Source organism: Pyricularia oryzae, chromosome 2 (assembly GCF_000002495.2).
Source record: "Pyricularia oryzae 70-15 chromosome 2, whole genome shotgun sequence".
Classification (NCBI taxonomy): domain Eukaryota; kingdom Fungi; phylum Ascomycota; class Sordariomycetes; order Magnaporthales; family Pyriculariaceae; genus Pyricularia; species Pyricularia oryzae.
This window is the reverse complement of record NC_017850.1, coordinates 3803350-4643540: the sequence shown is the minus strand read 5'-3', so window position 1 is coordinate 4643540 and position 840191 is coordinate 3803350. Positions and strand designations below refer to the sequence as shown.

Here is an 840191-nt window from a genome sequence, read left to right as displayed (position 1 = left end):
CTCCGATATGTAGCTCCTCGAGCTACGTCTTCGTCAACAACCACCTGCTACCCCGTACCTGGAAGACTAGATAGCCAATATACTCTGTCCTGTTACCTGATCGCCCGCACCTACCTGTCCGCCCTGCCTGCCCGTGACATTACGTAGCTCCTTCATTAGGTGCCCGCGATGCCTGCGTCACTGCAACCCCCGATCTTAACCGATTCGACCGAGGAACTGATCGAACACCTACAAGGACACCCTGAACAATGGGTGTCTTACATCTCCGATTCCTACCAAAAGCTGCAACTATTGCACGATAGCAACGTCCGCCTGAACTCCTGCCTAGAAATGCAGGAAGCCGAGACCCAACGCGCCCGCGCCGAAACGGACCGTGTCCGCGACAAGGCGCAGGCCGACATTCTGGCCATGGCCATGGAAAAGGCCTCCGCCATAACCTCCCGGGATGCCGCTTTCGCCGAATTAGAGAAAACACGGTCCGAACTGAAGGAAGTTCGGACCGTAACGCTACCCACGGTACACATAACCACCCCCGCCCCAACTACCAACACGCCTGTTGAACCCCTTATGGTTACTCCTATGGGAACGACTCCGCCGCCTGCTTCCGAACATCCCGCCTCCGCCCGCCTTTCTGAACGACTTCCAGACCCCGATAAATTTACGGGCGCCCGCTCCGACCTCCGCCGCTTCGCCACCCAAATCCGGGGGAAAATGACCTCAAACAAAGACCGCTTCCCCAACCCCGAATCACGCCTGATTTATGTAGCCGGTCGACTGTCCGGTAAAGCGTACAACCTGATCCTGCCCAAAATGGTCGGAGGCACACCCCAATTCGGAGATTATACGGATCTCCTCCAATACCTAGAGGAGGCATTCGGGGACCCCGACCACGTCCAAAACGCACAAAACAAATTATACGCCCTGAAGCAGCGGAACGTAGATTTCGCCGAGTATCTGTCGGAGTTCCAACGCCTGTCTCTGGAAGGAGAAATGCCGGAGGATGCCCTCCCCCCTCTTCTATTCCAGGGAATATCGGAAGAGCTCCAGGACATGCTCCTCCACAACCCCGCCCCATCCCGCCAGTACCACGAATTTACCCGACACCTGCAAAGCTTGGATAACCGCTACCGCCAGCACCAGCAGTATAAAAACAGACAGACACGTACCCCTCGGACCGCAGCGCCCCCCGCGCGCGCGGCCCCCCGGACCCAAACCGACATACCGCGGGCCGCCCCCAAGCCAAACGCGGAATTTCCGTTTAACGACCCCATGGACCTAAGCAGCCAACGCCGCCACAACCGCAAAGAAAATATGCTATGCTACCGCTGTGGATCCCAAGAACATTTTGTTGCCAAATGCCCAGAACCGGATACCCGCCGCACGCGGCTGCACCAGGCCGGAATCGAACGATCCAGGTCCAGGTCCAGGTCCCCGCGCCAAATACAAACCAAACTCCCTAAAAACCCCCGCCGCGGCTCGGACGCCAGCCGCTCCAGCAGCCGAAGTTCGAAAAACGGAGCCCGCCTGGGATAAGTCGCCCCCAGGCCGCCAAGGCCGCGCATAGACCGCCGGCGATCCGCATCTCTGCCGCCGCCGTTCACGGGTTCCCCGTTGAAGAGGAATATAACCAACGATCCGACCTGATGATCCTGCCTGCCGAACTGACAGTGGGGGGCCAAAACCTCCCAACCTATGCCCTCACCGATTGCGGTGCGGAAGGAAAATGCTTCCTCGACCAAGGATGGGCCGAAGAACGCCAACTACAAATGTATCCGCTGCGAAACCCATTCGACATCGAAGTATTCGACGGAAGGACCGCCGAAAGTGGGAAGTGCACCCATTATGTCCGAGGACAATTGAGAATCAAGGACCACATCCAGAAAAACGCGCTGTTTTTCGTTACACAGCTAGCCCATTACCCCATTGTGTTAGGAATGCCTTGGCTAAAGCAGCACGACCCAACGATTGGATTCGCGTCACACGTTATTACGTTTGACAGCGACTATTGCCGCCGACACTGCAATATGCCCGACAAACCGGAGAAGGTTAAAGCTTTACACGCCGTACCAAAAAAAAGCCGCCCCCAGTACCAGGCTGACCGACCGCCGTCCCTCCGCGAAATGGATATCGCCCCTATCTCCCTGCAAGCCGCGAGCATGTACGCCCGCCGCCGATCCTGCCGACTGTACGCCGTAACCTTGAAACAGATTGATGAGGTCCTAGCCGCCGACCCCCAAAATAGGAACGGGCCGACCCTGCCCGAAACAATCCGGGAATTCGCGGACGTATTTTCCCCGCAAGAAGCCGAGAAGCTGCCCCCACACCGACCGTCCGACCACCATATCCCGCTTATAGAAGGAAAAACGCCGCCGTTCGGCCCCCTGTACGCCATGTCCCGCGAAGAGCTGATAGCCCTTAAGGAATGGCTGACCGCAGAGTTGAAAAAAGGGTTTATCAGACCCAGTTCGTCATCCGTCGCCTCGCCCGTTTTGTTCGTGAAGAAGCAGGGAGGAGGGTTGAGGTTTTGCGTGGATTACCGCGCGCTGAATAACATTACCGTAAAAGACCGTTACCCGCTGCCGCTAGTCCGAGAGACCCTGAACAACCTGGCCGGCATGAAATTCTTCTCGAAAATCGATATCGTTTCCGCTTTTAACAATATTCGGATTAAAAAGGGGGAAGAATACCTGACGGCATTCCGCACGAGATTCGGCTTATACGAGAGCCTAGTCATGCCTTTCGGGCTAACGGGAGCCCCCGCGACGTTCCAGAGATATATAAACGACTCCCTGCGCGAATACTTAGACGTATTTTGTACAGCCTACCTGGACGACATTTTGATTTATAGCCGCACCCGAACAGAACACGAAGAACATTTGAAACTCGTACTGGAAGCCCTGAGGAAAGCCGGGCTATACGCCAACGCCGCGAAGTGCGAATTCTTCGTGACGGAAACCAAGTTCCTGGGCCTGCTGGTCGGCGTCGAAGGCGTAAAAATGGACCCTGAAAAAATCACCGCTGTCCTGGACTGGCAAACACCCAAAAAGCTTACTGACGTACAAGCATTTTTGGGGTTTGGCAACTTTTACCGGCGCTTTATCCGAGATTTCTCAAAGATCGTAGCCCCTTTGACGAGATTGACCAAGAAAGACGTCGCATTCGAATGGAATAGCGCCTGCGAAACCGCCTTCCGACTGCTGAAGAGAAAGTTTACCGAAGCCCCCGTACTGGCGCACTTCGATTGGGAAAAGGATGTGATCCTGGAGACCGACGCTTCCGATTATGTTTCTGCGGGAATATTGTCACAATACGGCGACGACGGAATACTCCGCCCCGTCGCGTTCTTTTCGAAAAAACACACAGCTACCGAATGCAATTACGAGATTTACGACAAAGAATTGCTAGCCATTATCCGCTGTTTTGAAGAATGGCGCCCGGAACTCGAAGGGACGTCGTCCCCGGTCCAAATAATTACGGACCACCGCAACCTGGAATATTTCACGACGACGAAAATGCTCAACCGCCGACAAGCCCGATGGGCCGAATTCCTGTCAAGATTTAATTTCCGTATCACCTACCGACCCGGGAAACAAGGAGCGAAGCCCGACGCACTAACCAGGAGGTCAGAGGATATGCCTGAGGAGGGGGATGAACGACTTAAGCACCAAACACAAGTCGTACTGAAAGAACACAATTTACCTGCCCGCCCCACCCGGTTACAACCCATAATCCGCCAAAACAAACCCCTATTGCCAAGACACCTGATAGAGCTACTAGACGCCGGATACGAATCCGACCCGATAACGCAATCTGCCCTAGAAGCGTTGAGGACAGGCGCCGACCGCCACCCCAAGCTGCAATTGGCCGAATGCGAAGAACGATCCGGCTATTTGTATTACCGCAATAGACTGTACGTACCCGATTCGAATAATCTGAAAGCCGAGATCCTGCGCCGCTGCCACGACTCCCCCGTCGCCGGTCACCCCGGCAAAGCAAAAACCTACGACCTGCTGTCCCGAGAATATTACTGGCCCGGAATGCTACATTACGTATCATTATGGGTAAAGAAATGCCAGACCTGCCGCCGAATCAACCCGTCCCGCGAAGGCCACCAGGGCCTCCTGCGACCCCTGCCCACTCCTGAACGCTCATGGCAACACCTGTCGATGGATTTTATCACACATTTGCCGCAAAGCAACGGCCACGACGCCATCCTAGTGGTCGTAGACCGCCTGACTAAGATGAGACACTTCGTCCCTTGTAAAGGGACCTGCAATGCCGAGGACACCGCCAACCTGTACCTACACCACGTATGGAAACTACACGGGTTGCCCCTGACGATAGTTTCGGATAGAGGCACCCAATTCGTGTCGAAGTTTTGGAAACACCTGACAACCCGTTTGAAAATCGACAGCCTGCTATCCACTGCTCACCACCCCGAGACTGACGGACAGACCGAGCGTTTTAACGCGTCCCTGGAACAATATTTGAGAGCTTATGTGGCCTACCTGCAAGATGATTGGGAAAGTTGGCTTCCCCTCGCCGAATTCACAGCCAACTCCCACAAGTCCGAGACCACCGGAACCTCCCCGTTTTACGCGACTTACGGATTCCATCCCCGCATGGGATTCGAGCCGGTACCCCTGAACCAGCCTTTGCCCGCCCAGCGGGATGCCGAAAAGCTAGCCGCCCGAATGGAAGCCATTCTGGAACAAGCCCGCGCCGAAATGACCGCCGCCCAAGCCCGTTACGAAGAACAGGCGAACCGACACCGTACCCCGGCCCGCCGGCTTACCGTCGGCCAATATGTATGGTTAGACGCACGGAACATCCAGACCGCCCGCCCGCAGAAGAAACTGGATTGGAAGAACTTGGGACCCTTCCGAATTTCTGAAGTGATTAGCCCGTACGCCTACCGTTTGGACCTGCCGTCGTCTATGAGAGTACACCCTGTTTTCAATATAAACCGACTAAAACCTGCTGACGTTGAGCCCCTGCCGGGCCAACAACCTGCACCGCCACCCCATTTGGAAGTGGAAGGTGAGAGAGAATACGAAGTCGAAGAGATCCTCGACTCCTTTTGGGAAACCCGCGGCCGAGGAGGCCGCCGGCTGAAATATATCGTCCGTTGGGCTGGATATAGCGAACCCACGACTGAACCTGCCGATTACCTGGAAAACGCTGCTCAATTGGTAAAGAATTTCCACCGTCGATACCCCCATAAGCCCGGGCCCCGGCCGTGACGGAGCTCGGCCTGGAAGGGGGGAATACTGTCACAGACCTGAAGGACAGCCACTGGGCTGTCGCTTAGTCATGACCCCTGTCACGTGAAGGCGCGAGGGCCGAGCGCCTCGCGCGCGTATATCTACGCGAAATCTCTGCAGTCTCCGATATGTAGCTCCTCGAGCTACGTCTTCGTCAACAACCACCTGCTACCCCGTACCTGGAAGACTAGATAGCCAATATACTCTGTCCTGTTACCTGATCGCCCGCACCTACCTGTCCGCCCTGCCTGCCCGTGACAAGCGGGCGGTTTTTATTATTAATTAATATTAAAAATTAAATTTTCGTTGCATATATTATGCAATTTAATAAATTTAATATATATCCCGATTTATAATACGTAATATTTGCGGCCAATTTAATGCGTTAATTACGTATATCGTTTTATAATCTAATTTAAATAAATTAATACGGCCGTTAGCGTAAAAAATACCCGGAATTGCGATTTACCAAATAATAACCCGTCGAAATTATTTATTTTAATTGGGAATAATAAATTGATTTTATGGAAATTTGGTATCGCCGTACGGCGGTTTGTGCGGTAAAATTTGGAATTACGGTTTTAACGGTTTAAAACGTTAATAAATGCGGTATTAAAATCGGTATAAAAAATAGCCGGATATCGGTATTGGTTGTGTTAATAATAATGGTGCTAACAGGGGATATAGGGGTAAACCCTAGGTGCGGCGTGGTAAATAACCAGTGCTAAAAGCGCTAAATAATAGGTAGAAATGCACTATAATTTTGGTACTGATAAATAATTGGTTGGGGGAGATTTTGCTTTATTTCCCTTACATACTCTCCGACATCGAAGTGGGGGTCCGCACGCCAGAAAAGGTTCCGGTGCCGCGAATGAATTTCCGAAAAACTAATTTGTATGGGTTTTTGAAAAAACACCCTCATTTGCATACAAACCATCTCTGGGTTTGCATTTAAACGTTGACTTGGTGAAATTTTTAACCCGGTACAGGGTAGCTGACTCGCAGGTGCAGGGTGGGTATTAAACCCGGTACAGGGTAGCTAACCCCACTCGCTGACCTTTAAATTGCATTCCTGCATTAACAAAGTAACGGAATTCCACCATTCCCCACTCCACTTCGGCACTAAATAAAATTGGCTATATACAAATAAAAGTGGGCTTATTACATGCAAAATAATGCATATAATTAACAATATCCGCTGCGAAACCCATTCGACATCGAAATATTCGACGGAAGGACCGCCGAAAGTGGGAAGTGCACCCATTATGTCCGAGGACAATTGAAAATCAAGGACCACATCCAGAAAAACGCGCTGTTCTTCGTTACACAGCTAGCCCATTACCCCATTGTGCTAGGAATACCTTAGCTAAAGCAGCACAATCCAACGATTGGATTCGCGTCACACGTTATTACGTTTAACAGCGACTATTACCGCCGACACTGCAATATGCCCGACAAACCGGAGAAAGTTAAAACTTTACACGCCGTACCAAAAAAAAACCGCCCCCAGTACCAGGCTGACCGACCGCCGTCCCTCCGCGAAATGGATATCGCCCCTATCTCCCTGCAAACCGCGAGCATGTACGCCCGCCGCCGATCCTGCCGACTGTACGCCGTAACCTTAAAACAAATTAATAAGGTCCTAGCCGCCGACCCCCAAAATAGAAACGGGCCGACCCTGCCCGAAACAATCCGGGAATTCGCGGACGTATTTTCCCCGCAAGAAACCGAGAAACTGCCCCCACACCGACCGTCCGACCACCATATCCCGCTTATAGAAGGAAAAACGCCGCCGTTCGGCCCCCTGTACGCCATGTCCCGCGAAAAGCTAATAGCCCTTAAGGAATGGCTGACCGCAAAGTTGAAAAAAGGGTTTATCAGACCCAGTTCGTCATCCGTCGCCTCGCCCGTTTTGTTCGTAAAGAAGCAGGGAGGAGGGTTGAGGTTTTGCGTGGATTACCGCGCGCTAAATAATATTACCGTAAAAGACCGTTACCCGCTGCCGCTAGTCCGAGAAACCCTGAACAACCTGGCCGGTATAAAATTCTTCTCGAAAATCGATATCGTTTCCGCTTTTAACAATATTTGGATTAAAAAGGGGGAAGAATACCTAACGGCATTCCGCACGAGATTCGGTTTATACGAGAGCCTAATTATACCTTTCGGGCTAACGGGAGCCCCCGCGACGTTCCAGAAATATATAAACAACTCCCTGCGCGAATATTTAGACGTATTTTGTACAGTTTACCTGGACGACATTTTGATTTATAGCCGCACCCGAACAGAATACGAAGAACATTTGAAACTCGTACTGGAAGCCCTGAGGAAAGCCGGGCTATACGCCAACGCCGCGAAGTGCGAATTCTTCGTGACGGAAACCAAGTTCCTGGGCCTGCTGGTCGGCGTCGAAGGCGTAAAAATGGACCTTGAAAAAATCACCGCTGTCCTGGACTGGCAAACACCCAAAAAGCTTACTAACGTACAAATATTTTTGGGGTTTAGCAACTTTTACCGGCGCTTTATCCGAGATTTCTCAAAAATCGTAACCCCTTTGACGAGATTAACCAAGAAAGACGTCGCATTCGAATGGAATAGCGCCTGCGAAACCGCCTTCCGACTGCTAAAGAGAAAGTTTACCGAAACCCCCGTACTGGCGCACTTCGATTGGGAAAAGAATGTGATCCTGGAGACCGACGTTTCCAATTATATTTCTGCGGGAATATTGTCACAATACGGCGACGACGGAATATTCCGCCCCGTCGCGTTCTTTTCGAAAAAACACACAGCTACCGAATGCAATTACGAGATTTACGATAAAGAATTGCTAGCCATTATCCGCTGTTTTAAAGAATGGCGCCCGGAACTCGAAAGGACGTCGTCCCCGGTCCAAATAATTACGGACCACCGCAACCTGGAATATTTCACGACGACGAAAATGCTTAACCGCCGACAAACCCGATGGGCCGAATTCCTGTCAAGATTTAATTTCCGTATCACTTACCGACCCGGGAAACAAGAAGCGAAACCCGACGCACTAACCAGGAGGTCAGAGGATATACCTGAGGAGGGGGATAAACGATTTAAGTACCAAACACAAGTTGTACTGAAAGAATACAATTTACCTGCCCGCCCCACCCGGTTACAACCCATAATCCGCCAAAACAAACCCCTATTACCAAAACACCTAATAAAACTACTAGACGCCGGATACGAATCCGACCCGATAACGCAATTTGCCCTAGAAACGTTGAGGACAGGCGCCGACCGCCACCCCAAGCTGCAATTGGCCGAATGCGAAGAACGATCCGGCTATTTGTATTACCGTAATAAATTGTACGTACCCGATTCGAATAATTTGAAAACCGAGATTTTGCGCCGCTGCCACAACTCCCCCGTCGCCGGTCACCCCGGCAAAGCAAAAACCTACGACCTGCTGTCCCGAGAATATTACTGGCCCGGAATACTACATTACATATTATTATGGGTAAAGAAATGCCAGACCTGCCGCCGAATCAACCCGTCCCGCGAAGGCCACCAGGGCCTCCTGCGACCCCTGCCCACTCCTGAACGCTTATGGCAACACCTGTCGATGGATTTTATCACACATTTGCCGCAAAGCAACGGCCACGACGCCATCCTAGTGGTTGTAAACCGCCTGACTAAAATGAAACACTTCGTCCCTTGTAAAGGGACCTGCAATGCCGAGGACACCGCCAACCTGTACCTATACCACGTATGGAAACTACACGGGTTGCCCCTGACAATAGTTTCGGATAGAGGCACCCAATTCGTGTCGAAATTTTGGAAACACCTGACAACCCGTTTGAAAATCGACAGCCTGCTATCCACTGCTCACCACCCCGAGACTGACGGACAGACCGAGCGTTTTAACGCGTCCCTGGAACAATATTTGAGAGTTTATGTGGCCTACCTGCAAGATGATTGGGAAAGTTGGCTTCCCCTCGCCGAATTCACAGCCAACTCCCACAAGTCCGAGACCACCGGAACCTCCCCGTTTTACGCGACTTACGGATTCCATCCCCGCATGGGATTCGAGCCGGTACCCCTAAACCAGCCTTTGCCCGCCCAGCGGGATGCCGAAAAGCTAGCCGCCCGAATGGAAGCCATTCTGGAACAAACCCGCGCCGAAATAACCGCCGCCCAAACCCGTTACGAAGAACAGGCGAACCGACACCGTACCCCGGCCCGCCGGCTTACCGTCGGCCAATATATATGGTTAGACGCACGGAACATCCAGACCGCCCGCCCGCAGAAGAAACTGGATTGGAAGAACTTGGGACCCTTCCGAATTTCTAAAGTGATTAGCCCGTACGCCTACCGTTTGGACCTGCCGTCGTCTATGAGAGTACACCCTGTTTTCAATATAAACCGACTAAAACCTGCTGACGTTGAGCCCCTGCCGGGCCAACAACCTGCACCGCCACCCCATTTGGAAGTGGAAGGTGAGAGAGAATACGAAGTCGAAGAGATCCTCGACTCCTTTTGGGAAACCCGCGGCCGAGGAGGCCGCCGGCTGAAATATATCGTCCGTTGGGCTGGATATAGCGAACCCACGACTGAACCTGCCGATTACCTGGAAAACGCTGCTCAATTGGTAAAGAATTTCCACCGTCGATACCCCCATAAGCCCGGGCCCCGGCCGTGACGGAGCTCGGCCTGGAAGGGGGGAATACTGTCACAGACCTGAAGGACAGCCACTGGGCTGTCGCTTAGTCATGACCCCTGTCACGTGAAGGCGCGAGGGCCGAGCGCCTCGCGCGCGTATATCTACGCGAAATCTCTGCAGTCTCCGATATGTAGCTCCTCGAGCTACGTCTTCGTCAACAACCACCTGCTACCCTGTACCTGGAAGACTAGATAGCCAATATACTCTGTCCTGTTACCTGATCGCCCGCACCTACCTGTCCGCCCTGCCTGCCCGTGACAACCATTAATTATACCCTTTCCCCGTTAATTTTAAAATACGAAACCGTTTAAAAACTGTTTTTCGCCATTAATATCGGATGGTAAAAAAAATAAATTGGAAATACCCGGGTCGTTTTGTAACCGTTTAAACGACCGGAAAAGGGCAATTAAACCAAAATTCCAAAACTAAATATTTACAGCGCAATTTACGGTTTCAATTTATTTGCAAATTTTAACCTTTTTCGTGGATATAATATTTACGAACGTAAATTGAACTTTTATAAATTATTTTATTAGCGATCTGCTAACAAATTTGCTGGCCCACGGTTTTTTCGAAAATCAAGGTTTTGTAACCCCCTTTTTGAGGGGGCCCACAACGAACAGCCCCCAAGTAGTACCTATGTAATTCATTGCATTTTGTCATGTTAAAGTTCGGGCTATTTCCCCCGGTAAGCGCTTGGACCATGTCAAACTCAAAGAAGGCTGCCTGCTGACCACCGTAGAGCTCAGTAGTGCCCTGTTCATCTCTTTTGCATCTGTACTTCGGACGAAAGTTACCGTGCGTCAAAAGAATATGAGCTATTTTTCATTTAAAGCTTTGTTTGCGACTGAGAAGGTTTTTTAAGACGCCAAATATTGCCTCGTTGGGCCGAGCAGAAAGAAGGAGAAGGGAAACAACCTCCAGAAGGTAAGGAATGTCAAAATATCCTCGAAGGGGAAGGGGGCAAGAATCTGCAACCGTTAAATCAGCCAGCCTACTATTCACGTCACTAAAACTTGCAAGCTTGGTCAAAATTGGACATGCAGACGGCGACCGGGAGGTTGAGGTTGTATCTAATACCAATAGTCCCTACATTCCTCGGCCGGCTTGGATACGTGCCCGACGTGAACATATGTTCCTGAAGAAACATTGCTTCAATAGCCACTACACGGAGGCAGCATTTGCCCTAGCCATTGGATTGTTCGATAGACTACCCAAAGGTACGAGACCTTGGCTGGTAAAACTATTCGCTCGTATTTACCCCCAAGTAAAGACATCCAAGAGAAATTCATCGCATCATGACGTGGTGTCAGCACGAACAAAAAAGACGACTACACGTCCAGAAGTTCAAGAAAGTTATGAAAACATGACACGGCATAAATCATCGTGTTAAGCCAGATCGTCGTATTAAAAAAGATAGTGTATGTGTGTGTTTGCTGATGCCGACAGATGCCTTGTAAACTGCCTTCATGAGATTGGCATTCGCTCTTTTCCAACAGCAAAGCCCATTTGTTGCTTAAGATCCCACCGAGGATGGAGGAGCAGCCGGCGAATTCGGCGAGCTGCCCATCACAACGTGCTTGTTCCACTCATAGACGCGGTTCATACCACGACCGGAGCCCGAGAGCCCTGCCAGGCTCGAGTCTGACGGCTTCTCCTGTTCGTCCTCAAGGTAAGGGGCCTCGTTCTGATGATGGCGTCTGGATGTCGTGGGAGTCGACACCGAGTCACTCTTTTGCCGCTGGCGCCTACGGCTACTGCTCCTGCTTGGCGAATGGCTTTCACCACCATCCGCAGCATGCTTCTCGCCGTTTTGCGCATGGCGGCGGCTCCGTCGTCCAGGACCTCCAGCCGGTCCCAAATCTGAAGACCGGGTGCTACGTGAGTTATTGCTGCCGAAAATTTCATCGTCCATCGTATGCCTCCTCGGCATACTTGCAAAGGGGGGGCCCGGGGCGACAGAAATGGCTGGGTGTGGGACAGGACCCATGGGCATATGTGTCATCATGGGAATCGATGGCGTCGGGTGCAGTGGCATACCAACTGAAACCACAGGGGAGGCGTAAGGATACATGGGTGGATGTTGGGAGCGAGGAGGAGTGCGCGGGTGTTGATGGGCAGGGGATGCCAATGGCACATGATGATGCATAGGTGTCGAAGGATGATGGAGCGAAACTATCGATGGAGCAGGCACCGGTCCATGGAGCATAGGTCCCGGGTGAACGGCCAGAGGCGCACTAGAGGCAATGGCGTAAGGTACAGTCAAATCATAGCTATGCCTGGATTCCGGGTTGAAGCGGTCAGCCATGCGCCTTTCCACAGACGATCGCCTCGTTCGCGCCTTGTTGACACTTGACACATAATCGCCGGACCGACTGTGCCTCTCTGATTCCGGGGGAGGGGAAGGAGCCGCCCGTGGAGCCTGTGCCGCTCGTACAAGGTGGCGTTCAGGCAGCTCTGACATTCGAGCAGATGCTGAAGGCGCAATGGGCACGGCTGGCGGTGGCATGGGTACCGGAGGCGGAACGGCGCTTGTGGTGTGAGGCAAAGAACGTGAATATGGCGCGTTAGGCGAGTGCTCTCGCTGTCGAGTCCTTGGAGAATCATATGGCCAGTGCGGATCTGCCTGACGTTCCTGTAGACATCGCGGTGACACCTGAACCTGAGGTGGCACTGGGACTGGCGGGTACGAGTGTGCGTACATTGGTTCGTCCAGGTGCGCGGGGGGCTGCGATGAAGAATATTTTGGTGGATAAGGCAATGAGTCAAAGGCGGGAGACATGGATGCCCTATGGTTCGATCGCGGCGGGGAAGCGTCATGGTAGTCGTTCGGTGGCGGGGCAATGGGCACAGCGGGAGGCGGTACTGGCTGGGCACTTGAATTATTGCTGTACGCCGGAGCCAAGGCATAGAATTCAGAATTAGAATGATCCTGTGGTGGTAGCGGAGCGGCGACGGGTACCATAGTTCCGAGACGAGAATGTGTCAGTGCTGTAGACTGAGGCGATTTCATCGCTTCTGATGCTTCATCAGCGTAGTATTTAGCAATCGTCCCTTCCGGACAGGGTGAGCCTCGAAGCCTACGCTTGAGGTCCTCACCTTGCCTGTCGTGCATTGACGTTATCAGATCCTCGTCGTCTTGGTCTTTGACAGGGACTCGTGATCCAAGTTTCTCACGCTCGCGGTATGCGCGGCTGTCGCGAGATCCAGGGGAGCCATAAGAATCAAGGTTTGAGCGGGTAGACTTCTCGAATGTTGGTGATTCCGGCGGCGAATAAACCCCGATAGGCTGCTGGCAATACTCCGTGTCCCTGATGTCTGATCTCTTTACCTGATGAGACGATGATTCGGGAGGATGCTCGTCCCGCTCCGTTGCCAAGTGGCCATGCTCTCCTCTTCGAGGCACTGGAGGACAATTGCACCTCTTGAATGGGGTTCCACACATATAGCAGATCCTTGCCCTGCAGCGACCACAAATGCCGTACTTGTGTCCATCCTCCGTATGGTGAACATCATCGGGTTTGATTCTCTTATCGCAGTGCTGAGGAGGCCCATTGTCGCGAAACTAAAGTTCTCAATTAGCTGGATATCCACCTAATCAACAGGAGACTCGCCCAAGCTGCGAGTGCTGTTGGTATGGAATTATTCATTAGTCTCTTGTTACAAGCAATCGGGGGTTTGACCAAAAGCCAAAGATTAGATTACTTACAAACTAGTGCTGTTACTTCTCCGACGACAAAGAACCAAAAACGCCAGAATCAAACGAGTTCAAATTCTTACATTCCTCGAAAGGGAAGACCCAGTATCAGAACCGTCTGTGACGTAGACTGGTCTTTGTGGCTGTAAGATGTGAGGCTGGTCAGGGTGATAATGCCCCCTATCGAAAGAACCCAAACTGTCAGCATCCTCCTTTTCCTGAGTTGAATTGAGGCTGCATTTGGGGGCGTTCAGAGATGTGGGCTTTTTGCCCGTACCTTCTAGAATCAGGGCTAGAACCAAACTCTTCGTCAAATTCAGGAGTCCGCCTCTGGTTTCTATGAGGCGTGTAATAGTGATCTTTTCCATGCGAAAACGATTCGACCACGGGCTGCATGCGTCGTCTCGAGTGAGAAGCGACACGGCCCGATCTACGATCGTCCTCCTCCTCTGGTATTACGTCGTCATGGGGGAGATGCCGTCGCTGACTCCTCTTGGGTTGATACCGACCAGGCAGAGCGTCCCGGGAACCTGCGCGACGCTCGCGCCTTTCGTAATGACCCGTAGAGGACGTGGAACCATCACTGTCGCTGTCAGGTTCGGTGAGCGATGTCGCCGGGGACCCAGGGACTGATTGGAAGGGATGCGACCGAGGGCTTTGGTCGCGCCGCGAGCCACTCCGGCGACTGTCTGATCTGGAAATTTCATCCTCCAAGAAGGACCTCCGCTGCGAGTGTGGTGCCGTTGAGGACCTCGTCAAGCTAGGAACGTGGGGTTCCTGAGGGCGCGCGCTGTACATTGCCGGTTGGTGGTGGTGCGATGTCCGAGAGCTTGTCTTGTGTCGACGACGAGGAGAGGGGATGAGGGCGAGATCTGAGCTATGTAGAGGTTCCTCCCCCATGAGCGGGCGAGGCTGACGGTCGAAAATCGGGCCATCCATCTCTCCCCAATCAACGCGGTAGGGCCGGCTGGACGACAGGCCGTGACGGCGATCGTCACTGTAATCGGGCACACGAAAATCACCGGGTGGCCTATCCCCTCTCGCTTGGCTAGAGCGAAAGCTTCTGTCTGCTTCGTGTGCGGCGGCGTTCGCCATAGGTGCCCATGGTTGGCCCTGAGAGGGCGATTCGATTTCAGTGATGCGGGAGTTGGCCGTGTCTGTTTGTTGTTGCTTGCTGCGAGGGGCCAAAGGCGGAAAGGCTCCCACCACCATCACCCACTTTGGCTGGTCAACTCGACAGGTCGTTTGACAGCTGGAGTTGCCTGACTGGTTGAACCTGTGCTAAGCTGCATAGAGGCACTTGAATCTGATTGGGTCGAGATGCAGCTTTGTGCATGATCCGCCCATGCAGTGTGGGTGAGTGAGAGCACCTATGCTGCAGCCCCAGTCGAGGCGCATCCACCCCAATCGTGTCGGCAGGTCGAATTGACTGCGAGCTACTAGCTTCCATGTCTATGCACAGTAGTCTGGTCCTAGTTCGACTAGCTTGGGCTGGTAGCTTCGGGAGCCACCTTCCATTGCTACCGCCCGTCGCAAATAAAATAAAAATAAAAACAAAAGTCCAAAACTCCGTTTGTAGAATGAGACAAACAGCAAAAGACACGTATGTTGGGCGGCGGCGTGTGACGGCCGCCTGCACTACGTTGAATGAAATGCTATTTGTTTCTGTTGTTTATCGTTGGAGTTGGAGTTCAAGAAGAAAAAAAAAAGCAAGGGAGCCGACCGAAATGCGACCCAATTGCGACGAGGTGGGGAACTAGCAGATAGGTAAGGAAGGTACCGTACGAAACAGCGACCAGTACATGCATTCTATGGTACGCCAGTCAGGCCAGTGTAGGTACTTAAACCACGTTACTACTGCTTGCCACCTTTTACCTCGGTTTATTTAGTTGCTCATGACTATACCTAGGTATGCTGCTTTAATCACCTGCCCGGATGGCCAAGAACCAAGGCACATTATCATGCTCTACAATAGAGAGAAGAACTTGCGTTGGTTGGTTGGGTACTCGCCTCAATGAATGTGTAAACGGGCCAACAAAGGTCGGCACTCACATCAGCCCTGTACCCAAGCCTGAAATTGCTTCTTTTATTGGTATTCCCAGTGTTGGTAACCCATTTGACGCCCAAATAAGTAGTAGGATTGGCCGAACCCAAGTAGCAGAAAGAAGCAAAGTCTAACCCCACTTGCGCATATCGTTCAGGGGTATGAGTGTACTTTACTTACTGTACTTCCGCAGGTACTGGGTAATTTTAAAGCCGCAAGCTGTTGAAGGTATCAGGTACATACCTAGTTAATTACCTACGTACCTTGATACATACCTTACCTACCTCTGGTACTGTAGCTGGTGAGGGGATAGATACCGCCCGCCCGCTTTGACCTGCGACCTTCGGGCGCGATTTGATTGGTCCTTGACAGGTCCATACCAAAAACATACCATACCAGGTGGGTACAAATAGCGCGGTTGAATATTTACACTGCGAATCAAGCTCCGAGGGGGATGTTCAGCATCACACTACCTATTAGACCAATTCTACATACCTAGTAATGTTACAATGTGAAAATAAGAAAAAGGATTTTAATTAAGAAATTAAAATAATATACTGATGTGTAAAAGTATGTAGCACACCCTCTTAGTTAAAGGATCGCATGCTAAGTGATTCGCTTGAGCACGTGAGATAATGCAGGCGCGACCCGTCAGTCTGAACCTTTTTCACGTGACTGAATCATGTGTCATGCTCAGTTGAGTGCGGGGTTATTGCGACGTCGCAGCATCGATGTCTAGGTATTCTCCTGCACCTGCCGTACTGATACAGATGCGGATGTTCATGATCGCACCCGATGAATGTCTTTTTTTCTTGCTTTTATAGCATAGTAAGTACACCCTCTTCGTGGCCCCCAAAATTCTCGGGAGTACAAACCTGATGAGAACGGGAAGTTTTAGGCGAAAAGAGACGAAGGTGTCCTCTGAACCCAGCTCGTACCCGTCAGTGTGGTGTCGGGTATGCAGTGCTACTGTCTCGAAAGTCCTGACAGTGCTGCTTTCCCGAACGGCTGGCGATGAGTGTAAAAGGCCTCGTTTCATCGTAAGCAAATATGGCCCGGAACGTTGCAGACAAAATGGCAAACAAACAGGCAGGGGAGCGCCACCAATACCATCCATGTTATTTCGATCCAGATGAGCGCATCGAAGTTTCGCGAAAACAGATGGCCAAAACTCCCTTGTTTCTCGGCTTGTCCCAAGTCGGCATGCAAACAAGCTACAGTACCGATTCCTCAACGGATGCAATCCATGCCTTTTGCAAAGGGACATTGTTTCACATCCTAGCCCTGAAATATCAAGAATTGAATCGCCAGAATGAATTGACGCAAGCTGCATATAACAATAAGCGACTCTGTTCAAGTTTCTTGAAGGCAACCAAATGCCGAGATAGTAAATGGGTTTTCAGCTCGACGGGAAAATACTCCCGTGTGCGGTCAATGGGTATATATATTAACAAAAAAGAATAACGGAAAGCGCAATCCCCTTGCAATAATTCCTCTGGGCGTGCGAGCAGACTACACCCAGTGCAAGTCATTATAATCCCAAGTGTGCGCCAGGCTAGTGTTGAGACTTCGATGCTTACACAACCAAAATACTGCCCATGTGGTAAAGAGTAGCGAAAGAAGAAAAAAAAAGTTTCAGCGCTGAATATTTCCCGTGATTCGAACATAGCCACAATGTTTGCAACTGCCCAGGCAGGAAAGAGAAAAATAAAACAGCATTTGAAAGTAGTTGTGGCTGGATCACCAAGCTTGGCCCCCATCAGCAAGGAAAAAAAGCCGCGCGGATAGCTGTAATTAGCCTCTCCAGATAGACCAAGATAAGTTCATTTAATGGCTCAAACGGGAAACTTGGAGGCGTTGATGCAAGAGGTAAGATGTGATTTCAGCCATTTTGGGCAACTTTTATCATCTCTGGCCAAGCTGTCGCACCTTGGACTGTTTTGAGCGGCGAGGCGGTCCGCGAACCCTTTTAACCGTACCAATGAGCGCCACACCATATCCCAATGTAAAGAGGCCGCCACATATGATGATTGAAGTCCCTTAGCTCGCCGAGTACTTGATACGGCCGAATCTGGATGCGATTTAAAGACGGGGACCCGAATGGTAGTAGATCCACAGGTACTTTCGCAAAGTATCAAAGCGCGTGCTGACGGACAGTATCTCCGAAGTATAGATTCCGGAAAAGGCATTGTCTGATCTCGCGCGCATACACTATTCCTGAGCGAACCGCTTGCTGGCGAGCGCGTGTTCCTTGGGAAAGGTATCTTCGGGTTGACGTAACTCTATCGGGGAGAAATCTTTTTTGCCCTTGCTCAGCCGTGCTTGATAAGGTGTGACTTGGCCATAAACCGGAGTGCATCTCCAGGGACCTGTTCACTGCCCGGCTTGGCCATATTACGGGGGCACCGGGATGAATTGGCGCTATGCTAGTCGTGGGGAGCAAAGCCGCCCCCGGTGGCAAGTACGACACGGAGCCAATCCTGAATGTGGTGCAGAGGGGCGAATTGTGCCTACCCACTCATGAGGAAAGCTCGCCTCCTGACCTCTGCTTCTTTGAGAATGTCCGCAGCCAAGCTAAGACTGGGCGCAAGGACGGCGTACCGCTCTATCTCGATAATCACCTCGCTTAGAATCTGATCCAGTGTTTCCCTGTGGGGAACCACGGTGGACAATATACTAGAAAGCGATGGTGACATAGTTGCGCCCATGACAAGGAGCGTCTGAGACACAATAGACAAGGCTCCTTGCCAAAGGTAGGGGATGTGTCCCGCATGGCTGAAAAGGTGAGATAATAGTGTCAGATAAATCCTCAAAAGTCGAAGCGTGGGGAAAATAGTGGACGAGGGAGGGGAGTTTCGGGAATAAATTGTTCCGGTTGGGGAGAAGGAACTTGATACTTACTGTGCTGCTATGTGCTCCAACTGCCTGATCGAAGCCTCCAAACACTTGTGACAGCTGTCTCTCACCGCTGGGTCCAAAACGGCTTGCTCGTTGTCGAGTACCGCAAGAATGTAGGGCCGATATATGATCGTCCTGCAGGCGAAGAAACGTAGTCGTAGCACGGTTTGAACTGGGTCCGGGAGCATGGTTCGTGTGAAAGGGAACTGCAAAGGCAGCGGGAGGCTCTCATACCACTGCGTGAGCTGGAAATCGAGCTCTGCCACAACAGGCTCTAGGCTAGTGGTAGAGGCCATTGAATCCTTCGAATAGATAAGGTTGCTGACGCGGTTGAGCAACCTTCGAAGCGCGATCTCGGCGAGAAAATACCACAGGTCATCGCGGCCAACTGCTTCGTTCTCATCGCCCTCAAAGCCTCCAGGAAGACCAACATTCTCTTCGAACTGGACAACGCCAGAGTGGGGTAAGTCCAGCTCAGCCAGGAGATCACTCTCGAACAATAACGAGTTCCAGTAGATGCGCTCGGTGAGTTCTCGTTGATCCGAAGGCACTCTGCTCGGCGACATCAAAAGAAGCTGTAGCTTGGTGCTGGTTGTGCAGAGGAGGTTCCATGCCTCAAGAGGTCGAACCAAGTAGAAGAGGTAGGCGGCGGCAAGCAGATGAGACTGCGCAGCCAAGACGCTGTTGGATGTCATCATACCGGGCAGTAGAGCCCAAGCAGCGGTGAAGTACTGCAGGCCCGGCGGGTCTTCATGTGGCACAATCCGGGATATGCTGCCCTTCAAACTCGCTTGCCCGAGTGCTAACACCAGGAGAACAATACAGCTTTCGGGACCTTCTCTGAAACCATTGGACAAAGCGATGCGGTAATGACTCCTCCAAGTATAAGGATTCACGCAGGCGTACCAAACATTGACTCGCTCGAAGTACGCTTCAATATAGGCTGCGGTGTTGGATAAATCGACGCAAGGGGTTTTGGTTAGGGAGTGTAGGGGCTCCCTTGCCATCTCGAGCTGAAGTAAGATCTGCGGGTCATAGGGCCTCGATACGAGTTCTCGTATCAGGGGCCATTGTAGGAGATGCAGTGCCGCATTGGTGTGCACCTTTGGCATCGTCGAAATGTTGGGAGCAGTTGCCCACTGGCTCAATGCAGCATTGGGCATGACCGAGAGAAATGGACCACCAGTTAGAATGCCATCCGCACTGAGATGTCCAGTTCCATTGCTCAGGTTCGGCGAACCTCCCAGACCGATGCCATTTGGTGGCAGGGTCATCTGCAGCATGCTTTCGATACGGTTGAGGCGCTCCAAAATCAGTTTGTCACCTGCGTCAAGCTTAATCCCAGGCTCACGGTAAACGCAGTCGGCACCGAGCTCCAGGCAGAGCTTGCATTTCGGTTTGGTGCCATCGCACCGAGATTTGCGGGAGCGACATACTTCACACTACATATGCAAGGGGTTCTGGTCAGTCTCAGGCGTCCATACTTGTGGCGGTATTCTGATGGCAAGAGAAAAAAAAATGTCCCCGCGACGGGAGTGCACAACGTACGGCGATTGTTGCTCGTCGCCTCGGATAGTCAACACCAGCGTCCGTGTTTCTCCTTTTCAGAGGGTTTGACCCTTCATCACTAGAAACCTTCTGCAGCCCATTAGGATCTCCTAGCCTGCCGTCCCCAGAAAAATCAGCCCGCTGAGAGGCGCCGGCCTTGAGAGCGGATCCGAGAATGCTATCGCGGCTGAAGCTCGGGGTGCGTTGGCTTTTGACGGTTGCAGGCGACTTCAGGGCGCTTGGAGGGTTGGAAGTGTTTAGCTGTGAAGTCGGTATATCGATGTTGAACGTATCCCGAGATGGGAGAGGAAATCCTCTGCCATTACTGACTGCTGGTGCCGAATGACCGTTTAATATCGTAGGCGGCGACTCGCCTGTCGACGATGGCGACATGACGGCGCAATCGACTTCAATTGGGTACAGATGCCAAGACTCTGGGAAGCCTTCAACGTGCCTGCTTGATTGAAGCTGATGTTTTTCTTGGTACACCGGCGGCTATAAATCGGCTGTGAATAGAAACTTATTGCCAACGGCCGTGCACGATTCGGAGTTTCTGTCATGAGGCGCCGAAAGGCCTTGCAGCGGGACTCGGAAAATGCGCCGAGGTAAAAGAAGGAGGGGAAACAGGGTCAAATAAAAATAATGAAAATGTAAAAAGGGTATTTTTCTGTAGAAGACAGTAGAAAAACCTTTCCGCGCGCGTATACAAAAAAAAAATTAGCTTAATGTTTTCGACTATGCAGATAGGATGGCTACTCTTCAGCGCATCTGGACGACGATGAAGGTCTTGAACAGCTGAAGATGGCAAGAGACCATGAACAGAAGGAAGGTAACCTCTCGTGAAGCAGTGGGGTCACATCCGATTTTAAGAGAGTAGGAGGATCCTCGTAGGGATCTTCGGGGAAATGGGGTTGGAGATGAGCCAAATCCATCCGGAGAATCTCATTTTGGCCTTATTTGAGGTGTGCCTGGGCGTCGGGCGGACACGCGCAAGCGGCGAAAGCCCACTCACAGTACCGACCGGACTGGTCCCTGAAATGGATGTTTTGCCCTTCTCGTTCCATTGTGTGGAGTAAGGTCCTCCAAGGTAAGGTAGCGCAAGCCAAGTGACTAGGTGACCAGGCACTCACTTCACTCACAGGCAGGTACCAAACGGCGGCAACAGCCTAGATGCGAACTGGACTGTACGTAACTAACTGGGGGAAGCGTCCGGGGTACACCCCCAAGAACAGGACAAGTAAAAATGCAGCCAGGGCCCCCCCTCGACCAAAGGGAAATTCGAGTCGAGTCTGGGTCCTTGCCGAGACCTATCCCTGCGGAAGCGGCGAGCTCGGGTAGGTGATGGAGGTGGAGGTGGTGGCAGGGGACAGGCCAAGTGGTCATCCGAGAGGCCGCGGGCCAGTCAGAGTTGGTATGCTGGATTGAACTGACTGGTGTCCACACATTTTGATTCCGTCCCGCGACCGGCTTCTGCTGTACTGTACTGTACTGTACTGTATACAGTTGGGCCCTTGCAAGAGATTCAATACCGCATAAACTTGATTTACTGAAATCGACCAAATACGGCAGAGAGGAGCCCCGGGTAGGGCAATCTGGGTGTATAGATCCAGTAGGGATACTTTTGTGAGATTAAATTCATGCATTTTTGACACCAGGCGGTTTGAATCCCCAATGGCGTGGCCCAGCCTTGCACAAGCCCGTAGATATCCCGGCTGCCGTGTGTGTCAATCGTCAGCCGTAGGTATAGTGGTAAACTCCACTTGGTGTGGGTCCCGACCGTTCCTTGGTGATCATCGTTCCTTTCTCGTCTTTTTTTTTTGGTCCTATTTTCTTCTTTATTTTTCTTATTTCATTAACCTACTTGGGTAGCTTTTTTCACTTTTCATTTTATCTCATTTTTCTTATTGTCTTTTTTTACTATGGTACCGTAAATACCATCTTTCCCGCGCGTCAACGGTGGACTAGGTCCATCCAGTCAGATAACGCAAAATTGCGACCAGCGTACTTTTTACCTCGTTGGTCTCCACTAGGGAATTGGAGTTCATTGCAGCTTCGCTTAGCAAACCGCAGCAACACCACCACCACCCTTTCGAGGCACAACACAAAAAGAAAAAAGAAAAAAAAAAGACGGGATGAAGACCCAAGAAAGGCAGGCAGACTCAAGAACATAGAATGTTGGCCACTTGCCCACCGCCTATATGCACCGCGGGGGCCGATCGCTACCGTCATGTAGTTGCAAACATGACATATAATCGATCATTGATGGTCAGTCATGTGCTACGAAGTAAAAAGACAGATCTTTGGTAAGGTAGCTTGCGCAATAAAATAAGGGACTGGCTGCACCCCACGGTACTCTGCAATATGTATCAATTGATTACCTGCAGACGCTACCGACATGGTAATTGAACAAACAGAACTCGCCTTACGGATGGATGACAGACCCTCGCGTTCGTCCTTCCCACACGTCAAATGAACAATTGCCTCCAGCTGGTTAAGCGAAGTAAGTCATCTCCCCAGGCTTCCTGTCTAGACTGAAATGAACAGGGACGTCTACCAAGGTTCAGTCAACGACTAGATCGGTCTCACGGCAGAGCCAAAGAACCCTCCCCCACCAAAATCACGCTATCCATGAATCGCAGCGACGTCAATTTGGATTCCCGCAGCCACTACATGTGTAGATAGCTTGGTGATGCCAATGATCAATGCCTGCACCTCCACAAAGTTGCATTGGATGGTCCAACCATATGGGGAAGATCTCGAATGCAAACCGGCGGATGGTCTTCCACAAAAGACAAGCTCTGGGGATTGTGGGGCAATTAATTTAGCATAAATCGATCCCCCGCATCCTCAGGTGAGGCACTGCTCCTGCGCGGCTTCTGCAAACTGCTCTCGAGTTTCTTGTTTTAATTCTTGATATTCCGTCAATCTACAAAAAGCCAAGTCTTTCCCCACCGTCTCTTTTCGGAATCATTTACGGCGACAAGCAAACCACACTTACTTTTACTTCCATTTGCTCAGAGAGCGTAGATATCAACCTAGTTACAGAACTAGAAAACTCCAGCCTGGACGTTGGTTGGCCGCTGCTGTCGTAATGAGATAACCATCCCCCAAACACTACCATGGACCTGATAAACTAAGACTTTCGTGAGAAAAAAAAGACACGTTGTTCGATCTATTATTCAATACTCAAATTATACTACCTACCTAATACCCCTTCATCAATCCTGCCATCTCCCAATTCCGAAGTACTTAGGCGAACCTGCACTTTGCCCTCCATGAGATCTCGCTTCATCGGATGGCTACCGACTGTAGGAGATGTAGGTATTATTACTTCGCTCGGTAATCGCCGCATGGTACCTGGCAGTGGGTCTCTGGATCGAGTCCTGATGAGCGTGCGGGGTTGGGGTTCTTTCTTTCTACAGTACAGCACTTACAGTAGCTTCAACCCGAGGGCCCCGTTTTATCTACATACCTATGTTTTTGTGTCTACTCGCCACATTAACTTGCTGCTCAGCAACTGAGCACGCATGAGCGGAATCATGCGATCAATGTAGTTCGGGACACAAATGAAGTCAACACCGTTTGCGGCGCTGCTCTGATGCACCTCAGTCTAGACTGGCTGACGTTGAACGCACCTATCTTCGTTATCTTTCTTGTCTTTGTTGGTTGTGGCTTGATCGATCTACCGATGAACGCGCCACAGCTGGCTGGCCTTGTTTGGTTACATTCTCTCTGATGTCAAGTAATGCGCCCATCCACTTTCAAAGGTTCGTCCGCAGATCATGTCGAACAGTTGAAGAACGAAGAGCTTACTCAAAGTTGACAAGAACAAAGCCTTTGTGAAGGCACTACGTACTTGTCTGGTGCCTGTCCTCGTCACACGCCCCCTCCCTGGACTGGCTTGCAGATATCTGCATATGGACGCCTCTTCCAAAAAGACAAAACGGGCCGAATGAGCCCATCTTGCCTCCCCAATAAAAGACGTGGCGAACTCGATGTGATTGCGCGCAGCTCGCGGCCTACCTGGAGCTCAGCCCAGGGCCAAGTACTTACCGTATGGCTCTGGGGTAGAAGAACCCCGGCTGTGGAAATCAACCCAGCTTTTCTGGTCTGATCAAGATGGGTTTATCGCTCAAGGGGTCCGTCTAAACCCATCTCCTGCCTTGCTTTTTTTTCCTTTGCACATTTGAATAATTCTCCGCCTGCCCGCTTACTTATTAGACGGTCTACACCACGACTCCGGATGCCACCTTGACCACCCATTGTGAATCACACCCCCCCTCCCCAACCATTAAATAGATCTGCACATGCGTTAACCGAACCTTCGTTTCTTTTTTTTCTTTTTCAACTTACTTCTCCTCGAGATGCGGGGAAAAATTACTCCACAGCCATCCGACCTTGTCGTCCACCCGCGTTGATCCACCACGTGTTTCGTCGCATGTCGCATAAGCCCAGGGCAACAAAAGCTCAACCCTTTGTTTCTCCAGACCCGTCGCCAGCCGTACCCTCCACGACGAACCTACCCTATATCTGACTATATATTACGGAAGTGGTGGGTTGTGTGGTGCTTGTATCGTGCGCTTGGCAGGCTCGTGATCGCAGCTGCAAATCGACTAACCTACCTACTCCCGGTGGTTTCTTGCGAACCTACCAAATCATGAGGATAGAAGGGGACGTCCATAGAGATTTTGAGCTGTTGTACTACAGGTACACCTAACACTTTGCAGCAGGTGGTAACAGACATCCTAGCCACCGAGCAAGCACGTCTTGTCTTGGCTCCATGTTACCCCTCGTCGGGATTTTGGGAAGGTACGAAGTAGTGAGTAAGTCGTACGGGCAACTCCGGGCGAGATCCGGCTTGACATTCTCCCCTCCCTAGTCCTTTTCTGTATAATTGTTTTCAAATTTCCCTCTTGATACTTTTTCACAAGTCAGACACTGCCCGCGCCAAGACCGCTACCGGGGCTGCTTTTTTTTCTCCAGCCGTCGCGTACCCGCCGCGTTATATGTGTCATATTCCTGGTTGCTGTTTGCTCTTACAATAGGAATAAATAGTTGTGTTGTATCCGTCAGGGGCCGTGTCAATGCCCTCATAGATGGTTCGAGACTCACACCTGTCGTAGCTATTTGCTTGCGCTGACTGACCCATTTCATCACTCCCGTCAGAAAGCTTATATGATAATGTTGTATATGCGATCGCCAACCCCAACATGCATTGTAATGAGGTTCGGGCCAAGGTCCCCCGCACAATCTCACCTGTCCCGCCTGGGACAAGAAAATAAGCCCAAGAAGCGACTCGGTAAGAGTGGGAGTGTAATCTACATGCCTTATGTGGATCCAGGCCAAGGTTTCGACTTTTCCTATCACCTGCGTCAAAAAAGAAAATATGGTTCCCATACGTCAAAATTCGCAAAACCTGTCATTCTTTCCCTGTTTGGGTCCATAAGATGAATGGCGGTCTGGGCTACGGCCGTGCGATGGAATGAAACGCCTGCAGGTCTGGAGCCGGAAGCGTCCGGAAAGGAATATGGGCTGACCTATTCGAGCATAGTCGTTTTTGTACATTGATGGGCGAGCTTTGCTTGTACAATTACAAAATGAGCTGAAAAATATCACACCCAATGTGCCGTGGTGGCATTCGGTTTTTTGGGTTTTACCATGGTTCACACGTGGAATCTACCCAAGGATCGACCAACTCTGGTGCTCTCAGCCTAGCTCGTCATCTAAAAAGGCATGCGTCCGAGCGGCCGACCTTGCTTGCTTGCGGTGTACCGTACCGTTTAAGCTTCCTCTTATCGGTTGCGTTCATGTACCGACCTGCAGCGTTCCTCTTTCTCATGAATTGACCAATGGAGACCAGTCAGCTTCATCCTGGATCAACCTGTGGTGCCTACAATACGCGATCATAATGTCGACAAGCCAAAAAGGCATGAGAACAAGATGTTATACCTCCACCCGAACCAAGTGGTCCATCCAATCACTGCGCTTCTAAGTACTTGTAAATGAAAGATGGGCTTGACCTGGTTTCAGTTAATCTCCCATGCCTTGTCCAGAGTAATTTAGCAACAGTGACAAGCCCTCGAAAGCTCGATCTGCATACTGCTTCGAGACGTTGACGACTACGGATCTGACGGGTCACTGGAGTACGCAGATATTGCATGCAAGGTACGTAGTAATAATCTTAGCTCCTAGTTCTGGTTGATCTATATACCCAGCTTGCCATGCGGCAGCAAATGAACTAGTTCTAGACTATGCCCAACCTTCATGGCCGTCTCTCGACTCTGTCACTCAGGCAAAGACAACACAGTTAACGCCGACCTCAACCTTGGCGTTGGCAACAAACTCCTTCAGGAGGCCAGTCTCTGCATCGCGAGATATGATGACAATACGTCCATCTCCCTGAAGACCAGACGCGACAAGACTTCCGTCCTTGTTGATCGAGAAATGCCTTGGGTTGTCGCCGCCGGCTGGGAACCTCTGAATCGCTGAGATGGCACCTGTCTTTTGGTCGATGGAGAAACTGGTGATCGTGTCAGACGGGACAAGGGTGCCATCTGTAGTATCGAAGCTGGGGATGTTGAAGGCCTTGTCGAAGCGAGATGACACAAGAAGGAAGCGATTATCCGGCTTTTGGAGTTACTGTGTTAGTAAACGCTCAAGACACACCAAGGATGTCTTAACAAAGTGTAATACTTACCGACAGATGAATCTCGGCAGCGGACGCGTTGGGTGTGGCGATATCACCATGAGTCCCCGTAACCATAATCTCACTGAAAGACATGGACTTGCCGTCGTCACCGTAGCCAACCTCGTACACCGTCACAGTGTTGTCCAGTTCGGAGACCAAGTACATCAAGGTCTTGCCGTCGAGCTTGAGAAACTCCAGGTGCCTAGGTCCACTGCCAGGCCTGGCGGCGAGTGGTTCCACCTCCGTCAAACCCAAACCTCCTGCTCCATCGATGGCTAGAATGCGCACACGGTCTGAACCAAGATCCGGAACGACAACAAAGCGACCGGTTGGGTCGAGAGTGGCCTCATGAGGATGTGGAGCATCCTGCCTGGTAATATTAGGACCAAGAGGTTCGCTCCATGTCTTTGCCTGAAGCAGCTTTAGGTCGGAGACTGCATAAGTAGTCAACGATGAGCCAGTACTATACACAAGCGCCAATCGCGAGTTTTTCATTCAGTATCATTGGGCAACGATCGTGCAAGGGTGGTTTGAAGGCTGGGTAACCACAAAGTAGATAGGGACTCACTAGTGTGCAGCAGCGATGCCTTCGCCGCCTTTGCCGTAGATAACCGAGCTCACGGGTCCTCCAATCGTGTCGACCTTCTTAATTAAGGACAGAGAACCATCAGGTGAAGTTGCAAAGGCACTCAGTGACCCATTTCTCGTGTTCAGCCCCTCGCCTATGCATCTCGGGTCAGCATGGTTGGGTCATTTGCAGTCTCCAGCCTCACAAATCCTCGTCCATGGCATGCGAAAATGACGAACCAACACAGTAGAGCCTTGAATTGGCCGAATCAAGGGTCAGCCAAGCTGGATCTGGGGAGCATTCCTTGGTCGACGAAACCACCTTCAGGCTTGAGAGATTCGAGTCCGACGCAAGGGTCAGATCGAGGGCAGAGACGCTTCCACCATATGAGGAAGAATATAGAATAGACGAGCTGACGGTGGGCAAAAGAGCCAAGAGGGCAAGAATGCCATTGGCGCAGTACGATGACGATCCGGGACGCATATTGTCAGCTGTGTCAGGTGATGCCGTGTCTGTAGTTGATGTGGTGTGAGGCGGCGTGGAGGAGCTGCAAGCAATCTAATATCTTGCTACCTCAATCTAGGCGGGCAGATATTTAATTCCTTTGGCGGCAAGCTGCGTCTGCAAACAAAGAACGGAAAGAGAAATCCGGGCGGGTCAATGCTTTGCAGCTTGTGCAGACGTCGAGAGCAACGCGGCGGATGGAGCTCCTGAAGCTAGTCACTGCTTACGGTGCGAGAAATACGCAGACAGAGACCAATGTGCTGGGAACGGAATTGTTATTTTTGGTCTACATAGTCTGGTTCTAGGTAGTTTTTAAAGACAGAAAAGATGGGGCAGAAAGCTGCTAGTGTGATGTTATAGCGAAAACAATGGCAGCTTGCCAAGCCATCGATTGCGAATTCATTGCCATTAAGTTAAGTGACTGTGGAGGAGCCATGGCGACTTGACTGGGTGATTGCCTAGTATTAAGTGTGGAGGGTGAGGAGAGATGGAGATCAACGTCGCAGTGACCAAAGCTTCAAAGAGCGGATAGGCAGTAGTCCCGCGTCATACTGCCACGTTATATCCCATCCGTGAGGGCCCCTGTGCGACTGGATTTAGGAGCCATGTGGGAATCGGGCTTGGCGATGTCCCTAGCGAACGGTTGACACTTTGGTAGCTCAACGCGCGTAATTGGTCAAATAACAGAGTTGCTTCGGAGACAGAAGTCGGAGCAGGGTATCAGAGCTTGTATTGGTACTTTTTCTGCTCGTTTGACAGAATCTGATGGAGAACCATTTCGAAAAGTTGCGTCACGAAAGTGAAAAACCAGGTCGTTCGGCCCCAGTAGGTCGACATAAGAACTAAGCTAAAAGCTTGCTACACGAAGCAAAAATTATGCGGAGGGTGCGGAGTAGCTCGGGACAGACGCAGTAGGTCTACGGAGTAGTCTACCAGTAGGTACAGTACCTAGTCCTGCATGTGCTGACTGCCGCTAGAGTAACACCAGAACATAAAGAGCCATCGGGCTGCGAAATTGTCTTTTTTCTTCGCGCAACGGCGTAGTCAAGAGAAACAATCGAAGCTAACTTAGTTGACAGGCGGCTTAAGAAAGAAAAATCGCAGCATGAATGCCAAAACTTGCACTTCATAGAGATACCTATGTACCTTACTGTAAGAAAAGAGTCGACCTCAAAGCCCGGTACTCCATCCAAAACCGACCTCTGCACAAAAGACCGCACTGTGGAGTCTCCCCACCCGCCAATGATGGAGAAGTAACGGCCCGCTGAAAGGGGTTTGGAGGGGCAGGGTGTCATCGCTTCGGAGAAGTGTACAGACTGTACAACTTTCCCGGGCTGGCCTCCCTTGGTGCAATCTAGACTGACCTGTCAATTCCTCCAAAAACAACATTCAGTACCAGACGCGACTCCGTATCTTACTTCAAGGTCCACCATCTTGCTGTTAAGAACACCACAAACTCGCACCGAAGTCCATAATGAACCTCTTTAAATCCATAGCAGTAGGAGTCGCGCATAACGAGAAGCCCCGTCTAATCTCAACCTCCACTCTCTGGTGGAAACCTTTGGGCCAGGCAGTGAGTGTGCTTCGGTCTTATCCTTCTTGAACCATGAAAAAAAAAGAACAAAATGAATTAAGGGAAAAAAAAAAAAAAAAAACCTTCGTTCACAACTGCGGGGTAGAACAGACATTTTACCCTCTTTGACATATCAATCCAGGCAGAAATCATCCAAGCTCCCATGTTCGTGTAGTGAGTGCACTGCACTTCCAAAGAGCTTACCTCCACTGTCACTAGTCTGCTTGCTGCTCCAATCAAGAAGCAGGCCGACCCCCTGGACCTGAGGTAGTCCGCGGAACGCTGCAGGCCATTTCTCTATTGGGCAGCCAGACGGTAGATAGCTAGGACGTGCAGTAGGTGACAGGCTCCTGGCCGCCGAGCTCCAACCTCGCTGGCCCTCCCGCAACCACCCGTGTGCACCTTAACACTCGATCAGTAGTACTGTTTCGCTACGATTCGAAAGAAAAACACATTTAATTTCCCATCTCTTTTGGGAGGTTGCCCTGGCCGGCAGAGTAGTTGAGTGAGTACAGCATTTGATACAGAATTCTCTGTGCACAAAACAAAGAAGACACAACAGCCCAAGCATGCAGAAAGTCTGACCAAATCCAGTGATACTGTCCACTCTCGCGCTGGAGAAGAGACAATGAGCTACATACGAAAACGTACGCAGAATCAACTTTTTGAGCTCTTGTAAATTGATCGATGTCCGCGTGACTTTGGTATCTGCTCTGGATATTAGACTTACACCATTCACTATATTTTTTTACCTTGGTCGAATAAAGGCGCTTTGTTAGCTTGCGATTTCTGTCGGTGCGTCTGAAACAAGACCAAGCAAGTCCTTGGGTTTTGTGTCCTCTTGTCTATTGAACATACACTGACAAAGCACTCTGCAATATCCTCAGGCACCGCAAACGAAGGTGTGTACTCTTGTTTTTTTTTTTCTTTTTCTTTCTTTTCACTTGCTTCCCCTGGCCTCTAGTATGCAAGATATGGATGGGGATATGGGATCCGTTTATTGACTCAAGTACATTCAGATGCGACGGTGAACGACCTTGTTCGACCTGTCGGGAATCGGCAGCCGAGTGTCGTTACAAAGAGTTGCCAGTTGAACGGTACGAGTGTTCACTTTTCTCTTTTCTCTTTGGGGGGTTACTTCCGCAACCCTTGAGCTGTCTGTCTGTTATACGCCTAGATTTGGTCTCCTTGGCCTGCTGTGGCTTTCGTTTTTTCTTGTCTGCAGTGGTGCTTATTAAGAACCCTGACATGCATGTAGGGTCGACCTTCCCACTGGCTCCGCGCCGGCCTCCGACCCAGTTGCCGAACGCCTCGGCCGTATAGAGCTTCTGCTACAGGAGCACAGCGAGCGCCTGAATGAGCTTGCCCAGGGCGGCGGGACCACCGCGTCTAGCCCTTTTCAGCCCAACTTGTTCTCACTGCCGGCATCCTACTCTTACCAACTTCAACGTCAGCAACAAGAACAGTTAGAGCAGTCGCCACAACTTGGAGGGCTTCAGAGTCGCCATGACCCGGGATCCGTCAATCTTGATCCCCGCCTGGATCATCACCAGTTTCTCATCCCAACCGACCATTTCACTTCGGCAAGTTCTCTCTTTGCATTACCTCGCATCCGAAATATGCTCGGCGAATATCCCAGGAGTCTTTTCCATGACATCGAAGACAGCTTACCCTTGCCAGAGCCTCTGGATTTATTCCAGAGCAAAAAGCTTGACTGGCCGTCACTAGATAATTCAGCCTTTGAGTCATTGTCGGCCAACTACTTTGCACGGGTACACTCGACATATCCATTGTTTACGGAGCACGATTTTATCCAGTGGCGAACAGATATTTATGATCACGGTCCCGCCGAAACTCCAGAAACGGCAATTTGCCTCTGTGTGTGGGCGCTTGGCGCTATTGCTCCCGCCGACGAAGAGGTTCCGCTGCCTTTGCATATTCAGGCGGAAAAGGATCAGCTTGCGATGAGCCTGTTCCAACCTGCGCTTCGTCTTTTGCTGAAATGGACCGTCTGGGGCTTCCAGCCGAGCCTGCCTATATGTCAGGCGCTCGTGCTCGCAGCCTCCTTCTTTGCTCATCTCGGCAGGCCACTTCACAGCTGGAGGATGGCTTATTTTGCATCTCACAACTTTATCTTTCTTTACGAGAAGTAAGTTTTTCTGGCGACCATCAGAGCTTGTTTCCTTTCTCAAGAGAAGTCTCACCCAAGTGCACAGGCGTACATGTACACTCGATACAGACTAAAACGCTGCCGGTTCCTATCTGATATTTTCGTTCACACCGTAACAGGCAAAGAAAAGCAAACGGTCACTTGCAAGCTCCAAACGACGACTACCTGCGTGTTCTGTGGTCCTGTTTTATGATCGAATGGTAACTACCCTATCGATCACGTGTATGTACTGCATCTCAAAGAGGAACGACTAATGCGCAAGACATACAGCGATCGAGCAGCCGAACTGGAACTTCCCCGAACCGGGATCGAGCCTATGGCTGACCGACTTTCGGATCAAATGCCCCTTCCACGGAGCTTGAACCCTTTAGAGCATGAAGAGCTGATCTACTTCGCGGCAGAGACTGCCGCGAGAAGGTTACTGAATAGAGTTCACAGCTCTTTGTACTCATCAGAGCACTCGGGTCTGATCTCATTTTCTGATATGAACCCAGCTACCGGCAGCTTAAGTCTTGTGAAGCTTGTCAATGTCAGCTCGGAGCTCCACCGCCAGTTGGAGGAGTGGTATTTGTCGATCCCAGAGAGCCTGCGGCCACCATTGGGTACCGAACCGTGTCCAAACGACCGTGCCAGGGTGCTTCGGCTACGCTTCTACGCGGCTCGTCACATCATCCACCGGCCGTTTGTGCTCTATGCGGCACTGATGCAGCAGCAAGCAAGGAGCTTGGCACCATCCTCGGTCGGCTCTAGCCCGGTGTCGCCTCACATGTCTGCCAGTACGCCGGCGTCGTCTAGCGCTGTGCCAGCCGGGTCCGTTCAGCCCCTCACCTCGATCCCGCAGATCGTTTTGGACAAAAGCGAGATCTGCATCAAGACATGCTCGACATACCTTCGCAATTCAACCGAGATGCTCGACAAGCGGTCTCCTTACCTTTGGACCTTCTCGCAGACCTCTATGGCGAACCTGTTGGTTCTCGTCACTTGCGATTCAATTCCACAGCTGCAGAGGTTCACAACGGACGTGAAAGAACTCAAAGAGCTGCTGGTATCGAAGTTGCGGCTGTGGGCTACACCAGGGTCAAGTTTCGAGGCTGAAATGCGTATACTGGAGCGGATTACAACAAGGGACTGACCGTGGCCAAGAGCCCATGATGTACCCTTTGTCGACTTGGACTTATCTAAGAGGCTGGCCAGTAGCTTTTATCGATGTTTTTGATAGTTTCCATTTACTCCTCCAGGATATCTGTCAAATGACTTAGCTTTGCTACTTTCAAATGTACTCCCACTGTCATGCGTCTATTTCAGATCGCCAGAACTCTTGCTCCCCTTACCAAACAGCCTTCTAAATCCGCTGCCGGTTCCCTTTGTAGTAGGCTTAGAGGCGACGTCTTGTGGTGGCATTACTGACAGAGGTTGCATACCATTGTCAGATGGGCCTTTGGTGTGCCGTGAGGATGAATCATCGACCTGATAGCCGTAGTTATCACCGTCCTCCTCGTCGATATAAATCCCTCCAAGACGCTGCCGTAGTTCTTGCCTCTCAAGTTCGCGACGCTCATCCTCAACCGAATCCCCTTGCCCATCCGCAAAGTCATCGACTTCCTCGCCCTCACCACCATCACCACCGCCATGGTCCCAGCCGCGCTCCTCATCCCCGTTGACGACGACGTACCACCGAATCTCCTCGCCGCGCTGCAGCTGGTCCCTGAGCTTCTCGAGCCAGCCGGCCTTGCGGTCCTTGGCGGCGCGCTGGCGGCGGCCCGTCTCGTCCGAGTGCGGGCCGCCCATGGCGCCGCTCTCCTTGAGCCGGGCCTGGTAGCGCGCCATCTCGTCGACGACCGACGCCGACAGGTCCACGCGCACCACATGGTCGGCCACGTAGGCGTGCGGCCGCGCCGCCTCGCCCAGCATGCTCGGGTCGTACTCCTCCAGCAGCCGGATCGCCGACCAGGCCTGGCTCGAGGCGCTGTCGGTCGCGGCCGGCGGCTGCTTCTGTTGGTCGTCGCGCGTCTTTGGTGGCGGTAAAAAGTCAAAAAGGTTGTAAAAGGAGTCTAGGATGGCTGTGGCGGAGCGCGTCCCCGAGATAAAGTCAGGTGCGGCATCGCCTATATCCTGAACAATGACATACACCCGTATCGAGGGTCGGTGCCATCGAAACCCGTGGCATAAATATGTCGGCATCTCCTGGACCGGGTGGGGGTGGCCTGCAGTGGGCAGGGCCTCAGTATTTATACATGGAGAGCTCCAGTCGATGCCACAACCTGTGCCTTTTTTTCACCGCTACTAGGTTTCGGTCTTGTACTATTGGGCTATTGTACTGTTCTCACTGAACCGAACGACAATGCCCGTGAGTAGCCCGAGTCGATTCGAGTTTCAATGGCGGCTAATTGTTGCAATCTGTCAGTCTTTGTATTTCAATTGCATGTCGTTCAAAATGAACATGGAAAATCCTGACGGCGATGGTCGCCCGAGATTCAATAATGGGTGCGGCCCAAGGCTTTTCCTCGGACCCTGCAGCCAATCAGTTGTTGATGCAGTACATCTAGGCCTGAACTGTACCATTGGTTTTGCATTGCAATACAAGATGGATACTTCACAAAATAACACCAAGAAAATTCGAGTTCATGTTGCATTTCCGCTCAAAAATTGTTTTGCCTTCTTTGCATGCCTATCTGTTGTTTTTAGTTTGCTTTATCCAACTACTCAACAGGGAGTGACCCCTTGCAAACATGCACACCCACCATACAGCAACTCTGTTCATCTACATGTCGAAAAGCTGACTTGGACTCTGCACCAGGTCCATAGTGCCCTGTATCCCGAAACCATACATCATGGAACCATCAAACCCATTATTGGTCGTCTCTGCCGCTTGCATTGCAAACGCAGCACCAACTTCCGGCAGTGGCAGCTGCATGCCCGACATCAGCGAAAAGTCCACTTCCGCCTCGGACGTATTGATCACAGCATTGTTTGGCTGGAAAACTGCCTTGAACCTCTCCAGCAGCACGGAATCATCGGCTGCAGTTGTCTCAGTGCCAAGTATCTCCCTCGCCTTGGCTCTGAGCATCTCATCCGAAGGCGGGGCGCCCATGGTGACCTGCTGCGATTCCATGAATTCGGTCAGGCCACCCTCCAGTTCTCTCGAACAGAATACTGCAGGGGGTCGCGGGTATCGGGCCTTGAAGCCCTGCAAGTAGCTATCGACCGCCCTCTGATCGGCTTGGAAGAGCTTTGCGTCCACGCTTACGGGGATCTCTACAGTGCCTTCCCCACTGCCGCAGCCACCGGTTCCCTCAATCGCTACGGCTGGGTACGCATATGGAGGGGCAAAGCCTGTGCCGCCTTGATGCAGATTCCAGCCCACGGAATCTGGGAGACCAGGCCCAGAGTCATCACTAATTATTTTGTGGTCACGTTTGAATCGTTGCAGCCACTCGAAGTTGTCGGCTGCGGTCACATTCCAAGGATCATCGCTTCAGTAGTCAAATTAATTGCCAAGTCAGTAACACTTCTCGTCGTCAGAGCCTTGAAGACTTCGATATGGCGACTTACTCGTCATATAGGATCCACCGCGCCTGATGCTGGAGTTCCGCGTCCGATGGAACATGCTGATTTGGGTTATTAGGCGACATAACTGATGCACTCCACCGGGCCAGTTCCTTCTTTAGCCTCTTATAACAGTTGAGGTCATGTATGAAGAAAGGAACGGATCGAGCACATCGACCAACCGGTGAGGAGACGTTTGGAGCAGACTCGCTCGTGGTTATTGCGGTTGTTGGTGAATCTTTGCTGCTCTGCTGCGAAGCAAATGCGTTCTGCAGAGCAATCAGTTCTGCGTCGGGATCAAACAGGTGGTGAAGGGGATCATCGAGCTTCAAAACGGCTCTTGAGCCTGCCTCCTGCATCCGTTCTCCAAAGGCACCAAGCCACTCGGGAGAGTCTGCAGCAGCTGTGATAATGAAGGATTGGTTAGCATACGACCGCGGCTGTATAAAATCAGCAGGAGGCATCCATCACTTACTTTGATTCCAGCCATCATCATTTCCGTATATGATGATACGAGCAGCCCGTTGCAGATCTGGACCATCAGGCTCGATTCCCTTCGCCCTTTGGGAACGGACGTGTTGTGCCAACTCTCTCTCGAGTCTGGAGAAATTGTGGATAGACGAGTCGAGCGATTTGCCGTCGGTTGGTCGTCGGTCCTCATCAATCATGTCCTCGGATCGAGGTAGTCGAGCTCTGAGTCTAAAATCTGCCAACCAGCTTTTGGATCCCATAACCAGCCTTACAAGCAGGTTTCCCACAAGATCCGATGGGCTTGACGAAGTCTCTTCAAAGTGGCCAAGGATTTTGCAGCATTCCAGCTGAAGCTCGCCGTCGGCTAAAGTAGGTAGGTAGGCAGCAAATTAGCTTTAGTTCATGTCACAATTGTTGTGTGGGGTACCCATCAGGATTTACGTACTCGGAGTCAACCCAAGCAAAGTCCTTGAATTTACATATTCGAGGAGTTTGTGCTCAAGAGGGCACGCCTCAAATATGTTGTCCTTGCCGTTAATTTTGAGTATGCTGACATGAGAATCTGCACCAGAGCGAATCGGAGAGTGCCTTGCCCGCTGTGCGATTGTCTCGTTGCTCATGAGCACATCACGTAGCCATGAGGGGGCAGACTGTTACTCGAGTTAGCCTTGATAGTTTTCAACATGGTCCCCAACGGAAGGAGAATCACTGGGGTCAAAGTCTTTGTCAGTGATACTTACAGCTATGCCTTTGTGAGAGAGCACTTCAGCCCCATAAATGACCCGGCATGCCTCGTGCACAAGCTCATCGTCTGTGACAGTGGAGTTTTGCTCTCTAGAAGTTTGCGTCCAGTATACAAGCTCCGTTTTCAGGAGTTCATAGGCGTGGATCGGGGTCTCCGGCATCGGGTGAGATGCAACATAGGGCCAAGGGGAAATTCTCTCCTCGTGGATCATGTATGGTGGAATGGCATTCTGCACCTTGTCAAGCACAAATGGACTGAACCCCCAGTCACCTTTCCATTCTGCCATGGAGCTACCAGCTTTGAAGTGACCGGCTAGGTGCTCGACACGGGCTGTCCATGTTGTCATACGTAAGCCGCAAAAGCCGCAGATGGACTCCAACTCATCGTGCTTTTGCTCCCACTTTGACATGGCCCAGTTCATGAACTTTGTGTTGTGCACCAGCCTCAGGTGTTGCCGCAGGTGATCTTTTCGGTAGAATGTTCTTTCAGAAACCCCCTTTTCCTGACAGACGCTGTAGTTGTGTGTTTCGAGGTGATCTTGAGTGGGGTTGGGCTCCGAGCAGAACACACACTCTATCCGGGATGTCTCTGGGTTGAAGGCTTTGGCTCCCTAATTCAAAATATTTGTCAGCTACTACATCGAAATGCTCGCCACGGAAGTAGGCATGTAATCTCCGGCAACATACCTTTGGAGCACAAACCCAGCTCTCTAAGGATATATGCAGCGACTTTTCGTGTCTTTGCCCTGCAAAAGAAGAACTATGTGTCAGCAAAAGCATTTCCACACACTTGAATCGACAATGTTCAATCTGTGCCAGATTAGCAACGCTGTACGTACAGTCATATTTAGCCTTGAAGGTCTGCGGGCAAAAGGTGCACTGATACATGTTTGTTGGCTGCGTGAGTGAAGATCTGGTCGGTTGGCTTGACATGTTTGGCAAAGCACGTCTTCGCCTTCGCCTCCTTCCCCTATCAAGTGAGTTGAAAGATCCAAATGAGTTTCGGGAGCCGTGGGAGTAGGCAGAAGCAAACGAGCCGGCGGCACTGCTTTGTGATGTACGTGATGTGCCCAAGCTGCTCACCGAGGAGCCGTGGCCTAGCGACCGCGAGTCATCCGTCAGGTTGAAGCTCCGAGGAGTCTCAAATCCAGACGAGACAGCTGTAGAAGCTGAAGAGACCGCCCTGGCAATATCGTTGACGGAAGCCGGTTCGTTCTCAGGAGGCGAGTTCTTCCAACGTTCAAGGGGGTTCATGTTCTCATAATGGGAAGGTCTCAGGCGGCGATCCATGGGCGCCGGTGTGGCCCTTCTCTGAGGTATGTCCATTCCGCCGAGCGACAAGTTGCGTACGCTTGGTGAGGTGGAGCGTGGGCGTGCAAACTTGTTCCGCCGGCGATAGTTGGCCAGCCAATTTGTGATCTGGACTTTAGTGAGTTGAGTGAGACGTTGAAGAGACTCTTTCTCCTCTTCTGTCGGGTAAGGGTGCTTGCTGTGGTTTGCGAACCACGACTTGAGGACCTTGACTGAGTCTTTGGACAGGCGGGTCGCAGTCTTAGCTGACCCTGATCCTGTTGATCTTCCTATGGCGTCTGCCTTTGACTCTGGGGTTTCGGGGGTAGCAGATTCTGTGCCACCAGAAAATGCACCCTCGGCCTTATGGCTACAATTAACACGGAATGCTATACAGCTTGTGCAACAGTTCTTGTGCGTGCCTTCGCAGATCATCTTGCAGTCGTATCCATTCGCTCTGCAGTGGAGGCAGGGGTCTGTGAAGTGGTCACGAAAGTCGAGGTTCGGCTGACCTAGACTCGGCTCCAGAAGTTCGTTATCGAGCAGGATGTTGTTGTCTGCTCCGAGATGACTGAAGTTCAAGAATGGAGGGTCCAAATCTAGACCGTTAAACTGTCCGAGCGTGGCGTCAGCCGTTGTCGGCATGAAGTCCATGCTAGAAGAAACATTGGCAAGGGTAGGTTCGGCCTTGTCCCAGTTGATGAAGTCGTCAAAATTGGCGTCCATTACAAGCTCGTCTTCTTCTGGTACTATTGGCATTTGTTGCTATGATCCAAAGAAGGGCGTGCGTGCCTGAGTGGTGGGTGTAATGAGTATAGATGACAGGTCGGATGCCACCAGGGTTCAATCAACACGCAGGGCGTGCGGTAATAAAACTGATGACAAGTCGTCAGACTATCAGATGAGATTGGGAAAGGGAAAAAAGTAAATCGGAGGAGAAAGCAAGGCCAGTCGGCCGGTATAAAAAGCTCGGCTTGGATTCTAGTGTTGAAGGAGCGAGTTGCAGTCTCTCACTTTGCTTCATTCGGAGACTTGCACTGGAGTGACTGGCTAACTTGATCAGGTGGGCCCACCCAGCGCGCCCTTTGGATTGACATGTCCCCACATTACTTGCATTTGATCAATTCGACAGCCGCCATCCAATAATGGCAAGGGCATCAGCTCAGTACTACCTACCATTTCTCCCTACGGAGTTCTCTCCCGACTCTTTTGCTTCAAATACCCAAATCTCACTTTGTGTAAATGCTCTTATTTTCTCACGTCGTACCTACTGATGTGACTGAATAGGCATAGGCTTGCCGGCTTTCGAGGCGGTGAGGACCATGGGAGCGGACCAACCGATGCGCAGTAAAAGAAGCTCATGGTATACTTCTGTGTATGAAAAATGGGCAGGTACATTATGATTGAAACAACAGCCAATCGTTCATTTCGTTCCCCAGGCAAGCCAGGATATCGACCGACGCGAAGCAATCATCAGTGCTGGATATGCTAAGAGAGGCAGCTCTTTGCTTGCCCTTTTTTGGCCATCCCCGTGGGACGCTAATGTCGCGGGGCACCCATCCGATTACGGAGCTTTTCAGCAGTCCCTACGACCCAGATGAGGATAAGTTAGAATGCCTGCCATTTGTTACTCCGTACTCCACAAGTTGGAAGAGCTGCGACTTTGGAAGTGGAACACAGTATTGCACGACCTAATTAACCTTCTGTTGAATCCGAGTATGATGAAAGAGTACCAATTTAAGAGAGAGGTATATAGGTATTTACACACGCTCGAATCTTGAAACAAACCAAATCTTTCATCTTTGTTCAACTCGGAAAATCGACGGACTTTGTGAAGACGCCAATGACCAATCATAATCGAAATCTTAGAGGAGCGTCACGACCGCACCGTGGACGGGTGTTCCAGCATTTCCGGTCTGGAATGAGCCGGTGCTGGCATTCTTCTTGAGATAGCAGTTGCCCGGCGCTCCGCCTTTCAGCGCAATAGTCTTGTTCGTCCACAGTGGAATGAAACTCACTCCTGTGCAGGTAGTGTTGTCATTACTTCCAAACATCCGGGGCGCGTATGTGGTCCAGGACGAACAAGAGTCCATGCATGAATTGAAGTCCGGCACAAACAGGGACATTAGGACAGGCGCATTAACGTCTTTACCGCACCTCATGGTGAAAATGGTGGAACCCAGCACTGTTTGGACGCATATGTTGGTTAACCTTCGTCACGAGATTTTCAAGTTGAGTACCAATCCATAGCTGGTTCCTAACTCACACTCAAATGCAGTGTAATCTTTCCCGTTGACGGCTGTAGGGTTGCTACTACAGCCATTGTCGATCACGGCGGTCGTTGTCGCCGCAGGTGCATTTCCTGTCCCTGTTGGGAACGATTTTGACGCCATTGATGCCTCAAGACTTTGAAGTTTATCGTTTGCTTCGTTGAACCGAGCCGTTTGAATCCCTGTCCCACTAGCCAAACCAACGACGGCGCCGATCAGGACGGCTATGATGACGCTCAAAATGAACACGATGACCGAGCAGCCGCACAATGTTTTCTTTTTGATCTTTTCTGCCGCAGGAAGCTCCATATGGGTCTTTTCCGGATTGAAGACCATCGTGCTTCCTGCGTATGTGCCGTTGTGGCTGTCATACCCCCGATCGCTACCCTGCGCACCATTATATGACGTTTGTGGTGATGACCATGGCTGTCCTGGTTTTGATGTTACCGGGGTCGATCCATCGTTGATGTATCCTGGTTGGTGTTGTGACGGAGCTTGCCAGGTGTGAGCTTGGTGCTGCGGTGTTGGTACAACCTCTGGGTATGAGGCAGAAATGGGCTCAGGGGCATCACTATACTGCAAAGTGAATCAGAAAAGACGCCTCAGACGGGCTTAGTCGATAAGTGCGTTCCGAGAGACGTATGATGCCCTTTTTTATGGGCAGGTATGCTTGCACTCGCAACAATAAAAGAAAAGAAGAAGAAATAAAGAAAGGATTTTAAAAAATCAGTTACCAACCTGCGGTGCCATATTTCAAAGGAACGCCTGCATCTACTTCCTGCCTAATTTTGTCTTGAACCTGGCTGACAGCCAAGGACGACGATGGAACAGGCGCAGAGATGTGGCGAAAGTGGGTTTAAGAACTGGAAGTGAGTGCCGGATCGCATTACACCAAAAGGGGGGAAAGCCACCAGTAAAATAATGACCAGGAATTAATATAACCTGACCACATTATTTTTTTTACAGAGAGGCACAGCCTGGCCCATTTCAACGAATAGAAGCTGTGGATGCTGCGGTCCTAATTTCCAATCCTTGACGGCCATCATACGGGGTCGCCCATAACGGAGTCTGATCTCGTCGTTTACGTCCTCAGCTGAACTTGCGCTAGGCCACGGGAAGACAAAAAGCTTAAGAATGGAACGGCAACAACAAAGGACCCCATGTAACTGGTTGGAGCCCGCCCCTCAGTAAGAATGTAAGAACGTTACTCGCGTGCGCTGACTGTATTGCCACAAAATAACGAAGGGGCCACCACAGCGGGTCGGTATTGGCCCTCTCGTACACCGCAAAGCTTATCGTGACACAATAAAGAGATTATTAAATATGCATGCCGCCGTAGACCTCGATGTCGTGAAACCAGCCCTATCCTATCGATCTCCCACTCCGGCTGGGTCACGAATTCAGGAGGCCTGAGCTAACACCCTGGTTGGATGTTTGTTGCGCAACGCGAAAGGTTGTATCGGGTTTGAGAAGAGAAGAGAAGAGAAGAGCAGGGGTACAGAAGAATGATAAATAAAAGGCCAGAACGCCGTGCGTTATTTTTCTCAAAAGAAGCCAAAGAAGTATATATATCAAGAAGCATCGAATGGGAACCCGAAAATCACGAGAAAATAAGCTAGGCACATATGCCCTACGGTAGCTGCCTAGGCGTGTACCATAAGTAAGGATGCGGAAGCTGCCGAGACAAGGACATAAGCTTGTAGTGTAATAACATCCACTCTCAAGACTGCGCCCAGAATACACGAGATACATCTATCATTTTTTGATATTCTATTTGGATACATACCACCACCTGCTGGCAACTTAATGACCCTGACTGGTGTGTTTGTCCATCGGCGCGCGGGTTTAGCGCGGACAACGTCGGCTCCGAATCCGAGCTTAGTAGACGATACTCTTTAGAAAGCCGATAAACTCTCGTCAAAATGCTCCCAAGTCAGGAAGATATTCGGCGATGAATGAATGTCGCAAGGAAGCCGGAAAAAAGGCAAAATTCACGGGTTCGGCGAACACATCCGCTGTTCACAATTGACACTGCACTGGCAAGACTGGATCCATTGCATTGACAGACAGAGATTTATGGTAGAGACCCGTGCGGTCGGCGCTTGGCGCGTCCAGCCATGTCGGCCGGCAGTGGGCCGATGGCTGGCTTGGTTCTTGGCTGGGAGTCCGGGACGCAAAGAGGGTGGGGGCGGGCCCGGGCGTCCCTGGTAAGATAGTGGGGCAGACCTCCCACTTTACCCTGAACGTTGGGTTGGAAACGAATGGCGGGGCTCATGAGATCACCGCCTATTTCACCCTGTCCCCGTTGCTTTGTGCTGTTGGCAAGGCTTCTATTTTCTAAGCATTGGGAAGATTCTATATCTGATGACATCAAATCCATAGTTAACCTCGGTACCTACCTTACTTGCAAGGCCTTACTCACGGCAGCTCGGAGTAACATCAGATGTCGGATTCTGATGGAGATTGCAGCTCCGATCCAACGCAAGGTTTGTAAGGTAGTTAGGGCACGAAGGGCAGAAAAAAAAAAAAAAAAAAGGTTCATCGCAGACCCTACCAAATCCTTGCTGCATGCTCCAGCACGAATCAAGCTGCCCAATGAAATTATTCTACCACGTAGCTTCAGCAAACGAAACGCAACCAACTACTGCTGCTGTTACTTGCGGCGGGGGCCGTCCACTTGTTAACGCGGTACTTCTGCACCCGCACATGCTGCGAAGCCAACGGGGTTCCTGCAGTCGTACTACTCTATCTCCTCACCCCTCGCTAAGCTGCGGCAACGCCTGAATAGTGAGGTTTAGGTTTCTTTGTCCGACCTAGGAACGGCCCCATTCCCGACAGATCGCCAAGTACATCTTCAACGTTCTCTTTTCTCCTTCACCTAACCCGTCACTTAGGAGGCATTGGTCTTGGTTGTGTCTTTTTTCCTTCCTTATCTTCTTCTTCCCTCGTCGGTGAAGGGGCACTGCTGAGTGCGAAGGAGGGTAGATTGGTCTGCCAGGTCTACAGATACAGGTTGCCAGAATGTAAGTCCGCACTTATTCCCATCGGACCAGGACGATCAGCGCCTTTGACTGAATCCGAATGCTGCGCTCACCGCATTCGTCTGTTGTTGTTTTTCTCTCGTCCTTGATATCACAACACATGCCGACCCTTACAGTTTTTTTTTCCCTCGGGTTTGCGTTTATTTGACCGACATACCCCGAAACTTGGTTTCAAGGAAACCTCCCTCTCCGTTCTGCCATGACTCCTAGCTGCTACTGAGCCTGGAGACCGCTCATTCCTCCGACCAACGCCACCTACCGTTGTTCAAGATCTCCTTTGGAGCTCGCGAGATCATCTTCAACCTCAGCCACACAAAACCTAGCTCTTAGTATTGGCATTTTGGCAGTTCGCCGCTGACATTCGGACTAACGCAGACTTTTTTTTCTTTCTTAGCTCATAGACGTTTCAATTTTGTCATCGCCAACGAGGTTCCGTATTATTATCCAAGAGGGGGTTTTTTTTTTTTTTGTGCACTTCTTCTTGGCATTCGCATCATTTTTACTGTCAAAATGCATATCCGGGATATGTTGGCCGAGACCGAGAAGACGGGTAAACCGTCTTTCTCGTTCGAGTACTTCCCTCCCAAGACGGCACAGGGTGTGCAGAACCTGTACGACCGTATGGAGCGCATGTACCACTTTGGCCCCAAGTTTATTGACATCACCTGGGGTGCTGGTGGCCGCATTGCCGAGCTTACCTGCGAGATGGTCACACAGGCGCAGACCTACTTTGGCCTCGAGACTTGCATGCATCTCACATGCACCGATATGGGTGTTGAGAAGGTCAACGACGCTCTTTCCAAAGCATACAAGGCTGGCTGCACCAATATTCTCGCCTTGCGTGGTGATCCACCACGTGACAAGGAGAAGTGGGAGGCTGCCCAGGATGGCTTTAACTACGCCAAAGACCTCGTATCCCACATTCGCAAGACGTACGGAGACCACTTCGATATCGGCGTTGCCGGCTACCCTGAGGGTTGTGACGATAACAAGGACGAGGACCTGCTTCTCGACCACTTGAAGGAAAAGGTCGATATGGGTGCCTCTTTCATTGTCACGCAGATGTTTTATGACGCCGACAACTTTGTGCGTTGGGTTGGCCGAGTACGCGAACGAGGCATCACCGTCCCCATCATACCAGGTATTATGCCTATTGCAACATACGCCAGCTTCTTGCGTCGGGCGAACCACATGCAGGCGAGAATCCCCGAGGAGTGGTTGCAGCGCCTTGAGCCCATCAAGACAGACGACGCTGCGGTGAGAATTGTGGGTAGGCAGCTGGTTGTGGAGCTTTGCCGGAAGATCTTGGCCGCCGGCATTCACCACTTGCACTTCTATACAATGAACCTCGCTCAGTCGACGGCCTTGATTCTGGAGGACCTTGACTGGCTGCCATCGCCAAACAAGCCGCTCAAGCACGCCTTGCCCTGGAAGCAGTCTCTGGGTCTCGGACGACGGGAGGAGGACGTGCGTCCCATCTTCTGGCGTAACCGCAACAAGTCGTACGTTATGAGGACCCAGGACTGGGACGAGTTCCCCAACGGGCGCTGGGGTGACTCCAGATCTCCGGCGTTCGGTGAGCTTGACGCCTACGGCATTGGATTGCTGGGAACAAACGAACAGAACAGGAAGAAGTTCGGCGAGCCGAAATCGGTGAAAGATATAGCCACTTTGTTTGTGCGATATGTCCAAAAGGAAGTCGACACGCTTCCGTGGAGCGAGTCCCCACTTGACGCAGAGGCAGAACAAATCAGAGACGACCTGATCGATCTTAACTTGCGTGGGCTGATCACAATTAACTCGCAACCCGCCGTTAACGGTGTCAGATCAACCCACCCCATCCACGGTTGGGGCCCACCAAACGGCTATGTCTACCAAAAGGCTTACCTAGAGCTGCTTGTCCACCCGGCCATTTTTGAGCAGCTCAAGGAGCGAATCCACGACCACCCGGACCTGACATACTATGCCGTGACCAAATCTGGAAATCTGCATACCAACGCAACTTATGAAGGACCCAACGCTGTCACATGGGGTGTTTTCCCGGGCAAAGAGATTGTACAGCCCACTGTTGTCGAGAACATCAGTTTCCTGGCCTGGAAGGATGAGGCTTTCCAACTTGGAATGGAATGGGCCCGTTGTCATGATCAAAACACTCCCAGCCGCATTCTGATCCAGAGCATGATGCAAGAGTGGTATCTTGTGAACATTGGTAAGTATCCATACCCAGTTTATCTCCAACAGTACGTACGTCATGGCTAACTAGCTACTTTTCACAGTGAACAACGATTTCCATGCGCCACGGACCATCTTCGACACGCTCAAGGGCCTCACTGTTCCCGATATCGACACCGAAATCGTCCCGCCTGCGCTTCCCACTGCCGTCCCTGAGGCTGCTGCCATCAACGGCGAGCGTAATGGCGAGCGTAATGGCGCGCAAGCCAACGGAGCTACCGCAGCTGTTACTGCGTCTTGACAGTATAGCACTTGTCTGATTCTTTTCATCTGTCAATCCTTTCCCTCTTTCCTGGGCTCACTTCGCATATTTATCATGACTTTTTTTGCAGTATATTATCAGCATTTCTTACGGCGTTCCGGAGAGGCATTTTCCTCTCCGTGGTGTAGACTTTTTCAACAAAAAGTGAAATGGGGGCGCATACGGGGGCTTAAAATCAGGATGGCCCCACTCGACTGAAGACTGGGACCTAAAAACGGAATTATTCACTAAGGAGTAGGGCGAAGCATGCATGTATATCTCAACGATACCCCCTTATTTTTGGACATGAGGCAAATACGAACAAAAAAAAGACGAATGTTAGGAATATAAACCTTTATTTTCTGGAACACTACCTCGTCAAGTGTGCCTGTAAATTGCAAGGGGCTGACATTGCGGTGCGCGCAAAACACTCGCGGGGTAACAGGTGAATGGCTGGCGAAATCTTCCTCAATGTTCCTTTTCCAGGCAAAGTTGATGCATGCATGGTAAGTATGACCATTTCGAGCTTGGTACGATTGTTGCTGGTAAAAAACATGATGCGAATGAGGAATTGTACGATATGAAGCAAGCTAGCCATGTCCCGACGCGAATCAAATGGAGAGTTGGGTTGTTACAAGCAGTGATTTACTCTGTGCCGGCTGTACCCCGGGTCTCGTCCCGCTAAGAGGCCACCAACCAATCGAGTCTCGGCGTTAATTATAGAGATGCCGAGAACGGAAAGCTGGCTGGGCGACCGCCCAACTTCACATAGCTACCTTACCTACCTACCTAGGTACCTACTTACTCACGCAGTAATGGAAGTTAAGAATTTGGGATAGTAACACTGCCTCGGGATGCAGAAACTATCGGCTGCCCACTTGTCGTGGGGATGGTGGCTTTGACGCCTTGCTGGGTAGTCAACCAGATCTGGTTCACTGGATATGTCACAAATAGAAAGAAGTTCGGGTCAATTTGACAGGGGGGAAGCGAACCTTTTTTTGTAGTTAGGTATTCATCTCTACCTACAGGGCTTGATCGTATATGGTATTTTCTATTAATACAACTCTTGAAACAACCCAAATCATCTCGGCTTTTGATATGTACCGTTAAACCTGGGGTACGCACTGATTACATATCTACATGAGAATTGAGACCTACAGGGACAAGAGGAGATGTGGAGAGACAATGTTAGTCTCGTCGTTGGCTGAAAACAGACATGTCATTGTCATGGCTAAACGCCACACTTCTTTCAGATCGATGACCAGCAAGTTCAGTCAAATGGCCAGTCACAAATGTCATGCAAGTCATCGGGTTTTCTCTTTGCTTCTTCCCAACTCACAGATGGATGGACTTTCATGTCTGTGGTCACTAGTCGCCCGGCAAGCCCGGGGGCGTTTTCCCAACAGCAGGTGCATAACTGTACGGTAGTTAGTATTCGTATAGTACCCGACACAGACCAGAAATCTTGCCCTTGGTCAGTTGCAGACACTATTTATACAGGCCTCACGACTTGCGAAGAGTGCTGGTTTGCCTTATGTGGGTTTCCAGCAAATTGGTCAAATCCAGAAAAGACAGAAAAAAAGAAAAGAAAAGAAAAGTAAACCCAATTATGTCTTTTGCCTTCGTGTTCGTGCTGTGATTTATCCACGGTATAATAAATCGCTGCCGGTCGGGGTTCGGGTGGATCTTCATCATTGGTCTCATGTTGTTGGTGCTGCCCTGGTCCTTGCGGGTTCGGCTTTGTTAGAGATTTGCTTTTAAACTACCGCTGTCACGGCACTCCATTAAAAACCTAGCGACCGTCTGATCTCCGATCTCACCGCTGCTTGCTCTCGCAGTGTCGGTTGCACGATATAGTTATCCGTAGGTATGTCGTAGGTAAAAACCACTGGTGATTACGTCGTATGTAGGGACAGCCAAGGCATCCATACCGGAGAGGATTGAATTGGCTTTGCTCAATCTAGAACTATCTAGTACTCCCTAATTCCGTGCGGGCGCGCTGCGACGCCAAGGTCTACTGTAGAGTTACCTAAGGCCTTACCTCTGCAGATACTTAATCTACAATATGTACCGGTACGATGCAGGCAAGGCTGGTACCCCCCCCCCCCCCCCGCCCCAACCTAGGATAAAGTGGCAGATTAAACTTTGGCACCGAAGAAAAGAACTTGCCTCGGCAACCAAGCAAAACAAGCAAAAGAATAAAAATTTACCAGCCCCTACTTTAACCTTGTCAAGGGTAGGTGCCAACAGACAGTGTAACCCCTGTTGTAGCTTTGAAAGTGACATCAGCGCTCCCACTCCAGCCGCCTGACGAAAAGGAGGGAGGAAGGAACCACGGGACCCCGATTCGCAGACTGGTTGATATCACCTGCTGCTGCGCCGCTTGATTGGTTTGTCTGAAAGACGCGCGAACACGACACAATCGACTGCCGTTTTGAGAAACATTTCTCAGACAATCGAACACGAAGAAGCGTCTAATCTACAGACCCGAGAGGAAAAAAAAAAAAAAACAAAGCACTATCTATACCTTCACAAAAAAAAGGCACCTCTCCTCCCCACCGGCGGGCACTTACTAGGGGTTGCTGGCGCACCTTCTTTTGCCGCTCTGCTCGCTCGGTCGTGCCGCCCTGCCCGCTGTTTGCCGAAACGTCCGCACCTAACGCCCACATAGGCTCCGACCGCCAAGTCAAGCCGTCCAAGCAAAAGCCACGAAGCCAAGCCCACGACAACGAGTGCGATTTAAACCGCCCTGTTGATGATCCACAAAATACTATGCTGCTCCTACATCAGATTGGAAGCGTCAAGATAGGCGAGGTTGTGCGCTACACCGTCACCTACACACCCTCCAACGACCGCATCCTACCCTCGCCCGAGTGTCTACACCTGCGAATCAGGAACTCGTCCTCCACCGCCTTGCGCGCCGCCTTTGTCCACGGCCCTTATACCCTCTCCGTCGCCGCTTACCCCTCGCACTACGATCCAAACAAGAAGTTTGCCCAACCCCGTCGGTATGGCGTTCCCGAATTCGAACCCATGCTCAAGGCCGGCGGCTCATGGGCCTGCCGCCTGCTCGTCCCAGATACCATTCGCCAGTCTGCCGGTTCCAATGTGACCAAGGGTTATTTTGGCGGAAGCTCTACTCCGACAAACCCCACATCGCCTGGCGTCCCGCCGGGCATGGACCTTGAAACGCAACCGCCGGACTCGGTGTCATGGATCATTGAGGTCTCGAGCCAGGTGATATTCTCAACCTCCGCTGCCGTTCACTACGAGATCCTACTAGCTCGAGACGAGAAGTCTCTTCATCTGGGCATTCCGGGCGTCTCCGTCATCGGGGGCTCCCATGTCCACCTGCCGCAGCCTGGAAAGATCAGCGATTTCCAGCCGCCGCCTCCTTCGCCACACGACGAACTGGTCCAGAACAATCAAAGACCTCAAAAAGGTGTCTTTTCAAGCGCCATCTTCATCAAGGTTGAGGACACTGCTGCGTTGTGGGACACCCCAAAGCTGGCGAGTTTCGAGGAGCCTAGGAAACTGAAAGACAAGGTTGGGACGTCGATACAGCCAAATGGGGAGACGACAGGGACTGAAATCACACAACCAGAAGCACCAGATGCCCCTCCAAATGCTGATACCACTAGCCAAGCTCGGCCATCAAATACTTGCCAAGAAGAAAGCAATAGAAAGAAAGCGCCTGACAGGCGTCAGAAGGTTCACCTAGTTGTTCTGACTCACGGGCTTCATAGTAATTTGGGAGCAGATATGCTGTTTCTCAAAGAAAGCATAGATGCCGGTGTCAGACAAGCAAAGATTGATGCCAAGCAAAGGCGGGCAAGAGAGGCTAGGGAAAAGCGGGAAAGGGAACAGACGAAAGGGAAGAGCCAGGATGAGACGGCATTGAATGAAGATGGCTCTGGTTCAGACACTCCAAGACCATTACATCAAGCCGAAAAGAGCCAAACTCCTGCCGAAGCCGAAGTCTCTGATGATGAGGTCGTTGATGACGATGAAGAGGTGGTCGTGCGAGGCTTTTCTGGTAATGCAACTCGCACAGAACGCGGCATCAAGTACCTGGGTAAAAGACTTGCCCGATATGTGCTTTCCATGACTTACCCAGACCAGCCGTATCTGCCCGCATCTCTGGCGAATGTCACGAGTGGCGGGACATCGGCTCACAAGAACAGCAGCATCCGCAAAGAGCCAAAGGAAGATGATCTGCGAGCCCACCGCATCACCAAGATTAGCTTCATAGGTCATTCTCTTGGTGGCCTTGTGCAAATGTACGCGATAGCCTACATTCAAAAGCACTCGCCCCAGTTCTTCACCCTCATCGAACCCGTGAACTTCATTGCTCTGGCTTCGCCTCTGCTGGGACTGAACCATGAGAACCCACTCTATTTGAAATTTGCACTCGACTTTGGATTGGTAGGCCGCACAGGTCAGGATCTTGGCCTGACATGGAGAGCCCCAACAATTGCGCGAAGCGGTTGGAGCGCTATAGTCAGCAATCTTGGAGAGAACGCACACAAGAAATTGCTTGGCGAGACGGAGGAATCAAAACCGTTGCTCCGTATCCTTCCTACGGGGCCGGCGCACCTCGCGCTCAAGGCCTTTCGCAACCGAACCCTATATTCAAATGTCGTCAACGACGGGATCGTACCGCTGCGGACCAGCTGTCTGTTATTTTTAGACTGGCAAGGAATTGGACGCGTGGAGAAGGCGCGCCGCGAGGCTGGCCTCGTGGAGACTGTCGTGGGCTTTGGCTGGTCGGAGCTAATGGGCGCCAACGTAACGTCCCCGAGGTCAGCATCATGGCCCGTCAATACTTCTGAAGATGAAGACGACGGAAATGATGAGACGAAGCGGAAGAAAAAACATGGGCGGGGAGACAATGGTTCCTCGGGTCTGACGATTGATCCCGGCGGGACAGGCTCTCCATGCGAGGATGGTGCATTGACACCACTTGCACCCAACTCACACGAGGTACCCCAACCCTCTGGCAACGCTATTCTGGAAGACGATAGACAGAGCATCAGGTCCGTGCCGACGACCTCATGGGCTGGCATGACATCAGGCTCAATGACAGCCGCCAACCCATTCACAGGCTTCTTCAACCTCTTCCGGAAAGACGAGCCCCCAAAGCCTTCGCCACCCAACCACAAGCAGGCCAAGATACTCAAGCGAAGTCAGACCCTGGCCAGCGAAGCTTCGAACTTGGCATCATCCTCCACCTCGAGAGTCACAACAGGGCACGAGCTCAACCATGAGGGAGAAGACAGTATGGCTGCGCCGCCGAGAACAACTCTGTTCGAAGCGGCAGGTGACCTGCTGAACCCTAAGCTGCCTTCTGTCGAGTACCTGATTGATCCTTCGAAACGTCCTCGCACCATCTTCCACGACCGTGTATACCACCCTAGCGACATACCGCCCCCGCCACTGAAGAAGCGCCCATCGTCTTCATCCAGTCGCCGTAAAAAGCCCGCCCGAATCGATTCAGCAGAGACTGGGGTTTCTACGTCGTCCAAGAGCCCACACTCGTCCCCAATCACATCGCCAACTACCCAGTCACGCAAGGGTTCCCTGGGGTCATCAACTAATGACTACGACGATACAGCCAACACCAACCCTGCGAAGGGGCCTGATGAGGTTATAGATAGCGCAGGAATGCGCGTTGAAGAGAAGATTGCCAGGGCTTACCACCGAGGTCTTTCCTGGCGCAAGGTCCTTGTCAAGTTGGAACCAGATGCGCACAACAACATCATCGTCAGGCGCAAGTTTGCAAACGCCTTTGGATGGCCTGTAGTCCAGCATCTCGTGGAAGCGCACTTCAGCGACTCGGCTGTTGCACGCAAACCGGACAGCGCCGAGCCCAGTACGGAAAGAGCGAAGGATGTTGGCTTGAATCCAGACAGCCATGGCAGGGAAACAAAGCAGCAGCCCGAGACTGCACAATTCGATACTTCGATCCAGTCTGCGACATCCGGGACACATTTGGACCAGCAAGTAACCAGCAAAACAAGCGCTGCGCAAGGCGGTGATTTTGGTAAACTCAACCCTGAAGCTCTGTCAGCTCCGGACCTAGACCGAACCCTAAGCGAGAGACGTGAGGCTACGGACAAGGTCTCTGAGCTGCCGAATACCCCGCCCAAAAAATCCAACAGTATTCCCTTGATGAGACACGGAAGTGGCAGCAGCAATAGCAGCAACGGTGGGACAAGCCCCGGCAGCCGTAAAGTTGGGGACGAGTCGGCGAGGCCTGCTTACGACCGGCTAGACTCGATGACGTGGAGCGAAAGAGACTGGGCCGACAGTGACGACGACAGCGAACTCGAGATCGGTGCTACCAATGGATTCCTGGGACAGGGATTGTTCAGGAAAGGCACATCGAAGAACGTGACTTCTAGCTCTGGTGACGCCGAGGGCAACGGCACTGCGAAAGTACACGGGGCAGGCTGGAATTGGACTGAGAAGATTGTCGGCAAGGGGCCAACCAGGAACAAGGCCATGTCCCCACGGAGTCAAGCGTTTCCTCCACAGTCTGGCAGTGATTCTTTCGAGATCGGAAGCAGGGCTGCGGCACAAACCAAAGCGGCACAGAATGATGCCGATAAACCTGCACAGCAAGCTCAATAACTGAGCAAGTAAATAAGCAGTACATGTATTACGGCGCCGATGTAGTTTGTTCGACCACACTTTTTTTTGACGGTGGGAGTAGTGTAAGGGCGCTTCTTTCCGTGTTTTAGTCTGTACTTTTTTTTTTTAGTATTCTATATGAAACAAAACTTGGGCTCATGCTCTCCCATCCACGCAATAAAACGTCTGGAATCTAAATGTTCAATTTCATTGACATCTTAACTTGTGATCAAAATCGGATGCCTGACATCCCTTCTTATTCTGTATTATCTGGCAAGGTATCATTGTACGTATCTTTTTTAATGCGTATCTTCAAAGCACAAAAGGCATCTGCAAATAGGTATATAGAAACACCAACGCCGCCAAAAACAAATAAGGACTCTTTTGGCCTTTTTGAAAAAAAAAGAAAGTAGCCATTGCTGGGCATTTTCTCATGTTTACGCGCTAATGTGCCATTCCATGCGCCTCTTAAACGCCAGGTGATGATGTCCGTGATGAAACGCCCCCCCCCCAGAATGCAGAACGTGAACAAGTAACAGCAAGATAAAAAAATAATAATAATAAAATAAAAACAGTTGCCTGTTCACATGGAGGATGCAAAGCCGCAAAAGAGGCGAGTAGTCAAGGTTTCTGCCATAATGTGGGCTTGTTTTGATCCCGAATCGATATATGGAAGCCGCCATTGCTGTCTTCTCCTCCGATTTGCCAAACCAGATTGCACGTCACATCACCATATGTCTCCGTCCCCCTCATCCCTCGCCGCCGGGAGAGGATTCTTGCGGGGGCGACCGCGCTTTCGAGGTTGCGAGTTTGACCGAGGACGTTTTTTACGACCACCCGGCGTGCCGGGTGCCTTGCGCTTCCGTCCACGAGCACCACCGCTGTCTGGTGCGTCATCATCTTCATCCTCGTCGGCACTGGGTGTTGCTGGCCCGTCGCCATTCATCATCTCATCGTCGTCATCATTGTCTGCAACCTTGAAGTCGCTGTCCACGTTGAGAAGCTCCACGAACCTGCGACACTGAGACATCATTTGTTCTTGCGAGGACAGAGCAGACATTGTCAAGTCGAAATCCTCCCACAGCTTGTTTCCCGTCACAGTCTGCACTCTTGTAGGAGTCTTGCTCAGATCTTTCGCCAGAGGCTTGCCTTTGCCCTCTGCGGGCCGACGTTCAGCCCTGAGCCCGTACTGGCGGCGGAGGTATGTCCTTGTCTCCCAGGCTGCCGTGAGAATCATTGATCCTGCAGTGAGTCGTCGTAGATGGGCAAGGTCAGCCGGCGCCGCAAAAAATGACGTACGAGAAGCCCCAGATCCGTCGTCAACGCCAGGGAAAGCTCCAGGCGGCGCGGTAGCATCGTCCCTCCCGGGTGCTGCGTCATCTATGCGAATCTGAAAGATGTCAGATTCTATCGACTGCGCAATGTCGGCTCCTCTTCCAGTGACCAGTCTCTCAAGTGAGTTGATAGCAAGCTGAAGCTCGCCAACAGTGGCGTAATCAAAGAAGGCGAGGTTTTCCACGAGAAACCTGGAAAACTCAACATGGTGGGGAAGCGGCTGTCCATCGTCGACGTTGAGCTTTGTGGGGTCAAAGTCAATCAGCGAACAGAGCTTCTTGAGGAAGCCCTGACGGTTTTTGGTCTTGCTGATGCCAAGCAACTCCATCATGAGGTGCATTTTTGATACAAAGGTTTCGTCCTTGACGTGCAAGGCACCCCTCGCGTCTTTAATCTTGTCTCGCTGATACTGGAAGACCGACTGAAGAGCTTTGGCATATTCGCGTTCCAATACGGACTCGTGCTTCTCGTGTAACAGCTTGTGGGCCTGGTATGCCAGATCCGATATGTCGCTCCTCGGGCACGTCTCCAGCGTCATCATGGTAACGCCTGTCTCTTTCGGGTGGACCAGGCCTTGGCGAGTGATACTGGAGAGGACTTCAACGGCCAGGAAAGCCTGGGAGTCGATGGTTGCCAAGGCTATACGGGTAAGGTCTTTCAAGAACCGTTGCGTCGTCGCGCTGGCCACATCATCGTAGTTTGTACCGCCCATAGTCGTGAGCTCCTTCTTGCTTACTCCGCCCTTTTTGACGCCTGATGCTTTCTCGTCCTGTGAAGCCTGCTCCGAGCGGCGCTCCTCTTTGATCAAGAACTCACGCAAAGATGTCATGACGATCTGTTCGAGCTCTGCTTCACGTTCATCGAAAGCTTGCTGAAAGGCCTGGTAAACATTGGCGCTGACGTAGTTGCGCGGATGATTCTGGCAAATCTTGCCGATTGCATTCAGGGCAAAAGTGCGCACCTCCTTGGGCTTGCCACTCTTTGTAAACGGTATGATGATATCAACCATGACTTTTGAGGTTGAACCCTTGAAGTCTCCAAGTTTAGCCCTGAAAAGCTCCCTGTGGGGGTCTAGGTCGCAATGTTTGCCAATGAGTCCCAGAATCTGCGCGTAACGCTGTGTTTTGCTAAGCGGCCCCAGCGCAAAAGTTGTGGTTTTTTGGAGGCCCCTAAGCCCTGCCAGCGCTGAAATTGCCAGCGCAGCAAGTTGTTTTGAGACGCCGGTGACGACACTGATAATCCATATGCACGCTATCACATCGTCGAGCAAGTCGTTGCCCTCGATCGAGGCCACGGCCGGTAAAAGTTTTGCGCGAATCTCTTCCAGAAACTGTGCATGATGTTGAGCAGACAGCTGAGGTAGGACCTTCCGATAAATACCGATCACCGGCCGAGCCAGCGCCATGTCTTCGGCAGACATGTTCTTCGCGATAGTTGTTACCTGTGGTTTGAGCAGCCTGATCTGCTCAAAGTCAAAGAGACTAGGGTTTGCACCGGCGAATATCACGAGAACTTGGAGAATCTCCTTGGCCGCAGGCCCTGAAGAGTCCCCAGAGCCAGCCCCTGTTGTTGCGACCAGGTCAAACATGCCGGCCACCAATTTGCGACATGCCTTGGAATTCTGTGTGACCGTTTTGTAACCAGGGGATAGGACGGTGCGAAGGACCGTCTCTAGGCTCCTGCCGGCAGCATTGTGTGACCTGACGGTGGTCACCATCAACGATATGTGTTCTGCTAGTGAAGTCTTGTCTTCAGCAGTGGATTCTGTATTGTAGAAGGGAAATATCCACGTCTCCTCGATCGTTTGCCGGGCCAAGTCACGGATTCCTTCGTCTTGGTCCATAGCGACACGGAACAACAGTGCACTTGAAATTTGACTGCGGATCCTGCCATCAGTCCGACGGAGGTAGATTTCTTTGGCAAGTTTCATTGCTCGTTTACGCACACCGAGACCGTTGTCTTGGAATCGGTCCACAACATGCGCCGCCATCTCAGTCTCCATGCTGGGGCGGAGTGCTATGCACTTTCCAATGAGAGCAAGAGCAGAATCCCGCACCTGAGGGGAGCCGTCTTCTAAATTGAAAAGAATCATGCGCACCACCGGCGATTCGCCGTCCAAGAGCGTCGGGTCGGTCTCAATGACCTGGTTGATGCTCCTGAGACTCTTGCTTTTGACAGTGGCCTGGTCGCTAGTCATGGAGTTGACCAGAATGTGGAGCATACGCGGCAACAGCTTGCATAGCTGCAACTGCTGAATGACCATAATGTAGGAAGCGCGTGCCTGGTGTGCTGAGACTTTTGGAAACGTGTATTTTGTCGAGATCCATGTGCTGTCTTGTACCATCATCCGTAGGCGAAAGGCAAGGCGTCCAAGCTCCTCTTCCATCTCCGGTGAGACAGGCTGGGAGTTATTGTTATCCATCAGCTCGGAGCCAACTGTTGCGAGAAGCTGTGCCCACTGGGCAACAATGAGAGATATAGCGCTTTGTAAATGTGGATCTGCCTTTACTCGACTCTCAAGATATTCAAGGATCGCCCGATGGGGACCTGACCAGTCAGATAGCTGGTCCAGCCCAGCCTTGTCTGCGGCGGCTGTCGTTGAGGTCGCAGCCAAATCCGCCAACTTGTAGCTGAGGGGGTCATCAACCTCGGTGCTGAGCTGTGCAACCACCTTACGTAGCTGCGAGGTCAGTTTGGTGATTGCAGCACACATGACACCAAGTATTTCCAACGCCATATTTTTGGCTGGGGCAGGGGTGCGTTCTGCCTCGATCTGCGATATCATCTGGAAAGTAAGCTGTCGCAAGAGCACTTCGGCCGCCGGCCAATCTGTCGAGTCTAAGCAGGTTACAAAGTCGTCGACAAACAGGTCGAGCAGGTTGCGATAAGGCGAGTCTCCTGTTTTGGTTGACCTGAGAGCCCGACTGACGATAAAGTTGATGACATAGGCGGCATTGTGGCGTGCCGTCTCAGCTAGAGGAGCACCTACGTCCTTAAGCTCGTGCATAGCCAGATCTGGCTGCTGGGCTGATTCCTCCTCGCTCAGAATCCCAGAGGTAAAGGTGCCTAATCGCCCATGGCGGGTATTGGGATCCTCCTCCCCTTCACCGTCCTCATCCTCCTCAGATGTCACTATCGGTTTAGCTCTTGACTTTGATGTGTCCACCCTGCCGGCGCTACTTTGCACAAGCCTCATGATCAGGGCTGAAACCGGCTGGATTGAGGCTCCGTCCAGCAGTTTGTATTGCCGGGCGCTGTGCTTGCCTATAGGCAACTTCTCGAGCGAGGTGAGGAGATCGTTAAAAATCCCTTGCCTTTGAGCTGGATTCATAATGAATATTTGAGAAACCATATCCATGGCCACCATTCGCAGTCCGTCAAACTTTTGCACGCCCACCAACGACTCGCGCTCGCTCGAAGCATTCTCAACAAACATCAAATGAGTAGACAAGTACTCTAAAGTGCTCGTCACGGTCTCTGAGAGATCAATAGTACTAATCAAAGAAGACATGAGCAAATACAGGCGCTGACAGCTTGTGAACACGCCGGTGATCGCTTTCTTGTGGGGTACAAGCAGGCTGAACAGTTTTTGTGTAGGCCCAGACTGTCGAAGCTCTGTTATGGGCACCACTACACTGTCCATAGTATTCTTGAAGATGTTGACAGCCATTTGGATGGTATCTTCGGAATAAAGCTGCCTATCTTCCCGGCCACCAGCCATTATTCTTAGACTTGTTCTCGCTGCTTTGAGACCAAGGTCAACGTTGGGCAGTTGCGCGATCCATGCTAGTACATCTTCTTCGCCCCAAGAATCATCAAGCTTGATGTCCAAGCCCTCCGCAAATCGCAACGCACCGTCGCTGAGTTTCTGGACATGCAAAAGCTCATTCAAAGGAGCATCTGCGAATGACCTTAAGTCGATTGTCTTTTCGATAAGATTGTGGGACTTTTGCTGCGCCGCGATGGTCATGGTCGGCGTGTCTTCACTGACCAGAAAAACGTGCTGGTTTGGCGTTGATTGGTTGACCAACTTCCGCTCAGCAGCGAAGACATCAGACAAGTGTCGCCGCAGGTCCCTGAAAGCGGCATCTGACTTTTCCCGTTGGTTGACATCAAGATCGTAATGGGCATCATCGAATGTATTTTGCGATATCTTTGGATGAGACAATATTGCTGGAGGCTCGACGTAGTCCTTGTAGTCGTGGTATTTATCCTTGTCTTTAACTTCCACAAGTGGAATGTTCACTTGTAATGATTCGCGAGGGCGTTGAGCTGCACTTGAATGTGAGCTTGGGTCTGATACATCTCTTTGCAGCTCATCCTGGTTTTCATGAGTTCGCGTTGCTTGTGCTGCATCCTGCCGCGGATCAACGCTGTCCGGAGAATGCCCCTTGATCTTTGGATGAGCGTCATCGGAGTGCCAGCTTCTCTCAGTCGTGAATCTTGCAGTGACTGTTGCCGGCTCCTCTAACTTGACTGGGGTAACCGTGATAGAGTCCCTCATCGACTGGCTCGGAATCGAAATCTCGATAGTCGCATTGTTCCGGGAGTGTGCCGTCTTGTTTGCTGCCGCAAAAACGTCAGGTTTCTGGTGCTCCGACTTGATGTTGACTCCGGACGATTTTCGTTTCTTTTTGGGGGGCATCGAGGGCGATGCGGAGGCAAGCACTGCAGGGGATTTGACTCCATTGAGCCCAAGGGCGGCATTATTATCGGGGGGCGAGTAGCGAAACGAGACATTCGTCTTATCATAGACCAATTTCGTGAATGGAGATAGCTTTGAGGCGAGGCTCGGGCCGGAGGGGCCGTTTGCGGAGGTCTTTGGCCCTTTGAGAAAAGTGCTTGAAGGATCTTCTGTCAACTTATGTTCAAATTACCCAGTCTACATGGATGGGAGCTTACAATGGTTTCGTCACATTGGAGTTAAGCACTTGTTGAACTTGGTGCACAGCATGATCTGTTCGCTTCGACATACTGTGGTTTTGCGCCGCATCTTGGTTCAGGTTGTCGTATTCGTGGCGAGAGACTTGCTCTGAAATGCCAACGCTGGTGAATCCAGAGCCCAAAGTTGGGTTTGGGACGATGCCTAGAGAGCGGTGACGAGGTTAGCCGCCGTGTTGAGGGGCCGGCCCAATAGCGACGAGACAGTGGATCTCACCCGAGTAAAACGGCGCGACAGAGGTGAACGGTGAGAAGGGAAGCGCCTCGATGAGAGTGAATGGGCGGGTGAAAGGCATTGGAGGGGCGCCCGCGTTGTCGGCAGCAGTATGGGCCATGTCATTGTTGATGACACCCGAATGCGCTCCCGGCGGCGGTGGGCTAGCCATCTTTACAAACGGCTGTTGGGCATGGCCCGTCGCAAACTCGATATTCCTCGCCTGATCCACTTCATCAGCGGGTTCGTTGGGAAGAATGACGTTGTCGGTTGTCTGAATGTCGTTTGGTTTGGTGTAAGCAAGGTGAGTGAGGCCAATCTAAGGTCAATTTTGATTATGGCAGGTGCGTTTGTATCCAAACGCAGGTCGGTTGATTGCTCGCGTCTCGTCGCGGTGAGCTGTGCCGGCTGCTAATTAGGTTAGATTAGAAAAGGGAAAGAGCAACCAACATCAAATTAGAGTGTTTTGGCCCACTTTTTAGATGCTTTTACTGACCTTGACTCTTTCTTGGGACTTATCGATAAGCTCAGCGTTACTTGCCGTCCCCGCTTGGTGTGGGAGCCCTGTGGCTCGCACTAACTCTAGCAGGGATCAAGGTTTTCCGTTCAAGTAGAGTCCTGGACGTTTCCTTCCACCAAGTTGTTTTTATTACCTTGTACCTAGTACATAACGTGAATGTCAACTATAAAAGGTATCACTACAGTTGCCGAGGCTGGTATCGAGTGGTCGTCGTAGGGAGGTGTGTGCATTCCATTCCCAAACTTTCCGTTCACCCAAATCTGTCTGTAGCGGCATGGGCTTGATGCTGCGCATGTAGATCGTTAAAGCTGGGCAGAACCAGAAACTGGATATGATATCATTTGCGAAACTGCACTTAAGGTATCTTTTTGTGAGATCAAAATCCCATCGGTCGATTATTCAAAATCCCGAAGATGAACAGGTTTGTGTACCCTTTCTGCGTGTATATGCAAGATATGGGCAGATTTCAACCTCGTTTTTCAAGCGTTTAATTTTGGCCGAAAACCGCCAACTTCGAAGGATGCGTGCGCATGGAAAATGACAGAGTTGAGTGGTGTAAAAAAAAAAAAAAAAGAAAGAAAGAAATGGTGCTGGTCCACGTACCTCCTAGGCAGGGATCATGCACGGCCTAGTAAAGGACTAATGGTGACACCACACTCAAAGGAAGATACTTGCTTGGTATAGTAACCCCCATTCAAAGACCATACCCCGAGGAAATCAATTGTTTTTATCTACCACCGGAACGCCACCCTTGCCTGGAGATATTTTTTCTCCGAATTTCTTACACGAACAGCAAACAGGAGCATCAATCTATGCCGCCGCGCTGGTTACATCCGGGATGAGAGCGTATTCTGTCTCGCCGCTCTTTTCATACTCGGCCATGTCCAGCGCCACAATGCAGCTCTCCCTCACGACCTTTTCCTTGTCATTAAGGAACTTCTTGAGGGTGTCCTCGACGCCGGCTTCGTCGCCGAGACCACCCAGAGCCTCTGCAGCTTCGTGCCTCACCATGCTCGCCTCTTCGAGGTTACTCAACGACTCAGTAAGAGCAGGAATAGATGCGGGGTGGGACAGTTGACCAAAGACAAAGGCGATCTCGTGGCGGAACAAGGCAGACTTGTCCTGGGTCAGGCCACGGGCAAGAGCCAAGATCGCAGGAACGGCAGTTGGCAGATCCGGTGGCGATGCCAAGTCTCGAAGTGCAAACATTGCTCGGTATCGGAGGAAGAGAGGAAGGGATGTGTCCATAAGCGTCTTGCCTAGTTCTTCCACACTCCTGTCCTGCTCGGGCATCGGTGGTGCCGGGTCGACCGAGATGAAATCACTATCATCAAGTTAGCGCCACATGCAACAGTTAATATTTCAATTGGGACGTCTGGAAACGGAGGGCGCCTTGCCTCTGCTTTAGCTTCTCCTTCTTGCGCTCCTCCGAGTTTTCCCACTCTATCCTATCTATCGCAATCTCGCAGGTCTCTGTGACAACGACCTCCTCGCCGGGACGGTCTCGGAACCTACGCAGAACGTTCAAGCTAGATGCGTTTCCAAGCGCTCCTAGAGCCTCGGCAGCTTCGTGACGGCACATGGGGTCCTCGTTCAGGTTCTCAAGAACGTTCTTCAGGTAAGGCTCGGCGGCAGGCTTCCCCGTTTGTCCAAGGCAGTATGCCAGCTCGTGCTTCAACAGTGCCGATGGTGACGCGAATCCCGCAGCGATAGCATCGATGGCTGCCTGTGCTGATGCGGCATCGTTTGAGTGAGTGGCCAGGTGCTTGAGCGAGAAAAGGGAACGAAATCTAAGGGCTAGTTGACTATCTTCGGAGCACAACGTCTTGCGCAATGCGAGAATGGTGGGGTCTGTTGAGACCGGCTCGTGGACATCTGCCGCCGGAGACATTTTGGAGGTTTTTGCTTTTAGATTGCGAAAACTAAAGTGTTTATCTCCTTCGAATTTCTTGTTGCTGAATTTTCGATAGAGTTTTTGGCAGTTCAGGTACTTTGGTTCATACACGAATGTCGAAAAAAAAAAAAAAAAAAAAACGATGGCGCCGCGCCACAAGGCATTTCAACCCCCGCATAGCGCAAGAAAAGGCAGCAGTGGAGTGAGGGGTCCGACGAACGATTATCAGATCGATCTGATAAGGATTACCCCACAACCTGCAGCTGCAACGCAAAGAGCCTTGACCATGATGTAGGCTTGGCTGTGGTAAGAAAGCAAACCACTGCCGCCAAATGCCGGCCAAACTTCAAAGGCTTAAGTACATACCTACGGAACATGTATACAGAACTCATCACACATAGTCAGATGTTGACCGCCATACCCAGTGGTTCGTAGGGAACTGGTCTGGTCCGAAAAGAAACTTCACCCGATCAACTCCCTGCCTTCAAAATACATGTCAAGTCGCAGCAGTGTCAAGGTTGGTGAAGTTTGCTTCAAGTCGCATGCTGATCTGTTATTGTAGCACAACTGTAAGAACCGAAAAGAAAACGAGCTGTGCCGCTGCATTACACTATTAAGTCAATGCTTCATGTAGATGGATGATAAAGAGAACAACAAAAAAAGCTGGGATAGACGAGGAAGTACCCTGACCAAGCCCATACATGCAATCAATGCTTTGGGGTATAAAGAAATAAATCAACAAAAACAGAAAGCAAGAAAAAAGTACACCAACTCGAAACTAAAAGCACAGAGACCGCCGGCCGAATGATCCTGAAATGCAAATGGAAGTGCAACGAAGACGCCCCTGGCATGATAAAAAGCAAGGCAAAAACAAGACAAGAATGATAACAAATAGTAGAAACATGCTGCGATAAAAAAAGAGTCGTGGGGAAAAGTAGAGATGGGGGCATATCAGCAGCATCTGCTCCGCCTCGAGCCATCAGGTTCTTCTGCACCTTGTTCCCCGCCTTGCGGTGCTCCTCCCTGCTCGATTTGGATGGCGGGAGAGAAGAGCCAGGACCGCCTGTCGCGGCCGACGCGGAAACTGCCTCTTGGGTTCATCCCGTCAAAGTAACCGGCGACCGCGGATCCTCCGGGGCCGCCGCCTGACATCGGACCACCGGCGCCGTAATGATCAGCGCCTCCGTCATAATAGCCTCCGCTCATCAGGGCGTCGCCCGCCGGAGTCATGCCGGGCGTCGCGGTCGCGGCCAAGAGAGCCTGCTGCATTTTGCGGTTCTGCTCGACCAGCTTGCGCGTCACCACGCGGAAGACCTCCTCGACGCCCTCGCCGCTCTCGGCAGAGATCTCGTGACAGGCATCCCAGCCAACCTCCATGCCCCAGAAGCCGCTGCTGCGCTTCGAGCTCGGGCTGCGAGGCTCGCCGCCGTGTATAAAAGGGGGAGACGTCGAGTGTGCTGCCATCCCTGCGGGCGTGCTGGTGCCGTTTGAAATCGGGGTCGGAAGAAGCGGCGTTGCAGTAGGCGGAGGTGTGCTAGTCTGACCTGGAGCCAAATGCTCGGCGACGTATGCTATGCAGCGCTCGAAGGGTACCTCCCGCCGGGAAGGATCACGGGCGACTATATCGGCCTTGGTGCCGACGACGTGCAGCACGATATCTGCGGGTAGGTTGCGCCGCAGCTCGCGCAGCCACATGCCCATCTCGGCAAATGAATTGGCATCTGTTATGCTGTAGCACAGTATGCATGCGTTGGCGCCCCGGTAGTACAGTTTCGATATGGATCGGAAGCGTTCCTGGCCGGCTATTTGATCGGAAATTTTGGCTTTCGGTTAGCCACAGTACCACCGATGCACAAGACAAAGCATCCGAGATGAGGAGGAAACATAGTTATATACCTGTGTCCCAAATCTGCAACCTCACAACCGTGTCATCGTCGGCCACAACTCTTTTGGCCAGGAAGCTGGCGCCGACCGTGGAGGTGACCTGTGATGGATTGAACGAGCCTTTGACGTAGCGCATCAGCAGCGACGTCTTGCCCACACCTTGGCTGCCAACCACCACAATCTTTGCCTCGAGTGACGGCATGTTGCGGAAAGTGACCAAGTAGCAGCGCGTCGATGTAGGAAGAAGGCGTGGTGTGCAATAGACTGCACCGAGTCTTTCGGGGCTGCAAGCGTCTTGTTTGCGCGGCGTTACCTATCGGGTCAGGCCAAAAGGTCGTGGGGGTGGTGCCGAGAGAAGCAGGTTGTCGATCTTCAGAGTCGTCGCATCGTTCTGCAGCTGTGTCGCATCTCCTCCGTCTTCGATTTCCCACTTCCAAAAGCAATCACTCTGGCCCCGTGAGGGGATAGGGAGGCCTGGCTGCTGCCGGTTGCTGGCAACCAAAACCAAGAGACTCAGCTCCGGCTATGAAACAAGACAAGCTGGGGGGGGGGGGGGAGAGAAAAAAAAAAAAAAAAGAAAGCGAGGCAAATTACACCAAGAAAACAACAAGGGAAAGAAAGAAGCAGTACAGCCCACTGACCAGGTAGAACGAAAGACTGTGACAACAACAACAAGGAACGAACCGCGGGATCAGCGGAGTTTATTATTGTTTGTGGTGCGCTGCAGGCGCAAATTGTCAGTCATGCGGGGAACAAGGATTTCTCGTGTCTGACAAAACGCTGTCCCCAGGTTTTTTTATTTTATTTTTTAGGGGGGCGCAATAGGGGGCAAGGCTTTTTTTGCCTGATGATGCCACCTTGGAGGCCCAAGTTCGTAACAAACCTTAACAGTGGGAAGGAAATTTTCACTAAAGAGATAAGACCATATGGTGTCGTATTTATCAAAGTTGAAAAGATGCAATTTATACCAGGGCCCGGAAAGACAAAAGAACAGACTTGCAGAGAAAAGTTTCGATAAGCCATTGCTACCTTAAGCTACAGTACCGATCGCTCTCCACGCTTGACCAAATATCAGCGGTAGATGCGGGGCGGGCGGAGATAATAATCCGCCAGCATCCAATGCGAGCTGTACAATGCTCGACTGCTGTACGTCAGTACGGTAGTAATTATGTGCAACATCAGTGGGGGGAAAGCCAATTCTAGGGGTACGCAGGGAATCCAACTGTTGCCTTACTCGGTAGGATCTACCACTGCGCGCCAATGATCGTGGTGCATCGACGGACCACAGTCTCACCGACTCAATCTGGGCGTCAGAGATCCGAGGTCACCTGCATAAAAAAGAATGCCTGCTAGCGCCTCCTTTTGGACGTCGCAGGGCGTGCTTCAGAAAAAAGAAAAAGTGATGAAAACAACAACAACAACAAACAGTCGTCATACCTGCCGAACTGATAAGCAGGACCCGCCCAACCGCCGTCTTCCTTCCCTGTCGGATAGCGTCGTGCTCACGGAAGCATGCCAGCATGCTAAAGTAGCTGGAAGGAAAGACTTAATCAACTTAGCGGCCGTGTTTTCTGTTGTTCTCTCTTGCCAATTGTTCATCATATTCTGGCAATATTAGTGATAATTTTAGTACTGTGGGTGTCGATTTTAATCTTGTTGCACAGTTCATTTTACGGTCGCGATTTTCTAGCGTCCGCAAAAACAAAACAAAATGCAAAATCAACATCACCCAACTTTTTCTACAATATGTGCTCGCTACATGACGCTCACGGCCTTGTTGTATATTTGCAAGGCTCGACCGGTATGTCTCAGTCCCCTACATAATGATCTAAGGGAAAAAAAAAAAAGAACATTATAACTTTGCTCCAGTTCTTTGAGGCGGATTTGCCAGAGGGTCGTAGATGCTGTGAGACAGGTTATCAATCGGCGTGCCGTTTCCATGGTACGTGAGGCTCTTGGTGTCAACCAGCGAAGGACTAAGCTGGTCGATGCTCGTACAGCCAATGAGCCGCATGTTCATCTCCAGCTCATCTTTGAGTAGCTGCATGGCTCGGTCGACGCCCTGGACTCCATACGCCGACATGGCGTAGAGGAATGGCCTTCCGATGCCAACCCCCTTGGCCCCAAGACAGAGGGCCTTGATGATGTCCGTCCCGCGTCGGACTCCACCGTCGAGATAAACCTCGATCTTGTCCTGGAGACCCATGCTGCGCAAAACCGGCATCGTCTCGGCCAGGATCTCAATCCCCGAGCGAGCAAATTCAAGCTGCCGACCGCCGTGGTTGGACAAAATGACGCCATCCATACCTGCATCGACGGCCTTCAGCACATCCTCGACCCTTTGGACGCCCTTGAGCACGATAGGCATCTTGGTAATACTGCGGAACCACGGGAGGTCCTTCCACGACAACGCCGGATCGATAAAGCTGGATATGGCACGTGCTGCGCCCTGTGAGTTGTCTGTGGTTTGGCCTTGCTGGACGCTGGTTCCGGGGTCTTCGAATTTGGATCGCATGTCCTTTTCTCTCCTGCCGAGTTGCGGCGCATCGACCGTGATGAAGAGGCCCTTGCAGCCCCTTTTCTCCGCATACTGCACAATGCGCTTCGTGACTTCGCGGTCTTTGTTCACATACAACTGTAGCCACTGAACCTGGCCCGGCACTGCCGCATCCATGATCTCGTCAAAGGCACAGGATGCCAGCGTGGGAATCATCTGAATAACGTTGTGCTTGCCAGCTGCTTTTGTCAAACAAACCTCTCCCTCAGGGTTTCCAAGCTTGCCAAGGGCTGTCGCCGTAACGTAGAAGGGAAGAGCCGTTTTTGTACCCAGCATCGTGGTGGAGACATCCACATTCTCGACGTCGACAAGGACTTTGGGCCTGAACCAGATCCTGTGGAAAGCGGAGTGGTTTTCGCGGAATGTCTGCGATGCGAAAGATGTGTTTTTGTCAATAGCTGGAAGCCAATGATGATGGTGGAAGGACAAGGAGAGGGCGACTCACAATCTCGTCATCTGCTGCGCTTGAGTAGTAACCCCAAGCAGTCTTCTTCATTACCCTGCGAGCAACAGCCTCAAAATCGAGAAGGTTGTAGCATTGCTCCAGCAGTGGTATGTCAGCGACCCTACGCAGTCTTGCTTCCTCCTCTGGGTCAGCTGCCTTCTGAACATGGGCTACGGTCGACATATCGACGGGACCCATGTGCTTAGATTTATCCAGATACTTGTCGAGCGTATCCGGTGGATGGATCGGGTCGAACTCCTCAGTTGCATCTTTCCCGGCATATTTGAGGATTATCTTGGCACCACCTGGGTGCTCTGGAAGAAACTCGGTAACATCGTAGGCCTTGCCGTGAACAATTACCCAACACGACTGGCTACTGTCGTGTTTGGCAACCTCTGCGCCCGTCAAAGGCATTGTGCTGAACTGATTCAGATGTCCTTGGGATAGGCGATTATAACTGTCGGCCGGATATACAGGGAGGGCCTCGCGCCTCGGTTGCTTCTTGTACAGAGAGGTGAATAGATGGGAGGTATGTTATACTAAGTCATCAGTATCACCGTAGATGAGACCTTTGTTAGAGTGGCGCCAATGAGTGTCAACAGAGAAATTTACAGAATGAACCGGTCATGGGATGACAGAGAGAAGTACACCCTAATGAGTTTTAATACCATTTGTACCCTTAATGTGTCGGCCGGCAAAGAGGAACGGATAGGACGAAAAGGCGGCGACTTTCGGGTTATCTGTCTGCGAATGCGGGGACGAAAGTGGAGAAATGTCTTTTGAGGCTACATGGGGACGCGCATCTGCAATCTGCAGCGAGTCTAACGACTCCGATTGCAACCGATGAATTTAACACAATACCTGATCCTTAGAAGTGAGGTACCGTACTTGCGTACCGACAGTACATACCTACCTACCTAGGTACCTACCTATGTACAGCACCAAGTAAAAACCTGAACGAATAAATACTATTGAATCGCCCTTACAGGGATATACCTCAACCAAAAAGCACATGCTTATTGGCGACTGATATTGCATCCGTCTATGACACGACAGAGTACCTAGTTAGGTACGTGCTAGGTAAGGTACATACTACAAACAATGTGGTAGCGAATCGTTGCCGCAAAACCGAGAAACTTGAGACCAGTCGGGTACGCGGGCTGCCGGCAACAGCCGACTGTCTTTGTCAGAATTGCTGGTGCTACATGACGCAATATGCTGATTCTGAGAAGCGATGTAGAAGTGATGCCAAAGAAACAGAGTTAGTCTAAAGAAGAAGTAAAATCTTCTGTTCAGCTTAACAAGCACTTTCGCGGCACAAACCTCAAGTTACCTTTAGAGATGAATACCTACACAGCCCGGACACAACCCGTCGCAAAGCTCCTTCACAGCAAACCTGGAGAAACATCCAAGGCTTTCGATTTGGAGAAGTGGACAGGAACCCATCATGCAGGTGCTAACCAATGGATGGAAGCCTAGCGGCCCCACACTTGTCAGGATACGACACTTGGAGTTTAGGCCATTGGGCGGCTGGCTCCTGGGACCCGTACTGTATGTAATTGTGAATGAGGGTTGCATCTCACGACCTCACAAGCTTTGTAACATTATTTAGACGGACTGTTGGTAACAACGAACAAGCTCAATAATCAAGACTGGCTTGCGCCGCACATCACCGCCAGCCAACAACTCTTTCAGAAGCTGCCCGCCCAGTCGGCCAGCTATTTACATCTCTACCTGCCGCCCGCCCCTGAACCAACCTCAATAACCCGTACCGACACTTGTCAAGCTCTGCTTCTCGAAGCGACTGCCAACCACGACTAGCCGCCAAAATGGCTACCAACAATATGCATAACCTAACTACTCTTATCAAGCGGTACGCGCTGCTATCGCTGCATACCCTGCCTACCTACCTAGCTAAGGCTTGGGGGTGGTTCTTACGCGACTACTGCCTAGCAGAGAGTTCGGCTGACATGGTCTCACCCATACTTGCAGATTGGAGGCTGCGACGCTCCGGCTTGAGGACATAGCTTCGTCGACGATAGACCTTCCTCAGGCTGTGCCATCTCTGTCTACGACGCAGCCCACTCCGAGCGCGACCCCTGCGCCTGGCGCATCGGCTCCCACCTCGACACCGCCCGCTGCCCAAGACCCTTTGCCCGAATCTATTGAAGACTTCGATTTGTTTATTACAGAGTCCGTCAATAACTATGCTAACCTCAGTGGAAAGATTGGGGGCCCGGTTGCCGAGCAGGTAAGGTGCCCCTTTGCTTGTTGTCAGATAAGGATGGACGGGACGTGGCCGGCATACGACGCAAGCTTCGGACCGGACCGATGAGAAACCAGATCTGACAGTTTTCCGGCGTTTGGGAATCCAGGCCAAGTTGTTATCAAAGGGCTTCCAACTACAGCGGCAATTTCTCCTGATGACCACCAAAGCCAAGAAGCCCGATATGAACGGATCCGACCAGTCCCTGTGGCAGGACCTCCTCAAGCCAATGAGCGAGGTTATTATGAGCGTTCAAGGCATCAAGGACGCGAACCGCGGCTCGGAATTTTTCAACCACCTAAGCACCACCGCCGAAGCCGTGATGGTTCTGGCTTGGGTCACGGTTGAGCCCAAACCGTTCAAGCACGTCGATGTCTGCATGGATAGCGCTCAGTTGTTTGGCAACAAGGTTAGGATGCAGTACAAAGAGAAGTAAGAAATAAGCCTCATCGTCTCAGCTCTAAGCGTATATTGGGGGGGGGGGGGGGGCGATAGATACTGACATACTCGTACGACCTTTAGAGACCCTCAACACGTTCAATGGGTGGCCTCACTGCAGCAGATGTGTAAGGATCTTGCTGAGTACATTAAGCAACATTTCAGCAACGGACTGTCTTGGAACCCGAAGGGCGAACCTGTCCAACAGGTTATGAAGAGCATGCAGTCAGCACCGTCGGGTTCCCCGGCGCCGCCGCCTGCGCCACCCGCCCCCTCGGCTGGAGGACCGCCTCCTCCTCCCCCTCCTCCACCGGGACCCGCGCCAGCTCTAAAGATCAAGGAGCAAGGGGCAGCGTCTACGCCAGCGGTTACCGGCATCAATGCCGTATTTTCGGAGCTCAACAAGGGTGAGGCGGTGACCAAGGGTCTGCGCAAGGTCGACAAGTCCGAGATGACGCATAAGAACCCGTCTCTGAGGGCTGGCAGCACCGTTCCTGAACGGGAGGGGTCTGTTTCGTCCCGAGGCAAGAGCCCAGCTCCGGGTAAGAAGCCGAAGCCGGAAAGCATGCGGGTTAAGAAGCCCCCAAAGAAGGAGCTTGACGGAAACAAGTGGTACATTGTAAGTCGCGGATCCGCGTTTATACCAAACCTATTTTGGAGCTTTCTATATGCCGTTGCTGACATTATACAACCCACGTGCTGCAGGAGAACTTTGAGCAGCAGCCAGAGCCCATCGAGATCGAGGCCAACATGTCGCACTCGATCCTCATCAGCAAGTGCAGCGGCACCACGATCAGGATACACGGCAAGGCCAACGCGGTGACCATCGAGAACACCTCGCGTGTTTCGCTCATCATTGACTCGCTCGTCTCCACCGTTGACGTAGTCAAGTCGCAGAACTTTGGGCTGCAGGTCATGGGCACCTTGCCCACGGTACTCATGGACCAGATCGACAGCGCTCAGGTCTTCTTCAGCCGCGAGAGCGCGTCGACGAGGATTTTCACCAGCAAGTCGTCCAACATCAACGTCAACGTCATCGGGGCCGACGATGACTACAAGGAGCTGCCGCTGCCGTCCCAGATGTGCCACTACTACGACGAGGCCAAGGGAGAGCTCGTGAACGAGATTGTTGAGCACGCTGGTTGAGAAGGGTGGCAGGCTTCGCGACGGATGAGATAGTTATACAGGGTGTTCTTTTTTTCTCCAGCGGTTGGGAGGCTTTAGTCCTATAGTTCTGCCTGTTCTCTGCATGGTGTGGAAAATACCCTTTGTTGAATTTTTGGATGTGCGTTGCTGGTTGTGTTCATTTCATGTTGGATCTTGCATCTTCTGTTGAATCAATAGACTTTGCATAGGCTCCATCGTACAATTAATCCCACACCTTGTAAACTAGCGGGTCTTCTTCTGTAAGTTTTTGCATTAAGAAGATGCACAATCATACCACTCAACATTGATTTTAAGAATCGTGGCTATTCATGCTTTTCAAAGGAGACACCCAGAATTCGCTCAAGTCTATTGTTTGCAACTGATACAAGCCTCATCTTTCCCAAACCATTTAAGAATCTCAACTGACAAATGTGAATAATAATGATTTACATGGTGCGTCTTGTCTACAGTAGATGATTTTAATAGAAGCAAACGACAAAAAGCAAAGGCTTGGTTGGACATAGAAGCAAAAGGTCGCCCCCTCCGATATCCAAAAATACCCCGCCCCAAGGACCAAAATAAGAGCAGGAAAAATAAAAATAAGAAAGTCAAAGGAAACCCAGCGCTGTCTTTGTGTAAACCCTTTCTTATGATGAAAACAGTTCAATGCTAATGGTTTCGTGCAAGCATCTCGCGTTGCCAGCCGGAACACCCCCCACGTGGTCCGAGCAGACCTACTACAACTTCGACTTGGGAGCCTCAATGGTGGGCATCAGGAGGTCCCTCATGTCACCGGCGGCCTCGTTGAGGTAAAAGCTCATCCGTTGGCTAGCGAGGCCCTTGGAGACGATGTTGAAGTTGATGCTGTGAGAGTAGACTAGTTAGTAAAGTTGCGAACTCTATTACATCTGACGGCAGGTGTTGGGATAAGCCTAACCTGTTCTCGTTGATCATGTAGGCAATACCGAAACCTGCATCAATGACCTGACTCCACCCGTAGCCGTTGAAGTACTCGGAGCTGAGCTGGGAAGTGGACAGGTACCAGCTGCTCGAGTAGCTGTAGGCCGGGTCCTTGTAGATCTCCGGGACGGCTTGGCCGGGCTCGAGGAGGCGCTTCAGACCAAACAGGTGCCTGTCAACACCCTTGCCGTCAGAAGCGGCTGTGATGTACTCGACGTGCGAATCGATGGCGGCACGGAAGAGCTTGACCTTGTCGGCATCCTGCGCCGATGCGTCGGCCATGGCGTTGCACCACGCCACGCTCTCTTCGCTTACGGAGCGGCAAGTCTCGGTCCTACCCTGCTGGAAGCGCCTGGTCGCGGCCGACTCGTAGGTTGGGCGGTTCTTGCCGTACATCTTGTGGTAGGCCAGCTGGATCACCATCTGGACGTAGGCGTCAGGCGAGCAGCGGAACTTCTTGATCAGGCCCTTGCCGTATCCCTGGTAAGACTGAACAGCAAGCTCGTGCTGACCAATGACGGCATCAAAGTCGCGCTTCGCTCGGTCAATCTCACTCTGCAGCTCCTCGTTCACGGTGAAGCGAATGGGGCTGGGGTCTGGGAGTCCGGAGCGGACAGAGGGGTCCAAGAAGTCGAGCTTGTTGTTGACGATTGCGTCGTTGACATAGTCGTTAAGCCTGTGTGTCGGGGTTCCGTCCATCATGCTGTGCTCGCCCATGAATCCGGATGTGCCGTTGTCGTTCACAATGAACTGCAGGGGCTTGTCGTACCACCTGTTTTGGCCGTCGCCGTGCCAGTAGGCGTGCGCACGCTCCTCGAGGGTGACAGGGGCCGCATCATCCAAGCAGACGATGAAGGATGAGGCCTCAATTGTCTCCAGCGCGGCCTTGTTGGCCGGGCCTGCGGACAGGAGCAGCGCCCTAGCGTCGGTCCACACATCGCGGTTCTCAGAAGTCAGAGCACCGACTGCGGGTGCGGCTTTAGCCTCCTGGCCAGCCCGTTCGTAGACGCGCCTGAACTGGGCCTCAAGCTCCGAAGTGTTGAGCTGCCTGCCCCCAACCTCATGCTCGATCTTGTAGAAGCGGTTCTTGCGGATAGCCACAATGTACTTGTGTTGGGCAGCCTCGAACTTGACGGGGTAGTCGGCAGGCTTCGCGGCGACGCGCGAGGCGTTGAACATCCACTTGTAGCTGTCCATGCAGATCGGCAGCTTCTTCATGTACTCGGGCTCCAGGGTGCCGCTGTCGACCATCTTCTTGAACTCGAGTGCGGCGGTGGTGATGGCGGCAGCACGCTTGGCCGGGTCCCTGCGGCGGCGGTCATCGCGGTGCGAGTAGAAGTAGCTGACGTAGGGAACGACGGGGTCACGGTAGGCCAGGTATGCGGCCTCGTTCCACCACTCGTAGATCCAGTTCTTGTGCTTGGGGTCCTCGCGGCGGGCGATCAGCTTCTCCTGCAGCTTTGCGCCCACACCGCCGGGCTTGACGAACTCCTGGACGGCCTTGGTGCTGTTTGCCAGCTCCTCCTTGGACAGAAGAGGCTTCAGGGTGCGCAGGTAGCGGGCGGCAGTCTCCTCGAGCGTTGGTACAGGTAGACGAGGCAGCGACTCCTGGAACCGGAGCATCGGCCCCTTGGATTTGTCCTCGACATAGCCTGCAGGGAGGGAGGAAGGCCGGTTAGTTGTGGTCATATCCCCAGTCATGCAAATAATTTGCAGCGACGATAGTCGTGTGGTCGGTGGCTCTCGGATGGAGTGGACCAAAGAGAAGGTAGCAAGGGATAAGAAAAGGGCAATTATCGGCGCGGAAAAGTAAACAGACCTGCTGGCAGCGAGCTACTACTCCTTTTGCTTCCAGAAGCCATTGCGAATCTCTGATTATATCGTTGCTGTATGTGTTGCGCCAAAGAATGGCTAAAGTCAGCGGTTGTAGATTTTGACATGTGATGACCCGAAACGACGGGAACAGCAGCAGCAGCACAGCACAGCACAAAGCAGCGCCGGCGGTGCTTGCTACCAAACTAGAGCAGGACGTCACGCGCCGTGCTCCTTTGGGCTGCAGTGAACCATCTCATCTCCAAACGTTGTTCGCTCCGAGCAACAAATTCAAAATGAACAAAAAATAAAAGAAACATAAAAAAAAAACACAAAAAAACAACCTTCCAATGACCAAAGGACAAAATACGTACCAGAGAGGGCGCGAATTGGCGTATCCTGCTTGTGAGCATAGGAGATTTCCTAGCCTCGATTCTTGCAATGGACGGCAGCATCTTTTTGTTCTGAGGCTCCGTGAATTACCGCGGTCTTGACAGCGTTGCGAGGTGCGGAGCTTTATTATTACGATGCACGGGGGGTCGACAACTGACACCTGGAGGGACTGATGGAGCCGCGTCCTGAGCCGGTTGCGGGCCACGTTTGGGTTGGATTGAACCGATCAACCGAGGAAGTGGGGATTCGAGAGCTGCTGTCCGGGCTGCCCTGCACTACCTTGGTGCCTACACAGTAATATGACTCGGCTCTTTTTGGGATGTGGAGACCCAAGACTGGAAGACAAGAACGGCAGTACAGGTTGCTTGACGCTTGTCGTTTGTTGTTAAGTAGACTGGAGAGAACCCTGAAATTTGAATTGGAGGAAAAAGAGACAGAATTCGCCCCTCAACTGCCGACGGACAACTCCTTAGGTACAAGACGCGGCCAAACTCAGACTCTTTATTTCCCCAGTTAGCGTCGACTCCGGTGATCTGTGCCTGCGACCACCCAGAAGAAAAACTCACTTTCTACTGACATGACCTCGTGCTTTTCTTGCCATTGAGTGCCCGCGGGGTTTTCTCGTTTTTTCGTTTTTTCTTCTTCTCCTTTTTGTCAGTTTGTCTCTATTTCTCTATCCAATGGCCGCCTCTAATCACGAGTCTCCCATCGAAAATCGTTTGCGCATGGCTGGGCTCGGCATACCCAAACAATCCTAGCAGGTAATCCACTTTCCAGCGGACCGAGGCACGAAACTTGAACCTGCCCCAGAAAGACTGTACTAAGATAAAGGCGATTTAGCCCACACACCCCCACCTCTGGGGTAGGTTAGCCGTTAGCGAACCACCCCCGTGCGATTCGGTGCGGAATTGGTCGCGCGAACGCGGGAAGACGTCAGTTGCGTAGCGGCGCCTCCAAAAGATATGCACGTGATGGAAATTGCTGGTGTAAATGAAGACACATACCACACCGTGCGCTTCACGATACAATTTTTTTTTTTTTTGAGAGGTCAGGCGTCGCTTACAGTGCTTGTTGGAGGGTCAGATACAATCCCTCCGCCTGTCCGAACATCGAGCGTTTGTTGTTTGTTATTCCTTGCTTTCTTGGATGCGCATATGATGGGTGCTTGCCTATCATACGGTACCTATGGAATTTTGTATGTTTGCAAGGTAGCTTGGTAAGTAAGTAGGTATCTATCTATCTGTGTAGTATACAAGATGGACCGGGTTATATGTGCCATGCCGTGCGAACGGGTGCTGCTCTAGGTTGGATCGGATGGACGGAGCTTCATCTCAAGTATGTAGTATGAGAATGCAGAGAATAATCTGTCATTACGGGTTCAATTTTTGGCTCGTCGAGTCTGGGCGTGCACGCAGCCAAGGTATCTTTGGTATATGTAGAGCAGTAGGCAAGGTACGGGGTAGTGTCGCATGCCCAAGGTAACTTGCACGTGCTAGCCTTAGTCTGCTTACATAGTAGACTAGTAGGACAAAAAAATATAACTACAGCCAGGAGAACAAAACGAAGTAATAAATTCAAAGAGGCCGGATATCAGTCATGACATCAAGTGACAAATCCCTCGGTATTTTCTACGTGGTAGTTGTCCGTTGCCTGTTTCTGTGTATAAGACCTAGCAAGCCAGTCAACTCACCTGGGCCAGTTTGATTGGTTATTATTACGTCTGCAGAACCTGGAATAAGCTTGATTACGAGATACAGCCAACGAAACGGAACTCCATATAAACTAAATACCCGTTTGACCCGGAACAATTACTCCCAATATCTCCGCTTATAGCAATACATTTTGTAAAACAACACAACCCCCCTGTCTCACAGCGCCAGCCGTGCCACCGCATCCATCATCGAGATTCTGAACGACATGTGGCTCTAAGGTATACCGGATCTATCTCCCTGACGTAGTGCAAAGACCTCAACAAACCTCAATCAGCAAGATAGCCTAGGCCTCATATGTCTTGATCTGACCCTCGGCGCTCAAAGGCTGAACAGCGCCGGCATCTGGCGGCGCCTGGAAGCTGAGACGCTCGCCATCCATGGTCACATCTTGTGCCATTCGGAGGCCTTGCTCCCCACCAGTTGCAACGGCCGCCTTGAGGCCATCCTGTACTTCGCGCACCCGCCGCCTAAAGGCCAGACGGTCAAGGTACAGCTGCTGCCGCGCCCTCTCAAGCTCCCGCCTCTCAGCCTGCAGCACGGACTCCATGTCGTTGAAGAACTTGAGTTTCATGTCTACTTTTTGCAGGGTGACATTGACCGCAGCCGACACCAAGCGTGTCATCTCCCTTTCCTCGTGCGATGCCAGACCGCCAGCCCGAGAGGCAGTAGCAGCAAGGGGAATACCAGCAAGGCCCTGGATAGATGTCTTGGTCGTCGTGGTTGTAGTGGTTGTCGTCGTCGTGGTCTCCTGTTGAATGTCAACGTCCATGCTGTCGCCATCCTTTTCCTTGCCCTTTCCGTTGGTTTGTGATGAGTCACCAAGCTCAAGCTGCTTCCTGAGCGCCTTTGTGAGGTCCTCATACGAGCGGCCAGCAGCGGAAGCCACGCTGGTAGGATCAGCCAGCGTTGCCAAAAACGCAACCACAGACAAGATCGGGTTGTCGGCATGCGAGAATGGCAAGAGTTTATCATTGCCGATGGTGGGGAACCCAGTCGGGACATTTGCTTGCAGCGGTTCGGTATCGAGATACTTGTCCTCAATATCCAGCTGAAGGAAGTGGAGTGCACATTCCTCGCGCGTCCGCGTGCCAACGTGGTTCGCAATCTCGCCCCAGTCCTCATCGTATTTTTGCAATGCCTCCAGGAGCCTAACAGTCTCCTCATCGGTCCATGGTGCCTCGCGATCGACGGTAGCGGGATACTGCGGGTTCTCCATCTTTTCGTAGCCCATGTTATCTTCCTTGGCATCCATTCTTGAGCTGGCATAGCATCCAGGACACAACTCCTTCTTGGGGACGTTGGCGCCACCTTCGGTTTGCACTTTGTGGTAGTACTCCCTGGTGCAATCCTTGCCGCAGGTAAAGCATGTGACCTTTGAGATTGGTGCCTTGGTGAGGCCATCAGTGGCGGAACCAGCGGCGCCAGCAGGAGTGCCGTTGGTGGTAGGAACATCGCCGTTGGGCTTGATATCGCTGGAGGAGAGCTTTGTGCCCTTTGCGCTTGCCTCATATATGTTGCGACCAACTTCGAGGTTCAGCTCCGTCTTTGGTGCAGGTGCAGCAGCCGCTTTGGCATCTGTTTGACCGCTTGCTTTCCCTTGGAGCAAGACAGGGTCTGCAGCAGGCTGCCACGGCTGCAGACCTCGTGGGGTGTCGCAAATGACCCTAAAGTGTCCAGTGAAGGGAGGTCCCACCGGCGCTGGTCTTTGCTCAGCATCGACCTGTGACCAGGGGGACAATGTTATGTTAGAACGCGGTTACCGTGCGGGTTACCCATGTTTGAACGGAGAATTCCAATCTCTTCTCACCTGGTAGTTAATGAGTCCCCACTGCTCCAAAAAGGCATGCACCCTCATGATGGCGCACACATCACCGGCCAGGTTGCGCCTGCAAGCTGTGACGGTGAGATACTCGGCCGGGTTAAGACGATATGTGTTAATCATAAAGTCGCGGTAGTCCTTGTACACAGCGGGAGTTTTGCTGCGATTCCGGCTGTTGAAGAATTCAGGCAGTGCCTTTTTTTCGATGTTGTTGATAGCGTTCATGTCAAACCAGACAGTGTAGCTGGGGAGAACGATAGCATAAGTCTGGGATATCAAATGCTCGCGCGCCGCATTCTCCAGAGTCTCCTTGGATTTGGACTCTTGGCCTGCGCCATTTGCCGCCGCCTCGCCATCTTTGGGCTGTGCATCGGTCGGCACGTCCTGGCTATCGCGCATCTCTTCATCCTCACGAGCGCCTGTAGTTTCAGCCGGGGGCCCCTCTGGCGCATCGATTGGGTTTTCTGCCGTTGGAGGAGGGGCGGGGGTTGTGCTATCTTGCTTGATGGGTGGATCGGCTGAGATACCCTCTGACATCTGGACATCTGCATAGGTTTTTTGCTCAATGTTAGGGATGTATGCGATCGGAAGGTACATCATTATTCGCCAATCACAAACCTTCGGGCGCCTTGGGAGCCGTTGGCTGATTCTCGGACTCTTGCGATGGTTGCGCTACAGCTGGGTTGTTGCTCGGCGATGCGCTTTGCGCGACACTGCCGAATGTGGTGGTTCCATCCATAGCTGGCGACGGATGCGCGCTCCGGAGAAAACTAATGGGAGCTCTGATTGGGTTTCTGCAGCCAACGACGAAAAAAGAAAAGCTAGTCGCGCCCGGTTACAACAGTATACACTCGAAAAATCCAGAAACAAATCACTGCCTCATCGAATACGTGTCGCAAGCAGATGATTAGAAATGCGTACGAAGGGTTCGAGGCACTTTGTATGTGGTTGTAGGGTGTCGAAAGTCGATGGATTTGAATTGGGGACAGGGACACGCGCGATGGACCGACCCGGCTTCACTAGGTGTCGCGTCGAACCGAAGCGTGGATTGGCGAGATAGGAAATTTGAAGTCCGTGCTAGAGCTACCCGCCAAGGGTTATTTTTGCCTGCGAATCGAGGCATCAAGATCAACCCTAACCCGCTGCCTGACCTGTGCGTGCGGTTTGTCCAGTTAAACCAAGGCCGTCAACCCCGGTTATCCTCGGGAGAAGGTGGATGGCCTCGGCGGCGCAACGCATTCACAGCACAGGCGTCATCGACTTGAATTCAATTACTCTACTGATTGACCCATTCGGCATTTCCGAGGTGCAACATAGAAATCTTCATCGCGACCTTTTTCAAACCCCACCAACGAACGAGCCCTATCTGCTTCACTCTCAGCAAAAGCAAAGGGTTACCCCGCCGACACCAGAATGCTCTCGGCAGCACGAAGAGCCGTGCTCGGCCAGGCTTCGACCAGGCCGGCGTCCGCAGTCTTCGCAATGAGCCCTTCCGCTTTTCGGAGGCTGCTCTCATCACTTGCAGTTCTCGAGCAGCGAGATGGCAAGCTTAATGCCGGATCTCTGAGTGCAGTCACAGCCGCGCAGAAGCTTGGAGGTTCTGTACACGCAATTGTTGCTGGGTCCAGCGTGAAGGGTGTCGCAGAAGCGGCTGCCAAGGTCGGAGGCGTAGAGAAGGTGCTGGTGGTCGAGAACAGCGCATACGAGAAGGTGAGACTTGATGTTCTGTTTTTCTTGAGATTGCTCGGATAAAAAAACAAGGTTGATGCTGACTGCTGTTGCTCCCGCTCTTTCCAACAGGGTCTCCCAGAGAACTATGCACCACTCCTAGTTGAAAACATCAAGAAGGGCGGCTACACCCATGTCATTGCCGGCCACACAGCCTTTGGCAAGAAACTGATGCCTCGGGTAGCCGCTTTGCTTGACTCGCAGCAAATATCCGACATCACGGCCGTCGAGAGCGAGGATACCTTTGTCCGCCCAATCTATGCCGGAAACGCCATCGCTACGGTCCAGTCAAGCGATCCGATCAAGATCATCACCATCCGAGGCACGGCCTTCCAGGCTGCGCCGGCTGAGGGAGGATCGGCAGCTATCGAGGACGGTGCCGACCCCAAGGCCGAGTGTGAGTCCGAGTGGGTTTCGGAGGACCTCGCCAAGTCGGACAGGCCGGACCTCGCGACTGCCGGCCGTGTCGTTTCCGGTGGCAGGGGCCTGAAGTCCAAGGATGAATTTGACAAGGTTATGCTGCCGCTTGCAGACGCCCTGGGCGCTGCTGTTGGTGCGTCGCGCGCAGCCGTAGACAGCGGTTATGCCGACAACAGCCTGCAGGTCGGGCAGACGGGCAAGGTGGTTGCGCCGCAGCTGTACATGGCTGTTGGTATTTCGGGCGCAATACAGCACCTTGCTGGGATGAAGGACAGCAAGGTCATTGCCGCCATTAACAAGGATGCTGATGCGCCAATTTTCCAGGTCGCGGATGTCGGTCTGGTTGGGGACTTGTTCGAAAAGGTACCAGAGCTAACCGAGAAGCTCGGCAAGTCATGAGTAGATTTGGTGTTTTTTACAGACGCAAGATTTATATGATATAAACATAAAAAACAGAGTAGAGTACGGACCAAACCGCTATAGAGCTTTGTACAATTATCATCCTGTTACCACCTCCCACGAGTTTGGTTTGATCATGAAACCACTGACAGCATAGCTGCTGTTGTAGGTAGCTTCTCTCTTTCTTTTCCTTTGAGCTGGCCCTTTTCCCTCTCGGCCTTGTCTATCTTCTGCCAGTCCTGCCAGTCTAAGATCCTGGCATCACCTACCGACACTTCTTGGGCAACCCCATCCCAACCGAAGACGGATCCGGAGCCTTCTTCATTTCCAGAAGAGAGGAACTCGGCACCCGAATGCCAGTCCTCCACGACGGCTTGACCAGTAATGAAAGCATCCTCCATAGTGGATGCGATGACGCCCGTAGGGCCTCTCTTGACCCAGCCTGCACAATACAGACCCTTGAAATGCTCCTGTGCCATGGCAGCGCCCGTGGTCCTCACCTCTCTTGCCACGCGCCCCAGGCCGTCATTGCGTAGGATTCCTCGGTGCTCATCAAACTCGATTCCGAGAGAAGAGAAGCTCGGCAAAGGTACGGATTTGTAACCGATGGATCTGAAAGCAACGGAAGACGGCATGGTGATGGTTTCGTTTGATATGCCCTGAACGTTGGCCTTGGGATCAAAATTATTCGAGAGGATTGTACGGTGAAACTCAGTAGCGCTCAATCTTGATGGGTCCTCTGGGCTGCTGATAAACTGCGTGGGAGATAGACAAAAGTCCAGGGACCACGACTTGGAGGACTCTGCGGGCGATACGGGAGAAGCCTTGAGAAGAAGGTCCATTAGGCGTTTTGCAGGTCTCTCCTTTATCTCCTTGGGGTTCGGCACAAGTGACGCATCGACAGGGTGCAACGCCACACGATCCAGCTTAACCAACTCTCTGAGCTCCTTGATGGTAAAGGCAGCCTGCATGGGGCCTCGACGACCAACGATGTGCACCCTCTTGATCCTGCTCCTGGACAAGGCTTCGACTGCATGCTCTGCAATGTCCGTCTTGCGCAACACATCCACGTCCTGAAGCAACATTCTTGCAACATCAAGGGCCACGTTGCCCTGGCCGATGATGACAGCCTCTTCGCCCTGTGTGAGGTCCGGGTCGAGGCCAGCATGCTCAGGTAGGCCGTTGTACCAGCCGACGAACTCACGTGCCGAGTAGACACCTTTCTGGTCTTCGCCCAGGATCCCGAGCGTCCTGTCTTGGATAGCGCCATATGCAAAGACAACGGCGTGATAATTGCTCAACAGAGCAGACAAGGGGATTGTTGCACCCCCGTGGTGGTTGCTGGGGCGATCTATGCTCACGTTACCAACGAATCTAAAGTTTGGCGACGCAGCAACCTCGTTGAACTTGTCTTGGCAATTCTATACCCAATGCGTGTTTATATTGTACTCGTTATTTTTATGTTGTTGTTTGTTATTGCCCAGGAGCATTTTGGTGATACTGCTGATGATACTAATGTCATAGGTCCCTCCACTAACCTTAACTTCCGGGTGGTCAGGAGCAACACCGAACCTCACGAGACCAAACGGCACCGGCAGAGCCTCGAACATGTCGACTTTGGCGTTTTCAATCCGCGACATTACATGATAGGCTGTGTAGAAACCAGCCGGCCCGGAGCCAATCACGGCCATGCGAAACGGGGTTTCATGTCTTTTTGTGGTGCTAGGTGCAGATGCGGCCCTCGTCTGGCTTCTATTTAGATGTTGCTGTGCTTTTTGGACCAGTGCGCTGGAGCGAGCAACCGAGTGACTGCAACATGGTGTGACAATGCGTGGTTTCGTTCTTGCTAGTACCAAATGACGCATATTGTGAAGTTCAGAGGAGCAGGAACCGAGTGCCTCGTGATAAACGTGAATTTCTTTGCTTTCGCCTCAAGAAGTCAGAGCTATCCGAAAAGAAAAGGTTTTGGATGCAGTTTATTATTAGCGCTTCAAAATCGATAACTCAATTGACGGATTGCCAAGCCCCCAAATCGGCGGAAGCTTCAGAGACAACCAAGGAGTATGAGCTTTACTGTGGATCATTGTGAGATTGCAGGGTATTCCATGTCCCCTCCACCACAGGGCTGGCTTGATGGCGGCAGGTAGTTTAGCGCGTAGCTGCCCGAATGAGCTTGAGACGTCATGTTGCCGTGGTAACCACGGAGCTGGAAAGTGTACCATGCTCTTACTACCACGCGCCTCGTCCACCGCCCTTCGTCCCACTCTTGAAATGCCCGAAAGCTATAACCTTGGGCAAGGTACCATGCCTTTATTTCACCTCCTTCTCCAAATATCAACAGTCGGTTCGATCTACGGACAAATTTATAGCTACTAAAGGTACTTTCGTTCTTCTTTCTCACTTTGTTTTTAAGCTGGACGGAGTGGGCCGTCAAGACAACAGCATTCCAGTCCAGAAACACAACACTCGCTTCGTCCTTTCGGCCCCTCGCCGCTACCAGAGGGGTTTCTCATCACAATTGCAAGAATGAACTCAGTTCAGCGACCTTTCCTCTATGATCAGGAAAAGTACGATGATGCACGTTTCCCTCCGACCACGTTCGATCCCAAGGCCGTCACTCGTGCCAGTTGGGAGGTGAAACCACCGCGACCCAAGCAAGAAGGACCATTAGTCAAGTTCAACCAGCATCCTGAGTGAGTATCCCGTCATTTGTGGGCTTGGAACGGTATGTCAGGCTGTATCAGGTCACTAACTCTGGACTGCGAATCTCCCATGTCTTCAGTGCTCAAGCCGTTCTCTCGCACCGGTCCAACAACAAGAGGATTGGCGAACGAACAAAGAGATGGATCGTCCGCTTGAGAGTTGTGCAGCTCTGTCTGCGGGTTCCTGAGCTGATTGGAGCAGTCGGTATCCTTGCCATGTTCATTCTCTTGACAGATGTCCCGGAGTTGACTTCTTGGATCATGCGCATTTCTGTAAGTTCACAAACGATAATTTCGCATTTGTGCATACTCACTCGCATTTTCTCTTGAGGCACGAATGAAAAACAGGAACCACTGCTAACATCAAGCTCAATCGTTCGAGGCTGCCGGAATCACTACCCACAACACATACTCGATATATCACCTCCAGCGACCTGCAGGAGAGCGTTCACCCGCCTCTTCTGCCGGCTACATGGTCTTCTCGTCTCTTTTTGATCTCACCGGTCTCGGACTGTTCACGTTTGGTGTTATTGCCGTCATCAATGACAGTATGCATTGGGGATCCCTGATTCGCGGCCCTTCGCAATTGCGCGAATACTTCATCAAGGCTGCCTACTACGCTCTGATTGCTAGCGCCGGCCTTCACTTCGTCTCCTTCATCATCTCGGCCTGGCTTGCTTACCAGTTCCGTCAGATCACACACCTGCCACCCGATATGAATCCTCTCGAGTCTCATTTGACTGCGCGTCGCGTCCAGGCCGGCCGCCGTCGCAAGGACCACAAGCGCAACAAGTCCTCGGTTGCGACTACGTCCACTAGTTTCACGGTGGGCAGCACAAGTCGCCTTTCTACCCCCATCGAGTCCCACCACCGCTCTGGTGCGCCCTATAAAGATGTTTCGGTTCAACCACCGTCTGTCCCCTTTTCCCACACCAGGCGTGGTAGCGATGTCAGCGTGTACTCCAAGAGGGACTCACGTATCGACCTTCCGAGCCATATGTACCAGACATACTCCCACAGCGCTCCGAGAGATAGCATCAGCAATGCGCAATCACACGCCACGGCCCAGAACCTGCAAGGACCAGTCCGCCCTATGTCGGTTGCTTCCATGTCCACATCACCCCCATCATATCACCCTACTCAGCCGCAAACACAGTCTCGCGGCTTGTACTCAGGAGTTCCACTTGATGAGCAATCAGGAGCCCCAGGATCCCGCGGCAGCAGCAGTGGCAGCAGCCAGGGCCGTCAGCCCAAGTTCACCGAGTCCTGGATGCCGACCAAGTCCCTTATCCACCGCACGCAGCAACGCCAGCAGATGGCCATCAACAACCTCGTTCTTAGCGCTGCCATGGGAGATCGTCCTTATTCAGTGATCAGCCAGCGTCGTGATCTCGGTCATGACGACGGCGTTTCGGACGAGTCCGACGACGAGAATGAGATTGTTGCCAATGGTGGACTCTATGACGACGCTTCCCGGTACCGCCGGAACATTGCGCCCGATGCTGACGAGTCCGATCTCGGTAGCAGCGCCCCGCCACCAGTCCCCTCACACCGACACACTGTTTATCTAGACAATCATCATCCTCTTCGCCTGAACCCTTCGACGCCCCCACGGCCCCAGACCCCATTCGAATACCGCCCAGGCACTGCCGTATCTGATATGACCACCGACCCCCATGCCTCCAACCACAGCCAGGACATTGCAGACTTGACCCCCTCCGCTGAGGTGATCGACACTCCGCCAAAGGCTTCCCGTCGCAAGTCGTTTGGTCGCGAAATCAGCAAGCGCATGACCTGGGCCGGCCGGCAGAGAGACAGCTCCATTCAGCCAGAGTCTGGCTTTTACTCCAAGCCCTATGGTGACCTCCGCTCTCGCACGCCGCCCGAGATGGTGACGACCGTCAACATCAAGGTCGCTGGAACAGGCGAAGGCCGCACCCACACGGAATCCCCTCGCCAAGTGTCGACTGGCAACGACTATTACGACATGGGCAACGGCGTCGGCAACATTTATGCTAGGCGGAACGTCAGCGGCAAGATGGCTGAGGAAGGCCGTGCCGGTGGAGCCAGGAACTTTTTCTGAACCAGGCTTCATTGATTTCTTCGGTTGGAGGTTACGCAGGCTTTCTGGTTTTATGGAAAAAGGCGTTTAAGGGGAATTTGACTGAACTTGGGTTTTTTGTTTTACTTGGCGTTAAAAACAGGGTTAATTTGGAAGGGGAACTTAGTTGACCGGCTTGTATCTGATGTTGGAAGAGTTTGGAGGCACTGTCGCTTCGGAAAAGCGACGCTTACATGTTGGACCCTGTGGGACATTCTTTTTTTTTTTTTTTTGAGGGGGGGCGTTTTGTGTTTGGATTAACGTGGGAGGTTCCTGATTTGTTGGCTTTAGTAACGACGCCATTTTGCTCCGCGAATCCATGTAATGATAGGATAGGTAGATTTTACGTAGCTATATCAACCATGCATAAGGCATAACATTGTGTGTCCTCATGATCCCATGGTCCCACATTGATAAATCAAGTCTTCTCCGTAGGCCCAAAAGAGCTGTAATATTTTTTTATACGGGACGTCGTCTCTATGTATAAACAGAAAAGTCTCCGTTGTCTTGATTATTAACTTCGTCGCCGAATCCATCGCCTTCCTTCCAAAGTCTACCGTCCCACGTAGTACCCAGACCACATAGATGCCTCATTGTTGGTCTCCCGTGAGGACAGTTCCACGGCTTCTCCATGCCTCCCATGTGTCGAACAACCTTTTCCATTTGGGGCTGAGAGAGAGCCCGGCCGACCATGACGCTGCTGCGGCATGCGCGCATCGCAAACATCTTGCGGACGCGGGACGGCCTGGGCACGGTCGTCGCGGTCGTTGTTGGGTTGTCGGCCAGTAGACTGACTAGCTCCTCGAGATCGGTCAGCGAGAAAGTTGTCTCACGGCTCAGGGGCAGGCTGAGCAGCCGACATCGCGAACCGACGGGTGATTCTCCCGACTCGTCCACATCCACGATGAAACCATTCGTCTCCAGCGCTTTCTGGTTTTCGATGATGATCTCCTCCTCGAGTGCCGTCAGCTCCAGGGGTTTGGGTCGAACAAGCCGCTGGGATTCAACAACCGTGCTGGCTTGAAGGCGCTCAAAATTGTACTTTTCATCCGAGGCGTGTTGGTCAATGATGAAGAGTTCGTCATCTGTGAAGCCGCCTCCAGTCCGATTACTGGGCACGACATCCCTGGCCCCTTTGGTGGTAGCCTCGCGGACAGCTATAATGAAGCCGAGATTGAATTGTCCAATTATCTTCATCTGCGCAAAGTCCGACTTGGTGATTGTGAGAGATAGCTTCTGCTCGGCATTTTCGGTATCAGCGTCCACACCGTCAGCGTCCGCTCTCAATGCAGTGTCCTCGTCACTGTGATCACCGGTTGTCGATTGCTCGTCTGATTTTGTAGTTTTCTCCAGTGACGCTCGCCATGTGCTCTCTTGACGATGAACAGACCAATGAGGTAGCCTCAAAGTCTGCACCAGCGTGAAGGTAGAGTCCTTGCGTCTGGACCTTCCTTTCAAAATCATCTGGGATCGCTTCTCCATATCTTTGCTTGGCTCATTGGCTGTCTTCTCGGCCTCACTGATTAGCCTCTGTACTTTCTCCTCTTCCTGTCTCCTTTTTTCCTCTTCTTCTACGTAATCGTCTTCATCGTTGGCTGAATCGACAAACATCCCTGGGCTATCAGGGGCTTCGTTATTCTGTTCAGAATTCGGAGCTTCATCCTCATGCTCCTCAGTAAGTGGAGGAGGCGAGTCTCTCCGCGGTAATTGGTGTTCTTTGTCCTGTGAGCTCTCAATGATACTGCGTTCCTGATCATCGTCATCGGACGCCTCTTCTTCGAACTGGCTGTGGTCTAATGGAGCCTCAAACATCAAATCATCGCCATCTATCTCCTCATCATTCTCTGGGGAAGCATCATCCATGAGTAAACTGCCTGGGTCAGAATCGGACCTTCGTGTCGAGGCGGCCGCAAACATTTGCGTTAGGCGTCCTTTAAACGACGGCAAAGAAGCTTTTCCTTTCCCGGTTTGGGATCTCGACTTGCTACCCTGACGAGTTTGTGACATTTGGCTGGTGCGCTGCCTTTTTTGCGAGCCCCCGATAACGCCGGTGACCATTTGATCGCCAATTGTTATTGTGGCAACCTCACTGGACGGCCTCTTTGATGTCGAGAACGCGGAAGAAGTGTGGCTAGCTTTGATTCCCTGGCTTCTCGGGGGTGCAACTGCTGGAACTGGTGACTCTTCAATGTGCTCTTGAGCGTCATCCTCGCCAAGTTCAGCAGCGCTGGGTGTTTGTGGCTCGGCTTCCGTATCAACCTCTTCGTCGTTATTCTTTTGTTCCACTTCAGGTTCTGCAGGGGTTGTCTCGTCGTTGTAGATGTAGTCACCTCTAAGATTGGACAGGAACGTAGCCACCCCATCTGGAACGCTTTCTTTTCTCTTTTGAGGAGCCGCAACTATACGTGGCTCGGGTCGTGCATCAGATTTACGTTGAGCCCGAGCGCTGATGGAGTTGGAGGCTCCTGTTGACACCCCTGCCAGAGATTGGTTTGAAATGACAGATCCCGAGTTCTGTCTTGGATTTGCTCGAATTGGCGTGTCTGTCATTTCATCGTCTCCATCGTCATCGTCGTCAATCTCCTGCACATCTTTATGTTGCTTTACAGAGGAGAGCGTGCTCTTAGTTCGCCCTACAACCGTTGAGATCTTGAAAGGGGTAGTGGGCTTTTGTGTTATCAGTTGAGAGACAGGAATAGTGATATCCTGCTTCTCAAAAAGCTCGATGAGAGCCTCCCTCATGTTGTCCAGCATGCGGCCCTGATCGTGGAGCAGTATACTCCTCTTATCAGGACTGACATTGACGTCGTAGAGATGAGTATCAAGTTGAATATCGGCAAATATGAATGGCGACTGAGTTGAGTTATAGGTCTTGTAAACCTCATTGAAGACCTTGGCAAACTGAGGAAGGATACAGGGACGCCCGTTCACGTAGAACATTTGCCGATCTGGAGTTTGTCGCCCCTCGCCACGAGCTGGTCGTGAGACATGGCCTCGTACAAATACCGTAGTCGTCTCGCCTTGATGTCGGGTGCTTCCCGTCGCAGCGGCGGTTACCTTGCTCGTCGTCGGCTCCAGTTCCAATTCCAGCTCCATTGCGATAAGAGCAGAGAGCGTTTTTGCGCCAAAAACGTTGACGATGTTTTCACGGGTAGATTTGTTGCCCTTGGTTGAAAACAGCACCGTACGCTTGCCTTTGGTTGGCTGTTGTGATACGGTGAATTTGATGCCGGTTTGAATGCAGGCGTATTGGTTGAGCAAGTTGATGACTTTACCCCATTCACGCTTGATGTTACGCTCCAGTTCCCGACGGCGGACTGGGAGGTTATGAAAGAGGGTCTCGACGGTGACCACAGTTCCCTTTTGGGCCGCAACCAAGCTCGTGCTCTTGAGTTTGCCGGACACCTCAAACTCGAGTTTCGTGCCTCTGGGAACGTCTGACTGCAAGCATGTCGTCACGGTGAAATGCGATAGCGCACATAGCGACGACAGCGCTTCACCCCTGAACCCAAAGGTGTGCAGCGTATCGAGGTCTGCAAAGGACGACAGTTTGGAGGTGTAGTGCTTCAGGGCCACACTTGCATAGTTCTGTGGTGCTATTCCACAGCCGTTATCCTGAACTTCGATTGAGTCCAGGCCTTGGTTCTTGAACCGGACGTCAATGGCCGTGGCACCGGCGTCCAGACTGTTTTCGATAAGTTCCTTGGCCACTGAGCAGAGGTCAACGATGACCTGCCCCGACTGGATTTGATGGACCTATAACAAGAGTCAGACAGACCGTCTAAGTCGTTCATTGTCTCTTCACGCGTCGGGAAGAGCTAGACTAAGTTTTTGTGGTCGTACTCACAACACCAGCCTCAATGGCTTTAATTGTGGCTACGTCGGCCATCATGAGACGTGTTGAAGCACAGCAAAAGGAAGCGACATTTCGAGAGACGGGCTCTAAAGGTTTATCTGTGGAGCTTTATCTCAATGGGATGCCGGGATAGAGCCAGTTTGTCAACATCAACTAGTTTGAGAACGTTATAGAATTTTTACAATGGCCAGACCGAATTGCCCGGGAGTGCCTAATTCAGGTAGAGCACCAAAACTAGCTGGAGCTAGGTGCAATACTTTACGTCAGGCACCTTACGCGACTTGCCCGGACGCGTTAATTGGACCCCACCTTCCACGAAATTAACGACCCGCTGGCTTTAGTTTCCCCTAACCCTTTGGAGACCTGGTTTGACAAGCTGCTCATCAATATTCCCATTGGAAGATTAAGGGGGGGGGGTGCGAAAGAAAACCAAAGTGACAAATAATGTCTTTTCTTTTCGCGTCAATTCGACAATCTATACAGCCTTTCTAGCCAATTTTGGCACATGCAAGCTAGTTTTTTTGTGTTATTCTTCATTTGTCCGTCTCTAGTACAGGTCCGGACGGATCTACCTTACATACTTTCCACCCCTTACCCTTCTGTTGCAAAGGCCAAAGCCCCTGGCACCACTAGTATCTTCCACGCCGGTGTCGTTGGATGCTTGACCCTGCTTTGCGATACCATCAATAGCTCGCATAACACCCAGGCATGCCACCAGAAAAGCTTCTGCTGCATCATAGAGGTCAGGGCCCATTGGCGTGTGCTGGGCTTTGCGCTGTCGCAATCTGGGATGAACCCGGCTCTTGATGGTTGTTTATTTACCGATGCGTGCCGAGGACGGCCTTCAATGGCATTACTCGCCTCGAAAATCTTATCTTGTCATCGAAAGCAGGCCCCTCGCTTGTTTTGGTGACTGCCTATCAGAGGCAGAAAACTGTTCTCGGGTTTTTCAAGCCGCCCGCGGCTACTTGAATGTTTGGGACTGAATGGACCCGGTTCTAGTCATTATCCTTGTTGAACCTGTAGTCTCCAACGTGGAATGTGCCGGACAACAACGGTTTCGGGTGTCATGGCTCGGTTTTGGGGACCGCTGTTAGAGCTAACGCCTGCTGAAAGCAGGAACTTCGTGATACAGTTGAGCATACGCATGCTCAAGGAAAAAAGCTCTTTCCCATGAGTAGTTCATAGTATGCTTTCTGGTCCATCTCACTCCCTAGAGAAGGGTCCTCTTCTGATGGACCTTCATGAATAGGCTCGGGGTTGGAGGACATGGCAACAAAATCTTCCAGAGTTTCACCCGGCGCGAAACCGAGCGATCCAAGTGTTTGAGAGAATCTATCAGAGCTGTTTGGGTACAAGTCAGCACAAATAAGCCACCACGTTGCGTTGATGATGTATTTGACCCATAGACAGGTAAAACCCAATCAGCTCTTTGCACTTACGATCTTTCTGCGTCCTTAACCACCAAGTCAGAGACTGAAAATGACAGGCCCAAACTGTGATCCATGCCGTCAAAAATATTTTGGATTCCGATTCCTGTGAGGCTACCGTCATGTAGTGGAGGCGACGTGAGAAAGCTACTATGTTTCGGCCGTGGTGATTCCTTCTTGGCCGGCTGCCATTCTGCCCCCGGCAGGGGAGCTGGTGGCTGTGACCGCTCAGAATGAGTACCCTGAGCCGCAACAGGTCTTTCGTTCCCCTTTGGCGAGCCTTCCTCTTTCTCTGATACTGCAGCCCCGGTCGTTGCGCTCACAGCCGCCTCGTCGCCAAAGAATGCTCTGAATGCCCGACTCTGCTGCCACGAGGCGATCAAGGCATCTTGCTGGTCGGGGTCTTTGACCGATACAGAGATGGCTTGGCCGTCCTGGTCGCTTTGGGCTATTGCCGCCTCCACCATGGTATCCAGCTCGGGTATCAGGCTCAAGGCCACGCCCCAAGCTGCTGCACTCTCCCGCATGCTGTGTAGGGCATTACGATATCCCTGCGCTGGACCTCTCTTCTTCTGGGGTCGTAGGTAGAGGCACTGCTTTCCGTGCTTCTCACAATAGCCGCATCGTGGCTTTGCGTTGTCACATGGCTGGTGGTTGACGTGACAAAAATCACAACTGAATTGAGAGAAGAAAAAAAAGAATAATCAATCCTTGCTCCTTTGCCACACGGGAGGCAAAGCCGCAAAGAAGTGGTTGTTTTCAGTCAGCCCGGAACTTATATTTAATTTTTTAGTGGCTCCCATCCTGATTGCTCTTGGGGGAAACTTACGCCCGGGAGCTCTTTTTTCTCTTGCGGGGGTTGGCAGGCTTTTCCTCACTAACCGCATCACTGGCCGCCGCCGCCGCCTCCCAATCTGGCACATCCGGCCGGCGTACGGCGGCCTTTTCGGTTGCGGCAATAGAGGCGACGGTGCTCATCATCGTCACATAGGGGCTTTGTTGATAATTACGAGCATTGCCTGTGACATAATCGGATGGTTGAGCCGCATACAGCCTGAACCCCAGCCCATCGGCAAGCCTGCGCAGATTGCCCGGTAAAGCCGAGGTGGAGCGGGGTGGTGTGCTGTTCTCCTAACCCTTAATAGCTTTCGATGGGCACGCAAGCACGGCAGTTGAATTCATTACTAGTTCTAGTCCTCGCCGAGCGGGGCCGGCCCAAGCAACATCGGATCAGGCGTACATAATTTACACTGCAGCAAACAGGTGACGCACACCAACGTGCATGTGCAGCCTGATTTATCAGGTAGGAAAGCCTTGTATTGGAGTGAATAGTGCTGAAGATCTAGAATCTATAGCTAGCGGTCCGGAAAGTGTCTGCAACGCAGGGGGGGGGGGGTCTAGTCTGAGCACTGAGACTAGGTACTACTATACACAGGGGTGTGTTGGACTACTAAAATTGCTTCACGTGTGATACCACGTGATCCCGGAGCACGTAGCACAGTCTTCAACCGATTCATGCGATCACGTAGATAGTTACAGACAGCTAGTTACCATGTTACCATGCAATAGAATACCGTTATTTTTGTTATATCGTTTTTACCGATCGCAGCGATCATACGATTCCTATCAACACTTTGCACATAAAATCACGTGGATCTCAGTTTGGCTCCTCAGTCTCGGGGCAGGGAGCGGGGTTTAGCATGGCGGGGTTTGAAGACATACATAAACTCCAACCCCCGTCTAGCTCGCATGTGAAGGGAGATTTGATATACCGTATGTGGTTGATGAGGTAAGCCACAACAATTGTCATGCACTCGTAGAGTAGTAGTATGCCTGCAGACAGGGAAAATGTATTTCCGCATACGAAATTGTCAGCAAGCCGTGGATTATCCCGCTACATCTGCCGTATTAGACAGGAAATACTTCAAAAGATCCATATCCTATCCCGCTCATTTTCATAATCTAGGAGTGGATTCCGTGACGTGCATGGCGCCTTACTTGCTGTTCATATTGTGCCGACTTTTATCACCGCATGGTTCGATGGAAGGAGCATGCACTTTCTGACCCTGCCGCCCGTTCATTTTTGATGTTCAGTGCCGGCTCATTTTTTCTCTCGACTTTTTGCTCTAATCTGCATGCGGTTTGACGAGGAATTGGGCCTTTTGAGTATCACTTGTACATCTTTTGGCTTGCACTGGAAACAGGTCCCGACTGCGGGACATCAATTCTTTTTTTATTTCTTTTTTCTTTTTCTCCTTCTTCTTATACGGCTGGTCTCTTAAAAGAAACAAAAACGAAATTGCCTTGAGGCGTCGGGCGCATCTAAATGAACATCTCGGCACAGCAGGAGGAAGTTAGCGCTGCGGCCCTGGCGATGACAAAGTCGACCGCTACCCCCAGTTCACCCAGAAACCAACGTCTGCATGACCAGGATGCCTCCATCATTTTGGTGGGATGCAGGGGCGCCGGAAAACGGTCTCTGGGCTTCATAGCAGCCCTTCATCTCCGCCGACGTCTAGTAACTGAGGACCATTGCTTTGAGCAAATCACCGGTGTATCCAGGGCCACGTATTTGCGACAACATGGCAAAGATGCATTTGCACGCCAGAATGCAGATGTATTCAAACGAATGTTAGATATGAACCGCAACGGCTGCATTATCGTATGTGGCATGACGAGTCTCTCGGACGAAGCCCAACATATCCTGGATCAGTATTGCAGGTCGAATCCGGTCGTATATGTCCATCGTGAGAAGGACCAAATGAAGAGGTTTCTGGACCAGTCGGATGCGACGCAGATATTAGCTGCGGACCAGAGTCATAGGCGCTGCTCCAACATGGAGTACTTCAACCTTTTCGATCCCTCCAGCACCAAATATGCGTCAATCGACGATACTGGGTCTCCTCGGTGGGATGCCTTATCTGCGAGCTCCTCGACCCTTGTCAACGCAAAAGAGGATTTCACTACGTTTCTGGACTTGATGCAAGGTCAGGGCTGGCGCCGGAAGTTCCTCGAGAGCCCATTTTCCATACACGCTCTGCCACCCGAGTTCAGACAATACTCCTACGCTCTCAGGCTCCGTCTCTCCTGGCTATTAGAAATGACGGTTTTGTGGGATGATCTCGAAGCTGCCGGCGACTGTGTTGAGTTGATAGTGGATTGCTGGCCAGATGACTTGCCCAATGTCATTGCCAAGCAGGTAGCCCTCATAAGGAGGAACCTGGGCTGTCCATTGATATTTCATGTGGAGGAGAACCCAAGGAACCAGCGCCGTAGGGGCCAAGAAGAGAAGGACGCGGTGGATGCAGACCTGCTCGAACTAGGCCTGCGTCTCAATGCTGACTATATCAGTCTAGACCTGCAAAGGAATTCGACTTTGATAAATCGGGTCTTGGAACGCCGGGGGAGGACAAGGATAATCGGCAATTTTTGGTATCTGGGAATGGGGGCATTGGCTTGGGCAGACCCGTCCCAACTGGACAACTTTGTACACGCAAAATCCTTGGGATGTGATGTGGTCCGGATGATAAGGTTCTGTTCTGGCGACAACCCGGTAGAGCGGCTTTTGGAGCTCAAAGAGACGATACAAAGGACGGTACCTGATCCGAAACCACCTCTTGTCGCGTATGACTTTTCGGTCCTCGGTGCGAGAACACCTCTCCAGTCAAACATTCTAATCCCAGTGAAGCATTCGGGCATGGACAACACAGACCACCTGGCCACTGTCTGCACTTACGAAAACTCTTTCAACCGACTCTTCACTCAGCTGATGCTGGATCCCCTTCGGTTCTATGTCCTCGGCGCGAGCGTCTCGTACTCGATCTCGCCAGCAATGCACCAGGCCGCATACGACTTCTCGAGGATCCCGCACACCTTCCAAGCTGTATCATGTTCAACACTTGGGGAGCTTTATCGCATCTGCTATGATAGCTCCTTTGGTGGCGCTTCTCTGGCCGCACCTTTCAAGGTCGCCATCATGCCTCAGCTGAAACTCAAGAGCCACCATGCCAGCATCATCGGCGCGGTCAACGTGCTTCTTCCACTTCGGGGCCAAACGGGCTCTATACTCAGCCACGCAACCTCCAGGAACAAGGCTGGTCCCGTAAACAATTTTTATGGTGACAATACGGATTGGAGCTCCATCTTGACGTGTCTCAAGCGCTCCATTAGTCCGCGAAACTATGTGAGGCCATCCAAGACAACTGCGCTGGTTGTCGGGGCCGGCGGTATGGCCCGAGCAGCCATTTACGCTCTGGTTCAGCTCGGCTGCCGAAACATTTTTATACACAACCGTACACAGCGGAATGCGTCTGAAGTAGCCGAGCATTTCAACAGTCTTGTCAGAGAGAAGAAGATCGCGACTACGCCTTCACAGCCCCAAGTCTGCCACGTTCTACCATCTCGGTCGCGAGAATGGCCTGATGTGTATGAGCTGCCGACAGTCATCATATCCTGTGTGCCTGCAGTCAGTGCTGATGACGGTCTGCCTGTAAACTTTACGCTACCTGAGCAGTGGCTAAGCAGCCCGACGGGAGGCGTGGTAGTGGAGGTATGTGTCACAACACATCCACGTTTCTTTGTCCATTGAAACCCTTAAGGGTCTGTACTGACTGATTATAGTTGGCGTATGAGCCTCTTGTTACGCCCCTAGTAGCACAGATCCGGGCATACCAGCAATCTGTATCGCCATATTGGGTACTGGTCGACGGTCTGGGAGTGGTTAGCGAGATGGCGATAGAAGCATTCGAGCTGATGACGGGTAGAATGGCTCCAAGGAGACTGATGAAGCAGGTTTGCAGAAAGGCATATGATCAACAAAGTAGAGATACATCATCGGTGTCGTGCGGAGGCTGATCGGAGTTAGTAGCCTCGAAATTAAAAATGGTGATCAAGAGCTGTGATTGATTATTCTTTGTTTGGACATGATGAGATTTTGAAAAGCCAGTTTGGTAAGAAAACCCATCGATCCATTACTTTCACCGATGAGTTACCCAAGACCATCAAGGTAGAGGTGCCCTTTGCACATCCCTCCCCTCCACACATATCGGGAGACTGTGAACTTTATACAGAAGTCTACCTAGGTACCTTCCTAGTTGGGTAACAGAGGCAAGTATTGTTCAACCACAGTGCAAGTCGAAGTGTCCAGTCCCGCTCATCCCTGTTCAAGTCTCTGCATACCTACCTTACCTTAGGTACCTACCTCAGCATGAGGAGGCCCCTTCCGCATCTGCCATTCGGCCCTGTAAGAAAGGAAGTGGCATTCAAACTCGAATTCTTGCCACTTTTACAATTCCGACTTGGGGTAGGTACCTTACCGATCTTAGGCACCCAATGGCCAAAGTTCCACTATTACAGAGAGTGGACGAGCAGCCAGACACGAGTTGTTCCTAGAATCATGATCAATGTACCATCCTCATCCGACCTTGACTGCAACAACATGGTTACCGATTCGAAACAGGGAATCCCATACACGTTTTACCTCTAGCCCACCGCAAAGAACCCAGGATCTTAGCCGCCTGCTGCAGTCGGAGATTGTCTCCCAGCCTTGTTATCCGTGCACTTACCTGATGGAAGACAGCCCCCTAGACATTCTGAGACCCTCGGTCACGCGCAACGGAACTCCAGACTTGGGACAGACTCCGCTGCAGGCCACCAGTATACAAATCAGCCGGCCGCGGTTCAACAGTGAAAGCATTCAAAATGTTGAGACTTGCTCATCCAAGACGACCAATCCGGGGTGTGAGGATGAATTGGCCGCCACTACAGATGATGAATACATTCTCTGTACCGTCGAGGGAAATCTGGCCCGAAGACCTTTGTTGAAAAACCACAGGGTCTTTGCGGAAGTCCCAGAGTCTGCGTATGGAGATAATTACAGTGAGTTCTGTTCTTGATTCCAATAAGCCGTGGCGGTGACGTCAAAGGTTGCTCTCCTCTTCAAGAAAAGAACTCTGATCTGGTTCCATCGTGAACGAGCGGAATAGTGATTCGCAATGCGGGAGAGGTCAAAGTTTCAAAGCCAACCCGAGAACCCAGCTCGCGGTACCATTACAGGGTCAAATCTGCAGTGGAGCCGATGAAACCCGGGGATTCCAACGCAAGATTCCTGAGCTGCGTGAGACCAGTACCCTGGGGCTATAAAGCCTTGGGTAAGGTGAGATCAGAAAGCAGGCACATCTGGTTTTCTGGCGATGGCTTTACTAGATCAGAGGCTAGACCCACGGGGCGTTTTATTGGCTCAAAGCGCAAGGCATCAGATCTGACCTCCGCTATCGGTCTACTTGATCTTAGCGGACTCTCACAAAATGGCAGTCTAGACCAGAATAAACCGACTGCCAATGACAACGCATTCAAACGAATAAGACGTACGCATGTAGGCAGCGCGCGTGATCTAAATTTGAACAGCACGCAATCTTCCCGGCGCAAGTTTGAGCGAAAGTCCGACGCCAACACGGGAGACGGCCCTGTTCTTCCATCGAACGACCCTCGACGTACTGTGGAGGGCTCGAGCGAATACCCCAGTGTTATTTCTCAAACTCCGCAAGTTTCTCGGCTGGCCAGGTCGTCATCCCTCCCTATTGTTCCCATGACTCCTTGGGACGTTTCCGCTGCTATCTTGAAAGGTGCAGGGGCCATGAATTCAGCTGGTCAACGGGGCTCAACACAGAAAACCTGGCAGACATATGAGTTATCGGATTCTGAGTAAGAGGGCTAAACCGGTACTGAAGCCCGTGAAAGAGTGTACTAGCATTGCTGTGAGTCAGGCAGAATACCGGGCAATTTGATCCCCAATATTCAATCAGGTGCCTCTTTTTGGTTGGAAACAGTCTCTTTTGGAGCTTGATACAGATGTCTTATGTATACTGGTGCTATCTTCCCTCCTCTTTTTTCTCTTCGCTTCAGTTACTAGACCTGAGCCATACAAATGCCGATATAGTCAAGAGCAGCCGGATCTCAAACTTGCTCTCATTTCAAGTATGTTTCTTCGCAGAACTCAACGATGGTGGCCTTGATCCGTTTTGGTTGCATAATAACGTCTTCTCTGCGAGGAATGGATCTCCCCCCTGTAAGCACGCGTGTCATCCTCTACCTAATAGTCCCGTGTTCGCCACCTCCACCGAGATGTCATTGAACGGAAACCCTAGACTCCGCCCTTGGAGGCCGGGATCGGCTAATCAAAAGTTAGACAAAAAAACAAAATTTTACGACGATGATCGGGGGTTGGCACGTACCTTGGGCTCTGGAACGTAGTCGAATTGGCCTCCCATGTTGACCAACCAGACTTGCTGGCGATTCTCTGGCGCCTTTTCGCCCCAGAGCATGACGTGAGGAAATCCTAGGTCGAAAGGCACGGCGCCCTCGATCTCGGCAATCTCCTCGCTATTCAGCTCCAGCGCCAAAGCCTCGATGTTTTGTTTGAGATGGTCGACAGTGCGGCCGCCCTTGAAATTGCAAAAGTTAAATTTGTTTTGTTCCATCAGTCTGTCACGGAAAGGGAAACAGTAAAGGTCAGGCTTCTTACGACAATGGGGAAGACATAAGGGGACTTGTGCATGACATATGCAAGCGCCACAGAGGTTATAATGCTACCCTTGCGCTTAGCAATGGTCTCGAGCACCTGACTGATCTTTATATCAGCTTCTGTGGCGGGTCTGGAACGGCGACCGTCAGTGTTCTTCCTTTGCTCCTCTGTCTTGAAGTTGCCTGATCCAAGGGCGCCCCAAGGCGCGAGTGCCATCTGAGATACCAATTTGTTAGCACCGGGGCTGTTTTTGAGACTTTCATTAGTGTCGAGAGGCTCTCCCGACTTACCCCCTCGTCTTTGGCCATGGGAATGATATCTCGCTCAAAGTCCCTCGAGGCAGCAGACCATTTGCCTTGGTACACGGAGAACTGGCGGAGGCCATGGTTCCTTGCGTATTCATTGGCCTTGCTCACAACCCACGCAGGGGCGTCACTGATACCCAAGTACAGCACTTTTCCTGCCGCCACAAGCTGATTCAAGCTCTGCATAAGCTCAGGGATGGATGTCGAGTAGTCCCACCAGTGGACATAAAGCTGTTTTGTTGCAAGTTGATAGTGTTAGCACCAACTCTCTTGACTGTGGAGTGGTTTACTATAAAAGGCTATAACTAGGCTCGTGGGCTCACTTACGAGATCAATGTATTCGGTCTGCAGCTTCTTCAAGCTTGCATCAATCGACGAACGGAGACTTTTGGTACTGTTACCGGTGTAGTTGGCCATAATTGACCCTTCACCTGCAGGGCCTGAGCGGTAGTTCGTCGTGTATTTGGTGGCAATGACTGAAGTAAAAAGTGCTCGTGTCAACAACCATTTTCTTCCCTTTCTCCTTGAGGTGATGGTCTCGGGACTTCTATTCAAATGCTGAAGGAGAACCTCACTAGGCGTCAAGACCCTCGGAAATTTGTGCACATACCCATTTGGTCGCGGACACCTCGCTTCTTCATCCACTCGCCAATCCATGTCTCTGATTCTTCGAACTGGTAGTTGTTGGCTGTGTCGATAAAATTTCCTAGATAAACAGGAAGGTAAGCTTTCTCGCCCCGGCTGCAAGTTCTTTTGCCCTAACTCGGTAGAACACAAATCAAAGGGCTCATGACGTACCACCCTATGCATAGTAGATTAGTAAATCAGTTCACAGGTACGGTTCGTCAAAGTCCGTGACTGATCATGCAATGCATACCTGGCTGTAGAAATAATCGAGAATCTCCTCAGTCTGCTGCTGGTCACAAGCGCCCATGTGTGCCTTCCTGCATACATTGACGAGGAACGTTAGTCAATGGAGCACATTACTGGCGTATGACTGGGCTGTCATCCGTACCAGCCGTTGCCGAAGTTCATGGCACCAAGACACAAAGGGCTCACGCGGACACCGGCCGTGGGCGACAACAGTCTGTAGCGACCTAAAGGGCTCTTGGCCGGCGGTGCCATGGGAAGTGCCATTGTTTCGAGCGCTGGTTTGCTGTTGATGCTTGCTCGGACAGGTTTGTTGGATTAAGAGAGGAGATGATGTAACAATCTGCACGCAGAATTTCAAGTGGTAATAAGTTTTGTGTGGGGGATTTCTGAGGCGTAAATGTGACCACCAAGTTATAGAGACCTGAGGAGAAGCAGAGGGGTTTATAAACGATAGAACTCGGATTTTAAACGGACGCAACCCGAAACGAACTTTACTTGGTCAATATGCATTCGGGAGGAGAAATCCTAATAGGCCCATCGAAAAAGACCTATGACGGCAAGATCTGCTGGCCAGGATGGAGTAATTCGCCCAGTCAAATCAACAACGCCTATGTATTATCATTACAAAGCGGGGGATGCAACAGAATGCTCCGGCGTTTAGGCGGAAATGTGAATAAAAGCCGTGACCGGAGCTTCCGCAATCCGCAAGGCTGAGAGAAGATTGATCGGTCGGGGAACCTAGAATAATAAGTAGCTGGTTAGTTGTCATCATTTAACCCAGTAATCCTCCCGTCCCCGGTGCGGTCAGCTTCAATTGGGGGGTTTGATTATCCTGGGTGGCAATTCGCTTCGGCGGAGATAGGTACCTAGGTACCTACCTTACCTACCTATCTAGCTCGGGACTCATACTCTGGTTCGAACCTTTCCTGCCTGCCTTGTGCGTACCTACCGATAGGTACCTAAGTAGGCAGGCAAGGTAGGTACCTAAGGTAGGTACCTAAGCAGGTAAGGCACCTTATTAACCTCACTTGAATAACACCAAAGCCTCCCCCCACCTCGAGCCATTCGGTCAAGTACTCTCATCTTGGCTGGCACTGGCCAATATCAAACTGAAAACAGTCCCGAACCGGGAAAGCGCCTTAGGTTTTCACCAACTTACAATACCCGGCCTTTTACCCCAGCTAGGTAATTAGGTACCTACCTACCTAGGTACCTTATGTACCTTACCTAACCTACATTACCAAGCTCTTACCTACCTACCTTGGCTTACCTACCTACACACAGTGTAGGTCGTGTATTGCACTCGAGTATCAACTTTTGCCTCCACTCAAGGTCCCAAGGTCCCGACATAGCAACCTCGATGCCAGATAGATACCTGGGTCTTCATGTGGAAGGTAAGGTAGGTAGGGAGGCGGGTATAGGTAAGAACAAGTCGATCGTACCTAATCAAGACCAATCGCGAGAAGATAATTGCTGACTGCACGACCTTGGGAGCCGAGAATGTACTCCCAAACTGTGCAAGTTTGATAACACGCATTATGGAAGTGAGAATGTGCCCTCATCAACACCGCATCTTGTTGTCGTTATTTGTCTGATTGAAGTTATGGACGGCGTTTTTTCTGGTTTCCTAGGTCTTGACTGTTACTATCGCCGATCGTAGCCGTTACGACCGATCGGATGCGGGCTAAATGCGAGCGAGATAGCTCCACAGTAACTTTTTTCCTTCGTGAATTGCCGCAAAAAGTCAATACAGACAAGAAGCTCCAGCGTGGTCATGGCCCGTGCACACCAAAACTACCCGCCTAACTAGGATCGCGCCCGGTGGTGCATGATTTTACCAGGCCCAGTCTAAGCCGAGCCGATTTTATTTTGTTCCCTCCGCTCGTCCATAGTCCGAAGCAGATACCAACCCTCTACACCAAAAATCCAACCCCCGACGCATACGGAAGCATATTTTCCACGGGCCGTACCTCCACTGCTTCACTTCCATTCACATACAAAATGTTGGCCCTACGAAGAGTCGCCGCCGCGGCGCCTGTGGCCCGCCAATTCTCTGCTGCCCCGAGGGCCGCAGCCACATTTGCTTTCTCTGTGAGCCCTGCGCGCCCCGTAACCACGCCGGCGATGTACTTTGTGCTAATCCCCGACCTGTAACCTCGCACCAGAATCAGAGGTACTACTCGTCGCAAGGCGAGCGCGTTGCCAAGTTCACCGGCAAGAAGGATGCCTCCGTAAGCGACACCCAATCTCGACCCTATTGCGGGCGCGCACTCCAATTCCTTGCGATGCCTATGATGCGACGGCAGAAAATCACTCAAGCTAGCTTCGCCGGGCACTGCAACACGGCAACATGCAACATACGACATGCATTTATAAGCCAGCCATACTAACCTGATTCTTGTAGGGTCGCTACCCCGTCAGCTTGATCGAGGGTGACGGTATTGGCCCCGAGATTTCGGAAGCTGTCAAGCAAATTTTCGAGGCCGCGAAGGTGTGTGAACCTCCTTTAACACCAATTGCACGCCCAACCCCATCGTCGCGTGACAGTTCAGAGAGCTAACATGAGTTTGCCCGTCCAATGCAGGCCCCAGTCTCGTGGGAGCCTGTTGACGTGACCCCCATTCTTAAGGACGGCAGGACCGCCATCCCCGATGCTGCCATCGAGAGCATCGAGAGGAACAAGGTTGCCCTCAAGGGCCCCCTGGCTGTAAGTTCTCAAAGACCTGATGCAATAGCTACTCATTTTCGGCATTCATGCCTCACTCTTGCGGTTTCTTCCGAGAATCCCTACTAATGTGCTTGCTCGTCGCCTTTCCAGACCCCTATCGGCAAGGGCCACGTTTCCCTGAACCTGACTCTCCGCCGTACCTTCAACCTTTTTGCCAACCTCCGGCCATGCCGCTCCGTCGCGGGCTTCAAGACCCCGTACGACAACGTCGACACGGTCCTGATCCGTGAAAACACCGAGGGAGAGTACTCTGGAATTGAGCACGTTGTCGTCGATGGTGTTGTTCAGAGCATCAAGCTCATCACTCGCGAGGCCAGCGAGCGTGTCCTGCGTTTCGCTTTCCAGCATGCCCAGGAGATCGGCCGCAAGAAGGTCCGCGTCGTCCACAAGGCCACTATCATGAAGATGAGCGACGGTCTGTTCCTTAGCGTGGGCCAGCAGGTCGCCAAGGACTTCCCTGGCATCGAGTTCGACGCTGAGCTGCTTGACAACACCTGCCTGAAGATGGTTACCGACCCCCTCCCTTATAACGACAAGGTCCTCGTCATGCCCAACCTGTACGGTGACATTTTGTCCGACATGTGCGCTGGCCTGATTGGTGGTCTCGGCCTGACGCCCTCGGGCAACATTGGTGACGAGTGCTCCATCTTCGAGGCCGTCCACGGTTCCGCTCCGGATATCGCCGGCAAGGGCCTTGCCAACCCCACCGCCCTTCTCCTGAGCTCCATGATGATGTTGAGGCACATGGGTCTCGGCGAGTACGCCGACCGCATTGAGAAGGCCACCTTCGACACGCTTGCCGAGGGCAAGGCTCTGACTGGCGACCTTGGGGGCAAGGCCAAGACTCACGAGTTTGCTGGCGCCATCATTTCCAAGTTGTAAATACCATATAGGGAGGCATATTTTCGTTCTCTTTGTTTACTTTAACATAACAGGCATGGTGATGCAGGATAATGAAGCGCAATAGGGCCTAGACTGTATCAAAAGTTCGAATACATTTTCATTCCTACCACCAACCGCAGCGTGTTCAATGCCATCTTTGTGAGAAAATATACCATGATTTTACAGATCCGGATACAAAATACGCCACCACTTGTCTGCCTTGAGGGTAGCTCTTGATAAGATTTCCGATGTGCCGGCGTATAAGTCACAAAGGAGGCAAGGCCATTCATGCCATGTCCAAGAGATGGTGTTGATATACAATATGAAATCAGCAAGTCCAAATGCCCACAATGCCGTCGCGACGACCCTCGACCATGTAGCCGTCTCTTATCCTTACACGTTCGACAATGGCAGGCGGGTTCTTCATTTCTTCGGCTGCCTTTATCCCCGCGCCGCAGTCCCACTGCCGACTCTCGACCTTGTCGTATACCTTGACGACATCCTCGCCTGCTGCGCTCACAATCCTGCGCGCATCAAACATCATGCTGGTGACGGGGTGGTCGTAAGCGAAGGCGTCGAATATCGATCCCGTCCGCAGGTCCCATATCTGTAGGTATCACCAGTTAGTAAAGATGCCAATGATTATTTCCCACGCACAAAACCGGTGGGTTCTGTCTGTATTCTTACCCTGATGCTTCTGTCGTGCGATCCCGTTACCAAGTGCATGTTGTCGAACTGAAGGGCCGTCACTGGACCGGTGTGTCCGACAAGGTTCCGGTGTACCTGTCCACTGCGCAAATCCCAGAGCCTGACCATACCGTCGGCGGTTCCGCATGCCAGAGCCGCGTCAAAAACCTGTACGGCGCCGACAAAGTCTGCATCCTCCGCCTGAGACCTTGCCGTTTGTCTCCAAGCTCCGTCGCCGGTGCCGAGGCTGACCGAGGCTTGCGCCGCGGCCCACATCACATCCAGCGTCTGCACACACCGGCCCTTGACCAGATCCCACTGCCGTATCGTCTTATCCGAAGAACCTGATACCAAAGTATCGCCTTTGAAGTGCAGTGCAGTAACCTCATCCATGTGCGAAGACAGCGTAAACAATGGGCAGTCGGCCATGCTACCGGCAGGGGGATCAACGGGTTGGTCGTCAGGGTTCTCAAAAGCCATTGCATCGTCGTCGTCGTCGCCGCCGTTGTAGTGACTGCCGTGGGGATCGTAGTGTGCCTTGCTAAGATCCCAGAGCCGCACTGTCGCATCGCGCGATCCTGTCGCCAGGATGTTGTCTTCGACCTGCAGGGCTCTCACCGAGGCAGTGTGCCCTTCGAGCGAGCCAATGCAGCGCCCGGCGTTCAGATCCCAAACTTTTACCGAGTCATCCATCGCTGCCGATACCAAAGTGCCAAAGGGCGCATCAAAATCCATCGCTGTAATGCAGTCCTGATGGGCCCGGAGCTCTCGGATAGAAGTTCCAGGCTCGAAATGCTCATGTAAAACGGCCATCGATTTGCGGCGCACGATCCTTGGTTTCCTCGATTTTGACGGAGTGCTTGCTGCGGATGGTATTTTTTCGTATATCGACTGCGACATGAAGCCGTCGTTGTCTTCAGCGTCAGCGTCATCAGTATCTCTGGGAGAGCTTTGCTGAGCTGTTGACTCTGCCTCGTCGGCAAGCATCTGGGCATCCTCAACTCGAGCCTCAACCTCCATTACTAAGTTTGGGTAATTCAAAGTCAGAAGTTTTTCTTGACAAGATGGTTGACTCTCTTGAGGATGAAACCAAAAACTTACGGTCATGCTCCAACAGCGTCTCTTCCTGCTCGAGAGCCGCCAAGCGTTCCAGTATGATTCTCCGCATGCCGTGTAAGTTGGCAATTTTGATGTCTATCTCGCGAATCTCACTGCTAGCCATGTTCTTTCGTATGCCGAGCATTTCCAGCTCGTGCGACATGGATGCCCTCTCCTTGCGCAACTTCTGAAGACCTGTTGTGCCATTCTCGGGCGTCGTGGGCCCCTCGTCCAGTAGCTTGCGTCCGCGGGACACACGGCGCCGGTGTTTCTTGCCCTCATCCGTTAACTCGGGAAAGCTGGCCTGGAAGCCTTGAAAGAGCGAGTAGCTGTTGTTGTCGTCCTCGGGTATGTTTGCAAGCATGTCATCTGGAACGTGTGCGAGGGCGCGATGCTGGATCTCGCGGGTGGACAGTTTGGACCGCACCAAGTCCGAAGGAGTCGTCCGGGCCATCGAAAACATGCTTCGCTGAAGGTTCGGGCGGCGCAGGTGCTTCTGGACCTCTGTCATTGCGCTCTGGTAGTGGCCGCTGGACGAAGGGTCTACCACCGGGCCCATCAGGTGGCTCGCCGTCGTCGTCACCTTGCGGCTAAAGGCCTCAAGCCCCCGGGGCTGCGTCACAACATCAAATGTTAGGCCCTGTTCCTTCTTTTGATACATTGTATGCGGGCTAGCAAAGCAAGATTGGCCGGCATGAAGTGTGGGCGACATACCGAGAGGATGGAACCGTCTTCATCCTCCTGCCCGGGGTCATCTTGGAATGGATTTTCATCCTCGGGAGACGCCATGAAGAGTAGGGAGGCCCGTGAGTGCCCCGGGCCACGGAGAAACAGCGAGGCTTAGCTTAGCTGCTCACTTGTTCGGTTTTGCGTCAACGATAAGGCTGCGGGCGGGATAAAGTTTGGCGGATGTGCAGTCAGTCCTACGTGGAATGAGTGCACGTCTAGACCAAAAGCTCGGCATTGGACGGATCGATTCAGCTTATGCTCGTCACTATGCATCAAAAGTCTGGTAGCTGCGTCGGCGTATTATTATTGGTTGCTTTTGTTTTTATGGTGGAGACTCTGTGGATCACATCTAGATGACAGGGTTGAGCTTGCAAGCCCCTGGACTAGGTACACTACAACATGTGCACAATTGGGGAAGAAGAACCCCTCCCTGCAATGTCGCGATGTTAACAGTTCAATGGCCGATGTCGGCAGAATAGATACATACCTAATAATTCATACTAAAGATCGACCCCGGAAAACTTTACTCCTGCTTGCTTGTTTGCTTGCTTGAATTCTGGTAGGTGTCCAAACCGACTCATTCTACTCTATACTGTCAGGGTATCCAAGATCGTCGAAAATTACTACTGGTCATTACTACGCGGTAAATCAAATTAACTTTGGAGTCATAATTGAATCCCTGGTCGAAATAGAGTCTGCCAAGTAATATTTACACCGGCGCTCCCTCGTCATACCAAAGACAAACTTATCGAATTTCAATCAGAAGATATTTCTCTTCAAGGTATGTTTTGGGTGCCCAAGGCAATATGAAGATTTCGAGCATCGTGACGCTGTACATGGCAACTGTCCACGCCTTGAGCAACAAACTAAACAGACGCAGTGTCACCTCAATGGAATCTTTGATAGACCTGTCAGATGCCAATTCGGCTCTGGATCTTAAACAAATTCGTTTCCAATTAATGTAAGTTTTTTTTAAGTTTTTTTTTCCTTTTTCGCTTGCATGATATCTCACAAAAAGCCCTGAACGTCACTCATAGTACCCAGTAACTCGAGTACTGGCTAATCTCACCACAAACAGTCGACTTGAGGACAGCATCACGTTCCACCTGATTGAACGTGTGCAATTTCCCCTCAACAAAAACATCTACGTCTCTGGTGCTGTCAAAATTCCAAACAGCACGTTGAGTTTTATGGATTGGTGCTTGTGGGAACAGGAAAGGGTCCAGTCTCTAATTCGCCGCTACGAGTCTCCGGATGAATACCCCTTTTTCCCCGAAGCACTGCAGTCTCCCATTTTGCCCTCTTTGAACTACCCCAGGATATTAAATCCCAATGATGTCAATGTCAACACCAAGATCAAGGAGTTCTACACCGAGCATTTCCTACCTGCTGCCTGCCCTAAGCCCGAGCATGGGGATAGAGGTGCCGGCCAGGAGAACTATGGATCATCCGCCACGGCGGACATTGCTTGCCTTCAAGCCCTCTCGCGCCGCATTCACTTTGGCAAGTTTGTGGCCGAGTCAAAGTTCCGAAGCGAAGAGAAGAAGTACACCGAGATGATCAAGGCCGGCGACCGACAGGGCATCGGCAAAGCTATTACCAATGAGGCGGTTGAAAAGCAAGTTCTGGACAGGCTGAGGCTCAAGGTCCAGACCTACGGCAGGGATCCTATCACCATGTCAGAGCATGACATACCGTCTAAGATTAACGTGGAAGCTGTTGTTTCCATGTACCGGGATTACGTCATTCCCTTGACCAAAGAGGTCGAGGTCGAGTATCTGATGCAAAGGCTGCAGCCGGCAGCCTGAGAGGGCAAGCATGCACTTGCTGCCATGTTGCAAGGATCCTGGCATTGATAGCACCATCAGTTCACACACATAGAAGTATACACGATAGCCTAGCACTTCAATTTTCGGTGTCAACGGATTTCTTTTTCTTTGGTCTAGGATGGTGGACTGAGGTAATCACCAATGGCCTTGACAGCCCCTTGGAATTTGCTCGCCTCAATCAAAATCATGTGTCCCTGAGTCTTGACTCCCATCTCCTGGAAAGCTCTCTTACTGTCCGCCACAGATTCGTCCGATTTGGTGTATGGGTAGCCGCCATATGCCAGGGCATGTTTTTGGAGGACCTCGTCTTCCGGATGGAAGTAGAAGAAAGGCGCCTCCTCCTTGGCCTTCTTCTTTTTCCGTTCTTCGACCTCGAGGTTTGATTCGACCTCGGTATATGTCTTGGAAAGAATCAAGTAGTGCGAAAACTCGTACGGCTCCTTGTCTTCCACAGCAGCCTCTATCTCGTCAATGAGCATAGAATACATGGGCGGTGCAATCTCCGAAGGCACGTTGATGAGACGATCTGCCAGGATGAGGCCTACATGCTTGCCGGATGCCAGCAGTTCGGGAACAATGGCGAGAGACTGGCTTCCCGCTGCCTTCTCGGCTATGTACTTGGTGAGTGCAACCACGGGTGCCTTATCGCGGTTCTCGTGCAAGTTGAGGGCCGTGAGGAAAGCATATGCATCAGTTTCCTTGCCGTCGACCTTGACAGTCGATCCGATAGTGTGCTGTGCGAGGATTACATCGGCAAGGGCGGATAGATCGAACAGTTGCGAGTCGACGTCGAGGAGTTGTCGCACCAGGGCCTTTACGCCGTGGAAGTCAATCTCAGGGTCAAAGTTGAACCACTCGAAGTCGACGTTGACCACATCAAAGTCCTGATTTTTGACTGTCAGCAAAGCTGTCTTCCAAGCCATCACCCTCGTCGTTTGGGTTTGGGCGCATTTACATCTTCGTCCATGCTGTCGTCCTCGTCCATCTTATCCCCGCTTCCACCAGCAGCAGATCCGCTTAGGCCGTCTGCCTCTCTTGCTCGCTTCTTTGCCATGATAAAATTGGAGGCTGTATATGTGGTGGAGAAAAGGCGCGTTTTGTTGTTTTGGCTTACGAGCAGTTTGATTTTGATCCGTATAAACAAGGTCTGTCTGCACGCGTTGTCGCGATTTTTTTTTCTCCTCCAAGCTCCTGTAGGCGCATGTGCTTGGAGCTGTCCGGTTTCGCCCCTCCCCCGCAGGATGGAGACCCTTGTCTCCACTGGGCGGGGAACCGCAATGCCGCCCGAGAGTATCTGTACTGAGGACGTCACTCACGATTCGGCCTGGACATACGTAGTATATTGAATTTGCTTGATTATAACATCCGGAAAATAGCCACTTTGCGAGGCTTTTTGGATGATGAGCTAAATTTCTCGGAGTTTTTTTCTTCTTCTTTTTTTGTAGTGTTCGAGTGATTGGCAAATAACTGACTCGAACTCCATCAAATACAATGGATCTTGCCAACGCCGTTGGCAACTCGGATGGGTTCCATCGGCCAACCGCTTAAGGACATCCCGTCGTACTAATAATGATGTTGACAGACCTAAACTATAAAGATCAATAACCTATTAGACTAGGTTTAGTTAGCGAATCCATGCTGCACACCGATATGTAGCTTGCGTCAAGTATGGACGCTACAATGTGTTATATAACTAACGTAGCTTCTTCTAGGACCTCCTAGCAGTCTCTTGTTGCATTATCAATCAATCCAAAAGAAGCCGGTCTTGGCCTTGACAGGTGGGTCCTCTGAGTTCAGTCCAGACTAGCCAGGCACCATGGGCCGCATCAGCCTCCCACATCGCAAGCTTCGGATACCTGCCACGACACAAGATTGATGGCCTTGTTACATATCGCCTTACGTATGTTTTCAATCTAGGCCAGACCGAGTCGCATTTTGCATTCCACACCCTTGTTACGCCACTCATTTTTCAAATACGGCCGTTTGGATTACCAACGTTGGCTAAGCTACAAACACCACTATATATGTTCCGTCGCTACCCGACGACAAAGCCGCAAAGATGGCAGCCTCTTCCTCATCCAACAACCCTCCGACAAGCGACGAGACCTCATATGTAAAGATGGTGCAGAACAACCGAGAGGGCTCGGTGGGCAACGTAGAACTCATCGGCAAACACTGCGAGGCCGAATACTGCAACCAGCTCGATTTCCTCCCGTTCCTCTGCCAATCATGCGGCCACTACTACTGCGGTGACCACCGCACCGAGACGGCCCACAAGTGCGTCAAGGCCGGCGCCTGGGCCGAGAGGAAACGAAAGGCCGCACTGTCGCGGCCCACTGCTGGCGAGGGCAGGATGATCAACGACAGCGTCACCAAGAAGCCCTGCGCCTCGCCGGAGTGCAAAACCACCATCGGCACGGGCCTGGTCCCCGGGGTGCACTGCTCGACCTGCAACCGCGACTACTGCCTCAAGCACCGTATGCAGGAGGAGCACAACTGCAAGAACCTCGTACCCATCGGCGCACGCCCCGCGGCTCAGCACCACGTAGAGAACGCGGCCGACAAGGCGCGCTCGGCGCTGAGTCGGCTGAGGGCTTGGGGAACCAAGAAGAAGGAGGAGGCCGGGCGGGCTCTGCCAAAGCCCAAACCGTCCAGCGCGGCGCAGCGGATGATTGCGGTGAATAACCTCAAGAAGACAGCCAAAGGCGACGACAAGGTGCCTCCGGAGAAGCGGGTGTACCTGTACGTCGAGGCCGAGGCCGAAACTACAGTTGCGAAGCTGTCCAAGGGTCAGTTTTTCTACAGCCAGGACTGGGTTATAGGCCGGGTTCTCGATGCCGCCGCAAAGAGTCTGCAAATACAAAACGTCAACAACCAGTCCGAGTCGGAGCGTGACAAGCTGCGCGTATTCCACGTTGAAGGCGGTAGGCTACTGGAGTTTAATGAAAAGGTTGGATCGGCGCTAGTCAGCGGGAATACGATTGTTCTTCTTCGGGGTGTTGGGCCGCCTCAAGAACTTATAGAAATGTGAAGGAGGTTGCAGTTAATCGTCACTCTTGTTCATTTTCTGGTATTTATCATTTGTTATGTGGTGCATTGGCGAGGCGTCGGGAATGGTTTATTTTTTACATTATTAATTGTTGAGTAGCGTAGCTAGGTGGGTAGGTAGGTATATACCATCAACAAGCGGGGTATATACTTGTCAAATGCATGTCATCAAAGTTGAACACACCGTTCATCATACACACTTTAGCGTCTGCACTAGAGTTCCTTCTCTTTTACCTTCTCGTTCAGTTGCCGTTCCCTGCCCGTAGCGGGGGTATCTCCAACAGTCCTGCAAAAGAAGTGCGGGTTAGAGTGAGCACGTGGTTCAGGCGACAGAGAGGAGATTGAACGTACTCTTTCCCGCCAACAGTCGCAAATGCCTTGTGAAAGGTCCACTCTACCGCGTCTTCTACGGGCTTGTCGAACAGCGATGGCAGGAATGGAACAACAGCTAATCCAAGACCGATGGGGGCCCATGTCCTGATGTTTTTGTTTTTGACCTCCTTCAAGGCCCGGCCGGAATACCTTACGACGCTGTGGATGGTGAAGGCTGGTAAGCCCATACTCGCCAAGCTCTGGAAAATAGCTCGCTGGGCCATCACTGTGCGATAATCCTCGAGAGGTGTAACTACACCAGGCTCAAGTTTGGTTGAATGTTCAGAGGTGGCATCCGACCCCAGTATCCTCTGCTGATGAGCTGTCAAGGCAACTTGCGGGTTTCGCGTGCGCTGATTTTGCCAGTAAGCCTTGTAGCCCTCGTGGCTCACATCTCCTAGTATGTACAGCCACGATACGCCGTAAGCGCCTTTGACTAGGTAAGGGTGGGCTACAGGCCTGAAGGATTCGCCAATATCTGAGGTGTACGCAACATAGCGATGGGCCGACAGCATGATGGTGCGCAGACGCGCGGCGTATCCTGCATATCGAACGTTCGATTCCGTCGATTCCGGAGCACTGCGAAGCGAGACGACATAATGTATTAGCGACAAGCCGATACAATCATTAGGCATAGCACCTAGCAGCACGCTCGCATGAGAGTGCGGCATCCTTACTAGCCATCCACAAGCTGGTCGTAAAAGTTGTCTTCCCTGTCGGCTTGGTCTACGATCTTTTGCAGGGACGGCTTGAGCTTTTGCCTTTCCGGCAGTGAGTTTGGATCGAAAGCCTTGCTGGCCCCATCTTTGGTCGGAGCTGTGTCTTTAGATGAAGATGATGCCGCCTCCGCCTTTGGGGACTTTTCAGGCTCTTTGTTGCTATTCGACCACCACATTTTACTGGATTTACTGCTGAGTTGGACTTCAAGATTCGGACGTCGGGTGAATTTAGTGATGTGGTAAAGCCGCGGGGTGGTGGGTGATGACAGACCTTTGTCGCATATAATCGCTGAGTAGCCGGAACAATCAGAGAGCTTCTCTCTAGGAAACCATGTCTACGTCACAGCCTTCCCGAGGTGGATCCACGAAAAGTAACTGTAGTAACCTCCGCTAAAAGCTGTTGCTGTTGCTGTTGGCCACACAAAGCACGTGTTGCTGAGTCAGGAATGTCTTAGTCAGCAATAAGGAGCAATCTGTGCGGAGCTTTGAGGCTATCCGAGCTTGAAGCTGAACGCGAAAGCCAACCACCGTCGAGTAGTCCCTTATATCAAACTTCAACACCTCGACGAATATCTCCCCGCTCGCCTCAATCTTTTGCTCAGCTCTCAAGATGGTCCAGTACTACCAGATCGCCGGCCGCAAGGTTGGATCGCACTATGTATGAGCTCCCTGTTGTTCTCCGGAGATGTGGTGGACAGTCGTCGGCATACGCGATTACCACATGGAAGCGGATTGACCGATTGCGCCTCGAGCCATTGACTTATCGACGCTGACATCTATCATTATCCAGTTGGCGATGGGTGTCCTGACCGCCATGTTCGGCGGTGTTTACGCCAGCTTAAGCGGCCCGAGCAAGGTCCCCAAGGCGGGCACTACTCCCCCGATAAATGCTGCTTCGTCCGACGAGGCCGATTTTATCAAGTCCGTACCATCCTCAAAACATTCCGAACTGCCAGTGGACTGCCAGGCTACTTGATCAAGCGACTAACCGAGATGCACATTTCACAGGAAGTTCCTCGACGACAACTCTGGCAAGGGGAAGAGTGAAGGAAAGCACTGAGACGAGCATTACCGCGGAGCGGTACCATCCCAGGGACGAAGCATACCACAATCATGGCCATCTGGGCCCGTGTAAACTTATTAGACGACAACATGTCGTTAATAGAAGCCGATGCTGCTAGATCGTTTCACTGCGTACATGTGAGGATACGTCATGAATTTCTTATAAAGAAGATGAGTGCTATTCACCAACTGGGCACTTGGCAACATCTACTGCCAGAATAGTCAAATATAGCAATGGCGCCATGCTTTGATCCTGACCGCCGTGGCTCTTCGGCCTGATTGCATCTGTGTGTGATCAGTCACTCACAGGAGTCCTGCTTTTGCTCAAGAGACTGCAATTGGCTTTCATGTTCACTAAAAGGACCCATGACTGCTTCCAGCACGAATATGGGTAATGATTGAAAGTTAGCTAGTTGCTAACAGCAATCTTCTGAGCGATTGTTCACAGGGTGATTTTCTTCATCGATTGTGTCCCCAATGCTGGTGGGTCTGCAATGCCAATTTGCGAAATTTATGAAATTCTCGAAATTTACTCAAGGATATGTCTGCCTCGCTGTGTCTGAGTTCGCGGCCGTGAAAATAGAACCCAAGGGCTCCAAAAACGGTTCCTGGTGAGGACCTCGTCTGAGCGATCCATGTGTTGTAGGTCGAGAAGAATATTGGGGCATATCACTCGGTTAATTATGAGAGGCTTAGAGGATAGATCCGTCACAATATGCAACAGACAGTCAGGAGCCTTGTAGCCGGCTCTGTTGAACTGGAATCCAACGAACACATCCTTGCCCCTGTGTACACAGGCTATTGCTGAGAGAGTTCTGAGGGTTTCAGGAGGAATAAATTTTTAGGTCAAGTCTGAGTATGCTTGTATCTTGGCGCAGCATATATACATAGGTTGATGCCTATCCATTTATTTAATAATACGGAGTGATTGTCGTGTTGATGTTCAGTTATGCTGATAGAAAAATGGTTGAAACCCAAAGCAAAGTGACCAGAGTCTAATGCAGGGTAGGAACGTGGCCAGACAGGAGATCAGACCCTGAAAATAAATCGAGGGTAATTATTAGCGTCCCAAGTTTCGCGTTTGGCTCAAGCCCACCCTGCACCCCTTACTTGGACCAAGTATTTTTTGTTTACCTTCTGATCATTGGATGGTCATAGTGGGCACGTCATTTCGTGAACTCCGCCGACGAGCCCGCCCTTGTCTCCGTGCTGCAAATACGAAGTAAGAAATCAGATGGCAACGGACATGATGGACGCATACATTTATCGGATATTTGTAGATTTTGACAGCAACTAGGTATGCCGTCATAGCATTGGTGATTGAAGTTACCGATTTTTTTGGACTAGGTGGAGGATAGAACAAGGCTGCTATTCTTAGGAAAAGCCTAAACCTCCTTTTGCATCAAAAGTTGGGACTTTTTATTACATAGTAAATCTCCTAGACAAAGTGTCTCCCGTGCGATGTAAACAGATCCCAATCGAAATAAATTGGGTAGGACAGGGGTGGATCTGACCCGGGTGCGGATTTCCTGCCGACATCGGTCGTTAGAAGAATGAACCGTCATTTTCGTAGCGCACCTAAGCGACCCGAAGTGTTCTCCAACGCGCAACCATAACATCATCTGCAGTGAACCAACCTGAAAAAAAAAGGCCACAGCGATCGAGCTTGTCGTCAGTGACGAGGTTTGCAGTATATGATAACACACCAACGCTGTGGCTCATATGATGGCAACGTCGATTGCCCTTTGTTTGATCGAGTTTAGTCTCCATCGTCGTTCTGCATAAGAAATTATTTTTTCCCACGCGCCCACCTACCAAACCTGCCGCTGCACTACCCTGGGCTTTTCGTGCGCTTGTCCAACAATCCCATTCGTTCGTTTGGTGTTGCGCAAAACGCAGGCTAGTCTCAGCCGTCAACAAGGAATCAGCGCAGCCTGGGATTTCTGCGGTCACATCGGTGGAAGAGGTTTCATAGGCTGGGCCCTTTCAATCACAAGAATAATATCTCGACGGCAACCATGAACGGAAATACAGGAACCGGTCGCAAGCAAGCAGCCATAGTTGCTGCAACAGCAGCCGCAGCTGTAGTCTCGTCGCCCGCCGCATTCTCCAAGCCTGACATGCCGACGTCATCTTCAAAGTCGCAGCGCGTATGGAACACCAAAAATCTCGGATGGCGCCTCGCTGCCGATGCCATCTCGGCGGCGGCTGCTGCCACCATGGTAGCACCGCTTATTTCAATAATTGATCGGTAAGAGAGAAAACTGCCCGACTGTCTAAAAATGATCTGCTTAGACGGGTAGACTTTGCTGAACCTAAGCTAACGAAAACCGCTTGGTTGGCAACTGCAGGTCTATAATGGAGAATGCATCTGGACGCCGGTCGCTGATAGAATCCGTCAAGAGTTCCCTTGCCAACCTGATAATGAGACCACACACGATCATATTCGCGCGACCTTTTGCGCTAATATGCATGACGTACGGCGGAACCTACCTCACAGCCAACACACTGGATACAGCAACGTCAACGGTCAAAAACAAGCCCGCGACCCTGGTCACCTCGGGGACTGCCAAGTTTGTCGCTTCTTCCACTGCCAACACTGGGCTTGGTATATACAAGGACCAGGTTTTCGCCCGCATGTTTGGTCCGCCTGGCGCAACCCCACGGCCCGTACCACTGCCTTCCTACCTCCTCTTTGCCATGCGGGATGCCGTCACCATCTTCGCCTCATTTAATCTCCCCATTATGCTGGCGCCGTACCTCAACAACCACCTATCGGACGGCTTTAAGAAGCATATCAGCGGACAGACTCTGGCGCAGTTTGCCGCCCCGGCTGCCATCCAGATTATCAGCACCCCGCCACACCTCCTCGGCCTCGATCTTTACAACCGTCCAACCTGCGCTAGCTCAGGTTCCCCAACCTGGGCTGAGCGCTGGGCCTCTGTACGAAGCAACTGGGCCATAAGTTCATGTGCTCGTGTTTGCAGAATCGTGCCTGCCTTCGGAATTGGAGGTGTTGTCAACTTCAAGGTTCGGAGGCAGTTTATGGAGAAGCTCACCTAGTGCATTCAGGGGCTGATCTGACCTTCCCCTATTTTATCCGCCCACCTTTCTTGATTTTCCATTGTTACGGCTTTTTGGGCAGGCGCCTGGGGGGCTATCTATAATGTTTGTTTTGATTTCCGATATGAGCGCCATCGCAACGCATGGCTTGTGCAGTCGCACCTCATGGTATACATGTAAAAGGCATGAATAGGCGTTGGGTTGATTTTTTTTGGGGTCTGCATTTTCTTGTAGTGCGAGACATCGTTGAAATTTGGTTGGGAAAGTGTGTACGGAACATACCCTGTGCAATAGAACGGCTTGAATGCGGGCATAGACACAAAGCTAGTGGTAATACGTGAACAAACATATCGTTGTGCTTTTATCATATTGGATTGCTCACGTCTTTCCAAGCCTATCATACACTCGGAAAGTCAGTCCTCCGTCTCTACAACATGCCCGTCTGCCTCAGAGCCTTGTATATCCGGGCCTGGGCCTCCTTGGCTGCCTTTGACTCCAGTTGGGCTGGAGATAGGCCCTCGCCAGTATCGATATAGTTCTCCCAGAACTTCAACCCCTCAATACCCTCCTCACGGCAGAGGACGCCGCGCTCCTCGGCCATCTCCAGCTCCTCCTCGGCCACGCCGATGCTCCAACCAAACCTTTCTGCTGCATCCTGCGCTGTCACTCCTCGACCAAACTCACGCCAATCCCAAGGCACTTCGTGATCTGGTGGTATCTCGTGCAGGTCTCGCAGCCAACCCAGGATGGCCTTGACTATGCTCTCATCTGTTCTGTCCGCACCTTGCGCAGCCATAACTCCACTCTTGAAAATTCGCAGGCGGACGGGCAGCTGAAGCGTCTCCCACTGCCTCACCGCTTTCTCGAGATCCATGGGGCTCACCAACTCGACTCCTCCACGTGCCCGGTTGAACATAGCCCACAGATCAACGAGACTGATTATTCCGCCGGCCTTCCGCAACACCCCCCTTGCGTCATCAGTGAGAAATTCGGCAAGGTTCCTCGCCAGCTCAGAGATATATAAAGATTCTGAACTGCTTCCGCCGACGGTGTCCTTTGTAGTCACCAAGCCTAGCTGAGTCGCTGACTCGGCCAAAATGGCATTCGCTTCGGAAGATGCGCCACCGCTGTTTGCTTGTCGCGCGAATGATTCTGCCAGCGCGACTATATCTTTCGCCGAAGCCATCAGAGCCTCGAGATCTTCAAAGGCACTACCGATCACCAATTCGTTATTCTTCCGCAGGTCGATACCCCGTTTCTCGAGCCCAGCGATGCCTGCTGTTTTGACACGTTCGTTGGGGGTACCCCTGCCCGACGAGCCACCTTCCGGATCTGCTGTACCGCCTCCCAGAGACCTGGGTATCGGGGGTGCATCTTGCAAAAGCCACTTGCGTTGCGCCATGGAGCCCTTGAGACGCTCATAGAATATCTTTTCTCCACCCCCTCGAAATGACAACTTGACACTTTCGGGATTCTCAACGCCAGGTAGGTTACCAACTGGAGTAAGAAACGGCCCTGGTGAGTCTACCCGATCATATGACGCTGTTAACTCGGCAGGAACACCTTGAGATACCAGCGGAGCGCCACATATCTCACAAGACATCAACGAGGGATGGTTCAGAAAGGTGCAGCGAGGACATTGAAACGACGCCTCAGGATCTGCTGTCGGGGTCGGGCCGCCCTTAGCTCCTGAGCCGAGTAACTCCTGGCCAGAATCGTCGGTAGCAGACAGTGGTCGAGCTTGTGGTCGCAAAGGGAGGGGTGCTGCCAGAGCGGGTCGACTGGCCGCATTAGAGATAGCGGCCTTGAGAACATGCGTCAATGCCGGTTTGATCCCACATGCCAAACATGGTGGAAGCGGGGTATGAGCGTTGGCGGTTCCTGGATCAAAGTTTGACGGCACGGGGTTCGAGAAGCTACAGATAGTACAGACCCATGTGGCCGTGCTGTTTGGCGCAGGGCTGTCGAGCGCCAGAGACCTTGGGTTGCTGGCCGGCCGCGGTATCGGGGTTGCAGCGCCGCTGGTTCGCGGGGATGGAGACCCGGGGGATCTGGATTGCTGCAGCAGACCCGAGCGTCTTTTTGTCGGCTTAGGTACCAGCGTGATCTTTGCAGACGATTTGAGGAAGCCGGCATAGAACTCGTATCGCTCTACATCCTTCAGATCAAGGGCGACCGAGTGCTTTCTCGGCTCATTCTTGTCCACATAGCAGACGCGATGTGATGTCAGGTAAACCTGTCCGTTCTGCTGATTGGGCAGCTTGTACTTTCTTTTGAGATTGCAGGCAAAATGGAAATAAATCAGCACCAACGACGAGCCCTTGGTTACATGATGGATGCGACACGATTTGAGGTGACGGATGCAGAGAGTTTGGAGGGGCCCAGCTCACCCCTCGTAAAGCCCCACATTATCCTGGAGGCATAGTAGCACTTCGTCTGGCAGATATGAGGGCCGGAGCGCGGTTGTGAGATCAATTTGCTTGAGAAACATTCGGCGCGAGCTGGCTGAAGCGTAGTGGTCGCCTCAACTGCAATCCAGTAAACACGTCACGTCGGAGCGGCGGGAGTGATACGGACCTGGCCTCGCGGACAGGACTCTCTCCCGCCTTGTTCGTCACGGAAGCCTCCACTGCCTCGTGCTTGGACAGGGGTACAGCACCGCTCGGCTCTCATCCACCGTGGATCACCCGATCAGAACCAATTAAACTCACTCGTGGGGTATTTGCTGTATTATATAAGCCAGTCGGAGAAAAAGTACGCTAAACCACCTACGAATTCGTTGGGGGCACGGCCCATTTCTCACTTCTGCAGTCTGCACACCAAAGGTTCTAGCCTCCACTCCTACACGCCCACGAGTCTGCACTTTTAGCAACCATAAACCTCATCTCTCGTCGCACCTTATCCCATTCTCATTCTGACACGACTTTGCTTGACCCAGCCCAACCATCAACCAGAACCCATTCTTGTCCCATAGGATCTCCCCTCAGCCATTGTGCTTATCTGTCACTGAATTTCTTCACAATCCACGATTTTTTGTCCTCTTCAGTCGCCCCAAATCCATCGTGACTCGGAAAGCCTACTACCACTACCACTGCCACTACTACTATTAAACTACTAACCCTTTGATCTCCACTGGCCTACTGCAAGCCGCTTTGCGGTTATATCCTGCTGCCATGATGCCCAACACATCTTGGAGCCAGGCTGCTGGCATACCACATGCATATGCATCGTATTCTCCTGGTAAGCTAAATTATCTTCATCGTCCCAGAGCTTCTGCAAAGCAAGATCTCGATCGATCGAGTTGGATGCGAGGAGAACTGACCATGAGATAACTCTCAGCACCGAACGCCGCCCCAGCCTACACCTCTGTCTCAGTTCGGCAATCTTTTGGGCCTGTAGCTTCCGCCCAGCACTCTTATTCCCCATCACAAGGAACCTCTTACCCGTCACATCCAGGAGCCACATCCACAACTACCGAGACAGCCGCTCAACCGACTGAGCAATCCAAAAAGATTGACTGGCCCCTTTCCGTTCGACAATATGTTGCTAGATCTTTCCTGCCTGACAATATGGACCATACCGTTGATCGTACCGAGATGGAGGCCAAGTTGAAGGAGACGATCTCGAATGCTCACCAAACCGGTGTTATGTACACTACGGATTGGGATAAATACCCCCTCCCCCAGGAGCTGATCAAGCAAGAGCGCCTGGCTTCATTAATGTCCACGACGGTAGCTCTCCCCAACACGACATGGAATGTTGCAACCCCTACACAGAAGAAGAGGAAGTCCAGCGACATGTCCTCGGAGGGCCTGCCCGGCGCTACGGCGCCATGGCAGTCAGCCAAGAGCAACCCGCTTGAGAGTCGTGTTTCCTATCAAACAACCGACAAGCGTCCTGCTCCCGGAGCATCGTCAAATAAGGCTGCTATGAGTAAGTTCCAAAAGCAGCTGGAGAAGCGTCAACGCCGATTCGATGGAGGCTACAAGTCAACATACCGTTCTCCTAGCCCGCCTCCTTCAGATGGGCCTATTGTCGGCACATGTCAAACGCTTGAAAAGCGCTACCTCCGTCTGACCGGGCCACCCGTCATTTCTCAAGTGCGACCTGAGCCGATCCTTCACCAAACCCTTGACCTGCTGAAGAAGAAGTGGAGGAAGGAGTCCAACTACTCATATATTTGCGATCAGTTCAAGTCCTTGCGCCAGGACCTCACCGTGCAACACATCAAGAACGAGTTCACCGTTTCCGTATACGAGATCCACGCGCGCATTGCTTTGGAAAAGGGGGATTTGGGTGAGTATAATCAGTGTCAGACTCAGCTCCGTGCTTTGTACCAGCTGGGTCTGAAAGGCAATCCCCTCGAGTTCAAAGCCTATCGTATTTTGTATTTCATTCATACTGCCAATCGTTCAGCCTTGAACGACGCTATGGCAGATCTAACCCCAGCAGAAAAAGAAGAGAGGCCTTTGAAACATGCCCTCAACGTGCGCTCAGCCTTGGCCTTGGGCAACTACCATCGATTCTTCCAGCTGTACCTGGACACGCCAAATATGGGCGCCTACCTGATGGATATGTTTGTTGGCCGTGAGCGTCTTGCAGCTCTGTGTAACATCTGCAGAGCGTAAGTTTCACTTGCATTCTCCGAACTTTGTTCCTTTTGGAATCCCCCAGTCGCTAACTGACAGCAATAGGTATAAACCTGATGTGAACCTTCGATTCGTCACCGAAGAACTTGGTTTCGAATCCGACGCGGAGGCCGTGCAATTTATTATTGACCATAATGGCCAAGATCTGCTCGAAGAGCGGCCCGATTACATCGCCTTTGCTACCGGCAAGGCTGGTCAGCGTTTCGAGGCCTTGAGGGCAGAGGCTTTCCGTAGAGTCGATATCAAAGGCCAAATATGATGAGGCTAGCTATCACATCTGCCTGTTATTCTTACTTGACTTTTTTTCACTCCAAAGTCTATAATTTCAAACAACCAAGCAAGCATTGGCATGACGGTTGGTTATCATGCACACATCCACGCTGGTCGCATATTCAGCCGGTTTAATAAGATCCTCTGATTTCCACGATGGTCAGTGGAAGAAGGACGATATTGAAGCTCTCGGTCTGTTCCTCGGCTTGGTCCATGGTACAGCAAGCCCCGATAACAAAAAGAGGCTGGAATTGGATTTTACATGAATATTAATGAATGTTGTCTGCGGACTAAGTCGAGGGATTGGACTCGAGGGTTTCCCAAGCTCCTTGAAATTGGAGTATCGACGCAGGGCTTGGTTTCAGGCGTCAGCCAGCCTGCTCTAAGCGACAACGACGGTTTTTCTGCAAGTCGGGGGGACAAAGTCGTGCATCTCTCGGGTTAGACACCTTGCCATCACCATTGGGCCTGCAACTCGACTCGTGGAGCGAGGTCATTTGGCAGTACTGCAGTTTGCTGGGATTGAACTGGGCTAAGATCATGTTTTACAGCGTTTTTCTTTTTTTTTTCTTCTTTTTTTTAACTGTCTTCTTTTTCTTCTTCAATTTCCCAGCAACAAGAGAGCTAGTCGCCTCCTGCGTGCATTTGCGTCTTTCTTTTTTTTTTTTTTTTTTTTTTGGTCAGGTGTTTTCACTGGCGTTGGGGACACTTGGGGGATACTCTGTCTTGGTAGCAGTTTTATTACGACTATACCACAAACGAATACCCGATTCTATCACATGTTAAACTACGTATTACGACGCGGGTCACGTCATGCAGTTATAAGGGGTGGCAATGGACCAAGACAAGAATAGTCACGAATGACGGCATATCACAGGTCAAATAGGTGTCTTGCGGCACACCGTAAGCCAGGACCCTTTTACAGGGGATGAGGCTTGGGATAGCCCCGTGATGATCAAGAACGTTCTTTTCTTCCAAGTGTGGACCACCGAGCCCGGGCCCAGAAAAAAAACACGTCAAAATAAAATCCTAGGCAAGTGACAGTTCGTCGGGGTCCTCGTCGATTTGCGCGACTCTTGAATTCCGGAGACGCGAAGGGTTTCAAGTAGTGACGTTGGAGATCGGAAGGCTTGGATCCGACCTTCCTCGAGACCCAGGCATGAACTTGTATTATGCGCGGGTCTCGAAAGGGTCTGGAGTGATAAGCGGCACATAAAGTATGGGGTATTAAGCTTGTAATGCCTTGAAGAATATCTTTGCATTAAACCTAGTCCACTTGTTGTTAATCCTTCATGTACTTCGGTTGCGATATTATGTCAAGGACCTATACTGTATATTTGGGCACGATTAAAAATAAACAAAAAAGAAAAAAACGGGTCCAGTATATTCTATTCATGCATGACTGCTCGCCCTTGAAGAAGGCGAAATATAAAGAGCAGTTTTTTGCCAAGAAATCGGACTACTTAGGTTACCCGAAGCAACTCGGGCAAAATGGTGGCAGCCAGAAGTCACCCGTCCATATTTTGATGCATAAACACTCACGTCTCAAAGGATTTGCGCGCTGATCGATCACGGGCTTGCGTTCCAAAATGTACTATCGGTCGGGCCGGGGGAATAAGACTAGGTCCAACATAGGCCCTCTCCTGTATATGCCGAGGTGGTTGATGGGGTGTGAGGTTCAGTTCAACCTGTTCTTGCTGCCATTGCTGAGATCTCCAGGTGCCTTGATGCCGGCTTCAGATCATCGCCTTCGCATAATCCCGGCCTAGGGAGGTCCTTCGAAGGGGCAAGACAATGGCGTGACAACTACAATAACGCAACTGCAGAGATGACAGATGCGATTAAGAAAAGAAAAAAGAGAAAATAGAGATAGAGAAAGATAATAGAAGCAAAATGCCTCAGCCAAAGTAAGCATTGCCTAGTAAGGATAATGTTAAATGGTACCTACAAGTAATAACCAACTCACTGCGGACAAACCGAACGAGACATGGAGTGAGTTTACCCCTTTGGTTTTCAAAACGGGACAAAGTGCCTCGTCCTGCTCTGTGCTCACTCACTTTGACAAAGGCTCGGACGGTTTTTCATTCAACAGGAGGGAGTATGCCCTGGATCAATCCCTCCGTGTTTCCAAAACGCGGGCGCGACGGCAGCAGTAAAAAAAGAGGGTGAAGCCTCGGCGCGTCTGAAGTGTTTATCTATTTTTCTTTTGATGTTTTGCGTGATTTGGACAGGAACCTGATGCGATAGGGCAAATTTTGTTATAAAAGTTGTGAGTCAAGGTGAGGTATTTCGTACCCTTCTGGTACAGTACTCAGCCTCCAAACTCCACTGTATTTGCTGGTCGAGGCAGGTGGCCATGGACAAAAAATAAATAAGAAAAAGCAAGAAAAGAAAAGGAAAAAAAAAAGAGAAAAAAAAAAGAGAAAAAAAAAAAAATCGGAGAGTGCAGACCTTTGCTCTGGCAAAGAATGGGATGCGTGATTTTGCCTGGGTCGTATTAGTGGGTTTGCCACGACCGTGATTTGCATGGTCCCGGCGAACAAGCACTGCTGAACCACCCGAACCTAGTCCGCGGTAAGAATCGCATTCGCCAGCAAGTTGAAGAGACAGAAAAAAAGGCTCACTGAGCATTATGGTAGTGAGTGGCAATTAGTGCGCTGTTCGCCGTCCTGAACGCGCACTACTTACTGGTACAGCACAAACCCTGCAATGGCGAACGGGGAACGCCCACCCGTACCCGCAACCTACTATACCCGCACCGAACCCAGCGAAGTTAGGTTGATGAAAGCTTGGCTAAACGGGCCTTGGCCAATGCACCGAATCTTGGCCCGTCTGCACCTCAATCATGGTATTATTATTATTAATTTTTTTTTTTTTTGGTGCTGTCCCTGACATTACTTGCGTTCATGACTCACAAATCAACATGTGCCATAACGAAATAGGTTGGCTGGCAGACACTTTTGGGAGGAGAGAGCGACTGAGGACGGGCACCTATACTGAGCAGCATTGAGACGGAATGCATTACCATCCAATCTCTTCGGAAGATGGATTGAACGAACGAGCATGATGAATCATACCAAATCTATCTACATATACTGTATGGGTCGTCCCTATGGGAATTGATGCCCAACTCAAGCCCCGATGGATCTGCCACTGTAACCTAAACGATCCGCATGGATAGAGCTTGGGGGTGTTCCTCTCTTTTTTTTATGTGTGTGTTTCCTTGTAAGTAGGTACCTAGTAAAAGAAACTCGGGCCTCATCAATTCCCCGCTCCCAGCATCAGACTACGGAGTGCCATCATGTGATCCGAGCGCCGCTTCTTGAATATGCTCCCGGTGGGCGTCACAGTACGTGCTATATGCCTACCTAGTTGCTGCGGAGATGCGAATGGGCGGGCTTTCCTGCGTTAGACTAGATGTCGCCCGATATCGTTCTTTCTGAATCGAATCCGTGCACTTTCCTCTTTTCTACTCTTGGGACCTTTTGACAAGATTTGGTGTTTATGTTATTAATAACAACACCACCTAGCTTGCGACGAGGCTTGCTAAATCCGATTGGCCTATTTATTACGTCTCGAGTACTAAAATTACACCCATCTACTTACCCACTAACGCATCTATCTTATTCTATCAGCTCTGCATGTTAGAAAGTTTAGGATATGGTATTCAGATTATAAAGCCTTGATTTTGGTTCGTCAGAGGGGGGGGGGGGGAATAAGAACTCGACCAGCTGTTTCTTGCCGAAACGCACCGCCGACGGTAGCGTGGTGGAAAGATACCACAACAAAAGGTAGCTATGGCCGCAAAGTTCCGTACGTAGATGCGCTTCTTTCTGACGTGCAACATTTCGGAACATAATGAGCTGCAGGTACAGGAGGAGTAGGCGGGGGACGAAATGGTCGGTCCTGTCCGTGGTATTTGCGCTGAGCCTCCAAGTTTGAAGACCCTCCCTATGCTGGAGCTAGACTAGTGGAGGAGTAGTAACCGTTACTTTGATCTTGACTCTTGTTTTCCCTTCCCGAAGGGGGAAGGGGAATCATTTTCATTCGGCTACAGTACATACAGAAACCAAAGTGGCCCAATCGGACCCCATATGCATCGATGCTTGTTATGCCTTGCATGCACGCACATGCATGAGAGATGCGTGTACCTGGGTACGTAAATAGTCCCTAGTTACAATAGATAGGTACCTATGGATATGGGAGATGATGAGATACATAACTTGTTCTGTTACGGCAAGAGTGTTTTTGGGAATAATTATACAGGTGGGTAGGATGGTACATCAGCTAGCTACCCCGAGGCCAAAGGTTCTAAACAATTGATGCGATATATTATGTCTGGGACATAATATTCAAAAAAAAAAAAAAGAGAAAAAAAAAGAAGAAGAAGAAGAAAGAAAAGAAGGCCTGGTCCGGCACACTCCAGTGGCGCTGGTGAGCCCTGGCAAGAACCCCTGCCCTTGCAACGCCAGCCCGCCAAGCAGTCCGAGCGAGGTGGACGAACGCTAACATCCCGTCTGTTACTACGAAGTACGTAGCAAGGTAGCAGGTTGGTATATAGATAGATAGTCTAATAACTGGTGAGAAAGTAGTCCCTATCGTCTGTATCGTCTCTATCCTTAGTCACATTCTCTAGGGTGGAATATGGCCCTCAGCTCATGTACTTCCATCACACTTACGTTTCTGCTTGTGTATAGTTCCAGGGATACGATCCAATGTTTGATGTCGTTCTCAGGCAAAACTTAGTTATATAGGTATTTAAATCAATGGAGATATAAATGCCTAACTAATGACCTGTTGTTTCCCTCATTTCGTCACTAAATAAGCCTGACGGGTGGCTGCAACGTGGGCGTTAGCCACCTAGCTTCTTCACCTCATGTAGAAGTAGTTGGCGCTATTGGCTATTGAGTCACCGAGGTCAGATTTTTTTGCCAACCAGCCCCTCAGAAAAAGGGGGAAAAAAGAAAAAGAAAAAAAGCACGATGAAGTTTCGTTGTCAATGTTTCTTTTTCTTTAGTTTGCTGTGAGATTGAGGCTGAAAGTTTACCGGTAGACGGTTTTGCAAGGATATTACAGGCGCCGATGATACGAAAAAAAGAATGATTTTATTTGTGAATATGTATTGTTTTTTTTTTTTTTTTGAACAAACCCCCCCCCCCGACAAATCCCCCCAAGCAGGTCAAATAGAGGGGCTGGCTGCATACGCATACAGAGTAGATACGCAGTACCTGAGGCCCGGAGAACGGACAATAGAATAAATGAATTATTACTTGGTAAGCTGAAAAATAAGATGGAGACCACCCTTTGGTGAGTGAGTGAGAAACAGGAAGGGGGGTGTGGGAAGATGGATGGAGGGAGGGTGTGGTGTGCACGACGCATGGAGGTCGTCAATCCAAACGCCAACAACCTAACGAACACAACCTCTACGTACCCTCCCGTACGCAACTTCACCTCGCTACTAATTAGTCCAGTCTAGTGGAAGTAATCCCAAGTCCAGCTCCCTGTTCACATTCACTCGCAAAACCGTTCAATCTTCCATCGCTCCTGACTTCAACTTCAATTAACTAAGTTCTGGCAAAGCGAGCGTTTTCATTCGCAACCGTCGTCCGGGCCTCTTGCTTACCAGCTGGATCCTGGAAATAGCCTGCTACCAAGTTCCATGTAAGAGGTTTAATGTGATGAGAAAGTACCGAAAAATACAATACGGTCGGTTGGTAAGGTACGAAGTGTATGCCGGTAGTAATGCTGTAACTTACAGTACGTTCATACCAATACGCAGTACTTGATCAGGTGCAAGCATTTTATTACTGTATTGTGTTGCTAGCCCGTCAAGGAGTTTGACTTGGGCCCAAAAAGACCCGCCACGAACCCCGGCCCCCATCCATCCTATCAATCCCACCTGCACCCTGGCTTGGTTGCCAATTCTGGTGTGCTCGGGTCTGCTGGTGCCCTGCCCAGGCTCAATGCTTCCGACTCACTCCCTGCAAGTCCAAGTCCCCAATTAACTTAACTTATCCTGCCTAGTCCACCCTCCCTAGTCGATTGCTCGCCCGCCTGGCCCCCGCCCATATGTGCCTCCTTCCCACATTTAGTCTCCTCCTAATCTTCCCCTCACGTTGCCGCCGTTCTTTTCCCTCCGTCCAAGCCTGCACGCTCCGGCTCGCCTGCAACCACACTCCAACGACTTTGCTTGCGCCAACGATCACGACGACGACTTGCGCGACGTTTTCCAACCCTCAACGGCGACCGTCGGCGACTCCACCGAAGCCCCGCGCCCCTCCTGCGTGACTATCTTCAATCGCGCCCTAAATAGCCGGCTGGTGAAACGGCAGTGCACATATCTGTAGCGGTTTCACAGAGGCACAAAAAAGGAGGATATTGGCCCGCGGCGAACAAAGACGAGGACAATCGGGTGACGCAAATTGAATGGTTGACGGATCTTGACAACGCATGCACACAAAGACGCAAGCGTGTTGAAGTTTCGCTGTAATAAATAGGCGGCCAAGGAAACAAGACGAGAACAAACTACCCAAGAAAAGTAAAAAAGCCACAACGGTCAAAACCACGCTGACGCCGAACATACGATTTTCACTCTGCGCTTGCAAGACCCTCGGGAGCTCCACGGCGCAGCATCCACATTCAGTCTCAAACCCACCCAAGAAAGACGATTTGACTACCGGGCGAGTACATCTCGGGAATCTGCAACTCGCGTCAGACGTTCTCGGTCGCACGCGTCTTTGCTTCCAAGTGACAACTTCGCGCATCGGCAAGCACTTCTGAGTCGGCGTAACCCGAGTTTTCCAAACGCCTCTCGCCTTGCCGTCTACACGGGCTGCGACCTAGTTTCTCCTAGGAGGCCTCTTCAGCCGCCTCTGCATATTCCACCATGAAGGTACGTCGGTAGCTGCGGAAGCCGAGCCATATTTTCCTTTTTCCTGCACTCATAGTACACAATTGCCTGGCTACGAGTACCCTAAGTTGGGGAGAAAGTGATTGGGTCATCGGAAGACCGGTGCCAAGAATAGCGACCCTATCTATGTCTTGCCTATTCTTACTCACACGACCACCCAACCCATCCGGCGCTTTTTGCGCACCCTAATTCACGCATTCACTACATTTTGCGACCTCCATACACTATTCTACAGCCCTTGTCTCCTTTTGTTTGCTGTCATGTCATATACAGCTTCCCTTGTTTTTGTTCTCCCTAGTCATGTGCCCTTCTCTACACCCTCCATATCCAGAAACGTCCAAAGACCATTTGGTCACCTCCGAGTCATATCTTCGGGTGCCGCTCAGTTCGTTTTATTTGCAGATACTGCATAAAACAGCAGGATGCTGACCAACATACGCGCAATCAAGGCCTTACGGCGATCCATCAAGGGTGATAAGGACAAGCAGCCACAGATATCTATAGCCCCCAAGTCTGCTGTCGCCATTGTGCCGCCAAAGAAGGTTGGTCGAAAGTCTACGCTCCAATGACTAGCTAACCTGCACAGCGGGGACTCATTACCCCTGAAGAAGCTTGAACTGACACGAATTATCAGGTCATCCGCGCCCTCTACGACTATGAAGCCCAATCTACTCAAGAACTTAGCTTCTCACGCGGCGACTTCTTTCACGTGATAGGGAGAGAGAATGATACAGATTGGTACGAAGCATGCAACCCTGCGCTTCCAGATGCTCGCGGATTGGTCCCGGTTGCCTTCTTCCAAGCCCTTGGTCGCACAGAAAGGGATAGCGCTCAATCCGACACGTCCGTCACACGCACGTCTGCGCCTGTGCCATCAAAGAACCCAGACCATGATTCCGGATACGCCGAGACATCAGCTCCGGTCCCATCGACCCCAGGGTTCAGCAACAGGGACTCCAAGTCAGGCAAGTCGGGTGCCATGGTGTATGGCATAGTCATGTACGACTTCCAGGCAGAGCGTGCAGACGAACTCCAAGCACAGGCGGGAGAGGCAATTATAGTTATCGCCCAGTCAAACCCGGAATGGTTTGTGGCGAAACCCATTGGGAGGTTGGGGGGTCCAGGGTTGATACCAGTTTCTTTCATTGAGATACGAGACATGGCATCCAACACTCCTGTACCTGATCCGGAGGGAGCGGTACGGCGAGCTGGAATTCCGAGGGTTGAGGAATGGAAGAAGATGGCCGCAGAGTACAAGAACAGCAGCATCACTCTGGGCAAGTTTGAGGTTGGAGGCGCTCCCCAGCAGCAGGCCATCGAGCAAGGCATGGACCGCATGAGTCTGCAGCCTACGGACAGTCGCTCGAGTCAAGGACAGCTCAATGGCAAACTTGTAAGTTCGCCTTCTGCATTCCCTTCATACCCGGAAGTGTTGGGAAAGTAATCGAAACAGTCTTGCTAACATACAACCTCTTTTTGCCGGAAACAGCAACAGCAACAACAGCCTCAGCCGCAGCCGCAGCAGCAGCAGCAGCAGCAGCAGCCACAGCAGCCTGGATACAACTCACAAAGAAACACCCAGCAGCAGGCCATGCAACCTCAAAATGCTTATCCGACCCCCAAGCCTTCGACTCAACTATACGCTCCTGTTCAAGCCAGCATCCCGCGCTATTGTTTTGCCGAGGAGAAGTATTGGTTCGTCATTGAGGCTATTCTGGAAGATGGGCGCAAGTACGAGCTCTCCAGATACTACGAAGACTTTTACGACTTCCAGATTGCGCTCCTGACCGAGTTCCCTGCGGAGGCGGGCAACACGGGAACGCAGAAGCGAACCCTTCCGTACATGCCCGGCCCCGTTAACTACGTAACGGATGCTATCACTGAGGGTCGTTTGCACAATCTCGATGCTTATGTCAAGAACCTGCTTGCACAGCCCACGTACATATCTCGGTGCAATTTGGTGAAGCAGTTCTTTGCGCCCCGGGAAGGCGACTATGAGATGGACGCAAATGGAGAAGAAGACGAGTATCGCATGTCGGGCGGGTCACAACAATCTTCGCCGGATTCGCCAAATGGCGGAATATCGCAACAGTCGTCACGGAACAACTTGAGCTCGGGAGGCTACAACAACAACAACCTGGCCCCCAGCCAGCAACGAGGGCTTAGTGCTCAGCCCCCGATGATGCGTCAGGCTTCGTCACTGTCTCAGCCTTCCCAGGCTTCGCTTTCACCCGGCATTCCACAGGCTGGTGCTTTCATGAAAGTGAAACTAAGCTACAATGGCGACTTGATAGCCATACGAGTCCCTTCGGATATCCAATTCCGGGAGCTTTTTGACAAGATCACCGAGCGGCTCAGGATCCAGCCCGGTGAAGAGGTGCAGCTCTCATACAAGGACGACATAACCAACGGAAAGCTTGCCCTGATGAACGACCAGGATCTGATATACGCAATGCAGCGAAACGAGAAGCTTTTGTTCTACGTTGATCACATATAAAAGATTCATCACTTGCTTCCGCCAGCTCGAGACTGGGGGTCGCATGTGGACGCCTTGCGGCGCTGTTCACCTCCCTACCTTATCATCTATCTACCTAACATTCCCGCCACTGATACCCGTTGGATCCATTTTGGCCAACACCATGTTTTCTACGGTCATACGCCTCTGCCTTGTTGACGCTATCTTGATCGTCACAGCACAGGTATTCAAATTCTTTCGACAGATGAGCGCAGGCTGCGGGAATATAATCACCGTGGTCTCGAGCTCGAGCCTCTAGCATTTTGAATACGATCTCCCAGATTCTTATCATCTTGTTGGGAAACCTCCGGTAGCATCTCGAGGCCAACACAACTTGGTCTTGCCCTCTCATGACGGTACTTTCCCAGACCTCCACCATGGAACGTTCTCCAGGGCAGTAGTCCTGCGATGCCATACCATCACTACAACATCCTGCCCAGCAACTGGTGGAGGGAAAACCATGGGAACGGCCGCGAGTCTGATCTCACCAAAGGCACTCCTCTCGACCTTTTCTTATTTCTTTCCTCTTCTCTTCTGGAAATAGGGGGCTAATATATGGCCAATCCATCCAATTAGGCGGCATCGGCGTTAATTTTGGACGATTGCTTCAATTTCTCTTTTCTTTTCTTTTGGCTTTCGTGATGATTGCTTGTTTGCTCGCGCTGCACATGTGGCTCCAGATTTTGATTCCTGGGACATTCTTGGTACGATACCCGGGAAAGTCGCTTATTCTTAGCTTATCTCCCTCTTCTTCATGCTATTTTCTAGCTCTTTTTTTTTTTTTTTTTTTGGGGGGGGGGGGGGGGGGGGGGCGGAGTTGATGCTATTAATTCCTTGATGTGCTACTATTCGGGTGCTTGTATTCATGGTTTACGTGGCATCATGTTTCCGCAGAGCAGTTTCCCCAGGCCTTTTCTATTTAAGCAAAGCCTGAGATTCTTCTTTGATTCTGACGTTAATTTCGGGAACTTACTGGCGATTTAGTGTCCAAGGGACGCCGTTCAAGGCTTGGGTATATCTGATACAGGGGTGGGAAAAAAAGCTTTTGGATTGGGTAAAAGGAACGGTCTAGCGAGCCAATAATTTTAACGAATAAATCATATAGCGAGGTTGATTCATCTTTTGTTTTTAAAGCAACATAAACATGAATGCATGGGAAGGTCGTCGCCTGTCAAGAAGAACTGGCTCAATCCATATCTCTGTCCTCGACTACTTACTTCATCGACTAGTCTCGGTCGTGTCTCCTGCTGTGGCATGTCCGTATCCTCCAGGTCGACGTGTTTTCGTCAATCTCTCGCTGCTTTCAGCTTGTTCGGGCAAAAGGACGCATTGGTGTGGAACGCAGTCTCGCTCGGAATGATTCCAGACCAGGAGGTGCTGGCGTAGTCCACAGGTCGGCTTTTAATCTTTTGTATTCGTTTTGGCCACTTGAGATCCGTTATATACCATCTGAATAGTAGCGCTTGTACCCTAACTAGGCATCAATCCACAAAGTCTGCATCAATAACCTCAACGACGGATTCGGCTTCCCAAAGTGGTTTTCCAACACGTCAATCTCCTTGACGATATCATCTTGCCACCGTACCAGCAGCTCCTTTGTCGCCTCCACGGCACCGCTCTTGTGCAGCAGAGAAACCAGGTACTTTTTGGTTTCGGCGTTTTCCGTCTTCCCGCTCCGCATAGCCTTAAAAATGCCTTCAACCTGGACCATCAAATCGGGCCGGGAATGCGCGAGGTGGACGAGGATATAGGAGAACTTTTGCTCGTCTAAATCTTCGGCGAAACCCTTTTTGTCTGCGTAATCGGCCGAGGTAATATTGAGGTAATCGTCGCGGACTTGGAAATACAGCCCGGACTGGTACGAGAATGTTTGGAATATGTTTTCGGGGGAATCAGTGGAGCTTTCGTAGTCGCTGGCAGCAGAAACAACCATCATAAGCTCTGCAACCAACGATAGGAATGCCCCCGTTTTTTGCTCGATCATATTGAAATATTGGGTTTTGGTGGGACATTCGCGGTTAAAAGTCCAATGCAGGTCCAGCGATTGGCCGAAAAAAAGCTGTTGCAAACGGAGCAGTAGGACATCCATTAGTTTTCTAGATCCCAGATTATGCACGGCCTGTACCGCTTGTACGTATAGATATGTGGCGCTGTTGATGGTCGCCGCGGGGCCGTAGACGAGATGCGTGGCGGGGAATCCTCGACGTAGTTTAGAGTCGTCTTCAATATCATCCAGGAGGAGGGACGAATCATGTAGGCAGTTGATAACAGTTTTGATGATTTCCATTTCACGCTGCGGCACATCCAACCACATGTTATAGCAGTCGACCAGGGCGGCACGGAAACCCTTGGAGGGCATGGATTGGATATACCGTATCGGGGCCGAAATCACCTCCTCTGCTGTGGCGGCGGTGGTCGTAGTGGCTTTTGTGACTTTGTGTTTGAGACGGTCTCTGTCCACATTGTCGAAAGTGGACGAGGCAGAAGACAGCGGCGAACTCAGATCTCCCTGAGATGATGAGGATGCCCATCCGCTAGAGGACGATGCGGACGCACCTAGGCTATGAGACGGTGATGATGATGATGATGGCCTGGCGAGGATTCTCGACTCCTCGACCACTAACGTGCGGCCAAATCCCGCCAGTTCGTGAATCCGCGGGTGGTCTGGCTCTGGCTGCGTTGGAACGTGGGTCCAGTCGTTGTGGCGGTAACGTTGCGAGCTCCAGTAGTCGTTGCCAGCCAAAGCCGTGTGCAAATTTTCGAGAAACTTGACCAAATCATCGCGGAGTTTTGGATTTTCGGCGTAAAGGCGGTTTTTTGATTGGACCCATTTGGCTTCTTCGGCAACGACCATTTCGGCTACTTTGCTTTTGGCTTGCTCGTCGGTGTAGGTTGGGTTTTGCTTTATGAGGAACCAAATCGTGTTGACGACCCTGCCAACTAGTTGATTTTTTGTTTGCTGCCGTGCCCGGAGCCAGCTCCAATAGTCGTTTGTCAGGAGCATGCAGCGCTTCCAGTGTCGCATGGGGGCAGCCAGTAAACTGTACTCTTCTTGGGTAATGACAATCCCCAAAGAAAACTCGAGCATGGCGTAGTATGCACTGGTTTACCTTTAATAAACAAAACTCTCACATGTAGTACAGATGTGTGTGTATGCGCGCATATTTAACTCACCCCATACTCCCATTGTTAGCCCGTGACTCGAGATATTCTTCCAAGCTCTCGATTTTATCCGTATCGCGTGTTTCTATAATCGCTTGCCACCTTTTGCGGTAAGCTTCGAGCATTCGTAAGGCGCATACGCGGTCCACCCTCATACATTCGAGGATGACGGTCGACACAAGATCTTTGATTTTTGTGGATTGAGAACCCAAGTCGAGGACTCTCGAGTCGGAAAAGTTCATGGCCTCGTATAGATCAAGATGCTCGGCATGCGCGGCGACGATGGGCATTTCCTCGCAGACATCTGCTTCAATCCATTAGTCACATTTTCTCTTTTCTCCTGCATGGGAGAGATAGTAAGAAAAGATGGGACATCAGAGATGAGAAAAAGAGAGAGAGAGAGAGAAAAAAAAAAACACAAACCGTCATGCAAACATCCCGCGTCAAGCAGGTAGGACAACAGACCTAGCCGGTCAGGGAGGCATTCCGGCCAGATAAAGCTGCCCCAGTTGCCAGCAACGCTGGGCGATCCATTGGACTTTTTTTCCTGGCCATCGCCCATGATGCGACCCCAGTCGCCGGTCAAGCATTTGGCACCGACATCTGCCAGGGAGTCGTGCCGGTGGATGCGGACGGGGAGGGAGGTTAGGGAACCGGACTTGACAACCGTTTCGCGGGCGACGGGGATAGAGTAAGGGTATAAAACTTCTGGCGATAACATGGTTTAATGCTTGACGGTTAAATCATGGGGGATAAGCCGACGTGCAAAGTATGAAATGGGGGGTTTTTTTTTTCCTTTTTTCCTTCCTTTTTCTTCAGGGCACGGGGCTTTGATCACTTAAATATGATGAGCAGAAAACTACCCGACGGTGATAGCAGTGAGATTATGCATTCTTTGCCGAGCAGCAATCATATAGCAGTATGCAAGTGATAGGCGGTGGGGGGAAACGAGATCAAGGTATCTTAAGTGTTATTCTATAAATACTTGACTTGTCCGCTGTGTTTAAGTTTGTTATTCAGCATTTCTGAAATCTAGAGCGTAGAGGAATAACCGTGGCAAAAAGTACGCAGTGAAAAGGTACAAAGTATATCTAAACCATGTGCTGCGTCAACTTAGAGTTTGTGACGCGCGGATATAGCTGTCGTTCTTTTATGTACCTAGTCTAGTATAAAGGTCACATTAATATAGAACTTACACGATTCGTTACCTAGGTAAGGTAGGTAGGTACCTGCCTGGGTACCGATTCACCCCACGCCTTGACCCACATATCCTGTAAGCTTACCTACCACGGCCCCTAGCCAACTATTAATCCATTAATGTTGCTGTGAGAGATCCGGTTATTTGTCATTGGAACGTGGAAAAGACACAAAACGCGAGCCGAACAAAGAAAGGATCGTGTTTGATCAATAACACAGCCCTTTGATATTTAATTGATGTGTATTGCGGTATTAGACGAAAATCTCCATCCCTTGCTACCTGCTTTCCATTGATAAAGCCTCCATCAAACATAGACGCCCAGAACTCCCACATAATTATGTGAATGTTTGAGTGTATGACTCCGCACTATATATAGTAGACTGCTAGCCCTACTGGGTAATACATACGAAGTGGTAGCTAATATGCTTTAGCCGCCAAAGGTAGGGCTACACTGACTCGCATTAACTTGGAGGTTCTCATAATGAGTATGAACGCTATAGTATTCTGAAACCTGAATGAAGGCCTAAAGAGGAATGGGGGATCGTCTCCAGTCCCTACTCGGGGAAAAAAAAACCCCCCCAAAAAAAAAAAAAAAAAAAAAAAAAAACCTCCAACGACACATCTGCAGACCGAGCAAAGAAACTTCAACTGATAATTTTGGGTTAAAATAATTAACAAACAAGGCCCCGTTTTATCCCTCATCAAAACCGCGCACTACTTTCTGATGCCGCGCGATCCAATTAGTCGACCGAGAGTCAGGGTCCATACCAAATTGCCAAAATAAGTTCGCCAGAACCATATCAAGTTTGCGGTACACGAGTCTAAACTATTCGTTAGCCAAACCTTTTTTTATGTCTCTATCTCCTTTTATTTCTCCTTCTTTGGTCAAGCACAAAACAGGGGCTAACGACGCGGGCTTACCGTAAAAAGTATTCGCTATTGTTTCCCCCCTTGTTTGTCAATTTCTTTGCTTCTGCCTCTGGTCTTTTTTTTTTTTTTTCGCCGCCTCAATATTCAAAACGCTACCTCGGCCTTCCTCTTCCTGAATGAGACCTTGGCGTTGGGATTAGCCCAATTCATGCCGCCGCCCACATCCAAACTCTCCGGCCTGCCCCCATCGAAGCGCCAGTCGTATTCCATCAGCAGCCGCACCAGGGCGATCTTGACCTGGGCCGCGGCCAGAAACCGCCCGGGGCACGCATGCTCCCCGTACCCAAACGCCAAGTGGTGCGGGCTCGTCGTCACCATCTGCCAGTTCTTGTCCTGGCCCGGCTGCGAGCGCAGCCTCAGAAAACGGCGCGGGTCGTACGTCTCTGGAGACCAGTATATTGACGGGTCCATGTGTGCCGTCAAGAGCACGTGGGTGAAGGCGCCCGCCGGGATGGCCAGTCCGGACTTGAAGGTGATGGGGGCTGTCGCTACACGTGGCATGCCGCCTTTATTTGCATTTGTCTTCATGTTAAAAACGGGCTGCTTACCTCATTGTGTCAGTTATGCAGAAGAATGTGTGTTTACACGTACCAAGTCTTGACATGCGAAGGCGCTGCGTCTCCTTCAAAGTGCTATCCAGCAAGCGCAACTTGTACAGCCGCTCCTTTGTAAAGACCTCTTCCTCGTTATATGAAGCGATGCCACCTTCCCCGTTGAACACTTGTATAATTTCTCTCCGCAGTTCGTCAATGAGCTCTGGTCCGGTGGTGACGATATCGAAAAGTGCATTGGTGAGCAGCTCAGTTGTGGTGTGGATGGCGGCGAGGCTCAGGCCGAGCTGGAAGTCTGCCACAGAGTATTTATGGGACATTTTGGCCTTGGAAACGGCCTCTTGTATCCACTATGGAGCAAGAAGAGTATTAACAATAAACCCAGTGTAAGTACTTACTTTATGGGCAGCAGTAGCAGCAGGCACACACCAAAATAGTATCTCCTCCCCGGTGTTTGGGGTCAACTGGCTTGTCACTGCGATTGGAAGCAATGGGCGCCAAGATACGACGCGCATCGGCAGCCATGCGCCGCAGGACTCTGCACTCGGGGAGGAAAAGGCTGACAGGCCACTGCAACACACGAGGCCACGCCTGCAACTTAAAGGCGGCGACTCCGCATTGCGCCGCGTAGCTGGTGGAAACGTCCAGCCAGGCCTTGTTTCGGCAGAGCTCGGGCCCCACAAAGACGCGGGCCGAGAGGCGGGCGTTGAGATTGCGGACAATAGGTTTGACGCTGGCCTCTTGCCACTCTTGAATGTTGTCTCCCAGCTGTTCCTGTAGCGCCGCGGATGCCTCGTCGGATATCTCGTCGGTCAGATATTCTAGGAAGCTTACAGTTAGCATGTGTGTTTTTTTTTTCTTCTTCTCTTATTATTCTTCCTGCTTACTCAGTGACGTTGTTATCTTCAAGCGAGAAACTGTCTGGATGATGTTGCTCTCGTCGTCACCTAGGGCGGCCACGGCCTCAAACCCACGATATCCGCCAAACAATTCCTGCGATTTCAACTGTCATTACTCTCTGCCCAAGTAAGTTCCACTGCTTCCATATCACTAACAATAGAAAGTCCCTTGCCAAAGCTCAGCTCTTTAATTCCCTTGACCTCCTCGGTATATTCAGCTGGCAAGAAGATCTTGGTGGTCGTATCCGTGATTACCTGAAATGGCTTGTTGGTCTAAAAAATAGGAGTGGCACCGCATTAGACAGACAGGATTGTACACACAGAGTAAAAATCTTGACATAAACTTACCTTGGAATATTCCCTTACCATCTCCCGTCCGTTGACGCGATATTTATTAACTGCCTGCCTATACCCAAACCACCCTTTCCCGGCTCCCATCAGAGGAATACCTGGGTACACAGCCGGGCGATCTAGGTAGAGGAGGCTGCCGGCAATAAGCACCGTAATGGTAACCAAGATCTCCAGTTGCCATTCTGCCAACATGCCAAATACCAATTCCCATTGAGTCATTATATTATTCGGCACCCAAATTTTGGCGTGCGCGGATGGTTGATAATTACAATCGGTGAACTTGGATCAAAATACGTGGGCGGAAACGTGGCCTTTATGAGTTTTGTGGTAAGCTTCTGTCGGGAAGATTGCTTCCAATTCCGCAACTTTACCGAGTAATTCACTTATACTTGATGCAGCTGCAGCAGCACATGTTACGTTTCAGAATTAATATTCACTCACAAAAGCCAATCTGGTGGTTTCGGGTATAGCGTATCTACGCTACATAACTTACGAGTAGCGTCACAGATAAACACTTTAAAAACTCCATAGTAGTATCCCTTCGACTCCATAGCGTTCCATTACAAGGTCACAAAGCAGGAAACCCTCATGCCCACCAGCCGGTGAAAATGCTCGAGTAGTTATTGAGTATCAATATCGGACTCAAGCTGCTTCAGTTTAGGTTTGGCCTTTTTGGCAGCCTGGCGTGATGGCCTCACCCGAGTAGCGGGCGAAGCTTCGACAGTGGCTCGTCTGCGCTTCGACGCGGCAGACCTGCTTGAACCATTCGAATAAACCGCATCCTCCTCCATAACTGGGGCATCAGCTTGGTGCTGTTCACCATCAGAAGCTAAGGCATCACCGTGCTCCCCGCTGCGCTCAGTATCTCCAATAATAGCAGACCCGCCAGCAAGAGCCGGCGAGGTGGCATCGTCCATTTGAGCGTCCTCGACGACAAGGTCGTCATCATCATCTTCATCGTCCTCTCCAGCAACAGGGAAATAGCTCGAGACACGAGGGGCTTCCTGGTTCTCAACCGCCTTATCTTCTGTCTCCTGACTTTCGCATTCGTACCCTGCTGGCAGGAATCCGCCGGCTGTGTCCTCATCAAACCCGGCAGAAGCATCTGCGGGCCTGTGGGTGGTTTCATCGGCGCGGCTCCGGCTAGTTTGGATGATGCGCAGGTCTCCATCACCAACATTTCCATATTCCTCCCGGAGTCTGTTTGTGATGCGCATCGCCATGAGCATTTTGCGCCACATGGCCAGGGCCGCAGCCGTCCGCTTCGCATCCTCTTTGCGCGCCCGTTCGGCCTCGTCTTTGGCCAACTCTTCCATAACACGATCGTGGTGCTCCTCTGCAATCACGACACCTTGGATGACCGGAACCGCCATCCGGTGTCCAAACTCAAAGTCGATCACAGCTTCTGCGTAATCTACGCCAAGTCTTCGGCATACCTTGACCGCGCCTCGGAATGGGACGTGCACCGCACCCTGAGGGCACATGTGCTCGGCAAAGAGGTCGATATTCCCATATTCATTCTTTGGGATGATACCGTCCTTGATCGGGGGTGGAATGATCCAGTCGGTCTGGTCCATGCTGTAGAGTCCCTGGAGCACCTTTTTTCCGGTGGCTGCCTCGGCCGCTGCAATGTCTCTCTTCCTGTTCATCGTAGCCGCACGATATGGGACCATCTTCAGGGGCTTCTCTCCCTCTTTGGGTGCCCTTCCTTGCTTGTGCCATGTCTCGGCGCTCTTCACCTGAACAACGTCTCTTCTCAAGTAGACGTTTTCTTCCGTGAACTCGCCGCCTTTCGCCTTTACTTTGAAGACCTTTACCGGCGTGGCGTCTTGTAAAAGTGCCTCTTCGCGTTTCAAGTGCCTCTCGAGCACGTACTCTTTGGATTGCTTGTAATACTGCAGAGTCTCGTCGCCTTCCTTCACTTCTTTCTTCTCGTGCTTGGCGGGTCGCAGGTCGGTCGAGTCTTCTTCCTCATCTACTTCAGTAATGGGATGCCGCTTGTTTCCTCTGACATAACCACGAAGGACGGATTTTATCCAATCAACGTGCTCATAGTGCTTCACCTTGCCCTTGTGGTTATAAACAGGCACCTTTTCGATGGGATACCGAACGCCCTTGGTTCGACCTGGCAGCATTTGTCGCTTGAGGTACCGAACTGTGACGTCCTTGGCGGTTCCATCAGACGAAAAGCCCATAATGTAGGCCATAACCTGCCTGGCCTTCTCTGTCCTACTACCCCTAGGTTCAAGACTTTCGACAAGCTCTCTGTTGGTGGCAATAACAAATTTGACCACCGGATCGACGGCAAGGTACTTGTGTGTCACTGGAGACAACACCTCAGTCCAGTAGTGAGGGAATTCAAGGTCCTGGTCGAACTTTTTGCTTTGTGGGGCCATCTTCTTTGGTACCTCGACAACCATTTCGTCATCGCTATTCACTTCTTGTGGTTCAAAGTCATCGACATAATTCGAATCCTCCTCCTCGATGGCTTTACTTTGTTTTCCTCGAGATCGACTAGATACGTGCTGCCGTCGAGGTTCGTTCTTCGTATTCTTTTGAGGAGTCTGCGTGGTTTGAGTTGGCTTCTCAGGAGATGGTTGCGAACTGCGTTCTTCTTCGGGATCAGCATCCTCGTATTTCGACCAACCATATCCTAAGGGCTCTGCAGTTTTGGAGTTAGTTAACATGAAGATGATAAAACCGCAAGCAACTCAACCAACTCAACAAATAAAGAATGCTCTTGTTTACTTACGAAGGCTAGCAATCATCCGTGCCTCCAGCCCCAGCCCTCGCAACAAGGCAGTAAAAAGTTGGGCTCCGACATCTCGTGAACCAGTGCAGCTCTGAGCACAGAGTCTAAACTCATCCAAGCTCCCAATACGTTCTCCGAACAACGCTGTGTTTTTATCTCCATTCTTGAACCCTTTGGTCAGACGGTCAAGACGCTCAAGTGACATGTAACCAACTTTTCGAAGACCCGGTGCGGTGACACGGAATCTTTGCTTCCACCAGGCAGACAATGCCTTCATGAGTCTGAAGAGCGGGTCTCCGTGGCTCATGTCGACAGTTCCATTCTCTAGCCGTTGAGCCGCATCACCCCAGTCCCGTCTTGACGGTCTCGCCGTCTCTTTGGCTGACCCCTTGCCTTTGCCCTTGGTTTTGGGGGCATTCGATCTAGACGCAGGTGTCTCGCTGGCCCTGTCGAGAGCAGAGGCCCTTCGCCATCGTTCGTATTCTTCCCAGACCCGGGGCGGGACATGAGAGAGCAGAAGACCCTGGACCTCGGCATCACATAGCCACGAGTTCCTGACGGCGTTATGCCACATGAGAAACATGACGTGTACTCGGTGGACCGCATTGCGCGTGATCCGCTCCCTTTTGGACGGCCCTTTTTTGTTGCCGTACTCGTTGGTGAGCGAAATCCTTCCGTCTAGGTCCAGTGTCAGCTCAAGATCCCCAGAGGGCGCAGCCTCCTCAGCAAATGGGGCAAGAGAAGCCTGGACATCTTCGAACTCGATGTCATCGTCGTCATCATCACTACCATCATCATCCTCGTCGGCCATATCGAGGCTGCGATCCGCTGCTGCGACCACATCTTTGAACTCCTCATCTGACAATGATGACAGGGAACTGTCATCCTCGTCGCTGACGCCTAGAATATCTGCCGGAGACCGAGTCTTGGCAGATGCTCCTGGTGTGGAGACGGTGTCGATAGAGTCGAAGAGGGTTGCCTTTCGAGGGGGAACAGTTGGTAGATTAAGCTTGGTTTTTTGCCTCTTGTTTCCTGTCGAAGAGCTATTCGCACTTGCCGATAGAGAGGCGTCACGCAATCGTTTTCGCGGTGGCATCCTGAAAAAGAAGCTTGCTCAACCGCAAATTCAATCAAAAAGACGGTCCAATCCGCCTAATCACCCGGGGTTACGGAAACCCAGTCGACAGAGCTCTCGATGAACTTTCATGTTTTGATAATGTCATCCCAGTACATATTGGGAGATGCCGGTTTAGTTCTAGATAGCATCATCGCCCCGCGTGGGTAAAACGCATCAAAGCTAGGTTGTTGCTGCATGCTGCAAAAAAATAATAATGGAACCGCCAGGCACAACGACATCATTGGGTGGATGCCACGATCGGTTCAGGCCGATCGCCACAAACGGCAGGTCATCGTCACATGACCGATGGTGCCTCACATGACCCATGGATTTGTTTCCACCATTGTCCCTGCACGCCTGTTCAATGCCGCGATACATCATCAATATTTACAGAGCGGCTGTTAAACAATTTGATCTTTATCCACTTGCTTGCTGCGGGAGCCTTCGGTGTTAAGTATATTCTACTCTTTGGCGACTCTACCAATGATGTCATGTAGTTTCTTCTGGGCTAACTTGGCGGTCTATCAGATGGCACGGCGCTCTGCTCCCATCCTCTGAAGCTCAGCTGTGTATTTTTTTCATAAGTATAAGTGTCCATAAAGTGTTTCTCAACAACGAGAGTCAGAATATTTGTCCAAGGGTCTCTGACAAGCATTGCTAGAACGTGAATCTTTCTTCAGACGACAAAGTCTAGTCTTAATCAAGAACAACACGAGTCAACGGCACTCGCATAAAAGAATGGCGCTAGCTCCACCGAAAAGGAGGACCCCCCCACTTGCAGGGCTGTCCTCTCAACCAAGAGTTGGTCGCCCCGTCGTATTTCATATTTCAATTGCAATACACTCTATAAGTCGCTCCCGCACTCGCTTTTAGCGAACTCGGATAGTGCGCAATCCACACATCGCCTTCCGCCTGAGCGAGTGCGGACCTCGCTCGTCATGGACTTCACTAAGGATGACACCAGCCACATCTCGCTCGACGGAGGTGGTGAGCGATTGGACTCCACCATCAACGATGACGACGAATCCAAAACTGCTGTTGACGCCGCCGCCGACCCCGTCGACACCGATGCTGCCCCCAACACTACTATCGCATCACCCACCGAGGACTCGAATACCCAGCGCAATGCATCAACCCCTAACAAGGAGCGCCATTCCTTAACTCTAGATCAACGTCGATCGCTTCGTCGCTGGGCCAATAGTCAGGTCATACGCCCATCGCACAAGGCCTGTATCGACTGGTTTGAATCTCAGTACGGCCTCGTCATATCCCAGTCGACCGTTTCGCACTCGCTCTCTCCCAAATACACCCGCCTCGATGGCGACTCGCAACTTTCAGGCTCGCGCCTGCGCTTCGGCAATTGGCCAGATGTTGAAAAGTTGGTCCTCGTCTGGCACGCGGACATGGTGAATAGAGGTCGCCCGCCGAGCAATGAGGAGCTTGTGCAAAAGGCCACCCAGGTCTTTGAGTCCCTTCCCCGATACAAGGGCGAGAAGCCTCCCAACTTCTCCCCCGGTTGGGTCCATCGGTTCAAGAAACGGTATGGCTTGCTGATGCGCCGCCGTTCTCGCTTTACCGCGCCTCATGGCCAGGATGGTAGCAGTCCTGACGGAAATCACTTGGATCTGCCGTATCTCGTCGACCTTATCCCTCGGATAATGAGCCTCACCTCCAACACCCCGCCTGGCGTCATCCAAGAAACCATACAGCGTGTCGTCAGTTTGGATGTTAGTCTCGACAACTGTACAATCATTCGTGACACCGCCCTCCGAGGAGCTGTTTCCATTGAACAGCAATCGCACATGGATATTGCTGCGGCGGCTGCCGCAGTTGCTGCAGCTACCACCTCGGATTCGCACGATCGGCCGTCCATTTCTATCGGAAGTGTGGAGGGAGAGGAGGATGACCCTGAGCTTGCGTTGCAGAAAGCCCTAAGGCAAATTCAACAGCAAGAGGAGGTTTCTGTGGCGCAGGGAAACGGTGGTGAGACACAGATTGACACATGCTTGATGCCTGCCCGAAACAGCGTTGGCACCCTGGTTACCAGTGGATTTGAACCCCATCAACAACAACATCAGCAAACTCAACAATCACCGCCGCAGCCACAGCAGATATCTCAACAGCAGATGTCTCAACAGCAGCATGGAGCGGCGTTGCTCAGGGCGGAGGACAACCTCAAGCTGACTCCTATACCGAGTGCCAGCGCCCCGCAGTTTTCAGGCTCAGAACGCCCTGTTCGGTGCCCATTCTGCGTGAACACGAGGATGTTAAGGAGCATCAAGGAGGCCGTTGAGCATCTTTCCACGCATGTGGTTGTTTGAAGCGGAGAATGCATTTTCAATGGGCGTTTCTGGTCTCCTTTTTCTAAATTTTCAAGGGCAGCGTCCCCTCCCGCATGATTTTGGTAATGTATCATAGCTGTTAGGAGTATGGCGTTTGGTGTTTGGGCGTTTGACCTCATGTGTTATTTACCTGGCTGAGCCTGACTTAATGTTGTTGTCACTAAGGGGATCGACCTCTACTACTCGATAGCAGTCTTCCAGCTGCTCAGCTTGAGTTGCTGTGAGCAGATGTGGATTTTCAAGCATACCTATTTGAGTGGTTTCTATGGAGCCACCCGATCTAGGCATAAATATTAGGCACACGATGCAGTAACTACCACCGGAACCGTACCATACAATACAAAAGATATACTATGGGACACGATTTGGGTACAGAATTTGGTGTACGAGAACGCCGCCGCTAACTGATTTTGTACGTACCTGGGAACTTGGAATCTACGTCGGTGGCTCAGTATGTGCTTGGGATGAACTACGTAAGGAGAAAACAATGTCGCCCGGCCGGCGGCATAAATCCTACAAGGTTCGCTCCAAGTCCGCGAATATGCTCTGACTCCTAACTAAAAGTTCTAGAGCCTCCAGTTGGTTTTGTTTTGCGAACTCTGAACTCTGTTTGCTATCTAATTCCTTACTTTAGTTTGCCCCATGGTCTCATGCGACTATTTGCTTTTATGGCTACCTGTAGATATGCTGTGCTCTTTTAGCCTACGGGTGCTGACGAAAAATCTACCTGGTAGGCAAAAGTCAAAGGAATGTGTTCGTTTACCCCCTAGGTCGTGGAGCTTTCTGTCCGTAAGTAGGCAGCCAAAAATGACCATTTAGATTCAGGTCAAGAACCTAAGGTATTCCATCCAATTTGGGTGTTGCCACTACAGGTGGTCGTCGACTTGGAATTAGGAGCTCAACCCCTTCAGCCTCCCTTGCTTTCACCCTACTTACTCCTTCCTTTTCTGTCACTGCCGTAAAGAGTACTTTTTCGACGTCTCGCTGTACTTCAACCGATATTTGAGCCGCGTTACTTCCTCACTCGTCCCCAATTCAAAGTTCGGGACTCGACAAACCTTTGCCGCCAATTTCTATTGTGTTTTACTGGCGCGGGTACCACGAACTTGTTACACTCTTTTTTTCGGCAACCCATCCATTAATAAATACTGTGAATCGCCAAGATTGTTTTTGCGCCAGGGTAGCGTCAAAGCGAAAGTCGATGACCAAATCTGGCAAGTATACCACTCGGCCATTTCTTTTGATTTCTTTCGCCCAGTACCCCCTTGATACTTACTTGTTGCCTCTTCATCAGGATCAGCATAAGGCATGTCACTGTTGCCTCCCGTCGATCTACTGCAGGGCGGTTTTTTTTCGTAACATTTCTCATTTCTTCCGCCTCCTCTTTGATCATATCAAACACACCCCAACCAGGCTTCCTTATCGACCTACCTACTTCACTTGGGTACGCGCATGCCTAAGTAGGTAGTGTACCCTACCTACCTAGGCACCCATGTATCCAGCTGATCGCATATATGTTTAGTCGATCAAGTTTGCCTGCCTTTCCCAATTCGGAACATCTCGCCTGCCAATTCCAAAAGAAAACCAGGCGTTGGCGCACCACCTCCCCAGGTCTACCCTTTCAGATCTGCCACTATCGTCTACCCACAATCTGATCGTGGCAATGTTTGCTTTTCCATAATCTGGACCCCTTCGCACATAATTATTCGCCCCAGCAGCTGCGTTCATCTGCTAATAATCGGATCTTTCCGACCCTCTTGCAGCGATTCCACCCAAGCCGGCGGCAAACGAGCTGGTTTTGTACACAACCCCAAAATTCGCTGGTAAATATTCAGACACCCGATCAATCTCCCGTCACTTTTTACTCACGTCAACTTGGTCTCGCCTTCCAACTTACTTCGGTCACTTTTTGCCGGATGGGTACCGAGGTAGCTTTACCTGGTATCTGATACCAACTGCAAGCGTCACGCTGGCAAGGGCTTGCTTGACCTTGCAATTGCAATCTACCATGGCGTCACCCACCATGTCTCAGTCACAAGTTGCTTGCCAAGCACCAAGTAGCATCTCAGATGAAGCCAAAGACGCCTGCGAATCGACGGTCCTCGGCATCTTTCCGGATGCTGATCAAGACTGGCTCAGCACCATTTCCGAGACGCACGCCTATAATGCCGAACTTGTCATTGCTCTTATAGCTGACTTGCTTGAGGATGGCAAATCGTATCCCAAAAGGGCACGGCAACGGCAGAAGCGCAAGCGGTCACCAAGCAGCGAGGATGTCGGCGAACAAGTGGGCAAAAGATTCTCTGGACAGAAATATCGCGATAAATGCCTGACCAAGGCATACGAAACTACTGCGTAGGCTCCCATTCCCGGACAAGCCCTGCTGTCATGACCCATGTTACCAATGCTGACATGGTACTTTGCAGAAAGAATGCACTCAAGAAAGGCTTCCCCCAGGTAAAGGTCAGGACGCTGGATTCTTTGTTTATGCTGAACGATCACAGCACATTCAAAACCTCCTTGGCCGTACAGAAGCTTCTGAGGGAGCCTGATGCGGGAAAACTTGATTTCATATTAAAGAAAAGCGTCAAGAAACCGGACAAAGATCTGAAAAACGCATTCTCCTCAGCTGTCGGAGAAGAAAGGGAAGTATTGGAGGAACTCCTGGCTGCCATTAGTGTTGATCAGGCCAAAATGGACGCCTCAAACCGACTTGATCAGGGACAAAAGCTTGTGCAGGATGAACAAGACAATTTTGTCCTCGCCAAAGCCACAGGATCGGCCTCTGAATGTGGATGTTGCTTTGAGGAGTTCGCGAGCAATCGAATGGTATACTGCAACAGCCTAGAGCCGCACGTATGTTCCCCTTTCGGCTGTGAGCCTAGCCAGAGCTATACGCGTGTCCCTTGCTTACATGTTTGTGCACATAGTTCTTTTGTCGGCGATGCTTCACATCTGAGGCGGAAAGGCTAGTAGGGCTCAATAAATTCAAAATTGAATGCATGTCCATGGATGGAGATTGCCGCATGGGATTTTCCAGAACTCAGATCTTGCAGCTTGACAGCAAGCTTCGATTTGCCTTGGAGAGGCTCGAACAAGATGAGGCTATCCGCAGTGCAGGGCTCGAAAACCTGGAGACATGCCCGTTCTGTCCGTATGCGGAAGAATATCCTCCCGTCGAGCTGGATAAAGAGTTTCGCTGCAGAAATCCCGATTGCGGAATTACCAGCTGTCGGAGTTGTCGGCTCGAGACTCACATACCCAAGACCTGCGCAGAGGCGGCAGACGATAATGCTAAAGACGATAGTATCTCGGCTCGGCATGCCATCGAAGAGGCGATGTCTGCAGCAATGATTCGTAATTGCAACAAATGTAAGTAGTTTCATGACTACCTTTCCCGGATAAATCTCAAGCTTTATACTAACATATTCACAGGCAAGACGCCATTCATCAAGGAGCTTGGCTGTAACAAGATGACATGTACCAAGCCGAGTTGCGGCAACGTGCAATGTTATGTTTGTCACAAATCGTGCCTGTATGATCATTTTGACAGTAGGGCCCACGGTGGCAAGCCTGGAAACTGTCCTTTATTCGATCAAAGTGTTGAGAAACGGCATGAGGATGAAGTCTCAGCAGCCGAGGAGCTGGCTCGCCAGGCTGCCATCGTCGCAAACCCGCAACTAGATAGCGATGTGCTCAAGATAAAGTTCTCCTTCCAGCTGGATGAAGAAGAGAAGAAACGAAAGTTCGCGCTGGGTCTTCAACGCCATGGAGTCGATGCTCTCCAGCTTGAACGCCGGGCCAGGTTTGAAGGTTAGTGCTTTACACACAATCGGCTCGGCAAAACATCTAGAAGCAAAGAATAAATCCTTTGTAATCTACCTTGCTATGCTTGCTTTCCCTGCATCTGACGCGCCAGTGCTAACTCTTGGCCGCTCCTGCCGTATTTGCAGAGCAAAGACGAAGATGGGAACAGGGACGCCTAGAAGCTCAGCAACGAAATTTACAGCGCAACGGAGGCGCCCATCAGCAAAGAGTCATCGCCCACACAATCCCTCACTCGGTTCAGCAGCCTTTAAACCCGAACTTGGCCTTGGGAGCGTCATTTCCAGCACGACAGTCGATTGTGCCAGCTCTGCCATTGCAGCTCGCACAGCCTCTCCCAGCCCGGAATGCTCCTGATCAGCAGCTCCAGATCTATCCACCAATTCCACAAGGGCAAAATGAACAACTTGTGTTCCATCCATGGGCTTTTCAAAATTACGGAGTCCTCCCAGCTATGCCTATACCACAACCAGCGCCAGCGGCACTCCAGCACTATGGCGCTGCGTTCGATCTCCAGTCGCGATGGCAGGCTATACCAGGCCCCAACCCTATTGACAACCAGATGGCACCAAGGCAAGGTTTAGGTTGGAAATGGAACTACTCTCAGCATACTCCCGGCGCCGAAGACTTGGAAGTACATCAACAACAACAACAGTGGCCTGATCAACAAGACCAGTCACTGGTCCCTAAGATGGACGCATTCCATATACCAGGCCAATCCCTACTAGCGCAGGGCTTACCCATCTTTGGTCAACATGGTCAGCAAAATGAGGCATCATCTAGGCTCGGTTCTAAGCAAAACCCGATCGACCTCGACGCAGGAACTGACCATCGTGAGCAAACATAACAAGCAGGCCTGTTGCCCTCATATGTTTCTGCCGGGACCAGAGTTTCCATAGAACTCCGTTCAACACTAAACTTACCACTGAATCCGCTGATGGGGGAAAAAGAAGATATCAATAATAGGTCGACAAAACTGTCAGTACGATAGCAGACCCAGCCTTTAGCAGAGAATGTCAGGTTTCGTCATCCGGTGACATACCACTGAGTGTCATTTCTACGATATCGACGCCTAATCTGCCGTATGACGATGGCCTCGACAGAGTCTCAGCGGTGAGAAAGGTAGAAGTAAAATACCAAAACCGAGGGTATATACGGAGAATAAAACCCTTCAGGGCTCAGAGCAATCACTGAAGTAATGATCACTTGGTCTGTTAAACGCTGACTAGTTGGCGCTGGGAAACTTGATGAATCTTAGCGGGGTTTACCAGAACACAGTGCCTCCTCACAATGTAGAGTGATTTTGCTCCTCCCGTCCCTTTATATGGGGTATATTCATGTTGTACCTAAGCGTTCTGTTTCGACATGGGATGACTCGAGTGGAGATTGGGCGAGATGGGTTGATATGGATGGCATGTGGAAGGCATGGAAGACATGGCTTTGACGTTTAACAAGCGATCGCTACGTATTGGCGAGATTCAGTTGTAGTATTCTATGAGACACATCGAGCGGGGTTTATAACAAGCACCCCAAGGCAAATCAAATAGTACACTTTTGTGCTTGATCCTTCTCGATTACTGGGTCTCATATGGACACAGCCTTGTACGCCGTAAGATCATGTGCCCCATGGTAAACAGAGACTACCTGGTCCGGCCAAATTTTTCATGCCATTTACCTTTGGGCTTGGCTGCCGCTGGGACTGGTCCATTTTCCGGCAAAAGCTCAACAGTCTCGTGCACGCTGGCTATCGCACGCATACCCGTTTCCGTGCATACACCCGAGGTGGCATTGGAGTCTTGAGCAATTTCATCCACAGGCCGGAGAATAATGAGAGCGTTGGATGTGTTCTTTTGTCTCAGCGAGTAGGTTTTGCCGTCTGCTTCAAGTAGGGCAGCTGCTGGTGAAGACTTCAGTTTCAGCCTGGGATTTTTGACAGGTAAGCTTTGAGCTTTCCAAATCACTTTTCTTCAGACTCTCACTGGGTAATGTACAGCTGACAGGTTGCGCTTCGGGAACTGTCGTTGGGGATATGTTGTGGGACGCGGGACGCCAAGGGATACGGAGAAGGGGAGAGAGGAGGAAAAAAAAAAGAAAAAAAAGAAAAAAAAAAAAAAAAAAAAGACCTACGACAGTGGATTCTCGCCCTCCAAAAGCGTAACAAGTTCTGGAGGAAGCTCAAGTAGTTTGTACCCAACACCATCGCGCCCATGAGAAAATGGAATTCCTTTGTTGGTTTGGCTGGACATGTCTTGATCTGTAGTGGCTTTTGCAAGTTTATCTCTCACTTTTAGGAAAATTGCGCAAAAATGTCAAGTCGCAAAAGGTGAGTTAACAACAGCATTTCTTTGCTTCTTCAAACGTGGTCGAAGCGGGCGAGTAAGAGGAGCTCAAATTACTTGTTAGTTACATGTTTGCTGTTGTCTCGCCAACTCGGATCGGATGTGGACATACTCGCATGGAAATCTTGAATAAATACGATGTGGTCGGTATGAAAGCTGGGCTGCAGCTTTTTTGGTGACGTTGGGTTGTATAAGTGGGCGACATAAATGGCGGGGTAGTTGCAGACAGGGGTTACCAAGTGCTGCTTAATTGTGCATCCCGATTCGCCGAATCGCCTTGTTTTTTGTTTACGCCAAACGCGTGCGGACCGAAACACGCGCAGCTGTGGGTGGGTTCGCTCCCTCCCGCGATCTCAGCTTGACCGCCCTTGACCGCCTAAAACAAGACAAGATTGAGGCTTCTCAATGTCTGGGGCCCTTGTCACAGTGCTAGAAACCTGCAATCAAGGGCGCCCGTTTTTAGTTTTGCTCCCCCAAAAGGACCAAATTGTGCCTCAGCAGCAGAAAAACGACATCATTTCTCCGTCTTCCTTACGCAGGCCTTGTGGTAGCTTGATGCTCTCCGCGATCTAGGCTTGCTAGCGCATCTTATTGTTTACCCAAAGACCCGCCTGTCGCGCGCACAGTCCCCTCTCTTGGTGACCGTCGCCGTAAACACAAACCTATCAACCACCTTCTTTACGCACGCACATCAAAGTCTCACCAAATACACCACCGTCGATACCCAACCACCCAAATCGCCGCCACCGAGTCGCACTGCTGCCCTTGTCGCTCCTTGACTTCAACGGCTACGGAACCCCTTTATCCGGCCGCAGAGAAAAACATAATGTCTACTTGAGGCGCCTCATCTCGAGTCCCGTCCTCGTCTCCGGACCGTCCTGCTCGTGCCACAGTCATTACCAATCTAATCAGGCGCATACTCACATCTATCGAGTGCTTGACCTGGCGATACGACCCATCCATCGCCTCTTCTAGTTGGGCCAAGCCTGCCAATATCGCAGATCGACCATGCGAGCGGCCCAATAACCGACCATGGTCCGTGTTACTGACGAGCTGGCTCTCTCGCCAGAGCATGTTACTCTTTATTATACCAGCGATCCGTTGCTCGGCCACCTGCCTGTCCTCGTCTTTCACGGCCCCTCGACGACCGCAAACTATACCCTCAACAGCTCGCGACTCCAGATCCACGTCTGTAGTCCAGCCGGCGTGCAATCCTACCCTCGTATTACCATCTCACCTAATTCTCCCTTCTATGCCGCCGTCAACTACCTACCTCGCGAGTTCCAGGGCGACGAGATCTGCCGGGGACTTGCCTTTGGTATCTTTAAATACTTCACCGAGCTGCCGCAGTCGGTCAAGTCTCATCTTAAGAACCAATACCCTACGACTCGAGGTCGCCGGCCTGGGTCCGCCCCGGCACTTTTTAATGAACAGCATGCCGCCGATCTGGCCAAGGCAATGGCGAAGGCGGAAAACACCGCCGATACCATACAGATATTCCAGGCGGCCTTCCAGACCCAGCATGTGAACAACGTCGACGTCGACCTTGTGCTACCCCCCGGTGCAATAATTCCACTCAACCCAGACGATCTGGAGGATGTGCCTGAGGACGAGGATGATATTCTGGATCCAACTTTGCGCCAATATGGAATGTACACGCCTTTGGTTAAGCTTTTTGGAGAACCTGTCTTCTTGCCCACGTCCAAGCTCCGACGCGCCCCTTCGAAACCTAGCTCGCTCAACCGGGGGAGGTCCTATACCAAAGATCAAAAGATTGAACTGCGGATGAAGATGGGCGAGCTGGTGGATACGGAGGAGCGATACGTGGTCAAGCTGAATGAGCTGGTCAACCACATTGCCGACGACTTTAGACATCGCGCAAAGAACCGGTCTACCGAGAGTCTGAGCCCTACCGAGGATGAGATTGACCGGCTTTTTCCGCGCTCCGCCGAACGCATCCTCCAGATCAACACAGGTTTCATGCAAGCACTGCGAAAGGTCATGGACGATACGGAGGAAGATGCAATTAACGACGCCGAGAACACATCCATGAACTCACGAGCTGGAGGCTCGATCCGGGTCAAAGATCCCAGCGGGGCTCTCGCCATGGCGCGAACGTTCCTGGAATGGTTTCCGAAATTCACCGATTGCTATCAGGAGTATATTCGCGCCAGTCAAAACTTTCCACAGCTACTTAATTCCTTCCTCGATAAGGAGTCGAGTTTCCGGCAACGTGTAACACAGACTGGCGAGCAGGCTGTCCGCTCGATCCTTATCGAGCCGGTGCAAAGGCTGCCGCGCTATAGTCTGTTTATTGATCAAATAATAGGCTCCTTGCCCATCACACACCCTGCTTTACAGCTCATGCTTCGCGCACGAGACATAATCACGAATATCTGCTCCATGGACGAACCACTGCAGGACAAACCACCTGTCACGCATCGCCTCCGAAATTTGGTTGAGAGCTGGCCTATCGATCTAGAGCCACAGGGGAGGTTGATAATGGCAACCGACTTTCTTGAGCTCGCCCCGCCCTACAATAACTGCACAGAGGCCTCTTTACAGGATCGTGCTGGCATCTTTCTCGTCTTCTCCGACTGCATCGTGATGCTGAAGAAGAAGCCAAATTCAACATTGAAAGGCCGCGACTTGATTCGTGAGGTTGACAAGCCCTCTCCTGCGGGACTACTCGCCTCCATGACGAACGCAGCAGGGGGCCCTGGATACTATGAAATTGCATTTGCTGGATGGCACAGCATAGCAGATGTTCGATTCACAGAATCAGCAGATAATCGCATGATCTGGATGACGTCAACACAAGAGATGAAAGGCTCGCATGCCGGGGGTTATGCCAGCGGCAAAGCCGTAACATCGCGTTGCTTTCTCCTCCAGGAACAGTTTGAGGCCAAGGCGTCACGATGGAGCGAAGATATTGTCAAGTCCAGGATAGAAGCTCGCTTCCCCGAAAAGGAAAGGGAAGACCCAACGTGGACACTACGATCTGTCAGGATGCCCGACAACAACCTCGGACTGCATGCAGCCGTTTTCCAAGAGGGCGCTGATCAGCTCATCGAGGGGCGGAGGGAACCAGCTCCCATTCGCATCGTTCTCGACACAGATAAAGGGACGAAATCAGCGCCCGTAGGACATTACGGCGTCGAGATACTGATAGAGGTCAAGTTCAGAGACGCAAAGAGCAAAGTCAGCATGAATACCCTGGGGCTCAATGGCAAGCGGTTTACAGATGATGTGGCGCTGGAGGACTTCTTGCCGATGGTCTCAAGACGAAGTAAGGCACCATAACGTGATTTCTCGACCACCTGTCGATATGCTAACAAACGCTTTCTGGGGAAACAGTTATTCAGCTATTGAGCCAGCAGTTTAACGTCGGGAACCACTTCTTGGCCACAGCGTTGGTATCATACTACACAAAAACGCTGCGCGGGCTGAACCTGTCATCGAGAGCGGAGAAGACAAGATCATTCTTAGCTTCCTCACCGGTGAAGCTCTTATCTAGCTTCTTGGGGGGTTCATCGATATCTGGAGAATCTTTCGGCACATCGAAATTGCAGAAACCACAACTTCTGAACGCTTCCAGCTCCAGCCTATTCCCGCCGGTATTAAGCCGTTCTAATAGCTCGTCGACAAGTCGGCATGAAATCACCTCTTTAAGTGGCTCAATCAGGGATAAGGATGCTATCAAAACCGATGAGGACCGACCAGAGAACCCACTGGTACGGCTTGAACAGACCTTTACCGGGTACGTGGCTGTTTTACAGTCGAGAAAAGGACAGTTTGTTGGGAGAACACTCTTGAACAGATCTTCTGCGGATGAACTGTCGATAAACGATCTATACAACCGGTTGATAGAATCACCGTTTGACTGGGACGCTTCAGCGGACCTCCCATCCGAAGTAATATTTGCCGCGTTTGAGAAATTCACGCGCATTGCCTGGCGCGACCAAATGGGGCCGATTATGACGGTCCAGGCCCTAGACGCACTACAAGAGCGAGCCGCAAGGAGGGTGCCGGGAGACTTTGCAGACTTTGTGAACTATCTCTTTGCTGACATGGCCCCGCAGAACCGCAGGGCCTTCACGGCGCTGATCAAGCTGCTCGCAGACCTGCTGGATGGATGCGCCAACGACGGCGACCGAGGGGCTCTAACGGTGGCTTTTGCCGAGGTGCTCGCTCTCGACGGCAATCCCAACGTCTACATCAACCTCCTCGATCGTTTGGTAGAAGATTGTGATCGGATTTTCGAGGAAATTGGATTTGGATCCAACCCGGGCTTTCGCGGCTCGGCGTATGAGTCTATGAACTCAATGACGAGAGGCCAGAAGTCGGCGACGGGATCCTTGACATCAAATACCTCATCGCTTCGGCGGAAACTGGGTTTCGATACCCTGTTGCGACAAAACAGCAGCAGCAAGGACTCTGAGCGTCCCTCTATGTGGAGGAGTCTGAGCAAGCATGGTAGGCATCCGGCGACTGGAGAGAGTTCCAGCCTATCAAAGGCCTCGGCAGGCCGGGCCAGGTCAATCGACATGGGGATGCCCTCCCCTAACAGGCTGCGGCGCCCTGGCTCCCGCGACAGACCACCAGTTGCTGGTGCCTTTGACGACATCATGACGAGACCCGCCAGCTCGCACCGTTTGGAGACGATTGGGGAGCCAGAAGTTGAGACCATACCGGAGAGGCCGCTCAAAATCAAGAGGCGAAGCTCACTGTCAGATCTGAAGAGTCTGATGGCAGCCGCAAGCCTGGAAGACGCTCCTCCATTGCCACTGCGCATTAACAAGCAGACTTCGGAAAAGTTCAATTCGACAACAAAACTGCCCACTCCTTCAAAGATACCAGTGAGCCCTCGGGCTCTACAAGGGGGAGTAATGTCGCCACGTCAAAAGGAGAACTTTGCAGATCCCGTGGTGGGCTTAGGGCTGGGGCTGAAGGCATCGCTTACCTCACCGCCTCTGGAAAAGCCATCGCATTCTAAGAGCATGTCGACTTCCCAGATTCCCACGCTGAGAATAACGCGCAATCCTGAGTTAGGTCGGCCTGATTTGCTGGGCCGTTCCCAGACCAGCCCGACCAGGCCGACATCGACACAAAAGCTAAGACTCCAGTCGCCTCAGAAGCTTCGCGAGCGCCTGCAGTCCGAAAAGAAGGCTGTCGATGATGTCGACGCCTCGCTGCAGTCAGAGCTGTCCCGCATAACTGAGGATATGGCTCGAGTGAACGGTTCCATGCCACCTCGGAAAGATACCACGTCCGTGGAGGTGCGCAGGCTACAGGCCAGCATAAGAGCGCTAGAAGAACGCCTTTATCACGCAACAACCGAGTCCTTGCAGCGCCATGCGGCCATTGAGCGCGACATGGAGACGACAATGAAGGCCAACGAGGCAAAGGTGCGAGGCATCGACCAGCTGTACAAAGAATCAATGGCGGAGAACGAGCTGCTCTACGAAAAGTTCAACTCGGAGCTGGGCAAGATCGTCAAGGCGTTGAAGGGCAAGGGTCGCGAGGACAAGGAAGAGTTAGTGGCAAAACTCAAGGAGCAAAGTGAAGAGACTGCTCGCGTTAAGAAGGAGAACGCACGGCTGCGCAGAGATATTGTCAGCTTGAGAACCTTGCTAAAAGGTGGTGAGAGCTGAGGTGGACGTCGCCGTGGGAGATTTTGTTCTTTTCTTTTCAACTTTAAGTGATGATACCTTGTTATGTGCGAAGGAGTTTACTCACGAGGCAATGTTTTAGGTTCGGCGTTCTAGGCTTCTCATGGCTTTCTGTGTGGGACGACAAGAGCCAGACCTGTTTGTGGTCGGCTGTGTACTCTAGGTTGGTTATATTCTCAAAGGCCTGTACCTAATATGGCCTTTTTACTCTTACATAGCATATCTGCCTTAGTGTGCATATCCAGCTAGTAGTTTCTATACTAGGGAATACAGCGTTTGATAGTGACTGATTGGACCATTCACTACTCGCTTACTTTCTCGATCATATGACGGAGTTTTGACGTTATGGCTCCTCTCTCATGGGGACTTTGACTTAGAAACCAGGTTTTGAGTGGATTCGAGCAACTTGGCCTTGCTTTCTTCTACCCAACACTCAAAGAAAAGGGGTCCGGCTTCAACAGAGCGAACAGCCGTTGTTCTGGCAGCACCAACATCTTGGCTATGCTTAAGCCTTTTCTTTGCTGGCGGCTGCGACTTTGACTGCGTTGGGATCCAGGCTTGGGGGTGCTGGAAGTTTTCAGGTTAGCTTACGCGGATGATTTGAGTGGTGGAGCTTTCGTGACGAACCTTGAGTGGTGGGCGAGCATTATCCCGCAACTCGACGGCAATGGTGAAGGTGCAGCCCTCAGGTAGACGTGCAAGCTGCTCGCCAGTATTTGCTAGGCGCTTGACGGCCCCGCGAAGGTGTTCATTGACGTCAACCCAGTTTATCTCGTCTTCTGGTGCCACAGCTGCCAGCTCTAGTTCTCTATCAGAGGCCGGCCGTTGCTCTTGGTCGCCCTCTTCGTCGTTTTCTTGCTCTTCATCGCTGTCGGTGAATTCAGCTGCCTCCTCGCCGGACTCGGAGTCTTCATCCTCGTCATCCTCTTCGCCGTCGCCACCATCGGCTCCCTCAGCAGATCGGCCACCGTCCCCGTCGCCTTCCTTTGCATCGCCCTTCTTCTTCTTGTCGGGCTTCTTCTTGGGATCGTCTACGCCAAAGTTTAGCAGAGCCTCAGCCCCGCCAGGCCAGGCGGGGAACTCGGAAACGTCAAACATCCAGCGCTCGAGCACGGCCCCAGGCTTTGGCGGAGGAGGCTTGGCAGGCCTCGACGAGTCTTTGTCCGCCCCAGGGGTCGTCTTGGTAGTGGCAGGGCTGGTTGCTGATATGGTGGTCTGCGCCGCTCTGGTCGTGGCAGGCGAGGGCTGAGTGGCCGGTCGTGAGACCTTGCCAGTTGATATGGCAATAGCTCTCTTTGCCGGCAGTGGAGGAGGGCCCATGGTTCCAGGGGGGGGCTTTGTTCCGGATTTCTGGCCCGGCGTGGTGGTGGTGTTGGCGGGAGCGGCAGCAGCCTTGTCCGTCCTGGTTTTGGCAGGAAGAGGCTTGACTGGAGGAGCATGGATTACGATACCAATCCGCTGGGCGGCGCCATCAGCAATCTGAGCTATCGCGGCGTCGACGGCATCGTGAACCCAGCTGCACACGGCAGGGTGGCGGTTCTGATGCACGGGGAGGTTGAAGGCGCGGACGGACATGAAGGTCCGCTGCGGATAGATGCCCCGGTAGTAGAGAATGTTGTGGATCGCGACTGTCAAGAAGGAGTTGAAGGAGCTCATCAAAGTGTATGCTTGTGGTAAAGGCAAGGATGGCTCGCTCGCAGTTGGTGAGCCAGGCCTGGATGGTGATGGGCTCCTACTCCTGGCCCCTGGCACCGATGGTGGCGCGCATAATTCCATTCTCATCCAGCTAAATCAACTTGGCTTTTTGTTCTTCGTAGAATTCCCTCTAAACTGTTTCTCTTTTTTTAATCCATGAGTATTTTTATATTTCTTATTTCTGGTATGCCTGGTGGTGCCGCTTCCAACTTTTACGTGGCAAGCGCCAATCGAGAAAGACAAACGCGAGAACTTGACACGAAAGCACGTGACGATGGCGGGGTAATTCCGTTGCTCTTTAGCTTGGCCGCAGTTCAGAGCTGCCCAACCGCTGGAGCGCGTGCGTGCACTGCGACGAGACCGCCTTCATTGTGCAGCAGAAAGAAAATCTTTGGTGGTGTTCAGCATCGGCTCCGACGCCGTTAGACTTTGAAAGCTTGGTGGTATTTTGGCGCATTCTTATTTGAGTCTTTTCGTTTCCTTACCTCCATTCTCTATTCTATCATTGTTGTAAGGGGAAGCCGGCCAATCGAATTCAACGTTTGTTTAATTCGTTGAACCAACTAACCCCTCCTCCGCCGCTTCGTTGCTCTTCCTTCACGCACGACAAAACTTTCCTTGCTAGCACAGCAGCCGCCCGCCATGGAGGACCAACTCATGGGCCTGCTGGGCAACACTCAGCTTGCTGACGAAGGTGTCAGGAAGCAAGCTGAACTCGAACTTAGACAGGCACAGGCCAACCCAGCATTCGCCCTGTCTCTGGCCAACGTCGCCGCCCACGCCTCCGTCTCCATCGAGATCCGTCAAGCAGCTCTTATCACCCTACGCAAGTTCATCGAACGCAATTGGAGCGAAGATAACGATGATGATGACGATGACAGCAGTCCCCGTATTCCAATTCCAGATCACATCAAGGACGAGCTGCGTCCAAAGTTGTTGGAGCTTGCGATAAGCGATGACAGCGAGCGGAAGGTCAAGGCTTCGGTCAGGTGAGTGGACATATTCATGGTTCTCCAACCGCTTGTGGAATGTTATTCGCTAACCTGGCGACTGCGCTCGCGCGAGAACAGTTATGTCGTGAGCAAAATCGCCAACGTCGATTTCCCCGAACGATGGCCGGCTCTTGTCCCTACCCTTTTGAGCGTCATGCCTACTGGCTCCGACAACCAGCTTCACGGTGCTCTGAAAGTACTCAACGACTTCGTGGAGGAGAACTTGAGCGAAGACCAATTTTTCACTATGGCTCGTGATATTGTCAGTGCTGTCTACCAGGTTGCGTTGAACGAGCAAAGAAACGGTCTGCTCCGATCACTTGCCGTGTCCGTCTTCCGAACGTGCTTCGACCTCCTCGATATGGTTAAGGATGATCACCCCAAGGAGGTTAAGGGATTCGCAGAGGAGGCGCTGGGTGGATGGCTTCCATTCTTCCAACAAGTCCTAAAGACGCCGCTACCCGAAGGAGTCTCGGCCAATGGCCAGCAACCTGATGTTTGGAGAGGCCCGGTTGCTTTGAAGCTTCAGGTTGCAAGAACCCTGATCAAGATCAAGATGGTGTTTCCGTCTCTCCTGTTGCCGCACAGCCTTGCCTTCTTTCAGATCATCTGGGAGGAGCTCACCAGGCTTCAGGTCCCTTATACCTCGCAATACCTCGAAAATGATACCCAGGGCCGTCTTGAAGATGCTGACGGTCTTCCATACACATTGGACTTTTTGGTCCTGGAGGAGCTTGACTTCTTGAACCAGTGCATGCGGGCAGCCCCGGTTCAAAAGGAACTGGGTGCCCAAAGCACACCTTGGATTCTGGATATGATCAAGCTTATAGTGTCGTTTGCCCGGATCCCGCACGAGGAGGAACAACTTTGGGATATCGACGTCTCCTTATATCTTGCCGAGGAAGGCTCTATAACAGCCAACTACACGGCAAGAACAGCATGCGGCGACTTTCTGATTAAGCTTGGCGAATGGCTAGCCCAGCCTACGCTCGAGGGGCTCTACACTAATACGAAAACGGTATTCAGTACCGACAGCAATGACTGGAGGTCACAGGAGGCGGCATTATATCTCTTCACCATGTTGGCCACAGATATGCAAGAGTGCAACAAGGAAATCCCTCAACCGATCCTGCAAGGCTATTTGGAGCTTGTGAACTACGCTATCAGCAGGGCCGAGCAGCCGCTTCTGCAAGCACGCGGCTACTTGGTTTCTGGCACAATAGCCAAGGGCTTCCCGCCCGCATTGGCTTTGCTGGACCCTACAATCAACGCCATCCGATCAGACCCATCAGAACTGGTTCAAGTTGCGTGTATCAAAGCGCTTGAGAACTATGTTCGTTCAGGAGTTGTCCCAGGTGACCGCCAGCTACACATACTGGGAGCCATTGAGTCTTTCCTCAACGGCAAAGACTTGCAAGACATTGAGGATGCGGACGACTTACTTGTGGCCCTTACCGAGTCGCTCCGTGCTGCTATCAGCATCAACCGCAGGGTTGTTCTTGCTCCCGATATCAAGTCTCTCGACTTGCTGTTCCTGGTTGCACAGCACGGTGCCCAGAACTATCAAGTTACCATGCTTGTGAATGAAGTCTTTGAGGAGATCGTTCAGGAGTTGGCATCTGACTCGGCTACGTATGCCACTCTCTGCACACGGGTGCTGCCCACCTTGACCGGAGCTTTGAATTACGGAGAGATAGCACAGAATGAACCGCTTATTACTGTAGGTCCATCCATTCTAGCGAATATAGCACATGAAATCGATGTTATTGACAATCAAACTACCTTTATTTAGCTTGCCGCGGAACTCATCGCCGTGCTTCTGGAGTCGGGAGTTGAGCCTCTGCCAGCCGGAATCGTCGCTCAGCTCCTGCCCAAACTGAACAAGATCTTGATGGAGTCTGACGAGGGTGAAATTCTAAGGCCTGCTGCCGAAGCCGTCAAGTACATGGTCATGCACGACCATCACCAAGTATTTGGTTGGCAGGACGAGCAGTCCAAGTGCTTTGGCCTCGAAGTGTGTCTTTACATAATCGACAGGCTTCTCGGCCCCGGCATCGAGGACAACGCAGCCTCGGAGGTCGGTGGCCTCGCTGCAGAGCTGGTGGAAAAAGCCGGCCAAGAGCGCCTTGGTCCCTATCTTCTCAAGTTACTGCAGGCTGTCGCCACAAGGCTTGCATCTGCCAGCGCAGCTCAATTTATTCAGTCACTCATTCTCGTTTTCGCCCGCCTTTCGCTTGCTGGCGCAGCCGATGTCGTTCAGTTCCTAAGTGGTATCGAGATCGGAGGGCAGAATGGACTGCAGGTGGTCTTGAGTAAATGGTTGGAGAACTCGACGTTCTTCGCCGGGTTTGATGAGATTCGGCAAAAGTAAGGATTCAGATTTGGCACACCGAGCGAAGATTTGACTGTTGTCTAACGACTATGCTAACATTGTGTGCAGCGTCATTGCCCTGTCAAAGCTCTACTCTTTGAACGATCCGAGGGTAGCTCAGACGATGGTCAAGGGAGACCTTATCATTGACCAGTCCAGCAGTAAAATTGTGACGAGGTCACGATCCAAGCAAAGTACGACCAATTTTGGCCCACGAGCCATTAATATTTTCGACGTGAATAGTGCTGACCCTTCATGCTTGACTGCAGCGCCTGACCAATATACTATGATCCCGGCTTCGCTCAAGATCCTGAAGGTGCTTATAGACGAACTCCTGTTTGCGTCAGGCAAGCAGGAGGCCGCTACGGCGGCAGCACAAGCGGCCAAGCTGGCGGAGCTGGACGAGGACGACGGTGACGAGGGCTGGGAGGATGAGCCTGATGTGCTGGACCTCGGCCTGGGTTCGACCAAGAATGACCTCATGTCATACTTTGAGGGCGGTGGCAACCGTGCTCGAGACGATGAGACACAGGCGTACCTGACCGACTTCTTCATGCGAGCAGCTCGCGAGAATATTGGTGGCTTCACTGACTGGTACACGCAGCTCAACGAGGAGGAAAAAGGCAAGCTCAACGAACTCGCAGCACAGTGACCGGCTATGATGATTTTAGAGACTCAGTGTGGTATGGCTACGAGTGAAAACGGCCGCTTGTGATGTCACTGACTCACACGCAGTTGACTGAGATGCTTAATGTGAATGGATGACGAATGCTATGGATAGATGATGATATATCTAGTTCTAAAGATGGGTGTTCTAGGTGGGAACATTTTGAGCTTGCCCCTTTATTTTCGGTTGAGCGTGGTAAGAGACGAATGCTACAAAAGATTGGTGTGGACGGACAAAAGAGTACAGCCAGCCCGTAAATATAAGAAATACTGTTCATAAATCGCCATTGCTAAACCGTGAGAGATGACGAAGAAAGTTCACTTTACAAATTATAAAGATACACATGATGAAAAGATTACTTTTTTGATTATTTCACACAAACAAGTACAAAAATGTTAGACGGCAACAAGAGGGGAGTAGTGAGGCAGCTTGCATTGTCCATTCCATACTAGTCGTCCTCGACCTTTTATGGTCACTTCAAATTATATCACCACCGAATCCAAATCCACCTCCACCTCCAAAAGGAGAGCCTCCGCTACCTCTTCCGCCACCTCCAAACGGGCCCATATTGCCTCTCCTTCCGCCGAATGGATCATCACCAGGGCCTACAGGATCGTATCTTGCTCCCGGCGGTACTTGCGGGTCGAACCTTCGGCCCTCGCCGGGACCACCACGGGGACCACCAGCAAAGAGCGGATCGTCAAATGTGGGATGCATACCGCCTCCGCCAAAACTGCCGCCGCCAGGCCGTGGTAGGCCGCCGGCGAAAGAGGGCCGCAGAGGGTCGTAGGGGCCCAGGCCGGGCGGGTGGAGGTCGTCGTGGCCAATGTTGAACGGAGACCGGCCATCACCCATCCCAGCCAGGGGGCCGCGGCCATGCGGTCGATTTATCTCATACTCATCTTCAAAATCTGGGGGCGGGAAGTCGGCAACCGGCCGACGGGGCTGGGGCGGGGCTGCAAGCGGGTCATCAAAGGGATACGGGCGTGCAGGGTCCGGCAGGCCCGGGTTGCGAGGCTGCGCTGGTCCCCTGGCGGGATTTGGGTTCGCGGGCCCGGCTTCCCTCTGCGGGCGGCGTGCATCGTCCTCGGCGGCGCGGTCGTCCGGGTCCTCCTGGTATCCGGGCTTGTCGAGGCCTGGGACGAGGCGCTGGACTATGGAGACCTTGACGAGCGAGGCGAGATCGGCGATGCGCTCGCTCGAGATGAAGACGGCGCGCAGCTTGTCGGGCAGGTCGGACCTGTCCTCGGCGGTGCCGTCGTTGAGCAGCGATATGCGCACGGGCAGGGCGGCGGACGAGACGTAATCCCGGGGAGCGACATCGACGCGCACGACGCGGTCCGTGTCGCTGGCGATGCCGCGCACCTCGGCGCGCTGGCCCATGCGGTCGACCTTGAGGGTGAAGGTCATGGCGGACTGGGTGTGGGCGTAGACGAACGAGTAGGCGTTGAACGAGGCGTTCCAGGCCGCGGGCAGGCGCGGGGCCAGCTCCTGGCACTCGGACTCGTTCTTGCGGTCTTCGCTTAGACCGATCAGCCGGAATCCCAGGTTCACCAAGCAGGCATGTGTGAAGAGCGCAAGGGCCTCATAGCTGCCGCTGAGGTCCGAGGTTGTGTCGTCCTTTTGGTGCGTCGGCAGGGCGTCGGCCATGGACTGCACGATGGCGTCCGGACTGAGGGGGTTTGACGCAGCCATGGGGTTTGGGTATTATTATTTTTTTCCTTGTTTTATTTTAGGTAAGATTCTGTCTTAGGTTTTGTTTTCTCCCTCCTTTCCATTCTATGGATTTTGAGGTCACCCCACTGGCGGATTCGATTGGGTGATGTTACGGATGCTCGAGATAACAAAACCGAGTTGGCTGTGACGCGGTGGCGTCATATCCATGTCTGCCTAAAAGTTACCTTAATCTATTGAGAGGTAAGGTAGGACTACAGTAGACCTAATGGCGGCTGTGTTTTCCTGCGGGGAAGCTCCGGCACTGGGTCCCAGTGTGCATTCTGGAATAAAAAAGAATAGGTGGGGTGGGGTAGCTTCTCACGTCATCATATGGAGTTCACAATGATTGATAATTGTGTGGCTTTTTGTACCTCGCTCTCCCTCTCGCAAAAGAAAAAAAAAGAAAAAGAAGATAACTACAAACGCCCTGAGTTGGAAAGCATATAAAGTTGAGGCTCGTAATAAATATTCGCAGTACAGGGTCCAACGGGTGATTTGTGCCAATTCTCCTCAGCTAAGGTTGTGATGCGTTTGATTTGGAAAAGTAAACTAAATAGATTATTAGAGCCCGTCCGGCATCTCGAACTGATCAGTTTCAGCCTTATTTTTATGGGGCGGCCTCAATACATCATCCACTATTCACCCCAAACTGCAGGGCAGTCCAGGGGCAATTCACTTGGACCGCCAAGTCGGCAACATCTCTTTTTCGTTGAGGCGCAGCTCGTCACAACATCAAACCAACCGCCAAGGGACGGATACCCATCCGAGCCGCCCATATCCATCAAAAAATTCCGTCCTATCTACAGTACAGTAGTAGAACTCTCCTTTTCTCGCCTGTTCCGCCGCCCAACCCAATACCGGTTCTCCCTTTCTCTATCCCCGATCCTTGGCATTTCAACCTAGACCATGGTTTTATATGCGCGCCCAAGGCTGATGATATGAGAAAATTACTAAGCAAAAAAGGTGTATACAACATGATGAAAAGAAGATTGTGTATATGAATATATTCAAGCAGAAATCTAGAAATGGAACTCTCTACACACAAAACTTAAATATGATGGATGAACCGAAAACAAACAGGACAATGAAATGTCTGGTAAGAAAAACGCATGAATGGGGACAATTAATAAGACATTTCAAAAGCTTTGATACATCTTTTCTGTCACTCTTTCATCCCACCAGGCTTTCTTTCATGCTTTTTTTTTCTTTTGTTCGTCACTCGCTTGAGACAATATGATACGGACCCTTCTACCCCCACCCTCTCCCCGCCTGTGCACCATTTTCCCTTGCTGAGTTGTCTTGAAACCGTGTGTCGGGTAGTGTTCCAGTAGAAACATCCTGGTATTGGACTCAAGACGCCTACAAAGCCTATATTTCTAACAACTCGTCACGCAGGTCTACTGAAGAGAAGATCATGCAGATCAATGTGTCGTACATAGAGTGTAAAATACATCACTTCTGTCTGCAGTACTATAGCTGCACATCTCGAAGACATTTCATTCCACTAGAAAGGCGGTTGAAGAAATGACCATGAGCGGCAGTACCAAACTCACAGTTTGCAAAAGTTAACGCGGTCGAGCTTGTTCACTATTCCACCAAGAATAGTTTCTATATATGCATTTACTTATAGTTCTATATTCAAAAACTAAACGGAGTATCTCTAGCATAAAAAAAATACAAAGAAAATCAAACCCGCTATGAAAGTGATCACCATATGTACAAATCCTGCATATATCTAGCCAGCAAAAAGACAAAAAAAAACAATAAAAACCACCCTCTGGGATTGCAAGTCAACATTTTTCTTTCATTGGCTCTTTGATAAGCAATATTATCTAGGAGGCGCGATCTGCAAGTGTTTTGTTTTTTTAGGATATCTTTGATGTTGTGTAGCTCTCTTCCACAATACTGTATGCTCATATTTACACAGAGGTGGAACCAAGGATGGCACCAGCAACAGCAGCAGGCACAGCAGGGGGAGCTGCCGGGGCAGTAGCATTGTTGGCCTTGCCAGCCTTCTTGGCTGCCTTTTGAGCCTTCTTTGCTGCCTTCTCAGCCTCGGTCAGCTGCTGCTTTTGCTTGGCACCTTCAGCGGCCGGAGCAGCCGGGGCAGCGGGGGCAGAAGCACCGGCAGCCGCAGTGGCAAGGGACATCAGGTTAGGCTGGCCGGGGCTGTTCTGGGCAAAGCGAGCGTTGAAGCCGATGACGTTGCGCATGGCGAAGAAGTTCTGGGCCGAGATGGCGAGCTTCTGGGTCGACACGAGCCAGCGGACACCCTCGCTGCAGGGAGGGGTGGTCAGGGAGCCCGAGTAGCTCTGAAAAGAGCCCGACTTGATTTGCTGAACAAGCTCAGACATGACCAGCGGCGGCGTCTCGGTCTTGGTACCGGGAGTGGCGATCTTGGAGACCTCGGGCATGATTGTGGCCAGAAGGTTGGACTTGACAGGAGCAGCGGCAATCCTGGCGGTCTCGCCCATCTGCTGCATTGCGGGGACGGCGGCAGCAGGCTCAGCAGCAGCGGGGGCGGCGGCGCCCTCACGAGCCTCAAGGTGACGAGCATGGCGGCGGGCAGGCTGGGCGGGCGCCGGAGCAGCAGCGGCGGGGGCGGCGGCAGGGTTGCCCTCAATGTCAATGTACATTCCAATGACAGCAATCTCCTTGGCGGCGGACTGCCAAACCATGTGCATCTCCATGGCCATGCTCGTGCCGTTGTCCAAGTGCTCCGAAGGAAGGTGGAAGTGGAACTGCTGAAGGTCGTAGTTCACACCAGCAACACTCATCTTACCACCCTTGGCGATGACCTTAAAATCCGTAATTCCGCATTAGCTTGTCTGTTTGGGAATTCATCTTGCATTGCTCCTTGTAATCTGCATTTACGTACCTCAACCGTGGTGCCCAAGTTCTCAAACTCTGTGGCGGGGAAGTCGGGAATGTCCAGCTGAACCTCGGAGGCCTGGACGATCTGGAAGTTTCCGGTGGTCATGGAGATGGGGCTCTGCCTGGTACCAGTGTTGCAGGCAGCGTTGGCAACAGGGTCAAGAGCAACCCAGTTGGCAGGCGCCTGTTAAGAGTGAAGGGCATGATGTTAGCAAGATGTCGATTTTATGATGAGAGAGGCTATAGATGAAATGGCCAAGAGGTTGCCGCCACTGAGTATCACTGTGATGGTGGCAAGGGTGAAACGCATGACGCTGCAGGCCGAGAAGTTCCAAGCCTTTTGGTAAACGGCTCAAAGGCTTGGATGTTCTTGAGATCGCTTGTTCCAACAACGACCCAGGTTGATGCGGAAAAGGAATATAAATATGTAAACAACAAAAGGAAACTAGTTCAACTTACAATAGCACCGGCATATCCGAACTTGCCAACCTTGACCTCACCACCCTCTGCCCTAGGCATCAGGTGAGTGCCGTAGGCACATGATGATAGAACCGGCGTCACAGACGCGGCCAAAATGCTCAGACCAAACAAAAGCGAGGCAGACATTTTTCTTTTCTTTTTTGCGGTTTGCTGCCACGGAGGACTAAATTGACGTAGGTGTTTGGTATACGGTTTGAAAATTAAACAAAAAAATCCAAGCAGAGACCAGCCCTTGAGAGTGACGGTGTGAGCAAAAGTATACACAAGCACGCGACACAAAAAGAAGTGAAGAGGAACAGGAATGAACCGGAAGACTGAGATAGGTAGGCTGGAAGAGAGCGATCTCCGGGATGAGTCGAAAGAAGTCCAACATCACCAAGACCAGAGAGGGAAACCAAGACTTTTTATCATTGGCAACGGCAGCCAAGCACGCCTTGGCTGCCGTCCCCTGAAAGGCTTCCCGTCGAGATCACCACCAGCCATTAGGCTGCACATGCTGGGCGGCCCCGCCATCAGTATTCCATTTCAGGCAACTTTGGGGAGTTGAGCACATTGGCGTAGAGATTGTTACTGGCCCCAAACGAATTTTCTTTTGCCAAGAGCGACCCATGAGGAACGCAAAACTCTTCGGGGGTCCACGGGCGAAAAGAGCGACCCCACGACGCCGCAGTGATGGCCACTTGGCCAGAGCACGACAAGGGGATTCGTTCGAGCGGCGCGGTACGGTACATGGCCACTCTGATCCCAGACAGCGGTTGGTCGATCTGGATCGCCGAAACCTGAGAGCAAAACCGCCAAGACGAAAAGACTCCGGCGTCATCAAGATGAATTGCATGCATGCATGCTTACCTGACTGCCTCTTTTCCAGCCTGCCAAGCTGTCTGTCTGGGTGTGGGCGGTAGGGTCGGGGAGTATGGCTTGAGGGGAGGCGTGCCACGGGGGCGGGCCATCCACTCCATGATGCTCTCTCTTACTGGACAGAAATGGTATCCTGTCGCATGTGTGCTTCTTCTGCATGCGCCCGCGCCAAGCCGGTGCCGAGAAAGTTGAGAGGCGCTCATCAGAAACGGTTGCACTCACTGCATTACATGTCGGGTCCCTGGCGCAGCTTTTCTTGGCCACCAGGCTGTATGACTTGGTCTTGGCCACTGGAGACTGGCTGGACACACTGCTGCTATCAGTTCGGGAAATTAAAACGTATTCATCATTGTGGTTTGGAAGCGATGTTACTACCTAGTCTACTACACTAGACCTAGTAGCTACAATTAATTCATCATGAAAATGTGGGATGGGTTGCCGGGCCCCCAGATATGGTAGTGTACAGTAGTGCCGTTCCCCGAATTACACCCAAAGGGCCAAAGGAAGATACAATGTTGTATTTCGCGTAGAGCGTGCGTGGTAGTCGTTGCGGGGGGTTCCAGTCGCCGGCGGGGCTCACCCTAAAATATCAATTGAGTGCGTACTCCGGGAAGTCCGTATTATGAAGTTCGAGATGGAATGAAAGTTTCTGCAAGGGTTGCCATGTTTCCTTCCTTCCTTCCTTCCTGATTCTCGCGCTCCCCCTTTTAGGCAGGCTACTATTATACTAAAATTCACCTGGTTGTTGATCTTTCCAATTCAGGGTAATACATAATAACATAGTTGCTTCCATGACAGATGACAGGCCGCAGTAGTTCATATTGGGTTGATAGGATGAACTAAAACCTGAGTCGAATGTCTGGGGTTTGGCAGCAAAACGGCCTTTTCGTCCCCAAGGAGGATCCTACCCTGACTTCTAAGTTATTCAGTTCGTGCCTTGTTTCGGAGGACCACGTGCTATGTACTTCACTCCATCAAATAGCTAGGTATTATTTAATTAATTAATTTTGTCGTATCTGTTGTTTGGGAAACAATTATAGCTCAACCATCATTGGAGGCAGGGTCGTTTAGCGCCAAGATCTAGACCTGATCCACACATCAGCTCATTTTCCACATTGTAGCTATGGGACCGACCTCCGACTTGGGTATCCCAGTCAGTCAAAATGACAAGCAAGGCAAGCCTTGAGAAGCAACTACGACGGTCACTGTAGTCGTAGAAGATCGTTTCCTTGCCAAAGTTAAGCTTCTACCTTGTTCACGTTTTACTTGGCGCCTACTCCTGGAACGTGAATCCTATCACTAGGCCGGATCGGGACGAAAACCAGGGGCGTTTCTTGTGTCATACCCTGGCGACAAGCTCGAAAATCAGGCCACCTTTTTGGGAGCCCTGTGCCTTTTCCCCAGCTTTGCGTGGTACGTCTTGAACATATTGCTCCATCAATGGAGAAAATAATCTCTTGCCGTCGACAAGGTATCACCGGCGAAACACGATGCGCGGATTCGTGGACCAGACAAAATAACGACCAGAGTAAAACAGAATAGATAAAGGAACACACACGCACCCCCTTCCCCTTGATTATTGCCAAGCCTCTTGCCTGTTCTACAAGGTCAGCTTCGCCTCTATTGTGTCGGTTGCAGTCATCCGGAAGACATTGTAGCATCCACCGCCCTCACATCCGCCGGAGGCCACCCTCCTCACATTCCATTCCGTCACCAAGATATTTATCGAATTCAAACAAATAGCGCTGTACAACTACGATGAACGACAACCAAAGGATGGCAAAAGTGAAATATATATCTCAAAACGAAGACGAAACTCCTTGTTCGACGGCCCGCGACAGCGGTTTCTCTTGATATCTTTTCTTCAACAACACCGACTTGATAAAATAGACGCGATTGGTCGCATGTACAGTACTGTAGACACAGAAGCATTGCGCCAAGTACCAAGCCTACCAAGCCCTCTGTACCATTACTACAGGGGGTCCTGAAGACAAGCATCACGCCCGGTAATTAGCGCCCCTTTAAAAAACAGGAGAAAACTGCAAGTCTACCCGGTATGAAATTGTCAGCAGCATCTTGACTTTGAAGGGAAAAAAAAAATCGCCATCTGCCATGCATTATGTTCAATCAAAGCAGCCCCCCCCCCTTTTTTTTTTTTTTTTTAGCGTCAAGATACTCGCAACTCCATAGTTATCGCCTAAAAAAGAAAAGAACAAGACATCCAATTATTCCACGCACGTGGTTGAATATTTCTAGACTAGAGCCCCAATTCCAAGCAGTACGTATGCGCCCCCAATCTACCCTATCATGGAACTGCATGCTTCAATTCTGCGTCTGAATTTAGACAGGCCCCCTGGTATGAAACCGAGCGTCAGCTGTCATCCGAACCCTATTGATTCAAGTCTGCAACAAGTTTGCTGTTCGATCGTTCGTAACCGTCCGCCTGGGCCCTATCATCCCTACCGCGTAGGAGAAAAAAAAAGCTGTCCAAAGTAGACTTACTTCGTAGACGAGGATAACTGGACTAAGCTAATTCTAGTCTTGCAGTTGCAAAAAAAGCAACAAGCGAGGGTCTGAGCACCGATTTCCAAACTCCACCCAACAAAATCAAACTGCTTTCCTTTTTTTTTTCTTTTTTTTCTTTTCTTTCTGCTTCTGGCAAAGTTGCCGAATTCGTAAACCCGGGGTACACATGCTCCTGAACAAACGCCGAACGCTCTAGACCTAGAGTCTGTGCATCTAGCTCATGCCGCATCAAGACAAGCCTAGTGACTGGCTTTTTTGACAGGTCAGCGTCTGGACCCTGACCCCAGAGGCCGCCTCGCTCGGTGTCTTTTTTCACCGAGAGGAGTCTCCAGTGCGCCTCGATAATTTACGGAAATGTCCTCGGCCTTCTTCTTTTTTCTTTTTTATGTCTTTTGCAAGTGAATAATATGCAGGCGAGTGGCCACGTAGGAAAGATAGCGTGCTCCCGCACGCTCTCTAGCCTGAGAGTGTTCTTTCCAAGCCCACGCCCTTTTCTTCTTTCGCGCGCCTTGTCTGGGGCTGCTGGTATGGCGGGAGGATGGACTGGCATGCATGCGTCAGCGAGGGTTTCGTATCAGCTTCAACGGTGCTCTTGTTTACGCTGCTGCTACTATTTATGTCTCTTTTCCCATGATTGGGACGACTGTCTTCTTACCAGTGCATGCCGTATTTGCCACGCTCGAGGATAGTCGTGTTAGACGCATTTATATATATATATATATATATATATATATATATATATATATATATATATATATAATATTACATGCGGCCTGGGCAGGATGTTCGTAGATGTGTAGCCGCTCTTCATTCATTCAACCTAAAGAGCCATTGAGAAGGAATGACTGGAAACTACTCTACGATTCTATATTTAGAAAGACGATCATCAAGTCTATTGAAACGTAGCTCTTGGTATAATTTCACAACGATCCCATCGATAGTATGTTTTACCTTCTAGGCAAGGACATGATAGCGGAAAGGTCCCGGTGCGCGCATCATCGAGACTTGAAATGCGACGTTGGATGTAGTAACGTTGAACTTTAGAGGCGAACACTGGTATCGCCGATGACCACATATAATGGCAGTGGCGTGGTAGCTTTTACAATGCCAGCTGTCCAAGCAACCCGAGAGATACACCTGCGAAGTAGAACAGCACAGGTACTATCGTATCATGATAATATGGCGGTCTAAGCTTCAACGAGGAACATGCAGGACACAAGGTATGGTGTGCTGGTTGTGGTTGACCATGGATACGTCATGCCCAAGGCATCGATTGGCGTAGGAATTTAACGTCATTATAATATTATTCCAGGTACATGAGTGTGAGTAGCAGTAGTAGAGATTCTAGACCAACAGGTCCATCGACCTTTATGCAACACCGGAGACCCATGCCTACATGATGTACTCCGGTTGATGTGTGTATATGGCTGATATGAAGGGATGGGGTCGGGCCCCGTCCATCAGAATAATCAGAACAACCCGTCCTAGGCGGGTTCGAATGAAAGAAAGACAGGCTAAGAGGAGTCAAAATCCGAGATCCCAACATCATGTGAGATGCGTGTAAGAGAAAAGCAAGGCCATGTAGCAGCTAGCCTTGCCGTACTAGGCAGATGGCTGGCCACGGCGAACCCATGGATAACCACACATAGCGAACGCTGGCAGTCGCACCCGCAGCGCCTTGGTGGTGGGCTGGGTGAGTCACGGGGTGCTCAGGCGTATGACATGGAGGCAGAGACGGACAACGTAATGCTAACAAAAAATGACGGCAAAAGCTCGTCAGAAGCTTGAGCGATGGCGATGGTTGTGCCATGTACAAGGCGCGAAGAAGAGCTGGTTCACCAGCGGCGACTAAAGAGAGTGTTAAGAGCAAGACAACGGGCTAGAACTGGTTGAGACTTAATGAAACGGCCAAGCAAACATACCTGAAGACTTCGACCAGTCTGTCGTGACGCCGCTTTGGCTTGGCAGCCTTCTTTTCAGGAGCCTCTTCCCGTGCTATACCCAGTATCTCTCTTTCAAAGTCATCTAAGGGCGAACTTGATCGTGTCCTTGCATAACTCGGTGATCCATGACGGCCATGACGACCAGAAGGGCTCTTGGAGAGACTTTGTTGCTTATAGGCTTCGCGACCTCTTTGCCGCGAAGAAGACCGAGAGCGAGAGCGAGAGCGAGACTGGGGCCGCGATCTTGATTGTCCTCGGTGGTCACGGGTCGCGTTCGAACTACCGTAGAAACGCTCCCCGTATGGCTTGTCCGGAGAATTGTTACTTTGATAGCCCGAATCATGGCGTGCTCTTGAATTGTACGGCGACTCTCTAGACCGCGGTGAGTCTCTGTGCGTATTACGATCGTCCCTGCTATCCTGAGATAAATGGCTACCACCTTCCCCTCGTTGGTGGTGCCGTTTGACACCGGGAGGCGACTGAAAAGCAGACAGCTTAGGCAAGCCCGCTATACCTTTGAATCGTTTAAGAGAAGACTGTTTCTCCCCACCGTCAGCGGGACCTCTTGCATGTTTTCCCAGGACATCGGACTTTGCACCAGGCAGTCTCGGATTTGAGACTGTTGGGCTGGACACGCGCGGTGGTGATGGTTGGACAACTATCTCATCGAGTACAACGTCCTCGGCGATAATCTCATCGGGGCTCGGAGCGGAGGAAGTTCGGTAGCTGTGGTACAGGTGGATGCTGTTGACGAAGCGGCGGGACACCATACCGGCCCATGCCTTAAAGACTGGGTCATGCTTTGCATTCTTCCAGTACTTGGTATCGCGGATGGAACTACTGAACGAATCACAGTCATCCGCCGAGAAAAATTCAGATTTGAGACACTTGGCATCGAACGCTGGAGGTATCGTAGGAGCGTCGGTGTATTCGCTGGGAAGAGGCTGGCCGACGGGGTCTGCAGGCTTGGTCGGAAGCTCCGTGAACGCAGACTCCAGGTCGCACCCCAAAATATCCTCAATGCCAGGGCTTTGGCCCCTTTCAGGGGTCTTGGGTTTTCCAGTGGCCTTTGCTGGCGTGATCGGACTGCCCTCCAACTTGTCTTTTTGTGGTTCAGATGGCGGCGATGCCTTTCCACTCGTTTGTGGAAGTGTCTGCGCCTTTTGCAGTACACCCTTGCGTTGATTCTTGGAACCAAAATTGCGATCTCGATCTCGTCCCCTGTGCCTCTCTCTATCTCGGTCACGGTCTCGATGACGGTCACGGTCGCGGTTATTCGAGCCGCCACGAGGGCGGGACTGACCATGACCACGAGCGCCAGGGCAGAAATTACCTCGGCCTCTCTCGTCGAGATAAGAAGGTGGATAGTAACCTTGAGCTGCATCGAAAGGGTGTGGAGTGTATGTTGGAGGCGGTGGGGCAGTGTACGGGTATGATGGGCTAGCAGAAATAGGAGGCGTTGCCGGCGGATATGGAAACCCTGGCACCGGTGCGGACTGAGCAGGAGGCGGATATATGGGAGAGTTGTAGGTTGATTGCGGTCCCGGGTAGTACGGCGGCTGAGGGGGAGGAGGAGGGGCACTGTAAGGTGGTGGGTAGTAGGAGCCGCCATTAGGAGCGGCTGGCGGGTATGCTGGGTGAGCATAAGGTTCATAAGGGGGTTGTGCATGGTGAGCCGGCGTTGGTGGTGGCGGTGGTGGAGGCGCTTGGTATGCTGGGCTGTAGTTGCTGGGAGGGTAATGCCAGGCAGGAGGGCCGGCCGACTGAGCCGGATGCGCAGCATGCGGGGGCGGTGTTGGTTGAGGATAGTAGCCTAAGATAGCTGCAGCAGGTGGCGGTTGTGGAAGTGATGGATGCGGCGGCGGTGCGTATTTTGTGATGATCATGCCTGTCCCGCCCGAACCTTTACCCTGCCCAGGACCTCCACGAGAACCTTTTGATTGTGCCGCGGCTTTGCGCTCACGGAATGCTTGTAGACCACTGATGACGTGAAAAGGTCATCAGTATTGGGGAAGATAAGTATATTGGCAGAATATACCTTGAAAAAGAAGAAACAGATATAACAAAGTCAAGGCATGCCTCGATATAAACTCAAAAGAGAGATTTGGACTTACGCAGGCTCTTTGCGAACTTCTTCGGGACATGCTATGGCAAAGTGGCCTTTGATCCCACAGTTGAAGCATGATGGCTCCTCTCTGGCGGCATCCTGCCCAGGAGCACGTGCCGCCATTGTAAATGTCGAGCAAAGAGTAAGGTTGCGGCCCGGGATGAGATGGGGGTGCAGCGGCGAGAGATTGACAGAAGGGAAGCGAAGGCTAGGTGCCGTGACCCCCCGTCCGATAGCTGGATAGGGGACCGCAAAAAAAGAAAACAAAGATAACAGGTAACGGGAGAAGTAACAAAGCGAAAAGTCGCAGGGTTGATTGCCAACAGGGAGCGCGGCGCACGAGGTTGCGGCGAGCACCAAGGGACCAGGACCACCTATCAAGCTTAATGATGCTGGGTATAGTCTAGGCCACAGTGGCCTACACCTCAAACCCTCGATCAACCGTACGGAGCGGGTTCAGTCTCGGTCGCTGTGAAGCCAGAGATCCGGGACGGAACGGCGCGCGAGGCTGCGTGCTCCTGTGCTCCTGTGCTCGGGCCGGGGCCGGAGCCGGGCCCTTTAGCTCTGTTCTACTCGAATGGAATGGGTGAGGTGGGTAAGGTGTTGCGTCCGTGGACGTCAAATGGAATGGGCAGAGTGATCAATTGATTGATCGATCGATTTGAAAGTGGGCAGACGCCCAACGCAAGACCAGCGTATCCCAGCCTCCACCTCCAGGATCAAGGTGTGCATTAGCCGTCCGATGTCATAAGATATTAAAAAAAGACAACAGCCGTGGATCGATTAAGAAAACAAGGCTGAAACCCTCAATTTAGCATAGATAGGCGATGTTGGGGGCTGGCTCCCCGAGATGGCTCTTTTGTCTGTAATTTGCGATTGTGATTTCTAACTGGTCCTGTCGGATCAATTTGGTGAAAGCTGAGGCGTGCCACCCACAACAAGCAAGGAGACGGGCTTCGTTGCGGTGGGTTGTGTGCGGGTACCACGCTACTTGACCCAGCCAATGGGGACCTCACTCTAGAGTTAGTCAGCGTTAACATCCCAAGCCAGAGCGACAAATTACGGGGAACTTCCAGCATCTCCCAGAAAGCGTTTTTTGTATCAAGTGACGGGTCTCTGCACCATCGATACAGACAATATGTTGCAATTCTTCCTCCCGACTTAAAAAAAAAAAAAGATCTGGCTTACAAGCAACAAGACGAACAATATTGACTTCCAGCTTCATGTTATAGTCGTCGGAAATTTCACGTTTGTTTTCATTTCAAATATGTTGGTTCATAGCGAGTCCTCTCTACGAGACCAAACGTATGCCAGGCAAAGATACGGCCCCTGCATCCTCTTAACGACCCAACCCCTCGCATAAAACGACGCCGAGAGCGATCTTCTTAGTAGCTCTCCCAAAACAACACCCCTCCAAAACAAAAACAAAAGATGCCCGGCCTACCGGGTTAGTACAAATGGCCTTTCACTTTATATTTTGCACAAACAAATCGTGCAGCAACAGCGGCACGCGTGTTCCTGCGGCATCAGCGCCAATAGCTGCCGGCCGCCACCTCGTTGCGTTTCCCTCTCCCAGAGCGATACTGTCGCTGACTTTGCGCCCTGCTTGGGCTCCCCTACACTACAGCTTCAGTCGATCTGGACGAGTGCATCTCGCGCTTGTACAAGAAGGAACTGCTTGCAGAATCCGTCATCGAAGCAATATGCGCCAAGACGAAAGAGCTGCTCATGCGCGAAAGCAACGTTGTCCACGTCCGCGCCCCCGTAACCGTCGTCGGGGATATACACGGCCAATTCTTCGACCTCATTGAGATATTCAAGATTGGTGGCTGGTGCCCCGACACAAATTACCTCTTTTTGGGTATGTTTAGCCTCTCGCGAGAGCACCTTGGTATACATCTAGGGCGCGGGACAAGGCTTTTCTGACCAGTTGTGCGGCGCCCTCTCCCATATAGGCGACTATGTCGATCGCGGAATGTTCAGCGTCGAGACCATATCCCTCCTTGTTTGTTTAAAGCTTAGATACCCGAACCGCGTCCATCTGATCCGAGGGAATCACGAGTCGCGCGGCGTCACACAGTCATATGGCTTCTATACCGAATGCTCAAGAAAATACGGCAATGCCAACGTCTGGCATCATTTTACCGACATGTTTGATTTCCTCACGCTCAGCGTTGTGATAAATGACCAGATATTCTGTGTCCACGGAGGTGAGACGACTTGGGGTTACACGCCAGAGTGATACACGAGAACCGTAACTGACTGCGGTTTCCGGCTGTTAGGCCTCTCCCCTTCTATCCATTCTATCGACCAGATCAAGATCATCGACCGTTTCCGCGAAATTCCCCACGAGGGGCCCATGGCCGACCTTGTGTGGTCCGACCCAGACCCGGAACGCGACGAGTTCAGCCTCTCGCCGCGCGGCGCCGGCTACACCTTTGGCGCGCAAGTCGTCAAGAAGTTCTTGGCCGTCAACGGCATGTCGCATATCCTGCGTGCTCACCAGCTTTGCCAGGAGGGCTACCAGGTGCTCTACGACGATCGCTTGAGCACCGTCTGGAGCGCACCGAATTATTGTTACCGATGCGGGAATATGGCTAGTGTTCTCGAAGTGAGCGACACCGGCGAGCGCTTCTTCAACGTCTTTGCTGCGGCTCCTGAAAACGACCAGCACAAGGACATACAACCTGGTGGCGAGAAGTCGGCCGATTCGAGTGCACTTCCGGACTACTTTTTGTAAAACGGAGAGTTAGTTCTGGTGCTAAACCAGCCTGCCAAAGCTCGATAAAGAGACTGCGCAACAGAACGTCTCTTTACAAAACTCTCCCCGCAGCTATGTCCAAATGCACCGTGTATATAGCTGGGCCCAGCCGAACTGATGGAATCTTATGTGGTTCCTTATGCCAGCGCGCTAGAATGATAGGTGGGTTGTGGCATATTACGAGGACTTAATGACTGTTGGCACGATACAGACGTCATGAAATAGAACAGACTTAATACACCACTGGGTTGGCTCCACAGGCACCTCAGTTGTTCAACAAGCAATCAATCGGGTTTGGGAGGATGCAATGATTTGTCATGGTCTTTTCGTAACCGCTGTGATTTTTCTCGAATAGAAAAGCCCGATACACTGCGACCTTCCATTGGAATGACCGAGTGTGCAAGGCATATGAGAAAGCCAAAATACCAACCCTTTCGTCATAAATTTTTCCTGCGTTTGTATATGCCTTCTGTGTTTTCTTTTTCATATCGTCAACTCCGCTTGGCGGCGTTTTCTGATTGCCAGCCTGGTCCATCGATGATATCTGGAATTCTTTCCTCATATCATCCAGGGTGAACTGGCAGAGATACCAGATGAATTGAAATTTATTACGCAGCCTCTTCATTAAGTCGTTAATCACCAGTCCTTGGCGATATCGAAACTCCACCTGCAAAAGAATCGGTCAATTTTCTAGCCTGAACAGAAAGCTTAGTGGTTGGGTGGACTTACTCGAACTCCAGGTGCTTCTTCTTGTCATCGTCGACGAAGCTGGAGATGGCGTTGTAATGGCCGCGGGCGAGCATGCCTGTGGGGGCCTCCTCTTCTTGGACTATTCATTATTGTTAGTATATTTGGTTGTACCAGTCGGACCGACAAAAGGTGCATCTGCGAGTGGTGATAGCATCGAAGACCGCTGTCTGCTTACATTTCTTGGTGTAAATCGGCTGCTTGTCCGTGTTCGGAGCGTAGCTTCCCTATAGGACCCTGTCAGTCGAGAAACCCACAACCACAAGCGTGAGGTGGCAATGCTGCCTCGGATTGCTGACTTACAATCATCTCGCTATCCTTGCTGACCTTGATACCCTTGCGCTTGACGACCTGAACGTAGTGCAGACCACTGAGAATCTCATGTTGGACCTTGAAATCGGCAACCATGGTGAACTTGGCACCCTCCTTGATCTTGAAGGGGTGGTCCTTCAAGGTCTTCTCGCTGCCGGGAGTCCGCAGATCGATCTTGACCGGGTCGCGGCCTGGCGACTCCATGGTAAGGCTGTAGATGATGCACACTCGCGGGTCGTTGGGGTCTGAGAGGTCCTTGCCCTGGCCGAGGCCCAGGGACTGCTTGTACCTCTGCAGAGACTCGTCTCCGGCATCTGTCGTCGTCGCATTTGTTAGGTCATGATTTCGTCTTTGGTGTACGTTTTGATCCCGGTGGCGATTGGCCCAGTCAATTCGCAACATGACATTCAGTGGGCTCATAACCGACGGAATGGGGCGCGACTTGAGACTCGGGAGGATGAAGTTTGACAGGGTGATTGCTCCTAGATCCAGACTGGGCTCGTATGAGCACGCCTGCAGCGGCTGCTGCGTTCCAGACCCCGGCGGCGCGTAATCATTTGGTCTAGACGTAGCCAACCTGAGCGAGGAGCGTAACGGCTGAGTCTCGGGTGAAGCAGAGTCTAGCGACGGAGGAGGAGGACGCGTGGAGAACATTTCCAAGCTGTGCTCTTCTGGACGAATTGATATGGTAGGATGTAGTTTGCGAGGTCCACCACCAAACCTCACTCGAGCTTTGTTTACTGATGGGTTGTATGCAAGACAGGTAGGTAGACAGTATTTACACGCTCGTCACTTGGCCGGCTGCAAGGGATCGTTCGTTTTTCGTGCGTTGTTTCCGATATGCCTGCGAGGGTGAAGGCAAGTACGGAAAGTGTAGGTAGGCAGGTAGGTAGGCAGGTAGGTAGGTAGGTAGGCAGGTAGGTAGGCAGGCAGGAGAAGCGGGGCGAGCATGCCGTCCCGTTTGCCTGTTTGTTCGTTTGTTTGTCGAGAACCCAGGCGTCACCCGGGTGGAAAGGTTTAGAGCATTCGTCCACCCAAAAACCGACCCAATGTAGGCAAGGTAGGTTTGGGCATCAAAACCTCAGGTGAGGGCCGAGTTGCAGGGGAAAGAAAGAAACTTACCCATTTGGCTGTACTCAGCCAGACTCTGCTTGGGCTGTGATAGTTTATAGCCCTGAGTCTCCTCCGGCATCGTATCTTCATCATGGTGGGATGCCATTTTGATTCTATGGGAGCTAGCTCCTGTGGCGGGTCGGTAAAGCTTTAAAGTACTTCGTGGATGGGACCAGAAGAGTTCGAGCGACTAATGGATTATGATTGCAAGGCACGCGGTTTGCAAAACGTCGCGTGCTGGGAGTATTTACTTCTTTGGAAGCTCACGAGAGCCAGGTGTACTACTTTGTCGGTCTGAAGTCGGCCAACGTTGGTGAGGGGCAGGCAGTAACGATACTATTTATTTTCCGACCTGCTGCTACGGGAGGGGCTCGCTCCCGAGCTGGCATGGCATGGGTTGGAGTCGTTTCGGTGGGGGTTTGTACCCCTGATCCCGCACCACCCATTGGAGATCGATCATGCACCATCCATCCCATCCCAAAACGAATTGGCTTTGGACTTTGCCGGCCACAAGGTGCATCTGGGACTACCTACGGGTACCCTCACCTCTATGGATCTCGCCCCTCCCCCCGTCCCCTGACCCGGGTTTCGCCGTGGCAGTTAGACTTCATACTGTACTTGCCAAGGTGGAAGAGAGGAGCTTCTTTGGGGCTGCTGGGCGAGAGCAGCTTCGCGACCGTTCTGTCCAGAGGTCCAGCAAGAATCCGTAGCTTTCCACTAAGTAGCAACCAACCTGTAGGTAAGGTAATTAGGTAAGGTACCTACCTACCTACTCTAGGAATTCCCTAGACTACAGTACTCCATGATCCATCCATCTTAAGCTACCCCGCAATTTTTGTTTATCAGTTCAAGGTGCAGGGTAAGAAAGACAAAAAAGCATACCTAAGGCAGGTACGTACATGTGGCTTATTGGTGAGGTGCGGTGTGCTGCGCAGATAAGCTTCCAGAACAGCACCTAATCAGCTCTCTTTCGATTGGTATCCATGTCAGGTTGCGGTACTTGGTAAGCTTACTGTTGCTTAAGTCAGGGAGATGAGATTTGTATGTCGCTTGATTCATGTTGTGATCGGGCTAACTATTCGCCTTCCGATTCTTCATATAATTCACCAATAGGTCACAAGCCCAACGATTTACACAAGTTTTTACAGTATCGAGGTTGACGGCCAAAAGTAGACCGGCATAGCATACCAAATTATGCAGCAGGGTCAGATATAGGACCTGGGTGCTTAATCCATGGCAGTTTGTTTCCCCACGCTGCTCGCGCCAGTCGGGTTGTAGCGTGCCGCGATCACGCTCGCTGTCAAATCTCAGGGCAGTCCCCGCCAAGCAAAAAGTCATTAAAATCACCACTGCAACGGTAGACGCTAGGTGGCCAGAAGTGGACGTTAGTGCACAAACTGTTGAGTACAAAAGCGGCCCTCCTTGGGTCAACTGCGCCAGATGTAGACAGAGCGGGGCACACTAACGAGCCGTCAATGACTTCCATTGGCGGAATGGACGGAAAGTGGACCACATTTTTTTGCAGCGCGACTGCTCATACAAATCGCGCCAGTAACCCCAGCAATCTCCCCCCGAGTCGCCCACCCATTTCTTTTCACTGTCTCGTCTTGCGCGCCCAAAGATTTGCTGCTGGTCGTCGTGAAATCGCAATTTTGCTGCTCGCGATCTTCGACTCTGGCCCTTTTCCAGTATTACTGCTTTCCTCGCGCCATTCTCCTTTCCACCTCCGTTGGCTTACTTATTCTTTAAATATCACATTCCTTTACATTACTCATTTAATTGGTAGGTGGTATACCTGTTTGTTCCCCTCCCCTGCTGCACAATAGTCTGCGCACTTGACAGTAGCGCGGTAACCATGGCCGAGCCGCAACAACACGATCGCGCGACCTTGCCCGAGCGTGTCCCTAGAGACCTTACAGTACTCAACTCGGATTGATACTCGTGGAATTGTTGATTGGCGGCAACGGAGAGCTACGACGCTGTTTTAGAAAGCTTGGAGTCAGCAGTGCAAATGCTAATGCGGACAACCATCAGATTGGCCTCAAGAAAGAGATTTCCTATTTTTTTTCTTCTGTACTTTGTTTTCCATTCGACCACCACATCAAACGCAACGCCACATTCTTGATCCAGTTCAGCCTGGCAACAATGTCTATTACAAGAGAACACAGTCTGCCAGCGAGGCGCAATCCATACATGGTTGAGGACGTTCCAGATTGTCAGTCAACTATCAATTCCCAGGCGACCAGAGTTTAGAGCCTGAAAGCTAATTGGAGTTTTCCTCAGATGCCGATCTTGTGAACTGCCGAGCTTTGGGTCAAACCAAACTGACTCAACGAGTCGCAATCCCCAAGGATGCTGAATCCAATGGTCTTCGTGTCTTCGATTATGCACATCTCCGCGCACCTCTTCCGAAAGGCGTAGTTTCGGGAATTTTCAGCAAAGGAACTCCAAATGCCTACTTTCTGATGCGACGAAGCTCGGATGGCTACGTCTCGGCCACCGGCATGTTCAAGGCTACTTTCCCATACGCTGATGCTGAGGATGAGGAGGCTGAACGCAACTATATCAAGTCTCTCCCGGCTACCAGCAAGGAAGAGACGGCTGGTAACGTTTGGATCTCTCCAGACCAGGCACTCGCGCTTGCCGAGGAATACAGCATCGCCACTTGGATTCGCGCGCTGCTTGATCCCACCGACATCCCACTTCACGGGCCTCAATCTGCCAGGGCTGCAGCTGCATCATCAAAGGTTATTTCAGCGCCACCAAAATATTTCCATGGCATTGCGCCTCCGACTCCTAGCTCGATACGCACCAGCTCCCGTACGAGGCGATCGGCCAGCCCTACCAAGTCGAGCCGTGCGACAGCAAGCCCTCGCAAGCGCTCGTCAAAGGCTCTTTCGTCCCAGCAGAGTGCACCATCGGAAACTAGCAGTGCGAAACCGTCAGCATCACCGACTCTGGCTACCTCTCAGCTTGGTGCCGCTCCGGCATTGCCTGTTCCCGTCCCCGTGCCTGCGCTTGAGCCGGTGGCGGAAGATGTCGTTATTGAGTCACTCGAGAAGGAGGAGCCTGCGCCAGTTCCTATGGAAGAAGATGAGCCCAAAGTCAAGATCACTGTGGACCAAGACGTAAAGATTGACGAGAATGGTGTTGAAACGACCCATACCAATATGGAGGTCGAATTACCTTTATTTGGAGAGCCGCCATCCGCCGAGGAGACGGCACGCATGGTTGCCGAAGCAAAGGAAATGGTCTTGGCTGCGAAAGAAACGGTCTCGGGATCTGCCTCTGTACCCGGCTCCCCCTCAGTGACGAGGCAGCCTGAAACTCCAGTGAAGACCAGCAAGAGGAAAGCCGAGGGCATCTCTGTTGACGAGCAGGAAGAAGCGGAGAAGGACAAGGAAGACCGGGTCGTTGAGAATGGGCCAAGGGCCAAAAAGATGAAGACGGAGGCGGAACAGAAGCGGGACCGCGTGCGTAAGCGCGCGCTGTTCGGAATCAGTGCCACTTTGGCCGTAGGGTGAGTTTTCTTTTTCTTCTTCATCCCTTTTACTCTATCTGACGAACTACGAATGGACACTGACGTCGAAGCTATAGTGCCGCGAGTGCATTGGTACCATACGTCATGGGAATGCTGTAAAAAAAAAACAATAGGAAATGGCGTTCCACGGGTTGGCGAATATTGACGACGTCTTCTATGGAGTGGTTTGTTTGGAGTTGAAGATTCCCCCTTGTATACAAAGTTCGCGATATGTGCACATACCCTCTTTTTTCTTTTCTTTTTTTTCTTTTCTCTTTTTTCTCTTACCCTTTCACCATTACTGGCATGGCAGCACAAAGGACGTGCGCATGCGAACTTCTTTGGGTACAGCTTTGCGCGTTGCGCTGGAACTAGCCAAAATACTATTCGAGATACACAGCCACCGCTAATGGTACTACGAATTAAAATACTAAACAAGACCGGTAGAAAGATAGTACAGGACTTCAAAGTTATAATACTGCATATTAAATTTCAAATGACATCCTATCAACCACTATGTGTCGGGGCACGACTGTAGCGAAGAGCAGCTGTGGCTAAGAACGGCTGTAGCTAAGTACGTACCTAAGGTACCTATGTATGGGTACGCAGAGGCATATCCCAATAAATCGACGAAGTAACCTTGGATCTGTTCTGGTTTTCTGTAAGAATCCGAAATCGTGGGGCTCGAATGAGCCGGTAGGCCCTACTTGATACGTTGCTGGCCTAAAGTACCTAGCAGCTAATTACGTACCTAGCTAGGTAGCTACCTAGGTAAGGTAGGTAACTGAGGCAAATCGCACGCCACAACAAAAAAGCGAACGGGACGTGCGGCAAACCCCCTGCATCAATGGCCCACCCGCTCCTTAGCTAAAATCTGGGGCCCCATGGGCAGTGCCGTCGCTATCCGGGCTGGGTTTCCCCGCGCGCGCCAGTTCGAGCCGAGCGTGGGTTTGAAGACCTCGGTGTGGTTTGTTCAAATAGCAGGCCATCGCCATCGACAAAGGGTAAAAGAAAAGGAGAACAAATAATTGTGTGCTTGCCAATTGTATTATAATACTCCCTCTCTTTTTCATCTGCCTCCAGACTAACAGAGTCTTGGTTTCTTGGATTTAAATCAGATTTACAATAACCCATTCACGGCACCAACATGAAAGTCTCGCCACAGTCTCTCCGCCATCTCAGGGCGTCGAGAAGGGCTTTCTCGTCGACAGCGCGGAGGTTAGACACTTATGGCTTTATCGGACTAGGACAGATGGTAAGGCAACACCATGACCAAGACAAACTCATGTTGGAGGAAACATTGAAGACGGGGTTGATGAACGCCGGCCTGAGATCAGTATAATCTTGTCCATGGACGTTAGTTGGTTAATTCATAATGAGCTTCACAGGGTTACCAAATGGCCAAGAATCTGCAGTCAAAGCTTTCTACGTCAGACACCGTTCGTCTGTACGACATCAACCGTGACGTAATGCAAAGGCTGGCAGGGGAGATGAAGACGTCTTCAAAAGCAGACACGACAGGCGGGGCGGCGGTTGAGCTGGCCGAGTCTGGCGAGGCTGCCTCGGCCGGAGCGGTAAGTGACCTGGTTGCTGCTATCTGGCTTGTGGTTGTCACACCATACACCAGTAAGCAGATGAGAACGTAAGGGAGTTTTACTTTATTTTCCTTTGTTTCTAACAAGAGAGGCTACGACAACTATGGCCCGCAGGACACTGTCATAACCGTGCTACCCGAGCCGATCCACGTAAAGACAGTCTACAAAGCCATCATCGCCTCCCAGTCCCAAGACGGCAACCAAAAGCCATGCCTCTTCATCGACTGCTCGACCATCGACCCCTCCTCCTCCAGGGAGGTGGCCAACGCAGTAGCGGCGGCCGGGTCGACCTTTGCCGACGCGCCCATGTCGGGAGGCGTGGTCGGGGCCACGGCGGGGACGTTGACCTTTATGCTGGGCTGCGAGAAGCCGGAGCTGGTCGGGCGCATCGAGCCGGTGCTGCTCAAGATGGGCAGGCGGGTGCTGAACTGCGGCGCGCAGGGAACGGGGCTGTCGGCCAAGCTGGCCAACAACTACCTCCTGGCCATCTCCAACGTGGCCACGGCCGAGGCCATGAACCTGGGAATCCGGTGGGGGCTGGACCCAAAGGTCCTGGCAGGCGTCATCAACGCCTCGACGGGCAAGTGCTGGCCCAGCGAGACCAACAACCCCGTCCCCGGCGTGGTCGACGGCGCGCCGGCGGGTCGGGACTACGCTGGAGGGTTCGGCATCGCGCTGATGCGCAAAGACCTGGGGCTGGCCATCACGGCGGCGCAGGAGGCGGGCGCGAAGCTCGAGCTGGCTGACAGGGCCAAGAAGGTTTACGACGCGGCGGACAAGGAGGAGAGGTGCAAAGGGAGGGACTTTAGTGTCGTTTATCGCCATATAGGGGGCAAGGAATGAGCTGGAGCCTTTGGCTGAGGTTGTATCCCTTCAGACTCATGTAACTGGAAAAGTCAACAAAACCTCTTTGTCCTATCCTTATCTGTGCATGCTTTATAGCATGCTGATTTGGACTAGGGTGTCAGTGAGCGCGTAATTACAGCCAGGTATGTGGTGTGTTTCGAGGTTAGTCCAGTCGATCTACACCGGATTGTTAAGAGTAGCGAGCCCGTATGGAGGTAGGTCCATACAGAAGACAAGAGATGAGATGGCTTTGTAAAATCAAAAGAAAGAACATTTGTGCCAGCTATGCAACAAATGCCACTGCTAAGTGCAAGCTTCATTTCCCACATCTCAAATAACAAAGCAGAAACCAAATGCAGAAGAAGAAAAACCAAGACAACTTTGTGCTTTCTTTCCGGGGGTATTCTAACCAGATATCTAGATATCTAATGCTTCTGCGACATGAGCTCCACAAATTCTTGGTCTGGTGGTGCACACAAACCATTTTGGTCAGTAAGACGTTCGCAATAACAGAGACCAAAAGAGAAAAGAATAATCACATACAGTCGATCGACCCGTTCCCATCCAGGTCGGCATGGGCAATCATTTCGTCGATCTCAGCCGGGGTATAACCTAGGGGCCGCAGGGCATGGCGCAGCTCCTCGGGGGAGATGGACCCGCTGCCGTCCGAATCAAAGACCTTGAAGGCAGCGAGCAGCTCACGCTCGTCCTTTTTGGAGTCCTTACTCCTCTCGTTGGGGCTCAGGGCATCGTGTGTCTCGGGATGCGACATGACCCGAAGAAACTCTTCAAGACGGGAGCAGGAAGCAAAGAGTCGACAAAAGCTTTTGTTAGCGGTTATGATGTCTTGCTTCCATCATTGCTAGATTTTACCCATGTCGGCATTATGGTAGATAGGGATGGACAGTACCGTGAAAGTCGATCTGGCCGTCCTTGTTCTGGTCTATCTCGCTGATAATTTCCTGCGCCTCGGCGGCCGAGGAGCTCAAACCGAGGGACTCCATGGCCTCGGCGAATTCGGAGGCTGAGATGGCACCTATCCAGTGGGGAAGTGGTTGCGTTGTCAGTAAAGAATAAGAAAAAAACACCATGGTTCGGCCCATCTCAACCCTGCGGTTGGTTTCCCATTGCCGTCATATTTCATGGGCGACCAGACCCTCAGCCCCTGTGGTAAGAATGCTTCATGCACGCCAGCCAGGGTCCGGATCTAGCGCCGATAGCAATGGCAGCAGCGGTGGTATTTGGTTTGTGGCAGTGCATGTAGGTTGAGCATGGGCAAGAGTTGCCGGCCTGCATCTTTCAAGCGGGGCCTCTTGTTTTCTTTCCTTTCAAGAGGGCCTAAGCGAGGAATAAAAAATATAAAAAATCAAGATATAAAAAAAGGACCTACCGGTTCCATCCTTGTCGATCAGGTCAAAAACATCTTTAAGTTGCTTGAGTTGGTCATTGGAGAGAGTTTGGGCTGGCTACATGTTTCGAATGGTATCAGACAAAAACAAGAGGGTGGGAAACAATTAGCCCTGCTGCCAGATCCAAGGTAATATGCTGTCTTTTGTTCTTTTGTTGCTGCACGCCTTTTTCTGAATGAAAAGACTAGTTCTATTCCAGGTCTGTACGAACCCAAATCGCCCTGGACATGGATAGAGAGGGGTCCTTTCATAGCCCTGGCGTCCTCGCCCAGGAACAAAGGTGATGGATGATAAGAGATGCTCACCATTTCTAAATATTGTGGGTTAAACCGCGTTGTTCTTGTCGATAAGAAAAGGAGTGAATGTAGCTGGAAAGGGCCAAAAAAAAATGCTCGAGATCAATCAATGTCAACGGTAGGTAGGTGGGTGTTTGTTTTGATGTATGTAGGGCTGAATGAATCGTCCGTCGACCATGCGTCCCAAGTTCGGTTTTCCAGGTTGTGAGGGAGGGGTCGATTTGACAAAGGGGTGACGACCGCTCGCATCTCGACTAAACTATTCTGGGTAAAGCCAACTGCTACCCTAGTCCCCACTTGGTTTGCAGGAAGTGTTTATATAGGGTTAGGGTCAGACTCTCTTGTTTGCTTGTATATCTTAAGACCCATACACATCAGATAGTTCTAGAATGTTGAAGTGAGCAAACCATTTCAATCTACAAATGAACATTAGTCTATTTCTATAGCTGGAAGTTTTCTATGGCCCTATTGTTATTACTAGCACCCCCAAACCGTGGTTATAGCCGAATCAAGTTTGTATATTACGTTGATATCCTTCCCCTCCCCTCAGGCTGATAACTTCAACGCCTTTCTTCCTTGTCAGCTCCACTTTTGCTTCTGCCACGCTGCGCGAGCTGCATGGTTCGCTCCCTCATCTTTTCCTGTTTGCGCCTACGGCCAGCTGCAAAAGAACTCGGCTTCTCCAGCTTTGGCTCATCGGCATAAGCGCCACACACGCAAACCCTGGTAGCATGTACGATTTCAATATTGCTCTTATTATCGTACTTGACCGCTGTCACAGAGAGCCGCCGTGAGCCATTGCGATCTCGATACGACGGAGATTGTTGCTGAGATACCCGACGATGACCATGACCATGCCTGTCTCTCAGGCTGTCAATCTCCCCATCTGAGCTGTCGTCAACCTCCACCGATGGTCGTCGAAAACGCGCATGAGATTGTGATATAGATCTGCGTGTGTTGTACACCGAGGCGATTGAGTCAAGGCCTCGTCCTGTGACCCTTGGACTTTTCTTGCTCGACGGCCGTTCCGAAGGAAGGTTGGACATGGTCACAGGAGGAGCCCGCCCACGAACCACCGGTGCTGATGCCGGCTCTGTTGTGGTGTAGCTGTGGTTCAGACCAGGTAGCTGAGATATGCCATATCTGCCGTCTCTGAACAGGAGGTTCTCTCCGTCCTGGACTCGCGGATGCCGCGGCGCCACAAACGAGTCGTCGTCTGAGGAGACGTAGTCATCAATGTTGAAGTCTTCTTTTTGGGCTTGTCCATTTTCCGTTGGGATGTCTTCAACTATTTCGAGTATTCCCTGGGCATTGGTGGAATAGATTGAGCCTCTGCTTTGAGAGGGGCGAATTGAAGTCTTGGAAATGGATTTTTTCATCACCTGGAAGCCGAGATCGATCGAAGTCTCTGGAGTCAGGACAGACTGAGGACGTGGAGTGTGTGCAAAAGAGCCTAGAGAAGAAACGCTAAGCGCATCGGATGCGACCGACCACCTTCGTCTGCTACTTGTGCGCTCGGGAACGAATTCGGAAATATCTTCGAGATCACTGCGCCTTGACAGCGAAAACATGCTTTGGGTCCTGGGGCATCTGCGGCCTCCGACGCTCCTGGGTTCTGGCCTTTCATTGTGCGTATGCGATATACTCACACCTGTGAGGCCATCGGGGGGCACCTGGTTAGCACATGTGACTCGGCTCCGAGTGAACTAGACGGTGGGCCGACTTCGCGCAGTTGAAGACGAAATTAGCATGGCAAAACTAACAGGGTGAGGGCGCTGACTTTGTATCGTCCAAGCCTGCAAACCAGTCCGAGCCATCGCTTACGGCGAATGACGCGGGAAGTTCCAGGACATGGCCGCTGTTCGCCCTCGAAGAGGAGGGGCGCGGATCGGAAGCCGCAGACGTGGAGGTTCTCGGTACTGACCCAACATTCGAGGACGTGCCAGGTCTGCTGTCAGACTTGGGCTGATAGGTTTGGAACCGTGAGTGAAACTTGGTGCCCGGATGGGTCGAGTGCCGAAATGGCGTAGCAACCGGTATCTTCGACTTCTTGAGCCCCTCGGCATCTTCATCCTGTCTCCGAGGAATATAATGGGGCACTTGCGGACTCGGGTCGTCGGTGCGAGGATCCCAGCTCGTTGCTGGACGATCGGGTAAAGAGGGTGTGCTGGTATTCTTGGGCAGAGTGACTTTGTGAAGACTCTGCGCTCTCATCCTGGCAGAGTTTTTGGCTACGTTTTCAGAAGTGGACCCCGAAGGCACGTAGGTGCCTTGTGACAAACTCCCCTGACGCTTCAACCCAGTGGCGGATGCCTGGAGCAAGCCACTGTTATCCTTTGCCGGTTTGGCAGCAGTTGAAATCTTTGCCAAAGGAGTCTGGTCCGGGAAGAGGCGAAGAGAAGGCGATTTGGTCAGATTCGCCGCACTGCGGCTTGAGGCAAGGGGTTTGGGCTTGTCCTTCGAGACCGAGGTCAAGGGCAAATCTCTATTCGGCGGTCTTGTCTTGCTCTCGGCGGCCGGGGTGTAGAATGCCTTGACATGGCTGGAATCAAGACTTATGGCGATGTTTCTGTCTGCTACATCTTCGCCAAAACTTCTGAGCCCGGCTGCCTCCAGACGCGTTCTAAAGTCTGGACTTTGTGGTGATAGTTCGGATCGCGCATCTAATAAATCAACAGAACGGCCACCATCGCTGAGCATGGACTTGGTCCGTCTGTGTGTGAGTTTAATGGGCGAAGTGACCGCTGGTGACGAAGCCGGGAGGGATGGCAGCGTCTGGGGGAACACTTGGACGAAACCTTGACCATACTGCGCAAACTCAGGGGTCGCACTACTATCTGGCAAATCTGGGGTGGGATTGGAGATGATGCGAGACTTGCGGAAAGACAGAGTACGGCCCATGAACGTGCTTTGGCGTTTTGACGAGTCTTTAGTCGGGCTTACTCCTGATTTGGAACCGTTGGGCGCTGTCTTTGGTCGTTGAACATCGTCTCCTCGAAACCGCGGGACAAGGGGAGAAGGGGCACATGCGTCTTCTATGTCAATATGGAGCGGAAACTGTGTGCTTTTGAACTTGGCTGACTTGGATAAAGTTTCTAGAACATTTGGCCCATTGCCAGCAACAGGGTATGCGCCTGTGATGAATAATGTCAGCAACACACGACTTCATAGGCCACTCAAACGTAGCTCTGGATAATGGCTACAAACCCCTTTGCGGTGGCTCCGAAGCTATTGTAGCATCATACGCCTGTGCCTTGAGTAGCCGACCCGAGAGCTTGGATGACGACCGCTTTCTAGAAAATAAGCTCAAAAAGCCCATGATGAAGGAAGCCGCACTGCAAAGCGACTGAGCTGATCACATGGGAGTATGGAAAGGCGTGCGAAATATCTCGGTCTGCTGCTCAATGTAAGTGTAGAGCAGCAACCTGACCCTCAGCCAGCAGGGTCAGCACAGTATTGATATCAAAGAGAAGTATTAGAGTAGGAATGTGCGAAGAATAGGAGTATCAGCTTGACGCAACGGTTGCTGATTAACGATAGGACTGGGTCAAGAAAACATGCGGTACAATTAGGACGGTGATTATTGGTGGTTGGAAAAAAAAGAAAGAAAAAAAGACCGCAGGTAAGGCATATAGGTAGGTGAAAGACGCGAGAAGAAAAGAAGGGATAAAAGAACCCAGAAAAAAAGATAAAAAAAGTAGAATAGTGGCAAGTGATTACACTTGAAGGACCTCGCCTAATGTCCAAAATCAATTCACTACACCACACCTTCATCATCTTCAACAAACGCTCGGACTCTCGCAGAACGGTTAGCTTGAAGGTTAGCCTGGGGCAACCTTGGCCATGTTAGGCTGGCGGGCTGGTAGAGGCCAGGAACGGTGATACATTAGTGGTGAATTGGCGTCAAGTTGCAGGGTCGACGCGAAGAAACACGACAAACGCCGGATGCTTTGGCTCTCGACCGGTGGCTGGCATCCATCAGAATCCGTAATGATGCCGTGTTAGGCATGGAAAGCACGGATTATACTGTTGTGTGCTATGGACAGCTAAAGCAGTGAGAATTTGAAAGAATAGGCACAGCCTGCCTGTGGCAGTCGTACATGATTGGTAGGATAGGTCAATAGCACACAACATGGTTGCTGGCCCAATTATGTCTTATACTGCGCCTGACCTGAATGAAGTGACAGTATCGGTACACACCAGCAGTTTTGTGAGGGACCTGTGGGTTTGGCCGAAGTGCATATCCGCACATGAGATGTAATCATGGCTTGCATTATGGGTTGGTACGGCAACCGTGGGCCTTTCTCCGTGCTGCATAAGCCCGAGCGGCAATGGAACAGTCGGATGAAGGCATCGTGTTATGGTTGACAGACAAGAGACAAACGTAGCGCTTGCAGAGGTGCATTTTAATGTCCGAAATGGACAAGAAGCGGTTCTGGGTGAATGAAACCAAACCAAACAATCCGAATCAGACTTGAATCTAAGCTGTATCTTTAACCACTTGTGCGAGGCTTCTCTCGGGGCTGCAAGACATTCACTCCTTTAAAGCCTCAATCTTCAGCAGTACTCAATGCCTACCGGAGAGGACGATGGTGCCACGCGACGACGCCATGGTGAACAAAGGAAGCAGACCCTGCAGATCCCGGAAATCAGACGGGGAGAGCGTCCTTGTGTCAAACTCGTGGCCCACGGCGATCCGGCGAAGGAGAGGTCTGTTTTCTGCAAAGCTTTAATTTGGATTTGGTTGTCATCGGATTTGAAATTATCAGGACGCGCTGGCATCAAGGACCTCCGGAACCGACCCGAAGCCCCACTCACACCCGAGGCCTACGGTACCTATACCTGCCTCCAACACAACAGCAACTGAAAGTTCCAGCGACAATTGGCCCCGTTCTTCCAGCGTAATTTCTGGGCCAGAACTTGCGACAGCTGGCTCGGCAATTCGGCTGGGCGCTTGTTCACGCCGTCGAATTTCTGCTCCCAGCCCATTTTTGAAAAACCTCCACGAAGGAATTACGCTAGTGGAGCGCAGGCACCATGGAACCCAGCTCACTCGTGGTTTCATATCACGCGACAGCGCCAAAACAAAAATCTGGTCATTTGCTGCACGAGCTTTCTGTCGCTCGTTTGACTGACAGCCCGCCAGTCGAGAGAATGAATGGTTGGTTTCTGGAATAGACCATGCCGAATATTAACACAGAAGTTTAAGGAGGGCAAAAGAAATGAACAATGAACACGGCATCGAATTGTTATCAAGAAGGAGAGTCCATTCTGTCAAGATACATCATCTGCCAAGGTGAGGTATTGTCAGGTTCCTACCAGTGCTGATATCTCAATCTCAACGTGTGGGAAAGATGCTGGCAACGTGCCTTTGGCAAAACCAGACGGCTTTTCTACGTTCCCTCCATTATATCCGGTACAGCTTCCAAAAGCTAACAGGAAATGGGCATAATATGGAAAATCTCGAAGCTAAAGTTTGACATGGAAGTTATGACGGAAGGCACCGTGTATAACAGCTTCCCCTTTTGCAAGCCTGATCAGAACTGCCGCTGAGAGAATGAAAACAACAAATGGCAAAATGAAGAGTATACTGCACTGCCTTCCAACACCTGTAATACCACCAATACTGCTGGCGAGCCAAACTCGGTATACCAAACCACGCACAAACATGGTCTTGGAATGGTACACTTGACACTCTATCTTAAATTATGATCACTTTACAGTACTAGAGCCAGAATTTCCTACCTTGGTAAATCTCCTATGTGGTACAGCCCGCCTCTCAAGACAAACCGAACCGCCCACTTGACGCCACTTTCCCTTGAGGATATATACCTACCCGTAGGTTCCTAATCAGGTCATGAGAGCAACAGCAACTCGCCATGCCTACAACATCCAGAAGCTCCAGCAACATCAACCACCAGGTCGCCGAGGCCAACAAGGACGGCAGGATGTCCGCAGCAGCAGCGTCCAGCCCCGCCCAACCGGCTTCCAGCAGAGCAGCAACCGCCAGCAACACCATGGGCTTAGCGCAGGCTAGTTCGCGCGCCGCGGTACGATCCAACTCGGGCTCGGACACCAACGTCGACATACTACCTCAGCACATCAGGCGCGGGCCACACGGCAGCTTCGAGTGGGATAACAGAATCTCGCCGCAGAGGGGGCCGTACAAGGACGACCCCCATGGCCACGTCAAAGACTACTTTGGTCCGTCCGAGTCTGTGGGCAGTAGCGCAGCTGAGAACCTCAGGGTGTTGGTGACGTCCAAGCCTGATGGGTACTCGAAGCATGGCACGTCGCAAGCGTGAGCGTCTTCCATCCCAGCTATCGAAAAGGGGACGACGGTGGGGTGTCGACAGAGGTGTTAATGCTTTGTTATCAGCAGTCATAGCTCATTACAGAAGATTCTGGTCAAGACGGAGCAGCAGAATGCCCTCTCTAAAGACCAGACGTATGTATCTTGTGGGCGGAAAGAATCATCGACCTCTTCAAATCACTGCGGTGTAGCCGGAGGCGCTGTTAAGGCTGGAAAAGAAAGACGGGAGGCGTGTTGATGTTGTGGGTTGAGAGCGGAGTGATCCAGGATCACATTTGGCGGCTACAATGCTGGGGATGTCTTGTCAATTCCACAACAGAGTGTGGGTTTGATGGGTTTTGAATTGGGCGGTACAGGTAGATCAGACGCGTGCTTTATCCAATATATCCTGTAGGTCAAGTCAAAAGCCGGTGCGATTCTAATAGCTATATGTCACCTTGTCTAACGAGCCATAGTACCGTCGTCTTATCAATCCGGGAAATCGCCGGCTTTGGAAACCACTTCAGTCGCCCATAGTAAGAACAATCGCCCTAATCCATGCTCTGAGCCAAAGCCACGCAACTGAAGCGCATATCCCCTCCCTCCCGCTCGAGGAACTTGCGGGGTCCCAGCACAAGAGCCTTCTCAGACAGCACGTCCTCCGAGTCCTCGAGCTTGCCGCGCGCAAGCGGACCCTTTCGCCGGCCGTCAAGCTCCCAGAGCGTGCCGTCCTCCGCCTTGACGAAGCAGACATAGTGCAGGTCCACGTCGTCGGTGGCCTCGGGCGCCGCGGTGTCACCCCGTGAGGCGACCGCCTTGTTCTGCTGCGCGAGGGCGCCGTTGGTCTCTATCAGCTTGGAGCGGGCCGCCGGCTCGAGCGGCGTGGCGTCCTTCAAAAGCTTGTCAAGAGTTGAATCGGCGTCTTTGTGTTTCGGAGGCAGGGTTAGCACGTTCATAAAATCTTCTCAATAGCTGCCGTTACCACTCTCGACTAGCTTTCAAAATCTCCATTGGTTGAAGTAGGGACACAAGGAAAGCTCAAAATTACCGATAAAGTTCTTGGCAGGGCCGTTCAGGGTGGCATGCAAGATGCCCATCATGCCGCAGGCGTTCCTGATGGTCTGCCTGAACCACATGACGGGCTCGTCGGGGCCCTTGCCGGCGTAGTCGGCCAGGAGCGAGTCCTCGGCTAGGCGGTGCGACTCGTAGATGGCCGAGACGGGGAAGACCAGCAGCAGGGCCAGGGCGGGCCGCGGGATGAAGGCTAACATCTCCGGGTCGTCGATGGAGAAGACGTCGTGCATCTGCAGAGCGCTGCTAAGGCCCAGGCCGTGCACCAGCTCCGTCATCAGCTCCGGGTTGGCCTCGAGCGGTATGAACGCCGGCCTGGTGCCTCCTACTTCGGGCGCTGCCGGGTTTCCTGTGCTGGATGCCATTTTTATGATCCGACCAGGGCGTGTCCGGGATGGGGGTTTTATGAGGGGGATAATTTGGAGGGCGACTGATGACACGGCGATAATCTGGTTTTCGGTCGCGAGCGTCTACCAACGGCCTGTTTTCTGTGCTTTTGATGGAGGCACGCTCAAAAGCCTAGATTACTAAGCACTATTAATGAAGTCGTGCGAGGCTGGTCAAATTCGGACTATGAGATTGAGTGGGAGATTCGTGACTGATATGAGGTAAAACGAAGTATATAAACCCAAAATGTAGAGACCTGCTGTAGAAGTGCCTAATAGAGTGCTGCTGGGGTGGAGTATGCAGCGGGGTCCCAGGTTAGCGCCACTTCTAGCCCTGCAAGGCGAAGACACAAACGGGCACTGAGAAGTGAGGACCGTCCAAACCCTGTATTTCCAAGGCATTCCAATGATATCATACGATAACAATGAATCTATCAGCGTATATTGTACGCTCATTCATGTCTGGTGAATGAATGAATGCATAAAACCTTGAAAGCACCAAAGAATTGTGTATGCTCTTAAAGAGTCAGCAGAAACGAGAAATCGATACAATGCCAGAAACAATTCTAGAACCGGAAAAGATCTAGCGGCCTGCCTGCTATGCGTTTCTAAACGTCCGTTGTACAAATAGGGGCATTGTTGGGGTATTACTTTACCAGATTCTATCATACAAACAATTGCCACGTACAAATTGTCTAATATACAAAAAGAGGAATGCTAGTAGGTTCCGTAATATACAAGATGCAATGCACCTAGAGTCTCGCTGAAACAGCATCTGACCCGTATGCGACGGCCTGCTGTGCCGGAGCGTCTGCTGCCAACGAACTACCCGTCGTATCATACACTAAACCAGCCTCCTGCAACATCTCCTTCTTCCTGGCTTGGTTCTTCAACATCAATGCTTCGATCTTCCTCTTTTGTTCGAGCCTGTCATCCAACCTAAAGTCCACCTTGTCGAGCCTCTCACGTATCTTCTCTTCGACGAGCGACTTGGCGTGGAACGCAAGATCCTGGCTGACAAACACGCCCTGGTATCGATAGCTGAGCCAGAGGTATAAAATGAGACATTTGTGGAGAGTTTCGAGTTTGTTCAGCTGCTCCTGGGCCCTATATTTGTTAAAGCACGTGTCGTCCACGTCAAGCACCTCAAGTTCGAGCCCGTCCAGGCTCAGAAGATGCCCGTCTTTCAGCTCGGACACACACTTGGCGCATATTCGCATAAACTCCTTGGTTTTGTAGTCCAATGGTGCTGAAAGCAGCACAAGGCGGTCGGAAATCGGCATGGGGAAAGCCTGGATGATATCTGCAGCCTCGATCCAGTCGTCGAAATTGCAGACGAAATAGTCATCCGAGGTCCTGACCACCTCTCGAATTTTGAGAAGAATGTGTGATAGCGGCGTGTCCTGCGCAAAGTACGACGAGAACTTCTCAATGATGGCCGCGGGCGGCAACAGTCCTGCCGCCTTGATCGGGGGCACTTCCACTTCGAAAGCCTTCTGGATTCTGCGCAAGTCGCCGTCGTCCACACAAGTAACATAACCAACGCTTGGACGGGAGACTGCTCTGCGCGCAATCTCCTCGTCGCCCTCCGTTGCACTCTGTATGGCCTGAGCTGCACTGCGAAAGCGGCCGGCCCTGCCGCCGATTTGCTTAATTTCAGATTCCCCCAAGAAACGTCGTTCTGAGCCGTCAAACTTGTTGGTAGTGTCAAACACGACTCTCCTGATCTCCAGGTTAAGGCCCATGCCTATAGCATCGCTCGCCACGATGTAGTCGTATTCGTTATCCGGGTCGTTGAACAGTGCGGCCTGTTCTGCTCTGGTCTCGGGAGGCAAGGAACCGTAAACAATAGCACACCGCTTGCCCGTCTGCTTTTCAATACCTCGCTTGAGAGCGTGAAGACCAATCCTGCTAAAGGCGACAACCGCGTCACCCTTTTGAAGTTTTTTCAAATCACCGCCCAGACTTGAGTTCATCGGCTCCAGCGGACTCAATCTCTCGTATTGGTGCACGATGCACTCATCTCCCATGCTCTCAGCCAATCTCTTGATGAGATCCACGGTTCTCTCCTCACCGCAGAGATGAACTTCGCGTGCTTGTATTCCAAGAACGGCTTGCGTCCAAGCCCAGCCCCGATCCGGATCCGCAATCATCTGGATCTCGTCAATGACCGCCACATCGACGACTGTATTCAGCGGTGCCATCTCCACCGTGCAGGAAGAGATAAAACTTTGGGTATCTTCCGGCCACCTCTGCTCCTCTCCGGTGAGCAAAGCACAGCTCCTGCCCTTGGCCACCATGCGAGTATACACCTCGTGGGCCAGCAGTCTCAGTGGTCCTGCGTAGACCCCTGTTGTCGCGCTCTCCAGTGCCTTGAGTGCGTTGTATGTCTTTCCAGAATTTGTCGGGCCGACGTGAAGATGTATTTTCCTCTGCATGCTTCGTGTACCGGGGAACCATTCTGTAGGGTGCTGGAAATCACCCAGCTTGGGAAGGATATGTGTCGAAGGAGGACTGTACTTGGTATGACCAGTGAAGCTGCGAAAGGCGTATTTGATCTCCCTGTTTAGCCCACCAATGTTTCCTGTGACGAACCCATGGCGCAAGCTCCAGAACAGTGGATTATCGGTCCTGTTGTGACTCCCATGCGCCGCCAAGTTGAAGCTCGCCTCGAGAGCGTCGGTGAATTTTTTGGCCGTTGTGCGGATGTTGCGTGACCCTGTGAATCCAAAGCCCCTGTACTCGTCGCTTCGGGGGTCCATCGAATCAAGCTTGTCGAGAAGGGTGTTGAAGTGTTTCTGCACCAATCGACGGAAGTTGTAGTACGCATCGGATTTGCCTGACCCTGCGGTAGGAGTCGAGGTGGTTGACGTGCTAGTATAAGATATTTGCTGTGAAGATTTGGATTTGGACTTGGATTCTCTCCTCGAGCGGGCCGGCGAGACACTAAGCTGTCGAGTACATATCGGCAGAGTAGTACGGACCAGTCGTGTCGGCCTCGACAGGGTGCGCACAAGGGATTTCATGACAGCCAGCCTCCAGAGAGGATTGCAACGCTGGGATTGGAATCCCCTCGTCCGTGACGGGAATTTCAGTATATTATTGCCACTGTTGTCGTCGCATGCAATATTAGTGATAAAAATACAACAAGCTGCAAGCCCGCTCCATCTGCGTATGGCCAACAACAATGGGCTCTAGTCCTGGTGCTACTATTATCCCATCCCGAGGACAAGGGGATTGGATGTCTTCAAACGGAAAAAAAAATATAGTTATCGATAAGGGAGACGCGGACTTGGATCTCGCCAACAACCGCGCCGACCGTGCCGCGCCAAGTGGGGCTCGAACTCGGTAGGTACGGTTGCTTTCCCTCATTAAGAACCTGGCGTATCCGGGGTCTTATCTAATCAGCGCATGCATGCACTATGACGATTCCAACGTCTTCCTGGCGCCTCCCCAACCTACCCCCGTCCCTGCTGGTCGGTCTCTGAATAATATCTTTTCTGCCTGTGCTGTTGTCAACCTTGGTGCAATTTGAAACCTAAGAACAATTGATTTGAATCGATCTATGAAACTCGGTCATTTCTATCCTAGCGATCACTCAGAAAAACGCATTCACAATTGATGGTTAGATCTGTCGACACCCCACGAAACAAACCCTGAGCGCCAACGGGACCCGCCGGACTTGGCCACTGTTTACAACCCATCTCACACTCGCTCACCTACGCAAGGCGTTCATCCTATCGACACGTACGAACAAATTGTGTACACCTCAATAGCCATGGCCTCATCATCAACACCTCCGACACCTCTTCTCTAGTAAGCACTGGACGGGCGGTTCGAGATGTACTTGGACTCGTCGGTACATCCTCCCTCATTTCGTTTACTAACATTGTGGACGTCCGTTCCGGCTTCAGTTCGTGCATCGCGCACAACAGCACAATCCTCACCGAGTGCACAACGTCAGCATCTTCACAGACATCATCGCTTGCGTCCCTAGTCCTGCCGAAAATCACACACACTTCGCCGCAGAAACTCACGTACACACACGGCGCCCACCACATACACTACATCGCCGAGGCGCCCTCGGACCATGGCCCCCACGCCGCCAGCGCGGGCGGCCTGACCTTCTTGGTCATTGCCGACTCCTCAGTGGGCCGCAGCGTACCATTTGGCTACCTGTTTGAGATCCGACGACGATTCCTTGAGGAGTACCCGCCTGGCTCGACCGACTTTGCCGACCAGCCCAACTACGGCGCCGCCAGCTTCAACGGCGAGCTGCGTCGGCTGATGGTTGAGATTGGGAGCACGCGCCAGGGCAGAGATGACGCCGTACAGAATGCCCAGCGTGAGATCGACGACGTCCGGGGCATCATGACGCGCAACATTGAGGGTCTGCTCGAGCGCGGCGAACGTATCGACCTGCTGGTCGACAAGACGGACCGGCTCGGCGGCTCGGCTCGCGAATTCCGCGTGCGTAGCCGTGGACTCAAGCGTCAAATGTGGTGGAAAAACGTCAAACTCATGGGATTGCTTGGTCTCGTCATGTTTTTGATATTGTTGACCATCATTATCGCAGTAAAAAACTCATGAGATCAGAAGTCTTGCGTCAAGACGATAGCAACTTCTGTTCTTTTTCTTCACCGGGGTTTTCAGTGTTATCACCATTTGTATTTGTGAAGGCGCGCGCGACTCATTGACCACCAACTTCTACGCATTTCATTTGTCCTAGGGCTTGATACATAGCCAACGAGCATGTTGAGATAACAGTACAGTGCTCGTTTGGTATTATCTTTTGAATGTTGATATCCGATCTGTTTCACCCTGCGGCTTCTATGGAGCGCACTGGTTTTCCTTCATTGGCTTTCTGGTTTCCCTTTCTATTTCATCATTAGGGTTGTTGAAGACGTTTCTCTCGTGTCATGTGTATTTACAAACCTGGGTGCAGCCCAGTTGGGTAGGTAATTATTGCGTCCAAAAATGCCACGTGAAGATTTATTGATGGCTTTCCCCTAAGCTCTGACATGGGATATTTCTGGGCCAGCAAACCCTATTAATTACTGCTGGGCTTGATGTCTCCTATGCGATGAAGTCGGGGGCGTTTACTCGTGTTGTCGCAAGCCAGTACCTAACCAAATGAACACTGAAACGGAATAGAAGAGAAATTGCTCCAAACCCAAGTGCCGCCGCACTGTTCGAGAAAGGCAAAAATGAACAAATAAATAAATAAATAGACAAAAGACATTTCGTTTGTTCGCCGACAGAAAGCCATCATAGCCTGGGTGACATGGGGCCGCCGCCCTGCCGCAGCGAGTCCTGGAATATGAAACCTTGTGCCACCGGGCTGTGCTGCTGAGCGGACGGGACGGCGCTGCCGAGAACCGGCCGCCACTGCCTCGATGTGAAAAAGACGGGGTGCCGGGAAGCAGGGTCGTTGGCGTGTAGTGCCGCGCTGTTGCCGCCGTGGGGAGCCGCCGGGATGCTACTACTGCCGGCTGCTGGGCGTGGCGATGCCATCATGGCTGCCATTTGACGGTTCGTTGACATGGCCCTGGGTGTACAGGAAGCCCGTACTGTGTTGTGTTTGTTTGTTTCGATGTTGATGTAATTCTGCTTTCGGTTTCGCCAGTCAAGAGTTGGGCAATTGTTTTTTTTCAAGCTATGATTTGTTCAGAATAATGAGCAGACAAGTATGTACATATCTCAATGGGTCTCAAAAGTGCTTAATATTGGCTTCTGGAATAACTAGAAAATTGCTTTTCGTCATATGAACCTGTAGATCGGCACAGTAATCATAATTGGTACGTCCCGGCTCGGTCAAAACGTGTGCGCATGGGCTAGTCTAGTATCCGTACCTGTCTGCAGCCCCGCCTCGGCATGTTCTCCGCACATTGAATGCCAGCCAGCAAGCGGTGGGTTTTGGTGACATCCTTATTCCAAACTAATGCCGGGCAAGGTACCATATCGCCCGCCATATCTGACATGAGCTACTACTGGCTACAAATTGGTATCAACCACTTACAAAGTAACATGAACAAAAGTTAGCCCTGTCGCGTGACCGTCCGTATCTTAGTTCAAGCAAATTAGTAAGATGTTATTATCATGTATGTCTACTTCTAGGGTATCATATTGTACAAACGGCGCCATACTAGGACCTCGCTGCATCTGATAAATACAAAGTACACACAAAATTGTCCTTCTAAAGTCTGGTTCTCTTTTGTCATTCCTTCTTTCTGGAAGACTTGGACTTGGACTTGGATTTATCCTTTTCCTTATCCTTCTCCTTCTCTTTATCCTTGGACTTGTCCTTGGTCCTCTCCTTGGATCGATCCTTATCCTTTTGTTTGTCTTTTGACTTCTCTTTGGACCTATCCTTGTCCTTTTCCCTTTCCTTCTCCTTTTCTTTGGATCTTCCCTTCTTGATGGCTTCAACGAGAGCCTCTACTTCCTGCACCTTTTCGGCCTCCTCGTTTTCCTTCTCCTTCTGAGATTCCTCCTTTTTCATCTTGGCTCTCAACGCACCCTGTTCCTTCTCGGTCTTCTCAATCAAGGCATCGCTCGCCTCCCAAAGTTTCTTGGATGCCTCCTCGTCCTCAATGTCCTTCCTCGCAAAATCGACGACCCTGCACTCCTTCACCAGCTGCCCGCCCGGGATTCGGGACAGCTCTCCTTCCATGAGCGCGAACAGAATGGACTGTGCCCCCATGTACGGGCTCTTGAGCAACAGCCACGAGAAGAAGTAACACGCCAGGTAGACGAACAACCCCCACAGCGTGCCTCGGGAGATCCAGCGCGTCATGCCCGTGGTGCGACAGTAGCCCGGGTCGATAAAGACGACGCGCGAGTTCATGGGCAGCTGGTCCGGCCGCTTGTAGGCATCCAGATGCTTCTGGAAAGCCTTGCCGAACGTCAATAGGGCGAGTTTGCTTCGCGCGTAGGCCGTCCCGGGCGACCAGGCGTCGGCGTCAATGGCTTTGCTCAGCGGTGGAGATGCAATGTAAGACGGGCAGGTGGCCATGATGACTCGCACGTCGCGATCAAACGGCTGCGCTTTGATGGCGGGACTGAGGATGCTGAGGAGGTGGAAGTTGGCGAGGTAGTTGACCATCCATACGCTTTCTATGCCCTCGGCGGTCTCTGTCCGAGGCATCCCGGGCGGCGTGAGCGTGGCGGCGCAGAGCACGATGGCATCCAGACGCCTGGGAGGGGCGTTGTCGATCCACTTGGTTGCAAACTTTCGGATGCTGTACATGGACTCGAGGTCGACCTGCTCGGCATAGATCATGGTGTGACCTGCCCTCGAGCGCATGTCCTCAATGAATTCGACCAAGAATGGATCCGAGGGCGGCTGCTTGGTGAGTAAAACGACCTGTCCGCCTCGCTTGGCAATCTCCAATGCCGCAGCTGCCCCGATGCCGGATGTACCTCCAGTAATCATGACAACCTTGCCGTGCATCTTGCGTTCCGACAGGTTTGTTGCGCCGGTGCAGTACCATTTGGTAAGGGCCAGGGCGGCTAGAGTGCCGCCGCCTTTGATGATGTTCCATGGCTGTGGCATCCATTCCGGGGCACCATGATGGTAAACGTATGTGAGAAAGGGGATTGGCATGACGATGACAAACAACCGACCATTTAAGCAAGCTATCCGGCTAGACTAGTTTCTAGAGGGCAAAGCCTGCGTCGTGCTGTTTTGTATGTAGCCGGCGTTACCGGTCATGTCATGACACCAAACAAATGAGTGTCGAATACCGACGGGTCAGTGCATGCAATGAGTTATTGGCTCGGTACTTTGTGTACGAATCAATAAGTCCCTTTTTTCTTCTTCTTCTTTGTTTTCTTTTGAGAGCTTGTGCACTTGTTGTTTTTGTGAGACCTCTTTACTGTGAAAGCTCTCGGTTGGAGCAATGCATTCCGTTTTTTCGCTGAAGGAAAGGACACAGCGCAGTTTCCACTCTGGGCTAGCTTAGCTCGGACAGTATGTTCCGTCATGAATGCGCACTGTTACAGGCAAGGGCGGCCATTGAACGGTTGATTGCTATTGCCCGTTGGCTAACCTCCGCGAAACGGCACATGTCTGGTGCTAAGTACCTAGGTAGGGTAGGTGGTTACCCAGGTACCTAGGTACCTTGGATTTATGCTTTAATTTTGCCAACTGTCTTCTCGATGTCTTTTCAGCTTCTTTCTTTGCTTCTTTTCTTCTCCGTGGTTTCTTCCTTGTTTTTCACATAGGGTGGTTGGTGCTTATGCACAGACACGTTAATGTAATTACAGTTAGCCTCCCTAGCACATCAATCGTTGGCTTATTCGCAGTGCTGTTTACCTACCTCCTTCCTACCTCCTTAGGTAAAGGAGGTAGGTAGGTACAGTATATATGTGATATCGCTTCGGAAATGTCTACCGTATGTCGAATCACTTGGCCAGCGGCACAATCAAGTTTGTAACCACAAATCATAGCATCTGGAGCAAAATCTATCATGACACAGACGCTAGCGACTACAGAGTACGGAGCACCATCTCGGTCGAAAAAGCTTTACTGACTGGGTTAAGAAGTGTGCGCGACAGGGGTGTTAACCATTCCGGCCTCGTCCTTGGCATCATTTTCTACCGGCCCGCGGGCCACTTTGGGAAGGTGTCCGCTGGCGCAGAAGTTAGGCCGAGCGGACAGCGGTAATGACTCGGGGCGGATTGTAAATGCTCGGGGGGTCTTTTTTTAAATGACTATGGAGAAGATGGCAAAACGAGTAGAATGACGCACCGAGGACTCTAAAATGATGTCAAACGTGTAACCCGGACGATAGATTGTTAGAACGGATAGCGGTCAATAGAGAAGGCAGCTAGCTGCGCGTAGGAACACCATTGTCGCGAACGTATCCAAGGTAGGCACTGTAGATATATATATGAACATGAGCAGGATAGATGTTTGAGCCGTAACACCAACCATGCCCGAACACGGGTTACCGTCTTGACCACTGCCGAGCCGGGCCAGTAGGAGGACCATTCATCATCGGATCCGATCAACCAAGGTAAGCTCCACTTAGCGAGTGGCGGACTTCACTGGATTTGAAATCGTCATAACTGGAGAAGCTCAAGTGGGGATTTGGAAGCCGAAAGAGGGGGAAACGACCCGGAACAAACTTAAACCAACGCAACCCGCTGTAACTTTTGGTGATGGGCATCCCTTTCAATTACCAAATCTTTTCCAGCTTACTCATAAATCCGACTTGGTTGAGTTGCAGGGATAAACTTCAACCTGTCGTCGGTCGTCCCGAGCTGATGGATACAATGTGACGTAAACATACCTACCTTTCCTAATTCAGATAGCTTTCCATGAGCTGTGCGTGTATGTACGTTAGGTATGTACGTAGGTAGGTAAGGTAGTATTATGGAGAACCTTTATAGATTGCTTCTGGCAAGTTTATCCCCCGCCAAACATGAAAACCCTATATAAATGTCATCACCTCACCTTGACCGTCCAATGTATATCAGACGCATCTTCTCCCCATTCAGATATCAGACATTTTTGACTTGATACCCCAATACAAAACACCACGCAGCGTTCTCATTTGACTACCCCTTTTCAAGAGCAACACTTTCAACCTCTCCACATAAATACAGCCAAATTGCCTTAGGCACAATCCGACAAAATGGTTAAGAAGGTCCTCGTCGTTCTCACCTCGGCTTCCGAGATGAAGAACAAGAATGGCAACGCCAAGCCTACCGGTTGGTTCTTGGTGAGTGTACTTTACAACCCAACATTACCCCTTGAAGAACCTGTTTACTGACAAAGCCCCTCCTCTGCACCTGCCACAGCCCGAGTTCGCCCACCCTTACGACGAGTTCGCCAAGGCCGGCTACGAGCTCACCGTAGTCTCGCCCAAGGGCGGCGAGTCCAAGCTCGACCCGGCCAGCATCGAGATGTTCAAGTCCGACCCCTCATCGACGTCGTTCTTGAACAACCAGAAGGACCTGTGGGAGAAGACCAAGAAGCTGTCTGACTACGTCGACAAGGCCTCTGAGTTCGACGCCGTCTTCTACCCCGGTGGCCACGGCCCCATGCTGGACCTGGCCGTTGACGCCGAGTCGCAAAAGCTGATTGCCAACTTTTTCGAGGCTGGCAAGCCCGTCGCCGCCGTCTGTCACGCCCCGATCGTCCTGGCCGACGTGAAGTTGTCCACCGGCGAGTACCTGGTCAAGGGCAAGACCGTTACCGGCTTCACCAACAAGGAGGAGGAGATCATGCAGCTCGTCGACTACATGCCTTTCCTGCTGGAGGACAAAGTCAAGGCCAGCGGCGCATCCTTCGTCAAGGCTGACGAGCCATGGGGAGAGAAGGTCGTGGTCGACGGCAAGCTCATTACCGGTCAGAACCCGGCTAGTGCGAAGGCACTAGGCGAGGCCCTGGTTAAGGTGTTGGGTTAAGTGCACGACATTGGTGTGGGTGAAGTGATGACAAGCTTTCTACGTCATTTAATACAAAAAGCTTAATTTGTGAATGCGGCTCCTTCAAATGTCCATCTGATGTGACAATGGGCGATTTTAGTCTAAGGCTATTAGTGGATTTGCTTTGGAGGTAATATTATTGGTGACATTCCTAGAGACGCGCCGTCCCCAGAGCGTTAGCCTAAAGCCAAGTGTGTTCCCCCCCTTTTTTTCTTAGTAGAAAGGGGCAACATCTGTGTTCGTAATCCGGTGGCGCGTCACCTCTCAATAGGCTGCCCTTACTACCATGGCCTCGATTACGAGTCGAAACTTGGTAGCGGCTGGCACTATCCAGGATTTCGGCCTGCTCGGGTAAGAAAGGAACGAAATCGTTGTTGTAGTAGCCTCGCAAAATTGTGATTCAAAATCAGCTAGTAAACCGCTAGATGGCATAGTTTTGCCACCATCGTGATTTGAATCCATTGCCATTTAGATCCAGATGGGGAAATGGCTTGCCTGTAGTCTCAGGAGACCTCGCCCGGGAAGATATAAGAGGCATTGTTCAACCCGTTCCGAAGCGAAGGGAAGGTTCCTCTCCGAAGGGGCCAAGGTCACTCAATTCATTTGCCAGGGAAAAAAAAACGAACAATAGCATCACTCGACCAACATACAATCGACGAGACAATGCATTCCAACACAGTCCTGTTCATGATTGCCGCGGCGACGGGCGTCATGTCGGCCGAACTCAACCTCTTCCCGGGCCATGCCGTCGTCAGACGTGAGGGTGCAGCTCGCGAGACTGCGAGCCCCTCGCTACCAAGTATCAATGACCCTTGTCTGGCGAGCCTGATGTCTATTTCCAAGACTTTGCCGACACCTGGTGCCGATATATTGTCTGCTCTTGCCTCCAATACCGAGGTATGCCTCCGACATATTCCCCATTGAGGCCGTGGTGCGTTACATGACGTTGCTGACATCTCCTAACCGTGCCTACCAGACCAACGCATGCTCAATCACTGTTGCCGCCTCGGTATCGGATAAGTTCAACGCATACACAAGCACTATTCGTAGCTGGTACTCGAGCAACAGCGCCGCTATTAACTCGGTGCTGTCGCAATGTCCCAAGCTCAGTTCCTATGCCGGCGACTTGCCCGTCTGCACTGGCAAAGATAGCTCAAACGGTGCATCTTCCACTGCCACCAAGGGCTCTTCTGGCGCAGCTACTACCACTGGGCGTGCGACCGATGCGGGATCAGGTAGTGCCACAGCCGCAACGGCCAGTGCCGGCGACAGCTCTAGCAACCCCACTGGCTCGGCTGCCTCCGTCACCAAATCCGGGTCAGGACCGCGGGAGACAAACTTTGTGGCGGGCGCAGTTGCCGCCATTGGATTCCTTGGTGTTGTCGCTGCTTTGTAAGCCTGACAACAAGCCAACTTGGCCTGTACCAGTTAGGGCAGGACGAGGAGCTGTTGAACCGCAAGCCCGATTTTGTTTCTCAAGAGGTAGGAGTGTTGGCACCGTCAAAAGTTATGTTGGTGTACTCTGATGTTGAGAATAGCATAGTAGCACAACATGATAAATCCTGTCAGAGAAACCATGATGCTTTGAGTCCATGCAAGTCTTTGCCCTTGTCATGTTTGATAAGAGCGACGGCATCAAATTGCTGCATACCACTGTAATTGAGTATAGTGTGACGTAGTACGACAGTTAAGTTGTCAACGTTACCAGTTGCGCTGTCTTGATGCAAGTTTACTTCGACTTTTCATTTCAGGGCGTGGCCATCTTCATCTTGATCATGGCAAGCTCAGAGCTCTTCGCCCAAGATCCATCTGGTGTCTGCCGATACAGTAAAAGTCGCCCTTCGTCCCCGACACTGCCCAGAATTTGACCATCATCGTCGAATCCAACGCGCCAGACTGGTGTTCGATGGCTGTCAAGCTTCGATAGCACGTGCACCTGGTGTGTGACTTCGCCAGGTAGTCCAGTCATGGGCCGCTGGTCGTGGGCACTGGATATGGCCAACTCCGAGCCCAACATGGATTTAGCCTGCGGGACGTTTGGTGTATGGCCTGGGTGGCTTTGCTGAAATTGGTGGTGATTCCCAGATGCATGAGGGGAATTCTCAGAGGCAGTTCCGGTGCGAGAATGCGTGTTCGACTTTGATTCGTAAGCGTTGCTGCCAGCGCCCCCTTTGACCAAGTCGTGCTCAGACCAAGTCTTTCCATCATTCGGGTCGAATGGTGTTTCCAGACGCATAACCCTCACAAAGCCATCCTGGCAGGCTGATGCTATGATGTCGTAGCCCCGGATGTTGCCAGGCGCCCACGCGACATCCCGAACCAGCCCGCGATGGCCCTGGACCTCAGCAGCGAGGTAAAACTCCCTTACCGCGGAGGCTCCCGCAGGACCCGAAGGGTTCCCAATCGCTTCTCGGGACCGATAAATGTGCACAGTATCCATCGCCGCGACCACGAGCCCGAGGGAGTCTGTGGGAGCACCAGCACGCAGTGCGGTATAACATGGATCAGGGTTTGGATCGAAGCGGACGCGAAACGAGACCTCCTCGCCGCGTGTGGGCCTGGAACAGACATTAAAACGGGCTATGGGATTCCAGTCGGTCAGATTTTCTGGCAGCTCGTTTTCAAAGACTTCCAGTTGGCCATCGGATGCCAAAAGTGCCAAGTGAGAATGGCGCGTCTCGTCGTTGTGACGGATGGAAAATGAGCGGTAGGAGCCACCGCCGCCTCTGGACCGGTGCTCATAAGCAGCCCTGGCGTTTTCCTTGTGGCGATGACTGAAGCGTCGCCCTGGGGCTGCAGCAGCATCCTCGGCCCAGAGCTTGAAGCGACCATCGATGCCAAGGGAGGCCAGGAGGTTGGGATATATAGTTGGCGGGAGCCACTGTAACTCCAAGATTTCTCCACCATGAGCGGTCCAGTTGTCACAATGCCTCCAGATGCCGTCTTGATGTCGGTTGAAGACGCGGATTTTTCCGTCCACCGAGCCTGTTGTGCACCTGTCTCCGTAGCTGTTGAAAGCTACAGCCTGGACAAGATCCTGGTGACCATGCTTCATGATCTGGTCGAACCTCGCCTGATCCTCCATTGGTGGAGGCGACGTCACAGGCAGAGGCATTGTGTACAACAGATGTTATTAGCGTGCTCCACAGATGGTACGGCTCTGTAGTTTTTGTTTCTCATTCGTCAATCAACCGACTGAACGATGGGTTCATTTGGCTGTGCCTTTGCGACGATGGAACTTATTGATGGTGCAGCTAGTAGACCAACTGATGTTTGCTCCAGGGTTAGGGTCGTGGCGGTTGGGCTCTTTACCGCCTTCCTAACATAGACTAGAGTCGGTCAGTCTTCAATGGTACCTCCTCCACTTTATCTCCTGCTATCCATGTGCGGTGGACTATATGGAACTTGGAACCTCGACAGCGGCTTGGATGTTTACCAGACCATACTTGCCTTCACAGGAGACAATTTTGAGACTCAGGCTCCCGTCACGCAGAACTCACGCCGCGGCTTAGTATCCATCTGAAGTTTGCCGTCATTCATCTGCACATCACTTGAGTCCATCCCAGTCGCTCACGCATCGGCATCTCGTTTTCACAATGTCAACCATCACAACAACGGCACTGCAATCCGGGCAGCCGCCCATAATACCACTATCCTTCAATGCCAACCAGCCCGAGACCATCCGCCTCTACCCGCTATCGAACTACACATTCGGCGTCAAGGAGACGCAGCCCGAGGAGGACCCCTCGGTGCTCGCACGCTTGAAGCGCCTGGAGGAGCACTACAACGCACACGGCATGCGCCGCACCTGCGAGGGCATCCTTGTCTGCCACGAGCACAACCACCCCCACATTCTCATGCTGCAGATCGCAAACGCCTTCTTCAAACTACCCGGCGATTATCTGCGGCCGGAGGACGATGAAGTCGAGGGCTTCAAGGCGCGCTTGGATGAGCGCTTGGCACCCGTCGGAAGGCTGGGCGAGGGCGAGGAGGCGGGAGACTGGCAGATTGGAGACTGCCTTGCGCAGTGGTGGCGGCCCAACTTTGAGACCTTCATGTATCCATTCGTCCCGGCGCACGTTACGCGGCCCAAGGAGTGCAAGAAGCTCTACTTCATCCAGCTACCAAACTCCAGTACGTGCACTGACGTCCGAGAGAGCCATCATGGATATTTGATTATGCTAACAGCCCTGTTTCTCTCTCTCAACCATAGAGGTCCTGAGCGTCCCCAAGAACATGAAGCTGCTCGCCGTTCCTCTATTCGAGCTTTACGACAACTCTGCTCGCTATGGCCCTCAGCTATCCGCCATTCCTCACCTACTCAGCAAGTACAACTTCGAGTTTGTTGACGAACAAGGGAACGTGGTAGCGCAGACACCAGGCAGCGGCCCTGGCGAAGGCGACCACGTACCAAAAACCAAAGTCCTCGCTGGCGGCGATGACGTGGATATGAAGCAGGAGAACGGCGCACATTAAAGAGTTCGTCGCGTAATAATAGGAGTCGCAACATATAGCAGGGTCTAAAAAGGATGAGAGTCTGTCTATGTTACCTTTTTTTTTCTTGTTAGAGCAAAATCACCCGTTCAACACACCTGGAACTGGAGAGGCGTTGGGAGTTATGGGAACCGGGGCACCTTGGCTTGATTCGTCCGATGTGCAGAAAACAAAAGGTCTGATACACTGCGGCCACAAATCACGAGCATCGCGGAATGTGGGCAACAGAATCGAAATATGCAGGTTCCCGACAGTCAATTGAAGCCATGCTGACGAATTACATCTTCTCGCCTTGGATTGTGGCAACGATCTTGCGTTGATGCTTGGAAGCTCTGGACGCCATTACGAAATACCGAGTGTTAGAGATCCTCTAGAAAAGGAATGCGAGGGTGTCACGCCGTGCTTACCTGAATTCGAGATACCTATTCAAAATTAGGCATAGTTAGCGCAATTCTTTGAGTATACAGTAGTACGTTTTTATATCTAGAACTATTCTGGTTCCAGTACAAAAACGCAACAGAGTGAGATAGTAGACCGGACTCACCAGATTCCTTGCCAGGTTCCCGTTGCGAGCTTGCCGTTCGAGATTGGTATCGTAACAGAGGCCCCAACCAGTGCTGATTTGATGTGAGCCTAATTCCAACAGACAACGGCCATTAAGGGGTGCAGGCAGCACAAGTCAGTAATCAGTATCACTTTCAGACCAGGGTCCCAAGTAGCACCCGCAACTTGCTGAGCATGGACATGGCGCGAAAAGCTGGAGACGAACCGGCATATCATCGGGACCCTCAGCGCTGTGCAGGTACAAAGATTCTCCCTTTGGGCCAGCCGCAGGCGCAATGCGATCGAGAGCATTGCTCATATCCTCCCTCACGTCTTCATCCCAGTTTTCGTTCAGAGAAAGCGCACAACTTGTGTGCTGGACAAACAAGTTGAGCAAGCCAACTTTGTAGTTCTTGATCTCGGGGATCTCCTTCACCACCGTGTCAGTAATCAGATACGAGCCTCGAGACTTGGCGGGTAGGGTGAATTGCTTCTGGAACCAGCTCATTTTGGCGGACGGGTGGGACGTGTAGGAAGACGGGCGATTAGCCGATGACGACACCGTCAAACGCGAGAGGTTTCCGGTGAGGAGTGCTAATGGCAGGGTGCAAAAGATGTAATTGAAAAGCGTGGGAAAGAACGCGACGGTCAGAAAAAGAACTAGTCCAACCGTGGTGGTGGTTTGATTCAGTGAGCGCATGAAAGGAAGCTATTCAACATCGATAATGGAATCAGGTACCGATGCAACTCATTCCATGTGGATCAGAAAGCAAGAAGCAGAAAGCCCCGCCACAGATACTCCATTCCATCACGTACGTCACGGACTGCATCCCGCTACTGGCCTAACTTGGGAGCTCCGATAATTCCGATCAAATGTGGGGTCAATGTCAATAGCTCAGGTTTCTCTAATGCTGAGTGCCAGTCGAAGAAAACGGTTTTTTTGTACGATCATGACGCTTAAAAATATATATTGGTAGTGTTTGCAATGATTAATAACTATTTTAGTGTACTATTTAGTTGAGCATATTCAATTCAGCTTGAATAGCAGCAGACTAAAGGCTTGCCACGTACGTACTTTGGAAAAGCAGCTATAGGTTTGGGCTTAGGTACCTCCCTTACTCCCTTACCTACAATTTGAGGGTCCATGGTATATGTATCTACTGGAACACGAAGCTTCCAGCTATTACTAATTAGAAGGTGAGTGGGGGATGCAAGGGCATCCAGACCCACACACAGCCTGCGCTCAGCAGCCTCGGCAGCCGTTAGCTTTGAGCCGCGAAAAGAGCTTGATTCAGTTCGTACCTTGAAGCGGTGGAGCCCGCAGGCAGATGTGTGATGCGTCCAAGCTTGGTGCACCACATTCCTCAGTCTCGACATAATCCGATATCTGCGAACATCCCAGAAAACTCCCAAACGACAGAGGTCAGCCATCTGCAACAACAGACAACAGATATCACTTTCGGCCCTTTTTTTGTTTTAACGACAGGCGGATCGCCAGCTCCTACACAGCCTTCATATACAGACTTCCCGGGCTAACCGGACTGAATCGCATCAGAAAAGGGGACGCGCTGCTACCGCAACCTCAAAAACATCAGCACAAGCACACGTAGAACGAAAAAAAAAGAAAAAAAAAGCCACTCTAAACTCTATTGCTCGCAGTCAGCCGCATCCAATGTCAACGCCGTAGAAATATCACGATAGCTACCAGGCGTCATGTACTTCGAGGACGATGTCGCCCAGAGGGTGCTCGCCCAAACCGGCTCCTTTACTGGCTACAGGCCTCTGCTGGACCTTGGCCATGGATATCTCAGCGCAACCGCCGACACGAAACAGCCTCTTTGCGGAAACGCCGAGGGATGGGGCCCGCTCAGCCCATTCCGATATGACTTTACACCTTGCTTTATCGACGTATGGGTGGCTTCAGTAGCCGTCTTCGGCCTCATCTTTGGGCCTATCGCCTTGTGGTGGTTGTTGACTAAGAAGGACGCGGCCCCTGTGGGCAAAGGTTTCCAGTTTTGGACCAAGCAGGTATACTCAACATCAATATTTCACAATGCGACTCGCTTTCGCTGACATTGCTAACCAATTCATTCCTCGCGCATAGTCTATTCTGGTGCTCGTCATCGTCGATTTCTTTGCGCAACTCATCCTCCAGATTATCAGCTATGGCAGCATTGCTTACGGGGACTTTAGGGTCTGGACAACACTGCTCACGATCCTGTCTCTCTTCGTCATCTTCTCCATCCAATGGGTCGAGCACGAACGCCAACGAAATGCCAACGGGGTGGTTCTGCTGTACTGGCTGTTCCTACTGATCTCCCTGGCTGTTAAGCTTCGATCTCTGGTCTCTCAACAAGTCTATGCATCCGACCTCAAATATTTCGTCGTCTACACTGTTGGTTTTGGTCTTTCGGCACTCGACTTCCTTGTTGAGTGGTTGTGGCCTAGGAAGCGGAGCTTTTATTCGGCTATCACGGATGACGATGAATCGCCTTCAGAGTATGCGACCATCTTCTCGCAACTTACGTTCTCGTGGATGACTCCGATGATGAAGTATGGGTTCAAGAATTATATCACCCAGGAGGACCTGTGGCCCCTGGGAACCCAGGACACATCTAAAGCCACTGGGGGTGCGTTCGAGAAGGCTTGGCAGGGACAGTTGAACCGCAAAAAGGGTCCCTCTTTGTGGCTGGCTATTTTCAAGGCATACGGTGGCCCTTATGCTGTGGCAGCTCTGTTCAAGTTGGGCAACGATATCTCAGCCTTCCTTCAACCTCAGTTGCTGAGGTACCTTATTTCATTCATCGAGTCGTATGAGTTTAAGGAGAGACAGAGCGAGCCCATCATCAAGGGTGCTGCTATTGCGATGGCTATGTTTGGTGTCGCTATCTTCCAAACCGCTATGATCGTAAGCCTCGATTTCTTGCGTGCCATTTTAGTAAATTTCCTGACCAGGTTTCTAACAATGCATTAGCACCAATACTTTCAATCAGCCTTCGTTACTGGTATGCGGATCAAGGGCGGCCTGACATCTGCCATCTATCGGAAATCCCTCAAGCTTTCGAACGAAGGTAAGTAATTTTTTTCAACAGTCTCGCCCAATCTTTTCTAATCAGATGATAAACTTGGCCATTCCACTTGTCATAACCGGCCTGCATTTTACTCAGCTTCGCACTGAATCAACAAATATACTAACCCCTGTCTTATGACAGGCCGCTCTTCGAAAACCACAGGAGATATCGTCAACTACATGGCTGTTGATGCTCAAAGGTTGCAGGATCTGACGCAGTTTGGTCAGCAGCTGTGGTCTGCTCCGTTCCAGATCTTGATCTGCATGCTGTCGCTCTACCAGTTGGTTGGGTGGTCAATGCTGGCGGGTGTTGGAGTTATGATCTTCATGATTCCTATCAATGGTTTCATCGCGCGGTACATGAAGGGCCTTCAAAAGACTCAAATGAAGAACAAGGATGCCAGGAGTCGCCTGATTGCCGAGATCATCAACAACATGAAGAGTATCAAGCTATACGCTTGGGGGTCGGCCTTCATGAACAAACTGAACTACGTCAGGAATGATCTCGAGCTGAAGAATCTCAGAAAAATTGGGGCCGGTCAGGCTCTGGCTAACTTCACATGGAACACTTCGCCGTTCCTCGTGTCGTGCCTGACTTTTACTGTCTTTGTGCTGACACAGGACCGACCCTTGACCTCAGACATTGTCTTCCCTGCTCTCGGTAAGGCATAAATCCATCCAGCCGTAAGTAGGCATCTTTTGTGGCGATCAAAGCTAACGGTGTGAAAACTAGCCCTATTCAACCTGCTCACCTTCCCGCTTGCCATGCTGCCCATGGTCATCACCTCGGTTGTGGAAGCTACAGTTGCAGTCACCCGACTAAATTCGTACCTCACCGCCGAGGAGACTCAACCTGACGCAACAATCGTCTACCCAACCGTTGAGGAGATCGGTGAGGATACGGTGGTGGTACGCGATGGAACCTTTTCTTGGAACCGCCACGAAGACAAGCATGTGCTCCGTGATGTGAACTTCACTGCCAGCAAAGGAGATTTGGCATGTATCGTTGGCAAGGTTGGCGCCGGCAAGTCTTCTTTCCTGCAATCTATAATGGGAGATCTCTGGAAGGTAAAGGGCCATGTGGAACTCCATGGCTCTGTTGCATACGTTGCTCAACAATCTTGGATCATGAACGCCACTGTCAAGGAGAACATTGTCTTTGGTTATCGGTACGACTCGAACTTTTACGAGCAGACAGTCAAGGCATGTGCGCTTTTGGACGACTTCTCCGTACTGCCTGACGGCGACGAGACAGTTGTTGGCGAGCGTGGCATCTCTCTGAGTGGAGGTCAAAAGGCCAGGGTTGCTTTAGCACGGGCTGTTTACGCCAGGGCAGACGTTTACTTGCTCGATGATTGTTTGTCAGCAGTTGATTCCCACGTAGGACGACACATTATCGACAACGTCCTCGGCCCCAACGGACTTCTCAAAACCAAAACCCGCATCTTAGCCACAAACTCGATTCCTGTTCTCCTCGAATCTGACTACATATGTATGCTGCGCGATGGCGAGGTCGTCGAGAAGGGCACATACAATCAGCTCATGGCTATGAAGGGATTGGTTGCAGAGCTTGTCAAGACTATCAGCAAGAATGAGCCCGCTGCCTCGTCTTCGCCTGCTTCCTCGAGTGGCTCCAACAGCGAGACTTCTACCATGATTGATGCCACAGCTACGAGCCAAACCAAGGAAGATCTTGAACAGGCTCAGGAATCCAGCATGACCCTCGAGGCCATCAAGCCGGCGGGCTCGTCGACAAGGAAGCCCAGGCAAAACAGTATGGCTACTTTGAGAAGGCCAAGTACCGCCAGCTTCAGGGGAGCGCGTGGAAAGTTGACAGACGAAGAGGCAGACGGAAGCCGGACTAAGCAAGCCAAGGAACACTCTGAGCAGGGCAAAGTGAAGTGGAGCGGTAGGTTACCATCATAACCCCCAAATCGACACCATGGAATCTGGACTAACTACCGTGCACAGTCTATACTGAATATGCCAAAACCGCAAACTTGGTCGCTGTTTGCATCTATCTCGTGTCTCTTATTGCTGCGCAGACAGTAAGCGTCGGTAAGTGAAAACTCACATGATGTCAAGATGCAAGCCTCAGCAAATTGCTGTGTTCTTTTTCTGGGTAGACACTAAATATCGTGCACCATAAGGTGGGAGTGTCTGGCTCAAGCACTGGGGTGACGAGAACGCTAAACTGGGCCGCAACGATGCCGTTGGCAAATATATCGGAGTCTACTTCCTCTTCGGCTTTGGATCTTCGCTACTCACTCTTGTGCAGACGCTCATTCAGTGGATTTTCTGCTCGATCGAGGTAGGTCACTCTTCGTCTCCGCCCATAACCAGACGGGCTATAACTTATTTGGGAGCCCGAGCTGACTCTCAATGTGTTCTAAACACATAGGCATCGAGGATATTGCATGAGCGCATGGCCACGGCCATCTTCAGATCCCCCATGTCTTTCTTCGATGTTACACCCGCTGGCAGGATCCTCAACAGGTTTTCTAGGTAAGCTTCGCTTTCGAAACTCTCCACTGGTTCAACAGTGTAGGATCACCACGCTGTCTATTCAAGAGATTTGACGCTGACCCTGGACGCTTTTTTGTCAAATATAGTGACATCTACCGCGTTGACGAGGTCCTGGCTCGCACTTTCAACATGTTGTTCGTCAACTTGGCCAAGTCTGGTTTCACGCTCGTGGTTATTTCGATGGCCACGCCGCCTTTCATCGCTCTCATCATCCCTCTCGGCTTTATGTATTACTGGATTCAGCGATACTACTTGCGGACTTCCCGTGAGCTCAAAAGACTGGACAGTGTCAGCCGCAGCCCCATCTATGCTCATTTCCAGGAGACCCTTGGCGGTGTCTCAACCATCCGGGCTTTCCGCCAGGAGTCTAGGTTTGAGCTGGAGAGTGAGTGGCGTGTGGACGCCAACCTGCGCGCGTACTTCCCTTCGATCAGCGCCAACAGGTGGTTGGCCATCCGTCTCGAATTCATTGGAGCCTTGGTCATATTGGCAGCCGCCAGCTTCGCTGTCACCTATGTGTCGGTTGGTTATCGACTAAGCTCTGGTTGGGTAGGCTTGGCTATGTCCTATGCCCTCCAGATTACGACTTCACTCAACTGGATCGTGCGCCAATCGGTCGAGGTTGAGACCAACATTGTTTCGGTCGAGCGTGTCCTTGAGTACGCTCGCCTGCCTAGCGAAGCTCCCGAGATTGTCCACCGTAACCGACCTCCTGTCAGCTGGCCGGCTGATGGTGCTGTCGAGTTTGTCAATTACAGCACCCGTTACCGACCTGGGCTAGACCTGGTGCTCAAGAACATTAGTCTGGACATCAAGGCCCATGAGAAGATCGGAGTCGTGGGTCGGACAGGAGCAGGAAAGTCATCGCTTACGTTGGCTCTTTTCCGCATTATTGAAGCGGACAGTGGACACATCAGCATCGACAACGTGAACACGTCATCGATCGGACTGCTCGACCTCCGCCGGCGCCTTGCCATTATTCCTCAAGACGCAGCTCTGTTCGAAGGTACCATCAGGGACAACCTCGACCCAGGACACGTACATGATGACACGGAGCTGTGGAGCGTGCTTGGTAAGTACATGATCATGCATAGGGACCCCCGATTGGCCAATGTTTCTACGGGATCTGGCCATTCATATGCAAAAGCGATTCCTTGTGCCGTATGCCTTCATTCACTAATACACATTTCCACATTAGAGCACGCCCGCCTCAAGGAGCACGTATCCAGCATGGAGGGAGGTCTAGAGGCCAAGGTCAACGAAGGAGGTAAGTCATATAAGCCGCAAGTTCCTAGATTATCCCCCGTTCTTTCCCGCCTTTTCGCTTTGCATCGGTTTTGTGTTTCCGTGGTGGTGGTGGTGGTGAGCCGCCCCGCATCATCCAACCAGCAATCGGTGTGCTGCTTTGCATCAACCGTGAGAAAACCAAAGTTTTATAAATCCACACCCCCGCCACCCTCTACGAGTGTCAAGTTGAACCCTTCTCGGCAAACCGTTCCTCGTCCATGTGGTACAGGGCTCATCGTGTCTTGGACCGACACGAGAGTTGCCGTCAGGACACCTGAGCGAAAACCCCGCCATTTATATCATCCCTTGGATTCAGCGGTTTAAGCCGCGGGGAGACATAGACCCTGCCTGCATTTACATCTTCCTTCCCACCCCTTCTACACACTAGCACAATGTACAATGAACTGCACGTTATATACAAGTCCCTCACTCCCACCCACGTCTTTCTGCACTTCACCTTACACTGAAGATCACGCAAGTTAGCGTTGGCCGGTACCCAGAACTCAGAATTTGATTGGTTTTCGTGGCGTGGCCGCTTACGGCATTCAAGGTGGCGAATGCTAAATATATCTTGTAACTCGAAAACATAGGCTCCAACCTGTCACAAGGGCAGAGACAGCTCGTCTCGTTGGCGCGTGCGATGTTGACGCCTTCTAACATCTTGGTACTGGATGAGGCAACGGCAGCTGTCGACGTACAGACGGATGCGCTACTGCAGACGACACTTCGCTCATCACAGTTTGCGCACAAGACCATCATCACCGTGGCGCACCGCATCAACACAATCCTGGACAGCGACAAGGTGGTGGTGCTGGATAAAGGTGAAGTGGCGGAGTATGGGCCGCCGCAGGAGCTCCTTGCCAAGAAGGGACAGTTTTACTCGCTGGTCAAACAGGCCGGTCTGACTGACTGACGGGCTTGGAGGCCATAGTAGCGACTCGGTTTTGAAAGCGGGGGCGTTGGCGGATGTTGTTTTGATGTAGATGGCGCAAGCGTTTGCGATACAACCTTTCCTGGTTGGCCTGCCTACTTACCTGCACTTATCAGGTTAGGTAATCTATGTCACTTGCCTGATTTTGGCCAAGTACGTGGGCTGAGTACCTAGGGAGGCTAGGTAGGACGGACTAAGTTTATGTGATTTGGCGGTATTTTTGTTGTTCACCATACTGGCCAGCCGTGTATTCTTAGATAGAATGTCATATAAAAGAGAGTATTATAACTGGTTTTAGACTACTGTTGAGGTCACCCACCCATCGATGGGGCACAGCAAGCCGTGTCTGAGGCCAAGGGTGAAGCGACATGGGTCATCTCCGGTATTGGGTGAGTCTCGCTGGTGCCGAGAGATAGTGCAAGCCAATGAAATATAGCCCATACAGCCCAGAACATGGAACCAGTCAATTCCAAATTGCGGGAAAGCAACAGCGACGGAGTTTGCAACTGTCCAATCCGACTCGACTGTACCGACCATACTTTTTTCTCCTACTGGAGGCGTGAAAGCACACCTGCGCCTTAATTTGTTTGCCTGGACAAGCTGGACTTTCTGGTTCGGGGTATCCAAGGCAAATAAGCCGCCCTTCACCACCCACCCACCCACCCTTTTTCTGGTTTAGCCAAATGTTTTATCATGTCATCATGGGGTTGTTGAGATCAACCCATTCAAAAACTCCGAATTCATTCTCTGGGCAACAAACAACCTGGAGCCGCCGTGCAGGAGCCACAATAACGGCTAACCCCTCTATATTTCTTTCTTTTTTTTTCTTCTTCTTCTTTTTTTTTGGACACAAGTGTCTAGGTAGATACTGTACACGTAACATGGTATATATATGTATGACGACTTGTTAGCAACCAAGGCCGTGACTGCAGGAGCCACGTGTGAATAGCTGTTACCCTTGGTTTATTATTTTTGTTTCGATTTCATTCCCTCTTCCCTCCCCTCTCTTTGGCTCGTGTTCGAACAGTGCTACTAGACCCATCAGAACGAACCCTGGTATCGAGTAGAGGCGGGCCTTGATTGATGCGCTAGTGAAATATAATATTGATTTATTCATGAATATTATTTTGATTTCCCATGCGCTGGAGGGTGAGATTCTACACCGAAAAAGGTGAACCGTCCGTGATCTGTCAGTGACAAACATACCCGGGGCTGTCAGTCGGATTCCGACGTAGCATACGGGAGGGGGGAAGGTCAAGGGTCATCGCTCAGCCCAGTGAGACGAGGAGTAATTTGAGGCACCGGTTTGTAAACCCGCGTATAGGATATTTTCAAGGAGGCAAACCCCACTACCTTACTATTATTCATCTTGCTCTAGCAGGTCAGGTTGACCAAAAGCGGCGGCTCCAGCCCGGCAGGCATCCTCGTACTTTTTTTTTTTTTTTTTTTTTTTTTACTTTTGTCTCTCTTTCACAAGAAGGCAAAGATCATCACTGACACTGCTCGCTTGCAGAAAAAAAAGGGTCTTTTTGAGCAGGAATCGGGCCTTACTACGGTACATGACATTATTCTCCACAGGCAAGCCTAGGATGTGCATGGACGGCGGCCCTGCAGAATGTACAAAATTGCGCCGGAGTGAAATGAAGAGGCGGCTGAAATCGCTTGGGCGATAAGGCAGAGTTCCCCGGGGGAGGCCCTGATCTAACCGAGGCCTATAAGGACAAAAAGGACTATAGAGAGGTGGGGGTGAGAAAAAAGAGGAATGATGATGGCAAAAAGAGCGAAGTAGAAACGATGAAGTCACACCGGCCCAGAGCCGAAGTCGACACCACCACTACTAATGTGATGGTGATGGTGATGGTGACGATGGGGGTGGTGGTGTGTGTGCCTAGGCAGTATGCCGGGGGTGTTGGACAGGTTTGACATGTCCAATGTCTTGTTTGACTTTTTTTCCCCCAAAGACCGGTCTACAAGCCGGCACACCGAGTCCACGCGATATGCAAATCAGACTCCCGCTTTTTTGTGATCGAAAGGCACGAAAAAGGACTGATGATCCTCAGCGGCATTTGCTTTGAAACCTTGTCTATGGAGCTGAAGGATTCGAGCTCCAAAATCATTCCTTGTTTCGCTTGGGGGCTGCAGAGGTGCATCGTCGAGATGTCATGTGAACACACTATGACCAAGGTTCGATTTCTTATACAAAGAACCAACCCCACAACGTTTGTAGGGGGGTTTTTTTTTTCTTTCTATTTTTTCCCCCTAGAACTAGTTGTTCCGCCACTTCATGTTATTTCTTGACTGTTTTGTTTCCCCACAAGCCGTGCACGAAGTACAAAGCTAGTAGCACTTACTGTAGTTCTAGAACTGGATGTGAATGTGGTTGGTGGGTAGAATGCCACGCCCGCCTGCAGGTTAAATTCCCAGACCGTCGATCAAAGAAGGAAAAGACGACAAAGCTTGCGAGCGCATCGCGTCCTTTCACCAACGTGTCTGTTGGTGTTAGGTACAGTGTTGCTGCCTGTACTACTTAAGAGGCTCTTTATCAGGGATCCAATGACACAAGGCGTGGACCCCCCCCCCCCTCACACAAGAAGGAAAAGAGCCTTGAGAGCCTTGGAAAACGCTCGGATAAAACCCGCCACAAGGCGGCAGCAGGCGGGCTTATTGTGGGGGAAAATTACAAGGGGGGAAAACTCCAAAGCAAAGGCCCTCCTCTCTCCATCTCTGTCTCGGGGTCCTTACCCAGTATGGGCTTTTGTAGGTGCTTTACTACTACGCTATGGGTAACACGCCAAAATGACATGGTAAGCATGGGCAACGTGCCTTTTGCCCTTGCTCCGATCAGCCGCAGCAAAAGCTGCCCTGCCCGCTTTAACCTTGCCAAGATATCTGTCACAGTCAAAAGAGAAAAATAGAAGGGGAAATAGCTTCCGTGTCAGAACAGAAAAATGCGCAGCGGTGATCGGTCCGGGTCTCGCCAAGCCCGCTGCTCCCCGTCTCCTTGACCTGTGCGATTTTGCTTCTTTCGCTGGGATCTTTTTCTTTTCTCTTCCTCTCCTTCCCCTGTGCTTGTTACTGCCCCTCCCTTGCCTTGGATGGCGCAAGATTTGAGCTTTATTTTCCCCAGCGAGGCGCAGCAGGCGCGGACAAAGACGTCCGCAGTATGTAGGTAGAAGAGAATTGAGAAACAAAAAGGGATTCAATTCGATAGCTTGTCAGCGTCGCTGGGGGATACGATATGTGTGACAGGAGTAAAATCACCGTGGTGAATCATCACACAAGCGGCTGAACTTGGTGATGCTCGGATGACTTCAGGTGGTCAAGAGGATAAAATTAGATACAGGCAATTGATTAAATGAATAAATGTATTGCAGAAAAAAAAAAAAAAACAGTACCAGCGTTACTTTTTGTTGTCTAGAAATGTTACCAACTACCTACGTACGTATGTATCCTTGCAGAGCCTTGTGCGTTGCTGCACTTTTCAAACGTCGCCCCTCTTGAACGCCAAGAAAACGTTGACGAAGAGGGAAAAAGAAAAAAAAAAAAAAAAAAAAGTGTCCAATAATAGCTCCTTGGATTTTTTATTGACTTTGGACGACAGGACCAACCTGTCAAAAACAAACCTCTCCCGATTTGTCCAAGCATCCGGTAGGTCCGGCGTCTATCATAGTCAAAATTGTAAGCGAGCACTACGCGAGACCAAGCAGCTGTCAGAAAGGGAAAAAAAAGATTCCTGGTCCATAAGAAAAAGGCTATAAGAGAGAGGGGGCCGGGCCTGAAATTCGCCCTATATCAGACCGCGTAATATACAGTGTCGCGTATCACAGGTGCTTAAAAAGATACGTAGATCCTAGATCCCGGACCAAACGGGTGTCAGGGAATAATACAGTACAATTTGATGTTTTCGACCAAAACAAAACTGCCTCTTTCTCCTTCTCAAAGGATTGCAGTGGATTGAATAAATAAAAATGCTGGACGCGTGACTGCAACGTAGTCATGAGGGGTAGCAAATCCAGGGGGAAGGTTATTTGGGGGAGGTATTGGGGGACCGTGGTTCATTCGACATACTAGGGAGCCGGAACTATGGTAAACTACCACGCCAAGTTACCGTTCGGTTGGAAGGTTTGTTTGGCCGTTCTCCGCTGATATCGACTAGACTAGTCTAGTGCCGAGAAAGGCTGCGACGACTGCAAAGATACTGATTCTGCGGTACTGCTTTGGAAAGCGCCGGATTTGTTATGATGCTCAAGGTGCCAAGAAAGAAACGAGCTATAAAAGCAACATTTTATAACTGAGGCCTGGGAAATTACTATGGGTTGGTATATTATCAGTAACAAACCTTAACAACAAAAACCCATATCTCCCACATTCATTACTCGTCGAAAGATGTAGCGAGCAGCGACATTAACGTCCATCCTAAGCCTGGTTGAGACTAGATCTCGGGGTCAGCTTTTGCGACAATCAAGGCCTCCATTTTCCCGCCAGCCGCTCCTCATCGGGGGTGCCCAGATGGATTAAGCATTCAACAGTATCCTGGGTTTACCCTGTCCTGCAGCGTGTTTGCAGCACGCGCTACCACACATTCTTTGCCTTGGCTTGCCCCGAAAAAAAAAAAAAAAAAAAAAAAAAAAAACTCCTGGGTAGAGAGAGTCAGCCTTTCTTTGATTGATACTCCGTAAGTGAGGGCATAGAGGCGGTCAGAGAGTAATCGGAGGAGTAACCAAGGTCCCTACCTAATTTCAGGACAAGCTTGGCCAGGAGGCACCGTTTTCTTCGTGCGCAATAGCATGGGTCCCCCCGGGGTGGTTGACCCAGATGTGCACCATGGGAATATGTACCCAGTCCAGTAATGGGATTTAAAGTGGTAAGACGCTCCACAACTGCCCCTGAGAGATTTGAAGGGCACGTTGCACCGTCTCGATTCTTCTTTTGCTTGGGCAGTCAGTCAATCAATCAATCAACCAGCCAGCACCACTTACCTACCAGCAACCAAAGAACTCTGCGCGTAGTATGTTATTGTATACAGTATGTGCTCACTTGTCCTTAGCATGAAACAACCCTAAGCCCTGTACAAAGACAGGAGTCGTAGTTTTTGTGCTTTTGCCGGATAAACTGTGCCAGCCAGGGCAGGTAGAAAGTTGCTTCTGTAATATCCATTTCCTGCAGAGTCAAAGGACTCCAAGCCACTAGTAGTAGGTCATGCCCCCGTACTGTATGAGCATCGAGATTGGAATCGACGTTTCCCCTCCATGGGCTGGCTCTATGGCCGACCCCATGGCTTGTCGCAATCGAGTCAATGCCCACCTAGGTACGGGTGCTGACAGCTCAATGGCGTCAAAATGTCACAGTGGCTGGGAGCCGAGTTTTCTTTTCCATCCTCGCCCAGGGGCCCTGCAATCACGTCACGTGATACCCCAAGCGCTATCCACCCTTGCTGGCCTTTTGTCTTTGTACGAAGTATCAGCACATACATACTCCATAGTTCGTGTAATAATGCTTGTCCAAAGAGGGGAGAATACCTACCCGCAACAAGCAGGCTCCACTGCTGCGAACAGGGCGGACATACGTAATTCATACAAAAATACAGTACAAGTACCTAGGTAGCTAAGGGAGGTATCCGTCATCCCCATTTCGCCCCTTGCCTGGTTCTCGGTAAAGTCACAAAACACAACCAGACTAGGTCCAAGTCTGGGTCGGTATCTTTCGGAGTGAGGGAAGAAACCGTATGGGCGACTGAACCGGACAGAACGGAGGGAAACATTTCTGAAAAAAAAAGTTACAATCATTCAGATGATTAGATCCGAATAAAGTCTAGGAGTTTATGAGAACAGTCAGTCCACGGGTTTTTTTTGTTTTTTTTTTTAAAAAAAAATTACAATGGGGATTGTTACTGTTACTTCAGAGAAAAAATACCTTGGGTGTTGCCCGGGGACTTGAAGAACGCTAACAACAAGAAATGTTACGCTCGCACGGCAATCATGAATCTGACAGGAATATGCTTGCCGTTTAAAATCAGTTGAACCCCTCGATGGACCCCAAAAGATTGCCCAGCTTGTCATGGGTTGGGTGAGCTCTCCATTTTAACAGAGCTAATCAGAACAATGTCCATACATCCCATTCTCCCGCCGCAGCATAAGGGTGATTAAGATTTTGGCGTCCAGGGTAAATTAGGCGGTGCATAGAAAAAAAAAGGAAAAAAAAAAAGGACGAACAATACCGTGGCCATGTCAATCTTAAAACTCAGGCGGAGCTAATTTGATGCTGACTCTGGTTTGATAATTCGGAAATGCAGGTTCATTCATGCAACGAAAACTGTTCCTGGGCCCGATAGAAAAACAGACAAGCAAGTTGGACAAGGTACCTACCTAGTGGTACAAAGGAGTGTTGAAATCCAATATTACTCCGTAAGCTCATGGATGGGAGAATGAGGAGAAGTGAAATACAATTAGCCCTAGGTACCTACCTCTAGGCACCTGGTTAGGTAGGTAGGCAAAATACAGCTCGACGAATCGGGAAACGATGATGTTTTTTGAAGATGGTAGGTAAGCTTGGTAAGGCAGGTAAGGTACCTACCTACCTACCTAGTTACCAGATATTGGTTTACCTGCAAGCTAGGTAAGGTACGTACCTGTACCTTGGCTGGTTGTAACGGAGCAAGGTGAGCTTTACTGTTCCTTGCCCAAGGTCGGCAGCTACGCCGAGTACCCACTCAAAAGTCGGGTCGGGCGGGTATCTTTGGAAAGTACGAAATATCCGTATCTTGACGAGGCAGGGAATTTCTCTTGTACATAGGTAGCCATCTCCATCCATGGTCGCTCCTTACCGTTCTCGGTTGGACTTAACTGATTGATTGACTGGGCGCCTCCACGTTCCCATGCACCCCCATGCAATATCGGAACGTAGCTGCCTTTCCATCCTTGTGCGCCAAATCAAACAACCTGACGTTTGGATGAAATGAGAAGCGGGGTGGAGACGATCTGTGTGTGTGTGTGTGGTGGTGGTGGTGGTGGTGGTGGTTGTGGTCAATGGCACGGACCTCAATGGTGACGATTCCCTCGGGATCCCATCAAACAGCAAAACTCGGTTGATGTTGTTATTTCAAAACGGCAGTGGATGAAAGTACCCGTCTAGGGAGGTACCTACCTTAGGTGTGTATCAACGAGTTCCTGCGATGGTTGTACGGCAGTAGGATTGTGCAAACCCTAGCTTGCATCTAAAGCTTTCTCAAAATATTCATCATACATGGTCTAACCAACTGGCTTTTCTAAAGTTGCCTGACTTTACCCACGGTTTGTACCTACCCTAGGTACCTACCCTAGGTATCTACCCTAGGTATCTACCTACCAGGTACCTTCCATTTCTACCTGTATACTTCGTAACAGTACCTATGCCGATTACCTACCTTACCTAGCTAGGCGAGGTGGTACGTGGGTAGGTACAGTACTTTGTGGTAAAGTACCGATTGGTACATTACAGCCTTCTATAGTAATTGATTACAAGGGGCAACAATAACTAACCCAGGCGGAAGAGATCCCGCTACTGTGGTCCTTGCAGGCCCTGTTCGAGAGGGGAAGTCAACCGAAAGAAAATCCCTGCTTCCCAGACTCCATCTGGCACACCGTTAGGGTTGCATCAAGATTGGTGCTGGGATGGGTAAAAGAGATCGAGAGAGCGAGAGGGAAGGAGAGAAATGATTTCCAGTGTTTACACTCAGCCTTCGGTCCATCTGCATAAAGCTGGGCCAGCCGACCCAGGTCGTCTTATTATCTTGGCCTCCATGCAGCGCGACTGGCCATTGAGAACCCATCTCAAGTAGATGGGTTCAATTGCTTACTGTCTGGCCGCGCTACTAAAGGGGAGAAACAACAGCGACCAAAAGCAAAAGAAAGAAAAAAAACTAAAGGGGGAGAGGGAATGGGGAAGCGGGTGGAAAAGAAATGCAAAAGGTGGGAGAATGAAGAAAGACCAACGATCGATCGACCAAAATCCCCCTGCTGTACAGTGTACCTACAGCGAAACTTCATTTTTCAGGCCACAAGTTGCAAAGTAAACATGAGGAGTAGTAGAGGGCTGAAGATACTGAATGGTGTTTGCATCACGGGTCTGCGCCACGGATGTTATCGTGGGATCAACAAACACTAACACTGGGAGGGGGGGAGGATGCCGATGTTGTGGTACTTTCTAATGGTCGGCTCTTGTGCAAAGCAGAGGGCAACTACAGGAACATTGGCAACCACTGATTCCCGCGCCCCCCCCCCCCCCTTCCTCTCTTCCTCTCCTCCTCTATCCTTTTCCTGCAAGAGATCGTTTGCCCAATAACATGAATCCCCTCCCCCCCGGAACAGACCCGGTAAATCTGCAATGCTCAATTATCAGCTTGTGTTACGATTGGTTCTAAATACCTAGCAACTCGCATCCACCAAGCCTGCAGTACGACAGTCCACCCCGGTACCGTAGAGTTCGCAATGACGGTGTCATGCTCTCTGGCTGGAGCGAGCTTGATGTTTGGTATTTTCTTTTTCATTTCCGTTTCCTCTTTTTTTCTTGAGTTTTTTCAATTTTTATTTTTCGCCTTCCCCATCAAGATCGTTTTGCCTCTCCCACATTGGTGCAAAGCCACCTCGAAACAAGGGTGCTTGCCTGGATCGCCTCAGTGTTCAGGTGGTCCAAGCCAGCTAGCTTCTCTTCGCTTTCATTGATCATCGTGTACAGTATCTTTCGGACTACTACCAGCCTAGGCTAGACAGAATAGGACAGGATAGACCAGGGACGAATTGTCACTTTTCAACATACCTACATATCGGTACCACCCGAGCATGCCCGACACAACAACCACGATAATCAAGTGCTCATGCTACATCCCACGACCTTGCCTTATTTGATTCCACCTGCAGGACTGGATCCAGGCTGTTCTTGTTCCCAGCCATTCACACCGGCCTGCGCATCTGTCACCTAAACACGGGTGCAAACATTTTTTTTTCCTTCATCACAAACATTTGCTCAACCCACTAGCCCTGAACGAGCAAGACGGTGGTGGTCCGCTTGTTTTGTCCGATGCCTGCACCTTTTTCCATCATACCCACCTCGACCAAGATACTGCCGCTACAGGTTCAAGCTCTGGTACCAATCTAGAGGCAGGCCCCCAGTCACTTCTGCCCAGACCACCAGGCGGACGGGTCTGGTCTGCCGACAACAAAAAAGGGTAACTTACCTTGCCTGTTCCCGTCTTGTCTACGATTTCCCAGCTCCTCTGCCCACAGCTCTTCGTGGGGGGCCCTTATAGCATCGTGACCCCTGGCCTTAGCACACACGAACCTGTCCCACTATTCTTTTACCACACAGCTACGATACAACACACACACCTCTCTCCAGAGCGCGCGCCCTTGTACTTTCTACCTCTGCCTCTGAACCTACCTTGTCTTCATCAAACCAGAACACCCGGCTGAAGCAGCATCCTAAGACTTGCTTGTTTGCTGCATATCACTTTGCCTCGCTCAGCGGCCCCATGCAAATGTACGTGGTTATAGCTTGGTGAAAAGACTTGCTGGTTCCTGTTTAGCGACATAACGATCTCTACGGCCTTGTTCTTTTTTTTCCTCACCCTCTATCTTCTTCTCTCTCTTTCTTGACTAGCATTTTATACCTTTCCCCCCCACCTAACCTTGTTTACCCGGATGACTTGTTTACTCGACGACGCCTAACACCATAACCACCTCCGTCCAGGTAAAAGAGAGAAAAAAAGTAGACTTGCCTGGCAGAACTGGGGGCTTGTCCTCACCACAAACGACGAGTTGTGTCCCGCCCGGCCCTGAGTCGCCATTTTACTCGCCAGTCCCGTCCTGCTACTCGCACTTGTTCCAAGCATCTACCCGTCTATCCGTCCCTGTTCGTACCAGGACTTGTACTGCAAACTGCTCGACAAACAACGGGCGGCGGGTCCCCCCTGCATGCATGCCTCTGCTCATGCGCAAATCTAGATTGGCCACTCTGTGACACCGGTCTGTTGCCTGCGGTCGGGCGCCATCTGAGATATTACAGGTTGTTTCCTAGCTCCCCCACCTCCAATCAACCAGGCACTGGCGCCGCATCGGATTCTGCTGCCCTTGACTGCTTCCGACAACTAGGGCTGTTCCATTCGAGCTCTCCAGAAATACCTGATCATAGGTTACTACTATCTGCTTAACACAAGCACGTCTTATTTTTGCCTCACACAAAGGTGCCCGGAACCCTACTTTGGATGAACAGACTGGGCCGGGAACCTCGAAACCGGAGTCAGGGGCTGGTAGAGCAAGGCACACACGGAGACCGCAAATCTCCATCACCCAATGTCTCATAGCCACTCTGAGAACAAAGAAGGACCCGTCCTTCTACAGCTACTTTCCAGGGAGTGTTGATTACGATCTGCTTGGCTACCTCATCAGCAGGCTTGTGCTTCCACGGACGACTGATACAACAAGAACCTAGGCCTGACTGTCTTCAAGGGCGAGACGGCTTATTTTATTTTCTTTGTTCTCCAAGGGCGCCATCCCAGCCAGCTGATTTTCACCCCCTGACGAGCACTACGGGCTCTGCAAAGTTCCAGTTGGACGGGAGCTGGAGCTCTGGCAGGACCGGCAAAGGAGGTGCGAACATACTTATCTGCAGGACTTCTTTCGCCCATCGACTCTCGCATTTGTCTTCTCTTGAGCTTCCATCCGTTGTCAACCTCGCCGCGTCGGCTCCTGGCCCAGATATCAGCTTCTACTATATACAGCACACTTGTCATCGACTGGACTCGATTTTGGGGGGCAAGTTATATCACACGAGCCGTCATTAGTGACAAAACCACAATCTCCTGCAAAAGCCTACCTGTGGTTTTGTGCCATTTTTGCTCCCGCCTGCATCTCGTCACACCTTCCACGACTTGTTGGTCTCTCTGGTTACGAACACAACCGCTCGAGCGCTGAAGCACCGAACTTGTAGCACACAAAAAAGAATACCCCTGGAACTCGAAATTTTCCCATATTGTCAAGTTTGGGACGCACAACATCGTTTGCTGGCCCACCGGCGAATCTGGCCAATCGATACAGCTGGCCGGTTTGTTCACACCCGCGTCATCTCTTGTGAGTGCCATTCCCTCTCTCATTGCATTCTGTTCACTGCCACGATTGTCAGCTATGGTTGCACGACTCCCATGAATCTTCCCCATTTGTGCACCTGCAGCTTGAGCAAGTCAAACCCAAGAGAAGCAAAAAGTCGAGGAGCACTCCCCCACGAGATCTGTAAACTGTTTCTTTTGACACGTCCCTCTTGGAAAATCTTGTGATACGAAACGTCCCCATACTAACGAGTCCATGTTCGTGGCAGACCAAGTAAATTTTCTCACCTTCGTAGGGGAAGGTCGCTGCCATCTTGGAAGTTGCGGCAGATCTACTCGAGACGTTTTTAGATTCCAAGGCTTGGATTACCTCGGGGGCAAATCCGCTGTCACGATGGGGCGCGACTACCCTGAGCAGTCCGGAAAGGCATATTACCGTGGCCAGCAGTGGGATGAAGAAAGGACCCATACCACCACACTGGCAGGTAACTACGCTGACCATGGCCGACATGGAGTGTACTTTGATGATGGGCGACAAGCAGCATACGCTGAAAATGGACGATATCCCGGATACCCTGATGATGGACGATCAAACGCATATGATGACAACGGAAGACATGCATGGTATGCCGACAATGGGCGCTATCAACACTTGACAGGATCGATGCCTATCGATATGGCGCTCCGTGAGCACTGCAGGATTCCTGTCAAGAGATATTTCCTAGCGGTTCAAACCGACGACGGGAAGATGCTTTACATGCACAGTCAGCATAAGCTGGACGAGAGGGATGTCTTTAACCGAATGGGTTTTGATGCCCTTGTCCCTGAGAGGGACCCCAGGCGCCGCAATTTTGGTATGTCACGACCTTCCTATTCACGGCATCATGGCAATGCTATCCTCATATTTTAAAACCTGTCTGCCCAAGCTGAGAACTGCGGCTGACAACGACTCGTGGAACTACTTGCAGAGGCACATGAATACGATGCATACGGAGCGTTGGGACACAGAGGCACATATGCAAGGTTGGGCCACACATACGACGGACCTGACGCAGATGCTTGGGAAGAGGGCGGATACGTTAGTGGACCACCCAAAGCTCGAAAGCGCCACCGTGCCCAAGCCAACTTCCGTGGCGGCCCAGACTCGGCAACTGGAGACAGCGACTTGACAAGTGCAAACACCCCGGTTCCGCAGCACAGAGGAATCGTCATGGCCGATCACCAAGTCATCATGGAATTCTGCGAGACTCGCTTCAAAAACCTACAGCAGATGGCCTGCAAGATAGTTGCAAAGGCATGGGTCAAGCTCGTTGAGCCGAAGAAGCAGTCGAACCACCCTTACACCAATGGAGATATCAACGCTCCTGACTGGTGGCCTAAGCCATGGGGTCCAGGCAAGGACGAGAAGGTGCGGCACAAAGAGCCGGACCACCTGTGGAAGAGAGGTACGGGGTTTCGTTCCATTGCCACACTATCAGTCGGTCGTGAGGGGGGAGGGGGACCAGAGGATGCTGACACAGACTGGATCATCACAGAGAGGATCTATCTTTTGAACCACATTCTGCAGCTGATTGTGCAGCCGAACCACAAGCAACACCCAGACATTCAAAAGCTGAAGCTTAACGTCGCCAAGCTCGAAGAGGCCACGGCCGAGGCTCTGTCGTCATTCTTCCTGGACAAGGAGAACCCCGGCAATGCCAGGAGGAAGGTGTACCTGAAAGAGATATTCAAGGTGGCCAAGGCTCAGGAAAGATTCCTCAACGGCGAAGTTGGTATGTTGAACATGAGAATCATATGGCTGTGTCGCTAGCATAATTTCCCTTGAGTTGATGCTGACCAAGTTTCTTTCTTATCCACGCAGATGGTGACTACAAAGTGTGGGTGAACGCCGACGACAAGTTCACCGAGGAGATGCAGAGTGGAGATGACCACATTACCGGAACGATGAATCAATCCGAGGAAGATATGCGTCAGGTTCAAATGGGAAGAGGTTCCGCACCTCCTTCTCAACAATCGCCGCTAAAGTCGACAATGATGCAACCTGGCTTCCCACCTCATGGTCTGCCTAGCGCTGCTGGACCCAGCGGCGATCACACCCCACCCCCTATGGCGCATGGCGGCGGCGGCGGCGAGCAGTTTTTGGGCGGGGTCCCGGTTCGGACCATGAACGACATGCCCTCGTACCAAGCCCAGGAAATGTATCCCGGCCTCTCAGGCTCGAGGCGGTCCTCATCGATATATGGACTGACGACAGACTATGCTCCTGGTGGCGCCAGTGGAGCGGCTGCTCTCCACGGCATGTACACAGCCCAATGGTCCCATCAAGGGCCAGCATCGGCAACGACCCCGACTTCTGCGACAGGTAATCCTGCCATAAACTTTGCCTTCACCTCGCAGCCTCAAACGCTGCCACTACCCGCCCCATTCGTGACCCAAGCCGCCGTCCAGGCAAGCCAGCATGCGACCGCGGCTCCAGGAGCTGCCTACATGCCCTTTGCGCCAGATTCTCTGCCCAAGGTTGAGTCGGCCAGTGTTGGTGGCGCGCTCCATTCACCCGATGGCCAGCACGCTTCATCTCATCATCAGTCCCATACCATGAATCTGGCTCGCCACCCTCTCCCCACTGCCCCTGGAATCATGAACCACGCTCCCGCCAACTATCCTGAGTATGGCGCACATGAGTCCCGCCACATGCCGAGACCGCTATCATGAACAGCTAGCTAGCTACAAACGGCGAACCTGACTACCTACCTACTACTTACTTCTGTATTCCTTATCTCCCTATCCCATTCCTAAGATTCTTTTACTTGTCTCTAATCTTTACGAGTGGGTTGGCACCCGTATCTTGTCTTATTTCTTTTCTCTTCTCATTACAAGAGCTGATTTTTTTTTGCTTACGACTTTTATTATTTTCCTCTTTGCCATATTCGTCACGATGACATCTACGGCAGTAAATGGGAACCGAGCATGCAGAAAAAAAAAGACGAAAAAAAAAAGAAAAAAAGACTCCTGTTTCTTGATCTATACTCATGATAGAGACGAAACTTGAATCACGGCCAGGTCATTTGATTTGTTTATCGCTTTTATGCGTTCTCTGCATCTTTTTTTTTCTTGTTTTTCTCACATAACAAAACTCATCATCGATTTCTCAATTTTCCTTTTGGTCTACTTCATATTGCGACTTGGGTTTCACGGCGCAACTCTAATACCTTATCCACGGCTCTCATGCATTCGGAATTTTCTTTTGCTTGTTCATCCTCTTCTGCGATCCACTTGTCTCTGTTTAATTCTATCCTTTGGGGGGAGAACAATCTCCGTGGCGTTGAATCTTTGGTGTTCACTTGAGCGAGCGGGTGTAACAACGAAGTCACTGACTTGAGGGGGAAAAAAAGCAACTTGGAGGTTCTTTTAAGTAACTTGTCTCAGGATGCATCTAGTCCAAGCCTCTTTCTTGGTTTCTTTTCTTTCTGGAATTTGAACGAAACAAAAAATTCTTTGGATGCGGAAAGTATCAGCTGCCCGACATTGCGAGGCGAGTGGGATGGGATGGTGATGCATATCATCCTACTAGGGAGCGTTCCAGCATGGCTCCCATTGTGTGGCTATTTGCTTTTTCTTTTGTTGCTATTTGATCTTTTCAGTTATGATACTCTATCAAGTATATGCTGGGTGGCTAGGATTACGACTTTTATTTTGAGATATGATAATTTACTAGCGTTCACCTCAACCCTGTTCCCCCCTTAAAACGTAAAAGTGCCTATGCATGGCCTTCCTCGCAAGAGAGCATGAAATGATAGAACCTGTTGGGTTTCTTACACCCAGAGAGTGGTCTTGCCGGACGAACCTCACCCCCTTTGAGAGCACTAATTAGCTCATCGCATACGAGCGGTCAATGTCGGCTGCTGCTGGCATGCATTCTTCGGCTGCCCGCAGGAACGCATATGCTTCTGGGTAGGTACCACCGTGGGGACTTTTTGTTGATCCCTTCTCGGCTACTTTTATCCGCCGAGGCTTGCCTGTCATGCCGGAAAAGAAGGGATGGAGGCGGGTAGGTGCGTGGAAGCGAGAAAGCCAGCGCCGAGTTGTGACGTGATGTTACAAATGTGTATGGATGCAAAGGGACTTGTCATAAGGTCAGAGGGAGTATCGGGGAAGGTGATGGGTCTAACAAAAGGTCTAAGCCAATCTAGACCTACTCTTCCTGCTCACGATGTGACTTTTCGGGCAAGTTGATTGTAAGCTGTGATTATGATGATCCTGGTCCCCCCCACCCCCTGGAGACCGGGGAGGCTGGAGCATGCACTGGGGACCATTTTTTGTGGACGAGGGCGTGAGCGACCTATCTTGTGCATTTGGAATCAGCCATGCAGGTGCCAGCTGGTTGTCTGATGAGATGGCATCTTTCTCTCTCTCTCCACGAGGGCTCAGCTTTCTCGGGGTATACTACTCCTTGCGGTAAAGGGGCGTCTCTCGTGACGCGCGGTGTGATGAGGCTGTCAAATATGACCAGTCGCTCGGGTTCATAATGGCAGTGAGGTCATGTTGGCGCTTCTGTATCTCTCTTGAGGTGATTGAAGTGGGGAATACTAGGTCCGTTTCGGAGAGGTATTGCGCCTCCGGAAGACAAATGTCACTCCCGACTTGTAGGTACATCCGGGAGAGACGCTGGCATAGGGTCGCTTTCCGCTGCCCATGCTAGCCCATGGGATGGCACACCTGTTTTAGGACGTCAGGCTACTTCTGCTGATCAAGGGGCTTCTCCTTCCCTTTTTTTTTCTTTTTTTTTTTTGCGTCATCAGACACATGTTTGGACTTGAATCAAGCACCTCAATGAGTTCTTAATGAACTCTTGTTAGTGTTGCTCACGGGCATATATACCTATCTTGACATTGACTGAAAATGGCGGTGCTTATATCGGTTGCTTGTGCCTAAACATGGCCAAAAACCCGCTTTTTTGCCATTTTAAAGTCCTGCTGTTACCTGCTTAACAGGACTCTGCTTTGACTCCTTGTATGCCCAAGCTAGGATGAGCTGCTTTCGATGATGTGTTATTTTCGTGATTTTTATACGAATCTTGTGACGCTGCACTCCTTCGCTCGACCAACATCCCTTCTTTCAACAACTCCGGTGGTCGAGCCAAACGCCAAGGCCCATCATGTCTTCTGCTACCCTCGCGACTGACTGTATGTTCCCCCAGTCAATCTGGATTCTTTCTCAACCCCCCCCCCCCCCCCCCTATTAAAGTCTGCTATCAATCATATCAGTGCACTCTGCTGGAGGTTGCAGTGATCTGGCTTTCGTGCCATGTCGGCAGCTTTTCACAGACAGCTAAACCGGACGAAGCACAACAAACGTTGGTCGTATTTTGATTGAGGTGCCAGAAACCAACGCACATCAACAAACACAACTTTGGACGAACAGCGGGCATCCGCTCACTTTCCCCCACAGTTCAAACGAAGTCAGGCGCCATCATTCGAGTCCTCTTCCCATCCGTCCGAATCGTCCGACAAGTTCGAGTGCTTCCTTTTCCTGGCGACGGGCTTGGGGACCTCATCCTTGCGGTAAAAGATGTAGCTCCGGGCGGCCCTCTCCTCGCCCTTCCAGCCGCCGCCGAGCTCGCCGCTCTTGCTCCTCACGACACCCAGGGTCCGGGCATGGTGGTAGCCCGGGTAGGCGTCGGCGCGGAAGGCGAAGCTGCGCTCGACCTGCAGGCCCGAGTGACGGGCGAGGTCGCGGACGTTCCACAGGGTGTAGGGCTCCCCCTCGAACAGGGTGACGACGATGGAGCCGCCGGGGGAGAGGCAGCAGTTGGCGCGCTTGAAGAAGTCGACCAGCAGCTCCTGGTTGTAGCGCACCTGGCGGTTGACGTCGGTGCTCTTGCCGCCCACGTGTGGGAAGTTGAACAGGATTCGATCCTTGAGCGCCGGGCCGCCGGCCTTGCGTTTGTTTGGCGGCCGCTGCTTCTGTTTCTGCTGCTGCTCTCTTTTCTCACCATCCTCCTCCTTCTCATCCCATTCATCTAGTTCATCCCGTGGTGGTGGCTTTTCAAAAAACGGGCCCATTTTACGTGCATCCACGCCAAATACGACCGTGTTCCGGCCACTGGAAGACTCGACAGCCTCGACGTTCTCAGCCACGTGAGGATACTTCTCGACGAGCTCTGCCAGGTCCTTCTCCAGCACGGTGGCTGTGAGGTTTGTGCAGCCGTGGTGCTCGACCAGAGACCTGGCGAAACTGAGGTCACCCTCACCGACCAGTAATATGGACTCGTCTGGGGAGAACGGTATCACAGGTGACTGGTGCTGCTGCTGAGGCGGCTGCTTTTTGCCCTTGGGTTTCGGCCCTCCCGTCGCAGAGTGGCCGGGACCCGGACTCGAACCCGGACCCGGACCCTTCTGACGATGTCCGGCAGCATGCGGGTTCGGGGCTCCTTTGCCTCCCTTGTAGGCCGCTCTCCCCTTTGCCGGCCGACCCTGCTGCAGCTTTCGCCGCTTGACCATGCTGGCGGATCCGGAGTTTGTCCGCTGCTAAAGTGAGATGAGGGGTGCTGTGTAGCTCAATGTTGGAGGAAAGGGGGAGAAGTTGATGTTTGCAGTGAAGGGCAGACGTGGGTTGGGGTTGTTAAAATACAGATGGGATCCACTGTAGAAGTGGGTGGGACCACCCTGTGGCTTTCACAGATCGTCGACTGTGGGTGTCACAAGCTGTGTCAAACCATGGCTGCGAGCTTAACGAAAACAAGACATTCGAGACGTCAATGAACCCACGCACAAAACACGATGCGAAATATGAAGAAGAAATTCATCCTTCGCAGTAAGTAACCTTGGTTAACCGAAATGTGATTAAGTATAGTTCCTCAGTACGCAGTAGGTGGGCTACTTCGTAGTAAAAATTGTACAGTACATACAGTATAGTACACAGGAAAGCCAAGACTGGATGGATACATGTACTTGGGTCTGGTCTCATTCAATCAATACTGAGCAGTATCTGCTGTGGTTATTAAAAGGCAAGCGAAATCTTACGAAAGTATTCCGCACAACTGCTACTGCAATGTCCCTTAAAACGGCCTAGTCGCCAGCCCATGACCTCCGGAATTGGTAGACGCAATCTGACTCTGTGGAGGTAGTCAGTTACCGTGTACAGTACATCAAATCAGATCGGGTTGGTCAGAGTGACTGGCGTCGCGTGGTTAATTAGTTAGACTGTACTAGGACTAGTTCTAGTACTGAGTGAGTGAGTGGGTTGTGGAAGGCGGCACAGAAATCCACCCACACGTGAGGAACGAATGGCCCCTTCCTTGTTGTGTTAGGTACCTAGGTAGGTAAGGTAAGGTAGGTCAGAGAAGGACAGCGAGCAACCAACCCGACTTGCCAAAAATCGATTTTAGCTGGGAACATGCCTGAAAAAGTTTTACTCGCTTTTTTTTTTCTTATTTCTTTTTCTTAGGGAAACCAACTTTGACATCTTCTGATTCTCCGTTGACAAGAATTAATTCCAGAATTCCTTTTTTTTCCTCAATTTTATATTTCAGTTCCTGTTTTTTTATCTGTCGCATTGTTCATTTGTTGTTCTCTTTAAAATCGAACAAGCATCAATTCGCATTGGGCAAGCCAGAATCAACTACGATTGGTCGACGTTGAAGCACGGGAGACCCACACCAAAAACTGGGGGACGTGCCCCAGAGGCTCATCTTCGTGGCTGGCTCGATGTGTAAAAGACTTGCTTGATCGTGCTGGTGCGTGTGCTTGCTCGCATCGATCAATAAGTGCCATACCGTACCGACGAGGCTCGACGGCTCAAGAATTATCGACGACAATTGCTTGCAACTCTGCATCATAATTCATTAAATTCTTTTTTGACGTCGTCGCTTCTGGTCTCCAGCTTTGCCTTGTCTTCCGGTCGACCCAGTACAGTCCTTTTTTTTCCCTGTGCCGTTGCTCTGCGGTTGGGGCCCAGTTGGTCGTCTTTTTTTCCCTTCCTGATTTACTGGTCTTTTCATGTTCAGGCTGGTCTGTCTGGTCATTATCTGTCGCTCGCACGCTGGTGTTGTGTTTGGCTGGCTTCTCTCACTCGCATGATTCCCTCATTCTCATCAAAACCCTGCATCTGGCTTTACCTTTCCTTACAACAACATCAACAACAACAGCAAGCCTTGACCACAACAGCCAACGACACGCCTTGCGCGACGCAGTCTTGCTCTTGTCCCACTACCCTCACCCAATCTTACTGATAATTTATTCATCTCCCCCCAAACAAAAAGACCTCTCATCCCATTCGCCACCGGTCTCTGCAACAGGACACAATCTTGACCCAGTCTCATACTGGTCTGTCCTCTGCTTCGCCATAAAGAAAATCTTTGCCTTTTCTCATTCCCTCTATCCGTCACCTGTACGCTGCGGCAACGCAATCCCAATCGATCCCCGTCCAGCACGCTTGATCAATCAAGTTTCCCCTCGGATTACTCAGGCCCGAATGGCATCATGAGTGATAGCAACAGCCACAAAGCCGCCAGCCCGGCTAAGGGCAGGGGCCGTGGCCGGGGACGCGGCCGGGGCACCACCGGCGCTTCTCGGGGCACAAGCAAAAAGGCTGCCGTTGTCGCTGCCACCAACGGACGCGGTGTCAACCCTGCCGCCCACAAGACTACCGCCGAGGCCGTGGCCGATGGTTCTTTTACCAGAGCCCAGGCCGCCGAGGAGCGTAGCAAGGAGCTGCGAGCCAGCTTCATAGCCGTGTCAAACGCCATCAAGCCGGCCCTCGAGGAATTGGCTGAGCGGAACGTCAACCTCTTGCGGGACAGTTTCGACGCCCACGAAGAGGTGGCAGCCTTTAAGGAGATTCGCAAGTTCCTCCAGAATCGCTACGATGACACGGAAAAAACGCTCAAGCGCCGAGAGCAGGCTGGACTGAACCAGTGTAGCCGTAACCTCCAGCTCCAGACCCAGCTAACCAATCTCAATTACCAGGTATGTTTTGCCCTCTTCTTTGCGATTTTTTTTTCCTTCTAAATTTTCTCGCCCTGTCCTATTCCGCCTCGGCGGCTGCCAACCCTTGACATGAATACATGCCCTGCCTTACCTACTACACACCACACCACCAACCACCCAAATCATGGGTTAGTCAGCCAACTGACCACACCTGAATTTTTGCCTTGGCTCTACAGCGCCAATACGACGAGGCCACAGAAGACTTTTACGACACCCAACTACGTCGATTAGACATCCTAGAGGAATTTTGTCGACGAAAAGTACCTACTGATGTAAGTAAGAGTCCCAGTAACGCGTCGCAGAAATTTCTGCTTGCTGTAGCCTGTGGTTCCCTTTCCTTGCTTCCGTTTACCTAATCTTATGCTTATGCAATGCCCCATGCAGCTGGAAGACCGTGTCTACCTAAAGACGCCTGTCTCCAAAGATCGGATCGATTGGACCAAGGCCCATGTCGAATTTGAAAATGGCGTCGAGGTCCCCTGTGCCAAGGTGATCAAGGCCCAGCATGTTCTCGATTTTGAGACATCTCGCCGTGAAATGCCCGAAGATATGCTCCGTCCCACCTTTGTTGGCGTCAAGCGCAAGGCTGAGGCCGCGCTCCTTGACCAAGTCCCTCCGAAACGCCCAGCAAGCGCCATGGATGGTGACAGACCTGCCTACATTCCGCGTCACATTGGCGGTCTTCTCTCCGCTACCAACCCCGATGATGAGGAGACACCAAGTCGAGCACCCAGCCCGCTCGGCTCAAAATTGCCGTCACCATCACCGGAATCCACCGCCAAGTCATCTCCCGATGGCGATCGGCCGTACGTGCCTCCCGCGTCGTCAGATCCTGACGAGCATGGTGTCCGCCTGATCAGCAAGCGACGTCCCGTCACTACCGAAAACTACAACCGCCTGATGCTTCCGCCACTCTACGAGTACGAGGACCATGAGATTGGGTTCCGTGATTCCTTCAATGATCGAAGCAGATACAAGTCAACCCGGATCCCGCAGTTTTTCAACAAGCCCAATTCATTTGCCTTTTTTGTCGATCGCATGATAAGCAGCGTCGACGTTGGTACTTATGAACCAGGTGACCTGAGCGAGGAGCTTATTGAAAAGCATGCACTCCACCCAAAGTATGGATTATTTCTCAAAACTTCCAAAAACGAGGCAGAGCCCCCAGCCCCTGTTGTTTCTGGAGACCATCCGATCGTCCTTATCGACCGTACTGGCAGAATTCAACACGCATCACGATCCATTGTTACCAAGTATCTGGATCAACACACCCGGGAACGGGAAGTCAAGCTTGCTCTCTCGGAGGCCCTGAACACTATGCGTCAAGAGCATCAGCTCGACCGTCGCCTGCTAACTCCCGAGCCTGCTGATAAGGAGGCCCGCCGTCAGGAACTCATTCACGATCGTGAGGTGCCTACGCCGCAGTCTTCACGCAGTCCGTCGCCAGCACTTTCGCAACATGGCGAGGGCTACTTAGATGAGGATGCCATGGCCATGGATGAAGAAGACAAGCCTCCATCGGCGGAGTCATCTGAACACCCGTCTCAGCAGTGGCTTGAGCTCATCGACGCCGTTGCTGTTGCCAATGAGGAAGAGACTAGAGCAACCGCCGCTGCACAGCCAAGGCGAACCCCGTTTGATCCGGTCCGCGACCTTCTCGACTCTCCCGCACCCCCTCCTGAGCCTTCAAATATTGTGGACACGGCCAAGCTTGATGCCTTTGCCCAAATTGCACTATCAAACACAAACGAGAAGCTCTTGTACGCTGCCGAGGCACCTTCATCAGAAACGAGCCCTTATCCAAAAATGTCTCAACCCAACAGCTTTCAGGAGCTGGGACTACCCCCAACATCATCCATCGAGCGCACGTCATCACAGTTATCCAACCGCCCCAGCTCTCGCACTTCTTATCCCCCACCGCAACCTAGTGCGTCCCAATCGGTCGTTGATTCTACCTTGACCCAACCAGATGCACGACGCATCTCTCAATCTCCCAGTGTCCCACCACAGCCCTCGGGAGATGCATCAATGCTCGATCCGCGTCTGTTCGGCGAGTCGGATACGCAGGCACAAAGCAGCGTCGCTCCTCGTGAGCCAAGTAGCCAAAACCGCCACTTCCTATATACAGCCTTGAACCCTGAGCCCGAATATGGTACGACCCCTTCTGCGTTGGCTTCTGATGGCAGATTACCGCCAATCCCTTCTGAGCATCCTCGCGCGTTGAATGCCGAGCTGCCACCCAGATATACTGGAACAACCTTCAGAAATCACCCCCCAGGTCCCCATCGAGATAACTCCCGAACTCCTTCACTCCATCACATTGGCAACTACGGTCCTCGTCAGGAACTAACCGAAGTCTACACCGTAGACACAGCAGGAGCATCCTCACATCCCTCAGAAGCACACTCGATGCGGCCAAACAGTGCTGCCTATCATACACCGCCTACAGCTCGACCTTATTATGAAAACAACTACGAATCCCATGCAGGCCGTGCATCTCCCGCACACCATGGCGCAACATCGCAGTATGTGCACGCGTTTGTGCACGATGATCGTATGAGCGAGCAACAGCAGCAACAACCACATTCACAACATCATGGCGGTACTCCATTCACAGCGCCGTTGGGCTCGCACCTTCCTCCGCCACCTCTCCAACCGATACATCATCATCACAACCAATACGCGCAACATCCCTCACAGCCAGGGCACTATCAGATGCAATCAGCTTATCATGGACCCCATCAATATCCTCCCTCTGGTATGCCACCCCAGATACAGCATACGACTACACAGTACCACACAATGCCCCTGCAGATGGAAGCAGCGCCATCTCCTGGTGACATGAATCCCCGCCAGCTGCGATCCAGTAGCAACGGCAGCACCTCGGCAGCCACCAACGGCACTGGAAACAACAACAACCCCAAGTACAGGAAGCTCGAGCCGGCCCCGCTGCCACCACACCGCCAGGGCTCACAATCTGGACCCGAGCTGAGGACGGTGCCTTTCAACTACCGTGAAGGGATCAAGGACTACACAGCTTCGGAGCCTCCACCACGTCATGGTCCTACACAGATCCGTGGCTGGACCTACAACAACCTCAAGAAGCCGAGGGTTCCCAAAGAATCACGAGCCTCGAAGGACTAAATCAAAACACGGCTTACCATCCGAAGCGCCGCCTCGCCGTCGCCCGAATATGTGCGGGAAATGTCTAAGCTCACCCTCTTATCAAACAAGCAAACCGTACACACCTGCTCGCCGTATAACACCACTGCTGTGGACACACACAAAAGAAATCCAAGATCCTTGCGAGTTATTCATGAATGAACGGCCTGGAGAACGATACCTGGATTTCCCACTTTATTTTTCTCTCATCTGATGACCAATTCCTCCTCAGATGGGGGGGCGTTCATACCACATTTCCCCGGGTTGATTTGTCTGCCTAGTTTGTTCCTTCCTCTAACACGTTTCCCTATCGCAGGTAGGGGATGCGAGGCTTATGTCACATTCAAGTTGAGGCTTGCACTTTTTTTTATTGTTTTGTCGGACATGAGCCCCTCATTTCTTCACGCAAATATATAAATGTATCTTCTTACTTTGGTCTCGTCCAGCCGTCTTTTCAAACGGCGGGTTTTATCTCGAAGCGGCATAGCAAAGTTGGCGTTCTGATTATATCCACAAAACCCTCTGTTTGGAGGTTTTATTATTCTTTTTTTTTTATTCTCTTTTGCATCGGAAGGTCATCTGCACGTATGCATAAAGCTGTTGAAAGGGTGGGGAAACATGACTTTGATCTTGTCAAAGTTCTTTTGCCTCTGTTTTCAGTTTCCTCTTTTATTTTCTTTCTTGTTCCTCCTAACGAATATCCGCCGTCTGGGAACTTTCTAGGTTATTTGCTTTTTTTCTCTCGCTCTCTTGGAGTTAAAATTTTGTGAAAGGGCATGAAAATTCTATGTTCTGGCTTGGAAAATAAGAAGATTCCTTTTTTTATCGCACCCTATAATAGTCACTGTTCGCCACTGGCCCTCGGTGGCACTAAAGCCCGCATCCATCCACATACATGTCTTCAGTTTCGTCATGCCTATCCGGGGTTGAGGATTTTCAAGTTTGCACACAATAGGAGTGGCACATGAAATTAGAACTGTCGAGAAATTCCATGTGCTACTTTTATCGGGCATTTTCAGAATCAGAAGGTCCCATCACCCGTGTGACAAAAACTGCAAATCGGAGAGAAACAATATCAAGTCTTTTGCAATGCTATGCCATCTCATCAAGATGCAAACCAAAGAATCCAACTTTTGTTCCGCCCCGAGAAAACAAGAAAAAAAAGAAGGGGAAAAAAGGGGAAAGAAAGTAAACCCAACAAAAAAACCCTTGATAATGTGAGCCCAACTCCTCCCCGGCTGAGAACGCCGATCCCATGCAACAGTGTTCCGAAGAAGATAGTATACAAAATCAGTTGTAAAAGAAATCGGAATAACGGGGGATAACTCCCAAAGACGCCACACTGCCCAGTATGGCGTAATATGCCTATGCTTTTCTCGACGCTGCGCAAATGTTGTATCCTCCTTCTAGGATTGGGGAAGCGAGCAGACATGAAAGGAGACAGCAGCAGGCTGCCTAAGTGAAGCGGTGTCGTAGCTGGTTGTTTCACGGGGTTGAAAAACGAGGGGAAGATCCCCCCTCAAAAACGGCCCCCCCGTCAACATCCATCTACCCTTTTCATAACAAGGCTACATTGCCATGATACCCCTATATGCCCGAGAAGAGGATGCAAGGGAATGAACAAGGGAGCCGGGAGAGCATCCCGCACAAAGAGGTCCCGAGGCCCGGAATCAAATCGTAAGACATGTCGAGGCTGCTTAGTAGAACGACTCCACCATGGTGTCCTTCATGTTGGTGTTGATGTTGCTTGGGCCCAGACCCTCGCCCAGGCGGAAGACGCTCTCCACGACGCTCAGCTCTGTGGCTGTGGTGTCGAGACCCGTGACGGCCATCCAGTCGTTGACAACCATGCCGGCGCCGACGACGTTGCTGCCGCGGTTTATGGAACCGGCGACGAGCGGCACCTGCAGCAGGCTTGACAGCTCGTCCTGGTCCTGGATCGACGTCTTCGGGTGGACGAGACCACCCTGGTTGGAGAGCGACATGTACGAGCCGACAAGCACGTTGTCGGCCACCGTCTGCCGGAAGACCTCGACGCCCAGCACATCGGCGATGATCTCCTCCGTCTCGCGCTCCAGATCCGGGTGCACGAGTGCTATGTGGTCGTTGGTCGCGATGACGTTGCCGAGCGCCGATAGCCGCTCCTCGATGCGCTGAATCTTGACCTCGTCCGGTAGACTGTTTCGCAAGTGCTGCAGCTCCTGGTCTGTCGTCGTGGTGGGCACTAGCAGTCCCTTGCGGTTTCTTGAAAGAGGGGGGTTTCCCGGTCAGCCTTTTTAGTTCCTTTTCGTTTCTTTCACGACGTCCCTGGCACCTTCCCAAGAAGATGCACATGACCGTCTCAACTCCGGGCCTGCCGGGGAACTCTTCAAAGCTCACCCTGCTGTAAGACGACCCACTATCCTCATGCCAGCAATCGTGGTTCTGCAGATGGGGATAACGTCCTGGAGTTCGGCCTCGAACACGCTGTAGAAGTTTCCACTCGCACCGATGGCGACGAGCGAGTATGAGTTGGTAAGAGTGGCAAAAACGCCGACCCTGTGTTGTGATTTTTGGTTAGCAATTTGTTATCGAAGCCCACTGTCGCATGCGAACAGTCAATTGTGCAGGATGGGACGATGTCGGGCACAGCGGGGTAGAGAGAAAAATAGGGAGAGGGGAGGCAGAAAGAACTCACTCGTTGGAGTTTTCGAACTGAGCGCGGACGGCCATGATTGCTGGATAGATCCCGATTCTTTAGCGTACGATTGTTTTAGGTAAGAGGTGTAGAGAGGTGCTGCGGTTGACTGTGGTCTCGCTGGGCACCCGCGGAATAAGAATGGGTGTGTGTGGTACGGGGGTGATGCGAGGTACAAATTGGGAGAGCGAGGATGGATTTCACAGGAAATTTTCAACTGTGATGTCGCCGACCCCGCAGTTATATTATAGACCCTTGAGTGCCTACCGGTACAGTACCCACCTTGGCTTTGCCTTGCGACCGTGGCAATCAAATCCATTCGCGATTGCGCCAACTCGAGCTCCATTCCCCACTAGCAGGGAAGACACCTCGATGACTCAAGGCGTCTCATGCCAGCGACAGCGGTGTATCATTTGTAATGGGGCTGAGCCTCCCTCTGTAAACGCTCACAACCACCTGCGCTGTATTATGCCTGGTCAGTCCCGTCAGACTAGGTGCGAATGGCTCATAATGAGTTTTCCTTTTCGAGCAACCGTGAAAGGCAACAAGCATAATTTCTTCGCAAATGACATATTTGCTGACGATACAACAGTGCTCAAATCTCTAAAAACGATATCTAAGCCATTCCCCCGCAATTACCCACGCCTTTACGCCATTGCCTCGTGCTTATTTGTAAAAGAGAAAAGAATAAGAAGAAAATAAAGAAAACTAGGCGCGGCACCGCCTAGTCTCCAACATACATGCAATCGTTGCCGTGGTTGAATAGAAATGATATTGACCAACAGTGAGACCATCTGCAGTCACAACAAATCAACCGAAGGTATAAAGCGCGGACCGGCGAACCCCTTGGCCACGACCGCTTGAATGTCAATATTCCCAGACTCAAGATGCGGACTCCACATCTTGAGCAAGATAAATCTGCCAGAAACCGGAGGATCGAAACGTATGGTGCATTTGCTCTTGTCCTTCTCGATAAAGAAGCGAGCGTGGGGCGCCATCATGGTGCCGCCCACCGCCCGTACTGCCTCCTGTGTCGCCAGCTGGTTTGCCTCGATGGCCTCCTGCAGGGTCATGTTTTCGCCCCTTTCAGTACTAAAGCTGATGTCGACATCCCCAAGAGCTGAATCGTCCATCTGTCCCCAGTCGTCGCTGTTATCACTCTCGAACGGTAGAGATCCGATTCGGTTGGGCGTTCGCCGGCGATGGCGCATATTGACGGGTATGTTGTCGTCTTCGTCTTCGCTGCACTCGGTGGTGACCCTGAATGGCGGCGGTGCCACAGTAAATTCCGAAGGGATCTGTGCAGACATGCGTTCTTCCTGATCATCCATAATGCTCATCACCCTGCGCCTCCCTGATATCCTCGTGGCTGGAGCCCCATCGTCGCCGTGCCGAATCGAAAAAATAGGAGCATTTACCCGTCCATCCCTCTCGGAGCCTTGCCGATCCTGGCTCTTGGCACGGCCGTACTGAATTTGATATTGGGCTGTCCGAACGAGCAGTTCGTCTCTTTCCATCGACACGAAGACCATTCCCTCACGAACACTGCTTGACACTGTTAGCCATATGCTTTTGTCGTAGCGACAAGTTGCAGAAAACCAATCAGATAGCGGTACTCACGGCGATGAGTAATTTATACCCGGCGCCTTGATCACTAGTTCCTTGAGGCTGAAGACTGTCGCGCCCTGGTGCTGAAGAACAATGTTACACCTGCTCCCCTTTGTACAGTAAACAGAGTTGTCGTCCTTGAGGATGTTTTCGGCTGCATATGAGGTCATTCCCTCGGTATAGTTGCCCCCATCGCAGCTCACTATCTCCATGATCAACTGTCCGGACTCGACCTGCCCATACCGCCCATACCTAAGAGCCTGGGAAGGCGGCGCAGGGCTCGAGGCCTCGAGCTTCCGGCGTTTTGCGCGGCGGTTACCCTCTAGAGAGTCCTGCGCGTGATCAGGAGTTGACATGGGAGGAGGTGACGGCTGGGAGAACACAGGGCTGGGGTTCAGGTCCAGTATAGAGCGTAGCCGAGAGTTGGCGCTATCAAGCCTGAGCTCCAGTTCGGCAAAAGCCGAGCTTGCGGTGCCGCCCAAATTCGATGATGACGTCGGGTTGCTGGAGGCCGACGCCCGGTGTCTGTCTGTGCCACCAGGTCTGTACCGCTGACGACTCCCACTGGGCATGTTCGGGTTTCGTCGGGAAACGTAGTATCGCAGAGGCGGCAGCGAGGGCGGGGAAGCGGTACCGGAGGGAGAGTCTCGACTGGTAGGCTCTTGCGAGAACCTACGGTGCAAATGAAGACTGGACGAACCGCCGGGATGGTTCGGAGGATTGCCGCCGCCGCTAGTGGCCAGTGTGAGATCGTGTATGGTGCGTCGGGCCCTGTCGACGCTCTCGTGAAAGCGTTCTATGACGCGAAACAGCTCTCCAGTGGGGCTGACTTCTTCTTCAGGACGGGGGCGGTCATCGAGAATGGATCGGACAAGGTCGCCGGCAGACTGCCTCGGGCGATGTGGCGGATTCTCAGACTGAAAATCGGTTAGCAAGAAAAGAGGCATGGGGTAGTGGGCCGAGCGACGGAGGCTTCGATGGGTCGGGTTAAGCAGTATGAATCTTCCCCCTCTTTATATTGCATTGTTCTTTTGTGCTCGGAACAACATGTCACGTACCATCAAGGGGCACAGAGGTCCGCTGGCTGGCTTGTTGATTGCGGTGCGTGTTTGCCGTCGTGGTCGCACTGAAGTTATGAGGAAAGAAGGGCTTCTTGTCAAGAGTCGGATCGGAGTCAGCAGCTGCTGTGGGATAGTGCGACTTAATGCCTCGAGGGCGCAGCTTTCAAGCAAGTGTCGTGGCGAGGAGAGGGGCGGATAGACAGATCGAAGTTTGCGAGTTTCTGGTTGTGCGGAACGCAAAATGCGAGACACAAATGGTAATCGGTTTACCTATTATTCTGATTGATTTGAGTGCAACGAAGAGAGACGATAGGTAGGATGGATTATGCAGGCGGGTGGAGGGTGGGGGGTTGCAAGCAAAAGATCGCTGTGTTAGTGACTACATCAGCAAGCTTACCCTATCCCTATCGTGCAGAAGTACCACTTTAGCACGCGTCGTCAGTGCTGGGACCGTGACCACCACGCATACCGTCACCGCGACATGACCATGCCAAGTAGGTACCTACCTACCTTAGATAGGTAGAGAGACTACACCAACGCAACCCGGCTGCTTTCGGTTGAGGTGAAACTACCTTTGGAGACTATAACTCAGTCACTGCTGTACCTAGAACCTGAATATTTTGAATCGAATATCATTTGAAATTGTGACATATTCTTAGGCTATGGTATCCTGGACGAGCAACGCCCAATACTACCTAAATTTAGAATCCATCCAAGTAAAGTAGCACGTACATGTACGTACAGTACGCACCCCGTATGTAAAGTAAAATACCTTATGCAGCATGCGACAAGAAAAAAGCTGAGGTGGCCACCTAACCAAACTGATTTGATCGACGGCAAAAAAAGTAAAACCACCTCAGTCCAGGGACGAACACGGCCCGCCCACCCAGGCTTGTGCGGCCACGCTAATCCAGAGCCTGCATCGTTAATGGATTTGATCCACTGGCCGGGCTATCCAGTCCTTGTTGCAAAGAAAAAAAAAAAAAAGAAAAAAAGAAAACGAAATGAAAGTTTGTTTGCTCTCCTGCCTATGGATACAGTACTTTATTTAGGTAGCCAGGCATATTCCAACCAACTTAATTTGGGTAGGCCATGACGAAACTCATGGCCTGCATCTCTTGTTGATAGTAAAAATCAAAATCAAATCAAAAAAAAAAAAAATGCGACAAAGGAAAGGTCGCACCTTCAGCTAAAAATTTCCAAACGATTCGCAATATATCCAAGACTCTGGCATTCTGATTGTGGCGCATCCCCGTCGCAAAACAGCAAGCGTATTGGCTTTTCAAACCGCGACCCCAGAAATCCGTAAGCTCTATTTGCCCTTTCACCTACCTTAACCTATCTAAGCGTGATCAACCAACGCATCGCCATCCAAGAAGAAAAATATCAAGGGAACAAATTATCAACAACGGCGACATGCTTTTATGAGTAAAATCTCGACCGAGGCCTGTCATATCGAAGTACCTGACAAAAAAGAATAATCACAAGCCATCGGTTGAAGGCTCAAGTCATATTCAGCCCTGGCTAGCATACAATGCAGGACTCAATGACAGCAGCGGCGCTGCCGCCATTGGTGCAGCCGCTGGCGGAAGAAGTGCAACAGGCTCAGACTATTCAACAACCTGATGCCAATGGTGACGCACACCAGGCAAGTGGCATCAGTGCAGGTGAGTTTGGAGTGACTGGAAGCACAAAAATCATCGACCTTTGATGATGAATCGGAGCTGACCTGGATCTGAAATGTCTTTTTGATTCGGTTTAACCGGCTTAAGACGAAATTGCCCTGTATGATCGCCAAATCAGATTATGGGGGATGCAAGCGCAGGAAAAGATCCGTTCCGCCAACGTCCTCCTGGTTACTGTCAAGGCGTTGGCTAACGAGATCGCCAAGAATCTGGTTCTTGCTGGTATCAACTCTCTGACGATTGTCGACCATGAGGTTGTTACCGCTGTTGATTTTGGAGCTCAATTCCTGCTATCCGAGGATGAAGGTCACCTGGGGATGAATCGCGCCGAGGCGGCCAGCGTCAACCTGCGCAAGTTGAACCCTCGCGTCAACGTTAATGTCGACAAGGAGGACATTCGGACAAGAGGCCCCAATTACTTCCAGAACTTCAGCGTCGTAATCGCCACCGATCTGGATCCCGACGCCTTCAACATCATAAACCTGGCCACCCGCATCGTGAACAAGCCCTTCTACGCCGCTGGCTCGCACGGCTTCTACGGCTACATCTTTGCCGACCTGATCGAGCACGTCTTTGTCATCCAGCGCGACGAGGGCAATGTCGCCACCAAGTTGCAGCCCGAGTCTAGGACGCGAGATGTCATCGACGTCCAGGTAAAGAAGGAGGGTGGCAAGTCCATCGAGCGCGTCACCAAGCGTGAGCGCTACTCGACCTGGACGCTGTCCGACGTCGCACCTCTCCCTGAGGAGTACCGCAAGTCGCCCCGCCGTCTACGTGCGGTCACGCCCGTTCTCTCCTGCCTACGCGCGCTCTTTGAGTTCCAGCAGGAGAAGGGCCGTCTGCCCGCTCTCAACCGACGTGAAGACCTTGAGCGCTTCACGACGCTTGCTACCGAACGTCATCACAAGCTGGGACTGCCCGTCTCGACGCTCAAGTCCGAAGTGCTGCGCAGCTTCCTTCAGAACATTGGCAGCGAGCTGGCTCCCGTGACCGCCATCATCGGCGGCCAGCTGGCCCAAGACGTCATCAACGTGCTGGGAGCATCGCAGGCTCCCATTCAAAACACCCTCATCTTTGACGGAAACACCATGGAGGCCAACATGTACCCTCTCCACCCAGAAGACGACCAGCTCGGCAGCGGCCAGCTGGTCTTCTCATCCCCGGCGGGTGTACAGTTCGCTGTGGATAGCAGCAACGCCATGGCCGCTGGCGTAGTGCCGGATCCATCATTGATGATCCCTCCGGTGAACATGGCCGGGCCGGACATAGCTGGACCCGGACCGGACATGACCCTTGGACAGTAATTATATGGGCTTGATTTAAAAATGGATAAAGACCCAAATCTTAATAAAAAGATCAGGACTATCTATGGATGGGCAAATACGGCCCGTTTACGTAGTGGCAAGAGACACTTGGCGTTATGGGTTCACCTAGGAAGTAGAATTTTAACCCGGAAAAGGATAGGGCATTCTCATTAATGAGCTACAGACCAACCTTTGAGGACAAATCTCGGCGGGTGTGGCGATATTACGGAAACTCGGACTGGATTATTTCAGGCATGCTTTTTTACCCGTTCTCAAGCTTGTAGGATGGTTGGGTGGGTGGCTGATCTTGCCTTCTGTGTCAGCAAGCACCAAAGTCTTTTTTTTTTTTCCCCTTTGTTTCCACACAAAAGATCAAATTTTCAATCGTCTCTAGTCTCCGGGCTGAAGTGGTAAAGCTGGTTGAACGGCGAGTATTGCGGCGAGCCACGCAACATCACACCCAAAGGCAAACAAAACCCATATTACCAGCCCCCTTATGTCGTATGGGTAACAGCAAGCGAATGTACGGACGCATCTAGACCTCCAGGGGCATAGTGTTGGCTGGTGAATTTGAGATATATCGGAGCTCAACAAATGGAGTACAAAGAGGTGCCTAATGCATATTTTGCTCAGGCAGGCGCTTTGTCGTGGCAGACTTAACCCAGTTCAGAGCAACGTCATTTATTACCCGATAGCCACTTGTACGACTGACTTTCCCAACATCATGCAGTCCGGGAGACAAAGCTAACCGGGCAAGCAGCTGACATTTGGCCACTCGGAGCGTCTTGACTCAATTAACGTAATTTTACAACCTGTAGCAAATCTCGACAGGCAGAACTTTTTACCATGAAGAGCTTTTTCGTCCCGGTATGGGTATTGGGTAGGTACATCCGCGGCATCAACTTTCTAGTCTAGAACTAGTTCTAGAGGGTCAGGCCAAGGTGCGCATCAGTTCGTGGGGTTGCACGAATCGGCTCTCGCTTGCAGTCGGTGGCTGGCATTGGATGCAAACGTTGGGTGGCTGAAGCCTTTAGCCAAGTGCCGTACGCCCCGCTGGTCAGCCATCAAGCGTTGTCTAACCTGAACCACGGAGATCGGAGCCCTCCAGTTCATGTGGATTGTGGAATGCTGCATGTATGTAGCCAATGACGACCGCGTGGATGCTGGTGGACAACCTGGGAGGCCAAGTAATTATTAAATCAAGACTGCAGGCCAGGATCGATTGCAGGGCAGAGACGGGAATTCCCAAGTCGAGTCGTCCCCCAGTCTCCTTCCCGCACGAAGAAGAAAAAAAGTAAACAACCCAGTCAAACAGTGTACAAAGGAAATGCGTCACCACCATAAGCAAACATCCCTGTTATTGTTTGTATTTGTACTCAGACTTGGTTGCTCATGTGAATGTATGAGTTAACTCGCTCGTTTTGTGATCATGAGCAGCAAATCGAATGATTTACTTATCATCTGCAAGCACTTTACACATGGAAACTTGTGATTTTTAGTTCAAAATCCTCCCCCAAAACCTCGGATGCTAGCCTTCTTTTTTAGTTTCCGGTACCTACAGGATACCTACCTCGACTGCCAAATCACAAGCCACGAACAACACAGTACCGGGCGGCACCGACGCTTTTCTGCGAGCAGGTTATACGTACACATCCATGCACGGTGCAGGGAAGTTGCTTTGTTTTTACTTCGCAACCATTCCAACGTTCCAACAACCCACCCGACTGTAATAGTTCATCCCTGCCTCTTTGCTTTAAGAGCAATCTGCGGTTTGCGCATTGGAACTATTAGTCGTCTGGACCCTGCCGTCGGGCTATGATCGCCTCTTGACAGAAACAAAAAAAAAAAAAAAAAAAAAAAAATTCGGCGTGCTTTGTTTCGTTTCATTACAAGTTGCTGAGTGGACATCCGAGCGCACTTCGGCTCCCGCTGCCAGCTGAAGGGGGCAACTACTTCTTGGAAACCCGCCTAGGCTGTCCGTGGTACCTAAGTAACAACCCAACCTAGCCTGCAGCACTCGGTACTCCTTGTTGCCCAGAGTACCTCAAGTTTACATTCTCCCGAGGACAAGGTTCCCTTTTGTTCCGTTTTACACTTGCCTGATTCCCACCGCCAGTTCGAAATTGGCCGGGCCCTTATCCTACCCTGGTTGGCCCCGCGGGCTCCAACAGGCATGCAGCGTTGCGCCGACTCTCGCCCTAGAAATACTGACCCCGAAACCTTAACGCATGATGTTAAGCTCGACTTCCAGGGGCGTTGCCTCTAGTACCTCTCTCTCCTCACCACCAGGATCTCCTATATCCCAGTCATCTCGCCCTGACCCAGGCTGCGTTCAACCACGTCTGAATTCTAGTCTAAGGAATCAGTCACATAGTCCAACAGCTTCGGCGCCATCGTGTTTGACGCCTCCACGACAGCTCGACGACCTGAGCATCGCCACCACCGGCACTACTACTACTACTACTACTACTACTACTACTACTACTACTACTACTACTACTACTCCTACTACTACTCCTACTACCGAAGAACGCCGCCACCAGCCGGTACAAGAATACCACAGCGGGTTCGCCTCCTCCGCCTGCAGAGAGGCCTTGACACCACCGTTGGCACCGCAGCACCGCAGGCAGCAGTCCAGTACGAGCTTGCTGCCTTTGGCCCTCATCAACCGAGCTACTTCGCCGGAGCGAAGGCAGCAACGGCCTATCCTAGCCGTCGAGATGCCTTATACCGGCGATGGGAAGAAGAAGAAGAGGGTTTCGGACGTATCATCTCGCAGCGGGCAGGATGAAGGGGTTGCGGGAGACAGCTTGTTGTCACCTTTGGGCATACGAAGCGTCGAGAGCGCCGTTCCTAGGGATGAACCCACATCTGTATCAACGGACGGGACGCCCATACGGAATAACAGGACGTTGACTCCGGGGGAGAGGCAGACACCCTCACCTGCTTCTTCAAGATTCAGCTTCATCGCCTCGGGCATGTCTGCAATATCATCGAGGCTGACACAGTCATCACTGAGCCCGTCGGCCAAGCCCAATCAGCCTCGAGATGATCTGTCAAGCCTGAACGTGGAGGCGGCACTGTTTTCCGGGGGCGCTCCGGCTGCCGGGGACACTTTTTCCCCAGCAGCCTACAAGAACCTCCAGGTCAACGCTGTGGCTCTCGCCCGCCGTCTTCAGAGCGGTTATACGGAACAGGTCAGAGCACTTCGCGAACTGAGCGCCGAGCGAGAGGCCGATCTCGAAGAGATGGAGGAGGCGACTACCCGCGCCACACACCTCAAGATGCAGCTGGAGGACATGGCCTACAAGGCCGCCGACCAAGAGCGTGCAATGCGTGAGCTTCTCGAAGAGCTGGCTGCCGAGCGTCGAAAGACGGCGAGACTCCTTGCGGCAGCCGGCGGTGTATCTTCTCCAAAGGGTCCCCAGGTGCGTCTCGACCAGCAGGCGCACGGAACCGGTCCTGCATCGGAGGGATCCATCGTCGAGGACTTGGACGTCGACGCGGCGGTAGAAGAGTTTCAATACCGGCGCAGGATGAACAACTGGCGCAGCAGTGGCGGTGCTGATAGCTTCGACACCGACGACGAGAGCATGGCTGAGGTCGAGAGCGTCTTCTCGCGGTCTCGGAGTTCCACCACGACTGACGGCCCTAGCTCCACCCTGCCGAGATCGCCTTCGTCGGTCACTATGGCACCACCACCAGTACCGCCCAAGACGGCCCCGAAGGCGTCGACCAGCAAAGGTATGCTGCCCCAGCGGTCCGCACCAGTTCAGCAAAAGCACCAGTCCATGACGGCTTTTCAAAAACTCGTAAGGAACGTGACGTCTGCATCGCCGGTAGATAACGGTACCGGCTCTGCCAACTGTGCAAACTGCCGCGGCCAAGACGCCGGCATGGCATGGGACACGGTTGGTCTGCTCAAAGACGAGAACAAGGCCTTGAAGCAAAGGGTTGGCGAACTAGAGAGTGCCGTCGAGAGTGCGCTTGATATGGTGAATGGGGTCGGGTTATGATTTGAGATTACAGGAAAGGGTCGGTGGATAGCTGATCATCGTATGAATGTTTTGTCAAGGGGTTTTTTTTCGATGACTAAAATGGCGAACGTTCCAGGATATCACGGATATGACTTGTCTATTATTTGAAACTCCCACGGGTAAGGATAGACGGCATGGCAGTTTGTTGGAATTAGGGGGTTCCTCTCCAGTTCTAGTTTCCTCTGCATCTGAAGCATTGGTTACAGCATGATTATGTTCAAAGATTAGCCTTTTCGCTCTTTTTTTTTTTTTTTTTTTGCTACACCAGCGAAATAGAAACAATATTCAGACTAGAACTAGATCAAAGCCAATCTTCGTTCCAAAAGATCCAGCAAGAATGAGCTGTGCTTAAACAAATTGATGCGGTTAAATCTACGCGAGGTGAAAGCACACAACCGCTTCTGCTGGTTCGTAGAATCATCAAATCAGGAGTTGGTTCACTCGCGAGACGCTCTGAGAACGGCATTCAATACGTCGCAGATGCATTAGAGGTCCCTCCCTCACGTCATCCCATTGCAGCAGTCCATCACATCTTTCTAGAGATTGGATAAACAACAAACGCCGGGATCCGATTCTTGCGTAGAGCTCAGATATGTACAGAGACCAAATCACCTGTCCAACAGCGGCCTTAGTGGTGACCCTCAACATGGTGGTCCTCCTTGAGGAAGAAGTGTTCATATGTGCAGTAGGCCGCAAACGCAACGGTCGCTATGCCCAGGCCAGGGAAGGCGCCCTTGAACCTGTTGAAACGGCTGAACTGACCAGTGTACCGCCATGACTCCCTGTTGAAAAAAAAGAAGAAAAAAACAGAAAAGAGTCAGCTTTTTTCTCGTTCTGTGCTATGGTACTCCATTGAGCTTCCAAGGTGAAGAGGATTAGACTCACAATCGCTCCCAGGGGTCGTATCGCTTCTTGGTGGCCGCCTGGACAAAGGTCTTAGGATCGAAGCCGGTGATGTTGGGCTTCGAGTGGCCGGGCTGGTATGCCCTCAGTGCTCTGCATCGAAGAAAGAATTAATTTTCGATCAGTAAATTGTTACAGCTTGATTGGTAGACCTTGAGGCCAACCAATAGGTGATCGCAGAATGGGCAGCTTGTGGTTGTACCTTGAGGGAAACATGTTGGGGCGGGAATGTCTTCGCGTTGGTCGAGACGCTTCGGGGAGTAATAGTAGGCCAATTGGAATCGAAGGTCAAAGACCTACTTCCTGGGCTTTTGCGGTAGGTTTCGTCGTTCGTTGTTGTCGTCGTCGTCACACCCGTTTCCGAGGTTGGCAAGAATTGGGGATCATGTTCAATGTTCCATCAACTGCCCGCCGTCAGTGGCCTACCCAGCAAGCAAACCAACGCCCTATCAGACCTCGACATGAGCACAGACCCACCAGCAACGCCGCAAATATATGACTAAGCTAAGCTGCGACCGTCCCGCAGTGCGCGCGCAGGCACCCACCTCTGGTTCTGTCTAGGTACCTTACCTACATACAATCAGAGGTAACAGAGTGCCAGCTTTAATGCAGCTCAAGTGCGGGTTCATGCCAGCTAATGTCGGCCCAAATTCGAAAGAACTGAGTACCTTATTCTTGCAGAGCGAACACGTTGTTCAACACATCACCGCCAACCTTGTGATTTTATTTTGATTCGCATCTTCTCTCTCCGTGCAGCGTGAACGAAGAAACACAATCTACACAAAACCGTACTACCGAATTTACGATTTTTCATTTTTTTCCCCCATCGCTGAACGGACGAAGAACAACCGACCTTTTTGGCCTTTCCGATCGATCGCACAGGGCGCAACAGCCACCCGGCGCCGCGGGACCTCGACCGAATACTGGGCACTTGGTTTTGATTTGCCCCATGCACCGCCGTCGTCGCACCGATCTGTCGACAACACCGAAAGGAGCTCGTCCACTGCTTCAACAATCGCTAGTCTGACGGTGACGGCTGCCACCGAGATAGCGACTGACAGATAGTATGCCTCCGCCGCCCAACAGGTTCCCGACCGGGCCTACCACCATCTCGCCCTACCAGCATCAGTTTCCTCCACATGGCCAAGGCCACGCCGGCGGGCATCCGCCGCCGCTGGGGAACCCGGCCTACATCAATCCCAATGCTCAACTGAACCCTTTCGCCGCCAACGGAGCCCTAAGCCTGGCTGCAGGCCTGAATGCTGCCAGTGGCTTTGGCGCCCACGATGCTTCGGGGCTGGGCAGCCACGCTGCGCGTCTGGGTTTTTCCCAGGGTGCTACTCTGCAACAACACCATCAGCAGCAGCAGCAACAACATCACCCACAACAGAGCCATGGCGTCATGGTCGACCACCCCACCCGTAACCAGACCAAGGGTCGTATACGAGAAGTGTGGAAGCACAACCTCCACGAGGAAATGGCTGTGTTGCGAGACTTGATAGAGAGATATTCATACATATCAATGGTGAGATTTGAATGCTTCCAGGTAGCCGCCGTGGATACGAGCAAGGGAGAGAAGAGATCTGCCAGGCGCTCCTATCTTGACCGCAAAACTGACATCAACTTATGTTCTGCCTCAGGACACAACGTTCCCAGGCGTGGTTTGCAGGCCAATGGGATCTTTCAGATCTAAGAGAGACTACCACTACCAGTGCCTACGGGCCAACGTTGACATGCTCAACGTTATCCAGATAGGCATAACCCTGTTCAACGAGGACGGTGAGAACCCGCCAGCGCGTCCCAACTCTACCGACGTCGCGGAGCTCTTAGGTGCAGCAGGTCGGAGGAGTGCACAACAGGGGCCTTTACCCTATACGTGGCAGTTCAACTTTCAGTTCTCACTGAAGGACGACATGTACAGCCAATCCCAAATCGAATCGCTCCTGCAAGCTGGCATCGACTTTGTCGCCTTGGAACGCGACGGCATCAACCCGAAAGAATTCGCATCCCTGATGATCTCGTCAGGCATGGTGTGCGACGAGAGCATCTCATGGATCAGCTTCCACAGTGCTTATGACTTTGGTTACCTGCTTAAGCTCCTCTGGTGTAATATGCTGCCGGAAGACCAAGACGAGTTCAAGCAACTGCTGAGATTGTTCTTCCCCAACGTATATGATGTTAAGTACTTCATGAAGCACCAGATGAAGCCTCTCAACGCAATAGGCTTCCAAGGGATCGACGGTGCTATCGTTGATGCGCTGCAAAAGTTCGACCACAAGTCAACGCTCGAGACATTGGCCGAAGTGCTCAAGGTGAAGCGCACCGGGCCTGCACACCAGGCAGGCTCGGATTCTCTACTCACCGGCCGAGCCTTCTTCCAAATGCGCGAGAAAGTCTTTGGTGGCAAGCTGCCAGAGGACATTCTGGGCCAGGTATGGGGACTAGAGGACTCAGAGCCTGGGCCATCGATGTCGCTAGCGTCTGCCAATGCTGCTGCGGCCGCGAACCAGGGTGAGAGCGGCGCAAATGGCACTCAAGGACATCATTTACAACATCACCAACAGCAGCAACAGCAGAACGGCCCTAGCACACCAAATACCGTTTCTGCTAGCCTGGTGACTACTCCTGGAGCAGTGTCGCACTCTCACAACACAAACGGTATGGGCGCGGCAGGCATGGGACCAATGACACCTGGTGGAGGAGGTGGCGCGTTTGGCCACTTTGCGTTCTCGAGCCACCAACGGTAGAATCCTGGTGTCTATCCAGGCCATCAGTCCAATCTTGACTGGGCTCGCCGGTCCCTGCTTGACCTCCCCTCGAAGGCCTGGCGACAACCACGCAGTCAACCCTGCGCACCGTCCACACATTACAGACCCTCTGCCTCGCTTCAGGCTCTTGGTCCTCGACCTGCGCCGTCGCATCATTCTTGGAGCCCTTTTACTTGTGCCGAAACTCGCGGACCGCATCATCCCGGCACCACACCGCAGAGGCGAGGCCTACTCCCTGATACTTCTAGATCTGCTCCTTCACATCCGTCTCGGCCCACTCTTGCAGCTTCAGCACCACACTCACGGCAACGTCCGCGGCCGCTATCGTATGAGCTCACTATGGAAGGACAGCAGCAGCCGCCTGCAAATCATCGATGGTCTGCTGACTTCGCCATGGGCGCGCCATAGCAGATGCTGTATGGCTCGCCTGAAGTACCTGCTGGCGGTACAACTACCCTGCACTTCCTTCACAGGTGGTTTAAGGAGCCGATAGTCTTTTATACATGGAATGATTTCTTTTTCGACAGTAACGTTTGATTTTTGAACGCTACCTTAGGGATTGGGCTTTTGGAGACACCTGTCAAAAGCGATGCAATGGTTATGAAAAGGGGAGGCGTTGTTCTTGGGATGGGTGCGCAAGGCAGGCTGGTTGGTGTTTATGGATTCGAGCCAATGCGCTCCGCTTGTATGATGTTGTCTTCTGTAGTATCCGCCTCTTTTTCTGCTCAGGTTCACCATATGTCCTATAAAAAGTATACCTTTTTTCTCCTGGATTTCTTCGCTCTTGGCTGTACATTCATTCTCAAGAGTCATGGCCCGTCACAGGACTCGACCTGACGTTTGTATCTTACCTCGGTTTCCCGATGCAAAACAAATGGAGGCTTGTGAAATTCAACTCGCTGTGTCATTGGACATGATCCTGATTTACGAATATAACTGAGTGACAGCCGCTCCAACCTGCCCTTAGACCCACCCGTACGCCATAAATCCAAATTCCATGAAGTCCAAGAAGAGAGAACAAGACCCAGACGCCCGAGTATCCACCGGTACTCCTTTATAACATGAAGCCATTGCAAGGATACCAAAGCATAGATATGCAAGCCAAGCCGGACATAAAAAAATACACATCGCAGAACCCAGTCTTTCGTGGGCACCTCACGTGATAAATACCTTTTTCATCCTAGAAGCAGGGTAGATCTCACCGGTACGGAGGTCCTTCACGCAGTTATGGGGCAGGCCCGACTTTCTGGCATATTCTTCGAGTCGCGCCTTTCCGTACACCCTGTCGTTGGGCAGGAGCACGAGGTCGTGTTCGACGTGGCTCTTGCTGTGGTGAGCGTAGGGCACGTTCTCGGCCAGCTCGTTGAGCTCCGCCGAGCAGATGGGGCACATCGACGAGTCCAAAGAGTTTCCCGGGGCCGAGTTGGGAGTGTCAGCCAAGTCACGGGCGCCAGCCGTGTGGCAGGCGGGTGTCTTGAGCGCCGATAGCCCGGACGACAGGGCGATGTGGAGAAGTGGGAACGATGGGAGGGAGAGCAGGCGGTGATGCGTCTCGATGAAGAGAGTGCTAAGCATTTCCCAGCGCTCCTGGCCCCAAAGATTGCTGTACGAGTCGCTTGTTTGCTCGGGCGGGTAAGCCAGCAGGCCGGCCGCCTGGTTGACCTCATGCGGGTAGGTCTCCTTGAAGGGGATGAGGTACTTTCTCGCGTGCGTGATGGCCTCGAGAACTTTCGGTAACGTCTGGGAGCGTACAAGCTCGATGTATTGTTGAAACCGTAGCATGAACTCGAAATTGCTCTGTCAGACGCCTTTAGGTCAATATAGGAAACCCTCGCTTCTGGAAACAGAGTGGGCTGTTTTCGTGTTGCACCGAGCCCACGCCTGGTTGAATACTCACATCAATCTTCCTGAGTTCCTTCTTGTTCTCATGACACCACGCCAGGGCCTCCGTCACGCTCCTGTTGGCCAAGCTTTCCTGGATTCGGCTCATGTGAATAAACGTATCGATGTCGACCAGATCACGTATGCCTCGATCGTCGGCCAGGGCACAGGCGCTCTCATTGTAGCCGTGGCGGAGCATGTAGTCTACGATCAGCCGGTCGAGGCGCGTCCTGGACCACTGCTCGTATCTCACATCGTCCACCGTCTCCATCGACACCACCTCGCCGACGTGCTTGATACGGGCGCCGAGCTGCCGGTACAGTCGGGCCTCCTCGTCGGAGCATGCCTGCAGCTTCCGCTTGATGCCCTTGGCCTTGGCCAGCATGGCATCTATGTTCTTTAGCACATCGTCGGACGAGTGCTTGCCCTTCAGCGAGCCGGTGGCCGTGTCCTTGAGCAGTTTGGTGATGGCTTTGGACTCGTGTTCGACGACAAAGTGGGCATTTCGAAAGTTTTTGCGCATAAGATCATACGGTAGTCTCAGGAGAGTTTGATCCTGCAAAGAGTGGTGGAGGCGAAAGCCGAAGCCGAGCTTGTCAGCGGGAAATGACAACGGTTTGCGGAAGGTAGAAGAACTGCCATGAGACCATTCATTGAGCGACGTCATAGGGCGGGCGGACGTACCAGAAGAAGATGATTTGATTTGTCAATTTTGGTCGTTTGATGGTCTGCCATTTTCTTGACTGTAATGGAGCACACCTCCTTGGAGCAGTAGGGCAGTGCAAGACAGAAAAGAGGCTTAGGCAGGGGAGTTGGCGAACATCTAATGAAGCTCCAAACGAAAGGATGTTATTATTAGGGTGCAGGTCAGGTCACAGAGGTACCCAAGTACACTGACAGTAACCCAAGGTCGGAAGTTCGCCGATCATTAGCTTCTTCTAACGACACGCCCGGGTGCAACGAAGAGTGTGGAGCTTGAAAGACTGGGGATGGATACTCCGTAGGTATGCAAAGTGAGGCACGCTTAGAACTAGATAGATCTAGAACAAGAACTCGGAGATGGAGGTCGACAAGTTAGATAGATATTAAGGTACCGGTAACTGGCAAGCTGGACAATCTTGCTTGATAGAGTTACTATTGATGAAACCCAGAGAGAGGTCCTTTGGGCTTTATTTTTATTTTTATATTTTTTTATTTTTTTATCGAGGAGGAGCGAATGGGACGCAAGGAATGGATGGAGCTCAATTGATTCTTCTCTACTGATGCTTTAGTTGAACTGTAGCATCGTCAAGAAAGTACCTAGACCGTCGGCCCATGCAGCATCACATGACGCTTGTTCCATCTTTGATTCCTGGTAATTACAATTACGCTGAGGGTCGGTCGCTACGCAGTACAGAGTATGTTGTAATTTGAGCAACCTTATAGAACCCACACCACTCGGGTCGGTCGTTACGTACCTACCTACCTAGGCATTTAACCCATGAATTTGACACATTTGACGACAGTATCGTATCGCAAGTATGTGTCGTGGAACTGTCTGTCTTCACGTATCCAATCTCATAAACACGCAAATACCTGTCACATCACCTACCTACCTAGGCGGCTGGCTCCATTGGTCGCTGTCCGCCCGGTCGATTACCTTACCTAACTGGGGTATTGTAGATAGCTATTGGATTACTGGCATGGCAAATGGATTAATCGTCGAGTTGGAGTATACCCATCACGGTTGTGTACCTCGATAGCATGGGGGCATTCTTGGCTGGCCTGACAGACTGAATTAACCTCTTAACAAAAAAGAAGGACAGGTTTAGCAAAGGGAAGAACAAGTACAAATAAAGTACACGTGTCGCACCGTGAGTAAGCTCTCCCACTCTAGCATCTCGGTAATCTGGGCTTTAGCTGTTTGAAAGGTGGGATCGAAATCGGGTTAATGCAACGAGACTCACTTTGTTTGTACAACCGACAACTGCTGCCTGTACATAAGGTATAGGTAGGTACCTAGGTAGGTACAGCATACAACAGCACAGCACCCACCACAACCGCCGAAACAACGCGTGTACTCTTCATTCGTCGGCCTAACTGACACAATCTCTGTTGATCTGTTTGAAATGGTGGTGGCTGTCTGTTCAAACTGCCTCTCGATGAAGAAAACAAAACATAAAGGATAGTGCATATTAGCGCTGCGAACCAATGCAAAGAAGCAGCCCGAGACATGATAACCCCTCCATCCACTGCCTATAGGATGCAGTCATCAGCTATCAGCTGCAAGACATTGTCACGCATCTGATGCAATTAGCCTCGTTCCGATCAAACATTTGACACGGTAATTGGCCCGTGCGCCGTCAACAGAAGGATGGAGTGTGAGAAAGTGCCCCCATGTGATTGGCCTACTGTGCCCCACCCAAGCCACCCGAAAGCTTTCTCTCGTTCGCTTTTCCTTTAATTCACGTGGTCCGCCCCTTCTCCGAATCAGCTGACCTTCTTTCCTTACTTCACGCGTGCTCTCTGGAGAGGCAAGACAGCTGCACTTTTGGACAAGATCCGAGTTGTGTCCCGACTTGATTTGATTCGTTATTCTTTATTAAAATTATCCATCCGTCTCTCTGGTCCTCTTAAGCATATCCGATTGATTCTGACCCTTTTTTACAAACCACGTTGTTTATACGGGCATGTCCTTCGTGGATTCGTGATCTGCCGCCTCCCACCCAAGGATCCATCCTTTCTTTAAGGAAAACACGTGCCGCGACCAAGATCGTCAAGTCATTCAATTCGCTGGACGCTCCCAACACCCGCAAAGCACATGACCAAGGTACGTTCTTATGGGTTAGCCTATTCATTCACATTATCGACTTGGCCTGTTTCCGGTTTTTCAACTCAAACACGCACCAATACTTCCACCAATCTTCCCTATGATACCGGCCTTGTAGGCCTGCACTGGACCAACGCAAAGCCACTACCATCACTTTCCTAGCTGTTCATGCCCGGATCGGTACTACTTTGGGAGGCTCCTTGGTACCACGCACAACCATACGTTTTGGTCTACCATCCTCATCCTCGTATTTTGCACTTTCTTTCGGGTCGCTGGCAAGCCTCCTTCTCATAGAGGAGGAACAGCAACCAGCTACCGTCGCAGCGCATTCGGCGCGTTCCGTTAGCCGATGATAAACAAGGCTGCATTCAATGGGCACGCGGCATGAGGAACCATTTGGAAGACTCGTTCTCTAACCAACCACTACGATTGATTTCAATCAGCAGCAAGTGCTTGCTTGTTGCCGACTCTCTCATTTAGCACCTGTACTGCGGATGCGTCCTGTTTGGGTCATGCAAAGCTGGACAACGCCCTCGAGTGAGGTAGTCATCTGCCTGCCTGCCTGCCTAGACCACATTCGACGCGTCTACAACAGGGGTCTTCTGCAACCTCACGCCTATAGGCTCGACGTGACCCACTTTGAGAACACAGTCGTTCGCTGTTCAAAGCGCAACAACAATGTATATTCACAGGAGAAGTTGAAGAAACTAACAAAAATGTTGCAGCAATAATTCTTGTCTCAAAGAATTGGGTTAGGATTACAAATATACCAAGCGCCCGCACGCTCTCGTCGTGTCCCCATTTCTCTGTCTCTTTATCTGCCTGTTACCTCACAACCAAAATGGCCGAGGTAGCCCAACCCATGGAACAGCCAAGCCTCAAGGCTGAAGCTCCCATACCTTCATCGCCAACTCAGAAGCGAAAGCGAGCCTCGGAGTCAGCTTCGCCAGACTCGCGTCGCTCCAAAAGGGGCGCCATTGCAACACCCAACAATGTCTCTGTTCCGGTTCCGGTCCCGGTTCCTGTCGCGGAAGATACATCAGGGCAGCTTTATATGGATAGCGCCATGGCAGCTTCGGCCCCCCAGCCTGGCTCTGACAACATCAACGCGGATGATTTTTCAGCTCTTCAACAAGCCACAGTGGATCATGGCGATGTGTCCGACCCTGCCAATGCTTCTAGCACCGCAGCGGCAGCGCTTGGATCCATGTATCCGACTCTCCATGTCCCTCAAACAACCGAGGAGACGTTTGCCGCCCAGGTAGGGGCAGATACGGAGCATAATGACAACTCATTTGGCGTCACGCCCGATGGGCTGCCTATGGAGTCCCCAATGGAAGACATGCAGCAGTCGCAGTTCAATCAGTTGCAGCAGAGGAATGGTCCCCAAAAGCCAGCCGTCGGTTCCGAGGAATGGCACAAGCTGCGGAAAGACAACCACAAGGAAGGTATGTATTTGTTCCAAGTGTCTACTTGTTGTCATATTTTTACCGTAGTCGCTGACAACCATTTTTAGTCGAGCGTCGTCGTAGGGAAACTATCAATGAAGGTATAAACGAGCTCGCCAAGATTGTTCCTGGCTGTGAGAAGAACAAGGGTTCGATTCTCCAGCGCAGTGTTGCTTTCATCACACAGCTCAAGGACAACGAGACTCAAAATATCGAAAAATGGACTTTGGAGAAGCTCCTGACGGAGCAGGCCATTGCAGAACTCAGCCAGTCGAACGACAAACTGAAGACGGAATGTGAGCGTCTATACGGGGAACTCGAAAGCTGGAAGCGGGTGGCGCAGGCCGCCGGTTTGTCTCCAGAACCCAAGGAGGAAACGGGCGCCGCTAGCTAGGCGGGGACGTCGACCACCGTTTTCGCCAATGGCGAGCAAATCATCCAGCCGGACAACTCGGAACCTCACCTATCTGCAGCTCATCGTTAACTACGACCATTGCTCATCACCCGACATGCTGGATCTAACGAAGCCGTGTTTTCTGCCGCCAGACCAACTCTGGTCTTTTTTGGTCTTTTTTTTTTATTTTTTATTTTTATCTTCACCCATCACTAACAACCATTCTCTTCCAGCACCATTTATTAATCTACTGATATGTTTAGTGTACTTTGTTATTAGTTTGGGGTTCGAATCGGGGTTTCGAGGCATGTTATCTTATTCTATATATGGAATGGCGTTTGGTGGGTTATTGAGGATTCTGGCTCTTTTTTTCGCAGCGTGCTTAACAAGGAAGGAAACGCACACAACCACATACTCGCTTGTTTTTGTTTTGTCTTTTTTTATCTTTGTTCGTAGAAGACGCCCGAATCATGGTGTGTGTTTTGGCTGGTGCTGTAATGGAATTAACAGTACATTTCTACAGCGCAGCCAGCTTCTTAGAGCGATGGCGACTAGAACAAAGATGAATTTCAAGGCTGTTTGTTTGTCAGTGCAAGCAAGTGAAGAATAATAATAATAACAACAACAACAACAACAACAACAACGAAAAAAAAAAAAAAAAAAAAAAAAAAAAAAAAAAAAAAGGAAAAAGAAATGAACCTCGATCGCCTATATGCGTGCCTCTTGTGGCTGTAACAGATAGCCTTTTTTTTTTCTCTCCTCACTGACTAGCCATATGTATACTCGTATCTCACTGTTGGGTCAAGGAGATTACCTTGTACTTGATTCTTCTCCGGTTTTTCCTGTGATTAGTAAAGGGCGAACAAAATACCGCAGGGGTTGGTCCGGTTCAGTTCACATTGTGGTGGTGCGGTTGCCGCGACGGTGCGAGGTCGGCACTTTTGGTGTGTACTGGCTTCTCGCATGGACCTACCTAAACCAGTAAGGCGACGTCCCTGGACCCCGGCTTGAGTGAGCTTGATGCTCCCATCTCATGCACCAACTCTGGGGCGTCGTCTCCACCCTAGTCGGGTACAAAACGAGCCTACATTCCTCCTCCTGCTCGCCGTTCATCATCGATTGCTGTTCACCTACACATCGAGAAGGAAAGAAAAAAGCTCTTTGCGAGTCTACAGCTTCTCATACACTGCTGGCAGAGCGCTGGGACTATTTACTAAAGTTCTCACCTCTTTGTTCGCGGACCATTTCTCCAATTTGACCCCTTGTACTTTCGTCGTCTCTCCGCCCCACGATTGTGACGTAGCATCCAATTGTAAGTGGCCGTTGTTTACTCCTTCCCCCGCTCCCTGTGGGAGCTCCCGCCGAGCTCGGCTTTCACTTGCACACATTTTAGGTCAATTTCTTGAGCCGCCGTTTCCCATCTACAACCTCTCACTCTCATGTCCTCCTTTTTGTTTTGCGCACTGTTTCCTTCTCCCGTTCTGCGTTACGACATCACCATCTCTATACTTTCCCTGTTTTTCACTAGACTGGCTGATACAAAACATTGATTAACCAGCAATAACAACCCGGCAGTTCACACACCGCAGCCCTATCACCTACCTACCTTGATTGGGGCGGGCACACCTAGTCTGCAGAGACGCCACCACTCCCAGCTACAACACACACATAAAATGGCCTCAGTCGCTCGGGGCAGCGCGCTGCTGCGCACCCTTGCTCGCCCGTGCAGCTGCTCTTTGGCCAGGCCGGCATTGGTACCTAGGGCTCTCACCAGACTCGCCCACACCAAGCCCTTCTACTCTGAGCCCGAGGGCCCATCAGTCAAGACCGAGATTCCCGGTCCCAAGGCCCAGGCCGCCATCAAGGAGTTGGATGAGGTGTTTGACACGCGCAGTCTGAACATGCTCACAGACTACCCAAGCAGCTCTGGCAACTACATCGTTGACCCGGACGGAAACGTGCTGCTCGATGTGTAAGCTATAGACCAGTCCTCTTACGCATGAGCATCCCTTGTACTGACTACTGGCTCGCAGCTATGCCCAAATCGCCTCTATCCCAATCGGATACAACAACCCTGCTCTCCTGGAAGCTTCACGCAGCCCTGAGATGCTCCAGGGGTTGGTCAACCGCCCCGCGCTGGGCAACTTCCCGCCCCACGATTGGACCAACGTCCTCAAGTCGGGCATCCTCAAAGTCGCCCCCAAGGGCCTCGACCAGGTCTTCACTGCCATGGCAGGTTCCGACGCCAACGAGACTGCATACAAGGCTGCCTTCATGTACAGGCGGCAGAAGGAGCGTGGCGGGCGTGAAGTCCCCTTTACTGAGGAGGAGCTGCGCACTTCGATGCTGAACAAGTCCCCCGGTGCTTCGCAGGAGCTCTCAATCATGTCTTTCAAGACCGGCTTCCACGGCCGCCTCTTTGGCTCCCTCTCGACCACGCGGTCGAAGCCTATCCACAAGCTCGACATTCCCGCCTTCGACTGGCCTCAGGCCACATTCCCGCTGCTCAAGTACCCTCTTGAGGAGCACGCGGCCGAGAACAAGGCTGCCGAGCAGGCCGCTCTCGCCGAGGTTGAGGACCTGATCCTCAACTACCCCAAGCCACCTTGCGCCGTCATTGTAGAGCCTATCCAGTCGGAGGGCGGTGATAACCACGCCTCGCCCGCATTCTTTCAGGGTCTGCGTGACATCACCAAGAAGCATGATGTGTTGCTGATTGTAGACGAGGTGCAGACGGGTGTGGGTGCCACAGGTCGCTTCTGGGCCCACGACCACTGGAACCTGTCGAGCCCGCCCGACATGGTGACCTTCTCCAAGAAGGCGCAAACGGCCGGCTACTACTTTGGCAACCCTGAACTGAGGCCCAACTTGCCATACAGACAGTTCAACACGTGGATGGGCGACCCGGCCAGGGCCATAATCTTCCGCGCCATTATCGAGGAGATCGAGAGGCTGGACCTGGTTGCAAACACGGCCCGCGTCGGCGACTACCTCTTTGCCAACCTTGAGCGCCTGGCCGAGAAGTACCCCAATGAGTTCCAGAACCTGCGCGGCAAGGGCCAGGGCACTTTCATCGCCTTTGACAACCCTCGCCGCGACGAGTTCCTCAAGAGGGCCAAGTCCTTCGGCATCAACATCGGCGGAAGCGGCGCCTCGGCTGTGAGGCTACGACCCATGCTGATCTTCCAGGAGAAACATGCCAACATCCTGCTCGAGGCCCTGGAAAAGATTGTGACTTCTTGGTAGCGGTTTAAAAATCATTCTTTGGTTGTTTAGGAGTTTTAATTCATGGTTGCGGGACTGGCAATTTCTTGCTGGATTTGGGTCTATCTATCATTTGCTCTTCTTTGTTTTTTTTCGTTTCCTGGTTTTTGTAGAATGCGGTTTCATGTGAGCGGTCTTTTCAAGGTGTGCTATGGAATCTATCCGAGTCAATGCATTGTGTGAGCATCGGGGAGAAAAATAAGACACATGTATTTTCTGTCCGGAGAGCGGGTCAGCCAACTTTTTATCCTTTGAAAAAGAAAAGGCGTAGTCTTGTGGCAGAGGGCGCGGTCATTTCAGCTTTCAGCAGTTCTCGTCCCTTGTTGGTGAAAGTATGTCAAAACTCAAGCTCTGAAACACATATGCGCTTAATGAGCGGTGCGCCTGACTTTCAGAGAAAGAAAATAGCAGCTGATCCTCTTCTCACCAATATTTTTCGACAAGTCGCAGGGTGCAATAATTCCGACAAACAAGATGCAGGCATGGGAAGCCTCATTTTGTGTTTTGAGATGTTCTTCTGGTTTTCAAGGTTAAATCGAGGACTCGGCTAATCGTCAAGGAACCAGGTCCCACCCTTGCGGACCGGACCCGGCAGATATCAACTGGCTTGCGAGGCGCCCGCAAGATATATTATTCATACCATCACTGTCCCCATCTTGGTGCCATTGACGTTGTTTGCCATCGGCGTGTCACCGTCCGGCTCGGGGCCGCGCTGGTCTGTCTGTAGCGCAAGCAGTGTCTCTTGATTCTCCCGCTCTAATGCCTCTTCATGCTCCCGCAGCCTCTTTTGCTCCACTGCATCCTGCTGCAGTCGGTGCGCCTCTTCGTTCTCTAGCCTGAGCTCATCCTCGTGCTCTCGCAAGCGCCGACCCTCTGTGGCCTCTTCGATCATAACGGCATCGTCCAGTTCGTCGAGGGGCGGCGGCGTCGGTGGCGGAGGAGGAGGGCTTGGCTCCTCTACGTCTGTCTCCTTCACCCTCTTGGCCAACGGTGTATAGCCTGGAGTCAAATCGGCCGCTGCACCTTCCACGTTCTCAACATCGTGGCTTTCGCCACGTTTGCGTTTCAGATCTGTCGCCGACGAGTCTGGGCTGTCCGCCGACCTTGGAGCACTGTCATTGGTACTTTGCACCCGGGCATCGGTGCCTGGTGGCGATTTCTTGGAACCTTCTGCTGCACCTGACAATGTAGATCCAGACGGCTCCGCAGCTCCATCTTCAAGACTTTTGTTGTTGGCGCTGGCCTTTTCTGCCTGTCGGAGCTCGTGCTTCTTGACGGCCTTATCGAGGAAATCCCGTGTGTATTTCCTGATTTTGCTTTGCTGTTTCTCCTCGACCTTACTGGGGTCGTTGACTCTTCCATGTTTGTAGTCTGACGCCGCCAATGTCTTGTTTACATCCTTGACAAACTTTTTCAGATCCTCTTTGGGCAGCCTCTTGTAATATTTGTCGGCCACGTATTTTATGTGAGGGAAAATCTAGCACATTGTCAGTCACCTAACACATCTGGGGTAAACCGGAAACAGCACAGGGAGCGAAGACTTGTGCATACCGTGTTCTCATAGAGTCTTCTTTGTTTGTCAGCAGGCCATGATCGCCAAGTTTCCCTCTTGGGTTCCGCCACTGGTGTGCCGACGGGCTGAGGCGTGTGCGTAGCCGAGCTTGGTTTCGGTGTTGGTTGGGCACACTGATTGATGATGTCTTGAATCTTCTGGGCCTGTAGGGCGGCGTTGGCCTTTGCCATCTCAGAAGTTGGGCGGACCCACGACTTTTTGTCGGGATTTGCGGTTTCCCAATAATATTGGCGGCCTGTTCGCTGATCGATGGCCGAACGCCATCCAGACGGTAGTGCAGGAGCATCCCGAGGAGGTTGTTGCGGGTACTTACGCCTGGGTGGTACGTAGTGCGGGTTACGCTGCGGCATACTGCTCCTAGGCCCTGTTGGTGCATTGCGCACAGGAGATGGTGCCCTTGGCAGCGGTGCAGAGGCAGCTTCCCGCGCCTGCTGCCGGCGGTCGTCAAAGAAGGAGCCTGCATTATCTCGAGCGCTCCGATCGGCCTTGGCACGTGGGATTCTGTAACCGACTTGCAGTGTCTTCCAAACCTCGAGTAGTTTCTTCGACTCGGCTGCTATCTCTTCGTGCTTAGAATTGCTCAGTTCCGTGATAAGGGGCTCGATGTTGGAATCGTCTATCTTGTTTCGAGTTACGCGTGGTAACTTGTACAGGATGCTGAGGACTTGGAAGACGACTTCATTGTCGTCCTTGAATGTATTCAACGTTGTTTTCAAGTACTCGTACCCGTGAAATTTAACAACGCGGTTCAGAACGCGTTCCTCATCCACGGCGAGGATGCGGTGCAGAAGCTTGGTGGCGACCCACTTCTCCTTGCATGAACGCAACGTAGACATGACCACGCCCACCTCGCCATCCTCCAGCTTTCGAGGTTGAATACTGCCGACATATTCCTCTTCGCTCTCGCCGGCCTTTTTCTTTCGTGGCTTCCTCACGCTTGACTCCCAGTGGTCCCCGTCGTCAATACCCAGAGCCTCAATCATGGCCAGAGGTAGCTTGGTGGTCCGCTCAGTCTGGGTCTTGCCACCCAGGATCCCGCTGCAGTTTGACTCGCCGCAGTAACATCGCTGCGGGTTGGCACCGTAACGATCAACGTTGTAATTGAAACAGAGCTCCTCCCCAGCCTTGATGGCGCGCATAGCAAAGATGCCCATGCGGAGCTTGTCGCCCACCACCCATTTGTCGACATAGCAGTTGGGGTTGCAAGAGTGATTGCAAAAGCGACCGAGGTTACCCTTCTTGGTGGCGTCGACGTATTCGGTCCTGGTCAAGGACATGAAATAAAAGTGTTCTAAGCGCTGCGTGTCATACTTCATGAGGCGGCTGCGGAAGAGCTCCTCACCAATAACCTCGCCGATGTACTCGAAAACGAAATCATTAGGTTCGAGATTGGCATCTGCTCTTAGTCCGTAGCCCTTGTTTTCCGTCTTGATGACCGAAACGTTGGCGTACTGTTTCCGTTGGAACCGTTGGTTTTGACAACCGTCGCCACAGTTCCCACTGACACATTCAATCTTGGTGACGCGATTGATGCAGTCCGAGTCTTCGGCGCATGCATGGTTGAGGCCGTCGCCTGGTGATCTGCACGTCAGCGTATTCCCACAAAGTCGCGAGGCATGGATGGGGACAACATACGCCAATCCTCTTCGCAGTCACAATCTAATGTTTCCTGGCCTGAGTTGCCCAGCGCTTTGGAGGCGTATACGCAGTCGCTAAGGATAGCAAAGCCGCGGCTCGCCTCCTCCGTAACGTCTGCTAGATGGCTAAAAAGTTTTGAGGTCCGCATTGGTAGTTGTTGGGGGTTCTTGCGCGTCGATTTCGCGTCGGGGGAGGCGTTTCGAGGTGAAATCTTGTCGCCGTCGTCGACCGTCTGAGTCTCACCGTCCCTCAGCATAGAGCTCGGCGACCGCGACCGTTGCGCCGAATCAGTTGCAGAATTCTGGGTCTCCATCTTGACGATGCCGTTTCCATTCACCTCCGGCTCAGCTCTGCCCTCCTTGTCGACCAGTTGCACTTTTGACTTGTCATCGTCGTCCATAATCAGACGCGGCGGACGCGTAGGGTATAATGACGGGATTGGGACCGCAGCTGTCGGTTCTCAGGGGTGGGTGTTTTTTTGGGGGGTTGCGAAGCGCCTCAGGACCAGAAGTTACTGGGGATGGATGGTCTGTGCTAGCAGGGGATTATTTTGAAATGACAAATGGCACCTTCCATTCCTCGCAAAGTTCAAGCTTGCCCGGCCCCAAATGCATAAGGTAAGGTAGGCAGGTAGGCGGGTATGCTGACTCCCGATTTCGTGGTGGTCGCGATATGCTAGTCGGGCGGACGCCGGGGTGGAAAGGTTGTTGGGGATCTGGTTTTACGGAGGTTGCGAGCGAGCGACGGACAAAGGGAGGGTACGCTTGGACCATCCGGTATGTCGCAGCGGAAGTCTCGTGGCGCGCATGCAATGAATCTCGTCGTCCACAATGGGACGGGACTCTGTGGGGTCGCCAGCACGTGTAGCGAATCCGGAATAGCGTTGACCCAGCGCTGATTTTCGCGTTGATTGGTGGCAGCATTGCCGCTAAGCACTTCCAAGTGCGCCCCTATACGTGCCGAAGCCCATGCTGGCGCTCGACATCGATAGCCTGGTCCCTGTAATTTCTCCAAGTCACTTGGCTAAATCAATGTCCTCGTTTGTTTATCATCTGCCTTCCTACTTCGTACTTGGTTGTACATCAGATGTATAGGCAGCCCACTCGACATCCTGCATTCAGTGGAAAACTTAACTAGGAGGCTTTGATACTTGACCAGATCATTCTCATTGCAGGCGTTATGCCAGACACGCTTGTCGTATGAATATGAATATACCTAGTCTAGGTCTACTTCAAGTCTAGAACTACCTAATGCGAGAGCGAAGTTATGCACGTCATTCGCTGACACCAGCATTATTAGACACTTGGGCAGTGCAGGTAATGGATAATTTGTTCCGAGCGTATGCACTTGATCGGTGTTCATACCTTGAGTAGCTACCTAGCTACCTTACCTAAAGTACCTACCTATGATTCGCGACTTTAGCCAGACTTTTCACAACTCCAGTTCTAATGTTTTGGGAGGCTAGAAGCAGCTTGGCAAGCTCGCTAACCTATGCAACATTCTTCCCTTGATTTGTTACACCTAACTAAAATTGTCGGATGCATGCAGCACTCACCCTGAACAAGAATGCCCGCAACCATAAAACAAATACCATTGCTTCAAACCAGATGTCAACTTTGATGTTTGTCCTGTCCTCCCCGATTGGATCCTTGGTCAAATTACGACGTGCACATTTCAAGCGACCATTCGGGGTTGATCCGAAGTTGAGCAATGGCCCGCAGTCGCATGGTGTTGAACCGAAGTTGACGTGGCTTTTCACCGCCATATCTTGGGGGGGGGGCTTAAGTATGACTAGAACTAGATAGTTATAGAGCTATAGAATTTCATAGGCAAACAGATTGCCCATCAGTGACCCCCCTGATAAATTCTCTCAGAGACTGTAAATTCTGGTACGGAGTATGCAATTATTCGCGTCCTTCTCAATTGACTTTATGGAGTATTGCCACAGCGTTAGGCCTCGGGTAGATTCCGCCCCAGACATCTGCGCGTGGATGCCAACGCATCGTGCAGCGGCAGGGTGGAGAAGAGCGATAATACCTGATGCGGAAAGGAGGAGCTTGCAAAGAAGCGGTGACAAAGTAGGATTTGCGTAAAAACAATAAGTAGCCGACTCCGTCTGTCTCCCGGGCTTTGATGGCATGCACTTGGTTGCTTTACCACATCTAGGGCGCCGTCCTCGACTCCCTGCCTACGCGGAGCCGATCAGAGGCCCATGTGCATTCCCGTCGGTTTGGGAGGCAGTGTTCCAAGTAGCCCCGAGCTGCGGGCGACCTTGCTCACCACCCGACAAAGCCAATGAAACGAATGCGGCTCTTCGCCCCCATAGCTTGATGGTAAACGGGGCCGTTTTCGAAATGTCATTGGCGAAAAGGACCGGTCCATTCGACCTATCGAAGGCGCTCCATCATCGAAAAATCGGTCGTCCCATATTTTAGGCTCATGCAAGTATACCAAGGGCGGCCGGGTCTAGAAGCTTTCCTTTTTGAAGGACTTTCGAGTTGACGACTGGACAAAAAAACGGTTGCTTGGGTCAACCAGCCAATGGAGCAAAAGTTCTATTAAACATTGCGCAGCCAGTCAGCAGTCCCCTTGGTTCGATCGATGGTCAAGCTTGATCCAACTTGCGCCACATGCTTCGTTCTCCAAGGACGGCATTCACCTCAACTACATCTGACGAGCGGTGTGGGTGATTGATTGTTCTTGGAAATTGGTTACTGGCTGCGAGCCAAGCCGATGCTTCGTTAGGCAAAGCAAGCATTCTCGTTTCTTGCCAGGCTAGGCTCCTAGCCAACCATCATGTCGCAGCTCCCGGGCGAGGGCAGCCATCTCCAGAGAACGAAGGTCATGCGCGATCAATCGAGTTCGTCCAATTGGTCAGCACCCAGAGATGGAAAGGTGACGGGGGGAGACAGGGCTGCAGGGTGCATGCCTGGTGTTTGTCCAAAATGCGATGAATGCTGTTGACGGTGCATGGAGCCAACCAAATTTGGAGGGGCAGAAATGAAAGAGGCGTCGATTTTCTTGCTGGCGGTGGCGTCGCATCCCTGTACAGCCTGGATGCTATTTGGGCGAGTTTCGGAGATGCGCCGAGAGGAGAGGAGGAAGGTCCAACTTCCAGGTGCTATGGAGCAAACATTTTTGCAGAGCCTAGGATGCAGCTCAATCGACAAAGGTAAAGAAGAAAAGAGGTGCTTTGCCGTCGGATCCATGTGCTGGGAAAGGTTGCAATCTTCTACTTTTTTCTTTTTTCTTACCTCTTTTGGAGGTGCATCTGCTTGCTCTCCCAGAGGGGAAAGAGACAGTTGACGATTCATGGTTACAAGGCTTCAAAAGGCATCAGCAACCATAGGTAGGTACCTACCTTAGGTATGAAAGGACCGTGCCGCTGCCACCACCATCAATCAAATCGACCTTATTTTTTTATCCTCTGTTTCTCTTGTGACTACTCCCTCAAATAGAGGTAGGTACCCACATTGGTACCCAAGGTGTCTGCCCTAGGTCCGGTAGGTAGGTACCGAGCAGGGAAGTGTCGACGTCACATGGTGCTACCTCGCTTTCTTTTTTTCTTCTTCTCTTCATGTTCAAAATGACATGACATGCATGGCGGGATACAATGCCTATGTCTGAGCACAGTAGGGAGGTCTTGACAATGCACTAACTCCTGACCACCACCAACTTCAGACTAGCCCAGGCCCAACCAAACTCGGCAGCACAGACAACAAGCAGAAAACTTGGGGCCGGCTTTACCAAGTTCGAATTGAACCATTCCAACAAGGGCGCTCTTCTTTTTCGGACGACAGCTATCCGACCACCGCTCTACCTATCAACCTGGCAATCGAATTTCTACTACCTTTAAGTTGCCTTCACTCTTGGTTAAGAATATCAGACGGCCTTGTATCTACTGGGAAGGATTTTGCACCGGGCTAGCAGATGCGCGCAGCCTTTGTAGCCACCAGCAGCAGCAAAGCACTACAACTGCAGCCTTCCGAGAATTCTGTATCATCCATGCCAGTCATTCATTGCACGACCAGCTAGCAACATACAGTACATACAGTACACCACCAACAGCAGCAACAACAATAACAACAAACAACAACAACAACAACAAAAAACCGAACCACAGGAACTGACTGACTGACTGACTGACTGACTGCAGCACCAGCCAGACCCGCCATCACCGGCTTGAATCGGTGGTGTCCCCCTCTTTTGGTTTCAGCGACCCGGGAATCACAGCCCAGCAGAAAGCTCCACATCTCGACTGAGATGAAATTCTCCCCTGGCCGTCCTATCTGCAAACACAAGCCAAGCCCAACCAACCCTTTCCCGCTTTTTCAGCAACACTGCCACCACTTTATTGGGCTGGATCCGTGTTTTGCAAAGATCTGCCCGACCAGGCGACGTTAACCTAATCAGGTTCCTAGGTAATTAGGTAAGAGCAAGGGTGTGCAACGGTTGCGCGTGCTCTTCAAGTTTGTTTTTCCGACTTGTTTGAATCATCCCGAATCAACTAAGAAGGCGACGGAGTGGGTTGAAAAAAAAAAAAAAAAAAAAAACCAAAGAAGACAAGAAGAAGAAAAGAGAGAAACAGACTTCTCTATATTCACTGCTGCCCAAACTCCATTCAGAGAGTGCGCATCGGTCCACTCTGTCTTGACGAGACCACCGACCCCTGTTGCTTCGCCTCTATAGAGCAGCTCGCCTCTTTCCTTGTGCGCCCATCCAAACTCCCGAGACTACCCCAGACCTGTTCTTGCCGGAAGCCGGCTGAAGGAGTCCGGAACACCCATTTGCTTCGCTTGGGAAGCGCCCGAGCCCCAACCGACTGAGCAACACTGCCGGGGATTTTTTATCTTATTATTACTACCCTATTCTGCTCGTCTTGCTTTATTTAGTTTGTCTTGTCTCCCAATCTTGCTATTGACAGGGCAGGCACCAAGATACATCGGGCCCCAACTGCAGGGGTTCTCATCAGGCCGTGGCTTTTGATCCATTGATTGGGCATTGAGGATATTCGACCTCGCTCACCTGGCTCACCTGCCTAGCCCTCCACATCGTTTCACCCTGTGTTCGCCACTCACCGTGAGCAGCCTACTTCACCTAGGCTAGAGCTAGGCCCCTCGACTAGCCGGTGCCTCGTGCGCCTAGCTTCTTCCCTGCAAAAACTGGCACGTCTGTCACTACGCGCCTCAAATGACTAGGCCGCGGTTGACCTGGCATATTCCTTGTGTCATCCCACTTTCGCTCCCCCTAACTTTTGATTCACTACAAAATCGTCATCAGTCGCGGGAGGGCGTCGGTGCCGCCCTGAAAGATGGACCCAACTTTTACAGAGTTCGATCAGGTCAGTGATAATAATAGCTGCTCCAACCCAAATACACGCGCACCCCTCCACCTTTTTCTTCAACAAAGGCTTAACCGAGACTCGGCGCCCAACGCGCCACTTCCTTTAACATCGTGTCGTATCAATTTCTTTGGAAGCTTGACACCCTGTTGTGCCTCCCTCACATGAGCACCGTCACGTTTTGTTAGTTCATATCTTTGGCCCGTCTAACATTGTCTCGATGGACAGCGTTTCGTCCTTGGGGAGATAATAAAGGCGAGTGATCTTGACGTCGGGACGTTGGTGGACTTTATTTGTAAACACAATGTGCAGCCAAACTGGGTCCGGATGCAGCTCCCGTGTGGTGAGTATCCAGCGACTCTGCCTTACCTTGCCTCAAGCGACCGATAATGACAGGGCTGCCGCTCTAACCGAGTTTACATGCAGGTCGCAACCTGTTGCAAGTGTGGAAAGCCGCCGAGGTTATGTTCAACGCTCCGTTGAACCCCCCTCCGACAGCGCACTTCGCTGCGCTGAAGCGCAAATCCATTGGTGACTTGAACGAGCATGGTTCGAAGCGGCTCGCAACCAGTCCCATTGACCAGTCGACACCTCCGTTACCCCCCATTATGCATGCGCCGCAACCTCAACACGTACACTCTCCGTTGAATGCCCCGCGCAATGTGAGCATCCAGCCTCGGCCAGCGTCCAACGGCTACCAACAGAGTCCCGCGGCTGTACCACAGCCCATGACTCCAGCTCTACCGCAGTCAGTCGGTCGTAAGCGAGGGCGTCCTTCAAAAGCAGACAAGGAGGCCCAAGCCCGCGCAAACGGTTCAGCCGCCTCAGTGCCGGGTGCGCCTCTGCCCTCCTTGGCGCCACATCCTGTCTCGCAACACCTACATGCACCATCCCCGCCGAACAACAGTCCGGCCGGGCTCAACATTGGTGCGCAGTCTCGATACATCACGGGCCATGATCCCTATGCGCACAGCCCCTCTTCTAGGGCACCGTTTGCTTCAACCGCACAAGAGGATGCAAGCAGAGGCGGCGCAAGTGTACGATGGAGAGATCCTATGACGGTTGCATCACATTTACCCACGGGCGAAAAGAGGGATCTGCGCGCTGTGTCTGACTCGCTTGTACAGAGGGCTACTGCAGATTCCAGGTCGATCGAGCGGCCAGAGAGATCCCCATCTGTCAGTAACCTGATCACACCGACCGACGATGGCGGCGGGATGCCCGGAATCTCGGGACGTCACAGCCCGGTCGCCCAGTCAGTTGCGGCTAGGCATGCGATATATGGGAATAATGGCAGCACGGGACCACAGTCGGCCGCGGAACACGAAAATCGCCCTGTGAGTGGTCATGAGCGGAGAACGCAGACGCCTGTCAGTAATGCGGCTTAATGGGGTCCTTCCTGGCATGTGTCGCCGCTTCCGGCCTGGTCACTGTATTGTAAACATGTGTGGGTATTCGGACGAGCCCCGAGGATTTATTTTCTACCTTGGTCCCTTACCCTTTTTTGTCACTTTGGCTTGGATGGGTTGTGTAGACCAGGAGTTTCTTATGGTGTAAGTGAAGGCTTGATAATCATCCAGGGGCTTACTGGGAGGAAATGTGAAATTTTCAGATGTGTCGTATGTAGGTGGACCAACGGCCGACTTTAATGATCATTCTTTTCGCCGTATTTGCTGTATAGTGATGTTGTGAGCCCGGTATCTGTGGTCACTTCAAGTTGCAAGAGTCCACAATATCTGTTCCTCTGATTACTGTGTGACTTTCGCAGTGTGTACATTGATAGGAAACTTCTCAGCCTTTTAGGATTTCACCACGGGTCTCTCAAATGTAGCAAAACACTTGTGGGTAGACTGATGTCCCCAGCTGGATAGGAGCTGTTGAACCACGGAAAAGTGAGCTGGTGTGTGATGCACTGTCCTTTCCATCAGCACCATGGCCAAGCCCGCCCGTGTTCCCTGGGCTGATCTTCGATGGCAGATTTACTACCGCAGTTGACGGAAAGAAGGGCCAAATTCTCTCACGCAAGAGCCGCTGTCAACGGATCAGGACCACGTGCCCCTGTGATCCAGTACCTCTCTGGCATCATATTCTGCTAGGGTGCATCTGCTGCCAACATCACTGGCGGGTTATATCCTCGCTATGTCTATTAATGACGGCGCAGACACGCATATGCTATATTGTATAGGTAGCTTTTTGACATTTGTTTCTTGTGGGGATCTGTTCCTACTGTTGTCGGTTGCATTCCCAAACTGCCTTCCCCTCACACGAGACAAACTTTCGATAGCTTTCTTTAAAAAAATAAACACCAGCTTGAGCCAAGAGAGCCAATCGGATTCAGACTTTAGTTCACAGAGATAGTCTCAATCAAGTTACTCCTGCGCACTGACAAGCTATTTTGATGATATGTGACAGACACAGGCGGTATAGTGGCTGTGGTATGTAGTAGCTGGAACAGGTGTTGAAGTTCTTCAGCCATCCACCCGAAAAGGAGCTATATGTTGATAATAGTAGATAGTAAATCCATACAACTATGACAATGGTAGACTATATGCGTAGCAACAGTGACAGCTGCTGGGAGTTCACATGGTCAAAACAAACCAAGCATTCTGTTGAAACATCCCCATACGCGCTAGGACCCTTAGACCCCTTGACAGAAGCTTTTGGTGAAGTTGTCGGTACTGCTGTTGACGCAGGAGATGATCGGGTCCGGACCGAACAGAGTTGACCAGTGGTAGAGACTTTCCATAGGTTCACGTCAAGCAAAGAGTGGACTCGAGCTTGGGCTATAACCATCGTTGAGCGTTCCTGGAATAAAAAATGTGGAAACACAACAAACGGAATAAAGCACAGACTATTATTGCAATAAACAGTTTGGTTGTCTAAGACAACCGGTGGCAATTGTTTACAAAATATTCAACAACACAAGAGACATGGCTTTGTTCCGTCCAAGACACGCCTTATCTCTTCATTTCCCTTTTCTTTTGTCTTCCCCCCTGCCGTGTCTGACATGAATAAACTTCTAGTCCGGAGCCGCAGACTCGGGCAAACTTCAACTCAACGTTCTGCATGAAGAAAACAACAACAACAGAAAAAAACAAACAAACAAAGCCAACAAAGCATAAGTCGGAGCTGGTGATTGTTATTTGTTTACAATTTCCCAAAACGGAGATTTGTGTACTTTTATTGGATCCTCTTTTTCTGTCATATCCATGTTCTTTGTAGTAATAACGTTGCCTCGCTTCCACTGCGGAGGGATACCTAATCCAGGGTCAGCCCTTGCTTTGTGCAGCCAGCTTACTTACAGCACGCACAAGTTTATTATTATGGTAAATTACCAGAACTCTTCTTCCAAACCAAAGAGGGACGCAAACATCAAAACATTGAATTGGGCTGATTTAATAATACTACCTACTTCGAAAATCCAAACTTTATCTCGCATGCCGGGCCCCTCTTTGTGCAAGAGCCACTTGCGCGGGAATTTTTTCGACAACGAGTCTGCCTGAAATTACAGCTGCTTTGGTCAGGGGAAGGGAAATAGCTGCATTACCACGTAATCAGTAAAGTCCCTATCGCATAAAAGGGGGAAGTGTGGCGTTGGCAGCTGTGCGGCGCGGATTGCATGGCGGTACCCTGCCTTGCCTGCATTGCAGCCTTATTGCATAGTCGAGCTTGAGGCTGAGCACTCGTACCTTTTTTTTTTTTTTTTTTTTTTTTGCCTTTGCTTCCCTGCCTTCAATTTCGCAGAAAAGTAAAAAAAAAGTTTGAGTTGGGACTGTGCGTAAGTGCTTGCTGCTCACTGCTCAGGGTGTACCACGTTATTGAGTACCTTACGTATGGGGGCCCAAATCGAGTCAGTCCCAGGTTGCTTCGGGACCACTTCGAATAAATTAGCAACAGGTTTCTGGGGCCAGTAAGACTCATCCTGATGGCGATGAACCGTTCCTATGACGACACAAGGCCTGTTTGGTCTGTGAGGCTTTTTGTTTTACATCTGTGCTCTCTTCACCACTCGACATCGCAACGATTTGGGCACTGTGAAGTAGGAAAAAATTTCAAAGGATAAAATCACTCAACTCCGCTGGCGTGAGGGGTTCTTGGGAGTCTAGAACGAGACTAAGCTGTAGATTTATTAGTACTAGGTATATTAGTGCCGACCTGTCACAAAAACCCCTCTCCCACAAAACGCCAAACATGCCATTCTTTTTTAGAATCTGATACGGAAAAAGCAAACATTCGCGCCCGGGTGCCGTAATCCCCGAAGTATGACTGTATTGTAGGTAATCATGGCTGATCAGGTATAGGCAAAAATACAGTAGGGCATGTTACCACCCTACTTACAGATTAACGTTGCAGCTCTTTCTCCTTCTCTACCGAAGCCAAGGAAAAACAACAATGCGAATGGTTGGATGGTTGTTGTGCTCGCGTACTAATTCCAAACTTCCAAGTTGTCACGCGAGATCCCGCCCGCCCAGTGCCGCAGCCAGACTCGGTTAGGCTGAGCCAGGCAAGGCAGGTTGGGTCTACTGCTGGTACTTCCGTACTGCGCAGTACGGCTGCCGTGGCAGATCAAACCTACCGACGTAATAGGGTGACTTTCGGTGGGGCTGAGGTACCACCTATAGACTTCATGGGTGTCTGGGCGCAATTTTGGAAGCTTTCACGGAAGCCGCGTCAAACTTTCCGATAGTCCCCCCTCTTGGCATTCCCACCACGAGCGCAACCTCATGCTTGACTTTTGATCTCGGATACCTCGCGGGAAAGTTTTTGTTTCAAAAAACCGTACAAGGGCCAATATCGTGTTGTACGAAGTATTATGTCAATCATCTCTTGGGTTTTCGGTTTTCTTCTTGTGCTTTCGTTAGAGTACTTTTTATGATGATAGAGCAATTGACACATCTCACTGGAGGTTAGACTGGGGAATAAAAGCAAGAAGGGATTAAGACAAAGACAAGAAATATCAGGAGCTCTTCAGGATCTGACCAACCCCGTTGCTGGGCTGGAAGTACCCCTGGACGGTATATTATGAGCTGAGCTGGCGCACTAAAAAGAAAGAAGGAAACAGGAAGCAAATGTGAGACGGAAACTTTCTGCGCCAGACCATCGTTCATCGAAGGTTCAAACGGCCAGCCATGTGCCACGTATTCCGCCAACTCAGAGCCTTGATAATTATTGTAGCGTAGCATATGGTTTCCAAGCAGGTCAGCCTTTTTGGGTCCCGGACCAAGCATGGGGGAGGGAGGAGCATTGATTGCGCGTGGATGCTGTCAATGTGACCGACTCCAGATCGCTGACCTACCTCACCTAAGCAAGGTAAGTCCAAGTCCTCAACGTCCCCAACATACAATGAACACACTGATGCCATACAGAAGGAATATAAGGGGTTGTCAGCTGATTACCAACCTAGTCTAGTTCCAGTTCTTGTATTCTTGGCGAAAGATGTTCAGCTGCGCGCGCGTACGTAGGTCCCAAGCGTCCATGATTGCATTCTGGATGCTTGTCTGCTGTCGCCTGTCTGAACAGTTTACCAAGCTGTCCTGCCTTCTGGGGCTGCTGAGATCGCAATGCCGATCCTAGACAAAAAAAGCTACGGCCAAGTCCGTCCAGAAATTCCTTTTGCTCCTCAGGAACCTGGCAGCTGCTACGCTGTCGCCCTTGTCTCGTCAATTTGCTGCAGGCTCAGGAGTTTTGTGCTGAGCCCTGACAATGTAACCCAACCTGGCAAGAACCGAGCGGGGCGCATGCGTTCGTTCTTTCCTGCGCTGCTATTTGGCCATTTCCATGACAGTACAATACAGTTGTAGACAGTGCAGTGCGGCAAGCGCCGGTTTTATTCTTGCCTGTCCCGGACGGAGTCCCTGGGGTCTGGCCTGAGCCTTGGCCCCTCCCCAGTGGAGGCGGAAATGGAGTCGCCCTGGGACCTTGCAAAATCTGGAGCTCTCCCTGTCAATTCCCGGATTCGGCGGTACAAGGAGAGGCCTTTTACATTGCACAGTAAGACCAGGAAGCAAAAATTGATATTTTTTCTGGTCGCCGGGTCGCCATGGAAAAAAAGTGCACGCACTGCAAGGGATAGATATGCCCATAATTTTGTGTATTTCCCGGCCCGTCTCCCGCCTTTGCAGTTCCTATGAAGTTCCCCCCTCTTCCCTCTTTGGCCTACCGCTGTCGCTGTTGCTGCTGCTGCCGTCGTCACTCCTTTGATTGTTCACTTCGTTGAATCTGGCCTTTCGGTCTATTTTCTAGTGCCTGTGCCTGTATTTTCCTGGTGTGGTATACCGATAGCCAGTCTTTTCTGCCTTGTACCTACCTGAGTACCTATCAACTCTACCCAGTGCCCCGGAACCGATCAGCGAACCTCAGCTGCACGACGACGACCATCAGGGATAGGGAAGGTGAACACCAGGTAATTTGCGCCCACGACCAATCAAGTTTCTCAAGTTTGCTGACATAGTATATGTTATGAAGCCTAAACAAATCGGAGTCCTCGAGACATATTGTGGCTTGATCAACATACAGCCCTGTCGCAAGGATTGATATTGTTGGTTGTGTGCTAACTTCTTTTTCTTTCTTTCTTTCTATTTCCCCCCCTTCCTTACCTTTCCTGTTTCTTGTGTCTATCGCGGGCGAGGCTCGAGGACTGGTCTACCAAGACAAGAAAGACATTCTGTTGTGCTGCATACAATTCTGGGCGTGAGGATCGTGCATCCCGAATCAAGCCAGCTTTCAAACCCTGCTTGTGGAAAGGACCGACAGGGGTTGTTTCGTCCAACCAAGGCAGAATACACTCACACAACACAAGACTTTCCGCCAATTCGAACCCGATTCGATCGAACCAAGGGGGAAAAAAACGAAAAGAAAAAAAAACAAACACTACTTTTAGAAGGGGGGTAGCCAAGCCTCATCTCCAATTCTACACGCACGCGACGCGTCTAAAATCCCTCCTTCCTCACCCCCTCGCTCGGGCTTACAACAACACAACGACTATACATTTAGTCATATCCCACTGAAACTCATCAACCTCCTTGGATTTTCCCAAGCCACTGACTCTCTTTCGTGGTTGGTTGAAGCTGCGCCATCCTTGGGATCTGCGCATCTGGAACTTGTATCCTTGCTTTAACCCAATCTGCCCGCCGGGATATAAATCAGGACAAGCTCCACCTACCTTCCCCAGGCCCGATATTGGGGCCAAGCTTCAGTTAACACTCGCGCATATTCTTTCACTGGGCACACATTCTTTTGATCTGCCATCGACTCGACGGCTTCCACTCGCTACCTGTCTTTCGTTTCAACATACAGCTTGACTTACACACGCCGAACAACACTACCTCGCTACCGCCTTCTCTGGACTCGCGATCCTGTCGACACCTCATCCCTATGAAAACGGTTGGCAATCTGTGCGTCGCATATACCAACCCTCGACTTATTTCGTTCCAGATATTCGTCATCTTTCGACTACCAATCGACCCACGGATCTACGACTTGGTTCTGCGACCTCCTGAACCAGCTGGCTAAGACACCTTGCTCGGAAGATAGACAGTCCTTGAGTGTTTTGTCAACGTGGCTACCGTGCCTCCCGCGATCGGTGTTGTTACCCTCCGCCTTTTCTTTTCAACTTGACTATCAAACATCAGTCAAGCCGGACGAGTCTTGAAATCGCAGTCTGGAGTTGACTACCTCGTGGATGGTCGGCCTGACCAAGGCTTTCCGTCTTTTCCCAAGCAAACTCTTTGCACTTCAAGCTATTCCCACCAACCATCTCACAAATGGCCTTACGTCGAGCTTTACCAGCAGCGCTGGGCATCGTCGCAATTGTGGCGACGACTGCGTTGCTGGTCGTGCACATCCTCCTTGCTCAATCGACGTCAAGCTTGTCCATGCCAACGCCAGTCACTGCCACCTCGATAGTAGCCTCGGTGTTTGAGGCGTGCGTTCTTTTGGTTCTCTGTTGGCTTTCTTCCCTCTACATTCACGTCAGGAGTAAGGATCCCTTCGAAGCGCACAATCTTTTGTGGTTCGGTATCATTGCAACGTTGGTCACGGTCTCTGCAGTGGTGTCGACAGTTACCATGACCAGCCTTCGGAACGCAACGTCCTTTCTGTCAACCGGTATTCTTGGATCCGAGCCCATGTCGTTGGTGATCGGCAGCTCAGTCGTTCTTGGAATTGCATTCACCACACAATTCGCGTTTCTCATAGTTCATTTTTTCATTGTCAAAACTTACGGCATCGCATACGGCTCTGACGTTGAAGCTGGTCGTCGGTCGGCCATGGCACAGGTCAAGTCCATCCCTTACAGCCAGACCAGCCCGGCTCCTTCCAGGGTACGAGGCGGATCCGTCAGCTCCAGGACACCTCCTGGATCGAGCGGCGGCCGCTCTACTGCCGAAACCATGTGCTCAATTCGTTCGTCGTTGTCGCACGCTGTTAGGCCAACCACCTCTAGGACACGCCTGCTCTCTAGTAGTCAACGATCGAGTCGCCGGCCGGAATCACTCGACTTGCATGCATTGAAGGACAGGTCGAGTGCCAACGAAGACACCTTCGACACCTGGGACATATCGTTAGTCGACCAACAGAATCGTCAAATGTCGCTGCAAGCCACAGGCAGCATCAAAGGTGGCCACTTTCTCGAGACCATACCCGCGAGCCCAACCATAAGCCGAAGTTCAAGTCCTGGTACACCACTTGACCTGGAGCCTCCCCGCCGGCCTCGCAGGGCACGCAGCTTCAGCCCCATGTCAGAGCATGGCCGGCTGTCCGCAGGACTCACACAACACGTCAACGCCAGCGAGTCCCATATTCATCCTCTATTCCGCTCCGATTCGCCGACGCCACCGCCGATCGCCAAACCCGGCACTGTCGTTACTGCTGCCCCAAACGCTGGACAGATCGTCACACCCAGTGTACAGGGGATCCGCAGAATGCGTAGCGGCAGCTTGCCGCAAGTGCCAAGTCCTCTCAGTCATCAAGGCAGCTTTGAGGAGTTTTCTCGCGCAATGCAGCGAGACTCCCTTCGTGAGGAAGATGAAGAGGATGAGGAGGAGCAGGGGGGAGATGAAAAACCATCGCAGCTCAGCTCACCAGAAGCGGACGATGGAAAGTTGACGCCACCAATCCCCGACTGGATCATGACTGCTGGAGCCAGGACCTCACTTTACGGCTACAATAGCAGGAGGGCGAGCAGTGGGAGGACACAAAGCAGGGGGAAAGATGAGGGGGAGGACGCGCCTACTCGGCAATCATAATGTTTTACGATCTACACATGACTTTTTTCTGGGTGTAAAGGAAGAATCATTTATACCCCTTTTCTTTTGTCAAATCAGGATAAAAAATACGGCGACATATTTATCAGCCAGGGAATAGAAAGGCGCCATGGGTTGGGCATCTTATGTCGGGTTGCTAAAACCTCTACAGGACCGACATGGCTTTATTTCTTCTATTATTATCAAATTTCCTATCTTCTATATTTTCTTATGGTCTGTACTCCTTGATGTAGGTTACAGGCCCAGACGTCTTTTTGGCCTTGTTGGAGTTAAAACGGAGGATGATACCACTATGTAAAATCTTCTGAGCTGCCATCAGCCAGTTCTATCTAGATTAGTCTGAATGCTAGCGGCCTTGTTCCGTGGGAGAAAAAAAAACACTGCGCCGTGGCACGGTTGGTTGGTATTCCTTCACGTGACTAGAACAAACATGGTAGTCGCCGTCGTTTAAAGCAAGATATGTTCTTGGTCTGATGTAACGATTGGCAATAGATCTCGAATTAAGTGTGTCTCCAATAGTTTGCACTCAAGTTCACCTACCTGATTAGGTTTTAGACTTGTCTCTGCAATGTGTCTGACTTGCTTCTTCGAAGGAGCCCTGGCTAGGTAAGGTAAGCAAGGTAGGTAGGTAATACTTTAAATAGCCATGCCAAAGCATTGCACTAGGTACCTTACTTCAAGCCAGAATAGTCCGAAGCGGCCAGTACGGACGAGACAGATGGAGCTTCGCGCAGCCCTCAGTAGTACCTACCTACCTACCTACCTACCTACCTAGTAAGAAACCTCCCCGCCTTGTTGTTGACACCGGAAAATAGCTACGGTACTTAGCTGAGTGAGACCCACAGCAGGCCGTAGGCTCCCAAAGCTGTCGCGTCACTGCAGGTCCGGGAAGGGTCTAAGCTCTCCCCTCTCGTCATCCAGTCATAATTATTCTGACGTCTAGGAGGACCCACACTGATCACACACGCACCGCACACACCCCATCTTTTTGCCTCTTTGACGAGCTTTGGCTGTTGAAAGTTCGTTGTCTACCAACTGATTGATTGACTTGACAGAGACCACCACACAGCAGCACTTTCAACCCAACTCGGCGCAAAAAAAAAAGAAAAAAAAAGAGAAGAATAAGAAAAAAAAGTAACCGTTTTTGCGCAACCTTCTCGAGATTTCAGGCACAGTACCCGACCTAACCACAATCCCCGCCTCGTAGCACGTAACGCTGCTAAGAAGTTGCCCGCCATGAAGGTCACTTTCAAGGTAAGGATAGTGCCACCGAGACTTCCCCCACGGCACGAGATGCCGGGGTTTGGGGCCTGTACGGGTCACCACCACAAACAGCAGCACCGCCGCCTCGCGCACATTGGAATCTGTTTATTTTGACGAGATATTGTTTTCATTTGGCCGGTTTGGCATTTTCGCTAACTGCTGCTTGTTGCGGGTTTCTAGGACCTCAAACAGCAAAAGTTCGTCATCGAAGTCGAACCGACCGACCTGGTATGCGAAACCGAAGCCCCGCCCACCGCCCAGTGATGCCCGGACCAAAAAGGCGGCGCTCTCTATCCCCAACGCGACCATTCGTCCGACCGCGTTCGACCATGGACCAATAGCGACTGACTTTTATCGATTCTCAGATCTCGGCAGTCAAGCAAAAGATCTCGGAAGAGCGAGGATGGGATCCCAAACTGCAGAAGCTGATCTACTCAGGTGAGCCCAGCTCTGATCCGGCTCCCTACCGAGGCGCCCGTATATAGGGTCTCGCAGAACACAGCATCTGATAATTTCTCCAGGCAAGATTCTCAAAGACGAGGAGACGGTCGAGTCGTATAAGATTGAAGAGAAGGGATTCGTTGTATGCGTGGTCAACAAGGTAAGATGAGTGCGGCTTTGCACAGCCCCGTTTAACACTTGTTTACGCCGGTTGCCGTTGACATCGCGCTGACTTTGTCGCCCGCTATAGCCGAAAGCTGCACCTGCATCGGCCGCCGCAGCATCTTCCAATGCCCCTCCCGCGACGCCAGCTGCGGCACCGGCAGCCACGCCGGCCGCACCTCCGGCCCCTGCCCAGACGAGCAGCTCGGAGCCAGCGGTGCCCGCCACACCGACTCCGCAAAGAGCCGGAGAAGCTCCAGGTGGTGCCAACTTTAACGACCCCAACATGCTCAGCACCGGCGCCGCGCGTGATGAAGCCATCGCCAACATGGAGGCAATGGGGTTCGAGCGCACCCAGATCGATGCTGCCATGCGCGCTGCCTATTTCAACCCCGACCGAGCTGTTGAGTATCTTTTGAATGTAAGTGTCTATCAGGAGGCTACCTACAGTTCACCATAAAAGCCTGCGGTTGTATATGAGGAAACTATAGCACTAACATGTGATTGTTGCAGGGTATCCCCGAGAACTTGCGTCAAGCAACTCAACCCCCTGCCGCTCGGGCTGCCGGACAATCGCCTGCCCCTGCCGGTGATGCCGCCGCAGCTGCTGCTCCATCAGGCGGAGGCGATGACGACATGGTCAACTTGTTCGATCTCGCAGCACAGGCCGGCCGTGGAGGCGCAGGGAGCGGGGCCAGTCGCGGAGGCAGTGGAGGCAATGTAGGCAATGCGGCGGCGGCAGCGGCAGCGGTGGCAGCCGCGGCCGGAGCAGGCGCTGGTGGCCAGTCACTGGGCAACCTAGATTTCCTCAGGAACAACACACAATTCCAGCAGCTCCGCCAGGTTGTTCAGCAGCAACCGCAAATGCTCGAGCCTATCCTGCAACAACTGGGCGCTGGCAACCCCCAGCTTGCGCAACTCATTGCACAGAACCCGGAGCAGTTTCTCGCTCTGCTGGGCGAGGATGCAGATGAGGATGCACCCCTGCCACCTGGCGCCCAAGCAATCGCAGTCACTGAGGAGGAGCGTGATGCTATCGAGAGGGTAAGGAACAAGATGCCACATAAGCTGATTTGTGCACATGACCTATGAGACGTAATTTCTGCTAACATCGACTCTAAATCTGCAGCTTTGCCGTTTGGGATTTGGCCGCGAACAGGCTATTCAAGCTTACTTCGCATGCGACAAGAACGAGGAGCTTGCCGCCAACTTCCTCTTCGACCAGCCCGACGATGACGATCTTCCTCAGTAGACAAAGACGCTGCTCGCACGCCCATATTTTGTGCATTGCTTACGAAACGACCCGCGACCCAGACCTCGCCGCTCAGCATGGTAGGCGGACTGAAGATAACACGATGTTCTGGTTTTTCTTGTAGGGGTTGGTGGCGTTTGGGGTTGGGATGTGACCGGCAGAGGCAATTGACGAGTGACTACTTTGTCACTGTGACCAGACGACTCGATGCATACCAGCCAACAATGAGACATTCGAAAACACGACCTTGCAGTTATTTGCCCTGCTGATACATTTTGCCTCTGCTCACCATATTTCAACTTCCACACTCCTAGGCTAGTCGAGGTTATAAGGCGCCAATCACTAAGAGGTGGTTAAGGCATTCGATGGTGCCAAGCACCCGGATTTTGGTACCTAGGGTTGATGGGCCGGACGGCGGAATGCGAGAGTGTGGGGTGTAGCAGATGGATGCTGGAGCGGAGTTTCTGGACAAGGGCAACCATCTAATTTTGCTGCCTTGACAGTACTGCTATTTGATGGTTTTGAGGCGCATCGGTAACAAGTAGAGCAGCGATGATTGCCTATATCTTTTTTTTTTTTTCGACAGAATCGACGTATATTTACTCTGCCATTTTTCGTGTGTGTGAATTTTGCGTTTCTAAGCTACAACGAGTCTGAGAGGTCTGTTTGATCACGGGCATGTTATAGATCCAAAGTCCCCAAATGCCCCGTCTTTTGCAGGCTGCCTAGCTGTGTGCTGCGCGAGTAGTCTTGTGCTTCGTCAATACCCTGGCCACCCTCTCGTATAACGAATAAAATATGAACTAGGTATAAAGTAATCCCCCGGCCGGATGCATAAAATGCATGCTGGGCACGTGGGCCTGGCGAGGGGACACTGAAGAAGAAGAAAGGGAAAAAAAAAAAAAAAAAAAAAAAACTCCCCATGGAAAACTTCAGGGCCGTCCAACCATGACCAGGTTTGGGTGTTTGATCTGATGAAAGGATGAGGGATGTGGCTAGGCTAGCTGAGGCCAGTTGACCTTTTTCGGAAGACTTTAGCCAAGGACCAGGGCTTGCTTTTTTTTTTTTTTTGGATGGATGGTAAAGTGTATTGGATAGTCACTTCCTCCCAAGTTCCCATCATAACTTCCAGGATTTATGTTGGTTGTATGACCACAAGGAGTTGGGATCTATAAGGGGAGAATAGAGATGAATGAATCTCTTTTGTTGTGATAGTATATCACTGACAAGTGATTGCTCTAGTGGCACCAAGGAATTTCGAGACCTGTATTGCCTTCGGTCGTTATATTGGTAAAAATGTTTACGGTGTATACGATGAAGCAGTCATTATTCGAATGTATTGTAATGTGACTTGTAACCCTTTACGCATACGCATTACATCTGCATACCTCTTATCCTTGAAACACTATCATTATGCCACGTTCACCCCGAAATCCAACTTGCGGACTACCGTTTCTCTTCGGCGAGCAAATGCAATGACTTGTCCTGTTAAAGAAATAGCAAACCGAAAATGCGTGCCGTCAATATCAGACAGGGCCGACACCGGGCTTGGTAAACGTGTTACCCGGAGGCCAGTTTCCAAGGCCAGCCGGGTCGCCACCGATCCTGACATACACACCCACGGCGGGAATGCCGCCGTCCAGCACGAAGAACTGATACCACCCCGGTGGACAAACGTGGGCGTTTGGTGGCGCCTGGACCGTACACGAAGTGCCGGTGCATGTCACGGCGGGCATTAACGTGCGTGCGCCCATCGAGTTGCCTTGAACAAAACGTATTCTGTCAGCATCATCTGGGGTTTTGCTATCATGATAAGAAGAACACATCAAAAGGCGATACATACCATGAGTGGAAGACACGGCGCCCAAGAGGGTAACAGTAATGGCACCATTCCTCGCGGCACTTCCCAATGAAAAGGCAACATTGGCGCCATAGCCCCAGTCCTTATTCACTATGGTGAAGGAGGGTCGAGGCTTGCCACTCAGGAGGTAAGGCGGCGTGTAAGTCTCGGTCCTGTATTCCTGAGGGTTTACACCGTCTTCGGGATCGGATCCGCTGATCAATACTCTCCCGTCGAGGAGTGTGAGGGCCTCCGAGTGGTACATGCGTGCAATAGTCGTGTTGGCAGCGACGGTGATGCGCGACCCGACCGGCTTTTCGGGGTCGTAGAGCAGGCTGTTCAGGTTGGGCCCCACGCCCAGGCCGAAGCCTGCGACGCCGTGCAGGGCGCCGTTGCCGATGAAATAGGTTCCGTCGGGCAGCGATGCCATGCAAGGCATGACGCGGAAGGATGGCATGCGCTCAATGACCCACTCAGGGTTTGCGGCTTCGGGGTAGATGGATACGCAGTTGTCCAAGGCGTTGGCAGCCCCGTTGGATGAGCCGCCACAGACGAGAATGCCGAGTGGCGCCGTGTAGGGCGCCTTCTGGGGCAGGAGCACAGAGGCTCCCTCGAGGGGGTATGTCCTGCCTGCGAGGTCATTGTTGACTGCACCCGGAATTTTGGGGAGTTGCTTGATCGTGTTGAAAGTAACCTCGTCTAGAATGCGTGCCTCGTTGTAGTAGGTCACCAGGATACCTCCTCCAGGTAGGACGGCAACGAATGGATATCTGAGTTCGTGGTTACAAATCAGTTAGTTGTCCTTTGATTCACATGTGAAAAAGGGGAAAGTTTCTCACAGGTTGTCCGGGTTTGTGCGGTCAAGCCAGTCCATATAAAGGGGCGCACTCCCCGGCGCATGTGGCAAAACCTCAATCGAAGGAACCGCCGCGCCGTTGGAGCCAACCTGGCCACCAATGACCATCACAGAGCCATTCGCCATGACCATTGCGGTCGGGTACCACCGACCCTTTTGGAGGCTCAGCTCCTGAACATTCTCCTGGAAGTCGCGTACACCCGGTGTTCCGGGTGCTCCGTCGGGCCAGTACAGTCTCAAGCCCTCGGTCGACTCGCCTGACCAACCTCCTACGTTGAGCTGACGGGCTCCTCTGTCTGGCAGGATCACGCCAGCACTGCAGAAGATGTCTGTCTTCACATGGAGGGTTCTCCACGCTCCAGCGGGATTGGTCGGGATCATCGAGACGTCAAGCTCGTACGCACCTGTCTCGCTGCCCGGGCCAGTGCCCCATTTGGAGAGGAAGGTCACTTTGCCGGTTATGGACTCCTGTGTCATCAGCGCGATCGTCGGGGCGTCAATGAGAAGGTCGTAGCGGCCTGCTGTAGCTGGGGTTTGGGGGAACGTCCACGAGTAGAATAGGGTACCGGTCCAGAAGTATGTGCTCAGCCTGCTGCCTCCTCCACAAATCGCGGTACGGTTCCCATCACACGGCACGTTACACTCCGTGCTAGGTCTCGGCGTGGCAACCCCAGCCGTGACGACGTTTTGGGGATCTCCGCAGTAGCACTCGTTGCCATACTCGAGACCTGCCGCCATGTAGCCGTACTTGGCACAGCGATCCAGGCACATCTTGGGTGTCATGACGTTGGGGAATGACAGCTGCCAGTAGAAGGTCCGCTTGTCGTTCAGGTTGTCTTGGTAGCACCCCTGGTAGGTCCAGCTGCCCAGGCCTCCTGTCTGGGGTGCCGGCGGGAGGAACACTTGCGGCTCGCCCCTCGAGAATATGGTTAGCCTGTTTCCGGCGCCGCACTTCTGCGCCGGGTTGCCACTACAGGGCATGGAGCATTCTGCTTCAGTCGTTTTGGATCCTCCATTGTATATCGCGTTTGCACAAAAGCACTGGGTGGAATATTCAGACCCAGAGATTGTGTAGCCGCGCTGACTACATATTTGAGCACATGATTCCTGTGTAAGAGTCTGGGAGTCCGGAGCCTGGTAGTCGGGCAGAGCTCGGCCATTGGGCCCGTCAATCCAGCACCCATGATACTCAAATCCTTCTGGGAGGTCAGAAACAACGGGTGGTGGGGGTGCTGTTGAGCCTGGGCCTGTGGCGGCCGATGTTGTGGTGCTCGGAGTGGGCGGCACACTTGCAGTCGGTAGTTCGTTTTCGTGCCAGTTGTAGAGGTTAAGCCTATTAGGTCCTCCACATATTTCGCTGCTGTTGCCATTGCAAAGTGTGTTGCAGCCGCCCGCAGCGGGTACAGACCCAGCAGAGAGGCTATTGCCGCAGTCTGCTCAGTTTGGGTATTAGTTTGGGGTTCTCAGGATGAACCCAAGCCACCAAGTTGTGGCAACCAATATTGGCGACTTACAGCACTCTCCACCGTACTCAACGCCGGCTAGTTTGAAGCCCTTAGCTAGGCAGGAAGCCGTGCATGTAGCCGCTGTCACCTCAGCACTGGGGACATCCCCGGCCACAGGTAAAGCGCGGGAAGTGGTGCCCTCGCTGCAAAACGGTTAAAAAGACATCATGATTAGCATATGCCATAATTTCATGCTTCACCGACGGATAAGAGTGCGCAGCTGGGGAACTTGCGTATAACAACCGATATGGTTGAAGCCGTTGACTCCAGGGTTTGGCTGCGGACCCACTGGCTGAGCGCTGTGGTAAACAGTCAACCTGCTCGGTCCACCGCAGCTCTGGGTTGCATCGCCCGAGCAAGCAGTACTGCACTCAGAGTCCGCGACGAGGGTGGCCGCCGAGGGCAAAGAACTATCGCAATCTGAGATTTTACGGGTGGCAGGGTCGACAATGGGTCAGGAACACTACATATTGACAACCTCCAAGATTTGAACCGGTGCTTGGGCTCCATTGGGTGGACTCACAGCATTCATTGTGGTACTCAGTCCCTGCGAACTGCATTCCTTTGGAGGTGCAGAAGTTTATACAAGCTTCGGCAGTCATTAAGCCTGATGATGTGGCTGCAGCTCCTAGGGAGCGGCCAATGTCACTGATTTGAATCAAACCAGTGTTTGTTAGTCAAATGCCCGGGGTCTGGGTTGATCTGCTTTGCCTTTACAGCCAGCAAGTACTCCCAAGGATCATACGTACACGTAGCAGCCCATATAATCCCAGCCGGCGGGCAAGACTTCCGGCGGGGGCAATCTTGGAATGATTGCCGCATTGCTGAGCGATGCCTGTAACTGATTTTGTCAGTGTATGCTCTTTTCCATGTCGAGGGTTCGAACATTTTACCCACCAGAAAAACGAGGGATAACAAGGTCATCTTGGCGAGTATATACAGCCCAAAAGAGGGCCTTGTCTCTTAACGAATGACTGGACCAGTAAAAAAAGACCGTTTTGCCCGAATGCGCTGGGCCAAATAAAAGGCTCACCGGAGGACGAGTTCCCTCAGAGTCAAAGGGTCAACGCATTGTTCGAGGGTGGCTGAAGCTTCTTCATATATACACCGCCATCGTTTGGATCAGGTAGACACTAGAAAAAAAAACACAATTCCGTGTTGTGTTGTAGACCCAACATCTCAGCTTCTTTTCTTGGCCCGACCCCAGTCGACTGCAGGACGTTGTCACATACCATACCAGGTTCCTGGCCAGACTCGCATCGATCCATCCATCAAATATTTCCCCGCATGGATAACGGCCAAGCCAGATTGCCCAAAATAAACTGGTAGCTGTAAGGCCATAGCGATCTTTGGTTCTTATTGGTGTCTTCATGGTGGGTTTTATTGCCTGGCCACACGAATAGGAAAAAAAAAGGGCAAAGAAAGAAAGCAATTCCGCGCCTTTACGAGAAATCCCGCATCGCCGTTTCCTTGACAAATTTGCTGGTATCCAAGCATTTCGGTACCTTCCACTTTGCTTTTTTTTTAATGCAAAAATTATACTACCCCAGCCAAATCTCATTGAAGAAGAAAGAGAGCCTGCCTGCCCTACCGTAGAAGCCCACATAATGGGTAACGGCTCCTCGACCGGTTGATAATAACAGACAGGGACCAAGCTTGACAATTCCTTGGGGTACACCACTTTGACCTCTAGAGACCCTGAAGGGGAAACTACCTCCATCTCGGCCTGTTGCAACCGATACTACAGTACACACACCTACCACCTACCAAAGTCACACAGCAGGCTGCGAAACGTTGCCTCTAAACGGCCATGCCATGACCCCCCTTCCAAGCCTACCTCCACTTGACGAGGCCATCAATTTTATCGATATTTTTCAGCCCTTTCTTTGCCAGAAGCGTGCTTGCGAAAAATGGCCTAGTGGCCTGATGGGGCTGAAAGGCACGCCCCAGCTGGCCACACCAGCTCATATCCTGCCTGCCGAGAGTTGCATGCACAGGATGTGTTCCTTTCGTTTTTTGCTATTTATTTTTATCTTTTATTTTCCGATTGAGGGTCCCTTCACTTGGATGGGTGATAGAAAAATGCCCTACAGCGGATTTTGTAAGTGGTGCGCCTGTCACTTTTCTTTTTTTTTGCTCACTTGGTTTCTTCGCGTAACCCATTCGCCTGCATATCAGCTGCTGCATTGCAGGCTCGTATTGCACCAACGCCCGGGGTATCGCCGCCCCTCTCGTCCAACCGATACTCCTCTTTTCGCTGCGTGTGGTCTTATGTACAGAACACACCTGCAGTATGAAGTGGCCCAAAGAACACTGGCAAGGGTTTGATAAAAAAAATCGCCTGGCCAGGCTGAAATCTCAGCCCTGACAAAAAAGAATCGAACCAAGAATGTAGATTTTGGATCTTTGATGCGGCTCAAAACGATAGTTGAAATCTGCGGTTATGGCGGGACCGTAATCCGCGGTTAAGAAACCCCAGCCAGATGGTTGATATCTTCACACTCAGCTATATACTCCTTATCTACCTAGACGGGTTAGCAGATCGTTCGATTCTTATTATAGAACCTGTTCACCGCGATTCGTATCTGGGCCTGTTATCATCAACAACGGTCACAATCAACATCGATAGCCCTCCATTTCTCTTCCCCGTCAGCCCCCGTCGCCCGGAAACAGTCCTTGCCACATCCGCGAGTACCAAGACGGAGCTGCTGGAACACATTCTTGAGGCTGTTGATACTCGGTATGCTTCGCTGTGGTTCCTTGCGAATCATCAAAATATTATATTTTTAGAACAAACATTGCGCTTGGTATCGTGACATTGAAATATAAACCAATATAACAACGAAAATAGAAACAAAAGTGAAAATGTCGGCTATGTCGGTGCTGCGATATCACCATAACCAGTGACTGTTCCTCCTACGCAGCACCGCGAATGTACTCTGGAAGACGATCTACACACCTTCGTCTCTTCCACGAGATTGCCGCCAACTCCTGTCAATGACCTGTCCGGCACAGCTGTGGGAGCTGCGTGCGTGTTTGACATCTGCCCACTGCCATCCGTTTGCTCGGGATTTGCGGATCAAACCTTGGTCCCATTTCAATCGTCTTTCCCATCGTCCGTTGCCGTATCTTCCTCTTCATAATCATTCCCATCATCGTCTAGGTTGTCATCTATAGAGGCGTCGTCCAGGTCATCGTCGCCGAGGCCAATGCCCGTCAACGTCTCCCACCTCACATAGTCGTCCTGGATCCACCGCTTGCTAGTCGGCAGCTGGTAGGGGTCAAAGGGAAAATACGCCTCTAGTTGCAAACCGCTCTCGTCGTAAGGGTCGTAGCAGGTATCCCGGAGCGCACCGCCGGTCGAGTAATCACCAGAGGCGAACTGGGATAGATGTATCCGCTTGTTGCTCTCCAGCAACGGAAAGACGTACATGAACCGAAGCAGCCGGGCGTGGTCGGCAAATTCGTGCACTATCCCAGGCGAGCATACCCTGAGTGGATTAAACTTGCTGTATATGATACGGCTCATCGACTCCTTGAAGCCCGGGATCCATTCGAGATCGTGGCCGAGGTAGGATGACTTCTCCGAGGGATCAACAAGTTCGGGCGCCCAGGCCACTAGCTCCCTCCACCGGAAGCAGAAAATGTAGAGAAGCGCTTGCACCAGACAATATAGATGCTTGTAGCGCCGTAGGTCAGGCCCCCTACAGCCATCCGCGTGATTTCGCATCTGCACGTCGACGTGATGGCACAGCAGCTCCACGACGTTCCTCACAATCTCGGCAGGAACTGCGGCTCCTCTAGCCACGTAGCTAGCAAGATATGCTGTTGCAGATTGCCTCAAAGCCATGGGTCGATTCGACTCGAATGCCATGTTGAACAGTGTACCGACGAATAGATCCATCAGTTCAGGGGAGTATTGGCTGAAGTGGAAGACAAGAAATTGTGTGTGGCGTGACTTGTAAGTTGGCAGAACGAGGTTGACAAAGTCCGATATCAGGTCACCAAGAACCTCCTTTGCCTCGTCCGACGTTGGATTCTCGAAGCTTGGCTTGTATACTTCGAATAGCATATCCATTATAGCGTCGAGTTTTTGTATAGTGGTCGATCCTGTTTCAATCGTCGTGGCTTCTGCGTCAAAGTCGCTATCGTCACTGGCGATGGACTCACCATCGCTCTCGTCCGAATCGATATCAAGGTCGTCCTTCTCCCTTGCCGACCCCAAGTGCATAACTATTGCAGCGGTCAAATCGTCGTCCATATCATCCAAGTCGAACTGCACCTGCACGTCAATCTTGACGAGCCGATCTACGATCAATTCCATTATATCTTGACCAAGATCTGGTGCGTACTTCCTGAGGAGTAGAAGATTTTTGACATAGGTTGTGTGAACCTTCTTGGACTCCTCCAAGTATGGGAATTGCTTCGCCAGCAGGCTGCACAGCACGGGCCTGGCTGCCGGAAACAGCCTAAGCAGGTAGCGGAGACCACCATGTAGCCGGTCCTGGGCGGTGTCAAAGCTAACTTTTGGGAAATCGGGAACGCTCCAAGCGCTTTCGCGGTAGTCTTTGAACTTCTCGACGATCATGGCCAGAACCAGCTCAAGTGTTGTGCCTTGGGCGCTGATCAGAGCAGCCAAAAACTGAGTGTATGCCTTGCAAAAACCATCGTCTCGGCCCAGCCATGAGCACTTTGTCACGATCTTTATTAGGTCCGAGCATGACCTGTCCAGCATTGGGGCGCAAGTGGACAGGGCAACCACGTAGACAATTAGTTCCTGGGGCTTTAAGCAGTCCTCATCATCCCCTACTATCGGCGGGAGATATCTCTGACGGTCATTTTGGAAGATGGCCTTCAGGTTCTCGTAGCCCTCGGTCTCTCCACGGACCCGGTCCTCCAGTGCGCTTCTGACCTCCCGCTTCGTCTCCTCGAGCGTCCTCATTCCGATGTCGACGGTCATGTTAGATTCCAGATCAAATGTGACGTGTTTGAGGCGTTTCGTAGGGCTGCTTTCAAGCCTGTCGTCCGGATCGTCGCTTCGCTTCCTCTTGGTCGAGACTGAAAGCGACTGCGGTGTCCGTAGTATGGGTTTCTTGCCGAGCGGGGCTCTTGGCGGTAAAGATGATGCCGAGGAAGCCAGGCCCTGCAGAGCAGGCCTGGTGGCGGATGTTGTCATTGCGGCGGTTGTGAATCAAAGGCAAAAAGAAGCCCCCTCGTTGATTGCCACCCAAGTTTGAAATATTTCGTACCCAGGCGACGGCGCCGGCGATTAAACCACTTCAGCCCTAAGCTATGTTATGGTCCAGCAACCTGTCAAAGAAATCCAACCGGAGTGGATCTTGCATATTATTTAGAATGAATATGCGATGGTGTGATTTGTGAGCTCCGTCGTCGCCGACCAGAGTAGTAGGAAGTTGAAGAGATGATGGCGGGAGGCGGATCGATCGCTGCCTGCCTCCACCCAAAAACTTTTTGGCGGAGACAAGTTCAAAAGTTGTCAGAGGCCTCAGAGCAGAGGGGTCTGGGTGGCACGTGCTCACATGAATGTGGGGAAAAGATCCGTTTGTTATCGTTGTTATGGAGACCAACCCAGGCTAGGCATGGATCTGTGGGGCCCCCGAACCGTAAACACAGCTAGCTGTGAATTCTTCGGATTGCTTGCTGATTGGAATCTGTCCGTTCTTTTATGTACTCCGTAGTATACGGAGTATAAGCAACAGTGGCTTACTGAGAGTCCGGGAATCTGAAAAGCAATACGACCTGTGGACGGCTAATTGCCTTTCTCAAGACGGGCCAATTAAGACTTGCGGCTGCTACAAATTATTAGTGTCTCGATCGGTAATATATTACTAGGTTCCGGACTGCCTAGTAGGGCACAGATCGTTCCCATTCACGGCACGTGTAAAAAAAGATAAAATCGCGAGAATTATAGTGATCGCCTTTGTGGGGAATCTATCAAGTATAGTAACGTCAAGTCAAGAATAAAAAAAGAACCAAAACCCCAAAATGACACCTACTCCCATCCATCCCTTCCCATAAGCCCATCAGCAAACAGGGTTCATGTACATTGATGCGTCGCCGCGCACAAAACTCTTCTCAGCCGCAAATTGGCATGGCACTTGGTGGCCTGAACGCACCCGGCGTAGTTTATGCTGGTCAGTATTCACCCGCGGTGGCACCATTGTGTCCAGGTTGTGTGCTGTAGAGATATCCGGAGGCATCTCCAGGAGCTTCGGTTCCCTGTTGCCCGAGCTCTCCGCCGGGAAAACCTGCTGTAGCGTTGGTCCCAGGTGCGGCGCCAGGCGGCGCGCCATAGCCTTGACTACTAGGTCTGTTTTGCTGGCCCTCGCCGCGTGTTGATTGGTTCTGCTGCACTCCCGTTAGTGTCATGCGACAAAAGCGATGGATGACTCAAAATCACCACTATATGGTAGGTGGGAGGATGTTTTGTTTGCTTCAACATAGTTTGAAAACGCTGTATCTGTTTAGTAAACAATGCGAGCATGCTGAGACTTACCTCACGGTACTTGGCAAGATAGATCTTCAAAGCCTCACTGTAGTTCTCAAAGCCGAGAGACGTCATTGCGAACAAGATATCCTCTCCATTCACCGTCTTTCGCTTCTCTTGGTGACATTTCTCGGAGGCTTCGCCAAGTTAGCAAGTTTGTTCTACAGCAGAGCAGCTGTATACACAAGATAGCTGGGGAAGCTGATAAGTAGACCCAAAACACTCGCCTTCACTTGTAATAAACGAGATAAACTCGCTGACACATTCTTGCATGCATTCCTTGGCCTCTTTTGCAATCTTTGCATTGTCAGGCAGTGCATTTTTCATAATACGGGCCACTGGGGCAAAGTTTCGTATGTTAGCATCGTATGCGTCATGGTGCTGTTTGTCGCCTTTGGATGATACGGAGGCGCGGGGCGCTTCCGGCGATCCTGATGGAGACGAGTCGCGGGACATGGGACTGGAGATATATAGACGATGGCAAGACAATAGCAGGTAAAAGCGGTCAAGCTTTCAACCAGTTGAGCCTGGGAATATCGCCATGTAACGCTGATCCTAGCAGAGTGGACAGCTCTGCGTCCCGGGCGGTTGAGGGTACCCTTCGAACCATGGCCACGGGGGGCGAACAGCTGAGGGATGACACAGCAAAAGGGGGACAAAAGGCGCCGCCCACGTACCATTTGCAATTGGCAGCCAACGATCTTGCTCCTTGACCTCAAACTCGTAGCCGAGGCCGGCAGACTGTGGGTCCTGAGGATCGTTCATCTGTGCTTCCTCGTCGGGAGTGTGTGCTCCTTCGATCTCCTTGGGATTGGATTGGGGTGAGTCCGACATTTTGGCTAGCTGCAGGCGGGAGCGGGCTTCTTGTAAATTCCTTGGACTGCCAGATCGTACAGGATGATTGATATGATGTGTCTGCTACACGTTGCAGGGTTGCAAGCCTTGCAGGCAGTGCCGACGTTCTGGGGTTCCTAGGTGGGCTTGGCTCAGGGCCTGCCTGCAGCTACGTCAGTAACGGAATTATTATTATTATTATTTTTTTTTTTTTTTGGGGGGGGGGGGGGGGGTTTGTTCCCGAGACTACGACTCGCTGTACAGAATGTGCCCAAACAGTGACGAATACAAGAATGTTCGGCGTGGATCCGAGGCGAGCAAAGAAAGGTACATGGTATGGGCGGATCCGCCCTGCTGGCTCACGACCTGCAGTGCGTTGCGATTCCAAGCTTGCTTTTGGCTGGCGTGGGAGGGGCGTTCCACACTCTGCAGCAATGCCTGGTCGCTTGACCGGTGAGGGCTTGTCACTAGCAAAGACGGATGCCAAGGGGTCGCCTCGTTCCCAATCAGTCCACCACTTTTGCCCTTTACCCAAATCAACGGCTGCTACTTGGCTTGTCTTTGATAGGTGGAGGCGAGGTAAGACTAAAAAAAGTCAGGTACCAACACCAAGGTACCTGGGAGGGATATGACACGCTCGCCTTCCACGAGCAGGAAGAAAGGGCCAGGGGAGGAAGTGCGGGTTGCACCGAGGACGACGGGGCGGTGTCAACTCGGGCAGGCAGACAACTTAGCTACCTGTAGGATGGTGGCAGCGTGGAAAAGTACGACAGGTAGAGCGAACGGACGGGGTCTTGTCAAGTTACAAGCCCGAGCCCGTCTCTAGCTAGAGACGACGGAAAGGACGGATAGGCAAGGTAGGCAAACCGTTGCTAGCTCCACGCGCAGGGAATGCAGGGACAAGAACAGAAAGACAGTATCTGGTATATTACTGACTGTACCGATAATATGTGGGATATCTGCAAAGTCGCGTCAGAATAGTACTCCTCTATTTTGTTTTTGTTTTATTTGTCTCCTGAGGTGTGTAGTTGGGTAGGTAGGTGTGGGCAGCTGAATAGTGGCTGTTTGTTGCCCAGCTCGGGTTGGATGAAAAATGTATCGGTCAAGTTAGGGAGACAGACCCGGGTGTCTGGGGCCAGAGTAGACTGTTTGGATGGGGGGAGCCAAGGGCAACAAAGAGAAATTCAATTCTCTGTACAAAGTACATAAGTAATATCAAAGTACAGCTCGTAGTAACAGGTAAAAACGACCATCCACTGGAGTGGATTGAATCGGATTGGGTCAAGACGCGTGCCTGCGTGTGTACTGTTTGGTGCGCGCAAGCCACGTGCATGACTTATCGTGTCGGCCCGTATCGATGGGTTAAAACAAACGTTCATCACTCACCTTGAATGTTTTCTTCTTTTTTTGTTTTGTTTTTTGTTGTTTGTCTCTTGTTCCTATTGCTTGAAATGACCTGGCTGTGCCGAATGAGGCGTTGTCTATGAGAGGAAAGCTGCAAAGAATCGATAGGTCCGTAGGCAATTGGCTGCAAGGACGTGGGGTTGTGTGTTTAGGTACCTACTGTAGCTTTGGCTGGTGTAGGAAGATGATAGTACGAAGTAGGTCGGTAGGGTCGGACTTGTGGGAGGCGGAATGAATAGATGGGATTGGGAGAAAATCGGCTTGGAGCGGGTCGTTTGTTTGCGCCGTGGAAGCAACTTTTCTTTTGACCGCAACAGAGAGTCGCATTAACAACCTAACCTCCCCTGTCGCTCTCTCCGTCAACCCAAACTTGGCTGGCATTGGTCAAATTTCAGCCCAGACCACCCCTGGCGGCACCCACCAGTTTCCCCGCCCAACTCATCACACACACACACACACACACACACACACACACACACACAGAGTACCACACAGTACACAACAACTGAAAGGCATGGTACTCTACAGTACGCTGTGCATACCATTTTTCTTCCACACCAAAACTAAACTAGACCTCCCAAGAACCAAGCACTGCATTTTTAACATGGAATTGCTCCAAAAAGCTGACAATTACGCCTTTCGGGTGACAACAAAAGATATCTCAGAATTGTGAATCAGCAGTGAAGACGACCGCACCTGTTGTACATTGAAGACGTCACAAAAACTTGGTGGGGGGTACATGAATGTACCTTACCTTTACCTTCCGGTGTGTACTGCTCGGTAATCTGTGCTCCGTACTCCCTTACCTTGATTCGACTAGATCCACCTATGCCCATACGTTAAGGTACCAACCTGTTGACCATCCTGTCGACCATACTGTCATCAAACATCGATCATCATGTGCAGATGGATATTGTCAATCGGTGGTAGTTAATTCTAAACTGCTGTTGCATCTCTTGTACTCATGCTAGTCTAGATTATTCTTTACCTACTTGTTAAGTACTATGGTGGCCATATACTGTGTCTCGTGCATGGTATACCAAAAATGGCAGCAGATCCAGCATACTTCGTAGGATTGAGTGAGTTACAAGGCGCGGCACAGCTATCCGCTGCCGTGGCGGTCAGTTCAGTATGCGAAGGTACGGTACATCCTCGTTGAGGCGGTCAGCAAGCCAGCAATCAAGCTTTATCACACAGGCAGGTAGCAGTGAACAAAAAAAAAAAAAAAAGCTGCCTTGGGTAGGATCTGGTCGCATAAGAATTCTAGTTAAGTGGGTGTCGGTGGTTGCGAGCTCGTTGTCACCTCGTCTGCCTTTTACCCGGCACCATGCTTTGGTTGTATTCCTACGTACATTTTCTTGACGGAACGCCTTCTATACCCTGTCCGATTACAGCCACGATAGTGAGGAGGAAAAAAAACCATCTTGGGAATCAGAAGCTGGGGCGCATTGACGATTGCCTGGCCGCATTTCCATAGACGCGGCTCTTCTGAGGTGAATGTGCATTCATCAAATCATATAGAACTGCCATAGGGCTGTGGTGCGTAACAAAGATTGGCCCCTTGCTTTCAGGCCCCGTGTAAAATCCCTAGCCAATGATATGTTTCGTCTGCCCTACCTTTTGTGATTGGGTAGCAAGCCCAGGTCTTGTTCATTTCACTTTGTTTGCCGGTACCGAGCCCAAGCTGGCAAGCTGATGATGTGGGCTCATGCAGCTACTTCGTAAGTAGCTTAGGTACTTATGCACAGACTGTCACAATAGAAAACCACGGCGGGCCAGCTACATTGCGAGAAGGTCGAGGATTTCATTGTGCACGGCATAGCCAGCGAACAAATAGCATTAGACATGTATTCATTCCAGGTGAGGTACCTACCTAGACGGGGAAGAGCGAGGCGAGCTGCGACTGAGCCACCGTCAGAAGTTGCATGCATAATTCGTCCGTAGATGAGTTGGCATCACACCATCTTCCAACCTTCAAACAAAATGTACCGGATGTTCCGACTCGCTCCCGAATCAATTTGATACGACGCAACCGAAATAGGGATGCAGATCGGGGGGGGGGGGGGGGGGGGGGCATACAATATCAAGAAAAAGCATTGTCGAATCAATGTGTAACAAATAAAGGCTTGTCATCGCATGGCATTCTGAGTCTTGAACTTGGGATGATATCATAACCTTGACAGATATAATAATCATTGTAAAATTGGTCACTGATCACAATGTCTTTGAGTCCCCATGCACCGAAAATTCGATTGACGTTATCGAGATCAGCATCTCTACGTTGGCAACGTAGACTTCGTATCAGCCGCTCCATGCGATATCGATGCCCTTGAGCCTGCTTTCTCCTATTGGAGCCCAACAACTAGAGGCCAAACGCCCAGCGACCGTTGGGCAGCGAGGCTCTCATGCCGCCTGCCACAGTCACAATTCTGCAACTGCAAGTCAAATATCATTGGCGCAAGGTGACGCAGTGCCGATGGATAAATGTGAATGCATCGACTTCCGCAGCGTGTCCCAAGTGTCGGTGGTGACGCTTAGATAAATACTGCTTGTCTAAGAGTAGCCGCATCGACTGCGATTCCAGTGATTTGGGTGTGCCAGAATTTTACCAAATACGCCAGCAAGCCAGTTACTTTGGGTGCCTTGTGTCTGATGCAGTGTCTTCCGGTAAGCAATTGGATGGGTTTAAGCTAAGACTGCACGACCTGAACATTGTTCTTTTTCTGTACACGATGGGCAGGTAAGTCCTAGTCCTGAGCGAGAATGTATGCAGTCCATACCAGAGCAGAGATCTTACCTTCCACTTTTCAAACTCCTCCTCCTTGCCCTTGTACTGTTTTACCAGGTCCTCGAGAACCTTTCGTAAGCCCTCAGCGTTGGTCTTGAGCGCTGGGACAACGTCCTTGACGGTCCTCTCCACAAGTACGCCGTTAATTAGACGGAAACACTTGCGGTCTCCAGGAAGAGGTTGTAATGTCTCGAGAACAAGTCTATCGGCAAGTCTCGAGGTCAGCTACTTGCAAGAACCATGAGCAGGGAGTGCGTTACGGCGGCAGGTGTCTTGACGGCTTGTCCTGCTCGCCATATAGCGACCTTCAAAGGCGAGTTGCAGGATGATGAGATGGCAAAAACTGACTTGTGCTCCTCTGCTTCCTGCTCTACATCTCCAATTTTACGCGCTACCTGTTGGAGAGTGTCCTTGTAGGTGCTATACTGGGCTTGAAGTTCTATAGAGGGAGTCAAGTGTTAGTTGGGTTGCGGTGTCTCACGTGAGGACAAAATCGGCAATCTTGACAAACAAACCCTGCTGTTTCTTTACAGACACCTGCTGTGAAGCCATCTTCAGATCGTGATTGAGAGTATATCTTGGTTACTCCAGACGCTTCAGATCTAATTTACTCTTTTAGCTTCACGGTGAGATTGGCAGTTTCGTTAGAGTTATGATGTTCAAGTGGTTGAACAAAAGAGACTGGACTGTCACAATGATATTTTGCCCCGCGTCGCCTGCTCGACCTTCAGCCATGGGATCCACCCTACCTTCGCGGTCGATTCGGTGTGGGTCCTATCAAATCCAGCGCGGTCCGAGTCCCTGAACATCAACCCTGACGAAACTTATGGACTTACGGTATAACAGCAAAAAAAAAAAAAAAAACGGCCAGCTTTGCGCCGTTGAAACTCATCGCTCCAAGTTTTAAGGGACAGATAAACGACTGAAATATGCATCCGCATCTACACAGAGTGGACAATGCCGGTACGTTTCAATCAAGTTCAACCCGCCCAACCCTGCCGACTGACGTCAAATTCTGCTTTGTTACTGACGGTGACGCTTTCCAGGGTGCGAGGAGATCGTACAGGCCTTCGAGGAATGCCATGCTCGGGGTTTCCTGTGGAAATCGATGGGCATGTGTAACGATCTAAAGAGGTCCCTCACTGAATGTCTCAAGGCAGAGAGAGCGAAACATCAACTCGAGAACCGCAACAATACCAACGACAAGATGAGGCAGGTCAGGGCAAAGTGGAAGGAGATTGACGAGAATTCTTGACGGTTTACGAACGAACAATCCCAAACAGCTGGTCGGAACGTTACAAACGACACCCAAGTCAACGGTCTTGGATGGGGACTACCAAGACGGATGAAAACAGCCAGACAAGGGGACGTCATTCTGTAATTTTACATGTGTATTATACGCTGATGCGAGAATGTCCCCGATCTTCGCCATGAACCCACGAAATCAGCCCAAATTATGAAGAGAAAAACCCTTTGCGTCCCCTCTGCCCGCTAGATCTTCCTCACCCAACAAAGCCTTTGCCGTGCCATCGCGCGTCGGTATTCGAACGTCATCTACGCACCCCGACGAGCGGCATTCCCGAATGTGAGCGCACCAAACGTTGAGAGCAAGCTGAGAGCAATGGGCACAGGCTTCTGCAGGCGAATGGCGCGGGGGATGGAAGCGCCTCCGAGGATGACCGAGGCAACAAGGCACAGCTCGACGCCGTAGGACTGGTGGTTCTGAATCCTGTAACCACCGAGGGCGTCTGAAACGAGTCATGAGGCTCATTAGCTTGCGAGTTGCCATGCTGTAGAGTTCAGTAGCACAGAATGACGTTTCTAGACTCACACAGGAATCCGACCGAGCATCCGGCAATTACAGATGGTAGCGATCCGGTGCGGGCGTACCCGGCGATGCCGCCAGCTGCAGTGAGGCCTGAGAGGCCATATGCTGTGAGCTCAAGACCCTGCGATCACGGATGTCAGATTTTTGAACGAATGTTTGAAAGATTTGCATGACTGATAAGTGTGGGCTTGTTTTCCCTACCATTGTGATTTATACTAGTGTTTTCGTTGTTTCTGTGCTATGTACATCGAAACGAAGCTATGTCAGTCAGTGTTTGCCGAGACTCCGCATAGTAATTCAGCGCAGACTGGTCTGACAACTGATCGCCCGGGGGTCCTGACAAATCCATGCCATGCCGCTGCTCCATCCCTCAGGTGGATGATCCACACGAGTTAAGGTACGTACCGAAGGACTCTGTCAACTGCTTAGGTAAGGTAAAGCAGGGTGCGGAGGAGCTATCGCTTGTATTGCCTGTCCAGAACGTCATTTGAATTTTACGGAGTTTCGACCAAAGCCTCCGCTCGCACCTCCGCTTTTGCCGACACTAAACTTTGATCAGGCGACAATGAAGCTAAATGGAAGCTCGCGACTTTTACCACACATACCGGTACGTGGTACATTAGGTACGTGGTAGAACAACGACGTATGTCCTGAATCTGTATTCTTGTCTTTCTTCAGGATACAAGCATGGAGCACACAAATGCGGGAAATCCCCCTACTCCGGTACAGGGACTGGCTGGGTGATTGATCATGTTGGCTGCGTGATGACAGTTGATCAACTAATTGGAGTGGGCGGGGTTGGGCTATGCACCGAAAGCTCAGCCACAGAGCAAAGCCGTGCAGAAAAGCCCAGTGGTCTGCCGTTAAAAACGCCTACCTCACCTGGGAGGTGGCAGTCAAGGTGCGGGTGGTAAGGTGGGAATGGCTCGAATGGATTGGTTCTCTCGCTGGAGGGGCTGCAACCCACCTAAACCGTCACAGCCCTACAGCTAAGCCGCAGTCTTTGGGAGTACATACCTAGTAACAGGAATTGGGGTCCAAAAGCCCTGTCACCTCGTGTGGAAGAGCATCGTGTCTTCCCCTTCGCTCCATGTTTCCTTCGTTGGTCTCAACTCTTGACAAAGGTTGAGATCAGACAGCTCTGCCTCGCCCGCCCTTGTACGTGGTTGGCAGTACGTTCATGGATCCCGACTATGTCTGGCACGGGCCACCAAAGCAGTTGAAGTGGACCTAGGACAAATATAGAACACGGAGGGACACTGAATTCGATTACTAACTATCACACTTCATAAGGTTCTTTGAACAGTACTGAACTAATCACAACTACAATCATGGGGCAGGAGTTTGACTAGACGTGTCAACTCTAGAGAATTCAAGATAACCCCCGTTTATTGAGCAATCCGTACAGTGTGAATAAAACGGAACATGGGCTACATACCTACCCAACCGAGACTTACTACAGTACCTACAGTATTCTACGAAGTCTTGTGCTTGGAAGCTAGGGACTTTGCCGCAGGGAGCACGCGCCACCCCACTCCTTGTCCCTGACCTTCACGTCAACCCCAGTCCAGCCCGCTGCCGATAAGCGCTGCGCTCCTCCTCGGTTGAAGCCCCCAAAACAATAGCACCCAGCCTGCAGCCATCGACTTTCGCAAAAGGTAAGGTAGCCAGCCCAGAGACTTGGGCCAAATGCAATGCCTGCGCCGTTATGGGTTAATAAACAAGTAGTTAACTGTCAGTACATGCTTACCGCTTCACAGTACCTGCCTTGCCCTCCACTACCAGACAGACCCTGTCAGCCTTAGCTTAGCTGTGGGTGGGCGGGTGCATGCAATGCCACCATCGATATCCTTTGCGCCCATATTCAATCTGATCTTCTTTCATCCCAAACCTACTACCGCTGTTTCATCAAACCTTGCATTGTGATCGAACAATTCCACTAATCATTCTGCATTCCCGCCGCGATCTTTCCCGCTGCGAATCCCAGCTGTCTCATCGAGTAAGAAAGAAAGAAAAAGTAAATATCGGACTGGTTTTGTGGCTAGCGACACAGCCCTGCGACAGACTAAACTACCAGCAAGCGCATTCAGCATCCCACCGAGCTTCTGCGCGACAACTGCGAGCCACTCCGCACCTCTTTTCATTCCATTTTTTTCTTCTTCCAAAAATTGAGCCCAGAGACGAGAACATGTGCTCGGCCTAGGAAGGAAGGCAACGGACCTTTCGACGACAGGTTCACTCTGGTTGGCCGTTCTATCTTCACCATCATTCGTCCAGATTAAATACCGTCTGCGCGCACCTGCATTAATCTCGCGCCGCACGCATTACTTCTTTGGAGATGACGTCCACCTTCACTGTTATCCCGTCTCAGCACCTCAACGGTGGTCGACTGGGTATGCCTGACCAGCGGTCCGTCAACATCCAGGGAGACCGCCCCGGGACCTCATCGGCGGCCGCAACCTTAAACCGTCTCTCCCCCTCTGCCCACTACGGTATCGGCTCAACGTCTCCTACATTTCAAGACACGAACACATCGACTGGGTCTACGCCCGACAGTATTCAGTACCAGGCAAGCGACTTTAGCAACAGCGACATCGGCGACGATTTCTTGGGCGTCAACTTTGGCGACGCCAACGGCGGGGTACCGTCCTTCCTCGGAGAGAGTCTCCACTCGTCTTTTTACGACTTTAATTTTGATCAGTCCCTCACAGAGCACACATTCAACCCTCCCCCTGTGTCATCTCTCTCGTCAACCAACCAGACCTATCCCTTGAGCCCAGACCCTTCGTTACATACCAGATCCCCTCCTGTTCAAAGGAGGCCGTCGGGGGATGTCTTGCCGCCAAAATCGGCAGTAGTGGACCCCCAGTCGCAGTTCACACCAGACACCAGCGACAGCATTACTTCCAGCGACGACGGGATAGCGCTAACCATGTCTCACATATCGGCGCAAAGCCCAAGGGTAACTGTGTCAATGTGGGGAAGGGACGACAATGCTGACGATGATACCATGGATGTAAAGCTCATGGGTTTCGCCGCGCCGCTAGATCCGAACTCAGGGTTAGGTTTACCCGTAGCATCACATTTTGAGGTCTCCCGCGACGGGGCAGGTAAATGGATGCCAGACACTGTCACGGGTCAAGGCGGACTGAACCCTCGTAGTCGTTCTGCAGCTGAGACTCCCAGCCCGAATGATTTGGCAGCGGCTCGTGAGACCCAAGATAAAATCAGCGTCGTTGACAACTGGTTATCAGCCACTGCTGACACTTCGTCCGTGTCCGACGGCGAGGGAAGGCCTCAATCGCTCTACGGTGTAGGCGTTCCAGATCGTGAAATCGGTCTGGGATGTGACACTAGGAACGCGACCAAGGCAGGCCAGACATATTTTCGTGAGGATGCGTCGGGGCCGATGACACAGGACGACGTCCAGATTTTGCTCAGTAACCGCGTTTGGGGCGACTCACCGACTGTTCTTCCAATAGTAGAGGGAGCAACCACCCCTACCCAACCGAAAACTGCAACAGAGGCTGTGGCCAAGTTTGAGGCCGCGTGCCGTGACAATGACTCCATTGTGTCGAGAGCAGCAACCTGGGGTACCCGGCGTCGGAGCTTACCGAGTGTTGTAGACATGGAGGGCATTGTTAGTGGCAATTGGGTTAAAAAGCTCTCAATCAGCCACGCCGAACCCAAGAAGCCCAACAACTTTCTGGACGAGCTATTCAAAGTGGTGCGCAGGCGACCAAGCGCCTCAGGGTTGGCCAATCTCAAACGTTCTTTCACCGGCCAGGGTGATGATGATGCGTCAAACCCGGCAATCGAGAGACGAGAGAGCGGTGACAGACTCGCGCCCCCATCTCGCTCTCCCAGCTGGGGCAAGAGACCCGTGCCGAGCATCAACACGGCTCTCGTGGAAATGGGAAACAACTTTGCCGCCATCGGCACCACTCATGCTCGGAGTGGATCTATTAGCTCGACCACCCCAATTGTCTCTCCAAAGAGTCCATTTGGACTCAAAGTCAATACGTTTCGTCGCCGTGCCAAGTCCGACCTCCCTGCCAGGCCCAAAGGCAACAGCTCGGTCTCAAACATTGCCGGCATGTGGATGAAAGCAGGTGGCCCCCCGGTGGCCAATCTAGCCAACACAGTGGGCGTGACTGATCACGAAGACGACGACGATGATGAAGATGATCAGGATGATGGTGACATGAGTTCGGATGGCACGAAACTGATAGATGATGTTGCCCCAAACCTTTCTGGGTTTTCGGAACATATACTCAGGTTGAATCCCATGCTCGCTGAGCAAAACAACTATCTGGTGGAACGCATCGCATACCAGCAGATTGCTCGGTACAAGAGTCTTTTGACTCATAAAGTCAAGCATATGGGCAGCGTGCAGGACAGAAACTGCCACTGCGGCAAGCTTTGTATCGCCCTGGGCGGTTCTGCCGTCGCACTTGAGAACAAAGGAGCACAGGACCCCTGGTCTGCCAGGATCCAGGGCTCCGATGAAGACTTATCAACACCACTGGAAGGCGCCATTGGCCAGGACAGCTTTCCTCGCGATATACCGATGCCACCAACCCAGACGCTGCCCGCCGAGTTCGAATGCCAACTATGCTTCCAGGGCAAGAAGTTTCACAAACCGTCGGACTGGACGAAGCATGTGCACGAGGACGTCCAGCCGTTTACTTGTACCTGGGACAGGTGCCGGGAGCCCAAAATATTCAAGCGGAAGGCGGATTGGGTCCGACATGAGAACGAGGGTCACCGACACCTGGAATGGTGGACCTGCGACGTTGCCGATTGTCGACACACATGCTATCGCCGCGATAACTTTTTGCAGCACCTCGTTCGCGAGCACAAGTTCCAGGAGCCAAAGGTCAAGACTAAGGCTGCCATCAAGCGTGCAGGTGGATTGGATCGTACATGGCAAAAAGTTGAAAGTTGCCATGCCGAAACCCGAGCACGACCACAGGATGAGCCCTGCAGGTTCTGTGGAAAGACTTTTCCGACATGGAAGAAGCTTACCGTGCATCTCGCAAAACACATGGAGCAGATAAGCCTCCCTATCCTGAGGCTTGTTGCTCTTAAACATTTAGATGCCGATACGATCGTCAGTCCTGTCCAGGAACCACCGCAACGTCCTTTTCCTGCCATCCCTCCTGCGCAGGACCAGCCACAGACTCATATGCACGCCCAAAGAGGCTTGCCCCAACAGCCTGCTCACCTGCAGATGCCAGGACACCAAAGGCACAGTCCAATCGCTTATTCAGTTCAGCAACCTCAGTTCCCCTATGGTGTAACGTCTCCTGATACCGGGAGGCCCTTTGTCAGTCCTCAGTTCCACCACACTCCAGCCCCAAGCTTCAATCATGGTTTAAGCAGCCTACACCCACTGGATACGACATCTGTGTTGGGCATGCCGAATGTCAGCCCAAACTCTGCGTATCAGACGCCTCATCAGGCAAGCTTCCTTGATTTGCCAGTCTCGGCCAACTCTTTTGGCGGGTTGACCACGCCTCAGCGGCAATTTGGTCTCTCCGTTACTACAAACGGTCTAGAGCCTTTTCCCCAGATGCCAATCAGCTCCGCGCCGCTTCACGACAGCGCCACGGTCTTGAACTTTGATTGTGGCTTGATGAGCACTGGAGCCGGTATGGGGGGTCAATTTCAAGGACGGACCTCCCCATACCCTCAAAGTGTAGACCGTCAGCAAGCGGGCGGGAGCAATTTTTACCAGTAAGATGGCATTACAGTAAGCCTTGGTAAAGACTGAAAGAACACTTTGGTGCCTCGCATCTCCCATGCCTCTTTTCACATGTTTTGCCTCGATCTTAATAGCTCAGATACCCATTTCTTTTAAAATTTGGTCATATTCTTGTTTTTTTTTTCTCTCTCTCTCTCTCTTCTTTGGTTTGGCGCTTGTCCCAAGGGTATACAGCTTTGAGTATTGACGTCTAAGTCATTTGTTTTGTATGGATGCGATCTAGCTCAGCGCGCTGTAAAGGATCAGCGAGTGCAGGGAAGTAATGCATCCATCATGGGAGGCGTACGTACGGAACGAGAACCCGAACAAATGGGTTTTTTTATTTGTTTTTGTTTTGGAATCGGCGATTTATCGTTTGGTTTCTGTAACGTATCGGCAAACCCATAAACAAACAGAAGGTAGCTATAGAAAGTCAACGGTCTCTGGCGTTGTCTCATAAGTTGACGTGTCAAGCATTTAGCTTGCCGATGATGGACTACTTTCTGTGCTGGGCAGCTACGGATCTGCTCCCGAGTCATTCGCAAAAAGGAGCGTGGAGGCGTTACAGCGATGGCCCGTGCCTTTGATGACTTTGATAACCTGGATCCCCGTCATCATGTTCATGCGAATCCCACGTCCTCCGATCGTTTACCAGAAGAAAAAGGGGGTAAGAGGACCCATCTATATCCCGTAAACGAGGAGATTGGATGGAAAATCCAAACGGCATAAACGCAAGGCTCAAAGGCACCAAGGCACGTAGCAGATCCAAGGGATGAAGTGAGGCTCAGCGGCGATGCGACGGTGAATTGTGCCTTGCATATCCTGGACGCAAGTCTAAGCTGTAATAGGCAAAAGTGGCTGGAGGGTTGGTGCTTGGAGACATTTGATGTCATCCAACAAACCGTGGACGTCAAAAAGACAAATCGGCCCATGTTTGTTTGGATAGGTAGCCAGAGGGATACGTGCACCAAGCCTGTGATGAACTAAATACGGTAGTTGGTAAAGCTACCCCGTATAAGTTGCTCTACTGTACCTAACTAATGTCAGTCTACAGACTAGGTCTAGAAGTAGGTCTAGACTAGATCATTTCGGAATTCATCTATCTCGTGTGGTGCTAAAAGAATCAAGACGAACAGTACTGTACAGTCAGTCGATAATTTGAGGAGAGCTGGACCCCTACACAGATCGGCGGACCACTAACTCGTCTAATACTGTACTACGCATTACGGTACGTACTAAATACCACGTAGTCAGTCGTTTGTGCTTCTTTGTGGCTGGAATTGCATTGACCACCCAACATCCTGTGTAGCTACGTACGGGGAGCAAGATGGGCTGTAGATCGAGGCTGCCAAGGCGTGCGCGTGTGCTAGCGAAACAATCGAGTGCTACAATTACGCAAAACTTCAATCCCTCAGAGGAGATGCTCTATTACTATACCGTACTGTACAATATTCGGTAGTACGTGTACACATTTTCTCGCTTCTGTTCCATGGAAATGTTGAATACTTGAACGGAACGAGCTGAAAATTCATCGATCTTGCAATCTCTTCTTCAGAAACCCGGGTCCAACGGGGCTCTCGTTATTCACTCAGCTTCCAGAACAATTGCAATCAATGAAATGCGCTATCAAGATGGAGCGTCGCAGAGCAATTCTTCCAATAAGAGCCATCATAAGAGCGACCCGGGCCAGTCTCAGCAGCCCCCTCAGAAGTGTTTCGGACGCTGGTAAATCCCTGCCTGTCAAGGGCCATTTTACCTACTTTTATGCTGGGGTGGGGTCCGCCGATGCCTGTTCATCGGGGTTGGGTGGTTCGTGACTGGTGGGGTCCGGCGCGTACCCCTGACGCCAGTGAAAAGACGGCGTCCAATCGTCGTCAACGCCGCTCCACGCGCAAGCTTTGTTTGAGCCGCCGCCCCCATTCGACCCGACGTCAAAGAAAGAGATGCCCGACTCTCGAGTGGTGTCTGTCTGTTTCTGCTTGGCTACAGAAAGATGTCAACCCGCAATCCCGCCCACTTCGCTTTTCCTGGCGAGCGTATCGGGCTGCATCCCTGAGCCGAATTGTAACAATGGCCTTCCTTGGTCTGGGCGGTTTAGATTTTTGATCAGTCGGGGCTGGATTGCGAAGCACTCACTAATTCTGGTACAATACATGAGGTGGTAATTAATTTGTCTGTCCATATACTTCCGGCGTGGAGCATCTTTGGGTACCCCTTCCTTTCTACCGTCGATCAGAGCTAACTGTCTCTTCCTCTCTTGTCTCTTTCGTTTCTCATTCTTTCTTCTCCCCGTCTACCTTGTCGCTTATCGCTTTGAAGTCCTTACTGGGCAAACCCTTCCTTGGCTTCTCACCCAGTCGTTAATAGATCTTGCACATATTCCTTCGTTTCATCTATCTGCTGCTGACATCTTTGTAGGTGGCTGCAACCCTAGGCAAGCCAGTCCCTTTTCCGGTACTCGCTTGCCGGTTGCATTCTTGGCGCGTCGTTCACAACCACTCCCTGTCTCCCTCTTTTATCCCTACGACCTTCGCTCTAGAACCACCCTTGTCATCGATCTTGCTCCTCCCTCTCTTTCCTCCTTCACATCACCGTCCCGACAGTGAGGGAGTTAGCAAGACGTCTTGACATAGACTATTTCCTAGTTGGTGGTTGAGAACGCTTCTATTACAAGACGTCGACGGAATCGTTGGTCAAAGGGCAGTTTATCTGCCCTTCTTTCATTCTTTCCAGGTTGATCCTCGGCCCGTATTGTTCTATTCTAAACATTTTGATTGTTCACTGTTCTTTTTTGCCATTTTGGCCCCTCGTTTGTTTCTCTTCATTGTTTGGTAATTCTTTTTTTCTTTTCTTTGCGCGTGGCCGACTAGTCTCGAGTCACCCATATACTTGAAGCATTTCTTATTATTTGCTTTACATTTGGAACTCGACCGGATCGATCTCATGACCAGCAACGCATCACATTTCAGATAAACCAGAATCCTTTTCTTCGGAGAACGCAAAACAACAGCAAAATCGAACATAATCCTTCGGCACATATTTGATATCAGCTCAGGCCATTCGATCCGACAGTTACAGAAACAAACCGATATCGTTATGGCGCGATACGGTGGAGGAAAGGGGCCATGGCATCGGCTCGCCGCCGGTGCCCTTGGTATCATTGCATTGGCACTGCAAGGCGTTGCGGCCGAGGACATTCTCAAAACTAGCGGCTTCAGCAACTGCGGAACCACCGCTACCGTGGAGGTCAAGAAGATGGAAATCACTTACAACGCCTCGAACAAGACTGTCGTCTTCGACATCAGCGGGACGAGCAGCAAAATACAGAACGTGACGGCCTCTCTGGACGTGACGGCTTATGGCCAGAGCGTCTTTTCCAACAAGTTCAACCCTTGCTCTGCTGCCACCTTTGTATCCCAATTGTGCCCAGGTATGTTACAGAGGGCTGGTGTGATATGGATCTGTATTGTTATTAATTTTTGAGATCACTGCTGACTTGGATGATGCATTGCTCTTTATCTAGTTCCTGCTGGCACCTTCTCCGCACGAGGTTCGCAAGTTATTCCAGCTCAGTTTGCCGATGCCGTTCCCGCGATCGCTTTCCAGGTCCCCGATATCGCCGCCCTCGCCACTCTCGAACTCAAGTCCTTGGACTCTGGATCAAATGTGGCGTGTATCAGGTCCCAGGTGTCCAACGGCAAGACGGCCAATGTTCCCGCGGTTTCGTATGTTGCCGCTAGCGTAGCCGGTGCGGCTCTTGTCATGACTGGAGTCTCCGCTATGGGTGCCGCAGTTGCAGGTGGAAGTGGTGCCGCAGCCGGCGGCAGTGCGGCCGGGTTCGGGACTGTCAGTCCCAGCTTCACCGAGGTTTTTGGATGGTTCCAAGGTCTGGCAATGGATGGCATGCTCTCGGTTGCCTACCCGCAGGTCTACAGGAGCTTTTCTAAAAACTTTGCCTTCTCGACCGGTCTCGTCCCCTGGACCCAACTCCAGGTTGCCATTGACGACTTTCGCGGCATGACCGGCGGCAACCTTACCGCCGACAGCGTCGAGGCCCTGCGCAACACCACGCTGGTTTTCGATGACGGATCGATCCAGGCTCCGCACAGCAACGTGGTCAAGGTAAAGCGAGCGTTTGATGACCTTGTCATGCTTGCGGCCAGGCAGATTGAGACGAGCATCAACACCACCGCCCCGGCATCGGGCCAAGAAAACTCTGGCATGCCCGACAACCTCCGCACAACCGTCACTGGAATTCAGGCCTACGTCAACCAGCTTTCTATTCCTTCCGCGAACACCTTCATGACGGTTCTTTTGATTGTGGCTATTGCCATTGTTGCCATCGCCGTCGGCATCCTGCTGTTCAAGCTGATTCTTGAGTTCTGGGCTCTCTTTGGAAACTTTCCCAAGTCGCTGATTGGGTTTCGCGAGCACTATTGGGGCTCAATTGCGCGCGCCATCACCTCGCTCATCCTGTTGCTCTATGGAGTCTGGGTGCTGTACTGCATATTCCAGTTCACACACGGAGATTCTTGGGCTGCCAAGACGCTTGCCGGAGTGACACTGGCACTATTCACCGGTGTGCTACTGTTCTTCTCTTTCAAGATCTGGTACACTGCTCGCCAGCTCAAGCAGGCAGAAGGTAGCGCCAGCGGACTTTACGACCAGAAGAGCATCTGGGTCAAGTACAGCATGTTCTACGAGTCGTACAAGAAGGACTACTGGTGGTTGTTTGTGCCGACAATCGTCTACCTTTTTGCAAAGGGCGTCTGTATTGCTATGGGGGATGGACATGGGAGGGTCCAGACCATCTCTCTGCTCTGTATCGAGGCTGTCATGCTTGCCATGCTCCTCTGGAACCGACCATACGAGCGGAAATCCGGCAACATTATCAATGTCATCATCGCCGTTGTCCGCGTGCTCTCAGTCGTGGTCATCTTGGTATTTGTCCAGGAGTTTGGTGTAACGCAAACGACACAGACGGTGGCTGGTGTCGTCCTTATTGTCATCCAATCTACTTTGACCGGTGTTTTGGCAATTCTCATTGCTTGGAATGCCATAATTGCCTGCTGCAAGGCCAACCCCCATCGTAAGCGGAGAAAGGAGCTCGGTAAGTTGCGAAAGCATATCCCCTACAACCATTCTTTTTTTTTTTTTTTTTTTTTTTTTTTTTTTTTGCGATAGATCTGGATTTGCTAACTTGAGCTTACAGAGAAAATGCGCGATGCCGACACACTGACGCCCCTTGACGCGCGCAACTCCCTTCTCCTGGACCGGCCCAAGACGGAAGGCAAGGATTCATCTGCTACGTTTGCCGTTGCCAACACGGCCTTGGACGAAAAGTCGGCACTTGCACCGCCACGTGCCATGCCGGAAAGGCACCTCAGCCCTGGGCCTCGAAGCCCATACCCCAGTGAGAGACAACCTGCGGGTTCTGGAGACACATTCCGGGCCGACACTTTTAGGCCTCTCACACCGCAGTCCCAGTACGATGACAAGGAGACTCTTCTGGGGGGAGCCGCACCGATAGGGACGGCAGAAAGCAGGCAGCCTACATTGCCCGCGCTTGGCGGTGGCTACGGTGCCCCTCGGCCGACAAACAACTATAACCCGAGCAACTACGTACCGTCGGACTACGGAGGCGGCTATGGAGGCGGCTACAACCAGGGCGCCGATTACAACAACAACGGCTATGGCTATGGACCGCGCGGTGGCTACTAGAACTAGTTGTGTGCCGGGACTGGTGCATGGGGTTGGAACCAAGCCATGTTGAGGCTTATTCTTTTCCTAGTCTCTTTTGGTATTTTGTATGATGCCATCTTTTAACAGCGAGCACTCATTGTTGAATATGGTGTGTGTATTTTTAGCCATTCGTTCATTACGTACAAGCATACCCCTCACGACGAGAGAACCTATCTACTTGGACTACATAAGATACCTAACAATTTCTTTTTTACTGTACAGACCCACTGCTCCTGTGTTTTCTGATATGGTGTCAATGTCAGGTCTCGGCTCGGATCTTTGTTTGTCTTGGTTTGCGGACGAATGTCAGGAGGCATTTGTTCTATGCTTAGTATTGCTCGCAATCGAAATTTGCATTGTTATCTGCCACATGCGTACAGTATGAACAAGTATGCGGGGTCGCGAGTCGCCATATCCCACTTGAACAATCAACATGAAAACAATCCTTCACTCCTTCCTTGCGTTAATTCTCATTCTCCAACCGACTGTTAATTAAAAGAGGCGACCTAGATATTCAAACGCCTAAGACCCTGTCGATCAAGTCTGCTCACTGCGCTGAACCTATTCCCCAGCCGTCAAGGGTTGTAGTGTAGCAGTGGAAACAGACGGATACAATCACATCTAGTGCGTGCATCATTTGAATGATCAGGCACGAAAGAGCCACCACGATAGGCAAAGTGCGCCGTCGTCCATCTTATAAATCTCTCAACATCAGTTATTTCTTGGCAGGAGAAATCAATTATCGCAGAGCCAACTTTACTGCTCTTTCCTCTTCCATATGAACCGCGATGAGTGAGCTGCAGAAAAGATGGGCAAAGGCGCGTGTTGATCCAATGGCATCAACACCGCAGTTCGACGAGGCCGATGAGCAACAAGCCCCTACCTATCAGACACAACAGCAGCCCAAAGACTATCTCGAAGAGACTGGGACTGTACCGGAGCTGCCAGAGCTCCCCGAGGACGACTCATCCTCTGCTTCATCTGCCTCGTCGACAGGGACCATCGTACCGTCTGTGCAGCAAAACCTCTTTGCCAGGCCACAAGGGTTCGGATTATCCATAAATGCGTCCCCTGCCTTGAAGCTGCCGTGAACCTCCCTGCTGATGATCAAAACTGCTTCGATGTGATCGTAGGCTGTCTAGAGGTCGCACGTTGGAACCCGTCCCATGGACGACGTACTTTGAGCGGGAGCTGTTTCTCGAAGTCGAGACAGAGGGCTCCAGGGCGACCAACACCTTTCACGCCTACCTCACCTCGCCAGTCGGCAAGGGACCCCTCTTCGTCACACACCACGGCGCCGGGTCTTCCGGCCTCAGCTTCGCCATCGTTGGTGCCGAAGTAAGGAAGCTCAACCCGTCCGCAGGCATCCTATCTCTAGATGCACGTGGACACGGATCAACGACCACGTCCTCACCCGGCGTGGATCTGAGCCTTGAGACGCTGGCAGCGGACCTGCTCGGCGTCATACATGCGACCAAGGATAAGATGGGCTGGCAGGCCCTCCCGCCCATGGTGCTGGTTGGCCACTCGCTCGGTGGTGCCGTCGTCACGCACCTCGCGGGCCTACGGCGGCTGGACGACTCGGTCCTCCTCGGCTACGCGGTCCTCGATGTCGTAGAGGGGTCGGCTATGGATGCGCTGCAGAGCATGCAGACCTACCTCTCCACCCGCCCTACAGGCTTTGCCTCGGTCCCGGCCGCCATCGACTGGCATGTGCGCTCACGGACGATTCGCAACTCCGTCTCAGCCCGCACCAGCGTGCCGGCACTCCTCACACACTGCACCGACGGGGCCGACGAGGGAGCTGGTGGCGGGAATTCCAGGCCCTGGAGATGGCGAACGGACCTGGCGGCCACGCAGCCTTTCTGGGAGGGTTGGTTCGTCGGCCTCAGCAAGAAGTTCCTGACTGGTCGCGGGGGCAAGATGCTGCTGGTGGCTGGGACGGATCGTCTGGACACGGAGTTGACGATAGGGCAGATGCAAGGTGAGATTTTGATAAAGCGCACAGTGGGTAGAAATCTCAACCATACAGGGCATAGAGACTGACTATATATGCAGGCAAATACGCTTTACAAGTGTTTCCAGAAGCCGGCCATTTTATCCACGAGGACCTCCCCGAGAAGACGGCCATCGCGCTGGTTGACTTTCACCGCCGCAACGACCGAAGTGTCATGGTGCTCCCGCCCAAGGTTGCGGATCTGATAGCGCAGGGAAAGAGGGTTTAGAACTAGTTTAGATGGATTTTAAGCTCGGGGCTCTTCAAGTATATGAATCCAAAGAACAGAAACATCCAAGATTAAGACAGACTAGACTAAATACTCCGGAACATGAGGCCCGGGCAAGGCACAATGTACAGTCTCAAATACTAATATTATGGCTAACGCTGCCCTTAATGATGTTGTGTTTCGAAAGTCCAGTTGTGTATCTCGGAATAAACCAAACAAACCGCTCTATTGAATTAACGCCGGCCATATGCTCATGCTACTTGCTATATCGACAGGAGGTAAATCAAAGGATTAGGGAGGGAAATGAGTTAAATAAGAGAAAAAAAAAATTGTTGTTGAAGCTTGACCACCGCCTCACCTCACCTACGTGTTCAACGTCGCTGGTTCCAGTGCCGCAGCTTTTGTAATATGTGACTCTTCTTGCCGTGACCCCACGCCCCTTTCAGATAACGGCTTGCGAGGCTTTGCACTTGCATCCCTCGCTTTGCTCATGTTACCACCGGAAGCAAGTGCGGCGGGGTTGTTCTGTTTCTGTTTCTTCTTCTTCTCCAAAGGTGCCACTGGCTTGGACTTTTCTTGTCTTTCCGTCAGTCCCAGCTTGTCGTCTAAGGCCTTGGCCTGTTCGACGAGGTCTTCAAGGTTCAGGGCCTCGCACAGAGCCAGGTATGACTTGCCGTGCTGCGTGGGCCGGAATTCTGGAGCCTTGCCGGGTATCATGTTGTTGAGAAGGTACTTTGTGTTTGAGAACTTGTTCTCCATGTCGAGGCAGAACCTCATGAACAAGGGCACGGTCTCGGTCCAGGGGGCGAGGCCGCCGTCGGCCCCGGCGCGGAAGCAGCTCGGGTTCTCCTCGGCAGCCCTGGCGATCATGGCACCGTCGGTGCCGTACTCGGCTGCCAGGCGGACGCCCTCGTCCCTGTCCTTGACGTCGCCATTCATCAGGCATGCGACGCCAGCCTCGCGGCAGACATCGGCGACCATGCGCAGCTGGCCGCGGATGGCGCGCTCGCGCGGCCTCATGGGCGTGGTGCGGCAGTGTACCGTCAGCGCCGTGATGCCCGTCTTGACGAGCCGGCGGACCAGTGCCTCAGTCTCGGCGGCGGTCTCCAGTAGGCGGATCTTGACGCTGATGCCGATCTCGGCAGCGGGGGCGACCTCGCGCACCAGCGCCTCCAGTATGGCCACCAGCCGGTCCGGGTCCCTGAGCAGCGCCGCGCCCATCCCTCCCGTCGTGCTGAAGGGCTTCGGGCACCCCGCGTTGAGGTCGATGCCCGCCACGTCGTTGGCGACCAGCCTCGCGGCCGCAACGGCGCGCTCCGGGTCGCCCGACCCCAGCTGGAAGATGAGGCGTTTGCCCTCGAGCTCCGGGTGCATCGTAAACATGGCGTTCTCCTTGGCGTCGGGAGGGGCCTGCTTCTGGCCGTTGTTCTGGAGTCGTGTCCACTGCAGCACGTTGGTCTTTGGGTTGAGGCGGCGCGTGGTGCCGATCATGGAGTAGTCGACCGTCTCGGGTCCTGTGAGGTCATATTGATCTCCTTGGTCAGCGGGCTTTCTTGACGTTCTGTTCGAGGCGGGCAACGAGTCACTTTGTCTTTGCAAAAGCGCTGGGTTTCAGGACATACCCCATACCAGATCGGCGCCGTAGTGAAGCGCCATCAGCCTCGACGGCAACTCGCTGCTGCGCACCATGGGTGCAAGAACTATCTTTCCTCTGTAATCGACACCCCTGCGCGGGATAGGCACCGTGTTTGCTGCCATACTGGTCATGGCTCGGGAACCGAGCTGCCTTATTATCATAATACGCGCGCGAGGTTGTTTGTGATGCGTCGTTTTAGAAATGTCCAGTATTCTCCTTTGGTTTATGTTTGAATTTTTTTTCTTTTTTTTCTTGTTATCCCCGCGCAATTTCAAAAGGCTGGAACAGCGCCGGGAGTTAAATGTGGTACGTAACCACAGCCTGAATAGCGTTTTTTGCTGTATGTCATTCTCACTTTGCAGTGCGTTGCCGTGCTTTGTCGTGCATGCTGCAAAAAAACAAGAGTTTATCTTATCGCGCCGAAAGTCAGCATTGTCGTTGAGGGGAGTATTGTGGTACACTACAGCCGGAGTCCCCACCCTGCACGTGCTACATGCCTGGATGATTTGGAATTCCACATTCATCCATATCTGGCAAACCAGTCGTCGCTGAAAAGCTAGGAGACATCTTGTTTTCCCAGGCAAGCAAGGTTATGTCACACGACTCTGAGCCAGCATACCATTCCAATACGTAGTTTGGTAGGCTCTGTAGGTTACTCAACCGAGACTTGCGATGTTCGGAGGGATTTACTATAGTTATCGGCCATTATACGTAGCAATCGTAGAAATGGTTACTTCTCTCTCTCTCTCCCATCAACCTCAGGATTGCTGAATTTCGTTTTACGGTAATCGTCCTTCGTGATCAACTAGGGACCAATTTTCTCCGAGAACCTAGGTGCTGTCCCCTAAAGCTCGCTAGGCGGCAAGTCCAAAAAAAAAAAAAAAAAAAAACGACACGGAGCACTGTCGGTGGTCCCTTATTACTGTATGCAGGCGAACCACCCCTCGTGGCGGTGACGGCCGAAAATCCGATCAACCCGATCTAAAATTACAGTGCCTCAGGTACGGAACATCTTGATTCAGGGTAGCTGGTAGGCGGGGTTGTCTGAATCTGGTACTAGCTTTTAGGCCAGCCGAAAAATCGTTTTAACTGATTAGGTAATTACCTAGGTACCCACTTACCTTAGGTAGGTATTGTACCTATATTGCAACAGTAATTTACTACGTGGTACGGTTCTACCTGTTCTGCAACCAGTACAGTACAGTACCAATAGTACATACAGACGTATAGGCCTGGAGGTGCGCTATGCGGAGACAAATACCCGACAAAAATCCCCCTGCCATCTGTTTTCTTGACACATGTCCCGGCCGATAGGACCCATCCTACACGTACTACATATCCAAGTACAGCACTCTCGCTGGCTGATGGGGTTTCATTCGGAAGTGTGAATGGGACGTGGTCTGTGACGAGAAGCTCAAATCCCTTGTCAGTTGTCCGTGGTGGAACGTATTTGTGGGTATAGATCTGTAGCCTCTTTCTTCTTTTGGCTTTAGCTGAAACGCACCGTAGACTGGTGGCACCAGTACAGTGTATCTCATCTACTACCTACAGTATGTACGATTACTGTACGGTCAGTACCCCGTACCCAAACTAAGGTGGAAAATACACGCAATGATTTACTTTTTGCAGCAGAGGGTCGAGTAGCCTAAAGTGAAGATGGGGAGCACAATTGTGCTCCGTTACAGAATACTTGCAACCAGTTAAAAATGTCTGACCTTTTGTTGGAACTTGTGCTACCGCTCCGTAGGTAAAAAGAGCGACCGAAGGTGCACTGCCAAACTATTAACTAACGTTGCGTACCCCCTGTTCGGCACCCCCCCTGTTCGGCACCCTGAAAATCTAACAACGAAATGCCTACTTTTATAAACTGATTTAAATATAAAATTATCAACGGACAAAAATACAATCGTTTTCACGCTTCTCCGGTTCATTAACCTCTTCTTCATCAGCTAAAGGTTCCAAATTTTCTATATCATTTTCCTGCAATCCAATAATGTTCTGTTTGTTAACCAAAAGCTCGTTTGGATCCGGAACCACCCTCCTCCTTTTAACCGGCCGTATTGCCTCCAGTTGTGCTTCCAATAAGCTGATTTTTTGCTGGGCGCTAGCCAAAAGGGTATCTTTGGCTTCGAAGCTTTTTTGGACTTTTGCAAATAAAAGACGTGAAGTAGCGTTGGTTTTGTTGGATTGGGAAAGTTTTTGCAGTTGAAGTCGGATATCTCGGGTCGTTTTAGGGGTTTTTGTTAATAACAATGGTGCTAACAGGGGATATAGGGGTAAACCCTAGGTGCGGCGTGGTAAATAACCAGTGCTAAAAGCGCTGAATAATAGGTAGAAATGCACTATAATTTTGGTACTGATAAATAATTGGTTGGGGGAGATTTTGCTTTATTTCCCTTACATACTCTCCGACATCGAAGTGGGGGTCCGCACGCCAGAAAAGGTTCCGGTGCCGCGAATGAATTTCCGAAAAACTAATTTGTATGGGTTTTTGAAAAAACACCCTCATTTGCATACAAACCATCTCTGGGTTTGCATTTAAACGTTGACTTGGTGAAATTTTCAACCCGGTACAGGGTAGCTGACTCGCAGGTGCAGGGTGGGTATTAAACCCGGTACAGGGTAGCTAACCCCACTCGCTGACCTTTAAATTGCATTCCTGCATTAACAAAGTAACGGAATTCCACCATTCCCCACTCCACTTCGGCACTAAATAAAATTGGCTATATACAAATAAAAGTGGGCTTATTACATGCAAAATAATGCATATAATTAACACCCCCTCTCTTTTGCTACTTAATCCAAAAATAAAGTCGGAAAAGAAAAGTACGTAAAATAAAACCCCCAAAACAAAAAAACAAAAGAAATTCCCCCTTGTGTCCCAACCCAACTCGAACCCCCGGTGCGAACCCCCTGGATGAATAAGCCCTTTGTACCAAACCCCCGATTGACTGAACCCCCGAATTGAAAAAGACCCCCAGAATTGTAACAACCCCCGGATTCGAACCCACGACCTACAGATTATAACCAACGGAACTTACTACTAAGCCAGGTAGCTAATCTGGCTGTTCGTTGTTGTGGATCCCAGAAAAGTTTAATATATAGGGTAGATTAAAAATCGCTAGGTCGCCCAAAACGCGAGCTAATTAAATTCGGATTCGACTTCGGGTATAAGGTCGGTATAAGTTGCTTAATAATCAACCTGAGCAGGGTAGGTTTGGGTAGATCGGTTGGTGTCGGGCTAACAAAAATCCAATAATTGCAAACAAAGGAGAAAAATGGTGGTAGTTAGCTAACGAACTAACTAGGTGCCCTACAATTCAATAGGTAAAAACTAAGTTTACAGGGGTTTTAACCCTATAAGCTCTAAAAAAAACCTTGTGAATTGGAAGCGTTAGGGGCTTTGTAAGGCCGTCAGCGGGCATTTGTTTGGATTCCAGGTATTTTAGGGTCACTAATCCTTCTGTAACTAACTCCCTTACGTAGTGAAATTTTAATAACGTATGTTTAGTACGTTGGTGGTGCGTAGGGTTGTGTGCGTTAGCTATAGAGCCTGTATTATCTCCAAATATTGCAATAGGGCCTTTTACAGGTAGTCCAATCTCTGTAAATAGGCTTTTAAGCCACTGTGCTTCACGCAGGGCTTCCGCTAAGGCGTCGGTTTCGGCTTCTGGGGTGCTTAAAGCTATAGTACTAGCCTTTTTGCACTTCCACGTTATAGGGCCCCCAGATAGGGTATACAAATATCCGTAAGTGGATTTTGAATCTTCCCTAGCCCCGGCAAAATCGCTGTCACTAAAACCAAGTAATTTTAGGCCTTTAAAACCCCCAATCAAAGAGTTAGGTGGTAAATTAGCTTTAATTACCCTATTTCCGTAGCAGATTGCTAGGGATTTAGTACCTGCTAAGTAGCGAAGTAGGTTTTTAGCTGCCGTTAAGTGGATTGTAGTGGCTTTCGTTAAAAAACGAGATAACCATTGAACCGCAAAACCGATGTCCGGGCGCGTTAATAGCATTAAATACATTAGGGTGCCGATAATACGCTGTAACAATTTGATTTCTAGCGCATTTACGGGTTTGCCCCCACTATATTTTAGCACACCCGGCTGTAAGGGAACAGAAATAGGTTTGCAATCAGCTAATCCGAACGTTGCTAATGCTTCCTCTATATACTGACTTTGATGGAGCCAAAGCAGGCGGTTAGGCCTGTCCCTTATAATCTGAACGCCTAGAAAATAGGCTGCAGGGCCCCTGTCTTCCAATGCGTATATTTTGTTAAAACGGGCTTTTAAATCCTGAATATATTGCAATTTAGGACCTATTAGCAGGCAATCGTCAACAAAAGTAACAATGAAATGCTTGGATTTAGCATTATAAAAGACAGCTGGATCAGAGATTAGCGGCTTAAAACCTTCTGTAAAAAGTAGGCTTTTTAGCTTTGTTTGCCATTCTCTTGGGCCCTGTTTCAGACCGTATAGCGCCTTTTCCAACAGTATAACTTGCATTTCCTTTGGATTATAGCCCATTTGCACTAAAATTTTAGCGGTAGTAGGGCTGCAAGATCTAGCCCAATCGCTAAAACCCTCTGGAATTTGCAAATAAATATCTACGTCGGTAAGGTCACTATTTAAAAACGCACCGATAAAATCGATTTGTTCTATTTCCCAATTTTGTGCATTAGCTATAGCCAATAATATACGCCAGGTGGGCGGTATACTAGTGCTAGCAAAAGTCTCGATATAATCTAGGCCTTCGACCTGTAAAAACCCCCTAACAACAAGCCTGGCTTTATACTTTATAGGCTTATTATTTTCATCCTTTTTTAATTTAAACACCGGCCGGGTAGAGATTAGTCTACGGCCTGTATGCATTTTAATTTTAGGGATAAAACGGAAGGTTTTTGCAGTAACGATCTGGTCGAATTCAGACGCTAAAGCTGCTAACCATTTAGCACTTTCAGGGCTTTTTAGGGCCTGTTGGTAGCTATTTGGTTCGCCGTCTTTAGTGGGCTTTTTCTTTGTTTTCTTTTGGGTTTGATAACAAAGATAATGCACGTAATCGATATCCATAGGATCTGGGTTTTCGAACTGCGAATTTAACTCCATATTCTGTATTTTAGGTGCCGAAAACACCGGAACTTCCGTTATTTTAGGTGCTGAATTAGGCACCGCTACCGTTATAAGCTCTGGGGGGCGAACAGTAGACTGTACAGGCCAGGGAGGAACTGTAATTGCGGGAGGTAGGGGATTATTATCCACTGGATCCAAAGTTTTGGCGCTGTAGATTTCGTCTTCAGGTTCAGAATTAGAATCCCCCTCTAAATCTGGATTTTCCCCCTCTGAAATCTGTAGCGTTTCCCCTGGAATAGCCAAATTTTCAGCGGGTATACCCTCTAAAATTTTTACGGTAGAGGTTTTATATACGGCCCGTCTGGCGGGGGCGTAAACCAACGCTGTAGAATTGGATAAATGGGCTAAAAGCCTTACTGTTTCCGTTCGGGGAGCCAATTTGTTGGATTTTTGGCGTTTTTCCAGCGGTATAATAGCCTGGCATACGGTACCAATAACCCGATAATGGCCTAAATTAGGCCTGTGTGGTAATCCAGGTTGAAATTCGGAATAAAATTCCTCGTAGGGTGTTAACTCCCTGTTAGTTACCGCTGTACGGTTAACTAAATCAACCACGGCTGACAGTAAATAACACCATAAATATAGTGGTAGACCTGCCGCTAAAATGGTAGACCTTAGCCTATCCAAAATAACCCTAACGGACCGTTCCGTTAGCCCGTTTTGGCCATGGTTGTAGGGGTTGGAGGTGCTAAAATTAACACCTTTACTTGCAAACCAATCTTGAAGCTCTGTATTTACCTCGTGCCCCCCATCAAAATGAAATTTAGTGGGGTAGCGCCCGTACGTAGCTTTTAAAACCTTAAAAAAGCCTTTAATAGCCACTAAAACCGTAGGTCCGGCTTTATTCCGTAGTGAGATCGACCACCGAAAACGTGATTTTCGATCCACTAATAACAAAAATACGGGTTTTTTATTGTGAGGGTTAGGTTTAAGGGTTACTGTATCACCCTCTATGGAATCGAGGATATTAGGGGGTGTAGGGAGTGCCCCTTTATTTGTACGCCTAACAGAGGTGGCTTTAATGCAAGTAATGCAGGTAATAGCCCTAATTTTGTCGAAATTAGGTAGACCGTCTGCGTTTTTAGCGGTCTTTTTAAGCAATAACAACCCTATATGCCCTAAGCGCCTGTGCCATAACAGGGCTTTTTGGGCCTGGATTTCGTCACAATCGCCTGTAATTCCGTCTCCTTCAGCTGTTACCCAACCATCGGTAGTTCGATTTAGGCTTAAAGGGAGGTAATTTACAGGGGCCTGCACTAATTCCGGTACTAAAGGAGGTTCTAACAACGGATTTCTTGTGTGGGAAACCCCCTCTTTTTCGGTATTAGCCCCTTTTGTATTAGGCTGCTTAAAAGGGTCATCTAGCGGCTTACCGGGCCTACGGGGCCCAATCTCACGTGGATTTTCAGGGGTTTTTGCACTAAATTTCTGCATTACAGGTAAATCTACGGTTATATCCTTATTTTGTTTGGGATTTAACACTTCCGTTACCGTATTTTCTCCCGGTTCCGAATCGGTGTAGATTTTATAGTCGTCTTGGTCTTCAGGGACTATATTATTTAGTTTTACCTCCAACGGGGCTGCGTAGCCCTTTGTAACCCCCTGTAAGGTTAGGCTAGAGGCGGTGCTATATTCACCAATTACACAGGCGTAATTCGAAACCGTAGATGTAGTATTTCGAATAAGGATATCGCACCCTTTTACCTCCAAACAGAACGAATTTTTGGCGGTATTTAGGCGTCCCCACGCCTTGCGATCCCGATCGTACAGGGTATTTTTTAATAATACGCCCCCTGTATTGTAGTGTATTAGCCCACTAACGATATTTATTCCAAACGAGGGGATATATAGCACGTTATTTAACGTAACCTCTCTAAATTCGTCAATTTTGGAGCCATACCGGACCTGTATTTTAACAGTTCCAGTGCCAATAGGCCTAACAGGGCCACCTCCGGTACCGATTTCGACTGTTGAGCCGGGGGTATAATCGGTAAAAAATTGCTTATTTGCAAAGATATGGTGCGTGCTACCTGTATCGTACAGGACCGGGTAGCCTAGCCGTCGGGGCTTAGGGTCCCTATTTACGCCGCTTCCAGGCTTCGTCTTAGCCTTAGAATTAGTTGCTAATACCTGTGGTTTTAGCGTTTTACCGGTATAATCGGGTTCCGAATCCGATTCCGAACATAATTCTATAACCCCGCTAATAGCGGAATTAACCTCCTGTTGCAGTGCCCGGTACGGTAAATTACCGCCCGAATCGCCTGCCTGTTCCAGGGCGTTATACGCTGCGCAAACGCTAACGTCACCTGGAATCGAGCCCGTAAATAACTCGAAATCCATTGAAATCATGGAAGTTCCAGCGTTCGATTCGCTGGAATTGGAGGATTTATTATCTTTTGCAATAGCCGAATCCGAATTAGGGGTTGATTTGCCCTTTTTTCGTGATTTGGAGGTGCCGTCCTGCCCATTATTTTCCTTTTTAGCGTCCTTTTTAGCGCCTTTTTTCCCTGATTTTCGACCTTCAGCCCTGTAATTAGTGGCTTTGGCAGTTGTAGAGCCTGAAATCGAATTTTCGGATATAAGGTCCGCCATAAGGTATTGCAAATTTAATCGATCCGAATTTTGGCCTATAGCCTGCAGGGCCCGTTGGGTACTGCGTTGGCGTTCGGTCCAGGTAGGGAACGTCCCCTCCAGGGCCCGTAGGTATTGATTTCGTACATCGATAGGGCTAATTTGCACGTTGGCATTCGCTAATCTAGCTACCAGGGAATTAAAACGGCTGTTAAATTCTGGTATTGACCCTCTAAATTTCGAAAAATTTAGGGCGTGAAATTCCCGATATAGCGAGTCTCTGCTAATTTCGGGTGCAACGGAATAGCTATCTTCCAGGGTCTTATAGGCCGTTACAGGGCTGGAATGCCATGCAATGGATTCTAAAGGTTCCTTGGTTAGGCTGTCTTTAATAAGCAATAATAGGACTGATTGCTCATGTTCCGGTAGGCTATAGCCAATTTCAGGGTTGGAAATAAATTCCGCAGCTTTTATAGCCCTGAATTGTACTATAAGTGCCTGTTTCCACAGGTCGTAGTTGCTAGCCCCTACTAATTTGCAATTTTCGGGGAAGGAAAATACCCGTTTTGATAGTTCTTTACCTATCCCGTCACCTAGAATTAGGTTACCGGGTGGATTAGGTGGTGCGGTAGCGGTATTAGCGCTAAAAATCTGTGGGTTGGCCTCCAGATTACCACTATTGGGGGTATTAATACCCGCAATACCACTAAAACTAGTGGGTTCACCATTTTTCAGCGTCAACAGAGATGTTAACTGTTGAATTGTGTGCTGAAGTTGATCCAATTGCGTAGTTAACGCTTTTAATTGCAGGTCTTGCGCCTGTAATTTAGCGGTTAGAACTTCATTCGGGCTGGATTCAGGGCCCCTATCCGGTGGAATTGGGCCTGGGAGGCCCGACATAGGGCTGTCTTCCATTGTAGGGTGGCCTGAATTATAGTTAAAAACTAACCTAGTCGCCTAAGGGTAAATACCCCAATCTAGGATTTTCTATAGCCGTTTGCCTTCTAACGGTTACAGGCCTATACTTGCCAAATATAGGGCTTATTGCTATTTTCAATGATCGAATCCACTGAAAATACAGGGTTGGAATCCCTAAATCCACAATTAATGGGTGCCCTGGTATTATTTGTACCGATCCAGGTGCACTAGCGATCGAAAGTTCAATTCGCTAGGTGGGTGCAGGGTAACCTGCAGGGTAATTTGCAGCGTTCGGTTAGTGGATCACTGGGCTATTAGCGGGCGAATACAGGGGTTTTGGCCCTGACTCGTTAGCGCAAACCCTAATTAACGCACTAAAAATTTGAACCAATCGCAATAGCGATGCACAACCCATAAAAACCACACCAAAAATTTTGGGATTTGCAATCGAGCGAGCGCTGCAGTGCCTGAAAATTAGGCCTGAGTCAAACGCTAATATAGCGACCCCTCACTGTAATTACAGGGGGGATAGGTGCTAACGTAGCACCTATAACCAACAATTTGCACAAAAACAGCAATATCTTCGTCAATATACGTGCTGCGGATATGCGACAATAACCAAATTAAAGCCTGAAAACAGGGCTTTCCAATAATGCAAAGTGCGCTTTAGTGCACTAGCTAGAACCTTTCCGGGCTCATAACCTGTTAATAACAATGGTGCTAACAGGGGATATAGGGGTAAACCCTAGGTGCGGCGTGGTAAATAACCAGTGCTAAAAGCGCTGAATAATAGGTAGAAATGCACTATAATTTTGGTACTGATAAATAATTGGTTGGGGGAGATTTTGCTTTATTTCCCTTACATACTCTCCGACATCGAAGTGGGGGTCCGCACGCCAGAAAAGGTTCCGGTGCCGCGAATGAATTTCCGAAAAACTAATTTGTATGGGTTTTTGAAAAAACACCCTCATTTGCATACAAACCATCTCTGGGTTTGCATTTAAACGTTGACTTGGTGAAATTTTCAACCCGGTACAGGGTAGCTGACTCGCAGGTGCAGGGTGGGTATTAAACCCGGTACAGGGTAGCTAACCCCACTCGCTGACCTTTAAATTGCATTCCTGCATTAACAAAGTAACGGAATTCCACCATTCCCCACTCCACTTCGGCACTAAATAAAATTGGCTATATACAAATAAAAGTGGGCTTATTACATGCAAAATAATGCATATAATTAACAGTTTTCCAAATAAGTAAAGACGGGTCGTTAATTTTTTGGGCTGGGCTTTCCGGTGTTTTATCCCTTTGCAAACCGTTGTTTTTATCTTTTATAACGTTGGCGTTGCTATTTTCTAACAAAAAAGGGCTTAAAAGTGGTTTAACCAAGTTTACCGGCCATAACCCCGTTGTACGCCAACCAGATTGAATGGTTTTTGCTATAAATGCTTTTAATCTGGCTTTTCGATAACAAAGTAGGAAATTTCGTTTTCCAATAACTGTTAAACAGCAAAATTGGCTAACAAATCCAAGTTGACGTCGATAAGCTTCTTTTAACGGCCCAAAAACCGATAGATCCAATGGTTGAAGAACGTGTGACGAATGAGGGGGTAAATATAGGAGTTGAATATTATTTTGCAAGCAAAGAAGCATAAATTCGTCCGTTATATGTGATCCATGGCCATCCAAAACTAATAACCGCTTTTCAGGGGTTAAAGGTTGGGTATACGGAATAAACACCTTTTTTAACCATTCGATAGCCGTTTGGTTATTTGTCCACCCGTTTTCGGTTGCATGAAATTGCCAATTATCGAAAGGGCTTAAATCCGTGGGAAACCATTGTTGTTGTACGTTTTTTCCCTTAAATATAACGAGGGGAGGGAGGGCAACGCCCGTAGCCGATATACATTCGATTATAGTCGTCCAACCACGCGTTCCGGGCTCTTTTCGTTGCAACGGCCGGATCCCGTTAAGCCCTAATACTAGGCCATTAGATCCTTTGCCTTCCATTATACCGGTTTCGTCCATATTCCAACGGTTTTCCGGTTTAATAGCGTTAATAACCGGGTTCGTAATATAAAGCCACCAAGATTTAATTACCTCCGTAGTAGCGCCATTAACCCGGGCGTTATCTATTCGACGGGGCCTTTGGGTTTTAAGGATTGGATAACGAGCCAAAAAACGAGTTATCCAACGTTTTCCAAGGCCTTTTGTCTCTCCGGCGGCTTGAAGAATTCGTTCGGCAAAAAAGCGTAATTCTTGATGCGTTGGCGGAAGCCCTAAAGCTGTTTGGGTAAGTACCCAATCAGCCAAATGCTTTTCCTGTTCCGTGGAAAGCCTTTGAAAAGGGCTTTGTGCTTTTTTATAAGGTTGAGAACCTTTAAGTCGACTTTGAAGTGTAGACCTAGGTATTCCCCATTTTCGGGAGGTTTTTGCAATTGGATTGCCATTATTGACGTCGTTAATTGCAGATATAAGCTGTTTTTCAGTATATTGCTTCATTGGAAAATGGAGAATTAAAATCAGAAAAAAGTAAATCCAAAAGTGACAGATTCATCGAGATATTTATAATAGAAGTTGGAGGATAAAAATAAAAGTGTTGTTATTTTTGGGTGCCGAACAGGGGGGGTGCCGAACAGGGGGTACGCAACGTTACCTACTTTCCCATTGACCATACAGTAGAAATTGCGTGGCATATCGCTGCTAACACCAACAATTATAAGCAGGGTAGATCCCATTAAAGACTGCAAGGTGGGTTTCTGTCACGACTACAAACTCAATCAGACCTCCTGTCATTCAAATTTCGCTCCCTTGTCTATGCCAATGACGTCAAGGCGCTTTAACAGCGCTCAAACGAAACGTGAAAAAACAACAAGCCTGCGGCTTGAAAGGGGGCGGATATTTATTTGGCTTTGTGTTTATTCACCCCTTGCCCCCTGTTCCTATCATGTCCTGACACTGTTGCGCTGCGGTGTGCTAGTCTACAGTGAGGTTCCTAGCCTAAAAAGTTAGTGGTTCCCGTCAGGTGGTCGCCTGCTGAGAGCGAGTCTGACGAGAACAAGCGAGACAGGGAGGTTTTTGGGGGTTAAGGAAAAGGAGGATCTGGCACCAAAAGTATTGTGGGTGGTATGGGATGAAATTCAGGACAAAATAGGTCCCCCCTCCCCCCCACCGCTCCATGTTGATCATTTAACCCTATAATCCAACCGCGATTGGACGGCCGCACCAAGGCCGAACGAACGAGAACGAAGGACAGGACGTACGGCGGGGGGGTTGCAGGGGGAGGGAACGCCGAACCAAGTACCATAGTAGGTATGTAAAATAAACTGGGGCGGGTAACCTTTATTCTCCATGCCCACCCGCGTGGCTGCAACAGCAAAATCATCGGCTGGCGAGTGGTTCACACTGCAGGGCAGCGGGGTGGGCGGGTTCCCGTGAAGGCGAATGTAACGCTTATCTGGATCCCATACATCATATTGCCATGGTATGTTTGGTTGGAACTGGAGAGCCAAGGGAAGCCGACTGGTCGAGACGCAAGCAAGCACAAAGTCAGGCAACGAGTGAGTATCAACTAGTGCTGTAAGAAGGACCATCTGGACCAAAAGCCGTTCTGCCGTGCTGACTAGTTGTCTGCTGTGCATTTTTCCTACGGAGCAAGCACCCTTGGTTGCCTTGGGTAGAGATGTGTTCTCTGTCGTGTCGATCTCTTTGCGGAATCCGCCAACCAATGCCAAGTACCAGACTTGGGTGCGGAGGACTGAGTCAAAAAGTCCCCTCCCAGAAAAAAGAAATGTGAACCAAAAACCGGGTCTGGGTGCCTCTTTGATGGCTCGGCAGCGGGTGAGAATGAGTGCCCCTAAATTGGCCCCCATTGCTTTCTTGGCCCTTGTTATGCGACGACCACGACGATCACGACCCCTAAAAATGGAATGAATTGAAGCACCCAAAGCAAAGGCAAAGCTAAATATGTCGCGAGGGGCAGTGCTGGCCTGCCACATGTCGATCTGGCGCCTTTTTGGCTAGGCAACTTGGCCACAAGCGTGGAAACCAGGCGGAGGTCCCTGGGAATTGAGAAGACAACGACGACAACAGGACCCTTTTCGTTATTAACTAGGTCTAACTCTGGTCTAGTGTAGTCTAGTCCGGTCTAGCTTAGAGGACTACGGCAGGGTAAAGAGGTACCGTACATAGGTAGTCAAGTGGTAAGGCCACGAGGCAAAAAGAAAGAGACGAAAAAGTCTTTTGTCGCCAAACTTTGGTTGACGACCTCTCATAGAAATCTGCTGTGCTGCGCTGTTGATGTCTTTCACAAAGGCTTGGCAAACCGGTAAGTGTTAGCCGTGAACCACAAAGGCAGAAAACAACCCGAGACCCTGCCCCCAGGCTTTCCATGAATAATGGTTCTCATGGAGATTTCCCGAGATTTCAATCCCCCCTAAAAAAGAAGATAAAAATAAACGCTGACCTATATGATCAGGGAAAAAATTATGCAATGGAGACTTGATACGAAGATCACTTTCGGACTCTCAAAATGAAAATAATAATCATATTCAATACAACATCAAAGGTTAGACAGCGGTTCCTAGAGTTCGACAGCGGGTTCCGACAGCAAGTTCCGACAGCACCAAGTGTCTGGGGATTGGTGCAGATCTTCGCTCAAACGGTCGTGATTCAAATTGGGCTGTGCCATGGTCTTAACCACAGTTAACTTGCCAGCTGCGAGATAGGGATTTTCCATGTTGGTTTGAGCCTTTGCCCATCTTATTTTCGCATTTGGTTCATGGTATGACATATTTCTTTGTACGATCAGCCTTGGTTCAAAGAAGCACAGCCTATCTACCGCAATGTAGATAGTTTCAATGGTTTTCCAGCTTGCTCAAGGAACTTAGGGACGAGGTACCTTGCATAGGTACCTAGGTTACGTACCTTAGCTACTAACCTATGTACTCCTGTAAACCTATTTGTCTACCACAATGTCAGGCTATCTATGCACCGTACCTACCTACCTATCAATGTACCTTGGGTATGAAGCCACTTTGTCTTTTATTCGCTGTCCACGACAGACTCGTTGTCGCCTGAATGCATTCATCCACTACGCTTCTTCCCCCCACTGGAATTTTCATTTTCTCTTTACCCTGTCCATCCCATCCATACTCCCCCCAACAAATAACTTCTTCAGGGCAAACGACGATTATTTAAGCACACAGGACCTGAATGATAAAACAAAAGTGGGCGGGGAACAGAGGAGGAGCCGCTTCAGGGACTGAAAGCAATCGAGGGAGGGGAAGATCACAGTAAACCCCAAATAAAGGGCTGGGAGAGGAGAAGAAAAGAAGAAAAAGCACCAGGTAATTAATCAGCCTTCATTCCTCTATCCCTTACCAAAAGAGGTCGAGTCGCTCGGCCGTCAGTGGTACAACCCCTACATGATCAACAGCCACTCATAACGCACTGCTGTGGAGCCGTGGTTCTCATTCGTCCAACTCTAAGATCTCGATGCTGGGATCCCGTTCGCTCCACTCTACTTTCACTTCTATTGTCCCCGCCTGTCTCTTTACGCTTCTTTTGCGTCGTTTTTTCTCTTTCACCAACTCCTATCCCGTCGTGAAAGTGAACGAGCATACGCCAAAGTCACGAACCAAGCAGCAAGCGAGCGACCCTGACCGACTGAACAGTGGTCAGGTACGGTACTGGTCTGGTTCGTCTCACCGTTGACTGGAACCAGCCGGTGGCTCCTCGCACTTCCTAGCCCACTCTCCCCGCGCTACTGTACAAGGTGCCGCAGACCAGACGATAGGCCCTTTTTTCGCCTTTTGGGGGGTTTTTTTTCTGCTTGCTTTGGTCAAGTGCAGCATCCATCACCTAATTTTCCATCCCCCTCGTGTCGCCTTCGCGCCTACTTACCGACTTACCGCCTTCTCGCTGATTGAGCCACGGAGAGGCAATTGGGCTTGGGGGCGCTATTTTTTATTTTCTTATTACTATTCTTTTTTTTTTTTTGAATCTTTACCAACCTTCCTTGGCTGGTTTACTTCCTCGTCTTTACACTGCAACAGTAGCACGCCATCCGACCAGCGACAACAATCTCCAACCCTCCCCAGAGCCACCCAATCAACCAACAAGCTTGGTTCTCCACGACCACAGCAATCCTTTGATTCCCTGTCGCGCCCGCTAACCTCATGAATTCCTAAGCCGACCTGGATCAATCCAACGCCTGCTTCGGTGTTTAGGGCAGCTGCCGACTTTTTTTTTCTTCTACATATATATTTTCAAATCGTCCTATATTTGACCGTCGGCCGAGTTCCGACACCCGCCACGCGCATCATGGCGGACGCGGCGACTCTGGCAGCTGTCGCTGCGATTGTGGAGAATATCGCTACCAACTCGGGGGCCCCTGGAAAAAATGCTTCATTTCGCTCCAGTACCTATGTCCAGCTTCCCGGTCCGGAATCCGACGAGAAGAAACAGCTCGAGCGCGAGCTTGCCGCCCTGGTGATAAGGGTACAGCAGCTCGAAACCCGTGCCAACGCGGCTCCTGCTACAATATTCCCCGACACACCCAACGAAACTGCATATTCACTCTTTGGCGATGATAGCTCGTCCCCTACCAGTTCGAGCTCAGGCCGGGAGCCTAAACGACTGAAGTCGGCATCCAGCACAACGAGGAATGGTTTCACTACGGACGGTCGTCCATCAAAGCTCAACGCAATCACCGATGAGGAGCTCGAAGGCTTGCGCGAACATGTTGACGGCCAGTCCCGGCTGCTCGACAGCCAAAGGGCCGAGCTGGACGGCGTCAATGCCCAACTCTTGGAGCAGAAGCAGCTGCAAGAGCGCGCCCTTGCCATAATCGAGCAGGAACGTGTAGCCACTTTGGAGAGAGAGCTATGGAAACATCAAAAGGCCAACGAGGCCTTCCAGAAGGCTCTCCGGGAGATTGGATCGATAGTGACCGCTGCAGCCCGGGGTGACCTCTCTAAGAGGGTCAAGATAAACCCGATTGAGATGGACCCTGAAATCACCACATTCAAGAGGACCATGAACGCCATGATGGATCAACTTGGCGTCTTCTCTAGTGAAGTCTCGCGAGTGGCAAGAGAGGTCGGCACCGAGGGCATATTAGGTGGACAGGCCCAGATCGAGGGAGTGGACGGCACGTGGAAAGAACTGACGGACAATGGTACGGTCGAAACGCTGCTCATCACCTCTCCTATCCATAACTACCACCGCAGATGCTAACATTGATACTTTCATACAGTCAACGTCATGGCGCAGAACCTGACCGACCAAGTCCGCGAAATCGCCTCAGTCACTACAGCTGTGGCCCACGGAGATTTGACCCAAAAGATTGAGAGTGCGGCCAAGGGAGAAATCCTACAGCTTCAACAAACTATAAATACCATGGTGGACCAACTACGCACATTTGCTTCAGAGGTTACCCGTGTCGCCCGTGACGTCGGAACCGAGGGAATGCTCGGCGGGCAGGCTGACGTTGAAGGGGTCAAGGGCATGTGGAATGAGCTGACGGTCAACGTCAACGCCATGGCCAACAATTTAACAACCCAAGTGCGCGACATCATCAACGTTACCACAGCCGTCGCAAAGGGAGATCTTACACAAAAGGTGCAGGCGGAATGTCGCGGCGAGATTTTTGAGCTCAAGAACACGATCAATTCCATGGTGGACCAGCTGCAGCAATTTGCTCGCGAGGTTACCAAGATCGCCAGAGAGGTTGGTACCGAAGGACGGCTGGGCGGCCAAGCAACTGTTCACGATGTACAGGGAACTTGGCGAGATCTCACAGAAAACGTGAACGGAATGGCTATGAATCTCACCACACAAGTACGAGAGATAGCCAATGTTACCAGTGCCGTCGCTGCAGGCGACCTATCCAAGAAGATCAGGGTAGAGGTCAAGGGCGAGATTCTGGACCTCAAAAATACCATCAACACCATGGTTGACCGCCTCGGAACTTTCGCCTTCGAAGTCAGCAAAGTAGCCCGAGCCGTCGGCACAGATGGCACTCTTGGTGGTCAGGCTCAAGTTGAGAATGTGGAGGGCAAATGGAAAGACCTCACCGAAAACGTCAACACCATGGCGTCAAACCTCACTTCTCAGGTAAGCGGACCTTATCCACTGGATTGGACTGGTGGCTTTTCCTCTGAATTCAGCCCTATTGTAAATCAATGTATGCACCAGTGTGCATGTTCTGCAGGGCCTGCTGTGTGTGCGTCGCCAGCTGTTTTGGAGACGCTGGGCGCATCCCGGCGTGCGCTTGCATTTTGTCAACCAAATTTGTCTGCACATTGATGCATAGCGAGCACGTGCTAATTTTTGGCCGGGTCTTATAGGTCAGGGGAATATCAACCGTGACACAAGCCATCGCGAACGGTGACATGAGCCGAAAGATCGACGTGGAAGCCAAGGGCGAGATACTAATCCTCAAGGAAACTATCAACAACATGGTTGATCGTCTGTCGATATTCTGCAATGAAGTACAACGAGTCGCAAAAGATGTAGGCGTTGATGGCATTATGGGGGGACAAGCCGACGTTGCAGGTCTCAAGGGGCGATGGAAGGAGATTACCACCGATGTCAACACCATGGCCAACAATCTTGTAAGTGCTGGAAGATCTCAAACAACGGGAAACTCAAGCCAGTGCTAACCTAATCCGCAGACGGCGCAAGTACGCGCTTTCGGAGATATAACCAATGCCGCTACCGACGGAGACTTCACCAAGCTGGTCGAGGTTGAGGCGTCGGGCGAAATGGACGAACTGAAGCGCAAGATCAATCAAATGGTCTACAATCTCCGAGACAGTATCCAAAGAAACACGCAAGCAAGAGAAGCCGCAGAATTGGCCAACAAGACGAAGTCGGAGTTCCTCGCTAACATGTCCCACGAAATCCGCACACCCATGAACGGTATCATCGGCATGACACAACTTACTCTTGATACAGATTTGACGCAATACCAACGCGAAATGCTCAACATTGTCAACAATCTCGCCATGAGTCTGCTCACCATTATCGACGACATCCTCGATCTGTCAAAGATTGAGGCTAAGCGGATGGTTATCGAGGAGATTCCATACACGTTACGAGGAACGGTCTTCAACGCACTGAAGACTTTGGCGGTCAAGGCGAACGACAAGTTTTTGGATCTCACGTACCGTGTGGACAGCTCAGTTCCTGACCACGTCATCGGTGACTCGTTCCGTCTGCGCCAGATTATCCTGAACCTGGTTGGCAATGCCATCAAATTCACCGAGCATGGAGAGGTCAGCCTTACTATCCAGAAGGGCAACGACGTGACGTGCCTGCCAAACGAGTACATGATCGAATTTGTCGTGTCGGACACGGGCATAGGAATTCCAACGGACAAACTGGGTCTCATCTTCGACACATTCCAGCAGGCTGATGGATCCATGACACGCAAGTTTGGCGGAACCGGGCTTGGTCTGTCTATTTCCAAGAGGCTCGTCAACCTCATGGGCGGTGACGTGTGGGTCAAGTCACAATACGGCAAGGGCAGCTCGTTCTACTTCACTTGTCGTGTCCGCCTCGCCGACGTGGATATCTCACTCATCAGGAAGCAGCTGAAGCCTTACAAGGGACACCAGGTCCTGTTCATCGATAAGGGCAAGACTGGACACGGGCCCGAGGTGGGGCAGATGCTCGGCCAGCTGGGTTTGGTGCCCATCGTGCTGGAATCCGAGCAAAATCACACCCTGACGCGGGTGCGCGGCAAGGAATGTCCCTACGACGTGATAGTTGTCGACTCAATCGACACAGCCCGGCGCCTGAGAGGAATTGACGACTTCAAGTATCTGCCCATCGTTCTCCTGGCGCCAACTGTCCACGTCAGCCTGAAATCCTGCTTGGACTTGGGTATTACCTCGTATATGACGATGCCCTGCAAGCTCATCGACCTCGGCAATGGTATGGTTCCCGCTCTTGAGAACCGTGCCACACCATCACTATCAGACAACACTAAGTCGTTCGAAATTCTGCTGGCCGAGGACAACACCGTCAACCAGCGCCTGGCCGTTAAGATTCTTGAAAAGTACAACCACGTTGTGACGGTAGTCAGCAACGGTGCTGAAGCTCTTGAAGCTGTCAAGGATAACAAATACGATGTGATCCTGATGGATGTTCAAATGCCTGTCATGGTAAGTTGATACTCCCTCGTACATATTCCATGATCCTCCGTTCCCGACCCGCCAGATAGTCTCGATAAGTTCCAATACTAATACGTTGCAACATTAATAGGGTGGATTTGAGGCGACGGCAAAGATTCGTGAATACGAGCGCAGCCTGGGCACACAGAGGACACCAATCATCGCGCTTACCGCTCACGCAATGATGGGCGACCGTGAGAAGTGTATCGAGGCCCAGATGGACGAGTACCTGTCGAAGCCTCTGCAGCAGAACCACTTGATACAAACAATTCTCAAGTGTGCAACGCTGGGTGGCGCCTTGTTGGAACAAAATCGTGAGCGCGAGCTTGAACTAGCAAGGCATGCCGAACACAAAGGAGGACTGTCTACGGACCCGGCGAGGGCATCGTCGGTAATGCGTCCGCCACTACACCACCGACCGGTGACTACAGCCGAGTCGCTTTCTGGTGGCGCCGAAAGCCCCTCGTTGATGGCAAATGACGGCGAAGATCCAATACAAAGGGCACGTAGCAGTCTCTCTGAACCAGGATGCCTATAAGGCTGACAGCTCTGGCCTCCTCGCACTTGAGGGCGAGCCTGAACATTTGTAGCTTCTCTTACGATCCTTGAGCGCATAGATCACTGCTGCCTTTTTGGAACAGCCAGCGCGATGACGATGTTTTCAACAGCCTATACTTTTACCTATACCACAAACGCATACGATTATCCCGGTGTACTTCTGTCTATTCCCTAGGAGTCTGGGAGGTTACATTTTGTTCTAGTCATTAATGGGTCGATGGCCAACTGGTTTTGGCCACAACGCATCAAAACCAAACCAGTTCTGTCATCACTGACCTTTTGTTCCATGTCGGTAATGTCTTCATTAATATTGTTACTTTTGCGGGTCTGGGTCTGCTTTTACGATGGATACATCGGGGGAACAATTTCTTTCTTCTTGTTTTGTTGGATATTTGTGGTAGTTTCTAGATATCTGTCGAACTACGGGAAGGTGTGGAGAGTGCATTAAGAGGCGGCGCAGTTGTTGTGATCTTGACACCCCGAGATGACCACAGTCAACCCAATGAATAACACAAAATATACAACTCTCTATGTCAGTAGACCAAATACGTATTCGTTGTGTTAGTGTTTAGCGCAAGGGAAACCGCGGGCCTTGTAATCCTTTTGACATTGATGAGGGGCCTGAGTTTGTGGGAAAGGGATTCACAAATACTTTTGCCACTCAAATGACCAGAAAAATAGTTTAAACCCAAAACATAATCCATGCATGTGGAAGACAGCGATGCAACGAGTAAATGGGGGTAAGTATTGCATGATTACGAGTGTAGCAATACAAGGCGCAACGGGATTTGCTCCAGCAGGACGGAGATCTTTACTTGGTTGCATTTGAGTGCCACCCAAGGAACCAACAAAGAAACTGGTATCGTTCTGACCTCATCGATTTGATTTTTGAATCTGGTGCGTTTATAACGAATTAGAAATATGACTTGAAAATAACAACTATATACCTCTGTAGAAGTATGATATACGTAGAGGGCAAAATAAAAGTGCCAGGTATCTTGAATGAAATAAAAGCCAGCCCTTATAAACTCCACAGTGCAATGCATATAAATGTCGGATCATCAATACAAAAGGTCTGCATGGCAGAACGATTACCTAACCTGTCTCCCTACAATCTCTCCTGCCTGCAACAAAGCTGACATGCCGTCAAACTTTGCGAGGCCAGGCAAAGTCGGTCCCCTGCTTGGTGCATGGCTGCTCATGGTGGGTGGAGCTGACATTGGAGGAAAGTACCCTATGGATGCGAGTTGATTCTTGTTAGCGTCGATATTCTGATGAGGATTGGCGAAATAGATAACCATCAAGGTTAGGACCACGATGACATACCTTGTGCACTGCTCAGCGGGGGCGAGATGGAAAGCGTCGAAGGAGGATCGCTAGACGGATGACGGTCTGGCAAAAGATTCGGAAGGCTTGGACGGCCCTCTGGTGACAGGGAGCGCTTGAGTCGTTGGCGGTCCTGGTCGTGCTTCCCGTTGCCAGAGACAAGAAGGAGATGTATTGGTAGTGAGCCTTCGACTGGTGTGTGGGGATAACCGCCGACCGATGAAGCCGATGTGGTGCTCGCGCCCGAAGAGAGCTCTTTCCTCATGGGTAATGGGTAAGATGAATCGCCGCCGATGAGACCTGGCGGAGACCCGGGAGGGCCGATGCTGGCAGCATGCTGAAAGGAAAAGGGTGTATAGCCGGCACCCCCGCTGCCCCGTGATTCACAAGACTCGACCACCTGGCCCTCGAGTATGTTGGATAGAGAAGGAAGAGTATGGCGGCCGTGCTGGTGCTGTTGATGCTGGTGGCCACTGTGTCCGTCCAGCCAGGCAGGAACGGGAGCTGCGTTCAGGGGAGGGTCGCGTGGGCTCGCGCTGAGGGATGGTGAGCGCTCGACCGACGATCTCTCAATGTAGCTGTTGTTAGACGAGGTGGTGTAATCTCCAGTAATGCTCGACACCGAGTTGACGCGGTGCTCACGGTGGGTTGGAGGAGGCTCGCTCCCCTTGCGCCCATCGCTGCGGCTATTGCTTCGGCTGCCGTTTCTGCTTGCGCTCCGACTCCCGCTCCCCAAGCCAGTTGAGGTCTGGCTGCGCGCTCTTCGCGGTGCTCCCAAAGGGATGCTTGCATCAGAGAGCTTTATGCGCTTCTGACAGTCCTTGCCGTCTGTGGAGGATGGGGTGGCATGCTTAGCCTTGAAGTCTTGAAGATATGCGAGGTACTCCTTGTACTTGGTCGTCTGCTTGTACTCGGCCAAGTCCGCATTGTACTTCTCCTTTGCCGTTTGAGCTTGTGTCTCGTACGGCTCCTTTTCTGCCGGGGTCAAGGCTTGCCAGTTCTCGCCAACCAATTTGGCGATCTCGGTAAATGTCAGGTTGCGGTCTTTGAGGTCGTCTCTCGTTTCTGCCAATATTTTTCAAGGTTAGACGGGGTGAGCTCGCCAATGGCGCAAACGCAGGCGCAGGAGGGGGGACATACTGTTTGAAAATAAAACATAAGCCGAAGGGGGGCGCTCTGGTGCGTTCTCGTCAGCCTTGGGGTGGCGCCTGTACTTGCGCTTGGTGACAACGGTGGCAATGGTCGTCTCGGGCTTCGGAGCTTCTGTCCTCTGGATATCGGTCCTCTGTGCGTCGTCCAGACCGCTGTTGCGTTGACTCGAAGTCCCCGTCGGAGAGGCAAGCGCAGCATCTGGCGCAAATCCTCGAGAGTTTGCTATGCGCCGTTGAAGCTTCCTCCTGTGGCCGAGCTTGACATTCAAGGCATCACTATTGGTGGTGCGAGGGGAAGAAGGTTAGACATTGCCTCGTCTATGCGATCGCGTGGTTTCCCTCTACTTACAGATCAGATTCGGTGATATCTAATATAGTGTCCCAAGTGTCGAACCCCTGGTCGACAAAAGCATCCAGGTACTGGGAGATGCCCAGTTCCATGAATATCTCTGCTAGTGATTGCGACATTTTGTGATGGTTGGTCGCGCCGCCGCGGCAGCCAAAAGCCCGATGTGGTGACAGTTCTCGAGTGCGGTTGATATCGTTTCCCGCCCCCACTTGTAAATGGTGAGTGGTAGGAAGTTGTGAGTCGAAATTTAGGTAGCTCTCTGAGAAGATAAAGAGAAAAAGAAAATTATATCCCTTGGAAATCGAGTACAGTTCGAGGTAAGATGTTGAATAAAGTGGCCTCCAGTATTAATGCGGCAGGCAGGAAAGCTCTTTTTCTCTTTCTCTCTTTCTCTCTGCCTCTACGCCATGAAAATGTATGTATGATGCCAAAGTTTGGGGGGAAAGAGGGACAAGAAGCCGTGGACAAAAGAGAGAGACAAAACAGGCAATCAAAGGCGGCAGATGCAAGTCCGATTCGAGAGAAAGGGAAATTGAGAAAAAAACAAAGCAAGAACTTGGAAGCCCCTTCCTCCCCGTCTCCTCTGGGACCCCTGGAGGCGGCCATCGAGGACCGAGAAGTGCACTTCTGCATGTTGATTTCCAGTGCCCAAAGTAGGATCTCGATACTCTCTTGCTGACAGGGGCCGACAAAATCAGGTCATTCTGATGGCTTCAAAACGCCACTGACCAATGGGAGCGTGGCGAGTGGGTTGCACGGTTCAGTCCTTGCAGGGGTGTTTCAGTGAAATCACGCCACTTTGTGCCTCTCCCATCCAAACCGAACAGCGAATATCCATACTAGGAGTTCTGGGAGCACAACCTCGTGGCCCCGGTGCCTGGTTTACCAACGACGGCGTCCAACTTTGGGTACGCAACTGCAATCACTTTCGTACTGTACCCTACCGTACCGTATCCAAGGTACGTACCGTACCCGTATCTTCCATAGCTTCCGTGTTAATTATTATTATCCCGTGCTGTCTGGTACTTTACCTAGGCATGTATGTACCTAGGTACCTTACCCAAGGGTACGTAAGAGGGTAGCAAATATACAATACATTTGTGTGTACCCTACTTTGCCTGGAATAGTACTACCGCAGAGAGGGTTGAGTGCAGTAATAGTAGGAACCGTGCTCGCTCGCCTAGGTACAGAAAGCAGGCAAGGTACTTTGCAGGTACAGCACGCTCCACCGCACAGGCTGGGGCATACGAAGGTACGTACAGTAGTACAGTACCCCTTTCCAAAGTTTTGCTTTTGTAACTATTCGTTACTCGATCCGTACGTAGGTATGCATCAACATTGCGTGCGTCCTTTTCGTATTATTCCTTATCTTGACCATCTTGCCGAAGGCATCAGAGTTGTCGGTAATCATTCACGAACCTGCCTGGAACCACACAAACTTGAGTCCCATATCGGTCGGTTCTAGACTTTGAGCTGGCGGCATGCTCTCTCCCTCTTTCTCTGGTCTGGTCTTTTGTGCTTCCTCTTCAGCCCAGGGCTGACTGACATGATTTTTGATTGATGGAACCCGGGTTGGCGTGGGCGGATTACACCGTGTGGAGACACCCGAGTCTCTGTCCGGCACTGTAACGAAAAGAAACGACCCATCCCGTGGATTCTGGTTCAAAAATAGCAAGAAACAATTGGCAGCTTCTGGAGACCTAACAAAACCGGACTTGTGTTGTTTTGTACCCTTTCCCCATGCGACAAATATGGAATATGTTGGAGAACTGTGTTCACGAGAACAATAACCATAATGGAAATATTTTATTTGTGTTTTATTTCTGAACTCAATTGCGTTTGATTTCATTTTTTATTCCCTCTGCGTTGTGGTGGGTCTTTGGGGGTCTTTTTGCGCAAGATGAGTGATTGTTCGCCAAACCCAAGTTGCACCTGACACTCCTAGGCAAAATACTCGTACGATACTGATGAAGCTCCTGCAGGTAAGAAACAACCCCGGACCTTGGTGCACCAGTCCAACGGTCAGGGGGGCGTGGTAGGAACACTCTCTCTCCCCGCACCCCGGACAGCCGCCTTTCACAGCTTGCAAGTAGCCATCCAAGCCATGATCCTACTTTTTCTTCCGCTTGTCTTTTTTTATCTTCTTCTTCTTCTTCTTTATACTCATAGGGAGTAAACACAAAATCTGGTGTTGGTGACCCGATCCAGACAGAACGGTTGCAGATCGATCCGTATGCTACAATAATCAGCTACAAATCACACTTTTAAACTGCTCGGATAATAACTAACCGAAATTGAAAAAGGACACCAACATGACGCGCTGCATGGAATTTCACCCAGGTATTTGCCTAATCTTGTTTACTACTATCATCTTCTCCGTAGGTAGGGTTGGGAATCTTGGGATGAATACCACGATGCCTAGTAATTGAGGATATTTTCCTCTTTTCTTGAGTGGGTAATTAGTAGGTACCCATAGGCAGCTACGTGGTATGTCAGAAAAAGGTACGTACTTCCAGCTAATCAATATGTGGTAATGGGATGGAATTTTCCACATTTCCATGCTGCCCCACCAGCTTTGCCAACTCGACCTACCTACGATGCAAGCTCTTACCGGTAATTAGCTGGCGACATTCTCTTAGAAAGAGTTGTACCTTCCAACTTCGTACATCCCTCATCCTAACTTGCACTCCAACCCCGCGCCACAGCCTATCACATATTACAGGACAACACTCCATACGGGTTAGACAGCAAGCGAATGCATATTCGCCTCTTCTACTTCGTATTATCCATCCAACTGCATTTCTTTGGGTTTTGTTTATAAACGCACTCAAGCCTACCTACCTACCTTAGCTATCATGTCTTCAAAGGACGAACGCAATGGCTCCAAGGTGGCATCGTCACCATCAAGCTCAGACCCTCACCCTTCTGCCGAGTCAGAGCTAGCCAAGGTTCGTCATTGGCCGTAACCCGCCCAACATACAGTGGACAAAAAAAAAAAAAAAAAAAAAAAGACCCTTGGCCCTTTAACCTAACCCTTGCGAAACAAAAACCAGGCCCTCCAAGAACTCTCTAGGTACGCTTGTTTGGCAACATGGCCTGATTTTACCTTTAGAGATCTACGCGCTTTTTCTCGGCACATTTTCGGGTTTCTCCTCCTGGCACTTTCTTTTTCTTTTTTTCTTCTCACCCCCTCGACCCCTGCTTTTTCCTTATTCTTTAATTCATTATTCCCTTTTGGCCTTGTATCACCACCCCCTAGGCAGGGAAGAACATGCCCAACCAGTCCTTCCAAATTCCATATCTTCCCTTCATCTTATCTCATCTTGACCTTCCGTCGGTACATATTTTGGATGATGATGCCGCAAATGATAAACAAATGGCGGTGCCGAGGCTTCTCACAGCTCGTGTCATCCCATCGCAGCTTATTCTTCCCCATTAAATATCTTTTTTTTTTTCCTTCAGTGCTACAGGGGACCCGCAACCGCGAACCGGCCTCCGCGGAAAGCCCTGGGACCGCTCTCGTGTGCAGTCAAAAAATATATATATAAATATAAAAATATAAAAATGCTAACGCGTATTCTTATCTGCAACTCAGGGGCGAGCAGGCAGCTTCGTCAATCGAAGAGGACCTGTCAAAGCTCGAGGCAAAGCTGGACGCTATGCTGGCCGCTTTGGAGCCACAATTGGCCACGCCATCAGAAGAAGCTGATAAGGACAGCTCGCGTGAGGAGCCGAAAGAGCCACAAGCCAAATGAGCACTAGGATGGCGCCGGGACCAAATCAACAAGAAGAGGAAAAAAAAGGAAAAAAAAAAAAAAACTGCCCGAGGCTTGTGCAGAACAAGGATGGGGATGGTAAAACCCCTTCCTGATTTGTTCATACAAGTGCGAAGATGTTGTTGTTTAATATGATTTGCATGGCCAATTTTGGCCTATATAATCCAAGCTCACTTTATAATCAAGTTGAGGTTTGAATGCACCAAAAAAATATCGCCACTCCCGAAAAGGGATGGCAATCACAATCACATCATAATGCCTTTTTTGCAGGCCATTTGCACAAAAAAGGCTGCGTCTCTTTCGAGTTGTAATCAGTGCGGTGGGTTTGTCCTGATGTGGTCCTGGTGGTGTGATTTTAAGGGTACCGTGCAACGCATTACGACTCAGACAGTTTCCGCAGTCCTCTGACTCGCGCCAGTGCAGGTCGTGCCGTGTAATTACGGTACCGCTCAAGGGCGGGCGATCCCATCTCTTGGCGTGTCGCGTGAGATCCGCAGGGTCCTGAGATGACGAGACCACCAGCCCCCGATTCGAGTAACGTACATACGCATACAGAGCATATCAGGTATGAATATTCTCCGTTCGTTCCGTCACCACATCACCGGCCATGGTAAGGGGTTGCCATTGTAGCCGGTGCTGCCAAGGTAGCTTCTTTCTGTTTCTTAAAGTTATAAACCTTTAGACTCAAGCCCAAAGTAACATTCGTTATTTCGTGAAATATTATCCGTGGTATACTGCTGCATAAGCCGATTCTGAGAATCTGAGTTCATGAAAAGAAAACCTTGTGCCGAAACAGAAACCGCCATCATGATTCCCCGTCTCCCTACCCCCGTAATAGACACTGTTATGAACGGCGCACGCTTTCCAACCCAGCCAGTCCCACGTCCGCTTTCCGTTCCGATACCAATAACAAATGGAGATAAGCTCAACAAGAAAATCAAAACAGACCGCCGTGCGAATGAAAATGCCGTCTCGGCAAAAAGACCCAAAGATGATAAATCCCCGGGCAAAGTGCTTATTCTCCACCCTCGGTGATCTCAGCCGACCAATCCCTGCGGATCTCCAGCTCGGTGAGCTCTGGCGTCTTGCTGATGACAAGCCCCTTCTCGTTGGCCAGATGCAAAAGGCAGATGAAGCAGAAGCTAGTTGAGATGTCATCCATGACGGTTTTGGGATATACTGTTTGCAGGTCGTTCATAACTTCGGTAAACTTAAGCAGAGGGCCACTATCCTTGTCAGATGCAGGAATCCCGGCCTCATCCCCCTCCACGGGCGGCGTCGGCAGCCTCGACTTTGGCGCCTATGTGGACGGATCCAATTGAAGCGATTAGCATGGTTCTCGGCACATGTTGGACATGAGCAAGATCTTACCTTTTCGAGAGCTTCAAAATCCATGCCCTTCCATATCTCCTCCTTGAGTCTTCTCACATCAACCTTCTTGGCCACGCGGGCATATTGCACATATTCGGGCCGAACCCGTCGGCTTTGTGTCACCAGCATGGTTCCAAAGGCTAGATCGGTAGGGTTGGTAATAGTCATGCCACCAAAGGCATTTGTAAAGGCTCCCGTAGCGCCCCCATCATCCACACCGTCGGCACCAGGTGAAAAGTGCTCGCGAGCATCAGCAAACTCGTCCATGTCATCATCGTCGTCGCCACCCGCGAACGGTAGGCCGTCATCAAAAAAGTTGGCGTCATAGTCCCCTTGTGGGAGGGCGGCGTCGTCTCCTTCTGTTGACTGCAGCATAGGTGCCTTTTGTGAGGCCCAGAATGCTTCATCCATGTTACCATCTGGCGCATCTGCATGCTCGTTTGAGTTGCCAAACACGCCACGGTTACCACCACCCAGTTGCCTCCGCCTTCCTAAGCGAGCCTTGGGCTTCAGGAACAGCGACAGAAGCTGCTTCGAGTTGAAGTGCTTGTCGTCTGGGATCAGATTCCGTGATTTGGACTTCCAGTCCTTCTTTGGCATTGAAATGGCCGTATTGCTCGAGGCAGATGTGTATATCAGCTCGGCGGTGGTTTGGTCCATTGGCGACAAGAAATCGATTTCAAACGCCTCTTTCTCCTTCCTCGATCTTGTCGCTGCTGCAGGCTTGTTGACGTCTTTGATCTTGCGGATCCTCCAGTGCTCTGCACTCGTCCAATTTTTCTGAAGCGCCTGATCGAAGTAGCCGAGTATGTCCTCGTGCATCTTGTCCTCCTTCTGTGCATATGTCATAGAAACGACATAGTCACCGTCCATGCTTTCGACCATGTCAGCACCATCGCCTGCCATGCCGTCCTCACCGAGACCCATGTCGAAAACGCGCATTTGTGGCTCCAGCGCTGCCTCCTTTGCCCAAGCCTCACCACCCTCGCCGAAGTTGATGTTCACCTCGCCCAGGTCAAAAGCACCGAGGCCGTCGTCGTCGTCAAATCCTAGCGGGTTGTCCTCGTCGATAAACATACCCGACTTGTCACCAGGCCCTGGTGTCTTTTCTTTCTCTTGGTCCTGCCTCCAGTCCTCGGCTGCCTTGAGGAAGGGTATGTCCATGGTTCCCGAGGGGTCACCAAGATCAAAGGTCTTCAAGGAGGGACATACGTCGAATTCGTCCAGGCGGGAAAGATCCGAGAAAAACCGCGCCCCAAGTGCTCCAATGTCGATCTCGACATCTTCCTCCTCAGGGGTAGGGGTGGGAGCGGCCTCGGGCTGCACAGTGTCGTCGTCATCCAAGTCCTGGTCCTGGTCCATGGCCTCACTGCGCCTAGATTTTGGCATCTCCGAGGTATCATTGGCTTCATCACTGCTGTCAAAGACAATGCGCCCCTGAGTATCAATCATTAAATGGTTGAGCAGAAGGCCCTTGGCACCGCCCTCGTCAAAGTCTGCCGAAGCTTTCTTGAACAAGGGGTCGACGGCAAATTCAAGCTCGAACTTCTTCAATTGAATTGAAGAGAATGATGGCGCTAGGGTCGCCTCGGCGGATCGAGACTACATATAGATAAATCGGTATGAGGTGGCTGTACCGCGTAGGAATATACAAAGGAGGCCAGGGGAGTGTACAAACCTTCTTCTTGGGCTTTTTGATGACATTGCCATCCTCGTCAACCTCATCCTCGGCCCCGCTATCTTCGCCATCTCCATCACCATCGGCCCTCTTCTTTTTGCTGTCCCGGCTGTCCGCAAGGCCACTCAGGAGTTTTCCCGTCTCCTCGGCGACGCTGTCGACTCTGCTGGTGTAAATCTTGACGCAACCGTCAAGTGTACAACTCGCTTTTTGAAAGTTGACACCGTCGCCTTCCTTTAGAAGCGACATGTCATGAAAGTAGTCGATAAGGGCAAAGTTCCAAGAGTTCGCTTGGTTGATTTTGTTGTCCGTTGCCATCTTCATCCACTCCTCGAAGTTGGCCAAGATCGGGACGCGCTTCATTGGCGTTACGACGCTGCCACCAACAACTAGCTCCTCATCATCGCCGACAGGTTCCTTGCCTCCAGGTCGAGGACGTGGAGTTGCAGGCTTAGATCCGGGGGTGGATGCATTTTCGAGTTCTTCGAGGCGAATGCTGGCGGTCCTCTTTGATGGAGTAGCGGCTGCAGCTTTGAGCTGGTTAATCTGAGCCTCATGGAGGGCCTGGCGGGAATGGAGTCGTTGCGCCTTTTCCTGCGCATCGTCGTTCAATGTTAAAGGTATCCTGCGGGGCGAGAAAGAAGAGTGCGCGTCAGTTTGATGCAAGCTTCCCTTGATAATCTGGTGCTGACAAAAGAGATAAAGCAGGCTTGCGCGCCGCGGCGAAGACAGCTGTTGACATCGGGACTGGAAATAGATTGGCACAGGGCGGAGGAGGGGTGGAGAAATAGTCTCACTTCACCGGTGATTTGAATGGCGACTGAGCAAGGGAGCCAGCGGAAACTTGTCTGCTGGTGCTCCTGCTGCTATTTGAGCGCGATACCTGCGTGACACGAGGCATTTTGGTGATGTTAAGTGTCGTCGCCTTGGGGTGGTTGCGCTATACTTTGCTTCGCTTCAAAAGTCGGCCGTCGCGCTTTCGTCGCGAGTCGTTGCTGGGCGCTCAAAGTAAACAGATGCCACCCCAGGGAAAACAATAAATCTTGCTGACATAATACCGCCTTCCCCCGCACTAGTGGTAGTCAACCACAAACACCACCCCGATTTTCTTTAGATGAACGCCATGTCGGCCGCTCGGACACTTGAGCTGATGGCCATGGTCACGTGGGCATGCAATGAGTTGTCATGTGGAGAGTTCTTTTTTTTCTCTTGCCTAAGGTACCTACGTACCTAATTACCTAGGTACTGTACTGGATCGGGATCCCATTTTGCGTCGTTGGATGGTTGTAATCGATTACAAGACCATACCATGATACTTCGTTAACACCGAGGGAGATGCGACGGTCGGTACAAGGGCTGACTGGACTTGGGATGAAAAAACCACGACAAAACTGCAGCAGTTTCCCTTAGCTCCCATCATTTTCCGAGTCGCCGGTTCTTGTTCACGAACTGCTTTTTTCTTGCATTTATTGCCGCGGCTAGCCCCCCCCCCCCCCCAAGCCCGCGACAACTCGGGAGGCGCTGGGCTTGGCTTTCCACGGTTAGTATTCAACCTTGGACAAGAACCAATTAAGCCAGCCAGCCAGCCAGCCAGACACCCCGCCCCTTTGAAACTCAATTGGCTTGTTGTGTTGTCGTTGTGCCATTCATTTAATCTTGCATTGCTCTTGCTGGGTTCAACGATAGCCTAAACCTGCCACACTCACAAACCATTCCAATCCCCAGAAATCGCGTGTCTGTCAATGGGCTGCCTCCGACTCACTCAAGGAGTGATCGTCATCGACCAACTTTACCTACATGTCTACATCAAAAGCTTTTGAATCCTACTGCCGAAACCAGGTACCTCAGCTTCCTCAGGTGACTAAGGTTAACTCTTTTTGCTACCTTGCATAGGTAACTAATAACTGAGACCCGGTTCTTGGCGAATTTTAGCCGTCACGCGAGCATTTAAACGGCCTTGCAGTGTCTGCAGAAACAACAGTCGCTCGCTTCCAGCATTGCGCAATCGCAAAATCCACCACACTAGCCGTTCAAAAGTTACCTTAAACGGTTCTTGCAAGTCTCCACCGGGCAATAGGCGTTGCTCAGTTCTCTGTCTAAATATACACCTAAAAAGACCTAAAGAAAGACAGACAGACTCTATAGGCATTTATTTGTAAAAGAAACAGAACCGGCGCAGACTGCATGCCTCCAGCATCATGTGTCTTCCTCTCACAATTCGCAAACACTCAACATCTTGAAGAGCAAGCACGTTCTTAGACCGTCGTCGCATACCAAGACTGGCGCCATGCCACCACCAAAGGTGCCAAGACTAGGCAGTCTCGGCTCGAGACTGGCGAGGCCTTTCTATACCTCGATGCTCATTTCGGCATCACTCGCGGCGTACGCACTTCTCAGGACTCGTGCTGCGTCTCCAAAACAATCGCCGCTCATCCTTCGGCGGAAAGAGGAAATCGACTGCCGCTTGGTTCATCAGGCTGAGGACCAATGTGCATTCGTGCTCGCCAACTGCCAAGATGAGGAAGCTGGTCTGCTGCCATACCTGGCGCTCTATTATTGTAACCTTGGTGCCGCCCAACCCGTCGCATTCGGTTTATTGGCCGCATGGCTAGCCTTGCTCTTTACGACCATTGGCATTGCTGCCTCGGACTTTTTCAGCATCAACCTCTCGACTATCGCTAGCATTCTGGGTCTCAGTGAGAGTCTTGCCGGCGTTACCTTCTTGGCCTTTGGAAATGGATCTCCGGATGTGTTTAGTACCTTCGCGGCCATGGGCTCTAACAGCGGCAGCATGGCTGTTGGTGAACTGATAGGCGCGGCCGGCTTCATCACGGCAGTTGTGGCAGGCTCCATGGCCTTGGTTCGCGAGTTCAAGGTCGTCAAGAGGACTTTTGTGCGAGACATCTGCTTCTTTATCCTGGCTGCCAGCTTTGCCATGGCGGTCCTGGCAGACGGCCACCTGCACTTCTGGGAGTGCATTATCATGGTTGCCTTCTACATATTTTACGTCATGGTCGTCGTGGGCTGGCACTGGTGGGTAACTCGTCGCAAGAGGCGGTGGCAAAAGGAGGCTGCGGCTCGAGGCCACTTCTATGGGGCCAACACACAGCCATCTGATGAGCTTGAGCCGTACAGAGATAATGAAGAAGAATGCGAAGGCTCGGCCACCACGGGCAGAGAGGGGCTTGCGGAATCTGCACCTGACATCAGCGCGCTGGAGCGAGCCCCTAGGATCGAGGTTGATGATGTAGGAGCAGAACAAGACGACGAGGTTAACCTCGACAGAGACATGTTTGTAGCTGCGGAAATGACGAGCAGCATGCGCATCAACCGCCCTCGAGGTGGAAGGAGCCGAAGCTACACGACACTGGCTCAAATTCGGCCCAGCTTTGTGGGCGCACTCGAGTTTCGTTCGGTATTAGCCTCGCTTCAAAACTCGAGCAATGTCCGTCTCGCTTCGATGCATTCCCGACGCCAATCAGAAGCGCTGGTCAATTCTCAAGGGGACCGCCCGACGTTATCAGAAACCGAATCCCACAATGCGTTGGGCTCAACATCAACTAATGATACCAGCGCTTCTGCAGGGCGTGATCGTGCGAGGTCGCACGGGACCCTCCCGTCAGTCTGGACATTCCCTGGCCCCTCATCAGCGCCCCGGATAGTCACCGAGTCTCCCTCATCCCCCATGATGAGGCCCACTTCGAAAAATTCCCTACCTCCCCCGAGTCGCTCGAGTACAACCAAAGACGGCAGGCTGGCTCCGCCTTCGGAATGGCACGAGTTCTTCCCTCCTGGTACGAACGTGGCCGAGGGTACTCCCAGTATACCTCCAGGCTCACCAATGGCTCTACGGCTTCAGATACCGGGTTCCCAGACTCACTCAAGTGGGCAATCGTCCCCATCTCTATCGCCTTTTCCCGGCCTCTCGGATTCACCGTTGCTGTTGACGCCAATCTCGGGACTACCTATTAATCAAAGTAGTACCCCAGTCATGGACAATCCCGGCTATTTTGGTGGTGACATTCAAGAAGAGTGTGCCAAGCCGGTTAGGTGGTGGCCTTATTCCGTGCTCCCTCCCCCGCATGTATTCCTGCGCACATTGTTCCCAACCCTCCAGGGATGGGCAACTAAAAGCATATGGGACAAGTTTGTCAGCGTTATATCAGCCCCGAGCATTCTCTTGCTTGTCATCACGCTACCTGTTGTTGAAACTGAGCGTCTGGAAGAGGATCCAGATCTAGCTGATCCGCCCACTATTGAGGACGAGATCGGTCTTCCCACGGGTGGGCCAGTATGCGCAGAGCCGGTTTCGTTGGGGGATCGGCCGGAAACCGAATGGCAGCGGTACCGTCGTAACACGCGCTCCCGGTCTATATCGCCATATTCTGCTCTGGCAACAACTCTAGGCAACCCTTTCGAATCCACTTCACTGAACCCAATGGCAACCACCAACCTCATGCCACGCACGAACAGCGTGTCGCTGCAGCCAAACAAGCCTGGGGAGCAGACGCCACTACTTATACAAGATAACGAAGCTCAGGAAATAGAAGAAGAGTCCGGTTGGAACAGGTGGCTCGTCGCCATTCAAATCTTCACAGGACCGCTTTTCACGGTCTTGATAGTATGGGCTAATATGGCAGACGATCTGGAGCAGCCAACAAAGACACTGGTCAGATTGGTACTATACTCTCTCTTGGGATCTTTGGTCCTCCTGGCTCTGTTGCTTTCGAGCACATCGCCAAACGTGCGACCCCGCTACCACTTCCTTTTCTGCTTTCTTGGGTTCATAATAAGTGTGGCTTGGATTTCGACTGTCGCTGGAGAGGTCGTGGGTGTTCTCAAGGCGTTTGGCGTCATTCTTGGCATCTCTGAGGCTATCCTCGGGTTGACTATATTTGCGGTGGGCAACTCTTTGGGTGACCTAGTTGCAGATATAACCGTGGCGCGACTAGGTTACCCGGTGATGGCACTGTAAGTTGTTGTCTTTGTTCTCTCTACCTGTCTCTTTTTTCTTCTTTTTTTTCAACATGACATGCTGACCGATAATACAGAGCTGCTTGCTTTGGCGGGCCTATGCTTAACATCCTGCTCGGTATCGGCATCGGCGGCGCCTGGATGACTACCAAGACGGCCAATGAGCGACACCATAATCACCCCGACCAGCCGCTCAAATACAAGTCCTACCACATTCAGGTTGGCGGGACGTTGATGATATCAGCCGTGACATTGCTGTTCACCTTGGTCTTCTTGCTCATCGTCGTTCCTCTCAACAATTGGGTTATGAGTCGCAAGATTGGCTGGAGTTTGATAATAATCTGGAGCGTCAGCACGATTGTTAACCTGGTTTTCGAGGCGACGGGGACGTGGTCGGAAGTTGCATAATTTCGTACTGTGAGCGTTCTTTGTTTTCTTGTTTGTTGTTTGATGTAGAAATATGGCATGTATGACTATAACAAGTTGGAGCAACGGAAATGATACGATACCACGACAACGGAAGGAGGGAAGCAAGTACATTCACAATCTGGCAACAATTGACTGCTGAAGTACCTTGGCTACCTACCTACCTTACTTTACACCTAACTTGCCCCATAGACTAACGCTAGCCACTGAAGATATATATATATATATATATATATATATATATATATATATACCTATCCATTTTTAAATGAACCTGAGCATTGGCCCAAATATTAATATTCTGCATGCATGGTACATTGTACCTAGATTGTCTTCATATAAACCGCATGCAACTATCTACTCAGGTACCTAGGAAAACCCTAGATATTCACAAATGCTCCCGGTTAGTAATTACTTGTTCATGTAGTAATCGTAATCATACGGGAAATTTAAAGAATATTCGAAATGCCCTGAGTGAGATGAATATTGACCCAGGCATCCATGCTAGAACAGTTCTACCGGTACCTAGACTAATTCTAGGTCTAGACCTAGTCCTAGTCCTGACCAAAGCTAGACCCAGACTTAGTTAGGTAGACCCTGAGGGGATGCTAATGTGGGCGGGGTATCGTGTGTTTGTGGGGAAGCTCCCAATTGAAAGATAGCCCGCCTAGCAGTGAGGGGTAGGTACTGCCATTGTCGAAGCTCTATAGAGGCTCCTTTTCTTGACCTCTTTGGAACGCGCCACGAACGACCCCATAGTTACACACGCAGTACCACACGTTGTGGACTTGACCGCCTCCAAAAAGTCTTGACCTCGTTGTTGGAATTTCCCCCCTGTCTCTTACTGTTTTTCTCTTGTTTTTCTTTTTCTCTGTCTCCCGTGACTCTCGACACAAAAACACGGGCTTACCACCTGCTGCTCAAAATGTCTTACCCTCCTCTTGACCAGCGTCCATTGAAGGACACCATCTGCCTCTTTGATGTAGATGAGACCCTTACCCCGGCCCGCAAGGTGAGCCTCCTGTCAATCCTCTTTCGGCTGCACGTATCATGGACCTATAAGCGCAGCTCTTGGGGGCGCAAAAGATGGTTACTTATGCAACTTGGATCCCCCTCATCCGCTTGCGACTGCTCTCAACAATGCTATCTACCGGTGCCTAGAAATAGAAGAAGAAAAATGCTGACCACTCCTCCAAACAGCGGGTCTCGCCCGAGATGCTGGACCTCCTCTCCCGCCTCCGCCAAAAGTGCGCCATCGGCTACGTGGGCGGGTCGGACCTAAGCAAGCAGGAGGAGCAGCTCGGCACGTCCGACGTGTCGGTCAAGAAGCTGTTTGACTACTGCTTCCCGGAGAACGGGCTGGCGGCTTTCAAGAGCGGCGAGCCGCTGGCGTCGACCAGCTTCATCGCCTGGATCGGCGAGGACCGCTACAAGGAGCTCGTGCGCTTCATCCTGCACTACGTCGCCGACCTCGAGATCCCCATCAAGCGTGGTACCTTCCTCGAGTTCCGCAACGGCATGATCAACGTCTCGCCCATCGGCAGGAACGCCTCGTCGCAGGAGCGCAAGGACTTCAACGCCTACGACAAGGTGCACCAGGTCCGCGTCAAGTTTGTCGAGGCGCTCAAGGAGAAGTTTGCCGACTTTGGTTTGACGTGAGTAATTCGATCCTTTCTTTTTTGTCGGTCCTTGGAACAAGTGGAGACGGATGCAGAGAGAAAAATATGGGTATAGGGCTGACTGACCGAACCTCTTCCTCACTCGAACTACAGCTTCTCCATTGGTGGCGAGATTTCTTTCGACATCTTCCCCAAGGGCTGGGACAAGACCTACTGCCTCAATCACCTCGAGGCCGAGGCCAAGAAGGAGGGCGGCGTCGAGTACAAGACCATCCACTTCTTTGGCGACAAGTACATGGAGGGCGGAAACGACTACGAGATCTACAGCGACCCCAGGACCATCGGCCATGCCGTCGACAGCCCACAGGACACCATGAAGGAGCTCAAGAAGCTCTTTGACCTGTAAGCGACGGGAACGACAAAACGCGGCTATGGAACTGATTCATGGAATCAAAGTGCTATACAAGTATGGCTCTTAAGGCATGAGGACGTTAAACTTGATCTTTATGGACTGGGGGCGCTACGCAGCACATATAGAGTGAAGAATACAATGAGACAAAAGCAAGAAGAAAAAAAGGACGATAGATGCCAGAGCAACTGGCTTCCATATACGATAAATAATACCAAAGAACTGAAGAAAGATCATTTCTTTTTATACTATGTAGGCAACGAAAAAAAAACAGACAACGAAATCTGCAGTGATAGAAAGAGGTATCATGTGTGAAATCACCAAAAAGTAGGCAGGATGGAACAATACCCAAACACATGTGTCATCAGATTTTACGAAGTTTTGCTATGAAACTGGAGTTGTATATGTCTTTTTTTTCAGGATATCTGTACCATCATGACGCTATATTTCAAAGCAAACCGTAAAGAACAATAATCGTCAAAACATTTCTCTTTCACACAATGTGAATCAGAGTAACATATAAAAAGTCCAAGAGAATATAACAAGTCAGATATAGGCCTCTCAGTGCCCATATTCCAAGTGTGGGATAATGACAGGTCCGTACTTGGTCGTGGGCGTATTGAATGATCCGTCACCCTGAACCACAAAGTCGACGGCAAGACTGAGCTTCTGCAGCCCCTGGCCCTGAGGTTGGCCGCCATTCATGATGCTTGCGGCGTACTGCGATCCTGCCGCGGCGTTGATGACTTCGGGGTCGTACGCCACAACAGCAACATAGTTGCGACGTCCCATAAGCTTCTTGAGCTCGCGTTGGGACCCATTCGCGTCGACCTGGAAGATCTCCATCATGTCCTCCTTGGTGTCCGACACCTCTCCATTGGATTTGTGTCCGTTGGTAGGCACATAAAGCATCTTATTGGAGTTGTGAAGCATCTTGAGGATGTAGTTACCCGATGGTGCCGCCACGATTGGGGAGGTGATAATTTGGTACATGGTCTTGTGGTCGCTAGGGTGAGACGGGTCGTGAACCAACCCGGCGCCGCAGCAATTGACATCTGTTCATATCATGGTCAGCTTAGTCACCTTTTTATTTTGGGCTTGCAACTTATGCCGCGCCCAGAAGGACTGGATATTTAATAGGGCAGGGGTTTCCAGGAACAAGACATGGAAAGAAACTCACCTCCTGAAAGAAAACTCATCCTTATTCCCTTCTGCTGGGAAATTCCTTGCAGAGTCCGGATCAGGTATGTCCGCTCCAAGTCTTTCGTCTCATGCGTCCACAGGTCCTTGAGTTCCTCACCAATGTCAAACTCTCCAAACTGGTTGAGAACATTGCCCATGAGACCAGTTTTTCCGACCGCCTTCTTGACGTGAGTGAAGCCGTGCTGCACCACCTCCTTACCACCGACTACACCCGCCACTGAGCTGGTCACTTTGCCGAGCAGGTTGTATGTCGAGTTGACCGCCTTCTTGCCCGTGTTGAATGTGTTTGCCAAGCTCTCCACCGTGTCGAGCCTGGGATAGATAGGCGGAACGGATAGCATAAAGATGCAGTGCTGGACACTGGGTGGTAACATGGCGACCTTTGGAAAGATGCCTTGATACGTTGGACCGGCCAAGACTCTCGTTTGGGTCCGCTCTGATCTCATATCAACACCCACCACGACCATTGCCGGGCCCAAGTACTTGACAAAGTGCCACCCAGAGCCCGTTATAGTGAACAGATCAATGTCCGAGTTAACATTGCGCAATATTTCAACAGTCGTATGGTGTTGAAACAACAAGTACATTTCAATGGCCACACGCCCGATGTTCTTGAAAATTTGTGAAGATTGCATGTAGTCAGGATAAGACCCGAAGCCATCAAAACTGTTGGTGACGAGGGAGTCGTGTTAGCAGCGGAATCAAACTTATACGATAGGGGGTTCAAGACAAAACAGACTTACATATCGTGATCGTCGAGTTGTAAGATGTGAGGGATCTGAGCAAACGCCTCTCTCAAGAATGGCTGGTCAAAGTGGGACGTGTAATAGTGGAAGTAGGCATGAGTGACGTCTTCTTCATGCCGCGCAGTCCATTGCACGGTCTTGCGATTCTCCCTTCCTTGGATGGCGAGCCATTGCTTTAGCAGAGGCACCTCCTTCCAGAGCCGATCACCGTATATTTGATCACCGAGCCCCAGCTGTACGTGAAAACCGCCGCACTCCAGATTCCTTTGCAGCACGTCCTTCCACATGAAGCCGACGCCACCGAGTTTTGCCCTGTCGCCTTGCGAAGTTGAAGAGGCAAAATCGTTACCCGAGTGCGCCACGAAGCGCCAGCCGGTTTCACTGCGCCCCGCAACGACGAACTCGTAACGCGTACATCCCATGTGGGACGTGACCGCATAAGTCCATTTCTCAGTTTGCTCGCCCATTTGCAGATCCAAGTCGTACTTGTAAAAGCTCCAGCGTTGATGGGTATGAATCACATGTGGCATGAGCTGCCGCGGGTTCGGTGACAAGTCTACACTGCGATGAATGTGTATCGTGGGCGGCTGAGGAGCGTCCGTGACAATCATTATGCTCCCCAACCACACACCCCTCTCCACGTCCATGTTGACGTACCGCAAGTAGGGGCCAAAGTAAACACCATTTGTAGGGGCAACCTTGAAGATCTCCACGCCGGAGCTGGGGGGAGGTCCAGTGAAGCCAGCAGCACTGGGTGCAGCCGAGGCCGCCACGCTCATAATACTCTCAGCGTAGCCAGGAGTGTGGGGAGGATACAGGCCGGGCGATGCCATTCCCTGTTTACCACTCAGGAAAGGAGAACCAAGAGAGTTGCCATAAGTCGAAGCTGTTGGTGACAATGGGGCTACCTCGTGGTTGATCGGATTTGGACCCTTGGGGAACTCCCACTGCGTAGCCTGAGTGGCAAGATGGATATAGTAGTACTGCCCAGAGTTCTGGTCGAGATGGGAGATCCATCCTTCTGGCAGTGGGGGTGGCGACGAGGGGCCCTGAGAATGTAAAACCGATGGCGTGTGTGTGATGGTCGGTTGGCCATTCTGGGAGCTTCCTGGCCTGGGGTCATTGGCAAAGGCAGGATGACCCGGATGCTGTAGAGCCGGCGAAGCCAGGTGATTTGGAATCTGCTGCTGTTGCGGCTTCTTCTCCGGGCCTTGAGCAACGGGAGTCTGAACTGCGCCGGAAGAGCTGGATCCAGCAACTGAAGCCGATGTAGTGGCGGCCGCAGAACTTGCAGCGACAGGCGCTTGCCCAGGTTGCGAGCTGGAACTGGACTGTTGCTGCAACGCAGGGCGCTGTTTCTCGTTTGGATACCCGGTACCACCTCCACTGACGCTAGAGTATGCAGGGGGAGGGGTTGAAGCTTGCATGCGCTGGAAATCCTGCTCCAGAACGCTAACTTGCAAACTTGGCTGCTGGGATTGTCCGTTCTGTGCCGTGGACGACTGAGACGGGCTTCCCACTGGATTTGAGCCCTGGTAAACCGTCGGGGGCCCATGGGGCTGTTGGTCCGGAGTCTCTGTCGGCGTCCACGGGCGTTGTGCCGGGGGCTGTCCACCATACTGGGCAAGTCGCTGCGAGGCCGCGGCGCTCTGCGCCTGTTGCGCTTGGAGGGCCGTGAGGGTCGCGGTCCCAGATATGCCCGAGGCAGCATAGCGAGCCTCTATGCCACCACCAGGAATCACACCCGGTTCGACTATCGGGGTTTCTGGAGGCGGAGGTGAGCCGCGACTGGCGCGGGTGGTTGACGTGGAGGCATTCGAGTTGAAACGGTTCACGCTGCTTTCCTGAGGCATCTTGAGCGTGTTTGTAGCCACAGTCGGCCGCTGAGCATTGTTTGCGGAGCTGCCTCCAGGCGGAGGGTAGTATGGTTTGCTCTGGTAGCTGTTTGAGATCCTAGGCTGCGGCTCCTGCGGTTGTGGCTGTTGCTGCTTGGGCGGCTTGATAGGCTTCGCGAACAGATTATCCTTGTCCCCATCTGGACTTGTTGGCGACAGCGCACTGGGCGCGGTGCCCCTCCTTTCAGCAAGACCTGGTCTCTTTTCGCCAGTGGGGCTGAGGCTCAGGCGCGGAGATGTGTCATTGTAGCTTCCTCCAGAGCTTGCAGGACTGCTGGTCTGTATCCTTCCAGCGGGCGAAGGCCTCCGACCAACATCATCGTCTGGGTAAGGCAGCCTGGATTGGAGCGGCTTCGAAGGGCGCAGATCCTCATCGTCGGGGTATGGGAGGGCGCCGCAGAGCTCGATGCGCCAGGGGGCAGCGGGAACGTTGGCTTGTGGGAGGGCGAAGCCGATGAGGCCGGCTCCGGGGGTCGCGGGTACTTGAAACGGGCCTGATCCGAGGCGGCAGGACTCTTGTTGAAGATGCGAAGGGGCTCGACGGTTGGGCTGTCGCCACAGTCGTCGACCGGGCGACTCATGAAGAGCTCTTCATCCGAAAAGCCCCTTGATCTATTTGGCTCCATGACTGTGTGCGCGCCCAATCTGTCTCACTGCAGACGCAGGTACAAAGCAACGGGATTTGATCCGAGCAAGGCGGGCGCTATATGATGACGTGCACGCAGTAGATGCGAGTTTATTAATAGGCCCAGGCTAGACCGAGATGCGCGATGCGGAGGCAGTTCGGGGGCCGTTTTTGAAGGCCAGCGGGGTTTCTTTTGCTCTGTATATGAGAGCTCTGGAGCTGCTGTGGTGTGGCGCCGGTTGGTTTGAAGGTTGGTTGAAAGCTGCCCCTCCTGCCCCGGGAAACTGCGTAGAGGGTCGGACCGGTTACTGTAAAAAGAGCCGCGTGGCTTTGATTTGGGTTTGTTTTCGTTTGGTTTAAAATTACTGATATGGTAAACGCAGCCAAGCACACTTACTTTGCTTACTTTTGGCCAAATATCAACAAGTTGGCAAAACACAGTTGCGCGCAACTAACACACACACTCTCTCAGTCTGGGCGACCAAGCAGGGTAGAATACCGAGGAGGCAAGATCCCGGCCGGCGACAAAGCAATCAATGTGACTTGTCCGCTGCAGCTCCAGCATCCATCCGTCATTTTGGAGGGGCTTTCGGCCCAGCCCATCAACCTCTCCCGCAAGGGAGGCCTGTCTTGGTGGAGGAGCATGTGTCCAATCAAAATGTCTGATCAGACCACCTTGGAGCGTGGGCGCTTAAGTGAGATTGTGAGAGGGGAAAATGCGCACATGCAACCTTTCTCCATGGTGAGAGCCTCGCATGGAAGCGCCCAGCCAAGCTTGCAATCAATGCCAGAACCAAAGGAAGCCTATCCAGAAGCGGGAAGCCCGGTGGCACATTGTGTGGCAACTCGAATTGGGCACCTATCTACCCACCTCAGCCCACCGCACCTGAAATGGAGGCTCGGTATTAGGGAAGACTTGCGGCATTCCATTAGCGGCGAGAAAAATAAAATCGACAAGCGGAGGGAGCACGGAATAAGGTTAGGTAGGTAGATGGGAACGAGCTGCGAACAGTAAAGAAGAGTAGGTGGTTTCGGGACATGCACTAAATTGAGTGAGTGAATGTTCATCTGTGAAATTGAACTTTTTTTTTTTTTTTTTTTTTTTGGTTGTCTGATCGTTTGGTCACAAGCAAACATGGTCAAGCAGGCTTGACCGAGGAAGGGCACGCACGCTTATGAATCTGATGAAGCACGTCCGTCCGTCAATCGTTATTTCATCGCAAAATATCGTGGGGTATCAACCAGAGCAGGGATTGGATGCCCGCGAGTCGAAATGTCTCGTTGACATCCATGATTGCTTGATTGCATCCGTCTGATGTTTATTACTTTGCTTTCAGGTACCAGACAGCCCAGACTTGCCATTGCCGGATTGCGAGACACAAGAAGGTACAAACTTCATCACAGACAGGGTTAGGGTAATTGTTTCACCTCGTGATGTTGTCAAATTTTCTTACTTTCACTGTCAAGGGCTGGAGAACATCAAGATCACAAAAAAGCCCAGCCACAGTGAGGAGCAAACTGTGAGGGGCAGCATCCCGGAGCATGCTTCCCGGCACCCTCCCGGTAAGGCAAAAGCCCAATGTAACTTTATCAAGTGTTGGGAATCATGGCCATCTCGATGGCAAAAAGTGCAGGACTTCTTATGCAGTTTGTCTGAACTTGTTCGCCTGTGTCCCACCACATGCTCTCTCACAAACATTGCTTTCGTGCGTCTTGTTGTCATTTTATTTAATGTTAGGTAATTAGACCGACAGATGTGAATTGGCATGAGCTCCGCCGCGTCGCCAACCTGCAGGCAAGAGCACAACAGTCGGCGTGCCGTGCTTCAAGGCCGTCCTCGGCGCGTGGGGGAAACTTCGCTCATGACCTTCGGCAACCAAACCCTTGAACGGGAAAAAAGAGGGGGCGTGCTAACTATGACGGCAGACGGCACTTTTTTTTCCTCTTTTCTCTGTTGGCGAAAAAAAAGTCTTCACGGGACTCTTCCCTTAATACAGATAGTATGGTTCGATCTCTTTGTTGTTTTGCAAGCTGGTTTTAAACGGTTTCTTTCTTGCGCCGCCTCTGCAAATCCATCTCATGTTTTGTTGTATTTTCTTCTACTAAGACGAGACCATAACCTTTTTTTTTCTCTCTCGTCTGTATACAGGTTAACACAGGTGCCTGTCCAACACAACCAGATTTTTTACTTACCGGTGCGGTGGCGTTTACGAAAGGGTTTCCTTTCATTCTCATCATCTTTTCTTGTCCTTCTCATGATTCCTAAGGCTCCGTCTTGCTAGATCAGGACCTTCCCCATCCTCAAAGTCGTTTGATACAGAAACAAAACTTGTACCACCACAAGTTCACCCCTACTGTTGGATTACCACCTAGTGACAGGTTAACCCCTGAAAGCACACTTATTACCCTGTTTTTATCACTCCCGACTCGGGTATTCACCCTATCATGTCTCTTCACAGGGTTGGTTCGATCGAGTCTTTGTCGTTCGCACCTACTGGTGAGATACGATCGCGCCGCGGATCCGACGCCTCGGTGATATCTGTGCGCCCGACCAAGCTCACCTTTAATCCCATCCCGGAGCAGTGGGATCCTCCGTCGGAGCGCCACGGCAATGTTCAGGCTGTTGGAGCGTTCGAGGTCCCGGAATGGAAGAGGATTTGTATGTGCTCCTTTACACAATAAGAGTATCCCAGCATCAAGAGGTCTGCCTTACTAAAATGTTCTTCTCAACACAGCACAAGTTATTGCCGCTGTTTTTTACTGTTTCCTAGCGGCGGGTGTCTGTTTTGGCTATGCAGCAATCAAGCCAGTACTGAAGCAAGAGGGTGCATACCAAGACGTTTGTATCGTTGATGGCACCGTTGATGACACCTGCGTCGAAATCCATCTTAATCTTATGTTCACTGTCGCTGCAGTTGGCACGAACGTGGCAGCTCTGCCAATAGGGATCGTACTTGACAAGACCGGTCCCAGATTTTGTGGTCTACTTGGCAGTGCCTTTCTTGCTGCTGGTTCCCTGATGCTGGCGTATTCCAAGGCCTTGCCATTTGATGGGTTACTCTGGGGTTACCTCCTCACTGCTCTCGGTGGCCCCTTCATATACATTTCTTCTTTCCAACTCAGCAATGCATTCCCGAAGCACTCGGGCTTGATTCTTGCGTTGCTGACGGGAGCCTTTGACGCATCAAGTGCACTTTACCTCATCTATAGACTCATCTATCAGGCTACAAGTGGTGGTTTTGGCTTGAAGAGCTTCTTCCTAGTGTATCTGACGGTGCCGGCTCTCATTGCCGTTCTTCAGCTGACGTTGCTTCCCAAGCAGTCTTATAAGACAGTCGGTGAGATGATCGAGGATATCGAGGAGCCTGGCAGGCATCGCGAGGCCGACGATCAGATCGACGAGGAGACCGCCCTACTCCGGGAAGAAGAGAGACACCAGATTGAAGACCAGGTTGAGGAGCTTTTGGGTACACGCAAGGTTGACAAGCAAGTCCAGCGAGAGATCAAGAAGAATGAAAGGTCGGGGGTCTGGGGTGTTATGCATACGGCTACTATCAAGGAGCAACTCATGTCACCATGGTTCAGTCTTATCATGATGTTTACAGGTTAGTGAAGCCCTGGTCCCATATCCATTCCGGGTTGGCCCGAGTCCGCTGACTGAAGACCCCGTCGGGCGAGTTCATAGTTGTGCAAATGACGAGGATCAACTTCTTTGTCGCGACAATTTACCAACAGTACAGCTACCTCTTCCACAGCCATCAACAGGCCCGCGAGATCAACAACTTCTTCGACCTGGCACTGCCAATCGGTGGTATTCTGTCGATTCCATTCATCGGCACCATCCTCGACCGTACCACAACCGTCACCGTACTCATTTGTCTGGTTTTCGTGGCGACCACCATAGGCATACTGGGCATCATTCCACAAGCCTGGGCCGCCTACGGACATGTTTGCCTCTTTGTCCTGTACAGACCTTTCTACTACACGGCCGTTTCGGACTACAGCGCCAAGGTCTTTGGGTTCCGGACGTTCGGTACCGTCTATGGTGCTGTGATATGCCTGTCTGGCCTGTTCAATTTGTCACAGCCCGCGCTCGACTACATGTTCCACATGACATTTGCCGGCAACCCGACCCCGGTCAACGTGATACTCATGTCCGCAGGCCTGCTGGTGGGCGTGGCGCTGGTTATTTTCGTCAGCGTCAAGGCCGGTCGCTTCGGTCAAACTCAACAGCGAGACTCGTCACCATGTGTTGAACGACGAGCATGAGCGGGTGGCTTATGGTCGCCATGTTTGGAAAACAGAAGGGTTCCAACTTCAGGGCTGCCCAAAAAGTTTGTTTGAGGGCATGTAAGTCTACTAAGGCACCATTGTGGACGTGAGAAAAAAGAGGTGCTGTGTGGTCGATACCTGTAGCGTTGAGTCGGGGCGTTCTGCAGAGTTCAGTCGCGCAGTACGCAATACTTGTACCGAGGAAATAAAATAGTTTTGAATACAACGCCAAAAAAGGAATGGTTGGGCCCTACTACTTCTGTCATTTCCGGAAAATAATCGCTACATGGTGACATATTAATATGGACAGACTATGCATATAGCCTCTCAGCAATAACCATAAATATCCGAACATAGCTCAATTCTCCGATATTATGACATGGCAGCACTTCTAAGCTAGTATCCAGAAAGAGACCTTTCTTTGGTTGGTAAAAACTGGGGTGCAAGAGAAAGACTCTTCTGTCAGTCCTGTTAAAACTCCATGGCTTGACCAACACCCTCCTCGGCTGCCTTTCTGGACCTTTCATCCTTCTCCTCCATCTCCTCCTTTATCCTTGCCTCGACCTCATCCCGAAGTCCCTGGAGATCAGGTGGTATGACCGAATACTGTACACTGGGGGCGTTGTTGACAAATCGCAGTTGCTCAGTGACATGCTGAACGATCTCTTGAAGTCGTTTCTGCGTGTTCCGATTCTGGCGAGGCTCACCAACGACTTGCTGTAGCGTAGGCAGCAGTGTGTCCTGGCGAAATTTATCGCGCCAGGGCGTGTGAAGGGGTATGACGGGGTCGATCTTATCGTGACAATCAATGGCAATACTCGTCTCATATGCCCAGGCACGGGCAACGTTGCGGGGAGTGTAGCCTCCACCGCCAAAGAGGATCATGGGAATCCCAAGTTTCTTGCAGAACTCGACGCAAGAGCCATGGCCCTGCACCTGCAGGTTGAAGCGTCCCAGGCGATCGCCAGCAAGGGAGTCAGCGCCGCACTGCAGAGCAATTGCTGTCGGGCGGAATTTGGCAACACATTGCCCGATGACGTTCTCGAACAGTGCCGAGTACTGATCGTCGGTGATGCCGTCGTTAAGTGGAACATTGATGGCATGATGCGCACCAGGGTTGAGCTCGTTCTTGGGTCCGTTTTCATCCAGCGGACCAGTCCCGGGAAAGAAGTTGACGGGGTCGTACTTGTGGAAGGAGACGGTCATAACGCGGTCGGTAGAATAAAAGGCTTCTTCTACGCCATCGCCGTGGTGGACGTCGATGTCGATGTATAGGACTCGAGGATGACACCGGAGAAGCTGCAAGATTGCAATGACAATATCATTGATATAGCAGAAGCCCGATGCCTCGGATCTTTTGGCGTGATGCAGTCCACCGCCCCAGGCGATGGCAATATCAGACTGGTTATTGCAGATTTTCCTGGCGGCGTCCAATGAGCCACCAGCAGACATGGAGCAATAGTCGTAAAGACCCTCGAATAAGGGGCAGTCGGATCCTCCGAGGTTAAACTTGAGGTCTGGATATGGATTATCGACATCCCTAGGTATAGGCTCCGGTAGGACCGTTCCCAGGAACTGAATGTAGTCGCTGGCGTGGAACATTGTGAGCTCATCATATGTTGCCGCTCGGGATACGTAGTTATCCATAGCAAAATTCATGCCATACGACGATATGAGGGCTTTTGACAGGGTAAGACGCCAGGGCTTCATCGGATGCGTCTGTCCGAAATGGTGCTTCTCCATTTCGGGGTTCACGTGGAAGGAGACATTGTGTCCCTTAGGCCTAGTTATATTGTAGGTCTCTGCCACCCTCTTGATCTTGTTATAGAAGGCAGCATTGTCGGCGTCGCTGACGACATCCAGAGGATCCACGTAGTCCTCAACAATTGGTTTGTCGACCTCGACGTCGCGAGGTAGATAATTTGGCCGCGGCGGTCGATATCTGTATGAGTCTGCATCCATGCTGGCTCGCACGGGGTTGGTACTTTGGGCTAAAGGTCAAAGGTAAAATCCCAAAAGCCGTGTTGCTGCGTTTCCTCTCATGCAGCAAAGGATTGGGACTGAATATAGCGCGTCGATAGTTGGTTGGTATTCTGGGTACGAGCGAGGCTGGCAAGCTTACCTTGGCTCAGCGAACAAGACCAAGTCGAACCAGAATAAAATCCTCTCCCAGGTCTTTGTCGTGTCTGACTGGCACCAATACAGAGGTGCTAATTTTTCCGACCGTTAAGATGGCCGCTGTCGATCAGGTAGACGAAGAATATAAAGATCCCAGAATATTTTGAAACTAGGTATGTACCTTCAGACAAGTTATTTGAATGCCTTTCTCACAGGGCTGTTTTTGCCATGGTTGCAGACGCGCGCGCGGTCTTATCCAAGTGGATACCTTGCGAAGCAGCAGCCTTCCACCCGACCTCAGTTTACCGTACCCCAGCAAATCAAGCAGATAAATGCCAAAGCTTCCACCTCAAAGTGGGTCTCGTGACAATTTGTCATGCATAAAAGACAGGTACCTACCTAGAATCCTAGATAGACCCTTGCTAGCGGCGGTACCCTCTGATGGATTTTACCTACCCCCACCATCTCTTGGCAGCAAATCGAGTCGCGAAATCCTCTGCCTAGGTAATCGATTTAATTCTGCGTGTTGGCCGGCACTTCGTCATTCACCATCCCGACGTACCGTAACCATACCCTACCCTGCCTCATCTGGACGAGATCCATCTCACCCACGCGATAACTTCTTCATCAGTAGCATCCGTCCTCGCAGTCACACCCTTGCGCCTTGGGGATTCTATGTCTTTTACTGCTACCTACTTGCACAAGCGCGATACCATCTCGCGCCGACACCAACGAGGCGGAAGCTCCTGTGGTCGTCGAGGTGAGCCGCTCAATTTGTCAAAACGCGTCGCGCCCATCAATGTGATAAGAAAAGGGACAAATATTTGGTCAAGAGCCCAGTCACCTTGTCGCGCCTCCCTGTTCATCTCCCAGCCTCCTTCAGCAAGCAAACCAGCAACGTCTAGTTGACAACTACGTAAGGTACCTTACCTACCTTGGGTACTTTGTTTGGTACCTTACTATTGTTGATTTGTTCGTTCTGGCTGCCACATATTGATCGGAAGTCGCCGGTACATTCTTTATTTCTCTCTATCTCTCGCTTTCCCGCGCTTCATCTTGTCCCGTTTAGTTGCCGCTCCCTCCTGCCTCTAACAAGCGCCTGTCGATCATCCACTTCTTGTCGTCGCGTCTCGTTTTGTTCACACTTCAGATTGTCCCTGCCGCGTCGTGCCTGGGAGCCGACGGGAGGGAGTCTGCGTCAAAAGTCATCGTTTCAAGGCGTTCTGCGCATCTCCAAAACAGACCGAGGCGCGACCTCATGCTATTTGCCCGCTTTGCTACACCGAGTATCGTTGCGTCATTATCGCAGGCTACATTATAATACCTTACTCAGCAGGTTCAACGGCTATTAACTACCATGCCTAGAGACGACCTGTCAATCGACTTTGTCAAGAGGATGCCCCAAGGCGAAAGCATCGACCCCTCCCTGATCTTGGATGACTGGATCAACCGCGTGCAGAATTTGCCCGAGGAAATCCGCTTCATTCAAGATGAAATATTGGACAAGGACAGGCAGTATAATGACTGCATAAAGATCATTGAGGATCGTGACAGCCGTATCCAGAAATACATCAAGGCTCACGGAAGCCACGCAGAAAACCCTAAGGAGGCTAGCCTACGTGCCACAATCCGGGAAAACTATGCTACAGCTGATCGACTCGCCGGCGAGAAGGTGGCCCTCTCCGAGAGAATGAAGTTGATCATGGACAAGCATGTTCGCGAGCTGGACAAGCAGCTCAAGATCCTCACTGATAGAAACGAACCCGGCTTTACCGACCCTGACGAGCTCCCATCCCTCCTGCGCCCGAACGCAAACCCACCCCCGACAACCTCTCGAGTGTCCCTCACCGTTAACACCAACATTCCCCATAGCCAAAGTCAGACCTCTGCTACCACGACGGCCACGGCTCGCGCGGGGAACTCATCTATTCGTACTGCACAAACGCTACACAACTCTGCATCGGCGCCCGCAACGCCAGCAGCTGGTATCATTTTGGGCCGACAAGCTCGCGAGGTTTCGGCCGGACCTAGTGGCGGAGTTCCTAAGAGGGGCCCACGTATCAACGGCGGAGCCGGCAGCGCCGCAACACCCACCAGCAATCTGGCTAGACACTCGTCGCTGGGCCCTGGCACGCCAAAGGGGCACACAGCTACTGGCGTGCAGAGGGCAGGTAGCGCCGGACCCAGAGCATCCAGCAAGGGCGCGGCAGCGGCTTCGTCTGGACGGAAAGGGACACCATCTTCTACAGGCGGGCGAAAGAAGACTCCGGGGGCATCTGGCGGTACCACGAAGTCGGGGTTGTCACGGGTGAAGCGCGTAGCAAAGAACTCGCCATCTTCCAACGCCGACTCGGAGCTTTCTGATGACATGTCTGCCAGTGGTGACGAGGTTAGGTCCCGCACTGGTACGCCCAGTGCCCCGACTTCAGTACCTTCGCGCAAAGATGGTGGAGCTCATGGGGAGGGACTAGCATCAGGAGCCACGCTTCTTAAGAAGGAGAGACATGGTTCGGATGATGACGAGGAGATGGTCGACCCTGAAGACGAGGAGGCTGGCGACGATCGGAAGTATTGCCTGTGCCAAAACGTCAGTTTTGGCAATATGGTGGCCTGTAAGCGAGCCTGGTCCCAAGATCTTCTTACAAAGTTAGTTTCAATTATGTTCGCTAACCTGTCTGCTTGCTGTTCGGTACAGGTGATAATCCGGATTGTCCACTCGAGTGGTTTCATTGGTCCTGTGTCGACCTTAAGTCGGAGCCAGCTGGCGCATGGTTTTGCCCCCGTTGCAGGGAGGACCCCAAGGTTCTCGCCAAGGCCGGGAACAAGAAGAGATAGCGTCTCTCTGGCCCGCTTGTTGCAGATCCAAATGCTGCCGGTGGCCGTGACAGCTGCTCGGCCACCAATCTGAATAAGAACAAATTCCCAACCGAGGGCGTGTCGGCAGAGTCGCGTTCCATGCCTATCGACGGACATGTTAACTCACAGCGAACGGGTGGCCCTGATGTCGTTAAGGCGCTTCGCCATGGTGCCCCGCCTCCCCAGCGCTCCCATTCCCGTAAGCGCAACGCTGGACTCCCCAAGCGGTATCGAGATTGATTGTCTAAAACTATTTGTTCATGTCCTAGGGTTTCTGGAGACTGGAATCATAGAGCCCAGTAACGAGACTCACAGCGCAACCTAGGAAGGCCACGGTCTGTTGCCGAACCGGGCAACTTGTTTTCAAGGTTGACATGGTACAGCGGATATTCTCATGGTTTGTTTTGTGGCGCGTCATCTTGAGTCTTGTAAGTTTTGGTTCTCAATTTTCGTTGTTGGTCAACACGTAATCACTTCGAGGATTGATTATCTATAAGATTGAAAGAACTAAGTACACAGAAACGAGATCGTACTTGACACTTCCCACCTCGAACGTACCGGGAGTCTGAATTGGATGTCAAAGATGACTTAAGAGTAGAATACGAGCCGTGAGAATTAATTCGCTTTTCCTAACTTGTCTTCGCCATTATGCCTTGTCTCTGGAAGCAATCCCGAATACATAACACGCTATTATTGCCCTTGCTTGCATTGCCCCTTTCAGCCCAAGGGGGCCAGGTTGATCATCAAAAACAGAAGAATTCATTAAATTACTAGCTGAGAGATTGTATGCACTATAGTCCGCCACACTATGGCTCAGTGCTCCAAGAGCCTCAAGCTACCCTGCACGACTACGTTCTCCAGGATGGATCCCGGGGGGATGTCGATGGTCTGACCCTCGGTAGCGACAATGATGACGGTACCCTTGAAGGTAACACCACGGCCCAGGTTGACGGCGCCGGTGATGGTCAAGTGGTCGAGCTCGATCATCTTGGGGATAGAAGAGATGCGCTTCTGGAAGTCCGAGACCTTCTTGAAATCGGTTCCCAGCTTGATGAGCGGCGCATCTCCAAAGCGGGCGGCGCTCATTTGCAGTTGGCCGTGCTTGACAGTGTAGAGGTCAGACTTGACAAGCATCAGGTCGGAGCAAGTCTTGACGGGCAAGAAGCGGCGACGGGGCACGTTGACACCGTGAGCGTTGTTGAAGTGGCGGATGGCGGCACCGACAGCGGTCTCGAGCTGGATGATAGAAATGTCTGACTCGCCCTTCTTGTCACCGGGGATAGTCTTTCCATTGGGAATGATCTCCATCTCCAGCTCATGGTTCTCGACGACGCGCTTGATGGCCTGCACGTTCATCCAGATGTTGTTGGTGTTGAAGTACCTGAACTTCTTGATACTCTTGAACTCGTTGACGTGCTCCTTGGGGACCTGAGCGATTTCGAGGAGGCGGACCTTGCCCTCGTAGTCGATGATGGTACCACCCTTGACATCGGCCTTGGTCTTGTTGGTAAGCTCCATGATGTACTCGGCACCAGTCTCAACCATGTGCTGAAGGATGCGGAGGTCGACGACGGCACCCAAGTTGTCCACGTTGGACAAGAAGATGTACTCAATACCGCGCTCAATGAGCTTGTCAAGAACTCCAGAGTTGTAGAGCGACTCAAAAACGTCACCGTGCCCGGGAGGGTACCAGGCGTCGATGTTGGAGTCGTAGCTCTTTGGGACGGGCAGGAGAGAGTCCTTGAGGATACGAGGATATCTTGACTGGTTGAAGGTCATGATATCAACGTTGTGTCCCTCGTACTTCTTGATGATGGAGGCGGTGTCCTCATCAGTGTTGAACGAGTTCATCAGGATGAACGGGACGTTGGTGCCGTATGTGCGGTTCAGGTGCTCGACCTGGCGGACTGAGAGGTCGAGGAAGGACATGCCATCTCGAACCTCAATGACCGACTTGGGTCCGACGCAACCCATCGAGGTACCAAGACCACCGTTGAGCTTCAAGACTGCGAGCTTGCTAAGGAACTCAACAGACTCCGAGTTTGCCAGTTCATCGTAGTCAACAACCTGGCCTTGCGCAGGTGGTGCGATGCGGTCCCAGTCGCTATTCAGGGCAACATACAAGTTAGTTATTCATAGGGAGACTAGATGGATGTTCCGGAGGGCGATGGTAGCATAGCTGGTACTTACACTGTAGAGCCCTTGGCCTTGTCGTTAACAAAACGGCGGAAGAGCGCGAAGAAGTTGTCCATCTCGGTCTCAAACAGCTGCAGGGGATCAATATTCATTAGCGCACATCTTGGTGCAAACAGAATTGGGGATCACTTACATTCTTTTGCTTCTCGTCAGTGACCGTCTCTGCCAGCGCAGTCAGCGCGTTGCGCATTTGGGCAGCGGCGATGTTTGTGGAGGCATTCTCGAAAGCCTATATCAAGGGATTGGGGTCAGTACTAGCAAGCTCAACACACATCTATAAAATGATCGAGAGTGTTATCGACTCTTTCACGATGCCAGGCCTAGCTCAATAGAGAGTCCGACCCCTTCTGTACGGTCGTGGAATTTGTGTCTCCTATATGTGGTCGGAGACAGACCGATCAGAACTCCCCGATGGGAGTTGAGGCGAAACAATGGCATTGTGAAATACACATAACACAATCCCAACCTTTCATCCAGAAGAAACCAGATGTTTTGCTCAAATGACATCCCGAGACTTAGGTTGGTTTGTAGATGTGCCATAGTAGACAGATAGCTGGTTCAAGCTGCCTTACTTACCATGTGAGACTGAGTCTTGCCATGGTGGCGGGGAGCAAACTCGGAATCGCCCTTTGTCTCAGCAGACTCGGGCTTGAGGTGGGAGGGCAGGGCGCTCTTGACCGCCTTAGCGACATTGGACGCCATCTTGTGTATGTTTTCGTAGAGGGTTTAAGAGACGGTGTAAGAGGGATACTGCGACTGGAAATCCGATGGTCTTATTCAAAGCAGTTTGGTGGCTCTTAGCTGCTCGTCGTCGGTTTATGGTCGAAGCTAAACCTGGGAACAGCAACTATCAATTAGCTTGTCTGTCAGACCTTTGTAGGTAGGAATTGTTGACGTAATGTAGCAGCAAACGATAGAGCTCCAAGAGGTCGAGGCGGGGCTTTTTGAAGGCCTACTGCGGCATGTCAAAGCTGGGCAACCTCGATCATCAGACGTCAAGCTTACCTTTATCTAGAAACCTGATGCAGGAGTGACTGAGGCGACCACAGGATGAGGAACTGAGGTGGCTAAAGACAAGTCGAGATTCTCAAGAGTACTCTGGCAGGTTGCACCTACCAAGTTAACCTACCCTAATAGATTGCTTTCATCCAGCACCGCTTGTGCTCCTCTCGTCTCCTGGGCAAGAGCCCCGCCATTGCCAGGATTATGGCAAAGGTGGAGTAGAAATAGCCAGGGTCGGGCCTGTTCTCGTTCATTCGTAGTGGTTTCCCGACTGTTGAGATGCAACATGAGGAATCTTACCTTATGCACATTGCGGGTTTTTCTCGTGACGGGGGGATTTTCCAAAATCATCCCATCTTTGTACCTAGAATAAGGAAGAGACGAAAAACTACAGAATGACGAAGAAAGAAAGAAGAAGAAGAAAAAAGGCATTATTGTTACCCGTACTACTAAATCTTTAGCAGCTTTCCATCTAGTTCTAATCTAGAATAAAAGGCCTCGTTTAGGTCAAAACATCTTCCGTCTGCAAACTAATGAAAACTTTGATTGCCCTTGATTGTTCTAGTCAACCTACTTTGCTTACATTTTATCTACGACACAACAAAAACCAACTCAATAACTCATTGCATCCATCTCAATTCAATTGCATATCACCGCACAAAAGGAGGCGGAGTGGATCGAATTACTAGTTCAACCCCTGCCAATGAGCGGGTGCTCTAGACTAACTAACTAAATAGGGGACCATTTGATTTGCTGGATCCAGGTCCAACCGCCCAACGTAATTCAACAGCAAGCGCCGACATTCGGGCCACTTTGGTGCGCCCACCCTGAGGATCACGACGTTGGCCGGCAACCAAGGAGTTTCTTTTTTTCCCCCTTCTCTCTCTCACACATACATACATACACGCTCTCTCTCCTCCCCCTCCCTCTACGGATAAGCCCCTTTTTTGCTTTTTACCATTGGTCACCCCCCCCTTTTAGCCTCGTCGGTATTGCGGCCACCCTCCCGCTCGTTCAACGTCGTTCAGTACCTTGACGGCCAACCAGTCCCACCAAATCAGATTTCGGTACCCTGGACACGTGTTTTGTGGTTGCGGTCCGGCAGTCCATCTTGCCTCGCATGTGGTTGCTGAGGTGTTACGGAAGCTTCCAGACCGGCCTGACTTGTTCGGATCATGGTTGGATTCAGCATGTGTACACAATAGCAACATAGTACAGCAGAGCAAAACATCACGGACACATTCTCTGTCTCCGACCCCAGTGGAAGAGACATAATCTGCAAAATTTGCGGTATTTCCTTGGCTTCGTTGCACACCCCTTTTCCATCCTTTTGCCCTGTCAGAGCCCCAGAGGACTAGGAAAATGAGTGGTGGCGAGGTGCCATATTGGAACGTCAACGTTCCAGAGGATGAACGTTCTGTGGAATGTCCCGACTTTCTAGTCTCCTTATCGGACAAAGACCGCACTATCATAAGCACCCTGGATGCCGATTACCGAGCAGATTCTTGGGGGCAAGTCAAGAAGAAAGTTTCCACCAATAGGCTTGACCTCTTTCGTCGAAAGCCATCTGATCTGCGGCGGTATCTTGAGTACACATGGAAGCTGAGGCAAGATCATGGGAGTGTTATGCACTTCATATTGACACAGAGGCTTCATTGGGAAATCCCCATCGAACCCACGAGTGTGGTCCCGTTCGAAAACCCTAACGACTACAAAATCCTCCGCAACGACTGGCCATATGGAATCGACGAAAGAATTGTACACCTTGTAGTTTGGACTCGCTTCGAACTTGGAGAAGATCCTGCAACTGGGGACTTGACGGACGGATCCAGGAAGCAGATTGATCAGTTTGTGAACAAGACCTTTGCCCAGGATGTGCCTCCGGACCAGGTAAGATAAAAAGACATCCATGATGCTCGACGTTCATCTGGGTACCCCTGACTGTGCTCCGTGTTGGTTTGGATATTGATCATCTTGTGATTTCCTTTGACGCTGCAGTATATCTGGTTCAAGAATTGGAAGTCTCTCAAATCAGTCCAAGCTGTTGAACACTTTCATGTGATGCTCTTCGAACCTGACCCTACCGTCATAAGCAACATTACCAATGGCGATATTCCTCTTTGTGAGAAAGTCTGATCGCAACCTTGCGGAGCAACCGGCCATGACAGCAGTTAGTGATAAACATCCATAGCTTTACTCAGAGGCCTCATTGAATATGCAGTCATTTGCTTCCGCTCCTAATTTCAACGCAGGGAGCCTCGGCAAATGGAACGGCCGTGGGTTTCTCCATGCGAACCTTGATTTGCCACCCAGAGGGGCCAGAGTATGTTTGCTCGGGCTGAGGTCTGAAAGCAGTCGTGATCCTGTTCACCAGATGGGCACCCAGCGCCTCCAGCGTCTCGAATGAGGTGCCTTCTACTGTCTGAGATGCTATGTCAGTATAGGGTGTGGAATATGAACCTGCCGAAGATCAGACCTACCTTGACTACGAGGGCTTCTAGAGCAACATAGGCGTCGGGTGCGTGATCAAACTTGTCAATCTCAATATCGAAAGCCACAATCTGTCTCGCGAGCCTTTCGTTGGAGTTTACGCCAATTAAAGTGGGTATCCGGAGATCGTGTAAACGAAGGGAGATGCCAAAGATGATGGGCCCAGTTGGGCCGGTCTCGCTGCTGTTGGCATCTTCACCAAAGGAAGAAATGGCAGTAAGGCTTGCGCCGCTGCCGAGGAGCGATGCCTTGGGCAGTGTAACCGTGACGGACATTGTTCGTATTCTAGAGACGTCCAAGACTACCTTGTCGTCCTTGCTAGAAACATTTGATCGGGTCCCATTGACGGCCAGGCCCGTCAGGCTCGACCAGATCGTCTCCAGCACGCCTCGCAGAGTGTTCACACCCTCACTCTGACCCGCCGGCTTCTGGTACCTCTCCAGGCTGGCGATTACGGCCTTGCTCAGCGTGCCATAGTGCACCGTGTCGCCGGCCACCTTGTCCGAGGCCGAAGAGTCGCCGAACGGGTCCCTGAGCGATATCTCGGCAGAGACGAGGAGCGGCTGCGGCTTGCCGTCACGACCCCACGCGTCCTGGGCGGCCTGCACCGTCGACTGGAGGTTGCGCACCCGCACCACGGCAAAGGGCTCGCCTGCGGCTGTGCGGACCTTCCAGGTGCTGTGGATGCGCTGCTGGGCAGTGGATGGGGCGTCCATTTTCGTATCGATCGGAGCGGTATCTACGAAAGAGATTCGGAGGGGTGTGATATGTAGGATGTGGGGTGTAGGTTTGAATCGAATGTTTAATTTCGAGGCTAGGCGCTTGTTTGTTTATTTGTGTTTTAGTTTGTTGGTTTGTTCGAGGTTATTGATTAGTTCTAAAACTTCTGAACTGTTGTTACTTTGGAGGTGGTACAAGATTGTGACAGTCTTCAATTACGCATAACCTCTGAAGCCTCCGTCCCTACCAATGAACTATTTGCGTCTTTTTTTTTTTTTTTGGGTTTTTTTCCCTTCAACTTTGTGGATTACTAGATTCCAACCCGAGTTCAGATAGCCTAATCCACTGTCAAATCCACTGTCAAAGGCCCAGCCGTCTGTTCTGTAACCCTGTAGCCCTCAAAGATGCATCTCAGGGCAACTGAACCCAATCGCGTGCATCATGAAAGTGTTGCTGTGTTGCTGCTCATCCAACAGCGCTTACCCAGGTAAGCGCCTTACTTGGGGGCTGTATGATATGGGCCCCCTCAAAGAGGGGGTTACAAAACCATGATTTTGTAAAAAACCGTGGGCCAGTTAGTGCACAATATGGAATGGCGCGCCAGCCCACTAACAAAAGCGGAGCATTTTTTTTTTTCCAGTAACTACCGCAATAATTTTTTTTTTGTTAGTGGGCTGGTGCGCCATTCCATATTGTGCACTAACTGGCCCACGGTTTTTTACAAAATCATGGTTTTGTAACCCCCTCTTTGAGGGGGCCCATATCATACAGCCCCCAAGTACCTGCCTTATGTCGTGCAAATTGTGATGAGCGACCCTGTCAGGCCTGCCCAAGCTGCCTGCCGTATTGTCGATTGATGTCGGTACTTGCCCCACCAAGCACACGGATTTCGGGTTGACTTAACCTACCTTACCTATCAGCATGTTTGGTGACTGTAGTCCTCACCCTAGTTAGTCTAGACTAACCAACCCAGTGGTATGGTACAGTATGGATAATTCCTTGTTGGATGTTGGTATGTTCGTAAATTTTAATTTATTTGTGACTATACCGTGTTTAGTGCAGTGGGACGAGTGTTCTTAAATCCACGCCGAAAAACATGATGTCGAGCAGGCTCAGGGTAGGCTTTCAATGAAGTTCTTCCGCGGCACGGTATCCGCATAATAGTCACGGTCATTTCTTTCTCTAGCATCCTTTCTTCCTCTTCGTGTACCATAGCTTCACCAATATGAAATTGTAAATGCGACGTCTGTAAGCCTATATTTACTATTGTAACACCTCCCATCTTGAACAATAACATTATATTCTCATCTATCACTTTAAAATGCGATGGGTCTTGACCTTTCCCTGTAGTCGAACGATTCTTTTGGCTTTTCGATGTGTATTTTGATCTTCAATTTCTTTCTGTATGATAGACTGAGCTGCAAGGCCGTAGAGCAAAATGTAAAAAGTAGCTTTCGATAAAACAGGCTCCGGAGATAATATCCCGCTTTTTGACTGCTGATCCTGGATTTCCTGAGCTCTGGCATCAAGCTCCAGGTTCGCAGGTGATACAGAGCAAGTTCCACTCCTGCTCCATGGAAGAAGTCGGTGAGCATACAAAATCTGCGAGGTGACTGATATCTATGCCAACATAGTATCTATTTCGGTCAGGTGTTTCGCCTAAACGAGACAAAACGGACCTTTCTCGTCAAACGCACGGCGGGTCGGACGTAACGCCAGCTTCGCAGGAAACCTGGTGTGGAGCAAAGGCCAAGTCAACAACGAGGCGGTATGCTTCAGATGGATTTCAACATGCGCGTGGACTGCCACCGACTTGACTGAGGTTTTTTTTTCTCTCTTTCTTACCACACACGGCCATGAGCACCCCTAAGAAACCCTTGCATATTACCACATGGTCCCCGCAGGAGAAACACGTATTGGTCATTTCAGTCTGACCTGAATCACTAGGTAGTCTAGCATATGGATGGCTTCATGAGGCGAGAGATTCTTATTTTATCTTTTACTCGTACCGTGTTCATCCGTGAACATATTTTTTTTCTTTTTTCTTTTTTTCTTCTTCTTTGCTGTTATAAAAGTTAGGGTATATCCGAAATCGAAAAAAAAACTTCAGTAATCATAAACCAATAACACCGCACGCTTTCAAAGGGGAATCAGAAAAGACCCATCGTCACACCTGTAACCTGCCATACCATAACGCGGAGTCAGGCAGGTCCATGTCCAAACTGCAGTTATGATTCGCTGATATTCTGTAATCAGTTTCTCCACGTCTTGCTGCGTGCTAGGGCCGTACTCGGCGGCCATGGCACGCATCCGATGAGACGATGCGTCAAAGTTCTGTCCGCACTTGACGAGCTCCCCCGACAGACTGTTTATGACTGATTCGAGGTTATTGCCGGTCTCGGCCATTGTGAGAACGACAAGATTCATGAGCGTGTCGTCTCTGATCTCCTTCTTCAGTGACAGAATGTCGTTGACACTTAAATAGACAAATTAGCTGGTGAACCATGAGGACATGCGAACGAGTGAGCCCCGTCCCAGACTTACTATATGGTGTTTTTGTTAGCTTCAAGCCGTAAGATAGGTTCCTCAGCCCGTATTATCTTGGGCGGAATGTTCCCTCGTACGAATGCACTGAATCATACGCGGTGCATGTTAGCTTTTAATATTGCTCAATGATGTCGAGGTCCTGCATGGTCAAACAGTCCAGATCACGAAGCTTACCAGGCAAGATCACACATAGCGTCCACAGCAGTGGTACCTAGTCTCCATTCATAGAAGTCCGCCACCCTAGGCAGCTCGCCCGAGAGGCGGTTCGCCTGTTCTGGGGCGGTCGCCTCGATGAAGTATTGGAGGGAGCCATAAAATGCCTTCCTCTGGGCTTTGTCGAGAAGCTTTCGAAAATGAAGAGCAACTTCGGCGAAGAGGGTAGACACAACGTGAGGGCATACTGGTTCACTGCCTCCAGTGACAGAGAGACCGAGGTGGAAGTGTATGAAGTCGAGCGTTCGCCGACGATATTCGCAGGCAAGCTCGTAGCTCGAAGCATAGCTTGTGACCCCTGGGACGATCTGGGCGTCTATGGTATCGTCAAACAGAAACATCCACAGGCAGAAGACGGCAATGGTCTTGAGGACCTCCCAGTCAGCCTCCGGCACCCAACTCGATGCAAACAAGGCAAAGTCAGACCTGCAAGGAGTGTTAGCAAGGTCTGACACCCCAAAATATGATGCTATGGTCACGTTAAAGGAGGTACAGACTTCTTGAGCTTTGCGAGGCGGATCGGATCACTAACAACCCGCTCAAGCGTACAATCCACCACGGGTATTAGTTTTCTGTACATGGGGTTGACGGCATGGTGCCACTGGTCAAATATGGGCCGCCAGTCGGGCACTCTCATGGTTTGGCCCCTGAGTGATGAAGCCATGGTTATTGCTGTCAAGGCCGTAAAGATACAAGAGGGGAGGGGAAATTGAGATGGGAGGTCTTTCGTCCGTAGTCTGAGCAACGCGAAGCTTAAAAGACAAGAAAAGGTATGGTGTAGCTAAGGTATGGAGAATGTCTCCGTATCTTGCCACGAGGGATGGAATGTGGATTCGTTATGCAGTTCGTCCGTTGGTCAGGAATGTCGGTACAAGGAAGAGTTCTGAACAAGCATTACAAGTTAATATAGAAACAGCATGCCTGAGCCAGTCGCCTTTGGCATGGTAGTTGTGGGCCATATCATACCAGAGTAGAGAATCAAACATGCGGTTTGGAAGATGTGCATGGGGGCCCTATCGGCCTGAACAAATGACAGTTCACTCCTGAAAGGAAGCCAAGTTTATGGATCCATAGGTCGGCAGGGAGAATGTGCGGCAATGTAGCGAACAGCATCAACTGGGGGGTCTGTGCTAATAAAGGCGGACGGACTATCTAAAGACATTAGTCGGTCGCTCGGGTCCCCCCGAAGCCCGGGGACCCTGCCCTAAACTAAGGCCATGTGGTGTCGAAGAGTTGGGCTGACCAAAGAAAAAGAAAGATAAATCCCTATTCTATAAGCATCCCATAATGGCCACTCGGCAACAGCAGCGAATGGTCGTTCGAAGGGCTGAGAGCTGCACCGCGGTAATTCATTCTGGTTGGTTGCCGATGATCTCATGCTTCAGGATGAGGCATGATAGTGCCTGTCAGATGAATCATGGACCATAATACTATGACAGCGGATACTTAAAAGAGAGGCAGAAGGACGTAGCGTGAACAGGCAAAAATACCAAAAGTTACATCAAGAAGAAACCGCAACTTGATCCAATCGGTGTGTTGATAACAGACTGAGGGAACCAAAAGGAGAGAGAATTACGTGGTGGCGTGAGTGGAACTTTGCCCACTGTCGCATATAACTCCGGGTCTGTAAGTAGTAGTGCGTGAAAGGCATTGACGCCCTGGGACCCGATGTTAACGATTTGTCGGAATTTGCGGAGTTGGACGAGCCAAGCAAGGAACACCTAGTAACGGCCGGCCTGGCGTCGCCATCAAGAGCCAACAAAACGGCACAGGCGGCTTGCCTCAACCACACGATCGGGACTGGCTAAGAGCACAAAAGCAAGAATAGTATACGGCTGACATACTTTGTAGGATGGCCACCAAAGCTTTTTTGCCGTGACCTGTACTGTTCGACCGGCGGCCTCAAGAGCGGGATCGTCGACTTCCCCTATCGTCATGACGATTTCTGGGACGACCCTTTACTGCATTGTTATCTGCTGCTTGGTGGAGGAAACCAATTACGCGAGGGCCGCTTGCATCACGAAATGGGTCAAGACTTGAAAAAAAAAAGGTACTGTAGGCGAACTAACTAGCGCACTAGGTAAGGTCCGGCATTTGAACCGCGATCGATGTATTCGATTCGTACAAAGTAGTCTTGAAATCCGAATACGGCATTGGGCATGCATGTCCAAGAGAGTTCCAGACGGGATTAGTGCATTGTGGAGACTGGAACTTTGGTAACTAAGCCTTACCTTACCTAGGTACCTACCTAGGTAGGTACCTGGGTAATCAAATACTTGCACAGGCCGACCCGCGTGACGTGGTTAATTGCCGCCGGCAAATATAATGCCCCTAACCCTGTTGCTTGCCTTTTTGTCATTGTACCGTACCACCTTTAGCGAGCTCTGGTACCTTTACAAGCTTTTAGGTACCTTGTGAAGTACGCGCTCAGCGACGATCAAACGAGGAACCTTGCGGTATTGACAAAGACTTCCCGAGACTTGCCAAACATCAAATACTCGCCTTTGTGAGAACAGAATAGTATACCACGACCTTGCCAACATCAATCGGATGGAAACCCCGATATATATTCTTGGACTTGGTAATCTGGGGAAATATGTCGCCCACGCCCTCAAGAAACAGTCTTCAAGGACGCATGTAACCCTTTTATTGCACAGAGAAAGCCTATTAGAAGAATGGCAACGCTGCGGGCAGACCATCGACTGCGTTCGCGATGGAGCTAGCGACAAATTGTCCGGATATTCGACAGATCTGCTTTCAGGGTCCTCTCCAATCAATAATCTTATCGTGACGACCAAAACATACAAGACAGTCCAAGCACTTGCACCTATCAGGCACAGGCTTGGCCCTGAATCCAGCATATTGTTTCTTCAGAATGGGATGGGTAAGTTCTATCGATGCACTATTGCCGGTGCCTTTTTTTTTTTTTTTTGCCTGTCCTGACCTGGGTGAGTCGCAAGGAGCTATCGAGGAGGTCTCTACCAGTCTATTTAAGGATGCCAAATTGCGCCCCAACTACTGGGCTGGCATCGCAAGCGTGGGAATATACAAGCACGGCCCTTTCTCCATCGTGCACGCTGGTAAAGGCAGCCTAATCCTTGGAAAAGTAGAAGGGCGCACTGATGCCTCCTCACCAGCAGATGCGCGCAGAGGGAATTTTATGGTGCAACGCCTCCTCGAATCAGACGGACTTGCAGCCAATTTGGTGGAGCCCGAGTTACTCAGGATTTCGCAACTTCAGAAGCTGGCGGCCAACGCGATAATCAACCCATTGACGGCTTTACTTGGCTGCGTTAATGGCGAAGTTTTTGGCAGTTCATCCCGAAAGAATGTCATCCAACAGCTTATAGCAGAAACGGGAGCAGTGATCCGTGCCCTTCTACCGTCCAAGGCGGGAGAGGAAATTCGCGAGCAATTCTCCGACCAGAGTCTTTCCCAATATATTACGGAGGTGGCGACAAAAACGGCACAGAACTCTTCATCGATGCTGCAAGATTTTCGAGCCGGCAGGGAGACCGAGATTGGGTATATCAACGGATACATTGTAGAACAGGCCAAGAGACTTGGGCTGCCGCACGCGCGCAATTCGGCCCTTGTGAATATGATCAAACAAAGGAAAGCCCTATCTGAAGATGACGAAGTCATTCCCAAGCTGTCTGGACCGCCATAGCTGAGATTCATATCATATAGCCGTTCAATCGGTGTGGGCATCCTACGTTCGCGTGGCTAAAGAGCTGTAAAAGCATGGGATGACATTTACAAACTACCCAGCCAAGCGGCTGACAGAATTAAAACTACACCCAACCATTTGCTACATTTATACTGCAGAATATGCAATCAAAGAAAACTCAAAGCGACCAAAATACCAGACTACTTAGATTCTACTATTTATGCACGTTATAAGCCATTAATCGCTGTTTTGGTTGAATAATAAAATTTTAAGTTTGGCGAGTGCGGCGTGTTGTTCGAAGTGCTAATATGGGTTTTGGTGTGTATCTTAAGTTTGTCATCCACTTGCCTACCTTACCTGCCTTACAATACAAGGTAGGTACCACGTAGGATGGAAGGATCGTAACCAAAGGCAACGACCGTGCGAGTGGATGCCCAAGATGGGGACCCTGGTGGTAATCGAGCAATTGGCAGCGAAACACGTGGTCGCGAACCTCGGCCACCACTCACCCCAGAGACAAAGTCAGCCGGTGGTTGGCTGCGGGATCACTCATGCTGCCCAACATCGGCGCGCCTTCCTTGGCTCGGTATTGGACCGAGACTGATTCTTATGGGCAAGATCATAACATAGAGTACAATAGAGAATTGAGTCGCGCAGCCATAGAAGGAAAGGCATTGAGAAAACCGGCTTGATTGGCCCGGAATCAAGAATTCAATCATTGATTGATTTGCAGGTGCAATATTGAATCACAAGATGTCGTTGGGTCGCCGCCTACGTCGCGGGCGGGTACGTAGTCGGCGAGATCCGCAAATCCCCAGCCACCTAAATATATTTGGTACTGTACGGTATTGTACAATACCATACTGTACTGTAATTACACTGGTCATGCAGCTTGGCAGTACACAGTCAACAGTCACTACACACCAATTAAGATAGCCCGATCCTTGTCCGGGCCCCCAGCGCCGTCCCTCCCCGCTTGGCTAGGAGAGCCCTGTACCCGCCCAGCGAAAGTCGTTCAGACCGCCATGCCATCCGATCAAGCTCGAGGCTGACAGCGGGAAGCTGCCAATCCTTGTCGTAAACAAAAACATACCATTCTTTTTCTGTAGTGCTGAAGCTTCAGCTGCTTCACAGCACTTGCACCACAACACCACAGCTGCAGTGAACAAATGTCCCACTGCAAATGGTGCTAATAGAAAAGAGTACATAACTCATCGCCATTCATATTTCAGGGCGATGAGCGAATATTATTGGCGCGGGAGCCCCGAGAGCTCCCGGCGCAGGCGGCGGGAGAGACACGAACGCGACCATGAGCAGGGGCATGGTCATCAACACTCCTACGAACGTTCCCACGACGCAACACCGCCTGCTGCCCCTCAGTACATTCCAACCGGGTCCATGCCGCAGACGCATGAACGCGATAATGCCGACTCGAGCTCCATGCTATCCTCTTCCTCCACCTCCGAATCTCTCCTAAACATTTCAGCGCCCAAGTCGCGCGCCGCGGGCATCCTCTCCTTCTTTACCTCTCCCGACCCAGCCGCACGCCGCCGAAAGTACCGCAAAAAGAAGAAGCGATTGCTTGGCTTTGGCAACTCGAGTTCTTCTTCCCTCGAGGAGGCGCTTGCTTACGGTCGGGGTTATGTCGACAAGGAGCGACGCGAGGCCGCCGAGGCCGCTGCCGCAGGGCGACCGTATGCACATTCCACACAATATAGTCAAAATCCACAGCAATTTTCACAGTCGCGGCAGCAGCAGCAATATGGCTCGCCACGAGATCAAAGGTCGGCGGGGCCCCATCGTGACAAGACGGACGAGGAAATACAGGAAATCGGGCGTCAACTCGCAAAGATGGCCCGGGATGGGAATCGTGAAGACATGGCCCGGAACGGCAGCCGCAGGGGCATATCAGGGTTGATGGCTGGAGCTGCTGCAGCCACTGCTGTTGCGGGTTACCGACATTCCAAATCCTCGGACAAACGTGGTCGGGGCATCGGCTCATCGAGGCCACAGCAGCATAGTGACTCTGGCGACGAGTCTGACTGGGAAACTTCATCGGAGGATGAATACTCCAGTGAGGATGTTGACCCGGGGCTAGCCTACGGAGCTTCCACCGTGGACTTCCCGATGTCTAGACCGCCTCCCCCAGCCCAGAGACCCACAGAGAGTAGACCTATGGCCGCAGACTCGCGCAAAAGTCAAGTCGTGGATCCGCAAAGGTTTGGCCCTATGAATTCACTGCGGGGGCTTATCAATACCCCATGCGGATTTGACGACCCAGTCCAGAAGCAAAACAGAGAATCCGAGCCAAGACAGGATAGGCCAGTACCTTCAGTCGAAAGTGCCTCGTTTGAAGCCCGTCCCCTTCGTAAGGTATATCCTGTTCCGACGTCCGATCCCGACAGGTTTGACATAACGAGGGCTCAGTCATCCAGCGGACCTCGCCCAGAACCTGTGCCTATCCAAGCACCAAAACCAATAGTGCCGATTTCATCACGCGTGTATGATGCACAGGATTACGCGAGATCTGAACCTCGTCCAGAGCGCGAGCTTCGCAAACGCAATTCCGACTCATCTTTTGCCAATGTCGCCCTCGCCGGACTGGCAGGTGTTGTTGGCGTTGGAGCGGCCGCAAAACTGGCTTCCGATTATAGAGAGAAACGCGACGACCGTCGTGAGCGTGAGGAGCCTAGAGAGAACGATGCACGACCAAAGCGGACTCGCAGCGAGAAAACCACGCGAGCCGAGGACGTCCCGGATCAGGAGAAGAAGCGAGATGACCGTCGTGAGCGTGACGAATACAAAGATGTGGATACACGACCTAAACGGACTCGCAGCGAGAACACCACACGAGCTGACGAAGAACCTCGGACCCAGGACGGCGGTGCGTATCACCGCGATGGTGCACATTTCCCCAAGAATGAGCCTACCGCGACAATGGATGGTAGCAGGCGCCGGCAAGCTGAACTTGAGGAAAAAATTCGACGACTCGAGGCAAGTCTGCGCGAACAGTCCAACAACCAGAACGCTCAGCCAGAGTCGCCAGATCGTGAGCGCAAACGCCGCGATAAAAAGCGTCGATCCGTTGTTATAGAGCAAGGCGACGAAGCACATGCGTCGTCAAAGCCTCGTGACAAAGACAGATACGATGGTGATGAGCCTAAGACCTCGAAGCGTAGTTCCAGGAACTTTGGATCCGCAGTCGCATCCTCTTCGAAATCACCCGTAGAACCTCTGGACTCTAGGACAGCGGACGATGATTTCCCTGCCCCAATGAGCCAAACTCCCATTCGCCCTCTTACTCCCATGATTACTACGGTTGAGCGGGAGCCAGACTTTTCCAAGTTTAATGCACGTGGCTATGACCAGCCCAGAGGACCTCCCGTGGATGCTCCCAGCGAGCGACTCAGCCGCTTGGATTCTTTTGAAAGAGACGTTAACGATGTGAACGACCTTGACAGCAAAGATGCCCGTGAAGCCGCAGAACTCTCAACAGATCCTCTTCCCGAGACAGTAATCGCAGCAGCCGCCGCCGTGCTTGCACGGCATGGGCACCGAGGCAAAGGTGTGCGCAAGTCGGAGCCCCAGCCGAAACGGTCGCGTTCAGAGGAGCGAGATGCGGTCCAAGAGGAAGCAGATCGACACTATCGCCAGAGTGTGCTGGCGCGTAAGATAGCAGAAGATCAAATCCGCTCTCGGAGTGCTTCTCCTGATAAGTCGCCAGTGGATGGGCATGACGAAGACCCGGTAATCCGCATTGTCACGCCGCCGGAAATGCACCGTCATGAGAAGGGCAAATTCGAGGCTCCGAACGCCGACGTTCGTATCGATAACATCATCGAACCCAAAGATCTGGAGCAATACCGCCTGCCTCGTGGCGCGCATCTTGGAGACCCTTCGACCTTCCCTATTTTCAAGTCCAGAGACCCTTCCGCCGAGCGCGAGCGACCAATGCTCAACCTGGTTCGGCCAACTCCAGCCGTCTCACCGATTCCTTCTCCTTCGCCGGAAGAACAGCAGTCTAGAGCACCCCCAAAGGCACCCGAGAATGTAGTGTTCGAAGAGCCAAAATCGCCCAAATCAGCATCTGATGTGATTATAGGCCCGCGTGGTGAGATCATCGACGTCGAGCCGCGTGAGAAGTCAGTTTTGCCCGACGAGGGAAAACACATTGACAAGACACCCAAGGCTTCCGAGTTATCATCTGGCAAGGAAAAGAAGAAGAAGAAGAAGGGCAGTGCTTGGGGTAGTGTTCTTGCCGGAATCACAGGCGCAGGCGCAGCTACCGCTATAGCTGCAGCTGCAGGCGATTCATCGAACACAACTCCTGCGCCAGAAGAACACGATAGGCAGGAACGCGCCATGCCTGGGGCTTTTGACAGCAGTGAAGTTCCGGCAGAGCGTGATGACACAACATCCAGAAGGTCACGGAAGGACAAGGGAAAACAACAGGTCTGGGACGATGAACCGCCGTCTCCTGGACCGAAACCCGCAAGCCCCAGCTCATCTCAAACCCAAGGTGCATTTGCGGATGACTTGGACTTCGCAGCCACCTTAGCAGCAGGCTTGCAAGATAGCGGCTTTGACCCAAACATTGTCATTGATGACCCTTTGTACAGGAGACGAGACTCGCCTCCGGGCAGCAGTGAACCTTTAGAAGAATCATACCGCACCTCGTTCTCCGAGGCTGTTCCGGACCTCGACGCGAACTTTACCAACCCAGTCGTACCTGGGTCATCGTCTGGACCGAGCACCGTCATTGAGATTCCACGCTCCAATCCTGTCTTTAATCCCACCGAAACCGTGAAAGATGCGCAGGAGGAGGAGATCTCACGTTCCGACTCTGCCCCTGATGCTACTGAAACCTTCAAGGATGCACATGAGGGGGACATCCCACGAAAACTCAGCAAAAAGGAGCGACGAAGGTTGAAGGAAGCCCAGAAAAAGAATCCTGACGAGACTCTTGTTCTCGAAAGAGAGGATCCTTTGGTTGAAGCAGAAGAAAAGCCACTACCTCCTACCTTGGCAGAGGGCGAATCAACATTGGTTGAGAACACGGATATGCCTGCACAAATCGATTCCAGCTCCGCAGCAGAGCCAGAAGCACCCTCAGGAAAGAAGAAAAAGAAGGCCAAAAAGGCGGCGCAAGCTGCTTCTGCATGGGACATCGTTGAAGAGCCTTCCAAGGATCCAGTGGAGATTTCGCCAGCAGTCGTCGCTGATATCCTGAGAGACACTGTTGATGAAGCACATCTCGGCTCGCGTGATCAAGCCGAATATAGAGCCGACGTAACGACCCCAAGCTATGGTAGCGAAATGCCGACCATCATTGCAAAGGACCCTTCACCACTCCAGGAATCGGTCCCGCATAAGTTGCTTGAAGACAGCGCTCCTACATCCGACTACGCCACGCCTGCCCAGGAGGCGGAACCTGGAGTATCACCTTATGCTAGCACTCCAGCAGTCGAAGACACAATGGAGGCAACCTCATCTCAAAAGAAAAAGAAGAAGAGTAAAAAGGGGTCAGACATCGAAACTGCCGCTGACCCAATCGTCGAAACCACGCAACACGCAAGCAATGAGGTATCACGGGACATTCTCGACGCCGCCGATGCCACCGTTGAGGAAAGCTCTGCTCCACAGGACCCGATCGCTGAACCACCGCTCGAAGATTCGCTACCAGTTGTTGAGGATGAGCCGGCGGTATCTACGGGTAAGAAGAAGAAAAAGAAGTCCAAAAAGGCGGCGGAGGTGGACGCAGTGGATGCCGGTGCTGCGCATCCAATAGACTTCGCCGAAGAAATCCATGAAAAAACTGTTCTTGCGGCATCTACGGAAATCAATGAGGATCCCCCCAAGGAAGCTTCTTCAGAGACGCCGATAGAAGGCCCCGAAAAGGCTTTGGACGAAGCCCCTAAGGAAGCTACATTGGAGATGCCGAACGAGGGTTTCGAGAAGGCTTCAGAGCTAGCCTCTGAAGCGCAATCAAAGGACGTTGTTGAGGCTCTTAATGCGAATGTCACCAGTATGGATGCAGCACAGGATGCTGTTGCCGACGCCCCCAAGGAAATTTTCAATGAGAGATCGCTGGATCCTACAGAGACAACTGATGCGTTTGGCGCCGACACAACTGCACAGGAACAAGACGCCCTTCCTGATACTTTCCCCGCTGTGGCTATAGACCAAGACACTCAGACGGGGTCATCCTCCAAGAAGAAAAAGAAGAAGGGGAAGAAGAACACCGCTCTTGCTGAGGAAACCCAACCATCGACGCCTGTCGAAGCGGCTCCACCCACAGAAGTGTCTGCGGCCCCTGCCGATGAGATTGCCAACCCTGCTAGTGATACTAAGCAAACTACTTCCAGTGAACCAAAGGAGACCACCTCTACTGAGTCAAAGGAGGCCAGCTCTGGTGAGCCCAAGGATGCAGTTTCGACTGATACCAAGGAGCCAGATCCCATACTTATCACGGAAACCATCACAGAAGCTCTTCCTGACGAATGGGCCATGCCTGAGGTAACATCAAAGAAAAAGGGCAAAAAGAGCAGAAAGGCTGTTGGGACACTGGAAGCAGAGCCATCTCCAATCAGTGATTCTGGAACTGCCGCCCCCGAAGTGGCAGCGCAGGTGTCAAACGAAGTCACCGAACCTGTAGCTGAAGTTGACGTGGCTGATAGAGGGATCTCATCGACGACGCCGGAGCTCAAACAGGCCGAGTCATTTGAGGATAGCAAGCCGACTGACACGCTCGCAACGGCTACTGATGGCCCAGCCAGGGACATTGTAGAGACTTCTGTACCCGGACCCGGCATTGCTGAGGTTGTAAATGATGACTTGGCTGCGGGATCGTCAAAGAAGAAAAGCAAGAAAAAGAAGAAGAACAAGTCGACCTCTTCTCCAGGAGAAGATGAGATGACCAACGCCGAGCCATCACAATCGGAAATGGCTGCCCAGGAGACTTCTACACGTTCTGAACAGGATGCCTTGGTCGCAAGAACCGAGCAGGACAAGCCCGAGGATAATATAAAGCCCCAGGACCCCGGTACTGAACCTGAAGTAGAGACGCCGGCTGTAGAAGCTGGTCTGAACGGTCCTGCAGCAGAAACATCCACGAAGGAAAAGAAGGGCAAAAAGTCGCCTCAGGATAATAGCACCGCGACTACAGAACCATCGACACCCATCGCTGTCGAGCAAGACAAGACACAGACAGAAACTTTCGAAGATAACTGGGCAACACCTGCGTCGACAAAGGAGCCAAAGCAGGGCAAGAAAGACGACCCTTGGGCTTGGGCAGAGGAAACTCCAGGGTTGGAGTCGGCCCCTGCATTTGAAATCAAGCCTAAGGATCAACCAGAGGCCAACATCGAAGCTGATTGGACCGTACCGTCTACCAAAAAGAAGGGCAAGAAGAACAAAAAGGCTGCTGTGGGCAATGATGACCACGAGGAGGTCACTATGAACGAAGAAAAGTCTCTTGCAACTCTGGACAACGTCGATAGCACCAAAGATGGAGACGACAAGACTGTAGTTGAACATGATATCCAGACAGTCGAGGCTGACTTGGGTGCATCCAAGAAGTCCAAGAAGAAATCCAGGAAAGGGGCCTTGGCTCTCGAATCTCCCAAGGAAGTCACTGTTCCATCGGAAGCTTCACCGACTGGCGCAAGCGCAGAAAACCAGGGTGTGCAAGCAGTGGATGAACTTGCTGATACCGACGACAACATGGAGTTTTTCGAAGCAAACCAGGATGGAGATCCGCTGGACAATTTTGAGCAGAAGAATAATAGAGGATGGGTTGATGATGCCGAAGATGTCAAGACTGTTGTGTCAGCTCCGACTATTCCTGATTCGAAGCCTGCAGAAAAAGAAGACAAACGTTCAAGTGGGGGTTTCTTCAGCTTTTGGAACCGCTCGTCAAACACCTCTGACAACAAGGAGACGCAAAACGAGGGCACCGACAAGAGGCATTCTTTTTTAGCTAATGCCGGCACCATTGGCGCTGGTGTCGGCCTGGCGGGGGCTGCGGCTGCGATTGCCAGCCACGCCTCGCGTTCGAATGCCACCCCCAAGAACAAGAAAGATTCCAGTCCCTCGAAATCTACGAGCTCACCATCCCAGGATGAGCAGAGCTTTGATCCCGAGATAATTGAGCGGGCCATCAAGCCTGCTATCGACCCTCAATTCGGAGACCTACTACCGCTGCCTCCTAGCGTACCAGCCTCTCCGACAACAGAACTTCCCAGCGAGGATGACCTGCCTCCTCTGCCAATAAGCCGACCCGAGACTCCTCCCGAGCAAGAGCGGAAAATGCTCCGGGAAAAATGGGCCTCACGGCGTCGCAGTCAGCTTGAGACACCCGTTAAGTCTCCAAGCTCTACTGCAGTTCCGATACAGTTCCGCTTGCGGTCGGGACCTTCATCTCCTGGTCTCTTCGCCAAGACTCCACCTACGCAAACGCAGCCTGCCATCTCTTTAGAACCTAGCAGTGCATCAAGACGGGTATTGCGGCCAATGTCTTGGGATACTACCAGAGAAATCAAGCCTCTCTATTTGCCCGAGCATGTGCGGTCTGGTTCCACGGTTGAGAATGACTTGCAACTCCCCGAGCTGCCTGAAAGCAGGCCGTCGACTTCGGGAGACGCAGCTGGACCAGAAGACCAAACGTGGGCGGAGAATGCATATGCTGGAAACAATCCCAATCCCCTTGGCGTCACATTAGATAGCCCACTCCAGCTTAACACTGGGGTTATCCCGGCTTATAATCCAAACGACCCCCTCGAGTCTGGAGAGGTTACCCCCAAAGCAAAGCAGGGCAGGAGGCCCTCAGATGGGTTAGTATTAAGCGATACAGAGACGAGCGACGTGTTCGAAGATGCGGCCTCCCAATTCAATCCATCGTCGGTGCAAAGCCCCGTGACGGAGACCCACGGTTTGGGGATATCAGTCAACGATGAATACGACAGGCAACTGGACCATCCTTTGATTTCACCTCAATCTCTGACTAAAGATGGCGTCCATGGCAGTTCGGCCTTGTTTGGCGCCACGGGCATGGGGGCCATCACTGCCGCGCTGATGAACCATGCAGGTAGTCCCGAAATTGAAGAGCTCAGCAGTGGTATCGAAGCCTTGGACTTGAAGGACGACAAGACTTTGGGTAAGACTCACACGACCAGTGAGCTGCCAAGTGAGGTTCCTTCAGAAATCACCCAGGGTGACACGAGTGGAGTCACTGGTGATGGTTTATCGCAACCCGAGAAACCAAGCGAGACGCCTACGAAGAAGGGAAAGAAGGCCAAAAAGTCCAAGGGCAAGAAAGCAGCCACGTCAGGAATAACCAACTCGCCCATACCTGAGGAGAAAGCTTTTCAGGAAAGCCCTCCAGTCGAGACCTTACAATCTTCAGACATAACAGAAAAGACGTCACCGGACACCCTCTCAGCCGTCGCTGACCCCGCCGATGTCTCCCAAATTGCATCAACTTCATCACAAGAGCAAAGAGCAGAATCAGGAATTGTACCTGAGACCGAGCCTGTCTTGCCAGATTTTAAGGAGAAAGGAACCCAAGACGCAGACAGTACCCTGTTGAAACCCGACGTCCCCGAGCAGAAACAGGAGGATCTTTCAGCTTTGGAGCCAATTGTCCTAAAGTCAATTGCTACGGAACCAACTGCTACGGAGCCAATTGCTACGGAACTAATTGTTACGGAACCAACTGTCATGGAGCCAACTGTCATGGAGCCAACTCTCATGGAGCCAACTCTCATGGAGCCAACTGTCATGGAGCCAACTGCTACGGAGCCAATTGTCACGGAACCAACTGTCAGTGAACCAACTGTTACTGAGCCCAGTGTTACGGAGCCAATTGTCACCTCACAGGAGCCTCCGTCGGAGGCGTTACAGACAGAAAACGCCGAACAAGGCCAAATTCGCGATATTGACGTCAAGACGGAGCCTATCACCACAGGACAGCCCGAGACGACTGCCAAAGGAAAGAAGAAGAAAAAGAAGGGCAAAAAGGGTCTGGCTGCAGAACCAGAGGAAGTACCACCCTCTAAAGGCACCGACTTGGTTGAAAAGCAAGAAACACATGGTGATAAGGTCAAGCCACAAACAGTATCATTACCTACACTGGACAATGGTCAAGGCTCTGGGGACGCTGGTTCACAACAGCCGTTGGCGGTGGACAATGAAGCGCGTCCGGATTCATCCAATATCATGAAGACAGTGGCTGTCCCTCTTGCGGTTACGGCAAGCGTGGCAACTGCGGTGATGCGGGAAGGTCCAGGATCCACAGGGGCCTCGCAACCCGCAGACGAAAACGACAAGATGCGGGACCTCGGGCCGTTGCAGGGTGGTATAAGCGGTGAACCAAGACTCACCGACACCACTGCTGAACCCGACACTGCGGGCCAACAAACTGTGGGGCCTAGTGGAGAGTCTGGGGATGTTGCTTCTGGGTCCGATGCACAGAGCAAATCATTGGACGCCACACCGGACGACCACATCGACACCGCTACTTCACCACCTCAAGATCCACTGGCCGCCCCAGTACCGATCCTTGTCTCAGCTGAAGCTGTCGATGACCACCTCCACGATGGCGCGACCCCTGCAGCCGGCGAGCTCGGGTCGCAAGCAAGGCGCGATGCCGAGGATGGATTTGGCCTTATGGATACGGCCGCGGAAGATGTTGTGTTGGTTCCGCCATCACAGCCTGTCGAGACCTCTAGCGAACCTCCTACACAACCAGAAGAGTCAATGGGTCAGGAGCAAGAGATACGATCGGGAAAGAAGAAGGGGAAGAAGGGCAGCAAGAAGAAGCAGGTCAATCGCGAGCCATCACCGACGAGAGAGGAGCCAGTCGCAGAGCCGGTCATAGCATTGGCAGCAGACGATGCTGATAATGACAAGTTACATGTCATTGATCCTACGAGTGAGCCAAGCACGGATCCTGCGTCAACGGAGGTTGCTGATGCCGGGGCAGGTGAGGTTACTGCCGCTGAGGGTCCAGCTGCCGAGGAGATCTCGATGCCGGGACCTTCTGGAAGCAAGTCTAAGACGGATAAGAAAAAGAACAAGTCAGCAAGCTGGGAATTTCCCGGCGAGGATTCACCGGCAGACCACCTCATCGAGAGTGCTAGCGCCACCGTTCCACCTGTAGATGTGCATGAAGTCGATCCAACGTTACCATCTGAGTTCATCTCTGACCCCCCGGAGGAAGCCCCGTTGCCGCTGGCTACAACAGAGAAAAAGTCCAAGAAGGATAAGAAGAAAAAGAAAGGGCTGTTATTGGATGATCAAGCTCTGCCGGCTGAGTCCCCCGCACACTCTCAGGACACTCAAATACCTGCTGAAGTCACAGAACTCTCGACCACCATCCAGGAAACTAACGAAGCCCATAAAGAAGAGGATTTGCCATCTGCTCCGGCTTCATCGTCAGCTACCAAAAAGGGCAATAAGGGCAAGAAAAAGAAAGCTTCTGTCCAACCTCATTTGAACGAAAGCCCTGATGCAGGGATCTCAGAAGTACCCTCGCAGAACGAGGAGCAGAAGGGAGTCTCTCAAGATGGACCGGCTGCTGCAACTGAGCCATCTCAAGAGGCTGAACTTCCACCAGCACAAAGCATCTCAGATGCTGCAGATGACCAAGGCACGCTTGCGCGCGAACTCGAGATGGACGAAAAGTCAGAGCCCACTCAGCCCACCGAGGTACCGGCCATGTTAGCAGGCCAGACAGATGTATCGCCACCCGTTGATGATAACGAGTTCTCAGCTTCACCCGATGGACAAGTTGGCACGGCTTCTGACGAAATCCAAAACACGGCAGAAGCTGAAGTACCACCTGCGGATATCTCGCATCAGCTAGCATCTGATCAAGACGAGGGCTCGAAGACGACTGAAAACGAAACTCCAGTCACAAATGATGGTAGCAGCTCGCCTAATGCAACTGCAGGCGAACAAGAGAAACCTGGGCCTGAACAAGACCAGGACGGTCAGTTGACCACCTCTCCGCAAGAGCAACCACAACCCATCGTCGAGCCTCGAGACGAGTCGGCCGCCCCTGTAAAGAAAGGAAAGAAGGGCAAGAAGCAGACTGCGGAAGATGCGACGGAAACCGACACATCTACCCCAGTCGACCTGGTAAAAGATTCTGCGTCCCCAATCATTGAGCCGGAAGCCGCCACGTTGGATGCCAATGACACCACCGGTGCCCCAATACCCTCGATCAAGAAGTCCAAAAAGAGTAAAAAGAAGGATACCATTGCGTCCGACAAGCTTTCCGAGGATAGACAGCCCGATGAACTTGTAGCGGACGTACCAGCAGATGTACCAGCAGATGTACCAGCGGAACCAAACGATGACGACAAGCCGCCAACCACTACAGAGTCATCTGATAATGCATTGCCAGCGCCGGCCCCAGAAGTGCTCGTCGACACGGAATCCGCAAATGCATCTCAAGACCCTAGCACCAATGCCGAGACCCCACCAAACAAGCCAAATGACAAATCCTTGATTGAGGGTGACAACGAGGCTCATGAACCAGATTCAGCGGGGATCTCAGTCGATAAGATCAAAGAATTGCCTGCGCATGAGGAAATTCAAGTCCGTGAAAACACTGTCGATGTTGTCGTGGCGGAGCAGCCTCCCACTACGAAAAAGTCCAAGAAAGACAAGAAGAAAAAGGGAAATGAATCATATGCGCAAGCTCTGCCAGTTGCAAGCGAGGAACAAATCTTCCCACCAGTCCAGAAAGATGGTTCTGGGGATGCAGAAACCGCCAAAACAGAGACTCCTTTGGATCAGCCACAACCAAGCGATACAACCTCAGTTTACGCGCCTGCACTCGTTGAACCTAAGGAGGAGCCTGCCGATGCCCCGGTGAAAAAGTCAAAGAAGGACAAGAAAAAGAAAAAGTCTGCTTTCGCCGATGACGACAAAGAGGTGCCCATATCGCAAGCTGAACCATCCGAAAGTCACCCAGCTCCACAGCCCGAGTCGTCAACAACAAAAGACTCTTTGACCAAGGATCTCGATGTGCCTACAGAGTCCGCTCCAGACTCCACGCCAGCAGGTGATCAAGTTACAGAACCTACGTGTTCGCTCCCAGACGCCAAGGGCGATGTACACACCTCCGCCGCACAAGATGTTCTTGAAATCACGGACAAGAACCCTGTTGCAGGCGAAAACTCCGATGTTGTTTCTGCACTTCCTACAGATGGTGACTTCAACACAACCACTGCCAAGGAGGGGCTGGACTTGGGCACTTCTGCAGATGTCCCTGCAGATGAGTCACCAGAAAAAGCTGTCACGAAGAAGTCAAAAAAGAGCAAGAAACAGAAAAAGCAGGCCCAGGCTTTGGAACTTGATCCGGAACCGCTATCGCAAACCGAAGCACCGGAACCGCAGCCTAGTCTTGCTGAAGACCATCAACCAACTGAAGAAAAAGCTGTGAATGTTCCGATTACCACAGAACCGGGAATTACAGATTCTGCTACCGCCTCCGGAACACAAGAGGTAACACCAGAGGGCTTTGTGCCTGCGAAAAAGGGCAAGAAAGGCAAGAAAAACAAAGCAGTAGTATTGGAAGAACCGATGCAGGAGCCCTCGAGCGAGATATTGGGTGCAAGTGACACCTCGGTCAAACAAGACACTATTCTTTCCCCTGTTGCCGAGCCGGAACCAGTCGGCGCAACCACTCCCGAAGCACAAGTCAACACGGTCGCCGAAGACACCGTTTTGACCAATGAGACCGCGCTGCCCGACAAAGTCGAACCAGCCTCTGCCGTGCCGGCCAACGAGCCTCCTACGGACGAACCCGCTATTCAACCACCTGTAGGAGACAGTTCAGAAATTCCCATGCCAGACTCGCAAGACACGACCGCACCAGACACCAAGGCATCGGAAGAATCCGTGCTCGTTGTTGGTAAAAAGTCCAAGAAAGACAAAAAGAAGAAAAAGCAGGCTGCCGAGGAGCAGAAGGAGGAGGCTCAAAAGGAGGCTCAAAAGGATGCTGCTACTTCCGAGCTGATTGCCGAACCCAACTTGGCTCAGGAAGCTGACCCTCTCCAGGTGTCTGAGGTTGTGCCCCTAGAGACGGCCGCAGAACCTAGCTTGGCACAAGAAGTTGATTCCTCCCAAGTAGTTGAAGCTGTGCCTACAGAAACAGTTGCCGACACTACAGAAAAAGAACCCAAAAAGAAGTCCAAGAAAGACAAGAAAAAAAAGGGCTCGGTAGTAGTATCTGATGAGACTCCATTGGACCAGCCTGTGCCACCTCCATTGTCAGATGCCGATCAGAGCATCAGTCAAGTTGCAGGCATAGACAATGTTGCAGAGGCTACCCCGGAACCTGCGGCCGACAAGGAATCAGAACCTACTAAGAAGTCCAAAAAAGAGAAGCGAAAATCCAACCGAGATGAACCCGCTCAGAGCACATCTCCAGATGTCTCTGAATCAAAGGACTTCGATCAAATCACCACTACGAACGGTCTGGAAGAAAGCAACCGAACCGATACTTTGCCCCAGGATGTCATAGATCCGGTACTGGCTTTAGAGGCGCCCGAACAAGACCAAGAGGGCCAAACTGAGCAACCGGAATCAAATATCGAGCCTTCGACACGCGACGAATCTATCGACAAGACCATAGAGAAAGAGCCTGCAGTGGCAAGCGAGGCTGTTGAAAGCTCCGGTACAAGCGATGGTTTGAAAGGAGCGCTGGCAGCAGTAGGTGTAGGCGCCGCGCTCGGTTCAGCGGCTACGGCCTTGATGTCTCCCAGTCCTCCTCCTGAAGAGTCCCAGGTCTCAACGAAGAAGCCAAAGAAAGACAAGAAGCGTAAAGATGCGAAGCTCGCGGGCTTGGATGCTGAACCTGAACTTCCTGCTATCCCTTTTGATGACGCTATGACTGCGCGCCAGCTTGACTCAGAAAAGCCAGATGAGCCCTTTTCAGAACTCACGACAGACTCAAAGCCCACCGGTGCCTTGACCCCGGATGACGGCGGGGAGTCCACAACCACAGCTACTCCTAAGGAGAGTGATGAGAAGCCGACAGAACCTGAAGCCACTACAGAGGCTCCGCAGCCAATCCAAGCGGCTGTTGCTCAAGAAGAAGAATTTCCGGAAGTGACAGGCAAAAAGTCCAAAAAAGACAAGAAGAAGAAGAACGCCAAAGCATCTGTGCCTGAGATTACAGTGGAACCTTCTAGTGCAGCAGACGCAGAAACAAGCATTCACCCGCCGTCAGATGATGTGGGTATTTCTCTTGGCGAAAACAGCGATCAGAAGGCCAGCCCTAAAGAAGAAACCGAAGCCGACAAGGACAAAGAGGCCAAGACAAAGTCTAAGGCTGATGATATCGACGCCAATGTTACGCCTGAGAACGACAGCCCAAATACCGCGACACAAGACAATATTACATCCACGCCTAAGGAGAATGCCGAAGCAATGGGAAATGAAGACGCAAAAGAAACGGCACAACCTGAGGCAGGGATCGAGGACTGGGGTATTTCAAGCAAGAAGTCCAAGAAGGACAAGAAAAAGAAGAGCAGCAAGGTCGCTGAGCCTCAGCCAGAGCTGTCTATCCTGAGAGCTGTAGCCGCGGCTGAGTCAGATGTTAAACCGGTCCTTGTGGAAGAGAATCCGGTTGCCTCTCCAACCACTGGACCCGATCCTGAGCCCGAGCAGCACAAGACTGTTGAGGTTGATGAAACTGATATGTGGGGCGTCACATCTAAGAAATCGAAGAAGGACAAGAAGAAAAAGAAAGGCAGCCCCATCCTTGACTTGGAGGCGCCAGTGGCCTCACCGACTTCTGCAACCCCACCTTTGGAGGACGCCCAACTTGCCAGCGTCACTGATGGGGATGATGTGACCGCGGCTGAAGTTGCCCCTGCTACAGAGTCTGTTGATCGAAAACCTGGCTTGGGAGGACCCACGGAAGAGCAGAAAGAATCGGTCCCAGAGCCAGAACCTGAGGCAGCACCGACTGCAGATGTTACCTCCCCGCCAGCTGCCAGCGATGCTGGAGTTGAGAATCTTGCATCGGCACCTGAGGCGACGGAGCAAGTATCGGCCGAGCCACCTGTGACGGAGCCCAATGCCGATACACAAACTCAAGAACTTGACGAGGTGGCTTTGCCAGCTATGAAGTCCAAGAAGGACAAGAAGAAGAAGAAGAAGAAGGGACAGGATCAGCCTACCGTTGAGGCAGTATCGGAGAATACTGCGCTTGGCGCAGACACTGTCGAGGAGGCGATGGACACCGTGCCACCATTGACATCTCCAGACCCTAGCGCGGCACAGCCTGAAACGAAGTCAAAAGAGGAACCGATCGAGACGGACAAGCCCGTTGAAGCCTCTCTGCCGGGACAAGATGAGAGCACCCCTCTGCCAGAGACCAGTGAACCGACTGTCGTCTTGCAATTGAAAGAAGACGCCCCGCAGCAAATTGTCTCCTCGGAGCCTATTCCTGAGCCAGTTATATCTGAAGAGCAGGACCCCAAAGATGCCGAACCGGATGGAGCCGATGAGGTCCCCGAAGTCGTGACCAAAAAGAGCAAAAAGTCAAAGAAGAAAAAGGGTGCGAACGTGACAGATTTAGATTCGGCCTCAGGTCCTCTCACTGCGACCCAAGATGCTAACGTCGTTGAGCAGCCCGAGGGGTCTGATAGCAAAACGCCAATTGATCATCCGTCGACTTTCGCCCAAAGCACAAATGAAGAGACTGCTGAAGTCGCCCCCTCCCCGTCCACTGCAGAACAGTCTTCGAAAGATTCCAAGAAGTCCCAGAAAGCGGCGTCCATTCCCCTGACAGACATGGAAAAGTCGAGTCAAGAAGTCACCGAGGCATCTACTGCGAACACAACGACGGAAGATGGTCCTATGGAGAATTTGGAGGATGCTTCAAAGTCGATGGAGATCGTGCCTTCAAGTCGAGCCGATATGATAAAGGACGAATACTTTGACAGGAAAACTGATGATGGCATCGAGCAATCCTTGCCAGGCTCTTCTGGGGATTTTGAGATTCATCCTGCAGTCGCAAGCGTGTTGGGTCCCCAGAGCAACGAGGTCGAGCAGCCCATACCTACTTCAGCTCCACCAGGATTGTTCTTGATGACCCGGGAGGGCTCAGACGTGTTTCTAAAGGATGGCCATATACCAAGGCTTCTCACTCAGTCAACCGACAGTCCCTTGACAAGCCCACAAGCACTAGAGAGTAGCGAAGATAAGCACACGCCTTCAATATCCAGCATAGGTATCGAAGGCGCAGATTCGAAGTCACAGCACGAGAGGTCGCCGAGTGGGATGATATCCAAATCACTGCCAGTGGCCGACGAGGGCAACAGTTCCTCAACCCCTCATGTCAAAGAATCACCTGCGGCAGAGTCCGTCACAAAAGATGACGTGGTGAAAGCATCAGTCGCAAGCGCAGTGGTTGGTGGCGTTGCAGCGGCTTTGGTAAGCAAGGTTGGAGCTTCGAGCAAAAAGTCGAAGAAAAAAAAGAAGACCCCCGACAAGAGAACACAACAGGGCGATGACTTGTTCGACGACCCATCCTTGTGGGAAGGTACAGACAGGAAGCTGTTGGAAGGCTTGAGGGGCGATCTCGACTCTGGGGGTTTTTGGGAAGTCCCTGACAGCAAGACGGATGAGATCGGAGCAGCGGAGCGGTCGGGAATGCGGCTGAGTATCAGTGATCAGAAAGCCGTCTCGGGCATGGAAGACGGTGGAAATGAGGATACGGGTCGCCTAGACAAGTTGAAAGAAGCCGACAATGACGCCCATGACGTTTGGGGCACAGATGTCGGTGCACAGGAAGACACGAGACGGCTGAAACATTCACCGGGATCGGATGCACTAAACATCGACACAGGATCGGATCCCAGAACTTCCGAGCAGAGCATCATATCAACAGATGAGAACGGAAAAGGCGGAGGGATTGCTCTACGGAAGGAGTTGATTGATAGCCCAATGATGGAGGAAAGCCCGATCCTGGGTCGTGGAACAAATTGGAAGCAAGCACAAGAGAAAGAGGACTACTCGGCTGATCCTACGCCCAAAGCGACACCAGCGGCTTTTGAGGGGCAGGTTTTCTCACCGCCGGCCTCTTCAAACGATGTACCGGCCGTGGCTCAATCACATGAGGCGGGAAACGAGGATGAAAGGTTGGGTTCTAGCCTGCAGGCGCGTTCCCTTGAAGAACCGGAAACCAGTATGCCATCCCCACGGTCGCCTCTGGAATGGGATTCTGATAAGGAAGGCGCAGACTCAGCCTACTTATACCAAGGCTCTGATGCTGGTGTATCACCCTCAAGAACGCTCCCGCCGGTACAGGAAGAGGAGGACGAAGGGGAAGTGTTGGCGGCGGGCAGACGTGCATCTCTAGACAAAATAAACAGTGACAGCGGGTACTCGGTAGCAGAACCGCCGCTTGAAGTAGCCAGACGGCGTCCGCGCCTGGGGCGACCTGAGGTCAGCCCACAGAGGGACAGCGGCGTGCACCTGCGCGACTGGCCCGATAGCGACGGGTCGCGCCTAAGCCCATCTCCGACGCCTAGAGGGGGGCCGTCTTACCGAAACAAAGACAACAAGACGGTGAAGACGCCGAATAAGGATTTTTCAAGCAGTGACAAGGGCACCAAGTTCGAGTCTTCGCCGCCGGCTGAGGGCCGTACCAGCCGCGCACTATTCAACCCCGGCACGCCCAAGCTTGGCGAGCCGGAGCCACAGGCGCAGACACCAGATCCCAGCAAGAGGAAGACACTAAGCGGCAGCAGCAAAAAGCGAGCCACTTATCAAGAGCTGGGGTCGGCAGCAATCCCGCCAGCAATCCTCCCTGCATCGGCGGCGCCATCAAGTCCAACTGAGCCATCATCATTATCATCGCGAAGACAGGGATACTCGCCCGCGGCGGTGGAGAGATCATTAAGCTACAGCCACGATCAGGGCATGCCGCGACATGTATCCAACATGAGCGCCACACGTCTGCGCGCCACACGAGAGCCACTCAACTTCAGGCCTGACAGCCCAGGCAACAGCAGTATCCGCTCATACACAAGCACACCCCCGCTTCGGCGGGCCGATAGGCGCGTTAGCGGCGATTTACGGTCGCTGAGCCAACGAAGCAGCGTCATTGGCCAAACTCAGGACAAGCAAAAAGACAAGGATCAGCGCAGTAGTGGGGCAGCAGCCGCAGCAGCTGTTGTAGGCGGTGTCGGTGTCACTGCTGCTGCTGCTACTGCCTCGAGAAATAATCATCATGATGGTGCTGCACAAAGCTCCACACACGACACCACTCCCGTCGCCAACGAAGGCCGTGTCCGCGCCAAGGACATGACCGACGTCTACGTAAGTTGCTGCTGTACATTCATTTGGATATTCCACGATCAATCATTTGCTAACTTTCTTTTTCCTTTTGCCTCTTTACAGGATGGCTACGGCGAGGGCCGCATCGGCTCACCGCGCTCCCCCACGCGGCCCCATAGCATGCGTCGGCGACAGAGCATGCAAGTTCTCGAGTTAGAGAGCAGAGTCGATCAATTACTGGCCGAAAACCGCGCGCTGAGCGAGGCCCGAACAAAGGCAGAACAATCGCTCTCTCAAAGGACGTCGAGCCTCATCGCCGACCGTGACGATCAAATAGATGCCCTCAAGCGATCCGTTGAATTTCTCAATCAAGAGCTCTCTCGCCTCACCGAAGTCAATGAAGGCCTCCACAGCGCCATATCTCAAACAGCCGTTCAGCACGATGACCGCTATCGCCAGCTCCAGTCACAACATGACAGCACCAAGCGCGAGTTGGAGCAGACCCGAAGCGTCAGCGGAGCCAGCGCCGGTGCCACACAGGCTCTCCTGGCCGAAAAGGACGCCGAAATATCCAGGCTGCGTGCCGAACTCGAGTCCACCAAGGAGCGTGTGCGTGAGCTCCAACGTCAGAAGCTAGCCGACAGACCTGCCAATGGCGACTTCCTCACTGCGCGCGACATTGATTACTTCGACCACCGCTGTCAGGCCCTTTGCTCCCACGTACAGCAGTGGGTTCTGCGCTTTTCCAAGTTCTCTGACATGCGTGCCTGTCGTCTGACCAACGAAATCAATGACGAGAAGATCATTGACCGCCTCGACAATGCCCTTCTTGATGGCTCCGACGTCGACCACTATCTGCGCGACCGTGTTAAGCGTCGTGACGTCTTCATGTCCATGACAATGTCTATGATATGGGAGTTTGTCTTTACTCGTTACCTTTTCGGAATGGACCGGGAGCAACGTCAGAAGCTCAAATCTCTCGAGAAGCTACTCCTCGAGGTTGGCCCGCCCCAGGCCGTTCGTCAGTGGCGTGCCATCACCCTGACCCTCCTGTCACGCCGGGCCTCCTTCCGTGAGCAGAAGGAACAGGATACCGAGGCTGTGGTACAGGCCGTACTGCAGACCCTCTCCATGATCCTCCCGCCGCCGTCCAACCTGGAGGACCAGATTCAGTCACAACTTCGCCGCGTCGTGCGGGAAGCAGTTGACCTGTCCGTGGAAATGCGTACCCAACGCGCCGAGTATGTCATGCTACCACCCCTACAGCCCGAGTACGACGCAAACGGCGACTTGGCCGCCACCGTTACTTTCAACGCGGCCATGATGAACGAGCGCTCGTCTCCCAACAACCCACCAAACTACAATGAGGAGCTTCAAGCCGAGGGTGCCACCGTTCGCATCGTGCTCTTCCCCCTCGTTGTCAAGAAGGGCGATGACAATGGCGTTGGTGATGACGAAATCGTCGTCCATCCCGCCCAGGTCCTCGTCCCCAAGTCGTCGAGCTTAGGCAGGCGCGGACGCATGACCACGCCGAGCTCCGACGCCGGAGGCGTAAGCCTCTTGATGTCCCGCGGCGGCGACACAGCCAGCAGGAGCAACATTAGCATGCAGGACGTCGGCAACAACCAGAGCGCCATTTAGGGATTCTCTGCATTGAAATTGTATCAGATCTGGGCTTGTAAATGCATAGCGGCAAGCTTTATTTTACTTTATTTTCTATCATGAGGTACAGATGAGAAGGAGTGGAGGAATAAAAAATGCAGTTGTTTCTTTTTTTTTGGTGTTCTAGTTTCGCACTGAAGCTTGTGGCTTGAGGTATGGATATCTTTTGGGCGTCAGGCGTATTATGCTTTTGCTTTTCCTTGCCATTTCTTGTTTATTTTCTCTTCGTTATCATGTGTGACGACTTTTTTCTTCTTCCTAGTACAACAAACAGATCTTAAGTATCTAATACAAATCCACTTGACATTCTCTTTTTCTCAAAATCATAAGGCTTGGATCTCGAGTTTGTTCGTGACCATTGGAGCTCGGTATCAATGAAGTTGATTTCCAAATCCGATTATATCTGCACCCTGATGCACGATATCGTTCCGTCTTCTACTGCTGATACTCCACTCCAAGAAAATTGGCCGTACATTCATCGTCGTCATATATACGCAGGTAACTTGTCTTCCTGTTCATTATTCCTCTTCGCTTTACAAAACCCTCATGTTGACGTCATTCCGAAATCGTAACCATTGACTCCTGGTCCCATGGTCCTATGCATACGCTAAGTTCATCCTACAAAATTGCAAGAGCGGCCAGTACATCTTTCCTTGAATGAAAAGAAAAGAAAAGCAGAAAAGAAAAACATATCAACTTAAAGTAATGCCAGCCTCTACACAAACGCCTATTTTCATGTGACAACAAGTGAGTAGTGAAATATGCAGTAGTTTAGTATACCACAAACAGGATATACGACTTGGATCAGACAACTCTGTTGTTCTTTTTTTTTCAGCCAATTCACCTTGAGCTAGCTGGTAAAACGAAGGAGCTCTTGATAGGCAGTACTCAATTACTCCATTTCATCCCGATGTTCGGATCCACAAAGACGTTCATGGAAAATTCGCCTGTCTGGGGGTCGCTAGGAAAGATTGCGTTGATGGCATCCGTACATGCGGCCTTGAAAGTGTTGCCAGTGTCAGTAGATCCATATCCCCGCAAGAAACATCAAAACCTTAGCATAGTTCATTTATCGGGTGAGAAAGTGGGTCCATGGAGCTTACCCAGTCAATACCACACATGGCTCCACCGCCAGTTGGTGCAGTAATCTGGCCACTTCGCTGAGGATGCCCAGCAACGCTTCCACCGTCGCTACTGGCTTCCGGGCTTCCGGGGTTCTGGGGCGGGAGACTCCAGAGCACCTCTCCGTTGGACACGCCAGCAAAGACCACGTTTTGTGGCGGACCAGGCGGCATGTGCATAGACATGCCTGTCTGTGAAGACATAGAAGCTCCTCTTATTCCTCCAGTACCTGTGATTGGCGTAGTTGCCATCATGGTTGATGAAATTCCGGGTTCTATCTTGAAGCTTCCCGGAGAGTGCTGGTGGTGGTGCCTGTGCTGAGACTGATTTTGTGCGAATAACGGCGGCGAGTACTGCAAACTTGACTGCCCGTTTGGCTGCTGCTCATTCTCTTGATGGTTGGTTTGATGGTTTTGGTTCTGGGCTGGTTGGGGGTTGTATGGCTCCGCAGAGGCAAGCACAGCTGCAGACGGAGATACGCTTCCCTCGGTCTTGATGGGCTGTTTGTCTGGCACTGCCTCAGTAGTACTCCTAGGCGCACGCATCTTCCGCATGCCCATGTAGACCGAGGTCTTTTCGGCAATCTCATGCAATATCAGGGCGCCCTTCTCATCTCGGCTCAGATTTCTCTCCATACCAAAAACATGATCAAGACAGGCCCAGATGCGATCAGCTTCCTTATTGGCGGGTCGGTAGTAAATCTCGGTTGCCAGGAGGAGCGCGATCTGATACTGTTGGTAAGCTCCCAAATACCAGGACCAGAGGGCAAAGTCCGGGTTGGTCTCTAGCTGTATCGAAATCTCGATGATCCCTACACCACCCCAAATGAGTACACTGTTGAGTCGCGGAGGCATCGGATTCGAAGTGTTGGCATAGTATGGGTGGAGTATCATGGCGTACAGACGGTGCGTGAGCAGGTGCATTACGAGTTTTGCATAGCGTTGTATCGGCACACGGTCGTCGAGAAACCTTTCGTACTTCTCCAACAGGCGCTTTCGGAAGTTGCCAATCTTTTGTAAAACATTGGTGACGGTGGTCTTGTGGCTCTCAAGCCTGCGTCGGTCCATCCATATGTTGCGCATCATCTCGTTTATCTCGAAGCGCATCAGTGGCAGCAAGGCCGATGTCCACCTCTCAGCCGGACTGGGTGGCTCCATCGCGTTGGTGAGATCCTCTTCCTCGCAATTCAAAGGCAGACTCGTGTCATAGTCCTCCCTTCTTATGGCCGGCTTGGGGCCTTGAGCCTCGCAAGTCCGAACATCCAAGAAACAGAGCTGGTGCCAAAGTAGTCTTCGCACATGCGTCTCTAGCGGCGACAATCCGTACGCTTCCCCATCACGGTGTAGGCCCATGCATTCTGCCATCCTCACTGCTGCTCCAACTAAGACTGAGTGAGCCCTCGAGATCTCGGCACGACAAAGTGGTATCTGAGTTGCACAAGGTGGCCTGGTTAGTTGCTTCGTTGTCTCTGATCGCATTATACACGATCGGGAACATCCTGAATACGACTCACCATGTACATGATGAAGGCCTGCAATGTTTCTACTTTCGTTGTTCTCAGGAAGTTGGCTTTGCTTAAAGCTGCTTCTGTCCCGATCTTCATTTTCTGCATCAATGCAGTTTTGGACTCGCCGAAGATGCGGAGATCGCCGTCATGCTCCAGGGAAACGGCAGCGCTGAACCATGCAGCAAACACCACAGCCTGTATCGATGGCCGAGGCTCATAACCGGCGTTGCAATCTTCCCAAAAGGACTGGTAAGTCAGCTCGAAGCTTGGCCAGTGGACACAGCGGGCGATGGGATGTACCGCATCGTAGTAACGCTGCAACAACATATCCCCCATCCCCCTGGAGCTCGGAAGCAGCTGATCCAGGCCCGGCGATTGTACAACCTGTCCAAAGAAGTAGCCACTTGTCGGCGGAATGTAAGAGGTGCCGGGCCGCAAGAAGTCGGGAATTACTATTTCGGAACCGTTGGCTGCAGACATGCTGTCGGCCCGGGACGTCTGTCCAGGCATCTGATCGTACCCTAGAGTCTGCGGCGGGGATACAGATAATCCTGCCTCAATCTCTTCCGATATCCTTGGCCTATTGAGTCCTCCAATCCGCTCAGTGATTCGCATCTTTCCAACCTGTATTCCCAAATCAATGATATCGTCGGTGGTATGTTCGACGTCTGGATCATCGTACGTAAGGTCTAGCGCAACCATCGGTGTTGCCTCGAGCTCTCGCTCGTCGGCATATTCGTCCTCAACGTCATCCGCTACAATCCGTTGCTGGCTATAGCTGCGTGAGGCTGATCTAGCCACCGACCGCTCAAGCTGGCGTTCCAACGCACCGGCCTTTTCCTTGATCTCGGTGAGGCGGTGTTGGCTCGCCTCATCCAGCTTAGCCCCAAGGTATAGGCATTCTCGATTAAACTTGGTGCAGTTGGTGCAAGGGTTAGATTTGTTGCACTTTAGCTTCCTTCGACGACATTCGAGGCATGACGTTATCATACGCATACGTCTCCTTATTGGTTTAGGGTTTCCTGGCACTGGGCCAGATGAGGGTGCCATCGACATTGGGGCATGGTGTGCTGGGGCTTCATGATCATGGAGATATTGGTGAGGCTGATGTTGGTGCGGCGTATGATTTTCCAGGTGCTGCTGTGCCGACTGGTGGAATTGGTGCTGGCTGGACATTGCTTCAACGGAGCCAAGATTGGGACTGTTGAACATTGGTCCATGCCCCATAAGATACCCATGTCTGGACGACATTGTTGGTGCGTCCCTGAGCTCACACGATGCTGCAATACTAGTACTGGAGCTGCTGTTGGCTTCCATGGAAGAAGCATGGTGTCCAACCGGAGGCGCAGAAACTGGGCCCTGTCCACGCATGTAATCGTGGACTACGTGGCGCTCGTGGCCAAGTCTTGGATCCATGCCGTGACTTTCGATTAGTTGATGTTGAGGGTGGGCGCCATAAACAGGGTTTTGGCCATGGCTCTGCATATCTTGGTTCGAAGTCAATCCTGTCACTTGCTTCATGTTGTCCAAGATAACTGGTATCAGACAGGCCTACTCTATCTGAGAGATATTGAATGGATTGATGGGAGAAAAGGTGGAAAAGCCAATGTGCTTCGTCAACACAGCTGTATATTGGTGGCGTCCCAGGTAAGATCTCTGTCTGCGACCTCAGTTTCAAGAAAATGTAAGTCGGTATAAATATATAGGCCTGACGAGAGAGCATAAATTGAGCCGTGTGTTGGATGTTGTACCATATGCTCCGCCCGTGTGGGCACGTATAGGTCTTATATATCGGTAAGTATGAAAATTTTATAGGCGCCCAAATCTGTGCGCTGATCAGCGTGTGTTCAGGAGACAGACAGACAGTGATGGGGTTGATCGCCCGATAGTTTGATTCTGTCTTTAGCTGCAGCTCAGTGTGAAACCGGAGGTTGGGAGGCTTTGAGCTGCCGTCGTTGATGTTTTGATGTGAGGCGAAAAGAGAACCTAGTCTTTAGGTGGGCCTAGCCATCGGAGAAAACGTCCTAGGCAGAATAAGCGCCTATTTTAGGAGGCAGTAGTTCTTGAGGTGGTCTCCTCAACGTGGTGGTGCCTAGGCAGGCAAGTAGGTAGGTAAGGCCCTGCACAGAATTGCTGTTGATCCAGGGCCAAATGGCACACCAGTCTCGGTAAGGGCAAAAGAGCCCAAGGAAGACGACAAAGAAGGGCAAAAAACAATGATAAGTGAAATGATGTCGGTAGATAGGATAGTAATAGAGATAGATGTCAGTGGAGGGGGGAAGGGATAGGCAAGGTGGGCAAAGATTAACCCATCAGTGCTTGAGAATTCAGGGCAAACAATGACCAAGTAGGAGCGATTGAGGTCCTTGGTGCGTGCGTGTGTGTGTATGTGTGTGTGTGTGTGTGTGTGAGAGAGAGAGAGAGAGAGGACCAGGCAAGGTGCGGATACTAAGACATGAAAGCCTCTCGAATCTTCTCGTACGGGCGTAACGGGAAAGCGCGCTTGATATAATTGCGGGGTGACGATGAATGAAGCGGCTGGAAGGCGGCATATAAGACCGAGAGAATGAGGCCAGCACTAGGATTTTAGCTAGGGACAGTACTCTAGAGTGCGAAATTGAAATCAACGGTCATGTCTAAGGCAAAAACGGCTCAATTGACAGTGGAGTAAGAGGCTTGGGACGAGCGGTACCAACGTGGCAGGTGGCAGTGGAGGTCGGCAATGCTTGTTGAGGTGTGAGTGGGCGCGTAGGTTGATGTAACCAAGGCAAGTAGGAGCAGGTAAGGAGTTAGGTAGGTAGGTACCTACCTACCTCCCTCCCTCCCTCTAAGGTTCCTACCTTAGGTAATGTAGCCAAGTCAGTTCTAGTACTAGGTGAGCGTGCTGCCGCGTGTTTTAGACCCGAACGGATGGTTGCGTCCAAGCTACCTCTAGGCAGGTACCTAACCACCCTTTCACTTGACTCGGTTGGTAGAGATAAGGTAATGGGCAAGCTGCCTATGGTGGGCGAGATTGTGGGTAGACTGGTAGGGACATAGAATAAAACACAGTGAAACAGTGTCTATCTGATGCAGGCAGGTAGGTACTTACCTGGATCCCAAGTACCTAGGTAGGTAGGCAGAGCAAAGTTTAGAAGTTTCCTTGGAGAGGCAAATATGTATTGACAGGCACCAGGTAGTAAAAAAAACATAAGTATCATGGAATAGATTTAGACCATGTGGTAGATACCGTACCTTCTCAAGATTACCCAAGTTATCTGAATGCTAGAGGTAGCCAATGTGAGATAAGGTAAGAACAGATAGGTACCGTTTCTTTTAGTGGCCCAGCAACGGAAGGAACGGTCTGCGAAAGCCACCAGACAAAAATTTGCTGTGACCGAGGCGCAGCTTTAGACAGGAACGGCAAAGCTCTCCATGGACAGCACCACTCAAACCGGGCAGTTGGGTGCGCTACGCTGTAGGGACATATTGCCCACCATCCATGATGGCTCATGGGAAATCCAGTCTCTCCCGTTCAAGACTGAACACTCATACAAGATTCGGCCCTTTAGTGACCACAGAAGACAAGGAAGGTTCAAACAAATTGAGGTGTCCATCACACAATGGAAACCTTGGCCATCGCGCGCTACCAAGGACGGAAGCAAGACGACATGTTCTACTCGATGTCCCGGAGTTGCCGGAATGCTTTCCCCACCGCAGGGAAAGAGCCGAAAGGGAACTACAGCAAAAAAAAAAAAAAAAAAAAAAAGATGACATAGTGGTCAGCCACATTGGCTACATCTATGCACAAATATTGCACTTTTTCATCACGCCCAATCGTCGCACTGAGCTTGTTTGGATGATCGTTTGCGTATATGCCACGCTCGCTACCAGCTGGGATGTTGCACCAGAGTCTGCACATGCATCATTAGCTAAAAGCCACCAGCTTACTAGGTCTTCTTAGAGAGGAAGATGAGGAACAGAAAACACGCCGTGGTGCTTACTGACAAGGAAGAATAGGAGACACACTATGTCATTATTACTATAATGGGGTATCCCTTGTTTGGGCTTGTCGTCACGGTATGATGCACACAATCCCACTGGCCCTTTCCCTTTCTTCTTCCAATCATGGGTTCGGTTGAGAGACAAATTCATGCATAGCAGGGCGAGGCAACCACGAGGGGGAATAGAAGCGCGGAACAGGTGGGAACGGCTCGGTGTGCCTTTTTTTTTGTAGGTCCAGAGACACCATCCACGAACCAGACTGTGGGGAGAGTCTCTTGTGCAACACAAGGGCCGGAGGGGTCCACGAAGAGAACCCTAGTGGATGACCATGCTGCAAATTTTCAGCATAGGGGAGTCGACAGGTTCACATGTGCGCAGCAGCGAATTCAAAATGGATCAAGCACAAGAGTTTAAACAAAGTCTACGCCTGTCTAATGCCAACTGCTAGCGCTATGTCCACGTATCTTCCATTTCTCTCAAGATAGATACTGGAGGAAGTCTTGAGAAGAAGAAAAAAACCGTGGATGTAGACAACGCTAAAAATGTAAGTGACAAAAAGCTCGACCCGGGCACCGACCTCCCTGTACTCGACAATTCCATCGGCTTTGTCCTCGACTCATCCAGAGACCGCCATCTCCCTCAGCCGGAGGGAACCCCTCTCCTCCCCTATTTCTCAAGTCGCACCGAGGAAAATAAGAGTGGGCAACTTTTGGGGTGACGCAAAGTAACAAGTGCATCGTATCGGGTAATTGGTGCGAGGTGTGATCAGTCTTTTCCGGGACCATGACAGCCTGGTTGCATTTCTTTTTCGTCGTGATTCAAATCAACCCCCCTCGATACGAACGCATTCCGGCTCTGTGAGTGAGCCCTCTCGTTTTCGTCGGGGCTGGGTCGTATGTTGGGGTTCTCGAGGTCGGCACCAAAGATAGAAATTATTGGCTGAGAGGAAAGGGACAAGGACGACGTCGGTTCTTTTAAACAACTCTACCGGAAGTTCCTCCGCGCAGGGGTCGCAGTCCAATCAAGACACTGCACCGAAAGCTTGCGGCCACTCCCGAAAGCTTGGAGCCAGGCAAACCAGGTCAAAGGTGGGGGGCGAAACAAATGAAGCAAAGACGGGAGCTATTAACACCATCTCCGCGATTTCTGTGTGCATGGCAATGTACCGACAGTCCAATTCTTTATTGGTTATATGTCTAGTTCTAGTCTAAGGTAAGTAGCAGCTGATCTAACTTTAGCCACCATGGGCAGAACAGCCAAGGTATCAAAGGGTATCCAATAACAATCGAAAAGTCTTGACCTTACAAATAAATGCCTCTACACAATCATTATGTGAGTATATCGTCTATTCCCCCACACACACGCACACATATCTTCATACAAACACACGTTCTTGGATCGATCAATCTTGAGCAACCTCATTCCCCTGGGTGACGAAGTAAAGATGGTAGACAGTTTATGGGACGTCATCAGTTAATCATACGCCACGGCACACTGGCTCCTTGTGGCTGCCTTGTTAAACTCTCTCCACTTCTGATCGTTGTGGCTCATCCACCTCAGCAGTGCCTGTCGGACTTTCTCCCCAGACTCACTACCCTCCAGATGCGCCACTAACCATGTGATCCAGGTGAGCCGCCCGGGGTTCGCTTTGAGGCCCTGGTGTAGATTTCTGGTTGCCACTCTAAATAGAGATTGAACGGCCAATGCCAATTCTTCCCTGTGGCGCCCATCGCGAAGGAGGACGAGAACACAGTGATTGACGTAGCGGAATGCTGCAGTACTCCTAGGATGGCTTGGGTTGCTGAGGACGACGCTGCACTCGGCGATGAGTACCGCTTTTCGGCTAGATATCTGGAATCTGTGGTCGCGGCGCATACGCATGCTTCGCTCCACCCATTCAGACCGACGTCCGCCCAGAGGCACACCTAAGGCCGTAAATATATCTCCGGGTCTATGAGATTCTGACATTTTTCTGATAACGTCTCTTTCTGAGGGAGTTGGAGCTGCTCGTGCCTTTGAAGCTTGAAGCTCATCTGCCGCGAGAATGAGGCCGCGCAGCTCATCCCCAAGAGTAGCCTCAGGAGAATGCCCAGTCGATACTATATGAGCTAGTGTATCCAAGCACGAGTCCCTCAGAGCCCTTCCTTTCTTTCGCAGCCTCGCTAGGGCAGGAATGATGTGCTTTTCATCTCCAAATGACCGTGCTGTCGTCCATATGCTGGTGTAAAAAATTGTGAGCGGAGCCCTGAGGCTGTGCGGCGCAACCTTCTCGACATGAGCGACAGCTTCCAGTAGGTGGCCAACACTGCTATTTCCTGTGCTTTGGCACATGCGTTTCTCAATCAACGCCACCGCAGTATTTGTCAGCTTGCCCTGACTGCACCATTTATTCAGGAGCAACATGTATAGCTCCGCAGTTGGGAGTCCGCAGCCAAGCTTCTCCACACGATCCGCTGCTTGGAGAAGATATTTTTGTCGAATCTGAGGCATGTGGCTGAGTGCTGCAAGCCACCCGTGCAGTGCAATACGGACGCCTTGCTGGCTGGTTACGGCGCGGGCACAAATGGCTTTCTCGGATGCTTGTACCAACTTGTCAGCGGTTGCATTGTCATACTCCTGCATCGAATGGGCCATCATCCAGGCGCGCAACTGATCGACACAGGAAAGGAGGCCAACACGTGCATAGTTCAGAGCGCGCTCAGAAGCCCGCAAAGATCTGGATGCATCTTCGACAAGCTTGAGTGATGATGCGATCGAGCCTTCCTGTACTGTCGTTAAGGCGGACATTCTGGCCAGGTAAAAGTCGAATTCTTGGCAGCAAGTCTCAACCAGCGCAGACATAGCAAGTGGATCTTGCCTGCCAGGGTTTGTCCGTACAGCAACAGATGGTAGCCGCAGTTTCCAGTAGCCCGAGGACTCGTTTCTCTTCATGGTTGCGGCGTTCCTGGTCTCGGACTCCTCAACCCATGATTCTGCAAGTTTCTTGAGGATTGTAGAGACGTGTGCTGTCTGCTTGATCCCGGGTGCCATCATGACCTGTTTCAACAAGACGAATGGTGTTACCAAACCTTTGGTTGCCATTCTGCCAATCCCTTCCAAAATAGGGTCCCAAAAGCCATCGAGTCCGCCTGCTTCCAACTCCAGTAGAAGGGCTTGGTTGCCAACGACGCTCTGAATCAGAGCAGAATAAACGTAAACGGCTAGTCTGCGAGCTTTTTGCGGCTTCGTGGATACGTCGGCATAATTTTGCAGCGCCTGGACTAGGTAAACAATGGCGACCTGAGCCTCGGCAGGTGAGAGAAGGCCGAGTCTAAGATAATCAGAAAAGGCACCAGTGCAGGTGTGAAATTTCTTGTAGACCGACTGATGCGACAAGATGCAAACGGCAGTTTGGAGACTCAAGATATCCTCCAGGAAAACGGAGGTCTGGCTGCTTCGGTCGATAATGCTCGCTGGCCAGTCAACAGAGCGCTCGCTTCTTTTGTCCGTGTTCGTTATATCAGAACCATGCATTTCATGTACACTAATGGGCTCAGGACCCTTCCTCATGGGTATGTCCATCGTGACTGTCGGGGTGGGCTGGTATGTGTTCGGAAGTGGCCAAGTAGCTGATGGTCCAGGGGGGTTCATCTCAGTTGCTGGGGCGCCAAAGTAGGTTGCAAAATCAACAGTCGAGGGACTGCCAGGTACCGAACGTGGGCCAAACATTTTATCTGGAGGTTTCTTATGATGTGTCGACTGGGGCGAGTTAGCGGATGGAGTCTTGCGGGTTGGATCTCGGAAGATGTTGCCTAGGGCAGGTGGCTCCCAACGCCATTTCGAAAGGTCCATCGGAAATTCAAATGCCCACGGAGGCGGCGATGGGTGCACCTGGAAGGCCTCGGTCATTTGCCTCTTGCCCAGTCGTCGACGGGCCTCCATTGGGCCGGGTACGGAGCTCGATTGCCGCCGTGACATGACTGCCTGAGACACGGAGAAATAGCGCTCCATTGCATTGGCAAGAACGCGGTCGGTGATCCATATTCCCTCAGAAGCCGCCGAAATTGCCTGGCATTTGCGTGCAATACGACATCTCGGGGGGCGTCGTGCTTGCATCGGTCGCCTGTGAGGGACGGTACGCGATTAGACGCGACCTGGCGACAAGAGAAAAGAGCGTTGGTGTATCACAGCGTCCGGTATGGATGACATGGGATGAGGTCGGCCGCGTCGTTGAGAATGTGTGTAGATTGGGTTAGGACGAGATCAAGCCTGACGAGGCAAGCGGCCAATCTCGAGTTATTCGGCAACTCTCCGTGTGCCGCAACGGCACTCACAGACTTTTGGGCGATTTATTTCGGGGTCTTGTCGATGAATGGAGCTCACTTTACGGACATCTAAGCAGCTTTTTCGGCGCCGGGAAGACTCGGTAGGCCCACTCTGATCAATTGAAGCAATTTAACTGGACGGATGCATTGGAGGAGCTTCAGCCACATCCCAGCGTGGCTCCAGCTTGTTGGAGCAAGCAGATGGATGTACCTCAGGTGGGGCAACCCGCGTCTGAAAGCTCTCATGTACCAGGTTGGACAGAAGCTTTGCTTGATCCGCCACTGCCGGCAGTGCGGGCAGGATCCATTAGGTTTGTACAAAGTACGTAAATCCCGACATCAGCTACAACGTGGTGGTCAACATATTGCACTCGGAAATTTCAAACATACAACTTACCTGAGGAGGTAGTTCATTCCCAACAATAAGTGCAACAAACAACCAAACATGGGTCATACTTTCGAGCCACTCAAAAACGACCTGGTTATCAGGACTGCCTGGGGTCAGTATAAAGAAACAGGGTGAAGTAATCTGCACTGGACATGAGCACCCCTCGTTCTGACACTACTGGGATTTTCTTCAACTACAGGCCAAAAAGTCGAGAGACCACCAATATGGATCATGAGACAGGGTAAATATTTCGCTTGGTACACTTTTGCTGGTTTATTACTTCCTATGCCTAATTTTCTTGCCTTAATGTGTCTTATCACTTTTGCTCTTACTTGTCTCTTGGAGGAAAAATTCCTATTTTTTCATAGCAACAACATCTCTGACATGATATTTGCTCCACCTTTTCAGCTGGCCGGTACTTGCCCGAGTATCATGAGGCCAAGGGCAACAGAGACTTTTTCGAGTGCTGTCGCGACCCAGAGGTGGCCTCCACCCTGACTCTACAGCCCATCGACCGCTTCGATGGCCTGCTTGACGCCTCCATCATCTTCTCCGACATTCTTGTCATCCCCCAGGCCATGGGCATGGTCGTTGAGATGGTCGACAAGAAGGGCCCGCACTTCCCAAACCCCCTTCAGTCGCCCGACGATGGCCAGTACGCCGAGGTGCTCGCGCGGGATGTGGACGTCTCCAAGGAGCTGGACTACGTCTACAAGGCCATCACCCTGACCCGTAAGAAGCTTCAGGGCCGAGTGCCGCTCATTGGCTTCTGCGGTGCTCCCTGGACCCTGTTCTGCTACATGGTCGAGGGTGGTGGCACCAAGCTCTTCATCCAGAGCAAGAAATGGATATTCAGGCATCCCGAGGAGAGCAAGAAGATGCTGCAAAAGATCGCCGAGCTCTGCGTCGAGTATCTCGCCCTGCAGGTTCAGGCCGGAGCACAGGTATGGAGTACCCCTTTACACTAATTAGTACGCTGGCAACTGGTGCTATCACAACAAATGCTAAAATAAGCACATTTACTTTCAGCTTGTCCAAGTCTTTGACTCTTGGGCAGGAGAGCTCTCTCCTGCATCCTTCGAGCAGTTTTCTGCTCCTTACCTGCGCTATATTTCGGAAAACCTCCCGAAAAGGCTCAAGGAGCTGAGTCTGGATCCCGTCCCAATGATTGTTTTCCCCAAGGGTGCCTGGTTCGCCCTGGAGGATTGCTGCGCCATGGGTTACAACGTCGTTGGGCTCGATTGGCTCTACAGTCCTGCCAAGGCCAACCAGGTCCGAGGAGATCGGGAAATCGTCCTGCAGGGCAACGCCGACCCTGGAGTGCTCTACGGCACTAAGGATGCCATTACAGCTGCTGTCAAGGACATGGTTGAAGGATTTGACTGGAAGGAGAAGAAGAAGGGCTGGATAGTAAACCTGGGCCACGGTAAGTGCTTTCTTTCCTCTTGGTATTGCTGGCTAAAGACTAAATCATTGCTAGGAATTACACCGCTCGTCAACCCGGACGACCTGAAGTTTTATCTGCAGGAGATCCACAGACAAACCAAAGACTAGGCTAGTTCTAGTATTCTTGCTCAGGGGATCGGAAAAGCCTTTAATACGCAGTATATACCGGATTGGCAGCAATAGCTTAGAGGCTGTCTATATCAATCACGGACCTGCACGGGCAATGTTAAAAGTTTGGTAACAAAAAAAAATAACATGCCAGGCCCTGGGGTCACAAAAATAGACGTGATGTGACTTACCAAGAGACACGCCATCCCATCTTCCCACCTATGCTCCTACAGACTCCTGCACTTTGCCTATTATCAACATGCACATCGGCCGAGCACCAGCCGTCGCTTCCGAAACCGCCATTGTGTGCTGTAATGAGCTTGGTCGCCATCGCCTTGGCTATTCCACGTCCACGGTACGGCTCCTGGTGAGCGGTGGTTAAGTTGGTTTCTCCATGTAATGCGAATTTGATGTAGTTCAAGATTATCTCTTACCTCGCAATGCAGGGTGGATAGTGATCCGTCGACCCCTGGATTCGTTCACGGCTTAGCTATATGGCTATATGGTAATATACATCACCAACCTGGAATTTGTAGCGCCTAACACTTACCTAGAAAAGACCAGGCAATAAGAATGTCACTGTCTTTTAAGCGTATGCCCAGACTGGGCAAGGTGAGAAGGGTGGATCTGAAAGGCACGTTAGACCCGATGAAAGGCCTCAGAGCAGTCGAACACATGTTTCGTGAACCTTGGGAGCTTGCGTACTCAGTCTTTGGGATATTGGTCCTCCGCTTGATCAGCGGCACATCTTCTCTACGTATAGTATCCCAGGCCATATCATCCGTCAATGGGGACGCGAGACCCATCGGCAGGTCTTCCACCCTGAACAGCCACTTGTAGTGAGGATTGCTATACGACATGGTAACCCCTTTGTCCAGGAGGAGAAGCCGCAGGGCCTCGTGGAGCGTTCCCACCATAATGCCGCCGGTCCGAGCAACACCGTCCACCCCGACCGCTCCAAGACCCGGCCCTGATTCACGCAACACCTCGCCGGCTCGCTTCAGAATCGACAGGACCTGCTCGAGGCAGACGTCCACCTCGGAGCTCGGCAATGAGATCTCCGGAGGATCCTGCCCGCCGCGGCCGCAGCTGTCCTCCAGACTCGAGTATATCCACATTTGCGTTTCGGGGGCCTTGTGCACGTCGACATAGGCGACGGCCAGGTGTGGACTGTCGCCCGACGTAACCAGCAGTACCTTGGCTGTGGAGCTGCTTCCGCCAGCCGCCCGGGAGAACTGTAGCCGCCGTAGGACGGGGAAGGAGTAGGGCAGGTGGCTCTGCAGTATGGCTAAGTGCTCGCCTGATGCCACGGCTTCCGTCACGTCCAGCACGGTGGCGGCGTCCCCGGCGGGGCGCTTCTTGTCATGCAATTCCATTTGTCGATATGTCGTTGGGCAGCCTGCGTCACTGCCAAGAAAATAACAGAAAATAAATAAAAAGTCCTACCGTACGACAGCGCACAGCATGCAGGTTTTTGTTTCTCGCCTGACACGAAAGCGTTTGGCGAGAAGTGGTTGGTTCAACTGGTTGTTGACTCACATGCTAACCCGCTTGAAGCGTAGAAACGTCACCCTTCACAATTGGGTGATTGCCTGTGTCTGAACGTGCTGCGCAAATACACTGTAGGTAGGTAGGTACCTAAGGTAGGTAGTTAGTTACCTTACTTACCCACCTACCTACCTACCTAGGTATGTACGTTGGGCACCCAACCAAATGCTAGGCAATCATCACTCGAATAATCAGATATTATACACAGCCTTTTTACTTCAATCAAACGATGGAAAGATTTTGACTTTTTTCTTTATCGAGTGTAATAGATAAATCGATTGCTGCCATAGAAGAGGGGTATAAACAAAGCTACACAAGAGGGGACGTGTGTAGAAATCAAGACAAAATCAACGCCATAGACTCAGCATCAGCACAACAGAAAAAAAGCAATTATCCGTCAAACCCCCATGACCCGGATATCGGGACTCAGCATGTACCTAATTAAAAAAAAAAAAAAATTCCCAGAGCTCACACCCAAGACACCCTACCGACACAATAGTGCCCCTGGAAGTTTTTTTTACTTCTTGCCAAACAACCACTGCTTCCCCTTGGCCGCCAGACCCTGGTTGTCCGCCTTGTCCTGCTCCTCGAAGCCGACGGCGTCGCCCTGGGCTGCTTGCTGGGGTTCCTTGCCGCCGCCCTCCTGCGGCTTTTCGGCATTATGCTGCACGTTGCCCATCTCCTCGTCCTCGGGCTTGGGCTTGAAGACGTTGCCGGTGCCGCCACGGCCGATGTGGGTGCCACCACTCAGCTCTTGGCGGGGTACCCTATTCGTAAAGAAAAGAGTAACAAAATGGGGTCAAGGGTCAGCGAATTATGTCTTTTCTTATCTTGTAATATTCCTTATTTTCTCTTTTTTTCCTTTTCCTTCTTTTTTCCTTCTTATTTTCTCGCAGCTGAATATGAATATGAGATAAAAGAAAATAAAAGAACTTACGGCGACACGTCCTGCATAGCGCGCGTCTCGGCAGGGTCTACATTCTTTGCCATGTTGCCGGTACCGCCCCTCCCCGTCGTGACGACAGAGGTCTTGAGCGTCGGCGTCTCGAGGTCCTTGGGCTCGATGCGAGGCGACTTAGTCTTGTCGACAATGTTGCCTGCGCCACCCCTCCCCGAAGACGTGAATGCGCTCATGGCTCTTTTTGGGTTTGCCAAATTTTTATTTGTGTCCTATTGTCGTTGAGAGTTGCAATCTATGTTTTCCTCACTTCCTTTTTCTTTTCTACCTCTCTCAAGATTTGTTTGTCGCGATAAGCAATGTGAAATGAGTCAAGATGCGAAAAAGAAATCGTGTTCGAACAGGGCCAAAAAAAAAAGAAAAGGGAGGGCCGTCTGTTGGAACGTCTGCCAAGATGCTGGATTCCCGCTTCGGTGTGGGGTTTTGAAAGACGCGATCTGATGACGGCAGCGACCAGCAAGGTGAATAAATGATACTGTATGACCGACCCTGTGGCGGTCTAGGGGGAAGGGGGGCGGAAGGGGAACCCGTGCTACGGTAGTCTAGCTGCTTAGGGTGGTATGGGCTCTCTTGGCTACATCGATTAGGCAAGGTACAGCCCAGTTCCAGCTTAATCATGGGGTCAATATCAATGCAGGGAGGGGTACTTCAGCCGACGCAGGGAATATACATCCATACTACATACCGGTAAAGGTAATGTAGTCCGTAGCTAGAACTATCTACCTAGTAGAAACAGGCGATGCGGCTGACTGACTGACAAACATATATTTTTTTCCTATCCTGTACGGCAAATTACTCCGGGCTCTTTCCAGGGATAGCTCCCTTCGCTTGTCGGCCGGACCGGCCAAGGAACAAAGCAAAGATAATGGCATCTCCACCAAGATATGCTATAGTAGTAGCTCTTCGCAGTCCTGTAAGGTAGTGATAAAATCAAGCACCACAAAAACAAAAAGGTAAATTGATAGGGATGTACCTAATACATCCTTGCTCCCCGCCCGTTGAGTTCCTCTTCCCCAGTGAAATTCAACCTGCCAAGCTGCTTAACTTTAACAACGCCTACACAAAGTAATACTCCATAAAATGCACCTGTAGCTTCTACCAGACTACCTATGTACTTGCAATCGCGTAGGGAAGCAAGAGTACGTAAATGCGCTCGCGCGTGGCTTCAATAATTACCAACCACATTCTAGCTATAGCTCTGCGTCTTTGCTCACTACATAATTACCGGCTTGTCATCTATGTACACAGCTGGGCATCCTCCCTCAACAGATTCCAACCAACTCCCGCCCCCCATGCACTTCAGTATACCACCACGGCATCGTACCAAGTCTCAACTATAATAAGTCGAGCCTAGAGGATTTCGAAGCAAGCTTTTGTTTGCCGGCTCCACCCTAAAAGGTTGTCTATGTCCAATATGTCGGCCGAAGGTTTAAGAATTCGTGGAAATTCGTGACTGGGAAAAAAATAAAATAATACGTGACAACTTGATGGGTTATTTGTCACAAGAGAAACAAGTATGGGGTATCATCAAAGACGATTCCGAGGTATGATTTGAGTAGGTGGTCAACAAGACACATCTTGTGCATCTGGGGATGCCAACAATGGATGCATAAGAAAGCGGACGTCTCAATAGCGAAGAAGAAAGGGGATGAACGAAAGAAGAAATGAGAAGAAATACAAAACAAGAACCGCAATTGTATTCATGATTTAATGCGATATGCAATCAAATCAATAGTCGTCATCGTCGTCATTGTTTTTACCACCACCTTCTGCCTTGCGAATCGGAATCTTGATTCCTTGTCCGGCAAAACATTTGCTCAAAGGTGTGCTTTCGCAAACACCTGGGAACTTCTTGGCCGAGTAAACTTGGAAAGCGTCGCTGAAACATGACGCAAGAATGGGCGCTTTTCCTGTGTTGAGGATAGACGTTTGGTTGGCGGGGCCGCCGTTGGGAGTCCTGGTCGGAGCTCCGACGTTGACATATGAGAACCGCAGGCTAAGTCAGAGGGTTAGCACAAGACACTAGTCGCATCATAAGACATAACCCAGCTACCCTCAGCGGCTTGAAGTGTTGTCTTACCGAAAGATTCCTTCTGTCCGCACGCTCAAATCTTGCAACACGAACCAGATACCAATCTTTTCCTGGGGGTCGTTCAGTCGGAAAGCGCTGGCAGATAAACTGCCGATCAGGTTCCTCGTAAACATTCCCTGTGGAGGGGCTCCCTGGTGCGTCCCTTGAAGCGCCATCCGCTGGTGCATTCCCATATCGGGAGCTCCATTGAAGATCCGGGGCCCATAAGGTCCTACTTGTGAGCCTAGTTGGTGCGGGTGCATGTCTGTGGGCGAGGCGTACGTGTAGCCCCCTTGACCGCCGTATGTGTTGGCCACCATGCCGTAGTGTGGACCAACTTTAGAAGAGGCGTCAGAAGTATTTCCTATTTGGGGGGCGCGACCATAGACCTAGAGAATATTAGCACTTACCTGGAGATATCGCTTGCTGTCCGTAGCCTCCCTGTTGGGCAAAGGGGGTTACGCTTGGCGCATACGCCTGGGACTGGGGGTAGGATGGCATTTCGCGATTCGTGCCGGGAATCTGAGCGAACGCCGGCGGAGTTGAATCAATTTGCGCGAAGGATGCCGGGGTGGTTGACGAGATGGAAGGCGTGGCGGAAGTGTGACGGACAAGATTTACCTCCTGCTGCGCATCCTCGGACCAAAGGTCGACGTTGAGGACATACATTGTGTGCTCGATTTCGCTGGACATGATGTCAGCGCTATGAATCCACGCGACGCGATTGGGGGGGGGGGGTTCTCTTTCTTATCCTCCCTCCCTCTCCGTCTCACTGTCTAAGGGCGGAAATTCAACTTACTTGCAGTCAATCTCCTTGCCTGTGACAGCGTCGGTTACGATAAGGCGAATGCATGGCGGGGGAGTTATAGGCCTTCGGTCCTGAAAATCCATCACCGGGTAGGTTAGCCTCCCTTGCGCTTGTGCAGCTTGCCCGCAGAAGGGGCTTCAGGTAAGCGGCCAAAAGAGGTCAACAGTACGCACCTTGTCTCCAAAGCCACACATTCGCGCCCTTTTTGGTTGCTGCACGACATCAAGCCTGCACACACAAATAAAACATAGTTCGTTAGCTGGCTGTCACAAGACCAGGCCGCAGTGGCGGTTTACCCCCCCGCTTCGGGAGCAGCAGTGCCCATATTGACCACGAACCGGTATTTGCGACCATCTTGCTCGCCGACATGCGGCTGCAGCTTCTTCTGGGTCCTTGCCACAGCGTCTGCGCTTGGCTTTGTCTCGGCGCCGCCTTCAGTAGTAGAGGAGGGTGCCGGCTGGTCCTGGGGTTGTTGCATCATGCCGTACTGGTCCGAGTAGTGCGGAGGCATCGACGGAGGAATAGACGGCAGCTGAGGCATGGACGCGTGGTAGCTGCCGGGATGGCCAATGGCAGGCAACGCGTGGTGTACATCGTGAGGCAATGCGGAAGGGTTGTGGCCGGGCTGGCTAGCCGTGGACGAGTAACCGGGGTTCATGGTGAAAAAAGTGGCGACGACCCCCCGCAGTGAAGCTCTTTCTCTTGTTTAAAACTATCGCGCTCCTTTTCTCTCTCTTTTTTTCGCCTTTGGACACGCACGCGACCGAAGCAATGTCAGACCAAGAGCTCGTGCTGGTCGTCGGAGTCGCGGGCGGTCTATCGGGAAAACAGCAAGTCAATGCCAAGGAGGGCGGCTTTTGATTTTGCGCAGAGCGAGTGAAGGATTAGCAGGCTGCAGGTTTGTCGGCACCTAGCCCAGGTCAGTAGTCAGTTCGCTGTGCGGGGCCTGGCACACTGATGACGATGGCGCGCTGAGTGGTTGGCTGTTGCGTTTGAACAAATTATGAATAGTGTGTTTTGTCAGAACCAATTGGAGCCAGGATTGACAGTGATGAAATGGAACTCGGTTACCATGAGTTGACAGGCCGATGGATGGGGGAGGAGGCGCTGGGATTTATGTCGGTGTCCAAAAGTCTGGTCCTTTGGTTTGATTTTTTGGTTGTTGGGTTACTTATGGGCAGGTAGTGTTGAATTATAGACTAATCTAGAGGTGAGATTGGTTCTGGTGGAACCAAGGTTCCGTTCCCCTCGAGTCGCGCCTTCGACGCCGCCGCCGACCGACATGGAGGCTCACAATGTACTTACTCTAGGCGGACATGCGGAGGACGACGGAAGGTGGATTAGTATGTTTGATCGCGCCTTGATACTCGTTACTGATGCTGCTCACTGGCATGGGGAGCGGGCGAGGGCTCGATTTTTTCTTCTTTTTTTTTCCCTTTTTCTTCCTTTTTTTTTTTTTTTATGTATGTGGTAATTTATTCGCCCCCCTTATAGGCACCTATATGCAAGGGGCAAGCAACCCCAGATAAAAATAAAATCCATCAGAATATTAAAATAAACAAATGCAAAATGCAGAATTCAAATTCATCATAAAACATTCTCTTATAAGCTGTGCCGACGCGTCCGATAGCTTGGTCTACTTGCGACAAGAAGAGTACAAATGCATAAAATAAGTCTGGCACTTGCATGCCCTCCCCCTGTCTGCCAGTCGTCCACTCCTTGCACGGGCTGCTAATGCAACCATCGGTCCCCTGCAAGCAGTCTCTTGTCTTTGACCCTCCATCCATTGCCCCGGTAGGCGGGCAAAGCGGGATAGCAGCGGCGCAGGAGAGAGAGAGAGAGAGAGAGAGAGAGAGAGAGAGAGAGAGAGAGAGAGAGAGAGAGAGAGAGAGGGAAAAAAAAGTCTTACTGTAATTAGGTACCCAACTTGCGATTTTTCCATGTGTAAATTCTGACTTTCCCACGGCTTGAGCCAGGCAGTTATCCGTATAGAATAAGAATGTACTATACACGCCATCCCAAATACAAAAACAACACTGAAACATTGGCCTCATAATCGGGGGATTCATATATTCAGATAGGAACTCGAGGGTGCTTTTTTGTGCTTAAGAAAATATGGACTGATGAGCCGAGAATCTTTGGGCTGGGAACCTTCTAGTTCTAGTTCCAATACTCAAGTGGGTAATCACTTGACCTAACTTCTCAAATATACTTGATATGGGCATGTATGGGCATGTCGTAAGCAAGGTATTCATACATGTGTCTTCGCTATAACAGGCAACGCCGTCGCGAGAGAGAAAAAAAAATCAGCTCCCCCTCCCCGATGGTGGTTCCTGAAGTTGCGCGCGGGGAACCTTGAGTGGAGAGCATTGCGGGAGGTGGTGGAGACATATCTTTGCTGGCACGTTGAGCTACGAAGTGTAAACTAAGGTAGGTGGGTGCCTTTGACAAGGGACAGGTAGTTAGTACATATCAGGTACTTTTACGAGTGGGATAGAGTTCACTGCAGCTCATGTACCTTGAATATCTCTCTCCCTTGGATGCGCCACGGCCACTTTGATGTTTTTCATGCAAGGTGGACCGCGGGGCATGCAATATTTGCCCAGTCTCTGCCCCCAGTCCGGATATGCGATTTCTAAGCTGAATGATGCGAGGAGCTGATGGTAAACCTTGGTATAACATCTCATTCTTTACGTGCAGCAGATACATTTGTAAACTTCCATGGTAACAAAACAATAATAATGGAACCTGTCTGTTTTGGGGAAGCGTGGCCAGGCCGATTTGGCAAGCAACGCGCAACGGGATCGGCAGGAGCCGCATAAGATCCATCTTGCTTTCTTTGTTTCTGTTTGGAGTGTCAGGATCCAAAAGAGTGGTTTGGGGCCTCTTTGGCTCTTGAAGCTTTGTAATAATAGTGTTTTTTTTTTCTTCCCACTACAGTATCGATGCGGGAGCATTTTATCCATATTTGTCTCGATCTGTCACCGGCCCGCACGAGTGGTGAGGACCCCTATGTCCGGGACCCTGGCGCAATAGCTACTGGAACCAGACTAGAATAGAACTAAACTACAAAGGTGCTAAGTCAATGTCGGGCTCCAATATCAACTCACTGACACTTGCCCAGCGGTGTGTGGAATTGTGGGCCTCAAGCTCCAAATATGATCCGACAACTAGTTTTTATGTAGTAACGATTGAATCACGGGCGCATAGATATGGGAAGGAAGTCCGCACAACCCGAAAATATTGATACAAAGGTAATACCTAATAATTGGATGTTCTATATAATAGCAAGACGTCGTATAGCAACCGTAAAGGGGGCGGCATGGTTTCAGCAAGGGTATGGGTGGCGGAGAAAATTGACCATCAGCATCATCTGTTGGGCAGATCTGAAGATGACGCTGATACCGGCATGAAGGCTGCTGATTATTGCAGGCTGGGCTAAAGGTAGCTACCTACCTAGGCAGGCTGGTATGGAGGTTAATACCTTACTGTACAATATAGTAATACCTTACATATCTGCCCGCCTATCTGCCAAGCTAATTCTTCCTATCCATACTACCTTGATATTAAACAGCCTCGTACCTTATACATACCTACCTACCGACATTTACCGAAACAAGAGTTAATGCACCATTTCCCAGTGCGACTGTATTGTTATATTGCCAAGACTGTCTACTGCCCAAGTAAATTAGGTCCAGCCAGGGTCCAATCCGACTCTTCTCTAGTGATTGGCAGTCGAATCTAATTACGAAGTAGGGCAGCCAAAAAATCCGAAAGGCTGGGCTGTCTGGACAAACCATGGGTGTGATATGGAGGTGTCTTGATTTCCATCTCTTGGGCGGGGGTGTCATGCCCATCCAATTATTTACTACAGTTGCACTCGAATTTTTCAATTATCAAAGGGGGAAGTTTACCATGGCACAGGGTGGCTCGCGCCGGGGAAGTGCCGGTAATACAGTTCAACGGACTTGGTGTGTGTACAGTACAGTACCAGACAGCTACAAAGTAAGGTCTGGCTGGTAATCAGATGGAGGCAATTTTGCAGAAACAAGCCTGACCGGGAAGCTCAGATCATGCATTGCCGACTTTCTCGAACACAACGAGATCATCAGGAAGTGAATCGCACGACGGATGACAGAGTGTAATAATTGCCTGACTAACTGCGTCTGTTTTTTTTTTTTCTTCCGAGGAATTTTCGGAGATTTCGTTAGTTTTTCAAAAGAAATAGAGCCTCGATCATCTCACCCCCACCACTGTCATATTTGGAGCTAGATGGCCTGGTAGGGTCCTTAGCTAGGTGAATATTATTCCATGTTTGTTGAAGCTTCAACTTTTTGAACCGTGCAAACACGGTAACCTGAGTAGGTAAGTACGAAGTAATCAATGTAAGGTAGGTAGGTATGTAACACGTCTAAATAACGTTGCGAAGTATTTCGTTGGTTTTGACAAGCGAGCCGCTAATGCTACGATGTCATCAACAAACCCTTCTGCGGCTCTCGTATCCTCTACTACGATGAGCACACCCGACCGACAGATCCAGAGGCGGCCGGCATGGGTGCATGTCAAATTCGGCGACGCATCCGAATCGCAGAAACAAGGGGTTGCCGGGGGTTTATGAGATGATCGGCACATGTCGTCCTGCGAAGATCATGTTCGCGTAGGAACCGAAACTTCATGCAAGCAGTGACGCGCGAACAAACAGCGCGCAAAGCGTCGCCGACAAAAGCACATCCTTTGGTGTCCCTCCCCAGAGCTTCAGCTCCCATGTCAGCCAGCCCCGATATCATGACAAATATATAGCGCTGTTTTAATGTTTTATTTTTATTTTATACATTGTATTCTTGTTCTCATCCCTTTTCCCTTCTCTTACCTCACCGCTCTGCATTGACTCCCAAAGTCGATGATGCCAGATGTTTCCGGAAACTCGGCTAGCATCATGCAGATTTATGCAACTTTATTAGTTACGCACTAGGCATCTTCACAACAACGAACGGTCGGTCCATGCTTAATAGCATGGAGATGACAAGGAAAAAACAACCCACAATGATGGACGAACGCCCCTCAAAGACAACCAGGTCTGGCCTTCGGAGCCCCCGTATGCGTCGCACGGTCGTGGTATAGCCCGCGGTTCTAATGACCAACGAGGCAAGCAAAACAAACAAACGGCTTTTCAATCACCCGGCCCATCTCGCTATGACGACTGGATGACAATACAGCAAAATCCCTTGGAAATTTTTCAGGTTTTTTTTTTTTTTTTTTTTTTACACATCTTATAACGCACACCATATGCTGTCTTGAAATGGTCGTTTACAAACGTTGAGCGTTCTTTTCTCAAGGCACCTACCTACCTGCTAGCTGCCTTGGAATTGGCACCCATTGTGAACCGCGATGGAAGCCCCGCCGAATATGGTCTATTGTACAAGTCACTATCGAGAAGAAAACTAAAATACGGCACAATTATCCAGAGTTTTCTTTTATCTCCACCTCCACATCATATCATTCGTCAATGCATGTCGGGTAACATGGCATCTGCAGCTTCCCGCTTGTTTCGGCAGAGGGCACATCCATATCTCGTGTGAAGTGCGAGAAGAGAAAAAAAAGGGACATTTATAACCGTAGTCATATGCATCACATGTTGTGACAGTCGTCACTGTTGAAAAGGATTTTTTTTCTCTCTCCGACAAAGGCGCTCATTATAGCTTTGAAGACATCGGGGATTCCCGGTCTACCGGTATTGAGAGTGCCTTAAGGTTTCGCATCGTCCCGCGTTACCAGCCTTCTAGCGCTTGGATGTACATACATACATACTCCATTTGTTGCCTAGAGGGACGCCACCAGAGCCGGGCGCACACGGACCGGCTACCTGCCTATCTGAACCGAGTACCTTGCACCTCGGAGAGTGGGAAACTGGTACGGCCATCTGGAAGCTTGTCGTACGAAAGAGAGACAGACTGTCTTCCTGATTCCAGTGCAATGCACAGGCAGGCACACCATCCCCGTGTCCTGCAGGAGGTTGCCTTTGTTCTGTCAACATGTTGCCCGGGCTGGCTCCTATAAATCACAATTATCACTTGACGCTGCTACAAGGCGAAAAGTGAAGCATCTTGCCACACTTTAACAGTCCAGGTATAAGCGAATATGTGCACTCCCATAAAGCCCACAAGAAAAGAATAGGGTGCGCCAGGAGCCTTGGCCAAACCTCATTCATAATTATTCTCACGCATGAATAACATCGTGTCCGTAAAACATCTATAAGTAATGAGCTAGCTCTGCCATGAAGTGCTCGCGCGCTCCTTTGCTGTCTCATTCGCCATCTGGCAAGGAAAAATATCAGCAAATTAAAGAAAATAAGCTGCCCGAATGGTTGTAGCCTGCAGAGGGAAAGTAAAATGTACCAAAAAGTGAGAAGCTTCCTATACTGATGCCTGCTTTTCCCATAGCCGGATGCGCAGGCGAAATATCAATACACCACACCAACCAACCCCATCACTCCAAGTAAGGAATTGAGGCCGAGAGGGATAAGGAAAAGAAGGAAACCAACAAGAGAGAAAAGGGACAAAGGAAAAAGAAAGGGAGCGAGTTTGGTCGAGGTTCGATCTCAACCAGGTCCAGTCGGACATAAAAAGAAAATAAAAGAAATAAGGAAATATCGCAAAGCCTGTAGCTACTCGCTCCCAGCATGTGTCTTTCCTTGCCAACGCCTCCAAACCCGTAAGGTAACCTTAATCTATCCTCCAAAAATCGCCCAAAAAAATCCCGTTCTAGCCCGCTCCAATGATTGATACTCACTTACACAGGTAGTATCCGATCGGGTATATTTTGCTCTTCTGTGAACATCCGCCACTGGCAGCTTCTTCGTTCTTCCAAATCAAGTCATCTGAAAATCAGATCGCACATAGAACAGCCTAAGCAGGCTGAACTCGCTATGGGTCTGCAAGCTTCGCAAAATGCTTTGACCAAATCCATCCAACGACCCTCGCGGGGTCGTCCTGGTTCTTGGCGAGCCATAACTCGCCTTTTTCTGCAATAACATCGAATATCTCACCGGCTTGATACGTCAGATAAGGATATCCGGCCTCGTGCTTTGTATCTTCAATATTAAACTCGAAAAGAGATGCGGCGAGGAACATAACATTGTACCCGTTTATCATGGGTCGCTCGCGAGATGAAGCCCGAGAAGGCCTTTGTGACGGCTGTCGTGACCTCAACTGGCGCTCCTCCGCCTCCTCGGGCGGCATGGCCGAGCTGAATAGTCCTGAGAACCGTCGGTCTCGCTGTTCTGACGAAGCATAGTTGGTGGCATATGTAGAGCCCGAATCCCGTCTTTGTTGTAACGATCCCATGATGGGTGGTGCTGTCGAGTCCACACTTGGGCGTTGTGATGGTCCAGAATCATAACTTCGACTTGTAGGCGGCCGAGGAGGAGCGCCAGAGAGACTGCTGTTGTGGCTGGGAGAGGCTGGCACTGCGTATCTAGACTGCCCATGGCCATTCAGCCCCGAGTGCTGTTCTTTGTAGTAGTAGTAGTAGTGAGATGACGACGTCGGAGATGTCACAGCAGGCGATGTAATGTTTTGTCCGTTATTGGCTCTGACGAAATCAGGTGTCGGTATAGTCGGTGCCATGTCGTTTATAGACAGTCCTCTAGAACGAGTCGAGAGCTCTGAGGGCCTGGATTTGATTCGAGACATGCCATCGTCTGTCGTTGATTGAGACATTCTTGGCTTGAGACTGGGGTTGATGATGCCAATGCTGGCGATTTGCTCTTCCATCGACTTAAACTCCCTGTTAAATGAGGAAACCACCTCAGACATCTCCGGCACATGTTTGTCGTCGAGAACAGCCTTGACCTTATCTTTCCATATCGAGAACCATTTGACCTGGATGCAGACAAAGTTCCCTAGACAGATGTTACCTATCTTTTCGGTGTGGGCCGACAGCTTTGGCAGTTCTTTCTTCAACGTCTCGTTCAGGGCTTCGTACTGCTCGACCAGCTCGCTCAGCTGCTTATCTACCTTCTTGCCTGCCTTCTTGAGCTGTTCCGCCCTCTCGAAGTCGAGACGACGTTTTGCCCGCTTCTTCATTGCCAAGGACGGATGGTTGTAGCATCGAATAACCAGCTCGAACGGTTCTATGACATGCTTTCGTACTTGTGCAAGCTTTCATGGGAACGATTGTTAGCGGGCAGACACAGAGGGGAAGAAAAGGGGCTTGCTAAAGCACTTACATGCTGATCCAACGCGACCTTCTCCATATCTCGCATCGACACATTGAAGCGGGCCCATTTGCTCTCAATTTCAGGAAAGGGCGATGGCTGGAGTCGCATGACAAGTTCCATAGCGGAAAGATATTGGAGGAACTCGTGCACATATTCTGATACCTTTCGGGTATAGAACTCGACATCTCGAAGGACAACCTGAAGTCGCAGGTAATCATCCCCGAATTTTTCCTGAAGCGCCTTGTACTCCGTATCCTCCTCAACTCGAATTGTGGCAGCCTGCAGCTTATCGACGCGCTTCCCAAAGGCCCGGGCGAAGCCTGCTCGAACGTCAGACTCCTTGCGCTTGCGGCCCACGATCTGCCCCACAAGCTCGAAGTTCTTCTTCGTTTTGTTGATGTCAAGAATAGCAGTCTCAAGTGCGTTGCGAGCGGATATTAGCGCCTCTCGATCCGGGTGATCCTCCGGTGTGTATTGAAGAAGCTGGCTGATCAAGTTCGGGTACTTCGTGATGCGCTGCATTGGCTTGATCAGGAGCGAGTCAAGATTCCATGCGGCCGTGAGATCCCTGGCAGCCTCATTACACTCGCTCAACCAAACCTGAACCGCTGGGTCTTCCTGTATTTGAATCAGACGCTTCGCGGCTGGGTCACTGGTCCGCAGAAAGCTTTCATGAACAACACGCATCTGCTCGATACCCTTGACAAAAACAGGCCCGATGGATGTTTGTCGATCTTTGCCGTCGTCAGGCTCGATGTTTGTATCACGGCCGTCTTTGGGAGAGGATCCGTTTGACCGGACAGTCATTGAATCTGAGATAGGATCGTCCTTGCTCTCCCTTGAAAGCGGTGACCGTCGACCTTTGGGACTATACACGGACGCCACGGCCTCTTTCAACTCCAGGTGGAAAGCAGTGTGGAAAGCGATGATCTCGTCCGTGTTTCGAAAGATGAGCTTGATCGTCTTGTTGTCGAGCTTTGGACAGGCCTCGGCCGTCCCCTTGTAGATTTCTTCGATAACGTTCATGTCCCTGACAAACGATCCCTCCGTGTCGATAAGCTCCTTGACAACATTCTGGCGCTGAACGAGGCGGCTCCTTTCCTTTCCACTCGCCCCAGTTTGGACGCTCGTTTGGTCTTTGACATCGTCGGCCGAGGCTGTCTTTGGATCGGCATCAAGCGTCGTTGTCCTGCTGAAGCCCATCCCCGTGCTATCGAGGGACGCGTGGCCAGTTGAGTGTGGCGTGAGCGTTGGCTGCGTAAACTCCTCGCTCTCCCGCCGGGATCCGCCGAATTCATCGTCAGCAACGCTTTGTAGGTAGCTATTAGGTCGAGTCTGGTCATAGTAACTACTCGATGGTGTCCGACGGCCCTCTTGAACAGAGCGATTGTCGGGAGTTGGGATTGGTGGCGGTTCATGGTCAGGTTGACCGGGCACCGACGAACGCTTAGCTGAAGGCGACACATAGTCCATGGTAAACCCATCACCTGTGTCAAGCTCTGGGAGCTCATGTCTTTCCAACTGAAATGCGCCTGTGCTACGCCCATCCGCTCTCGGTACATCGGAGTTGTATCCGTGATCTTCACTCCTATGATCACTGGCATAAGAATCTGGCCTCGAATCAAGCATCGGCGGGCGCCCCCTCACTGTGGAGTCGCGGCTGATGAAATTCATTCCAGCTTTAGATGTGAAATCGCGTCCAGCATCAGAGCTTTCGAGAGAAAAGTCGGTCCATGCCGAGTGTTGACTTGTCCGATTCGCCGGTGACATCAAACCAGGAACTGTCAAACTTCTAGAAGTGTCAGGCGTTCTTTGTGCCTCAGCAGAAGATGCCATGTGCTCGTCCGAGGCTTCAGATGACATAAAGGTCGAATCTCGCAGGGCAGAGATGTTATCTCGCAGGTGTGGGCCGCCGATATAGAAATCCTCTAGGCTGTCCATGTGCGGTGACTGACTGGAACCATCCAAATCACGAACGATATCAGTCCGAAGACTTGTTTGTACAGGCGGCAAGAAGTCAGAGGACCCACGACTTAGAATGGTCACAGTTGTGGGCTGAGACTGGGGTACGAACGGCCCAGGCTCGTACTCAGGCATTTGATGGCTGGAGGTTGGTGGTGTTTGTTGTTCTGCTGGCGAGTCCTGCTGCGCGGTCGCATCATCTTTGACCACTGGCTCGACCAAGCTCTTGTCGTCTTGACCTTGAATGAGAATAGGTATGTCTTCCATATGCTGGGATCCAGCAAGAAGCTCTGCTTCGGATGCGCTTCCTCTCTCAGGTTCCGTAGTTGGGGGTGCAGAATTGTTAGCAGGCTCATAGCCATACGGTAAGCCCTGTGTCGCATCAGTCGTGGGTTGAACTGCGCCCTCTGCCCGGTCATCTTCGAATGGGGATTGATAGATGGCCTTTGCGTAAACTACACCAGGCTGTGCGGAGGGCACATGAATGCCCAACCCCGAAGTCTGTCCTATCGATACAGGGGGCTCTGTCTGGGGCTCGTCGTCGAACTCGGTAACCACTGAAGTGTTCGAGATAGCTGACATGGGCACTTCATCTTGCGCCAAGTCTGGGGTTCCAAAGCTGGGGAAGCTTCCTGGAATCTCGAGATCGGGGAACTTGGATGGTACATCCGCCGTAGTGGTGTCCGCATCCGTCTTGGTTTCGGACGTGACGAGCCTCAAGGAAGGCCCCGAAGAGCCCAAGCCGCTATCTGCTGCAGGACCTTGCTCGCCAGAAGCTGCCTGGTCTGCACGAATGACAGGAGATTCCTGCTCTGGTGGGTGCTTCGCAGAAGACGCATCCGCATGCGTCTGCAAAGCCTTTTCGGCTTCCACTTTTGCTTTCGCTGCTGCTGCCATCTGCTCCTTTCGCCTCGCTGCAGCAGCTTGCCTTGCCTCACGGGCCTGAGACTCTCGAATCGATTTGCTATATGCGAGCTTGATCGTCTCCCTGCGTTGCGCAAAGTCTATTGGGCCAACGTCTATCTTGCGCCTTCGGCTGTTGGGCTCGTCATCATGCCCTGATCTTTTGTTGCCAGACGAGCGTTCGACAGCTTTGAGACGAGAGCTCGCCGTACTTGCACTTGAAACAGGCTGTCGCGGGCGTGAACTCCGCAACGGGGGGGATAGTTTGGGTGGCGGAGCGGATATATAGGCCGCTAGCCGGGTGTTCCCTTGATTGCTAGGGGTAGCGATCTTGTTGGGCGCAGCTCTTCGTGATGTTGTCGGCGTACTGTGGTTCGAACGTTTGCTGGTAGGTGTGGCTGATCGTGTCGTTGGCGTTTTGGCGCGAATGACATGCTGCCTGGAGGATCTCCCACTGGCCGGAAGAGGTTGAGAAGGTGAGTTAGCACGGGTTGACGGACTACTGTGACTCGGTGATTCGCCCAACTTCTTCACCGAGATCGGAAGACGAGACGATGGCGATGCTGGTTGTGATGCTTGCGATGATGTCGAGTTTCGATTTTGTCGCGAAGCCGGACGTCGGTTACCTGAAATGGCCGGTTTATTCGCTGAGGTGTCACTTTGTGTCCTGACATGAATAGACGTCGGTATCCTCGAGCCCTTGGATGATCTGCGATACCATTCAACGGGGGAGGCTGGCTCGCCATCATCTTGAGAGGCGCGGTCAGGTGAAGTAATGTCATGGGCTTGTTGATGGGAGGTTCGTCGAGATCTATTGGCCATATCGTCAATGCCATAACCCACAGTACGCGAGCCGTCATCCTGTGGTAGTATCTCTCCGAATAGCAGACCAGTCGGTCGCGCAGACCGAGGGGAGGCCGCTGGGACACTTGGTGATCTGACAGGGGGAGGGGATACAGCCTTGGCAGCCTGCGCAAGAGTGCTGGTTGCAGTACTGGCTGCTTTTGGCCTCATCCTGCTCGCGAAGGATTTGGCATTGCTGGAAAGCTGATCCTCCTCCACATATCTCTGCCTGGAATTGGACCTTGTGGGAAAGGACCCAGCATCGCGGTCAACTGAGGTCCTGAGAGTAAGGTAGGTCCCCGGCGGACCGCCAAGTCGACCACGCGCAGTGCCGGACGAGCCATCTTTGGAGACGAGCCGGGCTCCTGGCTGACGTATAGCCTTGCCCTGCGAAGGTTCCGCTACTGCTTGGTCGAATCGCTTCTTCAGATCCTTCACACTTGGCTGCTTCGAAGGGCCGTAGGCACCGGCAGCTGGTTTGGGCGGTTTATCATCTATGGGCATGGAAGCTGAGCGGTATGTAGACCGCGGTCCGCTGTGGCCTGCGGAAAGCCCATTTTGACCATGTTTGGATACGATCGAGGCACCGTACGGATCTGAACGCGAGGTGGCGGATGTTTGTCGGGAATGCGCGATGTTGTGAGAGTGTGGGAGGGCGTGGTGCTGCGGGAGGGCTGCCGAAGCCATCGAGTCGGCTGGTCGGCCTCTATGGTCGCGATAGAAGTCGTCGGGTTCAGAAGGACTTTCGGGCGGGGCCGCGTTGGAAAAGTCGGAGTTTGGGTAGGCGACAGCAGCGGCATTGGCGGCTACGGCCTGGAAATTGGCGGCGGCATAAGTCGCGACTTCGGGGCGGTTAGAGTTCCGATCGTAGTGTTGTATGGTGGAGACAGCGGTGGACGATGTGAAGGCGTCGTCGTCAAGTTCGTAATTGTAATGCTGCTGGTAGTGGCTGTGGCTATGGTTGTGGTTATGGTGGTGGTGCTGCTGACGGGGATCATGTTGCTGTTGGTGATGGAAGGGTCTCGAGCTGGGCGGCAATGGTGCGGTGCCCAAGCGGTCCTCCTCGTTGCCCCCGTCCATGGTGTGGCAGTCATCAGTCAGGCTTCAAAGACCCAACCATCCCAAGGCGGTAGGACTTGCCAACATCAGACGGGACGCATCATAATCCGAGCGGGTGGAAGCGACGACGTGCGAAGGACATGCTCCTCCGCTGTGAGGGAGGCGGATGGATGGACGAAGTGGAGAGTGGAGTCGCTCAGGTCTCTGCAGCGGTTTTGCCGGGTCTAAAATTCGTTGACTATGGCGGCCTGCGGTCCGTTTGTCTGAAATTTGGCTGGCAAGGTACCCCCCTGGGGTACGGACGGTACAGCAGTACTTCTTCAGTGAACGCCAGGCGAGCTCTTTAGCGCACGGTGTTGATTTGACGCCAATTGTCTACCCAGTAAGCAGGTAGGTTCACTTTTTTTTTTGTTGCTGTTGTTGATATGTCATAAAAGCTGCGGCATATACGCGCTTCCATGTCCTCACTTGGAGTGAAAGTCTGGGTCAGATCTTGACTTTGCTGGCTGGATTGGATTGGATTTCCAACGTTGTAGGGAGGTGCAGCGGGCACACAACTCATACGCCCGACCACTTTCCCCGGCCGACGGGTCGAATCCCCACTCGTTAACACAAGCACAAGCACAAGCCACATCAACCTGACATTCGTTTGGTTGGTAAGGCACCTTCCCTGCTACCTTACGATACCCTAAAGTGGTCTAGCCGAGAAAACAACAACACCCTGACAGGGAGGAATCAGTGGCCAGGGATCCGCGTTGCTTTTTTGCATCAGAGACAAACAAGGGCAGGCAAGACGGGCTGGGCGGGCAAGACGTCCAGCTAGAAAAAGAAAAGAAAAGAAAAAACACCCTCCTAAGCCTCCTTAACGAGGAGGTAGACAATCCTACCGTACAAGCCGTACTACAAAAAAAAAGAATTACAGAAAAAAAATAAACTATCACCAATCGCTTGGGGTGACGATCCTTGCCTCGCCCCTCAATCCAAGACACAATTAACATGGTTATGCTTTCTTTTTTGACGTGTGCATCTAAGCATCTGACTGGATGATTGAAGGGGTAATCACCGAACAAGCAGGCATCCACTTGTTCGGAATGTAAGGATGATCCAGCCCGCGAGCAGCTGAGAAAAAAATCCACCTACAGACATTAGATTTGGAGGGAAGGGGCCGACGGGAAGAGAAAAGGAAGTGCTGTAACTTCACATCCTAGACAAGAATAGGTAGGGTTTCTGCTGCTACTAGCTGCTTCGTAGTTAGATGCAATCCCTGAGCATATCTCGTCCAAACCCCTGAGTCTTCGTACCTCCTGTTCGTCAATTGCCGTCTTCATGAAGCCGGCAAGCCAATGTACATACTACCTAACCTACCTAGTCCGTACAGTAATTAATTACCTTGCTGCACTGCCGGGGGCAGCCCAACGAGGTTTCTTGAGTGGGCAGCAAGGCAGCTCCTTTTCCTCCCGGAATGTTCCCACTCTTTGAGATTTTCTTGTTTAGTTCGGAAAGACATTTCTTGTGTTTGAGCGCTGCAGTGTTTTTGTTTCTTTTTATTCCGTCTTTATCGCTCCTTTATTCTTCTCACAACCCCCTTGCAGCCTCCATTGTCCAAGGGAGTGAGATCGATCAGCCTTTCCATTTGGAGATCGTCACAAGTTACTGTGGGGATTTCAGCAGTTTGCAAGATGGTTGTTACCGTGTGATTTTTGCTCATGTTACATGTCTTGATGTGTCTGTCTTTCACAAGCGAGAAAAGTTTCTCAATTTTGGTTCTCTGTTATTACCATTACCACAATATTGTTATAACATATATTATTAATATTGTCTCTTTTCTTCTGCTTCTTTATACCTACCTATCTCGCCTCATGGAAACCCCCCGAGAAATAGATCCAACCAACTGCGGTTAGCTTGTGATTTTGGGGCATTCAACATCCGAAACGTGGCAAGGCGAACTTGGCAAAACGAGCGCCGTCGTTGGACGAGACTAGAACCGTCTGTGGCCTACGTGCCGCCCGCGCGCCTCTTTTCAACGTCGTCCGCTGGCGTCCACTGGCATTGACCTACCTACCTAGGTAGAATGACTGCATCTACCTACGGTACGGATCCCTCCTTGGGACCCTTGGTCCTTCTGCACTTTGGTTGCCCACCCAAGGCACTGGACTCGAACGCGCGGAATCGACCAGTGCGGCATGACTGGGCTTAGTTCCAAGCCACCACAATGATCACTTTGACCAGTCAGTGCTTCCGATTCAAACTAGAATTCGACTGCCCGGTAATCTCCAAACGTTCTGTGAGTGTTTTTGTGTATGGGTTGCTTTTAGCCAAGATAGGGAAAATTTAATCGATGGAACATGATTGATCCAAAGCATTGCTTGATCAATGGCAGTGCCCCACCCCCCAACCATGCTTCTAGCATTGATCTACTAGCTTATTCTCAAGCTTGGCTCTGCCGTGCCACCTACCTTAGATACCTCCCTGACCTTACTTGATCTCGCCTTACCTACCTACCCTGTACTGTTAAACTGAGCACCTACCGTACCTACTTCGCAATTCCATAATTACCATAAAAGTCGATTTTGTCTTAAGAGACGCGTCCCACTTTTGACACTTTGGGACGTAGCGCAGCACGCGAATGTCCCAATCTGCCTTGTTCACCTTGACATATTCATCCAATTTCACCGTTTCGTAATTTGCTCAAGTTTATATCCACGACCTCGTTCTCTCGATACGATGGCTTGAATCTGCAATTCGGAACAGAATCCTGGAAGAACTAAGGATGGCAGTGGAGACAAGGCTGCAGGAGACTTAAAAAAAAAAGCACGATCAATCATCTGTCACTTATCAAACTCAGATATGGAAGTCTTGGTAATGCTGGATCGATTCAATGTTGGCAGCTTCAAACATGTCAAAAAACAACAAGAAGCGCCGGAGACGCCAGGACCACGGCACCGAGGTCACTAGTGACATTAGCTGTACCAGGGCAGCCAAGAAACGCAAGAAGGGCGGACGAGTCGGCGTATTGGAACTGGATAAACAACCCCATCCTGCTGAATTCACACATCTTGTCTTGTCGCAGTATTTCCCATGCTTGAAAACCCTACGCGAGCACCTCCTTTCAAGTCTGCCTTCCACGTCTAGGATCAGGAGACGCAAGATCGCGGCCGTTGGTGACCGAGTTGACGACAAGGACGGCGCCGCAAACAAAACACTCGAAGCTGCACTGGCGCATCTCCTTGACTCGACCATTGTTGCCGCCTCGGAAGAGCGGGCGGCCCTCTCCGATGGACGATGGGAGCAGTGGGCAAACTTCTCGCAGAGAGGCGACGAATCTTACGTCACCTTGTCGGACGGCGTGACAAAAGCTCTCTTCTGCCAATCAGAGGTAGGATCTCGTCTCGTCTCTCCATCCCATATAATGAGATGATTGTAGCTATTGCCAAACCAGCATGACAGGAACGCCGACACTGAACCTTGAATACCATTAGATTGTTAGTTTCGTCATCTGGTCCCTGTTTGAGAGGGAAAAGAAATGCGGGGGCTGGCCACGGCATTTGTTGTGCGATGGATTCAGCCGAGGACCGGCGTCTCGAGCTAACGGTTACATCGGGCTCGCGGCTGCCGATGCCGTACCCGGAATATTCGTTACCCAACCCAACCCACGTGTGAAGGCACTTAAATCATCACCATGGCCAGAGCTTCTATCGATGCTTGGTCAGGCTGGAGAGAAGATGATGATTGATCTCCTCCTAGACCATTCCATCTTTGTCAAAGTGCCGACCGGGAACGAGAACTATTACCAACTGACTGGTGAGTTGCTGCTGCCGGGGGGGCTTGTCTGATCCAATCTGTCAAGGCTAGTTGGCATTGAGACAGGCAAAACTTAGATAAATACGCATGGTCGCGCGGAACAAGCACTACTAAGATGATTCAAAAACAGGGAGACCAATCACCAATTTAGAACCGATCACTGCTACCAAGCCACGAGACCCCAGCAAGGTTCATGGCGGCCAAAAGTCGGCGGTAGAGATAGTCTTTGTGAGGAGCCGCATGCTATACTCGCGCGCGGCACTAAATGCCCGCGGGGCGGTGCACTTTGGGCTTAGACACATCCGTATGTAGCCACCTTCCCCCAGTTCTCTTCCCGCATTTCAGTCACGGTTATGGAACTTGCCATGGTGGTCATTTAAAACTAACTTCCTGCGGTACAGATGTCCTAAATAGGTATCCGGCAGTCTCAGACACTGAAAAAGTACGGAAAGGGGGCGATGGCGAACCTGGAGATGTCGCCCGACAGGAGGAGATGCGTGGCAACACGATACATTGCATGATGTATCTGTTCCCTCGGCAGTTTGGTTTGCACAATGCCTTCACATCTGTTGTCGACCACACTCAAACAAGCCAGAGATTCCAAGACTATACTCTGCGTGAGGAAGAAATTCAACAGAAATACAAAGGCTTGAGCCCCGGCCATGTTTCAATCCCCAAGCGACTCAGAGGTGCTCCTTTTCACTTGGTGGAGAAGATGCAGATATTGCATCGACGTTGCTCGTATTCTGCGCTCTTGAAACACTATTGTCCTGTAAGTTGGCGTTTTATAATCGTTCACACAGTAAAAGCAACCCCCCCAAATTCTTACTCTTTGAATAGGTTTCTCCAACGGATGACATCGTAGCCTCGCTTAGAGATGGCGCGACGAGAGATCAGCATGCATTGATACTTGATCTTGCCACTCCAGCAGCTCATGTATCTGCCTACTGCCAAGCAGTTCTTTCCAGGCTTGTCCCGGATAAGTTTTGGGGAGATGGGCAGACCAGAGTAGCCAACAAGCAAGTATTTCTGAAGCACGTCCATCACTTTGTCAAACTGCGGCGGTTCGAGACGATGAATCTTCACGAACTAAGCCAGGGACTCAAGATCAACCAAATAGAATGGCTTGCTCCGCCTGAGTTGGCGTGTCAAAAAGCCAGCCAGTCGGATAGGCGAAAGCGAGTCGAGATATTCCAAGAATTTCTTTACTACCTCTTCGATTCGATACTTATCCCTCTGATCCGCAGCAACTTTTATGTCACCGAATCAAATACCAACCGTTCCCAACTATTTTTCTTCCGGCACGATGTGTGGCGTCAGGTCGCCGAGCCGTTCATGGCTGTACTCAAGGCCAGCATGTACGAGGAGATCAACACGGGCGAAGCACAGCGGATACTGGCCTCGCGCGACCTCAACTTTAGTCAAGTTAGGCTGTTGCCGAAAGGCTCCAGCATGCGCCCGATCACTAATCTACGCCGAAGAACGCTGGCCCAGGGCAGTAAAAAAACGCTCGGCGCCAGCATAAACACTATCCTTGGCCCGGCCCATACTATGCTCAAATACGAAAAGGTACGCAGTTGTTGGCCAATGTCAAAGCATTGACGCATGCAGGGTCCTGGCTAACATATGTCTACTGCAGACCAAAGACCCGTCCCGGCTGGGATCAGCAATTTTCTCGGTCGGCGACATATACAGTCGGTTAAAGGCTTTCAAGGAGCGCGTAGGTACTTCAAGCAGAAGGTTCTACTTTGCAAAAGTCGACGTCAAGGCCGCCTTCGATACAATACCCCAGTCGGCAGTTCTGCAGCTCATATCAGATATTCCCACTCATGGCCAATACAATCTCATTAAGCACGTAGAGGTTGAGCGGGCAACTGGTGATCCTTGCGCCCCAGGCAAGCTTGCCAAGCGGTGGCGCTCTTATGCCAGAGGCATAGGGGATCATGTCACCTTCATGGATGTGCTTGCCACCCAGATCGCCCGGAACAAGAACAACGCCGTCTACTTTGAGAGCGTTTTCCAAAAGGTCCACAGCACGATCGACTTGATGAACCTGATCACGTCGCACATCAGGCAGAACCTGGTTCGAATAGGCAAGAAGTTTTATCGACAAAAGAATGGTATCCCACAGGGCTCGATCCTCAGCTCGCTCCTCTGCAACTATTTTTATGCCGACTTGGAACGCAAAAAGCTGTCCTTCCTGCAGTCGGACGACTGCCTCCTTCTTCGTTTGATCGACGACTTTCTTCTTATCACGCTTGATGTTTCCAAGGCGAAGCAATTCGTCCAGGTCATGCACGCCGGTGTACCTGAATATGGAGTCACCGTCAACCCCAGCAAGAGCCTCGTGAACTTTGACCTAGCGTGCCAGGAAGTCAAGGTTCCCAAGCCGGGCCCCGGCAGATCGATAGGGTTCCCTTACTGCGGCACGCTCATCAGTTGCAGCTCGCTCGATGTCAGCAAGGACCGTCGCGACCTGGCGGCACCGCGTGCTCTCACGGTGGACTTTTCGCGCCACCAGGGCAGCAACTTTCAGCGCAAGGTTCTCAACGCCTTCAAGATACAGTCGCATCTGATGTTCTTCGACTCGACTCACAACTCGCGGCGCACGGTGATGGCCAACCTCTTTGGCGCCCTGGCGGAGACGGCCAGGAAGATGTGGGCGTACGCGAGGGCCATGCCGCTGGGGAGACGGCCGAGGACGCACGTCGTTCTGCAGACCGTGGCGACGCTGATCGACGTTGCGTATGCATTGTTGGCGAGCAGGTCGAGGAGGGACAGGTTTCCCGGGTATCAGTGTGGCATTAGCAAGAAGCTGGTCAAGTGGTAGGTGACCTGTCAATATTCTCCCCCGCCCCTGCCCCTCCTCTCTCTCCGGGAAGCTTCAACAGGGTTACTGACTACTGTTTTTATCTATTTAGGCTTTCGTTACACGCCTTCAGACGTGTGTTGGCCAAGAGACAGGCCGGGTATGGTCAAGTGCTCTCTTGGTTGGATACGGAGATACGCAAGTTGAACGTTAAGGGCAAACTCCCGGCATGCAATGTATAGTAGGAGCGATTCAATGCCCAGGAGCTTAATTGTTTACTGAACTTGAAAGTCTATTCCAAGGCCTCTGGGGCATACTTTATATTAATCTTGATAGTGTCTAATCAATACCGCAGCGCGATGTCCAAGTACTCAAGGTCAAGGGTGTCATGATTTCTATCGTAAAGTGGCGTTTGGAAAATTTTTATTGTCCCATTCCCTCGTTGGTAATAGTTGATGAGACGTAAAGAAACCCCAAACTTCATGCAGCAAGCCCGGTATCCCACCAGTGCCTCCCAGAATGCCAATATATGAGCGGCTCCTTGATCCGCCACACGTCTTCATCTCCGGGCATACCCAAGCCAGCGGCCCGCGCAAATGAAAAGGGGACGGGCTCAAACATCCACATGCCGGCGCGGCACATGTCGTCGACAAAGACCCAGCAGGTCAGGAGCATCCAGGCGCAAGAAAACAGCAGGTTCAACGCCCTCCGCGCGACCATCGGAAGCCTCGGCGCGACGCGGTCGAGACCCAGGCCATGGTACAGGCCCTCCTGGGTGACGGTGCCGACCCAAGCCAGGATGAAAAACAGCCAGGGCATCCAGGGCCTGGCGCCGCGCGGCATGGTGAAGCTTCCCGTGGCGTGCATGGCGCCCGAGATGCAAAAGGCGACGAGCGAGCCCATGAGCTTCTTCGCGGCCTTGCTCTTGATCCCGGTCAGCAGGAGCACCGACGGCGCCGTGAATCCTATCCTAAAGGTCTGGTGCCAGGATCGTCCCCACAGGCCGGCGAGGCCGTGGTCGAGAATCTGGACAAAGGACCCAAAGGTATCCGAGTACTGCCACAGCTCGGTGCGGACGTCCCTGCCGAAGAGCCTAGTCATCAGCCGGCGCCTGAGGACCTGGTCAAGCGAGAACAGGGCCCACAGGGCGTTGAAAACTATCATGGCTGCGAGGAAGCTCCTGTATATGTAAAGCAAGGCGGGTCGCAAATGGGGAGCCAACGGGGCCGACGGGGGTGGGGCTACTTCGTGACGACCGGTGCGGAAGTAAGGATCATGCTTCATCAGAGTGGCACAGATATCGAGTGCCAGATAGGCCATCACCGGCCTTCCGAGCCTGGTGAGGAGCAGCTCTCTTCTGCTGACGGGACGCGAAACGCCAGCCCTGGACCTGAGAGGGATTGTCTCGATCTGGACCAACTCTCCTGAGAGGGATTGTCGGGGAGGTTCAAAGCTTGGTATGGTCGGAATTGCAAAGTTCCAGCCTATCGCAGTTTGGCGTCAGAAGTGGTATTACACCACATCAATGGTTGATCATTCATTACTCACCGGAGCCCCGCCATGAAGTATAATAATCATATGCCCAACTCAGCCTCTCGCGAAAGCGGGCGTCCTCGGGGAACGCTTGCCAGTAGTACTCCATGTCATTATTGAACAAGGACTCGGCAATGTCCTCGTCCGGAGGCACAAGGAAACGGACCGATTTCCTCCTACGTTTGAGGAGGGGCCTTGCGCTGCCGTCTCCGTTGGTTGTGCCGTTGGTTGCGCCGTTGGTTTTGCAGTTGGTGATGCCGTTCGTGGTACCATTGCTGACACCGTTGCCTTTCTCGACCCCAGAAGAAGACAAGGCAGAGCTGTATGCTCGCTCAGGAGAGGCCGCAGATGACATGGTCGGGGTGGATTGATCAGAGTCGCTCCTCCCGCGCGCCGACCCATTCGGCTGCTTGGGTCTCTTGTTGACCCTTTCGGCGTCATACTGTGGGTTCCTGAGGACCAGGCTGGTCAACACCCATACAGTACCCCTGGGCGAGAGCTTGCAATGTCAGCTGTGTTTTAGAGAAAGATTGTGCAGCAGCGGTGGGGGCAGCAGCAGTAGCGGCAACATCACAAGCACAAGAGAAAAAAAAAAAAAAAAAAAAGACATACCATGCAGCAAGAATCCCCGTGGCGTACGTGACGGCGAGATTGTCACTTCTCGTGTGACGGGCCATCTCGAGGTTCAGCACCGCCACGAGGGCGGCGACGAGAAAGCGCGCGCGGTAGAGCCATGGTCGCCCTCGGTGCGGCACGGCCAAGTACAGACACGGTATGGCGAAATTGGCGACGAGGCTGTGGCCGATCAGTAACGGACGAGCATCTCCAGATGCTATTCTCTCTCTAAAAAGGGTGCTAATGAGCTCCCGGTCATGGGTCACGGCTGCAGCGGCTGCGCTGCTGCTGCATGTCAGTGACATAAAGAGGGGAGAAGACTTTTTGATGCGTTGTTGATTCCACTCTTTGCCTATGTGTTGCTATCTTTTTTTTCTCTCTCTTTGTTTAGGATTCACAAGTTGGCAGAGAGGGGAGCAAGATTTGTCTAGACTACCTGCCTGCCTACCTTTACCCAAGATAGGCTTTCGCCGAGGTGCCCAGATTTAGGTAGGTATAGTATCCACAATGAGCGCGAAGAAGAGTCGGGACGAATTGATCAAAGGAGAACCTAGCTTTATCGGGTTCGTTGACATGTCAGACCACTCCAGAAAGGTAAGTCATGTCTTGGCTTGCTTTATCCAAAGTGCATTGCAAAGGCCAAGCAAAGGGGCGACGATGATGAGCAAGGGAGATAGAAGACAGAGACAGCCAGCGCACATGTGGCGGGGACCACCGGCGGGACCTGGGGGGTCCAGAAAAAAACATGACCCCAGCCAGTTTCTCATGCTACTTGTTGTCTGTGATGTAATCAATTGTTGTAGTCATGGACTCATCAATTCAAGCCTTTGTAAGCCTTGGGAAAAAGCCCCAGAATAAATCTTTGAGTGGGGTGAAGGGAAGAAAAAAATAAACAAGATGATTTTTACAATTAGGTGCCTAGATAGGTACTGTACCTAGATAGGTAATCAAAAAGCTGCTCATGTAGTAAAATTGACTTGTGTATCAAACTTTCCTTCACACATTTGAGAAAAGACATGATCAGCCTTCCCATTTCATCAACATTCCTTCTTGCATCAACATGCTACAGAGTACTACCAGGGTGCCCAACCAAGCTGAGCTGAGCGGAGGTACTGAGGTGGACACACGCTTACTGCGAAGTACATTGTGTTGCACTGAAAAACACCGTCAAAAACGAGAGCTCCCGTCAATGACTAATGCCAGTGACTTGGGTAAATATAGCCTGCAACAATATATCTTAAAGCTGCAGTCATTGACAGAACACAAGTGACAAGGCCTCATATCAATTAATGAATTCATGTAGCTGACGGTGGTGTTACCGCTTAACCCGGGTCTTCATTTGCGTACACGTTACTCTCTATACGTAGCGCATATCTCCAGACACATGATTGAAATAAAAAGCTCATAATTATGTGCACCCCAAACGCAATCATCCCGAACTCCTTTTCATTTTCAACCGCCCAACACGCATATGTATATATATGTATATATATAGAAACAACTAGCCACCTATTCCAAACTCCAATGGGGTATCGTTCGATGTATTCTTTTGTTTTTGTACAGTATCGCTTCAAATCAGCAGACCGACCGTCGTTAATGCGAGCAAGTTTGGGCGCTCTTTCATCCCTTGTTGCTACCTCTGATATCGAGGAAGTGGCTCGTGAGGTGCCGTAATTGGACGACCCAGGGCACCAGCCCCCATGTAATCCCCTGTGCTCGTGTGCTGATTGAAATACGAGCTGCCAGGGTCCTCGTCGTCCTCGGAGAGTATAGGTGCCGAGGGCTGAAAGCTTAATGCCGGCGCCGTCGCACTCGTGACAGGCCCTTGATTACTAGGACCTGGGTCCCCCGTGTCATAGTCTTCGGGGAAATCAGGCGGGGCGCTTGCCTCTTGCAGCAGACGGTGACGCTCTCTCTCCAGCTTGTCCTCACTGTTGCCAACCGCTGCTTCGCCAGATTCAACCTCGTCCAGAGTCGGTGCCGTTGCAACCCCGTTAGAGTTTCCTACGATGGGAGCCGACGACGGCCCTGCTGCTGCGTCGTCCTCGACGTTGTATATATCCTCAAGGGTAGTCTCGGATAACGTGCTTGCAAATGGGGCTGCTGGAGGCTGACTTGGCAGCAGTCTCTGCTCCGCTCGGCGCGCTCGTTCCTTTTCTGACAGGCCCATATCGTTCGGCACATCTGGGGGTGGTATGTAGATCGGCGCATGCTGTTGACGAGGATCGTGTGGAGTGTAGTACGGGCTGGGTACATATTCAGTACTTGGTCCCATAGGTCCGTTGCCCTGACTTCCATGACTGTGAACATAGTCCTCTTGCCCAGCTGGCTCTGACTGAGCCCGCTGTTTGTCTTCCGGTCCATAGCCTACTGTCGGTATTTGCGACGATTCGGTCGCTTGCGACGGCTGGCGCGCTTGGGGATTCGGACGAAGAGAACCGCCCCTTGTCCTTTGTCGACTTGAGTCCACGCTCCCTACAGGAACTTCGAACACAACCGAGATGACACCCTTGTGGCGACGCAGCTGGTCCGTATCTATGATGCTGTTGCCCCAGCTTCCCATGATAGACGAGCCTCCGCTTTCGTATGGGTTTCTGGCAGAGGGCATTGCGCCACCGGCAGATATGCCGCCGGCTTTGGATTGTACCGACGAGATTTGGCTGGCCAGCTTGCCTCCCAAGTCCACTATTACCTCCATTTGATACTTGAAGCTAATCAGCTCCCCGGGCACGCCCTTGATGGTAGGAAAGACATCCTCTGGTACTCGAACCGAAATCGTCACGCTTGCGTCCAGTGTGATGGGGTCGATGATCAGAGGACCAAAGGCCTGCGAGAGATCCTTGCGGAAGACGCTGCAGGAACCAGCTGATGACAAAGACAAGCCGCTCAGCCCTGTTTTCGACCGTGGGAAATATTCTTCCTTTTCCAGGCGACGCACGTCTTCCTTGGACAGGCCCTGGAAAGACGATATGGGCGGTGCCGAGTCTATTCTTCCTTGCCTGTACAGAGTGACAATGACTCCATGAACGCTTTTTATCCTCTTGATGTGGTGCACTGAGATCTTGACGGGGACAAAGTCTCCCGGTAGGCAGCCACCCTTGAGCATTTCGACGCTGGCGGTGATGGTCTTTTCCTCAACCGTAGGTGTTCTGGCACCAAATTGTGAGCCCGAAGAACTTCCCGTTGCCTCACTGACCTTGTATCCAACGCTTGCGCCCGCACTGCTACTCGTGATGGCGCTCTCTGTGCTGACCTCGCTCATGACATCGGGCATCTCGGTACGTGTGGGACTTTGCGGGGCTTGCTGGCCCTCGAAGGCGGCATCGTTTGCGATGTTGGATTCTGCAGCAACACTCTCAGGTGCCCTGGAGGAATCCAAGTCAGAAGAAGTGACATCATGGGAATCGCCCAGCGATGAGCCCCTGTCAGCTCCGCCGAGGGTACTTGGTCGGTCCGTCCTCCTCCTCCGTGTCCTCCTGGATATTGGCTCGAGAGATATCGTTCGCGGCCGCGGTGCTGGGATGGATCCTATGTCTACTTTCTCCACCAAGTAAATTTTCCTGTCGCATACTGTCGTCGGAGTTATCGATGTCGGTCGCGTCAAAGTTGCTGATATCATGTATGATATGGTTCCTCGCTCAAACTAAAGTGTGACCGCAGGGTTAGCAGGAATGATCTATCCGGCAGTTCCGGCCCATGCCGAGCGAAGATGTCGCAGACTGGCATCGTGGGGAAACATACATCGATGCTCGTTGGAAGGTTAACCTTGGATGGAAACACGAGATCAAAATTGAACTCGTAACGCCCCGCCTCCAGCTTTCCGTCGGCGCTAAGAACCTGCTCATCTTGGAAGAGTGACGCGAGGCCATTGCCAAGGTATCGTGTCCGGTTGGTAACGCCAGAGGCAATCTGCGCGGTATTGATCGTGGCTTCGTGGGCTGCGTTGGGACTCTTGAAGACCTTGACGAAGCCGTGGAGAGCAACAGTTAGGTGTGTGATGCGAATTGGCCTGAGGACAGTCAAAACAACGGCGCCGGTGACATGGTCGCCTTTGGCGTACTTGCGGTGCGGATCGACGGGGCGGATGTGGAAATCGGTAATGTGTCGCGTCTTTGAACGCGAAAAGAGGCGAGAGATTAGCGATCGGCTCGTGTGCGTGTCTTCAAGCAGCGAAGATTGGTTCCTGGAGGCCGAGGAGCCGCCCATCTAGCCTGTGCTGGGTCTGTACGACGCCCCTCGCAAGGAGTAATGTTGTGGTGGTCTTGGAAGAAAACTCTATGTAGAGGCGAGGAGAGTTTCGGCAGGCGGGAAGGTGCGTGTAGACCTTCTTGGCCTTCTCAGGCCCGAGTCTGCGGCGGCGGCGGCGGCGACGGCGGCGTTAGGGAGAAAACCCAATGTTAGGTGAGGTGCCCAATCGGCGAGGCGGCGCAGTCTTCGAGGCGTTGCCAGCACATGCATGCGCGCGGCCCCTCAGAATGAAGTTGATTGATCGATCGCGACGTGTTCGAATTCAGCGCACGGTGAAGGCCAGCCTTAAACCTTGGCCTTGTGCCCTTACTGGCTTTTTGATTTCTTTCTGGGTCGGTGTAGTACACCTGCTTCCTTCCCTCTTTCTCTCTGACTTGGTTTTGAGCGAGCAGTGCAGGAAACGAACGAGTCGTGTTCTGTGCCGCCAAGCCTTCAAAAGGGGCCTTTTTTTACGGTATGAGGGATTGACACGAATTGGTACCGGTTAATTTGGTGCGACAGGCGAATGAGCGGAACCAAACGGCCGGGGATGCCGGGGGCTTCTGTAATGGGGGAATTGAATTGGACCGTTGGAAAAACTACCGCCCGAGCGGGCACACGACGGAGGTCAAGCGTCGGCTGAGCGAGGGTGTTACGACGTTCTGTTCTTCTTGTCGACTGGCAGGCAGTTGAAAGTGGCTTGGTGGTGGTGGTGGTGGTGGGTAGGCAAACACAAGCAATGGAGAGCCCAGGGGTGAAAAAGTTACCGATTGAGTGGCGCGACAACCCCCCGGCTTGCGATTTGTGCAGATACAGGCTAATGGGTAGTGTGAGTGGCTATGGCCAGCGCCTCTCAATGCCACACACGCAAGCAGGCTGGCAGGCAAGCAAGCAACTCAAGCCAGCAAGCAAGCAGGCGGACCGGACCACCCAGCTTCCTCGCGATGATTGACGGGCGGGATCTTCCAGCCGCCCGGCTGCGATAGAGAACAAGAGAAAAATAGAGGGACAGCGGGGCCAATTGTGTATTTCTTCCCTAGGTTGTCGGGCAACGCAACGCTTTGCTGGATACAGACAAATATCAATTAAAATCGACAAGGACCGTGTACGAATTGATGGGATCGCTCTGATGCACGCCAAGACGAGCAGGAGAGTAAGAATGCTTGGCTTGCCAAGAACTCTTGTTTTCGGGGAAGGGGGGACTTGATTTCAAAGACTACCCAAAGGTGGAGGCGGGAAGAGAGGTCGAAGAGGGGGGGCCAAAAAGTTGAGCTGCGAGGATTTGGCCTGCAGATAAAACATGAGCATGCAATAATTGCAGCAAGATTTCATGGAATGAGAGATGAGACTCGTCAGCGGCCGGGCTGTGAAGTAATCAAGATCAAATGTGGGGATAAATGGAAGGGGGCAAGCATCCTGGTTGGGAAAAAATAAAGCGACATGACATGGACGCAACGAACAACAACAAACAGGAGCAAGTTTTATGTGGTAGTTGATCGAGGTACTTAACTGCCCGCCCAAGATACATACATCGCCAAGGTACTCTTTGTCCTGTACTGTATGCACGTACTTCGTACTTGGGCCCTTTGAATGGAGAGGTAAGGATATCCATACAAAACAAATGGTTTGTGGATTTGTCTTACTGCGACGCACCTTTCCAGACGGAGAAATTACTTGCCCAACGTATCTTAGTCGCCCGTTATTTCCATCGCCTCGACCTAGAACACGGCGTATTACACACCATCTCGGTTGGCAATTGCTTTGTGAGATTGCTCCGTAGAACTTTTTTTTTGTAACTTGCTAGGAAATTGATCAATCGATCTTTATTTTTTATTTTTTGTTAGACCCCCCCCCCAGTTCTATCTCGTTTATCTTTTCGTCTAGTTCTAGAAGAGGTTTATTTCTGTTTGGTTTCCAGCCCTCCTCGTCTGACATATGGGCCTAACTAATTCGTCCCTTTAAATACAGTACTTTTAGTGGAAGGACACCCGGAAGGTAAAAGCTCGGGCTACAATGGAGGTTATCCACAAAGTAAGTACTCAAGTGGTAGGTACGGGACTTTTGTTGATTCCACCAGACAGAATCTACCAGTCATCTATCACTCATTGGATTCAAGCTTCCCCAGCCGGTGGCCCCAGGCGCGGATGTTCGGCGGTCGGCAGAGCCGGCAACGTGTCTCGCCTCGTTAACTAAGAGATTTTGTTTTCCCAAATGGGAGGGAAGAGAGAATAAGCAAATCTAACCTTGCCTGCACTCTTGGGCCTGGTTTTCCAACCACCTTTCGCGCCGGGCGGTTGAGGAGGCTTGCGCGTCCGCCTGCCAGAACCCGCTTCGAAGGTCTCTGGTTGGTCCCGTCCCGGCGGTGCACTGCATATGGGGTTTCCACTTGGCTTACTATGTAATACAAAGTCGACTTATTAGCTAGGAGAAATACGGCCTGACGGGTATCTAGGCAAGTGGAGGTCCTCTTTAGCTTCTCCACAGCAAAAGGGTCTAGGCAGTCGACAAAAGACGATGTGGCCCTCCTGATGCCTTTGAACGGGCCACAAGCTGGGCTCAAAGTGGGGAAATGAGATACCTTCTTCGACCAGAATAGAAGTAATTCCTACGTGGTAAAGGCAGCTGGCGAAACTGCCAAAAGTTGACCGAGGTACCATAGTAAGTACCTGATCCGAAATGCGAGAAGCTGCATGCATCGCATTGCATGGGTTTCCAACACCGCCCACTTCACGACATCACACACACGCGACAACCCACCCTTTTAATGACACCATTCGACCAGAGTTTCAACGGTACCTGCACGTTTTCAATCGGGCTTCTTCTTCTTCTTTTTTATTTTTTATATTTTTTATTAGGGTTTGGGGTCCGGGGGAATATTGGGTCTGGAAAAATGCATGGTCACGTTCTCAAAAAGTAAAAAAAGAGTCAGCAACGTGGCAAAAAAATAAAACCATCCATTGGTAAGCAATGTGTCAGGTAATAATAATCTATGCATGTCCTTGAATTTCACACGTCGGTCAATGCTACGTTCCCGAGATGCGGGCGACCGTCACGGGAGATCCAACAGTACCAGTACCCCATGGGCCGTCACGCGCCTGCAGCAGTCGAATAACTACATAACGATACAGTACGTGATAAACGTGACGCAAAGGCACATAAGTCGATCTTTGGTGCATTGACTCGATCATATTCTTGGAACGTCAGATTAGGTCAAAGTACGCCTCGGCATATCTGGAGATCGTTTGGGATGATCCTCTGGAGGGTTTCGACCAACTCTTTGGATTGAATTTGACTTGGGATGGACTCGATCTCTTGCGGCCCTCAGGCTGACAGCTAAACCCACCTACAGAGCCAAAAAGCGCCGGACTGACTTAAGTTGACAAAGGCGGCGCAGTCTAGAACTAAACAGAACTAGTTCTAGATCTAGAACTAGAAGATCAACACCTTACGTAGATACCTGTGATACGAGACGGCCAATCCAACAAACCAGCTCTAACGTCCTTTACTCGGCAAGACCTCGGTCAGGACAGGAGAAAGAATGCATTGTCTAGCGCGTATGAGGACTGTCCAAAGGCAGAAAGGGCTACCTACGCATACATCTGCCTGAGTGAGGCTATGATAGGTACCAAGTGAGCAGAACTTGACATAATGTGTCGATCTAGTTTCTATAACAGCTCACTTGCCTAGTAGATACCCAAGGTGAGGGGTTACACGTATTAGTCTCATCTACCTATAGTCCCAGCTTATAGCAGCTCCAACCCAATGTACCGGTACACCCTTTTTGATGCAGCCAACGTCCCCCAATACAAGCAGTGAACTCCGCGCCATGATTTCATGTGGCCTGTAAAGTGCCAAGAAAAGGAAAAAAACAAAGGAAACCGGATTTATGCATAGGGTTGCTGGAAACCCGCCCAGTCTTCAGCTTCTAATCCAATGCTTCTCCGCTCAAAATGCTTTTCAAAATGTCGGATCCAAGTCCCTCGATGCCCTGCTCGATCTCCTTCTCGCCAACGCAGCTGGCAACACGTCTCTCGTCGCCATTGCTGAATGTAGCCTTCCTGCCCTTTTTGCTTGGCGTCTGCAATAATGCAAAGGAGCCAGTCTTGCCATCCACGGCTGTGATGAGCGATAGTGTCTCCAAGCTGCCAATGACTTCGCGGAATTCGGAGCTTGAAAGCACATGAAGGAGCGAATCACGCTTGCAGAGAAGGCTATATGTGTCGTATAGATTTTTGACTGTTGGAGCCGTTACCCGGGTCTTGGAGGGCGTCGTTGGCGATACAGTAGCAACAGCAGCCTTGTTCTTCTTCTCGATAGCCATCAAGGAGCACAGTGCTGCTTTCTGCTGGAGGTTCAGGCTCTTGAGACGTTGACTGGCACCGTTGCCGAACGCCGTCGCAGTGATCTTGTTGAGGTGTGAGATGCTCACTCGTGGCGCGTTTTCGACTGTCAACGCTTGCAGAGACGCAGCCAGCTCGGTAGGGACTGTTCGCCTGCTGGCGTCTTTTGAAGGTGAAGCTGCATTGTTGGGCGTCTCTCCAAGTGGCCTCTTGGATGGCGTCATTTGCAAAATCTTCTGTCTTGCTTCCTCCTCGAGTTTCCGTTTTGTCTCAGCTTCCACCAAGTCCAAAGCCCGACGCAGTATCTCATAAGCTTTTCTCAGGTCCCCCGTTTGGCTAGATACCTTGCGAGAACATAACTCAATGGCGGCTGGGTGGAAAAAAGGGATAAAGCCCGCATTGGTACTGCCAGCCGGCATAAGGCTCTTTAGTCGGTCAGTGACAATTGCCTTGATTTGAGGTGCTGAGTATGGGAGAAACGGAAGCAGCTCAGGCTTCAAGTTTCTCGACTTCAGTCTCGGTAGAAAGCGGTCGGTCAAGTCTAGGGCATTGGCAATTCCCACCAGCGATACCCGGGAAGACTTCTGCATCGACCATTCGAAGATTTTGTACAAGCTTTCCAGGTCCAAGCTGAGAATGTGATCGATCTCGTCAAGGACTACCAAAAAGGCACCTGCAACCTTCCGCTTGGGGATAAAAACTTGCTGCAGCGCAGCTGCTGGCTCCGACTCTAATATGTTGATCTCGTCCCCAAGTTGCTCCAGCAGTGTGACGTATAGATCGTTTGAAGACTTGACACTCATGCAGTTGATATATGCCTTGCGAACAGACGGAGTTTTCGAAACCAGCTCATCCGTTACGGCGTTGACCATGGCACTCTTCCCTGTACCTGGAGGACCACTGACATAGAGGCACCCGTTGGGAGTTGAGGATGTGCACTTGGCCAGAAAAGTTTCGAGGCTTGCCCGCTCGCCGTCCCGGCCGATAAGGCGACCCGGGTCATTGCCGCGAGCGAACATTTGTCTCGCAAGGTGGTAGATTGTTTGGGACGTTGCGGGCGTGGATGGTGTCTTTGGGGTCAGTCTTGTTGACAATTTGCCGACAGACATGACCCGGTGCCGGGGTGTACTTGGCGAGTCGGACAAGGCATCGCGGAAGCGCGGCGTCTTCGGGGTAAGCGGTGCGGCAACTGAAGGTTTCGAGATGGTCAGCGGTCGTCAGGCAGACGTGGAAGCACTGAAACAAGACATACATTTCTTCAGAGGACTTTTGGCGGGGAACGCAGCCTCATGATCTTCCAACACCGTATCGATGGAGCAAGAGTCCCTGGGATCTCGGTTTTCGTCGTTGATTTGCAAAGTACGGGATTGAAGTCTTGTGCGCTTGGCAGGAAGCTCCGTGTCTATTTGCGCAAGGCTATTAGTTAGCAATGACGCCTTCTTTTAGCAACCGCAAAGTGTTATGGTGATTTGCTTTGCTCACCATTGTTACCGGAGCTCCGGGTCCTCTTGCCTACTGAAGGCATGCTCGACGTTTTTATCGGCTCGGCCTTTGATGAACAGCAGGTATGAATGGTATATGCGAGAAAAACCGGCAGGTCCTATACTGACGATGTGCAGAATTCGGTGCAAGTAAATAAGGCAGATGACAATTGCACATTAGCATTGGAGAGGAAGGTGCAAGTGTTGTAGAAGAACATGTGAGTTTGAAGCAAGAATGAGGTTGCTGTGGCATAGCTACGGGAGGTGGGTCCACCTGCAGTGAGACATTGACGCGACTACCGTGGTTCGACGCGGTCAAGCAAAACACGAAACGCGCGAACCACTTTAGCCCTTGACCCCGCCAAGCATGCGTGATTGTGATTGCGCGTTGAGTGAAGTGAAGCTCCTGCGCGTCACGTGCCCTGGAAATCTCCTCCGCCAAAATATCCTGCAGGGGTAGAGTCGCGGAGTCATGACAACAACTCAGCCAGGGTCATTGAATTACCCCATCTTGCCCGTCCTTGTCCGAGCCCCCTTTATCTCCATTTATCGTGTGGCAAAGCCAGGGACCAGATCTGCATGCGTCAAATATTGCCAGCACTGTAACGGAAAGCCTAGGTAATTAATTACCTACTGGTATCAATCTGGTGTCCTTCGAGTTTGCCGTGACTTGCCGCTTTGGGTTTTTCTGCTCCTATCTTCGGATCTGCTCATCCACGATAGAAAAAAAGAATGGCTTCATATTCGCCCAGGTAGTGTTCTATCGACGATGATACCAAGCTAGGTACTCAGACAATGGTCACGTGGACCCTGCATGCTCGCCACTTTCCACTGTACAGACGAATCGGTCTGTAAACTGAGGCAATCCAGCTAGCCCAGTGGCCAATGGCATTTCATCCACCTAAAACAAACATACCGTCTTTTTTCTCATAGTCAATCGCCACATAACCTTGGCTATAGGTTATCATGGCCCAAAACCTCGATGCGCAGTATAACGCAGCTGTGGAAAGGTTCAGGAGCGAAGAGTTTCCCATGATCCGAGGTAGGTAAATATCAAAAATTTGACCCTTGTCAGAAAAACTAAAAATCATGAAGTGTTAGACTGACAGATGTGCGTGCCCCGGCTCAGTAGACTCAATATACCTGGACCATGCTGGCACAACTCTCTGCCCCAAGTCTCTTCTCGAGGCATTTGCAAGAGATATGGCGGGTAACTTGTATGGCAACCCGCACTCTGCATCCAACTCGTCACAGCTGTCCACCTCCCGTATTGAAGATATTCGGCTACAAGCTCTGCAGCTGTTCGGCGCCAGCCCCGATGAGTTCGACCTTGTCTTCGTGGCCAATGCCACGGCGGGAATCAAACTGGTGTCCGAATCACTGAGAGCTCGCGATGGAGGGTTTGGTTTTCTTTACCATCAAGCATCCCATACTAGCCTCGTCGGGGTCAGGGAGGAAGCTCAAAGTAGCATATGCTTGAGCGAGGATGAAACCGAGGAATTGCTTGCAGGCAGCACTACCAGTCTGGACTTGGTGACTAGGTCTCCTCCAGGTGCTGTGCTGCTTGCGTATACGGCACAGTCTAATTTTGACGGACGCCGTTATCCACTGACCTGGGCGGACAAGGTCAGGAGGGCCCACGCGTCCGGATGCACCCCAATTTGCACTCTGTTAGACGCAGCCTCTTTCGTTTCGACCTCCCCGTTACATCTTGGAGAATCCAAAGCGGCGCCAGACTTCACTGTTCTTAGCTTTTACAAGATATTTGGCTTTCCAGATCTCGGCGCCTTGATTGTTAGAAAACAGGCTTGGCATCTGTTCGAGTCTAGGAAATACTTTGGAGGCGGCACGGTCGATATGGTGGTGAACTTCAAAGAATCATGGCATGCTCCCAAAAATGGGTTTCTCCACGAACGCCTGGAAGACGGGACACTGCCAATCCATAACATACTTGCACTCGGCTCAGCTATCAAAATCCATCAGGGTCTATTTGGTCCTATGCGTACAGTATCCTCCCACGCTACATTTCTCGCCCAGGAAATGATCACCAATCTACAAAATCTACACCACAGCAATGGAGAGAAGGTGTGTACGTTATACTCGCCATATCCCAAACCCAATGTCGATGGCAATGGCTGGAACCAAGGGCCTATAATCGCCTTCAACATCTGTACTTCCAATGGTTCCTGGGTTAGCCTTGGCGAGTTTGAGAAGCTTGCGAGCCTGCGGGATATAAACATCCGTACTGGCAGCCTTTGTAATCCGGGAGGCATCGCGATAGCTTTAGCACTTGAGCCCTGGGAGATGAAGCGAAACTTCTCAGCCGGCCTCCGCTGCGGAGCCGATAACGACATGGCGCTTGGGAAACCAACAGGTGTCATTCGTGCTAGTCTTGGTGCCATGAGCACCACTTCCGATGTGGATAGGTTCGTGGCCTTTATTGTCGAATTCTTTTGCGACGATGGTGCTGCATCTCGAGATCTTCAAACCCCCCGTGTACAACCGTCTTTGGCTTCCGGCGAGGCAGAACTTTGCGTAGATAGTTTGACCATATATCCCATCAAGAGTTGTGCAGGCTACTCTATCCCACACGGGAAGCAGTGGCAGGTCCGACCGGAAGGCCTAGCGTGGGACCGCGAGTGGTGTCTACTCCATAGAGGCTCTGGCCAAGCCCTCAGCCAAAAGAGATATCCCAAGATGGCGCTCATCAAGCCTGTCGTTGATCTGGAAAGTGGACGACTGGCTGTTGGCTACCTCGGAGAGCCTATACCATACCTCCCTGAACGGGTTTCGGTGCCGCTGTCTCACGACCCGTCGGTCTTCCGGCCTTCCACTTACGTGTCAGCAGCACCTTCACGAGTATGCGGAGACCAGGTGGCTACCAAGATTTACCACGACGACGAGTTGAATGAATTCTTTTCCAAAGCCATCGGAGTTCCATGTGTTCTCGCACGATTCCCGCCAGGGAGTCAGCATGGCGACGCCCAGAGATCTTCCAAAGCACGTCTTCAGAAGCATCAGATCACGACGGATCAAGAGAGCGACGTTCAAGAAGTCCATCCTGGTTCTGGAACGACGACGGATTCCACCTGGGGAAATGATAAAAGCCAAAATATTCTTTTATCCAATGAAAGCCCTATTCTTCTCATCAACCTCGCCAGCGTCGACGCGCTAAACCAAGAAATCAAGTCGAGAAAGGGGAGCTCTGCCGTGCGTATACCCACCTCTGCCTTCCGGGCCAACGTCGTCCTTCGGCGAACCGACGAGTCTCGGCCCGACGGTGCCCAAGGCCTTCCGTATGCAGAGGAGAGGTGGAGAGGGCTTACGATTGGCAACCAAACTTACACGATGCTGGGCGCCTGCAGACGGTGCCAGATGGTCTGCGTCGACCAGGTCACGGGTTGTCGTGGGGATGAGCCCTTTAGCACCCTGTCCAAGACCCGCAGGTTTGATGGGAAAGTTTTCTTTGGGGTTCATATGGCCTGGGGCCCAGGGTCGCCATCAAATAACGTCGTTGCCGCGCGTGGAGACGTCGCATACCCAACTATTGAGGTTGGTGAGCGTGTTTTAGTTCATGTGTAGCGACTTTGGGTTCTACATGCACGGAATCATCTGGCATTTTAAGAAGCATCTCAGAAACAGTAAATGTTTTAGCATGCCACTCCATGGGAGCCTCAATACTTGATCCAAAGATCATTTGAAACAGTCTATTTACTATGGCAGGAGGCATATTTCTCATGTTTTAAGTGACAAAGGGGAGCCGATGGCTCAGCTTGCATCCCCTGCATAAAGCCTAGTGGCTGACCGTCACAAAAATACATCAAAACTGGCTAAATCGCGATGACCACACGTATATGCACAAATCAATGTCGAAACAAAACTTCGTTTGGACCTGTTTTTTTCTTTTTTTTTTCTCTCTCTCTCTCTCTCTTTCTGTGCTTTGGTCTTTTCTGTCTGTTTCTTTTTTTTGGTAGGCCTCAATAGTCTCTGTAGTTGGAATATCTCCTCCCACGCAGCGGCAAGGACAGTGGCGTATCCATGATATCAGGGGACATTGGTGAATGCGCCAACATTACCCCGGGAGGACTCGAGGACAGAGGATCGGCCTGGCTGTGGTCGACCTCATTCCTCATCGGCCAGTCCTCGACGCCAGACATCTCTATGCGGCTCGTGTCTCCCAGTTCCGCCACGTGGGGGGCGACGGTCTGAATACTCGTCGCCTCACTGCTCCGATGGCTCGGCTTCCCGGCAAAGGTGGCGGCGCGGGCTAGTCCGCCGTTGCTGTTGATGGAACGCTCCGTGCTCGACGTGCTGAGGTAGGTACTCTGCCGCCTCGGACTACCTCTCTCATGGTGCGTGGCCGCAAACACGGCCGGGGCAAACCGAGCTTGAGTCACCGGTTGACCCATATTTGGAAGCCGGGGTTGACGTATCTCTCCGCCGTAAACAACCCTGGGGATACTCAGCCCAGTCAAGTGGTCTTCCCATTCCTGAAGTTTCCGTGCTCTTCTAGCCCTCAGTAGGAAGAAAACGTATATAGCTATAGCAACCAACGCTGCGAAACCTGCCGATCCTGCGGCTATTCCTGCAATTGCTCCCGTGGAGAGTGGCGGTCCCCGGTTTCCCGAATTGCCCTGGTTCGAGGTCGAAGCCGGGTCCGGTGGAACAAGGCTTGTCTGTGTCGGTGGAGGAGCCTGTGAAGTTACGATCACAGGAGGAGGGACACTTGAGCTGGGGTTTGAACCCGGCACTATTAGTGTAGCTGTGACGACGGGACCGGATGTGATCGTCTGCGTCTCGGTTGTGAATATGGTTGTGATGGCATCGACCTCCCTGTGGTATGAGTACCTGGTTAGTTCATGTCAAGTAGTCATCGGGTCGTTCGCGCAGGCACTAGATACTGACTGAGTGCGCGTCCTATGCACCTCCGCTACGACTACAGAGATTGAGCTAATCGTCGTCGTGGAAGATATGGTCGAAATAACCTCTTCCAACTCAGTAATGACGCTCGTGGAAGTCACGGTCGAGAACAACACCGACGTTGCAGGTGGTCTGCTTGACTCTTGCCGGCGAGCCACTGCGGGTGCGATAAGGGGTTGTGCCTTCAATCGGCTGTTTCCAACTTGTTGATCCGCCGGCAAGGCTAGAGAGCCGGAGTTCGGCCGTAATCCATCGCTGTCGCCTGCATCATTTTGCTGGGCGGCATCTTGCAGATGGTTGCTCAGGGATGAAGGTTCTGACCTCTTAGCCAGCACTGTTGTCGTGACATATGTAATATCGGTATAAGTTGCCCCTGGTTTCGACTCGGTCAGTGTTACGACGGTGTCGACGAACGATGTGGAAATCACGGCAATGATAACCGTGTCGATCTTGGTGACTAGACGGGTCAGGGTGGTGTGGACGGTGCTAACGATGGTGGAAGTTTTGCTCCTACAGCGGTTATTAGCACTCCAAGTCCTCCAGCCTCGACCGGGTGCAAAAGGAGCCTCTTCACATACGGGTGGCCGATGCATTGTCCCTGTCGACACGACTGTCCCTTTCCACAGCATGACTTGCCGCAACAAATGCCATCCGCACCACAGCACCACTTGTTGGCAGAGTCCGCACAGCAGGTACCACACCCTGCACAATAGTTGATGCTATTTCCAAAGCAATAGTTTGTCCCGTTTGACAAACAATCTCGACGTGAAAGCTGTATCTGATCTTGGTTGCCGGTTATGTTTCGTGTGAAGGCCGGGGTTCCGGGAATCGACGGTTGCACAACTCCCAGTCCCATCCAGTGGTCTTTGTCGTCACATGGTGGTGCGGCTTCGCCTGGAAATGCAGCGTTTCCTGTGGAAGAGTGTGGCGAGACTGATAGGCCGGCGATGGCGGCGGGGCAGAGTAGTATACTGAAGAGCAATCCCAGGATGGGGTGACCTCCTATACGGGCCATCTTAACGGCATCTCTAGTGTGCGATAGACAAAGACGCCGTTGACCAGCAGCGACCCGCTAGACTAGTAGAGAACAGGAAGCAGAAAGGACTCGCATAGGCCAGTTGAAGAAGGTGGCGAGGTTGTGCGTGCAGCCTTATACATACTCTGGCCATATCGAAGCGTCAGCGACAAGGCTAACGCACGTGGTGGCATGCTGCCACCAGGGGGCCAACGCCAACTCCATGACCGACAGACATCTGGGGGGTCTACCACTGCCATGGGCTAGGGCAGTTGGCGGATAGTGAACCCCGGATACAACCAATAACGGCCGTGCGAAGCGTAAGAAAGATCGAATGGATGCATGTGGGAACTTGGACATGAGTATGAGTGCTGCGATCCCGACGCGGAGATTCTAGGGGGTGGTGGCTATAGGCAGAGTGAGTTTAGTTGCAGAATTGCGGACGACTTGTTTGCACAAAAAACTCAGCTGGAAGAATAGACGAAATACCAGAGGAAGGCTCAGCTACTGCCGTTGCCACCGAGTCGTCGACCTGCATCGTCTGAACGACTTGTGTTGCCTCAGTTATCGACCTTCCGTGAGGACCAGGCCGCAGTCGGTTCGGGGCCAGTCATCCCAAGAGTCATCAGTTGAAAAAGAGGCTTGATCACATAAGCCCTTGTCCTCTTTTGCTTTCCCTTTTACTTTTTCTTCTTCCTGGCAACATACAGGCATCATGTTGTAGTGCTGTCCTTCAAAAAGGGAAGTATGGCAAGTCTGGCCCAAACACCGAGTCATTTCGCAGCTGAAGGGAAGGCAACTACAGCTGTCCAATAGTCCGATCGATTTTATATCCGGGCTGTAGGTGTGTTCCCACAATGGTGACGCCGCATGGCCTGGCACTGCATGAGCTGACCCGAAATGGCTACACTCTTCGAGGGCAAATGGAAACAGTCGAGGCCGAACAAGAAATCTAATCTAGCCGGGCCTGAGAAAATTGGGCTTTTTTTTCTGTCTGCCTTGGATGAAAACAAGATTATAAAAAAATGCATGACAAACGACGGACTTTGGTGTGCTGTGGCCGAGTTGAGTGAGTTTTTGCCATCGTATGCCTGTGGTACCCCATACGGTTTGGGTTCTAGGAGCTTATCTGCATTATGCAAACTGCTGCGAAGGATACATGTCCAAAAAGGAGTAAAAAGTACATGGTGCGCGGACGCAGTCAGCGTGTATCATAGATGCGGGTGAAACAAGTCAGAGAGAAGAGCAAGAGCTCAAAGACACATATATTTGCCGCCTGCAGCTTGCTACGTCTTGAAGCTGCCGAAAACGAGACTCGGAAGCATTGACTGGCGCGCATTGGCCGACGTGCCAAGGTCTCACTGACCTTGTATGTTGCTGTTGCCGTTGTGTACCATCATAATGCCTGATTTGTTTCTCCAACGCAAAGAGAGGGGCGGTAAATGGAAAGAGATATTCAAGAGTAAGGCAGTTAGTTAGGTACGCAGGTCCCTACCTAGATAATTAGTGAGAAATTGGATAAAGATGCTTGGCATCAAATGACCAGTCTGAGCACCGAACAATTGAACGAGGAGATATCCGAATTTGACCACCACAAATAGGTCTGTCTAGATTGCCTTGGTCCAAACTCAGTAGGAGACGATATGAAGGCGAAGAAAAAAAGGGCATCAATCACAAAAAAAAAAAAAAAAGAAAAAAAAAGAAAAAGTAGATCAGATATTCTCCGGGCCGATGATCTAGCCTGATTGGTATGATTGACCAGGGCAAGCCTTAATCCGGTACTCGGCCTAGACTAGAACTAGAACTATGCTGGAAAAGAAGAGTTCGCGGGATATTGTCGGAAACGTATTCGGCCGAAGCAGCAACGCAGTCCGTGAGGTATGCAGATTAGGGAGGCGAGTAATTGTGATTACTATCAATGGCTCACGGTGTGCCCGAGATCTCAAAGGCAAAGTAAATCGTGTTAACGATGCAAAAAGAATAAGACTGCAGACCAAGGCGTTGAATCAAACCGGCACAGCACATGTCAAGACGCACCCTGGATTTGTGATGACATTTTAGATATACCTAGACTAGAACTAGAACTAATACATACTGCAAGTCCCGGTATAGAGTAGAGCTCACCACTCCCCACCCCCACTAAACCTAGTGCTCACTATACCCCCACCCCACCAAAAGAAAGCAGCATCCATCCGAGAAGCCAAGCTCCATCTGCGCGTTGAAGGCTGCTGACAAGCTTCTTGTGCCTTTTCGCCAGAGTACCTAATTAATTTTCACATGTCGCCCGACAAAAACCTGACTATTTACCCGGTTGCCCTTACTGAGTGACTTCCTTTTCAATTGTTTACCTGCCGGCCCACATTACTTACTACTCACTACCTAGGTAAGGTAGATAGAGTCTTTTTCAGCCGGAGTGACGATACTTGGTTTCAAAGGAGGAAATCCGTCCCCGCATCAGACGATCCGAGCCCTGTTGATTTTCTGCCTCCCTAAAAAAAAAAAAAAAAAAAAAAAAAAACCGACGGCGCCTTGAGCCGTCTTCCGCGGATCTATCTGTGATGGAAATTGACGACATTCTCCGCGAGGTTGATCCCGACTTTGATGCGCTGCCGTCGGAGAGACGCGACCTGCAGCTCCTGACGCGCGCCTGGGTTGCGGAGCGCTCCGCTCCCGAACTCCTCGAGTAGGTCCCTCGTCTCCCCACGCAAGGAGAATTGTATATATATCTTTTCTAGACCTCATGCTCTGACCGGTTGCCTATAATATCTCGTGCTGTGCGATGTGTAGGTGGCCATCAGACGGCCTTTTCGAGCGCGTCAACGATCGTATAAAACAGCAGATCGAACATGTCGAGGACATGACCGGAAATATGGATCCAAAGACCAATTTTGCTCTCATAGTTATTCAGACGGAATTGGAGAGGTATAAGTTTCTAGTCAGAAGCTATCTCCGTGCAAGAATGGCCAAGGTAGCTCTCATACATGACACAAGAATGCTTATTCCCTCCACGCCCACCATTTGCTAGCTGACAGGCAAACCTCTTTCCCCCCAGATCGACAAGCATACTCTGCACTATCTATCGACGCCGTCCCTTCGCAGCAGACTTTCTGGAACCGAACTAGCCTATGCCACCAGGCACCAGGCCTTGTTGCATAACCACTATCTATCTTCGTTCCTGGCATCATTCCCACCTGCCCTGCAGAACCTCAACGACACGGCCGGCAACATAAGCATGATCGATACCCCCGATTTGGACTCAGCAGTCTTCATTAGGTTGCTACGTGACGCCTTTGTAGAGGGCAAGGGCACAGACTCTGACGGGGCCATGGAAGGCAGAGATGGGGACATACTCATCCTTCGGTGGTCAGATGCCAAACATTTGGTCGACGAGGGCAACGCGGAACTGGTCTGACCCGGCCGGCCCAGTGCCAATTCTTCTGCTTAGTGTAAACAATCTCAGCCCCATTCGGTCATCCTCCCCTCCATTCCTCATTGTGGGCGTTCAGCCCAATGCGGTTATAAATGGCTACAACTCAGCCACAGGGTCCGAATCAGCAAGCTGAAATTCGAATAACGCGGGCAGGGTAGGGCGCCAAGAAAATGCTCCTAAAAGCTTTGCCTCACCGACAGACAGTACATTATGTGAATAGACTTTTTTCTTCTTCTTTTTTTTCTTTTTTTTGACGAGGCGCATGCTAAGATGTTTATTATGCGCCCACCGCAGTGGCATCGACCTACGGAGCACTGGAATGCCCACAGCGATAGGCTACAACTGCACGAGGTGTACGTGTACGGTGTAGGACCTGCGAGTTTGGTCAGGTACAGATTAAGGGTCTCGATAGGGGAACGTGGGCGAAAACGAAGCATGACATCTCGAGGGAGGTTCTTCTTCATGGAGTCTTGATTGTGCCTGCACCAAAAGCAAAGTACCGACCCCAGAAATTCGGAAGTATTATCCTCCAGAAAGTCAGCAGGCAAGGCGATCACGAACGGCCGATGAAAGGTGTTATGGGTGGTGATCTCGAAAACAGCATGATCCAGACATGCAAGACATGGTTGATCGACTTTCCCTGAGCAACCAGGGCCAGAAACTGTGGTTAAATGTACGCGCAGTCAAGTCGCGTACGGTACGATGGAGGAAGAAGCAACGCCGGATATTAGTGAGAAAGAGGAAAAGTACCCAAAAAAAAAGAACGTGGTCATCCAAGCCTACGGAGTACAGTCAGTGTGTTTGCTATTTACCTACGGTAGTTCTAGTCGTTGGCGGTGGCAAGCCCATGAGTGTATGTGCTCAAGGCACTATGCCTAGACAGACTTGTTGGTATGTGTTACGTACCTACCTACATACAGGGTCCGACTGGTAGAAAACCTACTTTGGTAGTTTGTACTATTGAACAAAAAAAAATACAAACCCAAAACGTTAAAACATCGGTTGCGCAAGTGGAACACGGACGGGAACTCTGCTTCTACGACGGTGCGCAATACCACGCTATCTTGGTAGAGTGGGCTCGCCGGGGCATTGCCTACCCTGGAAGCAGTGATCGCGAACCAGAAGAAGCCAAAAGTCAATATGAGGGGCGACGTCAAGTTCGCTCTCCATGGTAACAGCTTCGTTCGGTTGTGTTGACATACCCACAAAGTGGGACTTGGGTCACAAGGTGGAAGACGCCTCTACCGAACCGCCCATAATGACGGACATGCCGTATCAAGTATTGACACTGAGGCTTGAATCAAGACAGGGCGATTCAGCTAATTGGTGGAACGATTGTTTGTGTCTGTTTTGTACCGGTAGGAAGTAAAGTTCATTGTCGCATTGTTTTCAAGGGAGATGATACCGGTATAGCTTTTGATGTCATGGCGTGCTTGGTTCAAAGCCCCGAACTCGCGAAAATTTCTTATTCTTTGGCAGCTGTTTGTTTGTGACCATGGCTGGACGGACTGTCAAGGCGCTGCAGCCCTGTCGGGTGGAGTATAACATGAGCATGAATTGACAAGAAAAAAAAATCAAATTAATTATGACCTGCACACTGACAAACTGACTAGCAATACACAAAGAGAGATATGGGAAAAAGTCTTGGTGATCAAGACGTTGCTCGGCATCCAACCAGAAGCAACCAACCTTCATGAAATCCATGCGTGTACCATTTGGCCCCCTCGATCGTATTCTAAATCAGAAATAACCATCTGACGTCGCCCGGGGAAGCACTAAAAATCCCGTACAAGTAGCGTATATGTACCTCTTCAGGGGGAACACGGGGCCATGGTTCACGTTAATTGGATACAAATGTGCGGCTGGAGACAACACATCGAGAATACTAAGATGATTAGAGCATAGAGACGCGGAGGCGAAAGAGGGAGAAACGGTGCTTGCATCCGTGGTGTCAACACGAAAGGATCTCCCTCCCCACAAGCCCGCAAGAACGAACAGGGGCTTTTGACGCGCATCATTGGTTGGAGGGAAAGGGGACGCCACCCCATCGGAAGATTCCATTGTGTAATTTTACGTAGTAAAACAAGAAGAGAGTACCACATAGAATCACTTGTTTTTTTTTCTCCAGCGCTCGGTCGTTTTGTCCAGTGGGGACCTGGCTGTTACGACGACGTACTTGCTTCTGTCTGTTTGTTATTACGGAGGGACCTAATCAGGTGGCTTTTCTTGTCAATATGATTTTTAATGGAACGTCGTTGGCTCACCCCTTTGTTGTATTTTTTTTTTTTTTTTTTTTGCTTGCGCGCCGCTAGCAGCGTTCTTTTCTCACCATTGATTGCACTGTAATATAACTAGAACTAGTAGAAAGCAATACTGAAGCCACATGGAAGCCGCGCGCGTGTTCGAGTTTCACATGGTATCGGGGAAAGTGGACAAGGGAAAGGAAAATTAGAAATCTCGGGAAGTAGGCCGTTTCTGGATGGGGCGCAACAACGAACCCAAAGTACCTCAGGTACCTCACACTCCTGCGTACCGAACCGTAACCACCCTTTTAGCACACGTAAAAAAGAGTCTCGCAGCGGCAAGGCGGGTCTCCTTTGGTCTTAGCTACATGGATGGCACAAACTAGCCCCGTCAATCATCACACTTGCCTTGGTGGACCCCTTGTACGGTGGTACTTCGTAGAGCCGGGTTAAGGGGTCGAACGGAGAAGAGAGACTAGGTAGGCCGTCGGTCGCTTTCCATTGTTATTTATTATCTCCTCCCGTCCGCATCGACTATGGCGCCTCTCAAGTCTTGTTCTCCCTTCATCGCCTGTTCACTCGTTTAGACTCGCGGCAACGACACAACCGACCTTCGCTACACTTTTTGACTCCAGACCTTCGCTGTGTTTTTGGAAGCCTCCTCAAATAAGTCACTACTCAACATACTTACCTAATTAGTATATTCTTTTCTCTCTAAATACCTAATCCGCCACCATGCGTTTCTCTGTCATCCTCACCGGCGCCTTCGCCGCCGTCGCCATGGCCCAGTCCACTACTCCCACCACTGCCTCTGCCCCTACCCCCGTGGGCCTGACCCCCCAGCAGTCTTCTGCCCTTGCCTGCCTCGAAAAGTGCAACCCCTCAGACGTCAACTGCAGGGCTGCTTGCAACGGCGTAAGTTGGACCCCTTCCAAACCCTAGGCTCTCTGGCACGACTTGCTAACATGAATATCGCAACTACAGGTCCCTTTCCCCAACGACGGACAGGTGAACACCACCAACCAGTGCGTTGCCGACTGCTCCAAGCAGTACGGCAACGGCACTGAGGCCGACAACGCCAGGTTCATCAAGTGCTCGGATGACTGCATCAACAAGAACTACTGGAACCCCAGCAGCGGCACCCCCAACCCTACTGGCAACTCGGGCAGCAGCAGCAGCAACGGCAACGGCAACAGCAACGGAAACTCGGGCAGCAAGACCACCGGTGGATCCAACCCCACCAACACCGGTTCGAGCTCGTCTGCTACGGGCTCCAGCGCTGCTGACGCCCTCCGCATCGGATCTTCGATTGCCGGTGTTGTCGGCTTCATGGCTGCTCTCCTGGCCATGTAAGATATGACATGGTTTTGACGTGCAATGATGGGTGAAGGGTGGCATGTGGTCAATTTAGCGTTGCTTTGAAGGAAATCTTTGTTGTACCGAAAGGTCATCGAGCATTATCGAGTCCAACGCTCTCACATACTCAATACTTAATGCGACGGTTGTGTCATAATACTCTTCTTCCGCGCCACTCCCGCATGCAGCCTCTCTTGATATATCAACGTCTTGTAATGTGTTATGACCTACGTGTCTTGACTGGGGTGATATCCGTTATCCATGGGAGGCTCATCTTCTTCATCTCGACAGCCAACTGGAAGAGATAATCGAGACTGAGGTACAAAGTCAGCTTATCCCATCATTAGTCCCCTGGGTCATTTGGTTCCACGACCTACCTCTCGCACTGAGTCTTTGCCTTGTGAACATTGTCCCCCCAAACGTATACACCATGGCGACGAACCAGCACTGCGTATGTATCAGGGTACTTGTCCATGGCCTCTTCGAGGAACTCGGTAAGATCCTCCTCGTGGGCCGTATTCTCAATGACTGGAATGCGAAGCGTGTCGTGGTAGCCAAGATTGCCCGACTTTTCAAAGCCTTTGCCAAAGCCCTTGATCTGCTCAATGTTGTTGATGCGGAATTCACGCGCATCTTCTGCCCCGCCGGGACCGCCGCCAGCCTCGAGGATCAAGGTCACGAGGACGGCCCATTGACTGTGCGTGTGAATGCAGCAACCGGCACGACGCTTGGTGAAGGCGGCCAGGAACAGCGGCGTGCACTGCGAAGGCTTGTAGCACGGTGGGCTGCGGAGGTAGACTCTGTCCCGGAGGCTGGCGGTCTGGGCCGCAAGGGACAGGACATAAATATCCGCGGCCTTCATGAGCTCCTTTTGAACCCCGGATGGAGCAATGTAAACAAGGTCACTGGCGGGTTGATAGCAACGTGTGTCAGTCCAGGAGATTACATGACTATCATGTGTGTGTCCAATTTAGTCAAGGCTTTATTTACTTTTCGCGGATGGAGCATCCTCCACCAGTGCCCGTGACCCAACCAAGCGTCCAAAATTTTGCACACAAGGACGGAATCAGGTTGGCAGGATGGTCTGGGTTATCAGAGAGTACAAGGTGGTCGTTGTTACTGATGTCGGACGACATTTTGCCTGCCCGCTTGCTTTTGGTCGACTGGGGGAAAAGGAATTTCTAGTCTTTGGTGGCGGGGTTCGCCAATTGGAGTATATTTCCCTTAGTGCTAGTGGGATTTGGCAGCCACGGTACAGGCAGGCCCGGTCTTTGGTTGAGTATAAGCCGTCACGCCAAGTGCTGACCTGCAAACGTGGCTTGACGGTCAGAAAGTGTGAGGGAAGCTCTCAAGACGAAAATTCGCTGCAATCGAACCGAGCCGATGGTGATAGAGTTTAATTGCAGCAGATGAGGCTAAATGTGTAAAAGACCCGGGGCAATAAATCATTTTGCGGACTTTTCCGTACACATCTTTCACAGTGGGTGGGTCCCGGTACCCAGGTAGGTAAGGTAGGTCTCTGGGAGTAGGTATTACGGAGTACCGTACAGGTCATGGAGGCCCACCCAATCACAGGTGACATGATGTTTCTTACTCCGTTTCTAGGTGATTCTGAGGCACTAGGCCTCTCGCCTCATCTACAATACTGCGTATCAGTCGTACACATGAGTAGGTAAGCACATAGGCCACTTGGGTTCGCGACGCAATCACTTGTCATCACTGCCAACAATACGAAACTGGAGTGTGATTTAATTGCACTTTGAGCTTCTCGAACCTCCATCAGTAGTGACGCGTCCTTTGTCTATTTTACCTATTTGCAGTTGTGAGCTAGACAACGATTAAAGTTGTACTTATGGTATGTAGGTACCTTACATACCTAACAAGCGTGCTAATACTGACTATGTCATTGGCCAATCTCCAAGTACAGCCAAGACCACGCTAGTGCCGTAGGCGGTAGTTGTAAGTGAAACGAACGGCTTCATTTCAGTAATATGTCCGTTCGTCTTGTTCAATAATTAAATTATTAGCATTAGTATCCGCTGGGGAGACCCGATCTTTGAGCTGGGACTTCCTAGCCAAGGTCGAAAGATGTCCTGGATGGCTACAATACGCAGTCCCAGGTTAGGCCCGGTCGTTCAAGTTACTATTATATATGAAGCATGTCAAATTTGACTGCAGGGAGGTTGGCAGTTCATGTTTGATAACGGGTTGTTTTGGTAGTCACCATATACCCTGCGTGCAGCTGGTGTGGGCAGGTACCTGGCATTTTGCATTTGACAGATTTCCTGTAATGTACCCGGTGCTGCGGGTATGTAGAGCTTCCAGTGAATAATGTACATTTTGTATACCTCAATGTCATGCCTACTAGGAAAATTCGTCAGCATTGACTTGGTATCTGCATCTGCACCAACAGACCTTGACACACAACAGATCCCCAGAGTCAATGCAAAAGACCCCGATCCCTAACAATGCCGAAATTCGTAGAAGATGACAGAAGCAAGCTGAAGCAACAGGCTGTTCTCCATCCCAGCCCCGCAGTGAGCTCCTAGTTAGAACAGGCCCACTCTCCGTGCTACTTGCACCCAAGCCGGGCGGAACCACACCCAAATTGAGCATGAGCCGCCAAAGCTGTAATGCAGATTGGGGAGAACTGACCACATATTTCTGCCGGCCCAGACTGTGAGCGACTGAGAAAAAAGGACACGTTCCAGCAAGCTCCCGAGCGATCCCATATTCAAATATCACCCCACGCACCCAACAATTCCCCAGGCACTGAGTCACGGAAACCGTTTTCTTCTTTGTGTGCGCGTGCCGGGAGCAGACGAGGTTCTGCTAGTTTCACTTTTCACTTGACTCTCGCATTCGACCTGTTCATTCTGTTCTTGATACCCTTTCTTTCATTCCACCCACATCACACCGCCAAGGAGCTCTCCCAAGATGCAGTATCGCTTCATCGCAGCTGCGCTGTCCACAGCTAGCCTCTTTGTCGGCACCTATGCGGCCGAAGATGCTCAAAAGGTCATCAAGGATGATGCGACCGCTGCTTCCAGTGCTGCCCCGAGCTCTACAAGCTCAGCAGCGCCGGAGCTTTCCACATTCAAGGTAAGCAAGCAATTGGTCATCTCGCTTGCCTTTTGCATTCGCTCCTGCATCTGCACAATGCCTTTGTCGGAGCTGTGTCTTTAAGGCCCATCACAATTGACGCATCTACTTCTCGTGCAGCCTACAAAGCTCAAGGCTCCATTCCTAGAGCAGTTTACCGAAGACTGGGAGACGCGATGGAAGCCATCGCACGCCAAGAAGAACATGAAGGGATCCGGAAAGGATGAGGAGGAGTGGGCTTTCGTCGGTGAATGGGCCGTTGAGGAGCCTACAGTATACAAGGGCATGGAGGGCGACAAGGGTCTCGTTGTGAAGAACCCGGCCGCCCACCACGCTATCTCCGCCAAGTTCCCCAAGAAGATTGACGCCAAGGGCAAGCCTTTGGTTGTTCAGTATGAGGTCAAGCTTCAGAGTATGTTTTTGAGCCTCTTTGTACAGCCTGACATGCACCCCAGGGCGCAAATGAGACCCAGCACATGCTAACCCACTATTTTTTTCCCCCACAGAGGGCCTCGAGTGCGGTGGCGCCTACATGAAGCTCCTCAGGGACAACAAGGCTCTTCACCAGGACGAGTTCAGCAACACTACCCCCTACGTGATCATGTTCGGTCCCGACAAGTGCGGTCACACCAACAAGGTTCACTTTATCTTCAACCACAAGAACCCTAAGACGGGCGAGTACGAGGAGAAGCACCTGAACAGCCCACCCACCGCTCGCATCGTTAAGACGACCGAGCTCTACACTCTGATTGTTCACCCGAACAACACCTTCATCATCCAGCAAAATGGAGAGCAGGTGAAGCAGGGCAGCCTTCTGGAGGACTTTACCCCTGCGGTCAACCCTCCCGCGGAGATCGACGATGCCAAGGACAAGAAGCCCGAGGACTGGGTTGACGAGGCGCGTATCGCTGACCCCGAGGCCAAGAAGCCTGAGGACTGGGACGAGGAAGCCCCGTACGAGATTGTTGATGAGGAGGCTACCAAGCCTGAGGATTGGCTTGAGGAGGAGCCTTTGAGCATTCCCGACCCTGAGTCCAAGAAGCCCGAGGACTGGGATGACGAGGAGGATGGTGACTGGATCGCCCCGACTGTTCCCAACCCCAAGTGTGGCGAGGTTTCTGGCTGTGGTCCCTGGACTAAGCCCATGATCAAGAACCCGGCCTACAAGGGCAAGTGGACCGCGCCTCTCATCGACAACCCTGCCTACAAGGGCGAGTGGGCTCCTCGCAAGATTAAGAACCCTGACTACTTTGAGGACAAGACTCCTGCCAACTTCGAGCCCATGGGAGCTGTAAGTATCTCACTTTCCCCGCGGATGTGCAGATGACCCGGAGAGAAAACCTAACACACGCATTATAGATCGGCTTTGAGATCTGGACCATGCAGAACGACATCCTCTTTGACAATATCTACATCGGCCACTCCGTCGAGGAGGCCCGCAAGTTTGCCGAGGAGACCTTCTTCGAGAAGCACCCCATTGAGCAGCTTCTTGAGCTCGCTGAGAAGCCCAAGGAGGAGGAGACGCCCAAGCCAACCGGCGAGAAGACTCTCCTGGAGGACCCCGTCGCCTACGCCAAGGAGAGGCTCGACCTGTTCCTCAGCATTGCCAAGGACAGCGTTCCGGATGCCATTCGTCTGGTTCCCCAGGTTCCTGCGGCCGCTGGTGCCATTCTCGTCACCCTGATTGCCCTCCTTTCAGCTGTTCTCGGCGGTGGCTCGGCTGCCCCGGCCGCTAAGAAGGTTGCTTCTGATGTCAAGGACAAGGCTAAGGATGTCAAGGCTTCCGCCGTGGCCACCGGAGCTGAGGTCAAGGAGGGCGCTACCAAGCGTGCTACCCGCAGCCAGCAGTAAGGCGGAGTTGTGGGGGGTGGTGGAGTCGTGGAATAATGGCTTCATAAAAGTCCGAAAAAGAAAGACATGTTTTTAAGGCCATAACGAATGTTTACCGAGCAATTTGCCGATGAAGTTTACAAACCGGGATTAGGAGTTTTTCTGTCTTTTGCACCACTTGGCCAACTTTTATTTCCCGATTAATAGGCGTGGTATGTGATTTTCGGTTGTATTTTTACAGCATCGGGAGATAGTAGCTAGTGAATATCTGATAAAAAGCGAAGGTGATTTCCTTTCCTTGTGATAGATGTACGGTTCCATTTTTGAAAATGCCTGGCCCACCCAAGTACAGAGCCCAGACAGACATTCATCCACGCGAGTAGGGTGACCAGTAGTGGTGGTGGATGGAGATTTAATGCAGTTCTTACTGGGACCATGCCGTTTTGTTTGACTGCTTGGCGGTGTCTCTTATCCGACCTACCTACTCAAGACATCGACTGTAGCTCCCCACACATTATGAGTGCGGGGCCCCAGCGCCACTAGGTCTAGACCCTTTGGAGCAAGTACAGCCGAACAGCAACTCGGTTTGAGACGGCACAAGTTCCGATAATCGGGGTGTATTTATGAGGGGGGGATTGCCACTTGCTTTGGGCCATGGCGGGAGCCATGACTTCTTTGTTGGTTTTTGTTTATTTTTGTTTATTTTTCACCATCACAGTTCAATTGGGTCGCATGTCGAGTAGACTCTTCTACCGCTGTTTCTCGCTCTACCATTAGCTGCAAGTAAGTCCAGCACGTCTTCAGGCGGTTGCTGAGAACCCGACAGCACCTTTACTAGCTCGGGACCTAACTAACATGGGTGGCTAGGGTACCTACCCACCTACATGACCTTACTTACGAAGTACTTGGACGTCTGCCGTAAATAAACACCCATCTCCCACCGCTGCATCTTCAAGGGTCAATCGGCAGTGCGTCGGCTCCCTTTGGGTGCGTAATCTAGTTGTAGCAGATACCTACCTACCTACCTACCTACCTAGATACTTTTACCCCAACTCTTCGTCACCGCCTATATCGTGCTTGCTTTTCCAAACCCGTTGTCTCCTTCCTCCGCTCCCCCCCAGAATCCTCGTCGTATTTGCAATGCGTCGGGCACTCTCTAGGAGCATAACTGCGAACGCCAGCCGCACGTCTCGAACATCAGCAGGGCAATTTCTCGCCGTAAACAGGATCGACTCGAGATTATCAATGGCTTCTTCTCAGTCAGGCAGCGCCGCCCGTCGGCTGCAGGCCACCGCCCAGCAGCTGCGGCCCATTGCGTCGGCAGCCATGGCGAGCACCCCGACCAACTACCCGACGACGCACGAAAAGATCACTGAGCCCGTTGACACCCCTTACTTCATCGACAACAAGTTTATCGCCTCAGAGGCCACATCCTTTATCGACCTGCACGACCCGGCCACCAACAACCTGGTGACGCGGGTGCCTCAGATGACGGACGCCGAGCTAAAGGCTGCCGTAGCCTCGGCTGAGAAGGCCTTCCCTGCATGGCGTGCAACCAGCGTTCTTGCCCGTCAGCAGATCATGTTCAAGTTTGTTGCACTCATCCGCGAGAACTGGGACAGGCTGGCCGCCAGCATCACGCTCGAGCAGGGCAAGACCTTTGCCGACGCCAAGGGTGACGTCCTTCGTGGTCTGCAGGTTGCTGAGGCAGCCTGTGCTGCCCCTGAGTTGCTCAAGGGCGAGGTTCTCGAAGTCGCCAAGGACATGGAGACAAGGACGTACCGTGAGCCCTTGGGAGTTGTTGCTGCTATCTGCCCATTTAGTAAGTCCGCCTCTCTGAACATTGTGTGTACTTGTCAAATTTGCTGACCTTTTGTACGTTTGTCGAATCAAGACTTCCCTGCAATGATTCCACTGTGGTGCATTCCCATTGCCACCATAACTGGAAACACCCTGATCCTCAAGCCCTCGGAGCGTGACCCTGGCGCGGCCATGATCCTGGCAGAGCTATGCCAGAAGGCTGGCTTCCCTGATGGTGTTGTCAACATCGTTCATGGCGCTCACAACACAGTAAACTTCATTCTTGACGACCCAGCCATTAAGGCAATTTCCTTTGTCGGTGGCAACAAGGCCGGCGAGTACATCTTCAGCCGCGGCAGCGCCAACGGCAAGCGTGTACAAGCCAACCTGGGTGCCAAGAACCACGCTGCTGTGCTCCCCGACTGCAACAAGAACCAGTTCCTAAACGCCATAGTTGGAGCTGCTTTTGGAGCTGCTGGCCAGCGCTGCATGGCGCTCAGCACGCTGGTTATGGTTGGTGAGACGAAGGAGTGGCTGCCGGAGCTTGCGGAGCTGGCCAAGGGATTGAGTGTCAACGGCGGTTTCGAAGAGGCCGCTGATCTCGGTCCCGTTATCAGCCCACAGAGCAAGGAGCGTATCGAGTCCCTGATCGCCAGTGCCGAGAAGGAGGGTGCCAAGATCCTGCTCGACGGCAGAGGCTTCGCGCCGTCAAAGTACCCCAACGGCAACTGGGTTGGACCTACCATCATCACAGACGTGACCAAGGACATGGAGTGCTACAAGCAGGAGATCTTCGGGCCAGTACTTGTCTGCCTGAACGTCGAGACCCTGGACGATGCCGTCGAGCTGATCAACAGCAACGAGTACGGCAACGGTGTTGCCATCTTCACGCGCTCCGGCGCCACGGCCGAAAAGTTCCGCCGCAACATCGAGGCCGGCCAGGTCGGCATCAACGTGCCCATCCCCGTGCCCCTGCCCATGTTCTCATTCACCGGCAACAAGAAGAGTGTGGCGGGCGGTGGCGCAAGCACGTTTTACGGAAAGCCGGGAATCAACTTTTACACGCAGCTCAAGACTGTCACTGCTTTGTGGCAGTCGGCCGATGCTATTTCCAAGAAGGCAGATGTCGCCATGCCCACGCATAGCTGAAGAGGTTTTATTAGTTTATTCTCGCTTTTTGGCAATATAAGTAAATGGCTAAATTTGATTGTCATATGTTCTTGTTGAATTGCATGGTTGGAAGGCTGTAATTGATTTGGCAGCTGACAGGGCATGCTATCTGGAGAAAGGTTAGCGAGCTTATGAGCCATATTTGACGTGAAGATTTGATATCTTGGTGTTTCTTGCCAAACACGGAAGGCTATAGAAACTTGGTATAACTGGAATTCTTGTTGAAAAATAAAAACACGGGCACATGTCAACAATCATGTGGCTCCAGTTGTGTCAAAACAGCAAAATGTTTCTTTCCCAAACTCCTCATCCCGTACACTTCATGAGTGCATTCCCTATTAACATACATAATGATTCAGCCCTTCATCTTGTCTACCTGTGGCACCTGCAAGAATCGGTCATAGTACATGTCCAGCCACTTGGCGGCTTCCTCTCCGGAGTCGTCCATGCTCGAGTCCCAGCGGTCGACAGAGCCTACATAGCCATCCGGCCTCACGTTGACTATGGCCACCTCGCCCGGGCCGAGGCTGCCGAGCCATTTGTTGGTGCACAGGCTGCCTCGTGTATCCTGGTCTGGAATGTTGTCTAAGTAGAAAGTCCACCTGCTGTCCTGAAGCAGCGGGGGAAGATCCGTTATTTCGATGTCACTCCTGGGCATTGTTGCTAGAGGGAGAGTATGATTGGTAAGCCAAGGTTCCGAGTTGAATCTGGGTTGGATTTCAAATCCCCCCCCCAAAAAAAAAAAAAAAAAAAAAAAAAAAGACTCGACTTACTGATAATGCTAAAGGTGAAGAGGTGGCTGACGGCCGTATACCTCTCTGGCCTCCAGTAAATATCCTCGGGTGATGGTAACCTAGGCTGCAGGGCAAACGATGCGCTCGCGGCGGCCGACAATTGGCTCACCAACGAGTCCCTGCTGGCGATGGCATTGCAAAACATGTCCAGGAAGGGCCTGGACTGGTGGACGTCCCACATGAGCAGGTAAATGCGGAACTGACCCAACATGGGAATGTCAAGTTGCACATCGACGGGGTTCAAATCAATGTACCGCGTCACCTTGGCGGGAGGCAGCAGGCAGCCCGGCTTGGCCTCGCCTCCTACCCAGGCCTGGTCTTCATGCATGTTCAGCGGGTTCTCGCTGTACTCTGCGCCGACACCCGAGATGAAGCGGACATTGGTGTTGAAATTCTCAGCCAGAGCCACGGCGTCGCCGCCCGCGATGCGGTTTGCATGCTCGTAATCAAAGTTCACAAGGTCCAGTGCGATCTTCCGCCTCTCGTTCTCGTAGGTCTCCAGCAGACAAGGCTTGGCAAGACCCCTGACGGCCAGGTTGAGCTTCCAGGCCAGGTTCCAAGAATCGTGCATTGATGTGTTCATCCCTTGTGCAGCCTTGGGGGAGTGTGTATGGCTGGCGTCGCCGGCCAGGAAAGCCCTGTTGTGGGAGTCGGCGAATCGGCTGGCCACCCGCTGGCCGATTTGGTATCGTCCAAACCACTCAATGTATTTCCATCCAACCTCAAAAGGTGCCATTATCTCTCTAGCACGCTGCATTACGAACTCCTGACCGAGCTCGCGTCTGTCGGACTTTGGTGAGCTCTTAAGCTCAATATAGAAGCGGGTCATATTGCGCTCCCGCGGAATAATGAGGATGGAGCCATGCTCTTGCGAGTAGACGAGCGTTTTCGACCATATGTCTGGGAAGTCGGTTTCTAATTCTCCATCGAGTACACCCCACACTGCGGGCTGAGACAGGCCGACAGGCCTTGCTTCTGGTATGCTCTTTCGAACTTTGGAATGTGCGCCATCGCCTAGAAAGCAATGTGTGTCAGCGGGGAATGATTATAGGGGATAGGCAACAGGGAAAGGGAACAAAAAAAAAAAAAAAAAAAAGAACATGAGGAGCACCAACAGCCAACAAGGTATGATGCAAGAATGGTTTTCTTATCCTGCGTTACGTTTGCTCGGCAGTTGATCTGCAGAGGCCCGAAGCTGTTGTCACATGCGCTGTAGGACTCAAAGGCCGTATTCCTGCGAACCTCGACCCCGCGCTTCTTCATGTCCTCTATGAACAGGCTCTCGACCATGCCCTGATGCACAAGCAGGATGTACGGGTCGAGGACGTCGATGACGGGTGGGTAGTGAACCTCTCGGCCAAGCCTGTGTAAAGGCTCGTCGGCCGTTCCGCGCCAGAAGGCGATGTCATAGACCTTGACGCCCCTCTGCAGCAGAGGGTCCGCCAGTCTCATCTGTCGAAAGGTCTCGAGCGTTTTTGGTTGAAGGCCATCGGCTCTGCGGACATTCAACCACCAAGATAGTCAGCTCCGAGAAGGAAACCTATTGGTATTCTGTGTTTTTATGTTGTCGTGTGCAAGGCCTCACCTTCCAACCGGTGTCTGGTCTGCCCTGTCGTCAATGACCTGCACCTTGACGCCCATCCGAGCAAGATTCGCAGCCATCATCAGGCCTGCCGGGCCGGCTCCGACAACGCACACCTGACATACTGTCGGTGCTTCAGGGTTGCTTCGGAGTAATGTGAGACGATCAGAGCATTCGTAGCCATCCTGGCTTAGGCTAACACGGTCGTCGGTTGAGTTTTCGAGAACGGAGGGCGCCATTCTGGACTGCGTCTCCTCTTCTGGGTTCAACCCCTCCGCTGTCTCGTCGATCTGTGCGGGCGGCTGCTTTCGTGTCGGCTCGTTGGGGCAGGGAGAGATGGGACGATGGTCGTAGCGTGGTCTCGGCTTGGGCCGCTCCCTCCACTTCTGGCCGCGATAGCGGGATCGGGGTCAACGGCCACAGACAAGCAAAAGGGCGCGCTGAAAATCTGGTGTAGGAAGAGATCAAGGAGACCGGCAGAAGGCAGGCCTCTACCGGTAGACTACCTGCGGCTGCGGATTTGATATACAACGTGCGGATATTCGGCAATTTGTCGTCTCGTATGCTGGTGAGTTGTGCAGTGCCGTACAATGATCAATCAATATGGGGCAACGTAGGTAGGTACTTAGTCTAGTTTTAGATGTGGTATATTGAGTCGAGGACAGGATGCAATAAACAAGTCAAGGTTGGGGTTCGGCTTGATGCAAGCAAACATGCAATAGATGGAGACAACCAGGAAAGTCGACCAGAAACGAAGAAAGACAGCACAGCGGACACAAACGGAGAAAACGAATTTGTTATTATTTTCCCACGATGTAATATTTGTAAGCTTTGTTCTCCCAGTTAGCGGTCGCGGCAGCCCAAGAGAGATAAAAAAAAAAATCATGACTTTTCGTGACCCAAGACACGCTGGGCGTCATGTCCAGAGAGTTGACCCGACCCAGTCGCCTCCTTGCAAACAAGCTTGAAATCGAACGATTCTCAATGCGATGCGACATATCAGCCGATATCAGCCCACTCTCGGAGAGGCTGATTGGCTGCATTCTCGGGTTGGATCAACCCCTGAAGTCTAGAGTATGGTCAAAGCTTTCACCTCTCAGGTCAGCCCACTTTGTGCCATGCCGATTGCTCGAACCACTTACCAACCTACAATAGGTAGGCCAACTGGGGAACCCCGCCTTTGACCCAAGGACACTGCGGCAATCCACCTACCCATTCTTGCCATTGTACGCGTATTGTGATCCCTCCTACTGGGATTGCAGTACATTACTACTTTTTGTAGGTGGTAGAGTACATTAAAGCGCCTATCATATAGGCAAGGTTGGTAGTCAGCATTCCATCACGGGATGCAAAGAGCAAATGTAATGGAGGCATGCTGCATTGCATATATGCCAAGTGCCGTCTCTTGGCTTTATGATAGAGACCGTGGGGGGCTCATTGTCTCGTTTCAACTTGTCAGAAACAAGCAAAAATCTCTTTCTTCTCTTCGTCTACTCAGTTTAAGTAAAGTACCTAGGTAGGTACCTACCTACCTACCTTAGGTAGCAAGTAGACATGAAAGGGATGCAGAGTTGTACCGTAATTACCCCGTCGATCTTGACTGCACTATCTATCTAATTCTACACTGGGTCTAGCATAGAAGCTAGTCTAGAATTAGGTAGGTAGGTAACTAATATGAGCTAGGTAGTTTCGCCCAACTATCAAGGTTCACTGGTGACCCAGCATCTCCACCATTCTACTTATTAAAATGTAATTACTATATAAACCTCATGGAGCAGGTTTCAGACGGTTGTCTTCCGGACTCCCGGAACAACACAGAACCGCCCACCGAAATGCATGTTTCTATTAGTGTTCTAGAAACCTCGGAAAGTCGACCCGACTGCTGCGACCAGATGATTATTTTGGTTGCGCGTTTCCAGCCAATTTCAAACAAAATTAACAGGCAATGCTGAAATGGCAGGATTTTAAGTTCAGCACATTTACCTTATTTCGCTGTTGGTAGTCTCTCTCGGAGGGACAAATAGCAATGCAGGGTAACCTAAAGCGAGCAGGTCAAGCAAGTCGATCCGATGCCACAACAATTACGCCACATGTGGCACAGTTATGGTTCAGGTTCAGGTTCAGATTCGTCCCAAAAGCCAAAAGCACGTTCTCAACGATGCCGTCTGTGCCAAGTCCAAGCTGATGTCCCTTTTTCTTCCAGTGCAGGGCAAATGTTCGGCTAGGATTCCCTCGCCCGACAAAACTATCGCTCTCTACGGCAGCAGAACAACGGAATGTGCATCAATGCCTTCCTGGTTTGCTGATAGAATTTGCATCAGAACTCGCATTGGCCGGCCGAGGTGCTCCTGGACCTCGGTACCTTATGCCAAGCGCCAGTCAAAATGCGGAGAGAGTGCGGAGAAGCTGGCATTAATCCTGGGGAGGCTCAGTATGGGGAGATTGAACTTTCATTCCGTCTCCGTGCCTCAGCTGCTTATGTAGCTGTTGTAGGATCAATCCAGCCTGGTTGAACAGATGCAGATCTATATTCTAGATTGACATCTGATATTTGATGTGATACCAGCTTTCTTCTCAATCATCAAACCCACCTGCCAACCATTTCTTCCATTGTTGTCATCCTGTTACCCTGAACCTAGTTCGATTACACTATTCTCTTGTCTATTTTGCTTAGGTTTTGGAGTCGGTTGTACATCGCGTGTTACGCGACCCAAACAACAAGCGCTTATCTTCTTGGAGCAGTTATCTGTCAGTGGTCGTATATCCCGACCATTCGAGTTGCTGACAAAGACATAGTTGGCCACCTTCTCTGTGTCACCCACCATGCCTATGCACAACGGGATCCTGCCCCGGGAGGGCTTGTATATTGACCCCATCGCCAAGCTGGTTGGCAAGACGGCTTTTAACCCGTGGCTGACGCTCCCCTTGGTGCTTGCTGGAAAGTACACCCAGAAGGGCAAGTTGATAGCTGCCATCTACAGCAAGGCCTTTTGGCGCGTCAAACTGCTGCTGTACCTTGGCCTTCTCCGCTCCATCAACAACTACCTTTCTCGAAAGTCCAGCAACAACTGGATCAGTGACAAGTATGTCTGGTCCAAGGAGATTGTGGTTGTGACCGGCGGTTCTGCGGGTATTGGTGCCCACATCGTGCAGTTCCTGGCCGAGCGTGGCATTAAGGTGGTGGTTTTGGATATCCAACCTCTCAGCTTCAGCGCAAGTGAGTCTTTCAACCCTTTTATGTTAGCCCCTGCCCCTAGAGTCTCTTGTCGGGATACCGTGTTATCATGCGCTAAAGGATACCACAATTAACCCGGATCAGCGTCATCTGTATACTATTTCCAGGTCGACCTGACCTCACCTGCCAAATTGGCCGCTGTTGCCGATGAGATCCGGGCCCGGGTCGGCAACCCGACCATCCTGATCAACAACGCAGGCGTGGCTCGCGGCAAGAGCATCCTCAACTCCACGGAGCGCGACATCCGCTTTACCTTTGACGTGAACGCCTTGGCTCCCTTCTGGACCGTCAAGGAGTTCCTGCCCGACATGGTCAAGAAGAACCACGGCATGGTGGTCAATGTCAGCTCTTACGCTGCTTGGATCACGTCGCCCGAGATGGCCGACTACGCCGGATCCAAAGCCGCCGTCATGGCCCTGCACGAGGCCCTGTCCACCGAGCTCAAGGTCAGGTACAAGGCGCCGCGCGTCCGCACCGTCATCGTGTACCCAGGCTTCACCAAAACGGCCCTATTCACCGGCTACAACGCCACCCAGCCCTTCATGCTCCCTCCGTTGGAGCCCGAGACCGTCGCCGAGGCCATCGTCCGCCAGGTCCTGTCGGGCGAGAGCGGTGAGGTCATCGCCCCGGGCATGGGCAACACGCTCGGCGGCCTACGCGGGTACCCCATGTGGTGGCAGAACAGGCTCCGCGAGAAGACCTCGGTCCTCATGACAAACTTTCAGGGACGCCAGGTCGTCAAGGACCTCGACACGTTTTACGACGCCAAGTCGAAACCCTCCGATGGAGAGGAGAGCACGGTCCTGGTAGAATAGGTGCGTTACGAGACGTGCGATGGTTGAAACAAGGCTGTAGCAAGTATTCCTGAGGTAAATACCATGGCGGGAGTTTTTCTTTGTAGTTTATTGAGGACTTGTTAATTTGGTGTATGTTGGGCCAGTTATCGTGATTCAATGACGAAAGAACAAAAGCATAAGCAAGAAAAAAAAACCCCTTTGTCACTATAGAGGAGCAAGACGTGAAATGGACGATACTCGAGAGATTTGGCCGAATGTCTTTATTGAGTCCGTCGTTCTAGGTCGCATTTGCATGATTGTTTCGACGGAAAGAGGGGTATCACGTACAGAAGCTAATATATGAATAGGACACCCGCCTCTTATTACAAAACAAGACTCAGAATAACCCCCACCCAAGCAGTCCATAAAGCCCATCCAGCCCAGCCAATGACGGTTCCGCTCCCCAACCCCTGAGCACCAGACCTTCGAGGAGGCCCGAGTCCATTGTCGGGCAGGTCCTTGTCCTTGTCCTTGCTGGGGATAAATTGAACCTGCGTGGCGTCTCCGGGCGCGAAGAGGATCCCGACGTCGTTTGCAGTCCTCGCGTTGACCTCACTCTCGCTCAGGAGTGGGTTGTTGAGACTCTCGCAAGACGGCCTGAGGCGCCCGCCGCCTTCTATGCGGTTCGTGACGGAGATGGGCACGTCGAAGATGGTGTAGTGCTCCTGGCCGTTGAGGCGAAAGTTTTGCCGGATCGAGATGTTGTAGGTGCCGCGGCGGTCGTCAGCTCCGCGCGGCTGGCCGTCGCCGACCAGGCACTCGGGCCAGGGCCAGTTGATGTGCTTGACGGTGCTCCCGGGCTGCTGCGACATGATGAGGCGCTCGCTGCCGGGTATCTCGGCGCTGCCGTTGTTGACAGTCAGGTTCAGGCCCGTGTCCCTGCTGTAGAGGAACATGGTGATATTGTGAATCTGCGTCGGGCTCTCGGGGACGTATGGAGGCAGGTTGAGCTTCCCGTTGGCCGTCACGTCCAGAGACACATGTAGGGTCTCTGTTGGCCGCTCTACTCGTTAGTGTTTGACATGGAATAGATGGGTGGATGTAAAAAGGAGAAGAGAACTTTGCGTGCGTACCTCCACCGAGCGGCGTCCCTGGTTGAGGCGCATTCCATATTACTATCCCCGGAGTGTAAACCTGGCCTCCCGCTATTGTAAATGTCTGCTGCGCCCACGCCTGGCAAGCGAACAAGGCCGGGACGGCCAAGCAAGAAAATGAATGTGTATATAGCATTTTGTGTGTCTTTGGCCAAAAGGAAGAAGGTAAAGTAATTTTCAGAGTTGGGTTGTTTCCTCCAAACGAAAACCGATAGCAAACGTCGATATCCGAGTTAGCTGTTGGCTGTTGGTAAAGAGGCAAGTATGTGCTTGCCACACATGTATAAACTCTCTCCAGGAAAGGACTCGCTTGCTATTTACCAGTTTTCGGGCCATAAATGCAACGCTGTGATGAGGTAGATCGTTGACGTGCAAGATTTCATGCCGTCCCAAGCGAGGAGGGAGGGTACATGTGATTAGAGTTCACTACCTATAAAATGTAGCAGGGATAAAGCGTGCTGAGATGCGTGTCATGACGGGTTCGCAAGTGCTCTGTAGGGACCCTTATGTATGCGGTACCTTAGACGGATGGCATCTATCCCCCGGATGTCTCGATAACCGACACTCGTTGAAGTATTGTACCTCATAAAGCTAAGGTGGTCCAGTGGGCCGCCTTTCCGTCAAAAAGAATCCTTTTCTTCCAGCCTTGGAAGGATTGAAAAAAGGCTTCCCTCATGCACATTGGCGGGAAAAGACGGCGTGGGGTGGATGTCAGCATCTTGGCTAACATGCTGCTGCCCTTAATATCTCTTTTTATCGTCCTTGGTGACGTCGCAGATTGAGGTTTCAGACGACCAAGACCCCTGAAATCCCTTGCACCCATTATGGCCAACCGGATTCTCGGCACGGCTCGTTTCCACCAAGAAAACACTCGCCTGCTTCGGTTGGTAGTTCCAGGTATGTCGAAATATTAATTACTTTGTATGCAAATGAGGTTTGGGTTCATGGGAAGCAAGCTGTATGTAAGTACAAGTTGGACCGCAGCTGAGTGAATACTACGGCAACCGACCATAGGCACTCTCCCGACCCCAGTCGCTGTCAGTTCCAGCGCGATGGTACCTGCCCTAGCGCAAAACAGCGATAGCCATGTTGGTTTCCACCACCTTAATGTGGATGTGGGACCCGCAAATCATCGCTAAAACATGGATCCAATCTCAAATGTGCAAATCATTCGAGTCACGTTGCTACCTAGGTTCAGAACGAGGCTCGGTTGATAGTCGCAAATTGACAGCACTGCTGCTCATCACCAGTGGTACATTTGCTCAATCAAAGGACCAAGTCTGTCTAGGTCCGCCAATCGAGCTTGGCATCGCTTTACAGAGACATGTGGGCTACATCACGAACACGACTGGCGGCTGCAACCAGATGCTGCAGTAGGCCCCAACTCTGTCGTCGACGTCCGTTCCAGACAAGACTGTTGAGCAGCAGAATTCATGACCACAGCAGCGGTCTGGGTGGGATCCTCAAGATCTCCGACGAGGTTCGGGATGCATTGGAATCGAACCGGCCCGTGGTGGCCTTAGAGTCTACGATATACACCCATGGAGCAGTTGCACGTAGCGAGCTCGGGCTAGAGGATATCGTCCGCCAAAACGGAGGCACTCCTGCCGTCATTGGAGTCTTGGCTGGCGTGCCTACAGTCGGCCTGACAGATGCCGAGGTAGAACGCATGATATCAGAGGGCGCCAACAAAGTCTCCCGGCGAGATCTTGCATACCTGGCTGGGTTGGTAGGTGCCCCGCCTCGTCCCACCTAGGCTTACAAGCCGCCACAAAAGTGTCTCGTATGGACCGTCGTTAACATGGCAGGTTAATTATCTTCTCTCAGGGCATGACTGGGCGACAGATTCACGGAGGAACTACCATTGCTGGGACAATGCTTCTCGCAAGGCTGGCGGGTATTAAGGTCTTCGGCACTGGTGGTCTCGGCGGAGTCCACCGTGGCTGGGAGTCGACAATGGACATCTCGGCCGACCTGACCGAGCTAGGTAGAACGCGCGTGGCGGTGATTTGCAGCGGCAGCAAAGGCTTCCTTGACATCCCTACAACTCTCGAGTACCTGGAAACGCAGGGCGTGCTCGTCTCCACCTTTGCCGAAGGCCGCACCGGAAAGGTTGACTTTCCGGCTTTCTGGGCGCGGGAGAGCGGCATCAAGAGCCCGTCTGTCATCAACACGGAGGCGGAAGCGGCAGCCATTATCCTCGCGCAGGAGGAACTGGGCATAGAGACCGGAATTTTGTTTGCAAGCCCCATCCCTGAACAGCATCAAATTCCGCGAGAGGAGATGGATGCCGTGATCAAGCAGGCAGTCTCGGACGCTGCAGAGCAGGGCTTTACGGGATCCCAAAACACCCCCTTCATACTCGGCCAGATCCGGAAACTGACGGATGGCCGAAGTGTGCCTGCGAATGTGGCCTTGATTAAGTCAAACGTCGAAAGGGCCACGAAAATCTCTGTTGAGCTGTCGAAGCTCTCAGGGGGTTCTTCAGCGACTAAAATGTGAGCTATAGCTAGCAAGCCAATACACATCCTGGTGTAAATGCGTGCTGGTTCCTTCTCTAATCCGTTCTTCTGACAGCTTTCCCACAAGCAACACTGTAAAAACTCAAGTAGATCCAAAAGCCGGTCAAAAAACTGCCGAAAAGGTAGAGGTTAGTTGCAGAGTTCCGGGGCCAGCCATCTTGATATGTCTCGGGGCCTATCTGCAGGTCGGACGTATGGCTGATGTCTTTAGACGCATTCCAAAGTTGACGTGTTAGTGGCTGGATCAATCGCCCTCGATCTGAGCTGTGATTTTGTTCCTGGTTCAGCATCCCAGACCTCGCCTGCAATGCAGACATCAAATCCCTCGATTGTCACACAGACAGTTGGAGGCGTCGGACACAACGTTGCTCTGGCTGCTCATCGAGTTGATCGCAATGTGAAGGTGCGGTTGTGTAGCTTGGTTGGAGACGACTTGTGAGTGCATCCGATATTAAACATGGCCGCGCGCATTTCGTAAACTAAACGAGGTCTGGCAGCGCCGGAGCAACTGTTCTTTCAAAGCTAGAATCCTCTGGGATGGACACATCGTGCATCCGACAACTGGGACCAGAATACCCCTCGGCACGCACGGCACAATATGTGGCAGTCAACGGCGCCGACAAAAACCTTGTTCTCGCCATGGCCGACATGGGAATACTTACTAGCCATTCATTCCAAAAGTACTGGGACTCGGCTATCGCTGCTTCACGTCCCTCATGGCTGGTTGTAGACGGTAACTGGAGTGAGACCGATATCCATGAGGGATGGATACGATCTGGGCGCCAACATGGAGCCAAGATCGCCTTTGAGCCGGTGTCCGTGGCGAAGTCTGCCCGGCTGTTCCCTCGATTGAGCTCCGCGGCGAGAAGCAACCACGACGGGCTACTGCATCCGTCCCCTCTCGTGGATCTAGCTACACCCAACATCCATGAACTGGCAGCCATGTATAACGCGGCCAAGGAGCATGGCTACTTTGACGACCTCAGTTGGTTCAGTATGATCGATGCCCTGGGCATGAGGGGAGCACGCGATCGCTTCGTCCGTCTCACATCAACTGCTCTTACAGACACTGGAGTACCACAACAGGTAAAAAGGGAGCGCATGTTAACCGCTACCACGAATCTCCGAACATATAATATGACTGACCATGTTGTCTTTCTCGTAGATAATTCACCTCCTTCCCTATATACCCTCCCTCCTAACTAAGCTCGGCGACAAGGGCGTGCTTCTGTCCATGCTTCTTTCACCCGACGACGCCCGAGTTCGATCGATCGAGGCAGATCCTTATATCCTAGTCAGGGCTACGGGAGACCACCCTCATGTTGGCGCCGTGTACATGCGCCTGTTCCCGGCCGCCGAGGACGTGCAAGACGTGGTTTCAGTGAACGGAGTCGGCGATACCTTCTGCGGAACACTAATTGCGGGACTGGCTCGCGGAGCAAAGGTGGAAAATCTCATTGATGTCGCCCAGAAGGCTGCCGTATTGACGCTGAGAAGTCACCAGTCGGTGAGCGACGAGGTAGGCAAGTTGGAGCCTGAGCTGGCACGGATAGCCCGTTTGTAATTTACTTGCGCACGCTCTCCCGCCAAGTTTCTCTATTTGCTTTCCAATACAAATCGAAATACAAACACAGCTTATTTACCTCCCTTACCTCAGGTGCACTACATTCGCAAACCGACTTAAGAGACCTTCTGTACCTAGGTACCTAGGTACCTGCCTAACCCTGCATTCAATTTGTTCTACAACAACCCCTATCTATAACCAGACGGCGGGGTGCCCCACCTACAAGTGAACATATTGTTTTTTATCGATAACGCAAACAAGAAAAAAAAGTATTGCCCCACACAACCACAGGCCGCATTGGCCCATACTCAAGTACGTAGACACATTCCTGTTCTTTCGCAAAGTGACAGCGGCGAGCCATTATACCTAACAGACGAGATGGGTCCCAAAAACCGCAACAATTTCGAATCCTCCGACGATGATGACTTCTCAAACGACGAGTTTGCCAGCTTCGATGACGACAACGGCGGGTCAGAGGTGAACTTTCAGGTTCGCGATAAGGACTCGGACGAGGAGGAGCTCGAGCGCCTTGTCCTCGGCGACACTACCACTTTCAGATCACGTCTGTTTGAAGACGACGACTTTCTTCCCGCTCAGACCGGCTCCAAGGACTTGCAATTGGCGCAGGATCAGTCGTTAAAAGCCACTGGCAATGAAGCCATTGACGACTCGGCCCTGTTCTTCTTTGCTACTGAGAAGGAGCCTGTCACAGGGAGCCAACAGCTCGCGATCACTCCTTCTGGCAATAAGTCGAGTGACCCGACAGCCGGAAACGATGTGCCGGCGTGGGAGGACAGCGACGACGAAAAGCTGTCCATTTCGCTTGCTGGTGCCAGCAGGCTGCGGAAGCTGCGTTTGACGGAAGGGGAGGATATTGTGAGTGGCGCGGAGTACTCCAGGAGGCTGCGCCAGCAGTATCTCCGGTTGAACCCGCAGCCCTCGTGGGTGAAGGATGCAGCCGCAAGGGAGCCAAAGCGGCGACGTAGGTCGTCAGCATCCTCGGGCTCCGACAGCGGTAGCGGCTCGGATGATGAAGATTTCGGCACTGCCATGCCTCTGGAGGAGTTTCTACGGGACGTCAGCGCTCTTACGGACGGCGGCTCGCGGAAGAGGAGGAAGTTGCGACCAGAGACTATCAACATCCAAAAGACGCGCGACATACCAGACGTCCACAAGGGGCCCGTCGAGTCCCTCTCTTTCCACCCGCAACACCCCGTTCTCCTATCATCCAGCACATCCTCAATGCTTCATCTTCATCACATATCGCCAGCTGCGCACCCTACTCCGAACCCACTCCTAACGTCGGTACAGGTGCAAAACACTCCAATCAGGAAGGCCGAGTTTCTTTCACCTTCGGGCGAGCAAATCGTCTTTGCAGGTAGACGGCGTTTCTTTCATTCTTGGAACATATCGACAGGACAGGTGACCAAGGTCAGCAGGATACATGGCCATCGCCTAGAACAGAAGTCGGTGGAGCGCTTCAAGTTGAGCCCGTGTGGGCGCTACATGGCTATAGTAGGAACGGACAAGAAAGGGGGTGGCTTGCTCAATATTATGCGTGTCGGCACCATGCAATGGATTGCTCAAGCGCGGATGGATGGACGTCATGGAATTGCAGACTTTTGCTGGTGGAGGACAGGCGAGGGCATGACTATATTGGGGAGAGACGGCCAAGTTGGAGAGTGGAACCTCGAGGCGAAGAGGTTCGTCGGTATCTGGAGGGATTCTGGTTCTACAGGTGGAACGGTACTTGCTCTCGGTGGCCGGGATGGGCCAAGTGAGCTGGGAGAGGACCGCTGGGTGGCCGTCGGCTCCAACGTCGGTATCCTGCAGGTATATGACAGAGACGACCTCGTTCTGAGACCTGGAGTCGGCCAGGAGGATGAGGTGACGGTCAAGGAGACCCCAGAGCCGACCCGCGCATTTGAGTCGTTGACAACGGCGATATCTGTGGTCACTTTTTCTCCCGACGCCCAGCTGCTGGCTTTCGGCAGTATCCACAAGAAGGATGCGCTCAGACTGGCACACATCCCGAGCTGCACGCTGTACCGCAACTGGCCTACATCAGAGACGCCGTTTGGCAGGATCACGGCGGTGGCGTTTGGGATGCAGAGCGATCTGATTGCCGTTGGAAACGACAAAGGAAAGATCCGCCTATGGGAGATCAGGAGCTAGTTGACCCCCTGGATTTAGTCTACCTAGTTGAAAGTTGACTGCTATTGAAGGCAACAGCCCGTCGGAGAGGTTGAGCTCCACTGACGTCTTACTTCTTTTCTAGATCTAAGTCCTTTCTTTTGTTTTAAGGGTCTTCTTTACGGCGCCCGGACAGCCATCCGTGATACGATAGAGCGGACGGCCCGTCATGGCTTGCTTCTTTTTACCCTCTAGAATTCTCGAATTTTCGAGACATGTCTTGTTTATGTCCAATATTGGCATCTGAGAAGAAAATCCGTGTAGGAGAAAAGAGATCCCTTGGGCCCCTTTTTTTTTGCTACTTGCCCAACGTAAACGTTATAATTACATGCCTACCTAGATGCGGAATCATCTGGGGTATTGGCATTTTAACCTGAGCGTGAAAGTACGGGCAGCAAATGCCTGGCCACTCCTGGTTGGCTGTCATATCGGTTGTCATGGCATGACGAAGTAATTTGCGGGCTCGGGGGAAGCGTGTTGTGGTGTGATTTGTTCCCACCGGGACCACATCGACAACTGGGACCCCAGCAAATCAGATTTGCCCAAGGTCCACGACAACAAGTTTTGGTCGCATGCTTGGTTTTTTTCTTCTCTAAGGTCTCCCCTTCGATGCATGTGATGTGCACCGCACCCGATGGGCAACCAGCCGTTTGTTGGAGACGGTGAGTCCAAGGATGACCAATGGCCGGTGCGTGCCAATATTTCTCGGGTCGGTCAAGGTCGGTCGGTGGAGAGGCAAGAAGAAGAGGCTAAGGCAGCCTCCGATGAGTGCATACCAACCAACCAACCATACAGCAATTGTAGGTACATATGTAGGTTGATCCCTTCATGGGTTCTTCCCTCATCTTCTTTTGTTTTTGTGTCTTTTATTTCATTCCTAACAATGGATCAATCAGCTTGGCATTGTTTCTACTGGCCGTTGCTGTGATTCGTTTTTACCTTGGGGGATACAAGGAAAGACAGCAAGATGGCATTCCTCAGCATATGAGATTTTGTCATCGACGATCGATTGACCTGATTCATTTCACCATAACCATACGACTACATAATACCTACTTACTGGTATTTGTCGGCAAACCTCCAACAAAACCTAACCCGATCCGGCAAAGAAAACAAACTCATTTTCCCCCACCGTCAATCCAGCCTCCTACCAGTGCTACTGTAAACTGGTAACTGGTAAAACCTGCCCTGCCCTGGCTGGGCGACCGTGTGGCGGCGAAACACACCCACTGAGACAACGCGTCCAAACCCCTGTGCTGGTTTGTGAACATCCCGGTCAGGCACACGAGCAGTGACCACCGCGCGTGTCAAACACTCCGCACTGAGTGAGGGAGAAAAAAAAAAAGAAAAAAGAAGAAAATACCCGCCGAGGACTGGGGCGGACCCCACTGTTCCTGCTTCAGGATGGGCTGGAACGCTTTTAAGCGACGACGGCCGAAAGGAAGAGAACCCAGCCCGACAGCTACTGCTTCCGCTGTCCAGCAGCCTTACAACAACAGCAACACTAGCGGTGTCAGCAGAGGACATGTCGATTCCACTGTGCAGGTCGCACCACCTACGCGTAAACACCTGAGCATATATCGAACCATCATCTCCAAAAAGAATACAACCACAACTACCACCACCACCACCACCACTACCGAGTCGGCTCCTCATGAGCCTCAATTCGTCATGGCTCCGGCAGCCTCCCTGTCTCCAATCGTGGAGGAGGCGCTCCAAGGCCGCCCTCCTTTGGCGGTAAAGGTCCAAATCACCATCGCCGACAAGCCGGCCTACACAAGAGTTTATGCTAGCTCACAGGCTCTCCGCCCTTCGAACCGACTGTGTCAGGGCTTGCTTCGCCGTGTCGAGCACTGCAGCAAAGAGTTTATAACCCGAAGAGATTCGGACGCTCTTTTGCATCGTCGATTCGGTCAAGCACCGAGCGCCCTGCGATATGAATTCACCTACACCATCATCCGGTCTGGTGCTGTCTGGGCAGAGGAAACCTTCAAGTCCTACCAGCGGGCTCCCGTCACTGATGAGCTGGCCAATGAGATCATCCTGTCCACCCACTACGTCGTCGGTCTTTTCTTCAGGCGACACGATAAGGAGTTCAAGTGGACGCAAGAACCAGCCTCGGACCGGCTGTCAAAAAGGTTATCTGCATCATCACTAAGCCCATACGACGCCCTCACGCTTGGGTGTATACCGCAGTCTAGGTTTATCGAATCGACACAGTCTTTCGAGTTCATCCCCGGCTACAGCATTGAGCTTTCGTTCCGAAGCTTCACCACACACCGGCGTACCCAGCGCGAGTGGACTCGGAGCTTACGGTTGAAGAGTGCCCAGGATTCACCGCTCAACCTCGCCCAAAGCGAGAGGTTGTTATGGGACTCATTCGAGGCGGTGAACTCGGCCATCAGCGCCAAGAAGCGCTCATTTGAGCTCGAGCATGAGTCCTGCGAGTGGTTGGAAGGCCCTGTTGATTGCCAACATTTCGAGGAGAACGCGTTGAGTCTTGAGCTAAGGATTGCCAACAACCTTGGCCCTGTGTATGAACACATGCACCGCGGCATTCGCTCCAAGCTTTCAATGTTTAGACAGCAAGATGGCGAGGATTGCTATGCCTTTCTTCGTGATGTACAAACAGAACTTCTCAGGCTCCGAGACTTGGCCGACGAGCAAGTCTCTCGCACAAACGACTTTGAATTAAGGATATTAGAATTAACGGGTGCCCAAGGCTGGAAGATCTCCAGACCGGCAAGGGTAACCCTCGACAACACCAAGTCCCACTCGCAGCGGACTGTCGAGGCCATTCTTGACCGTGTCCACACTGGTATTACAGACGTGCTCCGCGCCCCTGGGGCATCCATACACATTGCAGCATACAAGAGGGGCCATCTCATATTAGATAGGGAAATCAGTGCACAACAAGGGTCCAGCAAGAAGCCTTCTAGCACGGCAAGTAACCCGGTTAGCATACAGGCTGAGAAAGACTATCTAGTCCAAGCTTTGGAATCACGGATCCGTCAAGACCTCGACATGCTGCTCGAAGACACATGCTCTTTGGAAGGCCTGCCTGAGGACAATGATGAGGATTTGACGCCAACCACATCAGTATCGCCACAAAACCAAGATGAAGACACACAGCTAGACTACAGAGAAAACTCTACAGCCACCCAAGACTCGATAAGAAGGTTTCCACTATCCAAGAGTCCAGAGGAATCACGGGCCGCGACGCCGATGCAGCAATCGCCGATACCGCTCAGGAGGAAGAAGACCTTCATCATGCCAGCCTCTCGAGATACCCCGGCCTACCGACTCTTTCCGTTGGTTCCCGACAAGTTTATCCAGAGCCGTTCCCGCCAAAACAGCGAGTCTACTCTCTCCAGTCAAGCCTCGGAGTCATCTCCTGCGGTGCTCAAAAAGGTCAACGTGCAACCGGTGCACGTCATCGACCCTGATCTATTCAGGGGCCATGCCTTTTCGGGTTCTGACGGCACCGCGTCGGAGCATGCGGGAACGGTGCCTGAGATTTTGTCGGAAGAATCTGACCGATCCGAGTGTGGCGGGACGGAGTTGTCAGCTGCCGAGGATTACGTGTTTACACAGGAGTCATCATTGATGAGCGATGCTCAAGATTCGGTGGCTGGCGACATGGTCGAACTTGATTGTGTCGACTCTGCTCAGGCCTCTGTGACGCAGCTAGGTTCCCAGTCCGCAGGGAAGTTTGACGACCACGCCCTTGAGGAAAAGGCCGATTGTGCAGATGTCGAGGTTTCTGAGGGATCGAGCAAACGTGCAAGCCTGAGCCGTGACGACGAGTCTATCCCGTCAACTCCTGGGCTCAGCCATGGAGAAGGGCCCTCGCCTCGCGACAGTTTCCTGATGACACCGCCATTCTCAAAATCGACTCCCGTGACCTGTCCCAGGATACCATTGTCCTTTGAATCTGACAAGGCTGAAGAAGATGGCCACTTCAGCTACCCACCTAGCGAGACGGAAGAGGAAGAGAAGACGCCAACTGGGTCAACCCCACAGATACCTATGGCGCACGAGGTGGCAGTCGTGCCAGCAAATGGAACGCCAGAGCCGGACACTGTTGTTCTGAGGAATGCGGATGGATTCTCTCGGAGCGAGACATCGTTCGGCTTTGACGAAGATCAAGCACTGACCGAGTTCCATCCCTCAGCTTCGGGTACCCCGACGCAGGCTGTGGCAGAACTGGCATCATCTTTTATCGCCTCACAAATATCGGTTCCAGACGTGGAGCCTCCACGAAGCGCTGGAACTATTGTCGCTCCTACCCCAGCAGCTCAAGAGCCCGAAGGGAACGTATTCGACAGTGCATTCGCTGAGAAGTCGGTCGCCCAACCGCCTACTCTGCTGACGAATTATTGCCCATCGACCAGTCTTGGAGACAGTTTGCTCGAGCTACAGCCGGCTCGATCCAGGCGCACAATCGAGCGGCCGAGCCCTATCCTGATCACCAGGAACAGCGTGTCGTCATGGGAGGACTACGTTAGCGCTAGCCAGCGCGACTCTGTCGATACCATCAAGTCTGAGGTGGACGTTTCCGCCATCATGTCGGACCACCAGCCAACCGCGCGCCCGTCGAGTCCGACACGCCGCAAATCCATCCCTACTGCAGGCGTTTTGGGACTCCACGAGGCAGGGAGCAGGCGGTCGGGGCCCTTTGGGGCCCTCAAGAGCGCCTTCTCTGGCGGCCAGCACTGGCTTGACAGTGAGAGATTCCGGGTCAGTGGGTCGAGCTCGCGACCGCAGACCGCCCCAGGCCTTGTCGCACAAAAGTTCTTCCCCGAGGGCGTCACCACGCCGCCTCATCCAGAGAGCCCCGTGACGCCGACGACCAAGTCGCCTCGTCGACCATACATTCGGAAACGCACCAAGAGCATCGCCACCGCTACCATCGTTCGAGCCACCCCGAAGCGGCCGCACAAGTCGCACAGGGGCCGGGCCAAATCAGCTGCTTTTGCCGAGCTGGAGCGTGGGCGAGAGGAGAAGCAAGGCAAGGAAGCCGAAGCACTGGACGGAACCGGCGAAAAGCCCATGTTGCCACGCTTCATGATGCTGTTTGCCGGTATGGCTGTCGCGTCGTCAATGCTCAACAAGAACTGAACAACACAATTTTTTTTTTAAATTTTTTTTTTGGTCACGATAGCTCGAGTGTTTGGCACGGGAATCCCAAACATTCGTTACACTCTTTTGCCCAGTCTTCCGCGATGCCGTTACAAGCACGATAAAAAAGTAACAAAAAACAAACCAAACCTCAGTATTTTTGATCGATGAAACCTTGGGACTTTTTTTCTCTTACCGTTTGATCAACGTCCCATCGGCGTTGGTTTTCTCCTTGTCTTTTTTGAAGAATGCATTTTGGAAGCGTGGGTTCTGCGGGCGGGCTGTGTTTTTGGATTTGGATTTTGAAAATTACCCCGGGACATACAGAAGAAAAGTGGGTTGGAATTGAAAATATTCATTGCATTTACAGGGCCGTTTCAGCTAGCATATAAAGCTATCTAGATCACAGACAGAGAGAGAGTTAGATATCACATAAAGCGTTGTCGATTCCTTGTTATCTGCTCTTTCCATCGCGTAGCTTGTTTGCTTCATAATAATGTACCTATGTAGAGTTGCCGAATTGTATTCGTTATCATTTCCCGCTGTTGATTGTCTAAAACTATAACTCATCCTTCACCCTCTCGCCTGACTTATCCTCATCGCCAGCAAAAGAAGCCGCTTGCTTTGCTGCCTCCTCTGGCTCCTGCCACATGCGCTTCTTGGGGTTCCCCTCGGACTCATGGTAGACGTCTTGGCCTTTGGCACTTTCGATGGTCGTCTCATCGGCGTCGGCCTTAGCCTCGTCAATAACCTTACCAACCTTTTCAAATTCCGACTCTGGATCTGAAGCCTCTTTCCGACCAGCCTTCTCCGCCGCTCCCACACGAGCGGTCGGCACACTTGCCGCGCCCCCCATGTCGACTACGGTCGCGCTCCCAGCCGTGCCCGCAACCTCTATGCTCGCTCCGGAGCCGCTCATACCCTTGCTGACGAGAGACGCACCGCCACCGACTCCTATGCCGAGCAGCCTTAGCGGGAGCCAGACGAACCACCACATGGGTCCGTAGAGAAGCCTCCGAAAGACGAGCCAGGCGGCCGTCGCCAGCAGCATGTAGAGCGCCGTCTGGAGGTACCACGTGTCCGACTTTTGCGACCTGAGCAGCGTGCCCAGCAGGTCCCTCGACGCCGCGAGCATGCCGTCGAGCCCAGAGTACCGCTGGTCGAGCTCTCGCATGGCAGCCGTGCTCTCTGCCAGCGCCTGTGCCGCGTATGCGGACCGTGCCAGCTCCGCAGCCATCAGGTCGTGGGTGCGGCGGAGGGACGAGGTCACGTTGTGCGCGGCGCCGACGACTTGGTCCTGCGGGTCATTGCCGACGGTTGATCTTTGCTGGTGGTGTCGTCGTCGTGGCGGCGGCGGCGGCTGCTGCTGTTGCCCTCCCTGTTGCTGCAGGACCGGAGACGATGCGTCGGAGCGGCTCTGAGGCGGCGGAGCAGCATATGATGCCACGAGCATGGCCCGCTCGGCTCGTTGGGCTGCGGCTAAGCGTTGACGGGCTGAGAGCTGCGCTTTGCGGAAACAAATTCGGCAGCTGTGTTGAGATAGACCAAGGAAGTTAGTATCGCAAAACGAAACTGTGACAATGGCGACCTTCCGGAGACTGGCAAGATCACATACCGCTTCAGTTCGGCACCCAACCTGTCGGCCGACTCGCGCAGGCGGTTCCTGTCCTTCTGAGCCTCGCTGCCATCGCGGCCGGGCTTAAGGTCTGCTACCTCCTCGCGGAGGAGGTCCAAGTCCTCCTCAGTCTCCCGGAGGCCCTGGGTGATCTCGACGCCCAGCTCAGTGACCACGTTGCCGTCATCGTAATGGCTGTCGGAGTCGTCCCCGAGCGGCACGGAGCCTGGCTGCAGTTTAAGGCTGCCCAGTCGATCGATCAGGGTCCGTATTTGCGAGGTCGTCTCCTGCAGCTGCACGAGACGTTCCTGGAGCGTCCGCAGCGACATGATTTTTTTTTCTACCGCCACCACCCCGCTTTCTATGATGGTGCAACGTAGTCTATTTTCTGCGATTTTCGGTATTGGGTCGTCTGATGTTCTGGGTAGAGATTTCTGGGGTTGTTGAATATGGTATTTTGTTTGTTGGTTTGCTTGCTTTTGGCAGAAGCGCTATTCTCCTCCCAGATATTTATGGCCTGCCAGTGACGTCGGGACGGAGTATGTCATTGTCCTCTTGTACTTCGTTTGATCAATGTGGCTCAAACCTTCTGCCCGTACTTCAGACGGTGGGTCCAACCCGTCTAATCTGGCAAATCAGGTTGCACCATTACTACCTTGAATGCCCCATAACAGGTACAGGTCGCTTAACGGAGGAATATGGTGGTATCCACTCTGCGATTCTTTGAGATTTCCAACGACATATGTAGTGCTAAAAGTGTTAGTTGATCGTCCCATCGCCAATCATCCAACCCACCTAACAAAAAGAAAGGAAGAGACAGGAAATAAAAGATATAAAAAATGAATCGTTTCGTCACAGAGGTGACAACCCAGTTCAACCCCTTCGCCACCAGCGCAAGGGCGGCGCGCCTTTTCCTGGCCTACCTGCCACCCAATGCACGCGCCTCTGGCATGAACATCAAAACCAGCCTGCTACCAAAGACTTCGACGCAGCCGCCAAAACTGCAGGTCAAGTTTAGTACGTTGTCCTCCCGCCGCCTTTAAGAGGCCTCCCGAACGTATTCACTGACCTGGCAACTGCTATCCAGAGGACGGCACCCAAATGGACCTCGACTGCCAAAAGCTGGGCATCAAGGGAGTTCTCGAAGAAGTCAACCGCCATGTACGACAACTCGAAAAGGCAGACTCGCTCTCGAGCTGATTACGATATCATAAACACGATACCCAATACATCTTCTGAATAAACCATCACGCGCGAGTCTCGAGCCTCGGGGAGTTTTACAGCTGCTTGCCTACGCCCTCAATCGACATCTGTACAACACCTTGTAAAAACACAACCAAGATACGAGCATAAAGTGTCAAGACACACCGATCGAATCATGCTCGACTTGTGGGGGATGCTGTGGCGTGTTTTTGCCCAAGAGAATGAACTACATAATGCAGGGACCCGATCTAATCCTTGAGCGTACCTGGATGCGACGGCTCCCATCACAATTTAGGAAAAAAAAAGATATTGATGCTTATTTTATTTTTCTATCGCGTCGATCATCAACATGCCATATCCTGATCGTTCGTCTCTTGATTTCATATGACCTAAGCAGAGGCGCCGCTGATGAAGAACCACTTGTCGATCGAGGCATCGATCTTGGCTGGGGCAAGCTCCTCATGGGGAGGCAGAGGAGGGAGCTGCTCGGCAGCAACGCGGCTAGGCGACTGCGAGACCGACAGGTTGGTGGTGGAGACGTCACCAGGCTGGGTCTTGCCCGTGATGAGCTTCTCCCAGGCCTCGGCACATTCCCTGATCACATCCATGGCGTACCTGCAAAAAGAGAAAAAGACAAGCAATGTTAGCATGTGTGTTTTCACAAAAGAACACCAGTTGAGGACAAGGCTTCGGTCTTACTTCTTGTTCTTGCACTCGCCGGTGAATGCGAACTGGTTCTCGGGCTTTCCGTCGGGGATCTTGTAGATACGGAACCACTCATTGGTGGCACGGAGAAGTCCGGGCAGGTGGCGCTCAACATCCTCAACGTCGTTGAGCTTCGAAGCCAGCGGGTCGTTCACGTCAATAACAATGACCTTCCAGTCGGTCTCCTCCTCGTCAAGAAGAGCCATGACGCCAAGAACCTTGACCTGCTTCACCTGACCGGTGTAGCCGACAAGCTCGCCAATCTCGCAAACGTCGAGAGGGTCGTTGTCACCCTTGGCCTTGGTCTCAGGGTGGACAGCGTTGGGGTCCTCCCAAGTCTGTCGCGGAGCGCGAGGCATAAACGGTCAGCAAGGAATCCTAGGATCGTTGAGCTGCAAAGTGCTTCTGTCCCAACAGACGCGTCAACATTTCCCGATGTCTTCTTACCTGGGGGAAGGCACCGTAGTTCCAGAGGTATCCCTTGTGGGGGAAGCAGTTGCGGACGTAGCGGAGCTTGCCCTTCTTGATGTCCTGCTTGATGGGGTTGAGGAGCTCGTCCTTGGAGATCTGTGACGTCGAATTGGTAATTTTTTTTATCGCATGAGTGAGTGGTTCCTCGAAGGGGTAAAAGCAGGCTCTAAGTCTCAAGAGCTTTCGATTCGGGTACGCACCTCGAGTTTGGCGTTGGTCCAGCGGGGGATCTCAACAACCATGTTCAGGATGGTCTGCTCTGCGTTGGCGTAGAGGGGGATATCATGGAAGGGCGAGACGGGGACGCCATCCTTCTCGATATAGACACGGTGCTCGAGGGTGTTGGGAGCCGCAACCTTGCGGACGGTGAACTGAGACGCCATCTTTGCAGAGCTCGTCGGTGATGCAGACGAGGATAGGTGCCGGGCGATCTGTGCTGTGCGGAGGGACGGAATCTTGACTGCTGCAGACTGCTTGTTCTGGAGCAGGCTGTTTTTATTTTTGGTGGGTTTGTTGGAGAATTAGTGAACGGGATACACCCAAGCAGCAGACCTAGAATTCAATTCGATCGCCGCTACTGCACTGAGATGGGGTAGGGTAGCTAGTAGCACTACTTACTAGCTACCCTACCCTCCCCGAAGGAGAGGAGGGGCTTTTCGAACCTTGAGTTAGATGGAGGGGCAGTAGCACCGTTTCCCGGCGCAGATGACGCCACCTTGAATCCCATTGCCTGATTGGCCAGGCGCGAGCCCAACAACAGCAGATGGCCAGCAGTCGCTTGTCGAGTTGGAGAGCTCCAGCCCGCAAGTGGGGACCTTGATGAGACCTGGCACGTGTTGCGAAGTGCGCGAATGGATATTTGAGTAGAGGTCGGCCGTAGCAGCGTCATGGGGCATGGGCATGCAGGTAGACGGAACAGGCTGTTACTCCAAAGGATCTCTGGGTGGGAGCTACATAAGGATATACCACTCGAGTTAGTTACCTGTACAAAATCATATCTGCCTTGGGTAGGTAGTCAGAACCGTCCAACGTCGCGTCATGACCGTGCATCCGCCGGCGCGGCCATCTGCATCCATCCATCCGATGCTGCAACTACGGCAAAAGCTCCGACTTGGACTTCGTTACCGCCCCAACGCTCCCTGTGTTTGTTCTTTGTAAACAAAGGATGAGAGCACTCCCGTTGTATGCAATGTTTGACTTTGACTGTCTTTGGGTTTGCATACCTTTTTGTTGGCTGAGAGACGGGTTTGATCAAAAATTGCGCACTACTTGCTGGCCTCGGTCTGGCAAGCTTTGTACCGAATTGGACCCTGCTTACAACACAAGTCTATAGTTGATGTATGAATACAGGTATAATACAGATACAATGATGTACAAACAGTAAGGTAACTGCTGTGTCTGCGAGAATGGCTGGACGATTAATTAAATTCATGGCAAAACGGACGTGGTTTGAGCTCAGAGTAAAATCATCGACACGGTCCACTAATGCTACTGGTACAGTACGTATCGCGCCTAGCCTTGTTGTGGCTTGCCCCTGTCCACCTAACAATCCAATCCAAGTAGCCGAGGCCGGGTCCAGGTTGTAGCATTGACCACCAGTAAGTGAAGGACAGACTCTCTTGCTACCATGAATTACATCATTGACATACCAATTAGCTTGATGCTATGCCTACAAACGATTTGTCGTCCAAGGATAGTAAACGTGCGCTTTCTCACTATGTCATTTTCCCCCAAGGGTATCGTGCTGTATCTAACCACATGTCGAGCTGTGTCTGAACTTCAAGAAAAACCCAAGCCGTTCCATTTCCCGCAAAATTGTAAATTATTTATTGTATATCCATATCCGTGCTGTTCGCTGTACTTGTTAAGCTGGCCGACAAGCCTATCCATGCCATGTGCATGTACAACATACCATCCTTGCAACGGCCTTTCGCCCACATAGCCTTTATCGTCGAGGCAAGTTGTTTCTGTTGTACTGCGCCCCGCCGAACGCAGGTCCTCCATTCCACCCTTGGTGAACGCTCTTTTGCACAATAGCAGCAGCTGCAGCGTGCGCCATCAGTCGCTCCTTTTGCCGATGTCTTTCCTTGAGGTACTGTGCCGCCTCAGGCCGCATGCGTAGGATACGGAGGATCATATCATCCGATGGATCTGCCTGCGCCTCCTTCCGCTTCTCCTCCTTAGCCTTGCGCATCGTGCCCAAATTGCGACTCATCATGATGCTTTTGCCTCGCCGTATAGTACCCATGCTTGCAAAAGCAGGTCCTGCCGCTGGCCCAGCCGCTGCTGCTGTCAGCGATGCGGGGGCCGACAGTCTGTGAGGATTGCTGGCGCTGTGCAATTGCTGCTGTGCGCGTTGCGCCGTTGCCTTCGCGATACCCTCCGAGGTTCTGATCAGTGCGGCCGTATCTTCAAAATAAAAGAAGTTGAGCGATGCCAACTCGTGCCACTTAGGCGACTTGAGTATCTCAGCCGGCACACCCATCGCCACACCATGCTCGTCTGCTGCGTTGAAGAACTCAAACAAGAGTTCAAGCCACTTGTAGACCACGTCAAGCTCGGTTTGCGTCAGCGGTTTCTGGCTCGACGGTTTGTCCGATAACGGTGGCACCAAGAGGTTTTCTATCGCCATCAATACTTCTTTCCACAATCGCGTCATGACCGCAAGCATGGTTGCATCAGTCAGGGTCTGCTTCATGACGGCAAAATTGTCGTTGAAGTAGTCGAACAACGGCTTTAGGGCGTTCTCAATATCTACTTGTGTAAGGGGTGGAAGTCTCGCCGTTCGCTTTTGCCATAGCGATGCGACTGACGATGCAATGCCGCGGTTGAGCAGTGACTTGAGTGCATCGTGAGAGAGGGAGGCGTTGATGTGGGTTACGAGCTGGTCGTCAGGTTAGCTACGGGCTCTATGCCGTATCATGTAGGACTTGACAGCTTACCTTGTCTGTAACCTTCCGGACCATGTCTCGCTCAGTCCTCTTCAGATGTCTAAAAGCCTTGGCAAAGTAGAATTGGATGTCGTCGCGCTCACCCTCCATGCTGACTCTTATCAGCAACCTCCCCTGCGTATCGAGATCGAGCCAAAATTCGCGAGGAAGGTAGTCGGAAAAGTGCTTGGGGTCAAGCTTCAACGATGTACGCCCCACAAAGTCATGGTCACCAAAGGTATCATAGTCCCAAATCGTGGCGATGAGATTAAGTGGACCCTGCACATCAATATCGACCGACTCGTCCCAGCGCGGGTTTAGGTTTCTCATGACGATCCTCGTTTTGGCCAGTCGCTTCTGATACTCGTCGCATAGCACCACATACGGGTCGCTCGTTCCCGTGGGGTCGCACGCTTTCAAGTCTTCGGCCTCTACAATTTTGATCGTGAATGTGTACCTGGAAGTCTTTTGGAACATTTTGATGGGACCGTCCGCCTTGAGCAGCACATCTGCGCAGCCATCGGCATTAACCAGCTTCTCAAGCTTGTCGAGAGCCTGCATCGCATATTCAATATTGTTCAACTTGACAAAAGACTTGTTGAAACTTGTGTTAGCACCATCCCGTTGCCGTGACTAGCCCAGACCAGTCTTTGGGTCATCAGTGATAAGAGTCGGTTCGAAAATTTCTCACCTCGGGGTAGAATTGGAACGGCTCGGCCTTCTCTTTTGTGCTCAATGCATCCTTTGCATACTGCATGAACCGTTCTTGCGTCGTCTTGGAGGCTGCCGCCGCCGCATCCTGCGCCGAAGCGCGATCCATTTCTCTTGAAAACTTCTGATCGACTATCTCACAGTAGCGCCCGATGCCGGCCGCAAACCCTTTTGCGAGTGCCGTCATGAAACGTGCATGGTGCACATCGTCATCCCACCCCAACTGGAACACTTGATCAACTGTCTGGTTAAACATGGCAAAAATGTCCAAGATGGACACGCTATGGCGTTCGTTATCGGAAGCAACACCATCTGGGTTCTGAGTCTTCACTTGGAACTGATCCTGCTTGACAGCTTGCTCGACAAATTCCTGCAACCGCTCTTCTGCAGATTGGATCCATCTCCACACAAAGCCTTGTAGCAAATCCTCAACCGAGAAGAAGAAGGGCTTTGATGGCAGGGCCTGGACATGAATCTTGCGGATCTCGACCATCTCCTTGTAGAGATCAAACCCATCCTGCACGTGCACCTCCTCTTTCCGCTCGTTGTATACGGCGAGAATTCGTTCGACTATGGCCTTTGCGTCTTCTTCAAATGTAGGGAACATGGTCTCAACCAGAACGCCAAAAGGAGACGCCCCGAGTATCACAGGATGCTTCCTAAACTTCTTTTGGACCCTTCCACAGAGAGCAACAACACTTTGACCAAGCTTTACCACATGGCTAAAGTTCCAATCTTCCTGGCTCTCTGGCAGCTCTGCATCCAGATACGAGCGGTAAACAGCAGCAGCACTTTTGCGAAGAGCAGCTGAGAGAGCTTCGGCGTACTCATCTGCATCTTCCTGCCGCTGCGAAAACGCTTCGTCGCTCTGAATATTGTTCATGATAAACATGAGCGGTTTGGCAAACGAGGGCGGCTTGGCTTCGTAACATTTGGAAAGAAGTTCAAGCATGTCCCGTAGAAGGGCATCATTCAGACTGTGAAGCAATGTACGGTATGCAGACGTGTCCGGAAGGCTCCATTGGCTTCTTGGTATGCGCAGTAGAGGATCAGTGTAGAACATAATGTGAGGCGGTCGTTTCACCTCAGGGGCAACCTCCTTGGCAAAATCAAACGCCATGGACAATTCTTCGATGGACACCTGTTGTTCAAGAAAATGCTGGGCCACGACCTCTATGAAAGTAATGTGTCGCGTGTGCTGCGGCAATCTCCATCGCACCGCCAATTCAGCTAGGAAGGTCTCGGACTGTGCAGATAATAGAGAACATGGAGCAGAGGGGTCTGGGTGGAGGAGGTCATGAAGCGTCGTCAGCTGCAGAACTTGCTTGTAACAGTATCGAGGGTCTGGCGGGATGAATGTGTAGCTAGGCTCGTCGACACTGCGTATGCTGGACGCGTCGTCCAGGGAAAGTGAACTAAGGCTGGGAGAGCCGTCGAAACTAAAAGGAGCCGATGCAGAGTCGGGGCTTGTTACCAGCCTTCCAAGGTCTGTAAAGGCTTGGTCTTCGTTGTAGTATGATTGTGGTCGGGTGGGCAAAGGCTTATCAGCACTAGTTGAAGCCGATCCTGCAAGATCCGGCCGGGCATTGATAACATCACTGATCATAGCTGCCAAGAGCTTGCCTTCTGCCTTCTTCCACTCTTCGTAGGCGTCGTCAACGTCAAAGTCCTGACGCCGCAGGGCTCCGTTCATGCTGGCATTCATCCTCTGTTGGTATGCTTTGAAATCCCTTACGGCGCTCTCGGCGGTCCAGAGCGGGCGGTTTGAATTGATATCCGCCTGGACCGTCGCTAAATCTCGTGCAAACACTTTTGCAACGAACTGCACCATTGGCATATCCTTGACTTCATGCGTCAGGGGAATTTCGACCTCAATGGTTTTGTGCTGCGCATCTTGACCAGTGTCGAGATACAGGTCCTGGTCGTTAGTTATGAGCTTCTTCTCCAGAGTAGCCAGGCGATTCATCAGCTCGGGCCTGTCCCGATCACTGCCGTGATCGCGGAGGACGGCTACAACAAGCCGCACGAAAAGAGATAGATGCCTATCAACCAAGACGCGCCAGGATTGATCTTCCGGTGCTGTGGCGCGCGCCTGTGCTCTGTTGGCAGAGCTGTAAAAGATAAGGATAAGAGGCTCGAGCTTGCGGTCCTTGTCTACAGACCTGCGAAAGTCCTGAGCGGTGAAGGCTGTGTACGCTTCGCCAAAGGTTCGCTTCACGGCAGCATCGCTGTAGCCCGGCATGCGCTCGGAGCCGGTGAGAACGCCCTCCATCCTCTTCTCGAGTGAATTGCGAAAGCTGTGCGGCAGTTTCACATTGCCGGAGCTTGTCGTGCCTGTAAACTCCCTGATCAGGTCACCGACGCCCGAGGCGTGTATTATCCTGGACTGTGGCCTTGAAACCTTGACATATTCTTTTCTTTTCTTTTTTGGCTGCAGCAGGTAGTTCAGGTATGCCACACGCAGGGCATAACTGTAAACCTCGTTCGGCGGTAGAGGCCCCTGGCTAGCTCGCGAGCTGGCTCGGGCTCGGCGCTCGCCATCTTGTATGCTCTGGAGGCGCCTGGACGGTTTCCATGATCGAGTCGAGGCGGTTGACATGTCGAACGGTGGCAGTTGATCTATAAAAGTCGGGCTGTAGTTTGCGGAGAGCGCAACAGTAGAAGGGGGTTTGCCCAGGAGCCAGAAGCGAAGGCTGAGGGCAGGCCCCGGTCCCGATCAGACCATAAAACCGTCGGGAGGCTTATTCGGCCGCCGCGTTCGTTGAGCAATCGAAAGTGGCTGTCATGCGAATTAGGCCACGATGTCTAGGTACATTGGTGCAGAGAGCACAGAAACAGAAGACACCTGGAGCCCAACCCAAACACGTATAACCAGAAGGGCTGGTTGTCTTTGGAGAACCAATTGATCCCAAAGTGGGTTCGACGTTCAAGTTGCTTGCAAATGGGGGGAGGGGATGGATGGACTGGCCTCCAACGTCATACTAAAATGACAGGCGGACATGTGGGACTATGGGATAAAAGCGGGGCTGGTGTTCGGCTTATGCGACATATTTTACTGACTGTTAGGTCAAAGCGCCCAAACCATCTGGTCGGTCCCTAGACGTCCGAGACCTCTACTGCTGGGCTAGCTCTGTTCTAGGTTTAGTTCTAGGGGTAGTTAAGGTTAGTTAGGTAGGCAGGTGCCTGGGTACCTATCAGGTAATTACGTATCTACCTACCTACCTGTTGTGATGTTGGGCTTAAATGTTGGTGTCACCTCCGCACTACAGATATACACCAAGCACCTACCCCTTACCTCCCTTACGTCCGTGGTTGCTTGGAGGTAGGCTAGCCCAGCAATACGTTACTCTAAACAAACACGTATTTACTTCGGTTGAATTTGGCTTATTCTTGCGAGATTGTTTGCGCTCAACAAAATGCTCCGAAGAATATTCTATAGAATGACTTCGTAGAATCATCGTCTCACGTTCAAAATTTCTTGTCCTAAATACAGCAAACCCATAATTGGACCCATTGTGCATTGTGGAGGGTCAGGTGCACCTTACCTGGATCATAAGGCTGCCTCGTTTCCAGCTGGGAATCCTTATTCGCCTGTGGTTTTCAAAAGCACTACAAACAAGAAAGCATCACGGGAGGATGTAGGCGCCGACAACTTGACAAGTGTCTAGGAGGAGATTTGCTTGCACAGTTGGATGGACGCCAATGGCCTCCACTTACAGACCTACTACTGTATTTTCGGATATAATTTATTACTTACTGTTAATTACTTACTGTTACGTGCATACCTTTCCTACCCTACCCGGTTGCGAACAAGAATTCGCACTTCTGCACCACTCCAAATTCAAGTGCGTCGTTTCGATGATCAATACGAAGGGGTGGCATGCGTAATACTGGTGTTTCCTATTTATTGTCATGTGCGCGCCATTGCTGCGCCACCAGCAAGACGCAGCAGCAACGTGCCGTACCTATGCGATGGATTGATTTAACGATTTTGTTTGGTTGTTGTCCAATGTTTCTCTCTTTCTTGATCGCTATGCACGTATCATCCTCCGCGCAAGGCGTCCAATATTTGGGCCCACGTGCCCTAGCAGCCTAGGACAGCTCCTTGATTTATGTTTCTGTTCAGTTTTGGTTGGAGTGATTCTTTTTAAAGATATCTACCTAGGTAGGGTACCTACCCAGGGTGTGTGATGTGTTTTCTTCAGCCCCGTAGGTGCCTACAGATAGGTGCGTAAAACTCTACGTGGGTTGCGTCGGTCGCTTGCGAGAATCAGCAGGCGTGGGTGAATAAAGGAGAGGAGTGAGTGAAACATGTATTCAGTTCAGCCATTGTGGGCTAGTTAATCATGGGGTTTTGAAATACCCTAATTCTTGGCTACATCGCATATGGGCCCCGAAGATTACTACCCTAGGTACCTAGGTATGTATCCCAGGGAAACCTTGGGAGCTACCTACCTCTTCATACTTGGGTTAAAATCCACAGACTAGGGCGGCAAATGTAATCTTTGGTGACTGATTGCATTCTGTGACAGAGCCCGCCCACTTGGCAAGGCACTGCCCTCGTGAATCAAGTTTGACTACAGGCTGCAACGTAAATAAAGTCGAGGATTCCGCAGTCAGTCAAGGCCACGTAGATTGCACAGTACGTTATCTTATATACCACGAATGCAGGCAAAAAAAAAAAAAAAAAAAACCACCCCTTGTCACCGTATGTGTGAGCGTGGGCCTTTGTTAACTTACTTCGTAACTGTTCGCGGGAATCACCAAGTATCTAAATTATTTTTTTGTTCAAAACTATTACCAAAGTCGGCAAAGCCCTCAAGTCCACGCCAGCGAACACTGTACCGGGGGATGGATTTTTACCCCTACCACTATAGTAAGCTGCCCGAGTACTTAAAAGTACCTGGTAAAGGGTACCTAACCTAACCTCGATACAAGGCGGGAGGTGGGCAGCAGGCAATCGGGGTGCTTGAAGAAAAGCCCCGATCAACCAGAACACCAAGGTTGCACGTTCCCTTACGAAGTAATACCTACCTTCCCAAGGTAAGCTTGTTACGTACAGGTATTCGGTAAATTACATACCGGGCTTTTATATGGAGCAATACGTAGATGAAGTGGTGCCCAAGCAAGCCAAGCGACCAAGGTAAGGTACCTCCCTCACCTACCTAACCGAATTCTTACGCAAGGTTCCTTACGCTAGGTAAGTAGCTGAGCGGGCGGGGTGGGTCAAGTTTGCCTGTTCTGTTCTCCTGGGTTTGACGTGAATTGGATCGAGTGAATCAAATGCGATTTCTCCCCCGCCGGTCGCTGGCAAAAGGGCGTGGAAGAATTAATACTTTCAAATGCTTGCAAGCAAAGAGCCAGCCATGCATACCTAGAAAACAGCTGGACTGAGTCGGACGCTGTTTTCCATTACCAGACTCTACCCCCGTCGTTGCATCTTACTTCACTTGTCGCTGGCGGCGCCCTTGCGCCATCTCCCGAACCTCCAAATAAATCTACCTGCACCGACCAAGTCCACAACAGGCACGGGCAGGCAACATCGGAATCCATCATATCTTTGCCCGCCCGGCCGGGCTTGCAGCACGCCAACAAACAGCACGCACCAGGAAAGCCGACGACGGTGACGACACAAAATACACAACGATGGGCAACGTCACAAGTCGCCCCGAGGAGGCTACTGCGCTTTATCTCCGGGATCAAAATCGATGTCAGTCTACATCTCATGCCCTTACCATCGCCATCGACGTGCGCCCAGACTGCGCTGTGATCCTTGTTGCACTGATCTCGGCGTACCCTGCCTGCCTACCTGCCTACCTAACTTAACTTAAACACCCCATGCTACTTGCGTTGGTGCCGCGAACTGACCAACAGACCTTGAGCCCTTATAGTGTCTATTTCATCTGTCGTTGTCTCCTCTCCGCGCAAGCGCTCCTCCATCAATATAGTTCCCAATGCTTTCCCTGCAACTCGATTCTCAGCTTCTCGTTCTCTTGGCGACAGCTGCCCCGTCGAGTTCGTCCAGGTACGCCGGCGCCGCACCTCATCGTACCCCACCCCTCACCCGCCCTCTACGACTGGCACTGCCTGATCTTCCCCGGTTGCTGAGGCTGGTATTTGGTTCGTGCTAACGCCGGTCGCTCTCGTCAGGACCCAGAAACGATCACGTCAGGCGGTCAGCCGCACTTCATCATCAAGTTCAACAGCGACGATGAACTCAACTTCAACTTCACATTCGTGATACGGCAGAGTCCAGGTGCCCCGAGTCCAACCTCCGCTGCCGGCTTGGACGTTGCCGCTGGCCCAGCCTCGAGCGATACGCACGTTAACAACCTAACATTTGTGTACGCTTCTTCCGCTAAGGAGGTAGAAAACCTGGTGACAAGGGAGTTCCACGCCGACCCGAACCTTCACAAGAACTCCAATGTCGAACTTGTGGGGGACTACTCTACAGATGGGAGCCCCTCAATATCGTTTGAGTGGTCATGGAAGTGGAAACCACCAAAGATTGCCGAAGACAAGGGCGGAGGCTGGCGCAATTCCTGCAGCGTATGGAATACTATGATCCTTCTATCCCTTTCCCGCTGGCGTCTTAGGTCCAGCGTCTGGGTCTTGTGCTGATAAGCTCCCTGATGCATGCAGTTTGTCGAGTATGACCAGCGTGGTCATCGCTTGGTCTCCTTGGCTAGTTTCGCTTTCTGGGTATCAAGTAGGTGCATCCGTGCTTCCGAGGATGGCATTGTCAAAACCAAGCTGACACTTGTCTAGATTCCAATGGCTACATGAGCCAGCCCAGCTCGCCCTCGCCTCAGTTTCTGCTCCATGCCCCGCCTAGGATACGGGTAGCCTCGTCGCAATCCGTTGAGTCGAGAATAAGTGCCGCGGATATTAATGAGCCTGCGTCCCCTCGCACCAATTTTAATGCAGAGTCACCGAGTGACGCGCTTCCGCCTCCATCGACAGCCTCCTCCGAACCGGTCAAGGTCGACGTGGCATGTCCAAGGCCTGGCGAAGATGTAGCTGTCACGGATGATGGGCCTGTGTTTAGGGCGACCATCAAGGCGTTGGAACAAAAGACGGGCAGCATGCGGACGCAGATGAAGCGCCTGATCAAGAAGGCAGAGCATGCGCAGACGACCCAGGCGGACGCCAACGAGGCTTTCATGGCATTTGTAGATGCCCTGAAGGAGGCATCAGCAACCAACACCAATGCCGTGCAGCCCGCAATCGACCATTACTTTGACAAGATAGCTAGGGAAATTTTGTTTTACGAGAGACAAAATGCCGCAAATTTGCAGAGGATGATAATCGAGCCGCTGAACAGGCTGTATACGCTGGATATCAAGCAGGCCGAGGCCAAGAAACGAGATTTTGAGGAAGAGAGCAAGGACTACTATGCCTACGTAGGCAAATATTTGGGCCAGCGTTCCGATTCGGTCAAGACCAAAAAGCTAGTCGAGAGCGATAACAAGTATCAGGGGAAACGACGCAATTTTGAGCTGAAGAGGTTCGACTATTCCTCATTCATGCAAGATTTGTCAGGTGGGCGCAAGGAGCAGGAAGTGCTGTCTCATCTCACCAAGTACGCTGATGCCCAGACAAAGGGGTTTTTATCCACGGCTAAAAAGGTCGAGGCTCTCTTGCCGCAACTGGAAGCGTTATCAAACGAAGTACAAGAGGCGGACAAGGAGTATCAGTATCAACGGAGAGAAAGGGAGGAAAAGCGCCGAGTGTTGGAGAAGAGCAACGGGACGACCATGGAACCCGAAACACCTCTGACTGCAGGCATGCCAAGCGTCACAACACCGCTCAACGGAAACACGAATTCAGACAGCGAGCTCGGAAGGGCAGACAGCACTGGCTCGCAACTGCGCACTGTAGCGAACAGCACCACCTCTAATACCACGGCAGTAGGGGATCTTTCCAAATCACCTGGCAGCTTTAGTCACTCTTCTGTAAATGTGGGCAGCCCCCCACCACCCTCCAAGTTCAAGGGAATTCGCGACCTGGAAGAGCGAGATCCCTCGCAGTCTGCCATCTCGGACAAATATGCAACGCAGCGCAAAGAAGGTCTCCTATGGTCCTTGAGTCGACCAGGTGGTCATGTGGACCCGAGAGCGGCCTTGAACAAGCAGACGTGGCACAAGTAAGGATCATCCTACTCCATATTTTCTTCCAGCAATAGTGACTAGTGTTGCACGGCTAACCGACGACTGCTTTTTTTTTCAGGTTCTGGATAGTTTTAGATCAAGGTAAACTGTCCGAGTACAGCAACTGGAAACAGAAGCTCGACTTGCACATGGACCCAATCGACCTCCGCATGGCCTCGGTTCGCGAGGCCAGGAACGCTGAAAGACGCTTCTGCTTTGAAGTCATTACGCCACAGTTCAAAAGGGTTTACCAGGCGACGTCTGAGGAGGATATGAACAGCTGGATCACCTCTATCAACAACGCGCTACAGAGTGCTGTTGAGGGTCGAGGTGTCCGAGACAAGCCAGTGCAGTCAGGCACGGACCAGCCGGCCAGTTTCCGAAGGGACATTGGTTCCATCCTTACCGGGAAAAGCCCCTCGCTCGGCCATGGGCACGCTGCCAATACGTCCTCTTCTGGGTTCCCCACCCGCCGAATCACGGTTGGTGGCGCGCCGAGTGGGCATCGCGTCGGCTCTGCAGGCAGTCAGGAGGAGAACCCAGACAAACTACTCCAGGCTCTACGCGAGAATGACCAAGGCAATTTGTGGTGCGCAGACTGCGGGTCTGGGTCCAAGGTTGAGTGGGTGTCGCTCAACCTTGCCATCATCCTGTGTATCGAATGCAGTGGCATTCACAGGTCGCTCGGGACGCACATTAGCAAGATCAGATCTCTGACGCTCGATATCACGTCCTTCCGCACTCCCGATATTGTCGAGCTGCTCATGCTTGTTGGTAACCGCGTTGCCAACATGATATGGGAGGCTAGGCTTGACCACTCGATCAAGCCAGGACCTCATGCGACCAGAGAACAAAGGCTCAAGTTCATAACCATGAAGTATGTCGACAGAGCATTCGTGGATCCCCTGTCGCCCACTACTTCCCGTTACCTCACAGCCGACGAAACGTTACTCGCTGCTATCAAGCGCAATGAGATTCAACAGGTCATCTATGCCTTAGCTTTGAAGGCCAATCCAAACGTGACTGATAGGTCTCGTGGGACACATTCCATTTTCTTGGCCCTCGCCGCCGCAGATCCGGCCTCTCCGTCACCCGCGCCATTGTCGACTGCGAACGCACGTGTCGAGGGCGAACGGACTACCCCATTCCCCATCGCAGAGCTCTTGACTCAAAATGGTGCTGAGATACCGTCCACCATGCCGGCTTTCCCGCTCAGTCGCTCCGCACAGCAGTACTTGGAAGGCAAACGCGGTCGCAGCACGTCGATATCGATGGTCGGCAACCAGCAGGCTGTCTCTACAATTCAGGATCTTGGTCAGGCCGCCGCTGATAAACTCGCCCGTGAGCGCGAGGCGCGACTACAGAAGCGAGTTAGTGCCGGTGGTCGGCTCGCCAAATCGCCCATACCCGAGAGGTAGGGTTTATATGGGCTGGGCTCGTTGCGTGGCCGTCCGTCTGAGAGAGGACGGCAACTGCATCTAGCAGCGGCGGCCAGTGTATCGACATCGCCGCCGCGGCGTGGAAAACGGAGTCTTGGCAGCATCAGGCGCAACATTTGCTCCCATGTTACAGGGGAAACCAGGCCACAACCTTGAAGGGATGACAGTACACTGCCAGTCCCCCTTGTATAAATCACGATATCATACTCTGGATACTACTTGTGGTCGTTGTCTTTTTTCGCGTATTTTCATGTAGGTATCGTCTGTACTTTTCTTTTACTATTGGCACTGGTTGGGGGTTGGTTGTTTCGTTTCGGTTCAGCCAATGTTTATTTTTGTTTCTTTTTCCCCCTGGGTGTCGAAGAAGCGCCCTACTACAATCCTGGTCTGAGTTTCTTGGTGGGCAATTCGATGACTTTTGGGCATTGGGGTACGGGTACGAGGCGTGGACGTCCTTGCTTTTTGGTTCGAGATTTCTTGGGGCGCTGGGAGATATATATCTTAATGCGGCACAGGTCTTAATACGATGTCACGATTGTGAACATGATGTCTGTCTCTATGTGCTTTGATGCCAAGTCGTTTTGATTGTTATCTTCTCTTGTCCTCAACTTCAGTTTTTGTGCCTATATCCTCTGGCTACAAATGTCTGAAAATTATGTCGGTGTACGTGGCAATATAAACATAGGGCCTAGGAGGCAAGGGGATGAGGAGGCTAAGTTAATGTTAACATTTTGGATGGATACATATCTAAATGTTTTCAATAACACAATTAATATCTGGCGGCCACCGCAGGAAGTGAAACAAATTTACTATTCACAGAATCCGAGGTTGATAGCAACACTAAATGTCGCCCAAATCGTTCCCATCATGCTCAAGCGGTAAAGAACGAACTCCAAACTTGATATCCCTCCCACTCCTTGTAACACCAAACATAAATCAAGCTGCAGTCAAACAGACGGAGTGTTATCTACTAAAGTTTACAAGTTGGGTATCTTACCCATGCGAGTTTTCCAACTCAATCTGTTGTGGATGTAGTTGTTCCACGGTTCAGTGTTCCTTGCCCTTGCCTGCCGCCGTGGGCTTGGTCTTTCCATTCGCATTGATTTCTTTAACTTCGTCGTCCTTAGAAGTTTCTGCGCCATTGAGAGCAGGCTGACTTATGGCAGTCTTTTGAGAGGCGATATCGGCTGAAGGATAGTTACTCCCGCCGTCATGGCCAAACAAAGGTTGATCCCCTTTACCGCCCATCTCGATGAACTCATCTGGCCGTCGATTCTGAGACGGGCCCGGTTCTGGTGCACGGTTTGCTTTGCCATCCTTGGGGTTCTTGATGAATACCTTGACTGGTTCTTGGTTCGGGCCTGCAGGTACACGTGTGACTTGAACAGAGTTGATCGAAGAGAGGAGTGTCCTTTCCCGGACAATACCACGTCTGTTCACCTCAAGGCCAGCGAAGCCGCCAACGAGGCCATCCGTGCTGTCGTGAACGGAGGGTTGCGCTTGCGTCATCCATGGGTGAGCCAGGCATTGATCGATGGTATACCGCTTTTCTGGGTCAACGACAAGCATACAGTCAATCAAGCTCACTGAGTAAAAAGAGAGTTAGTATTTTTTATATGAAATATCATATTCAAGTCTGATCGGATTTGATTGCCACTCACAAGCTGGATCACCGACCGAGTCCCAGTATGGCGACGGGTAGTGAAAGATACCGTTTTTTATTTGCTGAGTGAGGGTATAAGGGAATGATTCGCTCGTCAACTCGTCGGAGAACGGCGGAAATCCGCACAGGCAGATGTAAAGCACAACGCCCAACGACCATACGTCAACAGCTTTCGTGTACTTGCGATGCCGGCCATCAACGAGAATTTCGGGTGCGACGTAGCTAGGCGTGCCACACAGAGACGTCGTGAAGGACTCCTCGCCGATAATTTTGGCAAGCCCAAAATCGGCAATTTTGACGTGCAGATCCTTGTCAACCAGCAAGATGTTCTCCGGTTTGATATCGCGGTGGACAATGTTTCGGTCATGCTTTGAAGCCACAGAACGGACGAGTCAGTATCAGAATGTTGCAAGTTCTTCAAAGTCGAATAGTGAGATAAACATACCAAGTATTTGACACCGTGGAAAAGTTGGGTGAACAGTTTCCGACTCTCAGCCTCTGAAAGCTTTTGCTTCATAACAATGAAGTTGAAAAGTTCACCTTCCGGGGCCAGCTCAAGCACCAGATACACTGCATTGCCCTCGTGAAAGGTATCCTTTAAGCACAGCACATTGGGATGACTGACGCCCATCAATACAGCAATCTCCAGCTGGAGACCTTCTGTCCTGGACCGTTCTTCCAAACCAGGGACCATGGAGAATATTTTGACCGCATAGCGCTGCCCTGTGGATTTCTCAACGCATGCAAAGACTTCAGCGAAGTGCCCTTTGCCAAGCTTGCCCAGCAGTGTGTACTGCTGCGAGAATGCGCTGGTTTGACGATATTTAGGATACCGGAATATAAAACGAGCTGTATCCTTGACAGCGATCTCGTCTTGCTCCAAAAGCTCCCTCCGCTGGTTGCGACCGACTATGGCCTCGTTGACAAAAGTGCCGTTACTGGATAGATCCTCAAGAATGACTACAGTGTCGTTGCCCTTGTGCTCGGCAAATATGAGGCAGTGTCGATTTGAGACGATGGGGTCGTCAACCACAATATCTGTGAGACGTTCCGAGTTTTGTAAGTATGCGCTCAAAAAAAAAAAAAAAAAAAATCCTGCATAGGAAGCGAGAGATGCTGCATGGCAGTGGATCGAGTACCTACCGCATTCTGGATGCCGTCCGATCAAATAACCACCCGATGGGAAGCCTGGCCCAAGAACTGGATTAGACGCTCTTCTCAACACAGTAAGGACAAACAGTCAGTCCCTTACCCTTAGAAGCTTTGTCACATGGCTTGTCGTCGCTTTTGCCGTTCGTGTCAGGCATAGGACAGGAACCACGCTTCCGCAAAACGACACATTTGCCGCCGTATCTGGTATCGAGAGGGAAAAGATAGCCCCATACGCCCTCCTTCACCTCGTCTTCGACCTCGTCGGATAGCGCGGCCTTCGGATCAACGATCTGCGAGGGAATAGCTTGTGTTGCTTGTGTATCCTGTGGTGGTGACGAGAAGCCCTGGACTGGCGAGCGATGTGCGACTTGGCTCGGGCGGCCCTCAGGCGGTGTTACAGTCCCTTCCTTGTAGGCATCGAAGCTGCCCTCGGTAGGGTTATGCGTGATGGGGGACGGCAGTTGCTGCTTGGTGTCCACCGGGGTTTTTGGCTGCGCGGTGGATTCCTCCGCCTTGTGAGCTGCACGTTCCGTCCTGCGAGGTTTCTTGAAAGATTCTCCGTCCGAATCGGCAGTAGAGGGCTGAAAGAAGGCTGTTAGAATTTGGAATGGATTCAAACGTCGCCGGGGCATCTTGACCATCACCGTTAAAGAAACATACCCGAGCCCTCTTCAATTGGCTTCCCTCAGCGCGTGGAACCATATTATCAGGCAACGAGGTGAGGCGATTGCGTGTGTTGCTTGTGTGCGTTGGCAAACGATTACTTGCTTAAGACGGATGTTGCCTAGCTGATGGGCAATGTATTATTAGGTGGTAGGCCCGGCAGGTATGGTATGGTACGATCTGCTTGGCCTGGACAAGATGGTTCGCCTCAGGTGACCTTGGGTCAGACTAGAAGAAACTCGTTTTAGCTAGTTCAGCGCAGCACAAGGCGGCAAGGCTGTATGCTCTGACGATGGTTTTTGCGGGTCGAGGACCTGCGAGTGAGACGAGCGCAAAGGCGACAACACTTCAATCTGTCAGGGGAGCAAACGCGATCCTAGGCAGGGCTTCCTCCCATAACCATGTCTGAGCTAGGGAGATCAGCTAGGTACCTTCACAGTACGAGAAGAGTGCAGGGGTAGCTAGGTAGTCAAGGTACCTGGAGTAGGCAAGCACCCACCGTAGGTACCGACTACCTACCTTAGGTAAGGTACCTCTCGTTGGCTGCCTGGAAAGGAACAAATTGCTATTGCAATACCTACAATCGATTGCGTACCTTCCTTTGCTCGATGACTCCAAATTCCGCCACCTGCCCTATAGTTTCAGCTCAAACCCCCAGAATCATTACATCTATCATTGGTTTGTTCTGATCATTCAAAATGGATCGTCTATAGTATGCAGAATAAGGCAAGTATGATCCTTCATCTCGTCACCGATCTCCAGCCTAGCTCTATTGGCCTCCTGACTGGCTTGTGCAACCTATACCTGAAAGGGCCTTGGGGCGCAAGCCTTGTGCCCATGCGGTTCGGATGACACCGGCGGCCGACTGAGATGCATGACCAACAAGAGCTCCGACGCACGACCTGGTCAGGCGGCGTAGGAAGCCTGAATGTCACGGTCGCCTGCTCAGTTTCTATAGCAGATTGTCACCTCCTTCGTAAATGATACCGTTTGTCGCTGAGACAAGGGAGGAGACATTAAACATCAGCAAGCAAACAGCAAGTACATCTCCCACGGTGGCCATACTCTTTTATTATCTTTCAATAACCGTGGGATTGCGTCAACGGTAATAACTATGGTACAAGACGGAGAAGAAATAGCTCCCTCATTAAATACCTATGTTATAATTAACCGCTTGCTTTATTCTTTTGGTCAAACTAGCAGTTTTCGTTGGCCCGCCCTGACGATTCCATCTTGTGTTCAATCGCGACATCTTGCGCAGATCCTCTCACATTTCTATGCCAGTTGTAAAGTAGTATGTGTAACACTAATTACAACGACTAGAATCAGACTAGGTCGGTTATTGTATTATTGCTACTTGTCGATCATGGTCCTGATTATGCGTACCTACTCATTATCAATCTAGGTACCTATTTGTGGTTAATCCCAACATTTTGACTCATAGCTCCCAAGGTGCCTAAGGTAGGTGGTAGGTAGGTGGTAGGTAGGTGGTAGGTAGGTGGTAGGTACCAGGTAGGTATGTATTTTACTTCGTAGGTCGAGACACCTTACTTGCCTACCTGCCTGCCTGCCTAGCCTGTTGCCCTGGTTCTTAATGAGTGTTTCGATGGCGGGCGGGCACCCCACATACGACAGAGTCCAAAACTCACCGCCCTCTGAACTGCCCTTCAATGAGGACCGCGGTGATGCACGTGACATGATTTTCCCACCGTTTACGGCAGAAAAAAATACGACAGAGGGCGAGAAGAGGGGTGCAGTTGTCGGCGGCGAGACCTTCTACGATAGGTGTGGTTTTGTTACTTTTTTAAAGCTGCATTGATTCGGGCTAACATCGCCCCCTGCTGTCCATCTTCCAGCGGTTTGTCGCAAGAAAAGTATCTTCCAGGTGCACCTGTGTAGGCGTCCTAGTCCTGTGCTGTCTGTCCACTTGGGAAACATTCAATTTTATTGTCCCCAATATCAACCCCGCTTCCGGAACACGCCCAGCCAGGACTTCAGAAATTACAGAGCAGGCCCCACGGCAAGGATCAGAATCACGGTGGAGGGAAAACTCCCAGCTGCACAAACAATCGTATACAACGCATCGATCGACCCATTCTCGCCATCGAAACGATCGCTGCGAACATAGTCAACAAAATGACGGCTTCATACCAGCCCCAGCTGGTGTTCGTTGACGGCTCCTTCGCGGAGCTGGCGCAGGACATGGCAAGCGTGCTCCAGATCAGCGACGAGATCCAACCTCTTCTCGACAGCGAGAAGGAGAGTGAAGCGCTGACCAAGATTGTCAGCGAGTCGAAGAAGCTGAACGCGATCCCGGAGAAGGAGTTCACAGGCGCCTACAACCTTCTCGTGCATCTGGTCCTGCAATCAAAGGAGCCCAAGAAGCACCTGCCAACAATCTGCCAAAACCTAACGAGGCCCGTCACATCGTCGCCCCAGCACGGCGCCCAATTAGCACTCTTCGAGCTCACGAGCATCTTCAACCTTTTGAAACCCAACGACCCAGTGCGGTTCAACGTTTTCATCCAGATCATCCGTTTCTACAAGATCCACAGCATCCCAATCTCAGACCACCTGAAGAGTGCTTTGAAGCAGTTGCCGAGATGGCTGCAGAGCTGGGAGCTGGATGAGGAGGACCAGCGCAAGATGTATTCAGAGGTTATTGAGGTCATGACTGCTGCTGGAGAGGAAGAGTGAGTTTTGAACCTACCGAATCATATTTCAGGTATACTTTTTGGTAATGCGAAATGGTATTAACAAAGGCACGGTACAGGGAGGCATATCAACATATCCTCAAGGCGCTACGTACTTTCGACTCCGAGGATGCCGAGGATTACACATCCGAGGAGGCCCAGCAGCTTGCTCTCCGCGCCCTCCGCTCCGCGATATCCTCACCAACCAGGCTCTCGTTCGAGGACATTCGGGCATTGCCCGCTGTCCACGCTCTTAGCGAGTCGCACCCTGTCCACTATCAGCTTCTGCAGATCTTCGGCGAGCAAGACCTCGACGACTATGATGACTTCAGGGAGGAGCACGAGGGTTTCATCGAGAAGGAGAACCTTGACAATGAGGTTCTCTACCGAAAGATGCGACTGCTTACTTTTGCGTCGCTGGCAGCAGCAAGCATGCAGACGCGCGAGATATCGTACAATTCCATCACCAAGGCGCTCCAGATCCCTTCGGAGGACGTTGAGATGTGGGCAATCGACGTTATACGCGCTGGCTTGGTCGAGGGCAAGCTTTCCCAGAAGAAGAAGGTCTTCCTGATTCACTCGGTCAGATACCGTGTGTTCGGCGAGAAGCAGTGGCGCCAGCTTGCAAGCTCACTGGAGAAGACCAAGAAGACGGTCAGCACTCTGCTCCAGACGCTGCGCAGGGAGGAGGCGAATGCACAGCAGGAGGCTGAGCGCAAGTTGGTCGAGGCGAGCACTCAGCACAACAACGACCGTGGCAACCAAAGGCGAGGCGGCAACCGTGGCCAACAACACCGCGAGCGTAACGACAATGACGATTGAGAAACAAAAAATTAAGACCGAAGACGGTGGGGAAAAGTCTATCTGGTTTTGTTTTTTGTCTTTGTTTTAACGCAGCTGGGTTCAAAAGGTCCTGGGTAGCTTTAGGTGTTGGGGTTTCGAGCCAGCATTAGTTGTGACGCCAATCGAAGAGATGTCTTCTTTTTCTTTTTTGGCCTGGGATAGACGGTTCTGAAAGTCCGAAATTTGTCTATCATGCCTAGTTATATTCTCTCATACGGCGCCGCACTGGGGTTCGTCAAATATTGACACGCGGCAGGGCATGGGTGACCTTAGGGCAGGGAATAAACAAGAAAATTCTATCTGCTCGTCCATGAGCTGTGTGTTGTAGTGTATGTATGTAGAATGTGTGCGGAAATGGGTATAGAATCAACTAGACTTGAGATCCTGAGCACCGAGAGTCGGTCTCTTCACGGCTCAACGCCAAGCACAATCTATACGAGACAAAGTGAAGCGCCATGCAGTGTTACAGAGATAAGAGGCAAAGAAGTAAAAATAACATAAAAGAATTACACAGGAGAAGTCTTTTTTTTTCATCCCAACTTAGAAGTTAGAGCCCAGGCGGCTTTCAATACGCTTCTGGGTCTCCTTGCTGACCTGGTCAGGGGACGGAGTGGCATCGATCTTGACAACACGGTTCTCCTTCTCGTAGTGGTCAACTACGGGCATGCTAGTCTCGATAAAGGTGCGGAAGCGCTTCCGGATGCTCTCGGCATTGTCGTCGGCGCGACCGCTCGTCTTGCCGCGCTCAAGGAGGCGGCGCTCCATCTCAGCCTCAGGGCAGTCGTAGAAGAGGACAAATTTGGCGGGACAGACTGTCTCCTCAAACTTAAGGGCCTGGTCCATCTTGCGGGGGAAGCCGTCGATCAAGAACTTGGCCTTGGAGGACCCGTTCCTGCTCTTCTTCTTGTTCTCCTCGACGACGTCGGTCATGGCGTTCTCGAGCAGCTGCACCGTCACCTCCATGGGCACTATGGCGCCGTTACGGATGCAGTCCTTGATCAGCTCGCCGAACTGGGACCCAGGCCGCTCCTGCTCTGCGCGCAGCAGGTCACCAGCGGACAGGTGGGTGAAGCCGTAACGCTCAACCAGTTGGGCGCACTGGGTTCCCTTGCCGGCGCCGGGCCCGCCGAGGACGAAGACGACCGTCACATCGTCTCCGGAGAAGGTAGGCGTGGATTTTGCCGGGGCGGGGAGGCGGCCGCCGAGGCCGACTTGTTGTTGCGGTGGAACGCCGGGCATATCTATTGTTGTATGCAAGGAGGGGTAGGTGGTTTATTCCAGTCAGTGGGTGAGTCTATTTTTGGATGACTTCATAGAGGTGCACGACTAGCAGATAGGTGGTGATGGCCGAGACAATATGAGGCAAGATGGAATCAGATGCACGCAATGGGCTGAGTGCTCATGTCCTGATGGAATGTGTGGTTGGAGCAGCTACAGCCCGTTCTGGTCACAAGCGTCCTTTGGTAGGTAGACAGCTTTCGTTGAGACAACACAGCCGAGCCAAACAGCTTTCCCGCCAGCTTGCATGACGTAGCACCAATTGCGATGCCAGCTCGAGCTAGCTTGCAGCGGAAGTTGCAGGTGCCACGCCGCCGCTTGGATTACAGCAAAGTGACGGGCATTTGTGAAGCAAAGATACAAGATAGGGCCAACAGAGAACCAGAAGAAGAAGGGGGGGGGGGGAATCTCACCCTTCCTCTGGTTAACCAGACCGATCCATGCGGTTGTTGCTAGGCCAATGATGACCACGAAAGGCCAGAACTTGATCTTGTCCTGCTTTGGCGGAGGAGGGGGAGGAGGAGGCGGCGTCTGCTGCTGGGAGCTGTAGAAACGTCTCGGAATGCTGGACCTCACCGCAGATAGGGTCCTTGGTGCTTTGGTGATGGAGCTGGCCGCCGAAAAGGCTGCCCTCCTCTGCGACAGAGCTGCAATGTGCGCCCGCGCCAGCTGCCGCCAGCATGACCGCTGCATCGACGCCATTTTGATTCACGTTCTCGGGGGAAAGGGTGTTTTTTGGCCGTCGTAAATGGAGCGGGTTTATTGATAGATGCGTGACGAATCTCGGTGCTGCGGCGCTGGCGTGGTCCTTGGGTCGGGTCGACGTGTCGCTCTGTCGACAATTGAACTAATATAATCTATTACAGCTTTCTTCTTGGTAACCTCGCAACAGATAAAATTTCGCGACGTCGCGTATCGAATTGACAAATTCCGTTTTATTCAACCCTTTTGACATCCTCCTCCTGACTTGACTTGGTCAGTGCGCAACAATCTACCCATCTACCACCCTTGCCTTCCTTGTTCCACCTATATCGATCCCTTCCCGTTTTTATTTCTTACCGCACCTTGCGCACCTAGCAATCAAGCAGCTCAAGTGTAGCTGCATCGCTATGCATTCTCTCAGAATCCCAGTTTAACCCCATGCCACTTAACACAATCGACCAACAATCGACCAACATTGCATACTATCAAGAACGTGCAAACCATTGCTTGTTTCTTCACGCACGATTTGGGGGGTGTTTTCATTGTCGGTTTTGCCAGTGAAGTTTTGATATCCGTCGATTTACTTTGGTATTTGGTATGTTATGTACGAAATATTGCTTCTATCTTATCCCGTGCATTGATCTGGCTCAGGTGGTCAAGCTCTCTTTTTTTTTGAAAAATTGTCCTCCATTGATTGGTAGTGTACAATGTGACCTCTCCTACATTAGAAAATAAACTCATAGAGAGAAAAGAAAATCCTCCAAATGTGCCAACCCAAACGCGCTATTCGAGAGGAAATAAACGTCTCCCAAATTGACGTCTGTGGTATATAAACAGAAGTGTGGAGACAGAATGAAGAAGATAAAGGTATAATATGACGAGACTGAAAATAGTAGGCTGCACAAAGGAAACAGTTTAAGACGTAAAATAAACAAACCCCCGGGCTGTTTTTGTTTTGTATCAAGTCCAAGAAGCAGCCACTCCAATAGGCATACCCCAAGCTGGAACTGCGACGTCGACACTCATTGGAATGCTGTCCTTGTGGGCGGTGGGCTCTTGACAGCCTGATCGGAGTAGGCACCTGGGATCGGCACAGCATCATAGCGTGGCTCATCCGAGTCAACAGTCGGTGCTGCCGATGCCGATGCCGAGGGTGTGAAAGTGAGGTTGTGGTTTGAGGCAGTCGATGGCGACTCAAAGCCGTTTTGCTGTGCCCTGGGGGTAGCCGAAGGAGCCTTGAGCGGTGGCGCTTGCAGCTTGAACGGCTGGGTTGGCGAGTTGCTAGCAGCGAAAGACGACTGGGGCTCGGCAATCGGTGCAGGCCTACCGCCCGGTGTGAAGGGAGACGTCTCTTGAATGTCGCCCAGCGAACCATATGCCTGAGGTGGGAATCGTGGTGACATGGCGTACTGGGAGAACGCAGGCGACTTGGGGCCAAACCCAGGAGTGTTGGGTGCTGATTGGCTTCGGAGCTGGGCGAGGTACAGGTCAGACCTGGCCTTGTCGCGCAGATCCATGGACTTGTGAAGCTTTCGCTTGGAGTAGTAGCGGTAGAAGACGATGCTGTAAAGAGTGATGGCAATGACCTCGACGACTATTTCTATGATGATGCAAACCATTGTCCAGTTCTGCAAGGGATACCATTAGCAACTAATGTTCTTTTTGATTGCCAGTGGCTTGGATTTATTACATACCTGAAGACGGCACAGCAGCGCATAGTCGACCTTCTCATCAAACAGATCAGCTCGGTGGTTCTGGACACATGACCATCCCCACATGTCCTGATTGCCACTGCTGTTACGTTTGTGCTGAAATATGCCGGCTGCGATTGCCCACATGACCATGCTGAAGATAAACCATCCGACGGCAAAGAGCGTATAGTAGACGCCGACCTTTTCGGCTCGTGCATGGCCTCCACGGCAGTACGCCCAGAAGATACAAACGCAGATGAGAAGCGATATGGAGGCAACGGTGAGGATCAGAATTTGGGGCCAGATTTCGGTGGTCGTCGACCATGCGGGCTTTCCGTCTCTAGTCGGGAGTGATTTGGTAGCGTTGAAGATGGTGAATGTTGTTGAGATCATGGCCAGAATGATGAGACTGCAGCTAAAGTTTACTCCTCGCAGCGCAAACTTGGCCATCCGTACCCTTGTTTTCACTTTCTGCAATTAGACTGTTAGCCGTGAAGGTTCTTAAGGCAGGCAATCTATCTCGCCATCAATGTCTGGAGAGGACCTACCAAGTCCTTGGCCTGCTCAACGTCAGTCGAGGCCTCCCTCTTCTCCAGTACTTGCTCCTCCCTGAAAGTCGGGCTGAGTGGGTTGTCAAACTTCCGTGCCGGAGTCCCTGGCACCCTCATGGCACTCTTGAGCGGCGATCTCGGCGTCATGGGCATCGTAACGGACTCCCTGTTGCTCGAAGATTCGTTGATATACCCGAACCCGATATCACCGGGCTGCGATTGGGCCTGGAATGACCTCTCATCGTCGAATGGTTTCCTTGACATGTCTTCGACAGGTGAGTGAATAGATGTGGCCTCGGCGAATCTTGGTGTCCTCGGGTTCTTGAGCGAGGACGATGTCGACGTCGAGTCTGTGGAGCCCGAACGGGCTGGTGTAAGGTTCAGAGCCGCAGGGCGCTTCCTCTCATCGCCGAACGCCATGGCGAATACGATCTAGGCTATAGGCCTGATGGTAAGGAAAAAGAAGAGACAGGAGAACAGAAGTCACAGACTCCTTGTGTGCAGATGCAACACTTGGGTGCGTCAACAAACACACCCGTAGTAATGTCTTTCAGACTTGCTTTGTTGCAACTCGGGATGTTGCTCGTCTGCGATGAAATAGTTGAATAAAGCAAGTGAGAGACCAACTTTCGGGAGGACAGGGGAATAGGACAAAGATGAAGGCGACCTGCAGCGGGGCCCAGGTGGTTTTGACTAAACGCTTGCTGGATGGTAGCGGCTACTCCCAGTGTTTATAGAGTTGCCGCTGCATGGGGGGAAATTTGTATTAGCGGATGAGTGGTGGGATGGTTGGAAGCAATAGGAATGCGCACATTCGACCGGGGTGTCGGGGCTGGGCGACAAGAGTAGACGTTGATAGGGCAGTTGCTTAAGCTCCCACGACTCAATTCATAGAAATAGACGCCCGGGCAAGTGACGGATGGCGCCCTTGGTATGTATGGTATGGCAGATGCGGGTCTGGGGCCGATGAATGTGATCGTCCTACAACAGCGCGTGGTGTTGCGTGAACGTGTCTCGTTCTTGTCTCGACGAGGGGGAACAGAATGAGTCTATTTTTGTCGAGACAGAAGCACCAGTAAAAAGGGTATGACGGGAATAAAAGATCCAACTCGCGAAAAGGAAAGGGAAAACGCTTTCTTCACCCGCTGGTAGATAACTAGAACAGGAAGGCTGGGTGAGGGCAAGCTTGGGGTTGTATTGGTAAAGCGGCCGGCGCGAGCACCCAAAAGAGCAATGTATTCTGTGTATGCATCATCTTGGCACGCATGTAAGGCGCCCAAAATATCCCCGGCCCCTCACCACCCATTCGCGATGGCTGGGCTGACCAATGCAAATATTCCGTAAGTACCCAAAGTAAGCACTTTGCTCCATTCATCACCCATTCCCACCTCCGAGGGAGCGAGGGACCAACTCTGGTTGGCTTGTGACGGCCCCCATAATGAAGTTGGCTCCGTACAGGGAGGACTTTGCAAGTACGCCGCGCTGATTATCTCTTTTTTTTCACCATCTCCCTGCTTTCGTCGTGACAGGTTTTGACGTGCGCTTTTCTCATCGAATGAGAGAGGGTATTACAGGGGGGGTGTGAGCGAAAGAGAAGGGATGGATGGAATGATTAAGAAACTCGCCCCCGCTTAATTTGGATGACAGGCGACAGATATTTATTGATGGATGCGCCCTTTTATTATTATTTTTTTCTTCTTTCGCCAGGGCCAAAGAGCAAAATTCAGAATACAGTAGACCAGACATGCAGAGACGGCATCTGGAGGTGTCGCCAGTTCGGGTGATCAGTTCTTGGAGACCGCTGCTTCTTCCTCGAGTCCCACCTGCCCATCAGGCAGGCAATTGTGCTAATCCACTGATCTCGAGCCGCCCTTGGCATCCTTGTCCATTAAAACGAATCCTGGTGATAGGCTGGATGCAAAGCATCAAAGGGTGCTTTCGCCAAAACACCCGACCAATCATTGATTCCGAAGGGTGAGTTTTGTGATGCCCAGCGGGGCCTGGCCGGCGGCAAGCAGCAAACCCTTCGAGCTTACCCTTGCTCCCCCTCATCACATCCCGGTCAGACTCCACTGCCATCCGAAGTGCCACTCGAAGACACCGCTTGCACCGTTCCATCAGCAGCGGTCTCTCTTTCTTTTCAACTCGACCGTCGCGAGGTACGCCATATACTGCGTATGTTTGATGGCCTCTATGTGACGGCCCATCAAGTCATGCCTTACGAAAGGGTAAACTTTTATGCAATAAACTGCACATGGGTGCTTTCGTTTTTTTGGTTTTTTTTTGGTTGATTCTGAATGGCATACGACTTGCACAAACCACCGACATAGGTTGGCTACCAAGCTAGCTGCTTGTGTGATCGAACGCTACGCTAGGAATAGAAACATTTGTTCAATACTATTCTGCTGACCTGTGGGGACGAATACCTGTTTCCTAGCTTCGTTGGCTAAGTCGATCGCCCACCTAATATACTCTCTCTCTCTACCTACTTCATATAGTATGTGGTACTGTAGGCATGGGCAAAGTCCTTATTTAGCCCAGTACCTTACAATTGAAGGGGCACTCGATTTCCTTTGAGCCCAGTAACTATTATTGTTTGGACTAGAACTAGCTGATCTACTTCATACCTACGTATAATCAGCCTTTAGTCTAGACTAGACTAGAACTTGTACCCATTACTATGTAGTTCCGACAGATTCATTGGTTTAGCCAGTCCCTTTTGAATTGCCGATGCTAATACAGGTTTCTTGTTTGGACGGGGTTGCTTATCAACATCATCATGGAAGAAACAGAGCACAAAGAAGAATCGTGCGCAGTCAGATATCTTAATTTGCCAAGGCTTACCTGTTAGCTCGCTTAAATTTGGTGACATTGTTCAGTCGCACTGAAGCGGAAGTTTTCTTCGTCAGGTAATAAAGTACTCGTTGGATTTTATGCCGTAAGCCTGATCAACTTCTCTACCAAGTAAGTGTAAGTACTCTGCATACCTTGCAACCTTGGCACCAAAAACCAGCCGCTGGTCTGCGTGGTATGTAACTTTGGCCACACCTTTCAAGGGGACGTCTTTATCGCTAGTAATATGCAGAAAACTATAATTAGAACTAGTCTCTTATTCAATCCGGATCTTGCCACTGCACCATCACACAAGCAATGATGATCCGACCTAATATTTTGATGCAGACTAGTTCTAGTCTAACCGCCTTCTCGCCTACCGGTAGAAAAAGGTCCCCTTTTCGACAAGGCAAACGAGCTTTGCATGTTCTTTTAGGGAAAAAGAGAGAGAGAGAGAGAGCTCACCACCCTGCAAAAGCTAGCCCGGCAGTTAGTTACGTAGTGCAATTGCATACCGAGGTTTGGCTGCGTGTGTGGATATTCCTGCTACCAGAGAGCGGCACGCCGTGCGCCAACAGATCTTGCGGATAGATGTCATCAGATGGAATTGCGCAACATCAATCGTCTACTACCAATTGAAGATGTGTTACTATATTTAAAAAAATCCCCGTTTATTTCGCCGTATGTCCTGTGGAAGCATCACCTCAGGGATAGTTACCTCTAACGCAAACTTGTTTTCGGGGCTTCCAGACGATCACATCTGGGTGCAAGGAATATCGACAGAACCCGTTATTCATATCACGATGACCTTCCCAATTGCAGAAAACATCAGGTCCTCATTTCCGTCTTCCATTGAAATGCAAGTTGTTTCCTTGCCCGTCATCTGCTTGTCTTGGGTTGTAGGCGACAACAAAGCAGCCTTGTGGTCGAGATCATGGCAAGCTTCCAGGAAGCAACTCCGATGCTACTGATGTCTAAGTTGAAGAGCCTTCATCACGACATGTGATACTTGGCAGCATAGGTAGGCACCTTACCTGGTAGGTATACAAACAGGTCCATGAATTAATTTAACGCTGCTCTTGTCTTAGCCCCAGGGCTCCCATCCCTAAAGTCTGGGCACAAGCCTCCACTCAAGGTCAAGTTTATCTTATCTACCCCGCGTTCGTCCAGAATTGGTTTAGCGTAAAGTATGGATGCTTTGATTTGCAGTGACTCAATGATTGAACAACTGCACACCAAAATTTCCCTAGAGGCAAACCACCAAAATCTTGAATAGCCTTGACCTGGCGCGAATCCACCAACCAACATCACGTCTTTTTTTTTTAGGCTCCGCTGGATCATTAGCGATAAGCACGAGCTCGTCGCTGCTGTACCCCCGAAGATCTTTTAAACCGTATTCTAGACCGTAACATTACTAGAGACCACCACTACCAATAAGCAAAGGTTGATTACCCCGCCATCGTAATGTCGAGCGGCGACAAGTTTGGCAACGATATCGAGTCCGAGTCGGACTCGGGTCCCGACTCTCCCGGCTTGGACCCCCAGGACCACTCCGATGGCGAGATTGATGAGAAGCCGCTCAAGTCGGCCCTGAAGAAGACAGTAGTGGCCCCGCCTCCGATCCAGCGACCTGAGCTGCCACCGCAAACAGACCCCAAGGATCTCGACGTCAGCAAACTGAACCCTCTGACGCCAGAGATCATCGCCAGGCAAGCCACCATCAACATTGGAACGATCGGTCACGTCGCTCACGGCAAATCGACCGTTGTCAAGGCCATCTCTGGCGTACAGACCGTTCGTTTCAAGAACGAGCTGATCCGCAACATTACCATCAAGCTTGGTTACGCCAACGCCAAAATCTACAGGTGCAACAACCCCAAGTGCCCTCGCCCTACCGCATTCCGCAGCTACAAGAGTGACAAGGAGGTCGACCCACCTTGTGAGAGGGAAGGATGCGAGGGTAAATATGAGCTTCTTCGCCATGTCTCGTGAGTATATACATAATTATCCTTGATCAACCCCACGCTAAACCTTTGCTAACTCTGGCACGCAAGCTTTGTCGATTGCCCTGGCCACGACATTCTGATGAGCACCATGTTGTCAGGAGCTGCGGTCATGGACGCCGCGCTTTTGCTGATTGCTGGAAACGAGTCCTGCCCTCAGCCGCAAACTTCCGAGCATCTTGCTGCTATTGAAATCATGAAACTCGAGAATATCATCATTTTGCAGAACAAGGTCGACTTGATGAGGGAGGAGGCTGCTCAACAGCACTACCAGTCCATCCTGAAGTTTATCAGGGGAACTGTGGCTGGAAAGAGCCCCATCATCCCCATCTCTGCGCAGCTCAAGTTCAACGTGGACGCCGTGGTTGAGGCCATCGTCAACACCGTTCCCGTGCCTCCCAGGGACTTCTCTGTTGACCCTCAGATGATTGTTATCCGGTCTTTCGACGTCAACAAGCCCGGTGCTGAGATTGACGACCTGAAGGGTGGAGTTGCCGGAGGCAGTATCTTGCACGGTATATTGAAGCTTGGTGACGAGATTGAGATCAGGCCAGGCATCGTTACTCGAGACGATAAGGGAGATCTCCAGTGCACGCCAATTTTCAGCAGAATAGTGTCCTTGAACTCGGAAGCCAACGAGCTCAAGTACGCCGTGCCCGGCGGTCTGATTGGTGTCGGTACACGCATCGATCCCACACTATGCAGAGCTGACCGTCTCGTTGGTCACGTTCTTGGTCTCAAGGGCCGCCTGCCAGACATCTACAGCGAGATTGAGGTCAACTTCTACCTGCTCCGTCGTTTGTTGGGTGTGAGGACTGCCGATGGCAAGCAGGCCAAGGTTGAGAAGCTCCAGAAGAACGAGGTTATCATGGTCAACATTGGCTCAACATCAACTGGTGCCAAGGTGTCGGCTATTAAGAAGGATGCTGCAAAGCTCATTCTTACCAGCCCAGCGTGCACGAATATTGGAGAGAAGGTTGCGCTCAGTCGTCGTATCGAGAAGCATTGGCGTCTTATCGGCTGGGCAACTATAGCTGCGTAAGTTATTCACATCCGTACGCTTGACTGATTGATTTAGTGCTAACCAACAACAGAGGCAAAACTCTTGAGCCGACCACTTCATAAGGGCTTTGGTGATATTGAGTTTTGTGGCCTGAAGCAATAGGTCCGGATGTTAACAAAATAGAGACGACGGCTTAGACAAATGCCAGTGATTTGAGTAAGCCTATTGATGAAATCTGATGATTTAGATCACGTTGCTTGGACTCGTGCGTTTTTGCCGAGCATTGCTTGTGCTTTTTCTTCTCCCGTGACATGTTTTTACTTGCCTGCCCGCCATCGACCTGGTTCCAACAGACTGAGCTCAGTACTTCTCTAGTTTATGTTTCCAGACCTCCGTACCTATAGTGACGTGCTCTCCTGGGTAGCTAAAAAGCTCCAAATGCGGCAGGACCGCCGTGATGTTATTTAAAAGTATTCTCGTGCCTATATATGAATTTGCGCTACCAGACGCTTTTGAACGGCGAAGCTGGAGTTATAGCGTCTACGAGGTCTACACATATTCGAGATGCAACCAGGGATTGCGAGGTTGCTCTTTCTTTATTATTATCACCTTGCGGAGATTACGGGGCTTGGCCGCCCTTTTTCTATTTTCTGACCTTTCTTGCATGCTTGACCAAACTTTCAATAACACCCTCGAATGCCTCCCGATCACCAATTTTCTCGTCTGTGCGCTTTTGCCAATACTCTAGTAATTCTTTCGCGGAGCCCTCGATGGCCTGGAGCTTGGCAACATGCTCCTGTAGCTCACCGTCCGTCATGCCGTCGAGAGCTTCGTCGGTGGTCATGCATAGTTGCCTGGCAGGGACGAGGTCAAGCTCGGGCTCGACGGGCTCGTTTTTCTTGCGCGCCGTCGAGGAGGACGCGGCTGCATCGCCGCTGGGACGAGGCTTCTTGTTACCCTGAGAATCGAGGCTCGTGGTGGAGGCGCCGGCCTCCTGTTTGAGCCTGGTAATGTTGCGAGAATCTGTGGATGTGCGGGGGCTACCCGTGCGGTTGAGAGATGGTAGCACGAGCTTCTTTTGCTTGGATGCTGGCAGGATCTCATCGAGGTCCACCGGTACGCCGAGAGACACAAGAAAGAGTCTGCGGATACGGGAGCGGATCCAGTCTGGCGGCTGGAGTGGAGGAGGTGCAACTAGCTGTGCCCATAAGGATGCACTCCGTGGGGTTTGGAATATCGGGTTGTCTGTTGAGTATGAGTGGGTAACGACTACGTCGTCATCGTCTGGTGGGTATATAGCGTTAAGATATGGTTCTGCGGTGGCCACCACTGCGTCGGCATCTAGCCCCTCGAAGTCAGGAACGGGCTGAATTTCGGTTAGTTTCCATGGAGCGTAAACAAGCGGTTTTGGCAAGATGAGACTTACGAAGGAGAGGGTATAACCTGGAGCTGGCGGCGGGGGTGCAGCAACTGGCGGAGGAGCGTCCTCTGGAGCTACAGGTTCTTGGAAACCATCGTCAAAGTCACCGAAATCATCGTCCCCGTCGCCGCCACCTTCCTCAAAATCATCAAAATCATCGCCGAAGTCGCCATCATCATCATTATCCTCCTCTTCGGGAGCAGTAGCGCTACCTGACTCTTCGAAAGAAGCACTGGCAGCAGCTTTTGATGGACTCTGTGGAGTGTCTTCAGGTTCTGCTGGGGGTGATGGTAATGAAGCTGCTACTGGAGTATCTATGGCCCCTATTGAGAAATCCGTCAATACAAGGAGATCCAACGAAAGAACTGGAAAGTACAGCAAGCGCGAGGGCGGGGAGCTAAGATGCCTCACCGTCCTTGGAACTAGACTTGGCTTCGTCAGACTCGCTCCCATCCACCTTTACCACTCTGTCGGGAACAGCATCCGACTCATAATGCGTTCCAGAATGAGTTATAGATCCGGCCGAATCCACGATCTCTTCCACCACAGTCAGCGGCACCTGTGGCTTCTCTGAGGACGCATCATCCTGCTTCCTATCTTCGGGCCCGGCGATGGCACTAGACGAGTCTGAGGCGACGGCAATCTCATCAGGCTCAGCATCGCTTGCCCGCTTTTGATATGCCTCAGTTCCGGGTACTTCGCCGAAAGACGGCTCATTATCGACCTTTTCCACCCGGGTCTTGGGGAGCTTAGGAGACTCTGAGCCGGCTTCAGAGGGGGCTGACTGTGCATCTGAGAAGTGGTCGTCGGATTCGGACTCTATCAGGTAGGTCGGCCAGGAGTTAGCGCACTGAGCCCTTCCGCACATACCAAGCCTTCTACTATTATCAGGCTACCAACCTAGTTCGTGCGCGCCAGGATCTTGTATCTTGGTCTTCGCTGGAGGTGCCAGCGTATCATCTCCACCGGCCATGGTGGGCGGGTTGTACTGGCGTGAGGGAATACTGGATGGAGGAGGTAAGCTACCTGAATAGGTAAGGTAGGTAAGGTAGGTCGGTAGTGAGTGGTAGGTAGAATTGCCACGATATTGGATGTTAACTATTAACAAGGCGGGGTTCAAGCTCAATCTGAACGGGACCGTCCGAAGATACAACCAAATAGTAAGCTGCAATGCAAAGCTACTGGACGCATTAGAATCAAACTAATATCTGTCTATCTCGAAAGGAGACAACAGGGGCTGTTTCAAGGAGGGTAAAGTGTTGTACTTGGGAAATATCCATGCTCTACAATGATGTCGTTTCTGCCAGGCATGGATCACCCCCGTGAGTGGTTAGCTCCTTCGCCTTGCACCTATAGCGGACCAGGGCAGCAGTTGATTGGCCACTTTTATCTAGAGAATCCACCTAAAGGCGGGTCCTAGCTTTCTTTGAGCTGCGCCAAAAGAATTCAAACATTCGTTCGCGTCGCGGGTTGCGGTGCCTTTTTGTATGTTACCTATGGCAAACACCAGCCCGCGAAATTTAATTTGACATTCTCAAATCGTCAACCATTTCCACCCAGACTTCATGCCACTTTGAGGCATTTGGGTGCGCATACAGTTGCGCAGTGTTTTGGCCAAACTTCGTCGAAAGTAGCACCAACCGACGGAAATTTGCGACCTCGTCTGCAGAGCTTGCATTTCGTTCCTCGTCCATCCGTTAATGCAGAGAGTCACTTCACTCTAGTTTAGATATCTCGATCATGTCCACGCCCTTCAGCTTCGGCACGCCCGGTGCCACGCCGGGCACTTCGGCCCCGGCATCAGGTGGGTTGTTTGGGGCAGCAGCAGCAGCAGGAGCAAGCAGCACCCCATCCTTCAGTTTCGGCAACAAATCATCAACTCCAGCCACCGGAGCCGGCGCTGCTCAGCCAAGTACCGGCGGCGGGCTCTTTGGCAACTCGAGCTCTACCACGACAGCACAGACACCGTCCATTTTCGGCGCCAAACCTGCAAGCACAACAACGGCAACAGCAGCCACGTCCGGTGCGCCGTTGTTTGGCGGAGTCAGCAATACCGGTAGCAGCGGCGGCCTCTTTGGAAATGCCTCCAAGCCAGCTCAGACAGGAGGGCTTTTTGGTTCGGCAGCAACTCCGCCTGCTACAACAAATCTCTCATCTACCCCGATGTTTGGCGGCGCCGCGGGTGCTGCCTCAACTACTCCCTCAACGGGAGGCCTCTTTGCTGGAACAAACTCTGGTGCTACTCTGGGTTCGACGACACCTTCAAAGCCACTGTTCCCCATGCCCTCGACGACACCTGCCGGCCCCCCTCCCAGTGCAGCTGCGAAACCAGGCCTGTTTGGAGCTGCACCGGCATCATCAGGCGCCACGCAAGCTCCGTCGTTAACATTTGGAGCTCCCAAAGCCAGTGCTGCACCGGCTGCTTCCAGCACACCCTCGTCGCAACCCGCAGCTTCGGCGGCACCTCTGTTTGGTGGCGCAAGTCAGCCAAGTAGCACGGGGCCCTCGTTGTTTGGCGGTGCTTCGGCAGCACCTGCTGCGTCCGGTGGCTTGTTTGGAAACAAGCCAGCCTCAACAGAAGCCCCGGTCTCGGGCGGCCTCTTCGGCGCGAAGAGTGCCACACCTTCCACCCAGCCCGCAGCGACTGGCGGTCTATTTGGCGCCGCTTCTGCTCCATCTACCACCCCAGCCAGCACCGCCGCAGCCACTGCAACTCCCGCGGCCGCTCCTTCTGGTCTGTTTGGCGCCGCCGCTAAACCGCTCACTACGACTGCTGCATCGGCGGCTCCAGCTACCACAACGACAACTTCGTCGACGCCGTCACTGTTCGGTTCAGCTGCGGCGCCAGCGACCACAACGGCAGCTGCTTCCAAGCCATCATTATTTGGTTCGGGGGCGACGGCGCCAGCCACCACAACAGCAGCCGCGGCTACTCCATCATTGTTTGGCTCAGCGGCAGCGCCAGCAGCTTCTACAGCTACTTCTGCGGACTCGACCGGTCTTGGCGGGCTCAAGCCTGCGACTGCAGCTGATGCGACTAAGAGTACCACAGGCACTGCCGGCCAACCCGCTGCATCTGCTCTGAATACTTCAACCATGGGACCCACCTCATCACTGCCGAGACTGAAGAACAAGACTATGGATGAGATTATGACACGATGGGCAACCGACCTCAACAAGTATCAAAAGGAGTTCAAGGACCAGGCATCCAAGGTGGCAGCTTGGGATCGGCTCCTTGTTGAAAATGGAGAGAAGATTCAGAAACTGTACTTGGAGACATATGAGGCTGAGCGTGCCAGCAACGAGATCGAACGGCAACTGCAGTCTGTCGAGAGCCAGCAAGATGAGCTTGCATCTTGGCTTGACCGTTACGAGCAGGAAGTCAACGATATGTTTTCCCGACAAGTTGGCAAGGATGAGCAACTTGCAGGGCCCGACCAGGAGCGTGAGCGCACATACAAGCTCGCAGAACGCCTTACTGACCGCCTAGACGAGATGGGCAAGGATCTGGGCAAGATGATCAAGGAGATCAACGAAATCTCTGGCACAATCAGCAAGGGCAGCAAACCTGATGATCCCGTAAGTATTTTGAGTATTTTGAATCAAACACTGGATTGTTGCATAAAAAGACATCGATACTGACTTTTTTTCAATATAGTTGGCGCAAATTGTTCGCGTGCTCAACGGACACCTCAGCCAACTACAATGGATCGACACGAACGCATCGGCTCTTCAAGCCAAGGTTGCGGCGGCTCAAAAGTCTGGAAACAGCACTGGTGGACATGGTGGCGACGATGGTGATGCGACTGACAGCTTCTATCGCTCGTACATGGGCCGTCGTTAGGATCTTGGGAAACGGCTTCATGGCTTGTTTTTTGTTCTTGTTTTTATCCCCTCATATGTTGACTAGCATCACTTGGTAGTTAAGCAGATATCAGAGGATTTGGAGCGTGCATATTCGTGGACTCTACTCGTCTCGATTGTCAAATGCATGACCTCTTAAATTCCACAGGACGTTCGTAGGGTACAAGAGAAAGGCAAGCAAAAGGCAAAGCTGATTGTTACACGCGAATTATGTACAAAACTAGTTAGGGAAATGGGCTATATGATGGAGGAGAGCTGTTGATGTCAAGATGTCAGAATTGCAATCTTCGGTAATTCTGTTCCCTAAATCTCTTACAGGTGCTCCTGTGAGCAGCAGCTTGAACGGAGTCAAAACTAGTCCCTGGCAACCATTGGAAGAATAGCTGTTTAGTTCTGCTCGCCTCCCTGACTCTTTGTGAGCTCGTCGCTGTAATTATAGGGAATGAGATGTCAGTATTGGCGTTCAATTTATTTTTCGAATTTTGGTACAAGGTCAAGGGATAGTCCTCCTCGACATAAGCAAGAGGGCGAATCGTTCCGGGAGGTAAACGCGTACATGTGCTCGGAAAGCTTGTTCAGGTGAGCTTGCTGCTCGGCGAGCTTCTTCTTGAGCTCGAGAAGCTTTTCCTTCTCACGCTGGCGGATGGCGTAGTCCTCCTGCGCGCGTTCACGCTTCTGGAAGGCGTCTCTGGACGAGGTGAGTAAATCATTGTTCTGTCAGCGGTTTGTTCTTGGTAAAATGTCCAGTTTGTTGTTACCTGTTATCAATTGATGAACTGGGGTGCGTATAAGAAGAAGAAGAAGAAAAGGCGCTGTCCGACTCACCCGCCACCAGTCTTGGGGGTAGACCCGAGATCACCCTCGGCCATCCTGATTGCTGACGTCGAGAAGGCAACGCGGGCGTTTGAAAGCCTGACAGCGGGTCTGGCAACCTTGGTAAATGACTGGCGAAGCATTTTGAAGACGAGGAATATTTTAGTCGATTGGTTTGTTGGATGTGTCGAGATACTTATGAGTGGGTGTGTGGTTTTTGTTGTGACGAGGATAAAGATGGTGGTGTCACTTGGGGGACCGAGGTGCGTGCCTGCAGTCAGCTAGGTTGGATCATACGTCAACAGATTGACGTCGTTTGTTATGCCAAGGCCCAGCTGGGAGCTACCACAGGCCCAAGCTTTCCCCCGCCGACCCCATCGAGTGGTACGATGGTTTTCAGCAGTAAGTAAGCCTGAGGCATCGATAGGCGTTACTTGCTTTGAGAAATAGGTAGGTATATATCAAGGAGCATAATGCAAGCATTCAAATCATTCTCCAGTGTGGTTTTTTTTTTTTTTTTTTTTTTAAAGAAAGAAAGAAAAAAATTTGAGGCGTCTGCTTCTGCCTTACCTTGAAGTACTGTACAATGCCGGGGATTTCCTCGCTAAACATCTACTACTACGTAGAGGTACTCCTACACACGTACATCACATCCATTGCGGCTAGAGCGAAACTGTTGACCCATACCTATGATGAAAGGGGTTCCCATGCCAGCTCGCAGTGTCTGGCATTGCTGGAGCCTAATATGCCTATACAATCCCTGTCATGACTGACAAGGTCGATTTTATAAGCAGACGAACACTCCCTATCCCTTAATTATGTTTTTTTTGTCAAAGGATCGAAGTCCTATGATACCAGTATTTGTAAGTTGCTATTGAAATGTCCCTGGATTGAGTCCACATCATGTAAATGGTGCAAGGTTTGCATCATTGCCCTCATACACAGGTCTCTCTCTAGACTACCTAGTCTAATCGCTGTTGGGGCCGTAGTCTTGACCAGCAGAATGTATCAGAGCGTCCCTCTCGCCCTCTAACAACCGACGAGCGAATATTTTCAAAGACTTGTATTGGACATCTGGGTACGGCCCCTTTGCGTCCAAGTATCTCGGATACTTGGCATGCTCAGGGGTATTATCGTCACGGATCTCTCGACTGTATCCATACTCCACAATGAACTCCTTTTAAAAAGAACCCATATTATGGGGGTTTTCTACAAGTCCTTTGGTCGCGGAAAAAATAACTTGCTGTGACCTTTTCGTTTAACTTTTTAACTGGTATTCCTTCGGGATAATTTCGCCGCTAAATTCATCAACCGTGGCCCTGACCTCGTTCTGCGTAGTCACCTCGTTATAGGCACATATTAACCAGTTAACGGTCCAAGGATCAGAGATTATGCGAACTACACATTTGCCAATATCGGCTATATTGGTCAGGGCAGTCCTGGTATTCACGTCCCCCAGTATAACACTATTAGGCAAATCGACCGCCTTATTGGGTCTGCCTAAGGGCACGTGCGAAATACTCGCTTAGTACCAAAGACCGACGTTCGATGACAGTATAAGGGAGGTACAAACGCTTGCATCTGTTCAAAAGGTCCTCATTCTTGTCCCTCAATTCCATAACCCCACCCGGAGGACAAAAGGTTGTCCAGAAGCTGCGCATATAACGTCAGACGCGAGCTTTATATCTGTGGAATCGACACCCTTCACCACGGTACCCCGTCCAGTAAAGTCTGGTTATATTTCATTACTGACGGATTCGGGGCGAGCGAGAGCTATAGCTTCGAATTGGGCTGGCGATGCGAACCGCTGGTTTATAATCGACCTGTCAATATTACCTGAGGCGCCGCAAACGATCACTTTAAACTTTGTGGGAACGATTGGTATTTAAATTTAGTACACAAGTAGACTCTTCTATATATTCGCAGGTTGGCAGCGAACGGCGGTCCTATGTTGTAGAAGATACATAACCGAGACGAGTCCAGTTGGCGATGTGCGGAGAGATGTTTGACAGGGTATGTATATACCTAAAGTATATAAGGATTTGTCATCCATAATCGAGTCCCGGCATACCTGGGAGCTACTAATTCGCGATATAAGTTGAGAAGCAGACTGAGACTCCTTCGGTAAAGCGGCTTAATAATCTTCAATAGTCCCGGAACGTTTAGCTTCGGAGTATTCGTCCATCTGCTCCATACTAACTTTAAACAGCTTGCAATCAAGACTATCAACCTACACAGGCTAATAATGCTGAACTAAAGGCACAAACCATTTTACAAAAGCATGCAGACCAATGGATGTTACAATAGTTTGCTAAGTTGTAAAGTCTCCCAGGTGTTCATCTGGAGATGATCGTAGAGACAGCCCTTGTGTGCTTGCTCGGGAGAATCATGAAGTCTGGATGCGACATGTGCAAAATGGGAGCGGATTATAGGTAATGTACTTTAACTAAGGATGTACCTAGCAGGCGATGTCGGCATGCTAGCTGATTGGTTTAAGCATTTCCCTCTCTCTCCCTGGTCAACTCCAATGTGGCTTAATGATCAAGAGGCCTTTTGAACAAGCACGACCCGAGCATCAATGAATTAAGGTATACGAGGGGATGCAAGGTAACAGTGCAGCCTACTATACTCATAGGTGATTAGGTAGGTACCTACCCTAGGTACCTACCTAGGTAGTAGGCTACAACTCGGAGATTGGTTATCAAGCACCATTGTATGCACCCATGAAAACTACCAGACAATTCAAAAGAGCTTATCAACATCCCATGCCATGTTTGCGTAATGGTTGTGCGCAGAGGTAGTTCACAGTAATTAGTAAAACGGCCAAATCAAGCAGGCAGGTAAAAATGGTCAGGTTTCGAGCTACATGCATGACAATCATGTATCGAATCTGGCCGGCGCAAGACTGGTTCAAGGAGCCGTTTATTGCCCCTCTTTCACGGGAAGGCGGGGCAGGTGGGATTCTAGATGAGATGCGATACTTGATAATGAGTGATACCAGATCACGTGCAGAACCGGGTCCCGGCTGGCACGCATCAAGTTTGTAGACAATCCCGAACCGGGGTCCCCCCGCCGCTGGGTTGGCGGGCCCTACCTACATGGATGCCTGGGTAGGTAGGGTAGGTACCTACTGTACCTCTGTAGAAGCAGGCAGGGAGAAGGGAGGCATGGTATTGAGGTTCCATGCAGTGTTGTAGGTAGCAGCCCAGTCAGTCAGTCACAGCGGGTGCAGTTGCAGCACACCTCAGTGCCCTCTGCGGCCCCCCCCCATCTCAATTCCATCCCATCCCATTCCAAATTTCCTTCCAACTTCCCTCCACCAACAAACAAACAAAGTAAAAAAGACGACACATTTGCCCGCTGCCGGCAGACTGCAAAACCTCCGAACCAAAATCGCGACCAGCAGATCAGAAACCATACAACAGGTGCGTTTTCTTGGCTTTGAAAAAAACCCCGTTCTCGAGGCTATCTCCTCTGTGGATTTGACCAGAGCGTGGTCATTGCCACAGCAGTCAGTCGCCTGCCTCAAATGCGTCTCCTCTTGTTGCACTGCAACCGCACCCACTGTCGTCATCGCATCTGCGCCCACTCGCTGCCAACCCACCCCTCCAGTCTCCCGTCCGACCCAAGTGCCAGACTTCATGCACCTCATTTTCCTCCCTACCCTACATACCTACCCGTATTTACCTGTCTAACTTTCGCTTTCATCTCTGAATATCTCGGGATTACACACACCATTCCTCGTCCATTTGCCCATTCGCTTCCACCGCAAACCGACTCACTCACCGCTTCTACTCCACAGATTTACCTCGATCGATTCGAGATCCGAAACCCCGTCAAACGGTATGCGCACCCACTTCGATCTACGCCCCCTTTCACCGCGCTGAGCCAGTGTCGCGCATCCTCCATTGGCTTTCTCGTCGCAGAATCACGAGCCGAGGCGCACGCAACGCAATCACGTTACCCGTCGCACTTGCCCAACGGATGCTCAGTTTCGACTTGGGCGGTGTCGCTCGATGGTGTAGTCATGAGTGCTGACACGTAGCCTCTCGCAGACAAATTTAGTAAAAATGGGTCACGAAGATGCCGTTTACCTGGCCAAGCTCGCCGAGCAGGCTGAGCGCTACGAGGGTGAGTGAGCTGACCGTGGCATTCGGCCGTCGCTGTGCAAATCGGCACGATGATTCTAATGCCTGGGCCGTCCAGAGATGGTCGAGAACATGAAGATCGTCGCCTCCGAGGACAGGGACTTGACCGTTGAGGAGCGCAACCTTCTCTCGGTCGCCTACAAGAACGTCATTGGTGCCCGCAGGGCCTCGTGGAGGATTGTTACCTCGATTGAGCAAAAGGAGGAGTCCAAGGGCAACTCGTCGCAGGTCGGCCTCATCAAGGAGTACCGCACCAAGATCGAGGCCGAGCTGGCCAAGATCTGCGAGGACATCCTGTCGGTCCTCGACAAGCACCTCATCCCCTCGGCCAAGAGCGGCGAGTCCAAGGTCTTTTACCACAAGATGTTAGTCATATCCCACTCCCGTTCCTGAATGGCGAAGAAAGCCAGTTGCTTACAAGGTGGCACCGCCTTTTTTTACAGGAAGGGCGACTACCACCGTTACCTCGCTGAGTTCGCCATTGGCGACAAGCGCAAGGACTCGGCAGACAAGTCCCTCGAGGCTTACAAGGCTGCTACCGAGGTTGCCCAGACCGAGCTGCCTCCCACGCATCCCATTCGCCTTGGTCTTGCTCTGAACTTCTCCGTCTTCTACTACGAGATCCTCAACGCTCCCGACCAGGCCTGCCATCTGGCCAAGCAGGCCTTTGACGATGCTATTGCTGGTGAGTTGCGCATTGATTCATGGGAACCATGTCTGCCGTTCATGGGGTACAGCTAACGGAATGCTTATTTTAACAGAGCTGGACACCCTGAGCGAGGAGAGCTACAAGGACTCAACTCTGATCATGCAGCTGTTGCGTGACAACCTTGTGAGTAAATCCCTTGGCGTACAGAAAATGATTTGGGTCTTGGCAGTTTTGTGGCGATACTGACGGAGGAAATGAATATTAGACTCTCTGGACTTCGTCGGAGGCTGAGCCGACAGCTTCAACGGGACACGCTGAGGCTCCTGCTGCAGCGGCTGCCACAGAGGAGAAGCCCGCCGAGGCTGCTGCTGCCGCCGAGGAGGCGCCGAAGCCTGCTGAGTAAAGCCGATAAAGGATTTCCTTGGTATCGATGGTGGATTGTCATTACTTGGTAGAAACTCCCGGTGGTGAAAAATGGTGTCTAGGAGTGTGGTCTGCAAGATTTATTTACCCTTTTTATCGCAAAACCCAGCATCTCTTTCCCATCTTGATTTCCCCCCTCTCTGTTTCATTTTCCTCTATGCGAATACACACCCCACACAACACAAGAATATGGCGCTTCCCCTGGCCGAGCAACGGATGAAAGACTGCATTTTGGAGGCCACGTTCAGAATTGCATGTTTTGTCTCATTTTAGACTCTTGACTCTGCGGAAAAAATCGCCTGGACAAATAAAAAAACCAAAATTTGATTCCCATACTATGGCGGTTTAAGATGCCGGAACTCTCTAAGACAGACCCGAATCGTGGGGCTGTTCAAGGGGCACGCATGGAGAGGAGGATACCACCTTGCCTACCTACCTAGGTACCTTCCATTGTATAAAAGAGAAATATATAGGCAGCATACAAGGAAGCTTAGGCAAGGTAACATACCTACCCAACCAAGTAAGCTTGCTTAGCCTCACTTCTCTTTGCATCAATCTCGGTCGCACAGACAGGTGGAAACCTTGATCGCAATTCACGTCAAATCAGTAAGCCAAGATAAGTTAGGTGCCCAATTCAAGGCAGGTAGGCAGATTAGATCGTGACATCATTCTGGGACAAGAACCATCATGGGTTTGTGTCTTTTTTTTTTCTCTTTTCAATCTTCGTCCAGGACAGAGAAATGCACCTTGAGCCACAAGCTACAATCCTGGCATCCCACTATGAGCTCGCCCTCGTCAGCAACCGCCTCCAGGTCGTCTTCGCTCAGCTTAAAGCCCCTCTCGTTCCCACAGCGGCACCCACGTGACCACAGCCCACGCTCTTCGTCCGCGTCCAGGTCGTCCAGGTCCACGATCTCGATCCCAGTCTGGAAGTCGGACGGTTGCTGCCGGCCCGTTGCGTCACCGTGACCGCTGGTGCCGGCGGCGGCGCGCGAGAGCCTCAGCGCGGCGTCGTACTCCCTCCTGCGTGCCCGGTCCGAGAGCACGGCCGACGCGGTGGATATCTGGTCGATTGTGATTATTGTCGATGCTGCCTGCCCCGTCGGTGCCGCGCCTGCCGCCGTTGAGCTTTTGGACGGTGTGGCGGTCGCGACGGTGGCGGCTGCTACTGCCTTGTCCGGGTGGTGCCTAAGGAGAGCGCGGTGGTAGGCGCGCTTGACGATTTGTGGACGCTGGGTGTCCTTTGCCTCGTCGAGAATCTCCCTCGATATTCCGAGCACCTCGTAATGTGTTACCCCGGAGAAATCCATTTTCTTGTCTTGTGATTCATGGTCGATGGTGCTGGTTCTGAGAAGCTGGTGGAGGAGGGGCTATGGATTTTCTTGTATTTGATAACATTAGTAGCACTTGATATTTTTTTTTCCCACTGTCGTGGGGCGAGGCGATTGCCTAACGTTCACTCATACTTGTACTGACCACGCCAGTTACCTCCTATTGTAGCAGTCGATGGAATTACATAGTGCTGCTGCCACAAGTCTGGTACGAAATTCCTTCACCATGGTTATGATCAAATACATAAGGTAGGTACGTAAGAGCAAACATGGTGGGACTAAAATCGCAGCGCCTCAGTCTGCACGTTCATCTCTTACGGGCTTATGGCATGAAATTTGCCCTCTTCCGTGTTACCTGTACAAGACAACATTTGACCCTCACCATGCATGCAATCGAAGGAACATTTCGGCAGTCGTTAGATGTGATGTTTTGTGGTATTACAACCCAGCACAAGCGGCCTCCCTTGTCCATAAGAGCCGGCGCTGGGGATGAAGTACATTTGCGTGCAGTTTTACAACACTACGTGATATGATTTGATATGGACACACAAGTCTTGACAAACCCATGCAAACATGTTGATACAAGATATGTACACCGGACATGGCCGCCGTCGCCCATTCATCTCCAACGAATCGTTTATTTTGGGAACTTGGTCCAGTTCCTCCGTCCGGTCTGTGATTTTGGATGTGGTGAGTGGTCTGTTCTGAGGCGTTGTGTCCAAGTCTGATTCTGCTTACCCGTTTCCATTCGGCAATGAGCTTGGGCATGTCGCGCATGGCCTTTCTCCTCTTCTCCATCCTGAAAAGAAAAGAAGACAACAAGTCAGTATGTGAAAAAAAAACAAGAGGGCAAATGCAGCAAATTCATGTTGTGCAGAACGTACTTGTCAACGAGATTCCTCTCAAAGATGTGACCCTTAACCTTCTGCCCGACACCAGTACCCTTGACCCTGAGACCGAGCTCGACGCGCTTCCGCAGCCTGACGTCGGTGCCCTTGGGCCCCGTGGGGAGCAGCTCCTCGACGCCGTGGTCTCGCGCCAGCTTGACGAGCTCCGCCTGCCGCCGCAGCGAGTAGACGGGGTTCTGCCAGAGGCCCGTCACCGGGTGCTTTGTCGGCTTGAAGGGGTTGGGCGACGCCTGCTGGTAAGTCGTCTGCGCAGGCGGAGCTTGCGTCTCGGTGGTCGCGGTGGGGAGGATCGCGGCCGGAGGGTAGCGAGACAGGAAGACCTGCAGTCGCGGTGGCAGCGTCTTGGCCAGCCGGATGTACGACGAGGCGCTGCTGGCTGCCATGGTTCTGGCCGGGATGCGGGTTTTTGCCTGCTCTTGTTGTCGTTGTCGTCCTCGTCCTGGTCTATAACTCCCCCTCTGCTCAGCTGCCTCCGTTTAAGGATCCCCGGCAATGTGAAAAGTTAATTCGTTTTGTGTGTTGTCTTTGGTTTCGGCTTTGCGTCGTGTCTGCCGGCCCATCAAAGTGCCAAAGAGATCTCGACTTTCCTACCACCCCTGGTCACTTCACGGTCGCGGTAGAAAACATTGGTGGATCATGCCCCACTGTCCAGGATTGTCTGCGCAAGTGCAGGGTAGGCAGCAAGCTGTACTACAGGGTAGGTGGATGTGACGTACGCTGCGCTGAAGTTGAGCTGAGAGCTACCTAACTAATACAACCCTATCCTATCGTATCCGTACGAGTGGCCTGACAAGACAAGGTGCTTTTGTCCCGACGTTTCTTTCAGCCAATTATACGAATCATAAGTAGTAGTCATACCTAATGCCCATCGCATTTGATCAAGCCAACAACGATGTATTCAGCTAGCTTTTGTTGAAAGAACTTGATACACTAAGTCTACAGGAAAACAGAGAAACCATTCTATGCGACTGCTCAAGCATCGCATGTTGCAAATAAGAAAAGTGACCCACAACCTCCCAGTATCTGATCTTAAAAGAACCCCAGAAGATTCAAAGCCGCAATGTTATAACACAAAGCTGAGGTCATCGTCCCTTTAGATGAAGTGAAGAAGAAATCAGCGGACACGCCATGCCCTCCCTTTAGAGGCGTATCACTCCTGCCAATTTTAATAATTCAGCTCACCGCCACCACCACCAGATACGTTATCGAGGTCTTCATAACTCTTGATGGTCCTTCCTTGGATAGCTTCCCGCGGACCTACAGCCGCTCCTCCGCCGGCACCGTCTCCCCACCGACCACCGCCATAACCTCTGCCGCCGCGCCCACCACCCATCGCGCCGCCGGGCATACCATCTTGACCCCATCGGGGATTCGGCCGTCGATCATATGGTCCGGAACGAGCGTTGTTGAAGCGGTTTCCTCCCATCGCACCGCCTCGCCGGATCGGGCCAGAGCCTGAGCGATCATCTGGTCCACCTTGGTGAGTCCATCCCGCCACAGGCTGCTGCATCGCAGCGGTGAAGAGGTTTGGTGGAAATCCACCTTGCATGCCAAAACCTGGCATAGCAAGTATGTTATTCATCGCGAAGTTCTGAAGGTTGAAACCACGTGGTGTCCCAGATGGAGCTTGTCCATTTACAGGGGGGAAGTGGCCGTTGGAATTTGCATCCGTTCGTGAGGGTGCTATGTGTGATGGATCAATCACATAACGGTTGATGAGCTCGACCTAGAGAGATCGATATTAGCACCATTGGTACGAAAGTTTTAGTCACCATAGTGACAGTAATGAAATGAGTGTTTACCTCTTCCTTCAGCTTCTCCAGCCATTCAGTGTGGCGCTTCTCAACGTGCTTCTTCCAGAAATGTTCCTCCTTAAACAGCTTTGTGCATTCGGGCGCCTTGCACCTCCACTTGTTCGGCTCCTCCTGCTTGACATACTTGATGAGTTCTTCATCCAAAGCCTCTTCCACAGGCTTTCCTCCGACCTTGCGGATGTCGACGGACTCTGGCTCTAGTATTTGCATAATCTTGTCTTCAAAAGTCTTGACCCAGTTGTAAGCCCGCTGCAACTGCTGCTCGGACTTGGTCAATTGCGGGCGGCGGCGGTCCCCTTCACTTGGGAGCTCTCCTTCTTCTCCCTCAGTCTGCTCGACCCGCTTCTTGACGGGGAATGGCTCCCCAGCGGCGCTAGCCCGTGCGACGGCCTTGGCTTGTGCCGAGAGTGTGCTCCGGGGGCGCCGGAGATGACCACCGGGACACTTCCTGATCAGCTCATGTACCGAGTCGCTCTCGAAGACACAGAAAAAACAGAAGTTAAACACTCGGCGCAAATACTCAATAAGAAGATCCAGTTGCTTCTTCTTGCACAAGAGGCTTTGGTCGTCAACTTCATCATCAAGGTCGTCTACCATGCCCTCGTCGTCATCCTCATGCTCACCGTCCTCGGGATGTTCGCCATCGTCCATGGCCTCGTCGAGGCCAAGCGTGCGGTTCTTCCTGACTTTCACGGGTGATGATGGCGCAACAGGCTGCAGGCGGCCCGCATTCAATAGTTCCTCCACCTTCTCCTCAATCTTGAGGATGGCGTTGAAGTCGGAGCCGAAATCTTCTTCAAATTTGTTGACGAGACGTCGGACAAGCTCCAGGTCTTTTTCAATGCGCTCTGGTGCCGAGAACAAATCCCACAAAGCCTTCCGGCGAGGGTTGTGTGGGGGGTTATGCACGCCGACGTGGCATACAAAGTCTCCTCGTGATTCGTCCTTGACAGTCTTCCCATTGATAGCCTCCAGCGCCTTCTCGGCCGTCGAAACAGGGACTGGTGACTTGAGCGCCATCTCACCATCCTCCTCACTTGGATCCATGCGGTCGATAGCCGGAGGAATCTCGGCAGCAGGATGAAGCATTATCCAGCCAATCCTATGGTACCTCTTGCTAGGATTGGGGTCACTCAGGGACAACCATTTGAACCCACCCTCATCCTCCCCGAGGTGTTCTTTGCAGAATGCCTCCAGGTTTTGACGACTCACACTCGGAGCAATCGTCTTGATCAGGAGTGTAGGCTGGTGAAGAGCCTCATCGCGCACCTCGCTGCCGCTGACAGGCACGAGGTCACCGACTCCAAGAAATTCGTTTGCTGTCGCCTCGCCCTCTTCCTTCTCAGCCACGCCTCCCTGTCCATTGTTGTCGCTTTTGGAAACACCCTCAAGACCAAATTCATCGAAAGTACCAGATTCCATATCCTGCTCCCACTGGCTATAGGCACCTCGGCGGAACTCATTGAGCTGCAGGCGGAATTGATCGCGGACTTCAGGAACGTAGCGCTCACGAAACCATTGCTCGTCTTTATGTTGGCGCACAAAGGTTTGAGCCATCTTGGACTGCAACTCCTCCTTGTACTTGTCATAAGCAGCTTGGATCTTGGCCTTCTCATTCTCCCGGTCCTCTGGTCCACGCGGTCTCTCAGACTCACGTCGACGTCCCGTACGTTGTCGCTCTTTCTCGTCCTTGATCTTTTCTTGTGCCCTCCACCATTCGCCAAAATAACTGAACCCAACCTGATAGTTGAGTTTGAGCGGGTCGGGAATGGGATTCGAGGCCAGGGGCGGCATGGTGCTTTCCGCAGAACTTTGGCCCGGCACATACCGGTCAATGTTTGCGGGAGGAGAAGTCACGCGTCTTCGATCGTCTCGGTCCCTTTCGCGCGCACCGCCATAGTCGTCTCTGCCCCTCGTTCTAGGTTCGTAACGATCGACAGGTGGTGGTGACCTCGATCGGTTTGAGCGCCGGGGGCGATCGTGGCCTGGTAAACGAATTCGAGACATTAGCCTGATACTCTTTTCTTCCGTTGTATGATGACAATCTGAAATCCGCTGTCGCACCAGGTGAACGGCTTCGGTAGAAGCTGTCGCGCTCGTCTTTTACGCGCGTTTCTTCGCGACCACCCCAAGCCCTGTCACTAGGGGATCGGGCCGAGTCACGGTAAGAACTGTATGAATCCATTATTGTCGAGCGGGCGATCCGGGAAATCCGTCGTCGCGTAGGTGGCTTGTTCTTTTATGGCGAAACTCACGCCCGGTGTGCGTCTGGCGCAGTCGGACGCTTGCTTGTAAAGGGTTGAAGGAAATGCAGCCTGTTGTTTGGCAACATGATTGCCGTTAGACAAGCCATCACGGGAGTATTTTTTTTTCGTGCGGTAAAGCAATATCTCGGAGGAAAGGGAAGAGAAAGAAAAGAGAAAATGGGTTGTGACAAGAAGACAAATAGAATGAACTGAGGTGAGCATGAAGCTGAAGCGATAAGAAGCCGCCAGAGGTTGACGAACAAGTAGGTAAGAGGTTAAACACCAATATACGATCAAATGTAGAGCTGCTGCTGGGATGCGCAACAAAGAAAAGAATCACGAAGAAAGTTGAAAATGATAACGACCAAGGTAGCGGGTGTTCAAGGAGGTAACGGGGGGGCTCGCTCAAGGTGCCGACCAAGGAGCGGATCGCGAACGGCAGAGGACAAAAATGTAGGGGGAGTTCAGTAGCTCCTGCAGGCTTAAGAATGGGATGGAACGGAAAGAGGGCGAAATGGAGGGATTGACGACGACAAGGTGCTCAAGGAAATAAGAACGAACAATTGAGTCGATGTGCGATGAAAACCATCGAAGTTGTCTCGAGGACGACCACCAGACAGCCTTTGGCCCAAACTTTGTCTGGTACGAGGCCTTTGTGGTAAGAATATGCAGGACGGGATGGTTGAGAGATGGAAGTGGTTGGTTGGTCAAAGGAGCAGCGATCCGGCAAGGTGAGAGTCGCGGCGCGACAGTACGAGTTGGGCGTGTGGAGACACTACGAGACGGCACCGTACAACCGGGATCGGTAGCACTGGGCACGCGCCACGACTTAGCCGCACTAAAAGGATGGCAGGTCACGTGTAGCTTCTTTATAGCAATCAATCATCCATCATCAATCGTCCAAGTCCGGTCCGGATTCGATGTCCAAGCCTTTCTTTCTCCGATTTTAATCCGTTGTAGTCTACCTGGCACGCTAGGAGTAGGACGTAGCTAGCGTCAATTGACTTTCTACCTACTGTGAGTAGTACTGATAATTCGTAGGCCCACGTTATCCCTAGAACGCTTCGACGCGTTTGAAGGATCTAAATTCTTCTACACCTAAGTACAAAACGGGCTGCGGCACTTGAAAATCCCCGACGCCCGAGGAGTCTCCTGTTACTACTATATGTTACGATTCAGCTTCGGATGGATGAGGAGGTTCGTGTTGCTCAATTAATCCCGGCTTGTGGGGCCCAAGCTCGGAGTCAAATGATCATGTCGTCATTGGCCGCTAGGCTTCGCGGGAGCTATGGCAAGCTCAAAGATCTCGGTTAGTTTAGCTCGGCCAAATCGGTTCCCGACTCCCAAGTGCTGTCGACATATATCTCTTGACCGCGCGACGCCTCGTCTTTTCAACTGAATCTCTTGGCTATTATTATGTTTTCTTAATTAAAAACGTGGAATTCTATACGCCATGACAACCTACATCCCCCAAATTACCCTGCCTTACTCGGTATTCACCAGCCCGGCTGCTTCTATTCTGCTGCCAGTTGGGCTGGGAAGCCTCGTCGGCTGGAGCACTGCGCGTAAGCCCCCATCCCCCATTCTATCTAGTATATTGCTGTTGTTGTGTGCATCGCAACTCACATGGACGTACCACAAAGCAGCCAAGAAGACAAAGGCAAAATATGCAGCGCTGAAGCAGCCGCCCTACTCGCCGCCCGCTTGGGTGTTTGGCCCTGCTTGGACAGTTCTGTACGGCCTGATGGGCTATGCTGCCTACCGTGCGGTTGACACTGGAATGTCCCCGCTGAGCTCTGTCATCCACCAGCGCATGACCAAGCACGGCGCGACTCTTTACTCTATCCAGCTCGGTCTCAACCTTGTCTGGATGCCGCTCTTCTTCGGCCTCAAGCGTCCGGTCGAGGCCAGCGTCGACATCCTGGCTCTCGTCGGGATCAACTCGTACCTCACATATCTGTGGGGCTCTGTCGACCGCGTTGCCGGTCTCTGTCTGGCCCCCTACGTGGCCTGGCTCAGCTATGCATCTTACCTCTGCATTGGCGCAGGTTATCTCAACGGCTGGGACATCAAGGACAAGGAAACACCCAAGCAACAATAAAGGTTGACGGTTGGCCTCGGCACTGCCGGTGGATTTGGCGTTGATCACTGTACAAAACCACAAAATTCAGGGTCCAATACCCTGATGTCTCGAAACGACTGGTTTCGTCCCACTACGGATTTCTTTTCACTTGGATTGTTCTATGTTATACCCTATATGAGATCCTTTGACCCCTCAATCCCAACTTTCAGGCCAAAAAAAAGTTCGTTTATAAATATCCATGATTGTGAGAAATTTGACAAAGCTGGTAGTCAATCCCACCTGACCACTTCTACCCTGAAATGTGGCCTGTATAAACAGTCAAAGTGAAAGCCGTGCTTGCAGACATCAAGCAAGTGGTATATACGTCTTCATGCCGTCATATACCATGAATATAAACGCCGAGCTGGGCGCAGAGCGGGCAACGGTAATGCCGCAGCCTCTGTAGAAGCCTTTTAGACCGGCCTGGTTCCAAAGTGAAACGGTCTCTTTCCAAAAAGTGTGGTTGGCCACCGACTGGCCAAACGGAGCGGTCTGCATCCGCGATTTAATTGTGTCTGCGGGGAAGAATAAGAAATTGTATGACATGCCTGCCGAAGCGCCCGCCAGCGCCTGTTGCCACAGAGGCAGCGGGCCGGTGCGACGGGCTTCCCGTTCAGCGTCTGTCACAGCGTTGCGCACGTTGTGGTCGCGCATCAGCTTGCTCGTTGTCTCCTTGCTACCGAACCAGGCGGCCGAGCCTCCCGCCTCTCGGATCAGCGTTCCAGTCTGTCCACGCCAAAACCCGGCGAGCCCCTGGTGGCGGAACACATCCCGTATGACGGCAAGGGGCTTGAGAGGCGCCTTTTGGGCTCCCGCGTCAGGAACTTGGATTTTGCACTTGACTAGCTCGATAGGGGTGAGGAGAAAAGAGGTGAAGGCACCAGACATCGCTCCTGTTACCCATAGAGCAGGCAAGGGCAGCAGTTCGCCCCGTGGACAATACCCAGAGACGAAGACAAGCTCACGTGCTAGCCTTTCGAAAAAGAACAGACTGCTTGTCTCCACTGCTGCTCCAACCAAAGGTGCCGTGATGCCGCGGTACAGTCCCAAAAATCCATCGGCGCGGATTGACTGGCGGAAACAGTCCAGGGGCCCATTGTACCTGAGCGGTACATGGTCTGGCTGCGATTGTAATCGGACCTTTACTGTATCAAATGGATATTCTATGTACTTTCCCACGATGCCTGCAATCTGCCATGTCGAATAGACGTTAGAGTATGCGCTTCACAAACATCCTTGGAAATATAACTGCAGTCAGAGAGGTAACAAACCGATCCATATAGTACGTCCTCTACTGCCTCTGTGGCAGCAGGACGGTGGGCCACCCGAAGCGCCGGTAGGGGGGGTGGCGCTGATGCGCGGACTTCCTGGGCCAATGATGGGGATGACATTGCGCAAGTATTGTTTTTCGTAGTGTAATGCTAGACTAAAGCCACCAGGCCACCGGCGGATAGTCCGTCAGAACTTTTCCAAAAGCTTGTGTCGGACGTAATTCAGGCAGCCGCGCTGCTGAAGAGGGTCGGGACAGGTGGCCTGGGGGACTGTACGGTCCCTGATTAGGGTAACTAGCGACCCTCACAGAAGGGCTCGAAGATTTGCAATGGTAGGAGCGATGAGTGCATGGCAAGATTGCGGCGAGCTGGAGCAGAGGAGGGTTTGAGTACTAGGCAAAGGATATTATGTCCCGATCGTTCGGTCGGTTGGGAGAGTGGAGGGGGGAAAAAACGAACCCTTGGAGAAAAAAAAACGCAAAGTGGAAGAATGCTAAGAGTCAGAATGAGCCCGGCACAGACTTTCGGCTCGACAATTACTGTACTAGCACAATATACCTAAAATAAGGCGAAATTCGGAACCAACTGATGACCTTGGGCTCGCAACCGACTTTGCCTAGTGGTCTCTGTATTGCTGCCCGTTTACCGCTACTTCGGCGAAAACGGTGGGCAGCTGTGCTCCGAGGAAACCCACCTGCGCGATGATTTTGAGTTATCAGATCCGAGAACAGGCGCAGCATCCCACCTTGACGGCAGCTTGGGCAAGCTGTGTAGTGGGGCTTTTGGGCAGTGAAACAACACCCACAACCCACCCCATTCTTGCTTGACCAGAGGCGTTCAGAGTTCATCAATCAATGAATATGAATCTTCCAACTTGCCAGGGAAGGGGAATATTGTTCATAGCATACATACCATGTACGACAGGCAGAATTATAGTTTGGCTTTTTTCTATTCTATTTCCCCTGATTTTCTAACCCTAAATCAGAAAGTGTCGACTAGTCAACTTGGCGTCTCCTCAAGGGTTTGAATACTCAATCCAGCAATATAAATTGGACTTCGGACTTGTTATGGCAGAGCCAATCGAACTGCCAACTTATCTTGGCCTCACAACTAGCACCTGGGTCGCCTTCATCAGCGGGACTCCACAGGGCGCTGATACTGCACGAAGCCAAGTTGGGGCATTGGTACGCATCAGATAAGATGGGATGGATCAAAGACAACCCGTCAGCATTATTTACAAGAATTCGCCGAGCCGATTGCCACATTCTTCCGTGGAGCACAAGCTGAATGTCAAGAGGTCGAGAGGGGCAAGTAACAAGTGGGTCAGGAACAGCAGGAGAAAGAGGCCCAGAAACAAAAATGGAAGTGCGTCATGGGTATATTGGGAAAAAGAATCACGGATGCGGTAGTTTAGACTAGGCAAAAGAAATGTACACTGCAGGATCACTTGCGTCTGCATCAACCTTAAAATGTAGGCTTGGATTGCGCCTCGGGATGATCCTTCAACCAAGGAGGAACCTTGGACATTTGACTCTTGCTCATGATTTGCTTCAAGTGGTACAGCACACCATGGTCCTCGGGGCCGCAGAACGTGATAGCCATACCTTCTTTTCCAGCACGTCCAGTACGTCCGATACGGTGGGTGTACACCTCTATTGTGCCAGCCATGTTGAAGTTGATGACGAGCGACACGTCGGGAATATCCAAACCACGAGCAGCCACATCAGTAGCCACCAAAACGTTTGTCCTGCCATCGCGGAACGACTGAAGTGCGGCCTCACGTTGATCCTGTGTCTTGTTTCCGTGTAAGGTAACGGCTGAGAAACTCGATGACTTGAGATCCTTGGCAACTGCGTCACAATTACTCTTTGTGTTGACGAAGACGATGACAAGTTTCCCGGTGCCGTACGTGTTAAGCATTGCCCTGAGTTTGTTGCGCCTCTCGTCCTCGCTAACCACCCACATGGCTTGCTGTTCTACTGTGTCCACAGCCTCACCAATGGTTCCGATTGTAACCATTGCCGGATGTTTGAGGTAGTTTTTGGCGATTCTTTCAACACTGGGCGGCATCGTGGCTGAGTACATGACAGTCTGCCGGTACCGGAGATTAGGTGTGAGGAATTTGGACATGATGTTTGGATCTTCGGCATCCCGATCGTCTGGCTTTCCGTTCGACGGCGGCAGCGCGGCAAGAATCTTGTGGATGGAATCCTCGAATCCTCCATCAACCATACGGTCTGCTTCATCAAGAACAACGTATGAGCACTGCGAAAGCACAAGCAAGTGCCTCTCGAGACAGTCGACCAACCGACCAGGGGTGGCTACGATGATCTCTGCACCGTTGCGCAGGGCGAAGGCATCTTCCTCGATAGTTCTCTTGTTTCCGATGAGACAGACTACAGTAAAGCCCATGCGCGTCGCAAACTTGATAACCTCAGCTTGGATCTGCGTTGCCAGTTCTCGGGTAGGTGCCAAAATCAAGGCATATGGACCCTCTGTCTTTGTAACCTCGTTGAGCGGAGGTAGTGGCTCTATGTAAGACAGCATGGGCAAAACGAAAGCTGCAGTTTTACCGGAACCGGTCTTTGATATTCCTATCAAGTCTCGGCATTGAAGGGCAATGGGGATGGCAGCACGCTGAACCGGGGTTGGCTCAGTGTAGCCAACCTGTTTGATGGTATCCTTAAGTACGTGAGGCAGGTTGGACTCCTCCCAGAAACGCATTGGATTGGGAATATTGTTGCCCTTTGTCACAATCTCGAGGTTGACTTTGAAGAGACGCCAGTCTCTGGTCGTCATCTGAGAGAGCTCCTTGTCTTGCCAAGGCACAAGCCTAGGGTCGTTGTAATCCCTTGTGGCCTTCTTTCTCCTGACTTGCTCCGTAGCCCCATTGGCACTCCGCTCATGAGCGCCCGTCTCCTCGTAGCGCCAGGGCTGGCTTGTATCATCCTTGGGATCCCAGTCAAAGTTGAATTTTTGGTCCGTCGTACGTCTTCGCTTCTTGTTGGCCGAGAACGTGCTGACTTTGGCGGGTGGGCCAGTGTACCTCTCAAGGTACTTCTTCTCCTCTTGAACCTCCTCTGCAGTTCGACTCCCGTTGGTTTTGGTGCTCGCATCCTGTCGATCTCTCTGGTTGTTGTTATTGTTTCTGTTGCTATTGCTACCGTTGCCGTTGCCGTTGAAACTGTCATCGTCGTACGAGCGCATGGCGCGGGGTCCTGTAGGGACAGAGTGATCGGATTCCCGGCTCCTTGATTGCTCCTGGCGCCTCACTCGCTGAAGTCCCGCAAGCTCCTCGCGCGCCTTTTGCAGCTCGCTCCGTGTCTTTTGCAGTTCCTCCTGTTGCCGCTTCTGCTCTTCCTCCACTTTTAGTTTCTTCTCTTCCTCCATCTTTTTGCGCTGGCCTCTTGGGATGAAGCGTGGTTTTGCCGCCTCGGCCTTTGCGGCTTTGTGCTTTTTGAGGATCTCCTCCAGGTCTAGCGGAGCCATCTTTTTTCCGTTTTCCTGTGAGTTTTCGGTTTGTATCTGTGGGTGACTTCGTTTGCAAACACTGGGATAGGCGTTTTTGTGATACTGAAAATGGTGGGCTATCGTTGATGTTTTGGGGGAAATGCGGTTCTGGGTTAAGAAATTGCGGACGCGAAGTCTACTTCGCGATACGATCAGCTACTGCTCGTTGACCCCACATAAGTCGCATAGGGCTGACCAATCATATCAGATTCTCTCACTGAGGGATCCACAATGGGACGACGATGTTTAGTATAATTATTAATGATTACTATACCTACTTAACATGAGAGTCTTCAAGTTCCATGGAAAGCATGTGAGTCAATTTTGTATCGATACCGATATCACCTTTGTAAATGATTTCCGGATATTGTTTCCACGCTCCAATACATGTCATTCTTGGACGAGCAAAGTTATTGATTCGATCGAGTGCTGGATAATTGTAGTAGTAGTAGTAGTAGTAGTAGTAGTAGTAGTAGTAGTATTTAACGCCGTTTTCAGTGTTAGCACTCGCCTCCCGCAGGATATGGGACGGACGCGGATGGCTGTAACTCATGATGTGGCCTAATTCGCAGACGAACAACATCGAGAGAAATGACCATATACTTACTTGGGGTAGCATAGTTTGCACTTTACGATAATCCTCCTCGGCAAGTCTCTTGCATCGGAGCGTACTACCTTTATTTATATATAAAGGCCGTGTGTAGTAATTCCCAATTAAAATATACAGGTTCGGGGGTTTTGAGTTTCACCGTAGTGTTGTGGGGCCCAAATTTGATTGGAAGGAATGCACGTGCACCTAATAGCTTACCTACGAATCCGCTGAACCCGGATTTAGGCTAGAATTTAGTTTAGCCGACATGCGTAATAAAAAATTTTATTTGGCTCGTTTTTAATAGCGATCCGGGCAGGTCGTATTATTTAAATCGTTAAACAATTTTTCCTTTATATTTATCGACTAATTTAAAATCGATTTATTTAATTTTTTCAACCTAAAAATTACGAAAAATAATTTAGGCGTTTTTGTAAATGTCACGGCCAGGCATACATTGGAGAACCTCAGTGTATTAGGCGCTATCGACGAAAATTCTAAACTGAAGAGAAGAGAGAAATCACGATTGACGGCGCGCTGGAGAGACGCGTTTAAATCCGAGGTCAGTGGATCCCTTTGTCCGATCCCTGGCTCAGCGTGGCTGGTAGAGCCGAGTCGTGATTCTGAGGGTAGGTCTGGGGGCCTGATCCTCACAGTAAATACGTTTTATTTGCCCGACCGAAGGATTTATATCGTTAAAACCAATTGGAAAAAAAAAATTTCGGTTGAAAATAACGACAATATTTTTCCAAATTTTGTTTATATCCGCTTTAATTCTTTCGTTTTATTTTACCTGCTGGATAATTTTTATCGTTTACCTCGATTATTTATATATTTTACGTATTGGAAATTAATTAATTCGCCAATTAATCGAAATAATATTTGACCAAAATATTTTATTTTACGTTAAACGATTTACGATTTTTTGTCGAATTCCGAAATTTGTTAAAATTAGGGAAATAAACGGCAAAAATTAAAATAAAAAAAAGCCCGAAAACCAAAAAAAATGCAAAAAACGGGATCGATTGGGTTTTCGATTGGAAACCCGTTGGATTCGCAAACGAAAAAATAATAATTTATATATATATAATATATTGGCCCCGAATTGGTTCCCATGTAAAAAAATGGTTTAGATTTATTTTAATATCAATTAATTTGAACCCCTTTTAATATTTTGGACTTTATTTGTAGCGAATTTATATCGCCCGGTATATTGGTTTAAAAAAAATTGAAAAAAAAACGTTATTATTTCGGATTATCCGGCGAAAAAAGGCCGAAACCGTTAGATAATTCCGGGTTATGGGCCAAATCCTAAACCAATTTACTATCCGGACCTAATTGAAACCGTATCCGACGGTATTTTTTCCGCCCCCGGCCGACCGAAACCCAAAATAAACCCGGCCAATTTATTTTTTATTTACCGGCCGAAAACGTATAAATCCAAACCAATTTAATATATTTATATATTTATTCCCTCCATAATTAAAATATTAAAAACGGTAAACATTTTTACATTTTTATAACCGGAAAAAACCAGAACCCAACCCATTTCCATAATTATATTACCAACCCGAATTTTTTAACCCATTAACAGGGAATATAGGTCTAATAATGTAAATATATTTTTTATTTACAAAACCTAAACATTTTGTCGCATTTAACCATATTAAATTAACGCGGGCAACCACGAATAGAAATAACCGCAATTCCCGATTAAATTAAAAACAATAATATCGAATACAAAATTGGCAAAAAATATTTGGGTTATTTTCCAATATCGGTAATTACGGAATAATAAAAAAAATTAAAAAAAAAGGTGAAAATCTTTTTCTAAAGTTTTGAGAAATTTAACCGCCGAAAAATTTTAAAAAAAATAACGTACGAATAATAAAAAAACGCGTGGTGGATAATTCTTTACCTAGTTTGGACGCATTTTACGTTTTAATTAAACACGATTTTGACGATTTTTTTTTTTAAAAATTCCATTTTTGTCGGTTAATGCCCGCATTTTTATTTTTTGGAAATTGCTGGCCGTTTGTTACGATCAAGGTATCGGGTAACCTGTTCTTATGGTAAAGTACAGTGGGTTGAAGCAACTGAGCGTCTGACTGGGTAACTGGGGTTCTCAATGACTGGGGGGTGAAGTTATGATCGTTCTCAAGTAAGTATTGAGGTTAACTAGAGTTTGATTGCTGCTAAGCAATCCTAGAATCGAATCTATCTACATGGTAATGAGCGTGCCTTATATAGACTATGTTCCAAGTGTGATCACTCTTGTGTAAGTGATCATGATCACTCTGGGGTGATCACGGCTGTGCTGATCACTTCCTTGGCAATGATCGTGGTCACTCTTGTTCTGGTGATCGGGTTAGGGTTTCTTATCTTATCACCACGTGACCTCGTGCTCCCCTTCTCTGTCCTTGGTTCGTGCTTCTTGGTTAGTTCTGGTTTGGGTTCCCGACACCTCTCTCATTCTTGCCCAATCGTGTCGGTACCAATCCTGGTCGTAACACCGTTACCGGGATTTTTTCAAATTTTATTCGGAAACGAAAAACCAAAATATCCATTTGTTCCAAAAAAAATTTTCTTACCATTATTACCATAACCAACCCCAATTTTTTCGACAAGGCCGGAATTATTATTTATTATAATTTTATTTCGCCAATTTATTTTTAACGGTAAAAACCTCCATTATAATTTAATATAAAATTATATGGACGCGGTCGAATTTAACGTTATAATATATTTTGGTTACGGAATTCGGGCAAAATTCGTCCAACAAATAATATTTAAAAATTTTTTTACAAATAACGCCAAACGTTAATACCGAAAATTTAATTTAATTAAAATTAAAAATTGGAAAATAATAAAAACGAGGTTTTTTACCAAATACCGCGTCGACGAAAGAAATATTGCTGAAAGATTTTTAAAAATTGGTTTCGAAATTTACAATTTGAAACGTAAAATTGGCGAATTTATGGATAATTACGTTAAACGTTCCCTAAAATTAAACAAAAAAATTACCGATATAATCCAATAACCAATTTTTATTAACCGATTTTTGGCCGGTATATTAAATGGAAAAAATGGGCGCCCTTTTAAAATTTAATTAGAAATTATTTTTATCGCCAAAAATTGGATATTATTCGATAAAAAAGTTATTATTACCACAATTGGTTTCGAAGATTTCGTTAAAATTTTCGACGGTTATATAATTTTATACGGCGAAATTATTAGAAATATATCCGATTCGGACGAATTTGATATAAACGATTTCGATATGGGTTCCAGGGCGGATAAAAAATGGAAATATATCGCGGAAAAATAAATTATAACCCTGTCTAATTTGCATATAATTTTAAATATAACCCACCAATTTCGCCAAATTCGACTTTAACCAACCCCAATTGTAATAAATTTTAAAATTCCGCGCACCCGGTTAATTATTAACCCCGTTAAAAAGAATTTTAATTAAACGTCCGATTTAACGCTATACGTCGTGTTTTTTAGCGGAAATATAAAAAATACGCCAAACCCGGGCCGCGTTTAAAATTTACCCCAATATATTAAAATTGTGGAGAATTATATTATAAAACCGAATATATTTATAACGGCCCTATCGACCAAATAATTTATAACCAACGTCGGAATAATTAAATCGCGCGCAAAACGCGAAAAATTATTTAAATCCAAAACGGGATTGTGGTTTTAATAATATTAAATTATAATGGTATCCGGGTTTCCGAAATCCAAAAACCCGATTAAATTAATATAATATTTGGCCAACCCACTATTATAATTATGGCAAATATTAATAAAAGTTTTGAAATTTTCGAGGCGAATGCGGCGAAACGCGCAATTAAACAAATTACCGGATAGGCGGACGCGTAAAAACGTACGCGAATTTTTTTTCGTCCAGTAAATTTATTACGTTAAATATATTTTCCAGCACCGGTGGTGGAAAAAGTGGAAAACGAAAAAAATAAACGTTCCGGGGCTTTTATATAAAAAATGCCCAAAAACCCAAAATCTTTTCCTATTTCCACCTTTTTATCGACGTTTTTTATTTTTATCGTGGAACCGTTAAATATCCCATATATCGTTATATTTAAAACGGCGGAAAAGGTTAGGGAAATATTATTCCGTATTGATTTTAAAAAATTAAAACGCCCTATTCGGTTTTTTATTAAAAAATCCCGCATATTTTAAAAAAAAATTTATAATGGCAAATTTTAAAAATATTGGGTTAAAATTTTTTAATATCGTTAAAATTTTGTTAGGGATTAATATATTTGTTAACCTTTTAATTTTTTTAAATTTGGTTTTACGGGTTAGGGCGGATTTCCAAAAGGAATTTAAATTGGTTAGCCCCGAAATTAATCGGAATATTGGACAAATTATTAACCTAGTAACGACCAATTATAAGGTGGTAATTTTCGTCGGCCTGGTTTAAACGTCCAAAAAAATTTACCATATTTACCTAATATATTTAAAAATGTCTATTATTCGATATATTTAAATAGCGATAATGGATACGGGTTTGATAACTAACCTAATTTCCCCCAATATCGCGAAACAAATAAATTTAACCTTATTTAAAACTAATATTCCGAATACCATTAAATTAGCCAATTTTATTTTTATATTTATTTTTAATTATATATACCTGGATTTTAATATGGAAGAAATTATTTGCCCGATAATTTTTTAGGTGGTGGAATTTTTTTACAATTTTTTTTTGGGTATGGATTTTATTTTTAAAATTCGGGCCCGTTTGGATTACGGCAATTTTAAAATTAAATTGCAATTTCGCGAAAATTTCCGCGTTATTATAAATATATTTAACTATTTTTCGGTGGTGTCGGCGAAATTAATAAATCCTATATACGCCGACAACCTATTATTAAACGAAAAAAATAAAAAGGACGATAAGAAGGACGGCGATTACGCCCGGTTAATTTATTTAAATAAGGCGTTCGACGCAATAAGGGTATTGTATAATTTATCCAAATTGGATATGGTTAAAAACGAGGGAAAAATTTAGGGCGAACAGCAGGTGGACGCAATTATTTACCAATATTATATAGGACCGGCCCCCAAAAAAAATAAAACGTTATAAAAACCACAATATTTTTAGCAATTTTATTTTCAAATAAACGTTTATTTATCCCATATTTTTTGGGATCGAATAAAAACAAAATAATTTTATTATTCGGGTATAATATAATTGACCCACCTAAAACGATTTGTAATATAATAATAGGCGCGCCGGGTTCGATAAATAATGCGATAAATATTAATATTATAATTATTAACCGTTCGTTTAATTTTTTTTATTATAAAATTATCGGGTTTAACGGTACGCTGGCGCATTTTCGGTTACCCGATAAAATCTGCAATTTCAACCCATATTTGGAATTAATACAGGATAATTTACCAAACCCCATTATTCCTCCCTCGATTAAAAATTTAACCAAAAAAATAAAATTTACTTTAAATTTTGGCAAATAATTTCGAAAAAATTATATTTTAAATTTATTTGGGTTGGAATTACAAAATAAAAAACGTAAAACGATTTTTTTTTGGCGATTATTATTATTTGTTTAATTAATTTCTACCCGCCGATAACGGTTATTAAAATATATCCACGTTCCCATTTATTTAATTATTTCGGGTTTGTCGACGGAATAATTCCCAAAAACGCCAATTATTAAACGATATTGCAAATTTATTAAAAAATATTATTAACAAAATTAATTTTATCGATAAAAAAAAGACGAAAAAGATGGAAACGCCGTTTGCGTTTTGGACCCGATCCGAAACCGAAAAATTAAAAAAAAAACGTAACGAATTATTTATAAACCAGCTGGGAAAAATTAAACTTTTTAAATTAAAAAAAAAGGGTCGGAAATATCCGATTAAAACGGATAATATATCGCGGCCATATATTTTTGGAAAAATTTACTATAATTATATATATTAATATTATAAGGATTTGGACGAAATAGGGTGCAAAAAACTGGCGACCTATTTGGGATTTGATAAAATTTGGAATTAATTCGCGCAAAACCCTAATTATTGAAATATCGAGGAAAAAATAACTGGAAAAACGGCGGGATTTGGTTTCGATTGGAGGTACGAAAAATTCGGAAAACTTTGGATAACGGAACAAATCGAGGACCAGGCCGTTATCCAACAATTGTCCAAATTTGTCGGGGGGACGCCAAACGTAAAAGGGAACCTTTTAAAATAACCAAAAGGCCGATTAAACGGTTTTTGTTTAACAATTTCCAACAAAAAATAAATATATAGTTCCTCGAAAACGGTATTAAAATTAGCGCGGCGGTTAACACCTTTTATAAAATTAAAGCAACAAAGCGGTTTTTTTACATATATAAAAACTATTTCGCCAAAATCCTGGCAAATATTAAAATTATAAACGTTATCAACTACGAAATATATTTTATACCAGGATTTATCCCATTCCGCCTGCCCTAATTTTAATATTCGCACTATTACGTTAAATGGGCGGCCAAAATTTTCCCAAAATTGGCCAAAACCGGAATTACGGAATACGGCGAATCGCTTTTTGCGGCAAATATATTTTTCGTCGATAAATTAGGTAAAAAAGACCCGAAAACGGTGCACGATTTTAGGCCGGTAAATGCGGGAACAATTGGGTTTTAATATTTATATTATTTGATGGGCCAAAATTTGGATATTTTGTCGATCGGGAATTTAAAATATATTTTAAAACCGACGCGTTTAACGGTTTTTGGGAAATACCAATAACGGCGCAATTAAAGTGGATAATAACGTTTATAGGACCGGAAATTATGCAATAATATTTGAAAATGGTCCAAAAATTGAAATATTTATTACAAACGTTCGCTTTTTTTATAAATATTATATTTGGCTGGTTACCTCCATTGGACGAAATACCGAATTCGAAATATTAAAACATTTTGGAATATTATAAAAAAATTTTATCGCTTTCGTTATTTACGTCGACGATTTAATAATTTTAATTTAAAATTACGACGGAATATATAATTTTTTGGCCGACCATTTTTTTCCAAAAATCGTAATGGGGAAAATTAACCTAGTAGGAGAAAAACTTAAGGTATTTCTCGATAAATTATCCTTTATTGGTTTTAAATTAAAAAACGGTAAAATTTTCCCGGCCGGTAAATATATTAATAAATTCCAAAATTTTTAAAATAAATGGTAAAAAACGCTTTTAATATATTGGGAAAAAGTTTAAAAAATATTATATTTAACCCCGTAATTCCGATATTATATTTCGGAAAAAATTTTACTGGTTTTAATTTTTAAATCGGCGTTTTTTAAAAAACGTGAAATTTTAATAACAAACGGTAAAAAATTAATAAAAAGAATTTGGGTGCCGAAACCCGAAAAAAAATTAAATTGGGGAAAAATATAAATTAAAATAATCCGCAATATTTGTTTAATTGTTATTAAAAATATTTTATATATAATAAATTACGAAAGGTTTATTTGTATCGCGATAAATGCGTTTGTAACGGGTATAAGCGCCGTGGTTTTCCAAATACCGAAAGGAAAACGTTACAAAAAAGGGGACGATATTTTTCAAATTAATATATTTATTAGCTACAATTATTTTAATGTTAAATTAAAATATTTAATCCCTAAAAAAGAAATTTTTGCGATTTTTAAAATATTTAATAAAATTAAATGGTTAGTAACGAAAAACCCATTTCCGGTATAATATTATATAAATTATTTTTTTATTACCCAATCGTTTTAAAATTTGGGGAAAATTTACGAGAAATTTACACCATTTTTCGAACGGTTTACAAAATATAATATCGAAATATATTATTTAACGAACGATACCAATATAATCCAATTGGTCGACGGTTTTTTTCGATTAAACCCGAATTGGCAAAAACCGCCGCCGCCGCCAACGAACCGTCGAAATATTTTAAACCTGTTAATTCCACGCACCGAAATAATAAAAAAACCCCAAAAATTTTTTACAATTTGCCAATTTTAATGGTAATCGATATTACCCTACTTTTGGGAATTTTTAAATTATTACAGAAGGAAATTTGGCGGTTTGTCCAATTTTCCGACAAATTGGGTTTTAAAACCAAAAAAATTGGAAATGGTTAAACGATATGGCGATTATTATATTAAAAAGTTTTTCGGGGTTGGATTATATAAGCCCCAATAGGAAAAAAAACGCGGTCCGGCGAACGATACGTTTTTGGATGCTGGATGGGAAATTATATTATATGGAAAACAACGAAAACCTGTTTTTATATATTTTACCTATGGAATTTAAATTGGTGGCGGCCTGGATTTATAATATTTGTAAATATTTCGCGGTTATATAAATATTTAACAAATTAAAAGGCAAATTTTGGTGGTTTACGAAATTTAAAAACGTAACGAAAAAATATTAATTATATCCTGTTTGCGCAAAATTGGGTCCTCGCAATTTTAGGGAAAAATATAAAAAAATAGCGGTTATATGTCACGGGCAGGCAGGGCGGACAGGTAGGTGCGGGCGATCAGGTAACAGGACAGAGTATATTGGCTATCTAGTCTTCCAGGTACAGGGTAGCAGGTGGTTGTTGACGAAGACGTAGCTCGAGGAGCTACATATCGGAGACTGCAGAGATTTCGCGTAAATATACGCGCGCGAGGCGCTCGGCCCTCGCGCCTTCACGTGACAGGGGTCATGACTAAGCGACAGCCCAGTGGCTGTCCTTCAGGTCTGTGACATTATATACCCTATACGGATGGTGGGAATGGATTTTTTGGAACCAATTAATTTTCCGGCGGATACCGGGAAAAAATATATATTGGTGGCGGTCGATTATTTTAACCGTTTTATTTTTGTTACGGCGTTTTATTTAAACCGAAATATAAACGTAGCGGAAATATGGAAAAAATATTAAATACCGATAATAAAATGGCCGAAAATATTTTTTACCGATAATAAACCGTATTTTAATGCGAAAATATTATTACAATTTTTTTCGAATTAGGGAATAAATATATATTTCGGGCTAATATTATTCCCCCAATTAACGGGATTTTCGGAATCGGTCGTCAAATTTATTAAAAACCAAATCAAACGTTAGGCAATTGGGAAATTTAAAAAAAAAGGGAAAAATGGGTTTACCAATTGCCCGAAATTGTCCTTATTTTAAATAATAGGTTTATTCCAATTTTGGGTTATTTACCAATCCAAGTTTTGTTGGGGTACGAACAATTCCATTAATTTTTAAATATTTCGGGACAAAAGCGAAACGATTTTCCGTCGCGTTTTTAAAATCGGGAAATCCAGGACCTGGAAATATTTAAAAAAAATATTTACCAATATATGGCGGACAAAAAAGAGTTTTAGCACCGAACAATTTACCGATATTTTAAAACCGCCGATATTTAATATATACGATTTTTTTTATTATATTATTTTAATATCGCTATTAGGTTCCAGATCCAGGAATTTTTGAATAGACAAAAATTATCCAAAAATAAATTTAAACCAATATAATTAATTCCGAAAAACGTGGTTTAACAATTCGAAAATAAAATAATATTATAATTGGTGGACCCAGAAAAACCTGGTTTTCGACCCCGCAAAATTTATATTATTTATATCCGATTTTGGAAAGGAATTATATTAACGTCGGTTCCGGGATATAAAAACGTGTTTAATTACGGTTTCGATTTGAAAAAGGAATATGCGGATACCGGGTTGGAAAAATGGGATTTGGAACGAATTGAAAATTGGTAAAAAATTAAAAAAAAGCAAAGCGTGGACAAAAAATCCCCAGGGGCATATTATAAAAATTAAAAGGAGGAAAACGTTAATCGGGATTAAAAAATTTGGTCCGGTTATATTTATTTTTATTTAATATTTTTTTTTATTTAATGCTTATTATTTTATCGTAAATGGTGTTGCCAGGGTCGGCAACAGTGGTTCCCCTTTAGGTTGTTATGGGGCCCAAATTTAATTGGAAAAAATGCACGTGCACCCAATAGCTTACCTACAAATCCGCTGAACCCGGATTTAGGCTAGAATTTAATTTAGCCGATATACGCAATAAAGAACTTTATCTGGCTCGTTTTCAGTAGTATATAGCTTAGTTATCCATAAACCCCATATTTTCGCTAAAATGAACTGACTGTTGGTCTTAGAAATCAGGAGACAACTCCCGCAACATTATGATATTTACTAATGCCAAGCACGATTGTTATAGGTCGGCATCAACAAGTGGCGTGTATGTCAAGGCGTGTAGATTACTGAACAAGGCATTTGACCACCCTATTCCGCTGATGCTTATAATATCAGGTCAACCGAAAGGTGCAATACCACTCCAGAGCTGCAGACCTTAGCCAGACTTCGAACACCGTCGGCACGAGCCTCGGGAGTGTCGCAGGTTAAAAACATCTCAAAGCTAGGGAATACAACAGGTGCTGCACTCCAGCCAAAGTGCGACCGACCAAGTAGATAGTTCCCAGCTGGCCCAGCAGATGCAAATGCTTGTCTCGTCCCGTGTTTTTTTTCTTTTGTTTTTTTATTTATTTATTTTTATTTTTTTAGAACAGTCCTTGACCAAAGTCAAATGAGATCCTCTCCAGCCTGTGAACCGTACATATTCTATGATCGAGATTTCATTTTTTTCTATGCCTGGCGCCTGAACTTTGGCATTGACTCGCTCCACTATCTATCGGGAGGTATGTGGCGCAAATGAAATTAAAGACTTCTATTCCCGTCTACCTGCTGAGCGCAATGTCGTCAATGCGGAGAATCATCTTGACAGTCTCCGCAGCGAGTTCAATGGCACTCGTGCTGACAAGAAGAGGCTGCAGTACGTTCTCCTTCGCAATGTTGGAGTTGACGCCTCCTGACTTGATGCTCACCCCCGCATTCTTCTCGCCCATCTCGTGACGATGCCTCAGATCTGTCACAACCTTGATGCTGTTGAGGCCGGCGTTTTCTGCCAGTGTTGTAGGCACCACCTCCAGCGCATCCGCAAATGCCTTCCAACAGATAGCCTCTGTTCCAGTAAGCTCACGCGCGCGACGTGACAACTGGGCCGCGATCTCTATCTCCGCCGCGCCACCGCCCGCAATCAAAGCCTTCTTCTTTACCAAGCAACGCACCACGCACAACGCATCGTGTAGCGATCGCTCTGCCTCGTCAAGGATCAACGAGTTGGCGCCGCGCACAACCACGCTGATCGTCTTGCCTGTCGACTTGGTGCCTGTAATCTTCACCAACCTGCTGCCCGAGGACTGCGTCTCCTCGATCAGGTCTGCCGTGCCCAACTTGTCCTCGGTGAAAGAGTCGATATCGGCGATGGGCTTGCAGCCGGTGGACTTGCAAATAAACTCAACCTCGTCCCTCTCAATATCTTTGATTGCCAGGATATTCAGTTTGGCGAGGAAGTGCAGAGACAACTCATTGACCGCATCACGTAGAATAGACTTTTGAATCAGAAGAACATTGCACTTGGACTTCTTGATCTTCTTGACCAGGTTGAGCAGGTAAAGACGCTCCTCCTTGACAATCTTGTCCATTTGCCTGTAGTCGTTGACCGAGATAGTGTTCTCCATCTATGGATATTGACAAATATTTATTAGCCAAACGAAAAATCAAGAAGGGAACACACTCTTGGACGTACATCCGGCTTGGGAGGGCTCAGCTGGAACTGAATCAGGCCAATCTTTGCCTTCTCCATCCTGATAGGACCACCGGCGTTCTTCAAGACAGGCTGCGTCAAAACAACACCGTCAACTAGTTCGCTGTCTTCGATGGTCCCGCCGACCCTCTTTATTATACGAATGTTTTTGAGGTCAACATTGTCTGCAGCCTTGAGATCGATGGTCTTGGTGACCGCGTTGACGGCCATGGGGCCCAGGAGGCCTGAGTATTGCGATACGATCTTGGATGAGAGTGATGTGTTTGCTGCCTGAAGCAGGGCGGCGGTGTCTGTAAGAGCGATAGGTTGTGACATCTCATGGAGGACCTCTACCGAGGCTGCTGCCGCCCTTTGGAAGGACTCGGATATGACAGATGGATGAATGCCCTTGGACAGGAGGCGGTCAGCCGCACCAAGAAGACTGCCACAGATGACAACAACCGATGTGGTACCGTCTCCAGCCTCGACGTCCTGAGCATTAGAGAGTTGAACCAGCATCTTGGCCGTTGGGTGCATGACGGACATGCTTTTCAGCATTGTGCTGCCGTCATTTGTGATGATCGTTTCGCCCTTGCCGCTTCGAATCATCTTATCCATGCCACGAGGGCCTAGAGATGTCCTGATGGCATCGGCGACAGCTGGAAAACAGGATTAGAACCATTTGTCAGTTTGTCCCTCTTCAGTGTAGCGGTGACAAGACTCGCGACTTCATACCTCGAGCAGCCACGATATTGGAAGAGCGCACAGCAAGCGGTTTTTCCTTGTCCTGTTGGCGTCTTCGTTAGCTGTGGCCTCTTTTTTTTCAGTCTGCACCGCTTTCAGTACATCAGCGGCTGGCGCATACCCGGAAAGCCGCGTTGGCGGTGTTTGCTCCTGCTGGTGCGGTGGTCGCCATCGTCGCGAAATGAAAAGATCAACAGAGATATTTGAAAAAAAAAAATCGCGAGTGCTAACTCCTGCAAGCTACCGATCTCCCCGCGCAGCTGGGTATATGATGGATGCTGGGGATAACTGCTGGTGCCGGTGCTTGCTGCTTGCCTCTGGTGGGGTTGATGTGAATTCGTTGCTCCCGTCCCGCCGCGATGCTGGAGCTGAGGACCCGCCAACTTTTTTTTTGTAAGCTCCGAAAAGGTTCTTCCACTACCGGCCTTAGCCACACACCCTTGAACAAAGCCCAAGCAACGACGGTCAAGTTTATTACAATTTTGGCTTGAATGTTCTACTCACCACTTTTTATGGCAGCCGATGTAGCAGTTTCAATTATGATAATGCAGCTCTAGTCCCTACGATTTCTCTCAGACACGGTGGTGGCTTTGAAACTCACGGCCTGAATTATTTAGGTTGGACCTGGCGTGGTAATAGCAGCCGAGCGCCTACAACAGCCGCAGCTGCCACTAGCCTGCAATTGGACAGGGTAGGAGTGCGCTTTGCAAAGCAGCCCGCCAATCCCAACTCGTGCAGCTCCCATTGAAGGCAACGGACTGATTACGACGTACTGTACCTAAGGTGCCGTACCTTTGAGTCCACGAAGCACCATCCAAACAACAACCAATACCGCCGCTTGCAACCACCAGCTATTTGAATTATTCACCAAAACCTCGCAACCGAGCAGCTTGCATCGACCGGTAGATATCCAGGAACGAAACGCAAACCCAATTTCCGATCGTCGCATCATTCCCACCGGATCCCGGGATTCTCAATCCCCAACGCCATCATGGTATGCGGTTCCCACAAACCATGTATAGCTGCCCGCCGCCCACTCCAATACTAACCCTACTACCTGATAGCCTTCCGCAACGGGTCAGAACTGGGAAAAGTACCAGAAAAACTTCGCAGATGACGAGATCGAGGAGAAGAAGATCACACCTCTTTCCGATGAGTTCGTTGCGCCCTGTTGTTTGTTCCGCCAGGAATTGCATGTCCCTCGAATCTAATCCATCTCGCCACATAGAGATATCCAGGTTCTCAAGACATACGGCGCTGCACCATATGGTGCCGCCCTCAAGAAACTGGAACAACAAATAAAAGAGAAGCAGCAGAGCGTTGACGAGAAGATCGGTGTCAAGGTATGTGTGGTCTTCGCGGAGGCTCCAGCCTTGGATTTGCCCTGAATCGAAGGTTAGATGTGGCTAATAAACTCGCAGGAATCGGACACAGGACTCGCGCCGCCACATCTCTGGGATGTAGCCGCCGACCGACAACGGATGTTGGAGGAGCAACCGCTTCAGGTAGCGCGGTGTACCAAGATCATCCAGGACGAAAAGGACGAGTCGAAGAGCAAATATGTCATCAACGTCAAGCAGATCGCCAAGTTCGTCGTGCAGCTTGGCGAGCGCGTCAGTCCGACGGATATTGAGGAAGGGATGCGTGTTGGCGTGGACAGGAACAAATACCAGATCCTCCTGCCTTTGCCCCCCAAGATCGATGCCAGCGTTACCATGATGACCGTCGAGGAGAAACCCGACGTAACCTACGGTGACGTGGGTGGTTGCAAGGAGCAAGTTGAGAAACTTCGTGAGGTCGTCGAGATGCCTCTGCTGTCACCAGAGCGATTCGTGAACCTCGGTATCGACCCGCCAAAGGGCGCATTGCTCTACGGACCTCCTGGAACAGGAAAGACGTTGTGCGCTCGGGCAGTTGCAAACAGGACAGATGCTACGTTCATCCGCGTCATCGGAAGCGAACTGGTGCAGAAGTACGTGGGTGAGGGCGCCCGTATGGTTCGAGAGTTGTTCGAAATGGCAAGGACGAAAAAGGCATGCATTATCTTCTTCGACGAAATCGACGCTGTTGGTGGAGCACGTTTCGACGACGGTGCCGGTGGTGACAACGAAGTCCAGCGCACTATGCTGGAGCTGATTACCCAGCTTGATGGTTTTGATGCTCGTGGAAATATCAAGGTCATGTTTGCCACCAACAGGCCTTCCACTCTCGACCCCGCCCTGATGAGGCCTGGACGTATCGACCGCAAGATCGAGTTTTCTCTGCCCGACCTTGAGGGGCGTGCCAACATTCTCAGGATCCACGCCAAGAGCATGTCGGTCGAGCGTGACATCCGATGGGAGCTCATATCACGCCTTTGCCCCAATGCCACAGGTGCCGAGCTCCGAAGTGTGTGCACAGAGGCCGGTATGTTTGCCATCAGGGCCAGGAGGAAGGTGGCGACGGAGAAGGACTTCCTCAGCGCGGTTGAGAAGGTCATCAAGGGCAACCTCAAGTTCAACTCTACTGCCTCATACATGCAGTACAACTAATCGTTCTTTTCTTTCTTTGCGTTGGGAAAGATCGCTTGCATCAAGGCCCGCGGCAAACGGCGTCGGGCGCATAGTTTTAGCCAGGAACCCAGATACGCACTGGTTGTACTAGTAGTTAGACACACTTCCCCAGGTATCGCGGTACTTGATTTCATGAATCTTTAGATGAGATCCTAGACAGGCGAATGTGCGTGATCCGCTATATACATTAAGTCCTCATGATTGGAGTTGTTCCCAGTCCTGAGTATCCTTTGTTCACTTTGCCAGTGTCCCCTATCCGGTTCGTAATTTGATCCCAGTCATTATGGACATGCAATTTCTATGAATGATTGAGCCCACCATCCGGTGTGGAAATCATCCAGTTTTCCTGGATCACGTACTGCTTCGTGCTTGCTTACCCATCCCCCGAATTCCTTCCATGTACTGTAATCCATGTGATCCACTCGAATAGTTATAGCAAACATCCACAGAAATGTGAAGTCTAAGCACGGTCGAAGCATTATCATCCTTCTATCGGCCAAGGGGGCTTTATCCTGTCTGTCCCGTTGGCCCACACGCTCCTGCCCTGATCGAGAATTTACGCTGGTAGCAGCCTCGAGCGGCCGTTGTCGAGCGAAAGATAAATCGTGTCGGTGAACAGGCTTTGCTACAGTGGGATTCTGTAGTCAGGGCTTGCATATCGAGAATGAGTTTCACTGCAGCGCGACACGTGTCATCGCAACACGCGCTGCTTGTAGCAAACCCCTCAACGTTGTAAGCATCCAAGACAAATGACATCTCCATCAGCGCCTTCCTCAACGCAACAACGACTGCATACCATCTGGCGGTGACCCCAGATGCCTGGTCTTGGCCAAGCGCGAGAAGATTCACTGTGCTCGTTTCCTCCCATGCAGTTGAATACCCTTGGATCATCAACGTCTTCCATACGCATCGACTCGTCGTCGATACTATCAGCTTCCCCCCTACTCCAGCCCAGGCACTCGCGAATGCAAACATAACAAGTCCGCATCCCACATCCCTCACAGTCGGCAAAAGAGTCCAAGTCCGATTTCTTCGTCGGTCGTCGTTGACAGATGTGACAAGGCGCAAGTGTAGATGTAGCAGGCGCTGGCGCTGAAGCCGATCTTGCGGGCGGGTGTGGCCGGGAGTTGTGGCTAGTTTGCTGGAGTGCTTCTTGGTAGTCTTTGGAAGAGATGTGCGATACTTTGGGTTGGCGGGTGTGGGCAGCCACCGTTATCCGACGATGTTGGTCTCGGGTTAAATTGTGATCCCCATCCGTAGGTTCGCCGTCCATACGAACCCTCTTTGTAGCGGCCTGAAGTGGAACCAATGTTCTCCTCGCAAAGAAAGTATTGTGGGCATGTTCGTCTTGGTGCAGAATTTGCCCACCGCTCACGAGAATGGCGCGGTCGGCGGCGTGGTAGTGGTGCTGCCTGGGCAAGGACGTAGCTATCTTATATTGTACGGCTGAGTTGTACACATGCCGGTTTTCTTCGGACTCTGCGCCGTCGTCATCCCCTCGCCTCCGCTTCTTCGAGGTGCAAACCATCGGCTCTTGTTGCGTTACGGACGGCATCGCATCCAAGGGATTAGTACCAGCCACTGCAGCTGGCCTTGGGTCGGGATGAATAGTGTGGGTGATGCACGATCGATCGGTGGCTATTAAATGAATTCGTCTGATAGCTTGCAGCGGAAAAAGACCAGAAACCAAGAGCCTGTCCGTCCAATCGTCCGGACTGAGGCGAAAATGAAGCGAGTGTGAAGGAGACAATAGCTTCCGAAAGGATAAGAGGTGTAAGGAAGCCCTGTTAGGCGCTCTGTTGATGCATTGATTGTAGTAGGTGCCGGAAGGAACTTGGCCGGGCGCCGTTGCTAGCGGCCGTTGTTACCTGTGCTTCTGGTATGGTAGCAAGCCTGCCGAGACTGGCATGCACTGAATACTGATTGGCACTGGCTATAACGTGGAACCACCAGCGGGGCGAGCTTCCATGTAGCGAATCGTGAATTCCTTCCACTGGCCGGGGTGGATGTGCGCTAGCAACCAATAGAATGGGGCCAGTTTGGCACCAACCAATGGGCGTTGGTAATCCAAGTTGTCGGATCCATCAAGCTGATATTTAATTGAGGGGCGCGGCCCCGACTACATAGTAAGATTCAGTGGAAACAACCAGGCCGGATCTCCATCCAGATAACATACAACAACAGACTTTCCACGCGACTTCCGTCACTCGCTGGCATGGACCGACTCATAATGTTGGATCTTGCTCTGAAGAAGTTCAAACTTGACGAGTTATGACCCTTCTGTCTTCCTGACAGACAGAGACATGATATCCCGGTAAGCGACCTACCTTCCTTGACTGTCGTACCTGTTGTACCAAGTACAGTAGGTACAAAGTAGAACCGGGTAATGTATACTGACCCATTTCGTGCGTGGGTTTGAATCCCACTTCGACTTTGTTTATCCGATTTCGTCACATAGTTGAATGATCAAGCAGTCCGGTTTCAATTGATCACTTAGGTACTGTAGATTCACGAAATACCAAGACTAAGGTAGTAATAGAAGTAGCCTAATCCAGTCGGATCAAACAAAGTGAGACTCGAAACGTAAACATTATTTTCAGAGGATGGTCCCTCGCATGAGGTAACCAGCGTAGTCTGCACCTACCGGTAAACTGCTGAAGATGGGACGTTCTCAGTCAAGGCTGTAGGTAGGCAAGGAAGTAGTGTCTATCGCAAGAAAATGAACATGCAGGGCGATTTCAGGCAATGAAAAATACATTCTCGCATTGTCTCATCGTCAATGTGACTGGCCAGGGAAGCCAGGATAGTCCTTCGAGTAATTACGCGTCACTTTCCCACATCCCAATCGGAAGTAGCACCACATGGCACGAGATGGGGTGTTCGTGTCAGTCAGTCAGCTGGATCAGGCTGCTCACGTGACCTGATCGGATCGTTGAAGAGGCGCCAGCCTATCGGCTTGGCTCGACCGCTAGGACTGGGGAATTCGCGGCTGACCAAATCCCCAAACCTACCGGCCCATCCTCGCCGCTTTCACTTCACTACATCACCTGCATTTTTGCAACCCATCACATCTGCCCCAGCGATTACCTACAGCCATTCTTTGGACCGCGCACGTGTATACATCAAACCCGTCGCCAAGATATGAGTCGAGTCGGCAAGCTTGCCCCGGAGGTCAACCGGTACGTTCAATCAATTCGCCATTCGTCTTTCAGTTATGCCTTATCATCCGCGTCACCCGAGGCCGAGAAGTCGATGATCCTCCCTCCGTCTCTAGAACCAGCCGGCCACCGTGACGGAAGCCCACTTGACCGGACACGTCGCCAAGCCTCTTTCTCATCGCAAATCGCCGCCGTCATACGCTTTACTGACCGAATCTGTGTTCTCTTTTATTTTATTACAGAGCTTTATTCGTAAAGAATCTAAGCTACAACGTAACTCCTGAAGAGCTCTTCGACCTCTTTGGAAAGTTCGGACCCATCCGGTACGCGAATCCATATGTTTTTGTCAATTAGGCGCCTCCCCGGTGTCGAAATTGTTCTTACTACCTTCTTTCGTGTCAATTCGCATTGCGGAACCTAACGGATCATATCTATCATCTCGCAGCCAAGTGCGACAGGGCATTGCGTCGAACACCAAGGGAACCGCCTTTGTTGTCTATGAAGATGTAATGGATGCCAAGCAAGCCTGCGACAAGCTCAACGGTTTCAACTTTCAGAACCGTTATCTAGTTGGTAAGTCGATTCTTTCCTAGCATAGAGACAGAGCCGTCGACGCCCGTCAACACTCTACTGACTTCGTCATCAATTTGCAGTTCTATATCACCAGCCCGAGAAGATGGCCAGGTCAAAAGAGGACCTCGAGGCCCGCAAGGAGAATTTAGCTCAGCTCAAGAAGCAGCACGGCATCGATTGACAATCCGACGGGCCTGCTGGCGCCTCGCAGACTTCGACAACTCGGCAGTCTGCAGGTCCGTCTTCACATCTACCTAAATCGCCCGCCGGATCGCCGTCATTATCTTTAAAGTCTCTCGAGCTGGTGACCAAGGATCTTGCGGGCAGCAAAGCAGCGTCGCCCAAACAGGGCAGACCTCCAATGGCCGCAGGGCGAACCTCACGAAGCCCAGTGTCCTACTTTGCGCGGAAGTTTCTTCCGACTGTACAGGAATGCGCATAGTTCAATCCTGCAAACGACCTGGCTTACGTACATGACCATTGATCTTTATGCGCGGTTCTCGATGATAATAGGATCGATCGCAATGCGAGATGTCATTTTATTTTCTATCACTGCGATGGGCATGCCCTCAGCTTCACTGTTGGGGACTAATGGATACACACCAAGCCTGGCTCTCGTGGAAACAACTCATTACTTAGACTCTGTAGCTACAGGGTGTGTACTTATCTACCGTTTCGGGGCTTCGCGTTCATTTCATATTGAGACTTATAGGTTCACTTACTGATTGTCCTTTTCTGACTCTTCACGGTTCATTCCCTCTCACACGTCCATGTGTGCAATATAAAATCCATCACTGCATCCTGGTTTAGAAACATTGTCACCATCTATGTGACTTGATTAGTTTCCCAATTCGTTAAAACAGTGTTGCGTTTTGTCCATTTACACGGAGAGTATGAAAATCCAAGAACTTGGGATGGTGGCTAGGGAATGTCTCAATAATCAGTCAAATCGCGCTGTCAGTGGGTGTATTTCTGTGTAACAAAGTTTGCCAACCTCTGAAACAAAAAATCGACTTGGCCTCCCAAAAGCAGATACAAACAGGTTGCCATCGGACTTTGGAGATCTAATGAAGGTTGTGATGGAGATGTACATGTATATGAATGGTGATAATTCCTGCTCAAGTCCACGTCAACCGTAAAGGCGACGAATCGTCCAAAGCCCAGCACGTCAGAGCTATAAGGATTCAGTCTTTTGGCTTTTTGGCTGTTGTAGCAGGTGCTAAATCAATCAAAACTCGGTCACTATGCCCAAACTGTGACCCTCATACACGAGTTTAAACGTATGGCCTACCTAGTATCCAAGTAATATCTCCAACTATAATGCCTACCACATGCACCACCTACGTAGTACGTCGATGGTTCATAAGTAATTAATATTGCATGCATATGTACAGTCCTCGGAGAAATATTCAATGTGCCCCTAATATCAACTCCATGGTAGCCCAGATTTTCCCCACCTTGGTAAGATCCAGGGGTTTCTCGAACCGCCAGCTACAGTGGCTTTAGTGGCTTCAGTGGTGGTTGTTCACTGCCACCCGAACACGATAGCAAGCAACAACGACCCACCCATCCACTAGAATTCGCAAGTGGCACAGGTGCCTGCCTGGTGCCTGCAGTTTACCTAATGCCTCGTGCATCTGATGCCTTGGTAATTTGGTAATTGGAATTCAGTTGCAATTCGGCTAGGCTAGCGGTAATGTCCACAGCCCATCGACAACTCCGCCCACGCTATACTTTGCCGCCGTGCCGATCACCCACACTCACATTCACGTTCACCAGCATCCTTCGCCTCTACCGTACGTACCTCTTGTGGCGTTTTTCAACCGGCATACGGGTAATTAGCTACCTACCTTTTACTTTCTTGTTATTTTCTCTTCCAAGTCTGTTTTTTTTTTTTTTTTTTTTTCTTTTTTCCCTTCGACGTTCAAGTAGCGCTGTCTGTTTATTCCTGCGACTTTCTTTTCATTTGTGTTACAGTTCACTGTCGCCCCCTTTTTTGCATGACATAGCACTCTTCGCCGTGATTACCTGCCTATGTCCTTGGCTACATCCATCAGAAATTCGATACACTACCCAGACTAGGCCGACAACTTACCACGCCATAGTCATACTACCGACCTGGTCTAGTCTGCGTTTATTTTCAACCCGAGCCGGTGTCTTGCAACCCTCGAGACACTCCCACCGCTCCCCGTGCGCATTTTTCTTCTCGTTACCCCGTTTGCCGACAATCAATAAAACGACTTTTGCTTGCCAATCCTTGTCAGCACGCCTCTTCGAACGCCGCAGCCCACCCCCGTCCGTGAGGCTCGGACCCAGCGCGCCACAGGTCATGCAGGATTTACAGGGCGCCATAATACCGGCGGTCGCTAGGGCTGCCAAAGACATGTATCCTCCCGATGTCCAAGCAACTGCTAAAGCTGCCATCTCGACAGCGTTATCCGCCAGTCTCATAGCGACCACGACCCCGACCCCGACGATGACCGCTGTGACTGCAACGGCGACGGGCAGCCCACACGACGGGCCCGAGGGCTCGGGAGAATGCCGGCTATTGGGGTCTTTTGCCGTCTTGGTGCAGCTGGCACTCGGCGCCCTGGCCCTACTCGTGCTGGTCTACAAGAGGTGGAGGGAGCGCCCGCAAAGACCGGTCAAGATCTGGTTCTTTGACGCGTCGAAGCAGGTCTTCGGCTCGGTCTTGGTGCACGGCGCCAACGTCTTCATGTCAATGTTGACGTCTGGTCGTCTTTCCATCAAGGTGGATCCTGCCGCGGCGGCGGCTGCTAGGAGATGGCTGATGCCTCGGGGCCATGGTGCTGATGCAGAGAAATATGTGCCAAATCCATGCTCATTTTACCTGCTCAACTTGGCCATCGACGTGAGTCTTCTTACTTGCTCATTTGATTTCTCACTACTTTTCTTTTCTGTTGTCCAAAATATGCTGACTAGAGATATCCCGAGGATCCCAGACGACGATAGGAATACCCATCCTGATCCTTCTCGTGCGACTTACAACTATTCTTGTTTCCCGTACGCCGCTGGGCAAGCCATCCGAGTCGATACAGTCGGGCTTCTACGGCAATCCTCCCAAGTGGCAATGGTGGCTCAAGCAGAGCATAATATACTTCTGCGGACTGTTTGGCATGAAGATATGTGTCCTCATAATCTTCCTAGTGTTCCCCTGGATCAGCCACGTCGGAGACTGGGCACTAGGCTGGACTGAGGGCAACGAGAAGCTGCAGATTGTGTTCGTCATGATGTTATTCCCACTCATCATGAACGCCATGCAATATTATATCATCGACAGTTTCATCAAAGAGCGCACACAAGATGAAGCCGGAGACGCGGCCGCAAGGAGACCTGGGCTTGGGTCTCGAGAAAGTTCATACGACCGCCTGAGCGAAAGTGGTGACGATGACCACGAAGAAGAGCTTGCGGATAGAGGCAGCAGCCTCGGCGAAGGCAATCGCGCAAAGGGGGGTATCAAGGCGCCCCCCCGCGATCGAGAATACGACCCTGAGATTGACGGAGACGATGAGCGTACCGTAATAGGATCCGCCAGCACATCCGGAAACCAACAGAGCCAGGCACTGTTGTCAAAGGGCCTCTTGCCACACGAGTAGTGGCGACGGTACGGTTTCGTTCGGCTCGTCTGTTTTACCTTTGAATTCATAATCCTGATTACAGCATAGTGCTCAGTACAGCGCGCCGTTTTAGCTAAAGCAGCCGGATCAGGCCCATCAACATGGCTAGATCAACCCTTATTTGTCAAGTCATACCATGTACTTGCGATTCCTTCTGTTTGGACTTCCTCGATTGTCATCGTCAGTTTGCGTGGTTTGTCATTATTGTGGCGGTTCTGTTAGGAAAGCATGTTAGACATCTTGTATCCGCATTATATATCCATTTGATATCCAACGCTTTTGCATCTCGCCGCCGACATCACTTACTATGCAACTTAGGTGATTCTATGTTTAGATTTCGGGACAGGGTACAGAGTATTCTGGCATGTCGATTATACCATACCAGGCAAACACTAGGGCACTTGAATCACTTGCACTTTTAAACAGCCCTTTTCTTGCGCGACAGGTATGATAAGCAATGATGTCGGGGAGGACGAGTTGCTTACTATCGGACACTCTCCTGTTGAGTAACTGGTAAGGTATTTTTTGTCAGATTCCTCATCAGTTGTAAGCATTTTGAGCCGATGGGTGAATAGTTGGCAATCAATGTAACTTTATGTTTAGGGCCTACATGTCGCATCCTCACCATATTCGACTGCTGGAGAGGCTTGAGGATGGCGTGTGTATTTGGCAGCTTGTTATGATATATCCTGTGCACCGGGACTCAATCAATTGCCTGGCAAGTGGTTGTTGATCGGAGTTGGCCAGGCATAAAAGAGAGATATATATGATACGGCAAGGGCCCCGAGGCATATGAGTTAAGAAGAAGTAAGAACCAAGTATAATGGGTTTTTTTGCATAGTGAAGTCATTATATTTGGATATATATAGCGAAATGGAGCCAAGATGTACATGGCATACAAAAGTCTGTAGTCTGTCGGAGCACAATGTACAAAGAAAGCGAATGAGGCGGGCGAGATACGGCCTTCTTCAAGATAGTTTTTTATACAACAGGCACAAGACCGTCTTTTCCCCGTCTTTTTTTTTTCATTTTGAAGATGTTGCAATCGTCTGCAGGTACCAACGGTCATGCCGACGGAAGAATGCGACTCGTACAGGTAGGAGATTTACAAAGAAATATACTCAGATGTTTCATTAGGGAGCAAGTTATGGGGTATCACACTTGATCATTATGTTGGCAGAGCCATATGGGCCGCTGACCTTGCGAAGGTGTTCTACCTGTAATCATTCTGGGCGTTAGGCTGATAAGCCTTGAAACCTGGGTAGGCAGCGTCTCCCGTGTTTGATCGCACTGGAGGTTGAGGTGAGCGGTTATCCCCCCTGTAAACACCCGTGTTCTGTTGAGGTGGCGGCTGTGGGCGACCGTAACTATCATAATCTTGATCCTGATGCGGTCTGTTGCTTGTCGGGTTCAAGTCATAGCTGCTGTTGTTTTGGAGGGGCACGGATGGGCCTGTGGGCATAGGGCTCGTGTAAGAGCGCTGAGGAGGAGGATTTTGGGAGCCGAGGGGCGAATACTGATCACGCTGTGAAGGTCGGCTGTCGTAGCCATCGTTGTAGGCATAATCTCCTTCCGGTGCCGGCGATCTCCTGGATCCACCGTTGTAGCCATATCCTCCTTGGGGTGCTGCAGAGTTTCTAGGCCCATCGTTGTAGCCATAGTTTGCCATGGGAGGGGCGGAAGGCGTCCTCCCAGGTATGTCATCGTAACCATATCCCCCCTGTTGTCCTGGGCCGGAGGGTCTCCTGGCTAAATCACGGCCATAAGGCGAGTTTTGAGGGTTTCCCGTGGCATATCCTTGGTCGTTGTAACCATCGTTATAGCCGTCGTAATTACCTCCCATGCCGGGGCCGGTACGGGCACCATACGGGCTGGGTCCGCGGCTCATGCTGCCGGGGGTTCTCCGGCCTTGGCCCTGTGCCATCGCGCCAGCCGCTCCATATCCCTGGTCGAGGGACGGCGCCGATCCCTGACCATATGGCCCATAGCCAGGGGCGTTGCGGTTGTACGGGTCACGGCCGCCGGCATCGTAGCCGCCGTAGGGGCTACCGCGATAGGTAGGAGAAATCGGACTCGGACTTGCGGGGCCAACTGTCGGAGCACCCATCAAAGGGGCGCTTTGTTGGTGAAGGCTAGTGGTCGAGGCCGCAGGCTTCTTGATTTCTTTCAACTCGACAGTTTCCTCCACCATGACCTTCGTAGTGGCAGATTCGTCCCAGGTCGGCATAGCTGGCAGTGCATCATCGTTTCCTGAGCTCTTCTTGCTGACGTCGAACTCTGCGTACTTGGTAGGTTGATGTGCGGCAAAGGCAGTGGTCGTGGATGTGGGTACAGTCGGTCCTGCTGTCATGGGGGCCTGCGCGCGGTAAGGTTGCGTAGGAGGCGCGCTGTGGTAGGGGTCGTCCAGGTGCTTGTGCGGTGATCCTTTCGGCGGGTCGCAGCAGCCACAGCAATTTCCACAGCACTTGAGGCACGAGAAACAGGCGCAGCAGCAAGACTTGGCCAGACACAGACAACGGACCAGACATATTACGACCGAGAATATGATCAACCCGACAACAACGATCACGGCAATCACTGGCCATCTGGTGAGAACAAGAAATTCGGAATGTTAGCAAACCCCTAGACCTAGGTAGTCATCACGGGTTGAGAATGTGATTACTCACTTGCAGTATGTGGCTGCCATACAGTTGTCCCAGCTGCTGAAACTGTTTTTAATATCGTTGGCCGAGTCCGTGATCCCTCTGCGATCCAGCACCGGCCGCAGCGAAGCGGCTACTAAACCCATGGCCCGTCCCCCCAGGCTCCTCGCCATGGCGACGTCGATTGACGGCATGTTCCTATCCTGTGGGTCCCAGGTTACACTTCTAGAATTCCCCTGACCCTGATAGAGACTAAGGTCTTGATCGTCTGTTCAGCCACACGGGTATGCGGCCCCAGACAACAAGCGTGCAGTAGGTAGTAGGAATGGCACCAGTTTCATGCGCAGTTGTTTTCCGGTTCGTAAAGAGCGCAAACAATCGTGCAAGGCGTGAGCCGAATGAGCATGCAAATTCTTAGCGACCGCGGAGAATGGCTGCTACAAAACAAGCATTGTATATCGAGAATGAGCGTGTAGGGGAGTTGTAATAATCGCTGATAAATTCATTCACTTTTATCCAAAATATTCGCGCCGGCAGCCGAAAATATATTGCAGTGTTGTCTTGTCTGATTTTCTCTTTGTATATTGCCCATCCGATATGGTCTGATTTAATCCGAACGTGGTGAAGCGGTTGTTGACGTGAGCAACAGGGTCGAGATTGTGCAAGAGTCGCGGGCTAATAAGGGTAACTGGAAAATACTGGCAGTAAAGGAGAGTAATGAAAGAAACGAGACGGAGCAGAAGGAGTGGATTGAAAGCTGCGACCGACGGGCAATCAAGGTAAAAGATCGTCGCAGGCGTAAAACACGCTTTGTCAAGGCAAAAAGAAAAAGTAAAAGTAAAACAACAACAACAACAAGAGCAACAACAGCAACAAAAACCTTGCCGTCGGCAGCCGCTTTCACGAAAGAGAAAGGTTGAAGAAGAATTGATGCGCCTGAGTGAGAGAAGAACCAGCCGCCCCAGGAACTGGAGAATACGATAATTACTAAGGTAGCAAAGTGATCAGGTACAATGCAGGTACGCCACTAGAAGGCTGGGGGGACACAGCGAGATTAATGAGTCGGTCCCCTAAAGTGGAGCATTCTAATCCTGGGATGTGGATCCACGGCACTAAGGCATAGGGCAGGGTTGTCCGCCGTTAGTGGAAAGCTTTGACGCCTTGGTCGCCAATAGAAATCCCCTTGCTGAAACTCTTCGAAGGCTGTGCAACGGTCGCAGATGGAAAAACATTGAGCGTTGACCACACATGTGCGAAGGTCGTAAACCTGTGCTGTTACAATAGGATCAATCAACGAGCACTAAAGCTAAGGATGTCATCTTTCTAGTGTGATGTCTGTGGTTCCCGTCAAGGATTCGCAGGCTTTTCCTGGAATCTTGGATAGGTTCGGCTGTCACAACCGAGATGCTGAAATGAATGTTGACGAGCAAATGTTCAATGCCCGAAGGCTGAGCTCGGTAATAGCAGCCCGCCCAGCCTGACCTTGGTTCACTTTTTGCAATGTCTTGGTGCCTTGTTGCGTCGTAAGTGCTTTGCGCTCTGGTACCGTAGTAAGCAATCCTAGCGAGAGGGAACGGCTGGGATATGATATTCAGGAGGCTCGGAGGTTGGGGGCTATCTTGCCGTCCTCAAAAGGTTGGTTGGTACACGTATTTGGATCCACGGCTGGGAAATAAAGATGAACTTGAATTCAAAAGAACAACTCCGCTTTCTATGTGGGTTTGGGTACAGCGTCATCACCCAGGAAAGCCAGGCTAGGCACGTTGTCTACGAGTCTGCTGTACTGCACATACGTACCTAGAGTAATGGAAATAATTATTGGAACGAACTGTTGTGTAATATGATAGTGGTATTTATTATACTTCGTGCATTGCATGGTAATACTTGCCATATCCTTCTTACCTGTAGTATTTTATGATACCTACGGATGCTATCCGGATATCCCACCCCTGATCTTCACACGGTTTCAACTAAGGATGAACATGATATATGTACATAAGTTTGGTTGGATAAGGACGCGGGTTGGGCTACGGCAGAGTGTACAATGCGGTAACCCTGGTGACTGAAGTGCATGTTGGCCTACCCTGCGCCTGGTCTGTTGCCCTACAGCAGGGCTTGTATTTTTAGAGGGGTCGGTGCAAATCAACAGCACTAGAGGGTGCAGTAGTGCGGTGCTGGTCCAACGGCGAGGAGAAAGCTGAAAGCGATAAGCCCTAAAGCGCCCGAAAAGGGAAATAAGAGAATGATGTATCTTGGAAAATATACTGTACAGTAGTGCAGTGAGCTAAGAAACAAGTGCGAGATTCAACCTGGTGGACGTGAGACAAATACCGGTACTTAGCTTGCTTACTTGTAGGTAGCTACTCCGTAGATAGCTTGATACGCACCTAGGTACCTAGGTACCTACTTACCTACAGGGAAGTACGTAAGGTGGTTACATGACAAGATGATCATACTACATGAATACTAAATAGGTAGGTAGTTTTAGTGGGCAACGTGGCATCGAAATTCATCGACACTTTGCGTCATTTGTGATCCTCTTGATATGGGGGCAGAGTGGAGACTTACCTACCATTGTAAGGTACCTATCTATGCAAGGTACTGCGACTGTATGTCTAAGATCCAACTCACCTAGGTGGTAGCCACCTAGCCATGTTGAAACCTTCCACTTGAGGAATTACTATACCGTAATGTACACCAGCCAACTCTCGACTTCCCCGTCCCATCCAGTCGGTGTATACAGCTGCATGCATCCTGGTTCATGGGGCTCTCTACCAACTACCTAGGTACTTGGGTCGCTATTCTGAAGCACTCGAGGAAACATCTTGGATTTCCTAGGCGAAGCATATTGATGATGTCGATAGTCCGAGCAGGAGTTACTTTGCATGTTTCATTTCAGTAATCCCACCTATGTAGGCTATTCGGTCTCAAGTTCAGCGACCCTCCGTCTTGGTCTTTCTGATTAGGCGACCAAACTTAAAAGCACACAGACATGAAAACCAAAATTCGATCTATTTATGAAACCAAGCGGTCGTCAAGTGGGTAATTCGCGTGATTACTATCGTAGTAGCATTGTGACTGAATCAATAAAGAAATCAGACCATATGAAAAATTCAGTCTAGCCTTTCCTTCAACCTGTGATCGTATAGGAAGCTCCTTGACAGCACCAGCAACCCCATCTTATCATCGCAAATCATCAACCTCTCGTGTTCAACGTCCTTTCATGTGATTACTTTCCCGGGGGAGGGCCAGGAGGAGGGGCGTAGTTGTCGCCACCAGCGGCAGGTGTAGCGTTGTTTTGCGGGGGAACGTAGGTGTTGGCTGGAGGCTGAACGCCAGACTGTTGGCCGCCGTAGTAGCCGTCGTTGGGATTGAAAGCCGTGCCCGTGTACTGGGGCTGCTGGGGGTTGGCACTGTACTGAGGCGGCGGCGGGTAGTAGGTGTTCGGGTTGTTCTGGTTGTTCTGGTACGCCGCTGGCTTCGGGCCAACCCATCCAGTGCCGTAGATTGGCGCCATGCCGCGTGCCCTCCTTCGGCGGGCGCTCGTACGCGCGATGAGCATGATGATAACGATGATTCCGATCAAGACGACGGCCGTCAGCACCCACTACAGAAAGAGCCATGTTAGCATTAAGTCAATGGCAATTGAGCAAAAAAGAGGGGGGAAAGCATACCCTTCCCCACCAGTACCATCCAGATCCACGATAACAGTAGTTTCCAGAGCGGTAGTATCCATCGGGACTATATTTTCCAGAGATGGCGATGGTTAGCGCAGGGTCATTTCAGTCAACACTGCGGATGGTTTGCCGCAGAGGACAAGGAATAGCTTACCATCCATCAGCTCGCTTGGCCAACATGGCCGTTGCCTGTGTGATGACCGACATGCCAGAGAATCTTCGTTCGTTCGCTAATAAATTCAGCGAGGCAGTGTTCTTGGTGTAGTAGAAAACAGCAGCACTTCTAGGATGAGCGCGATGGTTTTGATAAAGCCGAGTCGTCCTCTTGGTAATGGCTTGTCGTTGAAAATGCGAAACGCGGATCGCGGAAATCCCGATTTTATTTTCGGCGTTTCGGGTCGAGAATGATGTACCTGCTTTCAAGAGAAGTACCTAGTACTAAGAAGCCTATGTCGGCAGTAATTCGGTGAGAGTTGACGAAGAAAAGAGAAGAAAAAAAAAGAAGAAAAAGTATATCGTTGGATGGATTTGCGGCTTGGGTCTGGTCAAACGAAAAAGAAAGAAAAGCCAGCGACCTTCGTAATGGTTCAGCGACAAAAAAGATGGGTTGCCGGGGCGGACGTGACACTCAAAAAGCTGGGACACAGCAAGCGTTTATTAGAGAAGCGTCGCAAGCAGTGGATTGCCAAGGCGCTTGGTCATGTTCAGTTATTTGGAATGAGCCAGTCAGATGCAGGCTTGGCGCATCATCAGGCGGAGAAACATGACTGTCCTTGAATTACGAAGTACCGGTACCTTTTTTGCCTTTTTGCTCTAACTGCGCCACCCACCAAGTTAGAGGTAGCCTTCCTGGTTGTCGCCATTTCTATCGGGTTCCATGTCGGCTCTTGTTGTTTGTGTACTTGCAAGGTCAGGCTACTATTTTTTTCGCCTTTGGTTTAGTAGCAAGTACACAAGTACAGTAGTAGGTTCCAATTGTGTGTCCCTTGAAGGCCAAATTTGTAGACCGAGCGAGGTGAGAAGTGAAAGTCCAGCATGAAATATAAAGAAGCAAACAGGCCACATCCATGACATGCAGTCCATGCAACATTCATATTGTACCTAAAAATGCGTAGCTTGGTAGGCACGCCGTGCAGTACATTATACCGTAGACATATATAGACTCTATGTCTATATCTGTACATAGCCTCATATACTCCGTACTCCGCAGCTGCCCAACATTTTGTCTCGGTAGAAGCAAGTTATCTCTCTTCATGCTCACTTTCTTCTTCGCAACAAGGGTATTGAATTGAGCTGACTTGGCTGCATAGGTGGCATCCGGGAACCGGACACCCCAACCTTCCTTGCTTCTGTTGCGACCAAGCTGTGGAAAGGCATCTTTTGATGCCATTTGCTCGGCTCAGCCATAATGGCATTTGAGTTGGCCGCTCCACTCAAAATTTGGAATGATCCCTGCATGGTCGATCTGCCCATCATCCCATGCCACGCGACTTTACCGTACGGACTTCGTACGATGTTCGAATTCGAAATGCACCTTTTAATCAACTGACGATAGCACCGTCTTGCTGATCGAATCGACTGCTCTTGACTTTTGTAGCCCACATTCCGCGTCCACCACGACGCGCGTATACGTTTCCTAAAGCTTGTTGGATGTCTGAGGGGCGATTGGTGGTGTATTGAAACTCACAGGTTGAACCCCACGGGGTTTAGTCTGGGACTTAATTCAAACCTACTGTGACTATCACGTAATTGACGGCAAACCTACCTACATGTACCTACATGTTAATACCGCAGCGTCAAAAATGCGCTGCCACATGGCTTCCGCTTGACTGCCCCCGTCCAGTAAAACGGAGTACCTGTAGTCCTGTACTACTGGTAGTTTCGGCGATCTCCCTTGCGACTCCGCTCCATACTACCATACCACGTAGGGTCGTGGCAAAGCCAGGGTCTGCCAGTTTTGCTTTGGATCGGGCTCGACTGGGTCCAAGCCGGCCCCCATGCCGACTAACTGCTTGCCCTGCCAGCCAGCACCAAACAACTCTAGAGCGAAATGATTGCAAACCATTGGAGGAGCAGGGAGGCCTGATTACCGAGAGACAAATTTAGGTACTACGGTAAACAAGTAGGTACCTACTTGCTGGCCTTTGCGATGCTGCCGTACCCCTCCGCATGGCACCAATCACGGAGCTTCTCTGGGCTCGCTGCAGGACGGGAGGATCCCAGTATGCACTGATGAGTTGGCAAAATGACGCTGGGCAACTTGATATGCTATATATATGTAGGGGTAATGGTTGTCCAGGAATTCTTTTATAACAGCAAACCATAATCCTGTGCATTTCAATGGCGTTTTTATCATGACCTATGGAGTAGAGCAAAAAAAAAAAAAAAAAAAAGGATACCAAATCCGATCCGAGCCTTGACAAACAACGGATTAACAACCTCGAATCTAGCCGGGCAGTACACACGTGTGTACTTCAGGTCACAATTGACACATCCTAGGACCGCGGCCACCAGCCGATATATCGGACGCTCTTTGTTTTTTTTTTTTTTTTTTATCTTCTTAAAGCGCTCATTATCTCTGTCACCAACTGGAGCCATTACTAGCCGATTAAGCAGGGGAAAGCAAAAATAAACATCAAATTCGCAATATCCGGCTTTACAATATGCCCGCATTCCCATATGAAAACGCCCAACCATGAAGCAAGCCCAAAAGAAAAATACAGCAAAGTATTCCACTGCTGCAATCGTCGTTCTGTTATCAACCCGACAAGAACAAGAGGATCGCACACTTACACCCCTCCAGAAACCCCAAAGAAAATATGGCAAAAAAAAAGAGAGGACTTCATTTGCTAGAGTACTTCATCAACCATTGGATAACCGCATCCAGGTTCGTTTCCTCTTTGGCGCTGATTCCATAGCAAGACACCTCACGCGTGTTTATGCTTTTCAGGTCCATGGCATCAATCAGCTCGTCGACCGATAACTTGTCCGGTAGATCGGATTTGTTACCAAGTACCAGAAGCGGGATACCCACAAGAGACTCGCATCCCATCAATGAGTGCAGGTGTTGCTTGGCTGTTGGTATCTGGTCAAAGTCGGCCACATCCACGATGAATAGAATCGCTGTCACGCCACGGCAATACCTCTCCCACATGCCGCGGAACCGTTCCTGTCCCCCCATATCCCAGCATTTCATTGTGACATGACCCCTTTGCACCTTCTTCATGTTGAAGCCAACAGTGGGGATCGTGCTAAACAAATGTTAGTGACTGACCGCACAGGTTCACGATGAGCAGAAGAACACTTACTCTATGGTAAATTCGCCACCCTATTATGTAGGTTTATCAGTATCATTGCCTGCTTCATCCCTCATTTTTTCTTGTCGCCCCCCTTTTTTTATTTTGCCAAGGAAAAATTTGAGAAAGACTTACCGAAAGAACTCGTAGCAAAGATGTCTTGCCGGCATTTTGTAGTCCAATCATGGTCACGTCCATCTCGGTTGCCCTGTGGCGGCAAGCATAATCAGTATCTCACCGACATCATGCGGCACTGAAGCATGCGAGATTTGTGCCCGCTGCTGTTCCACCTCATCGAAAGCATGCGAGAACCCAGGAAAGATGAGGCAGGCATACCAGAAAGTTCTGAGCAACCAGTCGTAAAGGCCTTTGATGATGGCAGCCATGGTGATATGGCCCCACTGTGTGAGTGGGGGTGTCTATTCTCACTTGAACTCCGGGGGTGAGGCTTGTTCCAACGCGTTGCAGAAAGCCGACCGACGGCCGGGACGAAGGATGCAGCGCAGGGTGCGGCCTAGGAACGAAGAAGAGTGCTCCGCCGCTGCAGAAAAGAAGCGGTGACCGGCTCGCACAGGGGTGGAGACGAAAAGCGAAAGCAGTGATTCCGGACCCGGGGCGGGACTTAGAGACACACAAGCAGCTTGAACACAAACGACGCTGTGCGGGTCTGCGGAGCCTCGGCTGGCACAGGCACCTGACCCGGACAGGAATGCGGTCTGCTTGCTAAGCTGGGCAAAGGCGGGCAGGCAATTTATCGGTGGGGTCGCACTCTGGAGGGTGTTGCGCAAAAAGACTTGTACAAGTCGTATAACCAGAAGGGGAAAAAAAATAGTCCTGTTCGGAATATTCGGTATCCTTTTTTTTTTATTTTTATTTTTTATTTTTTCAAAAAAAATCCTGGCCTGGGTGCTGCGGGGGCAGGCTTGCTGAGTGGACACGCAGTTGGTAGAAAAGGGACAAACAGGCGGAACATGCGACGGTGATGTACGACTCCCTGTCTGTTTGAATGTATGTCTGTCTTTCGGGGTCCAAGGTGGCTTTGATAACAAGACAAAAAAAAAAAAAAAAAAAAAAAAAAAAAACCACACCCAAAAAAGCAAGGGTCGCAGTGATGTGCTAGAGCTTTCGATAGTGCAGATCTGGAGCTGGGATTAAATGGGTCGCCGGGCTCAGAGAAAAAGTATGGTGGGCAGGGATCGAATGTGACAATGCTGCACGCGGCACACGCCGAAGCTCCTCGTCCTTGGCATGTGCTGTTGATAGAGGAACCGAATGCAGAAAAATAGACGGCAGCTGTTTGGACATGGACGTAGCGAGAGAGGTTGAACAGCTTGCCAAAGCTGCCTTAAAATAGGTAGGTTGTTGACGTAACGGAAGCGCAGTTAGGCGGCAGTAGTATGGAATGGGATGGATGGATGGATGGATTGCAAAGGTGGGTACGGTACTGCGGTGTACAGTAAACGCGGCAGCGGCGCCGAGTTACGAATGCACAAACGAATAAGATTGCAATGCGATATTGAAGTAGCGACACGGTCCCCAAGTTTAAGTAATTGTTGATTTATCGCTCTTGAGCCCCAAAGCTGCTTGCTGTTGGGGGCGGCCACCCACTCAAACAAAGGAGGCTCTAGAGGAAATGGCCTCGCTCCGATGCGACGTGATGGACGATGTTTGACGTCCTTCTTCCGGAGGGAGCCAACGAGGGTGACAGAAACAAGAAACAAAAAGGAATGACGAGCAAAGGCCGCGGGGTCAAAGTCCACCCAAGAAGTCAGGTCGACGACAAGGCGGCCAATAAGCGAGCGGTAAGGCGGGTCAGTGTCGAAACGACGGCCCGTTGCAATCTTGACAGGTTGAACGATGTTCAGACGGGCCATGTTATGGATCGGGAGCATGATGGCCGACAAACAGCCTGCGGCCACTGCGTGGTTGGGTGCCGAGGCGGCCGGCAGCAAAATGTACGAGGGAAAAAAGAACAATTGCACTATCGGGCTAGGCTACCATCTAGCTAGACCAGCAAGGTAGACTCTCGAAATAATCAAGGTAGGTAAGGTATGCAAGGCAGCCTACACTGTGTACCGTACCTTGGACAGGGCATTCAAGAGCTTAATGGACGGAGTCGACAAACGAATACTTGCATGTCATGTTTGCCATTTCAATGTCTCGAGGGTTCACGCGGTTCCCTGGAAAAAGCAAGCGCGCTGCAAAAAATCGCGGATGCAGTACCGGGGCACTTATCCTAGCAAGCCCAGCTCCGAGGCGCCCACTGCAGACATTTAGACTGTGAAATATAGAGTGGCCAAGACCTGGTTTTGTGTAGGGTCCATCTGGCCTGTCTCATCCCAAACCGTAAACGTACAGCAGCCCTGACAATAAATATGTTGACCGGCCACGGCCCTCGTTCTTGTGGTGAAGGTAGTCTGAGCCACATTGACGTTCGTACAGTTTGGAGGAGTACCGGCCACTATGGATCTTGTGTTTTATGTGACTGCTCCATTGTAGTCGATCAAGCATCTACGACTCAACATTGTCAACTTTGTGTAGTGATTCAGGTAGCCAAGACAAAGGTTGTGAGTAGGTAGGTACCTAGCTACCTAGCTATCGTAAGGCAGTGTATTCAATAATGAGTGACTGGGGAGAGATGGATTGCAGTAATAATTGCCTAAAGTAACCGCCCTTCTACGTAATACCATCATAACCCACCCAAATGACCATCTTTCTGGCGCTTAGGTCCATGCACATGTCCACTTAGTTCCAATAACCCTTAATACTGGATGACATGGGGCAACTGCGAAGTTAGTACGCAATACGCAGTCTGTGGATCGATCGAGCTCAGATTTGTGTTTTCCTTCACCTGTGTATGTCCCATATACTAGGTTGAGTCGTGAGTTGATTTGCCGATGACGCATGAAGGGGGCGGGTCTCCAGGTATGGGAGTGGCCCATGCATGATGAAGTTCGTCTAAAGCGCGCTTGTTCATATCTTTCTCCAAAACAGGTACCTTCGCATACAGCCTGCTACTTGCTCAAACGACTGGTTGTGCTTTGTTCGACAAACACTCAATGGTGGCCTCCAAAACGGTGGCCCCCGATTTCGCGAAACGAGGCCTTCCGGCTGCGTGCTTGTTTGCAATAAATTGAATGCGGCGGCGGCAAGAATGGTCATGGGTACCAGGTACCTACATGGACTCAGACTCATGTTCTTCACATGATCAAGTTAGGTAATTCCGCAACCACATTTGCCGCCGACATTGGGGAATCAGCAAGGGGGTGTTGGCACCTAAAATAGTTTAGCCTGAAGTATTTGCGCAGCAAGGCGGAACATACAGATTTTTAGGTAGTGGAGAAAATCCACCGTGACTGACCGATGCCACCATTCTTTCCGTTGAGCTTTAGGCTTTTCTTCGCCCTCTCTGAAGTGACAGCCTCAAGCTTTCTATGGCCCAAACTAGCTTATAATGGACGGTGCCTATTTAGGTAGTGAACTTGTACATGAATACTAGAAAGATATATGTTCTAGCCATATGGTAGGCATTTTGAACTGCTGGCTGTGTTCAGGAGATAATAAATCAGATCAGCGGCTCAAAGTAGTATCTGCTGCTTACCCTGCGCCCCGCACCCAAGTTTGAGATGGATGAGAACGGGTAAGATAACCACGTGACTTGGCGCTATGAAATAATTCGCTTATCGTAGCTCTTATCGATCAAGTCAATTGTTCCTTATCGAACTTTTTTTTTCTTCCCCTGGCGCCATTATGCCGTCCCCGCGTTAATGTTTGCTTGAACTGGCTCAACGAACGCGATGAGGCAGGAGAAATCTGGGCTTGCTTGTGCAAAAAGAAACTTGATAATAATCCAGATTGGGAGGGGTCGTACCAGCAGTATTACAATCTCTCATTTTTTTTTTGGCTAGCACTGCCTGACCCAACTAGAATCATCACATCAAACTTGGGCTCAGTTGCCCTCAAAGTTTGCCGCCAGTCGCGGCGAACAGCTCGCAACCATGGCTCCCTCCGCTACCAGTACCCAGTGGGATCATGAATACAACACACTCCGCCGCGAGAACCTCTTCCGGAACCCTCCGACCGATCACTCAGCCTACCCAGCTCTGCAAACTGCTGTCAATCCTCACATTGAGTCGTTCAATGCGCTTTTCAGGGACGATGGCAAGCCAGGCCTTATAGACCACGCCATCAGGGATATCGGGACCAAGTACTTCCTGGACGGTGATGCCAGCATGCCATCGTCGGAAAGGAATAGGCTCTCCGTACGTATCAAGGAAGTCAGCTTGCAAAAGTCTTGGGTGCCGACTACCAACAAATTCGCCAAAACACGAGAGATATTCCCATCAGAGTGCCGAGAGCGTCATGTATCATACAGGGGAAAACTCTCTGCGACTTTCGAATACCAGATCAACAATGGCGAACTCAAGGAGTGTGTCCGTGATATAGGCCAGATGCCCATCATGGTCAAGGTGAGTTGTTTACCAGCGTCCGACATGCTGCACCAAAGCCAAATACTTACACTATAACAGTCAAACAGGTGCCATCTTGAAGGCAACTCGCCTGCCCTGCTTGTGCAGCGCAAGGAGGAGAGTGAGGAACTCGGTGGCTACTTCATTGTGAATGGCAATGAAAAGATCATCCGGTTGCTGCTGCTAAACCGACGAAATTTCCCGCTGGCCATCAACCGTCCCAGTTTTCAGAACAGAGGCCCAGCTTACACCCCATACGGTATCATACTGCGCTCTGTCCGCCCCGACGAAACCTCTCAAACCAACGTGCTCCACTACCTCAACGATGGAAATGTCACATTCCGGTTCTCGTGGAGGAAGAATGAGTACTTGGTCCCTGTCATGATGATTCTGAAGGCGCTTGTGGAGACCAACGACAGTGAAATCTTTGAGGGATTGTGCGGCCCTCCAGGGTCCAAGGGCGTGGGCAACTCTTTCCTGACAGATCGTGTCGAGCTTCTCCTGCGTACATACAAGTCCTACGGCCTTTACAGCAAGACAAAAACCAGGGCATACCTGGGCGAAAAGTTCAGGGTCGTCCTCGGCGTCCAGGACTCCATGTCTCACTACGATGTCGGCACCGAGTTCCTCAAGAAGATAGTCCTTGTGCACCTGGGTAGCCATGACGTGACTGAACAAGAAGATGCCGACAAGTTTCGAATGATCCTTGTGATGATGAGGAAACTATACGCCCTCGTCGCAGGCGAATGCGCCGTGGACAACCCGGATGCGGTCCAAAATCAGGAGATTTTGCTGGGTGGTTATCTCTACGGCATGATCCTTAAGGAGCGTTTGGAGGAGTTTGTGGCAGTTTCGCTGAGGGCTGCGCTGCGAGATTATCTTCGGAGATCACCCGCCAACACATTCACTTCTGCCGCGTTTGAAAAAGACTTCCCCGCCAACATCTTCAGAAGAACAAACGAAAACCTTGGAAACAGCCTTGAGTACTTCTTGTCTACCGGCAACCTTCAGAGCCCATCGGGTCTGGATCTACAGCAAACGTCCGGGTTCGTGGTGGTTGCGGAAAAATTGAACTTCTTGCGTTTCATCAGTCACTTCCGCATGGTACATCGTGGTAGCTTCTTCGCCCAACTCAAGACAACAACAGTCCGCAAGCTTCTGCCAGAATCCTGGGGCTTTTTGTGCCCTGTGCACACGCCTGATGGTTCCCCTTGCGGTCTTCTGAATCATCTGGCGCACAAGTGCAAGATTATGACGGACGCGGTCGACGTCTCCGCCATCCCGAGGCTCGCTACTGAGCTTGGAGTTGTGGACACTTCATCAGCAGACACCGAGGAGAGCGTACCTGTGATGCTCGACGGCAAAATTCTCGGATGGTGCTCGCCGAAACAATCTCGTACCATAGCAGACACGCTGCGGTATTGGAAGGTTGAAGGCTCACACGGCGTTCCAGTACACATGGAGATCGGTCTGGTGCCTCCATCAAACGGGGGCTCTTACCCTGGAATATACATGGCATCTCAGCCCTCTAGGATGGTCAGGCCTGTGAAATATCTCCCTCTCGAGAAGGAAGATTACGTGGGCACTCACGAGCAGCCCTATATGTCCATCGCCTGTACAGAGCCCGAAATCGTCTCGGGCGAGTCGACTCACGTCGAGTTCGATCCCACAAACATGCTGTCAATCTTAGCCAACATGACACCTTTCTCAGACTTCAACCAGTCGCCAAGAAACATGTATCAATGCCAAATGGGTAAACAAACTATGGGAACTCCGGGAGCAGCCATCAGTCGTCGAACAGATAACAAGATGTACCGCATCCAAACCGGCCAGACACCAATTGTCCGAGCCCCGCTTCACAACGAGTACGGCTTTGACAACTTCCCCAACGGCATGAATGCGGTTGTGGCCGTTATTTCCTACACGGGGTACGACATGGACGACGCTATGATCATCAACAAATCGGCCCACGAGCGAGGATTTGGGCATGGAACAATCTACAAGACCAAGAAGATCACGCTCAAGGATGACTCTAGAACAAGGTCGACGAAGCATATTACCAAGATGTTTGGCTTTGCCCCCAATACAACCGTCAAGGCGCGGGATCTTGAGAAGTTGGATCTTGACGGCTTGCCGCGCATTGGTAGCAAGGTTGAGCAAGGTGATATCATCGCCGCCTGGCACACTGTCTCGGCGGATTACAGTGATCAACTAGTCAACCGCGACGGGCTCACACACTATGAGAAGTACAAGGACTCTGAAACGGCTTTCGTCGAGGAGATCCGCCTTGTTGGTAACGAAAACGGCACAGAGCCGCTGCAGACAGTGTCGATCAAGTTCAGGATACCACGATCTCCTGTCATTGGCGACAAGTTCTCGTCACGCCACGGGCAAAAAGGTGTGGCGTCTCAAAAGTGGCCTATGATTGATATGCCTTTCTCGGAGTCGGGGATGCAGCCAGATGTCATCATCAACCCGCACGCTTTCCCGTCTCGAATGACGATCGGCATGTTTGTCGAGTCGCTCGCCGGAAAGTCTGGAGCTTTGCACGGACTTGCTCAAGACTCGACTCCTTTCAAGTTTGACGAGCAAAACACGGCCGCCGATTACTTTGGTCATCAGCTCATGAAGGCAGGGTACAACTATCACGGCAACGAGCCCATGTATTCTGGTATCACCGGTCAGGAGTTGGCGGCGGACATATACATCGGCGTGGTTTATTACCAGAGGCTACGACACATGGTTAACGACAAGTTCCAAGTACGAACGACGGGTCCGGTGGTTCCGACGACGGGTCAACCGATCAAGGGAAGAAAACGAGGTGGTGGTATCAGAGTTGGAGAGATGGAGCGTGACGCCCTCTTGGCCCACGGAACGGCATTCCTGTTGCAGGATCGCCTGCTAAACTGCTCGGACTATACGAGGTCGTGGATTTGCCGGACCTGTGGCACATTCCTCTCGGTGCAGCCGACAGTGTCACCATTTGTCGGTAAACGCAAAGTCAACACGGTCAGGTGCAGGAGTTGTGCGCAGCGGCTAGATAGACTTGACGAGGATGTTGATCTCGCGACCCTCGAAGGTGAGATATGGGAGGATGGACAGGGTAACCAATGGATCGGAGGTGACAACACCACCGTCGTGGTTGTCCCGGGAGCCCTCAAGTTCTTGGACGTGGAGCTGGCGGCCATGGGTGTCAAACTCAAGTACCGCGTTGACCCCAAGGATGCGCCACGCAAGGGACCTACCAAGCGGGCGGGGGTGGATGGTTTCCGTGTTGGGAACTCGACGGTTGCTCTTCCTCCTGTGCACTGAATGTGTGGACCAGAGATGAGGTTGGGCGAGAGTGTGCTCGTGTGTTTTGCATTAATTTCGGCCGTTTTGTTGGCTTGATATGAGGGGCGTTCATCAAATACAAACAACTTGATTTTCTTCTTCCGACTTGCATCTTGTCAATTTCCGTTTCATGACATCCTTACTCTACTCTGATCTCATGATCTTCCACCCTGCGTACAACTGATTGCGGAAAGGCTGGGCCGCCACCCGACTGACTTTCAGATTGTTTCTACTTGTACGAGCATACAGTTCTCGCTTGGTCATGTCGCTGCCCGTGTGCGACATGCGATTGTCCGTTGGTGTTTTTTTTATTTTTTTTTATTTTTCTTATTGACATTTATGAAGAGCGCACCAAGATTGGAGGATACCTGCGCACAATGCTTTGCTGGTGACAACTGCGGTTGTCGTGGGGAGATTACACCTTTCTGGCCTATATAGTCAAGGTAAGGTCCCTGATGTTGTAGGTACGTGGAAATTACATCAATCTTCTTGCCACATACCACATACCTAGGTACATACATGGATTCCATTATATGGAACTGCAAGCTATATTGTCTGTATGCCTCAGTAACCTGTCTCCCATTTCTAGCGGAAATGGAACGACTTCAACGAGATCTCATTTCATGGAGACGCGTGCCCCGAGACTTTCGTGGGAACACTGAAAGAAGCATTATCAGTGACACCTGACATCTTTGATTTCCGATCTAGTGCTTAGTCTACGTGTATGAGCCGAGTGGTAGCTTCCTTGGGTTACACTTGTCGTAAAACCGGCGAAAAGGCCTTACTGATGTCAAGGTAGAGGTGGGTAGGTGCCTGCCTACTTTCTCTACTTGCTACTACCTACAATAGCACAAAGGTGGGCAGATTTCAGACATCTTAACTTGGGTTAGTCTGTGTTGCAAGCTTTCTGCGCGTGCCCGGATATCTGCCGATGGATGACAGACAGGGTTGAGTGTTGGACAAGACTTTGTTGACGTTGACGATCTTTCAGGTGTCCCTCAAAGTCCTGTTTGCCCCTGCGTCCCCCCCCCCCCCCCCCCCCCCCCCCTCCCGCCTCCCCAAGTATCTACCTCGTCAGGTCCTCGGCTCGACGCTTTTCTATCTGCGCTCCCGTCCTCTGATTCAAGACCAAGTGTCCGTTCCCTTCTTGTTGTTTAGATGATTTAGAGCAGGTGCTATCCAACCTCGAGACTCAACTCGGACTGCTCAGCTGCTTTGTTGTAGTCTTGGGCATTTTGGGCTCATCGAAAGATCCCAGGCTTGTTTGGCCTCGTATAGGCGCTGCTAATCAAGGCGTCTATGAAACCAACATGCCACCAGCAACCACGCTACTTCTGCTGTCCATCATCGGAGCTGCATGTCTAGTTCCGTCAGTGATTGCTGCAAGCGCATATGATTATGGATTCGACACAGGACCTCTCATCAGGAGACAGGTCAGCGAGAATGGGAACAACCCACGGAATCGCATCGTTGCCAAGGGCGCTCGCCGATCCAACGACAGTAAATCGGTGCCACTACGTCGAGAAATTCGAGAGTTTCAGGAGGATGGCGACCAATGGACGCTATTTATTCTGGGCCTGAGCCTGATGCAGTTTGATGACCAGGACGAGGCAATTTCCTTTTACCAAATCGCCGGTACGTTTATCTTTTTTTTCTTTTGCGGTGCCAGAGCCTTGGAGACTTCTCTGCATAGGGCGTCCTTCACACTGATATGATGAGATGGGGTAACGGCAACTCCGGACTGATTTACATCGCATCGGCGCTTAGGCATTCATGGTGTGCCATTTGTGGAATGGAATGGTGTTCAAGCAACGCCTGGAAACGAGCTGGCAGGCTATTGCCTCCACGAGAACACGCTGTTTCCCACTTGGCATCGCCCATACTTGGCTCTGTACGAGGTAAGCCTTTTTTGTCCGCCGGTACACTGACGGATGCTTTCCCGAGAGAGCTCCGATATTGTATCCACACTACGTGAGAAGGATCACAATGTTTTTGGTTTGATGAGGAGTCTCAGTCTATGTGATCAAGAGAAATAGAAGCACCTGGACTGATAATGTTGCGCCCGCAGCAAATTCTTTATAACCACATCCAGCAAATTGCGTCCTGGTACCAAGACGTGTCGACTAGAAAACGATACCAGCGCGCTGCTGTCAACTTTCGCATCCCATACTGGGATTGGGCAGCGACGCCTCCAGAGGGCGAGAGCCTGCTGCCTTTGGCAGTAAGTGGAAGCCCTGTTGTAGAAGTTGCTGGCCCCAATGGAGTACAAAACATCTCGAACCCCTTGTACGCATATGAATTCCGACCCCTTGACGCTTCTGCCTTTTACATGGCGCCTGTAAGTTCCCCAATGTGAAACCGACAACTATAATGTATACCGATATTCTCAGGAGGACGGAGTCATATATTGGTGCCTGTCGGGAGCAGCCAACACTCATAATGTTATCGCTTTCTCGATAGTGGGACCACTGGGACCGAACCCTTCGATCACCAAGCAGCCAAGGCTCAGAGGCAACGTCCAACAACACAAAGGTGGGCTTGGCCCTTGACCAGAATCATGGCGTGCTTCAGCAGCGCGTGTACACCATATTGTCTAGCTATGACAACTACACCACCTTCAGCAATGAGGCATGGTTTCCAAAGGGAGACAGCAGGCACGACTCGATCGAGTCGGTCCATGACGCCATACACAGCATCGCGGGACTTGGTGGACATATGACCTACATACCCTTCTCATCATTCGACCCCATCTTTTGGTTGCATCACACGAACCTCGATCGCCTGTTTACAATCTGGCAAGTCGTACACCCAGATGTATGGATTGAACCACAACCAGCGAGCATGGCGTCTTACACAACCTCCGCAGGGGACATTATGACTTCCAAGACTCTGTTGGCCCCCTTTTTCGCCGACGTCAACGGTACCTTCTGGACCTCAGACACGGTGAGGGATCCCGAGGTTTTCCAGTACAACTACAAAGAGACGGCCGGGGCCAGGTTTGCCGGCAAGCCCCAGACAGAGGATGAAACGGCGGCCCAGATCCGGGTCATCTCAACCATCAACAGACTCTATGGGCAGTCAAGCCCTGCACGCCTGGCTTATTCCCCATCGTCCCTGCACAGATCAAAGAGCTTCAAGGCGCATACCACCAACACCTTCACTGACGCAGCAGCGACTGGTGACTCGTCGAGATCGATATTGCATCGTGGCCGCAGCTACCGTGACTGGACCATCAATGTACACGCCGAGAAACAGGAGCTTGAAACCACGTACTTTGTCCACTTCTTCAACGGCTTCCCACCGGCCGCGGCAGATAGTTGGATATCTGCTCCCAATCTCATAGGAACACTTAGCATGTTTGCCTCGCCCAACAGCATAGGCATGGTGGCAGGGGCTGGCGCCAATAAGATCAACCTTGTCTCTGGCACGATCCCCCTCACTTCACACCTTGCGGGAAAGGTTGCCGATGGTGAGCTTGCAAGTTTGGAGGTCGACCAAGTAGAGCCCTACCTGAAGCGTTTATTGCAGCTGCGGGTAGTGCTTGTTGATGGGACACCCATCGATAGACGTGCCGTGCCGAGTCTTCACATATCGCTGGTTAGCTCCGAGGTCATGGCGCCCGAGACCGAATTCGAGCTTCCGAAGTGGGGAGACTCGGTTCATCATTTTGAAATTTGCTGAGAGCAGCATGCGATTTACTATCTTTATTTTTCTAGTTTCCAAGGGTTGCAATAGTTGTAATGTTTATCTGCTTGGATTCTCTGTTTACTTGGCTGAACCTCGTTGGATTGGTGGGAGGCCTGCGTGCCATTTTGAGATGGAACTTGGATATAAATTTGAGTCTTTGCGTTCGAGAAAGAGTGAGAATTTTGGTCAATAATCCCAAGACGGACTGGAACCTGACCAAAGTGCAGAGGCTGAATTTCAAATGTAGTAATCAACTTGCAAAGTATGAATATATCAGGTTGAGAGAAGATGGGGGTGGGCAATCGTCATAACGGCAGTGCGTTTTGGTTCGTCCGCAGTTTTGCATGCAGTGAAAAGTGTGAACTATGAACTCGCAGACTATTTTAATAACTATCTGTCATATTAGTTCATCGAGAGTGTATGCAAGCAAGACGAGTAATTGGTGTTAACGTCAATTATATTCTATTAGTTTGACAGACTATTGTCGATTGCTTTTCCTCCCGGAACACCCAAGTCAAATTGCTATAAAGTACGGCTTGTACATCTTCAATAACTCATCTAAATGCCATCCCCCTCCTTGGGGTTGTATTTGTCACTTGTTCGAAGCGGGTGTTAGTGATTTCTCCTCATCAAATCAAGAGCAGGACAAGACATGGAAGAAAGAAAAGTAGAAGATCAGATAAAAAATCAAGACAGTAACAAATATTGCATGTAGCTCAAATATATGTCATGGTGGGCAGCACAGGAAAAGTGACGAGACGACGCTTATGATTCAAGGAGCCGCATACAATACGCCAGCAGAATGTCCAGGGATAAAAGTCCAGAAACAGCAAACGAAAAAAAAAGAAGATACAAAAAGCACAACGCCAAGATGTGATGGGAGAAAAAAGAGTATGAAATGAGGCGAGGGCCTAGAGGTTCCGAAGGGGTGTTTTTTTTCTCAGGCCCCAGGAAGCCAGCTCTTCTTCTTCTTAATCTTGGTATCCTCCATACCTTTGAGGATGTCATCAAACGACATGCCCTGATCGCCACCGGTTACGGTGCTCCCGTGTCGAGAGTGATCCTTCGGATGGCTGGGCGGCGGGCCGTTGTTGCCCACGACCTGCAGGTTTCCGGCAGAGTAGCTGCGGCCCACGTGCGTGCGAGCCGACTGCGCAAAGGGTGCCGACGGCGATTCCATCTCGCCCGTGGCGGGGGAGTTGAGGTTGAGCAGCGACCTGTTGCTGCCGCTGTATGGGCTTCCGGTTGCGCCTGGGGGACCGGCGGCCGGATCCATGTCGACGGGTTCGAGACCGAAGGCGATGCTTGAACGCCAGTGGCCCGAGACGCGGTTGCGCGTCGACGCACCGGCGGGAGACTGCCGGCGAGGTCGGAGCATGGGCGAGCCCATGCCGCTCGCGGTTGGAGAGGCTGATCCGGGCGTGCCTGTGCCCATGGTGGGTGAACCAGACCCGTCGGCGTCCATGCCCGAGAAGCCGGGACGGGGCGGCTCGAGCGGCGACATTAAAGGGGGCAACATCTGCTGCGACTGATTCATTATTACCTGGTCAGGCCCTTCGGCGTCGTCCATGGCCGCTGCGGCCTCGGCCCACCTCTTGGCGGCTTGCCAGCAATGGGATCGATCGTATGTCGCCTCGACCGAGAACAACACCGCATCCGCCGACAACTCGACCTGTTTGTCCTGGTCCACTAGTTTGAACCACATCTAAAAACGAGAAAGGCATTAGTATATCTTCGCCTTGTACGATCAATGGCCTCAATATTGACTGACCTTGCGAACACTGGCACCGTCCTCCATCCATGGTGGATCGCCCTTGGGAGGCATGCACAGGAAGTACTCAGCACCCTCGGTGAAACGTACCCCTGGGGCGTCAACGGCAAGCATTGGAAGTGCTTGGATGACGACGTAGAGGAAGATCCAGCAGCCAAACCTCAAGTCTGAGAGCTCCGATGAGCTCTTGCCCTTGGCCTCGGCCAAATCATACTGCTTGAAGGCATCCAGGAAGGGATGCTGCAGGCTGTCAGTGTCGAAGTTGTATGATCGCCGCATGACCAGTATAAGCTCATGGCTCTTGACGCGCCTGTCGACAGCGGCCTGCTCTTTTGCCGAAAGCTGATCGTATGTCTCCAAGATTGTCTTCATTGTCGGCAACTGAATGGCAAGCTGAGTTAGTATTGTGTCGCGACTTCCAAATTGCTGTACCAAATGACAGCCGTCCCTCTGTACCACATACCTTGGGAACATCAAATGGTATAGGAGGCAGTACGGGTGGCGAGGAGTTGTCCTGAAGGCGGAGAAAGTAACTGCGTTAGTACGGTGCTTTCCTCCTTCCATGTCAAAACCAGACAAGACAATAAGCTTACATATTCCTCCAATAGTTTGCGAAGTGCCACAATCTCGGCGTGTGCTGGGTCAACAGGCTCATCGTGCGTAGCCTGGTTGAACATACGCGTCGTCATCTGCTCGCGGTCAACCAGGAGGTCGTAGAGGGCACAAAGATCCGAGTAAAGAGTCCGGAGGACCTGACGATTCAAGCCACTCTCAGTAAATGGGTTCTTCTTGCTGCGAGCCTTGGGCGGCCAGCTTCCGAACTGATGCTTGTAGTACTTGAGGATGAAACTGCGCATGCTGATGAAGCTATTTTTCCAGTTCTTGAAGCGAACGTGCCTGAAATCAGAATTCGATGTAGAGTTGGCAATGCCAGCGAAAATACCCGGGAAGGCCATGTCGTCAAGCCGAGTGCAGAAGTTATGCCTGCGACTCTCCAGGTCAAAGTGGGAGCGCTCTGCAGGAAGTCTGAGGTTAGCATCTTTCTCGGTTCGCCCAACAGAATAAAAGGGGTTAATATGACAGAGTGCCTTGCACGTCGGGCTAGGCGTCTCGATAGTGTGCCCGAGAGCCCTTTGAAGAATGTCTTTCCAAAGGAGAACGCCGAGACTTACCAAGACGGTCCCTTGTTGTCCGGGTGAGCTGAGTAAACATTGGGGACTTGAGTTCCATGATAGCCTCCCATTTGCCGACGGCATGCACAAAGGCCTCGTTATAGAGTTCCCAAGAGCGCATCTGCTCGCCAACCATGAGGCCCTGGACAGTCTTTTCCGGGCTGTGCTTCACGTCCGCAAGCCCAAACTGATCCGTGTAAAACGACATGCTTAGGTCCACGTCCCTGCCAAAGGACATACCGTCCGGGCTCGAGAAGCCAAACTCGCGAAGCAAACCTGCGATGCGTAACAGCACGTGAAAGAGCGAGGGGTTTTCCAATGTTGCCACCAGCGGTTGGCCTGTCAGGAAGGCAAAGACGTTTCGAATGTCGATAAGACGCTCAAGGGGCGGTGGGCCATGCACCGGCTTGGGCCAAGTTGGCGTCTCGGTGAGGAATAGTCGCAGCACCCCACTGCCTTCGCCGCCGGGGGGCGGACTGGGCGTCTTCTGCACATTGCGTCGAGCATCTTCGGCGGTAAGACTATCCCGTCCACTGAAGCTGTTTATCCGGTCTCGGGTGCCGGCAGGCGACGAAGTCATCTCCGCCCGCAGCAGGTCATCAAATACACTCGAGTCTGCGAAAATTCCACCGGGAAGCCTGAAGCTAGGTCCTGCACCACTGTCCCTGGGAAGCAGGAACACCATGACATCACCTGACTCATTCCACAGCTCCGGCACCTATACCATTTGCGTTAGTAGCCGTTTAATAAGGGAGAAAGATGGGACGACAGCAAAAAACAAAGCGCGGTTCGGATTGACAGTGAGTGGGGGTTTCATCACCTTTTCACCATTTGACAGATAGCTAGTACCGTACTCGGCTCTGCCTTCAGGGCTGAGGATCCAAGCCGCGCTGTTCGAGCCCTGGGCTACGGGTCCATTGTCATAGGCCTCCTTACCACGACCTCCGGGAAGCCAGCTTTTTCGAAGCCTTCCACGACTAGGACTGTTCCCAGGGACGGGCTTTCTCTCGCCGGAATGTGCCGATTGAGCCCTAGAATTTGCCGAGGGAGGCCTAGATGTCGCTGGCGTTGAGGCCTGTGTGCTTTGCGGGCCCTCAGTCCTTGCCTTGACGATCTTGGATCCTGGAGACGGGTGCGCCGAAACGCTCCTCCTCCCACGTTGCGGTTCGGGCGAAGGAGAGACTTGACGCGGGCGGGGCTGTAGCCTCTTCTGCTGTTTCCCCTTTGCTTCCGGTTCTGTCTGCCGTTGACGCGGTGCGATAATGTCTGAGCTGGGCGGGGAATCGGACGGCCGTTGCGTCATACCACCGGCCAGTGAATTATCTTTGGGTGGCGGCGGTGGCGGTGGCGGCGGCTCCAACGACTTGGAGGCCTTGTGGCTAAAGTTGCGCATCATGTGAGGGTCGGGATGCTTGCGCCGTGCGTCTGGATTTTGGTGAGTCGGGATGGCGTTGCCGGCCTTCGGGGCCGGGGCGAGGGGAGGCGGGAGCTTGGGCGCAGCAAATTCGAGATAGCCGGCGGAGGTGGGGGCTTCCGAGTGAGACTGGGCTTTACGATGGGCCGGGGAAGCCGAGCGATCATCACGGGGGTGTGGGGGAACAGGCTTCCGGCTTATCGACAGTCGGGAGGTGGGAGGACCCTGATCGGAAGGTATCGCGGGCGCCGTTCGTTCAGGGGGAGGCAACTCTGTAGCTGGCGATTTAGTCTTGCGGGTCGAGAAGAAGGACTTAAGTGTAGGCGAGGACTGCCTAGGAGGCCAGGCAGTCAGGGACAAGCGTTTGAAATTCCGCTGTTTGTCCGCCACCGGGGGAGAACTGGCAGCGGTGGTGAAGCTGCTGATGCTGCCGCTGCTGTCGGTAAGCGTGCTGGCGGTCTCTCCGAGCACTGGCTGGGTAGAGGCACGCTGGTGCGACCGCCTAATGTGGTCCTGCAGCGCATCGTATTCATCCTTTTGCTGCAGCTCCTGCACCTGCGGCCGTCCCTGTGGTACGCTCAGGCTCGTATCTGTGCGACCAAACGACTTGGGACTGACGCTGGTGTCGAATTCCTCGTCGCGCGGGACGAGGAACACTGACGACACGGGCCGCGGACGCAACCGGGGTCTTGAGGGTTGTTGCGGCGGCTGCTGCTGCTGCTGATGTTGATGTTGATGATGCTGCCGGTGTTGCTGCTGCTGTGGCATATGCTGCATCGGCTGCATCTGGCGCTGGTGATCTCGGGGCTGCGACGGCTGCGAAGACGGCTCCTTGTTCTCCTTGTCCTCACTGTGGCAAGAATCGAGGGTGGATAAAGGGGAAGTGGGCAAAGAAGGTGCAGAAAGACGGTTGGAACGATTTGAAAAGAAGCTCATGACTGAAAGACGCCTCTCTTTGGAGGACTTACTATTAGAAGCCATCTTGACACAGCGGGCCGTCGGCTGTCTCGGTCTGGTGTATCGGTAGACCAAGACTGGGATCCAACGAGCAATACGCGGGACAAGATGATGTAGGTAGAAGCTCTCTTTCAGAGAGACGAGTAGTCCGTATAGTGCGTGGATGATCGTGGGCACGGTCGTGAAGGCAGGGCGAGACTTTTTTTTTTCTCGGCTTCCTTCCCCCCTGGTCTGCTTTCTTCTGGCGCTGGGAAACCAGGCCGGACCAGTTTGACTAGCTTCCCTGGTTTACGAAAAGCATGTATGTACCTACCTTGCTTGCGCGCTTGGTTCGGAGGTCTCGGTTTCGCGGCTGGCGGGTACACCAAAACCTACGCTTCTGGGGGATATGATGGGGGGGTAAATCAGGCGAGGGGGGAGCGAGAAAGCTGAGCTTGTTTGTTCGGTGGCAGTCTAGCCCAGGCACGGTATGCGCACTTCCGATCGAGTCCAGGTCGTTCTTGTTGTTTTTCTCTGCAGGCTGGGGTTGTTTCGTTACCTAGAATGCCGTACTGTGCCAGACCAGACCTGATCAAGTTACGTAGACAGCAAGGCGGCATGTGGGCTTGAAAACGGCGTCGTCGGCCGGGATGGTGAGGCCAGCCAAGTGGGTCTTGGCGGAAGCTGGGCAGTGCAGCTGGGCGGGTTTCCGGGTGGGCTGGTGGATATGAGTGAGGCTTGGTAGTAGCACAGGTGAGTTGAGGCAACGCAACGAGTTATGCTTGGTATCATTACGAACGACCTGTACGGTACAGTAGTATCAAAACGATTTTTTTTCTTTTTCTTTTCGCTGTTTTTGGTTATATGAAAAGAACTTAGTCGCGTACTGTACAAGGTCCCTAGCAAGGTACTCCGTGCTTCTGTTGGCGGAAATAATTGGGTAGATCAGACCCGTCAGCTCATCATCGTCCGAGACCCTTGTCTCTTTGACTTTGACTTCTTTTTTTAATGTACTCCGTATGTTTTATGTGTGCGTGTGTGTCTATTTTTCTTTTCTTGGCTTTGACTTTTGTTTTGTTGGCAGGAGAAAAAAAAAAGTTCCTTTGCGGCTGCGAGGGGTCCTTCGAAATTGACAAGAAGCAAGCGAGCCAAAATCTTCGCTTGTATGGATGTCATTTCTCTTGTCGATGGTACAATCACTGGCGTATGACACTAAAGACTGACATGATAATTGAAAACAACACAGAGGATCGAAGCTATTTGTGTACGATGACGTTTATTTCTCGCTTCACCTTCTCCGGCGTAGCAACCCCCGCCCGCAGCAGACCTTGTTGACAAGCGGGCCGTTCGATTGGCCAGATCTGGCTATCGTCACCATCCGGAACTTGGCCCACAGCATGGGAAGTTGTTGTTTACCAACAACGACTTGATCTACGGTACCGTACCTACAGTGTGGTACTGTACAACGAACGTGATCAACTACTTAATTACTATGCAACCAAAGGTCACGGTCGTTTTTTTGAATCACAGCAATGCCTGATCATCATGCAATATGTTGCTAAAAACTACCCCCGAAACCCCTATACCCGGTTGCTTTCCCGTTTCGATCAATCGTCGCCTCCAGGTTGATGGTTGGCTCCCTAACTGGTACCGGACCCCCCATTTTTACTTTTTGCCCAAGCTGGGGGCCGCTTTGGATTTTTTTTTTTTTTTTGGGGGGGTACCTACTCTGATGCTTTTACGTGCAGTGAGTACGGAGCCGTCACTTGTCCCCGAGTCTCACGAGGTTTGTGATTTAAAAAAAAAAAAAAAAAAAAAAAAAAAAAAAAAGGGCCTAATTCGTTTTCAACATTCGCGCATATCTCGCTATCCGACTCAGGCCTAGTCTGGCGTCGCGTGTCATCTCCAAGAGAGAAGAACCATGGTAAGACATCAGTACTACAAAAAAAAAAAAAAAGGCTACCCACTCGGATGGCGGGAATAGCGCCTTTCTACCCATTGTAAGGGTACGCGTCAATCATGAGTGTAGTGTACCGGTAGTGTCTTGACTGTTGTGTTGGCATATTGACTACTTGGGTACTCCGTACCTACCCTACCGTGGCTTTGTACTGTGCATGTTCGCCCCCATCCGCAACAACTCGACAGTGTGTGTTCTATTTTCTACAGGATGTTGCCATGTTCTTGTGTTTACGGAGTACGGTATTTTCTGTCTTCACCGACAGGGGTAGGCCTTGGACCAAGTGCGAAGGAGCATTTCCATCTGCTGATAATATTAGCACACATCGTTCGGACGAATGTAGGGGGCTTCTCTTGCATGTTTCTTCTCTTCTTTGTGTTCCTTTTTGTCTTTCGTTTTTTCTTCTGCCTTGAAATTTTTCCTTTCGTCCCGACCTTTTGTTTTGTTATTATTATTTTTTTCCCGCGCATTAAGAGAGCATTGTGATGCGTTCGACAGCCCATTCAAACCAGTTCATTCTTGCACGTGCTCGCAACTAGAAAACGTCCAATTTTACCCTGCTTGCCTACTGCAAGTATCATGGTTCCAGGACAAGGCACTGCTCTCGGCGTTTTCGCATGCCACAATCAACTATTCTCAACCGGGCAAAATAGTTGGCTAGCGCCTTGTTATTGAATCCGCTGTCGTGGCAACGGGTTGTGCGCCGTCGTTTCGATGCACATAAAACCAAGTCTCCAGCCTGTAACCACTTTGGATGGAACGCAATCTGTAGTCTGAACTTTTTTTTTCCTACTCTGTCCATTTCAACGCGCTAAGCCTGCAGGTATAAACATGCAAGGCCAATGGCTTGGCACTCTAATTGGAATTCAATTCGTAAGACCCAGTTGGCAACATTCGCACGGCGACATTGAAACTTTGTGTTTATATCCACTCTGTTGCCGAATCCAGCATGGCGTTTTGGGAGTGCAAGCATACAAAAGACAGAAATTCTTGCACCAAGGGAGCCATGCTTGCTTCTCGAACACGGTATTACTTTCAGGTTTTGTCATTACTACCCTTTATTGCATCGCAGACAGCAGGCTACTGGATATTACACTTGCTAGGCAGGCCGCAAGGACCACCATCCTCTCCCCCAGAGTCCTTCTTTTCAGGGATGTTGGCGCCAGAGCCGTTGGCTGCATCGTCAGCCCTCTTCTGGCCTTCGGCCTTCTGCTCATTTGCTGGCTCTGCCTTCTCTGCGGTTACTCCGGGCTCGGATTTACTGCCATGCAGTCAGTTGGTAGCCTTGGACACGTGGTTGTAGAACTCCTCGCCCTGGATCCTGGCGAGCTCGAGCTCCTTCTCCGAGGGCTGCCTCGATCCGTCGCCGCCCGCAAAAGTGCCGGCTCCCCACGGGGATCCTCCGCGAGCCTCGCTCAGGTCGGTCTGAATGCCGAAGCACTTGGTGTATCCCAGGGGGACGTAGATGATGCCGTGGTGGGCAAAGGTCGACATGGCAGCGATAGCCGTTGACTCTTGACCGCCACCCTGCGAGGCGGTGGAGATGAAGATACCGGCGTACTTGCCGTAGAAGCCACCCGCAGCCCACTGCTTGCCGGTCTTGTCGATGAAGGCCTTCCATCTGTCGCAAGCGTTAACATATGGAAAAAGTCGCGGTATATCATCTGGGCATGACTTACTGTCCGGGGAAGTTTCCATAACGGGTGGGGATGCCAAAGAGGAAAGCATCGTATGCCTCAAGAGTTGAGGGCTTCATGTCATTGTCAGCAAGTACATGCTACGAACCCCGCCTTGATGAACGCTGGGCTTGACCTACATCGCTGAGGACCTTAACGTCGGTGGGCTTTGCGGGAGCCCCCATCTTGGAGAGGACCTCCTCCGGGAGAGTCTCCTCAATCCTTTGTGCAAGGATGTTAGCTTGGGAAGCTTTCTTTGAATAATATATGGATATTTACATTCAAGCGGGGCACGATGGAGTAAAGGGTAGGTAGGGTAGCCTTACTGGAACAGGTCGGCAGTGCCACCGGCCTTCTCAATACCAGCCTTCTCAGCTTCGGCCAGCTGCTTAATGTGGCCGTACATGGAGTACTGTTCAAAAGGGGACACATGGGTACCTGATCAGTCAAAGTCCAGTTGACGGTCAAGGGTATGCTGTCTTCTGACAAAATCCCATGTTTTGACTTTGGTCTGTTCAACTCACGTAGACGATGGCGATCTTGGGAGCCATTCTGACGGTAGCGTTCTAGGGTTCGGCCGGGAGAAAGTCCAAAAAGTTTACTGGATTTGGGATGAGGGTCGAATGTGTGTAAGAGGAGGTGTGAAAATAAGGGTATCCAAGTATATTGTCTAGGGAATGTAAGTTTGAGAAGATGGGGGACGGACGGTGAACAAGTGGCAGGTAGGTATTTATATGCCCCTCTTCCTCTACACATACCGAGAGATAGCGACGAGCCGGCCACCTGCCAAAGATACGGACGGGCCAGGGGACCACTTGCAATGCACAAACTGGCAAGCCAAGACAGGGATCTGCCGAGGCGTTTAGAACAAAATGGAAAAGGTCGAGCCCTTAATTATCCTCTTTCAAGTTTCCACTAGGTACATGACAGGAACCTACCTACCTACCTACCTACCTACCTACCTACCTGCAACCACCTAAGTGTACCTGCTTGAGGTACCTTTTCTTGCGGGGTAAACTAGGTTCCTAAGGTACCTACCTACCTACTTTACCTGACAAGGTGCATTGGATAAGATAGATGGCTCTTCTGCTAGGTACCTGCGCCAACTTCTGCTTGTCTCCAGTCTTCGGGCGTACCGCAGTACTACGTATATAGTAAGCATTAATAAACTGTGCGCTTGTTGTCATGGTGGGGTGCGGTTTCCCGATCCAGGTTTACTACCGTACCTACGTCCCTCCAAGGGGAGAGATCCTTGTCCCTGGCGAATCGGAATCGATGATGAGTTTACTTACAACCTTATCACACTGCTCTTTTACAGAGTAGATTCATACCCAGGGTACCGGAATTATGGTGTTATCATTGGTATTTCCCGCTCGAACAGCACTTGAGATCGAAATTTAGAGGCAAAGAAGATATCCTGTCGTCATCGAGTCTGTAAACTACCTACCTATACTAGGTACCTACAATACATTAGATAATTTGATCGGAAACGCTAGCACAGAGGTTGTTAAGCGCGGGGCCCATGGGGCGGGCTTGGTTGCTGCTGCATATAGCTCCTTCCAGATGTGCGTAGTACCGTGATTGCATGGATGGTAGTTCCAACAACTCAAATCCAGCCCACCAAAACCCACTATCGAGGCGCACCCCGACCGCCACGCTGGTGAAGCGCCTACCTTGCCTTGCTTGCCTTACCTACCGAGTTAGCTCCCAGCCTACCGAGTAGGTAATGCTTAATAAGCTCTGACAATTCAAAAATCCGGCCAAAGCCAAAACACCAAGCCATCCCACGGGGGCCCTTTTTTTCGTTTGTTTTTTCAAGCATTTGTCGTAACTGACAAATGATCAAGTCCTTCCACCAATCGCTCCTTGAATACACTAAGGTGCATTACCAAAGCATGGCGTGCCTAGGTACTTTTCTTCAGGCTACGGTAAACACAACCGCAGAGAGTCCGGAACGTTTGAGCCGGTTGACCAGCAACAAGGCAATCAAAATGCAGGCTCTCAGCTTGATGGAGATTTTTCTTTTTCCTTTACGGAGCACGTTAATGTGATGTTACTCAGCGTATGTGCGGGGAACGCGAACACCCACAATACCCCACTATGTTCCATATCTAGTCTAGTCTTGGCGATTCTTAGAGTTCCTATCAACGTGAAGTGAACAGATGACTATTGCTGCATCCCATGAGAAAAAAAAAAAATAGACCATGTGGAACGTAGTTTCATCCGCCCTGCTCTTTCTGACACGACCCAATTGTGAATGGCGCAATAGCCACCAATTAATCACAGATCGCCAGGATTCACCGACTGTTGATGCGGCTTATTGAGCGTATGCGGACGCAGTCGCAGCTTCACGATGTCACCTCGCAACACGCGTATAAAAAAAGACTGCGTAGAAAGGGGGGGGGGGGGGGGCTGTGCAGAAAACACAATCAGAAGAAAATGCTAACGGATATCTACGACTCTTTTTTTTCTCTTCTCTTTAGAACCAATCGTAGGTCACCAGTAGCCGCATCCACCCATCAGGCCTTAACCTGTCCCTTGGTGCGCCAGAGCAAAAGTCGGCTTGTGCCGTGGAGAGAAACCCCAACAAGCATGCCGGCTGTCGAGTACCCAATCACTCCAAGCCACTGGCTACGCCCGAAACCATTGACCACGGCCCCGGCGACCGGGGTCCCTATCAACAGAGCCACGCCCGTCGTGAGGAAATTCATGCCCAACCTCGCCCCAACTCTCCCCGGGTCTGGAGTCAACGATATGATGACGCTGGGCATCAAACTAACTATGCCGCCAGAGAAGCCCCCGTAGAGCAGGGCAAAGACGATTAATCCGGCAAAATTCTGTATTCCAAACCAGCCCGCGAGAACTACCAGTGTGCATACACCGCAGACCAGCAGCATGTTGACGGACCCGGCGCGGTCGGCAAGGTGGTTTGGAACCACCCTCCCGACGATGCTGCCGGCGTTGAGCACCGTCACCACATAAGGCGAAATATCGGGACTTGCGAGTCCATGCGTCTCTGCGTAGAGCTGGAGGTAGAAGAATGGGACGTACAGGGTGAGGAACACGAAGAAGGAACCACACACTGTAGTCAAGAAAGACGCCTCACGCAGTGCTGTTGGGTCAATGATCCTCCTTGGAGCCCCCTCGCTGGGAGGCAGGCGTGTATGCATACATGCCAGAGGTATTGCCGATAATGCTAATAAGATGAAAGCTATCGTACGGGTCGTCCATGCAAAACCGATTCTCGGCTCAAGCCTCGAAAAGATGATGGGAAGGGTGATGCCCACTAGGGGAGAGCCGGTTGATGATATGCCCAGCACGAGGGCTCGCCGCCGGCGAAAGTACTGAGCCAGAATCGCTGCCGATGGCAAAAAGCTCAGGCCCATCCCGATGCCCGTCATGACGCCCTGTGCAAGAAGCACCTGCCAGTATACTGAGCAGAGTGATGTAAGGAACTGACCCAGGACGACGAGGCCTAGGCCCACAAATATCAGGTGGCGGAAGTACCCTGCATCGTATAGTGGGCCCGACACAAAGCTGACCATCATGAGCAAAGCGCCTTGCACTGATCCGATCCAGGAGATGGACGAGGACGAGATCGAAGAGAGCATATTGGTTTCGTAATATGTTTGGTAGACACCAAACGCGTTGACCAGGCCCCATGTTTCGGCCAAGATGATCCACGAGCCAAGAACCTGGAGCCATGCCGTGACACCGCCATCAGGAATGGAATCTGCCCCGGCTGTTGCTTCCAGTGCAGATTCTGTCGATTCACTACCACTGAACGGGCCGGCTGCGGAAGACGGACGGTCTGTAGTGGTGATATCTGAGCTTCCCCGAGCCCCAGCCTTGTATTTGTTTACAGTGCGGTCGGTATCTGGGGCTCCTTTCTCGCCCTCGGCCAATGTGTTCATACCGCGGATGTTCGTATTGTAAGTGAATAGCAGCCCATGCCGGAGTGCCGCGAGGGGTGGAAGACGCGGAATTCTGGATTCGAGGTATAGCGGGCAAAAGGATGGAGGATCTGAACACGATTCTCAACCTACGATCGAGGCGTGAGGCAAGTAGTCAAATTTTTGAGATGGGCAGTGTATCGCAACTGTATTTATCCATGGGGCTCCCTGCGAGCCTCTTTTTGACAAGTTACGGGCGAAAATGAATCCGGCCCAATTTGTGATCAATGGCCATATAGGAGCACGGTGCTTGACCGTTCTTTCCCGTTAAAAACCAAGTGCCAGACAAGCCAGAGTACAACAAGACGAGATGAGAGATCCTTGACCGTATCGGTGGCGGACAAATTATAAATGATGCGCCTTGCGGGTACAAGATTGCCCGTTGAGGATGTGTGGGTCGGGATTGTGCTCGGCACGTCGGCTTGCCCTGTAGCTAGGAGCCTACGGCGGGAATACCGTAGAGCGACGCTGACTCAACCAGTTTGGGTAAAAAGTAACCAGTCTAGACTAGCCGAACCAATGCAAGTGCTGTACTTTCGAGGGTGACAAAGACTAAGTGCTCTTTTAATGACATTTGGTGCTTGTAGCGGTGGGGGTTTTGTCATCGCTGCAGGACCGATGCATATGCTGTTGGCAGGCATGGAGGCTAGTCGACCGAGGACGGGGGGCATGCGGCCCGCATCGGAGGTTGTTAATAGCAGGGATCATGATGTAGTAGTGGAGGTGCCGATCGTACCCGTCCGACTTCCCCTCCTAAAAGTGCCGTAATTTCATATTGCCTGGGGTGCAATGAAAGCTTGACGGCATGTCCGGCCTAAAGAACGTGATGTGTGTGTCTGTAGTAGCCATTCGCAGTGAAACTTTACCACTGCAACGCATCGCTCATGCGAGACTGCGTAGCCGGCGCTGTGCTTGTCGCTGCCTTGAGTGCCGTAGCGGGGTTTCCGAGCTTCTTCTGGCTGACGACCTCCTCGTCAACAACTTGGTCCTCTGCGAAGAAATCACACCTCACTCCCCAGTTCTGAATCTGTTCGTTCAGAACGACTCGCCACTTGGCGATAAGTGGATGAGCTTCCACCACATCCCGAAAAATCACGTCGCCGCCATCTTGCCCAGGGACCGGATACGTCCAAGTCCCGTTGGGATCCCAGTAGGTAGCCCCAAAAATCGACCGCGCTGAAAAATCCCCCCTCGCCTCGCCGAGGAGCGCAGCCAGCCGCTCGTCGCCAGGAACCGCCGCGGCAAGGCCTTCGAGCACGCCCACAATCTCGCCGGCGCTCAGCCCCAGTGTGGCCCCGAGCCCGAACCCCTCGTCGAACCCGGCTTGCACGCTCGCCGCCTTGGCCACCGTCACGCCCTCGCGGTAGCCCGCCGTCGTGTGTTCGCTCTGCAGCCGCCGCATGTCCGACGGTTCCGTGGTGAACGAGGTGCTGCCCTGGACGTCCTCGGAGCCAAAGACGTCGTCCAGAGTGTCTGTGGCGTGCAGTGCCGACGGCGGCTCCGTCAACGCGAGGGTCGTTTGTCCAATCGAGGCAAACATGACGCCGTCATCTTCCGAGTGTGGAAGCGGCGTTGGATTCATGTGCATTGCCGTCAACGTTTGATATACCTCCCAGGATTATGTGTGCCCACCGACCTCGATGCCAGGTTTGTACAAAGCACCAGCGCAGGGACCTGGTGGTAGATGTACTTTTGTAGCACAGTGAAGCGTTAAAAATAGAATAGAATAGCACACAAATGATGCCCGAGTTGCAAGTCGTGACCGTCTCAAGTTTTTTTTTTCGCTACTGCGTCCTTGTTTCTGTTGTCTTGGATTTCATAAGGGCCGAGACTTGGGTAAAGATTTCTTTCTTGGGAATTCCCCTCCAGAATTTCTACTTGCCGCCACACGATTTGCAGGGTCCACCCCGACCTCGTTGAATACTCCACCAAATCCAATGCACCCCTTTGAATCGTCTCAACCCGAGCGTAGTAGTCTCCGGCAGTCAAATGCCAAGACATGTCATCAATTCTATACATCGTCGGAACTCGCCTGATTCACGACGAGGGGTGACAACTCCCATTATCACAGAATGGACGGTAGGGACTTCAGACATCTTTAATCACAATCATGGTATACATAGGTAGTCAGGCTGCATGTGCAGTACGCTTATACCAATTCTCATCTGATAGTAAAAGTGCATCCCATGTGCGCATCTCCTATTCTGTACAAGTCAACGTAGAACATGGAAAAAATCCCCGCAAACATATAAATCTTGCGGGCTTTGCGACCCGCTAACAACTCTCAGTTGGCTACCACAGTGGTGGCTTCCTCTCCCCTTTCCAGCCCCAGCTCGTGGGTCGGCTTGACTTCCTCCTCAGGCGAGCCCTCGATGATAGCGGTGGGTTCCTGAACATCATGCACATCTACGGGGGTCTTAGGCTCTGTCGGTTCCTTCTCGGAGCTAGTCTCTGCCAGAGTCCCGTCGAATGCAGCCGGAGGAGGCTCTACTGAAGCCTCGTTATCAACAGGTGCGGATGCGGTCGAGGCAGGAACATCATCCCGGGGAGAAATCTCGACAGGATCGGCTAACTGAGTCGCCTCGGCAGTTTCCGGTTTCGGAGACTCATTCTCTAGCACCACAGCAGACTGGCTCGTCTGGGATGCTTCGGCTGTGACAGGATCCACCCGAGAAGCTTCTACCGGAACGACTCGCGGCTCGTCTGTCTTGGGTTCCAGGGTCTTGACCTGGGGTACTGGCTCTGGCTTGGGCTCTGGCTCGAGCTCTGGCTTTGTCTCGGGCGCTGGTGCTGCCTGAGGCGCTGGCTCTGGAGCCTTCGCAGCCTCTGGCTTGTCTCCAGCCTTGGCACCAACTCCCTGCGACTTCGACTTGCTTGTCGTCTTCGAGACTGCGCCTTTTTGCGGGGCCAACTTGTCTTCGGGCTCGCTGGGTTGTTTGGCCACAATAGGTCTGGACGAGGCCTTCTTCACCAGGGCATCAGTCTTGGCAACTGTCTTCTTGACGGCGCCTGCGACGGTGTCTTTGTTGGCAACGGGGCGCTTCGTGACATTGGAAACACCCGGATTCTTACGAGGTGGGCTTGCCGCAACCTTCTCGTGCGTCTTGGAACTGGAGGCTTGTGTTGGACGCATCATGCGCGCAAGGAAGCCCTCGTCCACCGGCTTCTCCCGCTTTGTGACAGGGTGGTCAACGGCCGCCGTCTTGGGCGGAGGCCCAATGCTTGGCCTCGGTCGGTTGATGGTGGAACTCTGCCTCCTCAAAGTGCCACCCGTCGTCGTGCTAGTCCTACTCGGAGATCTTGATTCGGGATTTTGGTAGCTCCCAGACTGCCGCGACGATGATGACCGACCAGTCCCTGTCCTGGTGGCAGATGCAGCCGTGTGTGTTGTGAGACCTGCGGGGAGCGCTACAGGTCGCGTTGGAGACTTGGGCTTGGGCTTGACGAATCCCACACCTCGATCCAAGCTATCAGATGGGGAAATCTGAACGGTAGGCGGTTTCTTGGTTACAGAGCTCGTCTTTGCGCCGGAATCCTTAGCACTGCCAGACCCCGTTGCTTTAGTAGCCGCCTTGGGGGTGAGCTTCGGCGTAGCAGACTTTTGAGGGTCCAGAGTCCTCTTCTCCGGAGTCTTGGCTGGTAGCTTAGGACCCTTGGCTGGACTGGTTGGGGTTTTGGTCGCAACAGGAGACTTCGCCGGACGACTACTACTTTTCGTTGTCGTTACAGATAGTGCTTTCGGCCCTTTGGCGTCGGTCTTGGCGTTATCTGTCTTGGCGCCTTCCTTAGCCGGAGAAGCCTTGGTTGCAGCCTTGGACTTGTCCCTTTCGACAGCCGTCTTTCCATTGAGATTTTGACCCTGATCGGACTTGGTAGCTTTGGAAGTCGTTGTGGAAGCCTCAGCGTGTGCCGGACCAGTAGTCTTGTTATCATCCGAACCAGAAGCAACTCTGCCGGGAGCTGGTGGCGTTCGCTGGGCGAATGTGGCATTCTGGCTCGGTTTCGGTGAGTCGTGCAGCGGCGATTGTGGAATGGGATCCATTTGAAATGGCTTGCTCTGTTGCTGAAGTCGATCGGTGAAAGATGGAGGGTTGTCCTGTGCTGACTGTGACCTTGAAGCGGTGGCTGATGGGATATCTGTGTCGTCGTATGTTTTCTTGGAGTTGGAGAGTACAGAGTCGGAGCTGGGGTCTCGCTTTAGTCCCACCCTGCCGTCCTTTTCCACAACTGCGACAAAATTGGTTCGAATCTTGGACAGTGGGCGAGGTGATTCTGTGCCTGCTCAGAGGAGTCGATCTCTGTGAGCAAGTTTCCAGCACGAAAAACGCAGAACTTGGAGACGAGAAAGAAAAAGGGTATAGGGCCGATTTGTGCTGTTTCTTTGTGCTGGTGAGACGAAGTTGGGAGCAGAGGATTAACTAACCTGCAGATAAACCTGGCGACCTTCCTCGCTCTGGCGTATCCTCCTTGTTGCCACTCTCAAACATCGCCCGCAGACCAGAAACTGACCCTATTTTGCTCATAGTCACGACTGCCGACACAGCGGTTTATAAAGAGCGATTTGTGTTTGCCGGCTACTCAGGGGGAGTTGGAGCTGAGGTTTGTCAAAAGCCCAAGCCTGGCACTGATTCGAGGATGTCAACCGAATCAGAGGCGACTTGGCGCACCGTCGGGTGTTGGAGAAGCAAAGCAGACGAGGCAACTCAACAGCTTACGCGCGTAAGATTCCAGCTCTTTAATTAAATAGGTAGATGGAGGTACCTGGTTGCTGTGGTTGCTGTAGGTGTTTTGCAGCTAATGTCTTGGGAGAAAGGACAGGAGTTGCTACGTAGCGGTAATAATGGTCGTCGATGCTAAAGAGTATGAAGCAGAAAGAATGAGCAAACGAAATTAAAATAAGAGGCTTCGGTCATGTACGAAAGCGGTAAAGAGGACCTCGTGTGATTAGCAAGAAAACAATTGGCACCCGAGGAAAGAACTCGTAAAGGTCGATCGTTCGTTGGGAGTTTGCTTGTCGACTCTGGTACAGGACGACCTGATGGTGGGGAGGCTCACCCGGCTTATGATTGGTAGACAAAAGGTAAGGTGTGTCTTTTCAAGGCTAAGCCAAATGACAGCTTCTGGGTTGTGGATTCAGGGGTTTCCCAAGGTATACGTAAAGCTTCGAGGCTGCAGAGTTAGCGGGAAGAGGCCAAATGTCTGTTTTCTTAAGTTACACATTGGTCATGGATGGCCGCATCAAATTTACATACATGCTGCATGATTTAATACATCAGCAGAGAAAGCCTCTGATTCTATACAACCCAGACAAAAAAAAAAAAAATACAGTGCCTCAAGACATTGATTGTTCCGTCATCCTGAGCTGTGACAGTCGACAAGGGTCCTAAGCCGAAGGCCCACCAAGACGGTGCAGGGATCTACACTTTAGGTGTTGTTGTCTCACATCAACCAGTAGCTGCTCTGAGATCTTAACACAATCGTATTATTATCTGTCACGCACGGCTGATGAACTAAAGTTCAGACGAAGCCTACTGCTTGAGAAGAATATTGCCACGGCCCAACATCCGAAAGCTCGAAAAAGGTGTAAAAGGGAAAGCTGCCGAATACCTGACCTAGCCTCACTGAGGTACGGAGCTTCCTCTTCGGTGGATCGCGGGTTTACTGCCTCCATTGAACCAGAGGTTTGCTTTCGTTTCACAGGCAACGCGACTGCCTGTTTATTTGCGACTCGGCGGGCCTGCGAAGTTGCCCCTTTTTCATACATCGTAGTTTGTTTGCCTAGGCTGTGTGGCTGAACAGAAAACATTTCGCTAAGTGTGCTCGTCACTGTGCGCATGATTACGAAGGCAATCGCCGCATTTTTCTAAATGAGAAACAGACTTCGGAGCACTGAAACAAAGTAGTAATGTAAACAAAATAAAAAGATAAATAGGTATATATATGTTGAGTTCTTTGCGACTCTACTCTCGAACGGTAGATCAGAGCCTCAAATGGGTGGGGGTGCCCGCTCCTTCAGCACTAGCCACTGCAGCTGGGGTAAATGCGCTAACAACTCCGATCCCGGCCGGGTGTTCTCCACTTTGACCCCAAAAAAGTTTGTACATTTATGATTCTTTGTCAAGAAAGCAACTGGCATCAAGTAGATTGTCGTCAAACATCCAAGGCAATCAATTGTACGAGATCCCAAGTCTCGCTTCCCCGGTGAACATGGCAACAGCTCGTGCTCTCAGAATTGGGCTGTAAGTTGCTCTTTACAAGGACCAAGCTCCGGTCCAACGCCGTACTAAGTGGAGCGCGCGTACTGTGCAAACCCGCGAGCCTGCGATTCCACACGGGAGTCACCTGTGATGCCTTTGGGAACTGAATTTTCTGACCATTCCTAGCATAGCCGGTGATGGCATAGGCAAAGATGTCGTCCCCGCTGGGCGTCGTGTTCTCGAAGCCCTGCCGGCGTCGCTTGGCCTGAGGTTCTCCTTCGTCGATCTGCAAGCTGGCTTCCAGACGTTTGAAGAGACGGGAAGCGCCCTCCCCGACCGGACCGTTGAGACCCTCAAGGGCGAGTGCGACGGAGCCCTCTTTGGCGCCGTCAGCTCTCCGACCAAGCCCGTCAAGGGCTACAGCTCGCCCATCGTCGGCCTCCGCAAGAAGCTCGACCTGTACGCCAACGTCCGACCGGTCAAGACGGTGGTGTCTGCCCCGCGGCCCATCGACATGGTGATCGTCCGCGAGAACACCGAGGACCTGTATGTCAAGGACGAGCGCACCTTTGATGCCCCCGACGGCTCCGGTCCCGTCGCCGAGGCCATCAAGCGCATCTCGTACCGCGCATCGCACCGCATCGCGTCCATGGCCGGCGAGATCGCCCTGCGTAGGCAAAAGATCCGCGCTGCGGGCGCGCCCAGCATTCACTCGTCGCCGCTCGTGACCATCACCCACAAGTCCAACGTCCTGTCCCAGACCGACGGACTCTTCCGCTCCACTGCCAAGGAGGCTCTGGCTGACCCCAAGTACGCCGGCTCCGTCGCCGTCGAGGAGCAGATCGTCGACAGCATGGTCTACAAGCTATTCCGCCAGCCTGAGGACTACGACGTCATTGTCGCCCCCAACCTGTACGGCGACATCCTGTCCGATGGTGCCGCCGCGCTCGTGGGCTCTTTGGGGCTGGTCCCTAGCGCCAATGTCGGCGACGGCTTCGTCATGGGTGAGCCCTGCCACGGCAGTGCCCCTGACATCATGGGCAAGAACATTGCCAACCCCATCGCCACCCTGCGCAGCGCTGCTCTGATGCTCGAGTTCTTGAACGAGGAGGAGGCCGCTGCCAAGATCTACGCTGCTGTGGACGCCAACTTGGTGGAGGGCAAGGTTCTGAGCCCTGACTTGGGCGGCAAGGCCACCACCGACCAGGTTCTTGAGGACATTCTGAGGAGGTTGTAATTGGTTTTATAATTCTCTTTTAGGTTAAAAAATTCGGTGTTCGAGTCACTGTAAGATTCAACAAAACGAGGATTACAACAAAAAAGGTGTAGAAAAGAAAATCATTTGCTCATAACAGCTATTTGAGCACGTGTAAACATGCGCGCTTTTTAAGGGTTAGAGATCATCCACATGATATTGTTACATATTCCCGGTCTAGTTTTCTCTATTGTACATATGTTTTGTTTGTACATGTCTATCGGGGTATGGTGCCCTTCTAGTAAAAATGAGTTCATCTCAGCCAGGAGTACCTCCGTTTTCAGAATCACGCTTTTATTTTGTTCGCTTGGAGTCGAGTTCTTTTTGGTATTTGGCGACAAGCTCCTTCCTGTAGCGCGAGGTAACGAGGTCAGTATAGCGCAAAAATTAATAAGGGGTTGTGGTCAGCTTACTGAAGGTGTGGAGGCGCCGCGGCGTAGTGGCTGAACTCCATGTTAAACTCGCCCTTACCCTGGGTAGCGGCGCGGAGGTGCGAGGAAAAGCCGAACATGGCGTTCAGGGAACAGTCGGCAATGAGAGTGAAGTCATCGGGACCAATCTCAGTGTCGATGACCGTACCGCGCTTGTTCATCAGCATGAGCACCGAACCCTGGAACTCGTTGGGCGCAGTAATGGTGGTCTTCATCAGCGGCTCCAGGACCTGGCCGCCGGCGTCAACGAACGCCTTGCGGAAAGCCATCTGGGTGGCCAGGTTGAAGGCATAATCGGAAGAGTCGGTAACGTGGGTAGCTCCATCGTTGACGATCATAGTTGTGCCGATGACCCTGTGGCCCAGGAGAGGACCCTTGCGTGCGGCTTCCTCGAAGCCTTTGCCGCAAGCGCTGAGGAACTTGTCGGGAATGTTGCCACCAACAACGCGGGCCTCGAAGAAGTTCTCCTCAGCGCTCTTGTCGTTGGGCTCAATATAACCGACAACACGAGCATAGTCACCAGGGCCACCGCTCTGGCGCTTGAGAAGGAAGTCATAGTCGGCCCGGCGGGTGATGGTCTCGCGGTAAGCAACGCGCGGCTGGCCAGTCTCGCACTCGCACCTGTATTCACGACGCAGGCGCTCGACGTAGACCTCGAGGTGCAACTCACCCATACCAGAAATGATGGTCTCCTCCGATTCCTCGTCGACGTGCAGACGGAAGGTGGGATCCTCACGCTGGAAGCGGTTCATGGCCTTTGAAAAGTTATCGGCGTCGCTACTACGCTTGGGCTTGATGGACAGAGACATGACAGCGTCGGGCACGAACATGGTGGACATGGTGTAAGGCAGGTTGCCGTCGGTGAAGGTGTCACCAGAGGCACAGTCGACACCGAACACGGCGCAAATTTCACCGGCACCGATCTCGTTAACATCCTCCATCTCGTTCGAGTGCATACGCACGATTCGGGGAATGCGGATCTTCTTGTTGTTGCGAGAGTTGAAAAGGTACATGCCCTTCTTGAGCGAGCCTTGGTAAACCCGGATGTAGGTAAGCTGACCAAACGGGTTCTCTTCGAGCTTGAACGCAAGGCCGACAAACGGCAGCGCATCGTAGGGGATAAGCGCGGTGGGAGCCTCGCCCTTGGTGCGGTCCAGGGCCACGTTCTCGACCTCAGATGGGTTTGGCAGGTAGTCACAGACGGCATCAAGCATGGGTTGAATGCACTTGTCCGCGAGAGCGGAACCCATCAACACTGGGGTAAACTTTCGTGCAATGGTCGCCCTCCTGATAGCAGCCTTGATCTGTTCAGGAGTGGGGGTCTGCTCCTCGAGGAAGATCTCAGCAATCTCGTCGTCGACATCCGCAAGCTTCTCAATGAGCTCCTGCCTTTTCTCCTCAGCCAGTTCCTTGACATCATCTGGGATCTGGCTAGAAACTTTGACGTTTGTGCCCCTGGCACCCTCAGTGCGGATCGTCTTCATGTGGATCAGGTCAACAACTCCCTCGAAGTCCTTCTCGGCACCGATAGGCACCTGAACGGCAGCGGCGGGAATCTTGAGCTTCTTGTTAATCTGCTCGACGGCCTTAAATGGGTTGGCACCCATGCGGTCCATCTTGTTGACAAAGCTGATGCGAGGAATATCATAGCGCTTCATCTGGCGATCGACGGTGATGGTCTGGGACTGGACACCTGAGACCGCACACAGAACCAAGACGGCACCATCGAGGACTCGGAGAGCCCGCTCGACCTCAATGGTGAAGTCAATGTGTCCTGGTGTGTCAATCAAGTTAAGGTGGTAGGTGGCGTCCTCGCCGTTCTCCTTCTTGGTCCAGTCCGCAAAAGTAGCCGCGGACTGAATGGTGATTCCTCGCTCCCTCTCGAGCTCCATGGAGTCCATCTTGGCGCCCACAGCATCTTTGCCTCGAACTTCGTGTATGGCCTTGATACGTCCCGTGTAGAAAAGCACACGCTCGGTACATGTTGTCTTGCCGCTGTCGATGTGGGCCTGTGGGTTGCAAGATGTGAAACCGTAGTCAGTACGGCAGGTTCCTCGACCAAACTAACCTAACTGTCTTGAACATCTTGAAAGACTTTGAAATTGAACAACGTACCGCAATGCCAATGTTCCGCACTCGTGCCAGCTTCATCTTTTCCGCATCGGTCATGCTCTTCGCCACCGTCTCGGCCGTGAGGTTTTTGGCGGCATCCTGGGCTGCTTTTAGTCTGCGGGTTCCGGATCCCATGTTAGCTGGTGTTGCAGAAACACATGGAGCCACATGACATGACATGTACTCACGCCTGCTGCGCAGCGCTCAAGTTACGTAACCTCGAGCTTTCACTGAACCATCTCCTCTCGTGGCCCAAACGCGTAGCACTTTGGAGGGAAGAAACAGGGCGCGCCGTCCTCAAGCTGCCCTCTACACTGAACAGCCGGCGAGGTGCTGCAGACCGGGCGCCGAGCAAGCTCCGGTCGATTATGGCCGCAACCGGCTTATACGTCCTCATCTTGTAAAAGAAAACAAGACCTAATGAACAGAAAGGATAAAGGAATGACGATGGTACACACCCATCAAAGTACGAGAAGAACCATCGCGACTTTGACAGTCGATAATTTTTTAGTGGACCCTGCATGGATTCTGATCACCAATTGAGTGGACCCACATGCCCATTTACGGCATTGGCTTGGCCCCGGCGACCTGGTACGCACTCGAAGACAGCTATACCGTACCATAATAGTGCTTATTAGTTTTTACTCTGCATTAAAGTGTGTGCTGGGCAAAGGCTCAGGCTATTTTGCTTCGAGACTCAAGCCTCAAGCTCTTACTAGATAGACGGGATACAGGAGCTATATTAACTGAAATACGACCTAAATTCAACCGATAAGTGGTTTAAACTACCTACATATCTGCAGCAGAATAAGGGATTGCGCGGGTGACATGGTAATTCTGAGAGTTAAAGTGATATTAATACTAATATAATGCTAGAGAAAAATCAAGGGGAACAACCCGCAATGTCATCAACCTGACATTATCAGGGCTATTGCCGCGCACATCAATAGGATGTGTGTCTTGTTCAACGGCTTCAGTAGCGGGGTCGCCTGGCTCACACCCTCTCTAAAGCCTGGTTGTGCGTTGAATGCAGGTATTGTCACCTGCGGTTTGACCACGGCCTGATCCTGATTCGGTGCCAGAGTTGCGGATGGGATAGGGGCGCCGCTGCTTGGAAAAGCGATGATTTCTGAAGTTGTCGAGTTGAAATCAGTCTGCGCGATACCAATTTCATGGTTGACCAGGTCGTAGACAACATATGCAGACCTGAGGAACGTGTCACCCAGAACCATGGTCTGGCCGGTGAAGTTCTGAATCCCAAAGGTGCATGCATCCTGGCCTTGATATTTGCCATTGGTGAATTTCGGGGCCGGCCCATTTGTTAGGTCCAAAACAAGCTCCTTCATCTCAACTTGAATCTTGGGTCCGTCGGGACCTGCGAAGCCAAACACAAAATATCCTTTGCTGTCCTCCATTGCGCACGGGAGCAGCGCTTGGCCGTACTCTGCACTGTATAGTGCGCCGACCTCCGTCCATGTTTGGACGGCGAGATCGTTCGGTAGATAGGAGAGGGTGGTACCGGAGTCGAGGACCACAGGTATCGGAAACGAGCGCGAGGTAAGAGTGTCTTGGCCACTTCCACTGTGCGCCTCCAGCGAGGTCAGAGCCACTGTAAACGACATATATTCCTGGCTGAAGACATCTTCGTAAATGCGAATCCTTGCCATGCCTCCCTTGAACTTTGCAACATCAACGCCCCCAAACAGGATTCTCCCAGTGCTTGCATCTGCCCGAAATTTGTCAGTTATCAAGGTCAATGATATCGGGATTCCGCTATACCAAGGATGGGATTCGACAGGAGAGGAGTATACTAACCCAAGTTGTTTAGCCAAAGGCTAAAGGCATTGGTATTTATCAGGCCGTCGTTCAGCATCGTTGCCGGCAGGTTTGGATATGTTGTAAAGTTGGAGCTGTTACCCCCAACGATTGCTTCGTTCAAGGCGTAACCAACCCCGGCCAGGCCATAGGGTATATCTGTTTGTTTCCCAAGTCCCATGGTGAGGTTGATCACTCTAACGCCGCCGATGGAGAATGCATCGGTGAAATAGTCGCCTCGGGCGAATGATCCATCGATATACTGAATACTGAACTGGTCCTTTCCCGTCACTTTGAAGGAGGACGATAGGTCCTTCTTGACTATAGCGGTCGGCTAGTTAGAAGTCGGGTTGGCTCTGGGTGAAGGGAGACAGCAGACTTACAAGATCCGAGAGAGCAGCCATTGGGAACTCGATCAGATTGACATGCGGATTCGGCCGGGACCCAGAGGTCTGAGGAACCCGTGTCTAGTTGCAAAGTCACATCCTGGCCGCCAACGGAGCATTTTGCAAAGTAGCCGCCTCTCGACTTCTCATTTTGGATGACCTCCTCAAAGGTGGTCGCAACGCGTTTTGCCAGTTTCGCCGTTGGCGTAGGAACCTGCCGCCTTTCAATGTGCCATTGCACAACCCCGTCGGATGCCGCCGCAAATGAGCCGAGTGAAGCACAGACTATGAGAAGAGCAGATATGCCTAGCATTTTGGTGCGCAAATCCAATCTTTATATATCGGGGATTTTGGACGGCAACGATTTGACGCTACAAACACGACCGATCGCTGCCGGGCGAATGCGAGAGTAGTCTTCGTCTTTGATGCCTGCTGCATGTCGCTTGAAATGTGCAATTTTGTACCTGCCTACCTACCTTACCTAGTACTCGGAATCGTGGGCATAAGATCGACGTGCGATCGAGAAACCCTAGGTAGGTAGGCGGGCAGAAGGCGCCGCCATTGCACAATTGAGGATCTGCCCGGAAAAAGTCCAAGGAGCCAAGATGGGGATTGGAAAGGGCGGGTTTTTGTGTGTTTGGAATGAAAGAAGGTGCTACAGCAATTCGGGGGCGGTCATATGGAGTTCCAAGAAAGCCAAGCCGCTTTGGTTTCTGGGCAAACATCCCACCAAGCGGGTTCTGAACCCGAGTGCTCCAACGGTAAACCACATGCCCGCAGGCCCGATACGCCGTGCCACGCCACGCCGAGCCTCTGGTCGTCGAGCTAGGTGCCTGTAGGGCTCTGGGCTTTGCAGCTCTCCCTCTTGGCTTTGCCTTGTCACAGGTGTGCATTGCACTGCCCACTAATTACTGATGGTTCCTGTTTGGCAGGGAGACGAGGGAGGACCTAGACTTCGTACTTCGTAACGTAGTTTCATCCTAGAAAGTTCCAGGTTAAACAGACAGGCAGTAATTGAAGACAAAAATGACAGCGAGAATATGATCGGTCGGCGATAGTTTATCACCGCCAAAAACCACGGCCATCATTGGGGATTGGATTGAGACGCCGCGGCCTGACCATTTGGATGCCTGAGATGGATTTCGCATGGCTGTTCACCGTGGACAGATTTTATATGCTGGACTTGACCCGCGCGTGGAACAAAATTCCTGTAATGGACGTTGCTACCAGTAAACTTACTTCAACCTGTTTCAACCTCGGTTAGGCGCTAAATTAAAAGGCCATTTTACCATGTGTGCGGGTTAAATGTGGAGCTATGCTGCAGCGCCTTACACTACCTGATGCTACAGATCCTTCTTGTTATAACAGTCCATGTCGCTAATTTTCAACCAGCTGTTTTGGCGCTCGTCATATTTACAGTCACCGTAAACAACCGGTGGAATTATATCCACAACCAACGCCGTTTACCTAGCTCAGATTTTGCTCAATATAGCCCCCCAGCCTCTTCAGTGCTTCTTTAAGAACGTCCGTCTCACAGGCGTAGCCCAAGCGGATGTAGCCTTTAAAATCGCCGTCAACACCGTTTCCAAAGCATTTCGATCCCGGAACCAACATTACATTGATGGTATTGATGGCATCGATGCAGAACTTTTCATCATCCACGGGCTTGCCCTGCTTGGATAATTGGATAAATGCAGTTGTGCCAGCTTGAGGTTTAACCCAAGAACAGATTTTGTCGTGCGTCTTGACAAAGTCCTCGAGCAAGCACAGGTTCCTGTGCGCCAACTTCATGTTCCTGTCCAGCAGGGCTGGTCTCACCGGATCGGACAGGGCAAAGCTCGCGAGCTGGTCGTCGAGCTGCGATACGCTGATTGTTGTGTAGTCGCGCGCAGTAGCCATGGTTTCGATAATGCTCCTGTCACGACAGGCAACCCATCCTACCCGTACGCCGGCAAGCGACCAGGCCTTGGACATGGACCCTGTGGCTATGGCTTTGTCATAGTTCATGGACAGGATCGAAGGTGGTTGGTCGACGTGTTTTTGAAGGCTGTGGAACAATGGCCGGTAAACCTCGTCTGAAAATACAATTATGTTTCTTCTACGCGCAAACTGGACAATTTCCTCCAAGGTCCCTCTTGGGATTGGGGCACCCGTAGGGTTGTTGGGATTATTAACAACAATCATCTACTGAAACAGTTAGGCGCTGACAGCAACATCCTTTCATCATTGTGCAGGGCGTACCTTGGTATTGGTCTTAACCAAGCCCGTCAGCTCCTCCATGTTGGGGACGTAACTGTTCTCCTTGGACAACCTCCACAGCGAAACCTCTGCCCCAAGGCTCTGAGGAACAGAGTAAAGCTGCTGATAGGTGGGATAGACGCAGACAATGTGATCACCTGGTCCGATAAGCGTGTAGTAGAGGAGGAAGTTGGCAAAAATAGCGCCGGGTGTTATCAAAACGTTTTCAGGGGACAGTCGAGTTCCCGCCTCCGTGCTGTACAGCCCCGCGACTGAGCTGCGTAAAGACTCGGAACCAAGGATCGCGCCGTACGTGAGCTTTCTCGACGTCGAAAAGACCGAACATATCGAAGACTTGTCATTCGACAATTCAAGCAAGTCGTCGATAGACTGGGATGACACGCATGTTTCGCTCACGTTGAGGACATTCTGCTTTGTTTCGTATTTGTCCATCCACTGCTCAACATGAAAGGGTTCGATTCGCACCATCTTCGCGTTCGTTTTGGTGTGATGGGCTAGCTAATTGTGCACGCTCTTGGAAAAGGCGTAGAAGGAAACGTAGATGTAGATAAGAGGTCTGTTCATGAATTTTATTTTCTCTTACACCGACTCTCGAGCACAATCATCTGCTGCAGTCCTTCTTATAGCAAGACGAGAGGCTGATTCAGTACCTAGTCGGACGAGGGGTGTCCCACATGTCAAAGCAAAGGGCGCACATACTCCGTATGTCGCCCAATGTTATCAAATGCGGACGAGCCAATCACGGACAATCGACTGTCGCAGTGCAAAGGCTGACAAGGCAGCGACGTCTTGCGCAATCGCACTTCATTTGTCCTCTCGCCTTGATCCAATTTAGGTTCAAGATGAGATTAGAACTTCCGACACAACCGCAGTTGTGAGGCAATATGTATGCAATATGCAAGCGTGAGACTAGGCAAAGGTAGGTACCTAGGTTACGATGTTAAGACTCTGGTATACTGTATATTTGGGTTGTGTAATTAAGAATGGCACTTCAATTTTGATCTACAGCGTACCCGTATGGGACCTTGCTTCTTAGGTGCTTGATAAGGTGGTATGAAGGAGCAAGCAAGCATGCGAGCCGACCTGTTCCTCCGGATGAATACCTTGATTCCTGCCGAGCAGCTGGGTACCTGACGAGGTAGGCTCTGCTAGCTTTCGAATAATGCTAATTGACAGCCCACCTTGTCCGCTCCTTCGGTGCGGAGAGGCGCGAGCATCCCCACAAAGATCTCCACATAAGCAAAGCAGGGGTGTGGCATGGATGGCATCATGACCTCTCCTACTGGCTTGCTGGTTCCCGGGAACGCGCACTCCACTTTTACACGGTGCCACCCACTAGCAGCTTCCCTCCTGCTATGTCCCGACTGTGCTGCATCTGATGCTCACAACAGCCATTCTGACCTCTTTTATCCCGCAATGGTGACGAAGACACATTGTCTTTTTGCAAAAAAAAAAAAAAAAGGCTCGAATTACCGTGGCAAGCCCAGGTGGTCATTGTCATTTCTTTCGCTCAGGAGCGGCAGCATAACTCTCGGCTGCCACTTGTTAGGTGTCGCTAGCAAGGCCGAATTCTCTATCGCGCCAATCCACCCCAAGCTGCCCGTCTTCATCGCAATTAGGTACCGTTCTGTACCTCGCGCGAGGAAGTAACTGGATTGTTCTTTTATCAAACCAAAAACGCACCGGCCGATCAGTGTTTACTGTTATTTGGAGACAAGTGAGACAGCAACAACTAGAATCTAGTGGTACGCGTAGCCTGGGAGCGTGTGGCGACGAGATCAAAGCACTTCAATTCTAGTCACTTCGGACGCCGCTCAACTGCCCAACTCAACAAATCCATCATCCTCCACAAACAAAATCCAGAATGCCTCCGAGATTACGCACGGCGCTCGCTTTGGGAGCGACGTCGCTTCTTTGGCTCGCTTCCGTGTCGGCCAACTACACGACCTACGACTCAATGAGGGCGCAACTCGCTTTGATGGATGATAGGCCAAAGGATTGCCCGCCATGGTAAGCAATTATCTGGCAGAACACCCTGAAAAATCTGCTGTCTATTAGATGTATGCTAACTCGGTGCGATTCCTGCGCTTAGCTTCAACTGTCTGCTTCCGGCTTACACGTGCGGGCAATACGGCGGCTGTAACGAATACGATGGCACCTGCCGATGCCCCGAAGGCTACGGTGGTTTGGACTGCATGGAGCCTCGTGAGTCTTCAATCTTCTCCCTGTCTAAAAAGCACATCATAATTGACATGAGACAACACACCAGTCTGCGGATCTCTTGCGCGCGGCAAAGATCGACCTATGAGGAGCGGCGACCAGTGCTCCTGTGACGAGGGATGGACGGGTATAAACTGCAACGTTTGCACCGAAAACAAGTACTGCGATGCTCTCATGCCAGAGAATGAAGGCGGAGTATGCTATCAAATGGGCGACGTCGTCAACCATAACTACCAGATGTGCGATGTCACCAACAAGCCAATTCTTGACATGCTCGGCGGCCGCAAGCCTCAGGTCACCTTTGATTGCGACAAGGCATCTGGCGAGTGCGACTTTCAATGTAAGCACAACCTATCTCATCTCCTGAAGGTTACTTCTGCTCGCCCGCGCACGGTAAGGTTCTGACAGATATTGTGCCTTAGTCTGGATTGACCAAAAGGAGTCCTTCTACTGCCACTTGAACAAGTGCGATGCATCTGCCGAGTTTGACGAGTCGCGAAACAGCACGAATTATGACTGCGGCAAGGTCAACTGCAGCTGCATTCCTGGGCGATTTCTCTGTGGCGAATCGGGGTCTGTTGATATCGGCGATTTCTTGGATCAAGAGATCAAGGGTCCGGCAACTTTCAAGTGCCTGCAAAAAACCGGAGATAAGAACAACTGCGACTTTGACGAGGCTGCAATGAACGACCTGGTTAGCAGTATCTTTGGCGACAAGACCATCACACTCTCCTGTCGGTCTGGAGAGTGTCTCTATCACACGCAGGTTCCAGGATACAAGCGGCCCGTTTCCAAGATCAACACCCCTCTCATCGCAGGCGTCATCGCCATGTGCTCGATCTTCGTGGCGGTAACCATTATAATTATTTGGTACCTGTCTCGACGCAAGTTTAGATACGGCCCAATCCACTTGGATGATTCGGACGACGAACAAGTGAAGCTCATGGCTGACCACAAGCCTGCTTCCCTTTATTTTGAGAATGTCTGTTATGGCCTCAACGGTCGGCAAATTCTCTCTGAGATCCAGGGAATGGCACATCCTGGAGAGATAACTGCCATTATGGGAGCCTCGGGTGCCGGGAAGACAACTTTCCTTGACATCCTCGCCCGCAAAAACAAAAGGGGTGTCGTTGGCGGCGATTTCTTTGTCAATGGAGAAAAGGTCAATGATACAGACTACAAGAATGTTGTCGGTTTCGTTGATCAGGAAGACACCATGCTGCCAACTCTTACTGTTCATGAAACGATCCTGAACAGCGCTCTCCTGCGCCTTCCGAGGGAGATGAGCCGCCAGGCAAAGGAACAGCGCGTCTACGAGGTTGAGAAGCAACTTGGCATCTACCACATTCGTGATTCGCTGATTGGATCTGAAGAAGGCAAGGGGCGCGGTATCTCTGGCGGAGAGAAGAGAAGAGTAGGCATCGCCTGCGAGCTTGTCACGAGTCCATCAATTCTCTTCCTCGACGAGCCCACTAGTGGCCTCGATGCCTACAACGCCTATAATGTCATTGAGTGCCTGGTAAACCTGGCCAAGACATACAAGCGAACCGTCATATTTACAATTCACCAACCCAGATCCAACATCGTAGCTCTGTTTGATCGCCTGATCCTTCTTGCTCAGGGGAAAACAGTCTACTCCGGCCCATTCCATCAGTGTCAAGACTACTTTGACCGCATTGGCTACGCCTGCCCACCGGGCTTCAACATTGCCGACTATTTGGTTGATCTCACCATGCATGCAGGCACGACCACTTCTTTTGATGATGGCTCCATCTCTGCAGACGTGGCAAGTGTTGGGCCTAGCAGCACCCGCGCGGTCAAATCAATCGCCAGCATCTCTGGTGGCAGCATTGGTGAAGACAGTGGCGCCGAAGGCTCCTCATCCACGAGGCCGAAGAACAAGCGTCGAGACTCGGTGAAGACACGCCAGGAAAGGGAACTTTTTACCAGGCGCAAGAACACTGTCGATACGGCCGCTTCCTCTGATGCCGGTGAGGAGATTGGGGCTTACAGACTTCAAAAGCAACCCCACAATACCGAGGCCTCACAACTGACTGCAGACGATCCGCATGACCTTCCGCCGGCTGCGTTGAGCGGAACAGATCTGGACATGCTGGTAAACTCCTTCCAGCAGTCAGACATAGCTGGGAACACGCATGACGAAATTCACCAGGCAATTGCTGGTGCCCGGAGCGCCAATGGATCCAACTCGAATGGCTATAGTACAGCTGGTCCAAACATCCACACTAGCGTCATGGGGAGAGGGTATGCTCGTGTCAGCTACGCCCGCCAGTTTGTTATTTTGTCACGAAGGACCTGGATCAATCTCTACCGCAACCCGATGTTGATGCTCATGCATTACGCCATGGCGATTCTCCTTGGAGTTCTGTCTGGATTCCTGTTTTACGGCCTGACTAGCGACATTGCCGGTTTCCAGAACAGATTGGGTCTTTTCTTCTTCATCCTTGCACTTTTTGGATTTAGTACCCTGACGAGCCTGGCGGTTTTCTCCTCTGAACGGCTTCTGTTTGTCAAGGAAAGGGCCAACGGCTATTACTCTCCGATAACCTACTTCGCGGCCAAGGTCATCTTCGACATTATTCCCCTTAGAATCATCCCGCCGATCCTGATGGGTTCCATCATCTATCCGATGACTGGACTGGTGCCCGATGCTCCTCATTACTTCACTTTCATTACTGTTCTGGTCCTTTTCAACCTCGCCGCAGCGGCTATATGCCTTTTCCTAGGAATAGTTTGCAAAGATGGCAGTGTCGCGAACCTTCTTGGCAGTCTGGTCATGCTGTTCAGCTTGCTGTTTGCCGGCCTTTTGCTTAACCAGAATGCGATTCCGGATCCTGCAAAGTGGCTGCAATCGCTCTCGATATTCCATTACGGCTTCGAGTCACTGATTGTTAACGAAGTCAGCCATTTGCAACTGATAGACAACAAGTATGGCTTAGATATCACCGTACCGGGTGCCAGCATTCTCTCATCCTTCGGGTTTAACAACAATGCCCTGTGGCCGGATGTTATCAACCTCGGCATTTTTGGCGTTATGTTCATTATTTTGGCGTACCTTGCCATGCACTTCCTCCTGGTGGAGAGGCGTTAACCGGCGGGCATGGTGGCTATTGCCTATCTGGACATAATTTGGGTACGTAGCATATAGTGGGAGGATTGTTTTGCTTCCTTTCATCAGTTTCCTATTTCTTTGATGTTTCGTTTGCGATTTACTTTTCTTCAATTTGCTCCCCACTTGTAACTCCTTTTGTACATGATGTGGAGGTAGTAAAATATATGTAATCGACTTCGTTTTGTTGACTTGTGCGTGGTTGTCATTAGTTAATCCTCAAAAGCCTAGCCTAGATTATGTAGGTAGTTTACTTGTGATCTGTGATGAACCAACTATCAAGGCAATAAAGCATTTGCTGCCCAAGATGCCAAAGAATGGTTTAAATAACGGGGCCCGAAATGATCGATAATCAAGCATGTTCAAACCTACAGAGTTTTACACCAGTATAATTGTACATAATAAACAGATATGGTCAGCGTCAACCGGGCAAAATGTAAACCGCCTCAAATCAGCCCACTAGATTTGTGTTTTGTGACCCCAAACTAAAGCTTTCCACCCGTAAGTTCCTCAGCCACATATTTCTGGCGGTGAGTCTCCCTGGTCTCGTTCGAGTTGCGACTGTCGTCATTGGAGGTCCTTGCAAACTGTGTCATGCGCTCAGAGACCCTGAAGGGCTTGCCCTTGAGCTGCCAGATGTTCTCGGCCGTGGCGCCCGTGTTCGGGTCTTTGTGGGAATTGGCTGGGTTTTCTGGGGAGAAGAGGAACTCAATGTGCTGTGCGAGTTCCTCCTCGGTAACGATGAAATCCTTGGCGGCCATGTACAGCGCCTGCAGATGGTCGCGACGGCGCTCAGCCCGCGCCTGGAGAACGGCAGCGGTGCGCTTGGCCGACTCGGCGGCCCGCTCGTGGCGGAGAGGGTCAAGCTCGACCTTGGTGCTGATAGTGTCGGCGCGGATCGTTGAACGGTTGAGAAAGTCGTCTCTTCGCTCCGGGGCGTGTAAGGCGTCGACGTTTTCGCGATGGAGTCGCGCCTTCTCGCGGCGTTCAAACCTGTCCTTCTTCAACTGGCGCTGGAAAAGGCCCTTGAGACCCTCCTCGAGGGCGGCCCTGCGGTTGTCGGTCAACTGCCTGCGCCACTGCTGGAGTGGTGTCCTGGCCTTGCCCTCGCCCTCCAGCTCAGCTTTCGACTTGGGCATGACGGTGTCGACGTAGCCTTCCTGGAGACGCGGGTCTCTGCGGCCATGGCTGGGCAACCCCGGGGCACGCCGACGCAGGTCGAAGACTTGTCGGGGCACGGGGAGCTTTCCCTTGTTGCGGACCCTGGGGAGCACCTTGGACTGAGGCGGCTCCGGGAGGTTGATGAACTTGGGCGACTCGGGCGGGATCATGACTTTTTGGTGAGGGCGAGAGGTGGTGAATTGCCTAGTACTGCTCGTCGCCGCGCATCTCAAGGCCGAAACTGTTGCTGGGCGGAGGGCCAGCCCTTGGCCGCCTAGAGGCATTGGGGGCGGCATTTTGGCAAGAAGCCCGAAGTGGGCGATTGATTTTTACTTGGCAAAAAAAGCCTTTTCTCCCGAAGGCTACCAGTGCTACGAGGTAAGGGAGCGGTTTCCGAACGGCACTTGGTTGGGTGTATGTCAGCCTGGAGATAAATTTGGATGACGCTTCCTAGAGCAGTGGACCGTCGAAGCTTGCTTGGGAGTTGGGACAAAATTCCAGTTTCTCACCAGGGATCAGTGCCAAGCCCATGCTGCAGGAGCATTTGGTCGTCGACTGACCGACGCGTTGCTATTGGGTCGCTGGTCGCGTAATAGCGGGGCCCTCGGGCGGTGAGCGTCGACAGCTCCGAGGGTGGGGTCGAGCGCGATAAAAAAAAAAAGTTTCTATGGTTTCGAGAGTTTAGTTCCGAGCGACCTTCACAATCATTTCTGTTTCCGTGGCGGAAAGCTTCGTCGTTCTTTTCTTCCTATACAAACACCAGCAAAATGGGTACCAGAAAGAAGGTACGAGAAATTGTAACCTGAACTTTCCTGCAATTCGAAATACTAACAAGCATCTCAATGTACAGGAGGCGAACCTTCGGGCTCGCAAGGGCACAAGCTCCGATGGCATGGCCAACGTCCGCACCAAGGGCGAGAACTTCTACAGGACGGCCAAAAGAGTGAAGCAACTCAACGTCCTCAAAGAGGGCAAGGCTCAGCGCAACGCAGATGGTGTCATCACCAAGGCCGCGTCTTACCAGAGCAAGGATGTGCCGACAGCCGTTATTGAGCCCAACCGAAAATGGTTCACAAACACTAGAGTCATCAGCCAGGACACCCTGACAGCCTTCAGGGAAGCTGTAGCTGAGACGGAGAAGGATCCTTACAAAGTCCTGTTGAAGGTATGCGGCCTCTAGCATTGATTTCGAGATACCATGTGCGGGCTTGACTAATCGCCCCCATTCCGCACTCCCAGAGCAACAAGCTTCCCATGTCACTCATCAGGGACGGCTCAGAAGTGAATGGAATCAAGAAACATCAAGCAAAGATGACCCTTGAGACGACGCCATTTTCAACCACGTTTGGTCCCAAGGCGCAGCGCAAGAGGGTCAAACTTTCAGTAAACTCTATCAACGACCTGGCAGAGGATACCGACAAGAGCTTAGATACCTACAAAGAGAGGCAAGATCAAATCAGACTCCTCAGTGGCGCATCCGGCACGCCTGGGGATGATGAAGACGACGCTTCGGTTCCCATCGCCAAGGAAGCCGTCTTCACCAAGGGGCAGTCTAAGCGTATCTGGAACGAGCTGTATCGTACAATCGACAGCTCAGACGTCATAATACACGTTCTCGACGCCAGGGATCCCCTCGGGACGAGGTGTCGAGCAGTGGAGGAGTATCTGAGGAAGGAGAAGCCACATGTGAAGCTCATTATGGTGTTGAACAAAGTGGATCTCCTTCCCACATCAGTCGTTGTAAGTACCAACCTAACTGTTCACGCCGTCTTTTCACCCTCCACACAGCGCACTCTTCCCCAATGTCTTAGTCAGGTACACCTACTGCATGTCTTGCACATTGCACAATGTGGTCTGTTCCGTTATACATTGGGAATATTGAATTCCGCTCTCGCCCGCCTCTGGTCCTTGGACTGGAGGTCGACAGTATCCCGTCTTGGTGATCTGTCATGAGAGTCGGTATTGGTCCATTTTGAGTTGAAATCTGCGCGTCCCTCGGGGCAACTCATGATTGCGGAATTTCTTAGTTATGGCTCATACATCCATCATTGTCGCTTGTGTTTGGAATGTCTCATGATTTACTGTTTAGGAGGAATCTCAACTAACATGTCGGCAGGCTTCATGGATCCGAGTTCTCTCCAAAGAGTACCCCACGGCAGCATTCAGGAGCTCCATCACGAATCCTTTCGGCAAAGGCTCACTGCTCGGGCTTCTCAGGCAGTTCTCGGGCTTGTTGTCAAACAGAAAACAAGTTTCCGTCGGTATCATTGGGTATCCTAACACGGGCAAGAGCAGTCTGATCAACGCATTGCGTGGCAAGAAGGTGGCCACCGTAGCACCGATCCCTGGAGAGACCAAGGTGTGGCAGTACATCACTCTCACGAAGAGGATGTACCTCATCGATTGCCCTGGAATCGTGCCCCCCAGCAACGATGCCTCGCCACAGGACCTCCTTCTTCGTGGCGCCGTCAGGACCGAAAAGGTCGAGAACCCAGAGCAATACATACCTGCGGTGCTCGCCAAGACGAAGTTGCGACACATGGAGCGCACATATGATCTTTCCGGCTGGAAAGATCACATCCACTTCCTTGAGCTTTTGGCTCGCAAGGGCGGTCGGCTCCTCAAAGCAGGCGAGCCTGACGTGGATGGTGTTGCACGCATGGTGTTGAATGACTTTTTGAGAGGAAAAATTCCTTGGTTCACACCACCGCCTGCACTGGAGGGCGATGCTGAGGGTGTTGATGGTCGGGAGGGCCGACTTGGCGAGATGCCTTTGAAACGAAAGCGCGACGACGCCGAGAGCGTTGCCGACACGTCTATGGGTGCCCCGAGCCCAACATCAGACGATTCGGAAGACGATGAAGTGTCGGGCGATGATGAGTTCGAAGGATTTGGATCCGACAGCGCCCCAGATGCGACACCTTCAGAATCCGAGAAGGCTTCTGTGGCCGAACAGTACATACAACTAGAGGCTTCTAGCGAGGACGACAGTGATGATGACGCCGCTGAAGACGGCGGTGTAGCCATCACTGGTGTTGGAGGCGGCGACGATGATGCAGAGCCACCAAAATCCCTTTCTAGTCGCAATTCGAAGCCAAGTCGGCAGCAAAGAAAGGTGAGGTAAGCTGTCGATGCGGATTTCAAACCCAAGTATCAAACGCCGCAGGAGCATGTCCCATCGTGATTTTCACCCGGTCCGAGACTGAAGTGAGAAGGAGATGTTTGAACCAGTGCCTATGTACTTCACAACCTGAAAGGGCCTCCACAAGCTGGTGAAAGCTCGTGTCGTATCCACGGTCACGTTTGCTGTGCCATTGTCCGATGAGGGCATGTTTTGGCCTTCAAACCCGATGGAGAACCCTTCTTCTGGGTCAGCTATCATCATCCATTCCTGCGGATCACTGTATGTGACTCTTTTCTTGATTGAAGATGTGGACCGAGCATCATTAGGCCATAAGCTTTCCCACCAATCTTTCTGGGAATTTATCGAATAGCATGACCACGAGCATGAGTATGAAATCAATACGAGATACCCACCAGGAAGCCATTTTCCTGAGATCACTTCATGGCCTCGGCGCAAACGAGCAGATACCCATGTACCTCTAGGCAAGGCAGGACGCATCAACACGGTTCTGAATGTTGACTGACAACTTTTTTCGAGCCGTGGAAAAATGGGGGTGCTGGGTACAACATACCAAATAGAACATGGCATTTCATGACCCAAGTGGACAGGCTTTCGATATGGATTGTATATGTCACTCGACAAGAAGCTACATTCGTGATTGGATCCCGTTAAATTGTCTCTGGGAACCTGTGCGAGAGTGATGTACACAACATCTGTACTTGATCAAATTTAGGCTTAATAATGCCGAGAAGGGAACTTGAAGCGAGTTCATGTTTACTTCAAGTGTCCATATCCAGAGCTTATCGTTTGGGGATTGCGAAATTGGCATTATTGACTACTGTATTAATAACGTACGCATACTAAAACAATGGTATTTAATGGCGTCGCTGAATCTCAACGTCAATCAAAGTGTGAATATGGCCAGGTGACTTCCGATAATGACTATCCCGGCGCTCCAAAGGAATCTTGAACCTTTTCAGTCTGTACATGCTCGGAGCAAAACCAGTTAGCTCTTGTTCAGGATTTGGCAGAAGTCCGTGTAAGGTGTTGAAGCGCCAACGGTGTGATGTAAAAGACAACTGTCACACCGAGAATGAACAAGCCCAGGTTGGATTTCATCCAGCCATTAAACCGAACCTGACTTGTCGTGTTGGGGATCTCGACTTTCAACTTAAGGTATCTGGAGGGTTGGGAAGTAATATCATGGGCTTTCTCAGGGGAGGTGGGTGTGTCCATACTTGACTCTTTCTTTCCCTCCGATTTCTCCAGCTCCTCGGCCTGTTCGGCCGCCTTGAGGACGGCTTGGTGACCCGCCTCGTCCTCCTCGGAAAACTCCGCCTCGGCCTCCTTTCCTTCCCCTTCGGCGCCATCCTTGTCCTTTTCGCTACCGCCCATGCCAGGCAGCTTGACAAAGGGGCCCTTGATGGCACCCGCCGCGGTGCCACCGAGGGCTCCGAGGGCGCTGGTGGGTATGGAGACGATACCACCGACTAGCGTGCCGACGACGGTGCCCAGACCCCCTCCGACGGCAGCGCCCATCCCTCCGCCGGCCATGGCGCCCTGGCCCCAGCCGCTGGCCAGGAAGCGCGCCTTTTTGCTGTGGCCGTGGGCCTCGACCTCCTTGGCGTGCGCCTCGCGCAGGTACTTTTCACGCTCGGCCGGGTCCAGCGCCTTTGTGGCCAGGTCCTTGAACGTGTCGGCGGCCTGCTGGGCGATCCGGGCCTTCTTGGCGATATCGACTACCTCCTTGACTTCCTCCTCGGGCACGTCCTTGCCCTGGGCCTCGGACTTTACCTGGTCTTCTGTGGCGGTCGACATGACTTGGGATTCGGATTCTGTGTATGGAGTGTGTTGAAGTTATTGTCTCTTTTTTGGGGGGGACAAAGACCGCTCTCGCTCTGATGGTTATAGGTTACAGTTGATTAATTTTGGATTTTTGGTGTTAGGATATGCATCCTCCTCAATATGATCAATACTGTTTTTGTATGCGGCCAGCTCGTCGCCCGAATTATGGGATTGATGGGGGGCGAAGATCGTCATGACGTCTGAGTTCCCATGTTTGACATGGAAAAAACCTGGTTTGGGGATTGGGTCGTTGGACCTTTGGTTTCTTTTGCTGTAAAAAGCGCGCACATATAGTGTGGCAAGGTACCCATCCTAGACTAGTATGGACACACACACACTTTCTCTCAGGCGTGTGCACATCTACCAAATCATTGGAATCAAATCACCGCGACGTCACCTTCCTCGATGCCATAAGATGGACCGATCATGTAATAAGGTGGCTACCCTACCTAAGTACCTTGGCACGCACCCAAACGTTAAAAGATAAGATTGTTCGATTATAATCCGGGTTAGGGTTGATTACGTTAGTAGCCTTTTGACGCATAGCGGCAACGCACCCACCCACGCCCCTGCAAGAAGGAGTGCACAACATGCAAACAGAGCGCCCCGCAAGGTGGAATCTGTTTGCTTGCCGTCGTGAACGGACCAGACCGGCCTTTGAAGTTGTCGCAACTCGAGTTGCATCGTGTCCTGTCCTTGGTCCACTCGAGTTACAAAAAGTTCGAGGTGTACGGTACTTGTTTGCCGTCTTGGGTTCGCTTCTTGTACATCAATCCAGTTGCCTTCATTTTCGTCTCGTCGTAATTTTGACAGGGTTTTGCGTTTTAACAATTCTTTCCTTCCTTCTTTCTTTTTGTCACTCATTCTCACATCAAAAGTTCAGTCGAATTGACTCGCTCTAGTATGCTGTGGTTGTCTCGTTTACCATCTCGCTTCCCCAAATAAACAAAGACATTGGCAATCTGCATACATGTCCAGAACCTGGATGGTCTTTTCCTCATAGGAGTGCCAACAGCAGAACAAATATCTGCAACATTGCCCATCAGGACCTCAGCCTAAATCCCACACCCCCCTGGTCGACGTGGAGCCGCCCAAACATGGCGGTCGGCAGTGAGCTTTCGACAACAGAGACCTTCAGCCTGCTCTCGCTATCTGCAGCATGTGTTGCAATCCTCGCAAATACATTCCAGGGTGATGGCGAGCCGCTCGTGGCTTCTCTCGCCCTGAGTGGCCTCGCTTTCGCTGCGAGCTTCTCCATGATCCGCTGGCTGGGACCTACCTTCCTCAAAGCCGGTATCAAGGGCGCGGATCTGAGCAAAGTTCAAAGGAGAGAGATACCCGAGTGTATGGGCGCTGTTTGCGCCATCGTGTACCTGTTGATGATCATTGTCTTCATTCCATTCCCGTTCTATAAGGATATTGTGGCGGCAACAAGCGGAGGCGGCAACCGTGATGTCGTGCTGCACACTGAGCATGTCCAAGAGGGTCGGTTTCTTCATCGGTTCCCTCACAACAAGGTGCGTACCTACCTGGACTTGCTGCTACATAATAGTGGTCATGCATGGCTGCCGATCTATAGCTCTCTCCGACTCGTTCTGAACCTACAAACTGCTGGCTCATCCCTGCTAATGAATCAAAACTTAACCGCACCAAATTGTTGACACAGCTCGCATCTTTTCTGTCTGCGGTTATATCACTGCAGTCGATCACACTTCTGGGCATCGGTGACGACCTCTTTGATATAAGATGGAGGCACAAGTTCTTCATCCCGGCGTTTGCAGCCATCCCACTCCTGGTCGTCTACTTTGTCGATTTCGGCGTCACCTCAGTCGTGGTCCCCATCCCTCTGCAGCCGTACCTTGGCGAACTGTTACACCTGGGGCCCCTTTACTACATTTACATGACCGCCATCGCCATCTTCAGTCCCAACAGCATCAACATCTTCGCCGGTATCAATGGCATCGAAGTCTCGCAGTCCCTGGTGATAGCTCTCCTCATCATCCTAAACGATTGCCTCTACCTATCTACGTCGTACCCCCATCCAGCGACCGACAGCCACCTCTTCTCCCTCTACTTCCTACTCCCCTTTGTCGGCGTCAGCCTCGCCCTGCTGTACCACAACTGGTATCCGGCCCGCGTATTCGTCGGTGACACGTACTGTTACTTCGCCGGCATGGTCTTTGTCGTTGTGAGCATACTCGGCCACTTCAGCAAGACCCTTATCCTGCTGCTGGTTCCGCAAATCTTCAATTTTGTCTACTCAGCACCCCAGATCTTTGGCCTGGTCCCGTGCCCCCGCCACCGCATGCCGCGCTTCCATGCCCGCACCGGCCTTATGGAGCCCTCGGTAACGCCCTGGACCCCCGAACGCCAGCCTCGCGCCCCAATCGCCGTCGCCCTGAGGCTGATTGCTCGCTTCCGTCTCATACGACTGACAGAGGATGCCGACGGCCGCTTCGTCGAGACGACCAACATGACCATTATCAACTTGTGGCTGGTCTGGCGCGGACCCCTGACGGAGCGTCGCCTTGCCACTGAATTGACCGTCGTTCAGGCTGTCGCCGGCCTTTTCGGCCTGTTTGTCCGGCACCGTCTCGCCCTGGTCGTCTTTAAGGAAGATAACTGGAGTCTCTGAGGTGGTGCTCGCAGTGTCTGGGCAAGACGAGATATATCTTGGTGAATTACACCCTTGCTTGGGCCCTAAGCCCAGGTGTCCGGGGTAGTCAATGTATGTTAATAAATCGAAATGTGATTTTTACGGCTTCGTTTTGCTCTCTGAATCACCGTCCATCTGCTCAAGAAGTCTATAATCTTGCACCAGGGTGACAAATGTTACTTTCCCTACGAGCTTTGGTTCATCACAAAGCGAGCATCTGTGCATCACCATCACGAACCTTTTGTCGAGTTACTCACAGATCGAGTTGTATGAATCGGCTCACATCTTCTTCGTATCATATTACAAAGGGTTGGTGATCAATCCCTGGGGAGCTTTATATACTCCAACTTTTGGCTGTCGTCACCCGACATCCTCACTCTCTAACAGTACAACATAATGCTAGCCACCTCTACTGTGGCTAGTACCTGACAAGAAGGCAGGATGCTCTCCTTTTCTTAGACTTCATCCAGGAGTCATTAAATACCGATAGACCTCCCAAAAACCGCCCACATAATGAATAAAACTGGCAAAATAGCACCCAACTAATGTGCAGCTGCCCGGTATCTAATAAAAAGCACAAAAAAAACACAACGAGAGAAGAAAAAGGATCAAGGAAGAGAAAAAAGAAAAACGACAAAAGAGAAGACAACGTTTTGACTGGAGATCGTGAATCAAGACCGGGCAGTCGAATTTGACGAAAGGAGACGACAGATCTCAAACCCCGGCACCGTTCTTACACCATATCTCCTCCAAAAATAATATAACGGGAATGTAATCACCGCGTATAAGCAGCAGTCCAAAACATACAAGTCGAAAGTATATCACGGCGCTATACCGAGATAAGAAGTACTGGAGGCAATGTGAAAGCTGGTGCTCATATCCCTGCTGCGCTGACAGCAACTTCTGGCGATGGTGCTAAAGTCTCTAGAGCCCGGTCATTCAAAGGCGAATCGGGTGCCGAGGTCGCATCCAGGCTTGTCGCAGAGCGTGACTCGTCTCCACCAGGCGTCGAGGCCTTGAGCATGTTCCCTATTGGGGGACGGCCAGCGGCTGCCTTCCGACTCTTGGTATAGTCGCTGAGACTCAGCTTCTTCTTGATTGGACTTGGATTTGCTGCATTCGCACTGGTAGAGTTCAATGGGGCTGGACTTTGCAATGTAGTGGTCGAGAAAGGCGATTGTACAACAGAGCCAAGGGCTGGCAAGGGTGTTATGGTGACCGTGGTGGCTGGTGCACAGCCGGGTAGTATCGATGGCGGAGGCATTTGAACCCTCAATTCGGGAATCGACAGTTTTCTGCTAGTCGCCACGGTATCCGGAGCTTCGCTGCTACTAAGAGCTGACACTGACGTTGTGGGCCTGGCGGACGTGGGTGAAAGTGGTGCGTCGGGCATTGATACGTCAACCGTTGGCTCATCATGCGACGCCTCGCTGGACACACCATCGGGTATTTCGGGCGCAACGCTGGCGTTGACTGGTTCTGTAGAAGATTCGACGGATACGGTATCGGATGGACCACTTTGAGAATCGAGAGATTGCCGCTTTTTCCGCTTCTCATCTTCTTGCCTTGTCCTATGCCTGTTCTCCAATAACCTTTTGGACAGAGAGATTATGCTTCGCCTGGGCCTAATGGCCGGTGCGGGAGGCTCGCTATACCACTCCCCGCGGACAGGCTCAGTCTGCACGCTCGCGTTGCAGTACCGAGGGGGGGACCGGGGTCGGGTGTGGGGCTTGCTTGGCTGAACACCGTGCCTTACGCCCGATGGCTTGCTTGAACTCGATGTGCCAGGGGATACAGCACCTGTTGGCGAGCCGGATTTGCTTCTTGATGTCCCAGCATCGAAGTATTGAACGCCATTGGACTGTGCGCCTGTCGACTTCGTCTTGGGCTTTGAGGTACTTGTTGCAGAGGATGATCCGTCAGAGACACGCTTCTTCTTGCGTGGCGGTTGCGTCTGCTCCATTCTGCGAAACGAATCTTCAACCATGGCAACTTTTCTTTTGTCCCGATCTGTTGGCTCAGTAAGAATTCCCAAAGTGTCGAATGAACCCTGGCGAGGTGCTGGCGTTGACTGGGCTGGTGTTAAATCTCGACTGGGAGGCTTGCTTCGCGAAGAACCCGATGCGGATGCCGCATCGGCGTCGGCCGCATCCTCGAAGTGTCCTTCGCTAGCTGCTCTGCTATTGGTGGCGTGGCCAGTGCTGGGTGGGGAGACTGCATGGGATTTACTCTTCCTCGACTTCTTCTTGTTTGCTTTGCCTTGCATTCTGGCGTGATAGCTGCGATGGAAGAGAACGAAAGCGCAGTTACTGCCGAGCTCGCAAGCGCAACCACCATATTCGGACAACATCAGGTGCATCCAGGCAGAGAGTGATCGGTACTCCGTCTCGTCCATTTCTTGCTTCTCATGAGGCCCGTTGTCGTCGTCCCCTAACCCCAGGAGATGGAGAAGTCGAGCCTTCTGCGGATTCGGAAACCTAAAGTCCCAGGCTATGGTGATTTGCTCGTTGGCTGCAATCGAGCGATCACTGACAAGCCAAAAGTGATACTCGGAACCTCCCGAAAGAAACGTGTCCAGCACTGCGTTCGGCTTGCAACTTCGTCGAACGTAGCGTGCGCGGGAGCCTTCCTGCCTTGTGTCGATGTAAAGAGGCAACATCTCATGGAAGAAAACAAAGGGTAGAGGTGAGCTAAATTCGTCCCAGCGATTGTGCTTATCGGCGCAGTAGTCCTTTTGGAAGCCAATCGAACCATTCAGCTCAATTAATGGCACATCCTTCGCCACTGGGGTTGGGGTCATCAAATACTGCCAGCGCGCGACGGTTTCTCGGGCCAGTGAGAGTTGCTTCACTTCCAGACGTAGTGGCCTCTTCAAAGTGTCTATGTTGGACGGAAGCGTCTGAAAAACGTCACTGAATTCCTGGCCTGTCTCCTGTCGTAATTTAGCTGGTTCGCGAAGCCAAAGAGACATGGTATTTGAGATGTTCAGACTAGCGAAAGAGTTTGTCTGGACGGTATCGGCGTCCTTCTGGTTGTGGGAGGCCAGAAATCCTGGGGAGTAGTTGTGTATCTCAAAATCTTGAGGTAGCTCGGGTGGTGTGGTAACGGGACTGGGTGGATGGGTATTCGAGGTGGCACGGTTTGAGCCATGAGGAGGGCTGCGCTTGGGGGCCTGAGAACTAACGGAAGGATTTGATTTATGAGATGTTTTAGACTTTTTAGGTGGAGGAGGGTCGTGTGAAGAGGTATTTTTTGTTAGTTCCGTTGGGTTGTGTCCATTGATTTGAAGGTCGTTCGGTTTGGGCTTTTTCTTGTGGCTTTTGGACGGTGGCCTCTTCGGTTTCTTATCGGATATCGTGTCGACAACCATTAAGCTATCGAGACGAGATTTTTGATGTTCAACTGCTTTTTGCCGATCAAGAGGTCGTGGCTTGCAGTCTGCACAGGAGTGCGCAAACCCTTCGCTCAGCGCGTCTTGCACATTGTCGGGATAGAAGCACTCGATGTGCTGCCATGTGTCGCAAGTCTCGCAAAATATGGTGTTTCCGTCATCGCCAGAGTAGCTACATATACACTTGATGGTATATGGCTCCTCCTCCTGGGTCTCAATCTTGTGTGACACATCATAGGCTGAGACAATGGTAGTGATAGGAGGCGCGCTCTGGCTCAGAGACACTGGTTTGGTTGACAATGGCGGCAGCTTATCTGTCATAATCTAGTGGAAACCCTCGCGATCCCCGGGGGTGGTGGGCGTTCTGTTTAACTTCTCGGTTGAGAGGGCATGACGTGCGCAAGGTGTGTGGTGATGGGGCGACCGACCCGATGGACTCGATCAGCGCGCTCGAGTGCGTCGAGTCCACGTCGAGACACTGGCGCCGCCGTGAGAGTCTCGTGGCCTAAATTGTCATGAACTTGACGTTTGATTCTGACAAGCTGCAGTGACGCGTTGGGTGTCAAGTCGCGAGAAGAATCGTCGGGGTCGGGGTCGTGGTCGTGTCAAGGGCGTCGAGACTGCACAGGTGAGCGTTTGTTAAGCACCGTTAGTGACGAACAATGCGGGAATGAGACGCGCGACGTGAGCGAATGGTAGTCGGGTGGTATGGTCTTGAAGCTTTGGGTCCTCGTGGTGAGAATTGATTCTAGCGACAAGATGTGCGTGGCCTTATTAGGTGCAAGGGCGAGAATGAAAAAGGACGAGTATGGAGGAAGGAGTTGCGCCCTGAACGATAAGACAGCTTGAAACGGGTCGGGTGGCAAGAATGTACCGGTGAGCAAGATAAAGTCGGTCCTGGTCGGTTAGGACAACGTCGAGGCGAAAATATCGAGTTCAACTTCAGTCGTTTTGGTGGTGTGGGAAGAGAAATGACGGGTAGACAGGCAGAGGAGAGGGGACGGACCGCACGCGAAAGGAAGCAGGAAAAGCGGACTGACTTGGGCCTCGCTGGGGGACCAGAGACAAGCAGAGCAGCATGGAAGGGAAAAGGCAGGGAGACAGACAGGTGGACCGTGTGCGAGAGAGCAGAGCCAAATCAACAAGCCAATCAGAGGACACGCAGGAGGGGACTCTTGCCAAATCTTCCCTGCAATCCAGGTGGCCAGTGCGCATCTGCTTATCCGTTAAATGATTGACCAGTGTGCACCGCATTATGATTTGTGCAGCACCAGACCAGCTGGATCTGAGAGAAAAAGGCGTAAAATGGTTAACGGTGATTAATACAACAAACAGTTAGGGGATAGCCGCTTGAAGACAAGCAATTAAACTCCACTGAAATATTGGTAGAGTGAATGACTGAGTGACCGTGGAAATTGTGTAGATGGTTTTGGCCCTGAACTGTGTGCCACTGCACTAGGGCAACTTGGCTGTTATACCTTGAAGACCAAAAGGCCACCAGGCAGGGCAGGGCAACTAAAAGAGAGCGAGTGCAAGAAATCCGGGAAGTGAGCGAGTGACGGCTTGTCACGTAAAAGACATCAAATGTGCCACTCTTATGACGACGACGATCCTCGAGAGTGCACTCGAATATGCAACTTCGTGCTTGCACGAAGGAGAAAGTAGGGGGAAATGTTTAGACAATTAAAAATCATATTCGTCAATAAGGAATCTAGCAAATCGGTGTAGAAACCTGGCATGCGTCAGAAGTGTTGTCTGGTGTTAGAAAGTCCATGTCAGGCGTCGGGGTTTTGAGGCTCGGATTCCGTGGCGGGGGCGATGACGGATTACCTTAGCTACCTGCACCTACCTACCTATGCGGCCTTTTGACAGCCAACGCACACCAGTGAAAGGTACCTACCTGTCCTTGCTGTCTCACCTCCACTGCCTTGCCCAGTGTCTAGTTTCCTGGCCTTTCCATGTGCAAGCTTTTGATGAATATCACCACTCAATTTTTGTCGCAGGTCCAATTGCTAGCACATCCTCAATTTATTTCATTCCAATCAACCTCGACCCACTCATACTGACTTTATTACATTGACAATATGAGCAAGGTGCATAAGGTGTGAGAGGCATCTCTCCATCAAACTAATCGCTCCTTTTGTTGATATGATGACTCGAGTGCCCAGAACAAACATCGCTAGAAGCTGGAGCTGTCGCGAGGTGGATTCGACAATCCTAATTGCGCACTGTGTGCTTCATGGTTCTTATCGAAGTTCATACGCCTCCGTAGAAGCATCCAATGTTAATTCTCCTCCGCAACCTTCTCTGCTCAGTTATTGCGAAGCAGTGCTCTCTTATCCCTTTCTTCTTTCTCTCCCCCGCGCCTTTCAAAAACCCGTTACTCGGAGAATGAGAGCTGGGCTTATTGGCAAAGCTCATACCTTACCGGTACTTACCATAGGTACGAAAGCAGCACGGCTTACCTTGGGGTCCACCTAGGCGCCAAGGCTCGTCCGTATCTGGGTTAGCATCGCGATGTTGGTTGGCAAGTAAACTGCGCGTGGAACCGGGTTGAAAATCGACCGGCGGACTGCCTGCCGTCGGATTACGTAGAGTTCAATTCAGTACGAAATAAATACAGTAAACGCGACCATTAGATAGACAAGCAAGGCAAGGTAGGATGCGCCGAAGCCGCACGGTCAGCAATCTAACCGGTACTCTATAGGTAGGTACCTAGGTACCTAGGTAGTTAGCTACATGAGATTCAAACTTTGCACCATTGGCCAGTGGATACAATCGCGCCGGCTGGGGCGTGTGGGATGAGCGACAATGATTGGGCGCGTACGCCAGGAGCTGTTCCATAGGTACTTCGTAGGTGGTACCTACCTAGGGTCGCCCGCCCTCCGATTGTCGATGACAGGATTTGTTTTCACATGGTGGTGTTGTAAGCGAGACTAAGTTAATTAGCAAGTCTACCCTGCCTAGCCCTCGGTGTGTAGGTAGGTACCTATACAGTTCAAGTGCTGAAGTGGTAGAAGTAAGGCACTCCTGGTATCTACTGCCTACCGAATGGTACTCTGTACCTTATAATAGCACGTCCAAGTTAAGGGTAAGGATGTAGCCATGGCAAGCTCGATTCAGTTGGATGGAGTAGGGGCGTTACTACTAGACCAGGTAGATAGATGGACGCGGTCGAGCGCCCCTGCCCCCGCAGCATGCCATGACGTTTGGATGCCTACTCCATTCCACCTGACCTCCGCACTGTTAGCGCCACTCCAAACATCGACCGTCCTCATCTCAGCAACATCAATCAGTTCTCCTGTTTACACCTCACCTCTCAACATCGCAGCCATTGCACCCTGTCAGAATAGCTTCGGACAAACCTACGAGACAGACCTAATTAACCGACGCAAAGAATCCACCCCTCGCGCCTCACGATGAGGTTTTCTACGGCCTTTCTCGCCCTGCTCTCGGTCGGCTTCTCATCGGCGCGTCTGCAGGGGCGGGACCAGGTGCCGGTCGCTCTCGACGATGACCACAAAATCCCCGGCGAGTCGCCTCTCAAGCTCTGCGATGGCGACCACAAGGATGACATCCTCAAGATCACCAAGGTCGACCTTTCGCCCAACCCACCCAAGGCGTACGTACACCGCCACATGACCCTATTGAATTGTTTGCTGGCTCCAACTATTGACACTTGGCTTTGACACAGCGGCGAGAGTCTTGTTATCAAGGCCAGCGGCGATGTCACCCAGAAAATTGAGGAGGGCGCTTACATCAACCTCTCTGTCAAATACGGTCTGATTCGCCTTATCAACACCAAGGCCGACCTCTGCGAGCAGATCAAGAATGTTGATCTCGAATGCCCCATCGATGAGGGCAAGCTTGACATTGTCAAGTCGGTGGATCTGCCCAATGAGATTCCTCCTGTGAGTTTCTGTATCCCAATCCCATGGTCTCAATTGAGTTGACCTCGTTTGGCTGATCCGTAATCTACCTTCAGGGAAAATACACCGTTTTCGCCGATGTCTACACCAAGGACAACAAGAAGATCTCATGCCTGACGGCTGAAGTCAGATTTGAGAGGAATAGCATTGCCACTCCATGGGGTGACTTGTAGTTGCGGCGATCAAAGGAAGAGGAATGATCCATCGGGTGTACATAATGACGGATGAGGTGTCCCCGGGTTGGAGTCGTCGGCCCCATCTTGCATGAGGAAGATTGTCAATTGCCGTTTTACATTTCCTACGCATGATCATAGTTTTGTTCGTTTTTGCAAGTTTTTTTTTTTTTTTTTTTTTTTTTTTTTTTAGCACGCGCGACACTGCATACGGGAGTAGTCCTGTCATACCAGATACGACCAACATGGCGTTCTGTACTTTGTTTTTTCTAAAGTAATCACCACAAGCTGGACGATGCCCTTTTGTTAGTCAAAATTGCCTGAGATTTGTTGTTTCGTAACGTTGCTTGACGGTATTCATTTCTATCAAATTGAAACAAAACCGAGTCTCCATCTGGACCAGTTGCAGTACAAGTCTATTCTCCAAACAAGCGGCGAACTCGCCTAAGCACACTATCCTTCTCAGGGTCGTAGGGGTGATCTTTGCTCGGGATCTCCAAAACTGCAGGAAAGGCGGCGGTGTAGGTATCGACTATGTGACGTATCCTGTCCGCGATCTGTGCCAATGTCAGAATTGGCTAGCCACGGATTCTGTATGATGTATTGGGTTCACTCACATGCTGGTTAATTAGCACGATGCCGATATCTTTGCGCTCAGTCGTAAATTTCTGAAACGCAGACTCGATCGCCGCGGTGTCGGTCTTGTTATCCACCACAAGGAAATTCTTTTGCGAGTCCGGTGCTGGCGTTACATGCTACAAATTACAGTATCAGATTAGCATCAAAGGTCCGAGATTGAGTTTAGAAAAAGAAATGTACGAGCTGGTCTACTTACGCCAATGCCGGCAAGAAGGAGGCCTGTAACGGAGTCCTGGAGAAAAGGGGGTCAGTCAAGGCGTCAAGGCTTGAACGTTTTATGCCACCGGCTGCTAAATACCTCGTCGCCGATAACCGCAAGGAACTGCCTGTCCTTGGAGTCCGCGGCCATCGCGTTGTTCGACATCTTGCCTGTTTGAGAGCGTTGAAGCCGGGTGACGACTCCAGGCTTTAATGCGTGGTTTCCAAGATTCGGAACAAACTCGGCAAGGAATCTGCAATGTAGCTGTAGTTGGCGACCGTTCAGGAGGCTGACAGCGAAGTGACGCTCCTAACCTGATTGAGTGAGTGATATGATTTGGGTGTCTCCAGTCTAGAAAAGTCGGCGGGGAGATTTTTGGTGTGCGACGGCCGCGTTCCGTCAACTTGTAGCGGAAGAGCACGGAAGCTTGTGGTGACCTCAGATCAGAGCTTCCCTGGAGGTCGGAGCCGACGTTCAATTGCGACTGTCGACTCGCGGGCGGCGCTAGGTCGTAGGTGGTCACCCCGCTCTCGGTGGAGAACTGCACAAGCCAGGATTAGGCGGCCACCATCCCTGTCCAGGATGTTTTGATGGCAAGCCGCTGGCTCCCTAACAACAACGCATTCAGATACAAACAAAGAAATTAAATCATTTCACTTCTTTATTTTCCACTGCAGGCGGGCCACGACAAAATTTTGTGATTCTTCTCACAGATCGCCTCGAACTAGTGAAGACGCTCCCACAAATGGGCTGTACTGATACTTTTGTTCAAGAATCGCCAAGAACTGGCCAAACCAGCATCTTGACTTCTCAACGAGTGTCTTCTTCAGCATCTTTGAACCATGCCACCAAGGCAACGGCTCGTCCGCCGGCGACCTCTTTCGGAGCGCATCTCGGGCTGGCTTAATCCTTCAGATTTCCTTCTCTGGGCGTCAGAGGAGATCAAAACAAGAGACCTGGATGCCGCATCTGTTGGCACCAAGATTGCGGTTGGCGCAAACGTCGTTTTTCTGATTGCGCGTGCCAACTACGGGGCAACGATTACGGGTGACGATGTCTTCTCAGAACCGCGGTTCAATTGGGCTACTCTTTTTGTACGTCGAAGCCGAAATTTCGTCCCGTCAAGTATATTCTGCGACCAACCTGGCACGATATTCTAACTTACCTTGTTCGTCCAGGCTAAACAAGTTGTCTGGGTTCTTGCACTGGGTTCGATCATCAACGCATTGAGCCTAACGTACCAGAAACGCCACTACCGCCTCTTCGAAGCCAATCTCGAGCAAAAGCCCGGAACCCCTTCAGCCCACCGAGTCCAAGTTCAGTCCTCGCCAATGTCTTCATCCCCCATGCGGCTCCTGGCCGGTGCCCTGGGTTCGGATTCAGCCGAGTCTCGAGCACACCCGGATAAGACGCGGGACGTGTGGGAAATCGCTGTCTGGGACCCAATACCAGCCTGCCTCCAGGGAATCATCTACTTTAGCCCGATCCATGTGCTTGTGTACATGTTTGCCCTGCCACTGGATCCAATGGAGAACAGGCCGAGCGTGACGGTGTTCAAGTCTCTCGTCATGCAGGTCATACTGTCTCTCATGCTCCAGATGCTACAGGTCATGAATGACCAGAGGCAGAAGGACGCGGCTCTCGTTCAACGCGAAGTGATGCGTGAGTACGACACCAAATACGTACACCCGCGCCTGCATCCCTTGGTGCGAGATGTGGGGATTCAGACAGCAGCAGAGGGAGATGAGGATTTGGTCGAGACCGGTGTTGCGACTACTCTAATCCGACGTGGATTCCAGACCCACCCTAACCCCAACTACATGAAGCATATTGACCCGGACAGTGTCGCCAAGCCAAAGGCACCGGCCGTTTCCATGAGCTCACGCTTGGTCACACCGGCATCTCGCAACAGATACTCGGATACATTCGGGCTTGCGCAGCAGCCATCCGCACGGCAAACTCGCCAGAGCATGCCAGCTTTGGCTAGCACTCCTGTATCTTCCACCTCGACGTCCACAGCAGCAAACCAGCAAGCTGTCAGCACGGGAACCAACTTTGGCGGCAGTCTGGGAGTTTTTACCCACGGCAACTCTCCTCTCAAAAAGGCCACAAGCCTGAACGAGATCAACAACGCCGCAGGTTACGCCTCTCCCCGCAACTCCCGCGAGATGGCGGCAATGGAGCAGCGGGAAGCTGCAGATCGTATGCAGCGAAGAGAAACACCCTTGAAGCTTACGGAGACGGCCGATGCGCCGGAACAGCAACAACACACTGGTTTCACCCCAGTACGAGGGTCGAATCCTTTCGCCAAGGATCGCGCCAGACGCTTCAATATGGAAAGATATCCTTCCAGGTGGTAGCTATTATTTGCCGGAAGTGTACGATTCGAGATTAGCATATCATATTGGCTTGGGTATACAGCCACTTGTGGCCCAATAATAATTTCATTTGACAACCGTTTTGCCCAAGTGGCGGGTGTCTTGCATTTATTCACACCATGGATGCTCAACTTTTCTTATGTTGGCGTAGCAGTACACTGTCTCATTTCCTCTGGACCTTCTTTCATGTCTCTAACTGTCGTTTAGACAGATACCTTAGGTACCGTGGCGGTACCTATAGCTAAGGCAGGTTCCACGCAACAAGCACATGTTATGAACAATTCCTTCTATCTTCAAATGGTAGGCATGAGGTATGTGAAGTGCCTTCCCAAACCTCAAGATCTGATAGAGGTGACATACCTACTGGAAACTTTTCACCACTGCCCGACCCGGGCGATGTCCTACTGTTGTCACCAAGGACCTTCGCGGCTCTTTAACCATGTACCGTTGTGGCTGCCCGCCCGGTATCAATTGTTTTGTGCTCGAAGTTGACTGGCTTGCATTAGTTGTCAGCGATTTGTTTTTGATTCTGTGACATCGGATTCCAGCAGGATTGTGGTCGTCACAGGCCAATGGCAGCCACTCATGCATCGGAGAGACAACCGACTTTACATAAGCGGTAATCAGAAATGACTGATAATCAGAGGCGAACGTCATCAATTGCCGAATTCGTTCATAGCTTGAGGCCCGGGAATCGTCCCGAAAGGGGCGGTACGATTCGACGGCTTGCCGAGCGTGGGTCCTTCATCGTCGAAACACCACCAGCAAACGGATCTCACGATGAAGAATTAAATCCCGATGACCTTACACTGGTGATACCTGAACCTATACCGAACAGCCCACAAGAAATGTCCTCAGATGCACATGCTCGGCATTCGTCACCTAGGCTTGGGGCCAATACTGAAAAGGGCCGGGACCAACTGCATCCAGCCCTACGTCCGGTCCGGAAAGGGGACATGGTGATAAGATCATCTCCCGTTCCATCGCCGTTAGCAAACGAGTATATACCGAGAGGATCCCATCAACATCTGGGCCAAGCGATTGTTGCATCCTCTTCTCCACAGAGGATCAGAAAGCAGATATCTCCTAGGCTGCTACATATCAACATTGACAACCTTAGAGCGCAGGGATTCAACCCAGAGACAGGGCTGTTCGACTCATTGTCATCAACAGAAAGCATCACACGGGATGAGAGCCATCATATGAGCTTTCGTGCGAGACATCGGCATGGTGGTGGAAGCAAAGATGGATTGCCCGGTGAGCTATCCAACTGACCATTGCCAAATGGTGTGTCGGAGGCTCTAACACTCTTCCAGTGAAAGTTCCTCGACTTCAAGGCACTCTTGTGATGGAATCTATGATCGAAAACCCCGGGCAACACGGACAGTCGGCATCTACCAACACATCCACTGACAGTAGCAGCGCTACTACAATACACAAACCTGCCTCGCCAAGGATGCCATCTTATGTTCCTGGTCAACCAGACGTCATCAAATTTGTGAAGGAGCTTGGCGAGGATCATGAAAGTCGCGAAATTGACAAGATCACACGGGTAAATCATCATGAGGCTGTGCCTCTTGTTACTACCGCTGAGGACGAAGATACGGCCAGTCAGTACGGCAACGTAAAAGTAACCGATGATCAACCAGGTAGGGCCCCTACGCAGCACCAACAATCCCTTGAAACGACGACTCGCTCGAGGGTCACTGCAAGTCCAGTTGAAAATCAAACCAAGAAAAGTATCAACCAGGACAGGTCTTTTTTAGACAGTCGGCAACCTCAGAGAAGGGGACAGGACAGCCCGGACACCGCGGCCTTATCGCTAACGAACAGGGAGGTCCCCGAGGTGCATCAGATAATTCTCAACAAGCAACTCGACCAAGAATCGAACCGGTCGTTACTGCAACCACCGTCGACACGCCACCCACAGCAAGAAAACAAAGCAGGGTCCGGTTTGCGGACGCCACGTACCCAGATGGAGAAGAAGCCTCAGCAGAGTGGCAGTCACAAGGTCAACGTCGCCGAAGACCGTCTCTCGGCACAGGAATATTTGCCACAGGAGAACGTACACACCCGCCTACAAGAAAAGAGGCAGAGTATAGAGTCGACACAAATTTGCAAAACCAAGAGCCCGAAAGCATCAGCCCCAGTGCCCCGCCAGGCTGCATGCACACTCACCACCACCACTACTGGCAATGGGTTCGACCAAGCCCACCGCCTGCCTTTGAAGGCTACGAGCCGTCAGGGAGCCCTGGGCCGAACCCTGCGAGTGCATTTATGTCCAGAGTCGGAGCCGAAGTCGCACACACTACTATACAGCCGGCGAGCAGCTGGTCCCAAGAACAGTTTGGAGGCAGGTTCCCTGCCCAGTCGGTCAATGAAAAGATCGCCGAGCTTGCAAGACCACCATCCCGCGATACCAGCGATCGCATCCACTTCTACCGCGTGGTTGAGCCGCAGCACACCGTCAACAGTGAGCAAGCTGCAGTGCACAAGAGAGAAAACAGAGGCACTTGTGAAGCGCAAACCACCGCCTCCTCGGGCCAAAACGAGATCCACGTTCACATCCACCTCCCCGCGAGCATTTTCAACATCGGCCAGGTCGGAGGCAGCCAGAATCCTATGGGGCATATCACCGGCAAAGAAGCTACTGGATCATCAGCGCCTATTGGCGGCGGCAGCATTGAGCGCCGAAAAGGCGGGAATAGTAGACCCGGAGAGCAAGCCCAAGAAAGTACTTCAGACGGAGGCCAAGAAAAAAAGTCCCTCCGGAGGAAACGAGGTCGACACTCACTCCAGCGGAAAGCCTAAGATGCCGGTGCAAGGTGAGCCGGCAGAGGAGTTTCAAGGGTTCTCGGCTCGATTACGACTGATCATGGCTGGATGGAGCATGGCAGGTCTCTTGTTTGCTTGGATTGTGCTCAAGAGATATTGGGATGCCGCTGCGCCTGTCTTCACGGAGAATTCGGCGATGCGTGAGCGACTTGCCAAGGGACGACCCATAGTAGGTGATATAATATCCTTGGTGTTGGCAGCGAACGCCGTGTTTGTAGCCGTGCTGGCCAGTGTCTAGACAGCTAGGGCAGTCGTGTTTACGGCATATATTATGCGTGTAGTCGGAGGAGGGATTGGTGTATTGTTTGGATTCTGAAATTATTGCTTGGGTCGGGCCGGGCTATCTGGAAACATCGTTATTGAGAATCGATATAATTACCTAATTAAAGCAACTTCCCATGGACTTGAAAGAAGCGCCTTAGCCCCCTGAGGTACCTTGTGGATACTGTAAACCCCCTTTCTTTAGCAATGGCATGGAGAACATGACAGCAGAGTGGGGCTATATTCTGGGACCTCCGATATCGGCAGTCGTTGATCAAATCATTCGAGGCCAAGGCGAATCGCTAACATCAACGTAGAAGGAAGGATTGATATGCTTTGCGCATAAAAAGACACACGGTGCATGAGATAAGATTTGATCTATATTGCGAGTTGTGAGGGTTGCGTTGCAACGACAGTCCCCGACTGAACACCGGCAGTCATGTATGTAACTACCGTGGTAAAGACGTACCAAGTATACGATCCCCTCTACTGCACGTCATCAGACCGTAAAACCCAGACTTGCCAGCAGATATCTGTACCTAAAATTCAAATAATCGGATGTAGATCGGAATCGTGGAGCCAAAATCTTATGAGGCTCTGGAATCTACTACCGTTATGTACGCCGATCAGATAGTGGGGCCTGAGGTGAAGGGTGTGTGTGGTATTAGGATAGGCATATGTAGGTAGGTAGGTACCTAGATATCTGTATGATCTGTATCTGCTATTGAGCCTGAAACAGCTGCAAGTATAGCAAGGAGAGAAGATAAAAATCTTGCTGGATCAACTACCAGAAGTGCTCCGATTGCAGGTTGGTTTGCGTATTAATAATGCCGGAAAAGTAACGGCCGTTTCAAACGACACGTACGTTTTCCTATGTAATTCATTAAAGCCTATCCGGAAGAAACGATAAACTCAAGTCAGAGGCCCCAATAGAAAGACGCACAACTGCCGCCACTTCCGAATTAAATATCGGTCACATGTCTACCCGGAGAAGGCTATGTCATACCCGAGACGTCTAGAGAAAGTCTATCACGTACCTGTGAAGCCTCTTGGCCGACGAACTATGCCCAAGGTTGCCAGCAACAAGGTATCACTACTGCTCTGGAGTACCTGCTATGCACTATCGACCGACGCATCAAGATTGCAAAGCCAGGGAAGGAAGGTACACACAGGCATGCACTCCACTATGACCTGCAAAATCTGGAAACCTCAACAAGCCTGTCAAAGTCTAATCCCTGCACCAGCCAATCCGACCTCGTCAGTTTCAAAGGAATACCCCGCGTTCGGAGGTCTAACTAGAATCCGGCACTCCGATTATCGGCCATTTGAATCTGCGACGACAGCAAGTTCAAAAAAGAACATTTCAAGACAAAAAGAGCTACCGTCTTTCTAACTTCCCCTCCTAACCTATCTTCGCCCGTTCGTCTGAATTCAATCATTTTTTATTGTTGATTGCTTTGTGTGATCCTGCCACTTTCCTACACGAACAAAACCCGGCGACCATATTGACCTACCGGCTTCTTCTCCAACTACATCTGTCTTGACCCTATTTTGTTTGCGTGGTGTCAATCATTCGTGATACCGACTTTCAGTCCTTTCCAGATTCCAAAAAAAATGCCTGGAGCAGAAAGCACTCCGCAGACCTTGTACGACAAGGTTCTGCAAGCACACGTGGTCGATGAGAAGCTCGACGGCACAGTCCTCTTGTACATCGGTTCGTAGCCTGACCATCGGGGCTAGGCCCCAGCTTGGAGTGGCACCAAGCAGCAGCTTTTGTCAACTGACCAGGTCTCTTTGCTTTTGTAGACCGCCACCTTGTACATGAGGTCACATCACCTGTAAGAAACCCAGCCCACGGACCACAAGCAAGCCGCGAAACCAAGCCACTATATTAACGCAACGAAACGGGCGCTAACATGTTTGAATGACTACTAGCAAGCATTCGAGGGCCTCAGGAATGCAGGCCGTAAAGTGCGGAGACCCGACTGCACCTTGGCCACCACAGACCATGTAAGTGAAGAAGACCTGTATAAAATCTCCACTCCGATATCGGCTGCAAAAGCTAACCCTTCTTTTTGTCATCGCCCATGCTAGAACGTCCCCACGACTTCACGGAAAGCTCTCAAGGACATTGCCAGCTTCATCAAAGAGGACGACTCAAGGACCCAATGTGTGACTCTGGAGGAAAATGTCAAGGAGTTTGGCGTCACATATTTTGGCCTCAGCGACAAGCGCCAGGGTATTGTGCACGTCATTGGCCCTGAGCAAGGCTTCACGCTCCCCGGAACAACGGTTGTGTGTGGAGACAGTCACACGTCTACCCATGGCGCCTTTGGAGCCCTTGCCTTTGGTATCGGTACCAGCGAGGTTGAGCACGTGCTGGCCACTCAGTGCTTGATCACCAAGAGGAGCAAGAACATGAGGATACAAGTCGACGGCGAGCTGGCTCCTGGTGTCAGCTCCAAGGATGTCGTGCTTCATGCAATCGGTATCATTGGTACCGCTGGAGGCACCGGGGCTGTCATCGAGTTCTGTGGTTCCGTCATCCGCAGCCTCAGCATGGAGGCCCGCATGTCAATCTGCAACATGTCCATCGAGGGAGGTGCCAGGGCTGGCATGGTAGCCCCTGACGAGATCACCTTCGAATACCTCAAGGGCCGCCCGCTCGCTCCGAAGTACGACTCGCCCGAGTGGCACAAGGCTACCCAATACTGGAAGAACCTTCAGTCCGACCCAGGTGCCAAATACGATATTGATGTCTTTATTGACGCCAAAGACATTGTACCAACCTTGACATGGGGCACAAGTCCCGAGGATGTTGTTCCGATCACCGGCGTTGTTCCTGATCCTGAGACGTTTGCTACCGAAGCGAAGAAGGCGGACGGGCGACGCATGCTGCAGTACATGGGACTGAAGGCGGGTACTCCCATGGAGGACATTCCGGTCGACAAAGTCTTCATCGGCTCCTGCACCAATTCCAGGATTGAGGATCTCCGTGCTGCTGCCGCGGTCGTAAAGGGCCGGAAAAAAGCACCCAATGTTAAGAGCGCCATGGTGGTGCCGGGATCGGGCTTGGTCAAGACTCAAGCTGAGGAGGAAGGCCTGGACAAGATTTTTGAGGAGGCCGGCTTTGAATGGCGCGAGGCTGGCTGCAGTATGTGCCTTGGCATGAACCCAGATATTCTCGCTCCCCAGGAGCGTTGTGCCAGTACCAGCAACCGCAACTTCGAGGGTCGCCAGGGTGCAGGCGGCCGCACTCATCTCATGTCCCCAGTCATGGCTGCTGCTGCTGGTATCGTCGGTAAGCTTGCAGATGTGAGAAAGTTGACCGATTACAAGGCCAGCCCTCACATTGCAGCTTACCAGAAATCGACAGTGACAAAGCCCCATGTGGATGAGCGGATCAACCAAGATGCGCATGAGAAAGATATCATTGCTGATATTCCTGAGGACAACAACGGCCCTCACACCAACACCTCTGCCAGTGTTGGCACTTCAGCAGGGCTTCCCAAGTTCACCATTCTCAAGGGTATAGCGGCTCCGCTGGAGAAGGCTAATGTTGACACCGACGCCATCATTCCCAAACAATTTCTCAAGACAATCAAGAGGACAGGCCTTGGAAATGCTCTGTTCTATGAGATGAGGTTCAATGAGGACGGCACTGAGAAGAGCGACTTTGTTCTCAACAAGGAGCCGTACCGGAAAGCCAGTATTCTGGTTTGCACGGGTGCCAACTTTGGATGTGGGAGCTCTCGTGAGCATGCGCCATGGGCTCTCAACGATTTTGGCATCAGGAGCGTCATTGCCCCGTCGTTCGCAGATATATTCTTCAACAACTCCTTCAAGAACGGCATGCTGCCGATCCCTATCAAGGACCAGGCTCAGATCGAGGCCATCGCCGCCGAAGCCAGGGCGGGCAAGGAAATCGAAGTTGACCTCCCAAACCAGCTGATCAAGAACGCAACCGGCGAGACGATCTGCACTTTCGAGGTGGAGGAGTTTAGGAAGCACTGCTTGGTCAATGGTCTCGATGATATCGGCTTGACCATGCAGATGGAAGACAAGATCGCCGAGTTCGAGGCCAAGATGACCAGGGAGACTCCCTGGCTCGACGGAACTGGCTACCTCAAGCGAAAGGGTCAAGGTGGTAAGCTCGCAGCCAAGGCTGTGCCCGTGCCTACCACCAACAGGGGCGAGGAGAAGAAGGAGCCGCTTGAGTGGTGACGGCTTCCTAAACGAAGTGTTGTCGAAAACGAAAGGCGTTAATCGGTTCAACTGGTGAAAAACTATTATTCGGTTGGGATTTATGAAATAACCCTGCGAAAGGGACTCTCGTTGAGCTTGCGATTATTGTACTGCGATATCAGTGTGGGAAATTTTCTGCGTCAGACTTTACTGTAATGCTCTTCTTCTTCAAGAAAGATCTTAGTGTTTTGATTTTCTACAATGAGACGACCAATACACAAACCGCCTGGTAATTAAAAGACCTAGGGTGCTCATGACGCATCGCCAGTTTCAAGGGATGGGACAAAATGATCCGTCTCTATTACCTGAGGAACCCAACGTGCACAACAAATCCAGAGGTAGATCGTAGGCCTTCGGGTAAATTTGCATCGGGCACTCGCCAGACTTGAAACGAACGATGAAAGCGCCTTATCCAGCTCTCGAAAATGACCGGATCCCGAAGCTGTTGCGCAACGACACAAACGGTTGGAAGTGAGGCTCCGTCACTAGAAGGTGCAGCCTCGAGCTCTCTCAGCCTGCAAGCGTCAACACAGGTTTGTGCCAGAGGTTCAATAAGAGACTCGTTGTAGATGCAGTCGCAGGCAATGACGAGATCGAAGCTCTTGGCGTGGGGAGATCCAATCAGCGAGGTGGTCACTTGGTCCGTTTCCCAGTCCAGCGGCATGAAGCGCAATGCCTGCTGCTGCTGCTGCTGCTGAGGGACCGACTTGGCCCTTCTACCCTTGGACGCCTTGGACTTGACGCTGCTATTATTGTTTTCCTGCATGTTCTGGCCGACCAACCGTGCGACGTATGACTGGTCCGTCATTGTAAAGGACGCCACAGACGGGGCGAGGACGAGGCCTACCACGGCAGAGGTGCCGCAACCCAGCTCAAGGACCGAGGAGGACCGGGAGATAACGCCGGCGCTGGCGAGGATGTTGTCCGGGGTGGAGATCCACTCGGCAAAAAGGGGTGTAACCTTCCATACTACTGCAAGACGGGCCAAGGAAGAGGAAACGGTAAGTAGAGTCTTTGATATCATAGAGAGGAGGGGAGAATAAGAGAGTGAGAAAAACAAGCGAGAAAAAAAAACATAAATCAAGATGCGATGATTTCCCAATAATGCCAGTTTTCTTACCTGCACCGGTTGTGCCACCGGACCTGGTCGACGACAGAATGGCTGGCGACTGGTGGATGGTCAGATCTCTGCCGGCGACAGTGAGCTCGATAGTCGAGGCTGAGGGGTCAATGAAGCCAAGGTTCTGGGATGGGATGTCCTGAGAGAATAGGATAAAGGTTTCTGGTTGGTCTGTTAGTTGGGATGATTAACCTTGGCAAATCGAACCCTGTTTTTTATTTTTTATTTTTTTCTTCGAAATTGAATTTCGCAAAAAGACATAGCTCACCCTCTTCGGGATCCTCCATGTCGGGCCCCAGCTGGCTCGTAAAGAGGGCTTTTAGTGAATCCATATTGCCGGGTGTGTGCTCGTGCATATGTGTGCGTATGTGCACCTCGCAGATTTTTGCAAGTTCTTGTTTGTAAGTCGTCAGCAAACCCCCCGCTTTCCTCTTTTTTTTTTTTTTTTTTTTTTTTTTTTTTTTTTTTTGCTCCCAAGACCTTGCGCCACACCAAAGAGAACGACGGACGATATCACCAGCCAAGGCGCTTCCAAGAGACGCAGGTGGTCGGGGGGACGGCTGAGATCCGACAGAATTTGACACCACGCGCGTTGCACCTGACGACGGGGGTTAATGGGTTGGTTGCCTTCGCCCAGAAATTCCCCAGATTGCTACCCCAAAGATGGCTATTGGGAAAGGCTTGGGACTATAATGCTAGACCCCTCTAGGAAACCCGGGTGACACAGTGGTTCCAACTTTTTGCTTGGCTTGGCTTGGTCTTGGTACCTTTTTGTTTGTTCTCGGGGTTGTAATTTGATAGGTCCCTGAGGTAATTAGTGAATGAGTGAGCTCGAAGGAAGAAAGGCTGGCTTGCACACACAGAGTCACATTTGCTTGTGAACCCCCCCCCCCCTCTCCCTCCCTCCAGGTGAAAGCGAGTACGGTAAATCTACAGTAGAAGAAAAATACAAAAAGAAACTAGAGACTGGTAGGTCCACATTACTCCGATTGGCTGGTTTCTATTCACCTAGTATCTTTTTTTCTTCTCCCTTACATTTCCTTTTTTTTTTTTATTTTTTTTATCTTTTACCCCTCACGGGTCAATTGATATTAGCCTTTCTTCTACATTACGGAGTAGCAATGCGCCTGATAACGATCTCAATTGTGGGCTGGTTATGTGGACCCCAAGAGACTTGGAGCTCAGGAGCTGTATGAGCCAAGACAGCTACCTAACCACATGCAGATAGATTTGGACTTCAGGGCTAGTGGAACCTACCCAGCCGCCGTAGCCTATTTGCCTGCCAGACTGCTAGGTAGGCATCTCACGCACTCCATGCCAAAAGCGGGGGGTTGCGGTCACAGAGGGATCCCTACCTCCAGTCGCTTTCCGTGTCGTATGGAAATCGATCTGTAAGTTTTGGTAATGATCCGATATCCTATAAGGTTTGGATGGCATCAGGAAAAAAAGGAAAGAAAAAAAATATAAATTCAGTGGAGGCAAAAATAAAAAATCACTTGTCTTTTCCGGACAAAATTTTACCTAATATACCTAGGCACTTTATTATACCTCGGTACAGCAAAGATCGTCTACTAGCGGTACACGAGTCGCATCTGTCAAAGACTCAATGTGATAGCTGTCAAAAAAAGAACAACGAGAGCGTTGAGTTGGTAATTTCTTCTCTGCATAGCATCAATGTCTAGGTTGGGCTGGGCTACCCAGCTCAATTAGGCGGCGGGTGACCTTGGTTGAACGGTGTAGGTACCTAGGCTTGCATCAATCAATTATTTAATGTTGGTACAAAGACAACGAGCGTCAAGCATAGCAATCGTGGCTTGGCGGGTCTTGGCTGCGAAAGACGTAGTGGCCGGTCCCCACCTTTGCTGCCCCTGTTGATTCTTCTGGTCGGATTGGGTCTTTTTCTTTTCGCTCCTCATAATGCCGTCAGTGCCTTTGCCTCCCTTGCTCATGCTCCAACTACCTCACGCAGACAGAGTGTTCAGCCAAGCATCCTCCGTCTCGGCTCAAGGTTTCCTTCACGCGCCGAAAAAGCCCTTTGCTTCGCACCTCTCCCTCCTCCACCCATATCAGGGCGCACAGCTTTCTCCTCTTCTAACTTTGTTGTCATCCTACTACACCGACCAAACCTCGTCCTCCACAAGTAAGTAGGTATCTACAGTCCAGTCCCAGTCCACACATGGCCTGCAAACTCAAACAATACGAACTGCCAATGGTTGTGTCCGCAGCTTTGCTGGCGTCATACAAACAAACTTTGGACTAACGGTTGATTGATCTTCAGACCTGGCAAGCTTTGATTCAGCTTTCTGGAGCTCTGCCCGGACCCCCACTGCTACCATTTGATTCCATATTTACACTCGATACCAATCGAGCCCAAAGCTTCGGCATCTCGCCTGGTGTTGCAGCAGCGAGCGCAATATTCTGCTCGGCACCGTCTCTGCAGCATCACCACAAGTTCACCACCAGGTAGCTTCGCTGAAGCTCCCACCTACACAAGAAGCATCCAGAACACATCATGCCTGACTCAAAGAACCTAATCCCGCGCATGCAGGCTAAGGGACCGTTCTCGGTCCCGGTGCCTGGCGCAACGGCCGCACCGGGCGAGACGGTTCCTCGCCGCCACCCCGATGCCGCTACCGAACTCTGGACCAGGCCCGCCCCTGAAGTTTCCACCACCTGGGAGCTCGTCAAGTACAGCGTTGAGAAGTTTGGCAATGCCAAGTGCGTCGGCTCCCGCCGGCTCGTCCGCACCCACCAGGAGACCAAGAAGATCAAGAAGATGGTCGATGGTCAGGAGCGCGAGGTCGACAAGCAGTGGACTTACTTCGAGCTCTCCGGCTACGAGTACCTCACCTACAACGAATACTACCGCCTGGTCGTCCAGTTGGGTGCCGGTCTGCGCAAGGTCGGGCTTGTCGCTGAGGACCGCGTCCACATTTACGCCGCCACCAGCCAGAACTGGCTCGCCATGTCACACGCCGCCGGCTCGCAGTCCATGGCCATTGTGACCGCTTACGACACCCTCGGCGAGGAGGGGCTCAGGCATTCCATGGTGGCCACCAAGGCCAAGGCTATCTTCCTCGACCCCCATCTGCTGCCCACCCTCGGCAATGTGCTGAAGGATGCGACCGACATTACCCACGTCATCTGGAACACCCAGAACAAGGTCAAGCAGGAGCACATTGACAAGCTCAACCAGACCTACCCCAATGTTACCGTCTTAAGCTTTGACGATCTGAAGAAGCTTGGCGACGAGAACCCGGTCGATGCTGTCCCGCCAAATGCCGATGATCTTTGCTGCATCATGTACACTTCCGGTTCCACCGGAACCCCCAAGGGTGTGCCACTGAAGCACAGCAACGTTGTAGCTGCTGGTATGTTTCTTTCCACCTGCGTTTTTGCTTTCTTTCTTTTTACCCCTTATGTTCGTCCCGCGCATTGCTCCTTGCGAAAATCACACCCTTGGCAACAGCCGAGATGACTGACACAAATCCGTCCCACTGCATGTAGTTGCTGGAGTTAGCGTTGTCGTTCAGCCCTACATTGGCCCTGGCGATGGCCTCCTTACCTACCTGCCCGCTGCCCACATTCTTGAGTTTGTTTTTGAGAACTCTGCAATGTTCTGGGGTGCTACAATGGGCTACGGCAATCCCAAGACTCTGTCTGACGCTTCGGTGCGCAACTGCAACGGAGACATTAAGGAGTTCAAGCCCACAGTCCTCGTCGGTGTTCCAGCCGTGTGGGAGAACGTGAAGAAGGGAATCATCGGCAAGGTTAACGCAGGCAGCCCGGTTGTGCGCAACCTCTTCTGGGGTGCAATGTCCATGAAGAACAACCTCATGGGCATGAATCTGCCAGGTTCCGGCATTCTTGATGCCGTTGTCTTCAAGAAGATCAAGGAGGCCACTGGCGGTAGGCTCAAGATCTGCTTGAACGGTGGTGGTCCGGTGGCCAAGGAGACGCAGCGCTTCCTCTCCATGGCCATCTGCCCAATGATTATCGGCTACGGCCTTACCGAGACGACTGCCATGGGCACATTGCAGAACCCCATGGAGTGGTCAACCGACACGATTGGCTCAATGCCGGCATCCGTCGAGGCCAAGCTGGTCGACTTTGCAGATGCCGGATACCACGTCACCAACAAGCCCAACCCTCAAGGTGAGGTCTGGCTGCGTGGTCCTACAGTCATGTCTGGTTACTACCAGAACGACAAGGAGACGGCCGAGGCCATGACTGAGGACGGTTGGTTCAAGACGGGCGACATTGGCGAGTTTGACAGCCAGGGACACTTGAAGCTCATTGACCGCAAGAAGAACCTGATCAAGACCCTCAACGGCGAGTACATCGCACTGGAGAAGCTCGAGTCGATTTACCGATCGGCACCCGTTGTCGCCAACATTTGCTGTTATGCCGACGACTCACAGGCCAAGCCTGTTGCCCTGATCGTGCCAGCCGAACCTGCCCTGAAGAAGCTGGCAGCTTCTGTTGGTGCCAAGGGTGAGACCCTCGAGGAGCTCATTCACGACAGCAAAGTCAACGCTGCTGTGCTTAAGGATATGCAGAATGTGGGTCGCCAGGGCGGTCTGGCCGGTATCGAGATCATTGACGGCGTTGTCTTGTCAGATGAGGAATGGACACCACAAAACGTAAGTTTCGCTCTCGATTTCACTGAACCGAACACGACCACGTATCTAACCCTTTTTGAAACCTAGGGACTCGTCACGGCTGCGCAAAAGCTTAACCGCAAGGGTATTCTCCAAAAGTACAAGAAGGAGGTCGACCAGGCTTATGGCATAAAGAAGTAAGGGAGACCAAGTACTTCACTGGGCCAGTAATGTTTTCACGTATCATTAGACGACGGGACAGAAAGCGGCCCAGGCCTCTTTGGGTATTCAATTTGCCCGACGGAAGCCAGGGAAGACTCTTTTTGTTGTACGCATAAGCAACTTGCAGCTTTGTGTTGGTTTTGGACTGATCTCGGCATGGTCCCTTGTTTGTCTGTTTTTCCATAGTTTTGGCTTTTATTTTCTTCTCTCTTTCGGATTGTATTTTTGGAAGGTATATGGCGTTTCTAATACCAACACTCGCATGATTGATACCTACTATTCTTCATCAACTTGTAGCCCTGCGAGACAAAAGTCCTGCCTTGATGAGAATCATTCGGAGCGGCGATCATCACAACGGATTGAATTGCCTATCCCTGGAACGCATACCCCGCCCCAGTGCCGACGTAAGCAGATGTCAACGTCATATGTCGGTGAAAGGCTGCCATGTCAATCACCTCTGACTATGTACTTGGACCTACCCCCAACTCATCAGGGATACCCTGGCTTTGCCTTCGCAAGCCGCGGCGAACCGAGTCAAATTACTCCTCACACGACATGGAAGCCCAACAACATTAATCCTACGCATGACCGTGGCTCTAAAGAATGCTGACTGAACCCGAGTGACGGTTTAGGAACATTAATTTTATGACAACTGTAAAATGACACATGCACGGCGCGGAAAACATACGATCAAAACGGGCTCTCACCGTGGGGTTAGCCATAATCAGAGGTATTAGCTATTGGAGCCTACAATAACATGGCCTGCTTGTTCATTTCCATGACCTTCCCTTAGCCTTCACACTCCTACATCACTGCCGATTCTTCATCACCCCTCAAGCGGCAGTAATAAAACCGTAATGAAGGGCACGAGAAAGAAGAAGTTTGGATAAAATTATAGACACAAGAAAATAAAATAAAAAGTAAAAGATAAAAGAGAGGAGCACATAGGTGAAACTGGAAACACGATTTTTTAATAGTAAAATAAAAGAGAAAAGGGGGAGGGGGGCTCTCATGGATCAGCGCCGATCAAGTATATCCTGGGGGATTTCCTGGTGACTCGTGAAAGTTCGTGACGCAGGAACCAGTTCGAGTAATGGCAAATTCTGTAGGTAGATCGGTCATCAAAGAAGCCGTGCCGAGTTGGATATGAAGCAGGACCCGCTGATTCTGTGTCTTGGGTAGACTGAATGCCAGGAGCGGCTGGACTCGTTCGCATCAACTTAGACCAAGCCGTCGTACAAAGATAAGGCGGACACGATGGTCTCGTCCCTCTTGCTACCCTCTTTGAATTCCTGCATGTCGAGACTACCGTTCTCGTCCTTGTCCATCATGCGAAAGATCTTTCGTACGCGCTTCTCGGGTGTATCCTCATCCTCGGGCAACTTGACCATAGAGCCGACCTATGTTGAAAAAAGGGATATTTCAGTCAGTAAAAAAAATGACGGAGCCTAAAAAAAAAAACCGTCCCAGCATTGCCCGAGCATGACAACTTTTAAAGCCGCGGATAATTCCTCACCATCTTGTAGATCGCCTCGACGATCTGGAGCATCTCGTCGTAGCTGATCTTGCCGTCTCCGTCAATGTCGTAGAGCTGGAAAGCCCAGTCAAGCTTGTCCTCCATCTTGCCGCGACTGGTTACACTCAGGGCTACGATGAACTCCTTGAAGTCAATGGTGCCCGACTTGTCGCTGTCAAAGACATTGAAGACATAGTCTGCAAATGAGGACGGGTCACCAAAGGGAAAAAATTGTCGGTAGATCTTTTGAAACTCCTCCTTTGTGAGCGTTCCTGAGGGGCAGTCCTTGAGGAAGCCTAATTCGACCAGGTCGGGTGTGTCCCCGTGTCAGCTATTCCTTATCTTGGATTCTCGGGACGCCGCTGGTTGCCCTGGGAAGTAAAGCAGAGCCAGCCTCTGCTTCAAGCCACGTCTTTCCGGTCACATCGGTCCGGCTGACTGATGTCCTCTTGTCTTCAGGCACTAGGCGGGGTCATGATGCTTGTGCGACGTAGAGTATAGAGGAATCTGGCTGGGCAGCTTTGAGGGGCCTTCTTTATGGCGGCTGGGAGGGAGTGGTGTGCCAGTATAGCGGGAACGAACGCACCCTTGTACCATTGCTGTAACTCCTTCTTGTCGAAATGCGTCGACTTTTGTAGTTCGGCTAGTTGCTCTTGCGAGAGCTTTGACTGTCTGTAGTTTTATGAAGCCGTCCATTCGGTCAGCGTGTGCGTCTCGACAACGAAGGAGTGGTGGAAAGACGGTACTGGCAACCCGAGGGGCGATTGATAGGGCTGGTGCTCTGTTACCGCGCGAAAACACGGCCTGCATCGGGGAGTCCTTGTCCCAGCCCAGAGAAACGCAAACCATCCTCACAGCTTGCTACCGCCTTCTAGAGGCCTGTTACCAGCAGCGACGGCGTGATATCTGTAGCAGTGGGCAGTAGACGCAGGCGATAGTAGCCTCGTCATCAATTACAGGCCGCGGGCATGCCACCTAGTCGATGATCGGCGGGAGTAGGCCGGGGGGGAGAAAGGTTGAAAGTAGGGACTCACGATTTCCCCATCTCGAAATAAAACCGAAGCGGAGCAGTAGGGTGGAAATTAAGTATTTAAAAATAGTTGGATGTTGGATCGGTATTGGCTTATGCTCTTAAATGTCGTGGTCTAGGAGGGCGATCGCGTTTCGTAATGCCTCGAGCAGTCGCCGTCGGAATGATCGGGAAATGGAGGGCCGTTTATTGCGGCGCCGAACGAGACCGAGCTGAATGTGTCCAAAAATGTAGCTGCTCACAGAGTTGTAAATAGTTGCTGCCCTCTTTCAGGGTGCTCTGGGTTCTTCTAGTCCTAATGCTAGTCTAGGAGTCGTCTGTTGTCCCGTTTGATTTGAGGTGAGGGGTTTGCGACCTGGAGTCGAGACGTTGACGCAAGGATCCTAGCCACGGGCAGCGGGCTACTTAGTTGTCAGTGGAGATGTTATCCGCTTGGTTGCGCATACAAGGCAGGCAAATTGCAGGCCACTCAACGGCTCGAGTACGGGTAGTGCGGCAAGTTGTGAGCGTCTTTGTCCCCGAGAGTTTTGGAAAAAAGAAAACCCAGACGAGAAAAAAAGACCCTATACTTACTTACCACGTCAGGTCGGCAGCAGGATGATGATGCAAATGTGAGAGGTAACATTGACTTTGGGATGGCCTTTGTATGTTTCCTGGAAAGGGAGGGGTGTTTAGAGTGTGGAAGTGGGCCTGGCCTGGCTGGCCTTGGTCGGGGGGAAAGGAGGTACTCTAGGTAGGCGCAGCAGCGCGGACAATGAGCGAATGAACAGTGGAGCTGGGGGTTCCCGAGGCTGTGGGCAACGCAATCCTACCTTACCTTACCACCTGCCTCTGCTTAAACCGGCCGCGATGCGGTCCTATTCGATTCTCCTATCTGAGCCTACGACCAATAATAATCTGCGGCCGAATCTGTTCGCAAAGGCACAAAGTTCCCTCCGACTTGCGCGAGCACCCCGTGCAAATGTCCAAGCCCCAGCCTATCCCTTGGCCAACGGGGCTACGAAGCTTCTTTTTGGGTACCTCTGACCAAGCGATTCGTTTATTCCTTGATCATGACTTTACCGATACGTACCTTTGGCCGTCGATTTCCTTGTTACACTCTCCAGCCACCAATCATCATCAGGTTTTGATTTCTGTACCATCAAAAATCGTTCCAAGATTCATATGCTCGTTTTTACTAAATGTTACCACCATTATCGCGCTATACCAACTCGGGACACTTAGACCGGGAAAAAGCACGCACTTGCTACTGTACTCCAAGAACGCCAAAGCTGTGAAACACAAAGAAGCCAGCTAAAAATGCCCTCTCAAAAACCCCCGTTTTGCATCCCTTGCCGTCATTATACCCATATTAACTTGGCCTGTGAATTGATTGCCAAATCATCCCACCACAGCCTTCATGCTCAAGCTCTCCAGGAACCCTCCAAGATCCTCTTTCTTGACTTCAACAACACAGTGTTCGAAGCTGTCGATGCGTATCCTAGCATTTGTTTCTGTCACAACGTCCTGGAATGCATTGCCAAAACGGTTCAGGCCGTGTCCCCTTTCCTTGGGCCCATCATCTTCGTCCTCGCTGGAATCTTCGTCGTCGTCAGAGCCCTCAGAGCCCTCAGACTCTGTCTCCTCCTCGTCGTCCGCCCCAGCCGCCCTCTTGGCGGCGCGTTTCTCCTCCCGTATCCTCTCCTTGGCCTTGCGGCTTTCCTCTCGCGCCTTGGCCTTTGCCCTCTTCTCTTCGGCCTTCTTCTTCTTGTCGGCAGGCAGGTCCGCTCCGCCGCCTCCACCACCTGTGCCCACCACAATATAAACACCGCGCTTCTCGTCGAGCGACGCTGCCACAAGTGGAGTACCGCGACCTTTGTTGCTCAGGCGCCCTGTAGACTCCTTCTCCTGCTCAGCCAGCGCCTCACCGATCCACAGAGCAAGCTTGGTGAGCGCCCCAGGATGGTTAAATACGGAAACGTCTGGTCCGTCTTTGACGATGCACATGCGGAACGCTCGTAAATGCCTGATCTGCTTCTTCTTTAGTAATGTCGTACCTGTGTTGAAGATTGCACGGTGGAGAAACTGTGCAGTGGGCAGCCCTTGCTTCAAAGCCTCGATACTGCAATTGGACACGACTGTTAGTAGAGATCCTCAAAGTGATCAGGGATTAAATGGTGGGGAACAACGTACTCCTCAAGCGCGTCGTATGCCTCCCAGAAGCGGGGGATCCACTCTTCACTCAGCATCTCCAGGTGGTTGTCGTCGGGCTCTTCCAACTGGGATGCTCCATCCCTACCAGCGGAATCATCCGAGGAACCGGCATGTTTCCCAACCTCAAGAAGGGCCCCTATGACGACACCGACATCTTGTGCGCTGAGTGTAGCACGCCAACCCCAGCTGCGCACGAAGCCCCATCCATCCTTGGCGCCACCCCTATCTCTGCCGTCCGTGTCGATCGTGGGCACCATATCATCCAAGTTGTACAGCGATGCATACTTGAGCAGCTTCACTCGGAGCTCGCGCTTCAGCACCATGTCCATGTGCGTGTAGCTTTGCCTGCACTGAACGAGGCTGACGCCCATCTTGGCAAAGAGCTTGTGCAGCCGCTTCAGTCCTGTCTCGCTCCACATCTTCAGCCGCGAGAAAAGATAGGGAGAGTGCAGCATGCTGTCATAGAGGCTCCAGTGCCGGATGAGGAGGAATTTGGGCTCGGGCGAGAGACGGATACTGGTATCCTCGGGACTCCTCGCCGTCGTCGGAATGATACCCTGGCCTTCCGCCGTAAACCTTCCCTGCCCGCTGCCAGATACTTCTGGTGGATTCAGGCGGCGTACCTCATCACGCAGAAGCTGTCGTATGCTGGCACCGCGCATCCCCATCCAACCAGACTTTAACCTGTTGTCGGAGCTGCGGGCTGAAACTGCGACTCCGGCCGACGATCGCCCATACAGCTCCATGGATGTAACGCCGACTATAGTGAGCCAAAGCATGTCGTTGTCCTCTCGACCAAGCTCGGAAGCCAGGGAGTAGATCATGGAGGAGATGGGTTCCGAGTACGACGTGCCAAGACGGTAGTATTTTCGTAGTGTGCCTTCCTTTTCTCGACGTAGACGCAGTAATTGCCTGCGCATTTTCCGAGCAGAAGGGGCCTTAGGAGGTTGCGCACCCGACGGCGGGCTGGGATCGCTTGAGGAGAACACGGCTGAGTCTTGTAGTGATATCAACCCGCGTCTCTCTGGTGGTCGTGGAGATTCTGGAACGGGACTCCCCTATAAAGATTGTACCGAGATGTTTAGCAGCCAAGCACAAGATACCAAGACTGTCTGCACAAGTAACTTGAACACTACTCACCGTATTGCTCCTCCGTCTTTGTGCTGGCCTGTTGTCGTCTCCACTTTCGTCATCGTCAAAGTCGTCAAGAGATTTACGCTTTTGGCCAGCCCGCACGGGAGTCTCTTCTGCATCATCATCATCATCATCATCATCATCATAATTATCGGATCCACTTTCAGAGTCGCTGCCTTCCAGGTTCTCCCCATTGTCTTCAACGTCCGGCATGTCCACCAACGACATGTATGCTTCCCGCTCCTTCTCCAGGCTCTCTTCGATATCCCCGTCGTCAAAGACTATAATTCCTCCCTTGGACGGCTTATAAGCATGAGATATACAGCCGTTGGAAACACCGGGGGGCGCCCTAGAGGAGAAAGCCTTTGATCCACCAGCAGTCTCTGGCTCGAGCGGGTGGCCTCCGAAAACGTTGCCCAGATTCCACGGCCTGTGAGAGTCGATCACCCACACCTCTACGCCTCCATAGGAATCAGTGCCACTGCTGCCTGTGTCTTCTTCATCGGGCTCCAGACCGAGCATGACGCCCAGATCTACGGTGCCGCCGACGCCCAGGCAGACCACAACACCTCCGGAGCCGCCGCGGGTCTCCATCATAGGGCTGACGAGCTCCCTGCCGACTCGCTCCAGGTCCGCGTAGCCAGCCACAGGCTGGATCTTGTGGGGTATGTAGTCATGCTTGAGGAGGCGGGTGAGGATGCGGCAGGCGCAGAGTGCGTCGGGCTCGAGGGCGACGAGGATCAGGACGGGCGGTGCGAGGGCGTGGCGCGTCTTCTGCAGGTGCAGGTATAGCTTCGATATCAGGGGCCGTGGAAGATGCATTTTCGAGTGCGGGGTGCTATATGCAAGATATAGACGCGTCCAAAACGGTGCCAGCGACTCTCACGTGGGCAGGACCGGATTTCGGCCGATGAGAGGCTTTTTGAGTTACCAATGCTAGACAGTGTCGCTGGACCAATTTAGCGCGTCTGCTTGTTGTAGATGAAAAATGATTTCTGGCCCGAAACTCCAGTGTTGTGACTATTGAATATATCGTCAACGGAGTTTCTGACGGCCCAGAATCACGTCAATTGTATCGTAGGTGATGTAGGATGATGTGAGAAAGCAGGTAAGTAGGTAGGTACCTTAGGTGGTGGATACGAATTGGTCCGTTTGGATGGTTGCCCAGCATTCGACTTGGAGTGACTAGCAAAAACGCGGGTTCGCAGACGCGATTTAGGATTTAGGATGCAAAACAGCTTAACGCGTGCTGGGTAGTGGGTAGGGGGCTTGAGAAGCGGCAGTTACGCGTTGGCTCCACTTTGATTCTGTCGTCTCCCGACAACCTCAACGAATTGCCCGAGTCATGTATTAATCAATCGATTACCTTATTCAACCAACCAAGGTGGCTTCCATGGGTGATCAGCCACACACATCCTACCGATGTCAGGGTGCGACCTTCTACAGCAACTTATCGGAAGCTCTTCAAGCTTACCTACCTATACAGCAAAACTCCTCAGTATAATATGAGGTCGGCGGCGCCTGGATTGTATGCATATTGTCAATTTCAAGTGGTGCGAAGAGTCTCGTGTGCTGCCTAGCGCAGTAGGACAAGCTGCAAGCCCAGAGTTTGTTATTTGTCAGCCTTGATCTTCATCGTCCCTGGTGCGGCTTTATAGCTGAGTTCGAGTGGCTCGAGGAGACTTGGGTAAGTGAGCTGCCCGATCGACAGCCCTGACTACTAGACGATGGGATCTTCTCAATGCGAGCAAATCGAGTTTGGCAAGCTTGGGCGGAATAGCGATAGATATGGGCGATTTGAGTCTACAGTAGTGGATTGATTCCCCTACTTGCATTTATTCGCCGGACTGTCGACCAGCTAGCTGGCTGCGGGTTGTACCTACACCAAATAGTTAGGTACCTCTATTGTACTCGCACTTTCCTACAGTGGGGTTTGTGGATGGCCAGCTGGTGATGAAAAACATGGAGTCAATTGCCCATTTCTTTCTTGGATTCTGATATAGCCGCTATATACCTACCTACCTACCTAGGTAGGTACCTATGCGACGTTTCCTCCATATGGCCAGACGGGAGAATTTACTGACCTTGGCAAGGTTCGGCAAGGAGCAATCCAACGCTGCGTATTTGCCAAGCCAAACAACAAATTCTGATGCGGGCCGCCATCTCAGGTGGTCAGATTTAGCACCTAGAATAAATACTCATCTTTCTTCTTGAAATTTGAGCAGCAATTTCATATCTACAAGCCAACACCATCCCCAGACCGGCAGCTACCCTTACCAAGACATATTACTCGGTGCAGTTCTCAGGTATCTAGCCTGCTAGCAACCTGGCACGAAAACCCTTATCTAAGACGCCCAGTCCAGCTTTAACCCAGGTACATATCGACGTCTACCAAGTCGCCTGGCAAGGCAAACAAGGTATCGGCAAGGATTCCTCCCACTACAGTACTGCTACACTTACTCCCCACAAATCAAACCCAGAAGTTTTCAAAGTCTTGCCTGCAACGAGCCAGTGGAGATCAACCTCCGGACTCAACAACCCCATAGCTAAGGTAGTTGAGCGGCTGTCCTAGGGTTGCGGTCCTCCCTGGCTGTTTGGCCATTGCGCAAGTGCTAATCGTGGACCCATGGCTTGGGGCATGGTCATGGCATCGTCGTCTTTTTGACATACGGCCGTCAAACTAGCGGCGTGCTAGACCAATGCTAGCGCTAGCGCATCGCCCCCATTAGCCATTCCAGTCCGCACTCTCCTGACGCTTACCGACGACTTTCCATTGCTTGCATTGGTAGGCCGTATGGTCCCAGACCCTCGGGTCGACCAGAACCGCCACGTCGGAACTGGGCCCGCCTGCTCTGGTTTTTGACTGTATGGATTCGGCCATCTTCCTCTAGAAGTTCCAAACAAACTCTAACGCCACGAGTATCTGGCATCTATAGTTCACAACTATCCCACAGTCCTGTTCCACATTTCTGAATGTCCTATCCTAATCCTGACGAACATTTCAGTGCCCTGAGAGATATCACCTGAAAGATGTCGTCGACCGAGCTCCGCCACATACAGGTCTGAAGAGATCTTGCTTTTTTTGGCGGGGGCATCCCATTCAAAGAAAAAAAAGGGAAAAAAAAGGAAGAAAAAAATAAAGAATCAAGAAACTACCAATGTACGGCGCACCCAATATCTCCCTCGACGCACTCGAGAGAGCTGGTCTCATCTCTCCCGAAATCCTTCATCTCAGGATGGAGGGAAACGTCGACGTCCTTGAGCCAGTCTCCTCCAGTGACTCGTCTCTCGAACTAGATGAAAGGGATTTCACTGTCACCTCTGATTATGATCCATCTATCGATGGGACTTCCGAAGTTGGTTCCGTCACTTCAAGTGTATATGCACATATTCATGAGCACGGAAGGTGAGCACGACGTTTACATAGTGCCCATGTTTTACCCGCTCTACCTCTATGCCTTGCGTAAAAGCGAGATTCGATCAGGGAGAGGATATCTTTGCTGATTAGAGATTGGCTATGTGTGATAGACGTTACCGTGAGTTGGCTTTTGTTTTCCTCATGATCAGAAAACCCATGTCCCACGGCTCCTCTGGAAAAGGCTTGGGTTGGTACGAGGGTCCAACGCTTAGTCACGGCAGAAGCTAACTTTCCCATCCGCAAGACAAATACAAGTACGGGAGATATCCTATACCCAACGATGAGAACGAAGAAGGCCGTGAAAGTCTACGGCACTCGATGGTCTTGACGCTGCTCAAAGGGAAAATGTTTCTGGCACCCATTGGGGATAACCCCCAGAGAATCGTCGACCTTGGAACTGGCTTTGGCCAATGGGCGATTGAGAGTATGTTCCACCCCTCGAATCGTAACTCCAGGCCCTATCTATCATCGGACCACTGACGAAAAGCTCAAGTGGGGGATGCTTTCCCAAGCGCCCAGATCACCGGCATAGATCTGTCGCCCGTGCAGCCTGTGTGGGTTCCTCCCAACGTCAACTTTGTCGTTGATGACATTGAGGAGGACGCCTGGGGCAGGGACGGCATTTTTGATTACGTGCACTTGCGAGTCACTGCAAGTGTCCTTAGGGACCCTATAAAGGTAGCTGCAACAGCTTTCGATAAGCTGAAACCGGGCGGGTGGATTGAGTTCCAAGAGATATATCCAAAGGTCTCATGCGACGACGGAAGCATGCCCGACGACTTTCCTCTCATCGAACTCTACGACCTGATAGAACGCTTGCTGGCTCAACACAGCGGCTTCCAGATCTTCATCGCCGAGCAACTCCCGCGCGAGCTCGAGAGGCTCGGCTATGTCAACATACAGCGGCGCGTCTTCAACATCCCCGTGGGGACCTGGGCCATGAGTCGCCGACTGTCTAGGGCAGGTTATCTATTTCGGGTGGTCGTGGCTGAGCTTGTGCCTGTACTTGCCGCCAAGGCCGAGCAGATCGGAATCCCGTCTGAAGAGGTCGACAGCCTCTCGTGTCGTGTCCTCGAGTCGATGCATGCCGAGCAGCCAACAAACGTCCATGCTTACGTCCCATTTCACTTTGTCTGGGCGCAGAAACCCGAGTTATGACGGTTCATGACAGCTTTTTTTTTTTCCCCAACAAACAGCCCCTCATCCTGACGGCAAATATACATACTTGCACCCTGCGGAAAACCACCCGCCAGTCGTCCAGACTCATGAAGCTACATGGAAAGCATGCCAAGATGGAATGGAAGTACAAATGAGAACAGCCCAAATGAAACCGAAATTCCAAAAGAAGTATCTGCATTGGTGCCCAAAGCTTGCCGGAAAGCTTGCCGGCGTCCGAGCTCGGGTTCGCCCGAAACGGTCAAGGTCCAGTCCTAGGGCGGCACCCCGTGACGAATAGCCGGCAGGGGTCGCCATTATCGCGATGCGTATGAATGCAACACACCCAAAGACTTTGTCCGAAAGGAAAATACCCCGATTTGCACTGCAAAGCCAGCTGGTCTCTCCTCGTTTGTTGGATGATCCCTTACGAAACCTCGTCCCGCATGACGGAAACTTTTTCAGGGCACGAGGACATTCATGAATCCCGATACAACAGACAACCCCTGTCCCGCACCACACAGTCCCAAGCGGGTTCGCGCATGCAGGTGGATGATCCAGATGTGACCATCCTGTCGGTAACTGTATGTATGAGGGCGGTGAAAAGATGACATGGAGATCAGTTGGGCTTTTATGACATTCAGGGAACAGTCTGGCAAGCCGGGTTCAGGGATCCATGCACTCGAGGCCACTCGACGGGACGTTGGCAATGAGAATCAGACCATTTTGAGAACCAAACACATGTGGCAAACTATCATGTCGGGATTTTTTTTTCGTGCCGGGTTGGGTAGCATTGATGAACGAATACTGCATGATTACAATCCAGGTGTCATATTCCCCTTTACCACAGACGCTATAACCAATAGGAGTAGATTTCCAGTCCGTGGTGGTTGTCCCGTTCTTTTTTTTAGCCTCTTGCTCCACACACTCCCCTCACCTCCCGCCTTCAGGGTTTCCGGCCGTAGGTGACATAGATGGGAAAGTAGGCGTGTATGCTCGTGTCGGCCAGGTCGGAGCGGACGCGGGCGCTGAACTCGACGACCTCGTCCCTGGTCCAGCCCATGAAGCGGGTGAAGAGGGCCATGCTCATGGCCTCGCAGCCTTCGGCAAAGTTCTCCTGGGCCCAGAGCCCGAGCTGTTTGAGCTTCTGGTCGCGGGGCCAGCGGTTGACGGGCCAGCAAAAGGGGACGCGGACGACGTCGACGAAGCCGGCGGCGCGCATCATGTCGGCGACGCGGCCGCACTCGTCGAGCTTGAAGCCCGAGCGCTCCCCGGCCTCCATCATCAGGTCCGACCAGCGGCGCACGGCGCTTTCGGGCCGCATGGTGCCGTCGTCGCAGCGCAGCGGGAAGTCAATGTCCTGCACCTCGACGTGGCCGCCGCGCTCCAGGAAGTCGTAGCACTGGCCCAGGAACCGTGGCCAGTCTCGAAACGCCCCCGCCATCATGAGCGTGTGGATGTAGTCGAACTTGAAGCTGAAGTTCCAGTCCTCCTCGAGGTCGTCGATCTGGAACAAGGCATTTGGTGGCATGCTGCAGGGTTGTGGCGGCGGCGTTGTATTGTGTGTGTGTGTGTGTGTGTGTCAGCTTATCCGTTTTTTATGGCTCTCGGTGAACAGACGAAACGCCCTGTAGTCACCCCTCTCCCGTCTGTCCTTCTCTGCTACATCGAGGTGTACTGACAATGTTGGCTGTATTGGTGACAGGTCGACCCCGATGACCTATTCATACCGCCACAGGTTCAGAGATTTGCTTTGCGGCAAGGTACCGTTTTGTTCTTCTTTCTTTTTCTTTTTTTTTTGTGTTTTTCTGAAGGCCTCAAGGTGTGGCTCTAGTAAAGTCACCCTCCAGCAAACTTCCCAAGCCTTGTTGACAAGAAAGGAGGAGGGGGGGCCCGATATCACATCACCGCCTTACCTCGGAGTGTGGATGCTGCTCGGCTAATATAGCAAAGATTGAGACACGTCAGCAGAATGCAGCAGGTCGGGGGTCAGTGGTCTGCCCACCCAGAGATCTTACCGAAATCTATGACCCAGTGTCCTGATTATCGCCATCAACCGATACTCGGTCAGCCTTGATGCCTGATCTCTTTTTCCTCCCCCCTTTTCTGGTTGTGTTTTGAAGCCCAAACCATGGTACGCTACTCACCGATGCCGCATCCGGCATCCAGCACCCGGTGTGCTCGTTCTGCAGGCGCAAAGTATAGCTTCTTCTCGAAGGTCTCCAGGCATAGATAATACTGGCTCTCTAATTGTTTCAAAAACACAGACGCAGCCAGAGCATTAATGGGTATACAACACAAAGCCATCGGGGGAGTCAAGACAGAGGCACTCAGTCAAGTAAATGATTGGGCCGCGGGGCTGGATAGTTTGGACAAACCTTGTCGTTCTAGTTCTTGCTACGGAAAACGTCAGTTTGATCGACCCCCCCGGGGAGCAGCATCAGCAGAGAGCGGGTAAGAATATGGTCGTATGACGCTGTCGTACCTCATCGATGGGCAGTACATATTTGCCGTCTTTGTAGCCGTGGTACTTTCTGCCATTCTCCTCAAGGGCTCTCAAGATGCTGGAACGGAGCGAAGCAGTGGACGACAGCATGCCCATGGACATGTCCTATATCGGGGGCCCACCAAGTCGTTGTTAGTATGTCAATATTCCCCCGCCCCTTACCACCAGATTTGGAGTTCACAGCGGAAAAGCACGTCTGGCTCAGAGAATGCGCCAAAATATGGGAATAGGGGGGGTCAAAGTAAGCGAGATAAAAGAGGCGAGAGGGGGTATGATCGGTCAGGGCATTGCTGCGGAGGACGGCGACTTGCATCACCAAGAGCGGAGTCGGTATCCTCCAGATTCATATCATCCTAGGTCAAGTCCGAGATACTGTCAGCTGCAATGTACGGTTGCCATCGTTCCAATGCTATGGTAGCGGTGGTCATGATGTGACGTCCGAGATGACGTTAGGTTGAAGGAGGGGGGGGGGGGGGGGGACAAGCGGCAACGAGATTATGGTATAGGCGTGGTAGGTCAGGATAGGCTGGCTGCGCAGTTGGAAAAGCTACTCCGCATAGTAGTATAGTATAGCATAGCATCGTAGCGACCCAGGGAGGGGATGTATGAACCCCAGTCAAGGCGAGACTCACATCATCGGCATCGATAGGGTCCGGCACCCCTGGAGCGGTCCAATGAGAGTCTTCCATGGGTACATGCGGAATTTGAGAGGAAACCTGGGTTTTCGTCAGCTCAAGCGAGAATCTCTTTCTCTTGAATTTTTTTTTTTTTTTTTTTTTTTTGCGTAATTCCCGGCTAGTACCGTGACATACCTCTGGGGTGACAGAGAACATATCACTACTCCCCTGGGGCGGGCAACTGTTTTTGAGCGCGCGCTCTCCGTTGGTCCAAAAGCTGGAGAAAAACGAAACAGAAAAGGAGCCAGCCCTGCCCACGAATGGGATTGGACGTTGGGAGTTTTGACTTTTGGGAGGGACAAGACGATAGAAAAAAAAATGTGGGTGCGCGGAAAGTCTTGTTTGGATTGTGTAGTTATGGTTTAGCTTTGTTTAGTGGCGGCTTTTGGCGTCGACGCCAGCTTGGTTGTCAATCGCAAGGATCTCAGGTTAGGTGGTCAGCCAGAACAAGCTGCTACAGAGCATGAGTGGTTATACCTGATTCCTCTCTCCTTGCCAACGACAAAGAGAAAAATAATAAGCAAATATAGCGACAGATCTCGGCTGAGACAACAGCCCGAGCAGAAGATTTTTTTGCAGACTTCAAAACAGACATGGGATGAACTACATGAGCTGAAGCAAGCTATCAGAGGTAGTTGACTCCATATTCCGACTTTTTTCTTTTCTTTTCTTCTTTTTCTTCTAGAACTATTTGTCCTCGTAGGAAGAGAGGGGAACTGAGGGAGGGGGGAAAGGCGAGACAAAGATACCCAAAAAGAAAGAGGTGGAACAGGCTGACAAGCAATGCAGACAAGACACAGACGGACGAGACCATTTGGCAAACCACCACCAGTCGGACAAAACCATGTTCCACGGGCTCCCAACAGCCGAATGCACAAATGATAACCCCCTTTACATGTCGTCACACACCTGCTTCTCACGGCCAGTTACTTGACTTGTGTGATGGGAGCTCCATTTTTTTTTTTTTTTTTTTTTTTTTTTTTGGAGCGGTTGACCTGTACGAACTGGCAAGCAATTGTACGGAGTAAATAAACATGGAGTGGAGTGGCACCAACTACTAATTCTGGCGACATTCCCCGAGTATATTATGTGCTCGATTTATACCACCAACGTGCGTCCAATTGCAACATGTAAAAATAAGTGCACCAATACGCATTCCAATCGACAAGAACACGAGAATGAGCATTTCCCTGATAACCAATAATAAGATTTGTATAGGTGTAAAGGTATCCGGGTCAAAAACAAAACAAAAAAAGCGACCGGTCTACTTACAGTAATGCAGGATTCCGTAATGTTCCAAACCCGAACGAAGCACTACCCCTGTTGTCGATCATATGCAACATCGCAAAATACCACGACAAGTATACACAACTGAAACGGTTTATTTTAGAAATTTTAAAGTATTTTTAGGAGTATTTGTTTAATTTAGTACCGTTAATCTCTCCCTTTAAAGCCCCCGTTTTTCGTAGTATTTATTATAAAAAGCTTTATAATCTCCTCTTCGGTGGCGATTTAGAACTAGAACTAGAACTAGATAGTTGAACACTTTCATTCAAACCCGTCCACTCACTTACATCGGTATTCTTACCCATTACATTATCTTGGGCCTACATCCATCCTAAAACTTGAGCAACTCTTTGAAGACATTTATTTCACCGATCAAACCCACCATCATGCATTTCAACACCGACTTTTTCGCCATCGCCCTCGTTGCCCTTCTTCAATTCGGCACCGCAACAGCCGTCTGCGACTTTATTATAAAGCAAAACGGAACACAGATCACATCGGGGAATATCTGGGCCGGAGCAACTGCGAATTTTCTAGTGAGCGGTAAATGGGCCGTTGTATCTGCCACTAGCGAATGCAAACTTAGCCTGAGCGGACTGCCCAACAACGAGAGCTACACTATACTCCCAACTCAAGACGAAGAAACAGAAGGAGAAGATATCGAGCAAGCCGACACCCCTGAGGCCTCATAGGGAGGACATAATATTGCCTCATGTGGAGAATGGCGCTGAAATGAGGTCAGGGCGCTTTTGCTTTTTCTTTCTTTCTTTTCTATCTTTTCTCTTATTTTCTTTTATTTTCTTTTGTTTCCTTGGGGAAAAAAAAGTCAGCCTTTCATTATAAAGCAGGCTTTTTAAATAGAAACCGCCCTTTTTTTCTCTTCTTTTCCACAGCACATGTAATCCACTTTTTGTACTTTGAAACCAAGAGCGGATACTGGTATCACTTGCAGTTGATCCCAAACTCGCTGTGGTATGTCCTGGAGATACAAGCATCCAAACAGGGATGATAATTATAGGTACAATAAAACTGGCTAGACACGGGGCGGGGGGTTCTCAGGAGCTGTTGCCCCGTTGAACACGTTATCTGTGTGGCTTTCTTCTTCTGTGCTTCTCCCTTTGCTTTTTCAGCTCCGCCTCGACTCCTTGTGACCGAAACTTTTTGCAAATGCTTGGCCATGCTCAAGAAACAGACACGGAAAAGAGATAAGAATTTCGCTCGATAGGCTTTCGAGACTAACAAGGAGTACGTTAGGTCTGACTTGGATTGTGTACTTGATTGTGTTTCTGCAATGACTGATGGGGTTTTGAATGGAAAAAAGTCGAATTTTATGTTTGTTACTTTACTTGTGGTCAAAGAAGAAAACGCGATGCTCTTGTCATTGCCACTGGTATCATAGCCGCGCATGCAAGGTGAGACGCCTCACACGTAGTACGGACGGGGGTATGCAAACTGTGCAAGCTGACAGCTTTTCGTTCCGACACAATGACCAATCACCCGATTTTCTGTGGCACTGGATCAGTTTGATAAGTCTGTGATGTGATTATGCAGGCAAGAAAAGGAGAGACGCGATTCCCAATGAGTAACCACAATAACTGAGCAAAAGGATGTATCTATTGACATGCGCAGCAAGCATCCAAAGCCACGCACGCAACTCGTATGCGTCACCAAACAAGCAAGACGCGAAAGGGTTTCCTGCTTGATAGTTTCGTCCTGGCGGTGCTTGTTGGACGGCAGACAGAAAATCTGCTTGTCCCGGCCGGACGGACGGGAACATGCATTGACTTTGTCCGCGAGAAGAACCCAGTAAGAGTTATCCGCAGGCGGGAATCGGAGATGGGTACCCACTCGCCTAACTAATCATCGCCTTCAGAAAGCGGGCTGGTGAATTCAGTCATGATGTTGACCTCAACTTTGTCGCCTGCCGGTATCCTCCCTTGTCATTTATTGTCCTTGCATATGAAACAGGGTGATGACAGTCTTGATGGACTTTTGCCATGGGCGAGGGCTGTTAGGGGTCAAGGCTTGAACTCCCCGGTTCATATATATTCTCCGATATTCTTGGGTTATCGCGGCCATGATTGGACCTTGACAATGTGAGATACTTTGTTTCGGGAGCGAGTAGATCTAAACGTTTTCTTGATAGTTCGGAATGATGAGCTCGGCACGCAATCGTGACGATCAGAAGAGACAAAAGAAGATGCAAAGGAGTGTGGTCGTAGTAGGGTCCATCGGGTAGAGCAGCAGACAAACAGACCTGGAGCGTATGTGTCACCATAACCCTTTCGGGTGCCTGCGTAGCCCTCTTTCACGAAACATAGCGGACGTGGCCTAAAGAGCTGAACACCTGAGTCCTGAAGTACCCGACAACGCGCAGTATCCCAACAATGTCACCACGTTTGCCGAACGAGCCCACATTTTGACGTCGGGCATCTATCTGTTGACACCACAAAAGCCAGCCAAGCCACCCCTCCCTTTTCTCTTTCTTTGACGGACCGGAAATCGGCGCATTCTTTGATTGTTCCTCTCGGAAAGGCTAACGATAAGCTCACGGCCGGTAGGCGAGGTGCATAAACATGTCGTGGACATTCTCCGTTTGTTGCTGCCCCGTCAGCGAACATTAGACTGAAACATCAACCCGTTTAATTCCTTGCCCGAATATTCGGGTAAAAAGGCAGTCAAATTGAGTCGCATAGCAGGATGGGTGCCTGTCATCTGCGAGAGCACTTTTGTATCTTGTAGCACAAATGTGCATGAAGCTAAACCGAGCCGTCGGGATGTCTGGAATGTCGTGTTCGACGCGATAGCGGCCAAGATGCCAAATCAGGGACTTCGACACTCGTCAATCCCCTAATGCCCAGTTCCGAGCTGCTATAATTGGTCGTCTTCTGGAATGAGGCGTCGATGCAGTGGAAGTCCCCCAGTGAAGCTGCATCTCCAACTAATAGCAGCCGACATATGAGCGTATTACCGACCCCGGCGCCATGTCTTCTGCCATATGCAGGACAATAAGGCCCCCTTGGGTTTGGAAAATGACCAACAGCTAGAGGCTGCAGGCAAACATGTTCGACATATGTGCATCCTCCAGGTGGTGAGCAAATTGGGCCGTTTGATTCCCTTTCGGTTCCTCGTTCGCTCTTCTCCGACAATATAATCAGCTGGCACTTCCGCAGGTTCGGACAAACGGGGAAGAGCCCCTATGGCAACTATAAATCCTCAAGTGTGCGTAGTATGCATGACTGATGAATGTATCCCAATCACGGTGGTGTGGTGAGTTGACGAGTTTGTGGAGTGAGTGATGTGGGATGAATGAAGAAGCAATCGGAACCCCCCCTCCATCCCACACATCAATCTCATCCCATCTAACCATGAACTCTTCTTCACCTTAGCAAGCTGACGGATCCAATAAAATCTGTACTCGGCAACCTTGAAAAGCTGACCGCAGCTCTCCACTGCCCGTCAACTGCAAGAAACTGCTGCCGAGCACCCCTTTTTTTGCTGTGCACTTAAAGAAGCTTGTGCATCTTCTCACGACGTTCTTTCTTCCTGGCCTGGTTGCTTCTTGAGCAGCCACACCACCGCCAACCAAAGCTTGGTCACGTATCTTTGCAAACAGCGTCTTGCAACAGTCGGCGCGCCTCACCTCGTTGCCATGTCAAGAATTCATCAATTCAGTACAGTGGTGCCGGTCTCGGTCCACAAAGGAACTGTTTTCATCCTCTTCGGTACTATTGCTGCGCTCCTGCTGGCTCACTCCATTTACAAGAGCTGGAGTCGACTTCGACACATCCCCGGCCCACCTGGCACCGGCTTGTCAAAATGGTGGATGTTTCGGAATGCTATGGGTGGCAGCATGCACCTGGCGTTGAAGGAAGCTGTTGACAAATATGGTGAGCTCCGTCGCCGACTTACCCCTCTGGTTCTTTGTCTCCACGTAACACTGGTTTCAGTACGCGGACCAAATAGTTGGCGCTGAGACACCTAATCGCAAACGCATGCAGGCTCTCTTGCACGCATCGGACCCAACACCTTGGTTACCAATGACCCAGATGTCCTCCGCAAGCTTTGGGCAGTACGTTCACCTTACAAGAAGAGTGACTTCTACCAAGCAGTGCGGTTCGATCCGGTGCGAGACAACCTGATCTCGATGAGGGATGACGATGAGCACAGCGTGCTCCGTAATAAGATGGCAGCAGGTGTGAGTGACAAAATATTCTGTTCTTCCTAAGATGGAGAGACGGCCAACCTCAGTCTCTCTCTCTCCATTTTTTTATGATTTGATCAAGTTTTTTTTTTACTTGGGCATTGTGTTGTTGCACCATGATTCGGCACCTACGCCCCTCCCCCTCGAGCGAGGGTTTATAAGCAAATGGGACGACACTAACATACCCCACAGTATGCAGGTAAAGGAAACGAAGGTTTAGAAAATGTCATCGACAAGGGGATCAGTGCCTTTATCGGCTTGATAGAGCGGAATTATGTCTCTGACGAGACCGCCTTCAGGCCCATGGACCTCGCTCGCAAGGTCCAGTACGCCAGCTTGGACATCATTGGTCTTCTTGGCCTTGGGGAGCGCTTCGGCTTTACCGACGAGGATACAGATGTTCACCAGTACATCAAAATCCTCGAGGAAAGCATGACCTCCATGATAATCTTGACCATCTTCCCGACCATGGCCAAACTGTTGCAGTCAAGGCTATTTCGCCGTCTCATGCCTTCGGAGCGGGACAAGATTGGCTTCGGCGTTTTTATCGGGTAAGCTAGGTTGGATCCCGCGCATCCCAGCAAATACCACATGGCACAGGTGCAACGTGGAGCAAATGGATGTTACGCATGCTCTGATCGACACGAAGGCTGACGTGACGAGGACACGGACAGGGTCGCCAAGCAATTCGTGACCGACAGGCTGGCCTCGGCCAACCCATACCGCAGAGACATGTTGGGGTCATTCCTGGCTCATGGGCTCACACGCGAGGAGGCCCAGGGCGAGTTGCTGCTGCAGATTGTGGCGGGCTCTGACACGACAGCCACAGCAATCCGCATGACCATGCTGTACGTCATGAGCTCGCACGTCGTGTATGAGCGGCTCGTCGCCGAGATTCGGCGATGGGCAGCCGACTCCTTGGCCGCGACTGGCAACGCATCTGTGCCTGCCACAGACTCAGAAGCAAGGGGCCTACCGTATTTGCAGGCCGTCATCAAAGAGGGCATGCGTATGCACCCGCCCGTGGCTGGTCTGATGGGTGTTGTCGTCCCTCCAGGTGGCGATGTGCTCTGCGGCATCAACGTACCAGAAGGTACCGAAGTTGGCTGGTCGGCGTTTTCTTTACAGAAACGTGAGGACATCTATGGCTTCGATGCAGCGTGCTTCCGGCCAGAGCGCTGGCTTGAAGCCGACCAGGAGAGCCTGCGGACTATGAATGCCACGTGGGATTTGATTTTCAAGTATGGCAAATGGCAATGCTTGGGCAAGCCTGTAGCCCTGATCGAGCTGAACAAGCTGTTTGTCGAGGTGAGTCTCAGTTTCTTTCATAACTGCTTGTTCGGATCCTGGATTCCTTCCTGCCGGACAAAAGTACTGTTGCGTTGCACCGTCAAGGCTGTATGCAGAACATGAACAGGGGCTTCACCTACCCCCAGTGGCTTCTGTTGTTTCCCACTTCATTATTTCTGCTGGTTCCGAGGCTGACAGATGCATGACCGCATGAAAAAAAAAGTTGCTCCGGAGGTACGACTTCGCCTTAGTCGACGCCGCCTCAGCCTTGAAATCAGATTTTGCCGGCATTTTCCTTCAGTCGGAGCTCATGGTCAAGGTGACCAGAGCTCAATAGAGAGAGGATTGAATCATCTGGCGGCTTTTTGCTACACAAGAGAGGCGGCTTAGTCTAGGCGTTTGCGCGAGCGAGCAAGAGGGATGGCAGACTGCAGCATGTTTTCTGGCTTTTGGGTTGGTTTTCGTGGTAACACACAAAGAGATAGGAGGCAGGTAGGCAGGCATATGTCGTATTTCGCCATGGCATTGAGCACTTGGCGGGATTTTCCATAGAGAACAGCATCCGCATTTTTGAAACCTTTATCACGTCGATTCGACTTATGGAATCAGAGAAATGAGGTCAAATTGATTGAAGCTTCGAAGTTCATGTTTGTCGCGTCAGATTGCAGTTAGTGGATGTCCTCGCTCGGCTGAAGCCGACAGTGGAGTGGAGGGAACTCGTAGTGGATGCTTACCTGCCCTTCCAGGGATTTGGTGAGGGACCCTTCCTTGTCAACGCACCAAAGACAGTGCGCAATCCAACCTGATCTCGCTAGAGCGTGGGGCAAGCACAATTTACGTTGCGACTTCTATGACCCGCCATCGGACGTCCAACTCCTAAAAGTCCTGGACTAATTTTTACAGCTCAAAAATATATACGAAACAAAAACACCAAAAACACACCAGAACTCAAACAGGAACAAGCTTGTGTAAATAGCGCGGCGCCGCCTAAATATGACATCCAGCAATGTGTCATGCTGTCAACTGAGGGAATTTTGTCTCAAGGCCGCCAGAGAGATCTCATCTGAATGCGCAGGTGGTGATGTTAGGCCACTCAACGAGGCCGCGGGCTGCGAAAGCCCCCTTGTAGAGCTACTCGGCCGTCAAGCGACCGTCATTGCAAAGGGTGCTTCAATCGATGCTGAGTCCTTCGCGCTTATCTCAAAGAGGATTGACGATCTCATCTCCATTTCGTACTCGAAATTCTATGCTTACATTTTCAAGGATTTGCCTTTTTGTTGGAGGGTATTGTACACGGATGCCAGCATTTTGAAGTTCTGCATTGTCTTCCTGGCATCGCCTTTGGCAGGTGGTAATCATTCTGCTTCACTGGCTCTCTCGTCCAAGCCCGATGATGCCTTGCTGGGGCAACTTGTCCAGCCTCTTGATCTTGCTATAATTCTCGCGGGCGCTGCGGGCAACAAGAGAGGCCGTCGCTGGGTAGAGCAAGCATTTTGCCTACTTGGAAAGATTTTCGATACATGTCAGTTCGAGTTAGGTTCAGAGACTGTCATAAAGACCCAAGATGACTCCCATCTTCCCAAGCGACTGAAGCTATCTCCAAGCAACGCTTCCCCCAGTGACTGGGAGACGGTGGCTTCATTCAAAACAAACGAGCCATTTACGCCACCAGTCAAGAATCCGGTGAGGAGGCTTGAGCAACTCTCGCTAGAATCATTTCAGTCCTACATGGACCGGCCTTCCGACTCGGATCTAGGACCCGAGCCTTTGATCATCACCGGTGTCACGGATGACTGGCCAGCTCGCACGACAAACCCATGGTGCAAGCCTGCCTACCTGCTATCACGCACTCTCAACGGCCAACGTCTAGTTCCCGTAGAAACTGGGAGGAGTTACGTTGATGAGGGCTGGGGTCAGAAGATAATTCCATTTGCCGCATTCTTGGAGGGCTACATCGACCGCCCGGCTGTATCTTCCTCGGCGGATCATGGCAGTAGAAACAGCGAAAGAACAGAGGGCGGTGGTACTGCAGGAAGCTTGCATAAACAGGCGTCCATAGCCTATCTAGCCCAGCATCAGCTGTTCGCCCAACTGCCCAGCTTACGAGACGACATCCGCATACCAGACTATTGCTATACTGCACCTCCACCCCCGCCGGCCTCGATGTTTCCCATGTCGGAACAGCGACCACCCGAGCTCGAGGATCCCATCTTGAACGCCTGGTTTGGACCTCCCGGGACGATCACGCCTCTACACACGGATCCATACCACAACATGCTCTCTCAGGTCGTAGGACGCAAATACGTTAGGCTCTATTCTCACCTGCAGACCCCTCGCATGGCCGCCCGAGGGGTGGAGGATGGGGTCGAGATGAGCAACACCAGTCACTTTGACGTTGGGGTGATGGAGGGCTGGGACGAGGCGAACGGTCAAGACGAGAAGGAGAGCCAGAAAAATGCTGTTGACTTTGGGAGCATTCCTTTTCTAGACTGCATCCTGGAGCCAGGAGATACCCTTTACATTCCTGTGGGCTGGTGGCACTACGTTAGAGGCTTGAGCGTCAGCTTCAGTGTCAGTTTTTGGTGGAACTGATAAAGAAGTCTTTTTGCATAGGCGCAAAGTTGAGCTGTAGACCGCTGAGGAAGGCAGAAGACAGGAGGGTGTAAGGAGGCAGACTTTTAGGCAGGGAGTGGGTTAAAGACGCAGCTAGATGCTATGGTGCTTTATCAATTTTTGGTTATTCTAACACGCGAATTTAAAATGTTTCCTGATGATAGGAATTACTGGCGCTTTCCAGATCTGACCAGACTACAGTAGGGTCTATTCAGAGAAGAGTGCTATGTATTTTTGGTTGAGAGCCAATAGTATGTACAAAGAAATTCAAAATGGGCCCTGAGTGGATCCATGTGATACAAATGGGGCGCGGTCAGGGGGTAAAATCTGAGATTGTGAATAGCCTCAAACTGTTTACTTCAAAGCCTGCACCACCGAGTTGTACGCAGCCTTAGGGTTGTAGTTGCTGTCGAACAACAGAGGGTTTCCCTGAGGCCGCCAGCTGTCGTTGTCGCGCACGCCCCAAGCCGTCTTCAGTATTTTTTTTTTTTTCGAGCGGTTAGCAAGCTGTAAAACTCATCAACGGGATCATATTCGAAAACACTTACGATTCCAACACAGGCAGGAACGGCCAAGCAGCCCTTGGTGACGGCGGCGTAGTCGTTGGCGTTGTTACCCTGGATGTCCAGCTCGGTGACGGCGACCTCCTTGACGCCCGAGTCGGCGAGGGCCTTGATGGCCTGGGCGAGGCCGTTGCCCTGGCCCGACTGCAAGTGACCCTGGCTGCCGATGCCGTCGATGGGAACGCCGGCGGCGAGCCACTTCTTGACGTGGGCCACCATGCCCTTGGTCAGCTTGGCCGCGTTGGGGCTGTCCAGGTTGTAATCGTTGATGTACAACTTGGCGTTGGGGTCGGCCTTGCGCGCCGCCTCAAAGGCGATGCGGACAAAGTCCTCGCCCAGGACGCGCGAGAAGACGGATTGGCGCATGGTGCCATCCTCGTTGAAGATCTCGTTGACGACGTCCTGGTAAAAAGAAAAGAAAAGTGGGTTTTGGTTAGTGGCTTGGATGGGGTCTTACTTGGAGTAATTATAGTACGACAAGGGGTAGAAGAGAAGGCGAAGAAGAAGAAAGGTGAGACATACCCATGCTCGAATCTTGCCCTTCCATCGGCCCATCACTGTTGCCACATGGTTCTGGATAACAGTAGTCAACTGATTGCGGTCGTTGATGTTGTTGACCCACCCCGGGCTGTTGTTTTGGGAACCGCATTGTCAGCTTAGGATCTTGCAACTAAACTTTCATCAACTGGTTCCGATGGGGACGCGTCCTTACAGCTGACTGTGCCAGATCAGAGTGTGGCCCCTGATGCTCTTGTTGTTTGACACGGCAAAGTTGACCAGGGCATCGGCCGGAGCCCAGTTGTACTGTCCGCGGGTGTTCTCGAGCGACTGCCACTTCATGCTGTTCTCTGGCGTGACCTGACCAAAGTCTGCCTTGATGATGGCAGAGTTCTTGCCAGTGTTCAAGAGACCTTGCTATAAGACGGGAGAAGAAACAAACAAAGTCAGCTTCTGGTGTTCGGTGCAGGCTTGAAACATTTAATTCACTCACGTCTGTCGCAGTTCCAAAGTACAGCTTGCCCTTGGCCTTCATGAGAGCATCGATGCTCTGCTGTGCCTGACGGGCGCTGAGCTCGGCTTCGGGAGTAGGCGCCGCCAAGGCGGCCAGGGGAGCCAAGCCCAAGAGAACACTTGATGCCTTCATGATAATGATCGTGGGATGTCTGGGGTGATGACAAGACTGTGAAGAATGTGACTAGGCGAACAAACAAGGGCAGCAAAGTGGCCGGAGAGAACGACTGGAGTGCAGAGGGGTGACCTGGGAAAGATCATGATGTTCAACAGGGTGGCGGCGACATCCAACGTGAAATATATACTCGCATCATACAGTATGTAGATGGCATCGAGGGCTCCCTTTTTGGTGGCTCCGCCACTGTCTACCGTCGACAGACTGATTTATTCCATCAGTCAGAAGCGCCGAACGGCTATAATCAGACAAGCAGTCGACCCACGCAGATGTGAAGATGACCTCGATTTGTTTCAAACAAGGGGTCCTTGATCCCCACATGGTCCAAGGGGCCTTTTGCCAGCAACACGGTTGTAAATGTAGCGATATTTAGCAACAGTTACCGAAAGTGATGGGATCATAGACCACGACCAAACTTGGCATAACGGATATTACATACCGCCCATGACAAGCCTCCGTTAGCAAGGTGGTACACGCACATACTAGGTATAGTACGTATCCCTGCATGATTACATCGCCATGAGCCCGTTGGCCGGTTGCACTCATCGCCAAGTCTGGTACGCATCCATCACAGCCCCTCCCCGCCCTTGAAGGACTCGGAAGTCCACTGCCGCGGTACCCGCCCACGAACAATCCGGCTTTGCCAATTCCTGCAATCAGCTCTTAGAAAGCTTGGCTCTTTTCGGTACTTGCTGGGGAGGGGGTTTGTTGCATTGAGGCTCAGCAAGGGGGAGGATGGTATTTTGTGGGGTAGCATTTTAGCCGAGCCATACTTCGTCACAACTAGAAAGCTTTTTTTCCCCATCCAAATCTGGACCGCGCCTTGATGGAATGACATATTGCTTCTCTTTTCCTAATCCGGAAACTGTTTTGATGGGAAAAGAAAAAAAAATAGGAGGGAGGAAAAGCCGTAATCATTTAGCTAGGTACACAACCAGCGCAAGCTAAGATTCATTCGGACGCCTCGGCAAATCCAGATAATTACCAACTACGGTACGGAGCTTGGGGAGCTCCCATTGCAATCTCCTCCTTCTACCAACTTGATACCAGCTAGGCTTACCCCTGCCCTGACAGTGATAAAAGCCCCCGCCCAATTGGATTATTTCGCCATTATTTCGCCAACAGATAGGTGATCACCGGCAGATCGTTTGCCGGGTGCTGCTTTCCGCCAATGGGAGTGCGCACAGAAAAACCATATCTCTCTGCAAGGTAATTTACTCGCTGTCGTGGATTAGGTGAATAGTGAATACATGCGCTCTCGCTCTGCCTGAACCTCCAACTTCCCATGGCGCAGTTCATCTGTATTTTAACCGCATATGTTTGACACAATGACATCGAATCGACCTCATTTCGCTCATTCACGATTCATTGTGCAGGCTTGAATTACTTTCTAATTAATGTCTATACCGCAAAATATATTCCCAAACACAAATTTCAATGAAACCCGAACTATATGTGCATCCATTCTATCTCGGGCACGTGAACAACTGCCGCGAGACACAAATGAGCAGCAGGCACCTTCGGCGGTAGAACCCTATAGCATCTGCGTGTCTATACCAGTCAATAAACAGGAAAGTCGGCAGATTGAAAAAAAAACAATAATAATCATAAGCTACCAAGAAAAAGCCATGCCGGCAGTTGGACTAAATTGACTAAATCTAGACCTGATATTATAAAAAAGTAAGCGGGTAAATATGCAAGCTGGCGACTCGTATTAACGAACATTTCGTCCCCGCAAGCAGTATAAACCACTTACAGCTCACCAATCATGCAGTGTATATGGGCTCTACCCTAGCCCAAAAGAGATATCACAAAGGACACTCGTGGAAAGAAAATATCAGTGACTTAAACCCACTTCTCCGTATGTAACCTACCAAGATAAGCATTCCTCCTGATCATTCATCTGCTTGGAATGTCTGAGACGCATCTCTGCGATAGTTTTTCCGTCAACATCAACTACAGATTTTGCAGGGGGATCCTGCTTCCGCAAAGGCTCTTCAGGCTCGCAATCGGCTCTGTGATCCACCAGAACCCCATGGTCTCCATCTCCATCTTCCGGCTTGCAATTACACCCGTGACGCAGCCGAAATTCGGTCGGACTCATGTCCTCATATATTGCAACAGCCTGTTTGGCAACCGCGAGTTTTGCGTAGCGCCCACTGGCTGCAACGGCATGGCACCGCACCTCGCCATGTATCATGCAGGCAGCAACAACCTTGACGGCTCCGGTGACAAGTCCCTCACCCTGTACATCGTCCGGAATCTCATGTACCATCAACCGAAAGGAGGAACAGCCGAACTGGGTTGTGATGATGCTGGTAATATGCGTGACTGGGTGTTTGGATGAGTACATGTCGTATATGGACATGTCTGCAAAATACGGCTTGATATGCCGGTCAAAAAACCCAACAACTGCACTGTAGTCATATCCAGTGTCAACGAACAGGGCACCCACGTAAGCCTCTAGGATGTCGGGCAGACACTTGGGTGGGTGATGGACCTCTATCCAAAAGTCCCGTGCATAGTCCTCCTCTCTCTGGCCACGTCTAACCGCCAGCTGTCTGGCCTCTTCGCGTTTCTTGGTGACCAGTTCGGCCCACTCAGTTATGCTCCCACCAAGTGCTGGCTGCATGTGTATCAAATGGCGATGGAACCCAAGCCCGACAGCCACGCAGCCGAAGAACTGATTCGAGACCATTGCCATCTTGTGCTCTGTCAGCCATTGAGGATCCTTGTCCGGGTGTTTCTTGAAGAGATAGTCAACGCAGACCATGTCGAGCAGCGAATCACCCAGGAACTCGAGTCTCTGATAGCTTGGTATGTTTTCATACTGCCTCGGGTACGATGGATGCATAAAGGCGCAGCGCAGAAGGCGGGGGTTCTTGAACCTGTAGCCCATCTTGTTCTTTATTTGACTACAGAGTTCAAGCTGTGTCTGGGACGGTGGGGTAGACAACCACTCCGGGCACTGGTAAGATGCATAGTAGTCACTCCACGCTTGCATGGTGTGGGTTTTGCTGTGTGTCATGACAGTGACAGCTTTAACAGCCAGATCAAAGTTTGGAGAGCTCTGAGCTTGAGCTGTCAAATATGCAGCACCGATGAGGGCCTCGCAAACATCGGCAATGGACTTGTCCCCCAGTGCATGCTCATCGTCCACCTCCGTCTTTTTGCCCTTGAGCAGTTTCAGTCCCGGGGGATACCATGTGCGCCGGTTGAAGGACTTGGATCGAATATGCTCTTGGAGGTTGGATTCCAGGGCCCAGTTCAGTAGATTCTTGTTGCAAATGTCCAACATCCGCTCAACGTGGTATTCAAACTCGTCACCCTCAACTAGCGTATACAACGCAATCGAAGTGGCCATTTTGAGAAAACAATCACCCAGAAACTCTAGTCGCTCGTAGTTCTGGCCCATTCCGCTCTGGAAGTTGATGGGCGCTTCATCATGGTCGTCGGAGTTGTCACTGTCCTTGGTCATGGCTATAAGGGCAATGTCGATTGGAATATCAAGACCCAGATTTTGGCATGCTTCCAGGGAAATTAGGCTGTTCTCCAGACGGTATATGATGGCCGGGAAAGTATAGGCCATTACCACAGTATCCACGGGTATCTGTTAAACGTCAGCAATCGTAGCCTTGTCAATGCATCTTTTATTTTCGCCAGTTGATAACAACCTACCTGAGATATTAAGAGTGTTTCCAGGACAAGGTAGCAGGTTTGCGGGCCTGTCGAATTCTCACCATCCGTCTCGTCCAATAGGTTCCGCCGTAGAGGCGCAAGCTCTGCCTCTACAACTGGTTGATCTTGACGACTATTGTGTCCTGCTCGGGACTTTTTCCATAAACTAACACTGTAGTTCAGAATGGTGTGCTCCACAGCCCTCCATTTTGAGGGAGCCGGGACTCCTTCCGGGACTTTATCCTGCGGCTTGAGGTCGCGGCGTACTTTGCGCATGAAGAACTTACGGGACCCATCAAAAGGGTCAGAGACATACTTGTCTTGGAAGAACTCGTCTGGTTCATTGAAGTTGTACGGCACACGATCAGTAGTCGTCGTGCGATGCACAGTGGCCCAGTCGATAATCCTCTCAGGGTTGACCAAGCTTGAAAGGTCAGTTCCGTGCTCGATTCCTGTACTTGGAGCCAGAAAGTATGGCATGTCGGTTCCAGAAGCTTGAAAGTCTTTGCTGAAAATATCACGGAAAATACAAAGCGTAAAAGCGCAAATTCCTTCAACCTGCGTGGTCGTCGGGCTCCAAGGATGTGCAAGCGGTATGCAGCGAACATTTGATCTACGGCTGCTTCCTTTGCCGAAGAAGAGTGGAAATTGTGCAATTTCTGGGAGGGGCTTTCTTGTGAGCAACAGGATAGGTCGCGAGTGGTAATATGCTGCTCCTGGCTGGGCAAGACTGAGGACCATGGCGTAGAGTTCTGTCAGAGGTCCAACCTCAGACCACAAGACTGGCTTAGTGCGCATATTGTACGACTTCCTCTTCTTGGAGCTGACGGCCAGGCGCGCGTTCCTCATAGCCGGAAGGACCTTGGCCAACGTGGACTTTAGGTGGTCGTCGAGATAGTTGCTGTTGTAGAGCTGGATGCACATGGCATAAGCCGCTGCGCACTTTGCGAGCTGTTTTGACCGGTATACGCCACCCATTGCACTTCTCAAGGGCGACGATGCGGGCAGATACACCTCGCCCTGGAACCCACCAAAGACCGGGACAACAGTGTAATCGACACTGAGTATCTCGTCGGGCCTGGCTGGCAGCGTAGCGACAAACTCTGCCAAAACAACCAGACTTTGTTTGAAGGTCAAACTTGCTTTGCTACCGGGAACGACAAAGATCTTCTGACTTTGGTCGCCTCGCAGGACATCGTCGACTTCCGCCTTCTCCATAATCCTATCCTTTGGCAGGGAGAGGCAAAAGTCACGCATTTTCTGCTCGTTGACTCTGTCTTGGAACCATCTTCTATTGTGCTCTGGATTGCCAAACTCAGTCATATGAATGAACCACGAGTTCCTCATTCGTGCCCTGCCACGAGACTGAATATATTGAATGGTTGTTCCGTGGAGGTCGAATCGGATCACTACGTTGCACCCCGGGATATCCAGTCCCTCCTCGGCGATCGAAGTGGCGAAGAGGCAGTTGATCTCACCGTCCCGGAATCTTGAGACTGTTTGCTCTTGCTGCCGTGTGGTGGTGAAGGCCGCATTCCCACCCCTTCCTGCTCCTATCTACAGTAGTTCACCAATCAGCCAGTCAGCTATTTGTCAATCCTTCAATGTTAACAAGCCAATGGGTAGTGAAATTACCAGAAATGCCCCTTTCAAATCAGGGATCTTGGTCCTAATCTCGGCCTGCTCACAAAGCGCATTCAAAAGAACTGCAGTGTCGCGACGCTTCACAAAGACGATGCATTGTATCGCATTGCCAGCACTAGCCTGACTGAAACACTCTGCTAGGATCTCGATGAGCTTGTGGGTTTTGGTCGAAAGGGATCCATCCTCGGGTGGACTGAAAGACCACTGTTGGACAAGACTGAGAGCTTCACGAGCATTGCTGACTTCATGACTGCTTTCGCCTACTTCATCGGGATCCCGAGCTCGGCTGCCTTCGACTCTGCCATCCAGGGTTGAGACTGCTTCTTCCCGGAAGCAAAGCTCCCATAGTTTGTCTGCACACCAGGCCCCGAGCTCGGTCACAGCAAATTCTGCTGAGTCAAATGTTTGTTTGAAGAGGGGATGATTGCCAACCAACTCGCGGAGTTGGTTGCACAGCTCCGTGTTTTCCTGTCGAAGCACGCGTGCATATGATTTCCTGACCTCTTGTGGTCTGCTTCCAATGACTTTCAGTAGGTCTCGGTCCGATATTGTCGCTATTTCACTGTGCAGAAGACTTTCCAGCTCATGTGTAGCTCTTTCATAACTTATGCAAGTGTCCTTGGTGTCAATGGGAGATGCCGTCATGCCAAAGATTCGAGGTCGTTTCTGACAGTCTTCCTCCATGAGATAGAAGTCCTTGATAATCCTCGCGTATACATGGTTCTTTTTGGCATGGTGTGCCTCATCAAACACAACCAAGCTAACTTGGCTAATGTTCAGGTAGGAGCGGTGTAGACACCTGTACAGGATCTCGGCGGTACATACAACCACCTCCTGCTCCTGAAGTAGCTTTTCAAAGTATTCCTTTGAGTACCAGAGGTTCCTCACCGTGTCGCCATGAAGACCCGTAACAGGAAAATCCAGATTGGCTCGAATGTGGTCTGTTTGTTGACGTACCAAGGCGACCTTGTCGACTAAAAAGAACGTGATACGCTTTTCTCTGCCCTGCCATCTTGCCCCTAATTCAAGCTCAATGATGTGACGGATTAGCAGAATTGCAATGAGTGTCTTCCCGGTGCCGGTGTCAAGGACGGCTATGGTGTTTTTCTGCTTGGCCCTCTCAAAAAGCTCGATCTGGTACTCGCGAGGCCCTTCGATGACCCTCTCTCGGGGTCTAGTTCTAGTAGGGCGTGTTTCCAAAGTCTCATCACTTGAGAAAAGCTCCCTAATCCCAGATCTTCTGCTCTTGGTCGCAGATGGAAGTGAGAGCCGAATCTTGTTGTCGTTGACCCATGATTCGAAAGCTGCTTGATCTGCTCGTTTTCTTTCGGATATCTTGCGTGGTTTCGAGGGATCTGGGTTGGCCACAAGTCTCACGGCTTCGTCTTCGCTATCCTGGTCGATCCTATCGTCATCATAGCGAGACTTGGCGGCTTTATCAGGAGACTTCAACCCATCGTGAACTTCCATGATGGTTAAGTGTGATTTTGTATTAGGTTTGGCGTACTTGGCACATTTCCTGCTTAGGGGGTAGTGAGTGAAAAGTGAAGATGAGCCGATGAAAATTAGTTTGGTAGGATTCTAGAAGTCTTTGGTCTGAAAAACAGTTGCTAGCACCCCAAAGAGGGATTTTTCATAACCAGATCTTGGCCTATCAGATCCTGATGATATCTGGCTCTGTGACTGGTTTAGATCAAATTGGGTTTGCGGTTTGGGAAAAAGGAAGCGAAGCAAAGAGAACGATGAGAGATCGGGACTGTTGAAAGGCCATATCAAAAAAATATTGATGCAGGCTCCTAGGACACTTTACCAACCAGGCCGGCAGGCACTGTAGGGGACAGCCGTATGCAAACAGGGAAACAGCCCAGGGAGGTTGTTTGCTGGCCTGGTTGCTCCCTAGTTTGCCAAAAACCAAACTAAGCATGAATAAGAAAGCGCCAGACCTCGCTGCAATTTCATCGATTTTTTTTTAAATTATCCTTCAAAGCCGTGTTTCTCCCTGTGTCCGAAACGTTGTATCTCCTACCCATATCGGGCACGTCAACAAAGTTAATTACTTACATCTACCTATAATGTAAGGTAGGTTATGTATGCGCCCGCAATTCAGATTGTGAATGTTAGTGTTGTCATCTCAATTTTGGTCGAGTGCCTCCCCAGGTTGAGGACGAAGTAGAGGTGTGGTGAATATAAAAAGATCAGGGCCCTGTCAATCAAGACATACAGGGGCGCTAACATTCAAAAATTGTAGGTGGGTCCTACCCGGAAGAGAGCTTTAGCTGTTGCCCCGCCTCAGACTGCAGACCTCCAAGCAAGCTCCCGTTGCATCATACCCACCTCATCCATAATTTTGCTGCCTTTAACGCATCTCTCGGGAGGTGATAGCTAAAAGTCTGGACACAAATTCAAGATAACAATCCCTTTTGCCGGCAATCCAATCTCTTCTACATTATACCCGATACACCCTCAGACACAACATACGATACCCCACGTCACAAAACCAGGCCCGCCCCGCCAACCCTCCCTCCGCTATGGAGCAAGATCAGACCCAGGACCAACAACCCCAGTCCCTCGCCGACTGTTACAGGGAAGCTGAGGTCAGCCGCCTGGCGCTCGAGGGCAGCTTTGAGGCGCAGTCTCCCGAGAAGCGCGATGCTCTATCCACCGCCATCGCCGCCTACCGCGCGTGTCTCGCGCGCATCTCGGCCGCCTCCGTCTTCAGCCCCAACGAGACGCTCGAGGACGTCAGGACCGATTACCTCCCGTTCTTGCTGACCGAGCACCACCTGGCAGGCCTTCTACAGAAGCAGCCGACGACGGGCCCGCGCGCCCGCGCCGCCGTGCTCGACGAGAGCCGCGCCTGCTACGAGCGCTTCCTGCACCTCCTCGACGGCTACGAGGCCCTGGGCCAATCGCAGGCGCGCCTGCTGCACGAGTACGACGGGGCGCCCCGCATGTTCTCGACGCTGCCGTCGGACCCGGCTCGCCGCCGTGACACCAAGATCGCCGCGTTCAGGCGGGAGAAGGACCTGCGCGCCAAGCTCGAGGCACTAAAGAGCAGGTCTCGGAGGGCACGGCAGGGCGAGGACGAGGGCGGTGATGGAGACGACGTCGCGGAGGAGTATGCGCGACCAGTGTACATGACACAGCTTGAAATGGCAGCCGATGAGGCCCTGCAGGCGCTCGAGAGCATCAACCGCGAGGAGGAGGTTTTGGCCCAGGCTCCCGAGCCCCTGATGTCGACAGGGACGACGGTGGAGGAGGACGAAAGGCGGAGGCGAGCTCAAGAGGATGCTGATGGCGCCTCGAGGCTTGACCGTCCCTTACGTCGTCTGCAGTCCGCTATGGGCGGGCCCCTCCTGAACAAGGCTGGAAAGCCGCTTCAGCCCTTCACCATTGTCGGGAGTCGCGACGAGCTTGCCAAGGGTGTGTTTCGCCCCGGTCATAATCTGCCCACGATGAGCATAGATGAGTATTTGGAGGAGGAGAGGCGACGGGGTGGAATTATCGAAGGCGGTGGAGAGGCCAGCGGTCGTATACCTGAGCCGGATGAGGATGATGAGGAGAAAGCAGACGCGGCAACGTACAAGGCACGACAGTGGGATGAGTTTACTGAGGCAAACCCCCGTGGGTCAGGAAACACTCTGAACAGGGGTTAAGAATTTTATCTGCGAACGCAGCAATTTGAGATACTATGGCTTTTTCTTTTCGTTACATGATACCCATTTCAACTCGAGGTCAGAGCTATCAGGAGAAGCCATTATTCCGTGAATGCAAGACAAACACGACCCTTCCACTCGCTGTCTCCCTAGCTTTTGGCCTTGATATGGCTTTCCTATCTCGAGAAGGTATTTATTTGGTCTGAGCCAGCACATTGCAGAACAGGAAATGCTCAAGATTAACAAAGCCATACATTTCGTGATCTTTTGCACAAGAGCTTGACCGGTTTGTACGAAGAATGCAGAAAACAAAAAAAAAGCCAAACAAATAACGCAAAACAAACTTTGTATGGTATCATAAAACTCTGTGTTCTCATTTCTCCCATGCAAACATTTGATGGCACGAACGTGCGTTGTTGCTACAATCTCAAGACGAAATAAAAAGGGAAATATTGTGATCTGCGTGAATATCGCAATGATATCAGGTCATGACCCAGTCAGAGCTTCTGCTCTCCGTGTCTGTACCGGTCACCGAAGCCGTGGGTGTGTTTTGAGCAGTCGAATTCGAGCACGAGTCGAAGTCCTCGTCTTGGTACTCCTCATCAAAAGTGTCCACAAGACCAAAGACGCCCACAGAAACCGGCTGGTGCTCAGCAGGATCAGTATAGCGTGCGTTTTGAAAGTCAAGGTCTTCGCTGCCTCCAACTTGGGAAGAAGGCGCTATTGTAGAGCACGTGGCTCGGCCAGCAGCATTCGTCTCCGTCATGGTTGCAATGCTCCGGATGTCCAGATTGTCAAGCTCAAGATCACCGACGGTGGAGTTGGTTGCCTCTGTGGCTCTGCTATGGCCAGTAACGTATCCAGGTCCCGGTTGTATGGGTGCAGTGTCTGACATGTCTGGGGGGATTGTGCTGATGTAAACGCCACCGGAACCATCGTTGAGTCCATCTGCCCAGAGAGGCAGAAAACGCATCTCGTCTTCGTCCAGGCCAACGAGAAGATGGGATGACATTGAGAAAAGCTGTAGCTCCGAGTTTTCGGGTTTTATCACTCCCTGGCCCCTTAGGGGTTCGCACACGTTGAACTGCAGTGAATCATAGAGCTGTGTTATCAACAGTTCAATATTCAGTCTGTAATACCAATGCCTCGGCCAGTTTTCATGTCCTGTAGTGACATCAGGATGGGTTAGTTCACCTATGGCCATGTTTAAGCGCTTAGCTAACAGCTGAAGGTTGATGCGTTCCGCCATGATGTCAATCTTGTATGGCCATCTTCTTTCTAGGTTTTCCCAGAAAACGGCAGTAAGCTGCTTTTGTCGCTTGTTGAGATTATTCCAAATCTCATTGAACTCGACGGTATGACCAGGGGACGCGTAATAGCTAAGGTTCTCAATGTAACGCTCCGTGGTAATTTGGCAGTTGAGGTTAGTCGCGTCAGCTAATTGCCAACGTATTATCTTGAGGAGTGCCATCTTGAGAGCAGCAAATGCTTCCCGAACAGACACCGAGTCGAAGTCGGTCTTCCTGGGGATCAAAGAGTCGGTGTGATTTCTGATGCCTTGCACAACAACTTCCAAATCACGCCACTCCTTCATCCCTAGCCATCCCAGCGCATCATCCGACTCAAGATGCTGTACAATTCCGAGGACACGTTCAGACAGCGCCTGGCCACCGTGCTCGACTGCAGTCTGGATTGCGTCATCGTTGATATCCTTAAGTAGGCGCCCAAAGACTGAGAAATGGTGACCACCGCGTTGAGTTGGGAGACGAGATTCAAGCTGGAGGGCGTGCTCGCTGACAAGAAGTCGATACGTGGCGCGCGCAACCTTGGAAATCTTCAAATTGTATGCCATAATAATCGATTCTTCGGTAAGGATCTCCATGATGTAACTGTTCTTGTCCGCGGTAAACCAGGATAGCATATCATTTTGCAGCCATGAGCTCTGGTCAGACAGATTCAGCTCAAAAAGCTTTGCCAGGCCGGCTATGGTGAAAGCTCTTGGTGCCGAGTTCAACGGTAGTCGACAGCCGGGTACCTCAGCAATAGCGCGAAGCAACCGCACTACGTTGGCCGCATGACGAACCTCGCAATAGTCCTCGATATTTCTGTATTCGGGCGAGGCAACTTGAGAGTCCCAGATACTGCCTTTACCGTCTTCATCTTTGACAATTGGCTTGACAGTTGGCTTGGCAGGCGGCTTGACAGGCTCCTCGGTAGCTATATCGGCACATTCGCAACAATCATCGTGGCCTGCAACAACCTCAGGGTTGACAAACGGTGGCACTTTGGCAGCCTTATACCATCGAATCAAGCCCCTTGAGAGACTAAGAGTTTCCAGTTGGGTTGATTGGAGGTCCTCGTCAGTGGAAGGACCCAGATCAAGAATGTAAGTGACGTCTGGTGGTCGAGTCTGCTTTGCCGCAAAGCGGCGGAAAGTCTTGGCTTGGTATTTTTCGTCATCCAACAGGCGTGGGAAAAGGTCAAACCCGCAGCTGCGTAGCTTTGATGAACAAATCCTGATGCGATACTGATATGGGTAGGAAGACCCAGTGCAGGTACGGTTGGGTAGATGACCCCTAGGGACGTTGATGAGGATGAGAGTGTCACCTGTGATCATTTCACCCGAGACTGTCTGGACGTATTTGGTGTCCATTCGTTGCAAGATTTTGGCGTCAAGTGCATCCTTGCCTCTGATTCCTGCAGGAAGTAGATACTGCACAGCAAGGTCGAGTCCACTTTGTGTGGCAGCGGTCTCGGCTTCAGGAGATTGGGGCGATGAACTTATTGCGGGTAAACCTGCTGGCGTCTGGGCCGAACCAACATACGGGGGCGGAGGCGTATTAGGCGGCCAGGGAGCTGGGACTGTGTCCTCGGGCTCTTGCTCATCAGTCAACTCTACCAGATCTAGCAAATCTGGCATGTCGACATCGCTGTTCGTCCCCGCAACCATGGCGAGAGAGGCGTGATGAGATGATCCGGTGCGGATACCTACGCTCGCCGGTGGAATTGACAACCTTTGGGGGCGAGTGCGAAAGCTGTTGGTCGCAAACTCAACCTTTCAGGCGTACACGAGGTTTAGCAAACAGGATCAGGGGACCAATGTCTTATTATTTTGGCCAGCAGAAAATGAGAAAAATGATAGACGAAAGTGAATGGGATGTCAGATCAAACTGGTTTCCACGCGGCGTCCTGAGGATGTCTGTTTGTTTTCCAGCCCCTCAGGCCGCAGCGTCGCAAATCTGAGCCGCGCTGTCTTTCTGTCAGGTCAGGTGCGACCAGGCCAATAAACGGAAGGCCAAGTAAAATTGCCGACGTTTGCAGAGCCAGAGTATGTGGGCGAGGTAACTGTTGTCATCAGTAGGCGGGTTGAGAAATATGAGTCAATCCACGTCGAGTACCAGCCTTGGCTAGGTTGGGCAGGCTGAAGTAGAGCAGTAGAATTTGCTCCCTTCGATACCAATAGCCCGAAATTGAGGCTCGAGGGCGTGGCCGCGTTTGCTGAGCTGACTGGATCAGGTAGCCTGGTTGCCTCGCTGTCCGATTGTTTGATGCCGATTGGCAGATGAAATATCCAGTTAAGCCAGGCAGCAGTCGCCGCCGCATGGCATCAGCTGCAGTACATCTAGGTTGATCACAGTTTGACGACTTGCACCTGTATTCCTGTGCCAAGCATTCTTGACCAACGAGTTTAGGACGTACTGTAAATATGTAAGTATATTATTGTCTTGCGGCACCCGAAGTACCAGTACTTGGTCTTAACTTAGGTAACTAAGTAGTTATTTTGAAAGACCTTGTATCAATCACCATAGGTACTCGCCAGAAACATGGAACGGATGTGAACCGTTTGAACATGTTTTTTTTTTTTTTTTTTTTTTTTTTTTGGCAGCTTCGCCTAAGTATTGATCCAAGGTAATGCAGGATCTTCATTGCAGATAGTCATCGCATCTGAGCGAATATACCAAGTTGCGGTTGAAGGGCAATGCAAGTACGGTTACTGAGGCTAACCGCAGACAAACCCACTCATTGATGAAACAAACTCAGGTAAGGCAGAGGTTTTAACTCGAACGTTGGTCTTTTTTGGCCTTACCAGCCCGGGACAGGCCCACCCTACTTACGAGGTAGGTACCTACCTAGGGAGGTACCTTGAGCTACCTTATGGCTACCGATCAATCGGATGTGTTTATTGGCGCTTGGCTCTACCTAGCTTGATGGGGTCTGTGAGTAACTGCTGTCTGGTACCACCTTGGGCTTGAATTTTTGACAAGCTCAAGTAGAATAAAATAGCTCCTTCGTGCTTCCCATGCAATTCACATAATTGGATGTATAGCCGTCCTGCTCGGATTTTGATGGCAATTATGTACTTTTTATAACAAGCATCAAATGCAATGCCACGAGCGGATATGATAATGGATTCCAATCCCCAGGTGTTAGTTAATACTGCCAAGACTGGTGCCATACCAACAACGTCCACCACACGACCCTGAGCGATAGTGTGGCAAGATAACCCCTGAAAACACGCTAGGGCCCAAACTCGACCCCGCAGTGATGCATACATTCGGCAAGCCACGGAGTAGCTCTGGTACGTACACCAAGTGCACACTAGGAAGCTGATTACTACCGGATGAAGCTGAAGTCTGGGGCAGGACGCGGAGAGCTTTGAAGCTAAACCTGATTGACTCGAAGCTCCTCCCCAACTCCGCTTCAAACCTCCCCTCGTCCTCCCGCCTTTCTACTGTGTCGCGTGCTCGTGCTACCTACCCCCGTTTTGTTTTGCATGACCCCCCAAAAGATCCCAACAACTTTCTGCCGCCCGATCAATTCCGATTCCAAAAACAATATGCGGTGAACTGCCAACAAAGTAAGCCAGGGTCCCGTTGCTTTGCGGACATTGGCCAATAAGCCTGGAACTTTATCTTGTACTCTCCCCATCAGGTAGCTACTGTCCAGTTTAAATATGTTCAGCCCGACCCTTGGCCTCCTCGCCGTCAACCGGGTTGTTTGTACGTAATGTTCCCAAACTTTCACCGAATACCGTATACACTACAGTAGCTCCCTGCTACGCATGTTTCTCTTAATATATTATTTACGGAGTACTCGCCACTTTTGCTCATCCCTTCAACCTCCTGACCCTACTTTACCAACCAACCTAGGTCGTCTAACCTTTGTCCACATCATTCGTCTAGACTAGCCAAGGTTATATATAAACTTGTTTCTCTATCATCTCTCTGTATCATCCCAGTAACAGCTCCTTCAACTCTACATCTCTCGTGGGAAAAAAAAAAAAAAAAAAAAGACGGCAGCAGGCTGCCCGGGCCGATCTATTGTATTTTCCACAAGTTTCCACTCATCATGGATCACCAAGCAAAATCTTCTCTGAGCCGCGGCCAGGCTCCTTCAATAATGTTTGCCTCCCCTTTCCCCAGACCTTCCAACTCCGCAAGACGGAAGGCAATCACTGCCAAGTGCTAACACAACTCTTCCGCCCAATAGCCGAAACCGCCGGGTCGTCGCCGTCGCAGCTTCGGCCGCTGCCGTTGGCATGGTCATCAAGCTTCGCGCCGACGCTATAAAGAAGAACGAGATGGCACAGAAGAACTCGGCAGTTCCGAATTTCTACGTCAGCGTCGAGCGGAGCGGCGGCGGCATCTGAGTGGCCGCTTTTTATTTTTATTTTCATTTTATTTTTAGATCTTCTTTGGCTTATGTCAACTAACAAGCCGCGGCTTTGTCAGTGCAACAAGACTTGGGTTTGTGGAAAGAGCAGGACGAAACAAAACAAAACTATTGGGTTTACTGGTGGTTCCTGGCCGATATGCCGAACAGGGGCGTCGGTCTGGGTTGGATACAAAGGTTGCTAGGGAGGTCAGGTACATGCATACACGGTCAGACTTGATTTGGCGTTTGGGAGTTCCTCGTCTGGCAATACTGGTATTTCAGCAGGGAATGGTAAATAGAGTGCCCAGAAAGATGATTTCGAGATTCTTCAAGAATTACGCAAGTAGTTGTCCAGGTTCAAAACTCAACCGGCAAGCCCACCCAATGTCCGAACAAGGCCCATCCAGAACGCCAAAAGCAAGATGCTTCTTGCTACTATAACGAAGCAAAATCCATACTTGGCCTGGAAAGCGACTCAAGCCACAACGCCTCAATATGATGATATGCATATGATAAGAAATGCACGCCAAGCTGTAAAAGCAGCGTTTCCAAAAAAAAAACCCCTCCCAAATAAATCCTACACAGTATTAAAAATTCTCAAGCTTCCGAAGGAAATGCCTCGTTCATAGAGAGCTTCCCCTCTTTGTAAAGCTGTCGTCGAAACCCACATCGTCGTCCGTGTCGTCGTACTCAGCCGGCGTCTTTACCTCCTTGCCCTTTCCTTTTGTGTCGACCGGCATCCCAACCTTGTCTTCTCTCATGCTAAGACGGCTGGCAGGACGCTCGCGCGCCGCCGCCGCGATGGCGCGGGCTGCCGAGGCGCTATTTCCACGGGAGTAGTATCTCGTTACTCGGTTTCGGCCGGCGACCTCTACGAGGCCAGATCCGCTGCCCGCCCTCCTGGGGCTGCCCCTCCAGTATTCCTCCTCGCCAGAGTTGTGCATGCTGGGATTGATGCTGGGGTTACCGCTGGACCTCTGCTGCTGCAGCACCTTGACTTCGCGGATCACGTCGGCGAAGCCCTCCTCGAGCGTCTTCATTCGCGCGAGGACCAGGCGACTCATGCGATCGCTGTTGTCGCGGCTGGCCGCCGCCTGTTGTCTTTCGCGCATGCCCGTCGCCATGGCCATCTGGGTCACGAAGCTACTCGGCATGGCGCCGACCAGCGCATCGTCTCCGCCGTTGGGGAGAATGGCTGATGCGGAGGCCATTTCCGACTCTCCGTCCATGCCAATGTCATACGAGGACAGTCGACGCTGCGCTCTACGGGCGTGCGTGTCGAGGGGCGGACCCAGTCCTGCACGATTTGGTGCAGTGTGGATGTCTCTCGGTGGCGGGATGGGTCGAGGTGGGCGGGCGGAAGGAAGGTAGACGATCGAGCGGCGGGGTGAACGATGCTCCGAAGCACCTCCGGGCGTGACCGCGGGGGTTTGTCGGTTACTTGTAGGGCGGGACTTGGTTGGTCGAGCGATCTGTGAGCCCAACGAAGATGGACCGGCTTCTGGCGACGCTTGAACTGGCGGGTTGTACAGAATTGTGTTGGTAGAGAGAGTCCTGTTGTGCAGCCCTTTGCGGGGTCTGGGAGAGATCGGTCCGCGTTCACGGTGTGATTCTGGGGAGCTTCCTGCCAGAACCCCGAAACGTGCCGTAACTGGCGTCGTGAAATAGTCCTCGTCAAATACCTCGGATGAAGCAGCTCGCACCGGGTCGGCCGTGTTTGTCGCCTTGTCGTCTTCGTCTTCGTCATCGTTGGTGACAAGTTCGTCGTCGCCATCGCCTTCAGCGTCTGTGTTGTCTTTAATCTCAGCCTCGGCTCTTGCGAACCTGGACCTGACATCATATCGAGGATTGACGAAACTCGGGTAAGGGGCGTTTGATATAAGGTCCGCCGGATCGCTAGCGACAGACCGAACGTCTGGCATGTTCGGGAACCTCCGTGGACGATCCCTGACGAGACTGATTCTTCGTTGCCACTCTGGTCCGCCGAAATTGCTCCCCATTGCTGAAAGGTTCCCTACCTGGGGCGATTCTGAATAGCCCTCGTTCTGATCCATCCAGTGCCTGATCGCGGTTTGCGTCTGTCTCCGTTCGTTTCTCCTCTGTGTCCGCAGTGTCGTGAGACCCGGTGCTCTGCGGAAAACCTCTTCCAAGGCGTGATCCTTCTGGTATCCAACGACGGACTCTTCGCGAACCCGCACGTTTGGGCTGAAAAGTGCGCCCCTCCCTGCGGGATCTGCAAGTGACATGGCCCGCTGCTGACCCCGACCTGGATTTTCCACCAGATCTGTGGGGGCATACATTGAAGGAGCCAAGAAGAAACGCTCATAAAGGTATATGCAGAAGAGCAACGGAAAGTGCGTCAACTTGATGACGAATCGGTTGAGATACACGAATTGCCGAAGAGGCAAGATGAATCTCAGCGGCGTGAGCAGCCAAGCAAGAATATTGCCGGGGGCAATGTAAGAGAACAACGCGTCATTCTTGACCATGGATATCGTATTAATGGCAAACAAAAACCTGTAGCGAGTCAGCAAGCGTCAAGGTCGCAAAAGCCGCAAAATCCGAGTACGGAGACCTACTGATGCTCTTCCCTGGCGTTCGATGCTATCGTCATGAATGAATTGGTCAAGACCGTGATTAATATTGTTCTGTGTACACCTTTGTGTTAGTAGGGCGGGATTTGCTTGGGAGAAGGGGAAAACATACACAACTACAAAGTGACAGATTGTCAGAAAGAGCCCTATAACCATCTTTCCGAGCACATCATAATGTGGCCAAACATCCCAAGCAGCTGGAGTGAAGCCCATCAAGATTTGGAAGATCCTGTAGGCAATATCGGCCTTATCACCATTGCTCTTAGACATGGTAAAGAAGACGAAAAAGCCACTGCAACAAATCAACACAAGGACCAAAACTGCTGCCAAGTCCAAAGCCATGAGCCGGAAGGCTATCAAAAGTTGCGAGAAGTACTGGTAGTGATCCAATACGCTGAAGATCCTGGGAAGTAGCAAAATCCCGTTGGCGGCAAGGACATCGTATGCGAGGTCGTTTAGTCTCGTCGCATCAACAGAGAAAACGCTGTAAAGTCGTAGAACATAGTACAAGATGAGCATGAGGAGGATTCCCAGGTCGAATATGTTCCAAAAGCTCATGATGTAGAGCGAAAAGCCCTGCTCGTTGAATCCCACGAGCTCATCAAGCATAAAACCTGCGCTCCAGAACCAAAATATAAGCTCCAAGCTTGAGATGCGGGTCGCTCGCTGGTTCAAGACAGCCAGGAAGAGGCCGATGAGCACCGCCAGAGAGAGGGTAGACAAGAAATGTCTGTACCGCGGGACACGAAGTCGAGAGAGCTTGAACAATGATGCATTCCTCGGGTTGTACAGGGACACGGTACGGTGGCCGCCAACGAGCCCATCTAGAGGTGGAGACTGGGGCTGGTTCCATTTGCTACGGTGTTGGGCATCCAGGAGAGGAGTCCTGGCATCAGGCTGGTCCCTATGTCGGCCCTCGCTGCGTTGCCGTGACAGACTGGCTCGATGGAGGCTATCCGCAGCCGAGTAAAATACTATTGCACCGTTCCAGATAGCTTCAAGCTGCTGCACGACAAGTGGATGCGCAAGCAAGTGTTTTGCCGAGGCCCGGATCGCGACCTCGAGCGTCGATGTTCTGGCTGCCGCCATCTTGGGCCTGCCCGGATTGCCAGCCGGTGTCTGCACTCCCGGCAGACCCTGCAGTGGATAAAAGTCGTATGAGAGGGCATCAATAAGCTCGCGGGTGGAATATTCCTTCAAAAGCTTGATGGCCAACAGCTCGCACACCTTCGCCCTGGTATTGTTTGCCCCGGCGTTGCCTGGAGAGAGCACCGCCTCCTTTTGGAAGTTGAGACAGTTGGCCATCAGCGCATACAGAGTTGCTCTCGAGAAATGTTGGGTTCGTATTTGGATCTGCATGGGCTTCAGGAGGAATTGAGACACCTGGGGTGATCTCAGCTGCTCCCAGGTGAGCGTGGTCTCGGTTCGCGCTTGCACTATGATTCGAACGGCATGTGTTATGCTGTATATGGGCAACGAATCTACAACGTGCGCAATTATAGTTAGCGACGAGGACAAGGTTCGGCAAGCTCCAGTTGGGATGATATGTTGTCTCTGGGGAGTTTACCTAAATGGGAGGCAGCAAACAAAGGCAGTAGATCACGTCGGGGAACAAAACCATCTTCGTTTTCTTGCTCTTCATTACGTGTGCGTCCATGGTCTTCATTGCGAGAATCTTCTTCATCTTCATCTTCTTCGTCATCGTCGTCGTCGGCCTCTGTAAAGTCAGCTACGGCATGTCGGACAGGCGGTCTCAAGTATTGGCGACTGCCTGGACTTGTCAGAGGCTCCCTCTCATCCTCGTCGTCGTCGCATCGGCTGCTGCCCTGGAAAGGGCGGAACAGTCTTGACACCATCTTTTTAGCACCTGCGCCGCCTCGGGTCAAAGCCCTCTGCAGGGAGAAAAAGCCGGCTGAAGAATCACCGCATCGACACACATTCAATGCGCGAGGGGGGGAAAGCGGAAGGAGGTGAAAAATGGAGAGTTGGCAACAAAAATTGAGAAACCCCAAACGCCTTATTCAGATCTGCGACACGACTACCTGTGTCAAGGACAAGACGTACACGAGACTCTAAGCATTGTCTAAGACGCTATGTCTGCGACTGTGTGGAAAAAAAATAGACACCCAGGTCCCATCAAGGTCCAGAGAAACCAAGACCAAAACGAAAACCTCAGCCAGCAGCCGCCGCGCGAAGCTCGCGACGAGATCCGCTTTGCTTCTATTAAATCAACCGGGGGTGGCCTCAGAATTGGTTGCTTTCTCTCGGCGCCGGCAACGATAAGGGTCACCAGGAGCACCGTGCAAAATTAGCCCGCTGCGCCCCTCTCCACCGTTGCAAGGTCTTCGGTGTGGGGTTACTGGATCGGTGCTTGCGTTTTCTTGCATTGGTCGACGCCCACTTGGCAAGCTGGCTTGTATCTCGTCCCCATGGACCTGTCTGACTCGGACAACCCCGATGACTACGCCATGCGAGACGCCAAACAAGGGTATGTAGCTGGACAGCTGAAGAGGAGAAAAAAACAAACCTGAATCGGAAGATAATTTGCGATAATCATGACCAAGATCGATCGCCAGCGAGCACAAAGAAGGTGCTGGATCTCAGTGATTGGATTCTGCTCTTGGTGCAACTCGGCTATCTGTTTGCTAACTTGCAGCCGTCCAGGGGTTACAAGAGTCAACAAAAGACCGTTTGCTTGGGCAATCACGCCTATCCAAGGTTGGTAGGTCGGTAATTAGAGCATGTACCTACTTGGTAGCAAAGTCCTTCCTTAACTTACCTAGAGGCTAGGTGCTACAGGTACTGATCAAATATTTTGTGCGTATCAAAGGGCGAAGAAATATTGTAAGAGTCAGTCGCATGATGTCTTGCATGCGTCTAAAACACCTTTACGTGATCACTAGGGCAGTAATTAGTGGTTATATTAAAATGCACGAATGCACGCTAGCACTTTTGAATGCAACCACACCTTCACGTATGATTGTTTACTTACTCTTCGTACAAGTGGGAGGATTGAACGCAATTATTGGATGCCCAAATCACAGCATACCCGATATACTGTTGTCTGTATGAATGTCACAAATGATACTTTATGGTAATTAAGCATAGGTCCTAATTAATTACGACATGAGGTACTTTGTAATAGGTGTGCTGCCCTACAGCATTACTTGCTCCACCATTATTACCTACCTCTTGATCAGATCCGAATCGGACGCCGTATTACGCCAACGAGATTGATTTGACGGATTCGGGGTTCGCCCCGCTTTCAGAGTCCACTATAGGTCTCTTGATCTTCAAAAGCCCTTCAAACCAGTATGCAGCGCAACACTTCCAAAACCATACCAGAGTAAACACATTTGTGATAGGTCAGCATAAAAAACTTAATTCAAAACATTACTCTATATTGTTGAGATCGAGATCAAGTTAGTATGACAAGCAGTCGATGCGGTGGCTTTGTGGAGCTTTGTGGAGGGACAAAATGAAATTTGTTCATGGTTCGCTGGTAACTGGAAGTCAGCTGATTTCTGTGCCATGTAGATTGTTATTTGCCAGTCTTTTGGCACCCAGGGTGATACTGTCTTGATATACTCCTCTTGCCTAGCTTACCTAGTGCTTCGGATAAACAAAAGCCTCTGCGATGATTCATCAAATTCAGGTTTAATTCTTAGACATTTCCTTCTAGTGGTGAAGTTTCTTTGCAATGGCAGTTCACCGAGCTGTTGCCCCTCTCACAGAGCCGGCTGCAACATTTTTGATAGTGGAGGTACCCGCAACAAAGCCTGCACTTATAATTGGACGCCTTGAGCTCTAAGCGCAAGCTATATGTGACAATAGCGGGCTACTACGGTAAACATCTCAGAGCTTAACCACCTAGGTATGGCGTCCCGAGTCAACGTGGGCCCACAGACCAAAGGCGGTCAGAGGAAATATAAGGTGGCAGGGGCAGTCCCCGCACCAAATGTGGCGCCGCCGACCTCTACGGCCATGGGAATTGGCCAAAGAAAGCACAGCTCTGACGTGCGCGCCGCAAAAAAAAAAAAAAAAAAAAAAAGTTTTTGGTGGGGTAGGAATTCTGCCGGTCCCAGAATCCCATGGCAATGTCTTAAGAATCTGGTGAATACCATCATGGTTTTTTTTTCATCCTCTTTTTTCTTCTCCCCCTCTTTCTTTCATCGGTCGTAAAGCTTCAGGCCAAGACGGAAGCTCGGATGCCTGAAGTCTGAACACCGTTGGAAGCAAGAGAACACAAGCTCTTCACACTCTCCACCATCTTGATCTTTGAATTTTATTTGGAGACTCTTGCACCACCTCGGGGCACCCACCCCTCTAGCAGCAGTCGCCATGGCTGCCCGCGTGTTCCCTCCGGCTTCGGCCCGAATCGTCGACTCGGCCAGCGACAACAAGCTCATCTGCCTCGAGCTTGAAGATGGCTCGGCTTACCAAGGCTACAGCTTCGGCGCCCCCAAGAGCATCGCCGGCGAGCTCGTTTTCCAGACTGGAATGGTGGGCTATCCAGAGTCAGTCACCGACCCCTCCTACAGGGGTCAGATCCTTGTGATCACCTTCCCTCTTGTAGGAAACTACGGCGTTCCATCTCGTGAGACCATGGATGAGCTCCTGGGTGACCTACCTGCCCATTTTGAGTCCTCACAGATCCACATCGCCGGTCTCGTGGCCGCCTCATACTCTGGCGAGGACTACTCCCACTACTTGGCCACATCCTCTTTGGGAACATGGCTCAAGGAGCAGGGAATTCCGGCAATGTATGGTGTTGACACGAGAGGTCTCACCAAGCACATTCGGAACCACGGAAGTATGCTGGGTCGCATGCTACTTCAACGTGCCTCGGCCACTGAGAGTGGCAACGAGCTCTTTGTAACCAAATTCGCAACCCCAGACTGGTCCCAATATTTCGAGACCGTTGACTGGGTGAACCCCAACAAGAAGAACCTGGTCGCCGAGGGTAAGTAAATCAAAGCCTCCCCAAAAACTGATGTTTGCATTGATAACTGACGGGTTGTCGTTGCAGTCTCCATCAAGGCACCAAAGCTCTACAAGCCCCCGCAAAATGTTGCTTTGAAGCATCCCTCCGGCCGACCGATTCGCATCCTCTGTCTCGATGTTGGTATGAAATACAACCAGCTCCGTTGCTTCCTCAAGCGCGGCGTCGAGGTCCTAGTATGCCCTTGGGACTATGATGTCTCCAAGGGAGCTGGCACCGAGTACGATGGTCTCTTCCTCTCCAACGGCCCTGGCGACCCGTCCGTGGTCCAGGACACCGTCAAGCGTATCTCTGCGGCAGTTGCTGCAAACAAGACTCCCATCTTCGGAATTTGCTTGGGCCACCAGCTGTTGGCGAGAGCCTCCGGCGCCACAACAATCAAGATGAAGTTCGGAAACCGCGGTCACAACATTCCCTGCACGAGCATGGTGACCGGAAAGTGCCATATCACATCGCAAAACCACGGGTTCGCCGTGGACGCAGCCACGCTCCCTACAGGCTGGAAGGAGCTTTTCGTTAACGCCAACGACGGCAGCAACGAGGGTATCATGCATGTCGACCAGCCCCACTTCAGTGTGCAATTCCATCCCGAAAGCACACCGGGTCCCCGTGATACCGAGTTCCTCTTCGACGTCTTCATCAACACTGTGGTCAAGTGCGCCGCCGATAGCAGTCTTCTGCAGAAGCCTGTCAGTTTTCCCGGCGGCACCTTGGAGGAGAACGAAAGACTTCACCCCCGCGTGCACGTCAAGAAGGTCCTTGTCCTTGGAAGTGGTGGTCTGAGTATCGGACAGGCTGGAGAGTTTGACTACTCTGGAAGTCAAGCAATCAAGGCTTTGAAGGAAGAGGGCATCTACACCGTGCTCATCAACCCAAACATTGCGACCATTCAGACCTCTAAGGGTCTGGCTGACAAGGTCTACTTCCTTCCAGTCAACGCCGATTTCGTGCGCAAAGTCATTAAGTACGAGCGTCCCGACGCTATCTACGTCACTTTCGGTGGCCAGACGGCTCTCTCAGTGGGTATCCAGCTCAAGGATGAGTTTGAGGAGCTCGGCGTCAAGGTTCTCGGAACACCTATTGAGACCATCATCACTACCGAGGACCGTGAACTCTTCGCTCGCAGCATGGAGTCGATTGGGGAGAAATGTGCCAAGTCCGCGTCGGCAAGCAGCGTGGACGAGTGCATGAGGGTTGTCAAGGACATTGGCTTCCCCGTCATCGTCAGAGCAGCATATGCTCTCGGTGGTCTCGGAAGTGGTTTTGCCAACAACGAGGCTGAGCTGCTTGACCTTTGCAACAAGGCCTTGGCCGCCAGTCCCCAGGTTCTCATTGAGAGAAGTATGAAAGGATGGAAGGAGATCGAGTACGAGGTGGTGCGTGACGCACAGGACAACTGCATCACCGTCTGTAACATGGAGAACTTTGATCCCCTTGGTATCCACACCGGCGACTCCATTGTCGTGGCTCCCTCGCAAACACTTTCAGATGAGGACTACAACATGCTGAGGACTACCGCAGTCAACGTCATTCGTCACCTGGGCGTTGTGGGTGAATGCAACATTCAGTACGCGCTCAACCCATTCTCCAAGGAGTACTGCATCATCGAAGTCAACGCCCGTCTTTCGAGATCCTCTGCCCTTGCGTCCAAGGCAACTGGTTACCCCCTTGCCTTCATTGCAGCCAAGCTTGGTCTTGGTATCCCTCTCAAGGAGATCAAGAACTCTGTTACCAAGGTGACATGTGCTTGCTTCGAGCCATCTTTGGATTACGTCGTGGTCAAGATGCCCCGCTGGGATCTGAAGAAGTTCACCCGCGTGTCTACCTTGCTTGGCTCGTCCATGAAGAGTATTGGGGAGGTTATGAGCATCGGTCGATCCTTCGAGGAGGCCATCCAGAAGGCAATCCGTGCCATTGATTTCCACAACCTCGGCTTCAACGAGACCAAGGCCCTCATGTCGATCGATGACGAGCTGCAAACGCCGTCAGACCAGCGTCTCTTCGCCATTGCAAATGCGATGGCAAGCGGCTACACTGTTGACAAGATCTGGGAGATGACCAAGATTGACAAGTGGTTCCTCAACAAGCTCAAGGGCTTGAGCGATTTTGCCAAAACTATGTCTGGCTTTTCCAAGGATAACATCAGCGGACGTCCCGACTTGTTGCTGGAGGCAAAGCGTCTCGGCTTCAGCGATAGGCAGTTGGCCAAATTCTGGAGCTCTAATGAGCTCGCTGTTCGCTCCCTGAGGCTTGAAGCAGGCATCACACCTTTCGTCAAGCAAATCGACACCGTCGCAGCCGAGTTCCCGGCATTCACCAACTACCTCTATCTCACTTACAACGCAACCGAGCACGACATTGCACTTGATGACCACGGCGTGATGGTCCTCGGCTCTGGCGTGTACCGTATTGGCTCCTCGGTTGAGTTCGATTGGTGTTCGGTTCGTGCCATCAGGACCCTGCGTCAACAGGGCTACAAGACCATTATGGTCAACTACAACCCTGAAACTGTCAGCACGGATTACGACGAGGCAGACAAGCTCTACTTCGAGAACATCAACCTGGAGACTGTGCTTGACATCTACGAGATGGAGGCTGCCAATGGTATTCTCGGCGCCATGGGTGGCCAGACACCTAACAACATCGCACTGCCTCTGCACCGCTACGGAGCAAAGATCCTGGGAACCTCGCCCGAGATGATCGACACGGCCGAGAACCGCTTCAAGTTCTCTCGTATGCTTGATAGAATTGGTGTGGACCAGCCCACCTGGAAAGAGTTGACAAGCTTTGAGGAGGCCAAAAAATTCTGTCAAGCAGTGTCATACCCGGTTCTTGTCCGCCCATCATATGTTCTTTCGGGTGCGGCCATGAATACTGTCTACTCAGAGGCCGACCTCGAGTCCTACCTGAAGCAGGCTGCCGAGGTTTCTCGCGAGCATCCCGTGGTCATCACCAAGTACATCGAAAACGCCAAAGAAATCGAGATGGATGCGGTTGCCAAGGATGGCAAGGTTGTTGGTCATTTCGTTTCCGAGCATGTTGAAAACGCCGGTGTTCACTCCGGAGACGCAACACTTATCCTTCCGCCTCAAGATCTCGAGAAGACGACGATTGAAAGGATCGAGGAGGCAACTCGCAAGATTGCAGGTGCCCTCAATGTCACTGGACCCTTCAACATCCAGTTCATCGCCAAGGACAACGACATCAAGGTTATCGAGTGTAACGTCCGTGCCTCGCGGTCATTCCCATTCGTTTCCAAGGTCATGGGTGTGGACCTCATCGAGATGGCGACCAAGGCCATCATGAGCGTTCCCTTTGAGGCGTATCCTGAAGAAGAGAGAACATCGAGCGCTGTCGCCTGCAAAGTTCCTCAGTTCAGTTTCTCTCGTCTTTCGGGTGCTGATCCAGTTCTGGGTGTGGAGATGGCCTCGACCGGAGAAGTCGCCTGTTTCGGTAGAGATAAGTACGAGGCGTACCTCAAGGCCTTGCTCTCCACGGGCTTCAAGATTCCAAAGAACAACATATTGTTGTCTATTGGGTCCTACAAGGATAAGAAGGAAATGCTGCCGTCGGTCGCCAACTTGCAAAGACTCGGCTACAAGCTCTTCGCGACGGCCGGTACAGCCGACTTCTTGCAGGAGCACGGTATTCCGGTGCAGTACTTGGAGGCTCTGGGCTCTGAGGACGACGGACAGAAGTCAGAGTTCTCGCTCACGCAGCACTTGTCCAACAACATGATCGACCTTTACATCAACCTTCCCTCGAGCAACAAGTACAGGCGTCCCGCCAACTATATGAGTAAGGGATATCAGACCCGCAGAATGGCTGTCGACTACCAGATTCCATTGGTTACCAATGTCAAGAATGCCAAGATTCTTGTCGAGGCTATTGCCAGGCATTTCGAGCTTGAGGTTGGCCTGCGCGACTACCAGACCAGCCATCGCACCATGATTCTGCCTAGCCTGATCAACATTGCGGCCTTTGTTCCGGGTATCGTGTCTCTCGGCAGCAAGGATTTGAGCACTGTTACCAGGGCATCTGTGGCTGCCGGCTTCAGCATGATCAGGGTTATGCCGGTCGGCGTAGACGGCGCTATCACAGACGCCAAGTCTCTCAAGGTCGCTCAGCAAAACGCCAAGTCGGACACCTACTGCGACTTCAACTTGTCGGTCTCGGCAACCTCGAGCAACTCGGATCAAATTAGCCAGGTCATGGCCGAGGTTGGTTCGCTTTTCATTCCTTTCAACCACTTGTCGGACAACATCAGCAAGGTAGCTGCTGTGACTGCTCACTTCGACTCTTGGCCAGCCCACAAGCCCATTATCACAGACGCCAGGACCACAGACCTGGCTTCGATTCTGCTGCTGGCAAGCCTTCACAACCGACGCATCCACGTCACGTGTGTGACTAGCAAGGATGACATCAGGCTCATTGAGCTGAGCAAGCAGAAGGGTCTCAAGGTCACTTGTGATGTGTCCGTCTACTGCCTTTACCTGTCGCAGAAGGACTACCCCGATTGCCAACAGCTGCTTCCCACCTACGAGGATCAGCAGGCTTTGTGGGAGCACATGAGCACTATCGATGTGTTCTCCATTGGCAGTCTGCCCTACCAGCTAGCCCATACTTTGTCGCATGATACCGATGCTGCTGTCGGTATCGCTGATGTCCTTCCCCTCCTGCTCACGTCGGTCTCCGAGGGCAAGTTGACTATGGATGATATCAAGTCTCGCCTGCATGACAACCCGATGGAGATATTTGAGCTTCACGAGCAGGTCGGTACTTCGGTTGAGGTGGAGCTGAACCGATCATACACTCTTCCCAAGTCCACCAACTGGTCCCCATTCGCAGGCAGACAAGTCCGAGGTTCCGTGCAGAGGGTAACTTTCGAAGGCAAGGTGGTGTGCCTCGATGGGCAAGCTCTCCCTGTTTTGGCTATGGGCAAGGACATGTCCACTCACAACGCTCTGCCTTCGCTCCCCATGTCGCCCCCTCTCAAGGCAGCCCAGCAAATCCCTGAGAGCCCTGTCATCAGGCGCCAGTCTATGCTGTCCTCAGGGCCTCGTCCTCTCCTGCGGCCAAGGTATATCGACTCTGCCATGTCAGCCCTGTCGCCCACTGTCAACAAGTCTGCTGTCGACACTGAGATACCTTCCCAGAGTATCCCGCCTGCTGTGAGCACCTCATCGCTGGGCGAATTGCTCTCCGCGCCGTCACGTTTCAAGAACCAGCACGTGCTTTCGGTGCATGAGTACAAGCGCAGCGATCTGCATCACCTCTTCACTGTTGCGCAGGAGATGCGTCTTGGCGTGCAAAGGGATGGTGTTTTGGACGTGCTCCGCGGCCGCGTGCTCTGCACTCTCTTCTACGAGCCGTCCACGCGCACTTCGGCGTCGTTCGACGCTGCCATGCAGCGCCTGGGTGGCCGCACCATCGCAATTGCGACCTCACACTCGTCGGTCCAGAAGGGCGAGACACTGCAGGATACCTTGCGCACTGTTGGCCAGTACGGTGACGCAGTGGTTTTGAGGCACCCTCAAGAACAAAGTGTTGACATTGCGCAGAAGTTCAGCCAAGTGCCAGTGATCAACGGAGGAAACGGAAGCAAGGAGCATCCCACTCAGGCGTTCCTGGACCTCTTCACTATCCGTGAAGAGCTGGGTACCGTTCAGGGCCTGACCATCACTTTCGTGGGCGATCTGCTCTATGGGCGTACAGTGCACTCATTGGCCAACCTCTTGCGCCACTACGAGGTTCGCATCCAGCTCGTTTCGCCCAAGAGTCTTTCTCTTCCGGCCTACGTCCGAAACCAGCTGGTGGAGCGTGGCCAGCTCTTGTGCGAGTCAGAGACTCTGACCCAGGAGATTGTCGCGCGCAGCGACGTGCTTTACTGCACTCGCGTACAGAAGGAGCGTTTCCCCAGTGCCGAGGCATACGAAGCCGTGAAGGGCGCTTACCGCATCGACAATGCCATGTTGCGCCAGGCCAAGGCTAACATGATTGTAATGCACCCTCTCCCAAGAAACGATGAGATTGCGGAGGAGATTGATTTTGATCAGCGGGCTGCCTATTTCAGACAGGTAAGTGTTTGTCGGCCCATCCTCGTTGACTTGCTCTTGTTGCATTTGCTGACATTTGAATGATGTATATAGATGAGATACGGACTTTACTGCCGTATGGCTCTGCTTGCTCTGGTTATGTCCTGAATGAGCAAGAATGATATTTTTGTGGCTCAAGGCCAACCGGTCACTGGATCCCCAAAGACGAAGCTTTCAAGTTTTAGCTCCTTGAGTTCTTCTACAGGATGCGGTCAGGCCTTTTGTCCTTGGGTTGCTTCACGTCGAGGTAAATAGAGGAGTTTGTTTTTGGATATTGCTTTCTGTTTTCTTTTTGGATGGAATATTGTTTTGGATTTCGCGGGCGAATGGATGCCCACTCCCTTAGTCAAACGAAGAGAGAAAACAAAATCTTAGGAGAGAAGCTTGGGCATATAGAGCGATAAATCACGCAAGTGACTTATTTGGAGTCAAGGGCGTCATGGTCGTAGTTTTGTTTGGAACGAGCCCGCACGCCGTTGCGTATAAGTCATTTTATTGTGACGGCATGGCGTGATGTGGTTGGAGTTTTCTGGGCGTTATGTGTTTAATAATATACCCATTTGCGTTTGGTTCGTACACGTATGTGTGTCTATCCGTATATGTACCTATGTTATGCGTTTTTTGGGTATGCTTTTCCGATTCTCATTCCGGTAAATGCTTGATTTCTGGTGATAGGTCTCCACTGGCCTTGCGGATGATCTATATCCGTAATCGACGAGTCCAGGCGTTTGACAAACGAACCGCACATAAATGCATTTTGATTGGGAAAACAACAGATATTTATACTAGAAATATCTAGTTTTAATCAAAGAAAACATCCGGTTCTTGGACCATTTCTTGTTGCGAGGAAATATTTCAGTTTCCACTTACGGTACTTGACTCACTCACCCAGCATCCCTAGTGCCGCGCTATGGTTGAGACGATCGGGGGTTTGTAGCGGAGGCCCTGGGTAGTGGGGTGATCCTGGGGTGACGTGGAACTGGATAGACTCTCGTAGTCAACGTCATACAGAGTAAAAAAAGGGACGATGGGAATATCTGCTTTGTTCTCTTTGTTTCTTTTCCCCCAAGGTTTCCACCTCTAATATACCAAATATCGTCTGGGCAAACACTTTGCTTGCTTTTTTACCCGCCTCCTCTGGGGATCGACCATTGTTTTTGTTGCTTCCTTGCCTTGATGGGCATCATCACTCGGCCCCTCATCCACCTCAACTGCTCCCCCGGCCGGCTTGGTGCGCTCAGCTTTCGAAGAACCATGGCATTACACCCACCACCTAATGGGGAGAAGCTAATTTGTAAGTTAGTGCATGGGAAGAGCAATTCACTCCACGTACGCTGTGTTTTTGGGTTACTTGTTTATTCCATTTCCTCTCCCTTGGCTTGTTGCCCCGGGTGACACTGCCTTGTCAAGCCAGCCAACGTACGAGACCGAAAAGAATATTTTTCGGAAGGCATTGTTTTGGCGTATTTCTTTGCCTCGTGCACCTCCGTTGATCATGGACTAGGATCCTTATTCTCTCCGCGATAGCCTCTTCACAAAATGGACTGGAAATTACAAGGGTGATGATCACCAACATGTCTCACACCACTTCATTTACACGCCACACCCATTTGTGACTAACACAAGCCACCATGGCCATAACAAACCAGTCGCCCCTTCATCGACAGCGACCATGAACAGCCAGGCGGAGCAGTTCCTCAAGCACGAGCGGACGGGCCTGCACCGCTCGGACCTGGACCCCTCGTCGCCGATCCGGCAGTTCCACGCCTGGTTCAAATCGGCACTGGGTAGCGACGGCGGTGACTCGGCCGCTGCGGACGCCGCCACCCAGCAGCCGCCAAGGGTTTCCCACCCAGAGACGTGCACCCTGTCGACGGCGTCGCTGCCCTCGGGCCGCGTGTCGGCCCGCGTCGTCTACATGAAGGAGCTCGACGACAAGGGCTTCGTCATCTACTCGAATTTCGGCACCAGTCGCAAGGCCTTTGACCTATTTGGCGACGGCACGCCCTCCTCGGTCGGGAACCCCTGGGCGTCGCTGACGTTTTGGTGGGAGCCGCTCGAGAGGCAGGTGAGGGTTGAGGGCCGGGCCGAGCGCCTGACGCGCGAAGAGTCGCAGCGCTACTACGAGACGCGCGTGCGCGGCAGCCGCATCGGTGCCTGGGCGAGCCGGCAGAGCGCCGTGCTCAAGCCCGAAGGAGGAGCGGAGGGTGGCGAGGACGACGGCCGCGCGCAGCTCGACGGTTGGGTGCGCGAGACCGAGGGAAAGTTTGCTGGCGTTGATGACATACCCGTCCCAGATTTCTGGGGAGGGCTGAGGATCGTACCGCTTAGGGTTGAGTTTTGGCAGGGGAGGGCAAATAGGCTGCACGACCGCTTCGTCTACGAGAGGGCTGATGAGAAGGACGCGGCATGGACTCTGGAGAGGCTTAGTCCATAAGGCTTGTCTCGTCGTACAGCCAACGATGTTGTTGTCTCACACTTTTGAATTCAGAACCCTGTAATTCTCCATCTCTTATGATGTCACTGCATAGGCAAGGCATTCAACCATGGACATCCAAAGAGCTCGGACGTGACGTGCGACTAAATTATGATTTAAAAAACTCGTCCTAGTGGTATGCCAACCTAGGGCAGACCATATACAGTGTGCTGTTGCTGTGTCCAAGTCTGTGCTATGCTGTCCTGTGCCGCCAGTAGCCAACTAACCAAAGGGCACTTTCTTGGCATTTTTTCATGTCTGTCTCACTCCAGGTGCCAATGCCCGACTAACACATCATCGGGGCACGGAGGAAACAATAAATGCAATAAGGAAATGTAGCCCAACCAAGTCTTTTTGTAACGACAGGAAAAACGCCATGTAATGAAACAAGAAGGGGGTATGATGTTGCAAACTCGGACAAAATGTAGTAAATGACGAGAAATAAAGACCGCCAAACGCCCATATATGGTCTGATCAAGATGCCCGAAACTCCATGATTAAAAATAAAAGTAAACCAGTATTTAAAACCCAACACGCCGCTGATGCTCTGCCCAAGACAAGAAAAAAGCCGATTAGGAAAATTATGTTCGTGATAAATATCGCGGTTCGGTGGAAACAGCCATTCCTTAACAGTGGCAGTAGTGGCGTCGACGACGATAAAGACGGTAATTATTCGAAGCGATGTTTATGGGTGAGCCCCAAGCTGCCGGTCATCGCAGCTGCTGGCAGGTGTAACCGGTGTTGCGTATCCTCCCCGTGACGATGACGACGACGACCCGCTGCTGTTACCGCAGCCTGGGTGGCTTGTTGCCGATTTCGCGGCTCTGGCCATGTCTGTTATGGCATCATCGAGGATGTCCGGGGCAGTCAAGGGCATGATCCGGTAGCCCAGGTTCTCCATGATGCATCGCTCCGTCGTGTTGATCTGGTCACATGACCACATCCAGCTGCCCCAAGCCCCAGCATACCATCGGGTTGATTCCTGAGAGTCGTCGGTAAATTTGGCAGCGACAACCAACGAGGCGAGGACGATGAGTTCCGGCGAGACCGAGTCGATGTGCTGCAGGCGCGTGCGCTGTTCCATATGTCCGTTCGTGTGCGTGTAATCGGGATCCACATCGAAGTCGGAGTCGGGGCCCATAGGCATCAAGGGACAAGACGTCCTCCAAGCCCTAGGAAACTTGCTACCAAGTGAGTCCATGATGCATACGGCTAAAGCCACGGTATGCAATGGCAAGTCAGATCGGGTGAGAATGGCATGGACGATAGGAACCGACGGCGTTGCCAAAGACGCGGCCGGGGGCAAAAGGTTGACTAGATGAACAGCAGCTCCTGTAAATAGGTTCAAGGCAGGAATAGTCAGCATAATGAAAGGAATACAAGCCTATGGCGATATAGCTATCATATAGGCCAATTGGACCCGAAGGTGACTGCTTACCAAAGAATGCTGGGTCCCGCATCTCACCGTCCTGCATCTCCAGCAACATAGGACTGAGAGCGGCCGAGGAGTTTTGTGAAGACGGCGGGGGAGTAGGCAAGTTCGAAAGCGGCTTGTAGGTCCTCATGAAGTACTCCTCGTCAAAGTCAAACTCATCGTCCGACATGTCCTCGTCGACGACCTTCTTGGCCAAAGATGGAGACATGTTTGAACGCATATCAAATGCCATTTTGCTGGTCTGTCGGTCTGCCGCGTTTGGATTTCTTCGTCGACGATTGCTCTTCCCTCCAGGTGGATTCCTCAACTAGCCAAGCTCGCTTAATTCGAGGACCGAGTTGGTGCTCATATCCCTCCGAAAAGCTGCCCACATATAGCGGTGCTATGGGTATATTTCCGAGTGTCTTTTCACACTCTCACTCCAGTCTCTTTCTCGGAGATATCCTTGAGCTCTAACAGGTCGATTGGGGAGAGTAAAGTGCCTCCCAGCTTGTTTATCAAGTTAATGGCAAATATCGGTGTCGGGAGTTTAAAACTAAGGTGGTGGTCCGCAGTTCTGAAGACAAGCGAGAGGGGAAAGAGGGTCCATATATGTATGTACAGTTTGCCCAAGCCGAAGAATCGACTGACTGACTGGCTGAAAAGAGAGAAAGTAGTAGCAGCTAGCAAGATACGAGAAGAAGCGTTGCTGCAGCAGAATAAGACGAAGATTTGGTGGAACACGAGAATCCTGGGAGCTTTATTCTTTTCTTTGTGTGAACGTCTGTGTGTGAGAGTGTTTTTAAAGTGAGGGAACCATCAGGAAGAACAAAATCACCAGGAGCTCGGACGCTAGGGTAAGACCCAAGATGGCGGACTAAAGTAGGTCGGCGGGCGCCGGTTGGAGAAAGGTGAAATAACGAGGCTGATGAGGAGGAGGGGGTGCGTGCGACTAGCCCTTGGCGCAAGGGGTCTGGTCTGATCGGTTCAGGCCAGGTCAGGTCAGGTCAATTCAGGCTCGGAAAGAGATGACAGCTCAGCTTGGGCTTTATTGTGCCAAGTTCTTTTTCTAGACCTAGTCAAGATTGGAAGCCCAACTAAAGCTAACAAGAAGCAGCGGTGTTGATGCAGAACATGTGGGAATATGCACTGCGGAAAATAATGCAACGGTGATTTTTTTATTTTTTATTTTTTTTATTTTTTATTTTGGCTGAAAGAGTGTTGTGGCAAGGGGTCTCGGGTTGGAGCGGTGAAGACAAGTCGGTGTCGTCTTTAAACCTGGTTGGGTCGGCTTTTGTAAACGGGGTGGGGATACAGTAGATGGAGAGAGGGGGGAAGCAAAGCAAACAAAGATGGAGTAGCATCCCGGGTGTAAAGGAAGTGAGTGTACACACGGGCCAGGATGAATTAGGTTTATTGATGTGTTAAGGGCAGGTACGACAGGTACGGAGTAGAGGCAGGTCGGTAGGTACAGTACCTTGGACGTGTGTGTAGGTAGGTACCTAGGTGCCTAAGGTAAGTAAGGTAGGATGGGATAGCGTAGTGAGGTACCGACCTACTCTAGGTGCTACCTAGGTGGTAGGTACCAATCCAACGAACCTGTCATGACATGATGGAAATGAAAAACATTGATCTCCGTTTTGGCCCTCGGGTGTGTATGGAACGCTGACGACAACCAACAAGGAACAAGGGGGGCGCAAACAAAAAAGCCGGCCAACCTCAAACCAACCTGCAAAAAGTAAAGTGGGTTTCGACTTTGTCAGACTACCGGTACAACAGTAAGTAACAAAGCCGATGGATGCGGGAAAACAAAGAAGAATCCTCTTCCGCAGAAGAAACAGGAAGTCGTTGAAAATTCACACAGAAAATCTACACCCCATTGCTTTTCTTTGTTTCTTGTTTGTCTTTTTGCCTTTGTTTGCTGGCTGGTTCTGTCTGATTTTCACCAGCAGGCATACCGGTATCTCGTCATAATGTCTCCACTATGTCTTTTTTTTCGACGTGTTTTTCATTTCTTCTTTTTTATCGATTTATCGATTTCTCTTTTGTGTCAAAGCATCTTTCTCTATCGTCGTCAATCGACTTACCCACAAGTTCAAGGGGTCGCCTCAATGCCAAGTCGTGTTTTAAAGCCGGGATGTTTGGTTGATGATGAGGTGATCCCGAATTGAGGGAGCGCGCAAGGAAGGGGCCTACTTCATACGTACCTACCTAGGTACGTACAGTATTCCTACATTGCCAATTACTACGTACCTGCCTACTGTACTTGCTACGAATACACACCAGTGTTGCAACTTGCAAGGGAAACTGAGAAAGTGGGTCCCTCGTAGGCGCAGCCAAGCTCAGGGACCAAAAAAATACTGGATCAGGTCCAGGGCGGCAGACTTGGTGCCAAGTTCGTAAAGACGAGAAATTAAGTCACTGTAGTGATGATGTTGCTCGCGTGCTTCCTGCGCGCGCCGCGAACAGTGTGGCACGGGCCCGGTTCATGTACGTACTATGTAGTAGTACTGTAGTACTAGTCACGCTTCAACGGAAAGCCCCACCCTCCTATGAGCTCACCCCCACCAGCCGAGCCAATCTACTTGCAGGGCCCCTGAAAATCATTGCCTTCTCCCTTGCGGAGGGTTTTTTTTTTTTGCCATGTGAATTGGCATACGTATTGGATTTTTAAGGGCTTATTACCTACTTGGGTATTCTGTGTCGATATTGCCGTATTTTTTTTTGTGCTGTGGTGGACTGTACGTGGTATATCGAACACCATGTGCAAATAAAAGAAGAAAATAAAAATGACAAACATGACCAAACCAACCGGCACTTAAAATTCCTACTTCTATACCCTGGGCGCTACGCTGTGCTATGACAGTTATACGAACTAAGTATGCATAAATAAATCATGGCAATGCTCCAATAGTATGTAAATCATCTCGAAAGGCGGACGAAGATCGATCGATTCAAAAATAGCACGCAGCTACGCGGGGCCGGTAACTGGGTCCGACTACCTCAGTTTGTTTCCAGCTTTTTGCTTTGAGCCATTGGGGGGATGCGTGGCCACCGTGGGTCGTACAACATGTCCGATTTGCGCTTGAATTTAGAACATGAAAAACCCCCGTATCGTAATAGGGGACCTTTTTTTCAAGGGACTAATTATTGAACATCTTTTTCCATTGTTAGCCAACCCACACCAACGTCCAGACAGAGGCGGGAGAGAACAATGAAAGAAAAAAAAAAAGAAAAAAAAACTCGAAAGATCCCCGAGGTTCCCGACTTGCCGAGTAAGGAAACCCAGCCCGTCAATCCTCGTATTCCCTCCACCATTGCTTTCATGTCGGGCCAACGGTGCTGCTTTTTGGTGTGGTGTGCCTGTGTTACTCAGCAAAGCAAGCATTGCCACCTGCCGACCAACGGGGAGAAAAAAAAAACGAGCATGCAGCTTGGCAGGTACGTGCAGTGCTAGTATATGCAGTAATCTCGCTATGCGAGAGGCGGTGCACATGTCAAAAAAAAATCAGTTATGCCCGTAATGCGAAAGCTTGGAATCTTGGTACCTTAGCACCCAAGATTTATTGCCTGGTAGAGCCGGCATGATCTACTGTACCGGTACGGTATTGCATCCGGTCGGGCACGTCACCAATGAGCAGCATCTAACATAAGCCAGTTTCGATCGGTACCCAAGTACGTAAGGTAGAGGTACCTACCTACTTACGTACCTACAGTAAGTACCTGCGCAAGCTCCGATTTATTGTCGAATCTAGAACACCAGCTTAAGAAAAATAGTAAAGGCCCAAGAAAGTGACAAATGCGTCCGGCCCAGACCAAAAACCCAGACTAAAAAAAAGAAGCGATGAAGCCATGGAAACCATCATGTATGTGCTTCTACGCCACATTGGCACATTTTTTTCATCCCTTTTAGCTGCGGCTTACGCCACGAGGGGGCTGCTGCAAGGCATTGGATCTACTCGGTGCGAGCCGTCTGCGTTCAGCTCGTTTAATCCGGCATTTTGGTTCAACATCTTTTTGTCTGGTTTAATTTGAATTTTATCGAGATAGTCCCCCCAAAACCGTCTCATTTGCGATTCTAAGCTCGCCAAGTGGCGCCGTCTGGCTCCTACAGGAGAAAAAGGAGTGCAGCCTGAGGTTCAATTCAGTCTACTGTACCGGTAGGTTCGTCCTAACATATTGCATGATGGCTTTAGAGCTTAGGATGACATCTATGTGGTACGGGAAGAAATGTAGAGCCAAAATTCAGCCGCCTGCGACGGCTGAAAAATCAGACGGAAACCCAAAGATAGGACACGCTACAGCACACTCAAAAACCAACCTAATGTTCACCAAAAATAACAGCCCAACTACAACCCCGCCAAGCATCAAATAAATCGCACGACCAATCTCCAACCCATGAAAACTAGGCCAGCACCGGCAACAGGAACCTATCCGCCTCGTGCACAGGCGAACTGGCCACAATGGGCGAACCACCCAGCTGGAACATGCGGGATCGCACTAGCCATGCGTCGCATGCACTGTTGCCCGTCGGGCTGTTGTTCATCATGATCCGAGCCTTGATGGCGTTGTGGTACACGGGTTCTGGCTTGCTTGGCGTCGACTCGTTGTGGACGCCGAGCCCAACTGCCGTCTCCGCTGCTGCTGCTGCTGCCTCTTCTTCCCCTCCCTCCACCAGGGTGCGCTCGTCGGCTGAGTAAATCGATGATGGCGCTGAGGGCTGGCGAAGACCAGCAGGTACGCAGCCGCTCCCCGTATCGGTATCCTTGCTCTCCGGCGCCCCCGCCGCAACGTTCAGCTCTGGAACGGTATCCCCGGACTCGTTCTCCAGGGGGGAAACCGCTGTAGATGAGGACTTGCTCCGGGGGTCCGATCCGCAAGGACTGACGGGTGTGGCCTCGAGCTCAAACGCCCCAGGAGGATCTTTTGTGGTAGTTGGAACGCACAGTGTAGTACCGACGGGCAACGCCGTATCTTCATGGTATCCAACAATGCTGGTCTTGGTGACAAGGTTAGGACGCGTAACCGGCTTGCTTTGAGGAACAAAGAACAGGAGCGAGGGATCCAGAAACTGTGAGCGTACTTGTGCCGGAGGCATACTCGGCACTGGTGACGTGGCTTCGGACGTCTCCGATCGGCTAAAGCTAGCATTGGTGTAGCGAGGCGTCGGTTCCGTGCAAGTGATGGTGACCACCGAGTCCGAGACTGCCCTCGAAGTCACCGCGGCTTGTTGAGTTACGATCCGCCCTTGCTCGCTTGGCTCGTGTCTCAACAGCAGCCCATTCCCTATTGTCTTGCTGCCATAGGTCATGTCCAGGTAGACCGTGTGACGATTTTGTTCCCTCCCTCGAACTACCGGCGGAGTATTGATCGTCGGGGTAAGTGTTTGGCCATCCGGTCTAGGTGAAGTATCGCTGTCCCAACTATCTGACAGTACCCGAGGTGACGGCCGGCCCGCCCTTCCCCTCCGGAAGAAGTCGCCCTTGTCGCTGTGTATGGCACTGAGTCTAGCCTCGACCTTGGCCGTCATTCTGTCCATGTCTGCCACATCTGAATCCCCCAGATCACGGGGCTGGGGCGACTTGAGTGCTGCTTTCTTCGGACTCAGAAAAATCCCCCAGCTGGCACGATTGTTGCGGCGTCCAGCAGACTCTGACACCTGTGGCCTCTGCGGAACTCCCACATTGAAAACTGTCGGGCTCATGGAATTTGTTGACGATGGCCTCGTTGGCGCCAGCCCCCGTGAGCTGGGTAATGCTGGGTAAGCGCTCTGTATGTCGGCCGGTGTGTTGGATTTCAGCGGCCATTCTGGCGAATGAACATTGTTCTGGCTCTCGGCGCTTTCTGTTCCTTTTTTTCGACGAGAGACTTAGCATCTATCTACTCCAACAGTATCACTATGTACATGTCAAACCTGGAGGCCTCGAAAGCACTTGCGAGTCAAAGCCTGTCGACTTTTTTTCATGTCACCTACCAGATTGTTTTCTTGCCTTGCCAATCATCAACTTGGGCAGTAAGCTCAGCCTATGAAGCCTTGTGCCGGATGATGCTCTTTTGCGGTCCGTGTGTGTCATTATGTCGACCTGATCTCTATAGTAATAGTATAGCTTCGCCTGGGTTCCAACGGGGGAGGTGGGGAGGTGCAGAGGCACAGCAACGATCGCAGGAGGATTACTAGTCTGATGAATAGAGATTGCACCAAGTTTATTGAACAAAGGGTTCAAAATTGTCAAGAGGGTGACGTTTAACAAAAAGTTATACTGCCAGGAATCGGAAATGTCGCCTAAATTATTTCACAACCTATTGGCGTTCCTGCGAGAAAATAGAAAAGAAGCGGTCAAACTCCTATTGCCGTCTAACTCCTCCATACAGGCCATGCGAATACAGTAATAAACCAACAGAAAGGAGGTGAAGTCCTAGCTCTTCACATAAACAAACAAACCAAAAAACAACATCCATTGACATTTGTTCGCTACACACAACGGTGTACCTACACCTGCAGGCCCATGTCCTCAGCCCAGGGCTGTACCTAACGGGTACTGTATGTAGTCAGTTTTCCTAGGATTTGAACCGGGGTTGCGAAGGATTCGGGGTCTAAGCTTTGTGGATTGAGGCTGTTCCATCACACCCCCCAGCCTGACACCAATTTTAGGCCCCCCATGATGGACGTTGGCTGACTGTTGGGGTGATTGATGGGTACGATTGCCGGGATCTGAGCTTTTCCTGCCTAAAATCATTTGCTGAAGCACCTTGCCCAGGCTGCCAAGGGAGTATCTGGGCTCTGCACTAAAATCCTGGGTGCTGACCCCCGTAAGAACGATCACCAACACGTCGGATCCAGGTTTTACGCGATGACGGTTGGTTGAAAAGACCGTTGCCCGCCCCTGAAGGCATTCCCCTTTCATTGCGACAGTGGACGAGAACTATTTGTACTAGGGATCTAGTTCGTGTGTTTCCTGTTGATTTATGACGCATGGGCAACTTCAGGAGCGGCCTATGATATTATCTGCAAGAATATGGGGAAATATGCAAACCTCCTTTGTTTGGAAAAAATTAGGATGCCAAAGGATATTAGCTGAAGAAACCAGGCAAGAAAACCAGGGTCTACCGGTAGATGCAGCCAACGCTACTGTAGCGCCACGTCATCGTACAATCTCAGCCACTGGCGCTAACAATGTCCTTGATGGGCTGTACCTGTTACCATGCTCGTCGCTAATTTTATCCAAGCCTGGACAGACTACAACGACGTCGCTTCCCGCAGTCATTGGTGGTCCGGCATCCCACCGTAGGCGGAACTCGCCCGGCTGCGATATGAGCATGTATCCGAACTGCGCCACCCTCATGACCACATCGTATAGCTGTCCTTGCTGAACGTCCGGCTCAACCAGGTTGTGGTCGACAAAGGGACCAAGAAGCACATTGAGAGCCGCCACGAGCTCGCGAGCCTTCTGACCCGTCATGGCCTCCGTCGGTTGCAGAGGTATTCTGTCACTTCTGTTCGGGTTGATGAGGAAAGTCGATATTTGACGCCAGCGGGCAAAAGCGGCCGAGACAGCTGTCGTGTTTTTTTATCAGTTAGCAAGAAACAAATCAACAACTCTGGATTAGAGCCCGCACCGAGGCTCTCTTTCAGGCTCCACAAACCTTTGGCACTACCTCTGTCTCTCTCGGTCGGTGCCACTTCACGCATAAAGGCAGACATAGACAGGGGCAGGAGTGAATGGCGAGCCGTCGAGCTTAACACAACACTCGCAGTCGCTGCGCGCGCAATAATGTGTTGCAAGGCCGTAGCCCTCCCCTGCGGACTGACTGCCAAGATAACCAGCTGCCCGGAGGGTATCGCCGAATCGTTCCCCAGCCCCAAGTCGTGCAACGCCCGATGAAGCGCATTTTGGTCCACCGGAACAAGCTCTCTGTGGTAATTTTCCATAACATGTTGTTGGATGATACGGCTGAGGTTCTGCAGCTCGGCCGATATGACCTCGTCCGGGAGCGGAGGGGCTAAGATCTGATCCAGGCGGAATGGATCGGCTGCCATCGCGGCGCCCATGGGATCCTTGGGATCGTAAACGCCGCCAGCTGTGTTAGAGAGCATGTACTGAGTCTCCTCCGGGCCCACGCCTCTCTGCCTCCGTCGCAGAAACCAAATTGCGGCTATCGCACCGATAGCGATGCCGGCAATTATGCAGCCGATAGCGACGCCGGCTACCGCACCGCTGCCCAGACCTCCGCCGTCTGATCCCAAGGCTGCCGGGGGCGCCGAGGCCGCATCGGATGGATTGTGAGGGGCGCTGCTGATTGCAGGTGTGACCGTCGTAACCACAGTAGTTCCAGTGGGAGGTGAACTGGTGACAGTAATTACGGCAGAGGGCGTCACGGTGACTATCGCTGTCTCCTGCGGCGACCTCGGGACGAGCTCCATGGCTGTGAGTGCTTACCCAACTGCACTACTTCGAGAAGAAAAGAACTCAGATGTGCCAGTCGCTGTCGTGTCGACTAGAGTCAAGCAGATGAAACAAAACAGGCCACTGGCGGGCTATCGAATTGGCAGCCAGTAATTCTGCGTAGGCTCACCCGCTCATTCTGCAACGTCGACCGTTGCGCCGGATTCAGATCGATCGTTGTAGGGTACAGTAAGCAGACAAGAGAAAGGTGAGCGGGTTGGGATCCTTCGAAGCCAAGACGATAATGGAGAGGCCAGAGAAGGATGAATCGAGGTCCTATCAAAGAAAGCGCCTTGCTTCCCTTTTCATCAATCTCTTGTTTTGTTCCCTTGCTCTCATGGATTAGCGATGGGCCCCTCAATCGGGCCAACACGTTGTGGAAGCGATCATCTTTTCTTGCTAACACCGGTTCCCAGGGTTGGTTGCACGCGGATAGCTACTGCGACCACACGGCGCAGCCCATGCAAGCACATTTTTTGCCCGCAAACAACTGCACTAACTACACTGCGACTCACACAGCCATGTGAATTCTCTCTTTCTGTACGCTGTCAAATCTCCGCCGGTGATAAAAATGGCAGCAGCGGAGAGGCTGTGGCAGTCATGGGTATCCATGTCATGATTATCCTATTGGTCGACCACACTGAGCAGCTGCAGCAGCACCCAGGGAATTTCCCCATACGACTTCCTCTCTGGGAAGTCCCGCTTTGCACCGCCACTGGGGACGAGACCCTGGCTCGAAGGCAGATCTGCATGCATCGACAGAGATCCATCGCTTCTGACAGCTGGAGCAGAATAAGCTTGGAATGGATTTCATTAGGCAACCATTATCCTCAACAGGCCGTTTTTTTCACGTGATAATCGAGGGTAATATTTGACCATCTTGGCGCTCTTGAAGGCTGCTGCTATCGATAATTTCAAGCAAATACAGAAGTAAAGAAACACAACGCTGCCAATACTCGCGTGCATACGACTTCACATCTATTTCTCTCTTGGGTCACTGACATACCACTTACGAACCGATCGCAAAATCGGGATCAAGATACCTGCCCAGTTACTTCCGCAAGCATTTTGTACAAGTGTAACTTGATGATTGTGAGATGTAAGGAAAGTTGTCACATACCTGCCTCATTTATATCACGGTCATGGAGCACCCCTTCAGTTTCTCCATCGACCGGCCATAGTGCAGTAACAAGACAGCATCAGGCCCCCAAGTCAAAGCCCAACTCAAAGTGGGATTCTCGTCGGCGAGTCGCGGGTGCCTTAAAAGTGGATAGATTTGTGCTGGGACTCTGAGAGGCTATCGTGAATACCACTATGCAAAAAGCTGACAGGGGAGAGGTTTAATTGACGTGCTGGCTCAACGGCTCCGTTCCCTTTGACCTGAAACGAGGTCCACGGGCTCGCCAAGGAACCCCATTGGACCACCCCCCCAACGATCACACACAAAATCCGTTTGTGATAGCACACAATCCCACCCTCTAGTTCATCCTTTGTTACTACGCTGTATTAGTATGCTGGCCCTCCGAATGTTCCGTTTCTTGGCTCAAAAATACCTGAGACGTGGGGGAAGCGCATCTGTCGTCCTAAAGTGTCCTTTATGCTTAAATCTTTCTTCGTACCAAAAACTCAGTTAGCTCTTGAAAGGAACGGCAACGTATCCCTGCTGGAGACAGGAATTGTGCATGCAAACTTCAAACCCAAGGGGTAACCCCTGCTTTCAAAACTCATTCTCATATCACACAAAGCAACTAGCAAAACCAGTCGTTGTCGATCAGTCAAATCTGAATTGTATTACCCCAGCTATCTCTCCAGATCCCATGCCCGTTGCCCGCCACATCGCCCACAGTGCCTCTGTGTGGTTGTAAGGCGGTTTGGTATAGTGGTCGGCAAAGGACAGAGGGAAAATGTGAGCTAAAAATATATAAAAAAAAACCAACTGCATGAAGAAAAACAAACCAAGAAGAAATTCCGTCCCCTTTTTCTTCCCCAATGTGACGATCTGAGATCTCATAAAACCCCATGCGATGATGAAGCCCCTCAAAAAGTTATCGCCGGCCGGCTCAACTCTCTGTCTCACTCCCCACAACATGATCTCTCATTCCCCATCTAAATTTTTCCATCAAATCGTCTACCCAGTAAACTCCATCGCAGAAAAATCAATAAAAGGAAGAAAGAGGTTGTAAGGTGATCGACAGGCCAAGAAAATAGAAGCGGAGATGGTTTGCTAGGAGGAAGGACCAGCTACCCCAGGCGGCGAGGCCCGAACTAGAAGTACCTTCATCCCATGGGTCTTTGTGTAGAACTGAGAGGTGTCGTCAAGTTCTTCACAGGATGAAACCCCTCTGCTGCTTGGCGATGCCACCGATTTGCGTGCCGACAGTGGGGGTGATGAACTGGCCGAGCTGGATCTGGTTGAAGCCGGGCTGCAGCAGGCCGAGCTGGAAGTTCTGGAACTGGAAGGCCTGGAGGTTGAAGTTGTTGAGGACACCGAGCGAGGCGATCTGGTTGAAGGTGTGCAGTTGCGAGAGCAGGAGCAGGCTGTTGAGGTCGAACTGTTGCTGGGCGAACAGGCCCTGGAAAGCATTAAGGTTGAGGCCGTTGTTGACAGCGAGACCGTGGATGTTGTTGAACGCGAACTGGTTCAGAACGTTCAGGTAGGCAAGGTCCTGGTTCACGAACTGGAAGTTGTTGAACGCGTTCAGGTCGAAAGCGAAGGCGCGAGTCTGAAGCTCAGTAGTAGTAGCCTCAGGGGTGCTGGTGGGAGCAGCAGTGACGAAAGCGGCCAGAGCGCTGACGATGATGGCGGAGAACTTCATTTTGATGGTTGAAGGGGGTAGGTTTTTGGGTGTTGGTATAAAAAAGATCGTTGAGGACGGAATTAAAAAGTAGTTTATATGGAATAAAGAGCACAGCTCAATATGTTCAATAAGTTGGATTAAGGAAGGAGTGAAGCGAACAACGAGCACAGCTGTAGAGATAAAAGGCTTTTGTTAGCGTCTAGATCTAGACTATTCTTCTGGAATAGTTTGGAATGTAGACAAATCAGATGTTTGTCTGGGGAAACGGAGATCAGATCCCATCGGTATGGATCGATCTACTCACCTCTGAAGAGAATGACTGAATGAGATTAGACTGAAAGATGTTTGAGTGGGATGAGGAAACGAAGGAGATTGGGAACCCAGAGGCCAGAACTTCTCTTGCTTATATACAAGCCAATGTGCCAAGATATCGCACGGGTTCTCATCAGTGGCCTACGGCGAAGGAACTTGCCGCCGCCCCCTCGCCCAGAACTACTGGAGCCAGCACGAAGAATGAGGCAGAGCCGGATGCCAAGGCCTCATGGGAGTCGTCACTCAGTTGCTCGGAAGATTAGTACAAAAGGTCCCGGGGTGTGTCAGAGTGGGTACGGAAACGGGTGGATAAAACAAAAGGGACCAGGAAGACATCAAGGAGACGACAGGCTGACGATCGGGGGGCACTTCGGTACTGTATACGGTACCACTTTGCCCCTCTATACTACTTAGTCTAGCCTGGGGATGGTTCCATATGGGAAAGCCGGCGGGCATGGGTGGTCGAGGTCGGACAGGAGACTCGCCTATGGCAGTGGGTATGCCTAGGAAAAAAGAAAAGAGAAAGGCATATCATAGGCGGGGGCAGCCTGTCAAGGGCTGAAGCCCGCGCTGATGCATGCACCATATTGACCGCAGACAAGGCGTCTTGACAGTTGACAAGGAATCGTGGAGACCCGTGGCATGGCACGGAGCGTCATGCACGGATATCAGTGTGGCCGAGGGCCTTAGATTGTTCAGAAAGGGGGCACTGTACCAGAGAAGGTAAAAAGTCGGGGGGCAAAGACCCACCCGAGACAAAATAACCTTATAATTAACGTGGGCTGCCTGCATGGGTATGGCTGGGTGGGCGGTCTGATGTCCTTAGCGAGACATGCTTTTCGGAAGTACGGCGTCTTCCGCCAAGCCCTACGGCTTCTGTAGTCAGATGGGCGGCTGCGTCCCATAACTTTCCCTGATCGACGCCGAGTTATCACTGCGTTTCGCACCGTTTCGTTGGTGACAGGTACGCAGGCAGCTAAATCCCCGATTGTTCTCCCGATTATCCGGTAAAGGCGAAATGCAGCCACTGTAGTTTGTTCTGTAATGATCGCTGTGAGGATGCCTCCAAAAGACATCAGGAAACATGTTCAGTAGTTTCTGTCCAGGCATTCAAGTCCCGTCACGACGGCAAGCCAATATAGAGGCTCGGTATTGTCGAGCAATGAATGAGTGGTTGGCTCCAGCAACTTGGTCTAGGCAAAAAAAAAGGTCTGTTTCTCTTTGCCCCAGCAGTGAGGTTGCTTTCCCAAGGAACACTGCTCTACACCCAATCAGTCTGACAGCCTGGTTTCCAGCTCCCCGTGCCGGGGCATTTCCCGGGGCAGACAATTATCTCAAGATCAGTACCAGTTGCATCGTGTAACTGGCCCAGACAGGCGCCGACGGTCCGGGAATATTCACGAAGGAATCTTGATTTGGTCATTCATCACCATCTGCCGTTGGGTTCTGTTGTCGATCTGCGGTCTGGCGCACCAGACGGCTTGTTGAATCTATCCCGATATCCCGTATGCATCCGATCATCCTGGATGGTCAAGTAGATCTGTCTGGGTGACTTCAAAATACGGTAGAACTACCTAGCACATACAGTACGTATGTTTGGGGCCAAATATCGAGGTCCTCCCGTTGTGGTTGTTAATATCAGATACTCAAGGGTCATCAGGTTACTGTAGGCAGGCAGGTAGGTAGGTACATAGGTAAGGTAGGTAGTTGTGGAGTTTGGATGAAGTTTGGATGAAAGCAGGGAAGCTCGCACGGTCGACAACGGCCCCTGGGGCCTTTCCTGCCTGCCAAAAGGTTTCGCCCCACAATAAATGGTACCCACTTACTATTAAACATCAGGACCAGGTAGGTCCCCATAGAAAATCGGCATTTCATTGGCTAGGTACATGGGGCAGACGACGTGGTATGCAGAAAGCAGTGCTACCAAGCTTACAGGCAGGTGCGCAATTAGTGTATGGTACTAACTACTACTGTACGTAGTAGTATACTATTACGGTTGTATGGGCCTTATGCAAGGGGCAACCCGGGATCTCCATTTCCCATCTACGGCTTGTCGCAGGCTGGTCACAAAAAACACGGCAAGAGCCATGGCATTTTGAACAACCCAATAATCCTATCCTGCCTCTCTGCACTCATGAGTACGATTGCTTCTTCATCTCCCGGCCCCTTGCCCAGGCTAAACCGCCGCCAAGTTTATTTGAATCATTTCATGTCTAATAAGTAGTAGATGGTTTTTGCGGTCCGGACCAGCTTCAACGTCTTTCTCCCGCTGTCACTGGGTCCTGTTACTTTTGGTTCCCGGATCCTGCCTCCAAATGTCAAAACGTCACTTGATAAACCGTTGATAACTGGTGACTGACGCCGTACAGGGGCTGTAGGCATTTCTTCTGCCTCCACAGCCATGTCAGATATTCACCCAATCATTCGGAGAGGAAACCATGTTATGCCATCCCAACAATTACGCATCTGGAGCACCGTAGAAAAAGAAGAAGAAAGAAAATAGAGTTTCGCTGTCAAACTGGTGTCTGTCATCTTAGGTTGAAACCTATCTAACCCTGACGTTACCATTGGTAGGACAGCCATCAGGACATTGGTCCGAAGTGTGAACGATGGTACTCGATTTATATTTGAATGCTACGATACCTTGTTTGTTACTTTATCTTGATTAAAATTTCGATTGTAGCATTAGTAGATCCGCTCATCGGATGATCTCTCAATGCTGCTGCATTTAGCGGCTTTAGCTAGCGCATCAACACTATTGATCTGGGCCAACCATGATGGTTCTCAAATGAGCAATATGAATTTTAACTTACATGATAAATATCAGTTACTGCTACTTCCCAGCGTTCCTAACTACTTCACACCGCTGGCCTCGGAGACCTTCCAGATTTGCCGCTTAGACAACCAACCCCTTTCGGGTAACCCCAATCCGTCTTGGCTGTGGAGCTCCAACACCTTTGCGCCCGTACCAATTCAACCTGCAGTCTCTTTTACGTACCGGTACCGTAAACTACGAGTCGTTGTCGCACAAACCTACCATACCTTACGTACCTACCTACATGATTGGTACCTCTATACAATCCCGTGGCTAAGTCCGTGTGTATGGGACGCCAAGCTCTCTGTCTTAAAACTCGCACAAACTAGCCAACAACAGGCAGCGGAGACATCAGCAGGGCTAACAGGGCCACCATGCAAGTCCAAAATGTTCCGGTAGCGAAGAAAAAGAAATTGTCGTTTGGAGAATAAATGCCGTCAAAAAAAAAAATCCTTGCGGCCGCTACTACTTCGTACTCTGTACAGCACAGCTAAGCGAAGTGCTCGGAGCATCTGACAAAACAAAGACCAGGGCCAAAATTTCCCCATCTCCAATGTTTCCCAAGAACCAAACGTTCACCCGTGCATCGCCACTCACACCAAGACATCTTGACATGCATGCGCATAAGTGAAAAAAGAATACTATATCATATTTGCGCAACTAGAACTAATAATTGTGCTCCATATACATACACTACAGTAGAAAAGAAGATCGGGGTGGTCTTTTTTGTGGGGTTTTGGTGACGCGGCTCCCGGAACTCGGCACCTTTGTCCGTCTTGGTTCACATTGCTACTCTAAAGCAGAACCTCCCTCTATTGCTCCTCTTCCTCTTCCTCCGCCTCTGCTTCAGCCGTCGCTGTTGCTTGTGCCGCAGTGGTAGTGGTAGTGGAAGATGTCTGGCGAGCCCTGCCTCCGTTCCTGCCAGCGACTCCAGTGACGACTCCGGCGGCGTTGCACAGACGCTGCTGTCTCTTAACGTTGACACTGCGTCGTTCAGGGTTTGCGTCGAGCTTCTGTTGATGTTCACCATGCACGTCAGTGGATAATGTTTTTGACCATGAGTGAACAAAGCGTATGTTTTGCAATAGGAAAGGAATGAGAACATGGTATATGCCTTACCGCCATGGCATCGCCGATTGCGCGCTTGAAGCCAGCAAAGTTGAAACCACCCCTGTTGAAGCCGTTGGCCCCCCTGACGACGCCGCCACCCAGGTTGACGCCGCCGAAGCCCCTGTTGAAGATGCCCTGGAGGTCGAAGTTGTTCAGAAGCCCGAGCCTGTTGAGCTGGTTCAGCTGGTCGAGCTGGAACAGGAGCTGGAGCTGCTGGTTGGACCCCAAGCCCGCGAGCAGGTTGCCGTTGAAGAGGTTGCCGACGCAGAGCTGGTTCATCAGCAGGCCGATGGCGTTGATGACGTCGTTGCGGTTGTTGAAGTTGATATTGCCAACGTTGTTGAGCCCGCCGCCCAGGTTGTTGAGGAGGTCCTGGAGGTTCGGTGTCGCGGAGCTGCTGGCCGAACTGCTTGTAGAGCTGCTCGTCGAGGTAGCCGACTGCGATGCTGCAACTTCGGTGCTGGAAGCTGTGGTCGAAGCCGAAGCAGTGGCCTCTGCGGTGTTGTTTTGGGCCTGGACCGAGGCCAGGCCGGCGAAAAGAAGAACAATGGTGCTGAAGAGCTTCATGTTGAAAGGGTATCAAAGAATAGGGAGAGCACAGCTGTTGTAAAAGACAACGTTAGTTCATGGTTGCCATGCTCAGTTCTAGCCCACACATCGATGCAAGACCTTACCTCTATCAAGAAGAGAAATGAACGAATGAAGAAAAAAGTGAGACGAGAAGGAGCGTCACTGGCGCAAACTACAATAGCTTCGTGTGTGGCGAGAGAAACAAAACATGTAGAGATAGAGCCGGCCGATCAGTCTAATGATATACTCGAAATCTACGTAGCCGCCCAGGTCCAGAGCAAGGGTGGATATCTGGATCAAGCCGGTGCCCAACACACGGACTGACCGACGATGCAGAACTTGAGATGACATTTGGTTTCATCATTCTCTTGGATGGCATAAGGGTGAGACCACCAAGTATCCGTAGATACCATAACCTGCCTCCCCCCTGGTGATGAGATGTGCAAGTTTATTGGACAAAGCCGTATAAGTTGGTAGGCCCAGCGATGCCGTATATCCCGGAGACGTCCAAGAATCCTTTGCACCACTCCTGGCCCCCCTGATCGCCTACTTTGATACCATCAAACGCGTGGTGGTGTGAATATGCTCTCGGCCGTTGTCCAGCCATGTTTTGCGACGCGGGCCCATTGCCAGGGCCTTTTGCGTGCGCCGGAGGATTTGTAAAGATGGTTGAGTGGAGAACGGGTATAGTGTCTGGGTATTTAAGCAAAATATTAAGCCTATCTGCTTGGTTCCTGAACTCAACCCAGTGCGTTGCATTTCCAGATGGCTGGAGTTTCAAACGGGCGGGAAATCGGTTAGACTATTCTAAAAGTAATGGTGAGTCTTGGTAGGGGGAGAGTGTGACCCAACATTTACTGCATATAGCATGTCTGAAGAGACACCCCTGCTACCCCAACTCCCCCGAAGCCAAGTCCTCACCTCGTGCCCGGCACCGACATTGCCGATTGCAAAGCCATAAGATAAAATTGCCAATATCAGAGTAGTCAGAAAATGCTGCCGCTGTCAGTGTAATACCCTAGCAAATTTGTTTCTGAGCCTATTCTCAGTGTCATCATGTCCCACGCATATCAGTGGTATCGGCGTAAACACATCTGGACGCTCATAACCATGACATATCGAAGTCTCTAGACATACAGCAGATGCGATATTCTTAACGAGTCTAGTTTCTTGAACCCTACAGGATCATATATACAAGTAGGCGAGCTTTTGCTGTTTGGGTGTAGCCCTGAAAGTGCCTATGTTGATCGTCAAGGTGCGCTTGGCTACCCAGATCGACAGCTTTCAGCCAATATTGCAATCATTGGCCCGACAATCATCAGGCTCGATTTCACATGGCATGCCATCGGTAATCTTCGCATCTCCTTTTCGATATGCCTTCCGCTCTGATCCTTGATGGTGCCCACGGCCGTGGATGCCCCCCTGTCGACTTGTCTTGTCGGTTTGGTAAATATACAGCTTCAGTACAGTCGGCCGTGTCGTGTCACGTCTTGTTCTCATCCTGAGATGGCGGTTGTTTCCTCGTGAATCCCAGTAGCTCCCCGACCTTTCCGCCTGGTTTCGGTATCGGACACGCTCGCCCGATGTTGGATTCTGATTCAGACTCTGTCGAGTCAATTGGGCTGCTCATGGCGTCGAACTGCACTATGCCATCCTTGACCTCGGGGTCTAAAGGTATCCTCCTCCTCCTCCGCAGCGTCCTTCCGTTGGCGTCAATCATGGTTTCCATGTCCCCGTCGGCAAACACTCGGCGTGGTGCTGGGCATGGGAGCACGTGCGGCAGGGCCACGACGAAGAAGCTCGCAACAACGGTGGTCGCAAAGAGTGACGAGGTCATGCGCGACCGCGGATGGAGGTGCGGCGGTGCCATGAGGGGCGGTTGATGCGACTGTCTCGGTAGTTGCTGCCTTTGGATTGCTTGGTAGATCGATTAACGTATGCTTTCTGCAGCGTTAGCTGCTGGCCTGGCGGATGACCTTGAAAAGGTAAAGATACAAGAAAATCGGTTTCGTACCCTGTCTGCCAGCAATTTGGTCTTTGTCGTCACATCGTCAGTCCGAAGTTGCTCTGGGTTGAATTGCAGGATCTGTGTTCTGCCTGATATCCTGATTCGAGATCAGTTGCGCATCAGGAAAATGATGGTAGAATTGGACGCTTTTCTCAATTGGAACGCGGTGATTGGCTGGAGCTCCGAGGTACAGCTCAGCTTTTCTTTGTTGGCCGCATGCTCAGCTGTCAGGGGTGTCGCGAAATTATCAGCCACAGTTTGGATGGCTAAGCCACATTGGATCATTTTCGCCGTTTCGCCCACCAAAAAGATAAGCGTTATCACCATCAGCGTACCCTTGTCAAACTGCCTTCGCGACGTTATTCAGCGCCGAGGGAACTTGGTAACGAACGCCACATCCAATATCCTCTTGATTTCACAGCTCAACCACCATTGATTCGTGGTCCGCCATGGAATGATATAATTCTCTCGACACTTAGACAAATCTCCACCGAGGCTCCCGCCGATCGCGGCGCATTATTTCCAACATGAGCGACCTCGATGAGTACGTCCGGCCGGCCGTCCTGAGCCTGTTGCGCTTGGTGCAAACCTCATGGAGGGTGCATCCACAATAACCACAGCTAACGCGTGTTGTCTGTATGTCGCAGGGCGATCGCTCAACTCCGCGCTTGTCGCCCTATACCAGAGCCCCAAGTACGCGAGCTATGTTTGAAAGCTCGCGAAATCCTTCTCGAGGAGGGTAACGTAGTGACCGTCACTGCTCCCGTCACAATATGCGGCGACATTCACGGCCAATTCCATGACCTCATGGAGCTTTTCCGGGTTGGTGGCGATGTGCCAGACACCAATTACCTCTTCATGGGTGGGTGAACCCTGCCGGTCTCCGCCCGACCTTTGTCGTCCCGCATGACCGCCCGTAACGGCTGGACTCCGTGCCAACAGTATCGTGCTAATACTGCTGCTGTACCAGGCGACTTTGTCGACCGCGGCTTCTATTCACTCGAGTCTTTTCTCCTTCTCCTCTGCCTCAAGGTTCGATATCCGGACCGGATGACCTTAATCCGTGGCAATCACGAATCGCGCCAAATAACGACAGTATATGGGTTTTATGATGAATGTTTGAGAAAATACGGCAGTGCAAATGTATGGCGATACTGCTGCGACGTGTTTGATTACTTGGCGCTGGGTGCCATCGTGCTCGGCGCGTCACATACGCTGGGCCCTTCAAAGAATCCGGCAGAAGATCAAGCTGGACCCGAATATGAGGTCGAAGTCTGCAGCAACACCGGAGATGTCGTCCAACGTTTTCTGCGTAAGCCACGTGAAAACATGATTGGGTCTCAAGGTAGCACTCACGGCGGCTCTTCCCCTCCGCCAGAAGCCCAAGGTGGCGGCGCCAATTCTTCCGTGGGCCCAATGACTGGCCCTCCAGGTAGCGGCGCATCCGGATCGAGCGGGGGCTCCCTCGGAAACCCGGCAGGTGCCGTGTTTTGTGTTCACGGGGGACTGAGCCCGCTCGTTGACTCGATCGATAAGATCAGACTACTGGATCGTAAGCAGGAGGTTCCTCATGACGGCGCAATGTGTGATCTCCTGTGGTCCGACCCAGATGACATTGCTGGCTGGGGCTTGTCGCCGCGCGGTGCAGGATTCCTCTTCGGACCAGACGCGACCAAGGAGTTCAATTACAAGAACGATTTGAGCCTCATTGCGCGGGCGCATCAACTCGTTATGGAGGGCTTCAAGGAGATGTTCGACGCAAGCATTGTGACCGTGTGGTCGGCGCCCAACTACTGCTACCGCTGCGGCAACGTCGCTGCCCTGCTTGAGCTGAGCGAGGACGAGTCTGGACTCGGCGTATTTGCCCGCAGCAACGGCGAGGTCGGCCGCAGCGATGGCGGGTTCTCGCGGAGAAATGAGGCTCGAGGCGTCATGTCTGAGCAGGAAGTTACGAACCGTCCCATTGGTCCTGCTCGCAGATATCGTGTGTTTCTTGCAGCACCCCAGGATTCTCGCGGGATGCCTGCAAAGAAGCCCGTGGCCGATTATTTCTTGTAGTATTATACGCACTCTTTGAGGGTTAGTACGGTGAAAACCGGGTGGCATACGAGGCCACGGGATGTCGGGCTTGGTGAAGGCGGCCGTTGCCGGTTTGCATTTCGTTTCTCTATATCGAGGATATGTTACACCATCCAAGGAGCTTTGGCGTTATTGCGTTATTCTTGTTTTCACTTATTGATTACATCGCTAATACGAAGCGGAAATACCCACTCGAAACCAAAAATACAAGTATGTTTATTCAAGCCAGAATGACTTAAGGAAACAAAATATCTCTCGCGGTCTTGACCATCAGGGTGCCCAAAAGCAGCAACTAGGCTCTGTCGAACGATCAAGTCGTGCAGTGTATGCCTACATTCTAGCTGGCGCAATGTACATGCACAAGGTGTCTTACGGAAATGTCTGCACGGATTGCATTTCAGTGGTTGCTCGTTTTATTGCTGTACTAGACAGGATGCTTGTCCGAGTATCGGCGTGCAGCATGCTCCTGAAAACTCTCGTGCATTCTGCCCATGCTGAGTAACAAGTCCTCTCCTTAGTTCAACTGAGGGCAAGGCATTGGTTCAGTAAGAGAGAAAAGAAAAAATTGCGTCGCCGATGTTACTGTGTATCCAGTACAAGGTGTTTTACTTTTCGATCCATCGTTCAGTTCGTGCTTATTATTTGGAATTAGCCGACTCCGTGACATCTTCCCTCGCTATGCCATAGAGACTGAATAGAGATTTGATGCAACCTTCTCGCTCGGAGACGTCACCAAAACCTAGGCCATCATGCTCATGCTGCTCTTCGACCTCCTTCAGTTCATCCTTGGCCTTCTGTATTTCAGACTGGGGTGCCTCGCAAAACTGAAGATATCGCAAGTTCCTGCTCCTGATGGAAACCGCGATATTGAACTTATCTGTGGCTTCCATGGCATATTCGCACAGCTCTCTGACCAGAACATTCATGAAATTGAGGTCTCTGTCATCAGCACCTTCGGGTCTCTTTACGCGGTTCTCCAAGACCTGGACGGTCTTCCAGGCATCCTGGAACCCAGCTGGGCTGTTGATGACGAAGGGGAAAGGACGCTCAATGCAAGCTCGGCTCAGGATCTTTGGTGTTGGCTCGTCTTCTGCCTCCTCCCCCTCCCCCTCCTGTGCCGCTGCGTCAACGCCATGTGCTGTGATGCCAGCCATGTCCTTACCCTGCTGATCTGGCAGCGGAGTCGCGCCAGCCGTATCGGACGAAGCGCCCTGAGGGCTAGATGTAATGGCTATACGTCCACCGGCTGTTCTTCTAAACCTCGCCGGTGGAGCGCTACCGTCATCTTTGCCCTCCCAATCATCCGGTAGCTGGTCAGCAACTCTCTTGGTCCCGCGAGACGGCTTGCCGCCCGCCGCATTCTGAGTCAGTGCCCGTTGCGTGAGGATCTCGATGCGCCCCTTGATCTTGTCCAGTTCCGCAATCCCGTACACTTGGTCGAGTTTCTCCATGATCTGGACCATGGTGCCGTGCTCGTCGCTCCTGGGCAGGCTGGCACGGTCGCGAATGGCAGCGTGCCACAGCCCCAGGGCCCTGGCGACCATGATCGCGTCGCCGTACCACCGCGCAAGGTCGGGCTCGCGTATCAGGTTGGCGCGGGTCTCGCCGAGGGCCAGCCGCTTGCTCATGTCGCTCAGCTGCTGGGAGAAACTCTGGTTTCCATCTTGGAAATGGACCTTGTGCTGGTCGTCAAACTCTGACTGGTTCCCTTCGTTGAGGCACACGGTGGCGAGCTGAAAGCTGGAGATCAGATCGTCAAGTTTTGACGATAAAGCAATTGCCAAGATGCGTAGTCTCTGGTAATCGCGATTATATATAGACGTGACTCGGTATTCAGGAGTCTTAAGATTCGGGATTAAGCTTGGCTTTTGCGTCATGTTGTCTGTCTAGTAGTAATTATTAGACTGCTGATTACTTGTTGATACTTTGGTACTGAATTGATATAAGTGTTACAAGAAGAGTAAGACCTTTATAAATATTTGTGAAGCCGGCATGGATGCCTGTAATAGCGAGATGAAGTCTCTGGGAAATTCGAGATTCAATCCTCAAGTCTGTAGAAGGTACGAGCAAGTGAGTGAGGACTCTCATTGTCTAATAACGCTTGCGGTGTAACAAGGGAGGTCTCCCTAGAAATGTTCTTGTACCTAATCCGGCAATGGAATGCGAGCGTAAAGACATCGACATCGCATACCATTCGTAAACAGCCACAACAAAGAATTGCAAAGCGGAATGAGATCAAAAATTCATGCTAGTGTTCTCTGGCTAGAAAACGCGGTATTTTTAGTTCATGGAGAACACACCTGGTCAAGGGCTGTGTGTAGAAAAGGCTGTAGTGGCACAAGCACGAATTAATCCACAAAGCCAGTCACTAACACGGAATTCTCTCTGCAATTCGCCATACAAACCGATCAAAAATGGCAAGCCAAGGGTATAACGTCGAATGAGATGTACAGTATATTTGAATACCAGATTCACACAGAAGCTTACAGTACTTACCTTACCAGTCGAACTGAGCTCGCAGATTAAACGAGGACAAAATGATCTTGTGCGCCTTCTTGTCAGCTTCACTGAGCTTCGCCCGGTCGTCTTCGGATTTCGACTCCTGGAATGCTCGGTTAGCCGCGTTAATCTCGGTTTGATATACGCTGAACAACGTGAATGCATGCTTCACCGCTGCCGCTCTCAGGCACGAGTGGCAGCGTGAGGGAAGCTCGTCTGAACATCTTACTGTATCCGGCAGCATCAGGACAGTCTCTTCGTGCAAGATCCGGGGTTTGATGGGGTGCTTGCAAGAGCTATACTCAAGGCGCATACGACATATTGGACAGGCTGGTTTGCTTTCGAGGGCCTGTTCAACACAGCCCTTGCAAAATACATGGCCGCACTAGGAACGATATTTCAATGTTAGCCTGACTCTAGCCAAATGTAACGAAAAAGAAAGGGGGTAGGGAGGTTGGAGAAATCGGGGTGACTTACGGGTAAGATGGCCATGGAATCATCCTTTTCGTTCTTTTCCGGACGGTAGTGGCAACGGTCATGGCATATAGCACATTCTGTTGACTGGGATTTCTCAGGCTCTCTCAGTAGTACGAGGCGTGGAAACTGAACATAGTTTCCCAACTCGAGGTTGATGCCAGCGAAAGCCATTGCAAGCCAATGGCTATTGGTGTCTGGTCACTTGTCCCAAAGGCTACGTACGCGTCGAGGGGTGTCTATATGAACCGAGCTTTGTCGCTTTGTATAAGTTAGATACCTAGTCGAGTGAGGTCTTATGGATAGCTCGGCACTTCCCTCCTGGGATACAAGGGAAGAAAGACCGGTATAAGAGGATGCAAGGCTGAGCTTGGGTCATTGTCAGACAAACAACATATTGTCAAGGCTTTCTTTGTTCCAGTCAATGCACATATGTCGAATGAAAGCCGATCTAGCAACCACGGAAGCCATCGTGAGTAGTCCCCTTAAATTTGAGAAAAAGAGACTTTGGAACAATGGCCAGGCACATGTTGAGCCAGCTTTGTCTTTTTAAGCCGTTTGTCCGTTTTTGAAGTCTTCGTCGACAGCCATCTATTTCGGCTTTGTCGATATCTTCGAGCGTGCAAAGGCTGATTGTCTCGTACGCGAACAGGATTTGGAGTCACATCTGTTTCACGGCATTTGTGCAGTTGAATAAAATAGCTTAACGGCTAACGTAAAGGGAAAAGCTTCTCGCTGTCGGGATTTTTCTATGACGACTCTTGCGCTGCCTTCTCCTTCTCCCTCTCTGCACGCTCATGCTCAATGATTTGCTTGCTCCAACTGCAATAACGGCGCCACCGGTCAGCACACAGCTCTCGTGCAAGGCCAGATAAAAAACTGCCGACACTTACTATCTGCTGGGGTAGTAGCGATCCTTCTCGGGCATGCGTGGCCTCCATTCCTTCTCGGCACTGATTTTCCAGACCACCGCGGTCACTCCAATAATTGCCAACAGGCTGATCGCGGTGTTGGCCTTCCAGTTCGGAGGGTTGGTGTACCAGCCACCAGCAGGTGACCAGACATGCTTGGGATACCTAGACGAATACGCATTTGAGGACATGTTCGATTGCATATTTGACGCGAAGGTCGGCACGGAAATTGAAGCGCTTCGAGCGACGTTGGTTCGACTTACTTGACACGAGGTCCGCCACCCTAGAAACGAAGTGTTAGCTATGAAGCCGGTCGAAATAAAAGCAATTGCATAGACCTACCATTTTGACTGTGTGTTTGGTGTTGTGGGATTGAGTTGACAAAGGCAATTGGTGATGGTGCAGCCGTGCAATCCTACCCGGAGCAAATGATGTCGAAACGAATTGAAGCTGCTGCCCAGGTCCGACGTACCAATCGTCCACGGCCGGCAGGGGAGGACCAATTCGAGTACCGCAGCCCCACCGTTAAATGGCAATATCAGCTCTGTCATTGGCCAAAAGCTTTTCGCCATTATTATGTCAGCCGATTCGTCTGCGCCCTTGCAAGCTCCAATTGACTTGGACTTCAGGGCGAAACTTTTTTGCTGGAGACAAAGGAACTCCTCTCTGTCGCTCGCGTCGAAGCTCGACGTGTAGGCTACCAAAAGGAGAACCACCCATAAATCGACGGATCCAATTACTTATCTTAGCACTAGTAACAACACTATTCACTCTTTTCCACCAGCTCTTTTTGCAACAAAAAGCCTCCATGAAGAGGATACGACCCGGCAGATGGTCGGGCCAGTTGCTCAGCGCTGCCCGGCCATCGTCATGTGCTTTGCCTATCAGTAGCTTCGCAACCGCCACGACGAGCTCTACGTCTCAAACATGCAGGAACCTGCAAAAATTTCCTCAAGCTCGCCTACAGTCAACTGTCGCCAACCCCCAACAGATCACCGAAGAGACTCCCTTCTATCACCAACACCCATCACCGCCTCCCTCCCGAGCACGCGATTCTGCCAAGCTTGCTGCCCTGCACGCACGTTTGGACCTTTCCGAGAAGGTCCCCCTAGAAACTGTCGCCCGGACTCTCATCGACCGCTCTGCCGACAAGGATATTCGTTTCAACAACTACAGCCTGTCGAGGCTCGGCTCCCAGCTCATCGAGTACCATGTGAACGAGTGGCTGATGTGCCGGTATCCCAGGCTTCCGTACAGTGTGCTTCTGGCCGCGCGCGACAGTTATGCTGGGGAGCTGTCTTTGTCCGAGATCTCGAAGTCGTGGGGTGTCGAGTCGGCTGCCGAACCCGGTGGCGAGGTCGACCCGGGTCTTTTGCAGTTTTCTGTCTGGAGCCCAAAGCCAAAGCTGAACGATCCTGAGCACGACAGGATCCAGAAAATGTTAAAGAAAAACTTCAAGATGCTGATGAGGGGCCAGGTGGCTTCGGCTAACGAGCCAAGTGAAGTCGGCCCCGCGATGGATATCGATGCCAGTAAACCACTGCAACCCGAGACCATCTCGCTTTTGCCTTCTCAAGGCTTGGACAAAGTGCGTGTCGCCCGCGAAGCGCACTCGAACTTTGTGCGGGCCCTTACAGGCGCTGTGTACGCCCACTGTGGGCGCGAGGCGGCCAAGTTGTTCATCAACGCACACATCCTCTCGCGTCATCTCGACATTGCGACTCTTTTCTCCTTCAAACGCCCAACCACTGAACTCGCCCGCCTCTGCGCCCGCGAGGACTTTGCGGAGCCAACCGCACGCATCCTCTCGGAGACGGGTCGCCACTCGCGCACTCCTGTCTTTGTTGTCGGCATCTTCAGCGGCAACGACAAGCTTGGTGAGGGCTCCGGCGCGGACCCCAAGGCTGCTCGTGCCAACGCTGCCATGAACGCTCTCAAGGCCTGGTATCTCTACAGCCCTGGACCTGACGTCCGTGTGCCGAGCGATATGCTGGTCGAGGGGGCCAAGCCATGGACGCCAGCCTATGTCGACATTGGAGAGATCATCTGAGCGCGAGGTTGGAATCCTGACTTTGCCCTTGACACGACTTTGCAGCGTCTGGATGAGAAGGAATCAAGAAAACAAAAAAAACCCTACTTGCGATTTTGCAAGCTGTATACTAAGCTTTGTTCGGGAGCTCAAATGTCCGGACGAGCACACTAGTGTTCTTGTATACTGGATCTGTACATTTTGTAACATTTGGCGGTCCCTATAAACTTCCTTTAATGCGCGAGGATACTAGTGGAAACATCACGTGAAAAAGGCATCAATTCCATTAAGGATTTGTGCCATATACCTGTATTTTTGGCAAGACCAAGCCAGTACCTGCAACATTCACCAATAGATTCCTCCCGTGAAAGTTGATATTAGACAAAATAGGAGGCGCAACATACACAATTTTCTTTGTCTATTGACTAATACCGGGTATCTTAAGATTCTATATCTACACTACAAATGTCTAGCTCACTTCCGACTCGAGACACAAAGCTTGCTCAACTAAAGTGATCGCCCTCCCCGAGTTTATCAGCAATCCCCAATCTAACAAGTCGTCGGTAATGTTCCCTCCGAGTTTGCTCCTCTCTCTTCTCACGCATTATCTTCTTGCGCTCGTAAACGGCCCTCACAGTCGCCTTGATCTGATCTCTACCCTCGCCGTAGTTGGCCTTGGCCAAGGACACGACCTTGTCCACCTGCTCAGGGGTGTAGACAAAGTTCCAAGTGCTCATGTAGTCGCTGGTAGCCGGGTCGACGCCCTCGACCTTGTCGTTGGCCACAAACGGAAGGTACACCACGGCAATGCCCGCTCCGGGTTCCATCAGCCTCCACTTTTCTGTATCTTCAGCTGTCTTGAGGGGTGGCGGTGGTTCCGTCTCGCGTTCCTCGGTCGTGCCGACCCAGACGGTGCAGTAGCCCAGACTCTCGGCAGCTCGCTCGTACTTGTTTTTGACCTGGCCATCTTGACCTTTTGCCGTGTCTTTATTCTCGCCCGGTTGCTCGACTTGTGACTGGCTCTGGTCATGTTGCGCTAGCTGGAGCTTTTGGTCAGCCTCGGCTTGCGAGTTGGCTCTGGCATCTTCCAGCTGCTTCACTGTGTCCTCTGTCGGGTCTGTCTCCTTGGGCCAACCTATGCCTACAGGCCAGCCCTTGATACCCCTCTGACGAGCGTATCCGTCCGCAACTGAGAGCCAGTTGTCAGTCTTGATGTCAGCAGACGCGTCGAATGCAATGACAATCTCGACCTCCCGTCCGGGACGAAGGAGCGGGTAGATTGGTAAGTTGTTGGACATGCCGGCGTCCATGAGTTTAATATATTCGCTCTTGATTACACCTGGTGGCGTAGTCTTTGGCAGCTTGCCATTCATCTGGTACACGGGATTCGGCAGAGCTGTTGGGTCGATCGGATGCACCTTGCTGAGATCCTCGTTACGGCCCGTAATCAGCTCGTCGAAACCAATCCACCCTGACAGGTTCTGTACAAGTGGCCGTATCTCTCGATAGTAGTGACTAAGTGTGGCGCAAAAGGCGCTGCCAAACATCCCAAGCAGCAAGGGCATGCGGATCTCGGGCAGATGGGAGCCCCCAGGCAACGCCACATCCTTCCCATCCTGGAACCTTCTGCCCATGGCCCATGTTGGTATGCCAGCCTCAAACTCTTCGCAAAAGAATTCATAAGGGCTGATCTCGAACCACTGTAGTATGTTTAACGTGCGTTAGGTTTCCAAGTTCTCGTATTTATGGTTGCATGCATTGTAAACTTACCTGGAACCATGCTTCCTGCTTTGCTTGCTCCTTCTGCTCCTCGGTCGCTGTGGGGATCTCGCTGGGCGATCCATCGTCCACTCCAGGGATTTCATGGCGCACTGCTGTGTATATAGGCATGGGATTGGCTCCAGACTGTATATACTGGCGCTGGTTGGAAAGCTTGTAGTTGCGATCGTCGATGCCGAGTTCGCCTTTAGGAACCAGGAGCCTCGCTGCTAACAGGATCCCGTACACGTCCACCAAGCCAAAGTCTGCATTTGGGTCCCCCTTCAACTTCTCCACCAGACCGCTGAGGAGAGACTTGTTGGTAGGAGCCGAAACAAGAGCCTGGAAGGCGGCCGGAGGGAACGCAATATGAACCCCCAGGCGGGCTTTGAGATGGTTGATCAACTTGTCGAGGCTGCAATTTGTCAAAGAGGAGTAGTAGAGGCTCTGGAGCCAGCAGGAACCACTGACGCCGGCTGTATATGTGACGCAGTCAAACAGGCCATCATCGGCGGCAGCGCTCATGGACCCGGCGCCTGCTACCAAGGCCCTCAGTCCTCCGCCGCTGCCACACATGCCGATGACGGGGACGTCTTCCGGGTTAACATCCTCTTCTTTTAGATCCAGGTACCTTGCGAGAGCTACCCGGGTCACCATTCTCCTGTATTCGCGAAACATCTGTTCCTCTTCGCACAAGTCCGTCGAGACTCGCACCTTGGCAGCATAACGAATCTCGGGATGTGTCGAAGGGTCATGCGCTTCCTCCCATATTTCATTTGCGAGCGAGCCAGGCGACATGGAAAGCTCGCGCTGCAGCTTACGCAGATAGCCGGGGACCAATCTGAAGTAGTCCGGTATGATATAATCCAAGACCTTGTCGGTACCCCAATCCACATCTGCTACTTTTGAAAGTCCTGTGGAAAGGCCCTCAAAACTTCCGGCAAAGTTGAACCATGCACCCGACCCCGATTGACTCGCCTTGGTCGTCTGTTCGTGAGAGCCATCCTTATGGTTTGGGTGTATTCTTCTTCTGTTCTGATCTGTTGCCAGTTGACGGGCTTGGCCACGGTCCTCCCAAGGATAGAGCGTGTATGTAAGTATACCAGTCCCAACAACAATCGATGACCAGGACCTGCGGAATCGAATCCGTCTTTTCTCTGCCGGGCTTCGTGTTACCATAGCCCTGTGGCCAATTGCATAGCCGACATATCCGTTCCAAGACCTAGCAGTGAGGCGCTGCCCCCGCCCCAGAGAAGTGCATTCCGTCGGGAAGACTCCTCCTGTAAGGGTTATTGAACGGGCACCAGCCCGCAGAAGAACCGACATTCGGGATCTTTGAATAAGTTGCGCAAGCGTTGCAGCAATGCACCAAGACTCAATGGTATGTGTCGATCATGCCTCGAACCAGCTTTTTGAAGACGCAGCTTGGCGTGGACTAGTCTATAGCAGGTAGATTTGAGCCAATGATGCTACGGCTGGGAGGAATTGACATCTCAAGAACAAGGGAGGCTTTTGTGTTTTATGATAAATCGGTAGGGAGGGAGACGCAGCAGATATTGCTATGCTCTTGAAGGCAATTGAGGCGACTACAACAAGTTGTTTCGCGTCAAGATGCAAGTTTACCGGTATATAATGAAACAACAAACCCACCTGGCGACTGACATCATCACGACGATTCCCTGAGCACGGATTGAATTTCTTCTGAACCCTCCTCCGATAATTGGACGCAATGCAACTAAAAAAATCAATGATGAAATCCTCCAGTCGGGTGCAGGCAAGTGGGGCGGAATGTCCCCGGTCGGGATGGATGGGTGTCTGGCAAGCCAAGTCTGGATAAGTAAGGTACCTACCTACCAATGGAAACAAGCACTCAGACGGACGGCTCGCACGTTCATTCCTCGTGCCGTCATGTCAAGTAAGTCCGTTTCTTCTTTTCTGCCCGATGTCAAAGACAGACCAGCCCGGCGGTCCAAGACAGGAAGGAGGGAAGCCAGTGCCAAATACCTTAACCTCCACTGCAGTGAGTGGAAAGCTTACCGGATAAAAGCGATATTAGACTGCTTGTAGCTAGCGCAGAAAGCCGCGTTGAGCTTTGCTAGAACTAGAACCACCATGCCAAGGAATCAGGGGACTACAGTATGGCAGGTGCCCAACTACTGGTACTGTGGATTATGTATTTTGATTCAAATAGGGGTGCAGGTGCAATACAGCCCCATTAAACATATTTATCGTTTCATCCGATTGTCTGTAATTTCTCCCACCAAGCCAGGGTAGGCTGAATTGTCGAGCCATTCCTTAAACGTGACTGTTCATGGTTGCCCGGCTACATGCTATCACCGATATGCTGTCTTAGCCTGCACTGCTCGCAACGACTTGGGCGCCGTTGTGGTTGCTATCATTTTAGAGCAAAAGACTGTGGTTTCTGAACCCGCCTCCGCAAATGCGCCCCAGTGCATGCATGGATTATTAAGTAAAAAGGTGACAATGCTGCCAACAGCCTGGTTTAGACTTTTTTCCTGCTCTAACGGTATTTTTTTCCGTTTCTTTTCTTACTACTTTCGTATTGCTCTCTTTAAAAAGTACTGGCATGTCTTGTTATGCTTAGTCCAATGCCTGCCGGTGGCTGGCCGCTAAAGAATTGTATGCAGTTCATTATGCGGTTTATCGAGCGCTGATGTGCAGCGGAACGTTTCAGATGGGGGACCTTTGGTGGGAAGGGACTGCACACGTGCCATAGATAGGTAGGTACCTTTCTAGAGAGTCTGTGTTCAGGCGGTCCAGTCTTTGTGTTGGTTATCCTGAATGTCCAGGCGCCATGCCTGCGATAATAGGACCGGCCCGAGTGTTGATGGGACGTCTTTGTGTGTGTGTGTGTGTATGTGTGTGTGTGTGTTTTTTTTCTCTCTTCTCTCTATCCGTACCCCTACCAAAATTTCTTTTCCAGGGTGCTTCGTACCAACCAAATCCTGAAGAAGATTTGCACGCACGTCCAAAAGAACACGCGAAGTAATTACTGTCAAGGGTGCATCGGCCCCACTATTAGAGGTGCCGTCCGGCCTTTTGCGTCTTCTAATTGGTTATCATTGTCTGGAATAGGTATGCCCCTGCCAGGAAGGGACCATCCCAGCCAGCTCGCCTCAGCCAGTGGCCTGCACTCCACGGGTGCACAAGCCCCCTTTTACGTGCCGGGCTCTCTCTCCTATCCCAATGTTTCTAGCCCAGTCGCACCCAAATTTCCCAAGGGAATTAATTACAACTTATGCCAATCCTGAACCTCGCCCTTCCTCCAAACGACGTCCTCTGTCTCTGATCGAGCCATCCAACGTCTCGACCGCTCCTTCATTTTTCTCTTCTCTTCCGGGCCACTAATGACCACTTGTTGATTCCGATTTGCGACATCAAACACATCTCCTATTGCGAAAGCATCGACAGGCGACCGCGGGACAGGCTACAACTTATCCACGTTCTGCTGTCCTTTGTTTGTGAGTGCAAATTTCCTTTTCGTCGCCCCCTAATCGCTTGCACATCAGCAGCCTTCACCATCAGATCAGACCAGCAAGCCACCTCGGTCAGCGTCGGACGATTCTTGCAGGTATTCGCACGGGGTCGTCTGCTTTGCTCGTCTGCAAGACGAGAAGTCGTTTCCTGCAACAACAAAGCATCGGGGGCGTCTTGATCTGGGTGGGCTCATGGTGCGATTTGCAATATCCTTCGACCATCAGCGTCCAGACTGTTGGCGACACCGGTTGTGCCAGCCCCCAACTTCCTCAGGACGTCTATCTGCTAACACTGTCTTCCAACTCGCAGAGCCGCTCCTTCTCGGAGATAAACCCACCTGGCCACTTATTTCAACATCCTTAATTCGCGATGGGTAAGCACATATCTCTGATTCGATCTCTCACGTACCACAAAAAAAAAGAAATACAAAAACACGAGGCAATGGCAAGAGACAACGTGGAGCTCCTTCCCTGGGACAATGGTCGACTCGAGTGTGTAACGACAAAGTCCGCATTCATGCTCGACGCCGCAACACGACGTCTTCGACTGGCCCTGGGGATCTTGTTCGGACGCACTCGGCACTCCTGCTTTTGGCGTATGGAGAACAATCCAATATCATATTCTACACATCGTTCTCTGCAGTCACGGCACTGCGAAGGTCAATTGGTTTTTGAGACTTGCTTCTTGTACCGCTTTGTCGTGCAGTCGCAGTAGCAATCCTAGCCGCCGCCGCCTCCGTTTAGTTCAGTAAGGATCGTTGGTTCAAAACGTCGCTGCTGCGATGCATTTTGACCTTGGCCATCACTCAAAGGCGCGCACCCGAAGTGTTCAGTTAGCGAAGGACTTTGGAATATCTGTCGAGGACCCGGGCCGCCCTCAGACATCCAAAGAAAATCATCCCATTGCATCTCCGCCAACGCCAACTCGTCGATCTAGCAGCTTTCCCAGGGGTATTGATACTTGTGGCCGCCCGCTGTATCGGAGCATGTGTGATCTTGACCCCCCACCAAGCCTAGGGCCATTAGGAACACTGGACTACAAGGAGCTCTACCCAACCATGCCGAATTCAGATATGAGTCAGGAGTCTCTTGCCTCGCACTCGTGAACCAGGAGTCTACAAATGTCACGGGGTCACGTTTTACTGACTAGGGCGACAGATCTAGTTTCGAATGGTTCGGCTGGCTCGCCGCCTCCCTCGGCTCCCCAAGCCACCAGCCGTAAGTGCGAAATCATAAACAAATTCTAGCCACCGGGTCATTCAGCTAACAATTAATACAGCAACGTTGGGGAATGACGCAAGGAACATTGTCCGACGAAAGCTTACCGGCTACGTTGGGTTCGCGAACCTGCCGAACCAATGGCACCGCAAGAGTGTGCGCAAGGGCTTCAACTTCAACGTTATGGTCGTTGGTGAGTTATGCGACGCCTACATCCTCTTGTCTTGGCAACACCCTGGCTAATTATTTGGCAGGCGAATCTGGTCTCGGAAAGTCTACATTGGTCAACACTCTTTTCAACACTTCCCTGTACCCCCCTAAGGAGCAGAAGGGCCCCAGCCTCGACATCATCCCCAAGACTGTCACCATCCAGTCAATCAGTGCCGATATCGAGGAGGCCGGAGTCCGTCTACGCCTGACTGTTGTCGATACCCCCGGTTTTGGTGACTTTGTGAACAACGACGAGTCGTGGCGACCAATCACCGACAACATCGAGCAGCGTTTCGATGCGTACCTGGATGCCGAGAACAAGGTCAACCGTGTCAACATTGTGGACAACCGCATCCATGCTTGCGTCTTCTTCATCCAGCCCACAGGTCACTCGCTCAAGCCTTTGGATATCGAGGTTATGAAGCGCCTCCACACCAAGGTCAACTTGATCCCGGTCATTGCTAAGTCGGACACTCTTACCGATGAGGAGATATTTGCTTTTAAGCAGAGGGTAAGCTACCTTGAATATCACTATATAATGGCAATGCTCGTTGCTAACTGGCTTGCAGATCCTGGCCGATATCAAGCACCACAAGGTTCAAATCTTCGAGGGCCCTCGTTACGAGCTCGATGATGAGGAGACCATTGCCGAGAACAATGAGATCATGTCAAAAGTTCCTTTCGCTGTCGTTGGTGCCACTAATGAGATCACCAACGCTGATGGGAGGAAGGTTCGTGGTCGTCGTTACCCATGGGGTGTCATCGAGGTAGACAACGAGGAGCACTGCGACTTTGTCAAGCTGCGCCAGATGCTCATCCGGACGCACATGGAGGAGCTCAAGGAGCACACAAACAACATCCTCTACGAGAACTACCGTACAGACAAGCTCATCCAGATGGGTGTCTCGCAAGATCCTAGTGTGTTCAAGGAGGTCAACCCGGCAGTCAAGCAAGAGGAGGAGAGGACTCTCCACGAGCAGAAGCTCGCCAAGATGGAGGCAGAGATGAAGCTCGTCTTTCAGCAAAAGGTGGCAGAGAAGGAGTCGAAACTGAAGCAAAGCGAAGAGGAGCTTTACACCCGCCACCGGGAAATGAAGGAGCAGTTGGATCGCCAGCGTGCAGAGTTGGAGGAGAAAAAGGCACGTGTCGAAAGCGGCCGGCCGCTGGAGAAGGAGCCCAAGAGGAAGGGTTTCTCACTCCGTTAAAAATCGGCGGGAAGATCCCTGCATCCTCAGCCACGACCTTTGCCCTCGTCTCCTCTGTACTCATGATGTCTCCACAATACCACTCACAAGCCCGACGCTTCTTTCCTTGTTTTGTTCACACTTTTTTTCTTCGGTTCTCCCACTTTTAATCACACTTGTTTATTTGTCAATCAAAATACCCTCCATAAGAACGGAAAGACTTGGGCGTTTCTCTTAGCGCGGGATGGGGAATGGAAGTGACGGAAAAGCACCCCAGCTTCACAGCACCACACAAAAACAAAAAGATAAGACTGTCAAATCATGAGGGGCTTCCCAAGAGGCCGTTTTGGGGGGCGGATGCTGATGGTTTGATGCTCGTTCGGTTGGTCGGTCTTGAACACTTATGGTCGATATATTGTTGGGTTCGATGTTTTGACAGATTCTCCTTTCTCTTTTCCTTCGTATCGGCGCGCACGTCCTGCATGCATCAATGCTGCATTTTGAGTTTTAGTGTTTGCCTAGTATTTGATTTGCCTCCAACTGAGGTAACTGGCATGACAGGAGCTGTGTGTTCTTAATTAAGGTTTCATCTCATTGTCTATGTTGTCAGGCCAGAACCCGATGGGTACAGTTATAGATTCATCGTCAATGCCTAATAGGGCTTTGGTTACGACGGCATGCTGCGCCTGCAGGTCCTGACTGGATGGTTTTGCCCCTGCATCAGTGTCCTGGCTAAGATCTCTTATGATGGACGCTCGCTGGCTTTGCAATGCTCATTGAAAACAATGCTGTCACGAAGTACATACGTAGCCGAGTCGTTTGTTTAGTATGTCTTAACCGGTGCTGACGAGTCGAAGATTTTATTGCAGACATAATTCCAAGCCATTGAGCTTCTCTTGTCTCGCGTCCTCCATGGCAGTCTCACTAGGCCAAGTGTGTAGCGCGTACATCACTGCGGTCAGGTTGGCTCAGAATATATTAGCTTAACGTCGTTGTCAAGCTATAGAACTCTATCCCGGAGCCTATAGAATACTTTTGTGCTAATGAAGCTTGCGAAACCCGTAAAGTTTCTTTTCTACGTGCAGCTTCTTTCTACAGTTCTGGTCTAAGTTTTTATTCGTGTTAACAGATACAAGTAATTGTAAGACACCCCCAAGCTGACAGACAACCTGCTATCTTATCATGAGATACGATTATATATACATAATACACAGCCCCAATGTGATCAATCGCTTGTTGCAAAAGAAGACACACGTGACCTTCAGAGGCCGAGACAGGTTGGCAAGGAAACACTGCCAGGCATCCAAACTCCTTCTGTCGCCCACAATCATGCGGATCGATCATCTCCTACGCAGATACCAGTTGAAAGCAAGCTGGCCGATGAACTCGGGGAAGGGAGAGGGAACCTCGGACGCACCCGCCCTGGCCACTGGGTGGCGGAGATAGACGGCGGAGCAGACGTTTTGGTTGACCTCGAGATATTGCGGGATGAAGACGAAGGGGGCAAGCCACTTGCGCGGCTTCCAAGGAGTCCAATAGGGCTTGGAAAAGTCGACTGGGTTCTCGTTGTACTCGTTCATGATCTCATGGAAGCGTCGCTTCTCGGAGTCGCTAAGTCCCTCGTAGGTGTTGGGGTCTGATGGTAAGGGTGCCTTGGCGGCTGCCTCCTTTGCTTCGGCAGGCGAGACTGCAAGGGAGGACAACAGGTTCGAAAGCTCCTCGACCTGGATGGTGGAGCCTTCAGCAGAAGCATTCTTCCGGCCGGTACGGGCCAGGACCTCTTTGGCCTCCTTTGTGAATGCGCGGAGCTTCTGCTTACGCTTAGCCTCAACGTCTTTGCCTGAGTTGGTTGTGAGGATGTCCTTGGCGCTGGCCAGAAGCCTCTTCAGGTCTTCCTTGTTTTTCTTGATAGCTTCGGTTTCATCCACTGGTTCTGCTTCGGCGGGCTCTGCGGGGGCGGCGGCGTCTGATTTTTCCTCCGCCGCTGCCTCAGCATCCTCCTCCGCAGCCTCAGCCTCCTCCTCGCCCTTGCCTGCTTTGGCGGAACCTGCGCGCTTGCTACCATTCTTCTGTCGTTCGAGGTAGAACTGAATGTTTCCCTTCTTTGCTCCAGTTGCCATCATTACGCGGTCAGGATCAACCTGAAACATGTCGCCAGGATTTAGTAAGTATCCAGGATATCTCATCTTGAATAGTAAACACTTCGTGTCAGTAATGTCTTCAACCCTTCAAACGTGACTGGCAAGTTTCTGTCTTGTGGGTAAAGATTTCATACCGGCTGCCCGTTCACCTTGACGAAACCGTGAACACAGAATTGTCTTGCCTGCCTTGCGCTGCTCGCAAACAAGGCTCTGAAGATGGCAATGTCTAAACGCCTCTCCATGGGCGCATAGGTCATTTGCATGTACGGAGTTGCCCGGTTGGTCTTCAGGTTGGTCACGTAAGGATTCGGGCCCGATTCACCAGCGGCTTCCTGCTTCGCACGCCAATCCGGGTCGTACTTTTTACCCGATCCACGCCCCGTGGCTTGCTCAGAACCGTCATTCTCCGCCATGTACCGCGGGTTCATGTTGACGACCGACTCAATCTTGCGGCTGAACATGCGCTCCCACTGTCCCTCCTTGATGTGCTCGCCGTGGTATGCTCTCGTCATGGCCTTTGCGGCCCATTTCTGCTGGAAGAATGTGCGGTCGCCCAGCCTGGACTCCTCGATCCTCAACTTGGACAGGTTGTAGAGGTTGTATTTGTTCCATGACATGCGAACGCGCTGAAAGGCAAAAAATCAATCATATTTGTCAGTACACTCAGACTGTTTTGGCGAAGGACTGTGTGTTCCTGTTCCAAATGTGCGAAAAGGGGGTTTGGACCGGGCTGGACTGTTGTCTCTGTCGATGCAGATGCGCAAACTCACCTGTCGCTTCAGGTTGTGCATCCGTAATGATCTTCGGAGCTTCATCTTGAAGGTTGGCCGGACTGAGCCCGGAAGAAACCCAATTGATTTGTTTATGGGGGTGGTGATGTCAATCTCTAGATTTGAACTGCACTTGCACCAGAGCTTCAATGGCAGTCCTTGGGTCGAATTCGTCCGCCAAAAATTTGACCCGATGCTTGAAACTCACGTGCTCTCGCGCTTTCAAGTCGCGCCATGAGCTCTGTCAAAGCTTTTGCTACCACGCTTGGCGAACAGGGATCACATCACCTGCTGGAAGCCAAACGCGTCTTGACGCTACGCCAAAAGAGTCCTGGCGCGCAGAGTAGGTGGGGTAGGAGGTTGGCAATGGTATTATCGGGCGGGGTCCTGGCTCTTATCCATTGGCTGCAAGATTTTTTTTTTCCATTGTACCTCTGCGCTCGATTCAATTCGCGCGCGCTTTAATAGTATAGATCCAAGACCGTCGCAAGCTTGGATTCCTATTCAATTGTTTTCACAATTGCAATCGCTTCAGTACTTTTCCCAATAGCCTTTAACATTTTACATGGGAAGAAGCTAGCTCTTGTTCACACCTATATCCAATACCGATTTTTTACTCGGTCATTTAGCTCCGAATATTTCTGCCAATCTTTCTTGCGGCATCGAGGAGCTTGTACCCCGCCACCTCAAAAAAGCCCCTGCAAGTCTCTGGCTCAGGCGCAATTGAGCCTTTCCACTGATTACTCACATCTCACTGTCATCCGGTAAGGCGACCTCTATTCCACGCCTTGCTTTTTTCCGTTTATCCATGTGCTGCCTGCCTGGGTAACTGGACGCGCTGACATTCCGACCGAATAGACCAGATTGCTCTAGCCACAATGAGCGAGCAAGAAACAAAGATTGAGGCTGCGGTGGCGGTAGAGCCCACTGTCACTGCCGAAGTTGAGAAGCCTCAGGAGGATACCAAGGTGGAAGACGCTCCTGCTGCGCCTAGCGGTGAGACTGCAGAGCAGTCTGAGCAAGCCCCGTCAGAAGACACCAAGGAGCAACCCGAGGTCGAGACAGTAGACGCCGTCGAGAATACCGAGAGCGCAACAACAGAGAGCTCTGACAATATCCTGAAGACTACGGCCAAGCACTCTCAGGATGGTTCCAAAAACACAAAGTTTGACCCGTCGGTGCTGCCCGAGTCAAACGACCCTAATGAAATCCGCAAGCAGGTACGACGATCTCTTCATCTACATAAACGAATTTTACAAAAAGACGCTTTGCTAAGATGTGAATGTGTTTAGGTTGAGTTCTACTTTAGCGATAGCAATCTTTCGCAAGACAAGTTCCTTTGGACGCAGGTTGGAGGTACCGAGAACAAGCCTATGAAGCTTAGTGTCATCCACAACTTTGGGCGCATGCGGCGGTTCAAGTCCTACGAGGCTGTCGTCGCAGCTCTCCGCGAGAGCAAGGTGCTCGACGTTGCCGGCGAAGCAGGCGAGGAGACGATCGTCCGCAAGAATGCTTACGACCCGGCTCGTGGCAACAAGTCCATGGTTTCGAGTGTCTATGTGAAAGGGTTTGGCGATGAGGAGCCTGACACACAGATCAAGCTTGAGAAGTTCTTTGGCGATTTCGGGTTCGAAATCTCATCCGTTCGTCTGCGACGTACCGACAAGAAACTCTTCAAGGGCTCAGTCTTCGTCGAGTTCGCCAGCCCTGAGGAGGCCAAAAAGTTTTTGGAGCTTGACCCCAAGCCCAAGTGGCAAGATCATGACCTGAAGATCATGTCCAAGATTGCCTATTGTGAAGAAAAAAATGAGCAAATCAGGGCCGGCGTCATCAAGCCATCCGAGAGACAGGCCAAGTTCTATGAGGGCAAGGTCAGCGGGGCTCGAGGTGGACGAGGCAACTCTAGGGGCGGCAACGGCAACTTCAACAAGCGGGAGGGTGGCGACAAGAAAGACTTTGGGGGCAGGGGAGGCCGTGGTGGCCGTGGCCGGGGTCGTGACAATGGTCGCGGCCGGGGTCGTGGTGCGCGGGGAGGTAGCCGTGGTGGTTTCCGCGGAGGTCAGCGTGATGGCGAGAAGGAGGCTCCAAGGGAAGCCCCTAAGCCGTCCAATGGCAACGATGTCAAGCCCATGATCCATTCCAGCGCTCCCTCGACCAACGGCAAACGAGCAAGAGACTCTGATTCTTCCGCCCAGGAACCGCCTGCCAAAAAGGTTGACACCGGGTCGTCATGATTGCACCTAGCCGAAGATTGGAATTCAACTCTTGACCCCCGGGCTTGGCGCGAGCGACCGGCCAAACACATTTCTAAATTACGCACCCTACGATGTATTTTATGAGTCATGGCGTTGGCATGAATTGGTATACAGGGAAATATCCTTAGTGCGGAGGCCTATGTGGCCTTGCTACAAGACAGCTTTGATGGAGATAACGTTGCGTATTCCGTTGATCAATTAACTATAAAATGGCTTTGATGATCCCAAGGCACGTGTACCTGCAGGTGCTTTACATGGAGCTTTCTGAGCAGCTGCCGTAAGTTCTAGATCTAGAACGTGGCCTAGCAGTCTACGTACAGAGACAGCTACGTGGCAAGGATCACATTGGATGTCGGAAGTGAATGCCATAGGTTCAAGAGCAAAATACCGCACAGAGCCTGACTCTTTGAATGCATCTGTCAGCTTCGCAGTCTCGTGCTTCATGTTTATAACCATATCTAGTTCTTGAAATGGTTGGTGCTGACCGCTTTATATGTCTTACTGCTTGACATGCCGTTCTGCCGTTGGTTGAGGTTCTCTTCGGCGTAAAGTTTGACTGATCCACGGACTACCAAATGAGATTTTTGGTTTGCGAGAGGCTGGCACAAGTATGGGAGAAGAAGAACACATAGGAAGAACCAAGAAAAACGCTCATGCGTACGGAGTCATAGGTAGCTGGGTTCTGATGACGACGCATGAGCATTGAGGCTCCAGCGATGCCATCCCCCCCTTGGTAAACACCAACCGTGCTTTGTACATGTCTAAATAAATCAGGTACCTACGAATAAACTAGTTACCTTGATACCTAGATACCTACCTAGATATCGGGAGTGCAGCGCACACATTTATTATGGACGGCTGGTTCCAGAGAGCAACCTTAAACGAGACACGCGGCGTCGACTGGTACTGTCTGTGTCATTTGCTACCAAATGCTACTCAGGACGGGTAATACCCAAGAGAGGGTAATTATGGGGATCGGGGATGGAATCTTGGGGGGATATTGCGGGTCTACAGTGTTCAAGCTGCCTCGCCCCCCAACACTTCCCCCGCCAAAAAGGGACCCCATCCATAGTGCAAAGCACTGTCAGCGCTTACGTGGAGGGGAAGGGATAGACCAACCTGAAAGTGTGGAGAAAAGATATTATACGCTAAGCCAGAGTAGGAGTTCCTGTGACTAATGAAAGTCTCACTTTTGGTTCAAGTCACCCAAACCTGCTGGCATGTGGTGGTGAGATTTTTGGAGTAAAAACTGTCGGAGAAAGGTGAGAGTTTTGCCGACATGGGACGCATGGATGGTCGGGACCGATGGGGGGCCGCAATACCACAGTACAGTAGGAATAGTCCCTTTAGTGCGAGTACCTAACCTACCCTAAGCGTATCTGTTCAATTCTGTCACTTGGGTGTCATTGGGATCGAAATTGATTTTTTTCCCTTTGGCTCCTCTTCAAACCCTGAATTACGTCATTCTGCTCTCTGTTAGTACGGACGATATCCTCACTTGTTTTTTATTTTTGCACGCCTACCCCGAATTGACTCCAGCTTAGTTTATCCAAACGAGAACTTTTTTTTGGCCGTCTTCCCGAGTCGTCCGAGCTGATACGGGCTGCAATACGCCGCACCTGACCAAATTCCCTCAAGCTAACAACCTTACCTACCTACCTACCTATAGCAGGTAGGTGCCTTGAGACGGCAGACTTCATTTGAATTCAGACTTGCCGCGATTGACGATTTGGTAGGCGCGGATAGGTTAACCTTCGGGGAAGCCAAGGGTACCCTGCTGTAACTGGCCGACTACCGACACTCCCCTTGTTTAACCCCCTCACCATCCAGCTTGAATCGGAAATCCGTCTCTTTTTTTTCTTTCTTTTTATTCGCGAGACATATCGGCCCTTGGGTCCTTGAGCTACGTACTGTTTTACTGTACAGTTGGCTGGAACCTCGGGGCGACCGCTTTGGGAGACTGGGCTCGACCTGCAAAAAAAAAAAAAAAAAAAAAAAAACTATTTTTTTTGTTTCATTGTGATTTTTAATCAATATTACTGCTTTCGGGTCCAAACTCGCCCCTGATTTGACCGGCCCGCTTACCTCGTGGAATACTGGGGACCAGTGGCAAGCAAGCCACGGCCGCTAGACTCGGACTCGGGTCGCTCAAACTAGTTCTGAGCCTAGGTCTTGCCGCGTCTCTCCCAATCCACCAAAGTCCCTACGAAGTACATTTGAGTCCGTATCCTTATGGGGCCTCGTCATAGCGTCGTTCTACTGAGAGAGTATACAGGAGAGACGCGCGTGCATACTTGACCTCGCTGTCGACTTGCGACCTGAGCCATCACTGTTCTCCCCCCAAATATTCGGCCGCAGCTATGGAGAGCCAAATGATGGCGGCAACATTGTCGTCCTCGACGTCGTCGTCCAAGCCCGCGCCTCCGCAAAGCGAGATGGGCGCGGCAGGCAGTGCAAGAGAAAATGCCGCATCAGCATCCGCATCAGCGTCGGTTCCCAGGAAGAAATCACGGCGCGGCACCGATTCCGCAAATCAAAAGCGGCGCTGTGTCAGCACCGCATGTATCGCATGCCGCAAACGCAAGAGTAAGTGCGACGGTGCCAACCCGAGTTGCGCCGCGTGCGCCAGCGTCTACGGCACTGAGTGTGTATATGACCCGAACTCGGATCACCGTCGTAAGGGCGTCTACAAGGAAAAGATCGACAGTATGAAGGCGCAGGGCTCCACACTGCAGATTCTAATCGAGGCCATCCTCAATGCCGCCGAGGACGATGTGCCCAACATTGTAAAAAGGATAAGGACATGCGACAGCCTCGATGCTGTCGCCGATGCCCTCGCCAAGGAGGAACGTGCTGCGGTTGCCAAGGAGGAAGACGATTTCCCCTCCCGCATGGATGATGAGTACACAACGGATGGACCTACCGAGGGCGAAAGGGATCTCGCCCGCAAAATGGGTGAGCTACGGCTCGAAAACGGCCTTGTGCGCTTCATTGGCGGAACTTCTCATTTGATATACACTGGCGATCCACAAGAGTCGCACAGGCGACCAGAAACGGAGGGGCTCGCGCTCGACACCATGGACCCTCTAACCACCTGGACTAGGGTCACCACCGATACCCATCTCATCATCCACCTACTCAACATGTACTTCAACTGGCACTACCCATACTTTACTGCCATGTCAAAGAAGCTCTTTTACAGAGACTTGTTAGAAGGAAAGCCAAGATCCCCACCCACCCGAACCACCTACTGCTCTTCGCTTCTTGTCAACGCAATACTGGCTCTGGCATGCCACTTCACAAACGTACCGGGCGCATATGCCTTACCGGGTGACAGCGGTACGAAAGGAGACCATTTCTTCGCCGAGGCCAAGCGATTGATTGTGGAGAACGGCGAGTACGAACAGCCGCGGCTGACGACGGTTCAGGCCCTCGCCATCATGTCTGTGATCGAGGCGGGCAACGGGAGAGAAGCCAAGGGATGGGTTTATAGTGGCATGAGCTTCCGGATGGCTCAGGACATTGGACTGAACCTGGATCCCGGATCAATGGCGGCTTCAGGACTGGACGAAGAGGAGATCGATGCGCGACGAGTTACCTACTGGGGCTGCTTCCTGTTCGACAAATGCTGGTCCAACTACCTTGGAAGGTTACCACAACTGTTGAGGAGCAACTGCAACGTTCCAAAGTACGACGTTTTCCCGACCGAGGACGCCGAGATGTGGTCGCCTTATACGGACAGCGGCTACGACCAGTCGTCGGAGCAGCCATCCCGGGTTCGCGCCGTCGGGCTCCAATTAGTAAAGCTGTCAGAAATCAGCAGTGACCTCCTTCTCTTTTTCTACCACCCCAAGCACATCGGCAGGTCGAGTGGCAAGTCGGTTGAGTTGAAGAAGCTGAGCGAACTACATCGACGACTTGAGGAGTGGCGGAAAGAGTTGCCCTCAGAGTTTGAGCCCAAGGATGGCCAGTTACCCAATGTCATCCTGGTGCAGTACGTACATTCCCACGGAGCAGCAAAATCTACCAGTCTCCTCTCCCTTTTTTGGCCAAGTAAGAAATGAAAACTAACAAATCTCTGATGATTGACAGCATGTTCTTTCACCTGCAGTACATACACTTGTTTAGGCCGTTCCTGAGGTATGCTCCGGCAAACTCGCCTCTTCCGGCACACGTGTCGCCTCGCCGTATATGCACTGCCAATGCTGGAGCCATCTCCAAGTTGATGCGACTATATAAGAAGACATACAACCTGCACCAAATACCCAATATAGCTGTGTACATGCTTCATTCGGCGTGCACAATACATTTATTGAACTTGCCAGAAAAGGCTGCCAGGCGGGATATCATTCACGGAGTGAAGCATCTTGAAGAGATGTCTGAGGACTGGCTCTGTGCGAGGAGGACGTTAAGCATTTTCAGTGTGTTGGCACGGAAATGGCACGTCGAGCTGCCTGCCGAGGCTTCAATTGTCTTGAAGCGTACAGATGAGAAGTACGGAACTTTCAATACTGCCGAGGTGCCATCACCAAGCATGTACGCCAACACGACACCTAGTGCGGGCTGCGGTTCTGCCGGCTCACCCCTGAGCACGACCATGACGAACCTGCCCCAATCCGTAGCCCAAGAACCGGACCAGAACCAGCAGCAGCAGCAGCAGCAGCAATATGCGCCGGCCGGCATAAGTCGAAGGAATTCGAGAATGGATTCACAGACGCCTCAGGAATCAATGCATGCATCCATGCATCCTAGCATGCTAAGTGGGTATGAATCGGTCCCGCGGGCAGTGAACAAGCAGCAGCAGCAGAGTGTGGCATCGCAAGTTCCAAAATCTGTACCCTACGCGACCGCCAACAATACGGCTTGCGTGAGTTCAAGTGTGCCAATCTCGATGGGCGATGCGATGGCTACTATGAACTCGTGGGGAATCTCGCCCGTCACCCAACAACAGACCCAGACGATACCGGCCTATCATCATCAGCAACATCCACAAGCGCCACCGACGCAGGGGCAATCACAACGACCACGCCAATACTCGGCTATGCATCACAACGGCCACAATGTACCCGGCAACCCATCATCAGCAAATCGAGCTTCACCTACGACGACCAACCGTCAAGTAGCGCCGCAATTTCTAGGCACGCTCGACGGTCAGGAATGGTTCCTGAAGGATAGTGTCAACTGGCATCAGAACTTTGAGGCATGGGGGTTGGGTGACAGCGTGCAGACGAACGTAGGCGGACAAGGAGCGGGAGGTATGGGCGGGCCCACGGGTACCGGGACCGGCATGCCTGATGCGGCGAGTATGTTTATGTTCAGGGGAAGTAATGGCATGCGCGACAACGATGGTGGGATCGACGTGTCTGTCTTTGACTCGCTTGATACAACCATGAATGGGCTAGATCACCTGTCTGGTCTTGAATGACAGGACTTGCGATTTAGATTAGGTGTTGACGCTGGTCCCATGGCTATGATCGGGGGGGTTTGTTGATGTAGAAGGAGGGGTTGATGTTTGGGCAATAATTTAGGCCACTTCTTGAGTAAATATTCACTTTTGTATTTTCTTTTGTTTATTTTTATATTTTATTTCGGTTATTTAGTTTGTTTGGCTGCAATACCATTTGCTGGTGGGTTTCAAGTTTCGGTAAACCAGGCAAAGGAGAAAGGGGCCAAAGACAAAATGGGGGGGAGTCAGGAAAACTTGGGTATGGATGGTTCTGATTTATAGCGCTTCTGAGTGTGACTCTATTTAGGCCAGTATCTATATTAACACTTTATCTTTATTTTGACATGTCACTGCTGTCATGGAGGACCATTGAATTCCAACTGTATCCCGGCAAGAAAACACAACAGGATGACCCACGTTCTTCGCCTGCATGACGCCGGACTAGCCTTGCCGATGCTTCTCCTCATCCTCCATGACCCTCAACAGCTCCCTGAACTCGGCAGCCTCGGTCTCCATATCGGCCATTGACCTCGCGACACGATCGGCATCCTCGATCTTGGGGAACCCACCACCGGGCAGCGGCCTCCCCGCCTCCCGCGAGTGGAGATCCCACAGGGCACCGCCGACGTTGCCATCCTCGTTGGCCATGCCGACGTAGAGCTCGTCGGGCTCGCCGGCCCGGGCCGCGGCCTCGCCACCTTTTGGTCGCGGGATGACGTGGACGTGGACGTGCGGCACGGTCTGGCCCGCCTCGGGACCGTCCTGGACCGCAATGTTGAAGGACCCGCCCTGTACGATACTAGCAGCTGCATCAGCACTAGCGGCACCAGACGAGGACGACGATGGCGAAAAGAACCTGCGCGCGAGCATGTGCTGGATGCGCCGCACCGCGCTAAACAGGTCCGTCAGCTCGGCGGTCGTCAGGTCCGTCAGGCGCCGGTGCGGGACCAGCGGGCACACCAGGACGTGGCCCGGGAGCAGGGGCTTGATGTTGACCAGGGCGAAGGAGTGGGCGGTGCGGTGGAACACCTGCGTCGTCACCTCGTAGGGTCCAAATTGGGTCTTGGGCGCGGTCTGCGAGGAAGAGTTGGATGCCATCCTGACGGGGACTATTGTTTTGGTGATGCTATTTTTGGTAATGGTAGCAGCAGCAGCAGCAGCAGTGATATGAGTGGTGATGGTGCTGGTTGGGATGACTCGTTGGCGATAGCTCCAGGTCGCCGAGATGGGTTTGGTGATGCAGAGTCGCGTGGTAATTGACGATGGCGCTGGGATTTTTGGCATTATTTTTTCTCAACTTCGGTACGTGTATTTCCCTAAGTGGATGATTTCATAATGCGAATAATGACTTTTTTTTTTCAACGTCGATTTAGTGATTGGTTGTTATGATCCTCCTTCTACTGGCACAGCGGTAATTTTCGCTGGATACAGTACAAATTCTGGTTCGTGACAGCGCCCAAATCGGCGCGCATCTAGGGCCCATCTGGGGGGGGGTTAACCTATGAACCTTCAAGTTACTTTTACATGGGTAACTCGGCAGAATTATTTACAACCCTTATTGTCATGTTTGGCTGCGGTATTATAAAATCCCGTATCAGTCTATACTATTGATTTCCATGCGATTCTTATCGTATTTGAAATACTTTTAACCCCATATGCCATGCCCCAGGCAATCAAACACGAAAGAAACGACAGAAACAGCAAGCTGTTGACAGGGAACCCGACCAAGAAATAACTAGTATGGCAAGCTACGTTCGCCTGGTCTAATAGATGGAAACGCTAGGAGATCCACGCTCATCGTATCTGGAAGTAAGAGATCGAGAAACCGTTCATCGTGGTGGGCACGTACTTTATTCCGAAGCCAGCAAGATCAGATGGCCAACTATCCCCCTCCGCGCAAATGGGTACTTCGCACGACGTACCTGAGCCTGAGTATTTAACTAGAGTTTAATGAGTAGCTTTCTCGGGAAGGTGGTGTGTGTTGGGAGGAGTGCAGGTACGATGACGGCGAGGTTTTATTTATTTTTAGCTTTTTCAGAGGAGGAAAAAAAAAAAAAAAAAAAAAAAAAAGACGTCTAAACGCTACATAGAAGTATCCGAGCTTGAGTAGCCAGGCCCAGGACGCAATCGCTATCTGGTGATCATCGTCACAACGGCGATGCATCAGGTGCTAGTCAATGGGTGGCGTTCGTACGGGAATAAATGACGAGGGACAGACAGCAGACCCTGACGATCACCACGCCGGAAAAGTGCCGGAGATAGAAACCGATTTGTGTGCGACATTAGAATATTTCCGCGCTGACAACCTGCCCACGTAGCGGGCACATGACTTGTCAGTCAGTCCATCACCCTTTTCAGAGTCCGTCTCTATTATCAGACTAGTTCTAACGCAAACAACCCGAACTCCAGCAAGATCCATGTCATGTGTGTATCACTTGCGTCCCAACCCAGTCTAGATGGAGTCATACGACAAAGCAACGACTCATAGTCTTATGTATTCCGCGGTAAACCAACGCAACTACAAAGGAAAACTTTGAGCCAAACAAAAAGAGAGTACTACTAGCCACGTCCTAATCTTACAGGGACAACCTCCTCGTCAGAAACTCCATCCTCGTAATCCCAGGCCCTAGCTGGAGTCGGAGAGACGTCTTCATCGGTCACCTCCTTCATGTAGACTGTTACGATTCGACGTTAGCTTTTTGGCCATGTCAAGGGAACACCGCAATACCGAGCGACGTAGGAAGAAAACACAGTTGTCATCAACTTACCATAGGGCCTCACAAAAAAGGCTAGGGACAACGCGAGGACAAAAATGACCACCAACAGCACATATACCGCCTGTGGAAATGACTCAACAGTCGCTGCATACAAGCCGCTGATGGCCAGCGGGAACAGAACCCGGGCGAGCGCATGCAACAGACCAATGGCACCAAGAAGAGACCCAACTTGGTCGGCTGGGACATGCTTCGTCAGCGCCGACTGGGTGGTCGGAGACACCAGCCCACCCATAGCTGCCACGACGGCGCTCAGCAGGAACAAGGCCGGCGTCCTCACCAGGATATAACCGGTAACACCCAGGATGTCTGACAAGATAGCGCCGCGCAGCAGCCACATGTCCAACCTGTCGGAGCCCGCATTGTTCTTCTCGACAGCGGCGCCATGGCTCAGGCCCCTCTTGCGTGCGGCAGGTCGGATGCGGAACACGTAGTTCAAAGCCGGCAAGATCCCCAAAAGGGCACACACGCGTACAAGCGACACTAGCGACACGAAGTTGGACGTCTCGAGGTTGCGCCAGCCAAACATCAGCTCACTGTACAGGATCGTCACCTGGCCGGAGCCCATGGTGGCGCCGAGGAACATGGTGTCGATGGTAGCCAGTAAGAGCAGGTTGCGTCTGACGGAAGCATTGGTGGCGCCCCGGGGGTAGAGCACCTTGAGGGGCCTCAGGGGGTTCGGTGCACCTCGGATGGATGCCGCAACCCTCCTGTACCAAGGCGCAGAGTTTCCAGTCCAAGTAACGACGCGCTTGGCCCGACGGTCGCCGTCCTCAGTGTGCTTTTCGCGAGCTATCAACTGCCTCTTCTGGGAGACTGACTCGGGAACTATGGAGAGGATCAGGACGACGAAGCAAAGGTGGCAGCCAAGAGTCACGTAAAACACCGAGACCAGCTCGTGCGTCAACTTCTCAACCATGTACCCGGCAAGCACGGGGCCAAATGCCAAGCCGGCGTACAAGGCGGAGTGCAGGTACCCGATAGCCACACCTCGCTTCCGAGGAGGCGTGCAGTCGGAAACATACGAGTGACCAACCACGGACGCCGCAGTGAAGGAGCCGCCGAGTCCATCAAGAGCGGCAGCAACCAATAGCCAGTTGAGGTGGACCGTCTCAGGAAACTTGACGGCCAGGATCACAACCAGCTCGCCAATGATACCGCCGGCCGAAGCTACCACCAGCAGACGCTTCCGGCCGTAGCGGTCAGACAGGGAACCGATCTTGGGAACGGTGAAGGCGCTTAGCAGACCGGTGATGAGGTTCATCGTCATCATGAACGTGGCAGCCTCTCTCTGTACACGGGCTTGGGTCGACCCGGAGGTGCACTGCGAGTCATCGAGACCCGGAACTACTGGAATAAAGACAAAGCCGGGGTCGGATTGTGCTCGTTCCGACAGGTAGCGATTACAGACGAGATCCAAGATCCTGATAAGAGAAGCTGTTCAGTCCGCTGCTGCCGGCCACCTAACTGCGGGCGCGTCGCACGGGGTTGAGAGAGCTTACAGGTTGAGCTTTGGGACAATAGAGCCACCAAAGGCAAGGGTAAATAGCAAATATGGCCCTATCAGCCAGTAGACCTAGAATACAGGATCAGCTTGCGTTTCAAAGTGCATAGGGCGAGATCCATGACCTCGGGATATTTGAAGGCAGCGAGGCCATACCGAAGCTCTCCTCCATCGGGGCACCTGGCTGAACTCTTCGTCGCCAAGCCAATCGGCTCCGTCTCCGGTCGCGGCTGATCCGGACCGATCTTGGAATGAGGAGTCGTCACGGGTACCGGCGCCGGAATCTAACAGCGACGTCGCTTCGGTCGGGATCCCCTCGGCGCCTATTCCTGCAGCACCGTAGTTGTTGGACGACATCTCGTCCGTTGAATATGCAGGCTAGCTGCACTGCCGAGTGGCAAATGGTTGATGTTATGCGACTTGCCGATTTAGATCGGTCATGAACATCAAGATTAAGAAAGGTGAAAAAAAAAGGGATCGCGGAGAGGTGTTGCGATTCAAACAAACAAATTAAAGAAAATGTACGCGGAGGGCATCAGTGACGAATCGATTGTCTCTGTCGTCATTCAAAAGAACGATACCCCGATAACCCCGAATAAAGCCCTGCCAAGACGGTCGGTATTTGCTTCCAAAAATGAATGGCTACCGCAACATCGCCCGGCGTTATCTGTAAGGAAATGATTCCAAAATAACTCCTCTATGGATACTGAGCAATCCCACGTGGGCTCAAGGGCTGGCTCGCGATACCGCGTTCTGTTTGTTGATTGATGATAGCTTGACAGTCGGTTACAGGGGAATCGCAGCCAAAGTCAGGCCCAGTTCCTCATGTCGAGAAGGAAGATTAGATGGTGAAAGGGATAAGCCCTTAAGCCCCGGATCCAGCTAGAGCAACGTGAACCTGGGACGCGAACGAGGTGGCAGCTCGAACACTTCTGTGGGGACAAAACTGCAAGCTAGGTAGGTTCGGACGAAAGAACAAAAAGCAAAAAAAAAAGTTCGGTTTCCTGCAAGACCTGAGCCAAATAATATTCAAATCAGGCGAAACATCTGGGGCCAATTTGAAAAGAATTAGGCACTAGGAACTACTACGTACGTAGTGTAGTATGTACCTCGGTTTATGAAGCATTGTCGAGGGGAAAAAAATACTACTGGTACGGACATCGGAGTGGACTTTACCCCGTTTCTCACCTCTTTATGCTCTCCTTGTCGGTTTTTTAACACCAGATATGGTACCAAATACTGTACGCCGTGTCAAACTTGGCGTTATCATTCTGATTGTATTTCAAAGCAATGCGAAACGCGGCCAGCGAATGCCGACGCGACAGCTGGGGTTTTTGGCAACCAAGGACCAGACATGCACCAATGATCCATCGAGCTAGCCAATCGATGACGAAAGCGCCACCCGTAGCTGCAAGCGTTCCTTGCAGGGTTAAGGCACTTGCTAGCGGGAGGAACTGTACTGTACCTACCTTGTACGACGTGCTAGATTACCTACTCCGTACCGGATTCCACCTCCTGGCAAGGCACGTGGGGTGATGCAGGCGCCAAGCATTAGTCGGGTTGTGGGGGAACGGCATGCTTTACTATTATGCCAGCCGCCCCAGGTACGGTACACCAAAGCTTACGTGGTACTCCATGCTCAAAGCTGCTCCATGATCTGCAATTCTTGTTCAAAGTCCATAAGCTTAAAACTACTTTCTCGTATAATTACAAATTCACTTGTTCCGATAATACAAGCCCCATGCGATATACGCTATCATCTTGGACAACCCCGAAAAGACGCCATACACAGCACCAGCCGCAGCTGCTGTTCCCAATTTACAAACGGGGTAGCCTTTTGGAAGAGAGACGCGAACAATCAAAGAAAGTCAGTAATCGACCCCCCTAGAGCGGTTAGAAAAAGGAAAAAAAAAAAAAAAAGACTCACCTAGGTTTTGTGCCATCGCTGCAAAAGTAACTCCTGCTATAGCATCCCATACCACCGTCGTGATCCACAAGGCCAATGTTCTTGAGTAGTGGAAGGTGTTCATTGACTCGCCGCTGAATTTGTCTTCTTTTCTGTACCTGTTGACGGCTATGGACAACAGCACCAAACAATTGTCAGCCGGCCATTCCCAGACGAGCTGGCCTCAAAGGCCGAGATTGCCGTTGACACTAACCAAAATACATCCCATAACCCTCCGGTAACTGTAACGGAAGCGCAGCCACTAGTGCAGCTTTGAGAAGCGCCGTAGGAGCTGTTGACTCGCCAAAAAGGTAATCATTAGCGTGCTTTCCCCCCTAAAAACCTTGAAAACACTTAGACCCTCTTCATCAACTGTACTCACTGTCTCCTATGAGGGCATACGACACCTGAGCGGTCACGAGGACGCATATGCCAAATATTGTCGCCATGATGATGATCAGCATCGTCGCCGCGACGCTGGTCAGGTTTGCCAATCCCAAAAACCCGAGGAATGCCAAGATTCCGGCCTTGGTGGCTCCCGCCTGTGCGCCGAGGCCAAGTGCTTGTGCCGTGACGGGTCTGCCTTCGACGTGAGCCCCGGCGGCGACCGCTGCGGGGCCGGCTGCGGCGTTGAAGGCGATGTCGATAGCCGAGAGGACGACGAATAGGACAACTTTTCATGAGCAGTATTTACATTTTAGTACTGTATCAGGTCATAGGTGTCACAATGCAGATCCTGTGTAAGACGACGTACCTGTCCAAATGCGATCGATTGGGTGCATCATTTTTGCGGTTTTTCTTGTTGTTTCCTTTTTGCACACTATGTGTACAAACCAAGATGGTGTAATCCCAAGGAATGAATGTGTCTACCAATGTGCAAAATATTGTATTACATTCATTGTCCTGGGAGCCGATGACATCGTTGCGGCAAAAGAGGCCAACGTCGTATTTGCGACGAAAGTATAAAAGCCGAGGCCGAACATCAGAGTGATAAACAAATCACCACCGCCGATGCTGAAACAATGCGTGAAGAGTCAGTCCGTCTTGAAATAAGAAAACGAGATGCACAATTTTGCCTGAACACTTTGGATTGGGCCTCAGCCACGCATTTCTAAATTGGTACTGGACGGGGGTTTGTGCGTCTCCCGGCTGACACTGCAGGATTCCTCTGGAGCCGATAGTGTGGATGGCACAGCCAGCCAATTGGTGCAAAACCGAATGGTCAGAGGTTCAGCTGCTGAAATCTCTTACCCTGCTCTGCCGTCTTACCCTTTGCGAGGGAAGAGTGGTTGGGCCAGTTTGGGCTGGGTCGGGTTTTTGGTTTTCTTTTTGGAAGGACCTTTCATTTTCTCGTCCAAGTCGTATTCAAGTCGCAGCGAAAAAAAGGTGGTCAGCGTCTCGCAGTTTTGAATTATCACCAAATCCAAACGAGGCCGGAAACATTTGCCTTGAGTAGGGTATACACCTTCCTGGGCGGAGTTCCATGTATAGCTTGAATAGCGACGATTTTGAATGAAACGATCATGGTTGTAACCCATTCTGGATAAACGCGATAGACTTGTATAAGGTAATGTTGGAAAAGCCAGACGACTACGAGCCATGGATTCCACAGAAGCCAGATGCGAGATAGCAGCGAATCCGGATGTTAGTGGTGTTGGTGTAAGTTTAAAACAAACCTGCCATCCCAGTCGCCGAACCGCACGCACCTGACACTCATAAACCCAATCTGTTCTTTTTTTATCAGATCAGAATATCGATATACGCACTGTGCCTGACCGGCAAGCTCTTCAGCTACCTGGTCAAGATCCTCGTGTGCGAGCGGACCAACTCGGAAGACTTCTCCCGGAGCACCGTCGCCGCGCTCAGCCTGCAGGGTCTCTCGCTGCTGTGCACGGCCGTCGTGCAGACGTTTCAAGGCCAGCTCACGCTCTTCCACGCCGTCGTGGTGCTGCATCTGCTGGCTCTGCTGGGCATAAACCTGGCCTCGCGCGGCCGGTACCGCGGCAGCAAGCTGGCGCGCCACGCTGTCGATGCCGTTATCGTTGCCGCGGCCGTCGTCATCTTCGTCGCCTTCAACGTCTACGTCTGGGTCCACGCCCCGAGCCTGGGCCCGCAGCCAGAGTGTAACGCCTCGACCGTGTACGTCGTCTTTGGCGTTAGGGTCCACGCAACAGACCCCGTCTTCCGCTACATCGCCCTGGCCACGCTCGCGGTGGGACCGGGTGCCTTTGCCGTGCTCATGTGCCTTGGAATCCCCTCGCTGGGTGTCGCACTGTGCTATGGGGCGTGTCAGCGGCGCGCGGGAGACAGGCGGAGTGGGGACGTCCATCGGCATAGGAATGGAATCTCGTGCTTGGGCGGCCACTGCAGCGTGACCTGGACCGATCCAAACTCGGGGGCGGCATCGGAAATGGACGCCGAGGAAGATGATCACGTCTCCGAATTCTTGCGCGTTGTGGCGTACTTGGCGTTTTCAATCTATGCCATCGTGTCCCTGGAGAAAATGACCAATGCCAACAATGTGTCGGCCGAGGAGAGCGAATGGACGTTTGGCCAGGTCATCGCCATTTTTTTGCTAGCTGGCACTCTCTACGAGCTTCTTAGCGTTGTTATCTCCAGTTATGACAGCAAGCAGCGTCAAGCTGCAAATCCGGTCGGTATTCCCCTAGATTCAGTTCACTGAGTAAACACTGGTGAAGCTCACCTGTCAACTGAGTTTTGCCCACACGACTTGGTAGTATTACATGAGATCTTTGGACTTTTGTCTTAGCCTGTTCGTATTCCGACAAACGATGATCTGCTTTCCCTGATGCTCAAATATGTTTACATAAGATTTATATCACAAAAAGAAAAGACAATGGCGATAAGCAGGCTCAAACCATGGACGGCCCTCATGCGCTAGAGAACCTCGCCTGCTGGCTGGCGAAAAACTTCTTCGACTCCAAACACCTCTCGCTCTTGCAGCCGGGGCAGCGTAGGCCCATCTGGGTAGAGCAAGCAAGGCCACTGTGGAGGTGCTCCTTGGCAATATCGGCCAAGGCCTTGATAAAGACCTTGCTACCGTTGAGACTCTCGACACGCTTGACCGTATCGGGGTGTCCGGAGTCACCAATAACTTCTTGGTCGAGCTCAAACAACGTCTCGATGTGGTCAGATGTAAATGCGATCGGAATCAGAACAATGTCTTTCTGGCCCTTGGAAACGTATTCCTCGACCGAAGTTGACGTTTGAGGTCCTAGCCATGGCTGGGGGCCAACCTGCGACTGCCAGCAAAGACGGTAGGGGTTTGAGAATCCCAATCGCTGCATCACACCGTAGACGGTGGCCGCAACTTCGGCGGGGTAGGGATCTCCTATACGGCTGTCAGTATATGCCATCGTCTGTCGAGCTTGAGCTTGCAAGCGAATAATAACTCACCTCTGTTTACCACAGTCATAGGTAGACTGTGGGCCGAAAACATCAACACAGCCTTGTTTCTCCTTTCCTCTGGGTACTCAGCCAACTTCGCCTCAATATTCTGGGCAAAAGCTTCCACCAGTCCCGCGTGGACGGGCCATCGGTCAATGACGCTCCACTGTATTGTGCCATCGTTCACCTTTGAGAGCGCCGCGGATGAACCACCATCAGCCTCGGCCGACTTGCCTTCAAGCCTTTGCCTCCACTTCCACAGCTCGTTCAGGCTGCTCCCCGTCGTCGAACACGAGTACTGAGGGTACTGCGTGAACGCAACCGCCCTACCGCCCTTGCCGTTGCCGAAGCCGTCAGCCAAAAGGCGGTTGTACATCTCCTCGGTCAGCGGATTTGCGTAGCGGAAGGCGACGTAGGGCTTATGCGGCGCCGTCTCGGGCGAGATCTTGTCGAGCAGCTTGCACATCTCAGCGTTCTGGTGCTCGGACCATTTGCGAATCGGCGAGCCACCGCCAATGGCTGCGTATTGGCCCTGGATCTTGGGAGTTCTTCGCTTCGAGATCCATTGCGCCAGGTACTTTTGCAACGGGCCGAAGGGGATCAGGTCGGCGTCGGACTGTCACAAACCGCCATCGGAATCTACGTTAGTGTTACTGTTGCTAAAAGTTTCTTGGTGGCCGGGCGAATGGCATACAAAGAGCCTGAGCAGGAAGTCGTGGACCTCCTCAGTGGTAGAGGGGCCTCCCATGTTCAAAAAGACCATGGCCGTTGGGCCCTTGGATCCTGTGGCATCTTGGGTGACGGGCGGCACTGGCGTCGCAAATGCTCTGGTCTGGAGAGCCGACGAAGGTAATGTCCTCAAGCCATTCGCAGCAAAGCGGGATGATCCGGTTTGCGAAAACGTTTGGCAAAGCTGCCTTGCTGGATGGCGCATCGCCACCATTATTGCGTGTATAGATCACAGCGGAAGGGAATCTCCTGCTGCGACAACAGAACAGAACAAGCTAGGTGGGTAAGGTACCTAAGCTGGATCTTGGAAACGATTCAGTAGTTATCGGCAATCCTCAGAGATAATGTCGGACTAGTCAAGACCGAGTTTTGTAGATGTGAATGAAGAACAGGAAACGCTACGGTGAATGGATCAGTGGCAGACTTTGCTCTTGTCGGGGAGCCCGGGATAAATCCAAAAGTCACTTTATCGGGCGGAACTGTCAAAGAGGCCGTCTTTGCGATGATCTCAGAACACTGGTACGACCTTCCATGCGCGCCCCACTGCGGAGGAGCTTCCCCTGCCAATTGACAGCCATTACGAATCAGACAGGCGAGGCGGGACAGGGGACGAACGAGCGAGGATCGATGAGACCGATCGATCGTGCCGACAAACACGTGACTTCGCGCTCCAGAGACCAGGGTCCGCGATGCTGCCTAGAGTAAGTCGCGTCCACCATCTTTCTCATGCCCTCTAGTAATTCGGGATTCATCGAGCATCAATTATCTGGACAACAAGGAGAAGAGAAGCAAAAAAAGCGAAAACTGTTTTACTGCATATACGACACCGCAATTATGGCCGCGGATAAATACCGTCAAGATGTGGAGGATGATGTCGAAGCTGACGAGGAAATGGACGAATCTGTTTGTTACTCCTGATATCTAGAGATCACCATCAGATCATGTACTGACAGACTTCCAGGACTACAAAACCCAGAAAGACGCCATAATATTTGCCATTGACGTGAGCAAGTCTATGCTGGAAGAGCCTGAGCATAGCAGCTCCAAGAAGGCGGATAATGACAGTCCTCTCACAGCGGCGCTTAAATGCGCCAACCAGATCATGCAGCAACGTATCATTGCGTCGCCAAAAGACATGATGGGAATTTTACTCTTTAATACGGAACGCACAAAGCTGCGTGACGTTACCAGTGGTGGATCTTACCCTCACTGCTACCTTTACTTGGATCTTGACATACCCGAAGCAGAGGATGTCAAGATGCTCAGGAGCCTGGTTGAGGAGGGCGAGGACCTAGAAGGCGCTCTGGTGCCATCCGAGGAACCCGCAACTATGGCCAACGTGCTGTTTTGTGCCAACCAGACTTTCACAACCAAGGCGCCCAATTTTGGCTCTCGGCGTCTGTTCATAATCACAGACAATGACGACCCACACTCGGGAGACAAGGCAGCTCGAGCGTCTGCTGCAGTTCGAGCCAAAGATCTTTACGATCTTGGAGTCATTATCGAGCTGTTCCCCATCAGCAAGGGTGACCAGAAGTTTGATCTGGCCAAGTTTTACGATGTGAGTTGCCATAACACCATCGCCCTTTACAGAAATGTGTCGAATAATGGGCTGCCGAGTTTTACGCCTCGAATATACTAGGCTCATGACTAACACAAAACAGGACATTATCTACCGAGACCCAACGACAGAAGCAGACGAGATCAAGCACGCCAAGTCAGGCGACGGCCTAAATCTTTTGAGCTCTCTCATCTCAAATATCAACTCGAAGCAGACGCCAAAACGTGCTTATTTCTCTCACCTTCCGTTCGAAGTGGCACCAGGTTTGACCATCTCGGTCAAGGGCTACATTCCGCTGCATGTTCAAAAGCCGGCGCGAACAACATGGGTGCATACGGCCGGTGAAAAGGCAGAGCTTGCGTTGCCAGAAACCACCAAAATGGAGGTGTCCGACAGCTCACGGACAGTGGAAAAGTCGGAACTGAAGAAGGCATACAAATTCGGAGGAGACTATATCCATCTCACACCAGAAGAGACAGCGCAGCTCAAAGATTGGGGAGGCCACGTCCTTCGTATCATTGGCTTTAAGCCACGATCCATGATTCCACAGTGGGCATCTATCAAGAAGTCAACATACATATTTCCGGCAGAGGAGGATCATGTCGGTTCAACCCGCGTCTTTTCGGCTCTGTGGAAAAAGCTGCTCAAAGACGACAAGGTTGGCTTGGCATGGTTCGTCGCGCGAGTAAACGCCAACCCGGTGCTGGTGGCTATCATCCCGTCTAAGAGACCTTCTGATGAGGAGTCCGGCACGAAATTTCTCCCTGCGGGACTGTGGCTTTGCACTCTTCCTTTTGCCGATGACCTTCGAGAGACGGACAAAAGGGATGTGATCAAGGCGCCAGAAGAGCTGACGGCAAAGATGCGAAAGGTAGTAGGCAACCTCCACTTACCAAAGGGAACCTATGACCCGGCCAGATATCCGAATCCGGCCTTGCAGTGGCACTACAAGATCTTACAGGCACTCGCGCTTGATGAGGAGGTGCCGGAACAAGGTGACGACCCGACTCTACCCAAGTTTAAGGCCATCGCGAAGCGTGTGGGCGGCGCCATTGCCGAGATCAACGAGGATCTTGAAGATGCTGCAAGGGTCGCACAGGGACAGCGTGCATTGAAGCGAGAACATGAGGCAGATGACGAGGATGAGAAGAAGCCGGCCAAGAAATCAAGGATTGAGGTGGCCACGTCGGCCAAAGCAGGGGCTACTACGAGTGATTCACAGCTCAGGGCAGCCCATCAGCAAGACAAGCTTGTCAAGATGACAGTAGCCGATCTCAAGGCCATATTGACGTCCAAGGGTATCAGTCCTGTGGGGAAGAAGGCTGAGCTGGTTGAGAAGCTGGAGCAGTGGATCGAGGGTAATCTGTGAATTATTTTGATGATGATGCTGTATGCCTGAGAAGGAAGTCGGAGGCGTCTGAATTTTCAAACATGCATTTGGGTCTGGGCAGGATGCATGTATGTTGAGCGTAGGTGTTTGGTTTGCGGATTCTATGGTTTGTTGTAATTGGCAGTGTGTAAATCAGATAGCTCACAGTACCTAGACAATGTGCTAGTTGTGGTGGATAATGATACTTCATCACACGCGCAGCGTGTGTAAATAAGACCTTTTCGGGTCAAACTGAGCGCAGGCGCGTGACTTGAAGGCCATGAGCATTAAACCTGATGAAAAGGGAAGATTGAAGAAAAGAAAAAAAAAAAAGAAGGGGGGGGGGGGGGGGGGGGGACAGCCTCCGTCAAGTTGGAGTGTTCTTGTTGGAGAAAGCAAGGCCGGGGGCGTCTGCCGGTAAAGGTTGTACCCCACGTGAGTGCCGCCAGCGCAGAAATCACAGACGCGCTACCTCCACTTGCGTGTTGTGGACCAACTGACGCACCTCAATTCAAGAGCCGCGAACAAAGCCGAAGGACAGTCCCGATCTGGGAACTTCGGCCTAAATTGGCTTGAGGATATCGCCGCCGGCGTTTGCTGTCATTGACTGCCCAGCTAGCTAGCCATATGGGTTAGGTAGCTAGCTGCATCACAAACGCGACGACAACAGATGCCAACCTAGCAGTCAAACATCTGCGACCATGGACGCCTTCGCTTTCCTCAACGACGACGCGGCCGCCGGTTCGCACCATGTCTGCTACTCGACCGAGGATATCCGCAAACAACTCGATGACATACTGTTACCCAAGACGAGCGAGACGAAAGCGGAACATGTGGATGCGAAATTCAAATTCCCCTCAACAGCCCATTTCCTCGTCGTTGTCAATGAGGCCGAGAACGCTGCCTTGGAGAGTGCGGCGTCGTTAGTCGGCGGGGCGCGCCCCTTCGCCGGTCACAACCAGACAGTCCTGGCTCTCGGAAACGGCCAGTACCAGCGCCAGATAACTACCCATGATGCGTTCGTCAACCAACCCCAGGACGACCCAGTATTGCAACGCGCCGTCGCAAAACAGATTGCAGGGGCTTTATCGTCGCCCGGGGAGGTCACTTCGTCTTGGAACGTCAGGACTATCGCGCGCGCATCATCCGGGTGGACGTTTGAGTATATCTGCAAGGATTCCCTACAGGTGTGGCAGCGACAGCATGCCAAGGAAACGCTACCTGTGGTTGGACTCTCCAGCGGTAAGGATGGGCAGAACGCTACTCTGATGAGTCGGCCAGCGTTCAACTGTCGGGGTTCTCTGACAATTCACTTCAAGAGAACCGACATGGAGATCGAGGTCAAATACAGCCATATGCCTCTTCACAAAACGGTCGCGGAGCTTTATGAGATATTCACGCCGCCCCCAGAGCCAACTCTGGCCCACCCTCAGAAACGTGCTGCCCCAACTACCGACGGCGAAGCAGCAACGCCCGCCAAAAAGAAGAAAAAGAAGAGCAAGGCGGGTACCAAATCGACAAATGGTCAAGGCGAGACCACAGAGGCATCCATCATTGTGGTAGAAGGGCCACCAGAGGACATTCCTGTAGGCGATGGTGCTCCCGAGGCCAGTCAGGCTACGCCCTCAACCAAGAAGAAGCGAACTCCAAAGCCGAAAAAGTCTCAGGCTATGGTCAACGATGAGACAGCGGTAGCTGAGGCACAAGATAGTGCGAACACGGATACATCCGCCGTCAACGTTCATGTGCTCGATCTTCCACCTGGTGAGGCGGACAGGAGGCGTGACCATGCCAATGGGTTACTCATTACTAGCGGAATAGATCCTGCCACACTGTCCGAAGAGCAGTTCAACATATTTTCCAACCAGTCGCCTGAACTTCAGCAGGAATCTCTGGCTATGTTGGTCAAATATGGTGCCGAGAGACTGAGGATCGTACACCCGAATAAGGACGCACAAGCAAGTACTCCTACACCATCGACACCGGCTACACCAGATAGCTCGGCCGCCACAGCCTCCTCAGATGCCGAAACTGCAAGCTCCACGACCAAGAAGAAGAAGAAGAAGTCGGCAAAGAAGTCTCTGGCTTGTGCTGAGTCTGGCGAAGACGCAACTCCAAGTGGGACGAAGAAGAAGAAGCTAACCCGTGGCAAATGCGACCCTTGTCGAGACGCCAAGACTCTGGTAAGGAACCAACATGCATATATTGAACGTCTGAAGAACATTTTACTAATCAACAAATCACAATGGATGCGTAGTGCTCCAAAACCAAGCCCACTTGCGAGCAATGTCGCATGACCAACATTGAGTGCCATTATCGCCAAGAAATTCCCACGGGCCCCAGAGGCAACGCAAAGTCAGAGGAGCATATTGAGTCAAAACCTGAACCGGTCGTTGCACCAATACCTCCGTCAGCTCCAGCACCGCCTCCGGCACTGGAGGAGGAAGAGCCAGATGACCTGCCTTCTCCTGGTTTTGGACAGCAAACCACGGCCACGGACTGGGCCGATACTCAGACTCAGACCCAGACACAGACCAATGACGACAACGTATCGAGCTACCAGCCCCAACCAGTTGATGAGTCTAGAGAGCATACCTTGACTGCACCGAGCTTAGAATATCCCCAGCACACCGGTTTTGCAAGCCATGCAAGTCATACAGCTCAGGTGCCCGAAGCGGTGATGGAAGAACCGGTCCAGCCGTCAAGGCCAAGTCGAGAAGCTGCCTCTGCACAGCAGGCCGCCGGCATCTCCCGGACGGGTCGCAGGAGCCTTCCCACAGGTCAGCGCACCCAACCCAAAGTAGTAGACCATCCGGCCCCGGATAGTACCCCATGGGCGAATTTCTCCAACACCGCTCCCGCTCCGCCTACGCAGCCGGTACAGGTACAGGCACAGGTACAGGTACAGGATACGGCGAATCATGGGTACCAGGTGCACACTAGGAGCAGATCCCGGACATCCATGAACACGGCAGATTTTGGCTCACAGGGACCCAGTCAAGGCTTGCGAGAAGCTGCGGCTTTGTCTCAGGCCGCTATGCAACAGACAAGTCGGGCTTCGCCACAAACCCAGCCATTACAGCCGGCCAGGACTAGCTCAAGGCAAAGCCAGCGGCCAGTGGTGTCGCGAGAATACCAGTCTGCGGCCATCAGTAACTCTTCTGATTACGGACCGCCGACCATGTCTAATTCTTACTCCTCTGTCGGTGCCTCCGTGGGTACCGCTGCGCAGGATCCCCACGCTCAATACTATGGGAGTAGCAGCAGCAACGACAATAATACATTCGCATCAACAAGCACTGGTCAAGCTGGCGGCAGCACTGGCAATGGGACCGGTCAAAGCTCATATACCAGCCAACCTGCCTCCAATAACGCACCGGCTTACCCATCATACGACAATTACAGCACTCACAATGCCACCCCTCACAGGCCTACAACGCAAACAACGCAAACTTACCGCAATCCCGTTACACGGCCCACCTCGACTGCATATAAGTCTTCAGCCAGCAATAGCAACAACCAATGGCCGTCTGCTACCGCGCCACAGGTCCACAACTCAAAGACTTACAACAACAATTCGGCAACAGCCACAGCAAGCCGTACAGACCAGACAGCGCCCATGTCACAGCCGAGTTCCATACATGGTTTCAGCGTGCGGCCCACCTCGCCACATGCCACGAGAAGCTCGGTTCGTGCATCGTACCATCAGCAGCAGCAGCAGCAGCAGCAGCAGCAGCAGCAGCAGCGCCAGCAGAGTCCCTCGCAGCCACAGACACAACAGTCGCAGCAGCAACAGCAGCAGGGTTATGCATCGTATGGGCGGCAGCCACAGTCGACCTCCAGCCAGCACCCGCAGCAGCAGCAAGGATGGTATGGATACGCAGCGACAAACAGCAATCCAGCCGGATACAGAGGTGTCGTCGATCCTCAACAAGCCGTGAACGGCGGCTACGACACTAGTCACGTCGGAGGCTCAACATCACACGGCTCTCAGCACAGGTCGATGAACATGACGGGCAATAACTATGGAAACATGGATGCAAACGACACACTTTACAATCTTATGCAAAACAGCCACGGCCGCTGATTGTCATATGTTTCACACGGAACATTACGTTCTGTTTTTTTTTTTTTTTTTACTATTGAAGTTTCTGATCAAATGATACCCATTACACTGATGTGTCGGGTCAGTGGTTATTCAAACCATGGCACTGACACTTTTGCCGTTTGTTGACTTCATCTTCTGACGTGGGGTGCTTGGTGCCTCACCACTGTTTATTTTATATCTTTCTCTCTGGTATTTGGGGCCCCTTGAGCTCTGCGAAGTGGGGTCACAAATGTGACGTTGGTACGTGAATAAATACCCTAGCATATGATAACTTACGACTTCTATTTCAAGTCCGTCCCACCCTCGGTCTTTTTTCCTGCATACATACTCGGAATCAATGCTGTGATGCCGTGGACTCGAACCAAGAAATACACATGAACTGTGCTGAAAAAAATACCATTTGGAAGCAAAAGATCCGAATCTAAGCTAGTCTAGAACTAGAGTCTAATTCGTTTTTGCACGAATTCTTTATGTCGTCGCAGGGCCTAATCAAACGCGGACACTGGTAACAGGAGATGAGAAAAACTCCTCTGCACTAAACTCCTTAGCATTATAACCCAGCCATAAAGTCAAACCCAAGAAACAATCACTTTTTTTCATCAAACATTCACTGCTTCTCCTGCTCGGCAGCGACAATCTCTTCCGACTCGGACACGGCAAACTTGCTCATGGCCCTCAACCGGGCGCCGAAACTCCACAGGGCCCACATGCCAACGATTCCGAGTACGCTCAGGCCGGCGAGGAGGGTGACGCCGCGGGCGACGCCGAGGTTTGCAAAGAGCGGCCTGGCAAACAGGACGCTGGCAAAAGCCAGGGCCGACCGGCAGAGGTCGTTTGCGGCAAACAAGCTCGCGGCGTAGCGCGGGTACGACAGCGGGATGTAGCAAAACAGGCACTGCATGACGACGAAGCCCGAGGCGCCGTACAGGGTAATGCCCACGGTGGGCGCGATCCAGTGCACGTCTGGTCGGGCCGTCCAGGCAAAGATGAAGAGGCCGATGGTCGGGCCGAAAGCGGCGGCCAGGGCGGGTACCAGGCGCGTTTCATGCACCGGGTGACCGCGGGCGCGGATGCGCGGGTGCATGTAAAAGGCCAGGTAGGAGGCATAGGCGGTCATCCCCACGACCGCCGACACGAGGATGCAGAGGAAGACGAGGCCGACCTGTCCCGCGCTCATGCCGTAGAAGACGGGGAAAACGAGCGGGAACACCTCGAAGAAGGAGTAATAGATTCCGTAGATGATGGCGGTGTAGATCTGGACAAAAGCCACGGCCGGGTCCTTGATGGAGATCTCCATGGGCTTGATGAGCGCATCGGCGAGGATGGCGCCAAACGTCATTTCCTTCTGCTCGATCTCGGCCTTGGTCTGGAAGCGGTCCGACTTTGTGAGAGCACGAAGGCGTCGGGCGCGGCGGAGCAGGATGTTGTCGCTCGAAGTCTCGGGAAGGAAGGCGAACATGATAAGGAAGACGGGTGCAGAGGCGAAGAGGATCTCGAGGAGGGACCAGCGCCAACCCAGGGCGGGGACACTGAAGCCCGAGAGCAGAGGGCCCAGGGCAGGGCCGCAAAAGGACGAGACGGTCCACACCATCATCGGGTAGGGGAGGTCGAGCCCGAAGCCGTACATGTCCATGACGGAGGCGCCGCCCGAGGCCAGGCAAGGCGACCCGAAGAAGCCCTGCAGGAAGCGGAGCACCATCAGGCCCGGGTAGTTTGTGACGAGCGCGGTGGGGATGGAGATGATGACGAAGATGAACATGCTGGCGATGTAGGGCGGGTTGCGGCCGACCGAGGGCAGCTCGGACAGCGGGCTCAGGATCGATGGTCCCACGCCGTACCCGAGCACGAAAAGGGCCAGGCCCAGCCCCGCCTCGACCGACGTGACGCCAAACTCCTCCATGACGCCGTGTTCAGACGTGGTGTAGATGGCCGAGGACATGTAGACGACAAAGGTGTAGATGCACAGGATGGCCGTGACCATGGCCTTTCGCATCCTGCTCCAGTTCAGGGGGTTCTCGGGGTCGTCTGTCGTGTACCAGTCGACGAGTATGTCGCCCGACCTCGTCGTCATGGGGACGATGGGTATGGACTGCACCCTCCGCATCGCCGATGCCGAGCTGCTCCCGGCTGCTTGGGCTTCCTCGTCGTCCGATACCGTGCTGCTCTCGGAGCCTAGCGACCCTGTGCGCGCCTCTCCCGTCTTCTCTCTGGCGAGGCTGCCATCGGAATCTTGCTCGCTGGTGTTGCTGCCGTCGAGTAGTCGGCGCCACTGGGCGGGGAGCTTGAAGTTGTCTCGTTCCTCGGGGTACTTTAGCAGTTTGTTCTTGGTGACAAGTCGGATTGCCGCGCCCAGGGCGGTATCCTGGATACTAGAAACCATTGTAGTGGTGTGGTGATGGGTTGTGTATCTTTTTTTTTTTTTTTCTCCCGCTTTTGGAAAAATTATATGTGTGGGCGGGACGGTGCGGCTCGCTGCACCGCTTTGTCAAGTGACAGGGCCACGTATTTAGAGAATGGCTGGCAGGTAGTGTATACTCAGTTGTGTACAATATATTAATCGTTCACGAGATAAGTGCATGTAAGTCTGTCTGACCCATTGGGAACAGTCGTGCCACTCTCGTGTCTGATAGTAATTGACAAAACCAAAGAAAAAGAAAATAGTTTCAAAGGAAAGAGACGCCATCTTTTATACTCTGAATCTTCAAGAAGAGTTTTCTAATGTATCACAAAAGATGCCTTATCGGTGGTTTACTATGGCATTCTAAGCACGTCTTTTTTGTCTACGTATTTACGAAGCAAGGGGTACAATCTATGGAGCTAGATCCGAATCACCGTCAGCGAGTGCAGCGGAAGACGCCATACCGATCTGATGCAGATTACCAATCTGGTTCTGGTTTCATATTTGGGTACCTTTTCCATTGATAGCTAGAGAGAGTGAGAGAGAAAGAAAGGGGTAGAAAATAACAAGACGGGTATGTTGAGGACTTGGGTGCGGACTTTAGTCTAAGCTACACTTGGGTGTTGTGCTTTTGCTCTCTTGGCATGCTCGGTATCTCCAGGAATGAGCGCGTATTGCCGAATCAGAATGATGGGGGCTCGCCATGGAAAAGGACCGCTGCCGATTCGACCTACATGACAAGAGTGAGACAGCAGAGTCGGGGTTAATTTGTCATGACGTTTTGGTACTTGGCTGCGTAGGCCCGCGCCTTCCTCCAATCACCGACTTACCGATGCACACCAAGCGGCGGTAAACGGCGGGCTTATGGTTGGATTTCCCAGGTACGGTATTCCTCCTGCACGAGGCATTGGGTAGTACCGGTCCCATCAATCAGCCTTACTTTTGCTTGTATTGAAGGGGGAGCTGTTAGGCAGGGTCTAGTCTGGAGCTGTATGGGACCTGAATTGGCCCGGCTTAGAAATCGACTTAGCAGGATGTCAGCACAAAACGAGGCACCCAAGGCACCAAACAAATTATCATGTTCCCAACAAGTGCTGTGCTGTGCCGTGCACACAGACATACATGTTCAGCTTGCTCTAGAAATAGTCTAGTCTAGTCTAGTCTAGTCCAGCAAAGGCATTAATAAACAAGACAGCTGACGCCTTACAAAGAAGAAGCAGGGGATACGCGATCTACTCTTAGGGTCCTAGGCAGCCAGGAAACATTCAGTCACACCGAACTCATCTTGAGTCGAAACTCGGACACACCAGCGATCTTTTCTTTCAAAGAGGCACGCAAACTTGAGGGGGGCTGAACTAGTTTCGATTTAGCGGCGATTGGCCATGAACGATTAGTCTAGATGTTTCGTTTTTCCCTTTTCCTTTCATTTTGCTTTTGGTTTCTTGTGTTTCTTTTTGTTTCTGTGCCACCTTTCAACGGTTTTTTTTTTAGTGTTAATACCGTAAACGGTCATGGCGTCCGCCATAGCTCCGAAAACTCCAGCCATAACTCCGGTGGCATTTCCTGCGAGCTGCCGCAAGCCAGACGAATTAAAACGGTAGGGCAGAGTTGATCGACAACCCTTAAATCGCAGCCTTATCAGTCAATCAGTCATCAACTCAAAATGTTGATGTGAAGGCCCAATCGATTTCTTTTAATTCAACTTCACAATCCCGTCCAATCACCTCCCATATGCGAAGCATGCGAGCAACGCAGGCGCCTTGTCGTCGCTTGTTGTAAAATCTATGTGAGGCAGAAAAATAAAAGAAAAAGAAGCCTTCAACGTCGTGGGAACTCGTCGTGCTTCTGATTATGGCCGTGATGCCGCTGCCGTGTCGAACGGGTAATTAGGACTCGTCTGCATAGAAGCCAGGGTTTACCACACCGGAGCGAATCCCAGGTCTGTCCAGCTCACGCTCCACGTTTTTGATCTTTAATCCACGAGCATTCGACTCGGTGATGAGGTCCTCGGCTTCCTTGTCGAGACCAGCCTCTCTCAACTTTTTGAACAACCACAGGGTATTGATCTTGGTGATCCAGCCCGTTCTGCCCATTGACCTGTGGAACGTCTGGCTCATCTCCTGTAGGTACTCGAGCGCGAGTTCGGGCTTCCCGGCGCGCGCCAGGTTGTGGATCACATGTTCGTACGTGAACCTGTCCGGCATGATCCCGATTGCCTTCATTTCGTCCATCAAAAACTCAGTCGTCTCGAGGCTGCGTTCCGGCTTCTCCGTGTATATCATGCGCAGGATGGTGTTGAAGGTCTCAATGTCGGGTCCAGACTTGACAATGAGTCGCACTCGGCTGTAAAAGTCCATGGCCTGGCCGAGTCCGCTCTTTGCGAGCATCGCCTCCAGGACAACGTTGAAGGCTGCAATCGGCACGTCTCCTTGTGACTTGAGCCGGAAGAGCAGCCGGACCGTTTCCAGGAGTTCGTACGGCTCCTTTTTCTGGAGTAAATGATAAAGGGGACGTGTGCTGCCCGATTCCGGCTTGATACCCGCCCGGTGCATGATGCACAGCACGCTGAACGCCTTTTCCTCGTCCTCAGCCCCGGCATAGCAAGCAATCAGCGGCTCGTAATGGTGCAAAGAGAGCTTGTTCCCGCGGGTCGCCAGCATCCTAATTGCCTGAGACCCGAGCATTGAATCGAGTCCCTTTGCCGCGGTGCAAAGAACGTTCTCCAAGACACCGTCTGGGGGGTTAAACATCTTGGGCACCGCCAAGTTCCAGATGAACTTTGTGCTGTCGTAATGATATCCCTTTGAGCACTTGTCTAGGAGGAAGTAGCACGTGTTTGCCGAGGGCCAGTCCAACTCTGTGCCTTTGCGACTAATTCGGTGGTGATTGATGATTCTAATGACCTCATCATGGAAGCCCAGCTCAGCAAAGACAAATAAAAAGATGTCGTGAACCCACGTCGGGACCTCAACCCCTTCTCGAGTAACCTGCTCCAGTTTGTCGATGGCCATCTCGTATTGCCCGTCACGCAGCAAGCCCAAGATCACGCTCGCGTGGCCATCGGTTGTCAATTCGATATACCGGCTCTTCATTATCTCAAGGAGCCGGTCCCGCAATATGTAATCAGGGTGAGTAGCCAAGGCCTGTGAGTGAAGCACACGGTGTTAGCAAGATTCGAGACGGTCTGGTCCAGGCACCCGCCTATAAAGATTGGGCCCATGTTCTTCTACTTTGACGTACGCGTAGTGCCAGATGGAGGGTTGTTGAAGTCGGGTTGTAGCCCGCCTCCTGGGCCTCACTCAAGACGTGAGTGACAACCTCACAACTCCCCTCGTGGCGGATTTGCGCCCGCAGGAGAGGATCCTCGACGAGCGGTTCAATACCGGCAACACATGGCTTTACCACCTGGGCCCAGAATTCGGGCACACGGGAGTTGTCAGGTCTCTCGTCGCGGAGGTCGCGCAGGTACGCCAGGATATCCTCGCATCTGATGCGGACGGTCCCGTCAGCCCTGACCTTGGTCGGATCCTCGGCGAGGTTGCGGATAGCGTCGGGCAGGTTTCGGGTCTGCCTGTTCCTTATTAAATCCACCGGCAAGTCAACAAATTCGTATAGGAATCTGGCGGACAGCCGTGGTGTCCCTGATTCTGTTTCCGCTTCTGTTATTGGTTCGGGGGCTGAGGTCGAGTATGGCCGATGGGATGGTCTATTCCGAGTGCATTGCCTAAATGCCGGTTTCCAATTATGGTGGGAATGCCTGGAATTGAGGCATTGAAGACTCTCGTGGCGCCATTGGCCGGTCGATTCGGGAAAGACTGATCTTGCAGAGCTTTGGGCTCGCGCCGGAACCAGACCGTTAAGCGTTGTCCTAGCTAACAGCCCGCGCCACAGCACGTCGACGGTGACGCCAGTCTTGAGCATTATTTTGCGCGCGAGGACAGCATCTCAAAGGCAGGCAGCACTATGTATGGCTGGCTGGTGTTTCAATTGAAGCCGATTTTTTTTTTTTGTGACTTTGAAGTTTTGATTATGCGTGTCAGACGCGTTCCGCGAATAGGTAGTAATAGATGCTGTAGAATGCTGTAGCTTGAAAATTGTCGTCCTCCGAGATACCCCACTCCCGGAGAAGAAAAGGCGGTTGACCCACTTCCGGGGCCTCCGGCATCCTAAAGAGAACTCGAGTAGGAAATTACGTAGTATTAGCATTTACATTCTCCTCACTCACTTTAAAAGATACCACTCGCCCAACACAGTCGTATCCTGTTAGTTTCCCATTTTTGCTCAGGGGCTTGTGTTCAAAATGGCTCTCTTGCTCTTTTCCCGGGAATAAATTACAGGTTAAAACCAAATCAGCCCGCTCGTAGGGTATCATGCATTTTATCTAGCCCGTCTCCGCTCGGTTTCGAGCAGAGTCAGGTCGAAGGGGTTAGCCGTCGAAATTCCTCCCACAATGCACTCATTTGATGCCGCCATTCGCAACCTGCCAAATAAACAGTCTTCTTCGATGCCCGGCTTGCCCCACCCTCTTCACCAGGGTATCGCCATGAGATCATCAGCCCAACCACATCCCAAGACTGAACAACTCTCTTGGCGTGGATATGTTTTTGTGAGATGGGTTTTCCTTCCACGCTGCTCATCAGGGTCACAAGAATATTCGAGTAGGCATTCGTAGTCTCCGCGGCCATCAGGGTTTCCCCACATGTACGCCCTCGTTTGTTTGTTGTTTTGGATGCTCTTGACCTAAGCGCCTCCCCTTCCCCGGCCACGCCCGGCTCCCCGACCTCGGCCGCCCCGTCCCCTGTCGCCTCCGCCGCGGTGGTCACCTCTTGAGCCGCCACCCCTTCCTCCCCTGAAGCCTCCCTGCTGTCCGTGTTGTTGATGTTGCTGTTGGTGTTGCTGCTGTTGCTCCTTGACCTGGTCTATGACTTCGTCGGGAACGCGGAGGTATTTGATCTACAGTCATGGAGGAGCAGTCAGCGGGTTTCGGTTTGCTTTTCTTGACCTCCATAAGAGGCCGAATGTATTCAATCGCCATGTGACTCGATTGAAATGAGGGTATACGTACGTTGTTTCCCTTGACGTATATCTCTGGTAGCCGCATAAACTTGTCCCCATCTGGACTCGTCTGCACCACCTCTCTCAGAGTGAGGTTCATCCACGTATCGCACTGAACCAGGTGTCCGTTGAGGGTTTCGCCGTTCTTCAATTCCACCATCATCGCGTGGCCCTGGGCCGCGTTCAGGAGCCCAAGGGGAAGCTGAACAAAGGGGATTGAAGGTTAGCAGAATGGCGGGAGAAATGGTAGAGGGGCAGATGACTTGCCATTGTGAAGAAGTTTTAGAAACTGTTTGCGATTTGCGCCTGCGTTTGTTGGTATTTGGTGGTTTATGGTGGTAACCAAATTACATTTGCTCATCTATTTTGGGATGATATGTACGATGACTGTCGGCGGTGATGATGTTGCAGACAACAGCGAGCTACACGTAGAGTGGAGCTCAAAAGCTCTTGCGGAGACTGATCTGTGATGCGCAACAAAAGTGATTGGTGAGTTATGACGCCACATGTGGCGTCCAAACAATCGTCCGTATTGCTACCCTACAGAGGTACATGGTAATTATAGGTTCCTGCGTAGTAGATACTTAAGGCAAGTAATACAAATAAAGATTACCTTCAAAACACATCTTTGCTCTCTTAAAAAAAAATACCCCCCTCTCGATACTGCTAATAATGCATCGGGCATTTGTGATATCTAGATCCAATAAATAACAAACTAGGCGAACAAAAATAAGACACTGCCAGTAAAACGCCAATGGGATGCCTCGTCCCACTTCCGCACGTTTAATACCGCAATGCAGGCCACAAGTCTAGGCTACTGCGGTTCGGGTGAGCTCCTGTTTTAGCACGGCAAAGATCCTTTGGCAAACCAAGCTACAAGAACCCAAACAGCCCTAAAGAGAAAGTTTTGCCAGATGGCGTGTCACACCCAACTCTTGACAACTGTATTATTGTCTTATGCCCCCCGGAGGGTTTACATTCAAGAGGCGCTCTCACGGCTCTTACGGTAGCTCGCCTACACAGCGATATCAAATCCCGGGACAAGTCAGCAATTATGTAGGCAGTACATGAGGCACGATTGGCCATTAGTCGACAGTTATGCACGTGATCAGTGCATTGCAAAAGCAGAAGCACGACTTGCCTCCTGTTCAACCTGCAGTCCCTCAATCAGGGGAGCCAATTCTGACAAGATCTCGTGAGCTTTCTTGTGGTACTCCATCTGTGCAGCCACAAGCTCGGCAAGGTTGCGGAGCGGCTCGGGGGTGTCAAGGACCTAGAAATTGTAGGGTTAGTACTTTGATATCCCGCAAAAATATGGATTAGCTTTTGACGCACATTCTTCATCACGCCAACGGCCTCCTCGGTCTGCGTGACAAACTCATCTTCCGCCTTCTCGATCTCTTCCTGCGCCTCAGGGCTGAGCTCCGGCTCCTCGTGGTGCGCCGCGGCGTCACCGCGCGGCGACGTGGTCGCGGGCAGCTTCCATGTGGTACCCTTGGCGCGAGCCTTGGCAGCGTCCAGGCTCAGGCGCGAGTTCTCAACGTTCTTGCGGGCGCGTGTGGCAAACAGCAGGTTAGTGTTGAGCGTCGTGTTCCAGCCGGCCAGGAAGCTGCGCTGAATCTGGTTGTCTTGAGCCAGGCGAGCCTCGCCCACGCGCTCCTGAGCCAGGGCGTACTTCTCAAGCGCCGTGGCCAGGGGGTCCTCGCCGGCATCTGCGTGTGTCTGGTGCAGCGTCTGGCTGCTGGCCAGCGATGCGCGAGCAATGGCGTGCGAGAAGGTCTTGGGCTGAGGCTTCGCGCTAGGGGGCGCCGTGAGGGCGGCCTGGGCCTCGGCAGGGCTGGTGGCCGACGAGAGGAGCGTCACCTTCTCGCTGACGGTGCGGCCGAGGTCAGAGAACGTCTCCTTGATGTTGGGCGGGTAGTCGTAGGCCTCAGTGGCATATTGGTTGCTAATGGATTTTTAGAATCAGTCATGAACCTGCGACATAGAGAGCTTGCTGCAAGGATGCTTCGTCTTACGTGACAGCCAGCATCTTCTGGTGGACGGCCTTGAGCGCGTCCACCCGCTTCTCGAGGTCAATGTAGTCGGGAGGAAGTTGGGTCTATTTCATCAGAGACCATGGCGCTTGTTAGATCCACACCCAATCATCTGTGCTCATTCAGATGCACCATAGAAAATGTTGCCGTCGGCATCGACTGCAAGTAGACTTACCTTGTCCTCGACTTGCCCAAGCTGCTCCTTGGTGTACTGGAAGGTGCGCGAAGCGAATGGCGTGAACGATGCACCAAGAGAGCTGTTGCGTGCAACAAACAACAGTTGTTAGCGGCGGAGCTTCGAAATCGTCATTTTACTGTCTTCAACGCGAGTCCAGGGGACGTCATGTCAAAGCGGAAGCTATCCATCCCGACGACGTGGGTTGAATCGACATACGTGATGTTCTTGCCAAAGTTCTTGAAATCCATGGCGAAGATTTATTTTGTCGATAAGCCAAAGCTTTGTTTTGGTTGTTGATGCGATGTCGGGTAGCTGCAACAAAAGAAGTTGGAGTCAAGATGTCAAGTTGCGGCTCTCATGTGAAAGCTGAGAAAGGTTGGGACCCAGATTATTATCTGTGAGATACGAGATGCAAGCTGCTGCAGAAAGCCAAGCCAAGCAATCCTCTTACGTAGCCTCCGGCTCCCTTGTCATAAGCCTGTCCCGTCGAGGCCTGACCTATAAGGCGACAGATCACTGGCAGGGCGCTGGGGTAACAGGAACTCAGTGGAGTTTCCATTGTCACTGTAAAATGCCACGGCAAGGATCCTGGATTCTTGGCAGGGAGCTACAGTACCTAAAGTACGTGGAGCACGTGCAGTTAGACCCCGCACCACCTTTGTCGATACGCATTTCAGTACTAGGTACCTAGGTAGGTACCTACCTAGTTCTAGATGGCATGCAGGGTAGGTTGCCTTCGTTGCCCATGGACGGTGTGCTAGGGGGAACTTGGCGTTGAGCCCCAAAGCTATCATGAACTATTCCATGCGCAATGTGAACGTGGTCTGGCTTGGTCAATCCAAAAGTGAGAGACTATTGGCACCTAACGATCGCCGACTCTGCTAAACAAAGAAATGGTGAGGTACTAAATCCTCCAAGTGCACCTCCACATATTGCTCACACAGCTAACCTTGCAAGTCCTTCAGATCACTCTCTTCGGATAAATCCAACCAGCCCTATTCTCCATTTAATGTTTAGTCTACTATCTGCTTGTTATCTGCCCAAGATGGCTGTATCTTGCGACAGACGTCCTCATAGTCGGCATTGCTATGATCGTCCCATTCGGTTGTCCAAAACATACTCCAGTTGGAATCGTCCAGCTTCCTAAATCCTCTCGACCGCTCAGCATACCATTTGTTCACTGGATTATCCTTACGACTCCGCCAACAGACTCCCTTGGGAAAGCAAGTGCGGATCATGGCATTGAAGACGATGTCGGCAATTCCACCCTCCCCCTGTGCCCTCTTGAGCACCGCAAACTTATCCAAGTACGGCACTAATCTGCCCTGCCTATACGCCTCCGCATATGCCTCGGCAGCCGGGATGTTGTGAGGATTGGGTGCCTCCCAAGTCAAGATGGCACCACCTTCGTATTCGCCCACAATTATGATGCCCGCTAGACTGTCTTCTACACGGTTGAGATAATCCTGCACGTCTAGCTTTCTGTCGAATGAATCGTCAATGAGGTGAACGAGCCGCGGCAGGTCAACGCATATATCCGTCAGTCGCAACCTTGGCTGACCTGGGGCTGTTGGCGTCCAAGGGCTGGTGAATGGATCTGGGAGTATCGTCAGGGGCATCCCGCGCTTGGCGAGCGTTGTTCTCGATTGGGTGACGATAGGTTTACTGGTCCAGTCCATGTTACCCATGGTCCCCGTCTTGACAGCCTGTGGCTTGCTTGCAGCGAACCTGGTAGTCGGCAGCGATGATGAGAATGCCGGTCGGTCGGTGATCAAGTTGTGTATCAGCGCATTCTTCGGCTTGCGTGTTCTTGTCTGGGCCAGAAATCCAAAGTTGTGTGACTCTTCACCCTTCTCGCCCCGTAGATTTGCGGCCTCTTCGGGCGTAGTGATGACTACTGAGGCAGACGATGGGAGTAACGTCACGATACGCTTCGTGAGCTCCAAGTTATCTGCATGCTTCTTTCTTATGTGTGCAGATGTGTCAGAAGTCGATCCTATGGCGCTGCTCGCTATTTTAAGCTCGGGGTAGTCCGCTTCCTTGATGTACTTCATTGCTGTGTCATATTCCTGTATCATATTGAGGAACACGTGTGCGCCTTCCGGTCGGTTGTTTGCAGGTGGTCCGCCAAGAGGGTCAATAATCATGACTTTTCGAATACCGGCTTTCGGTTTGGCCGTCGGCTGCTGACAGGTGTCTGCCGGGCCACCCGATGACTTATTGGGAAACTGCAAGCCAGAATAATATCTGGTAAGCGCAACAACGACCTCGTCTGCCTGAACAGTCCTGGCTGCACAGGTGTCTGTAGAGACGGCATATGTCGGTACCACCACGATGGCGTCGTCCTTCAATGCTCTAATGAGTGGTTCTTCCCTGGAGACGAATACACCGCCAGCGGCGAGAGATGAGGCTTGGTCGCCCTCTGATCCAGGCCGAATGCCCATAACATAGTCCATCACACGTGGGCGTGCTAGAGGTGCAATCGTAGCTCCAGCCAGCGCACGCTCAGTCTGCTTCATGATCACTGGCCAAAGCGCATCTCCCTTGACCAAGTCCTGGTCACAATCAACAACGACAATGGACAGCAGTCCCAACATTTGAAGCTGGCAAAGAGTTCTGCCCACACCCTTGAGAGTGGTCTCATCGATGGACTGGGGCTCCCTGAGCTTGACAATGGCAACCTGAGGGAGGTTGTCTTCCAAGGCTCGAGTGTCAGCCTGGGGCAGAGGACCAGCTGTGCTGATGCCTCTGGGCTGCCATTTGCGGCCGAGGGCTGGCGCGAAGTCCTTCAGCCATTTCTTCGCCCCTCGCCTCGTAGGTGAGGTTTCCATGACAGACAGGAGCAATTCCTTGCGTACAGAGTCAGTGGTTTGGTTGTCTGCTTCTGCAGAGGAATCCGGCTCGGCTCACCTTGTTCTCTGCCATTTTCTTATCTCTTTCCGACATGATAGTCTCATAGAGCGACCTCATACCCTCCGCCTCTGCCGACACACCACGGACTGAGAGCAGCCATGGCGACTTGAGGCGGTCGCTGCTGCATGGCTGTTGCGATAAGCTTCTGACGGCATGATTGTTTTTATGTTGGTTTGTCGATTTGCCAAGAGGCAACTTTTCCGCATTTACTTATTAGCAGCGTGCAAGTTGTCGAATCGAAAAAGCAAAGGCAGATTAGACCAGCGACCTCTGAAGATAGACCTCAATTGACGCTGTCCGAGATCGGCCTCGGCAACTGGAGAGCCCAGTAGCCAACGATGGACTGTATCATAAAACTCACCTGGGCAATTGAACCCACCTGCTTCCAGGCGGCGCTACCACGCAATGTCATGATTCACAGCACATCGTAAATTGAGGGATACTTGTTGGGAGAGAAGGATAGCAGTTCGAAAATGCAAAGCGTTCAAAAATAATAAAACTATTTTCGGGCTCGGTCTTTCAGCCCATCTCTGACGGGTGGATGCAGATTGGAAGTCGAATGGGGTTACCGAGTTACGATTGAGTGCAGGGAGACACAGCACCTACAGAGCAAATTTGTGCGGTGAGTCAAAATCGCTTGGACAATGCTTGAAAGCCTACAGCGCTCACTGAGTGAAGCGGTGACGTTTTGCAGAGCTGCTGGGCCCACCGAGTACGGCGACCCTGGTAAAGGCTGGCGACTTAATCCAGGCTCAAAGCATGGTAAATGCAGTGCTCGGGTAGTATCGAATGAAGTCTGGTAGAATGATGCCACAATGATTATAAAAGTTCGGATAGATGGAAAGCAACCCAGTTCAATCGCAGGTGTTATTCGTAAATGGACCTGTCTTAGGGTGAGGTAGGGAGGTAGGGACATATCTAGATCTGGCGTAAGGTGCAATAAAGTTGGGCAAGTTCAAGAATTCAAGAGCGGACTTCGGAAAGGATTACCGATACTGAATGGCTGCTTAACAGTGCCCCTCCTGTGTGGGTTTGGATACGGATGCTCGGAGACAAGACCGGACCTGTGCAAGCCCAATGTTTTGATGGACTTGTAAATCACCCATAAATGCAGCCAACATAAGTCTATCTGTCTGATGGGTAATACAAATTATTGGGTTCTTATTATTCCGCCTCTTTAATCTCATTTGCTCACAGGGTTCTCGTTCTTCCGGCTGTATACCAGACTCATCTAAGGTATCTTTAGTTATATAAACCCAACCCCTCACACTTTAGTTCTAGGTTAGCCCAAGTATCAGCGCCATCGACAACACGTCAAGTTCATCATCACTGGACCATTAATTCACGATTACAGTTGCAACCAAAATGGCACCTCAATTGTTATGGATAGGCCTCGGGAACATGGGCAGGGTATGTGACTTTGTTTCATGAAACTAACAGCAAAGTGCAGCCAATTACTTTAACTTACTTGGTGGCTGAGGTCGAACATATAAGTGGCTGTCAGCAACTAACCAAATCGTACTCGGTAGGGAATGTGCAGGAATATTGTCGAGAAAGCTGCCCTCGATGGTCTTCCGCTTCTTCTACATAACCGTTCGGCACAGCGCGCTGTTGATCTCAAGGGCAGTCTGCCGGACGGAAAGGCCGAGGTTGTCACAGACCTTGCACAAGGAGTCGCCAAAGCCGATGTGATTTTCACCTGCGTCGCCAATGACGCTGCCGTCCGGGAAACGCTGGACGCAGCTATTGCCTCTGGCAACATCAAAGGCAAGCTGTTCATCGACTGCTCAACCATCCACCCGGATACAACTGAGAGTGTGAGCAAAAAAATCGTCGATCAGGGAGCCGAGTTCGTAGCTGCACCGATTTTCGGGCCGCCCGCCGCTGCAGATGCGGGGACTCTGGTCGCCGTGCTCGCGGGCCCCCGGTCTTCGGTCGAACGAGCGCGCCCTTACTTCAAGGGCGTGACTTCGCGTGCAGAGATCGAGATGGTGGACCGCACGCCTCAGACGGCACTGACGCTCAAGGTCATTGGCAACACCTTCATCGTCAACATGATTGAGCAGCTGGCCGAGGGCCACGTGCTGGCGGAAAAGTCGGGACTGGGCACAGAATATCTACATCAATTCGTGGAGCACGTCTTCCCCGGGGCGTATACCGCCTACTCGCAGCGGATGCTGACAGGCGACTATCACAAGCGAGAGGAGCCGTTGTTTGCTGTGGACCTGGCTAGGAAAGATGCAGGCCATGCTTTGGCCCTTGCAAAGAAGGCTGGGACCAAGCTGCCCAACGTGGAGGCAGCAGATGCTCACTTGGCCCAGGTCAAGGAACACTCTGGGGCCAAGGGGGACATTGCTGGTATTTATGGTGCTGTGCGCAAGGAAGCTGGGCTCAAGTTTGAGAACGACGCGTGATGAGCAGACATTCATCCAATAGGAATAGATGCCAGTAGATGACCGGGTAAGAACCAGAGTGGCAGCTCGGGATCGTTGTTAGTTTTGATAATAATGACCGCAATGAATTGAAAGTCAGAAAGAAACAGAAAGATGAAGATTGGTTGCAAGCTGGATTGCTTGCTTGCCCAGGCTTGCCAGGTATCACTGGGTAAACGGTTCGAAATATACAGTAGCAACAAAATTGTGAACTGACACCCCGAGCCAGGTCCGACATGCACCCACTGGAGCCGAATCTGCGACTGATGACTAAGCCAATGCAACGCCAAGCCGCGTTATGCTGCATCGCGGACCACTCTACAAGCTTGCCCCAGAGTTGTCATCGCCGACATCATACCTCAGCATCACAATCGGCCGCCAGCAACACTAGCTCCACACTCTCGAACGAAGAGGGAGCTGCCGCCTTGACTACAGAAATAGCCTTTGTACTCGAACGATTGCCAAAGTGGGATAAAACCCTCTAAACGGCACAATGGCGAACGGGTATGCTCTCCAAGCGGCGACCTCGGCGTGACGCTCTGCTACAAGGAACAGCTTCCGACTAATGCGTTACGATACCACAGCTGGAGCATTTTCATCGGTCTTTTCATCGTCGGCGCCATGTGCGCAGGCGCCTGGTTCTTTGCGCCAAAGGGCGAGAACCAAGTGTACGTTCTACCTTTTCCGGCTATTGTCCTGGGGATTCGGAGTACCCGCAACCTCCCCAAGAACAATCACAAAGTCAATGTTGGAGGACAGGGCTGATGCTAACTCTACCATTTTTGTCGGTACGACAGATTATGGAGATCGTCGCTCATTCTCGCTTTCGTCAGCTGCTACATGATGTGGGCGATAACCTTCCTCGCACAGCTTCACCCTTTGATCGAGCCGAGACGATCCGACCTGCGTAAAGCGTACATCCACGAATGAGATGAACCACGTGGACGAGGATGATAAAGGAAGAGAATGGTTGGATTTGGGGAAGATATACACGGTTGGTTCGCGCTTGGTGCGGTTCCACCGAGTCTCTGTTTATAACGGCGACCTTGAATTCGCTCCCGTGGAGAGGGGCTTCATGTCCATGAAAATGGCTCTCTGATCGATGGGGCAATGTGCAGTTGGATCACTGCGAGCATGTTATTTGGTGTACTACAGCACCCGTGTTTACACATTTCGCCGGCGTTTTGGTTGGATTTTCGCTGTTATTCTGTCTTTGGAGAAGCCTCGTGGTCAAAACTGGCCATTCGGAATTATACATTACTATTACGCGAGGTTTTATCGGTTCAGAGGAATGCTCCAAGTCGTAACTGCAGGCCGTCGATCAACTCAGGGAACAAGCACAAGACCTTTAATCTGAAGATAGCTTCGGTTCCTTTGTCTCTTTGATTCTTTATAGACACATTGTGCCAATTGATATGTTGTTAACCCGTGGCCAGCCTGCCGGCCCATTCATTTGCAGTAAGCAAGAATGCCCACAGTGCTCTTCCGTCCTCGGCTATGCTCGTCTCGGCCGCGACCGAAACTCCTTCCAAACCCGCAGCAGTGAGAAATGCGCTGCTGATGGCCCATCTGCTTAGTGCACCTGCGGTAGTCAACAAAGCTGCCGCGCCGTAGCCACAGTCGAGGAGTATCATAAGCGCCTCGACATTGTTGGCCACCACGGCCCAGCCAAGACTACGGGCAGCTGCAGGCACATCGTAGTTCCATATGACCATGAGTATCGGAAAAAGCTTCGTAGATGATGACACGAGCAGAGCTGTCGATACAGAATTGGGCCTCTCGAACGGTGCTGGGAGAAGCCCCAGGAGGACCAACGGCGACCACGGCGACGACGTGAGCAAACGGATCGACAAGTGGAAGGCTAGGTTCGAGAGAGTGCACAGCAGCACTATTACAATGGGAACGTCAGCGCCGAGGACATACAGGCTGTATTGCATAGACACGAAAATGCTCACAGAAGAACATGTACTGTAGCACAATGGGCTGTTGCGCTATGCGACTGAAGCTAGATTGGTCTGCGCTACTGCTGGTGTTAAACTGCTTTTCGATCCGCGCCCAGGTCAGATAGACGTCGAAGAGAAGCAGAAGAATGCCAAGCCGGATCATGGTAGGCTGCACAGAAACAGTCAGCTTTCTAGTCTCTATGTGTCTTCTGCTATTTTCGTCTGGACTGCCGATGGACTAGAGGAAGACGTACATCAAAACGGTCTCCGTCCCGCATCAGCGAGTTATGCAGCAAATGCCGGTAGACCTGAGGCTTGATGAGGACCAAGTCCACAAACAAAACCACGAAATCATGCTCGACATATTTGTCACAGAACCTTCCGCAGTTTTTGCATACCGTCAAGCGGATGTTGTGGCCGCTGACCTTGTCCCCATCTCCAGTGCCCGAGTACTTGGTCCACAGCGTTTTCACGGGGTGCCGACACTCGATGCAGATTGGCATTTGGGGCGTGTTTGAGGCGCAGAGCGATCAGATGCGCAGCCGGTTCATTGAGGTGATGATACAATTAGGTATAGGGTATTCATGGCGAGCCGCACTGATTACTCTTGGTGTGCGGTCGCGTGTCGATCGTGCGAGAAATGGTTCCTTGATACCCCACTGTCAATGCAAATAGGGGAAGCCCGACAGAGAACTTCTGCAAGATATTACGTCATCAAGAACTCTGCGGGCTCTTTTCTAATTACGTACCTAGGTATCTATGTACCGTACGTGGGTAGTATTGGACAAAACCCATGCGATAGATGGTCGCGCGATAAATTGGCGACAGAGGAGCTCTGGGATTAACTTTCAGGTAAAGGGCAAAATGACTCGGTTGCTGAAGATAAGGCGTGCATGCAATGCACCCAAAAACAAATCTAAGTTGCAAAACCCTGACATGCAAAAAGAATGGAGACACCAAGAATCGAACTCGGGACCTCTTCCATCCAAGCAGCCGGTGTCCCGGTGTTGCTAAGGAAGCATTATACCACTAAACCATATCCCCATTTGGATATTCCCAATCTCAAGAGCAGTGGACTAAGAGTCGCGCTTTTGCTGTCGTTTCGGGAACGAGCTGTTGTGTCGTAACTGCCATATCGTGAATCTGGGAGGTATCAAGTAACAGCCCAAGCTGCGCTTGCTAATCTGTGATCTCCCTAGATTATTTCCGGTTTGTTGTTTTGCTAGTCAAACTGGTATCCTCCGGTAAAGTATCATCTGGAGTAGGTGCTGACGGAATTATTATTCTAAATGGCAGGAATCACATAGTAACTTACCTATTTATCAAGTACACCTCCTATTAGTCCTTTCCTGTCTACTGAAATATCTAAGGTAGTTGCCTAGGTATCTATTTAGGTATCTATTTAGGTACCTACCTAATTACCTGCCTTCCTCTCTGGAATCCCAACAACCCGCACCCGACATTTACCGATCGGGCTTGGTAATCAACTAATAGTGATTGTTCCAAATGAAACTCCCCAGAAAAAAGAGTTTTTCCATTATTAAAACCTTGCCTGTTCTTTCTCGAAAATATTTTTGTCGAGGAATAGCCGCTGAACAATTGAAGGATAAGATCTTACCTGCTCTGCCCCACCAATTTATCCCTCTGAAAGCCACCTTGGGGTGTGTTCTGCGACAAGCAGACTTTCGGTGAGTTGCGGTCTACGGAGTAAGCCACCGGCCTTCGGTAACTTAGGTGTCTAAAGTATCTAGGTTTGCTAGGTAGGTAGGGCGGTCACTCCCTCATAGTCTTTCCATTTTCCAAACATGCCAACATGCACATTATTGCCACGGCCTGTAGCCCATCGCGTAACCGGCATGTGTGTGGCGCTGTGTCTTCATTGGCGGGTCTGGCCAAGGTTTGGTGCATTCCGACCGATACATCGGACTGCTCTTTTACTACGTACAGGCTTCTAGAACGACTCATTCTCACGCAAGGTTTAGGTTCTGGGCTCTGATTCAATCCCCTGCAACAAAATGCATACAAATTCCAAAATCAAATCAACGGCCTGGAAACCGTCACGTTCATTCCCAAGGTAGGTAGGTTTCGTCTCGAAAAAAAGAACCCCGCTTTAGCTGAAGAACCCTCCAATTCTAGTTCTAGTGTCGAACCGTCTGGCATTCAACAGTTTATAGTACATCAGCAGACGGCCTCGAAGCGATGGGCGTCAACTTGACATGCAGATTGATAATGCGCAATCGCCCGCGGAAGCGAGTTCGCATGTGAAAATTTCGGAAATGGATCCTGCGTTCGGTCGAAATGGAGAGAGGCCCGCACTGGAGACTGGGGACCGGCGAGGCGAATGAGGTAAGATAAAACTGTCAGTGGGGGACGGACGCCTTGGACACTTTCAGACGATTTTTGGTTCGAACAATTCTTTTTACTTTGGTGAGCGGGAATTACTTACTACTTTACATCGCCGCCTTATTCGCGCGTTCCTGTGGCTTGATATTCACTCTTGCTCGGTATGCTATTGAAAAACATTCTTTCCTCGGTCTTGATTACAACTGTTTTACTTTTATAGCGGCCCGGAAAGAACCTACGTACCCTACACATACCTTCCTTACTGGGTACCAAAACGCAGCAGTCCAGAGCTCTCCCTCTACTCATCGTTATAAGCACCACGACAAGGCCGACCCATCCGTAACACAGCTGATTTTACGGACCCTCCCTACACACGTTTCGAAGATTTTGTTATCTGTTCATGCAGGTGCTCGGGACTTTTCACACTCATCGTCAAAACTCTCTCGCCCTGACTAGAAATTCGACCTTCTTTCACATGTGCTAGCGTCCGACAGAGTCTTTCCTCTCTTCTGAGTTTCGTTATTTCGTATTCCTATTCGTACTCCTTGACCGTCGTACATTTGTCACGTCGACCCTCCATCTGGAGACTTTGTATTTCACACGATCACACAGCCTCTAATCCAGAGATACAAGTCTCCGACATGTGTGCAGCCCCTCAAGACAGTTTTGTCGGGAGGCAAAGCTCAGTCATTTTTGAAGTTTTACCCACATCTATACAAGCCATCATACCGCCCCTTCCTTCACTTAGGCGGACCGTATCCGGCAAAGGCATGAAGGCAACATCATTCCTCTCAGGGGCCCTCCTAGTGCTGCAGCCCCAATCCACGATGCAGCAAGATGGACCCCTTGGTGGACAGGCCACTGCGGACAGTGTAGGGCTTGTCCTCGACGAGGATGTGGATAGCCTCGTGTCAGAGAGCTCTAGCGTCGCCGATGCGAGCGACAATCATCGCAGTACATTGGAACCAAGGTCTACCCGTTCCCGCGCCGAGTCTACCACAATGGTAGGGAAGAGGCCGACACACAGGAGCTCTAGGAGTTTCCCGTTTTTACGGCTCCCGGGAAGGTCAAGCTCCCTTTCGCACACGCCAGAACCGGTAAACACTACAGGAATAGATTATAAATTCCAAAGGAGAGGACAGGAGATGCTGCGGGCCGCAGAGGAGGAGACGGACTTGTCAAACCCCGAACAAAATGTTGCCTTTGCGAGGAGATCTTATATTGACGGGGTTGCATACCTCTTGCAAGGCCTCCCACGAGATTTGGACGGGGACGAGACGAGCATTCTACGCGGCGCCCTTCCTGAGCCGCTAAGACGGGAGATGGGAAACCACCGGCATCAACTCCTGACCGACAACGATTCTTTGCGAAGCTCAACATCATCCTCACCAACCAGGACCACCATAACAGCAGGGGAAAACTTTATGCTACGGATGCGCAGCGATGGACCGTCACCCATTCACCGCGCGGTTCAGACTGTCATCACGACAATGATATTCATGACCCGGCTGATGATCTCGTTGGGTATCGCCATTATCCAGGAGCTTGTGCGCGTGGGCAACGAGTATCAAATCCCGGAGCGGGTAACGCGAAGAACGATCCTAATGGCCAGCTCATTCGCCAGCATCGGAACGTCGGCGGCGAGCACAATCGGCAGTGTCAGCAAGGCGTCATACAACATGGTGGATGACAGAGTTCCTTATGGTCTAGGGTCCGTACTCCAATGGCTCACAGACGAGTGCGTTTCGGGTGCGTGCGCCGGTGTTCGCGAAGGGCTTAGGTGTCAAGTCTAGGTGCTCTACATCATGTCCCGCATTGCGAGATGGTATTTGAGGGGCTTGCTAAGAATGCTCTGGACTATCTGCAAGTCTCTATAGCGATGACCATAGAGCGTTTTTGTTCCACGGAGTATTGGATAGATCTGGGTTATGAGGGTTTACGGGCTTCTTGAATGGGCTGGTTGGCGTTTTGGAAGGAATGCATATTTTTTTTCAGGTCTTATGGGAGCGTTGCTTAGAAAACAAAAACTGAAACTCCATGTCGAGACTATAGACTAGACTTTCTATCCCCTTTCCATCAGAACTGGACTCCAGGCAGCGAAAAGTCACTTGGATGGTTTGCGTCAATCATTTACTGTGCTTGGACGTTTATGTTGGCCTTTGTCTTTGGTATCGTTGCGACCAACTTTGGTAACAGACTAATCACAAAATGTATGCACAAATAAGTCTGAGGGTTAGGCCGTAATATGGATATTTCCAGAATGGATTTCCCCACCACTAACGGCTCAAGGTTTGGTGGATCGCGGGCACCTCGTTCCGAATACAGCACCTATTATGTGGCATGTAGCGCATTTTACTAGGTATATACCTACCTACTTCGGGCGGTATACAAAGTATGATCAAGTCTTTGGTGGATCCTTTCTGTTGTCACATCGCAGGGTGGAGGCCAGATTCAAGATTCACCGTGACACTGCCGTCCCGACCCAAGACGGTTGAGCAGTGATACACAAAAGCACCAACGAACGCTGTGCAAGACTGCTCCACATAGCTACCTAGGTACGCAGTAATACCGCCGCAATTAGAAGTTTGGAGGACCCCAGAGGTACGTACATAGGTAGGTAGGTAGGTACCTAGGTATCCACTCCATGCCAAGAAGACAGCCTTGAACGGGCTGGCGGACTGTCAATTCGCACCGAGGATTTACTGCTAGATTAGATCTAGTCTAGTCTAGATAGAACCAGAAAGTACTCAAATATACCTCTCTACCTGGTAGGTACCTAGGTAAGTAAGCACCGAATCATTCATGTACTGTATCTAAACGACAACAACTTTTGGGACGTTCTGTGTCTGTCGAGTTTTTCAAAACTGGCCATTTCGACTCGTTTAGCCCCCCTGCAGCCATCATTCTCAACGTGATTGCTTTGTCGGGTCTCCATTACCTAATTATGTCTTTTTCCTGCTGCCGTAGGGGCTGACCTAGTAGCCAAATGCTGAAAGCGTACCAGATTTCCTGAATTAGCTCACGCCGCAGCGTCAGATACAGCGCAGGGGTTCAAGCCCCCACATGCCTTAGTTACGGCTGACAGTGCACAATGTCTCGACACGGTACCATCTTGTCCCGCCTGTTGAGCATCCAGAGGGAAACGTATTCCTTTGTATCAACAATTCGGCACTCTTGTCTACCTATCGACCTATCTGGACTGCCTGGGTTGAATAGCCATACATATCTGGACTCTGTTATTGGTTCTGATTCCACTATCGGCCGACAATACAATCTCGCAAAGGCTGAACGCCTCGTTCGATAATCGCCCTCAATACGAACCATTGTAACTAACGGCTACTGTCCCTCAATTACCGTCCCGTGGCACCCGCGCGGATCTGTCCAACAAACGAAGCCAAACCCAACTTCGGGCCTGAGCTTTGAGCTCTTTCTCTGCAAACAGAAGCAATAGTAACATTTTTGCTTTATTCGTCGGGGACCGCTCCCACAGCAGACAGTGACTTCGAGAGACGTTGAGGATACCTGTTGTGTCAGATTATCTCGTTCCCAGTCGAAACTCTAAAACCAAGCCCCATCTAACGACATCCCACATGCGTCGACGGTTACTATTGACGATCTGATGCGCACGTGCTGGCCACGACCAAGCACGCTCCGCGCAGGGGTGGACAAGGCCGGCCTCTGACTGTGACGGATTATTTACAAGGAACATCGACAACCATGGCCTCTTCAGGTCTTCTCCCAATCCCTTCAGCTGGTTCTGACTCGTCCAATCGTCCCCGGAACAGACGGGTTGCCAGTTCCGGCCTCGACGGCAACGCCCCTACCACAGCGACATCTACATCATTGTTGTCCGCCGGCTCAACTAGCTCGCCCGCCAGCCGTCGTGCGAGTCCTGGAGGCCTGAGGTCGCGGGCGAATTCAGGGGGTAGAAGTCGCGAATCTCTCAACTCGTCGCCAGCGAGGCGTCGAGAGGCCTACAGTATAAATGGGGATTATTCGAAAGCCTCGCTAGGGAAGGGCTTGTTTGATGGGAGCTGGGCTCCAAGTTGGGCATCAGTCCAGGGGCTTGCGTCATCCCTTCTTTCGGGAGACGTTGGTGATTCCGATCGTTCGACGAGCCGAAATGCCAGTCAAAGCCGGCGGTCAGTTTCTGCGCTCGAGCGAGAACGTACCCCCCCCGTGTCCGAGTCGTGGGGGCCGACGCCTCCGTCTAAACAGAGACCGCGACTAGAGGACGTGGCGGCCGGCAGTCTGGCTGAGCGAGAGGCAGCGCTGAGGGCTGTGCGGACCGCGAGTGTATTAGAGAGCCACGAGGGTGTGAACGGTGGACTGGATATCACCAGAAGATATAAGAAACGGTCTTCAGACGAGGACTTGAGAGGCTCGGCAAGGTCACAGGAACCAGAAGAGTACCTTGCTTACATTCACCATGTCCAAAAGGACGACACGTACGCCGGTATTGTCCTGAAGTATCGATGCAGAGAGGATGCTTTTCGAAAATCCAATGGATTATGGTCGCGAGACAACATAACAATTCGCAAATACCTAGTCATACCGGTGGATACCTGCGAGATCAAAGGCCGCGCATGCGACCCGCCATCCTACTACTCAAAGGACGTCGACCTACTAGCGCCGACCCCTGCAACAGCTTCCGAAGACAAGAACGAAAGCACTCACGACGACTTCTTTGCGCCCCGGTCAAATGGAAAGGCTCCAGATCCACCACCCCAACCGGATGAGACCCATCCTTGGACTCACGTCAGGTGGGTGTCGCTGGAATCGTTTTCACAGCCAGTGGAGATTGCAAGAGTTTCCAGGAGGCATACCGGCTACTTCCCACCACGTAGGAAGAAGAGTCAGCACACACTGTCGACGCTTTCCACGCCCAGAGAGTCCCTTGATATGAGCGGCATTGGATCCAATGGGCAAATTGACAGCCCCAATAGCACTTCTTCCCGAAGACCAAGCATCATGTCGTCAGGAAGGCCGCCCGCACACGCATGTAGTGCCTCTGTGCCTTCGGGGTCTACTCCCCGCAGCCGTGGAGGAAGCGTGGGCCCAGACGATCCGCGACCAGCTTGGATGAGGCGGCCGGGAGGTATTGGGTCTTTGGGCAAACAACGTGCCCCAGGACCGGACAAAGACTACTTCAATTCTTTTGCACGGAAACACTTCCCTGGTATCAACATTGACTCAATGCCGTCGATGTCGGTAATGGGCTCTGAAACTGCACGTTTCGGCTTCACAAGTAACAACACCGGCAACTCAGCGGCTGGAATAGTGGAGAGCCCGTTCAAAGATGGTGATGATGTAGAAGCGATATCCAGACAAGGCACAGGCCTAGACAAAGCAGCAGCAGCAGTGGAAATGTGGTTGCGCGGTGCATTCGCCAAGCGCCCGCCGGGGACTCCGAATTTTGGTGCCCGTAGGGCAACGTCGCAGCCTGGCCAGCACGAGGATGGAATTAGTGACTTGATAGAGCTTGAGGACACCAACAGCGAAGACGGAAGGTCATTCGGAGGGCCCTTGCTCGGCGGTGGTGGTGGAGACAGCCGCATGCCCGCTACTAATCAAATGGTTATGCCAGGCTCGTCCACTGCCGCCGGAAGCTCTGGATGGAGTGGGGCAGATGGTGCTACGCTTCGTGGCAAACCTAGAGGAAGTGTGGTTGTTGGTAAGGGCAAGAGGTCCGAGTGAAATGATATGAAGACATGTCATCTCGGACACTGTGAGGCCCAGAACGTTATAAATGCAAATGGGAACCACGCAGAGCATGAATCGGCGTTTTCTGTTGCACCCTTTATTTTTCCTTTGCTTTTTTCTTTTCTTTTTACTTCTTCTTGGATAGGATCTGTATATACAGTGGGGTATTTTGGCTTCTTCAGGTTTCAGCGTTTGCACAAGATAAATTTGGATTTCTAAGCTGGCGTTGTCGACAGGTGCTGGTATCCTCACCACATGTTTTGTTCTTGCGGATGACTGAATTATAGAAACAACATCGATATGAAAATCATCACAGCACAGGTTTCAACATACAGATTTAGTTTCATATCGTGTCGCTCTCCGCTATTCTATTTCCACAATCCTGTCATCTTCGTCTTCCTCACTGGCGTCCTCGCCCTCCTCACGCATTAGAACCTGTACCAGCCTGTCACAGGCCTCCCGGACCTCCTCGTCGTTCACGCGCAGATGGGTCTCGCGTATGATGGGGTAGACTTTGACCTCACGCATCAGATCCCTCCCTTTCCTCGTCGTGGTCAACAGGCTTAAGGTTTCAAGGTGAGTCTGGACGATGTTGGAGTCAGGCTCACGCTTCTTGCCGGGTGGCAGGAGCTGCAGGTCCGGGAGCATCTCCAGCATGTCCTCCTCGTCGTAGTCCTCGTCACCCATGATGGGCAGCAGGAGGTAAGGGAGGACATTGATCTCGCCGTCGTCGAGCAGGCGCGGGTGCGAGTCGACGTCGAAGGCGACGTTCTTGATGGTGCTGGCGACGCCACGACGGCGCACGTCGGACGCGGTCGTCTCCTCGTTGGTGAAGACACGCAGCTTGGTGATGGGCACGACGCCGTCGTACTTTTGTGCCGTCAGCATATGCCTGCGCACGTCGGCGTGCTTGGACAGGTCCGCAAACAGGTACGCCAGGTAGTCGTAGTTGGCGTGCTTGTTGTAGGACCCGTCGGCGCCCTTGACGAAGAGGTCGAAGAGCTGGTTGATGACAAGGTCGTCTGAGCCTAGCGTTTCAGACGCAGGCTGTTTCTTGGCCAAGAGGGGATCTTTGATGGAGTCTGATTTGGCCAGGTTGGCCAGCAGCATGGCTATCAGGTTTGCATTTGGCTCCTCTGGATCCTAGGTGGTTGGTATGGTGTGAGTGCCCCAAGGCCCCGTAATGCTTAGAGACGTGGGAAAATTATGATCTCATACCACTATCCTTGCAAAAATAGCTTCTAAGAACTTTTCATCTTTTGCTAGGTTTTCGAGTATTTCTTGGTCTGCAGACAGGTTCACCAATATTTTGATGATATGTTCTGCTATTTTCTGTAACTTGGTGTTAGGCCAAAGGAATAGACAATTTAAATACAACAAAGCAGTTGTGGAAGGATAACATACTGGATGATCCCGCACTAATATCTTCAGGTTCTTGACCGGCTTGAATTCTTCAATCTTGAACAAGCTCACATCTGTTGTAGAATATGGCACCAAATTCTCAGCAGCAACTTGCCGGATCTGGGGATTGGGGTGGGCAATGAACCCCACGAGCTAGAGAATACAATCTTTATTTAGCACAATATTTAGATACTTATAAGTAAGTAGTCATCAATTTGACCTACCTCCTCAAGTTCTGTAGGCATATTATTGGTGAATTTGTCCTGAAGTATGAGTGAGTTGACTTCAAATGCAGGGTGACGGCATTAAAGTATGCGCGCAGGAAGCTTGGTGTAAGTGAAATTGAGTGAGTATTAGTGTTGGCGGCGGGGCTGCAACCAGCGCAATTCCACACCAAGTCACTTATCAGTTGGTTATCTACGCCCGGGGTCCACCAAAACATGACTTACCGACCAATGAAATCTCACTACAAAATAATTTCTTGCACACCGCCCGGCACAATTGTCGGCACCCCGCCATCAAAAACAAAATTTTGTAGAGTGCGACGCGCAAAGACTTGTCGCATGGGGACCTAACCAAGGAAAATCAAAGGGTCACAGCAAGTATCACGATGCCGAAAGCCACAACACCAAACGCGCGATCGCGCCGTCACAACCCTCTCGAGTCCGATATACTAGCCACGGGAGTTTTGCGACAGAAGGCTCCCAAAAGGAAACACAAGGAGTCGACCGAGGCCGAGAACTATGTCGACAGCCGAGCCTCCCAGCAGATTCTGGCCCTAGGACGAGAGCTGCTTGAGGACGAGCGGCAAGAGGGCGGAGCTGCCACGGAGAAAACCCATGATGCTTTCGCTCTCGAGTCTGGAAGGTTCCAGAATGATGATAGGGCCGACGATGAGTTCCCTGCAGAGGATGATGCTTGGGGTTCGGACGAGGAAGTGGAAGAGGTCGAGGTTGATCCTGAAGACCTTGAGGCTTTCAATCGATTTCTGCCGGCAGATGGAGATGACGACCCCTTACTGCGGCTGGGATGGGGAGGTCAAGGGGACGCCGAGGAGGAAGCCCCAACCAACCTTGCCGACATAATATTGGCCAAGATCCAAGAAAAAGAGGCCATGGATGCAGGGAAGATTCCACAGGTGTCTGCTGTAGAGGAGGAGATGCAGGATCTGCCACCAAAAGTGGTGGAGGTATACACTATGTAAGCGGATTAGGTGTTCGAGAGAAATGGGATTTCTGGGGCTCGTTTTGCTGACAATATTTACCAGTATTGGCCAAATGCTGGCAAGATGTAGGTCACGCCAACAAGCCTGTGCATCGCAGCGATCGCACTTTTTGCTAACACGCAACAGACAAGTCAGGAAAGCTGCCCAAACCGTTCAAGGTCCTCCCTACAATCCCTCGGTGGGAAGACATCCTTGTTGTAACGAACCCCGAACAGTGGACGCCGAACGCAGTATACGCTGCTACCAAGATATTCTCGTCCGCCAACTCTGCCGCTGCCCAACGATTTATGGAGCTTGTGGTTCTTGACGCCTTCAAAACGGACATTTTTGAGCACAAAAAGTTGAACCCTCACTTGTTTAACGCGCTCAAGAAGGGCTTATATAGGCCCGCGGCTTGGTTCAAGGGTTTTCTTTTCCCATTAGTCTCAGGGGGTTGCACGCTTCGAGAAGCTGCAATTGTCGCTGCGGCACTCGCAAGGGTGTCAGTCCCAGTGTTGCACTCGGCGGCAGCGATCAAGGGTCTCTGTGATATTGCGGCCCAAGAGGCCTCGCAAGGTACCGAGGGTGGTGGTGCTACCAACATACTGCTGCGCTGCCTGTTGGAGAAGAAATACGCTTTACCGTACCAGTGTATCGATGCTCTGGTCTTCCATTGTGAGTCCTGGCTCTTGGTGGCCGCGGTATGATTTTCAAGTTCATTAGCGACATCCACTAACGAGATATAGTTCTGCGATTCCGAAACGCGGATCCTGCATCTGTCCGGGAAGAAGACGTCAGCAAAATTGGCAAGGATGGAGCGGCAATGAGCAGAATAGCATTGCCTGTTATTTGGCACCAGTGCCTCTTGTCGTTTGCTCAACATTATAGGGATCAGATCACCGAAGAGCAACGTGAACTCCTGTTGGATCTGCTTCTCACCCATGGGCACTCTGGAATTGGGCCCGAGGTTCGCAGAGAGCTTCTGGCTGGTAGAGGACGGGGTGTGCCACTCGAACAAGAAGGCCCAGCGTTTGATGGAGACGACACTATGCTCGTGGACTAATTAGTCGGCTGTAATTGCTTTCGTGTGGCTTGTATATCGGCTGCTCATGATAACGAATACCACGAGAACCTGGATGCTCAACTAAGCCAGGTTCCAAGCGGGATGGAGTACGGAGTTGGCATTTTTAGGGTCTGCATTGATAATACTATACTTTTTGATCACCACTGTTTTTGAATGATATCAGTGATCTGTTTTGAAACTATTTTGTTTTTTTTTTTTTTGGGGGGGGGGGGGGGGGGGGGGGGGGGGTGGGTTGACCGTCTTCCTTGGTACATTACGAACTTGATGGAGGCGGGTGTGATATCTATGTAGCATTCTGTTGGAGGCCCCAAGGAAAGTGCTAGCCGCTTTTCGATCAGCCGCCTAGATATTATCTAGTAGGCAGGCGCGTGCGCCCTGATCCACAGGTCAGATTCGGGAGGCGGCCAAGTGTGTATTAACGGCTCCATTACGGGGATTGAAAAACCTCTGTTTTTGCTCGCGTTGCTGCGGCGCTTTAACCTGATGATCTGCTTGTTTGCTTGTCTACCTTAAAATAAAGCATCCATTTGAATATTTATAGATTCATATATCCTACCCGCCATCCGCAGCATTCCGGCACGTCAACCTGAGTCGCCTACGAACTGTATACTTACTAACTGACATAGATGGCGCCGGGCATACGAGCGAGCTAATCTGCATCGGTCCGGGCCACCAGGACATACTTTCCTCTGATCTATGTGTACCCAAACCAGCACACATCTTTGAATTACACAAACGCCATGCTCCGCCGTCAGCCCCTGAGCCGTACAAGCAGCGACGAAAAGCATCCACCAACACCGGATGGCAGAGGCAGCAACGATGAAGAAGAGTCAGTGGATACTGTTTCCCCAACCCGGAAGGGACCGGACTTGGCTCGGTTATCACCCCCAGACCGAACCGAGCACCTTCGTCCCCCAACACCGAGCCACGAGGATGGTGTGCACAAGGGCTGGTCTTGGAGGTCGAGACGGTCATCGGTCGAAAGCAAATACAGAGACAACGGTGACACAACAGCGTCAGCGCCGACCAAGGCCGACCCAAATTCGACGAAAGCAAGCGCTGTGGCAAGCCCACCACGACTGGCAATACCAGTCGCGGCGCCATTGCCATCCGGGAACGACCATGTCTCTGCCCTGCAAACCGCGCCACGCAGGCGTTTACTCAGTCCTGGTCCCTCTCTATCAGAAAGCGAGCAAGTTCGAGCGCTTCAGACAGGTCCACGTAGGCTTTCAACAAGCGCTGGCTCTCCACTATCAGAAAGCAATCGTCCTCAAGTTCAGCAAAAGGGGTCGTACGAGTTTCACAAAAGCTCTGATCACTCCTCGAGCGAGGGCCAGTCAACAGGACTTGTGTGGATACCACGCCGGGGATCGAGGAGAGGTCCTAGAGACTACTTCAGCTCGAGTTCAGAACCAACGTCCGAGACTGGGACCGTGATCGTGCCCGATGCCAGCAAACCCTCTCTTCCACGACTTGAACGACCCAACTAGGGGTTTAGTCGGTCGGAGCGACCACTTCTACGGAGTCGGACTATGGGGAGCAGTGAAGGTTACTTTGGCTCAGAGGAGAGGACCCCGACGCCTATACCCGTCGTGGTTGAAGAGGAAGAGAAAGAGGAGGAAGGTCTTTCGGATGAGCAGAACGATGAACCTATGAGTGAAGAGGAAGATGGGGATCATAGTGAGGATGATACCAGTGAGGATGAGGAAGATTCGGTTGGCTATATTTCCGATTATGAGGCGGACGATGGGGATACCCAGTATAGCGATGAGGGCGAGTACGAGGACGACGAGTATGATCCCGAAGACATCGAGAACGAGGGCGATGCTTTCCCGGGGATCACCGACGAAGAAAACAAAAAACGGATCGAAGATCTTTCGAGGATGGTGGCGGAGGCGACAGAAGCAGCCCGTTGGGCAGAGTTCGGCCCCGACGGACCCTTTGAGGATACTTATTATCCTGTCAACATGCCAGGTCACCAACCCGGGCTTGCCTTGATGGAGGCACAGTTAAAGGCGTTTCAGCCCGATCATCTGGAGTTGCCGCTGCCACTAATGAGGACTCCATCGGAGCAAGAGTCACAACCCCAGAACAGTATTGCGTTGTGTGGACTCAGCGTAGCTGCTGGGGCTGTGGCAAGGTTTGTGAGTAGGGGGAGTGTGCAAGCATGGAGAAGCTCCTTATCCCTAGGGACGGTCGCAAACAAAGCTTTCGTGAGACTCTTGAGGAAGCTGAAGAAGAGTATAACCCTGCGCAAACGTCATGTTTCTGGCTCTTCGGCTGTTGGAGTAGCTGACGAGCCAGAAGTCAAGCGAAGGAGAACCAGTAAATCTGAGAGTGTGGAGTCTGCACCAGTGAGTCCACTTGTTAACCCTTTCCTAATCATGTTTGAAATCAAATTCTAGCCCGTTTCACTCGGCATCTGCATAATTGCGCTTTTTAACAAAGTGTGTGCCCGCCTCAGAGTAAAGCAGGGCAAGCCAGAAGGCCTCCTGCTGAGTACAACAGTACTCCTCCTACCCAAGACAATTCAATCGAGGGAGAGCGACGCGGACTGGTCTTTGACCTGAAATTAGCCAACCAGCAGCTTCGTGAGCAAGAAGCCCGAGAAGGTAGTACCGGGCACACAATATCAGCGGAACACGGAGGGTACCTGGCTTTGAGGACGCGAAGCTTTGCCGTTCAGGTTGACCTAGAGACACCGCCATTGCTGGAATCTCACCCTCGCCGACGCTTGACGGAGCCACTTAGCACGTCACAACCAAAGACGAGGACAGTCTCGGCCAGGCAAGAGCAATGGAACCGCGCTCAGCATTTTAACCTCCGCGTCCCGAAGCACGCCAAGGGCAGCGCTATGTGTCCGGCAAGTACGCTTCATTCTACAGGGAGCAGAGGGGTGTGTCCGGTGAGTTTTATCTGGTGGGCGATGAAACGGGTGTCTTTTCAGCTGGTTAGTTTGCTGATCACGGTAAACGCAAACAGTATCATGGGAGGCATACAGAGCCTTCGCCGGACTTGGTTGAGCCTGATACCCTCGCAGAATATGGGCACGGTTCTGAAGAATCTCGAGTCCCATCGGATTCGCAGGCGGTGAACCGTACAATCGCTCGCAGTGAATTTGACCCAGACCGGGCTTGATATGTGAAGATGGGTACCACAAAAGAAAGAAATCATATGTCAGGGAGTCGGTGGAATAATTGGCGAGTACACTTGGACCAGCATGTGTAGTGGTTCGAGTATACGTTTGCGGATGCACATGTATGTTGGGGTCAAATGAAGTTTCTGTGTACAGAGATGCGCAGCTAGGTTGGATCCTGTGCTCTCAAAGTGAGTTCATTGGAAGTTTGCTCGATCTTCGAGCTCCAGCCTCCAGCACACATGGATGTCCCAGCAAGCCAGAGGTGTGCTGAGACCCACACAGTGTCGGAACCATAGAAACCACACCTACCTTGCATCGGACCCCAGCACCTTTTACAGAGCATATCGCATTCCGCGATAGCTTTCAGCTTCAAGGCTCTAATTTATCAACTTCCCATCAACGCCACCTTTGCGCCTTGCCCACGCATCATATACACTCAGCCCCTCGCTTATCGTCTTGGTTACCACTTTAAAGTCCATATAGAGCCTTAGCGGGTGCATCTTCCAGGTCCATCTAACACGCAAAAGGCCGCCTGCAATGGCCGGCGTTGACCAAGATCCTCTTTTGCTGCTGCGGCAGTCAATCGCGTCGGGAGGCGCGATTCTGCCCACCACCGTCGCCGAGCCGTCGCCATCGGCACCCGAAGCAAGCCTATCGAGCGCAACCCATCTTCAATTTAGCCACCCGAAACCAGTCTCGCTGCCCATAGCCGCCCCGACGCGCTTCGTCAGCAACGACAGGCCCGTGGACCTCCGCAGCATCTACTTTGCCTGGCTGAACCGCGAGGTCGCCATCCCGGACTACAATGCCTCGGCATCCAAACTCAATGACGAGCTGGCCCAGTCCTCCACGCCCACGGCGACTGTGCACAAGTTTGCCTTTGTAGAGCGTCTCGACCTGATTACTTGGCTCGAGGGCGCCAGCGAGGAGAGTGAACACATCCAGCCCCTGGCCGGGGAGAAGGACGCCGCGGCCAGTGCAGCGGCAGGTGCGGCGGCCAATGGAGGAGCTGCCGCCCCTGCTGCTGCTTCAGCGAGGGCAGGGAGGGGGACCATGGACCCCAGGCTTGCGGTTGTTTACAGTGGTGAGCGAAGGATGGGTGACCACAACACGGCACTGAGGGGAATAAAGCCAACTGTAGGTACCTTGGACCCATGTTCTTCCATCTGTTTGTGGATGGCTTGCCTCGAGTGTGGTTTACTGACTTTGCACTGCATCTTCAGGACTTTTCTCATGTTCGCAAGCTCGCGGCGCCCTTTATGAACAAGAAGTCACAAAACCCATCGGCAAACATCCCTAGAAACCCGTCCCTGCCCCTGAATCAGAAACCGCAGCGCAGGCCTGATCCCATCATCCTTCTCTCCCCATCAATGTCATCACTCCTCCGAATATCCAACATCAAATCCTTCCTCGAGGGAGGTCGCTACGTGCCGGCAGATAATAGCTCGACGGCATCTATGCTACACATCTCTAGGGTCATGAAGGAGATTGACCCTGCGCGGCCAATGCGTTTTATCCTGGTCGAGGGCCCGGAGCAGTTCAAGCCCGAATACTGGAACCGCGTGGTGGCGGTGTTCACGACGGGTCAAACGTGGCAGTTCAAGAACTACAAGTGGCCGCAGCCGCAGGAGCTGTTCCGACACGTGATTGGAATCTACGTCGGTTGGAGGGGCTCTCCGCCGCCCGAGACGGTCCGCAGCTGGGGTCATCGGGTGCAGGCCTATGGGCTGGACAAGTGGCGCGACCCGGTCGCTGCGGCAAGTTTCGGCAACCAGGTTGATAGCAGCCGGTTCAGGGACAGAGAGGTTGTTGAAAGCATCTGGAAGAGCATAGAAGGCAACATGAGGTCCAAGGGCTGGAAGAGAGATGCTGGGCCGACGGCAATTTGAGAGATTGTTTTTTGAGTTGAGTTACCCAATTTGCGACAGGGGGGAGAACACTCGACTATCAGGCCTGGCTCCATTACGACTAGCTCAGCGTTCTTTACAGGCACGTCAAGGTCATATAGAACTTGAAAATCCGTTCTCCGGCCTGCGTGATATGTACCTAGGGAGAATGATACCACATTTACAACCTGCCAAAGGCTACACCGCTGAGATTGGGAAGATTATCAGGAATTGGCGTTTATGGTGTGTTGCTTTTTCCAAAAGTGTGTAATATGAAAGCCAGGCGCCGGGAAGGCATTTATGTATATACCAAAAGGACGGTCACAATACAATGGAATTCATTCATGTGAGGAGTGCCTTGAATTTGTTCATTTTTCTCAATTTCAATTTCAAGGGGCCTGCTATGCTATACAGGATCAAAGCTTCAGGACAAGACCTTGGCGACAATCTCGGCCACCGTCTCGTCCCGAATCCCAACCACGTCGTTATCCGAGTCTTCTTTCGACACGAGCACGCTGCGGGCTTTGCCCTCCTCGTACAGCTGGGCCACGGCCAGGTCTAAATGCCACGGCAGCCCTTCCTCACGCTTTGCCCTGCCCCTCTTGATGAGGTTGGCGACAGTTTCGTGCCGCACCATCCACTCCTTGCCGGGTGTGGCTTCTCTGAACGCAGTCAAGAGCTCCTGTTGGCAGGTCTGTACCGAACGGACCTTGACGACGCGATTCGCAGTCTCATCCGGGTGCTGGAACACGCCGATGACGGCCTGGGTGATCCCCTGGATCGTGGTGCCGGTAAAGGTCTCGGTTCCGGCGTCGTAGATGATGGCGGTGTTGGTGGAGACGTCGAAGCCCATGGTTGGGAACTTTTTGAGAGCCTGTGTTGCGTACAAAAAAGTGAATATCGTGTTAGCGACATTGGCTGTCTCATATTTCATCCAGGGGGAGCACCGAGATTCCCCAGGGTGGTACCTACCCATTCGATAGGATTCCCTATGGCCACAGCAGTCCACGAGAAGCCCGGGTTCGACCTAGCAAGGGCCCTGGCCTTGTCTATGGGGACCTTCCTCGCCTCGCCAATGTCGGCAAAGTCTGGGAACTGACGGCCGTGGTCGGGACCCCAGCCAAAGTCGCTGACGATGAGGCGCCGCACGCCCGCGGCCTGGGCGGCCTCGACGATGCCCTCCTGGAACGGCAAGGCACCGGGAGCCAGGGCGCAGACGGCGGCGTCCTGGCCCTGCAGCGCCGAGTGCAGCTCCGCCAGGTCCGCGTAGCCTGATGTGCGGATGACCGACGAGACCGTGGGCGGGAACTCGGCCGTCGAGTCTCGGCGCGTCACAACCGTCACCGTGTACCCGGCTTCGAGCAGGGCAGAGGTGATGGGTCCGCCAAAAGTGCCGGCGGCCTGGTAGAAATCAAAATGTCAGCCTTGAATGTCGCTCTCTTGTTTTTATTTTGTTATCTGGCTTGTGAATATGTTTGTAGGACGCGCGATGGCTTGCTTACACCGAATACTGCAACTTTTTTGATGGGTGACATTTTGCTTTAGTGATATGTGGTTGATGTGATTGTCCAGCCAAGGGAGACATCAGGCCATGGTTGCGAACAGATAGACTCTATATATGCACTTCGTGATCCCCCTTTTTTCACTCAATATGAAATAGATTGTAGGTATTCATACCTCATCAAACATCTTTGTTGCGGGGCGGAGCTCCGCCAGGGGTATTGCACAGTTTAGTGGTTTTGGCCGCAACAAGCGGGCGGAAATCCACCTGCCTGAACGGAGACCCAACTACTGACTTCTGCGAGACTACTGGCAAGAACAAGCGCCGCCATTGGGTATTCTACATATTCCGAGTCTCCATGGTTGGGATATCTGTTGTTGTTGACCGTAGGTTACGGTATCGAACTTGTCATCGTGGAGAGGGTGCGTGTGGAAGTTCGGCGGAGTTGCGCTCCATGTGAAACTGCTACAAGTATCCAGTACAAAGCGGATACCTATTTAGAGTAGTCTGTATCTTGATCTTAGTCCCGTGCTACCTACCTTGCGGATTTGAAAACTCAGATACATATGTTCAAGAGGCGCGACGACCAAACTGTGTTAGCGGCTCAAGTATGTCCAGATTGAACTGTCATCCAAATGTGTGTATGTACTAAGTAACCAAAGTCGTCCGATCCCGAGAAAGCAGCGACATATATCCCGTTGAACACCATGGTTGGCTGGGACAAGCCATGGCGTACGCATGTGAAGCCATTTGAAAAGTGGCGATTTTGCCCGGTCATAGTGCCAAAGCGTCGGCAGCTCGATCAAAGCCTAGCGCTGCTTGCAACGCCGTGATGTTGACAGATCTGACGCAACTACAATAGCAGTGTTCAAGCAGCACTGTAGTCTCTGTGACCCGGATTGCATAATCCCGCTGTTGTGCGGCCATATACTCCTCCGATGGGGAGCCATTCACATGCAATCAAGCTGGCCAAAAAAGCAAGGTTTGCGCCAGCCAAGCAAAGGCTCTTGCGATTGTTCGTGAAAGAAGAAGCCCTTCCATGAAGACATACAGCCCAAAGTTAACCAGGACGACCGCGATGATTCCTTCTCCTACCACCGCGCTTTTTGCCTCCACTACTTATTTCCTTGTAGCACAGGGCAGCAGTGGCGGCAAACAGTAGCGTGGCCAGGATGACGCGCGGATCAAACCTGCTGCGCTCGCGCTGATGCCGTTTCTCATCCGACGGCGACCTGTCATCGTCGTAATCACGGTAGCGCCTAGAGCGATGGGAACGATCCCGCGGATCTCGATGGTCGTAGACGCAGGTCCGCGCCGTTGATGAAGCTACTGAGGAGTCGCGGGGGATATGCTGGACGGCATAGAGCTCCTCCCGCCGCACGACGGCTCCAGACCCACTGTCGGGGCTGCTGCGGCGGTCGTCATTTTGACGGCGTTCATGGTGGTCTTGGTGACCATGGTGACCATAGTAATGGTGACGGTCATGGTGGGGCAGGTAATGTTCGTCGTCATCGGCGCGGTGGCGAGACGATTCGGCGCGACGGCCCCGCGGCGGGTCGCGGTGATGCGATCGAGGCCGATGGTGGTTATGCTTCCCCACTATGCTTGACGATTCGGAAAAGAATGAGTCTTCGTCGGAAGCCGACGGCCTCCTGCTAAGCTCGCGGCCGCGAGGTTCAGGGTGTCTGTGGTAAGGATGTGCACTCATGGTTGATGGTGGGCTGGAACTGGGATAGGGTGCCCTAAGCCGCGAATGGCTCGTTCCTGGCAGGTTGGAGATGAAGCGGGCAAGGTATGAGATGGCCGCCCGCCGTGGGGACCACGGACTGTCGTCTGATTGTTGACTACGATAGGCTAGAATCGAGTCGAATTGGACGAGTCGTCGGAGCCGGGGCTTGGGTTCTTGCCCGCTTGAATTGACTTCTTCCGCTGCTTCTGACCTTCCTTTCCCCGGATTTCTGGCGTCATAAAACCGATGGAACGTGAAGGACGTATGGATGATGATTCAGGACGATGAGTTACAAAACCCGCGTTGGAATATTTGCGACTTGTGTCAACCAAAGATTGGCAAGGTTAGGGATGAGGGTGGCGATGTGTCGTTGACGAGTTAGGCAGAATTGATGCCGAGGTAGCTCTGTCTGCTAGGTAGCTCGCGTCTGGCCAACCTGGTGACAGTTGCCGGTACAGTTTTGGTTTCTTTTGCTTCCCTGTCGCCTTGCACTGCAGCCTGTCCGACCTGCCTACATTACATACGGTACGTTGCCCAACTAAGCTGGTCGCGGTCTCCATTGGGCGTTTGCGTCGGGTGGCGAAGGTCGCTGCCAAGATCCGCCCCTCCCACACCTACCGGTACTGTATTCTCAAAGAAAGTTGGTTTGCTACTGCCACTTTACTTGCTTACTATGACTACCTTACTTACAATTTCTAGTTCTAGATCTAGTAACTACCAGGTACCTACCCAGGGACGGAACGTTGACGGAGCAGAGGAAAATTTCTAGTTGTATTCGACTATGATGAACATGCGTAAATGGCTTACTGCCAATTATGCAGTAACAACAGTTCCAAGGTGTGGCAGCAATGCAATGCAATGCATGCCGTATTAACTAACGTACGCAGTATGGCATGTATAGCGGTTAGCCAAGAAAGTTTCCTGGGGATTTCTTCACGCGGATCCACCTCTCCAGGTTGCAGTCAGACGAACACAACCACCCACCTGCAGCAGCTTAGCTTCTTGTTTGCCAGCCTGCAGCATAGCCTTTTTCCGCTGGCATGCATCCAGAACCTCATTGGAGGCTGACGGGTCTGGTACCTTGGTGAGAAAATGCAAAATGCCGTCTGGTTCGTCCATGGTTACCGGGTAAAGTATGTGCCCAACATACTCTGTACCTCGCGCTTTAATAGGTCCATCTACAGCAGCTAGGAGCGTCGTACCTGCACTAGACTTGTATAGTCCTAGTCTAGACTTGTGCTTGGCACTCCCTGATGGACAGCTTCTGGATTAACGTTGCGTACCCCCTGTTCGGCACCCCCCCTGTTCGGCACCCAAAAATAACAACACTTTTATTTTTATCCTCCAACTTCTATTATAAATATCTCGATGAATCTGTCACTTTTGGATTTACTTTTTTCTGATTTTAATTCTCCATTTTCCAATGAAGCAATATACTGAAAAACAGCTTATATCTGCAATTAACGACGTCAATAATGGCAATCCAATTGCAAAAACCTCCCGAAAATGGGGAATACCTAGGTCTACACTTCAAAGTCGACTTAAAGGTTCTCAACCTTATAAAAAAGCACAAAGCCCTTTTCAAAGGCTTTCCACGGAACAGGAAAAGCATTTGGCTGATTGGGTACTTACCCAAACAGCTTTAGGGCTTCCGCCAACGCATCAAGAATTACGCTTTTTTGCCGAACGAATTCTTCAAGCCGCCGGAGAGACAAAAGGCCTTGGAAAACGTTGGATAACTCGTTTTTTGGCTCGTTATCCAATCCTTAAAGCCCAAAGGCCCCGTCGAATAGATAACGCCCGGGTTAATGGCGCTACTACGGAGGTAATTAAATCTTGGTGGTGTCACAGACCTGAAGGACAGCCACTGGGCTGTCGCTTAGTCATGACCCCTGTCACGTGAAGGCGCGAGGGCCGAGCGCCTCGCGCGCGTATATCTACGCGAAATCTCTGCAGTCTCCGATATGTAGCTCCTCGAGCTACGTCTTCGTCAACAACCACCTGCTACCCTGTGCCTGGAAGACTAGATAGCCAATATACTCTGTCCTGTTACCTGATCGCCCGCACCTACCTGTCCGCCCTGCCTGCCCGTGACATTACGTAGCTCCTTCATTAGGTGCCCGCGATGCCTGCGTCACTGCAACCCCCGATCTTAACCGATTCGACCGAGGAACTGATCGAACACCTACAAGGACACCCTGAACAATGGGTGTCTTACATCTCCGATTCCTACCAAAAGCTGCAACTATTGCACGATAGCAACGTCCGCCTGAACTCCTGCCTAGAAATGCAGGAAGCCGAGACCCAACGCGCCCGCGCCGAAACGGACCGTGTCCGCGACAAGGCGCAGGCCGACATTCTGGCCATGGCCATGGAAAAGGCCTCCGCCATAACCTCCCGGGATGCCGCTTTCGCCGAATTAGAGAAAACACGGTCCGAACTGAAGGAAGTTCGGACCGTAACGCTACCCACGGTACACATAACCACCCCCGCCCCAACTACCAACACGCCTGTTGAACCCCTTATGGTTACTCCTATGGGAACGACTCCGCCGCCTGCTTCCGAACATCCCGCCTCCGCCCGCCTTTCTGAACGACTTCCAGACCCCGATAAATTTACGGGCGCCCGCTCCGACCTCCGCCGCTTCGCCACCCAAATCCGGGGGAAAATGACCTCAAACAAAGACCGCTTCCCCAACCCCGAATCACGCCTGATTTATGTAGCCGGTCGACTGTCCGGTAAAGCGTACAACCTGATCCTGCCCAAAATGGTCGGAGGCACACCCCAATTCGGAGATTATACGGATCTCCTCCAATACCTAGAGGAGGCATTCGGGGACCCCGACCACGTCCAAAACGCACAAAACAAACTATATGCCCTGAAGCAGCGGAACGTAGATTTCGCCGAGTATCTGTCGGAGTTCCAACGCCTGTCTCTGGAAGGAGAAATGCCGGAGGATGCCCTCCCCCCTCTTCTATTCCAGGGAATATCGGAAGAGCTCCAGGACATGCTCCTCCACAACCCCGCCCCATCCCGCCAGTACCACGAATTTACCCGACACCTGCAAAGCTTGGATAACCGCTACCGCCAGCACCAGCAGTATAAAAATAGACAGACACGTACCCCTCGGGCCGCAGCGCCCCCCGCGCGCGCGGCTCCCCGAACCCAACCCGACATACCGCGGGCCGCCCCCAAGCCAAACGCGGAGCTCCCGCTTAACGACCCTATGGACCTGAGCAGCCAACGCCGCCACAACCGCAAGGAAAACATGCTATGTTACCGTTGTGGATCCCAAGAACATTTCGTTGCCAAATGCCCGGAACCGGATACCCGCCGCACGCGGCTGCACCAGGCCGGAATCGAACGATCCAGGTCCAGGTCCAGGTCCCCGCGCCAAATACAAACCAAACTCCCTAAAAACCCCCGCCGCGGCTCGGACGCCAGCCGCTCCAGCAGCCGAAGTTCGAAAAACGGAGCCCGCCTGGGATAAGTCGCCCCCAGGCCGCCAAGGCCGCGCATAGACCGCCGGCGATCCGCATCTCTGCCGCCGCCGTTCACGGGTTCCCCGTTGAAGAGGAATATAACCAACGATCCGACCTGATGATCCTGCCTGCCGAACTGACAGTGGGGGGCCAAAACCTCCCAACCTATGCCCTCACCGATTGCGGTGCGGAAGGAAAATGCTTCCTCGACCAAGGATGGGCCGAAGAACGCCAACTACAAATGTATCCGCTGCGAAACCCATTCGACATCGAAGTATTCGACGGAAGGACCGCCGAAAGTGGGAAGTGCACCCATTATGTCCGAGGACAATTGAGAATCAAGGACCACATCCAGAAAAACGCGCTGTTCTTCGTCACACAGCTAGCCCACTACCCCATTGTGCTAGGAATGCCTTGGCTAAAGCAGCACGATCCAACGATTGGATTCGCGTCACACGTTATTACGTTTGACAGCGACTATTGCCGCCGACACTGCAATATGCCCGACAAACCGGAGAAGGTTAAAGCTTTACACGCCGTACCAAAAAAAAGCCGCCCCCAGTACCAGGCTGACCGACCGCCGTCCCTCCGCGAAATGGATATCGCCCCTATCTCCCTGCAAGCCGCGAGCATGTACGCCCGCCGCCGATCCTGCCGACTGTACGCCGTAACCTTGAAACAGATTGATGAGGTCCTAGCCGCCGACCCCCAAAATAGGAACGGGCCGACCCTGCCCGAAACAATCCGGGAATTCGCGGACGTATTTTCCCCGCAAGAAGCCGAGAAGCTGCCCCCACACCGACCGTCCGACCACCATATCCCGCTTATAGAAGGAAAAACGCCGCCGTTCGGCCCCCTGTACGCCATGTCCCGCGAAGAGCTGATAGCCCTTAAGGAATGGCTGACCGCAGAGTTGAAAAAAGGGTTTATCAGACCCAGTTCGTCATCCGTCGCCTCGCCCGTTTTGTTCGTGAAGAAGCAGGGAGGAGGGTTGAGGTTTTGCGTGGATTACCGCGCGCTGAATAACATTACCGTAAAAGACCGTTACCCGCTGCCGCTAGTCCGAGAGACCCTGAACAACCTGGCCGGCATGAAATTCTTCTCGAAAATCGATATCGTTTCCGCTTTTAACAATATTCGGATTAAAAAGGGGGAAGAATACCTGACGGCATTCCGCACGAGATTCGGCTTATACGAGAGCCTAGTCATGCCTTTCGGGCTAACGGGAGCCCCCGCGACGTTCCAGAGATATATAAACGACTCCCTGCGCGAATACTTAGACGTATTTTGTACAGCCTACCTGGACGACATTTTGATTTATAGCCGCACCCGAACAGAACACGAAGAACATTTGAAACTCGTACTGGAAGCCCTGAGGAAAGCCGGGCTATACGCCAACGCCGCGAAGTGCGAATTCTTCGTGACGGAAACCAAGTTCCTGGGCCTGCTGGTCGGCGTCGAAGGCGTAAAAATGGACCCTGAAAAAATCACCGCTGTCCTGGACTGGCAAACACCCAAAAAGCTTACTGACGTACAAGCATTTTTGGGGTTTGGCAACTTTTACCGGCGCTTTATCCGAGATTTCTCAAAGATCGTAGCCCCTTTGACGAGATTGACCAAGAAAGACGTCGCATTCGAATGGAATAGCGCCTGCGAAACCGCCTTCCGACTGCTGAAGAGAAAGTTTACCGAAGCCCCCGTACTGGCGCACTTCGATTGGGAAAAGGATGTGATCCTGGAGACCGACGCTTCCGATTATGTTTCTGCGGGAATATTGTCACAATACGGCGACGACGGAATACTCCGCCCCGTCGCGTTCTTTTCGAAAAAACACACAGCTACCGAATGCAATTACGAGATTTACGACAAAGAATTGCTAGCCATTATCCGCTGTTTTGAAGAATGGCGCCCGGAACTCGAAGGGACGTCGTCCCCGGTCCAAGTAATTACGGACCACCGCAACCTGGAATATTTCACGACGACGAAAATGCTCAACCGCCGACAAGCCCGATGGGCCGAATTCCTGTCAAGATTTAATTTCCGTATCACCTACCGACCCGGGAAACAAGGAGCGAAACCCGACGCACTAACCAGGAGGTCAGAGGATATGCCTGAGGAGGGGGATGAACGACTTAAGCACCAAACACAAGTCGTACTGAAAGAACACAATTTACCTGCCCGCCCCACCCGGTTACAACCCATAATCCGCCAAAACAAACCCCTATTGCCAAGACACCTGATAGAGCTACTAGACGCCGGATACGAATCCGACCCGATAACGCAATCTGCCCTAGAAGCGTTGAGGACAGGCGCCGACCGCCACCCCAAGCTGCAATTGGCCGAATGCGAAGAACGATCCGGCTATTTGTATTACCGCAATAGACTATACGTACCCGATTCGAATAATCTGAAAGCCGAGATCCTGCGCCGCTGCCACGACTCCCCCGTCGCCGGTCACCCCGGCAAAGCAAAAACCTACGACCTGCTGTCCCGAGAATATTACTGGCCCGGAATGCTACATTACGTATCATTATGGGTAAAGAAATGCCAGACCTGCCGCCGAATCAACCCGTCCCGCGAAGGCCACCAGGGCCTCCTGCGACCCCTGCCCACTCCTGAACGCTCATGGCAACACCTGTCGATGGATTTTATCACACATTTGCCGCAAAGCAACGGCCACGACGCCATCCTAGTGGTCGTAGACCGCCTGACTAAGATGAGACACTTCGTCCCTTGTAAAGGGACCTGCAATGCCGAGGACACCGCCAACCTGTACCTACACCACGTATGGAAACTACACGGGTTGCCCCTGACGATAGTTTCGGATAGAGGCACCCAATTCGTGTCGAAGTTTTGGAAACACCTGACAACCCGTTTGAAAATCGACAGCCTGCTATCCACTGCTCACCACCCCGAGACTGACGGACAGACCGAGCGTTTTAACGCGTCCCTGGAACAATATTTGAGAGCTTATGTGGCCTACCTGCAAGATGATTGGGAAAGTTGGCTTCCCCTCGCCGAATTCACAGCCAACTCCCACAAGTCCGAGACCACCGGAACCTCCCCGTTTTACGCGACTTACGGATTCCATCCCCGCATGGGATTCGAGCCGGTACCCCTGAACCAGCCTTTGCCCGCCCAGCGGGATGCCGAAAAGCTAGCCGCCCGAATGGAAGCCATTCTGGAACAAGCCCGCGCCGAAATGACCGCCGCCCAAGCCCGTTACGAAGAACAGGCGAACCGACACCGTACCCCGGCCCGCCGGCTTACCGTCGGCCAATATGTATGGTTAGACGCACGGAATATCCAGACCGCCCGCCCGCAGAAGAAACTGGATTGGAAGAACTTGGGACCCTTCCGAATTTCTGAGGTGATTAGCCCGTACGCCTACCGTTTGGACCTGCCGTCGTCTATGAGAGTACACCCTGTTTTCAATATAAACCGACTAAAACCTGCTGACGTTGAGCCCCTGCCGGGCCAACAACCTGCACCGCCACCCCATTTGGAAGTGGAAGGTGAGAGAGAATACGAAGTCGAAGAGATCCTCGACTCCTTTTGGGAAACCCGCGGCCGAGGAGGCCGCCGGCTGAAATATATCGTCCGTTGGGCTGGATATAGCGAACCCACGACTGAACCTGCCGATTACCTGGAAAACGCTGCTCAATTGGTAAAGAATTTCCACCGTCGATACCCCCATAAGCCCGGGCCCCGGCCGTGACGGAGCTCGGCCTGGAAGGGGGGAATACTGTCACAGACCTGAAGGACAGCCACTGGGCTGTCGCTTAGTCATGACCCCTGTCACGTGAAGGCGCGAGGGCCGAGCGCCTCGCGCGCGTATATCTACGCGAAATCTCTGCAGTCTCCGATATGTAGCTCCTCGAGCTACGTCTTCGTCAACAACCACCTGCTACCCTGTGCCTGGAAGACTAGATAGCCAATATACTCTGTCCTGTTACCTGATCGCCCGCACCTACCTGTCCGCCCTGCCTGCCCGTGACAGGTGGCTTTATATTACGAACCCGGTTATTAACGCTATTAAACCGGAAAACTGTTGGAATATGGACGAAACCGGTATAATGGAAGGCAAAGGATCTAATGGCCTAGTATTAGGGCTTAACGGGATCCGGCCGTTGCAACGAAAAGAGCCCGGAACGCGTGGTTGGACGACTATAATCGAATGTATATCGGCTACGGGCGTTGCCCTCCCTCCCCTCGTTATATTTAAGGGAAAAAACGTACAACAACAATGGTTTCCCACGGATTTAAGCCCTTTCGATAATTGGCAATTTCATGCAACCGAAAACGGGTGGACAAATAACCAAACGGCTATCGAATGGTTAAAAAAGGTGTTTATTCCGTATACTCAACCTTTAACCCCTGAAAAGCGGTTATTAGTTTTGGATGGCCATGGATCACATATAACGGACGAATTTATGCTTCTTTGCTTGCAAAATAATATTCAACTCCTATATTTACCCCCTCATTCGTCACACGTTCTTCAACCATTGGATCTATCGGTTTTTGGGCCGTTAAAAGAAGCTTATCGACGTCAACTTGGATTTGTTAGCCAATTTTGCTGTTCAACAGTTATTGGAAAACGAAATTTCCTACTTTGTTATCGAAAAGCCAGATTAAAAGCATTTATAGCAAAAACCATTCAATCTGGTTGGCGTACAACGGGGTTATGGCCGGTAAACTTGGTTAAACCACTTTTAAGCCCTTTTTTGTTAGAAAATAGCAACGCCAACGTTATAAAAGATAAAAACAACGGTTTGCAAAGGGATAAAACACCGGAAAGCCCAGCCCAAAAAATTAACGACCCGTCTTTACTTATTTGGAAAACCCCTAAAACGACCCGAGATATCCGACTTCAACTGCAAAAACTTTCCCAATCCAACAAAACCAACGCTACTTCACGTCTTTTATTTGCAAAAGTCCAAAAAAGCTTCGAAGCCAAAGATACCCTTTTGGCTAGCGCCCAGCAAAAAATCAGCTTATTGGAAGCACAACTGGAGGCAATACGGCCGGTTAAAAGGAGGAGGGTGGTTCCTGTTAATTATATGCATTATTTTGCATGTAATAAGCCCACTTTTATTTGTATATAGCCAATTTTATTTAGTGCCGAAGTGGAGTGGGGAATGGTGGAATTCCGTTACTTTGTTAATGCAGGAATGCAATTTAAAGGTCAGCGAGTGGGGTTAGCTACCCTGTACCGGGTTTAATACCCACCCTGCACCTGCGAGTCAGCTACCCTGTACCGGGTTGAAAATTTCACCAAGTCAACGTTTAAATGCAAACCCAGAGATGGTTTGTATGCAAATGAGGGTGTTTTTTCAAAAACCCATACAAATTAGTTTTTCGGAAATTCATTCGCGGCACCGGAACCTTTTCTGGCGTGCGGACCCCCACTTCGATGTCGGAGAGTATGTAAGGGAAATAAAGCAAAATCTCCCCCAACCAATTATTTATCAGTACCAAAATTATAGTGCATTTCTACCTATTATTCAGCGCTTTTAGCACTGGTTATTTACCACGCCGCACCTAGGGTTTACCCCTATATCCCCTGTTAGCACCATTGTTATTAACAGGTTATGAGCCCGGAAAGGTTCTAGCTAGTGCACTAAAGCGCACTTTGCATTATTGGAAAGCCCTGTTTTCAGGCTTTAATTTGGTTATTGTCGCATATCCGCAGCACGTATATTGACGAAGATATTGCTGTTTTTGTGCAAATTGTTGGTTATAGGTGCTACGTTAGCACCTATCCCCCCTGTAATTACAGTGAGGGGTCGCTATATTAGCGTTTGACTCAGGCCCAATTTTCAGGCACTGCAGCGCTCGCTCGATTGCAAATCCCAAAATTTTTGGTGTGGTTTTTATGGGTTGTGCATCGCTATTGCGATTGGTTCAAATTTTTAGTGCGTTAATTAGGGTTTGCGCTAACGAGTCAGGGCCAAAACCCCTGTATTCGCCCGCTAATAGCCCAGTGATCCACTAACCGAACGCTGCAAATTACCCTGCAGGTTACCCTGCACCCACCTAGCGAATTGAACTTTCGATCGCTAGTGCACCTGGATCGGTACAAATAATACCAGGGCACCCATTAATTGTGGATTTAGGGATTCCAACCCTGTATTTTCAGTGGATTCGATCATTGAAAATAGCAATAAGCCCTATATTTGGCAAGTATAGGCCTGTAACCGTTAGAAGGCAAACGGCTATAGAAAATCCTAGATTGGGGTATTTACCCTTAGGCGACTAGGTTAGTTTTTAACTATAATTCAGGCCACCCTACAATGGAAGACAGCCCTATGTCGGGCCTCCCAGGCCCAATTCCACCGGATAGGGGCCCTGAATCCAGCCCGAATGAAGTTCTAACCGCTAAATTACAGGCGCAAGACCTGCAATTAAAAGTGTTAATAACAATGGTGCTAACAGGGGATATAGGGGTAAACCCTAGGTGCGGCGTGGTAAATAACCAGTGCTAAAAGCGCTAAATAATAGGTAGAAATGCACTATAATTTTGGTACTGATAAATAATTGGTTGGGGGAGATTTTGCTTTATTTCCCTTACATACTCTCCGACATCGAAGTGGGGGTCCGCACGCCAGAAAAGGTTCCGGTGCCGCGAATGAATTTCCGAAAAACTAATTTGTATGGGTTTTTGAAAAAACACCCTCATTTGCATACAAACCATCTCTGGGTTTGCATTTAAACGTTGACTTGGTGAAATTTTCAACCCGGTACAGGGTAACTGACTCGCAGGTGCAGGGTGGGTATTAAACCCGGTACAGGGTAGCTAACCCCACTCGCTGACCTTTAAATTGCATTCCTGCATTAACAAAGTAACGGAATTCCACCATTCCCCGCTCCACTTCGGCACTAAATAAAATTGGCTATATACAAATAAAAGTGGGCTTATTACATGCAAAATAATGCATATAATTAACACCCCCTCTCTTTTGCTACTTAATCCAAAAATAAAGTCGGAAAAGAAAAGTACGTAAAATAAAACCCCCAAAACAAAAAAACAAAAGAAATTCCCCCTTGTGTCCCAACCCAACTCGAACCCCCGGTGCGAACCCCCTGGATGAATAAGCCCTTTGTACCAAACCCCCGATTGACTGAACCCCCGAATTGAAAAAGACCCCCAGAATTGTAACAACCCCCGGATTCGAACCCACGACCTACAGATTATAACCAACGGAACTTACTACTAAGCCAGGTAGCTAATCTGGCTGTTCGTTGTTGTGGATCCCAGAAAAGTTTAATATATAGGGTAGATTAAAAATCGCTAGGTCGCCCAAAACGCGAGCTAATTAAATTCGGATTCGACTTCGGGTATAAGGTCGGTATAAGTTGCTTAATAATCAACCTGAGCAGGGTAGGTTTGGGTAGATCGGTTGGTGTCGGGCTAACAAAAATCCAATAATTGCAAACAAAGGAGAAAAATGGTGGTAGTTAGCTAACGAACTAACTAGGTGCCCTACAATTCAATAGGTAAAAACTAAGTTTACAGGGGTTTTAACCCTATAAGCTCTAAAAAAACCTTGTGAATTGGAAGCGTTAGGGGCTTTGTAAGGCCGTCAGCGGGCATTTGTTTGGATTCCAGGTATTTTAGGGTCACTAATCCTTCTGTAACTAACTCCCTTACGTAGTGAAATTTTAATAACGTATGTTTAGTACGTTGGTGGTGCGTAGGGTTATGTGCGTTAGCTATAGAGCCTGTATTATCTCCAAATATTGCAATAGGGCCTTTTACAGGTAGTCCAATCTCTGTAAATAGGCTTTTAAGCCACTGTGCTTCACGCAGGGCTTCCGCTAAGGCGTCGGTTTCGGCTTCTGGGGTGCTTAAAGCTATAGTACTAGCCTTTTTGCACTTCCACGTTATAGGGCCCCCAGATAGGGTATACAAATATCCGTAAGTGGATTTTGAATCTTCCCTAGCCCCGGCAAAATCGCTGTCACTAAAACCAAGTAATTTTAGGCCTTTAAAACCCCCAATCAAAGAGTTAGGTGGTAAATTAGCTTTAATTACCCTATTTCCGTAGCAGATTGCTAGGGATTTAGTACCTGCTAAGTAGCGAAGTAGGTTTTTAGCTGCCGTTAAGTGGATTGTAGTGGCTTTCGTTAAAAAACGAGATAACCATTGAACCGCAAAACCGATGTCCGGGCGCGTTAATAGCATTAAATACATTAGGGTGCCGATAATACGCTGTAACAATTTGATTTCTAGCGCATTTACGGGTTTGCCCCCACTATATTTTAGCACACCCGGCTGTAAGGGAACAGAAATAGGTTTGCAATCAGCTAATCCGAACGTTGCTAATGCTTCCTCTATATACTGACTTTGATGGAGCCAAAGCAGGCGGTTAGGCCTGTCCCTTATAATCTGAACGCCTAAAAAATAGGCTGCAGGGCCCCTGTCTTCCAATGCGTATATTTTGTTAAAACGGGCTTTTAAATCCTGAATATATTGCAATTTAGGACCTATTAGCAGGCAATCGTCAACAAAAGTAACAATGAAATGCTTGGATTTAGCATTATAAAAGACAGCTGGATCAGAGATCAGCGGCTTAAAACCTTCTGTACAAAGTAGGCTTTTTAGCTTTGTTTGCCATTCTCTTGGGCCCTGTTTCAGACCGTATAGCGCCTTTTCCAACAGTATAACTTGCATTTCCTTTGGATTATAGCCCATTTGCACTAAAATTTTAGCGGTAGTAGGGCTGCAAGATCTAGCCCAATCGCTAAAACCCTCTGGAATTTGCAAATAAATATCTACGTCGGTAAGGTCACTATTTAAAAACGCACCGATAAAATCGATTTGTTCTATTTCCCAATTTTGTGCATTAGCTATAGCCAATAATATACGCCAGGTGGGCGGTATACTAGTGCTAGCAAAAGTCTCGATATAATCTAGGCCTTCGACCTGTAAAAACCCCCTAACAACAAGCCTGGCTTTATACTTTATAGGCTTATTATTTTCATCCTTTTTTAATTTAAACACCGGCCGGGTAGAGATTAGTCTACGGCCTGTATGCATTTTAATTTTAGGGATAAAACGGAAGGTTTTTGCAGTAACGATCTGGTCGAATTCAGACGCTAAAGCTGCTAACCATTTAGCACTTTCAGGGCTTTTTAGGGCCTGTTGGTAGCTATTTGGTTCGCCGTCTTTAGTGGGCTTTTTCTTTGTTTTCTTTTGGGTTTGATAACAAAGATAATGCACGTAATCGATATCCATAGGATCTGGGTTTTCGAACTGCGAATTTAACTCCATATTCTGTATTTTAGGTGCCGAAAACACCGGAACTTCCGTTATTTTAGGTGCTGAATTAGGCACCGCTACCGTTATAAGCTCTGGGGGGCGAACAGTAGACTGTACAGGCCAGGGAGGAACTGTAATTGCGGGAGGTAGGGGATTATTATCCACTGGATCCAAAGTTTTGGCGCTGTAGATTTCGTCTTCAGGTTCAGAATTAGAATCCCCCTCTAAATCTGGATTTTCCCCCTCTGAAATCTGTAGCGTTTCCCCTGGAATAGCCAAATTTTCAGCGGGTATACCCTCTAAAATTTTTACGGTAGAGGTTTTATATACGGCCCGTCTGGCGGGGGCGTAAACCAACGCTGTAGAATTGGATAAATGGGCTAAAAGCCTTACTGTTTCCGTTCGGGGAGCCAATTTGTTGGATTTTTGGCGTTTTTCCAGCGGTATAATAGCCTGGCATACGGTACCAATAACCCGATAATGGCCTAAATTAGGCCTGTGTGGTAATCCAGGTTGAAATTCGGAATAAAATTCCTCGTAGGGTGTTAACTCCCTGTTAGTTACCGCTGTACGGTTAACTAAATCAACCACGGCTGACAGTAAATAACACCATAAATATAGTGGTAGACCTGCCGCTAAAATGGTAGACCTTAGCCTATCCAAAATAACCCTAACGGACCGTTCCGTTAGCCCGTTTTGGCCATGGTTGTAGGGGTTGGAGGTGCTAAAATTAACACCTTTACTTGCAAACCAATCTTGAAGCTCTGTATTTACCTCGTGCCCCCCATCAAAATGAAATTTAGTGGGGTAGCGCCCGTACGTAGCTTTTAAAACCTTAAAAAAGCCTTTAATAGCCACTAAAACCGTAGGTCCGGCTTTATTCCGTAGTGAGATCGACCACCGAAAACGTGATTTTCGATCCACTAATAACAAAAATACGGGTTTTTTATTGTGAGGGTTAGGTTTAAGGGTTACTGTATCACCCTCTATGGAATCGAGGATATTAGGGGGTGTAGGGAGTGCCCCTTTATTTGTACGCCTAACAGAGGTGGCTTTAATGCAAGTAATGCAGGTAATAGCCCTAATTTTGTCGAAATTAGGTAGACCGTCTGCGTTTTTAGCGGTCTTTTTAAGCAATAACAACCCTATATGCCCTAAGCGCCTGTGCCATAACAGGGCTTTTTGGGCCTGGATTTCGTCACAATCGCCTGTAATTCCGTCTCCTTCAGCTGTTACCCAACCATCGGTAGTTCGATTTAGGCTTAAAGGGAGGTAATTTACAGGGGCCTGCACTAATTCCGGTACTAAAGGAGGTTCTAACAACGGATTTCTTGTGTGGGAAACCCCCTCTTTTTCGGTATTAGCCCCTTTTGTATTAGGCTGCTTAAAAGGGTCATCTAGCGGCTTACCGGGCCTACGGGGCCCAATCTCACGTGGATTTTCAGGGGTTTTTGCACTAAATTTCTGCATTACAGGTAAATCTACGGTTATATCCTTATTTTGTTTGGGATTTAACACTTCCGTTACCGTATTTTCTCCCGGTTCCGAATCGGTGTAGATTTTATAGTCGTCTTGGTCTTCAGGGACTATATTATTTAGTTTTACCTCCAACGGGGCTGCGTAGCCCTTTGTAACCCCCTGTAAGGTTAGGCTAGAGGCGGTGCTATATTCACCAATTACACAGGCGTAATTCGAAACCGTAGATGTAGTATTTCGAATAAGGATATCGCACCCTTTTACCTCCAAACAGAACGAATTTTTGGCGGTATTTAGGCGTCCCCACGCCTTGCGATCCCGATCGTACAGGGTATTTTTTAATAATACGCCCCCTGTATTGTAGTGTATTAGCCCACTAACGATATTTATTCCAAACGAGGGGATATATAGCACGTTATTTAACGTAACCTCTCTAAATTCGTCAATTTTGGAGCCATACCGGACCTGTATTTTAACAGTTCCAGTGCCAATAGGCCTAACAGGGCCACCTCCGGTACCGATTTCGACTGTTGAGCCGGGGGTATAATCGGTAAAAAATTGCTTATTTGCAAAGATATGGTGCGTGCTACCTGTATCGTACAGGACCGGGTAGCCTAGCCGTCGGGGCTTAGGGTCCCTATTTACGCCGCTTCCAGGCTTCGTCTTAGCCTTAGAATTAGTTGCTAATACCTGTGGTTTTAGCGTTTTACCGGTATAATCGGGTTCCGAATCCGATTCCGAACATAATTCTATAACCCCGCTAATAGCGGAATTAACCTCCTGTTGCAGTGCCCGGTACGGTAAATTACCGCCCGAATCGCCTGCCTGTTCCAGGGCGTTATACGCTGCGCAAACGCTAACGTCACCTGGAATCGAGCCCGTAAATAACTCGAAATCCATTGAAATCATGGAAGTTCCAGCGTTCGATTCGCTGGAATTGGAGGATTTATTATCTTTTGCAATAGCCGAATCCGAATTAGGGGTTGATTTGCCCTTTTTTCGTGATTTGGAGGTGCCGTCCTGCCCATTATTTTCCTTTTTAGCGTCCTTTTTAGCGCCTTTTTTCCCTGATTTTCGACCTTCAGCCCTGTAATTAGTGGCTTTGGCAGTTGTAGAGCCTGAAATCGAATTTTCGGATATAAGGTCCGCCATAAGGTATTGCAAATTTAATCGATCCGAATTTTGGCCTATAGCCTGCAGGGCCCGTTGGGTACTGCGTTGGCGTTCGGTCCAGGTAGGGAACGTCCCCTCCAGGGCCCGTAGGTATTGATTTCGTACATCGATAGGGCTAATTTGCACGTTGGCATTCGCTAATCTAGCTACCAGGGAATTAAAACGGCTGTTAAATTCTGGTATTGACCCTCTAAATTTCGAAAAATTTAGGGCGTGAAATTCCCGATATAGCGAGTCTCTGCTAATCTCGGGTGCAACGGAATAGCTATCTTCCAGGGTCTTATAGGCCGTTACAGGGCTGGAATGCCATGCAATGGATTCTAAAGGTTCCTTGGTTAGGCTGTCTTTAATAAGCAATAATAGGACTGATTGCTCATGTTCCGGTAGGCTATAGCCAATTTCAGGGTTGGAAATAAATTCCGCAGCTTTTATAGCCCTGAATTGTACTATAAGTGCCTGTTTCCACAGGTCGTAATTGCTAGCCCCTACTAATTTGCAATTTTCGGGGAAGGAAAATACCCGTTTTGATAGTTCTTTACCTATCCCGTCACCTAGAATTAGGTTACCGGGTGGATTAGGTGGTGCGGTAGCGGTATTAGCGCTAAAAATCTGTGGGTTGGCCTCCAGATTACCGCTATTGGGGGTATTAATACCCGCAATACCACTAAAACTAGTGGGTTCACCATTTTTCAGCGTCAACAGAGATGTTAACTGTTGAATTGTGTGCTGAAGTTGATCCAATTGCGTAGTTAACGCTTTTAATTGCAGGTCTTGCGCCTGTAATTTAGCGGTTAGAACTTCATTCGGGCTGGATTCAGGGCCCCTATCCGGTGGAATTGGGCCTGGGAGGCCCGACATAGGGCTGTCTTCCATTGTAGGGTGGCCTGAATTATAGTTAAAAACTAACCTAGTCGCCTAAGGGTAAATACCCCAATCTAGGATTTTCTATAGCCGTTTGCCTTCTAACGGTTACAGGCCTATACTTGCCAAATATAGGGCTTATTGCTATTTTCAATGATCGAATCCACTGAAAATACAGGGTTGGAATCCCTAAATCCACAATTAATGGGTGCCCTGGTATTATTTGTACCGATCCAGGTGCACTAGCGATCGAAAGTTCAATTCGCTAGGTGGGTGCAGGGTAACCTGCAGGGTAATTTGCAGCGTTCGGTTAGTGGATCACTGGGCTATTAGCGGGCGAATACAGGGGTTTTGGCCCTGACTCGTTAGCGCAAACCCTAATTAACGCACTAAAAATTTGAACCAATCGCAATAGCGATGCACAACCCATAAAAACCACACCAAAAATTTTGGGATTTGCAATCGAGCGAGCGCTGCAGTGCCTGAAAATTGGGCCTGAGTCAAACGCTAATATAGCGACCCCTCACTGTAATTACAGGGGGGATAGGTGCTAACGTAGCACCTATAACCAACAATTTGCACAAAAACAGCAATATCTTCGTCAATATACGTGCTGCGGATATGCGACAATAACCAAATTAAAGCCTGAAAACAGGGCTTTCCAATAATGCAAAATGCGCTTTAGTGCACTAGCTAGAACCTTTCCGGGCTCATAACCTGTTAATAACAATGGTGCTAACAGGGGATATAGGGGTAAACCCTAGGTGCGGCGTGGTAAATAACCAGTGCTAAAAGCGCTAAATAATAGGTAGAAATGCACTATAATTTTGGTACTGATAAATAATTGGTTGGGGGAGATTTTGCTTTATTTCCCTTACATACTCTCCGACATCGAAGTGGGGGTCCGCACGCCAGAAAAGGTTCCGGTGCCGCGAATGAATTTCCGAAAAACTAATTTGTATGGGTTTTTGAAAAAACACCCTCATTTGCATACAAACCATCTCTGGGTTTGCATTTAAACGTTGACTTGGTGAAATTTTCAACCCGGTACAGGGTAACTGACTCGCAGGTGCAGGGTGGGTATTAAACCCGGTACAGGGTAGCTAACCCCACTCGCTGACCTTTAAATTGCATTCCTGCATTAACAAAGTAACGGAATTCCACCATTCCCCGCTCCACTTCGGCACTAAATAAAATTGGCTATATACAAATAAAAGTGGGCTTATTACATGCAAAATAATGCATATAATTAACAAAAAGCGTTAACTACGCAATTGGATCAACTTCAGCACACAATTCAACAGTTAACATCTCTGTTGACGCTGAAAAATGGTGAACCCACTAGTTTTAGTGGTATTGCGGGTATTAATACCCCCAATAGCGGTAATCTGGAGGCCAACCCACAGATTTTTAGCGCTAATACCGCTACCGCACCACCTAATCCACCCGGTAACCTAATTCTAGGTGACGGGATAGGTAAAGAACTATCAAAACGGGTATTTTCCTTCCCCGAAAATTGCAAATTAGTAGGGGCTAGCAATTACGACCTGTGGAAACAGGCACTTATAGTACAATTCAGGGCTATAAAAGCTGCGGAATTTATTTCCAACCCTGAAATTGGCTATAGCCTACCGGAACATGAGCAATCAGTCCTATTATTGCTTATTAAAGACAGCCTAACCAAGGAACCTTTAGAATCCATTGCATGGCATTCCAGCCCTGTAACGGCCTATAAGACCCTGGAAGATAGCTATTCCGTTGCACCCGAAATTAGCAGAGACTCGCTATATCGGGAATTTCACGCCCTAAATTTTTCGAAATTTAGAGGGTCAATACCAGAATTTAACAGCCGTTTTAATTCCCTGGTAGCTAGATTAGCGAATGCCAACGTGCAAATTAGCCCTATCGATGTACGAAATCAATACCTACGGGCCCTGGAGGGGACGTTCCCTACCTGGACCGAACGCCAACGCAGTACCCAACGGGCCCTGCAGGCTATAGGCCAAAATTCGGATCGATTAAATTTGCAATACCTTATGGCGGACCTTATATCCGAAAATTCGATTTCAGGCTCTACAACTGCCAAAGCCACTAATTACAGGGCTGAAGGTCGAAAATCAGGGAAAAAAGGCGCTAAAAAGGACGCTAAAAAGGAAAATAATGGGCAGGACGGCACCTCCAAATCACGAAAAAAGGGCAAATCAACCCCTAATTCGGATTCGGCTATTGCAAAAGATAATAAATCCTCCAATTCCAGCGAATCGAACGCTGGAACTTCCATGATTTCAATGGATTTCGAGTTATTTACGGGCTCGATTCCAGGTGACGTTAGCGTTTGCGCAGCGTATAACGCCCTGGAACAGGCAGGCGATTCGGGCGGTAATTTACCGTACCGGGCACTGCAACAGGAGGTTAATTCCGCTATTAGCGGGGTTATAGAATTATGTTCGGAATCGGATTCGGAACCCGATTATACCGGTAAAACGCTAAAACCACAGGTATTAGCAACTAATTCTAAGGCTAAGACGAAGCCTGGAAGCGGCGTAAATAGGGACCCTAAGCCCCGACGGCTAGGCTACCCGGTCCTGTACGATACAGGTAGCACGCACCATATCTTTGCAAATAAGCAATTTTTTACCGATTATACCCCCGGCTCAACAGTCGAAATCGGTACCGGAGGTGGCCCTGTTAGGCCTATTGGCACTGGAACTGTTAAAATACAGGTCCGGTATGGCTCCAAAATTGACGAATTTAGAGAGGTTACGTTAAATAACGTGCTATATATCCCCTCGTTTGGAATAAATATCGTTAGTGGGCTAATACACTACAATACAGGGGGCGTATTATTAAAAAATACCCTGTACGATCGGGATCGCAAGGCGTGGGGACGCCTAAATACCGCCAAAAATTCGTTCTGTTTGGAGGTAAAAGGGTGCGATATCCTTATTCGAAATACTACATCTACGGTTTCGAATTACGCCTGTGTAATTGGTGAATATAGCACCGCCTCTAGCCTAACCTTACAGGGGGTTACAAAGGGCTACGCAGCCCCGTTGGAGGTAAAACTAAATAATATAGTCCCTGAAGACCAAGACGACTATAAAATCTACACCGATTCGGAACCGGGAGAAAATACGGTAACGGAAGTGTTAAATCCCAAACAAAATAAGGATATAACCGTAGATTTACCTGTAATGCAGAAATTTAGTGCAAAAACCCCTGAAAATCCACGTGAGATTGGGCCCCGTAGGCCCGGTAAGCCGCTAGATGACCCTTTTAAGCAGCCTAATACAAAAGGGGCTAATACCGAAAAAGAGGGGGTTTCCCACACAAGAAATCCGTTGTTAGAACCTCCTTTAGTACCGGAATTAGTGCAGGCCCCTGTAAATTACCTCCCTTTAAGCCTAAATCGAACTACCGATGGTTGGGTAACAGCTGAAGGAGACGGAATTACAGGCGATTGTGACGAAATCCAGGCCCAAAAAGCCCTGTTATGGCACAGGCGCTTAGGGCATATAGGGTTGTTATTGCTTAAAAAGACCGCTAAAAACGCAGACGGTCTACCTAATTTCGACAAAATTAGGGCTATTACCTGCATTACTTGCATTAAAGCCACCTCTGTTAGGCGTACAAATAAAGGGGCACTCCCTACACCCCCTAATATCCTCGATTCCATAGAGGGTGATACAGTAACCCTTAAACCTAACCCTCACAATAAAAAACCCGTATTTTTGTTATTAGTGGATCGAAAATCACGTTTTCGGTGGTCGATCTCACTACGGAATAAAGCCGGACCTACGGTTTTAGTGGCTATTAAAGGCTTTTTTAAGGTTTTAAAAGCTACGTACGGGCGCTACCCCACTAAATTTCATTTTGATGGGGGGCACGAGGTAAATACAGAGCTTCAAGATTGGTTTGTGTCACAGACCTGAAGGACAGCCACTGGGCTGTCGCTTAGTCATGACCCCTGTCACGTGAAGGCGCGAGGGCCGAGCGCCTCGCGCGCGTATATCTACGCGAAATCTCTGCAGTCTCCGATATGTAGCTCCTCGAGCTACGTCTTCGTCAACAACCACCTGCTACCCTGTACCTGGAAGACTAGATAGCCAATATACTCTGTCCTGTTACCTGATCGCCCGCACCTACCTGTCCGCCCTGCCTGCCCGTGACATTACGTAGCTCCTTCATTAGGTGCCCGCGATGCCTGCGTCACTGCAACCCCCGATCTTAACCGATTCGACCGAGGAACTGATCGAACACCTACAAGGACACCCTGAACAATGGGTGTCTTACATCTCCGATTCCTACCAAAAGCTGCAACTATTGCACGATAGCAACGTCCGCCTGAACTCCTGCCTAGAAATGCAGGAAGCCGAGACCCAACGCGCCCGCGCCGAAACGGACCGTGTCCGCGACAAGGCGCAGGCCGACATTCTGGCCATGGCCATGGAAAAGGCCTCCGCCATAACCTCCCGGGATGCCGCTTTCGCCGAATTAGAGAAAACACGGTCCGAACTGAAGGAAGTTCGGACCGTAACGCTACCCACGGTACACATAACCACCCCCGCCCCAACTACCAACACGCCTGTTGAACCCCTTATGGTTACTCCTATGGGAACGACTCCGCCGCCTGCTTCCGAACATCCCGCCTCCGCCCGCCTTTCTGAACGACTTCCAGACCCCGATAAATTTACGGGCGCCCGCTCCGACCTCCGCCGCTTCGCCACCCAAATCCGGGGGAAGATGACCTCAAACAAAGACCGCTTCCCCAACCCCGAATCACGCCTGATTTATGTAGCCGGTCGACTGTCCGGTAAAGCGTACAACCTGATCCTGCCCAAAATGGTCGGAGGCACACCCCAATTCGGAGATTATACGGATCTCCTCCAATACCTAGAGGAGGCATTCGGGGACCCCGACCACGTCCAAAACGCACAAAACAAACTATATGCCCTGAAGCAGCGGAACGTAGATTTCGCCGAGTATCTGTCGGAGTTCCAACGCCTGTCTTTGGAAGGAGAAATGCCGGAGGATGCCCTCCCCCCTCTTTTATTCCAGGGAATATCGGAAGAGCTCCAGGACATGCTCCTCCACAACCCCGCCCCATCTCGCCAATACCACGAATTCACCCGACACCTGCAAAGCTTGGATAACCGCTACCGCCAGCACCAGCAGTATAAAAATAGACAGACACGTACCCCTCGGGCCGCAGCGCCCCCCGCGCGCGCGGCTCCCCGAACCCAACCCGACATACCGCGGGCCGCCCCCAAGCCAAACGCGGAGCTCCCGCTTAACGACCCTATGGACCTGAGCAGCCAACGCCGCCACAACCGCAAGGAAAACATGCTATGTTACCGTTGTGGATCCCAAGAACATTTCGTTGCCAAATGCCCGGAACCGGATACCCGCCGCACGCGGCTGCACCAGGCCGGGATCGAACGATCCAGGTCCAGGTCCAGGTCCCCGCGCCAGATACAAACCAAACTCCCTAAAAACCCCCGCCGCGGCTCGGACGCCAGCCGCTCCAGCAGCCGAAGTTCGAAAAACGGAGCCCGCCTGGGATAAGTCGCCCCCAGGCCGCCAAGGCCGCGCATAGACCGCCGGCGATCCGCATTTCTGCCGCCGCCGTTCACGGGTTCCCCGTTGAAGAGGAATATAACCAACGATCCGACCTGATGATCCTGCCTGCCGAACTGACAGTGGGGGGCCAAAACCTCCCAACCTATGCCCTCACCGATTGCGGTGCGGAAGGAAAATGCTTCCTCGACCAAGGATGGGCCGAAGAACGCCAACTACAAATGTATCCGCTGCGAAACCCATTCGACATCGAAGTATTCGACGGAAGGACCGCCGAAAGTGGGAAGTGCACCCATTATGTCCGAGGACAATTGAGAATCAAGGACCACATCCAGAAAAACGCGCTGTTCTTCGTCACACAGCTAGCCCACTACCCCATTGTGCTAGGAATGCCTTGGCTAAAGCAGCACGATCCAACGATTGGATTCGCGTCACACGTTATTACGTTTGACAGCGACTATTGCCGCCGACACTGCAATATGCCCGACAAACCGGAGAAGGTTAAAGCTTTACACGCCGTACCAAAAAAAAGCCGCCCCCAGTACCAGGCTGACCGACCGCCGTCCCTCCGCGAAATGGATATCGCCCCTATCTCCCTGCAAGCCGCGAGCATGTACGCCCGCCGCCGATCCTGCCGACTGTACGCCGTAACCTTGAAACAGATTGATGAGGTCCTAGCCGCCGACCCCCAAAATAGGAACGGGCCGACCCTGCCCGAAACAATCCGGGAATTCGCGGACGTATTTTCCCCGCAAGAAGCCGAGAAGCTGCCCCCACACCGACCGTCCGACCACCATATCCCGCTTATAGAAGGAAAAACGCCGCCGTTCGGCCCCCTGTACGCCATGTCCCGCGAAGAGCTGATAGCCCTTAAGGAATGGCTGACCGCAGAGTTGAAAAAAGGGTTTATCAGACCCAGTTCGTCATCCGTCGCCTCGCCCGTTTTGTTCGTGAAGAAGCAGGGAGGAGGGTTGAGGTTTTGCGTGGATTACCGCGCGCTGAATAACATTACCGTAAAAGACCGTTACCCGCTGCCGCTAGTCCGAGAGACCCTTGTTAATTATATGCATTATTTTGCATGTAATAAGCCCACTTTTATTTGTATATAGCCAATTTTATTTAGTGCCGAAGTGGAGTGGGGAATGGTGGAATTCCGTTACTTTGTTAATGCAGGAATGCAATTTAAAGGTCAGCGAGTGGGGTTAGCTACCCTGTACCGGGTTTAATACCCACCCTGCACCTGCGAGTCAGCTACCCTGTACCGGGTTGAAAATTTCACCAAGTCAACGTTTAAATGCAAACCCAGAGATGGTTTGTATGCAAATGAGGGTGTTTTTTCAAAAACCCATACAAATTAGTTTTTCGGAAATTCATTCGCGGCACCGGAACCTTTTCTGGCGTGCGGACCCCCACTTCGATGTCGGAGAGTATGTAAGGGAAATAAAGCAAAATCTCCCCCAACCAATTATTTATCAGTACCAAAATTATAGTGCATTTCTACCTATTATTTAGCGCTTTTAGCACTGGTTATTTACCACGCCGCACCTAGGGTTTACCCCTATATCCCCTGTTAGCACCATTTTTATTAACAGGTTATGAGCCCGGAAAGGTTCTAGCTAGTGCACTAAAGCGCACTTTGCATTATTGGAAAGCCCTGTTTTCAGGCTTTAATTTGGTTATTGTCGCATATCCGCAGCACGTATATTGACGAAGATATTGCTGTTTTTGTGCAAATTGTTGGTTATAGGTGCTACGTTAGCACCTATCCCCCCTGTAATTACAGTGAGGGGTCGCTATATTAGCGTTTGACTCAGGCCCAATTTTCAGGCACTGCAGCGCTCGCTCGATTGCAAATCCCAAAATTTTTGGTGTGGTTTTTATGGGTTGTGCATCGCTATTGCGATTGGTTCAAATTTTTAGTGCGTTAATTAGGGTTTGCGCTAACGAGTCAGGGCCAAAACCCCTGTATTCGCCCGCTAATAGCCCAGTGATCCACTAACCGAACGCTGCAAATTACCCTGCAGGTTACCCTGCACCCACCTAGCGAATTGAACTTTCGATCGCTAGTGCACCTGGATCGGTACAAATAATACCAGGGCACCCATTAATTGTGGATTTAGGGATTCCAACCCTG

The 840191-nt window shown here is 51.3% G+C and overlaps 270 protein-coding genes and 1 non-coding gene across 274 annotated transcripts; 120 read left to right on the top strand and 151 right to left on the bottom strand.

Annotated features, from left to right (window-relative positions):
* Positions 1–5960: 5960 nt before the first annotated feature.
* On the bottom strand, positions 5961–6423 carry MGG_15763 (uncharacterized protein; the record flags this gene model as incomplete). The annotated part of the gene is made up of 3 exons (XM_003714688.1): positions 5961–6019; positions 6083–6151; positions 6309–6423. Coding segments are annotated over 3 exons (243 nt in total), but the record flags the coding sequence as incomplete, so codon positions are not given.
* A 5044-nt stretch (positions 6424–11467) lies between these two features.
* MGG_11155 (uncharacterized protein) lies at positions 11468–12025 on the bottom strand (the record flags this gene model as incomplete). The annotated part of the gene is made up of 1 exon (XM_003714687.1): positions 11468–12025. The coding sequence occupies one exon, from the start codon at positions 12023–12025 to the stop codon at positions 11468–11470; it is 558 nt and encodes a 185-aa protein (XP_003714735.1).
* A 2078-nt stretch (positions 12026–14103) lies between these two features.
* Positions 14104–16476, bottom strand: MGG_11156 (uncharacterized protein; the record flags this gene model as incomplete). The annotated part of the gene is made up of 5 exons (XM_003714686.1): positions 14104–14231; positions 14566–14866; positions 15429–15457; positions 15873–15911; positions 16455–16476. The coding sequence occupies 5 exons, from the start codon at positions 16474–16476 to the stop codon at positions 14104–14106; spliced, it is 519 nt and encodes a 172-aa protein (XP_003714734.1).
* Positions 16477–16943: 467 nt separating this feature from the next.
* Positions 16944–21096, bottom strand: MGG_01734 (C6 zinc finger domain-containing protein). The gene is made up of 3 exons (XM_003714685.1): positions 20139–21096; positions 18594–20032; positions 16944–18467 (listed from the first exon to the last, which is right to left on the bottom strand). The coding sequence occupies exons 1-3, from the start codon at positions 20529–20531 to the stop codon at positions 18203–18205; spliced, it is 2097 nt and encodes a 698-aa protein (XP_003714733.1). The 5' UTR covers positions 20532–21096; the 3' UTR covers positions 16944–18202.
* A 3391-nt stretch (positions 21097–24487) lies between these two features.
* Positions 24488–25287, bottom strand: MGG_15762 (uncharacterized protein; the record flags this gene model as incomplete). Its single annotated transcript, XM_003714684.1, has 4 exons — positions 24488–24672; positions 24765–24831; positions 24973–25024; positions 25253–25287. 4 exons carry the CDS (start codon positions 25285–25287, stop codon positions 24488–24490), a joined length of 339 nt encoding a protein of 112 aa, XP_003714732.1.
* A 1003-nt stretch (positions 25288–26290) lies between these two features.
* MGG_01732 (3-carboxymuconate cyclase) lies at positions 26291–28483 on the bottom strand. The gene is made up of 4 exons (XM_003714683.1): positions 27634–28483; positions 27395–27548; positions 26836–27289; positions 26291–26765 (listed from the first exon to the last, which is right to left on the bottom strand). Exons 1-4 carry the CDS (start codon positions 27875–27877, stop codon positions 26427–26429), a joined length of 1191 nt encoding a protein of 396 aa, XP_003714731.1. The 5' UTR covers positions 27878–28483; the 3' UTR covers positions 26291–26426.
* A 1029-nt stretch (positions 28484–29512) lies between these two features.
* MGG_11160 (uncharacterized protein) lies at positions 29513–32939 on the top strand. Its single transcript, XM_003714682.1, has 8 exons — positions 29513–29976; positions 30066–30118; positions 30239–30266; positions 30359–30373; positions 30491–30568; positions 30730–31620; positions 31761–31841; positions 31912–32939. Exons 2-8 carry the CDS (start codon positions 30100–30102, stop codon positions 32771–32773), a joined length of 1974 nt encoding a protein of 657 aa, XP_003714730.1. The 5' UTR covers positions 29513–29976; positions 30066–30099; the 3' UTR covers positions 32774–32939.
* MGG_01731 (uncharacterized protein) lies at positions 32684–34119 on the bottom strand. Its single transcript, XM_003714681.1, has one exon. It carries the CDS (start codon positions 33820–33822, stop codon positions 32938–32940), a length of 885 nt encoding a protein of 294 aa, XP_003714729.1. The 5' UTR covers positions 33823–34119; the 3' UTR covers positions 32684–32937.
* Positions 34120–34192: 73 nt separating this feature from the next.
* On the bottom strand, positions 34193–38744 carry MGG_01730 (uncharacterized protein). Its single transcript, XM_003714680.1, has 7 exons — positions 37242–38744; positions 37090–37148; positions 36399–37013; positions 36104–36308; positions 35663–36022; positions 35194–35590; positions 34193–35114 (listed from the first exon to the last, which is right to left on the bottom strand). Exons 1-7 carry the CDS (start codon positions 38449–38451, stop codon positions 34403–34405), a joined length of 3558 nt encoding a protein of 1185 aa, XP_003714728.1. The 5' UTR covers positions 38452–38744; the 3' UTR covers positions 34193–34402.
* A 599-nt stretch (positions 38745–39343) lies between these two features.
* MGG_01729 (uncharacterized protein) lies at positions 39344–40832 on the bottom strand. Its single transcript, XM_003714679.1, has 3 exons — positions 40701–40832; positions 39959–40538; positions 39344–39877 (listed from the first exon to the last, which is right to left on the bottom strand). Exons 1-3 carry the CDS (start codon positions 40710–40712, stop codon positions 39558–39560), a joined length of 912 nt encoding a protein of 303 aa, XP_003714727.1. The 5' UTR covers positions 40713–40832; the 3' UTR covers positions 39344–39557.
* Positions 40833–42079: 1247 nt separating this feature from the next.
* On the top strand, positions 42080–42729 carry MGG_15761 (uncharacterized protein; the record flags this gene model as incomplete). The annotated part of the gene is made up of 3 exons (XM_003714678.1): positions 42080–42169; positions 42374–42448; positions 42586–42729. 3 exons carry the CDS (start codon positions 42080–42082, stop codon positions 42727–42729), a joined length of 309 nt encoding a protein of 102 aa, XP_003714726.1.
* Positions 42730–43513: 784 nt separating this feature from the next.
* MGG_01728 (methylenetetrahydrofolate reductase 1) lies at positions 43514–45476 on the top strand (the record flags this gene model as incomplete). Its single annotated transcript, XM_003714677.1, has 2 exons — positions 43514–45212; positions 45280–45476. 2 exons carry the CDS (start codon positions 43514–43516, stop codon positions 45474–45476), a joined length of 1896 nt encoding a protein of 631 aa, XP_003714725.1.
* Positions 45477–47541: 2065 nt separating this feature from the next.
* MGG_01727 (uncharacterized protein) lies at positions 47542–52304 on the top strand (the record flags this gene model as incomplete). Its single annotated transcript, XM_003714676.1, has 3 exons — positions 47542–47549; positions 47690–47712; positions 48019–52304. The coding sequence occupies 3 exons, from the start codon at positions 47542–47544 to the stop codon at positions 52107–52109; spliced, it is 4122 nt and encodes a 1373-aa protein (XP_003714724.1). The 3' UTR covers positions 52110–52304.
* MGG_01726 (uncharacterized protein) lies at positions 52297–59000 on the bottom strand. The gene is made up of 3 exons (XM_003714675.1): positions 58603–59000; positions 58347–58530; positions 52297–58285 (listed from the first exon to the last, which is right to left on the bottom strand). The coding sequence occupies exons 1-3, from the start codon at positions 58769–58771 to the stop codon at positions 52837–52839; spliced, it is 5802 nt and encodes a 1933-aa protein (XP_003714723.1). The 5' UTR covers positions 58772–59000; the 3' UTR covers positions 52297–52836.
* Positions 59001–59297: 297 nt separating this feature from the next.
* MGG_01725 (deoxyhypusine hydroxylase) lies at positions 59298–61153 on the bottom strand. The gene is made up of 2 exons (XM_003714674.1): positions 60517–61153; positions 59298–60443 (listed from the first exon to the last, which is right to left on the bottom strand). Exons 1-2 carry the CDS (start codon positions 61008–61010, stop codon positions 59930–59932), a joined length of 1008 nt encoding a protein of 335 aa, XP_003714722.1. The 5' UTR covers positions 61011–61153; the 3' UTR covers positions 59298–59929.
* Positions 61154–61524: 371 nt separating this feature from the next.
* Positions 61525–63445, bottom strand: MGG_01724 (GTP-binding protein ypt3). The gene is made up of 2 exons (XM_003714673.1): positions 62910–63445; positions 61525–62815 (listed from the first exon to the last, which is right to left on the bottom strand). Exons 1-2 carry the CDS (start codon positions 63097–63099, stop codon positions 61965–61967), a joined length of 1041 nt encoding a protein of 346 aa, XP_003714721.1. The 5' UTR covers positions 63100–63445; the 3' UTR covers positions 61525–61964.
* Positions 63446–64386: 941 nt separating this feature from the next.
* On the bottom strand, positions 64387–66668 carry MGG_01723 (cytochrome b2). The gene is made up of 2 exons (XM_003714672.1): positions 65900–66668; positions 64387–65820 (listed from the first exon to the last, which is right to left on the bottom strand). The coding sequence occupies exons 1-2, from the start codon at positions 66311–66313 to the stop codon at positions 64750–64752; spliced, it is 1485 nt and encodes a 494-aa protein (XP_003714720.1). The 5' UTR covers positions 66314–66668; the 3' UTR covers positions 64387–64749.
* A 775-nt stretch (positions 66669–67443) lies between these two features.
* MGG_01722 (adenylyl cyclase-associated protein) lies at positions 67444–70152 on the top strand. The gene is made up of 5 exons (XM_003714671.1): positions 67444–67772; positions 67892–68150; positions 68275–68597; positions 68688–69222; positions 69309–70152. The coding sequence occupies exons 1-5, from the start codon at positions 67729–67731 to the stop codon at positions 69747–69749; spliced, it is 1602 nt and encodes a 533-aa protein (XP_003714719.1). The 5' UTR covers positions 67444–67728; the 3' UTR covers positions 69750–70152.
* Positions 70032–73017, bottom strand: MGG_01721 (carnitine O-acetyltransferase). The gene is made up of 4 exons (XM_003714670.1): positions 72896–73017; positions 72529–72595; positions 70687–72361; positions 70032–70613 (listed from the first exon to the last, which is right to left on the bottom strand). Exons 1-4 carry the CDS (start codon positions 72974–72976, stop codon positions 70487–70489), a joined length of 1950 nt encoding a protein of 649 aa, XP_003714718.1. The 5' UTR covers positions 72977–73017; the 3' UTR covers positions 70032–70486.
* Positions 73018–74573: 1556 nt separating this feature from the next.
* MGG_01720 (transcription regulatory protein SWI3) lies at positions 74574–77460 on the bottom strand. Its single transcript, XM_003714669.1, has 3 exons — positions 77064–77460; positions 76434–76990; positions 74574–76346 (listed from the first exon to the last, which is right to left on the bottom strand). Exons 1-3 carry the CDS (start codon positions 77182–77184, stop codon positions 74910–74912), a joined length of 2115 nt encoding a protein of 704 aa, XP_003714717.1. The 5' UTR covers positions 77185–77460; the 3' UTR covers positions 74574–74909.
* Positions 77461–77626: 166 nt separating this feature from the next.
* On the top strand, positions 77627–79133 carry MGG_01719 (electron transfer flavoprotein subunit alpha). Its single transcript, XM_003714668.1, has 2 exons — positions 77627–78155; positions 78246–79133. Exons 1-2 carry the CDS (start codon positions 77859–77861, stop codon positions 78990–78992), a joined length of 1044 nt encoding a protein of 347 aa, XP_003714716.1. The 5' UTR covers positions 77627–77858; the 3' UTR covers positions 78993–79133.
* On the bottom strand, positions 78932–81059 carry MGG_14814 (NADPH:adrenodoxin oxidoreductase). Its single transcript, XM_003714667.1, has 2 exons — positions 80531–81059; positions 78932–80413 (listed from the first exon to the last, which is right to left on the bottom strand). Exons 1-2 carry the CDS (start codon positions 80855–80857, stop codon positions 79127–79129), a joined length of 1614 nt encoding a protein of 537 aa, XP_003714715.1. The 5' UTR covers positions 80858–81059; the 3' UTR covers positions 78932–79126.
* Positions 81060–81266: 207 nt separating this feature from the next.
* On the top strand, positions 81267–84184 carry MGG_01717 (uncharacterized protein). The gene is made up of 3 exons (XM_003714666.1): positions 81267–81685; positions 81775–81967; positions 82077–84184. The coding sequence occupies exons 1-3, from the start codon at positions 81519–81521 to the stop codon at positions 83775–83777; spliced, it is 2061 nt and encodes a 686-aa protein (XP_003714714.1). The 5' UTR covers positions 81267–81518; the 3' UTR covers positions 83778–84184.
* MGG_15760 (uncharacterized protein) lies at positions 84067–87913 on the bottom strand. The gene is made up of 2 exons (XM_003714665.1): positions 87643–87913; positions 84067–87551 (listed from the first exon to the last, which is right to left on the bottom strand). Exons 1-2 carry the CDS (start codon positions 87685–87687, stop codon positions 84273–84275), a joined length of 3324 nt encoding a protein of 1107 aa, XP_003714713.1. The 5' UTR covers positions 87688–87913; the 3' UTR covers positions 84067–84272.
* MGG_15759 (uncharacterized protein) lies at positions 87902–90139 on the bottom strand. The gene is made up of 3 exons (XM_003714664.1): positions 89911–90139; positions 89094–89756; positions 87902–88995 (listed from the first exon to the last, which is right to left on the bottom strand). The coding sequence occupies exons 1-3, from the start codon at positions 90060–90062 to the stop codon at positions 88803–88805; spliced, it is 1008 nt and encodes a 335-aa protein (XP_003714712.1). The 5' UTR covers positions 90063–90139; the 3' UTR covers positions 87902–88802.
* Positions 90140–90959: 820 nt separating this feature from the next.
* MGG_14813 (quinate repressor) lies at positions 90960–94112 on the top strand. The gene is made up of 2 exons (XM_003714663.1): positions 90960–93630; positions 93702–94112. The coding sequence occupies exons 1-2, from the start codon at positions 91408–91410 to the stop codon at positions 93933–93935; spliced, it is 2457 nt and encodes an 818-aa protein (XP_003714711.1). The 5' UTR covers positions 90960–91407; the 3' UTR covers positions 93936–94112.
* Positions 94113–95382: 1270 nt separating this feature from the next.
* Positions 95383–95787, top strand: MGG_14812 (uncharacterized protein; the record flags this gene model as incomplete). The annotated part of the gene is made up of 1 exon (XM_003714662.1): positions 95383–95787. A coding segment is annotated over one exon (405 nt), but the record flags the coding sequence as incomplete, so codon positions are not given.
* A 435-nt stretch (positions 95788–96222) lies between these two features.
* On the bottom strand, positions 96223–98045 carry MGG_01713 (norsolorinic acid reductase; the record flags this gene model as incomplete). Its single annotated transcript, XM_003714661.1, has 9 exons — positions 96223–96252; positions 96314–96523; positions 96604–96819; positions 96894–97139; positions 97236–97384; positions 97519–97614; positions 97707–97710; positions 97786–97852; positions 97924–98045. 9 exons carry the CDS (start codon positions 98043–98045, stop codon positions 96223–96225), a joined length of 1140 nt encoding a protein of 379 aa, XP_003714709.1.
* A 393-nt stretch (positions 98046–98438) lies between these two features.
* On the bottom strand, positions 98439–99318 carry MGG_15758 (uncharacterized protein; the record flags this gene model as incomplete). The annotated part of the gene is made up of 3 exons (XM_003714660.1): positions 98439–98519; positions 98941–98962; positions 99224–99318. 3 exons carry the CDS (start codon positions 99316–99318, stop codon positions 98439–98441), a joined length of 198 nt encoding a protein of 65 aa, XP_003714708.1.
* Positions 99319–99532: 214 nt separating this feature from the next.
* On the top strand, positions 99533–101584 carry MGG_01712 (isocitrate dehydrogenase subunit 2). The gene is made up of 5 exons (XM_003714659.1): positions 99533–99872; positions 99947–100012; positions 100186–100272; positions 100366–100488; positions 100600–101584. Exons 1-5 carry the CDS (start codon positions 99783–99785, stop codon positions 101389–101391), a joined length of 1158 nt encoding a protein of 385 aa, XP_003714707.1. The 5' UTR covers positions 99533–99782; the 3' UTR covers positions 101392–101584.
* MGG_01711 (mitochondrial division protein 1) lies at positions 101400–104158 on the bottom strand. The gene is made up of 4 exons (XM_003714658.1): positions 103891–104158; positions 103180–103789; positions 102079–103100; positions 101400–101998 (listed from the first exon to the last, which is right to left on the bottom strand). The coding sequence occupies exons 1-4, from the start codon at positions 103963–103965 to the stop codon at positions 101720–101722; spliced, it is 1986 nt and encodes a 661-aa protein (XP_003714706.1). The 5' UTR covers positions 103966–104158; the 3' UTR covers positions 101400–101719.
* A 187-nt stretch (positions 104159–104345) lies between these two features.
* MGG_01710 (chorismate mutase) lies at positions 104346–105999 on the top strand. The gene is made up of 3 exons (XM_003714657.1): positions 104346–104686; positions 104786–104866; positions 104984–105999. Exons 2-3 carry the CDS (start codon positions 104796–104798, stop codon positions 105711–105713), a joined length of 801 nt encoding a protein of 266 aa, XP_003714705.1. The 5' UTR covers positions 104346–104686; positions 104786–104795; the 3' UTR covers positions 105714–105999.
* MGG_01709 (uncharacterized protein) lies at positions 105714–107407 on the bottom strand. The gene is made up of 2 exons (XM_003714656.1): positions 106690–107407; positions 105714–106618 (listed from the first exon to the last, which is right to left on the bottom strand). Exons 1-2 carry the CDS (start codon positions 106786–106788, stop codon positions 105848–105850), a joined length of 870 nt encoding a protein of 289 aa, XP_003714704.1. The 5' UTR covers positions 106789–107407; the 3' UTR covers positions 105714–105847.
* On the top strand, positions 107075–109006 carry MGG_01708 (AN1-type zinc finger protein 1). Its single transcript, XM_003714655.1, has one exon. The coding sequence runs from the start codon at positions 107794–107796 to the stop codon at positions 108763–108765; it is 972 nt and encodes a 323-aa protein (XP_003714703.1). The 5' UTR covers positions 107075–107793; the 3' UTR covers positions 108766–109006.
* Positions 108788–110185, bottom strand: MGG_01707 (uncharacterized protein). The gene is made up of 3 exons (XM_003714654.1): positions 109832–110185; positions 109134–109733; positions 108788–109068 (listed from the first exon to the last, which is right to left on the bottom strand). The coding sequence occupies exons 1-3, from the start codon at positions 110047–110049 to the stop codon at positions 108996–108998; spliced, it is 891 nt and encodes a 296-aa protein (XP_003714702.1). The 5' UTR covers positions 110050–110185; the 3' UTR covers positions 108788–108995.
* A 34-nt stretch (positions 110186–110219) lies between these two features.
* MGG_01706 (uncharacterized protein) lies at positions 110220–111058 on the top strand. The gene is made up of 3 exons (XM_003714653.1): positions 110220–110531; positions 110664–110794; positions 110882–111058. The coding sequence occupies exons 1-3, from the start codon at positions 110484–110486 to the stop codon at positions 110931–110933; spliced, it is 231 nt and encodes a 76-aa protein (XP_003714701.1). The 5' UTR covers positions 110220–110483; the 3' UTR covers positions 110934–111058.
* Positions 111059–112483: 1425 nt separating this feature from the next.
* MGG_01705 (uncharacterized protein) lies at positions 112484–114406 on the top strand. The gene is made up of 2 exons (XM_003714652.1): positions 112484–113186; positions 113287–114406. The coding sequence occupies exons 1-2, from the start codon at positions 112954–112956 to the stop codon at positions 113996–113998; spliced, it is 945 nt and encodes a 314-aa protein (XP_003714700.1). The 5' UTR covers positions 112484–112953; the 3' UTR covers positions 113999–114406.
* Positions 114407–114425: 19 nt separating this feature from the next.
* On the bottom strand, positions 114426–116489 carry MGG_01704 (vacuolar protein-sorting-associated protein 36; the record flags this gene model as incomplete). The annotated part of the gene is made up of 2 exons (XM_003714651.1): positions 114426–116268; positions 116389–116489. The coding sequence occupies 2 exons, from the start codon at positions 116487–116489 to the stop codon at positions 114426–114428; spliced, it is 1944 nt and encodes a 647-aa protein (XP_003714699.1).
* A 299-nt stretch (positions 116490–116788) lies between these two features.
* MGG_01703 (GANP domain-containing protein) lies at positions 116789–120378 on the top strand. Its single transcript, XM_003714650.1, has 3 exons — positions 116789–117238; positions 117338–118622; positions 118693–120378. The coding sequence occupies exons 1-3, from the start codon at positions 117172–117174 to the stop codon at positions 118904–118906; spliced, it is 1566 nt and encodes a 521-aa protein (XP_003714698.1). The 5' UTR covers positions 116789–117171; the 3' UTR covers positions 118907–120378.
* A 2008-nt stretch (positions 120379–122386) lies between these two features.
* MGG_15757 (uncharacterized protein) lies at positions 122387–125456 on the bottom strand (the record flags this gene model as incomplete). The annotated part of the gene is made up of 9 exons (XM_003714649.1): positions 124674–125456; positions 124541–124564; positions 124349–124375; positions 123597–123647; positions 123339–123440; positions 123048–123087; positions 122670–122884; positions 122524–122535; positions 122387–122399 (listed from the first exon to the last, which is right to left on the bottom strand). The coding sequence occupies exons 1-9, from the start codon at positions 124796–124798 to the stop codon at positions 122387–122389; spliced, it is 609 nt and encodes a 202-aa protein (XP_003714697.1). The 5' UTR covers positions 124799–125456.
* MGG_01702 (MAP kinase activator) lies at positions 125010–129144 on the top strand. The gene is made up of 4 exons (XM_003714648.1): positions 125010–125809; positions 126277–126369; positions 126462–127220; positions 127317–129144. Exons 1-4 carry the CDS (start codon positions 125804–125806, stop codon positions 128322–128324), a joined length of 1866 nt encoding a protein of 621 aa, XP_003714696.1. The 5' UTR covers positions 125010–125803; the 3' UTR covers positions 128325–129144.
* Positions 129145–129570: 426 nt separating this feature from the next.
* On the bottom strand, positions 129571–131953 carry MGG_01701 (uncharacterized protein). The gene is made up of 3 exons (XM_003714647.1): positions 131928–131953; positions 131517–131808; positions 129571–131443 (listed from the first exon to the last, which is right to left on the bottom strand). Exons 2-3 carry the CDS (start codon positions 131792–131794, stop codon positions 129817–129819), a joined length of 1905 nt encoding a protein of 634 aa, XP_003714695.1. The 5' UTR covers positions 131795–131808; positions 131928–131953; the 3' UTR covers positions 129571–129816.
* Positions 131954–133310: 1357 nt separating this feature from the next.
* Positions 133311–135652, bottom strand: MGG_01700 (cytochrome P450 monooxygenase; the record flags this gene model as incomplete). The annotated part of the gene is made up of 7 exons (XM_003714646.1): positions 133311–133523; positions 133624–134138; positions 134224–134533; positions 134613–135004; positions 135071–135176; positions 135239–135355; positions 135431–135652. The coding sequence occupies 6 exons, from the start codon at positions 135650–135652 to the stop codon at positions 133717–133719; spliced, it is 1569 nt and encodes a 522-aa protein (XP_003714694.1). The 3' UTR covers positions 133311–133523; positions 133624–133716.
* Positions 135653–135837: 185 nt separating this feature from the next.
* Positions 135838–139512, bottom strand: MGG_01699 (uncharacterized protein). Its single transcript, XM_003714645.1, has 2 exons — positions 138186–139512; positions 135838–138095 (listed from the first exon to the last, which is right to left on the bottom strand). The coding sequence occupies exons 1-2, from the start codon at positions 139279–139281 to the stop codon at positions 136054–136056; spliced, it is 3138 nt and encodes a 1045-aa protein (XP_003714693.1). The 5' UTR covers positions 139282–139512; the 3' UTR covers positions 135838–136053.
* A 164-nt stretch (positions 139513–139676) lies between these two features.
* Positions 139677–142121, top strand: MGG_01698 (uncharacterized protein). Its single transcript, XM_003714644.1, has 2 exons — positions 139677–139756; positions 139831–142121. The coding sequence occupies exon 2, from the start codon at positions 140241–140243 to the stop codon at positions 141621–141623; it is 1383 nt and encodes a 460-aa protein (XP_003714692.1). The 5' UTR covers positions 139677–139756; positions 139831–140240; the 3' UTR covers positions 141624–142121.
* Positions 142122–143667: 1546 nt separating this feature from the next.
* On the top strand, positions 143668–144003 carry MGG_15756 (uncharacterized protein; the record flags this gene model as incomplete). The annotated part of the gene is made up of 1 exon (XM_003714643.1): positions 143668–144003. The coding sequence occupies one exon, from the start codon at positions 143668–143670 to the stop codon at positions 144001–144003; it is 336 nt and encodes a 111-aa protein (XP_003714691.1).
* Positions 144004–144224: 221 nt separating this feature from the next.
* MGG_15755 (uncharacterized protein) lies at positions 144225–146327 on the top strand. The gene is made up of 4 exons (XM_003714642.1): positions 144225–144500; positions 144575–145016; positions 145080–145457; positions 145598–146327. The coding sequence occupies exons 1-4, from the start codon at positions 144339–144341 to the stop codon at positions 146314–146316; spliced, it is 1701 nt and encodes a 566-aa protein (XP_003714690.1). The 5' UTR covers positions 144225–144338; the 3' UTR covers positions 146317–146327.
* A 489-nt stretch (positions 146328–146816) lies between these two features.
* On the bottom strand, positions 146817–147997 carry MGG_01696. 2 transcript variants are annotated; one of them, XM_003714640.1, is made up of 3 exons: positions 147921–147997; positions 147597–147820; positions 146817–147389 (listed from the first exon to the last, which is right to left on the bottom strand). In XM_003714640.1, the coding sequence occupies exons 2-3, from the start codon at positions 147713–147715 to the stop codon at positions 147110–147112; spliced, it is 399 nt and encodes a 132-aa protein (XP_003714688.1). In that variant the 5' UTR covers positions 147716–147820; positions 147921–147997; the 3' UTR covers positions 146817–147109. The 2 variants fall into 2 exon arrangements, with proteins under 2 accessions (XP_003714688.1, XP_003714689.1); XM_003714641.1 differs by lacking the exon at positions 147921–147997 and having other exon boundaries at positions 147597–147897.
* Positions 147998–148245: 248 nt separating this feature from the next.
* Positions 148246–153766, top strand: MGG_01695 (uncharacterized protein). Its single transcript, XM_003714639.1, has 2 exons — positions 148246–151097; positions 151166–153766. The coding sequence occupies exons 1-2, from the start codon at positions 148841–148843 to the stop codon at positions 153460–153462; spliced, it is 4554 nt and encodes a 1517-aa protein (XP_003714687.1). The 5' UTR covers positions 148246–148840; the 3' UTR covers positions 153463–153766.
* MGG_01694 (uncharacterized protein) lies at positions 153544–155369 on the bottom strand. The gene is made up of 2 exons (XM_003714638.1): positions 154108–155369; positions 153544–154047 (listed from the first exon to the last, which is right to left on the bottom strand). Exons 1-2 carry the CDS (start codon positions 155260–155262, stop codon positions 153838–153840), a joined length of 1365 nt encoding a protein of 454 aa, XP_003714686.1. The 5' UTR covers positions 155263–155369; the 3' UTR covers positions 153544–153837.
* Positions 155370–155516: 147 nt separating this feature from the next.
* Positions 155517–159510, top strand: MGG_11165 (uncharacterized protein). Its single transcript, XM_003714637.1, has 5 exons — positions 155517–156164; positions 156246–157887; positions 157960–158534; positions 158608–158732; positions 158808–159510. Exons 1-5 carry the CDS (start codon positions 155818–155820, stop codon positions 159188–159190), a joined length of 3072 nt encoding a protein of 1023 aa, XP_003714685.1. The 5' UTR covers positions 155517–155817; the 3' UTR covers positions 159191–159510.
* Positions 159297–161102, bottom strand: MGG_01693 (uncharacterized protein). Its single transcript, XM_003714636.1, has one exon. The coding sequence runs from the start codon at positions 160898–160900 to the stop codon at positions 159683–159685; it is 1218 nt and encodes a 405-aa protein (XP_003714684.1). The 5' UTR covers positions 160901–161102; the 3' UTR covers positions 159297–159682.
* Positions 161103–162840: 1738 nt separating this feature from the next.
* MGG_01692 (uncharacterized protein) lies at positions 162841–164401 on the bottom strand (the record flags this gene model as incomplete). Its single annotated transcript, XM_003714635.1, has 3 exons — positions 162841–163719; positions 163800–163979; positions 164255–164401. The coding sequence occupies 3 exons, from the start codon at positions 164399–164401 to the stop codon at positions 162841–162843; spliced, it is 1206 nt and encodes a 401-aa protein (XP_003714683.1).
* A 386-nt stretch (positions 164402–164787) lies between these two features.
* MGG_11166 (uncharacterized protein) lies at positions 164788–165114 on the bottom strand (the record flags this gene model as incomplete). Its single annotated transcript, XM_003714634.1, has 1 exon — positions 164788–165114. One exon carries the CDS (start codon positions 165112–165114, stop codon positions 164788–164790), a length of 327 nt encoding a protein of 108 aa, XP_003714682.1.
* A 3746-nt stretch (positions 165115–168860) lies between these two features.
* MGG_01691 (uncharacterized protein) lies at positions 168861–172618 on the bottom strand. The gene is made up of 3 exons (XM_003714633.1): positions 171717–172618; positions 169582–171582; positions 168861–169507 (listed from the first exon to the last, which is right to left on the bottom strand). The coding sequence occupies exons 1-3, from the start codon at positions 171830–171832 to the stop codon at positions 169495–169497; spliced, it is 2130 nt and encodes a 709-aa protein (XP_003714681.1). The 5' UTR covers positions 171833–172618; the 3' UTR covers positions 168861–169494.
* Positions 172619–173140: 522 nt separating this feature from the next.
* Positions 173141–174449, top strand: MGG_01690 (serine/threonine-protein phosphatase; the record flags this gene model as incomplete). The annotated part of the gene is made up of 4 exons (XM_003714632.1): positions 173141–173156; positions 173337–173570; positions 173665–173919; positions 173992–174449. The coding sequence occupies 4 exons, from the start codon at positions 173141–173143 to the stop codon at positions 174447–174449; spliced, it is 963 nt and encodes a 320-aa protein (XP_003714680.1).
* Positions 174450–174619: 170 nt separating this feature from the next.
* Positions 174620–177070, bottom strand: MGG_01689 (rho GDP dissociation inhibitor). The gene is made up of 5 exons (XM_003714631.1): positions 176652–177070; positions 175521–175843; positions 175396–175444; positions 175200–175299; positions 174620–175137 (listed from the first exon to the last, which is right to left on the bottom strand). The coding sequence occupies exons 1-5, from the start codon at positions 176746–176748 to the stop codon at positions 175107–175109; spliced, it is 600 nt and encodes a 199-aa protein (XP_003714679.1). The 5' UTR covers positions 176749–177070; the 3' UTR covers positions 174620–175106.
* A 1111-nt stretch (positions 177071–178181) lies between these two features.
* Positions 178182–180668, top strand: MGG_01688 (uncharacterized protein). The gene is made up of 4 exons (XM_003714630.1): positions 178182–178424; positions 178677–178857; positions 178926–180162; positions 180240–180668. The coding sequence occupies exons 2-4, from the start codon at positions 178788–178790 to the stop codon at positions 180280–180282; spliced, it is 1350 nt and encodes a 449-aa protein (XP_003714678.1). The 5' UTR covers positions 178182–178424; positions 178677–178787; the 3' UTR covers positions 180283–180668.
* A 446-nt stretch (positions 180669–181114) lies between these two features.
* MGG_01687 (3-hydroxyisobutyrate dehydrogenase) lies at positions 181115–183002 on the top strand. Its single transcript, XM_003714629.1, has 3 exons — positions 181115–181417; positions 181551–181736; positions 181872–183002. Exons 1-3 carry the CDS (start codon positions 181310–181312, stop codon positions 182598–182600), a joined length of 1023 nt encoding a protein of 340 aa, XP_003714677.1. The 5' UTR covers positions 181115–181309; the 3' UTR covers positions 182601–183002.
* Positions 182598–184502, bottom strand: MGG_11167 (uncharacterized protein). Its single transcript, XM_003714628.1, has 5 exons — positions 184318–184502; positions 183994–184069; positions 183514–183639; positions 183147–183389; positions 182598–183066 (listed from the first exon to the last, which is right to left on the bottom strand). The coding sequence occupies exons 1-5, from the start codon at positions 184318–184320 to the stop codon at positions 183029–183031; spliced, it is 486 nt and encodes a 161-aa protein (XP_003714676.1). The 5' UTR covers positions 184321–184502; the 3' UTR covers positions 182598–183028.
* A 366-nt stretch (positions 184503–184868) lies between these two features.
* On the bottom strand, positions 184869–187627 carry MGG_11168 (uncharacterized protein; the record flags this gene model as incomplete). Its single annotated transcript, XM_003714627.1, has 4 exons — positions 184869–185612; positions 185691–185959; positions 186072–187442; positions 187516–187627. The coding sequence occupies 4 exons, from the start codon at positions 187625–187627 to the stop codon at positions 184869–184871; spliced, it is 2496 nt and encodes an 831-aa protein (XP_003714675.1).
* Positions 187628–188865: 1238 nt separating this feature from the next.
* Positions 188866–189297, bottom strand: MGG_14810 (uncharacterized protein; the record flags this gene model as incomplete). Its single annotated transcript, XM_003714626.1, has 2 exons — positions 188866–189027; positions 189151–189297. 2 exons carry the CDS (start codon positions 189295–189297, stop codon positions 188866–188868), a joined length of 309 nt encoding a protein of 102 aa, XP_003714674.1.
* MGG_01684 (uncharacterized protein) lies at positions 189195–191130 on the top strand. Its single transcript, XM_003714625.1, has one exon. It carries the CDS (start codon positions 190188–190190, stop codon positions 190611–190613), a length of 426 nt encoding a protein of 141 aa, XP_003714673.1. The 5' UTR covers positions 189195–190187; the 3' UTR covers positions 190614–191130.
* On the bottom strand, positions 190866–192435 carry MGG_01683 (ubiquitin carboxyl-terminal hydrolase). Its single transcript, XM_003714624.1, has 2 exons — positions 191649–192435; positions 190866–191522 (listed from the first exon to the last, which is right to left on the bottom strand). The coding sequence occupies exons 1-2, from the start codon at positions 192034–192036 to the stop codon at positions 191152–191154; spliced, it is 759 nt and encodes a 252-aa protein (XP_003714672.1). The 5' UTR covers positions 192037–192435; the 3' UTR covers positions 190866–191151.
* A 204-nt stretch (positions 192436–192639) lies between these two features.
* MGG_01682 (ATP-dependent RNA helicase SUV3) lies at positions 192640–195295 on the bottom strand. The gene has a single exon (XM_003714623.1). It carries the CDS (start codon positions 195081–195083, stop codon positions 192810–192812), a length of 2274 nt encoding a protein of 757 aa, XP_003714671.1. The 5' UTR covers positions 195084–195295; the 3' UTR covers positions 192640–192809.
* A 244-nt stretch (positions 195296–195539) lies between these two features.
* MGG_01681 (vesicle-associated membrane protein 725) lies at positions 195540–197066 on the top strand. Its single transcript, XM_003714622.1, has 2 exons — positions 195540–195873; positions 195972–197066. Exons 1-2 carry the CDS (start codon positions 195836–195838, stop codon positions 196645–196647), a joined length of 714 nt encoding a protein of 237 aa, XP_003714670.1. The 5' UTR covers positions 195540–195835; the 3' UTR covers positions 196648–197066.
* A 259-nt stretch (positions 197067–197325) lies between these two features.
* On the bottom strand, positions 197326–197946 carry MGG_11169 (uncharacterized protein; the record flags this gene model as incomplete). Its single annotated transcript, XM_003714621.1, has 2 exons — positions 197326–197627; positions 197910–197946. The coding sequence occupies 2 exons, from the start codon at positions 197944–197946 to the stop codon at positions 197326–197328; spliced, it is 339 nt and encodes a 112-aa protein (XP_003714669.1).
* A 176-nt stretch (positions 197947–198122) lies between these two features.
* MGG_01680 (retinol dehydrogenase 13) lies at positions 198123–200004 on the bottom strand. Its single transcript, XM_003714620.1, has one exon. The coding sequence runs from the start codon at positions 199661–199663 to the stop codon at positions 198275–198277; it is 1389 nt and encodes a 462-aa protein (XP_003714668.1). The 5' UTR covers positions 199664–200004; the 3' UTR covers positions 198123–198274.
* A 1431-nt stretch (positions 200005–201435) lies between these two features.
* Positions 201436–202587, top strand: MGG_01679 (ThiJ/PfpI family protein). The gene is made up of 2 exons (XM_003714619.1): positions 201436–201785; positions 201865–202587. Exons 1-2 carry the CDS (start codon positions 201699–201701, stop codon positions 202471–202473), a joined length of 696 nt encoding a protein of 231 aa, XP_003714667.1. The 5' UTR covers positions 201436–201698; the 3' UTR covers positions 202474–202587.
* On the bottom strand, positions 202175–205742 carry MGG_01677 (nuclear pore complex subunit). The gene has a single exon (XM_003714617.1). The coding sequence runs from the start codon at positions 205607–205609 to the stop codon at positions 204242–204244; it is 1368 nt and encodes a 455-aa protein (XP_003714665.1). The 5' UTR covers positions 205610–205742; the 3' UTR covers positions 202175–204241.
* MGG_01678 (uncharacterized protein) lies at positions 203019–203890 on the top strand (the record flags this gene model as incomplete). Its single annotated transcript, XM_003714618.1, has 2 exons — positions 203019–203391; positions 203471–203890. The coding sequence occupies exons 1-2, from the start codon at positions 203158–203160 to the stop codon at positions 203888–203890; spliced, it is 654 nt and encodes a 217-aa protein (XP_003714666.1). The 5' UTR covers positions 203019–203157.
* A 124-nt stretch (positions 205743–205866) lies between the features above and the next one.
* Positions 205867–207543, top strand: MGG_01676 (cleavage and polyadenylation specificity factor subunit 5). The gene is made up of 2 exons (XM_003714616.1): positions 205867–206628; positions 206708–207543. The coding sequence occupies exons 1-2, from the start codon at positions 206091–206093 to the stop codon at positions 206968–206970; spliced, it is 801 nt and encodes a 266-aa protein (XP_003714664.1). The 5' UTR covers positions 205867–206090; the 3' UTR covers positions 206971–207543.
* Positions 206572–208293, bottom strand: MGG_01675 (uncharacterized protein). Its single transcript, XM_003714615.1, has 4 exons — positions 207758–208293; positions 207533–207621; positions 207396–207410; positions 206572–207320 (listed from the first exon to the last, which is right to left on the bottom strand). The coding sequence occupies exons 1-4, from the start codon at positions 208229–208231 to the stop codon at positions 207266–207268; spliced, it is 633 nt and encodes a 210-aa protein (XP_003714663.1). The 5' UTR covers positions 208232–208293; the 3' UTR covers positions 206572–207265.
* A 535-nt stretch (positions 208294–208828) lies between these two features.
* MGG_01674 (multidrug resistance-associated protein 1) lies at positions 208829–215794 on the top strand. Its single transcript, XM_003714614.1, has 11 exons — positions 208829–209559; positions 209636–210439; positions 210506–210602; positions 210744–211262; positions 211335–212510; positions 212573–212659; positions 212752–212912; positions 213003–213106; positions 213214–214199; positions 214326–214394; positions 215005–215794. Exons 1-11 carry the CDS (start codon positions 209245–209247, stop codon positions 215325–215327), a joined length of 4641 nt encoding a protein of 1546 aa, XP_003714662.1. The 5' UTR covers positions 208829–209244; the 3' UTR covers positions 215328–215794.
* Positions 215795–221864: 6070 nt separating this feature from the next.
* Positions 221865–222970, top strand: MGG_15754 (uncharacterized protein; the record flags this gene model as incomplete). The annotated part of the gene is made up of 5 exons (XM_003714613.1): positions 221865–221887; positions 221938–221965; positions 222030–222087; positions 222757–222768; positions 222867–222970. The coding sequence occupies 5 exons, from the start codon at positions 221865–221867 to the stop codon at positions 222968–222970; spliced, it is 225 nt and encodes a 74-aa protein (XP_003714661.1).
* Positions 222971–224304: 1334 nt separating this feature from the next.
* Positions 224305–230162, top strand: MGG_01673 (uncharacterized protein). The gene is made up of 6 exons (XM_003714612.1): positions 224305–224858; positions 225069–226447; positions 226692–227276; positions 227391–227867; positions 227958–228194; positions 228284–230162. Exons 3-6 carry the CDS (start codon positions 226817–226819, stop codon positions 229132–229134), a joined length of 2025 nt encoding a protein of 674 aa, XP_003714660.1. The 5' UTR covers positions 224305–224858; positions 225069–226447; positions 226692–226816; the 3' UTR covers positions 229135–230162.
* A 1428-nt stretch (positions 230163–231590) lies between these two features.
* Positions 231591–233032, bottom strand: MGG_11170 (uncharacterized protein). Its single transcript, XM_003714611.1, has one exon. It carries the CDS (start codon positions 232920–232922, stop codon positions 231882–231884), a length of 1041 nt encoding a protein of 346 aa, XP_003714659.1. The 5' UTR covers positions 232923–233032; the 3' UTR covers positions 231591–231881.
* Positions 233033–234420: 1388 nt separating this feature from the next.
* MGG_15753 (uncharacterized protein) lies at positions 234421–239728 on the top strand. Its single transcript, XM_003714610.1, has 4 exons — positions 234421–235388; positions 235586–235681; positions 235794–237561; positions 237778–239728. Exons 1-4 carry the CDS (start codon positions 234903–234905, stop codon positions 238551–238553), a joined length of 3126 nt encoding a protein of 1041 aa, XP_003714658.1. The 5' UTR covers positions 234421–234902; the 3' UTR covers positions 238554–239728.
* Positions 239057–241441, bottom strand: MGG_01671 (eukaryotic translation initiation factor 6). Its single transcript, XM_003714609.1, has 3 exons — positions 241249–241441; positions 240951–241109; positions 239057–240815 (listed from the first exon to the last, which is right to left on the bottom strand). Exons 1-3 carry the CDS (start codon positions 241281–241283, stop codon positions 240269–240271), a joined length of 741 nt encoding a protein of 246 aa, XP_003714657.1. The 5' UTR covers positions 241284–241441; the 3' UTR covers positions 239057–240268.
* Positions 241442–241730: 289 nt separating this feature from the next.
* On the bottom strand, positions 241731–244209 carry MGG_01670 (uncharacterized protein). The gene is made up of 3 exons (XM_003714608.1): positions 243915–244209; positions 242869–243773; positions 241731–242793 (listed from the first exon to the last, which is right to left on the bottom strand). The coding sequence occupies exons 1-3, from the start codon at positions 243915–243917 to the stop codon at positions 242049–242051; spliced, it is 1653 nt and encodes a 550-aa protein (XP_003714656.1). The 5' UTR covers positions 243918–244209; the 3' UTR covers positions 241731–242048.
* A 685-nt stretch (positions 244210–244894) lies between these two features.
* MGG_01669 (DNA damage tolerance protein rad31) lies at positions 244895–247643 on the top strand. The gene is made up of 2 exons (XM_003714607.1): positions 244895–245584; positions 245690–247643. The coding sequence occupies exons 1-2, from the start codon at positions 245452–245454 to the stop codon at positions 246904–246906; spliced, it is 1350 nt and encodes a 449-aa protein (XP_003714655.1). The 5' UTR covers positions 244895–245451; the 3' UTR covers positions 246907–247643.
* Positions 247644–248130: 487 nt separating this feature from the next.
* On the top strand, positions 248131–251274 carry MGG_01668 (uncharacterized protein). The gene has a single exon (XM_003714606.1). It carries the CDS (start codon positions 249135–249137, stop codon positions 250920–250922), a length of 1788 nt encoding a protein of 595 aa, XP_003714654.1. The 5' UTR covers positions 248131–249134; the 3' UTR covers positions 250923–251274.
* A 129-nt stretch (positions 251275–251403) lies between these two features.
* MGG_01667 (uncharacterized protein) lies at positions 251404–252257 on the bottom strand. Its single transcript, XM_003714605.1, has 3 exons — positions 252049–252257; positions 251829–251939; positions 251404–251725 (listed from the first exon to the last, which is right to left on the bottom strand). The coding sequence occupies exons 1-3, from the start codon at positions 252060–252062 to the stop codon at positions 251572–251574; spliced, it is 279 nt and encodes a 92-aa protein (XP_003714653.1). The 5' UTR covers positions 252063–252257; the 3' UTR covers positions 251404–251571.
* A 170-nt stretch (positions 252258–252427) lies between these two features.
* Positions 252428–255477, top strand: MGG_01666 (CCR4-NOT transcription complex subunit 7). The gene is made up of 2 exons (XM_003714604.1): positions 252428–253371; positions 253487–255477. The coding sequence occupies exons 1-2, from the start codon at positions 252913–252915 to the stop codon at positions 254591–254593; spliced, it is 1566 nt and encodes a 521-aa protein (XP_003714652.1). The 5' UTR covers positions 252428–252912; the 3' UTR covers positions 254594–255477.
* MGG_01665 (uncharacterized protein) lies at positions 255445–257381 on the bottom strand. The gene is made up of 3 exons (XM_003714603.1): positions 257180–257381; positions 256512–257051; positions 255445–256411 (listed from the first exon to the last, which is right to left on the bottom strand). The coding sequence occupies exons 1-3, from the start codon at positions 257228–257230 to the stop codon at positions 255770–255772; spliced, it is 1233 nt and encodes a 410-aa protein (XP_003714651.1). The 5' UTR covers positions 257231–257381; the 3' UTR covers positions 255445–255769.
* A 705-nt stretch (positions 257382–258086) lies between these two features.
* Positions 258087–258668, bottom strand: MGG_15752 (uncharacterized protein; the record flags this gene model as incomplete). Its single annotated transcript, XM_003714602.1, has 3 exons — positions 258087–258139; positions 258442–258468; positions 258530–258668. 3 exons carry the CDS (start codon positions 258666–258668, stop codon positions 258087–258089), a joined length of 219 nt encoding a protein of 72 aa, XP_003714650.1.
* Positions 258669–260145: 1477 nt separating this feature from the next.
* MGG_01663 (helix-loop-helix DNA binding protein) lies at positions 260146–261146 on the top strand (the record flags this gene model as incomplete). Its single annotated transcript, XM_003714601.1, has 2 exons — positions 260146–260752; positions 260821–261146. The coding sequence occupies 2 exons, from the start codon at positions 260146–260148 to the stop codon at positions 261144–261146; spliced, it is 933 nt and encodes a 310-aa protein (XP_003714649.1).
* Positions 261147–262236: 1090 nt separating this feature from the next.
* MGG_01662 (4-aminobutyrate aminotransferase) lies at positions 262237–265496 on the top strand. The gene is made up of 3 exons (XM_003714600.1): positions 262237–262458; positions 262722–263118; positions 263180–265496. Exons 2-3 carry the CDS (start codon positions 262820–262822, stop codon positions 264390–264392), a joined length of 1512 nt encoding a protein of 503 aa, XP_003714648.1. The 5' UTR covers positions 262237–262458; positions 262722–262819; the 3' UTR covers positions 264393–265496.
* Positions 264356–268391, bottom strand: MGG_01661 (histone-lysine N-methyltransferase). Its single transcript, XM_003714599.1, has 3 exons — positions 267619–268391; positions 265962–267556; positions 264356–265887 (listed from the first exon to the last, which is right to left on the bottom strand). The coding sequence occupies exons 1-3, from the start codon at positions 268019–268021 to the stop codon at positions 265045–265047; spliced, it is 2841 nt and encodes a 946-aa protein (XP_003714647.1). The 5' UTR covers positions 268022–268391; the 3' UTR covers positions 264356–265044.
* Positions 268392–270621: 2230 nt separating this feature from the next.
* On the top strand, positions 270622–271477 carry MGG_15751 (uncharacterized protein; the record flags this gene model as incomplete). Its single annotated transcript, XM_003714598.1, has 3 exons — positions 270622–270793; positions 271080–271128; positions 271303–271477. The coding sequence occupies 3 exons, from the start codon at positions 270622–270624 to the stop codon at positions 271475–271477; spliced, it is 396 nt and encodes a 131-aa protein (XP_003714646.1).
* Positions 271478–272932: 1455 nt separating this feature from the next.
* Positions 272933–274350, top strand: MGG_01659 (uncharacterized protein; the record flags this gene model as incomplete). The annotated part of the gene is made up of 3 exons (XM_003714597.1): positions 272933–272962; positions 273275–273305; positions 273389–274350. The coding sequence occupies 3 exons, from the start codon at positions 272933–272935 to the stop codon at positions 274348–274350; spliced, it is 1023 nt and encodes a 340-aa protein (XP_003714645.1).
* A 2537-nt stretch (positions 274351–276887) lies between these two features.
* MGG_15750 (uncharacterized protein) lies at positions 276888–278595 on the top strand (the record flags this gene model as incomplete). The annotated part of the gene is made up of 4 exons (XM_003714596.1): positions 276888–276932; positions 277171–277235; positions 277316–278272; positions 278367–278595. 3 exons carry the CDS (start codon positions 276888–276890, stop codon positions 277647–277649), a joined length of 444 nt encoding a protein of 147 aa, XP_003714644.1. The 3' UTR covers positions 277650–278272; positions 278367–278595.
* Positions 278596–278888: 293 nt separating this feature from the next.
* Positions 278889–282667, top strand: MGG_01657 (uncharacterized protein). The gene is made up of 2 exons (XM_003714595.1): positions 278889–279365; positions 279428–282667. Exon 2 carries the CDS (start codon positions 280726–280728, stop codon positions 282205–282207), a length of 1482 nt encoding a protein of 493 aa, XP_003714643.1. The 5' UTR covers positions 278889–279365; positions 279428–280725; the 3' UTR covers positions 282208–282667.
* A 483-nt stretch (positions 282668–283150) lies between these two features.
* MGG_01656 (UV excision repair protein Rad23) lies at positions 283151–285950 on the top strand. Its single transcript, XM_003714594.1, has 7 exons — positions 283151–283479; positions 283669–283716; positions 283854–283926; positions 284010–284089; positions 284180–284512; positions 284605–285135; positions 285221–285950. The coding sequence occupies exons 1-7, from the start codon at positions 283462–283464 to the stop codon at positions 285341–285343; spliced, it is 1206 nt and encodes a 401-aa protein (XP_003714642.1). The 5' UTR covers positions 283151–283461; the 3' UTR covers positions 285344–285950.
* A 713-nt stretch (positions 285951–286663) lies between these two features.
* Positions 286664–290659, bottom strand: MGG_01655 (copper radical oxidase). Its single transcript, XM_003714593.1, has 8 exons — positions 290442–290659; positions 290294–290379; positions 290068–290192; positions 289778–289964; positions 289554–289687; positions 288023–289472; positions 287187–287953; positions 286664–287105 (listed from the first exon to the last, which is right to left on the bottom strand). The coding sequence occupies exons 1-8, from the start codon at positions 290466–290468 to the stop codon at positions 286870–286872; spliced, it is 3012 nt and encodes a 1003-aa protein (XP_003714641.1). The 5' UTR covers positions 290469–290659; the 3' UTR covers positions 286664–286869.
* Positions 290660–292249: 1590 nt separating this feature from the next.
* On the bottom strand, positions 292250–295018 carry MGG_01654 (uncharacterized protein). The gene has a single exon (XM_003714592.1). The coding sequence runs from the start codon at positions 294718–294720 to the stop codon at positions 292642–292644; it is 2079 nt and encodes a 692-aa protein (XP_003714640.1). The 5' UTR covers positions 294721–295018; the 3' UTR covers positions 292250–292641.
* Positions 295019–295461: 443 nt separating this feature from the next.
* MGG_01653 (nuclear transcription factor Y subunit B-3) lies at positions 295462–298605 on the bottom strand. Its single transcript, XM_003714591.1, has 6 exons — positions 298273–298605; positions 297823–297845; positions 296730–297049; positions 296280–296390; positions 296062–296189; positions 295462–295913 (listed from the first exon to the last, which is right to left on the bottom strand). The coding sequence occupies exons 3-6, from the start codon at positions 296884–296886 to the stop codon at positions 295701–295703; spliced, it is 609 nt and encodes a 202-aa protein (XP_003714639.1). The 5' UTR covers positions 296887–297049; positions 297823–297845; positions 298273–298605; the 3' UTR covers positions 295462–295700.
* A 1793-nt stretch (positions 298606–300398) lies between these two features.
* On the bottom strand, positions 300399–301785 carry MGG_01652 (uncharacterized protein). Its single transcript, XM_003714590.1, has 4 exons — positions 301594–301785; positions 301427–301517; positions 301088–301280; positions 300399–301013 (listed from the first exon to the last, which is right to left on the bottom strand). Exons 1-4 carry the CDS (start codon positions 301628–301630, stop codon positions 300981–300983), a joined length of 354 nt encoding a protein of 117 aa, XP_003714638.1. The 5' UTR covers positions 301631–301785; the 3' UTR covers positions 300399–300980.
* A 126-nt stretch (positions 301786–301911) lies between these two features.
* On the top strand, positions 301912–302587 carry MGG_14807 (uncharacterized protein). Its single transcript, XM_003714589.1, has 2 exons — positions 301912–302041; positions 302125–302587. The coding sequence occupies exons 1-2, from the start codon at positions 302008–302010 to the stop codon at positions 302331–302333; spliced, it is 243 nt and encodes an 80-aa protein (XP_003714637.1). The 5' UTR covers positions 301912–302007; the 3' UTR covers positions 302334–302587.
* Positions 302231–303186, bottom strand: MGG_01651 (transmembrane 14C domain-containing protein). The gene is made up of 3 exons (XM_003714588.1): positions 303108–303186; positions 302910–303027; positions 302231–302826 (listed from the first exon to the last, which is right to left on the bottom strand). The coding sequence occupies exons 2-3, from the start codon at positions 302927–302929 to the stop codon at positions 302523–302525; spliced, it is 324 nt and encodes a 107-aa protein (XP_003714636.1). The 5' UTR covers positions 302930–303027; positions 303108–303186; the 3' UTR covers positions 302231–302522.
* Positions 303187–303971: 785 nt separating this feature from the next.
* MGG_14806 (uncharacterized protein) lies at positions 303972–309522 on the top strand. The gene is made up of 2 exons (XM_003714587.1): positions 303972–304564; positions 304667–309522. The coding sequence occupies exon 2, from the start codon at positions 305245–305247 to the stop codon at positions 308647–308649; it is 3405 nt and encodes a 1134-aa protein (XP_003714635.1). The 5' UTR covers positions 303972–304564; positions 304667–305244; the 3' UTR covers positions 308650–309522.
* Positions 309523–310584: 1062 nt separating this feature from the next.
* MGG_15749 (uncharacterized protein) lies at positions 310585–314811 on the top strand. Its single transcript, XM_003714586.1, has 3 exons — positions 310585–312082; positions 312176–313762; positions 313865–314811. The coding sequence occupies exons 1-3, from the start codon at positions 311749–311751 to the stop codon at positions 314371–314373; spliced, it is 2430 nt and encodes an 809-aa protein (XP_003714634.1). The 5' UTR covers positions 310585–311748; the 3' UTR covers positions 314374–314811.
* On the top strand, positions 314760–316783 carry MGG_15748 (protein phosphatase methylesterase 1). The gene is made up of 3 exons (XM_003714585.1): positions 314760–315439; positions 315528–316378; positions 316453–316783. Exons 1-3 carry the CDS (start codon positions 315183–315185, stop codon positions 316617–316619), a joined length of 1275 nt encoding a protein of 424 aa, XP_003714633.1. The 5' UTR covers positions 314760–315182; the 3' UTR covers positions 316620–316783.
* On the bottom strand, positions 316565–318655 carry MGG_01648 (tRNA dihydrouridine synthase). The gene is made up of 2 exons (XM_003714584.1): positions 318242–318655; positions 316565–318133 (listed from the first exon to the last, which is right to left on the bottom strand). The coding sequence occupies exons 1-2, from the start codon at positions 318414–318416 to the stop codon at positions 316983–316985; spliced, it is 1326 nt and encodes a 441-aa protein (XP_003714632.1). The 5' UTR covers positions 318417–318655; the 3' UTR covers positions 316565–316982.
* Positions 318656–329792: 11137 nt separating this feature from the next.
* Positions 329793–330868, bottom strand: MGG_15747 (uncharacterized protein; the record flags this gene model as incomplete). The annotated part of the gene is made up of 2 exons (XM_003714583.1): positions 329793–329828; positions 330134–330868. The coding sequence occupies 2 exons, from the start codon at positions 330866–330868 to the stop codon at positions 329793–329795; spliced, it is 771 nt and encodes a 256-aa protein (XP_003714631.1).
* A 1554-nt stretch (positions 330869–332422) lies between these two features.
* On the top strand, positions 332423–338197 carry MGG_11174 (sensor protein gacS). The gene is made up of 5 exons (XM_003714582.1): positions 332423–334050; positions 334129–334988; positions 335222–335488; positions 335549–337042; positions 337143–338197. The coding sequence occupies exons 1-5, from the start codon at positions 333195–333197 to the stop codon at positions 337587–337589; spliced, it is 3924 nt and encodes a 1307-aa protein (XP_003714630.1). The 5' UTR covers positions 332423–333194; the 3' UTR covers positions 337590–338197.
* Positions 338198–338317: 120 nt separating this feature from the next.
* On the bottom strand, positions 338318–341054 carry MGG_01641 (uncharacterized protein). Its single transcript, XM_003714581.1, has 4 exons — positions 340436–341054; positions 340076–340362; positions 338936–340000; positions 338318–338843 (listed from the first exon to the last, which is right to left on the bottom strand). Exons 1-4 carry the CDS (start codon positions 340552–340554, stop codon positions 338701–338703), a joined length of 1614 nt encoding a protein of 537 aa, XP_003714629.1. The 5' UTR covers positions 340555–341054; the 3' UTR covers positions 338318–338700.
* Positions 341055–343290: 2236 nt separating this feature from the next.
* On the top strand, positions 343291–344190 carry MGG_01640 (uncharacterized protein; the record flags this gene model as incomplete). Its single annotated transcript, XM_003714580.1, has 3 exons — positions 343291–343383; positions 343489–343508; positions 344031–344190. 3 exons carry the CDS (start codon positions 343291–343293, stop codon positions 344188–344190), a joined length of 273 nt encoding a protein of 90 aa, XP_003714628.1.
* Positions 344191–344784: 594 nt separating this feature from the next.
* Positions 344785–348355, bottom strand: MGG_01639 (condensin complex component cnd2). The gene is made up of 4 exons (XM_003714579.1): positions 348058–348355; positions 347261–347885; positions 345583–347184; positions 344785–345511 (listed from the first exon to the last, which is right to left on the bottom strand). The coding sequence occupies exons 1-4, from the start codon at positions 348159–348161 to the stop codon at positions 345227–345229; spliced, it is 2616 nt and encodes an 871-aa protein (XP_003714627.1). The 5' UTR covers positions 348162–348355; the 3' UTR covers positions 344785–345226.
* Positions 348356–348723: 368 nt separating this feature from the next.
* Positions 348724–352884, top strand: MGG_01638 (sodium/calcium exchanger protein). Its single transcript, XM_003714578.1, has 2 exons — positions 348724–352231; positions 352312–352884. Exons 1-2 carry the CDS (start codon positions 349548–349550, stop codon positions 352640–352642), a joined length of 3015 nt encoding a protein of 1004 aa, XP_003714626.1. The 5' UTR covers positions 348724–349547; the 3' UTR covers positions 352643–352884.
* A 481-nt stretch (positions 352885–353365) lies between these two features.
* MGG_01637 (phosphomannomutase) lies at positions 353366–355074 on the top strand. Its single transcript, XM_003714577.1, has 3 exons — positions 353366–353672; positions 353861–354315; positions 354433–355074. The coding sequence occupies exons 1-3, from the start codon at positions 353586–353588 to the stop codon at positions 354683–354685; spliced, it is 795 nt and encodes a 264-aa protein (XP_003714625.1). The 5' UTR covers positions 353366–353585; the 3' UTR covers positions 354686–355074.
* A 175-nt stretch (positions 355075–355249) lies between these two features.
* Positions 355250–359158, bottom strand: MGG_01636 (Fso1; the record flags this gene model as incomplete). Its single annotated transcript, XM_003714576.1, has 4 exons — positions 355250–355743; positions 355869–356557; positions 356635–358794; positions 358848–359158. The coding sequence occupies 4 exons, from the start codon at positions 359156–359158 to the stop codon at positions 355250–355252; spliced, it is 3654 nt and encodes a 1217-aa protein (XP_003714624.1).
* Positions 359159–360490: 1332 nt separating this feature from the next.
* On the bottom strand, positions 360491–360701 carry MGG_15746 (uncharacterized protein; the record flags this gene model as incomplete). The annotated part of the gene is made up of 2 exons (XM_003714575.1): positions 360491–360550; positions 360612–360701. 2 exons carry the CDS (start codon positions 360699–360701, stop codon positions 360491–360493), a joined length of 150 nt encoding a protein of 49 aa, XP_003714623.1.
* Positions 360702–361087: 386 nt separating this feature from the next.
* On the top strand, positions 361088–363760 carry MGG_15745 (uncharacterized protein). The gene is made up of 3 exons (XM_003714574.1): positions 361088–361816; positions 361893–362762; positions 362843–363760. Exons 1-3 carry the CDS (start codon positions 361603–361605, stop codon positions 363424–363426), a joined length of 1668 nt encoding a protein of 555 aa, XP_003714622.1. The 5' UTR covers positions 361088–361602; the 3' UTR covers positions 363427–363760.
* Positions 363627–365832, bottom strand: MGG_01633 (histone deacetylase phd1). Its single transcript, XM_003714573.1, has one exon. The coding sequence runs from the start codon at positions 365389–365391 to the stop codon at positions 363901–363903; it is 1491 nt and encodes a 496-aa protein (XP_003714621.1). The 5' UTR covers positions 365392–365832; the 3' UTR covers positions 363627–363900.
* A 165-nt stretch (positions 365833–365997) lies between these two features.
* MGG_01632 (uncharacterized protein) lies at positions 365998–369406 on the top strand. The gene is made up of 3 exons (XM_003714572.1): positions 365998–368159; positions 368243–368602; positions 368673–369406. Exons 1-2 carry the CDS (start codon positions 366905–366907, stop codon positions 368380–368382), a joined length of 1395 nt encoding a protein of 464 aa, XP_003714620.1. The 5' UTR covers positions 365998–366904; the 3' UTR covers positions 368383–368602; positions 368673–369406.
* Positions 368845–371758, bottom strand: MGG_01631 (UTP-glucose-1-phosphate uridylyltransferase). Its single transcript, XM_003714571.1, has 5 exons — positions 371605–371758; positions 371176–371433; positions 370733–370828; positions 370594–370670; positions 368845–370507 (listed from the first exon to the last, which is right to left on the bottom strand). The coding sequence occupies exons 2-5, from the start codon at positions 371299–371301 to the stop codon at positions 369217–369219; spliced, it is 1590 nt and encodes a 529-aa protein (XP_003714619.1). The 5' UTR covers positions 371302–371433; positions 371605–371758; the 3' UTR covers positions 368845–369216.
* Positions 371759–372302: 544 nt separating this feature from the next.
* Positions 372303–373835, top strand: MGG_14803 (uncharacterized protein). Its single transcript, XM_003714570.1, has 2 exons — positions 372303–373491; positions 373600–373835. The coding sequence occupies exons 1-2, from the start codon at positions 372964–372966 to the stop codon at positions 373735–373737; spliced, it is 666 nt and encodes a 221-aa protein (XP_003714618.1). The 5' UTR covers positions 372303–372963; the 3' UTR covers positions 373738–373835.
* On the bottom strand, positions 373218–375027 carry MGG_01629 (uncharacterized protein). Its single transcript, XM_003714569.1, has 2 exons — positions 374082–375027; positions 373218–374023 (listed from the first exon to the last, which is right to left on the bottom strand). Exons 1-2 carry the CDS (start codon positions 374805–374807, stop codon positions 373823–373825), a joined length of 927 nt encoding a protein of 308 aa, XP_003714617.1. The 5' UTR covers positions 374808–375027; the 3' UTR covers positions 373218–373822.
* A 1760-nt stretch (positions 375028–376787) lies between these two features.
* On the bottom strand, positions 376788–378657 carry MGG_01628 (uncharacterized protein). The gene is made up of 5 exons (XM_003714568.1): positions 378538–378657; positions 378069–378454; positions 377533–377997; positions 377356–377442; positions 376788–377287 (listed from the first exon to the last, which is right to left on the bottom strand). The coding sequence occupies exons 2-5, from the start codon at positions 378233–378235 to the stop codon at positions 376951–376953; spliced, it is 1056 nt and encodes a 351-aa protein (XP_003714616.1). The 5' UTR covers positions 378236–378454; positions 378538–378657; the 3' UTR covers positions 376788–376950.
* Positions 378658–378858: 201 nt separating this feature from the next.
* On the top strand, positions 378859–379611 carry MGG_15744 (uncharacterized protein; the record flags this gene model as incomplete). The annotated part of the gene is made up of 3 exons (XM_003714567.1): positions 378859–378915; positions 379135–379197; positions 379423–379611. The coding sequence occupies 3 exons, from the start codon at positions 378859–378861 to the stop codon at positions 379609–379611; spliced, it is 309 nt and encodes a 102-aa protein (XP_003714615.1).
* Positions 379612–379960: 349 nt separating this feature from the next.
* MGG_01626 (2-dehydropantoate 2-reductase) lies at positions 379961–381512 on the top strand. The gene is made up of 2 exons (XM_003714566.1): positions 379961–380455; positions 380532–381512. Exons 1-2 carry the CDS (start codon positions 380122–380124, stop codon positions 381239–381241), a joined length of 1044 nt encoding a protein of 347 aa, XP_003714614.1. The 5' UTR covers positions 379961–380121; the 3' UTR covers positions 381242–381512.
* A 783-nt stretch (positions 381513–382295) lies between these two features.
* On the top strand, positions 382296–402638 carry MGG_01625. 2 transcript variants are annotated; one of them, XM_003714564.1, is made up of 3 exons: positions 382296–397817; positions 397892–400585; positions 400667–402638. In XM_003714564.1, exons 1-2 carry the CDS (start codon positions 382478–382480, stop codon positions 397903–397905), a joined length of 15354 nt encoding a protein of 5117 aa, XP_003714612.1. In that variant the 5' UTR covers positions 382296–382477; the 3' UTR covers positions 397906–400585; positions 400667–402638. The 2 variants fall into 2 exon arrangements, with proteins under 2 accessions (XP_003714612.1, XP_003714613.1); XM_003714565.1 differs by having other exon boundaries at positions 382296–400585.
* Positions 402634–406355, bottom strand: MGG_01624 (fungal specific transcription factor domain-containing protein; the record flags this gene model as incomplete). Its single annotated transcript, XM_003714563.1, has 3 exons — positions 402634–403204; positions 403309–404754; positions 404841–406355. The coding sequence occupies 3 exons, from the start codon at positions 406353–406355 to the stop codon at positions 403094–403096; spliced, it is 3072 nt and encodes a 1023-aa protein (XP_003714611.1). The 3' UTR covers positions 402634–403093.
* Positions 406356–409961: 3606 nt separating this feature from the next.
* MGG_01623 (uncharacterized protein) lies at positions 409962–413204 on the bottom strand. The gene has a single exon (XM_003714562.1). The coding sequence runs from the start codon at positions 412911–412913 to the stop codon at positions 410292–410294; it is 2622 nt and encodes an 873-aa protein (XP_003714610.1). The 5' UTR covers positions 412914–413204; the 3' UTR covers positions 409962–410291.
* A 179-nt stretch (positions 413205–413383) lies between these two features.
* On the top strand, positions 413384–415660 carry MGG_01622 (uroporphyrinogen decarboxylase). The gene is made up of 5 exons (XM_003714561.1): positions 413384–413622; positions 413710–413751; positions 413919–414454; positions 414540–414936; positions 414991–415660. Exons 1-5 carry the CDS (start codon positions 413568–413570, stop codon positions 415062–415064), a joined length of 1104 nt encoding a protein of 367 aa, XP_003714609.1. The 5' UTR covers positions 413384–413567; the 3' UTR covers positions 415065–415660.
* MGG_11176 (uncharacterized protein) lies at positions 414593–416637 on the bottom strand. The gene is made up of 5 exons (XM_003714560.1): positions 415770–416637; positions 415615–415691; positions 415499–415533; positions 415256–415428; positions 414593–415168 (listed from the first exon to the last, which is right to left on the bottom strand). The coding sequence occupies exons 1-5, from the start codon at positions 416438–416440 to the stop codon at positions 415141–415143; spliced, it is 984 nt and encodes a 327-aa protein (XP_003714608.1). The 5' UTR covers positions 416441–416637; the 3' UTR covers positions 414593–415140.
* A 197-nt stretch (positions 416638–416834) lies between these two features.
* Positions 416835–418058, bottom strand: MGG_01621 (uncharacterized protein). Its single transcript, XM_003714559.1, has 2 exons — positions 417550–418058; positions 416835–417379 (listed from the first exon to the last, which is right to left on the bottom strand). The coding sequence occupies exons 1-2, from the start codon at positions 417744–417746 to the stop codon at positions 417130–417132; spliced, it is 447 nt and encodes a 148-aa protein (XP_003714607.1). The 5' UTR covers positions 417747–418058; the 3' UTR covers positions 416835–417129.
* A 611-nt stretch (positions 418059–418669) lies between these two features.
* MGG_01620 (developmental regulator VelB) lies at positions 418670–421918 on the bottom strand. The gene is made up of 6 exons (XM_003714558.1): positions 420788–421918; positions 420623–420677; positions 420441–420520; positions 420052–420326; positions 419651–419978; positions 418670–419566 (listed from the first exon to the last, which is right to left on the bottom strand). The coding sequence occupies exons 1-6, from the start codon at positions 421105–421107 to the stop codon at positions 419299–419301; spliced, it is 1326 nt and encodes a 441-aa protein (XP_003714606.1). The 5' UTR covers positions 421108–421918; the 3' UTR covers positions 418670–419298.
* A 1616-nt stretch (positions 421919–423534) lies between these two features.
* On the top strand, positions 423535–423901 carry MGG_15743 (uncharacterized protein; the record flags this gene model as incomplete). The annotated part of the gene is made up of 2 exons (XM_003714557.1): positions 423535–423575; positions 423738–423901. 2 exons carry the CDS (start codon positions 423535–423537, stop codon positions 423889–423891), a joined length of 195 nt encoding a protein of 64 aa, XP_003714605.1. The 3' UTR covers positions 423892–423901.
* Positions 423902–424656: 755 nt separating this feature from the next.
* Positions 424657–425826, bottom strand: MGG_15742 (uncharacterized protein; the record flags this gene model as incomplete). Its single annotated transcript, XM_003714556.1, has 4 exons — positions 424657–424806; positions 425150–425251; positions 425320–425377; positions 425798–425826. The coding sequence occupies 4 exons, from the start codon at positions 425824–425826 to the stop codon at positions 424657–424659; spliced, it is 339 nt and encodes a 112-aa protein (XP_003714604.1).
* Positions 425827–426573: 747 nt separating this feature from the next.
* On the bottom strand, positions 426574–433943 carry MGG_11178 (uncharacterized protein). Its single transcript, XM_003714555.1, has 2 exons — positions 428677–433943; positions 426574–428608 (listed from the first exon to the last, which is right to left on the bottom strand). The coding sequence occupies exons 1-2, from the start codon at positions 433453–433455 to the stop codon at positions 427373–427375; spliced, it is 6015 nt and encodes a 2004-aa protein (XP_003714603.1). The 5' UTR covers positions 433456–433943; the 3' UTR covers positions 426574–427372.
* Positions 433944–434286: 343 nt separating this feature from the next.
* Positions 434287–435739, bottom strand: MGG_15741 (uncharacterized protein; the record flags this gene model as incomplete). The annotated part of the gene is made up of 4 exons (XM_003714554.1): positions 435524–435739; positions 435014–435202; positions 434824–434943; positions 434287–434334 (listed from the first exon to the last, which is right to left on the bottom strand). The coding sequence occupies exons 1-4, from the start codon at positions 435617–435619 to the stop codon at positions 434287–434289; spliced, it is 453 nt and encodes a 150-aa protein (XP_003714602.1). The 5' UTR covers positions 435620–435739.
* A 4550-nt stretch (positions 435740–440289) lies between these two features.
* On the bottom strand, positions 440290–442862 carry MGG_01616 (uncharacterized protein). The gene is made up of 3 exons (XM_003714553.1): positions 442190–442862; positions 441593–442065; positions 440290–441528 (listed from the first exon to the last, which is right to left on the bottom strand). Exons 1-3 carry the CDS (start codon positions 442495–442497, stop codon positions 440525–440527), a joined length of 1785 nt encoding a protein of 594 aa, XP_003714601.1. The 5' UTR covers positions 442498–442862; the 3' UTR covers positions 440290–440524.
* Positions 442863–443464: 602 nt separating this feature from the next.
* Positions 443465–447761, bottom strand: MGG_01615 (pH-response regulator protein palF/RIM8). Its single transcript, XM_003714552.1, has 2 exons — positions 445934–447761; positions 443465–445835 (listed from the first exon to the last, which is right to left on the bottom strand). Exons 1-2 carry the CDS (start codon positions 446396–446398, stop codon positions 443826–443828), a joined length of 2475 nt encoding a protein of 824 aa, XP_003714600.1. The 5' UTR covers positions 446399–447761; the 3' UTR covers positions 443465–443825.
* A 300-nt stretch (positions 447762–448061) lies between these two features.
* On the bottom strand, positions 448062–448887 carry MGG_15740 (uncharacterized protein). Its single transcript, XM_003714551.1, has 2 exons — positions 448663–448887; positions 448062–448608 (listed from the first exon to the last, which is right to left on the bottom strand). Exons 1-2 carry the CDS (start codon positions 448790–448792, stop codon positions 448511–448513), a joined length of 228 nt encoding a protein of 75 aa, XP_003714599.1. The 5' UTR covers positions 448793–448887; the 3' UTR covers positions 448062–448510.
* Positions 448888–449946: 1059 nt separating this feature from the next.
* On the bottom strand, positions 449947–452459 carry MGG_01614 (cell division control protein 18). Its single transcript, XM_003714550.1, has 3 exons — positions 452242–452459; positions 452012–452161; positions 449947–451948 (listed from the first exon to the last, which is right to left on the bottom strand). The coding sequence occupies exons 1-3, from the start codon at positions 452282–452284 to the stop codon at positions 450345–450347; spliced, it is 1797 nt and encodes a 598-aa protein (XP_003714598.1). The 5' UTR covers positions 452285–452459; the 3' UTR covers positions 449947–450344.
* A 296-nt stretch (positions 452460–452755) lies between these two features.
* On the top strand, positions 452756–456419 carry MGG_01613 (molybdenum cofactor sulfurase). The gene is made up of 2 exons (XM_003714549.1): positions 452756–453282; positions 453370–456419. Exons 1-2 carry the CDS (start codon positions 453207–453209, stop codon positions 455820–455822), a joined length of 2529 nt encoding a protein of 842 aa, XP_003714597.1. The 5' UTR covers positions 452756–453206; the 3' UTR covers positions 455823–456419.
* On the bottom strand, positions 455914–458272 carry MGG_01612 (uncharacterized protein). The gene is made up of 3 exons (XM_003714548.1): positions 457739–458272; positions 457146–457670; positions 455914–457073 (listed from the first exon to the last, which is right to left on the bottom strand). The coding sequence occupies exons 1-3, from the start codon at positions 458173–458175 to the stop codon at positions 456218–456220; spliced, it is 1818 nt and encodes a 605-aa protein (XP_003714596.1). The 5' UTR covers positions 458176–458272; the 3' UTR covers positions 455914–456217.
* A 2461-nt stretch (positions 458273–460733) lies between these two features.
* On the top strand, positions 460734–461587 carry MGG_01611 (DNA replication complex GINS protein SLD5; the record flags this gene model as incomplete). Its single annotated transcript, XM_003714547.1, has 3 exons — positions 460734–460858; positions 460963–461143; positions 461228–461587. 3 exons carry the CDS (start codon positions 460734–460736, stop codon positions 461585–461587), a joined length of 666 nt encoding a protein of 221 aa, XP_003714595.1.
* A 288-nt stretch (positions 461588–461875) lies between these two features.
* On the top strand, positions 461876–462780 carry MGG_14802 (uncharacterized protein; the record flags this gene model as incomplete). The annotated part of the gene is made up of 5 exons (XM_003714546.1): positions 461876–461994; positions 462289–462335; positions 462433–462458; positions 462526–462535; positions 462617–462780. 5 exons carry the CDS (start codon positions 461876–461878, stop codon positions 462778–462780), a joined length of 366 nt encoding a protein of 121 aa, XP_003714594.1.
* Positions 462781–464346: 1566 nt separating this feature from the next.
* MGG_01609 (uncharacterized protein) lies at positions 464347–465411 on the top strand. The gene is made up of 2 exons (XM_003714545.1): positions 464347–464763; positions 464833–465411. Exons 1-2 carry the CDS (start codon positions 464584–464586, stop codon positions 465199–465201), a joined length of 549 nt encoding a protein of 182 aa, XP_003714593.1. The 5' UTR covers positions 464347–464583; the 3' UTR covers positions 465202–465411.
* MGG_01608 (methylthioribulose-1-phosphate dehydratase) lies at positions 465188–466675 on the bottom strand. Its single transcript, XM_003714544.1, has 3 exons — positions 466195–466675; positions 465582–466109; positions 465188–465518 (listed from the first exon to the last, which is right to left on the bottom strand). Exons 1-3 carry the CDS (start codon positions 466338–466340, stop codon positions 465425–465427), a joined length of 768 nt encoding a protein of 255 aa, XP_003714592.1. The 5' UTR covers positions 466341–466675; the 3' UTR covers positions 465188–465424.
* A 1127-nt stretch (positions 466676–467802) lies between these two features.
* On the top strand, positions 467803–470472 carry MGG_01607 (calnexin). The gene is made up of 4 exons (XM_003714543.1): positions 467803–468306; positions 468427–468718; positions 468813–469597; positions 469666–470472. The coding sequence occupies exons 1-4, from the start codon at positions 468142–468144 to the stop codon at positions 470155–470157; spliced, it is 1734 nt and encodes a 577-aa protein (XP_003714591.1). The 5' UTR covers positions 467803–468141; the 3' UTR covers positions 470158–470472.
* Positions 470473–470765: 293 nt separating this feature from the next.
* Positions 470766–473478, top strand: MGG_01606 (methylmalonate-semialdehyde dehydrogenase). Its single transcript, XM_003714542.1, has 3 exons — positions 470766–470919; positions 471004–471958; positions 472031–473478. The coding sequence occupies exons 2-3, from the start codon at positions 471277–471279 to the stop codon at positions 473083–473085; spliced, it is 1737 nt and encodes a 578-aa protein (XP_003714590.1). The 5' UTR covers positions 470766–470919; positions 471004–471276; the 3' UTR covers positions 473086–473478.
* Positions 473088–476423, bottom strand: MGG_01605 (FAD binding domain-containing protein). The gene is made up of 4 exons (XM_003714541.1): positions 475486–476423; positions 475016–475395; positions 473880–474914; positions 473088–473769 (listed from the first exon to the last, which is right to left on the bottom strand). Exons 1-4 carry the CDS (start codon positions 475719–475721, stop codon positions 473462–473464), a joined length of 1959 nt encoding a protein of 652 aa, XP_003714589.1. The 5' UTR covers positions 475722–476423; the 3' UTR covers positions 473088–473461.
* Positions 476424–477240: 817 nt separating this feature from the next.
* Positions 477241–479782, top strand: MGG_01604 (epidermal retinal dehydrogenase 2). Its single transcript, XM_003714540.1, has 2 exons — positions 477241–478699; positions 478802–479782. The coding sequence occupies exons 1-2, from the start codon at positions 478306–478308 to the stop codon at positions 479530–479532; spliced, it is 1125 nt and encodes a 374-aa protein (XP_003714588.1). The 5' UTR covers positions 477241–478305; the 3' UTR covers positions 479533–479782.
* MGG_01603 (uncharacterized protein) lies at positions 479760–481594 on the bottom strand. Its single transcript, XM_003714539.1, has 2 exons — positions 480627–481594; positions 479760–480544 (listed from the first exon to the last, which is right to left on the bottom strand). The coding sequence occupies exons 1-2, from the start codon at positions 480781–480783 to the stop codon at positions 479877–479879; spliced, it is 825 nt and encodes a 274-aa protein (XP_003714587.1). The 5' UTR covers positions 480784–481594; the 3' UTR covers positions 479760–479876.
* On the top strand, positions 481472–484817 carry MGG_14801 (IdgA domain-containing protein; the record flags this gene model as incomplete). The annotated part of the gene is made up of 8 exons (XM_003714538.1): positions 481472–481544; positions 481879–482020; positions 482091–482376; positions 482475–483145; positions 483225–483297; positions 483510–483604; positions 483667–484255; positions 484335–484817. 8 exons carry the CDS (start codon positions 481472–481474, stop codon positions 484731–484733), a joined length of 2328 nt encoding a protein of 775 aa, XP_003714586.1. The 3' UTR covers positions 484734–484817.
* Positions 484818–485036: 219 nt separating this feature from the next.
* On the top strand, positions 485037–487258 carry MGG_14800 (uncharacterized protein). The gene has a single exon (XM_003714537.1). It carries the CDS (start codon positions 485112–485114, stop codon positions 486906–486908), a length of 1797 nt encoding a protein of 598 aa, XP_003714585.1. The 5' UTR covers positions 485037–485111; the 3' UTR covers positions 486909–487258.
* A 302-nt stretch (positions 487259–487560) lies between these two features.
* MGG_11179 (uncharacterized protein) lies at positions 487561–487854 on the top strand (the record flags this gene model as incomplete). The annotated part of the gene is made up of 2 exons (XM_003714536.1): positions 487561–487726; positions 487823–487854. The coding sequence occupies 2 exons, from the start codon at positions 487561–487563 to the stop codon at positions 487852–487854; spliced, it is 198 nt and encodes a 65-aa protein (XP_003714584.1).
* Positions 487855–488330: 476 nt separating this feature from the next.
* Positions 488331–492047, top strand: MGG_01601 (uncharacterized protein; the record flags this gene model as incomplete). The annotated part of the gene is made up of 1 exon (XM_003714535.1): positions 488331–492047. The coding sequence occupies one exon, from the start codon at positions 488331–488333 to the stop codon at positions 492045–492047; it is 3717 nt and encodes a 1238-aa protein (XP_003714583.1).
* Positions 492048–492385: 338 nt separating this feature from the next.
* MGG_01600 (Sec20 domain-containing protein) lies at positions 492386–494220 on the bottom strand. The gene is made up of 2 exons (XM_003714534.1): positions 493663–494220; positions 492386–493576 (listed from the first exon to the last, which is right to left on the bottom strand). The coding sequence occupies exons 1-2, from the start codon at positions 493989–493991 to the stop codon at positions 492607–492609; spliced, it is 1299 nt and encodes a 432-aa protein (XP_003714582.1). The 5' UTR covers positions 493992–494220; the 3' UTR covers positions 492386–492606.
* A 155-nt stretch (positions 494221–494375) lies between these two features.
* On the top strand, positions 494376–495237 carry MGG_01599 (mitochondrial ribosomal protein L44). The gene is made up of 2 exons (XM_003714533.1): positions 494376–494679; positions 494750–495237. The coding sequence occupies exons 1-2, from the start codon at positions 494502–494504 to the stop codon at positions 494860–494862; spliced, it is 291 nt and encodes a 96-aa protein (XP_003714581.1). The 5' UTR covers positions 494376–494501; the 3' UTR covers positions 494863–495237.
* A 17-nt stretch (positions 495238–495254) lies between these two features.
* Positions 495255–496424, bottom strand: MGG_15739 (inorganic pyrophosphatase; the record flags this gene model as incomplete). Its single annotated transcript, XM_003714532.1, has 4 exons — positions 495255–495480; positions 495565–495908; positions 496018–496137; positions 496242–496424. 4 exons carry the CDS (start codon positions 496422–496424, stop codon positions 495255–495257), a joined length of 873 nt encoding a protein of 290 aa, XP_003714580.1.
* A 285-nt stretch (positions 496425–496709) lies between these two features.
* MGG_15738 (uncharacterized protein) lies at positions 496710–496937 on the bottom strand (the record flags this gene model as incomplete). The annotated part of the gene is made up of 1 exon (XM_003714531.1): positions 496710–496937. One exon carries the CDS (start codon positions 496935–496937, stop codon positions 496710–496712), a length of 228 nt encoding a protein of 75 aa, XP_003714579.1.
* A 673-nt stretch (positions 496938–497610) lies between these two features.
* MGG_11181 (uncharacterized protein) lies at positions 497611–502615 on the bottom strand. The gene is made up of 3 exons (XM_003714530.1): positions 499663–502615; positions 498984–499565; positions 497611–498925 (listed from the first exon to the last, which is right to left on the bottom strand). The coding sequence occupies exons 1-3, from the start codon at positions 502279–502281 to the stop codon at positions 497987–497989; spliced, it is 4140 nt and encodes a 1379-aa protein (XP_003714578.1). The 5' UTR covers positions 502282–502615; the 3' UTR covers positions 497611–497986.
* A 2287-nt stretch (positions 502616–504902) lies between these two features.
* On the top strand, positions 504903–509971 carry MGG_01597 (ARF GTPase activator). Its single transcript, XM_003714529.1, has 6 exons — positions 504903–505392; positions 505574–505707; positions 505833–506231; positions 506325–506391; positions 506451–507828; positions 507912–509971. Exons 1-6 carry the CDS (start codon positions 505329–505331, stop codon positions 509248–509250), a joined length of 3381 nt encoding a protein of 1126 aa, XP_003714577.1. The 5' UTR covers positions 504903–505328; the 3' UTR covers positions 509251–509971.
* On the bottom strand, positions 509835–513174 carry MGG_01596 (the record flags this gene model as incomplete). 2 transcript variants are annotated; one of them, XM_003714527.1, is made up of 6 exons in its annotated part: positions 510319–510857; positions 510933–511302; positions 511380–511972; positions 512078–512122; positions 512187–512667; positions 512747–512788. In XM_003714527.1, 6 exons carry the CDS (start codon positions 512786–512788, stop codon positions 510319–510321), a joined length of 2070 nt encoding a protein of 689 aa, XP_003714575.1. The 2 variants fall into 2 exon arrangements, with proteins under 2 accessions (XP_003714576.1, XP_003714575.1); XM_003714528.1 differs by having other exon boundaries at positions 509835–510857; positions 512187–513174.
* A 1253-nt stretch (positions 513175–514427) lies between these two features.
* MGG_01595 (eukaryotic translation initiation factor 3 subunit M) lies at positions 514428–516816 on the top strand. Its single transcript, XM_003714526.1, has 2 exons — positions 514428–515442; positions 515523–516816. The coding sequence occupies exons 1-2, from the start codon at positions 514886–514888 to the stop codon at positions 516262–516264; spliced, it is 1299 nt and encodes a 432-aa protein (XP_003714574.1). The 5' UTR covers positions 514428–514885; the 3' UTR covers positions 516265–516816.
* MGG_01594 (uridylate kinase) lies at positions 515812–518576 on the bottom strand. Its single transcript, XM_003714525.1, has 2 exons — positions 517977–518576; positions 515812–517526 (listed from the first exon to the last, which is right to left on the bottom strand). Exons 1-2 carry the CDS (start codon positions 518263–518265, stop codon positions 516826–516828), a joined length of 990 nt encoding a protein of 329 aa, XP_003714573.1. The 5' UTR covers positions 518266–518576; the 3' UTR covers positions 515812–516825.
* A 247-nt stretch (positions 518577–518823) lies between these two features.
* Positions 518824–522288, bottom strand: MGG_01593 (uncharacterized protein). The gene is made up of 4 exons (XM_003714524.1): positions 521320–522288; positions 520505–521252; positions 519960–520427; positions 518824–519893 (listed from the first exon to the last, which is right to left on the bottom strand). Exons 2-4 carry the CDS (start codon positions 520925–520927, stop codon positions 519288–519290), a joined length of 1497 nt encoding a protein of 498 aa, XP_003714572.1. The 5' UTR covers positions 520928–521252; positions 521320–522288; the 3' UTR covers positions 518824–519287.
* A 2268-nt stretch (positions 522289–524556) lies between these two features.
* Positions 524557–526607, top strand: MGG_01592 (eukaryotic translation initiation factor 2 subunit gamma). The gene is made up of 3 exons (XM_003714523.1): positions 524557–525327; positions 525394–526380; positions 526437–526607. Exons 1-3 carry the CDS (start codon positions 524804–524806, stop codon positions 526465–526467), a joined length of 1542 nt encoding a protein of 513 aa, XP_003714571.1. The 5' UTR covers positions 524557–524803; the 3' UTR covers positions 526468–526607.
* Positions 526608–526632: 25 nt separating this feature from the next.
* MGG_01591 (uncharacterized protein) lies at positions 526633–529092 on the bottom strand. Its single transcript, XM_003714522.1, has 3 exons — positions 528666–529092; positions 527772–528584; positions 526633–527711 (listed from the first exon to the last, which is right to left on the bottom strand). The coding sequence occupies exons 2-3, from the start codon at positions 528216–528218 to the stop codon at positions 526989–526991; spliced, it is 1170 nt and encodes a 389-aa protein (XP_003714570.1). The 5' UTR covers positions 528219–528584; positions 528666–529092; the 3' UTR covers positions 526633–526988.
* A 141-nt stretch (positions 529093–529233) lies between these two features.
* Positions 529234–531919, top strand: MGG_01590 (uncharacterized protein). Its single transcript, XM_003714521.1, has 2 exons — positions 529234–531344; positions 531424–531919. The coding sequence occupies exons 1-2, from the start codon at positions 529506–529508 to the stop codon at positions 531607–531609; spliced, it is 2025 nt and encodes a 674-aa protein (XP_003714569.1). The 5' UTR covers positions 529234–529505; the 3' UTR covers positions 531610–531919.
* On the bottom strand, positions 531688–532937 carry MGG_01589 (uncharacterized protein). Its single transcript, XM_003714520.1, has 3 exons — positions 532455–532937; positions 532186–532317; positions 531688–532056 (listed from the first exon to the last, which is right to left on the bottom strand). The coding sequence occupies exons 1-3, from the start codon at positions 532583–532585 to the stop codon at positions 532017–532019; spliced, it is 303 nt and encodes a 100-aa protein (XP_003714568.1). The 5' UTR covers positions 532586–532937; the 3' UTR covers positions 531688–532016.
* A 2627-nt stretch (positions 532938–535564) lies between these two features.
* Positions 535565–537997, top strand: MGG_01588 (14-3-3 family protein). The gene is made up of 7 exons (XM_003714519.1): positions 535565–535867; positions 536245–536285; positions 536498–536573; positions 536649–536955; positions 537034–537275; positions 537352–537422; positions 537505–537997. Exons 3-7 carry the CDS (start codon positions 536513–536515, stop codon positions 537640–537642), a joined length of 819 nt encoding a protein of 272 aa, XP_003714567.1. The 5' UTR covers positions 535565–535867; positions 536245–536285; positions 536498–536512; the 3' UTR covers positions 537643–537997.
* A 381-nt stretch (positions 537998–538378) lies between these two features.
* On the bottom strand, positions 538379–538972 carry MGG_15737 (diphthamide biosynthesis protein 4; the record flags this gene model as incomplete). Its single annotated transcript, XM_003714518.1, has 1 exon — positions 538379–538972. The coding sequence occupies one exon, from the start codon at positions 538970–538972 to the stop codon at positions 538379–538381; it is 594 nt and encodes a 197-aa protein (XP_003714566.1).
* Positions 538973–539403: 431 nt separating this feature from the next.
* MGG_15736 (diphthamide biosynthesis protein 4) lies at positions 539404–540490 on the bottom strand. The gene is made up of 3 exons (XM_003714517.1): positions 539878–540490; positions 539732–539792; positions 539404–539666 (listed from the first exon to the last, which is right to left on the bottom strand). Exons 1-3 carry the CDS (start codon positions 540282–540284, stop codon positions 539631–539633), a joined length of 504 nt encoding a protein of 167 aa, XP_003714565.1. The 5' UTR covers positions 540285–540490; the 3' UTR covers positions 539404–539630.
* Positions 540491–540774: 284 nt separating this feature from the next.
* On the bottom strand, positions 540775–544643 carry MGG_01586 (arsenite resistance protein Ars2). Its single transcript, XM_003714516.1, has 4 exons — positions 544523–544643; positions 543780–544030; positions 541704–543700; positions 540775–541627 (listed from the first exon to the last, which is right to left on the bottom strand). The coding sequence occupies exons 2-4, from the start codon at positions 543898–543900 to the stop codon at positions 541067–541069; spliced, it is 2679 nt and encodes an 892-aa protein (XP_003714564.1). The 5' UTR covers positions 543901–544030; positions 544523–544643; the 3' UTR covers positions 540775–541066.
* A 590-nt stretch (positions 544644–545233) lies between these two features.
* Positions 545234–546331, top strand: MGG_01585 (translocator protein). The gene is made up of 2 exons (XM_003714515.1): positions 545234–545526; positions 545608–546331. Exons 1-2 carry the CDS (start codon positions 545415–545417, stop codon positions 546060–546062), a joined length of 567 nt encoding a protein of 188 aa, XP_003714563.1. The 5' UTR covers positions 545234–545414; the 3' UTR covers positions 546063–546331.
* Positions 546061–548108, bottom strand: MGG_01584 (amino-acid transporter Arg-13). Its single transcript, XM_003714514.1, has 2 exons — positions 547355–548108; positions 546061–547274 (listed from the first exon to the last, which is right to left on the bottom strand). Exons 1-2 carry the CDS (start codon positions 547472–547474, stop codon positions 546390–546392), a joined length of 1005 nt encoding a protein of 334 aa, XP_003714562.1. The 5' UTR covers positions 547475–548108; the 3' UTR covers positions 546061–546389.
* A 120-nt stretch (positions 548109–548228) lies between these two features.
* Positions 548229–550953, bottom strand: MGG_01583 (pre-mRNA-splicing ATP-dependent RNA helicase PRP28). Its single transcript, XM_003714513.1, has one exon. It carries the CDS (start codon positions 550841–550843, stop codon positions 548819–548821), a length of 2025 nt encoding a protein of 674 aa, XP_003714561.1. The 5' UTR covers positions 550844–550953; the 3' UTR covers positions 548229–548818.
* An 11002-nt stretch (positions 550954–561955) lies between these two features.
* MGG_01582 (T-complex protein 1 subunit delta) lies at positions 561956–564203 on the bottom strand. Its single transcript, XM_003714512.1, has 4 exons — positions 564003–564203; positions 563873–563924; positions 563141–563796; positions 561956–563072 (listed from the first exon to the last, which is right to left on the bottom strand). Exons 1-4 carry the CDS (start codon positions 564051–564053, stop codon positions 562230–562232), a joined length of 1602 nt encoding a protein of 533 aa, XP_003714560.1. The 5' UTR covers positions 564054–564203; the 3' UTR covers positions 561956–562229.
* An 84-nt stretch (positions 564204–564287) lies between these two features.
* Positions 564288–566640, top strand: MGG_01581 (26S protease regulatory subunit 7). Its single transcript, XM_003714511.1, has 4 exons — positions 564288–564875; positions 564946–565037; positions 565110–565224; positions 565303–566640. Exons 1-4 carry the CDS (start codon positions 564873–564875, stop codon positions 566410–566412), a joined length of 1320 nt encoding a protein of 439 aa, XP_003714559.1. The 5' UTR covers positions 564288–564872; the 3' UTR covers positions 566413–566640.
* Positions 566641–566989: 349 nt separating this feature from the next.
* MGG_14798 (uncharacterized protein) lies at positions 566990–567988 on the bottom strand (the record flags this gene model as incomplete). The annotated part of the gene is made up of 2 exons (XM_003714510.1): positions 566990–567058; positions 567230–567988. The coding sequence occupies 2 exons, from the start codon at positions 567986–567988 to the stop codon at positions 566990–566992; spliced, it is 828 nt and encodes a 275-aa protein (XP_003714558.1).
* A 1429-nt stretch (positions 567989–569417) lies between these two features.
* Positions 569418–571327, top strand: MGG_01579 (pre-mRNA branch site protein p14). The gene is made up of 4 exons (XM_003714509.1): positions 569418–569612; positions 569834–569914; positions 570037–570164; positions 570245–571327. Exons 1-4 carry the CDS (start codon positions 569575–569577, stop codon positions 570343–570345), a joined length of 348 nt encoding a protein of 115 aa, XP_003714557.1. The 5' UTR covers positions 569418–569574; the 3' UTR covers positions 570346–571327.
* Positions 571328–571811: 484 nt separating this feature from the next.
* Positions 571812–574100, top strand: MGG_01578 (uncharacterized protein). The gene is made up of 2 exons (XM_003714508.1): positions 571812–573036; positions 573128–574100. The coding sequence occupies exons 1-2, from the start codon at positions 571861–571863 to the stop codon at positions 573779–573781; spliced, it is 1830 nt and encodes a 609-aa protein (XP_003714556.1). The 5' UTR covers positions 571812–571860; the 3' UTR covers positions 573782–574100.
* Positions 574101–574616: 516 nt separating this feature from the next.
* MGG_01577 (uncharacterized protein) lies at positions 574617–577451 on the bottom strand. Its single transcript, XM_003714507.1, has 2 exons — positions 576469–577451; positions 574617–576387 (listed from the first exon to the last, which is right to left on the bottom strand). Exons 1-2 carry the CDS (start codon positions 576636–576638, stop codon positions 575016–575018), a joined length of 1542 nt encoding a protein of 513 aa, XP_003714555.1. The 5' UTR covers positions 576639–577451; the 3' UTR covers positions 574617–575015.
* Positions 577452–578035: 584 nt separating this feature from the next.
* On the bottom strand, positions 578036–579098 carry MGG_15735 (uncharacterized protein; the record flags this gene model as incomplete). Its single annotated transcript, XM_003714506.1, has 6 exons — positions 578036–578127; positions 578242–578272; positions 578370–578414; positions 578528–578595; positions 578856–578899; positions 579076–579098. The coding sequence occupies 6 exons, from the start codon at positions 579096–579098 to the stop codon at positions 578036–578038; spliced, it is 303 nt and encodes a 100-aa protein (XP_003714554.1).
* A 314-nt stretch (positions 579099–579412) lies between these two features.
* MGG_01575 (uncharacterized protein) lies at positions 579413–580743 on the bottom strand. Its single transcript, XM_003714505.1, has 3 exons — positions 580276–580743; positions 580119–580185; positions 579413–580051 (listed from the first exon to the last, which is right to left on the bottom strand). The coding sequence occupies exons 1-3, from the start codon at positions 580326–580328 to the stop codon at positions 579674–579676; spliced, it is 498 nt and encodes a 165-aa protein (XP_003714553.1). The 5' UTR covers positions 580329–580743; the 3' UTR covers positions 579413–579673.
* Positions 580744–582560: 1817 nt separating this feature from the next.
* On the bottom strand, positions 582561–584509 carry MGG_01574 (ADP-ribosylation factor). The gene is made up of 4 exons (XM_003714504.1): positions 583754–584509; positions 583553–583625; positions 583430–583449; positions 582561–583372 (listed from the first exon to the last, which is right to left on the bottom strand). Exons 1-4 carry the CDS (start codon positions 583801–583803, stop codon positions 582964–582966), a joined length of 552 nt encoding a protein of 183 aa, XP_003714552.1. The 5' UTR covers positions 583804–584509; the 3' UTR covers positions 582561–582963.
* A 544-nt stretch (positions 584510–585053) lies between these two features.
* MGG_15734 (uncharacterized protein) lies at positions 585054–585795 on the top strand. Its single transcript, XM_003714503.1, has 2 exons — positions 585054–585372; positions 585458–585795. The coding sequence occupies exons 1-2, from the start codon at positions 585082–585084 to the stop codon at positions 585692–585694; spliced, it is 528 nt and encodes a 175-aa protein (XP_003714551.1). The 5' UTR covers positions 585054–585081; the 3' UTR covers positions 585695–585795.
* Positions 585796–587169: 1374 nt separating this feature from the next.
* On the top strand, positions 587170–591324 carry MGG_01572 (DNA-directed RNA polymerase I subunit RPA2). Its single transcript, XM_003714502.1, has 2 exons — positions 587170–587886; positions 587947–591324. Exons 1-2 carry the CDS (start codon positions 587416–587418, stop codon positions 591196–591198), a joined length of 3723 nt encoding a protein of 1240 aa, XP_003714550.1. The 5' UTR covers positions 587170–587415; the 3' UTR covers positions 591199–591324.
* Positions 591325–592529: 1205 nt separating this feature from the next.
* On the top strand, positions 592530–594900 carry MGG_01571 (tyrosinase; the record flags this gene model as incomplete). The annotated part of the gene is made up of 4 exons (XM_003714501.1): positions 592530–592854; positions 592987–593117; positions 593288–593557; positions 593680–594900. The coding sequence occupies 4 exons, from the start codon at positions 592530–592532 to the stop codon at positions 594898–594900; spliced, it is 1947 nt and encodes a 648-aa protein (XP_003714549.1).
* Positions 594901–595299: 399 nt separating this feature from the next.
* Positions 595300–601423, bottom strand: MGG_01570 (uncharacterized protein). The gene is made up of 7 exons (XM_003714500.1): positions 600232–601423; positions 598670–599535; positions 597850–598567; positions 597271–597692; positions 597141–597191; positions 596678–597058; positions 595300–596611 (listed from the first exon to the last, which is right to left on the bottom strand). Exons 1-7 carry the CDS (start codon positions 600242–600244, stop codon positions 595847–595849), a joined length of 3216 nt encoding a protein of 1071 aa, XP_003714548.1. The 5' UTR covers positions 600245–601423; the 3' UTR covers positions 595300–595846.
* Positions 601424–601487: 64 nt separating this feature from the next.
* Positions 601488–601862, bottom strand: MGG_15733 (uncharacterized protein; the record flags this gene model as incomplete). The annotated part of the gene is made up of 2 exons (XM_003714499.1): positions 601488–601657; positions 601769–601862. 2 exons carry the CDS (start codon positions 601860–601862, stop codon positions 601488–601490), a joined length of 264 nt encoding a protein of 87 aa, XP_003714547.1.
* A 1143-nt stretch (positions 601863–603005) lies between these two features.
* On the bottom strand, positions 603006–604727 carry MGG_01569 (minor allergen Alt a 7). Its single transcript, XM_003714498.1, has 5 exons — positions 604357–604727; positions 604159–604244; positions 603973–604054; positions 603836–603906; positions 603006–603777 (listed from the first exon to the last, which is right to left on the bottom strand). The coding sequence occupies exons 1-5, from the start codon at positions 604381–604383 to the stop codon at positions 603429–603431; spliced, it is 615 nt and encodes a 204-aa protein (XP_003714546.1). The 5' UTR covers positions 604384–604727; the 3' UTR covers positions 603006–603428.
* A 1624-nt stretch (positions 604728–606351) lies between these two features.
* MGG_01568 (uncharacterized protein) lies at positions 606352–607746 on the bottom strand (the record flags this gene model as incomplete). Its single annotated transcript, XM_003714497.1, has 1 exon — positions 606352–607746. The coding sequence occupies one exon, from the start codon at positions 607744–607746 to the stop codon at positions 606352–606354; it is 1395 nt and encodes a 464-aa protein (XP_003714545.1).
* A 901-nt stretch (positions 607747–608647) lies between these two features.
* MGG_01567 (uncharacterized protein) lies at positions 608648–609373 on the bottom strand (the record flags this gene model as incomplete). Its single annotated transcript, XM_003714496.1, has 1 exon — positions 608648–609373. The coding sequence occupies one exon, from the start codon at positions 609371–609373 to the stop codon at positions 608648–608650; it is 726 nt and encodes a 241-aa protein (XP_003714544.1).
* Positions 609374–609867: 494 nt separating this feature from the next.
* MGG_11185 (uncharacterized protein) lies at positions 609868–612831 on the bottom strand. Its single transcript, XM_003714495.1, has 2 exons — positions 612209–612831; positions 609868–612063 (listed from the first exon to the last, which is right to left on the bottom strand). The coding sequence occupies exons 1-2, from the start codon at positions 612306–612308 to the stop codon at positions 610070–610072; spliced, it is 2094 nt and encodes a 697-aa protein (XP_003714543.1). The 5' UTR covers positions 612309–612831; the 3' UTR covers positions 609868–610069.
* An 885-nt stretch (positions 612832–613716) lies between these two features.
* Positions 613717–615529, top strand: MGG_01566 (homoisocitrate dehydrogenase). The gene is made up of 2 exons (XM_003714494.1): positions 613717–614024; positions 614169–615529. The coding sequence occupies exons 1-2, from the start codon at positions 613993–613995 to the stop codon at positions 615217–615219; spliced, it is 1083 nt and encodes a 360-aa protein (XP_003714542.1). The 5' UTR covers positions 613717–613992; the 3' UTR covers positions 615220–615529.
* Positions 615216–618275, bottom strand: MGG_14797 (elongation factor G). Its single transcript, XM_003714493.1, has 4 exons — positions 617969–618275; positions 617784–617895; positions 615651–617677; positions 615216–615586 (listed from the first exon to the last, which is right to left on the bottom strand). Exons 1-4 carry the CDS (start codon positions 618175–618177, stop codon positions 615532–615534), a joined length of 2403 nt encoding a protein of 800 aa, XP_003714541.1. The 5' UTR covers positions 618178–618275; the 3' UTR covers positions 615216–615531.
* A 227-nt stretch (positions 618276–618502) lies between these two features.
* MGG_15732 (uncharacterized protein) lies at positions 618503–621204 on the bottom strand. The gene is made up of 3 exons (XM_003714492.1): positions 619979–621204; positions 619596–619916; positions 618503–619506 (listed from the first exon to the last, which is right to left on the bottom strand). The coding sequence occupies exons 1-3, from the start codon at positions 620292–620294 to the stop codon at positions 618689–618691; spliced, it is 1455 nt and encodes a 484-aa protein (XP_003714540.1). The 5' UTR covers positions 620295–621204; the 3' UTR covers positions 618503–618688.
* MGG_15731 (uncharacterized protein) lies at positions 621173–623271 on the bottom strand. The gene is made up of 2 exons (XM_003714491.1): positions 622223–623271; positions 621173–622165 (listed from the first exon to the last, which is right to left on the bottom strand). Exons 1-2 carry the CDS (start codon positions 622706–622708, stop codon positions 621449–621451), a joined length of 1203 nt encoding a protein of 400 aa, XP_003714539.1. The 5' UTR covers positions 622709–623271; the 3' UTR covers positions 621173–621448.
* Positions 623272–623582: 311 nt separating this feature from the next.
* MGG_01563 (ABC transporter) lies at positions 623583–628034 on the top strand. The gene is made up of 4 exons (XM_003714490.1): positions 623583–624250; positions 624333–624445; positions 624510–624800; positions 624883–628034. The coding sequence occupies exons 1-4, from the start codon at positions 624105–624107 to the stop codon at positions 627570–627572; spliced, it is 3240 nt and encodes a 1079-aa protein (XP_003714538.1). The 5' UTR covers positions 623583–624104; the 3' UTR covers positions 627573–628034.
* Positions 627646–629242, bottom strand: MGG_01562 (uncharacterized protein). Its single transcript, XM_003714489.1, has one exon. The coding sequence runs from the start codon at positions 629045–629047 to the stop codon at positions 628076–628078; it is 972 nt and encodes a 323-aa protein (XP_003714537.1). The 5' UTR covers positions 629048–629242; the 3' UTR covers positions 627646–628075.
* Positions 629243–629440: 198 nt separating this feature from the next.
* On the top strand, positions 629441–632742 carry MGG_01561 (nucleolar GTP-binding protein 2). Its single transcript, XM_003714488.1, has 4 exons — positions 629441–629536; positions 629602–629916; positions 629991–630491; positions 630868–632742. Exons 1-4 carry the CDS (start codon positions 629519–629521, stop codon positions 631873–631875), a joined length of 1842 nt encoding a protein of 613 aa, XP_003714536.1. The 5' UTR covers positions 629441–629518; the 3' UTR covers positions 631876–632742.
* A 90-nt stretch (positions 632743–632832) lies between these two features.
* On the bottom strand, positions 632833–633915 carry MGG_01560 (uncharacterized protein; the record flags this gene model as incomplete). Its single annotated transcript, XM_003714487.1, has 2 exons — positions 632833–633710; positions 633852–633915. The coding sequence occupies 2 exons, from the start codon at positions 633913–633915 to the stop codon at positions 632893–632895; spliced, it is 882 nt and encodes a 293-aa protein (XP_003714535.1). The 3' UTR covers positions 632833–632892.
* Positions 633916–634077: 162 nt separating this feature from the next.
* Positions 634078–636481, top strand: MGG_01559 (UDP-N-acetylglucosamine-1-P transferase). Its single transcript, XM_003714486.1, has 2 exons — positions 634078–635237; positions 635387–636481. Exons 1-2 carry the CDS (start codon positions 634818–634820, stop codon positions 636353–636355), a joined length of 1389 nt encoding a protein of 462 aa, XP_003714534.1. The 5' UTR covers positions 634078–634817; the 3' UTR covers positions 636356–636481.
* Positions 636482–636615: 134 nt separating this feature from the next.
* Positions 636616–641510, bottom strand: MGG_01558 (uncharacterized protein). The gene has a single exon (XM_003714485.1). The coding sequence runs from the start codon at positions 640086–640088 to the stop codon at positions 637251–637253; it is 2838 nt and encodes a 945-aa protein (XP_003714533.1). The 5' UTR covers positions 640089–641510; the 3' UTR covers positions 636616–637250.
* A 1481-nt stretch (positions 641511–642991) lies between these two features.
* MGG_01557 (phosphatidylglycerol/phosphatidylinositol transfer protein) lies at positions 642992–644322 on the top strand. Its single transcript, XM_003714484.1, has 3 exons — positions 642992–643389; positions 643462–643678; positions 643753–644322. Exons 1-3 carry the CDS (start codon positions 643187–643189, stop codon positions 643867–643869), a joined length of 537 nt encoding a protein of 178 aa, XP_003714532.1. The 5' UTR covers positions 642992–643186; the 3' UTR covers positions 643870–644322.
* MGG_01556 (V-type proton ATPase subunit F) lies at positions 644063–645170 on the bottom strand. Its single transcript, XM_003714483.1, has 4 exons — positions 644807–645170; positions 644705–644740; positions 644487–644624; positions 644063–644426 (listed from the first exon to the last, which is right to left on the bottom strand). The coding sequence occupies exons 1-4, from the start codon at positions 644870–644872 to the stop codon at positions 644286–644288; spliced, it is 381 nt and encodes a 126-aa protein (XP_003714531.1). The 5' UTR covers positions 644873–645170; the 3' UTR covers positions 644063–644285.
* Positions 645171–645320: 150 nt separating this feature from the next.
* On the top strand, positions 645321–647272 carry MGG_14795 (uncharacterized protein). Its single transcript, XM_003714482.1, has 2 exons — positions 645321–645801; positions 645886–647272. The coding sequence occupies exons 1-2, from the start codon at positions 645550–645552 to the stop codon at positions 647065–647067; spliced, it is 1434 nt and encodes a 477-aa protein (XP_003714530.1). The 5' UTR covers positions 645321–645549; the 3' UTR covers positions 647068–647272.
* Positions 647273–648541: 1269 nt separating this feature from the next.
* Positions 648542–650158, top strand: MGG_14794 (uncharacterized protein; the record flags this gene model as incomplete). The annotated part of the gene is made up of 1 exon (XM_003714481.1): positions 648542–650158. One exon carries the CDS (start codon positions 648542–648544, stop codon positions 650156–650158), a length of 1617 nt encoding a protein of 538 aa, XP_003714529.1.
* Positions 650159–650620: 462 nt separating this feature from the next.
* Positions 650621–651480, top strand: MGG_15730 (uncharacterized protein; the record flags this gene model as incomplete). The annotated part of the gene is made up of 4 exons (XM_003714480.1): positions 650621–650653; positions 650746–650860; positions 650921–650989; positions 651227–651480. 4 exons carry the CDS (start codon positions 650621–650623, stop codon positions 651478–651480), a joined length of 471 nt encoding a protein of 156 aa, XP_003714528.1.
* Positions 651481–651483: 3 nt separating this feature from the next.
* MGG_01553 (3-isopropylmalate dehydratase) lies at positions 651484–654687 on the top strand. Its single transcript, XM_003714479.1, has 4 exons — positions 651484–651895; positions 651988–652019; positions 652117–652191; positions 652276–654687. The coding sequence occupies exons 1-4, from the start codon at positions 651796–651798 to the stop codon at positions 654403–654405; spliced, it is 2337 nt and encodes a 778-aa protein (XP_003714527.1). The 5' UTR covers positions 651484–651795; the 3' UTR covers positions 654406–654687.
* On the bottom strand, positions 654314–656354 carry MGG_01552 (uncharacterized protein). Its single transcript, XM_003714478.1, has 3 exons — positions 655815–656354; positions 655547–655708; positions 654314–655398 (listed from the first exon to the last, which is right to left on the bottom strand). Exons 1-3 carry the CDS (start codon positions 655900–655902, stop codon positions 654728–654730), a joined length of 921 nt encoding a protein of 306 aa, XP_003714526.1. The 5' UTR covers positions 655903–656354; the 3' UTR covers positions 654314–654727.
* Positions 656355–657465: 1111 nt separating this feature from the next.
* MGG_01551 (long-chain-fatty-acid-CoA ligase 1) lies at positions 657466–660692 on the top strand. The gene is made up of 4 exons (XM_003714477.1): positions 657466–657686; positions 657825–658917; positions 659054–660189; positions 660256–660692. The coding sequence occupies exons 2-4, from the start codon at positions 658059–658061 to the stop codon at positions 660346–660348; spliced, it is 2088 nt and encodes a 695-aa protein (XP_003714525.1). The 5' UTR covers positions 657466–657686; positions 657825–658058; the 3' UTR covers positions 660349–660692.
* Positions 660693–661054: 362 nt separating this feature from the next.
* On the bottom strand, positions 661055–663611 carry MGG_01550 (calcium-binding protein NCS-1). The gene is made up of 5 exons (XM_003714476.1): positions 663493–663611; positions 662920–663316; positions 662472–662557; positions 661886–662181; positions 661055–661769 (listed from the first exon to the last, which is right to left on the bottom strand). The coding sequence occupies exons 2-5, from the start codon at positions 662928–662930 to the stop codon at positions 661590–661592; spliced, it is 573 nt and encodes a 190-aa protein (XP_003714524.1). The 5' UTR covers positions 662931–663316; positions 663493–663611; the 3' UTR covers positions 661055–661589.
* A 437-nt stretch (positions 663612–664048) lies between these two features.
* Positions 664049–667418, bottom strand: MGG_01549 (DNA replication initiation factor Cdc45). Its single transcript, XM_003714475.1, has 3 exons — positions 666249–667418; positions 665088–666166; positions 664049–665016 (listed from the first exon to the last, which is right to left on the bottom strand). Exons 1-3 carry the CDS (start codon positions 667062–667064, stop codon positions 664296–664298), a joined length of 2616 nt encoding a protein of 871 aa, XP_003714523.1. The 5' UTR covers positions 667065–667418; the 3' UTR covers positions 664049–664295.
* Positions 667419–667630: 212 nt separating this feature from the next.
* Positions 667631–671723, top strand: MGG_01548 (uncharacterized protein). Its single transcript, XM_003714474.1, has 6 exons — positions 667631–668272; positions 668336–669107; positions 669179–669648; positions 669771–669778; positions 669905–670084; positions 670154–671723. Exons 3-6 carry the CDS (start codon positions 669401–669403, stop codon positions 670816–670818), a joined length of 1101 nt encoding a protein of 366 aa, XP_003714522.1. The 5' UTR covers positions 667631–668272; positions 668336–669107; positions 669179–669400; the 3' UTR covers positions 670819–671723.
* MGG_01547 (uncharacterized protein) lies at positions 671513–672719 on the bottom strand. The gene is made up of 2 exons (XM_003714473.1): positions 672498–672719; positions 671513–672347 (listed from the first exon to the last, which is right to left on the bottom strand). The coding sequence occupies exon 2, from the start codon at positions 672344–672346 to the stop codon at positions 671762–671764; it is 585 nt and encodes a 194-aa protein (XP_003714521.1). The 5' UTR covers position 672347; positions 672498–672719; the 3' UTR covers positions 671513–671761.
* Positions 672720–672954: 235 nt separating this feature from the next.
* On the bottom strand, positions 672955–673423 carry MGG_01546 (uncharacterized protein; the record flags this gene model as incomplete). The annotated part of the gene is made up of 3 exons (XM_003714472.1): positions 672955–673061; positions 673194–673212; positions 673301–673423. The coding sequence occupies 3 exons, from the start codon at positions 673421–673423 to the stop codon at positions 672955–672957; spliced, it is 249 nt and encodes an 82-aa protein (XP_003714520.1).
* A 2114-nt stretch (positions 673424–675537) lies between these two features.
* On the top strand, positions 675538–676027 carry MGG_14793 (uncharacterized protein). Its single transcript, XM_003714471.1, has one exon. It carries the CDS (start codon positions 675672–675674, stop codon positions 675975–675977), a length of 306 nt encoding a protein of 101 aa, XP_003714519.1. The 5' UTR covers positions 675538–675671; the 3' UTR covers positions 675978–676027.
* A 2910-nt stretch (positions 676028–678937) lies between these two features.
* MGG_01544 (uncharacterized protein) lies at positions 678938–681174 on the top strand (the record flags this gene model as incomplete). Its single annotated transcript, XM_003714470.1, has 5 exons — positions 678938–679175; positions 679287–679483; positions 679682–680040; positions 680164–680797; positions 681003–681174. 5 exons carry the CDS (start codon positions 678938–678940, stop codon positions 681114–681116), a joined length of 1542 nt encoding a protein of 513 aa, XP_003714518.1. The 3' UTR covers positions 681117–681174.
* A 508-nt stretch (positions 681175–681682) lies between these two features.
* On the top strand, positions 681683–683688 carry MGG_01543 (JmjC domain-containing protein 5). Its single transcript, XM_003714469.1, has one exon. The coding sequence runs from the start codon at positions 681773–681775 to the stop codon at positions 683369–683371; it is 1599 nt and encodes a 532-aa protein (XP_003714517.1). The 5' UTR covers positions 681683–681772; the 3' UTR covers positions 683372–683688.
* Positions 683565–685555, bottom strand: MGG_01542 (glycosyl hydrolase family 10). Its single transcript, XM_003714468.1, has 5 exons — positions 684947–685555; positions 684668–684870; positions 684478–684583; positions 683941–684357; positions 683565–683863 (listed from the first exon to the last, which is right to left on the bottom strand). Exons 1-5 carry the CDS (start codon positions 685097–685099, stop codon positions 683747–683749), a joined length of 996 nt encoding a protein of 331 aa, XP_003714516.1. The 5' UTR covers positions 685100–685555; the 3' UTR covers positions 683565–683746.
* A 1456-nt stretch (positions 685556–687011) lies between these two features.
* Positions 687012–692053, bottom strand: MGG_01541 (dicer-like protein 1; the record flags this gene model as incomplete). The annotated part of the gene is made up of 3 exons (XM_003714467.1): positions 690455–692053; positions 688820–690376; positions 687012–688751 (listed from the first exon to the last, which is right to left on the bottom strand). Exons 1-3 carry the CDS (start codon positions 691931–691933, stop codon positions 687012–687014), a joined length of 4776 nt encoding a protein of 1591 aa, XP_003714515.1. The 5' UTR covers positions 691934–692053.
* Positions 692054–692790: 737 nt separating this feature from the next.
* Positions 692791–694518, top strand: MGG_01540 (uncharacterized protein). Its single transcript, XM_003714466.1, has one exon. It carries the CDS (start codon positions 692992–692994, stop codon positions 694117–694119), a length of 1128 nt encoding a protein of 375 aa, XP_003714514.1. The 5' UTR covers positions 692791–692991; the 3' UTR covers positions 694120–694518.
* On the bottom strand, positions 694066–698171 carry MGG_11188 (uncharacterized protein). The gene has a single exon (XM_003714465.1). It carries the CDS (start codon positions 697067–697069, stop codon positions 694601–694603), a length of 2469 nt encoding a protein of 822 aa, XP_003714513.1. The 5' UTR covers positions 697070–698171; the 3' UTR covers positions 694066–694600.
* A 1297-nt stretch (positions 698172–699468) lies between these two features.
* MGG_01539 (uncharacterized protein) lies at positions 699469–699769 on the top strand (the record flags this gene model as incomplete). Its single annotated transcript, XM_003714464.1, has 2 exons — positions 699469–699521; positions 699610–699769. The coding sequence occupies 2 exons, from the start codon at positions 699469–699471 to the stop codon at positions 699767–699769; spliced, it is 213 nt and encodes a 70-aa protein (XP_003714512.1).
* A 232-nt stretch (positions 699770–700001) lies between these two features.
* On the bottom strand, positions 700002–705420 carry MGG_01538 (uncharacterized protein). Its single transcript, XM_003714463.1, has 6 exons — positions 705361–705420; positions 705148–705254; positions 703936–705077; positions 702481–703849; positions 702354–702422; positions 700002–702291 (listed from the first exon to the last, which is right to left on the bottom strand). The coding sequence occupies exons 3-6, from the start codon at positions 704222–704224 to the stop codon at positions 700398–700400; spliced, it is 3621 nt and encodes a 1206-aa protein (XP_003714511.1). The 5' UTR covers positions 704225–705077; positions 705148–705254; positions 705361–705420; the 3' UTR covers positions 700002–700397.
* Positions 705421–706435: 1015 nt separating this feature from the next.
* On the top strand, positions 706436–714090 carry MGG_01537 (pyrABCN). Its single transcript, XM_003714462.1, has 3 exons — positions 706436–707331; positions 707398–713447; positions 713520–714090. Exons 1-3 carry the CDS (start codon positions 706710–706712, stop codon positions 713571–713573), a joined length of 6726 nt encoding a protein of 2241 aa, XP_003714510.1. The 5' UTR covers positions 706436–706709; the 3' UTR covers positions 713574–714090.
* A 377-nt stretch (positions 714091–714467) lies between these two features.
* Positions 714468–716044, top strand: MGG_01535 (pyridoxamine 5'-phosphate oxidase). Its single transcript, XM_003714461.1, has 2 exons — positions 714468–714759; positions 715115–716044. Exons 1-2 carry the CDS (start codon positions 714642–714644, stop codon positions 715900–715902), a joined length of 906 nt encoding a protein of 301 aa, XP_003714509.1. The 5' UTR covers positions 714468–714641; the 3' UTR covers positions 715903–716044.
* MGG_01534 (uncharacterized protein) lies at positions 716029–719490 on the bottom strand. Its single transcript, XM_003714460.1, has 2 exons — positions 717380–719490; positions 716029–717273 (listed from the first exon to the last, which is right to left on the bottom strand). The coding sequence occupies exons 1-2, from the start codon at positions 717606–717608 to the stop codon at positions 716627–716629; spliced, it is 876 nt and encodes a 291-aa protein (XP_003714508.1). The 5' UTR covers positions 717609–719490; the 3' UTR covers positions 716029–716626.
* Positions 719491–721397: 1907 nt separating this feature from the next.
* Positions 721398–723059, bottom strand: MGG_14792 (uncharacterized protein; the record flags this gene model as incomplete). The annotated part of the gene is made up of 1 exon (XM_003714459.1): positions 721398–723059. One exon carries the CDS (start codon positions 723057–723059, stop codon positions 721761–721763), a length of 1299 nt encoding a protein of 432 aa, XP_003714507.1. The 3' UTR covers positions 721398–721760.
* Positions 723060–724497: 1438 nt separating this feature from the next.
* Positions 724498–725777, bottom strand: MGG_14791 (uncharacterized protein; the record flags this gene model as incomplete). Its single annotated transcript, XM_003714458.1, has 2 exons — positions 724498–724910; positions 725000–725777. 2 exons carry the CDS (start codon positions 725775–725777, stop codon positions 724498–724500), a joined length of 1191 nt encoding a protein of 396 aa, XP_003714506.1.
* Positions 725778–727951: 2174 nt separating this feature from the next.
* On the bottom strand, positions 727952–728795 carry MGG_01532 (uncharacterized protein). Its single transcript, XM_003714457.1, has one exon. It carries the CDS (start codon positions 728613–728615, stop codon positions 728124–728126), a length of 492 nt encoding a protein of 163 aa, XP_003714505.1. The 5' UTR covers positions 728616–728795; the 3' UTR covers positions 727952–728123.
* Positions 728796–728938: 143 nt separating this feature from the next.
* MGG_15729 (uncharacterized protein) lies at positions 728939–729416 on the top strand (the record flags this gene model as incomplete). The annotated part of the gene is made up of 2 exons (XM_003714456.1): positions 728939–729171; positions 729329–729416. The coding sequence occupies 2 exons, from the start codon at positions 728939–728941 to the stop codon at positions 729414–729416; spliced, it is 321 nt and encodes a 106-aa protein (XP_003714504.1).
* Positions 729417–732360: 2944 nt separating this feature from the next.
* MGG_01530 (uncharacterized protein) lies at positions 732361–734300 on the bottom strand. The gene is made up of 3 exons (XM_003714455.1): positions 733509–734300; positions 732844–733435; positions 732361–732737 (listed from the first exon to the last, which is right to left on the bottom strand). Exons 2-3 carry the CDS (start codon positions 733399–733401, stop codon positions 732537–732539), a joined length of 759 nt encoding a protein of 252 aa, XP_003714503.1. The 5' UTR covers positions 733402–733435; positions 733509–734300; the 3' UTR covers positions 732361–732536.
* A 369-nt stretch (positions 734301–734669) lies between these two features.
* MGG_01529 (uncharacterized protein) lies at positions 734670–735124 on the bottom strand (the record flags this gene model as incomplete). The annotated part of the gene is made up of 2 exons (XM_003714454.1): positions 734670–734838; positions 734892–735124. The coding sequence occupies 2 exons, from the start codon at positions 735122–735124 to the stop codon at positions 734670–734672; spliced, it is 402 nt and encodes a 133-aa protein (XP_003714502.1).
* A 608-nt stretch (positions 735125–735732) lies between these two features.
* MGG_01528 (serine/threonine-protein phosphatase PP2A catalytic subunit) lies at positions 735733–737700 on the top strand. Its single transcript, XM_003714453.1, has 3 exons — positions 735733–735956; positions 736060–736274; positions 736383–737700. The coding sequence occupies exons 1-3, from the start codon at positions 735940–735942 to the stop codon at positions 737468–737470; spliced, it is 1320 nt and encodes a 439-aa protein (XP_003714501.1). The 5' UTR covers positions 735733–735939; the 3' UTR covers positions 737471–737700.
* A 330-nt stretch (positions 737701–738030) lies between these two features.
* MGG_15728 (uncharacterized protein) lies at positions 738031–740800 on the bottom strand. The gene is made up of 4 exons (XM_003714452.1): positions 740468–740800; positions 739993–740375; positions 739792–739818; positions 738031–739231 (listed from the first exon to the last, which is right to left on the bottom strand). The coding sequence occupies exons 1-4, from the start codon at positions 740636–740638 to the stop codon at positions 738130–738132; spliced, it is 1683 nt and encodes a 560-aa protein (XP_003714500.1). The 5' UTR covers positions 740639–740800; the 3' UTR covers positions 738031–738129.
* Positions 740801–741054: 254 nt separating this feature from the next.
* MGG_01525 (uncharacterized protein) lies at positions 741055–741851 on the bottom strand. Its single transcript, XM_003714451.1, has 4 exons — positions 741718–741851; positions 741639–741658; positions 741358–741540; positions 741055–741286 (listed from the first exon to the last, which is right to left on the bottom strand). The coding sequence occupies exons 1-4, from the start codon at positions 741718–741720 to the stop codon at positions 741214–741216; spliced, it is 279 nt and encodes a 92-aa protein (XP_003714499.1). The 5' UTR covers positions 741721–741851; the 3' UTR covers positions 741055–741213.
* A 158-nt stretch (positions 741852–742009) lies between these two features.
* MGG_01524 (60S ribosomal protein L3) lies at positions 742010–743964 on the top strand. Its single transcript, XM_003714450.1, has one exon. The coding sequence runs from the start codon at positions 742184–742186 to the stop codon at positions 743423–743425; it is 1242 nt and encodes a 413-aa protein (XP_003714498.1). The 5' UTR covers positions 742010–742183; the 3' UTR covers positions 743426–743964.
* Positions 743754–746853, bottom strand: MGG_01523 (cytosolic phospholipase A2 zeta). The gene is made up of 2 exons (XM_003714449.1): positions 745175–746853; positions 743754–745104 (listed from the first exon to the last, which is right to left on the bottom strand). The coding sequence occupies exons 1-2, from the start codon at positions 746486–746488 to the stop codon at positions 743908–743910; spliced, it is 2511 nt and encodes an 836-aa protein (XP_003714497.1). The 5' UTR covers positions 746489–746853; the 3' UTR covers positions 743754–743907.
* A 1124-nt stretch (positions 746854–747977) lies between these two features.
* On the top strand, positions 747978–749069 carry MGG_15727 (uncharacterized protein; the record flags this gene model as incomplete). The annotated part of the gene is made up of 4 exons (XM_003714448.1): positions 747978–748027; positions 748107–748258; positions 748595–748644; positions 748709–749069. 4 exons carry the CDS (start codon positions 747978–747980, stop codon positions 749021–749023), a joined length of 567 nt encoding a protein of 188 aa, XP_003714496.1. The 3' UTR covers positions 749024–749069.
* Positions 749070–749717: 648 nt separating this feature from the next.
* Positions 749718–751292, top strand: MGG_01521 (cell division control protein 3; the record flags this gene model as incomplete). Its single annotated transcript, XM_003714447.1, has 5 exons — positions 749718–749736; positions 749818–749877; positions 749939–750070; positions 750132–750598; positions 750657–751292. The coding sequence occupies 5 exons, from the start codon at positions 749718–749720 to the stop codon at positions 751290–751292; spliced, it is 1314 nt and encodes a 437-aa protein (XP_003714495.1).
* An 883-nt stretch (positions 751293–752175) lies between these two features.
* MGG_01520 (uncharacterized protein) lies at positions 752176–754379 on the bottom strand. The gene is made up of 3 exons (XM_003714446.1): positions 754183–754379; positions 753547–754038; positions 752176–753457 (listed from the first exon to the last, which is right to left on the bottom strand). The coding sequence occupies exons 1-3, from the start codon at positions 754225–754227 to the stop codon at positions 752612–752614; spliced, it is 1383 nt and encodes a 460-aa protein (XP_003714494.1). The 5' UTR covers positions 754228–754379; the 3' UTR covers positions 752176–752611.
* Positions 754380–755060: 681 nt separating this feature from the next.
* MGG_01519 (uncharacterized protein) lies at positions 755061–756416 on the top strand (the record flags this gene model as incomplete). The annotated part of the gene is made up of 2 exons (XM_003714445.1): positions 755061–755402; positions 755475–756416. The coding sequence occupies 2 exons, from the start codon at positions 755061–755063 to the stop codon at positions 756414–756416; spliced, it is 1284 nt and encodes a 427-aa protein (XP_003714493.1).
* A 230-nt stretch (positions 756417–756646) lies between these two features.
* On the top strand, positions 756647–756839 carry MGG_15726 (uncharacterized protein; the record flags this gene model as incomplete). Its single annotated transcript, XM_003714444.1, has 2 exons — positions 756647–756714; positions 756758–756839. 2 exons carry the CDS (start codon positions 756647–756649, stop codon positions 756837–756839), a joined length of 150 nt encoding a protein of 49 aa, XP_003714492.1.
* Positions 756840–757843: 1004 nt separating this feature from the next.
* Positions 757844–762249, top strand: MGG_01518 (nitrogen assimilation transcription factor nit-4). Its single transcript, XM_003714443.1, has 2 exons — positions 757844–760431; positions 760530–762249. The coding sequence occupies exons 1-2, from the start codon at positions 758798–758800 to the stop codon at positions 761860–761862; spliced, it is 2967 nt and encodes a 988-aa protein (XP_003714491.1). The 5' UTR covers positions 757844–758797; the 3' UTR covers positions 761863–762249.
* On the bottom strand, positions 762128–763330 carry MGG_01517 (uncharacterized protein). The gene has a single exon (XM_003714442.1). It carries the CDS (start codon positions 763165–763167, stop codon positions 762325–762327), a length of 843 nt encoding a protein of 280 aa, XP_003714490.1. The 5' UTR covers positions 763168–763330; the 3' UTR covers positions 762128–762324.
* Positions 763331–763963: 633 nt separating this feature from the next.
* Positions 763964–767427, bottom strand: MGG_01516 (uncharacterized protein). The gene is made up of 4 exons (XM_003714441.1): positions 766318–767427; positions 766160–766233; positions 764652–766081; positions 763964–764558 (listed from the first exon to the last, which is right to left on the bottom strand). The coding sequence occupies exons 1-4, from the start codon at positions 766516–766518 to the stop codon at positions 764443–764445; spliced, it is 1821 nt and encodes a 606-aa protein (XP_003714489.1). The 5' UTR covers positions 766519–767427; the 3' UTR covers positions 763964–764442.
* A 379-nt stretch (positions 767428–767806) lies between these two features.
* Positions 767807–770073, bottom strand: MGG_15725 (uncharacterized protein). Its single transcript, XM_003714440.1, has 6 exons — positions 769813–770073; positions 768861–769696; positions 768489–768779; positions 768321–768398; positions 768089–768235; positions 767807–767995 (listed from the first exon to the last, which is right to left on the bottom strand). Exons 2-6 carry the CDS (start codon positions 768889–768891, stop codon positions 767877–767879), a joined length of 666 nt encoding a protein of 221 aa, XP_003714488.1. The 5' UTR covers positions 768892–769696; positions 769813–770073; the 3' UTR covers positions 767807–767876.
* On the top strand, positions 769381–771044 carry MGG_15724 (uncharacterized protein). Its single transcript, XM_003714439.1, has 2 exons — positions 769381–769765; positions 769851–771044. Exons 1-2 carry the CDS (start codon positions 769706–769708, stop codon positions 770787–770789), a joined length of 999 nt encoding a protein of 332 aa, XP_003714487.1. The 5' UTR covers positions 769381–769705; the 3' UTR covers positions 770790–771044.
* Positions 770059–772809, bottom strand: MGG_15723 (ferrochelatase). Its single transcript, XM_003714438.1, has 3 exons — positions 772209–772809; positions 771524–772130; positions 770059–771458 (listed from the first exon to the last, which is right to left on the bottom strand). Exons 1-3 carry the CDS (start codon positions 772455–772457, stop codon positions 770998–771000), a joined length of 1317 nt encoding a protein of 438 aa, XP_003714486.1. The 5' UTR covers positions 772458–772809; the 3' UTR covers positions 770059–770997.
* A 168-nt stretch (positions 772810–772977) lies between these two features.
* MGG_01512 (uncharacterized protein) lies at positions 772978–775410 on the top strand. Its single transcript, XM_003714437.1, has 3 exons — positions 772978–773146; positions 773205–773804; positions 773908–775410. Exons 1-3 carry the CDS (start codon positions 773078–773080, stop codon positions 775171–775173), a joined length of 1935 nt encoding a protein of 644 aa, XP_003714485.1. The 5' UTR covers positions 772978–773077; the 3' UTR covers positions 775174–775410.
* Positions 775411–775668: 258 nt separating this feature from the next.
* On the top strand, positions 775669–779323 carry MGG_11192 (uncharacterized protein). The gene is made up of 2 exons (XM_003714436.1): positions 775669–777356; positions 777431–779323. Exons 1-2 carry the CDS (start codon positions 775875–775877, stop codon positions 779258–779260), a joined length of 3312 nt encoding a protein of 1103 aa, XP_003714484.1. The 5' UTR covers positions 775669–775874; the 3' UTR covers positions 779261–779323.
* Positions 779324–779888: 565 nt separating this feature from the next.
* MGG_01511 (benomyl/methotrexate resistance protein) lies at positions 779889–781661 on the bottom strand (the record flags this gene model as incomplete). The annotated part of the gene is made up of 1 exon (XM_003714435.1): positions 779889–781661. The coding sequence occupies one exon, from the start codon at positions 781659–781661 to the stop codon at positions 779889–779891; it is 1773 nt and encodes a 590-aa protein (XP_003714483.1).
* Positions 781662–782140: 479 nt separating this feature from the next.
* Positions 782141–782963, bottom strand: MGG_15722 (uncharacterized protein; the record flags this gene model as incomplete). Its single annotated transcript, XM_003714434.1, has 4 exons — positions 782141–782409; positions 782510–782574; positions 782802–782815; positions 782955–782963. The coding sequence occupies 4 exons, from the start codon at positions 782961–782963 to the stop codon at positions 782285–782287; spliced, it is 213 nt and encodes a 70-aa protein (XP_003714482.1). The 3' UTR covers positions 782141–782284.
* A 23-nt stretch (positions 782964–782986) lies between these two features.
* MGG_01510 (pentatricopeptide repeat protein) lies at positions 782987–785896 on the bottom strand. Its single transcript, XM_003714433.1, has 2 exons — positions 784920–785896; positions 782987–784822 (listed from the first exon to the last, which is right to left on the bottom strand). The coding sequence occupies exons 1-2, from the start codon at positions 785598–785600 to the stop codon at positions 783566–783568; spliced, it is 1938 nt and encodes a 645-aa protein (XP_003714481.1). The 5' UTR covers positions 785601–785896; the 3' UTR covers positions 782987–783565.
* A 523-nt stretch (positions 785897–786419) lies between these two features.
* On the bottom strand, positions 786420–786897 carry MGG_01509 (glycine rich protein; the record flags this gene model as incomplete). The annotated part of the gene is made up of 2 exons (XM_003714432.1): positions 786420–786632; positions 786745–786897. The coding sequence occupies 2 exons, from the start codon at positions 786895–786897 to the stop codon at positions 786420–786422; spliced, it is 366 nt and encodes a 121-aa protein (XP_003714480.1).
* A 324-nt stretch (positions 786898–787221) lies between these two features.
* On the bottom strand, positions 787222–789322 carry MGG_01508 (uncharacterized protein). The gene is made up of 6 exons (XM_003714431.1): positions 789165–789322; positions 788946–789027; positions 788753–788835; positions 788070–788682; positions 787876–788007; positions 787222–787749 (listed from the first exon to the last, which is right to left on the bottom strand). The coding sequence occupies exons 1-6, from the start codon at positions 789194–789196 to the stop codon at positions 787714–787716; spliced, it is 978 nt and encodes a 325-aa protein (XP_003714479.1). The 5' UTR covers positions 789197–789322; the 3' UTR covers positions 787222–787713.
* A 457-nt stretch (positions 789323–789779) lies between these two features.
* On the bottom strand, positions 789780–792822 carry MGG_01507 (acetylglutamate synthase). Its single transcript, XM_003714430.1, has 3 exons — positions 792223–792822; positions 791859–792056; positions 789780–791797 (listed from the first exon to the last, which is right to left on the bottom strand). Exons 1-3 carry the CDS (start codon positions 792271–792273, stop codon positions 789962–789964), a joined length of 2085 nt encoding a protein of 694 aa, XP_003714478.1. The 5' UTR covers positions 792274–792822; the 3' UTR covers positions 789780–789961.
* Positions 792818–794469, top strand: MGG_01506 (6-phosphogluconate dehydrogenase). Its single transcript, XM_003714429.1, has 2 exons — positions 792818–793271; positions 793391–794469. Exons 1-2 carry the CDS (start codon positions 793227–793229, stop codon positions 794273–794275), a joined length of 930 nt encoding a protein of 309 aa, XP_003714477.1. The 5' UTR covers positions 792818–793226; the 3' UTR covers positions 794276–794469.
* A 317-nt stretch (positions 794470–794786) lies between these two features.
* On the top strand, positions 794787–795223 carry MGG_01505 (uncharacterized protein; the record flags this gene model as incomplete). The annotated part of the gene is made up of 3 exons (XM_003714428.1): positions 794787–794797; positions 794878–794961; positions 795091–795223. The coding sequence occupies 3 exons, from the start codon at positions 794787–794789 to the stop codon at positions 795221–795223; spliced, it is 228 nt and encodes a 75-aa protein (XP_003714476.1).
* Positions 795224–795457: 234 nt separating this feature from the next.
* MGG_01504 (arv1 superfamily protein) lies at positions 795458–796857 on the bottom strand. The gene is made up of 3 exons (XM_003714427.1): positions 796491–796857; positions 796249–796405; positions 795458–796181 (listed from the first exon to the last, which is right to left on the bottom strand). Exons 1-3 carry the CDS (start codon positions 796737–796739, stop codon positions 795715–795717), a joined length of 873 nt encoding a protein of 290 aa, XP_003714475.1. The 5' UTR covers positions 796740–796857; the 3' UTR covers positions 795458–795714.
* A 327-nt stretch (positions 796858–797184) lies between these two features.
* MGG_20022 lies at positions 797185–797280 on the bottom strand. Its single transcript has one exon. It is a non-coding gene; the product is annotated as a tRNA-Ala (tRNA).
* Positions 797281–797806: 526 nt separating this feature from the next.
* MGG_01503 (uncharacterized protein) lies at positions 797807–800905 on the top strand. The gene is made up of 2 exons (XM_003714426.1): positions 797807–798310; positions 798373–800905. The coding sequence occupies exon 2, from the start codon at positions 799221–799223 to the stop codon at positions 800370–800372; it is 1152 nt and encodes a 383-aa protein (XP_003714474.1). The 5' UTR covers positions 797807–798310; positions 798373–799220; the 3' UTR covers positions 800373–800905.
* Positions 800906–801716: 811 nt separating this feature from the next.
* Positions 801717–804618, top strand: MGG_01502 (uncharacterized protein). Its single transcript, XM_003714425.1, has one exon. It carries the CDS (start codon positions 802297–802299, stop codon positions 804274–804276), a length of 1980 nt encoding a protein of 659 aa, XP_003714473.1. The 5' UTR covers positions 801717–802296; the 3' UTR covers positions 804277–804618.
* On the bottom strand, positions 804352–806025 carry MGG_01501 (uncharacterized protein). Its single transcript, XM_003714424.1, has 4 exons — positions 805908–806025; positions 805687–805836; positions 805501–805614; positions 804352–805425 (listed from the first exon to the last, which is right to left on the bottom strand). The coding sequence occupies exons 1-4, from the start codon at positions 805926–805928 to the stop codon at positions 804646–804648; spliced, it is 1065 nt and encodes a 354-aa protein (XP_003714472.1). The 5' UTR covers positions 805929–806025; the 3' UTR covers positions 804352–804645.
* Positions 806026–806225: 200 nt separating this feature from the next.
* On the top strand, positions 806226–808114 carry MGG_11193 (bystin). The gene is made up of 4 exons (XM_003714423.1): positions 806226–806883; positions 806951–806973; positions 807035–807562; positions 807634–808114. The coding sequence occupies exons 1-4, from the start codon at positions 806294–806296 to the stop codon at positions 807948–807950; spliced, it is 1458 nt and encodes a 485-aa protein (XP_003714471.1). The 5' UTR covers positions 806226–806293; the 3' UTR covers positions 807951–808114.
* A 1374-nt stretch (positions 808115–809488) lies between these two features.
* Positions 809489–811434, top strand: MGG_15721 (uncharacterized protein). The gene is made up of 3 exons (XM_003714422.1): positions 809489–810325; positions 810436–810876; positions 810954–811434. Exons 1-3 carry the CDS (start codon positions 809504–809506, stop codon positions 811107–811109), a joined length of 1419 nt encoding a protein of 472 aa, XP_003714470.1. The 5' UTR covers positions 809489–809503; the 3' UTR covers positions 811110–811434.
* Position 811435: 1 nt separating this feature from the next.
* MGG_15720 (uncharacterized protein) lies at positions 811436–813382 on the top strand. Its single transcript, XM_003714421.1, has 2 exons — positions 811436–812247; positions 812334–813382. Exons 1-2 carry the CDS (start codon positions 811648–811650, stop codon positions 812997–812999), a joined length of 1266 nt encoding a protein of 421 aa, XP_003714469.1. The 5' UTR covers positions 811436–811647; the 3' UTR covers positions 813000–813382.
* Positions 813247–814798, bottom strand: MGG_15719 (uncharacterized protein). The gene is made up of 3 exons (XM_003714420.1): positions 814499–814798; positions 813969–814397; positions 813247–813870 (listed from the first exon to the last, which is right to left on the bottom strand). Exons 1-3 carry the CDS (start codon positions 814529–814531, stop codon positions 813421–813423), a joined length of 912 nt encoding a protein of 303 aa, XP_003714468.1. The 5' UTR covers positions 814532–814798; the 3' UTR covers positions 813247–813420.
* Positions 814788–816832, bottom strand: MGG_15718 (uncharacterized protein). Its single transcript, XM_003714419.1, has one exon. The coding sequence runs from the start codon at positions 816203–816205 to the stop codon at positions 815558–815560; it is 648 nt and encodes a 215-aa protein (XP_003714467.1). The 5' UTR covers positions 816206–816832; the 3' UTR covers positions 814788–815557.
* A 7958-nt stretch (positions 816833–824790) lies between these two features.
* On the top strand, positions 824791–825253 carry MGG_15717 (uncharacterized protein; the record flags this gene model as incomplete). The annotated part of the gene is made up of 3 exons (XM_003714418.1): positions 824791–824905; positions 825063–825131; positions 825195–825253. Coding segments are annotated over 3 exons (243 nt in total), but the record flags the coding sequence as incomplete, so codon positions are not given.
* A 908-nt stretch (positions 825254–826161) lies between these two features.
* On the bottom strand, positions 826162–826624 carry MGG_15716 (uncharacterized protein; the record flags this gene model as incomplete). Its single annotated transcript, XM_003714417.1, has 3 exons — positions 826162–826220; positions 826284–826352; positions 826510–826624. Coding segments are annotated over 3 exons (243 nt in total), but the record flags the coding sequence as incomplete, so codon positions are not given.
* Positions 826625–833240: 6616 nt separating this feature from the next.
* On the bottom strand, positions 833241–833703 carry MGG_15715 (uncharacterized protein; the record flags this gene model as incomplete). Its single annotated transcript, XM_003714416.1, has 3 exons — positions 833241–833299; positions 833363–833431; positions 833589–833703. Coding segments are annotated over 3 exons (243 nt in total), but the record flags the coding sequence as incomplete, so codon positions are not given.
* Between the last annotated feature and the right edge of the window lie 6488 nt (positions 833704–840191).

Excerpts from the sequence above, each read along its gene's own strand:
- MGG_01734 (XM_003714685.1), bottom strand. The coding sequence starts at position 20,531 with ATGTCGCCATCGTCGACAGGCGAGTCGCCGCCTACGATATTAAACGGT. Across the intron at positions 20,033-20,138 it reads GGCGACGAGCAACAATCGCC|TGTGAAGTATGTCGCTCCCG; the intron begins GTACGTTGTGCA and ends TTGCATATGTAG. Across the intron at positions 18,468-18,593 it reads TTGGAGCACATAGCAGCACA|CCATGCGGGACACATCCCCT; the intron begins GTAAGTATCAAG and ends TCACCTTTTCAG.
- MGG_01732 (XM_003714683.1), bottom strand. The coding sequence starts at position 27,877 with ATGCGTCCCGGATCGTCATCGTACTGCGCCAATGGCATTCTTGCCCTC. Across the intron at positions 27,549-27,633 it reads TTCAAGGCTCTACTGTGTTG|GCGAGGGGCTGAACACGAGA; the intron begins GTTCGTCATTTT and ends CGAGATGCATAG. Across the intron at positions 26,766-26,835 it reads CTGCCGAGATTCATCTGTCG|CCGGATAATCGCTTCCTTCT; the intron begins GTAAGTATTACA and ends TAACTCCAAAAG.
- MGG_11160 (XM_003714682.1), top strand. Across the intron at positions 30,569-30,729 it reads AAAGAGTTGCCAGTTGAACG|GGTCGACCTTCCCACTGGCT; the intron begins GTACGAGTGTTC and ends ACATGCATGTAG. Across the intron at positions 31,621-31,760 it reads TTTATCTTTCTTTACGAGAA|GCAAAGAAAAGCAAACGGTC; the intron begins GTAAGTTTTTCT and ends ACACCGTAACAG.
- MGG_01731 (XM_003714681.1), bottom strand. The coding sequence starts at position 33,822 with ATGCCGACATATTTATGCCACGGGTTTCGATGGCACCGACCCTCGATA.
- MGG_01730 (XM_003714680.1), bottom strand. The coding sequence starts at position 38,451 with ATGCCAATAGTACCAGAAGAAGACGAGCTTGTAATGGACGCCAATTTT. Across the intron at positions 37,149-37,241 it reads CTTCAAGGCTAAATATGACT|GGCAAAGACACGAAAAGTCG; the intron begins GTACGTACAGCG and ends CTTCTTTTGCAG. Across the intron at positions 36,023-36,103 it reads TTTGCTTGGGTTGACTCCGA|CCGACGGCGAGCTTCAGCTG; the intron begins GTACGTAAATCC and ends TACCTACTTTAG.
- MGG_01729 (XM_003714679.1), bottom strand. Across the intron at positions 39,878-39,958 it reads AGATTACACTGCATTTGAGT|TGCTGGGTTCCACCATTTTC; the intron begins GTGAGTTAGGAA and ends GCGTCCAAACAG.
- MGG_01726 (XM_003714675.1), bottom strand. The coding sequence starts at position 58,771 with ATGGCTAGCCCACCGCCGCCGGGAGCGCATTCGGGTGTCATCAACAAT. Across the intron at positions 58,531-58,602 it reads TGTCGCGCCGTTTTACTCGG|GCATCGTCCCAAACCCAACT; the intron begins GTGAGATCCACT and ends ACCGCTCTCTAG. Across the intron at positions 58,286-58,346 it reads TCCAATGTGACGAAACCATT|CACTTTTCTCAAAGGGCCAA; the intron begins GTAAGCTCCCAT and ends AGATCCTTCAAG.
- MGG_01725 (XM_003714674.1), bottom strand. The coding sequence starts at position 61,010 with ATGTCTCCGGCGGCAGATGTCCACGAGCCGGTCTCAACAGACCCCACC. Across the intron at positions 60,444-60,516 it reads AAGGAGAAGCTAAAGCAGAG|TGATTTCATCTCGGTCGACC; the intron begins GCAAGGCGCCCT and ends ACTTGATGATAG.
- MGG_01724 (XM_003714673.1), bottom strand. The coding sequence starts at position 63,099 with ATGCCGTCACTCGAGGCAAAGATTGTGGTGGTTGGCAGCCAAGGTGTG. Across the intron at positions 62,816-62,909 it reads GTTGCAGATTTGGGACACAG|CCGGCCAGGAACGCTTCCGA; the intron begins GTATATAACTAT and ends CCGATCAAATAG.
- MGG_01723 (XM_003714672.1), bottom strand. The coding sequence starts at position 66,313 with ATGCCTTTGACGGGCGCAGAGGTTGCCAAACACGACAGTAGCCAGTCG. Across the intron at positions 65,821-65,899 it reads GCGCAGCAGATGACGAGATT|ACATTCCGCGAAAACCACTC; the intron begins GTGAGTCGCCCT and ends TTCGCATCGCAG.
- MGG_01722 (XM_003714671.1), top strand. The coding sequence starts at position 67,729 with ATGGCTACCAACAATATGCATAACCTAACTACTCTTATCAAGCG. Across the intron at positions 68,151-68,274 it reads GGGGCCCGGTTGCCGAGCAG|GCCAAGTTGTTATCAAAGGG; the intron begins GTAAGGTGCCCC and ends TTGGGAATCCAG. Across the intron at positions 69,223-69,308 it reads ACGGAAACAAGTGGTACATT|GAGAACTTTGAGCAGCAGCC; the intron begins GTAAGTCGCGGA and ends CACGTGCTGCAG.
- MGG_01721 (XM_003714670.1), bottom strand. The coding sequence starts at position 72,976 with ATGCTGCCGTCCATTGCAAGAATCGAGGCTAGGAAATCTCCTATGCTC. Across the intron at positions 72,362-72,528 it reads TAGTAGCTCGCTGCCAGCAG|GCTATGTCGAGGACAAATCC; the intron begins GTCTGTTTACTT and ends CCCTCCCTGCAG. Across the intron at positions 70,614-70,686 it reads TACATGATCAACGAGAACAG|CATCAACTTCAACATCGTCT; the intron begins GTTAGGCTTATC and ends CTACTCTCACAG.
- MGG_01720 (XM_003714669.1), bottom strand. The coding sequence starts at position 77,184 with ATGGATGGAACCACCACATTCGGCAGTGTCGCGCAAAGCGCATCGCCG. Across the intron at positions 76,991-77,063 it reads GGCTCCCAAGGCGCCCGAAG|ATGTCCAGATGTCAGAGGGT; the intron begins GTTTGTGATTGG and ends AAACCTATGCAG. Across the intron at positions 76,347-76,433 it reads GGGGACTCATTAACTACCAG|GTCGATGCTGAGCAAAGACC; the intron begins GTGAGAAGAGAT and ends CCCTGGTCACAG.
- MGG_01719 (XM_003714668.1), top strand. The coding sequence starts at position 77,859 with ATGCTCTCGGCAGCACGAAGAGCCGTGCTCGGCCAGGCTTCGACCAGG. Across the intron at positions 78,156-78,245 it reads AGAACAGCGCATACGAGAAG|GGTCTCCCAGAGAACTATGC; the intron begins GTGAGACTTGAT and ends TCTTTCCAACAG.
- MGG_14814 (XM_003714667.1), bottom strand. The coding sequence starts at position 80,857 with ATGCGTCATTTGGTACTAGCAAGAACGAAACCACGCATTGTCACACCA. Across the intron at positions 80,414-80,530 it reads CTGACCACCCGGAAGTTAAG|AATTGCCAAGACAAGTTCAA; the intron begins GTTAGTGGAGGG and ends CATTGGGTATAG.
- MGG_01717 (XM_003714666.1), top strand. The coding sequence starts at position 81,519 with ATGAACTCAGTTCAGCGACCTTTCCTCTATGATCAGGAAAAGTACGAT. Across the intron at positions 81,686-81,774 it reads AAGTTCAACCAGCATCCTGA|TGCTCAAGCCGTTCTCTCGC; the intron begins GTGAGTATCCCG and ends CCATGTCTTCAG. Across the intron at positions 81,968-82,076 it reads CTTGGATCATGCGCATTTCT|GCTGCCGGAATCACTACCCA; the intron begins GTAAGTTCACAA and ends CAATCGTTCGAG.
- MGG_15760 (XM_003714665.1), bottom strand. The coding sequence starts at position 87,687 with ATGATGGCCGACGTAGCCACAATTAAAGCCATTGAGGCTGGTGTT. Across the intron at positions 87,552-87,642 it reads AAGCCATTGAGGCTGGTGTT|GTCCATCAAATCCAGTCGGG; the intron begins GTGAGTACGACC and ends CTCTTGTTATAG.
- MGG_15759 (XM_003714664.1), bottom strand. The coding sequence starts at position 90,062 with ATGATGAGCACCGTCGCCTCTATTGCCGCAACCGAAAAGGCCGCCGTA. Across the intron at positions 89,757-89,910 it reads AGAAAAAAGAGCTCCCGGGC|TTGTGATTTTTGTCACGTCA; the intron begins GTAAGTTTCCCC and ends CTCTCAATTCAG. Across the intron at positions 88,996-89,093 it reads GTTAAGGACGCAGAAAGATC|CTCTGATAGATTCTCTCAAA; the intron begins GTAAGTGCAAAG and ends GTACCCAAACAG.
- MGG_14813 (XM_003714663.1), top strand. The coding sequence starts at position 91,408 with ATGAACATCTCGGCACAGCAGGAGGAAGTTAGCGCTGCGGCCCTGGCG. Across the intron at positions 93,631-93,701 it reads CGGGAGGCGTGGTAGTGGAG|TTGGCGTATGAGCCTCTTGT; the intron begins GTATGTGTCACA and ends GACTGATTATAG.
- MGG_01712 (XM_003714659.1), top strand. The coding sequence starts at position 99,783 with ATGTTGGCCCTACGAAGAGTCGCCGCCGCGGCGCCTGTGGCCCGCCAA. Across the intron at positions 99,873-99,946 it reads CAGCCACATTTGCTTTCTCT|AATCAGAGGTACTACTCGTC; the intron begins GTGAGCCCTGCG and ends ACCTCGCACCAG. Across the intron at positions 100,013-100,185 it reads CCGGCAAGAAGGATGCCTCC|GGTCGCTACCCCGTCAGCTT; the intron begins GTAAGCGACACC and ends TGATTCTTGTAG.
- MGG_01711 (XM_003714658.1), bottom strand. The coding sequence starts at position 103,965 with ATGGCGTCTCCCGAGGATGAAAATCCATTCCAAGATGACCCCGGGCAG. Across the intron at positions 103,790-103,890 it reads AAGACGGTTCCATCCTCTCG|CCCCGGGGGCTTGAGGCCTT; the intron begins GTATGTCGCCCA and ends GTTGTGACGCAG. Across the intron at positions 103,101-103,179 it reads GACGCTGTTGGAGCATGACC|TAATGGAGGTTGAGGCTCGA; the intron begins GTAAGTTTTTGG and ends ACCCAAACTTAG.
- MGG_01710 (XM_003714657.1), top strand. The coding sequence starts at position 104,796 with ATGGAATCTTTGATAGACCTGTCAGATGCCAATTCGGCTCTGGATCTT. Across the intron at positions 104,867-104,983 it reads CAAATTCGTTTCCAATTAAT|TCGACTTGAGGACAGCATCA; the intron begins GTAAGTTTTTTT and ends CACCACAAACAG.
- MGG_01709 (XM_003714656.1), bottom strand. The coding sequence starts at position 106,788 with ATGGCAAAGAAGCGAGCAAGAGAGGCAGACGGCCTAAGCGGATCTGCT. Across the intron at positions 106,619-106,689 it reads ACGACAGCATGGACGAAGAT|GACTTTGATGTGGTCAACGT; the intron begins GTAAATGCGCCC and ends GTCAAAAATCAG.
- MGG_01708 (XM_003714655.1), top strand. The coding sequence starts at position 107,794 with ATGGCAGCCTCTTCCTCATCCAACAACCCTCCGACAAGCGACGAGACC.
- MGG_01707 (XM_003714654.1), bottom strand. The coding sequence starts at position 110,049 with ATGTGGTGGTCGAATAGCAACAAAGAGCCTGAAAAGTCCCCAAAGGCG. Across the intron at positions 109,734-109,831 it reads GACCAGCTTGTGGATGGCTA|TGCTCCGGAATCGACGGAAT; the intron begins GTAAGGATGCCG and ends CTCGCTTCGCAG. Across the intron at positions 109,069-109,133 it reads GCGACTGTTGGCGGGAAAGA|GACTGTTGGAGATACCCCCG; the intron begins GTACGTTCAATC and ends CTTCTTTTGCAG.
- MGG_01706 (XM_003714653.1), top strand. The coding sequence starts at position 110,484 with ATGGTCCAGTACTACCAGATCGCCGGCCGCAAGGTTGGATCGCACTAT. Across the intron at positions 110,532-110,663 it reads GCAAGGTTGGATCGCACTAT|TTGGCGATGGGTGTCCTGAC; the intron begins GTATGAGCTCCC and ends ATCATTATCCAG. Across the intron at positions 110,795-110,881 it reads GACGAGGCCGATTTTATCAA|GAAGTTCCTCGACGACAACT; the intron begins GTCCGTACCATC and ends CACATTTCACAG.
- MGG_01705 (XM_003714652.1), top strand. The coding sequence starts at position 112,954 with ATGAACGGAAATACAGGAACCGGTCGCAAGCAAGCAGCCATAGTTGCT. Across the intron at positions 113,187-113,286 it reads CTTATTTCAATAATTGATCG|GTCTATAATGGAGAATGCAT; the intron begins GTAAGAGAGAAA and ends TGGCAACTGCAG.
- MGG_01703 (XM_003714650.1), top strand. The coding sequence starts at position 117,172 with ATGATGCCCAACACATCTTGGAGCCAGGCTGCTGGCATACCACATGCA. Across the intron at positions 117,239-117,337 it reads ATATGCATCGTATTCTCCTG|CACCGAACGCCGCCCCAGCC; the intron begins GTAAGCTAAATT and ends GATAACTCTCAG. Across the intron at positions 118,623-118,692 it reads CTGTGTAACATCTGCAGAGC|GTATAAACCTGATGTGAACC; the intron begins GTAAGTTTCACT and ends TGACAGCAATAG.
- MGG_01702 (XM_003714648.1), top strand. Across the intron at positions 126,370-126,461 it reads CCATTGTGCCGCCAAAGAAG|GTCATCCGCGCCCTCTACGA; the intron begins GTTGGTCGAAAG and ends ACGAATTATCAG. Across the intron at positions 127,221-127,316 it reads GACAGCTCAATGGCAAACTT|CAACAGCAACAACAGCCTCA; the intron begins GTAAGTTCGCCT and ends TGCCGGAAACAG.
- MGG_01701 (XM_003714647.1), bottom strand. The coding sequence starts at position 131,794 with ATGCCCATCGTCGCCGCGCATGCCGAGCATCTTGATCTATACGAGGCC. Across the intron at positions 131,444-131,516 it reads GCTAACAATGGGAGTATGGG|TGCATACTACGCCATGCTCG; the intron begins GTGAGTTAAATA and ends AAGGTAAACCAG.
- MGG_01699 (XM_003714645.1), bottom strand. The coding sequence starts at position 139,281 with ATGCCACCGCGAAAACGATTGCGTGACGCCTCTCTATCGGCAAGTGCG. Across the intron at positions 138,096-138,185 it reads ACGGATGATTGCTAGCCTTC|AGCCCTTAGGATATGGTTGG; the intron begins GTAAGTAAACAA and ends CCAAAACTGCAG.
- MGG_01698 (XM_003714644.1), top strand. The coding sequence starts at position 140,241 with ATGGACTTCACTAAGGATGACACCAGCCACATCTCGCTCGACGGAGGT.
- MGG_15755 (XM_003714642.1), top strand. The coding sequence starts at position 144,339 with ATGGACGCCTCAAACCGACTTGATCAGGGACAAAAGCTTGTGCAGGAT. Across the intron at positions 144,501-144,574 it reads GCAACAGCCTAGAGCCGCAC|TTCTTTTGTCGGCGATGCTT; the intron begins GTATGTTCCCCT and ends TTGTGCACATAG. Across the intron at positions 145,458-145,597 it reads ACGCCGGGCCAGGTTTGAAG|AGCAAAGACGAAGATGGGAA; the intron begins GTTAGTGCTTTA and ends CCGTATTTGCAG.
- MGG_01696 (XM_003714640.1), bottom strand. The coding sequence starts at position 147,715 with ATGTCCAGCCAAACCAACAAAGGAATTCCATTTTCTCATGGGCGCGAT. Across the intron at positions 147,390-147,596 it reads GAGGGCGAGAATCCACTGTC|GCTGAAACTGAAGTCTTCAC; the intron begins GTAGGTCTTTTT and ends CAAAAATCCCAG.
- MGG_01695 (XM_003714639.1), top strand. The coding sequence starts at position 148,841 with ATGGTCCGTGTTACTGACGAGCTGGCTCTCTCGCCAGAGCATGTTACT. Across the intron at positions 151,098-151,165 it reads GCCGATGGTCTCAAGACGAA|TTATTCAGCTATTGAGCCAG; the intron begins GTAAGGCACCAT and ends CTGGGGAAACAG.
- MGG_01694 (XM_003714638.1), bottom strand. The coding sequence starts at position 155,262 with ATGAGAATGGAATTATGCGCGCCACCATCGGTGCCAGGGGCCAGGAGT. Across the intron at positions 154,048-154,107 it reads ATGCTCGCCCACCACTCAAG|CACCCCCAAGCCTGGATCCC; the intron begins GTTCGTCACGAA and ends GAAAACTTCCAG.
- MGG_11165 (XM_003714637.1), top strand. The coding sequence starts at position 155,818 with ATGGAGGACCAACTCATGGGCCTGCTGGGCAACACTCAGCTTGCTGAC. Across the intron at positions 156,165-156,245 it reads AAGGTCAAGGCTTCGGTCAG|TTATGTCGTGAGCAAAATCG; the intron begins GTGAGTGGACAT and ends GCGCGAGAACAG. Across the intron at positions 158,733-158,807 it reads GAGGTCACGATCCAAGCAAA|CGCCTGACCAATATACTATG; the intron begins GTACGACCAATT and ends GCTTGACTGCAG.
- MGG_01693 (XM_003714636.1), bottom strand. The coding sequence starts at position 160,900 with ATGGCTGCGTCAAACCCCCTCAGTCCGGACGCCATCGTGCAGTCCATG.
- MGG_01691 (XM_003714633.1), bottom strand. The coding sequence starts at position 171,832 with ATGGCGGCACGTGCTCCTGGGCAGGATGCCGCCAGAGAGGAGCCATCA. Across the intron at positions 171,583-171,716 it reads GAAGTTCGCAAAGAGCCTGC|TGGTCTACAAGCATTCCGTG; the intron begins GTAAGTCCAAAT and ends TCACGTCATCAG.
- MGG_01689 (XM_003714631.1), bottom strand. The coding sequence starts at position 176,748 with ATGGCATCCCACCATGATGAAGATACGATGCCGGAGGAGACTCAGGGC. Across the intron at positions 175,445-175,520 it reads GCAAGGATAGCGAGATGATT|GGAAGCTACGCTCCGAACAC; the intron begins GTAAGTCAGCAA and ends AGGGTCCTATAG. Across the intron at positions 175,138-175,199 it reads AAGAAGCACCTGGAGTTCGA|GTGGAGTTTCGATATCGCCA; the intron begins GTAAGTCCACCC and ends ATTCTTTTGCAG.
- MGG_01688 (XM_003714630.1), top strand. The coding sequence starts at position 178,788 with ATGTCTATTACAAGAGAACACAGTCTGCCAGCGAGGCGCAATCCATAC. Across the intron at positions 178,858-178,925 it reads GGTTGAGGACGTTCCAGATT|ATGCCGATCTTGTGAACTGC; the intron begins GTCAGTCAACTA and ends AGTTTTCCTCAG. Across the intron at positions 180,163-180,239 it reads AGTGCCACTTTGGCCGTAGG|TGCCGCGAGTGCATTGGTAC; the intron begins GTGAGTTTTCTT and ends TCGAAGCTATAG.
- MGG_01687 (XM_003714629.1), top strand. The coding sequence starts at position 181,310 with ATGAAAGTCTCGCCACAGTCTCTCCGCCATCTCAGGGCGTCGAGAAGG. Across the intron at positions 181,418-181,550 it reads TTATCGGACTAGGACAGATG|GGTTACCAAATGGCCAAGAA; the intron begins GTAAGGCAACAC and ends TGAGCTTCACAG. Across the intron at positions 181,737-181,871 it reads AGGCTGCCTCGGCCGGAGCG|GACACTGTCATAACCGTGCT; the intron begins GTAAGTGACCTG and ends TATGGCCCGCAG.
- MGG_11167 (XM_003714628.1), bottom strand. Across the intron at positions 183,390-183,513 it reads CGGCCAGATCGACTTTCACG|AGTTTCTTCGGGTCATGTCG; the intron begins GTACTGTCCATC and ends CCCGTCTTGAAG. Across the intron at positions 183,067-183,146 it reads TGGGAACGGGTCGATCGACT|ACCAAGAATTTGTGGAGCTC; the intron begins GTATGTGATTAT and ends GTGCACCACCAG.
- MGG_01684 (XM_003714625.1), top strand. The coding sequence starts at position 190,188 with ATGCCTACAACATCCAGAAGCTCCAGCAACATCAACCACCAGGTCGCC.
- MGG_01683 (XM_003714624.1), bottom strand. The coding sequence starts at position 192,036 with ATGGCATCCAGCACAGGAAACCCGGCAGCGCCCGAAGTAGGAGGCACC. Across the intron at positions 191,523-191,648 it reads CCCTGCCAAGAACTTTATCG|ACGCCGATTCAACTCTTGAC; the intron begins GTAATTTTGAGC and ends CGAAACACAAAG.
- MGG_01682 (XM_003714623.1), bottom strand. The coding sequence starts at position 195,083 with ATGAAATCCCTTGTGCGCACCCTGTCGAGGCCGACACGACTGGTCCGT.
- MGG_01681 (XM_003714622.1), top strand. The coding sequence starts at position 195,836 with ATGGCCTCATCATCAACACCTCCGACACCTCTTCTCTA. Across the intron at positions 195,874-195,971 it reads CCTCCGACACCTCTTCTCTA|TTCGTGCATCGCGCACAACA; the intron begins GTAAGCACTGGA and ends TTCCGGCTTCAG.
- MGG_01680 (XM_003714620.1), bottom strand. The coding sequence starts at position 199,663 with ATGCCAATCCCCTTTCTCACATACGTTTACCATCATGGTGCCCCGGAA.
- MGG_01679 (XM_003714619.1), top strand. The coding sequence starts at position 201,699 with ATGGTTAAGAAGGTCCTCGTCGTTCTCACCTCGGCTTCCGAGATGAAG. Across the intron at positions 201,786-201,864 it reads AGCCTACCGGTTGGTTCTTG|CCCGAGTTCGCCCACCCTTA; the intron begins GTGAGTGTACTT and ends CACCTGCCACAG.
- MGG_01677 (XM_003714617.1), bottom strand. The coding sequence starts at position 205,609 with ATGCCTCTGCCTGTGACGTCGCCTCCACCAATGGAGGATCAGGCGAGG.
- MGG_01676 (XM_003714616.1), top strand. The coding sequence starts at position 206,091 with ATGTCAACCATCACAACAACGGCACTGCAATCCGGGCAGCCGCCCATA. Across the intron at positions 206,629-206,707 it reads CATCCAGCTACCAAACTCCA|AGGTCCTGAGCGTCCCCAAG; the intron begins GTACGTGCACTG and ends TCTCAACCATAG.
- MGG_01675 (XM_003714615.1), bottom strand. The coding sequence starts at position 208,231 with ATGCGCTCACTGAATCAAACCACCACCACGGTTGGACTAGTTCTTTTT. Across the intron at positions 207,622-207,757 it reads AGGGTCCCGATGATATGCCG|GCTCACATCAAATCAGCACT; the intron begins GTTCGTCTCCAG and ends TGTTGGAATTAG.
- MGG_01674 (XM_003714614.1), top strand. The coding sequence starts at position 209,245 with ATGTACTTCGAGGACGATGTCGCCCAGAGGGTGCTCGCCCAAACCGGC. Across the intron at positions 210,440-210,505 it reads TCTTCCAAACCGCTATGATC|CACCAATACTTTCAATCAGC; the intron begins GTAAGCCTCGAT and ends ACAATGCATTAG. Across the intron at positions 212,913-213,002 it reads GGATTTTCTGCTCGATCGAG|GCATCGAGGATATTGCATGA; the intron begins GTAGGTCACTCT and ends CTAAACACATAG.
- MGG_01673 (XM_003714612.1), top strand. The coding sequence starts at position 226,817 with ATGGGGCGCGACTACCCTGAGCAGTCCGGAAAGGCATATTACCGTGGC. Across the intron at positions 227,868-227,957 it reads GGACCACCTGTGGAAGAGAG|AGAGGATCTATCTTTTGAAC; the intron begins GTACGGGGTTTC and ends GGATCATCACAG. Across the intron at positions 228,195-228,283 it reads ATTCCTCAACGGCGAAGTTG|ATGGTGACTACAAAGTGTGG; the intron begins GTATGTTGAACA and ends TTATCCACGCAG.
- MGG_11170 (XM_003714611.1), bottom strand. The coding sequence starts at position 232,922 with ATGGTCAAGCGGCGAAAGCTGCAGCAGGGTCGGCCGGCAAAGGGGAGA.
- MGG_15753 (XM_003714610.1), top strand. The coding sequence starts at position 234,903 with ATGAGTGATAGCAACAGCCACAAAGCCGCCAGCCCGGCTAAGGGCAGG. Across the intron at positions 235,389-235,585 it reads TAACCAATCTCAATTACCAG|CGCCAATACGACGAGGCCAC; the intron begins GTATGTTTTGCC and ends TTGGCTCTACAG. Across the intron at positions 237,562-237,777 it reads GAACCCTGAGCCCGAATATG|ACACAGCAGGAGCATCCTCA; the intron begins GTACGACCCCTT and ends TCTACACCGTAG.
- MGG_01671 (XM_003714609.1), bottom strand. The coding sequence starts at position 241,283 with ATGGCCGTCCGCGCTCAGTTCGAAAACTCCAACGA. Across the intron at positions 241,110-241,248 it reads CAGTTCGAAAACTCCAACGA|GGTCGGCGTTTTTGCCACTC; the intron begins GTGAGTTCTTTC and ends ATCACAACACAG. Across the intron at positions 240,816-240,950 it reads GTGGGTCGTCTTACAGCAGG|AAACCGCAAGGGACTGCTAG; the intron begins GTGAGCTTTGAA and ends CCCTCTTTCAAG.
- MGG_01670 (XM_003714608.1), bottom strand. Across the intron at positions 242,794-242,868 it reads GGTATAAATTACTCATCGCC|TGTTCGTGAGGGAATGGTCT; the intron begins GTGAGTACCGCT and ends AGTGTCAAGCAG.
- MGG_01669 (XM_003714607.1), top strand. The coding sequence starts at position 245,452 with ATGCAGGACTCAATGACAGCAGCGGCGCTGCCGCCATTGGTGCAGCCG. Across the intron at positions 245,585-245,689 it reads GGCAAGTGGCATCAGTGCAG|ACGAAATTGCCCTGTATGAT; the intron begins GTGAGTTTGGAG and ends AACCGGCTTAAG.
- MGG_01668 (XM_003714606.1), top strand. The coding sequence starts at position 249,135 with ATGATGTTAAGCTCGACTTCCAGGGGCGTTGCCTCTAGTACCTCTCTC.
- MGG_01667 (XM_003714605.1), bottom strand. Across the intron at positions 251,726-251,828 it reads TACGACCCCTGGGAGCGATT|GGAGTCATGGCGGTACACTG; the intron begins GTGAGTCTAATC and ends TTTTTTCAACAG.
- MGG_01666 (XM_003714604.1), top strand. The coding sequence starts at position 252,913 with ATGCCTCCGCCGCCCAACAGGTTCCCGACCGGGCCTACCACCATCTCG. Across the intron at positions 253,372-253,486 it reads GATATTCATACATATCAATG|GACACAACGTTCCCAGGCGT; the intron begins GTGAGATTTGAA and ends GTTCTGCCTCAG.
- MGG_01665 (XM_003714603.1), bottom strand. The coding sequence starts at position 257,230 with ATGGCAGACCATCAAACGACCAAAATTGACAAATCAAATCATCTTCTT. Across the intron at positions 257,052-257,179 it reads AATCAAATCATCTTCTTCTG|GATCAAACTCTCCTGAGACT; the intron begins GTACGTCCGCCC and ends CACTCTTTGCAG. Across the intron at positions 256,412-256,511 it reads AGGAACTCAGGAAGATTGAT|AGCAATTTCGAGTTCATGCT; the intron begins GTGAGTATTCAA and ends GGCGTCTGACAG.
- MGG_01662 (XM_003714600.1), top strand. The coding sequence starts at position 262,820 with ATGGCCTCAGTCGCTCGGGGCAGCGCGCTGCTGCGCACCCTTGCTCGC. Across the intron at positions 263,119-263,179 it reads GGAAACGTGCTGCTCGATGT|CTATGCCCAAATCGCCTCTA; the intron begins GTAAGCTATAGA and ends ACTGGCTCGCAG.
- MGG_01661 (XM_003714599.1), bottom strand. The coding sequence starts at position 268,021 with ATGGACGACGATGACAAGTCAAAAGTGCAACTGGTCGACAAGGAGGGC. Across the intron at positions 267,557-267,618 it reads TGACTGCGAAGAGGATTGGC|GCGACGGCCTCAACCATGCA; the intron begins GTATGTTGTCCC and ends GCAGATCACCAG. Across the intron at positions 265,888-265,961 it reads GAAGACTCTATGAGAACACG|ATTTTCCCTCACATAAAATA; the intron begins GTATGCACAAGT and ends ACAATGTGCTAG.
- MGG_01657 (XM_003714595.1), top strand. The coding sequence starts at position 280,726 with ATGGCCTTACGTCGAGCTTTACCAGCAGCGCTGGGCATCGTCGCAATT.
- MGG_01656 (XM_003714594.1), top strand. Across the intron at positions 283,717-283,853 it reads AAGTCGAACCGACCGACCTG|ATCTCGGCAGTCAAGCAAAA; the intron begins GTATGCGAAACC and ends ATCGATTCTCAG. Across the intron at positions 284,090-284,179 it reads TTGTATGCGTGGTCAACAAG|CCGAAAGCTGCACCTGCATC; the intron begins GTAAGATGAGTG and ends CGCCCGCTATAG.
- MGG_01655 (XM_003714593.1), bottom strand. The coding sequence starts at position 290,468 with ATGACCTTGTTATCCCTCGTTTTTCTG. Across the intron at positions 289,473-289,553 it reads TGAGTACGGTGGAGAGTGCT|ACTGCGGCAATAGCCTCTCT; the intron begins GTAAGTCGCCAA and ends CAAACTGAGCAG. Across the intron at positions 287,954-288,022 it reads CGCACAAACCCGGACAACCT|ATATCCATTCGTTGCCGTCC; the intron begins GTGAGAAACTTT and ends CCACGAACTCAG.
- MGG_01654 (XM_003714592.1), bottom strand. The coding sequence starts at position 294,720 with ATGACAACATCCGCCACCAGGCCTGCTCTGCAGGGCCTGGCTTCCTCG.
- MGG_01653 (XM_003714591.1), bottom strand. The coding sequence starts at position 296,886 with ATGTCGGACTCACCCCAATCCAATCCCAAGGAGATCGAAGGAGCACAC. Across the intron at positions 296,391-296,729 it reads TTGGCTGCCAATTGCAAATG|TGGCCCGTATTATGAAAAAT; the intron begins GTACGTGGGCGG and ends ACTTTGCCCCAG. Across the intron at positions 296,190-296,279 it reads CTCGTTTATTACAAGTGAAG|CCTCCGAGAAATGTCACCAA; the intron begins GCGAGTGTTTTG and ends AACTTGGCGAAG.
- MGG_01652 (XM_003714590.1), bottom strand. The coding sequence starts at position 301,630 with ATGGCTTCACAGCAGGTGTCTGTAAAGAAACAGCAGG. Across the intron at positions 301,281-301,426 it reads CAGGAAGCAGAGGAGCACAA|ACTTGTTCTCGAGACATTAC; the intron begins GTCAGTTTTTGC and ends ACTTGCCGATAG. Across the intron at positions 301,014-301,087 it reads AGGAGTTTGAAAAGTGGAAG|AAAAAGAACAATGTTCAGGT; the intron begins GTAAGATCTCTG and ends CATCGTGTACAG.
- MGG_14807 (XM_003714589.1), top strand. The coding sequence starts at position 302,008 with ATGCATCCGCATCTACACAGAGTGGACAATGCCG. Across the intron at positions 302,042-302,124 it reads ACACAGAGTGGACAATGCCG|GGTGCGAGGAGATCGTACAG; the intron begins GTACGTTTCAAT and ends GACGCTTTCCAG.
- MGG_01651 (XM_003714588.1), bottom strand. The coding sequence starts at position 302,929 with ATGCTCGGTCGGATTCCTGT. Across the intron at positions 302,827-302,909 it reads ATGCTCGGTCGGATTCCTGT|ACGCCCTCGGTGGTTACAGG; the intron begins GTGAGTCTAGAA and ends GACTCGTTTCAG.
- MGG_14806 (XM_003714587.1), top strand. The coding sequence starts at position 305,245 with ATGACGTCCACCTTCACTGTTATCCCGTCTCAGCACCTCAACGGTGGT.
- MGG_15749 (XM_003714586.1), top strand. The coding sequence starts at position 311,749 with ATGGCGCGATACGGTGGAGGAAAGGGGCCATGGCATCGGCTCGCCGCC. Across the intron at positions 312,083-312,175 it reads TGTATCCCAATTGTGCCCAG|TTCCTGCTGGCACCTTCTCC; the intron begins GTATGTTACAGA and ends CTCTTTATCTAG. Across the intron at positions 313,763-313,864 it reads TAAGCGGAGAAAGGAGCTCG|AGAAAATGCGCGATGCCGAC; the intron begins GTAAGTTGCGAA and ends TTGAGCTTACAG.
- MGG_15748 (XM_003714585.1), top strand. The coding sequence starts at position 315,183 with ATGAGTGAGCTGCAGAAAAGATGGGCAAAGGCGCGTGTTGATCCAATG. Across the intron at positions 315,440-315,527 it reads CTCTTTGCCAGGCCACAAGG|GCTGTCTAGAGGTCGCACGT; the intron begins GTTCGGATTATC and ends ATGTGATCGTAG. Across the intron at positions 316,379-316,452 it reads GACGATAGGGCAGATGCAAG|GCAAATACGCTTTACAAGTG; the intron begins GTGAGATTTTGA and ends CTATATATGCAG.
- MGG_01648 (XM_003714584.1), bottom strand. The coding sequence starts at position 318,416 with ATGATAATAAGGCAGCTCGGTTCCCGAGCCATGACCAGTATGGCAGCA. Across the intron at positions 318,134-318,241 it reads CGGCGCCGATCTGGTATGGG|GACCCGAGACGGTCGACTAC; the intron begins GTATGTCCTGAA and ends ATGACCTCACAG.
- MGG_11174 (XM_003714582.1), top strand. The coding sequence starts at position 333,195 with ATGGCGGACGCGGCGACTCTGGCAGCTGTCGCTGCGATTGTGGAGAAT. Across the intron at positions 334,051-334,128 it reads GAAAGAACTGACGGACAATG|TCAACGTCATGGCGCAGAAC; the intron begins GTACGGTCGAAA and ends ACTTTCATACAG. Across the intron at positions 337,043-337,142 it reads ATGTTCAAATGCCTGTCATG|GGTGGATTTGAGGCGACGGC; the intron begins GTAAGTTGATAC and ends CAACATTAATAG.
- MGG_01641 (XM_003714581.1), bottom strand. The coding sequence starts at position 340,554 with ATGTCGCAATCACTAGCAGAGATATTCATGGAACTGGGCATCTCCCAG. Across the intron at positions 340,363-340,435 it reads GATATCACCGAATCTGATCT|TGATGCCTTGAATGTCAAGC; the intron begins GTAAGTAGAGGG and ends CACCACCAATAG. Across the intron at positions 340,001-340,075 it reads TTATGTTTTATTTTCAAACA|AAACGAGAGACGACCTCAAA; the intron begins GTATGTCCCCCC and ends AAATATTGGCAG.
- MGG_01639 (XM_003714579.1), bottom strand. The coding sequence starts at position 348,161 with ATGCCTCGTGTCACGCAGGTATCGCGCTCAAATAGCAGCAGGAGCACC. Across the intron at positions 347,185-347,260 it reads TCAAAAAGCCCAAGAAGAAG|TCTCGATCCGCCGAGGCGAC; the intron begins GTTTGTACACTC and ends ATCTATATGTAG. Across the intron at positions 345,512-345,582 it reads ATTTTGAAGCTCTCGAAAAG|GCGCCAAAGTCGAGGCTGCC; the intron begins GTAAGATCTTGC and ends CCGTCCACATAG.
- MGG_01638 (XM_003714578.1), top strand. The coding sequence starts at position 349,548 with ATGCCACCACCAAAGGTGCCAAGACTAGGCAGTCTCGGCTCGAGACTG. Across the intron at positions 352,232-352,311 it reads GGTTACCCGGTGATGGCACT|AGCTGCTTGCTTTGGCGGGC; the intron begins GTAAGTTGTTGT and ends CCGATAATACAG.
- MGG_01637 (XM_003714577.1), top strand. The coding sequence starts at position 353,586 with ATGTCTTACCCTCCTCTTGACCAGCGTCCATTGAAGGACACCATCTGC. Across the intron at positions 353,673-353,860 it reads CCCTTACCCCGGCCCGCAAG|CGGGTCTCGCCCGAGATGCT; the intron begins GTGAGCCTCCTG and ends TCCTCCAAACAG. Across the intron at positions 354,316-354,432 it reads TTTGCCGACTTTGGTTTGAC|CTTCTCCATTGGTGGCGAGA; the intron begins GTGAGTAATTCG and ends CTCGAACTACAG.
- MGG_15745 (XM_003714574.1), top strand. The coding sequence starts at position 361,603 with ATGTCTCTTCACAGGGTTGGTTCGATCGAGTCTTTGTCGTTCGCACCT. Across the intron at positions 361,817-361,892 it reads CCCGGAATGGAAGAGGATTT|CACAAGTTATTGCCGCTGTT; the intron begins GTATGTGCTCCT and ends TTCTCAACACAG. Across the intron at positions 362,763-362,842 it reads TCTTATCATGATGTTTACAG|TTGTGCAAATGACGAGGATC; the intron begins GTTAGTGAAGCC and ends GCGAGTTCATAG.
- MGG_01633 (XM_003714573.1), bottom strand. The coding sequence starts at position 365,391 with ATGGATGCAGACTCATACAGATATCGACCGCCGCGGCCAAATTATCTA.
- MGG_01632 (XM_003714572.1), top strand. The coding sequence starts at position 366,905 with ATGCCTAGAGACGACCTGTCAATCGACTTTGTCAAGAGGATGCCCCAA. Across the intron at positions 368,160-368,242 it reads TTTTGGCAATATGGTGGCCT|GTGATAATCCGGATTGTCCA; the intron begins GTAAGCGAGCCT and ends TGTTCGGTACAG.
- MGG_01631 (XM_003714571.1), bottom strand. The coding sequence starts at position 371,301 with ATGGCGTCCAATGTCGCTAAGGCGGTCAAGAGCGCCCTGCCCTCCCAC. Across the intron at positions 370,829-371,175 it reads GCAAGACTCAGTCTCACATG|GCTTTCGAGAATGCCTCCAC; the intron begins GTAAGTAAGGCA and ends CCCTTGATATAG. Across the intron at positions 370,671-370,732 it reads CTGACGAGAAGCAAAAGAAT|CTGTTTGAGACCGAGATGGA; the intron begins GTAAGTGATCCC and ends GATCCCCTGCAG.
- MGG_14803 (XM_003714570.1), top strand. The coding sequence starts at position 372,964 with ATGAGTGGTGGCGAGGTGCCATATTGGAACGTCAACGTTCCAGAGGAT. Across the intron at positions 373,492-373,599 it reads AGGATGTGCCTCCGGACCAG|TATATCTGGTTCAAGAATTG; the intron begins GTAAGATAAAAA and ends TTGACGCTGCAG.
- MGG_01629 (XM_003714569.1), bottom strand. The coding sequence starts at position 374,807 with ATGGACGCCCCATCCACTGCCCAGCAGCGCATCCACAGCACCTGGAAG. Across the intron at positions 374,024-374,081 it reads TAGAAGCCCTCGTAGTCAAG|ACAGTAGAAGGCACCTCATT; the intron begins GTAGGTCTGATC and ends ATAGCATCTCAG.
- MGG_01628 (XM_003714568.1), bottom strand. The coding sequence starts at position 378,235 with ATGGCTTCATCACTCAGGGGCCAAACCATGAGAGTGCCCGACTGGCGG. Across the intron at positions 377,998-378,068 it reads CGCCTCGCAAAGCTCAAGAA|GTCTGACTTTGCCTTGTTTG; the intron begins GTCTGTACCTCC and ends CACTCCTTGCAG. Across the intron at positions 377,443-377,532 it reads GCTATGTGTGATCTTGCCTG|TGCATTCGTACGAGGGAACA; the intron begins GTAAGCTTCGTG and ends CGTATGATTCAG.
- MGG_01626 (XM_003714566.1), top strand. The coding sequence starts at position 380,122 with ATGGAAACCCCGATATATATTCTTGGACTTGGTAATCTGGGGAAATAT. Across the intron at positions 380,456-380,531 it reads GTTTCTTCAGAATGGGATGG|GAGCTATCGAGGAGGTCTCT; the intron begins GTAAGTTCTATC and ends GTGAGTCGCAAG.
- MGG_01625 (XM_003714565.1), top strand. The coding sequence starts at position 382,478 with ATGAGCGAATATTATTGGCGCGGGAGCCCCGAGAGCTCCCGGCGCAGG. Across the intron at positions 400,586-400,666 it reads AGGACATGACCGACGTCTAC|GATGGCTACGGCGAGGGCCG; the intron begins GTAAGTTGCTGC and ends GCCTCTTTACAG.
- MGG_01623 (XM_003714562.1), bottom strand. The coding sequence starts at position 412,913 with ATGCAAGCACGACGCCCCCCGAGATGTCGTATTGCACGCAAATGCCAG.
- MGG_01622 (XM_003714561.1), top strand. The coding sequence starts at position 413,568 with ATGGGTCATACTTTCGAGCCACTCAAAAACGACCTGGTTATCAGGACT. Across the intron at positions 413,623-413,709 it reads GGTTATCAGGACTGCCTGGG|GCCAAAAAGTCGAGAGACCA; the intron begins GTCAGTATAAAG and ends CTTCAACTACAG. Across the intron at positions 413,752-413,918 it reads AATATGGATCATGAGACAGG|CTGGCCGGTACTTGCCCGAG; the intron begins GTAAATATTTCG and ends CCACCTTTTCAG.
- MGG_11176 (XM_003714560.1), bottom strand. The coding sequence starts at position 416,440 with ATGGAATTGCATGACAAGAAGCGCCCCGCCGGGGACGCCGCCACCGTG. Across the intron at positions 415,534-415,614 it reads TATTGCCTGGTCTTTTCTAG|GGGTCGACGGATCACTATCC; the intron begins GTAAGTGTTAGG and ends GAACGAATCCAG. Across the intron at positions 415,169-415,255 it reads ATGGGATGGCGTGTCTCTTG|GTCCGTGATTGATATAGACA; the intron begins GTAAGTCACATC and ends TTGCCCGTGCAG.
- MGG_01621 (XM_003714559.1), bottom strand. The coding sequence starts at position 417,746 with ATGAGCGCATTCACGTCTTCGGGGAGGGGTGGCGCAGGCAACATTGTC. Across the intron at positions 417,380-417,549 it reads GCTATGCAGGACGTGTCGCC|GGTACCCCGCCAAGAGCTGA; the intron begins GTAAGTTCTTTT and ends CTTTACGAATAG.
- MGG_01620 (XM_003714558.1), bottom strand. The coding sequence starts at position 421,107 with ATGAACCCCGGTTACTCGTCCACGGCTAGCCAGCCCGGCCACAACCCT. Across the intron at positions 420,678-420,787 it reads CAAGATGGTCGCAAATACCG|GCTTGATGTCGTGCAGCAAC; the intron begins GTTCGTGGTCAA and ends TTGTGTGTGCAG. Across the intron at positions 419,567-419,650 it reads CGGACAGAAGGAATCTTTCG|CCTGCGGTTCTCATATGTCA; the intron begins GTAAGACAACAC and ends CCTCTGACTTAG.
- MGG_11178 (XM_003714555.1), bottom strand. The coding sequence starts at position 433,455 with ATGGACGGGGGCAACGAGGAGGACCGCTTGGGCACCGCACCATTGCCG. Across the intron at positions 428,609-428,676 it reads AGGTCGCGTTGGATCAGCAT|CTTGCACAAGTACGAAAGCA; the intron begins GTAAGTGCTTTA and ends TTCCCATGAAAG.
- MGG_01616 (XM_003714553.1), bottom strand. The coding sequence starts at position 442,497 with ATGTCACTGACATGCAGCAGCAGCGCAGCCGCTGCAGCCGTGACCCAT. Across the intron at positions 442,066-442,189 it reads ACGGGGATTCTTGCTGCATG|GGGTACTGTATGGGTGTTGA; the intron begins GTATGTCTTTTT and ends GCTCTCGCCCAG. Across the intron at positions 441,529-441,592 it reads TACTTCATGGCGGGGCTCCG|GCTGGAACTTTGCAATTCCG; the intron begins GTGAGTAATGAA and ends AAACTGCGATAG.
- MGG_01615 (XM_003714552.1), bottom strand. The coding sequence starts at position 446,398 with ATGGGCGGCTCCTCGGCCTCCAGGAACCAATCTTCGCTGCTTGAAGAC. Across the intron at positions 445,836-445,933 it reads ACCTTCCAACGAGCATCGAT|TTTGAGCGAGGAACCATATC; the intron begins GTATGTTTCCCC and ends GTCACACTTTAG.
- MGG_15740 (XM_003714551.1), bottom strand. The coding sequence starts at position 448,792 with ATGCAGTGCACCGCCGGGACGGGACCAACCAGAGACCTTCGAAGCGGG. Across the intron at positions 448,609-448,662 it reads GGCCCAAGAGTGCAGGCAAG|TTAACGAGGCGAGACACGTT; the intron begins GTTAGATTTGCT and ends AAAATCTCTTAG.
- MGG_01614 (XM_003714550.1), bottom strand. The coding sequence starts at position 452,284 with ATGCCTTCAGTAGGCAAGAGGACCCGGAGCTCCGGTAACAATG. Across the intron at positions 452,162-452,241 it reads CCGGAGCTCCGGTAACAATG|ACACGGAGCTTCCTGCCAAG; the intron begins GTGAGCAAAGCA and ends TTGCGCAAATAG. Across the intron at positions 451,949-452,011 it reads CAAAAGTCCTCTGAAGAAAT|TTGCCGCACCGCTTACCCCG; the intron begins GTATGTCTTGTT and ends CGAAACCTTCAG.
- MGG_01613 (XM_003714549.1), top strand. The coding sequence starts at position 453,207 with ATGGCCCAAAACCTCGATGCGCAGTATAACGCAGCTGTGGAAAGGTTC. Across the intron at positions 453,283-453,369 it reads AGAGTTTCCCATGATCCGAG|TAGACTCAATATACCTGGAC; the intron begins GTAGGTAAATAT and ends GCCCCGGCTCAG.
- MGG_01612 (XM_003714548.1), bottom strand. The coding sequence starts at position 458,175 with ATGGCCCGTATAGGAGGTCACCCCATCCTGGGATTGCTCTTCAGTATA. Across the intron at positions 457,671-457,738 it reads GGACAATGCATCGGCCACCC|GAGCAAAACTTCCACCATCG; the intron begins GTATGTGAAGAG and ends TAACCGCTGTAG. Across the intron at positions 457,074-457,145 it reads GTGCATAGGACGCGCACTCA|GGAGGTCGATGCCATCACAA; the intron begins GTCAGTATCTAG and ends CTCATACCACAG.
- MGG_01609 (XM_003714545.1), top strand. The coding sequence starts at position 464,584 with ATGCGTTTCTCTGTCATCCTCACCGGCGCCTTCGCCGCCGTCGCCATG. Across the intron at positions 464,764-464,832 it reads GCAGGGCTGCTTGCAACGGC|GTCCCTTTCCCCAACGACGG; the intron begins GTAAGTTGGACC and ends TCGCAACTACAG.
- MGG_01608 (XM_003714544.1), bottom strand. The coding sequence starts at position 466,340 with ATGTCGTCCGACATCAGTAACAACGACCACCTTGTACTCTCTGATAAC. Across the intron at positions 466,110-466,194 it reads GGATGCTCCATCCGCGAAAA|TGACCTTGTTTACATTGCTC; the intron begins GTAAATAAAGCC and ends TCAACCCGCCAG. Across the intron at positions 465,519-465,581 it reads GCAAAGACTCAGTGCGAGAG|TCTCGATTATCTCTTCCAGT; the intron begins GTAGGTCGTGGA and ends TTTGTACCTCAG.
- MGG_01607 (XM_003714543.1), top strand. The coding sequence starts at position 468,142 with ATGCAGTATCGCTTCATCGCAGCTGCGCTGTCCACAGCTAGCCTCTTT. Across the intron at positions 468,307-468,426 it reads CGGAGCTTTCCACATTCAAG|CCTACAAAGCTCAAGGCTCC; the intron begins GTAAGCAAGCAA and ends CTTCTCGTGCAG. Across the intron at positions 469,598-469,665 it reads ACTTCGAGCCCATGGGAGCT|ATCGGCTTTGAGATCTGGAC; the intron begins GTAAGTATCTCA and ends CACGCATTATAG.
- MGG_01606 (XM_003714542.1), top strand. The coding sequence starts at position 471,277 with ATGCGTCGGGCACTCTCTAGGAGCATAACTGCGAACGCCAGCCGCACG. Across the intron at positions 471,959-472,030 it reads TGCTGCTATCTGCCCATTTA|ACTTCCCTGCAATGATTCCA; the intron begins GTAAGTCCGCCT and ends TGTCGAATCAAG.
- MGG_01605 (XM_003714541.1), bottom strand. The coding sequence starts at position 475,721 with ATGGCGCCCTCCGTTCTCGAAAACTCAACCGACGACCGTGTTAGCCTA. Across the intron at positions 475,396-475,485 it reads GACCAGACACCGGTTGGAAG|AGCCGATGGCCTTCAACCAA; the intron begins GTGAGGCCTTGC and ends GAATGTCCGCAG. Across the intron at positions 473,770-473,879 it reads CTTCACCTTTAGCATTATCA|CAACAATGCCCAGGAGTGAC; the intron begins GTAAGTCGAGTC and ends CTCTCCCTCTAG.
- MGG_01604 (XM_003714540.1), top strand. The coding sequence starts at position 478,306 with ATGCCTATGCACAACGGGATCCTGCCCCGGGAGGGCTTGTATATTGAC. Across the intron at positions 478,700-478,801 it reads ACCTCTCAGCTTCAGCGCAA|CGTCATCTGTATACTATTTC; the intron begins GTGAGTCTTTCA and ends AACCCGGATCAG.
- MGG_01603 (XM_003714539.1), bottom strand. The coding sequence starts at position 480,783 with ATGCTATATACACATTCATTTTCTTGCTTGGCCGTCCCGGCCTTGTTC. Across the intron at positions 480,545-480,626 it reads AGGGACGCCGCTCGGTGGAG|AGACCCTACATGTGTCTCTG; the intron begins GTACGCACGCAA and ends AGCGGCCAACAG.
- MGG_14800 (XM_003714537.1), top strand. The coding sequence starts at position 485,112 with ATGGGTCCCAAAAACCGCAACAATTTCGAATCCTCCGACGATGATGAC.
- MGG_01600 (XM_003714534.1), bottom strand. The coding sequence starts at position 493,991 with ATGTCGCTGCGGACGCTCCAGGAACGTCTCGTGCAGCTGCAGGAGACG. Across the intron at positions 493,577-493,662 it reads TTGGGTGCCGAACTGAAGCG|CTGCCGAATTTGTTTCCGCA; the intron begins GTATGTGATCTT and ends ATCTCAACACAG.
- MGG_01599 (XM_003714533.1), top strand. The coding sequence starts at position 494,502 with ATGAATCGTTTCGTCACAGAGGTGACAACCCAGTTCAACCCCTTCGCC. Across the intron at positions 494,680-494,749 it reads AAAACTGCAGGTCAAGTTTA|AGGACGGCACCCAAATGGAC; the intron begins GTACGTTGTCCT and ends ACTGCTATCCAG.
- MGG_11181 (XM_003714530.1), bottom strand. The coding sequence starts at position 502,281 with ATGTCAACCGCCTCGACTCGATCATGGAAACCGTCCAGGCGCCTCCAG. Across the intron at positions 499,566-499,662 it reads CGTTCCAATTCTACCCCGAG|TCTTTTGTCAAGTTGAACAA; the intron begins GTGAGAAATTTT and ends AGTTTCAACAAG. Across the intron at positions 498,926-498,983 it reads TCCGGAAGGTTACAGACAAG|CTCGTAACCCACATCAACGC; the intron begins GTAAGCTGTCAA and ends CCTGACGACCAG.
- MGG_01597 (XM_003714529.1), top strand. The coding sequence starts at position 505,329 with ATGGGCAACGTCACAAGTCGCCCCGAGGAGGCTACTGCGCTTTATCTC. Across the intron at positions 506,232-506,324 it reads GCTGGCGCAATTCCTGCAGC|TTTGTCGAGTATGACCAGCG; the intron begins GTATGGAATACT and ends TGATGCATGCAG. Across the intron at positions 506,392-506,450 it reads TTTCGCTTTCTGGGTATCAA|ATTCCAATGGCTACATGAGC; the intron begins GTAGGTGCATCC and ends ACACTTGTCTAG.
- MGG_01595 (XM_003714526.1), top strand. The coding sequence starts at position 514,886 with ATGACGGCTTCATACCAGCCCCAGCTGGTGTTCGTTGACGGCTCCTTC. Across the intron at positions 515,443-515,522 it reads ACTGCTGCTGGAGAGGAAGA|GGAGGCATATCAACATATCC; the intron begins GTGAGTTTTGAA and ends GGCACGGTACAG.
- MGG_01594 (XM_003714525.1), bottom strand. The coding sequence starts at position 518,265 with ATGGCGTCGATGCAGCGGTCATGCTGGCGGCAGCTGGCGCGGGCGCAC. Across the intron at positions 517,527-517,976 it reads TCTGGTTAACCAGAGGAAGG|ATATGCCCGGCGTTCCACCG; the intron begins GTGAGATTCCCC and ends ATACAACAATAG.
- MGG_01593 (XM_003714524.1), bottom strand. The coding sequence starts at position 520,927 with ATGGCGTTCGGCGATGAGAGGAAGCGCCCTGCGGCTCTGAACCTTACA. Across the intron at positions 520,428-520,504 it reads TTGAGCAGGCCAAGGACTTG|AAAGTGAAAACAAGGGTACG; the intron begins GTAGGTCCTCTC and ends GTCTAATTGCAG. Across the intron at positions 519,894-519,959 it reads CGCTGCTGTGCCGTCTTCAG|AACTGGACAATGGTTTGCAT; the intron begins GTATGTAATAAA and ends TATCCCTTGCAG.
- MGG_01592 (XM_003714523.1), top strand. The coding sequence starts at position 524,804 with ATGTCGAGCGGCGACAAGTTTGGCAACGATATCGAGTCCGAGTCGGAC. Across the intron at positions 525,328-525,393 it reads GAGCTTCTTCGCCATGTCTC|CTTTGTCGATTGCCCTGGCC; the intron begins GTGAGTATATAC and ends CTGGCACGCAAG. Across the intron at positions 526,381-526,436 it reads GGCTGGGCAACTATAGCTGC|AGGCAAAACTCTTGAGCCGA; the intron begins GTAAGTTATTCA and ends AACCAACAACAG.
- MGG_01591 (XM_003714522.1), bottom strand. The coding sequence starts at position 528,218 with ATGGGAGCGAGTCTGACGAAGCCAAGTCTAGTTCCAAGGACGGTGAGG. Across the intron at positions 527,712-527,771 it reads CAGGTTATACCCTCTCCTTC|CCCGTTCCTGACTTCGAGGG; the intron begins GTAAGTCTCATC and ends ACCGAAATTCAG.
- MGG_01590 (XM_003714521.1), top strand. The coding sequence starts at position 529,506 with ATGTCCACGCCCTTCAGCTTCGGCACGCCCGGTGCCACGCCGGGCACT. Across the intron at positions 531,345-531,423 it reads GCAGCAAACCTGATGATCCC|TTGGCGCAAATTGTTCGCGT; the intron begins GTAAGTATTTTG and ends TTTTCAATATAG.
- MGG_01589 (XM_003714520.1), bottom strand. The coding sequence starts at position 532,585 with ATGCTTCGCCAGTCATTTACCAAGGTTGCCAGACCCGCTGTCAGGCTT. Across the intron at positions 532,318-532,454 it reads ACCCCCAAGACTGGTGGCGG|AGACGCCTTCCAGAAGCGTG; the intron begins GTGAGTCGGACA and ends CACCTCGTCCAG. Across the intron at positions 532,057-532,185 it reads AACAAGCTTTCCGAGCACAT|CGACGAGCTCACAAAGAGTC; the intron begins GTACGCGTTTAC and ends CTATAATTACAG.
- MGG_01588 (XM_003714519.1), top strand. The coding sequence starts at position 536,513 with ATGGGTCACGAAGATGCCGTTTACCTGGCCAAGCTCGCCGAGCAGGCT. Across the intron at positions 536,574-536,648 it reads GCAGGCTGAGCGCTACGAGG|AGATGGTCGAGAACATGAAG; the intron begins GTGAGTGAGCTG and ends TGGGCCGTCCAG. Across the intron at positions 537,276-537,351 it reads CTTTGACGATGCTATTGCTG|AGCTGGACACCCTGAGCGAG; the intron begins GTGAGTTGCGCA and ends TTATTTTAACAG.
- MGG_15736 (XM_003714517.1), bottom strand. The coding sequence starts at position 540,284 with ATGGCAGCCAGCAGCGCCTCGTCGTACATCCGGCTGGCCAAGACGCTG. Across the intron at positions 539,793-539,877 it reads GAGAGGAATCTCGTTGACAA|GATGGAGAAGAGGAGAAAGG; the intron begins GTACGTTCTGCA and ends TTTTCTTTTCAG. Across the intron at positions 539,667-539,731 it reads TCATTGCCGAATGGAAACGG|ACCGGACGGAGGAACTGGAC; the intron begins GTAAGCAGAATC and ends CCAAAATCACAG.
- MGG_01586 (XM_003714516.1), bottom strand. The coding sequence starts at position 543,900 with ATGGATTCATACAGTTCTTACCGTGACTCGGCCCGATCCCCTAGTGAC. Across the intron at positions 543,701-543,779 it reads CTACCGAAGCCGTTCACCTG|GCCACGATCGCCCCCGGCGC; the intron begins GTGCGACAGCGG and ends TTCGTTTACCAG. Across the intron at positions 541,628-541,703 it reads TGGAGAAGCTGAAGGAAGAG|GTCGAGCTCATCAACCGTTA; the intron begins GTAAACACTCAT and ends CGATCTCTCTAG.
- MGG_01585 (XM_003714515.1), top strand. The coding sequence starts at position 545,415 with ATGACAACCTACATCCCCCAAATTACCCTGCCTTACTCGGTATTCACC. Across the intron at positions 545,527-545,607 it reads CGTCGGCTGGAGCACTGCGC|CCAAGAAGACAAAGGCAAAA; the intron begins GTAAGCCCCCAT and ends ACCACAAAGCAG.
- MGG_01584 (XM_003714514.1), bottom strand. The coding sequence starts at position 547,474 with ATGTCATCCCCATCATTGGCCCAGGAAGTCCGCGCATCAGCGCCACCC. Across the intron at positions 547,275-547,354 it reads AGGACGTACTATATGGATCG|ATTGCAGGCATCGTGGGAAA; the intron begins GTTTGTTACCTC and ends TCGACATGGCAG.
- MGG_01583 (XM_003714513.1), bottom strand. The coding sequence starts at position 550,843 with ATGGCTCCGCTAGACCTGGAGGAGATCCTCAAAAAGCACAAAGCCGCA.
- MGG_01582 (XM_003714512.1), bottom strand. The coding sequence starts at position 564,053 with ATGGCGACCACCGCACCAGCAGGAGCAAACACCGCCAACGCGGCTTTC. Across the intron at positions 563,797-563,872 it reads CAATATCGTGGCTGCTCGAG|CTGTCGCCGATGCCATCAGG; the intron begins GTATGAAGTCGC and ends CCTGTTTTCCAG. Across the intron at positions 563,073-563,140 it reads TGAGCCCTCCCAAGCCGGAT|ATGGAGAACACTATCTCGGT; the intron begins GTACGTCCAAGA and ends CAATATCCATAG.
- MGG_01581 (XM_003714511.1), top strand. Across the intron at positions 565,038-565,109 it reads ATCACACCTCTTTCCGATGA|AGATATCCAGGTTCTCAAGA; the intron begins GTTCGTTGCGCC and ends CTCGCCACATAG. Across the intron at positions 565,225-565,302 it reads ACGAGAAGATCGGTGTCAAG|GAATCGGACACAGGACTCGC; the intron begins GTATGTGTGGTC and ends ATAAACTCGCAG.
- MGG_01579 (XM_003714509.1), top strand. The coding sequence starts at position 569,575 with ATGAGTCGAGTCGGCAAGCTTGCCCCGGAGGTCAACCG. Across the intron at positions 569,915-570,036 it reads GGAAAGTTCGGACCCATCCG|CCAAGTGCGACAGGGCATTG; the intron begins GTACGCGAATCC and ends ATCATCTCGCAG. Across the intron at positions 570,165-570,244 it reads TCAGAACCGTTATCTAGTTG|TTCTATATCACCAGCCCGAG; the intron begins GTAAGTCGATTC and ends ATCAATTTGCAG.
- MGG_01578 (XM_003714508.1), top strand. The coding sequence starts at position 571,861 with ATGTCCACAGCCCATCGACAACTCCGCCCACGCTATACTTTGCCGCCG. Across the intron at positions 573,037-573,127 it reads TGCTCAACTTGGCCATCGAC|ACGACGATAGGAATACCCAT; the intron begins GTGAGTCTTCTT and ends CGAGGATCCCAG.
- MGG_01577 (XM_003714507.1), bottom strand. The coding sequence starts at position 576,638 with ATGCCGTCAATCGACGTCGCCATGGCGAGGAGCCTGGGGGGACGGGCC. Across the intron at positions 576,388-576,468 it reads ATGGCAGCCACATACTGCAA|ATGGCCAGTGATTGCCGTGA; the intron begins GTGAGTAATCAC and ends TGTTCTCACCAG.
- MGG_01575 (XM_003714505.1), bottom strand. The coding sequence starts at position 580,328 with ATGTCGGTCATCACACAGGCAACGGCCATGTTGGCCAAGCGAGCTGAT. Across the intron at positions 580,186-580,275 it reads GCCAAGCGAGCTGATGGATG|TCCCGATGGATACTACCGCT; the intron begins GTAAGCTATTCC and ends TGGAAAATATAG. Across the intron at positions 580,052-580,118 it reads GATGGTACTGGTGGGGAAGG|TGGGTGCTGACGGCCGTCGT; the intron begins GTATGCTTTCCC and ends CTCTTTCTGTAG.
- MGG_01574 (XM_003714504.1), bottom strand. The coding sequence starts at position 583,803 with ATGGCTGCCATCATCAAAGGCCTTTACGACTGGTTGCTCAGAACTTTC. Across the intron at positions 583,626-583,753 it reads TGGTTGCTCAGAACTTTCTG|GGCAACCGAGATGGACGTGA; the intron begins GTATGCCTGCCT and ends TTGCCGCCACAG. Across the intron at positions 583,373-583,429 it reads GGTGGCGAATTTACCATAGA|CACGATCCCCACTGTTGGCT; the intron begins GTAAGTGTTCTT and ends ACATTTGTTTAG.
- MGG_15734 (XM_003714503.1), top strand. The coding sequence starts at position 585,082 with ATGTTTGACGTCCTTCTTCCGGAGGGAGCCAACGAGGGTGACAGAAAC. Across the intron at positions 585,373-585,457 it reads GAGGCGGCCGGCAGCAAAAT|GTAGGTAAGGTATGCAAGGC; the intron begins GTACGAGGGAAA and ends GAAATAATCAAG.
- MGG_01572 (XM_003714502.1), top strand. The coding sequence starts at position 587,416 with ATGGCTCCCTCCGCTACCAGTACCCAGTGGGATCATGAATACAACACA. Across the intron at positions 587,887-587,946 it reads AGATGCCCATCATGGTCAAG|TCAAACAGGTGCCATCTTGA; the intron begins GTGAGTTGTTTA and ends ACACTATAACAG.
- MGG_01570 (XM_003714500.1), bottom strand. Across the intron at positions 597,693-597,849 it reads GACAACAAGGGACCGTCTTG|AGCGCTCCCACTTTGACCTG; the intron begins GTAAGTCTCGGC and ends GACTTCCTGCAG. Across the intron at positions 597,059-597,140 it reads TACCATTTGATGTTCCCAAG|TTGCCGACAATGAAGACAAT; the intron begins GTATGTGGTACA and ends CTTGCCATTCAG.
- MGG_01569 (XM_003714498.1), bottom strand. The coding sequence starts at position 604,383 with ATGGCTCCCAAGATCGCCATCGTCTAC. Across the intron at positions 603,907-603,972 it reads ACGTTAAGGTCCTCAGCGAT|CCCTCAACTCTTGAGGCATA; the intron begins GTAGGTCAAGCC and ends AATGACATGAAG. Across the intron at positions 603,778-603,835 it reads TATGGAAACTTCCCCGGACA|ATGGAAGGCCTTCATCGACA; the intron begins GTAAGTCATGCC and ends CGCTTGCGACAG.
- MGG_11185 (XM_003714495.1), bottom strand. The coding sequence starts at position 612,308 with ATGAGCAAAATAGGGTCAGTTTCTGGTCTGCGGGCGATGTTTGAGAGT. Across the intron at positions 612,064-612,208 it reads GTCGCCAGGTTTATCTGCAG|GCACAGAATCACCTCGCCCA; the intron begins GTTAGTTAATCC and ends TCCTCTGAGCAG.
- MGG_01566 (XM_003714494.1), top strand. The coding sequence starts at position 613,993 with ATGGCAACAGCTCGTGCTCTCAGAATTGGGCT. Across the intron at positions 614,025-614,168 it reads CGTGCTCTCAGAATTGGGCT|CATAGCCGGTGATGGCATAG; the intron begins GTAAGTTGCTCT and ends GACCATTCCTAG.
- MGG_14797 (XM_003714493.1), bottom strand. The coding sequence starts at position 618,177 with ATGAGGACGTATAAGCCGGTTGCGGCCATAATCGACCGGAGCTTGCTC. Across the intron at positions 617,678-617,783 it reads TGCGGAACATTGGCATTGCG|GCCCACATCGACAGCGGCAA; the intron begins GTACGTTGTTCA and ends TGCAACCCACAG. Across the intron at positions 615,587-615,650 it reads GCGGCGCCTCCACACCTTCA|GAAGGAGCTTGTCGCCAAAT; the intron begins GTAAGCTGACCA and ends CTCGCGCTACAG.
- MGG_15732 (XM_003714492.1), bottom strand. The coding sequence starts at position 620,294 with ATGCTAGGCATATCTGCTCTTCTCATAGTCTGTGCTTCACTCGGCTCA. Across the intron at positions 619,917-619,978 it reads TGGCTGCTCTCTCGGATCTT|TCAAGAAGGACCTATCGTCC; the intron begins GTAAGTCTGCTG and ends CGACCGCTATAG. Across the intron at positions 619,507-619,595 it reads CCTTTGGCTAAACAACTTGG|ATGCAAGCACTGGGAGAATC; the intron begins GTTAGTATACTC and ends AATTTCGGGCAG.
- MGG_15731 (XM_003714491.1), bottom strand. The coding sequence starts at position 622,708 with ATGGTGCGAATCGAACCCTTTCATGTTGAGCAGTGGATGGACAAATAC. Across the intron at positions 622,166-622,222 it reads TGGTTAAGACCAATACCAAG|ATGATTGTTGTTAATAATCC; the intron begins GTACGCCCTGCA and ends CTGTTTCAGTAG.
- MGG_01563 (XM_003714490.1), top strand. The coding sequence starts at position 624,105 with ATGCCTCCGAGATTACGCACGGCGCTCGCTTTGGGAGCGACGTCGCTT. Across the intron at positions 624,251-624,332 it reads CCAAAGGATTGCCCGCCATG|CTTCAACTGTCTGCTTCCGG; the intron begins GTAAGCAATTAT and ends TCCTGCGCTTAG. Across the intron at positions 624,801-624,882 it reads TGGCGAGTGCGACTTTCAAT|TCTGGATTGACCAAAAGGAG; the intron begins GTAAGCACAACC and ends ATTGTGCCTTAG.
- MGG_01562 (XM_003714489.1), bottom strand. The coding sequence starts at position 629,047 with ATGCCGCCCCCAATGCCTCTAGGCGGCCAAGGGCTGGCCCTCCGCCCA.
- MGG_01561 (XM_003714488.1), top strand. Across the intron at positions 629,917-629,990 it reads CTTACAAAGTCCTGTTGAAG|AGCAACAAGCTTCCCATGTC; the intron begins GTATGCGGCCTC and ends CCGCACTCCCAG. Across the intron at positions 630,492-630,867 it reads TCCTTCCCACATCAGTCGTT|GCTTCATGGATCCGAGTTCT; the intron begins GTAAGTACCAAC and ends ACATGTCGGCAG.
- MGG_01559 (XM_003714486.1), top strand. The coding sequence starts at position 634,818 with ATGGCGGTCGGCAGTGAGCTTTCGACAACAGAGACCTTCAGCCTGCTC. Across the intron at positions 635,238-635,386 it reads ATCGGTTCCCTCACAACAAG|CTCGCATCTTTTCTGTCTGC; the intron begins GTGCGTACCTAC and ends TTGTTGACACAG.
- MGG_01558 (XM_003714485.1), bottom strand. The coding sequence starts at position 640,088 with ATGACAGATAAGCTGCCGCCATTGTCAACCAAACCAGTGTCTCTGAGC.
- MGG_01557 (XM_003714484.1), top strand. The coding sequence starts at position 643,187 with ATGAGGTTTTCTACGGCCTTTCTCGCCCTGCTCTCGGTCGGCTTCTCA. Across the intron at positions 643,390-643,461 it reads TCGCCCAACCCACCCAAGGC|CGGCGAGAGTCTTGTTATCA; the intron begins GTACGTACACCG and ends GCTTTGACACAG. Across the intron at positions 643,679-643,752 it reads TGCCCAATGAGATTCCTCCT|GGAAAATACACCGTTTTCGC; the intron begins GTGAGTTTCTGT and ends ATCTACCTTCAG.
- MGG_01556 (XM_003714483.1), bottom strand. The coding sequence starts at position 644,872 with ATGTCGAACAACGCGATGGCCGCGGACTCCAAGGACAGGCAGTTCCTT. Across the intron at positions 644,741-644,806 it reads TTGCGGTTATCGGCGACGAG|GACTCCGTTACAGGCCTCCT; the intron begins GTATTTAGCAGC and ends CCTTTTCTCCAG. Across the intron at positions 644,427-644,486 it reads TCGTGCTAATTAACCAGCAT|ATCGCGGACAGGATACGTCA; the intron begins GTGAGTGAACCC and ends ACATTGGCACAG.
- MGG_14795 (XM_003714482.1), top strand. The coding sequence starts at position 645,550 with ATGCCACCAAGGCAACGGCTCGTCCGCCGGCGACCTCTTTCGGAGCGC. Across the intron at positions 645,802-645,885 it reads TCAATTGGGCTACTCTTTTT|GCTAAACAAGTTGTCTGGGT; the intron begins GTACGTCGAAGC and ends TTGTTCGTCCAG.
- MGG_01553 (XM_003714479.1), top strand. The coding sequence starts at position 651,796 with ATGCCTGGAGCAGAAAGCACTCCGCAGACCTTGTACGACAAGGTTCTG. Across the intron at positions 651,896-651,987 it reads CACAGTCCTCTTGTACATCG|ACCGCCACCTTGTACATGAG; the intron begins GTTCGTAGCCTG and ends TTGCTTTTGTAG. Across the intron at positions 652,192-652,275 it reads CCTTGGCCACCACAGACCAT|AACGTCCCCACGACTTCACG; the intron begins GTAAGTGAAGAA and ends CGCCCATGCTAG.
- MGG_01552 (XM_003714478.1), bottom strand. The coding sequence starts at position 655,902 with ATGCACGAGCACACACCCGGCAATATGGATTCACTAAAAGCCCTCTTT. Across the intron at positions 655,709-655,814 it reads CATGGAGGATCCCGAAGAGG|AAACCTTTATCCTATTCTCT; the intron begins GTGAGCTATGTC and ends CAGACCAACCAG. Across the intron at positions 655,399-655,546 it reads CGGTGGCACAACCGGTGCAG|TAGTATGGAAGGTTACACCC; the intron begins GTAAGAAAACTG and ends CCCGTCTTGCAG.
- MGG_01551 (XM_003714477.1), top strand. The coding sequence starts at position 658,059 with ATGCCTGACTCAAAGAACCTAATCCCGCGCATGCAGGCTAAGGGACCG. Across the intron at positions 658,918-659,053 it reads CAGCAACGTTGTAGCTGCTG|TTGCTGGAGTTAGCGTTGTC; the intron begins GTATGTTTCTTT and ends CACTGCATGTAG. Across the intron at positions 660,190-660,255 it reads AGGAATGGACACCACAAAAC|GGACTCGTCACGGCTGCGCA; the intron begins GTAAGTTTCGCT and ends TTTGAAACCTAG.
- MGG_01550 (XM_003714476.1), bottom strand. Across the intron at positions 662,182-662,471 it reads GTTACAGCAATGGTACAAGG|GCTTCCTCAAGGACTGCCCC; the intron begins GTGCGTTCGTTC and ends TGGTCGAATTAG. Across the intron at positions 661,770-661,885 it reads TCGAGGCGATCTACAAGATG|GTCGGCTCTATGGTCAAGTT; the intron begins GTGAGGAATTAT and ends TTTTCAACATAG.
- MGG_01549 (XM_003714475.1), bottom strand. The coding sequence starts at position 667,064 with ATGCATCTTCCACGGCCCCTGATATCGAAGCTATACCTGCACCTGCAG. Across the intron at positions 666,167-666,248 it reads AAAGACGGAGGAGCAATACG|GGGAGTCCCGTTCCAGAATC; the intron begins GTGAGTAGTGTT and ends CAATCTTTATAG. Across the intron at positions 665,017-665,087 it reads GCATACGACGCGCTTGAGGA|TATCGAGGCTTTGAAGCAAG; the intron begins GTACGTTGTTCC and ends GTCCAATTGCAG.
- MGG_01548 (XM_003714474.1), top strand. The coding sequence starts at position 669,401 with ATGTACGGCGCACCCAATATCTCCCTCGACGCACTCGAGAGAGCTGGT. Across the intron at positions 670,085-670,153 it reads TGGCCAATGGGCGATTGAGA|TGGGGGATGCTTTCCCAAGC; the intron begins GTATGTTCCACC and ends GAAAAGCTCAAG.
- MGG_01547 (XM_003714473.1), bottom strand. The coding sequence starts at position 672,346 with ATGCCACCAAATGCCTTGTTCCAGATCGACGACCTCGAGGAGGACTGG.
- MGG_14793 (XM_003714471.1), top strand. The coding sequence starts at position 675,672 with ATGCATTTCAACACCGACTTTTTCGCCATCGCCCTCGTTGCCCTTCTT.
- MGG_01543 (XM_003714469.1), top strand. The coding sequence starts at position 681,773 with ATGACATCCAGCAATGTGTCATGCTGTCAACTGAGGGAATTTTGTCTC.
- MGG_01542 (XM_003714468.1), bottom strand. The coding sequence starts at position 685,099 with ATGAAGGCATCAAGTGTTCTCTTGGGCTTGGCTCCCCTGGCCGCCTTG. Across the intron at positions 684,584-684,667 it reads CTGATCTGGCACAGTCAGCT|CCCGGGGTGGGTCAACAACA; the intron begins GTAAGGACGCGT and ends CCAAAACAACAG. Across the intron at positions 684,358-684,477 it reads AGGGCAAGATTCGAGCATGG|GACGTCGTCAACGAGATCTT; the intron begins GTATGTCTCACC and ends TCTTTTTACCAG.
- MGG_01540 (XM_003714466.1), top strand. The coding sequence starts at position 692,992 with ATGGAGCAAGATCAGACCCAGGACCAACAACCCCAGTCCCTCGCCGAC.
- MGG_11188 (XM_003714465.1), bottom strand. The coding sequence starts at position 697,069 with ATGGTTGCGGGGACGAACAGCGATGTCGACATGCCAGATTTGCTAGAT.
- MGG_01538 (XM_003714463.1), bottom strand. The coding sequence starts at position 704,224 with ATGGTGTCAAGACTGTTCCGCCCTTTCCAGGGCAGCAGCCGATGCGAC. Across the intron at positions 702,423-702,480 it reads ATCTGTCACTTTGTAGTTGT|AACAATATTAATCACGGTCT; the intron begins GTATGTTTTCCC and ends AGGTGTACACAG. Across the intron at positions 702,292-702,353 it reads AACGCCAGGGAAGAGCATCA|GTTTTTGTTTGCCATTAATA; the intron begins GTAGGTCTCCGT and ends GACTCGCTACAG.
- MGG_01537 (XM_003714462.1), top strand. The coding sequence starts at position 706,710 with ATGGCTGCCCGCGTGTTCCCTCCGGCTTCGGCCCGAATCGTCGACTCG. Across the intron at positions 707,332-707,397 it reads GAAGAACCTGGTCGCCGAGG|TCTCCATCAAGGCACCAAAG; the intron begins GTAAGTAAATCA and ends TTGTCGTTGCAG. Across the intron at positions 713,448-713,519 it reads GGGCTGCCTATTTCAGACAG|ATGAGATACGGACTTTACTG; the intron begins GTAAGTGTTTGT and ends TGATGTATATAG.
- MGG_01535 (XM_003714461.1), top strand. The coding sequence starts at position 714,642 with ATGGGCATCATCACTCGGCCCCTCATCCACCTCAACTGCTCCCCCGGC. Across the intron at positions 714,760-715,114 it reads TAATGGGGAGAAGCTAATTT|TCGCCCCTTCATCGACAGCG; the intron begins GTAAGTTAGTGC and ends ATAACAAACCAG.
- MGG_01534 (XM_003714460.1), bottom strand. The coding sequence starts at position 717,608 with ATGGCATTTGATATGCGTTCAAACATGTCTCCATCTTTGGCCAAGAAG. Across the intron at positions 717,274-717,379 it reads GCGGGACCCAGCATTCTTTG|GAGCTGCTGTTCATCTAGTC; the intron begins GTAAGCAGTCAC and ends ACCTATTTACAG.
- MGG_01532 (XM_003714457.1), bottom strand. The coding sequence starts at position 728,615 with ATGAAGTTCTCCGCCATCATCGTCAGCGCTCTGGCCGCTTTCGTCACT.
- MGG_01530 (XM_003714455.1), bottom strand. The coding sequence starts at position 733,401 with ATGAAGCTCTTCAGCACCATTGTTCTTCTTTTCGCCGGCCTGGCCTCG. Across the intron at positions 732,738-732,843 it reads CAATCGGCGATGCCATGGCG|AAGCTCGACGCAAACCCTGA; the intron begins GTAAGGCATATA and ends GAACATCAACAG.
- MGG_01528 (XM_003714453.1), top strand. Across the intron at positions 736,275-736,382 it reads CACCAATTACCTCTTCATGG|GCGACTTTGTCGACCGCGGC; the intron begins GTGGGTGAACCC and ends CTGCTGTACCAG.
- MGG_15728 (XM_003714452.1), bottom strand. The coding sequence starts at position 740,638 with ATGGCTTTCGCTGGCATCAACCTCGAGTTGGGAAACTATGTTCAGTTT. Across the intron at positions 739,819-739,992 it reads CTGCGAGCTCAGTTCGACTG|CCTTTTCTACACACAGCCCT; the intron begins GTAAGGTAAGTA and ends GTGCCACTACAG. Across the intron at positions 739,232-739,791 it reads TACACACAGCCCTTGACCAG|CTTTCAGCTCGCCACCGTGT; the intron begins GTGTGTTCTCCA and ends TCTGATCTCCAG.
- MGG_01525 (XM_003714451.1), bottom strand. Across the intron at positions 741,541-741,638 it reads GGTGGCGGACCTCGTGTCAA|GTATCCCAAGCATGTCTGGT; the intron begins GTAAGTCGAACC and ends GTATTCGTCTAG. Across the intron at positions 741,287-741,357 it reads CGCTACTACCCCAGCAGATA|TTGGAGCAAGCAAATCATTG; the intron begins GTAAGTGTCGGC and ends CCGTTATTGCAG.
- MGG_01524 (XM_003714450.1), top strand. The coding sequence starts at position 742,184 with ATGAAGAGGATACGACCCGGCAGATGGTCGGGCCAGTTGCTCAGCGCT.
- MGG_01523 (XM_003714449.1), bottom strand. The coding sequence starts at position 746,488 with ATGTCGGTTCTTCTGCGGGCTGGTGCCCGTTCAATAACCCTTACAGGA. Across the intron at positions 745,105-745,174 it reads AGCAGGAAGCATGGTTCCAG|TGGTTCGAGATCAGCCCTTA; the intron begins GTAAGTTTACAA and ends AACATACTACAG.
- MGG_01520 (XM_003714446.1), bottom strand. The coding sequence starts at position 754,227 with ATGAAGCTCCGAAGATCATTACGGATGCACAACCTGAAGCGACAG. Across the intron at positions 754,039-754,182 it reads TGCACAACCTGAAGCGACAG|CGCGTTCGCATGTCATGGAA; the intron begins GTGAGTTTGCGC and ends TTTGCCTTTCAG. Across the intron at positions 753,458-753,546 it reads TCAAGGTGAACGGGCAGCCG|ATGAGATATCCTGGATACTT; the intron begins GTATGAAATCTT and ends TTACTATTCAAG.
- MGG_01518 (XM_003714443.1), top strand. The coding sequence starts at position 758,798 with ATGGAGAGCCAAATGATGGCGGCAACATTGTCGTCCTCGACGTCGTCG. Across the intron at positions 760,432-760,529 it reads CCCAATGTCATCCTGGTGCA|CATGTTCTTTCACCTGCAGT; the intron begins GTACGTACATTC and ends GATGATTGACAG.
- MGG_01517 (XM_003714442.1), bottom strand. The coding sequence starts at position 763,167 with ATGCCAAAAATCCCAGCGCCATCGTCAATTACCACGCGACTCTGCATC.
- MGG_01516 (XM_003714441.1), bottom strand. The coding sequence starts at position 766,518 with ATGTCGTCCAACAACTACGGTGCTGCAGGAATAGGCGCCGAGGGGATC. Across the intron at positions 766,234-766,317 it reads CCCGATGGAGGAGAGCTTCG|GTCTACTGGCTGATAGGGCC; the intron begins GTATGGCCTCGC and ends CCTGTATTCTAG. Across the intron at positions 766,082-766,159 it reads ATTGTCCCAAAGCTCAACCT|GATCTTGGATCTCGTCTGTA; the intron begins GTAAGCTCTCTC and ends TTCTCTTATCAG.
- MGG_15725 (XM_003714440.1), bottom strand. The coding sequence starts at position 768,891 with ATGATGCACCCAATCGATCGCATTTGGACAG. Across the intron at positions 768,780-768,860 it reads AATCGATCGCATTTGGACAG|TTGTCCTATTCGTCGTCCTC; the intron begins GTACGTCGTCTT and ends GCTCATGAAAAG. Across the intron at positions 768,236-768,320 it reads GGGTTATGGGATGTATTTTG|CCGTCAACAGGTACAGAAAA; the intron begins GTTAGTGTCAAC and ends TGTTGTCCATAG.
- MGG_15724 (XM_003714439.1), top strand. The coding sequence starts at position 769,706 with ATGGATTCCACAGAAGCCAGATGCGAGATAGCAGCGAATCCGGATGTT. Across the intron at positions 769,766-769,850 it reads CGGATGTTAGTGGTGTTGGT|ATCAGAATATCGATATACGC; the intron begins GTAAGTTTAAAA and ends TTTTTTTATCAG.
- MGG_15723 (XM_003714438.1), bottom strand. The coding sequence starts at position 772,457 with ATGGTGGCGATGCGCCATCCAGCAAGGCAGCTTTGCCAAACGTTTTCG. Across the intron at positions 772,131-772,208 it reads ACTTCCTGCTCAGGCTCTTT|TCCGACGCCGACCTGATCCC; the intron begins GTATGCCATTCG and ends GGTTTGTGACAG. Across the intron at positions 771,459-771,523 it reads TATGACTGTGGTAAACAGAG|GAGATCCCTACCCCGCCGAA; the intron begins GTGAGTTATTAT and ends ACAGCCGTATAG.
- MGG_01512 (XM_003714437.1), top strand. The coding sequence starts at position 773,078 with ATGGCCGCGGATAAATACCGTCAAGATGTGGAGGATGATGTCGAAGCT. Across the intron at positions 773,147-773,204 it reads ACGAGGAAATGGACGAATCT|GACTACAAAACCCAGAAAGA; the intron begins GTTTGTTACTCC and ends ACAGACTTCCAG. Across the intron at positions 773,805-773,907 it reads ATCTGGCCAAGTTTTACGAT|GACATTATCTACCGAGACCC; the intron begins GTGAGTTGCCAT and ends AACACAAAACAG.
- MGG_11192 (XM_003714436.1), top strand. The coding sequence starts at position 775,875 with ATGGACGCCTTCGCTTTCCTCAACGACGACGCGGCCGCCGGTTCGCAC. Across the intron at positions 777,357-777,430 it reads GTCGAGACGCCAAGACTCTG|TGCTCCAAAACCAAGCCCAC; the intron begins GTAAGGAACCAA and ends ATGGATGCGTAG.
- MGG_01510 (XM_003714433.1), bottom strand. The coding sequence starts at position 785,600 with ATGCTCAAGACTGGCGTCACCGTCGACGTGCTGTGGCGCGGGCTGTTA. Across the intron at positions 784,823-784,919 it reads CCCTCCATCTGGCACTACGC|GCCTTGGCTACTCACCCTGA; the intron begins GTACGTCAAAGT and ends CTTCACTCACAG.
- MGG_01508 (XM_003714431.1), bottom strand. The coding sequence starts at position 789,196 with ATGGATTTCAAGAACTTTGGCAAGAACATCAC. Across the intron at positions 788,683-788,752 it reads CAGAAGATGCTGGCTGTCAC|CAACCAATATGCCACTGAGG; the intron begins GTAAGACGAAGC and ends AAAATCCATTAG. Across the intron at positions 788,008-788,069 it reads CCGTTGGCGTGATGAAGAAT|GTCCTTGACACCCCCGAGCC; the intron begins GTGCGTCAAAAG and ends TACAATTTCTAG.
- MGG_01507 (XM_003714430.1), bottom strand. The coding sequence starts at position 792,273 with ATGACATTGCGTGGTAGCGCCGCCTGGAAGCAGGTGGGTTCAATTGCC. Across the intron at positions 792,057-792,222 it reads AGGTGGGTTCAATTGCCCAG|TTGCCTCTTGGCAAATCGAC; the intron begins GTGAGTTTTATG and ends AATGCGGAAAAG. Across the intron at positions 791,798-791,858 it reads AGAAAATGGCAGAGAACAAG|GAATTGCTCCTGTCTGTCAT; the intron begins GTGAGCCGAGCC and ends TCTGTACGCAAG.
- MGG_01506 (XM_003714429.1), top strand. The coding sequence starts at position 793,227 with ATGGCACCTCAATTGTTATGGATAGGCCTCGGGAACATGGGCAGG. Across the intron at positions 793,272-793,390 it reads GCCTCGGGAACATGGGCAGG|GGAATGTGCAGGAATATTGT; the intron begins GTATGTGACTTT and ends CGTACTCGGTAG.
- MGG_01504 (XM_003714427.1), bottom strand. The coding sequence starts at position 796,739 with ATGCCAATCTGCATCGAGTGTCGGCACCCCGTGAAAACGCTGTGGACC. Across the intron at positions 796,406-796,490 it reads GGGACGGAGACCGTTTTGAT|CCTACCATGATCCGGCTTGG; the intron begins GTACGTCTTCCT and ends GTTTCTGTGCAG. Across the intron at positions 796,182-796,248 it reads GCTACAGTACATGTTCTTCT|TGCTGCTGTGCACTCTCTCG; the intron begins GTGAGCATTTTC and ends CCATTGTAATAG.
- MGG_01503 (XM_003714426.1), top strand. The coding sequence starts at position 799,221 with ATGTGTGCAGCCCCTCAAGACAGTTTTGTCGGGAGGCAAAGCTCAGTC.
- MGG_01502 (XM_003714425.1), top strand. The coding sequence starts at position 802,297 with ATGGCCTCTTCAGGTCTTCTCCCAATCCCTTCAGCTGGTTCTGACTCG.
- MGG_01501 (XM_003714424.1), bottom strand. The coding sequence starts at position 805,928 with ATGCCTACAGAACTTGAGGAG. Across the intron at positions 805,837-805,907 it reads TGCCTACAGAACTTGAGGAG|CTCGTGGGGTTCATTGCCCA; the intron begins GTAGGTCAAATT and ends TGTATTCTCTAG. Across the intron at positions 805,426-805,500 it reads CTATTTTTGCAAGGATAGTG|GATCCAGAGGAGCCAAATGC; the intron begins GTATGAGATCAT and ends CCAACCACCTAG.
- MGG_11193 (XM_003714423.1), top strand. The coding sequence starts at position 806,294 with ATGCCGAAAGCCACAACACCAAACGCGCGATCGCGCCGTCACAACCCT. Across the intron at positions 806,884-806,950 it reads GTGGTGGAGGTATACACTAT|TATTGGCCAAATGCTGGCAA; the intron begins GTAAGCGGATTA and ends AATATTTACCAG. Across the intron at positions 806,974-807,034 it reads TGGCCAAATGCTGGCAAGAT|ACAAGTCAGGAAAGCTGCCC; the intron begins GTAGGTCACGCC and ends AACACGCAACAG.
- MGG_15721 (XM_003714422.1), top strand. The coding sequence starts at position 809,504 with ATGGGGAGCAGTGAAGGTTACTTTGGCTCAGAGGAGAGGACCCCGACG. Across the intron at positions 810,326-810,435 it reads AGAGTGTGGAGTCTGCACCA|AGTAAAGCAGGGCAAGCCAG; the intron begins GTGAGTCCACTT and ends TGCCCGCCTCAG. Across the intron at positions 810,877-810,953 it reads GGAGCAGAGGGGTGTGTCCG|TATCATGGGAGGCATACAGA; the intron begins GTGAGTTTTATC and ends AAACGCAAACAG.
- MGG_15720 (XM_003714421.1), top strand. The coding sequence starts at position 811,648 with ATGGCCGGCGTTGACCAAGATCCTCTTTTGCTGCTGCGGCAGTCAATC. Across the intron at positions 812,248-812,333 it reads TGAGGGGAATAAAGCCAACT|GACTTTTCTCATGTTCGCAA; the intron begins GTAGGTACCTTG and ends CTGCATCTTCAG.
- MGG_15719 (XM_003714420.1), bottom strand. The coding sequence starts at position 814,531 with ATGTCACCCATCAAAAAAGTTGCAGTATTCGGT. Across the intron at positions 814,398-814,498 it reads AAAAAGTTGCAGTATTCGGT|GCCGCCGGCACTTTTGGCGG; the intron begins GTAAGCAAGCCA and ends GATTTCTACCAG. Across the intron at positions 813,871-813,968 it reads TAGGGAATCCTATCGAATGG|GCTCTCAAAAAGTTCCCAAC; the intron begins GTAGGTACCACC and ends TACGCAACACAG.
- MGG_15718 (XM_003714419.1), bottom strand. The coding sequence starts at position 816,205 with ATGAGTGCACATCCTTACCACAGACACCCTGAACCTCGCGGCCGCGAG.